The following is a 1,153,433-nucleotide window of genomic DNA, read 5'->3' as shown; positions in this document are numbered from 1 at the left end:
CTGACATGGAATCATGTCGTTGCATTAATAAAAAAATATGTCATTACAATAACATTTTAGCAGCAAGCTTACATGATTCTCTTTGCATCTGTTAGCCCACGCATTACTTGATAGTCACCATTCCTAAATGAACTTCTCTTCTATCTCGGGCTTATGCAAGCCTTGTTCCATTGTGTTTTCTCCACCTCAACGATCAGAAACTGTTTTAGATACAGCTGTGTACATAATGAGTTTAAAATTAAGGGGCTTATTTACAAGAAAGTGGGGCATCACCGATGATGCCCCACTATTCTTGCGACCCATTGCACACCCCTTACGACACCATGTGTGTGCCCTATTTACAATAGTAAGCGTCATGGTGCCCGCTAGGCCAGTAGCATCAATAACGTTTAAGGTGTTGTGGCACTTTTGTGGATTAGCACCATAAATTATGGCGTTAATCCACCAAAGTCAAAGGAGGCAGTCTGCCACAGGCAGGCATTAAAAATTATACAAAAATTGCAGAGGAAAATATTGTAGATTTCACTGCTAAATTTTTTGGGGCCTCCTGCGGGGACATGCCCCCCCTTGCATACATTATGCCTGGCACAGTCATAGTGTGTCGCCAGGGTTTACAAAGTGGCTCAATGCTTGCATTGGGCCACTTTGTAAATATGGCTCGACGAAAGGGCCTTAGCGTCACATTAGTGTAAAAAATTATGCTAATGAGGAGCAAGGAGGCGCAAGGGCCTTGTTATATACTCCTAAATTCCATACATTGGCTGCTGTCATGTTCATTTTTTGATAGAACCTCAGTAATATCTCATATTTCCTTCAAATTCCTTTCATAAAAAATCCAAGATTCCTATGTATTTTGTGTTAACATTAAAACATTGTTGAGTATCATTAACCAATGGAAGGAGTTTATCCTTTGTGATGGACCTGTCTAGATTTTCGTGGAGAAATAAAGCGAATGGTGTTATTTTTTAAAACCATGCCTACTTTAATGTAATGGTTGTTACGATGTTAGTTATGCGTGTAAGACACATCAGCGTAATTCAGATCATCTTCATGCACATTACTGTGAGTGTAGTTATATCGACACAGGCCAATAAATAACGCATTCATGATTCGTTTAGGTGTCAATTATTTTGTCCCTTAAGGGACTCTCTCACGAGATGTCCATGCCTGATCATGCCTGATCTTTGATATTAATATTCAGTACATCAAGTTATTGGACGAAATGTCTGATGAGAGAATTGGCTTTCAGAACTTCAGATACAAATATAAGTGTGCTCCTTACTTCAACTCGATTTGCATGTGAGAGGGCACATCCATGTTAGCAAGAATCCTGTACTTCAATGCCAATCATTTTGTTAAAGTGATCCTTATAATCTTAACCGATGCAACTCATAAAAGCTAATTGGAATGTGCGTTATGTTTTCTCAACATTCCGACCTTGGCATTTTGTTTAAATCCCGTGTTCTTGAATATCACCTTATGATGCGACTCGCAGAGCTCTTTATTGTGTACGCCTGTTTGTATGGAACATGCTGCACGTGGGAATATAATTTATCGCGGTAATTATTAGGTCAACTGTACTTTGCTGACTAGATATAGACCATTGGAGTGTATTCCTCTGCACAATACTTTTCTTCGTCCTTTTGCTTTGAATGAACTCTTTAGCGAAAAAAAATAACGTCAATAGTGCATAAAATCGAATATGTCAAGTAATATGCTATCTTAAAATATATATATATATATATATATATATATATATATATATATATATATATGTATATATATATATATATATCCATACACACATATATATATATATATATATATATATATATATATATATATATATATTATTATATTATTATAACAAGTTTCACTGGGAATGCGCCACCAGAGGGAAATAGATACCGAATGCTTAAAAAAAAAAGAGGGAGGCAAGGGAAATTCCTAAGATGGAGGCTGGCATTTTAAATAGAGGGGGTAAATTATATGGAACAGAAAAAATGCAAATAGAAAATAGTTATGGTTAATTTTTAAACACAGGGTGAGGGTGAGCAATCGAGTCTTTAAATCCACCACGTATAGTAATATTTTTTTTGAAGGATTCGACTTTATACCAAGTGCATGTTCTCTCCCACAAATAAAGGAGTACCTTATATGATTAAATATAGTTTGTTGATCTCGAAGTTGATAAATCAGCCTTTCCTTCTAAGGCATGTGCACGATTTCTGTTATACTTAGTGGTTCCTTAGAGTTATACTGTCTGAGCATTCATACCATTGTCTCTGCGAGAAAGCTGACAATCAACCACCTCCAGTTACTCATCACATTATTACCATTGTATAGTGCATGTAAAATGCCCAAATATTCTTCTGATCAGCAGTGACACCCATTGGTGTTACTTACAGGTGTTCAGAATGCAGGCCAATATGCAAGTAGTCTAAAGTAGTACCTGAGGAGAAGGCAATACCCTAGGACACAGGCTAATCAGACCAATAAATAAGTAGTCGAAATAAGTTCTTGAGAACATGGCAGAAGCTGAGGACACAGGCCAAGCCATATTCCCGGAGCATGCATCCCTCGCACAGGCAATCAGGGAAGAGTCGTTTCAAGTCAAGCAGGACTCCTTTGCCAGGTTTTCAGTTTCTATTGATCAGTATCTTTAAAAAGCTAAACTTCAATTTAGCCCCACACAGACCTGCATGTGCCATACGCATTTTGCAACACTGGGTTACTTCAAATGAATAAGACAGTTGGGCTTGCCAATGCAGGTGATTTTATTTTTTAATAAGATTTTTTTTTTAAATAAACGTAATTGATACCCCTCAATTATACCCACTTATGGGGATAAGACCTAGGCAGCATTTAAAAATATGTGTCACCATGATTTGTTTTCATTAATGGGAAGTTTTGAAAGACGTTGACACAACCATCCTGGATATCCTTAAGAAACAGTCATATCTTTTGAAGACCTTTGTACTCAATGAAAACCTGGTCCTTCAATTGCTATTACAAAATTATTCTGTAATGGAAGCATAACTGTTTATTCAGTTGTTTGTGCTCAACTTGGAGTGTAAAATCATGCCAGCAGGTTTTGTTGGTAGTATATGAGACAAATGAAGCATGTCCATGAATTCTACTAATCAATCTTTAAGATGTCCTTCCATGTTATTGTTGAGTGCAACGTCAGAGATAAGAAAGCTGAAACAGTTGGGTGTCTGATTATTAAAGCGCAACGCTTGGGAGTCGTTTGAGATCTTCAGTCTGCGCCATTCCATATAAAAGCTTTAATGTGAGTATAAATGTTTCATAGCAACATTCAAACTACAAAAATATTCCTTGGGACGCCTGCCATTTATCTCCTGTACAATACCCTGTCCTACCATGAGATATGAAGTTTTGTTTTACAGGGGAAATTAACAGCTCTCTTTAAGACAATTTTAACTCCTTTCCTGCCAAGGACATAGTGGTTACGTCCGGTGGTGCTGGGCTGAGGCTAAAAGGACGTAACCACTACGTCCTGGTAAAGGCCCTCGGGGGAAGCACGGGTGCTCCCCCCGAGGGCCTGCCCCCGCCCCCCCCCCCCCACCCCCCCAGGCAGTGCTGGAAGGGGAATCGCTTCCCCTTCCACCCCGACCCCCCGATCCCCCCAGTGACGTCTGATGACGTCAGCACGGGATCGCGTGCTGAACTGATCAGAGGTCACCTCCCATCGCTCTGGAAGCATGCTTCCAGCACGATGCAGAAAAGAAATGCTCAGCATTTCTCTTCTGCTCGGGAGGAGGGGACAGGCAGAGGCATGAAAGGAAAGGCCTTTCCTTTACTTTCATGTCTTGATTGACTTTTTTGTTTTGATACTTACGCATAAGGGGAGCGGCCCCTTTGGCAAGGGCCACTCCCCAGGGGGCCAAATTATCTTTAGGCCATTTCAGCCCCGACTGGGGGCAGACCGGACTAACATAATTAGGCCGAATCCCCCTAGACACCTGGGCTAATTTGTTTTTGTTTATTTAATTTTTTTATATGTGGGGAGCGACCCCTTAGGCAAGGGTCGCTCCCCGGGGGCCAAAATATTTTTAGGCCATTTTGGGCAGATATGCCTAATATAATTTGGCCAATCTGCCACTGGGGGGGCAAAAACCACTAGACACCAGGGATTTTTTTTTTATACTTACATATAAGGGGAGCAGCCCCTTGGGCAAAGGCCGCTCCCCAGGGGGGCAAAATAATTTTAGGCCTTTTGGCCTGTTATAATTAGGCCAATCTGCCCCCAGGGGGAGCAGAAATATCTAGACACCAGGGATATATAGATATATTTTTTACTTTATGTTTTAATGTATGGGAAGCGACCCCTTAGGCAACGGTCGCTCGCCTGGGGGGCAAATTGTATTTAGGCCATTTCTGCCCCCAAATCGGCCTATTTTTGTTAGGCCAATCTGCCCCCAAGGGGGGCAGAAACCACTAGACAGCAGGGAATTTTTTTTTTATATACTTTCGCATAAGGGGAGCGGCCCCTTGGACAAGGGCCGCTCCCCAGGGGGGAAAAATATTTTTAGGCCTTGTCTGCCCCCCCCCTGGAGGCAGATCGGCCTATTATAATTAGGCCGATCTGCCCCAGGGGGGGGCAGAAACACCTAGACACCAGGAATATATTTTTGTTTATGTTTACTTTTGTTTTTTATATATGGGGAGCGACCCCTTAGGCAAGGGTCGCTCCCCTGGGGAGCAAATTGTATTTAGGCCATTTCTGCCCCCCTTGGAGACAGATCGGCCTATTTTTTTTAGGCCAATCTGCCCTCAAGTGGGGCAGAAACCACTAGGCACCGGGGATTTTTTATTTGCACCAATTTCACGCAAGGGGAGCAACACCTTAGTCAAGGGTCTCTCTCCTGAGCGGGGGAATTTATTTTAGGCCATTTCTGCTCCCCTTGGGGGCAGATCAGCCTATTTCTATTAGGCCGATCTGCCCCCGGGGGGGACAGAAACCACTTAGGCACCAGGGATTGGTGTGTGTGAATGTGTGTGTTTTGTGTGGGGGGCAGACCCTTGGGCAAGGGTCTCTCCCCATGTGGGGACACATTAATGTTGGCCATTTCTGCCCCCCTTGGGTGCAGATCGGCCTATTTTTGGCAGGCACATCTACCCCCAAGTGGGACAGAAAGCCCACCAGAGACCAGGGAAAATTATTATTTCAAAATAAGAGGGTGGAGGTATGGCCATACCCCCACTCCAAATAAATGGGGCCAAAGTTGTTCTGCCCACCAGTGGGCAGATGGGGCAATTAACCCTGATCCACAGCCCGGGGGGCAGAAAGTCTACTAGATGCAAGGGAATTAAAAAACGAAAAATACTGGAGTGGTGGCTACCAACCAGCATGGGCCTGGTTATGCCCCCAACCCAACTGAAGGGAGTAACAGTCTTTCAGCTCTCCCACACACACTAAAACATCTTATCCCACGGCAAGCAAGAGGACATTCGATTATTACGGGTTTTAGTTTTACATGTGGGCCATGAGATCATGGCTAACTCTCAAAATCATTCCACTTGGTGAGGTCTGTACTTTTTGGACTTTTGAATGCTGCCATGTAGAAAAATCCACAAGACCTAGACACATCTGAAAACTAAACATCTGGGTGATTCCAGGGTGATGTGCTTCACATGCAGCCCGTACCATTTTCTTACCCACAATGCCATGCAAACCTCCAACTTTGCTGGAAATCACATATTTTTCCCACTTTTTTTGTGATGGAACCTTCCGGAATCTGCAGGAATCCACAAAATTCCTACCACCCATTGTTCTCTCATCTATACCAATAACAATTCTGCTGCACTCGTCACCCTAAATATATATATTTTTTTCAAACTGCCCTTTTGGACCTGCTTTAGTTCCCCATCAATATCAACATGGTTTTGGGTCTTCCCTGTCACAGGCACTTGGCCTACCTACAAAAGTGAGGTATCATTTTTACCAGGAGATTGAGGGGAAAATTGGGTGGTAGGAAATTTGTCCTGATACAGTGATCCCACACAGAAATGTGGAAAAATTGATTTTTTTTTAGCTAAATTTGTGGTTTGCTGACTATTCTGGATGAGAAACCATTGGGGGATCTATGCAAGTCACACCTCCCTAGACTCCCTCAGGTGTCTAGTTTTCTGAAATGTCTGGGTTTGGTAGATTTCCCTAGATGGCTGCTGAGTCCAGTACCAAAAACGCAGGTGCCCCCTCGCCCTGAAAAAACAAGTAGTTTTCTATTTTATCATTTTGATGTGTCCAGATAGTGTTTTGGGGCATTTCCTTTCGCGGGCACTGGGCCTACCCACACAAGTGAGGTACCATTTTTATCGAGAAACTTGGGGTAATTCTGGGTGGTAGGAAATTGGTGGCTTCTCTCGGATTCCAGAACTTTCTGTCACCGAAATGAGAGGAAAAAGTGTTTTGTTTGGTGACATTTTGAGGTTTGCAAAGGATGCTGGGTAACAGAACCTGGTGAGAGTCCCACAAGTCACACCATCTTGGATTCCCCTAGGTGTCTAGTTTTCAAAAATGCGCAGGTTTGGTAGGTTTCCCTAGGTGCCGACTGAGCTAGAGGCCAAAATCTACAGCTAGGCATTTTGCAAAAAACACGTCAGATTTCAACATAAAAATGTGATGTGCCCATGTTGTGTTTCCTTTCATGAGCATTAGGCCCACCCACACAAGTGAGGTACCATTTTTATCGGAAACTTGTGGGTGCAGCTCATTTATTGGCTCTGTGAACCTAGGGTTCTTGATGAACCTACAAGCCCTATATATCCCCGCAACCAGAAGAGTCCAGCAGACGTAATGGTAATTGCTTTAAAAAATCTGATATCAGAGGCAAAAGTTACAGAGTAAAACGCGGAGAAAAGCCCTATGTGGGTTTTTTCACCTCAATTTCAATATTTTTTTATTTCAGCTGTTATTTTCTGTGGGAAACCCATATAGGATATACACAAATTATCCCTTGCTGAATTCAGAATTGTGTTTACTTTTCAGAAATGTTTAGCTTTCTGGTATCCAGAATTGGCTTAACACCCATTTCTGTCACTAACTGCAAGGAGGCTGAAAGCACAAAAAATATTAAAAATGGGGTATGTCACAGTAAAATGCCAAAATTATGCTGAAAAATGGGCTTTTCTGAAGTCTGCCTGTTCCTGAAAGCTGGGAAGATGGTGATTTTAGCACTGCAAACCCTTTGTTGATGCCTTTTTTAGGGAAAAAAACACAAGCCTTCTTCTGCATCCCTTTTTCCCCATTTATTTAAAAAAAAAAAAAAAACTTTTCACTGTATTTTAGCTAATTTCTTGGTCTGCTTCAGGGGAACCCACAAAGTCTGGGTAGCTCTGGAATCTCTACAATGTTGGAAAAAAGGATGCATATTTGGCGTGGGTAGCTTATGTGGCCAAAACGTTATGAGGGCCTAAGTGCAAACTGCCCCACACAGCCAAAAAAAGGCTTGGCACCTGAGGGGGAAAGGCCTGGCAGCAAAGGGGTTAAAAAAAGTCATCCAGCATGTTTTCCTTGTTCTTGTTAGCTAATATTCCCAATTTTTCACTGTTATTAGACCAATGTGAAACAGAGTGCAAATGTAACTCAATCCGCGGTAACCCTATTTAACAGCACACTCTCATGTTTTCCAACTTGCTCTATAACTAGGCAACATGAGGAACTCATGTGGGCTCAAATATTGTATGGCTTTGTTACCATGCACATTTTTTATAATTAACTGCTTCTAAAACTAAGACATATATATATATTTCACTTTCTATTATGTGAAAATACATGGAGGATTCAGATTAATGTTAATTTGCTTTCACCTGTGTAGGAAAGTACCCTCTTTCTTGGCATGGTTCCCCCTTTTTCTGCCTGTCAGTGTGCTTGACTGTGTTTACTGGGATCTTGCTAACCAGTTGTAGGAAAGTAGCATTATGCCTGGCATGTTACCCCCATTTTTACTTGTGTGTCAGTTTATTTTTGTCTGTCTCACTGGGATCCTGCTAGCCAGGAACCCAGTGCACATAGTTGTGGCCTGAATGTGTGTCCCTGTGTAGTGACTAACTGTGTCACTGAGGTTCTGCTAATCAGAAACTCAGTGCTTATGCTCTCTCTGTTTATAGGCTAGTGACCATTTTCACCATTTCTAATTGGCACACTGGAACACCCTCATAATTCCCTAGTATATGGTACCTAGGTACCCGGGGTATTGGGGTTCCAGGAGATCCCTATGGACTGCAGCATTTCTTTTGCCACCCATAGGGAGCTCAGACAATTCTTACACAGGACTGCCACTGCAGCCTCAGTGAAATAACATCCACGTTATTTCACAGTCATTTCACACTGCACTTAAGTAACTTATAAGTCACATACATGTCTAACCCTCACTTGCCAAGGGGCCCCCACAAAGTTCAGTGCAATTTCCCCCAACTTTGTGAGTGCAGGGACACCATTACACGCGTGCACTACATATAGGTCAATACCTATATGTAGCTTCACAATGGTAACTCAGAATATGGCCATGTAACATGTGTAAGATCATGTAATTGTCCCCCATGCCAAATATGGTATTGGTGTGCCAATCCCATGCATCCCCGGGGCTCCAGCATGGACCCCGGGTACTGCCAAACCAGCTCTCTAGGGTTTTCACTGCAGCTACCGCAGCTGCCAACCCATAGACAGTGTTCTGCCCTCCTGGGGTCCGGGCAGCCTAGTCCCAGGAAGGCAGAACAAAGGATTTCCTCTGAGAGAGGGTGTTACACCCTCTCCCTTTGTAAATAGGTGTTAAGGGCCTGAGAGGAGTAGCCTCTCCTGGCCTACGGAAATGCTTTAAAGGGCACAGATGGTGCCCTCCTTGCATAAACCAGTCTACACTGGTTCAGGGAACCCCCAGCCCTGCTCTGGTGCGAAACTGGACAAAGGAAAGGGGAGTGACCACTCCCCTGTCCATCACCACCTCAGGGGTGGTGCCCAGAGCTCCTCCAGTATGTCCCAGACCTCTTCCATCTTGAATCCAGAGGTGTGAGGGCACAATGGAGGCCTCTGAGTGGTCAGTGTCAGCAGGTGATGTCAGAGACCCCTCCTGATAGGTGCTTACCTGACTAGGTGGCCAATCCTCCCCTGAGGGCTATTTAGGGTCTCTCTTGTGGGCTTTTCCTCAGATAATGAATGCAAGAGCTCACCAGAGTTCCTCTGCATCTCCCACTTCACCTTCTGCCAAGGATCGACCGCTGACTGCTCCAGGACACCTGCAAAAGGGCAACAAAGTAGCAAGAAGACTGCCAGCGACATTGTAGCGCCTCATCTCGCTGGCTTTCTCGACTGTTTCCTGGTGGTGCATGCTCTGGGGGCTGTCTGCCTTCAAAAACATCCAGCACTCCCAAACTACAGGATACTGAAGTGGGGTCGGGGACACAAACCAGATTAAACTGAGAAAAATCCTACTCCAGAAAAAAGGTTCCTACCACAAGGAATCCTGTTGAACCGTAATATAATGAATACAAAAAAAAAGGGAAGGAACAGAAAAGAGAAAGAAAAACAATTCAGAGTCAAGAAAGAAAATGACGTTACAAGACAAAAAAAACAACAACAGAAAAAAAAAAAACAACAGAAAAAGAAACAAACAAAACAGGAAACAATCAGCAACAGACACCAATCCCTAAGGCACCACCCAATAATATATACATTTACATATTTCTATTCCCAAAAAATGCAATTATATACAAAAATACAATATAATATATAGAATTGATATGCAAATTGTAAATATAAATCCTGGGAAACAAAACATAAAAAGAAATATAAACCACTCACACTCAACAATCACACCTAAAACAACAATAATGTAGCCCAGACAATGTAATATACAACAAAGACAAAGGACAAAGTAGGGGCTGAATAGCCTAAATAACAAGTCACTCCCTATGTAAACACACTATAACAGTACAAAATAACAGTGGGGATCTTCCAAATGATGTCCATATAATATTGTGTTTAATATCTCTATATACCTAATTAATTTAATGGTGTCTAGTAAAAACAATTCTTTTACTTTTTCCATCAATTGATTATAACAGTCTGAACCTCATTGTAACAGGGTGACTTGCTCATAGGGCCATGATGTCTTAATTGCCAACTTGTCCAAATAAGACTATGGTGGTCATTACATCCCTGGCGGTCAGTGTTAATTGTAAAAAATTGAATCACGACCGTGGCGGAAACAGCCAACAAAGACAGCCACTTTAACACTCCGACCGCCACGGCGGTACAAACAAACAGCCCGGCGGTCACCGCCAACAGACAGGCGGAAGACAATGTACCGCCCACACTATTATGACAGGCCAATCCGCCACCTTTTCCGGGGCGGATTCACCGTGGATAAAAACACACCGGAAACAGGAAATTTGAACGGAAAACGCTCACCTCTACACACTCCACGAGGACACCATGGACCCGGAACTCCAAATCCTACCTGCGATAGTCTTCCTGCTCCTGTACCGGGAGCACGAACGCCGGTGGCGAAGACCACGGTGAGTACTGCACCTACGACATAGGGGAGGGGGATGGAAAAAACAGGAACACACACACGCAACACCCCCACCCTCACCCACTACAACACACACACTAATACATATCTATACATCATAGTTACCCCCCCAAACCCCCCAGAAGAATGCAAAGACCAAAGGAAATGATTGTAACCATTGTAATCTATTAAAATACAGTATTATAAAATATATATACAATATAAACAAATATATACACCAAGAATACAAGTCCAGGTATTGCACCATTTATAGTCCGTGGACCACTGGGCCCAAAATGCATGGGCGAGGCCCACACTCGATACCAGATCAAAACAGAGAGAACACTGCAGGGGCATCAGATAGAAATACAACAGGCACCTCAGGGGGAAGGGAAGGGGGGGCACCTCAGCCGGATGAGTGCACAACGCCAGATCCACGAGGGGGCTCCATGCCCACTGTTCAATCCTGGGGAGTGCAAAGCCACAGTCTCTCAAGTCTCTACAGTGGGTGGTTTGCCCACTGTTCCATCCTGGGGAGTGCAAAGAAACAGTCGCTCAAGTTGATAACAGTCTCCACTGGTTCTGGAGGGTGACTGGTGCCCAGAGTGCTTCATCCTGTGAAGGACAGAGGTAGTGGATGGATTTCTCCACTGGTTCTGGTGGAGGACTGGTGCCCAGAGTGCTTCATCTTGTGAAGGACAGAGGTAGTGGATGGATCTCTGCACTGGTTCTGGAGGGGGACTGGTGCCCAGAGTGCATCACTCTGCCACTCATGGGCTAGCGGTGCTTGATTTGGCGGTGCCCTGTTCAGCGGTGCTTGAGTTGGTGGTGCCCTGTTCAGCGGTACTTGAGTTGGCGGTGACCTGTTCAGCGGCGCTTGAGTTGGTGGTGCCCTGTTCAGCGGCGCTTGATTTGGCGGTGCCCTGTTCAGCGGTGCCCTGTTCAGCGGCGCTTGAGTTGGCGGTGCCCTGTTCAGCGGTGCTTGAGTTGGTGGTGCCCTGTTCAGCAGTGCTTGAGTTGGCGGTGCCCTGTTCAGCGGTGCTTGAGTTGGCGGTGCCCTGTTCAGCGGTGCTTGAGTTGGCGGTGCCCTGTTCAGCGGGGCTTGTGCTGGCGGTCCTTCATGGCCCAGCGGGGCTTGTGCTGGCGGTCCTTCATGGCCCAGCGGTGCTTGTGCTGGCGGTCCTTCATGGCCCAGCGGGGCTTGTGCTGGTGGTCCTTCATGGCCCAGCGGGGCTTGTGCTGGTGGTGGCCTGCTGGGCAGCTGGGCTGGGGCTGGCGGGGCCCTTCTGGGCAGCTGGGATGGGGCTGGCGGTGGCCTCCTGGGCAGCTGGGCTGGGGCTGGCGGTGGCCTCCTGGGCAGCTGGGCTGGGGCTGGCGGGGCCCTCCTGGGCAGCTGGGATGGGGCTGGCGGGCCCTCCTGGGCAGCGGGGATGATGGCGGTCTTCTCCACCGTGCTGCTCTTCCCAGACTTGCCGGGTTTCTTGTGGACTTTCCCCACCTTGGGAGGTGTCACAGCTGAGTCCACACTCCCAGCGGGACCCCTGGGAGCGGCTTTGGTGGCTGGCGTCTTCCCCCTCTCCCACCGGGCACTGGCCAACTTCTGATGCTTCATAGGGGGGGGACTGGCTGTGATGTGGCTCCGTGCCACACTGGCTGTCCTGGTGGCCAGTGCACTCCACATACCTGTGACTACAGGCACCACTGGTGCCAGAGATGGTGCCGGAGATGTTGTGGCTGAGGTGCTAGTTCGGGACCTCTGAGATGGACGGGGTGGGGGAGGTGTGGGAAAAAGGTCAAGGCTGGACAGGAAAAGTTTTTGGGACACACTGGCACGGGTAGCTGGAGGGGGTTTGGGAGTGGAGGAAGAGGTGGTGGTTTTAGGAGGTGTACGTTTGGTGACTTTGGGTGCAGGTGCATGCGCTGGAGACTGTTGTGAGGTGGATGGCTGCTGGGTGGGTGTGTGGCTGCGTTTGTGTATCTTGGGAGGGGGCGTCACAGACACACTGGGAGAGGACACAGGGGACGCGTGAATGGTAGTGGGGGTGGTGACTTCCCAATGTGATCCCTATTTCATGGGTGCTGTCCCACTGCGTTAACCCTGTCCACGATTCTGCGCCATAGCTCCATCTTCCTAGCTATGGAGGTGTGCTGCACCTGTGATCCGAATAGCTGTGGATCTACCCGGACGATTTCCTCCACCATGACCCTGAGCTCCTCCTCAGAGACCCTATGGTGTCTTTGCCATGCCATGGGGTGGTGGGGGTGATGTGTGGGGTGGTGTGTGTAGTGATAAGTGGGGTGATATTTAGTGGTGTGTTGTGTGAGGTGCGTGGAAGTTATGTGGGTGATGGTATTGTGTGCCTGTGGATGCTTGGTAGTTGTTTGTGGTGTCTCTCTCTGGCCTTCTCTTGGTAATTGGGGTCGTAGGGGTTTGTGGGGTGATGTGGGTGTGTGTTTTATATTCTAATGGGTGTGTGGGAGTGGTGTGTGTATGTGTATCAGGTGTGTGTATTTTGAATTGTCCAATGTGGCTGTGTTTTGTAAAAGTGTGTGTATTTAGAGCGCGGCGGTGTGTACTGCCAATGGAATACCGCAGTTGAAAGACCGCCATGTGGATACGTGTGTCGTGATTGTGTGGGTGTATTTCTGTTGGCGTGACGGTAGAGGTTTTGTTTTCGCCAGTTTATCACTGACCTTTGGTGTGGCGGACTTGTGTGGGTGTCTGAATTTTGGCGTATTCCGAGCTGTGGGTCATAATAGCTGTGGCGGATTTCCGCAGCCGCGGCGGTGTGTTGGTGGTCTTCTGCACGGCGGTAAGCGGCATTTACCGCCAATGTTGCAATGACCACCATAGTGCTATATGATATAAGTGGTATAGTAGGAGCTTTGCATGTCTCCTATTTCAGCCTAAGCTGCTCTGCTATAGCTACCTCTATCAGCCTAAGCTGCTAGAAGAATACTAATATACTAATAAGGGATAACTGGGCCTGGCACAAGGTGTAAGTACCATCAGGTACCCACTAAAAGCTAGGCCAGCCTCCAACACCAGGACCCCAGTGATTATGCTGTCTCTCAAAAAACTCTGTATTTCACCCACAATTGGCATACTGGTGCCCCCTATAAGTCCCTAGCATATGGTTTCTAGGTTTCCAGGGCATTGGGGTTCCAGGGGATCCCTATGGGCTGCAGCATATATTTTGCCTCCCATAGGGAGCCCATGCAAAGGTTCTGCAGGACTGACGTTGCAGCCTGTGTGAAAAGGTGCAAGCACCCTTTTACTGACATTTTTACTACACCAGGACACTTATAAGTCACCCCTGTATCAGGCTCTCCAGCCCTGAGGGCAGGGTGCAAAGTACCTGTGTGTGAGGGCACCCCTGCACTAGCAGAGGTGTCCCCTGAACTCCAGGCTCATTTTTCTAGACTTCATGAGTGCGAGGACACCATTTTACACGTATACTGGACATTGGTCACTGCCTATGTCCAGATACATAATGCTAACTCCGAACAAAGGCATGTTTGGTATCAAATATGTTGGAATACCCCAAGGCTTTTTCAAGCATTGGTTGTATGATTCTATGCACTCTGGGGGCTCCTTAGAGGACCCCCAGTATTGCCATTTCAGCCTTCTGAGCTTTTCCAGGCAGCCCTAGCTGCTGCAACCTCACAGGCTGGTTTCTGCCCTCCTGTTGCTTGAGAAACTCGATCCCAGGAATGCAGAACAAAGGATTTCCTTTGGGAGAGGGGTGTTACACCCTTTCTCTTTGGAAATAGGTGTTACTGGCTGGAGAGGGGTAGCCTCCCCGGGCCACTGGAAATGCTTTGACAGACACATTTTGTGCCCTCCTTCCATAAACCAGTCTGCACCAGTTCAGGAACCCCCAGTGCCTGCTCTGGTGCGAAAGTGGACAAAAGAAAGAGGAGTGACCACTCCCCTGTCCATCACCACCCCAGGGGTGGTGCTCAGAGCTCCTCCAGGGGGTCCCTGGGTTTTGCCATCTTGGATTCAAGGTTGTCAGGGAACTCTGGGAGCATCAGAGTGGCCAGTGCCAGCAGGTGACATCAGAGCCGTCCCCTGGTAGGTGCTTACCTGGGTATGTGACCAATCCCTCTTTCAGGACTATTTAGGGTCTCTCCTTTGGGTGGTTCCTCAGGTTTGGCTTGCAAGACTCCAGCTGGAATCCTCTGTAACCTCCACTTTGACTTCTCACTGAAGGAACTGCATCTGGGCCCTACAGGGACCTACAAGCTGCAACAAAGAAGCAAGACACCTCCTGCAACATTGTATCTCCAGCACCTGCCAGCAACTGCAATAGTTTCCCAGTCATGCATCCTCTGAAGACAGTCTGGGGGTTATTCTAACTTTGGAGGAGGTGTTAATCCGTCCCAAAAGTGACAGAAAAGTGACGGATTTACCACCAGCCGTATTACGAGTCCATTATATCCTATGGAACTCGTAATACGGCTGGTGGTATATCCGTCACTTTACCGTCACTTTTGGGACTGATTAACACTCCTCCAAAGTTAGAATAACCCCCTCTGTCTTCAGCCTGCATCAGTAGGAAGAAGGAATCTCCCTTGGCACCAACTGCTGCTGAGCTCCATGGATCCTGCATCATAGGTGGGGGACTGAAGTGGTTCTAACTGTCCTCTCTTCCAGCTGTTCCATTGTTGGGGGTAAGACCTTGCCTCCCCACGCACGACAATACCCCCATGCTGCCAAGGCTTGCTGTCATTCTTTCTTCAAGTCTTTCATACATCTTGTAGCTCCATATCCCAGCACTCCATCCTGCGACACACAGCTTCCTGAGTGGTTCTCCAGCAGCGTGGGCACCTTTGTTGTAGTGCTGCATGGGCCTCTTTTGCAACTCTACCGTCGGTGATACCTGGTGTTCTGTGGCCTCTCTGAGTTGTTGAGGGCTCCCTCTTAATCCCCCTCCTGGATAGAGTCCACCTGGTCCTTCATGGTCCCAGAACGCACCATTTTCCGCTGACTGCAAGCTTTGCAGCTGCCAAGGCTTTTTGGTGGACCCCGACAATGCAAACCCAACTGCAATCCTCCATCCGGCGTGGGACATCACTTGCACCCTCCTTCTGGGTTTTTTCAACTCTTCTTCTCATTTCTGTGTGTGTTCTGGAAATGTTCTAGTACTCCCAGCTTCCCTCTACACACTGCACTTGCCTTGGTGGGGGACTGACTTTCGCATTCCACTTTCTTGGTACATGGTTTGTGCTCCCCCAGGCCCATTTCAAACTATTGTGATTTTCACTAATTGCACTATTTTCAAACTGTTTTTATGCCTATCTAAAGTAAGCCCGGAACAAAACATCCAGACTCCTTGATTGTTGAAATTAAGTTGAATTTATTTAAAGAAATGTTCTTTCCAAAAAATCACCCCAGCGCGCAACATAAACGGCTCTCCTCTCCTCAGATTCACTGTGCTGCCTGCCGTTGCCGTCTTTTGAATGTTCGGCGTTCCTCGCGCTCGTAACGCGGAAAGGAACCTCGAACAATGAAAAACAGCCGCGTGTGAGCACCTCCGAATCGTACGCGATGCCAAGGAAAAACTTATCGGCACGCGCAGCGGTAACCGCTGCAATTAAGACACTACATTTAGTTTTCTCTTTTAACACTTTAAATAAACAACAATTTAGTTTTCTCTTTTAACACTTTAAATAAACAACATGCAAAGAAAACAATTATTATTATTTTTCCATTAACCCTTGCAAAAATAAACTATGAAAGTAACCATACATGTTGTGTTTAGCAAAATCAAACACTACCCATAAAACTTAGTATAAGCAATTCTCACTTAACAATACCTTAAAAGTAATCTCACTTAACGATACCTTAAAGGTAATTTGTGCACCCTATCGCTTCTCCTGACAGGCACAAGATTGGAGCATGAATCCCCCTCCTTTAAATTCGAGGACTTAACCCCCCAAGATTTTTGTACATTCAAGAAATTCTGTGCTTTTGAAGTGTGATCAACCTTCTTGTGAAAAGGTAACAAAACATCCATTGGTTCCACCTTTACAACCTTCCCCATATTCCACCAGTTACATCCATCAACACGCACAGCATTCCCACAAACTTTGTCAACCATGAATGGTTCAGAAAACTTGGAATCACCCTTCTTGACAAACACCGGTAATTTAACCCGCACCCAATCACCCACACTGAACTGCACCTCCTTCACACCTCTTTTCCTGTCATAATATGACTTTTGTTTCTCTTGAGAATTGTTAATACTCGAACACACCTTTGCGTAGATGAGTTCCTTACACGTAGAATGCTTGAAAAACTTGGACAACCAAGCTGGTCTAAATTGGGTGGCAGGCTTCCTCCCTCTAAGTGCCTCAAATGGAGATATCCCCATGCTAGTGTGGGGTGTAGTTCTGTAAAACCAGAGCATACTCTTTACAGCGGCATTAACCACACACCCATTAGCTAACGCCCACTGGATACATTCCCCAACCACTCTATTAAACCGTTCAACCAAACCATTCATTTGCGGTTGATAGAGAGAACTCTTCAAATGTTTGATGGCATACTCACTCAGAAAATTTTCAACTTCACTAGACACAAACTGGACCCCATTATCAGACACAAGTTCCTTGGGCAACCCTTCTTCCAAAAATACATCTTTCAGACATGACACCACTAACGTGGAATCTGGATGACTCACAAACTTCACATGAGGCCACTTGGAAAAGTAATCAATTACTAGATAAGCATACCGTAATTTAGGAGGAAGTGAATTGAAGGGTCCCAACAAATCGATGCCAATCTTTTCCCACGGACCTGCCGGACATTCTATTGGCCTTAGCGGAGGAGTTGACGTTTTGAAGGCCTTATCACTAGTTGAACAAATGCGACAGGACTTGACCAAGGTTTCAATGTCTCTGTCCATTTGCGGCCACCAATAATATTCTCTAACCCTTTTTTAGTAAGAGTAACACCCAAGTGACCTTCATGTGCTTTTTCCAGAATAATGGATCTTATAACATCAGGAGGCACAATTTTATCATTTCTCAACAGTATTCCATCTTCAATTGATAGTTCGTCAGACACTTTGTAAAAAGGTCGAGTGCTCAAATTTAAACTTTTTTCATGCGGCCACCCATTCTCAACAAACGTAAAAACATTTGAAAGTACATTATCATTTGTAGAGGCTTCTTTCCACATCCTTTCGGAAAACGATCCAGTACGTTCTAATTCGACAGAAGCAATGAAGCAGTTTTCATCCTGAGTGTCAATTTCCTCTGCAATGTCTTCTGAAACAGGATACCTGGAGAGGTAATCTGCTCTCACATTTTTACCACCAGAGATGTGTATCACAGAAAAATCAAATTGAAGCAACCTGGCCGCAAATCTTGCAATTCTTGGTGAGCTACCTTTAAGATTGGTACCCTTAAGAATAGAGACTAATGGCTTATGGTCTGTTTGGAGAAAAAAATGTCTTCCCCATAGAAAAGACTTAAATTTCTCTATACCCCACCAACACGCTAATAATTATTTTTCAATTACAGAATAATGTACTTCATTAGTTCTGAGCACTCTTGACGCGAACCCAATGGTAGACTTCTGCTTTTCATTAATTTGCGTCAACACAGCTCCAAGACCGAACTTGCTGGCATCGACAGTCAAACAACACTTCAAGTTATGATCATAAGATTGTAACACATTTGCACTACTCAATCTCTGTTTAATAGTATCAAATGCTTCCACACACTCAGCATTCCACAAAAACTCTGTTTTAGATTTCAACAGATTAGAAATGGGTCTGACTAGAGTAGCAACATTTTCAATAAATCTGGAATAAAATTCACAAAGACCCAAAAATGATTTGACACCAACTTTGTCCTGAGGTGCAGGTGCTTTTGCAATCGCTTCTACAAGACCTGGTCTGGGATAAACACCTTCTGGTGTGATGACGTGCCCCAAATATTCTACAGACGTTTGAAGAAATTTACATTTCTCTCTTCTTAATACGACACCGGCACTATCAAACTTACTCAAGACCTGCCTCAGAATCGCATCATGTTCATATCGATCAGAAGCATGAATCAACACGTCATCCTGAAAAACACACACTCTATCGATACCTTTAAGAATGGTAGACATTATTCTCTGGAATACTGACGCTGCTGACGCCAGTCCAAAAGGCATACGACTATATTGATACGTTCCCCACGGGGAGACAAAGGCATTAAAATGTCGCGATTCGTGTGTCAATTCTACTTGGTGATAAGCAGTGGCCAAGTCGAGTTTAGTAAATAATGTTGCTCCCTTGATACAAGAAAGCATCTCTCCAATCTTAGGCAATGGATGAGAGTGCACCCAGATCTCTCTGTTGAGTGCCCTCAAATCAACACATACTCTCAATTCCCCATTTTTGTTCTTTGCCACCACCAAGGGAGATAACCATAACGAAGAATCAATAGGTTCACTGATTCCCTTCATCCGTAAACTTTCCAATTCTTTCTCCAACTCATCCCTGACACTAAATGGCACACCTCTCAATTTATGTTTAATGGGAATGGCATTGTCCTTGACCTTTATTTTGTGTGTAAAGCCCCTAATCATACCTAATTCACCCGAAAAAACTCTGGGAAACTCATTTAGCAATTTCTCTATATCAGAGGTATCTCTAATAACTGTCACCTGCTCACCCGTACCTGGACGCAAAACCATTCCAAACAGCCCTTGGTGAAACCATCCTAAAATGTTCAAACCTTTTACAGCAACATAGAATTTCCCAACAATGCGTCGTCCCTTGAAAACCAAAATGTCTTCAAAGAAACCAACTAAGTCAATCCTCCTTCCCTCATATGAAAATGGAGACCTATCTGGAGGATACAATTTTTGCGTACCCCAATTCTGTTGGAAAAGTTCCTGAGTAATCATAGTGATTCTAGCTCCCGAATCAGCCAACAACTTTAAGTGTTTGTCACCTACTTGAATTAAAACGTACGGATCAATGCAGTCCTCTGGATTGCCAGTAATTGTGTCACAGTCACCCACAGTCAGAATCATTTCTTGCATTTCACACATGAACTCATCGATCCTGTCATCACCGTCATCCATGACAGTATTAACTTTAGTGTTACCACTTTTGTTACTTTGACACACTCTTGCAAAATGACCAGTTCTGCCACATAATCTGCACTGTACATTCTTTGCCGGACATATCTTTCCACCTTTTATATGTGATGGGTAGCCACACCTAAAACAAACGTTCGTCTGCTTGAAAAAACTATTGGATTTAGCCACTTCCACTTTGTTGTGCAAAGGAACAACCATCTTGCGTCTGTCGTCAGATTTCTGAACAACGTTCACATGTTCCGCCTGTGCACGTTCCAACTCCTTTGCAGACCTCATTGCAGTTTCAATGCCTTTAGCAATTCTGATAGAATCTGACAAAGATGGATCTCCTAAGGACAACAGCTTTTGCTTGATCGATTTATCCGCACAGTGACAAATGAATTGGTCATGTTTTAACTGATCAGTAAATGTGTCAAAGAAACACTCAGATGCAAGTTTCCTCAAAGCAGAAATGTAGTTATTGACATCCTCTCCATTTTTTTGTTCCCTCCTAAAAAACTTATGTCTTGCAATAACCAAACTAGGAGGTGTGTCAAATCTGGTGGCCAATTTCTTAAGAGCTTCTTCAAATTCATCGAGTTCCTCGCCTTCTTCCAATTGAATATCTGGTAAATGTTTAAACACTGACCTACCCTCGAAACCTAAAGAATGAAGCAATAAACATTTCTTTCTTTCAGGTCTGAATCTTGACTCTCCAATGGCACCCATATACGTTTTAAAAGCATCATACCATTGCATCCAAGGTATGGCTGGCTCACCAGGAGTTTCCAAGAATGGTGGCGGGGGGTTGACAGACTGCATGTCCGTTTTTAAGAGAAAATAAAGTCACTTGGGACCGTTATAATAGCCACTATATTAACTCCTCCACCGATTTTTAATAAAGAAAGGCTAAAAAAACTAGATTAAAATAGCCGTTTAAAGATGGCCGCTATGCTTCCACAAGAATGTAAACCTCCAGTAGCCACACCTTCTGACCCGAGGTTCATGGGAGATGAGACACTCTCACCGTACATACAGCTGTCCAGAAAGTCGAGGATAGATGCACGAGTGGGCCTCGACGTAATAGCCTGGGTTGATCCAGTTCCACAGCTCGTCGCCACAGAAAGTAAGCTGGGAACAAAACATCCAGACTCCTTGATTGTTGAAATTAAGTTGAATTTATTTCAAGAAATTTTCTTTCCAAAAAATCACCCCAGCGCGCAACATAAACGGCTCTCCTCTCCTCAGATTCACTGTGCTGCCTGCCGTTGCCGTCTTTTGAATGTTCGGCGTTCCTCGCACTCGTAACGCGGAAAGGAACCCCGAACAATGAAAGACAGCTGCGTGTGAGCACCTCCGCATCGCACGCGATGCCAAGGAAAAACTTATCGGCACGCGCAGCGGTAACCGCTGCAATTAGGACACTACACTATCTCTGCATACTAATGTATATTTGTCTATTACTTACCTCCTAAGAGAGTACAGTCTCTATGGTATTTTTGGCATTTGTGTCACCAAAATAAAGTACCTTTGTTTTTGTAACACTGAGTATTTTCTTTCATTTGTTCGAGTACTATGTGACTACAGTGGTATTGCATGAGCTTTACATGTCTCCTAGATAAGTCTTGGCTGCTCATCCACTGCTACTTCTAAAGAGCCTGGCTTCTAGACACTGCCTGCACTACACTAATAAGGGTTAACTGGACCTGGTATAAGGTGTAAGTACCATAGGTACCCACCACTCATCAGGCAAGCCTCCTAAGACCTTCTTAACTTGCTTTTTAGGTTCTCTGGCGCCAGGGAGCCTTAATATCAAATACATTACACATTATACATTATACATTTATCAAATCAAATCACCTCAAACACTAATGTCACTAATGTCAGTTGTTGCTGCATGTTCTGATGAAATGAAAAAGAATAGGGGCATTAAGATGTTTTTTATAGAGTAATTCCCTTGACCGCAGTTTGTTCAGGTTCACCACCCGCTTCACACCACAGAATTTCAATGTAATCATTTAATCTTTAAGATGAAGTTTGGGCCCAAAACTACATTATTCAGTATTAAAAAATGCATCCTCTGAATGTCGTTAAATGCTTTGTCAGTGTTGAGTGAGAGAACCCTGCTTGTCCTTTCAATGTCATAACGGGCAGAAGGACATGTTATCTTTAGATGATTGGGCAATGAAATACCTACCTTGTGATTTGAATGTCAAGCTCAGGCTATGTCTTTCAATACCTTGCATAGGTATTCCTGTGTGCTATTATTTGGTATCTGGTGCATTAGAGAAGGTCCTTCCAGGGTTTGAGAATGAACGATAGTGCAGCTCTCCCAAAATCAGATTTGAACAATGGGAACCTAAATTACCTATTTGTTTGAAGGTCCTCATGTGTATAGAATGTTGTCTGACAAGGCCATTGTAAAGCATTCTATGACAAAGCAAAATCTGCAGGTAATTGCTCTGTATTAATTTGATTCAAGACTCTTGCTAATTTACCTTCCATATTGTTGACCTGAAAGGCATGACATGTTCTTCAGTCAAATGCAAAACATCTTGGGAAGCGCTGTGTGCCTGCCGGGAGGAGGAGCCTTAGGGCAGGAGCCCTTTAAACTTTCTTTGCGCTCCCGCCGTCGCGGGAAGCGCTGTGTGCCTGCCGGGAGGAGGAGCCTTAGGGCAGGAGCCCTTTAAACTTTCTTTGCGCTCCCGCCGTCGCGGGAAGCGCTGTGTGCCTGCCGGGAGGAGGAGCCTTAGGGCAGGAGACCTTTAAACTTTCTTTGCGCTCCTGCAGCGAGGGACGCATGCGGGCGGTGCCCGGGTGAAGCCCGGGCCAAGGGCGGGCCCGTCCTGCGCCCGTCAGCGACCGGAGGAGGCCGGGCTGGGCCACACCATTTTTATCCTGACTCCTGAGGTGGGTGACCAGCGGATGAACATACCTTACCTACCCGTCACCTTCCTAATACAGGTGAGCAGTACTTCAGGCCCTTCTGGCGTCTCAGCTTTTTTTTAAATAAAAGCCCTAATAGAGCAAAATTAGGGTGGGAAAAGGAGAAGAACAACACCCACGGAAACAGACTGTCAAACTCTGGGGCTGGACCTAAGAGTCTTACTAAAACAAGATGGGCAGACGGAAGGGGGGGATGCCTTTGGAAAAAGCCGGTAACAACAAGACTCTAGATGGCTTCCTCCAAAAAGCGGTAGGGGCATTAGAAAAAGAAATTGAATTGGTGGAGCGCCGATTGACTGCTCCCCCACCAACGAATGCTTCATCGAAAACCCCACCACAACATTTTTACCCACCAGTTTTCCAGCCTACACTGGCAACCCCACCACCAATTACCCAAATTACCCGAATGCCCCTCGCAGAGCCCCTGGACAAAGCCATACATTCTTCAGAAACTTCACAGCCTATGCCAGATAGGTCTGCACCCTCCCCAAAGCACAGTTCAAAGGGCAAAAGGAAACGTGGGGAGGTGAACCTAAAGAATAAACGGGCCCGTGTTTTGAACTCCCCCAATCATGCCGTGCCTACTCGGACCAAGGACTGTACACCTGCCCAAGCTACAAATAACGGCAGCCTAGACATAGCTTTCATAATAGATTTTATAAAAGACGAGCTCTCCAAAAAATTAAACCCTATAACAACTCGCCTATCAGATATTGAGGAGAAACTCGACGTTCTCATCAAACTCAATCAGCCAACCACTGCTACCTCATCGGATTTACAATATTCGCAACAACATCTTCCCCCATGCCCTCCGGCCAACAGTGCCAGCAGCCCTCTTCTACCACCAAGCACGGTTCACAACCCTCAATCACTTTGCTCTGATTCTTCGCATAAACCAGTGAAGACTTCTACTGATAGACTGGCCAACTCCCCTAAAACTTGGCACTCAAAGAGTGACCCTCTCTTCCCAAGGCAGACTGATGAAATTGCTTCTTCCATAAACACGGACACAAAACTGTGCAAGGACTATACCAACCCTCCAGCAGACCGGATGCATAGGGATCTAGGATCCAATATGAGAACCTTACACCTACCACCGGAAGCTTGTCCTTCTGTGCTTGTTATCACGAATGTCCCTAGACTTAAGCCTAATATCCCCGAATCATTTACAGAACTGAAAAATAAGGCCATTCACTGGCTACACAAATATGCTAGATTTCCTTTCCACATGATACCCTCAATATTAATGGTGAGGCGGGTGGGTTGGGTGGGTCCACTCAAAAACCCCGGTACAGGGGACTGTATTGTTATTAACTTCAATGCGCCTTTCCTTGTCCAACAGCTTTCCTTGAATGTGTGTCACTCCAACCCTCTAGGGGGAGCAACCTCACTTTGTAGGCTCCAGGCTTTTTACCTTCATATAGCTGTACCAACTACTAAGGGGGCAACAATGTCACTCAGAGGTCCCACTAGGGCACAGTTGCAATCCGACTCTCAGCCGAGATGCAGCCCTTTTTCGCTCTCGCTCTCTGAAAATGATTGACTAAAAAACAGCACTGAGTACAGCTCACTTCAGCCTCAAGGTTCAAACACTTGGGATAAAAAGCACCCTATAGGCGGAAATAATGAAACTCACGAAATAGGGCAAGGCAACCCTGAGGTCCAAGAAACCCCTACTGTAGACGGCAGAGACCCTACGCCAATTTTCATACCTGCTCAGCCAGATCTTTCTAAGTGTTTTGAAAACTGTATTGGGGGTGCAAATAAGAAGTGCAAGGTGATTGAGACCAATTTAGCCACAGATTTATCAGATCTCAGCAAACTTGGATATCCACCAACATTTCAGACACTCGAACTGCTCACGCCACCCCCCGATTTAGACAGGGCAAGAAATACATTGGGCAATACAGTAGTGGGAAACCCAAACCTGACTGGCATAGTTACGATTGAAAAGGGTATAAAACTTCTCCAAGGTACCCCATTGGCAAGAGAGAACCCTGTGGCCGAAGCTCCCCATGACAAAATAGATGGCCTAGATACCATCCTTAGTTGGAATATTGCAGGGTTGGAGAAAAAAATGAACAACCCTGAATGGGGCAAATTCATAGACGAACACAAAATATGTCTTTTCCAAGAAACATGGGCATTGGAGCCCAAATACAGAATTGGTTATAAAAGTTATTGGGTCCCAGCAACTAAGGTATATTCAGGGAGACCCTCAGGTGGCCTGCTTATATGGCTCAGCTGCTCCTTTAAATGTCGGATTGAAACAATTGAATTGGGCTGCCCTGATTTAATGGGCTTATCAATACCATCCCTTAGCGAGAAACCACTCTTAATAATCAATATTTATAATAGGAGCCTGGGTAGCAAATACGAGTCCGACACACTGACTATTTTGGACAGCTTTCTTTCTTGTAAATCACCTTCCCACTTTATTCTTATTGCTGGAGATTTCAATACCACTTTTGAACCCTACTTGCTGGCCCAGGAATTATACAAAGATGAAGATGCTTACTGGGGTATACCTCAATTGGTATCAAGCAAAAGACCAAAAATAAATAGATCAACACACCAGGTTGTGGACATTACATTGGCACATGGACTGCGGGCTTGCAATGGTCGCTCCCGCTCGGACCCTAATCTTCACCACACATTTAGACGCGGGGCACAGAAGAGCCAGATAGACTATATTGTGCTTGATGTCCGCTTGTGGGGCTATATGGCCGACATGAATACTGTAGAACATTAGGAAAGTGACCATGAACCATTGATTTTATCTCTTAGGAACCTATTACCCCTACTTGAAGTTTCCTGTTCCAAGACCCACGAACAACAGCTCGCACTGACCAATAATAGACAAAATGTTAGATGGGAATCCCTGAACACCGATACAGCCACCTTGGCATCTGCATACAGGCAGTTGGCTGATCACATGGATTGTATATCTCAGCCTCTAGAAGATAATGGTGGGCTTATAGCAGCCCACACACGTTTCTTTAATTCTCTAAAAAACATTTTTACCAAAGAGTCTGTAAAAGAAGTTAAAGAGAAGCGCAATGCAAGGTGGTTTAACGCCGCAAGCAGGGAAGCACAGCACAAACTGCTGAGAGCTTTAAGAGGAGGCCAGTCAGATCATATAAAGGAAGCCAGGAAAGATTATAAACAGGAACAAGGCAGAGCCCGCAGGACATGGGATGAATCTAGATGGGTTTCCCTCCTGGAGTCTGCTAAAACAAATGACACCTCGAAATTTTGGAAACTGGTGGCTGATGCCAACAAAGAACCTAATAGTTCGCCTGGTACCTCAATACTCCCTGCAGAGTGGACAGATCATTTTTCCCGATTATATTCTGGGATCACTGGTGTTACTCCTAGGGAATTGACCCATATCATGATTACTGAGACCCCCAAAATAGAATTTACGTTGGCAGAAACTAAAGCTGCGATTGCTTCATTGAAATGGGGGAAGGCCCCCGGCCTTGATAAAATACCTGGTGACTTATACAAGACAAACCCAGATATATGGGCCCCATATCTGAACCTTATTTCCAATGCGGTAAATGCAGGAGCACCTGTCCCGAGCTCCTGGATGGGTGCAGAGATAGTTCCCATCTTTAAGAAAGGTAACCCCTCTAACCCTGTTAACTACCGCCCAATCTCCTTAATCGACAACTTCCAAAAAGCAAATTTTGTCCCGTCTAGAAGAATGGATTCTGGAAACCAATGCTATTTCTGATTTGCAAGCAGGGTTTAGGCCAGCAGTTAGTACCATAGATCAGGTGCTAAGATTCCTAACAATAAAATGGAAGACTGTGGAAGTAGGAGGTGGCAATCTTTTTGTAGTTTTTATTGATCTTAGAGCTGCGTTTGACTTGGTCCCAAGAAACCAGCTATGGCTGACACTAGCCAATACGGGTGTCCCACATGGCCTCTTGAAACTCATCATCCGACTACATGAGAATACTTATGCTCAAATTAGGAGCGGCAAGAATGGTGACCAAACAGAACCAGTCGCTATTGAGAGGGGAGTCAGACAGGGGTGCGTTTTGGCCCCAACTCTTTTCCTTCTATATATTAATAAATGTATTAAGTATTTAGCAAATTGCACTAATGATTCCCCAAAGCTGGCCGGGACCAAAGTCCCATGCTTACTTTATGCAGATGACACTATCCTCCTGTCCAAATCATCCATGGGAATCCAGAATCTGGTTAATCAGTTCGGTGTATTCTGCAGAGATTACGGGTTAGACATAAATCTCAAGAAAACTAAACTCATGATATATAGTCCCCCGAACAAGAAGCTCAGAGCAAATATAAAGATAAATTCAATTCCTCTGGAGAGGGTAATTGAATACGATTATTTGGGCATCAGACTATCCGATAAGGGCAGCTGGGATGCAGCTATAAGGAAAGGGGCACTAACAATCAGCCAAAGATGTGGAGTGATAGGACGCAAAGCTAGCACTGCAACAAGTCCCCCTCTGACCCTCATCTCTGAAATATACAAAGTCCAAATCCGCGCCGCGGCCCTATATGGAGCGGATTTTTGGGGATCTCACAGACAAATGGATACTCTTCAAGTTAAAGAAAATAATTTCCTTAGACACATATCTAGACTAGGGAAGGGTACGCCGATGCTCCCCCTAAGACTGGACCTGGGTCTAAATAGTATTAAAGACACAGCATACTTAAGACCACTTCTGTACTGGGTCAGACTATGGAAAACAGATGAACTCGAACCTTTCAGGTTAGCAGTTAAAGAATTATTGCCACCTTGCTATGGATGGGAAAAAGTACGATGGCTAAGGGAGATGAAAGCAGCTTGGGTTAAACTGAATCTATCCCATTATTGGGAGAATCCCGAGATGATTCCTGGTAACGCTAAACGCTTGATCAAAGACCGTTATTGGGAAAAGATCCATGAGGAATCTCTCGGCTCAAATGGGTTAGGTCGGCTGACAGCAGAGTTCCTGCTGGTTAAGCACGAACCTCTGCCTGAAAGCTTCCTGGATCTCCCTATACCAGCCCGTGCTCGTTCTCTATTACTTCAGTTCAGATATGGAACATTGGCAGTCAACAGCTTCACGGCCTGCTGGTCGACCAATAGTTCCTTATCTGACAAATGCACAAACTGCCATCTATGCAAGGAAACTTCTGAGCATGTCCTATTTTTCTGTCCTTTGTACAAATGCCCCCAAGGGAAGTGGATTACCCTTCTGTGTAAAACACTGTCAATACAAAATCGTAACAGTGCATATAGAATATGTAAATATGATACTTCCATGCTGATAGTGAGTTCTGTTTCTAAATACTTGGCAGCAGCATGGAAAATCCGCAGTAGGATCACTACAGATCTTAATCCACCGGTTGAAGTACAGTCTAGAAGTTAGCGAACTAGCACCCTGTTTACAAATGGTAAGATGCAATCTACTTGATCAACTCATTCAATAGAACTGATTAACTTAGGGCATCCTTTTCCACTGGTTGATTTTTTAACTTTTGCTAAGAGGAGCTATTGTATGTAGTTTTTAGGTCTTATTTTTATTGTATAAACCCGTTTTAAAATGCTTTTTATGCTTTTAACAACTGATCAGTATCATTTTAGTATTTAGCGTCTTGCATAGGGTAGGATCCAGAGACTATTTTGTGAGTCTTGTCTTAACTATTTTTGAAACCTTTTATGTAATTTTATGAACTTTTTTTTCCTGTATTAATTGTCAATGTCCTTTTTATATATATTACTTTTTACTTTTCAAATGGTCCAAATTTGGACCGAATAAACTATTGATTGATTGAACATCTTGTTTGGCTACTGCCTACTAGTAGTCTCTACATGTTCTTAATCAAACTGTTGGCTTTAGATAGTAGCACAACTTTGATGTTCTCCAGTATATTAATTGATTTGACTTCTTGTTAATGATGTTGGGCAACTGGAAATAATGCTTTTTTTCTCTGTTTATAAAGTCTCTACGTGAGATTAGGTTGGAGATGTGAGTAATGTGTTTGGAGTGAGGAATTCATCATTTTTGGTTGCTTTGTTAACATATTTTTGGGTCAAGCCAAAGAGGGCTATTTTCATCTATTAACGTTTTAGTTTAGTTTTCACTTGGGAGACAGTGAAGTGTTCTCGCATTGCTTTCTTTGGGTACATTTTGCTGATAACTGCGATTGATCAGATTCCAGTGACCCTCATGTTATGTAGATGTGCTTTCATGTTCATTTGTAGATCTGTTTTTCTCCTCAGGTATGTTGTGGTTTAGTTATTGTGAGAAAGGGACTCTTTTGGCATGGTTGCCTAGTATTTGATGTGGTTTCAAAGTTGTTCGTGCCCAGGGCCCCTGCTAACCAGGTTCACTCGAAAAGGTCTCTTTCCCAAAATTATTGTGGTGCATTGGCACAATTGGAAACACCTTTAACTGCCACTATAAGTCCCTAGTAGATGGTTCTAAGGCACCCAGGGCATGAGGTACTAAGGGTAGCCCCTTGAAGGCAGCAGCACAGATTGTGCCACCCTCAGGGACGAGGCATCCAAGTGCACCCACTACTGCCTTTGCAGGCTGAGCATCCTGGTGCAATCCTTAAATGCAAAACTGACATGGCACACAGCCTGTGTGTCCTGCCCACTACACAATGTATGCAATATAGGTATGTCACCCCTATGGCTGGCCTTCTAGCACAGGGTGCAGTATACTGCATGTGGGCACAGATGCATGAGCAATATGCCCCTACTGTGTTCCTGCCAAACCTGGGACATAGTAAATGAGCAGCCATTTTACAAGCATGGGCTAGACACTGATCAGTATGAGCTTTGCAGCTACATCATGGCACCTCTGCACCCTGGGTTGTCTGGTATCACACAACTCAGAATAATAAATCCAAACTGGTGCCAATATTGGATTTATTGCAACATTTACCTAGGGGCCACCTTAGAGGATCCCCCTCAAAAGCTAACTACCCTGGCATGGTTGCTGGTTGGTCACAACCAGTCTGCCACCATCAGACAAGATTCTGGAACCCTGAGGTGACAGCCTGCTCTCTCTGGGTCCAGAGAACATAGACTTTCTTGGGCATATGTGCAACACCTTCTCCCCCAAGAATGAGCACAGCCCTACCTATGAGCTTCAATGGGCTTCGCGCCTTGAAACTTGACCCCTAGCCCTGCAGCTAGCAGCAGATGGCTGCTCCAATTGCAGAACCCTACTTTTAGTGGGAGAAACAGTAGGACAATGCACAAAGGACAGAAGGAGTGGCCATCCTCAGCTTGCACCACCCCTAAGATTTTGCATGTGAGGGGACTTCTCATTTCATTTTCCACACTCTTGCATGGTAGGAAAATAGCCTGTCAGGGATAGGAAAGTGACCTCTGCCCACAGGAAGTGGTCACTTAGTGGGTGTATCCACCCTATTTAAGATGATCCATTGGTCACTACTGCGTACTCTCCTAAACTCCCACTAAATGCAGTATTTAGTTCGCATCCCTAGACCTGTAGATTAGATTCCAAGAACATATGAAAACCAGCAACAAAGAAGACCCAAGGGCCGAGAACTGTATTCTTGCTGCAAAAAGAAAAAAGGCACCAAACCCTGCCTGCTGCACCAGGACTCGACAATTGCCGCTGAGGGGTTGTTTGGACATCAGGCTGACTCTAAAATTCCCCAGAAGACCAATTCTCTTCTGAAAGTCAGTGAAGATCTCCCTCCAGAGTGAAGTCATCACTCTTTTGCAACAAGGACTCAAAGATCAGTTAAATCTGAAGGACCTGGAGGACAAAGCCTGAAAGTGCTGCAAGTTTGGCGACACTGCACCCTCCAGTGGCTGAACAGTGCAATAGCCCACAGTACTGGTCACTCAATGTCGCACACCTAAAAGAAAAATCCAAACCAGACTCTAAAAGGACCAGAAGGAAGCCCCTGTCGAGGGACTTCAGAAACTAGCAGAACCACCCACCAGAGTGGCCCAGCTGACCTTTAAGCAACCCTCAGAATAATCTCCCTTCTGCTTCTATGGGCACTTTTGCACACAGCTCTTGGCTTATTTTACTGATTTGCACCTGGCCTTCCTGGGCCCTGGATCAGAGAAACATCTGTGCTCTAATGGTCCCCTACACCTTGCAAACTCTACACTCCAAGGAGACCAACCAGACTAACCCTGAAGACCACCTGTGCTTTGCTTTTCCAAGTGGTCCCCCGCAGTGGTCCTGCACCAGCTCCAAGGACATTTCAGCAGCTCATTCTGCCAAAACCAGGAACTGCTCAAACTCCTCCTGCTGGCCCACAGGATTTCTTGAGGACCTCATTCTAAGAACAAAAGAAGATGCTGGTAGATGCATTGCCTGATTTTATATGCATTTAAAAAAAATTCTTCCATTGATATTGCGTAATTAGGCACAAGAAGGCTATTTTTGCTAAATTTTTAAAAATCATAGCTTAAAAAGTACTTTCCCGATTTCCGGATTTCGATGATCTTGGTCTTAAGAATTTTATAAAAATCTGAAATATTTTTATAAATTGCTATTGAGTTATTCTTTTGAGTGTGCGTCATGCTTTTTTGAAACTGCAAGTATAACAAATGCTTTGCACTTCTCCAAAATTGGCCTAACTGGTCGACCAAGCTAACATAAAACTTAGGGGCATATTTATACTCTGTTTGCACCAAATTAGTGTCATTTTTTTTTACTCTAATTCGGTGCAAAACTAACTCCATATTTATACTTTGGTGCTAGACCCCTCTAGCACCAAATTTATGGAGTTAAAGTCATTTTTTGAAAGTGAAGACCTACTTTGCCTTAATGAGATGCAAGGTAGGCGTTCCCGTGCAAAAAAATGACTCTATGGCCTTAACGCCATATTTAGGGGCATATTTATACTCTGCAGCATATTTATACTCTGTTTGCACCAAATTAGTGTCATTTTTTTTTAGTCTAATTCGGTGCAAAACTAACTCCATATTTATACTTTGGTGCTAGACCCATCTAGCACCAAGGCCCTGATTTAAACTTTTTTTGCACTGCATTAACGTCATTTTATGATGCAAAAGTGGCGCAAACTTACAAAATATTGCCCCTTATTTATACTTTTTGCTGCAAAACTGCACTAACTCAGGCCCGTATTTATACTCCGTTTGCGCCGAATTAGCGTCGTTTTTTTCGACGGAAATTCGGCGCAAAACTAACGCCATATTTATACTTTGGCGTTAGACGCGTCTAGCGCCAAAGTATGGGCAAAGAGCGTCATTTTTTAGCGTGAACGCCTTCCTTGCGTTAATGAGATGCAAGGAAGGCGTTCCCGTCTAAAAAAAGGACGGCGACGCAAATGCGTCGTATTTATACTCCCGGGCAAAAATCACGCCCGGGAGGTGGCGGGTCAAAAAACCCCGCATTTGCGCCACTTTTTAACGCCTGGGTCAGGGTAGGCGTTAAGGGGCCTGTGGGCTCAAAATGAGCCCACAGGTGCCCTCCCCTGCCCCCAGGGACCCCCCCTGCCACCCCTGCCCACCCCAGGAGGACACCCAAGGATGGAGGGACCCACCCCAGGGACATTCAGGTAAGTTCACGTAAGTATAATTTTTTATATTTTTCAATTTTTTTTGGGTGGCATAGGGGGGCCTTATTTGTGCCCCCCTACATGCCACTATGCCCAATGACCATGCCCAGGGGACATAAGTCCCCTGGGCATGGCCATTGGGCAAGGGGGCATGACTCCTGTCTTTACTAAGACAGGAGTCATTTAAATGGCGTCTGGGCGTCGAAAAAATGGCGCAAATCGGGTTAAGACGATTTTTTAGCGTCAACCCGACTTGCGCCATTTTAAGACGCCCTAGCGCCATTTTCCCCCTACGCCGGCGCTGCCTGGTCTACATGGTTTTTTTCCACGCACACCAGGCAGCGCCGGTCTGCTTGCGCCGGCTAACGCCATTCCATAAATACGGCGCCCGCATGGCGCTTCGGAATGGCGTTAGACGGCGCTAAATTTTTTGACGCTAAACTGCGTTAGCGCAGTTTAGCGTCAAAAAGTATAAATATGGGCCTCAGTTTTGCACCAAAAAGTTTAGCACCGGCTTGCACCATTTCTGTGCACCAGCCGGGCACCATATTTATGGAATGGTGCAAGCCGGTGCAAAGGGTAGGCTAGAGTTTAAAGAAATTACTTTAGTCGGGTGGGGCTGGCAGTATAGAAGAAGACGGTTTAGCACCAAAAAAGGGCTTTAGGCAGGTTAGAGTAAAAAAAAATTACTCTAACCAGATTAGTGTCATTTTATGGTGCTAAACCTACCATGCGACATGACTCCTGCCTTAGAAAAGGCAGGAGTCATGCCCACCACCCCAGTGGCCAGCACAGAGGACAGGGGTCCCCTGGGCATGGCCATTGCACCCTGTGCCATGTATGGGGGCCCATTTCAGGGCCCCTATGGCACTTTCAAAAATAAAATGCACTTACCTGTACTTACCTGGGATGGGGTCCCCCATCCTCGCAGTCCCTCTAGTGTGGGTGGGGGTGCCCTAGGTCCTAGGGAGGGCACATCTGGGCTTATTCCATGGTGTTCCACCATGGAAATAGGGCCACAGGTCCCCTAACGCCTGTCCTGACCCAGGTCTTAAAAAATGGGGCAAAGCAAGCTTTGCCCAATTTTTTTATCCCTCCTCCCTCCCTTGCACCATTTTTACATGGGAGTATAAATATGGTGTTAAGGCCATAGAGTCATTTTTTTGCACGGGAACGCCTACCTTGCATCTCATTAAGGCAAGGTAGGTTTCCACTTCCAAAAAATGACTTTAACTCCATAAATTTGGGGGCATATTTATACTTTGTTTGCACCAAATTAGTGTCATTTTTTTTTACTCTAATTCGGTGCAAAACTAACTCCAGATTTATACTTTGGTGCTAGACCCCTCTAGCACCAAATTTATGGAGTTAAAGTCATTTTTTGAAATTGGAGACCTACTTTGCCTTAATGAGATGCAAGGTAGGCGTTCCTGTGCAAAAAATTACTCTATGGCCTTAACGCCATATTTAGGGGCATATTTATACTCTGCGGCATATTTATACTCTGTTTGCACCGAATTAGTGTCATTTTTTTTTACTCTAATTCGGTGCAAAACTAACTCCATATTTATACTTTGGTGCTAGACCCATCTAGCATCAAGGCCCTGATTTAAACTTTTTTTGCACCGCATTAACGTCATTTTATGACACAAAACTGGCGCAAACTTACAAAATATTGGCCCTTATTTATACTTTTTGCTGCAAAACTGCACTAACTCAGTTTTGCACCAAAAAGTTTAGCACCGGCTTGCACCATTTCTGTGCACCAGCCGGGCACCATATTTATGGAATGGTGCAATCCGGTGCAAAGAGTAGGCTAGAGTTTTAAAAAATGACTTTAGTCGGGTAGAGCTGGCAGTATAGAAGAAGAGGGTTTAGCACCAAAAAATGGCTTTAGGCAGGTTAGAGTAAAAAAAAATGACTCTAACCAGATTAGCGTCATTTTATGGTGCTAAACCTACCATGCGACATGACTACTGCCTTAGAAAAGGCAGGAGTCATTCCCACCACCCCAGTGGCCAGCACAGAGGACAGGGGTCCCCTGGGCATGGCCATTGCACCCTGTGCCATGTATGGGGGCCCTTTTCAGGGCCCCCTATGGCACTTTCAAAAATAAAATGCACTTACCTGTACTTACCTGGGATGGGGTCCCCCATCGTTGCAGTCCCTCTAGTGTGGGTGGGGGTGCCCCTAGGGCCTAGGGAGGGCACCTCTGGGCTTATTCCATGGTGTTCCACCATGGAAATAGGGCCACAGGTCCCCTAAAGCCTGCCCTGACCCAGGTCTTAAAAAATGGGGCAAAGCAAGCTTTGCCCCATTTTTTGACCCCTCCTCCCTCCCTTGCACCATTTTTACATGGGAGTATAAATATGGTGTTAAGGCCATAGAGTCATTTTTTGCACGGGAACGCCTACCTTGCATCTCATTAAGGCAAGGTAGGTTTCCACTTCCAAAAAATGACTTTAACTCCATAAATATGGTGCTAGACGGGTCTAGCACCAAAGTATAAATATGGAGTTAGTTTTGCACTGAATTAGAGTAAAAAACAAATGACGCTAATTCAGTGCAAACAGAATATAAATATGCCCCTTAGCGTCAAAAAATGATGCTAATCTGGTCAGAATCATTTATTTTGACTCAAAACTGCCTAACGTCATTTTTTTTTAAGCTAGCCTACCCTTTGCACCGGCTTGCACCATTCCATAAATATGGTGCCCAGCTGGTGCTAAAAAATGGTGTAAGCCGGTGCAAAACTTTTTGGGGCAAAACTGCCTTAGTGCAGTTTTGCACCAAAAAGTATAAATAAGGCCCTTGATGCTAGACGGGTCTAGCACCAAAGTATAAATATGGAGTTAGTTTTGCACTGAATTAGAGTAAAAAAAAAATTACGCTAATTCAGTGCAAACAGAGAATAAATATGCCCCTTAGCTTCATAAAATGATGCTAATCTGGTCAGAATCATTTATTTTGACTCAAAACTGCCTAACGTCATTTTTTTTAAAGCTAGTCTACCCTTTGCACCGGCTTGCACCATTCCATAAATATGGTGCATAGCTGGTGCTAAAAAATGGTGCAAGCCGGTGCAATACGTTTTGGGGCAAAACTGCCTTAGTGCAGTTTTGCACCAAAAAGTATAAATAAGGCCCTTAGAACATAAAGGCCCTAATTCCAACCCTGGCAGTTGGAGTTAAAGTGGCATTAATACCGCCAATAGGCCTGCGGTAATATATGCAGGATTATGACCACGGCGGAAACAGCTCAGACAGACAGACACTTTAACACACCGACTGCCAGGGCGGAATCAACAAGCACCACGGCGGTAACCGCCAACAGCCAGGCGGAAGACAATGTTCCGCCCACTGTAATATGACACACCTATCCGCCACCTTTTCCGGGGTGGTACCAATGACAACAAAAGCCTGGCGGAAATACTGCACAGAAGGGAAACGACTCACCTCTGGAGACTCAAGGAAGAACCACGCAGCCATGGAGTCTAAGTTGCATGTCTTCCCCATGCTCTTCTATGTGCTGCTCCACTACGAACACCAACGCTGGTGAAAAATGACTACGGTGAGTACTGCCGCCTAGCACACAGGGAAGGGGGGAGAAAAAAGAGAGTGGCACACACACGCAACACGCAACACCCCCACCCCCAACACCATACACACAAGCACATGCAGTTACATAACATATACACCCCACAGGAATAATGCAAGGACAACAACTTTAGAGCAAAAAGAGTGTAACAAGACAAATATAATAGAAATACGTGCATTCAAATAAAAAAGTACATACATATTTACAATGCAAGGGACACTGCCCAGTCCTCAATGTCCGTGAGCCACAGGGCCACATCACAAAGTCCAAGGCCCCACCTCACTCCTGCAACAACACGGAGAGAACGCTGCAGGGGCATCAGGTCGAAAATAGACAGGCACCTTAGGGGGACGGCGAATGGGGGGGACCTCAGCTGGAAGATGGTACAACACCACTGGTCCTGGAGAGGGCAACATGCCCATCACTCTGTCCTGGAGAGTGCATGGCCACAGTCTCTCAAGTGGGTGACTTACCCACTGGCTCTGGAGGGGGCAACATGCTCTGTGCTTGGTTTTAGGGAGTGCAAGTCCACACTCTCTGGAGTGGATGGCTTCTCCTCTGGTTCTGGGGGGGGGCATTGTGCCCTGTGCTCTTCATCCTGGGGAGGATGGGGTGAGTGGATGGCATCTCCACTGGTTCTGGAGGGGGCATCATACACAGTGAGCTTCATCCTGTGGAGGATGGGATGAGTGGATGGCTTCTCCACTGGTTCTGGAGAGGGCATCGTGCCCTGTGCTCTTTATCCTGGGGAGGATGTGGTGAGTGGATGGCATCTCCACTGGTTCTGGAGGGGGCATCATGCCCTGTGCTCTTCATCCTGGGGAGGATGGGGTGAGTGGATGGCATCTCCACTGATTCTGGAGGGGGCTACGTGCCCAGTGATTTTCATCCTGGGGAGGATGGGGTGAGTAGATGGCTTCTCCACTGGTTCTGGAGGAGGCATTGTGCCCTGTGATGCAGATCTTGGGGAGTGCAAGGTCACAGTCTCTCAACTGGGTGTCATACCCACGCAATTTGCAGGGGGGCAGGCCTCACAACAGCCCATTGATGCAGGACTACACACTGTCCGCCGGTTGTGACGGCTGCTCAGTGGTGGCAGTGGTGGTGGTTCTGCTGGCAGTGGTAGGGGAGGCTACAGCCCATCCCCTGCAGCCTCGGACGGCTGCCCACTGGGGCTGCTGCTGCTAGTAGCGGTGCTGGCAGTGGTGCGGGTGGCAGAGCTGGTGCTGGCAGTAGTAGGGGGAGGCTCCAGCCCATCCCCTGCAGCCTCAGACAGCTGCCCACTGGGGCTGCTGCTGCTGGTGGTGGTGCTGGTGGCGGTTCTGGCAGTGGTGGGGGAGGCTCCAGCCCATCCACTGCAGCCTCGGATGGCTGCCCACTGGGGCTGCTGCTGCTGTGGCGGTGCTGGTGGCGGTGCTGGCAGTGGTGCTGGTGGCGGAGCTGGTGCTGGCAGTGGTGGTGGGAGGCTCCAGCCCATACCCTGCAGCCTTGGACAGCTGCACCACCATGGTTAGTGGTGTGGGCTCTGACTGAGTCCCAGCACCAGGCCTCTTATCCTTTATGCCTGCTGATGCAGGCCCCTTGCCCTTCCTGCCAGCAGCTGAGGATGGCTCCTTGACCCTTTTGGCAGCAGTTGGGGATTGCTCTTTGCCATTCCTTTTAGTAGATTGGGATGCCTCCTTGCCCTTCCTTTCAGCAGCTGAGGTTTGCTCCTTGCCCTTCCCTTTAGCAGCTGGGGGTGCCTCTTTGCCGATCCTTGCAGCAGCTGGGGTTGCCTCCTTGCCCTTCCTTGTAGCACTTGGTGCTGGCACCCTTTCAGTGTGGCTGCTTGGTGCCCGGGTTCCTCTCCCACCTGGAGTAGCTGTGGACACTACTATGCTCGTGTACTGGGTGGCTGAGGTGCTTGCCTGGGTTTTCGTCATCCTGGCCTGACATGAGGGACGGGGGGAGGATGGGTAGGGAAGTGGTCAATGGTGGAGAGGAAAAGCTTCTTAGGGACATTGGGGCGGGAAGAGGGAGAAGGTCTGGGAGTGGAGGAAGAGGAAGTGGTTGTAGGAGGTGTTGTCTGCTGTGTTTGGGTGCAGGTGCATGGGCTGGATGCTGTTGTGAGGTGGATGGCTGTTGAGTGTCTGAGTGCCTGCGTTTGTGTACTTTGGGAGGGGGGCACAGACACAGTGGGTGAGGACACAGGGGATGTGTGCATGGATGTGGGGGTGGTGACTGCCATGAGGTGTGTGCTCTGATAGGTTTGCTGGTGATGGTGGTAGTGGATCAGGATATGGTGCATGCAGGTGTGAGTGGAGACGCAACTGGGAGGGAGATGGAGGACGAGGAGGAGGGGGACACAGTGGAAATAGTGGGTGTTGGTATGTTTGTGTGAGTGCCTGTGGGATGATGTGTGGTGCTTGTGTTTGCCATGTCCACTCTTGTGTGTTGTCCTTTGTGCATGCTCGTCTGCCTGGGTGCTTGGGATAGGTTGGGGTTGAGGGGAATGGGATTGGGTAGAGGAAATTGTAGGGGGAGGATGGAAACAGGGACAACGGCTGCCATCAGAGAGGAGGCCAGAGCCTGGATTGAACTCTGTTGGCCCGCCAAGCCAGAATGCCCTCCAGAAATGCACTGGACTGTTACATTTGGGGTGCCAACCCCTGGATGGCATTCACAATGGTTGACTGCCCAACAGAGATGGTTCTCAGGAGGTCAATAGCCTCCTCACTCAGGGCAGCAGGGCCAACTGGGGCAGGGCCTGAGGTGCCTGGAGCAAAGGAGATGCCCACTGTCCTGGGTGAGCAGGCATGGGAAACTTGCTGAGGGGCTCCTGGGAGGGCGTACACACGGGTCCACATGTCCTTGGCGATGGCACATCGTATACCCTTCTTTTGATGGGCGCTGACCTGCAGAGGAAATATACACAGGGATAGGTATTAGTCTGACCGTCCTGCATGTTACACTCATGAACCACAATGCCCCATCCCATCCCCATTATCAAAGACATGGCCCAGCATCCATGCTGCACACTTCCCAGGGCCCATCCACCCCCCCACATTAGGCCTTCACACACAGCACTCCATGCATACATGCCACACGCATTATACTGACGGTGTATTCACCTGTTGGTCTGGAGGCCGATACAGCAGTCGGCACTGGGGTAGGGCCCCATCCACCAGTCGCTCCAACTCCACCGTGGTGAAGGCAGGGGCCCTTTCACCAGTAACACAAGCCATGGTTGGTTCCAGACACAGGTCACAGCAGCACATGCAGTGTAGGTCCTCTCCTGTTGAAGGTCAGGTAGCAAGTGAGTGAACAGATAGAAAATGTCGATCACGTCCGCTGCGGTGCGTACCCTCACTGCCGGCGTACATCACCATTGGCCACTGTACCCTATAGGGCTCAATATAAACCAATAAGGAGACATGTCCCTTAATACCCGACAGGAGGATGCCATTTCCTGGGGAGTGGGGGCAGGCCATGGATCCTAACTGCGTCACAGTACTCATAAACACATTATGGACATATCCCACCATAATATTGACACAATCACAAAATGCATTGCACTGTAGTGGTTAGAATGTACAGATAATGCCCAACTACTCACTCTTTTGCCCCATAGATTGCAACTGCTGCAGATGAATAGGAGATGGAGACACCCCCAGTGTACAGACCCCTGGTGGACTTGGCAACAATAGAGGACAGGCACATTATCCTCACCTATAGACTTGACAGGGCCACAATTACAGAGCTGTGTGCCCATCTGGAGCCTGACCTGATATCTGGTATCTGCCATCCCACTGGGATCCCCCCTCTTGTGTAAGTGCTATCAGTTCACCATTTCCTGGCAACTGGTTCTTTCCAAGTGACAGTGGGCTTGGCAGCAGGAATGTCACAGCCAATGTTCTCAATAGTGCTGGCCACAGTGTTGTCTGCCCTGATTAAACACATGTGCAGCTGCATCGTTTTCCCCCAGGTGGAGGATTTGGCCACAGTGAAAGCTGAATTCTATGCAATGGGACATATCCCCAACATCATTGAGGCAATAGATAGGACACATATTGCATTTGTCTCCCCAGACAAAATGAACAGGTCTTCAGAAATTGAAAGAGTTTTCATTCCATGAATGTCCAGATGGTGTGCCTGGTGGACCAGTACATCTCCCATGTCAATGCTAAATATCCTGGATCTGTGCATGACGCTTTTACCCTGCGGAATAGCAGCATCCCAAATGTGATGGCCCAACTCCAGAGGCATCGGGTGTGGCTAATAGGTGAGCCCTGGTTCCACTTAGTGGATGTTGGTGTATGGGTATGGTGTGGGCCCTTGGTTTCACATTGTCACTGGCAGGCTGTGAATTCCCACTTCTATGCACACTCACTGTACCTTTTTGCAGATGTTGGTGCTCCACTATAGCTCATGGTTTGTTCAGTGCAACCAACAACAGGTCCTTGCTAGGTAAACATTACGGTACAGTTGAATTGCAATGTTTGAACCTTGAATACATTGTGAAATGATTTGACATACACCATACTTGTATGTTTTCAAAGGGTGTTTATTTAAGTGCTAAGGAGTAGAGGAGCAAGTGCAGGATCGCAGTGAGTGCCTCCTGGAGGGTCAGTTCCCTGGGCTTGCCCTCCCCCTGTCGCACAGCAGTCCTCCCAGCTTCCGTGTTGTCCTGTGCCTCTGTCCCTTGAACCATGTGCCCACTGCTGCTGACCCCAGGTCCTTGATTGTCTTGAGTTTGTGGAGTGGTCTGGGGTCCCTGTAGTCGTGGACACACTGCTGATTGATGTGTCCTGGGAACAGAGGTATGGGCCATCTTGGTGGGTGCAAAGGTGGTGTTTCCTGATGGGGGAGGCTCTGTGGTGGTGTGCGAGTATGCCTGGGTAACTGACTGTCCGGAGGTCCCTGGTGGGCCAGGTTGGTCATCCAATCCAGGCGACCAGAGCTGCTGTCATCACTGTGGGCCTCTTCTGGGGGGGGAGGGCTGGATGTTGCTGGCACCTCTTTGTCGGTGACAATGGCTGGGTGTTGGACTTTTTTCTTAAGCAGGGTCATCCCCAATCTTTTTGCCTCCTGCCTCCTATTTTATCTGACCTGTTGCTATTGGGTTTTGAACTCTGAGCACTTTACCACTGCTAACCAGTGCTAAAATGAATATGCTCTCTGTGTAAAATTGTATGTAATTGGCTTATCCATGATTGGCATATTTGATTTACTAGTAAGTGTCAGAGTCACCAGATCCTCGGGGTCTGCGCACGTTCCCAACACGTCCACCACTGAACAGCTCCAAGACTCTGATAGATAAATCACAGAGACTAAGAGAGTTCAAGAGGAGAAGAGGGGATTAGGAAGGGAACAGCTGGGAAGGAGACCTGTAGTAAGAAAAAAGTTAAAACACACAATATGAAAATTACATCTCATGAAATCAATACTAGACTATGGGGGTCAATACAACCCTGGCGGACGGTGTTAAAGCGGTGGTAAGACCGCAAACAGGCTGGCAGAAAAAAAAAAGGAATTATGACCGTGGCGGAAACCGCCAACAAAAACAGCCACTTTAACACTATGACCGCCACGGCGGTACAGACAAACAGCGCGGCAGTCACCGCCAACAGACAGGCGGGAGACAAAGTACCATAGTCTCACAAGTCTCTACAGTGGGTGGGTTGCCCACTGTTCAATCCTGGGGAGTGCAAAGCCACAGTCTCACAAGTCTCTACAGTGGGTGGTTTGCCCACTGTACCATCCTGGGGAGTGCAAAGCCACAGTCTCTCAAGTGGATAACAGTCTCCACTGGTTCTGGAGGGGGACTGGTGTACAGAGTGCTTCATCCTGTTAAGGACTGAGGTAGTGGATGCTGTTTTCCACTGGTTCTGGAGGAGGACTGGTGCCTAGAGTGTTTCATCCTGTTAAGGACTGAGGTAGTGGATGCTGTTCTCCACTGGTTCTGGAGGGGGACTGGTGCCCAGAGTGCTTCATCCTGTTAAGGACTGAGGTAGTGGATGCATGTCTCCACTGGTTCTGAAGGGGGACTGGTGTACAGAGTGCTTCATCCTGTTAAGGACTGAGGTAGTGGATGCTGTTTTCCACTGGTTCTGGAGGGGGACTGGTGCCTAGAGTGTTTCATCCTGTTAAGGACTGAGGTAGTGGATGCTGTTCTCCACTGGTTCTGGAGGGGGACTGGTGCCCAGAGTGCTTCATCCTGTTAAGGACTGAGGTAGTGGATGCTGTTCTCTACTGGTTCTGGAGGGGGACTGGTGCCCAGAGTGCACCACTCTCCCCGTGATGGTCCCAGTTCCGTCACTGCCCCTGCCGCACATAGGCTAGCGGTGCTTGAGTTGGCGGTGCTTGCCCTGTTCAGCGGTGCTTGCCATAGCTGTCTCTGACCTGTTCAGCGGTGCTTGCAATGGCGGTCTTTGCCCTGTTCAGCAGTGCTTGCCCTGTTCAGCGGTGCTTGCCATGGCGGTCTTTGCCCTGTTCAGCGGTGCTTGACTTTGCTGTCTCTGACCTGTTCAGCGGTGCTTGCCATGGCGGTCTTTGCACTGTTCAGCGGTGCTTGCCCTGTTCAGCGGTGCTTGCCATGGCGGTCTTTACCCTGTTCAGCGGTGCTTGACTTTGCTTTCTCTGACCTGTTCAGTGGTGCTTGCCATGGCGGTCTTTGCCCTGTTCAGCGATGCTTGACTTTGCTGTCTCTGACCTGTTCAGCGGTGTTTGCCATGGCGGTCCCTCATTGCCCAGTGGGGCTGTGGCTGCTGGGGCCCTCCTGGCCACTGACTCTGGCGGTGGCCTCCTGGCCTGTGACGATGGGACTGCCCTCCTGGGCACTGACTCTGGCGGTGGCCTCCTGGCCTGTGACGATGGGACTGCCCTCCTGGGCACTGACTCTGGCGGAGGCCTCCTGGCCAGTGACAATGGGACTGCCCTCCTGGGCACTGACTCTAGTGGTGGCCTCCTGGCCTGTGACGATGGGACTGCCCTCCTGGGCACTGACTCTGGTGGTGGCCTCCTGGCCAGTGACGATGGGACTGCCATCCTGGGCACTGACTCTAGCGGTGGCCTCCTGGCCAGTGACGCGGTGGCCTCCTGTGCAGCGGGGATGATGGCGGCCTTCTCCGCCGTGCTGCTCTTCCCAGACTTTGGCTCTGTCTTCTGCCCCTTCCCCACCTAGGGAGGAGTCACAGCTGAGTGGACAGTCCCCCCGGGACCCAAGTGAGTGGCTTTGCCAGCTGGAGTCTTCCCCCTATCTCGTCGGGCACTGTCCAACTTCTGGTGCTTCACAGGGGGGGGACTGGCTGTGCTCTGGCTCCGTGTCACACTGGCTGCCCTGGTGCCCGGTGCACTCCACATACCTCTAACAGGCACCACTGGTACCGGAGATTTTTTGGCTGAGGTGCTAGTACAGGACCTATGAATTGGATGGGGGGGGTGGTGGGAAAGAGCTCAAGGTTGCTCAGGAAAAGTTCCTGACGAACACTGGGACGGGTAGCTGGAGGGGGTCTGAGAGTGGAGGAAGAGGAGGTGGTTGTAGGAGGTGTAACTTTTGTTGATTTGGGTGCAGGTGCATGCGCTGGAGGCTGTCGTGAGGTAGATGGCTGTTGGGTGGGTGTGTGCCTGCGTTTGTGTACTTTGGGAGGGGGTGTCAGACACACTGGGAGAGGACACAGGGGATGTGTAAATGGTAGTGGGGGTGGTGAGTGCAGGTGAGCGGGGGTGGTGGTGGGTGTGCTGGTGCGGGACCTAGTGGCTGTGTTGGTAGTGCATGCAGGTGAGAGTGTAGACGACACTGGGAGGGAGGAGGGAGACGACGACGAGGGGGACACAGTGGAGGGAGTGGATGTTGCTGTGTCTGTATGTGGGGGATGCTTGCGTGAGTGCCTGTGGGATGTGTGGTGCTTATGTATGCCTGAACTTCCCTTGAGTGTTGACGTGTGTGCAGGCTGGTCTGATGGTGTGCTTGGGATAGGCTGGGGTACAGGGGATTGGGTCTGGGTGGAGCAAGTTGGAGGGGGGAGGCTAGAGACAGGGACAATGGCTGCCATTAGTGCTGAGGCCAGAGATTGCAGGGTTCGATGATGGGCAGCCTGACCAGAATGAATGCCCTCCAGGAATGCATTAGTGTGTTGAAATTCCCTTTCTACACCCTGAATTGCATTCACAATGGTAGACTGCCCAACAGTGAGTGACCTGAGGAGGTCAATGGCCTCCTCACTGAGGGCAGCTGAGGTGACAGGGGCAGGGGCTGACGTGCCTGGGGCGAAGGTGATGCCCACCCTCCTGGGTGAGCGGGTACGGGGCGAAGGCTGAGGGGCTGCTGGGAGGGCGGTGCTGGTAGGGGGGGGATGGCGGCTGTACCTGTAGAAATGGGGGGCACAGATTTTGCCGCCACCACAAGGGAGCTCCCATCGGAGGACGAGTCCGTGTCGCTGGTTGCTGATCCGGTGACCGCCGTGAAGCTCCCCTCACCCTCCGTCCCACTGGTGTATTCAGAGTCTGTGGTGTGGCCCTCCATGGCCATGTGGGATGCAGCTCCCTCGTGCTCCGGTGCCACTGTACCTCTGCCTGATGATGCTGATGCACAAAAGAACAGGGAGAGCACAAAAAGGGGGGGGGGCGACAGAAGAAAGACAGGTTGAGTGCATGGCTTACCACTACCGTTGGCGGACAATACTAACACAGCAGCCCCCTGCACTACGCCGCGCTGTTGGGCTCTACTGATGCAGTTCCTGGGATATGGCCTACATGGCTATGGTGGACATCAGCACACATAGATGACACAGGGGCATGTATACCTGTACTTGGCACTCTACAGAGGTGGGGTGGAGTGCCACATGGCCTGCATTATGGAGGGGCCTAGCCTACGGAACTCGCCCTGGCCTAGGGGAACCCACAGCCCTCCTCCCCCACCCAGACACCTTCACTGCGCGCAAAGTCCGCTGCATGAGAGTGTACTCACCCCCTTGTGTCTGCTGTGATGCCCTCAAGCGCCCATCCAACTCAGGGTAGGCCACCGCCAGGATCCTGAACATCAGGGGGGTCATGGTTCGACGGGCACCCCTCCCACGTTGGGAGGCCATCCCCAGCTGGTCCTCCACCGTCTTCTTGCTCCAGCGGCGAATGTCCTCCCATCTTTTACGGCAGTGGGTGCTCCGTCTCTGGTGGACCCCCAGGGTCCGGACGTCCTTGGCGATGGCACGCCAAATATCCTTCTTCTGGTGGGCGCTGACCTACATGAAATGTACAGGGGAAGAAGAGAAGTCATTACCAACTGCACCGTCGAAGTGAGTGGCCCACATCCCTACCCTTGCCATGTGGCACATGCATTCACAGTCCTTCATGCTCGCAGAACTCTGCCCCCTTTCTTCTTACAACCAGCCCAGGCATAGCCCATACAACTTGCTCCCTGTGTACTCACCTGTTGGTCTGGAGGACCGTAGAGTAGCGTGTACTGGGGGAGGACCCCGTCCACGAGCTTCTCCAACTCCTGTGCAGTGAAGGCAGGGGCCCTTTCCCCAGACGCACGAGCCATTGTCTCTTCCAGACCGAGGTCACAGCAGCACTTGCAGTATAGGTCTTCTCCTGTCGAAGATCAGGTATCGAGTGATTGAACAGATAGAAAATGGCAGTGACGTCCGCGGCGGTGCGTATCATCACCGCCGGCGCACTTCGTCATTGGCTCCTGGGACACATAGGCTCCAATGTTAACCAATGCAGCATTGCGCAGCGGTCTTCGACCGCCTACCGCGACGGTGTACAACGCCAGTGCAGTTACCTCACATCCCATTGTCCCAGTTTAGAGGTCAGGCAGCCGCCATTTCAGGGGCCCACATGGCTTCATTTTCAACTGCGTCACACATACCTAGGCCTTGACTCAACACACATACAGACAACTTTGTGGATTATGTTTCGTGTTCTGTGTAGCTGTGGGTACATACCTCTGAGATGTTTGACTCTGTGGTTGCTGTTGTCCTTCCTAGGCACCGTCCGCTGGGACATGTGAGGAGAATCCTCTGGTGTACCGACTGCTGGTGGACCTGTTGACAATGAAGGAGCGACATTTAATCATCACCTACAGGTTTGACCATGCCACAATCTAGAAACTGTGTACCCAGTTGGAGCCTGACCTGATGTCAGCTATCCGCCATCCCACAGGGATCCCCCCTCAAGTGCAGGTGCTATCAGTACTCCATTTCCTTGCAAGTGGGTCTTTTCAAACAACAGTGGCCATGGCATCAGGGATGTCCCAGCCTATGTTTTCCAACGTGTTGTCCAGAGTGTTGTCTGCCCTGCTGAAACACATGAGGAGCTACATCGTTTTTCCCTCAGGTGGAGGATTTGGCTACTGTTAAAGGTGACTTCTATGCCCTTGGACATATCCCCAACATCATAGGTGCCATTGATGGTCCCCCCCACAGGAGTGAACAGGTGTACAGAAACCGGAAGAGTTATCATTCCATGAATGTACAGATGGTATGTTTGTCAGACCAGTACATCTCCCAGGTAAATGCTATGTTCCCTGGCTCAGTGCATGACGCCTACATCCTGTGGAATAGCAGCATCCCTTATGTGATGGGTCTACTCCAGAGGCACTGTGTGTGGCTATTGGGTGACTCTGGTTACCCCAACCTGTCATGGCTACTGACCCCAGTGAGGAATCCTAGGACCAGGGCAGAGGAACGCTACAATGAGGCCCATGGGCGGGCTAGGAGGGTCATAGAACGCACCTTCAGCCTCTTGAAGGCCAGGTTCAGGTGCTTCCATATGACAGGTGGTTCCCTATTCTACTCACCAAGGAAGGTGTGCCAGATCATCATCGCCTGTTGTATGCTTCACAATCTTGCTTTGCGACGGCAGGTGCCTTTTCTGCAGTAGGATGGTCCAGATGACGGTGTTGTGGCAGCTGTGGAGCCTGTGGACAGTGATGAGGAGGAAGCAGAGGAAGAAGACATTGACAACAGGGACTCAGTCACCCAGCAATATTTCCAGTGACACACAGGTGAGAACACTTTCTTGCCTACTACAAGTACTTTCACACTTCTACCTCTATCCTGTCTGTCAATTTCAAGCAGTATATGGTAACTGAGTTGCACATTTCCATTACGGTTTCACAGGTGTGGTTACCAACGTGTGTCATCTGCTTGCTTTCTTCATGGACTTGTGATGTGTGACATAGGTATGTTGACATTACATTTGAGAATGGATTTTGTCACTGTCATAGCTAACACAATTTTTCAAAATCACAGACTGACTCCAGCTTGTTTTGTGGTTCAAGGGTGTTTATTGAAGTGCTAAATATTGGAGGGGGGGTAAAATGGGGAGGGGTGATGGTGGAGGAATGTCCATGGCAGAGTCCAGTCTATTAGTCTCACAGGTGCGCTGCCCATATGGGCATAGGAAGTGGAGCTGGGGCAGTTCCAATATGGACAGGGTTACAAAGTGGGACAGTGGGATGACAATCAGGGTGGTCTCATTTCTTGGCGGGGGTCTTGCCATCGTGCTCTGTCCTGTTCCTGGATCTCAGTGACCGCTTGCGGGGTAGTTCTCCGTCTGCAGGGGGTGGGGTGCTGGTGTGGTGGTCCTGTGGCAGGGCGTCCTGTCCACTAGCGCCGGCGGAGGTGGTGGGCAGTTCATCGTCCATGCTAGTGTCTGGGGCCCCTTGGAGTGCCACGGTGTCCCTCATGGTGTTCTGTATATCCTTCAGCACACCAACGATGGAGCCCAGGGCGGAGCTGATGGTTCTGAGTTCCTCCCTGAACCCCAAATACTGTTCCTCCTGCAGGCGCTGGGTCTCCTGAAACTTGGCCAGGACCGTCACCATCGTCTCCTGGGAGTGGTGGTATGCTCTCAATGATGGAGGAGAGGGCCTCGTGGAGAGTGGGTTCCCTTGGCCTGTCCGTCCCCTGTTGCACAGCAGCCCTCCCAGTTCCCCTGTGTTCCTGGGCCTCCGTCCCATGGACCGTGTGCCCACTACCACTGCCCACAGGTCCCTGTTGTTGTTGGGGTGGTGGGTTATGATAGTTAAGATTTGACTTACCAGAGTCCATTCCTCCACCGACTCCACCGAGGCCCTCAGGATGTGTAATGGTCAAGACCTGCTCCTCCCATGTTGTTAGTTGTGGGGGAGTAGGTGGGGGTCCGCCGCCAGTCCGCTGTACCGCAATGTTGTGCCTGGAGACCACGGAAGGCACCTTCCCCTGTAGGTCGTTCCACCTGTTCCTGATGTCCTCCCGATTTCTTGGGTGCTGTCCCACTGCGTTGACCCTGTCGACTATTCTTCACCATAGCTCCATCTTCCTAGCTATGGAGGTGTGCTGCACCTGTGATCTAAATAGCTGTGGCTCTACCCGTACGATTTCCTCCACCATGACCCTGAGCTCCTCCTTGGAGAACCTGGAGTGTCTTTGCCGTGCCATGGGGTGGTGTAGGTGATGTGTGGGGTGGTGTATGTGGTGATGAGTGTGGTGATGTGTAGTGGTGTGTGGTGTTTTGTGCGTGGATGTTGTGTGGGTGATGGTGTTGTGTGCCTCTGTGTGGTGGGGTTGTCTATGCAGTGCAGTCTCTCTGGCCTTCGTCAATAATTTTTAGTCGTAGGGATTTGTGGGTGATGTGGGTGTGTGTTTTATATTTTGTTGGGTGTGTGGGAGTGGTGTTTGTATGTGTATCAGGTGAGTGTATTTCTAATTGTCCAATGTGGCGGTGTTTTGGAGATGTGTGTGTATTTTGAGCGCAGCGGTATGTACCGCCAATGGAATACCGCGGTTGAAAGACCGCCGCATGGATTTGTGGGTCGTGATAGCATGGGCGTGTTTCTGTTAGCATGACGGTGGAGGTTTTGTTTTCGCCAGTTTAACACTGACCTTTGGTGTGGCGGACTTGTGTGGATGTCTGACTTTCGGCGGATTCTGAGATGTGGGTTATAATAGCTGTGGCGGAATTCCACGGCTGCGGCGGTGTATTGGCGGTCTTCTGCACGGCGGTAAGCGGCTTTTACCGCCAATGTTGTAATTAGGGCCTATGACTCTAAGCCTAGTCATTCTGAAAACATGAACAACCTAAGAATGAGGCTTAAAATCACTAAGTTTCGAGATGGTGTGGTTCTAAAACTTCTTGACCCATGTAATTTACTTTGCCACAGCAGTACGATTTTAGTATCAAAAGACCGATAATGACTAGTACACTAAGCATGAGCATTTTCGCTCAATTCCAGCAGCGTTTTCACCTCGAAATCGCCATTTTCGTCCTGCACTCGTGGCTCCCATTTTATACACGGCAGCCATTTTTAAAAGTTGCCCTCACATAGGCTTATAATACAGTCAGATTTGATTCCAAGGACACGTACACCTTGATTGACTTTTCTCTGACCTGGGCAAGCTGGAACCATTGCCTCAGGCCAAACCTGTTTGGTCAGTCCCTCTCCCAGTGGCCGAATCAGATAGCATCAAGGCACACCATGCCATAAAACCCTTATTATCGCTCACACACCCTGCCTAATCTTGCTCACACCTGCACCTGCTCTTTTCTTCTTCTTACTTTACGAGGGGGAGGTGCCCGTTTTTATTGGGGGTCCACACTTATCTGATGTAAAATACTAGGCCTTGCCGGGTAATTTATTATGGGTTGTATGACATGAAATATGAGGTTTCATCATGACACTGTTTTTTCCTTTGTAGTGAAAACATGTGAATGACCAACCAAAATGTCAAGAATGTTTGCCTGAAGCTTAAAAAACTGTATATAAGGAAACCTGACTTTGCATTGAAACACAGTCTCCTGAGAACATACAAACCGTGCTGTTGTACTTCTAGGACGCTTGTCACTTGGTTGCAGCCAATAAATTCGATCTTTGACTTCACCTAGAAGACTCTGAGTTTCTGTGGTCTGAATCAGGAAAGTACCCGAGGTCTTTGGGTGTACCCTGGCACCGCTGGGTTACCGGATCAGTACCGGTTCTGAAAAACCCAGTACCTCAATGGCCGGATACCTGTAAGGGAATCAAGATGGATTAAATGAAACTTTCAAATTCAAGTACTTTCCTTAAGATGAGAATCAGGAAAACATTCTGAATAAGTTCTAAACCAGTCATATAAATCTTTTTTTTGAGAATGCATACTAGGACCATGCAATATTGCATCTAGAAACTCTGGTCTTCTGTGTTCTCTTGAAATATTTCAACACGAATTGCCCACATTGCAGATTTTCATACATATAGTAAACACCATAAAAGGATTGTGCACCATGAATAACACAATATGGATTCAGGAAACAAATCACACAACTTGTCAACTCGAATATTACCTTATAAATGTCTTAGAATAAATGGCATACAATGAACAACATGAATTAAGCTCGAAGAGAGAATCATGCGTCTTGCTGATTCGAGTGCCACCATGTAAAATGTCAAGAAATGGTAGCACGCAATGAATTACAAGGTTAAATCACCATTAAACGAATCGCGCGTCTTGCCGATTCGTAAGCCACGATGTAAATGCCAAAAAATAACAGCGCGCAATGAATAACAAGATTAAATCACCATGAAATGAATTGCGCGTCTTGCCGATTTGCAAGCCACCGTGCAAATGTCAAGAAATGGTAGCGCGCAAAGTAATCTGTTAATCATTAAAGAATTAGGCCAAGAATATGAAAGTTCTCGATAACGGCGTTGGGAGGTCAGCCCAACCTCCATCTTACCGCCCAGAACAAGGATCACCAATGAAGAATGAAGGGCAGAGGCCTGGAAGATCAAATAGGCCACCGGGACAGGAGCTTAGGAAGTAGCTGCTGCTCTGCACCGGGACCTCTGAATAGTGAGCACTTGGAGCTGGTCTGGCTCCCTTTTATAGAGTCTTGGCCCAGCCCACAACCACACCCAGGCATGCTGCAGGGAAAGTCTCTGGAAGGCCCTGGAATTGGACCACACCCTAACACACTCTGAAAGCCTGCAGCAATACATTGCAAATGAACAGTATTTGTAAACACATTAAAAATAAGTCTTCAGGATTAAACTCTGCAATGCAAAAGGTTAAACAACAACATATCAGCACAATGCATAAATTACGTTGTTTTGAGAGTGCTGGGTTTTTGCATTCTAGTCGCCAATAGAGCGCGCACTGCCCTGGTGATGACAGTAAGTCCCTAGTAAAGTGCTCTAGAGGTGCCAGGACGTGTAAATCAAATGCTACTAGTGGGCTTGCTGCACTGGTTGTGCCACCCACATAAGTAACTCTGTAATCTTGTCTCAGACATGCCACTGCAGTGTCTGCGTGTCCAGTTTTTGCTGTAAATTCGACTTGGCAAGTGTACCCACTTGCCAGGCCTATACCTTCCCTTTTCTTACATGCCAGACACCCCTAAGGTAGGCCCTAGGTAGCCCCAAGAGTAGGGTGCAGTGTGTGGTTAAGGTAGGACATATAGGTGGTCATTACAACCCTGGCGGACGGTGTTAAAGTGGCGGTAAGACCGCCAAGAGGCCGGCGGTGAAAAAATTGGAAGTACGACCGTGGCGGAAACCGCCAACAAAAACAGCCACTTTAACACTCCAACCTCCATAGCGGTACAGACAAACAGCTTGGTGGTCACCGCCAACAGACAGGTGGAAGACAAAGTACCGCCCACAGTATCACAACCTACCAATCCGCCACCTTTTCCGGGGCGGATTCACTGCGGACAAAAACACAGCCGAAACAGGACCTCGAAGGGAAAACGCTCACCTCTAGACACCCCACGAGGAATCCGGACGCCATGGAACCAGAGCTGCACATCCTGCCAGCCCTTATCTTCTTGCTCCTCTACCAGGAGCACGAACGCCGGCGGCGAAGACAACGGTGAGTACTGCACCTACGACACAGGGGGGGGAGGGAAAAAACAGGGACACACACACGCAACACGCAACACCCCCACCCTCACCCACGACAACACACACACCAATACAGCATGATACATTACAGTTACACCCCCCAACCCCCCCGGAAGAATGCAAAGGCAAAAGGAAATGAGTGTAACCATTGTAATATAATAAAATCAAGTACGCAAAAATATATATATATACACCATAAACAAAATATACACCAAGCTTAGTAGTCCAAGTAGTGCTCCAATGAAGTCCGTGGAACACTGGGCCCACACAAGATCCCCAACCATGACTGAGAGAACACTGCAGGGGTATCAGAGAGCAAGAAAACAGGCACCTCAGGGGGAGGGAAAGGGGTGGCACCTCAGCCGGTTGAGTGCACAACGCCAAATCCACGAGAGGGCCACATGCTCACTGTTCAATCCTGGGGAGTACAAAGCCGCAGCTGGAGGGGGTTTGGGAGTGGAGGAAGAGGTTGTGGTTGTAGGAGGTGTTAGTTTGGTAACTTTGTTTGAAGGTGCATGCGCTGGAGACTGTCGTGAGGTGGATGGCTGTTGGGTGGGTGTGTGCCTGCGTTTGTGTATCTTGGGAGGTGGCGTCACAGACACCTGCATTTGTTTGTTGCAACTGCCTTTCTACACCCTGGATGGCATTCAAAATGGTAGACTGCCCAACAGTGAGGGACCTGAGGAGATCAATGGCCGCTCCCGTTGGCGGACACGACAGACACAGAAGCCCCCTGCACTACGCCGTGCACTTGTCCTCCACTGTTCAATCCCTGCGACATGGCCTACAAGGCTATGGACGACATCTGCATACATGGATGACACAGGAGCCTGACTAGGTGTACTTGGCACTGTACACAGGTGGGGTGTGGTGCCACAGGGTCTTCCAGAACAAGGGGACCTTGCCTACTAAACTCGCCGTGGCCTAGGGAAACCCACAGCCCACCTCACCCACCCAGACACCTCCACTAAACGCAAAATCACCAGAATGAGAGTGTACTCACCCCCTTGTGGCTGCTGTGATGCCATCAAGCGCCCATCCTACTCCGGGTACGCCACCACCAGGATCCTGAACATCAGGGAGGTCATGGTGCGACGGGCACCCCTCCCATGTTGGGAGGCCATCCCCAACTGGGTCTCCGTCGTCTTCTTGCTCCAGCGGCGAATGTCCTCCCATCTCTTACGGCAGTGGGTGCTCCATCTGTGGTAGACCCACAGGGTCCGGACGACCTTGTCGATGGCACGCCAAATATCTTTTATCTGGTGGGCGTTGACCTACATGAATTGTACAGGGGGAAAAGAAAAGTTATTAACAAATGCACTGTCACAGTCATTGGCCCCCATCCCTACCCTTGCCATGATGCACATGCACTCACCGTCGTTTCATGCATGCCTCAATCTCCCCCCCCCATCTTTCATCCACCCCACTCCACACAGGCATAGCCCATACAGCATGTTCCCAGTGTATTTACCTGTTTGTCTGGAGGACCGTAGAGTAGCGTGTACTGGGGGAGGACCCCATCCACGAGTTTCTCCAACTCCTCTGATGTGAAGGCAGGGGCCCTTTCCCAAGACGCACGAGCCATTGTCTCTTCCAGACCGAGGTCACAGGATCAGGTATCGAGTGATTGAACAGATAGAAAATGGCGGTCACGTCAGAGGTGGTGTGTACCGTCACCACCGGCGTACATCGTCATTGGATCCTGGGACCCATAGGGTCCAATGCTAACCAATGCAGCATTACGCCACGGTCCTCGACTGCCTACCGCGACGGTGTACAACGCCAGGGCAGTTACCTCACATCCCATTGTCCCACTTTACAGGTCAGGCAGCCGCCATTTCAGGGGCCCACATGGCTTAATTTTTAACTGTGTCACACATACCTAGGCCTAGCCTCATCACACATACAGCCCAATTTTCGGATTATGATTTGTGTTCTGTGTAAGCTGTGGGTACGTACCTCTGAGTTGTTTGACTCTGTGCTCGCTGTTGTCCTTCATAGGCACCGTCCGCTGGGACATGTGAGGAGATGGCGGCATCCTCCGGTGTACAGACCGCTGGTGGACCTGTCGACAATGGAGGAAAGACATGTGATCATCACCTACAGGCTTGACCGTGCCACAATCCAGGAACTGTGGGCCCAGCTGGAGCCAGACCTGGTGTCAGCTATCCGCCATCCCACAGGAATCCCCCCTCAAGTGCAGGTGCTGTCAGTACTCCATTTCCTTGTAAGTGGGTCATTTCAAACAACAGTGGCCATACCATCAGGGATGTCCCAGCCTATGTTTTCCAACGTATTGTCCAGAGTGTTGTCTGCCCTGCTGAAACACATGCAGAGCTACATCATTTTCCCTCAGGTGGAGGATTTGCCTACAGTGAAAGGAGACTTCTATGCCCTTGGACATATCCCCAACGTCATAAGTGCCATTGATCGGACCCATGTAGCTTTGGTACCCCCCCACAGGAGTGAACAGGTGTACAGAAACCGGAAGAGTTATCATTCCATGAATGTGCAGATGGTGTGTTTGGCAGACCAGTACATCTCCCATGTTAATGCCAAGTTCCCTGGCTCAGGGCATGACGCCTACATCCTGGGAAATAGCAGCATCCCTTATGTGATGGGTCAACTCCAGAGGCACCGTGTGTGGCTAATAGGTGAGCACCTGGAAGCAAGTCAGTCGGAATGGTTGTCTGGGTCTGGGGATATCCCTACAGGTTAGTGTGTGTCTAACAGTGGTCCCTCGCCATTTGCAGGTGACTCTGGTTACCCCAACCTCTCATGGCTACTGACCCCAGTGAAGAATTCCAGGACAATGGCAGATGAACGCTACATTGAGGCACATGGGCAAACTCGGCGGATAATAGAGCGGACCTTCGGCCTCCTGAAGGCCAGGTTCAGGTGCCTCCATATGACACGTGGGTCCCTATTCTACTCACCAAAGAAGGTGTGCCAGATCATCATGGCCTGCTGTATGCTTCACAACTTAGCTTTGTGACGACAGGTGCCTTTTCTGCAGGAGGATGGTCCAGATGGCGGGGTTGTTGCAGCTGTGGAGCCTGTGGACAGTGAAGACGAGGAAGCAGAAGAAGAGGACATGGACAACAGGAACTCAGTGATCCTGCAATATTTCCAGTGAGACACAGGTAAGAATACAAACCTGCCTACTACATGTACTTTAACACTACTACCTCTCTACTGTCTGTCGTTTTCACCCAGTGTATGGTCACTGAGTTGTCACTTTCCCTTACGATTTCACAGATGTGTGTCCCACAGTGTGACATCTGCTTTGTTTCCTCATGGACTAGAGCTGTGTGACATAGGCATGTTGACATTACAATTGAAAGAGCATTTTGCCACTGTAATTGCTAATACACTATTTCAAAATCACAGACTGACTCCAGATTGTTTTGTGCTTCAAGGGTGTTTATTTAAGTGCTCAATATTGGAGGGGGTTGTAAAATGGTGAGGGGTGATGGTGGAGGAATGTCCATGGCAGAGTCCAGTCTATTAGTCTCACAGGTGCATTGCCCAAATGGGCATACGAAGTGGAGCTGGGGCAGGTTGAGGATGGACAGGGTGACAAAGTGGGACAGTAAGCTGACATTCAGGGTGGTCTCATTTCTTGGCGGGGGTCTTGGCATCGTTCTCTGTCTTTCTCCTGGATCTCAGGGACCGTTTGCAGGGTGGTTCTCCCTCTGCAGGGGGTGGGGTGCTGGTGTGGTGGTCCTGTGGCTGTGCCTCCTGTCCACTAGCGCTGGCGGAGGTTGTGGGCAGTTCATCATCCATGCTAGTGTCGGGGCCACTTGTGCCACAGTGTCCCTCCTGGTGTTGAGTACTTCCTTCAGCACCCCTACGATGGTGCCCAGGGTGGAATTGATGGCTCTGAGTTCCTCCCTGAAGCCCAAATACTGTTTCTCCTGCAGGCGCTGGGTCTCCTGAAACTTGGCCAGTACCGTTGCCATTGTCTCCTGGGAGTGGTGGTAGGCTCCTATGATGGAGGAGAGGGCCTCGTGGAGAGTGGGTTCCCGTGGCCTGTCCTCCCCCTGTCGAACAGCAGCCCTCCCATTTCCCCTGTGTTCCTGGGCCTCCGTCCCCTGGACCGTGTGCCCACTACCACTGCCCCCTGGTCCCTGTTGTTGTTGGGGTGGTGGGTTAGCCTGAGTTCCCTGTAGTGGTGGACACACTGCTGCTTGACGTGTCCTGGGGACAGAGGTATGGGCCCACTGGGTGGGTGCTGTGCTGGTGTTTCCAGAGGGGGGAAGCTCTGTAGTGGCCTGTGACTGTGTGAGGGGAACCGACTGTCTCGAGGTCCCCGATGGGCCAGGCTGGTCATCTAGATCCAGTTGGACAGAGCTGCTGTCTTCACTGTGGGCCTCTTCTGTTGGTGGTGTGGACATGTGTGGACCCTCCTGTCCGGTGACATTGGGTAGGGGTCCTGCAGGTGTATAAAACGATGTTTATTACATCTGTGTGTGCCATGGTGTGCAATAGGTGGATGACCGTGTACCCCAGTGCTTGCATTCCTGTGTGGGACCTTGTGTGATGGTGGTTTAGGGGGGTGTATGGGTATGTGCAGTGGCCATGCTTTGGTGATGGGTGTCCATGCTTTGTTGTTGCATGCAGGGCTTGGTTTTGGGATGGGTGGGTTGTGATAGTGGGACATTTGTGAGGAGTAGGAGTGATGGGGGTGAGGGTGAGGGTGGGGGTATGTGATAGCATGCAGGTAGGGTGGGGGACGTAATAGTAAAGCTTTTACTTACCAGAGTCCATTCCTCCATCTACTCCTGCGAGGCCCTCAGGATGCAGAATCGCCAAGACCTGCTCCTCCCATGTTGGTAGTTGTGGGGGAGGAGGTGGGGGTCCACCGCCAGTCCACTGAACCGCGATGTGGTGTCTTGAGACCACGAACCGCACCTTCCCCCGTAGGTCGTTCCACCTCTTACTGATGTCATCCCTATTTCTTGGGTGCTGTCCCACTGCATTAACCCTGTCCACTATTCTTCGCCATAGCTCCATCTTCCTAGCTATGGAGGTGTGCTGCACCTGTGATCCGAATAGCTGTGGCTCTACCCAGACGATTTCCTCCACCATGACCCTTAGCTCCTCCTCAGAGAACCTGGGGTGTCTTTGCCGTGCCATGGGGTGGTGTGGGTGATGTGTGGGGTGGGGTGTATAGTGATAAGTGGGGTGATATTTAGTGGTGTGTTGTGTGAGGTTCGTGGAAGTTCTGTGGGTTATGGTATTGTGTGCCTGTGGATGCTTGGTAGTTGTTTGTGGTGTCTCTCTCTGGCCTTCTCTCAGTAATTGTGGTCGTAGGGGTTTGTGGGTGATGTGGGTGTGTGTTTTATATTGTAATGGGTGTGTGGGAGTGGTGTGTGTATGTGTATCAGGTGTGTGTATTTGGAATTGTCCAATGTGGTAGTGTTTTGTAAGAGTGTGTGTATTTTGAGCGCTGCGGTGTGTACTGCCAATGGAATACCGTGGTTGAAAGACTGCCACGTGGATTTGTGTGTTGTGATAGTGTGGGCGTATTTCTGTTGGTGTGACGGTGGAAGATTTGTTTTCGCCTGTTTATCACTGACCTTTGGTGTGGCGGACTTGTGTGGGTGTCTGAATTTTGGCCGGTTCTGAGCTGTGGATCATAATAGCTGTGGCAGAATTCCGCGGCCGCGGCGGTGTGTTGGGGGTCTTCTGCACGGCGGTAAGCGGCTTTTACCACCAATGTTGTAATGAGGGCCTATGTCTTTTACCCCGTACAGTCATTTGTACTAAGATTCGGAAATGTTTGACATAACGATTTGTGCAAGAGCACACTGAAGGGATTGTCAATTTGCCCAAGAGGTCCCCTTTGTTTTTTCTTGGGCACTTTAGTTTTCCTGTGAATTTTCCAAAGCAACCGCAATTTTTTTCTTTCTCACAACTTTTGGATCAATTTTACCTTTCGGTTTCTTTTGGCATTCTTTTACAAAATTACGCTTTTTCCCACAATACAGACACTGACCATTTTTTCAGCGCTTGTCTTTCTCCTCTTTGGTCAGTGGTGGGTGAACAGTTCCGATATCCATCGGTTCTATCATAGAATCTGAAGACAATTAAAAGTGTCTGGATCTTTCCATACGCCAGTTAGTTTTTTCCCATTTTTCCCTACTCCTTTTCTTTCAGAAAGTCCTGTGATCTATCCGCAAGGTTAGATTAATTAAATCAGTGCAAGTTTCTGGTTGTGGTTCAACTTGGGCCAATACATCTTTTAGTTAATCTTTTAGTCCTTGATAAAATACTGCTGACCTTTTTTCCTCAGGCCAAGCGGTTTCCACCACTAACCGGTTACAATGTGACAAATACGTTATCAAGTCTTTATTTCCTTTCCGTAATTCTAGTAGCTCTTTGTCTGCAGACATAGAGGGTCATTCTGACCCTGGCGGCCGGTGGCCGCCAGGGCCACCGACCACGGGAGCACCGCCAACAGGCTGGCGGTGCTCCAACGAGCATTCTGACCGCGGCGGTTCAGCCGCGGTCAGAAGCGGAAAGTCAGCGGTCTCCCGCTGACTTTCCGCTGCTCGTGTGAATCCTCCATGGCTGCGGAGTGCGCTCCGCAGCCATGAGGATTCCGACCCCCCCCTACCGCCATCCTGTTCATGGCGGGAAAGCCACCATGAACAGGATGGCGGTAGGGGGGGTCGCGGGGCCCCTGGGGGCCCCTGCCGTGCCCATGCCAATGGCATGGGCACGGCAGGGGCCCCCGTAAGAGGGCCCCGCAAAGTATTTCAGTGTCTGCCTTGCAGACACTGAAATACGCGACGGGTGCCACTGCACCCGTCGCACCTTCCCACTCCGCCGGCTCGATTACGAGCCGGCATCCTCGTGGAAAGGTCGTTTTCCCCTGGGCTGGCGGGCGGTTTTTCAGCAACCGCCCGCCAGCCCAGGGGAAAACTTGTAATACCCGCCGCGGTCTTTTGACCGCGGCGCGGTATTTTGGAGGGCGGCATCCTGGCGGGCGGCCTCCGCCGCCCGCCAGGGTCATAATGAGGCCCATAGTGATTGCGCGTCTGTCAAAAACATTTACAATTCTTCTAGAAAACAACGCCAGTTAAATAAAAGAGGACTGTCTTATCGGACTAATGGCACTGCCCAAGTAGCTGCATCACCATTCAGATATGATATAAGGAATGCAATCCTAGATTGTGCATCCGGAAAGGCACTAGGCCAACATGTCAAATGTAGTTCCACCTGTGTCAGAAAACTTTGAACCCGATTGGGGTCCCCAGAAATTCTCTCTGGTGCAGCTAGAGGAATCTGTGTCGGCACATTCACAGCTATGTTAGTAGGTGCGGGAGGAGTAGGACGAGACTCAGATTCAGAACCATCTACCTTACGCTGTAACTGAGTTACTTTATTCACTAAATCAGCTGTAACATTTTTTGAGTCTGTCAAATCCCTTTGCATCTGAGTGACTACTTGCATAAGGGTATCTACGGTGGTCATTTTGCGCAGCTCCCATACAGACCAGGAGGAAAGTATAAAACTTGTGGGCTCACTATTCTGTCACAGTCTCCTTTCCTCAGGATCTGCACGTTTCTGAACAAAAGGCCCACCTTCCGGCTTCAACAACTCAGAAAGCTATTATAGCACAGAGTTATGGTGAAGCCAGTCGGGTGGAAGGAAATTAGGGTAGGGAACGGCAGGGAGAGAGATCTGAAAAGAAAAGGTTAGAACAAATATGCATTTACTCATTCATAGAAATGCAACTAATCAGTAGACTCTTGACTAAATGCATCCCCAAGATATCAGATGGAGACCCCTTTTGAAATGAGGGCAAAGCCCCTTCTTTGAAACATGGAACAAGAGTAAACTACGACCTCAGAAACAAGAGATGGCTATAGCTTTGGACTATAAATGCACTCATAATATCAATCCCGTAACATCTCTGCATTTACAACATAAAACTTTGATCATGACCTAAAAAATCTCAAAGAATTAAATATGCTTTTCACATCTTAAGCTTTTTAAATAACAATGAAAACTATGATTTGTTTATCTCCAAATATACTTTCACATTCACAACTATAAAGACTGAAATGTTTTTACTCATTGAACTTGAAGCGCTTTACTTCTAATACCAGGAAGCGCTTTTACTTGTCTTGCCTTAAAGCGCTACCCTCATTATACTAAGGGGGCACTTTTACTCAAATGGCCTAAATCACTTTGATTGTTGTGCCAAGAACCTTTTACTCCTGTGAATTGAAGCACTTTGATTGTCGTGCCAAGAGCGCTTTACACCTGTGAACTGAAGCACTTGAATTGCCGTGCCAAGAACGCTTTACATCTATCAACTGAAGTGCTTGAATTGTCGTGCCAAGAGCGCTTTACATCTGTGAACTAAAGCGCTTGAATTGTCGTCCCAAGAGCGCTTTACATCTTTGAACTGAAGTGCTTGAATTGTCGTGCAAAGAGCGCTTTACATCTGTGCTCTGAAATGCCTTTGATCGTTGTGCCAAGGCTGCTTTACTCTATAAACTAAAAACGCTTTGCTCATTATGCTAAGGGGCCCTTTTCCTTTTGGAAGTAACAACTTCCTCCAAACTTGGACTCATCAAGGCCTTACCGCTACGAGTACGACCTACTTGTTTTTTAATGCACCATAGAAACAAGGATACTTCGGTTAGAGGACACTCTGCCTTTCAGGAACTCTGCTCTTCTCCAGAGAAACCCCCATGAGGTCTGGCTGAATCGAAGTCTTCAAAATAGTGAGCAACATGCTTGGGTGTGAATGGGCTTCATAGGCCTGCCACACCCCAAGATGGCTGCTGCCTCTAAAAACATGGGAATTGTAGTCCCTTCATGGAATAGCACTGATAAGTGCATCTTGACCACCAATGTCTTGAACCTGCAGCTCTATGAGCTTTGCCACAGGGCAGACGACGCTGAAGGCCACCTTTGGAACAAGAGGGAATGACAAGTGGTGTGCATAAAGCATCACAGAGTCGTGCAGCAGAGTTTCGGGCGAGACCTGGACCTTATTCCTGGCAGAAAGGAGAAGCTGGCAGCCTAAGAGGAGGTAATCCACACAGAGCGCCATGCGGGGAAAAGATCAGCGAGACTCCGATCTGCTGCTGAAGAAATTACACGCTGCCAGCTCCACGGCTGAAAATATATGCTCGCCAGAAACGCGACCGAAGAATCAACGCACAGAGCAGGAGAAACGACTCATAGCATCGCTGACGGAGGCTGGGAGATCGCAACCTGTGTTGCGTGGTTTTCTGATCATCGTGCAGCTGGATATCCAATGCAAGTACCGCTGGGCGTGTAAAAACAACGCAAGGCCTGCCCAGACCTGAGGGTGCTGACCGGATCTGCGCATTGCTCTCCTGCGGAGAGAAGAAACGACGCGCACCGCCCCGACGAAAGGAGAAACAACGCAAGGTCCCGCTCATTAGTGGAATCGCCGCATCTGTGCGGGGTTATTTTTGACGCACCCAAGGTACATTTTCACGCTAACAGTGTTAGTGTATGTTTAAAACTATTTAAAGACTCTTTTTGCATTTTTATTAATACCTTGACTTGTGTATTTTGGATTTTTTGTTGTTTTTGGTCTTTTTTTGTTTAGATAAATATTTCCTATATTTCTAAAATTGTGTTGTGTCATTTTGTAGTGTTTTCATTAAGTTACTGTGTGTGCTGGTACAAATACTTTACACCTAGCACTCTGAAGTTAAGCCTACTGCTCTGCCAAGCTACCAAGGGGGTAAGCAAGGGTTAGCTGAGGGTGAGTCTCTTTTATCCTGACTAGACTGAGGGTCCTTGCTTGAACAGAGGGTAACCTGACTGTCAACCAAAAACCCCATTTCTAACACTGGGTTACCTGTGGGGATGTAAATGCAGTGTTATTGTTTCTGTGTGTGACATCTTGTGCATGGGTGGGTTGCCTTCTATGGTTGTTAGTGCCTTGGCAGCTTTGCCTTGTGTTCGTTGTTATTTGGTGGGCTAGCTGTTTCCCTCATACATGCTTTGGTGATAGTTGTCCATGCAGGTCTATGAGTGGTGCCATGCATTGGTAGTGCAGCAGGACGTGGTATTAGGGTGAGTGGGTTGTGATGGTGGGGTGTGTGGGAGGTGGTGGAGTGATGGGAGTGAGAGTGAGGGTGAGGCTATGTGATGGCATGCAGGTACGGGGTGATAGTAATAGAGAGTTGGCTTACCAGAGTCTAGTCCTCCTCCTACTCCGGCCAGGCCCTCAGGATGCAGGATTGCCAAGACTTGCTCCTCCCATGTTGTTAGTTGTGAGGGAGGAGGTTGGGGTCCACTGCCAGTCCTCTGTACAGCGAGTTGGTGTGTTGCTGCAACAGAAGGTACCTTCCCCCGTAGGTCGTTCCACCTCTTCCTGATGTTGTCCCTTGTTCTGGGCTGCTGTCCCACGGCATTGACCCTGTCCACGATCTCCACCATAGCTCCACATTCCTAGCAATGGATATCTGCTGCACCTATGATCCAAACAGCTGTAGTTCTACCCGGATGATTTCCTCCACCATGACCCTTAGCTCCTCCTCAGAGAACCTGGGTTGTCTTTGTGGTGCCATGGGTGTAGTGTGAGTGGTGTGAGTGAGGGGGTGTGGGGTGATGTGTTGTGGTGTGTGATGTGGGGTGCGTGGGTGGTGTATAGGTGATGGTGGTGTGTGGCTGTGGTCTTGTCTGTGGTCGTGCTAGCTCTCTTGTGGCAATGGTTTGTAGTCATAAGGGGTTGTGGGTACTGTGGGTGTGTGTTTTACATTGGTGTGGGTGTGTGTGTGTGTGTGTGTGTGTGTGTCAGGTGTGTGTGTTTGAATTGCCCAATGTGGTGCTATTTTGTTAGTGTGTGTGTATTTTGAGCGTAGAGGTACGTACCGCCAATGGTTTACCGCCATTGAATGTCCGCCATGGTGATTTGTGCGTCATAATGTTGTAGGCGTAGTTCTGTTGGCATAATGGTGTGGGTTTTGATACCACCACTTTATCGCTAACCTCTAGTGTGGCAGACTTTTGTGTGTGTCAGAATAGTGATGGATTGGTGTGTGTGTATCATAATATGGGTAGGGGATATCTGCCGCAGTGGCGGTATGTTGGCAGCAGTCGGCATGGCGGTAAGTGGGATTTACCACCAATGTCACAATGAGGGCCTAAGTGGTCTAGTTTTTACCTCTTTAAACCAAAGTGTGTTTGCCTGGGCTCTCTGCACAGTGAACCTGGTTTTGCACATTACATAGAGAGCCAGCCTCCTATGGTTATGTTCATCTTACACAAGTTAGACAGACGTGTCCTGGATCAAGACCCAACAGTGTATATGAGTGGTGTGACATCTCCCCTTTTAATATTGAGCAGAAGGAATTATCTAGAAGCATAGATCAACAAAATAGAAATATGTCTATCATTGTATGTGATCCATGTGCATATGAGGTGACCAGACACTCACTCTCATGTGAGTTGCACAGTCTCCAGGGATCTAGCAGAATGTAGTACTCCATTATGTCTTTCATCATGGCCATGTCTGTAATAGTGGCAGTGTCAAGTTCCCAGATTGATCCAAAGTGGTATACTGCAGTTATCTAAAGAGAGGACCTATTTTTGCCAAATTAAGTGAAAAATTGTAACAATGAAACAATGAAGGTGGATTTGGGACCATTACAGTATATATATTAAACCCACAACTAGCTTAGAGCCCCAAGTGTGTATTTTAGAATATGCAAAATAGCCATCTCGATATGGCCTTGGAATGGGTTTTCAGAAGAGTATTGCATTTGTTGGAGTTCACTGCCTCTGCTAGTGCATTTAGTCTGGCCAGGGTTTGTCTGTTGCTGCTAACTACCCTTCACACTAAAGACTTTACTTAATATTTGGATGGCAGGATACGTCATCATAAATATGGTGAATTATCTGTATGCCATATTACATGTACGTTTTAGCCTATGGCACTTGTAATATAGCAGACAGGATATCTGCCACATTTATGACAATGTATGGCATCCACCCAACTCTAAATAATGTCCTAAGTCTCTTTTCAGTTTCTCAAATTCCTTTGGGAAGAGATGTGTTTTTTTTTATAGTTGAGTGGACACTTGAAAATGCTCTTTGTCATGTTGAAATACAAAAGCCCCCATGACCTTCAATGAGAACAAGAAATGTTTACTAGAATACTGTATCTTATGCCATAAAGATCTAATACATAGAGGAACAGCAGACAACCATCCATTTGTAAGTATAGAAACACATCATCAGACATCAGTGTAAAGGATTGCTGTCAGTCGCCGCTCCCCCAAAGTTACCCAATATTATTCCCAAAGGGAAAGGAGTACAACAGCGACAGATTCCGATTTGTGAACCAGTTATCACCTCCTTTGAAGAAACTGAACCTTTCCAATGGTTTGTGACAGCAGCTGAAGTTGCAAACTATTAGGACGTTTTACAGTCGTATACCCCGTAAATTTCTAAATTGCTGGGTTTGCAACCAAAAAAATGGCTTTATAAACCTTGTTCTACATGCCCAGCGGTTTAAAGGATTTTGGAAAGTGTTCGAATTCACTCAAGGTATTACATTCCCTGCTATTGCTATCCATTATGATGATCATTGTGGTTGGTTGAAGTAGTTGAAATGAATCTCCCATTTCTTGAGCAAAATACAGGGCTAAAAATGATTTTCTTCTTAGACCCTGATTTAAGAAAAGTGCACCCCTTAGCACCCCCCTAACGCCACCCTATGTGCATGGTATCTAAGATACAGCGCTCCATGGCAGTCGTTAGCGGAACTAATGTTGAAATGTTTTACTCTAGTTCTGAGATTTGCAGGTTTAGCGTTAAAAATGTTGACAATAACCCTGGAAACCCCATTGAGGCCCATTAAAAACACTGGCATGCCTCCTTTTAACGACTGCTCTGAGCAGGCATTAAAAGTGCAGAAATCAATTATGCAAATATATCTTTTAGATTTCTTTGCACCATTTTTTCACTCCCACTAATGGGGGAACGCCCCCTTTGCATACATTACGCCTGGCGCAGGCATAATGTGGAAGAAAGCGTTACAAAGTGGCGCAATGCATGCATTGCACCACATTGTAAATTTGGCAAAATTATGTTGGCCTCGTTGAGACACACTAGTGTAAAATAAAATGACACTAATGTGGCACAGGGAGGCGCTTATGGCTCTTAAATCAACCCATTCGTTCTTAGATTTGCGTCTTGGAAGAAGTCATCTGAGACATTAACAGTGTGAACCTCTTAAAGATAGTGCCCACATTTCTTGTCAGAGATAATAATTTAGTGTGATGGGCAGTGGCACAAAAAAAGAGACAATATTGAGGCATGGGGCATTTTTTGTTTTTGTTGCACTAGCATTTTCTATAGGCCCACTGCTTGTGAATATCAGAAAAAAATCACTAAACATGAAGTTGGATCACAGGTTTGCTATGAAATCAGGAAAATCATACTTTTCAACATTTCCGACTAATAAGATGAAGATCCCCAGAACAGCATGTCATCTTGTCTATGGGGGTCATTCTGACTCCCGCCGGGCGCGGTCACCGCGCGCCCGGCGGGAGCCGCCAAAATACCGTACCGCGGTTGGAAGACCGCAGCGGGTATTTTGAGTTTTCCCCTGGGCTGGCGGGCGGCCTTCAAAAGGCCGCCCGCCAGCCCAGGGGAAAACGACCTTCCCACAATGAAGCCGGCTCGTAATCGAGCCGGCGGAGTGGGAAGGTGCGACGGGTGCTACTGCACCCGTCGCGTATTTCACTGTCTGCTATGCAGACAGTGAAATACAAGCGGGGCCCTCTTACGGGGGCCCCTGCAGTGCCCATGCCAAAGGCATGGTCACTGCAGGGGCCCCCGTAAGAGGGCCCCGCGACACCCCCTACCGCCATCCTGTTCCTGGCGGGCGAACCGCCAGGAACAGGATGGCGGTAGGGGGTGTCAGAATCCCCAAGGCGGCGCAGCATGCTGCGCCGCCTTGGAGGATTCTGACGGGCAGCGGAAAACCGGCGGGAGACCGCCGGTTTTCCTGCACTGACCGCGGCCAAAGCGCCGCGGTCAGAATGCCCTAAGGGGCACCGCCAGGCTGTTGGCGGTGCTGCCGTGGTCGGTGGCCCTGGCGGCCACCGGCCGCCAGGGTCAGAATGACCCCCTATGTCTAGCCTCACCTCACTTGTTAGATCCAGATCTAAATTAATGCTGATATATCTATGACGCAATCCGTAGAATATTTCTCTGAGATTATTGTTGACTTTATTTCCATAGAGTCTTCTTTTGAGCTCAATATGTATCTTATTCCTGTGATATCACCCACTGAGCAGATTTCAGTTTTAACTCGTTTTGGACAGAGATAGTATTCCTTCCTCCAGATGTATGCAAATGAAGGTGGGATCTCTATTCCTGAATTCTCCTAGAGAAGCATCTTCTTTGAACACCCCCACTTAGAAAGTTTAGCTTCCTCCCGAAGTTTACATCAGTTAGCTTATCAGTGATGTCTTTTTTTCATATGTTCTCCATACTGAAGTATCTGTCTAGGGTAATCCTCGGCACACATTTGCAATTTCATGCGTGATCATGTCCTTAGTTGATGCTGAGTTGAGTAGAACCAATGCTACATGGCCATTTTCGTGCAGCATAATGTTACGTTTTTGAATTTGAATGGGGTGTTCTAAATTTTTGCTTTGTTTTTTGCATGAATGAATGACATTTCTGAAACATGACGCAAAATTACTCAGAAATTTGTGAAATGCCAAACTGGCTCTTGGAACTACACTTCAGCATGAAATGCTTTTCTGAGTTCACTTTGGAAGGAAGGATGCATTTTGTGGCAAAATATTAATGCAAAGAAAAAATCACTGCTAATAGAAACTGCTTTCTTCTTTTATTTGCATTGTTCACAAATGAGGCAGTCACTGCAAATGTTTACAGAAAATGGCATGCATTTGTTCTATGTGGTGTAATAGCATAATTTTGGTAACTTCTTATAACAAGAGTAAAATGAAATTACTACATTTTGCCGGATTATACCAGAGTAACAAACATTTGTCCTGGGCTCAATTTTGATAATTTATCAGGTGGAAGGATTGCACTAACTTCATAATACACATCTAGGTAGGTCAAAACACAATTTAACTGAGAAAACCCGAGCTTAACACCTGGTTTATATGGCACAAATCTGGAGAATTATCCTTAGTAAAAACAGTGCTAGGTATTACGTAGTACCAAACTGTTGGAAATGGGTTATTGGTAAGGGCAGGTAGGTACCTACATTTAGCAATAGACCACTAACCTCCACTAAGGTCCAGTTAGGTCTCAGTAAATTAATCCCAGCTCAACCCTTGGTAGCTTGGCAACGAGCATCAAGGCTTAACTTAGGAGACAGGGGGCCTGATTCTAACTTTGGAGGACGGTGTTAAACCGTCCCAAAAGTGGCGGATATACCACCTACCGTATTACGAGTTCCATAGGATATAATGGACTCGTAATACGGTAGGTGGTATATCCGCCACTTTTGGGACGGTTTAACACCGTCCTCCAAAGTTAGAATCAGGCCCAGAGTGTAAAGCATTCAAATATAACAAAACAGTAATTAAATAAAACACAGGAACAGTTTAAAATCCTAAACCAATTTATAAAAATAGATTATATTTTTATCTTTAAAATGACACAAAAATAAATAAAATTGGATAAGGGGAACCGGAGATATGATTTTTTAAAGAATTATAGTTTATTTAGCGCCTAGAAACGAAAAGCACCAATCGGGTCATCTGGTTGCACCTCGACCGGGGCAAAGTCAAAGTTTAAGGCCGACTATTACACTCCACGAGGAACGAGGACTCCATGGACCCGGAACTCCAAATACTCCCTGCCCTTGTGTTTCTGCTCCTCTACGACCAACAGCTACTTAGGCGCCGAAGACAACGGTGAGTACTACACCTACGACACGGAGAGGGGGGAGGCAAAAGTTAGGGGGACACCCACCAAACACCCCCACCCTCGCATATTACAACATACACACCAATGCATCCACAAAAACCACCGTAACAACCCACAATCCCCCCGGAAGAATGCAAAGACAAAGCAAAATCAGTTCAAACATTGTAATGTGGCAATATACATGTCATAAAAAAATATACAGATATATATATGAAAATCAGTCAAAATTATACACAATACGAGAAGTAGTGCAGATATGTACATAGCAATGTCCGTGCACCAACAGTCCAAAAATGCATGGGCGAGGCCCACAAAGGATACCTGACCACAATCGGAGAGAACACTGCTGGGGCATCAGAAAGAAATACTACAGGCACCTCAGGGGGAAGGGAAAGGGGGGCACCTCAGCCGGATGACAGCAAAGCCAGATCCACGACGGGGCTCCATGCCCATTGATATATCCTGGGGAGTGCAAAGCCACAGTCTCTCAAGTCTCTACAGTGGGTGGGTTGCCCACTGTACCATCCTGGGGAGTGCAAAGCCACAGTCTCGCAAGTCTCTCCAGTGGGTGGTTTGCCCACTGTACCATCCTGGGGAGTGCAAAGCCACAGTCTCTCAAGTCTCTAAAGTGGGTGGCTTGCCCACTGTGCCATCCTGGGGAGTGCAAAGCCACAGTCTCTCAAGTAGATGCAGGTCTCCACTGGTACTGGGGGGGACTGGTGCCCAGACTGGATGAGTCTCCCCGTGAAAGTTCCTGTCCTGTCACTGTCCCAGCTGCACCTGGGATAAGGATGCCTGATGTGGCGGTCCATACATTCCTACCTGGTACCTGCCCTGTTCAGCGGTGTTTAGCCATGGCGGTTCTGGACTGTTCAGCGGTGCTTTGCCATGGCGGTCTTTGCCCTGTTCAGCGGTGTTTAGCCATGGCGGTTCTGGACTGTTCAGCGGTGCTTTGACATGGCGGTCTTCGCCCTGTTCAGCGGTGTTTAGCCATGGCGGTTCTAGACTGTTCAGCGGTGCTTTGACATGGCAGTCTTTGCCCTGTTCAGTGGTGTTTAGCCATGGCGGTTCTGGACTGTTCAGAGGTGCTTTGCCATGCCGGTCTTTGCCCTGTTCAGTGGTGTTTAGCCATGGTGGTTCTGGACTGTTCAGCGGTGCTTTGACATGGCGGTTCTGATACGGGCATTGGTGTGTGGCATGACGTTCTCTACACTGGACATTGGTGTGTGGCATGACGTTCTCTACACTGGGCATTGGTGTGTGGCATGACGTTCCATCATTGCCCAGTGGGGCTGTGGCAGCCGGGGTCCTCCAGGGCACTGACTCCGCCGGTGGCGGTGGTCTCCTGACCAGCGACGATACTTGTGCCCTCCTGGGCTGTGACTCTGGCGGTGGTCTCTGGACCAGTGACGATACTTGTGCCCTCCTGGCCTGTGACTCCGGCGGTGGTCTCTGGACCAGTGACGATACCTGTGCCCTCCTGGGCTGTGTCTCTGGCGGTGGTCTCCTAACCAGTGAAGATACTTGTGCCCTCCTGGGCTGTGACTCCGGCGGTGGTCTCTGGACCAGTGACGATACTTGGGCCCTCCTAGGCTGTGACTCTGGCGGTGGTCTCTGGACCAGTGACGATACTTGGGCCCTCCTGGGCTGTGACTCTGGCGATGGTCTCCTGACCAGTGACAATACCTGTGCCCTCCTGGGCTGTGACTCCGGCGGTGATCTCCTGACCAGTGACGATACTTGTGCCCTCCTGGGCTGTGACTCCAGCGGTGGTCTCCTGACCAGTGACGATACTTGGGCCCTCCTGGGCTGTGACTCTGGCAGTGGTCTCTGGACCAGTGACGACGGTCCTGGCGGTTGTGTCTCGACCACTGGAAATGATGGTGCACTTCTCTGCTGTGACACTCACAACAGGCTGGGCAGACTTCCTCTGGTGCTTCCCCACCTTTGGTGGAGTCACAGCTGACTCTCCAATCCCCTTGGAACCCATGTCAGTTGTTGTCCCACCAGGAGTCTTCACACGGTCCCGTCGTCCACTCTCCAATTTTAGAGCCTTTACAGGGGGTGGGGTGCCAGTGCCTTGGCTCCGGGTCATACTGCCTGCCCTGGTGGCCAGTGCACTCCACAAACCTTGAACACGCACCACTGGTATTGGAGGCTTTTTGGCTGAGGCGCTATGACAGGACTGATGAATTGGAGGGGGGGGGGGTTGGGGGCAAAAAGGTCAACATTACAGAGGGACAGTTTCTGACGAACACTGGGATGGATAGCTGGAGGGGGTCTGGGAGTGGAGGAAGAGGAGGTGGTTGTCGGAGGTGTCACTTTAGCTGTTTTGGGTGCAGGTGCAGTTACTGGAGGCTGTCGTGAGGTGTATGGATGTTGGGTGAGTGATTTCTGGCGTTTGTCTACTTTGGGAGGGGGCGTCACGGACACACTGGGAGAGGACACAGGGAACGTGTAAGTGGCAGTGGAGGTGGTGAGTGCAGGTGAGCGGCTTGTGGTGCTGGGTCTCCTTGTGTGATTCATGGTGCCTGTAGATGTGGTGCATGCAGGTGTGTGTGTAGACGAGACTGGGAGGGAGGAGGGAGAAGAGGAGGAGGGGGACACAGTGGAGGCAGTGGATGTTGCTGTGTCTGTACGTGGGTGAGGCTTGCGTGAGTGTCTGTGGTGTGTGTGGTGCCTATGTTTGCTTGAGCTACTTGTGTGTGCTGACTTGTGTGCATGCTGGTCTGTAGGTGTGCTTGGGATGGGCTGGGGTACAGGAGGTTGGGTCTGGGTGGAGGAAGTTGGAGGGGGGAGGCTAGACACAGGGACAATGGCTGCCATCAGTGCTGAGGCCAGAGATTGCAGGGTTCGCTGAAGGACAGCCTGACCAGAATGAATGCCCTCCAGGAATGCATTACTGTGTTGCAACTCTCGTTCTACACCCTGGATGGCATTCACAATGGTCGACTGCCCAACAGTGAGTGACCTGAGGAGGTCAATGGCCTCCTCACTGAGGGCAGCAGGGGTGACTGGGGCAGGGCCTGAGGTGCCTGGGGCGAAGGTGATGCCCACCCTCCTGGGTGAGCGGGCACGGGGCGAACGCTGAGGGGCTGCTGGGAGGGCGGGGCTGGTAGGGGAGGTGGCGGCTGTACCTGTAGAGGTGGGGGGCACAGATGGTGCTGCCACCACAAGGGAGCCTCCATCGGCGAACAAGTCTGTGTCGCTGCTTGGTGATCCGGTGGCTGACGTGAAGCTCCCCTCTCCCTCCGTCCCACTGGTGCATTCAGAGTCCGTGGTGTGGCCCTCCATGGTCATGTGGGATGCAGCTCCCTCGTGCTCCGGTGCCACTGTACCTCCACCTGATGATGCTGATGTACAAAAGGACAGGGAGAGCAGAAAAAGGGGGGAGACAGAAGAAAGAGAGTTTTAGTGCATGGCATACCGCTACCGTTGGCGGACAAGACAGACACAGCAGCCCCCTGCATTACGCCGTGCTCCTGCCCTCTGCACACGCAACATCTGGGATATGGCCTACATGGCAATGGTGGACATCTGCGCACATGGATGCCACAGGGGCAACTATACCTCGACTTAGCACTCTGCTGAGGTGGGGTAGAGTGCCACATGGCCTACATTACGGAGGGGCCTTGCCTACCGAACTCGCCCTGGCCTAGGGACACCCACAGCCCACCTCCCCCACCCAGACACCTCCACTGCACGCAACGTCTGCAGAATGAGGTTGTACTCACCCCCTTGTGTCTACTGTGATGCCCTCAAGCACCCATCCAACTCCGGGTAAGCCACCGCCAGGATCCGGAACATCAGGGGGGTCATGGTGCGACGGGCACCCCTCCCACGTTGGGAGGCCATCCCCAGCTGAGCCTCCGACGTCTTCTTGCTGTAGCAGCGAATGTCCTCCCATCTCTTACGGCAGTGGGTGCCCCGCCTCTGGTGGGCCCCCAGGGTCCGGACGTCCTTGGCGATGGCACGTTAAATGTCCCTCTTCTGGTGGGCGCTGACCTACAAGACATGCACAAATAAAGAGGAACAGTCATTACCAACTGCACCGTCTTTGTGAGTGGCCCCCTCCCTACTCTGGCCATGTGGCCTATTCATTCCCATGCATTAATGTTCCCTGAACTCTGCCCCCTTCCCTCTTCCAACCAGCCCTCTCCACCCAGGCCTAGCCAAAACAACGTGCTCCCTGTGTACTTACCTGTTGGTCTGGAGGACCGTAGAGTAGCGTGTACTGGGGGAGGACCCCGTCTACCAGTTTCTCCAACTCCTGTGCAGTGAAGGCAGGGGCCCTTTCCCCAGATGCAGCAGCCATCGTCGCTTCCAGACCGAGGTCACAGCAGCACTTGCAATGTAGGTCCTCTCCTGTCGAAGGTCAGGTATCTAGTGATTGAACAGATAGAAAATGGCGGTGACGTCCGCGGCAGTGACGTTCGCGACGGGGCGCATCATCACCGCCAGTGCACCTGTTCATTGGCTCCTGGGACCCATAGGGTCCAATGTTAACCAATGCAGCATTGCGTCGCGGTCTACAACCGCCTACCGCGACGGTGTACAACGCCAGCGCAGTTACCCCACAATCCCATTGTCCCAATTTAGAGGTCAGGCAGCCGCCATTTCAGGGGCCCACATGGCTTAATTTAATTTACCTCTGCGTCACATATAGCTAGGCCTACACTCAACACACATACAGGAAGGGATTTGTGAGTGGTGTAGTCTTCTGTGTAACTGTGGGTACATACCTGGAGGAATAATGACTGATTCTTCGCTGTTGTCCTTCGTAGGCACCGTCAGCTGGGACATGTGAGAAGATGGCAGAATCCTCCAGTGTACCGACCGCTGGTGGAACTGTTGACAATGGAAGAGAGACATGTCATCGTCACCTACCGGTTTGACCGTGCCACTATCCAGGAACTATGGCCCTCATTCTGACCCTGGCGGTCGGTGATAAAGCGGCGGCCAAGCCGCCAACAGGCCGGCGGTCTAAAATATGCAATTCTGACCCTGGCGGGAACCGCCAACACAGCCCGCCAACTTAACACTCCGACCGCCACAGCGGTACAAACAAACAGCGCGGCGGTTCCCGCCAACAGCCCGGCGGCAGACAAAGTACCGCCCACCCTATTACGACCCACCAATCTGCCACCTTTTCCGGGGCGGGAGCACCGCCGATAAGAACACGGCGGAAACAGACTACGAACGGGAAAACGCTCACCTCTACGCACTCCACGCGAGATTCCGGCAGTATGGAGCCAGAGTTACAGGTCATCCCCGCACTCCTATTCCTCCTCATATACCAGGAGCACGCCCGGCGGCGCGGAAGACATCGGTGAGTACTGCACCTACGACACAGGGGAGGGAAAAGATTACCGGCACACACCCACCCACCCACACCCACTACAACACACACATCAATGCATTCCCACAGATCACTGTCACAACCCACAAACCACCCCCCTCCGAAATAATGCAAAGACCAAAAGAAGAGATCATAAACGGGCAGATATATTGAAATATGTACGCCATTAATCCCAAAAAATAAATAAACTATGTACAAAATATATACAGCTACTAAATGTAGTCCAACCACTGTCCGTGGATCACAGGGGTCCTGTGCAAAGGGGCAAGGCCCAGTCCCACGACAAGAACTCCACGGAGAGAACACTGCAGGGGCATCAGAAAGAAAATAGGACAGGCACCTCAGGGGGAAGGGAAGGGGGGGCACCTCAGCCACTTGAGTACACGACGCCAGATCCACGAGGGGACTCCATGACCACTGGGCCATCCTGGGGAGAGCAAAGCCACAGTCCATACAGTCCATACAGTGGGTGGCCTGCCCACTGGGCCATCCTGGGGAGAGCAAAGTCACAGTCCAAACAGTCCATACAGTGGGTGGCCTGCCCACTGGGCCATCCTGGGGAGAGCAAAGCCACAGTCCATACAGTCCATACAGTGGGTGGCCTGCCCACTGGGCCATCCTGGGGAGAGCAAAGCCACAGTCCATACAGTCCATACAGTGGGTGGCCTGCCCACTGGGCCATCCTGGGGAGAGCAAAGCCACAGTCCATACAGTCCATACAGTGGGTGGCCTGCCCACTGGGCCATCCTGGGGAGAGCAAAGCCACAGTCCATACAGTCCATACAGTGGGTGGCCTGCCCACTGGGCCATCCTGGGGAGAGCAAAGCCACAGTCCAAACAGTCCATACAGTGGGTGGCCTGCCCACTGGGCCATCCTGGGGAGAGCAAAGCCACAGTCCATACAGTCCATACAGTGGGTGGCCTGCCCACTGGGCCATCCTGGGGAGAGCAAAGCCACAGTCCATACAGTCCATACAGTGGGTGGCCTGCCCACTGGGCCATCCTGGGGAGAGCAAAGCCACAGTCCATACAGTCCATACAGTGGGTGGCCTGCCCACTGGGCCATCCTGGGGAGAGCAAAGCCACAGTCCAAACAGTCCATACAGTGGGTGGCCTGCCCACTGGGCCATCCTGGGGAGAGCAAAGCCACAGTCCATACAGTCCATACAGTGGGTGGCCTGCCCACTGGGCCATCCTGGGGAGAGCAAAGCCACAGTCCATACAGTCCATAACAGACCCCAATGCCACTGGAGGAGGCAAGTTGGCCAGAGGACATCCTGCAGCCCTGCCCGAGATAGATCCTGCCCTGCCACGTCTGCCAAAGGGCCAGCGGTTCTTGCCCTGAAGGGCCCAGTTCAGCGGTTCTTGAGACGGCGGGGCCCAGTTCAGCGGTTCTTGAGACGGCGGGGCCCAGTTCAGCGGTTCTTGAGACGGCGGGGCCCAGTTCAGCGGTTCTTGCCTTGAAGGGCCCAGTTCAGCGGTTCTTGAGACGGCGGGGCCCAGTTCAGCGGTTCTTGCCTTGAAGGGCCCAGTTCAGCGGTTCTTGCCTTGAAGGGCCCAGTTCAGCGGTTCTTGAGACGGCGGGGCCCAGTTCAGCGGTTCTTGCCTTGAAGGGCCCAGTTCAGCGGTTCTTGAGACGGCGGGGCCCAGTTCAGCGGTTCTTGAGACGGCGGGGCCCAGTTCAGCGGTTCTTGAGACGGCGGGGCCCAGTTCAGCGGTTCTTGCCTTGAAGGGCCCAGTTCAGCGGTTCTTGAGACGGCGGGGCCCAGTTCAGCGGTTCTTGCCTTGAAGGGCCCAGTTCAGCGGTTCTTGCCTTGAAGGGCCCAGTTCAGCGGTTCTTGAGACGGCGGGGCCCAGTTCAGCGGTTCTTGCCTTGAAGGGCCCAGTTCAGCGGTTCTTGCCCTGAAGGGCCCAGTTCAGCGGTTCTTGAGACGGCGGGGCCCAGTTCAGCGGTTCTTGAGACGGCGGGGCCCAGTTCAGCGGTTCTTGAGACGGCGGGGCCCAGTTCAGCGGTTCTTGCCTTGAAGGGCCCAGTTCAGCGGTTCTTGAGACGGCGGGGCCCAGTTCAGCGGTTCTTGAGACGGCGGGGCCCAGTTCAGCGGTTCTTGCCTTGAAGGGCCCAGTTCAGCGGTTCTTGAGACGGCGGGGCCCAGTTCAGCGGTTCTTGCCTTGAAGGGCCCAGTTCAGCGGTTCTTGCCTTGAAGGGCCCAGTTCAGCGGTTCTTGAGACGGCGGGGCCCAGTTCAGCGGTTCTTGCCTTGAAGGGCCCAGTTCAGCGGTTCTTGCCCTGAAGGGCCCAGTTCAGCGGTTCTTGAGACGGCGGGGCCCAGTTCAGCGGTTCTTGAGACGGCGGGGCCCAGTTCAGCGGTTCTTGCCTTGAAGGGCCCAGTTCAGCGGTTCTTGCCTTGAAGGGCCCAGTTCAGCGGTTCTTGAGACGGCGGGGCCCAGTTCAGCGGTTCTTGAGACGGCGGGCCCAGTTCAGCGGTTCTTGCCTTGAAGGGCCCAGTTCAGAGGTTCTTGAGACGGCGGGGCCCAGTTCAGCGGTTCTTGCCTTGAAGGGCCCAGTTCAGCGGTTCTTGCCTTGAAGGGCCCAGTTCAGCGGTTCTTGAGACGGCGGGGCCCAGTTCAGCGGTTCTTGCCTTGAAGGGCCCAGTTCAGCGGTTCTTGCCCTGAAGGGCCCAGTTCAGCGGTTCTTGAGACGGCGGGGCCCAGTTCAGCGGTTCTTGAGACGGCGGGGCCCAGTTCAGCGGTTCTTGCCTTGAAGGGCCCTGTTCAGCGGTTCTTGCCTTGAAGGGCCCAGTTCAGCGGTTCTTGAGACGGCGGGGCCCAGTTCAGCGGTTCTTGAGACGGCGGGGCCCAGTTCAGCGGTTCTTGCCTTGAAGGGCCCAGTTCAGCGGTTCTTGAGACGGCGGGGCCCAGTTCAGCGGTTCTTGCCTTGAAGGGCCCAGTTCAGCGGTTCTTGCCTTGAAGGGCCCAGTTCAGCGGTTCTTGAGACGGCGGGGCCCAGTTCAGCGGTTCTTGCCTTGAAGGGCCCAGTTCAGCGGTTCTTGCCCTGAAGGGCCCAGTTCAGCGGTTCTTGAGACGGCGGGGCCCAGTTCAGCGGTTCTTGAGACGGCGGGGCCCAGTTCAGCGGTTCTTGCCTTGAAGGGCCCAGTTCAGCGGTTCTTGCCTTGAAGGGCCCAGTTCAGCGGTTCTTGAGACGGCGGGGCCCAGTTCAGCGGTTCTTGCCTTGAAGGGCCCAGTTCAGCGGTTCTTGAGACGGCGGGGCCCAGTTCAGCGGTTCTTGCCTTGAAGGGCCCAGTTCAGCGGTTCTTGCCTTGAAGGGCCCAGTTCAGCGGTTCTTGCCTTGAAGGGCCCAGTTCAGCGGTTCTTGCCTTGAAGGGCCCAGTTCAGCGGTTCTTGCCTTGAAGGGCCCAGTTCAGCGGTTCTTGAGACGGCGGACGGTCTATGGCCAACTGCTAAATGCCTGGTGGTGCCCTCCTGGGCAGCGGGGATGGTGCTCCTTCACTGCCCACCTGGGCTGTGGGTGGTGGGGCCCTCCTGGCCAGCTGGGCTGGGTCCTCCCTGGGCAGCAGCTATGGGGCTGGTGGGCTCTCCCGGGGCAGCTGTGCCGGTTCCTCCCGGGGCAGCGGCTATGGGGGTTGTGGGCTCCTCCTGGGCAGCAGGCCTGCTGCCTGACCTCTCCAACTTGCTGCCCTTGCCCTCCTTAGTCGTCGGCCTGTGGCCCTTTCCTCCCTTTGGAGCTGTGGCTGGTGACTGTCTCTGGGTGGTGTCCGGGGGGGATGTAGAAGGCGGGCTCCTGCGGCGCCCCTTCCGCCTTCTGCTCCTCTTCCCAGGGGGTGGGCTGGCTGTCCCCTTGCTGCTGGGCGAAGATCCAGACATGCGGGCTGGCGGGCTCCAATACCCCTGCACCCTTGTCAAGGGGGCTGCAGGGCTGGTGGTGGCTGAGGTGCTCTTCTTACCCCGACGAGAAGGAGGGGGGGGCTCAGGGTCAGGAAAGAAGTTAGTAGTGGCGAGGAAGAGCTTCTTGGGACAATGGAGAGTGGTAGGTACAGTGGGAATGGGAGTGGAGGGAGAGGATGTGGTTGTAGGTGAGTCACGTTTGCTGTCTTTGGGTGCAGGTGCAGGAGGGATAGGCTGTCGTGAGGTGGATGGCTGTTGGGTGGGTGGGTGGCTGCGTTTGTGTGGTGTGGAAGAGGGGGTGACAGACACAGTGGGAGAGGACACAGGGGACGTGTAAATGGCAGTGGGGGTGGTGACTGCACGTGTGCGGACTGGAGTGGAGGGTGTGCTGGTGATGGAAACACTGGCTGATGGTGAGGTGAATGGAGGTGTGAGTGTAGACGTCACAGGGAGGGAGGAGGGAGACGAGGAGGTGGGGGTCACAGAGGTGGTAGTGACTGTTGGCATGTCTGCATCGGAATGTTGCGTGTGTGAATGTCTGCGTGATCTGTGGTGCTTATGTTTGGATGAGCTTCTCTTGGGTGTTGAGGTGTGTGCAGGCTGGTCTGATGGTGTGGGTGGGACAGGCAGAGGAACAGGAGACTGGGAGGAGGGAGTTAGTAGAGGCAGGCAGGAGACAGGGACAATGGCTGCCGTCAGTGCTGAGGCCAGAGCCTGGAACGATCGCTGATGGGCAGCCTGACCCGAATGAATGCCCTCCAGGTACGCATTGCTGCGATGAACCTCCCTCTCCACCCCCTGGATGGCATTCAAAAGGGTAGTCTGCCCAACAATGAGCGTTCGGAGGAGGTCAATGACCTCCTCACTGAGGGCAGCGGGGGTAACAGGGGCAGGGCCTGAGGTGCCTGGGGCGAAGGAGATGCCCGGCTTCCTGGCAGAGCGGGCACGGGGCGAACGCGGAGGGGCTGCTGGGAGGGCGGAGATGGTGCACTGGGTGGCGGCTGTACCTGTAATGGCGGGGGGCACGGATGGTGCCACCCCCGCAAGGGAGCCCCCTTCCGAGGACGTGTCCGTGTCGCTGCAGGCTCCAGTCGTCCCCGTCGTGGAGCTCCCCTCGCCCTCCGTCTCACTGGTCCAGTCTGACTCTGTGGCATGGCCCTCCTGGGCCATGTGAGATGCAGCTCCCTCCTGCCCCGATGCCACTTCTCCTCCGCCTGATGATGCTGATGCACACAAGCACAGAAAGACAAACAAAAAGGGGGGGGGAGAGAGAAATAAAGGGATATTGAGTACATGGATCTCCGGTACAGTTAGCGGACATGACAGACACAGATGCCCCCTGCACTAAGTTGCGCACTTGGGGTCCGCTACGCATTCCGTGGAACATGCCCTACACGCCTAGAGTTGACAACTGCACCCATGGATGACACGGCCCAGGGATGGCTGTACTGACAAACTACTGAGGGGGGTGGCTGGGGACACAGGGGCTTACGGGGGTGCCCAGCCTACAGATATCGCCCTGGCCTAGGGGGACCCACAGCCCTCCTCCCCCACCCAGACACCTCCACTGCGCGACAACAGAGTAGATAATGCTTGGACTCACCCCCTTGTGTCTGCTGTGCTGCCCTCACGCGCTCATCCAAATCAGGGTAGGCCACCGCCAGGATCCGGAACATCAGGGGGCTCAGTTGACGGCAGGCACCCCGCCTACGTTGGGAGGCCATCCCCAGCAGAGACTCGGCGGTCTTCTTGGTCCCGCGGCGGATGTCCTCCCACCTCTTGCGGCAGTGGGTGCCCCGTCGATGGTGGACCCCCAGGGCCCGGACTTCCTTGGCGATGGCACGCCAAATCCCGATCTTCTCATGGGCGCGGACCTATGTGACACGTACAGGGAGGGAGAAATACCACGTTCAAGTTACTCAGCATTTTCCTTTCCAGTGGCCCAACGCCCCCCATCCCCGCCAGGCCCCCCGCCAGGCCCCCCGCCATGCCCAACATGCCCCCCATCCCCGCCAGACCCCCCGCCAGGCCCAACGCCCCCCATCCCCGCCAGGCCCCCCGCCAGGCCCCCCGCCATGCCCAACATGCCCCCCATCCCCGCCAGACCCCCTGCCAGGCCCAACATGCCCCCCATCCCCGCCAGGCCCCCCGCCAGGCCCCCCGCCAGCCCCAACATGCCCCCCATCCCCGCCAGGCCCCCCGCCAGGCCCAACATGCCCCCCATCCCCGCCAGGCCCCCCGCCAGGCCCCCCGCCAGCCCCAACATGCCCCCCATCCCCGCCAGGCCCCCCGCCAGGCCCCCCGCCAGCCCCAACATGCCCCCCATCCCCGCCAGGCCCCCCGCCAGCCCCAACATGCCCCCCATCCCCGCCAGGCCCCCCGCCAGGCCCAACATGCCCCCCATCCCCGCCAGGCCCCCCGCCAGGCCCCCCGCCAGCCCCAACATGCCCCCCATCCCCGCCAGGCCCCCCGCCAGGCCCCCCGCCAGCCCCAACATGCCCCCCATCCCCGCCAGGCCCCCCGCCAGGCCCCCCGCCAGCCCCAACATGCCCCCCATCCCCGCCAGGCCCCCAAGCCAGCCAGTGGCCCCAAATCCAGATTGAATTAAACTCACTTGTTGGTCTGGAGGACCGTAGAGTAGCGCATACTGGGGGAGGACCCCATCCACAAGTTTCTCCAACTCCTCTCCAGTGAAGGCAGGGGCCCTTTCCCCAGTCGCAGCAGCCATTGTCCCTTCCAGACCGAGGTCACAGCAACACTTGCAGTATAGGTCCTCTCCTGTGAAAGTTCAAGTCGCAAGTGGATAAGTAGATAGAAAATGGCGGTCACGTCCGCGGCGGTGCGTACCGCGGCGGTGCGTCCCGCCACCGCCGGCGCCCTTCGCCATTGGCTCCTGAAACCCATAGGCTTCAATGTTAACCAATGCGGCTTCGCGCCGCGGTCTTCGCCCGCCGCCCGCCGCGGTGTGCCACGCCAGCGCATTGACCTCACATCCCATTGTCACACTTCACAGGTCAGGCAGCCGCCATTTCCAGGGCCCACATGGCTCAATTTCAACTGCGTCACACAGGCCTAGGCCTTGCGTAGCCACTCAGACACGCCATTCACTGCATAGAGAATCGTATACTGTGCTAGCTGTGAGTACGTACCTGTGGGTTGCTTGACTGTGTGCTCCATGTTGTCCTTCCTAGGCACCGTCCGCTGGGTTGGGCGAGGAGACGGATGAATCCTCCCGTGTACCGACCGCTGGTGGACCTGTCGACAATGGAAGAACGCCACATTATCCTGACCTACCGTCTTAACCGTGCCACTATCCATGAACTGTGTGCCCGGCTGGAGCCCGACCTGATGTCCCCCATCCGCCAACCCACAGGGATTCCCCCTCTGGTGCAGGTCATGTCAGTACTCCATTTCTTGGCAAGTGGGTCATTTCAGACAACCGTGGGAATTGCTTCCGGGATGTCTCAGCCCATGTTTTCAAAGGTGTTATCCAGAGTGTTGTCTGCCCTGATGAAATCCGTGAGGAACTACATCATTTTCCCTGAGGTGGGCGAATTGGCTACAGTGAAGGGTGATTTCTACGCCCTTGGACATATTCCCAACGTAATTGGTGCCATTGATGGGACCCATGTGGCTTTGGTTCCCCCAAGAGACAGGGAGCAGGTGTACAGGAACAGAAAAAGTTACCATTCAATGAACATCCAGGTGGTGTGTTTGGCTGACCAGTACATCTCGCATGTAAATGCCAAATTCCCAGGGTCAGTTCATGACGCCTACATCCTGAGGAATAGCAGCATCCCTTACGTGATGGAACAGCTACAGAGACACCGTGTATGGCTAGTGGGGGACTCTGGGTACCCCAACCTGTCGTGGCTACTGACCCCAGTGAGGAATCCCCGGACCAGGGCAGAGGAACGGTACAATGAGGCCCATGGGCGTACTAGGAGGGTGATCGAACTCACCTTTGGCCTCCTAAAGGCCAGGTTTCGCTGCCTGCATATGACCGGTGGATCCCTAATGTACTCACCTAAGAAGGTGTGTCACATCATCGTGGCCTGCTGCATGCTTCACAACCTGGCTTTGCGCCGCCAGGTGCCTTTCCTGCAGGAGGATGGTCGAGACGGTGGTGTTGTGGCAGCGGTGGAACCTGAGGAGAGTGACGAGGAGGAAGACGACGGGGCTGAAACAGACAACAGGGACAGAATCATTGAACAGTACTTCCAATAGGACACAGGTAACATTTCAAAGATAATTTAGTAAATGTTAACTACTCTGCAGCATCTCTGCTGCCTGTCTATTTGCCCCAGTGTATGATGACTGAGTTTTGGCTTTTCCCTCCCTATTTCAGATCTGGGGTCCCCACTACGAGTCCTGTGCTTCGTTTCACCATGGACTACAGCTTTGTGGCAGCTGTTTGTTGACTTCACCATGTACAAGGACATATTTGCACTGTCATGTCAATTACAATCTATTGAAATCACAGCCAGACTCCTGATATTTTGGTGCAAAATAGGTGTTTATTGAAGTGCTCAAAATGGGATGGGTGGTTTCAAGTGGGTGGGGGCTATGGTGAAGGAATGTCCATGGCAGAGTCCAGAGTAACAGTCACACAGGTGCATTGTCCAGAGGCCTGTGGAGAGATGGAGCATGGGCAGTTCGAGGATGGACAGGGTGACAATGTGGGACAGTGGGATGACATCAGGTGGTATCCATTGCTGGCGGGGGTCTTGACATCCTACTCTGTCTTGCGAGATCTCAGGGCCCTCTTGCGGGGTGGTTCTTCTCCTGCAGGAGGTGGGGGTCTGGTGGGCTGCTGCTGTGCGGGGGCCTCCTGTCCACTAGCGCCGGTGGAGGTGGATGGCTGTTCTTGGTCCAGGCTAGTGGCAGGGGCCCTTGGGTGTTGTTCAGTGTCCGCCCTGCTGTTTACGAGGTCCTGCAGCAGCCCTACCATGGTAACCAGGGTGGTGTTGATGGCTCGGATGTCCTCCCTGTACCCCCGATAGTGTTCCTCCTGCAGCACCTGGATCTCCTGGAACCGGGCCAGTACCGTCGCCATCGTCTCCTGGGAGCGGTTGTATGCTCCCATGATGGTGGTGAGGACCTCGTGGAGAGTGGGTTCCCTGGGCCTCTCCTCCCCCCCCTGTCGCACAGCTGCCCGCCGAGTTGCCCTGTTTCCCTGGGCCTCTGCCCCCTGGCCGGTGTGCCCACTACCACTGCCCCCAGGTCCCTGTTGTTGTTGGGGTGGTGGGTTATCCTGGGTGCCCTGTAGTGGTAGACACACCGCAGATTGACGCGCCCTGGAGACAGAGGCATGGGCCCGCTGGGTGGGAGCTGTGCTGGTGTTCCCAGAGGGGTTAGGGTCTATAGTGGCCTGTGCCTGTGTGAGGGGAACCGACTGTCCAGAGGTCCCCGATGGTCCGGGCTGGTCATCGGTGTCCAGATCGACAGAGCTGCTGTCATCGCTGACGGCCTCTTGGGTGGGGGGTGTGGATAATTCTGGCCCCTCCGCCGCGGTGTGTTGACGGTCGGGTCCTGCAGGGGTATAGAGGTATGGTTATAGTTTCAATGTGTGGCATATGGGTGTATCTGTGGGTTTCCGTGTCCCCAAGTGCTGGCATTCGTGTGTGGGGGCTTTGGTGAGGGTGGCTTGTGGGGGGGATGTGTATATGCATTGGGCATGCTTTGGTGATGGGTGTCCATGCTTAGTGGACGCATGCAGGCCTAGGTTTTGGGATGTGTGGGTTGTGATGGTGAGACATTGGCGGGGAATAGGTGTGCTGGGGGTGGGGGTGAGGATGGTGGTGGGGGTGAGGATGGTGGTGGGGGTGAGGGTGGGGGTGAGGATGGGGGTGGGGGTGAGGGTGGGGTTCGAGGATGGGGGTGAGGGTTGGGGTCTGATTTGGCATGCAGGTGGGGGGGAAGCAGTATTGAAGCTTCAACTTACCAGTATCCATTCCTCCGCCGACTCCTGCGAGGCCGTCAGGATGCAGGATGTTCAAGACTTCCTCCTCCCATGATGTGAATTGTGGGGGTTGAGGTGGGGGTCCTCCGCCAGTCTTCTGCACGGCGATGTTGTGCCTGGATACCATGGAACGCACCTTCCCCCGTAGGTCGTTCCATCGCTTCCTGATGTCTTCCCGATTTCTGGGGTGCTGTCCCACTGCGTTCACCCTGTCGACAATCCTCTGCCATAGCTCCGTCCTCCGGGCAATGCTGGTGTATTGTATCTGTGTGCCGAACAGCTGGGGCTCTACACGAACGATTTCCTCCACCATAACCCTGAGTTCTTCGTCTGTGAAGCGGGGTTGTCTTTGGGGTGCCATGGGGTGGTGTGTATGATGTGTGGGGTGGAGTATGTGTATTTAAGTGAGTTGAGTGTGGTGGTGTGTGTTGTTTTGTGTGTGGATAGTGTGTGGGTGATGGTGTTGAGTGGCTGTGGCTGTTATGTTTTGGATGCTGGTGTCTCGCTCTTGCCTTCTTTACGAATTTTTAAGCGTAGGGGTTTGTGGGTGATGTGGGTGGGTGTTTTATATTGTATTGTGTGTGTGGGAGTGGTGTGTGTATGTGTATCAGGTGTGTGGGATTCAAATCGTCCAATGTGGGTGAGTTTTGTTCGTTTGTGTGTATTCTGACCGCGCCGGTGTGTCCCGCCAATGGAAAACCGCGTTTGAAAGACCGCCGCGTGGATTCGTGGGTCGTAATGGCATGGGCGTATTTCTGTTGGCGTGACGGTGGAGGTTTGGTCACCTCCACCTTTCCGCCGACCGCTGGTCTGGCGGTCTGTTGTGGCGGTCGGATTTTCGGAGGTTTGCCTTCTGCGGGTCAGAATGACCGCGGCGGGTTTCCGCGACCGCGGCGGGATTATGGAGGATTTCTGACCGGCGGTAGGCGCCTTTTACCGCCGAGGTCAGAATGACCACCTATGTACCCAGTTGGAGCCAGACCTGATGTCACCAATCCGCCATCCGACTGGAATCCCCCCTGACGTGCAGGTGCTATCAGTGCTCCATTTCCTTGCAAGTGGGTCATTTCAAACAACAGTGGCCATGGCATCAGGGATGTCTCAGCCTATGTTTTCCAACGTCTTGTCCAGAGTGTTGTCTGCCCTGCTGAAACACGTAAGGAGATACATTATTTTCCCTGAGGTGGCAGATTTGCCTACAGTTAAAGGTGACTTCTATGCCCTTGGCCATATCCCCAATGTCATAGGTGCCATTGATGGGACCGATGTAGCTCTGGTCCCCCCCCACAGGAGTGAACAGGTGTACAGGAACAGGAAGAGTTATCATTCCATGAATGTCCAGATGGTCTGTTTGGCAGACCAGTACATCTTGCAGGTAAATGCTATGTTCCCTGGCTCAGTGCATGACGCCTACATCTTGCGGAATAGCAGCATCCCTGATATGATGGGTCAACTCCAGAGGCTCCGTGTATGGCTATTGGGGGACTCTGGTTACCCCAACCTTTCCTGGCTATTGACCCCAGTGAGGAATCCCAGGACCAGGGCAGAGGAACGGTACAATGAGGCCCATGGGCGGACTAGGAGGGTGATCGAACGCACCTTCGGCCTCCTGAAGGCCAGGTTCAGGTGCCTCCATATGACAGGTGGATCCCTATTCTACTCGCCTGCTCCATGCTCCATAATTTGGCTTTGCGACGCCAGGTGCCTTTTCTGCAGGAGGATGATCCAGATGACAGTGTTGTAGCAGCTGTTGAGCCTGTGGAGCCTGTGGACAGTGATGAAGAGGAAGCTGAGGAAGAAGACAACGACAACAGGGAGTCAGTCATACAGCAATATTTCCATTGACACACAGGTGAGAACATTTTCATGTTTAACATTACATTTACTTTCACACGTCTACCTCTATCCTGTTTCTCAAATTCAATCACTATTTGGTAACTGAGTTGTACCCTTCCATTACGGTTTCACAGGTGTGGTTACCAACGTGTCATCTGCTTGCATCCTTCAAGGACTTGTGATGTGTAACATAGGTATGTTAGCCTTACAATGGGAAACCCATTATGACACTGTCATTGATAATACATATTTACCAAATCAAAGACTGACTCCAGATTGTTTTGTGTTTCAAAGGTGTTTATTGAAGTGCTCTGAAATATGAGGGGTTTGTTAAATGAGGATGGGTGATGGTGGAGGAATGTCCGTGACAGAGTCCAGTCTATTAGTCTCACAGGTGCACTGCCCATCTGGGCATAGGAAGTGGAGCTGGGGCAGTTTAAGTATGGACAGGGGAACAAGGTGGTATAGTGGGAGGACAAACAGGGTGGTCTCATTTCCTGGCGGGGTCTTGCCATCTTGCTATGTCCTGTTCCTGGATCTCAGGGACCGCTTGCTTGGTGGTTGTCCATCTGCAGGGGGTGGGGTGCTGGTGTGGTGGTCCTGTGGTGGGGCGTCCTGTCCACTAGCGCCGGCGGAGGTGGTGGGCAGTTCATCATCCTGGCTAGTGTCAGGGGCCCCTTGGAGTGCCACGGTGTCCCTTATGGTGTGCTGTATGTCCTTCAGCACCCCAACGATGGTGCCCAGGGTGGATCTGATGGTCCTGAGCTCCTCCCTGAACCCCAAATACTGATCCTCCTGCAGGCGCAGGATCTCCTGCAACTTGTCCCGGACCGTGGCCATCGTCTCCTGGGAGTGGTGGTATGCTCCCATGATGGAGGAGAGGGCCTCGTGGAGAGTAGGTTCCATTGGCCTGTCTGCCCTTTGTCGCACAGCAGCCCTCCCAGTTCCCCTGTGTTCCTGTGCCTCCGTCCCCTGGACTGTGTGCCCACTACCACTGCCCCCAGGTCCCTGTTGTTGTTGGGGTAGTGGGTTATCCTGGGTTCCCTGTAGTGGTGGACACACAGCTGATTGACCTGTCGTGGATAGGGAGGTATGGGCCCGCTGGGTGGGTGCTGTGCTGGGGTTCCCAGAGGGTGGAAGGTCAGTGTTGGGCTGTGCCTGTGCAAGGGGAACCGACTGTCCCAAGGCCCACGATGGTCCGGGCTGGTCATCAGGTTCCAGTAGGGCAGAGCTGCTCTCGTCACTGTGGGCCTCTTCTGGGGGTGGAGTGGTGTTGTCTGGACCCTCTGGTGTGGTGACGGTCCTTCGGGTTCCTACAGGGGTGTAAAAGCATGATTATTGCATGTGTGTGTGTAATGGTGTGCAATGGGTGGGTGTTTGTGTACCCCAGTGCGAGCATTCCTGTGTGTGGGTTTGTGTGATGATGGTTGGGGGGGTGTTCTGGGTATGTGCAGTGGGCATGCTTTAGTGAGGGGTGACCATGCTTAGTTGTGTCATGCAGGGCTTGGTGTTGGGATGTGTGGTTTGTGTTATTAGTACATTAGTGAGGAGTTGGAGTGATAGGGGAGGGTGTGAGGGTGGGGGTGTGTGATGGCATGCAGGTAGGGTGGGGGATATGATAGTTAAGATTTGACTTACCAGTGTCCCATCCTCCACCGACTCCTCCGAGGCCCTCTGGATGCATGATGGTCAAGACTTGCTCCTCCCATGTTGTTAGTTGTGGGGGAGGAAGTCGGGGTCCGCCAACAGTCCGCTGTACCGCGATGTTGTGCCTGGAGACCGTTGAACGCACCTTCCCCCGTAGGTCGTTCCACCTCTTCCTGATGTCCTCTCTATTTCTTGGGTGCTGTCCCACAGCGTTCACCCTGTCCACTATTCTGCGCCATAGCTCCATCTTCCTGGCTATTGAGGTGTGCTGTACCTGTGAGCCAAATAGCTGTGGCTCTACCCGGATGATTTCCTCCAACTTGACCCTGAGCTCCTCCTCGGAGAAGCGGGGGTGTCTTTGGCGTGACATGGGGTAGTGTGTGTGATGTGTGGGGTGGTGTATGTGGTGATGAGTGTGGTGAGTGTAGTGGTGTGTGGTGTTTTGTGCGTGGATATTGTGTGGATGATGGTGTGGTGTGCCTCTGTGTGATGGGGTTGTCTATTCTGTGCTCTCTCTCTGGCCTTCGTTCGTGATTTTTTGGTCATAGGGGTTTGTGGGTGATGTGGGTGTGTGTTTTATATAGTATTGGGTGTGTGGGAGTGGTGTGTGTATGTGTATCAGGTGTGTGTATTTGTAATTGTCCAATGTGGCGGTATTTTGGAGCTGTGTGTGTATTTTGAGCGCGGCGGTGTGTACCGCCAATGGAATACTGCAGTTGAAAGACCGCCGCGTGGATTCGTGGGTCGTAATAGCATGGGCGTGTTTCTGTTGGCGTGGAGGTGGAGGATTTGTTTCCGCCAGTTTATCACTGACCTTTGGTGTGGCAGTGTTGTGTGGGTGTCTGTATTTCGGCGGATTCCGGGATATGTGTCACAATAGCTGTGGCGGAATACCGCTGCGGCGGCGGTGTATTGGCGGTCTTCTGCACGGCGGTAAGCGCCTTGTACCGCCAATGTTGTAATGACCCCCTTAGTCTCTTTTTTGACATTTTCTTCAGCGGGACGAACCTGCCAGTCCAATACGACCTCCTGGAGCCCTTCTCCAGATACGCGACGCGGGAATCCTCGGTGGAGATTTTTACCTTCGGACGTAGTCGTTTTTTCGAGGTGAAAATCCTTCGACCGGGGTAAACATGTATCTTGATCCGACGTCCCTGGAGCCCTCCTCGGAAACGCTGGCTGGAAGGTCCCGGTCAACTTTTTACCTTCGTACTTAGTCTCTTTTTCTGAGATTTTCTTTACCGGGATGAACCAGCAAATCAGGCCGGGTCGTGGTTGAGGCAAGCCGGCTACAGTTGCTCACTCCAACGGTCCAGAAGTTTTTAGATGGTCCTTGGGGGTGCGAACTACAACTCCCAGAATGCATCTGGCGCAAACTCCTTTTTGGCCACTGGGCAGTGGTCAGCTGGTTGATTTCTTCAGGAGTTGGTGCAGGGGACTCTGGTTAGCAATTTTTCACCTGTAGCAAACATGGAGTCCCTCCTTGAACCCGTTGAAGCCAGGCAAAGTCCTTCTTGTGGTGATCCCAAGTGTGCAGCTGATGCGGTCCGTCTGAGTGCAGGTTTCAGGTGCAGGCCAGTGGTCCAGCAGGGCAGTCCTTCTTCTTTGGTTCTTCCTTGTTGGAATCTGATGGGTATCTGAGGCGTGGGTGCAGGTCTGCCAGTTTTAACCTTGCTCCTGGGTTAAAAGCAGGGGGGTCCTGGTTCTCCAATCAGGTGCAGGGTCCTTCCCCCTGTGATGACCACTTCCTGGGAAGTGTGGCAGAAATCAATCCCAGGAGGCAACATTCTCCAAAAATCCATCATGGCTGAATCTGATTTTTGGAGGTTACATCTGGCTGAGCCCACCCACTGGTGTGGCTAAAAATCAGAAACACACCCCTCTCCTGCCCTCTCCTAATCTAATCAAGGGGGCACATAGTTGCCTGGGGTTGCAGGATGTGGGGGTGTCGCTGGTTGCTCCAAATGTCCTTCTCTGCCTTTGAAGACCAGTTTGGCAGCCCTCCCCCTTCCTGCCTCTCCATCTGCTGAGGGGAGATTCCCTCCCACAGGCACATTCCTTTGTGTGAAGCCAGGCCACTTCACACCTCATCAAGGCAGCCTGGCCAGGCTGCTAGAGGCTGACCAATTAGAGCACAGCAGCAAAAACAATGCAGGGCTGAAATTGGCAACTTTTCAGGTAAAGTTCAAAACTCTTTACCTGAACAAGTTATATTAAATCCCACAACTGGAAGTTGTGGGGTTTATTATGACAATTAATTTGATACCAAACTCTTGGTATCCATCATTTAAGGGGACTTTAAAAATTAAAATAAAGTCTCCCCATTCTAGCCTATGAAGGCCATTTACTACAATGAGGGAAAAACAAATTTGGCTATTTTTACCTCACCAGGGCTTATAAAACTATTTTTATAAGGTCCCTGCTTATAGTTACAAGGCACCCAGCCCTAGGGGCACATAGGGCACACCTTAGGGGTGACTTATATGTAAAAATAAGGTAGTTTAAGACTTTGGAACTACTTTTAATTCAAAAGTCGTATTTGCATATAACTTAAATTTAAAAGCAGCAAGCAAGGCATGCCTGCCTTTAAAATGACACTGGGCACCTCAACAGTACACCTATGGGTGCACTACCTATGCTGTGGTCCCTAAACCTACATGACCTACCATATACTAGGGACTTATAGGTAGGTTAACTTAGCCAATTATAACTAGCCTAATTTGCATATCCATTTTACACAGAGCACTGGCCCTTGGACTGGTAAGCAGTACCCAGGGCACAGCCAAGAGTCAGTAACCACCAGTACCTGTCCAAAAAGTGTGGGGGTGACCAGGGCAAAAAGGAGGACTTTCCTTCACTGCCCCCCCCCAGATGAAAAGTGATGGGTACTAATCTACACCTTGGTAGTCCTCATCAGCTAAGTGGAAAAACCTGGAAAGGCCGAAAAACCTGGAAAGGCCGTCTGCATTGGCATGGGCAGTCCCAGGTCTGTGCTCCACTGTGAAGTCCATCCCCTGAAGGGAAATGGACCACCTTAACAGTTGTGGGTTCTGCCCCCTCATCTGCATCAACCATCTGACAGGTCTGTGGTAAGTTTGTACACGGAAGTGAGTGCCAAACAAGTATGGCCTCAACTTCTTCAGGGACCAGACCACAGCAAAGGCCTCCCTCTCAATGGCACTCCATCTTTTCTCTCTGGGGAGTAGTCACCTGCTGATGAAGGCAACTGGTTGATCTTGGCCCTCTTCATTAACTTCTGCTAACACTGCCCCAATCCCTTCCTCTGAAGCATCTGTTTGCATTATAAACTCCTTGCTATAGTCAGGGGCCAGTAACACTGGTGCTGAACACATAGCCTGTTTTAGGGTGTCAAAAGCTTTCTGACACTCTGGGGTCCAAATGACCTTCTTGGCTTGTTTCTTGGAGGTATGCTCAGTCAGAGGGGCCACTATGGTCCCATAATTCTGAACAAACCTCCTGTAGTACCCAGTCAGGCCAAGAAAGGCCCTGACCTGAGTCTGGGTTTTAGGAGCCTCCCAATCCAGGATAGTCTGGATCTTGGGCTGGAGAGGTTGTACCTGGCCTCCACCAACAAGGTGGCCCAGGTACACAACTGAGCTTTGCCCTATCTGACACTTGCTTACCTTGATAGTCAGGCCTACTTGAAGCAGGGCCTGAAGCACTTCCTTCAGGTGGACCAGATGGTCCTCCCAGGTCGAACTAAATACAGCTATATCATCCAGATAAGCTGCACTGAAAGATTCCAACCCAGGCAGGACTCTATTCACCAACCATTGGAAGGTGGCAGGAGCATTTTTCAGGCCAAAGGGCATCACCTTGAACTGAAAGTGGCCCTCTGGTGTGGAAAATGCTGACCTCTCCTTAGCTCCTGGACTTAAGACAATCTGCCAGTATCCTGAGGTCAGATCAAACGTGCTCAGAAATTTGGCAGCCCCCAACCTATCAAAGAGCTCATCAGCTCTAGGTATGGGGTGAGCATCAGTCCTAGTGACTGCGTTTAGACCTCTGTATTCCACACAAAATCTCAATTCCTTCCTCCCACCTTGGGGATTAGGTTTGGGCACCCGTACCACTGGACTGGACCAAGCACTGCCAGAGGGCTCAATTATCTTGAGCTCCAACATCTTAGCCACTTCAGCTTTGATTTTGGCCTTGACCTGGTCAGACAGCCTGTACAGCTTGTTCTTGACAGGCAAGCTGTCACCAGTGTCAACGTCATGAACACACCAATTGGTGAGTCCAGGGGTAAGGGAGAACAGACTAGCAAACTGTTCCAAAACCTGTTTGCAGTCTTTTTGTTGCTGGTCTGTCAACTTGGGAGAGAGTACCACTCCCTCCACTGACCCATCTTGTGCATTTGAGGACAGGAGGTCTGGCAGAGGTTCACTCTCCTCCTCCTTCTCTTCATCAGTGACCATCAGCATGGTCATGTCTGCCCTGTCCTGGTGGGGTTTCAGCCTGTTAACATGCAAGATCCTATGAGGATTCCTGGGAGTGCCAAGGTCCACCAAGTAGGTGACCTCACCCTTTTTCTCCAGAATTGGATAGGGCCCAGTCCATTTGGCCTGAAGTGCCCTAGGAGCCATGGGCTCCAAAACCCACACCAGCTGTCCTGGGTGATACTCAGGCATGGTAGCCTTCTGATCATGCCAGAGCTTCATGAGCTCCTGGCTGGCCTCCAGGTTTCTGCTTGCCTTCTTCATGTACTCAGCCATGCGTGACCGCAGGCCCAGCACATAATCTAGCACATTCTCCTTGGACTCTCTGAGAGGCTTTTCCCAAGACTCTCTCACCAAGCACAATGGGCCTCTTACAGGGTACCCAAACAGTAACTCAAAGGGGCTGAATCCAACCCCCTTCTGTGGCACCTCTCTGTAGGCAAATAGCAGGCATGGGAGGAGAACATCCTATCTCCTCCTGAGTTTGTCAGACAAACCTATGATCATGCCCTTCCGGGTCTTATTAAATCTTTCCACCAGACCATTGGTCTGTGGATGATAGGGGGTGGTGAACTTATAAGTAACACCACACGCATCCCACATGGCTTTCAGATAGGCTGACATAAAGATTGTTCCCCTATCTGAGACCACCTCCTTTGGAAACCCCACTCTGGTGAACACACCAAGTAGGGCCCTAGCCACTGTGGGAGGAGTGACTGTCCGGAGGGGTTTTGCCTCAGGGTACCTGGTGGCATGGTCCACAACTACCAAAATGTACCTGTTACCTGAGGCAGTTGGTGGGTCTATGGGACCAACAATGTCAATCCCCACCTGCTCAAAGGGAGTCCCAACCACTGACAGTGGTATCAAGGGAGCCTTTGGCTTGCCCCATGTCTTGCCACTGGCTTGGCAGGTGACACAGGAGCTGCAAAACTCCTTGACTTTTTCTGACATTTGGGGCCAATATAAATGGTTGACCAGCCTGTTCCAGGTCTTGGTGTGTCCCAAATGTCCAGCTAAGGCGATATCATGGCTTAAGGTGAGGAGGAATTCTCTATACTTCTGGGGGACCACTACTCTCCTGGTTGCCCCTGGTTTGAGGTCCCTTGCCTCGGTGTAGAGAACTCCTTCCTCCCAGTAAACCTTGTGGGTCCCACTGGTATCCCCTTGTTCTTGCCTGGCGGCAGTCTGCCTAATGCCCTCAAGAGTGGGACACTCTCTTTGTCCCTGGCACAACTCTTCTCTGGTGGGCCCACCTGCCCCTTGCAGTTCGGCCAAGGCAGGCAGAGCTTGCAGGGGAAGTGGTCTTCCTTCAGAGGTCAGATCCTCCCCCTCAGCATTGGATTCTTCCTGACCCTCTGTACTTGTAGGGGCTGGCAAGCCAGACCCAGTGCCCTTTCTCTTCTTCTTGGAGGCTTGGACCATTGTTCCAGGGTCCAAGTGTCCAGCACTTCCCTGTTGTGCTGCCTTTGACCTGGTCACAGCAAACACCCATTCAGGGAGGTCCCACATCTATGCATGGACCCTTCTCTCCACCTCTGACCATTCAGATGCTTCAAGATCATTTCCCAGCAGACACTCTACTGGGAGGGCAGGAGCTACAGCTACCTTCTTAGGGCCAGTCACACCTCCCCATTCCAGGCCCACCATGGCCATGGGATGGAGTTTGGTTCTGCTATCTGCAGAGTCACTTGGTGGAAGACACTAGGTAAGACCTGTTCTGGAGAAACCAGCTTCTCTGTGACGTGACCATTGTCACACTGGCTCCTGTATCTCTCAGAGCTTCCACCTCAGTCCCATTGACTTTAGGCCTCTGCCTATACCTCTCCATGCTGGGAGGTAAGGTGGCCATAGTTGCAATGTCCACCCCACCCACGGATACTAAGGTGACCTCTGTGTACCCTGATCCCAGCCCTGGGCCAACTTTCACCCCCAACCCTACACTAGCAATCCCCTGGGATTGCCCACCAGTGGGGGGCTTCTTGGAACATATAGCATCTCCTCTTTTGTGTCCAGCTTGATGACACTCAAAACACTTTCCGGCCTTAGCAAGCTCCTGAAACGTTCCTGCTTAAGCAGGATCATAATTCTTTCCCTGATACCCTTTCCCCTTAGAAGTGGAATGGCTCCCCCACCCTGAGAAGTTTTGGGGGACTCTTGTGAGGACTCCTTGGGCTTTTTATCATCTTTCCATTCGTTCTTCCCCTGAAAAGAACCATGTCCTCCCTTTTTCTGATCACCCCCTGGGGGTTTCTGGTTAACCCTAGTTCTTAACCTGTCATCTGCTGCCCCCACCAGCTCTCTGTGGTTGGTCAACTTAGAGTCAACTAGATACTGGCAGAGCTTCTCTTAGACACAGTTGGTTAGAAGGTGCTCCCTCATAATCAAATTGTACAGCCCCTCAAAGGTACTCACCTTGTTGCCCTGTATCCAGCTCTCCAGTGCTTTTACTGAAATTTCCACAAAGTCCACCCAGGACTGGGTGCTTGTCTTTTGGGTGTCCCTAAACTTGAGCCTATACTTCTCTGGGGTCAGACCAAACTTTTTAGTCAAGCATATCTTCATACTGGGGTATGAGTCTGCCTCCTCCCCCCTCAAGGTTAGGAGCCTATCCCTCCCAGAGTTGGGAACCAACTCCCAAAGAAGTGAACCCCAGTACAGAGGCCCCCAGCCACTTATCTATATCATCCCACTCTACATAGGCAGGAACCACCCCCTTGGGTAATCTGGGGCAAAACCTCCCACCCATGGACACCTCATCTTCTTTGAATCTGCCACCATCTCTTTTCTCTTCCCTTGCCCACTTTTTCTTTTCTAGGGCCAGCTTCTCTGCCTCCAAAGCTATGAATGATAGCTGGGCCTTCAGCTCTCTTTCCCTGAGGGACAGGTTCTCTCCTTCTGAAGAGACCCCCTTCCCCCAACTAGCTTTGGGTCTGCCCTTAGTGACTGTATGTAATGAAGACTCCTTATCCTCACTTAGGCTCAGATGCCCTCCCTCCCCTGAGTCGTTGAAGCTAGCATCCTCCCCTACTTCTCCCTCCTCAGGAGCTTCTTCTGAGTTTACCTCCAGGGCCTCAGCTCATGCTGTCAGGGATTTGATCAGGACATGCTTTCTGAGGTCAGTGGTTGCAGGCAACCCTCTTTCAGTACACAACCCCCTAAGCTGGACTACTGTCAGTGATGGTAGGGTAGCCAGATCAAGCTCCATGGTTCCCTAGTTTTGTGTCAACAAAACCTTTTTGCAAAAATTGGAAACAAGAATTTAGAAAAATAAAAAAATAAAAATAATTGAAATTAATCCAAATTAAAAATTAAAAACAATGTTTGCACTAGGACAATTTAGAGGATTTTTTATTTGCTTTACTTAAAACTGTAATGTGATACTGAACACAAGTACAGGATCCCACCACTGCTCACCAAAAATGTTGGTAAATGGGTTATTGGTAAGGGCAGGTAGGTACCTACACTTAGCAACAGGCCACTAACCTCCACTAAGGTCCAGTTAGGTCTCAGTAAATTAATCCCAGCTCAACCCTTGGTAGCTTGGCAACGAGCGTCAAGGCTTAACTTAGGAGACAGAGGTGGTCATTCTGACCTCGGCGGTAAAAGGCGCCTACCGCTGGTCAGAAATCCTCCATAATTCCGCTGCGGTCGCGGTAACCCGCCACGGTCATTCTGACCCACAGCAGCCAAACCTCCGAAAATCCGACAGCCACAACAGACCGCCAGACCAGCGGTCGGCGGAAAAGTGGAGGTGACCAAACCTCCACCGTCACGCCAACAGAAATACGCCCATGCCATTACGACCCACGAATCCACGCGGCGGTCATTCAAACGCGGTTTTCCATTGGCGGTACACACCGCCGCGGTCAGAATACACACAAACGAACAAAACTCAGCCACATTGGCCGATTTGAATTCCACACACCTGATACACATACACACACCACTCCCACACACACAATACAATATAAAACACACACCCACATCACCCACAAACCCCTACGACAAAAAATTCCGAAAGAAGCACCGAGAGACACATCATCGAACACAGAATACCATCACACAGAGGCACACTACACCATCACCCACACAATATCCACACACAAAACAACACACACCACCACACTCAACACACTTAACTACACATACTCCACCCCACACATCATACACACCACTCCATGGCACCCCAAAGACAGCCCGCTTCTCAGACGAAGGACCCCGCCAGCGCCAAGACCAACCTACAAGAGGGTATGAAGGACGTCGCAGATTGGATGAGGCTCAGCCGCCTAAAGCTGAACTCTGAAAAAACGGAAGTCCTCATCCTCGGCAACACCCCATCCGCCTGGGACGACTCCTGGTGGCCCACGGCCCTCGGCACCGCACCGACCCCCGCAGACCACGCCCGCAACCTCGGCTTCATCTTGGACCCTCTTCTCACCATGACCAAGCAAGTCAACGCCGTGTCCTCCGCCTGCTTCCTCACTCTCCGCATGCTCCGTAAGATCTTCCGCTGGATCCCCGCCGACACCAGAAAAACCGTGACCCACGCCCTCGTCACGAGCCGCCTGGACTACGGCAACACCCTCTACGCCGGGACCACAGCCAAACTCCAAAACCGCCTGCAACGCATCCAAAACGCCTCGGCCCGCCTCATCCTCGACGTACCCCGCAACAGCCACATCTCCGCACACCTGAGACACCTGCATTGGCTCCCAGTCAGCAAAAGGATCACCTTCCGTCTTCTCACCCACGCACACAAAGCCCTCCACAACAAGGGACCGGAATACCTCAACAGACGCCTCAGCTTCTACGTCCCCACCCGCCCCCTCCGCTCCGCTGGCCTCGCACTTGCTGCCGTCCCTCGCACCCGCCGCTCCACGGCGGTTGGGAGATCTTTCTCCTTCCTGGCGGCCAAGACCTGGAACTCCCTCCCCACCAGCCTCAGGACCACCCAGGACCACTCCGCTTTCCGGAGACTCCTAAAGACTTGGCTGTTCGAGCAGCGATAACCCCCCCTTTCCCCCCTAGCGCCTTGAGACCCGCACGGGTGAGTAGCGCGCTTTATAAATGTTAATGATTTGATTTGATTTTGATTTGATTTGATTTGATTTGAAGAACTCAGGGTCATGGTGGAGGAAATCGTTCGGGTAGAGCCCCAGCTCTTCGGCACACAGGTCCAATACACCAGCATTGCCCGGAGGACGGAGCTATGGCAGAGGATTGTCGACAGGGTCAACGCTGTGGGACAGCACCCCAGAAATCGGGAAGACATCAGGAAGCGATGGAACGACCTACGGGGGAAGGTGCGTTCCATGGTATCCCGGCACAACATCGCCGTGCAGAAGACTGGCGGAGGACCCCCACCTCAACCCCCACAATTTACAACATGGGAGGAGGAAGTCTTGAACATCCTGCATCCTGACGGCCTCGCAGGAGTCGGCGGAGGAATGGACACTGGTAAGTTGAAGCTTCACTACTGCTTCCCCCCCACCTGCATGCCAAATCATACCCCAACCCTCACCCCCATCCTCGAACCCCACCCTCACCCCCACCCTCACCCTCACCCCTACCACCATCCTCACCCCCACCACCATCCTCACCCCCACCCCCAGCACACCTATTTCCTGCCAATGTCTCACCATCACAACCCACACATCCCAAAACCTAGGCCTGCATGCGTCCACTAAGCATGGACACCCATCACCAAAGCATGCCCAATGCATATACACATCCCCCCCACAAGCCACCCTCACCAAAGCCCCCACACACGAATGCCAGCACTTGGGGACACGGGAACCCACAGATACACCCATATGCCACACATTGAAACTATAACCATACCTCTATACCCCTGCAGGACCCGACCGCCAACACACCGCCACGGAGGGCCCAGAATTCTCCACACCCCCCACCCAAGAGGCCGTCAGCGATGACAGCAGCTCTGTCGACCTGGACACCGATGACCAGCCCGGACCATCGGGGACCTCTGGACAGTCGGTTCCCCTCAGACAGCCACAGGCCACCACAGACCCAAACCCCTCTGGGAACACCAGCACAGCTCCCACCCAGCGGGCCCATGCCTCTGTCTCCAGGGCGCGTCAATCTGCGGTGTGTCTACCACTACAGGGCACCCAGGATAACCCACCACCCCAACAACAACAGGGACCTGGGGGCAGTGGTAGTGGGCACACTGGCCAGGGGGCAGAGGCCCAGGGAAACAGGGCAACTCGGACGGCAGCTGTGCGACAGGGGGGGGACGGGCCCAGGGAACCCACTCTCCACGAGGCCCTCACCACCATCATGGGAGCATACAACCGCTCCCAGGAGACGATGGCGACGGTACTGGCCCGGTTCCAGGAGATCCAGGTACTGCAGGAGGAACACTATCGGGGGTACAGGGAGGACATCAGAGCCCTCACCTCCACCCTGGTTACCATGGTCGGGCTGCTGCAGGACCTCATCAACACCAGGACGGACACTCAACACCAACAAAGGGCCCCTGCCACTAGCCTGGACCAAGAACAGCCAACCACCTCCGCCGGCGCTAGTGGTCAGGAGGCCCCCGCACAACAGCAGCCCACCAGACCCCCACCTCCTGCAGGAGAAGAACCACCCCGCAAGAGGGCCCTGAGATCTCGCAAGAAGACAGAGTAGGATGTCAAGACCCCCGCCAGCAAAGGATACCACCTGATGTCATCCCACTGTCCCACATTGTCACCCTGTCCATCCTTGAACTGCCCATGCTCCATCTCTCCACAGGCCTCTGGACAATGCACCTGTGTGACTGTTACTCTGGACTCTGCCATGGACATTCCTTCACCATAGCCCCCACCCACTTGAAACCACCCATCCCATTTTGAGCACTTAAATAAACACCCATTTAGCACAAAACTATCTGGAGTCTGGCTGTGATTTCAAAATATTGTAATTGACATGACATTGCAAATATGTCCTTGTACATAGTGAAGTCAACAAACAGCTGCCACAAAGCTGTAGTCCATGGGGAAACGAAGCACAGGACTCGTAGTGGGGACCCCAGATCTGAAATAGGGAGGGAAAAGCCACAACTCAGTCATCATACACTGGGGCAAATAGACAGGCAGCAGAGATGCAGGAGAGTAGTTCACATTCACTAAATTATGTTTGAATTGTTACCTGTGTCCTATTGGAAGTACTGTTCAATGATTCTGTCCCTGTTGTCTGTTTCAGCCCCGTCGTCTTCCTCCTCGTCACTCTCCACAGGTTCCACAGCTGCCACTACAACACCGTCTCGACCATCCTCCTGCAGGAAAGGCACCTGGCGGCGCAAAGCCAGGTTGTGAAGCATGCAGCAGGCCACGATGATGTGACACACCTTCTTAGGTGAGTACATTAGGGATCCACCTGTCATATGCAGGCACCTAAACCTGGCCTTTAGGAGGCCAAAGGTGCGTTCGATCACCCTCCTAGTACGCCCATGGGCCTCATTGTACCGTTCCTCTGCCCTGGTCCGGGGATTCCTTACTGGGGTCAGTAGCCACGACAGGTTGGGGTACCCAGAGTCCCCCAATAGCCATACACGGTGTCTCTCTAGCTGTTCCATCACGTAAGGGATGCTGCTATTCCTCAGGATGAAGGCGTCATGCACTGACCCAGGGAACTTGGCATTTACATGCGAGATGTACTGGTCAGCCAAACACACCACCTGGATGTTCATGGAATGGTAACTTTTTCTGTTCCTGTACACCTGCTCCCTGTCTCTTGGGGGAACCAAAGCCACATGGGTCCCATCAATGGCACCAATGACGTTGGGAATATGTCCAAGGGCGTAGAAATCACCCTTCACTGTAGCCAATTCGGCCACCTCAGGGAAAATGATGTAGCTCCTCACGTATTTCATCAGGGCAGACAACACTCTGGATAACACCTTCGAAAACATGGGCTGAGACATCCCAGAAGCAATTCCCACTGTTGTCTGAAATGACCCACTTGCCAGGAAATGGAGTACTGACAGGACCTGCACCAGAGGGGGAATCCCTGTGGGTTGGCGGATGGGGGTCATCAGGTCGGGCTCCAGCTGGGCACACAGTTCATGTATAGTGGCACGGTCAAGCCGGTAGGTCAGGATAATGTGGCGTTCTTCCATTGTCGACAGGTCCACCAGCGGTCGGTACACACGAGGATTCATCCGTCTCCTCGCCAAACCCAGCGGACGGTGCCTAGGAAGGACAACATGGAGCACAGAGTCAAGCAACCCACAGGTACGTACTCACAGCTTGCACAGTAAACGATTCTCTATGCAGTGAATGGCGTGTCTGAGTGGCTATGCAAGGCCTAGGCCTGTGTGACGCAGTTGAAATTGAGCCATGTGGACCCTCGAAATGGCGGCTGCCTGACCTGTGAAGTGTGACAATGGGATGTGAGGTCAATGCGCTGGCGTGGCACACCGCGGCGGTCGGCGGGCGAAGACCGCGGCGCGAAGCCGCATTGGTTAACATTGAAGCCTATGGGTTTCAGGAGCCAATGGCGAAGGGCGCCGGCGGTGGCGGTACGCACCGCCACGGTACGCACCGCCGCGGACGTGACCGCCATTTCCTATCTACTTATCCACTTGCGACTTGAACTTTCACAGGAGAGGACCTATACTGCAAGTGTTGCTGTGACCTCGGTCTGGAAGGGACAATGGCTGCTGCGACTGGGGAAAGGGCCCCTGCCTTCACTGGAGAGGAGTTGGAGAAACTTGTGGATGGGGTCCTCCCCCAGTATGCGCTACTCTACGGTCCTCCAGAACAACAAGTGAGTTTAATTCAATATGGATTTGGGGCCACTGGCTGGCTTGGGGGCCTGGCGGGGGGCCTGGCGGGGATGGGGGGCATGTTGGGCCTGGCGGGGGGCCTGGCGGGGATGGGGGGCATGTTGGGCCTGGCGGGGGGGCCTGGCGGGGGGCCTGGCGGGGATGGGGGGCATGTTGGGCCTGGCGGAGGGCCTGGCGGGGATGGGGGGCATGTTGGGCCTGGCGGGGGGCCTGGCGGGGGCCTGGCGGGGATGGGGGGCATGTTGGGCCTGGCGGGGGGCCTGGCGGGGATGGGGGGCATGTTGGGCCTGGCGGGGGCCTGGCGGGGGGCCTGGCGGGGATGGGGGGCATGTTGGGCCTGGCGGGGGTCTGGCGGGGGGCCTGGCGGGGATGGGGGGCGTTGGGCCACTGGCAACGATAATGCAGACAAACTTGAACGTGGTATTTCTCCCTCCCTGTACGTGTCACATAGGTCCGCGCCCATGAGAAGATCGGGATTTGGCGTGCCATCGCCAAGGAAGTCCGGACCCTGGGGGTCCACCATCGACGGGGCACCCACTGCCGCAAGAGGTGGGAGGACATCCGCCGCGGGACCAAGAAGACCGCCGAGTCTCTGCTGGGGATGGCCTCCCAACGTAGGCGGGGTGCCTGCCGTCAACTGACCCCCCTGATGTTCCGGATCCTGGCGGTGGCCTACCCTGATTTGGATGGGCGCGTGAGGGCAGCACAGCAGACACAAGGGGGTGAGTACAAGCATCATCTACTCTGTTGTCGCGCAGTGGAGGTGTCTGGGTGGGGGAGGAGGGCTGTGGGTCCCCCTAGGCCAGGGCGATATCTGTAGGCTGGGCACCCCCGTAAGCCCCTGTGTCCCCAGCCACCACCCTCAGTAGTGTGTCAGTACAGCCATCCCTGGGCCGTGTCATCCATGGGTGCAGTTGTCAACTCTAGGCGTGTAGGGCATGTTCCACGGAATGCGTAGCGGACCCCAAGTGCGCAACTTAGTGCAGGGGGCATCTGTGTCTGTCATGTCCGCTAACTGTACCGGTGATCCATGTACTCAAAATCTCTTTATTTCTCTCTCCCCCCCCCTTTTTGTTTGTCCTTCTGTGCTTGTGTGCATCAGCATCATCAGGCGGAGGAGAAGTGGCATCGGGGCAGGAGATAGCTGCATCTCACATGGCCCAGGAGGGCCATGCCACAGAGTCTGACTGGACCAGTGAGACGGAGGGCGAGGGGAGCTCCACGACGGGGACGACTGGACCCTGCAGCGACACGGACACGTCCTCGGAAGGGAGCTCCCTTGCGGGGGTGGCACCATCCGTGCCCCCCGCCATTACAGGTACAGCCGCCACCCAGCGCACCATCTCCGCCCTCCCAGCAGCCCCTCAGCGTTCACCCCGTGCCCGCTCTGCCAGGAAGCCGGGCATCTCCTTCGCCCCAGGCACCTCAGGCCCTGCCCCTGTTACCCCCGCTGCCCTCAGTGAGGAGGTCATTGACCTCCTCCGAACGCTCATTGTTGGGCAGACTACCCTTTTGAATGCCATCCAGGGGGTGGAGAGGGAGGTTCATCGCAGCAATGCGTACCTGGAGGGCATTCATTCGGGTCAGGCTGCCCATCAGCGATCGTTCCAGGCTCTGGCCTCAGCACTGACGGCAGCCATTGTCCCTGTCTCCTGCCTCCCTCTACTAACTCCCTCCTCCCAGTCTCCTGTTCCTCTGCCTGTCCCACCCACACCATCAGACCAGCCTGCACACACCTCAACACCCAAGAGCAGCTCATCCAAACATAAGCACCACAGATCACGCAGACATTCACACAAGCAACATTCCGATGCAGACATGCCAACAGTCACTACCACCTCTGTGACCCCCACCTCCTCGTCTCCCTCCTCCCTCCCTGTGACGTCTACACTCACACCTTCATTCACCTCACCATCAGCCAGTGTTTCCATCACCAGCATACCCTCCACTCCAGTCCGCACACGTGCAGTCACCACCCCCACTGCCATATACACGTCCCCTGTGTCCTCTCCCACTGTGTCTGTCACCCCCTCTTCCACACCACACAAACGCAGCCACCCACCCACCCAACAGCCATCCACCTCACGACAGCCTCCCGCTCCTGCACCCAAAGACAGCAAACTTGTCTCGCCTACAACCACATCCTCTCCCTCCACTCCCATACCCACTGTACCTACCACTCTCCATTGTCCCAAGAAAATCTATCTCTCTACTGCTACCTTCTTTCCTGACCCTGAGCCCCCCCCTCCTTCTCGTCGGGGTAAAAAGAGCACCTCAGCCACCACCAGCCCTGCAGCCCCCTTGACAAGGGTGCAGGGGTATTGGAGCCCACCAGCCCGCAGGCCTGGATCTTCGCCCAGCAGCAAGGGGACAGCCAGCCCACCCCCTGGGAAGAGGAGCAGAAGGCGGAAGGGCCGCCGCCGGAGCCCGGATTCGATATCCCCCCAGGACACTAGCCAGCCACCGTCAACAGCCACAACTCCAAAGGGAGGAAAGGGCCACAGACTCCCGACTAAGGAGGGCAAGGGCAGCAAGGCGGAGAAGTCAGGCAGCAGGCCTGCTGCCCATGGAGGACCCGTCACAGCTGCCCAGGAGGAGCCCGCAACCCCCATAGCCGCTGCCCCGGGAGGAACCGGCACAGCTGCCCCGGGAGAGCCCACCACCCCCATAGCCGCTGCCCAGGGAGGACCCAGCCCAGCTGGCCAGGAGGGCCCCACCACCCACAGCCCAGGTGGGCATTGAAGGAGCACCATCCCCGCTGCCCAGGAGGGCACCACCAGGCAATGAGCAGTTGGCCATAGAATGGCCGCCGTCTCCAGCACCGCTCCGCTGGGGCCCGCCGTCTCAAGAACCGCTGAACTGGGCCCCGCCGTCTCCAGCACCGCTCCGCTGGGGCCCGGCGTCTCAAGAACCGCTGAACTGGGCCCTTCAAGGCAAGAACCGCTGAACAGGGCCCCGCCGTCTCCAGCACCGCTCCGCTGGGGCCCGCCGTCTCAAGAACCGCTGAACTGGGCCCTTCAAGGCAAGAACCGCTGAACTGGGCCCTTCAAGGCAAGAACCGCTGAACTGGGCCCCGCCGTCTCCAGCACCGCTCCGCTGGGGCCCGCCGTCTCAAGAACCGCTGAACTGGGCCCTTCACGGCAAGAACCGCTGAACTGGGCCCTTCAAGGCAAGAACCGCTGAACTGGGCCCCGCCGTCTCCAGCACCGCTCCGCTGGGGCCCGCCGTCTCAAGAACCGCTGAACTGGGCCCTTCACGGCAAGAACCGCTGAACTGGGCCCCGTCGTCTCCAGCACCGCTCCGCTGGGGCCCGCCGTCTCAAGAACCGCTGAACTGGGCCCTTCAAGGCAAGAACCGCTGAACTGGGCCCTTCAAGGCAGGAACCGCTGGCCCTTTGGCAGACGTGGCAGGGCAGGATCTGTCTCGGGCAGGGCTGCAGGATGTCCTCTGGCCAACATGCCTCCTCCAGTGGTAGTGGAGTCTGTTATGGACTGCTTGGACTGTGGCTTTGCTCTCCCCAGGATGGCCCAGTGGGCAGGCCACCCACTGTATGGACTGTTTGGACTGTGGCTTTGCTCTCCCCAGGATGGCCCAGTGGCAGGCCACCCACTGTATGGACTGTTTGGACTGTGGCTTTGCTCTCCCCAGGATGGCCCAGTGGGCAGGCCACCCACTGTATGGACTGTATGGACTGTGGCTTTGCTCTCCCCAGGATGGCCCAGTGGGCAGGCCACCCACTGTATGGACTGTTTGGACTGTGGCTTTGCTCTCCCCAGGATGGCCCAGTGGGCAGGCCACCCACTGTATGGACTGTTTGGACTGTGGCTTTGCTCTCCCCAGGATGGCCCAGTGGGCAGGCCACCCACTGTATGGACTGTTTGGACTGTGGCTTTGCTCTCCCCAGGAAGGGCCAGTGGTCATGGAGTCCCCTCGTGGATCTGGCGTCGTGTACTCAAGTGGCTGAGGTGCCCCCCCTTCCCTTCCCCCTGAGGTGCCTGTCCTTTTTTCTTTCTGATGCCCCTGCAGTGTTCTCTCCGTGGAGTTCTTGTCGTGGGACTGGGCCTTGCCCCTTTGCTCAGGACCCCTGTGGTCCACGGACAGTGGTTGGACTACATTTAGTGGCTGTATATATTTTGTACATAGTTTATTTATTTATTTGGATTACTGCTGTCCATTTTTCAATATATCTGCCCGTTTGAGATCTCTTCTTTTGGTCTTTGCATTATTTCGGAAGGGGGGGGTTTGTGGGTTGTGACAGTGATCTGTGGGAATGCATTGATGTGTGTGTTGTAGTGGGTGTGGGTGGGTGGGTGTGTGCCGGTAATCTTTGCCCTCCCCTGTGTCGTAGGTGCAGTACTCACCGATGTCTTCCGCGCCGCCGGGCGTGCTCCTGGTACAGGAGCAGGTATAGGAGTGCGGGGATGACCTGCAACTCGGGTTCCATACTGCCGGAATCTCGCGTGCTGTATGTGGAGGTGAGCGTTTTCCCGTTCGTAGTCTGTTTCCGCCGTGTTTTTATCGGCGGTGCTCCCGCCCCGGAAAAGGTGGCGGATTGGTGGGTCGTGATAGGGTGGGCGGTACATTGTCTGCCGCCTGGCTGTTGGCGGGGACCGCCGCGCTGTTTGTTTGTTCCGCCGTGGCGGGCGGAGTGTTAATGCGGCGGGCTGTGTTGGCGGTTCCCTCCAGGGTCAGAATTGCATATTTTGGACCGCCGGCCTGTTGGCGGGTTGGCCGCCGCTTTATCACCGACCGCCAGGGTCAGAATGAGGGCCAGAGTGTAAAGCATTCAAATATTACAAAACAGTAATTAAATAAAACACAGGAAACAGTTTAAAAATCCAAAACCAATTTATAAAAATAGATTATGGGGGTCATTCCAACCCTGGCGGTCGGTGTTAAAGCGGCGGTCAAACCGCCAACAGGCTGGTGGTAAAAAAAATGCAATTCCGACCCTGGCGGAAACCGCCAACAGAGACCGCCACTTTAACACACTGACCGCCACGGCGGGACAAACAAACAGCGCGGCGGTCCCCGCCAACAGACAGACGGGAGACAATGTACCGCCCACCCTATCACAACCCACCAATTCGCCACCTTTTCCGGGGCGGTAGCCCCGCCGATAAAAACACAGCGAAAACAGACATTTCAAACGGAAAACGCTCACCTCTATACACCCCACGAGGAATCTGGACAGCATGGAACCCGAACTACATATCCTACCAGCCATTGTCTTCCTGCTCCTCTACCAGGAGCACGAACGCCAGCGCAGAAGACAACGGTGAGTACTGCACCTACGACACAGGATAGGGGGAGGCAAAAAATTACGAGGACACACATATGCGACACACCCACCCTCACCCTCAACCACTATAACACACACATCAATGCATAGCAACACATCACAGTTACACCCCCAAACCCCCGGAAGAATGCAAAGGCAAAAGGAAATGATTATAAATATAGAATTATATTGTAAGACTGAGTATAAAATATATCACACATCTATAACTTTATATACATAAATTGTCCAGTCCGATATGTCTATCAGCCATTGTTCGTGGGCCACTGGGCCAAAACACATGGGCAAAGCCCACACAGGATACCTGCTTCCAACGGAGAGAACACTGCAGGGGCATCAGATAGGAAAACTACAGGCACTTCAGGGGGAAGGGAAGGGGGGGCACCTCAGCCAGATGAGTCCACGACGCCAGATCCACGAGGGGCCTCCATGGCCACTGTGCCATCCTGGGGAGTGCAAAGCCACAGTCTCACAAGTCTCTACAGTGGGTGGCTTGCCCACTGTGCCATCCTGGGGAGTGCAAAGCCACAGTCTCTCAAGTCTCTACAGTGGGTGGCTTGCCCACTGCCATATCCTGGGGAGTGCAAAGCCACAGTCTCTCAAGTCTCTACAGTGGGTGGCTTGCCCACTGCCATATCCTGGGAAGTGCAAGGCCACAGTCTCTCAGGTCTCTACAGTGGGTGGGTTGCCCACTGCCATATCCTGGGGAGTGCAAAGCCACAGTCTCTCAAGTCTCTACAGTGGGTGGGTTGCCCACTGCCATATCCTGGGGAGTGCAAAGCCACAGTCTCTCAAGTCTCTACAGTGGGTGGGTTGCCCACTGCCATATCCTGGGGAGTGCAAAGCCACAGTCTCTCAAGTCTCTACAGTGGGTGGCTTGCCCACTGCCATATCCTGGGGAGTGCAAAGCCACAGTCTCTCAAGTGGATAACAGTCTCCACTGGTACTGGAGGGGTACTAGTGCCCAGAGTGCTTCGTGCAGCCCTGCCCGACACAGATGTGGGCCTGCCCCTTCTGCCAATGGGCCAGCGGTGCTTGAGATGAAGGGCCCAGTTCAGCGGTGCTTGAGATGAAGGGCCCAGTACAGCGGTGCTTGAGACGGCGGTGCCCAGCGGAGCGGTGCTTGAGATGAAGGGCCCAGTTCAGCGGTGCTAGAGATGAAGGGCCCAGTTCAGCGGTGCTTGAGATGAAGGGCCCAGCGGAGCGGTGCTTGAGATCAAGGGCCCAGTTCAGTGGTGCTTGAGATGAAGGGCCCAGTTCAGCGGTGCTTGAGACGGCGGTGCCCAGCGGAGCGGTGCTTGAGATGAAGGGCCCAGTTCAGCGGTGCTTGAGATGAAGGGCCCAGTTCAGCGGTGCTTGAGACGGCGGTGCCCAGGGGAGCGGTGCTTGAGATGAAGGGCCCAGTTCAGCGGTGCTTGAGACGGCGGTGCCCAGCGGAGCGGTGCTTGAGATGAAGGGCCCAGTTCAGCGGTGCTTGAGATGAAGGGCCCAGTTCAGCGGTGCTTGAGACGGCGGTGCCCAGCGGAGCGGTGCTTGAGATGAGTGTCCTGGTCAGCGGATCCGGCCCAGGCATGGATGTCACTCGCCACCTGACATGTGGCTGGCGGGGCCTTCCTGCCCATCTGTCTGGTGGCTTGTGGGTCCCTCCTGGGCTGCAGTTCTCGGCCTGTGGGTGTCCTCCTGCCAACCTGGGACGTGGCTTGCGGGGCCCTCCTGGGCTGCAGTACCGGGCCTGTGTGTCCTCCTGCCCACCTGCGACGTGGCTTGCGGGGCCCTCCTGGGCTGCAGTACCGGGCCTGTGTGTGTCCTCCTGCACACCTGGGATGGGGCTGGTTTGGGCCCTCCTGGCCAACTGGCCTGCTGCCGGACTTGTCGGGCGTGCTGCCCTTCCCACCCTTCCCTGCACGCTTGTGGCCCTTTCCCACCTTTGGAGGTGTGCCAGGTGGCACCCCACTGCCTGACGGAGCCAATGTAGGGATTTTGGTCCCTGGGGTCTTTGGTCGCTCGCGCCGGGCACTGGCAATCTTAGGATGCTTTTCCGGTGGTGGGCTGGCCGTGCCTTGGCTCCTAGCTGAACTGGATGCCCTTGAGGGTGGGGGACTCCACAGTCCATGGACAACAGTCTTCACAGGTCCCGGTTTTGTGGTGGCTGAGGTGCTGATTGGAGTCTTATGAGATGGAGGGGGTGGGGGAGTTGTTGGAAAGAGGTTAAGGTTGGCAAGGAAAAGCAATTTGGAAAGAGAGGGACGGGTAGGTGTAGTGGGTATGGGAGTGGAGGAAGAGGATGTGGTTGTAGGAGTGTGAAGTCTGGTGTCTTTGGGTGCAGGTGCTTGGGCTGGAGGCTGTCGTGAGGTGGATGGCTGTTGGGTGGGTGGCTGCCTGCGTTTGTGTAGTTTGGAGGAGGGGGTGACAGACACACTTAGAGAGGACACAGGGGACGTGTAAATGGTAGTGGGGGTGGTGACTGTACGTGTGCGGAGTGTTCTGGTGGGTGTGCTGGTGATGGACGTAGTGGCTGAAGATGTTGTGCATGCAAGTGTGAGTGGAGACGTCACATGGAGGGAGGAGGGAGACGAGGAGGAGGGGGACACAGTGGAGGCAGTGGCTGTTGGTATGTCTGCATGTGGATGTTGCTTGTGTGATGTGTGGTGCTTATGTCTGGATGAGCTTCCCTTGGGTGTTGAGGTGTGTGCAGGCTGGTCTGTAGGTGTGTCTGGGATAGGCAGAGGTACAGGGGATTGGGTCTGGGTGGAGGAAGTTGGAGGGGGGAGGCTAGAGTCAGGGACAATTGCTGCCATCAGTGCTGAGGCCAGAGCGTTGAACGATCGCTGATGGGCAGCCTGACCCGAATGAATGCCCTCCAGGTATGTATTACTCTGGTGCACCTCTCTTTGTACACCCTGGATGGCATTCAAAAGGGTAGACTGCCCAACAATGATGGTCCTCAGGAGGTCAATGACCTCCTCACTGAGGGCAGCAGGGGTGACAGGGGCAGGGCCTGAGGTGCCTGGGGCGAAGGAGATGCCCACATTCCTGGGTGAGCGGGCACGGGGCAAATGCTGAGGGGCTGCTGGGAGGGCGGTGCTGGTGCGCTGGGTGGCGGCTGTACCTGTTGTTGCGGGGGCACGGATGTTGCCGCCACCACAAGGGAGCTCCCTTCAGAGGACGAGTCGCTGTCACTGACATCAGCACGAGTCCCCGCTGTGGAGCTCCCCTCGCCCTCCGTCTCACTGGTGAAATCCGAGTCAGTTGCATGGCCCGCCATGGCCATGTGAGATGCAGCTCCCTCGTGCTCCGATGCCACTTCTCCTCCGCCTGATGATGCTAATGCACACATGAACAGGAAGACCACAAAAAAGGGGGGGAGGAGAAATAAACACATGTTGAGTGCATGGATTACCGCTACCGTTGGCGGACAAGACAGACACAGAAGCTTCCTGCACTACGCCGCACACTTGGGGTCCACTACGCAATCCGTGGGACATGGGCTACAAGCCTATGAACGACAACTGCACACATAGATGACACAGGGCCATGGATACCTGTACTTGGCACCATACAGAGGTGGGGGGCGGGGGCACAGGGCCATGCCTTACGGAGGGGCCTAGCCTACAGAAATCGCCCTGGCCTAGGGATACCCACAGCCCTCCTCCCCCACCCAGACAACTCCACTGCACGCAAAGTCAGCAGAATGTATTTGTACTCACCCCCTTGTATCTGCTGTGATGTCCTCATGCGCCCATCCAAATCGGGGTAGGCCACCGCCAGGATCCGGGACATCAGGGGGGTCAAATGATGACTGGCACCCCTCCTACGTTGGGAAGCCATCCCCAGCTGAGCCTCCGCCGTCTTCCTGCTCCCGCGTCGGATGTCCTCCCACCTCTTCCGGCAGTGGGTGCCCCGTCTGTTGTGGACCCCCAGGGTCCGGACGTCCTTGGCGATGGCACGCCAAATCGCGACTTTCTGGTGGGCGCTGACCTATGTGACATGTACAGGGAGAGAAAAATTGTCATCACCTTCTGCATGCTCGGTGTGAGTGGCCCCCCATCCCCACCCTTGCCATGTGGCACATGCTCTCATCTGCCGTTTGATGCATGCCTCAGTCGCTCCCCTCCCCACCATCTTTCATCCACGCGACTCAACCCAGGCATTGCCCACTAATCATGGTCCCAGTGTACTTACCTGTTGGTCTGGAGGACCGTAGAGTAGCGCATACTGGGGAAGGACCCCATCCACAAGTTTCTCCAACTCCTCTGCAGTGAAGGCAGGGGCCCTTTCCCCAGTCACATGAGCCATTGTCTCTTCCAGACCGAGGTCACAGCAGCACTTGCAGTGTAGGTCCTCTCCTGTCGAAGATCAGGTATCGAGTGATTAAGCAGATAGAAAATGGCGGTCACGCCCACGGCGGTGCGTACCGCAGCGGTGTGTACCGCGACCGCCAGCGCACATCGTCATTGGCCATTGGCTCCTGAAACCCATAGGGTTCAATGTTAACCAATGCGGCTTAGCGCCTCGGTCTTCGACCGCCTACCGCTGCGGTGTGCCACGCCAGCGCATTGACCTCACATCCCACTGTCGCACTTCACAGGTCAGGCAGCCGCCATTTCAAGGGCCCACATGGCCTAATTACCAACTGCGTCACACATACCTAGGCCATGCACCAACACTCATACAAGCCATTCAATGCATTGGGAATCGTGCTATGTGCAAGCTGTGCTTACGTACCTGTGGGTTGCTTGACTCTGTGCTCGCTGTTGTCCTTCATAGGCACCGTCCGCTGGGACATGCGAGGAGATGGAGGAATCTTCCTGTGTACAGACCGCTGGTGGACCTGTCGACAATGGAGAAACGACATGTCATACTGACATACAGGCTTGACCGAGCCACTATATAGGAACTGTGTGCCCAGCTGGAGCCAGACCTGATGTCACCCATCCGCCAACCCACAGGGATCCCCCCTCTAGTGCAGGTGCTGTCAGTACTCCATTTCTTAGCAAGTGGGTCATCGCAAACAACAGTGGCCATATCATCAGGGATGTCCCAGCCTATGTTTTCCAAGGTGTTGTCCAGAGTGTTGTCTGCCCTGCTGAAACACATGCGGAGCTACATCGTTTTCCCTGAGGTGGGGGATTTGCCTACAGTGAAGGGTGATTTCTATGCCCTTGGACATATCCCCAACATCATAGGTGCCATTGATGGGACACATGTTGCTTTGGTCCCCCCCAGCAGGAGTGAACAGATGTACAGGAACCGGAAGAGTTATCATTCCATGAATGTACAGATGGTATATTTGGCAGACCAGTACATCTCCCAGGTAAATGCTATGTTCCCTGGCTCAGTGCATGACGCCTACATCCTGCAGAATAGCAGTATCCCGTATGTGATGGGTCAACTCCCGAGGCACCGGGTGTGGCTATTAGGGGACTCTGGTTACCCCAACCTGTCATGGCTATTGACCCCAGTGAGGAATCCAAGGACCAGGGCAGAGGAACGCTACAATAAGGCCCATGGGCAGACTAGGAGGGTGAATGAACGCACCTTCGGCCTCCTGAAGGCCAGGTTCAGGTGCCTTCATATTGACAGGTGGTTCCCTATTCTACTCACCAAAGAAGGTGTGCCAGATCATCATCGCCTGCTCGATGCTTCACAATCTTGCTTTGCGACGCTAGGTGCCTTTTCTGCAGGAGGATGGTCCAGATGGCGGTGTTGCAGCAGCTGTGGAGCCTGTGGACAGTGATGAGGAAGAAGCTGAGGAAGAAGACATACACAACAGGGAGTCAGTCATACAGCAATATTTTCCAGTGACACACAGGTGGTATCTTTAACCTTTCCATATAGAGATCCCGAAAGTACTCCTGAAATGTCTCTTCTATTTCCTTATTCCCTGAACAGGAAACCCCTCCATTTCCCCCTTGTATCTCCACCACTTTATTCCTCATCAGCTTGGATTTTGTTTGCCAGGCTAGTATTTTCCCGCAATTTTCCCCATATTCAAAGAAAATCCTCCTATTAGCCTCATATCTCTCCTTGACTCTTCTATCTAGTTCAGCTGCAAGCTCATTTCGATATTCTTGGAGTACCTTGGCTAGTTGTTCCTTTTCTTCTACCTGACCGTCTTTACCTTTTAACTCTTTCTCTACTAACTGTATATGCTCTTCCAAACCGGTAATCTTATTTTTATATACTCTCCTTTTAAAGGAGGCTGCTCTTATCAATCTACCTCTCAAAAAAGCCTTATATGCATCGCAAACCACCCCTGGTGATGCTGAGCCAACGTTTAACCTAAAATACTCTTCCGTATCCTTTTTTAAATCTGCTGCAATATCTTCATCTAGGAGGAGAGTCCTATCTAATGTCCACCTTGACTGTCTAGTACTCCTACTGAGCTTAAAACTCACACTCAATGCTGAATGATCTGACAAATGTACGCCAACATGCAAAACCTCTTCAACACTCTCGCTCACCCTCCCATCAACTAACGCATAATCAATCCTAGATTTATGTTTATACTTCTTGTTATTATAAGTGTACCCCCGCCTTGTTCCCATCCTCTCCCTCCAAATATCATGTAATCCAATATGGGACATCGTACTAATTACCTGGGATCTCATCTTCTCATTCATTTTCACCCTACTCGACTTTGACCTATCAAGATCATAGTCCAGCACTATATTAAAATCTCCCCCCATATTATTGGGTCTGAATGCTGAAGCGAGTGATGATACAATTCTCGCAGAGGCTGGACATCATCCCTATTTGGGCCATAGTACCCCACCAAAGTGAGAGCCTGATTAAAAGCCAATAACCTCCCTATTACCCATCTTCCAGCTCTATCCACTAATCTTCCTTGGAAAGAGATCTCAGGATGATTTTTAACTAATTAAACCACCCCTTTACTACCCCCCGCCTGAGTAGAACAGAGAATATGCTGAATCCAATTATGCGGCTTAAAAAAATTACTACACTCATTGCTAGATAAGTACGTTTCTTGCAAAATTATCACCATAGCTTGAGAATACCTACAATATTGCACTAACCTCTTTTGCCTGGCCCTTACTCTCAAACAATTAACATTCCAAGAAAGATGCCTTAATTCATCACCCTTCGTCCTCTTTTTCTCTCTTCCCACAGCCTTAATGAATAAAGACCATTTCATATCTGAATCAGGACAATTTTTTTTTTCCCTCATGCTCCGCACCCTGTGCCCTTCTCCAACCCCCTCCCATCTCCCAACCACCCACCTCCCCTTACACTCCCCGAAACCTACCACCCTTTCCCTGAGAGAACCCACCCTTTCTCCTCACATGGCACCTTGCCGTAGGAGGCTCCTGTCGGCCCAGAATCAACCTTAAATAAAGCATGCTCCTTATCCCAAAGGCTGATAGTCCTTACCCATTGTCTTAATCAAACCGTCTACCTCTCTGGTGTGAATGAACGTATACAAATTGCCATCACCCTAAAAAATTTAGGGAATTTCAGCTGGGCCGTAGCCCCCTAAGTGCTTCAACACATCAATTCTTTTCCCTAACTCTCACTGTTCATTCAAAGTCACAGTAGATAAATCTGATCTGATCTCAAAATTGATACCCTCAGCTGTTAAAGTATTTTTCTTCAGTGCCAAAGCTAAAATCCGTTCTTTAATGGTGTATGTATGAAAGCAGACCAATATCTTTCTAGGTTTATCCCTATTGGGGGTTTTCCTAAAAGGATCTCTGTGCACCCGCTGAATGTATTTTAATAAGACTTATTCCTCCTTTTCAACCTGGGTACCTTGTTTAATCAAATGGACTACCAAGCTTTTCAAATCCCCTTGTTCCAATTCCTCTGGGACTCTTAAAAGTCTCAAATTGCTCCCCCTCATTTTATTCTCCATCATTTCAAGCTTCACTTGTACATTTTCCTCCCCCAGTTTCACCTGTTGAATTGCTACCCTTTTTTCTTCCATAAGTCTCATCAAATCAGAGACATCAAATTCCAAAGCAGCCATTCATTCAGCTAGATCGTCCAACTTCTGTCCAAGAGTTTCACATAAACCTCTGATCTCTTTCTGGTTTGTATTTGAGGTCTCAAAACTTCCCTTACTTCCCCCGCTAGGTCACGTATCATCCCTGTGATAGATTGGACAAGAGGTTCATCCTTTGGCTCCTGGCCCTCGATAGATACCACCTCTTTCTGTTGCAGGACCACTTCCCCACCTTGTTTCCCTCCTGACTCTAAATCCTGCTTATGCATAATAGAACCCCCGTTAGAGAGTCCAGGACCTCCCTCTTGACTCAAAACACTCCTCCTACTGCTGCCCTGGAGTAGATTATCTACCTCTAGCAGCTGAAACCTATTAGGGGAGAGTTCAATCTGTAGAACCTGGCTGCTCTCCATACTCCCTCCTGGACTAATATCAGGAGTTCCAAGATCTTCTATCTCCATACCCTTCTCCTTCTCCTGCTTAGCATGGAGGACTTTAAAATATGTTCTAAGCGACGGGGTAATTCTTGTCTTCCTGGGATCCGAAACTGGGTGCCTAGAGTTTAGCAGAACCACCCCTGTGTGTATAGAACTGTTGCTGTTTCCTGCTGCCTGAACATCCACCACAGCCGATTCATTAGCTCTCCAGTTCTTTACGTTGGGGGTGGTGCAACCTGAGGTGCCAAACTCCTTTTTAAACTTGGGCTTTTCTTGCTGCTTCTCAAAGAATAGCCCAGGTCTCCTCTCTTCCCAGCTCCACCTCCTCCTCTCCTTCTGCCTAGGTTCATCCCCTTTGCACCCTGCATCCTAATGTTAGTGTTAAAAACAATTCCATACCGGGGGAAAAATAGTACCAGGGGGCCAGAAAAAGTAGTCACCCCCCTGCGGAGTCCCAATACCTCTTTTTTTAGGTGAAATTTGGTAGGGGAGCAAAGTTCTCCAACGCTTTCTGTCCCCTTCTTCGGGCGGCGTCCTCCTAATTGCCGTGCAAAATGCGGGAGTGCAGCTTGTGCTGACACTTCCCTTATTCTCCTGGAGGGGAACTCTGACTGCAATGCATCTACAGCGGTGCAGCTCTCGAACGGCCCGCATCCAGATTGCGTGCCGAAAAGCCGTCGCTTCTCCCGTCACTTTGCCCTCCAGGGCAGCAGCTGCCCGAAGAACTGCTCAGGAGCCGGAGAGCCTGTCCTGGGTACGGAGGTTTTGGGCCCGCCGGGTGGGTGCTGTGCTGGTGTTACCAGAGGGTGGAAGGTCAGTGTTGGGCTGTGCCTGTGCAAGGGGAACCGAATGTCCAGAGGCCCACGATGGTCCGGGCTGGTCATCAGGATCCAGTAGGGCAGAGCTGCTGTCATCACTGTGGGCCTCTTCTGTGGGTGGAGTGAAGTTGTCTGGACCCTCCGGGGTGGTGACGGTCCTTCGTGATCCTGCAGCGGCATAAGGGTATGATTATTGCATGTGTGTGTGTCATGGTGTGCAATTGGTGGGTGACCATGTACCCCAGTGCAAGCATTCCTGTGTGGGGGTTGGGTGATGATGGTTGGGGGGGTGTTCTGGGTATGTGCAGTGAGCATGCTTTAGTGCTGGGTGTCCATGCTTAGTTGTGTCATGCAGGGCTTGGTGTTGGGATGTGTGGTTTGTGTGATGAGTACATTACTGAGGAGTTGGAGTGATAGGGGAGGGGGTGAGGGTGGGGGTGTGTGATAGCATGCAGGTAGGGTGGGGGATATAATAGTTAAGATTTGACTTACCAGTGTCCATTCCTCCACCGACTCTTCCGAGGCCCTCTGGATGCATGATGGTCAAGACTTGCTCCTCCCATGTTGTTAGTTGTGGGGGAGGAGGTGGGGGTCCGCCGCCAGTCCGCTGAACCGCGATGTTGTGCCTGGAGACCGCTGAACGCACCTTCCACCGTAGGTCGTTCCACCTCTTCCTGATGTCCTCCTGATTTCTTGGATGCTGACCCACAGCGTTGACCCTGTCGACTATTCTGCGCCATAGCTCCATCTTCCTGGCTATGGATGTGTGCTGCACCTATGAGCTAAATAGCTGTGGCTCTACCCGTAGGATTTCCTCCACCATGACCCGGAGCTCCTCCTCGGAAAAGCGGGGGTGTCTTTGGCGTAACATGGGGTGGTGTGGGTGATGTGTGGGGTGGTGTATGTGTTGATGAGTGTGGTGATGTGTAGTGGTGTGTGGTGATGGTGTTGTGTGCCTCTGTGTGGTGGGATTGTCTAATCTGTGCTGTCTCTCCGGCCTCTGTGACTAATTTTTGGTCGTAGGGGTTTGTGGGTGATGTGGGTGTGTGTTTTATATTGCGTTGGGTGTGTGGGAGTGTTGTTTGTATGTGTATCAGGTGTGTGTATTTGGAATTGTCCAATGTGGCGGTGTTTTGGAGATGTGTATGTATTTTGAGCGTGGCAGTGTGTACCGCCAATAGAATACAGCGGTTGAAAGACCGCCGCGTGGATTCGTGGGTCGTAATAGCATGGGCGCGTTTCTGTTGCCGTGACGGTGGAGGTTTTTGTTTTTGCCAGTTTATCACTGACCTTTGGTGTGGTGGACTTGAGTGGGTGTCTGAATTTCGGCGGACTCTGAGATGTGTTTCATAATAGCTGTGGTGGAATTCCTCGGCCGCGGCAGTGTTTTGGCGGTCTTCTGCACGGCGGTAAGCGCCTTTTACCGCCAATGTTGTAATGACCCCCAGAGTTTATTAAACCTCAAGAGGTGGTACTATAGTTCAAACAGCACCCTTCGGTAATGTGTGAAGTAGCACACTGAACTAAGAGAGCATGGTCGTTTTATACCCACACAGGGGCTAAAAAGAAGGTGGTACAGTTATAGAAGCAAGACTTATATACATATAAGGTCATATGGAAATGCACAGTCGACAGGTAGGAGGGGCTAACAGTTTTCAAGGACAAGAAGACACATTACTGTCTGTTACTAATTACTAACAGCTGCAGACCTTACTGGGCATGTGCGAAAGTGGGGTTTGCTAAATATAACTTGTCACTAGACAGATTTTCAAGAGTAGTTAACAGGAAGGTAGGACAGAACACATGGCGAGCACATGGCAGCATGTGGCAGAGAAAATGGCTGCCATGAATACAAATGGATTCAGTGAAATGTTCACAATAGTTGCTAAATACATGATGTCTTCTGCTAATGCTTAATCTAATCACTACTAAATTACAACAGACAACCCTCTCAGCATTAGCTGAAGACATTTGTCTTTCTGGGAGTATCTAAATATTAATCTTGTATATTTATGCTCATCATTTCAGCTATTTCCTTATCTAACATATGTTGTGCTTTCATTTCTGTAATATCTCTTTTGGTAGGCATACAAGCAGTAATACACATGGAGCAGAACATTGGACCACACTAAATACAGATACAGCATGTGAAAAATATTGCAATCATTACACACAGGATAGTCAGTAGTTTCCAGTCCCAAGCGGAAACAAGAGCCCAAAACCATCCAGAAAAAGTCTAAGTACCAGTCTCTGTGTGAATTTCAGCAGCTATTTTATGCAATTTAGATATTGCATCATATACTGAAGGTGAGTGATCTGGAATGAAAATGCAGCAACTACTACCGATGATGCGACATGCACCACCTTGATCAGCTAATATCACATCTAGTACCATACGATTTTGGAGCGCTACAATCCTCGCAATTTGGAGCTCCTCAGTAATATTCCCAAGTGCCAGAGCTGCCTGATTGGTAACAGCTTCCACAACCCTAGTCAATTGTCTCACTTTCCTACTGTTTAACGCAGCACCCACAAAGGAGAACAACCCTAAATTAAAATCAACATATTGTTGCAGGCTAGTGTCCGTTTGGTCTACCTTGTTTGTACTTATTGTCCTTTTATGTCTATTTTTAATGATGTCATTGAACAGTTTAAAATCTCGGTGATATGATGCAGGTGCCAAAAACACAGGGGGTAATAGAAAAGACACATAGCACACACCTGACCACCCAACAGGTAGTTGGTAATATCCATAGTTTACACAAACAAAATATGTATTATGTGAAGCTGTAAAACTACTATTATTTACACCCTCAATAGTTAAAATCAGGGTACAATCGCTTATCCCCACTGGAATTCGCCCAATGCTACATATATATAAATCTGCTTTAGTTTTTGTAACAGAAATCACAACTTGTTCTTTCTTGTCAGAGTCTCTTATATTTATGAGGACATATGGTATTGAAACATTGTCCGGTTGATACTCTTCCCATTCCCATTTAGTTCCTTTGTCTTGGGGATACCCATCTTTGTCTTGGTAGCATACTTTATTAAGGCGAAAAAGAAGTCCACCCTCTGTACGTTTCCCAGATGCAAACAAAAGCGTATTCCAAGCTTAACAAGAACCATTGTGTGAAAAAGGAAGAGGAATAAAAGGTGTTCCTCCTTTCTTTTGATGCGCAGGTATCATTCAACATACCCAACAGTTAGTAGTATTTGTAGCATTATGAGTATGATGCAACATCTGAATGAAAGTATTATTGAAGTACGATTGACGGTGCTTCTGCTCATGATAGGGAAGCGTAAAGTAATAGTGATCCTCTGGTACTGGAGTAGTGGCAAAAAAAAACCTCACGAGCAGGAGCCATCTTTTCAACAAACAAGGTGATTATTGCCATAACCACCAAAACAACAACAAACCCCATAGTACTAATGATCACTTTGCTATTCATTTTACCAACAGTGATAATCGACCCTTCCAGAAATTAATTAAAAACAATCATTGGAGCTCTTATCCCTGGGCAGCCGCTGATTTCTTCACCATGGGCCAAGACGGGTGTCACTACTCTAATGCATGGCTGACCCCCCCCTTGCCACATTGGCTCTCCGTTTCACTAACCCAGGGCGGTAGCTCAACCAGTTTTCTCCAGCACTATAGATTCTTTCCTCGGTCTCAAATTATATCGCGACACTCCAGAAATCGTATGGTCCGGGAAGAACTCCGCAGATTCGTCAGGTGATATAGCACGGCCTTTCTCCGTAGTCAAGATCTCTCAATGATCGGTCAGCACAGCAGGTTCCACCAAGGTAGGGCAAGGAGCACCTGCTCTGGGCCTTGCCACCTTGGTTCCAAGCTGCTTGATCTTTCAAAGGACTTAATCATCACCTGGTCACCAGGTCGGAGTTCATGGCCTTTACCTGTAGATCTGTCAGGAAGTGCTTCTCGAACCTGTTGATGAATAGAAACCGAATTGTTGGTTAACTGTGCCAAATAATCATTCATCAGGACACAAGGTACATCATATACAGAATTTGGCTTAGTAACTCCCCAAATGTACATTGGCCTTCCAAATACTATTTCATAGGGGTAAGGACTGTTCGAGAGTGTGGCACTGACCTAATAGACAATAATGCCAACGGTAATGCATCCGGCCAAGTTAAAGATGTGGAAGCCTGTATCTTCGCTAACTTCAGCTTCAAAGTAGCATTATACCTTTCCACCAACCCTCCTGATTGTGTGTGGAAAACTGCATGGAACTTCTGTTTGATCCCTAATCCTTTCAGGACATACTTAATAACTTCCCCAACAAAATGAGGTCCGTTATCATTCTATAAAAGTCTGCAAACACCAAACCTAGGGAAAAATTCTTTCAAAAGCACCTTCGCTGAGATAATGGCAGTATTATCCTTTGTGGGGTACGCCTCTATCCATTTACTAAAGGCACATACCTCCACCAAGACATACTTCAAGCTGAATATAATCCATTTGTAGAACTTCGAAAGGTGCAGTTGGTGTAGCAAACCCTCTCGCAGGAGTTTGTGTCCCTTTTCCAGGATTGTATTGTAAACAGATCAAACAAGACTGTACTACTCTTTTAGCTGTACTGGAAATTTCTGGATGCTCCCAAACTTGCGTAAGCAACTTCGTTATTGTTGAAGCTCCAACATGTGCCAGCCCATGTGCCATCTGAACCATAGGTTGTACAAAAGCTGTAGGCAATTTCCATTTATCCATCTGCTTATTCCGCCAACAGCCCTCATCATCCAATTCTCCTTCTTCAGACCATTGCTCACGTTCTTTCACAGAAGCAGATTTCTGTATATCTAATACGTCTTGTCTAGCATTATGCCAACATTCAGCTTGTGACTTCACTACATACATAGAAGTAGTACTTCGCTGCATCGCAGTCTCACGTGTTACGCAGTCCACAAGGGCATTGCCCTGCCCTATCTTATCGGTCACTTTCTCATGTGCACTACATTTCACAATAGCTATTTTCTTTGGATATGTCAATGCAGTCAAGAGGTTATGCACTAATTCTCCGTGTAATATCTGCATCCCGTGGGATGTGAGAAAGCCTCTCTCCTTCCAAAGCAAACCAAAATCATGAGCCACTCCAAAAGCATAGCGGCTGTCTGTATAAATGTTCACACATAAGTCAGTACTAAGCTCACATGCTCGTGTCAAAGCTATTAGGTCAGCTGCTTGAGCTGACTTCTGTGGTATACGAGCTGTCTCTACTACCGTGTGTATTGTGGTGATTGCAAATGCAGCTGAGGTCGTACCGTCTGGCAACTTCAAACAAGACCCATCAGCCCACAATTCCCCGTCTACATCTGGAAGGGGCGTATCTTGCAAATCAATACGACCCTTTGTCTGTTCACCGGTAAGGAATATACAACCATGTGTTTCTTGTGACTGAGGCTGAGTCACCGGATATGACAAAAAGGTGGCTGGATTTAGTGTTGCACATCTCTTCAGTGTAATGTGAGGAGCCAGCAATGTCAATTCATATCCTGTCAGGCGAGCGCTAGTTAAATGTTGCGTCTTAGTTTGATTTAAAAGAGCATCAACCGCATGGGGTACTAACACCAACAGCTTATGTGACAAAACTATCCCTTCACTCTGACTTATTGACACAGCTGTTGCCGCAACTGAATGAAAACACCCAGGGAACGTTCGAGCGACAGGATCAAGTACTGATGAAAAATATGCACAGGGACGCTGCTTATCGCCATGTGTCTGTACTAAAACTGACAATGCATATCCATCTTTCTCATGTACGTAAAGTGCAAAAGGCTTTGTGTAATCTGGAGTACCTAATACTGGTGCTGAACAAAGGGCTTGTTGCAGCTGCCGGAAAGCAGTCTCACATTCATCTGTCCATGGGAGGGGCATTGGAGTATCTTTAGTCAAAAGTGCTAGCAAAGGTTTGACAATGTGTGAAAACCCTAATATCCATTGCCTACAAAAAGAAGTAAGACCAAGGAATGCACGAACATCTTTCTGAGTAGAGAGTACTGGTGTGTCTAAAATTGCTTGAATACGATCTGATGTAAGTGCACGACCCTCCTTAGACAAAAGGTGACCTAAATAGGTTACCTTTGGTCTACAATATTGCAATTTCTTTCCTGACACTTTATGATGGTGTGAAGCAAGAAAAGAAAGTAAGTACAAAGTTCACTTTTCACATTGCTCAGGGGTATCAGCTGCCAACAAAATATCATCAACATATTGTATGAGAGCCACACCTTCAGGCAAAACAAAAGAATCAAGTTATTGTTTTAACGCTTGACTATAAATACTAGGACTCAGTATAGCCTTGAGGAACTCTGCAAAATCTAAATGATTGTTTATTCAAAGTAAAACCAAAGAAATATCGGCTGTCAGGATGAATAGGAATCGAAAAGAAAGCATTCTTCAAGTCTATCACAGAGAACGTAGTTGCTGTCGGGGGAACCAAAGTAAGAAGTGTTGTGATGTCAGATACCACAGGATATTGTGGTACCACAATCTTATTCACTTCTCGTAAATCAATATTGAATCGGTAAATCCTAGTATCAGTATCCTTTTTCAGAATAGGAAGAATCGGACTGTTACAAACATTATACAGAACTTCCTCAACAACTCCAACTGCAATAAGATCATGCACAATTCATATGAGTGCTTCTTCGCCCTCCTGTGAAATTTTGTATTGAGGCAAACGTGGCAATACAGATCCCTCCTTGACACTAATGTGTACCGGTGGAATAATCATTTGTTCCACATCAGTATCTGAAGTAGCCCACAAAGTACTAGGGTGTGAAGCTAATGCACTATCCTCTTTAACAAGACAAACTCTTTCCATCACAGCATGATTTTCATTCAAAATAACACGCACCCCTTCAGGAGAGCATCGTATTGTAGCCCTGAAATACTTGAGCATATAAAGACCCACAATATTGTCTGGTGTATTTGGAGAAAGCAAAAACAGACATGGAGCAGTAAATTTATCAACATGGAATGCAAGTGGTTGGGACAATGAGCTAGAGGAAGGTGTTCCATCGAAACCTATCGATGTAATGGTTAAGCCAGACAGGGGAGCCCTTGGAACCAATTGTTTAGACAAGGTGCTATGAGTAGCTCCTGTATCAACCAGAAACTGATCAGTAGAACCCAAAACATGTGCTGTAATATAGGGACCCCTCTGATGTACTGGAACTTCAACTGATTCCTTACCCCATCCTAGGCAATCCTATGCATAAGCAGAATCTTGGAAATCAGGCTGCACATAGTTAGACATCTGGTATTGGTTCCATCTATCAAAAGTGTTAAACCCATCCTGCCCTCGTACATTAGCATCAACCCTAGCATGATCATTTGTGCTTCTTCTAGGCCCTGAATATCCTGAGTGATTTCTCATTTGTCCCCGACCACGTGAACACTGCTGAACACGTAGTGCTGGACAATCGGCAGCCCAAAGCCCAAATTTCTTACAATACGCACACTGATCAACAGACAAATTCAAACGAGAGTAAGAAGATCCATAAGATCCACGTCCACCTCTATCACTACCTCTAAAAGGTGGACCATAAGCTTGAGCCAACATAACCTTTGTCTTTAATTCTTTAGTCTTTTTACCTTTTGCTTCTAATTCCTGACTTTCATAATACTGAGCCATAGTCAAAAGAGAAACTGGAGTAGAGGTAGTCCATGAACTTTCACTAGCTTTTAGACGACTAGCTATTCCTGGTAACAGATTTGCGACATATTTATCGACGAACAAATGTCTGCCCGTATCATCTGACAATAACTGGCCGCTAAAATCATGAAATGCTTCTTCAAAACGTGTAAAGAAATCAGAGACCGATTCATCTGCCTTTTGCTTACAAGACGCTAAAACAGTCCAATCTATCTTTTTAGGGGGAATAATCATTTTTAACTTAACTAATATGGCTGCGGGAAGATCTAGAATCAACTGACACGGCTTTTTCGCAGGTTCCCTATCCCCGTCCATCTGTTCTGAATCTTTCCATGATGCCCCAAAAACTACACGATCATCCACTTTCTCCACATATTTGTCGGTAATATCAATCTGAAAAATAAATCAATGTCAGCCAAATTTATAGTACAAGAACTAATTGCTCCCTCAACTTCCTCATAAAAGGCGGCTGGATTTTTCCATGGGTCAGGTAATGCTGTTTTAAGTGCCATTACATCTGCCCTATTCCAAGGTGTATACACCCAATTATAAATAAAATAACCCTTAGCATCAACAAAAGTTTTATCATCACTTTTACCCGATCCTTTAGGAGGAACATACAAAGGCGCAGCCTCCCGCATTGGTTTCGCGTGAACTATCATAGTCTTATCTGTTCCGAAGATGGAAGCTTGCACCCCGCGGGTCTGACATGTCCGTGCAACTACATCCACGGCCTTTTTCTCCTCTCACAAACGGACTGCTGCAACACATAATTTCACCAAATGCCTGACTGCATCAGCCACCTGGGAGAAAACAAAAAGACCATCACGCATTTGCTTACGATCAGCTGCTGCATCATCGGGCTCTAACTCATCAGAATATTTCCGAAATAGTTCAATAACTTCTGTGCCAAATTCCTCAGTAAAATACAGCTGCTCCTTTTCTGTCCATCCTTTCATGTTGTCTAAAAGTTCAGAAGCAGAGACAACGCTACAAATTGCTTTACGAGCAATAGATCTAAGCTCAGACGCACGGTCAGCAGGCAACATAGAGAGACTGTCTTGTATCTTCTGTTGCTTCGAACCAGAGACCTCACCTAACTCATGAGGGGCAGAAGGAACGACATACGGAGGTGGAGGGTGATTTAGTAACAAAAAAATCATTGTGCGATTTATTAAGGATAGGATAGAGAGGTTGCCGAACAGTGTATTGGCCAGTTACCTGTAATTTAGGTTCTTTCTCTTCTATCTCCTTTAAATCGTTTATTTCTTTCTTTCTCATTTCCAATGCTTTCACATATACATTCTTCCGCTGCTCTTTCTCAAGCAAGGCTTGCTCACGCTTCACTCGTCCACGCACTTCTTTCTCCCACATTCGTACACAGTCAAATATATCTTGCCTAGACATTCGCTTACACATACATTGTTCCACATACTCAGGGCCTCATTCTGACCCTGGCGGACGGCGGAGGCCGTCCGCCAGGGTACCGCCGCTGAATGACCGCACCGCGGTCAAAAGACAGCGGCGGCCATTCAGACATTTCCTCTGGGCCGGCGGGCGCTCTCCAAAAGAGCGCCCGCCGGCCCAGAGGAAATGCCCCTGCAACGAGGACGCCGGCTCAGAATTGAGCCGGCGTAGTTGCAGGGGTGCGACGGGTGCAGTTGCACCCGTCGCGTATTTCAGTGTCTGCTTAGCAGACACTGAAATACTTTTCGGGGCCCCCAGGGGCCCTGCGGCACCCCCTACCGCCATCCTGTTCCTGGCGGGCGAACCGCCAGGAACCGGATGGCGGTAGGGGGTGTCAGAATCCCCCATGGCGGCGCAGCAAGCTGCGCCGCCATGGGGGATTCTAAGGGCAGCGGTAAACCGGCGGGAGACCGCCGGTTTGCCTCTTCTGACCGCAGCCGAACTGCCGCGGTCAGAATGCCCTGCGGGGCACCGCCGGCCTGTCGGCGGTGCTCCCGCCGACCCTGGCCCCGGCGGTCTTAGACCGCCGGGGTCAGAATGACCCCCTCAATCTTTTGCAAATCAAATTACCCATGCATAGGCCAACATAACTCAGGATCCGCACGAGTGTATTTATTCCATAATGTGCTGTACCTTATAGAAGAAAGACCATGTTTAACATACATATCTCTATTGGGTGTCCACTCTGGGGGTGCCGGTTGCGATTCTTCCAGTCTCAAATTGGTACCATTACAAAAGCAACATATCCTACGAAGTGCGCTAAAAACAGGCATGCCAAAAATAGTGCAGAAAAAGCAGTATTATAATCAAAGTAGCACTTAAAGTACCTCTAGTACGATGTGCCTTTCAAATCAAAATTAAATTGGAGAAAATTCTCCTCATTACCTGCCTATATAAATTGTAATTTATATATCAATTCAAAGGACACAAATTGACTAGTCACCCAAAACACGAGAGCCACAGTAAGTGGTGCTAAACTACATTACCAAGCAAAGGCATCAAAACCCACAGCAAGTGCCATAAAACGGCTATTGCCAATCACAGGGCGTCCAGATTCGAACTGCCAAGTTCTAAAATCAACTGAATAGTCACTGCACGACGAATGAACTAAAAGGATCTCAGTCGAGGACGGGCACCACCTGGATGGTCAAATCAGAAAGAAGGGAAAAACGCCATGGTTACCAAGACTCGGGTCTCCTCAGGCATTGATTGTCTGCAGCGAGATCCCAATCCTTTGTCGCGACCAATCCGATGGGCGTCCGAGTCGCCGATGAGTCCCTGTTCGGGTGCCAATTTTGTCAAAGTAAGCCTCAGCAAGGCCTACTAGTGCAAGGGGTTCGCCCTTCTCTGCACAAAGTCCTCAGACCATGTAGGAAGAAGTTGGCACAGAAACTGATATAAAAGACAAAGGCCCTCATTCTGACCCTGGCGGTCGTTGATAATGCGGCGGCCAAGCCGCCAACAGGCCGGCGGTCCAAAATATGCAATTCTGACCCTGGCGGGAACCGCCAACACAGCCCGCCGCATTAACACTCCGCCCGCCACGGCGGAACAAACAAACAGCGCGGCGGTCCCCGCCAACAGCCAGGTGGCAGACAATGTACCGCCCACCCTATCACGACCCACCAATCCGCCACCTTTTCCGGGGCGGGAGCACCGCCGATAAAAACACGGCGGAAACAGACTACGAACGGGAAAACGCTCACCTCTACGCACTCCACGCGAGATTCCGGCAGTATGGAACCCGAGTTGCAGGTCATCCCCGCACTCCTATACCTGCTCCTGTACCAGGAGCACGCCCGGCGGCGCGGAAGACATCGGTGAGTACTGCACCTACGACACAGGGGAGGGAAAAGAGTACCGGCACACACCCACCCACCCACACCCACTACAACACACACATCAATGCATTCCCACAGATCACTGTCACAACCCACAAACCCCCCCCTCCGAAATAATGCAAAGACCAAAAGAAGAGATTATAAACGGGCAGATATATTGAAATATGAACACCAGTAATCCCAATAAATAAATAAACTATGTACAAAATATATACAGCTACTAAATGTAGTCCAACCACTGTCCGTGGACCACAGGGGTCCTGTGCAAAGGGGCAAGGCCCAGTCCCACGACAAGAACTCCACGGAGAGAACACTGCAGGGGCATCAGAAAGAAAATAGGACAGGCACCTCAGGGGGAAGGGAAGGGGGGGCACCTCAGCCACTTGAGTACACGACGCCAGATCCACGAGGGGACTCCATGACCACTGGGCCATCCTGGGGAGAGCAAAGCCACAGTCCATACAGTCCATACAGTGGGTGGCCTGCCCACTGGGCCAACCTGGGGAGAGCAAAGCCACAGTCCATACAGTGGGTGGCCTGCCCACTGGGCCATCCTGGGGAGTGCAAAGCCACAGTCCATACAGTCCATACAGTGGGTGGCCTGCCCACTGGGCCATCCTGGGGAGAGCAAAGCCACAGTCCATACAGTCCATACAGTGGGTGGCCTGCCCACTGGGCCATCCTGGGGAGAGCAAAGCCACAGTCCATACAGTCCATACAGTGGGTGGCCTGCCCACTGGGCCATCCTGGGGAGTGCAAAGCCACAGTCCATGCAGTCCATACAGTGGGTGGCCTGCCCACTGGGCCATCCTGGGGAGAGCAAAGCCACAGTCCATACAGTGGGTGGCCTGCCCACTGGGCCATCCTGGGGAGTGCAAAGCCACAGTCCATACAGTCCATACAGTGGGTGGCCTGCCCACTGGGCCACCCTGGGGAGAGCAAAGCCACAGTCCAAACAGTACATAACAGACTCCACTGCCACTGGAGGAGGCATGTTGGCCAGAGGACATCCTGCAGCCCTGCCCAAGACAGATCCTGCCCTGCCACGTCTGCCAAAGGGCCAGCGGTTCTTGCCTTGAAGGGCCCAGTTCAGCGCTTCTTGCCTTGAAGGGCCCAGTTCAGCGGGTCTTGCCTTGAAGGGCCCAGTTCAGCGGTTCTTGCCTTGAAGGGCCCAGTTCAGCGGTTCTTGAGACGGCGGGGCCCAGTTCAGCGGTGCTTGAGACGGCGGGGCCCAGTTCAGCGGTGCTTGAGACGGCGGGCCCAGTTCAGCGGTTCTTGAGACGGCGGGCCCAGTTCAGCGGTGCTTGAGACGGCGGGGCCCAGTTCAGCGGTGCTTGAGACGGCGGGGCCCAGTTCAGCGGTTCTTGAGACGGCGGGCCCAGTTCAGCGGTTCTTGAGACGGCGGGGGCCAGTTCAGCGGTTCTTGAGACGGCGGGGCCCAGTTCAGCGGTTCTTGAGACGGCGGGGCCCAGTTCAGCGGTGCTTGAGACGGCGGGGCCCAGTTCAGCGGTTCTTGAGACGGCGGGGCCCAGTTCAGCGGTGCTTGAGACGGCGGGGCCCAGTTCAGCGGTTCTTGAGACGGCGGTCCCCAGCGGAGCGGTGCTGGAGACGGCGGGGCCCAGTTCAGCGGTTCTTGAGACGGCGGGGCCCAGTTCAGCGGTTCTTGAGACGGCGGGCCCAGTTCAGCGGTGCTTGAGACGGCGGGGCCCAGTTCAGCGGTTCCTGAGACGGCGGTCCCCAGCGGAGCGGTGCTGGAGACGGCGGGGCCCAGTTCAGCGGTTCTTGAGACGGCGGGGCCCAGTTCAGCGGTTCTTGAGACGGCGGGCCCAGTTCAGCGGTGCTTGAGACGGCGGGGCCCAGTTCAGCAGTGCTTGAGACGGCGGGGCCCAGTTCAGCGGTTCTTGAGACGGTGGGGCCCAGTTCAGCGGTTCTTGAGACGGCGGGGCCCAGTTCAGCGGTTCTTGAGACGGCGGGCCCAGTTCAGCGGTGCTTGAGACGGCGGGGCCCAGTTCAGCGGTGCTTGAGATGGCGGGGCCCAGTTCAGCGGTTCTTGAGACGGCGGGGCCCAGTTCAGCGGTTCTTGAGACGGCGGGGCCCAGTTCAGCGGTTCTTGAGACGGCGGTCCCCAGCGGAGCGGTGCTGGAGACGGCGGTCCCCAGCGGAGCGGTGCTGGAGACGGCGGTCCCCAGCGGAGCGGTGCTGGAGACGGCGGGGCCCAGTTCAGCGGTGCTTGAGACGGCGGTCCCCAGCGGAGCGGTGCTGGAGACGGCGGGCCCAGTTCAGCGGTGCTTGAGACGGCGGTCCCCAGCGGAGCGGTGCTGGAGACGGCGGGGCCCAGTTCAGCGGTTCTTGCCTTGAAGGGCCCAGTTCAGCGGTTCTTGAGACGGCGGTCCCCAGCGGAGCGGTGCTGGAGACGGCGGGGCCCAGTTCAGCGGTTCTTGAGACGGCGGGGCCCAGTTCAGCGGTGCTTGAGACGGCGGTCCCCAGCGGAGCTGTGCTGGAGACGGCGGGGCCCAGTTCAGCGGTTCTTGAGACGGCGGGGCCCAGTTCAGCGGTGCTTGAGACGGCGGCCGGTCTATGGCCAACTGCTCATTGCCTGGTGGTGCCCTCCTGGGCAGCGGGGATGGTGCTCCTTCAATGCCCACCTGGGCTGTGGGTGGTGGGGCCCTCCTGGCCAGCTGGGCTGGGTCCTCCCTGGCCAGCGGCTATGGGGGTGGTGGGCTCCTCCTGGGCAGCAGGCCTGCAGCCTGACCTCTCCGACTTGCTGCCCTTGCCCTCCTTAGTCGGGAGTCTGTGGCCCTTTCCTCCCTTTGGAGCTGTGGCTGGTGACTGTGTCTGGGTGGTGTCCGGGGGGGATGTAGAAGGCGGGCTCCTGCGGCGCCCCTTCCGCCTTCTGCTCCTCTTCCCAGGGGGTGGGCTGGCTGTCCCCTTGCTGCTGGGCGAAGATCCAGACATGCGGGCTGGTGGGCTCCAATACCCCTGCACCCTTGTCAAGGGGGCTGCAGGGCTGGTGGTGGCTGAGGTGCTCTTCTTACCCCGACGAGAAGGAGGGGGGGCTCAGGGTCAGGAAAGAAGTTAGCAGTGGCGAGGAAGAGTTTCTTGGGACAATGGAGAGTGGTAGGTACAGTGGGAATGGGAGTGGAGGGAGAGGATGTGGTTGTAGGTGAGTCACGTTTGCTGTCTTTGGGTGCAGGAGGGATAGGCTGTCGTGAGGTGGATGGCTGTTGGGTGGGTGGGTGGCTGCGTTTGTGTGGTGTGGAAGAGGGGGTGACAGACACAGTGGGAGAGGACACAGGGGACGTGTAAATGGCAGTGGGGGTGGTGACTGCACGTGTGCGGACTGGACTGGAGGGTGTGCTGGTGATGGAAACACTGGCTGATGGTGAGGTGAATGGAGGTGTGAGTGTAGACGTCACAGGGAGGGAGGAGGGAGACGAGGAGGTGGGGGTCACAGAGGTGGTAGTGACTGTTGGCATGTCTGCATCGGAATGTTGCATGTGTGAATGTCTGCGTGATCTGTGGTGCTTATGTTTGGATGAGCTTCTCTTGGGTGTTGAGGTGTGTGCAGGCTGGTCTGATGGTGTGGGTGGGACAGGCAGAGGAACAGGAGACTGGGAGGAGGGAGTTAGTAGAGGGAGGCAGGAGACAGGGACAATGGCTGCCGTCAGTGCTGAGGCCAGAGCCTGGAACGATCGCTGATGGGCAGCCTGAACCGAATGAATGCCCTCCAGGTACGCATTGCTGCGATGAACCTCCCTCTCCACCCCCTGGATGGCATTCAAAAGGGTAGTCTGCCCAACAATGAGCGTTCGGAGGAGGTCAATGACCTCCTCACTGAGGGCAGCGGGGGTAACAGGGGCAGGGCCTGAGGTGCCTGGGGCGAAGGAGATGCCCGGCTTCCTGGCAGAGCGGGCACGGGGCGAACGCTGAGGGGCTGCTGGGAGGGCGGAGATGGTGCGCTGGGTGGCGGCTGTACCTGTAATGGCGGGGGGCACGGATGGTGCCACCCCCGCAAGGGAGCTCCCTTCCGAGGACGTGTCCGTGTCGCTGCAGGGTCCAGTCGTCCCCGTTGTGGAGCTCCCCTCGTCCTCCGTCTCACTGGTACAGTCAGACTCTGTGGCATGGCCCTCCTGGGCCATGTGAGATGCAGCTCCCTCCTGCCCCGATGCCACTTCTCCTCCGCCTGATGATGCTGATGCACACAAGCACAGAAAGACAAACAAAAAGGGGGGGGGAGAGAGAAATAAAGGGATATTGAGTACATGGATCTCCGGTACAGTTAGCGGACATGACAGACACAGATGCCCCCTGCACTAAGTTGCGCACTTGGGGTCCGCTACGCATTCCGTGGAACATGCCCTACACGCCTAGAGTTGACAACTGCACCCATGGATGACACGGCCCAGGGATGGCTGTACTGACACACTACTGAGGGTGGTGGCTGGGGACACAGGGGCTTACGGGGGTGCCCAGCCTACAGATATCGCCCTGGCCTAGGGGGACCCACAGCCCTCCTCCCCCACCCAGACACCTCCACTGCGCGACAACAGAGTAGATAATGCTTGTACTCACCCCCTTGTGTCTGCTGTGCTGCCCTCAAGCGCCCATCCAAATCAGGGTAGGCCACCGCCAGGATCCGGAACATCAGGGGGGTCAGTTGACGGCAGGCACCCCGCCTACGTTGGGAGGCCATCCCCAGCAGAGACTCGGCGGTCTTCTTGGTCCCGCGGCGGATGTCCTCCCACCTCTTGCGGCAGTGGGTGCCCCGTCGATGGTGGACCCCCAGGGTCCGGACTTCCTTGGCGATGGCACGCCAAATCCCGATCTTCTCATGGGCGCGGACCTATGTGACACGTACAGGGAGGGAGAAATACCACGTTCAAGTTTGTCTGCATTTTCGTTGCCAGTGGCCCAACGCCCCCCATCCCCGCCAGGCCCCCTGCCATGCCCCCCGCCAGCCCCAACATGCCCCCCATCCCCGCCAGGCCCCCCGCCAGGCCCAACATGCCCCCCATCCCCGCCAGGCCCGCCGCCAGGCCCCCCCGCCAGCCCCAACATGCCCCCCATCCCCGCCAGGCCCCCCGCCATGCCCCCCGCAGGCACAACATGCCCCCCATCCCCGCCAGGCCCCCCGCCATGCCCCCCGCCATGCCCCCCGCCAGCCCCAACATGCCCCCCATCCCCGCCAGGCCCCCCGCCAGGCCCAACATGCCCCCCATCCCCGCCAGGCCCCCCGCCAGGCCCCCCGCCAGCCCCAACATGCCCCCCATCCCCGCCAGGCCCCCCGCCATGCCCCCCGCCAGGCCCAACATGCCCCCCATCCCCGCCAGGCCCCCCGCCATGCCCCCGCCAGGCCCAACATGCCCCCCATCCCCGCCAGGCCCCCCGCCATGCCCCCCGCCAGCCCCAACATGCCCCCCATCCCCGCCAGGCCCCCCGCCAGGCCCAACATGCCCCCCATCCCCGCGAGGCCCCCCGCCAGGCCCCCCGCCAGCCCCAACATGCCCCCCCATCCCGCCAGGCCCCCAAGCCAGCCAGTGGCCCCAAATCCATATTGAATTAAACTCACTTGTTGGTCTGGAGGACCGTAGAGTAGCGCATACTGGGGGAGGACCCCATCCACAAGTTTCTCCAACTCCTCTCCAGTGAAGGCAGGGGCCCTTTCCCCAGTCGCAGCAGCCATTGTCCCTTCCAGACCGAGGTCACAGCAACACTTGCAGTATAGGTCCTCTCCTGTGAAAGTTCAAGTCGCAAGTGGATAAGTAGATAGAAAATGGCGGTCACGTCCGCGGCGGTGCGCACCGCGGCGGTGCGTACCGCCGCCGCCGGCGCCCTTCGCCATTGGCTCCTGAAACCCATAGGCTTCAATGTTAACCAATGCGGCTTCGCGCCGCGGACTTCGACCGCTGACCGCCGCGGTGTGCCACGCCAGCGCATTGACCTCACATCCCATTGTCACACTTCACAGGTCAGGCAGCCGCCATTTCGAGGGTCCACATGGCTCAATTTCAACTGCGTCACACAGGCCTAGGCCTTGCATAGCCACTCAGACACGCCATTCACTGCATAGAGAATCGTTTACTGTGCTAGCTGTGAGTACGTACCTGTGGGTTGCTTGACTGTGTGCTCCATGTTGTCCTTCCTAGGCACCGTCCGCTGGGTTTGGCGAGGAGACGGATGAATCCTCCCGTGTACCGACCGCTGGTGGACCTGTCGACAATGGAAGAACGCCACATTATCCTGACCTACCGTCTTGACCGTGCCACTATACATGAACTGTGTGCCCAGCTGGAGCCCGACCTGATGTCCCCCATCCGCCAACCCACAGGGATTCCCCCTCTGGTGCAGGTCCTGTCAGTACTCCATTTCTTGGCAAGTGGCTCATTTCAGACAACAGTGGGAATTGCATCTGGGATGTCTCAGCCCATGTTTTCGAAGGTGTTATCCAGAGTGTTGTCTGCCCCGATGAAATACGTGAGGAGCTACATCATTTTCCCTGAGGTGGGCGAATTGGCTACAGTGAAGGGTGATTTCTACGCCCTTGGACATATTCCCAACGTCATTGGTGCCATTGATGGGACCCATGTGGCTTTGGTTCCCCCAAGAGACAGGGAGCAGGTGTACAGGAACAGAAAAAGTTACCATTCCATGAACATCCAGGTGGTGTGTTTGGCTGACCAGTACATCTCGCATGTAAATGCCAAATTCCCAGGGTCAGTGCATGACGCCTACATCCTGAGGAATAGCAGCATCCCTTACGTGATGGAACAGCTAGAGAGACACCGTGTATGGCTATTGGGGGACTCTGGGTACCCCAACCTGTCGTGGCTACTGACCCCAGTAAGGAATCCCCGGACCAGGGCAGAGGAACGGTACAATGAGGCCCATGGGCGTACTAGGAGGGTGATCGAACGCACCTTTGGCCTCCTAAAGGCCAGGTTTAGGTGCCTGCATGTGACAGGTGGATCCCTAATGTACTCACCTAAGAAGGTGTGTCACATCATCGTGGCCTGCTGCATGCTTCACAACCTGGCTTTGCGCCGCCAGGTGCCTTTCCTGCAGGAGGATGGTCGAGACGGTGGTGTTGTGGCAGCGGTGGAACCTGTGGAGAGTGACGATGAGGAAGACGACGGGGCTGAAACAGACAACAGGGACAGAATCATTGAACAGTACTTCCAATAGGACACAGGTAACAATTCAAAGATAATTTAGTACATCTGAACTACTCTCCTGCATCTCTGCTGCCTGTCTATTTGCCCCAGTGTCTGATGACTGAGTTGTGGCTTTTCCCTCCCTATTTCAGATCTGGGGTCCCCACTACGAGTCCTGTGCTTCGTTTCCCCATGGACTACAGCTTTGTGGCAGCTGTTTGTTGACTTCACTATGTACAAGGACATATTTGCACTGTCATGTCAATTACAATATTTTGAAATCACAGCCAGACTCCAGATAGTTTTGTGCAAAATAGGTGTTTATTTCAGTGCTCAAAATGGGATGGGTAGTTTCAAGTGGGTGGGGGCTATGGTGAAGGAATGTCCATGGCAGAGTCCAGAGTAACAGTCACACAGGTGCATTGTCCAGAGGCCTGTGGAGAGATGGAGCATGGGCAGTTCAAGGATGGACAGGGTGACAATGTGGGACAGTGGGATGACATCAGGTGGTATCCTTTGCTGGCGGGGGTCTTGACATCCTACTCTGTCTTCTTGCGAGATCTCAGGGCCCTCTTGCGGGGTGGTTCTTCTCCTGCAGGAGGTGGGGGTCTGGTGGGCTGCTGTTGTGCGGGGGCCTCCTGTCCACTAGCGCCGGCGGAGGTGGTTGGCTGTTCTTGGTCCAGGCTAGTGGCAGGGGCCCTTTGTTGTTGTTGCGTGTCCGTCCTGGTGTTGATGAGGTCCTGCAGCAGCCCGACCATGGTAACCAGGGTGGAGGTGAGGGCTCTGATGTCCTCCCTGTACCCCCGATAGTGTTCCTCCTGCAGTACCTGGATCTCCTGGAACCGGGCCAGTACCGTCGCCATCGTCTCCTGGGAGCGGTTGTATGCTCCCATGATGGTGGTGAGGGCCTCGTGGAGAGTGGGTTCCCTGGGCCCGTCCCCCCCCTGTCGCACAGCTGCCCTCCGAGTTGCCCTGTTTCCCTGGGCCTCTGCCCCCTGGCCGGTGTGCCCACTACCACTGCCCCCAGGTCCCTGTTGTTGTTGGGGTGGTGGGTTATCCTGGGTGCCCTGTAGTGGTAGACACACCGCAGATTGACGCGCCCTGGAGACAGAGGCATGGGCCCGCTGGGTGGGAGCTGTGCTGGTGTTCCCAGAGGGGTTTGGGTCTGTAGTGGCCTGTGCCTGTGTGAGGGGAACCGACTGTCCAGAGGTCCCCGATGGTCCGGGCTGGTCATCAGTGTCCAGGTCGACAGAGCTGCTGTCATCGCTGACGGCCTCTTGGGTGGGGGGTGTGGAGAATTCTGGGCCCTCCGCGGCGGTGTGTTGACGGTCGGGTCCTGCAGGGGTATAGAGGTATGGTTATAGTTTCAATGTGTGGCATATGGGTGTATCTGTGGGTTCCCGTGTCCCCAAGTGCTGGCATTCGTGTGTGGGGGCTTTGGTGAGGGTGGCTTGTGGGGGGATGTGTATATGCATTGGGCATGCTTTGGTGATGGGTGTCCATGCTTAGTGGACGCATGCAGGCCTAGGTTTTGGGATGTGTGGGTTGTGATGGTGAGACATTGGCAGGGAATAGGTGTGCTGGGGGTGGGGGTGAGGATGGTGGTGGGGGTGAGGATGGTGGTGGGGGTGAGGGTGGGGGTGAGGATGGGGGTGGGGGTGAGGGTGGGGTTCGAGGATGGGGGTGAGGGTTGGGGTATGATTTGGCATGCAGGTGGGGGGGAAACAGTAGTGACGCTTCAACTTACCAGTATCCATTCCTCCGCCGACTCCTGCGAGGCCGTCAGGATGCAGGATGTTCAAGACTTCCTCCTCCCATGTTGTAAATTGTGGGGGTTGAGGTGGGGGTCCTCCGCCAGTCTTCTGCACGGCGATGTTGTGCCTGGATACCATGGAACGCACCTTCCCCCGTAGGTCGTTCCATCGCTTCCTGATGTCTTCCCGATTTCTGGGGTGCTGTCCCACAGCGTTGACCCTGTCGACAATCCTCTGCCATAGCTCCGTCCTCCGGGCAATGCTGGTGTATTGGATCTGTGTGCCGAACAGCTGGGGCTCTACCCGAACGATTTCCTCCACCATGACCCTGAGTTCTTCGTCTGAGAAGCGGGGGTGTCTTTGGGGTGCCATGGGGTCGTGTGTATGATGTGTGGGGTGGAGTATGTGTAGTTAAGTGTGTTGAGTGTGGTGGTGTGTGTTGTTTTGTGTGTGGATATTGTGTGGGTGATGGTGTTGAGTGGCTGTGGCTGCTAGTTTGTGGATGGTGGTGTCTCGCTCTGGCCTTCTTTCTGGATTTTTGGTCGTAGGGGTTTGTGGGTGATGTGGGTGTGTGTTTTATATTGTATTGTGTGTGTGGGAGTGGTGTGTGTATGTGTATCATGTGTGTGGAATTCAATTTGGCCAATGTGGCTGAGTTTTGTTCGTTTGTGTGTATTCTGACCGCGGCGGTGTGTCCCGCCAATGGAAAACCGCGTTTGAAAGACTGCCGCGTGGATTCGTGGGTCGTAATGGCATGGGCGTATTTCTGTTGGCGTGACGGTGGAGGTTTTGTCACCTCCACTTTTCCGCCGACCGCTGGTCTGGCGGTCTGTTGTGGCTGTCGGATTTTCGGAGGTTTGGCTGCTGCGGGTCAGAATGACCGTGGCGGGTTTCCGCGACCGCGGCGGGATTATGGAGGATTTCTGACCGGCGGTAGGCGCCTTTTACCGCCGAGGTCAGAATGACCACCAAAGTTTATTAAACCTCAAGAGGTGGTACTACAGTTCAAACAGCACCCTTCGGTAATGTTTGAAGTAGCACACTGAACTAAGAGAGCATGGTGCTTTTATACCCACGCAGGGGATAAAAGGAAGGTGGTACAGTTATAGAAGCAAGACTTATATACATATACGGTCATAATGAAATGCACAGTCGACAGGTAGGAGGGGCTAACAGTTTTCAAGGACTAGTAGACACATTACCGTCTGTTACTAATTACTAACAGCTGCAGACCTTACTGGGCATGTGCGAAAGTGGGGGATGCTAACTATAACTTGTCACTAGACAGATTTTCATGAGTAGTTAACAGGAAGGTAGGACAGAGCACATGGCGAGCACATGGCAGCATGTGGCAGAGAAAATGGCTGCCATGAATACAAATGGATTCCGCGAAATGTTCACAATAGTTGCTAAATACAAGATGTCTTCTGCTAATGCTTAATCTAATCGCTACTAAATTACAAAAAGTCTGGAAGCCACGATGGCTCATGTTTCTGGGGAAAGGGCCCCCTGCCTTCACTTCGGAGGAGTTGGAGAAGTTAGTGGATGGGGTCCTCCCCAAGTACACGCTTCTCCACGGTCCTCCAGAAAAACAGGTGAGTACACTGTGAGCATGCTGCATGGGCAATGCCTGTTTGGAGTGGTGTGGATGGAAGATACATGGGGGGGGACTGAGCCTTGCATGAGCGGACCGTAAGTGTATGTGCGTCAGGGCAAAGGTGGGAATGTGGGCCAATGACTGTGACGGTCCGGACGGTTAAAGTTTTTTCTTGTCCCCTGTACTATTCCTGTAGGTCAGCACCCACCAGAAGAAGGATATTTGGCGTGCCATCAAAAGGACGTCCGGACCCTGGGGGTCTACCACAGACGGAGCACCCATTGTCAGAAAAGATGGGAGGACATTTGCCGCTGGAGCAAGAAGACGGCGGAGGCCCAGCTGGGGATCGCCTCCCAACGTGGGAGGGGTGCCCGTGGCACCATGACCCCCCTGATGTTCCGGATCCTGGCGGTGGCGTATCTGGAGTTGGATGGGCGCTTGAGGGCATCACACCAGCCACAAGGGGGTGACTCTGTGCACATTACGAGGTGTCTGGGTGGGGGAGTTGGGCAGTGGGTTACCCTAGGCCAGGGCAAGCTTTGTAGGCAAGGTCCCTTTGTGTGGCAGGCTATGTGGCACCCCAAACCCACCAGTGGTAAGAGCCATCTACACCTAGTCAGGCTCCTGTGACTTCCATGTGTGCAGCAATCGGGCATAGGCCTTGTACCCCATGGCTCTGTGAATAATCTAGGAACTATAAGTGCATGGCGTAGTGCAGAGGGCTGCTGTGTCTGTAGTGTCCGCCAACGGTAGTGGTATTGCATGCACTGAACATGTCTTTCTTCTGTCTCCCCCCCCCTTTTGTGGTCTCCCTGTTCTTGTGTGCAATAGCATCATCAGGTGGAGGAGAAGTGGTACCGGAGCAGGAGGGAGCTGAATCCCACATGGCCCTGAAGGGCGAGACAGCGGAGTCTGAAGCCACCAGTGGGACGGAGGGCGAGGGGAGCTCCACGTCGGGGACAGGAAGTGACAGCAGCGACAGCGACTCCTCCTCTGATGGGAGCTCCCTTGTGGTGGCGGGCCCCTCTGTGCCCCCTGCATCAACAGGTACAGCAGCCACCCCCCTACCAGCACCGCCCTCCTAGCAGCCCTTCAGCGTGTGTCCTGTGGCCGCTCACAACGGAGGGTGGGCATCTCCTTCGCCCCAGGCACCTCAGGCCCTGCCCCGGTCAGCCCTGCATCCCTCAGTGAGGAGGCTATTGAACTCCTGAGATCCCTCACTGTTGGGCAATCTACCATTGTGTATGCCATCCAGGGTGTTGAGAGGCATGTGCAACAAACAAATGCATACCTGGAGGGCATTCATTCTGGCCAGGCAGCCCAACAGAGAGCATTTCAGGCTCTGGCCTCAGCACTGATGACAGCCATTGTCCCTGTGTCCAGTCTCCCCCCTCCAACTTCCTCCACCCAGACCCAATCCCCTGTACCTCAGCCTATCCCAAGCACACTATCAGACCAGCATGCACACACCTCAACACACAAGGGTGGCTCAGGCAAACATAAGCACCACACATCCCACAAGCACTCACATAAGCATCATACCCATGCAGGCATACCAACGTCCACTGCCTCCACTGTGTCCCCCTCCTCCACGTCCTCCTCCTCCCTCCCTGTCTCGTCTCCACTCACACCTGCATGTACTACATCTTCATCCAATACCTCCATCACCAGCACACCCATCACCACACACCGCTCACGTGCACTCACCACCCCCAATAGCTTTCACACATCCCCTGTGTCCTCTTCCAGTGTGTCTGTGAGCCTTCCTCCCAAAGTACACAAACGCAGGCCCACACCCACCCAACAGCCATTGATCTCACAACAGCCTCCAGCCCATGCACCTTCACCCAAATTCAGCAAACGTACACCTCCTACAACAACTACCTCTTCTTCCACTCCCAAACCCCCTCCATCTACCCATCCCAGTGTGTCTAAAAAACTTTTCCTGGCTAATATTGACCTCTTCCTTACACCTCCCCCCGTCCGTCTCCTAAGGCCAGGCTTTCCAGGTCCCAACCCAGCACCTCAGCGACCACATCACCAGGCACAGTGGTGCCAGCAACTGCGGGCTATTGGAGTGCGCCAACCAACAGGGCTGCCAGTGTGCCACGGAGAAAGGGCAAGGACATTCCACCACCTACAAAAGTTAAAAGTTGCCCACATCCCGGAGGGAGAAGCAGAAAACACCTGCCACCAAGGGCTCAGGGAAAACGAAAGGGGATGGTGGCAAGACATCTGCACCACCATCCAAGGTGGGGAAGGGGCAGAAAATAAAGGGCAGGTCAGGAGAGAGCATGGTGGCACCGACAATTGGACCAGTGTCACACCTTCTGTCCACGCCGACGCCAACCTGTACGGCGGAGAAGACCGCCACCTGCACCGCCACCTACACCGCCACCAGCACCACTGTCATTGAGGCTGCCACCAGCACTGCAGTCACTGAGCCCGCCACCAGCACCGCAGTCACTGAGCCCCCCACCAGCACTGCAGTCACAGAGCCCGCCACCAGCACCGCCGCCACAGAGCCCGCCACCAACACCGCCGCCACAGAGCCCGCCGCCAGCACTGCCGCCACAGAGCCCGCCGTCAGCACTGATGCCACATAGCCCGCTGCAAGCACTGCCGCCACAGAGGCTGCAGCAAGCACCGATGCCACAGAGGCCACCGCAAGTACTGCCACCACAGAGTCCGCCGCCAGCACCGATGCCACAGAGGCCGACGCCAGCACCGCCGCAACTGACCCCGCCGCAAGCACCGCCAGTGGCCCCGCGACATCCTGAGCCTGTGGCACCACTGCAGACATGGCTGCAATCCCCAGTGATCAGTCGTCCGAGGCTGGTGGTCAGTTCCAGGAGCCTGGGCAGCTTCCATGATGCACGACTTTCAGTGGAGAAAGGCATCCACTACCTCAGTCCTTGGCAGGATGAAGTACTCTGGGCACCAAGCCCCCTCCAGAACCAGTGGAGAAAGGCATCCACTACCTCAGTCCTTGGCAGGATGAAGCACTCTGGGCACCAAGCCCCCTCCAGAACCAGTGGAGACTGTTATCCACTTGAGGGACTGTGGCTTTGCACTCCCTAGGATAAAGCAGTGGCCACCCCACCCACTGGAGAGACTTGAGAGACTGTGGCTTTGCACTCCCCAGGATACAGCAGTGGGCATGGAGCCCCCTCGTGGAGCAGTGGCATCGTGCATTCATCAGGCTGAGGTGCCCCCCTCCCACTCCCCCTGAGGTGCCTGTTTAATTTCGATCTGATGCCCCTGCAGTGTTCTCTCCGTTTGAAGTCTGGTGTCATGTGTAGGCCTCGCCCATGCATTTTGGGACTCTGATCCATGGACGATGTTTGAGTAATGTCCGGACTTGTGTAGCTGGTGTACATATTTGTATATTCTGATTTTTATTGATTAGATTCGTTCAAATCAATTCCTTTTGTCCTTGCGTTATTGAAGGGGGGGTGGAGGGTGTATATGTAATGTTGCTGCATGTATTTCTATGTTTGGTGTTGTGAGTGAGGGGGTGGGTGGGTGTGTTGCGTGTTGCATGTGTGTGTCACTCTCTTTTCCCTACCCCCTCCCCTGTGTTGTAGGTGCAGTACTCACCGTGGTCATCGCCGCCGTCTTTGGTGCTCCTAATAGAGGAGCAGGAAGACCATCGCAGGGAGTATCTGGAGTTCTGGCTCCATGGCGTCCTGGCTCCTCGTGGGGTGTGGAGAGGTGAGTGTTTTCCCTTCCAAGCCCTGTTTCCACTGTGTTTTTGTTCGCGTTGGTTCTGCCCCAGAAAAGGTGGCGGATTGCCGGGTTGTGATAGGGTGGGCGGTACATTGTTTTCCGCCTGTCTGTTGGCGGTGACTGCCGGGGTGTTTGTTGTTACCGCCGTGGCAGTCAGAGTTTTAAAGTGGCTGTCTATGTTGCCGCTTTCCGCCATGGTCGTGATTGCATTTTTTTAACCGCCGGCCTGTTGGCGGTCTTACTGCCGCTTTAACACCGACCGCCAGGGTTGTAATGAGGGCCTATATTTCTTGTCTTCATATTCTGATATACAATCCATATTTGTTTTGTTCTTTAATATAATGTCTTAATCATCACACTAAATACTTAAAGATGTCTCAATTGGATAAAGGATGTTTGACTGGACCTTTTGCAGTGTGAATAAAATGCTAATCTGTGGTTAGAAGCAGCTTTCCTTTTACATCATTTGATACCTAATAGGGCAGTCTCCTACATCTAGGCACCAAACCATCTACAATTCTGTTTGCCTGTCTATGAAAGAGAATACAACCTAGGGCGAACAATGGAGGTCAGTGCTGATGATTCTCTCCTGTCAGTCATTTGGCTCACTGTTTGATTTTGGTAGGATCTAACCAGTGAGGTGGAAGGATTCAGAATCTATTCATGGAAGCACTCAATAAGCCAGAAGATGCCAGTACAGCTTGCTAAGTCACAATTCTAGCTTATTGAAGAATATTGCTTGGAAAACCAGGTGGATTTCAAGAATTAAGTTTGGGCACTCTAGGAAGCGTAAATAGTTTTGTGATGGACACTTTCCATAATATGGATGGAATTAAAATAATACAATAGTTGTCTAGGTTTTCAAGACTCTTAAGTGAAAAGTATATACAGAACATCTCTCATATATCTAACAGTGCCTATTTAATTCAGAAATGTGGATTGTTCCATATTAGGTTTGGTTGAGGGAGGTAGGGTTTTGCTAACATCAGCTGAAATAAAAACCAAAACGGTTGCCATGACTAACAATATCAGCAATGGTAAGGGGAGTTTTTTAAATAGATATATGACATACATTGACTTGGTATTTGTTTATAAGGACACAAATACACAGTGCTACTTCATTTAAAGGTCTGAATTGAAAGCAATCAATGAACAATCACACTGGCAACTTAATTCTCAGTACTAAATAAAAAGGGTAAACCGAAAAACCAGTATAGTATTTGATGCAGGGTAGACATTGTTCCATTTTATGGGCCACTATTCAGTGGGTATTATGCCACTACAATGCATCCAATGCAATGTTTGACAACTATCATACATCAACAACTTGCACTAAAACGAGATAAAATAAAATGCATTACATTTGCAGCCCCTCTAAGGGAAAAAGGTTGGGTGGAAGGAGTGCGGGCCGGCTACAGGGACCAACATTATCCTGCTGAAACAGTACCTTGTGTGGAGGGTTGGGTTGAGTTTCCAATGCGAGGACCAGAAGAGACTATGCAAAGGGATGTGTCAATTCAGATCCACGCAGTCAGGGTATGCGTCATTGTCGAGCTGCATAGTCATCGATCATTGCATAGTAGTGTGGCATCGGACTCCCTTTGCAAACGTGATGTGTCCTTGTTAAGCCAGATGAGATGGATGTAGGGCGTCAAGGCTGAAGACTGTACACAAGTTACGAGTCAAACAGTTGATGCTGTGAAGTCCTTGTCCTCAGCAGCAGTGGTGATGCATCACACCAGGAGGCGATGCAGTGGTTTTGATCGGCACAATGGCGGCAGTGCATCAACACTGAGAGTTGCAGCACATACAACCCCACTTCTAGAAGCCCTGGACTGGGTTTCCACCACTTGGCAGGGCAAGACTCACAGGCGTCAAAGCCCAGGTGCTGTTGGAGATGTAGGCAGTCTTTGATGTCTCTGAGACTGCAGAACAGGAGGAAAGCCAGCAAGCCTGTGGAGTCAATTGGTTCTGGGGATGTGGAGATTCAGGTCCAGTCCTTCTCACTTCCAAGCAAGGGAGCCACAGGCAGCAAAGCGAACACAGCTAAGCAGAAGTCCAGCAAAGTCAAGCAGAATTCCTGCAGAGTGACAGTCCCTTCAGCATAGCAGAGTATCTCATGTCCAGAAGTATACTGATTTGGTAGTATCAGAAGTCCATTTTTCTTAGACAACTGTGCTTTTGAAGCTGGGGTGACTTCAAAGCGGGGCTTTGAAGTGCCTACAGGTCCTCCCTTTCCTGATCTGGCTCCAGACACACTACTGGGAAGTATGCAGCTCTTTGTATGAGTACAGGCACAATCCTATTCAGATACAAGTATCAACTCCTCCCTCCCATCTAGACGAGGAAGACCCATCTGCCTAGTGAAGAGGCAACCACGATGTAAATGATATACCTCAGCTCCCTTTGTGCATGACTGCCTAAAGGGAATGCACAAAGCACAGCTGTCCCTGAACCCACAGTTGTATTGGAAGCAGGCAGCAGGCACAAATAGCTTTGAAAAATAAAAATGGCAACTTTCTAAAAGTGGAATTCTTAAAGTTATAATCCTAAATCCAACTTTACCATTAAGGGAGATTTATTATTGCAAGTCCATAGGTGCCAAACACTACAGTCCTACTTCTTCTCAATCAGGAATTACACTTAATAAATGTATTAAAGAATCCCCAATGTTATCCCATGGGAGGGGTGGGCCTCACAGTAGTGAAAATTAATTTGGGAGTTTTTCACTACAAGGACATGTAAACCTAAAAAGTATATGTCCTGCCTTTAACTGATAGCACACGCTGCCCTATGGACTACAGAGGGCTTGCTTCATTGGCTTAAGGCTTGGCATGGGTTTTTAAAAGCATAAAGGCTCTGAAGTGGTAAGCCTGATACAGGTTTAAAGGGCTGCAGGCCCCATAAAAGCTTTTAATTTACAGGCCCTGGTGCATATTAGGTACTTTATTTGTGACTTATAAGTAAATTAAATATGCCAGTTGTGGATACACCAATGTTACCTTGTTTAAGAGCAGTGAGCTCTTGCACTGATTAGCAGTGCTAAAGTGGAGGAAAGAACCATCTTTCTTGGCATGTTACCCCCATTTTTACCTGTATGTCAGTATGTTTTTGCCTGTCTCACTGGGATCCTGCTGGTCAGGACCCCAGTGCTCATAGTTTAAGGCCTAATGTGTGTGTCTGTATAGTGCTTAACTGTGTCACTGAGGCTCTGCTAATCAAAACCTCAATGCTTATACTCTCTCTGCTTTTACATTTGTCACTATAGGCTAGTGACTTCATTTACCAATTTCAATTGGCACACTGGACCCCCCTTATAAGTCCCTAGTATATGGTACCTAGGTACCCAGGGCATTGGGGTTCCAGGAGATCCTTATGGGCTGAAGCATTTCTTTTGCCACCCATAAGGAGCTCAGACAAACCCTTTCACAGGACTGCCACTGCAGCCTGTGTGAAATAATGCACATGTTATTTCACAGCCATTTTCACTGCACTTAAGTAACTTATAAGTCACCTATATGTCTAACCTACACTTGCTGAAGGTTAGGTGCAGTCATTTAGTGTGAGGGCACCCTTGCACTAGCAAAGGTGCCCCCACATAGTTCAGGGCCATTTCCCCGGACTTTGTGAGTGCGGGGACACCATTACACGTGTGCACTACATATAGGTAAATACCTATATGTAGCTTCACAATGGTAACTCTGAATATGGTCATGTAAGGTGTCTACGATCATGGCATTGTCCCCCCATTCCAAATCTGGTATTGGGAAGCCAGTTCTATGCATCCTGGAGGCTCCACTATGGACCCTCAGTATTGCCAAACCAGCTCTCTGAGGCTTGCACTGCAGCTACAGCTGCTGCCACCTCACAGACTGAGTTCTGCCCTCCTGGGATCTGAACAGCTCAGTCCCAGAGAGGCAGAACAAAGCATTTCCTTTGGGAGCAGGGTGTTACACCCTCTCCCTTTGGAAATAGGTGTTACAGTCTGGGAAGGCGTATCCTCCCCCAGCCTCTGGAAATGCTCTGAAGGGCACAAATGGTGCTCTCCTTGTGTAAGCCAGTCTACACCGGTTCAGGGACACCTTGTCCCCTGCTCTGGTGTGAAACGGGACAAAGGAAAGGGGAGTGACCACTCCCCTGTCCACTACCACCCTAGGGGTGGTGTCCAAAGCTCCTCCAGTGTGTCCCAGACTTCAGCCATCTTTCTTTGCAAGGTGAGGGGGCACCTTGGAGGACTCTGAGTGGCCAGTGTCAGCAGGTGACATCAGAGACCCCTCCTGATAGGTCCATACCTGATAAGGTAGCCAATCCCCCTCTCGGGGCTATTTAGAGTCTCTACTGTGGGTTCTCTTCAGATTCTACTTGCAAGTTTCCAGCAGGAATCTTCTGCAACTACCACTTCATCCTCTGACCTCTGATCAACCGCAGCCTGCTCCAGGAACCACTGAAACAGCAACAAAGTATCCACAAGGGATACTTTTCTTCTGCAACTTCAGCTCCAGCCAGCAACTACAACAGTTTCCACAGTGTGCATGCTCTGCTCACCCAGGCACCTACTAAGTCGACAACCTGTTCTCTTGGACTCCTCTCACAGTGACAAGCTTGCTTCTTGGAACACATAGGGTGGACCCCATCAACACAGACTATCCTGAGGTCCTGCTGTCACAATTTGGAAGAGGTAAGACCTTGCTGTCCCCCAGAACGACAGTACCCCTGTGCACCGCGTCTTCTTCACCTCCTGAGGCCTCTGAGCACTATTTGCCACATTTCTTCATGCACAGCCTGGCCCAGGTCCCCAGCACTCTATCCTGCGAAGCTCAATTCACTGAGGTCATCTCCGGCGGCGTGGGACCTTCCTCTTTAGTGCTGCACCAACAGCATTTTGCACCTTCTTTGTCTCCATCTCCTGAGACACCCGTGGGTGCTATCTGGTGCTCTGAGGGCTCTCTGAAGTGCTGAGAGACCCCTCTTTATGCTCACTCAGAGTTGAGGCCCCTAGGTCCCTCCTGGGTCCCAGATAGCACCTAGCTGACGCAAAACACAACTTTGCCAGAACCGAGGCTTGTTGGAGGAATCCAGCACCAAACTCACCTGCATCCAACTTCACGACGTGGGACATCCTTTGCATCATGCAGGAACCTGCTGGCATCTTCCTAGGGTGCATTTCTGCAGTCTTTGTCCAACTGGGGACTCTTCTTTTGCACCCTCTTCTGGGTTGGCAGAGGCTCCTGTCCTTCCTGGAACTTCTTTCGACTTCTGGACTTGGTCCCCTTCTTTTGCAGGTCTTCAGGTCCAAGAAACCACTGTTTGTTGTTTGCAGGCTTGGTTGGTTCTTGCAGTAATTCCAAACATGAGGTGTAGTTTGTCCTAAGGAAACTTGCAGTACTTTACTACTGCTTTTCTGGGCTCTGGGGTGGGGTAATTTACTTATCTTTACTGTAGTCTTACTCTCCCAGCAATTCTGCTCACACTACAATTGTCTAGGGTGGAATTTGTGATTTGCATTCCACTTTCTTAGTATATGGTTTGTGTTGCCCATGGACTTATTTTCTCCCATTGCATTCTATAGCATTTCCTATTATTTGCACTATCCTATGTCTAATTACTTGCCTTATTTTGGTGTCTAGTGTATATATTGTGTATAATACTTACCTCCAGAAGGAGTATTGTCTCTAAGATATTTTTGGTACTGTGTCACCCAAATAAATATCTTTATTTTTGGTAACACTGGAAATTGACTTTACTTGTGCATAAGTACTGTGTAACTATAAGTGGTATTGCATGAGCTTTACATGTCTCCTAGTTCAGCCTAAGCTGCTCTGCTATAGCTACCTCTATCAGCCTAAGTGGCTACAACACTACTACATTTCACTAATAAGGGATAACTGGACCCGGTATAAGGTGTAAGTACCAAAGGTACCCACTACAAACCAGTCCAGCCTCCTACATAAAGGGGGTCATTACAACCTTGGCGGTAAAAGGCGCTTACCGCCGTGCAGAAGACCGCCAATACACCGTGGCGGCAGCGGTAGTCTGGCACAGCTATTATGACACACATCTGGGAATCCACCGAAATACAGACACCCACACAACTTCGCCACACCAAAGGTCAGTGTTAAAGTGGCGAAAACAAAACCTCCACCTCCACGCCAACAGAAACACGCCCATGCTATTACGACCCACGAATCCACGTGGCGGTCTTTCAACCGCGGTATTCCATTGGCGGTATATACCGCCGCGCTCAAAATACACACACCTCTCCAAAACACTGCCACATTGGACAATTACAAATACACACACCTGATACACATACAAACACCACTCCCACACACCCAACTCAATATAAAACACACACCCACATCACCCACAAACCCCTACGACCAAAATTCATGGACGAAGGCCAGAGAGACAGCACAGCCAAGACAACACCACCATACAGAGGCACACAACACCATCACCCACACCACATCCATGCACAAAACACCACACACCACTACACATCACCACACACATCAACACTCACACCGCCCCACACATCACACACACCACCCCATGTCACGCCAAAGACACACCTGCTTCTCCGAGGAGGAGCTCAGGGTCATGGTGGAGGAAATCATCCGGGTAGAGCCACAGCTATTTGGCTCACAGGTACAGCACACCTCCATAGCCAGGAAGATGGAGCTATGGTGAAGAATCGTGGACAGGGTCAACGCTCTGGGACAGCATCCAAGAAATAGGGAGGACATCAGGAAGAGGTGGAACGACCTACGGGGGAAGGTGCGTTCAACGGTCTCCAGGCACAACATCGCGGTTCAGCGGACTGGCGGCGGACCCCCACCTCCTCCCCCACAACTAACAACATGGGAGGAGCAAGTCTTGACCATCATGCATTCAGAGGGCCTCGGAGGAGTCGCAGGAGGATGGGACACTGGTAAGTCAAATCTTAACTATCATATACCCCACCCTACCTGCATGCTATCACACACCCCCACCCTCATCCCCTCCCCTATCACCCAAAATCCTCACTAATGTACTAATAACACAAACCACCCATCCCAACACCAGCCCTGCATGACACAACTAAGCATGGACACCCAGCACTAAAGCATGCCCACTGCACATACCCAGAACAACCCCCTAACCATCATCACACAAACCCCCACACAGGAATGCCTGCACTGGGGTACACCCACCCACTGCAGACCATGACACACACAAATGCATTAATCATGCTCTTATGCCCCTGCAGGAACCCGAAGGACCGTCACCACACCAGAGGGTCCAGACAACACCACTCCACCCCCAGAAGAGGCCCACAGTGACGATAGCAGCTCTGCCCTACTGGATCCTGATGACCAGCTCGGACCATCGTGGGCCTCGGGACAGTCGGTTCCCCTTGCACAGGCACAGCCCAACACTGACCTTCCACCCTCTGGTAACACCAGCACAGCACCCAACCAGCGGGCCCAAACCTCCGTACCCAGGACAGGTCAATCAGCGGTGTGTCCAACACTACAGGGAACCCAGGAGATCCACCACCCCAACAACAACAGGGACCTGGGGGCAGTGGTAGTGGGCACACGGTCCAGGGGACGGAGGCACAGGAACACAGGGGAACTGGGAGGGCTGCTGTGCGACAGGGGGCGGACAGGCCAAGGGAACCCACTCTCCACAAGGCCCTCACCTCCATCATGGGAGCATACCACCACTCCCAGGAGACGATGGCAATGGTCCTGGTAAAGTTTCAGGAGACCCAGCACCTGCAGGAGTTCCAGTATTTGAGGTTCAGGGAGGAGCTCAGGACCATCAGCTCCGCCCTGGGCACCATCGTAGGGGTGCTGAAAGACATACAGCAGACCCTGAGGGACACCGTGGCACTCCAAGGGGCCCCTGACACTAGCCAGGACGATGAACTGCCCACCACGTCCGCCGGCGCTAGTGGACAGGATGCCCCGCCACAGGACCACCACACCGGCACCCCACCCCCTGCAGACGGACAACCACCACACAAGCGGTCCCTGAGATCCAGGAACAGGACAGAGCAAGATGGCAAGACCCCCGCCAGGAAATGAGACCACCCTGATTGTCCCCCCACTGACCCACTTTGTTACCCTGTCCATGCTTGAACTGCCCCAGCTCCACTTCCTATGCCCAGATGGGCAGTGCACCTGTGAGACTAATAGACTGGACTCTGCCATGGACATTCCTCCGCCATCACCCCTCACCATTTTACAACCCCCTCCCATTTCTGAGCACTTCAATAAACACCCTTGAAACACAAAACAATCTGGAGTCAGTCAGTGATATTGTAAATATGTATTATCAATGACAGAGTCATAATGTGTTTCCCATTGTATAGCCAACATACCTATGTCACACATCACAAGTCCTTGAAGGATGCAAGCAGATGACACACGTTGGTAACCACACCTGTGAATCCGTAATGGAAAGGTGCAACTCAGTTACCAAATACTGGTTGAAATCGACAGACAGGATAGAGGTAGACGTGTGAAAGTTAATGTAATGGTAAAAATGAAAATGTTCTCACCTGTGTCTCACTGGAAATATTGCTGTATGACTGACTCCCTGTTGTCGTTGTCTTCTTCCTCAGCTTCCTCCTCATCACTGTCCACAGGCTCCACAGCTGGCACAACACCGTCATCTGGACCATCCTCCTGCAGAAAAGGCACCTGGCGTCGCAAAAGCCAAATTATGAAGCATTGAGCAGGCGATGATGATCTTGCACACCTTCTTCGGTGAGTAGACTAGGGAACCACCTGTCATATGGAGGCACCTGAACCTGGCCTTCAGGAGGCCGAAGGTGCGTTCGATCACCCTCCTAGTCCGCCCATGGGCCTCATTGTAGCGTTCCTCTGCCCTGGTCCTGGGATTCCTCACTGGGGTCAGTAGCCATGACAGGTTGGGGTAACCAGAGTCCCCCAATAGCCATACACAGTGCCTCTGGAGTTGAGCCATCATTTCAGGGATGCTGCTATTCTGCAGGATGTAGGCGTCATGCACTGAGCCAGGGAACATAGCATTTACCTGGGAGATGTACTGGTCTGCCAAACAGACCATCTGAACGTTCATGGAATGATAACTCTTCCTGTTTCTGTACACCTGTTCACTCAGGTGGGGAGTGACCAGAGCTACATGGGTCCCATCAATGGCACTTATGACGTTGGGGATATGTCCCAGGGCATAGAAGTCACCTTTAACTGTAGGCAAGTCGTCCACCTCACGGAAAATGATGTATCTCCTTACGTGTTTCAGCAGGGCAGACAACACTCTGGACAACACGTTGGAAAACATAGGCTGGGGCATCCCTGATGCCATGGCCACTGTTGTCTGGAATGACCCACTTGCAAGGAAATGGAGCACTGACAGCATCTGCACGTCAGGGGGGATTCCAGTCGGATGGCGGATTGGTGACATCAGGTCTGACTCCAACTGGGTACATAGTTCCTGGATTGTGGCACAGTCAAACCTGTAGGTGACGATTACATGTCACTCTTCCATTATCAACAGGTCCACCAGCGGTCGGTACACCGGAGGATTCCGCCATCTTTTCACATGTCCCAGCTGACGGTACCTACGAAGGACAACAGCGATGAATCAGTCATTTTTCCTCCAGGTATGTACCCACAGTTACACACAAGACTACACCAATCACAAAACCCTTCCTGTATGTGTGTTGAGTGTAGGCCTAGCTATGTGTGACGGAGAGGTAAATGAAGCCATGTGGGTCCCTGAAATGGCGGCTGCCTGACCTCTAAAGTGGGAAAATGGTATTGTGGGGTAACAGCGCTGCCGTTACACACCGTCGCGGTAGGCGGTCGTAGACCGCGGCGCTATGCTGCATTGGCTAACATTGAACCCTATGGGTCCCAGGAGCCAATGAACAGGTGCGCCGGCGGTGATGATGCGCACCTCCGCGGACGTCACCGCCGCGGACGTCACTGCCATTTTCTATCTGTTCAATCACTAGATACCTTCGACAAGAGAGGACCTACACTGCAAGTGCTGCTGTGACCTCGGTCTGAAAGCGACGATGGCTGCTGCGTCTGGGGAAAGGGCCCCTGCCTTCACTGCTCAGGAGTTAGAGAAACTGGTAGACGGGGTCCTCCCCAATACACGCTACTCTACGGTCCTTCAGACTAACAGGTTAGTACACAGGGAGCACGTTGTATGGGCTAGGCCTGGGTGGAGAGGGCTGGTTGGAAGAGGGAAGAGGGCAGAGTTCATAGAACATTAATGCATGTGAATGAAAGGGCCACATGGCCAGAGTAGGGAGGGGGACACTCACATCGACGGTGCAGTTGGTAATGACTGTTCCTCTTCCCTAGTGCATGTCATGTAGGTCAGCGCCCACCAGAAGAGGGACATTTGGCGTGCCATTGCCAAGGAGGTCCGGATCCTGGGGGCCCACCGGAGACGGGGCACCCACTGCCGGAAAAGATGGGAGGACATTCACCGCTGCAGCAAGAAGACAGCAGAGGCTCAGCTATGGATGGCCTCCCAACGTGGGAGGGGTGCCCGTCGCACCATGACCCCCCTGATGTTCCGGATCCTGGCGGTGGCCTACCCGGAGTTGGATGGGCGCTTGAGGGCATGACAGCAGACACAAGGGGGTGAGTACAACCTCATTCTGCGGACTTTGCGCACAGTCTGGGTGGGGGAGGAGGCCTGTGGGTGTACCTAGGCCAGCCAGAAACACGAAGACTAGGCCCCTCTTTAATGCAGCCCATGTGGCACTCTACCCCACCTCAGTAGAGTACCAAGTCGCGGTATAGTTGCCCCTGTGGCATCCATGTGTGCAGATGTCCACCATTGCCATGTATGCCATATCCCAGAAATTGCATATGCAGAGGGCAGGAGCACGGCATAATGCAGGGGGCTGCTGTGTCTGTCTTGTCCGCCAACGGTAGCGGTATGCCATGCACTCAACCTGTCTTTCTTCTGTCCCCCCACCCCCTTTTTCTGCTCTCCCTGTTCGTTTGTGCATCAGCATCATCAGGGGGTACAGTGGCACCGGAGCACGAGGGAGCTGCATCCCACATGGCCATGAAGGGCCACACCACGGACTCTGAATGCACCAGTGGGACGGAGGGCGAGGGGAGCTTCACGTCGGCCACCGGATTACCAACCAGCGACACAGACTCATTTGCCGATGGGGGCTCCCTTGTGGTGGCGTCACCATCTGTGTGCCCCACTTCTACAGGTACAGCCGCCACCTCCCCTACCAGCACCGCCCTCCCAGCAGCCCCTCAGCGTTCGCCCCGTGCCCGCTCACCCAGGAGGGTGGGCATCACCTTCGCCCCAGGCACCTCAGGCCCTGCCAGAGTCACCCCTGCTGCCCTCAGTGAGGAGGCCATTGACCTCCTCAGGTCCCTCACTGTTGGGCAGTCTACCATTGTGAATGCCATCCAGGGTGTAGAACGAGAGTTGCAACACGGTAATGCATTCCTGGAGGGCATTCATTCTGGCCAGGCTGTCCTTCAGCGAATCCTGCAATCTCTGGCCTCAGCACTGATGGCAGCCATTGTCCCTGTGTCTAGTCTCCCCCCTCCAACCTCCTCCACCCAGACCCAATCCCCTGTACCCCAGCCCATCCCAAGCACACCTACAAACCAGCACACACAGCAAACATAGGCACCACACAACCCACAGGCACTCACGCAAGCCTCGCCCACATACAGACACAGCAACATCCACTGCCTCCACTCTGTCCCCCTCCTCCTCTTCTCCCTCCTCCCTCCCAGTCTCGTCTACACACACACCTGCATGCACCACATCTACAGGCACCATGAATCGCACAAGGACACCCAGCACCCCAAGCCGCTCACGTGCACTCACCACCTCCACTGCCATTTACACGTCCCCTGTGTCCTCTCCCAGTGTGTCTGTGACGCCCCCTCCCAAAATACACAAACGCTGGCAATCACACACCCAACATCCATCCACCTCACAACAGCCTCCAGTACCTACACCCAAAACAGCTAAAGTGACACCTCCTACAACCACCTCCTCTTCCTCCACTCCCAGACCCCCTCCAACTACCCATCCCAGTGTTCGTCAGAAACTGTCCCTCTGTAAAGTTGACCTTTTTGCCCCCACCCTTCCCCCCCCAATTCATCAGTCCCGTCGTAGCGCCTCAGCCAAAAAGCCCCCAATACCAGTGGTGCCTGTTCAAGGTATGTGGAGTGCACCGGCCACCAGGGCAGGCAGTGTGACCCGGAGCCAAAGCACTGGCAGCCCACCCCCTGTAAAGGCTCTGAAATTGGAGAGTGGACGACGGGACAGTGTGAAGACTCCTGGTGGGAAAACAACTCACATGGGTTCCAAGGGGATTGGAGAGTCAGTTGTGACTCCACCAAAGGTGGGAAGGGCCAGAGGAAGTCTGTGCAGCCTGTTGTGAGTATCACGGCGGAGAAGGACGGCATCATTCCCGGCGGTCGAGACCCAACCGCCAGCACCGTCGTCACTGGTCAGGAGACCACCGCCACCGCCGGAGTCATAGCCCAGGAGGGCCCAAGTATCGTCACTGGTCATGAGACCACCGCCACCGCCGGAGTCAGTGTCCAGGAGGGCCCAAGTATCGTCACTGGTCACGAGACCACCGCCGGAGTCATAGCCCAGGAGGGCCCAAGTATTGTCACTAGTCAGGAGACCACCGCCGGAGTCAGTGCCCAGGAGGGCCCAAGTATCGTCACTGGTCAGGAGACCACCGCCACTGCCGGAGTCAGTGCCCAGGAGGGCCCAAGTATCGTCACTGGTCAGGATACCACCACCACTGCCGGAGTCAGTGACCAGGAGGGCCCAAGTATCGTCACTGGTCGACCACCGCCGGAGTCATAGCCCAGGAGGGCCCAAGTATTGTCACTAGTCAGGAGACCACCGCCGGAGTCAGTGCCCAGGGGGCCCAAGTATCGTCACTGGTCAGGAGACCACGCCACTGCCGGAGTCAGTGCCCAGGAGGGCCCAAGTATCGTCACTGGTCAGGAGACCACCACCGGAGTCATAGCCCAGGAGGGCCCAAGTATCGTCACTGGTCAGGAGACCACCGCCACTGCCGGAGTCAGTGCCCAGGAGGGCCCAAGTATCGTCACTGGTCAGGAGACCACCGCCGGAGTCATAGCCCAGGAGGGCCCAAGTATCGTCACTGGTCAGGAGACCACCGCCGGAGTCATAGCCCAGGAGGGCCCAAGTATCGTCACTGGTCAGGGGACCACCGCCACCGCCGGAGTCAGTGCCCAGGAGGGCCCCGGCTGCCACAGCCCAGGTGGGCTACGAGGGAACGTCATGCCACACACCAATGCCCAGTCTAGGGAATGTCCTGCCACACACCAATGCCCAATCTAGGGAACGTCCTGCCACACACCAATGTCCGTACCAGAACCGCCATGGCAAAGCACCCCTGACAGTCCAGAACCGCCATGGCAAAGCACCGCTGAACAGGGCAAAGACCGCCATGGCGAAGACCGCTGAACAGTCCAGAACCGCCATGGCAAAGCACCGCTGAACAGGGCAAAGACCGCCATGGTGAAGACCGCTGAACAGGGCAAGCACCGCCATGGCAAAGCACAGCTGAACAGTCCAGAACCTGCATGGCAAAGCACCGCTGAACAGGGCAAAGACCGCCATGGTGAAGACCGCTGAACAGGGCAAGCACCGCCATCGCAAAGCACCGCTGAACAGTGCAGGCACCGGGTAAGAATGAACAGACCGCCACTTCAAGCATCCTTAACCCATGTGCAGCTGGGACAGTGACGGGACAGGATCTTTCACGGGGAGACTAATCCAGTCTGGGCACCAGTCCCCCTCACGAGCCACTGGTGGATGTTATCTACTTGCGAAATTGAGGCTTTGCACTCCCTAGGATGGCACAGTGGGCAAGCCACCCACTGTAGAGACTTGAGAGACTGTGGCTTTGCACTCCCCAGGATGGCACAGTGGGCATGGAGCCCCATCGTGGATCTGGCTTTGCAGTCATCCGCCCTTCCCCCTGAGGTGCCTGTAGTATTTCTATCTGATGCCCCGGCAGTGTTCTCTCCGATTGTGGTCAGGTATCTTTTGTGGGCCTCACCCATGCATTTTTGGACTAGTGGTGCACGGACATTGATATGTACATATCTGCACTACTTCTCGTAATGTATATATTTCTACCTGATTTTCGTATATCTGTATATTTTTGCAAAACATGTATATTGCAACATTACAATGTTTGAACGGATTTCGCTTTGTCTTTGCATTCTTCCGGGGGCATTGTGGGTTGTTACTGTGATTTTTGTGGATGCATTGGTATGTATGTTGTAATATGTGAGGATGGGGGTGGGGGTATTTCGTGGGTGTTCCCCTAACTTTTGCCTCCCCTCTCCCCCATGTCGTAGGTGCAGTACTCACCGTTGTCTTCGGCGCCTACGTAGATGGTGGTCGTAGAGGAGCAGAAAGACAAGCGCAGGGAGTTTCTGGCTAATATTGACCTCTTCCTTACACCTCCCCCCGTCCGTCTCCTAAGGCCAGGCTTTCCAGGTCCCAACCCAGCACCTCAGCGACCACATCACCAGGCACAGTGGTGCCAGCAACTGCGGGCTATTGGAGTGCGCCAATCAACAGGGCTGCCAGTGTGCCACGGAGCAAGGGCAAGGACATTCCACCACCTACAAAAGTTAAAAGTTGCCCACATCCCGGAGGGAGAAGCAGAAAACACCTGCCACCAAGGGCTCAGGGAAAACGAAAGGGGATGGTGGCAAGACATCTGCGCCACCATCCAAGGTGGGGAAGGGGCAGAAAATAAAGGGCAGGTCAGGAGAGAGCATGGTGGCACCGACAATTGGACCAGTGTCACACCTTCTGTCCACGCCGACGCCAACCTGTACGGCGGAGAAGACCGCCACCTGCACCGCCACCTACACCGCCACCAGCACCACTGTCATTGAGGCTGCCACCAGCACTGCAGTCACTGAGCCCGCCACCAGCACCGCAGTCACTGAGCCCCCCACCAGCACTGCAGTCACAGAGCCCGCCACCAGCACCGCCGCCACAGAGCCCGCCACCAGCACCGCCGCCACAGAGCCTGCCACCAACACTGCCGCCACAGAGCCCGCCGCCAGCACTGATGCCACATAGCCCGCTGCAAGCACTGCCGCCACAGAGGCTGCAGCAAGCACTGATGCCACAGAGGCCACCGCAAGCCCTGCCACCACAGAGTCCGCCGCCAGCACCGATGCCACAGAGGCTGCCGCCAGCACCACCGCAACTGACCCCGCCGCAAGCACCGCCAGTGGCCCCGCGACATCCTGAGCCTGTGGCACCACTGCAGACATGGCTGCAATCCCCAGTGATCAGTCGTCCGAGGCTGGTGGTCAGTTCCAGGAGCCTGGGCAGCTTCCATGATGCACGACTTTCAGTGGAGAAAGGCATCCACTACCTCAGTCCTTGGCAGGATGAAGTACTCTGGGCACCAAGCCCCCTCCAGAACCAGTGGAGAAAGGCATCCACTACCTCAGTCCTTGGCAGGATGAAGCACTCTGGGCACCAAGCCCCCTCCAGAACCAGTGGAGACTGTTATCCACTTGAGGGACTGTGGCTTTGCACTCCCTAGGATAAAGCAGTGGCCACCCCACCCACTGGAGAGACTTGAGAGACTGTGGCTTTGCACTCCCCAGGATACAGCAGTGGGCATGGAGCCCCCTCGTGGAGCAGTGGCATCGTGCATTCATCAGGCTGAGGTGCCCCCCTCCCACTCCCCCTGAGGTGCCTGTTTAATTTCGATCTGATGCCCCTGCAGTGTTCTCTCCGTTTGAAGTCTGGTGTCATGTGTAGGCCTCGCCCATGCATTTTGGGACTTGTGTAGCTGGTGTACATATTTGTATATTCTGATTTTTATTGATTAGATTCGTTCAATCAATTCCTTTTGTCCTTGCGTTATTGAAGGGGGGGTGGAGGGTGTATATGTAATGTTGCTGCATGTATTTCTATGTTTGGTGTTGTGAGTGAGGGGGTGGGTGGGTGAGTTGCGTGTTGCATGTGTGTGTCACTCTCTTTTCCCTACCCCCTCCCCTGTGTTGTAGGTGCAGTACTCACCGTGGTCGTCGCCGCCGTCTTTGGTGCTCCTAATAGAGGAGCAGGAAGACCATCGCAGGGAGTATCTGGAGTTCTGGCTCCATGGCGTCCTGGCTCCTCGTGGGGTGTGGAGAGGTGAGTGTTTTCCCTTCCAAGCCCTGTTTCCACTGTGTTTTTGTTCGCGTTGGTTCTGCCCCAGAAAAGGTGGCGGATTGCCGGGTTGTGATAGGGTGGGCGGTACATTGTTTTCCGCCTGTCTTTTGGGGGTGACTGCCGGGGTGTTTGTTGTTACCGCCGTGGCAGTCAGAGTTTTAAAGTGGCTGTCTATGTTGCCGCTTTCCGCCATGGTCGTGATTGCATTTTTTTAACCGCCGGCCTGTTGGCGGTCTTACTGCCGCTTTAACACCGACCGCCAGGGTTGTAATGAGGGCCTATATTTCTTGTCTTCATATTCTGATATACAATCCATATTTGTTTTGTTCTTTAATATAATGTCTTAATCATCACACTAAATACTTAAAGATGTCTCAATTGGATAAAGGATGTTTGACTGGACCTTTTGCAGTGTGAATAAAATGCTAATCTGTTGTTAGAAGCAGCTTTCCTTTTACATCATTTGATACCTAATAGGGCAGTCTCCTACATCTAGGCACCAAACCATCTACAATTCTGTTTACCTGTCTATGAAAGAGAATACAACCTAGGGCGAACTATGGAGGTCAGTGCTGATGATTCTCTCCTGTCAGTCATTTGGCTCACTGTTTGATTTTGGTAGGATCTAACCAGTGAGGTGGAAGGATTCAGAATCTATTCATGGAAGCACTCAATAAGCCAGAAGATGCCAGTACAGCTTGCTAAGTCACAATTCTAGCTTATTGAAGAATATTGCTTGGAAAACCAGGTGGATTTCAAGAATTAAGTTTGGGCACTCTAGGAAGCGTAAATAGTTTTGTGACGGACACTTTCCATAATATGGATGGAATTAAAATAATACAATAGTTGTCTAGGTTTTCAAGACTCTTAAGTGAAAAGTATATACAGAACATCTCTCATATATCTAACAGTGCCTATTTAATTCAGAAATGTGGATTGTTCCATATTAGGTTTGGTTGAGGGAGGTAGGGTTTTGCTAACATCAGCTGAAATAAAAACCAAAACGGTTGCCATGACTAACAATATCAGCAATGGTAAGGGGAGTTTTTGAAATAGATATATGACATACATTGACTTGGTATTTGTTTATAAGGACACAAATACACAGTGCTACTTCATTTAAAGGTCTGAATTGAAAGCAATCAATGAACAATCACACTGGCAACTTAATTCTCAGTACTAAATAAAAAGGGTAAACCGAAAAACCAGTATAGTATTTGATGCAGGGTAGACATTGTTCCATTTTATGGGCCACTATTCAGTGGGTATTATGCCACTACAATGCATCCAATGCAATGTTTGACAACTATCATACATCAACAACTTGCACTAAAACGAGATAAAATAAAATGCATTACATTTGCAGCCCCTCTAAGGGAAAAAGGTTGGGTGGAAGGAGTGCGGGCCGGCTACAGGGACCAACATTATCCTGCTGAAACAGTACCTTGTGTGGAGGGTTGGGTTGAGTTTCCAATGCGAGGACCAGAAGAGACTATGCAAAGGGGATGTGTCAATTCAGATCCACGCAGTCAGGGTATGCGTCATTGTCGAGCTGCATAGTCATCGATCATTGCATAGTAGTGTGGCATCGGACTCCCTTTGCAAACGTGATGTGTCCTTGTTAAGCCAGATGAGATGGATGTAAGGCGTCAAGGCTGAAGACTGTACACAAGTTACGAGTCAAACAGTTGATGCTGTGAAGTCCTTGTCCTCAGCAGCAGTGGTGATGCATCACACCAGGAGGCGATGCGGTGGTTTTGATCGGCACAATGGCGGCAGTGCATCAACACTGAGAGTTGCAGCACATACAACCCCACTTCTAGAAGCCCTGGACTGGGTTTCCACCACTTGGCAGGGCAAGACTCACAGGCGTCAAAGCCCAGGTGCTGTTGGAGATGTAGGCAGTCTTTGATGTCTCTGAGACTGCAGAACAGGAGGAAAGCCAGCAAGCCTGTGGAGTCAATTGGTTCTGGGGATGTGGAGATTCAGGTCCAGTCCTTCTCACTTCCAAGCAAGGGAGCCACAGGCAGCAAAGCGAACACAGCTAAGCAGAAGTCCAGCAAAGTCAAGCAGAATTCCTGCAGAGTGACAGTCCCTTCAGCATAGCAGAGTATCTCATGTCCAGAAGTATACTGATTTGGTAGTATCAGAAGTCCATTTTTCTTAGACAACTGTGCTTTTGAAGCTGGGGTGACTTCAAAGCGGGGCTTTGAAGTGCCTACAGGTCCTCCCTTTCCTGATCTGGCTCCAGACACACTACAGGGAAGTATGCAGCTCTTTGTATGAGTACAGGCACAATCCTATTCAGATACAAGTATCAACTCCTCCCTCCCATCTAGACGAGGAAGACCCATCTGCCTAGTGAAGAGGCAACCACGATGTAAATGATATACCTCAGCTCCCTTTGTGCATGACTGCCTAAAGGGAATGCACAAAGCACAGCTGTCCCTGAACCCACAGTTGTATTGGAAGCAGGCAGCAGGCACAAATAGCTTTGAAAAATAAAAATGGCAACTTTCTAAAAGTGGAATTCTTAAAGTTATAATCCTAAATCCAACTTTACCATTAAGGGAGATTTATTATTGCAAGTCCATAGGTGCCAAACACTACAGTCCTACTTCTTCTCAATCAGGAATTACACTTAATAAATGTATTAAAGAATCCCCAATGTTATCCCATGGGAGGGGTGGGCCTCACAGTAGTGAAAATTAATTTGGGAGTTTTTCACTACAAGGACATGTAAACCTAAAAAGTATATGTCCTGCCTTTAACTGATAGCACACGCTGCCTTATGGACTACAGAGGGCTTGCTTCATTGGCTTAAGGCTTGGCATGGGTTTTTAAAAGCATAAAGGCTCTGAAGTGGTAAGCCTGATACAGGTTTAAAGGGCTGCAGGCCCCATAAAAGCTTTTAATTTACAGGCCCTGGTGCATATTAGGTACTTTATTTGTGACTTATAAGTAAATTAAATATGCCAGTTGTGGATACACCAATGTTACCTTGTTTAAGAGCAGTGAGCTCTTGCACTGATTAGCAGTGCTAAAGTGGAGGAAAGAACCATCTTTCTTGGCATGTTACCCCCATTTTTACCTGTATGTCAGTATGTTTTTGCCTGTCTCACTAGGATCCTGCTGGTCAGGACCCCAGTGCTCATAGTTTAAGGCCTAATGTGTGTGTCTGTATAGTGCTTAACTGTGTCACTGAGGCTCTGCTAACCAAAACCTCAATGCTTATACTCTCTCTGCTTTTACATTTGTCACTATAGGCTAGTGACTTCATTTACCAATTTCAATTGGCACACTGGACCCCCCTTATAAGTCCCTAGTATATGGTACCTAGGTACCCAGGGCATTGGGGTTCCAGGAGATCCTTATGGGCTGAAGCATTTCTTTTGCCACCCATAAGGAGCTCAGACAAACCCTTTCACAGGACTGCCACTGCAGCCTGTGTGAAATAATTCACATGTTATTTCACAGCCATTTTCACTGCACTTAAGTAACTTATAAGTCACCTATATGTCTAACCTACACTTGCTGAAGGTTAGGTGCAGTCATTTAGTGTGAGGGCACCCTTGCACTAGCAAAGGTGCCCCCACATAGTTCAGGGCCATTTCCCCGGACTTTGTGAGTGCGGGGACACCATTACACGTGTGCACTACATATAGGTAAATACCTATATGTAGCTTCACAATGGTAACTCTGAATATGGTCATGTAAGGTGTCTACGATCATGGCATTGTCCCCCCATTCCAAATCTGGTATTGGGAAGCCAGTTCTATGCATCCTGGAGGCTCCACTATGGACCCTCAGTATTGCCAAACCAGCTCTCTGAGGCTTGCACTGCAGCTACAGCTGCTGCCACCTCACAGACTGAGTTCTGCCCTCCTGGGATCTGAACAGCTCAGTCCCAGAGAGGCAGAACAAAGCATTTCCTTTGGGAGCAGGGTGTTACACCCTCTCCCTTTGGAAATAGGTGTTACAGTCTGGGAAGGCGTATCCTCCCCCAGCCTCTGGAAATGCTCTGAAGGGCACAAATGGTGCTCTCCTTGTGTAAGCCAGTCTACACCGGTTCAGGGACACCTTGTCCCCTGCTCTGGTATGAAACGGGACAAAGGAAAGGGGAGTGACCACTCCCCTGTCCACTACCACCCTAGGGGTGGTGTCCAAAGCTCCTCCAGTGTGTCCCAGACTTCAGCCATCTTTCTTTGCAAGGTGAGGGGGCACCTTGGAGGACTCTGAGTGGCCAGTGTCAGCAGGTGACATCAGAGACCCCTCCTGATAGGTCCATACCTGATAAGGTAGCCAATCCCCCTCTCGGGGCTATTTAGAGTCTCTACTGTGGGTTCTCTTCAGATTCTACTTGCAAGTTTCCAGCAGGAATCTTCTGCAACTACCACTTCATCCTCTGACCTCTGATCAACCGCAGCCTGCTCCAGGAACCACTGAAACAGCAACAAAGTATCCACAAGGGATACTTTTCTTCTGCAACTTCAGCTCCAGCCAGCAACTACAACAGTTTCCACAGTGTGCATGCTCTGCTCACCCAGGCACCTTCTAAGTCGACGACCTGTTCTCTTGGACTCCTCTCACAGTGACAAGCTTGCTTCTTGGAACACATAGGGTGGACCCCATCAACACAGACCATCCTGAGGTCCTGCTGTCACAATTTGGAAGAGGTAAGACCTTGCTGTCCCCCAGAACGACAGTACCCCTGTGCACCGCGTCTTCTTCACCTCCTGAGGCCTCTGAGCACTATTTGCCACATTTCTTCATGCACAGCCTGGCCCAGGTCCCCAGCACTCTATCCTGCAAAGCTCAATTCACTGAGGTCATCTCCGGCGGCGTGGGACCTTCCTCTGTAGTGCTGCACCAACAGCATTTTGCACCTTCTTTGTCTCCATCTCCTGAGACACCCGTGGGTGCTATCTGGTGCTCTGAGGGCTCTCTGAAGTACTGAGAGACCCCTCTTTATGCTCACTCAGAGTTGAGGCCCCTAGGTCCCTCCGGGGTCCCAGATAGCGCCTAGCTGACGCAAAACACAACTTTGCCAGAACCGAGGCTTGTTGGAGGAATCCAGCACCAAACTCACCTGCATCCAACTTCACGACGTGGGACATCCTTTGCATCATGCAGGAACCTGCTGGCATCTTCCTAGGGTGCATTTCTGCAGTCTTTGTCCAACTGGGGACTCTTCTTTTGCACCCTCTTCTGGGTTGGCAGAGGCTCCTGTCCTTCCTGGAACTTCTTTCGACTTCTGGACTTGGTCCCCTTCTTTTGCAGGTCTTCAGGTCCAAGAAACCACTGTTTGTTGTTTGCAGGCTTGGTTGGTTCTTGCAGTAATTCCAAACATGAGGTGTAGTTTGTCCTAAGGAAACTTGCAGTACTTTACTACTGCTTTTCTGGGCTCTGGGGTGGGGTAATTTACTTATCTTTACTGTAGTCTTACTCTCCCAGCAATTCTGCTCACACTACAATTGTCTAGGGTGGAATTTGTGATTTGCATTCCACTTTCTTAGTATATGGTTTGTGTTGCCCATGGACTTATTTTCTCCCATTGCATTCTATAGCATTTCCTATTATTTGCACTATCCTATGTCTAATTACTTGCCTTATTTTGGTGTCTAGTGTATATATTGTGTATAATACTTACCTCCAGAAGAAGTATTGTCTCTAAGATATTTTTGGTACTGTGTCACCCAAATAAATATCTTTATTTTTGGTAACACTGGAAATTGACTTTACTTGTGCATAAGTACTGTGTAACTATAAGTGGTATTGCATGAGCTTTACATGTCTCCTAGTTCAGCCTAAGCTGCTCTGCTATAGCTACCTCTATCAGCCTAAGCGGCTACAACACTACTACATTTCACTAATAAGGGATAACTGGACCCGGTATAAGGTGTAAGTACCAAAGGTACCCACTACAAACCAGTCCAGCCTCCTACATAAAGGGGGTCATTACAACCTTGGCGGTAAAAGGCGCTTACCGCCGTGCAGAAGACCGCCAATACACCGTGGCGGCAGCGGTAGTCTGGCACAGCTATTATGACACACATCTGGGAATCCACCGAAATACAGACACCCACACAACTTCGCCACACCAAAGGTCAGTGTTAAAGTGGCGAAAACAAAACCTCCACCTCCACGCCAACAGAAACACGCCCATGCTATTACGACCCACGAATCCACGTGGCGGTCTTTCAACCGCGGTATTCCATTGGCGGTATATACCGCCGCGCTCAAAATACACACACCTCTCCAAAACACTGCCACATTGGACAATTACAAATACACACACCTGATACACATACAAACACCACTCCCACACACCCAACTCAATATAAAACACACACCCACATCACCCACAAACCCCTACGACCAAAATTCATGGACGAAGGCCAGAGAGACAGCACAGCCAAGACAACACCACCATACAGAGGCACACAACACCATCACCCACACCACATCCATGCACAAAACACCACACACCACTACACATCACCACACACATCAACACTCACACCGCCCCACACATCACACACACCACCCCATGTCACGCCAAAGACACACCTGCTTCTCCGAGGAGGAGCTCAGGGTCATGGTGGAGGAAATCATCCGGGTAGAGCCACAGCTATTTGGCTCACAGGTACAGCACACCTCCATAGCCAGGAAGATGGAGCTATGGCGAAGAATCGTGGACAGGGTCAACGCTCTGGGACAGCATCCAAGAAATAGGGAGGACATCAGGAAGAGGTGGAACGACCTACGGGGGAAGGTGCGTTCAACGGTCTCCAGGCACAACATCGCGGTTCAGCGGACTGGCGGCGGACCCCCACCTCCTCCCCCACAACTAACAACATGGGAGGAGCAAGTCTTGACCATCATGCATTCAGAGGGCCTCGGAGGAGTCGCAGGAGGATGGGACACTGGTAAGTCAAATCTTAACTATCATATACCCCACCCTACCTGCATGCTATCACACACCCCCACCCTCATCCCCTCCCCTATCACCCAAAATCCTCACTAATGTACTAATAACACAAACCACCCATCCCAACACCAGCCCTGCATGACACAACTAAGCATGGACACCCAGCACTAAAGCATGCCCACTGCACATACCCAGAACAACCCCCTAACCATCATCACACAAACCCCCACACAGGAATGCCTGCACTGGGGTACACCCACCCATTGCAGACCATGACACACACAAATGCATTAATCATGCTCTTATGCCCCTGCAGGAACCCGAAGGACCGTCACCACACCAGAGGGTCCAGACAACACCACTCCACCCCCAGAAGAGGCCCACAGTGACGATAGCAGCTCTGCCCTACTGGATCCTGATGACCAGCTCGGACCATCGTGGGCCTCGGGACAGTCGGTTCCCCTTGCACAGGCACAGCCCAACACTGACCTTCCACCCTCTGGTAACACCAGCACAGCACCCAACCAGCGGGCCCAAACCTCCGTACCCAGGACAGGTCAATCAGCGGTGTGTCCACCACTACAGGGAACCCAGGAGAATCCACCACCCCAACAACAACAGGGACCTGGGGGCAGTGGTAGTGGGCACACGGTCCAGGGGACGGAGGCACAGGAACACAGGGGAACTGGGAGGGCTGCTGTACGGCAGGGGGCGGACAGGCCAAGGGAACCCACTCTCCACAAGGCCCTCACCTCCATCATGGGAGCATACCACCACTCCCAGGAGACGATGGCAATGGTCCTGGTAAAGTTTCAGGAGACCCAGCACCTGCAGGAGTTCCAGTATTTGAGGTTCAGGGAGGAGCTCAGGACCATCAGCTCCGCCCTGGGCACCATCGTAGGGGTGCTGAAAGACATACAGCAGACCCTGAGGGACACCGTGGCACTCCAAGGGGCCCCTGACACTAGCCAGGACGATGAACTGCCCACCACGTCCGCCGGCGCTAGTGGACAGGATGCCCCGCCACAGGACCACCACACCGGCACCCCACCCCCTGCAGACGGACAACCACCACGCAAGCGGTCCCTGAGATCCAGGAACAGGACAGAGCAAGATGGCAAGACCCCCGCCAGGAAATGAGACCACCCTGATTGTCCCCCCACTGACCCACTTTGTTACCCTGTCCATGCTTGAACTGCCCCAGCTCCACTTCCTATGCCCAGATGGGCAGTGCACCTGTGAGACTAATAGACTGGACTCTGCCATGGACATTCCTCCGCCATCACCCCTCACCATTTTACAACCCCCTCCCATTTCTGAGCACTTCAATAAACACCCTTGAAACACAAAACAATCTGGAGTCAGTCAGTGATATTGTAAATATGTATTATCAATGACAGAGTCATAATGTGTTTCCCATTGTATAGCCAACATACCTATGTCACACATCACAAGTCCTTGAAGGATGCAAGCAGATGACACACGTTGGTAACCACACCTGTGAATCCGTAATGGAAAGGTGCAACTCAGTTACCAAATACTGGTTGAAATCGACAGACAGGATAGAGGTAGACGTGTGAAAGTTAATGTAATGGTAAAAATGAAAATGTTCTCACCTGTGTCTCACTGGAAATATTGCTGTATGACTGACTCCCTGTTGTCGTTGTCTTCTTCCTCAGCTTCCTCCTCATCACTGTCCACAGGCTCCACAGCTGGCACAACACCGTCATCTGGACCATCCTCCTGCAGAAAAGGCACCTGGCGTCGCAAAAGCCAAATTATGAAGCATTGAGCAGGCGATGATGATCTCGCACACCTTCTTCGGTGAGTAGACTAGGGAACCACCTGTCATATGGAGGCACCTAAACCTGGCCTTCAGGAGGCCGAAGGTGCGTTCGATCACCCTCCTAGTCCGCCCATGGGCCTCATTGTAGCGTTCCTCTGCCCTGGTCCTGGGATTCCTCACTGGGGTCAGTAGCCATGACAGGTTGGGGTAACCAGAGTCCCCCAATAGCCATACACAGTGCCTCTGGAGTTGAGCCATCATTTCAGGGATGCTGCTATTCCGCAGGATGTAGGCGTCATGCACTGAGCCAGGGAACATAGCATTTACCTGGGAGATGTACTGGTCTGCCAAACAGACCATCTGAACGTTCATGGAATGATAACTCTTCCTGTTTCTGTACACCTGTTCACTCAGGTGGGGAGTGACCAGAGCTACATGGGTCCCATCAATGGCACTTATGACGTTGGGGATATGTCCCAGGGCATAGAAGTCACCTTTAACTGTAGGCAAGTCGTCCACCTCACGGAAAATGATGTATCTCCTTACGTGTTTCAGCAGGGCAGACAACACTCTGGACAACACGTTGGAAAACATAGGCTGGGGCATCCCTGATGCCATGGCCACTGTTGTCTGGAATGACCCACTTGCAAGGAAATGGAGCACTGACAGCATCTGCACGTCAGGGGGGATTCCAGTCGGATGGCGGATTGGTGACATCAGGTCTGACTCCAACTGGGTACATAGTTCCTGGATTGTGGCACAGTCAAACCTGTAGGTGACGATTACATGTCACTCTTCCATTATCAACAGGTCCACCAGCGGTCGGTACACCAGAGGATTCCGCCATCTTTTCACATGTCCCAGCTGACGGTACCTACGAAGGACAACAGCGATGAATCAGTCATTTTTCCTCCAGGTATGTACCCACAGTTACACACAAGACTACACCAATCACAAAACCCTTCCTGTATGTGTGTTGAGTGTAGGCCTAGCTATGTGTGACGGAGAGGTAAATGAAGCCATGTGGGTCCCTGAAATGGCGGCTGCCTGACCTCTAAAGTGGGAAAATGGTATTGTGGGGTAACAGCGCTGGCATTGCACACCGTCGCGGTAGGCGGTCGTAGACCGCGGCGCTATGCTGCATTGGCTAACATTGAACCCTATGGGTCCCAGGAGCCAATGAACAGGTGCGCCGGCGGTGATGATGCGCACCTCCGCGGACGTCACCGCCGCGGACGTCACCGCCATTTTCTATCTGTTCAATCACTAGATACCTTCGACAAGAGAGGACCTACACTGCAAGTGCTGCTGTGACCTCGGTCTGAAAGCGACGATGGCTGCTGCGTCTGGGGAAAGGGCCCCTGCCTTCACTGCTCAGGAGTTGGAGAAACTGGTAGACGGGGTCCTCCCCAATACACGCTACTCTACGGTCCTTCAGACTAACAGGTTAGTACACAGGGAGCACGTTGTATGGGCTAGGCCTGGGTGGAGAGGGCTGGTTGGAAGAGGGAAGGGGGCAGAGTTCATAGAACATTAATGCATGTGAATGAAAGGGCCACATGGCCAGAGTAGGGAGGGGGACACTCACATCGACGGTGCAGTTGGTAATGACTGTTCCTCTCCCCTAGTGCATGTCATGTAGGTCAGCGCCCACCAGAAGAGGGACATTTGGCGTGCCATTGCCAAGGAGGTCCGGATCCTGGGGGCCCACCGGAGACGGGGCACCCACTGCCGGAAAAGATGGGAGGACATTCACCGCTGCAGCAAGAAGACAGCAGAGGCTCAGCTATGGATGGCCTCCCAACGTGGGAGGGGTGCCCGTCGCACCATGACCCCCCTGATGTTCCGGATCCTGGCGGTGGCCTACCCGGAGTTGGATGGGCGCTTGAGGGCATGACAGCAGACACAAGGGGGTGAGTACAACCTCATTCTGCGGACTTTGCGCACAGTCTGGGTGGGGGAGGAGGCCTGTGGGTGTACCTAGGCCAGCCAGAAACACGAAGACTAGGCCCCTCTTTAATGCAGCCCATGTGGCACTCTACCCCACCTCAGTAGAGTACCAAGTCGCGGTATAGTTGCCCCTGTGGCATCCATGTGTGCAGATGTCCACCATTGCCATGTATGCCATATCCCAGAAATTGCATATGCAGAGGGCAGGAGCACGGCATAATGCAGGGGGCTGCTGTGTCTGTCTTGTCCGCCAACGGTAGCGGTATGCCATGCACTCAACCTGTCTTTCTTCTGTCCCCCCACCCCCTTTTTCTGCTCTCCCTGTTCTTTTGTGCATCAGCATCATCAGGGGGTACAGTGGCACCGGAGCACGAGGGAGCTGTATCCCACATGGCCATGAAGGGCCACACCACGGACTCTGAATGCACCAGTAGGACGGAGGGCGAGGGGAGCTTCACGTCGGCCACCGGATTACCAACCAGCGACACAGACTCATTCGCCGATGGGGGCTCCCTTGTGGTGGCGGCACCATCTGTGTGCCCCACTTCTACAGGTACAGCTGCCACCTCCCCTACCAGCACCGCCCTCCCAGCAGCCCCTCAGCGTTCGCCCCGTGCCCGCTCACCCAGGAGGGTGGGCATCACCTTCGCCCCAGGCAACCCAGGCCCTGCCAGAGTCACCCCTGCTGCCCTCAGTGAGGAAGCCATTGACCTCCTCAGGTCCCTCACTGTTGGGCAGTCTACCATTGTGAATGCCATCCAGGGTGTAGAACGAGAGTTGCAACACGGTAATGCATTCCTGGAGGGCATTCATTCTGGCCAGGCTGTCCTTCAGCGAACCCTGCAATCTCTGGCCTCAGCACTGATGGCAGCCATTGTCCCTGTGTCTAGCCTCCCCCCTCCAACCTCCTCCACCCAGACCCAATCCCCTGTACCCCAGCCCATCCCAAGCACACCTACAAACCAGCACACACAGCAAACATAGGCACCACACAACCCACAGGCACTCACGCAAGCCTCGCCCACATACAGACACAGCAACATCCACTGCCTCCACTCTGTCCCCCTCCTCCTCTTCTCCCTCCTCCCTCCCAGTCTCGTCTACACACACACCTGCATGCACCACATCTACAGGCACCATGAATCGCACAAGGACACCCAGCACCCCAAGCCGCTCACGTGCACTCACCACCTCCACTGCCATTTACACGTCCCCTGTGTCCTCTCCCAGTGTGTCTGTGACGCCCCCTCCCAAAATACACAAACGCTGGCAATCACACACCCAACATCCATCCACCTCACGACAGCCTCCAGTACCTGCACCCAAAACAGCTAAAGTGACACCTCCTACAACCACCTCCTCTTCCTCCACTCCCAGACCCCCTCCAACTACCCATCCCAGTGTTCGTCAGAAACTGTCCCTCTGTAAAGTTGACCTTTTTGCCCCCACCCTTCCCCCCCCAATTCATCAGTCCCGTCATAGCGCCTCAGCCAAAAAGCCCCCAATACCAGTGGTGCCTGTTCAAGGTATGTGGAGTGCACCGGCCACCAGGGCAGGCAGTGTGACCCGGAGCCAAAGCACTGGCAGCCCACCCCCTGTAAAGGCTCTGAAATTGGAGAGTGGACAGTGTGAAGACTCCTGGTGGGAAAACAACTCACATGGGTTCCAAGGGGATTGGAGAGTCAGTTGTGACTCCACCAAAGGTGGGAAGGGCCAGAGGAAGTCTGTCCAGCCTGTTGTGAGTATCACGGCGGAGAAGGACGGCATCATTCCCGGCAGTCGAGACCCAACCGCCAGCACCGTCGTCACTGGTCAGGAGACCACCGCCACCGCCGGAGTCATAGCCCAGGAGGGCCCAAGTATCGTCACTGGTCATGAGACCACCGCCACCGCCGGAGTCAGTGTCCAGGAGGGCCCAAGTATCGTCACTGGTCACGAGACCACCGCCGGAGTCATAGCCCAGGAGGGCCCAAGTATTGTCACTAGTCAGGAGACCACCGCCGGAGTCAGTGCCCAGGAGGGCCCAAGTATCGTCACTGGTCAGGAGACCACCGCCGGAGTCATAGCCCAGGAGGGCCCAAGTATCGTCACTGGTCAGGAGACCACCACCACTGCCGGAGTCAGTGCCCAGGAGGGCCCAAGTATCGTCACTGGTCGACCACCGCCGGAGTCATAGCCCAGGAGGGCCCAAGTATTGTCACTAGTCAGGAGACCACCAACGGAGTCAGTGCCCAGGGGGCCCAAGTATCGTCACTGGTCAGGAGACCACGCCACTGCCGGAGTCAGTGCCCAGGAGGGCCCAAGTATCGTCACTGGTCAGGAGACCACCACCGGAGTCATAGCCCAGGAGGGCCCAAGTATCGTCACTGGTCAGGAGACCACCGCCACTGCCGGAGTCAGTGCCCAGGAGGGCCCAAGTATCGTCACTGGTCAGGAGACCACCGCCGGAGTCATAGCCCAGGAGGGCCCAAGTATCGTCACTGGTCAGGAGACCACCGCCAGAGTCATAGCCCAGGAGGGCCCAAGTATCGTCACTGGTCAGGGGACCACCGCCACCGCCGGAGTCAGTGCCCAGGAGGGCCCCGGCTGCCACAGCCCAGGTGGGCTACGAGGGAACGTCATGCCACACACCAATGCCCAGTCTAGGGAATGTCCTGCCACACACCAATGCCCAATCTAGGGAACGTCCTGCCACACACCAATGTCCGTACCAGAACCGCCATGGCAAAGCACCCCTGACAGTCCAGAACCGCCATGGCAAAGCACCGCTGAACAGGGCAAAGACCGCCATGGCGAAGACCGCTGAACAGTCCAGAACCGCCATGGCAAAGCACCGCTGAACAGGGCAAAGACCGCCAAGGTGAAGACCGCTGAACAGGGCAAGCACCGCCATGGCAAAGCACAGCTGAACAGTCCAGAACCTGCATGGCAAAGCACAGCTGAACAGGGCACAGACCGCCATGGTGAAGACCGCTGAACAGGGCAAGCACCGCCATCGCAAAGCACCGCTGAACAGTGCAGGCACCGGGTAAGAATGAACAGACCGCCACTTCAAGCATCCTTAACCCATGTGCAGCTGGGACAGTGACGGGACAGGATCTTTCACGGGGAGACTAATCCAGTCTGGGCACCAGTCCCCCTCACGAGCCACTGGTGGATGTTATCTACTTGCGAAATTGAGGCTTTGCACTCCCTAGGATGGCACAGTGGGCAAGCCACCCACTGTAGAGACTTGAGAGACTGTGGCTTTGCACTCCCCAGGATGGCACAGTGGGCATGGAGCCCCGTCGTGGATCTGGCTTTGCAGTCATCCGCCCTTCCCCCTTAGGTGCCTGTAGTATTTCTATCTGATGCCCCGGCAGTGTTCTCTCCGATTGTGGTCAGGTATCTTTTGTGGGCCTCACCCATGCATTTTTGGACTAGTGGTGCACGGACATTGATATGTACATATCTGCACTACTTCTCGTAATGTATATATTTCTACCTGATTTTCGTATATCTGTATATTTTTGCAAAACATGTATATTGCAACATTACAATGTTTGAACGGATTTCGCTTTGTCTTTGCATTCTTCCGGGGGCATTGTGGGTTGTTACTGTGATTTTTGTGGATGCATTGGTATGTATGTTGTAATATGTGAGGATGGGGGTGGGGGTATTTCGTGGGTGTTCCCCTAACTTTTGCCTCCCCTCTCCCCCATGTGGTAGATGCAGTACTCACCGTTGTCTTCGGCGCCTACGTAGATGGTGGTCGTAGAGGAGCAGAAAGACAAGCGCAGGGAGTATTTGGAGTTCCAGCTCCATGGAGTCCTCGTTCCTCGTGGGATGTGTTTAGGTGAGTGTTTTCCCACTGCAGTAACTATTTCCACCGTGTTTTTATCCACAGTGAATCCGCCCTGGAAAAGGTGGTGGTTTGGCGGGTTGTGATACTATGGGCGGTACATTGTCTTCCGCCTGTCTGTTGGCGGTGACCGCTGCGCTGCTTGTCTGTACTGCCGTGGCGGGCCGTGTGTTAAAGTGGCTGTCTTTGTTGGCGGTTTCCGCCAGGGTCATAATTCCCTTTTTTTTCCGCCGGCCTGTTTGTGGTATTACCGCACCTTTAACACCGTCCGCCAGGGTTGTAATGACCCCCAAAGTGCCCAGAGTCCTAAGGCCATAAAAAACACAAATTTAGAAAAATTTGCAGGGAAATAGACAAAACTTTTGGGGGTGACCCTGCCAAAAGGGCCATTTACAACATGGGACAGAACCTTTAAAGTGCAAGCCACCCGTGTCCCATAAGTCAGGATGGCCCATCCTACAAACACCCAGACCCTCTATTGTAATATTGTCTGGGTGGAATATACAAAGGGCAGCTGCCAAAAATGCCTAGTCATGTGACCATGGACACAGGCTATTATTCCAAGCTGGTGTTATAACTTTCCTTCAATTCTCATTGCTTTTTTTTTTTTTTTTTTTTTTTTTTTTTTAGAATTCTTTATTGGAGATTGAGGGATGGTACAGAATGATACAGTTTACATTATAGCCCATATGTTTTTTGACAATTGACAATGGCTAATTTCTCAGTTACATTATAAACATTGGGATGTAAGGTCAAAAATAGAGAAGGGAAAGGTAGGAGGGGAGGCGTGGAAGGAATAGATGTGAGGTCGGGGGCAGGGGGAGGAGGGAAGAAGAGGGAGAATAGTAGGAGGGGAGGGAGGGGAAGGGGGATGGTTAGGTCAGCGTACCAGGATGGCTCGTAGGGTATATTGATGATTTATTTTATTGTATGTACTATCATGTGGGGTTTTGTATAGTTATGTATGTGTATACTTATGATGTGAGGTATAAGATCTAGGATGGGAAGGGTGGGGTGGGGAGGGAGGTTTGGGGGGAGCCTGCATGAATGTCCTTTAACTGTTTGAAACTCTTGGGAGCAGGTTTTGTATTTCTGCACTGGCCGATCTAACATAAGTTGGATGGAGAGAGAGAGGTGGTTTGGGAGGGAGGGGAATGTATTGTAGTCTGGGGGGGAAATTGGGAGGACAGGGTTGTTGATTAAGGTTTTGAGCATTGTAGGGTTGGGGAGTTCCGTCTGGGGTAGGTGATCAAGGAGTCGGGGAGAGAGGGAGAGAGAGAAGTTGGCATGGGAGATAGGAGTGGAGATGAGTTGAGTTAAAGCGGGAAAGCGGAGCGTGCAAAATAAGATGTAGGGAGAAGGGAAGAAAAGGAAGAGAAGGAGAGGGGGGAAGGGAGAATCTAGTTGACATCTGTCGACTGTCCACCAGCTGGTATGAGGCAGGGGGGAGGGGATGGTGTGAGTGGTAAGGGTACTAAATGTGGGGTATAGGGGGGAGGTTTTTGTCAATTACGGTCAGAAAGGGGCTCCAGACTTCTGAAAACAGGGCCGTCTGATCTTGTAAGTTGTAGATTACCCATTCATGGGTGGCAGTTTGTATTGTAGCAGTCATCCATTCTGTCGGTGTGGGGGCGGCGCTGGATCTCCAATGCCGAAGTATGCAAATTTTGGCTGTGGCGATTGCCGTGTATTAATCTCTGCTGAGATCGTGACAGGGAGGGTACTGGCACATATCATGGAGAAGGATGAGTGACGCCGGGATCGGGTGCGGTATCTGAAGAGAATCCACCAGATTATGATGCACGGCATCCCATAAAGGTTGTATCGATGGGTAGCGGCAAAGGATGTGTAGTAGGTCGCAGTGAGGGTCTGCACATCGCCAGCAATTCGCATGTGATATTAGACCCACCCTGAAGAGCCTCATTGGGTTCCAATACTAGTCTTGGAGTACTTTGAATAGGCAAAACTTCAGTCGGGCCTCGCGGGTGCCTCTATCTAGTGCCTCCAGGATGTCCGAAGAGTCCTCCTCAGTATATGTCGTCCCGAGCTGATCTTGCCACTTGAGGCGTAAACTTTCAAGAAGGGGTTGCGAATAGAGGTAATTAACTAGCACTCCGTATAAGCCTGCCATCACTCCTTTGTGGCGACCCCATGTCTGTAGATAGGTGATGATTGGCGAGGCCTTGACTTCCCACAAAAGGGTTCCCAGTACTTTATATAGACAATGCTTAAGCTGTAGGTATCGCCATTCTTGGCTATTATGTAGATCGAACTCTTCCCTTAAGTCGGCGACGGGTCGGAGCCGATTGCCCTCTATGATTTGGGCTATGCAGCTGATGCCGGCATTATTCCATTGGGCCATTTTAGGGTACTTCCCCCTATTTTTAAGTTTTTGTTACCCTCTATAGGGGCTTGGGAGTGTAAAAAGGGGTGTATTCCTAGGAGGCGATGAGCCCTGCGCCACGCCGCATTTGTTGCCGCAAGGACAGGATTGGGCAGTTGGGGGCGGCCAGTGTATATCCCTCCTAGTCCTTCGCGCTGATCCCGTAGGAGTTTTTCTGTGGCTACCCATTGTGGGGGGACTGGGTTTCCAGGAAGTAAATATGCCAGTTGCGACAGCTGTAGGGCAAGCGAGTATTGTTCCACTGAAGGGAGACCTAAACTGCCGTTGGATCGGCGTGCCAAGATTTTTGCTGGCGTCAGCCTTGGGCGTGTAGAGCTCCAAACAAAATTCCTGATTGAGGCATCTATCGTCCGAAGCAGGGTAAGGGGTACATGCAGGGGAAGCATGCCTAGTGTATACGTGAAGCGAGGGAGGGCGACCATCCTGACCGCCTGCATCCTGCCCCACATAGAAAGGCCCAGTAGTGACCATTTAGCGAAGTCCTGTTTCATTCGGGATACGAGAAGGTCTAGGTTTTCCCTAACCATGTGCTCCAGGCCCTGGTTGACAAGTGTTCCCAGATATTTGAGGAGTGTCGGGGTCCATTTGAATGGGAGACCGTAGATTGCGGCCCTTGTCGTTACTCCTGAGAGGGGTAGTGATTCGCTCTTGTCCTAGTTCACCCCATATCCAGATAGGGATGCAAAGTCCTCTATGATTGAGAGCAACGATGGTAAGGACCTTTCTAGATCAGACAGGGTGAGCAAGATGACATCAGTGTAGAGGTAGATTGTGGAGGTGCCGCCTGTTAAGGGGATGCCTTGTATCTGCTGGGAGTTTCATATGGTAGCTGCCAGAGGTTCCATTGCTAGTAGGAACAGGAGTGGTGACAAGGGGCAGCCCTGTCTCGTGCCTCTTCCAATGGGGAATGGGTCCGATAGAAAGTCCCCACAGTTAACTTGCGACGTAGGGTGGTCATATAGTAAGGGAACTTTGGAGATAAATTGTTGTCCAAGACCGAAATGTTTCATAGAAGCAAATAGGGAGGGCCATTCGATGCGGTTGAATGCCTTCTCCGTGTCGAGGGACAGGGCCAGAGCTTCCTCCGGCATGTTTAGGGATTCATGTGAGGTATGGCAGAGAGTGTGCATATGATTTCTGGAGGTGCGGCCCGGTACGAATCCCACTTGAGTGTTGTGAATCAAGGACGGTATCACTTTGCGAAAGCGAGCCGCCAAGACGATGGCCAAGAGTTTGACATCTCCATTCAGGAGGGAGATAGGGCGTTAGCTACCGCAAAGTACGGGTTCTCTACCTGGTTTGAGACCCCCTGGTTGTTGGACAGTGCGCCTAAGGAGCCCTCTTGGCATGCCTCTGCGAGTGCCTCATGCACAGCAGTGACTGCCTCTTCCCCTGCCCATCTATAGAATTCAGGGAAGAGGCAGTCCGGAGATTTGTGGTAGGGGAGGTTTTTAATGGCTTGCACTATTTCTTCCCTACTTATGTCGCTTCTAGGAGAGCTTGGCCCGCCTCCGACAGGCGGGGTAGGTTGGCCGAGGTGAGAAAGGCCTCAGTTTGTGCATTAGTGGCCGCTGTTTCAAGGGTATAAAGATGGCAGTAAAAGGCTGCAAATTAATTTACAATGTCTTGTGGGCAGGTTAGTACTGCTCCTGAGGGGGATGTTATGGCTGGGATGGCAGAGGCATTTTCTCTCTGCCAAAGTTGTGCCGCTAGAAGTCGTCCCGCTCTCTCGCCTTCTTCATGGTGACGGCCGCGTAGTCTTTGCAGTGCGTATTCCGCCTGCGAAGTGTAGAGCTCATTGTGTTCGGGCTTCTTCGAGAGATCGGCGCAGTGCGAGGGATGGCTTGGCGGTGTATTGTCTGGTGAGGCTCCGGATGTCGTCTTCTAGGGTTTGTTGGCGTGTCTTCCTTTCCTTGTTAGTCAGTGCTGCGTTGCGCATCATATTACCTCTCAGGGTTGCCTTCGCCGCCGCCCAGAGAACTCATTTGGAGGCCACAGTGCCAGTGTTGTCGGCCATATAAGTGGATACGTGGGTCCTCAGTTGTTCTTTCCCTTGGGGGGAACGGTATCTATGCACCGCGAAGCACCATGGTTTGCGGCCAGGGGAGGCGAGGCCCGCTTGGATCTGGAGCAAGATAGGGTAGTGGTCTGAGAGTCCACTTTCAAGTATACTAGTATCTTGGAGTTGGGGAACTACAGTGAGCGACACTAAGAAATAGTCCAGGTGGGACTGGGTGCCATGGACAGGCAACAGGAATGTATATTCATTGTCCTTTGGGTGTATCAGTGTCCAATAATCAGCCAAGCCTGCATCTGTAATTAAGTACGTTAGTAGGGCCCTGTCGTGGTTATTGCCCGTATCAATAGGGCCCGTTCTGTCTAATATGGCGTCCCGGGCGAGGTTCCAGCCTACTCCGATGATGTAGCAGTTGGTCCCTATTTCAGTCAGGAGGCGATTTAATTGTAGGAAAAAAGATCGCTTAGTACCGGTCAGTGCATAGACTGAGCCCAAGCATAGAAAAGTGTCTCCCACCTTCAGTTTTGCGAATACATATCTCCCCTCCGGGTCGTTCCATGTTTTGATGATTGTAACCGGAAGGGTTTTGCATAGTAATATCGCTACTCTGCATTTGCGGGGGGTACCTTCTCCGGGTCCCTGGTCTGCCCGGCAGCAACTAAAGAAACCTTTCCTACCCAGTCCCAATGGAGCTTCCTTGTCTCCGTACTGTCCAAGTGGGTCTCCTGGATCAGGGCTATATCTGCTCTTTTAGATTGGAGATAGGGCAACAACTTTTTTTGTTTGACAATTCGTCATGTCATGCATGTTCCAGGAGATGATTCGTAGTGGGTGTGTTGCGTGAGAGACAGTTCTCGGCATGCTGGATGTCGGAATAGGGTCTCGGCAATTCAGGGGTTGTGTAAAGGGCTGCCTCTATTGTTGGGGCAGGGAGGATGTCTGGGCAGCGCTGTGGTTAGGGGGGAAGGGGGTAGCTGGTGGACGTCGGATGATCCTTCAGAAGGGGAGAAAGGGGAGGCTAGATAAGATTGAGAGAGGGAGGGAAGGGCAGGGGGAGGAAGAGAAGGTGAGGGTAGGAAGGAGGAAGTGGTTAGCGTAAAGACGTAGAGTAGAAGGTGAGAGGGGGAGATGCAGTCAGGGAGAGAGGAGGAGAGGGGGAGAAGGGATAGGGAAGGGTAGGGATATAGGAGCTAGGTTGGGAAAGCTAGGGGAACAATATCCCCTGGAGGAGGTAGATCTGTAGACTGCGGGCCTTTTCCCTATAGGAGCTCTCAGCACCGACAGTCGGGTCCCTGTCGGGGGGGGCGGGGAGAGAAAAAGGGGCGACCGCCATCGCCGTTTGTTCAGAGTCTTTCTGTCTGACTCCAGAGGGAGTCGTGGGGGAGCTTAGGGGGGAGTGGCAATTAAAGGGTTGATTTTTCTGTGGGGGGGAGGAGAAACGGGGAGGGAGAATTGGAGCGGGGGAGGGCGTTGCGTATCTGTGGTTATTGATGGGGTGAAGTCTTGAAGTCTTGTTATGTAGGTGATAGGGGAGGTGGGGGGGTGATCATGCGTAGGTATAGAGGGGGAGCAATTCTGTTAGTGAGTGAGAGCTAATGTCATTTATGTACCCCTAGTGATGGAGTGGGGGACCGCTGTGGCTAGTCGTCGCTGCAGTGCAGAATCGTGTGTTATAGGGGCAGTTAGACGGTTTGAAGGGAGGGGGTAGGGGTGGTAAGGGAAGGAGGGTGGGAGAGGGACGGGAAGAGCAGGTCGGTGGTAGGCCAGGGAGAGACTTTAAGATATACATACATATACATGTGCATACGTCTCATCCTTCATAGATAATATCTTTGTGGCTTAATGTCATAATATTGTATGCAGGACATTGAGTTCAAAGGCATATTCGTGGCCTATGTGTAAACAGTGGGGATAGACAAAATCTTAATCTTAATACAGGCAATATAAACTCAGTGATGGGCCAGAGGTAGCTTCTATTGTATTATCTCATCATCCTACTTTATGCTGAAAGAGTAGAAATAAATGAACAACACATTCGCAGCAAGTCAAATTATATATATGTGCATAAGTCTCATCTGCATAGATAACATCTCAGTGGTTTAGTATTGTGCTATTACCTGCAGGACATTGGGTTCTAAAACATATCTGTGGCCTATGTGTAAACAGTGGGGGTAAACCAGTTCTTAATCTTAATATAGGCAATATAAACTCGGCGATGGGTCAGAGGTAACTTCTATTGCATTGTCGCATCATACTGCTTTGCATTGAAAGAGTAGGAACCAATGAACAGCAAATTTGCAACATCGGCATGGGTCATAAACCTGTCCTATGCGTAAACAGTGGGTACCAACAAGGTCTGGTCTAGCTGCAGGTGATGTGTGCACAAAGTTGGGCTAAAAATAACTTGCATTGTATCATTTCATTGTGTAACCTTGTATTCTAGGGATTGAGGCACATTAACTGTTTAGTAATGACATTATCAGCACCAGAGGAGAAAATATAAATACTGAATCCGGGCGGATACTCATCTGTCCGTTGAGTTGACGATAGCCACACTCTGAGACTCACGTCGTTGTCTCATGTAATCCCGCATAGTCCCTGTGGCAGTCCATTGTCTCAGGGGGGTATGGGAGCTGGTTTCAGGGGTGAACGGGATTTGTCCCTTTCCAAGAGCTGAGTGTGGAGTGCCACGTGGAGGGTCAAAGGTCAATGAGGTCAACTTGGTTAGGACAGAGCTAAGGAAGGCCTGTGCATCTGGACCCTCTTCGTTTTCTGGGATTCCAAAGAGGCAAATGTTATCTCTTCGGCTTCTATCTTCCAGGTCTGTTATTTTGCTCCGGAGATAGAGAAGGTCCTGGTCTCTGTCCTGGATTGTGGCCATTTGGGTTTCTAGGGTCCCCATGCAGTGTTCCAATCCTGTCACCTGGGATTTGAAGCTTACAATGTCTGATCGCATGGATTTGGTCTCCAGGGTCAGAGAGGATATAGAAGCGTCCACCCCCTCTATCCGGCAACTGGCGGCAGTGATCTCCTGCAGTATCCGTTCCATGGTTGTAGGCTGGTCCTTGTCAGTCATCGTGGAAGTCTGGGCTGGAGTTAAGGTCCTGTGAGGTCCCACTGTTGGGTAGGTAGGACGTTTGTGTTGGAGCACCTCTGAAAATAGGAATTGTCATGCCGGTTTACCTGTAGATTTGTGTCCTGACTTGCCTCCGGGCATCTCAGTGCCAGCCTGTGGGAGTGGCCTTATTGAATCTGGGGTCATTTTTCCATCTCTTCTGTCTTTCTCGGCGACTGGTGATGGTGATAATGCATGGGTCAGTCTGTCAGTCTGTGACGGCCTCTCCTACTTGTGTCGTTGGACTGAGTTTGTCACTGTATAGCTGCTTGTTTTTCATTTTTTGGGGCACCAGAGGTTGTTAGAGAGAGGGCGGGTGATCGTGCCCCAGCGTCACCCTCCTCTGTACTACATCCGGGTCGGTATGTCCAGAGGTACTTTTACCTGGGGGTCCCTTTCCTATATTTGATCCGGTCCGAGGGGCCGCCCGAGATCTGCTCTGTTTGAGCTAGAGGACCACTGCTGAGTCCTTCAGGAGGGGCCGGGTGCTTAATCGACAGGGTGTTTTTCCTATCCAGTGGGCCAATCAAGGATCATCACCAGCTCCCGATCCTGAGCGCCTCGTCTCCTCTGGGGCGCGGTTTCGGTGCTGCCTCTGCTCAGTCCTGCATGGCCACGAGCAGATAGTGTTGGGGGCTGGTCAGTGCTCTGTTATTCCCAGTGCTGCAAGGGGCCAGCCGGTTGGTGCTTTGCTCTAATTTCAGGAGGCCTTAGATATGTTGGCTAGTCCACTTTGTGGGGGCAGGGGGAGCTCTGTCAGTGTCATTGTTAGGGCCCTTGCGGTTGTTCTGTTGGATGAGTAGTTGGGAGGGGTAAGTGATACTGGCCTATGCCAGTGCCTCATTGCCCCGTTTTCCCCTGAGAGAGCGGTCACCCTCCCCTCTCCGGTCACCAGTTTTTATTCCCTGGAGATGGAGAGTGGGTCAAGGGGGGAGGGCACGGTGTCTTGATGAGTAGCGCTGCACTGCTGACCGCAGGATATGGCATTGGGGTGCGCGCAAATTGTGGTCTCCTTTACTGACAGGCCAGTCCGCTCCAGCCTCAAGGGGCGCGGTTCCGCCCCCGAACTAGGCCTTTTCTGTCTAGGTGTGCAGCGGTCCTTCTACCTGCTATCGCTGGGTCTCATTCATAGAGATCAGGACTCCGCGTGTGTTGGAGAGCCTCCGGGGGTAGTGTTACCCCGTTTGCACTGGTTGCGGGGTCCCCGCTGCCCCTCCGGGGCCAATACCGGCTTCCGTTCCCTTAAGCTGGGAAGAGGGGGCAGGGTGGGAGGAGGGCACGACGTCCTGATGGTCAGCGCAGCATTACTGACCCAAGGCGCTGGGACGCGCGGTTCGTTGTCTCCGTTTCGACGGGCCGATCTGCTCTGGCCTTGGAAGATGCGACTCCGCCCCCGTGCAGGGCCTTTCCTGTCGAGGTGCGCAGCGGTCTTCCCCACCGCTGTTTCTGAGTCTCCTCGACAGAGATCAAGTCTCGGTGTGTTGGAAATGCCTCTGGAGGGTTCATGATTTTATTTACGGCAGTCGCGCGGCCCCCGCCGCCCCCTCGAGTCCGACATGGCTCGGAGTTCCCAAGTTAGGCGGCCATCTTCTTTCGCGGCCCGGCCACGCCCCCCTCTCATTGCTTTTTAATCAGGTGATGGTTACTTCATGCATATTTGATAAACTGAAGAACAGTAATGTTAAGTCTGTTCTTATAACTACAGGTGTAATATGTGCCATTAGTGATAATTTGTTTGATATTGTAATATTTGTGAACCTTTCTTATTGTTTATAATGGGGTATTTTTCCATCAATACACAAATATTGTACTCCTGAAAATGGTCTCTTGAGTTATTTCCACATGAAACCAAAATATTGACGAATAATCCATCTTGCTTATGGATTACTTATCCCAGTCCAACAAGTGTTATCTTCATATGGGAAGGAGATTCTTGTTTTTCAGTTAGCAAGTGGACTTTAAGTACATTGGCGTATATCTTAGAGCACCAGGGGCCTCATTTACTACAAAGTGGCCAGTGTGGCTCTTGCCAAATTTGGCTGCGCTGCATCACTTCAGAAATGCAAGGATGTGTCATATTTATGGCAATATGGCGCAACCCTGTGTTTTCTTTAGCACTGCAATAAACAATCAATAATGGTGATTTACTGCTGCAGGAAGGGACACCTTCCTGCACAAAAACAATCATTAATGGTCTTTTGCTCTTCCTATGTGTGCTACAGCATGCAGCACATATAGGAAAAGCAAAAACAAGGAGAAATAAAATAATTTCTCCTCATTGTGCCATCCTAGTGCCACCTCTGGGGTGGCATTAATTTATGGCACTGCCTCAGGTTCACGTATCCTCGTAATCTTGGGCAGTGTCAAAATGTGATGGATGTTGAAGTGGAACACCCACAACAAAACCTGTTGCATGGCCCTTTTACGCAAAGTGATGCGGTAAAGTGGCCATATTTATAAAGTGGCGTTAAGCCATAAAAAAGTGGCTTAACACCACTTTGTAAATATGGGTCAGGGCATTGCGCCACCGGCACATCGGTAAAAGTGACATTCAGGTGGTGCAATGTCCTTGTAAATGACGGTCCAAGTGATTATCGGTACTATAAGCATTACTTTGTCAATGTATTATGTGTTTTTATGTTTGCTGAACCCAGTTCATTTTTATGCATTGATTTTCTAATACAAATTGGCACTAAGCATATATACCTGTCTATGCGATTTATTCATTATCGTGGTAAAACCATTTTTATATCGACATCATTTTAAATTGAATTGAAATGTTATGAATGAACGTCATCAAATTAACATGCGTGTTCAGAATTATTGTATATTCAAACGAATCCCTTGCTGGCATCGTTGTTCATTATTATAATTACCCATACCCTCAATGGAATGCTGGGTTGCCCTTTCTCTGTACCACAAATGCAGGACAACTAGTAGCATTTAATTTACAGGCCCTGGTTACAGTTGTTGCCACTTTACCAGACATTTATACGTAAATTAAATGTGCCAGTTGGCTGTAAGCCAAATTTACCACTTTAAAGGGGCGAGCACAAGCACCTTCGCCAACAAAAATGAATTCAGCAAAACAGAAGGGCTGAAGGCCAAAAAGTCTGGGGTTGAACCTGCAAGGAGGGCCAGGTCCAATAATCAGGAATCGAACACTTGGACAATCAAGACTGTATCAGCACCGTCCGTGGAATAGATGATTCATTCATTTTATTATGCTTATAATGTACTACTGATTGGGAATGTGCAATACATCACTTGAGTATCTTGAAACTTTTTATTGCTATGTGTGTGTATGAGCGAGTTTCAGAGTGAAGGAATATCTGGATTCTGTCTTTAATATGGTTTATAAGCTTTATATTTGACATTGACACTTTAATTGATCAATTGACACATATATGTGGAACTAAAGAAATTGTAATACAATTGTAATTACACTGAATTATTTTAAATGTAATCTATATCTAATATTTGTTCTCGATTGGTATCCAGCCTTGTGGTAAAATGTATATCCAAGTCATTACTAGTTTTGGAAAGAAATATAGGTCAGGTAATTTGTTTTTCTTTTCAGTGTTGTTCTCCAGCAGCTGCACCATGCCGAGCAGGCTGTTTCCCGAGATTGAAACCACGTGACAGCTATCTCCCCTTCCAGTATAACTCGGAATAACTGTCACTTTCATCTGTTGGCCCTGTGGGGAATGAGCCATCAGTTTGAAATGTATGTTGGTAAAGACAGTGGAGTCTCTGCTGGTATAAACTCAATGATTTCCCCATCTCCAAACAGAGCAGGAGATCTGTGAGTTTAGAGGTGTAGTAACACTGCCAATTTACAGAAGTACTCCCATACCACCAAACTTTAAATTGGGTCTATAATTCTCTTTCACCTTTTGCCATAACAGGCCTGATGAATATTGTTTGAGATTTTGTGCCCATTCATTCAAATGTATAAAATGTTTTCCTTGAATGCAAGATGATGATGATGCCAGTTGAGATCAGGCTGTCTCGTGCAAACCTTCCAAATTCTTGTAGACTGCCATTCTGCATTATATTGTTCTGGCCTCAGGTCTTCTCATAGTTGTCATCTTTTTCGGGGTGTCGAATGAATTTGTCAGCAGGAATGCCAAAGAATAGACATGAACCATCTAGAATATCACTTTTATTTTGCCCTAGCATGGGAGACTGGTGGATAATTAGTGTGTTTGTGTTGTTGGTGTGTGTGTGTAGTCACTTGCTAATTATTTAATGTGTTGGTGTTTCATGTATGTGTGTGTTTCTGTATATGTGTGTATGTGTGTCTTTCTGTCTGTGTGTTTAAAAAAGCCAGGCACCAACTGTGCGACTAGTGCGAGCTTATTACAGCCCACAAAAAGGCAATTGTGTGTGAGCAGGATGAGCTGAAAGAGATTTGGGAAATCACATGATGTTGAGACTAGGCACCTGAGTACACATGCTGATTGTTTGCTAGGAATAGCATTGAGTTGGTAAGTAAGATCACAAGGATTGTAATTTCCCAAATAACTCCATGAGGGCCATGAGGAGCAGTGTGAGCAACTGATTACTGTAGTTATGACCCATACACTTTCTAAATTACCCCCACTTGCATCTTTGTTTGGAGTTAAGAATATTGTTTCTGAATCGATTTCACTGTCCATATAATCCAGAGAATAACTAATTTGTCAACATATCTCAGACATGACTAGCTCAAGCACCAGTGCCCAAAACAAAACCCAAGTGATGTAAAAAGTATGTTTTATCTAACCAGTACAAAAAAATATTGAACCCATACTGTGGAATCATCATCGTCAACGTTCTCTCTTACTCAATTATTTGTTTTAAGTCAATTAATATTATCTGTGAATTCTTTGGGTTTTTATTATGAAGATGAGCAGAGTCAAAGAAGACTTAGACCATTTTTGGCTAACTTCAAAAATCCAAATGCCTTAATAATGCTAGATTGTAGACAAACATAAAATATTGCCCAGTTAAATTGAGTTGATTTAGTTGACTGATTTTACATGTTTTCTGATATCACCTAAAATCAATTAGAGATTTTATAATGTATCGCTTATGGCAGACCTACTAGTAGCAGGACCCAGATGCGGTCTTTGTTCACAACTGTTTTCTTTTTGTCTGAGGCCAAACAACCATACTGAATACATTTCTTACTGTGGGTTCTAACATTTCAGAGTCCAAACCTTCACCTAGCATACAGAGAAACGATCTATCTGTTTGCAATTGCCTAAATCCTAATGCTGAGAATTAGGCTCTGCAGGGAATCGTTTTGCAGATGGTGCTTTTAGGGTTAGATGCATGGAACATAACCATGGAGCTTAGAGGTTGCGCTATTCGGAGAAGACCATGGAAAAACCATGTAATTCTGAAAATTCTCACCTTTGTGTATATTCACAAATGACTCATTCTAAGTAAGGGACAGAAAAATACTCTTCTTAGATTTCATTCTGTATTTGCCTAGTGTCTTATCTTTATGGGAGCCTTTGGTGTAATCATGTCTCAGTTCACTGAGATCTGAAAATGTTACTTTGTCCTCCTTGTCCATCTCGTAAATTGCTTAGACATTAGGGCATGCATGATTTGTCGAACAGCACACCATTACTGTTTTGCTGTCAAGAAGCCCCCTCCAAAGGCTTCATCACCAAGGGAAATCACATTAAAGGACCATTCCTACTGGGGCTGTCCTTCCAATACCACGCCCAATGGCTGTTTGCTGTTTGGCAGCACCGTTTGTTCCATAGTGACGCTGGACAGCAACAGTTTCCAAATAGATCCCAATATTTGGGAAAACATCTCCCAGTGTGTAAACAATTGTTTTTAGTTTTCCAGTACTATCTTCAGTGAGACTTGAAAAGGAGTTTCCTCGATTAACCTGCAATATTATAAATAATTTTAAAATAATGCCGGCAACTCTCATCATAATTAGTTTTGCTTTATTGGAATGAGAACATTGTTGTTTAGGATAATAATAATATCTATCATCATCTTTAATTTTTCTTCCTTTTGTCTTCTACTACTAGTAATAAAATAACAATAATAATAACAATAATGACAATAATGATAATAATAATAATAATGATAATAATAATTATCAGGATCAAACGTTTTCATTACTTTTTCTTGTTTTCATTTTCTACAACTAATACTTTGGCTACTACTACTCCTATTATTATTATTAATATCGTTGTTAATATAATAATTATTATTATTATGTTTCAAAAAGTTATGCCACTTGCTGATATTTTGAGAAAGGTCGTTCTCGTGGATGTATTTGGAATACAATTTCAGTAATCATTAGAAAAAAACATTCCTATCAAGCATATACATCCCACATATATGTCATTTAGTTGCAGGACATGTTGCCTGGGGAGGGCAGATTAGAATCAGTAACGGGCCTCTATTTAGTTTGTGAATGCACGCACAGCATGTACCAATCCTTTTCGACAAAAGAAGCTTCTTTAGTTTTTGTTTCTAAAGCAGTTCAAGTTAATCATTTGCCTCTTTTTCATCCCGTTGAAAAAAAACTTGACAATATGGGGTGATAACTATAGTTATATTCAGAACTGAGAAGACTGAATAGCATCATCAGGTACACGTCTCTCTGGATACTTCTGATAGATGTAGCTGGGTCTCACCTTGTGCTGACATGCTCATGCTTTCTGTAGCATTCTCCTCGGGACAAATTGCAACGCTATTCATTTCTGATGAAATCCATTACTGCTAATAATGGGATACTTAGGTCCTTCCATTTCAGTTTGTGTTTCCTGTAAAAGAAAATAAATGTACTAGCATTTATTGTAAAACCTCAGACCTCTCATGGCCGATAGTGTAGCTAAAGGTAATGGCTGTGAATATTTACAAAAAAAATCTGATGTCGAGCTGAGTAGAATTCTGACACCCAATATGAAATGCCGAGTTGCAGGCTATGTGTTCCTTCTGTTGTGTCATGACCTACACAGGAAAGTAGGAAATTGATTCTGATACGTCGTAGAGGACGATAAAATCCTCTTGACAAAAAAACAACAGCATCTATTTTTTATGTAATTCATGATTTTTGTTGGATTTTCAAATGAAATGACTGTGCCGATTCTTAGAAGGCTTTTAAGAATGTGCAAAATGGATATCAAGCATAGCATACCTGCAGCTAGGCCGGGAATAGTCAAGTCTGATGTGAATATTTAGTCAACTAAAAAGCTGTTCGTGCCCCCGTTTTCTCATAACTACTGGTTGCAAAACCAATGTTTAGTAACACATTGGGCCTGATTAAGAGTTTCTGACGTGGGCTAACTCCTGTTCAAGCACTGGTTGGAATTACAAGTTGAGTGTTATATAACGCATCCAAAGATTATCGGATGCTTAAATAACTCAACCATTCTTAATTTTCGGCAAGTTACACCAGCCCAAATATAAGAAGGAAAACCATATGGTAATTACCATAGTATGCAGATTTTGGTGTATTAAAAGACAAAATCCTCAAGTTATTCCCCAGAAACTCATAATAGGTGCTATTTATCGCACCCAATAAATAATGAACCCCATGGTATCGTTATGTTCTAGGTGCGATAAATAGTTTCCATACTTGTAATTAGGTCCTTTAACTCTAATCCATCAATTAGGAGAAAGACAAGGGTTCTATTAACTGTAAACCATCCCCCAGTCCCTTAATCAACCGGATGCTGTCAGTGCATTTTACAAACATACACACTGCAGCACTGATTGGCAGTGTCTTAGTGAGCAAAGTCCAATTACAATAAAAAATTGGACCCAGAAAGAGGCAAAAATTAAGGAGACTCCAAGTGGTGGAACAAAACTTGAGGGGGGCCCCCTGCAAAGTACATTGAGGGGGCCTCCTCCCTGACCCACCACCTACCACTTTTGCTTTGGGCCCCTCCAGCACCTCAGGGGCTGTGGTGGCTTATGTTATGCCTCCGGAGACTCCACTGAAAAGACAAGTTTGCTTAGTAGCCATTTCATTTTATAGCTTTAAGCCCACTGTCATTTAGTGTGGCTATAATTTATGAGAGTTAACGAGGAAGTATTTTTTAGGCTAAAGATGTATTTTATTATTGTTGTCACAAATCATAACAACATAGCAATACACATATTTAACCCCTTTGCTGTTAGTTCTTCCCCCGTGCTAAGCCTTTTTTTGGCTATTTGGGGTAGTTCACACTGAGGCCCCCATACATTTTGTCCACATAAGTTATCCATTCCAAGTTTGTGTCCTTTTTTTCCAACGTACTGGGGGATTCTAAAGGTACCTAGGGTTTGTAGATTCCCCAGGAGGGGACCGAGAAAATGGGGACAAATATACCTAAATTCTCATTTTAGGGGAAAAATGGAACAAGTACCACATAAGAAAGCATGTGTTTTTTCCCCTGAAAATGGCATCAACAAGGGGTTTGCAGTGTTAAAATTATTATCTTCCCAGCTTTCAGGAACAGGCAGACTTGAATTATTCCGGGTGTACCGGGTATACAGCAATTCATATGGTAAAATATAAATCGTGAAAAGCAGGGATACAATTTATTTCTGAAATGGGCACAAGCTATGGAGTTTAGAATCAGGGGTTATTTGCACATCTTTGAATTTGTGGGTACCCATACTAGCATGTGAATTAGAGGATATTTACCAAAATTACTTCTTTCTGACACATTGTCTTACATTTGGAAGGTGCGCTAAGTCTCCCCACAAAAATGGGACCTTGCTTGTGTGGGTAGGCCCACGATAGGAAATGGGCCAAAACTCAGCATATGTTCATACATTTTTTCTTTGCAAAACTGACCTGTTCTTTGCAAAGTGGGTAGCTGTGGTTTTTAGGCTCAACCTCAGCTGGCACCTATGGAAACCTAGCAAACCTGTATATTTAAACAAAAACAAAAAAAACTGGATGCCTACGGGAATCCAGGATAGGATGACTTTTGTAGCTCTCACCAGGTTGTTTTATCTAGAATCCCTTGTAAACATCAAACTTTGATTAAAATACACATTTTCCTACATTTCTGTGATGGAAAGCTCCTGAACCTGCACAGAGCCACAAACGTCCTTCCGCCCAGCATTCTCCTATGTCTTCTGATGAAAATGGTACCTCACTTGTGTAGGTATGCTGAAGTATTCCACTACAGGAAAGATGTTGTTTGTTGATAGAAGTGTACTTTATTGGTTCAGTTTATATGGTCAGTGAAGCTCCATCCTGCCAGGCACAGCTTCTCTCCCCAACTGACACGGAACCTCCCTTGTACTATGTCATGCTGCATTCTACATTCCAAGAATGCCTCATGACATAGACACAGGGTTCCCATGGATACATAATACAGTGCTCGTAAGTTAATGTACTTTCATTACCACATCACCACCCTTTCACCCCAAACATTAAAAACGATCATTCTAAACATAACAACTACAAATAGATCTTCACAGATAACATTATAAAATTCATATCTCTAATCTTTAAAAGATATATCATGTATATCATATATCATATCTGATGAATATGTAACTCCAGTTTTATACCCCAAAACTAATATGTAGTCTTGTAACCGTGTTGGTTTCTTTACTTCTCATTTCGGTCTGGAGCACAAATCATCACCTACATCAAAACTAGGCGCAGAAACACAATGCTCGCTGTTAGGTACTCCATCAGATTAAGTGACTGAATCACCAATCTGATATCTCACCACCCTGTTCAGATTCCATATCCTGTGATCATCTGTCCTTATTGCATTTTTAAATTTCTTTATCACTTTAAAAGGACCCATAAACTTGGAAGACCTCTTTTCAAGTCTTGGAAATTTTATCTTTATCCAATCACCGACTCTTAACATTGTTTCTTTTATACCTTTGCGCACATCATACTGTTCTTTCCTTTTGACCTTTTTATCATGTTCCTTTATCCTCCAAACTTCTACATCAGCCATAAGAAGATCAATAGTTTTCCTTTTTTCCTGCACCCACCCAGGTGCAACTTCAGTACAAGGTAACCTACCCCTAAATAACTGAAAGGGCGTTACTCCAGTAGAAGAATGTGTGTCAAGCAATATTCTCATATCTTTTTTCAATTTTCATTTTCCCATTGTAACCTTGTGTTTGAGCTAGTTGTAAACTTTCTTTAAGTACCACAATAAACTGTTCCCCTACACCGTTAGATTCGGGGTGATATAGTGCTGCCTTCTAGTGTTTAATTGCCCTATCCTTCAAAAAAGATTCCAGTGATCCCGATGTGAATTGGACATCATTATCAGTGAGAATAGAAGCATGAAATCCTTCCCTTTCAAAGAGCTCCTCAAGAAAGCAGATTACCTCTCTAGAGTCTATAGAACTTACCACTTTGATCTACGGCAACCGATAATACATGTCAATGCACACTAAGACATAACGATCAGCTGATTTCAATCTGACCGGTCCAAGTATATCTAACGCTATGTCCACCCACGCTCCTGAAGCTTCTTCTCTTATAACCATGGGTTGAGTTCTACACTTTAAAGTTTTATCATATTGGGCACACACTTTACAACTCCTCACATCTCTTTCTGTCAGCACATCCATTGTGGGCCACCAATATGTAGTCCTTAGTCTCTCCTTAGTTTTGGATATGCCCATGTGATTGGAATGAGCATGTTCTATTAAGTTCTTCCTCAGACTGCAAGGTGGAATCAACTTGCTGCCCCTCACCAATACTCCATCAACAACAGCCAATTCATCCTTTACCTGACAAAAAGGAAACAACATTTCATCACAGCTTCTTTTTACACCCCATCCATTTTTCGTCTTGTTTATTACCCTTTGTGAATCGTCATCCTTAATCAACTCTTGCTTCCATTCTGATTCTTGAATCACTACCCCGTTATAAGACATAACTTTATATCTTGATCTAGATCTTTACCCGCAAAATACTTTTCTTCATCATCATACAAATGTTCTTCTACCTTTGAATTATTTTCTTTTCACATTCTCGAAAGACAATCAGCTTGTACATTCAAGACACCTGGTATATAAGATATATTGTACTCAAACTCCTGTAGAGCTACCACCCACTTCCATATCCCATGTGATACAAAGTCAATTCCTTTATTCTTGAAAACTTCTTTCAAAGGTTTGTGATCAGTTATAACTTCAAATTTATGGCCCCATAATTTTTTTCTCAATTTCCTGACTGCCCAATAAACTCCTAGTGCCTCTTTTTCCACAACAGAATAGTTATATTCTGCCCAGTTCAAATTTCTTGACAAAAAGAGTAGAGTTCTATTCACACCTTTTGATTACTGCACCAGTACCCTTGGAGCTTGCGTCAGTCATTAATACTATCTCATCTTTTGTATCAAAACTTCCTAAATTGGAAGCCTTTTGTAAGCTATTCTTGATGTCTTGAAATGTACTATTGCACTGATCACACCAAGTAAATTCATTACCCTTTCTCAACAGTTTTCTCATGTACTCTGTCCTCTCCGCAAATTTGGGTGAAAATGTGTCATAAAATTCCACCATCCCCAAGAATTTCAATAACTCTTCTTTATTCTGGGGAGCCGGCATTTTATTAATGGTATCAACTAAAGCAGCCCTCGGTCGAATCCCCTTTTCTGAGATTTCATGCCCTAGGTACCGAATAGTCGGCATGTCAAATTTACACTTTTTGTATTTTAAAGCCATGCCAGAAGCCTTTAACGTGTGCAGAAACCTTTCCAGCTTCTCGTCATGTTCATTCAAACTGGCCCCATACACTAGAATATCATCTTGATACATTTTCAGTCCTTCTATTCCTCTCAAAATCTTTTCTAGTGCTCTCTGAAAAACAGATGCCGCCAATATCAGGCCAAATGGCATCCTAAGAAATTTGAAACGACTAAAAGGAGTAACAAACATGGAGAGTTCCTGGGAAGAAGGATGTAATCTAATCTGGTGATACACTGATGATGAATCGAGGGTAGGAAAGTGTTTTGCACCAGTGAGTGAGCACAACATCTCATTTATTTTAGGAAGGAGATGATGGTCCTCAATTAATGACTTGTTCAGTTCTGTGAGGTCAACACATATTCTAGCTTCCCTGCTAGCCTTCTTTGCCATGACTACAGGTGCCACCTATTCTGATGCTTCTATTTCTCAAATTATTCAATGTTCAATTAATTTAGCAATCTCTACCCTCATTTGTTCTTTCACACTTAAAGGAACTGTTCTCAACTTGGCAACCTTACATTGAACATTAGGTTTTTAGTTTGATTGCATGCATATAATTCTTTAGGCAACCTATTTCTGTACTGAAAACCTCAGGGAATTTATTCATCCACTTATACCCAACCTCTGACACAGAATTACCATTAGTAATATCTCTAAGGATGACTGGTGGAACTTCATTTGGATCAAGATAGACATATAGATCATGTTGATGGAACCAACTGATTAAGGCATCTCTTCTTATGGACACATAAACTTTGACTGGAATGATGCATCCTTTAAACACAATGGTACCCCAAAAGTACCCAAGTAATTTGATTGGTTCTCCACCATACCTTTTAGGCTTTATATCAGGTTTCATCAGCTTGACTTTTCCTTTCAAACTTTGATCATAGAAACTTCTCAGAACAAGTGTTATTTTTGCTCCAGAATCAAAAAGAATCCTAACAGATTCATCATTTACCAACATTTTTTCCATGGGGCCACTCAAGTATCCACTTTTAGTTTGTAAAATGTCAACTTTGCCCACTAACTCCACGTCATCAGATAAGTCTCACATTCAACTTCCCTCACTTTCTTAGTATTCATTTTTGTTCTACAACACCTTGCTAGGTGACCCCTCATTCCTACAGTTTTTGCAGGTAATCTTCCAACCTGGACACTCTTTATTATTAGGCATATATCCCACATTACCACACCCATAACACTTACCTGGGAAAAATTTAGTTGATGTTGCATTATCCTTTCCTTTCAAATTTCTATATTCTCCATCATTATTTTGTACTGTTTTAACTGTAATACTCTCACTTATACTAGAATTGTCAGCGATTATTTTACGACCCCTTAAAACTTCAACACAGTACTTGGAATATTCACAAGTTTTCGCACTAGTGAGAATTTCATCCAAAGACAGATTATCTTTTTGCCACATGTTCTCTTTAGCTCTCTCCAACGAACATCCCAACATGAATTGATCCCTCAAACGTTCTTCATATGAACTTCCAAATGCACAAGTAGGAGCTAAACCTCGTAAAGAAGTTATGTACTGCTCAACTGATTCTCCTTGTTGCTGCATTCTTTTCCCTAACTGGTACCGTTCAAGTACTGTGCTTAATGCAATTCAAGTTTTTTTAGGCTTATTTCATATTCATGAAGTCCAGCTGCATCATTATCTGATAAGTCAGGTAAGTTCTCAAATATGTCCTGCCCTTCAGTACCAAGGCAGTGCATTAATAAAGACATCTTCCTCTCTGCACTGAGAGAGGTACCACACACTTTAGCATAGTTTATGAATACTTTTTTCCAGTTCTGCCATTTTATCAGTGGATCACCAGGAGTCTATGTTCACCAGCTGTCACACAACACAGGAGGCAAATTCCCATGTTGTGTGCACGTCACAAGGCGTTGCTAGGGGAATTCGACATCCGGTGCCGTACGTTTATCATCTGTCACACAACACAGGAGCCAACGCCTTCACACGTGATGCGCAGGTTACATGTTTTTTGAAGAACAATGCTTCCTTACGCTGCACGTCTAGTCATTGCTCCTGTTATCACGCGCTCCGTGATCTCGAGTGTAAAGTCACTAATACCTACACTAGCACTTGTAAACAGTCGCGAGCCAAACATCAATGAAGATAACAACAATTATGTAAGTCTCTGTTGACTTGCCTGTAGTTCGTTGGCTCCGTGTTCTCTTCTCTACAAAAGAAGAGTGTGTTGCAATCACTTCGAGAGTATCGTTCCTCTGCGTAGATTCGATCCTCCATATTACTATGTTGAATTAGGACTTCACACTTCTCCGTATTTAGTTTAAATCATTTGTCGCCAAAATGAAGTATTCACACACAGGAAAGACGTCGTTTGTTGATAGAAGTGCACTTTATTGGTTCAGTCCATAGGGTCAGTGAAGCCCCATCCTGCCAGGCACATCGTCTCTCACCAACTGACACAGAGCCTCCCTTATACTATGTCATGATGCATTCTACATTCCAAGAATGCCTCACGACATAGTCACAGGGTTCCCATGGATACATAATACAGTGCTCGTAAGTTAATGTGCTTCATTACAACATATGACTAGTGCCTGTGACATGAAAAGGCCAAAAACGCATCATGGATACACCAATTTTTCAACACAAAACTGGCCTGTTTTTTGTTGCAAAGTGGTTAGTTGTAGTTTGTAGGCCCTAGCTCAGCCAAAACCTAGAGAAATCTTGCAATCTAGCAAACTGGTATTTTTGTGAAAACTAGACATCTAGAGAAATCAAGGGAGGGGTGACTTGCATGGATCCCATGTTTTTTTTTTACCCATAATGCCCTGCAAACCTCAAATTGTGCCTGAAATCACATATTTTCTTTCATTTCTGTGATGGAAACTTTGCGAAATCCACAGGAATCCACAAGATCACTATCACCCAGCATTAACCCACTTGTTCTGATGAAAATGCTGCACCACTTGTGAAGCTGGGCCTAGTGCCAGTGACAGGAACTCTTCAAACCAAGGACAAAAGGAGCCCTTGCATGGGGACTCCTATTGACATTGGTTGGATCCATTCCCCCAGTTGTCTAGTTTTCAGGGGCTGGTAGGTTTTTCCAGGTGACAGCCCACCCAAGCCTAAAGAGTAAAGCTGTTCACCATTGCAAGTGGGGTGACACTGGGAGCTAGCTAAACTCTCCTTGCCTAATTTGTAAAACCCACACCCAACAACATCAAATATCCTCTTGCTTGCCTTTGGTGTGAAATGCAGAAAGACCATTTCCCTTTTTGGGAGTGGGGGCATGGACATGCCCATGCTGGGGAGCCCCACTGACACAAATAGAAAAAAGTAATCCCTGGTGTCCAGTGGGCTTTCTATCTCCCTAGTGGACAGTTGTGGTAATTGCCACCGTCTGCCGCCCCCCCTGCCGGAGCAGAAAGACTGTTTTCCTATTTTGGGGCATGGCAATGCCCATGCTGTTCAGTCCCCATGGATACAAATGGAAAAAAAGTGATCCCTGGTGTTCAGCGGGCTTTCTATCCCCTCATGGGGGGCAGATAGTGGCAATTGCTCCATCTGCCCCCCGGAGTGTAAAAAGACTGTTCCCATTTGTGTCTGGGTGTTTGGGGGCATTGGCGTGCCCATTGTGGGCAGACCAAACCCTTTTTCAATAATACAAAATCCCCTTAGGGAGCAGATCAGAGTAAAGACACCCTGCTGCCTTCGAGGGAGGCAAAAAGACAGTTCTTATTTGTGTCTTGGAAATAGGAGCCTTAGCATGCCCATTTTGGACAGCCTCCCCTTTTATAAAGAAATAAATCCCTGGTGTCTAGTGTGCTTTCTGACCCCTTGGGTGTTACAACTTTTAAGTGTCCAAATGAAGATGACATGGTGAAGGATCCTAAAAAAAAAACAAGAAGAATATATGAATTTTAAATGATGAAATAGACTCAAATGATACGTTATGAGGACACAATCACTTAGACCAATCATAGATAATCAACCTAAATAAACACAGTAGTAAGTGTGTCACAACTTTTATCAAAAAACATCTTTGCCCTGGAATTTTGTGAACTAACCATTCATAAAGAATCTCCAGTACAGACTAATATGGTCATTATGTCACAAGTTGACATTTAATTTAGCAATATGTAATGGTAAACTTATGCTCATGTACAGAACTTGTCAAGAACATCTTGAAATAAGTCAATTCCTTCCTCTTCCCCACTATCATCTTCATTTGGCATTTCATCATCCTCACCCAGTGGCTATCCTGGCCTCCATCCTCTGTGATGTATGGTCTGTTCTTTTTTGCAGGGCTATGTTGTGTAACATGCAGCAGGCCATGGTGATTTGGCACATCAAATCGGTTGAGAAGAGGAGGGCTCCACCGGTCTTATTCAGACAGTGAAATCTGCCCTTCAGGAGTCCAAAAGCCCGATCCACTGGCCTCCGTGTTCTTCCATGGCCCTCATTGAAGCGGACTTCCCATGGCTTTGTCTGATTCCTAAGCAGTGATGACAACCATGGTTGCTTAGGATAAGCTGAGTCTCCTGTATGAAAGTAATACATATAGGGGGTCATTCTGACCCCCGCCGGCAGCGGGTGCCGCCGGCCTGGCGGGAACCGCCAGAAGACCGTACCGCGGTCAAAAGACCGCGGCGGTCATTCTGAGTTTCCCGCTGGGCTGGCGGGCGACCGCCAGAAGGCCGCCCGCCCGCCCAGCGGGAAACCCCCTTCCACGAGGATGCCGGCTCCGAATGGAGCCGGCGGAGTGGAAGGGGTGCGACGGGTGCAGTTGCACCCGTCGCGATTTTCAGTGTCTGCCACGCAGACACTGAAAATCTATGTGGGGCCCTGTTAGAGGGCCCCTGCAGTGCCCATGCCAGTGGCATGGGCACTGCAGGGGCCCCCAGGGGCCCCACGACACCCGTTCCCGCCAGACAGGTTCTGGCGGTGAAAACCGCCAGAACCAGGCTGGCGGGAAGGGGGTCGGAATCCCCATGGCGGCGCTGCTTGCAGCGCCGCCGTGGAGGATTCCCTGGGGCAGCGGGAAGCCGGCGGGAAACCGCCAGCTTCCCTTTACTGCCGCGGTCAGAATACCCCCGAAAGCACCGCCAGCCTGTTGGCGGTGCTTCCGCGGTCGTTGGCCCTGGCGGTCCATGACCGCCTGGGTCAGAATGACCCCCATATTGTGCAAAAATATCTCATCTCATTGTACAGTCCGAAACTATAAATAAAACGAATGATCCTATTGTCATATCATACTTACCTACAAACCAGGCCCCTCAGGTCCAAGTTCTGATATTTGCAGGGGTATGCTGCTATTTCGTAGTCAAAGGAAGCATGTGTTGACCATGGGAAACGGATACACACACTTGAGGTAAGCAGATAACTTTCACATTGGATTAATTGAAGTTTTGCGGATTGTGGTACATCTGTTCGCTGGTGTGTGGTGGCACTAAAGCAATATGTGTGCAATTAATTGCTCCAACCACATATGGTATGCCACCCAAAGCTTAAAAATCTTCCTTCACATTTGCAAAATCCTAATATAGTGGAAACTGAATGAAGCTGTTATTTGTCTCATCAATGAGTAAGGGACTCATTGTATCATACCATTGAAATTTGGTTGTGATACACCTCTGGATACTTCCAGAGTGTATTGGAAGGTTCAGGTGGCCACAAAATGGAGTACTGCCATAATTTTCACTATTGGTGTTTATTCTGTGGGATTTCTATTGTGAGGCAGTGGATATGGCTCCAGCTGATGACATAAGTCAAAAATAGTTTGCCCATTCAATTTGAATTTTTGATAATATCCCTTTCTTCCATGATGGCAAGGTCTGGAAATGGTCTGAACACTTGAGGCTGTCATCTTCTACCTCTCCCTGGGTTCATTTGACTGCATTTCAGAAGAACAAATCTCATTTTAAAATGGGCAAACATTTTTTTATTTTTATTCTGTCAATGGAAGTATAAAATAAACTGCATCTCATCAAATTTAAATACAGTGACACACTACATTGTACTCTGTAAAACTTGGCAAAAAATAGTATTTTGAAATAGTAAACAAACTATCCACCATTTTGAGTGGTGGTGGCGCACTTAACATTTCAAAATAGACTGGTTCACATCCTAAAAGGGTCCCCACCAGACCATGTCATCAGGACATTGGCAATCCGACAGACGTTGGCAGAAGTTGACCGTGTAATAGGTGTAATACTCTACGACGTTCACAGCAATTGGCTAACTTGTGACAGCAATGCATGAACGCCAATGGATGTGCCCGTCTCCACTGATGATTGCGTACGCCATGCACATGTGCACAGTGTTAAAAAAAATGCTCACTTGCCTCCTAACACTGCAGCCAATAACACCTCATCCACCTTTGCTGCTGTTATCAACCTCTAGAAGACACAATGCTGGGTAAGGCAGGCAACAGGGCCCCTAACTTCTCCACTGAGGAGTGGAAGCTGCTTACCGTGGAGGTCCTGTTCCTGTACAGCCAGATTTTTGGGACCCAGAGGAATAGGTACTTGTTTAAATGGCAATTGTATTTCTGAAGTAATTCTTTTTTTAAGCACAGGCTAATTTGTCCCTTTTAGTTCCTGAGTAAAGTGTTGTGATTGGTGTGTAGTCAACTCAGTAATTTGTCTGGGAACATAATGTCCATAATTTTAAATGAAAAGTCATCTGAATGAATAAGGTGACTATTCATTTCAATTTACTCACAAATCAAAATTTTGATTTACAAACTGCATGCCCCTTACATTCAGTGGCCAGTAGAGACTTTACCATAAGTATAAGCAAAAAATACAGCCATTTGTCAGAATGAGAGAAATGTAAAGTGCAAGAGAAATCGTTCAAGTTATGGAATTGTCAGAATATTTTTTATCCCATTAAGTTTATCCTATTTTCTGATAAATGAGTATCTGTATCTATTATCCATTAATTGTGCCACATATGGGAAAAGGTATATCCTGTGCTACATGTACATATGACACAGGCTCAGAACCACCTTTACAAATATGTCCCATTCCAACACACACTTGATCACATCACCAAAACCCATGCTCTCACTGACACACATAGTAGCCCTTCCATATTGCCCCTAGTCATTGTATGTTGTTCAAATCATATTATCTGGTTCTAGAAACATTAGGCATTAAGCTAATGAAACTGTGCGTGGGGGTGTGATCTAACAATGTGCAAGTTGTTTAGTCTTCAGCAGTGCACAATGATTTGTACTGATCAGAAGTAGCTTTCACTACATGAAAAGGTTTGGATCCTGGCATAGATGCTGTTTGTGGCCTGGATTTGTGAAATGAGGACTTTAAAAGTGATGAGGGTACTCAACAGGTCACTACAATTTAGTATTTCCTAGGAAAAATAACATTTTGGTAAATAATCTGTATTAGCTTTTTTAATAGCTTGTGAGGGATTTTACAAAATTGTGTCACAGCAATACAGACAAACACAACCACACAAAAAATATTTTCTTTCTTTTTTCTTATCCATGCAGGTCCACACCCATCAGAAGAAGGCAATATGAAAGGCTGTCACCAAGAAGGTGCAGATGCTGGGGGGCTACAAGCAGCACAGCATACATTGCAGAAAAAGGTGGGAGGACTGATGATGCTGGACCTGCAAGTCATCAGAAGTCAAGCTCGGCCAGTCCTCTCAATGCTGGAAATTTGTGTGATACACACTGACCCCTCCCCCTCAAGGCCTGCATAAATGCAATGACGTATGCAGACTTTGATGGGCAGTTGAGAGCCCAAAGCAGCATCAAGGAGATAAATAAGTTTTTTGAGTTCTTATTGTTAGTTAAGTATTTTTTGTTACAGCAATAATTTATGGCATCAAACTAAACGTTGACACACACCCAATGCATAAGAGGATTTCTTGAAGTGTAAGGTTTGCACAAGTGGTATGATGATGTGTTTTGTGTAAAAATGTGTGTTTAACATTGCCACTAGATTCCGTAATACAACCCATGGACTGTTTTGAGCAGACACATGCCTGCATAGGAAAAAATAGGTACATGGATTTTGTATCTGTTATGAGGGATAGTTGTACCAAACAGGCCCCCCAATTGAGAATTCTGCAAGATGTGATGCTCCATCACAGATTTGAAGAGGTAATATTGGCCCTATTACAGGTGGCAATACATATAATCCACTTATTGTACAGTGGATGTTTCTGACTAGTTGATTAGTGAGCTGGTACAATGACCAAACAATATTGAGCATCCAAAATAGCTAGGAACATGAGTACAATAGCAACACATTTGATAAATATGCATTCACTGCAAGATTCAAGTCAGTTGATGTTGACAGTAGTAGACTGGCATCAATCAATCAATCAATCACGATATTTATAAAGCGCGCTATGTACCCGTCAGGCGCTGGGGGGTAGGGGGGGGGTGGAGGTGTGCTGCAGTTAGCGGTCGAAGAGCCAGGTTTTGAGGAGTCTCCTGAAGGTGAGGAGGTCCTGGGTCTGGCGTAGAGATGTGGGGAGAGAGTTCCAGGACTTGGCGGCGAGGAAGGAGAAGGATCTGCCGCCGCAGGTCTTGCGCTGGATTCGGGGGACGACGGCGAGGGCGAGGTTGGCGGATCGAAGTTGACGTGTGGGAGCGTAGAAATTGAGTCTGGAGTTGAGGTAGGAGGGTCCGGCGTTGTGAAGTGACTTGTGAGCGTGGGTGAGGAGTTTAAAGGTGATTCTCTTCTCCACCGGGAGCCAGTGGAGTTCCCTCAGGTGAGGGGAGATGTGACATCGGCGGGGTATGTCGAGGATCAGTCGGGCGGAGGCATTTTGGATACGCTGGAGTCGTTTGATGTCTTTGGTTGGGATGCCTGTGTAGAGTGCGTTGCCGTAGTCAAGTCTGCTGCTGACGAGGGCTTGGGTCACCATCTTTCTGGTCTCTGTTGGAATCCACTTGAAGATTCTGCGGAGCATGCGGAGGGTGTTGAAACAGGAGGAGGAGACGGTGCTGACCTGTTTGGACATGGTGAGTGCAGAGTCCAGGATGAAGCCGAGGTTTCTTGCGTGGCTGGCAGGGGTGGGTGGGGGTCCGAGGTCGGCGGGCCACCATGAGTCGTTCCAGGCCGAAGGAGAGCGCCCGAGGATGAGGATTTCCGTCTTGTCGGAGTTGAGTTTCAGGCGACTGTTGTTCATCCATTCGGCAATGGATTTTAGTCCTTCGTGGAGGTTTGTTTTGGCGGTGAGTGGGTCTTTGGTCAGGGAGAGGACGAGCTGGGTGTCGTCGGCGTAGGAGATGATGCTGAGGTGATGCTGGCAGGCCAGTTTTGCGAGGGGGGCCATGTAGACGTTGAACAAAGTAGGGCTGAGGGAGGATCCTTGGGGGACGCCGCAGATGAGGTTGGTGGCTTTGGAGCGAAAGGGGGAGAGTCGGACTCTCTGAGTTCTGTCGGAGAGAAAGGATGAGATCCAGTGGAGGGCTTTGTCTTGGATGCCGGCTTCCTGGAGGCGGGTCAGTAGGGTGCGGTGGCAGACTGTGTCAAAAGCGGCTGATAGGTCGAGAAGGATGAGGGCTGAGGTTTCGCCGTTGTCCATTTGATGTCTGATGTCATCTGTGGCGGCGGGGAGAGCAGTCTCCGTGCTGTGGTTTCGTCTGAATCCGGATTGTGAGGGGTCCAGGATGGAGTTGTCTTTGAGGAAGTGGGTGAGTTGTGTGTTGACGATCTTCTCGATGACTTTTGCTGGAAAAGGGAGGAGAGAGATCGGGCGGAAGTTTTTGAGATCGTTGGGGTCGGCCTTGGGTTTCTTGAGGAGGGGTTGGATTTCAGCGTGTTTCCAGCTGTCCGGGAAGGTGGCGGAAGTGAAGGAGAGGTTGATGATCTTGCGGAGTTTGGGGGCGATGGTGGCGTTGGCTGTGTTGAAAACATGATGAGGGCATGGGTCCGTGGGGGAGCCTGAGTGGATGGTGTTCATGGTTGCCATGGTTTCTGCATCGTCCACGTGGGTCCAGGCGGAGAGGCGGCAGTCGCGGTTGGAGACGTCGGGGGGGATCTGGCGGTGGGCCGGTGTTGAAGCTGTTGTGGATGGTAGCGATTTTCTGGTGGAAGAAGGTGGAGAGGTCGTCGCAGAGTTTCTGGGAGGGCGGGATGTCGTTGGCGTTGGCTTTTGGATTTGAGAGTTCTTTCACGATGCCGAAGAGTTCTTTGCAGTCGTGGGCGTTGTTGTTGATGCGTTCGGTGAAGTGGGCGCGCTTGGCGACGCGGATCCGTTGGTGGTGTTCACGGTTTGCGTCTTTGAGGGAGGCGAGGTTGTCGGGCGTGCGTTCTAGGATCCATTTCTTTTTGAGCTTCTGACAACGGCTTTTGGAGGTGGTCAGTTCGTCTGTGAACCAGGCTGGTTTTTTCTTTCCTTGGTTGGCGGTGGGCTTCTTGAGCGGGGCTAAGGTGTTGGCGCAGTCGAGGATCCATTGATGGAGGTTGATAGCGGCTGTGCTCGGGTCGGTCGCGTCGGGTGGAGGGTTTTTAACGAGGGTGCTGGTCAGTTGGTCTTGGGTGACTTTGCCCCAGCGGCGGTAGGGGGGTAGATGGATGCGGTGCTGCTCGGTAATTTTCTTATAGGAGAAATGGACGCAGTGATGGTCGGTCCAGTAGAGTTCGGAGGTGTGGCTGAACGAGATGTGGTTGCTTGAGGTGAAGAGGGGGTCGAGGGTGTGTCCAGCGATGTGGGTGGGAGTGTTGACCAGCTGGCGGAGTCCGAGGTTGAGGAGGTTGGAGGTCAGTGCTGCGGTGTTGACGCCGTTGATATTTTCCATATGGTAGTTTAGGTCTCCCAGGAGGATGTAATCCGGGGAAGCGAGGGCGTGGGTGCTTGCGAGGTCGGTGATGGTGTCGCTGAAGGGGGCTCTTGGTCCTGGAGGGCGGTATATGAGGGTTCCTCTGAGGGTCGTGTTGGGGTCTGTGTGGATCTGGAAGTGGAGGTGTTCGGCTGTCTTGAGGGTGTCGTCAGTGTGGGTGTGGATTTTGAGGGAAGCTTTGTGAGCGATGGCTATTCCGCCGCCGATTCCGTTGGTTCGGTCTCTTCTGGTGATTTTGCAACCGTCCGGTATGGCGATGGCGATGTCTGGAGCCGAGGAGTCGTTCCACCAGGTTTCGGTCAGGAAGGCCACGTCGGGTGCAGTGGAGTCGAGCAAATCCCAGAGCTCGATGGCGTGTTTTCGTGCGGAGCGGGTGTTGATGAGGATGCAGTTCAGGTGGTTGGGGTTGAGTGATTCTATTGTTGGTTTTGTCGTTCTGATGCAGGAGAAGTTGCAGGTGCGGCAGGAAAAAGGTCCTTTAGTGTGCTTCGGGGACGCCAGGAAGCACTCCGTGGAGGAGCGGGTTTTGAAAGCGCGGAGTTCGTTGGCTGAGTAGCGGACGCGGGGGGCGCGAGGACCAGGGGGGGTGGCGCTGGGCGTGGTCCAGGCGCGGACGGGCGCAGACGGGCTTGCCTCTGGCACGCAGCGCCAGCCATTAAGAAGGGAGGGGGAGGGAGGAGCAGTTGGGAGGCGGGAGGCGGGAGGGAGCGGCAAATGGGGGCGCGAGGGGGGCGGGGCCGCAGGGAGGCAGCGGCAGGGATCGGGGAGCGCACAAGGGGCAAAAACACAGAAAACTAGCAAAACGAAAGGCAGTCACAATAAGAAAAAACACACAATAAGAAATACAATACTGGCACAATACACGATCGGGGAGACAGCAATCAGGGGGGCACAATGGGGGCAGAAGCGCCGGCGGCGAGGCGCAGAAAAAACGAAAAACAACTTACGGGACGGCGGAAGCGGCACACGGGTCAAGTGAGCCCACTAGCCACCAGGGATGAGGCGCAGGAGGATGCCTGCGGGTGGAGGAGGGCCTCGAACACGCAAACGGCAGCGTGGTCGTGGGACAGAGGCAGGAGGCAGCAGGTTGGTGCTGCGGTCGTGGGGGGCGAGCTCAGGACCTAAAACAGGTCAGAGTTCGCTCACTCGCGACGCGCAGCGCCAGCCATTAAGAAGGGAGGGGGGAGGGAGGAGCAGCTGGGAGGCGGGAGGCGGGAGGGAGCGGCAAATGGGGGCGCGAGGGGGGCAGGGCCGCAGGGAGGCAGCGGCAGGGATCGGGGAGCGCACAAGGGGCAAAAACACAGAAAACGAGCAAAACTAAAGGCAGTCACAATAAGAAAAACGACACAATAAGAAATACAATACTGGCACAATACACGATCGGGGAGACAGCAATCAGGGGGGCACAATGGGGGCAGAAGCGCCGGCGGCGAGGCGCAGAAAAAACAAAAAACAACTTACGGGACTGCGGAAGCGGCACACGGGTCAAGTGAGCCCACTAGCCACCAGGGATGAGGTGCAGGAGGATGCCTGCGGGTGGAGGAGGGCCTTGAACACGCAAACGGCAGTGTGGTCGTGGGACAGAGGCAGGAGGCAGCAGGTTGGTGCTGCGGTCGTTGGGGGCGAGCTCAGGACCTAAAACAGGTCAGAGTTCGCTCACTCGCGACGCGCAGCGCCAGCCTTTAAGAAGGGAGGGGGGAGGGAGGAGCAGCTGGGAGGCGGGAGGCGGGAGGGAGCGGCAAATGGGGGCGCGAGGGAGGCGGGCCGCAGGGAGGCAGCGGCAGTGATCGGGGAGCGCACAAGGGTCAAAAACACAGAAAACGAGCAAAACTAAAAGCAGTCACAATAAGAAAAACCACACAATAAGAAATACAATACTGGCACAATACACGATCGGTGAGACAGCAATCAGGGGGGCACAATGGGGGCAGAAGCGCCGGCGGCGAGGCGCAGAAAAAACGAAAAACAACTTACGGGACGGCGGAAGCGGCACACGGGTCAAGTGAGCCCACTAGCCACCAGGGATGAGGCGCAGGAGGATGCCTGCGGGTGGAGGAGGGCCTCAAACAGGCAAACAGCAGCGTGGTCGTGGGACAGAGGCAGGAGGCAGCAGGTTGGTGCTGCGGTCGTGGGGGGGCGAGCTCAGGACCTAAAACAGGTCAGAGTTCGCTCACTCGCGACGCGCAGCGCCAGCCATTAAGAAGGGAGGGGGGAGGGAGGAGCAGCTGGGAGGCGGGAGGCGGGAGGGAGCGGCAAATGGGGGCGCGAGGGGGGCGGGGCCGCAGGGAGGCAGCGGCAGGGATCGGGGAGCGCACAAGGGGCAAAAACACAGAAAACGAGCAAAACTAAAGGCAGTCACAATAAGAAAAACCACACAATAAGAAATACAATACTGGCACAATACACGATCGGGGAGACAGCAATCAGGGGGGCACAATGGGGGCAGAAGCGCCGGCGGCGAGGCGCAGAAAAAACGAAAAACAACTTATGGGACGGCGGAAGCGGCACACGGGTCAAGTGAGCCCACTAGCCACCACGGATGAGGCGCAGGAGGATGCCTGCGGGTGGAGGAGGGCCTCGAACACGCAAACGGCAGCGTGGTCGTGGGACAGAGGCAGGAGGCAGCAGGTTGGTGCTGCGGTCGTGGGGGGCGAGCTCAGGACCTAAAACAGGTCAGAGTTCGCTCACTCGCGACGCGCAGCGCCAGCCATTAAGAAGGGAGGGGGGAGGGAGGAGCAGCTGGGAGGCGGGAGGGAGCGGCAAATGGGGGCGCGAGGGGGGCGGGGCCGCAGGGAGGCAGCGGCAGGGATCGGGGAGCGCACAAGGGGCAAAAACACAGAAAACGAGCAAAACTAAAGGCCGTCACAATAAGAAAAACCACACAATAAGAAATACAATACTGGCACAATACACGATCGGGGAGACAGCAATCAGGGGGGCACAATGGGGGCAGAAGCGCCGGCGGCGAGGCGCAGAAAAAACGAAAAACAACTTACGGGACGGCGGAAGCGGCACACGGGTCAAGTGAGCCCACTAGCCACCAGGGATGAGGCGCAGGAGGATGCCTGCGGGTGGAGGAGGGCCTCGAACACGCAAACGGCAGCGTGGTCGTGGGACAGAGGCAGGAGGCAGCAGGTTGGTGCTGCGGTCGTGGGGGGCGAGCTCAGGACCTAAAACAGGCATGGAGCCTTACTCGTTCACAAATGTCCAAATAAGCCAATCTGTTTCAACAAACATAAATATAGTAGGCAAAGTTTATGAATTGAAACAGACAGGAATATGTGCACATCGCTAACAGATGTATACCATGTTTTTGTACCTATGTCCAGATGATGGATCAATGGAGTTATTGAAAGGGACATTTGCAGATGAAAAATGTACTTGTTAGAACATTTCTTTCACTAGATATTTATTTTTGTGACATTTGTTCATTATTCAAAGCAAACAATCTGTAACATTCAGAGGTCTTAACCAATTCAAAAGGAATTTAAATGTTTAAGGGAAATTATCTCAAATGAAATGGGTCTAATGATGGTAATTTCCTAAACTGTTAGCAAATGAGTTCATAATATGTTCCCTACATGCATGGGGTAATGGTAAAGCATACTAAATTGTACAGCCTTTAAGCAAGTGAAAAACTGAAATAAGAAATGTTATGTTAGATAACCTTGTGGCCATTTTGATTTGCAAAGATGTGACAGAAATGTTGTATGTGTTCTTTTCAGCAGCTGCAGCAGCAGGTGAAGGAGACATTGGTCATGAAGGCGAGGAATCCACTGGCCACTTTAGTCAGGTGGAGAAACATTGGACACCAAAGCACACAGTGTCATGGTGGGTGAAGGGACTGGAACAGATACCACAAGCTATACATCTTATTCGGAGGCCTCCACACAAGACCAGTCCCTGGTGGTGACGGACCCTACAGGACCTGTTCCATCTGCATATAGAAATAAGTTTTTTTGTAGACATATTTGTATAGTGCATATATTAGAGATGAACATTTGTAACAGACATGTTCATTTTGGTGCAACGATTCACCATGATGATGGACACACCAACATTAAACAATTTTATCTGTTTGTAACTTTTGAATGCAGGCGTGTTTATCTTATATCGATACGTGTTAATAAAAAAAAGTATGCATTACACATGAAAAAAATGACAAAATGAATCTAATTAATGTAATAATTTACAAAAACTGTACTAGACAAGGGAAAATGTGACATTAATATATCTATGACATGTTTAACGTTTAGTGGTAACATTGAATGTACATTTAATTTCAACCCACTTGTTGCATTGTGTAGTGCATTTACTACATTTTATTCAATTTATGTAGTTACAGTAATGTGTACTGTTTATGTATCTAATATGGTAGTTTAGGGAAAATTATTAAACACCTGTGTGGACACATTGCGAATTAGGGACTAATGTGATTTTTTGTGTAGGAGTCCATTAGCATGAAGGCAGTTTATACCAAATTGGTAAATGTAAATAAAGTATAGAGGTGTGTTTCTTTAAAATTCTTAAACTACTGCATTACACACACATGCATTGCACATCATTGTACTGTAGCTTGCAAGTATTTTTTCAATGTGCATACTTCCAGTGCTAATGTACACAGACAATTCCAATTGTAACAGGTAATATAGTAACTTAGCTTAGTAACAGCGACAATGGGGTTGATTTGCATCATGGTCTAGGATAAGAAGCAACAACAGGACTTGTGCGGTCGAGTCTATGGCAGCAAGAGATGTGGAAAAAAAAGGTACGTTTTGAGCTGATAGCCCTTCCAATTCATCAACTCAGGTGTGGAGGTTTAGCAGCCACAGTTATTTTGGCAGGAAGACACATCGTGATTGGCCTGGAGGTAAAACTTGCTGTGGTCCTTGAGCCTATTTTGCCTTATGGCGCAATTGAGACAGGTGTAAAATTTTGTAGGTGACAGCAGTTTGCCAATGGACTAATGCCTATGGGTCCACCAGCATCATAATACAATGGGCGGAACGCTTAGGATTATCCAATGGCAAGATGGATTCTGCCAAGATCTAAATCAAGCCCTAAGTATTTGAGTGGCTTTGTCCTGTCAGTGTATTAGTATCTACTTTATTCTCTTTAAGGGCTGATTCTTGTGCATATGTACTTGAGTTATGATGATGTAAGGTATTACCCAGAGGTTGAATACATTAATTGAAGTACCATTATTATCTTTTTTAATTGGTGAGGTCTAAAATTCCTTCTTTCTTGTGACTAGGCTTTTTTGAGTGTTGAGTGAGGTTTGAGAGGTTTGATATGACCCATCTCAGTACAGCTGGGAAACCAGTAGAAACAGCTGTTACATGCTGAGTCTAAGCTTCACAATCTTTGTTTTTTGCATTCATTTGGAGGAGTAACAAGGTAACAGTTTGTTATTTAGAAGGAAAAGTGTTTCTAAACAAAATTATAACAGCTATACTCTGTACCAGTGTGTGTTTCCATGATGCAGGACCAGGACTGCCACTGTACACATTGGAAATAGAGACAGCATAAGTAACAGGATGTTGCCTAACATGCAGCACGCAAGAACTCCCATCAATGTATAGGAGCTGTTGTTGGAAAAGGCACTTCCCTCACAAAGTCCTATATAAGAAGAGTCCAGAGAGAGAAAGAGCAGAATAATAGGTCTACAGAGTCAGTCAAGTGTCAACGGAAAAGGGAGGATGGGTAAGAAGAGAGCAGTTCTGGAGGAAGGAGGATTACAGATATTTTTGTAAGGGGCAGACTTACTACATAGAAAGAGAAAAGAGAGTTGGGTATTGTTTATCAGGACTCTTTTGACTTTGAAAATCACAGCCAGTGGTTATGCAGTAAGATTCAGATGTACCATGACTGGGGAAAAAGAGTTGTTGTGGTCCTTTTTATAGTTTGCCTTAAAGGAATTTCTAAATTATGTGAAAAGGCATGTTCTTTATTTAATTTTTTGAGCAGTATTGGGCTTATCATATAGCCAAACATTAGCAAGATGAGACTGTGTTGCAGCAGGAAGCTGAATATAAAGTCAAAGGGCCTGATTCACAAATGTAAACTTAGATTTTTGGTCTAAGTTTAGAACAGAAATCAAAGTTTACGATTTTCAGGTATTCACAAAGGTAAGTTATGAGTAGTATCTTTACATCTGCACTTAGTTCGGATCATCCAGACTCGGGACAGATCATCTGTCCTCAGGCTGGATCACCCAACCCGGGCATTATCAATCCCACCTGCAGCCCAGATTAAAAAAAACAGATAAAAGCAGCACAAAGGCAAGGGACTGGTTTCTCCACAACCACACCTTGCCTGCCTGCGCTGCATATCCTGAAGCCATGCTGCCCACTATGAGGAAACAAATTATATAGAGGAGGAGAACACTGTGATCCTGATATTTATTGTGAGGAACTACAAGAGACTTCATTGTCTCCCACCCTACAGCAGCAGTTCCTCACAGAAAGCATCATGCAACATCACTTTGCCACAGCAGTTACTGCATTGGGGAGGGCATCCAGACCATGAATGGCATCAAAAAGAACTGGCAGGATGAGAAGAGGGGGGTGAAAGAGAAGTACACCAGGACAGAGGTGGCCAGAGCTTTCACAGGTGTACAAACTGGAGCCCTACTCACTCCTCTTGAGAGGGATTTTTTTTCCACCATAGACCCCCACCTGCTCCATGGGCTGCCTGTGAGTGATGACCACAATGTGATGCCAGGTAATATGTAATGATGCTAACAATTACACCAAATGACTAATGTTAGTGTTACTCAAAAAATGTGATCATGAATGTGGTCCCAAGTAAATGAAATCTGCATGGTGACTAAGGGGGTCATTCCAACACTGGCGGTCGGTGTTAAAGTGGCGGCCAACCCGCAAACAGGCAGGTGGCCAAAAAAATGGAATTCTGACCCTGGCGGGAACCGCCAACACAGACCGCCACTTTAACACTCCGACCGCCACAGCGGGACAAACAAACAGCGCGGCGGTCACCGCCAACAGACAGGCGGCAGACAATGTACCGCCCACCCTATCACAACTCACCAATCCGCCACCTTTTCCGGGGCGGGAGCCCCGCCGATAAAAACACAGCAGAAACAGACTACGAACGGGAAAACGCTCACCCTACACACTCGGCGAGGAATCTGGACAGCATGGAACCAGAACTACACATCCTACCAGCAATTGTCTACCTGCTCCTCTACCAGGAGCATGAACGCTGGCGCAGAAGACAACGGTGAGTACTGCACCTACGACACAGGGGAGGTGGGAGGAGAAAAGAATACGGGCACACACATACGCGACACCACCCCCAACTACCTACACACAAATGCAGAGCTACAACTCAGAGTGACACCCCCCAAACCCCCCGGAAGAATGCAAAGACAAAATAATATGTTATTGGAATTCAAATATATTGTAAGGCTAAGTAAATAAGTAAGTCGAGCATCCCATAACTATATACACAAATGTAAATTGTCCCGTCAAAATTGGCTTTCTGTCATTGTACGTGGGCCAATGGTCCTCAACACATGGGCAAAGCCCACACATGAGACCCGAATCCATTGGAGAGAACACTGCAGGGGCATCAGATAGGAAAACTACAGGCACCTCAGGGGGAAGGGAAGGGGGGGCATCTCAGCCACATGAGTCCACGACGCCAGATCCACGAGGGGCCTCCATGGCCACTGTTCAATCCTGGGGAGTGCAAAGCCACAGTCTCACAAGTCCCTACAGTGGGTGGCATGCCCACTGTGCCATCCTGGGGAGTGCAAAGCCACAGTCTCTCAAGTCCCTACAGTGGGTGGCTTGCCCACTGTGCCATCCTGGGGAGTGCAAAGCCACAGTCTCTCAAGTGGATGACAGACTCCAGCGGTACTGGAGGAGTCTTGGTGCCCAGAGTGTATCGTGCAGCCCTGGCTGACACTGATCCGGGCCTGCCCTTTCTGCCAATGTGTCAGCGGTGCTTGAGTTGAAGGGCCCAGCGGAGCGGTGCTTGAGAGGAAGGGGCCAGCGGAGCGGTGCTAGAGTTGAAGGGCCCAGCAGAGCGGTGCAGAGACGGCGGTGCCCAGCGGAGCGGTGCTTGAGAGGAAGGGCCCAGCGGAGTGGTGCAGAGACGGCGGTGCCCAGCGGAGCGGTGCTTGAGAGGAAGGGCCCAGCGGAGCGGTGCTAGAGTTGAAGGGCCCAGCAGAGCGGTGCAGAGACGGCGGTGCCCAGCGGAGCGGTGCTTGAGAGGAAGGGCCCAGCGGAGCAGTGCTAGAGTTGAAGGGCCCAGCGGAGCGGTGCTAGAGTTGAAGGGCCCAGCGGAGCGGTGCTTGAGAGGAAGGGCCCAGCGGAGCGGTGCTTGAGACGGCGGTGCCCAGCGGAGCGGTGCTTGAGAGGAAGGGCCCAGCGGAGCGGTGCAGAGACTGCGGTGCCCAGCGGAGTGGTGCAGAGACGGCGGTGCCCAGCGGAGCGTTGCTTGAGTTGAAGGGCCCAGCGGAGCGGTGCTTGAGAGGAAGGGCCCAGCGGAGCGGTGCTTGAGAGGAAGGGCCCAGCGGAGCGGTGCTAGAGTTGAAGGGCCCAGCGGAGCGGTGCAGAGATGACGGTGCCCAGCGGAGCGGTGCTTGAGAGGAAGGGCCCAGCGGAGCGGTGCTAGAGTTGAAGGGCCCAGCAGAGCGGTGCTAGAGTTGAAGGGCCCAGCGGAGCGGTGCTTGAGAGGAAGGGCCCAGCGGAGCGGTGCTTGAGACGGTGGTGCCCAGCGGAGCGGTGCTTGAGAGGAAGGGCCCAGCGGAACAGTGCAGAGACGGCGGTGCCCAGCGGAGCGGTGCAGAGATGGCGGTGCCCAGCGGAGCGGTGCTTGAGTTGAAGGGCCCAGCGGAGCGGTGCTTGAGAGGAAGGGCCCAGCGGAGCGGTGCTTGAGAGGAAGGGGCCAGTGTAGCGGTGCTAGAGTTGAAGGGCCCAGCGGAGCGGTGCAGAGACGGCAGTGCCCAGCGGAGCGGTGCTTGAGAGGAAGGGCCCAGCGGAGCGGTGCTAGAGTTGAAGGGCCCAGCGGAGCGGTGCAGAGACGGCGGTGCCCAGCGGAGCGGTGCTTGAGAGGAAGGGCCCAGCGGAGCGGTGCTAGAGTTGAAGGGCCCAGCGGAGCGGTGCAGAGACGGCGGTGCCCAGCGGAGCGGTGCTTGAGAGGAAGGGCCCTGTTCAGCGGTGCTTGTCTTGAAGGGCCCTGTTCAGCGGTGCTTGTCTTGAAGGGCCCTGTTCAGCGGTTCTTGAGACGGCGGTGCCCTGTTCAGCGGTGCTTGTCTTGAAGGGCCCTGTTCAGCGGTTCTTGAGACGGCGATGCCCTGTTCAGCGGTGCTTGTCTTGAACGGCCCTGTTCAGCGGTTCTTGAGACGGCGGTGCCCTGTTCAGCGGTGCTTGTCTTGAACGGCCCTGTTCAGCGGTGCTTGTCTTGAAGGGCCCTGTTCAGCGGTTCTTGAGACGGCGGTGCCCTGTTCAGCGGTTCTTGTCTTGAAGGGCCCTGTTCAGCGGTGCTTGTCTTGAAGGGCCCTGTTCAGCGGTTCTTGAGACGGCGGTGCCCTGTTCAGCGGTGCTTGTCTTGAAGGGCCCTGTTCAGCTGTTCTTGAGACGGCGGTGCCCTGTTTAGCGGTGCTTGTCTTGAAGGGCCCTGTTCAGCGGTTCTTGAGATGGCGGTGCCCTGTTCAGCGGTGCTTGTCTTGAAGGGCCCTGTTCAGCGGTTCTTGAGACGGCGGTGCCCTGTTCAGCGGTGCTTGTCTTGAAGGGCCCTGTTCAGCGGTTCTTCACATGTGTCTCCAGGGCACCAGATCCGGCCAATAGATGGTGTTCACTCGCCATCCGACTTCTCGCTTGCGGGGCCCTCCTGTGCTGGTGTCCCGTGGGTGTACTCCTTCCCCCCCTGGAATGGGGCAGGTGGGGCCCTCCTGGGCAGCTCGCCTGCTGCCGGACTTGTCGGCCGTGCTGCCCTTGCCATCCTTGCCTGATCCTCTGTGGCCCTTGCCTCCCTTTGGAGATGTGCCAGGTGGCACCCCACTTCCTGACGGTGCCAGGGTGGTGCCTGTGGAGGCTGCCGTCTCTGTCCTCTTGCGCCGGCCCTTGACTTTTTTGGATTTTTTCCCAGGGGGTGGGCTGGCTGTCCCTTTGCTGCTGGCCGATGTAGCTGCCCTCGAAGGTGGTGGACTCCAATATCCCTGGACTATGGTCCTTGTAGTTCCGGAGGTTTTTGTGGCTGAGGTGCAGATTGGACTTTTACGAGATGGAGGGGGTGGGTCAGGTGATGGAAAGAGGTTAATTTTGGAGAGGAAAAACTTTTTAGGAGCAATGGGAAGGGTAGGTGCAGTGGGTATGGGAGTGGAGGAAGAGGATGTGGTTGTAGGAGAGTCAAGTGTGCTGTCTTTGGGTGCAGGTGCTTGTGACGGAGGCTGTCGTGAGGTGGATGGCTGTTGGGTGGGTGGCTGCCTGCGTTTGTGTGGTTTGGAAGAGGGGGTGACAGACACACAGGGAGAGGACACAGGGGACGTGTAAATGGCAGTGGGGGTGGTGACTGCACGTGTGCGGAGTGTTCTGGTGGGTGTGCTGGTGATGGACGTAGTGGCTGATGAAGTGGTGCATGCAAGGGTGAGTGGAGACGTCACAGGGAGGGAGGAGGGAGACAAGGAGGAGGGGGACACAGAGGAGGCAGTGGCTGTTGGCATGTCTGCATGTGGATGTTGCTTGTGTGAATGCTTGTGGGATGTGTGGTGCTTATGTTTGGATGAGCTGACCTTGGGTGTTGAGGTGTGTGCAGGCTGGTCTGTAGGTGTGTCTGGGATAGGCAGAGGAACAGGGGAGTGGGACTGGGTGGAGGGAGTTGGAGGAGGGAGGCAGGAGACAGGGACAATGGCTGCCGTCAGTGCTGAGGCCAGAGCGTTGAACGATCGCTGATGGGCAGCCTGACCCGAATGAATGCCCTCCAGGTATGCATTGCTCCGATGCACCTCCCTTTCCACCCCCGGATGGCATTCAAAAGGGTAGACTGCCCAACAATGAGCGTCCGGAGGAGGTCAATGACCTCCTCACTGAGGGCAGCAGGGGTAACTGGGGCAGGGCCTGAGGTGCCTGGGGCGAAGGAGATGCCCGCCTTGGTGTGCGAGCGGGCACGGGGCGAACGCTGAGAGGCTGCTTGGAGGGCGTAGATGGTGCGCTGGGTGGCGGCTGTACCTGTTGTTGCCGTGGGCACGGATGTTGCCGCCACCACAAGGGAGCTCCCTTCTGAGGACGTGTCGGTGTCGCTGATGTCTCCACGTGTCCCCGTTGTGGAGCCCCCCTCGCCCTCCGTCTCACTGGTGAAATCAGAGTCCATTGCATGGCCCTCCGGGGCCATGTGAGATGCAGCTCCCTCGTGCTCCAATGCCACTTCTCCTCCTCCAGATGATGCTAATGCACACATGAACAGGAAGAGCAGACCAAAAAAGGGGGGGGGAGAAATAAAGACATGTTCAGTGCATGCATTGGCAACACAGTTGGCGGAGAGGACAGACACAGAAGCCCCATGCACTACGCCGCGCACTTGGGGTACACTACTCAATCAGTGAGACTTGGACTACAAGCCAATGGACGACATTTGCACACATAGCCATGGATAGCTGTACTTGGCACCCTACAGAGGTGGAGGGCGGGGGCACAGGGCCATGCCTTACGGAGGGGACTAGCCTACAGAAATCGCCCTGGCCTAGGGATACCCACATCCCTCCTCCCCCACCCAGACACCTCCACTGCGCGCTAAGATAGCAGAATGTGCTTGTACTCACCCCCTTGTGTCTGCTGTGATGTCCTCACGCGCCCATCCAAATCTGGGTAGGCCACCGCCAGGATCCGAGACATCAGGGGGGTCAATTGACGAGTGGCACCCCTCCAACGTTGGGAGGCCATCCGCAGCAGAGCCTCCGCGGTCTTTCTGCTCCCGCGGTGGATGTCCTCCCACCTCTTGCGGCATTGGGTGCCCCGTCTGTTGTGGACCCCCAGGGTCTGGACGTCCTTGGCGATGGCACGCCAAATGTCGACTTTCTGATGGGCATGTGACACGTACAGGGAGAGAAAATAAAATATCATCATTTTCTGCATGCTCGATGTGAGTGTCCCCCATCCCCACCCTTGCCATGTGGCACATGCTCTCATCTGTCGTTTAATGCATGCCTCACACGCTCCCCTCCGCACCATTGTTCATTCACCCCACTAAACCCAGGCATTGCCCACAAAGCATGGTCCCAGTGTACTAACCTGTTGGTCTGGAGGACTGTAGACTAGCGCATACTGGGGGAGGACCCCATCCACGAGTTTCTCCAATTCTTCAGAAGTGAAGGCAGGGGCCCTTTCCCCAGTCGCAGCAGCCATTGTCTCTTCCAGACCGAGGTCACAGCACCACTTGCAGTATAGGTCCTCTCCTGTGGATGATCAGGTCTCGAGTGATTAAGCTGATAGAAAATGGCGGTCACGCCCGCGGCGGTGTGTACCGCGACCTCCGGCGCACTTCGTCATTGGCTCCTGAAAGCCATAGGGTTCTATGTTAACCAATGTGGCTTTGCACCGCGGTCTTCGACCGCCTACCGCCACGGTGTGCCACGCCAGCGCATTGACCTCACATCCCATTGTCACACTTCACAGGTCAGGCAGCCGCCATTTCAAGGGCCCACATGGCCTAATTTCTACTGCGTCACACAGGCCTAGGCCTTGCATTCCCACTCATACAAACCATTCAATGCATAGCGAATCGTGTACTGTGCAAGCTGTGGGAATGTACCTGTGGTTTGCTTGACTCTGTGCTCCATGTTGTCCTTCCTAGGCACCGTCCGCTGGGACTTGCGAGGAGATGGAGGAATGTTCCTGTGTACAGACCGCTGGTGGACCTGTCGACAATGGAAGAAATACATGTCATACTGACATACAGACTTGACCGAGCCACTATACAGGAACTGTGTGCCCAGCTGGAGCCAGACCTGATGTCACCCATTCGCCAACCCACAGGGATTCCCCCTCTGGTGCAGGTTCTGTCAGTACTCCATTTTTTGGCAAGTGGATCATTCCAAACAACAGTGGCCATTTCATCAGGGATGTCTCAGCCTATGTTTTCTAAGGTTTTGTCCAGAGTGTTGTCTGCCCTGATGAAATACATGCGGAGCTACATTATTTTCCCTGAGATGGGCGATTTGGCTACAGTGAAGGGTGATTTCTATGCCCTTGGACATATTCCCAACATCATTGGTGCCATTGATGGGACCCATGTGGCTTTGGTTCCCCCCAGTGAAAGTGAACAGGTGTACAGGAACAGAAAAAGTTATCATTCGATGAATGTCCAGGTGGTCTGTTTGGCTGACCAGTACATCTCCCATGTAAATGCCAAGTTCCCTGGGTCAGTGCATGACGCGTACATCATGCGAAATAGCAACATCCCTTATGTGATGGAACAGCTACAGAGACACCGTGTGTGGCTAATTGGTGACTCTGGTTACCCAAACCTGTCGTGGCTACTGACCCCAGTGAGGAATCCCCGGACCAGGGCAGAGGAACGGTACAATGAGGCCCATGGGCGGACTAGGAGGGTGATCGAGCGGACCTTCGGCCTCCTGAAGGCCAGGTTTAGGTGCATGCATATGACAGGTGGATCCCTAATGTACTCACCGAAGAAGGTGTGCCAGATCATCGTGGCCTGCTGTATGCTTCACAACCTGGCTTTGCGACGCCAGGTGCCTTTCCTGCAGGAGGATGGTCCAGAGGGTGGTGTTGTGGCAGCTGTGGAGCCTTGGGAGAGTGAAGAGGAGGAAGACGACGGGGACGACACAGACAACAGGGACACAGTGATACAACAGTATTTTCAATAACACACAGGTACGAATCAACACCGCCATTTTACATGTACTTACAGTTTCCTGCCTCTCTACTGTCTGAGTTTCCCCCCAGTTTATGTTAACTGAGTTGTGACTTTCCCTTCCGTTTTCAGAGATGTGGGCCCCACTCCGTGACCTCTGCTTTTTTTGCCCATGGACTACAGCTGTGTGACAGTGGTATGTTGTCATCACAATGTAACTGAACATTTTGGCACCGTTATGTCTAATACATTTGTTCAAAATACAAGCAGACTCCAGATAATTTTAGTGCAATAAGTGATTTTATTTAAGTGCTAAATTTAGGGACATGATTGAAAATCGGTGATGGGTGATGGTGGAGTAATGTCCATGGCAGAGTACAGATTTTCAGTCTCACAGGTGCATTGTCCATATGCCTGTGGAAGGATGGAGCAGGGGCAGTTTAAGGTTGGACAGGGTGACAATGTGGGACAGTGGGATGACATCAGGGGGTATCCTTTGCTGGTGGGGGTCTTGGCATCCTACTCTGTCTTCTTCCGAGATCTCAGGCCCCGCTTGCGGGGTGGTTCTTCTTCTGCAGGAGGTGGGGTTCTGGTGGCCTGTTGTTGTGTGGGGGCCTCCTGTCCACTAGCGCCGGCGGAGGTGGTCGCCTGTTCTTGGTCCATGCTAGTGACAGGGGCCCTTTGTGGTGCCACCTGGTCCCGCAATGTGGTGACAATCTGGTTAAGAGCCACGACGATGGTCCCCATTGCTGAACTAATGGCTCAGAGTTCTTCCCTGAACCCCATGTACTGTTCCTCCTGCAGTACCTGGATCTCCTGGAACCTGGCCAGTACCGTAGCCATCGTCTCCTGGGAGTGGTGGTATGCTCCCATGATGGAGGAGAGGGCCTCGTGGAGAGTGGGTTCCCTGGGCCTGTCCCCCCCCCGTCACACAGCAGCCCTCCCAGTTCCCCTGTTTCCCTGGGCCTCTGTCCCCTGGACCGTGTGCCCACTACCACTGCCCCCAGGTCCCTGCTGTTGTTGGGGTGGTGGGTCAACCTGGGTGCCCTGTAGTGGTGGACACACCGCTGATTGACGTGTCCTGGAGACAGAGGCATTGGCCCGCTGGGTGGGAGCTGTGCTGGTGTTCCCAGAGGGGCGTAGGTCTGCTGTGGCCTGTGGCTGTGTGAGGGGAACCGACTGTCCCGAGGTCCCCAATGGGCCGGGCTGGTCATCAGGGTCCAGGGAGACAGAGCTGCTGTCATCACTGGGGGCCTCTTCTGGGGGTGGGATGGACATTTCTGGACCCTCCTGGGCGGTGTGGTGGCGTTCAGGTCCTGCAGGGGTATAAGAGTATGGTTATTGCTTCTGTGTGTGCCATAGTGTGCAATGAGTGGGTGGCCGTGTACCCCAGTGCTGGCATTCCCTTGTGGGGGCTGTTGTGACGGTGGCTTGTGGGGTAGATGGGTATGTGCAGTGGGCATGCTTTGTTGATGGGTGTCCATGCTTTGTGGACACATGCAGGGCTAGGTGTTGGGATGGGTGGGTTGTGATGGTGAGACATTTGCAAGGAGTTGGTGTGATGGGGTGGGGGTATGATTTGGCATGCAGGTGGGGTGGGGGAATGAAGTAGTGAAGATTTGACTTACCAGAGTCCATTCCTCCAGCTACTCCTGCGAGGCCCTCAGGATGCAGGATGTGCAAGACTTGCTCCTCCCATGCTGTAAATTCTGGGGGAGTAGGTGGGAGTCCGCCGCCAGTCTTCTGCACCGCAATGTTGTGCCTTGATACCATGGAACGCACCTTCCCCCGTAGGTAGTTCCACCGCTTCCTGATATCGTCCCGATTTCATGGATGCTGTCCCACAGCATTGACCCTGTCCACTATTCTTTGCCATAGCTCCATCTTCCTGGCAATGGTGGTGTGCTGCACCTGTGTCCCGAAGACCTGGGGCTCTACCCGAACTATTTCCTCCACCATGACCCTGAGTTCTGCGTCAGAAAACCTGGGGTGTCTTTGGGGTGCCGTGGGGTGGTGTGGATGAGGTGTGGGGTGGTGTATGTGTTGTAGAGTGTGGTGAGTGTGGTGGTGTGTGGTGTTTTGTGGGTGGATATTGTGTGGGTGATGTTGGGATTTGCCTCTGTGTGATGGTGTACTCTATTCTGTGCTGTCTCTCTCTGGCCTTCAGTCGCAATTGTGGTCGTAAGGGTTTGTGGGTGATGTGGGTGTGTGCTTTATAGTTAATTGGGTGTGTGGGAGTGTTGTGTGTATGTGTCTCAGGTGTGTGTATTTCAAATTGTCCAATGTCGGTGTTTTTTGGAGCTGTATGTGTATTTTGAGCTCGGCGGTGTGTACCACCAATGGAATACCGCGGTTGAAAGACCGCTACGGGGATTTGTGGGTCGGAATGGCATGGGCGTATTTCTGTTGGCGTGACGGTGGAGGCTTGGTCATCGCCTGTTTTTCGCTGGCCGTTGGTGTGGCGGACTTTTGTTGATGTCGGGTTTTTGGCGGTTTGCCAGTTGCGGGTCAGAATGACCGTGGCGGTTTACCGCGACCGCGGCGGTGTTATGGCGGTCTTCTGACCGGCGGTGAGCGCCTTTTACCACCGAGGTCAGAATGACCCCCTAAGACCCTTATGTGTCTCAGCTAGTTCATTACACTACAAGAACCGGAATCCTTTGTGATGACAATTGCAAATTACAACCCTCTATCCCAAACAGTGACCCATCCCTGCTGCCTCATCCATTCAACACTGATGCATGGTAATCAATAATGTCACTTATTCATTTACTACTGCTGCTGACATTTAGGTGCAAATGTGTAGCTATGTGACAAGTTGCTAATAATCAAATATCTTGGTCATGTCTGATGACCTTTCCCTTCTGTTGCCACAAACAGCCAGAGAACAGTCTCACACTGGAGCACAGGTCTCTGCACCATCAGGGAGGCAGCCTCTCAGAGCCCAACAACCCATACAATCAGCACAAACTAGTACATAAATATGGCCCGGGAAGGCATTATGTCCCACATTGTTACCAGATAAATCATAGTTATAGTACATGGAATTCATAAACTGTGGCAAACCTGAACTAGGTAATATTGTGTATCACGTGTCAACTAATATGTTAACTGAACACACATATATCATTGTAGGCCCTGTGATGTTATCTAGAAAGGAACAGCCTGCAGTGACCCCTGCAACATGTATGGGTGTGCCATTTGGTCAGACACGACACACTGGGTGGATGTCAGACACTGGTAAGGATACATGAAAAATGACTTTATCAAATGCTTATTCTCCTAAACTGTGGTGTAAATGGCAGCAATATGTGGTGTGTATCTAATGTCACTGTTGTCACTCATCCCATATGCTCATATATGACTCATACCAGTATACCACACACCATCCTGACATGTTGGCCAATGATAGGTCAACCAAAAAAGTTTGTTTATAGTACCTACCAAATGGTTTATATTGTCCCTCATGTAGATTGATTATGCGTGGGTCAGAACAGCAAGTCTACATATTACAAATCACCATGCCTTCACAGGTATACATTATTCAGACACTGTCACAAGTGTTTCCATTGTTCTGAAATGTCACTCAAGTGGAGAGTGAGGCAACACAGTGGTTTGTTCAGCCGTGACATAGTTCAGGCACCCATTTCAAACCATGCAAAGTGGCTTGCTGTGGCCTCATAGACATGACTTACTGGTGTGTGCAGCTTGAGTTGCACAAAGACTGATCTTCTGATGTCTTGAGGGACTCATTACTGTGTCCCCAAGTCCATAGTGGAGAGGTGGAGTCACAATCTGTTTCTAAGTTCATGACATGGATACTTGCTGACAAAATGCCAGGAAACAACAGCTAAATTAATGATGTTGGTGAGGGATGTACTGATACCAACAAGCTTGCATTTTGAGAGTGTGGTAGTTGCTAGCAAGTTGGGTGTAGAAGAGGGGAAGCTAGACACCTAGTGGGTGAACTGCACAATGTGAAAACAGTAACTGTGGGGATCAGCCCAGCTTTTCCACTTGACCAAATAGCTTGATCCTAGAGCAATGTTTATTAAACTTTGCCACCAGGATCACAAGTGAGTGAACCTCTGAATAGAGGTCTATAGGATGTGTGATGTACATGACCGTATTCAGTGTCAGGTAAAATAGACCATGATGTTGTACATGCACATTAGAATCACAGGCCAAAAGAAACGTGCACAAAAGAAATGGCTGACCTCACAGTCCAAAATTAGCAATGTTATCCTGTTGAGGGGGATAATATATGTTACCCATACCTTGGTGGATAATTGTGTATATCAAACATGTACTTGTCAATGTACTGAAAAAAGCTGACATGAAAATGCAAACCAGCTCTGCATGTTCTGGAAGACTCCTTTACAAATTAGCAGATATCACATCATACATAGGATGCATGATGCCAATAAAGATGTAGATGTGTCCAAAGGTAGCCAGAGCAGGACACCCTAGGTATTTCCATCCTATAGGTTTCTGTAACCACCAAATACATGTTTGTCTGTAATTGGAATACTTGATTGACATGAGAGCCACTTATAGCTTGTAGATCACCAGTCCATACCTCTGACATGTACATGTGGAATCATCATCACCATCCTTTGCACTCAGTAATAGATACATGTTACAATATAGCTACTGTCAGGGCTACTTCAGTGATACAATGACACCATCCAGGAGTTTAGGAGACATCCTTGCTGCAGCAGTCTAACCCACTGCCATCCACCCATCAGGTAAGCATGTCATTAGTATTGTGATCTATTGATAAGCTACCCATGAAGAAGAACCAAATCCTTGTGTAAGTAGATGAGCAGATTTTGCCATTTTAGGATTACTCCTGTAGTTGATGTGTAACATGTACCCAACAAGATTAGTGATGTGTGTGTCAGGTGTGCATAATCACATATAAAACATGCAGAACATTAACCATGGTGTCACTTCTTTCCAAAGCTGCTGAATCACAGGCCAGTTCTTCTGCTACACACTCAAGGAGCCCCATCCATCAGCTGACATCTAGGGGCATCCCAATACCATAGAGACCTGTGGTTGGAACTGGTGAGTTTGCTTTTGCATTTCACATTTGCATTGAACACCTCAATGCCACAGTGTGAGCTATCTAGTGTAAAGGTACACAAACCAGGTTACATGTGTAACATCCATTGATGTGAGGATAATTAGACTCAATCCCTGTCTTGCACCGCTTCATTTTGTAATCCAATTTCTTAGCCTGTTGCAACCTCTGTCTCACAGGTGGTGAGGACGAAGACTTAAGTTTGGGGCAAGAATCAGCTACCTGTGACGGGCACTGGGCAATCTGAAGGGGAACCTATTCCTCTTCCAAGCTGCCTTGCGGGCTGCCAGAACAGCAAAGGAGGAGGAGGAGGAGGAGGAGGAAGTAGAGGAGGTAAAAAGATCAGTGGCTGATTTCAAGTTCAAGTGATTCGGATGCTAATCCCCTGACCACTCTTGTTGGCCCATGAAGCTCACCAGCAAAATCCACATATGCTGTGGTTCGCATAGTGTCTCATCCTACACCTCAAAGGATTGCCTATTTCCCATAAACCCCAACCCGAAGCTCACCTCTTTACAACCCTCACATCCAGGTCAGACCTGTTGGTTCCTCTGTACACTCCTACTCTGACAGTGTCTCCCATGCCTTCTCTCCAACATCTAAGGGACATGCCAGCCCTGGTGGGGAGCAGGTAGCTCCTAGGCACAAATGGACTCCTCCCAAACTCTCCCTTGCCACTTCCCCCTGCTGGTGGACCGGGTGGTCGCATCCTAGGCCATTTCAGACAGAAAGGTCTGGCAGATATCTATGTTGGAGAGTAGGAGGAAGATTTTTTTAGCAGCAGTCAGATGTGAGGCAGGACATTTGTGACATAGGGGCTACACTGACTGACATGTCGGCCTTATTACAGGACATGCACCGACTCCCACAGTTGGTGCACAGAATGTCCCAGGTGTTGGAGCGGATGGATAGATCATGGCAAGACTTTGGGAAGAGACTGAATGACCTCATGGTCATACAGAAGGAAGAGAGTGCAAGACACCAGGCATTGGCTATGAAGATGACGGAGGAGAGCCAACACATCTACCTGCACCATCTCACCCCCAAGCCATGGTTAGGCAACCTGCACAGGGCCCCCAACAGTCCACAATGGGAACAGGCTCCTTGCACACATGCTCAGTGCACATCCACTTCCTCACCCTGTACAGGGTCCCACACTCCCTGTCCAGGGAGAGCCTGACCCTCCAAAGGGTCCAAAAACACCTGATCTGTCAGTCCCTCACCCTGTACAGAGTCCAACACCTCCTGTACAGACAGACCCCCATCTTGTACAGGGTCCAATACCCCTGTCCAGGAAAATCTCCACATACAGGATCTGATACCCCCTGTCCAGACAGACCCCCACACTGTACAGGGAAAAACTCCCCCTGTCCAAGCAGACCCCACACTGTACAAGGCCCGATACCCCCTTTCCAGGAAGACCCCCACACTGTATAGGGAACACCAACCCCTGTCAAGGCAGGTACCTACACTGTACAGGAACCACACCCACCTACAACCCCACAAACATGCCACATCACAACGATCCTCACCACCAAAACTGAGACGACGCAAGCGAGATCCCCCATAAGTACTGTAACATATCTTCTCACAGTAATATGTAAATAAAAGAAATATTTCACATTTACAGTGAGTTGGCCATTATTTGATGATGGTCAAATGCTTCATGTGGTTGTAGGCCATTTATTTGTCAACAACGTGGATAGGACATATTCATCACTAGAACCATCTGTGTACAGTTGTGTCATGTGCATGTCCTAGCTAACCAACTCCAGACTTATACTTCAATACTTTGGTTCCAGCACAGACAATGAACTACATGACACACTGTTTTTGTTTCCTTTTTTTATATATAAATATCATGGTCAGGTAAACAATAACCATCCATTGGGAAGGGAGAAACAAAATCAAATAATACTCTTCATAGAGCAGGGAACAAAGAGGGAGTTGAATAAAAACACAGGAGGAAACATCAAAGAAATCAGCCTATGTACAAGGGGCAAAGGAAAAGTCCAGTCAAAGCGTAATGTCCAGTCAAATGTTATTCTGGGCATCCTCTTTTTCACTGACAATTGGATTCTCTACAGTGGTGGCCTCTTCCTGGCTGACTGGCACACTTGGGTTAAGAGGGATATGGGTGAACAGAGTTGGAGGACCAACAGAGAGACATATGGAGAGTGGTATGGGATGAAAACTTGGACAGAGAAGCCATCATGGCTGCACCCAAGGAAGTGAAGGAGGCATTGATGGCAGCAAAGGTACAAGCAGTCTCCTTTTGAGACCAATGCAGTTCCTCAAGGATCTGCTGTAGGATGCAGCCACAGGGGTGAAAACTAGGAAAGGCTTTGGGTGGAACATAAGGGATGTGGGGTGTCAGGGACATGGGAGCTCCTTGTGGGACTGAGGCAGGCACTTTGAAGGGGAATAGTGGCAGCTGGGTGCCACCTGGGTGGATGGACTTGGGGCTCCATGTTGTAGGGAAGGGTCAAAGACAGGCCCAGGTATAAAAACCTCCCTCTCTGGGGAGACCTCTTAGAGGTCATGTTCGCCAGTTTCCAGGGGAGAGACAACATCCTCCCCCGGCCACAGGTGTCCAGTTCAAAGCCCCCCCTACAGTTTTCACAGCCTCCACTCAGTCATTGACTGCTGAGTCTGACCAGGTGGGCGCACTCCCCCTGCCTGTAGAGATTCCTTGTCCTGCCTTCTCCTCCTCCGCTTCTGTAGATGAAAGAGGTTGTGCCAGGCGATGTCCTCAGGAAGCTCTTCTCAGTTACCGGGCCTCTCCTAGGTCTTACTGGCCAGCCAGTTCCACTGAAATAGAAGTGAGAGCATTATGTAGTTGTTTTCCAAATCAAGGTATAGATCATGAGTACAAGAAGCAAGTGCTGTCTTTGTTTTTCTTTAATCTCACTCACCAATTCCAAGTGACTCAGATCCCAAATGTACATATACTATCACTGAGAAGTCCAGACATAACTCACACATTGACATCTGTCACAAATGTGGGTGGTATACCCTTCTATATAGTGACAAAGCCTAACGTTAAGCAAGATTTCAAAATCTAGGCCAGATTCCAAAGGGCCGTAAAAGCAGCATGTGTGAAAAATTGGATAGAATTTCAAATTTACCTAAGTAATTTGGGCCAAGGGTTTCCTGTCCTCACTACCTAGTCATCTTCACAACTCAGTCTACAAGTGGAGATGGGACACAGTCTGGATGAAGCTGTCTGCCCCAAAGCATGTGTCTATGATCACCCTGTCAAGTGCAGACTTGAAAGTCCCAAACTATTGCATGTTATTTGCTGTGTAACATGGTCTGATTCAACATAAATGCATGAATGGGTGTACATGTAAAAATCAACCCTTGCTTCTTACCTTTGCTAAGTTGTTAGTACATGTATTGGAATATCCCTGAAAGTATCAGCCAAATCCCCATGGCATTTGCCAGATTTGGCAGGTCTAGTCTGCTTGTTGGTGCTGTACGCCAGTTAGCACATGTGCAAAGTTGGCTCAGCTAGCTAGATGTTACATAAGACATAAGAGCCACTGCTGTGAAGACGTGCATTTGTTTAACCTTGGAAATCTTGGAACCATTTTGTGTGAGACAAGTATTCCAAAGTCAGACATTACTCCAGGATACATGAACTAATACTTTACACTGATGAAACACACAACAAAGGCACGCATCCAACACAAGAAATAAAACCTCTTGACCCCACAATGGACAGTGCCTGGACCATCCCTTTGCCATTGCACAGAGCAGTGATAAGGCCCTTGCTTCACCAGTCATGGTGTTGGCATTACATTTCTTCATATAAATGCAAGAGTTATGGCTGTTTCCCCTGTAGTGTTCTGGACACTACAACTCCCAAGATGCACTTTGGTCAGTGCTTCCAATGTGATCCTATGGGGCATTGCCCTTATGACTGCTGCGGCAATTGCTGGGATTATGTGAAAAGAGATATGAGAGAGATACAGAAACCATACATGTTACAGCATTTGACAGAAGAAACATAACCTCTTGACACCACACTAGACAGTGTCTGGACCATCCATTTGCCATTGCACGCAGCAGTGATAAGGCTCTTGCTTCACCAGTCATGTAGTTGGCATTGCATTTCTTCATATAAGTGCAAGAATGATGGTTATTTCCCCTGTAGTGTTCTGGACACTACAAGTGCCAGGATGCACTTTGGTTGGTGCTTCCAATGTGATTCCATGGGGTATTGGCCTTATGACTGCTGCAACAATTGCTCAGAATGTGTACATGATGATGTGATACATATTGGTATAGATCAGTCACCACTCACACCATGCTACTAGACACAGTATGCAGCCCATGCGCTTACTAAGTCTCTTCAGCTTGAACTCTTCCAGCTGGGCTTGGAGGGTTGGCCAGGCTGTGCCTAGGACCCTCCTGTACAGTGGCATGAGGTGGGGCTGGTGCACGTGGGACTGACAGGACTGTCTCAATGGTTCTTGTGTCCTTAGTCAGGCCCAACATTTCAGGTCCTCCCAGCGCTTGGGTCATGTCCTAGTGCGCCAGTGGTAGACGACCACTGTACTGCAGCGCTGCACAATGTCCTCCAACTTTTGGGCACATGCTGCATTGCTCAGCTGGTCCTCTGCACCCCATAAACATGAGGGTAATTGTCTAGCACCCCCTGCTAAAATGTCCAATTCTGCCTCACTGAAGGGGGGTGCCCTCTCATCAACTCCCTCAGCCATGTTGGGGGCATACAGAGCACCAGGATGGCAAAGGATCCTGTCTGTAGGTGAGGGTGACTTAAAATTACAAGAAAACGGCTGCCTGCAACTTCATGTCATGAACTTCCTGCCTTGCATTTCCTCTGTGTCATTTCCTGTTGAATATCATTGGGTTCCTGCCTGTCTCCTGATTCTACGCCTGAGGGCAGATTATCCACACCTGGAGCATATGCTCGCACACAGAGCTTAGGATCCGCATGTGGGGCAGAGGCACATTATGGGGATCGGAGAATCTGTAATCAGAGCTGAGTAAAAAAAAGACAAGTGTGACATATGCAAATCCATAGGAAGGACAGGACTACTAAGGTGGAAGGGAATGTCTTGGAAATTCACTCTACTACAGCATTTCCCAGCACAGTTTGGCCCTTTGCATTGCACTATGGTACATGTGGTCAACATATCTTGCTTACATCTAAGAAGACTACTAGTTTGGTCACTACCTGCACCAAACTAGGTGCAGGTAGTGATGTCAATCCCTGGACACATAGGGCCTCATTATGAGTCTGGTGGTCTTCAGACAGCAAGACCCATGTTGGCGGTCGGACCACCGAGCGTCATGGTGGTTGGACCGCCACATTATGATCGTGGCAGAGCCATCATGGTCCGACCGCCGACACCGCCAGGCTGTCGCCAGCCTGCAGCCAGGCAGTCCCGGCGGTCCCAGTGGTTATAATCCACCAGGGCAGCTGGGGATTACCAGTCGCCATACTGCCAGCCTTTCCATGGCGGTTACACAACCATGGAAAAGCTGGTGGAATGGGGATGTCGGAGGCCCCTGGGGGCCCTTGCACTGCCCATGCACCTGGCATGGGCACTGTAGGGGCCCCCATGCAAAGCCCCGTCACGCATTCCACTGCCTGAATTATGGACAGTGGAATGCACAACGGTTGCTGCTGCACCTGCGCACCACCACATTGGCACTGGCTCCATTAGGAGCCAGTGTCAATGTTAGGGCCCTGATCACCACAGGTCCGGTGGGCAGAAATGCTGTTTCCGCCAACTGGCCCTGCGGTGAACTCTTAATAGGGCCAGTGGTGTTCAGGCCGCACAGGCGACCTGATTAAGGAACAAGTTTGGCCAAACTTGTAATGAGTCCCATAGTGCCAAGAGCCAGTGCTGGGAAGCCATAGCAGCACTGGCAAGTTTGTCACACCAGCCCCAATATAGAAACAGTAATCACAAGTGTGTGTATCATGAGGGATTGCTCATTTGAAAATGGGGGCACACATTGCTGTGCCAGTTCTGAACCAAAACACAGTAAAGAGGCCTGCCCCCTACCCACTATCCCCGCTGATAAAAGCCTAACAACCCCTCTGGCAAGGACGGCCATGTCCACAACCTGTGCACTAGTGGCAGAGTTCCCTCAATCATTGCACATGGGGAACAATCACTGCACTGTGAAATCTCATAGCAGGAAATCCCCATTGGTGACAGGTACTCACCCTCTGATGTAGCACATTCACCCCAATAGGCAAGGCCCATTGTGAAGCAAAGCCCTTTGTGACACTGTCTATAGAGGTCGCAAACATGCAGACATATGATTCCCAGAGACAATGAAGCCCTAAGAGACGTTGTCCATGCTAGCCCATGACATCTGCATATGACGTAATGCAGGACCAATCTTTTGATGTTTGGGAACAACTGTTGTGTACAGACATCATGTATAGCTTACAAAGTAGTCTCAAGATGGCATATGTAGACAGAGTGTTAGGAGTCCACCAATAATCTTTGACAACAAACTACAAATCACATGAAGACCAAGACACATGTTGCTCAGGGGAAAAAAGTGTCAACCTGCTGGTCATGCACCTGCATACTCTGTCCTCTGGTTTGTACAGTCACCCAGTTGTCCAGATTCAGATCGGGCTGAGGGTCCAGATGAATGTGTAAGCCATGATTTAATGCTATGTTGTACAAAACAAAAACAAACAGACTACTATAATCTTGCATACAACTTGAGGAGAGAACAGCAGCACCCCCCACAGTACAGTCAACACATATGAATCTTGACTTCAGGAGCTCCAAATTTACCTCAGTGATGGCTCGTATACATCTGTGTGCCCTATTGTGCCTCTGCTAAGGTACAGTGGTTGAACAAATGTATGGTGTGAGGCAATGAGGAGAGAGCGCATCTGCAGTAAGTAGGAAAGTAGCCTCTTTCTAGCATGGTTACCCCCTCTTTTGGCCTGTTTGTGAGTGTGTGTCAGTGTGTTTTTACTGTGTCACTGGGGCCCTGCTAGCTGGGACCCCAGTGCTCATAGATAAAAACCTATATGTCAGTGTGTTTTGCCTGTCTCACTGGGATCCTGCTAGCCAGGACCCCAGTGCTCATAGTTTGTGGCCTAATATGTATGCCTGTGTAGTGCCTAACTGTGTCACTGAGCCTCTGCTAATCAGAACCTCAGTGCTTATGCTCTCTCTACATTTAAATTTGTCACTGTAGGCCAGTGACTTTGTTTACCAATTTCAATTGGCACACTGGACCTCCCCTTATAAGTCCCTAATATATGGTACCTAGGTACCCAGGGCACTGGGGTTCCAGGAGATCCATAGGGGCTGCAGCATTTCTTTTGCCACCCATAGGGAGCTCAGACAAACCCTTACACAGGACTGCCATTGCAGCCTGTGTGAAATAGTGCACACACTATTTCACAGCCATTTTCACTGCACTTAAGTAACTTGTAAGTCACCTATATGTCTAAGCTTCACTTGCTGATGGTTAGGTGCAAAGTTACTAAGTGTGAGGGCACACTTGCACTAGCAAAGGTGCCCCCACATAGTTCAGAGCAATTTCCCCGGACTTTGTGAGTCCAGGGACGCCATTACCTGTGTGCACTACATATAGGTTAATACCTATATGTAGCTTCACAATGGTAACTCCGAGTATGGCCATGTACCATGTCTAAGATCATGGAATTGTTCCCTATTCCAAATCTGGTATTGGGAAGCCAAGTCCATGCATCCAGGGGGTTCCCCCATGTACCCCCCCCAGTACTGCCAGACCAGCTCTCTGAGGCTTGCACTGCAGCTACAACTGCTGCCACCTCACATACAGGGTTCTGTCCTCCTGGGGTCTGGGCAGCCCAGTCCCAGGAAGGCAGAACAAAGCATTTCCTCTGAGAGCAGGGTGTTACACCCTCCCCCAGCCTCTGGAAAAGCTTTGAAGTGCACAGATGGTGCCCTCCTTTCATAAATCAGTCTACACCAGTTCAGGGACCCCTTCTCCCCTGCTCTGGTGGGAAACTGGACAAGGGAAAGGGGAGTGACCACTCCCCTGTCCATCACCACCCCAGGGGTGGTGCCCAGAGCTCCTCCAGTGTGTCCCAGACGTCAGCCATCTTGCTTTGCAAGGTGTGGGGGCACTCTGGAGGGCTCTGAGTGGCCAGTGCCAGCAAGTGACGTCAGAGACCCCTCCTGATAGGTCCATACCTGATAAGGTAGCCAATCCACTTCTCAGGGCTAATTAGGGTCTCTCCTTTGGGTTCTCTTGAGATTATACTTGCAAGTTTCCTTCGGGAATCCTCTGCAACAACTTCAGCATCCTCTGACCTCGGATAAACCGCAGCCTGCTCCAAGAAATGCTGTAACTGCAACAAAGTGTCTACAATAGACACTTTTCTTCAGCAACCTCAGCTCCAAGTCAGCAACTGCAACAGTTTCCATGGTGTGCATGCTCTGGGGACTCCCTGTCTTCATCCTGCACCAGAAGGACCGAAGAAATCTCCCATGGAGTGTCACTCCCCTGCTCCAAGCAGGCACCTTTCAAGGCAACCACTGGTACCCTGGGACTCCTCTCACGGTGATGAGCGTGCTCCTAAGGACACAGAGGGTAGACATCATCAACAGAGACTGTCCTGAGGTTGTGCTGATGCAATTTGGAGGAGGTAAGACCTTGCCTTCCCCGAGAACGACGGTACCCTATGTTTTGTGTCTTCTTCACCTCCTGAGGTCTCTGTGCACTCTTTGCAAAATTCCTTAATCCACAGCCTGGCCCAGGTCCCCAGCACTCCACCCTGCAGCTCTCAACTCACTGAGTTGTTCTCCGGTGGCTTGGGACCTTCTTTTGTTGTGCTGCATCAACTGTGTTTTGCATCTCCTTTGAACCTAGATTTTGCAGCTTCTGGGGATGCTGGCTGGCACTCTGAGGGCTCTCTAAAGTGATGAGCGTCTCCTCTTCCTCCTCACACAGAGTTAAGGCCTCCAGGTCCTTCCTGGGTCCATTCAGCACCAGTTTGATGAAAAACACACTTTTGACATAGCCAGGGCTTGTTGCCGCCTCCCAACACAAAATCTCATCTGCAACAGTCTTCACGCCGTGGATCATATTTCACACCATGCAGGAACCTGCTGGCATCTTCCTAGGGTGCATTTCTGCAGTCTTCACCTAACCAGGGACTCTTCTTTTGCACCCTCTTCTGGGTTGGCAGAGGCTCCTGTCCTTCCTGGAACATCTTTCGTCTTCTGGACTTGGTCCCCTTCTTTTGCAGGTCTTCAGATCCAAACATCCAGCAGATGTTCTTTGCAGACTTGGTTGGCTGCTGCAAAATCCCCAAAACGAGGTGTAGTGTGTCCTAAGGAAATTTGCAGTACTTTACTCCTGTTTTTCTGGTCTCTGGGGTGGGGTAATTTACTTACCTTTACTGTATTCTTACTATCCTAGCGATTCTGCACACACTACACTTGTCTAGGGGGGAATTCGTGATTCACATTCCACTTTTTTAGTATATGGTTTGTGTTGCCCCTAGACCTATTTTCTCCCATTGCATTCTATAGGAATTCCTACTGTTTGCATTGTTCTATGACTATTTACTTGTCTAATTTTAGTTGCCTAGTGTATATATTGTGTATAATACTTACCTCCAGAAGGAGTATTGTCTGTAAGATATTTTTGGTATTGTGTCACCCAAAAAAATACATTTATTTTTGGTAACACTGAGTATTGTCTTTACTTTTGTATATGTACTGTGTAACTATATGTGGAATTGCATGAGCTTTGCATGTCTCGTAGTTCAGCCTAAGCTGCTCTGCTATAGCTCCCTCTATCAGCCTAAGCTGCTAGAACACTACTACATTTCACTAATAAGAGATAACTGGACCTGGTATAAGGTGTAAGGTACCCACTACAAACCAGGCCAGCCTCCTACACAGTATCCCCTGAGGAAAGAAATAGTGATATTTGTAAATGTCCCTCATGCATCTGTTGAGTACAACCTATATGAAATGGTACATACTGTTTCTGTTGGGGGCATGTATGTGGCATGAGGATTAGAGTTGTCTAATGTTTATGCACATGTAAATACACAATTATACATATCGTACTTGTGTTGTGCTTGGTACTCACCCAGTAGCTACATGTTGCCAAATTTTCCCACTGCCATCCACGGGGCAGGAGTTGACCTGTGAAATATGTAGATGTTATGGGTACTGCCTGGGAACACTGCATGCACATTAGTGAAGCTACAACTGGCTTCACAGAAACCCTTCACGTTGATGGAGTGCCAGCGAAGTCTGTTGCAGATACGTGCATTGTGGTGAGGTGGCTGAAGAGCCACATGAGTGCAATCAACTGCACCCAGCACACGTAGGAAGCAGGAAATGAGGTAGAAATCCCTAGCTACCCTTTGCCTTCTGGTCAGTGTATTCATATGTGGGAATGTGGTCTCCTATTGATGCAGCTCAGTACCTGATGCAATCATCAGGACTGGGTTGCTTGGGAGATGCCCACAAGGTCACCGGAGACCCTCTGGAATGACCACATAGGAAAGAAATGGAGAGCGGCTAGGGTCTTGACATAGCCTGGGATGGCATGAGAGCAGCAGGTCACAGAGTCAAGATCCTGCTCCCTCTCACAAACCATCTCTAAGATGATATCAGGGGAAAAACTGTATCTGGCCATGACATCTTGGCTGGACATCCCAAAGAGGTTTCTACTCCCCTCCCCCTCCTCCTCCTTCTCAAATAATTCTGTCACATAGCAAGTAGCAAACCAACAAACACATTCAGCGACATGTTGAAAGGTCTGAAAAGGTTTGTTTGTGTCAGATTTGCTTTTATGTGTGCAGCAAGCTTGGTTTTAGGTGTGGACTGAGGAGTTTCAGCTAGAGCTGGTTGGGGGAATGGTAGGCAGTTACACAGGTGTGTCAGTATCCATTTTTGCCTTATTCGGCCCGACTGTGGATGATCCTCCCTGAGAGTAGATGATCTGGCCCGAGTGCACATGATCCGCCCCAATGAAGATGATCCGCAGCTAGTGAGGATTTAAAGATACTACTCATAACTTACCTGTGTGAATACCTGAAAATCATAAACTTTGACTTTTGGTCTAAACTTAAACCAGAAGTCTATGTTATGCCTTTGTGAATCAGGCCCATTGAATGCAACATAGGTGATTTTGAGGATTCACTTTGATACTGATACAGTCTAGGCTTAGAGTAGTAAGGTTGAAGGTACAAATTAGGTGTACTTTAGACAAGTAGTAAGAATGTATGCGTGGGTGTCAGCAGGCAGCATAGGTAACAGAAGACATTAGGTAACTTTGTGCGCTTTCCTTGGGTGGCCCTGTCAGAACATATGCTAGTTATGCAGAAATCATGATTACTGTATGGTAGCATTGTTACCAATAGGCACTTCTGTTGAAAGTTGGTTAACTAAATGTCAACAAACATGCATAAAATACATTGGGTACTAGATGTGGCAGTAAGCATGCGTAGGGACCAAACATCAATCAACATTTCTGTTATGTATGTATATATGCATGCATGTGTCTATGTAATTCTACTTATACAGCAAACACCTAGCTGGAAAGCAATGCAAGACTGGAGAAGAGGTGGGAACCCAAGAACATGAAGATTTGTAATGAGGCTGGTAAAAGGTTTGTGCAACTCCTTTGAGAGATGCAACTTTAATTTCTCCATGACGTGCAACAGGGTTGCTTCAGGCTTAACACTGATGGTGCTGATGTTCCAAATCCTGATGCATAGATGGAAAAGGCCTGTTTGCTGTTTTTTTTTTTTTATTCTTGAACCTCGTTATCTCCTGTCTGGTAAAGTACTTCCTTCTGTTGTTGCACTGTCCACCTAATGTGATTATTCTCTTGGTCAGTGTTGTCGACACTGTGAAACGTTCATTTTATAATTCTTCTATTTTCATTATGTGCCTGCTCACAGATACGTTTATCTCCTATACTTGGAAGTGTGAAGCTTTTGAAATGCACATAAGTGTCAGTATCATGTCTGCCTCATATCTAAGCTGACAAATGTTATTGTTTTTTGTTATTGATGCTGTCATACCATCATGATCTCTTACAATACAAACATTCCTTTTTTATTATTTTTAGTTTATAGGAGCATATAGTTGACACAGGAATAGAGATGATGCATGTATTGCCATATTGCTTCAGTATTATTGATGCTTTAGTGTCTTCAAGTATTGTTTTGTTTTATAAATATAAAATAATATTGATGATATTGATGATCAGATACTATAAAAATCTATATATATGACCATATTCAGTGGGATTCTGCCCTAGGAGAATCTTGTCAGAGGTCATGTGGGTCTGCAGTGACAACCACACTTGATCAAAGGAAGCACAGGAAAAGTGAAGAGAAGTGACCTTCAGCCATGCTCTGATTATCAGTCCTAGACAAATGCTGTGAAAGAGAATAGCTGTTGAAAATTACCATCTTTTGTGAGTAATTCCGTCAGATTTTTTCCTTGACTGTTTTTGCTGGCAGTAGGTCTCCATGCACTTTATCCCAGTAACCAGGAGTAAATGCCTGTACTCCTTCTTACAAAATGAAGAAATTGGCATACCCCTCTATGGCATGTTTAACTTCCTATAAGTCCCTGATTTATGGTATCAAATGTACCCAGGGCTTGTAATGTAAATGTCACCAGTGGGCTGCAGCACTCATTGTGCCAACTACTGCATTGACAATGGAAGCATGACTACAGGCTTTCCCTCTGAGGTCTGGCTCTTCAGATATGAACTGAAAAATTGATCAGCCAAAAATAACTTGACAAGCCACAACCCTCCTTTTAAATATTGAAACGTCATCCTATTGCATGCCTTAATGTTCATAAGGCAGGGTGCATGGTAGTTAAAATTAGGACATGTAAATGTTTAATATTAAACATGTCCTTACAGTGAAAACAGCTCTAATGCAAATTTCATTGTAGCAGGGTTGGTTGTTTTATAGGTAATCATTATGATAAAGAGTTCATATTGTTATTGCTGGCTAAGAAGAAGCTACAAATTTCCTCTTTCAACTTTTTAAAGTATTTATTGCACGCCAAATCAATAGTGAAGTCATGCTTTAATAAATATTTTGGAAATAGCACTTTTAGAAAAGTTACATTTACCCTGCCTAAAGCCTCTGGACGGCCATTTGCGTAAGCTATAGTTGTCACACAGGAGCAGAATAGGAGCTTGATGATGTGTGAACTCACTTTCAGAGTTGAGACAAATGTCTATAATGTGATGGGAGGTGTTCCGTTCCTCTGACAGGCTGACAGCGTAAGAGATGCCACAAATGTGCTTATCTTTAAATAGGCTTACGCTGTCACAGGCAGATGTAACTGATGCAAGGGCCTGCTCCCTCCTTTGTCCCTGTAGGCAGCCAGGTACCAATTGCACTGAGAGAAGAGCTGCCCCTAGAACTGGTTTTGAGTAACCACATAGGACAGGTTGCAATTGTACCTGGCCACACCTCTAGGGTGGGTATAGGAGTTCTGCACTGGGGAAGAAAGATTTTATAGAGAGGCGGGCACTGTTGCATTTTGTACATTTTGTGCAGTACGGCATGCAAGAAATGCTAAAAATATGGCAACATGTACCCATTGATTAGGGAGTAGCCAGGACTATCCTCCATCCACAGACTGGTGCCAGGGATATATGTGGCACCAACATCACCCTAATAAGAACTGTTTTGGACATGAGGCACATTAACAAGACGTGTAGTCTGGATCTTCTTTCCTTGCACCCAGGACACCAGAAGTGACTCCAAAGGTCATAGGCTGCACGCCTGTTTGAGCTACAGAGACACAACACGTTTCAAAATACCTTTTTCCTGCTTTCCCAGCTGTCCAGTGAACCCTGCTGATGGCCTCTGCTGGAGAGAGTCTTGACTTCTAAGTTCTGTTTCCAAGGTCCAGGACCTTAGACTGGTCTCAAAGTGTATTCCTCATACTTTAAAACCTGAGACTTAGAAATATCACAGTTTTGACTTGAGAACCTATAGTGGACCAGGACTAACATACAGACCGTATGTAAAAAAGGTGCTTTGCTTCTGGGCCAAAGATACCCATAGCTCCCTCTATGTGTTCCCCAACAGCAGCAAATCCATTTCAGTGGAATCTTCTGATGCTGGAAATTAATTGTAAATGTTGAGTCCTCTTTGGCTATAGTCTGCATCCCTGCCCTGCTGAGGAAATTCAAGTTCCTGAAATGTTTCTAATCTGAACATAGTTAGGTGCTCTGGGGGAAGCCAGAGAAAATATCTGATAGGTGTCAAAGACTTCCTGGGTGTATACTCTGAACCTTTCCTGCTTAGAGGTTTTCCTGCTAACTTCAGACACTGTTCACTGGCAATCTGTCACTGGTGAGCCCTTTCTTGGCTACAGACGTTTGCATAGTCCTTCTGTAGACTTTCAACTTCCATAAGAGTTTCAAAGTGCAAAGGTAATACTTTTAGCCAGGGCTCATCTTGTCCCTTTATCTTACCCCCACCCTATCATTATTAGCCATAACTTTAGTCCTAGCACCGGCCAAGCACAAGTAGATGACCGCAGTTGGTTATTATTGTATTTTTGGCACTATTTTTAAATTTAAACTTTAAAACTCCAGTTTCCCATCTTGCTTTTTTTGGTATCATTTTATTTATGAAAATGTCCCTTATTTTTAAAGTTGTTTTGATATTTTTCTTGTGTTGGATTTTGACGTTATTTCATGTTTCATTACTGAATAAATACTTTTCACATTGCCTCTAAAGTTAATTCTACCCGCTCTGTGGCAAAGGTACTAGAAAGTTGAGCTCAGGTTTTTTTGTGACTTTTGTGGATAACTCTGGCAAGCACTGCGGATCTTTTTTGATTTATATTCTAATCCCTCTAAGCTAATAACTCATTGTGTACATAGATACTGTGGTGGGATCCTGGTTGTGTATTTTGCTGAACCACTGTGTGATTTCAGGTACAATCAACAAACCTTTGTGTAATCTAACATAAATGTTGAATGTGTGACTTTTTAAATTCTTCTAATATTTTTCATAGGTCATTTAATGTTTTTTTTCAAAATTCACTCCTTCCCTCAATGTTTTGCACCTGTGATTTTTGAAAGAACATAATTTGATTTGAGCAGTATTGAGAGTGTCAGCATGGCAGATCGTAGGAAGGTGTGTAAGTTGGCAAAGGGGTCCAAGAAGGTGGAGTACCAGATAACCCTCAAATACGAGAGAAAGTCCATTTGCTAAAGATTACAGCAGAAGAGCAAGAGGAAGATAAGACAGAAGATGAGGAAGAAATAGAGGAAGAAGAGGGAGTGGTCTTATAATGGACTAAGGGCCTGATTTAGATCTTAGCGGTCACAGTTTCCTAAGTCTCATACATGCAAAGACAAATGGAAGGCAGGATTTGGTTCAATACATTTATTGAAGCAACTGCATTCTACATAGAGGCATGAATTGAGATTATTAGAGAGACGAAACACAACTCAATTCTAATAGTGACAAGGAAAGAGAAACATAATTTGTTAATACTGAGAAATATAATTTGTAACAGAAAAAGGCATGCTCTAAATAAAGCTCTGCTACCGTATATTTGCCAACCCCACGTTTTCTGCACACTTTTTAAGTCAATTGACTTCAATTAATGTTTATAGCCTTCTATAGCCAATTGGGAAACAAGGAAATCAGAATAAAACAATTTGTTAACAGCTGACAAAGGCCCTCATTATGACATTAGCGGTAAATCCCACTTACCGCCACGCCCACTGCTGCCAACTTACAGCCACTGCGGCGGATATCCGTTCACCATATTTTGACACACACATATCAATCCTTGGGTATTCAGCCACAGACACACATATGCCTCTCCAAAGGTCTTGTGGTATCAAAACCCACATGTTACGCCAACGAACACACCAGACACCCATACACACACCACACCCACACCACTATAAAACACACACACACATTACCCACAACCCTTTACAAACAACAATTACTGCTAGGGGATTGACACCAAAACCACTGACACAACCAGAGCCACACACTATCCATACCTATACACCACTCACGCACCCCACATCACACAACCCAACACATTACCCAACACACCCTCACCTACACACCTCACACAACAACCATGGCACCACAAAGACACCCCCGCTTCACAGAGGAGGAGCTAAAGGTCATGGTGGAGGAAACCATCAGGGTAGAGCCACAGCTATTTGGAGCACAGGTGCAGCAGATATCTATAGCTAGGACGATGGAGCTATGGCAGAGAATCATGGACAGGGTCAACACCATGGGACCACACCCAAGAACTAGGGATGACATCAGGAAGAGGTGGAATAACCTATGGGGGAAGGTATGTTCCTTTGCAGCAAGATACCAGCTTGCTGTACAGAGGACTGGCAGTGGACCACCACCACCTCCCTCACAACTCACAGCATGGGAGTAGTAAGTCTTGGCAATCCTTCATCCTGAGGGGCTGGCTAGAGTAGGAGGAGGACTGGACTTTGGTAAGTCAACTCTCTACTACTACTATCCCCCTACCTGCATGCCATCACATACCCCCACCCTCACTCCCATCCCTTCACCACTTCCCACACACCCCACCATCATATCTCTCTTATCCCAATGCCAAGCCCTGCATGCTCTACCAATGCAGGGACACCACTCACAGCCCTGCATGGATACTCATCACTAAAGCATGCACATCATGGAGAACTAACAATCCTACCATACACTAACATGCACAATTGAAAGCTGCCAGGTCAAATACAACCACAGAGGGCAAGCCACGGATGTACAATATGTCAGACACAGAAACCATAACACATCATTTACATCCACACAGGTATCCCAGCCAATGTCAGCGGAGAGGAGGTGCCAGCAATGTCAGCCCCCCAAATGAAGAGGCCCACATTGATGACAGCAGCTCTGGTCCTCAGGATCTGGATGACCTACCTGGCCTATCGGGGACCTCTGGACAGCCTGTTTCCCAGGCCCAGTCACACACCACCACAGAGCCTCTCCAATCAGGAAACACCACCACAGCACCCACCCAGCGTACCCACACCTCTGTCACCAGGACACATCAATCAGCAGTGTGTCCACCTCTACAGGGACCCCAGGGAACAATTCATATCCAAGACAATCAGGGACCTGGGGTCAGTGGCAGTGAGCACACTGTTCAGAGGACAGCGGCACAGGCCACCAGGGACACTGGGAGGACTGCTGTGCACCAGGAGGAGGACAAGCCCAGGGAACCAACTCTCCAGGAGGCACTTGCAGAGATCCAGGGAGCCTATCAACATCCCCAGGACACGATGGCCAGATCCTGGACAATGTGCAGAAGAACAGGCGACTGCAGGAGGGACAGTACCAGGGCATCAGGGAGGACTTGCAGGCCATCAACAACACCCTGATCTCCATAGCATGGGTGCTGGCAAACATGGCCAACATTATGAGGGAGACAGTCATGCAACAGCGGGCCCCTGCCACTAGCCAGACATCTGAACACTCTTCCACCTCCAGTGCCGCTAGTGGCCAGGAGGCCCCACCAAAGAACTCACAGGCCACCAGGACCCCTCCCCCTGCAGAATATGAACCACTCCACAAACATTCCCTGCAATCCAGACAGAAGCCAGAGACACTTGCCAAGACCCCCGCCAGGAAATGAAACTTTCCTGATTGTCATCCTTGTGTCCCACTCAGTCACCCTATCCACCTTGAACTGCCATTGCTCTCCTTCCTGTGTCCCCTTGGACAGTGCACCTGTGCTACAAACAGACTGGAACAATATCCTGGACTTTTCTCCATCATCAACCATCCCCTTGCACTTGCCCTTCAGTATTTTAGCAGTTCAATAAACACCCTTGGAGAAAAAAAAATGGAGTATGTCATGTTTTTCAATTATTTATTTATTGAAACAGGTACAAACATTGCAATTCAACTGAACAGAAAATGAGAATAGGCTAATGTCCTGTAGCTGGCTGCAGTGATCACACCAGGATTATACATAAGGTCACCAACATCTGCAAAATGAATTGCCAGAGGGAACAATAAGTGGGCATGAAGTGGGAAATATCAGCATACCAGTGCCACAGAAATTCAATCAAATTTCATTTGGAAATTTTGTCTGGTCACTGATGTTCTGTTGTCCTCGTCCCCATCCTCTGCATCCTCACCCTCACTGTCCACCGGGTCCACTGCTGGCACACGGGGATCTCCAGCTTCCTCCTCCTGCAGGAATGGGACATGGCTTCTGAGGGCCAGGTTATGCAACATGCAGCATGCCACCACTATCTGGCAGACCTTCTTGGGTGAGTAACACAGGGGTCCACCTATCAGAAGGAGGCACCGGAACCTGGCCTTCAGGAGACCAAAAGTCCTTTCAATTATCCTTCTGGCTCGCCCATGGGCCTCATTATAATGTTCTTCAGCCCTTGTCCTGAGATTCCTAGCATGGGTCAGCAGCAATGAGAGGTTGGGGTACCAGAGTCACCTGAAATATTGAGGGACAACATTTAGCCTCACACTATCCCATATGGCCCACACCATACCCATACACCAATATATACTGGGTGGGGACCAGAGCTCACCTATTAGCCACACCCTGTGCCTCTGTACTCGGCCCATCACATTTGTGATGCTGCTATTCCTCAGGACAAAGGCATCATGCACCAACCCAGGCTACTTAGCATTGAGATGGGCAATGTACTGGTCCGCCAAGCACACCATCTGTACATTCATAGAGTGGAAACTCTTCCGATTTCTGAACACCTGTTCATTCTGACGGGGGGACAAATGCAATATGTGTTCCATTAATTGCCCCAATTATGTTGGGCATATGTCCCATTGCATAGAACTCGGCCTTCACTGTGGCCAAAGCTTCAACCTGGGGAAAAACAATGTAGCTGCACATGTGTTTTAATCAGGGCAGACAACACTTTTGTCAGCACTATTGAGAGCATTGGCTGTGACACTCCTGCTTTCAAGACCACTGTCATTTTTAAAGAACCAGTTGCCAGAAAATTGAGCACTGATAGAACTTGCGCAAAAGGGGGGATCCTGGTGGGATGACGGATAGCAGATATCAGGTCAGACTCCAATTGGGCACACAGCTCTGTGATTGTGGCCCTCTCAAGTCTATAGGTGAGTATTATGTGCCTGTCCACCAATGTTGCCAAGTCCACCAGGGGTCTGTATATGGGGGTTTGTTTCCACCTCCTATTCATCCGCAGTGGTAGGAATCTAAGGGGCAAAAGAGTGAGGAGCCAGTCACAAACTGAACAATGGAGCTACAACAGAACTTTGCATGCTGTTAACTTGTAATGGGTCAGTGTGATTTGTCTAGTATCTCCTAATTTCACCAGTGACGCAACAATTTTCCTGGGCCTGCCCCTCCCCTGAAATGGTGTCCGCCTGTCCTGTGTGGAGTGAAAGGTGGAAGTGATGTATTTCTGTTGACGTTGTGCGTCGTTGCGAGAGGCGGTCGGGAACCGCCAAGCAATTCAAAATCATTGGTTAACATTGGACCCTATGGGTTACAGTGGCCAATGCTGATTTACACTGGTAGTGATGGTATGCACCACTGCCGACGTGACTGCAATTTTCTATCTGAACCCTCACTTGCTACCTGATCTTCCACAGGAGAGGACCTACACTGCATGTGCTGCTGTGAGCTGTGTCTGAAACCTATCATGGCCCGTGTGACTAGGGAAAGGGCCCCAGCCTTCACTTTGGAGGAGTTGGAGAGACTCGTGGCTGGGGTCCTACCCCAGTATGGACTATTGTATGGGCCTCCAGACCAACAGGTGCGTACACTGTGGGCACGATGCATGCGGCAGGAATGCATGGAGTGGTGTGTGTGAAGGCCTAGTGTAAGGGGAGGGGTGGATGTCCTCTGGGCAGCATATAGGTTGTGTGCTGGGCCATGTGTGTGTAAATGGTGATGTGAAGGGGTATGGTGAGCCATAAGTGTAACAGGCAGGACTGTATGTCTACTTTTATTTTCCTGTGTGTATTGCCTCTGCAGGTCAGAGCACATCAAAAGAAGGGTATTTGGTGTGCCATCCCCAAGGACGTGTGGACCCTGGGGGTCTATGACAGTCGGAGCACCCACTGTCGCAAGCGGTGGGAGGACCTGAGACACGGGGCACGGAAGATGGTGGAGGCCCAGCTGGGGATGGCCTCCCAATGAGGAAGGGGTGCCCGTTGAACCCTGACCCCCCTGATGGCACACATCCACAGCGGTAGCCTATCCAGAGCTGGATGGGCACTTGAGGGCATCACAGTAGCCAAAAGGGGGTGAGTAGAGTGCCCATCATTACAACTTACGCGTGGTAGGGTGGTATGCGGGTAGGGGATGTGTGTCAGTTGGTGCCCCTAGCCCAGGCCTGACATTGCAGCGTAAGTCCCCTGGTGGCTAGGGTTCTGAGGGGATAATCCTACTATCTAGCTCATAGGCATCCACTACTGGTCAGGGCTGTGTGGGTCCTAGGTGTGCTGCATTTGGCAGTGAGGGCCCCTCCTCATGCCTTGGTGGCAAGCTATTTCTCTGCTAGTGCTATGGCATATTGACTAGGCCTGTTTCCTGTGTGTGAGGGTGCTGTGCACGCCAACAGTGGTGTTGGTGCAGCCATTGACCAGGTGTATCCTTTGTCTCTCTCCCCCTCTTTTTGTTTTGTCATCCTGTGCATTAGCATCAACTGGTGGAGGAGCAGAGGCACCGGCGACGGAGGGAGCTGTATACCACAGAACCCAGGAGGCAGAGTCCACCAACGCTGAGGGGACCAGTGGGGAGGAGGGTGAGGAGAGCACCACGGCAGAGACCACAGCGGACAGTTCTGACACAGATACCTCTTCCGATGGAATCTCCCTGGTGGTGTCGGGGACTTCTGTGACCACTCCAGGTACAGGTACATCCACCAACCCCGTACCAGCACTGCCCTCCCAGAAGCCCCTCATCGAGTTGCCCATGCCCGCTCACCCAGGAATGTGGGCATGTCCTTGACCCCGGCACCTCAGAACCTGCCCCAGTTAGCCCTACTGCCCTGAGTGAGGAGGCTATTGACCTCCTTAGATCCACTTCTGTGGGGCAGTCAACCATTGTGAATGCCATCTAGGGGCTGGCAGCCCAGATGAAACAGACTAATGTATTCCTGGAGGGCATTCATACTGGATTGGCGGCCCAACAGAGATCGATCCAGGCTCTGGCCTCCTCTCTGAAGGCATCCATTGACCCTGTTTCTACCCTCCCCCCCTCCAACTTCCTCTTCCCAGTCCAATTCTCCTCAACCCCAACCCATCTCAAGCTCACAGCCAGACGAGCATGCACACAGGACAACACACAAGAGTGGTACATGCAAACACAAGCACCACACTTCACCCCACAGGCACTCACACAAATACCATCCAGATTCAGACACACCAACATCCACCATTTTCAATGTCTCCCCCTCCTCCTCCTCGTCCACCTCCCTCCCAGTTCCATCTACACTCACACCTGCATGCACTACATCATCATCACCTACCAGCATCATCACCACACCAAGCAGAACACACATCTCACTGGCAGACACCTCCACAACAGCCATGCACACGTCTGCTGTATCCCCTCCCACTGTGTCTGTCCCCCACTCCTAAGGTACACAAACACAAGCACTCAGACACCCAATAGCCATCCACCTCACAAAAGCATACAGGCCATGCACCTGCACCCAAAAGCAGTAGACAGCTCAATCAACCACTCCCTCTTGCCCCACTCCCATTCCTTCCCCCTTTTCCCTACCCAATGTCCCAAATAACTGTTCCTATCCACCATTGACCTCTTCCCTACCCCTCCCCCTGTCCTGCACGTATGGGCAGGTTTGGAAGAACCCAGCCAAGCACCTCAGCCACACAGTCCACAGGCCCAGTCGTCACCACACCCATTTGTGGTGGAAACTGATCCAGGCCACATGCCCTGAAGGTGAAGGAGCATGCCCCAGGCAGTCTCAAGGGAAAGGAGCCTGTCCCAGCTGCCAGAAATACCAAGGAGCCTGCCCCAGCAGGCAGGAAGGGAAAGGAGCCTGCCTCAGCTGCCTGAAAGACCAAGGAGCCTGCCCCAGCAGCCAAGAAGAGAAAGGAGCCTGCCCCAGCTGCCAGGAAGACAAAGGCACCTGCACCAGAAGCCAAGAAGGGAGAGGAGTGTGCCCCAGCTTCCAGGAAGAGCAAGGAGCCTGCACCAATAGGCAGGATGACCAAGGGGCCTGGGGCAGGAACTGTGACGGAGGCCCCACGACTAACCATGGTTGTGCAGCCATCTGAAGCTGCAGGGGATGGGCAGGAGCCTCCCCCAAGCAGCACCACCACCTCCACTGAGCAGCTGTCCGAGGTTCCAGGGGATAGGCAGGAGCCTCCCGCCACCTACAGCAGCATCACTGAGCAGCCGGCACCGCCGGTGGACGGTATGTAATCCTGCCTCCATGGGCTGCTGTGCAGCCTGCTCCCTGCACATCCAGTGAGTATGACACCCACCTGAAAGACTGTGACCTTGCACTTCTGAGGATCAAAAACACAGGGCACGATGCCCTCTCCAGAAACAGTGGGTAAGACACCCACATGAGAGACTGTGACCTTGCACTCCACAGGACCAAGCACAGGGCACAATGCCCCCTCCAGAACCAATTGGTAAGACACCCACATGCCCAACACTCCCCAGGATCAAGAGACACAGGACACAATGCCCCCTCCAGAACCAGTGGGTAAGACACCCACATAAGAGACTGTGACCTTGCACTCCACAGTACCAAGCACAGGGCATATTGCCTCTTCCAGAACCAGTGGTCTTGTTACATCTCCCGGCTGAGGTGCCCACTGACTCCCACCCCCCTGAGGTGCCCGCCTATTTACCAACTGATGCCCCTGCAGTGTTCTCTCCGTGTTGAAGCAGGTGACATGTGTGGCCTTGGACTTCGGCCTGTGGCCATGTGGCCTACGAACATTGTGGACTGGGCTGTGTCCCTTTTTCTGTACATATGTATATATCTATTATCTTGCCTAACTTTTTTTTCATGCTGTGTTGATCTCATTACATCACTTTTGCAAAGTCGTTTTGTCCTTGCATTATTCATCCGAGTTACGGGGTAACATTGTTTTTGTAATGCAGCTGTGTGCATGGTGTTGGGAGGGGTGTCATTTGTGTGTGTGTCACTCTCGTTTTCCTCCTTCCCTCCCTTTTGTCCTAGGCGGCTGTACTCACTGTTGTCATCTTCGCCGGCGTGGTGGAGCAGAACGTAGATGATCCTGGGGAAGACATGCAGTTCAGGCTTCATGGTTGCATGATTGTTCCCTGTGTCTCCAATGGTGAGTCAGTTTCACCAGGCTTTTGATGTCATTACTACCGCCCCAGAAAAGGTGGTGGTTTCCAAGGTCTTAATATGGTGGACCAAACATTGTCTTCCACCTGGCTGTAGGCGGCTACCGCCGCGGTGGCTGTTGTTTCCGCCCTGTCAGTTGGTGTGGTACATTGGCTGTCTTTTGGAGATCTTTCCACCATGGTCATAATTTGGCAATAGTTACCGCCAGCCTGTTCGCAGTATTACCGCCACATGAACACCAATCGCCAGGGTCACCAATTGCCAGGGTTGTAATGAGGGCCATAATGTTTGGCAAATTATAAGGAGGAAATTCAAAATAATAAGACTCTGCATTTTTTACATCATGCCTAGTAAAATATGAAAACTTTTCTATATATCTTTCTGTACTTTCCACCGGTGGGGTCGGACCTTGTTTACATTATGTGCAATTATAAACTGTTCTCAGGGTGCTGGCTTCCTGCAAATCATAATGTCTGTAATGATTGTAACAAAACATTTCCTCATAATTTGCAGTTGTTTGATAAACACCTTCACTTTCAAATACAGTGTAATATTCAAGCACAGAAAGGATAGAATACACCGTTTTTATATCCCAATCAGCGGAAACAACACCTGGTGTGGTAATATTGTTCATTGAAACTTTGAATACATATGGAAATCTTATCATTTCCGTAAGGCCCAAATATCTAAAAGTATTTTATCCAAAACAATCCCATCATGTATTGGAATAGCTGAAATATTCACAAGGGCCAAGTCTCTTCAGACCTTATGTGAGAATAGGTAAGGTTTTAAAACCTCAGCTATCAGTTCAACAGCAGCACATTTAGAACTGTAGTCACAACTTATCAGCAAAAAGAAAACAATGGCCACACCAATCCAAGGAAGGAAGGCAAGCAAAGTCAGAAATACCCACAGACGATACCATGAAAAGTCAAATAGCCATTTTAAAGCCTGTTGAAAATCTTATGTGCTCTTCATGCAGGTACTGCTGAAGACACTGAAGAAATTGAAAATGAGTAATTGATAACCAGAAGCCAGCTCTTACAAATACTGGCGCTGGTGCAGGTGAAAGAGAACTGGAAGATGTATCTCATGGTGGTTTGTAGTAAATGATTCCATTCATATGTGTCCAATTTCAGTAAAATAAATTAGAATTTTGAACATTCATTGTCAATGATGTGGACAGGGATGATGTGACAGGAACCAATGAAAGATCATTTTCCACCCTCCCCAAGCTCAGGGAAGGTCTTCATCATTATTTAATCATTGTAGAGGCACATCCTAATTGATGGTGAAAGGGGTACTGGACCTACCCAGGAGTCCTTGTGGTCTACTATATAGGACTGGCCACATGGTGTAGCTTGACATTGTGAAATTAAAAGAAACAGTTTTCTTTAGAACCAGGCAGTGGTGGTAAAATGACAGTTAACTCTTACTGTTAAGGATTGCTTTAAGTCTCAGCTTTTCTACTCCACAATCACATTTCTCTTGGGTTGATATGGAGACAAGAAATGCAATTGAACACCCAATGTCACCAGGGTGTCCCTGACTGCCCTGGAGGCAAAGGTAGTTCCCTGGACTGAGTGGAATGCTGCACAAGTATATGTCCCGATGAAGACTTGCAAATCTTTGATAACAGTTTGAGCATCTGTGGATCATTGTGGCTATACCTATGGGAGTGTGGAACATGAGTCAACAGAGACTAAGCAGTATTTATATGCACCATCAGGTTGTAAAGGACCACAGTGGCCCGGGTACACACATGGAAGTGATTTGCAGGAAACCAAGAAAGGTGTCTGCAGTGGGAGCTTGATGATGGACCCTTTAGTAAGTTTGCAGACGTCATAACGAAGGACATACTGTTTAGTCTGTTTATATATGCCACCAGTAGCATTTCTTGAAATAATGAAATATTAGCCACCAAACTTGCATGGGCAGAAGCAACCCCCCCCCCTCATGCACTGCCTTTCGGAGATCTGATCTCTGGTCTTTGTTGGAGAACACATAGGGGGTCATTCTGACCCCGGCCGGAGGCGGGAGCCGCCCGCCTGGAGGGAACCGCCAGAAGACCGTACCGCGGTCAAAAGACCGCAGCGGTCATTCTGGGTTTCCCACTGGGCTGGCGTGCGACCGCCAAAAGGCCGCCCGCCAGCCCAGTGGGAAACAGCCCTCCATGAGGAGGCCGGCTCCGAATGGAGCCGGCGGAGTGGAGGGTGTGCGACGGGTGCAGTGGCACCCGTCGCGTATTTCAGTGTCTGCAATGCAGACACTGAAATACAAAGTGGGGCCCTCTTACGGGGGCCCCTGCAGTGCCCATGCCATTGGCATGGGCACTGCAGGGGCCTCCAGGGGCCCCACGACACCCCTCACCGCCATCCTGTTCCTGGCGGGCGGAACCGCCAGGAACAGGATGGCGGTGAGGGGGTCGGAATCCCCCATGGCCATGGGGGATTCCCAGGGCAGCGGAAAACCGGCGGGAGACCGCCGGTTTTCCTCTTCTGACCGCGGCCGAACCGCCGCGGTCAGAATGCCCTAGGGAGCACCGCCAGCCTGTTGGCGGTGCTCCCGCGGTCCCCGGCCCTGGCGGTATTTACCGCCAGGGTCGGAATGACCCCCATAATCATCTATCCTTGGTATTGTTGCAAATGCAATGTTTTGGGTAGTAGGACTATTTGGCAGGATATGCCTTTCTTAAGGGCTTGCTATCAGCTGAAGCCTTCATAGTAGCCAGTGTATTATCAGCCAGTCTCATGTGAGAACGAGTAATCACAGCAACAAAAGCTGTGATTACTGCTGATTTGACTGCCTCATCAGCCAAAGTGTTTCCTACAATGTGTACTCCAACATGTTGGTGACCCAATGTATGAACTACATGTGCCTTTAGTAGCTCATCTTTATGATCTGCTACTCCCCCCCACAAAAAATTGTGTTTGTATTATTTCCTTTGGAATCTATGAACCGATTTAGCACCAATAGTACAGATATTCTTTGAAGTACTGGACACTGTAGTACAAATCAAACAATGTGTAAAGTTCAGGATCTGTGTGTTCCAGTGCTAAAAGCAGAGTCTTAAGCTATGTAAGTTGTGCTGTGCTGACCCCTAAGGTTTGTGTGTAGGTATGTTGAGGGAGGAAGGTACCATCCCTCATTACCCTACTCGCTCCTGTGCAAGCAGCAGAGTATTAATGTTGGTACCTACTGTTGGTTGAGCTGGACCATCAGTGCAAATGAAGATCCAGTATTGTTCAATAAATTCTTGCATCTGGAGTTTTGGATCAAAAACATAATCAACATCAGTGGCTGTCAGAGACGTTAGATCCACCATGAATGTAATGCTTTTGTGTTCAGGACGCTCACCTTGGTAACAGCCCCAAGTGTTGGTATTGAGGTAATGACAATATTAGGTTTACCCTGGGCAAGAGGTCTCTCTTTTATGACAGCCATCTTTATAGCAGTCAGATTTCTTTTCAAAGGGACAAAATGTTGTTCGGCGTTGGAATACAAATATAATTTGTATGATATGGGCGTGGTGTCACCTTCATTGAATGTTACATACGTGAACCCAATCACACCAGAAATTACCCAGATGACCAAGTTTGTTTTGTTGTCACATGTGTGTAAGTGTTTAGCTTCAAGGACTTCCTGTTGCAATGCTCTAAGAATGATTGTTAGTTCATATGTCCAATATTTGCTTGAAAAAAAACGGTCTTAATAAATCATTAAATGGTTTTATGCATTGTGCATATTATGGAATGTAAATTCTGTCAACGTTGAAAAAGCCCAGCAATGACAGCAGGTTTTAAAAGGTGCTGGAAGGTTATAGTTGTGCGCATTTTTCTAGATAGTGGGTTGATAAACTCTTTCCCTCATCTGATACCTGTTATCCTAAAAATAGGACTCAGAGAAAAGCAATTTTGGTTTTCTTAAAATTACATTTGTAGGCCAATTTGGCAAATCTGACAACAAAGCGGTCCACCCATTTTAGGTGTGTTCTGAGGTCATCATCTGTGAGGTAGATATCATCTACGTAGGACAACACCTTGGGTCAAAATCAGGTAGTATTGATGTTACACAGGCTGAGATCAATTCTGGACTTTTCTTATACCCTTGAGTGAGTTTGCAAAACTTCCTTTGGGAGCCAGGTGCACTGAAGGTACTCAAATCCTGACTTCCACGTGCTAAATTATGGCAGAAAAACTGTTGGAATTATCCAAGGTTGTTTTGTATTTTTGTGTACTAGATTGTTCATAAGTGCTGTGCTATATGCACTTTTGTACTGAAAATGTGTGTTATGCTAACCAAAACAGAATTTCTTCATATTTGGCGGGTACCTTACCCATTATTAATTGCACAATCGTGGGATTTATTCCTGCTGTAGCCAAATGTGGTTGCGCTAGAGCAGACCTCACTGGGGCAGTGTTTAATTCCTTCAATGTGTGTGATGGACAATGGCCATCACACACAACCCTCCCTGGTGCAGGTTACAACCATTGGCCGACACCAGGGATGGTTTTAAAAATTACTCCAGTGCTTTGCAACAGAAAATTTTCTTTTTCAAAAAAGCCCTCAGGAGACACAAAATAGCTGCGGCATCTCCCCCTATCCGTCATGTCAGAGCTTTTCGAGGCATGCTGACATCACAGTTTTCCCCACAGGATGATAAAAGGAGCAGTTAAGCATCCTCTCCCCACTCCGGTGGGGGAAAAAAGGCCACAATTGCCTCCCTAGATGCCAGGGAAGCATCTATAATAAGGGAAGAGTCTCCCGTTCCGTTGATGCCCCCCTGGCACCATTTTAGGCTGTGGCTGTGATACATAGACAGAAAATGGCCCTGGGCCCCAGAGGGCTTGTTTGGGTGGTTGGCCTCTGTGTACGAGGGCCACACCACCATGGGGGCATTATTTTTTGTTTAAAACAAATGGTTTTCCCCTGGAGGAGGATCATGCCTCACCCAGGGGATAAAAGAAACAAAACAATTATAAAGGCGCACTTTGTTTTAGACATGTGTGGTTTTCTAGGATCCACGATTCGCCCCCAGGAAAGCCACACATATATAGCAAAAGTGAAGCTCCCAAAATTTTTGCCCCCATTTTTCACTTTTTGCTGGTCTTCTCCTGTCTCTGATGCTGCCCTGGGAACTGCTTACCAGTCCCAGGGCCTGTGTGTAACAGTAGTTTGCAAATTAGGCTAATTATAAATGGCTATGTCAACCTACCTATAAGTCCCTATCATATGGCAGGGCATGAAGGTTTAGGGACGCCAGCATAGGTGGTGCACCCATAGGTGCACTGCTGAGGTGCCCAGTTTCATTTTAACGGCAGGCCTGCCTTGCTGGTTGCTTTTAAACTAAAGTTATGTGCAAATTTGACTTTGGAATTAAAAGTACTTCCTGAGGTGTGACCTAAGTGTCCCTAGGGCTGGGTGCTATGTAATTGTAAGCAGGGACCTTATAAAAATTGTTTTATAAACCCTGGTGAGGAAAAATAGCCAAATTACTTTTTCTCTCATTGTAGTGAGTAGGCTCTGTTGGAAAAAGTGCTCTCAAAAGTGCTCTTTGATGGCTTGGATTTTCTGAAGTCTCGGGCCAAAAAGACTTCATCTCTTCAGGAAACTCCTTGTGCGTCTGCCAAAAATCGACACGAAGCCTGCACTGCGACTGAGAAATTGTCACACAACCGACCAAAATGATGCAGCCCCAACTTTCCGACAGGAAATTTGATGCAATGCCTGCCTTGCAATGGAAAATTTGACGCATCGCCTACTGGACACCCGCTGAAAATCTCCGACTCTAAATCAACTTGCTGTGGAGTGTCGTCTGACATCGGAGAGAAAGAGCTCCAAAAAAGTGACAAAGTCCGAATGTTAAAAGTTGACGGGAACTTCAGACGCAGTGTTTCCAAGAAGGGGCTCCACAGACGTTGGATACAAATTCAACTTTGGCCTTGATGAAGATTTCCTTCCTGAAAAATCATCTAATTCCGAAGGTAGAATTCTTCACCGAGGTCTCCTGTGAAGCGTATCCAAAGAGGGCTCCAGGGAGGTTCGATTGAATTAGTGACCTAGTCCCACTGAAGAAAATCTTCAAGAAAAAGACTACGGCCCTCATTATTACATTGGCGGTCAGCTAACTGTCATGTCGGCAAAGGCGGTGAAGACTGCAATATTATGACCATGGAGGTGATCCCTACCATATACAGCCAATGCATCGCCTCAACCGCCAGTGCAGTCTAGCCACCGACCACAGTGGTTGCCATCTGCACGCTTCGGAACACCATTCACTGCCCATCATATTATGACATAGCAGACCGCCAGGGTTTCTGAGGTGGGACCCGCCATGAAAAGCCTGGCTGAAACAACTCATTTAAAAGGAGACATTCACTTCCAGGGACGCAGAGGAGTCAGTGGCCCCCATGGATCCCAAACTGGAAGCCCTGCCAATGCTGTATCACACAATGGGAGCACAGGAGCAGCAACGCCTATGAAGATGACGATGGTGAGTACAGCCACCTAGCACACAAGGGAGGGAGGGGAGAGTGACACATGCACAACACACACCAAACAGACATACCACACACAGAGAACAATCCGCTGAAAAGTACAACAACAATAGAAGCCAGAAGTAAAAAAGATGTCAGGACAAATACCTTTGGTCTAACCATTGCAATCCAGTGGGAACAGGGATAACAAAAACTAAACCAAACTATATACACAAAGGGCTATTGGCCAGTCCAAAAGTGTCCATGCCACTACACATGACAACATGAGAGGCCCAACTTGTCTCCTGACAGGCCAAGTGACTCCATTAGGCAGGGGCATCAACATGGAAGGCAGGTACCTCAGGGGGCAGGGAGGGAGGTTTGGGGGTGGTGGGGGGGCCTTACTTGGAAGACGGGGTTCTTGGATTTGTGTATGGGAGGGGGCAGGCCTTGGCTCCTCTGTTTAGGGGCCGGAGGAGTGTGCTTGGAACACTGGGTCAGAGTGGCTGTCCTGTGGCCTGCAGTAGGAGGTGTCTGCGGGGGGAGGGGCATGTGTTAAACCAGGGGGGCCATGAGGGGATTGGGTGCTGGGGGTACTGGGCTAGGGTAGCGGGACCTTCCCTTTCTGGACACGACAGGGTGGGTCAAGATGTGGAAAGAGGTCAAGGCAGGCAAGGAAAAGTTTCTTATGTACAGTGGAGCGGAGTTTTGGAGAATGATTGGGAGTGGAGGTAGAGGGAGTGTTTGTAGGAGGGGTAGGTGTGCTGGACTGGGTGGCAGGTGCATGTACAGTGTGCATTTGTGAAATGGATGGCTACTGAGTGTCTGAGTGGGAGCATTTATGTTTCTTTGGAGGGGGCATACTGGGTGGGAGAGGACAAACAGGTCATATGCATGTATGTTGTGGTGGTGTTTGCAAGTGAGGTGGGTGTGCTGCATGTCGCTGTGATGGTGGTGGTGGTGACCGCGCATATGGTGAATGGGGTGCTAGTCTGTGTGTCTGCTGATGTGGTGACTGTGTGCAAGGCTGTACAGGTGGCAGGATCTGGGTCTGAGGATGCAGTGCTTGTAGATGTGAGTGCTGATGTGACTATGAGGGAGGAGTTGGATGGGGAGACAGTGGAGGCAGTTTCTGTTGAGTGTGTGCTTGTGGTGTGATCTGTGGTGCTTGTGCTTGTCTTTGCAAGTCCTGTCTGTTGTGCTGGGTGCATGCTTGTCTGAATGTGTGCTTGGATGGGAGGGGAAGAGGGCTCTGGGAATGGGAACAGGCAGTTGGAGGGGGACGGAAGAACCAGGAACACTAACTGCCGTAAAAGAGGAGGCCAGAGCCTGAAACGATCTCTGTAGGGCAGCCAAGCCACCCTGAATGCCCTCCAGCAGGCATTGCAATGCTGCATCTAGGATGCCAGCCCATGGATGGCGTTCACTATGGTTGACTGCCCTACAGAGATGGATCTCAGGAGGTCAATAGCATCCTCAGTGAGGGCAGTTGGACTGAGTTGGGCAGGGGGCTGAATCGCCTGTGGCGAAGGAGACGCCCACCCTCCTTTGTGAGCAGGCACATGCAACTGGGTGGAGGACTACTGGGAGGGCGGTGCTGGCATAGGGGTGGTAGAAGATGTTGTAGCTGGGATGAACCCAGAGGGGCCCAACACCACCAGGGTGCTTCTATCAGAGGAGGTATCTGAGTCAGTAGCTGTAGCTCCTATCTCCACCGTGGTGCTCCCCTCGCCCTCCAAACCACTGGTCCCCTCGGCATCGGTTGACATTCTCTTCTGGGCCCCAGGGGCTGCAGCTCCCCCACTTGCCGGTGTCCCTGCTCCTTTGCCAGATGACGCTAATGCACACAAGGACAGGGGAAGAAAAGGAGAGAGAGTGGGGGAGAAAAACAGGGACCACTGGGTAAATCATAGCATTAACAGCACATGTGGCATGCACATTACAATGACTCACTGGAACTAAGTATGCAGTAACAACCACAACACGAAACCATTGCGTGGGAACAACAGCTGAAATGTACTTTACTAAGACTCACTCAGCCATGTCTGCCTGTTGACAAAAACACAGATACACAATTCTGACCAAGTGATTGCACAACGTGCAAATGCCTGGTCACACCACCTAGGCAGTGGACATCGGATCATCACAACAATACCGGTGAGTAGGGCTCAGATGAAGATGGAATACTAGCTAATTGCCAATACCAAATGTACATACCACTCACCAAGATTATCTACACAGGCATTTAGGACCATAAACTGACTAGAACCTTGCACCCAAACACCATGGCAGGCAGCAGGAAAGAATTTAAAACAGTGGCCCTCATTATGAGCTTGGCGGGCAAACTCTTCCTGCCTTCAGACTGCCTATGTGGCCTGAACCCTGCCAGCCCTATTACGAGTTCATCTTAGGGCTTTAATATTTTCCATTAGGAGCCGGCACCAATATGGCGGTGCGGCGGGTGCAGCCTTAATTTATAATCCGTAATTCTGGCAGTGGAATACGTGACAGGGCTGTGCATGGGGGCCCCTGGTGTTACGGGGACTCGTAATCCCCACGGCGGCGCTGCAAGCAGCGCTGCCCTGGAGGATGAAAACCCTAAGGACCACAGGCTGCTTGCTTGCAGCAGCCTGGCAGTGTCGGTAGTCTGACTGTGGTGCCACAGTCATAATGTGCCTGTCCCACCGCCAGCTTGTTGGAGGTGGGACCACCACCATGAGTCTGGCGGTCATGGGACTGCCAGACTCATAATGAGGGCCAGTGTGTACTCACCCCCTTGTGGCTGCTGTGCTGTCTTTAAGTGCCCATCCAACTCTAGATTGGCCACCACCAGTATGAGGGCCATTAGAGGGGTCAGGATTCGACAGGCACACCAACCTCATTGGAAGGACATCCCCAGCTGGGCCTCAACAGTCTTCCAGGCCCAGTGTCACAGGTCCTCCCACTTCTTTCTGCAATGAGTGCCCTCCTGGATGTGAACCCCCAGGGTCTGCACGTCCTTGGCGATGGCACGCCATAACTCTTTCTTCTGATGGGCGCTGACCTGCTGAACACAGAAAGAAGGACACCATGAACTCAACACCACATTCTTTTACAGCAATGGTTTACATACTGCATAGCTCCCACATTAACCTTACACATTACTCGTACCTCTGCATACACATTGCATAAAGCATAAATACACTCCCCCAAGGACACAAAGCCTGCACACATACATCTACATACAGCCATGTCGCATTAAAAGTACCCAAAAGGTGCTCAGCTGTTGATCTGGAGGCCCATACAACTGTCCATACAAAGATAGGACCCCAACCACAATCTTCTCAAGTTCCTCAGATGTGAAGGCTGGGGTCCTATCCTCTGTTGCATGGGCCATTGTGGGTTCCAGACATAGGACACAGCAGCACACGCAGTAGAAGTGTTCTTATGGTGAGAGTCAGGAATCAAGTGAAGTGGGATACAGAAAATGTTGTCACGTCCATGCTGGTAAACACTGTCACCGCCAGGCGGTGATCATCATTGGCCATTGAGCTCCATAGACTTCCATGTTAACCAATGAGGAGTTGCACAGTGGTACAGACCGCCCCCCCACTATGATGCCAAACGGCGGCGTAGTGAGGTGACTTCCACCTGTCCCTTTATGCATGAATTGGATGTGACTGCTCTGTGTACTGTGATCTTGTTTGTCCATCCTTCCTGTTGTGACACACTTCTGATGTTTTGTTTAATTAGGTACAAACCACTGCAGAGGAGGGGGACACCTGCACCAGTGTACAGACTCCTAGTTAACTAGGCTACACTGGAGAAATGCCACATTTACTCCCCTATCGCCTGGACAGGGCCACAATCACTGAACTGCATCAACAATTGGAGCCAGATCTAATTCCTGCTATTCGTAGTACTACAGCAATACCCACTGCAGTACAGCTGCTATCGTGCTTCACTTCCTGGCCAGTGGTTCTTTCCAGAGGACAGTGAGCTTGGCTGCAGGTATGTCACAGCCAGTGTTTTCAAATGTGCTGAATAGAGTTTTGGCTGCCTTGCTGAAACAGATGATCAGCTATATCTCATTCCCCCCACAGTGATGATTTGTCAACTGTGAAGGCTGCATTCTAAACCATGGGACACATACCACATGTGATTGGGACCATGGATGGGACCCGTATTGCCTTGGTCCCTCCCAGGACAAACGAGCAGGCTTACAGGAATAGGAAGAATTACCATTCAATAAATGTCCAGATGGTGTGCCTTGCTGATCAGTACATTTCTTACATTACTGCCAAGTTTCCAGGATCTGTGCATGATGCCTATACATTGAGAATTAGCAGCGGGTCCCCAGATGATGGCACAACTACAGAGAGAGAGAGAAAGGGTGGCTCACAGGTGAGCATGAGGTTTCACCAAAAGTATGTCACTGTATGCCACCTGGAGTTATCCTCTGTGCTATTGTACAGGAGTAATGTGTGACTCTCACTACTTCCAGGTGACTCTGGCTACCAAAACCTATCCAGGCTGTTGACACCAGTGAGGAATCCAAGGATAGCACCAGAGAATCTTTACAATGAGGCACATGTTCGAACCAGAAGAGTAATTGAAATGACTTTTGGCTTACTGAAAGCCAGGTTCAGGTGCCTGCATATTTCTGGTGGATCCTTACTCTACGCCCCTGTGAAGATCTGCCAGATAGTGGTGGCCTGCTGCATGCTGCACAATTTGGCCCTCAGACACCATGCACCGTTCCTGCAGGAGGAGGGGTGAGGCAATGTATCTTTGGTAGCAGAGGACACTGAAGACAGTGATGAGGATGGGGAGGGAGGAGTAGGATGTGGACAACAGGACACAGCTGATACAGCAGCACCTCCAATGACACTCAGGTAAGACTGTACTTCTGTTCATTCCTGAACAACTAAACCACAACATCAGTCCACATGGTGCACTTATGTATTGGGACAGTGTAAATGTTGAAGTATGTGCCTATTTAACCTGTGATGCAGTAATTGTCGATAGGCCTGCCCCCCCCCCTCCCCCCCAATGGCGACTGCATGTCCTGTATGGAGGGACAGGTGGAAGAGAGGTAATTCCACTGCTGTTGGACATCGTGGCGGTAGGTGGTTTTGCACCGCCGTGCAATTCCTCATTGGATAATATTGGGCTCTATGTAGTAGCCAATGGGGATGTACGCCAGCGGTGATGCTGTACACCGCCATGGACGTGACCACCATTTTATATCTGATTCCTCACTTGTTTCCTGACCATCAACAGGAGAAGACCTACGCTGCGTGGGCTGCTGGGACCTGTGTCTGGAACCTACCGTGGCCCGTGTGACTGGGGAAAGGGTCCTACCCCAGTAGGGACAGCTGTATGAGCCTCCAGACCAATAGGTGAGTACACTTTGGCAACAATGCATGTGGCATGGATGCATGGAAATGTGTGTGAAGGCATCGTGTACGGGTGGATGGGGATGAGGGGATTGTCTGTTGGCCGTGTACATGTTGTGAGCTGGCTTATGTGTATGCCAATGGTTACGGAATCGGGTATGGTGGGCCACGTGTGTAACAGGCTGGACTCTTTGTTTAATGGAGTTCTCCTGTCTGTATTACCTCTGCAGGTCAGAGCCCATCAAAATAAGGGATTACGGCATGTCATTGCCAAGGACATGCGGACCCTGTGGGTCTATGGCAGGTGGAGCACCCACTGTTGGAAACCTTGGGAGAACCTGAGACGCTGGGCACAGATGACTGTGGAGGCCCAGCTGGGGATGGCCTCCAAACGAGGAAGGGGTGCCCATCGGACTCTGACCTCCCTGATGGCACGCATACTGGTGGTGGTGCTCCCTGAGCTGAATGGGTGCTTGAGGGAATCACAGCAGCCATAAGTGGGTGAGTACAGTGGGTTTCCTTACATATTTTGGCTGGTGGGGTGGTATCCGGGGTGTGGATGTGTGTTAGTGGGTTCTCCTAAGGCCAGGACAGACATCGCAGCATGGGTCAACTGAAGGGTAATAGTTGCATGGCAAATACAGGTAACCTAGCTTGTAAGTAGTCCATTTCAGACAGAGCATCACGGGTCCCAGGTGTGCTGCAGTTGGTGGTGTGTGGTCCTCATCTTACATTAGTGACTAGCCATATCACTGGTAGTGCAATGGATAGTGCTTAAGCCTGTTCAGTGTGTGTCTGTAATGTGCATACCAATGGTGGTGTTGGCGCAGTCATTGACCAATCGTATCCTTTGTGTCCCCCCCTTTCTTGTTTTGTCATCCTGTCCTTGTGTGCATTAGCATCATCTGGCAGAGGACCAGGGGCACCGGCGACACAGGGAGCTGCATCCCACAGGACCCTGAAGGCAGAGTACACTGACGCTGAGGGAACCAGTGCGACCGAGGGGAGCACCACAGCGGAGACTGGAGGAGGCAACACAAACTCTGATATCTCCTCCAATGGGAGCTCCCTGGTGGTGGTGGACACCTCTGTGACCACCCCAGCTACAGCCACCACCCCCGTACCAGCACCACCCTCCCAGTAGCCCCTCAACAAGTTGCCTGTGCCCGCTGACCCAGGAGGGTGGGCATCACCTTCGCCCCAGGCACCTCAGGCCCTGCTCCAGTGAGCCCTGCTGCACTGAGTGAGGAGACTATTGACCTCCTGAGATCCATCTCTGAAGGGCAGTCAACCATTGTGAATGCCTTCAAAGGGCTTTCATCCCAGATGCAGCAATGCACTGCATTCCTGGATGGCATTCACAGTGGATTGGTGGCCCAACAGAGATCTATTTAGGTTCTGGCCTCCTCTCTGATGGCAGCCATTGTCCCTGTTTCTATCATCCACCCTCCAACTACTACTTTCCAGTCCCATCCTCCTCAGCCCCAAACCATTCCAGGCACACATACAGACGAGAATGCACACACGACAACACCCAAGAGAGGCACAGGCAAACACAAGCACCACACTTCATCACACGAGCACTCATGCAAACACCATACAGTTGCAGACATGACAACATCCAGTGTCTTCACTGTCTCCCCCTCCTCCTCTTCCACCACCTCCCTCCCAGTCCCGTCCACACTCACACCTGCATGCACTACATCAACATCTACTACCAGCATCACCACACCTAGCAGAACACACACACCTCGCTTGCAGACACCTCCATAACATCCATGCATGCGTCCCCTCTGTCCTCTCCCATGCTATCTGTTCCCCCCTCCTAAAGGACACAACCGCAAGTACTCACACACCCAACAGCCATCCACCTTACACCAGCATACTGCCCATACACGTGCACCCAAGTCCAGCAGACATACACCTCCAACAACCACTCCCTCATCCTCCACTCCATTACTCCTCCCTCCTCCGCCTCACCATTTCTAAAAAGCTTTTCCTTTCCCAATTTGACCTCCTCCCTACCCCTCCCCCCGTCCTGCCTGTACGTTCAGGGTACCAAGGACAGCCAAGCACCTCAGCCAGACAGTCCACGGGGTTAGTAGTAGCACCACCTACTCGTGGTGGTAAGGGTACCACACCTCCATCGAAGAACAGGAAGGACCTAGCACCACCAAGAAAGAAGGGGAAGGGGCCTGCATCACCTGGAAAAAAGGGAAAGGAGACTGCACCACCTGGAAAGAAGGGGAAGAAGCCAGCAGCACCAGGAAAGAAGTGGAAGGAGCCTGCACCACCAGGCAGAGAGGGGAAGAGCCATCAACCTCTACTGGGAAGGATAAGGGATCCACACCCCATGTACTGGAGGAGACGAAGCACTCTACGTCAGCTGAGACCATCAGGCTAACACCTCCACCACTACTAGCTGTCATGAGGCCCCCACCACCCACTGAGGAAGTGCAGCCATTAGAAAGTGCAGAGGCTGCCCAGAAGGCTCCCCCATCCACCACAATGCAGCCATCAGACAGTGCAGAGGCTGCCCAGGAGGCTCCCCCATCCACCACAATGCAGCCATCAGACAGTGCAGAGGCTGCCTAGAAGGCTCCTCCATCCACCAACACACTGCAGCCATCACTGCCAGCAGACGCCATGTAGGCCACACTCCAGGGGCTGATGTGCATGTTGCCCCCTCCAGAACCAGTGGAGAAGTCACCCACCTGAGAGACTGTGGCCTTGCACTCCCCAGGACAGAGCAATGGGCATGTTGCCCCCTCCAGAACCAGTGGGGAAGTCACCCACCCGAGAGACTGTGGCCTTGCACTCCCCGGCACAGAACAATGGGCATGTTGCCCTCTTCAGAACCAGTGGGTAAGTCACCCATCTGAGAGACTGTGGCCTTGCACTCCCCAGGACAGAGCAATGGGCATGTTGCCCCCTCCAGAACCAGTGGGGAAGTCACCCACCTGAGAGACTGTGGCCTTACACTCCCCAGGACAGAGCAATGGGCATGGAGCCCCCTCCAGAACCAGTGGGGAAGTCACCCACCTGAGAGACTGTGGCCTTGCACTCCCCAGGAAAGAGCAATGGGCATGGAGCCCCCTCCAGAACCAGTGGGAAGTTCCCGCATTCGGCTGAGGTGCTCCCCCACCCCATCCCCCTGAGGTGCCATCCCACTTGCAAAATGATGCCCCTGCACTGTTCTCAATGGATGTGTCAGGATACAGGTTGGGCCTTGGACTTTGCCCTGTGGCCTTATGTACCCTCATGACTTTGGACTGGGCATTGGTCCTTTATGAACATCTGTAAATATATTTGGTTTGTGTGATGGGATTTGCTAAACTAATACATTGTCAGTACTTCAGCAATCTGGTCAATGCTTTAATATGCTGTTTGCCCTGTGCCATTGGTTTGAGTGTGCAGCTGGTTGTCTGTATGTATGGTGTGTGTGTGCTGGGTGTGTGTTGTGCGTGTATGTGTCACTGTCATTTTCCTCCCTCCCTCCCTCCCTTGTGTGCTGGGTGGCAGTGCTCACAGTCAGCCTCTTTGTCGCCATTTGTGTTCCAGGTGGAGCATTATGTGGAACATCATCAGGAAGAATTGCAGTTCAGGTTCCATGGCGGCATAGTTCTTCCCTGTGGTCTCCAATGGTGAGTCCTTTCACTTCTCAGCTTTGTTTCTGCAAAGCTTTTGTTGGCGTTGGTACCACCTTAAAAAAGGTGGAGGTTTGCAATGTCTTAATATGGTGGGCAGTACTTTGTCTACGACCATGGTGAATGTTGATTCCACCCTGGCAGTTGGTGTGGTACCTTGGCAGTCTATGAGAGTTATCACCATCATGGTCATAATTTGGCGGTACTTCCCGCCAGTCTATTGGCGGTATTACCTCCACTTTATCACTCACCAACAGGGTCGTAATGAGGGACATAATCTATTTTTATAAAATGGTGTTTTTTATTGTCTTTTGTGTTTTACCTATTTACTTTTTTTATTTTTAAATACTTTACACACCTGTCTCCTAAGATAAGCCATGTCGCTCATTTCCAAGTTACCAAGAGTTGAGCTGGGTTTAATTTATTGAGGTCTAGCTGGACCTAGCGGAAGTTAGTGACCTGTTGCTAGCCATAGGTACTTACCTGTCCCTACCAATAATCCACTTTCTAACATATGTATATATGTAAATATTTTACAAGTATATCTGTATATATATATATACATATATATATATATATACACACACACACACACATATATATATGTATAAATAAATAAATAAATAAAAAGGTAGAGTCTCTATGTATGTTTATATATAGAGAAGGGTATATCTGTAAGAAATATATATTTATATATATCTATATAGATACATAGCTTTCAGGCACATATAGCTTTCAGGCAGCAATGAAAATGTCAAGATAACTCTTGTGACTATGCTCCTGCTAGAGAAAAAGATCTGACTTTTGTCTAGTGGTAGTTTTAAGGCCATAAAGTAGTGGAAAAGTTTTATATTTCTGCTGCAAAGAACAGATCTGTATTTTATGTGAATAACTGAGCGGATTAGTAAAGCCAGCTTTTACATGGTCTTTAAAACATATTAACTGTTTTGCAAGGGGGCTATGGAGAGATGAAGGGCACTTTTGCTGGTAGTGAGAGAATCCGAAGAGGAGGTCATGGGATGGTCAGCACCAAAAAATGATTGTCACATTAGGCGCCACCAGCTCTAAATGCTGTTATGATAGGTATGTGGCAAGGTGAAGTAATAGTGTGTCTTTTTGTTTTTTCCAGTGTTTTTAGAAAACCCGCTGGTGGAGGGAAGATGCAAAGATAAGGTGACTGACATTTACTGTTGCACACATCACACACCAACATTTTTGTGACCATATCTGCCTCCTATGTAGGCTAGTGTTTTAGAAGGACAGTTTAGCCATTACCAGAGATGACATCTCATTGGATGACTGATGTTCAAGCCCTAACTCAGGTTATGGAGGGCAGCTCTGAGGAATGATCAGAGAATGAGACAGCAGATACTGAGACAGCATCTGACGGATAGAACAATGGAGCAGAATCTGGGAGTGATATTTTCAGTCGGAGGATTCTCATCCGATGACTCCTCTTCCAGTGATTCTGAGGGAGACGATGAGGACAGTTGTGCTCTCCCTTTGCAGGTAGTCTGTGCAGCAGGACAACAGCTGGTTAGCCCAATGCAGGGAGCAGGTGTGTGCAGCAGCAAGCACCAATAGAGTGATCTCTTGGCAGTCCTAAATTCCACCTTTTACTGGTGACGCTGGATGTCGAATACAAACAACTTTTTGCCAATTAACTATGTCCATCTCTTTTTGGATGTTAACTTCCTTCAGCAAATTGTGCATCAAATAAATGTGCATGCCAAACAATTTCTAAGGGAGCATGGAGGCACTCTTTGGCCCTGTTCTGTGGCACAAAAATTGACTCCCCCTTTGCTGGTGGATTTGAAGATATTTTTGGGCTTTACGCTCAAAATGGGGTTCATGCAGAAACACACTTTACCATTCTACTGGATGATTCGCACAGTTTGGGTAACCCCCATCTTCGCACCATATATAAGCAGAGATTGTTTTTTCTATTGCAGCACATGCTGCATTTCACTGACAATTCTGCTGCTCTGTCCCGGGACCATCCAGACCGTGACAGGTTGTTCAAAATTTGGCCTATCGTGGAACCTTTGTCTGCCAGGTTTCCAGAGATCTATTCTCCTGAAGAGAATATAGCCGTTGATGAGTCCTTGATCCTGTACAAAGGGCGGCTGCTGTTCAGGCAGTGCATTGGAAGCAAAACAGCTTGCTATACCAATAAGCTGTATATGCTGTGTGAGAGCTCCACCAGCTATGTGTACAGCTTGAGAGTGTATACAGGAAGGACTCCACGCTAAACACTGTAGGTTGCCCTCAAATGCTAGGGTTCACAGGAAAGATTGTATGGGAGCTTGTCCAGCCACTCCTTCACAAAGGTTATAACCTTTATGTGGGTGGGCAATAGCTATACAGGAGTAGAGCTGTTCAAAAGTGACCACCTGAGGCAAATTGCAGACTCTCTGTAAAAGACCGGGAAACAATTGTACAGTGGTATGCCTGTGTCCTGTGGTATTAAAAGCTCGCTGGCTACTACTCCAGTTGGAGTTTAACATTTTGAAAGTTTGAACAAGCAACTAGGCCATTATAGCATCTCTTCTGTTAAATGTTACATTGAATGTTAGATTAGTAAAATTCTTGTCTATATTCATGTGCATATTTCCAGAGCATAAAGATTAAGAGGTGGGCCATTTTTTATTCTCCATCAGATATACCCCCTCAAGGCTCACTTAAGATATTTTATTATGACAATGATTACATTCATAAATATTAATAACAGGTAGTTTTAGTATTAGGGGCTGGTGTGGGGGTTGGGTGGTTTTAGTATTAAGGGTGGGGTGGGAGTTTGGTTAGTTTTACTTTTAGGGGCAGGATTGGGGGCTCTACAAAGCTGGCACTATTGCCTGTGATATAGTTTGTTGTCACCACAAAGTATTCCCACGGGAGTTTGTTTACAAGAAGCCACGGAAATCCCACGGTACTGTGTTGTGTTCCAACAGACTGCTCACAGTCAAGTTCTTGGATAGGCCTGATGTGTATGTGCTCATTACAATTCATGATGAGTGCACTTCCCCCATCACGGTTTGGGGACAGATGGCCAAAGTCCTCAAGCCCACCTGTATACTTGATTACAATAAGTTCATGGTCGGAGTGGATAAGAACGACAGGTTCTTCAACTATACAATGCAAGTTGTAAACCTTGCACTTGGTACAAGAAACTATTTACCCACCTGATCCAGATGGCACATACAATGTTGTTTATCATCAGACATACACAAGAAGATTCATGTATTTCCTTGGCTTTCAGTATTCTGTGATTGAAAACATCACTGCTTGTACAGAAGCAGAAGCATCCAAAAAGGATCAACCATATTGTTGATGTAAAGTGTCCTCAAGCAGGGAAAGAGGAAGGAAAGTTTTTTTTATTGTTATTACCCAGTTCACATTTCAGCCAGGCCTGTATATTCCTGCTTGCTTTATGTTGTATCACATTAAAGCAAACTGCTGGGAAATTGACTGAGATGGAGCCACCACTGAGTAACCTTTCAATGGCTGTGCATAGACACCTAACATCCTTGGCTCACTTCTTCTTTGGCAAGCAGCCACAGAATTCTAGTTCATCTACTTCAGAAAATCATGAACTTCTCTATGGCTATGGAATTTTGAAGTTCTTGATAGGGAACTTATGTGTGCTACACAAGGACCACCCTGATTGCCAACGAGAACCAATGTAAGTGTAATAAGTCAAACAAATGTCCTGTGGGACATATTCACCAACATTTATATATGTTTGAAAGTGTGCAAACTACATTTTTAGTTTCACTTTCAAAGTAAATATAGAATTGTTGACAAATGAGGCCCAAATGATATTTGTTTGTCTTTTCAATTGAGAGACCTTAGGTAATATTCACCATCATGTCTGCCTTAGTTTTAACCGTAGATATGCTCTATCAATTTGAGGAATAGGCCTCACAAGGTGTACTTGGACATCCCCAACTTGCATCCTCAAACTGGAAGGAGTTGGATTTTGACAGTAAGTGCACAGATGGTGCACAAAATACATGTTTTATTAAGCTTCAAGTATCTAGGGATGGAAGCCATTAGTATAGGTTCACTTGGCAATTATACAAGATTAGTAGGACTCTGATCAGGACAGGACCTTAACGGGTAAGAAAAGCTAAATGTAGGCATGCTTTCCCCAAGATATTGCAATCGGTAGAAGGCAGATAGTAAAGGTGGTACAGATACACAGGCATCTGCACCTATGGATTCAAACTCATTGGCGCTGCTCTCGCACTGAATTACTATGGCACATACTAGGACACCTATGGGTCAATGTTTGATTTGCTTGTCATGTTCATCCTCCATCAGAAATTAGTGGATGTTTATTTTGCTGTATAATAGGTGCACTGCCTGCACATAATGGTGGCTGGGACATTTGCTATGTTCTCAGGGGTTACCCTGTGTGCCAAAGACTATCTTTCTTCATAGTTTATGATGTTCTCGATAGGGAAAATTGCAAACATTCCCCAGCATGTCTGCCTTAGTTTCAAAGGTAGATATGCTCACTCAGTTCAATGAATGGGCCTCACAGGGCATCTTCAGGCACCCCCAGCTTGCATCCACAAATTTGAAGTAGTTGGGTTTATCACAGTGAGTGTGCTGAAGGTGCATGAAAGACATGTCTTCTGGAGCCCCATGTGGCTTCTTGTCAGGTGGTAAAATGTAGTTAAACTTATTCTGTCCTGTGGTATATGAATATGGTGGGCCCTTGTCTAGTGGCAGTAAGTTGATGTGAGTGCAGTGATAGGTTGCATTGGACCCTTGGCAGGCAATGTGAAAGCGTGTGTTGTGCGTGAATGGCGTGTGAATGGAACATAACATGGTTGGTTCCGTGAAGAGGCTTTATGGCGTAACTTCAGTGGGATTCGTTTCAATATTCATGTACTTTGCTAAGTATTTATGCTTTGAAACCTGAATTTCTGAATGTGCTAAAACGAACTAATGTGAGTGGTGCATTAATTTTAACATACTAGTACCAGGGGAGTCCAAGAGTGCAGGACTTACATGGCTCTCAACAGATTTTCTTCACTCAGAATCCCCTGCAAATAATATTTCTTTGAAACACATTTCCTTGCATTTCCATGAGGGAAAGTCCTGGAATCTGCAGGCAGCCACACATTTCCTACCACCCTGAGTCTCCCAAGAAAAAGGGAAGGGCCCAAAACATATTGTGGAGACATCAAAATTATCTAGCACAAAACAACCAGGTTTTGTAAGGTGGACACCTGCATTTTTTGTCCTAGGCTTGGCTGCCACATAGGGAAACCTATGTAACTCATACATTTCTGAAAACTAGACTCCCGAGGGAGTCCACAGAGGTGTGGCCTGTGTGGATTCCCCAAAATTTTCTTACCCAGAATATCCTGTAAGGATGAATGAAAACTTTATTTTTCCTTGAATTTCCGTCACTTAAACTAAAGGAATGTGGAGGGATCCACAAAATTCCTACCACTCAGAGTTTCCCCACATATCCTGGTAAAAATACTAGCCCGCTTGTGTGCTTGCACCTAGTGTCCATGTCAGGAATGGATCACCCCAGGGTCAACATGAGCCCCCATGCTAGGACTATAATTGACCCTTGTGTTATCCATTCCTATTAGTGGGCACATGGCCCAGGCACACCAGTGGGGTAGCATTGTTATGAGGAGAAGATGGGGAACGCTGGGTGGTAAGACGTTTGCTGTAGTTTACATCACTGAAATGCAAGGAAAAATAGTGTTTTCATTCAATGTTTTACGTTTGCAGGGTATTCTGGGTAAAAACTCTTTGGGGAATCCACAAAAGTGATACTTCACTGGACTCCTCTTGATCTCTAATTTTCAGAAATGTCTGGGTTTGATATGTTTCTCTAAATAGTGTCCGATCCCAGGACTAATTATTACACTCACCCTAGTTATCATTCTTGCACAATATGTTTTAGGTCATTCCCTGTTACGTGCACTAGGCCTACCCACCCAAGTGAGGTATCATTTTAATTGGGAGACTTGGAGGAATGCTGGGTGGAAGGAAGTTTGTGACTTCCCTTAGATTGCAGAAGTATGCAGTACCGAAATGTGAGGAAAATGTGTTTTAGACAAATTGTGAGGTTTGCAAAGAATTCTGGGTGACAAAACCTGCTGAGAGCCCCATAAGTCACCCGATTCTGGATTCCCCTCAGTGGCTAGTTTTACTAGATTTTCTAGGTTCCCCTTAGTTCTAGCTGAGCTAAAGCCCAAAATCCACAGCTAGGCACTTTGCAAAAACAACGCATCAGATTTCAGTGTACAAATGTGATGTGTCCACGTTGTGTTTTGGGGCACTCCCTGTAGTAGGCACTAGGCCTACCCATGCAAGAGAGGTAACACTTTTATCAGTAGACTTGTGGGACCCCATAATTGAAGAGCAAGTGTCATTGCCAACTGTTGTTCTCTATATTTGTGCCTTCCAGATGTAAGGCAGTGTACAGGGATGAAGTCATTTTGAGAAATGCCTTGTAATTCACATGCTATTATGGGTACCCCCGATATCAGAGATGTGGAAATAACTACTGCTTCAAAGATCCTTATTTTGTGCCTATTTCAGAAATACATTGATTTTCTTGATACCTATTTTTGCACTCTTTATATTTTACCAAATGAACTGCTGTATATCCTGTATGCTATGAAAACCCATTGCAAGGTGCAGCTCATTTGTTGGCTCTGGATACCTAGGGTTCTTGATGAACCTACAAGTCCTATGTATCTCCGCAACCATAAGAGTCCAGCAGATGTAATGGTATATTGCTTTCAAAATATGCCATAGCTGTAAAAAGTTATAGAAGAAAACATTGCCAGAAATGCCTCTTTTTTTCACCTCATTTTGAATATATTTTTCGTTCAGCTGTTACTTTCTTTAAGAAAACCTTGAAGGATCTACACAAATGACCCCTTGCTGAATTCAGAATTTTGCCTATTTTTCAGGAATGTTTAACTGTCCGGGATACAGCATTTATTTTACACCCATTTCTGTCACTAACTGCAGGGAGGCTGAAAGCACAAAAAATAGTAAAAATGGGGTATGTCCCAGTAAAATGCCAAAACTGACTTGAGAAATGTGGTTCTCTTATTCAAGTCTGTCTGTTGCTGAAATCTAGGAAGATGGTGATTTTAGCACTGTACACCCTTTGCTGATGGCATCTTCATGGGAAAAAAAACACATGCTTTAATCTGCTGCTCTTTTTCCCATTTATCTGAAAGAAATGAAATTTTTGCTGTATTTTGCTACTTTCTTGGTCTTCTCCAGGGGAACCCACAAACTATGGGTACCTTTAGAATCCCTAGGATGTTGGGGAAAAGGACACAAATTTGGTGTGGATAGCTTATGTGGACAGAAAAATATGAAGGTCCAAGTGCAAACTACCCCAAATAGCCAACAAAAGGGCTCAGCGTTCGGGGGTGAGAGAAGGTCCAGCAGCTAGGAGGTTAAAAAAGTGTACAATCCCAGTGGTGTTAGATGCATTACAAATGTGAAAAATCAGTTCACTGAAATGTTTTGGGAGTTTGGTACTTAATAGGGACTGTGTCTCTGCAGAAGACCTTGCTACTTGAAGATCATAAGTTTCATAGGCAGATATAAACTGTGCATGTTTTTGAGACAAAAAAGCCTTCAGTCAGCTAAGCTTGTCAAAATGTACATTAGAATTAGCAATATGAGGCCATATGTCTGCTATTTGTATCTCACGTGGGGAAAAAAAGCACATTTCTGCCACAAGTCTTAATTTGGGAGACCGGAACCATGCAGACTATGGGGGTCATTACAACATTGGTGGTAAAAGCCGCTTACCACAGTGCAGAAGACCACCAACACACCGCCGCAGTCGCGGAGTTCCGCCACGGTCATTATGACCCACAGCTCGGAATCCACCAAAATCCAGACACCCACAGAAGTCCGCCACACCAAAGGTCAGTGATACACTGAAGATAACAAAACCTCCACCGTCACGCCAACAGGAATATGCCCACACTATCACGACCCACAAATCCACGCGGCCGTCTTTCAACCGCGGTATTCCATTGGCGGTACGCACCGCCGTGCTCAAAATACACACACATTTACAAAACACAACCACATTGGACAATTCCAAATACACACACCTGATACACATACACACACCACTCCCACACACCCAATACAATATAAAACACACACCCACATCACCCACAAACCCTTATGACCACAATTGCGACAGAAGGCCAGAGAGAGACACCACCTAAAAGAACTATAGCATCCACAGGCACCCTACACCATCACTCACACAACATCCACGCACCTCACACAACACACCTTTAAATATCACCCCACACATCACAACACACACCACCCCACACATCACCCACACCACCCCATGGCCCCGCAAAGACACCCCAGGTTCTCTGAGGAGGAGCTCAGGGTCATGGTGGAGAATATCATATGGGTAGAGCCACAGCTATTTGGATCACAGGTGCAGAACACCACCATAGCTAGAAGATGGAGCTATGGCATAGAATCGTAGACAGGGTCAACACAGTGGGACAGCATCCAAGAACTAGGGATGACATCAGGAAGAGGTGGAACGACCTACAGGGGAAGGTGCGTTCCGTGGTCTCAAGACACCACATCATGGTATAGAGGACTGGCGGCGGACCCCCACCTCCTCCCCCACAACTAACAACATGGGAGGCGCAGGTCTTGGCTATACTTTATCCTAATGGCCTCGCAGGAGTAGCAGGAGGAATGGACTCTGGTAAGTCAAATCTTTCATTACTTGATCCCTCACCCACCTGCATGCTATCACATACCCCCACCCTCGCCCTGAACCCCATCACTCCAACTCCTCACGTATGTCCCAATATCACAAACCACACATCCCAAACCCAAGCCCTAAATGTAACACAAAAGAATTAACACCCATCACCAAAGCATGTCCACTGCACATACTCATACACCCCCCTAAACCATTATCACACAAGGTCCTAAACAGGAATGCAAGCACTCGGGTACAGGGTCACCCACCCATTGCACACCTTGGCACACAACAATGCAATAATTATGCCTTTACACCCCTGCAGGACCCCTACCCATCGTCACCAGACAGGAGGGTCCAGACATGTCCACTCCACCCACAGAAGAGGCCCACAGTGATGACAGCAGCTCTGTCCAACTGGATCTAGATGACCAGTCCGGCCCATATGGGACCTCTGGACAGTCGGTTCCCCTCACACTGGCGCAGGCCACCACAGAGCCTCCCCCCTCTGGAAACACAAACACAGCACCCACCCAGTGGGCCCATACCTCTGTACCCAGGACACGTCAAGCAGCAGTTTGTCCATCACTACAGGGAACCCAGGCTAGCCCACCACCCCAACAACACCAGGGACCTGGGGGCAGTGGCAGTGGGCACAGGGGAACTGGGAGGGCTTCTGTGCGACAGGGGTAGGACAGGCCCAGGGAACCCACTCTCCACGAGGCCCTCTCCAACATCATGGGAGCCTACCACCATTCCCAGGAGACGATGGCAATGGTACTGGCCAAGTTTCAGGAGACCCAGCGGCTGCAGGAGGAACAGTATTTGGGGTTCAGGGAGGAACTCAAATCCATCAATTCCACCCTGGGCACCATTGTAGGGTGCTGAAGGAACTCATCAATACCAGGAGGGACACTGTGGCACACCAAGGGGCCCCTGACACTAGCCTGGATGATGAACTGCCCACCACCTCCGCCGGCACTAGTGGACAGGAGGCACCGCCACAGGACCACCACACCAGCACCCCACCCCCTGCAGATGGAGAACCACCCCACAAGCGGTCCCTGAGATCCAGGACAAAGACAGAGAACAATGCCAAGACCCCCACCAAGAAATGAGACCACCCTGATTGTCATCCTTCTGTCCCACTTTGTCACCCTGTCCATACTTAAATTGCCCCAGCTCCACTTCCTATGCCCCTTTGGACAATGCAGCTGTGAGACTAATAGACTGGACTCTGCCATGGACATTCCTCCAACATCACCCCTGACCATTTTACAACCCCCTCCAATATTGAGCACTTAAATAAACACCCTTAAATCACAAAACTATCTGGAGTCAGTCTGTGCTTTCACAAATGTGTATTTGCAATACCTGTTGAAAAACGCTATGTCCATTGTATTGTCAACATACCTATATCACACAGCTCTAGTCCATGAGGAAACAAAGTAGATGTCACACAGTGGGACCCACATCTGTGAAATCGAAAGGGAAAGTGACAACTCAGGGTCCATACACTGTGCGAAAATGACAGACAGATGAGAGGTAGAAGGATCAAACAGATGTAGCAGGCAGTGTTGTCTTCTTACCTGTGTCTCACTGGAAGTATTGTTGGATCACCGTGTTCCTGTTGTCTATATCCTCTTCTGCTTCCTTGTCTTCACTGTCCACAAGTTCCACAGTTGCCACAACACCTCCATCTGGACCATCCTCCTGCAGAAAAGGCACCTGTTGTCTCAAAGCCAAGTTTGAAGCATAGAGGAGGCCACGATGATCTGGCACACCTTCTTTTTTGAGTAGAATAAGGAACCACCTGTCATATGAAGGCACCTGAACCTGGCCTTCAGGAGGCCGAAGGTCCTCTCTATAATCCTCCTAGTTCAGCCATGTGCCTCATTGTAGAGTTCTTCTGCCCTTGTCCTGGGATTCCTCACTGGGGTCAGTAGCCATGACAGGTTGGGGTAACCAGAGTCACCTGCAAATATCGAGGGACAACTGTTAGACACACACTAACTCTTAGGGACATCCCCAGACCCAGACACGTAGTCACACTGTATTGGGCCCATGTCCTCACCTAATAGCCACACACGGTGCCTCTGGAGTTGCCCATCACATAAGGGATGCTGCTATTCCTCAGAATGTAGGCGTCATGCACTGAGCCAGGAAATTTGGCATTCACATGGGAGATGTACTGGTCTGCCAAACACACCATCTGAATATTCATTGAATGGTAACTCTTCCGGTTTCTGTACACCTGTTCACTCCTGCGGGGGGTACCAAGGCCACATGTGTCCCATCGATGGAATCTCTGATGTTGGGGATATGTCCCAGGGCGTAGAAGTCACCTTTCGCTGTAGGAAAATCCTCCACCTGAGGGAAAACGATGTAGCTCTGCATGTGTTTCAGCAGGGCAGACAACACTCTGGACAACACGTTGGAAAACATAGGCTGGGACATACCTGATGCTATGGCCACTGTTGTTTGAAAAGGCCCAATTGCCAGGAAATGGAGTACTGACAGCACCTGCACTAGAGGGGGGATTTCTGTGGGATGGCGGATAGCTGACATCAGGTCTGGCTCCAACTGGGCACACAGTTCCTGGATTGTGGCACGATCAAGTCTGTAGGTGATGATCACATGTCACTCCTCCATTGTCGACAGGTCCACCAGCGGTCTGTACACCGGAGAATGCCGCCATCTCCTCACCTGCCCCTGCGGACGTGCTCTATGGAGGAGAACAGCGAGCAGAGAGTCAACCAACACTGAGGTACGTAAACACAACATTATATGAAAATTTAGCAAAATCGACATATGGCTGTCTTAGTGTATAATCAAGGCCTATACATATGTGGCACACTTAAAAATAAGGCCTTGTGGCCCCCTGAAATGGCGGCTGCCTGACCTGTAAGGTGGGACAAGGGGATATGAGATAATTGCGCTGGCGTTGTACACCGTAGCAGTAGGCGGTCGAAGACCGCGGCGCAAACCTGCATTGGTTAACATTGGACCCTATGGGTCCCAGGAGCCAATGACGATGTACGCCGGCAGTGACGGTACGCACCGCTGTGGACGTGACTGCCATTTTCTCTCTGTTCAATCACTTAATACCTGATCTTCGACAGGAGAGGACCTACACTGCAAGTGCTGCTGTGGCCTCAGTCTGGAAGAGACAATGGCTTGTGTGTCTGGGGAAAGGGCCCTGCCTTCAGCACGGAGGAGTTGGAGAAACTAGTGGATGGGGTCCTCCCCCAGTACACACAACTGTACGGTCCTCCAGACAAACAGGTGAGTACACTCTGAGCATGCTGTATGGGCAATGGCTGTTTGGAGTGGTGTGGATGAAAACTTGGGGGGGTAGAAGGAGGCGTGCTTGAAACGACGGTGAGTGCATGTGCGACATGGCAAGGGTAGGGATGCGGGCCAATGACTGTGACGGTGCAGGCGCTTATATCTTCTCCTTTTCCCCTGTACTATTCGTGTAAGTCAGCGCCCACCAGAAGAAGGATATTTGGCGTGCCATTGCCAAGGAAGTCCGGACCCTGGGGGTCTACCACAGACGGAGCACCCACTGCCGGAAAATATGGGAGGACATTCGCCACTGGAGCAAGAAGACAGTGGAGGCCCAGCTGGGGATGGCCTCTCAACGTGGAAGGGGTGCCCATCGCACCATGAAGCCCCTGATATTCCAGATCCTGGCGATGGCGTACCCGGAGTTGGATGGGTGCTTGAGGGCATCACAGTAGCCACAAGGGGGTGAGTACATTCTCATTCAGCTGATTAAGCGCTCAGTGGACGTGTCTGGGTGGGGGAGGTGGGCTGTGGGTTCCCCTAGGCCAGGGCGAGTTTAGTAGGCAGGGTCCCTTCTTAAGGCAGGTCCTGTGGCACCCCACCCCACCTGTGTCCAGAGCCAACTAAACCTAGTCAGGCTCCTGTGACATCCATGTGTGCAGCAATCAGGCATAGCGTTGTAAACCATGTCCCTGGGATTGATTAGGGAACAAGTGCATGGCGTAATACAGGGGCTTCTGTGTCTGTAGTTTCCGCCAACGGTAGCAGTATTGCATGCACTCAACATGTTTTTCTTCTGTTTCCCCCCCTACAGCCGCCACCCCCCCCTACCAGCACCGCCCTCCCAGCAGCCTCTCAGCGTTTGCCCTGTGGCCGCTCACCCTGGAGGGTGGGCATCTCCTTCGCCACAGGCACCTCAGCCCCTGCCCCTGTCATCCCTGCTGCCCTCAGTGAGAAGGCCATTGACCTCCTCAGTTCCCTCACTGTTGAGCAGTCTACCATTTTGAATGCCATCCAGAGTGTAGAGAGGCAGTTGCAACAAACCAATGCATACCTGGAGGGCATTCATTCTGGTCAGGCAGCCCATCAGCGAGCTTTTCAGACTCTGGCCTCAGCACTGATGGCAGCCATTGTCCCTGTCTCTAGCCTCCCCCCTCCAACTTCCTCCACCCAGACCCAAACCCCTATACCTCAGCTTATCCCCAGCACACCCTCAGACCAGCATGCACACACGTAAACACACAAGGGAAGCTCAGGCAAACATAAGCACCACACATCCCACAGGCACTCACGCAAGCATCATACCTATTCAGACATACCAACAGCCACTGCCTCCACTGTGTCTCCCTCCTCCTCGTCTCCCTCCCAGTCTCGTCTCCACTCACACCTGCATGCACTTCCTCATCAGCAACTACCTCCATCACCAGCACACCCACCACCACACCCCGCTCACGTGCAGTCACCACCCCAACTACCATTCACACATTCCCTGTGTCCTCTCCCAGTGTGTGTGTGAGCCCACCTCCCAAGGTACACAAACGCAGCCACACACCCACCCAACAGCCATCCACCTCACGACAGCCTCCAGCCCATGCACCTTCACCCAAAGTCACCAAACGTACACCTCCTACAATCACTACCTCTTCCTCCACTCCCAAACACCCTCCATCTACCTGTCCCAGTGCATCCAAAAAACTTTTCCTGTCCAACGTTGACCTCTTCCCCTCATCTTCCCCACCCCTTCAGTCTCCTAGGGCCCGCCTCTCCAGGACCCAACCCAGCGCCTCAGCCACAACATCAGCGGGAGCAGTGGTGCCCGTAGTGACCGGCTTCTAGAGTGCACTAGGCAGCAGGGCAGCCAGTGTGCCAAGGAGCCAGACCACGGACAGTCCCCCACCTCAAAAACACCAAAAGTTGGCCAGTGCCCCGAGGGAGAGAGGAAAAAAATCTTCGAACAATGCCGCTCCCAAGGGTACAGGTGGGAGTGTGGATACAGCTGCACCACCATCCAAGGTGGGGAAGGGGCACACTAAAATTGGCAAGTCTGGGAAAACCTGCACGGCGGACAAGACCGCCACCAGCACCGCTGCCAAGGACACAGCCGCCACCAGCACCGCTGCCAATGACACCACCGCCACCAGCACCGCTGAACAGGACACCGCCGCCACCAGCACCGCTGCCAAGGACACTGCCGCCACCAGCACCGCTGCCAAGGACACCGCCGCCACCAGCACCGCTGAACAGGTACGAGCAGGATAAAGCATTCTGGGCACAAAACCCCCTCCACAACCAGTGGAGAATGACATCCACTACCTCTGTCTTTGGCAGGATGAAGCACTCTGGGCACAAAGCCACCTCCAGAACCAGTGGAGAGATACATCCACTACCTCTGTCCTTGGCAGGTTGAACCACTCTGGGCACAAAGCCCCCTCCAGTACCAGTGGAGAATGACATCCACTACCTCTGTCCTTGGCAGGATGAAACACTCTGGGCACAAAGCCTCCTCCAGAACCAGTGGAGAGATACATCCACTACCTCTGTCCTTGGCAGGTTGAAGCACTCTGGGCACACAGCCCCCTCCAGAACCAGTGGAGAATGACATCCACTTGAGAGACTGTGGCTTTGCACTCCCCAGGAAAAAGCAGTGGGCAACCCACCCACTGTAGAGACTTGAGAGACTGTGGCTTTGCACCCCCCAGGATGCAGCAGTGGGCAAACCACCCACTATAGAGACTTGAGAGACTGTGACTGCACTCCCCAGGAAGCAGCAATGGGCAAACCACCCACTGTAGAGACTTGAGAGACTATGGCTTTGCACTCCCCAGGATGCAGCAGTGGGCAAACAACCCTCATTAGAGACTTGAGAGACTGTGGCTTTGCACTCCCCAGGATGCAGCAGTAGGCAAGCCACCCACTGTTGAGACTTGAGAGACTGTGGCTTTGCACTCCCCAGGATGCAGCAGTGGGCAACCCACCCACTGTAGAGACTTCAGAGACTGTGGCTTTGCACTCCCCAGGATAAATCAGTGGGCAACCACCCACTGTAAAGACTTGAGAGACTGTGGCTTTGCACTCCCTAGGATACATCAATGGGCATGGAGCCCCCTCGTGGATCTGGCATCGTGCACTCATCCGGCTGAGGTGCCCCCCCTCCCTTCCCCCCTGAGGTGCCTGTTTTATTTCTATCTGATGCCCCAGCAGGGTTCTCTCCATCTTGTTCGGGTATCATGTGTGGGCCTCGCCCATGCATTTTGGGCCCAGTGGTCCACGGACTATGATGGTGGAATTCCTTGGACTTGTATTCTTGGTGTATATATTTGTTTATAGTGTGAATATCTTTATATATGTATATGTTTTTTTGCTTCATGTCTTTGAATATATTACAATTATTCGACTAATTTCCTTTTGTACTTGCATTCTTCCAGGGAGGTTGGGGGGTGTAGCTGTAATGTATCATGATGTATTAGTGTGTGTGTTGTAGTGGGTGAGGGTGGGGGTGTTACATGTTGTGTGTGAGTGTCACTCTCTTTTCCCTCCCCCTCCCCTTTGTCGTAGGTGCAGTACTCACCGTGGTCTTCACCGCCCGCGTTCGTGCTCTTGGTAGAGGAGCAGGAAGACAAAGGCAGGTAGAATCTGAAGTTCCGGTTCCATGGCGTCCTGGTTCCTCGTGGGGTGTGTAGAGGTGAGCGTTTTCCCTTCCAAGTCCTGTTTCCGCCATGTTTCTGTTTGCGGTGAATCTGCCCTGGAAAAGGTGGTGGATTGGACTGTTGTAATTCTGTGGGTGGTACATTGTCCTCCGCCTGTCTGTTGGCGGTTACCGACGCAATGTTTGTTTGTACTGCCTTGTCGGTCGGAGTGTTAAAGTGGCTGTCTGTGTTGGCGGTTTCCGCCATGGTCGTGATTCCAATTTTTTTTCCACCGGCCTGTTGGCGGTTTTACCGTCGCTTTAACACCGACTGCCAGGGTTGTAATGACCCCCTATGTCTGCCTGAATACCACTGAAGCTTTCATCGTTCAGCATCACATAACTCCTATTCAAGAGCATGTGCAATGCTGAGCAAATCAAAGGGACAGGAACACCCTTCAGAAAACAAGCTCAGGAGAAGATTTAAGAAACCTAGCACTGCACCTAGTGCAGCGCTACTTTCCTTGCGCCCCATAGCCTCCCTCTACTGTGACCGCATGTGCACCATATTTAAAATACAGCACACCATAGCGCAGGGTAGGGGGCAGTAGCGTCATTTTTTTTTATGCTCTTCATGTACTCTGCAGGAGCAGCACCAAAATGTTGGCATGACTCCTGCAGAGTACATAGGGGCCCATTATAAATAATGGAATGCCCATTGGTATGCTCTGAGCAGGCGTTAAAAGTGCTGAGAAGAATGGAGGAAGGAAATCCCTTACATTACCTTTGTGACATTTTTTCGGCCCCCTTATTGGGGGAACATCCCCTTCCATACATTATACCTGGCATAATGTGGCACAAGAGTTTACAAGGTGGCATAATAAATGCATTGCACCACTTTGTAAATATGGCATGAGAAAATGCCATTCTAATGCCGCCTTAGCATAAAAAAGTATGCTATGGAGGCACTAAGGTGGTTCTAAGGGCTCCTAAATATGCCCCTCAACATGCTATTGAAGCATTACATGCTCTGTGCAAGAACTGCTATTTACAAATCATCCCCCCACACTTTGTAAGTCAATCCACTCCAACCAAAATTCATAACTGGTTATAGTCCACTGGGAAACAAAGGAATCAGAATACATCAATTTGGTATCAGTTAAAAAAATGTAAATCAAAATTATCCTCAATTTAAAAGGTTTCAATTAACAATAATAAGAATCAGCATTTTTAACATCACACCCAGTAAAATATTACAACTTTTCTATCTATGTTTTTGAACTCCCCACTGGTGGGTCCAGACAATATTCTCATTTGTGTAATTATAACTTGTTCTTGGGGTGATGGCTTTGTGCAGAAAATATTGTCCATAATGGTGGTAGCAATATATTTGCCCACAATTTGCAGTTGTTTGATAAACATCTCCACTTTCAAACACAGTGTAATATTCAAGCTCAGAAAGCATAGAATCAACTATTTTTACACCTCAGTCATCAGAAACAACCCCTGGTGTTATATAATTCATTGAGACTGTGAATACATATGGAAATGTAATCATTTCCATGGGACCAAAGATCATGAACCATACTTTTATCCCAAACAATCCCATCAAGCATTGGAACAGCTGAAATTTTCACAAGGGATAAGTCTCTTCGGACCTTCTGTGAGGATAGGTAAGCTTTTAAAACCTCATCCAAAAGGTCAACAGCAGAGCACTCAGGAAGGTAGAGACCATTTATCATCAAAAAGAAAATGATGACAAAACTGATTCAAAGTAGAAAAGAAAGCAAATTCAGAAACATCTACAGATAATATCAATGATTAATCAATTAGTTGTTTTTAATCCAGTTGAAAAGCTCATGTGCTCTTGACACAGGTACTGCAGAACATGCTGAAGAATTTGAAAATGAGTCATTTATGTCAGCAAAATACCCAGAACCAGTTCTTGCAAATACTGTAGCTGTACAGGTGAAAGAGAACTAGCTGATGTATTTCATGGTGGTTCATAATAAATTATTCCATCCGTTTGTGTTGAATTTGAATAAAAGATTTTAGAACTTTTGAATTCCTTGTCGATGATGTGGTGACAGGAACCAATGAAAGATCATTTTCCACCCTCCCGAAGCTTGTGGATGTTTCTTCATCATTGTTTAATTGTTTTAGAGGCACATCCTGATTGGCAGTGAGAGGGCTAAGGGAACTATTCAGGAGACCTTGTGGTCTACTGTGCAAGTCTGGCCAGATGGTGTAGCATGACATTGTCAAATGAAATGAAACAGTTTTCTTTAGAACCAGGCAGTGGTGGTAAAAAGAAAATTCTGGTACCATGTATCCCCAGTTCTGGAACCACAGCTCTATATGCTGGGCTAAATTTCTGTTTACAGCATTTTTTTTTAATGCACTGGATCCTCACCTTTAGGAATCCAACCGGTGGATGTTGTTGGCAGTTCCCAAGTTGCAGCATATGCAGATGAGTTTTCACCAAAGAACTATTGTAATTCCTGCAGTGATATGTTCATTTATGTCAAAATGTGTTTCTGCCACCACTGAACTGAACCATCAAGATATGTCCCCACAAAGGCCTTCTGTGCAGTTTTTTTAGTGTTCTCTGGACTCCATGCAGGTGGTGTAGCAAAATATGACCTGTACCTAGTACTCTCGCTGTTAAGGAATGCTTTAAGTCTCAGTTTTTCTGCTCCACAATCATGTTTCTCTAAGGATGATATGGAGACGAGAAATGCAGTTAAATACCCAATGTCACCATGGTATTGTTGAATGCAGTGGAGGCAAAGGCAGGGCCCTAGTCTGAGTGGAATACTGACACAGCATATGTCAAGATGAAGACTTACAGTTTGAGCATCAGCTGCTCATTGTGGCCATACCCATCGGAATCTGGAACATGAGTCAACAGAGACTAAGATGTATTTTTATGCACGATCAGGTTGGAAAGGACCACAGTGGTCCAGGTACACACACTGAAGTGGTTTGTAGAACGAATAGCGGTGTCTCCAATTGGCTCTTGATGGTGGGCCCTTTATTTTATTGGCAGATGTCACAACAAGGGACATACTGTTTGGTTTGTTTGTATGGACCTGCCTACCAAGAGCGTTTTTGAAGTAATGAAATAGTAGCTATTGGAAACTGGATTATTGGTAAGCGCAGGTAAGTACCGATACTTAGTAATAGGCCACTAACCTCCATCTAGGTCCAGTTAGGTCTCAATAAATTAAATCCAGCTCAACCCTTGGTAGTCTGGCAATGAGTAACAAGGCTTAACTTAGGAGACTAGTGTGTAAAGCATTTACAAATCACAAAACAGGCAATAAGTAAAACACAAAACACAATTAAAATCCAACACCAATTCATAAAAATAGATTATATTTTTATCTTTAAAATTACACAAAACAAATAAAATCGAATATGGGAAACTAGAGATATGATTTTTTTAAGAATTAATGTTTTTTTTGCACTCAAAAACTAATAGCGCCATTCTGGTCATCTGGTCGCACCTCGATTGGGGCAAAGTTTAAGGCCGACCGCATTGGAGCCCTGCTTGGCTACAGCAAATGGGAGGCCTTGGTCAAAAGTTTAACTTTGGACTTCAGTGGGACAAAGTCGCCAGTCCGATCCGACCTTCCTGGAGCCCTTCCTCAGATTCACATTCGGGGAACCCTTGGTGAAGATTTCTACGTTCTGACTTAGACAAGTTTTCGAGATGAAAATCATTTGACTGGGGCCAACATGAATCTTGATCAGATGTCCCTCGAACCTTCTTCGGATACACTGTGCGGGAGGTCCCGGTCAACTTTCTACGTTTGGATGAAGTCACTTTTTCACAGATTTTCTTCAGTGGGATGAACCTGCAAGTTAAGCTGGGTCATGGTTGAGGCAAGCTGACTAGAGTTGCTACGGCGGGTCGGTCCCTTCATGGAGCTTTTTCCAAAAAAGTTCCCCAAACTTCTCCAAACTTCTGGATCTTCTTCAAGCAGGTCTTTTAAGATCTTATAGGAGTCAACAGCTCACCTCTGAGTTCCAGAAACTCTGAGTAGCTCCTTGAAGGTGCAGTCTATAACTCCCAGGATGCACCTGGCTCAAACCCAAATCGGCCACTGAACAATGGTCAGCTGGTCAGTGTATTCAGGATTTGATGCAGGGGACTCTGGTTAGCAATTTTTCACCTGTAGCAAACAGGGAGTCCCTCCTTGAACCAGTTGAAGCCAGGCAAAGTCCTTCTTGGGGTGAAGCCCAAGTGTGCAGCTGGTGCAGTCCTTCAGAGTGCAATGTCCAGGCACAGGTCAGGAGTCCAGCAGAGCAGTCCTTCTTCTGACGTTCTTCCTTGTAGGGATCTGAGGTGTGGGTGCAGTTCTGCCATATTTATCCTTCCTCCTGCGTGAAAAACAGGGGGGTCCTGGTTCTCCAATCAGATGCAGGGCCCTTCCCCCTGTAATGACCACTTCCAGGGAAACGTGGCAAAAATCAATCCCAGGGAGCAGCATTCTTCAAAAATCCATCATGGCTGAAACTGCTTTTTGGAGGTTACAGCTGGCTGAGCCCACTCACTGGTGTGACTAAAAATCTTTTCTTAAACACACCGTTCTCCTGCCCTTCCCTAATCTAATCAAGAGGGCAACTAATTGTCTGGGGTTACAAGATGTGAGCGAAGTGATGGGTTACTCCAGATGTCCTTCCCTGCCTTTGATGACCAGTTTGGCAGCTCTCCCCCCTTCCTGCTTCCCTATCTGCTGAGGTAGTTCTCCTCTCCGAGGCACATCCTTTGTGTTCCGCCCTGGCCACTTCACACCTCATCAAGGCAGCCTGCCAGGCTGTCAGAGGCTGGGCAATCAGAGAAGGACACTACAGAACTGAAGTTGGCAACTTTTCAGGTAGAGGTCAAAACTCTTTACCTGAACTAGTTATATTAAATCCAACAATTGTAAGTTTTGGGATTTATTATAACAATTAATTTGATACCAAACTTGAGGTATCTGACTCGTAAGGGGACTTTGTTAATTAAAATAAAGTATCCCCATTTTAGCCTATAGAGGCCATTCACTACAGTGAGGAGAAAACAAATTTGGCTATTTTACCTCACCAGGGCTTATAAAACTATTTTTATAAGGCCCCTGCTTATAACATGGTACACAATCCTAGGGGCACGTAGAACACACCTTAGGGGTGACCTACATGTACAAATAAGGTAGTTTAAGACTTTGGAAGTACTTTTACTTCCAAAGTTGAATATTTGCATGTAACTTTAATATAAAAGCAGCCAGCAAGCAGGCCTGCCTTTACAGTGACCCTCAGAACCTCAGTAGTGCACCTATGTGTCACTGCCTATGCAGGGGTCCCTAAACCTACATGTCCTACCATATCCTATGGCCTTATAGGGAGGTTGACATAGCCAATTATAATTGGCCTAATTTGCATACTTATTTCATAAAGAGCACAGGCCCTGGGACTGGTTAGCAGTAACCAGGGCACCATCAGAGTCAGCAAAACATAGCAAAAAGTGGAAAATGGGGGCAAAATCAGTCCTGTTTTCTCACAGTAGCTGCCACACCTGCATGTGCAGAAGCAACCCCCTCATGTGCTGTTTTTATGGGATCTAGACTCTGGTCTGGATGGTGGATCACACGAGCACCCACCCCAGGTATTGTTGCAAATTCAATGTGTTGGTCACTTAAGAGGTAGGGATATCTGGTAGGATATGCCTTTGGGAAGGGCTTTCCAAAGCCAAAGCCTTCCCAACAACCTGTTTTTTATCATCCAGTCTCATATGAGAACAAGTAATCGCAGAAATAGAATCCGTGGCTACTGCCAATGTGGATGCCTCATTAGCCAAAGTGATTCCAACACTTTATGCTACCTAATTCCTTTAACTATTGAACATCCCATTGTATGCCTCATTTTGTCATCCTGTCCCATCATATTTCGCTATACTTTTTAAAGAATTTTGACTTTGCACTTTATGGTGTTTTTACTTCACTATCCAACAACATCTTTGAATCCTACACTGCGTTAACATTTTGGCCCAGATTCAAGAGGGCATAGCCCCTCCTTGTGCCATTTTAACGTAATTTTGTTTTTACTCTAATGTGTCTCTACAAAGGCAAACTCACCTTGTCAGATTTGCAAAGTAGCACAATGCATGCATTGTGCCACTTTGTAACCCCTTGAGACACATTTTGCCGGCACCAGGCATAATGTATGCAAGGGGGTCGTTCACCTGTTAGGGGGGCTGAAAATATAGTGCAAAGAAATCTAAAAGATTTATTTGTGCCATTTTTGCTGCATTTTAAATGTCTGCACTGATCAGCCGTTAAAAGGAGGCACACCATTATTTATAATGGGCCTCAATGTGCCAATGCGCCAAACTAGCATCAAAAGTTTTGATGCTAGTTCCCTAATTACCGCCATGTTGCACTGTATCTTAAATAAGGTGCACACACAGTGGCATTAGGGGGGCTAAGAGTAGCAAGAAAAAGTGGCACTGCAGGGGATGCAGCACCACTTTTCTTAAATCATGCCCTTTGTTTCATAGCATCGCTCTGTATTTCTAAACACTCTGGGCCTGATTTAGATTTTGGTGGATGGAAAGCTTTGTCTCAAATGAGACAGATATCCCATCCGCTGTATTATGATCGCCATAGGAGTTAATGGGAACGAAATACGTCGGTCGGGATATCCGTCCTGTTTGTGACAGAGTAACCCCCTCAGCCAAGATCTAAATCAGGCCATCTGATTAGTAATCTTATGCTGTCCTAACTTCTCCCCTTATGAAATTCCCTGAGGCAGAAATCTAGCACTACAAGACTGTAGCTTGCTACCTGTAGCACTGAGTCATGTGTGCAGTCATGTGTGCCGGGATCATGGGGAGTAATGTATAGCAGACATCTTATTATTGTATCTGAGCTTTTCATTAACCAAGACTTTTTATCTAACGCATTCACCTACTGTTTATTAGCAATTTTATCATGATTTTTTAACCTATTGTATCGTTATCGATTTTATCATGGTTTATTTTATCTAACCCAATAAAAGTGACAGGTACAGGTACTTGACTGTGCCCCAAACCTGTTATTGTTTCCACAGGACAACCCAGCAAAACTCTATGGGCCATATTTTTACTTTTTGACGCAAAACTGCGCTAACGCAGTTTTGCGGCAAAAAAATTAGCGCCGGCTAACGCCATTCTGAAGCGCCATGCGGGCGCCGTATTTATTGAATGGCGTTAGCCGGCGTTAGCCGACCGGCGCTGCCTGGTGTGCGTGAAAAAAAAACACGTACACCAGGCAGCGCCGGCGTAGGGAAAAATGGCGTTTGGGTGTCCAAAAATGGGGTAAGTCAGGCTGAGGCAAAAAAATCGTCTTAACCCGATTTGCGCCATTTTTTTTTGCCGCCCAGACGCCATTAACATGACTCCTGTCTTAGCAAAGACAGGAGTCATGCCCCCTTGCCCAATGAGCATGCCCAGGGGACTTATGTCCCCTGGGCATGGTCATTGGGCATAGTGGCATGTAGGGGGGCACAAATCAGGCCCCCCTATGCCACAAAAAAAAAATAAAAAAAATACTTACCACTACTTACCTTTTCTTCCCTGGGATGGGTCCCTCCAGCCTTGGGTGTCCTCCTGGGGTGGGCAAGGGTGGCAGGGGGTGTCCCTGGGGGCTTGGGAGGGCACCTCTGGGCTCATTCTGAGCCCACAGGTCCCTTAACGCCTGCCCTGACCCAGGCGCTAAAATGCGGCGCAAATGCGGGTTTTTTAGTCCCGCCCACTCCCGGGCGTCATTTTTGCCCGGGAGTATAAATACGACGCATATGCATCGCAGTCATTTTTTAAGACGGGAACGCCTACCTTGCATATCATTAACGCAAGGAAGGTGTTCACGCAAAAAAATGACGCTAACTCCATGAACTTTGGCGCTAGACGCGTCTAACGCCAAAGTATAAATATGGAGTTAGTTTTGCGTCTAATTTGCGTCGAAAAAAACGACGCAAATTCGGCGCAAACGGAGTATAAATATGCCCCTATGTTTTTTATGGTGGGCAACTTGATGTTTGGGTGGTGGATTCTTAGGAGCTGGAACTTTCTTGATATTTTAGTCTCGCCATTGCATGAACCTGGTCTATTTTAAGAGTGACCCTTTTTTTCATTAGTCCATTTAGTACTACAAATGATTAGATCATAGAAGAATCTAGTTGCCCGTATCCTACCTGTGTCCTGTCAATCACTATTAAAATTTTTGGCAAGGGAATAAAATGCTTCTAATAAGACCCAAGGCAACTAAAGCATCTCTCGTGTGACAGCATAGACCATGCGGCTCATTGATTAACTCTTTCTTAGTGCCTAACACGAGGAAGCCAGAGTGTGTCTTTTACCAGGATGGCACGAGAAAGCTATGTTTTTCTATGTGCATCATATGTTTAACTGAGGCTACTTTGTAACTTATATATTATTAAACTCCTTTTATTGTATGAAAGTACTCACTGGCCATATATTTTAGAAAGTATTATTTGTTGTGCTGTACCATATTTTAAGTCTTTTAAGCCTGTGAATGAAATCTACCTATTGGAGTCAGTTTTGAATTCTCAGTCCCTCTATGAGAGATCGATTGCTAAAACGGGGTATGTGCAATGAATTGTAGTACATTATTAATGTGGTCCTAAACATCAATGGTAAATGCCTTTAGTCCTACAAGTTACTAATCAGAGTCTCTCTCTAGACCACAATAAAACATTTCGAAGGGATACCTGCAATATTCTAACACAGTGAAATTAAATGTCACTTTACCCACTGCCAAACGCCATGGAAGTATGCTTGCTTAGAGGATCATGGCTTAGAGTTTGCTGTTGCCTAATGTAATGAATATCTCATCTCCTGGAGGTCCTAGTAACTTGAGTCATTGGATCCACACCCAGTGGCTCATAACTTGATATTGAAAAGTGAAGTCCAGCAATCTGAACATCAGAGACAATTTAAGTGTTCACAAGTAAGCACCAGGAATCACCCTAGTGTTATTCAGGAGATCTTCCAGATTGCTCAATCTCAGTAGCACAGAAGGCAACTGGAGACTGTAGATAACCATAGTAAAGACACGTGAGGTTTTGTGAGTAGACAAAAATCTTGACCTCAAGGCCATACCCAGGGCTAGTATTGGGCCCATGCTTACTCTGGCAGAGAATGCAAAAAGGGCGGCGTCCTTCAAAACTAGCACAGACAGCGAGTTTGTTCACCAAGAAAGTTGCCATTCTGCTCATCTGCACTAATAGTTAATTGGGTCTTGGACACCTCCATTCCAGTTTCTGTTAAAGGAAGAAATAACTTCTTTGCACTATATGCCCACATCTCGAAATTCTTTCAGAAGGCTAAAGCGTTCAGGAAAATAAGATCAACAGGTTGGCAAGCTAGAAGAGATTCGGCAGAGCTTTGTTCTTAGCTCCAGCCTACATAAAATATGGCAGCATGCAACTCCACATTTAGAGACCATTTAAGTAGGATACAACCATATCTGATTTGAAGTAGATCATCAGTAAGCAAGAGGGCTCCAAGGCATGTTAATATGCTCGTCAGTTCGCTTTTAGCCCATTACGACTAGCACATGATTGAAATTCCTCAGAACCCGTTTGTTCACAATTATCCATGGATGATTAGAGCAGCTCTTGACATGCTCTCAGAATGTAATATCACCATATTGTGGCCTGCTGTCTATGTCTACATACAGGGTGCCATTTGTAACGTTACCAGGGTGATTTTACATGGGGTTCCAGGAGGATTCACATCTGTGTGAAATTGCTTTACCGCAAAACCATAAAAACCATTGGAGACTATGGAATAGGGAGAAAACCTTTTGGGCCTCATTTCCAGTCTTATTGTAATCAGGGGCGTAGCTTCGTCAGTAAGATTGGGGATAGGGTGAACTTCCGATTTTCTGAAAATCAGGCTGGCATATCTTGTTTAAATACATTACAGGACAAGTAGGGTGCATGGGAGGGGCCTACGAGTCAGTGGAAAGCAAGAGGATTGTGGATTGGTAGCTGTACTTTGTGAGAGAAAACACTATTGGGCAGATTTAAGGAAAGTGTTGTTGCACCAAGTGCAGCACTGCTTTCCTTGCACCCCTTAGCGCCCCCCTACTGCCACCATGTGTTCGCTGTATTTAAAATACACCACACCATGGCGCAGGGTAAGGGGTGATAGTGTCATTTTTTACACTATTGATGTTCTCTGCAAGAGTAGTGGCAACATTTTGGTGCTACTCTTGCAATGTAAATAGGGGTCCATTATAAATAATGGTTTGCTCCCTTTTAATGTCTGCTCAGAGCAAGCATTAACAGTGCTGAAAAAATGGTGCAATGAAACCTCTTTGATTTCTTTGCCCCATATTTTTGGCCCTCCTAACAGGGATATACCCTCCTTGAATAAATTATGCTTGGTGCAGGCATAATGTGGAGCAACAGTATAAAAAGTGGTGCAATGCATGCATTGTTCCACTTTATAAATATGGCATGGGAAAAATGCCACTTTACTGCCGCCCTAGTGTAAAGAAATAACACCATGGCAGTGCTAAGGTGACACTAGGGGCTCTTAAATATGCCCTGTATTTTGTAAAATTACCAATATTTTTTATGACATTAAAAACTGAGAGGGAGAGAGTGTGTGTGGGGTTGTGTTTGAATGTGTGTAAAAATTACTGGTGAAATACGGCAGACATCTCACCATGCCCGACTGAAAGCATCTGTACCCAACTACTTATTATAAAATTCATTTATTAAGTGGTTGTAGCACCCCACACACACCCCAGAAGCTATGCCCCTGATTGTAATGCCATTCTAGCTGGTAAAAATAGGTACTTACTTCAGTGGCATCATAAAAATATGCAGTCACTTTGTGGATTGGAAGTATTTAAATCAGAGACTTTGGCTGTTGAAAGCAACTGAAACACAGGGCTGACACTTGGAAATAGGTCCGTAAGCACCAATTATCACATTATTCTCACATCCTATAATCAGGTGTGCTACTGACCCCCAAGTGATGCTGATACCCTTGCCATTGGTGACTCAAGAGGGTAGCAATGCCACTCTATGCCGGTGTAACTGGTGCTACTGCACCTGGTGTCGACTTCAACTGGGGGGGTGCCATGTTTGCAAGTAAAATATGGTTTCAAAACACACCTGCTACCCATTTCTTGCCTTCAGCAATTTTCAAGCAATCATAAAAATGTCAAGATAACTCTGGTGATTAAATTTCTTCCTGGAGAAATATCAGTGGAAGTTTTTACTCATGTAAAGTAGTGCAGAGGATTAATATGCCTACTGCAAAGAACGTGTACCATGTAGATCTCAAAGTGCATCTAATCTAGAAAGGTCATAGTGTTTTTGCTTTTGTCAGAGAGATCCTTTTGTTACTTGCAGTTTGTAAGTTAAAATCCTAATAAAGAACAGTGAGCTATATTACCTGTATTTAAAGAGCTGCATGCAAACTGCAAGGTATGGATTAGATTTTTTCCCCCGTCTTTCATTATCCTAGTGTTACAAAAAGGGTTAATTTGTGTAGAAGTCAATTCTTATTATTTAATCCTGGGGTCACATTTTACATTCTGAGTTTGTACTTCTTGAGACCAAGTACTCATAAACTAAACTGCCTACCAGTATGAATGACATGTGACGCCTACACCTTGTAGTCCTCTGTTTTACGGAACATTTTCTTTACACTGATCTACACAGATATGATTGATTGTCTCTATGCTCTGACACCCTACCTTGGCATGAGTGACACTATAAAACGCATTTTATGCATCTGAAAGAGCGTGGTTATAGAGACTTAAGGGGCACTGTTAAATGGTGGTTTAAGGGAATCAGTTCCGAGGTTGTCATTAGGGGGGCCAGCAGATATCATCGCCCTGGGCACAACAGCACTAAAGCCGGCCTTGATGGTGGGTACCATGCAGAAATGGAGTCCCTTGTAACTTCCCAAAACTTAGTGGACAAAGAGTTTCCCTAACGTGCACAAGTTTTTAATTTGTGGGTACCCTGGGATTGGCAATCGAAAATACAGAGAACATCTTGGACAGATGGAAACCTGTGAATAAAATGGTTTCAGTTGGCACTTTCTCACTTATATTGACTAGTTTCTCATCACTGTAACCCATAACATTCAGTCTTGGCCTGTTTTATTTCTAAAGAGCTGCGGCCTACATTCTGTTTACTGAAATTAGATTCTTTTCAAGAAGTGTACCATGATTTTTTTTGTTCGTTAGCAATGGTGCGCAAAATATGCCCCCACTAATTAGCAATGGTTATTTGCCTTTCCTTGGCCATTGCCACAAACTCAATCCAAGTAATTCGGCACCTGGATGTAACTGGTGCTTCTCGCACAGAAGGGTAAAACATAACGGATGTGACCCACAGATCATGCACCAGAACATATGGGGCCTGATTTGGAGTTTGGCGAGGGATTACTCAGTCACAACCTGACGGATATCCCGTCCGCAGAATTAGTAAATCTCATTATATCCTACGAGATTTAGATTTCTGTGGACGGATTGTACGTCACGTAGTACGTCTTTTAATAAAAGACCTCAATGTCTGCTTTTATTTCATGTGTTTTTCTGCCAAAGCATACTCCCAGAACTGTCTCTTGTGATATTCCCCATCACATAAATTCTGACGTGAAGGAGCCGCCTGCTGCTGCTGTCTGAAAATCAGGTCAATGATCAGTTTTGGATAATAATAAAACGTGACTTATTTGTCAAAAATATTAGATTATAGAGAGACATAACATATTTGTCGGCAGCTTGTTTGCCTACCAGCACTCACAGTAATTGTTTTTTTTCTGTTCCAAAATATTACACTTTTTAATGAACTGGAACAAATGCAGAAGAATAATAGATTGCCAGACGTCAAGATGATTCTTTTATCTGTCGAGGAGATTGGATGGCGGGTCAAGGTCGGAGCCCTGGGACTTTCATTTCTCAGCAGTCAGTCACGAGAGGAGGATAAAGTAAAACCTAAGCATACTTTGGGGAAATTGATTTGCCGATTGCTTCTGGTCGTCATTTGTCATCAGTATTAAGAGATATTTGCCTTGTCCGACGGAATCCCGGAGGCGCGCCTTCACCATATATTTTAGAACATACAATGGGCACGCGACTGGCACATTCAGCTTGTGGGGCACCAGAGCTGTTCCCTGCCAGCCAATCCACAACAGATAGGTACTGGTAGACAACATCTTGACCATTTTCTTACCTTTCAACAATCACTCATGCATATCCCACTCAGGCATTTCAAAGCTATCACCATTGTGCTGACACATGCATAGCTCGAAACACCTGCGCAATCTAATGCTGCTGGTGCCTTATTATTTATTTTAATTTGACCACGTTGTTCCCTTTAATCACACACTGTGGCAATTCGGTTCATTTGTCTCACGCACACGAGACACAGTACAGGCAACATATCTATAATTCAACACAGAACACATTGTATTGACCAATAACAATTAAGCTAACCCACAATGAAAAAAGACTACGGGCACGTTTAAGAGCCCCTACTGCTACCAGAGCGGCACTTTTTGTGATGCTCTGGTGGAGCTATGCACTCCTCCGTATTTACAAGATTACCTTAAGTGACTGTTTTTGGGCTTAACGCCACCCAGTAAATACGGCCCCTTCACATGCAGTTCTTTGCATTGAAGGGGAGTGCAAAGGATTTTGCTGTGGGCGTGCCACAGCAACACCCAGTGCATTTTGACGCTGCCTAAGATTTACTTGTTTTCATAAACCTGAGGTAGCACCAAGTTCTAACGCCACCCCAGCGGTTGCGGTAGCCTGGCACAACGAGCAGAAATGCTTTCATTTCCATTTGTTTTTTGCTCTTTCTTTTTGAGCACACAGAGAAAGAGCAAATCGCCATTTAAGATTGGTTTTGTGTAGGAAGGTGTTCCTTCCTGCACAAAAACAATCTCCTCTTCAATGCAGCCACCCGTGCACTATGGTGCAAGGATTGCTGCATTGGCGCACAGCAGCAAATTTATCGTCGGTGCAGGGGGAAAGAAAGGGGTACGCCATATTCTAGTTAATACAGCGCTTCCCTGCATTTTCCAAAATGGCAGTCCTCAACGCTGCCAAATTTGGTGCAGTGTCGTACTCCAGCATTTTCTCTTAAATCTGTCCCGACAGGTTTCAGAACTGCGTCCTTCATTTAGATCAGCGTTTCTCAAACTGAGGTTTGTGACTCACTGGTGAGTCGCTAAACAATGTCGTAAAAAAGCAAGAAATACAAATGCCTATACATTTTGTACTTATCTTGTCCCATTTGTTGAGCTTCAAAGGCAGAGGTCAAATGCCAGCTACATCTTTAGACAAAATGCTGCTTATTCTTTTATAAAAAGATTGGTGTTTACTTTTCTCTCGAGTCCTGTAAAGTGAGAGAAGTTTCTAAAGTGAACTCTGTGAAAATCTTCCTGGGGTTCATGGAATGTGAAAGGCTTTATGATCTAATTTTTTGTGACACAGAGTAACATGTAAATTAAACATACACATAAACTGAATTTATTAGCAGTTATAAAAAGGAACAATGAAGCACTTTTTGTAGTTCTGAAGTGCAATGGAGACAACCATTTTAGTAGTAGAAAAACAAATCAAGACACTTTACTTTCTGTTGTGAAAATGATAAATGTTCACTGAAACCTGATTTCCACACATTACAATTTTTTTAAATTGAAGTTAAAAAAATGGTTTCTTACAAGGGTCACACCAGAAGAATATGCTGGGGGCAAGCAACCTGACAGCACATGAAATATCTCTAATGTTGAGGTACTACATACGTTATCAATGTTGCATGATGGTATTGAAGGCCATAAAGATCCTATGTTAAACTTAGTGGACTTGGGCATTAAATTGGATAGCCCTTGCCCCACTTCATTTGAACCAAAATCAGTGTTTTTACCTGCTATTCAATGTGAGGCTATAGATGTTTTTGAAAGGGATGTCATCAAAGAACTGAAGAAGATTAGATATCAAGTGAGAAAGAGTGAACATCATAATTTGACTAATTTGCAAAGAGAGGCAATACAAGGATTAAAGAATGACTGTAATATTGTATTTAGACAGTCAGATAAGGGAGGGAATGTTGTTGTCTTGGATAAAGATGCTTACTTAGCAGAAGGATGGAGACAAGTGAATGATGACACATGTTATACACCAGTGAAATCGATTGATGTCAAAACATCTAACACAAAATATTTTGAAATGTTGATTGACTAGAGGGACAATGGTCTGTTGAATTGGGAGGAATACCAATTCTTGAAATGTGACTCACCTGTGATTCCTATATTGTATTTGTTACCTAAATTACATAAAAACAGTGACACTCCCCCAGGTAGACCTATAGTATCTGCCATAGGATCGCTTTTGGAAAATACCTCTAGATACATAGATTATTTCTTGAGACCTTTTGTAGAGAGTCTTCCATCATATATAAAAGATACAACTCAGTTTTTGAAGATGATTGATGGTGTCCAATGGGAAGATGATTACCTTCTTCTCACTATAGATGTCACTAGCCTGTACACCTGTATTCAACATGATTTAGGGTTAGTGTTGATTCGACATTTCTTAAGGGTGAGATCGCTCTCATATTTGATGCATACAGAGATGATCTGTGACATGTTCAGTTTCTGTTTCAGTAACAACTTCTTTCTATTTGATGATAAGCTGTACAGACAGATTCAGGGTACAGCGATGGGGACATGTTTCGCACCCAGCTATGCGAACTTAGTCATGGGCTGGTGGGAAGAACAGATAACCAGATTATGATAAGAATGTTGTTTTGTGGTGTCGATATATAGACGACATCTTTGTGATTTGGAAAGGAGATGAGAAGTCTGCAAGGAGCTTTGTGGCAGCTTTGAATAGGAATGACTATAATTTACATTTGAGTGAACAATGCAGTAAGAAACAAATTCAATTCTTGGATGTTGATGTGTTGGTCCACGAGGAATCGTTAAGGACTAAACTACATAGAAAGTTTACTGCTGGGAACAGTCTATTAAATGCGTACAGTGCACATCCACCGAAGCTTATTGCTACCATACCTTTTGGTGAATTTTTGAGAGCTCGCAGAATATGTAGTACAATGGAAAATTATCAGAAAGAAAGTGAGAGTATGGTCAGGCGTTTTCAAGAGAGAGGATACAACAGTAAGATTATCTTACAAGCCAAAAGAAAGGCAGACAATATAAAGAGGGAGAACCTGTTATACCCGAGGTTGGAGCCTGCCACCACCAGAAATGATTCTGGACTCCTGGAGTGACAGCCTTTTGCTCTCAAGAGCTACAACACAGAGCTATTACTGGGTGGAGGTGTTACCTCTCCTCCCAGGCAGGTATTCTGTATCAGCTTCAAAGGCTTTACTGCATTTGAAACCTGACCTCCGCCTCTGCAGTCAGCAGCAGAGTTCTGCCCAATGGTTTTCCCCCACTTTGGGTGGGAAAACTGGAGGGAAACCTAGCCAGTATAGGAAGAGTGGCCAACCAAAGCCTGCATGACCCTCAGGTGTGGCAGGCAAGGTGACCACTCCATTTAATTTTCCTCCATCTTGGATAGCAGGAAAATAGCCAATTAGGGTTAGAGATGTGACCCCTTCCCACAGAAGTGGTCCCTTAGTGGTCCCATTGGCCACTACCAGGTACTTCCCCTCACGCCCACTAAGTGCAGTATTTAGTGGGCATCCCAAGACCTACAGATTAGATTTGATGAACACAAGAACACCAGTAACAAAAAAGACCCGAGGCATGAGAACAGAAGTCTTGCTGCACAAAGAAAAAGGCACCAAAACCTGCCTACTGCCCCAAGGACTCGACAATTGCTGATGAGGTGTCACTTGGAAACCTGAATAACTCTAGAAAACCCCAGAGCACCTCCAGCTTTCTAGAACTTGCTAAGAACATCCCTCAGAGTGAAGGAATCACTCTCCTGCACCCTGCAGGTAAGGAACCAGTGAAGTTCAGTTCACTGATCGATGGCTGACCAAGGAACCGGACCCTGAAGCTGAACCAACATCCAAATGACAGACTAAAAGGATATAACCTCCCAGTGTGCCAACTATGGTGGTACTGGCACTTTCAGAGCTTCAGACCTACCAATACCCGAGGTACTGGACCCCCAACTTTTGACACTCAGAAGCAAAGTCCACTCCAGACTTCAAAAAGACCAGAAACAAGTACCAGTCGAGAGACTAAAGGACACCCAGGAACAACCCCCCCCCCCATAGAGGCCCTGTTGTCCTGCAAACCACACTCCAAATGACCTGCTTCTAGGACCCTAAGAGGTAAGACCCTTTGTTGACCTATCTGCGCTTCACCCAGCCTCCCTGGCCCCTACATTGACAAACTAGCTGTTCTCCAGGAGTCTCCTATCCCTTGCAACCTCTACCCTCCAAGGGGACCCACCAGACTTAGCTTTAAGTCCTTCTGTGCAGTGTGTTTCCAAGTGGTCGCCATCTCTATTGTGCACCAGCGCCAAGATTTTCAGCCACTGTTCCCACTTAAACTGGTAACTGCCTGAACTTCTCCGCCTGGCACACAGGACATCTTGATGACATCGACCTAAAAAAAGAAGGTGATACTTGTGACAATACTGACTGATATTATATGCATTTATTTTACATTTTCCCATTCATTCCTATGGCGAGTAATTACACAAAAAAACAGAACATTTTCTAAACTTTGAAAAATCATAGTTAAAGAATACTTACCATAAATTGATGATCTTGATCTTAAAAATGTTATAGAAATCAGAAGTATTGTAAAATGGTCTTGAATTGAGTGTGTGTTCACATTTAGTGATACTGTTAGTACAACAAATGCTTAGCACATCTCCAAGATAAGCCTAACTGCTCACCTACAGTACCACAAAAACAGAGTATTAGGTGGTCGTCTGCGTTTTACCTACGGATACCAAATTGGGGTTGCTTGGATTCTATACATAATGTACATAATTATTGTACACTAGATAGAGATCCAGCCTCCTATACTGAGTTCATGATTGCATCTATGGGTGAGTGAGTGCATGAGTGCTGTATGGATGATTGACTGAGTGCATTAGTGCATGTGTGGGTGAGTGATTGAGTGTGTGAGTGCATGTATGGGCAAGTGAGTGAGTGCATGAGTGCTGCATGGGAGATTGACTGAGTGCATGTATGGGTGAGTGACTGGGTGCATGAATGTTGCATGGGTAGTTGACTGTGTATATCAGTGAATGTGTTGGTGAGTGAGTGAGTGCAACAATTTGTGTATGAGTGAGTGAGTGAATGAGTGAGTATATGAGTGGTCTGTAGGCATGCATAGTTGAGTGAGTGCCGGACTGGGTACATGAGCGAGTGAGTGTATGAGTGATGTATAGATGATTGAGGGAGTGTATGAGAGCATGAATGTGTGAGTAAGTGAGTGCATGACTGGTGTATGGGTGACTGACTCAGTGTATGAGTGCATGTGTGGGTGTGAGTGAGCTTATGAGTGAATGAGTGCATGTATGAGTGAGTGACTGAGTGCATGAGTGGTGCAAGGGAGACTGAGTGGAGTATGGGAGATTAGCTAAGTGCATGAGTATTTGGTTAGGTAGGTGAGTGACTACTTACTTACTAAAGCATCTCTGTAACCTTTGTTTTTTTCAGATAATTACTAAGTTTTTTAAACATTTTGTAAAATGCAGTGTGCAATAGATGCTAGGGGTGTAGTGGAGTTCAAGGTAGGACCTGCCTGGCATTGTGCAGTCTTCATCTAAGCTTTTAGTCACATAATAGAGATTACTATAACATGGTGTACTATTCGGTCTTTAAAAACACCTCCATGGATATCCTTAAGCAATATGTCTGTGGTTCAAACACTGTTTTGAGACAACTAATAATGTTGAACTGCATCCACTATTGAAAAAGAATTTCACCTTCAAAGTTCCACAAACATAACAACACACATTGCTTATACTGTAAGAGGATATTACAATGTAGTAAAAATATAATGTTCACTTTTTTTCCTCTTCTCAGCTTTCATACTTCCGTAAATTATGGTTTGCATAAAGCATAATCTTTGAACAGTGAAGGAAAAAACAATTAATGGGTTGTAAAAAAAAAAAAGAAATACCTGTACACTTAATCAATATCAATAGCAATAAGTGATAATTTGCGTTGTGCTCACTACAATTTATTAATTAGGCCCTCATTATGACATTGTCGAAAAATCCCGCTTACCGCCACACTGACTTCCACCAACGTACAGCCACTGCTGCGGACATCTGCTCACAATATTATGACACACATACACCAATCCATCACTATTCAGCCACAGACCCAAGTCAGTGATAAACTGGCGGTAGCAAAACCCACACCGTTACGCAACAGTGCCCACCACATTATGACCCATGAATCACCTCAGCGGACAATCAACAGCGGTAAACCATTAGTGGTACATACTACCACCCTCAGAATACACACCCACATACAAAACAACATCACATTGGACAATTCAAACAACACACACCTGACACCCATACACACACCACACACACACACCCACACCACTATAAAACACACACCGCCAGTACCCACAACCCCTTACGAATACAAATAATTGCCAACAGACTGACATCACAACTACAAACAAGACCAGACCCACACACCACCATCACCTATACACCCACATACCCCAAATCACACACCCCAACACATCGCCCTACACACCCTCAACCACACAGCACCCAAGAACTAGGGATGACATCAGGAAGAAGTGGGATGACCTACGGGGGAAGGTACCTTCCATTGCAGCAAGACACCAACTCGCTGTACAGAGGACTGATGGTGGACCCTCACCTCCTCCCCCACAACTAACAACATGGGAGGAGCAAGTCTTGGCAATCATGCATCCTGAGGGCTTGGCTTGAGTAGCAGGAGGACTGGACTCTAGTAAGTCAATTCTATACTACTACTACCCCCATACCTGCATGCCATCACATACCCCCACCCTCACCCTCACTCTCATCACTCCACTCCATCCCACACACCCCACCATCACATCTCACTCATCTCAATGTCAAGCACTTCATGCCATACTAATGCATGGACACCACTCACTGACCTGCATGGACACCTGTCACTAAAGCATGCACACTAGAGAGAATCAGCTAGCCCACCACATATCAACTCACACAAGGCAAACTCACCCAGTGGGCAGCCGTCCGAGGCTGCAGGGGAAGTGCTAGAGCCTCCCCCCACCTCTGGCAGCACCACCGCCAGCACCGAAACCTGCACCGCCACCTGCACCGCCACCAGCACCACTGTGAGCAGCAGCAGCCCCAGTGGGCAGCCTTCCGAGGCTGCAGGGAAGGGCTGGAGCCTCCTCCCACCACTGGCAGCGCCACCGCCAGCACCACCACCTGCACCACCGCCTGCACTGCCACCTGCACCGCCGCCTGCGCCACCACTAACACCACTGCCGGCAGCAGCAGCCCCAGTGGGCAGCTGTACAAGGCTGCAGGGTAAGGGCTGGAGCCGCCCCCACCACTGGGAGCACCGCCGCCAGCACCGCCACATGCACCGCTGCCTGCACCACCACAATCACCACTGCCAGCAGCAGCAGCCCCAGTGGGCAGCTGTCCAAGGCTGCAGGGGAAGGGCTGGAGCCTCCCCCACCACTGGCAGCACCTCCACCAGCCCCGCCTCTGCCACCGCTGAGCAGCCGTCACAGCCGGCGGGCAGTGTGTATTCGGGCCTCCATGGGCTGTAGTGTGTCCTGGCCGCTGCAAATCCTGTAGGTGTGACACCCAGGTGAGAGACTGTGAACTTGCACTCCCCAAGATCTGCATCACAGGGCACAATGCCCCCTCCAGAACCAGTGGAAAGAAGCCATCCACTCTCCCCATCCTTGCCAGGATGAAGCACACTGGGCACAATACCCCCTCCAGAACCAGTGGAAGAAGCCACCAACTTGAGAGATTGTGGCTTTGCACTCCTCAGGACCAAGAAGTGGGCAAACCACCCACTTGAGAGACTGTGGCTTTGCACTCCCCAGGACCAAGTAGTGGGCAAACCACCCACTAGATAGACTGTAGCTTTGCACTCCCCAGGACCAAGCAGTGGCCAAACCACCCACTAGAGAGACTGTGGCTTTGCACTCCCCAGGATCAGGCAGTGGGCAAACCACCCACTAGAGAGACTCTGGCTTTGCATTCCCCAGGAAAGAGTGATGGGCATGTGGCCTCCTCCTCCAGGAGCAGTGGAATTGTACCATCTTCCAGCTGAGGTGCCCCCCATTCCCCTTCCCCCTGAGGTGCCTGTGTATTTTCGATCTGATGCCCCAGCAGTGTTCTCTCCGTATTGAGGCAGGAGTTCTTGGCCTATGGGATATGGACCTGTGTCCCACGGACATTATGGACTGGGTACTGTCCCTCCATTTGTCTATATATGTAGATACTGTTTTGTGCTTTGAGGATGTATTTCTAGAACATTATATTATTACACTCACTTTAATCACTTCCTTTTGTCCTTGCGTTATTCCTGAGGTGCACAGGGTGGATATGTAATGTTGTGCATCTGTTTGTGTATATGTTGTTGGGGGTGAGGATGTTGCATGCTGCATATGTGTGTCAATCTCTTTTTCCTCCCTCCTTCCCTTGTGTGCTAAGGGCAATACTCACTGTGGTCGTCTTCGCCGCCGTTGGTATTCCTGGTGTAGGAGGAGATAAACCAGCATGGGTAACACCTGTATTTCGAGCTCCATGGCATTGTGGTTCTTCCTTGAGTGGCCAGAGGTGAGTTGTTTCCCTTCTGTGTACTGTTTCTGCCGTGCTTTTGATGGGATTGGTACCACCCCGGAAAAGCTGGCGGATTGGTGTCTCGTAATACAGTGGGCGGAACCTTGTCTTCTGCCTGGCTGTTGGCAGTTACCACCATGGTGCTTGTTGCTACCGCCGTGGTGGTTGGTGTGTTAAAGTGGCTGTCGGTGTTGGCAGTTTCTGCCGTGGTCATAATTCCATTTTTTTTACCGCCGGCCTGTTGGCGGTATTACCGCCGCTTTATCACCGACTGCCAGGGTTGTAATCAGGGCCATGGTGCAGGATTCTTCACACGGTAAAGGCTACTAAGTACAGTTCACATTTGAGAGTGGTGTATTGCTAACATTCTAAAATGATGAAAGGTGCTTTGGCAAATTTTCTTTGATAAACATGCTAGTAAATGCCCCTGTAGGTTTGTACCTTTCTTTACTTTGCACATATCTAACCCTTGCAAAATTTCAATTTTCTGCTAAAAACGTTTGAATGGAAATATAAGTAGAACATTTCTCAATTTGTCAATTGATTGCTGCTGAACACTACAAATACTGCTAAAGTTTCACTTATATACAGGGGCCTGTGTATGTCTTTCTTGTACCTCTTTACCTATGACTTTCTCTATATTTCTAGTCATCACTACCTCTTTTTCAATAGGAGAATCGTGTTTCATTTCATTACATCATCCAGATTCATCAACTGCATGCACTAATGTGTTCTCTTGCAATAAGCTCTCTTTATTGAAGAAAGGCTCAGCACTAGAAGTATGTCTACATTCATCACTGTAAACTTTGCAAAAGTTAGTTCTACTGACTTGTCTTTTCTTTTGACTTTTTCTCATCATACTCATCAGTATTTTGTCTAGTGTTTTCATTCTGTTTATAATCAAAATAAAAAGCTTCCCTTTTAGAGTAAAGGCCTTATTAACCACACCCACAACCTGTTCCTTTTATATGACAGTGTATCTCCTTCTTTCATGCTTCTTGATGTGTTTAATTGAATTTCAATTACTTGGCTAACTCTAACCCTAATTTTAACTCTGATTTCCTTGAACTGCTGTTGCCTTCTGGTTAATCTCTGTCCTTTGTAGGATTTTTGACTTCCTATATTACATTCTTTAACTCCGTCTTAGTTGATCTCACTCATTGTTTTTTATTTACATAAGGTTTCTTTCTTTCAAGGTGAACACACTTTAAGATAAGACATGGCTTTGTTCTCTTACCAGCAAGACTATTCTTCTTTAGTACTTTTTCTGCATTTTGCCTATTTAGTTTCTCAGTTGCAAGGAGGGAAAATTGTTGTCTCCCTTTCTTTTTTTGCTTGTTTGTTGTCTGCATTGTAAATAGAAGGTTATACCTGAAAAGTAACAAAAGCTGCAGATTTGTGTTTTAACTATATAGTTGCACATTAAATAATGTCATTAGTTAACTAGCAATGTAAACAGTTGCCACAGTTATTTCTACTAAAATGTGGGCTTTAGACTTGTCAAAGGGCCTTTAGAGACCAACTTGAATGGGCAATGAGAGTGCACACACAGGCTCTGCAGTAGTAGGCCTCATCCATTTATTAAAGGAGTACTTCTCTGCAGACATAACAGGATTATGAAACTACTCCCCCATATTTCAAACTGAATGTAGGAGACCGCCTTCACAAGTGCTATGCAATGCTGCAGTAAATGAGAGGAATGTAACTGTCTCTGTTAGTAGCTATATGGTTTTTTAAACGGTTATATAAGTGGCTTCACAAACAGCTTCATACTGGTGTTAGGGAATATATGGCTACGTGGGTGTGTCTTAAACTGCCTTTGATACTGCTGCATACCTAAGTAGTTTCAGAGTATGTGAGTGAATGTTGAAATCTGCTTGTCACTGTCAGAGTAGGTTAGATGGAGCATTCAAGCTTTGGAAAGATGCATAGTTAGGATAATGTTTCCATAGAAATGTTTTTTTTTAACTTGCCTATATTTTTGGCACAGTTTGACGAATCTTCATGAAGTAGCTTGTGATTCTTCTTGAATATGGAAGGTTTTGGCATGACCTGTCAAGCGAGTTGGGGTCAAAAAAGCAGCATTTCCCATATTAATTCTAATAGGACCTTTAGACACTACTACAGCCCAAACCACTGAATGTAAATGCACCACATTTGGCAGAAAGCTGGCATTCGGTATGCAGGTTACACTTTTTCTTATCTGGTGTAAATCCATCTAGTAGTTTTTGAGAGATTAAAAGGAAAATAAATTTGTATATTTAGGGACACTGATCCTTTGTGATATATTTGTAAATGTTGATGAGCTTGTGCAGCTCTGATTGGCTACCAACACTTCAAACCAGGAAGTGTTGGCAGCCATCTAAAAAAGTTACAAAAGCAAAAAACAAGGAGCCAGGATAGAGCTACCCTGACCCCTTAGCTCCGGTGCTCGGATCCCAGAGGGATACCACCAGATCTAAAAAGTTGTTTTTTTCAAAATGTTGCCCCTATTCATGGTGGAGATGCAGATCCAGCAAACATTTAAAAACAAAAAAAACAAGTGCAGTTTCCTGTGTTGTTTTGGATAGAGCCCCTAGGTGGGCCAGGCTCCTGGAGCATTTATTTACATATGTGGGAGGCCGCCTGGCCGCCACAGCCCTGGGACCACCACCTCCGCTGGGCTTTGCTCAAAATTAAGACAGAGGGCCACTTAGACCCCCCCGCAACCCTGGGGACTGCCACCTCCCTGGAGCACTAAAGAAATATGATGTGGGGGTGCCCAGCCCACCCTCAGCCCTGGGAACTGCCACCGCCCCATGGCACAAAATGTGTATTGTGGCCCCCCACAGTCCCGGGTACCACCACCACCCTGGGGCACTAAAAGAAGTGTGTGTGGGGGGACGCAGCCACCATGCAGCCCCGGGGACCACCACCCCCGTGGCTTCAAAAAAGAAGAGAAAGAGGGTCCATTTTAGACCCTAGAACTCCAAGGACCACCACCTTCCCAGGGCTATGCTGGTTGGAGGGGGCTGCATGGCCTCCCTTGAGGAGCCACTGATGGCTCTGGGGACAGTAACCCTGCAGTCAAACATCTCTCCCTTGCAGGAAGTGGAGTTTTCATCTGTCTTCTCTGCATGCAAATATACATGCAGGGAAGACAGGTAAAAACATTGCTCCTGCAAGCAGGAAGCTGCTACTTAAAGCAGCTTCCTGCTTGCAGGAGCAATACCAGCTCCCACAGGACATGGGGAGCTGGCTAGGGCCATGGGGGCCTTGAGGCTCCCCCACAGTCCTTTCACTGTCCCTCTCTCTCTCTTTCATCCCAAAATGGGATGGAAGAGAGAGAGAGAGAGAGAGAGAGAGATTGTTGTTGCATGGTGTGTTCCTGCAATGACTTAAAACAGTTAGACTAGTAAGATGCGTGTGTCGCATGTTATAGTTATGGTTTGTGCACAGCAGAACAAAGTTTTTTCTGACCTACTAGTATAGCTGTTGGACTGTCACTCAGTAGGCTGAAGGTTCAAATCCTAGTATCCCATTGCATTGTGTTTGTTTATTTACTAGTGTTTTGACTGTAAAAAACAATGATGAAACATTCATGTATGTGTGCTACTGCAATCCTTGAATGTCATAAGTATGTCTGGACATAACACAGTGAGGAGTCACCTGTGGAATAATGGTTAAGGTCACAGGCCGCAACGCTGCTCGATGATATCAGATCGATGACTGTGAGGCTCAACAATGACGCATCCCTGACCAATGCAGATTGGAACTGATGCATTGACCTCCTCATCCTCTCAGCTCTGTCCATTTTATCATTTTTGTCGATGCAACTCTCCACACAAGGTACTTTTTCAGCAGGACAAGGCTGCACTCTGTAGCCAGCCCACGCTCCATCATGGTAAGCTTGAACATTTGGATTTACATCAGTCTAGCACAACCAGATAGTCCTAGTTACCACTTTACCTTTACAAGCACTATGGGGGTCATTTTCATCCCAACTGTGAAAAACACCTACCACTGTGGCGACGGGCCCCAAAAGACTGTCGCCGCGGCTACCAGCTGTCATCCGGATTATGACCACAGCCGGATTTTCACCAGAAGGATGGTGGAAATACAGCTGTCGCCATGCCGGCGAATGGCAGTAAGGTGGCACTGCTGCCAGCAGCAGTGCCACACCAGTAGACTGCCGCAGACCGTATCATGACCCATGATATGTCCTGGTGGTGTTCTACTGGCGGAGGCCTGCTCCCTTCATATGCTAACATTGGGGCTGCCCTCATACAGTATTGAAGTGGTAGCTGCTGATCTGAAAGGAGTAGGAAGGTCATATTTAGTATGGCCAGAATGGTAATACCAAACCCTGCTGACTGGTGAAGTGGGATTTGATATTACTTTTCTAGAAATGCCACTTTTAGAAAGTGAGCATTTCTTTGCACTTAAATCTTTCTGTGCCTTACAATCCGCGTCTGGCTGGGCTTGGTTGACAGCTCCTTGTGCATTCACTCAGACACACCCCAAACACAGGGTACTCAGCCTCACTTGCATACATCTGCATTTTGAATGGGTCTTCCTGGGCTAGGAGGGAGGGGGGCCTACTCTCACACAAAGGACAACCACACACCCTACTGGGACCCTGGCAGACAGGATTGAACTGAAAGGGGACCTGGTGCACTTCTTAGCCACTCCTTGAAGTCTCCCCCACTTCAAAGGCACATTTGGGTATAAAACAGGGCCTCTGCCCTACCTCATCAGACACTTGCTGGAGAAGAAACCTGAACCAGAAACTACATCCTACCAAGAAGAACTGCCTGGCTGCTCAAAGGACTCACCTGTCTGCTTTTCTACAAAGGACTGCTGCCTTGCTGTTGGCCGGCTGCCTTGCTGAACTCTTGTCTGGCTGTAAAAGTGCTCTCCAAGGGCTTGGATAAAGCTTGCCTCCTGGTCCCTGAAGTCTCAGGACCAAAAAGACTTCTCTTTTTCATTTGGACGCTTCATGCGCCGAAATTTTCGCCGCATAGCTGGTTCCGCGGCCAGAAAAACGCCGCACACCGACGCTGATTGATGCGACGCCTTCGGGACGACCGGAACTTCGACGCACGGCCTCGCAAGGACAACGCCGCCCGACTTCCAGAGGAGAAATTGACGCGACACCTGCCATGAGAGTGAAACTTCGACGCACAGTCCCGCGGAACGACGCGCAGCCGGAAAACAAGCAGGAGAATCCACGCACAGACCCGGGACATCTGGTAATCCCCGCGACCCACAGAAAGAGACTGTCCGCGCGCCAGAAAACGACGCACGACTTCCCCGCGTGAAAAATAACGACGCAAGTCCGTGTGTGCTGGGGAGAAATCGACGCACACACCATTTTTCCACGTATCTCTTCTTCTGCGGCCCTTTGCAGAGATTTTCCACTCCAAACCAGGTACTTTGTGCTTGAAAGAGACTTTGTTTGCTTTTTAAAGACTTAAGACACTTTATATCACTTTCCAGTGATATCACTACAATTTCACATTGCAACTTTATTCGTTTTGACCTGCAATTATCCTGATAAATATTATATATTTTTCTAAACACTGTGTGGTGTATTTTTGTGGTGCTATATTGTGGTATTGTATGATTTATTGCACAAATACCTTACACATTGCCTTCTAAGTTAAGCCTGACTGCTCGTGCCAAGCTACCAGAGGGGGGGGCACAGGCTAATTTTGGATTGTGTGTCACTTACCCTGACGAGAGTGAGGGTTCTTGCTTGGACAGAGGGTAACCTGACTGCCAACCAAAAACCCCATTTCTAACAAAGTGCATACAGAGTGAATGGTTCACATCTAAAACAGCACACCATATCTCCTGTCAGCCCTGTACAAGTTAGACATTGGGGACCATATTTAAAAAAATGACGCATTGCTGCATTGTGGCAGCAGTGCATCAAAAACGGTTGCAATGTGCAGAAATCCATTACGATTCCATGGATGCACCATATATATAATAGAAGACACCATGGTGCAAGGATCCAGTGTGGGTCAGAAATTCTGATGCATCTGTGGGAACTTTGATGTAACAGTTCTGATCAAAAGGTGGCTCATCAGTGAAGTTGGCCTCAGAATTTACGTTACTTCTGCAATGCGTCAAAAATTAGAGGTGCTGCATCATTTGTAAATTACGCTAGTAGCCTAATCTTTTTGGACCAATGTAAAAGATTGTAAAATAGTGGAATATCACCATCTACACTTGTATTTTGGTCCTGTAGAAGCGTATGCATGAAGTATGTCTATATGTCACATTACAGTGAGAAAGTGTACATATGTGTGTGTAGAGAACTCAGTATGTGTGACATAGTTACTGACAGCGTAATGTAAGTGAATAGAAGTTTATGTTGAAATGTGAAGGGGAAATAAATGTATTACATGCCTTATATGTGTAATTACCTGTTGTCCTTTTGGAGTACACATACCTGTACTTGGATACCCCTTCCTTCATGGATAAGTGACAAATCCTGGCCTGCCCCTTGAAAACAACATACATTGTCACATAGCCTTGCTGCAGAGGATAACAGAATCATAGGTGCCATGGTCTCAGCTTGTTCAAGGGGTACTACACCATGATTGGCACATGTGTGGACCCAATATTAGTAGAGGGGAAGTGAAATATAAACATATTCCAGTGTGTAAAGTGACTTCAACTGGTAAGATCACTATTTGAAAGCCAATCTGTCGTTTTCATGCCTGGGTTAAGCAGGTATAGGAATTTTGATGCATTTTGGACATTTGTTAACAATTCATCACTTTCCTAAAAACTTGAAAATATGGATGTGTCAGTTCTGCATGTGTTTTAAGAGGGAACAACTACCTTGCAAATGTTTAACTTAACCTGATGCAGTTGGTTGTAACACACATAAAGAATGATGCATGAGAGAGAAAAATGACACATTTCACCAAATGCATCACTTTGTAAATATGGAGCAAGTGCCGTTGCTGAGTCAAACAAGTGACACAGTGGCAGTGCAAGATCCTTGTAAATATGGGTTGGGGTGTGAAGGGATTTAGCAATAGACCCATGCCTCTCAATAGATGTTTTTTCAGAGTGAGCAGAGGGTTTGGCTCAAATCAGAAAGAGCTATTCATGTGCTGACACTGCTGTACAGGACAAGAGATGCATGTAGAAGGATCTCTGGAAAATGACGCCTCTATTACCACACCTTAACAAGTCTCACATTATATATATATTTAATTTTCAAAGGAAAGAAGCCTCTTTTCTTAGAAGTGTTTATAGTGTACATGCATTACTTCATAACAGTAAAACACTTTACTAACAAAATCACCTCTCTGCTGACACCTCAGCACATACTAAATACACCATGCAAAACACTCCTCTATAAGTTAAAGCAATACCACTCAAATATAATTCTACCAAAGTGACCTAGAAATGGAAACCTCCCAACATGTTAAATTCTGGTTGTAAAACAGTTCTACTATAAAACCATCCCTCCATAAAAACTTTTTCTGTCAGAAAATGTATGTATATGTGCTTTATGAATCAGCACCCTCTTCCATCACACTGCAGAACACATTTTACCAGTCTTAAGATGGAATAAAGTGACATTTGATTAAACCTTTGTTGTACATCATACAACAGTATAGATTATGAATGCTTCACTTTAATGTTAACATACACTCTATACAAAATACATTTGCACAGCGTGAAATCTCACAGATAAACACTTTAGAAACCAATGTATTCATTATCCTAACGTATTTTCTCTGACTGGCCTGAATGTATGGATCAATGCATTTAGTACACACTCTTTACTGCACACTCTACTATATATTTAACTCCATTCAGGAAACACACTATCCAAAAATATATGCAGGAAATTCTGAAGTTAGTATATACATCAACCATGCTTGAGAAACATAAAGTGCTTGATTACAACTTTGGAGGGGGGTGTTAATCAGCTCCATAGGATATAATGGACTCGCAATACGGTGGGTGGTATATCCGTCACATTTGGGACGGATTAACACCCTCCACCAAAGTTGTAATCAAGCCCAAAGATCTTAAATTAAAAATGCCTCCCTAGAGAGCTATGACCTGAGCAATATTTAAAAAATACAATCAGCTAAGTTTCAATAGCAAGCACTTTTAATTTCTATTTAGCATTTTACAAATCTAAGTTATTAGTACTGGCACAATAAGCAAATATATTAAAACTTGATTCTAAATAAATTATTTTATTTTCATATTTAGTCACAAACTTCATATTTAAAGTACAGTATATTTTTATTTACCTGAAAAAAGCTGTGTCTTTCGGGCAGCTGAATATTCCAATCACTGTATCCAAAAGTCAAATGACCTCTGCTGAGCACAAGTCAAAGACATTACACTTCATTCACCTTCAAACCACCAAGGGCAATTTCAGGAGTCTGAGGTTTTGAAGCCCATATATACTTCAGCCAATCAAATCAAATCTTTTTTTGAATCTTAAAGAGGGAAAGTCAACTATTGATTGACCCTCAAATAACCTTATTCTTTGATTTCTCACAGAACAAATGTATCTGCTTCGCAGTGCTTATGCTACATGTAGCGTCATTCATTGTGATTTTTGACTGTTTTAACCAGTTAATTGTACTGGTAATGTGATAATATGCAATCTTTTCTCTTCCTGTACAATTTGACTCTCAAGATTCTCACAAGATTGAATAGAAGACCTCATGGTAGGGTCGCTTGAGCAAGTTCCATGCGACTCTTGTGAGAGATTCACAGGATTGTATGCATATCCCCTCATCAAGCTGCACCTGTTGAAAATTAACAATGGCTGGCCTCTCCATTTACAGGTCTGTCTCAGATGGCGGATGAGTGTATATAGTAGGCTATGAGAAGAGACTGGCCTCTTCCTTCAGACCTCGCTATTATATGAGAGGTGTGCATAATATGGTGTCCGCATGGACTGACCTCCATTTCTACACCTCTTAGAAATGGGGTCTTTGGTTGGCAGTCAGGTTACCCCCTGTCCAAGCAAGGACCCTCACTCTAGTAGGGGTAAAAGAAAGCCCCGCTCACCCTCTTGGTAGCTTGGCACGAGCAGGCAGGCTTAACTTCAGAAGCAAGGTATAAAGTATTTTTACCAACACACACAGTAACTCAGTGAAAACACTACAACCTGACATAACACAGGTTTAGAAAAATAGATAATATTTATCCAAACAAAACAAGACCAAAACGACAAAAAGTCCAACATACACAAGTCAAGTTATGAGTTTAAAAAACAAAATAGTCTTAATTCCTTTAGGAAACAGTGTGAATGTTGTTAATGTACGAAAGTACCTGGGTAGCATCAAAATAAAGCCACACGGGCGAGTGTGCGTCACAAAAGACCAGCAATGTGTCGATTTCTCACTCACAAGTGAGAGCGTGTCGTTCCTCTTCCAGTTGGGTCGGTGTGCGTAGTTTCTTCACTCCCGCAAGAGAGTGATGCGTCAATTCGGACAGGCACCTCAGGTCCAGGCAGGCTTTGCATTGATTTTTCACACCCAGTGATGCTGTGTCAAAATACGGTCTCACGGTGTCAAGAAACCACACTGAGTGAGGTCCTGCGTCATTAACAGCAGCCGCTGCGGGTGTTGCGTGTCATTTCTCCAGCCATGTTGCATTGATCTCCCAGGCATGAAGCAGTTGGAACGTCGATATTAGCTGCAAGGCTGGTGGTGCATCGTTTTTCAGCTGCAAAGAGGGTGGTGCATCGAACGTTACCCCACACGGCGGTCTTTGCATAGATTTCTGTCCCTTTTTACCAGCTGCATCTTTCAAGGGCCCAGAGACAGGTTAGGTCACCACTTGGCAGGCATGACTCTCAGCAGAAAGTGCTGGCAGAGAGAAGTCTTTGCTGTCCTTGAGACTTCAACAACAGGAAGCAAGCTCAGTTTCAAGCCCTTGGAGATTCTTCACCAGTGGGAAGTCACACAAAAGTTAGTCTTCGTGCTCTCTCAGGTAGAAGCAGCTACTGCAGGCCAACCCAGCAAAGCACAGTCACAGGCAAAGGGGCAGTACTCCTCCAGCTTCTCCTGCTCTTCTCCTTGGCAGAGGTTCCTCCTGGTTTCAGAAGTAATCTGTTTTTCAGGGGATTGGGTGCTCTTCTAATACCCCTTTATGCCTTTGAAGTAGGCCTACTTCAAAGGAAAGTCTCTATTGTTTGTGAGATCCTGCCTTGCCAGGCCAGGCCCCGGACACGCACAAGGGGGTTGGAGACTGGATTGTGAGGGCAGGCACAGCCCTTTCAGGTGTAAGTGACCATTCCTCCCCTCATCCCAGATGGCCCATCAGGATATGTAGGCTATACCCCAGCTCCCTTTGTGTCACTGTCTATAGCAGAGGTGCAAACAGCCCAACTGGCAAACTGAACCAGATAGGGAATCTACAAACAAGCAGAGCCACAGAATGGTTTCAGCAAGAACATTATAGTTAGGCTCAGATTTAAAATCTACAAAACTATAGAAATTCAGCAGAGTTAGAGTTACTTCAAGTAACCATAACTCGTGCCCTAACGTAGCTATAACTCGTGCCATCAGCATGCACAGTTTTATCATCAATAATGTTACTGCATATATATATATATATATATATATATATATATATATATATATATATATATATATATATATTTATATATATATATATGTGTGTGTGTGTATCTTGTTGGAAAATTGATTATTGGGGCCAGGTAGGTACCTACAATAAGCAATAGGCTAAAAAACCCACTCGGCACAGTCAAGGTTTCAGTAATATAAATGAATCCTTGCTTAACCCATGGTAGCTTGGCCCACGAGCAGTTACACTTAACGTAGGAGGCAGGTGTGTAAACATTTAATATGAACAAAACAGTAAATAGATGAAACACAACACACAATAAAGATCTGGCACCAATTTGTGGAGGAAGGAAATATTTTTATATTTAAAATTACACCAAAATGACAAAAATCTAATGTAGAGAACCAGAGATATGAATTTTTAAATATTGAAAGTAAATCTAATGCCTGGAATCAAATAGAGTTCAAGGGGTTAAAACGGGTCACACTTGACAAGGACAAAGTCAAGATTTTAGGTCACCCAAGATGTAACACTCTTACACTTACTTTCAGAAGTGATTCTTGATTCAGGAAAGTGGTCCACAGTACCAGCCAATGATTCAGAGGCACTGATTTGCCACTTGGGGTCTGGGAATCCAACTCCCACAATGTACCTCTTCCACTTATGGAGCTTTTTACAACAGTTGTTCCAAACGTCTCAAAAGTTTTGTATCTTCTTCCAGAAGTACTCTTTGGGTTCTCAAAGTGTCCACACACGTGCTCCAATGTTCCAGAAGCTCTGAGTTGCTCCTTGGAAGTTGGGACTTCAGTTCCCAGAATGCACTTGGCCAGAACCCAAAAATGGACACTGGACACTGGTCAGCTGGGCTATTCTTGCAGGACATGATGCAAGGGACTTTGGTCAGCTCCTCTTGCTTACAGGGAGTCCACTCCTGGAGTTGCAGAAGCAAGGCAAAGTCCTTTTCTTGTTGAAGCCCAAAGTGTACAGCTGCTGCAGTTCTTGTGAGTGCTATGTCCAGGTGCAGACCAGGGGCCCAGCAGGGCAGTCCTTCTTCAGAACCGTCTTCCAGCAGGAATATGATTTGTGTGGCAAAAATCAATCCCACAGAGCTATATTCTTCAAAAATCCAAGATGGGAAAGAATCAGTATTAGAGTTTAGATCTGGCTGAGTCCACACACTGGTGTGGCTACGTTTCCCATAACACACCCCTTTCCAAATCTAATCAAGGGGCTCCTAGCTGTCTGAGGCTGCAGGAAATGGGATAGGTCTAGCTTCTGTCCGAAGCGGCTTCCCTCCTTTGAAGACCAGTTTGGCTACTCTTCCCACATCCTGCTCTGCCATCTGCTGTAGCAGTTCTCCACCCCAGATGCTTCCTTTGTATCAGCCCAGACCGGTTGACACCTCTTTAAGGCAGCCTGGCTCAGGTTGTCACAGGCTGACCAACCAGGAAAGGGCACTAAAGGGCTGAATTTGGCAACTTTCAGAAAGGGGTTGGATGTATTATAACATTTGATGCAATACCAAACTTGCTATATTTAGCGCATCCCTATGGAAATTAGGACTTTATTCTTTTAAAATAAAGTCTCTCCATGTTAGCCTATTGAGCCCTTTGACTACAATGGGGAACAATGTATTTGTCTGTTGTTTTTCCATCACCAGGGCTTATAAACCAACTTTTATAGAGTCCCTGCTTATATTTACAATGCACTCGACCCCGGGGACACCCAAAGAAAACGTAGGGGTGACTTATATGCACAAATAATGTTGTTTGACACTTTGGGAGGGCTGTTAAATCCAAAGTCAAATTTGGAATTAACTTTAAATTAAAAGCAGCAAGAAAACGCAACACTACCTTTAGAATGACACCAGGGACCACAACAGTGCACCCAGCGTTGCCCTGTGTTGTCTAGGGTCCCTAAACCTACATGCCCTACCATATACTAGGGATTATATATGGAGTTTGTCACTGCCAATTAAAGCTATGCCTAGCTTCTTGTTATTCATGGAACGTTTCAGGGTGATCCGTCAAGCGGTCCAGAAAAAATGGGGGCTCAGAAAACGCTGCATTTCCCACTGTTAATTCCCATAGGGGTCTTTAGACATGTATACAGGCTGAACCACTGGATGAAATTACACCAGATTTAGCAGAAAGATAGCTGTTGGTACGCAGATTACACTAACAGTAACTACACAAACGGAAAATAAATTAATATATCTCTGGCCATTAATATTTAGCAAATATTTCACAACTTATTTGCACAATTTGGGAATTTTTCATTAATACGTGTGCGAAAAGATGTGTTGCAATTGGCTGACAGCAACAGAGTTGTGTCTGCCATTTTATTTCACAGGTCATGGTCCCTGGGGGTGAAAATCCAAATTGGAAATGGCATTAGGGGTCAGGTTGAAGGTACCATTACCCCAGGGATGAGATATAGGTGTGTTTTAGGTGCAATTTGTGGGTTTAAAATAATTTTGCGTCATCATGCCCAATATTCACAAAAATACACAACTTTTTGCGAATTATTCGCAAATATGGAAACGTTTGAAGGAAAATCCACTGACTCATTCATACACTAATTCATTCACTTATGCATGCACTCAAAGACTAATGTATCCACTCAGACACTCATGCACCCCCTCACACCCACTCAGACGCACACACCCCCTTTGAGACCCACTCAAACACTCATGTACCCACTCATGGATCCACTGACAGAGACAGGCCCTGCAGCCAACCTGCACTACCCACAGCTAAAGGCCGTGCATGGTATGGGGTTGGGTGGTTATAAGGGCTTGGCTGCAAAGCCTGGCTATAGGCCAGGCCTTGCTACAAACCCCTGCTGTGCATGGCCTTGGGCGGCGGTTTTAATAATGTATAGTAATTGAAATTGATTTACGTTAAAAAAACATTGAAATTCACTGAAAAAAGCAATGTTTACATGGACGTTATAGTTAGGTTCTGAATTTACTCAGACAAAACCACAGAAATTCAGCAATTATAGTTATTTTAAGTGACTATAACTCGCGCCCTAAGGTAAGTATAACTCCGTAAAATGGCAGCTCTAACTTTTTCTTCAGGTCATGGCCAGCACATCACAGCATTCCTATTGGCACGCGTAACCGTAAATTTACTGTGATAATCACAAAGTTGTCAGAAAGAGTCCGCTGCCCTGCATATAAAAATGTCTTCTCCCTTTCATAACTTGAAAGCAACTGAACAAATTTACACCAAATAACAAAAGGCACAATCTGCGAAACTAAATCTAACTTTCTGCAAATTTGGCATCCTTCCGTCCAGCAGTTTGGGCTGCAGTCCTGTTCAAAACTCCCATGGGAATTAACATATGAAACATACTTTTTTACCCCCTTTTTCTTGGCTGCTGCTTGACATATCATTCCGAAATGTTCCATGCACAACAAGAATCACAGCCCACTTTTTTGGAAAACGTCCTGAAGATTCATCAAACAATGTCAAAGATATGAGCATATAATATATAAAAGTGCTTAAACAATGTGAATAAATTGACAAAGCTCATTAATTTGCATGCTTATTTATATAGATATTTTCAAAAAGTTCCTGGAGCTTTTCTCTTTATCCCTGATTGGTAGAATATCTGTGTTCTTTTCCTGGTGCTGGATTTGCAAAAGATTCAGGCACATTAAGCTTAGATTACTCACTGGTAATCCTCATTATTTTTTAGTGTCCCTCCTCACTGCTGTAGGCCATATACGTTTGCCTGAATCCCATGATGTAAGGACTGGGATGAGGAAGACCGATGAGGAGGTAAAGCTCACATTTCACAAGATTATACATAGATTTGTGAAGCAATCATGATCAAAGCTGCAACTCCTATGTGAACAGTAGCCTTTAATAGGAAGCTAAGGGCCAGAAGTAGAAAACTTTTGTGAGTCGCAAATGGCCCGAATCGCAATTTGCGACCCCGCAAAATTGGAAATGGGATGGAAAAATCCCATTTCCGACTCGCAAAATGCGACGCGAGCCATTACCGACTCGCAAAAATAGCGACCCCATTTTGCGACCCGCAAATAGCAAGTCGCAATTTGCGAGTCGCAAACCAAATGCAATAGCCACTCGCAAAATGCGACTAGTCACAAAAAGCCCATTTTGCACTTCCAATTTACCACTAACTCAGAGCAGGTGGTAACCAGAACCAAAGTATAAAAGGAGACCCAGAAGGCACCTGGGTTACTCAAGATGGCGGAGATATATGTGATAGCAATGAGGAGGAGAGCCCACACCGCACAGCAGAGGAGGAGGAGGAGCCAGAGACAGGAAGAGATATATAGAACCAGGCAGACACTTTTCCAACAAACAGAGGAGGAGATATATGATAAATATAGTCTCAGCAGTGCAGCAATACTAGATTTAATAGATTTACTCAATCCGCAGCTTCAACGCCAGACTGTGTGCGGCCATCCCTACGCATATGCAAGTGCTATGCTCACTGCACCTCTTGGCCTCGGGTAGCTATCAGGGGGTCATTGCTGTGGCAGGTGGGTTATCCCAAAGTTCACTCTCACGGTTCTTTAGAGCATTCCTAGATGCCTTACTCACACAAATGTCCAGATACATATACCTACCCAGGAATGAGGCAGAATCAACAGCACCAAGTTGGAATTCTACAGGATTGCCAACTTCCCCCATGTCATAGGGTGTGTGGACGGGACACATATACAAATCTGCCCCCCTGCAAATCTGGAATATCTGTTCTGCAACAGGAAGTGTACCCACTCAATGAACATCCAGGTGGTATGTGACGCTCATTTTGTTATCACTGACATGGTTGCCAAATTTCCAGGGAGCACACATGACTCATACATTTTCAGGCACAGTGGGATACACCAACGCCTAGAATGTGGGGAGTTTGGAGACGGATACCTCCTAGGTATAGCTGAATACACCTTGCAGACATACACACAGGTCAATGTGGAAACCATCTATGCCAAGCTAACATTGTACATTTTGTGCCAAACAGGTGACAGTGCATAAGCACTACGATCATGGATACTCACCCCGTACTTAACACTCAGCAATGAGAAAGAGAGGCGATACAACAGTGCACATAGGAGGACCCGAAATATCATAGAGAGGACCTTTGGACTGCTGAAGGCACGATTCAGATGCCTCCACAGAAGTGGAGGTGCCCTCCAGTACACCCCAATAACAGCTTTCAAGATCGTTGGTGCATGTGCTATCCTGCACAACATTGCCACCAGACGTGGACTACCTCTCACCCCAGAAGACCCAGATGCGGAGGATGAAGAGCAAGAGCTACCACATCGCCATCATGGGGATAGAAGCATTGCAAATCAAGGCAGACTGAGACGGGACCACATTGCAAACCAATACTTTGGAAGGTACGTGCTAACTGTCACCACACTCACTAATGTCACACACAAAGAGTCCAGGTGTGAAGTGGAACTAACAAGAAATTTTTATAATGTGCACCAAAAAAACTATATACATTAACTACAGTTCAGGGGCTGTAAAAGTCCACCTGGCATGAGACACATTGACCTCATGTGCCCCTACTCCAGGACAGTACGGAGCTCACACTCTACGCCGGCCTTGCCCAACATGGCTGGTGCCTGGTGTGTCAGCAGTGCCCTGCCTTGCTACCACTGCCAACACCCTGGTGTCACTGGCTGAGACACTGCTGATGGTGGAGCCCTCCTCGCTGTCCTGCGGCGTTTCAGCCGCACCCCTAACCACCTGCCGTGCCTCCATGATATCTACGGCGTGGCTGAGACGTCCCTGTCCACGTGCTATATCACTGGCAAAGTGGCCCATGTCTACCTGGAGGCTGACAGTGCGCCGTGAAAGGCCAGTGGTGTTCACTGCCAGCCTGACGATGGAGGCAGACATTCGGTCCAGCCGGTGCATTAGCTGCCTGTCACGGCGCCTTGCACCCTCTCTCTCTGTTATGAGTTCTGCCACCAGTTGTCTCATTGAAAGTGCAAGGTCGCCAACGTGGGTATTGAGTTGTTGCAGCTCTGTGTGTACCAGCTGCATGCCACTGTTCTGGTTTTGCTCCATGTGCCGCATGGCCCCTGATATTCTCCTAATCTCCTGTGTCTGCAGGCGCTGACCCCGTAGGAGTGCAGTCTCGGCGGCCGACATGGAGGCGTCCCCTGACTCAGCCTGCGGCACTGGATGGACATTTATACGTCGCCTGAAACGCTGTGGAGGCTCTGTGTCATCTACAACGGCACTGTGGCTGGGACCAGGTGCTGGCTCAATCACCAGTATGGCAACTGGTGCATCATGAGGGGATTGTGTGTGGGTGGTACAGGTCCCTGTGGTGGCTTGTCCTGAGTCCTCTGCAGGCTGGTGGCTGACCTGTGGCCCCTGGACGCTTTGGCTGGAGGTGCTGTCGTGTGGGAGACCTGTGGGACATAGGGAAAACACTGTCACTATCTACCATCTGTTAGCAACTTCCTAATAAACTGTTGCCTATCAACTGCCTACTTGACTACATTGCCCATAATGCACCATGCAGGTGGTTGCTACTCTGAAATGGAGCTATTTTGGTAGTGCATGCTGCTGTGTACAAGGTGGGTGGGGGTATGGCATATATGGGTGTACATGCATGTCTCATGGCACTCACCGGTTGATGGTCCTGGCTCTGAAGTGTCCAGCTCTCCCATCCTGCACACTGCCTCTGGCTCCAAGGTCTCCTCCACTCTTTCCTCCAGGGGTGTGGGTGGTGGTACAGTGGATGGTCCCCCTCCAGTGCCCCTCATCTCCCGGAGCCGCTCTGCCACCCTCTCCTTGGTCCAGGAGCGCAGGTCATACCACTGTTTCTTTAACTCTTCTATGCTCCGGTGGCTGACACCCATGGAGTTCAGCTTGTCCTGAATTTTGGTCCAGATTCTTTTCTTCTCCACCTCTGGCACACTGAGGGCTGCCCTACCAAACAGTTGTTCATGGTGCTGTAAAGCATTCCTCAGTCAGCACTTCCAGCTCTTTTTCTGCAAATTTCAATTTGCGCTTTCTTGGTGTCTCAGCCATGGTAGCTGCTCTTCCTCCTGTTTGCAGTGTAGCAGTTGAAAATAGGTGTGTTCCTCCCTCCTCCCAGGTGTATTTGTAAACTTCCTGGCTATGATGTCATCATCAGGAGCCAGGAAGTGTTTTCCAGAGTGTTCTGCTGCACCTGCATTAAATTTCCAGCACAGTCGCAATTTGCGACACCCATTTGCAATTTGCGTGTTCGTTTTAGCGCGGTCGCAAAAAGTGACCTCGCAAACAGCGGACTCGCAATATGCAGTGCGACTTCATTTGTGAGTCGCAAATTGAAGTCGCTTTTTCTTCTTGCATGCCATTTAGCGAGTCGGAAATTGCGAGTCGCAATGACTCGCAATTTCCGACTCACTAAATTTTTCCTACCTACATCTGGCCCTTTGTTACAATACTTATGGGGAGGTCAGCGAGTTAAACGTTCTCAGCCAATGTATGTAGTGATCTGCAGTTTACTGGCTGGGATCCAAAAGCGTTTCAGCTTTTTGTCCTGCGAGGTCAATTGATGGAGAACTATGTATTTGCCTAATAGAACCACTTGTTAATAACAAGGCTTGCAAAGGACGGAGGCGAGGTATGAGGCTTTATATAAAAACACGTTATTTTCAAATACGGAGCTACTAGTAAAGTTGCTTTATTCTCACAGATTGACTCGAATACTAATTTCTAATAAAGGGAAAGGTCTATTGAAGACGTGGTAATCTTGCAGTATTGATTTTCCTCCTTCACAAAACTTGTAAACCTTTGCTTTACAGTCATGGGATACCTGTATAATTGATAGCCCTACACATAAGTAATAAATATAGCTTGGCATTTCAGAACAATGCGGTTTATTTAAAGGTAATAAAGGAAAATAGGAACAATGTTTTCAGTTTCAGCATAGAAATACTGTATTCCATTGTGAAAGAGAACGTGTTTGAATAGGTCTACTATGAGCGACAGAAATTGAATCAGTGTGTTTTCTAAACAGGTGAACAGATTCCAGTAGAGGAAGAATACTTCCAGAGTTAGAATAAAGCAGCCTTTGACGCATATTCAGAAATGTTGAGAAAATTACATGCTGGAAGGAAGATTTTCTCCCAGGAAGTCTTTGTTAAAGGATGTGAAACAGTATTCTAAAGTATACCCACATGCCGAATTACTTTTCTGAAACAGTGTTAAATGAAAACGGGATAATTGATTTTCTAGCACAGCCTTAAAATTTAATGCAAATTAATTAATACATACGTTCTGATTATCTAGCAGGGCAACATGTAAAAAAATAAAATATCAGCTAGAAAGTAATTATCTGTTGCTTAATCCCGTTATTTGATTCTTGTTTTATCCGTATTGTAGTCAAAAAAATGCAGAGTTCTTGAATGCAAATCATGAGGCATGCTTTATTGTAGCAGCTGCTGAACTAGTGGGTTATAATTACAAATGTCTAATTGCATGGCGTAAGGGTGTCAATACTGCAAGTGTGAGCAATCCCTTCAAACCAAGGTAAGGGTAGTGATGTTAAAAGGGATGGTTGGTTTCTCCTAAAAAAAAAATCAAAACATATAGGGTCACACATTGAAGCTTGCAAAACCTTTGTCCAAATACTTTGGCTTAAAATTCACAGTTCTGATGTTATGTACATGAACTATTGAACTACATGACAGTAAGCCAAGCAAGGCTCTCCCTTACTTGGGTTTTTATGTCTTACCAGCCAAATAACATTTAAAAAAATGAGCTAGAAGTTGCATTTCATAATAAATCCCAATTAAATTGGATAACAATTTGTAGGTTTATGAGATAGGTAAAAAAATGTAATTCCCTGACATGATTCATGTTGCATAGAGCTTACTATTTCTATCTACCTTCGCATTCCTTTCACTCTCCCGTCTTACCTTTTCCGGTAGATTTTCAGTTAACAAAATGTCTGAAAACATACTTGGCAGGGACAGCATGGGAAAATGTAAATCTACATAATTATCATAGTACCAAGGCTTAGCCAGACGAGGCTATTTAAACAGCATAGTTTCTGCTAAGATTCAACAGATCCCATTGACTCAGACAGAAGTACTAACTTTTGGATACCCATAAAAGTAAAGACAGGAGGGATGCCAATCAGGAGATATTTCCCTTACATTACAATGATCTTGAAACCTCATACAGTGGTACTACGTACAGTGCTAATAATATCATAAACGCTACAAATTCACATTATGACCTTACTAAAATATCAGGAAGAAGGATCCGTCTAACACCAACAGAAAGATGTCAGTAGGTCAACAACAGGAGCCCATACATCGGTAGGAATTTGTTGGTCAATAATCAGTTAGGCATACTGTACAAATTCCCGCCTTTTGATCCAAAGTATTAGATTGTAACTTTTCAAAATACCTACACGTGTGACCAAAAATGCCATTCTATTGCCTTCAGTAAATATAACTGTATTGCCATGCAACAGTTTTTCATTTTACTGAATTAAACTTTCATTTCAAACATCATCTTACATATTTCTGAAAGTAATCGAATTCCAAATACCAGTTTTAATGTTTCTAAAAATAAAAACATTTGCTTACAAATAATAGTGTGTCATTTGTTTCTAAAATTAAACAACTGTTGTCCCTAAATGCCATTTTTATCTTTTTAGTATATCACACCATTTTACACCGAACGCCAGCATGTAATATTCTTAAATTGTATCCTTTGTGTTTCACAAACTGAACCAACCACCTCAGTCCTTGAAGCACGTTGACTTTGAGGAGAAGCTAATGAGTACGCAACTGTGGTCAGTCATATTTCTTGACCGATCATTATCCCCTTCACCCAATTTAGCACTTTTTAGCTATGCACAAGGAGATGTAATCAGCTTGTATTTCACTTGCTATATTGCTACATGTATGTGAATTCGCACAAAAGTATCTGTCTCTATCATCGCTTCTGTCTGCTAGGTTTCTGTTTATTACATTGGAGCGTTGTTGAGGCATCACGTCTTAAAGGAGGGCTGTCGAAATCCCTAGATAACACCACAACTGCTGTCATGTTTAAAAGATGTTCTGTCGTCCAAACTAGCCATTATCCCTGGTTTAATGACAACCTTATTTGCGAAAAAAAGAAAATGCCAGACTTTGGAGCAGCATGAGCAACCCGCAGGCTCTCACAAGCATTACATGTTGCGGAAGTCACAAAGGGCAACACAAGATAAAGCTCCAAGGATCTTTACTGCATGCTATTTTCTGCTGTCATGATTTAGATTCTAAATATGGCCGCCACCTTCTGCTCAACCTTTAATTTGCTAATGAATGTCTAAAAGGGTACCGTCGTCTTAATAAAATGAGATGCCAAATATGTTATTAATAATCATTAGGTCGCTTTTTCGAGGTTCCTGTTTTCTTCTCAGTTTCTCGTAACCTACATTAACAGTTTCTGCCTCCCACACCTGTTTTTTAATGGGTAAGATGGGGCCAATAATCACCACAGTCTTGGCAAGTGATATTTTACTTGTCCTCTGCTCACTGAAGGGTAATTATGTGGCATGGCAATGTTTTATGCGAATTCGGCGAGTTTGGCAGGAAAATTTTTAACTCAATCGTGACAGTTGTTCATTTTCCTCTTTGGATGACTTCTTGACATCAATTGCAAATTTTGATGTCCTCATATCAGAGTGACTATAGCTAAATGAATGTCACAAAGGTCACTGGGTTAACACTGAACACAATACGATTTAAAAACAACAGCAATGTTTATCTTGTTGCAGAATGATATACAGGCATGTCCTAACTTCCTGCCTTTATGTTAAACCTAGGAGGAAATTCTGTTAAATGGGTGTAATCTAGTGAATTTTTCACATTACGCCTGTTTGCAAATTTCCATAAATGATGCTATTATGCCATGTTGTGCAATTGCACAACATTTGCAACAAAAAGTTAGCACAGATGCAAACAATATGAACAACGAAATACGAGTGGCTGTTGTTTGCGGATTTTGTGTATTTTGCTCCACATTTTACTGAAAAATGGAAGAATGGCCACATTGCATGCTAAAATATAGCCCCATATGCCAGCTTTACATTTTGTATAATTACACTGTTTTGTGTATTTCTTTCGAAATTGGCTGTAAATAAATCAGAAGCAAATGACTCCTGTTTCACGCAGCCCTGTTTTACATACATGTAAGATATACTTACAGCTGCTTATTTAGAGTTATGCGCGCATGCCACTTACATTGTACAACCTGGCTATAGAACAATGGAGTACTATGTACAATGTAGGATTTCAAGTGGATAGTGCAGAAGAATGGGACATGGACGAGCATGGAAGCAGCATCAAAGGTCATAATTTATGGTGGAGACGGTGAGATTTACAAGTGGGTGGGGACACTGAGGAGAAAGGCAATGCTCATGGGTTGAAAAGGAAGTGTAATGTGGATGTGTGGGCATAAAGTCTTCAGGCACTTCAAGCATAACAGTGGTTACTCAGTGCTAAAGTGTTTCCTGAAAAATTATTGTTCATTGAGGGTGGGTGTTTTACTGTGCTCTGCCAGAGAAATTAGTGGAATTTTGATGACTTAGGCCCTCATTACAACATTGGCGGTAAATGCTGCCTACCACCGTGCAGAAGACCGCCAACACACCGCTGCGGCTGCGGAAATCCGCTACAGCTATTACGACCCACAGGCCGGAATCTGCCACAATCTAGACACCCACACTAGTCCGCCACACCAAAGGTCAGTGATAAACTGGTGATTACAAAACCTCCACCGTCACGCCAACAGGAATAAGCCCGCACTATCACGACCCACGAATATCACGACCCACGAATCCGCGTGGAGGTCTTTCAACCGCAGTATTCCATTGGCAGTACACACCGCCGTGCTCAAAATACACACACATTTACAAAACACAACCACATTGGACAAATCAAAATACACACACCTGATACACATACATACACCACACCCACACACTCCATAAAAATATAAAACACACACCCACATCACCCACAAACCCCCATGACAAAAATTGAGAATGAAGCACAGAGAGAGACACCACTATCAACAAACTAGCATCCACAGACACACAACACCATTACTCACACAACATCCACGCACCTCACACAACACACACAAACACATCCCCTCACACATCACAACACACACCACCTCACACATCACCCACACCACACCATGGCACCGCAAAGACACCCCAGGTTCTCTGAGGAGGAGCTCAGGGTCATGGTGGAGGAAATCGTCTGGGTAGAGCCACAGCTATTCGGATCACAGATGCAGCACACCTCCATTGTGAGGAAGATGGAGCTATGGCGCAGAATCGTAGACAGGGTCAACACAGTGGGACAGCACCCAAGAACACGGGATGACATCAGGAAGAGGTGGAACGACGTACAGGGGAAGGTGCGTCCCGTGGTCTCAAGACACCAGATTGCTGTTCAGAGGAATGGCGGCGGACCCCCACCTCCTCCCCCACAACTAACAACACGGGAGGAGCAGGTCTTGGCTATAGTGCATCCTGAGGGCCTTGCAGGAGTAGCAGGAGGAATGGATTCTGGTAAGTCAAATCTTAACTATTACATCACCCACCCTACCTGCATGCTATCACATACCCCCACCCTCACCCTCACCCCCATCACTCCAACACCTCAAATATGTCCCACTATCACAAACCACCCATCCCAACACCAAGCCCTGCATGCAACACCAAAGCATGGACACCCATCACCAAAGCATGTCCACTAGAGATATCCACACAGATCCCCAAACCAAATATCACACAAGGTCCTAGACAAGAATGTAAGCACTGGGGTACAGGGTCACCCACCCATTGCACACAATGGCACACACAGATGCAATAATCATGCCTTTACACTCCTGCAGGACCCCTACCCAACCTCACCGGACAGGAGGTTCCAGACATGTCCACCCCCCACAGAAGAGGCCCATAGTGATGACAGCAGCTCTGTCCAACTGGATCTAGATGGCCAGCCCGGACCATCTGGGACCTCGGGACAGTCGGTTCCCCACACACTGGCACATGCCACCACAGATCTTCCCTCCTCAGGAAACACCAGCACAGCACCCACCCAGTGGGCCCATACCTCTGTCCCCAGGAAACATCAAGCAGAAGTGTGTCCACCACTACAGGGAACCCAGGCAAACCCACAAACCCAAGAACATCAGGGACCTGGGGGCAGTGGCAGTGGGCACACGGTTCAGGGGACAGAGGAACAGGAAAACAGGGGAACTGGGAGGACTGCTGTGTGACAGGGGGAGGACAGGCCCAGGGAACCCACTCTCCACGAGGTCGTCTCCAACATGGGAGCGTACCATAATTCCCAGGAGACAATGGCAACGGTAATGGCCAAGTTTCAGGAGACCCAGCGGCTGCAGGAGGAACAGTATTTGGGGATTAGGGAGGAACTCAAGTCCATCAACACCACCATGGTCACCATTGAAGGGGTGCTGAAGGACCTTGTGAACACCAGGAGGGACACTGTGGCACAAAAAGGGGCCCCTGACACTAGCCTCGATGATCAACTGCCCACCACCTCCGCCGGCGCTAGTGGACAGGAGGCACCGCCACAGGACCACGACACCAGCACCCCACCCCCTGCAGATGGAGAACCACCCTGCAAACTGTCCCTCAGATCCAGGACAAAGACAGAGAACAATGCCAAGACCCCCGCCAAGAAATGAGACCACCCTGAATGTCATCCTTCTGTCCCACTTTGTCACCCTGTCCATCCTTAAACTGCCCTATCTCCACTTCCTATGCCCCTTTGGACAATGCACCTGAGAGACTAATAGCTGGACTCTGCCATGGACATTCCTCCACCATGACCCCTGACCATTTTCCAACCCCCTCCACTTATGTACACTTAAATAAACACCCTTGAATCACAAAACAATCTGGAGTCAGTCTGTGCTTTCACAAATGAGTAGTTGCTATAACTAAGGAAAATAGCAATGTCCATTGTATTGTCAACATACCTATGTCACACAGCTCTAGTCCATAAGGTAACATCGCAGAGGTCACACAGTGGGACCCACATCTGTGAAATGGAAAGGCAAAGTGACAGGTCAGGGTCCATACACTGGGTGAAAGGGACAGACATATGATAGGTCTAACAATTGTATGAGATGTAGGAGTCAGTGATGTCTTACCTGTGTCTCACTGGAAGTATTGCTGGATCACATTGTTTTTTGTTGTCGATATCCTCTTCCTCTGCCTCCTCTTCTTCACTGTCTACAGGCTCCACAGCTGCCACAAGACCTCCTCCTGGACCATCCTCCTGCAGAAAAGGCACCTGTCGTCGCAAAGCCAGGTTGTGCACCATACAGCAGGCCATGATGATCTGGCACACCTTCTTTGGTGAGTAGTAGAGAGAACCACCTGTCATATGGAGGCACAGGAACCTGGCCTTCAGGAGAACGAAGGTCCTTTCGATCACTCTCCTAGTTCACCCATGTGCCTCATTGTAGCGTTCCGCTGCCCTTGTCCTGGGATTTCTCACTGGGGTCAGTAGCCATGACAGGTTGCGGTACCCAGAGTCATCTGCAAATGTCGAGGGACAACTGTTAGACACACACTAACCCTTAGGGACAACCCCAGACCCAGACAACTATTCACAGGGTATAGGGTCCTTGTCCTCACCTATTAGCCACACACAGTGCCTCTGGAGTTGCCCAATCACATAAGGGATGCTGCTATTCCTCAAAATGTAAGCATCATGAACTGAGCCTGGAAACTTGGCATTCACATGGGAGATGTACTGGTCGGCCAAACACACCATCTGCACATTCATTGAATGGTAGCTCTTCCTGTTTCTGTACACCTGTTCACTCCTGCGGGGGCCAAGGCCACATGTGTCCCATCAATGGCACCTATGATGTTGGGGATATGTCCCAGGGCATAGAAGTCACCTTTCACTGTGGGCAAATCCTCCACCTGAGGGAAAACGATGTAGCTGTGCATGTGTTTTAGCATGGCAGACAACACTCTGGACAACACGTTTGAGAACGTAGGCTGGGACATCCCTGATGCAATGGCCACTGTTGTTTGAAAAGAGATGGCGGATAGCTGAAATCAGGTCTGGCTCCAACTGGACACACAGTTCCTGGATTGTGGCACAATCAAGTCTGTAAGTGATAATGATGTGTCTGTCTTCCATTGCCAACAGGTCCACCAGCGGTCTGTACACCGGAGGATGCCGCCATCTCCTTACCTGCCCCAGCGGACGTGCCCTGTGGACAAGAACAGCGAGCACAGTGTCAGCCAACAGTGAGGTAGTAAAAAAAAAATTATTGCACACATTTGTCAATCCACTATGTGCCTGTCACTGTATATGCAAGGCCTAGATATGTGTGACGCATTTAAAAATAATGCCATGTGGCCACCTGAAATGGCGTCTGCCTGACCTGTAATTTGGGACAAGGGGATATGAGGTAACTGCGCTGGCGTTGTACACCATAACGGTAGGCGGTCGAAGACCACGGTGCAATCCTGCATTGGTTAGCATTGGGCCCTATGGGTCCAAGGAGCCAATGACGATGTACGCCGGCGGTGACGGTATGCACCGCCGCAGATGTGACCGCCAATTTCTCTCTGTTCACTCACTTGATACCTGACCTTCGACAGGAGAGGACCTACACTGCAAGTGCTGCTGTGACCTGTGTCTGGAAGCGACGATGGCTCATATGTCTGGGGAAAGGGCCCCTGCCTTCACTTCGGAGGAGTTGGAGAAGTTAGTGGATGGGGTCGTCCCCCAGTACACGCTACTCTAAGGTCCTCCAGACAAACAGGTGAGTACACTGAGAGCATGCTGTATGGGCAATGCCTGTTTGGAGTGGTATGGATGGAAGATACGGGGGGGACTCAGGCCTGCATGAGTGGACCGTGAGTGTATGTGCGTCAGGGCAAGGATGGGAACGTCACTGTGACGGTCCAGATGGTTAAAGATCATCCTTTTCCCCTGTACTATTCCTCTAGGTCAGCACCCACCAGAAGAAGGATATTTGATGTGCTATCGCCAAGGATGTCAGGACCCTGGAGGTCCACCACAGACGGAGCACCCACTGCCAGAAAAGATGGGAGGACATTCGCCTCTGGAGCAAGAAGAAGGCGGAGGCCCAGCTGGAGAAGGCCTCCCAACGTGGGAGGGGTGCCTGATGTTCCGGTTCCTGGTAGTGGCATATCCGGAGTTGGATGGGCACTTGAGGGCATCACAGCAGCTACAAGGGGGTGAGTACAGTCACCTCCATCTCACTCTGCGCGCATTAGGAAGTGTCTGGGTGGGGGAGATGGGCAGTGGGTTACCATAGGCCAGGGCGAGCTTTGTAGGCAAAGACCCTTTGTGAGGCAGGCTATGTGGCACCCCAACCCCACCAGTGGTAAGAGCCATCTACACCTAGTCAGGCTCCTGTGACTTCCAGGTGGGCAGCAATCAGGCGTTGACCTTGTACCCCATGTCCCTGTGATTAATTAGGGAACTCTAAGTGCATGGCGTAGTGCAGAGGGCTGCTGTGTCTGTAGTGTCCGCCAACGGTAGCAGTATTGCATGCACTGAACATGTCTTTCTTCCCCCCCTTTTTGTGGTCTCCCTGTTCTTGTGTGCATTAACATCATCAGGTGGAGGAGCAGTGCCACCGGAGCAGTAGGGAGCTGCATCCCACATGGCCCTCAAGGGCGAGACAACGGAGTCTGAAGTCACTAGTGGGACGGAGGGCGAGGGGAGCTCCACGGGGGGAACAGGAGCAGAGACCAGCGACACCGACTCCTCCTCTGATGGGAGCTTCCTTGAGGTGTCGGGCCCCTCTGTACCCACCACAACTACAGGTACAGCCGCCACCCCCCCTACCAGCACCGCCCTCCCAGCAGCCCCTCAGCGTGTGTCCCGTGGACGCTCACCCAGGAGGGTGGGCATCTCCTTCGCCCCAGGCACCTCAGGCCCTGCCCCAGTCAGCCCTGCTGCCCTCAGTGAGGAGGCTATTGACCTCCTCAGATCCCTCACTGTTGGGCAGTCTACCATTCTGAATGCCATCCAGGGTGAAGAGAGGCAGTTGCAACAAACAAATGCATACCTGGAGGGCATTCATTCTGGCCAGGCAGCCCAACAGTGAGCATTTCAGGCTCTGGCCTCAGCACTGATGGCAGCTATTGTCCCTGTGTCCAGCCTCCTCCCTCCAACCTCCTCCACCCAGACCCAATCCCCTGTACTTCAGCCTATCCCAAGCACACCATCAGACCAGCATTCACACACTTCAACACACAAGGGTGGCTCAGGCAAACATAAGCACCACACATCCCACAGGCACTCACACATGCAGACATACCAATATCCACTGCCTCCAATGTGTCCCCCTCCTCCACGTCTCCCTCCTCCCTCCCTGTCTCGTCTCCACTCACACTTGCATGCACTACAACTTCAGCCACTACCTCCATCACCAGCATGCCCATCACCACACCGCTCACGTGCACGCACCACCCCCACTACCATTCACACATTCCCTGTGTCCTCTCCTAGTGTGTCTGTGAGCCCTCCTCCCAAAGTACACAAACGCAGTCACACACCCACCCAACAGCCATCCACCTCACAACAGCCTCCAGCCCATGCACCTTCACCCTAAGTCAGCAAACGTACATCTCCTACATCACTCCCTCTTCCTCCACTCCCAAACCCCCTCCATCTACCAATCCCAGTGTGTCTAAAAACCATTTCCTGTCTAATATTGACCTCTTCCCTACACCTCCCCCCCGCAACTCCCCTAGGGCTCGCCTTTCCAGGTCCCAACCTAGCACCTCAGCCACCACATCACCGGACACAGTGGTGCCAGCAGTAGTGGGATTTTGGAGTGCGCCAAGCAACAGGCTGCCAGTGTCCCAAGGAGCGAGGGCAAGGACATTCCCCCACCTCCAAAACAGAAAAAGTTGCCCACATCCCGGAGGGAGAAGGCGAAAACACCTGCCACCAAGGGCTCAGGCAAAACAATAGTGGAAAGTGGGACGACAGCTGCACCACCATCCAAGGTGGGGAAGGTCCCAAAAATCAAAGGCAGGTCCACGTTGACGCCAATCTGCACGGCGGACAAGACCACCACCCGCACCGCCACCTGCCCTGCCACCACAGACACCGCCGCCAGCACCCTAGATACTGAGCCCTTCACCAGCACCGCAGTCAGTGAGCCAGCCACCAGCACTGCTGCCACAAAGACCGCCGCCAGCACCGTTTCCACAGAGCCCACCGCCAGCACCGATGCCACAGAGCCTGCCGCCAGCACCGATGCCACAGAGCCCACCCCCTGCACCGATGCCACAGAGCCCGCCGCCAGCACCGATGCCACAGAGTCCGCCGCAAGCACCACCGCTACTGACACCACTGCCAGCACCACCAGCGCCCCCTCGACATCCTGAGCCAGTGGCACCACCACAGACATGGCTGCCATCCCCAGTCGTCAGTTGTACGAGGCTGGTGGTCAGTTCCAGGAGCCTGGCCAGCTTGCATGTTGCACCACCATCAGTGGAGTGTCACATCCACTACCTGAGTCCTTGGCAGGATGAAGCACTATGGGCACAAAGCCCCCTCCAGAACCAGTGGAGAAAGGCATCCACTACCTCAGTCCTTGGCAGGATGAAGCACTCTGGGCACAAGGCCCCCTCCAGAACCAGTGGAGAAAGGCATCCAATACCTCAGTCCTTGGCAGGATGAAGCACTCTGGGCACAAAGCCCCCTCCAGAACCAGTGAGGAAAGGCATCCACTACCTCAGTCCTTGGCAGGATGAAGCACTCTGGGCGCAAAGCCCCCTCCAGAACCAGTGGAGAAAGGCATCCACTACCTCAGTCCTTGGCAGGATGAAGCACTCTGGGCGCAAAGCCCCCTCCAGAACCAATGGAGTATCACATCCCCTACCTCAGTCCTTGGCAGGATGAAGCACTCTGGGCACAAAGACCCCTCCAGAACCAGTGGAGAAAGGCATCCACTACCTCAGTCCTTGGCAGGATGAAGCACTCTGGGCGCAAAGCCCCCTCCAGAACCAGTGGAGAAAGGCATCCACTACCTCAGTCCTTGGCAGGATGAAGCACTCTGGGTGCAAAGCCCCCTCCAGAACCAATGGAGTATCACATCCCCTGCCTCAGTCCTTGGCAGGATGAAGCACTCTGGGCACAAAGCCCACTCCAGAACCAGTGGGGAAAGGCATCCACTTGAGAGACTGTGGCTTTGCACTCCCCAGGATAAAGCAGTGGGCAACCCACCCAATGAAAAGACGTTAGAGACTGTGGCTTTGCACTCCCCAGGATAAAGCAGTGGGCAACCCACCCACTGAAAAGACTTGAGAGACTGTGGCTTTGCAATCCCCAGGATAAAGCAGTGGGCAACCCACCCACTGAAAAGACTAGAGAGACTGTGGTTTTGCACTCCCCAGGATGTAGCAGTGGGCAACCCACCCACTGAAAAGACTTGAGACACTGTGGCTTTGTACTCCCCAGGATACATCAATGGGCATGGAGCCTCCTCATGGAGCTGGCGTCATGCACTCATCCGGCTCAGGTGCCCCCCTTTCCCTTCCCCCTGAGGTGCCTGTTTCATTTCGATCTGATGCGCCAGTAGTGTTCTCTCCGTTTGCAGTCTGGTATCGAGTGTGGGCCTCGCCCATGCATTTTGGGCCCAGTTGTCCACGGACTTTGAATGGTGCACTATCTGGACTTGTATAGTTGGTGTACATAATTGTTTCTACTGTATTTAAAGTTTTGATTAATGGATTTTTATTGATTACAATCATTACAATCCTTCCTTTTGTCATTGCGTTCTTCCAGGGGGGGTTGGAGTGTGAAAATATATTGTTGCAGCATGTATTGGTGTGTGTTTTGTTGTGGGTGAGGGTGGGGGTGTGTGTGTTGTGTGTTGCGTGTTGTGTGTGTGTGTCACTCTCTTTTCCCTCCCCCCTCCCCTGTGTTGTAGGTGCAGTACTCAAAGTGGTCGTCGCTGTCGCTGGTAGAGGAGCAGGAAAACTATCGCAGGGAGTATTTGGAGTTCTGGCTCCATGGCGTCCTGGTTCCTCGTGGGTTGTGTAGAGGTGAGTGTTTCCCCTTCCAAGTCCTGTTTCCTCCGTGTTTTTGTTTGCTTTGAATCCGCCCCGGAAAAGGTGGCGGATTGGCCTCTCATAATAGTGTGGGCGGTACATTGTCTTCCGCCTGTCTGTTGGCGAGGACCGCCATGCTGTTTGTTTGCACCGCCGTGGCAGTCGGAGTGTTAAAGTGGCTGTCTATGTTGGCGGTTTCTGCCATGGTCGTGATTCCATTTTTTTTACCGCCGCCCTGTTGGTGGTCTTACCGCCGCTTTAACACCGACCGCCAGGGTTGTAATGAGGGCCTTAGTGTTATGCTTGTAAAATGGAGCTTTTGCCAAATTCCGCCAATCACCGCATAGTGGAGTTTTTCTCACTTATGTGCCAAAATGGTAATTAGCGCACAAGATTTGGGATCCCCTTACATGGCTTGTGGTTGCCAGTAGGCCACCCGGAGAGTTTTTTCAAATGTAACATGTGGGTTGTTATGTAATGCCACAGAATTCCATGGAGTGAAACTCCTTGAGTTCTGCACACCAATCAATCAATCAATCAGAGAATTTGTAAAGCGCACTACTCACCTGTGAGGTTCTCAAGGTGCTGGAGGGTGGGTTGCTACTGCTCGAACAGCCATGTCTTGAGATGTCTCCTGAAGGTAAGTTGGTCCTTAGTCTGATGCAGTTGGGTGGGAAGAGTGTTCCACATCTTGGTTGTGAGGTGGGAAAATGATCTGCCACCGGCGGTTGTTCCATGGATGCGTGGGATGGTGGCAAGGGCAAGGTCGGCAGAGCAAAGTTGTTGGGTCGGGGTGTAGAAGGAGAGCCGTCTGTTGAGGTATTCTGGTCCGGTGTTGTGCCGTGCCTTGTGAGTGTGGGAGAGGAGTTTGAACATGATTTGCTTGTTGACGGGGAGCCAGTGTAGGTCTCTCTGATGGGCTGTGATGTGGCAGTGGTAGGAGATGTCCAGGATGAGGCATGCAGAGGCATTCTGGATGCGTTGCAGTCTTTTCTGAGGTTTGGCCATGGTTCCTGCATAGAGGGCATTGCCGTAATCCAGCTTGCTGCTCACAAGGGCTTGGATGACCGTTCTTCTGGTTTCCGTGGGTATCCTTTTGTAGATCTTCCAAAGCATGCGGAGGGTGTTGAAGCAGGAGGAGGAGATGGCATTTACTTGCTGGGTCACTGATAGTGAAGAGTCCAGGATGAATCCTAGGTTGCGTGCGTGGTCATTGGGTGTTGGTGCGGTTCCCAGTGTGGCAGGCCACCAGGAGTTGTCCCATGCAGAGGGGGTGGAGCCGAATACGAGGACCGTAGTCTTGTCGGAATTCAGTTTCAGGCAGCTGTTCTTCATCCATTTGGGGATGGCCTTCATTTCTTTGTGGAGGTTGATCTTGGTGGTGGCGGAACCCTTGGTGAGGGAGAGGATCAGCCAGGTGTCATCAGCGTATGAGATGATGTTGAGGTTGGGAAATCGGGCGATGTTAGCGAGTGGAGCCAGGTAGACGTTAAAGAGGGTCGGGCTGAGGAATGTATATATATGATATGCCGCAGATGATTTTGGTGGCTTCAGAGCGGAATGGAGGGAGGCGGACTCTCTGAGTTCTGCCGGTGAGAAAGGAGGTGATTCAGTCTAGGGCTCTGTCGCAGATTCCTGCGTCATTGAGGCGTGTGCATAGGGTGTGTTGGCAGATGGTGTTGAATGCGGCTGAGAGGTCCAGGAGAATGAGGGCCACGGCTCTGCCGTTGTCCAGTATGGTCCTGATATTATCGTTGGCGGTGATGAGGACAGATTCGGTGCTGTGGTTGCTGCGGAATCCGGATTGGGATGGGTCCAGAGTGTTATTGTCCTCAAGGAAATGGGTCAGTTGTTTGTTGACAATTTTCTCTATGACTTTCTCTGGAAAGGGGAGCAGGGAGATGGGCCGGAAGTTCTTGAAGTCCTTTGGGTCCCCTTGGGTTTCTTGAGGAGAGCGTTGATTTCAGCGTGTTTCCAGCTCTCCGGGAAGGTGGCAGTCTTGAGGGAACTGTTGATGATCTTACGGAGTTGGGTGCGATGGAGCTTGCTTTGTTGAAGATGTGGTACGGGCAGTGGTTGGATGGTGAGCCGAAGTGGATGGTGTTCATGATTTTGATGGTGTCATTGACGTGGTCCAGGAGAGCAAGAGGCTGGTGGGAGGTGAGTCTGTGGTGTAGGTGGTTGACGGGGGTCTGAGTACTAAAGCTGTCATGGATGTCTGCAATCTTGCAGTAGAAGAAGGTGGCTAGGGAGTCGCAGAGGTCTTGTGATGGTGGGATGTCATTGACGTTGGAGCCCTACTGTTCATCTGCTTTTTGAACTGATGAATGAGATAGAGGCCAGCAGAACAGGATGAGGGTAATAAGCTCTATGCTAAATCCATATTTAACAGCTACAAAATCTTCAGTGCTTCAGCCACAATACCCAAAAAGCTCTATATCAAAGGATCCACATTAACATCATTTGGCGATAATACCTCCATGAAAAAAAGTCCTTATAAGGACAAAAAGACTGCACAGCAAACTATAGAGATGTCTTTAGAGTGCTGTCAATATATATACTCCACACACACCTTTCTCTTTTCATTCCCTGTGCCTCTCATCACACCACAACTTTCCATCACGCCATTCAAACACAAAATATTCTTTGTACCCACACTCTTTACTCAGAATCCCAAACTTCTGTCACTCTACAGAGACACAATGCAGCCCTACAAGGACACTTGCATATCAATTTTCACCTCACCACAAAGTGGAATCTCACATCCAACCAGCTAAGTATTCTGATCTTCATTTAATATTCATGATGTCATTGATCCATGCTTTAGCTACCTGACCTTACCCCATTGCTAGCACCTCACGCTTGGGTGCATACTTGGATTCTAAGCTATGAAGGAAACCAAAAATTCCAGAACTATACACTAATGCAAGGTCAAGGTTGTAGGGTACCTTTGGCCAGATTTTCAGAACTGCTTGCCAGATGTCTGCTCTGTCACAGAAAACAATACTGCTGAGGTTAAATGTTTTTTAAATCAGTGAAGGTATGACACAAACGCCCCAGGGGGCACCACAACTCATTGAATATCACAACTGCTCACACCTATCTACATCACATCACCTAAATCCGTCCTACCCAACTTTATTTTTCAAGAATATATGGTTTACCACAACATAATTAACACCGTTTCCCACCACATCTCTATATCATCTACCCTCAAACGCCATCATGATACAATATACCACAATTACATGTATGTTAATATGAAATCCAGTATACCACATCATAAGCTTACTGACACTCTTCTGCCTGGTCCCACACATCTAGACATCTCACTACACCTTTCATCACCATATCACATCAGTCCGATCAAAATAACAAAAGTGAATGGAGACTGCACCTTATCACACCTACAAAAGCTGTAGGTTTTAGTTAGTCTCAAAAGAACATTCAGACTACATTTCATATGATAACATAGAATAGGTTTTATTACATACTTTCTTTATGGTATGAAAGCTTGTATGTGTTGGATGTTTTATAATAACTCTCATGGCATGGCAAGCATTCCAGCTCCAATGTCTCGCAGGCCCTTTGTATGAGTCTGGGAGCCAAGGCAGATTTAGCAGAAAAGAGCTAAAGACCCTGTCAAACATCATAACTTCCAGTATAATGGTGCTAAACACTCAACAACCTGTTTATTACTACATCATACCACACTAAACTGTTTCATACTATAATACACTGCAGCACATCTCATAACATCACCAAACACCCATGCACTGCCTTCCAAACCAAGTTGTATTCCACGCCATTGTGAAATATCCCTTACAACACCATTTTAAGCTAGAAACCACTCCTCTCTGTGCCAGCCAACACCACATCACATCTTGTAACACATCTTACATTGCATCACTTCATAGACATATGGTGTTGCAATGCATCTATCACTTTGTACAATAACACAATCTGTAATAAACCATACAACAACATATGATGTTCCTTCACACTATTCAACAAGGCACCATCTAAGTTCAAACTATGCTACTGCACATGGCCACACACCATAATACTTCATTTTAGGCAACACAATTTTCTATCCTGTTATTTTACCCCTACACTAACATACCACATATCAGATATCTTCCTATATTATGCCACAATAAGCAAAACATCACATTATAATGCACTACTCCACCGAACACTTCACCACACCAAATGGCACAACAACATATAGACTTCCTCTTCTGACACTATACTGGGGCACATTGTTAAATACTTCATCATGTTACACTAACCTACGCAGGATCACCCAACACCATGTCATAATATTCAAACCTTATAACATCCCAACAATCAAATCTTTCAAATATAAAAGCACATCCTATAAATTACCACCACACATCAGATAACCCCACATAACTCATATACAATCACCTACCTACCTAATACTATCCCAACACTCTCAGTTCACAGCTCCTTTACATCGCCTCTCCACCTTCCTTAAAGATACTGTGAGCATCCATCCCAGCAGTACTTAATCTCCCCTCTCAGCCACCAGCCGTGCTTCAGATTTGTTCTTTTCCAAATTGATTGCTCCACTGTAGGTTAACTGTATAATATTACAGCACATCAACAACAGCCCTAAAACACCCACTATAAAAATCATATTACATGACATTAACAACAGCCCTAGAATGCCCACTACCAAACCATATTACAGGACATTACTTTGTCGTGCAGGCTGTCATTATTCTAATGAGACTACTGGATTTTGAGCAGCAAGATCATCCATGGTGTGGGAGACTGAGTCTGACCCACTGTGGGTGACACCTGTCGCTCTAAATCAGGGTTTTGATCTGGCTAACTAGCAGTTCTTCATCTCTACCAGAGGATAGGGATGTTTGGGCAGCCGAGCGCATGACATATTAGGCTTCTCAGGGAAGTCGTGGTCACTCAGGTCACATCCGGTTCTCTCATTCACAATTCAGTCTCATAAATAATTGACAGACAGAAGCAGTATATGTTTCAATGATTGGTTTAATAAAACAACTGCATCTTAGATAGCAAAGCGTGAGCTGCAATAACCAGGACAACACAAGATGACAGTATTAAAATGGTGATGAAAAGAGTGAAGCATAAGAATAACGCTATCATATTGTCACTATAACCGATGGACTATTTCCTATCTATGTCAAACTCTGAGCACAGTGTGTTAAGCTCTAATTCTCCCTTTCAGGTTCCCCCCGGGAGGACATCAACCCTCATACCTGAGCAAAGGCCTGTGGTCTGCGCTAGCATCTGTAGCGAAGAAATCAGCATACAGTCATGGTTCCTTGGCTGGAATCTCCCTCTTAACGTGTAATGGGACTAGGAAGTGTTTTTATAATAACACAGCTGATGTTCTAAGAAAATGTCCCTACATAAGGATGTGAGTTTCCTACCAACGTTGGAGACTAAACTTCTACCACGTTCACCGTCAATGTACCAAACTGTAGCCTTGAATGAAGCACAGAGTGATCAAGAATGTCTTGTTTGAGAGCACAGTGCTGAACTAAGCAAAAACAGTTAGATATTTGAAAATAAAACAAGACCGTAAAACTGGTTATTGTAAAAATAACAATGCGAAGCTGAATAAAATATATCTAGGTTAAAGTGCACAGTGGCCTAGTGTGTTAAACTAACGTGCATGGAGCTATTTCTAAAATGGCTACACAACAAATTCTCACCCTACAACATCATACAAAACTGAATCACATAGCACCACAATAAAAATACAAAAAATCGAGAATCAGCAGAAGAATGAGCAATGCCATATTGTCATCTGAATCCAGTAATGGTGATTTTGCACCATGGTCTGAAAGAACCCTACATTGAGTTTGGTCAAGTATGCCATTAGTATCAAGATGAGCCTGCAGCTGACAGGTCACATCACTCATCAGTATGTAGGTAATGATAGACAAGCCAGAAATAAGCTTATAGTTTACCTGTCCCTGGAATCATGTAATGCCTTTTCAAAGGAGAAGCAATAAAAGTGATCTTCAATTTGGCTAGAACTTTAGCCACCATTAGTGATGAATTATTGTTCACTGAAAAGGTAGGGAATGTAGCTCGGTGTGGGCTGTTAGCGCTCACCTTGATAGCAAATTAAAATGATAATCTGTTTGCTTCACTTTCATTTATATATTCTGCGCAGTCTTTGCAAAGGGCCTTCAACATCACATATTTGTCAATCAGTAGCCGAGCAGGTGATCACAACTATTTGCAAACCCAAATCATCCATTAACTCAGTTTCTGTTGCCCAAGTTCTTTCCCCTACTTCCAATTCACGTAGAGCAGCTACCAGGTAGTATGAGTGGCAGTAAGTTTAAACTGAAATCAAGATGCAATCCAATTTTGCCGCATGACAATATTGATGCTTTTCACGAAGCAGTGACTTTCGATCTATTTAAATTGTGGAAGAAATCAGATGATGTGTTTGCACAGAACCTAACTCCAGGTCAACGATCAGCACTAATGTCTTTAAATAAAGCAACTTCTTTTGTTATTAAGCCAGCCGATAAGGGGGGCAATGTGGTATTGTGGGACGCACAGAAGTATCAACAGGAAGCAAAAAGGCAACTGTTAAATTCAAATTGTTATGAGACATCCACTGTCTCAGCTTATCGAGAATCAATAACCAGGTTTCATGATCTACTTTCCGAAAGTGTCAACAGAGGTTTGATTTCTGAGGATGAGTTCAAGTTTTTACTGGTGCAGAAACCACTGGCACCTTGTTTTTAAATGTTACCCAAGATACACAATGACATTGATAATCCCCCAGGTCGACCTATAGTGTCAGCGAGAGGGAGTCTCTTGGAGAATGCCTCTATCTACTTAGACCATTTTTTAAGTCCTTATGTAGTCAATTTGACCTCTTATTGTAGAGATACCACAGATTTGTTAACGAAAACACAAGATATTCTGTGGCAAACTCATTGCATCATGGTAACCATTGATGTTATATCATTGTATACCTGCATCCCACATGAAAAGGGAATTCAGGCGTGTAGAAATTTTTTCAGGGACAAACCTATTAGACTCCTGTAATATTCTGAGTTGCTTTTGCAAATGTTAAGGTTTTGTTTGGAAAATAATTTTTTCATGTATGAAGATCAGTGGTATAGGCAAACAAACGGGACTGCGATGGGGAGTTGCTTTGCTCCAAGTTATGCCTGACTCTTCATGGGGTGGTGGGAAACACAATTTGTGATGGTGGACGAATATTTTAAATGGTTTCATCATATAATTTTCTGGACACAGTATATTGATTATATATTCATGATCTGGGATGGTCCTGAACCACTGTTATTTGATTTTTTGAATTGGTTACCAAAAAATAGTCTGAATTTAAATTTCACGCACAAAATACACAAACAGGTTGTGGAATTCTTGGATGTAGAGGTCAGGGTTGAAGCAGGCACTTTACATATCAGACTGTTTAGAAAAACCACAGCTGGAAACAGTATCTTACACGCCTTGAGTCACCATCCGTCTAGCGTCAAATGGAGCATACCCTGTGGGGAATTGCTTAGAGCTAAGAGAAACTGTAGTACACCACAAAGTTTTGAAAGGGAACAAGAGCAAATGGTACAAAGGTTTAGATCTAGGGGATACCCAAATAGAATTGTTAAGAATGCCTGCCGGAAGGCAGGGGCAGTTCAGAGGGCAACCTTACTGGTCCCAAAAAAGAAAGACACTGATACAAATTCCCCAAGATTTGTGACTACTTTTAACGCGTATTCATTGAAAGTTAAAAACATTCTAACTAAATATTGGCATTTGATCAAGGCTGATAAGGTGATTGGACAGTTAGTTAGTCCTCTTCCAATGATAACTTACAAGAGAAGTAGCTCCCTGAGAGACATTCTGGTACACAGTTATGCAAGCAAAATGAAGGGAACCTTTTTGGATAAACAACAAGGTTTCTATAAATGTGCCAAGTGTAAAGCATGCAGACACAGTAATAATCGGAATGATTATATGTTACCTACAGGGAAAAAAGAGAGCATTAAGAAATTTATGAGTTGTACTTCAGATTTCGCTATTTATGTAATTGTGTGCCCATGAGGTCTACAATATGTGGGGAGAATGATTTTTCCCTTCAAGAAAGGGATTCTTGAGCAATGGAGAGCAATAGTGAATAAGGATGTAACATACCCAGTAGCTCACCACTGTAACTTGGCATATGGAGGGAAGGTGGAAAAGATGATTTTTTTGGCATTGATAGGGTGCTGAGTTCCTCGAGGGGTGGTGACAGAGAAAGGCAACTAAGAAAGTTGGAATCGGAATACATCATTCGATTGAATAGTCGACATCCTTGGGAATTGAACAAGGATGAGGAACTTTTTGTTCATATTGGCTAGTCAGGTTTTGGAGGTATGAGAGAGTTGATTTGTTTAGGGTTTTAGATTAATTTGCATTCCAATCTTATTTGATAGTACAGTCCATGTGGCCATTCAATCAGCTAAGTAAGCACTGTTGTGGGCATGTTGGTATTATTGTATGGGATAGATGAGATTAGAAGTACGGAATGAGAGAAGATAATAAGTAGTAATCAAGGCAGGGGAAAAGAGAAGTTAAGAGACGTAATATAAATAAAATACAATATATAAAAAATAAAATACATTTCTTCTATGTCCATGATGTGGGGAAGCTGTTATATTGGAAATAGGAGGGGCCACATGGTATGTGCACTTTTGTTTTATTCTTTATGGGCCAAGGAAGAAGACCGTGATGTTTGAAACGCGTCTCCCCATTTTTGTTTATGTGTCATGATGAATTCCTTGATATGAAATGGATTCCTGGATGTGAATAAAGAACAGTAACTGCATGGAGTGCCAGCGTTTGAATAATATGTGATGGTTTATTTCAAATGGGTCCGCGCCCATTTTATGAGCACCAACCTCGATAGGCGAGCGCAGGAAGAACAGCAGGACTTCTTCTCAGTGATATATATATACATATATATATATATATATATGTTGGACTTTTTTGCTTATGCAGGGTCATCCCTCCTGCCTCCTATTTTTTCTGACCTGTTGCTGTTGGCTTTTGAACTCTGAGCACTTTACCACTGCAAACCAGTGGTAAAGTGAATATGCTCTCTGTGTAAAATTGTATGTAATTGGTTTATCCATGATTGGCATATTTGATTTACTAGTAAGTCCCTAGTAAAGTGCACTAGAGGTGCCAGGGCCTGTAAATCAAATGCTACTAGTGGGCCTGCAGCACTGGTTGTGCCACCCACATAAGTAGCTCTGTAATCATGTCTCTGACCTGCCATTGCAGTGTCTGTGTGTGCAGTTTTAACTGTAAATTCGACTTGGCAAGTGTACCCACTTGCCAGGCCTAAACCGTCCCTTTTCTTACATGTAAGGCACCCCTAATGTAGGCCCTAGGTAGCCCCAAGGGCAAGGTGCAGTGCATGGTTAAGGTAGGACATATAGGGCCTGATTCTAACTTTGGAGGACGGTGTTAAACCGTCCCAAAAGTGGCGGATATACCACCTACCGTATTACGAGTCCATTATATCCTATGGAACTCGTAATACGGTAGGTGGTATATCCGCCACTTTTGGGACGGTTTAACACCGTCCTCCAAAGTTAGAATCAGGCCCATAGTAATGTGTTTTATATGTCCTGACAGTCAAATATTGCTAAATTTGTTTTTCACTGTTGCAAGGCCTATCCCTCTCATAGGTTAACATGGGGGCTACCTTTAAATCTGATTAAAGTGCAGATTCCCTTTGAGAGCGGATGGACATGTGGAGTTTGGGGTCTCTGAGCTCACAATTTAAAAATACATCTTTTAGTAAAGTTGATTTTAAGATTGTGTTTGAAAATGCCACTTTTAGAAAGTGAGCATTTTCTTGCTTATACCATTTCTGTGACTCTGCCTGTTTGTGGATTCCCTGTCTGGGTCAGTTTGACAGTTGAGCTGGTTGCACCTCACACTAGAGAGTGACACAAAAGGAGCTGGGGTGTAGTCTGCATTTCCTGATGAGCCATCTGTGCTAGGAGGGAGGGGAGGAGTGGTCACTTACACCTAAAAGGGATGTGCCTGTCCTCACACAATGCCGTCTCCAAACCCCTGGTGAGTGTCTGGGGCCTGGCCTGGGCAAGGCTGGATTTCACATTCAAAAGAGACTTTACTTTGAAGTAGGCCTACTTCAAAGGAAAAATTGGGTATAAGAAGGGCACCCAAAACCACAGACTTTAGATCACCTCTGGACATCAAGAGGAACCTCTGCCTGGAGAAGAGCTGAAGAGCTGAGGAGAAGTGCTGCCCTGCCTGTGACTGTCCTTTGTGGAGCTATCCTGCAGTTGCTGCTTCTGCCAGAGGAAGAGGGCAAAGACTGGACTTTGTGTGCCTTCCATCTTGTGAAGAAATCACCAAGGGCTTGATTTAGAGCTTGCCTCCTGTTGTTTGAAGTCTCAGGGACAGCAAAGACTTCTCTCTGCCAGCACCTGGAGTCTCTGGAGAGACTCCTGCTCTGACAAGTGGTGCCCTATCCAGTCCCTGGGCTCTTGAAAGGAAAGCTGGTGGAAATCCAAGGAAATTGACTTTGGACAACTTCGGACCGACGCCACTGCTGAATCTGGTGACGCCGCCTGCAACTGACTCTGTGATCTTCGCTGGAACACGACGACCTTCACAGGCCCGACGCCACTGCAGCCCTGCTGAAGTCCCTTACTCCGTGGAAGTCGCTGCACCACGTCATCACCGAAACCGCTCCAAGTGAGCGGATTCAACATTTCACACAGACGCCGCGATCCCCGACTTCGCACATCGACTTGTTTTCACTCTTCACCAAAGGTACTGTACTTGGTGGTCTACGCGACTACGTGTTCGGTGCAGCTGGTGTCGGCTTGTTGGGAACGACTCCGTCATGATGCTGTGTTAACATCTCATCGAAGCATTTTGTGTTTCTAAGCGCTATTTTTGAGTTTAATCTTTAAAAATTCACAACTCGACTTGTGTATGTCGGATTTTTGTCGTTTTGGTCTTGTTTTGTTTAGATAAATATTTCCTATTTTCCTAAACTGGTGTTGTGTCATTTTGTAGTGTTTTCATTAAGTTAGTGTGTGTTGGTACAAATACTTTACACCTAGCACTCTGAAGTTACGCCTACTGCTCTGCCAAGCTACCAAGGGGGTAGGTAGGTGTTAGCTGAGGGTGATTCTCTTTTACCCTGACCAGAGTGGGGGTCCTTGCTTGAACAGGGGGTAACTTGACTGTCAACCAAAGACCCCATTTCTAACAATATATATATATATGTGTATATATATATATATATATATATATATATATATATCAAAGAAACTTCCATAGTAACCGCACACTCAGGAGATCAAAAGTAGAAAATATTTATTTTAACACAACACGTTTCGGCTGACTAGCAGCCTTGCTCACGTGTATAATTAAACCAATACATACAACATTAAATACCCAGCGAGCACAGGTCTTTTAACTAGTTTTATTTCTCTAACTAGTTCTTATTCTTAATTCATCTATTTTATTTATGTCTTTTCAGAATGGTGGGGTCCGGATGTATTCCTGATTCCTGAATTGATTAGTGTTTGTCTCTTCACATGGTGATGGGTATTGGCTACATAGAAGTAATGTTGTGTTCTTTCTCTAGAAATGTTGCAACGATTTAGAAGGGGAGAATGAATTTTAATTTTCCTAGATATAGAATAACATTGGCATTAATTAACAATTGGGGGGTTTTGATTTAAAGAAGAAATCTTAATATAATATGTATATGGTATGTGAATTTTAGTATCTTAAGTAGAAGGGAATGAGATTTAAAATTATCATACTGGCTTTATTTGTAATTATGAAAAATAATGTATTTAGGAAAATCTTTTTTTATGGGATGCATATATGAGATGTATTTATACTTATATTTATATCTATATTTATACCCATATTTTTATATATTTATATTGACATTATTTATTGATATATGAATGCTCCCTGATATTCTGTTTGAGTAATGTATTCTCAATAAGATGGATATTTACACATAGATATATACATATTGGTTTTGTATTTTCTATTCATCTAGCCCTATACTCTTTTGTTTATATGTACAGTTACATTTGTATTTATATAAGAAAAAAGAAAAAAAGAAGAAAAAAAAGAAAGTAAAAAAGAGAGAACATTATCCAATTTTGGGAGGGAGAGAGAGAAAAAAAACCTTTTTTAGTCCTGTTTCTATGGCTTTGCTCGCTGGGTATTTAATGTTGTATGTATTGGTTTAATTATACACGTGAGCAAGGCTGCTAGTCAGCCGAAACGCGTTGTGTTAAAATAAATATTTTCTACTTTTGATCTCCTGAGTGTGCGGTTACTATGGAAGTTTCTTTGATGTTGAATTCAGATTAACCGGAGTGCTCTGCCGGTTGACGCCGCACCACCCCTCCAGGGCCGCTGGGAGCCCGTTTTTGAGCACGCTTTGATGAGGAAAAAAAAAATATATATATATATATATACACACACGTGTAACACTAGGCCAAATCTGATTTGAACTGTTTCCTGTACTTCTCGATGGGAACTATGCAGGAAGATTTAATAAGATTGCAGTCAAGGCACCGCTCTCTTTCAAGAGCTTTGCACCAGCACTTACCCAGGTCATTTCTAATGCTCAGCATGGAGCATGGGGCCAAAGCCTTAGTGTGATGCTTAGATTCTGATTTAAAAGGAACAAGGTACTCCTGAGCAGTATCAATCAAAAAGTTGATATTAAATGCTCCTTCATCTGCCTCGACAAAAAACACTACAAGTGATAGTACCTGAGACTAACTGTCTGGAATTATTTTGAGCAAGCAAATATAAAGAGTAAACAGTTCCATCAAAGAAAACTCAAAATCTGCTGCAGGGCAGGAGGATGACTGAAGACCAGGTGATGCAGACCACAAATAAAGAGGAAAAAGCCTCAGGAGGACCTTAATGACTAGCATTTGTGAGCACATGAAGTAGGACCCAAGGAGTACTAGATTGCATACTCAGAAAATGTTTCTTAAATAGGTCTCATAGTCGCCATATACCTTCAAACTCAGGTAGGAAACTTTTTCAAACACTTGACCCCGGATGATGACTTTTTTTTTTTTTTCAAAATTCTGCAAACAGTTCCAGCCGGCTAATCAAATTGTTGCTTTAGTTGGAAATGGGTCAAGTTGTGCAGTTGTGTCTTCTAGTAGACTACAATTCACGAAATCACTGTGGGTTCCACTTGTTGCGAGGGCAGTCGCTTGTGTTGACAATTATCAGATTTGCTATGTTTTGTATCACAAAAGCTCAATTTGCACAATGATTTATTGAAAGTTCCTCCTCGCCACCCAGAAAGTAGCAAGGTAAGCCATATGTGTGAGGTATGCCCTAAATTACAAAGGGTCACACGGTACCAGCGCCAACGTGCGTCCATCTAGTTTCTGTAAATCACACAGTTAGCACTGATAATGTAATTCACAGTGAGCTCATCTGTTTTTCACAGTTCAGAGAATTTCTGCTTATACCAAGTCTCACGTGGGAAAAAGCTACACGGTTGGCCTAGTTGTAAAGAAAACAGCAAATTACATAAAATAAGATTAATCAGTTAACCAGAATCTATGAAGAATATGCTTACTTCATAAAATAAATTGCGTCGTCCTACAGACAATATCAATTCTTGTATGTGTTCCTCCAGATATCAGAAAACAGCACTATTTACAGTTAAGAGCGTGTAGACCGCCCAACAGGTTTTTTTCTCACAATTCTTTATAGTGCGAGCTCAACAAGAAGGTTTTGGCGCCTTTACATGAGCACCATTTACATTAGGCAGGGTCACATTATTTTTTAAGGTCACATTCATTTTTTTTAGGCATGCAGAGAATAAGTGATTTGACGATAATCACTGTAGTTTTAGCCATGCCCAGACTTGAATCTGGTTCCCCAGTTTTGAGGTCAGAAGCTTTTATTGCAGTGCCACATCCTGTTCATGTATGTACATATAAGAATGTATTTGAGTACGGCCCTTTAACACGGATATTGTCATGAGGCTATTTTAGCAGCTTTTTAAGGGCATGCTATTTTAGCCATAGGCCTGCAGCTTGTGCCCTTTAGCGTAGAAACAATTCATTTTATTATTTTAGAAGAATCCTCATTTTGTGGGGATATTTTTTTATTCCTTTATCTATTCCTCCTTTAGCCTAGAAACTGTTTTTATTCTTAGCACTACATTTTCGCTCTGTGCTTTGCACAAAGCTGCACACCATAATGTTGTGGGAACAAAGTGGAACACAACATTCTCTGCCATTTCACAGAAACATTTGTGTTCTTAGGTTAGGGCAGTTTTCTTAGAACACCAGGGGCCAGATGTATCAAAGGTCTGTTTTGCACTTCTTAAAAAGCAATTTTTAAGAAATCGCTATTTAAGAAATGCGAAATGGGATGTATGAAATTTGCGATTCAGTAATACCGATTTCTTAAAATTTGCAATCGCTATTACCGAATCGCAATTAGAGAATTGGACTCCATTCATCCCTATGGGCCTGTCGGCCCATAGGTGAGAATGGTTTTGCATTTTCCAATTTGCGAATTCCAGTTAGAAATTTGCAATTTAGGTAATGCAAACCCCATGGTGCTGGAGGCCTAGGGTCCCCTCTGATGCACTCCCAAAAAATATTTGCGGACATGTGAAGCACACACATGCCCTCGGGGCATGTGTGCGCTACATGTCATTTTTAAAAATGTATTTATAATGCATTTTTAAAAATTGCACTTGCTTACCACCAAATTGAATTTGATGGTAATTGCATTTCCTAAATGCCCAATTTGCATTTAGGAAATGCTTGATACATGTGCTTTGGAAATCACAAATAGGAATTCCGTAGTTGTGATTTCCTATTTAGAGAATCGCAATATGAGATTCTCTAAATGGGGTGGAAATTTTAAGGTATCGCTATTTTAGCGATTCCTTAAAATTGCACAGCGAATGCCTTTCATACATCTTGAAAGGCATTTTTGCATTCGCAAACGGCCAAATTTTGTGATTCGCACCATTTGCGAATGCAAAATTTGCTTGATACATATGGCCCCAGATGTTTTACTAAAAGACATCTCTCCGTTGCCTAAATATTGGAGGGACATTCCAACCAGAAGTTGCCATTGCATGATGTTTGCTTCATTACAGCTGTCTGCCAAGACCAAACATATTTTCCGCCTACATGGGAGAAGACGCTGGGTAGACCAACAGCCCTCTTCACTACTACCAAATTCAGGTATGGGGGATGGTATCTTCACAGGGGTCCTGAAGGGCATATTAGGGCTAACACTTATGTGCTCTAGCATTGAACTTTAGTTGCATGGGTAGGAATTCTGACACTTAGCATTCTGACACTACGGTGCAACTTTTTTGTTTCAATTTCTTTGTCACTGCTCTGCTGTTATCATGTCTCATTATCCTTATTATTGCAATACATGCCTTTTTAGCTAGGATGCAGTTGATTTAATAAAGGTAATTGAAGCAGTTCCTGCTTCTGTTTGTCTTTGCATGTGTGAGACAAATGTAACTGAGAGAAAAGGGTAGGATCTGTTCCACCATGATTTCCCTGAGAAATCAGAATGTCATGCACATGGCTACCACAAATCATGTCTCTTCTTGGGTATAGGTGAGGTACTGCTAGCTGGCTGGAAGGGTTAGGCTGACAGTTGTCACACGGGATGGAATTGGACTCAGTTACCCACAGTCCGTTGGTGCTGCCGCCTGAATCCAGCAGTCTCATTGATATAATGCGAACCAACACGACAATATGCGCCACTGAAAAGGAATCTGAAGATAGAAGTCACCTTTGGGGTTTTAGGGGACAGAAATATTTATCAATCTTTTCTGCCAAAAAACTTCACAAAAATGTTTAAAAAATGGTATTGATATACTACTTACTTTGCACTGCAACACTTTATTTGTGCTGGAAAATTCACTTACTGCAACAAATTCCTAGGAGACATATGTGTGTGTGCATGCATGTGTGTGTGTGTGTGTGTGTAGGTATGGGGTATGCATATATATATATATATATATATATATATATATATATCTATATATATATATATATATATATAAATATATTCATTCCAAACAAAATTGTCCTGTAAGAGCGTGTTACGGCGCACTTTATTTTACGGTGGTGCGGTTTTAACGGCAGGACACCTGTTTATTATGTAAACAAATTCCTTCTCTTCACAAGGAAAGAACCACACTCCAAAGGTGTATTATTTATATCTAATTATCATTCTTATTTAAACCATATCTAATTATCATTCTTATTTAAACCAGCTACATTTTGTTCTGCCGTTTCATGTCATAATGATCGACATTTACCTTTTAAAAAATGCATTATGGGTATTTTAGTTCTTTCACTTTACCAACAAATATAAGACCATTGCATTGATAACTTCTCTTTGATTTAACATCAACTGATGCGCATTAGGTAAATGTCAATATGAACTGACTCTCAATTACCTTAAATAAGAATGATAATTAGATATGAATTTTGAGATGTAATACAAATTGTTTTGTTTTTGTTTTTGTTTTGGCTTGCCTTTGTTGTTTTTTCTAATTTGTTCATTTCAGTTAAATAGTCTGTTTTTTGGAGAGAGGTATATAAACACTGAAAAGGGCCACAAACTGTAACACCTGTGATCAAGGTTGTGCTGACCGAAACACGTCGGGTGCTTTTGTTTGCTTTTGTGGGCATACGATCTTAAAAGCCCAGCAGTAAAGCTTTTGGAAATTCTACACCTTTGAAGTGCGGTTCTTTCCTTGTGAAGAGAAGGAATTTGTTTACATATATATATATCTATATATAGATATATAGATATATAGGTTACAGGTGGTTATAATTAGGAAATAGAATTAAAAAAACTTCAAATTTCACTGAAAAAACAAAGGTAACAGAGAAGCTACAGTTACGTTCAGGTTTTACATGCAGAAAGCCATGGAAATTCAGATGTTAGAGTTGCCTTTGGGCAAGAGTTATAGGCACTTGAAATAACTGTAACTATAACAGTTGAACATCTATGGTTTTGTGCGTGTAAAATCTGAACCTAACCATAACACCCCTGGAACCTTTGTTTTTTTAGTAAAATTCTAAGTTTCTTTTTCACTTCATTTCCTAACTATAATGTCCCTGCAGCCTTTGTTTTTTCAGTGAATTTCTAGGTTTTTTTTACTGTTAAGTAAGATGCCTATCACAATGACTGCTATGGAGGATGGACGCTAGACCTGGCCTGCCATTGTGCTGCCCCAACCCAAACCTGCTGCTTCTGCCCCCCTCCTCCATGTCATCTATTGTCGAAGTCCATGCCCTTGCACCCTCATTGAAGCTCTGTGGCAGTTGTTCTACCACTGCCCCTTCCCTCTTGCCATTCATGGTCCGCTATGCTGCTACTATTCCTCCTGTCTGTCCAGTATGGTGAGCTTGCTGCCTTTGCCTCTTTCCCTTCCTGGGTACAATTCCTACAGTGCACCTCGATGTTTAACATCCATACATCCTTGATACGCCTTTGAACTGTACAGGAATGGTTTCACTTCTGAAAACAATTGTCCTTTTAATCCTCATTTAGCTTCCTTTGTGCAAAATCAGGCACTTCAGTTCTGCTAGCATGAGTTCTCGCAACTCATTCACATCCATTATGGTGATGACAACTCAGTATGGGCAGGTCTGATCCTCCATTGTAGCTGGTAGCGGTTCTGGCAGAATCTAACAACATCCATAAACAAATGCCACCCAAGGTCTGCCAAACTGTTTTCTGAATAGATGCCCACATGTCGTGCTGGTGGCCGCACGTATTAATTTTCCAACAATATGATCCAAAAGGAACAACAAGGAGAACTCTGCAATTTCAAGGAACATTGTTTATTCTCTTTAACACATTTAAGCAGACGTGTTTCGGCTAAGGATTACTTCATGGATGCTTCTGTAGAGATAATCTTTCTCACATGTTGTTTTTGTTTAAAACCCCTCCCATCAGTTCATTGTTGATTGTAATTGGGCACAGTGCCTGTGGGCTAATTTCGTTTTCAGAAGTTTTTCTCTCCCATCATGGGTGCGAGTCCCACAGTGCACCTCAATCTTTAACATCCGTATATCCTGGTAACGCCTTTGCACTTTATGGAAACGGTTTCACTTGTGAAAACAATTGCCCCTTTTATGCTTATTCAGCTGTCTTTGTGCAACATCAGGCATTTCATTTCTGCTGGCATAAGTTCTCATAACTCATACACATTCATTATAGTAATGGCAATTTAGTGTCGGCAGGCAAGATCCACCTTTGTAGCTTACAGCGGTTCCAGCTGAATCCAATAGCATGTCTAAACAGATGCCACCCAAGAACTGAAGAACTCTTTTCAGAACAGGTGCTCACATATCATGTTGTTGGCCGCAAATATTCATTTCCCAACTATATGCTCCTAAAGGAACAACAGGGAACACTCTGCGGTTTCAAGGAACAGTATTTATTCTCTTTAACACAATTTAGGCAAACTCATTTTGGCTAAGGACGCCATTATCAATGGTAGTACAAAAAGAATCTTTCTTAAACGTTGTTCTGCTTATAAAACCCCTGCCATCAGTTCATTATTGATTGGAATTGGGCACAGTGCCAGTGGTCTTTTTAAGTCTTCAGTAATTTGTCTCTTCGATCATCAGTACAAGTCACACATTCCACCTCGATGTTTAACATCCATATATCCTGGATACGCCTTTGAACTTTACTGAACGGTTGCACTTCTGAAAACAATTGTCCCTTGTATCCACGTTAGCTGTCTTTGTGCATTATCAGGCATTTAATTTCTGCTGGCATAAATTCTCGTAACTCAAACACATCCATTATTCGAATGACGGGTCAGTGTCGGCGAGCATGATCCATAAATACATGCCACTCAAGGTCTGCCATACTCTTTTCAGAACAGGAACTCACAACTTGCGCTCGTGGCCGCACATATTATTTTTCCAACAGTATGCGCCTAAAGAAACAACAAGGAACACTCAGCGCTTTCAAGGAACAGTATTTATTCTCTTTCACACATCTAAGCAGACATGTTTCAGCTAAGGACGCCTGTATCAATGCTAGTGCATAGAGAATCTTTTCATGCATTGTGCATTTAAAACCCCTCTCAACAGTTCATTACTGATTGTAATTGGGTGCAGTGCCTGTGGGCTCATTACGTCTTCCATAGATGTTCTCTCCTTTCATGGGCACAAGTCCCACAGCGCACCTCGATGTTTAACATCCATTTATCCTGGACACGCTTTTGAACTGATTGGTAACGGTTTCACTTGTGAAAAAATTGTCCTTTTTATGCTTCTTCTTCTGTCTTTGTGCTACATCAGGCATTTAATTTCTGCTAGCATAAGTTCTCACAACTCATACATATCCATTATAGTAACGGCGACTCAGTGTCAGCCGTCATGACCCTCTTTTGTAGCTGGCAGCGAGTCCGGCAAAATCCAATGTCCATAAACATATGCCACCCAAGGTGTGCCAACTCTTTTCGGAATAGGTGCTTACAACTTGTGGTGGAGGCCGCATCTATTGATTTCCCAACTATATGCTCCAAAACAAACAACACGGAGCCCTCTGTGGTTTCAAGAATGTATTCTCTTAACACACTCAAGCTAACACATCTCAGTTAAGGACGCCTTTATCAATGCTAGTACATAAAGAATCTTTCTCATACGCTGTTTTGCGTTAAAAACCTCTCGCATCAGTTCATTATGGATTGTAATTGGGCACAGTGCTTGTGGCTATGTACGTCTTCCCTAGTTTTACCCTCCCATCACAGGCGCGAGTCCCACAGTGCACCGCGATGGTTAACATCCATATATGCTGGACACGCCTTTGGACTGTACGGGAACGTTTTCACTGTTGAAAACAATTGTCCTTTTTATGCTTCTTCCTCAGTCTTTGTGCAAAATCAGGCATTTCACTTCTGCCAACATAAGTTATCTCAACTCACACACATCCATTGTAATGGTGAATCAATGTCGACAGACATGATCCTCCTTTCTAGCTGGCAGCGGTTCTGACAGAATCCAATAACATCCATAAAAAATGCCACTCAAGTTCTGCCGAACTCTTTTACATTTTAAAAAAGGGTTCTCACATCTCATGCATGTGGCCGCACATATTAATTTTCCAACAATATGCTCCAAATATGAACAAGAAGAAGCTCTCTGTGTTTCAAAGAACAGTATTTATACTCTAAAGAGAAGCGTTTCAGCTAAGGACTTCTTCATCGGTGCTATAGCATAGACAATCACCGTGCATTGTTTTGCGTTCAAAACCGCTCCCATCAGCTCGTTATTGATTGTAATTGGGCACAGTGCCTGTGGGCTAATTACTTCTTCAGTAGATCTTCTCTCCCTTCATGGGTACAAGTCCCAGAGAGAACCTCGACGTTTAACATTCATTTATCCTGGACACCTTTGAACTGTACGGGAATAGTTTGACTTGTGAAAACAATTGTCCTTTTTATCCTCATTCGGCTGGCTTTGTGTAACATCAGGCATTTATTTTCTGCTGGCATATGTTCTTTTAACTCATACACTTCCATTATAGTAATGACAGTTCTGTGTTGACAGGCATGATCCTCCTACGTAGTTGGCAGCTTTTCTGGCAGAACCCAAACACATCCAAAAACAAATGCACCCAGTGCTTGAAATGGAAAAAATAAAGTGCAGGTACTCTGTTCAGAATGGGTGCTCATATCTCGTGCTGGTGGCCGCACGTATTAATTTTCCAACAACATGCTTCAAAAGGAACAACAAGGAACACTCTGCCGTTTCAAGGAACAGTATTTAATCTCGTAAACTTATCTAAGCAGACGTATTTTGTCTATGGACACCTTAATCAATGCTTGTGCATAGAGAATCATTTTCATACATTGTTTTTCAATTAAAACACCTCCCATCAGTTCATTATTGATTGTAATTGGGCACAGTGCCTGTGGGCTAATTACGTCTTCAGTAGTTTTTCTCTCATAGGTAGAAGTCCCACAGTGCACGTCGATGTTTAACATGCATATATCCTGGACATGCCTTTAAACTGTACGGAACGGTTTTACTTGTGAAAACAATATTCCTTTTTGGCCATGTTCACCTGTCTTTGTGCAACTTCAGGCATTTAATTTTTGCTGGCATAAGTTCTTATAACTCATATACATTGATTATAGTAATGACAACTCAGTGTCGGCAGGCAAGATCTTCCTTTGTAACTTGCAGCGGTTCTGGCAGAATCCAATAACCTCCGTAAACAAATGCCTCCCAAGGTCTGACATACTTTTTTTCAGAATGGGTGCTTCCATCTCGTGACGTACATATTAATTTTCCAACAATATGTTTCAAAAGGAACAACAAGGATCAATCTGCGGTTTCAAAGGACAACCCATTTGGGTGGAATTTGGAGGAGGACTATGCAATAAGTTGCTGAAATACCTGTGAAAATATACTCACCTCCAGCTTTTTTTGTCCATATAAGCCTTCATGATGTGTTAGTCTATTTGTAACTGCACGTAAAAATGAAGGTACTGTCATTTGGATTGAAGTGATGAATTTACACGCAAGTATGGTGGCCAAAAATAATAGTACTGGGACTGAGAGGGCAGTAGTTTTTTTGTTTACCATGGCTGTATTCTCCTATAGGAGGAGCTGATAAGATTTTGAACATACACAATTGTTTGGCGTCAGCTCTACGAGCATTGAGGGAGGAATAACTATAATTCGCACCTTAGCCATGCACACTCCCTATATCATATCATTGATGATATCTTTTATGGCATCTTTAATATTATCACTGCAACATTTGCAATAAAATTGTTCATAAGAAAACTGTACATGGCAAGGGTGCAAGTTATAGTTACCTTAGGGCGCAAGTTATAGTTACTTGAAATAACTCTAACTATAACTATAACTGCTGAATTTTTGTAGATTTGTAGGAGCACATTTAGAACCTAACTATAATGTCCATGTAACCTTTTTTTCTTCCGTGTATTTATATATATATATATATACATATATATTTATATATATATAAAATTTTCTTTTCTTTTCTTTTTTCAACATCACCTTTTTTTCCAGTTAGTATTATGAGAGTAATCATGAATCTGCTCGCCCATTGAGGTTTTCTGATTCCAGTATTAAGTGCATATCATTATGAATTCAAATAGCACATTGAATGAGGTCTACTAATGTTACACTATATCTTAAGATTCAATTAAACTATTATTAGTCTGATTGATCTTTATATTGGTTTTTCACTTTCCAAAGTGGTGCTCCTTTGTGACACATGAGCTTTGTCCTTGGGCCTGAGTAAAATTTAATTACACAGAAGTAATCAGAGTTATTTCAGGAATTATGTCTAACTTTTATGATTACATAACTTATGCAATAACACCAGCATGAGTAATTTGGGACAAAATACCTACTGCAGGATCATAGGAAAAATTATGGAAGAGTGAGCGTGCAGCTGTTGGATAATGCTGTTCATGTTCAGTAACATTTAGTGATATTTTCTTAGTGTAAAGTGCATCCTGTGGTCCATTTTAGACCCAAACAAAGGACTCTCATTTCCTATGTGAGAAACACCCAAATAAAAATATAAAGAAGAGGATACCTAATAATTCAGTTAATAACATCTCTAATTCCGTGTTCATATATTAATCATATTTTTTATAAGAAACCACTGAGGTGAATCACTTTCATATATTTCAGTCTAATGAAAAATAAATCAACTTTCTTAAAGAATACAAAATTAACTTCTCTATGGAAATCAAATACATTTTAGCACAGCTACTCCATTAATTCCTTATTGTGTATTAATCCATACTTTATGAACACATTGGATTGTGGGTGGCAATAATGTTACATTTTCATTTTATCATCTTCAGTGTTGATGGATAGTGTTAGAAATTCGGTTTTTGGTTGGCAGTCAGGTTGCCCTCTGTCCAAGCAAGAACCCTCACTCTAGTCAGGGTAAGTCACACACAATCCAAAATCAGCCTGTGCTCACCCTCCGGTAGCTTGGCACGAGCAGTCAGGCTTAACTTAGAAGGCAATGTGTAAAGCATTTGTGCAATAAATCATACAACACCATAGCATAACACCACAAAAATACACCACACAGTGTTTAGAAAAATATATAATATTTATCTGGGTATCTTCAGGTCAAAACGATCAAAGTTGCAATACGAATTTGTAAAGATATCACTGAAAAGTGATAGAGAGTGTCTTAAGTCTTTAGAAAGTAAACAAAGTCTCTTTCAAACACAAAGTACCTGGTTTCTGGTGGAAAATCTCCTCAGAGGGCCACAGGAAAAGAGGTGCGTGGAAAACTGGTGTGCGCGTCGATTTCTCCTCAGCACACACGGACTTGCGTCGTTATTTTCCACGCGGGGAGTCGGGCGTCATCTTCCGGCGCGCGGACAGTCTCTTACTGTGGTTTGCGAGGAGTACCAGATGTCCCGGGTCTGTGCGTGGATTTTCCTGCTTGTTTTCCGGCTGCGAGTCGTTCTGCGGGGCTGCGTGTCGAAGTTTCGATCTCAAGGCAGGCGTCACGTCGATTTCTCCAGCGGAGTCGGGCGACGTTGTCCTTGCGAGGCCGTGCATCAAAATTTTGATCTCACGGCAGGCGTCGCGTCGATTTCTCCTGCGGAGTCGGGCGGCGTTGTCCTTGCGAGGCCGTGCGTCAAAGTTTTGATCTCACGGCAGGCGTCGCGTCGATTTCTCCCGGGAAGTCGGGCGGAGTTGTCATTGCGAGGCCGTGCGTCAAAGTTTCGGTCGTCCTGAAGACGTCACGTTGATCAGCGTCGGTGTGCGGCGTTTTTCTTGCCGCGGAACAAGCTGTGCGTCGAAAAGTTCGGCGCACGGAGCGTCCAAGAGGAAGAGAGAAGTCTTTTTGGTCCTGAAACTTCAGGGAACAGGAGGCAAGCTCTTTCCAAGCCCTTGGAGAGCACTTTTACAGCCAGACAAGAGTTCAGCAAGGCAGCAGTCCTTTGTAGAAAAGCAGACAGGTGAGTCCTTTGAGCAGCCAGGCAGTTCTTCTTGGCAGGATGTAGTTTCTGGTTCAGGTTTCTTCTCCAGCAAGTGTCTGATGAGGTAGGGCAGAGGCCCCGTTTTATACTAAGTTGTGCCTTTGAAGTGGGGGTGACTTCAAAGAGTGTCTAAGAAATGCACCAAGTCCCCTTTCAGTTCAATCTTGTCTGCCAGAGTCCCAGTAGGGGGTGTGGCAGTCCTTTGTGTGAGGGCAGGCCCTCCACCCTCCCAGCCCAGGAAGACCCATTCAAAATGCAGATGTATGCAAGTGAGGCTGAGTACCCTGTGTTTGGGGTGTGTCTGAGTGAATGCACAAGGAGCTGTCAACTAAACCTAGCCAGACGTGGATTGAAGGGCACAACAAGGTTTTAGTGCAAAGAAATGCTCACTTTCTAAAAGTGGCATTTCTAGAATAGTAATATTAAATCCGACTTCACCAGTCAGCAGGATTTTATATTACCATTCTGGCCATACTAAATATGACCTTCCTGCTCCTTTCAGATCAGCAGCTGCCACTTCAACAATGTATGAGAGCAGCCCCAATGTTAGCCTATGAAGGGAGCAGGCCTCACAGTAGTGTAAAAACGAATTTAGGAGTTTTACACTACCAGGACATATAACCACACAAGTACATGTCCTGCCTTTTACCCACACTGCACCCTGCTCTAGGGGTTACCTAGGGCACACATTAGGGGTGACTTATGTATAGAAAAAGGGGAGTTCTAGGCTTGGCAAGTACCTTTAAATGCCAAGTCGAAGTGGAAGTGAAACTGCACACACAGGCCTTGCAATGGCAGGCCTGAGACAAGGTTAAGGGGCTACTGAGGTGGGTGGCACAACCAGTGCTGCAGGCTCACTAGTAGCATTTAATCTACTTGCAGTGCACTCTACCAGGGACTTACAAGTAAATTAAATAGTTAATCATGGATAAACCAATCAGTAGTACAATTTACACAGAGAGCATATGCACTTTAGCACTGGTTAGCAGTGGTAAAGTGCCCAGAGGTCAAAAGCCAACAACAACAGGTCAGAAAAAATAGGAGGAAGGAGGCAAAAAGTTTGGGGATGTCCCTGTCAAAAAAGCCAGGTCCAACAGATAGGAAATAATTTATATCCACATTATATATCAGCATGGAAAAAGGTTTTAACTATACATCCTTAAAATACTGTTGGAAATGCCCCTTTCTGCAGGGTTAGCCCCAAATGTTTTGCTTTTCTCCTCCTAGTTTTCTGTCCCTCTTTTGTTGGCTTTAGGACTCTGGGCACTTTGCCACTGCTAACCAGTGTCAAAGTGTATGTGGTCCGTCCCCTAAAACATGGTATGATTGGCATACAACTCTTTGGCTTACTTAATTTACCTGTAAGTCCCTTGTAAAGTGGTATGCCATATACACAAGGCCTCTCATATATATGCCTAAGTGGTAATTTCTGATCTGTGAGGAGTAGCATGGGAATGTTTGCTGTGTTTGGAATACTAGTGAGAAATCTTGCTTACTGGTGTAGGTGTATTTTGCATTACTATTATAGAAATGCCTCTTTTAGAAAGTGGGTATTTCTCTGTGTTTATAACTCTTGTGCTTTCCAGCTTACCTCCACCCCACGCCTGAGACAGAGTGACAGCTACATTTGGTGAATACTTTCTAGACAGCCATCACACAGGAGGGCTGGGTGTGACAGAGGGGCCATCTGCATACCAATAGTAATCCTGGGCTGGGGAGAGGGAGGGTCGTTCGAACCTTACATGTCAAAAGGACTCACTGGATTTGCTTTTCTGCTTGTTGCACTGCCACCAGCTGTCCCTGACTCTGACTGCATTTGCACTCCAAGGACCGCCAGGAGAAACCACAATTTCAACCCTTGCTTGTGGTGTGCTGGCCTTCCTACCCCTGTTATGTCCAAGTGCTTCCCAAGGAGCCCAGAGCAGGGGAACACTGGTACCTGCTCCTTGGATTGTTTATCCTAGCACCTGGGAAGCACTTTTACCTACTAGTAGGTGCAGAGCACCTCTCTTTCCTTTCAGCGCATGTTGAGCGCTTTGTTGGGGGGAAGATGAAGTGCATGCAATTTCTGTAAACTAGTAAGGCACCCAGGGCTGCCTGTGACTTGGGCCCTACACTTTCTCAAGGGCAGGAACCATGCCTTGTTGTGTCTCACCAACTGGGAGTGGCACCTCAGGCTGGTGAGAGGAAGTCCCCACCCTGCTGTATTTGCAACTTTGTTTCCAGACCAGTAGGAAAATCCCTGACACTGGTAGTACCACTGACCCCTCACCCCAGGGAGCAGGCCTCAACAGAGTGAGGCTGCCGGATGCTGACGACAGAGGGGGCTGTGACTGCTCCGTCGGTATGGGTTGCCAGCTTTAAGAGAAAGTATCTGCACTAAAGTAAGCCACAACACTGTGCCACCCACCCCCAAGGATATCTCCAGCAGCCACTCTCAACAGTTCTGGTCCTACAGCAGCAGCACTGCATGATTGCAGGCCGCTGCCCCAGCCACAAACCCACCCACAGGACCTCAAAGGGTCTCGCTGTACTGACCTTCAGTATAAATGGTACCCTGTTTCCCCCACAGTGGATATGACGCAACTGGGGAACTTTTGTTGGAAAATCACCTGTACCGGCAGGCCCAATCGCTTCGGGGAGTGTTCTGGTGGGAGACTAGAAATTACGTAATCGCTATTGTAGGCACACAGGGGCTCTGGCAGCCTACGCATTTGGCACCTATACCCACAATTAACTTAATAAGTGTGCAGATACACTACAGCTGAGATACTGTGACTCTTTGTAACAACCAGCTTTTCTGTAAAGCATTAAATGAAAGTTGTATTCACCTTGCTTCCTGTAGGATGACTGAGGAATATGTTTAAAAGTATTGTAACATTGACACTTCTAGAATTGCTGGTAACTCAGGTGCTTTTGTGGCACACTAATATTACCACTCGCTCAGCAGAGTTTACAAAAATCCACCATAACTGATATAGTAGGAATGCAGTGACTCTGTACCCTTTGGTCACATATCGTGGTTTAGGTATTTGTTAGAAATAGGGTCTTTGGTTGGCAGTCAGGTTACCCCCTGTCCAAGCAAGGACCCTCACTCTAGTCAGAGTAAGTCAAACACAATCCAAATTATCCTGTGCCCACCCTCTGGTATCTTGGCGCTGAGTAGTCAGGCTTAACTTAGAAGGCAATGTGTAAAGTATTTGTTTAATAAATCATGCAATAACACAGTAGTACACCACAAAAATACACCACACAGTGTTTAAAAAAATATATAATATTTATTTGGATAAATGCAGGTCAAAATCATTAAGATGTAATAAGTATATGTTGAAAATATCACTGTAGAAATTATATAAAGTGTATATAGGGCCAGATGTAGGAAGCCGTTTGCATGGGGCAAACTGCGAAAATCGCAGTTTGCGCGATGCAAACAGCCTTCTGCGATGCACATTCACAATTTGCGAGTCGGTACCGACTCGCAAATTGTGAATGCGACTCGCAAATAGGAAGGGGTGTTCCCTTCCTATTTGCGACTCGCATCGCAATGCAGAATTGCTTTGTGACCGCAAATGCGGTCGCAAAGCAATTCGCAGTTACCACCAGTATCACACTGGTGGTAACTCATTCGGAAAAGGGAAGGGGTCCTCATGGGACCCCTTCCCCTTTGTGAATGTTGCCAAAAAGGTTTTTTCAGTGCAGGCAGTGGTCTAATGGACCACTGCCTACACTGAAAAAACAAAACCAAATGGTTTCGTTATTTTTTTTATTTTGCAACTCGTTTTCCTTTAAGGAAAACGGGCTGCAGAATAAATAAAACTTCTTTATTGAAAAAGCAGTCACAGACATGGAGGTCTGCTGACTTCAGCAGGCCACCATCCCTGTGAGTGCAGGGACTCGCTGTGGGGTCGCAAAATGCGACTCACCTCATTAATATTTATGAGGTGGGTCTTTGCGACCCCATAGCGAGTCGCAGACGGTGTCTGAGACACCGTTCTGCATCAGGATTTGCGATTCTGAAATTGCGAGTCGCACCGACTCGCAATTTCAGAATCGCAAATTCTGATCTTGCTACATCTGGCCCTTAGTCTCTTAAAAGCAAAAAATGGCTCCTGCAAGCACAAAGTACCTGGTTTCCATTCAAAATTTCTGCAAGGAACTGCAGAGGGTAGGTGCAGGGGAAACAGGGAGGTGTGCGTCGATTTCTCGGGCCGCATACAGCGATGTGACGTTTATTTTCCATGCAGGGAAAGCTTTGTGTCAATTTCTGGCGCTCAGTCTTGGATCCTCTTCAGGTTGCAGGTTTTTCAGACGCCCAGAGGACGATGCATTAAAATTTGGCGCTGACAGGACAACGTCACAGGGGTTGTGTCGATCCGGTGGGCAATGCTTGGAAATTTCTACTGCACAGCAAGCGCTGCATCGATTCATCGCTTCAAGTCAGGCTGTGTCGTTCCAGCTCAGCTGTGCGACGATCGAGTGGGCTGTGCGTCAAATTTCTGGTTGCTACGCTGGCACTGCCTCGATCTTCTCCATGCAAAGTCAGGCTGCGTCATTCTGGTTTGGCGTGTGGTGAAATGTTCACTGCGAGGTGGGCTGTGCGTCATTTCTGGCAGGCGGTGTGTCGATTTTTGCCACACTGGGAGTTCTTCTTGCAGGAATTAAGTCTTTTTGGTCCTGAGACTTCAGGGAACAGGAGGCAAGCTCTATCCAAGCCATTGGAGAGCACTTCTCAGCACAGCCAGAAAGCAGCAAGGGAGCTGGGTAACAGCAAAGAAGCAGTCCTTCTTAGAAAAGCAGTCCGGTGAGTCCTTTGAGCAGAAGGCAGTTCTTCTTGGCAGGTTGCAGGTTCTGGTTCATGTTCTTCTCCAGGAAGTGCCTTGATGAAGTAGAGTGTCTACCTCAGAAGAGTCCGAGTTGGTAGGGTCAGAGACCCTGCTTAAATACCAAATGTGCCTTTGAAGTGGGGAAGACTTCAAAGAGTGGCTTAGAAGTGCAAAAGGTCCCCTTTCAGTTCCATCCTGTCTGCCAGGGTCCCAGTAGGGGGTGTGGCAGTCCTTTCTGTGAGAGCAGGCTATTGTCTTTTGACATGCAAGTGTCAGGTCCTTGTAGTTTTTGGGTTAGCTGGGGTCGGCGAAGGGTTTCTAGAGTAGTGGTCTGACTTCAGCATTTTTCCAGGTGTCGGGAAATGTTGAGGTGTTGAGCAGGGTGGTGAGTTCCTGGCTGATCATTTGGTTTCCAAGGTTAAAGATGTAGTGCGGCATGAGTCTGTGGGTCCTCCTGAGTGGATGGATTTCATGGCGGAGGTGATGTCCTGAGTGAAGAGGATATTCCAGGTGGTCAATATGAGGTTTGTGTCAATTACAGTGGCAGTGTATTTGTCAAGGAAGTTTGTAGGTGTTAGTTGGGGTTCGAAGTTTCTGTATATGATTGCGAGCTTGTCGTGAAAGAAGTGGGCAAGGTTGTCACACAGCTCCTGTGAAGGTGTGATCTTGTTTTTGCTAGCAACCGGATCGGAAAATTTCTTCACAATGTTGAAAAGTTCCTTGGTGTTGTTGGTGCTGGTTTCAATATGTGTGGCAAGGGCTGTATTCTTGTTGTCCTCAGCAGATGGTGGTACAGTTTGAGGAAGGTCTTGAAGCCTGCTCTGTCAGAGGTGTCCTTGCTGGTGCGCCATCCCTGCTCCAGCTGTTTGCTGTCTTGTTTCACTGTTCTGAGTTCTTAGGTGTACCAGCTGGCCTTTTTGGAGGACTGTGAGAAAACAGGGCTGATTGCAGAGGCCCCCTAACTTTTTGCCCCCATTTTCCACTTTTTGCTGGTGTTTTCCTGACTCTGAGGGTGCCCTGGGTACTGCTAACCAGTCCTAGGGCCTGTGCTCTGTGTAAAATCAATATGCAAATTAGGCTAATTTTAATTGGCTAAGTCAACCTACCTATAAGTCCCTAGTATATGGTAGGGCATGTAGGTTTAGGGACCACAGCATAGGTAGTGCACCCATAGGCCCAGTGTCATTTTAAAGGCAGGCCTTCCTTGCTGGCTGCTTTTAAATTAAAGTTATATGCAAATTCGACTTTGGAATTAAAAGTAGTTCCAAAGTCTTAAACTACCTAATTTTTACATATAAGTCACCACTAAGGTGTGTCCTATGTGCCCCTAGGGCTGGGTGCCATGTAACTATAAGCAGGGACCTTATAAAAATAGTTTTATAAGCCCTGGTGAGGTAACAGCAGCCAAATTTGTTTTTCACTCATTGTAGTGAATGGCCTTCATAGGCTAGAATGGGGAGACCTTATTTTAATTTGGAAAGTCTCCTTAAATGACAGATACAAAGGGTTTTTAGAGAATTAATTGTTATAATAAATCCCACAACTTCCAGTTGTTGGATTTAATATAACTTGTTCAGGTAAAGAGTTTTAAACTTTACCTAAAAAGTTGCCAATTTCAGCCCTGCCTTGTTTTTGCTGCTGTGCTCTGATTGGCCAGCCTCTGGCAGCCTGGCCAGGCTGCCTTGATGAGGTGTGAAGTGGCATGGCTTCACACAAAGAGATGTGCCTGAGATGCTGGCGTAACTTTTCTTGGATACAATTGGTCATGATGTGCTCTCTCATGATCAGATTGTTTAACCCCTCATAAGTATTTACTTTGTTACTTTGTTACCATGAATCCAGCCCTCTAGTGCCTTAAGTGAGGTGACCACAAAGTCAACCCAAGACTGGGTATTGACCTTCTGGGTGTCCCTGAACTTCATCGTATACTGCTCTGGGGTCAGTCCAAACTTCTTGGTTAAGCACCTCTTCATACTAGGGTATGAATCTGCCTCCTCCCCACTTAAGGTCAGAAGCCTATCCCTCCCTGAGTTGGGGACCAACTCCCACAAAAGTGAACCCCAATGTTGAGGCCTAACCCTTCTCATTTGGAGTGCCCTCTCAAAGGCCTCCAACCACTTGTCTATGTCATCCCCCTCTACATAAGCAGGAACCACCCCCTTGGGTAATCTGGGACAAAACCCTCCACCCATGGACACCACAGCTTCTCTGTCACTGCCACCATCTCTTTTCTCTTTCTTTGCCAACTTTTTCTCTTCTAGGGCCAGCTTATGTGCCTCCAAAGCTATAAATGCTAGCTGGGCCTCCAGCTCTCTTTCCCTGAGGGACAGGTTCTGTCCTCCTGAAGGGACCCCCTTCCCCCAACTAGCTTTGGGTCTGCCCCCAGTGACTGTATGTAATGAGGACCGGTCTTCCTCATCCTCACTTAGGCTCAGATGCCCTCCCTCCCCTGAGTAGTTAGAGCTAGCATCTTCCCCTACTTCTCCCTCCTCTTGAGCTTCCTCTGGGCCTACTTCTCGGGCCTCAGCCCATGCTGTCAGGGATTTAATCAGGACATGCTTCCGGAGGTCAGTGGTTGCAGGCAACCCACTTGCAGTACACAACCCCCTAAGATGGACTACAGTCAGTGTGGGTAGGCTAGCCAGATCAAGCTCCAAGGTTCCCTAGTTTTGTGTCAACAAAAATGTTTTGCAAAAACTGGAAACAAGAATTTAGAAAAATCACAAAAATTCAATACTTGAAATTAATCCAAATTAAAAATGAAAAAATATTTTTGCACTAGGACAATTTAAAGGATTTTTAATTTGCTTTTCTTAAAACTGTAATGTGATACTGAACACAAGTACAGGATCCCACCACTGCGCACCAAAAATGTTGGAAAATGGATTATTGGTAAGGGCAGGTAAGCACCTACACTTAGCAGTAGGCCACTAACCTCCACTTAGGTCCAGTTAGGTCTCAATTAAACCCAGCTCAACCCTTGGTAGCTTGGCAACGAGCGACAAGGCTTAACTTAGGAGACAGAGTGTAAAGCATTCAAATATCACAAAACAGTAATTAAATAAAACACAGGAAAAAGTTTAAAAAACCAAAACCAATTTATAAAAATAGATTATATTTTCATCTTTAAAATGACACAAAAACGAATACAATCGGATGAGGGGAACCGGAGATATACATTTTAAAAGAATTATTGTTTTTTAGCGACTAGAAACAAAAAGTGCCAATCGGGTCATCTGGTTGCACCTTGACTGGGGCAAAGTCAAAGTTTAAGGCCGACCGCAATGGAGCCCTGCTCGGCTACAGCTCACGGGAGGCCTCGGTCAAAAGTTTACCTTTGACTTAGTCTCTTTTCTGAAGATTTTCTTCAGGGGGACGAACCTGCCAATCCAATTCGACCTCCTGGAATTCTTCTCCGGATACGCGTCGCAGGAATCCTTGGTGGAGATTTTTACCTTCGGACTTAGTCGTTTTTTTGAGGTGAAAATCCTTCGACTGGGGTAAACCTGGATCTTGATCCGACGTCCTTGGAGCCCTCCTCGGATACGCTGGCTGGGAGGTCTGTCTCAACTTTTTACCTTCGGACTTAGTCTCTTTTTTGGAGATTTTCTTCACTGGGACGAATCAGCAAATCAGGCCGGGTCGCGGTTGAGGCAAGCCGGCTAGAGTTGCCGCGGCGGGTCGGTCCCTCTACGGAGCTTTTTTTTTTCCAAAAGTTCTCCAAACTTCTCCACACTTCTGGGGCTTCTCCCAGATGTTCTTTTAAGGTTCTTTTAGGGGCCACAGATCACCCCCAGGGTACAGAAGTTCTGAGATGATCCTTGGGGTGTGGACTACAACTCCCAGAATGCACCTGGCGCAAACTCCTTTTTGGCCACTGGGCAGTGGCCAGCTGGTTGATTTCTTCAGGAGTTGTGCAGGGGACTCTGGTTAGCAATGTTTAACCTGTAGCAAACAGGGAGTCCCTCCTTGAACCAGTTGAAGCCAGGCAAAGTCCTTCTTGTGGTGAAGCCCAGTGTGCAGCTGGTGCAGTCCTTCTGACCAACCCTAGAGAGCTAGGGGAGGCAGCTGATGAGTGGTTGAGAACCAGGGTGGTTCTCAAGTCCCAGGGGGGAGACTCCAAGAAGGGGGGTCAGGTCCCCAAAAACCTAAGGAGGGAGGTGATAAGCCCACCACAGAGACTCCCTCTGTACCCCAGAACCTTAAAAAGGAGGAGAGTAATTCCCACTCCCGCTCTGACAAGCAGAGATAGGTAGACCCAGGGTTAAAAAAAATCTTGGACAGTAAGGCTTGCTTTGACTGTCAGCAGACCGGTCACTTCAGGGAAGATGCAGCCTGTCCAAAGATGGTGGTTAGCACTGGGCTGTCCAGTGTAGCCATGGAGGAGGACTCCTCAGATGATGAAGTCCTCCTAGCATTGAGCTGGGAGACAGGACCAGATGGTAAGCTGGTGATCTCTGAGGGTGGGAGTAGGCACTTTCACCCCATTCAGGTGAATGGGATCCCTACCACTGGCCTGAGAGACACCTGTGCCAGTCACACTATAGTGAGTGACCGGTTAGTGACCCCAGACATGTATGTCCCAGGAGAGACAAGGAAAGTCAGGATAGCCACAGGGGAGGTCACCTCCAAACCTGTAGCCATAGTGCCCCTAGAGAGGAAGGGTATCCTTGACTGGTTAGGGTGGTAGTCAGTGCTGACCTCCCCCTAGATTGTATCCTGAAAAATGAACTCCCAGAGGTGAGTCTGGTCCCAGATGGGGCGGTCGCCGAGGGTGCCCCCCCAACCCATGTTCCTGGGGAGTCAGTCCCTACAGTTAGGAGACAGGGGTCCCCAAGAAAAGGAAGGAAGAAAAGGAAAGGTGGGCCACTCTTAAAGAGAGTTCCAGGGAGCAAAAGGGTTTCTGCCCCAGTAGGGGGGGAGCCCAGAGTTGGCACTGATGAGGCCTCACCTGACCCCAAGGAAGTCCTGAGTAGTCAGGCAGCTGACCAGATACAGGGTGTTGCCCCTGCACTGACAGAAGGGAGAGTGGAAGGAGGGTGTCTGCCACAGGAGGTGGTAGCCCCCCACTCTAGACAGCAAGAGGGGTGCCAGGACCCCACAGTTGCCCATAAAGCAGCTCAGCCACCAGTCAGTGGAGAGCTTAGGGTGTGGTTCTGGGTACTGACAGCTGTCAGTAGCGTCTGCTGGGTGCTAGCCTTCCTGGCAGCACTGCACATGGCCTGGGAGGCAGACCCCAGGGCCAAAAGCAAAGTAGGCCCCCTGACCCTGTTGGTCATGGTGGGGTTGCTCAAGTGTTGGGTGACCTCTTTGGGTAAGCTAGGTGTTGCCCTAGCAAAGTTAGGAGTAGGGGAGGTGGGCACCTCACTACCCAAGTTGGCAGAGAGAGAGAGGAGGAAGACCCCCCTAGAGGGAAGTTTCAGGTTGATATGGGTCCTTTCACTGTTGGGATGGATTCACTACACAGAGGGAGTGATCATGGCAGGAGGATGTAAGGCAGAGTAGGCCCTGCAAAGGGACAGCCTGTTCTCTTCACTGTCTTCCTCGCCTGACAAGCCAGGAAGACTCTCCCAGGGTTGGGCAGAGTCTCCTGGGCGTGTGATCTGAGGGGGGCTTGTGTGAGAAAACAGGGCTGATTGCAGAGGCCCCCTAACTTTTTGCCCTCATTTTCCACTTTTTGCTGATGTTTTCCTGACTCTGAGTGTGCCCTGGGTACTGCTCACCAGTCCTAGGGCCTGTGCTCTGTGTAAAATCAATATGCAAATTAGGCTAATTATAATTGGCTAAGTCAACCTACCTATAAGTCCCTAGTATATGGTAGGGCATGTAGGTTTAAGGACCACAGCATAGGTAGTGCACCCATAGGTGCACTGCTGAGGGGCCCACTGCAATTTTAAAGGCAGGCCTGCCTTGCTGGGTGCTTTTAAATTAAAGTTATATGAAAATTTGACTTTGGAATTAAAAGTAGTTCCCAAGACTTAAACTACCTTATTTTTACATATAAGTCACCCCTAACATGTGCCCTATGTGCCCCTAGGACTGGGTGCCATGTAACTATAAGCAGGGACCTTATAAAATAGTTTTATAAGCCCTGGTGAGGTAAAAACAGCCAAATTCCTTTATCACTCATTGTAGTGAATGGCCTTCATAGGCTAGAGTGGGGAGACTTTATTTTAATTTGTAAAGTCCCCTTAAATGACAGATACTAAGAGTTTGGTATCAAATTAATTGTTATAATAAATCCCACAACTTCCAGTTGTTGGATTTGATATAACTTGTTCAGGTAAAGAGTTTTAAACTTTACCTCAAAAGTTGCCAATTTCAGCCCTGCATTGTTTTTGCTGCTGTGCTCTGATTGGCCAGCCTCTGGCAGCCTGGCCAGGCTGCATTGATGAGGTGTGAATTGGCATGGCTTCACACAAAGAGATGTGCCTGTGGGAGGGAATCTCCCCTCAGCAGATGGTGAGGCAGGAAGGGGGAGGCCTGCCAAACTGGTCTTCAAAGGCAGAGAAGGACATTTTGAGCAACCCAGCAACACCCCCACATCCTGTAACCTCAGACAACTAGGTGCCCTTTGATTAGATTAGGAGAGGGCAGGACAGGGGTTTGTCTATGATTTTTAGCCACATCAGTGGGTTGGCTCAGCCAGATGTAACCTCCAAAAATAATTTTCAGCCATAATGGATTTTTGGAGAATGTTGCCTCCTGGGATTGATTTTTGCCACACTTCCCAGGAAGTGGTCGTCACAGGGGAAAGGATTCTGCTCCTGATTGGAGAACCAGGACCCCCCTGTTTTTCACCCAGGAGCAAGGATAAAACTGGCAGACCTGCACCCACACCTCAGATCCCCATTAGATTCCAACAAGGAAGAACCAAAGGAGAAGAAGGACTGCCCTGCTGGACCCCTGACCTGCACTCAGAAGGACTTGGACTTCACCACAAGAAGGACTTTGCCTGGCTTCAACTGGTTCAAGGAGGGTCTCCCTGTTTGCTACAGGTGAACAATTGCTAACCAGAGTCCCCTGCACCAACTCCTGAAGAAATCAACCAACTGGCCACTGCCCTGTGACCAAAAAGGAGTTTGCACCAGGTGAATTCTGGGAGTTGTAGTCCACACCCCCAAGGATCATCTCAGAACTTCTTGACCCTGGGGGTGAGCTGTGGACCCCAAAATAACCTTAAAAGAATATCTGGAAGAAGCCCCAGACATTTTCAGAACTTTTGAAAAAAAAGCTCCATAGAGGGACTGACCCACCGCAGCAACTCTAGCCGGCTTGCCTCAACCGCGACCCGGGCTGATTTGCTGGTTCGTCCCGGTGAAGAAAATCTCCAAAAAAGAGACTAAGGGCCTGATTCTAACTTTGGAGGACGGTGTTAAACCGTCCCAAAAGTGGCGGATATACCACCTACCGTATTACGAGTCCATTATATCCTATGGAACTCGTAATACGGTAGGTGGTATATCCGCCACTTTTGGGACGGTTTAACACCGTCCTCCAAAGTTAGAATCAGGCCCTAAGTCCGAAGGTAAAAATTTGATCGGGACCTCCCAGCCAGCGTGTCCGAGGAGGGCTCCAAGGACGTCTGATCGAGATCCAGGTTTACCCCAGTCGAAGGATTTTCACCTCGAAAAAATGACTACGTCCGAAGGTAAAAATCTCCACCGATGATTCCCGCGATTCGTATCCGGAGAAGAGTTCCAGGAGGTCGGATTGGACTGGCAGGTTTGTCCCATTGAAGAAAATCTTCAGAAAAGAGACTAAGTCCGAAGGTAAACTTTTGACGGAGGCCTCCTGCGAGCTGTAGCCGAGCAGGGCTCCATCGCGGTCGGCCTTAAACTTTGACTTTCCCCCGGTCGAGGTGCAACCAGATGACCCGATTAGCGCTGTTTGTTTCTAGGGGCTAAAAAACAATAATTCTTTAAAAATTCATATCTCCGGTTCCCCTCATCCGATTGTATTCATTTTTGTGTCATTTTAAAGATAAAAATATAGTCTATTTTTACAAATTGGTTTTGGATTTTTAAACTGTTTCCTGTGTTTTATTTAATTACTGTTTTGTGATATTTGAATGCTTTACACTGTCTCCTAAGTTAAGCCTTGTCGCTCGTTGCCAAGCTACCAAGGGTTGAGCTGGGTTTAATTTACTGAGACCTAACTGGACCTAAGTGGAGGTTAGTGGCCTATTGCTAAGTGTAGGTACTTACCTGCCCTTACCAATAACCCATTTACCAACAAGGACTTTCTCTGGATGTTGCTCTTGATAGTGACAATGCTGTCAGCACCATTGGTGATCCAGGCATTGAAGTTTTTCACTCCCTATTCAAGATTGGTGACAGTAGCAGGGTTGGAGGTGTTGAGGGCGTCCATGCAGCTGGTCACTGAGATTTTGTTCTACCTCCAGTTAGGGGCACTGGTCTTCTTGGGGGTGGAGGTGTGGGTGCTGGAGATGCTGAGGTAGATGTTGGAGTGATCAGTCCATGTGAGTTCTGTAACATGGCTGTATTTGATGTGGTTGTGGGAGGCAAAAATGGCTTCCAGCTTGTGTCCTGCAGTGTGTGTAGGGTCGTGGATGATCTGGGTCAATCAAACGCTGCTCATACTGTAGAGGAGGTGTGCAGTCTTGTCCTTGGGGGTCGTCAATGTAGAAATTTAGGTTATCGAGGAAGATGTAGTCCTTGAAGTCTAAGGCTAGTGGTGCAATGAAGTCTGCGATGATGTTGCAGAAGTTGGAGCGCTGCCCTGGGGGCAGTATGCTAGAGTTCCTCTGATTGCTGTTTTGTCATCCATGTGGAGCTTGAAGTTGAGATGTTCCATGGGGGCAGTGGTGGTGCACTGTATGTCCTCTTTGTGAATGATGGCTGTTCCTCCTCCCATCTTGTTGGTGTAGTCTTGGTGAGTGATTTTATATCCATCGAGGATCGCTGTAGCAATGTCTATGGAGGATGCAGGGTTGAGCCAGGTCTCGGTGAGGAAGACAATGTTTGGTGTAAGGGTGGCGATGAGGCTCCATAATCAGGTGGAATGCTTGCATAGTGAGGGTGTGTTGAGAAGGGTGCATGCAAGTTGGTGTTTTTGTTCTGGTCATGTCTGTGGTTTGTTCAGGGTGGGGCTGGTCAGTGGGCTGGTGTGTGTGATGTGACAAGTGAAATGGCAGTGGGTGCATAAAAAAAAAAAAGGTCCTACAGTGGAGTGTGGGTCAGTGCAGTGGCAGTGTCTGCTGCGGCACCCAGGGTCAAGGGTGTGAAGCTCAGAAATAGTGTATCTTTCGGGGGAGGGAAGGTCAGGGGTCAATGCGCTGACCACAGTCGTGGTGCTGGACATAGTCCAGGGGCAGACAGGCTTGTTTTTGGTGTTCCTTCTGCACTCCAGCAGAGCCCCATCTGCACACAACTGTGTCGCAGTCACGCTCCAGCTTGCATTAAGTAGGTCCTGGGGTAGGTGGAGCTTCTGTTGGGTGAAGAACATTTAGTGGGAAAACCCTTCCAGGAAAACTCAGGTGGAAAGAAAACAAACCTACTCAGAAGAAGCAAAACATTTTGGGGAACCACTGCCTATATGCATCAGGTCTAACAGTCCCTGGGTATATGGCATACCACTTTACAGAGGAGTTATGATTAAATTAAGTATGCCAATCAGGTGTTAGCCAATTAATCCATGTTGTGTTATTGGTGACTTTTGATATACACACAGTGAGGAGAGTCCCAGCATTCTCATGTAGAACTTTAAGTTGGTGGGTGACATGATAATACCCTGTTGACTACACAGGGATTGGGATCTAATGGGACCAAAATAAATTCAGATGAAATTAACTGCATGGGTACAAGGAGATACAGTAAAGGAAATGCTAATTGAATCCCATTCAGTATTTCAGGGCATGAATGAGATTGGGATGATCAAAGTATCAACTGTGGCAGAGACATAAAACAAAATCAGTAAGCAACAGTCACCCATATTTGTGATCAAGAGGGAATCATCTGTGATTTGTAATTTAGCTATCTCAGTATGGTAGTTTTAGTTGAAGTCACATTGGTAGTCTTGCAAGAGATGAACAGAATTCACAGTACCTAGACGCATTGCACAGGCTGCTTTGTCAGTGATCTTGCTGCTGAATGGTAGGTGAATGATAGGTTTTTACTTGGTAGGATCATCTGGGTCTTGTGTGGATTCCTTCAGTGGTGGAAGGATCTGACTTTTCTTAAATGCTTTTGGGAAAGCGCCGTCTGTGATGAAGGCATTGATGGCAATTAGTGGTAAGAGAGCACTTCTGGAGAAAGATATGATGAAGGACAAGGATAAGATATCATGTTCATAGAAAGTTGAGCATTTTGGTGAGTTCTGGGAAAAGCAGAGTTTAAGGGATGACCACTGTGTGTTAAACCTTCCTTATTATTTAATTGAAGAAAAGTTTGATAGTGGAGTGTGGAACTGGACATTGAGGAAGGTGTTTCATGCAGTGTTTGATTGCTGTGAAGAGTGTTTTTTCACTTGACATTTTCACAGATTTTTTATTTGCATGTCAATCGCATGTCAAAGAAATAAAAGAATAATAATATTTTTGAAAAACCCAATAACGTGAAATAACTTAATCAGTACCATTGTACCTGCATTGGTTTACTCACTTGTTCCTAAACAGCAACAATGGTCCATTCTTGAAAACCTTGGCCCTTATTTATACTTTTTTAGCGCCACATTTGCGCCGCTTTTTGACGCAAAATGGCGTAAACTTACAAATATTTTGTAAGTATGTCCTGTTTTTGCGACAAAAAGCGGCGCTAAAAAAGTATAAATATGGCCACTTGTTCTTTAGGAATGCTGTGGATGTCTATTACTATATGCAACCCAAGAAGAATGATTTGCATTTTAATTGTAATTGTAATTGCATTTAGATAGCACTTATTACCCCTGACAAGGCATCAAAGCGCTTTTCGGCAAGTAGCACACTACTCTGGAACCCAAAAGTGGTAGATTAGTATAGTGAAATATGAGTTCAGTATCAGTAACAGTATGAGTTGATTTGAGCAGCAGAGGATATGTGAGTTTATTAGTAAGTTTGAATAGAATAATGGAGGGATGGAGGAGCAAAAGTGTTGATTGGGAGCCTATAGTAATAGGATGAGGCTTGGGATCAGTAAAAGAGAGATGGAGGAAGGAGAAGTCTGTAGAAAGGGTTAAGGAGATCATAGAAGTAGAAGGTGTTTTAGATGAGTCAAAACTTAGATAAGTGAGGGAGAATTTAGAGTTTTTGAGAGATGATAGTTGTAAACTGAGGTTCGAGGTGAGCCAGGAGTGGCAGAGGAGGGAAGAGCTTAAGCAGAGTGATTTTGGAGATCGTAGTTTTAGAATGGGTTTGGGATGAGTCAGAGAGTGGGGATGGAGGATAGATTGATAGAGGTATATAGGGTGATGGGGAGACAGAGTAAAGCTTAAGAGAGAGAAAGGGGTTCTTCGTATTATTTCTTCCTCTTGTACAGTAGAATGAAACTAATAAATAAATAGATATGTAAATACATAGTTAGAGAATATATGTGTAAGGAATATAATAATAGATATAATATTTTGATATTTGAAATTGTGTTATATAAACACACTATTTCAAGATTAGCAATATTTGAGGTTAATTTATATGTGTACTTTTCTAAAATTATTTTATCTTTACTTAATTTTCAAAAGTGAAATGCTTGCTGATAAAATAGCTAAGATAGCATTTGCTCATTGTGATAGCAGGGATTCATATCTTATCTACCAACTTATCTAGGAGCTATGCAATGACCTATGTACATGTTAAGCATAGGATACTATATGCATATATGTATACATACACATACATTGTATACATACATATATATACATATATGCACACATATAAATGCATACACACACACACACCCACACACACACATATATATATATATATATATATATATACACATTTTACCTCCTTCCTCCTATTTTTTCTGACTTCTTGCTGTTGGCTCTGGGTCTCTGAGCACTTCATCACTTCTGATCAGTGCTAAAGTTCAGGTGCTCTCCCTTCTAAAGTTGGTATGATTGGTTTACACCTAATTGGCACATTTAATTTACCTGTAAGTCCCTTGTACAATGGTATCTCGATACCCAGGGTCTGTAAATGAAATGCTACTAGTGGGCCTGCAGCACTGCTTGCACCACCCACATAAGTAGCCTTTCAAACCAGTCTCAGGCCTGCAGGCATAGTTTTTTGCCATAGGGACCTAGCATCTAAATTTACTTGCCAGGCTCAGAACTCCCTTTTTACTACATGTAAGTTACTCCTAAGGTAGGCCCTACTAGCCCTATGGAGAGGGTCCTATGTATGTAGAAGGCAGGACATAGTCCCGGTTGTGTGGCCTGTCCTGGTAGTGACAAACACACTATTTAGTTTCTCACTGCTGTGCGTGCTGCCTTGTTCATAGGATTGCATTGGAAATGCCCTGCCTTATGACCAGGGGGTATTGTCAGATTTATGAAGGATAGCGTAGGGGTGTTTGGTATAGTTGTAACGGTAGTGAGGCTTACTGGTGTGGGTGGAGTTTTTCATTACCGTTATAGAAATGTCACTTCGAGAAAGTGAGCATTTCTCTGTGCTTTTGACTCTGGTGTTTTGCAGCTTGACTCCAATCCACATCTGGAGCAGAGCGACAGCTGGGTTTTGTGTATACTTTTCAGACAGCTTGTACACAGGGAGGGTCGAGGTGTGACATAGGTGCATCTGCATATTGAATGGTCTTCATAGGAAGAGAGAAGCGGAGGCGGGACACACCTGCCTTTGTAAAGGCTGCGCCCTGACCTCACACAGAGGGCTCGTTTACCCCCCACTGATGTCTGGAGCCTGTGCTAGAGGAGAGAGCGGTCACTCCTGGAACCAATATAAACAAATAAGAGGCACTCGTTATATAAGCATTTGTATATCAATTATCAAACTGTACACAAAATGTCCATTGTAGTCACTATAATTGTCCTCGGAAAAAGAAAAAGAACACCATACTATGAGTCCTTAGGATGGTGTAAGATACTGTGATAAACATATAACGAGGCGAAGCAGGTTCCAATGTAGTTCCGCTTGGGTTTAATTATAATGTCCAAATTTAATTCAGTCTGTTGATCAGTAATGCTGCCATTAGTCACAATCTTGATATCTGATGTGTTCCATTCAAACCCCACAGCCAACACGTGTTTCGTCCATCGACTTAACCAGGGCTGAAAGTTATACTAAACAAAATCCACATCATCAAATTTGGACTAATCTCAGATCCCAAACGGGATTTCATGAACCCTTCACCACACCTAGACGTGGGATGGATGGAAGTGAACTTCTAAGTAGAGCAAGTGCTATAAGGTAAAAACAATACAACATGGCGTACCTGCCTGTGACACTATCATTAATTGTGGACAGAAGTTGTAAAGTATCCCAACTAAGCTATTAAAATAAGTCCAAAATAGAAAGAGAAACCGTAGATAATATACATAAAGTGACTGAAGAGGCTTTATATCAGACAAGAACCACAAAAGTAAATATAACACAAGAAGAAGGTAAATCCTGCCAGTATTAAAGCATACTGACACCATTGCGAAGTCAGGTAAAATCAGCGCAAAAAGAAAAGGAATTACCTATGAGGCAAATCTGCCTTACACTCAAATCTTGAAATAATGTTAGTGGCGTTCGCCCATTAATGTGTTATTATAATGCCCATCTCAATATTCCAGTCCGTACTCTCGTTCTTCCCAATCTGTTGGATGTGAAACATATTGCTAATTGAATAATGCTTACTATAAACGAATCGGTGAATGAATAATAATATTAAAACCATGGCCCAATAATGGCACAATTATCAAACTAACCATATCGTAAGTCTCAAACTAACCCACCTGACGAGAGAATATCAACGGGTCTATCGTTCTGACCACCTTCATTCGGTCTGCGAGTACGCATCGGGCTCGCGTGCAGACGCTGCTTAAACATCTAGAATGATTGAAGTTGAAAGACGACTGTGCACACTCCTCCATAACGAAACGCGATGCCTGTGTACGGCATTGCCGTGGGGCATTGGAAATAGAAAAAGGACTAATGATGGTACGGCCATATTGGATGTGAAATTGTCTATAGTTTGTTCTGTATAATGGGACTAGAGAGAGGACTCAATATAATCATCCTTTGTAAAATCATAAAGTCAATATGTGGCATTGCACAGAATCAAAAAAAGGGATTTCTTATTTGACAAAACAGACCGCAGTCTACTCAATAAATATGTGTCGATTACTCAAAGATAGCAACCATAGTGCATACTGACTTAATTTGAAAGTGAATAAGTAATAAGTGACAGTGTTGTTACATGCATATAAACTAAATAGAAGGTAAGAGGGAAACAGTATTGGTGATGAAGTAATATAGAAGTTCTGGCCTAGTGGAATTAGATTTAGTATTTGATGATGTAAATTATTGGTATCATAAGTCAATTAAAAGTAACCCACTAAATTATCAAGGAATGACCACCAAATTATTATACACGAAGCAATTGTAAATCATGGACAATATATATGACATCTTTTTTACATTTGTTCATGAATAGTTATAAGGTATCTATGCATGTGAACTACAATTTCTTATCAATCATTTCAATTATGTATCTTCTACTAATATAGAACTTCTGTCCTAGTAGAATTAGATTTAGTATTTGAAGATGTAAATTATTGGTATCATAAGTCAATTAAAAGTAAACGACTAAATTATCAAGAAATGACCACCCAATTATTATACATGAAACAATTGTAAATCATGGACAATATATATTACATCTTTTTGACATTTGTACATGAATAGTTATAAGGTATCTGTACATGTGAACCTCAATTTCTTATCATTCACTTAAATTATGTATCTTCTACCAATAGAGATCTCATTGGACAGTGGTTATCTCATTTATCTCTCCCTAATCCCCCCAGAAAATTTTCGAGTTCATGATCCGTATTGAGACCTGTCTCAACTGCTCTGAGGTGCAATATTCATAATGTCTCCTTCCTGCGTAGGGCTAATTCTCTGTTGCCCTCTCTGAGGTCTGGTGTTATATGGTCAATGCCAAAAAATACAAAAGTTTTGTGAGAACCCTGGGATTCACATGACATTATATGGGCTACTAACGGATATCCTACATCTTCATGTAATAGTGCCCTTGCACGCTCCCCTATCCTCACTCTGAGTGGACGAATTGTACTGCCCACATAGATGCGATTGCATTTGCATGAGACAATGTAAACCACAAATGTAGTACTACTACAATTGATATATTATCTGATCTTGAAATATTGGCCTGTGGTGGTGGTGGTGTGGGCATGTCTTCTCAATGCACATCAACTAAAAGGGGATTTTTTTTACAGGAGTTAATGAGAATAAAGCAGAACAATCGCGACCAAAACAAAAGAGATTAAATACAGGAAGACTAGAAGGGGAAGGAGAGGGAGAAAACACAACAGAAAACACAGGTATGAAGACGAGATTGTGGAGCAAACGAGTTTGAATGGGAATCAGTCGCAATCAATAAATGTTGTCAATTTATCAGAAATTAATCTTTCAAGTGAAATGACATCACTCCTAGAGAAGGGCTTGAATTTTTGCCCTACGAGCCAAGGTGATCTATGTAGATCCAAGATATATTTATTTAAGTTTGGACGAAGGTTAAAATTGAAAAAGTATTTTATATTGAATCCAATGGACACACAGAGAACGGACAATCCTGTACAAGGTTTAGATCTGAATGCTTTATCGATTAAGGATATCTATGACACTGCTACATTACTATCCATTTCCGAACATGAGGAGATCCCAATTATCTTTTCTCAGGTGCTGGAAGATCTTAATATAATGCATGATACTGACATTAGCAGTGGTCTCAGATAAAAAGTCACAGTGCGTTACTAGGTTAATTGGAACAATAATTTGGACACCTTTTTTGGTGGGTGTTCCTCGAGTCAGAGTGCTTTTGCTTGTTTGCTGGCTCTGTTTGGAGAGCTTTGTGAGAGCGCTTCATCTTGTCTGGAACAAAGCGCATGGAAAGCGCTTTGTCTGTGTGCCTGGAAAAGGTCTCACCACCGCGACCTGGGCAGATTGAGAAACCCGACGTGCACGGAGCACGCTCATGGGTTGGTGCCCTCGGGGCATTTGAGTGCTTGGGGAAAGTACCCCCAGGGCACTGGCTTGAGTTGTTGATGGAAGAGTTCACAGCCGCGTCCGGGGTGAAGGTGAAACCATCTGCCAATTGCACAGGACAACCAAGGGCTCCCTTCCGCCAGGATAGTGCCCGTGCCTGTCGGGTGCCCAGTAGGGCTCACCACATGCTCCAGGAGGAGTGCAGCTCACTGAAAGAGTTGTGTGTCTCTCGCTGCTGCCTCAAGGACGAAGGCAGCTACGGCAGGATGTGTTGCCTCGCACGGGGACCCAGAAGGCAAGGTCCCCGAGGAGGAGAAGAACCGGGTCCCAGAGGGCCTAATAAAAAAAAGGAGGATGTGCGCCTTGCTTAAGTGATGGGGGAGCAACCTCGACTCTGGTCATTTTATCACTGCTAATCAGTGCTAAGTGCATGTGCTCTCCCTTGTAAACTTGGTATGGTTGGCTTATACCTGATTGGCACATTTAATTTACCTGTAAGTCCCTTGTACAGTGGTATCCCTATCCCCAGGGCCTCCAAATTAAATGCTACGAGTGGCCTGCAGCGCATCTTGCGCCACCCACAGAAGTGGCCTTTCAAACCTGTCTCAGGCCTGCCAGCACAGGCTCTGTGAATGCAGTTTACTGCTACAGGGACCTGGCATCTAAATTTATTGCCAGACCCAGAACTCCCCTTTTACTACATGGAATCACCGCTAATGAAGGCCCTAGCTAGCCCTATGGGACGGGTGGTATGTATGTAGAAGGCAGGACATGTGCCTGGTAGCATGGCCTTTCCTGGTTGTGACAAACAGCATATTTGGTTTCTTACTGCTGTGAGTGGTGCCTTCTCATTAGAAATGCCCTACCTTATGTCTAGGGGTATTGCCTGATTTATGAGGGGTAGCGTAGGCATATTTGGTATGGTCGTAATGGTAGTGAGAAATGCTGCTTACTGGTGTAAGTAGATTTTTTTATAGCCATTCTAGAAATGCCTCTTCTAGAAAGAGAGTATTTCTCTGTGCTTATAACTCTGGTGTTTTGCAGCTTGACTCCAATACATGTCTGGGCAGAGTGACAGTTGGTCTTTGTGCATATTTTTCATACAGCCTGTACACACGGAGGGTGGAGGTGTCACAGAGATGCATCTATATATTGAAAGGTCTTTCAGGGCTGAGAGAAAGGGAGGTGGGGCACACCTGCATTTGTAAAGGCTGTCCTCTGGTCTCACACAAAGGGTTTGTTTATCCCCAACTGATGTCTGGAGCCTGTGCTGGAGGAGAGAGGGGACACTCCTGGAACTGGCTGTGACTGGTTGGAACCTCCTCTCCCACTCTTTTTTAGTGTTGTACAAAACTGAGTATAAGTACATGATTTTTTCCCCATGTAAGAGAGACACTTTTAACACACAAGAAACATACTTTGGAACTTGATACAGAATGCTGCTTGAGGGACTCACCAGGAATCGCCTTGGACTGCTGCTGTGGTGCTGACCTATGACCTGTGGGTCACTAGGAGGAACTGCCACTGACTGCAAATCCCTTTTGCTGGCCCAACTGACCTGTGCTTCCACTTGGTGTCCCAAGTGGTTGGGTTCTGTGGCCCCTGCAAGGAATTGGTTTCAAGTGCAAGAACAGCGCTGTGTACCCACTCATGTGCCAAAGCTCAGAGTGTGAGAAGTGCTTAGTTGGTTATTGCTCCAGTCAGAACACTTTCACTTGTTTGCTGGCTCTTTTTGGAGCACTTTGCAAGAGCGCTTCATCTTGTCTGGGACAAAGCACATGGAGAGCTCATTGTCCCTGTGCCTGGTAGAGTACTAACCGCTGTGACCGGGGCAGATTGAGACACCCAACACACACGGAGCATTCTCGTGGGTAGGTGCCCAGGGACACAGGAGCACTTGAGCCAGTGCCCCAGGGGCATTGGCAGGAGCTGCTGATAGAAGCGCTCACCGCCATGATCGGGGAGAAGGTAAAGCTGTCTGTGGATCAGGCAGGATAGCCAGGGACTCTCTTCCACCAGGAGAGTAGCGGTGTCTGCCTGGAGCCCCAGGGGGCTCATCACATGCTCCAGGAGGAGCGAGGCTCGCTGGGAGAACTGTTTGTCTCTCAGCAGCCGCCTCGAGGACAGGGGCGGCTGCAGACAGAGTGTGTAGCCATGTGCGGGGACCCAAAAGGCAAGGTCCCCCACAGAGGAGAAGAACTGGGCCCCAGAGGGCCCCATGAAAAAAGGAAGATGTGTGCCTTACTTACGAGATGGGGGGAGCAACCTCGACGGAGTTCCTGTTCACTTGGCGAACCCCTCAGTCCTTACAAAGGTGCTTCAAAAAATTACCGTAAGACGTGTAGTAGGCACGCTGTTGTTTCTGAGGCCCCGTTTCAGTCAAACTAACATATTGCTCATGAGCTAATGTGCACTGTGATTTCACTTTGAGTAAAGTATGCGATGTGCCTTGGTTAGTAATGCTACATGTACCTATATACATATATATCTCTATATATCTACATATATATATATTGATATACATATATACACATAGACACACGTATATATATATATATATATATATATTTAATCATGAGTAAATATATGTTTGTTAAACAGGCTTAAAGAGTATGCACATATATTTGTGTAATGAAATATTAATTATCCATATTTCTTAAAGAAATGAACATATCTAGGAATATAAACATACTCAGATTAGAAATGTTTAGCAACAAGGGCATACGCAGTCCAATGCTGTTTGGATATAGTGGTTATGAAGGAAAGAGCCAACTCTTGTGTAGTCTTCCGAAGACAAGATAGTTATCAATGGATCATATATTTGTGTGCAATGAGTTCCATAGTTTGGCTGCTCAAACAGAAAAGGATGTGCCACCTATAGTCTTTTTCTTGTATGGTGGTGTTTTAAGGCTTGGTGCCAATCTTGAGTTGAGGTTTCTTTGTTGAATATATTTGGTGATTTTATTTGTGATAAATAGCGGTCCTGTTCCATGTATTGCTTTGTGGGTGATACATAGCAGCTTGAATGTGGATCTTGTGACGACCAGTAACCAATGTAGTGCCTTCCAGGCACATGTAGTAGTAGTCTGGCAGTCGAGTTCTGAATGTGTTTTGGTTTTTTCATAGTAGATCGAGATGATCCATGGTAGGGGTCATTGGCATGATGTAGTTTAGATAGTACAAGGGGAGATAGTAGCCTGGACCCTGTGTGGAATCCGAAGTGGGGAAAAATGTGTCACAGAGTTTTCAAGGTGATTAAGCTTGATCGTGCTAATTTGTCCACTTGGACCTTCATTGATTACTTGGAGTCCATGGTAATTCCAAGGTTTTTAACATCCTTAGATACTTGAGGAGGTGGTCCCAGATCATCAGGCCAGGTGCACAGTGGGTCATACTTTTTCCAGTTGCTTCAGTTTGAGATGGCTCCACGCGACTGAAGATTTGTGAGTTTCCAATGTCTTTGGAGTATTCTAATTTAAGAGGTATGTGTGTGTCATCTGCATAGTTGTAGCATGTGAGTTGAAATACATTGATCAGTTCTGGTAATGACAGCATGTAGATGTCACATTTTTCCCTGTATGCATAAGTAATTTTGAGTGGTTTTGCATATTGTCATAATTGTGTCTTATTAAAGAAGATGAGTTTTTCATACTAAGAGGCAGCTATTTTATTAAGACCACTTAATGGTCTCCAAATCATTTCATCTCAGTTTATACAACCCCATGGGTGTGTTCATGTGTATTTCAGGGACACTATGCCCTGTAATTTGATATTGTGGTCACAGAAGATGCTGCCCCATCAAATACCTGACTACAAAATTGAACTGTCCTCCGACTAAATAGTCCCTACTCTTATAGGAATATGCATCTACCTGAGTCTGCTGTTCACTCTGTCATATGGGGTTCGAAGGTAAAAATTCAACTTTGTTCATAAAACAGTGAGTGATCTTTCATATTTCCACCTCCCATGTTTTAAAAAATCAGACCAAATACAACACACTTATCATCAGCATTTCGGTGTAGATCCTTTATCATTGGAGCTTCTTCTCCATAACCTTGAATCACAGAAACATGTTCACTCAGGCTTAGGCAAGCCTCAATACTAGTATATAGCCATTATATGCTAAATTGTGTGGCTACAAGGTGACATAAACTACATTGATTGAAAAAGCTTATTTAGTTCTGAGCTCCTGAATACTGCCATCCCTCATATGAGCTTTTGCCACAGTCACTTTGACCAGGAGCAGGGCCAGCGGTGCACAGGCGTAAATGGACATGGAGATGAGAAAATGGACTAGTTAGGTAGGAGAGGCAAGTAGAAGCATGAATTAGGCTAAAGAAGGAATAGAAGATAGCACATAGCACAAAGATGAGCATGAAATAAGGAAGCCATGACAAAAGAGGAATAAAACGAATGGTGTGGTAATGTGTCAATGGCTCTGGTAATTGCAAGACTTTATGACAGACTTAAAGAAAAATATGGACAAAGGCTGAAGTAGGCAGGCATATTTAAAAGGATTCCCACACACATCAGAACAATAAACAAACTAAAGAGCAGTGAGGGTGCAATTGTGAACAACAAAGACTTTGATCTAACAAAACCAGATACTACGAATGTAACAGGAAGATCACAAGGGCAAAGTTTTGGTCAGGATTTGTAACATATGACCATCTATAAATACCATCTGTGTGTGAAAAATCAGGGCTGGCTTCAGGGTGCTGTGACCAGTGCAGCCGCACAAGGTGCTGACCTGGATTGGGCGGGCACTGACCTCAGGGGGGCGCTGTGTTTAGCAATAGCTTATGAGATCAGCGTTTTATCCAGTGGCAGTTTTGACTCTGCATAAAATAGTGCAAAGGGTTAATATGCTGCTGCAAAGAACAGATCTGTATTTTATATGGATAGCTGAGTGGATTGGTAAAGTCAGGCTTTACCAGCGCTTTAAAACAAATGAAATGTACGTGAGAGAAGGGCTAGGGAGAGATGAGGGGCACTTTTGACAGGTGTCAGTGAGGGAATCTGAGGAGGAGGTCATGGGAGCGGGGGGGGGAGATTGCTGCACAGGGCACCACCAATGCTAAAGCCGGCTCTCTGCACAACACACACTTTTGTCCGTAGTCAATGTGCTGAATTGGACCTGTTATGATTCTTTGTCTAATGCAAGTTTTTATATAGAACCAAGATTAAACATTGTGATGTGAATACATATTAAAACCACTACATTTAATTCATCCGGAATATGAAACTAAAACATTCAGATTTAATTGCACAAAGTTAATTATTTACAAATCAATAACTAAAACAACTGAAAATCTTCAGATGTGCCGGTTTCAAAGCACCTCAATAATTACTTGCCTTTGTGTATTTTGCAGCTACATAAACAGAAACCTTTATTCAAAGGGATCAGAGCACTATCAGAGTATTCTTCCTCATTGCTGTACTTCGCTAACCCAAGCACATATATTTTCATAATTTTGTCTGTTCATGGCAAAATGCAATTGTGAATTTCTAACAAAGAAAATGCTGATGAAAAAGCTGTCCAAGGTGACCCCAGCAACTTTATAAATACCTTCTCTACATTCTAAACTTTTGTTTACAAGAATTAGATGCCTGACACTGTGCTACACTCTTGGCAATTCAGCATGGCTTTGCATTTTCAGGAATCATTTACATAGCATTACACCAGAGTAAGTATGATCAATGGGAACAAGTAAATATACCACGACAAATTATGGAAATATTTTGTGGACTAAGGTGGTCATTACAACCCTGGCGGTTGGTGTTAAAGTGGCAGTAAGACCGCCAACAGGCCGGCGGTAAAAAATTTGCAATTACGACCGTGGCGGAAACCGCCAACAAAGACAGCCACTTTAACACTCCGACCGCCACGGCGGTACAAACAAACAGCGCAGCGGTCACCGCCAACACACAGGCGAGAGACAATGTATCGCCCACACTATTATGACAGGCCAATCTGCCACCTTTTCCGGGGCGGATTCACCGCGGATAAAAACACAACGGAAACAGGAATCCCGAAGGGAAAACGCTCACCTCTACACAACCCACGAGGAACGAGGACGCCATGGACCCAGAACTCCAAATTCTCCCTGCAATAGTCTTCCTGCTCCTCTACCAGGAGCACAAACGCCGGCGGCGAAGACCACGGTGAGTAATGCACCTACGACACAGGGGAGGGGGGAGGCAAAAAACAGGGACACACACACGCAACACCCCCACCCTCACCCACTACAACACTCACTAATGCATATCAATAAATCACAGTTACACCCCCCAAACCAATTGCAAAGACAATAGAAAATGAGTGTAACCATTGTAATATATTAAAAGCAAGTAGGCAGAAATATATATATATATATACACCATGTACATAATATATGCCAAGCATAGTAGTCCAGGTAGTGCACTAAGAAAGTCAGTGGAACACTGGGACCACGCGGTATGGGCGAGGCCCACACAAGATCCCCGACCATGACGGAGAAAACACTGCAGGGGCATCAGAGAGCAACTAAACAGGCACCACAGAGGGAGGGAAAGGGGGGCACCTCAGCCGCTTGAGTGCACAATGCCAAATCCACGAGGGGGCCATATGCCCACTGTTCAATCCTGGGGAGTGCAAAGCCACAGTCTCTCAAGTCTCTACAGTGGGTGGGTTGCCCAATGCCATATCCTGGGGAGTGCAAAACCACAGTCTCTCAAGTCTCTACAGTGGGTGGGTTGCCCACTGCCATATCCTGGGGAGTGCAAAGCCACAGTCTCTCAAGTCTCTACAGTGGGTGGTTTGCCCACTGCCATAACCTGGGGAGTACAAAGCCACAGTCTCTTAAGTCTCTCCAGTGGGTGGTTTGCCCACTGCCATATCATGGGGAGTGCAAAGCCACAGTCTCTCAAGTCTCTACAGTGGGTGGTTTGCCCACTGCCATATCCTGGGGAGTGCAAAGCCACAGTCTCTCAAGTCTCTACAGTGGGTGGGTTGCCCACTGCCATATCCTGGGGAGTGCAAAGCCACAGTCTCACAAGTGGATGATAGTCTCCACTGGGTCTGGAGGGGGCATGATGCCCAGAGTGCTTTATCCTGCCAAGGATTGGGGTAGTGGATGCTTTTCTCCACTGGTTCTGGAGGGGGCTTGGTACCCAGAGTGCTTCATCCTGCCAAGGATTGGGGTAGTGGATTCTGTTCTCCACTGGTTCTGGCGGGGGCTTGGTGCCCAGAGTGCTTCATCCTGCCAAGGATTGGGGTAGTGGATGTTTTTCCCCACTCGTTCTGGAGGGGGCTTGGTGCCCAGAGTGCTTCATACTGCCAAGGATTGGGGTAGTGGATGCTTTTCTCCACTGGTTCTGGAGGGGGCTTGGTGCCGAGAGTGCCTTATCCTGCCAAGGATTGGGGTAGCGGACGCTTTTCTCCACTGGTTCTGGATGGGGCTTGGTGCCCAGAGTGCATCATTCACCCTGTGGCGGACTCAGTTGCGTCAGTGCCCTTGCCGCTTATGGGCCAGCGGTGCTTGAGACGGCGGTGACCTGTTCAGCAGTGCTTGGGATGGCGGTGCCCTGTGCAGCGGTGCTTGAGACGGCGGTGCCCTGTGCAGCGGTGCTTGAGATGGCGGTGCCCTATTCAGCGGTGCTTGAGACGGCGGTGCCCTGTTCAGCGGTGCTTGAGATGGCGGTGCACTGTGCAGCGGTGCTTGAGACGGCGGTGTCCTGTGCACCGGTGCTTGAGATGGCGGTGCCCTTTTTAGTGGTGCTTGAGATGGCGGTGCCCTGTTCAGCGGTGCTTGAGACGGCGGTGTCCTGTGCAGCGGTGATTGAGATGGTGGTGCCCTGTGCAGCGGTGCTTAGAACGGCGGTGCCCTGTGCAGCGGTGCTTGAGATGGCGGTCTCTATTGCAGGGTCTCAGCTGCTGGCGGTCCTTCATGGCCCAGTGGGGCTTTTGCTGGCGGTCCTTCATGGCCCAGCAGGGCTTTTGCTGGCAGTCCTTCTTGGCCCAGCGGGGCTTTTGCTGGCGGTCCTTCATGGCCCAGCGGGGCTTTTGCTGGCGGTCTTTCATGGCCCAGCGGAGCTTTTGATGGCGATCCTTTATGGCCCAGTGGGGCTAGTGCTGGCGGTGGCTTCCTGGGCAGGTGGGCTGGTGCTGGCCTCCTGGGCAGCTGGGCTGGTGCTGGCGGTGGCCTCCTGGGCAGCTGTGCTGGTGGTGACCTCCTGGGCAGGTGGGCTGGTGCTGGCGGTGGCCTCCTGGGCAGCTGGGCTAGTGCTTGCGGTCCTGTCCTGGGCAGCTGGGATTGTGCTGGAGGTGGGCTCCTGGGCATCGGGGATGATGGCGGTCTTCTCCGCCGTGCTGCTCTTCCCAGACTTGCCGAGTTTCTTGTGGCCCTTCCCCACCTTGGAAGGTGTCACAGCTGACTCCACACTCCCACAGGGACCCCGGGGAGCGGCTTTGGTGGCTGGAGTCTTCCCCCTCTCCCGCTGGGCACTTGCCAACTTCTGATGCTACAGGTGGGGGACTGTCTGTGCTGTGGCTCCGTGCCACACTGGCTGCCCTGGTGGCTGGTGCACTCCAGATTCCGGTGACTACAGGCACCACTGGTCCCGGAGATGTTGTGGCTGAGGTGATAGTTTGGGACCTATGAGATAGACGGGGTGAGGGAGGTGTGGGAAAGAGGTCAAGGTTGGACAGGAAAAGTTTTTGGGACACACTGGGATGGGTAGCTGGAGGGAGTTTGGGAGTGGAGGAAGAGGTGGTGGTTGTAGGAGGTGTACGTTTGGTGACTTTGGGTGAAGGTGCATGCACTGACGGCTGTCGTGAGGTGGATGGCTGTTGGGTGGGTGTGTGCCTGCATTTGAGTATCTTGGGAGGGGGCATCACAGACACACTGGGAGAGGACACAGGGGACGTGTGAATGGTAGTGGGGGTGGTGACTGCACGTGAGCGGGGTGTGGTGGTGGGTGTGCTGGAGAGGGACATAGTGGCTGTTGAGGTAGTGCATACAGGTGTGAGCGTAGACGAGACTGGGAGGTAGGATGGAGACGAGGAGGAGGCCTGTGGGATGTGTGGTGCTTATGTTTGCCTGAGCTTCCATTGTGTGTTGACGTGTGTGCATGTTGCTCTGTAGGTGTGCTTCGGATAGGCTGAGGTACAGGGGATTGGGTCGGGTGGAGGAAGTTGGAGCGCGGAGGCTATAGACGGGGACAATGGCTGCCATCAGTGATGAGGCCAGAGTCTGAAAAGCTTGCTGAAGGGCCGCCTGACCAGAATGAATGCCCTCTCCAGGAATGCATTGGTTTGTTGCAACTGCCTCTCTACACCCTGGATGGCATTCAAAATGGTAGACTGCCCAACAGTGAGGGACCTGAGGAGGTCAATGGCCTCCTCACTGAGGGCAGCAGGGGTGACTGGGGCAGGGCCTGAGGTGCCTGGGGTAAAGGTGATGCCCACCCTCCTGGGTGAGCGGGCACAGGGCAAAGGCTGAGGGGCTGCTGGGAGGGCGTTGCTGGTAGGGGGTGGTGGCTGTACCTGTAGATGCAGGGGGGCACAGATGTCACCGCCACCACAAGGGAGCTCCCATCAGAGGACGAGTCCCTTTCGCTGGTGTCAGCTCCTGTCCCCGCCGTGGAGCTCCCCTCGCCCTCTGTCCCACTGGTGAACTCTGAGTCCGTAGTCTCGCCCCTCCAGGGCCATGTGGGATGCAGCTCCCTCGTGCTCCGGTGCCACTGCTCCTCCGCCTGATGATGCTAATGCACACAAGAACAGGGAGACCACAAAAAGGGGGGGAAGACAGAAGAAAGACATGTTGAGTGCATGCATTACCGCTACCGTTGGCGGACACGACAGACACAGAAGCCCCCTGCACTACGCCGCGCTCCTAGGGTCTACTGTTCAATTCCTGGGAAATGGCCTACAAGGTTATGGACGACATCTGCACACATAGATGACAAAGTGGCATGACTAGGTGTACTTGGCACTCTACAGATGTGGGGTGGGGTGCCACATGGCCTGCCTTACGGAGGGGCCTTGCCTACAGAACTCGCCCTGGCCTAGGGAAACCCACAGCCCACCTGCCCCACCCAGACACCTCCACTGCGCGCAAAGTCACCAGAATGGTAGAGTACTCACCCCCTTGAGGCTGCTGTGATGCCCTCAAGTGCCCATCCAACTCCGGGTAGGCCACCGCCAGGTTCCTACCCGATCCTGAACATCAGGGGGGGTCATGGTGCGACTGGCACCCCTCCCACGTTGGGAGGCCATCCCCAGCTGAGCCTCCGCCGTCTTCTTGCTCCAGCGGCGAATGTCCTCCCATCTTTTCCGGCAGTGGGTGCTCCGTCTGTGGTAGACCCCCAGGGTCCGGACGTTCTTGGCGATGGCACGCCAAATATATTTTTTCTGGTGGGCGCTGACCTACATGAAATGTACAGGGGAAAAAGAGAAGTTATTACCAGCTGCACCGTCAAAGTGATTGGCCCCCATCCCTACCCTTGCCATGTGGCACATGCATTCACTGTCTTTCATGCACGCAGCACTCTCCCTCCTTCCTTCTTATATCCAGCCCTCTCCACACAGGTATAGCCCATACAACATGCTCCCTGTGTACTTACCTGTTTGTGTGGAGAACCGTAGAGTAGCGTGTACTGGGGGAGGACCCCATCCACGAGCTTCACCAACTCCTCCGATGTGAAGGCAGGGGCCCTTTCCCCAGACACTCGAGCCATTGTCTCTTCCATACCGAAGTCACAGCAGCACTTGCAGTGTAGGTCCTCTCCTGTCGAAGATCAGGTATCGAGTGATTGAACAGATAGAAAATGGCGGTCATGTCTGCGGCGGTGCGTACCGTCACCACCAGCGTACATCGTCATTGGCTCCTGGGACCCATAGGGTACAATGTTAACCAGTGCATTGCGCTGCGGTTTTCGACCGCCTACCGCAACGGTGTACAACGCCAGCGCAGTTACCTCACATCCCATTGTCCCACTTTACAGGGCAGGCAGCCGCCATTTCAGGGGCCCACATGGCTTCATTTCCAACTGCGTCACACATACCTAGGCCTAGACTCAACACACATACAGGCCAGCTTTTGCGTATGATTGGTGTTCTAGGTAAACTGTGGATACGTACCTCTGAGTCGTTTGACTCTGTGCTCGCTGTTGTCCTTCATAGGCACCGTCCGTGACATGTGAGGAGATGGCGGCATCCTCAGGTGTAGAGACCGTTGGTGGACCTGTCGACAATGGAGGAGCAACATGTGATTATCACATACAGGCTTGACCGTGCCACATTCCAGGGACTGTGTACCCAGTTGGAGCCAGACCTGTTGTCAGCAGTCCGCCATTCCACAGGAATCCCCCCTCAAGTGCAGGTGCTGTCAGTGCTCCTTTTCCTTGCGAGTGGGTCATTTCAAACAACAGTGGCCATAGCATCAGGGATGTCCCAGCCTATGTTTTCCAACGTATTGTCCAGAGTGTTGTCTGCCCTTCTGAAACACATGCGGAGCTACATCGTTTTCCATCAGGTGGAGGATTTGCCTACAGTCAAAGGTGATTTCTATGCCCTGGGACACATCCCCAACATCATAGGTGCCATTGATGGGACCCATGTTGCTTTGCCCCCCCCCCCCCACAGGAGTGAACAGGAGTACAGAAACCAGAAGAGTTATTATTCTATGAATGTACAGATGGTATGTTTGGCAGACCAGTACATCTCCCATGTGAATGCCAAGTTCCCTGGCTCAGTGCATGACGCCTACATCCTGCGGAATAGCAGCATCCCTTATGTGATGGGTCAACTCCAGAGGCACCGTGTGTGGCTATTAGGTGAGCACTTGGAGGCAAGTCAGTGGGAATGGTTGTCTGGGTCTGGGGATATCCCTCCAGGTTAGTGTGTGTCTAACAGTTGTCCCTCACCATTTGCAGGTGACTCTGGTTACCCCAACCTGTCATGGCTACTGACCCCAGTGAGGAATCCCAGGACAAGAGCAGAGGAACTCTACAATGAGGCCCATGGGCGAACTAGGAGGGTGATCGAGCGGACCTTCGGCCTCCTGAAGGCCAGGTTCAGGTGCCTCCATATGACAGGTGGATCCCTATTCTACTCACCAAAGAAGTTGTGCCAGATCATCGTGGCCTGCTGTATGCTTCACAACTTGGCTTTGCGACGACAGGTGCCTTTTCTGCAGGAGGATGATCCAGATGGCGGTGTTTTTGCAGCTGTGGAGCCTGTGGACAGTGAAGACGAGGAAGCAGAGAAAGAAGACATGAACAACAGGGACTCAGTGATCCAGCAATATTTCCAGTGAGACACAGGTAGGAGTACAGACCTGCCTACTACATGTACTTTAACACTACTACCTCTCTACTGTTTGTCGTTTTCACCCAGTGTATGGTCACTGAGTTGTCACTTTCCCTTACGATTTCACAGATGTGGGTCCCACTGTGTGACATCTGCTTAGATTCCTCATGGACTAGAGCTGTGTGACATAGGTATGTTGAAATTATAATTGAAAGAGCATTTTGTCACTGCAATTGATAATACACTATTTCGAAATCACAGACAGACTCCAGATTGTTTTGTGCTTTAAATGTGTTTATTTTAGTCCTCAATATTCGAGGGGGTAGTGAAATGGTGAGGGGTGATGGCGGAGGAATGTCCATGGCAGAGTCCAGTCTATTAGTCTCACAGGTGCATTGCCCAAGTGGGCATAGGAAGTGGAGCTGTGGCAGTTTAATGATGGACAGGGTGACAAAGTGGGACAGTAGGATGACAATCAGGGTGGTCTCATTTCTTGGCGGGGGTCTTGGCATCATGCTCTGTCTTTGTCCTGGATCTCAGGGACCGTTTGCTGAGTGGTTCTCCCTCTGCAGGGGGTGGGGTGCTGGTGTGGTGGTCCTGTGGTGGGGCGTCCTGTCCACTAGCGCCGGCGGAGGTGGTGGGCAGTTCATCGTCCATGCTAGTGTCATGGACCCCTTGTACTGCCACAGTGTCCCTCCTGGTGTTGAGTACTTCCTTCAGCACCCCTACAATGGTGCCCAGGGTGGAGCTGATGGATCTGAGATCCTCCCTGAAGCCCAAATACTGTTCCTCCTGCATGCACTGGGTCTCCTGGAACCTGGCCAGTACCGTTGCCTTCGTCTCCTGGGAGTGGTGGTAGGTTCCCATGATGGAGGAGAGCGCCTCGTGGAGAGTGTTTTCCCTTGGCCTGTCTGCTCCCTGTCGCACAGCAGCCCTCCCAGTTTCCCTGTATTCCTGGGCCTCTGTCCCCTGGACCGTGTGGCCCACTACCACTGCCCCCAGGTCCCTGTTGTTGTTGGGGTGGTGGGTTATCCTGGGTTCCCTGTAGTGGTGGACACACAGCTGATTGATGTGTCCTGGGGACGGAGGTATGGGCCCACTGGGTGGGTGCTGTGCTGGTGTTTCCAGAGGGTAGAAGGTCTGTGGTGGCCTGTGCCAGTGTGAGGGGAACCGACTGTCCCGAGGTCCCCGATGGGCCGGGCTGGTCATCTAGATACAGTTGGACAGAGGTGCTGTCATCACTGTGGGCCTCTTCTGTAGGTGGTGTGGGCATGTGTGGACCCTCCTGTCCGGTGACGTTGGGTAGGGGTCCTGCCTGGGTATAAAAGGATGGTTATTACATCTGTGTGTGTCATGGTGTGCAATTGGTGGGTGACTGTGTACCCCGGTGCTTGCATTCCTGTGTGGGACCTTGTGGGTTGATGGTTTAGGGGGTTGTATGGGTATGTGCAGTGGGCATGCTTTAGTGATGGGTGTCCATGCTTTGTTGTTGCATGCAGGGCTTGGTGTTGGGATGGGTGGTTTGTGATGTTGGGACATATGTGAGGAGATGGGGTGCTGGGGGTGAGGGTGAGGGCGGGGGTATGTGATAGCATGCAGGTAGGGTGGAGGATGTAATAATTAAGATTTGTCTTACCAGAGTCCATTCCTCCAGCTACTCCTGTGAGGCCCTCAGGATGCAGAATCACCAAGACCTGCTCCTCCCATGTTGTTAGTTGTGGGAGAGGAGGTGGGGGTCCGCCGCCAGTCCGCTGAACTGCCTGGTGGTGTCTTGAGACCACGGAACGCACCTTCCCCCGTAGGTCGTTCCACCTCTTCCTGATGTCCTCCTGATTTCTTGGGTGCTGTCCCACTGCGTTTACCATGTCCACTATTCTTCGCCATAGCTCCATCTTCCTTGCAATTGAGGTGTGTTGCACCTGTGCTCTGAATTGCTGTGGCTCTACCCGAACGATTTCCTCCACCATGACCCTGAGCTCCTCCTCCAAGAACCTGGGGTGTCTTTGCCGTGCCATGGGGTGGTGTAGGTGATGTGTGGGGTGGAGTGTGTGGTGATAAGTGTGCTAATATGTAGTGGTGTGTTGTGTGAGGTGCGTGGAAGTTCTGTGATGGATGGTGTTGTGTGCTTGTGGATGCTGTTGTTCTTGCTGGTGGTGTGTCTCTCTGGCCTTCTTTCAGAATTTGTGGTCATGGCGGTTTGTGGGTGATGTGGGTGTGTGTTTTATATTGTAATGGGTGTGTGGGAGTGGTGTGTGTATGTGTATCAGGTGTGTGAATTTCGAATTGTCCAATGTGGTAGTGTTTTGTAAGAGTGTGTGTATTTTGAGCGCGGCGGTGTGTACCGCCAATGGAATACTGCGGTTGAAAGACCGCCGCGTGGATTCGTGTGTCGTGATAGTGTGGGCGTATTTCTGTTGGCGTGATGGTGGAGGTTTTGTTTTCGCCAGTTTATCACTGACCTTTGGTGTGGCGGACTTGTGTGGGTGTCTGAATTTTGGCGGATTCCGAAATGTGGGTCATAATAGCTGTGGCGGAATTCTGCGGCAGCGGCGGTGTGTTGGCGGTCTTCTGCATGGCGGTAAGCGGCTTTTATCGCCAATGTTGTAATGACCGCCTAAATGTTTAAAAACTCTTAGTTGCATTACAGGAAACAAGATTTCAAATCATGAAGGGCATTTACTGTGAGAGAGAATAACTTGGCTGTGCCATTATACATTTCAGAAGTGACATTAAAATATGATCAATGACATATATAACATGTGTTTGAATGTATTCATGCATACGTGGTGCACTGGAAAGCCATATAAAGCAATAAAATCAAAGTGCACTTATAAGTAGAAATGTAGAAAAGTCAAATGCATCTTCTATAATGACATTTTGTTGATTGAAGAGCTACCAATGTATGTCTTTTATTTAGATGTATTGGTATTATGATATCTCAGTTTAATAATATATTTTGAAGTTATCAGAAATTCATACATATTAATGTATTTGAATGTACATTGAGTTCTAAGTTAAGTTGGCTGAAGTTAAGGCCTTCAACGTGGAGCTTTGCTCTCAATGCATATTTATTTGCAGGTGGTCTGTAAAAGTCTCCGGTTAATGAAGAGCTCATTGTTAGTCTTAGATAAAGGGGTATGGGAAGATGGGTTTCCCCGGACAAGGAATATTAACGAGAAGCTATGAAGAAGAACTCCCCTCCTTATCCCTGGCTGGGAGGGATCCAAGGTCGTTCTGATGTTTGGTCCAAAAGATGAAGGAATAACAGGAGTCACAAATTCAAACTATGCATGGAAAGGGGGAAGTTCCAGCTACTGAAAGTTCCACAGAGATTAAACAGGTGTTCTGCTAGAGAAGCCGATTCCATTTACTCTTTGACTACAGCAGACCCATAGAGACTTAGGGCCTGATTTAGATCTTGGTGGCTTTACTGCCAAACCTCGTCAGAAGCAGGCCTGAAAAGATCGTCACATCATTGGTCTCCTGTCCACCATATTTAGATGCATTGGAGCTAAGTCAAAGACCACCAAGACGGGGTGTACTCCGTTGAGCCAGCTGCATCCCTCAGCTGACACTGCAGACTCCAATGCCAATGATTACCACTTTGTCGCCATCCTGATGATGGCATCCCGCCAAGCCTATTTAGATCACACAGTTGTGCTGGCGTTGTGTCAGTGTCGGGCCCATGATGGCAGGAGTCCGTCACGGGACCCCTTCAGTATAGTACCATGGCTGTGGCCATTGGAGGGACGCTAGTTACCTACATCTCATGCAAACTGAACAATTGTGAAGACCTGTAAAACACGCTAGAAAACACACTTCATTTCAGATCATGAATCTTTGCCATTCCACTGCAGAAGACCAGCTGTCCAAAAAACAATAGAAGATAGTTTTTTTGATTCTGTTTACCTCTCCCTTTGTGTCTTTTTTGTTAAATCTAATTTTCTTACAATACACTTCATATTTGAGCACTAGTTTAGTTTACATATATTTCACAGTGACAGGGAGAAAAAATCCCCTTTCCACAGACGGAGAATTGTCTGATATGGTGGATGAAATCATTAGAGAAAAGCCGCAAGTGATAAGAGCAAAAGTCCAAAATACAATCATTTCCCACAAAAGGCAAATGTGGACCACAATAGTTGACAGGGTTAATGCAGTAGCTAACAACCTGCCCACACAGGATGAGATTATGAAGAGGTGGGATGACCTACAATGGAAGGTTCATTCACTGGCCTCCAAGCGTCATCTGGAGCCCCAAAGGAATGGTGGTGGTTCTCCTCTTTCCCCATTACAAATCATTCCCTGGGAGGAGAAGGTCTTACAGATTCCCTATCATGAAGGCTAGACTGGAATCCCTGATGGAGTGCAGGATGGTAAGTGAGACCTATGTATGTCTCCCTAATGACCAATGGAGTCCTGCCCTTAAAGTAGACTTTTAGAATGCTGCAACAACCTTAGCAACAGATATATAGCTAATTGTGACTAGACAACATCTGTTGTGCCATACAAATTATCAGCAGCATGGGTGTAGCTACCCTTCTAACATAATGCAGAACGGATAGTCAGAGTGTGTGTACTTCCCCATGAATCATCCTTTGCATGTGCTCTGCCCATTACTGTTTATCAATGTGCTTCCAAAATCGTGTCCTAAACTACATCCATTTTCACAGGCAAGTATGGTGTTCCTAAGCTGTGTTTTCTCCTAGTCAAATTATATCCATATGTGTGTACAAGTTGAAAACGTGTTTCTATCTCCAAGATAGTCTTTAAAAGTGAAATGTGTAGCTTATTCTTCAAACAAGTACTGTTCATGGTTTCAACAGATGACTACAACTACCATGATGCTCTGTTATTGGACCTGAAAATCAATAGTGGAATGTAATATTGTTACACCTTCCTTTACATCCATACGATCACACATTCAAAGCAATGAGTGCATTTGTCAGTCACCATGTCATGTTATGGATTAAAGTATCACTTCTTGTATATCTCGGTCATGTTGACACCTGCTTATAGCTACATTGAACTTATGAACATGCTTACATTACTCATTGTCTATTGAATCCAAAATATCCAAAAATGTTTTGTGGCATGCTGAACAGAATAAGTAGTGACATACAAGTGGAATTTCACTTTCCATATGGTGATAAATTACATTATCATGTGCATTCAAAGCCACTTTGTATGCAATGCTTTGCATCTTGCTAGGCCTTGGAATGGTTCATTATTCCAATGTACTCACCCAGTGTAGGTTAAGTGTCTGTCACATATAACCTACAAATCTGAGCTAAAAGGTCAGCACTAGAGTTGTCATCTTTGTAAATCAGTCTACATGGGTAAAACAATGGAAATAACACAATAGCCTAATCAGTCAATTCCCTCTTTCTAGGTTTTAGGTTAACCCTTTTGTACACAAAGACACATGAAATGCACAAACTAAATTTTTATCACATGTTATCTGTTTCCTTCACAGGTCCAACCACCCAGCCCAGTGCACCATCATCTGCTAGGCAAGACACATCTACTCCATTCCTGGAGCAAGCCTTCAGTAAGGATTCCAATGCTGCAAGTCTGGATGATGGGGAGCAATCTGGTCCGTCTGGACTGTCTGACCACACAGCTTCAGTAAGTCAAACCCAGTCCACAGCTACAACTCCCACCAGAACTCCAACAAGACCTCAGCATAAGGACTCCTCCACTTCCTGTGTGCTGAGAACCAGCACACTAATCCTATGCCCCCCATTCCAGGATACTGTTGAGCCACTAACAACTCAGCCTCCACTTGTGCCTGGATGCAGTGGTTTGGGGCACACTTCAAGGGCATGGGCTTGGGGGAAGGGGTTGTGGGAGGGAATCTATTGGTCAGCCAAGGGAGGCCACTGGGGTTTTAGATAGCCAGATCACCCTGGACAAAGTCTTGGTATCAGTCCAACAGCCCCAAGACATGATGGACCAGGTCCTAAATGAGCACCAAAAAAATCAGCAAGTGCAGAGGGAGAACAATGCAGAAATGCAGATCATCAATTCCAATCTGTGCTCTTTGACTGGGGTGATGTATGATATTTATCACATTATACACGGGCTTTTCCATTCCATCTGCCCTGTCTGTGGTCCTTCAACATCTGGCCAAAGTACAACACTGACAGCCACAGACAGGAAAGCCCTGTCACAGGATGAGCCATCCAAGTACCTGCACCTGTGACTTTCTTCCTCAGAAGAGATGGTCATCTGGACCAGAAGTAGAGGATTGCAAGACCAACACCACCGCCTCCAAGAGATGCCCAACCTATATTCCTCCTTGTGTGCCTATCATTCACTCTGTGGACTGTTTTATTTAACTTTTCAGAGGACAGTAGTATTTAGGACATTGGACTTCAAACTGTATTTGGCTCTACTGCTATGTTTCCACTCACCATGACTAACTCTTTTTAATTTATTTCATCTTATTTTATTTCACCTCACACTTGTCTTTCATCATAATAAACGTAATGGACACAGAGTACAAGACTCTTGTTTGATTATCTGTAGTATTTCCTTTGTCATGTCCATCTTCCACCATCATGTCGGGAAAACAATAGAACATCCATTTTTGAAACAAATTGTTGCGCTTACAAAGAGGAAAAGTATCAACATATGTATTGAAAGTAAACAAACTCTACTGAGAATGTATTTGGAACATGCAAATGTTACAAACAGGTCCTTGTAGAAATGGAGTTTGGAATACAAGAACACTCCTAACCCCAATATATGTGACATTCAGGGTTATATGCTTCACTACCTGGATACCATGTAGGAAAGGGAGCATGCAATGGGAACAAATTAAACGGGCAAGCTCTCACTTATGCATGACCTCAGAGCCATAACCCTGCCCTTCAGAACAGGAATCCTAGATCAAAAACACAAATAGTCTACATTATGGCAATAACAACATTTGAGGCCACATGACCAGTACAGGACACTGTGGTAATATCTGGTGCAAGACACATTTACCGTTCAGTTGTGTGCTGACAAAAAGTTCTATCACTTATGATAAAACACAAAAGCTACCTCCACAGTCCACTAATTGAAGATTTAGTTTATGTGACGGGAGAACTGTATGTTAGAGCTTGACATACACATGTGGGTTAAGCAACTGAAGTGGCACATATTGCCTTGATGGCAACATCATACAGAAAACAGGTTAGGTACAATCTTCTGAGATTCCTTGCTATCAGAGTGCAAGTTGTCTTTGGAAACGATTCACCCATCCCGTGTAGATACCTCTCCCAGGATCAACATCAAAACAGCAACATACCACAGTAAATGTCACAGCATAGACATGTCCAAATGAAGATGACATGGTTAAGGACCCTGAAACGAGAACAAGGGAAAATGAATTTCACCACATAATAAATTTAGCACAAATGGGACGTCATGAGGACACACATACTTAGCACAAACGCAGTTCATGCATGTCAATGGCTACCTAACCCAATGTAGAGAAACTCTGATCCATTAACACCTTTGCCTCAAACCTTACTGCACTGACTATTCCTAACAAATTAACATAGCAGACAGACATGAACAAGTTGTACTGACATTGGAAATAACATTTATAAAGGCAAATACACTCAGGTAAAGACGTGGGCAATCACATCTTCACGTACGCCAGCACCTTCTTCTTTACCACTGTCATCTTCATAGGGTATTCCAACCTTCTTACCCGGGGGCACATCACAGTCTCTCTCCTCTATAATTACAGGGATGCTTCTCCTCAGGGTGATGTTATGGAGAATGCAGCAGGCAACCATGATTTGGCATACCTTATTGGGTGAATAGAGTAAGGCTCCTCCAGTCTTGTCTAGGCACCGAAACCTAGCCTTCAAGAGCCTGAAAGCCTGCTCCACTGGCCTCCAGGTTCTTCCATGGGCCTCATTGAAGTGGACTTCCCCTGGTGTTGTTGGATTCCCCAGCAGTGCCAATAGCTACTGTGCATTAGGATGTACTGGGTCTCCTCACGGAAGCACCACATCAACAGATTACGCACATATCAAACCACTGTCTCTTTCTATACTAGGTTTTAGGAAAAATATGTCATGTTGTACTTACCAACAAGCCAGGCCCTCTCTAGACCAAGCTGTGGTACCTGCATGGGTATATTGCTGTTCCATGGTATGAATGAATCATGTGTTGATCCAGGGGAGAAGGCACACACACTTGAGAAATCTGTTAAGCAGATAACTTGCACATTGATGCTTCGGAAGTTGTGTGGTGACTCCAACCACATGTGGTTTGCCTATTTAGACAATACCGCTTGATGATGTCCCTTTCCTCCATGGTGGCAAGATCGGGAAAGGGCGGGAATACCTGGAGCTGTTATTTCCTACCCAAGGCTTTGTTCAGACATCTGTATGTATGGAATAGAAAAGATCAGGTAAAATGGTCACTCTGTACGTTTAATGTCAATACACAAATTACGTCTGCGTAAAAGTAGAATGTCATTGGATAATACATGTACGCATATTGACATCAAAGATTTGGTCCACTAAGATCTTAAAAAAACATATTTAGTATTTTTTGGTCACCTTGTATAAATAATATATTTGAACTGTATTAATTGCACCTATTTTTTTAATACAATTTTTTAAAAAAAGATGTCAATGGAGGAAGTATTCCTCCCGCAGCACTATCATTGTCAAACACAGTCACAGTTCACATTTTATTGTATCATATCTTGCCAAGAAAGGACCTCCCTGATTCTTGCTGTTTTTACCAACATCTGGGAACCAGGGTGCCGGGCAACACAGGTGACAGGGTGCCTTCCTTCTCTCCCTAGGACCTTGAGCTCATTGCCAGAGAGCTCCTGTCCTTGTACAACCAAATCTATGGCACCCCAGAGGAACAGGTGCATGTCTGATTGGGGAATGTCTGACTGAGTAACCTCTTCCTTTATGATTCCCATGCTATTTGGTTCCTTTTTGGTAATGTAGGTAGTGTTGTGCTTGTAGCTGACAGACTAATGTAGCTGGAATAGATTTTTGTGACCAATGTCTGAAATGTCTGTGCATGGCAATGTTAAGTCACCCGACAATAAAAGCTGTAATGTGAGTCAATTTAACACACAAATCTTATTTTTTCACACAAACAGCAGACCACTGACTATCAATGGCCAGTAGACACTGCACCAGTAGTATGACTGACAACATACCACCAAAGTTGAATTTACAGTGATCTTGATTGAAACATGGATAGATCCTGGAGTTGTCTGATGCAGTACTGTCACACAAGATTCCAGCACATATTGAGTATCAGATTGCTCTTTACGGTTCAAACCTATCAAGGAGCCACTTATAGATAGTCTTATTTTAGGTGCTGCAAGTTCTGATGGCACTGTCTCACCATCATCCATCCCAGTCTGTGCTATTAGGAATCACACTAATTCGAACAATCCACAAGTCCCTGCTCTGATTGACACATGACGGCCCTCATATCTTGCCTTTAGTCACTGTATGTGATGCAGGCCATGGGTTCTGACTTTCGGGAATTTAGGAAGGAAGCCAATGTAGATGTGAGTTTGATGGGCATTTGACGGCCAAACAGCAGCAACAATGGGGTGCGTAATTGTCTGTAGATATTGTTGTGGTTTACCCTCTTTACTTTCCAGCTATGTTGTATGCCATCAACTTTGAGGAAGGGGAGTGTTCAAGATGGTGACTGTTCCAGACGCATAGAGAGCAGCTCTGTGCACACTGGCCCATAAATACTATTGTAAAAATGATCCAACCCCTGTTGACATATAAATCATCCTGGGAATGTTGGTTTTGATTACTCTCTAGGTGCTGGCAGCGCTCTGTGACGAATGCTGTAAGGAACGTTGGATATCGTGTGGTGAGGGAGGCTGCCTGGCAGAGCCTGGGAGGAGAGCTGCTCAGCATGGTGGCCTTTCGGCCATGCTAAACTGACAGACTGAAGAGGGCTCTAGCTACGATGGCAAACCAGGTGCCCGCCACATGGAGAAGGGAGTGCCTGGTGATTATGCACAGGGGGTCATCTGGCCTATCTGACAATCCTCTAATCGCAGCAAACTGGTGGGGATGCAGAAAGATGGTGAGAGCGGGGCAGCCTACTGGAGCACACAGCTGGGGGAACTGCGAGCTCCAGGCCTATAGTTTCTTCCACTGCTTCTGGTGGGCTTACGCGGTGAGTGAGATGCACAATACCTCAATATTGTGGAGGACCCCATAAAGGTGGCCTTGGGGGATGTAATGCTATCCAGGATGCCGCAACCAGGGGGTCCCTGCTGGGGGCTGCTTACCACTGGGACTGTCTTAACACATGGAGGGGGGCCCCCACATTGGCAGGCTGCCTCTTACCCCATTCGTCACGCTAGAACACTTGCCCATGGGTGCTGCGAACAACTACAAATGGATGGTCCACCAGTGGATCTTCTCACCTGAAGTGCAATAGGATTCAGTCACTACTGGGTCCCATCAGGAGGCACCCCCCATGGCGAACATTGTGGTGTCCTTGGGGCAGGGCCTACTGGGAGTAGGCACCCTGGGTTTGCCCTACCACTGAAAAGCTAAAGTATGAACACAAGCCCCGGTACTTTTCCTCTGGACCTCGCCGCCTCCCAGAGACGCAGGCAAGTTGTTTCAAAAGGGGGACGGAGGAGGGCAACCCCTATCTAATGGATGTCTTGCTGAGGCAGCACACTTTACCATTGGGGAGCAGTCGCACTACCAAATTGGACTGAATATAATAGTTGTGTCATTTGCTGTTGGCACTTTCAGCTGGTAATGGGTGGAATGAAGCTGGATAGATCTATGGAGGGAACAACTGGTACACAAGGGACTAGAGAGGAAGGTGGATGGCCACATGTGAGGGGACAGCCCATGAGTGCTACTCTGGTGGGGACAAAATACTGTCCGGGGTGCTTGACATCAAAAAAACTTTGGAACCCAAGATAGATGCCTCACAACTAGACATGGGTCTAATGAGAGAGGACCATAAGAAACTGAAGGAATGAGTAGAGACAGCTAAATCTACCGTAGCATCACTCAGACCAACGGTGTCAGACATTGCAATGCACATTAAGGTCTTGCAAAAGGAGGTGGCATACCACGAGAACCAAAAGGGGAGATCCCGCTGCAATAATGTACGCATAGGGGGCTTACAAGAATGAATAGAAGGACCGAGTATGGATTTGTTCCTTGAGGAGTATTTTTCATCAATGATTTTTCATGACAAGCACTGAATCTTTTTCTCTATTGAATGCGCACAGGGTGGCGGGGGGCGTCCCCTCTGGGATCTCCTCCTCACCCAGTGGTTGCCCACCTATTTGATTATAGAGACAGATACTACATTTTACAAGTTGCCCGCTTGGACTGTAGAGGGCTCCCAGGTCAACATATAATTGCACAAAGTTAATTAGTTTCAAATCAATAACTAAAACAACTGAAAATCTTCAGATGTGCCGGTTTCAAAACACCTCAATAATTACTTGCCTTTGTGTATTTTGCAGTTACATAAACAGAAACCTTTATTCAAAGGGATCAGAGCACTATCAGAGTATTCTTCCTCATTGCTGTACTTCGCTAACCCAAGCACATATATTTTCATAATTTTGTCTGTTCATGGCAAAATGCAATTGTGAATTTCTAACAAAGAAAATGCTGATGAAAAAGCTGTCCAAGGTGATCCCAGCAACTTTATAAATACCTTCTCTACATTCTAAACTTTTGTTTATAAGAATAAGATGGCTGACACTGTGCTACACTCTTGGCAATTCAGCATGGCTTTGCATTTTCAGGAATCATTTATATAGCATTACTCCAGAGTAAGTATGATCAATGGGAACAAGTAAATATACCACGAGAAATTATGGAAATATTTTGTGGACTAAGGTGGTCATTACAACCCTGGCGGTTGGTGTTAAAGTGGCAGTAAGACCGCCAACAAGCCGGCGGTAAAAAATTTGCAATTACGACCGTGGCGGAAACCGCCAACAAAGACAGCCACTTTAACACTCCGACCGCCACGGCGGTACAAACAAACAGCGCAGCGGTCACCGCCAACACACAGGCGAGAGACAATGTATCGCCCACACTATTATGACAGGCCAATCTGCCACCTTTTCCGGGGCGGATTCACTGCGGATAAAAACACAACGGAAACAGGAATCCCGAAGGGAAAACGCTCACCTCTACACAACCCACGAGGACGCCATGGACCCAGAACTCCAAATTCTCCCTGCAATAGTCTTCCTGCTCCTCTACCAGGAGCACAAACGCCGGCGGCGAAGACCACGGTGAGTAATGCACCTACGACACAGGGGAGGGGGGAGGCAAAAAACAGGGACACACACACGCAACACCCCCACCCTCACCCACTACAACACTCACTAATGCATATCAATAAATCACAGTTACACCCCCCAAACCAATTGCAAAGACAATAGAAAATGAGTGTAACCATTGTAATATATTAAAAGCAAGTAGGCAGAAATATATATATATATATATATATACACCATGTTCATAATATATACCAAGAATAGTAGTCCAGGTAGTGCACTAAGAAAGTCAGTGGAACACTGGGACCACACGGTATGGGCGAGGCCCACACAAGATCCCCGACCATGACGGAGAAAACACTGCAGGGGCATCAGAGAGCAACTAAACAGGCACCTCAGAGGGAGGGAAAGGGGGCACCTCAGCCGCTTGAGTGCACGATGCCAAATCCACGAGGGGGCCATATGCCCACTGTTCAATCCTGGGGAGTGCAAAGCCACAGTCTCTCAAGTCTCTACAGTGGGTGGGTTTCCCAATGCCATATCCTGGGGAGTGCAAAACCACAGTCTCTCAAGTCTCTACAGTGGGTGGGTTGCCCACTGCCATATCCTGGGGAGTGCAAAGCCACAGTCTCTCAAGGGAGTACAAAGCCACAGTCTCTTAAGTCTCTCCAGTGGGTGGTTTGCTCACTGCCATATCATGGGTAGTGCAAAGCCACAGTCTCTCAAGTCTCTACAGTGGGTGGTTTGCCCACTGCCATATCCTGGGGAGTGCAAAGCCACAGTCTCTCAAGTCTCTACAGTGGGTGGGTTGCCCACTGCCATATCCTGGGGAGTGCAAAGCCACAGTCTCACAAGTGGATGATAGTCTCCACTGGGTCTGGAGGGGGCATGATGCCCAGAGTGCTTTATCCTGCCAAGGATTGGGGTAGTGGATGCTTTTCTCCACTGGTTCTGGAGGGGGCTTGGTACCCAGAGTGCTTCATCCTGCCAAGGATTGGGGTAGTGGATTCTGTTCTCCACTAGTTCTGGCGGGGGCTTGGTGTCCAGAGTGCTTCATCCTGCCAAGGATTGGGGTAGTGGATGCTTTTCTCCACTGGTTATGGAGGGGGCTTGGTGCCCAGAGTGCTTCATCCTGCCAAGGATTGGGTTAGTGGATGCTTTTCTCCACTGGTTCTGGAGGGGGCTTGGTGCCCATAGTGCTTCATCCTGCCAAGGATTGGGGTAGTGGATGTTTTTCCTCACTCGTTCTGGAGGGGGCTTGGTGCCCAGAGTGCTTCATCCTGCCAAGGATTGGGGTAGTGGATGCTTTTCTCCACTGGTTCTGGAGGGGGCTTGGTGCCCAGAGTGCCTCATCCTGCCAAGGATTGGGGTAGAGGACGCTTTTCTCCACTGGTTCTGGATGGGGCTTGGTGCCCAGAGTGCATTATTCACCCCGTGGCGGACTCAGTTGCGTCAGTGCCCTTGCCGCTTATGGGCCAGCGGTGCTTGAGACGGCGGTGCCCTGTTCAGCGGTGCTTGGGATTGTGGTGCCCTGTACAACGGTGCTTGAGACGGCGGTGCCCTGTGCAGCGGTGCTTGAGATGGCGGTGCCCTATTCAGCGGTGCTTGAGACGGCGGTGCCCTGTTCAGCAGTGCTTGAGATGGCGGTGCACTGTGCAGCGGTGCTTGAGACGGCGGTGCCCTGTGCAACGGTGCTTGAGATGGCGGTGCCCTTTTTAGTGGTGCTTGAGATGGCGGTGCCCTGTTCAGCGGTGCTTGAGACGGCGGTGTCCTGTGCAGCGGTGATTGAGATGGTGGTGCCCTGTGCAGCGGTGCTTAGAACGGCGGTGCCCTGTGCAGCGGTGCTTGAGATGGTGGTCTCTATTGCAGGGTCTCAGCTGCTGTCGGTCCTTCATGGCCCAGTGGGGCTTTTGCTGGCGGTCCTTCATGGCCCAGCAGGGCTTTTGCTGGCAGTCCTTCTTGGCCCAGCGGGGCTTTTGCTGGTGGTCCTTCATGGCCCAGCGGGGCTTTTGCTGGCGGTCTTTCATGGCCCAGCGGAGCTTTTGCTGGCGATCCTTTATGGCCCAGCGGGGCTAGTGCTGGCGGTGGCCTCCTGGGCAGGTGGGCTGGTGCTGGCCTCCTGGGCAGCTGGGCTGGTGCTGGCGGTGGCCTCCTGGGCAGCTGTACTGGTGCTGGTGGTGACCTCCTGGGCAGGTGGGCTGGTGCTGGCGGTGGCCTCCTGGGCAGCTGGGCTAGTGCTTGCGGTCCTGTCCTGGGCAGCTGGGATTGTGCTGGAGGTGGGCTCCTGGGCATCGGGGATGATGGCGGTCTTCTCCGTCGTGCTGCTCTTCCCAGACTTGCTGAGTTTCTTGTGGCCCTTCCCCACCTTGGAAGGTGTCACAGCTGACTCCACACTCCCACAGGGACCCCGGGGAGCGGCTTTGGTGGCTGGAGTCTTCCCCCTCTCCCGCTGGGCACTGGCCAACTTCTGATGCTACAGGTGGGGGACTGTCTGTGCTGTGGCTCCGTGCCACACTGGCTGCCCTGGTGGCTGGTGCACTCCAGATTCCGGTGACTACAAGCACCACTGGTCCCGGAGATGTTGTGGCTGAGGTGATAGTTTGGGACCTATGAGATGGACGGGGTGAGGGAGGTGTGGGAAAGAGGTCAAGGTTGGACAGGAAAAGTTTTTGGGACACACTGGGATGGGTAGCTGGAGGGAGTTTGGGAGTGGAGGAAGAGGTGGTGGTTGTAGGTGGTGTACGTTTGGTGACTTTGGGTGAAGGTGCATGCACTGACGGCTGTCGTGAGGTGGATGGCTGTTGGGTGGGTGTGTGCCTGCATTTGAGTATCTTGGGAGGGGGCATCACAGACACACTGGGAGAGGACACAGGGGACGTGTGAATGGTAGTGGGGGTGGTGACTGCACGTGAGCGGGGTGTGGTGGTGGGTGTGCTGGAGAGGGACATAGTGGCTGTAGAGGTAGTGCATACGGGTGTGAGCGTAGACGAGACTGGGAGGTAGGAGGGAGACGAGGAGGAGGCCTGTGGGATGTGTGGTGCTTATGTTTGCCTGAGCTTCCATTGTGTGTTGACGTGTGTGCATGTTGCTCTGTAGGTGTGCTTCGGATAGGCTGAGGTACAGGGGATTGGGTCGGGTGGAGGAAGTTGGAGCGCGGAGGCTATAGACGGGGACAATGGCTGCCATCAGTGATGAGGCCAGAGTCTGAAAAGCTTGCTGAAGGGCCGCCTGACCAGAATGAATGCCCTCTCTAGGAATGCATTGGTTTGTTGCAACTGCCTCTCTACACCCTGGATGGCATTCAAAATGGTAGACTGCCCAACAGTGAGGGACCTGAGGAGGTCAATGGCCTCCTCACTGAGGGCAGCAGGGGTGACTGGGGCAGGGCCTGAGGTGCCTGGGGCAAAGGTGATGCCCACCCTCCTGGGTGAGCGGGCACAGGGCAAAGGCTGAGGGGCTGCTGGGAGGGCGGTGCTGGTAGGGGGTGGTGGCTGTACCTGTAGATGCAGGGGGGCACAGATGTCACCGCCACCACAAGGGAGCTCCCATCAGAGGACGAGTCCCTTTCGCTGGTGTCAGCTCCTGTCCCCGCCGTGGAGCTCCCCTCGCCCTCCGTCCCACTGGTGAACTCTGAGTCCGTAGTCTCGCCCTCCAGGGCCATGTGGGATGCAACTCCCTCGTGCTCCGGTGCCACTGCTCCTCCGCCTGATGATGCTAATGCACACAAGAACAGGGAGACCACAAAAAGGGGGGGAAGACAGAAGAAAGACATGTTGAGTGCATGCATTACCGCTACCGTTGGCGGACACGACAGACACAGAAGCCCCCTGCACTACGCCGCGCTCCTAGGGTCTACTGTTCAATTCCTGGGAAATGGCCTACAAGGTTATGGACGACATCTGCACACATAGATGACAAAGTGGCATGACTAGGTGTACTTGGCACTCTACAGATGTGGGGTGGGGTGCCACATGGCCTGCCTTATGGAGGGGCCTTGCCTACAGAACTCGCCCTGACCTAGGGAAACCCACAGCCCACCTGCCCCACCCAGACACCTCCACTGCGCGCAAAGTCACCAGAATGGTAGTGTACTCACCCCCTTGTGGCTTCTGTGATGCCCTCAAGTGCCCATCCAACTCCGGGTAGGCCACCGCCAGGTTCCTACCCGATCCTGAACATCAGTGGGGGTCATGGTGCGACAGGCACCCCTCCCACGTTGGGAGGCCATCCCCAGCTGAGCCTCTGCCGTCTTCTTGCTCCAGCAGCGAATGTCCTCCCATCTTTTCCGGCAGTGGGTGCTCCGTCTGTGGTAGACCCCCAGGGTTCAGACGTTCTTGGCGATGGCACGCCAAATATATTTTTTCTGGTGGGCGCTGACCTACATGAAATGTACAGGGGAAAAAGAGAAGTTATTACCAGCTGCACCGTCAAAGTGATTGGCCCCCATCCCTAACCTTGCCATGTGGCACATGCATTCACTGTCTTTCATGCACGCAGCACTCTCCCCCCTTCCTTCTTATATCCAGCCCTCTCCACACAGGTATAGCCCATACAACATGCTCTCTGTGTACTTACCTGTTTGTGTGGAGGACCGTAGAGTAGCGTGTACTGGGGGAGGACCCCATCCACGAGCTTCACCAACTCCTCCGATGTGAAGGCAGGGGCCCTTCTCCCAGACACTCGAGCCATTGTCTCTTCCATACCGAAGTCACAGCAGCACTTGCAGTGTAGGTCCTCTCCTGTCGAAGATCAGGTATCGAGTGATTGAACAGATAGAAAATGGCGGTCATGTCTGCGGCGGTGCGTACCGTCACCACCAGCGTACATCGTCATTGGCTCCTGGGACCCATAGGGTACAATGTTAACCAGTGCATTGCGCTGCGGTTTTCGACCGCTTACCGCAACGGTGTACAACGCCAGCGCAGTTACCTCACATCCCATTGTCCCACTTTACAGGTCAGGCAGCCGCCATTTCAGGGGCCCACATGGCTTCATTTCCAACTGCGTCACACATACCTAGGCCTAGACTCAACACACATACAGGCCAGCTTTTGCGTATGATTGGTGTTCTAGGTAAACTGTGGATACGTACCTCTGAGTCGTTTGACTCTGTGCTCGATGTTGTCCTTCATAGGCACCGTCCGTGACATGTGAGGAGATGGCGGCATCCTCAGGTGTAGAGACCGTTGGTGGACCTGTCGACAATGGAGGAGCAACATGTGATTATTACATACAGGCTTGACCGTGCCACATTCCAGGGACTGTGTACCCAGTTGGAGCCAGACCTGTTGTCAGCAGTCCGCCATTCCACAGGAATCCCCCCTCAAGTGCAGGTGCTGTCAGTGCTCCTTTTCCTTGCGAGTGGGTCATTTCAAACAACAGTGGCCATAGCATCAGGGATGTCCCAGCCTATGTTTTCCAACGTATTGTCCAGAGTGTTGTCTGCCCTTCTGAAACACATGCGGAGCTACATCGTTTTCCATCAGGTGGAGGATTTGCCTACAGTCAAAGGTGATTTCTATGCCCTGGGACACATCCCCAACATCATAGGTGCCATTGATGGGACCCATGTTGCTTTGCCCCCCCCCCACAGGAGTGAACAGGAGTACAGAAACCAGAAGAGTTATTATTCTATGAATGTACAGATGGTATGTTTGGCAGACCAGTACATCTCCCATGTGAATGCCAAGTTCCCTGGCTCAGTGCATGACGCCTACATCCTGCGGAATAGCAGCATCCCTTATGTGATGGGTCAACTCCAGAGGCACCGTGTGTGGCTATTAGGTGAGCACCTGGAGGCAAGTCAGTGGGAATGGTTGTCTGGGTCTGGGGATATCCCTCCAGGTTAGTGTGTGTCTAACAGTTGTCCCTCACCATTTGCAGGTGACTCTGGTTACCCCAACCTGTCATGGCTACTGACCCCAGTGAGGAATCCCAGGACAAGAGCAGAGGAACTCTACAATGAGGCCCATGGGCGAACTAGGAGGGTGATCGAGCGGACCTTCGGCCTCCTGAAGGCCAGGTTCAGGTGCCTCCATATGACAGGTGGATCCCTATTCTACTCACCAAAGAAGTTGTGCCAGATCATCGTGGCCTGCTGTATGCTTCACAACTTGGCTTTGCGACAACAGGTGCCTTTTCTGCAGGAGGATGATCCAGATGGCGGTGTTTTTGCAGCTGTGGAGCCTGTGGACAGTGAAGACGAGGAAGCAGAGAAAGAAGACATGAACAACAGGGACTCAGTGATCCAGAAATATTTCCAGTGAGACACAGGTAGGAGTACAGACCTGCCTACTACATGTACTTTAACACTACTACCTCTCTACTGTTTGTCGTTTTCACCCAGTGTATGGTCACTGAGTTGTCACTTTCCCTTACGATTTCACAGATGTGGGTCCCACTGTGTGACATCTGCTTAGATTCCTCATGGACTAGAGCTGTGTGACATAGGTATGTTGAAATTATAATTGAAAGAGCATTTTGTCACTGCAATTGATAATGCACTATTTCAAAATCACAGACAGACTCCAGATTGTTTTGTGTGCCTTATCCTGCCAAGGATTGGGGTAGAGGACGCTTTTCTCCACTGGTTCTGGATGGGGCTTGGTGCCCAGAGTGCATCATTCACCCCGTGGCGGACTCAGTTGCGTCAGTGCCCTTGCCGCTTATGGGCCAGCGGTGCTTGAGACGGCGGTGCCCTGTTCAGCGGTGCTTGGGATGGTGGTGCCCTGTACAGCGGTGCTTGAGACGGCGGTGCCCTGTGCAGCGGTGCTTGAGATGGCGGTGCCCTATTCAGCGGTGCTTGAGACGGCGGTGCCCTGTTCAGCAGTGCTTGAGATGGCGGTGCACTGTGCAGCGGTGCTTGAGACGGCGGTGCCCTGTGCAACGGTGCTTGAGATGGCGGTGCCCTTTTTAGTGGTGCTTGAGATGGCGGTGCCCTGTTCAGCGGTGCTTGAGACGGCGGTGTCCTGTGCAGCGGTGATTGAGATGGTGGTGCCCTGTGCAGCGGTGCTTAGAACGGCGGTGCCCTGTGCAGCGGTGCTTGAGATGGTGGTCTCTATTGCAGGGTCTCAGCTGCTGTCGGTCCTTCATGGCCCAGTGGGGCTTTTGCTGGCGGTCCTTCATGGCCCAGCAGGGCTTTTGCTGGCAGTCCTTCTTGGCCCAGCGGGGCTTTTGCTGGTGGTCCTTCATGGCCCAGCGGGGCTTTTGCTGGCGGTCTTTCATGGCCCAGCGGAGCTTTTGCTGGCGATCCTTTATGGCCCAGCGGGGCTAGTGCTGGCGGTGGCCTCCTGGGCAGGTGGGCTGGTGCTGGCCTCCTGGGCAGCTGGGCTGGTGCTGGCGGTGGCCTCCTGGGCAGCTGTGCTGGTGCTGGTGGTGACCTCCTGGGCAGGTGGGCTGGTGCTGGCGGTGGCCTCCTGGGCAGCTGGGCTAGTGCTTGCGGTCCTGTCCTGGGCAGCTGGGATTGTGCTGGAGGTGGGCTCCTGGGCATCGGGGATGATGGCGGTCTTCTCCGTCGTGCTGCTCTTCCCAGACTTGCCGAGTTTCTTGTGGCCCTTCCCCACCTTGGAAGGTGTCACAGCTGACTCCACACTCCCACAGGGACCCCGGGGAGCGGCTTTGGTGGCTGGAGTCTTCCCCCTCTCCCGCTGGGCACTGGCCAACTTCTGATGCTACAGGTGGGGGACTGTCTGTGCTGTGGCTCCGTGCCACACTGGCTGCCCTGGTGGCTGGTGCACTCCAGATTCCGGTGACTACAGGCACCACTGGTCCCGGAGATGTTGTGGCTGAGGTGATAGTTTGGGACCTATGAGATGGACGGGGTGAGGGAGGTGTGGGAAAGAGGTCAAGGTTGGACAGGAAAAGTTTTTGGGACACACTGGGATGGGTAGCTGGAGGGAGTTTGGGAGTGGAGGAAGAGGTGGTGGTTGTAGGAGGTGTACGTTTGGTGACTTTGGGTGAAGGTGCATGCACTGACGGCTGTCGTGAGGTGGATGGCTGTTGGGTGGGTGTGTGCCTGCATTTGAGTATCTTGGGAGGGGGCATCACAGACACACTGGGAGAGGACACAGGGGACGTGTGAATGGTAGTGGGGGTGGTGACTGCACGTGAGCGGGGTGTGGTGGTGGGTGTGCTGGAGAGGGACATAGTGGCTGTAGAGGTAGTGCATACGGGTGTGAGCGTAGACGAGACTGGGAGGTAGGAGGGAGACGAGGAGGAGGCCTGTGGGATGTGTGGTGCTTATGTTTGCCTGAGCTTCCATTGTGTGTTGACGTGTGTGCATGTTGCTCTGTAGGTGTGCTTCGGATAGGCTGAGGTACAGGGGATTGGGTCGGGTGGAGGAAGTTGGAGCGCGGAGGCTATAGACGGGGACAATGGCTGCCATCAGTGATGAGGCCAGAGTCTGAAAAGCTTGCTGAAGGGCCGCCTGACCAGAATGAATGCCCTCTCTAGGAATGCATTGGTTTGTTGCAACTGCCTCTCTACACCCTGGATGGCATTCAAAATGGTAGACTGCCCAACAGTGAGGGACCTGAGGAGGTCAATGGCCTCCTCACTGAGGGCAGCAGGGGTGACTGGGGCAGGGCCTGAGGTGCCTGGGGCAAAGGTGATGCCCACCCTCCTGGGTGAGCGGGCACAGGGCAAAGGCTGAGGGGCTGCTGGGAGGGCGGTGCTGGTAGGGGGTGGTGGCTGTACCTGTAGATGCAGGGGGGCACAGATGTCACCGCCACCACAAGGGAGCTCCCATCAGAGGACGAGTCCCTTTCGCTGGTGTCAGCTCCTGTCCCCGCCGTGGAGCTCCCCTCGCCCTCCGTCCCACTGGTGAACTCTGAGTCCGTAGTCTCGCCCTCCAGGGCCATGTGGGATGCAACTCCCTCGTGCTCCGGTGCCACTGCTCCTCCGCCTGATGATGCTAATGCACACAAGAACAGGGAGACCACAAAAAGGGGGGGAAGACAGAAGAAAGACATGTTGAGTGCATGCATTACCGCTACCGTTGGCGGACACGACAGACACAGAAGCCCCCTGCACTACGCCGCGCTCCTAGGGTCTACTGTTCAATTCCTGGGAAATGGCCTACAAGGTTATGGACGACATCTGCACACATAGATGACAAAGTGGCATGACTAGGTGTACTTGGCACTCTACAGATGTGGGGTGGGGTGCCACATGGCCTGCCTTACGGAGGGGCCTTGCCTACAGAACTCGCCCTGGCCTAGGGAAACCCACAGCCCACCTGCCCCACCCAGACACCTCCACTGCGCGCAAAGTCACCAGAATGGTAGTGTACTCACCCCCTTGTGGCTTCTGTGATGCCCTCAAGTGCCCATCCTACTCCGGGTAGGCCACCGCCAGGTTCCTACCCGATCCTGAACATCAGTGGGGGTCATGGTGCGACAGGCACCCCTCCCACGTTGGGAGGCCATCCCCAGCTGAGCCTCTGCCGTCTTCTTGCTCCAGCAGCGAATGTCCTCCCATCTTTTCCGGCAGTGGGTGCTCCGTCTGTGGTAGACCCCCAGGGTTCAGACGTTCTTGGCGATGGCACGCCAAATATATTTTTTCTGGTGGGCGCTGACCTACATGAAATGTACAGGGGAAAAAGAGAAGTTATTACCAGCTGCACCGTCAAAGTGATTGGCCCCCATCCCTAACCTTGCCATGTGGCACATGCATTCACTGTCTTTCATGCACGCAGCACTCTCCCCCCTTCATTCTTATATCCAGCCCTCTCCACACAGGTATAGCCCATACAACATGCTCTCTGTGTACTTACCTGTTTGTGTGGAGGACCGTAGAGTAGCGTGTACTGGGGGAGGACCCCATCCACGAGCTTCACCAACTCCTCCGATGTGAAGGCAGGGGCCCTTCTCCCAGACACTCGAGCCATTGTCTCTTCCATACCGAAGTCACAGCAGCACTTGCAGTGTAGGTCCTCTCCTGTCGAAGATCAGGTATCGAGTGATTGAACAGATAGAAAATGGCGGTCATGTCTGCGGCGGTGCGTACCGTCACCACCAGCGTACATCGTCATTGGCTCCTGGGACCCATAGGGTACAATGTTAACCAGTGCATTGCGCTGCGGTTTTCGACCGCTTACCGCAACGGTGTACAACGCCAGCGCAGTTACCTCACATCCCATTGTCCCACTTTACAGGTCAGGCAGCCGCCATTTCAGGGGCCCACATGGCTTCATTTCCAACTGCGTCACACATACCTAGGCCTAGACTCAACACACATACAGGCCAGCTTTTGCGTATGATTGGTGTTCTAGGTAAACTGTGGATACGTACCTCTGAGTCGTTTGACTCTGTGCTCGCTGTTGTCCTTCATAGGCACCGTCCGTGACATGTGAGGAGATGGCGGCATCCTCAGGTGTAGAGACCGTTGGTGGACCTGTCGACAATGGAGGAGCAACATGTGATTATCACATACAGGCTTGACCGTGCCACATTCCAGGGACTGTGTACCCAGTTGGAGCCAGACCTGTTGTCAGCAGTCCGCCATTCCACAGGAATCCCCCCTCAAGTGCAGGTGCTGTCAGTGCTCCTTTTCCTTGCGAGTGGGTCATTTCAAACAACAGTGGCCATAGCATCAGGGATGTCCCAGCCTATGTTTTCCAACGTATTGTCCAGAGTGTTGTCTGCCCTTCTGAAACACATGCGGAGCTACATCGTTTTCCATCAGGTGGAGGATTTGCCTACAGTCAAAGGTGATTTCTATGCCCTGGGACACATCCCCAACATCATAGGTGCCATTGATGGGACCCATGTTGCTTTGCCCCCCCCCCACAGGAGTGAATAGGAGTACAGAAACCAGAAGAGTTATTATTCTATGAATGTACAGATGGTATGTTTGGCAGACCAGTACATCTCCCATGTGAATGCCAAGTTCCCTGGCTCAGTGCATGACGCCTACATCCTGCGGAATAGCAGCATCCCTTATGTGATGGGTCAACTCCAGAGGCACCGTGTGTGGCTATTAGGTGAGCACCTGGAGGCAAGTCAGTGGGAATGGTTGTCTGGGTCTGGGGATATCCCTCCAGGTTAGTGTGTGTCTTACAGTTGTCCCTCACCATTTGCAGGTGACTCTGGTTACCCCAACCTGTCATGGCTACTGACCCCAGTGAGGAATCCCAGGACAAGAGCAGAGGAACTCTACAATGAGGCCCATGGGCGAACTAGGAGGGTGATCGAGCGGACCTTCGGCCTCCTGAAGGCCAGGTTCAGGTGCCTCCATATGACAGGTGGATCCCTATTCTACTCACCAAAGAAGTTGTGCCAGATCATCGTGGCCTGCTGTATGCTTCACAACTTGGCTTTGCGACAACAGGTGCCTTTTCTGCAGGAGGATGATCCAGATGGCGGTGTTTTTGCAGCTGTGGAGCCTGTGGACAGTGAAGACGAGGAAGCAGAGAAAGAAGACATGAACAAAAGGGACTCAGTGATCCAGCAATATTTCCAGTGAGACACAGGTAGGAGTACAGACCTGCCTACTACATGTACTTTAACACTACTACCTCTCTACTGTTTGTCGTTTTCACCCATTGTATGGTCACTGAGTTGTCACTTTCCCTTACGATTTCACAGATGTGGGTCCCACTGTGTGACATCTGCTTAGATTCCTCATGGACTAGAGCTGTGTGACATAGGTATGTTGAAATTATAATTGAAAGAGCATTTTGTCACTGCAATTGATAATGCTCTATTTCAAAATCACAGACAGACTCCAGATTGTTTTGTGCTTTAAATGTGTTTATTTTAGTCCTCAATATTCAAGGGGGTAGTGAAATGGTGAGGGGTGATGGCGGAGGAATGTCCATGGCAGAGTCCAGTCTATTAGTCTCACAGGTGCATTGCCCAAGTGGGCATAGGAAGTGGAGCTGGGGCAGTTTAATGATGGACAGGGTGACAAAGTGGGACAGTAGGATGACAATCAGGGTGGTCTCATTTCTTGGCGGGGGTCTTGGCATCATGCTCTGTCTTTGTCCTGGATCTCAGGGACCGTTTGCTGAGTGGTTCTCCCTCTGCAGGGGGTGGGGTGCTGGTGTGGTGGTCTTGTGGCGGGGCGTCCTGTCCACTAGCGCCGGCGGAGGTGGTGGGCAGTTCATCGTCCATGCTAGTGTCATGGACCCCTTGTACTGCCACAGTGTCCCTCCTGGTGTTGAGTACTTCCTTCAGCACCCCTACAATGGTGCCCAGGGTGGAGCTGATGGATCTGAGATCCTCCCTGAAGCCCAAATACTGTTCCTCCTGCATGCACTAGGTCTCCTGGAACTTGGCCAGTCCCGTTGCCTTCGTCTCCTGGGAGTGGTGGTAGGTTCCCATGATGGAGGAGAGCGCCTCGTGGAGAGTGGGTTCCCTTGGCCTGTCTGCTCCCTGTCGCACAGCAGCCCTCCCAGTTTCCCTGTATTCCTGGGCCTCTGTCCCCTGGACCGTGTGGCCCACTACCACTGCCCCCAGGTCCCTGTTGTTGTTGGGGTGGTGGGTTATCCTGGGTTCCCTGTAGTGGTGGACACACAGCTGATTGATGTGTCCTGGGGACGGAGGTATGGGCCCACTGGGTGGGTGCTGTGCTGGTGTTTCCAGAGGGTAGAAGGTCTGTGGTGGCCTGTGCCAGTGTGAGGGGAACCGACTGTCCCGAGGTCCCCGATCGGCCGGGCTGGTCATCTAGATACAGTTGGACAGAGGTGCTGTCATCACTGTGGGCCTCTTCTGTAGGTGGTGTGGGCATGTGTGGACCCTCCTGTCCGGTGACGTTGGGTAGGGGTCCTGCCTGGGTATAAAAGGATGGTTATTACATCTGTGTGTGTCATGGTGTGCAATGGGTGGGTGACTGTGTACCCCGGTGCTTGCATTCCTGTGTGGGACCTTGTGGGATAATGGTTTAGGGGGTTGTATGGGTATGTGCAGTGGGCATGCTTTAGTGATGGGTGTCCATGCTTTGTTGTTGCATGCAGGGCTTGGTGTTGGGATGGGTGGTTTGTGATGTTGGGACATATGTGAGGAGATGGGGTGCTGGGGGTGAGGGTGAGGGCGGGGGTATGTGATAGCATGCAGGTAGGGTGGGGGATGTAATAATTAAGATTTGTCTTACCAGAGTCCATTCCTCCAGCTACTCCTGTGAGGCCCTCAGGATGCAGAATCACCAAGACCTGCTCCTCCTATGTTGTTAGTTGTGGGAGAGGAGGTGGGGGTCCGCCGCCAGTCCGCTGAACTGCCTGGTGGTGTCTTGAGACCACGGAACGCACCTTCCCCCGTAGGTCGTTCCACCTCTTCCTGATGTCCTCCTGATTTCTTGGGTGCTGTCCCACTGCGTTTACCCTGTCCACTATTCTTCGCCATAGCTCCATCTTCCTTGCAATTGAGGTGTGTTGCACCTGTGCTCTGAATTGCTGTGGCTCTACCCGAACGATTTCCTCCACCATGTCCCTGAGCTCCTCCTCCAAGAACCTGGGGTGTCTTTGCCGTGCCATGGGGTGGTGTAGGTGATGTGTGGGGTGGAGTGTGTGGTGATAAGTGTGCTAATATGTAGTGGTGTGTTGTGTGAGGTGCGTGGAAGTTCTGTGATGGATGGTGTTGTGTGCTTGTGGATGCTGTTGTTCTTGCTGGTGGTGTGTCTCTCTGACCTTCTTTCAGAATTTGTGGTCATGGCGGTTTGTGGGTGATGTGGGTGTGTGTTTTATATTGTAATGGGTGTGTGGGAGTGGTGTGTGTATGTGTATCAGGTGTGTGAATTTCGAGTTGTCCAATGTGGTAGTGTTTTGTAAGAGTGTGCGTATTTTGAGCGCTGCGGTGTGTACCGCCAATGGAATACTGCGGTTGAAAGACCGCCGCGTGGATTCGTGTGTCGTGATAGTGTGGGCGTATTTCTGTTGGCGTGATGGTGGAGGTTTTGTTTTCGCCAGTTTATCACTGACCTTTGGTGTGGCGGACTTGTGTGGGTGTCTGAATTTTGGCGGATTCCGAAATGTGGGTCATAATAGCTGTGGCGGAATTCTGCGGCCGCGGCGGTGTGTTGGCGGTCTTCTGCATGGCGGTAAGCGGCTTTTATCGCCAATGTTGTAATGACCGCCTAAATGTTTAAAAACTCTTAGTTCATTACAGGAAACAAGATTTCAAATCATGAAGGGCATTTACTGTGAGAGAGAATAACTTGGCTGTGCCATTATACATTTCAGAAGTGACATTAAAATATGATCAATGACATATATAACATGTGTTTGAATGTATTCATGCATACGTGGTGCACTAGAAAGCCATAAAAAGCAATAAAATCAAAGTGCACTTATAAGTAGAAATGTAGAAAAGTCAAATGCATCTTCTATAATGACATTTTGTTGATTGAAGAGCTACCAATGTATGTCTTTTATTTAGATGTATTGGTATTATGATATCTCAGTTTAATAATATATTTTGAAGTTATCAGAAATTCATACATATTAATGTATTTGAATGTACATTGAGTTCTAAGTTAAGTTGGCTGAAGTTAAGGCCTTCAACGTGGAGCTTTGCTCTCAATGCATATTTATTTGCAGGTGGTCTGTAAAAGTCTCCAGTTAATGAAGAGCTCATTGTTAGTCTTAGATAAAGGGGTATGGGAAGATGGGTTTCCCCGGACAAGGAATATTAACGAGAAGCTATGAAGAAGAACTCCCCTCCTTATACCTGGCTGGGAGGGATCCAAGGTCGTTCTGATGTTTGGTCCAAAAGATGAAGGAATAACAGGAGTCACAAATTCAAACTGTGCATGGAAAGGGCGAAGTTCCAGCTACTGAAAGTTCCACAGAGATTAAACAGGTGTTCTGCTAGAGAAGCCGATTCCATTTACTCTTTGACTACAGCAGACCCATAGAGACTTAGGGCCTGATTTAGATCTTGGTGGCTTTACTGCCAAACCTCGTCAGAAGCAGGCCTGAAAAGATCGTCACATCATTGGTCTCCTGTCCACCATATTTAGATGCATTGGAGCTAAGTCAAAGACCACCAAGATGTGGTGTACTCCGTTGAGCCAGCTGCATCCCTCAGCTGACACTGCAGACTCCAATGCCAATGATTACCACTTTGTCGCCATCCTGATGATGGTATCCCGCCAAGCCTATTTAGATCACACAGTTGTGCTGGCGTTGTGTCAGTGTCGGGCCCATGATGGCAGGAGTCCGTCACGGGACCCGTTCAGTATAGTACCATGGCTGTGGCCATTGGAGGGACGCTAGTTACCTACATCTCATGCAAACTGAACAATTGTGAAGACCTGTAAAACACGCTAGAAAACACACTTCATTTCAGATCATGAATCTTTGCCATTCCACTGCAGAAGACCAGCTGTCCAAAAAACAATAGAAGATAGTTTTTTTGATTCTGTTTACCTCTCCCTTTGTGTCTTTTTTGTTAAATCTAATTTTCTTACAATACACTTCATATTTGAGCACTAGTTTAGTTTACATATATTTCACAGTGACAGGGAGAAAAAATCCCCTTTCCACAGACGGAGAATTGTCTGATATGGTGGATGAAATCATTAGAGAAAAGCCACAAGTGATAAGAGCACAAGTCCAAAATACAATCATTTCCCACAAAAGGCAAATGTGGACCACAATAGTTGACAGGGTTAATGCAGTAGCTAACAACCTGCCCACACAGGATGAGATTATGAAGAGGTGGGATGACCTACAATGGAAGGTTCATTCACTGGCCTCCAAGCGTCATCTGGAGCCCCAAAGGAATGGTGGTGGTTCTCCTCTTTCCCCATTACAAATCATTCCCTGGGAGGAGAAGGTCTTACAGATTCCCTATCATGTAGGCTAGACTGTAATCCCTGATGGAGTGCAGGATGGTAAGTCAGACCTATGTATGTCTCCCTAATGACCAATGGAGTCCTGCCCTTAAAGTAGACTTTTAGAATGCTGCAACAGATATATAGCTAATTGTGACTAGACAAAATCTGTTGTGCCATACAAATTATCAGCAGCATGGGTGTAGCTACCCTTCTAACATAATGCAGAACGGATAGTCAGAGTGTGTGTACTTCCCCATGAATCATCCTTTGCATGTGCTCTGCCCATTACTGTTTATCAATGTGCTTCCAAAATCGTGTCCTAAACTACATCCATTTTCACAGGCAAGTATGGTGTTCCTAAGCTGTGTTTTCTCCTAGTCAAATTATATCCATATGTGTGTACAAGTTGAAAACATGTTTTTATCTCCAAGATAGTCTTTAAAAGTGAAATGTGTAGCTTATTCTTCAAACAAGTACTGTTCATGGTTTCAACAGATGACTACAACTACCATGATGCTCTGTTATTGGACCTGAAAATCAATAGTGGAATGTAATATTGTTACACCTTCCTTTACATCCATACAATCACACATTCAAAGCAATGAGTGCATTTGTCAGTCACCATGTCATGTTATGGATTAAAGTATCACTTCTTGTATATCTCGGTCATGTTGACACCTGCTTATAGCTACATTGAACTTATGAACATGCTTACATTACTCATTGTCTATTGAATCCAAAATATCCAAAAATGTTTTGTGGCATGCTGAACAGAATAAGTAGTGACATACAAGTGGAATTTCACTCTCCATATGGTGATAAATTACATTATCATGTGCATTCAAAGCCACTTTGTATGCAATGCTTTGCATCTTGCTAGGCCTTGGAATGGTTCAGTATTCCAATGTACTCACCCTGTGTAGGTTAAGTATCTGTCACATATAACCTACAAATCTGAGCTAAAAGGTCAGCACTAGAGTTGTCATCTTTGTAAATCAGTCTACATGGGTAAAACAATGGAAATAACACAATAGCCTAATCAGTCAATTCCCTCTTTCTAGGTTTTAGGTTAACCCTTTTGTACACAAAGACACATGAAATGCACAAACTAAATTTTAATCACATGTTATCTGTTTCCTTCACAGGTCCAACCACCCAGCCCAGTGCACCATCATCTGCTAGGCAAGACACATCTACTCCATTCCTGGAGCAAGCCTTCAGTAAGGATTCCAATGCTGCAAGTCTGGATGATGGGGAGCAATCTGGTCCGTCTGGACTGTCTGACCACACAGCTTCAGTAAGTCAAACCCAGTCCACAGCTACAACTCCCACCAGAACTCCAACAAGACCTCAGCATAAGGACTCCTCCACTTCCTGTGTGCTGAGAACCAGCACACTAATCCTATGCCCCCCATTCCAGGATACTGTTGAGCCACTAACAACTCAGCCTCCACTTGTGCCTGGATGCAGTGGTTTGGGGCACACTTCAAGGGCATGGGCTTGGGGGAAGGGGTTGTGGGAGGGAATCTATTGGTCAGCCAAGGGAGGCCACTGGGGTTTTAGATAGCCAGATCACCCTGGACAAAGTCTTGGTATCAGTCCAACAGCCCCAAGACATGATGGGCCAGGTCCTAAATGAGCAACAAAAAAATCAGCAAGTGCAGAGGGAGAACAATGCAGAAATGCAGATCATCAATTCCAATCTGTGCTCTTTGACTGGGGTGATGTATGATATTTATCACATTATACACGGGCTTTTCCATTCCATCTGCCCTGTCTGTGGTCCTTCAACATCTGGCCAAAGTACAACACTGACAGCCACAGACAGGAAAGCCCTGTCACAGGATGAGCCATCCCAGTACCTGCACCTGTGGCTTTCTTCCTCAGAAGAGATAGTCATCTGGACCAGAAGTAGAGGATTGCAAGACCAACACCACCGCCTCCAAGAGATGCCCAACCTATATTCCTCCTTGTGTGCCTATCATTCACTCTGTGGACTGTTTTATTTAACTTTTCAGAGGACAGTAGTATTTAGGACATTGGACTTCAAACTGTATTTGGCTCTACTGCTATGTTTCCACTCACCATGACTAACTCTTTTTAATTTATTTCATCTTATTTTATTTCACCTCACACTTGTCTTTCATCATAATAAACGTAATGGACACAGAGTACAAGACTCTTGTTTGATTATCTGTAGTATTTCCTTTGTCATGTCCATCTTCCACCATCATGTCGGGAAAACAATAGAACATCCATTTTTGAAACAAATTGTTGCGCTTACAAAGAGGAAAAGTATCAACATATGTATTGAAAGTAAACAAACTCTACTGAGAATGTATTTGGAACATGCAAATGTTACAAACAGGTCCTTGTAGAAATGGAGTTTGGAATACAAGAACACTCCTAACCCCAATATATGTGACATTCAGGGTTATATGCTTCACTACCTGGATACCATGTAAGAAAGGGAGCATGCAATGGGAACAAATTAAACGGGCAAGCTCTCACTTATGCATGACCTCAGAGCAATAACCCTGCCCTTCAGAACAGGAATCCTAGATCAAAAACACAAATAGTCTACATTATGGCAATAACAACATTTGAGGCCACATGACCAGTACAGGACACTGTGGTAATATCTGGTGCAAGACACATTTACCGTTCAGTTGTGTGCTGACAAAAAGTTCTATCACTTATGATAAAAGACAAAACCTACCTCCACAGTCCACTAATTGAAGATTTAGTTTATGTGACGGGAGAACAGTATGTTAGAGCTTGACATACACATGTGGGTTAAGCAACTGAAGTGGCACATATTGCCTTGATGGCAACATCATACAGAAAACAGGTTAGGTACAATCTTCGGAGATTCCTTGCTATCAGAGTGCAAGTTGTCTTTGGAAAAGATTCACCCATCCCGTGTAGATACCTCTCCCAGGATCAACATCAAAACAGCAACATACCACAGTAAATGTCACAGCATAGACATGTCCAAATGAAGATGACATGGTTAAGGACCCTGAAACGAGAACAAGGGAAAATTAATTTCACCACATAATAAATTTAGCACAAATGGGACGTCATGAGGACACACATACTTAGCACAAACGCAGTTCATGCATGTCAATGGCTACCTAATCCAATGTAGAGAAACTCTGATCCATTAACACCTTTGCCTCAATCCTTACTGCACTGACTATTCCTAACAAATTAACATAGCAGACAGACATGCACAAGTTGTACTGACATTGGAAATAACATTTATAAAGGCAAATACACTCAGGTAAAGACGTGGGCAATCACATCTTCACGTACGCCAGCACCTTCTTCTTTACCACTGTCATCTTCATAGGGTATTCCAACCTTCTTACCTGGGGGCACATCACAGTCTCTCTCCTCTATAATTACAGGGATGCTTCTCCTCAGGGTGATGTTATGGAGAATGCAGCAGGCAACCATGATTTGGCATACCTTATTGGGTGAGTAGAGTAAGGCTCCTCCAGTCTTGTCTAGGCACCGAAACCTAGCCTTCAAGAGCCTGAAAGCCTGCTCCACTGGCCTCCAGGTTCTTCCATGGGCCTCATTGAAGTGGACTTCCCCTGGTGTTGTTGGATTCCCCAGCAGTGCCAATAGCCACTGTCCATTAGGATGTACTGGGTCTCCTCACGGAAGCACCACATCAACAGATTACGCACATATCAAACCACTGTCTCTTCCTATACTAGGTTTTAGGAAAAATATGTCATGTTGTACTTACCAACAAGCCAGGCCCTCTCTAGACCAAGCTGTGGTACCTGCATGGGTATATTGCTGTTCCATGGTATGAATGAATCATGTGTTGATCCAGGGGAGAAGGAACACACACTGGAGAAATCTGTTAAGCAGATAACTTGCACATTGATGCTTCGGAAGTTGTGTGGTGACTCCAACCACATGTGGTTTGCCTATTTAGACAATACCGCTTGATGATGTCCCTTTCCTCCATGGTGGCAAGATCGGGAAAGGGCAGGAATACCTGGAGCTGTTATTTCCTACCCAAGGCTTTGTTCAGACATCTGTATGTATGGAATAGAAAAGATCAGGTAAAATGGTCACTCTGTACGTTTAATGTGAATACACAAATTACGTCTGCGTAAAAGTAGAATGTCATTGGATAATACATGTAGGCATATTGACATCAAAGATTTGGTCCACTAAGATCTTAAAAAAACATATTTAGTATTTTTTGGTCACCTTGTATAAATAATATATTTGAACTGTATTAATTGCACCTATTTTTTTAATACAATTTTTTTAAAAAATATGTCAATGGAGGAAGTATTCCTCCCGCAGCACTATCATTGTCAAACACAGTCACAGTTCACATTTTATTGTATCATATCTTGCCAAGAAAGGACCTCCCTGATTCTTGCTGTTTTTACCAACATCTGGGAACCAGGGTGCCGGGCAACACAGGTGACAGGGTGCCTTCCTTCTCTCCCTAGGACCTTGAGCTCATTGCCAGAGAGCTCCTGTCCTTGTACAACCAAATCTATGGCACCCCAGAGGAACAGGTGCATGTCTGATTGGGGAATGTCTGACTGAGTAACCTCTTCCTTTATGATTCCCATGCTATTTGGTTCCTTTTTGGTAATGTAGGTAGTGTTGTGCTTGTAGCTGACAGACTAATATAGCTGGAATAGATTTTTGTGACCAATGTCTGAAATGTCTGTGCATGGCAATGTTAAGTCACCCGACAATAAAAGCTGTAATGCGAGTCAATTTAACACACAAATCTTATTTTTTCACACAAACAGCAGACCACTGACTATCAATGGCCAGTAGACACTGCACCAGTAGTATGACTGACAACATACCACCAAAGTTGAATTTACAGTGATCTTGATTGAAACATGGATAGATCCTGGAGTTGTCTGATGCAGTACTGTCACACAAGATTCCAGCACATATTGAGTATCAGATTGCTCTTTACGGTTCAAACCTATCAAGGAGCCACTTATAGATAGTCTTATTTTAGGTGCTGCAAGTTCTGATGGCACTGTCTCACCATCATCCATTCCAGTCTGTGCTATTAGGAATCACACTAATTCGAACAATCCACAAGTCCCTGCTCTGATTGACACATGACGGCCCTCATATCTTGCCTTTAGTCACTGTATGTGATGCAGGCCATGGGTTCTGACTTTCGGGAATTTAGGAAGGAAGCCAATGTAGATGTGAATTTGATGGGCATTTGACGGCCAAACAGCAGCAACAATGGGGTGCGTAATTGTCTGTAGATATTGTTGTGGTTTACCCTCTTTACTTTCCAGCTATGTTGTATGCCATCAACTTTGAGGAAGGGGAGTGTTCAAGATGGTGACTGTTCCAGACGCATAGAGAGCAGCTCTGTGCACACTGGCCCATAAATACTATTGTAAAAATGATCCAACCCCTGTTGACATATAAATCATCCTGGGAATGTTGGTTTTGATTACTCTCTAGGTGCTGGCAGCGCTCTGCGACGAATGCTGTAAGGAACGTTGGATATCGTGTGGTGAGGGAGGCTGCCTGGCAGAGCCTGGGAGGAGAGCTGCTCAGCGTGGTGGCCTTTCGGCCATGCTAAACTGACAGACTGAAGAGGGCTCTAGCTACGATGGCAAACCAGGTGCCCGCCACATGGAGAAGGGAGTGCCTGGTGATTATGCACAGGGGGTCATCTGGCCTATCTGACAATCCTCTAATCGCAGCAAACTGGTGGGGATGCATAAAGATGGTGAGAGCAGGGCAGCCTACTGGAGCACACAGCTGGGGGAACTGCGAGCTCCAGGCCTATAGTTTCTTCCATTGCTTCTGGTGGGCTTACGCGGTGAGTGAGATGCACAATACCTCAATATTGTGGAGGACCCCATAAAGGTGGCCTTGGGGGATGTAATGCTATCCAGGATGCCGCAACCAGGGGGTCCCTGCTGGGGGCTGCTTACCACTGGGACTGTCTTAACACATGGAGGGGGGCCCCCACATTGGCAGGCTGCCTCTTACCCCATTCGTCACGCTAGAACACTTGCCCATGGGTGCTGCGAACAACTACAAATGGATGGTCCACCAGTGGATCTTCTCACCTGAAGTGCAATAGGATTCAGTCACTACTGGGTCCCATCAGGAGGCACCCCCCAGGGCGAACATTGTGGTGTCCTTGGGGCAGGGCCTACTGGGAGTAGGCACCCTGGGTTTGCCCTACCACTGAAAAGCTAAAGTATGAACACAAGCCCCGGTACTTTTCCTCTGGACCTCGCCGCCTCCCAGAGACACAGGCAAGTTGTTTCAAAAGGGGGACGGAGGAGGGCAACCCCTATCTAATGGATGTCTTGCTGAGGCAGCACACTTTACCATTGGGGAGCAGTCGCACTACCAAATTGGACTGAATATAATAGTTGTGTCATTTGCTGTTGGCACTTTCAACTGGTAATGGGTGGAATGAAGCTGGATAGATCTATGGAGGGAACAACTGGTACACAAGGGACTAGAGAGGAAGGTGGATGGCCACATGTGAGGGGACAGCCCATGAGTGCTACTCTGGTGGGGACAAAATACTGTCCGGGGTGCTTGACATCAAAACAACGTTGGAACCCAAGATAGATGCCTCACAACTAGACATGGGTCTAATGAGAGAGGACCATAAGAAACTGAAGGAATGAGTAGAGACAGCTAAATCTACCGTAGCATCACTCAGACCAACGGTGTCAGACATTTCAATGCACATTAAGGTCTTGCAAAAGGAGGTGGCATACCACGAGAACCAAAAGGGGAGATCCCGCTGCAATAATGTACGCATAGGGGGCTTACAAGAATGAATAGAAGGACCGAGTATGGATCTGTTCATTGAGGAGTATTTTTCATCAATGATTTTTCATGACAAGATCTCCTCCTCACCCAGTGGTGGCCCACCTATTTGATTATAGAGACAGAGACTACATTTTACAAGTTGCCCGCTTGGACTGTAGAGGGCTCCCAGGTCAACATATACTCTCACTACATGATGGAGGTACAACGCAAAAGATCCTCCTTCCTGATGGTAAAAAAGAGCCTCAGAGATCACAATGTGAAGTACCCTTTACAGGTTCTGGTCACACTCTGGATCGTGCATGATGGTAGCACCATGTTTTGCACCTCTCCGGCCCAGGCATAGGCCTGGATGAAGCACAAGGGAATGCCAGCTGTGCCCTCGGAATGCCATAAACATAGTCTAGGGAGGAGAGGGTGAGGACGTCATAGTCCTCACCACAGATCCTCACAGATTGGACCCACAAAGAAACAGACAGCTAAAGAGAGGGTACTGCTGGTGGTGGAGGTGGAGCAAAGGGCGTCGTCACCCTGTCAGCCTCCTGGAGGTGGACCACATGGAGGGAACTATGTCAGATTCAGCATATGTGCTGTTGGTTGAACTGCTGCTCGAGGGCCCCCTGGTGATGCCCCAAACAACAGATGATGTTATATGATGAATCAACACCCTAGAGTCTACACATTGGAATGCTTTGACCTCACTAATATTTTTTCAAGTCAGATTGGGGTGACAGTTGAGTTAGTTCTCCATGGGCTGGGTCCCTATGACTTTATATGTCTAGTATATTACTAGTGCTATACCCACACCCAGAGACAGCTCCTCCATTAGGGTGGAGGAGCATTACCCCCCCCAGCAGCAGAAGCTGCAAAACCTTTGCAAGAAAATAATAATAAACTTTGTTTTTTATATTTTTCTTGTAAAGAGGAAGGGCCACAGGGGAGACGAGCAGTGAGGGGGTGTGCACAGCACTCCCCATCAGTACGCATGTATGTTTGTCTGGCCCGAGACGGCGCAGTAGTCTCTCTCCAGCCTAGCATCATAATTGCTGGGCTCAAGAGAGCATGCACAGCCTCCCAGTCTGCCTGGGAGTGCCCTCACGCGTGCTCCCAGCCAATCCTAACGCTGCTCTGAGCCGCTTCAGGATTGGCTACAGTTCTGGCTGGGAGCCTGTGCCTACAGCAGAGAAGTGGGTGGAGAGGAGCAGTGGCGGCGATCAAGGTAAGTGTTTATTTTTTTATAAATGTAACTTTTATTCCGCCCCATGCACCGCCCCTTCCACGCACTGCGAGCCGCAACTGCCTAACCCTCCATTACACGCTCTGAGTAGCCATAGTTGACTAACTTATACCATAGTTAATTAAGAGCATCATAGTGCCATTGGCCATAAGCCTGTTTGTGACCGGCCTGGGAAGGGGAGTTAAAGATGGTTTATTGGGTTTGACAGGAGTTTATTTTGCTCAAACAATGAGAATTGTTTCAGTTATTGTTAGTAAGTTCATGTATGGGTATGTGTAAGTGGTTGTTGGGAGGGTGGACTGGGGGAGGGTGCGGGGCAACCCACCAGTTGCAGGGAAGAAGGAACATGATGCAGATGCTGATACTGGGCACAAACCCACCCTATGAATATTCACATCACACAATATATGGTCCTGACCTGGAATGTAAGGGGACTTGCAGGGTTTGTCAAGCACTACTGGATGTATCAATACTTATGCAGACGCAAAATACATTTAGCAATGCTGCAGGAAACCCATCTTACAGTATCAGATCTTGAACTCATGCAGAAGCGCTGGCGGGGCACACTGATTGGCATGACCTACTCCAGATAAGCTAAAGGGGTCCTACTATGGGTATCGCCTGCTGTGCCACTGGAGGTTCTCCACACAATGATTGACCCTGAGGGTTGATATGTAGTACTAGAGGGGAACCTTGATAGCTTTCCGAATCTCACTAATCTCACTATATGCCCCCAATTCTAACCAACCAATGTTGTTACACACAATTACACCGGCGCTCCTGCACAACGTGTTGGCCCCATGGTTTAGGGGGGAGATTTTAATTGTGTTCCGGACACAAATTGGGACTGTTAGCACCCTCCCATCCCAGGGGCTCTCTCCATGACACACACACACAGCAATAAAGACAAAGGGCATCGCACACGCAGGTTTCAGATGTTTGGCGTGCCCTGCACCCATCCTCCCGGGAGTATTTGCTTCACTATGGATTGCACGACATTCATACTTGAACAGACCTTATTTATTGCAACTCCAATGCCCTTTCAAGAGTCTGTAATGCTGAATATCACGACAGATGTTGTCAGACCCCTGCCCCCCCCAACTCCAATTATCATGGGGTCATGGACACCCAAGTGTACCCAGGTGGCATTTACTGGGATTGGCTTTACAAGACCAGGTATTTTGCAATACCTTGAATGGTCATATCTACGTACTTTGAGATAAATGGGGTTCTGCCTGATACTGGCATAGAATGGAGGCCTTCAAGGTAGTACTCTGGGGACATGCACTAAAGACAGCATACAGCACTAAACAAACACTGCACTGAGAACTACAAATACTCGAAACAGACATACGTTGGCTGAAATGGAGGCTAAAGGCAGATCATGCGGTGGCTCCCAACTTAGCTCAGGCAAGGCTTAACTATAGGGATTCACTAGATCGGATGGGCAGACTTAACTACAGAAAATACCACACTAAAAAACAGGTAGAGGGCAACAAGGCATGCAGGCTCCTTGCCTGGCACCTATGCTCGGACTCTCCTACAGTCCCCATCGTCACCATCTGGGCTGACACAGGATATCTCCTTAACATGCAGGAATCCATTGATGCTGCCTTTTGCTCATACTATTCTAAATTATAGTCAGCACCAAGACAGACAGGGGAAGACGGTATCGGGGTGTCCCTGGACAATACCCATTTGCCATGACTACAGGCATCTTTGATCAGACTTGGTGACCCCCTCTCAGCCGATTAGATCACTGAGAAGATAAAACAAATCGCATGTGGAAAAATGCCTGGGTTAGATGGTTGGCTAAGTGAGTTTTACTCCACATACCAATCACAACTCGCTCCACAATTGCTAAAGGTATCCAACTTAGCTTACTCTGCCGGAATTCTGCCTGCCCCTATGCGTGAGGCGATCTTGGTGGTTCTGCCTAAACCACATAGGGACCCACTATTAATGGGTTCATATCATCCTCTATCCTTGCTAACTGTGGAATATAAGATACTGAGCAGGGTGCTGGTGAACTGTCTGCTCCCTGTAATTCACAGCATCATTCACCATGACCAGAATGGATTAATTCCAGGCAGGAACACATTCATGATCCTACGGTGCCTATTCATGCTTATGGGCTGGGCGAAGTTCAATAAAAGGCAACCCTGCGTAGCGGCAGTAGACATAGAGAAGGCATTCAACACTCTAGGATGAGGGATACCCACAACATGCCCTCAAGCGAATGGGAATCAGTCCCTGATTTCTCAAATGGACAACCCTCAAAACCAGACGTATCATCACTGACCCATTTGATATTGTGCGGGGCACCCATCAGGGCTGTCCACTTTCGCCATTGTTATTTGCACTGACGATGGAGCCCCTTGCGTGTGCTCTGAGGGCACCTGCTCTGGAGTGGGGAATCCAAACGGAGGACAGGTGGCACAGAACTTCCCTTTATGCTGATGATACCTTGATATATCTACAGGATGATGAGACACTATTGAATCAGTTAATGGTACTCCTGCAGACATTTGTGGAGGTATTTGGCCTACAAACGAACTGGGAGAAATCTCGGTTGTTCCCTCTCACAACCTCATCGGAGATACTGCTGGGTAGACTCCTGCTTACCCTACTCCCATGGGAGTATGACTCCATAAAGTATTTGAGTGTGCAAATCTACCACTCAGGGAAAGACCTTATAGATGGCAACATAGGTAAGGCCCTCACAGCACTACATTTATCCGTAAGGTTTTGGACCTCTCTCTCCGGCGAGTAGAATAGCCATCTCAAAAATATTAGTACTCCCTAATGCAGCATCTTGGATGGAGAAAGGTCTAACGGAGTGGGGCAACCTATTTACTGATCAAATATTGTGCACATTTGAGAGTCTGGTGGATGAATATGGCATACCACAGGGGTCCTTCCTAACTTATGCCACAATAACGTGGCACTTAAACCAGTTTTGGGGCAAGATGCATGACGAACCAGTAACTTACAAACTTCTTCAGGCACTGCTGACACATGGGGGGCTTGAAAAATAGTCACCAGCCTTTATGGCTCCTTGTGTGTGGACAGGGAACAACCCTTACATGCCCTGAGAGCTTACTGGCACACAGCCCTCAATATAAAAATCACAGACAAGCAATGGATAAAGTCCCTCTAATCGGTGAAAATCATTTCCACCAATGCCAGGCTGAAATACACAAAGTTCAATTGCCTACACCACACCTATCTTACACCGAAGTGCATAGCGTGGATATAAGTGGGAGCAGCAGATACATGCCAGCGCTGCCAGGCACTTAATTCCAACTTTGTGCATATGGTTTGGTCCTGTACACATCTTGATCTATATTGGAGAGATATAACCAGGCTTCTTACTACACTAGTGGGACACCAACTTCAAAAGGAGGTACTCCACTACTTTCTAGGGGTTACTTCCCGTGCAGTAGAACACAAGACCATCAACACATTTCTAGACTTGGCATTAGTCTTGGTAAAACCCATACTAGTGATGTGTTGGAAGTTGTCCACCCCATCTCATCAGCTCATGCATCTCAGATCTACAGGCCGGAATCATAGCTTAACACAGACCCAGGGTACACCACCAGGCAGGCCCCCATACTGCCAGGGCTATATGGAAAAGTTAGAAACACACACCAACACTGATACTCACTAGCAGAATGAACAACATCTTTACAAAGTCACACCCCCATAGACCATGGGCATTGCCCAGATGAAGACAACTGCTGCTCTCCTCACCTAAGATGACATCAAAAATGTGTACAGCAATACCCAACCCAAAACATCTGACACACCAGCTTCCGTTGAGAAGACCCTCTCCTGTGAGGTGGTTCTCCACTCCAAGCTGCCCCTGGCACTCTCTTACACCCCCCATAATGCAAACACCATTTTTTATGATCTTGCACCCATGTACCACAGTTTATTTAATAAAGTTTACTTAGTTGATATTGCTATTGTAGACATGTAAAGTTAGTCATGGGAATTGTCCTGCATCTACTATGTAACAAGCGCCAAATTGGATCAGGTGCTATTATGTATAGGATCTGTTTGCACATGCAAATTAATCAAATAACAAGCAAAAAGTATTGTACAGTGCATATTCATATGGCAAATGTGTTGTTTGATTTGTACCTGCGGCTCTAACCACTATATACCAATAAAAATGATTGTAAAAAAACTTTGAGGAAGGCCCACATCTTAAGCTCATGATGATTTCTAGAGCTGTAAGTTGATCACACTGTGTCTGATGCCTTGCGTGGTGAATTGCTTTGGGCTGTAGCATGCCACTGTATTCTTCCTCACAAGGCAATTAGGAGGTGATTATGACCCTGGCGGAAGGCGGAGAAGCGGCGGTAAGACCGCCAACAGGCTGGAGGTCTTTTTTTTGTATTATGACCATGGCGGTTACCGCCATGGTCATCCGCCGGTTCTCCGTTCCGCCTGCCAGTGCGTAGACGACCGCTTGGCTGGAGACCAGGGTCTCCAGCCCGGTGGCCGTCACTATACCGCCGGCGGTATTTGGACCCGGCTGACCGCCATGGATTTCATGGGCTTTGAAACCGCCATGAAATCCATGGCGGTAAGCACTATCAGTGCCAGGGAATTCCTTCCCTGGCACTGATAGGGGTCTCCCCCACCCCCCACCCCGCCCTGACTCCCTCCCCTACCCCCCCTGCCACCCACCAAAGGTGGCAGGACCCCCCTCCCCACCCGACCCCCAACATAACATCACTCATACACACATGACACGCACGCAGGCACCACCAACACACATACACGCACACACACCGACATACATGCAAACATCCACACACACAGTCAGACACGCACATCCACATTCAAACATACATGCACACATCAATACAGACATACCTACAGACATACACGCACTCATTCCCAAACACACAACACCCCCGCAAGCATACACGCACTCACACACCCCCTCTACATACACACACGCACACCCCCATGCACGCACACAACACACAACACCCCCCACCCCCTCCCCTCACGGACAATCGAATTACCTGGTCCAACGATCCTCCGGGAGGGGACGGGAGCCATGGGGGCTGCTCCGCCGACACCACACTGCCACCAGAACACCGGCACGCCGAATCACAGGGCGTGATTCGCTGGGCGGGGTTCTGTTGGCGTGGCGGTGGAGGTGGAGCAACCTCCACTTCCCCGCCGCCCGCCAGTATGGCTGTTGGCGGCTCTCCGTCTGTAAAAGGACGGAGAGCTGCCAACGGTCATAATAGGCCAAGCGGCAAACCGCCAACACTGGCGGTCTTCCGCACGGCGGTCCCTCAGCGGTCTTGGAAAAAGACCACCAAGATCAAAATGACCCCCATTATGTTCTGGGCAGACACATGGCTGCATGCAAACAAAGGGATTGCCAGACCATTGTCATTATTGGGTTAGGTGTGATGGTAAGATGGTGTGATGGTACTAATGTCTGTAGTGAATGTAGGCTTCAATAATGCTGACTGTGGCAAGCTGCACAAATATGAAGCAGTTGATATATCAGACTTGACATTGCTACGTTGGTGCTATGTCAATCTGGGTATGTGCATCTGCACCAAACGTTTTGATATACTTTGAACAGTGGCACCATTCCATCTCTGACATAAGTTTGAAAGCATTGTTTTTTCATCAAAATTATAATACTTTATGTGGGCAGTAGCTGGTGGGCCTGAGTCCCTTACCCTTCACAAATGTGCAGGTAATCCAGTCTATGATTGCCAACATAAATTTCTGTGCCAACTTGTATTGTAAACAACAAACAGGAATGTGTTATCATTGGTGAGACAGTTTTGCATCCCAGAGACAGCATTTTTGTGTCATCATGCCTACCCACAGGAGAAATTGATGATGACGAGCAATGTGATACCGAAAGGGACATTTGCGTGTGGAAGGTAACATCATATAGGTGCTGCAGTGTCCCATTTTAGGCAGACAGTTTCCATCTATAAATTGTATCCTTTGGGAAAAGGAAACCAATTTTAGCTTGGTACTGCAGTGACACAGAGATATAGCCAGGCCTATGTGTTTACTGATGCTGTTGTAACCCTCTGTAATGGAGTTAACTAAAAGCGTATGTGACAAAGGCATATATGATATGGGAGCTCAGATGTGGGATAACTGAACTAGTTGCAAATGTTGTGTGATGCACTATAACTGGTGTATCTCTCTTTTTCAGCTTCAACTGGGCAAGGCAAAGGTAACAGTGGCCAGATCAGCAGGAATTAAGCTGGCCTTGGGGGATCAGGTGTGGACACCACAGACACTGAGGGACCCTACGGCATGGAGAGGGCACTGGCACGAAGGACACTAGTGACTCAACATCTTCCTTGGATGCCTTCATTGAAGAACAGTCCCTAGTTGGGGCAGGCCTTGGGGAAATACTGTGACACCTGCGACTTCCTCTGCTCCACATTGCAATATCCATCCTCACTCTTGCTCCTCCCCAGTTTGCCATAGCTGCCCTCCAAACCCTAAACACCCCCTTCCAAATCCCAAAATACCCATACCAAACCTATCACTCTCAGACCCAAACCCGCCTCTACCAAACTTAAGGACACCCCTCCCCCACTAACATCATTGAGGTGCCTGCTCTCTTTCCCATAGATGCCCCTACCATATTAGGCTTATCTTGGCAGTGTAAATAGGAGGCAAGTTACGAGTACACAACACAGACTGAACTTTCTGGGATAGTGCCTTTGATGTTATTGCTTTGGAGTACATTTTACAGAAAATAAGAGAGAGTTATCTGATACCAATAAACATTTTTGATTTGAGAGTACCTCTGTTATTATTTTTGGATTGGTACTATTGTTTTGCTAATTATGTTCTTTCTGCTAATGTTTGTTACATGCACTTACTCTCATATATGACAGTGACAAACACAGGTTGTATTTTTTAGTTGTTTTGTTTTTAAATGCGTACATTAGTTTTGTACATTAGTGATGGGCATATTCATTTTGGTGCAAGCATTCATATTGTTATTAAACACTTACACCAAAATGATATGTTTCTGTTTGTGAGTGGAGCATGCATGTGTGTTTACTTTGACATGATGTGTCAATAATATGCACATATGCATTACACAGATGATCTGGCACTTCACATTTGAATATGATCTTATGTTTGTGATATATTGCACACCAAGGGGATGTGTAAGCTTAATACATCTCTGACATGTTTTCAGGTCACCAGGGACTATTATGTTACATTCTGTGTACACCACCTATAGAATGTTGTAGTGTAATTGCTACATTATCACAGGATTGTTTGGTTCAAATTGAGGATACTGTTCTAGTTGATACTGAAGATCTTTTGGGTGCATTCTTGCACACACCCTTACAGACAAATTTCTAGATGTGATTGTTGACACTTTTTGTGTAGGTATCCATTGCCATTAAGGCTGTGCATACAAGATTGGTGGGTGTCACTTATATCTTGAGGTACGTTCTGATACATTTTCAAGCTTCAACATTACACACTTCAGCTTTGCAAAACAGTACGGGGTGTTTGCATAAATTATTGAGGCATGCACAAGTCCAGTGTTACTATGCAGCTATAACTCTGTTGTGTAGCCATTTTAGTTATAGCTTCATGCATGTTATTTTAACATACTAGGCCTGCCACTGTGCACTTTAACCTAGATATATTTTATTCAACTTTGCTTTATTATTGCTACAGTAGCCACTTTACGGTCTTGTTTGATTTTTTCTCTATCTGACTGTTTTTGCCTAGTCCAGCACTCTGTTCTCAAACAAGACATTCTTGCTCACCATGTGCTTCTTTTAAAGCTGCAGTAAGATAGGTTGCCGGTGAATGCGGTATAAGTTTAGTCTCTGACATTCATAGAAAATACACATCCTTACGTAGGGACATTTTCTTAGAACACCAGCTGTTTTATTATAAAAACACTTCCCTGCCCCTTACACGTTAGAGGGAGATTCCAGCCAGAGACCCAGGACTGTATGCCGATTGCTGAATGCTTCGCTACAGCTGTATTACAGACTTCAGGCTGTTTCTCAGGTATGGGGGATGATGTCTTCCCAGGAGAACCTGAAGGGCAGAATTAGAGCTTAACACGCTGTGCTCTATCATAGCCTGGGTAGGAATTAGTCTGTTGATTCTAGTGACAATATGGTAGCATTATTTTTATGTTTTACTCTCCTTGTCACAATTTTAATCTTGTCATGCTGTATCGTCCTGGTTATTGCAGTCCACACTTTGCTATCTAAGATGCAGTTGCTTTATTAAAGCATTATTGAAATATATACTGCCTCTGTTTGTCATTGTGTATGTGAGACTAATGTAACCAAGAGAAACGGATGAGACCTGAGTGACCACGGCTTCTCTGAGAAACCAGTTATGTTATGTGCTTAGTTAGCCGGAGCAGAGCACGGATTGGAGCGACAGGTGTCACCTGTAGTGGGTCAGACTTAGTCTCCCACACCGCAGGCGATTCTGCCACTCGAAATCCAGTAGTCTCATTAGAATAATGAGAGCCTATGTGACATGACGCTGCCAGCGTTTGGTCAGGCTCTAATATTCGGGTCCTCTCGAGAATCTCTGTCTCACTATATACAAAGACACCTCAGTACTCGATATACAGAGACTTCCTTGGTATTGAGGATTTCCTCCTTAGCTAAGTAGGTCATCCTATCTGATGCTGGAGGTTGTTCAAACTTGAGCTCTAAAAGGATAATCCCCATTTGGAGTGCCTATCTCTGAACAAACTTACCGTTCATTATGGCTAATCCGTAACAGGTAGCGATTGCATTCAATGTGAGACAACCCCTGACTGCACATTTATTGGCAAACGGCCTAACGGCTCAGGGTGGTCCAGTCACATTTGTTGTTGACGCAGATGCAGTATATTGAAAAGAACTGTTCTACTCTTGGATCACATTTCCAGCAGTTGATGGGAACTCAAACACATTTCATCACTATACACTTGCAAACGTACCTGGACAATACAGAGCATATGCATATTTAGAAATACCTCTATCTTATCAAGAACATAATAATTGGCTTGATGGCGCCCTACCCCACACGATGTTACCAGTTAGGTTAGGTCCTCTAAGTAATGAAGGTCCTACCTGGTCTTTATTGGTCACTTATACACCTCACTCTGCAGTAGCAAATTTAGCAGTAGCTGAGGTTTGCCGCTCATATACTGAACTGACAGCAAAATACAGACGATTAGTACAGTTTGTAATGCAAACATTGAATACAAACCCAGCACGTGCTGCTCCAGTGCAACCACATGCAGTGATTCCAGCTATTAACCCTGCAACTTTACATTCAATTATGGGTAAAGTACCCGCCAAATGAGAAGAAACTCTGTTTTGGTTAGCTCAAAATATAAATGCACTGGAAGTGGTATTTCCCCATAGGGGGGAACTCAGGATAAACATAGAATTCTAAAAATGTGCTTGCCATTTGGGATGGTCCCCACAGTAGATAACTGTAATACCTGGGGCACGGTATTTGCCACGCTCTATACTACTGCACACAGTACACCAATACTTGCCAATTTACCGGAAGTGTTGAAGCAAATTCAAGATGAATACGGGGCTGTCCCAGCCCTTTGATTTGGGGATACAATTAATGGGCAATTTTGCCACAATGTCCTCCATTATTTTAACCAATATTAAGGGGGAAGCAGTCACACTAGGGGTGCGCATACGGCTCCGTGATGTTCCCCAACAGGACCAGGAATGCGAGCTTCCCAAGATCATCGCAGATACATATTCTAGTATTGGTCGAGATAGTCTAGGGGCCATACCAACTAAACCACAATTTCAGGGCAAATCTAATAAAGATTTTTCCAAGCAAGTTCCTGAGGGTAATAAGAAACTCTGGGATAAAAAACAACAAACTCCTAAAAAAAGAAAGAGGAGAATCTCCGCGTATGGAGACCCACAGAACAGATATCATCTCCGAAATAGAGATAAAATGAAAACGCCTGATAGATATCAATATACTGATACACGCCAACCTTGTTCCTTTCAGAACTCATCGGAAACACGCAGTGAGAGAGGTGGGCAATCAGAGCGGAGAACAGAGTACGTGAAACCGAGACAGGAAACACAACGCTCATCAGAGATTTCAGTAAAAAAGGAAGAGAAACCACCCCAACAAAAACCCCAATTTAAAAAGAAAAAAGTGAAAGCAGTTGCAATACGACATGCCGCTCTAGAAGAGGGTCCTCTTGAAGAACAGGAAGGGGGCACTAGCACAGCAGAGGTCACAATAGTTAACCCGAGTCTTCTAGAGCATCTGGAGGTGAAAGCAACTGGTGACTTTCTACAAGTAAAAACTGCGGACATGCGATTCTCAACTCCTGATAGGGTGTATAAAGTAACATTACAGTTAGAAGAAGACATTGAACGCACAGTAGATGCAATCTTTTGGGATCACGTGGTAAATATATATGGTATCTTATTTGATTAACAATATTGGCCACCTGAATTTGTCCGTACCTGCCCATATAGGGAATAGGGTTATTAAACCTTCTTTCTCAACCCTTCTTCCGGAGAAACTCGCAGAATCCTACACCATCGATTGGACATTGGGATAGGCACCCACGTTATATCGCAACCATGTAGGATGAGATAAAGAAACTCTTTACCACGTAATACCTATTAAAAATTAACCTCAACCTCAATATCCAATAAAACATGATACGAAAGCACCTGTGAAAGAAATCCTCACACAACTAGAGTACCAGGGCATAATTGAACCCTGTGTCTCCCCAATGAATAATCCTCTATTCCCTGTAGCTAAACCGGACCATTCCTACAGAATAGTCTTAGACTGCAGACACTTAAACAGTCATACACGCACATATGCTATACAAAAATCACATAGCACAGCACCAATGAACAACATAGTGTGCAAAAAATACAAAACAACACTGGACATTTTCAATGGTTCCTTCTGCCAGAATATAGCACCTGAGAGTAGAGACTTAACAAGTTTCAGTGCACTAGGTTCTCAGAAAAAAATTATGTTGTTTACCTCAGGGGTACAAGAACAGTCCAGGACTGTTTGCAGCTCGTGTGACTGCAATTTTGCACAACATTGACCCTGAAGCATTGTCCTATGTAGATGATATCTATCTTATGGATGATGAATTACTACAACATTTAAGAGGGGTAGCCCTCATTGTTGTGGGATTTGCTGAATTTGGCTACAAATTCAAATTCAAATAAACAAAAATATCCTTCCTCAGCTTCCTGTTTCTGGGATATGAGCTATCGAGTGAAGGAAGGAGCCTAGCGTCACAATTCATAGAAAAATGCGCACAATTACAACCTCCAAATATGATTAAAAAACTCCAATCTCTAATGGGTTTCCAAAATTTTGGCAGAACTTACATTCCAGATTATGCGTCATGCACAAAACCCTTTTATGACTTAATACGTCCTGACTTTTCAAGCAAATTTTGGACAGTCGAACACACATGCATTCTCAGGGACTTGCAGACAGACATGCTTGCAGCACAACATCTACACACAAAGGACAACAAAACACACTTTGTCATCAGAGTAATTGCTGGTACCATCGGTTTCACCAAAGTAACCTTTAATGACGGTGAGACTGTCCCAATAGCATACAAATCACATTTATACTCATCGCAGAACAACGCTTTGCTCCCACTAAGAAAATTCTCACTGCTCTTTAGATGGCTGTCATTAAAGAAAAACCTCTAGCCCAGGGCAAACAAATTATTGTTGTATCTCCTATCCCAGCCCTAGAGACTGTCACAAAAGCCAGCATTCCTAACGCAAAAGAATTACATCCACATTGGATCCAATGGACCACGTCTTTGACAGCCACTGATGTAAATTACATTTTTGACCCAAAATTACAAACTCAATCATTTTTGCAATACGAACTAGAATACCCAGTTCCAGCAAACACACTGCCTGTTGAACAATATCATAGAGTCATGTACACCGATGGCTCTGCACAACCTGCCATTGGCACAAAGCACCAATACTCTGCTGCTTGCGCAGTCATAAGTGGCTACATGGAGGATGATACATTTTGTCCCCTACATACATTTACGCAAACCCTAGGGGATTGCACAGCACAACTAGCAGAGCTGAAAGCTCTGGTGATGGCACTGGAATATATGGATCCTGCACATCACACGCTGATTGTTTGTGATTCTTACTATTGTTTCCAGTCCTTCAATGAATACCTGCATTATTTGCGCCAGAATGGGTTCAGAGATTCTAAAGGCAACACCATTAAACACAGATTACTGTGGGGGAAAGTAGCGGATCTGAAGGAAACCGTACCAAATGTCCAGGTAGTGCATACACTTGGACACCAGCACTTTGGAATACATGGAGTTGGGAATACACTGGCTGATGAAGCTGCAAAGTCAGTAGTTGCTATGGCTACTGTTGCTGCAGTATCCCACTCAGGAGCGAAACCGGACGCAGACATATGGGCTGTCATGAAAGCTACAGCTAATGGAACGCCCTATCCAAAAGCATTTCCTGCTAAATATTCCTACCAACTGGGAGGCTGCCTAAACGCTGATGTTAAGATACCAGGCGTAGGTGTTCTGGAAATTTCCAATAAAGATATAAGACCAGAGTTGATTAAAGCAGCGCATGAGGGGGTAGCATCTGCCCATGCTGGTGTGGCGGCTCCAATATCATTGCTACAAGCCCGTTTTTGGTGCCAGGCCTATACAAGGAGGCCAAGCAGTTATCCGTTCAAAGTATCCACTGCTAAATGCCCACCGCAGACACCCCTCCTAATTTCTAACAAACCTTTACAATGTGTGTAATTGGACCATTGCGGTGCCCTAACACCGGATAGTGCATACAAATATATCCTAGTTGCTGTTGAATCCTGTTCCATATTTCTAAGGGTAAGGCCACAAAGCTCGGCTGATGCTCGGACTAATATTAAAGATTTGTGAGTCTTTATCGGTATATATGCAGTTGCGTCTTTCCACTCGGACCAGGGCCCTGCTTTCGCGTCAAGGGCTTTCAAGGACGCCATGGCTTTGTTCAGAGCCTAACTCCAGTACTCGTCTCCATTTCATCCTGAGGGAAATAGTGTTGTGGAGCGATTAAACCATGATTTAAAGCAATCCTTAACAGCCAGAGTCTTAGGTACAGGTCGTAGTTGGCTTAATCCAGAGAGCACTTAACACTCTGCCTAGAAGGTCCCTGGGGGGTTGTACTTCATATGAGTTCCTGTTCGGAACTCAAATGTATGTTCCAGATCTTGATGGTCCTGGCGTGGAGGTGGCAGAAACACCTTTTGACATAAATGAACGTGTCACTGTCTTACAGGAATTACAACAGTTCTGTGAGGACAACTCTCCTGCCAGTGCTGCCACCATAGGAATTGAGGATGTACTTGTAACTCCTACCAGCTTGATTCCTAGAGTGGGGGATCTAGTACGTGAAAAAGTTGCTGTGAAAAAGGAATTTGGCCCTTCTTATCATGCACGGTCCCAGTTTTGGGAACACGCAGTACCAGAACTGTCATTCTACTGCCATTGGCTGGTGCCAAAGAAAATCGTTTTGTCTCTAGCGACAATGTCAAACTACACCATGTGGCTGATCCTGCACAGCCGACCAAGAGGAACAGCCAGTAGTTCCTGAATCCCTCTCACTACTGGTCAAGAGGTTCCTCTACAAGTTGTAAGCAGAAACACTGATACCTCTCCGGGCTTGGGGAGGGTGGAAAATGATTTTGTATTAGTTCCACTGACATCAAATAATACGGATATTACTGATCGATTTGACACGACTGTGACACAGACGGATGGTGCTATTTATTCAGTGCCACCACTTGAAACACCAACTCCAACAACAAACATGGCTCCAGTCTTTGCACAAACTGCTTCTGGATACTTTACCAACATCATTGATGACTTTTCGGACTCATTCGCCTCTTCGACACCTGAACTGTCAAAACCACGTAAGCTGATAAATTGGCTTAAAGTAACTTACTTCATTCTTCCATGGAACTATCTGTGACTTTTTTTTCTGTACAACCTTTCCTGCTTTGGATTGGGTTTCTCATCACTTTCTTTTTATTAATACATGGTAATTTTCTTCCTGAAAAATCAGCATTTGAACTGGTGGATGAGGTCCTAAAACCACATTTTTCTTCTCACAAGGTCCGCAGGGACTTGTCTTTTGTGAACATTTCCGCTATACCAATTCCTGATGGGATTGTTTGGGATAAAGTAAAATTTTATATATATATGGCCGTACGGAGGTCATTCAAATACCATATGTGTTTAAACTTTCAATGAACGATATAATAATACCCGGGGTTGTTTCTGATGATTGGGATATGAAAACCGTTGATTCAATGATGACTGAATTGCAGTATTATACTGTATTAGAAAAAGAAGATGTTTATCAATCTGGAGAAAATTATGGTGATATGTTTTGCTATAATTATTATGGGCACCATTTCATCCACAGAACAAGCAGCACAAAGACTGTTTTTAATTATACACAATGGGGACACTGTCCGACTCCACCACAAGGGAGTTCTAAAACGTATTCTGAAAAGTGTACATATTTTTCTTGGCACAATGTTACAAATGCTGAGTCGTATTATTTTATATTGCCACCTACAAAAAACATATGCACACTATTGACAAATACGAAATTTATATATTCGTATTCCTTTGTTTCCCGGTTGACTATAGAAGGCTATGAATATTGGCTAAAGTCGATTGACTTGAAGAGTGTGTGGGGAACTAGACATTGACAAATATGGGGGAAGGAAGCTTTATTTAGAGCATGCCTGATACATGTTCAAATGATATTTTTAAATGAAACTGTACAACAAACAAGTTATTTAGGCTTAGCAAAGATTAAGGAATTGAACACGCCCAGTATACCTGCCCCTGCAAAATTTTATAAATGGCAAAAATATATAAATACAACTGAAGATCAGCTCGATGAATGGGTCCAAAATGGCACATTTAATGTTTCACTGACGCATCCTGAAGGGTGGTTATTGTGGCCAATAGATACAAATGAGTGTCGCAAACATTTTATTAACTTCTTTTGGGGATTTCGAACAAGTAGGCAGGACCCTCGCTATATATCGTCTGAACATGCGAGTATAGTAACAACATACAGTGTAGGGAAATTATGCCAACAATGGTTAAAGACTTCCTCACTACACAGAGTTAGAGAACACCTCAGTATCCTGTCTAATAACACCGACTTACAGCACTTCCTGTTAGGCCCCAGAAAACAACATAGAAAACACTTCTTATATCAAGTATATAATGAAATTTGGAAGCTTTTGCAACAAGAAGCTGCTGCCCGGTTAAGGCAAATAGATCAGGAAAATTTAAAGATGACATAAGTTGTTATAGATAATGGGATTAATACACTGTCCGACCGAATATATACCTCAAATTATATCATCCTTTCTGCTATAGACATTATACAAACAGATACGTCTTCCTTACATCATGGACAGAGTCAGCTAAGGTCCATTATGCAGTTGGGTTGGACGCTTCAAACACTGAAGACGGGTCGCCTTTCCTGGCATTATGTCAGCGCATGGTAAATATTTTCTTCTTTTAATGTAACACGACAACAACAACTAATGGCTAAGAAAGAAGCTATTTACTTCATGCTAAACATCGAAAAATTGGAAAAGTTGCCTTTTACTGTGGCTGAAATACCATCTGCTGAGTGGTTAATACACAGGGTCATTAATCTGCCTATTTCCAGACTACAATTCACATCCTGTTTAAAACACATTCCGGTAGGCAGATACAAAAAACTGGGAAATTCAAGTTGCCGGAGAAAATGTATTCTTATGTAAGCAGAAGACCGATATAATGTTCATGAAGTATAAAAGTCCAGACAAGAAACAACAGAAAGCAGCCAACACGTGTTTCGTCCTATCGGACTTTTTCAAGGCTCAAAGACTATGGTAGAGAATTTTTTTTTTGCTGAACAACTAGTACACTTCTGTTCGATTAGCAACAAAGTGTTGTCCTATGTCCAAATTAGAAAGATTGCCGTGTGGGGGTATTAAGTGTTGTCACAACACAGCGAGTTGCCCAAAATTGTAGAGAATAAGGTTCAATAACTCGTGAGTAGTCGCCCGTCCTAAATATGGAAAACTGGGAACTCCTAGGATCCGTGGTTTGTCGAGCGCATGGTAACGCTATCAATACATGTAGCGACCCCCACACGGCAATCTTTCTAATTTGGACAGAGGACAACACGTTGTTGCTAATCGAACAGAAGTGTACTAGTTGTTCAGCAATTTTTTTTTTTCTCTACCATAGTCTTTGAGCCTTGAAAAAGCCCGATAGGACGAAACACGTGTTGGCTGCTTTCTGTTGTTTCTTGTATGGACCTTTATACTTCATGAACATTATATCGGTCTTCTGCTTACATAAGAATAAATTTTCTCCGGCAACTTGATTTTCATGGACTTATTATTGACCTTGGAGTGCCCTGGTTGTGCTTTTTTTCCTGTGCAGTTTGTATCTACAGCACATAACATGGATGGTTCCTTGTGTTCCACCTATGGTCTTGTGTACCTTTAAAACCCATGGTGGTTGGGTTTTCTACCAGGATTGCACCATTTGTTACTTGCTTACTGATATCCAAAGACTGTCGACTGTTTTGTTTCAGATGTGCAACGTTAGCATCAACCATCTTCTTTCTTTTAAAAAACTGGGATATAGGGGGTCATTCTGACCTTGGCGGTCTTTTCGCAAGACCGCCGAGTTACCGCCGCGGTGAAGACCACCGACCGCGGCGGTATGCCGCTGTGCGCATTCTGACCGCTGGGAGCGTTCCGCCGGAAAACCGCCAGCAGCCACACTGGCGGTCGGCGGGAAAGTGGAGACTGGTCAACCTCCACCGCCACGCCAGCAGAACACCGCCCACAGAATTACGACCCACATTTCTGTGTGGCGGTCTTCTGTTGGCGGTCTTCTGTTGGCGGTCACCTCCCCATGGCTCCTGTCACCTCCCGGAGGACCAACGCACAAGGTAAGTTGATCGTCCGTGAGGGGAGGGGGTGGGGGGGTGTTGTGTGATGTGTGCGTGCATGGGGGGGTGCGTGTGAGTGTGTAGAGGGGGTGTGTGAGTGGGTGCATGCGGGCGGGGAGTGCTGCTGTGCCTATGGGCAATGTGTGTAGTTCGGCGGGTGCGCATGTCGGCATGTATGTGTGCGGGTATGTGTCCCTGTTGTGTATGTGTGTGTGTAGGGGGTGTGTATATGTGCATGTTGGGGGTGTGTGCATGTCGGGGTGCGTGTATGTGCATGTCAGTGTGGGGGTGGGGAGGGGGTTCGTACCACCTCTGGGGGGTGGCAGGGGGGTGGAGGGTGTGGGGGGAGGACTCGGGGGGGCAGTGGGGGGTGGGGGAGACCCCTATCAGTGCCAGGGAAGGAATTCCCTGGCCCCGATAGTGCCTACCGCCATGGTTCGCATGGCGGTTCCCGAACGCCAGAAACCGCGGCGGTAAGCAGGGTCATGATACCGTTGGCGGTCTTGGGTCGACCGCCGGACCGGAGTGCGCAGACTCCAGCCCGTCGGTCATGACCGCCGTGGCTGTCGGAGTGGGGAAGTGGCGGTCGGTCGCGGCGGTGACCGCTGCGGTCAGAATGCCATTTTTAATACCGCCGGTCTGTTCGCGGTCCGACCGCCGCCTCTCCGCCGACCGCCAAGGTCAGAATGAGGGCCATAGTTACATCCATGAGGTGTGGGAGCTACCCTTCGCATACAAATGTCTCAGTGGCATGAAAGAAGTCTTTTTTAGTGGTAATGAATGTGAGTCTTCTGTCAGCCATTCGATGGTTTGTAAACAGCTGTCCTTGCCTGGGGCGTGTAACGCATCTGCAGCGAACTTGGCTTGTTATCTGAAGGGGGTTCCAAGCCCCTTGATTACTCCTATGTTTCAGGTGCTTTCAAATGGCAGCTATGTTCTCCTCAATGGTGAAGACTGTTGTGGGATGTGAGCCCGAATAGTTTATGTTGTGTCGGTCTCTAACATTGTTACATGCTGCAGGAACTTACTTTTTCCTCCAGCTAAAAGAGGTAGCAAACATTTGGCCTCATATTGTTAATTCTAATATAAATTTTGACAAGTTGAGCAAGGCTTTATTGTTTCAAAAACATGTGGCTCTTACATCTGCACGTGAGACCTACGCACTTCAGGTGGCAAGGTCGTCAGAAGAGATACAGGGGGTCATTCTGACCGGAAGCACCGCCAACAGGCGGTGCTTCATAGCCCATTCTGACCGCGGCTTACAGCCGCGGTCAGAAAACCGGGGCCGGCGGTTTCCCGCCGTTTTTGCCCAGGCTGGGCGAATCCGCCATGGCAGCGCTGCAAGCAGTGCTGCCCTGGGGATTCTGACCCCCTTACCGCCAGCCTGTTTCTGGCGGTGGTCACTGCCAGGAAGAGGCTGGCGGTAACGGGTGTCTTGGGGCCCCTGGGGGCCCCTGCACCGCCCATGCCACTGGCATGGGCAGTGCAGGGGCCCCCGAACAGGTCTCTGGCTGGCTTTTCACTGTCTGCCTAGCAGACAGTGAAAAGCGCGACGGGTGCAACTGCACCCGTCGCACGGCCGCAACACCGCCGGCTCCATTCGGAGGCGGCTTCTGTGTTGCAGGCCTCCTTCCCGCTGGGCCAGCGGGCGCTAACATGGTTAGCGCCCTCCGGCCTAGCGGGAAGGTTGGAATGCCGGCAGCGGTCTTTTGGCCGCGTAGCGGCCAAATGGCGCCGCCCGCCAGACTTGGAATGACCGCCACAGTCCCTTTTAAGTACCAACTTTCCTAGACACTTTGGTGAACTTGTGGGACGGATATTTAATGCGTCCAGTACTACTGGAATCGCTAATTTCTTTAAGGCTGTTGGTTCTGGTTTAGTTCACACCTTCTCCTCCATATTCGGTTTAATACCATCAGCCATCCACTCAATATTCCCCAGTATTTTTGGGGGATTTCCAATAACTTTGGCTATAATAGTTGGCGTTTTGCTGTTGCTATTTTTTATGCGCAGTAGCGGCCCTGCCGCAACTAGAAGGAACAATAGTGCTCCCAGAAGCGCTGCTGTGTTGTGAACGCATGATGCAGTATTTTGGAGCAACATTCCTGGAGCAATTGGAGTGTGACTGGTCTCTGTCATTCAGACCAGTTTTACATTGTGTGCAGCTCGAGTTTCGGTGCCTTTGGTGCTCTTTGGAACATGCACTTGAAGTTTGTCTTTCTACTCAGCGCTTGCTCTCTTTGGACTCTGATCTGTTGATGTTCTTGTTGAGGGCTCATTACCAGACATGCGTGTTGAGGGTTTGTTTGCTATGGGAAGATACTTGTGAGTTGCCCTTCCTGGATGATGTGGCTCTTGACTCATCATTGGGCACACTTGGCTGAGACTCAGGCTATGGAACACGACTGCTCCTTGGTCCTTCTTGGTGATGCCTTTCCAACTTTAACACCTGCTGAAGTGGAAGATTTCCTGTCCTCCATTGTCCTGGAATCGATTGGAAATTCTAAAAATAACTCTGACTCTTGAAATTTTTGTGCTTTTTATGCCACATGTTAACAGTTTTAAATTGTCCTTTAATATGCTCATGTGTCCTTTTAACTTGTCATTATTGGCATTTTTTACATATATACTTTAGGGTGAGCTTAGTAGCTTTTAAGTATATTTAGGCTTTGAACCACCTTCAACCGACAAGGGGAGGGTATTGTGTAGCCATTTTAGTTATAGCTTCATGCATGTTATTTTAACATTCTAGGTCTGCCACTGTGCACTTTAACCTAGATATATTTTATTAGACTTTGCTTTATTATTGTTACAGTAGCCACTTTTATGGTCTTGTTTTATTTACTCTCTATGTGACTGTTTTTCCCTAGGCCAGCACTCTGTTCTCAAACAAGACATTCTTGCTCACTCTGTGCTTCTTCCAAGGATGCAGTAAGATAGGTTGCTGGTGAACGTGGTATAAGTTTAGTCTCTGACATTCATAGAAAATACACATCCTTATGTAGGGACATTTTCTTAGAACACTATATAAAAACACTTCCCTGTTCCTTACATGTTAGAGGGAGATTTCAGCCAGAGAACCACGACTGTATGCTGATTGCCGAATGCTTCGCTACAGCTGTATTACAGACTTCAGGCCTTTGCTCAGGTATGGAGGATGATGTCTTCCCAGGGAAACCTGAAGGGCAGAATTAGAGTGCTCTATCATAGCCTAGGAGAGAATTAGTCTGTTGACTCCAGTGACAATATGGTAGCATTATTTTTATGTTTTACTCTCCTTGTCACAATTTTAATCTTGTCATGCTGTATCGTCTTGAGTATTGCAGTCCACGCTTTGCTATCTAAGATGCAGTTGCTTTATTTAAGCATTATTGAAATATATACTGCCTCTGTTTGTCATTGTGTATGTGAGACTAATGTAACCAATAGAAACTGATGAGACCTGAGTGACCAAGGCTTCCCTGAGAAACCAGTTATGTCATGCGCTCGGCTGCCCAATCATCCCTGCCCTTGGCTAGAGATGAGGCACTGCTGGTTAGCCGTAGCAGAACCCAGATTGGAGCGACAGGTGTCACCTGAAGTGGGTCAGACTCAGTCTCCTACACTGCAGGCGATTCTGCCACTCGAAATCCAGTAGTCTCATTAGAATTATGAGTGCCTACACAACAAATCTGAGGGTAACAGGAAAGTCCATGACTTACCTTCTGTTCTGGTGATTACAGTGTTGATTTATAGCTTGGACCTGGCACAGGAGCAATGGGAGGGCTGGTAGCAGCGGGTTCATTGCAACACAATACATGTAAAGCATTTAAAAAGTGAGTTTTGTATTTATATAACTTCCAATCCACCAAATCAGGTGTGGAGTTTTAGCCACCACAGTTGTGTGGTGGGACTGATCATCGTGATTGGCTCAGCGGTAAAAGGGTCTGTTGCACTGCTGCCAGGCATTTTTGCCTTTGGTGCCATCGGCGTGCAAGAAGATTCTTGGTGGTGACAGCGGACTGGCAGCAGTCTTTCATCTATGTTCCCACTGACATCTAAATATGGCAGGTAGACCATCTCGGAGGTAGGTAGGATTCACGTTGAAAAGTCAACAGTGGAACCGTTACTGTCAACATCTAAATCAGGCCCCTAGGAAGATACAGACCTCTTTTACTTGCTTTGGCTGATGTGGCTTTGTGCTGTGCACATCTCTATCCAGCATAACTTATGATGTTTCCATGATGCTGACACTTTTGATCTGTTTCCTGTTACCATTCATTGGAGAATTCTTGGGTTTCCCCTAGTGTATTTGAATCGTCAGGTTTTTTAATTGAAATGATTAGGCAGGAGAACTCTGATTATCAAGGACTTTTTTTTATCATTTGTATTGCCGCAACAGAGATTTTGGTATGCCTTATACTTGTACAATTTGATCTGATTTGTTGCTACAAAATGAAAGGCTAATGGAAGTCACAAATTCAAACTGTGCATGGAAAGTGTAACGCTTATGCTGTTGAATGAAAGTTCGCCAGACATTAAAGTAGTGTTTATTTAGTTAGAGAGTTAGAGAGGCAGATTCCATTTACATTTTCACTAGCTTGGACCCTTAGAGACTTAGGGTACAAAGCATTTTTCTAGTTGCAAAGGGGACTAGAAAAATGCGTTTTGGGATGTACAAAGCCCAACCTGAGATTCGGTAACTTATTATCAAATCATAGTTTGGGTTTTGTGTTTCGGTATTAGGAAGAGGCATGTTAAGGGCACCCCTTCCTAATACCAATACTAAATGGTATGTATGATTTTCTTGTGACCGCTAATGTGTTTGCAAAACAATCGCTAACCCATTTGCAAATGGGAAGGGGTCCCCAGGGGACCCCTTCTCCTTTGTGAATGCATGCAAAAACAGTTTTTCAGAGCAGACAGTGGCCCCACGGACCACTGCCTCCTCTGAAAAAATGAATAGAAAACGTCATTTTTGTTTTCAAAATGCATTCTGTTTTCCTTTAAGGGAATGGGCTGCATTATAAACAAAATGCTGCTTTAATTAAAAGCAGTCAGAGACATGGAGGTCTGCTGACACCAGCAGGCCACCATCCCTGTGAGTGGCGCCATTCCCAATGGGGTCGCAAATTGTGACTTACCTCATGAATATTCATGAGGTAGGTCATTTGCCACCCCATTGCGAATCACAGACAGTGTCATTGACACTGTTGTACATCTGGTTTTGCGACTCGCAATTCGCAAATCACAAAACCTGATCTTCATACATGTGGCCCCTTGAGAGATACAGACCTCTTTTACTTCCTTTGGCTGATGTGGATTTATGCTACACAAATCTCTCTTCTGCATAACTTCTACTGAGGTTTCTATGATGCTGACACTTTTGATATGTTTTCTATTTCTATAAGTTGGAGAATTCTTACTTTTCCCCTAGTTTACTAGAAGAGTTAGAATATTTAGATTTAAATGATTAGGCAGGACTATAGTAATCTGGACTCTGATCATCAAGTACTTTTTCTCTATCTGTATAGTATGTTTTATAGAGTCCAGTCCCTAGTGCCCATGTCCAGATCAGTGAAGTTGTGGAGATTTGGAAAAGAGTCATATCAGCGTTTGAGGTGTGAGTATTAATAGGGTTGCAAACTGCAGCTGCCCATGTTTAGTTTGCAGTATTTGTGGGGTTTAACGGTGTCATGGGGAGATGTTTGAATGTTGTGTGTGTGGTGATTTGTAAAGAAGTTAAAGAGTTATTGGGTCAGACGTGGCCCAAGATCATGGATAAGTATTAAAAGGTGCAGGAGACACCTTATTATAACTGCCTGCTAAGTTTGGTTGGTTTTTTTGTGAGACAGCATTGATGACACAGTTGAGATAGGGTTGTATCTTTGTGTAAAGGTAAGACAATTGGTATGGTGGGTCCTAATGCACAGAGTGAACCTATACTATTTCAGTTGGTACCCTCCAGGTCGAGGTTTCATTTGAAGTATTTGAAAAAATTCTTGTGTTATTGGAAACTGTTGATTCTTTAATAGAGCAGAAAAAGGTTGTTGTATTGTACTGTGTTATATAAATGTGAACTGCTGGAAGGAACTAGATTGGTGTCACAGTGTATCACACTGGTATGGGTCATTTGGGGTATTGCTGCACTACTAATGTTTGAAGACATCATAAGGGGTTGCGCTGCAAATGGTTTTTGCAGCAGAACAAAGGACTGTGGATATGACATTGTTTTTTATTTGAAACAAATTCTATTATGTTTGACATTTGATTGGGGAAAAATAAAGTGTTTCAAAATTATGTGAGATTTATTTAGAGGAGATGTGCATACACCCAGTAGAGAGGGAGAAGAGGCAACTCCTGAAGATACCCCAGGTCATTACATGGCAAGTAACGTAGGTCCCCATACATGTGTTTGGCTTAGTCAATGGCACACAATCACAGAAAGAGAAGGTATAATGAGGTTTCCACATTATGGCACATTCAATATGAGAATTATTTATATTTTGAGGAGGCTGTTGTATGAGATGAAACCGCCTCCTAGATCCACAGAATATGAAGTGCACAATGCTTGGGAATGTCAGAGAGAGAGAGAGAGAGGGTTATTAGGGTAGAGCTCAAAGAGTTGTGCACACATATGCGGATGCTATTTGGGATGGTGAACAGAAAAAGTGGAGAATTGATATGATAGAGGGAGTAGGCATTATCATACCCTAATGACAGAAGCAGCTGGGGAGAGAAGGAACAGAAAAAGAATAAGAAGCATAAAGAGGGAAAACGAAAGGAACCAGATGACATGAGTGAAGTTAGTGACAATGATTATGGAAATAGTCTTTTGAATGTGTTGCTTCCAAACATCCGCCCCTATATAATGAATCTAGGGAAAAGGGTGGGAATGGGCATAATGGGAAAATTGTGTTTGCTACTGCCCCAAGAAAAGTGATTCCTAGTCCTGAAGGAGGGAATTTGAACTCCAGTTGATCCTACAACGAATACTGTTGACACTCTTACTGTGCCAGTTACTATTGGCCATGTGGTTTGTTGGAAAATAGGTTATTGGTAAGGGCAGGTAGGTACCTACACTTAGCAATAGGCCAATAACCTCCACTTAGGTCCAGTTAGATCTCAGTAAATTAAACCCAGCTCAACCCTTCATAGCTTGGCAACGAGCGACAAGGCTTAACTTAGGAGACAGAGGGCCATATTTATACTTTTTGACGCAAAACTGCGCTAACGCAGTTTTGCGCCAAAAAAATTAGCGCCGGCTAACGCCATTCTGAAGCACCATGCGGGCGCCGTATTTATTGAATGGCGTTAGCCGGCGTTAGCTGACCGGCGCTGCCTGGTGTGCGTGAAAAAAAACCACGTACACCGGGCAGCGCCGGCGTAGGGAAGAATGGCGTTTGGGCGTCTAAAAATGGGGCAAGTCAGGCTGAGGCAAGAAAACCGTCTTAACCCGATTTGTGCCATTTTTTAACAACGCCCATCCCCCATTAAAATGACTCCTGTCTTAGCAAAGACAGGAGTCATGCCCCCTTGCCCAATGGCCATGCCCAGGGGACTTCAGTCCCCTGGGCATGGTCCATGGGCATAGTGGCATGTAGGGGGGCCCAAATCAGGCCCCCCTATGCCACAAAACAAATAAAAAAAAATACTTACCTGGACTTACCTTAATGTCCCTGGGGTGGGTCCCTCCATCCTTGGGTGTCCTCCTGGGGTGGGCAAGGGTGGCAGGGGGTGTCCCTGGGGGCAGGGGAGGGCACCTCTGGGCTCATTCTGAGCCCACAGGTCCCTTAACGCCTGCCCTGACCAAGGCGCTAAAATCCGGCGCAAATGCGGGTTTTTTAGACCCCCCACTCCCGGGCGTCATTTTTGCCCGGGAGTATAAATACGACGCATATGCATCGCAGTCATTTTTTAAGACGGGAACGCCTACCTTGCATATCATTAACGCAAGGAAGGTGTTCACGCAAAAAAATGACGCTAATTCCAGGAACTTTGGCGCTAGATGCGTCTAACGCCAAAGTATAAATATGGAGTTAGTTTTGCGTCGAAAAAAACGACACAAATTCGGCGCAAACGGAGTATACATATGCCCCAGAGTGTAAAGCATTCAAATATCACAAAACAGTAATTAAATAAAACACAGGAAACAGTTTAAAAATCCAAAACCAATTCATAGAAATAGATTATATTTGTATCTTTAAAATGACACAAAAACAAATAAAATCAGATAAGGGGAAACCGGAGATATGAATTTTTAAAGAATTATTATTTTTTTGGCGCCTAGAAACAAAAATCGTTAATTGGGTCATTCAGGTTGCACCTCGACCGGGGCAAAGTCAAAGTTTAAGGCCGACCGTGATAGAGCCCTGCTCGGCTACAGCTTGCGAGAGGCCTCGGTCAAATGTTAACCTTCGGACTTAGGGGGTCATTCCGACCGGAGACCGCCAAAAGACCGTACCGCGGCGGTCATTTTGACTTTCCCGCTGGGCAGGCGGGCGACCACCAAAAGGCATACAGCATGGCAGTCCTTCTTCTCCTTTGGTTCTTCCTTGTTGGAATCTGATGGGAATCTGAAGTGTGGGTGCATGTCTGTCAGTTTTATCCTTGCTCCTGGGTGAAAAACAGGGGGTCCTGATTCTCCAATCAGTTGCAGGGCCCTGTGATAACCACTTCCTGGGAAGTGTGGCAAATATCAATCCCAGGAGGCAACATTCCTCAAAAATCCATCATGGCTGAAAATGATTGTTGGAGGTTACATCTGGCTGAGCCCACCCACTGGTGTGGCTAAAAATCATAAACACACCCCTCTCCTGCCCTCTCCTAATCTAATCAAGGGAGTACCTAGTTGCAGGATGTGGGGGTGTTGCTGGGTTGCTCCAAATGTCCTTCTCTGCCTTTGAAGACCAGTTTGGCAGCCCTCCCCCTTCCTGCTTCACCATCTGCTGAGGGGAGATCCCCTCCCACAGGCATATCTCTCTGTGTGAAGCCAGGCCACTTCACACCTCATCAAGGCAGCCTGGCCAGGCTGCCAGAGGCTGGCCAATCAGGGCACAGCAGCAAAAACAATGCAGTGCTGAAATTGGCAACTTTTCAGGTAAAGTTTAAAACTCTTTACCTGATCAAGTTATATTAAATCTCACAACTGGAAGTTGTGGAATTTATTATAACAATTAATTTGATACCAAACTCTTTGTATCTGTCATTTAAGGGGACATTAAAAATCAAAATAAAGTCTCCCCATTCTAGCCTATGAAGGCCATATACTACAATGAGGGAAAAACAAATGTGGCTGTTTTTACCTCACCAGGGCTTATAAAACTACATTTATAAGGTCCCTGCTTATAGTTACATGGCACCCAGCCCTAGGGGCACATAGGGCACACCTTAGGGGTGACTTATATGTACAAATAAGGTATTTGAAGACTTTGGAAATACGTTTAATTCCAAAGTCGAATTTGCACATAACTTTAATTTAAAAGCAGCCAGCAAGGCAGGCCTGCCTTTAAAATGACACTGGGCACCTCAGCAGTGCACCTATGGGTGAACTACCTATGCTGTGGTCCCTAAACATACATGCCCTACCATATACTGGGGACTTATAGGTAGGTTTACTTAGCCAATTATAATTAGCCTAATTTGCATATCCACATTACACAGAGCACTGGCCCTGGGACTGGTAAGCAGTACACAGGGCACAGCCAAGAGTCAGTAACCACCAGTACCTGTCCAAAAAGTGTGGGGGTGACCAGGGCAAAAAGGAAGACTTTCCTACATGGTTCCTATGTATAAACCTGAAGGCCCAGAGAAAATGCCAAATAGTCAGTGGGCGAAGTTTAGTTCCAGCAAATTCCGATACTAGAGAATTTGTTTCTTTGGTTCCATAACATACAAACGCTCCATGTGTGACGAGTGGAGATTCAACTTTGAATTTTTCTGGATGTAGTTCTATAGGTACGTACCAGAAAATGACAACTACTGGAACCCCTATATGGGAACCATCTTTAAATATTAGCAGCGATGCACAGGACCATGAAAATATGTCTAACGTTCCAGTGGTAACTCGAACGCTTAGTGGCAAGGAAATAGATGAATGGGTGAAGGTTTTAATGAAGGTACCCCTTTAAGAGTAAGTGTGAGTACAGGGTTGAGTCAGGGAAAAATTCAGTCATTGCCAAGAGAGAATTTGTTGGATGTGTTGAAACTCACATTAGAATTGTATGAGATGATTAATGGGAATCTTGGATCTTATTGACTAGATACTTGCCATGAGGACATTACTAAGCATGCAGGTCATGTTCAAGACAAATTAGCAGAATGAGCCCAAAGGTATGAGGTGGATTTGAATAAGACCAAAGCTTTACAGCAAAGTTATCAAGTATGTTTTAATGAAAAAGACATAAGTGACATGAGAATTACAGGAATGAAAACTCAAATTAGAAAATTAATTTAAAATATTTGGAAATGGAATGAATTGGATAAGTGAGAAGCTTGATGGGTGAAAACAAAACATTGAAAAAAAACAGGGCAGCCACCTCCTTTAGCAGGTGAGGGGAGTGTGACAAATTTCCTGTTGAGAGAAGTGCCTTGTGGAGGCTATGTACATGTGTCTTGGAGCAGAAGTGATCTTGCATCATTTACTAATGATTTCCCAAAACTGAGAGAGAAGCAAGTGGAATGGTATAAACAAGTTGAGAGGTTTGTGAAAATATTGCAGGTGCTGTGGGTTGAGTTGAACACATTGGGCCTGATTCTAACTTTGGAGGACGGTGTTAAACCGTCCCAAAAGTGGCGGATATACCACCTACCGTATTACGAGTCCATTATATCCTATGGAACTCGTAATACAGTAGGTGGTATATCCGCCACTTTTGGGACGGTTTAACACCGTCCTCCAAAGTTAGAATCAGGCCCATTATTTGATATTGTGACTCTGAGTAATTTGTGGGAAGAATGGAAGGTATCTGTTCAGTGGTATGAAACAGAGCCTCCGAGAAGTGCAGTGACTAAAGGTCCCTCACTGTTGGTGATGCAATAGTATAAACAGGTTATGAAGTTTTTGAAGTTGAAAGTACCACCCCAAGATATAGATTGGGTTAAAATTTACAGAACAACACAGGAACCAAATATTCAATTCATGGTTATTTTGAGAGATTGTTGCAAACATTCAAGGAATATATTAAAATGTAGATGCTCAATAATAAAGATATGGGGTGTTTTCTGATAGGTTTTGTGACAGGATTGAGACCTGAGATTAACATGATGATTCAGCAGTATTTGATCTGTTGGCAGAATAAGTCAGGCGATGAGATTATGAGATACACAAAATATTGCAGTGACAGATTTGAGATAAAGCAAAAGAAGTTAAATGAGAAATTAATGGCTGCTCAGATGAAAGCAGCTCAGAGAACTGGTCATATTTAGCCATTTGTAGGGAATGCTGGTGCTATGCAAGGTGGGTTTTAGCAAAGATCGAATCCAATGCAGGATAGAGGTCGAGGAGTCTCTTTTGATCCTAGTACTGGAATGGATGCCAATTGTCTGAAAAGGAGAATTCTTGACACATCTTTAACAAATTGGGACATTGGAAGAGACAATTTCTGCCTAATCCAGAAAACCAGCTCCACAATCCAGGGCACAAACCATCTCAGAATGCTAACCTGCACAAATGCATTATGTACCAAGACAGAGAGGTCAAAATATTAATGTACCCAAGCTCCAGTGATGAAAATTCCACAACATCCGATGCTAAAGAAGAATGCTACTAGTCCTAGGCTAAATTTGAATCAAGTTCCAAATATAAACACAAATGTGGTTCATGACAATAATCATTTCCAACAATTTCCTATGTTTTAAATCCATAAAGGTTATGGCTCCAATCAGTCAGCCTGAAGGTGCCTGAGATAGGAGAAACACTGCATACTTGGCACAGGATTGGAGGTAGACCAAAGTGGTTTATTTGTAGATGGTTAAGTGAATGGCCACGGCGTGTTATTTTTAGTTGTCAGTGGTGCTACCTTCTCTACTCTGAGAACAATAGGAGCTCCAAACCTAACGCTCTCAGGAAAAATAGTCCAACCTGTAGGAGTAGCAAATAAACAGATGACAAACCAAGAAACTAAACCAATTCCAGTGAAAATAAGGTCCTTTGAAGAGAAGCACACATTTGTAGTGTGTGATTCCAGCCCAGTAAATCTTCTGGGAAGGGATGTACTCTGTAAATGAACTGCATCATCTATTATGTGCCAACAGACATAGAGATACAGACTCATGATGAGGATATTGCCTTTAAACTGACAAATGATGGGTCTTACTGTATATGGTTTACTCTGCTGACTATTGATGATTTATCCTCAGTGTAGGAAGCTGGCATGGTTTGTAGTGGGTGCCCTAAGTACTTAAATTTGTACAAGGTCCAGTTATCCCTTATTAGTGAAATATAATCAATGTTCTAGCAGGTTAGGCTTTCTAGAAGTAGCTGTAGCAGCTTAGGCTAAACTAGGAGGCATGCAAAGCTCCTTCGATACCACTATAGGTACACAGTACTTATACACAATAAAAGACAATACTCAGTGTTACTAAAAATAAGGGTACTTTATTTTAGCGAGACAGGCCAAAAATATCTTAGAAGCAATACTCCTTCTGGAGGTATTATTATTATACACAATATATACACCTATGATCAAAATCAGGTAAGTAAATAGTCACAGAATAGTGCAAACAGTAGAGGATACAATAGAATGCAATAGGATGCAAAAGGCGTAGGGGCAACACAAACCATATACTAAGAAAGTGGAATGCAAATCACAAATTCCCCCCTAGGCAAATGTAGTGTGTAGAGGTGTGCTGGGAGTGTAAGAAAACACCAAAGGTAAGTAAAATACCCCACCCCAGAGCCCAGGAAAGTAGAAGTAAAGTACTGCAAGTTTCCTCAGGACACACTTCGAGTCACAATAAGAGTTTTTGCAAGAACCAAGCAAGACTGCAAGCAACAAATGGTGGATTGCTGGACCCAAAGACTTATGAAGAGAGAAGACCAAGTCCAGAAGTTGCAGAAGATTCCAGGAAGGACAGGAGCCCCTGCAAACCTAGAAGATGGTGCAAAAGAGGATTCTCTGGGTTAGAAGAAGTCTGCAGAAGAGCACCCAAAGAAGATGGCTGCGGGTTCCTGCATCATGAAGGAGATGTCCCACGTCAAGAATTTGTATGCAGGGAGTCTGCATCACTGAATTCGTCCAACAAGCCTTGGTTCAAGCAAGGTCGCGGTTTGTGTCAAAATGGCGCTGCCTGGACCCAGGAGGGACCTGGGGTCTCAACGCAGACTGAGGAGGCAGAGGGGGCTTCCAACAAACAAGAGAGCCCACCGATGACCAGGCAGCACCCACAGGAGTCACAGGACATGGGGCCAAAGAAGGTGCAAATTGCGGTTGGTGCAGCACAACAAAAGAAGGTCCCATGCCGCCAGAGAATAACTCAATGAGTTGTGCATCACAGGATGGAGTGCTGGGGATCTGGGCCATACTGTGCACAAAGGATTCTTGCAAAAAGTGCACAGAGGCCCCAGGAGCTAGAGATGACATAGTGCACAGGTGTACTGTCACAAACCGGGAAGGCAAGCTCCTACCTCCGCTTAATTTGGACAGCTGGACCTTCTGACAGTCTGGGTCGAAGGGGTCCACCACGTGTATTTTAGGGTACAGGCTCGTCGCCAGGAGAGGAGTCCCAGAGAACTGGTCGTTGTCTTGCAAGGTGCCTGCTGGAGAAGGGAAGTGACTCCATCACTCTACAGGAGATTCCTTTAGTTCTTCTGGTGCAGGGTGAAGGCAGGGAGTCCACACCTTGGAAACTGTTGTAGTTGCTGCCTGGAGCTGAAGGTGCAGGGTCACAGTAGCCATTCCGGAAACTTTGTTGCAGTTACAGCAGTTCATGGAGCAGTCTGCGGTTGATCCGGCAGTCATCAGCTGAAGCGGAGGTGGCAAAGGCTTCCTGGAGGAAACTTGCAAGCTGAATTTGAAGAGGAACCCACAGGAGGGACCCCTAAATATCCCTGAGAGGGGGATTGGTTACATAACCAGCTATGCACCTATCAGGGGGGGTCTCTGACATCACCTGCTGGCACTGGCCACTCAGAGATCTCCAGAGTGTCCCCACACCTTGAAAAACAATATGGCTAACGCCAGGGACACACTGGAGGAGCTCTGGACACCACCCCTGGGGTGGTGATGGACAGGGGAGTGGTCACTCCCCTTTCCTTTGCCCAGTTTCATGCCAGAGCAGGTACTGGGATCCATGAACCGGTGTAGAATGGCTTATGCAAAGAGGGCACCATCTGTGCCCTTCAAATCATTTCCTGAGGCTCTGGGAGGCTCTGCATGGGCTCTCTCTATTGCTGAGTGCCCCCTTTGTCTCCTCCTCCATGGGACCACTGCCTGCTCTGATTTTTTTTTTTTTCGTCATTCACAAAGGGGAAGGGGTCCCATGGGGACCCCTTCCCTTTTGCAAATGAGTTACCACCCACTTCAAATGGGTGGTAACTACGAGTTGGTTTGCGACCGCATTCGCGGTCACAAAGCAACTCAGCATGGCAATGCGGTCGCAAATAGGAAGGGAACACCCCTTCCTATTTGTGAGTCGCAGCCTCAAATTGCGAGTCGGTACCGACTCGCAATTTGAGGTTGTACATCGCATTAGGCATTTTGCACGTCGCAAACTGCGTTTTTCGCAGTTTGCGACGTGCAAAAGGCTTTCTACATCTGGCTCTAAGTTCAGAGACACCAGAAAAGAGTCCTCTCAAGACTGGACAGACTTTGTAGACTGTTCAGTGAAGGTCTTTGAGGGTTGGTTACATGGCAGTAAAGTTTCTGACTATGAAAGCCTGTATAACTTAATCCTGAGAGAGCATATTCTTAATAATTGTGTGTCTGATTTGCTGCACCAGTATCTAGTGGACTCAGATCTGACCTCTCCCCAAGAATTGGGAAAGAAGGAGGACAAATGGGTCAGAACAAGAGTGAACAGAAAAGTTCATACAGGAGGTGACAAGGATGGCAAGAAGAAAGATGGTGAGGAATCTCATGATAAGCATGGGGATAAAGGTAAAACTAAAGATCCTTCTTCAAATCTTAAACACACGTCAGGGGGTGGGGATAAATCATCTTCTTCCTCTTCTTCACAACCCACACACATTAAAAAGTCTTGGTGCTATGTGTGTAAAAAAAAAGGTCATAGGCCAGGGGATAAGTCCTGCCCAGGTAAACCCCCTGAGCCTACCACCACTAATACATCAAACTCTAGTGCCCCTAGCAGTAGTGGTAATAGTGGTGGGACTGCTGGCAACAGTCAAACTAAGGGTGTAGTTGGGTTCACTTATGGGTCCATCATAGAAACTGGGGTAGTCAGTCTCAAGACAGTTTCTATCACACCTAGTGGCATTGGCCTTGCCACACTGGCTGCTTGTCCCCTTACAATGGATAGGTACAGGCAGACAGTTTCAATACATTGTGTTGAGGCCCAGGCCTACAGGGACACAGGTGCCAGTATCACTTTGGTGACTGAAAACCTAGTGGCTCCTGAACAACACATCATTGGACAACAGTATAAGATTATTGATGTCCATAACTCCACTAAGTTTCTTCCCTTAGCTATAGTTCAGCTTAGTTGGGGTGGAGTTACTGGCCCTAAGCAGGTGGTAGTGTCACCTAGCTTACCTGTAGACTGGCTCTTAAGTAATGACCTAGAGGCCTCAGGTTGGGCTGATGTAGAGTTTTATACCCATGCAGCCATGCTGGGTATCCCTGAGGAATTGTTCCCTCTCATTTCTACTGAAATGAAAAAGCAGAGGAGAAAAGGCCTGAGAACTCAGGATCCCTCTCCAAAAACAGGTAAAAAGGGTATCACAGTATCCCCTAACCACCCTGCCATTCAGGATACCATTCCTGTGGTGGGAGAAACCTCTCCTGGGGTGGCACCTGTTCCAAGGGAATCATCAGCTGGCATAGCTGTACTCCCTGAGATGGAAGTACCTCTCTGTGGGATAACTCATATTGGTGAGAAAAAGAGCGCCATTTTAGTTAACATGGAGCATCCTTCCAACCCTCCCAGAGAAACTTTAGTGCAGAAACCCTGCACTGCCTCACAACACTTAGGACAGCAGCCCTGCCCTAGTGTGGAGCTCATAGGACAGCATCCCTGCCCTGCTCCAACTCAAGAGAAACATCATCCCTGTTCTCTCTTCCAGCCATATGGATAAAGTTTTTGCCCAGCTATGGCTTTACTGAGACAGCATCCCTGTCTGGCATTCTCATCACTAGAAATAGGTCTAGTGGCCAATTCCCACTGTTCTAAACTAAAACGTACTGATAGAAACTCTGAGAATATAACTTCACATTGTTGGCTAGCTAAAAAACTTTAAACAGGGTGGTTCACATCCCCACAGGGAAGTGACCATATAGTGGAAGATTAAAGGAGTAACCAATCTATTGCAGAGCTAGTCTCCACTTATCACCACTTAGACAATAAAGACTCAACTGGCCAAGGTTAGCCTTATTATCCTTCGTTTGGGGGGAGGGGGGGATTGTGTAGGAAGGTAGCCTCTTTCTAGCCTTGTTACCCCCACTTTTGGCCTGTTTGTGAGTATATGTCAAGGTGTTTTTACTGTCTCACTGGGATCCTGCTAGCCAGGGCCCCAGTGCTCATAGTGCAAACCCTATGTTGTCAGTGTGTTTGATATGTGTCACTGGGATCCTGCTAGCCAGGACCCCAGTGTTTATAAGCTTGTCACCTATATGTGTTCCCTGTGTGGTGCCTAACTGTATCACTGAGGCTTTGCTAACCAGAACTTATGCTCTCTCTGCTTTTAAAATCATCACTGCAGGCTAGTGACTAATTTTACCAATTCTGATTGGCACACTGGAACACCCTTATAATTCCCTAGTATATGGTACCTATGTACCTATGGTATTGGGGTTCCAGGAGATCCCTATGGGCTGAAGCATTTCTTTTGCCACCCATAGGGAGTTCAGACAATTCTTACACAGGACTGCCACTGCAGCCTGAGTGAAATAACGTCCACGTTATTTCACAGCCATTCTACACTGTACTTAAGTAACTTATAAGTCACCTATATGTCTAACCCTCACTTAGTGAAGGTAGGTGCAAAGTTACTAAGTGTGAGGGCACCCTGGCACTAGCCAAGGTGCCCCCACATTGTTCAGGGCAATTTCCCCAGACTTTATGAGTGCGGGGACACCATTACACGTGTGAACTACATATAGGTCAATACCTATCTGTAGCCTCACAATGGTACCTCCGAACATGGCCATGTAACATGTCTAGGATCATGGAATTGTCACCCTGGGGGGACAATTCCATGCATCCCCGGGGCTCCAGCATGGACCCCGGGTACTGCCAAACTAGCTCTCTCGGGTTTACTCTGCATCTACCACTGCTGCCATCCCTCAGACAGGTTTCTGCCCTCCTGGGGTCTGGGCAGACCAGTCCCAGGAAGGCAGAACAAAGGATTTCCTCCGAGAGAGGGTGTTACACCCTCTCCCTTTGGAAATAGGTGTTAAGAGCTGGGCAGGAGTAGCCTCCCCCAGCCTCTGGAAATGCTTTGAAGGGCACATATGGTGCCCTCCTTGCATGAACCAGTCTACACCGGTTCAGGGAGCCCCCAGCCCCTGCTCTGGCACAAAACTGGACAAAGGAAAGGGGAGTGACCACTCCCCTGTCTTTCACCACCCCAGGGGTGGTGCCCAGAGCTCCTCCAGTGTGTCCCAGACCTCTGCCATCTTGAATGCAGAGGTGTGAGGGCACAATGGGGACCTCTGAGTGGCCAGTGCCAGCAGGTGACATCAGAGACCCCTGCTGATAGGCATTTACCTGGTTAGGTAGCAATCCTCCTCTGAGGGCTATTTAGGGTCTCTCCTGTGGGTTCCTCTTCAGATAACGAATGCAAGAGCTTACCAGAGTTTCTCTGCACTTCTCTCTTCGACTTCTGCCAAGGATGGACCGCTGACTGCTCCAGGACACCTACAACACCGCAACAAAGTAGCAAGAAGCCTACCAGCAACATTGTAGCGCCTCATCCTGTCGGCTTTCTCGACTGTTTCCTGGTGGTGCATGCTCTGAAGGCTGTTTGCCTTCACCCTGCACTGGAAGCCAAGAAGAAATCTCCTGTGGATCGATGGAATGTTCCCCTTGCTAACGCTGGCACCAAACTTCTGCATCACTCGTCCTCTGGGTCCCCTCTCATCTTGACGAGTGTGGTCCCTGAAACACATGAGCTGGATCTAAGTGTCCCGGACAGTCCAGTGGCCCTTCTGTCCAAATTTGGTGGAGGTAAGTCCTCGCCTCCCCACTCCAGACAGTAATCCTGTGTACTGCGTGAACTGCAGCTGCTAGGGTTTCTGACCCTCTACACACTACACTAGGCCTGGGGTCCATTTGTGGTATGCATTCTACTTTTGGAGTATATGGTTTGTGTTGGCCCTAGGCCTATTGTCTCCTACTGCATTCTATTGTGTTCTACAGTGTTTGCATACTTTTCTAATTGTTTACTTACCTGATTTGGTTTGTGTGTATATTTTGTGTATATTACTTACCTCCTAAGGGAGTATATCCTCTGAGATACTCTTAGCATATTGTCACTAAAATAAAGGACCTTTATTTTTAGTAACTCTGAGTAGTGCTAAGTGATATAAGTGGTATGGTAGGAGCTTTGCATGTCTCCTAGTTCATCCTAAGCTGCTCTGCTGTAGCTACCTCTATCAGCCTAAACTGCTAGAACACTACTAATCTACTAATAAGTGATAACTGGACCTGGCACAAGGTGTAAGTACCACAAGGTACCCACTATAAGCCAGGCCAGCCTCCTATATAGTGCACACGTGTAATGGTATCCCTGCACTCACAAAGTCCAGGGAATTGGCCCTGGACAGTGTGGGGGTACCTTTGCTAGTGCAAGAGCGCCGTCACATTTAGTAACTTTGCACCTGGCCTTCAGTAAATAAAGTTTAGACATATAGGTGACTTATAAGTTACTTAAGTGCAGCGAAAACGGATGTGAAAAAGTGTATGCACTATTTCACTCAGGCTGCAGTGGCAGTCCTGTGGAAGGGTTTGTCTGAGCTTCTTATGGGTGGCAAAAGAAATGCTGCAGCCCATAAGGATCTCCTGGAACCCCAATGCCCTGGGTACCTAGGTAACATATACTAGGGACTTATAAGGGGGGTGCAGTGTGCCAATTGGAATTGGAATATGAAGTTACTAAACTATAGTGACTAGTTTGGCAGCAGAGAGAGCATAAGCACTGAATTTCTGGTTAGCAGAACTTCAGTGACACAGTTAAGCACTATTGACAACACCTACATTAGGCCACAAACTATGAGCACTGAGTTTCTGGCTAGCAGGATCCCAGTGAGACAGGCAAAACACACTGGCAAATAGGGTTTTAACTATGAGCACGGGGTCCTGGCTAGCAGGATCCCAGTGAGACAGTAAAAATACAGACACACACTCACAAACAGGCCAAAAGTGAGGGTAACCATGCTAGGAAGAGGCTACTTTCTCGCACTCAGATTAAAAAGACAGTTACATTTGCTGTGTGGGAATTTTCAGGAAAAGGTATCGGACTGATTAAATGTTTCAGCTTGTTCGAATCACAGTCAAGGCAAATGCTGAATACCCAAGAAAACCGCAATGTAATTTGACACCTGAGACAACTGGAGGGAAAATTCCCATAATAGAGTATATGGCTTAGTGGGAAATCCTAAAAGAAATAGTGGTCAGTCTCTGCATTTCTCCCATTATAGGCTTGCAGAAGATAAATGGGAAGTGCAGGATTGTACAGGACCTGCGAAGAGTGAACAACATTGTTGCTCCTGTTGTCCCGTGCTACTTAATCCAGCTGTGATATTGTTTCAGATTCCATTTGAGGCTGAGTGGTTCACTGTCGTTAAATTGTGTAGAGCTTTTTTCTCGATACCGTTGCATGAGGATATCCAGGCCCTCTTCACATTTCAGTTTGGGACTCATGTTTTAGCATGGTGCTGAGTTCAACAAAGGTATACTGAGAGCCCTTCTATTTTCATCCAGATTCCTGAGAAAAATCTGGAGCCCCTTGTCATGCCTTGTAATTCAGTTCTGATACTATATATTGACAACCTATTGGTGGCGTCAAATACTCAAGAAGATTGCAAACAATACAATTGCAATGTTGAACCACATGGCTGAAATTGACATAAATTATCCCCAGTAACTTTGTAATATTGTCAGAGGGAAGTTCAATATCTTGGACATCACATTTGGAGGGAGCGAGGAAGGTGTCACAAGAGAGAATTTCAGCCATTTTGAAAATGAGTCAACCAACCAAGCAGAGTAAAGTCAAGATGTTTTGGGACTGGTGGGTTTCTGTTACCTGTGGATGCCTAACAGTTCCCTCGTGGCCACGCCTTTACAGTGGCTGATACACAAGGATGTGTCAGATCCACTACCCTGGGATAACAATTGCCTGATTGCCTTCCTAGAGCTGAGAGAAAGTCTCTGTGGTGCTGCAGAACTGGAAATGCCTGACTATACTAAGTGATATGCACTTTTCTACAGTGAGAGAGAGGGCTGCACTCTCTCAGTGCTTACACAAACCCATGGAAATGTCAAGAGGCCTGTGGCCTACTACTCTCCTACATTAGTTCCTGTATCTTCCTCACAGTCCGGCTGCCTTAAAGCCGTAGCAGCAGTCAGTGTCAGCATAGAGAGATGTGAGAATATAGTTATGGGCCACCAATTCACTGTGTATGTTCCCCATTCAGCAAAATTGTTGTTGACAAGGACTAGAACCCGACAACTAACAAGTAGCCACTTACTAAATATGAGCAAGTTATACTTGTTGTGGAAAATGTGACCTTCAAGCGCTGTGGTGTTCTAAATCATTCTATATTGCTACCCGTAATCAATAAAGGAAATGATGATGAATATGAATTGGACCATGATTGTCTTGATGTTACTAAACTATGCACCAAGCAGAGACCAGAAATACGAGATTCACCACTACCTGAACTTGTTTGTGTGCTTTATGTTTATGGCCCATGTTTAGGAGACAGTGGAGGAACTCTGAGAGCAGGTTGTGCTGTCTAAACTATTCCAGGAATTGTTAAAGCTTCCTAGCTTCAGGAGTATTCTCTGCTCAAGTGGCAGAATTGGTTGCTGCATTATGTGTTACAGACCAGCTGAAAGTAACAATCTTTACCTATAGTCAGTACAGCTTTTGCTTCATTCATACCTTCCAACAACTATGGTTCCCACAGGGTTTTTTGATGTTTTCTGGCTCACCAATCTGAAATGGCAAACAAGTGAGAAACAAGTTGCAGTAGTCAAGTGCCCGGCACATCGTACTGGGGTAGATGATGTGACCTTAGAAAATAATTACACTGATGAGGTTGCAAAATACTGTGCTCACAATGTCTGTACCTTTAAGGGAGAGTACACCATTGATGGAATGGATAAGCCTAACTACAACCTTTTTTTGACTGCAGCAGACACTTTGGAAGAGGCAAAGAGGCTTAAAGAGGAAGTGTCAGAGGAAGAACAGCAGAGTTGAGTAAGAGCAGGTTGTGTCAAGAGAGATGATAACATTGGGTTTCAATAGATGAAAGACCAGTGTTGCAGAATAGTTTGTTACCCAAGATGGCTAGGCATTTTCACTGTACAGCTCATGCTGGTAGAGATGCCATGGTGAGGTTGTTTAGGCCAACATGTTTTAATGTCATGTTCAGACTCATGGCAGAAGCGTTTTGTCACAGATGAACTTTGTGCCAACAGAACAATGTCAGAAAGAGGACAGGAGTTACTTTGAGTCACATAGGGAGATCAGGAGGGCCACTCAACAGGATGCAGTTGGATTTTAATAAAATCCCCATGTGTAATGGGTTGTAGTATGTCCTGGAGATTGTGTGCATTGTTTCTTGTGTGGTCAAAGCATATCCAACCAGAAGGAATGACAGACTCACTGTAGCAAAACTGCTGTTAAGAGAATGTATACCTAGCTTTGACTTCCTGACTTTTCTAAACTCAGATCACAGGGCTCATTTCAATAATAAGGTCCTGAGATAAATGAATAAGCAGTGCAGGGAGTACATTAGTGCATCAATAGTCTTCACAAACATCCTAAATGGTGACTTGAGAGTACTTGGAGAAGCAATAACAATCTGGTAGTTACAGATAATTAACTCAAGTTGATCATTAGGTCTGGGCAGACAGGGTCTCATTTCTACTTTGCAACATTTCTAAATCATATTTTTTTATCCACCCACCCCATATTTGATAAAATTTACATGAGCATCCCCTACATTCATACTTAACTTTCTTGGCTGCCATATATAAATCCACACCAGTCTTCCACTCTATTATGGAGAGTGTTTTTGAAGCACTCTAATGTTTGGCCACATCCCTTTTTGTCACCACTAGACCCATATTACAGAAAAGTAGTTTTGGCTTTGGGAAATCCACCTCTATGGATATACCAAGAAGGACATATTTGGGTCACCTGGGAGTGATGCCCTTATAATCTTACCCAGCTCATGCAGTATTGTATACCCGCATATTCACATGGACGGGCAGGTCTAAGTGGTATGAAAGAAGCCCCCTACACCTCGGACAGTCTGGCGATACTACTCTGCCCACTCTGTGGTGGCATGCATCATCATAATAGACCTGATGGAGGATTTGGAACTTGATGAGCCTCAGCTTGAGTTTAATTACCACTTCTCTTGGGTGCATCAAAGCTGCCTTCCAGTCTAAATGGTCTACGTAAATTATTGTTAATGGTTTTATAAATGAAGGAGACTGCCTTTTGCATCGCTTTACCCATTAGTAGCCTACCCTCCAGGAGTGCACATTCAGGGAGATCTATATCAGTGCCCTCTGCCACCCAAGCATGCTTGAGTTGTAAGTACTGTAAGAAATTGAAATCCTGGGAGTCATGGAGTTGACAGTCATGTTGTAGGGACTGAAAAGAGATAAAGCTACCCCTTCAAGATGATCTCCTAGTTTTGAAATACCAAGAAGATCCCAGGTTCCAAAGCCACACAGTTTTCAAAGTTCCTTAAATCTATTTGTAGCCTCCTCAGGAGATCTGACAAGTCAAGGTACCCTCTTTATGGGGAACTCCAAAAATACACCTTAATTAACCTGTATTGCGGCAATGGGTCCCCAATAGAGGAGCTCTATCCATTGCATAAATTGTGGACCAACGACTAATCTCCACAATGTGTGCATCAGAAAAGGCCAGCGGTCTGCATCAAAGGCCTTTTGTCATCCAATGATACGAATACATGAGATTCCTAGCGAGTCTGGACCTCTGCTAGCCAATTATGGAGCCTACAAAGGCAACATCTGGTTGATCAATGGGGCAGAAAGACAGACTTGTCTTTATGGGCAAGGGGGGATATCGCTTCTATAAGTCTGGCCACTAGTATTGCAGCCAAATCCTTGGTCTCTATATTAAGTAACAAGATCAGGGGATAGGGTCCACAACTTGAGGCTAGTTTCCCTGGTTTATATATTACCACTATCGTGACTTTATGCAGGTTTGGTGGGAGGTGTCCCTCCACTTTGGCTTCCAAAAATATTTTGAGCAGATGGGGAGCCAGACTATTAATGTTTTTCTTCAAAACCATGGGAGACCAATGGGTCCCGGTGATTTAGCCAAGGTCATCTTTGCTACGGCTGCCTGCTTCTCCTCAAGGGAGATCTCTTCCTCCAGGTCCTGGGGGGTCCCCATTAAGGAGGGTTGGCATGGCCACTGCATTCACACACTATTCAATTTGTTTTGGCTCAGCCAGTGGTCATTCTTTGTAAAGGGCTTCACAGTAGTTTGCAAATTCTTCTGCCACCGCTTTGTCTGCTATATACGTTTTACCATAAGTCATAACTATTTGGCGCACCCATTGAGCCTCAACTGCCCATCGGCCAGCCATGCCCACAACTTTCTCGCCTTATCACGGGTATCATATAGATGGTACTGTATGACCAAGATATGGCTTTAAGCCTAAATGTACCAAATTTTGATATTCAGTGCACATGGCTCCAATATTCCTCATGAGCAGGGGATTTAGCGAAGCCACATTCACACTCTCTGCTCGCGTCAGCTTTAGATCAAGTTCCTATACTTCTCTTGTAGCTTTCTTTTTCTTAAAGGCAATGATGTTTTGTGCTTAGACCCTCAGCAGTGTCTATTAGGACTCCCACAGAACCACCACTGAGTTCAGAGATTCCCTATTTTTTGTGAAATAGACTACAGTAGCAACTCGGAGCTCATGCAAGCCAGTCTCATCCCGCAGTTCCCATACATTTAGGTTTCTCCCCAAACCAGACCCTCAGGACGACACTGGCAGTCGGTGAAAAAGTGGCGGTAATACCGCCAACAGGCTGGCAGTAACTACCACCAAATTATGACCATGACGATGATATCTTCGATAGACAGCCAATATACCACACCGATATTTTGACCCTCCCATCCACCACCTTTTCTGGGATGGTACCAATGCCATCAAAAGCCTGGTGGAAACAGAGTACAAAATTCAAAGGACTCACCATTGGAGACACAGGGAAGAAATACGCCGCCATGAAACCCGCAAATATTTCCGATGCTCTTCTACGTTATGCTCCACCTGGAACACCAATGCCGGTGAAGATGACGACGGTGAGTACAGGCGCCTAGCACACAAGGGAGGGGGGAGGAAAAAGAGAGTGACACACACATGCACAACACACACCGACACACACACACACCATACACACAACCATATACATTACAAAATCAATTTGATCACAAAAATCTGCAGAATAATGCGAAGGCAACAGAAATGTACGAAAATGAATGTAATCAGTCCAACAATAAATTCAACAATCCGATTTACACAATAAACAGATCTGTACACGTGTATAAAAAAGGGACACTGCCCAGTCCATAGTTCACAGCGCCCACATGGCCACAGGGCAAAGTCCAAGGCCCAACTCGAATCATGCCCCAATACAGAGAAAACAATGCAGGGGCAACAGTTGGCAAATAGGCAGGCACCTAGGGGGGTGGGGGGAGCAGCTCAGTCGGATGCGGAAACAAGACCGCTGGTTCTGGAGGGGCAATATGCCCTGTGCTTGGTCCTGGGAAGTTCAAGGCCACAGTCTCTTGAGTGGGTAACTTGCCCACTGGTTCTGGAGGGGGCAACATGCCCTGTGCTTGGTCCTGGGGGGTGCAGGGCCACAGTCTCTCGAGAGGTTGAGTTGCCCACTGGTTCTGGAGGGGGCAACATGCCCTGTGCTTGGTCCTGGGGAGTGCAAGGCCACAGTCTCTCGAGAGGTTGATTTGCCCACTGGTTATGGAGGGGGCAACATGCCCTGTGCTTGGTCCTGGGGAGTGCAAGGCCACAGTCTCTCGAGTGAGTGAATACCCCACTAGTTCTGGAGGGGGCAGGCCACACAGCAGCCTTTGGAGGCTGGACTATATGGCGTCTGCCGGTGGTGACGGCTTCACTGTGGTGGTGGTTGTGGGAGGCTCCTGCTTAGACCCTGCACCCTCTGATAGCTGCACTGTGGTGGTTGTGGGAGGCTCCTGCTCAGCCCCTGCGCCTTCAAATGGCTGCTCTGTGGTGGAGGTTGTGGAAGCTCTTGCTCAGACCCTGCATTTTCTGATGGATGCACAACCACGGCTGGTGGTGGGGGTTTCGCAACAGCTGCTGGTGCAGGCTCCTTCTCCTTCTTTGTGGCTGGTGCAGGCTCCTTCCCCTTCTTTGTGGCTGGTGCAGGCTCCTTCCCTTTCTTTGTGGCTGGTGCAGGTTCCTTCCCTTTCAGTATTGTTGGCCTGCAATCCTTTCCACCATGAGTAGGTGCTGCAACCACTGGGCCCGTGGACTGTTTAGCTGAGGTGCTTGGCTGGGTCCTTGCTACCCTGCCCAGATGTGCAGGACGGGGGTGGAGGGGTAGGGAAGAGGTCAATCTGGGAAAGGAAAAGCTTTTTAGGGACATTGGGGCAGGAAGAGGAAGAGGGAGGATAAATGGGAGTGGAGGATGAGGGAGTGGTTGTTGGAGGTGTTTCCTGGATTTGGGTGCAGGTGGATGGGGTGGATGTTGTTGTGAGGTGGATGGCTGTTTGGTGTCTGAGTGCTTGCGTTTGTGTACTTTTGGAGGCCGTCCCAGACACGGTGGGAGAGGACACAGGTGATGTGTGCATGGTTGTTGTGGAGGTATCTGCCAGTGAGGTGTGTGTTCTGCTTAGTGTGGTTATGATGCTGATAGTTGATATTGATGTAGTGCATGCAGGTGTGAGTGTTGACGTAACTGGATGGGAGGTGGAGGAGGAGGAGAGGAGACAGTGGAAATAGTGGATGTTGTGTCTGCAAATGAATGTTGTTTGTGTGAGCACCTGTGGGATGAAGTGCGGTACTTGTGTTTGCCTGTGACACTATTGGGTGTTGTCTTGTGTGCATGCTAGTCTGCCTGTGTGCTTGGGATGGGTTGGGGTTGGAGAGAATGGGACAGGGAAGTGGAAGTTGGAGAGGGGACGGTAGAAACAGGGACAATGGCTGCCATCAGAGAGGAGGACAGGGCCTGAATCGATCTCTGTTGGGCCGCCAATCCACTGTGAATGCCCTCCAGGAATGTATTACGATGCTGCATCTGGGCTGCCAGCCCCTGGATGGCATTCACAATGGTTGACTGCCCTACAGAGATGGATCTCAGGAGGTCAGTAGCCTCCTCACTCAGGGCAGCAGGGCTCACTGGGGCAAGGCCTGAGGTGCCTGGGGCGCAGGAGATGCCCACCCTTATGGGTGAGTGGGCACAGGCAACTCGCTAATGGGCTACTGGGAGGGCGGTGCTGGTATGGGGGGTTGTGGCTGTACCTGCAGTTGGGGTGGTCACAGAGGTGTCCACCACCACCATGGAGCTCCCATCAGAGGATGTATCAGAGTCTGTGTTGTCCCCTCCAGTCTCCGCTGTAGTGCTCCCCTCACCCTCCGTTCCACTGGTGCCCTCAGCGTCAGTGGACTCTGCCTCCAGGGTCTTGTGGGATGCAGCTCCCTCTGTCGCTGGCACCTCTGCTCTTCCGCCAGATTATGCTAATGTACACAAGGACAGGATGACAAAACAAGAAAGGGGGAGAGAGAGAGAGAGAGACAAAGGATACACAGGGTGAATGACTGCACCAACACCTCCGTTGGCGTACACAGTACCCTCACACACAGGGAACAGGCCTACGCACTATGCATTGCACTACCAGTGAAATGGCTACTCAACAAGGAATGAGGAGGGGTACACACCGCTAACTGCAGCACACTTGGGACCTACGCAACCCTGACCAGTAGTGAATTCTAACAAGCTAGGTAAGAAGTATTTCCCCTTCAGACCCTTAGCCACCAGAGGACCTACGCTGCTATGTCTGGCCTGGCCTAGGGGCACCCACTGACACACATCCACCACCCGGAAACCACCCATCCAGCCGTGAGCTTCAATGATGGCCACTGTACTCACCCCCTTGTGGCTGCTGTGATGCCCTCAAGTGCCCATCCATCTCAGGATAGGCCACCACCAGTATGCGAGCCATCAGGTGGTCAGGGACTAAAGGGCACCCCTTAATCACTGGGAGGCCATCCCCAGATGGGCCTCCGCAGTCTTCCATGACCAGCATCTCAGGTGCTCCCACTGTTTGCGAAAATGGGTGCTCCGCCGCAATAGAGCCCCAGGGTCCGCACGTCCTTGGCGATGGCACAGCATATATCCTTCATTTGATGGGCGTTGACCTGCAGAGGCAATAGAGATAGGAGAACACCTTTAGATAAATAGTCCAGCCAGTAACACAAATGGCCCACCATACCCGTTTCTATCACCATTGGCACACACATAGCCCACCCACAACATCAAGAGGACATCCACCCACCCCCTTACACGAGGCCTTCACACACACAACTCCATGCATTCATGCCACATGCATCGTGCCCACAGTGTACTCACCGGTTGGTCTGGAGGCCCATACAGCAGTCCGTACTGGGGTAGGACCCCATCCACCAGTTACTCCAACTCTCCCTAAGTGAAGGCTGGGGCTCTTTCCCCAGTCACACAGGCCATGCCAGTTTCCAGACACAGGTCAGAGCAGCACATGCAGTGTAGGTCCTCTTCTATGGAAGGTCAGGAAACAAGTGATGAATATGATAGAAAATTTCAGTCACCTCTGCATACCGTCACTGCCGGCGTGGATCACTGTTGGTCACTCTACCCCACAGAACCCAATTATAACCAAAGAGGAATTGCACAGCAGTTCCCGACCTACTACCGCCACGGCATACAACGTCAGCGGCATTACCTCACTCCCACCTGTCCCTCCACACAGGGCAGGCGGACGCCATTTCAGGGTGGGGGAACCTATGGATTAATGATGTGTCACAGGATAAATAGGCACATACTTGACAAATTACACTGTCCCATAACATGTTTGCAGATTGCGGACTGCTGTTGTGGATCCATTGTCCAGTTTGTGACAGCCTCCTCACTCTTTTGTCCCTTCGATACTGTATCGCTGCAGATGAATAGGAGATGGAGACATACCCCCATGTAAAGAACCCTGGTGGACTTGGCTACACTGCAGGACAGGCACATTATCTTCACCGATAGACTGGATAGGGCCACAATCACAGAGCTGTGTGCCCAATTGGAGCCTGACCTGATACCTGCTATCTGTCATCCGACTGGGATCCCCTCTCTTGTGCAAGTGCTATCAGTTCTCCATTTCCTGGCAACTGGTTCTTTCCAAGTGACAATGGACTTGGCAACAGGAATGTCACAGCCAATGTTCTCAAATGTGCTGACAAGAGTGTTGTCTGCCCTGATAAACACATGTGCAGCTACATTGCATTCCCCCAGGTTGAGGATTTGGGCACTGTGAGGGCCGGATTCTATGCAATGGAACATATCTCCAATATAATTGGTGCGATTCACAGAACACATATTGCATTTGACCACACCCGCCAGAATGAACAGGTGTTCAGGAATCGTAAGAATTTCCACACATGACTATGCAGATGGTGTGCTTGGCGGATCAGTACTTCTCCCACGTCAGTGCTAAGTATCCTGGGTCGGTGCATGATGCCTTTGTCCTGAGGAATACCAGCATGCTAAATGTGATGTCCCAACTACAGAGGCACCGGGTGGGGCTAATAGATGAGCCCTGGTTCCCACCTATAATATGTTGATGTATGCCTATGGTGTTGGCCATAAAGGCTAGTGTGTAGCTAAATGTTGTCCCTCAATATTTGCAGGTGACTCTGGTTGCCGAAACCTATCATGGCTGCTGACCCCTGCGAGGAATACCAGGACAAGGGAAGAAGAACATTACAATGAGGCACATGGGCAAACCAGAAGGATCACTGAAAGGACCTTTGGCCTCCTGAAGGTCAGGGTCCGGTGCCTCGGTCTCCCAGATATTAGTGGCATGCTGCATGTTGCACAACCTTGACCTCAGATGACATGTACCTTTTCTGCAGGAGAAGAAGACTGGAGAGGCCCCTGTGGCAGCAGTGGACCCTGTGGACAGTGAGGATGAGGAGGATGAGGATGTGGACAACAGAACATCTGTGATTAGTCAGTACTTCTAATGACACACAGGTGAGACAGTGCAACTTTGCATTTCAATGACTTTGGATGTGTTCTGTGTGGCATTGGCATGCTGCTATTTCCCACTACTTTGCCCACTTACCTTTTACCTCTGGATATTAATTTTCCAGATGTTGGTGATTCGACAAATACTCCTGGTGTGATCACAACAGCCAGCTATAGGTCATTAATTCTATGCTCATTCTATGTACACTTCATTTGCAATGGTTGTAGCTGTTTCAATCAATACACATTTGAAATACATGACATACTTGAAGTAGATTTTTATCAAAGGGTGTTTATTGTAGTGCTAATATATTGAGAGGAAAGTGCAACAGGATGGGGTGATGATGGAGGAAAGTCCAGGGTATTGTTCCAGTCTGTTCGTAGCACAGCTGCATTGTCCATGGGGTCATAGGAAGGGGAACAATGGCAGTTCAATGTGGACAAGGTGACTGAGTGGACCATAAGGGGGACAATCAGGAGAGTCTCATTTCCTGGCGGTGGTCTTGGCAAGTGTCTCGGGCTTCTGTCTGGGTGGCAGGTAGTGTTTGCGAGGTGGTTCATCTTCTGCAGGGGGAGGGGTGGTGTGGCCTGTTGGTCCTGTGGTAGTGCCTCCTGCCACTAGTGACAGCGGAAGTGGAGGGCTGTTCAAATGACTGGCTAGTGGCAGGGGCCCGCTGGTGTGACAATGCCTCCCTCATAATGTTGGCCATGTCTGCTAGCAACCTTGCTAAGGAGATCAGGGTATTGTTGATGGCCTGCAAGTCCTCCCTAATACCCTGATACTGTCCCTCCTGCAGCCGCCTGTTCTCCTGCATATTGTGTAGGATCTGGCCCATCGTGTCCTGGGAATGTTGATATTCTTTCACAATCTCGGAGAGCGCCTCGTGGAGAGTCGGTACCCTGCCTCTGTCCTCCCCCTGATGCACAAAAGTCATCCCAGTGTCCCTGTTGCCCTGTGCCTCTGTCTCCTGAACGGTGTGGCCACTGCCACTGACCCCAGGTCCATGATTTCCTTAGGGGCGAGGTGAAGGGTCCCTGCACAGGTGGATACACTGCTGATTGACATGTGCTGGGGACAGAGGTGTGGGGAAGCCGGGTAGGTGCTGTGATGTTGGTTCCTGATGGGGGAGGCTCTGTGGTGGTCTATGAGTAGGCTTGGATGACTGTCTGTCCAGTGGTCTCTGATGGGCCAGGCAGATCATCCAGATCATGAAGACAGAGTTACTGTCATCACTGTGCCTCTTCTGTTGGGGGACTGGATAGTGATGGCACCTCCTCTCCAGTGACATTGGCAGGGGTACCTGTGGGGATGTAAATGATGTATTATGCTTCATGTGTGTGACATATTGTACATCCCTGGCTTCCGCTCTATGGTTGGTGTTGCCCTGCCAGCTTTTACTTGTGTATGTTGGTGCATGGTGGGGTTGTTAGTTTCCTTTGCTGTGCATGCTTTAGTGATAAATGTCCATGCAGGGCTGTGAGGGCTGTCCATGCATTGGTACAGCATGCAGGGCTTGGCATTGGGATTAGTGCGATGTGATGGTGGAGTGTGCGGGATGAAGTGGAGTGATGGGAGTGCAGGTGAGGACATGTGATGACATGCAGGTATGGGGGATGATAATTGTTGAAAGTTGACTTACCAGAGTCCAGTCCTCTTCCATCTCTGGCCAGGCCCTCAGGATGCAGTATTGCCAGTACCTGCTCCTCCCATGCTGTGAGTTGTAGGGGAGGAGGTGGGGGTCCACCACCAGTCCTCTGGATAGCTAGCTGGTGTCTTGCTGCTATGGAACATACCTTCCCCCATAGGTCGTTCCACCTCTTCTTGATGTCATCCCTTGTTCTGGGGTGCTGTCCCTCGGCATTGACCCTGTCCACAATTCTCCACCATAGCTCAATCCTCTTTGCTATTGATATTTGCTGCACCTGTGTTCCAAATAGCTGTGGCTCTACCCTGATGATTTCCTCCACCAAGACCCTTAACTCCTCCTCAGTGAAACAGGGGTTCCTTTGTGGTGCCATGTGTATTATGTGATGTGCGTTGGTGAGGATGTGTTGGGTAATGTGTTGGGGTGTGTGATGTGGAGTGTGTGAGGGGTGTATGGGTGTTTGAGGGTTGTGGCTCTAGTTGTCGCAGTGGTCTTGTTGTCAGTCTTGTGCCAATGATTTGTATTCATAAGGGGTTGTGGGTAATGTGGGTGTCTGTTTTATAGTGGGGTGGGTGGGTGTGGTGTGTAGATGGGTGTCAGGTGTGTGTTGTTTGAATTGTCCAATGTGGTGTTGTTTTGTCTGTGGGTGTCCATTCTGAGTGCAGCGATAGGTGCCGCCAATCGTTTACCACCGTTGAATGTCCGCAGTGGTGATTCGTGGGTGTAGGTTTTGATACCGCCAGTTTATCACTCACCTTTGGTCTGGTGGATTTGTGTATTTGTCTGTATTCTGTCGGATTGGTGTGTGTGTGTGTGTCATAATATGGTGACCGGATATCTGCCAGCATGGTGGTAAGTTGGTGACTGTCAGCATGGTGGTAAGTGGGATTTACCACCAGTGTCATAATGAGGGCCTCAGTTTCTTCAACCGAGGTAAATTCAGAGTTGGGAGTGGTCAGAAAGGTCCTGGCCAAATAATCTGCTCATTGAATCATTTTCACCTCTCCAGCTGGTGTGATGCTACAATCTAATCTAGAGAATACTTTGTGCATCCCTGAGTAATAAGAATATCGTCTATCTGGTCAGAGATCCTCATTGTGTTTAAGAATCTAGCTGGTGGCATTTGCTTGGGAGTATGTGGTGTAATGCCTGATCTATTTAAGTCTGGGGGCATAACATTATTGAAATCCCCCCTATATTGTGTTTCCTACTATGGACTGATTTAGATTTGTATGTACGGGTAACTCTGTCACAGTGGTGATGGATATCCCATCCACTGAAATATAAATCCAATTATTGCCTGAGTGATTTATATTTCGGTGGACGGGATATACGTCACCACTGTGAAAGAATAACCCATCCATCAAAATCTATATCAGACCCAAAAGGACCATTACAGTGTCTAGGGTGGGTTGTTGAAGGCGCTGGGGAGCATAAACACTAATGAGCGCAACATCTATTCTTCCCCAAAGGCCCTGGACCGCTCCATATGTCCCATTGGGCTCTACCCACAATCTCTGAGTCTGGAAGGGGGGTGACATTTGGATCAGTATTGCTACTCCCCAGAACCCAAAGTAAAGCTTGCAAGGGCTAGTGTAGTGTAAGTCCCTCAGATTAGGAAAATACATTGGCCCATATTTATACTTTTTGACGCACAACTGCGCCAACGCAGTTGTGCGTCAAATATTTTGCTGCCGGCTAACGCCATTCCAACGCGCCATGCGGGTGGCTTATTTAAGGAATGACGTTAGCCGGCGCTGCGGACTGGTGTGCGTCAAAAAAAATTACTCACACCAGGCAGCGCCGGCATATGGGAAAATGGGGGTTGTGCTTCAAAAAATGGGGCAAGTCAGGTCTGAGGCAAAATTCAGGCCTCAAACTGGATTTGCGCCATTTTTTTTGACGCCCAACCTCCATTGACATGACTCCTGTCTTAGCAAAGACAGGAGTCATGCCCCCTTGCCCAATGGCCATGCCCAGGGGACTTATGTCCCCTGGGCATGGTCATTGGGCATAGTGGCATGTAGGGGGGCCCAAATCAGGCCCCCCTATGCCACAAAACAAATCTGAACAAAATACTTACCCGAACTTACCTTTACTTCCCTGGGATGGGTCCCTCCATCCTTGGGTGTCCTGGGGTGGGCAAGGGTGGCAGGGGGTGTCTCTGGGGGCAGGGGAGGGCACCTCTGGGCTCCTTCTGAGCCCACAGGTCCCTTAACACCTGCTCTGACCCAGGCATTAAAAAACGGCACACATCAGGCTGTGCGCCGTTTTTTAAGGCCCACCCCCTACTGTGCGTCAAAATGACGTCAGAGTATAAATATGGGGCACAGGCTTTAAAGTACATTTTTGGAAGGGAACGCCTACCTTGCATATAATTAACGCAAGGCTGGTTCCCCCTTCCAAAAAATGACACACATGGTGGAATTTTGACGCCCGCGGGGTCGGACGTCAAAGTATAAATATGGGGCAGGGTTTGCGCTGATTGTGCGTCAAAATTTTTGATGCACATTCGGCGCAAACAGAGTATAAATATGCCCTATTGTGTCCTCATTAGGTGGGTCTATTGCAGGAGAACCACTTCTACTTTTAGACGTATGATGTAGGCTATCACAAACCCCTTCTAGATTTTATTGCTGAGCCCATTATCATTCCATGTAAACATGGAGTGACATACCATGTCTAGGTCAGTGGTGTGCATCATATCCGTACTGTACCATATGAATCCCCATCATACCATCGAAGTGAACATTGCACCAAAGCTATGGTCCTTACTGCTGCATATCAAATAAAAAATAAACTCTAACAAAACTAATCTCAACTAGAACAACCCAATTTCCCCCCCGACTGCACATCCGCAGCACTCATTCACCTAAATAGCTGACAAAGTCAATTACTTCACAGGACCAGGCCTGAGAGATCTGTAGCCCATGTTATGCACTAAGAACTTATCTCAAAATGAATTGTCTTCTACACAACCATACACTGCCAGGGTCTCAGTATCAAGTTGGAAGAGCAACAGGGGGCCACTTGTTGCGCTGGTCTCACTATCATCAGTCCTCCACTATTACAAAACACCTGAAACACCATTATCAAGCACTACTCACACTGCTTACTCACACAGAATTAAGAAGAAAGGAAATAATGGGGGAAACCAGGAGTTAATACGGATTCCTCTTGCTGGTCACATTCTCTCCTTTACTCCATGCAGACCGGTGAACCCCTAAATCCCCTGGCTCTTAAGGTTCAGTGGCCTCATCAAACCCTTGACATAGATTAACATTTTCAAGTTCAGAGTTCCTCTGCCCTGATTTAGGGATATCCTCACCCGAGCCATGAGCCAGTTCCTCTTTTGGGAGGATGGGTTGCCAAGGACTAGGATTGTTAATGAGAAGTCATGAAGAAGAACTCTCTTCCAGTTTTTTGGCCACAGGAGGGATCCACGTCGTCCTGATGCTTGGTCAGAGAAATTAAAGGCTAATGAAAGTCACATATTCAAACTGTAAATGGCAAGTGTCACGTTTATGCTGTTGATGTCAGCTAATGAAAGTTCTACAGAGATTAAAGTGTTGTTTATTTAGTTAGAGAGTTAGAGAAGCAGATTCCTTTTACATTTTCACTAGTTTGGACCTTTAGAGACTTAGGCTCATATTTATACTTTTTTAGCGCTGCATATACGCCACTTTTTGACCCAAAAACGGCGCACACTTAAAAAATACAATTGTATTTTGTAAGTCAGTGCCGCGTTTGCATACAAAATGACACAAATGTGGTGCTAAAAAAAAAGCATAAATATGGGCCTTAGAGAGATGCAGACCTCTTTTACTTCCTTTGGCTGATGTGGCTTTATGCTACGCATTCTCTCTTCTGCAGAACTTCTACTGAGGTTTCTGTGATGCTGACACATTTGATCTGTTTTCCAAAATTGGAGAAGTCTTACGTTTCCCCTAGTGTACTAGAGTAGTTAGAATAATTAGATTTAAATGATTAGGCAGGAGAATAGAAATCTGGACTCTGATCATCAAGTACTTTTTCTTTTTGTGTTTTTGAGACCTATTTGCATAAGCCTGGCTTTGAATTTGTAATAAACATTTTGAGTTTAAATTCAGCTTCTGAGATTCAATATGTGGCCAAATGGGTTACACTGTAAATTGTATTAATGTGTCTCTCCATACCCATCAGAACTCCTAAAAAGATTAATCAGACCTAGAAAATTAGTGAATGGGCACAATGCTTGATCATCTGTGAATCATTTATTTCATTATGTAACACATATTGCCAATGTATGATCACATTCACATTTACTATATCTTCTTTAAAAGACCTTCTTTGTAAGGATAACCCTATGTTTTAGTGGCAGAAGGTTTTCTGAAAAACCAAGGGAATAAATAACTATCCTTACACATTCTGAGTCCCATTCTGAATACCAGAAGAATACTTCTCCACGTGCAATGGCATCTTCCCTTTGAAAACATTTGATTAGGGGTTTTGCCAATGTAGAGTGTTTTTACATCTGCTCATGTGTGCTTGCTTCTGTGGGTTCTCACTCCAGTTGTTTGTAGAGGGAGGGCCTATTAATATTTAAGCTCCTGTGAGACCACAAAACAGCTTGCTTCATTTTGAACACCTGAACACTTGCTTGCTGGATGTGACCCTTAGGCTGAACACAAGTAAATAGCCTCACACATGTAGTGTGGCATCTGCAGGACACTATATGCTAGTCCCTCTAAGACAATGTTGACTTCCTTGTGGCAATATACTGGCAATTAGCACTAGCCTTGCTTGCTAGACAGTGCACAAGCTGTACTATAAGGGGTGCAAGCACTCTAGGCTATTGTGTACACTTAAGGCTACACAGACACAGACAAGTGGATTTCCTTGTGGCACAATACCAGTGATTAGTGCTAACATCGCTTGCTAGATGGTCCACAAAACTGTAGTATAAAGGGAATGAGAATTGCAGGCTATTGTGTATGCTTATGGTTACACACTCACACAGGTAAGTGGTTCTTCACATCTAGTATGGCAATATACCATTGAGTTGCACTAACCTTGTTTGTAAGAGGTGCACAAGTGGTGGAATAGGGATTGTGAGTATTGCAGACTGTTTTGTATGCTTAAATGTGTATGCACCTACAGCACAGTGTTGTCAATCACTTGAAGTTTAGTGTTCTGGTATTTGGGAAAGGATACGTGTTAGACTTGAAATCCTTGGTGTGGTCTCCCCTAACTTTTTGCCTCTGTTCCCCAGGTTGTTAGTGAGTGCTGGACTCTGTTTTTGCTCTTTTTGATACTCTGGGCACTTTACCACTGCTAGCCAATGCTGAAGTGCAAGTGCTCCTATATAAAATGTATGTGTAATTGGCTTTCCATGATTGGCATATTTGATTTACTACTAAGTCCCTAGTACAGTGCACTGGAAGTGCACAGGGCCTGTAATTCAAATGCTACTTGTGGGCCTGCAGCACTGTAGGAAAGTACCATCTTGCCTGGCATGCTACCCCCATATTTCACTGTATATATGTTGTTTTAGTGTATGTGTCACTGGGACCCTGCCAGCCAGGGCCCCAGTGCTCATAAGTGTGCCCTGTATGTGTTCCCTGTGTGATGACTAACTGTCTCACTGAGGCTCTGCTAACCAGAACCTCAGTGGTTATGCTCTCTCTGCTTTCTAAATTGTCACTAACAGGCTAGTGAACAATTTCACCAATTCACATTGGCATACTGGAAAACCCTTATAAGTCCCTAGTATATGGTACTGAGGTACCCAGGGTATTGGGGTTCCAGGAGATCCCTATGGGCTGCAGCATTTCTTTTGCCACCCATAGGGAGCTCTGACAATTCTTACACAGGCCTGCCACTGCAGCCTGAGTGAAATAACGTCCATGTTATTTCACAGCCATTTACCACTGCACTTAAGTAACTTATAAGTCACCTATATGTCTAACCTTCACCTGGTGAAGGTTGGGTGCTAAGTTACTTAGTAAGTGGGCACCCTGGCACTAGCCAAGGTGCCCCCACATCATTCAGGGCATATTCCCTGGACTTTGTGAGTACGGGGACACCATTACATGCGTGCACTATACATAGGTCACTACCTATGTATAGAGTCACAATGGTAACTCCGAACATGGCCATGTAACATGTCTAAGATCATGGAATTGTCACCCCAATGCCATCCTGGCATTGGGGAGACAATTCCATGATCCCACGAGTATCTAGCACAGACCTGGGTACTGCCAAACTGCCTTTCCCGGGGTTTCACTGCAGCTGCTGCTGCTGCCAACCCCTCAGACAGGTTTCTGCCCTCCTGGGGTCCAGCCAGGCCTTGCCCAGGAAGATAGTACAAAAGACTTCCTCAGAGAGAGGGTGTTACACCCTCTCCCTTTGGTAAAAGGTGTCAGGGCTGGGGAGGAGTAGCCTCCCCCAGCCTCTGGAAATGCTTTGATGGGCACAGATTGTGCCCATCTCTGCATAAGCCAGTCTACACCGGTTCAGGGCCCCCCCCAGCCCTGCTCTGGTGCAAAACTGGACAAAGGAAAGGGGAGTGACCACTCCCCTGATCTGCACCTCCCAGGGGAGGTGCCCAGAGCTCCTCCAGTGTGCTCCAGACCTCTGCCATCTTGGAAACAGAGGTGCTGCTGGCACACTGGACTGCTCTGAGTGGCCAGTGCCAGCAGGTGACATCAGAGACTCCTTCTGATAGGCTCTTACCTGTGTTGCTAGCCTATCCTCCTTCCTAGGTAGCCAAACCTCCTTTTCTGGCTATTTAGGGTCTCTGCTTTGGGGAATTCTTTAGATAACGAATGCAAGAGCTCATCAGAGTTCCTCTGCATCTCTCTCTTCACCTTCTGCCAAAGGATCGACCGCTGACTGCTCAGGACGCCTGCAAAACCCCAACAAAGTAGCAAAGACGACTACTGCAACCTTGTATCACTGATCCTGCCGCTTTCTAGACTGTTTTCCTGGTGGTGCATGCTCTGGGGGTAGCCTGCCTCCTTCTTGCACCAGGAGCTCTGAAGAAATCTCCAGTGGGTCGACGGAATCTTCCCCCTGCAACCGTAGGCAACAAAAGACTGCATCACCGGTCCTCTGGGTCCCCTCTCAGCACGACGAGCGTGGTCCCTGGAACTCAGCAACTCTGTCCAAGTGACTCCCACAGTCCAGTGTCCCTTCAGTCCAAGTTTGGTTGAGGTAAGTCCTTGCCTCCCCACGCTAGACTGCATTGCTGGGTACCGCATGATTTGCAGCTGCTCCGGCTCCTGTGCACTCTTCCAGGATGTCCTTCATGCACAGCCAAGCCTGGGTCCCCGACACTCTAACCTGCAGTGCACCACCCCCTGAGTCATCCTCCGGCGTCGTGGGACTCTCTTTTGTGTCTTCGGGTGAACTCCAGTTCACTCCTCTTCCAAGTGCCTGTTCCGGTACTTCTACGGGTGCTGCCTGCTTCTGTGAGGGCTCCCTGACTTGCTGGGCGCCCCCTCTGTCTCCTCTTCCAAGTGGCGACATCCTGGTCCCTCCTGGGCCACAGCAGCATCCAAAAACCCTAACTGTGACCCTTGCAGCTAGCAAGGCTTGTTTGCGGTCTTTCTGCATGGGAACACCTCTGCAAGCTTCTTCACGACGTGGGACATCCATCCTCCAAAGGGGAAGTTCCTAGTCCTCTTCGTTCTTGCAGATTCCACAGCTTCTACAATCTGGTGGCAGCTTCTTTGCACCCTCAGCTGGCATTTCCTGGACATCTGCCCAATCTCGACTTTGTCGCGACTCTTGGACTTGGTCCCCTTGTTCCACAGGTACTCTCGTCCGGAAATCCACTTTGGTTGCAGTGCTGGTGTTGGTCTTCCTTGCAGAATTCCCCTAACATGACTTCTGTGCTCTCTGGGGAATATAGGTGCCTTTTACACCTACTTTTCAGGGTCTTGGGGTGGGCTTGTTTTCTAACCCTCACTGTTTTCTCACAGCCGCAGCGACCCTCTACAAGCTCACATAGGTTTGGGGTCCATTCGTGGTTCGCATTCCACTTTTGGAGTATATGGTTTGTGTTGCCCCTATACCTATGTGCTCCTATTGCAATCTACTGTAACTTTACATTGCTTGCATTACTTCGTTTTGCTATTACTGCATATTTTTTTTGTATTGTGTACACATATCTTGTGTATATTTGGCATCCTCATACTGAGGGTACTCACTGAGATACGTTTGGCATATTGTCATAAAAATAAAGTACCTTTATTTTTAGTATATCTGTGTATTGTGTTTTCTTATGATATTGTGCATATGACACCAGTGGTATAGTAGGAGCTTTGCATGTCTCCTAGTTCAGCCTAAGCTGCTCTGCTATAGCTACCTTCTATCAGCCTAAGCTGCTAGAAACACCTCTTCTACACTAATAAGGGATAACTGGACCTGGTACAGAGTGTAAGTACCCCTTGGTACCCACTACAAGCCAGGCCAGCCTCCTACAAGCACTGATTGTGCCACCCACATGAGTAGCCCTGTAAGCATGTTTCAGACCTGCCACTGCAGTGTCTATGTGTGCAGTCTTGCACCTCCAAATCGACTTGGCAAGTGTACCCACTTTCTAGGTCAAAACCTTCTCTTTTTATACATGTAAGGCAACCCTAAGGTAGGCCCTCGGTAGGCCCATGGGCAGTGTGCAGTGTATGTTAAAGGTGGGACATGTACTTATGTGTTTTAGATGTCCTGACAGTGAAATACTGCAAAATTCAGCTTTCAATGTTGCAAGGCATATCTCTCTCATAGGTTAACATTGGGGCTGCTCTTAAATGTCATTAAAGCACAGATTCCATTTGGGAGCAGATAGAAATGTGGAGTTTAGGGTCTCTGATCTCACAATTTAAAAATAAATCATTTAGTGAAGTTGGTTTTTAGATTGTGTGGTCGAAAATGCCACTTTTAGAAAGCTTGCATATCCTTATGAGCCATCTGTGCTGGAAGGGAGGGGAGAAGTGGTCACTTACACCTGAATGGACAATTCCTGCCCTCACGCAATGCAGTCTCCAACCTCCTGGTGTGTGGCTGGGGCCTGGCGTGGACAAGAAAGGATCTTACAAACACTAGAGACTTTACTTGGAAGTTTGGAAACTTCAAAGGCAGAAAGGGGTAAAAGTATTGGACCCAAAACCCCAGGCATTAGATTACTTCAAGGGAAATGAACATATACTTACATCTGTGTTCCCTTGAATGTTTGGAGCCCTGAGGAAGCCTATGATAAGGCAATACATGTTGGCTGAATCTGTTTGCATATTATGAAGAAGAATATGATTAAAAGGAAAAGGAAAGGAAAAGAAAAAGACAAAAGACTGATTCATCCTGTTTCTTCTACACTTTTCTCTGTGTGTAGTCTGCGTTTTAATGCCTCTCAATTTTGTTCAAAAGTGATTGTCAGTATGGAGGGCAGCTCAGAGGACACCAGATGACCCTTTCTATTCAACTGGCTCAGAGGGATGTGGTCCACCACCATTGCTTACTTATTTGTAAGAACCACATTGAGACCTGCATCCTTCACTACCACAGTCAAAATACACCTTACAGAGAGGCAAAGAACACAATAACCTACATCCATATATTCAGTCTTTGGCAGTGACACACAAAAAAGTTATCCTACTCGGTTTTGGACTTCTTTACAAATACCAAGTAGGAGAACAACATTACTATATGCTACATTTGCCATGTGAATGCTCATCAAGATAGGCCAGGTTCACCCTATGGTAATAGAGGCCAAATGTCCCACTTATAATTACAGCACTCAATCCGGTGAGAGGAGCACCTTAAAAAGATAGGTGCTGGTGGTGAGAGAGGACAAACACTTCAGTGATCAGTGACAGAAGAAGAAGGTGGTCATAAAGAAAGAGAGGATGGTGGCATTACACAAAGCAGCCCTATGCCCTATAATTTTCTGGTATGACTGGCATCAGCAACCTCCAAATGGCACAAGATTCAGATGTAGACACTTCTGCCATTCACAGTGATTCCCCTAAGATGCACATTAAGTCTACCACCTCCTGATTATCTCCAGAATTTGCTTGTGTCCGTGGCACCACAAATGAAAAACAAATTAGATACTATCACGGGCACTTTTAGGCAGGAGGGACACTATGACTTCAGCCACCCAATGGCAAATTTGTACGATGGGAAGCTGGTAAAAATGTTAGCATTGCACCTCCTCCCTTTTTCCATTGTGGAAAGAGTAGGATTTTCAGAATTTGTGGTGGCCATTTGCCCAAACTGGAAGATTCCCAGCTGGATCTATTTTGAAAAATTATTCTTCCATCACTCCATCATGGTGTACTGCAATTCATTGGCCAAACTATGAAGCAGAGTTCTGTTCACACAATCCACCTGACGACAGACATGTGGACTACTTGTCAAGCAACTAATTATATGTGTACCATTGTCCAGTGGATCTCTTTTGTTGGGGTTAGGGAACAGCTATCTGCAGGTCTCAATGCTGAAGAAAGTTTTAAGGACATTTGGTTGCATGCCACTGTAGTGATGTTCACCATAGAGAAATCTCCTTCAGATGTAAACGTATTGAAAGAGTGTTTGAAGGACTTTGACCCTCAGGTCTCCAAAATTGATTTTTTGACACAGACAATCGAAGTAATATAGTCAAGGCCATGGCAGATGGTGACGTTTCAGGGTACTGTGTTCGGTGCATTGCATCAACCTGATTGTGCAGAACTTTCTAAAAAAATAAAACATAGTCAGTAGTATAGTAGGTACCTGCCACAAAATCTGGACCCATTTCACTCATTCTTTTAAAGCCCAGAAGCAGTTGAGGATCCTTAAGTGTGCTAAAAGAGTACTGGTAAAAGCCATCATACATGAGGTTGCAACATGTTGAATCTTGACTTACTACATGCTGCAGTTTCTCTTTGAGCATTACTGACCTATCACTGACTATGTCAATCAAAGAGGAGGGTATGCAACCAGGAAAGTGCCTTACACAAATGCTACTTTCTTTTAGGGTCTTCACATAGTAAGCCAGCGTGGAGGGTAGTACAATGATGCATCTGCTACAGGACCATTTGAAAAAGGTGGTGTGAAGGTTCACCAGTGTAATGAACAAGCATATGAGTTTGTTCAGAGCTTATTCCTTTGCTTGGCTGTTAATCCAAGGCTGCAAAAAGAGATTGTGTCCTACAAAGAAAATATATGTACCACAACACTTGATACATGATACTAAAAAAACCTAGTCATGTTCATTTCTTTTTCAAAGGGGGCTGATTCACAATATAAGACTTGGATTATTAATAAAGTGAAAGACCTGGAAGAAGAGCTGGTGAAAGTTAGAGGCCTGGGTAAAGGTTCTTGTTTGCAACCTTCAACCTCCAGAGAGGGCAGTGCTGTTTATTCACATCAGCCATCACCATCATCACCAGCAAAACAAGGAACAGAATAGTCCAGCCCAACCTCTGCAACAGCTTGGTTTTCAGTGGATAGGATTAAGTTAAATGCAGAGGCAAGGGCAACAGAGGTCAAACAAGTGGCAGCACCAATGACCATTCAGAAGATGGTCTAAGACTATGTGGATGACCCAAAAGAGATCTATCTGGATTAAAACCCATTGCTCTATTTGTATAGGAAGATGCAGCAATGGCCAAAGCTAAGTAGGGTAAGTATCTTGCTTGACTGGTAGCCAGTGTGCCTTCTAAGTTTGTATCCACTGTAGCTGACATAGCTGTCACAGTTCGAAGGACGAGTTTCTCACCTCAAATGTGGAGAGATTAACCATGATTACAATTAACCAACACTTCTCACTAAAAGATCACACTGTTCCTGAAACTGCACAGGAGGAGGAGGAGGGCATTTGATCAGGCTGAAGTGTGTTAGCGGATGAACATCTGAGCGAATCCCCTGGGCTTGAAGACACATTCTACTTCCCTGTAGGTGCATGGATTAGGAAATGCAGAGTGGTGGGTTGGCGCTGATGTCAAACTCTAATAATTGGTTGTAGTCTGTGGAGGACATTTACTGGACACATGAAATATGATGGATGCACACAGCTAATCGGTATTGACATTTGTGAGAGTGTTCAGCCAGTTACATGCAGCTACCTATTGTCTGGGATTGGTGGTAAAATATTCTTCTCACTTGTCAGCTAATCACACACAACTGCACCAGTCTATGCTCACCCTCTTGATACTCATCCACTATGAAGCTTTCCCTGACTCTATAAATAGTGACAGTTACTTTTTGCATACCACAGGCCTTCTCTTCTTCTGTACAAAAGTTCCATAACAGTCTTGTTTATCGGTCCAATTCAGCCCAGTACCCAAGATGGAGATTCTGAGAAGTAGAATGAAGATCAACTGTTCATTTTAGCACTGAAAGAGTATCAGTTTTCTTTTCTTAACAGTAAACATTTTTAGAACTGTGTGGGTCCTTCATATTTTGAGTTTATCATCACTAGCTAACATAATAATTAGATGACTTGGATTTCTGTAGCTTAAGGACTGTTCGCATTTGGTAACTGAACTGTTTCATTCCTTCACAACGGATGTGATGATGATGTGCTACTTATTTACTTGATGAATGATGAATGTTGTTTTTGTCTGCCTCACCTTTCCTCAACTCCCCCTTCTCATCCATCCATTTAACCCATAACCCTCTCCCCCAGGTTTGTGATCTATTGAAGTGTGACCTAATGATTTACATCGTAATGGATCACATACTTGGTGGGATTGGATGTGGTTAAAGCATCGCCAACTGATATAGAATCTTAACTTAACAATATCCTAATCCAGCCTTATTACCCACCTAGGAATGAAAGGAATACCATCATAGTGTAGAGTCGTAGAACAATGTATGTCTAGTGAGCGGTAGTAATAGTGTACACTATGACCTGATTCACAAAGGTAAAGTTACACCTTTGGTGTAATTTTGCTCTTGCAGTGTAACTGAATTACCAGTAACTTTATGTATAGTAACTTTGCGAGTGGTAATTTCCTAGTAGCAACTCATTTTCAAATTATAGGCATTATTTATATGTAGCTATTTGCAAAGTTACTCTGCAAGAGTAAAGTAACACCAAACATTTAACTTACTTAACCTTTGTGAATCAGTTCTTGTGTTGATTACAAAATCTATGCAAAATGGAGCAACCTTCTCCTGATTCATGACTCCAGATTCAAGGATTTAGTGTACTTAGTTTTCATTTTAACGAACTGAAGACTTGCTCCTCCTTTTTCATCATTGACACTCAGTCTTCGGTAATCCACTTAACTCTGTGTTTTGTTTCAGTCTAGTTGCCTGTGATCAATAATCCTTCTGAATAATAGTAGAGTTGGAGTTAACCTCAGAAGCATCATTTGGAATAAGTGAGAGTGAGACCTAGTTGTTTTGTAATGTGTTCAATATTAGTGCTAGCACACTACCACCACCAAAAAGAAAGCCCTTTGGTAAACCCTGCAATAAGGTTCAGGAAAATTTAGAGAGATTCCAGAAAGAGCTGAATCTCTTCAGGTAAGAACTAATTAGAATTATGACAAGGGCAGTAACTAACTAGAGTGCAAATGGGGTAAGTATACAAACCCTACTAAAGAATAAATAATACATGGTGAGGGACTTTAGGTAGGGAAAGTCTAGAGATAAAATGGATGTATAATATAAACTGTTACAATTCCAGAGCACAGTTTCTCGTCTTGCTCTTGTCAGCAAACTACAATGTTATGCTAACTAGTGATGCAAAGACAGATACTAAAGAAAAAAAAGCCCATAACTTTCTAAAAACACTATCTCCATCCACAAAAGGCATTCCCCCTCGCCAAGAAAGAATAACAGCCATTACCATCAAATAAAATATTAAAACAGGTTTTTGAGGGCACCCTTTCATTTTTAATTACTATCACCTCTCTGGCTCGATTCTGCTGCTCATGCCTGAGCAGCACCAGCTCATGTGGGGCACAGTGGAGGAGGTGATTCATTGATCATGAAGAGGAGGGGCCTGTTGGTGCGGGCGTCAGTGTACCCTGGCTTAAGGCGGTGCTGGCAGTGGTGTTGCCAGGTCGAAACAGGCCTTGCTAATGGTCCAAGGAACTGGAGGACCATGGCTCCTCATCTTGCAAGCAGTGGTATTCCACTGCCTCGTCCTCCAACTTTTGGCTCTGCAGCCAGGCAGTTATCTCCCAAGGGCCTGCATGCTGTCTGTCTCCTGCAGCAGTAGTAACTATTTCAAAAAAGGAAAATAATAGATGGTGATGCTTTTCGCAAACACTTGCTTATACTTTCTATAGTGGCATAGTAGTAGAACATTGCTGATCTCCTAGGGCTATTGGAATTTAATTTTGATGTGATTAGTTGTGGGGTATCGTGGGATTAAAGAGAAAAAACAAAATGGTGGCTGGGCTTTCCACATTTTGTAATTAGAGGGGGGCCATGCTGTCCCCTTATCCAAGCAATATTCAGACATCGGGACCCCATTCCTGGAAGCCCCATTAAATAGTATGGGGAAGGGAAATATGCCCCCCACCTCCCCAAGCCTTATTCGTTCACAGGAACCCCATCCCTTGGGGACCAAATCATCAAATCACCAAACCATCAAATATGGGGAGGAGGCATGCAGCCCTCTCCCCCAACTATTACAGGCCTTGTGGAACCCACCCTTGAGTGACATCTAATAAGGGAAGGGGGCACTTGGCCTCCTCCCTGAGCCATCACAGGACCCGGAAAGCCCCCACCTGGGACTGAAATCCATTAAGAAAGGGAAGTGGGCCTTGTGCTCTGTTTTCCAACATGAATTTATTTGGTCAGTAAGGAATGGGGCTCTAGGGCTGACATATGGCTTTGGGAGGGGGCCTGGGCACTCTCTTCCATAAATAAGTCATTTGGGCCCTGCGTGATTTGGATGTGGGGCCGAATACATCTCAGATGGGGCCACCAGCTCCCTCTGCTAAATTAGTAGATTCAGCCCTAGGGGATGGGTTCCACAGTGTAAAGGAGACTCAGGGAAGGGGCCCTACATCTTTTAAAAACAGAGGAAGTGTCCCAGGGGATACAGTCCCCAGGGCCTGATAAGGTTCAAGGAGGGGTACCATGAGGCCCTTCTTAAAAAAAATGACTCTGGAGATGGGCACCCCGGGGTCTTATAAGAGATGGAATTGGGGATGCATGACTTTCTTTCCTGTTTTATTGTATATGGCCCTAGGAGATTTGGTCCCGAGAGACTTTTGTGGCTTGGAAAGGGAGGAATACCAATACCCTTTTAATTGGAACAGGCCTCAGGCATGGGTTCCCCGAGGCAAATTAGAAGTTGGGGAGGGGGCTGCATGTCTCCACCACTTTATATACATGTTTTACCCCAGGGATGAGCCCTGGGGCCCGAAGGCCAACCCTACCCTGTTCACGCCAAAGGCTGTGCACAGTGTGGTATTAGCAGGCTGCTGGGGGTTTAGCCACAGGGCTTAGCAGCAGGCCACACCCTGTGGCAAACACTCCACTTTGCAAGGCCAAGAACTCTGGACAGCATAGGGTTGGCTGCCTTTGGGGAGTTGTACACAGGGCCTGGCTTGCTCTGTGGTTATTTCCATGTTGTGCACAATGGAGGGCCATGCAGAGCATGGGGTTGGCTGCCTGCCAGGGGCTGGCTGTCTCCCGGTGAGTTGGCCACAGGGCCTGGCCAAAGGCTATGTGCAGCATGGGGTTGCTTGCCTGTGGAGGAGGGATTTACAAGAGAGCCTTGCCGAAGGCCAGGTCCTGTGACCAACTTCCAGCAGGGCACAGCAAAAGGCTGAGTGCTGCAGGGGTTTGGCTTTCTGTCTGGTAAACAAATATTGCTTTATGTTAAAGAAACCCTAGAAATTCACCAAAGTCAATACAAAGGTTGAAGTAGCATTATAGTTAGGTCTGATAAAGAGATCTGTTTTTTGTTTAGAAAAAAACCTCAGATATTCACTGAAAAAAAAGGTTTAAAGTAACAATATGGTTAGTTGAGTATGTCAGATGCCACATTGTTTTGAACTAAAAAAACACAGAAATTCACCTGCTATAATTAACAGAGCTAACCATATCATGTGCCCCGATATGCATGGCTTATGACCTCACATATTGCATCGCTCTTGGCAAGTTTTATGACATAAATTATGGCATCACTGATGATCTCATCCAAACTTCTTTTATAAACATTGCTATATAAACGGGTAAAGCATTAAAGCTATGAAAGTCAGTGCAAAATAGCTCAGACTAATAAGAAGTGTCATTACTCTCATCATACATACAACCCCCATAGATAAAGCAAGCTTGTGTTAAGTGCAACATTGAGTCTGTACCATACACTTCATTAGTAGGTGACTTCATGCTGTGAGCCACAGATTAAAGAGATTGTGGAGAAGTGTGGCTCAATGGTTAGAGCGGCAGACCCTGAAGCAGAGATCTGGCTCAAGACCAGGGTTCAAGTCCTGCTTCGGCAGGTCTTGGGCTCAATTCCCCTTGACCAGATAATTCTCACCTCGGTGCCTAATCTAATTCATGGGTCCCACTCTGCAACTCTGGGCAATAGCTTGCTTAATCTCCACAACGGCCCCAACAGCACTTGGATGCCTGGCTTCAACCTGGGGGTGCTCAGGAGTGGGTGCCTCACAGGGAAAAGACAGGAGGGGTTCCATAGCGGTATGAATACAGCGCCTTGAGACCCTAACGGGTGAGTAGTGTGCTATACAAGTGCTAATTTACATTTTTTTTTACATTAAAGGATAACCTATACTGTACATGGTGTTCAATCCGTATACAACTGTTCCTGGAAACCCAACTTCCTCCAGATACCCTCCCCCACACAGCAGCAAACTCAGAGTCTGCTCTCAGCTTAAGGGAGCTTTGAAATGCTGCCACCTGCTGTGATTAGACTTTTGACCTGTTTCCCTGCCTGCACTGATTCACCCATTGGTTATTCCAAGTGCAAGTACAGTGCTGACATCCTAGTTGGTAACATACTCTGAGCCCACAAGTCTGTGCTGCATCTGTGCTTTTCATACGATGTATTTTTGTTACATAAATAAGTGAGGTGAGTGTTTTCGCTTTAGAAATGCATATTGTCAAATGCTACCGTGTTTAGTTAGTTCACAAGGAACGAATGTACATTTTACAACGAAACCACTGAGCTAAATAAACTGTTTGAACACTATTTTCGCTAGGAAACTCCATAGCTGACAAATTACCCGTATGCCTAATATATATATTTAAGTTTAACTCCAGCACTTGCACAGTACACTTTAAATATGATCTGAGCTATTAGCGTCTTGGAGACAAGAAAATTGATTTTCCAGTGCTCTGCATTCTGCCTGCCTCTCGAAGCTGCTTGAGCTTAGCATGGCCCTGCAAGAATAAACATGGCATTACGCACTCCTGATTACCTGATTTATGTTATTCAATTTATAGGGCAAAGCAGGCCCCTGGTGTGGTATCAGCACATTTTGCAAAGAACAGAATGAAAATTAGAAGTACCAGAACTGGAAATTACTGAGAATGGAATACAAGTATAGTGGGAATTGCATGTTGAATTGAATAAAATAGCAATACAAGAACTGCATATTGGGGGCACAGTATTAGTTTGTGTGGGGAGCAGCATAAAAGGCTAGGTGGGACATTGGGCTTAATAAAATGCCACTTAATAATAACTGTGAATAAAGTTATGCAAATGAATGACATGGGATCTTTTCACAACGCCAACTAGACATTGAACGTATATGAAAACATTTAGGGCCATATTTATACTCCGTTTGCACCGGATTTGCGTTGTTTTTTTTGGCGCCAGTTCGACGCAAAACGAACTCAATATTTATACTCTGGCGTTAGACGCGTCTAGCGCCAAAGTTCATGGAGTTTGCGTCATTTTTTAGCGTGGACACCTACTTTGCGTTAATGATATGCAAGGTAGGCGTTCCCGTCTAAAAAATGACTCTGAGGCATGTGCGCCATATTTACACTCCCAAGCAAAAATGACGCCCGGGAGTGGGCGGGTCCAAAAAAATGACGTCCAGCCGTTTTAGCGTAATTTTTTAACGCCTGGTCAGGGCAGGCGTTAAGGGACCTGTGGGCTCAGAAGGAGCCCAGGGACACCCCCTGCCACCCTTGCCCACCCCAGGAGGACACCCAAGGATGGAGGGACCCATCCCAGGGAACTTAAGGTAAGTTCAGGTAAGTATATTTTTTTTTTTTTTTTTTGTGGCATAGGGGTCCTGATTTGTGCCCCCCTACATGCCACTATGCCCAATGGCCATGCCCAGGGGACAGAAGTCCCCTGGGCATGGCCATTGGGCAAGGGGGCATGACTCCTGTCTTTGCTAAGACAGGAGTCATTTCAATGGGGGTTGGGAGTAAAAAAAAATGGCGCTAATCGAGTTGAGGCGAAAATTTTGCCTCAGCCTGACTTGCCCCATTTTTGGGCGCCCAAGCTCCATTTTCCCCTACGCCGGCACTGCCTGGTATAAGTCTTTTTTTTGGACGCACACCAGGCAGCTCCGCCGGCTAACGTCATTCCATAAATAAAGCGCCCGCATGGCGCTTTGGAATGGCGTTAGCCGGCGTTAAATTTTGTAACGCACAACTACGTTGGCGCAGTTGTGCGCCAAAAAGTATAAATATGCCCCTTATTCTTTTGTAAATTAAACGTTAAGCGATCTTTTCCTAAAATGATGCATAATCTGCCATTGACTCATTCACGCCCCAAATGAAAACGTAAATAACACATTACTTCCCCATTTTAACATTCCCAGTGAAAGAACTGACATAGTTGATTAAATTGTTTGATAAAGGCTAAACGTTCGAAACTTCCTTACCACATAAACAACTACTATGTACATAGCGCATTAGTAAATAATAATCTGTTAAATAAAACAGAACTACAATGAAAGGGGAAATTAAAAAGAGGAGGGCCCTTAAAGTCAAATTTCTCACCTGTGAGTCGATGATGCCATATCACAGGTGTTCTGGATTTTAGTCTTTGCTTCCTATGCGATGGTGGCTTCAGATTGTTGGAGATGTGCCTTTGCATCATCGACATATGATTTATTATGCTGCAAACCACTGATGAGCTCCAAACAGCGTAGTGTTAACCATTATACTGTTACGATTGAACTAACCAAATTAAAAGTAAATACATATAATTGTTGACTATTTCAAATTACAGAGCATACATCAGTTTGTACCGTTTTTTAATTTATGAGATCATCTATACACAAATAAAAATACTCACAAATCAGGCCCCCCTATGCCAAAAAAAAATATAAAAAAAATAAAAATTTATACTTACCTGAACTTACCTGAATGTCCCTGGGATGGGTCCGTCCATCCTTGGGTGTCCTCCTGGGGTGGGCAAGGGTGGCAGGGGGGTCCCTGGGGGCATGGGAGGGCAGCTGTGGGCTCATTTTGAGCCCACAGGTCCCTTAACGCCTGCCCTGACCCAGGCGTTAAAAAGAGGTGCAAATGCGGGGTTTTTTGCCCCGCCCACTCCCGGGCCTGATTTTTGCCCGGGAGTATAAATACGACGCATTTGTGTCGCAGTCATTTTTTTGGACGGGAACGCCTACCTTGCATCTCATTAACGCAAGGAAGGCGTTCACGCAAAAAAATGACGCTCTTTCCTCATACTTTGGCGCTAGACGCGTCTAACGCCAAAGTATAAATATGGCGTTAGTTTTGCGCCGAATTTGCATCGAAAAAAACGACGCTAATTCAGCGCAAACGGAGTATAAATATGCCCCTAAGCGTCAAAAAAGGATGCTAATCTGGTCAGAATCATTTATTTTTACTCAAAACTGCCTCGCGTCATTTTTTTTTTAAGCTAGCCTACCCTTTGCACCGGCTTGCACCATTCCATAAATATGGTGCCCAGCTGGTGCTAAAAAATGGTGCAAGCCGGTGCAAAACTTTTTGGGGCAAAACTGCCTTAGTGCAGTTTTGCACCAAAAAGTATAAATAAGGCCCTTAATTGGTTCGAACTTCATTCTCTTCTTACAATAGGCTACTAGGTATTTGCTTATTAGTCCCCAAATCTCTACCAGAATATTGACAACTATTACACATAACAAGAAAAACGAGAGTCCACATTTTAGGAATAAGCACTCCTAGTCTTAAACAGGTTTCAGGCTGAAGTTTGATATTTCTAAATTTGGGGACACAGCAGCAGCCCAAATTCCTGCTTCTCAACTAATCGCAGTTTAGGTATTTTGATTCTAAGGGTCACATGTATTAAGCGTTTTTGTGTTCGGGTATCAGCTGATTCACAGAACTGGCCCGTTTGCAAATGCAAATAGGCTTTTTAAAATATACAGAGTCCTGTTTGAGATTCGTAACTTATTACCAAATAGCTAAATGGGTTTGCGATTTGGTATTAGGATGGGGCGTGTTTAGGTCTTCCCTTCCTAATATGGTATGTGTGAATGTTTTGCGGTCCAAATGCAGTCTCAAAACATTCACATTTTATCACCCAAGTAGGTGGGAAACCATTCGCAAATGGCAAGGGGTCCCTAAGGGATCCCTTCCCCTTTGTGATTGTTTGTAAAAACAGTTTTTAATAAATTAAAAGAAAACTTTTCATTTTTCTTTTTGAAATGCAATCGCTGGTTGCATTAAAAAAAAGAGTGTTTTTTTAAAAGCAATCACAGACATGGTGGTTTGCTGACTCCAGCATGCCACCTTCACTGTGATATTTGTGATTCCCAATGGGTCATAAACCGAGACTGACCTCATGAATATTCATGTGGTAGGTCTATTTGCAACACACTGGGACTAGTAGCATGTGTAAAACACACATTTGTACATGGTTTTTGTGATTAACAAATAGCAAACTGCAGTAATTCGCTATTTGGTAATCACAAACACTTACCTTTGTACATGTGACCCGAAGTCCCAAATACTGTGAGAGATATGCCATACCCAATAGTTTCCCTTTGTCCCTTACCAATCCATGCCCTTTTTGCTTTTTCGACAACACCTTGCACAGCACCTGGTCATTCCAAACTCCTCAAACTGCAAGGTGGTGGTTCTCAAGGACAACCATTGTGTTTCTACAAGATGGCAAAACTCTCCATGGGTCTACCTACCTTGCAGTCTCAAGGGCGAGCTCCCCTGGCTCCCTCTGTAAATGCATTAACTAGTAGCATTTCATAGTGTTGGGATGCAGTTGCTGCAAAAAGAAGAGATAATTATTTCCATCTTTCTGAAAGAGAAAGTCTAAAGGCTTGAGGCATATAAATGTTGCTGTGTATTTATTGTTTTATTCATGTTTGAGATATTTGCCCAATGTATTTGTATATATTTTGCAACATCGATTATGATCTTCAGAATGTGCACACTGTAAGGGCCTGATTTAAGGAAAGTGGCGCTGCACCCAGTCCAGCTCAAATTTCCTTGCGCCACTTCATGCCACCATGTGTACGCCAAATCTAAGATATGGTGCACCATGGCAGTAGTTAGGGAACTAGCGTCAAAATGTTTGATGCTAGATCAGAGCTTTGCAGGGTTATCATCAAAAATTTTGACAAAAATCCTACAAAGCCCACTAGGGCCGATTGTAAACAGTGGTGTGCCTCCTTTTAACACCTGCTCTGAGCAGGCATTAAAAGTGTGAAAAAATTACACTAATTTGGGAAGGCGCAGGCATAATGTAGCACAAAGGGTTCCCAAGTGGCGCAATACATGCATTGTGCCACTTTGTCAATTTAGAACAACGATTTTGACCTCATTGGGCCACATTAGCATAACAAAATGACACTAATGTGGCAGAAGGAGGCACTAGAGGCTTTTAAATCTGCTCCTAAATGTTTCAATAACATTATCGATTTACCAGAAAATTTAGCTACTCTTAGCTTTTCCTGACTTTTCATAATTTTTAACGTTGTGGGTACAAGAGGAACGCAAAGAGAACATAAACAACACTGTCCCCTACTTTTTTTTTGCAGTTCACTTGTTCCCATTGCGGTCTGGAGAGAATCAGGAGGGTCCCCTGCCACAGCAGTTCCCCGTAAAGTACGCTTGGTCTGATACAGGGAGGCAGTGTCCACATGAGTGCATTTTTGGAGGAGATCAAGGAATGTCCATCTTAGAAACGACTCTAAGGAGGGAATTTCTGCATCAGCCTTACTGGCTGAATATTTTAACTGTAGAAGAAGCCAGACTGATTGTGTCGTGGTCCAGGTGCTAGGACTTGGAAATGAAATTTGGAGCTTGATTCCAAGATCCTGAAACCCTCTTTGACACATACTTGCATGATGCTTGCTACTGTTGATTCTTCCAAAATAGTGTATTAGGTGCTGCCAATTTACTCTTTTCTAGTTTGCATTTATATTTATTGCTTAGCGTTCAGTAAATTATCCCATTATGCTATACAAATTAAAAACGTGAAAAAACCCAAATCAAGAATCACATCAAAACCATTTGTTTAAAAAATACCTCGACATTTGAAGGGCCCCATTGCAACTATAAAAACAGAATTAGACATCATTCTTCTCGGCACTTAGTAATCGACCGAAAATACAGTCAATAAAACGCACAGTTTTTTATACAAATGTAATCATACTGCAGTTTTTATAATCAATCAAATCGAATGAAACTTGTTAAGCGTACGGCTACTCTACAGGCTCATTGACTGTCAATTGAGTGTCAACAAACCTTACGCAAATGTAATCCTAGTTTCCCATTAAAGCATACTGGCAAAGGTAATTTTCCAATAACTATCCATAACTGGTAAATACCTTATTTGGTAAACAGTTTGATAATGGAATGCTGCGCAGATACAATTTTAGAGCACTGTTTTCGAAGAATACCCCTTTAAAGTACTAGAGCAGACTTACATCTCCGCCTGAGTGCTGTTTTACTTGTCTTTTCACTTCAACTCAATGTATACCTAAAAAGCTGCACCAATCACAGGCTTTCAGCTGTTAGTTCTGGGAATGTCATGTACTAACTAACATGAAGTTCTTTTTCGTCTGCACCAAATTTTTAATTTAATAGTGTAGAACTCCTCACAGACGGAGATATGTACTTTTTTCTTTCTCTCCAGGGGACAGCATTTTTCCCCAAGGAGAAAGTGAGAAACCCCGTCTCCTACACCTTACCAGTTTATAGGTGCCACTGACTCTATGACCTAGGACCTTTGTATTTTCCCATTTAAGTGACCAAAATCCACCCAACAATAAGTAGGCAGCAATATCTTTCTGACCATTTTACAAGTCTGAGTCTCTGCCCTTGTGCTTTGCAGACTGCATAAAGTCTGTGGATGGTCCCGTCCAATAAAGTGAGCATCTACAAAGCTTCCCTTTCCATGTAGACAGAAAAAGTATAAAGCTCCCTGACTTCATAGACCAGACACACGGAAGACCACCTGGACATTGGAAAAACATGTATGGTTTGTCTCTTCATCAACAAACAATTACTCACACAAGGATGGTATAGACAACAGATTGCTCAGCCAAACCTACCAAAGACCTCGAACCAAAAAATCTCGCACAGATCATTTGGAGGTATCATGGGGTGGAAAAGGACTAGGGAACAGGGACAACTCTGACAGGAAATTATTTTTAAACACACAGGGGTGGTCATGGCAAAAGGGTTTGGGGGTGAAGGGAGAGAGAGTGGTTGTAGAAGGTTTAAATATGGATGTCTTGGATGCAAGTGCATGATATAAATGCTTGTGGGTGTCTGTTGAGCGGGTGAGTGTGGGTGTTTATGTATTTTTGGAGAGGGGAGGAGGTGCTAGGAGATGCCACACTGGATGGGTGACTGTCTGTTGGGGTGGTGATTGGGGAGGATGTCTGCAGGCCTACTATTGTACTGACTGTGGGTAAAATAGAAGTTGTGGCTGGATCTGTCAAAGTTGTTGTGGTGGTTGCAGGTGTGTCTAGTGTAGTGTCTGTGAAGGAGGGGTAGTGGGGAGTCGGTGCAGGCAGTGGATGTTTGTGTGTCTACAGGTGGGTGTTGTTTGTATGCACGCCGACGGTGGGTCTTATGGAGCTTGTGTTTGTCGGTGGTACTTTTGGCTGTTAAGGTGTGTTGGACTTGGCCCTTCTTACAGGGTCATCCCTAAACTTTTTACGTCCTTCCTCCTATTTTCCCTGACTTGTTTTTGTTAGATTTTATACTTTGAGCACTTTACCACTGTTAACCAGTGCTAAAGTGCATATCCTCTCTGTGTAAATTGTACTGTTAATTGGTTTATCCATGATTGGCATATTTGATTTACTAGTAAGTCCCTAGTAAAGTGCACTAGAGGTGCCCAGGGCCTGTAAATCAAGGCCCATATTTATACTTTTTGACGCAAAACTGCGCTAACGCAGTTTTGCGTCAAAAAAATTAGCGCCGGCTAACGCCATTCTGAAGCACCATGCGGGCGCCGTATTTATTGAATGACGTTAGCCGGCGTTAGCCGCCGGCGCCGTCTGGTGTGCGTTAAAAAAAAACGACGTACACCAGACAGCGCTGGCGTAGGGGGATATGGGGCTTGGGCATCAAGAAATGGGGCAAGTCAGGTTGAGGCAATTTTTTCGCCTCAACCCGATTTGCGCCATTTTTTTTTCACTCCCAACCCCCATAGAAATGACTCCTGTCTTAGCAAAGACAGGAGTCATGCCCCCTTGCCCAATGGCCATGCCCAGGGGACTTCTGTCCCCTGGGCATGGTCATTGGGCATAGTGGCATGTAGGGGGGCACAAATCAGGCCCCCCTATGCCACCATTTTTTTTTTTTAAACTTACCTTAATGTCCCTGGGATGGGTCCCTCCAGCCTTGGGTGTCCTCCTGGGGTGGGCAAGGGTGACAGGGGGGTCCCTGGGGGCATGGGAGGGCACCTCTGGGCTCCTTCAGAGCCCACAGGTCCCTTAACGCCTGCCTTTTGCAGGCGCTAAAAAACGGCGCAAAAGCGGCCATACGTCATTTTTTTTGACCCCCCCACTCCCGGGCGTGAATTTTGCCCGGGAGTATAAATCCGACGCACATGCCTCGGAGTCAATTTTTTAGACGGGAACGCCTACCTTGCATATAATTAACGCAAAGTAGGTGTCCACGCTAAAAAATGACGCAAACTCCATGGACTTTGGCGCTAGACGCGTCTAACGCCAAGGTATAAATATGGAGTTAGTTTTGCGTCGAAATTGCGCAAAAAAAAACGACGCAATTCCGGCGCAAACGGAGTATAAATATGCCCCCAAATGCTTCTACTGGGTCTGCAGCACTGCTTGTGCCACCCACATGAGTAGCCCTGTAATCATGTCTCAAACCTGCCACTGCAGTCTGTGTCTGCAGTTTTTAACTGTAAATTCAACTTGGCAAGTGTACCCACTTGCCAGGCCTAACCCTTCCCTTTTGCTACATGTACGACACCCCTAAGGTAGGCCCTAGGTAGCCCCATGGGCAGGGTGCAGTGTATGGTTGAGGTAGGACATATACTAATGTGTTTTATATGTCCTGACAGTGAAATACTGCCAAATTCGTTTTTCACTGTTGCAAGGCCTAGGTTGGGACCTCTGAACTCACAATTTAAAAATACATCTTTTAGTAAAGTTGGTTTTAAGATTGTGTGTTTGAAAGTGCCACTTTTAGAAAGTGGGCATTTTCTTGCTTGAACCATTTTTGTGACTCTGCCTGGTTGAGGATTCCCTGTCTGGGTTAGTTTGACAGTTGGGCTGTTTGGACCTCTCTCCAGACAGAGACACAAAGGGGTTTGGGGTGTAGCCTGCATATTCTGATGAGCCATCTGTGCTAGGAGGGAGGGGAGGAGTGGTCACTCGCACCTGAAAGGGCTGTGCCTGCCCTCACACAATGCAGACTCCAAACCCCTGGTGTGTGTCTGAGGCCTTGCCTGGGCAAGGCAGGATTACACAAACAAGTGAGACTTTTCTTTGAAGTAAGCCTACTTCAAAGGCCAAAATGGGTATAGGAAGAGCACCTAGACCCACAGACCTTAGACACTTCTTGGGGTAGACACTCTACTTCACAGACACTTCTGGACAAGAAACCTGCTGGTGAAGAATCCCTGAACCAGACCTGCCAAGAGGAACTACCTGGATGGCCAAAGGACTCACTGGGACTGCTTTTGTGAGAAGGACTGTCGCCTTGTTGTTGCCCTGCTGCCTTGCTGCTCTCTGGCTGTGCTGAGAAGTGCTCTCCAAGGGCTTGGATAGAGCTTGCCTCCTGTTCCCTGAAGTCCTTGTGCAGCGAAACCTAGACACACAGCCTGCTAAAAACAATGCACAGCCTGCCCCGTGGTGAGAAGTTCACTGCATGCCGAACCGGATCAATGCAGCCCGACTTTGCAAGGAGAAGATCGACGCAGCGCCTAGGTAGTGACCGGAACTTCGAAGCACGGCCCACCAGATCAACGCACAGCTGACCCGGGACAACACAGCCCGACTTCCAGAGAGGAAGTGACGCAGCACCTGCCTTGCGGGAGAAATTTCCACGCAACGCCCACTGGATCGACGCAGCACTTGTGACTTCGCTCCGCAAGCCCAGGATTCCACGCACAGTCCCCAGGGTGCAAGAAAACCCTGCAACATGAAGAGAAACCAAGTCCGCTCGCCGGAAATCAATGCAAAGTTTTCCCCTGCGTGGAAAATAATGACCCAAGTCGGTGTGTGAAGGGGCTAAACCAATGCACACCTCCCCGTTTTCCACACAGCGCCTCCTCCGCGGTCCCTTGCGGGGATTTTGAACGCAAACCAGGTACTTTGTGCTTGCAAGAGACCCTTATTGTTTTTAAGAGACATATATTTGTTTTTCAAAGATGTAAGACACTTTATATCACTTTTACAGTGATATCTCAACATCTACTTATTGCATTTTAAGTGTTTTGACCTGGATCTTATCAGATAAATATTATATATTTTTCTAAACACTGTGTGGTGTATTTCTTGTGGTGCTATATGGTGTTATTGTTTGATTTATTACACAAATACTTTATACGTTGCCTTCTAAGTTAAGCCTGACTGCTCAGTGCCAAGCTACCAGAGAGTGGGCACAGGATAATTTAGATTGTATGTGACTTACCCTGACTAGAGTGAGGGTCCTTGCTGGGACAGGGGGTAACCTGACTGCCAACCAAGGACCCCATTTCTAACATAGTGTATGCATGCTTGTGTGTCTGTGTGATTTGGTTGGGTTTGGAAAGAGGTGTTTGGATTTGGTTAGAGGTAGGTGGAGGGGGACGGTAGACAAAGGATGACTGGCTGCCATCTGTTTGGAGGCCAAAGCCTGAAAGGATCTCTGTAGGCCAGCCAGTGCACAGTGAATGCCTTCCAGGAATGCATTGCTCTGCTGCACTTGAGCTGCCAGTCCCTGGATGGCATTCGCGATGGTCAATATCATCATCACTGAGGGCGGCAGGGCTGATTGGGGCAGGGGCAGAGGTGCCTGTGGCGAAGGAGACGCCCACCCTCCTGGGTGAGCGGGCATGGGCAACTAGGCGGGGAGCTACAGGGAAGGTGGTGGTAGTAGGAGTGTTGGTGGACAATGATGGTGCTGGGGTGGTCCCAGAAAGGATCACCACCACCAGGGAGTGTCCACTGGAGGGGGATTCCAAAGATGTTGTGGATGATCTGGTCTCCCCTGTGGCAGTCCCCTCGCCCTCCATGCTACTGGGTCCCTCGCTGTCACTGGTGGCAGCACTCTGGGTCCCGTGGCCTGCAGCATCCCCACTCACCTGTGCCCCTTCTCCTTTGTCTGCCTATGCTGATGCACATAAATAGAGTAAAGGAGGGTGGGAGAGAGATAGAGTGAAAGAGAGGGTTAACACATACCTCACATACACACTTGTAGGCAAGCACATCTGTGACTATACCTATCCTGCCTAGGCAATATCAGGTGCCAATACACTGCCCTGCATCGTGTCACATTATGTCACCAATACCCACCCCTGTGTGCCAACCCTCACACCCACATCCACATCCGAGTGAGTCTGCATCACTGGAGTCTTTCACATGATCACCACCATTGCCATGTCTGCATCAATCAATCAATCAATCAAATAATTTCCTAAGCGCACTACTTACCAGTTAGGGTCTCAAGGTGCTGTCAAGGCGCAGGACATCATGTCCTGGCTGAAGTACCAATGTCTACCTGAATTCACAGAAGAGCTCTCCATACTCCTATCACCTATTGGAAGTGCAGCTGCATGAACCGAACACATCAGGCCTGTAGAGTTACAACAGCTGATGAGTCTGTAAACTTTGTGAGATATCCATGACAGTGAATACTACCAGACTCACACACCACACAGCATCTGAGTGTCACAATACATGGCCTGCCATAACACTCTGTACAATAATTGTAATTTCTCACTGATGACTGATTAAGCCACTAGGGGCCAGATGTAGCAAATGATTGCGACTCGCAAACGGGCCGATTCGCAATTTGCGACAGTGCAAAATCGGAAATGGGATGCAAAAAGCCCATTTCCGACTCGCAAAAAGCGATGGGACCCGTTTGCGAGTCGCATCCGTTGCGACCCCATTTTGCGACCCGCAAATTGCAAGTCACAATTTGCGAGTCGCAAACCTTATGCAATTGCAACTCGCAAATTGCGACTAGTCGCAAGAAGCCCAGTTTGCATGTCCCATTTACCACTAACTCAGAGCAGGTGGTAACCATTACCAAAGTATAAAAGGGGACCCAGAAGGCATCTGGGTTACTCAAGATGGCGGAGATATACCTGATAGCAGTCCAGCAGAGGAGGAGGAGGGGCCACAGACAGGAGAAGATATATAGAACCAGGCAGACTCTTTTTCAGCAAACTGAAGAGGAGATCTATGACAAATACCGCCTTAGCAGCGCAGCCATTCTAGAATTAATAGATTTACTGAAACCACAGCTAGAACACAAGACTCTGCGTGGCTGCGCCATCCCTACGCATGTGCAAGTGCTATGCGCACTGCACCTCTTGGCCTCAGGGAGCTATCAGGGGGTCATTGCCGTGGCAGGTGGGGTATCCCAAAGTGCAGTGTCAAGGTTCCTCAGGGCATTCCTAGATGCCTTAGTCACGCACATGTCTCACTTCATATACTTACCAAGGAATGGGGCAGAAATCAACAGCACCAATCTGGACTTTTACCGCATTGCCCACTTTCCTCATGTCATAGGGTGTGTAGATGGGACACACATTCAAATATGCCCCCCTGCTAATCTGGAACACATTTTCCGCAACAGGAAGTGTACCCACTCACTCAACATACAGGTTGTTTGTGATGCCCATTATGTCATCACGGACATCGTAGCTAAGTTTCCTGGCAGTACCCATGACTCATACATATTTAGACATAGTGGGATACATCAACACCTGGAACGTGGGGAATTTGGAGACGGTTACCTCCTAGGTGGAGCCACAGACACTTGCAGACATACACACAGGTCACTGTGCACGACAATCTGGACTTCCTAACCGTGTACTTTTGTGCCCAACAGGTGACAGTGCATATGCTCTCAGGCCTTGGATCATGACTCAGTTTTTTACACCCAGAACTGAATCAGAGAGGCAATACAACAGTGCGCATAAGAGGACCAGGAACCTGATCGAGCGCACCTTCGGACTGCTGAAGGCAAGATTCAGATGCCTCCACCGCAGTGGAGGCGCCCTCCAATACACCCCGATTACCGCTTTCAAAATTGTGGTCGCATGCGCCATCCTCCACAACATAGCCACCCGACGTGGGCTACCTCTCACCCCTGCAGACCCAGATCCTGATGATGAAGAGCAAGAACAAACACATCGCCATCATGGGGATAGGAGTCTAGCTAATCAAGGCAGACTGAGACGGGACCACATTGCAACGCAATATTTTGGACGGTACGTGTCAACTCCCACCATACTCACCTATTAACCATTTGTTAAGTGGAACAAAAATAACTGTTTTATTAATGTCATGAAGAAACTATATACAAGTTGAAATTGTCAATGGGCAGGAAAATGCCAACCAGTCATGTGGCACATTAACGCCATGTGCCACATGAATCTGTCCTGGCTGTTATCTATGATCTCCTGCCCCTCCTGCCAGCCTGGCTGGTCCCTGCTGCGTCCATGGTGCTGTGCCTACCACTCCTCAGCACCCTACTGTGAGTGGCAGAGACACTGCTCACTGTTGAGCCCTCCTCCCAGGTGTATTTGTTAACTTCCTGGCTGTGATGTCATCATCATGTGCCAGGAAGTGTTTCCAGGGTGTTCTGGTATGCTTTCTGGCGTGTTCTGCTGCATCTGCAAGCAATTTTGAAGGTATTCGCAATTTGCGACACCCACTCGCTAATTGCGAGTTCGTTTTTTGCACACTCGCAAACAGCGACCTCGCAAACTGCGGACTCGCACACAGCGTTGCGAGTCCGGCTGCGAGTCGCAAAATCGGATCGCTTTTTTTTCTGGCATTCCAAAATGCGAGTCGCATCAACTCGCAAAATGCGAGTCGCAATTTTTTTTTTTGCTACATCTGGCCCAAGATGTTGAACATCCAAACAGGTGACATGCTTGCGATGTGCATGTTACAAATAATGGGTACAGGCATGTAATTGGTCTAAACCAATCATAGAGGAATATCTCCAAACACTGTCTCAACTAACCATACAACTAAGTGCTTATACAATGGCCCATATTGCACATATAACACATCTATACCCATTCCCTGAGTGCAGTGTCATCACTGATGGACAGCAGGAACACACATATGACATCATGGTCCGCAGACAAAACCTCAATGCATTTTCACCAGTAGGACTTCACACCATCATAGCACCACCCTCAATCACACCATTCCTGACTAGAGATTACCTGCACCTGACAACACACATCTGTGATGCTCAATACATGGTTGCAATCTGCATACATGGCCCCACAGTCTCAGAAGTGGAAATGCAACATACATATCTCATCAACACATCATTAGTTATACAATTCCCAATCCTGTCCTAATCACCAAGGCTAGCTGACATGTTCACATTTCATCGAATGTACCCTCAAGTAACAATTGGGACATGATGTAGGCAGACAATAGGCTATATAGCACTGTAACTGCTAGGGCATTGGCATACATGGTATTTACATTACACATTGTGAATGAAGGGGTCTGTCTAGGCACTTACCACCTCTAGTACCATCCCATTGTGTTTAAGGTTTAATCTCTACAAGTCTGGCATTTACAAATGCATGATTTTAGCAATCAGATCATTTCAAATCAACATTGCAAATGAGCCTCCTTGACTAACCATCACATATCCAATAGATAGCAGATAACCAATATACAGGGCCATTATTTAGGATGGTACACAAGCTCACATCTATTGTAAAGGCAGGATGGAGTCACACATGTGCCAATCTGATTAGATCATCTTCACAATGCAGACATGAAGAATACTGGATATGGGAGAAGTACATCCACTGACAGCAAACCATTAGATACATCTACAACAAATGCTTAGACCAGATGGCTACTACATATTCCCCCTAAGACTATTTTCATGTAGCATTGAGTACATTTTCACTATAGCCACAGTGAGACAGCTAATCCCATTAACTCTATGCAAGTTCCAGGTTACAGTCAGTACCTACCCTCTTGTGCCTGCTGTGTTGCCCCTATCACATTCATCCACCTCAAGGTAGACCACCACCAATACACAGTCCATTACAGGGGTCAAGGTCCGACGGGCACCCTGTTCCTTATTGGGAGGACATCCCCAGCTGGGCCTCTGTGGTCTCCAGGGGCTAGCGACTCAAGTCCTCCCACCATTTGCAAAAATGGGTGCTCTGCTGGCTGTGGACCCTCAGGGTCTGCACTTCCTTAATGATCCCTTTCTTCTGAGGGGCATTCACCTGCATGGATGACACAAAAAAAGGAAAAAATCAGGTACACTGGTACCATACTAACAAAAGAGGCATATGCACTTAAGATTCACCAAGTGCCCACACATACCCATCCTCACTGCCCACATGCCTTCACTTCATGTCCTCTGCAGGCATCTATAGTTGCTCACTGGTACACTTGCCACATTCACTGTCACAGGCACCCCTGTCACGCATGGCTATAGCATTAGGTTCACCTGTTCCACTGGTGCCCCCATATAACTGTCCATGCAGGGGTAGTACCCCGTCCACAAGGTTTTCCAGCTTTTCTGGGGTGAAGGCTGGGGTCCTAACACCTGTAGGACATGCCATGATGGCTCCCAGAGACAGTACACGTCAGCTCAGGTCATATAGGTCTTGCTGGCAACAGTGTCAGGAGTCAAATGAGCAAGGCTACAGAAAATGATGGTCACGGCCACCACGTACAGGACCACCACTGCCGGCGGTCATTGCCATTGTTCCCATCCACATAGCCAGCCATTTTAACCAATGACAAGCGGCACAACAGTAGCGACCCCCTACCACCCTGATGACATACACCAGTGGATTTAGGTCACTTCCATCTGTCCAGTTCTGCTGGGCACATCTCATGCATTGATGAGCCAATTTATGTGCGCCATATACATATTAGGATAAATTGGGGAGCAACATCATGTTGTGCCATCATGGTAGTGCTGGCACATGTGACATGTCCTAAACGACTTACATGTTCACGATTGAGCTGCAAGGCTGGTGTCCAAATCTCATCTGCATGCCCATTTATGTATATGGCTACAGTGCTACACATGTCCAACACTGTTAGGTGTGTGCTCATTTTGGCAGGTTCAGCTTACATGTTTGAAGTTCTTTTATCAAAGTACATTCTCTCCTTTGTACCTAGATTTGATGTCATGAGGAGATTAAGACAACCACAGTGTACCGTCCACTAGTTGACCTTGAAAGCCTGGAGGAGAGGCATATCATACAAACCTATAGTCTGAATCTGCTGACCATCATAGATCTATGTACACAGTTTGAGCCTGATCTGTTACCAGCCATACGCAATCCCTTTTCCATCCCTCCTACAGTACAAGTCCTGTCAGTGCTACACTTTCTTGCCACAGGCTCCTTTCAGAATACAGTGGGTACGACGGCAGAAATGTCACAGCCAATGTTCAGTCTAGTGTTGAAGTATGTACAGTGTGCATTGTTGAAACACCTGGACAGCTAAATCAGGTTCTCGCAACGTGCAGAGTTGGCCTATGTGAATGCAGACTTTTATGATATGGGACACATCCCTCATGTGATAGGGGCCATTGACTGCACCCATATAGCTCTGGTTCCTCCCAGTACCAATGAACAGGTGTATTTGGAACAGGAAGAACTACCACCCCATTAATGTTCAGCTGGTGTATCTGGCTGACCAGTGCATCCCACAGGTCACACCCAAGTTTTCTGCATCGTACATGGCTCCTTCATTTTGAGGAACAGCAATGTGCAACACATGATGTCATGACTACACACAGAGAGGGCCCGGCTCATTGGTATGTATCCACATGAATGTGGTTCATTGTAGTTGCAACTGTCATCACATTATTCCTTGTAGCTGTACCTGTTATGTCACTGGTCCTACAATTTTACACACAGGTGACTCTGGCTATCCTATCCTTCCCTGGCTACTGACACCAGTGAGGTACCCTGCCACAGATGGGGAAGTCCTTTTCAATGAGGCTAACGGGCATCCTGAAAGCCAGGTTAAGGTGTCTGGACCTGTCTGGAGGTGCCCTCCTCTACTCACCCTAAAAAGGTATGCCAGCTAATTGTAGCCTGGTGCATGCTCCACACTCTAACCCTGAGACACCAGATACCATTGCTAGCTGATGAGGGTGAGGTAGCTTGATCAGTAGTTGGTAATGCTGACATGGCAAGTGATGAGGAGGCAGAGGAGGAAGGTGCAGCTGACTCTCGGACTGAGCTCATCAATCAGTACTTCTAGTGAAGTACAGGTATGGTGATTTTGGTTTGGCAAGTGTTGAATGTGCACATGAAATGTTGACAATAGTTCTTCAGAGGTAACTAATCAGTGGTGGTGTGAGGTGGGCATATCCCTGTGTGTGCATTGGGGGAGCAGACTGTTTGTATGTCATGTGCAGTTACTATTTCTAATATGTAAAATGTTTACCCTCTGAAATGTCCTTGGTTTTAATCTCCAATATACAGACAAGTAATGGGCAATATGTGCCACATTCTACTGTAGACATATCATTCCACCTTCTGACTCTGTTAAGGTTGCATGTGCCTTTGCTAGCAATGGCTTGGGCTTTTATAGTCACTAGCTATAGCTGAATGGTTAGAGGATTGGGAGTTGTAAATGACAGATGCAAGCTACAATACCACATCAAAATTATTCTGTGACTGGTTTTGTATAGGTAATCTCTGGGGGGCACTGGTTAGGTGGAAATCAAAACTGGGCACAGCCTCTTTATGCTGCATATGTTCTTTGTTTAGCTGCATGATTTCCATCCTGATGGTACCCTCTGCAATTGTATTTTTGCAGGTTTGCATGCTTACTATACCCTTATGTGGCTAAGAATTGTGAACTGTCTGACATGTGTTCAGGGACATATCTTATGTAAAGGGCCACCTGCTGAGGATGCCTCACTCTCCTGTTCATTACTCTGGCTATTGGCTTTGGGTGTGCATAGCCATTTCACATATGGCAATCATGACTTTTGTTGATGTTGCAATGAAGATACTTATACAGTAGCTGTGTTCCGTTGTGTGTATTGTGCATATATTGAAATGGTGACAAACAAATATGGTGCAAACATTGTCCAAAAGGAGATGAGTGGGGTAATGGTAGATTAGATTACCAAAGTAGGTGGTACAGCTGTTGGTTGCACATGTCAAGTGTCCAATTGCCAATGGGAAGATGGAGTTATGTCATTGAACAGTTAACAGGGTGTCTCAGTGGCACACAAGGGAGACAAATCAGTTGAGGGTCACTTCCTGGCAGTGGGTGTGGTTTTGTTATCTGCTCCAGCCAGATGTCTGGATGGACGACCACATTTGCTGGGGGGTTCATCTGCAATAGAGGGCAGGGTGTCTGAGGCCTGTCATTCTCCTGGCAGGACCTCCATTCCGCTGGCTACCCACTGATGTAAATAGATGTGATGTTATTTTGGTAAAGGAAGGTGCTTGCTGGTGTGTGGAGGAAGCACTCAGGGTGGTGTTGATATTGATATTTACTGTAAAAACTGTGTTCAAGACCGAGAGGTTGAAACACGTTGGTGGTGACTTTTTATATTTTTCTTGAATAGAAGCAATTATACTCTCCTGGAGTGCAAACAAATCAATTGTTCGGCAAATGTTGGTGTTGGAGATTGTGGAGGAATGGTCCTTTCCTCATGTTTGCACCCGTGAAATCTGCCCGCCATAAGGTGGACCTTTGGATGGTGTAAATATATATATTTATATATATATTATATATATATGTATGAAATGTTTGTATTTAAATCAATGTGGAACCAATGTGCCATCTCTAAAAGCCCAACAAAGAAAGTACAACAACCATTTATTGAAGTAAACATCTCATTGGTTGTATATAAGGGCTTCAATTTATGCCATAGGAACCAACTTACCTAAGTACAGAGGGATCCTTGACCTGGGCATTCAGAATTAATTAGATAGAAATGCATTGTAATAGAAGCTCTTTCTCTGTCATTGACCTGATTATCTTTAACCTTCATGGCTTCTTTTTGGATCACCAGGCCATGCATTAGAAACTGCACCAACCTTTTTCCATCTCAAACAGACATTTTATGGTTAATAACACAAATAACTCAAACACTATAGGCTTTGACATCAAGAGACAGATGTATCAAGTGATTTTGCATTCGCAAACGGTGCGAATTGCAAAATTCGGCCGTTTGCGAATGCAAAAATGCCTTTCAGAATGTATGAAAGGCATTCACAGTGCAATTTTAAGGAATCGCTAAAATAGCGATTCCTTAAAATTGCGACCCCATTTAGAGAATCGCAAATTGCGATTCTCTAAGTAGGAAATCGCAAATAAGGAATCCTTATTTGCGATTTCTTAAGCTCATGTATCAAGCATTTCATAAATGCGAATTGGGCATTTAGGAAATGCAATTACCACCAACAAATGTTTGGTGGTAACCATGTGCAGATTTTAAAAATGCATTTTAAATGCATTTTTAAAATTTACATGTAGCGCACACATGCCCCTAAGGCATTTGTGTGCTTCACATGTCCGTAAAAATATTTCTGGGGTGCAGCAGAGGGGGCCTTAGGCCCCCAGCACCCTGGGATTTGCATTTCCTAAATTGCAAATTCCTAACAGAAATTCTCAATTTAGGAAATGCAAAACCATTTGCAGCAGGCCCATAGGTGCAAATGGAGTTGGATTCTCTATTTTCGATTCGGTAATAGCATTTGCGAATTTTAAGAAATCGCTATTACCGAATCTAAAAAATCATACATACCATTTTGCATTTCTTAAATAGCGATTTCTTAAAATTCGCTATTTAAGAAATGCAATTTGTTTTTTTGATACATCTGGCCCTAAATCACAAAAAACATTTTCTAAAGCTAGGTATATCAAAGGAGGTTTGTGGTATAAAGCTCTATCTTAATTTTGTTAATATTATCACCTGGAAAATTGCCGGAATGTTGGACATTGAAAATCATTGACAGTGGACATCATTGATCAATAACTTTGACATATTCCTTCTACAGCAAGCTTGATCTACTGGGCACAACCTTGGATGTGTTTGGCACTGTAGACCAGGAAATAGCATGGAGGGTTCCTCTTCTTTCACTCAGCAACATTCAAAGCTACCAATTAGAGGAGGTGACTTGAGTTTGACAGACCTAACCTTAGTGAAATCACAACTGGGGCCTAAGGAATGAACACTGCCCACTATGAATTTCCTGCTGCCATGGGCCTACTACTGCCCCTCCTATCAAAGTATTTAGAGAACAATGAAGGTTCTGCTGCATCTGCATGGACATTATAGGCTAATAGGAAACCTCTCCTAGGAGATAAATAATGAGGGATACTCTTTTGGTGAAACAGTGAGATTGAATCTCAAAGTTTGCAGCAATATAAAATCCGATGCTCGTAGCATCGCACTATTAAAGTTCATATTCAAATATGCTGAGATGTTTAACAATGGTGAAGTTCAACTTAAATTGTTAATTCACATTTCAGATAGAAGAGGCACTAAAGCACCAGAAACAAAGACAGTATAAGGAGAAGATTAGCATATTGTGAGCTGCACAACTACTTCAAGGGGAGACTCAGCACACTATACCTGTAATATAGGGCTAGTAGAGTCCCCTTCTGATGCACTCATATTGAGAAAAAGACTCAGTTCACATTATTTGTTCATGGTTGTTGCAATTGTGTTCCTCCCATTCAGTACACCTGTATTTTTTTTGTTTTTTGGATCATCCAGTTTTGGATGTGTAACTACCGGTGAGTCTCACTACATTTGTTCACACCCATGGTTATCACATGACAATATGATTGTGCATGATTACCACCAGGGCCCTCCTTTTGAGATAATGCCACTGCAATGCAGCAAAGGTAAGGAGCACTTGGCTGGTCACACAAATGAGCACTCTGCTTGTGGGGGACTATTGTCATGCTACGTAATCTTTTTTATTTTTTATTTCAAGTTTTTTTTTGTAACAGACATTTTCTGGTCTGTACTTGACTGTATATTTCTTCTGCTTTGTTGGGAATCTGTCCCTCTCCCCTATGTAACTTGTGGTGCTGTAATACTAATAACAGATTTCTGGTACTCTACTGTCTACTGTGAAGGTTGCAGATGCAAGTAAGCTAATATTATAAATAATATTCACCATGTATGTTTGTTGAGAATGTTTTTATTGTTTTTGCTCAGTTAACAAGAGGGTAGTCATAATCAAGGTCCACCGACCCAACCTTTAGTGTTCTGCAGTGTGATTCATTTATACAGTATACCAGCAGTTCCCATGACAGTGCAGCATGGCTGGAAAGTATGGGGTCCCATTTTGTTTGCCACCTGAAACCACGTCTTTCATTGACCATTATTATTCCATCCCATTATTGCACTTAAATGATTCAGAGTCATACTCATTATAGGCTATAGCTCGTACCCTTCATTATGAAAGGTTTTTAATTGGCTTGACTCCCTGGCTCTTCTAACATTGTGAGCGAACAAAATGGCCAGAGTGATATCTTTGATAGAAAATATTTTTGATAGAAGATACTGCAGTGCTAACCAAACTGTAGTTTGATTGAAAAAAATTAAAGAGAGGTGTATCGTGTATCTAAGACATTATAATGTTTTTTATAGCCACACAGAGTGCTGCTGGCCTAAATGCCACTGCAGGAGGAGGAGATTATGTTAGAGGGGGAGAAGTGGCAGCAAGGACAAGCAGTGGTAAGTCACATTGCTTCCTTACTGAGAATTACTATTGTACTCACAAGCTACAATGATTTTGTTGTGACTCATGATCATGATTCCCCTGCTTTATCAGCTGCAGCAGTGGTTGAGTTATTACCTTTTCAATATGCAACTTAGCAAAAGCTCATATAATGTAACCTGAAAATGGTGGCTTAATTAAATTGGGAAATAACGGAAGGTCAAAAAAATGGATGCGTGAAATCAGGTAAAGGAAAGGCTGTGTGGGTGGGTGAAAGGGTGCATAGGTGAGTACTGGGTAAATGGATGAATGGGAGAAAGGATGATTGAAAAAGAGTGAATACTGAAAGGATGGATAATTGATTGCAAATTTTGGTGAAAGACTGGATGAGAGAAAGTAAAGCTTAAATCATGATGGCTATGGGTGAATATAGTAGGGAGAATGAAAGGATGGTTGGATAATTGCTTTAAAGCACAAACAAGGGAGTGCTTCTGGAGAGGAGCATACTGCTCACCTACTTTGCTTACTTAGTTTTAGGGTTATCACAGCTATGGTTCAAAGTGGGGGATATTTTAATTTTTTGTTTTAATCTCTTGATTCACTGTATTTGTTAAGTGAGGTAGATATATATCTCACTGGTAATTATTCATCAAACCCCCCTCCCTGCCCATGCCATTTTGCCACTCATGACCGAAGAAGTGCGCAATACGCGTCTGCTTAAGTTAATGTAGCATTTACAAAGTTTTCAATGCATTGCAAATGGAACACACAAGGTGTGTTTCACTTCGCCCACTCTGCCACCTCTTAGTACATCACTCCATTTTTTCCCCTAAGTTCTTCCATCCCAGACTCCCCAAAAAATTGAAAAATCCATCCTCGGCATGTGGCACATTTTCCATGGGCATGTGAAGTAATTCCAAAATAGATTTAATGGTTTCCCAAAACAGATTAATTTTAAGCCTTTTCAGATTTTCCCCTTTAGGCTTTCATCTATTACAGTGACTAAATAAGCCAAGGCTTAAGCACATAATGAATTGATAGTCAGTGACACCCCTCTGTTCTATAGCAAAAGCTCTACGTACCCGTATCATCCCTCTTCCTTACTCTGCAGTAGACTAAGTAAAGTTTCCTTTCCTCGCTGCCCAGCAAATTAATTTGTTGGAAATAATTTGTGGTGGTGGGCAAGGCCAGTGAGTAAAGAGGGACTAAGGGGGTCATTCTGACCCTGGTGGTAAATACCGCCAGGGCCGGGGTCGGCGGTAGCACGCCAACAGGCTGGCGGTGCTCCGCCGGGCATTCTGACCGCGGCGGTACAGCCGTGGCCAGAAGCGGAAAGCCGGTGGTGTACCGCCGACTTTCCGCTGCCCATGGGAATCCGCCATGGCGGCGCATTCCTGGCGGGTCGCCCGCCAGGAACAGGATGGCGGTATGGGGTGTCGTGGGGCCCCTGCAGTGCCCATGTCAATGGCATGGGCACTGCAGGGGCCCCCGGAAGAGGGCCCCACAAAGAATTTCAGTGTCTGCTTTGCAGACATTGAAATTCGCGACGGGTGCAACTGCACCCGTCGCACCTTCCCACTCCGCCGGCTCCATTCGGAGCCGGCTTCCTCGTGGGAAGGGTGTTTCCCACTGGGCTGGCGGGCGGACTTTTGGCGGTCGCCCGCCAGCCCAGTGGGAAACCCAGAATGACCGCCGCGGTCTTTTGATCGCGGTACGGTCTTCTGGCGGTTCCCGCTTGGCGGGCGGCTCCCGCCGCCCGCCAAGCTTAGAATCAGGCCCTAAATGTCTGATTTGTTTTGAAGTTTGACATAAGTAATTCTCTGTGACGAACATGCCAAATATAATCTGGGTAGCCCATTCCTTTTGCTGCAGTGAAGTGCATCGTTTTCCCCACCTTTTACTTATGGCAGACAGGTAAATATATACACATTTTATAAGTGACATTTGTGAAGTATATTATTTATTATTCATCGGTCTCTTTGGAGTCAGAGTAGAAAGTGACAGGCATTTAGAGAAGAGCAGGGCCATTGTATTAAAGATAGCTATTTGTCAACCAAAGCTGCCCCAGCTACAGACAGTAGCAAAGCACTGGAAGTGCTGGCTAACATGCCTCCTTTAATTTAGCACAGCAACATTTATTCCATAGTGCATAATGCTTTACTCATAAATGAGAGATAATTTGAAAGAAAGAAAAAATCTAATTACTGTTTTGTTAATCTGGTGTTATTTTGCCTTAATTTGTTTCTGGCAGACAGTCAGTGCTTATTATGTGAGGTATATGCGGGTAAACAAATAAAATTGGCCCTGTGACTCTCCTAATCACAATCACATCAAATTCTAATGTCTCTAGCGGACCAGCAATGTACAGCTACTGTGCCACATGCTACTTAATTTTAAATAACTCTTTGCACTTAGCATTGTTTACAATTTGTCTTTTTTATTTGTTTTTCTCAAAATTGCTACTCCTGCTGGTCCACCAGCACCAACCACCAGGCAGGACTCAGTGTCCTGTCTCCAACAGCAGAGGCTGGAGATCTTCCAAACAGAATATCAGCGGCTAGTGGTCCTGGAACAAGAAGAGTGGGAAATAGCTGCCTCTGACCTAGGGCCTAGTTCAGCACGCCAGCCCCAGCCTCCAGCCTCCTGGGCATTGCATTCCCAGCACCATCGCCGGCTGTCAGGGTCCCTGACTAGAACTGCTGCCACCCCCTTCCACTGTTACAGGGCATTGCTGGAGTGTATCCTGCATTGGATGGACAGTATGGAGAGGTGGCCCAGGATAAGCGGGCCCAAATAGACAATGCCTTCTTCTGAACCCTTTTTTAATTTTCTGTTTTGGTGGGAGAGACTTGATGAGGGGGGAGAGGGTGAGAAGGGAGTTGGGACAAAGTTTTTTTCACATTAGCCTTTTTTGACTTTTGGGGACTGGGACATTTGTTTGGGGAGAGGGGTGGGTCTTTTGTGGGTCAAAAGGGTAGGTCTTGTATTAGTAAAAAAGTAAAGGGGGCCAACTTATCTTACTTCATTTAAGCCTCAAATGTTTATTATTGTGTTCTAGTCTGCACTGCTGTATTTTAGTGGCCTGTTTTTTAAAAGTATGTCATTTACTTATACCCTTGCTCTACTACCCTTTGTAATGATACTGAATAGTAGGGGATTATTTCCATTGCTTATTTTGCCTACAAACACCTACATACACACAAACAACATCTTCTTCAGTAGAAGTGAGCTACCAACTAAACAAGTTCACTTTAATCCAGAGGTGTTCTCTAACCTGAATAGATGAAGAGAGGGTTGCTACCTCAGAGGCTTCCAAAAGTGGCATATTTTCCTAAGGGGGTGGTAGTAGTAGAAGTAGCAAGCTAGAGTGCTAGCAGGAAGACACAAGGTGCCATTCCCACCTATGTGAAATCCAACTGCAGATTTAATCTAAGCGTTATCCATCACTGTCAACTAGATTGAAAAAAAACAGAGAGTTAGTGGGTCAAATGTTATATCATAACTTTAGGAAGACTGAGACCAGACTAATACAATGGAAGTTTGTGAAACACAACAAAGGAGACCTGATACGATAATAAAAACTAGCAATATTAACTTTTTTCTGAGCATTGGGGAGCTAATATTTAATAAAAACTAAACTTAGGACTTTGCATCATTGAGTCACTGGAAGTGGGCTCAGATTCAGGCGTGGTTAGACAAGGTTAAGTATTTATGCAGCACAAGGCCTTGATGATAATGTTGATGGGGCCGGTGTGGAATATTGGTCGGGTAACAGGAGGCCATGCAGTGAGTTGGTGTTGCCTTTACCACAACTGCCTCAGCAAGTGTGTGACCCATTTATGGTATAAAATTAAGTCACACCTCAATAAATCACACAACCTGGAAGAGAGAGGCTTGATGAATGGATGGCAAAAAGGATTTAGGAAAAGGTATGACAAACATAAGCATTCACACAAAAGAAACCACAACAATATTGAGCAGGGCATTGAGAAGCACACCATCATCAATCTGTTGTGGAAGCGAATGATGAAGGGATAAGTATGATACAGATCTTTTAACTGTATTGCAAACAGTCTTTCTGCACCAAAGAGATCCAAGATGGTACATATCTAGATGTTATTTCTTCTAAGTTTGAAAAATTCAATTATTTAGGATTTAAGTTAACTGACCCAGTTCTAAAAATGATGGTTATGAAAAGGAAAATGATACTGTATTGCAAAATTGAGCGATGCATCTCCATTCTTCTTGAAATGTCCATCACTCTTGGGTGCCTGGCTGAACCTTTCCAGCAGGTAAGCTGAAGTGTTGAACTTTCCACAAATTTTGTTCATAAAGGAGATGACTAGGAGCAGGCCTCTCCTAGTTAACTATATAATAGAGTAAAGGAGAAGGATAAAAGGAAGCAAGTTAAGCTTCATTAGATTAGGAGAAAGGAGTGTACCAAGAGGACTCAGAGGCAGAGCAAGGCAACAAAGAAGAGATTCATGTTTGAGCCAGCAATGCAACAAACACACACTCATCAACATTTCACAAATCAAGGCACCTCTCTCCAGCCCACAGAGCTGAGTGAGTACTAGGCCTCAGAGTCTTCTCTGTCATCATGGCTTCTCTTTTGAAGTTGATAACGTTCACCTTCTAGCTGTTGAGGTTGTCCCACCCTGAGTCCTTCCATCCTCTTCCTCCTGATTCTGAGTAATACTGTCCCAGTCCCAAACCAAGCCAGGTACAATTGTGTAGTGCACTGCTGTTGAAGAACAAATATAGAAACAGCATTGGAGTAGTTTGTGGAGATTTGTGTTTGGTAACTAAAGCGACTGCTCTGGGCTCTTAAGTTTGAAAGGCCAATCAATTTCGGGAAAAAAATGATCATCCATTAGCCACCAAACATTGCAAATCATTGAAATCAAATTTACAAATTTGTTGAACTCCCTTCCTCACTGTCAGCCACCACATACATCATCAATCATCATTCACAGTCACTCAATATATCACCTCTCATTGGTACAAATGTTAACAGTTACCGCTTCCAATAAAAGCACAGTGGTTAACAAAATATTATTTCCTCTGTGATTGTAGCAACACATAGAAATTTGGCATTGGCTCTGGCAGACGTTTTGCAAAGTGATGTAACAAAATGATAGGCAATGGCATGTGAGGAAGGAGGCCATTGTCCTCAATGTGCTGAAGGGAATTTAGGGGTTTCTTCACTACACATAGGTCCAAATCTAAACAGGCCATATATGTGATTAAACAATGGTAGGAAAGCATAAATCCAACACAAACATAATGTTCCACTAGCTATTTTCTGCAAAGAAAGAAGGAAAGAAGTTCAATGAGAAACCATTAAAAAGTTCCATAGTGGCACTGGCATACTCAGATGGGAAGTAAAGTGTGTTCTTAAACTCGGGTGGTTCAACCAGAAGTTGGTCAGAAAACACACTTGATCTGACCAATCATCCTCTTCTTCCTCTGGTTGTGTTCTAGGTATGGTGTAATCAGATGGTAAGAATGCTGGTTCATTTTGATCATGGTTAATCTCTCCATATTTTGGGACGAGAGACTGATACCAATACACCAATGGGTTTTGATCCACATATACATCTTTTGGGTCATCCACATACTCCTGGAATATCCTCTAAAGTATGATTGGTGCTGCCACTTGCTTGACCTCTTTTGCCTTCGCTTCTGCAATGGACTTAAGACATGCCACTTGAAATCAAGCTGATGCAGAGGTTGAATCTGATTCTTCTGATGCTGTTATTGCAGTATTGGCTACTGTGAGATAAGACTGCCCTCTCTGAAAGTTGTAGACAGCACACCAGAACTGTGAAGTGGAACTCCAGCCATTCTTCTTCCAGTTCTCTGAAACATTCACTTCTGAGTTTTTGTTCACACCTCCCAGTGCTAACCTTTCAGACACCTTCTTTAGCTGCTCCTGTAACAGATGCAAAAATGGGATAGCATGGCCCATTGTACTGGCCGCATGCATCTTTGTCAGGCATTTGACTAGGCCCCATTTGTTCCATTTGTCCGCATCCATGGTTATAGCTTTCTGAATGACCTAGTGATTGATCTGTCTGTACTGCTCAAACAGACTTTGCAACATATAATAGGTTGAGCTCCAAAGTGTTGGCTCCTCCTGTATCAGGGCTTTACCTGGTACTCTGGTAGCATGCTGAATAATCCACATCTTCTGGGCTTTAAAAGAATGTCTGAAATTAGAATTAGTGCAGATTTGTCTACAGGCGGTCAGTGTGTTGCTGATTATGTATTCTTCTTTCAAAAAAGTTCTGCACAACTAAATTAACACATGGCACCAAACACAGGGGGTCATTCTGACCTCGGCGGTAAAAGGCGCCTACCGCCGGTCAGAAATCCTCCATAATCCCGCCGCGGTCGCGGAAACCCGCCACGGTCATTCTGACCCGCAGAAGGCAAACCTCCGAAAATCCGACCGCCACAACAGACCGCCAGACCAGCGGTCGGCGGAAAGGTGGAGGTGACCAAACCTCCACCGCCACGCCAACAGAAATACGCCCATCCCATTACGACCCACGAATCCACGCGGCGGTCATTCAAACGCGGTATTCCATTGGCGGGACACACCGCCGCGGTCAGAATACCCACCAACGAACAAAACTCACCCACATTGGACGATTTGAATCCCACACACCTGATACACATACACACACCACTCCCACACACACAATACAATATAAAACACCCACCCACATCACCCACAAACCCCTACGCTTACAAAATCGTAAAGAAGGCAAGAGCGAGACACCAGCATCCAAAACATAACAGCCACAGCCACTCAACACCATCACCCACACACTATCCACACACAAAACAACACACACCACCACACTCAACTCACTTAAATACACATACTCCACCCCACACATCATACACACCACCCCATGGCACCCCAAAGACAACCCCGCTTCACAGACGAAGAACTCAGGGTTATGGTGGAGGAAATCGTTCGTGTAGAGCCCCAGCTGTTCGGCACACAGGTCCAATACACCAGCATTGCCCGGAGGACGGAGCTATGGCAGAGGATTGTCGACAGGGTGAACGCAGTGGGACAGCACCCCAGAAATCGGGAAGACATCAGGAAGCGATGGAACGACCTACGGGGGAAGGTGCGTTCCATGGTATCCAGGCACAACATCGCCGTGCAGAAGACTGGCGGAGGACCCCCACCTCAACCCCCACAATTCACATCATGGGAGGAGGAAGTCTTGAACATCCTGCATCCTGACGGCCTCGCAGGAGTCGGCGGAGGAATGGATACTGGTAAGTTGAAGCTTCAATACTGCTTCCCCCCCACCTGCATGCCAAATCAGACCCCAACCCTCACCCCCATCCTCGAACCCCACCCTCACCCCCACCCCCACCCTCACCCCCACCCTCACCCCCACCACCATCCTCACCCCCACCCTCACCCCCACCACCATCCTCACCCCCACCACCATCCTCACCCCCACCCCCAGCACACCTATTCCCCGCCAATGTCTCACCATCACAACCCACACATCCCAAAACCTAGGCCTGCATGCGTCCACTAAGCATGGACACCCATCACCAAAGCATGCCCAATGCATATACACATCCCCCCCACAAGCCACCCTCACCAAAGCCCCCACACACGAATGCCAGCACTTGGGGACACGGGAACCCACAGATACACCCATATGCCACACATTGAAACTATAACCATACCTCTATACCCCTGCAGGACCCGACCGTCAACACACCGCGGCGGAGGGGCCAGAATTATCCACACCCCCCACCCAAGAGGCCGTCAGCGATGACAGCAGCTCTGTCGATCTGGACACCGATGACCAGCCCGGACGATCGGGGACCTCTGGACAGTCGGTTCCCCTCACACAGGCACAGGCCACTATAGACCCTAACCCCTCTGGGAACACCAGCACAGCTCCCACCCAGCGGGCCCATGCCTCTGTCTCCAGGGCGCGTCAATCTGCGGTGTGTCTACCACTACAGGGCACCCAGGATAACCCACCACCCCAACAACAACAGGGACCTGGGGGCAGTGGTAGTGGGCACACCGGCCAGGGGGCAGAGGCCCAGGGAAACAGGGCAACTCGGCGGGCAGCTGTGCGACAGGGGGGGGAGGAGAGGCCCAGGGAACCCACTCTCCACGAGGTCCTCACCACCATCATGGGAGCATACAACCGCTCCCAGGAGACGATGGCGACGGTACTGGCCCGGTTCCAGGAGATCCAGGTGCTGCAGGAGGAACACTATCGGGGGTACAGGGAGGACATCCGAGCCATCAACACCACCCTGGTTACCATGGTAGGGCTGCTGCAGGACCTCGTAAACAGCAGGGCGGACACTGAACAACACCCAAGGGCCCCTGCCACTAGCCGGGACCAAGAACAGCCATCCACCTCCGCCGGCGCTAGTGGACAGGAGGCCCCCGCACAGCAGCAGCCCACCAGACCCCCACCTCCTGCAGGAGAAGAACCACCCCGCAAGAGGGCCCTGAGATCTCGCAAGACAGAGTAGGATGTCAAGACCCCCGCCAGCAATGGATACCACCTGATGTCATCCCACTGTCCCACATTGTCACCCTGTCCATCCTCGAACTGCCCATGCTCCATCTCTCCACAGGCCTCTGGACAATGCACCTGTGTGACTGTTACTCTGGACTCTGCCATGGACATTCCTTCACCATAGCCCCCACCCACTTGAAACCACCCATCCCATTTTGAGCACTTCAATAAACACCTATTTTGCACCAAAATATCAGGAGTCTGGCTGTGATTTCAATAGATTGTAATTGACATGACAGTGCAAATATGTCCTTGTACATGGTGAAGTCAACAAACAGCTGCCACAAAGCTGTAGTCCATGGGGAAACGAAGCACAGGACTCGTAGTGGGGACCCCAGATCTGAAATAGGGAGGGAAAAGCCAAAACTCAGTCATCATACACTGGGGCAAATAGACAGGCAGCAGAGATGCTGCAGAGTAGTTAACTTTTACTAAATTATCTTTGAAATGTTACCTGTGTCCTATTGGAAGTACTGTTCAATGATTCTGTCCCTGTTGTCTGTTTCAGCCCCGTCGTCTTCCTCCTCGTCACTCTCCTCAGGTTCCACCGCTGCCACAACACCACCGTCTCGACCATCCTCCTGCAGGAAAGGCACCTGGCGGCGCAAAGCCAGGTTGTGAAGCATGCAGCAGGCCACGATGATGTGACACACCTTCTTAGGTGAGTACATTAGGGATCCACCGGTCATATGCAGGCAGCGAAACCTGGCCTTTAGGAGGCCAAAGGTGCGTTCGATCACCCTCCTAGTACGCCCATGGGCCTCATTGTACCGTTCCTCTGCCCTGGTCCGGGGATTCCTTACTGGGTCAGTAGCCACGACAGGTTGGGGTACCCAGAGTCCCCCACTAGCCATACACGGTGTCTCTCTAGCTGTTCCATCACGTAAGGGATGCTGCTATTCCTGAGGATGTAGGCGTCATGCACTGACCCTGGGAATTTGGCATTTACATGCGAGATGTACTGGTCAGCCAAACACACCACCTGGATGTTCATTGAATGGTAACTTTTTCTGTTCCTGTACACCTGCTCCCTGTCTCTTGGGGGAACCAAAGCCACATGGGTCCCATCAATGGCACCAATTACGTTGGGAATATGTCCAAGGGCGTAGAAATCACCCTTCACTGTAGCCAGTTCGCCCACCTCAGGGAAAATGATGTAGTTCCTCACGGATTTCATCAGGGCAGACAACACTCTGGATAACACCTTTGAAAACATGGGCTGAGACATCCCAGAAGCAATTCCCACGGTTGTCTGAAATGACCCACTTGCCAAGAAATGGAGTACTGACATGACCTGCACCAGAGGGGGAATCCCTGTGGGTTGGCGGATGGGGGACATCAGGTCGGGCTCCAGCCGGGCACACAGTTCATGGATAGTGGCACGGTTAAGACGGTAGGTCAGGATAATGTGGCGTTCTTCCATTGTCGACAGGTCCACCAGCGGTCGGTACACGGGAGGATTCATCCGTCTCCTCGCCCAACCCAGCGGACGGTGCCTAGGAAGGACAACATGGAGCACACAGTCAGGCAACCCACAGGTACGTACTCACAGCTAGCACAGTATACGATTCTCTATGCAGTGAATGGCGTGTATGAGTGGCTATGCAAGGCCTAGGCCTGTGTGACGCAGTTGAAATTGAGCCATGTGGGCCCTGGAAATGGCGGCTGCCTGACCTGTGAAGTGTGACAATGGGATGTGAGGTCAATGCGCTGGCGTGGAACACCGCGGCGGGCGGCGGGCCAAGACCGCGGCGCGAAGCCGCATTGGTTCACATTGAAGCCTATGGGTTTCAGGAGCCAATGGCGAAGGGCGCCGGCGGTGGCGGGACGCACCGCCGCGGTACGCACCGCCGCGGACGTGACCGCCATTTTCTATCTACTTATCCACTTGCGACTTGAACTTTCACAGGAGAGGACCTATACTGCAAGTGTTGCTGTGACCTCGGTCTGGAAGGGACAATGGCTGCTGCGACTGGGGAAAGGGCCCCTGCCTTCACTGGAGAGGAGTTGGAGAAACTTGTGGATGGGGTCCTCCCCCAGTATGCGCTACTCTACGGTCCTCCAGACCAACAAGTGAGTTTAATTCTATCTGGATTTGGGGCCACTGGCTGGCTTGGGGGCCTGGCGGGGATGGTGGGCATGTTGGGGCTGGCGGGGGCCTGGCGGGGATGGGGTGCATGTTGGGCATGGCGGGGGGCCTGGCGGGGGGCCTGGCGGGGATGGGGGGCATGTTGGGGCTGGAGGGGGGCCTGGCGGGGGGCCTGGCGGGGGGCCTGGCGGGGATGGGGTGCATGTTGGGGCTGGAGGGGGGCCTGGCGGGGGGCCTGGCGGGGATGGGGGGCATGTTGGGCATGGCGGGGGGCCTGGCGGGGATGGGGTGCATGTTGGGGCTGGAGGGGGGCCTGGCGGGGGGCCTGGCGGGGATGGGGGGCATGTTGGGCATGGCGGGGGGCCTGGCGGGGGCCTGGCGGGGATGGGGGGCATGTTGGGCATGGCGGGGGGCCTGGCGGGGGCCTGGCGGGGATGGGGGGCATGTTGGGCATGGCGGGGGGCCTGGCGGGGGGCCTGGCGGGGATGGGGTGCATGTTGGGGCTGGAGGGGGGCCTGGCGGGGGGCCTGGCGGGGATGGGGGGCATGTTGGGCATGGCGGGGGGCCTGGCGGGGATGGGGTGCATGTTGGGGCTGGAGGGGGGCCTGGCGGGGATGGGGTGCATGTTGGGGCTGGCGGGGGGCCTGGCGGGGATGGGGTGCATGTTGGGGCTGGAGGGGGGCCTGGCGGGGATGGGGTGCATGTTGGGGCTGGCGGGGGGCCTGGCGGGGGGCCTGGCGGGGATGGGGGGCATGTTGGGGCTGGAGGGGGGCCTGGCGGGGGGCCTGGCGGGGATGGGGTGCATGTTGGAGCTGGAGGGGGGCCTGGCGGGGGGCCTGGCGGGGATGGGGGGCATGTTGGGCATGGCGGGGGGCCTGGCGGGGGCCTGGCGGGGATGGGGGGCATGTTGGGCATGGCGGGGGGCCTGGCGGGGGGCCTGGCGGGGATGGGGTGCATGTTGGGGCTGGCGGGGGGCCTGGCGGGGATGGGGTGCATGTTGGGGCTGGAGGGGGGCCTGGCGGGGATGGGGTGCATGTTGGGGCTGGCGGGGGGCCTGGTGGGGATGGGGTGCATGTTGGGGCTGGAGGGGGGCCTGGCGGGGATGGGGTGCATGTTGGGGCTGGTGGGGGGCCTGGCGGGGGGCCTGGCGGGGATGGGGGGCATGTTGGGGCTGGAGGGGGGCCTGGCGGGGGGCCTGGCGGGGATGGGGTGCATGTTGGGGCTGGAGGGGGGCCTGGCGGGGATGGGGTGCATGTTGGGGCTGGAGGGGGGCCTGGCGGGGATGGGGTGCATGTTGGCGCTGGCGGGGGGCCTGGCGGGGGGCCTGGCGGGGATGGGGGGCGTTGGGCCACTGGAAAGGAAAATGCTGAGTAACTTGAACGTGGTATTTCTCCCTCCCTGTACGTGTCACATAGGTCCGCGCCCATGAGAAGATCGGGATTTGGCGTGCCATCGCCAAGGAAGTCCGGGGCCTGGGGGTCCACCATCGACGGGGCACCCACTGCCGCAAGAGGTGGGAGGACATCCGCCGCGGGACCAAGAAGACCGCCGAGTCTCTGCTGGGGATGGCCTCCCAACGTAGGCGGGGTGCCTGCCGTCAACTGAGCCCCCTAATGTTCCGGATCCTGGCGGTGGCCTACCCTGATTTGGATGGGCGCGTGAGGGCAGCACAGCAGACACAAGGGGGTGAGTACAAGCATCATCTACTCTGTTGTCGTGCAGTGGAGGTGTCTGGGTGGGGGAGGAGGGCTGGGGGTCCCCCTAGGCCAGGGCGATATCTGTAGGCTGGGCACCCCCGTAAGCCCCTGTGTCACCAGCCACCACCCTCAGTAGTGTGTCAGTACAGCCATCCCTGGGCCGTGTCATCCATGGGTGCAGTTGACAACTCTAGGCGTGTAGGGCATGTTCCACGGAATGCGTAGCGGACCCCAAGTGCGCAACTTAGTGCAGGGGGCATCTGTGTCTGTCATGTCCGCTAACTGTACCGGAGATCCATGTACTCAATATCCCTTTATTTCTCTCTCCCCCCCCCTTTTTGTTTGTCTTTCTGTGCTTGTGTGCATCAGCATCATCAGGCGGAGGAGAAGTGGCATCGGGGCAGGAGGGAGCTGCATCTCACATGGCCCAGGAGGGCCATGCCACAGAGTCAGACTGGACCAGTGAGACGGAGGGCGAGGGGAGCTCCACGACGGGGACGACTGGAGCCTGCAGCGACACGGACACGTCCTCGGAAGGGGGCTCCCTTGCGGGGGTGGCACCATCCGTGCCCCCCGCCATTACAGGTACAGCCGCCACCCAACGCACCATCTCCGCCCTCCCAGCAGCCCCTCCGCGTTCGCCCCGTGCCCGCTCTGCCCGGAAGCCGGGCATCTCCTTCGCCCCAGGCACCTCAGGCCCTGCCCCTGTTACCCCCGCTGCCCTCAGTGAGGAGGTCATTGACCTCCTCCGAACGCTCATTGTTGGGCAGACTACCCTTTTGAATGCCATCCAGGGGGTGGAGAGGGAGGTTCATCGCAGCAATGCGTACCTGGAGGGCATTCATTCGGGTCAGGCTGCCCATCAGCGATCGTTCCAGGCTCTGGCCTCAGCACTGACGGCAGCCATTGTCCCTGTCTCCTGCCTGCCTCTACTAACTCCCTCCTCCCAGTCTCCTGTTCCTCTGCCTGTCCCACCCACACCATCAGACCAGCCTGCACACACCTCAACACCCAAGAGAAGCTCATCCAAACATAAGCACCACAGATCACGCAGACATTCACACACGCAACATTCCGATGCAGACATGCCAACAGTCACTACCACCTCTGTGACCCCCACCTCCTCGTCTCCCTCCTCCCTCCCTGTGACGTCTACACTCACACCTCCATTCACCTCACCATCAGCCAGTGTTTCCATCACCAGCACACCCTCCACTCCAGTCCGCACACGTGCAGTCACCACCCCCACTGCCATTTACACGTCCCCTGTGTCCTCTCCCACTGTGTCTGTCACCCCCTCTTCCACACCACACAAACGCAGCCACCCACCCACCCAACAGCCATCCACCTCACGACAGCCTATCCCTCCTGCACCTGCACCCAAAGACAGCAAACGTGACTCACCTACAACCACATCCTCTCCCTCCACTCCCATTCCCACTGTACCTACCACTCTCCATTGTCCCAAGAAGCTCTTCCTCGCCACTACTAACTTCTTTCCTGACCCTGAGCCCCCCCCTCCTTCTCGTCGGGGTAAGAAGAGCACCTCAGCCACCACCAGCCCTGCAGCCCCCTTGACAAGGGTGCAGGGGTATTGGAGCCCGCCAGCCCGCATGTCTGGATCTTCGCCCAGCAGCAAGGGGACAGCCAGCCCACCCCCTGGGAAGAGGAGCAGAAGGCGGAAGGGGCGCCGCAGGAGCCCGCCTTCTACATCCCCCCCGGACACCACCCACAGACAGTCACCAGCCACAGCTCCAAAGTGAGGCAAGGGCCACAGGCCGACGACTAAGGAGGGCAAGGGCAGCAAGTTGGAGAGGTCAGGCAGCAGGCCTGCTGCCCAGGAGGAGCCCACAACCCCCATAGCCGCTGCCCCGGGAGGAACCGGCACAGCTGCCCCGGGAGAGCCCACCACCCCCATAGCCGCTGCCCAGGGAGGACCCAGCCCAGCTGGCCAGGAGGGCCCCACCACCCACAGCCCAGGTGGGCAGTGAAGGAGCACCATCCCCGCTGCCCAGGAGGGCACCACCAGGCAATTAGCAGTTGGCCATAGACCGTCCGCCGTCTCAAGAACCGCTGAACTGGGCCCCGCCGTCTCAAGAACCGCTGAACTGGGCCCCGCCGTCTCAAGAACCGCTGAACTGGGCCCCGCCGTCTCAAGAACCGCTGAACTGGGCCCTTCAAGGCAAGAACCGCTGAACTGGGCCCCGCCGTCTCAAGAACCGCTGAACTGGGCCCCGCCGTCTCAAGAACCGCTGAACTGGGCCCCGCCGTCTCAAGAACCGCTGAACTGGGCCCCGCCGTCTCAAGAACCGCTGAACTGGGCCCTTCAAGGCAAGAACCGCTGAACTGGGCCCCGCCGTCTCAAGAACCGCTGAACTGGGCCCCGCCGTCTCAAGAACCGCTGAACTGGGCCCTTCAAGGCAAGAACCGCTGAACTGGGCCCCGCCGTCTCAAGAACCGCTGAACTGGGCCCTTCAAGGCAAGAACCGCTGAACTGGGCCCCGCCGTCTCAAGAACCGCTGAACTGGGCCCCGCCGTCTCAAGAACCGCTGAACTGGGCCCCGCCGTCTCAAGAACCGCTGAACTGGGCCCTTCAAGGCAAGAACCGCTGAACTGGGCCCCGCCGTCTCAAGAACCGCTGAACTGGGCCCCGCCGTCTCAAGAACCGCTGAACTGGGCCCCGCCGTCTCAAGAACCGCTGAACTGGGCCCTTCAAGGCAAGAACCGCTGAACTGGGCCCCGCCGTCTCAAGAACCGCTGAACTGGGCCCCGCCGTCTCAAGAACCGCTGAACTGGGCCCCGCCGTCTCCAGAACCGCTGAACTGGGCCCTTCAGGGCAAGAACCGCTGAACTGGGCCCCGCCGTCTCAAGAACCGCTGAACTGGGCCCTTCAAGGCAAGAACCGCTGAACTGGGCCCCGCCGTCTCAAGAACCGCTGAACTGGGCCCTTCAAGGCAAGAACCGCTGAACTGGGCCCCGCCGTCTCCAGAACCGCTGAACTGGGCCCTTCAGGGCAAGAACCGCTGGCCCTTTGGCAGACGTGGCAGGGCAGGATCTATCTCGGGCAGGGCTGCAGGATGTCCTCTGGCCAACTTGCCTCCTCCAGTGGCAGTGGGGTCTGTTATGGACTGTATGGACTGTGGCTTTGCTCTCCCCAGGATGGCCCAGTGGGCAGGCCACCCACTGTATGGACTGTATGGACTGTGGCTTTGCTCTCCCCAGGATGGCCCAGTGGGCAGGCCACCCACTGTATGGACTGTATGGACTGTGGCTTTGCTCTCCCCAGGATGGCCCAGTGGACAGGCCACCCACTGTATGGACTGTTTGAACTGTGGCTTTGCTCTCCCCAGGATGGCCCAGTGGGCAGGCCACCCACTGTATGGACTGTATGGACTGTGGCTTTGCTCTCCCCAGGATGGCCCAGTGGGCAGGCCACCCACTGTATGGACTGTATGGACTGTGGCTTTGCTCTCCCCAGGATGGCCCAGTGGGCAGGCCACCCACTGTATGGACTGTATGGACTGTGGCTTTGCTCTCCCCAGGATGGCCCAGTGGACAGGCCACCCACTGTATGGACTGTTTGAACTGTGGCTTTGCTCTCCCCAGGATGGGCCAGTGGGCAGGCCACCCACTGTATGGACTGTATGGACTGTGGCTTTGCTCTCCCCAGGATGGCCCAGTGGGCAGGCTCCCACTGTATGGACTGTATGGACTGTGGCTTTGCTCTCCCCAGGATGGCCCAGTGGGCAGGCCACCCACTGTATGGACTGTATGGACTGTGGCTTTGCTCTCCCCAGGATGGCCCAGTGGGCAGGCCACCCACTGTATGGACTGTATGGACTGTGGCTTTGCACTCCCCAGGATGGGCCAGTGGTCATGGAGTCCCCTCGTGGATCTGGCGTCGTGTACTCAAGTGGCTGAGGTGCCCCCCCTTCCCTTCCCCCTGAGGTGCCTGTCCTATTTTCTTTCTGATGCCCCTGCAGTGTTCTCTCCGTGGAGTTCTTGTCGTGGGACTGGGCCTTGCCCCTTTGCACAGGACCCCTGTGATCCACGGACAGTGGTTGGACTACATTTAGTAGCTGTATATATTTTGTACATAGTTTATTTATTTATTTGGATTACTGGTGTCCATATTTCAATATATCTGGCCGTTTATGATCTCTTCTTTTGGTCTTTGCATTATTTCGGAGGGGGGTGGTTTGTGGGTTGTGACAGTGATCTGTGGGAATGCATTGATGTGTGTGTTGTAGTGGGTGTGGGTGGGTGGGTGTGTGCCGGTAATCTTTTCCCTCCCCTGTGTCGTAGGTGCAGTACTCACCGATGTCTTCCGCGCCGCCGGGCGTGCTCCTGGTATATGAGGAGGAATAGGAGTGCGGGGATGACCTGTAACTCTGGCTCCATACTGCCGGAATCTCGCGTGGAGTGCGTAGAGGTGAGCGTTTTCCCGTTCGTAGTCTGTTTCCGCCGTGTTCTTATCGGCGGTGCTCCCGCCCCGGAAAAGGTGGCAGATTGGTGGGTCGTAATAGGGTGGGCGGTACTTTGTCTGCCGCCGGGCTGTTGGCGGGAACCGCCGCGCTGTTTGTTTGTACCGCTGTGGCGGTCGGAGTGTTAAGTTGGCGGGCTGTGTTGGCGGTTCCCGCCAGGGTCAGAATGCCATTTTTAATACCGCCGGTCTGTTCGCGGTCCGACCGCCGCCTCTCCGCCGACCGCCAGGGTCAGAATGAGGGCCACAGTATCCGGGAAAAAAAACAACATCTGCCATGGCCTTGACTATGTTACTGCCATTGTAAATGGCAACATATCCAATTCAAAGACCTCTAGGTCACTACCATTTAGACACATTGCTGTTACATTTGTCCAAGATGTTTGCAGCTGTATGTGATTTTTCCATAGTGAACATGACTACTGTTGCATGCCGCTGAACACTCCTAAAATTTCTTCAGGGCCAAGAAATGTAGAAAGCTTTTGCTTTATCCCACAAAAGAGATCCAGAGTGTAGTGATGCACATGTCTGTTGTCAGTTGGTTAGTGTGGAAATCACTTTGCTGCAAGCTTTGTCACACCAATTGCAGCGCTGGAACTGCAACGCTGGCAAATTAGGTCTAACGTGGAATCTTATATTTCGGGCAGATGGCTGTCAGAAATTGTAAGAATCCCTATCCTTCCACAAAAGAAAAAAAGATGTGGTCCAGCGCCAACATATTTGCCTGCTTCCCATTGTACAAATGTGCCATTGGGTGCTTGTGGTTGAAAGGCCCACCAGCTTAAATTTGCCCATAATAGCAGCATGGATTTTTTTCTTTTCTGGGGCCACTGACTCAGGCAACTTTAGAAAAGTAGGTGGTGGTAGTGTCAATGTGTTTCGTGGTGCAGTCACCGTATGCCGTGGTGTCTCCATCTGACTCTGAATCTTCATATGCCATTGTGAGGTCACTGAGGCAGGTGATTGTAGTGCACTGCTGGGGACAGGGCTGCTTTGTATAAGGATTTCACCCTCTTCTTCTTCAACTTCCATTTTGATTTGACCAGTTGTAACTGATGCTTCCTGTTAGAAATGGGGTTTCTGGTTGGCTAGAGTATGCACCTAATCCAGGCAGAGCCCACCCACTCTAGTCAGGGCAAGGGAGTTCCAAGTCCAAAATAACCCCTGCTCACCGCCTTGGTAGCTTGGCATGAGCAGTCAGGCCTATCCTAGAGGCAATGTGTAAAGCATTTGCACAACACACACAACACACATGACACACTCTCCCCACCACATAGGAAACACAACACCAAGTTATATGAAAATAAACTGTATTGTACACAACATAATTATTAGACCAAACACAACATGTCAGTAATATCCTGCTCCCCAAGCAGTTGCCAGAACGTTACACATTAGTTACTTTGCAGAACCAGCAGTAGTGACACATAGGTTTCTTATTATTCTGCAACATAAACAATAGTCAGGAATCACATCACTAAATAAATGCGCTTGTCATAGAAATATCATAAATGCCCATATCAGTAGCATTATAAAACAGATGTGTTGAAAAATGGATTATTGGTAAGGGCAGGTACGTACCTACACTTAGCAATAGGCCACTAACCTCCACTTAGGTCCAGTTAGGTCTCAGTAAATTAAACCCAGCTCAACCCTTGGTAGCTTGGCAACGAGCGACAAGGCTTAACTTAGGAGACAGAGTGTAAAGCATTCAAATATCACAAAACAGTAATTAAACAAAACACAGGAAACAGTTTAAAAATCCAAAACCAATTCATAAAAGTAGATTATATTTTTTCTTTAAAATGACACAAAAACGAATAAAATCAGATCAGGGAACCGGAGTTATGAATTTTTAAAGAATTATTGTTTTCTAGCGCCTAGAAACAGAAAGGGCCAATCTGGTCATCTGGTCGCACCTCGACCGGGGCAAAGTCAAAGTTTACGGCCGACCGCGATGAAGCCCGGCTCGGCTACAGCCCGCGGGACGTCTCGGTCAAAAGTTTACCTTCACACTTAGTCGTTTTCCTGAAGATTTTCTTCAGCGGGACGAATCTGCCAGTCCAATCGACCTCCTGGAACTATTTTCCGGATACGCGTCATGGGAGCCTTCTGTGGAGTTTTTTACCTTCGGACGTAGTCATTTTTTCGAGGTGAAAATCCTTCAACCGGGATAAACCTGGATCTCGATCCGACGTCCATGGAGCCCTCCTCGGACATGCTGGCTGGGAGGTCCCGGTCAACTTTCTACGTTCGGACATAGGGCCACATGTAGCAAGCATTTTGCATGGTGCAAACTGCGAAAATCGCAGTTTGCGCCATGCAAAATGCCGTTTGCGATGCTAATTCACAATTTGCGAGTCGGTACCGACTCGCAAATTGTGAATGCGACTTGAAAATAGGAAGGGGTGTTCCCTTCCTATTTGCGACTCGCATCGCTATGCTAAATTGCTTTGTGACCGCAAATGCGGTCGCAAAGCAATTCGCAGTTACCACCAGTGTCACACTGGTGGTAACCCATTCGTAAAAGGGAAGAGGTCCCCATGGGACCCCTTCCACTTTGTGAATGTTGCCAAAAAGGGTTTTTCAGAGCAGGCAGTGGTCCAATGGACCACTGCCTACTCTGAAAAACCGAAACCAAATGGTTTCGCTATTTTTTTTTCTTTTGCAAATCGTTTTCCTTTAAGGAAAATGGGCTGCAAAATAAATAAAAAAACTGCTTTATTTAAAAAGCAGTCACAGATATGAAGGTCTGCTGTCTTCAGCAGGCCACCATCCCTGTGAGTGCAGGGACTTGCTATGGGGTCGCAAAATGCGACCCACCTCATTAATATTAATGAGGTGGGTCTTTGCGACCCCATAGTGACTCGCAGAAGGTGTCTGAGACACCATTCTGCATATGGTTTTGCGACTTGGAAATTGCGAGTCGCACCGAGTCGCAATTTCTGAGTCGCAAAATCAAATTTTGCTACATCTGGCCCTTAGTCTCTTTTTTGGAGATTTTCTTCACCGGGACGAACCTACAAATCAGGCCGGGTCGTGGTTGAGGCAAGCTGGCTAGAGTTGCCGCGGTGGGTCAGTCCCTCTATGGAGCTTTTTTCCATAAGTTCTCCAAACTTCTCCAAACTTCTGGATCTTCTCCCAGATGTTCCTTTAAGGTTCTTTTGGGGTTCACAGCTCACCCCAAGGTTCCAGAAGCTCTGAGATGATCCTTGGGGGTGTGGACTACAACTCCAGAATGCACCTTGTGCAAACTTTTTTTTGGCCATTGGACAGTGGTCAGCTGGTTGATTTCTTTAGGAGTTGGTGCAGGGGACTCTGGTTAGCAATTTTTCACCTGTAGCAAACAGGGAGTCCCTCCTTTTCCTTCTTGGAATCTGATGGGGATCTGAGGTGTGGGTGCAGGTCTGTCAGTTTTATCCTTGCTCCTGTGTAAAAAACAGGGGGGGCCTGGTTCTCCGATCAGGGGCAGGGTCCTTCCCCCTGTGATGACCACTTCCTGGGAAGTGTGGCAAAAATCAATCCCAGGAGGCAACATTCCTCAAAAATCCATCATGGCTGAAAGTGATTTTTGGAGGTTACATCTGGCTGAGCCCACCCACTGGTGTGGCTAAAAATCACAAACACACCCCTCTCCTGCCCTCTCCTAATCTAATCAAGGGGGCACCCAGTTGTCTGGGTTTGCAGGATGTGGGGGTGTTGCTGGGTTGCTCCAAATATCCTTTTCTACCTTTGAAGACCAGTTTGGCAGCCATCCCCCTTCCTGCCTCACCATCTGCTGAGGGGAGATCCCCTCCCACAGGCACATCTCTTTGTGTGAAGCCAGGCCTCTTCACACCTCATCAAGGCAGCCTGGCCAGGCTGCCAGAGGCTGGAAAATCAGAGCACAGCAGCAAAAACAATGTAGGGCTGAAGTTGGCAACTTTTCAGGTAAAGTTTAAAACTCTTTACCTGAACAAGTTATATTAAATCCAACAACTGGAAGTTGTGAGATTTATTATAACAATTAATTTGATACCAAACCCTTCGTATCTGTCACTTAAGGGGACTTTTAAAATTAAAATAAAGTCTCCCCATTCTAGCCTTTGAAGGCCATTCACTACAATGAGGGAAAAAGGAATCTGGCTGTTTTTACCTCACGAGGGATTACAAAATTATTTTTATAAGGTCCCTGCTTATAGTTACATGGCACCCAGCCCTAGGGGCACATAGGGCACACCGTAGAGGTAACTTATATGTACAAATAAGGTAGTTTAAGACTTTGAAACTACTTTTAATTCCAAAGTCAAATTTGAAATAACTTTCATTTAAAAGAAGCCAGCAAGACAGGCCTGCCTTTAAAATGACACAGGGCACCTCAGCAGTGCACCTATGGGTGCACTACCTATGCTGGGGTCCCTAAACCTACATGCCTTACCATATAGTAGGGACTTATAAGTAGGATGACTTAGCCAATTATAAATAGCCTAATTTGCATATCCACTTCACACAGAGCACTGGCCCTGGGACTGGAAAGCAGCACCCAGGGCACTGCCAAGAGTCAGTAACCACCAGTACCTGTCCAAAAAGTGTGGGGGTGACCAGGGCAAAAAGGAGGACTTTCCTACACTGCCCCCCCAGATGAAAGGCGATGGGTACTAACCTACACCCTGGTAGTCCTCATCAGCTAAGTGGAAAAACCTGGAAAGGCCATCTGCATTGGCATGGGCAGTCCCAGGTCTGTACTTCACTGTGAAGTCCATCCCCTGTAGGGAAATGGACCACCTTAACAGTTTTGGGTTCTCCCCCCTCATTTGCATCAACCATGTGAGAGGTCTGTGGTCAGTTTGTACACGGAAGTGAGTGCCAAACAAGTATGGCCTCAACGTCTTCAGGGACCAGACCACAGCAAAGGCCTCCCTCTCAATGGCACTCCATCTTTTCTCTCTGGGGAGTAGTCGCCTGCTGATGAAGGCAACTGGTTGATCTTGGCCCTCTTCATTAACTTGTGCTAACACTGCCCCAATCACTTCCTATGAAGCATCTGTTTGCACTATAAACTCCTTCCTATAGTCAGGGGCCAGTAACGCTGGTGCTGAACATATAGCCTTTTTTAGGGTGTCAAAAGCTTTCTGACAGTCTGGGGTCCAAATGGCCTTCTTGGGCTGTTTATTGGAGGTAAGCTCAGTCAGAGGGGCCACTATGGTCCCATAATTCTGAACAAACCTCCTGTAGTACACAGTCAGGCCAAGAAAGGCTCTGACCTGAGTCTGGGTTTTAGGAGCCTCCCAATCCAGGATAGTCTGGATCTTGGGCTGGAGCGGTTGTACATGGCCTCCACCAACAAGGTTGCACAGGTACACGACTGAGATTTGTCCTATCTGGCACTTGCTTGCCTTGATAGGCAGGCCTGCTTGAAGCAGGGCCTGAAGCACTTCCTTCAGGTGGACCAGGTGGACCTCCCTGGTGGAACTGAATACAGCTATATCATCCAGATAAACTGCACTGAAAGATTCCAACCCAGACAGGACTCTATTTACCAACCGTTGGAAGGTGGCAGGAGCATTTTGCAGGCCAAAGGGCATCACCTTGAATTGAAAGTGGCCCTCTGGTGTGGAAAATGCTGACCTCTCCTTAGCTCCTGAACTTAAGGCAATCTGCCATGATCCTGAGGTCAGATCAAATGTGCTCAGGAATTTGGCAGCCCCCAACCTATCAATGAGCTCATCAGCTCTAGGTATGGGGTGAGCATCAGTCCTAGTGACTGCATTTAGACCTCTGTAGTCCACACAAAATCTCAATTCCTTCTTCCCACCTTGGGGATTAGGTTTGGGCACCAGTACCACTGGAGTGGACCAAGGACTGTCAGAGGGCTCAATTACCTTGAGCTCCAACATCTTAGCCACTTCAGCTTTGATGTTGGCCTTGACCTGGTCAGACAGCCTGTACAGCTTGTTCTTGACACGTAAGCTGTTACCAGTGTCAACGTCATGGACACACCAATTAGTGATTCCAGGGGTCAGGGAGAACAGACTAGCAAACTGCTCCAAAACCTTTCTGCAGTCTTTTTGTTGCTGGTCTGTCAACTTGGGAGAGAGTACCACTCCCTCCATTGACCCCTCTTGTTCACTTGAGGACAGGAGGTCTGGCAGAGGTTCACTCTCCTCCTCCTTCCCTTCATCAGTGCCCATCAGCATGGTCATGTCTGCCCTGCCCTGGTGGGGTTTCAACCTGTTGACATGCAGGATCCTATGAGGATTCCTGGGGGTGCCAAGGTCCACCAAGTAGGTGACTTCACCCTTTTTCTCCACAATTGGATAGGGCCCATCCATGTGGCCTGTAGTGCCCTAGGAGCCATGGGCTCCAAAACCCACACCAGCTGTCCTGGGTGATACTCAGGCATGGTAGCCTTCTGATCATGCCAGAGCTTCATGAGTTCTTGGCTGGCCTCCAGGTTTCTGCTTGCCTTCTTCATGTACTCAGCCATGCGTGACCGCAGGCCCAGCACATAATCCAGTACATTCTCCTTGGAATCTTTGAGAGGCTTCTCCCAAGATTCCCTCACCAAGCACAATGGGCCTCTTACAGGGTGCCCAAACAGTAACTCAATGGGGCTGAATCCAACCCCCTTCTGTGGCACCTCTCTGGAGGCAAACAGCAGGCATGGGAGGAGGACATCCCATCTCCTCCTGAGTTTGTCAGACAAACCCATGATCATGCCCTTCAGGTTCTTATTAAATCTTTCCACCAGACCATTGGTCTGTGGATGATAGGGGGTGGTGAACTTGTAAGTAACACCACACTCATCCCACATTGCTTTCTGATAGGCAGACATAACATTTGTGCCCCTATCTGAGACCACCTCCTTTGGGAACCCCACTCTTGGTGAACACACCTAGTAGGGCCCTAGCCATTGTGGGAGCAGTGACTGTCCGGAGGGGTATTGCCTCAGGGTACCTGGTGGCATGGTCCACAACCACCAAAATGTACCTGTTGCCTGAGGCAGTTGGTAGGCCTAGGGGACCAACAATGTCAATCCCCACCCTCTCAAAGGGAGCCCCAGCCACTGCCAGTGGTATCAAGGGAGCCTTTGGCTTGCCCCCTTGCTTGCCACTGGCTTGGCAGGTAACACAGGAGCTGCAAAACCCCTTGACTTTTTCTGACATTTGGGGCCAATAAAAATGGTTGACCAGCCTGTTCCAGGTCTTGGTCTGTCCCAAATGTCCAGCTAAGGAAATAGCATGGCTTAAAGTAAGGAGGAATTCTCTATACTTCTGGGGGACCACTACTCTCCTGGTTGCCCCTGGTTTGGGGTCCCTTGCCGCGGTGTAGAGAACTCCATCCTCCCAGTAAATCTTGTGGGTCCCACTGATATCCCCTTGTTCCTGCCTGGCAGCAGTCTGCCTTAGGCCCTCAAGAGTGGGACACTCTCTTTGTCCCTGGCACAACACTTCACTGGTGGGCCCACCTGTCCCTTGCAGTTCTGCCAAGACAGGCAGAGCTTGCAGGGGAAGTGGCCCTCCCTCAGACGTCAGATTCTCCCCCTCAGGTTTGGATTCCTCCTGATCCTCTGTACTTGTGGGGGTTGGCAAGCCAGACCCAGTGCTCTTTCTCTTCTTCTTGGAGGTTTGGCCCATTGTTCCAGGGTCCAAGTGACCAGCACTTCCCTGTTGTGTTGCCTGTGACCTAGTCACAGCACACTCCCATTCAGGGAGGTCCAGCATCTGTGCATGGACCCTTCTCTCCATCTCTGACCATTCAGATACTTCAAGATCATTTCCCAGCAGACACTCTACTGGGAGGGCATGAGCTACAGCTACCTTCTTAGGGCCAGTCACACCTCCCCATTCCAGGCTCACCATGGCGATGGGATGGAGTTTGGTTCTGCTATCTGCATAGGTCACTTGGTGGAAGACACCAGGTAAGACCTGTTCCGGAGAAACCAGTTTCTCTGTGACCATTGTCACACTGGCTCCTGTATCTCTCAGAGCTTCCACCTCAGTCCCATTGACTTTACGCCTCTGCCTATACCTCTCCATGCAGGGAGGTAAGGTGGCCATAGTTGCAATGTCCACCCTACCCACAGATACTAAGGTGACCTCTGTGTACCCTGATCCCAGCCCTGGGCCAACTTCCACCCCCATCCCTACACTAGCAATCCCCTGGGATTGCCCACCAGTGGGGGGCTTCTTGGAGCAAATAGCATCTCACCTTTTGTGTCCAGGTTGATGACACTCAAAACACTTGCCGGCCTTAGCAAGCTCCTGAAACCTTCCTGCTTTAACAGAATCATAATGCTTCCCTGATACCCTTTACCCTTAGAAGTGGAATGGCTCGGGGCTTCCCCACCCTGAGAAGTTTTTGGGGACTCTTGTGAGAACTCCTTGGGCTTTCTGTCATCTTTCCCTTGGTTCTTCCCCTGAGAAGAACCATGTCCTCCCTTTTTCTGATCACCCCCTGGGGGTTTCTGGTTAACCCTAGTTCTTAACCAGTCATCTGCTGCCTCCCCCAGCTCTCTGGGGTTGGTCAACTTAGAGTAAACTAGATACTGGCTGAGCTTCTCTTGGACACAATTGGTTAGAAGGTGCTCCCTCATAATCACATTGTACAGCCCCTCAAAGGTACTTACCTTGTTGCCCTGTATCCAGACCTCTAGTGCTTTAACTGAGATGTCCACAAAGTCCACCCATGACTGGGTGCTTGTCTTTTGGGTGTCCCTAAACCTGAGCCTATACTGCTCTGGGGTCAGACCAAACTTTACTGGGGTATGAATCTACCTCCTCCCTCTTCAAGGTTAGGAGCCTATCCCTCCCAGAGCTGTGGGCCAACTCCCAAAGAAGTGAACCCCAGTACTGAGGCTTGACTCTCCTCATCTGGAGGGCCCCCTCAAAGGCCCCCAGCCACTTGTCTATGTCATCCCCCCCTCTACATAGGCAGGAACCACCCCCTTGGGTAACCTGGGGCAAAAAAAACCACCCATGGACACCTCAGCTTCTCTGTCGCTGCCACCATCTCTTTTCTCTTCCAGTGCCCACTTTTTCTCTTCTAGGCCCAGCTTCTGTGCTTCCAAAGCTATAAATGCTAGCTGGGCCTCCAACTCTCTTTCCCTGAGGGACAGGTTCCCTCCTCCTGAAGGGACCCTTCCCCCAACTAGCTTTGGGTATGACCCTAGTAACTGTGCAGTGAGGACCTGTCTTCGTCCTCCTCACTTAGGCTCAGATGGCCTCCCTCCCCTGAGCGGTTGGAGCTAGCATCCTCCCCTGCTTCTTTCTCCTCCGGAGCTTCCTCTGAGTCTACCTCTTGGGCCTCAGCCCATGCTGTCAGGGATTTGATCAGGACATGCTTCCTGAGGTCAGTGGTTGCAGGCAACCTTCTTTCAGTACACAACCCTGTAAGCTGGACTACTGTCAGTGTGGGTAGGCTAGCCAGATCAAGCTCCATGGTTCCCTAGTTTTGTGTCAACAAAAACGTTTTGCAAAAATTGGAAACAAGAATTTAGAAAAATCACAAAAATTCAATAATTGAAATTAATCCAAATAAAAAATAAAAAATAATGTTTGCACTAGGACAATTTAAAGGATTTTTAATTTGTTTTACTTAAAACTGTAACGTGATACTGAACACAAGTACAGGATCCCACCGCTGCCACCACAAATGTTGGAAAATGGGTTATTGGTCAGGGCAGTTAGGTACCTACACTTAGCAATAGGCCACTAACCTCCACTTAGGTCAAGTTAGGTTTCAGTAAATTAAACCCAGCTCAACCCTTGGTTGATTGGCAACGAGCGAAAAGGCTTAACTTAGGAGACAGAGGCCCTCATTCTGACCCTGGCGGTCGGCGGAGAGACAGCGGTCGGACCGCGAACAGACCGGCGGTATTAAAAATGGCATTCTGACCGCGGCGGTCCCCGCCGCGACCGACCGCCACTTCTCCACTCCGACCGCCACGGCGGTCATGACCGCGGGGCTGGAGTTTGCGCACTCCGGCCCGGCGGTCGTCCCAAGACCGCCAAGGGTATTATGACCCTGCCTACCGCCGCGGTTTCTTGCGGGCGGGAACCGCCGTGCGAACCATGGCGGTAAGCACTATCGGGGCCAGGGAATTCCTTCCCTGGCACTGATAGGGGTCTCCCCCACCCCCCACTACCCACCCGAGTCCTCCCCCCACACCCTCCACCCCCCTGCCACCCCCCAGAGGTGGTACGAACCCCCTCCCCACCCCCACCCCCACCCCGACATGCACATACATGCACCCCGACATGCACACACCCCCAACATGCACATATACACACCCCCTACACACACATACACAACGGGGACACATACCCGCACACATACATGCAGACATGCGCACCTGCCGAACAGCACACATTACCCATAGACACAGCAGCACCCCCCGCCCGCATACACGCACTCACACACCCCCTCTACACACTCACACGCACACCCCCATGCACGCCCACATCACACAACACCCCCCCACCCCCTCCCCTCACGGACGGTCAACTTACCTTGTGCGTTGGTCCTCCGGGAGGCGATGGGAGCCATGGGGAGGTGACCGCCAACAGAAGACCGCCAACAGAAGACCGCCACACAGAAATGTGGGTCGTAATACTGTGGGCGGTGTTCTGCTGGCGTGGCGGTGGAGGTTGACCAGTCTCCACTTTCCCGCCGACCGCCAGTGTGGCTGCTGGCGGTTTTCCGGCGGAACGCTCCCAGCGGTCAGAATGCGCACAGCGGCATACCGCCGCGGTCGGCGGTCTTCACCGCGGCGGTAACTCGGCGGTCTTGCGAAAAGACCGCCAAGGTCAGAATGAGGGCCAGAGTGTAAAGCATTAAAATATCACAAAACAGTAATTAAACAAAACACAGGAAACAGTTTAAAATTTAAAAAACAATTTATAAAAATAGATTACATTTTTATCTTTAAAATTACAAAAAAACGAGTAAAATCAGATAAGGGGAACCAGAGATATGAATTTTTAAAGAATTATTGTTTTCTAGCACCTAGAAACAAAAAGCGCCAATCTGGTCATCTGGTCTCACGTCGACTGGGACAAAGTCAAAGTTTGAGGCCGACTGCGATGGAGCCCGGCTTGGCTACAGCACGCGGGAGGCCTCGGTCAAAAGTTTACCTTCGCACTTAGTCGTTTTTCTGAAGATTTTCTTCAGCGGAACGAACCTGCCAGTCCAATCCGACCTCCTGGAACTCTTCTCTGGATACACGTGGCGGGAGCCCTCGTGGAGATTTTTACCTTCGGACTTAATCATTTTTTCGAGGTGAAAATCCTTCGACAGGGGTAAACCTGGATCTCGATCCGCCGTCCTTGGAGCCCTCCTCGGATACGCTGGCTGGGAGGTCCTGGACAACTTTCTACGTTCGGACTTAATCTCTTTTTGGGAGATTTTTTTTCACCGGGACGAACCTGCAAATCAGGCCGGTTCGCGGTTGAGGCAAGCCGGCTAGAGTTACCACGCGGGTCGGTCCCTCTATGGAGCTTTTTTCCAAAAGTTGATTTCTTCAGGAGTTGATGCAGGGGACTCTGGTTAGCAATTTTTCACCTGTAGCAAACCGGGAGTCCCTCCTTGAACCAGTTGAAGGCAGACAAAGTCCTTCTTGTGGTGAAGCCCAAGTGTGCAGCTGGTGCAGTCCTTCAGAGTGCAAGTTCCAGGTGCAGGCCAGGGGTCCAGCAGGGCAGTCCTTCTTCTTCTGTGGTTCTTCCTTGTTGGAATCTGATGGGGATCTGAGGTGTGGGTCCAGTTTTATCCTTGCTCCTGGGTGAAAAACAGGGGGGTCCTGGTTCTCCGATCAGGGGCAGGGTCCTTCCCCCTGTGATGACCACTTCCTGGGAAGTGTGGCAAAAATCAATCCCAAGAGGCAACATTCCTCAAAAATCCATCATGGCTGAAAGTGATTTTTGGAGGTTACATCTGGCTGAGCCCACCCACTGGTGTGGCTAAAAATCATAAACACACCCCTCTCCCGCCCTCTCCTAATCTAATCAAGGGGGCTCCTAGTTGTCTGGGGTTGCAGGATGTGGGAGTGTTGCTGGGTTGCTGCAAATGTCCTTCTCTGCCTTTGAAGACCAGTTTGGCAGCCCTCCCCCTTCCTGCTTCACCATCTGCTGAGGGGAGATCCCCTCCCACAGGCACATCTCTCTGTGTGAAGCCAGGCCGCTCACACCTCCTCAAGGCAGCCTGACCAGGCTGCCAGAGGCTGGCCAATCAGAGCACAGCAGCAAAAACAATGCAGGGCTGAAGTTGGCAACTTTTCAGGTAAAGTTTAAAACCCTTTACCTGAACAAGTTATATTAAATCCAACAACTGGAAGTTGTGGGATTTATTATAACAATTAATTTGATACCAAACCCTTCATATCTGTCACTTAAGGGGACTTTTAAAATTAAAATAAAGTCTCCCCATTCTAGCCTTTGAAGGCCATTCACTACAATGAGGGAAAACGAATCTGGCTGTTTTTAACTCACCAGGGCTTATAATTTTTTTTTTATAAGGTCCCTGCTTATATTTACATGGCACCCAGCCCTAGGGGCACATAGGGCACACCGTAGGGGTGACTTATATGTACAAATCAGGTAGTTGAAGACTTTGGAACTACTTTTAATTCCAAAGTCGAATTTGCATATAACTTTAATTTAAAAGCAGCCAGCAAGGCAGGCCTGCCTTTAAAATGACGCTGGTCACATCAGCAGTGCACCTATGGGTGCACTACCTATGCTGGGGACCCTAAACCTACATGCCCTACCATATACAAGGGACTTATAGGTAGGTTGACTTAGCCAATTATAATTAGCCTAATTTGGATATCCACTTTCCCCAGAGCACTGACCCTGGTAAGCAGCACCCAGGGCACAGCCAAGAGTTAGTAACCACCAGTACCTGTCCAAAAAGTGTGGGGGTGTCCAGGGCAAAAAGGAGGACTTTCCTACAAGATGGCAAGTCAGGGAAACATATCAGCATAGAATGTCCATAAGATGAACTTCAGCAAGCTTTTATGGCACACCATCAGAAGAGACAGGAATACCTTTTACTCAATAATGTCCATACTATCAATCAATCAATCAAAAAATTTGTAAAGTGCGCTACTCACCCGTGAGGGTCTCAAGGCGCTGGGGGGGTGCTGCTACTGCTCGAACAGTCAAGTCTTGAGAAGTATCCTGATGGTAAGGAGGTCCTTGGTCTGATGCAGGTGGGTGGGAAGATTGTTCCAGGTCTTGGTGGCGAGGTGCGATAATGATCTGTCACCGGTCGTAGCTCTGCAGATGCGTGGGATAGTTGCGAGGGCGAGGTCGGAGGAGCGTAACTGTCAGGTCGTGGTGTAGAAAAAGAGCCATCTGTTGAGGTATTCTGGTCTGGTGGCGTGCAGTACTAGGAACATTTCAAATCATATGCCCATCAAAAGTACCTGTTGTCCTGATGAAAAGGCACCTCTAGTGCCATGAAGAGGGCAAAGGGGCGCTCCGGCGCTCCACTGCACAAAACGGTGGCCTCGTGATAATTTGGGAGGAGGGGGGCAACTCGCACACCCCCCTGTTTTTATATTGGGCCCCTCCTGGGGCCTGCAATCTCTGGGAGCACTCTCCCAGGCAAATGGCCCTCCAGGGAGGGGGACAAAGCTAGTAACAACTACTGGGGCCAAACAGTAGGTGCCGAACAAATAAAGAAGGACCTTGCGATGCAGGGAGCCTCCCGTGAGGCTTCCACCCTACCTGTGTCCTGCAAAGGTCAATTTGGGGCTACGATGGGGCAAGGGGAATCTCCGATGAGGCTTCCTTCCCCCTTTCCCTTCCACCAAAACAGCTAGCGGCTCTGGTGGGGCAGGGAGACCCTGATGAGGCTTCACCCCCCACCCATTTCCTTTGGCTTCAGAGAGGCGCGCCCAGGCCGAAGCAATGAGCGGGCACCAAAGTAGGTGCCTGCTTGTGCCCTGGGGGCACTCCTCGGAGCGTGCACCACACCGAGGGCATGGTAGGAGCACACTCTCTCCTTTCTTGATTTCAATGGTGGCCCGGGTGTCGCAGGGGCAGCGCGGGTCCGGCACGCTTCCAAACAAAGCCAGGTCATGGCAGTGATATGGGGCAGAACAACACGTTTTCCAAAGAGCACAATGATTTACCACTACAGCACTTCTAAGTGCCAAACAACCAGAATTAAAGCGCTCTCAAAGTGCTTAGGATACTTTCTGCAGAGTACTCTCCAGGCGCTCAATATAAGCACTGCAAAGCTCTCTCAAGGTGCTATGTGATTAAATGAAGCACTCCTTGTGCTTTAGGCAGTTGCAGGGATTAGGGGCCGTGGCACCCTACCCTGGGGAAAAAAGTACAAAGGAAGCACGAGGCAGCAGGGCCCAGCAGCAGGTCAGCACAGTGTGAATGCAGGCCATTGGAAAGTTCCTCCACATGACGAAGCAGGTCACAGGTCAGCACAGCAGCAGTCCACAGCAGTTCTTGGTGAGTTCCCCCAGCAGCATTTTGTGTCCAGCTCCAAAATGTCACCAAATTGTGGGGGAAACTCCCCTGTACTTATTCTCAGTGTTAGAAATGGGGTTTTTGGTTGGCAGTCAGGTTACCCCCTGTCCAAGAAAAAGCCCTCACTCTAGTCAGGGTAAGTCACAAACAATCCAAGATTATCCTGTGCCCACCCTCTGGTAGCTTGGCATGAGCAGTCAGGCTTAACTTAGAAGGCAATGTGTAAAGTATTTGTGCAATAAATCATACAATACCACCATATAGCACCACAAAAATACACCACACAGTGTTTAGATAATTGTAGGTCAAAACGAATAAAGTTGCAATGTGAATTTGTAGAGATATCACTGAAAAGTTATATAAAGGCCCTCATTCTGACCCTGGCGGTCGGTGATAATGCGGCGGCCAAGCCGCCAACAGGCCGGCGGTCCAAAATATGCAATTCTGACCCTGGCGGGAACCGCCAACACAGCCCGCCGCATTAACACTCCGCCCGCCACAGCGGAACAAACAAACAGCGCGGCGGTCCCCGCCAACAGCCAGGCGGCAGACAATGTACCGCCCACCCTATCACGACCCACCAATCCGCCACCTTTTCCGGGGCGGGAGCACCGCCGATAAAAACACGGCGGAAACAGACTACGAACGGGAAAACGCTCACCTCTACGCACTCCACGCGAGATTCCGGCAGTATGGAACCCGAGCTGCAGGTCATCCCCGCACTCCTATACCTGCTCATATACCAGGAGCACGCCCGGCGGCGCGGAAGACATCGGTGAGTACTGCACCTACGACACAGGGGAGGGAAAAGATTACTGGCACACACCCACCCACCCACACCCACTACAACACACACATCAATGCATTCCCACAGATCACTGTCACAACCCACAAACCCCCCCCCCCGAAATAATGCAAAGACCAAAAGAAGAGATCATAAACGGGCAGATATATTGAAATATGGACACCAGTAATCCCAATAAATAAATAAACTATGTACAAAATATATACAGCTACTAAATGTAGTCCAACCACTGTCCGTGGACCACAGGGGTCCTGTGCAAAGGGGCAAGGCCCAGTCCCACGACAAGAACTCCACGGAGAGAACACTGCAGGGGCATCAGAAAGAAAATAGGACAGGCACCTCAGGGGGAAGGGAAGGGGGGGCACCTCAGCCACTTGAGTACACGACGCCAGATCCACGAGGGGACTCCATGACCACTGGGCCATCCTGGGGAGTGCAAAGCCACAGTCCATACAGTCCATACAGTGGGTGGCCTGCCCACTGGGCCATCCTGGGGAGTGCAAAGCCACAGTCCATACAGTCCATACAGTGGGTGGCCTGCCCACTGGGCCATCCTGGGGAGTGCAAAGCCACAGTCCAAACATTCCATAACAGACCCCACTGCCACTGGAGGAGGCATGTTGGCCAGAGGACATCCTGCAGCCCTGCCCGAGATAGATCCTGCCCTGCCACGTCTGCCAAAGGGCCAGCGGGTCTTGCCTGGAAGGGCCCAGTTCAGCGCCTCTTGCCTTGAAGGGCCCAGTTCAGCGGGTCTTGCCTTGAAGGGCCCAGTTCAGCGGTTCTTGAGACGGCGGGGCCCAGCGGAGCGGTGCTTGAGACGGCGGGGCCCAGCGGAGCGGTTCTTGAGACGGCGGGGCCCAGCGGAGCGGTGCTTGAGACGGCGGGGCCCAGCGGAGCGGTGCTTGAGACGGCGGGGCCCAGTTCAGCGGTTCTTGAGACGGTGGGGCCCAGCGGAGCGGTGCTTGAGACGGCGGGGCCCAGTTCAGCGGTGCTTGAGACGGCGGGGCCCAGTTCAGCGGTTCTTGAGACGGCGGGGCCCAGCGGAGCGGTGCTTGAGACGGCGGGGCCCAGTTCAGCGGTTCTTGAGACGGCGGGGCCCAGCAGAGCGGTTCTTGAGACGGCGGGGCCCAGCGGAGCGGTGCTTGAGACGGCGGGGCCCAGTTCAGCGGTTCTTGAGACGGCGGGGCCCAGCGGAGCGGTGCTTGAGACGGCGGGGCCCAGTTCAGCGGTGCTTGAGACGGCGGGGCCCAGCGGAGCGGTGCTTGAGACGGCGGGGCCCAGTTCAGCGGTTCTTGAGACGGCGGCCGGTCTATGGCCAACTGCTCATTGCCTGGTGGTGCCCTCCTGGGCAGCGGGGATGGTGCTCCTTCAATGCCCACCTGGGTTGTGGGTGGTGGGGCCCTCCTGGCCAGCTGGGCTGGGTCCTCCCTGGGCAGCGGCTATGGGGGTGGTGGGCTCCTCCTGGGCAGCAGGCCTGCTGCCTGACCTCTCCGACTTGCTGCCCTTGCCCTCCTTAGTCGGGAGTCTGTGGCCCTTTCCTCCCTTTGGAGCTGTGGCTGGTGACTGTCTCTGGGTGGTGTCCGGGGGGGATATAGAAGCCGGGCTCCTGCGGCGCCCCTTCCGCCTTCTGCTCCTCTTCCCAGGGGGTGGGCGGCTGCTGGGCGAAGATCCAGACATGCGGGCTGGTGGGCTCCAATACCCCTGCACCCTTGTCAAGGGGGCTGCAGGGCTGGTGGTGGCTGAGGTGCTCTTCTTACCCCGACGAGAAGGAGGGGGGGGCTCAGGGTCAGGAAAGAAGTTAGCAGTGGCGAGGAAGAGTTTCTTGGGACAATGGAGAGTGGTAGGTACAGTGGGAATGGGAGTGGAGGGAGAGGATGTGGTTGTAGGAGAGTCACGTTTGCTGTCTTTGGGTGCAGGTGCAGGAGGGATAGGCTGTCGTGAGGTGGATGGCTGTTGGGTGGGTGGGTGGCTGCGTTTGTGTGGTGTGGAAGAGGGGGTGACAGACACAGTGGGAGAGGACACAGGGGACGTGTAAATGGCAGTGGGGGTGGTGACTGCACGTGTGCGGACAGGAGTGGAGGGTGTGCTGGTGATGGAAACACTGGCTGATGGTGAGGTGAATGGAGGTGTGAGTGTAGACGTCACAGGGAGGGAGGAGGGAGACGAGGAGGTGGGGGTCACAGAGGTGGTAGTGACTGTTGGCATGTCTGCATCGGAATGTTGCGTGTGTGAATGTCTGCGTGATCTGTGGTGCTTATGTTTGGATGAGCTTCTCTTGGGTGTTGAGGTGTGTGCAGGCTGGTCTGATGGTGTGGGTGGGACAGGCAGAGGAACAGGAGACTGGGAGGAGGGAGTTAGTAGAGGGAGGCAGGAGACAGGGACAATGGCTGCCGTCAGTGCTGAGGCCAGAGCCTGGAACGATCGCTGATGGGCAGCCTGACCCGAATGAATGCCCTCCAGGTACGCATTGCTGCGATGAACCTCCCTCTCCACCCCCTGGATGGCATTCAAAAGGGTAGTCTGCCCAACAATGAGCGTTCGGAGGAGGTCAATGACCTCCTCACTGAGGGCAGCGGGGGTAACAGGGGCAGGGCCTGAGGTGCCTGGGGCGAAGGAGATGCCCGGCTTCCTGGCAGAGCGGGCACGGGGCGAACGCTGAGGGGCTGCTGGGAGGGCGGAGATGGTGCGCTGGGTGGCGGCTGTACCTGTAATGGCGGGGGGCACGGATGGTGCCACCCCCGCAAGGGAGCTCCCTTCCGAGGACGTGTCCGTGTCGCTGCAGGCTCCAGTCGTCCCCGTCGTGGAGCTCCCCTCGCCCTCCATCTCACTGGTCCAGTCTGACTCTGTGGCATGGCCCTCCTGGGCCATGTGAGATGCAGCTCCCTCCTGCCCCGATGCCACTTCTCCTCCGCCTGATGATGCTGATGCACACAAGCACAGAAAGACAAACAAAAAGGGGGGGGGAGAGAGAAATAAAGGGATATTGAGTACATGGATCTCCGGTACAGTTAGCGGACATGACAGACACAGATGCCCCCTGCACTAAGTTGCGCACTTGGGGTCCGCTACGCATTCCGTGGAACATGCCCTACACGCCTAGAGTTGACAACTGCACCCATGGATGACACGGCCCAGGGATGGCTGTACTGACAAACTACTGAGGGTGGTGGCTGGGGACACAGGGGCTTACGGGGGTGCCCAGCCTACAGATATCGCCCTGGCCTAGGGGGACCCCCAGCCCTCCTCCCCCACCCAGACACCTCCACTGCGCGACAACAGAGTAGATAATGCTTGTACTCACCCCCTTGTGTCTGCTGTGCTGCCCTCACGCGCCCATCCAATTCAGGGTAGGCCACCGCCAGGATCCGGAACATCAGGGGGGTCAGTTGACGGCAGGCACCCCGCCTACGTTGGGAGGCCATCCCCAGCAGAGACTCGGCGGTCTTCTTGGTCCCGCGGCGGATGTCCTCCCACCTCTTGCGGCAGTGGGTGCCCCGTCGATGGTGGACCCCCAGGGTCCGGACTTCCTTGGCGATGGCACGCCAAATCCCGATCTTCTCATGGGCGCGGACCTATGTGACACGTACAGGGAGGGAGAAATACCACATTCAAGTTTGTCTGCATTTTCCTTGCCAGTGGCCCAACGCCCCCCATCCCCGCCAGGCCCCCCGCCATGCCCCCCGCCAGGCCCAACATGCCCCCCATCCCCGCCAGGCCCCCCGCCATGCCTCCCGCCATGCCCCCCGCCAGGCCCAACATGCCCCCCATCCCCGCCAGGCCCCCCGCCATGCCCCCGCCATGCCCCCCGCCAGGCCCAACATGCCCCCCATCCCCGCCAGGCCCCCCGCCAGGCCCAACATGCCCCCCATCCCCGCCAGGCCCCCCGCCAGGCCCCCCGCCAGCCCCAACATGCCCCCCCATCCCTGCCAGGCCCCCCGCCAGCCCCAACATGCCCCCCATCCCCGCCAGGCCCCCCGCCAGGCCCCCCGCCAGCCCCAACATGCCCCCCCATCCCCGCCAGGCCCCCCGCCAGGCCCCCCGCCAGCCCCAACATGCCCCCCCATCCCCGCCAGGCCCCCCCCCAGCCCCAACATGCCCCCCATCCCCGCCAGGCCCCCCGCCAGGCCCCCCGCCAGGCCCCCCGCCAGCCCCAACATGCCCCCCATCCCCGCCAGGCCCCCCGCCATGCCCCCCGCCATGCCCCCGCCAGGCCCAACATGCCCCCCATCCCCGCCAGGCCCCCCGCCAGGCCCAACATGCCCCCCATCCCCGCCAGGCCCCCCGCCAGGCCCAACATGCCCCCCATCCCTGCCAGGCCCCCCGCCAGGCCCCCCGCCAGCCCCAACATGCCCCCCCATCCCCGCCAGGCCCCCCGCCAGCCCCAACATGCCCCCCATCCCCACCAGGCCCCCCGCCATGCCCCCCGCCAGGCCCAACATGCCCCCCATCCCCGCCAGGCCCCCCGCCAGGCCCCCAAGCCAGCCAGTGGCCCCAAATCCATATTGAATTAAACTCACTTGTTGGTCTGGAGGACTGTAGAGTAGCGCATACTGGGGGAGGACCCCATCCACAAGTTTCTCCAACTCCTCTCCAGTGAAGGTAGGGGCCCTTTCCCCAGTCGCAGCAGCCATTGTCCCTTCCAGACCGAGGTCACAGCAACACTTGCAGTATAGGTCCTCTCCTGTGAAAGTTCAAGTCGCAAGTGGATAAGTAGATAGAAAATGGCGGTCACGTCCGCGGTGGTGCGTACCGCGGCGGTGCGTCCCGCCACCGCCGGCGCCCTTCGCCATTGGCTCCTGAAACCCATAGGCTTCAATGTTAACCAATGCGGCTTCGCGCCGCGGTCTTCGCCCGCCGCCCGCCGCGGTGTGCCACGCCAGCGCATTGACCTCACATCCCATTGTCACACTTCACAGGTCAGGCAGCCGCCATTTCCAGGGCCCACATGGCTCAATTTCAACTGCGTCACACAGGCCTAGGCCTTGCATAGCCACTCAGACACGCCATTCACTGCATAGAGAATCGTTTACTGTGCTAGCTGTGAGTACGTACCTGTGGGTTGCTTGACTGTGTGCTTCATGTTGTCCTTCCTAGGCACCGTCCGCTGGGTTTGGCGAGGAGACGGAGGAATGTTCCTGTGTACCGACCGCTGGTGGACCTGTCGACAATGGAAGAACGCCACATTATCCTGACCTACCGTCTTAACCGTGCCACTATACATGAACTGTGTGCCCAGCTGGAGCCCGACCTGATGTCCCCCATCCGCCAACCCACAGGGATTCCCCCTCTGGTGCAGGTCATGTCAGTACTCCATTTCTTGGCAAGTGGTTCATTTCAGACAACAGTGGGAATTGCTTCTGGGATGTCTCAGCCCATGTTTTCGAAGGTGTTATCCAGAGTGTTGTCTGCCCTGATGAAATACGTGAGGAGCTACATCATTTTCCCTGAGGTGGGCGAATTGGCTACAGTGAAGGGTGATTTCTATGCCCTTGGACATATTCCCAACGTCATTGGTGCCATTGATGGGACCCATGTGGCTTTGGTTCCCCCAAGAGACAGGGAGCAGGTGTACAGGAACAGAAAAAGTTACCATTCAATGAACATCCAGGTGGTGTGTTTGGCTGACCAGTACATCTCGCATGTAAATGCCAAATTCCCTGGGTCAGTGCATGACGCCTACATCCTGAGGAATAGCAGCATCCCTTACGTGATGGAACAGCTAGAGAGACACCGTGTATGGCTAGTGGGGGACTCTGGGTACCCCAACCTGTCGTGGCTACTGACCCCAGTAAGGAATCCCCGGACCAGGGCAGAGGAACGGTACAATGATGCCCATGGGCGTACTAGGAGGGTGATCGAACGCACCTTTGGCATCCTAAAGGCCAGGTTTCGGTGCCTGCATATGACAGGTGGATCCCTAATGTACTCACCTAAGAAGGTGTGTCACATCATCGTGGCCTGCTGCATGCTTCACAACCTGGCTTTGCGCCGCCAGGTGCCTTTCCTGCAGGAGGATGGTCGAGACGGTGGTGTTGTGGCAGCGGTGGAACCTGAGGAGAGTAACGAGGAGGAAGACGACGGGGCTGAAACAGACAACAGGGACAGAATCATTGAACAGTACTTCCAATAGGACACAGGTAACAATTCAAAGATAATTTAGTAAATGTGAACTACTCTCCTGCATCTCTGCTGCCTGTCTATTTGCCCCAGTGTATGATGACTGAGTTGTGGCTTTTACCTCCCTATTTCAGATCTGGGGTCCCCACTACGAGTCCTGTGCTTCGTTTCCCCATGGACTACAGCCTTGTGGCAGCTGTTTGTTGACTTCACCATGTACAAGGACATATTTGCACTGTCATGTCAATTACAATATATTGAAATCACAGCCAGACTCCAGATAGTTTTGTGCAAAATAGGTGTTTATTTAAGTGCTCAAAATGGGATGGGTGGTTTCAAGTGGGTGGGGGCTATGGTGAAGGAATGTCCATGGCAGAGTCCAGAGTAACAGTCACACAGGTGCATTGTCCAGAGGCCTGTGGAGAGATGGAGCATGGGCAGTTCAAGGATGGACAGGGTGACAATGTGGGACAGTGGGATGACATCAGGTGGTATCCATTGCTGGCGGGGGTCTTGACATCCTACTCTGTCTTCTTGCGAGATCTCAGGGCCCTCTTGCGGGGTGGTTCTTCTCCTGCAGAAGATGGGGGTCTGGTGGGCTGCTGCTGTGCGGGGGCCTCCTGTCCACTAGCGCCGGCGGAGGTGGTTGGCTGTTCTTGGTCCAGGCTAGTGGCAGGGGCCCTTGGGTGTTGTTGAGTGTCCGTCCTGGTGTTGACGAGGTCCTGCAGCAGCCCTACCATGGTAACCAGGGTGGAGGTGAGGGCTCTGATATCCTCCCTGTACCCCCGATAGTGTTCCTCCTGCAGTACCTGGATCTCCTGGAACCGGGCCAGTACCGTCGCCATCGTCTCCTGGGAGCGGTTGTATGCTCCCATGATGGTGGTGAGGGCTTCGTGGAGAGTGGGTTCCCTGGGCCCGTCCCCCCCCTGTCGCACAGCTGCCCTCCGAGTTGCCCTGTTTCCCTGGGCCTCTGCCCCCTGGCCGGTGTGCCCACTACCACTGCCCCCAGGTCCCTGTTGTTGTTGGGGTGGTGGGTTATCCTGGGTGCCCTGTAGTGGTAGACACACCGCAGATTGACGCGCCCTGGAGACAGAGGCATGGGCCCGCTGGGTGGGAGCTGTGCTGGTGTTCCCAGAGGGGTTGGGATCTGTAGTGGCCTGGGCCTGTGTGAGGGGAACCGACTGTCCAGAGGTCCCCGATGGTCCGGGCTGGTCATCGGTGTCCAGGTCGACAGAGCTGCTGTCATCGCTGACGGCCTCTTGGGTGGGGGGTGTGGAGAATTCTGGGCCCTCCGCGGCGGTGTGTTGACGGTCGGGTCCTGCAGGGGTATAGAGGTATGGTTATAGTTTCAATGTGTGGCATATGGGTGTATCTGTGGGTTCCCGTGTCCCCAAGTGCTGGCATTCGTGTGTGGGGGCTTTGGTGAGGGTGGCTTGTGGGGGGGGATGTGTATATGCATTGGGCATGCTTTGGTGATGGGTGTCCATGCTTAGTGGACGCATGCAGGCCTAGGTTTTGGGATGTGTGGGTTGTGATGGTGAGACATTGGCAGGGAATAGGTGTGCTGGGGGTGGGGGTGAGGATGGTGGTGGGGGTGAGGGTGGGGGTGAGGATGGTGGTGGGGGTGAGGATGGTGGTGGGGGTGAGGGTGGGGGTGAGGATGGGGGTGGGGGTGAGGGTGGGGTTCGAGGATGGGGGTGAGGGTTGGGGTATGATTTGGCATGCAGGTGGGGGGGAAGCAGTAGTGAAGCTTCAACTTACCAGTATCCATTCCTCCGCCGACTCCTGCGAGGCCGTCAGGATGCAGGATGTTCAAGACTTCCTCCTCCCATGATGTAAATTGTGGGGGTTGAGGTGGGGGTCCTCCGCCAGTCTTCTGCACGGCGATGTTGTGCCTGGATACCATGGAACGCACCTTCCCCCGTAGGTCGTTCCATCGCTTCCTGATGTCTTCCCGATTTCTGGGGTGCTGTCCCACAGCGTTGACCCTGTCGACAATCCTCTGCCATAGCTCCGTCCTCCGGGCAATGCTGGTGTATTGTATCTGTGTGCCGAACAGCTGGGGCTCTACCCGAACGATTTCCTCCACCATGACCCTGAGTTCTTCGTCTGAGAAGCGGGGGTGTCTTTGGGGTGCCATGGGGTGGTGTGTATGATGTGTGGGGTGGAGTATGTGTAGTTAAGTGTGTTGAGTGTGGTGGTGTGTGTTGTTTTGTGTGTGGATAGTGTGTGGGTGATGGTGTGGAGTGGCTATGGCTGCTAGTTTGTGGATGGTGGTGTCTCGCTCTGGCCTTCTTTCAGAATTTTTTGGCGTAGGGGTTTGTGGGTGATGTGGGTGTGTGTTTTATATTGCATTGTGTGTGTGGGAGTGGTGTGTGTATGTGTATCAGGTGTGTGGGATTCAAATCGTCCAATGTGGCTGAGTTTTGTTCGTTTGTGTGTATTCTGACCGCGGCGGTGTGTCCCGCCAATGGAATACCGCGTTTGAATGACCGCCGCGTGGATTCGTGGGTCGTAATGGCATGGGCGTATTTCTGTTGGCGTGACGGTGGAGGTTTTGTCACCTCCACTTTTCCGCCGACCGCTGGTCTGGCGGTCTGTTGTGGCTGTCGGATTTTCGGAGGTTTGCCTTCTGCGGGTCAGAATGACCGTGGCGGGTTTCCGCGACCGCAGCGGGATTATGGAGGATTTCTGACCGGCGGTAGGCGCCTTTTACCGCCGAGGTCAGAATGACCACCAAAGTGTCTTAAGTCTTTAAAAAGCAAACAAAGAGGGTCATTCTGACCCTGGCGGCCGGTGGCCGCCAGGGCCACCGACCACGGGAGCACCGCCAACAGGCTGGCGGTGCTCCAATGAGCATTCTGACCGCGGCGGTTCAGCCGCTGTCAGAAGCGGAAAGTCAGCGTCTCCCGCTGACTTTCCGCTGCTCTTTGGAATCCTCCATGGCTGCGGAGCGCGCTCCGCAGCCATGAGGATTCTGACCCCCCCTACCGCCATCCAGTTCATGGCGGGAAAGCCGCCATGAACAGGATGGCGGTAGGGGGGGTCGCGGGGCCCCTGGGGGCCCCTACCGTGCCCATGCCAATGGCATGGGCACGGCAGGGGCCCCCGTAAGAGGGCCCCGAAAAGTATTTCAGTGTCTGCCTTGCAGACACTGAAATACGCGACGGGTGCCACTGCACCCGTCGCACCTTCCCACTCCGCCGGCTCGATTACGAGCCGGCATCCTCGTGGGAAGGTCGTTTTCCCCTGGGCTGGCGGGCGGTTTTACTGGAACCGCCCGCCAGCCCAGGGGAAAACTCGTAATACCCGCCGCGGTCTTTTGACCGCGGCGCGGTAATTTGGAGGGCGGGATCCTGGCGGGCGGCCTCCGCCGCCCGCCAGGGTCATAATGAGGCCCAAAGTCTCTTTCAAGCACAAAGTACCTGGTTTGGAGTGGAAAATCTCCTCAGAGGGCCACAGAAGAAAAGATACGTGGAAAAAGGGTGTGTGCGTCGATTTCTCCCCAGCACACACGGACTTGCGTCGTTATTTTTCACGCGGGGGAAGCCGTGCGTCGTTTTCCGGCACGCGGACAGTCTCTTTCTGTGGATAATTGTAGGTCAAAACGAATAAAGTTGTAATGTGAACTTGTAGAGATATCACTGAAAAGTGATATAAAGGGCCTGATTCTAACTTTGGAGGACGGTGTTAAACCGTCCCAAAAGTGGCGGATATACCACATACCGTATTACGAGTTCCATAGGATATAATGGACTCGTAATACGGTAGGTGGTATATCCGCCACTTTTGGGACGGTTTAACACCGTCCTCCAAAGTTAGAATCAGGCCCAAAGTGTCTTAAGTCTTTAAAAAGCAAACAAAGGGGGTCATTCCAACCTCAGCGGTAAAAGGTGCTTACCGCCGTGCAGAAGACCGCCATAAAACCGCCGCGGCCGCGGTAAACCGCCACGGTCATTCTGACCCACAACAGGCAACCCGCCAAAATACAGACATCCTCAAAAGTCCGCCACACCAAAGGCCAGCTAGAAACTGGCGATGACCAGACCTCCACCGTCACGCCAACAGAAATACGCCCACACTATCACGACACACGAATCCACGCGGCGGTCTTTCAAACGCGATATTCCATTGGCGGTACACACCGCCGCACTCAAAATACACACACATATACAAAACACAGCCACATTGGACAAATCGAAATATACACACCTGATACACATACAAACAACACTCCCACACACCCAACACATTATAAAACACACACCCACATCACCCACAGACCCCCACTCCTAGAGATTCGTGAACACGCACAGAGATAAGAGACCCGAGCACCCTGACGCGCAATTCACTGTCACCCAGCATTATTACCACGCACTTCAAACTACACACCAATAGTCATCACCACACTTAGCACCACACAATTCACCCCACACATCACCCAAACCACCCATGGCACCGCAAAGACACCCCAGGTATTCTGAGGCTGAACTCAGGGTCATGGTGGAGGAAATTGTACGGGTAGAGCCACAGCTCTTCGGGACACAGGTGCAGCACACCACCATTGCCAGGAAGATGGAGCTATGCAGCAGAATAGTGGACAGGGTCAACGCTGTGGACAGCACCCAAGAAATAGGGACGACATCAGGAAGCGGTGGAACGACCTACGGGGGAAGGTGCGTTCCATGGTATCCAGGCACAACATCGCGGTGCAGCGGACTGGCGGCGGACACCCACCTCCTCCCCCAGAATTTACAACATGGGAGGAGCAGGTCTTGGCGATCCTGCATCCTGAGGGCCTCGCAGGAGTAGGCAGAGGAATGGACTCTGATAAGTCAAATCTTAACTACTTCATCCCCCCCACCCCACCAGCATGCCAACTCATACCCCCACCCTCACCCCCATCACACCTACTCCTTGCAAATGTCTCACCCTCACAACCCACCCATCCCAACACCAAGCCCTGTATGCGACCACAAAGCATGGACACCCATCACCTAAGCATGCCCACTGCACATACCCACCCCCCCCGGCCAAACCACCGTCACAAAAGCCCCCACACAGGAATGCAAGCACAGGGGTACACGGGCACCCACCCATTGCACGCTATGGCACACACAGAAGCCATAACCATACGTTTATACCCCTGCAGGACCCGAACGCCACGTCACCGCGCAGGAGGGTCCACAAATGTCCACTCCACCCCCAGAAGAGGCCCACAGTGATGACAGCAGCTCTGTCTCCCTGGATCTAGATGACCAGCCCGGCCCATCGGGGACCTCTGGACAGTCGGTTCCCCTCAGACAGCCACAGGCCACAGCAGACCTTCCCCCCTCTGGGAACACCAGCACAGCACCCACACAGCTTGCCCATATCTCCGTCCCCAGGACACGTCAATCAGCGGTGTGTCCACCACTACAGGGCACCCAGGTTAACCCACCACCCCAACAACAACAGGGCCCTGAGGGCAGTGGTAGTGGGCACACAGTCCAGGGGACAGAGGCCCAGGGAAACAGGGCAACTGGGAGGGCTGCTGTGTGACAGGGGGGGGACAGGCCCAGGGAACCCACTCTCCACGAGGCCCTCTCCAACATCATGGGAGCATACCACCACTCCCAGGAGACGATGGCCACGGTCCTGGCCAGGTTTCAGGAGATCCAGCTTCTGCAGGAGCAACAGTATATGGGGTTCAGGGAAGAACTAAGAAACATCAGTTCCGCCATGGGCACCATCGTAGTGGCTCTAAATCAGGTAGTCACCACATTGCGGGACACTGTTGCACCACAAAGGGCCCCTGACACTAGCATGGACCAAGAACTGCCTACCACCTCCGCCAGCGCTAGTGGACAGGAGGCCCCGACACAAGACCAGCAGGCCACCAGAACCCCACCCCCTGCAGAAGGAGAACCACCCCGCAAGCGGGCCCTGGGATCCAGGAAGAAGACAGAGTAAGATGCCAAGACCCCAGCCAGGAAAGGATACCTCCCTGATTGTCATCCCACTGTCCCACATTGACACCCTGTCCAACCTTACACTGCCCCTGCTCCACTTTCCACAGGCATCTGGACAATGCACCTGTGATACTGATAGTCTGGACTCTGCCATGGACAATCCTCCACCATCACACCTCAACGATTTGCAACCACCCACCAATTTCGAGCACTGTAATAAACACACTTATTGCATAAAACAATCTGGAGTCTGGCTGTGATTTTGTACAAATGTATTAGATATTACCGTGCCAAATGGCATATTCACATTGTGATGCCAACATACCAATGTCACACAGCTGTAGTCCATGGGTAAACAAAGCAGATGTCACACACTGGGGGCCACATTTCTGAAATCGGAAGGGAAAAACACAACTCAGTTACCATACACTGGGGGAAAAGGTCAGGCAGTAGAGAGGTAGTAGGGGTTAAGTATAAGTAAAATGCCGTTGTGGATTCTTACCTGTGTGTCATTGAAAATACTGCTGTATTACTGTGTTCCTGTTCTCTATGACGTCCTCTTCGCCTTCCTCCTCTGCACTCTCCACAGGCTCCACAGCTGCTACACCACCACCATCTTGACCATCCTCCTGCAGAAAAGGCACCTGGCGTCGCAAAGCCAGGTTGTGAAGCATACAGCAGGCCATTATGATCGGCACACCTTCTTTGGTGAGTACATTAGGGATCCACCAGTCATATGGAGGCACCTAAACCTGGCCTTCAGGAGGCCGAAGGTCCGCTCGATCACCCTCCTAGTTCGCCCATGGGCCTCATTGTACCGTTCCTCTGCCCTTGTCCTGGGATTCCTCACTGGGGTCAGTAGCCATGACAGGTTGGGGTAACTAGAGTCTCCTAATAGCCACACACGGTGCCTCTGGAGTTGACCCATCACGTAAGGGATGCTGCTATTCCGCATGATGTACGCGTCATGCACTGACCCAGGGAACTTGGCATTAACATAGGAGATGTACTGGTCAGCCAAACACACCATCTGGACATTCATGGAATGATAACTCTTCCTGTTCCTGTACACCTGTTCACTCCTGCTGGGGGGGACCAAAGCAACATGTGTCCCATCAATGGCACCAATGATGTTGGGTATATGTCCAAGGGCATAGAAATCAGCCTTCACTGTAGCCAAATCCCCCACCTCAGGGTAGACGAAGTAGCTCCGCATGTGTTTGAGCAGGGCAGACAACACTCTTGACAACACCTTGGAAAACATGGGCTGGGACATCCCTGATGATATGGCCACTGTTGTTTGAAATGACCCACTTGCTAGGAAATGGAGTACTGACAGCACCTGCACTAGAGGGGGGGATCCCTGTGGGTTGGCGGATTGGTGACCTCAGGTCTGGATCCAGCTGGGCACACAGTTCCTGTATAGTGTCTCGGTCAAGCCTGTATGTCAGTATGACATGTCTTTCTTCCATTGTCGACAGGTCCACCAGCGGTCTGTACACAGGAAGATTTCTCCATCTCCTCGCATGTCCCAGCGGACGGTGCCTATGAAGGACAACAGCGAGCACAGAGTCAATCTACCCACAGGTACGTAACCACAGCTTGCACATAACACGGTTCCCAATGCATTGAATGGCTTGTATGAGTGTCGATGCAAGGCCTAGGTATGTGTGACGCAGTAGAAAATAAGGCATGTTGGCCCTTGAAATGGCGGCTGCCTGACCTGTGAAGTGCGACAATGGGATGTGAGGTCAATGCGCTGGCGTGGCACACCGTGGCGGTAGGCGATTGAAGATGCGGCGCAAAGCAGCATTGGTTAACATTGAACCCTATGGGTCTCAGGAGCCAATGACGATGTGCGCCGGTGTCCGCGGTACACACTGCCGCGGTACGCACCGCCGCGGGCGTGACCGCCATTTTCTATCTGCTTAATCACTCGATACCTGATCTTCGACAGGAGAGGACCTACACTGCAAGTGCTGCTGTGACCACGGTCTGGAAGAGACAATGGCTCATGCGACTGGGGAAAGGGCCCCTGCCTTCACTGCTCAGGAGTTGGAGAAACTCGTGGATGGGGTCCTCTCCCAGTATGCGCTACTCTACGGTCCTCCAGACCAACAGGTAAGTACACTGGGACCATGCTTTGTTGCCAATGCCTGTGTTGAGTGGGGTGGATGAAAGATGGTGGGGAGGGGAGCGATTGAGGCATGCATCAAACGACAGATGAGAGCATGTGCCACATGGCAAGGGTGGGGATGGGGGGGCCACTCACATCGAGCATGCAGAAGGTGATGATTATTCTTCTCTCCTGTACATGTCACATAGGTCAGCGCCCACCAGAAAATCGATATTTGGCGTGCCATCGCCAAGGACGTCCGGACCCTGGGGGTCCACCAGAGACGGGGTACCCACTGCCGGAAGAGATGGGAGGACATCCGACGCTGGAGCAGGAAGACGCCGGAGGCTCAGCTGGGGATGGCCTCCCAACGTGGGAGGGGTGCCCGTCGTACTTTGACCCCCCTGATGTCCCGGATCCTGGCGGTGGCCTAACCCGATTTGGATGGGCGCGTGAGGACATCACAGCAGACACAAGGGGGTGAGTCCACTCAAATCCTGGTGACTTTGCGCGCAGTGGAGGGGTCTGGGTGGGGGAGGAGGGCTGTGGGTATCCCTAGGCCAGGGCGATATCTGTAGGCTAGGCCCCTCCGTAAGGCATGGCCCTGTGCCCCCAACCCCCACCTCTGTAGGGTGCCAAGTACAGCTATTCATTGCCCTGTGTCATGTATGTGAGCAGAGGTCGCCCATAGGCTTGTAGGCCATGTCCCACGGATTGCGTAGTCGACCCCAAGTGCGCGGCGTAGTGCAGGGGGCTTCTGTGTCTGTCCTGTCCGCCAACAGTGTCGCCAATGCATGCACTCAACATTTCTTTATTTTTCCCCATCCCCCTTTTTTGTTTTCTTCCTGTTCATTTGTGCATTAGCATCATCAGGCGGAGGAGAAGAGGCATCGAAGCACGAGGGAGCTGCATCTCACATGGCCATGGCAGGCCAGGCAACAGAATCGGAATTCACCAGTGAGACGGAGGGCGAGGGGAGCTCCACAGCGGGGACTTGTGCGGATGTCAGTGACAGCGACTCGTCCTCTGAAGGGAGCTCCCTTGTGGTGGCGGCAACATCCGTGCCCCCCGCACCAACAGGTACAGCCGCCACCCAGCGCACCAGCACCGCCCTCCCAGCAGCCCCTCAGCGTTTGCCCCGTGCCCGCTCACCCAGGAAGGTGGGCATATCCTTCGCCCCAGGCACCTCAGGCCCTGCCCCAGTCACCCCTGCTGCCCTCAGTGAGGAGGTCATTGACCTCCTGAGGACGCTCATTGTTGGGCAGTCTACCCTTTTGAATGCCATCCAGGGTGTAGAAAGGGAGGTGCACCAGAGCAACGCATACCTGGAGGGCATTCATCCTGGTCAGGCTGCCCATCAGCGATCGTTCAACACTCTGGCCTCAGCACTGATGGCAGCAATTGTCCCTGTCTCTAGCCTCCCCCCTCCAACTTCCTCCACCCATACCCAATCCCCTGTACCTCTGCCTATCCCAGACACACCATCAGACCCGCCTGCACACACCTCAACACCCAAGAGAAGCTCAGACAGACATAAGCACCACACATCACACAAGCATTCACACAAGCAACATCCACATGCAGACATACCAACACCCACTGCCTCCACTGTGTCCCCCTCCTCCTCGTCTCCTCCCTCCCTGTCACGTCTCCACTCACACCTGCATGCACAACATCTTCAGCCACTACGTCCATCACCAGCACACACACCAGAACCCCCCGCACACGTGCAGTCACCACCCCCACTACCATTCACACGTCCCCTGTGTCCTCTCCCAGTGTGTCTGTCACCCCCTCTTCCAAGCTACACAAACGCAGGCAGCCACCCACCCAACAGCCATCCACCTCACTACAGCCTCCAGCCCAAGCACCTGCACCCAAAGACAGCAGACTTCAAACTCCTACAACCACAACCTCTTCCTCCACTCCCATACCTACTACACCTACCCGTCCCTCTCTTTCTAAACTTATTTTCCTATCAAAACTTGACCTCTTTCCAACAACTCCCCCACCCCGTCCATCTAATAGGACTCCAGTCAGCACCTCAGCCACCACAAAAGCGGGCCCTGTGAAGACAGTCTGCCATGGACTGTGGAGTCCCCCACCCTCAAGGTCAGCCAGTTCAGTTGGGAGCCAAGGCACGGCCAGCCCACCTCCGCAAAAACATGCGAAGATTGTGAGTGGCCAGCGCGAGAGGCCTGCAACCCCTGGAACCAAAATCCATACCATGGCTCCGGCAGGGAGTGTGGTGCCAGCTGGCACACCGCCAAAGGTGGGGAAGGGCCACAGGCGAACAGGGAAGGCTGGGAAGGGCAGCACGCCCGACAAGACCGCCAGCAGCCCAGCTGTGCAGGAGGGCCCCGCATGCCCCATCCCAGGTGGGCAGGAGGACACCAACAGGCCCGGTACTGCAGCCCAGGAGGGCCCCACCAGGCCCATCCCAGGTGGGCAGGAAGGCGCAGCCAGCCACAGGTCAGGTGGCGAATGACCTCCACACCATGGGCGGATCCGCTGAACTGGGCAGTCATCCGAAGCACCGCTGAACTGGGCACCCTTCATCTCTAGCACCGCTGAACTGGGCACCGCCGTCTCAAGCACCGCTGAACTTGGCACCGCCGTCTCAAGCACCGCTGAACTGGGCACCGCCGTCTCAAGCACCGCTCCGCTGGGCACCGCCGTCTCAAGCACCGCTCCGCTGGGCCCTTCATCTCAAGCACTGCTCCGCTGGGCCCTTCATCTCAAGCACTGCTCCGCTGGGCCCTTCATCTCAGGCACTGCTCCGCTGGGCCCTTCATCTCAAGCACTGCTCCGCTGGGCCCTTCATCTCAAGCACCTCTCCGCTGGGCACCGCCGTCTCAAGCACCGCTCCGCTGGGCCCTTCATCTCAAGCACTGCTCCGCTGGGCCCTTCATCTCAAGCACTGCTCTGCTGGGCCTTTCATCTCAAGCACTGCTCCGTTGGGCCCTTCATCTCAAGCACTGCTCCGCTGGGCCCTTCATCTCAAGCACCGCTGAACTGGGCACCGCCGTCTCAAGCACCGCTGAACTGGGCACCCTTCGTCTCAAACACCGCTGAACTGGGCACCGCCGTCTCAAGCACCGCTGAACTGGGCACCCTTCGTCTCAAGCACCGCTGAACTGGGCACCGCCGTCTCAAGCACCGCTGAACTGGGCACCCTTCGTCTCAAGCACCGCTGAACTGGGCACCGCCGTCTCAAGCACCGCTGAACTGGGCACCGTTCCTCTCAAGCACCGCTGAACTGGGCACCGCCGTCTCGAGCACCGCTCCGCTGGGCACCGCAGTCTCAGGCACTGCTCCGCTGGGCCCTTCATCTCAAGCACTGCTCCGCTGGGCCCTTCATCTCAAGCACCGCTCCGCTGGGCACCGCCGTCTCAAGCACCGCTCCGCTGGGCCCTTCATCTCAAGCACTGCTCCGCTGGGCCCTTCATTTCAAGCCCTGCTCCGCTGGGCCCTTCATCTCAAGCACTGCTCCGCTGGGCCCTTCATCTCAAGCACCGCTGAACTGGGCACCGCCATCTCAAGCACCGCTGAACTGGGCACCCTTCATCTCAAGCACCGCTGAACTGGGCACCGCCGTCTCAAGCACCGCTGAACTGGGCACCCTTCGTCTCAAGCACCGCTGAACTGGGCACCGCCGTCTCAAGCACCGCTGAACTGGGCACCCTTTGTCTCAAGCACCGCTGAACTGGGCACCGCCGTCTCAAGCACCGCTGAACTGGGCACCCTTCGTCTCAAGCACCGCTGAACTGGGCACCGCCGTCTCAAGCACCGCTGAACTGGGCACCCTTCGTCTCAAGCACAGGTGAACTGGGCACCGCCGTCTCAAGCACCGCTGAACTGGGCACCCTTCGTCTCAAGCACCGGTGAACTGGGCACCGCCGTCTCAAGCACCGCTGAACTGGGCACCCTTCGTCTCAAGCACCGCTGAACTGGGCACCGCCGTCTCAAGCACCGCTGAACTAGGCACCCTTCGTCTCAAGCACCTCTGAACTGGGCACAGCCATCTCAAGCACTGCTGAACTGGGCACCCTTCATCTCAAGCACTGCTGAACTGGGCACCGCCGTCTCAAGCACCGCTGAACTGGGCACTGCCGTCTCAAGCACCGCTGAACTGGGCACCCTTCATCTCAAGCACCGCTGAACTGGGCACCCTTCATCTCAAGCACCGCTAACCTGGGCACCCTTCATCTCAAGCACCGCTGAACTGGGCACCGCCGTCTCAAGCACTGCTCCGCTGGGCCCTTCATCTCAAGCACTGCTCCGCTGGGCCCTTCATCTCAAGCACCGCTCCGCTGGGCACCGCCATCTCAAGCACCGCTCCGCTGGGCCCTTCATCTCAAGCACCGCTCCGCTGGGCCCTTCATCTCAAGCACAGCTCCGCTGGGCCCTTCATCTCAAGCACCGCTCCGCTGGGCCCTTCATCTCAAGCACAGCTCCGCTGGGCCCTTCATCTCAAGCACTGCTCCGCTGGGCCTTTCATCTCAAGCACTGCTCTGCTGGGCCCTTCATCTCAAGCACTGCTACGCTGGGCCCTTCATCTCAAGCACCGCTCCGCTGGGCACCGTCGTCTCAAGCACCGCTCCGCTGGGCCCTTCATCTCAAGCACTGCTCCGCTGGGCCCTTCATCTCAAGCACCGCTCCGCTGGGCACCGCCGTCTCAAGCACCGCTCCGCTGGGCACCGCCGTCTCAAGCACCGCTGGCCCATTGGCGGAAGGGGCAGGCCCGCATCTGTGTCGGGCAGGGCTTCACGAAGCACCCTGGGCACTAGTCCCCCTCCAGTACCAGTGGAGAATGATATTGACTTGAGAGACTGTGGCTTTGCACTCCCCAGGATGGCACAGTGGACAAGCCACCCACTGTAGAGACTTGAGAGACTGTGGCTTTGCACTCCCCAGGATGGCACAGTGGGCAACCCACCCACTGATATTGACTTGAGAGACTGTGGCTTTGCACTCCCCAGGATGGAACAGTGGCCATGGAGGCCCCTCGTGGATCTGGCGTCGTGGACTCATCTGGCTGAGGTGCCCCCCCTTCCCTTCCCCCTGAGGTGCCTGTAGTTTTCCTATCTGATGCCCCTGCAGTGTTCTCTCCGTTGGAGTCAGGTATCCTGTGTGGGCTTTGCCCATGTGATTTGGGCCCAGTGGCCCGCGAACAATGCCTGATACACATATCGGACTGGACAATTTATGTATATAAAGTTTTAGATGTGTGATATATTTTATACTCAGTCATACAATATATTCCATAGTTTATAATAATTTCCTTTTGTCTTTGCATTCTTCCGGGGAGCTTGGGGGGGTTACTGTGATGTGTTGCTATGCATTGATGTGTGTGTTGTGGGTGAGGGTGAGGGAGAGTGTGTCGCATATGTGTGTCCCCGTAATTTTTTGCCTCCCCCCTCCACTGTGTCGTAGGTGCAGTACTCACCGTTGTCTTCTGCGCCGGCGTTCGTGCTCCTGGTAGAGGAGCAGGAAGACAATCGCTGGGAGGATGTGGAGTTCGGGTTCCATGCTGTCCAGATTCCTCGTGGGGTGTATGGAGGTGAGCGTTTTCCGTTTGAAATGGCTGTTTCCGCCGTGTTTTTATCGGCGGGGCTACCGCCCCGGAAAAGGTGGCGGATTGGTGGGTTGTGATAGGGTGGGTGGTACATTGTCTCCCGCCTGTCTGTTGGCGGTGACCGCCGCACTGTTTGTTTGTCCCGCCGTGGCGGGCGGTGTGTTGAAGTGGCGGTCTCTGTTGGAGAGCACTTTCACAGCCAGACAAGAGTTCAGCAAGGCAGCAGGCCAACAGCAAGGCAGCAGTCCTTTGTAGAAAGCAGACAGGTGAGTCCTTTGAGCAGCCAGGCAGTTCTTCTTGGCGGGATGTAGTTTCTGGTTCAGGTTTCTTCTCCAGCAAGTGTCTGATGAGGTAGGGCAGAGGCCCTGTTTTATACCCAAATGTGCCTTTGAAGTGGAGGAGACTTCAAAGAGTGGCTAAGAAGTGCACCAGGTCCCCTTTCAGTTCAATCCTGTCTGCCAGGGTCCCAGTAGGGGGTGTGGCAGTCCTTTGTGTGAGAGCAGGCCCTCCACCCTCCCAGCCCAGGAACACCCATTCAAAATGCAGATGTATGCAAGTGAGGCTGATTACCCTGTGTTTGGGGTGTGTCTGAGTGAATGCACAAGGAGCTGTCAACTAAGCCCAGCCAGACGTGGATTGTAAGGCACAGAAAGATTTAAGTGCAAAGAAATGTTCACTTTCTAAAAGGGGCATTTCTAGAATAGTAATATTAAATCCAACTTCACCAGTCAGCAGGATTTTATATTACCATTCTGGTCATACTAAATATGACCTTCCTACTCCTTTCAGATCAGCAGCTACCACTTCAATACTGTATGAGGGCAGCCCCAATGTTAGCCTATGAAGGGAGCAGGCCTCACAGTAGTGCAAAAACGAATTTAGGAGTTTTACACTACCAGGACATGCAAACTACACAGGTACATGTCCTGCCTTTCACCTACACAGCACCCTGCTCTTGGGGTTACCTAGGGCACACATTAGAGGTGACTTATATGTGGATAAAGGGGAGGTTTAGGCTTGGCAAGCACTTTTAAATGCCAAGTCGAGGTGACAGTGAAACTCCACACACAGGCCTTGCAATGGCAGGCCTGAGACAAGGGAAAGGAGCTACTTAAGTGGGTGGCACAACCAGAGCTGCAGGCCCACTAGTAGCATTTAATCTACCGGCCCTATGCACATAGAGTGCACATTACTAGGGACTTATAAGTAAATTAATAGTCCAATCAGGTATGATTCAAGGTTACAATGTTTTAAGGGAGAGAGCATATGCACTTTAGCACTGGTTAGCAGTGGTAAAGTGCGCAGAGTCTAAAAGCCAGCAAAAACAGTGCCCAAAAAGTGGAGGGAGGCAGGCATAAAGTTAGGGGTGACCACCCTAAGGCTGTCAGGTCTAACACTCAGTTTTTGCAAGGGTTTCACAAAGAAGGGGAGAGAATTTTCCAACTACTTACAACTGGTTCTGCGAGTGCCCCCTCTCTCCTCCAGCACATGCTCCAAACACCAATTGGGGGTAAACAACCCTTTTGTGTGGGCCAGGGCCTAGCCTTTCCAGATGCATGTGTACCCCTCCTCCCCATTCTCTCTGCCCAGGAAGACTATTCGAAATGCAGGTGCACCTCTGTGATACCCCCACCCTCCCTGTGTACAGGCTATCTAAAAAGTATGCACAAAGCCTGACTGTCACTCTGCCCAGACATGGATTGGAGTCAAGCTGCAAAACAAAAGCACAGGGAAATGCTCAGAAGTGGAATTTCTGTAATAGTAATAAAAAATCCACCTACACCAGTAAGAATCATTTCTTACTACCATTACAACCATACCAAACATGCCTACGTTACCCCTAAAAAATTAGACAATACCCCTGACACATAAGGCACGGCATTTCCAATGCAATTCTATGATAAGGTAGCATTCACAGCAGTGAGAAACCAAATAGGCTGTTTGTCACTACCAGGACAGGCCACACTACTAGGCACATGTCCTGCCTTCTACATACATAGCACCCTGCCCATAGGGCTAGCTATGGCCTACATTAGGGGTGACTTACATGAACTAAAAGGGGAGTTCTGGGCCTGGCAAGTAAATTTAGATGCCAGGTACCTATGGCAGAAAACTGTGCAAGCAGACCCTGCGCTAGCAGGCCTGAGACAGGTTTGAAAGGTTACTTCAGTGGTGGCACAAGCAGCACTGCAGGCCCACTAGTAGCATTTAATTTACAGGCCCTGGGTATAGAGATACCCCTGTACAAGGTACTTACAGGTAAATTAAGTATGCCAATTAGGTATAAGTCAATCATAACCATATTTAGAAGGGAGAGCACCTGCACTTTACCACTGATCAGCAGTAATAAAGTGCTCAGGGTGACGGAGCCAACAGTGAGAGGTCAGAAAAAATAGGAGGAAGAAGGCAAAAGGTCAGAGCAAGAACCTGTCAAAAGGGCCAGGTCCAACACTTCACGGCTCTCCTCACCTTCACTACCACGCTTAGTAATTTTTTTGAGGTGCTTCTCCTACCGGATTTTGTGATGTGTTTTCACAAGGGTCATCTGGCCTCCAGCACCACAATGTGAACCAGGCTTACTTCAATGTACAATCGTGTGGCAAATCTAGCATGTTACAATGGACCTCTCCTGTTTGCTCATCATAAAAAAGAGAAAAACTGGGGAGAAGTGCTTTCTTACTGGGCCACTGTCAATGCCTGGAGAAGGACTGGAGTTAGGTGGATATGTCAATTGCCCCTCTGCAGTGCATGCTTCGACTGCGGTAGGGGTTGGTACTTGTCTCAAGTGGGGTCCCACAAAAATGGGAGTTGGCAGTGCTGCCTGTGCCACATCCGTCAGAGCGGGTTGGATAGTAATGTCGGACTCCTCTGTGCACGGATCCACAATGACTGGTTCATTGTCATCATCCTCCTCATCATCATCCACTTCCATGATTCTAAGGCTTTCTGGAACTTTTCTTTACCCTTGCCTCTCCTGGCATCACCCAGTCCACTCCATGTCCCTATCAAGACAAGTGGTACTTGGAGAAGATGGTGGAGTAGTACCTTTCCTTTTTCTTGCTGGCGATTTGGAAGCCATTGATTCTTAAAGAAGAGGTACTTGCATGGCAAAAATCTCAACCGCCTGTTTTCCTCCCACTTCAGAAACACATCTACTATTGCTGGCTGTGGCTGCTCTCCACTTTGCTCTGTTTCATGAAACAATTGGGTACTACTTTGTAGAAGTAACAAATACAACTCAATGCAACTGCTTGTCAGCATCGCCATGATTGTAGTGGCTGCCTCACTGACAGACATGGTCTTCAGCTTATATTAGGGTGGTGGTGTTGATGCAGGAGTGCTGCACCCAGGTTCCTCCCCAGGGGCACACCACTGGTGGAAAGCTTCCTCTTCTCACTGACAACTTTCTTGGGAGCAACTGTCTTTGGGGCCATTTTAAAGCTCCTAGGTGGCAGTGGCACTAAGCTGCACATGCAAAAGAAAATGGAGGACTGAAAACACTGCACAGGACTTTTCTTAGGTCTTAGGTAGTACTGCAGGTACTGCAGGTACTCTTCTCTTGTGCACCTAAAAGCAACCAAGCAATAAAAACATGTAGTTAGTGAAATGTGGCATTGTTGCAAGTTGAAACAGTCCAGGCAAATGCAATATTAGTGTGGTTGGTTACTTATGTAATAAATAGCAATTTAATTTAACATTGTAAAGTCAAACCACAAAATACAATTTCCATTCAAATCAGGTAACATGACATGCAAATATAGATCTTTGCTTTATCTCCATCTGTTTTAAATGAGTAACTTGTGGTAATCAGAGAGAGGTGCAATGGTGAATAGAATAATCCTTAAAAACCTGTGGCAGCAAGGTGGTTCTGGGGAAATGGAATAATCATTAAAAAAGGGATTATGTTGCTGATATGTCAGCACTACTAAATATGAACTTAAATTAAACAAATGATCAATAATTTCCATTGTTTGTATGGGAGGACAAGAAGAAAAAAACCTATTGTGAAGAAAGGGCAAATGAGGCACAAACTAAAAAAATGCACACAAAAAAAGAAAGGAAATATATAAGCAATGTTCATCATAATCATGTTCTTTTAGTATGCATATATTGTAGTGATCCCCGGGTATACCAATATACACTGGTGTCACATCAATGTATGCAAGCCAATTGCAAAGGCACACTAGCTAGAAGCACAAAATGTCCACCAACCACATGGTCAAAGGAGGCATGAGGAACAAAGAAAACATGAAACTTATGGCAAAGGATCATTGACTGCATGCACAAAATGGCTGCTAGCCACATGGTCAAACAACAGCATCAAGGAGCAAGGAAAACAAAGAACACATGCAAGCCTACGGTGAAGACACTCTGGCCGGATTCACAAAATGACCACCAGCCCCATGGTCGAAAACAATAAGAAGGAGGTATGGCGAATACATAAAGAACACATGCAAGCCTAAGGCAAAACCCTCTTCTTAGGCCCATGACTAGAGGGGGCAGCTCATAGGAGGTGTGGGACTCATGGATGTCAGAGTGCAGCGGCACCAGGAGAGTTGCAGGCTGTCTTTGATGTCCCTGCAACTGAAGGGGACAATACAGCAAGCCTTTGGAGGCAATTCTGAGTTCAAGTAAGATGGGTCCAGTCCTTGTCCACAGCAGCCTAGAGATCAGCAGGCAGCAAGGCAGCTTAGGAAAAGCAGATAAGCAGTTCCTCAGAAGAGTCCGTCCACCCAGAGTGGAAATCCTTGCAGCACAGCAGTTTTTACTACAGCAGAGTTCTTCTCAGGTCCAGTAGTCTACTGATGTGGGAGGGTCACAGTCCCAGTACCTATACCCAAATGTGCCTTTGAAGTAAGGGAGACTTCACCGCAGCTCCGTAAAGTGCACAGGGCCCCCTGTATGACAGCCCTGGCTCCAGTCTATCAGTAGGGGGTAATGAGCCCTTTGTGTAGGAATAGGCACTTACATTTTCAAGTGTATGTGTCAGCTCCCCTCCACCCTTCAGACTCAGGAAGACCCATCAGAATGCAGATGCATGCAGATGAGTCCTTTGTCACACCCACCCTTCCTGAGGCTGTCTAGAGGGAATGTACAAAATGTAGCTGTCACCTAGCCCAGACGTGCATTGGAGACAGGCTGCAAGGCACACATAGCAGTAAGAGCTGAGAAAAGTCCACTTTCTAAAAGTGGCATATCTAATTCCTAGTGTGATATTCAACTTTACCAGTAAAGAGGATTTGTCATTACCATTCTAATTATATGAAACATGACAAAGCTACTCCTTTCTGATCAGGAATTAGATCTTATTGAGATATTAAGGAATTCCAGTAACTGGCCTTTGAGATGAGTAGGCCTCATTGCAGTGAAAAATGACTTCGTTTTTTTTTTCTACCAGGATATGTAAAACTTAAAAGTACATGTTCTGCCTTTTACTTATATAGCAACCTGCACTTAGAGTTTACTTAGGGCCTAACTTAGGAGTGACATATAATGCAATAGGGGAGTTTAAGGCTTGGCAAGAGGTTTTAAATGTGACATCTAAGTGACCGTTAAACCGCCCGAGTGCTTATGACCCACTAGTTGCATTTAATTTATAAGTCCTGTGTATATGGTTTACCACTTTACAAGGAACTTACAAGTAAAATAAAATCTCCAATTGTGTATACAGTAATGTTACCTTGTTTAGGGGAGAAGCACGTACACTTAGCACTGGTCAGCAGTGGTAAAGTGCTCAGGCTCCTAAGGCCAACAAACAGATACAACAAAAACAGGAGATGAAAAGCAAAATAATGTTTGGGGGGAAACCACAAGAAGGATGCCAGGTCAAACAGACTGGCTTTGTCTGCCAGCCTTTTGTTTTGATATGGTGTTTACAAAATTGTATTGTTTGGGAATATTCTGGTCCCTCACCAATCTAAAAACAACAAATGCTGCAGACAAAATAATTTTTTGAAGGAAGGAAGAAGGAAAGAAAGAAAAAAGAAAGAAAGAAGGAACACAAGAAAGAAAGAAAGAAAAAAGAAAAAAGAAAGAAGGAAAGAAAGAAAGAAGATAACTTAACCCCTTAAAAGCGGGCGACGGCCACTGGCCGACGCCCGCACTACCTCCCTGGTGCGGGTCACGACCAGTGGCCGACACCAGGGAGGGTGTTAATAAATCCTCGGGTGCCTTGCACCCGAGGATTTATTTTTATTTTTTTTACTTTTCCCTGGAGACACAGAAGCTTCCGTGTCTCCCCCCACCCCTTTGTGATGTCAGCGCGCCGCGAGGCGCGCTGACGTTACAAAGTTGTTTTCCCCATCGAAGCAGGAAGCAGCCTTGCGGCAGCTTCCTGCTTCGATGGGGAAAACGGCCTTCCCCACATTCAGGAAGGCCTCGTAAGAAAGGGGAGACTCTCCCCTTTCTTACGAGGCCTTCCTGAAAGTGTTTCCTGGCCACCGGTCGCAGCTGTGCTGCGATCGGGGGCCAGGAAACACTTTCAGGTTTCCTGGCCCCCCGATCGCTGCACAGCTGCGATCGGGGGGCCAGGATACACTTTCAAAAGGCCTCGTAGGAAAGGGGAGACTCTCCCCTTTCTTACGAGGCCTTCTGAAACTGTTTCCTGGCCCCCGATCGCAGCACAGCTAGCGACAGGGGGTCACCCATGGGCAGGGTGACCCCCTGTGGGGGCAATATTTTTTTTTAGATGTTGGAGGATTTCCCTGGGGGCCATTTTGGCCCCCAGGGAAACCATACAACAACTAAAAAAAATAGATCTATATATAGATCTATATATATATATATATATCTATGTACATGGATATATCTATAGATATATCTATGTACATGGATATATCTATAGATATATCTATGTAGATATATATATATATATATATATATATATATAGAGGTAGATCTATATATATCAATCAAAGAGATTTATAAAGTGCGCTACTCACCCGTGAGGGTCTCAAGGCGCTGGGGGGGGTAAGGGGGGAGGGAAAGGGGCTGGGAGGTTCATTGTTCGAAAAGCCAGGTTTTGAGGCCCTTCCTGAAAAGAAGTAGGTTTTGGGTCTTGCGAAGGTGGGTTGGGAGGGCGTTCCAGGTTTTGGGTGCAAGGTAGGAGAAGGATCTACCCCCGGTGGTGGTGTGTTTGATGCGGGGGACAGAGGCGCGAGAGAGGTCAGCTGAGCGGACGTTTCGTGTGGAGATGTGGAAGGTGACTCTCGTTGAGGTAGGCAGGGCCTGTGTTGTGGAGTGATTTGTGTGCGAGGATGAGGATTTTGAAGGTGATCCTTTTGTCAATGGGGAGCCAGTGGAGGGATTTGAGGTGTGGAGAGATGTGTTCGTGTTGGGGGAGGTCGAGGATGAGTCGTGCTGCTGAGTTCTGGATGCGTGTAGTTTGCGCTTGAGTTTTAGAGTGGTGCCTGAGTAGAAGGCGTTTCCGTAATCAAGCCTGCTGCTGATGAGTGCGTGAGTGACAGTTTTTCTGGTCTCTGTGGGGATCCAGTTGAATGTTTTTCAGTATATGGAGTGTGTTGAAGCATGAGGAGGTGAGAGCGTTGATTTGTTGGGTCATCAAGAGGGAGGAGTCTTGGATGATGATGATGATGCTGAGGTTGCGTGCGTGGTTGGCAGGGGTGGGTGCAGGGCCTAGCGTGGTGGGCCACCATGAGGGGTTCCAGGTGTTTTTGTGTGGGCCAAAGTCGATTATTTCGGTTTTGCTTGAGTTGAGTTTCAGGTGGTTGGCTGTCATATATATATCACTTTTGTCAATATGTGTGTGGTTTCCCTGGGGGGAAAAGGGTCCGACATGTCTAGTGGCAGTTCTAGTGCCATAAAGAAGCGCAGAAGGTTTATATGCCTACTGCAAAGAGCAAATCTGTATTTTATGTAAATAGCTGAGTACATTAGTAAAGTCAGCCATTACTTGCGCTATAATACCAATGAAATGTATGTGCGGGGTGGAGGGCGGCTATGGAGAGATGAAGGGCACTTTTGCTGGGTGGTAATGAGGGAATCCGAGGAGGAGGGAGTGGGAGCACCAATAATGTTTGTTGGACTGGGCGCAGGAGGTGCTAAAGACTGTGACGAATGGTATGTGACAAGGTGTTTTTTGAGTGTCTTGAAAGTACGTGCTGATTGAGGGAAGAAGCGCAGGTAAGGTGGCCTCTACTGTTGCACGTATCTCACACACATCATCGATTTTGTGACTGTCTACGTAGGCTAGTGTTTTAGAGCAACAGTTTAGCCAATAGCAGAGATGGCATCTTGATAGATGACTGCTGCCTGCACTCGGGTTATAGAGGACCGCTCTGACATAGGATCAGAGACTGAGACATCAGATACTGAGACAGCATCTGAGGGATAGGACAATGGCGCAGACTCTGGGAGTGATTTTTCAGTCAGAGGAGTCCCATTCGATAACTCCTCTTCCAGTACATTATGAGGGAGGTGATGAGGACAGTCCTGCTGTCCCTTCGCAAGCTGTTCGTGCAACTGGGTAATAGTGGGTTAGGCCAACCCAGAGAGCAGGTGAATGCGGCGGCAAGCAGAGAGAGAGAGAGAGAGAGAGTGCTCTCTTGGGAGCTCCCCAATTTAGTTCAGCCCCAAATTCCACCACCCAAATCATATTGTGGAGACATCAAAATTATCTATGGCAAAACAAATTGGTTTTGTAAGGCAGGCACCTGTGTTTTTGGTCCTGGATTCGGCCCCAAAGTTTTCTTACCCAGAATACCCTGCAAAGCTGAAATGTTGAAAAAAAACTCAATTTTTCTCGCATTTCTGTCACACAAACTACAGGAATATGCTGGGATCCACAACATTCCTACCACCCAGTGACTCCTCACCTGTCCTGATAAAAACACTACCCCACTTGAGTGCCTACACCTAGTGCCTGTGTCAGGAATGGATCACCCCAGGGTCAACAGCTGCCTCACGTAAGGACCAACATTGACCGTTGTGAGATCTATTCCTGTTGCGGGAAAGGACAAGATATGGTGCTGCCTGTCTGCACTCTCGCAGTAGGGTTAGTATACAGCAGCTTTGTCCAATGTACAAATCCCTCTCCCAGCCCCAGCCTTAGCATGACCTGTTCCAGATAGTCCCACCTTAGGCTGTCAAAGGCCTCCTCGATGTCTACTGATATAATCGCTGCTTGTGCCATTGTTTGGGGGTATTGAGTTGAGTAGTGCGACCAGGCGCCTAATATTTTGAGCTGTACTACATTGTGGGATGAAGCCCGATTGGTCTTGATGAATCAATGAGGACATATGAGGTAGAAGTCTATTCTCTAATATCCGGCTTAAGATTTTATAATTCATGTCAAGCATGGATAATGGCCGGTAGGAGCGGACATCAGTAGGTGGTCTATCTGGCTTCAGCAGGGGTACCATAATAGCTTCATCATTAGTGGATTGAGGTAGGCTCTTGTTGATTCATGCCTCTGCGTATACTGTGCAAAGGCGTGGGGCTAGCAGATCCTGGTATAGGTAATAGAACTCTAATGGGAGTCCATCGACTCCTGGGACCTTGCCCCTTGCCATACTCTGAATCGCGGTCTTGATCTCTGCAATCGATATTGGTACGGCTAGGGTCAAACTCTCCTCAGTTCCCAGTTTAGGGAGGGTGAGTCTCTCCAGCTCCTGTTTCTGGGAATTAGTGAGGGTTTCCGTGGGAGGCACATATAGGGCCTTATTCAGACCTTGGCGGACGGCGGAGGCCGTCCGCCAAGGTTCCGCCGCCGAATGACCGCACCGCGGTCAAAAGACTGCGGCGGCCATTCAGACATTTCCGCTGGGCCGGCGGGCGCTCTCCAAAAGAGCGCCCACCGGCCCAGCAGAAATGCCCCTGCAACGAGGACGCCGGCTCAGAATTGAGCCGGCGTAGTTGCAGGGGTGCGACGGGTGCAGTTGCACCTGTCGCGTATTTCAGTGTCTGCAAAGCAGACACTGAAATACTTTGCGGGGCCCTCTTACGGGGGCCCCTGCAGTGCCCATGCCATTGGCATGGGCACTGCAGGGGCCCCCAGGGGCCCCGCGGCACCCCCTACCGCCATCCTGTTCATGGCGGGTTTCCCGCCATGAACAGGATGGCGGTAGGGGGTGTCTGAATCCCCATGGCGACGGAGCACACTCCGCCGCCATGGAGGATTCATTGGGGCAGCGGTAAACCGGCGGGAGACCGCCGGTTTACCCTTTCTGACCGCGGCTGAACCGCCGCGGTCAGAATGCCCTCGGGAGCACCGCCAGCCTGTTGGCGGTGCTCCCGTGGTCGGTGACCCTGGTGGTCACCGGCCGCCAGGGTCAGAATGACCCCCATAATGTAGAATAGTATTTAGCAAAGCTGGTGTTTATCTCTTTCTGGCCATATATGCTATTACCTGGGGTTTCTTCGATTTTTACTATAACTGTTTGTTGTTTCGGTGGATTAGCGAGCCAGGCTAGCAGGGCGCCTGCCTTATCTCTCTCTGAGTTTTGTTTGATTAAGTACTGCTTGTAATCGAAGCGTGTCAATCTTGTGTTTATTTCAGTTATTTTAGCAATGGTTTCATTTAACAGGGACAACGCCTGGTTGTTCGGGGTGTCTACGCTCGATATCTCTAAGGGAGTCTTCTAGTCTCTGGAGCTCCGTTTCCAGTGACTTTCAAACTCCTATATTCTCAGTAATGCATGTGCCTCTGATTACTATTTTGAATGTCTCCCACTCAATGGATCTGGAGGACGCCGTCCCTGTATTTTTTTTAAAAAATTCATCAATACTTGTATGTAGTAGGTGTTTAAATGCTTCATCTTCAAGTATTTCTGCTCTGAGGCGCCAAGTCGGAATTGCCGGTCTCTCTCTGCCCCAGGTCAGTGTGACCACCAGAGGGTTATGTTCTGAAATTGTATGGCTAAGGTATTCAGCCGCTATCACTTCACTTTGTAGTTTAGGGAATGTTAAGACAGTGTCAAGCCTAATATGTAAATCATGTACTGATGAGTAATATGAGTAGTCCTGAGTGTGCGGGTTAAGTTGCCTCCAGCTGTCTCCCAACTGCCAGTGTTGTTGCCAATCTGTGAACGATTTGGTGGTTTTTAGGGCCTGAGACTGTGTTAAAGGAGGATGAGATCTATCCAGATTAATGTTTGCTATACAATTGAAGTCGCCGCCAATTAAATTTGGACCTGCTAGGAGTGGGCCTATCTCCAGGGATAACTTGTCAAAAAATGTCCCTTGTTCTTGGTTTGCCGCATATCTATCCCCATAGCTACAACCTTTCCCTCCAATCTCCCAGCTACTATTACATATCTCCCCTCTTTGTCTATTATCTCACGTAGTTTTTGAAAGGGCACGCCAGTGCGGATCCACAGCAGCACCCCCCTTGCGAATGCTGAGGAATTAGTGGCGGTTATTTGGCCTCTCTATTTCTTTTTAAGAGCTTTAACTTCCTGATCCACTAGATGGGTTTCTTGTAATAGAGCTATATGTATCCCTATGCGTTTCAGTTGGCTATACACCTTGTACCGCTTAGACATATTGTTTAGGCCCCTGACACTCCAGGTGAATATTTTATAATTCAAGGTCATTATCTTGATTTACTTGTATGTGACGGCTGTGATAAGTGCTCATTCTAGGGCATTTAGATTTGTGTTTCGATAGTATCTTTCTAGTGCGAGAGCTATCGGCTTCATTAATGGTAAGTGCATGAGTTATTCCCTTTTCTAACTTAATAAACAGAACTAGCACCTCCCTCTCCCCAGGACCGGTGACCCGAACTATCCTCGTCCAAACCATTATAACTTTTCCTAGTGTCCTATAGGTGGGTGGCATGCCAGAGACCAAGAGCCTGTGCTCCGGGCCATTCCCGGGACCCCACTCAATTGTATCAGCTGCCCATGGAATTACTTATCAAGTTATGCTGCGTTCAGCAGTTCATGTTTTTTCTTCTCCTTCCCATCACTGCAAGTTGGTCGGGTTCGTATCAAGGCTCAGAGGGCCCCAACATTTCTATTAAAGGGTCATATAATATCTTCCGACGATCTCGGGGTCACTTTGGGCAAACTGGTGACGGTATCCCGTGAGAAGATTGAGGAACCTCCACAGCTCAAGTCATGATCCGAGGAGTTTCCTGATGCTTTGGACAAGGGAAAGTCTCCTCTGCCCAGTGCTGCCACAGCGTCCACTGCTTCACGCATTTCTTGGAGTGTTTGGTGTCTTGGGGGACCTCCGTGCTTTGTTTTGTGGACCTGCTGCGCTTCCTGATGGATGTGCGAGGGGCTTTGCTACGAGGATTGGAGGAGGGAATATTCGTGTATTACAACCATTCCCCAACCAATTGCGGCAATGTGAAAAAGTGCATTTTGCCTTCATACTCCACTCTGAGTTTGGCCGGGAAAAGCATCGCGTATTTTATTCTGTTTTCAGTTAAAATGCTTTTGGAGTCATTGAAGGAGGCCCTTTGCGCTTGAGTTTCTTTTGTGAAATCTGGGAAGATCATGACTCACTGTTTTTTTTAGTGTGATTTCACCTTTTAAACAGGTTTGAGCTAGAATGTAGTCTCTGTCTTTGAAATGAAGTAGTTTCGCCACTATCGGCTGTGGTCTCATTCCGGGGGGAGGGGGTCTGCTGGGTACTCTATGGGCTCTCTCTATTGCAAAAAACGGCGAGAGGCCCTCAGGAGCCACAGTTTCTTTGAGCCAGTTTTCCAGGATTATTCTGGCAGACAGATCAGTCTAAGGTTTCTCCTACTGGCGCGGTTTTCTGCATCTTCTGAGTTTTTACCCGGGAGGTAAGTTCCATCAGTTCGTTGGTTGAGGATTTCTGTGTTGATGTTATTTGCTCAAGAGCCTTTTCGTTTGTTCCCACTCTTTCTGTAAGTCTACGGTGGTCGTCCCGCAGCAATGAAAGGTCCCCAATCAAGTTGTCTATCTTTTGCTAGAGGGCTTCACGTGATTCCCTGATGGGTTGAAGGACCGTGTCTAGTGTCATCTCCTGGTTTGTTGGGCTATCCTAGGAGCCTAGTCTAGGGGATTGTTCAGGCCGCCTGGTTATTGTGGTTTCTTCCAGGTCTTGCCCCTCACGTTTTTTCAGCTTTCCCATTACTTTGTTCCTGTGGGTATTCACAGAGGGAAGTGTCTTTGATTGTTAAGTTCCGAGTCTCTGTGCTCCAAGATTTCTGCAGTTATGGGCCCCTCTGTTGTTCTAGAAATGCGCCGCAGGGCTCCAGGATGGGAGAGATTAGGTTGCCGTGAGGGAGGACCAGTTGTCTCCTTCCCATCTGTTTCAAAACCCCAGCAGAGGCCTGATGCCCTCAGATGGGGAGGGAAGTTCAGGGATCTGCAGGGTCTTGTGTTCCCTGTGGGGCGGATGGACACTGATCTCCGGTTAACGGGCTGTCGTGCTCCCCCTTCTCCCTTGCCAAATTTCAGTGGTTCTCGGGATTTCTCTTACTTGAGGGATAAGCACGGGGGAGGATATGGTGTTCGGGTCGGGGTATGCCTTTTTTGAGGGGCCCCCACTTATGTACCCGTGGGGAGGACTGTTCCTGCTATTCACAGCATCTCACCGCCGCAGGGTTGCAGGTCACAGTATCGGCGATGGACCGCTTGGTTTTGACCGGGTTGATAGTCCTGCCCAGGCTCACTGACGCTGCCATGCCCTTATCTTACCCTTCTCCGTCTTCGTTTCCTACGAGAGGGGTGGAGGGGCTTGCCGCTAATGCCGGTCCGTCCCGGGGGGCAGGAACTCAGTTTCTTAGGCCTTAGGCTCTCCGCCCGTTCTTCTCCGGGATGAGCGCTCCGTTGAGCCGGCGCTCGGACGCGGCCACCATTTTGTTTTCCCGTGGTCGCGGGGAGATTCTCTGATTTCTCCCTAGTCACTGGTCGATTTTCGTAGACGTCGATCCCCCCAGGGGCTGAGGGGCTTCCTGGAGAAGAGACTCCGTCGTGAGGTAAGTTCAGGGCTTTTTTACACTATTGTATTAGCCGGGCCCCGTTCACGGCCCTGGAGCTTCGAGCTAGGCGTAGGCTTCATTGGCTGCAGGCCATGCCCCCTTCTTCATCATGCTTATGTGCACAAGACTGTCAGCTTTCAATGAGATATGCACAAGCTAAGCTCCTACTTCCATAAGGATAAGTAACAGAAGTTGTAAATGCCTCTAGGGAAACTGAACAATGAGGAGACAGTCTATGTTCCAGTTATATTCATAGAACGCCTTCAGCTCCATAAGCTGCCATGTTCTTTTAACCACTGTTCATTGTATCAGCTAACAGGGTTAATAGCCTTTCTTATCCACCACTTGATGCCAGAACACTCTCATTCTTCCATTATTATCGACTTCTTCATGGGACCATTTGTGGTTTTCATCTGAAAATCTTGGTATATTAAGCCTTTCACCGCTGATATTCTGGTTTTGAGCCTTAGCCTGATGGCATTTCCTGTTTATTTTGGGGTAACTCGTTAACTAATTAATATGCCTGGAGAAGTTTCTATTACAGTGGTGTAACCTTGTTTAACAGCGTTATGCTGTTGGAGTGTGACCTTTTAAAATCAATATTAACATGAAAAGCTTGCAATATAATGTATAATGAAGCTGCAGAGAAAATCTGTTAACATAGGAAATAATGCACGCGTCTGAAATGTGCCCACTGGGAGTAGCCATCAATGTATACGATGACTAATGAAACTTATTAATGATGAATTAATGATGCACAAATGTATGGATTTGTATTGGCCTTAGTTAAGCGAGGGTCTGGGCCTAGCTGCCTGGTCTCATATTAAACTGTGTTTTTCTAACGTGCAATGTGCTGCTTTCCTGAAGGACATGAAGCTGTATGTTTCCAGAAGTTAGAGATATGTGTGTGTAGCTGTAGTAAATTCTTTCTCATGGGACCCGACTTGTTCAAGGAGACATTCTTGCCTAATGCAACAGTGTAATTCATAACAGGTGCAAGGCTGCCTAGACTAGGGGAAGACAATGAGCCTACTGACTGGAGCGTAAAGTGTAACTTTTCCTATCTGACATTCCACCCGATGAAGACGTCAATAACATGGGCCAATCAACTGCATGAGAACTGTGTTTTGTGGAAAATTCTAGTGAGGTGCATGGAGAATTATTGGACAGAGATAATGATGCACCAAAATTGATCCAATGGGGAATTAAGGGCTAGTTCGACAGTTTTGATATAACCGCATGACCCGAGGAGAAATCAGCCATTACTATTGTTATTATTCTGACAAGCCATTATTAGCCATTATTATTAGCCATTATTGGACATTCCACTGAGCCATACTTTGCCATTATTCTTTGAGACTTTGCTGTTTATTCTTCTGATACCTTAACCATCCTCTATTGAATCCTTACCTGATACTTACTTCTCCTCCTTATGAGGGAAGAGCCTTGTTCTTAGCTATGCCATACTAAGACTTTGCCCTGTCCTATCTTTGCTATTGATGCTGAATCAACTGATGTCCTGAGGACGAAGACTGAGGCTGCTTGCTGATTCGTTGGAGGGGTAACTATCTGATGAAAATTGCAATTGTCTGTTTGCCTTTTCTTTCTAGGTACCAACTGCTCTTTTGATAGATGCCATAGCTAGATGTTTCCCAAATTTGTGTTTGCTAAATTGTTTTGCATGAAGCCCAACATGCCGATGCTAATTCGAGGTTAGTTAAGGGGTTCACCAAAATCTGACGCAAATAGACAAATGACTGAGTTCTTCTTTGTTGAACCTTGTACTCTGAGATTCTGCTAAACTGCTTCTTATTAGTGATAAGTTCATGCTTAATGAATATTATCTATGCGTTGATTAACTGTGTTCAAATTTTAAATCTGAAGAGTTACTAATGGAAGTGATTGCTAATGGAATTAACAGAAATGACTTTAGATTGTAACTAATAGGGAATAAATATCAAAGCACCTAAACAAGATTTGTGTGGTTATTCCTGGTTGAAAGGTCATGGTGTGTTCGTATTATTTATCTTTATTGAATGATATTGACTAACTTCTTGATTAGGTATTGCATATATTGATTGGGTTATTGAAATATTGATCTTGTGATGCCAGAAAGATATCTCGTACTGGGAAGTCTCCAAACGTGGTCAAAAGGTTCATCGGCCTAGGTGTGTCTCCTTGTAAGTTTACTTATCAAGGTTCTGACGCGCTATCAATGTCACATGGATTAATTATGTAAATGATGAGGACTTGAGCGTCTGTTGTTCGCTGTACTTGTGTTTTAAGTAGTACCATGTGCCTTCTCGTTCAAAATGGATGCTAAGTAGCATTTCGATCTAAAATGTACCACTAAATGCCAGCTTTGCATTTTGCTTAATTTCACATAATGTTGGTGGAATTTTGTGTATTTATGCAAAAGCAAATGACTTAAATTTCAACCACGCCTTTATTTAAGCAACGTTTGTGAAAATAAACCAATTCACTGATTTATTTTGGGAGAGGGCAAATCAACAGAAATCTGAGATTCTGTGTTGCGTGCGTTGATTTACTTTCCTAAATTCTAAAAGATAGTTACTCCAAGTCTCCCAAATGATACGAAGATGTTTAGTTTTCAGAGGACTCTGAAGATGTTATTGAACTTAATACCCAGCTCTTAACAAGTGGAGGAAGTTGCCTTTTTCTCTTCTCGGCCGTGCAAACCTAAAAGAAATGTCCATTCTGCTACATTTTTAGTTCTTTTGATCAGGGTTTTTTTTCTCGTAAAGGTAGAAAATAACCTGACTAACTTTACCATGGAAGGATGTAGAGCACCTAAGGAGTTGTGGTGGTTGAATCTTCCTCTGACTTAGGGTAGCTTAGCATTTTCTGAACTAATGTATTTCACCTACATTTAAATAGCTTTACAATGTGTATATTTCGCCTGTAGCACAAATATTTGATGTTTTGTATGGGTGGGTGGAACTTGCAAGTGATGGAATTCGGCACGCTGTGCTGCTCATGCTAATTTTTAGCGCTGGGAGCTTGTTCAGTACTGTAACATCAGCACAAATGGCACTATGTGGTGTGCCAGAGGATGATGCTTCTTTCTGTTGCTTCAGTAGATTTTCTACTTGAGCAGCAGCTTTCTCAACATGAATGATAATGACCTGCTGGGACCGCCCGAGTTGAGAAATCTCCTTAGGAAGTGAACTAGCGCTCAATTTTCCTGCTTGCCAAGTTAGGACAATATTTATATTCTGTTTGCACTGACTTAGCGTCATTTATTTAATGCTAATTCAGCACAAACTTAAATGCATATTTATATTCTGACACTAGACCCTTCTAGAGTCAAAATATTGCAGTTAACATCGTTTTTTGGATGCATGAAACCTCCTTGCTTCAATGAGATGGAAGGTAGGCATTCCCATCCAAAAAATGACTCTAAGCCCCTAGTGCCAAATTTATCTACCCGAGCAAAAATGGCACACGGGTGGGGGGCGGACCCAAAAAATGACGTTACCTCCGATTTGCATCAAATTTTAACACCTGGGTCAGACCAGGCTTTAAAATGAGGCTGACACACCACTGGTTAAGGAAAACACACAGAAGTAACATTACAAACCCACAGGAGAAGATGGAAATGCCACTGCTCCAGCTTGCGAGATGATGCAGAGGACAGCAACAACAACAGCAACCACCAAAACCACAACGCGGCCCACAAAGGCAACGCAGAAGGCAGGAGAGGGCATTCAGAAACAGGACAACCCTCCTTGGCCTCAGGGAACAAGACATTATGAGGACATACAGACTCAACCTGCTAGCCATACTACACTTGCTGCACCACATTAAGCCACAAATCACAGCCAGCCTGCAGACCCCACACAATATACCACCTGTGACAAAGCTGCTAGCTGTCCTGCACATGCTGGCAAGTGGATCATTTCAAACAATGGGTGCCCTGGTTTTTGGTGTATTACAGCTGTCATTCTCTCTGTTCCTGCCAAAGGTGCAATAATCTCCCTGACACCCCACCACATCAGCTTTCCCAACACCCAGCAGAAGCAAGAGGAGATAAAACAGGGGTTCTACCAATTTCATGGCTTCCCGCATGTGCTTGGTTCAATTGACTGCACCCATGTCCAACTTGTGCCACCTGCAGCAACAGAGCACTTATACCGAAATCGCAAGCACACACATTCTATTAATGTGCAGGCATTAGTGGACCACCGGGGACTATTCACAAACATTTTGGCCAAGTGTCCTGGGAGTGTCCATGATGCCTTCAGATTCTGGCACAGGAGGATCAACAAACACTTTTAGGATGGACAATATGGAAATGGCTTACTTGTGGGTAGGTCAACAAACTTAGCAACATACACACAACGCACCAACCCTGTAGGACATACAAGACATACACTACTCCAAAAACACATGGCCAGGGTAACACAGATGTGCAGGTAACAACACATATGTACCATGATGCGGTACAGCACAATCATTGCACACCCCAAACTCATACACCCACATGCATGTAACACACCCACAACTTGACAGCCCCACCACGCGAAGGACAGGTGCAGATATGTACCCTTTGCCAACAGAAGAAATACACAAACCACTACAAGTGCCTACACGTTGCCTGCTACATACAGTTCACACACATTACACCAAACAAAGAATAGCACAGCAATGTCAATGGCATACACCATGCTCATGTTACATAAGTCTCACATAGGCACGGATCCCTCAGTCCGTGCAGTGCAAGTCACTGCTAGAACAAACATCAAATGCCAGACAACTGGTGCCAATACCAACTACCTCTCATCAACACATACCTGACGTACCTGTAGTGTGCATGTACATTTGCCTGAAGCATTGGGTCACACACATAGGAATACAAAAGTAATGCCTATCACATACCATGTGCCAGATTTGTGAGAAGTGGCACCAAACCTACTGTAGTGCAATCTCACATGCACCACTTACTGACCCACAACACCATCATGTCAGTACCAAAAACAATAAATAGCCCACCATGGGGCAGAATCACTGTTAGACAGTGCTGATTAAGGATGTCATAGTGGGACCCTGTAGGAGTATTTAGGACATCACTGACCTTAGATGCACTGTGCCAAGGGAAACATTTGCTAAGTAGCTGAGCTCCATTCCATATCCTGCACTGTGCATGTGTTGACAGTATAAATGCTGAATCATGTTTTGGAAGATAGAAGAGACACTGATAGTAATGTAGATCATCCTCAAATAATGAGATACATACCTTTGGATACCAGATGGCTGGCACAGACATAATCTGCCACTCAGGATTACTAAGGGACCTATGTAAGAGCCCTCAGTGTCATTGTCATGGCCTGAACTGTATGTACAAGTTTGTGGATGACCACTGTTTTGTAACTTGAAGCCACATTGTAAATCGGCCACCCCCTCACTCAGTACTTAGTGTGGAAGGGGCGTGCAATGTGTGTTGCTGCAGGTCTGTCAACACAATAATCATAGCATGGTGAAGCTGACTCAGATGTAGATGTCACCTAAAACCTAAGGCAGTGTCAACATCAAACACCACCCCAGGGGTGCCGTTTGCAGGTTGCAATAATGAAATAGACTGTGATTTGAACTCATGTGAATGTTATGTTATGTTAAAATTGCTTATATGGTACCTAAACTGCCCAGGGGACTCGCAGCGCTTATACTGCAACGCAGAATTGTCATTGTTCATAACCACATAGGAAATCACGCTCTAACCAGGTTTTCAGGGCCTTCCTAAAGGGGATCTCTTGAGAACTTACTCTAATATTACTATTACAGAGTATAGCACCTTGATATGACAGTGACCTTCCTCCCCATCTTGCTTTCTTCACTGTTGAAACTGTGACTAAGATAGCTGAGGAGGATCTGAGAGGTCTGCCTGGTGTGTAAAAAGAGGCCAGTGTTTTGAGCATTTCAGGGCCTTGATTGTATAAAGCTCTATGAATATGGCATAATGCCTTGAATGGAATCCTTTTGGCTAATGGTAGCCAATGTAAGGAGGAGATTCCGGTCCGTATGGATTGTTGCTTGGGTGTTTTTAAAAGCACTTGTGCGGCTGCATTTTGCACCCTCTTTGTATTACGTATCTTGGTGATCCTACAAAGAGAGCATTGCCATAATCAAGGCACGATCCTATTAATGCCTAAATAACCAGTCTTCTGGCTAGAAAAGACAGGATTGCTAAAACCTTCCTCAGAGTCCTAAGCAGGGCAAAGGAAGTTCCAGCTACTCTGTTGGCGTGTTGCGACATTGAGAGTTGGGAGTCCAGCCATACCCCGAGACTTTTTATAAGGTCTTTAGGGGGCGGGAGAGTGGCCACTCCTGTTGTTATAATTGGATTAGCTCATGAATTTTTTGTTTGCCCAAAAAACATAACCTCAGTTTTTCCATCATTGAACTTCAATTTACTTCCCGACATCCATACAGCAACTGCTTTTAGGCAGGGAATGCCTAATGTCATCCATTGAATGCTGCATACTGCTGCACATACAGAAAGAGCCAATTGTTCTTCAAAACTGCATATGTATGGGGAGGTGTCCCTTCCTACAAAAATACATTTACCTCCACAGGGCAGCTAGCCAAACACCCTTGTGCAAGATTGGTAGTGTCGGTGCACGACTGCATATTAGCCACTGGTGCAGGGTACAACAAAGGGTTTACTAGTAACATGTCACACATGATGCATTTCTGCATAGTCAAAATGTTGCAGCACAGTGCTGTCAACGTTGGAGCTGTGTGGTGCATTGCCACTTACTCTTTTAAATGGGCCTAAGTGTTGCACTTCATCTGTAATGACACATGTCGAAATGGCTGGGATGTCCAGGCTCTGTAGTGCTACCATATTGCCGCCACATATGACCCCATTGTGTTGTAAGGATGTGTCATGTCCCCTCTAATGATAGCACACTGACACAAAGGTGCACTACACAACGCATGGTACATACATACTAACCATCAGTTAAGATTCCAAATCATATGTCCCAGGTCCTTAAGCCAATATTCAAGATTGTCAGGTCCAACAACAGAGTGCTAAGAAAATGTTGCACAAGGCCAGGAACTCACAACATACCACAAACACATATGAGTCACAACCAACTCAAAATAACAACTGCCACATTGCATGACAAACCTGTTGCAAGCCTTAACAATAACTTACTCCTTTTATCATTTGCAGCGGATCAGGGTTATGGCATACAGCCATGGATTATGACCCCATTTGCAAACCCAAGCACATCAGAAGTGTGTGCATACAATGAAGGACATTGTAAGACACAGAATATCGTGGAGAGGACATTTGGCATACTGAAGCCAAGATTCAGGTGTCTAGACCTCACAGGAGGCAGCCTCCTATTTGCCCAACACATTGTCTGCAAAATCATCCTGACATGTGCTATCCTGCACAACATATATGTGCGGATGAACGTCCCCATGTATGTCCAGGTTGATGACCTGTCTGAGGAGGAGGAGGATAGTGGTAAAGAAATGGAGGGGAACAGCACAACACAGCTGCTGGGATACACCACAGACAGCACATAGTTGAGAACTTTTCCACTTAAGAACCACTTAAGTCACCTTGTCAATTTAGTAAATAAACACTTCACTTCTACAACCAATCCTGCTTTGGTCTCTACAATCTCTTCTATGTATACCATAGGATTGTGAGTCTAACCTTTGGCAGCATGTTACAAATATGAATCCGACAAGTACTGTTGCAACATCATATGTGATGTGTAAGAGTGTACTGCCACCATCACACACATCACTACTAGCCTGATTACCGGTATATGAGAACTGAAGGACACACTCTATGGACAACAACATATATTGTACAACCATGTTCCCAACTTGTTCATCAATATCTCATCACACACAACTGCATCATGTCCAAATAGGAAGTATGCAAGGGGGGCACACATGAAGTAGTGGATGTCCAAAATTAGAAATTCAATTTGGAACAGAACACTGTCACAACTCAGTGTGAGATTTCCAATGGCTGCATGGAACATGTGTGAAAAGGGGGGACATTATTGGTAACAATGGTGATCATAATGTGCCCAGGTATAACAAGCAATGGAAGAAGCTGGGTCTGCACTGTACACCCATGGTAATCTGTACTGCCACTGCCATGGAGCCCACTCTTCACACAGGGTAAACATGACCTCACACATTGCACGGACACATCTGTGGAATGTACTTCAGTATGGATGAGAACATATGCAGCTAGGGCTGCAGGTCCACCACACAAACCCAACAACCATTGGCAAATGCTATGAGTTAAATCAAACATGAGTCTCTGGCCCAGTGTAAGTGTACAGATGTGTGTCTCTCACTCACTTGAGTGTCTGTTTCATCCTGTAATTGTAGTGTTGTGTTTGTTGCACTGTTTTACACTAGGATAACTAGCTCACTCCTCTCAAATGGTACACACTGAAATTTGTTGTCCACTAGTAGTGACTGTGATATGACACTAGCCATAGTTTTCCATTCATATCTTACAGGTAGACCTGCCTACTACACGATCAGCAAAGTGGCACGATTTGAGGACCCAGTTTTATCCAGTAAGTGTGATAATGTGTGTCCTGTGAAGTAATCCACGGTTTGGTCTGAGTGAGTCATGTATGTTGCATACAATGCTTGATGTGAAAAGCTGTCCAATGATCAGATATCAAAGTAGGGTGGATGGTGACATTGTGTCCCATTGAAAGGATCCCCATGACCACCAGAGGATCACATCTTTTGAGGCTCGTGATGCACAATGGCCAGCATTGTGTAAACAAGGTGATGACAAGCCACATGTAGGGCAATATGTGACCAAGAATGACAGAGTGCAATGCTGTGAGAATATTTGCAGTGGGGCACTTCATCATTCTCACAACACAGGGATACACCATTTTGAACCCAATTTGGTGCATCCCTGTAATGTCATGAAGATGGAGGACTGGTCTGGCAATTGTCCCCCAGCATAACTCTGTATTTTGCCCTTTATGTATGTAACACTTATGTGGAATGTAATTGGCGTGCATGCAGTTCAAGGCCAAGCGTGTGCTGGCATGGAAATAGGTGTATGGAATTGTATTGGGCGATCAGGTATTATTGGGTGTCTACACTTTGACACATGAATGTAGATGTGATAGACCAATGAATACCACCTTCCTAGGGGTCAGCCCTCCTAAATATGGTCCACTCCCTGACTCCATGTATGAGTGGGCATGCCTTGGTGGATGACCAGGACAGTTGAGATGATGGATTGCATGGCCATCTCCCCTTAGGCACAGAAGAGAAGAATATCAAATTTGTAGATAGATGTGATGCTCACAGTGTAGGTGGCAGTCATGTTGATCAGGCTTGCATGTATACCCATCAGCATTGGCCCGTTATGGTTACCAACATCATCCCATCCTCCCAATAACATGTTCAAGTTACTGGTGATGTATGGTTGAAAATTGACACACATGATGAGGAAGTTTGGGCCTCATCTATGTGAAGTTTGTGCTGCCTTTGCAATATTTCATAGTACGCAAAAGCAGTGCACACCTCCATGTGTTTGGTTCATATTCTTGTTTTGCGTCGCTTTGGTGTCAATGAAATGATGCTAAGGCAGCATTGTCATTACATTTATCAGGGCCATTGTCGTTTTTGGAATTTGAGTTGGAGTGCGTGTGTAATTAGATGTAGAAGTGTAAGCTAATAATCTGTACATACTCCACACAATGCTGACACTGTCTCCATTTAACAGCTGCCAACATGACCAATGAGGAACTGCATGTGTTTTGAAAGACGGCAGTCTGGTACTGCCATATCCTGGCAGTGGAATCTGGGTTCCGGAGAATGGCTCACCACTATTGTGCTGAGAATTCAACGGGGAAATGGTGCACATTCACACAGGGGGGCCCCACACTGGCAGAGGCCAAGCTCCACAGCTGCCACCATGTCAACACCCACAACTGCAACAGCTTCAACCTTGGTGCTACAGCCCACACCACCCACTGCCATGGACCCTAAAATGCTGCAGGATCTGCAGAGGAATGTTTCCCTTGTGTTGCAATGGTTGGACAGTTTGAAGAAGGAGATGGCTGCCAACACAAAGAGACCTAAATATATTTTAAAAACCCTCAAGAAGGCCAAACTTTTAGTGTCATCGGACTGTCACCTCCAAGTTCTGTCCACTCCCTCCTCATTGTTATTCATGTTTTATAGTGGGTTTTAGGGGGTTAGTGTTAGGCTAGTGTAGGTATGTAGTTTAGATAGGATAAGTATAAGTGGATTTGGGGGGTGGGTTTTTACTTTTTACATGTTAATAAGTGGGTGGATAGGTGGAGGTGAGGTTGAGGTATACATGTGTGTAAAAAAAAAAGAAAAAATATACATTTGTTTAGATTTAGTTAGTATACTGTATGTGTAGTATAAGTATATTTTGTCCTGCATGTGTCTCGTAATTTAAGAGGGATGGGGGGGTCAATGTTTAAAGTGTGGTGTTAAATGTGTTAGGTAACTTCAGCACAGGGTAGTTAGCTTTATTTGTTAGTTAAGTATAGTTAGAATAGGTTAGTTTAAGTTAGGAAAGGTGTTCTATGTTTTATTAGTTTAGTTTCTTACTTATTAAAATTTTGGGTACTTTAAATTTTATGTCATATGCTTGTGTCTCAGGGTCTTACCATGAGTGCACAGTGAAAATTGTGCGTTGGCCCAGGGATTCTGCCCTGCCTCCATATCCCTCTCTTGTCATGTTCATCACCTTTTTACATCTGAGCTGCCACACTGGCAGCATCAGCACATCTATTTGTCCATACATCTGGCATCGAGTGTACTCACCACTCAAGGTGACTATGTTTACTTAGTATTGGACAGGTATGTACGGTAATTCAGCTGTCAGAGTTAGGGTCCTGTGTAGGAATGTTGGGCACTGTGGCACATCTGACAACAGCCTACATTTAAGATATATCCTGCAAAACTGACCAATGGCAATTACAGATGAGGTTAAGTACCTCTGCTTCACACCAATGTGTTCGACTGGTACTCCCAGCTGACGACATTGCCAGAGAACTGTTTCACAGCCATTCCTGCTGTCTGTAATGAGTGACGCATGCATGTGTTCTTCATTTTTGACATACTCAGTGAATTGGTTGTAGGGGATAAGACCAGCATTGACATTTGTCATGTGGGAACCTTGGCCCATATTTATACTTCTTTAGCACCACATTTGTGTTGTTTTTTTACGCAAAAGCGTGCAAACTTATAAAGTACAATTGTATTTTGTAAGTATGCGCTGTTTTTGTGTCACAAAATGACACAACTTCACTGCTAAGAAAGTATAAATATGGGCCCTTGGGTGTAGATATGTGCCCCCATATTTCTGCACTCTTGTACTGACACTCTGTGACTAATGACATGGTTACACACATCACTATTCCTAAGTGTAGTAGATGTGTCACAATACACAAAGACATGCTGTTTGTGTAGGAGGTGTTTATTTATAAGTGTCTTAGTACAATAGTTACAATGTGCAAGTCATTGACCCCATTTGTGAAATCCATACAATTGAAGCACAACACAAGTCCAGGGTTGAGGGACATGCCATGGGACATGCTTGGGTGAAGTGTTGTTAAGTGCGGAGGAACATGATTTGCCATTTTGTAGGTGAGTGACAATTACAAGACATAGCATACAGGTCAACAGTGTGTCTTTGAAGAGTGCACATATCCAGCTGTGCTAACACTTGCAAGATTTCAAGCAAAGGACAAAGGAAAATACTGGCCATGTGGCATGAGCTGGTGCTACCTGGAACTCTTACGAGTGAAGATGATCTGTTCCACATCTTCATCCTCCAATGTGTGTGGTGTCTCCTTTCCCCTTGATGGTGGTGGTGGGGAGGTAGAGGGTGCCACACACACTTCAGTGGTTGGAGATGTGGACTCCCAATTCCCAGCAGCTGCCATCTGTGGAACAACATATGGCATCACTGCAGCAAGGAGGAGCTGTTGATTTTTGAGGATAGCAGGAATATCCCTACAGTAGGCTTACATGACTGCCCAGTGGGAGGTCACTTCCCGGTTCATGGAGTCCAGCTTGTTCTCAATCAAGCTGCTGCCGGTTTGGGAGGGCAGTTGTTGTGGCTTCTCCATCATGGCAGCAGTTTTGTCCCTCGGACACTGCTGGACTCCATGCATTGGGGTGCCTTGTTTGGCTGCAGTCCGTTTATTGGTCGTAACAAGGCGTGTGCATATACCCTCTAGGATGGCTGACAGTCTGTACCCCTACCCGCACCTCCTTGGCCAACTCCCATTGGACTCCTATGACTGTCCTTTCAAAGCTGGTCCCTGGGTCCTCAGAGTCCTCAGCTGTGTTGGTGCTGGCAGGTCGTACTATTGGGGTGTTAGGTGGGGCATCTGGGATGGCTGCTACATTATTACTCCTCCTTGCGACTGGAGGTGGTGTCTGGAGGGATATGAGGACTTCTTGGAGGGTCTCTTGGCTGATGGTTGTCAGCTGGTCATCCAGGTCATCGGGGTTCTCCAGGACCGGAAGACCAGCAATAGAGCCATCATTCTCCTCAATGAGAATATGTAAAATCAATTTTTCTCTGTTGTGGCAGTTGTTATGTCACGTCACTGACTTGCTATTGGAGGCTCATTGTCATCTTAGTTTTCAAACATTGTTCCTGTACATCATGGTTGCAGTCTATCAGCCCTTTGCCCCACCTGAGTGTCACATGCGGGTAAGCTCAGGTGGCGTAATTGGCTGTGTCATATCTACTAGGTGTGATGTATATCCTTTTTGTGGCTTGACACCATCTTGTCATTGTTAATCCTCCCTAAGCATTCATTTGCATGGTAGGGCTTTGCAATGGGTATAGCAGTGCTCAAGACACAGCACCATACATGGCAATATGCCCCTGTCCCAATCTTACATGTTTCACATACACCCATGAGGTACTGAAACCTTGCACAACCCCAGGGATGGCATTGCCAGGACACTATGCTATTGTTAACTTTGATAGCTCCTCATGTTGCTGTATGTGTACATGTGCTACATTGCACAGCACATATGGACCTAGCAGAGTTCAATTTCATCTTCTGTCTGTGCACGTAGGTGCACCTTACTAAACACCTATGATCTCCCCTTCAATGCAGCCATCCTTGCACTATGATACAAGAGATACAGCATGGTGGCAGTGCAGCTATTTGACACAGGCATTGGGGTAGACCCAGGGATGGCCAGCATGGGTATAATCTTTTGGTGTGTACATCATTATGTATGTGACAGTGCCTTATGGTAAATGAGTTTATGGACATAGCCTGTTAACTGGAGTTGAAAATAGGTCAGGGCCTCAAGCTAGTTTGATGGTGATTCTGAAGGTAGTCATACTGGTTACTCATTACATTGTGGCAGCCCTATGACCACCCGACTGCCATTGTCTATATGACCACCCCCAACAGCGCAAGTGGTAGTGGCAACTGTTGTTCATGGGGAATGCCCCCTGGGCCAATGTCCTCGCACTGGCAGGTTTCTAGCAGCTCACAGACAGGCAATGCCACCTGTCTTGTGACACCAGACCAGTTTTACGATAAATGCTACCCTCCAGGTATGTTCTCACTTTTCCACCAGCCTTTGCATGGCAGTGAAACCCCCATGCAAAGGTTAGTGGTGATGTGGTGTGCCCCTGGGTGCCCCTGCACAGCCCTTGCACCTGGTATGGGCAGTGCAGGGCGTCCCATGCCCTGTCCCTTTGCCCTTTCTATTGCCTGATTTGCAGGGCTAAGAGCAGCATGTCCTGTCATACTGAATGCACCCTATTACTGGCACTGACTCTATTTGATCCATCAACAATGTTGTGCTAAGTGCCCCACAAAGCTACCATGAGCAGACAGATTTCCACCCGTCATCGCAACGTGTGACTCATACCGCCAACCACAAAGGGTACTTCACTGGCAATCTTACCAACACCAGACTTGCCCATGCACCATCCACTGCCCATCAATGTGGTATTATACACCATTAAGTTCACAGTCATACACCATGTGCTGTATGTGTGTGTTTATTTCCCCATTCCTATGTGTCTCATATGGTTGTGTCAGAGTAGTTGTGGGCTCAGCCTGTATCTGTTGTGACCTACAGTTTGCTATCTGTGGTACATATATTCTGTAGTGGTACATTTCTGATCAGCATCGAGATGTGTGATTCCACACTACACCAATGTAGTTGCTCTGGGTAGTGGCATGTTTACTGTGATACAGGACCACCCTGCTATTCCACCAGCTCCTGCTCTGATTATTTTTCCCTGCAACCAGGGGGCATCCTCACTGCATAGAGGAGTGGTGGCTGCCCTATGTAGATGTATTGTTAATGTGCAGGGTGGAGGTGCTACCACACATGTCTGGGTACTGTCGGGACGGTTGCAATAAATTATGTGCTATAAGATGCAGCACATATGTGTTTGGGCAATGAGGCAAGGCCGTTGCAAGGTGTTACTGCAAGGGACACAACCATGACATACCTCAGGAATGGTATTGACTGACTTCCTAGTCTCTGATGTCTTGGTCATGTTGATAGGGTTAATTTGACTATATGCGAGGGATGTTGTAAGGACACAACCAGAGGCACAGTCATTAGACATGCCATCCATCCCATGTGTTGCATATGTACATGTAGGTATTTAGCCCTGATGGTTGACATATGTCCAGGTTGAGTTTGTGTTGTGGTGCATGGCACTACCAAGGCGTAGGTACATGTGTAGCTTACGTCAGCATGGTGCTATTTGCTTCATGTGCAATGTGTCCCTCTGCGGTCCTTTGACATGCATTGAGTGTGTTCTATGTGCCTTCTTGCACTTAACAATTTAGCATTACATTCCAACTGCAACTTACCCTGTGTTTGTGGTGTTTCCTGGTAGTCTTTGCTGTCCTGCCCTGCGATTCCAGTGACTAGTTTATCTGGGATGACCGCTGCAACCATCTCGTCCAGGTCCTGTTATAGTGTTGGGCTACCACCTCCAGTTTGCAGTGCTGCCTTCCTGTTCCTTGCCATTTTTTCCTTTGTCCTCTGCTTGCAGTCATGCCAGCATTTTTTGCACTCAGTTACGGCTCTCCTCACCTCTGCCACACTGTTAATCTTGTCTACTATCTGCTGCCAGATTGCCTCGCCCCTTTCAATTGGCAATTTTGAGGTGATGAAGAGTTGATGTTGATGCTCTGTCACCTCTCTCACCAGAATTTCATGCTCCTCCGCACTGAAACAACACTTTCTCTTTTTCTTCTCCCTCCCCTGGGTCTTGTGTGTGTCATCCTGGCTGGTTCCTGGTTGACTGGGGTCACCCTGGGGTCTCTTCTGGATTTCTGGCTCAAATTTGCCTCTCCTTTGCACTGGTTTCTGCATTGGCATCCAAAGTTGACGGTAACGTGGTAAAAAATGGTGCATCTCCTCTATCGCAACATGTTTACATGTAGTAAAACAGGTTAGAGTCATTTTTCTGATGTTAACGTCATTTTGCCTTACGACAAGGCGCAATGGTTAACGTCAACATTTTTTACTCTAACCTGGTTTTAGCGCCGACTGCTGTCATAGTATAAATATGATGCCTAAGTGGCGTTAAACAATTGCGTTATACAGTGCTAAACTTTTTGACGCAAAAACTGCGTTTGCACAGATTTGTATCAAAAGGTATAAATCTGGCCATTAATGTTGGCCAGTTGCATGCATGAATAAACTCTGCCACACAGCAGATAATGGCATTTTTTTTGTAATTCCACGCTCCAAGTGGAGCACAGAGTAGGCAAAGCTCTGTGAACTCCTCCGGCAGAGCAGAATTTTTCACTGACTCCTAATGTTTTGTTAACACCTTAGACTCAAGATGGAACATTTGAGAGAACAGGGCTGATTGCAGAGGCCCCCTAACATTTTGCCCCCATTTTCCACTTTTTGCTGGTGTTTTCCTGACTCTGATGGTCCCTGGGTACTGCTAACCAGTCCCAGGGCCTGTGCTCTGTGTAAAATCAGTATGCAAATTAGGCTAATTATAATTGGCTAAGTCAACCTACCTATAAGTCCCTAGTATATGGTAGGGCATGTAGTTTTAGGGACCCCAGCATATATAGTGACCCCATAGGTGCACTGCTGAGGTGCCCAGTGTCATTTTAAAGGCAGGCCTTCCTTGCTGGCTGCTTTTAAATTAAAATGATATGCAAATTCGACTTTGGAATTAAAAGTAGTTCCAAAGTCTTAAACTACCTTATTTTTACATATAGGTCACCCCTAAGGTGTGCCCTATGTGCCCATAGGGCTGGGTGCCATGTATAAGCATGGACCTTATACAAATAGTTTTATAAGCCCTGGTGAGGTAAAAACAGCCAAATTCGTTTTTCCCTCATTGTAGTGTATGGCCTCCATAGGCTAGAATGGGGAGACTTTATTTTAATTTTAAAATGTCCCCTCAAGTAACAGATACAAGATGTTTGGTATCAAATGAATTGTTATAATAAATCCCACAACTTCCAGTTGTTGGATTTAATATAACTTGTTCAGGTAAAGAGTTTTAAACTTTACCTGAAAAGTTGCCAACTTCAGCCCTGCATTGTTTTTGCTGCTGTGCTCTGATTGGCCAGCCTCTGGCAGCCTGGCAAGGCTGCCTTGATGAGGTGTGAAGTGCCCTGGCTTCACACAAAGAGATGTGCCTGTGGGAGGAGATCTCCCCTCAGCAGATGGTGAGGCAGGAAGGGGTGGGGGGGCTGCCAAACTGGTCTTCAAAGGCAGAGAAGGATATTTGGAGCAACCCAGCAACACCCCCACTTCCTGCAACCCCAGACAACTTGATTAGATTAGGAGAAGTCAGGAGAGGGGTGTGTTTCTGATTTGTAGCCACACCAGTGGGTGGGCTCAGCCAGATGTAACTGCCAAAAATCACTTTCAGCCATGATGGATTTTTGAGGAATGTTGCCTCCTGGGACTGATTTTTGCCACACTTCCCAGGAAGTGGTCATCAAAGGGGGAAGGACCCTGCCCCTGACTGGAGAACCAGGACCCCCCTGTTTTTCACCCAGGAGCAAGAATAAAAATGGCAGACCTGCACCCACACCTCAGTTCCCTACTATTCCAACAGAACATAATACAAGTTGTTACCCTTGCATGCTTTTTAAGGATTTATTGGACTCAGAAAAAACATTTTAAGACTTTACGCTCATCAAATAATGCAGTACTATTTTGCATTGTTATAAATACCAGGTATTCACATAACATCTATATTGCCAGGTGGCTTTTCAGATTTCACATTTAGACCCCAAAGAGATGACAGGATAACCAAGGCATGAAGGTTGATGGTTTTGACAGGAATTATCTGGTAAGAGATTTGGATGAGCTCTTGGTTCAAGAAATGGAAAATAGGAAACAGTTTACTGTCTATTTTTGAGGTCTGTCTACAGATAGCGTTACTTGTCTGAAAAGATACCATCATTAACATTATCTTTAGCAACATATAGGAATAGTTGAGCTGGCTTAGATGGTTGCCCTGGATCAATTATAAGACAGTAAGCAGGCAAGGATGAGATGGTTGTTGCTTCATGAAGGTTTTTAAGGAAGGACAAATGTCACTGTAACTGTATGACTGAATGAATGATGTTTAATTATGTAATTCCAAAAACCTTTCAGCTTTCTCAGAGTGTAGTATCACTATCCTTAGACCAGCTTCAGACTCCAAACAAGCCCAAGACGTTTTCATAGACTTCTAATGAAACTCTTGTCCCAATGCAAACCTCCATTGCCCATCACAATGATCATCTATATTTACTCGAATGAGATCACCCTCCATAAACATTGGATTTCCTTTTAATGGAGATTCCATGGTATGCTAAACACTTTCTAGTTAAATTGTACAGCAACATGCACCATTAAAGCTCTCAGCTCTCAGTTTTTCCAGGGCCAGCTCCTCCATTCCTGTTTTTTTCTTTATATTCTGAGATTTGTATAATTTTTGTTAATCACATAATAAAAAGGGAACTACAAATTACAGAATGAATAAAATAAGAACTACTCACACATTATCCTGGGCAAAATGGGAGCTCTGCTTTAGAAGGAGACTCCTTAGTTGTAATACATGCAACTTTAGCATGTTGCAATTTTAGTTGTGCCCCTGCTATGACATTGCTCACAACACGTTTGGTATACCCATAATTCCCTGCCACTTTTGATAGAATTGCTGATTTTCCGCATATTTCTGAGGGATAAACTTCATGAATTTGCAGGGTTCCTCTAAAGCCCTACTACCCAGCATTTACACACTTCTCCTGATAGAAAATGCCCTAAGTGCAACAGGGAGACAGAAAATATTCTTCCTAAGAATTTCAGTCTTTCTGGTGATGGGGGTAGCTGCAGTCTTTAGTGGAACAGTGGTCAGCCAGTAGCCAGAGAAAAGTACCAATCTTGAAAATACTGAAAGCTAGAAGTTTAATGAGTCTAGGGTTGTGTGGTTTGTGTGTAACTCACTGCATTTTTTATTCGGAGTGCCCTTCAAACCTCAAACAGTAGCTAAAATCAAAGATTGTTTCTCATATTTCTGTGAGTTGAAGTTGCATAATCTGTAGGGATCTCTGGGGATCAGCAACAGTCCTACTACCCCACATTTCTCCTGATAAAATCACTACCCCACTTGTGTAGATGGGTCTATCATCTGCAACTGGAAGCAGACAAACATGGAACCATTTCAAGTCACTGTAGTGCCAATAATGTTTTCACTTGGTTACTGTATTGTTATGTTTCTATGAAAAGTGTTAGATCCACTCACAAATGAGGGCATTCAGGAGAAGTGTGGGAATGCTGGAAGGTAGGATTTTAGCCATTGACTACAAGTGTCCATGTTTTCTGTCCAATACACATGGAGGAAATAGTATTTTCTGACCACTGTTTTTAAGGTTTGAAAGTATTTTACATTAAGAAAACACAGGGAGAGCGATGCTCAGTCTATGTGACATTTCCAAAATATAATGTGAAACTCCAAAAAATGCTGATCTGGAATTTGTGCTACATTTTTTGCACAAAATGTATTTTTGCATTTATTCTGAATGCAAGTTGGACTCACCCAGTTTCAAGCACTGAGGTAGTCAATGCTGCCAGAGAAACAATACTTGTTAGTGGTTATTTGTACTTGCAGGGACCTTGGAAAGGCAAGGCACACATAGCTGTTGTATATTAAAATAAAATTTCTTATGCTCAATTTTTATATCACTGTTGTTTAGCAGAAAAATAATAATTATGGTAATTTCAGCAGTCATTATACTGAACAACATGAACATTAGAAAATCCCAAATAATTTTACATCACTCATAGCTACTTGTTGTAATAAATTAGTCCATTCTAAAACTGTCACTAATGTATCTATCAGTTACTGGTCTCATTGTTATAATGTCAGCTGTAAGATTATTAATTTCACTAACTATTTTTGCAAAGCTATGTACTTAACCCTCCGTAATTCAGAAAGCTGTTTTACCTGCAATTAGTTAATGGTGCACTTTCATCTCCCCTCAATAAACTTGGCTCAGTGTCTGCCCCTTCCAAATCCTCAGGATTCTTTATGCCCTTCAATAATTCTCTTTGGAGAGGAGAGAATGTGTGGTCTGATGCAAGGGAAATGTCCTTAATAACGCATCCTTAAGGGCTCGGACATTTCCCACCACACATGTGCTGACCTACCCATATGCATGTTTAAGGCACAGAAAAAGCCATGCGCTGTTCAGGAGAGGACGCGGAGGACGTGGTGAGGTAAGGTGGGCTAGGGCAGGGGTAGGTGGTGGATTAAAGGACTGGGCTGGATAATGGGTCGGACAGGCTATTTTTTTTAAGAGACAGGGGTGGGGCGTTTGAGTATTTTTTTAAAGGGCTTAGAGTGGGGGGTTGGATTTTTTTTTAGGAGTGTGGGAGTTTGGGTGTCTTTTTTATTTAGGGCTTTGGGTGGGGGTGGGTTAGTTTATTGTTAAAGAGGTGATGGGAAGCTTAAGGAAGGGTGGGAGAAGGGAGAAGAGAAGAGGAGGAAGATGAGGAGATGATGTGGTGAGGTAAGTGGGGTTGGGGCAGGGTATTGTTTTTTAGGTCTCAGAGTGGGTGGGAGGTTGGGGTAATTTAGTTTCTTGGGGCTGGGGTGGGGGTATTTTTAGGGGTAAGGGTGGGTAAGGGGTTGGGATAGTTTACTTATTGGGGTAATGTTTTAGAACTCAGGGCAGGTGAGGGTGTCAGGGTAGTTTGTTTAGGGCTCAAGGCGGGTAGGGGTGTCAGGGTATGTTAGTTTTATTGGGCAAGGCTGGGGGTAGTTTTTTTAGGGTTCAGGGCTGGTGAGGTCGTCTGGGTACTTTAGTTTATAGAGGCGGGGGTGTAGGGTTGGGATAGTTTATTTTAGGGCTCAGGGTGGATGGGGGATCGGGGTAGTTGAGGTATTAGGGGTGGGGTAGTTTTGGTCCTCAAGGTGGGTGGGGAGTGGATTGCATGACAGAACCATGCATGCTGCTAGACATGCTTTTACAACAAAATTAGTTGTAAAAGCATGCGTGGCAACGATGCAGTTGTGGCTCCGACCATGTTGTTAAGGCATGCGTTGTTCTGGCATGCATGGTTCCATCATTTAACTCCAATGCAGAGATAGACCAACCTTCACCCTTTTTCATTTTTCTATTATTCTTTTATTTCTTTGACACATTGGAGCTGGTTGTGCTGCAGCACTCCATTAGTTAGGTGCACCCAGCAGAGACTGGGACAGTGTGTTTTTATAACTAAAAAGAAATACAGAACTCTGGGTGTGCACAGTCAGTGCCCCTTTCCACAGTTTCTTTACCTCCGTGTCGGTAATAATGCACAGGCATAAAGGCATAATGTCTCCTCATCAGCATGGAGTCATGCCCTTATTCAAATGATGGAAATATCCCTCATGATCATACCGGCGGTATGATTTATGTTACATTGGGGGGTGCACAAGCATCTGCAGGCTAATACATAAAACCAAAGAGCCCCTAGATGTAGATAGCAGGCACAAATGACCTAGAACCCCTGAGGCACTTTATGTAATACAACTGGTGTCTCATGAACTTTCTGCCACCAATAACAAGGACTGATTAGGGGTAAATCCCCGAATAGGCCCTTTGATGTGGGCATAAAGAATCTTTAGGTGTGCTCTTCTATGCAATCTACATATGATATGATCTTTTGAGCTGTGTTTTTAATTTGTTCTTTATTCTGTTGCCCGCTCACTTGGATATGTGATTTTATCTGCACTTTTATGGCAATTGCCGAATAAAGATCTTTGACTGACTGACTGACTGACTCTTTAGGTACTAGGGGTGGGCATGCACCTCTACAGAGGATCTGCTGGGCCCCACCCATACCATTTAAAAAAAAACATATTTGTGTAGAATGTACTTTCATTCCTGCTTTGGAGTGCTTATGGGAGTTAACCCCCTGATCTGCTCCCAGAAGGGCATTTTGACTGTTTGGACCCTGTGGGTGTAGGAGCAGTCTGATGCCAGATTTTGTTGCCCTCTGCACCACACCTTGTTTAATTGATTTCACTGGTGTCCAGTAAATCTCCTTCTTTTGGACTGGTAGGATTGGGTCAAAATCCTCAGTCCACCTCCGAGGGGATCCTTTGGGGGTGGGCATCCAAAGCTGGACAAACCGGCTCTCATCCTACCCCATTCCTTTTTTAATTGATTTTCTTATATCTAGTGGGCTTTCAGCCTTCATAGGAAGGGTAGGTGGTCAAATCCCCAAGTTTCTCCGGGGAGGGTAGAAAGACTATTTGGGTCCTGCACAGGTAGCCTGAACCCAGATGAACCAGTGCAATACCCTATTCTAGCTTTTCTAACTTTTCACCTACCAGTGGCTTTTGTGGGGTAGGCTGCCTACTTAATCTGCCTCCTGGGGTCTGAAAGATTGTATTGGTCCCTGGGGTGAAATGACAATACAAATATAGGGCTTCCACCACCCCATATATTGTTAAAAAAAGAATCAATGGTGTCTAGGGTTGTTTTCTTCCTTTGCCTCCCCGGGGGGGAATATTTGGTATAAACTCCTATAATCTGTCACACAAGGGACAGAAAAAGTGTGTGCTCTTGGGCTTGAATGAGTGTGGCCTGATGCCAGTTTGAGCTGACCCTGACCGCTTTTGTTACCAAACAAATTTCCATATTGGCTAGTTTTGTTTTTTCTTCTATTAGTTTGACTAAGTAGGGGTAAAATATTCAAACTTCTTTCTGATGGAAAAAATTACTTTATGGGCACTTGGGTTAGAGAGGTAGGGCAAAATAATAATAGGAAAAACTACCTCAACCATACATTGTTAGAAAAGAAATAGCTGGTTTCTAGTGGTTGTGGGGGTAAACTCATCCAATCTGCCAACCTGAGAGGCAGAAAGTCTGCATGCCGCTTGGATGGAGGAGTACAGCCCAATGCCGGTTTAGGGAAATCCCCACCATTTTACTGGTATATCAAAATACTCCCTGGTGTCTAGTAGTACACTCCATCTGTCTGCCCACACAAGGGGCAGAAAGATAATTGGTGGGGGTGGGGCTATTGGCAATATCTGAAAGCTGCTCTCCTTTAGCAGCATCACTGGTTTCTAGTTGGTCGCTCCTTGCTCGGGATTTCCTTCCTCATCAGGGATCTACTGTGAGAAATCCCATTTGGAAGGGGAGCTGCTCTTCTTTCCAATGGTATCTATGCCATGTAGTTCAATGCTCAATGGACTGCACTGTGCCCCGAACTGGTGAAAGCATCCAAAGCTGGACATATGAGCCTGGTGTCACCTTGTGTGCACAATTCATAATTTACAAAAAAGAAAAATACGTTTTGGGTTGATGAGGAAGATTTTCTGCTTCCCCAGCAACCAGGAGCAAGAACCTCAAAAGGGAAGTTCCCTGGTGCAAGCTCCAGTGAGATTCCTAGTCCTACCTGTTGGGTGACAAGATCTCAACCGTAGCATGATGGGGACTGTGCAATCAATGATCTCATCCACCGCAGGTTAATAGTTAATGGTGAATCATGTAGCTCTTATTGAATGATTTTGGAAGTTGAGACTTTTCTATTTGGCTGCATACTTTGATTGAAAGACATTTGTATAAAAAAACATAGATCAGTTTACATCCAGTGATACGAAACTCGAAACTCCAAGGTATGAAATTTGCCATGTAGGCCTGAAGGAAACAGAAACAGAACATATTTTAGTACAATAGAGAGGGAAATAACCTTGCAGTTCAAAGAAAATATTGTTAAAAAATGAGAGTAGTTTCAGCTGAGGGAGAGGATAAATAATAGTACCGTGGAGCAATAAAAGTCATCATTTTCCACATGCATACCTTCCTCACAGTAGATCTTGGCCTTCATATATCCAATTGGTCAGTCGCGATCAATGTGGGAAAAAAAAAAGGTGGGAGAAATAAAGACAGGGTGGGTAAACAATAAAAAGTGGAACAGTTGTCATCACTGGTTTTTGCCTTTGGCAGCGCGGCGCACGGTCGGGAATTAATAAAATCAAACATTCTCCTAGCCTGCCCTGCAGCCAATCCTGATGCTGCTCGGATCAGAGTCAGGATTGGCTGGGAGTGCCCAGCCAGGGTGACCCCAGGCAAACTTGGAGCCTGTGTCTGCTCTCTCTAGCTTGGCAACACAGTGCCGGGCTGAAGAGAGCACAGTATGCATGTGTGTTTGGCCCGACGCGGCCAGCCAAACACACATGCGCACTGAGGGCAGTGCACAGTGCACTCCCCTCATCCCTGTCATCTCCAGTGACCCTCCCCTTTAACAACAAAAAGATAATAAAGTTAGTTTATTATCCTTTTGTTGTTAAAGGATTTGCAGCGGTTGTTGCTGGCAGGGGGGGTGATGCTCCTCTGCCATAGTGGAAGAGAGGACCGTTAGGGAAAAGAAACAGAAAAATGTAAGGTAGCTTGGGGTTAAAAACAAAAGGCCCATGACGTGCCCGATGTCCTTGAAGGGTCCAGATCACTAGTGTGGCAGTTACACTCATGCTTTGCACAGTAATAAAAATAACAGCCACATGTGTGTTCACATTTTTTCTGCAAGTCATCAGAAGGGGATGTCCTCTAGATGTAGCTCAAGTATGGTGAAAGAGTCTACTAACAATTCGCAAACTGGTAAGTAGGCATAGGGTGGGAGGTAGGGATGAGAGGGGGACCAAACCTTGAGTTATCATGCCTGTGTGCAGAGCACTGGAACTTGGGCAGCTGTGTGATTGTGGATATGATCGGCCAAGAAGGATTCCTATATTTACCTGGTTATCTCTGCATTATTTTGCAGCCTGTATGCGTCATTTGTATGTTGCTATTCTGTACATTTCCACCAATCATTCATAGTGAGTAGGCCATAGTGGCATGCACCAGTTATGAAGTATGCACATTTTTGCCACTTGGAGAGCCATTGCTATGAGGCACCTCATGTGACTTGCCAGGTTTGCTAAGTCAGTCATATCGAGCAGTAATACCAACTTGCTTGAAAGTGAAGGGACATGTGCAGTGTCCCAGCTAAAGAGGTCAGTATGAAGGACCAGTAGTTCCTTCAGATCTGGACAATGATAAGCCAGCAGGCAGAATGCTGCAATGAGCCTGGTGCTTGAAGTTTTTGTGGGGTCTACTACCAGTTGTAAAGCATTTTGAAGTTGATACATTATATCCATGATTCTCTGCCCCTTTGTCCATATCCTCAATGGATGCAACCCAGCCATCTTCTGTTTAGTTTAGGGGGAGTAGCCCTTGCCATTTTGTGCATAATTGGGCCAAAAGAGGGCATGAGTGGAGGTGTTAGAATATGAGATTATGAAATCCAGGGGCCACCCTTTTGAATTTATGCCACTGTTTCAGATATTATAGTATCTGTGAGACTATATATGGTCTACTACCCATTATGGTGCTCCCAGTTGGCTAGAGAGAGTGTTTCAGTTGTGGTTATTTACATTCCTGGGGCCAAGTTAATTGGAGCCCTAAACGTAATGCTTCCAAGAACTTAACTTCTGTGCCTCATTTTAGCAGTTAATCTCAAGTAAATTTGCTTGTTCCTTGCCACAGATCTCAGAGAACAGGCCATCCCCCTACTTCCAGGCTCAATATTTCGTGCATAATTGGGCCAAAAGAGGGCGTGAGTGGAGGTGTTAGAATATGAGATTATGAAATCCAGGGACCACCCTTTTGAATTTATGCCACTGTTTCCGATATTATAGTATCGGTGAGACCTCTACTACCCATTATGGTGCTCCCAGTTGGCTAGAGAGAGAGTGTTTCAGTTGTGGTTATTTACATTCCTGGGGCCAAGTTAAGTGGAGCCCTAAACATAGTGCTTCAAAGAACTTAACTTCTATGACTCATTTTAGCAGTTAATCTCAAGTAAATTTGCTTGTTCCTTGCCACAGATCTCAGAGGACAGGCCATCCCCCTACTTCTATGCTCAATAGGTACTATTCTTAATTGAGATGTATTGATCTGGGTTTTGATCTTATAATTTGTGACAATTATGTTGGCTCCCTGACAAAGCCCGTAGGCCTGCTTTCTTTTAACTGTACTCAGTATATAGTGTTAGACCATTGGTACTCGCAAACATTTTCTTAGGGGCCAAAACATTTGCTGTGATGTGACATAGGGCTTCATTGATGCCAGTAGAGTGGTGGTTGTAGTAGCAGTCAGGTGGGTGTGGGGGAAGCTACAAATATACATCTAACGGCTGAATTGCACAATGTAAAACCAGAAACCCTGGGATTAATCCCAGCTTCCCCACTTAACCAAATTGTGGGATTGTAGCCCATTGTTTTGTTTTACTTTCTCACTCTTTTCTTCATTATCACTTATATGTGGACCTTGAAATATATGACTACAGTATGTGTGCTGTAAAATCCTTATGCTGTGTTTGATTTAATAAACATAGGCCACCCAAAGAGTGCACATAACAACTCACTTGCCTGTTGGTTAATTATTGACACTGTTGTCAGTGTGGAGGGAAAATAATGAGGCCCAGATTTATGAAATGTTTGTGGCACCTTTATGTCATTTTTTAATGCAAAAATTGTGAAAACCTAATGCCATATTTATATTTTTATGCCAGATCCCAAAATAACCAAGTTAACGTCATTTTTGGGGAGCGCCAACCCACTTTGCATCGTATTGTGACAATGATATGCAAGGTAGGCATTCCCTTCTAAAAAATTATGTTGTCTTTTGGACTTGGCCCTTTCTTCAGGGTCATCCCCAATCTTTTTTCTTCATTCCTCTTACTTTTTCTGACCTGTTTGTGTTGGCTTTAGGACTCTGGGCACCTTACCACTGCTAACCAGTGCTAAAGTGCACATGCTCTCTGTGTAAATTGTATTGTTGATTGGTTTATCCATGATTGGCATATTTGATTCACTATTATGTCCCTAGTAAAGTGCACCTGAGATGTCTAGGGCCTGTAAATCAAATGCTGCTATTGGGTCTGCAGCACTGGTTGTGCCACCCACATTAGTAGCCCTGTAAACATGGCTCAGACCTGCTACTGCGGTGTCTGTGTGTGCAGTTTTAAACTGACAATTTGATTTGGCAAGTGTACCCACTTACCAGGCCTAAACCTTCCCTTTTCATACATGGAAGGCACCCTTACAGTAAGCCCTAGATAGCCCCATGGGCAGAGTGCAGTGTATGTTTAAGTGGGAAATATACTAATGTGTTTTATTTCTCCTAACAATCAAATACTGACAATTTGGTTTTCACTCTGTAAGGCCTATCTCTCTCATAGGTTAACATTGGGACTGCCTTTAAATAATATTAAAGTGCAAATACCCTTTGAGAGCAGATAGAAATTGGAGTTCAGGGCCTCTGAACTCACAATTTAAAAATACATCTTTTGGCAAAGGTTATTTTTAAATTGTGTGTTTGAAAATGCCACTTCTAGAAAGTACTTTATTGCTTAAACCTTTCTGTGATTCCCTATATGGGTCATTTTGACAGTTGGGCTGTTTGCACCTCTCTTCTAGACAATGACACAAAGGAAGCTGGGGTGTAGCCTGCATATCCTGATGAGCCATCTGTGCTCCGAGGGAGGGGAGGAGTGGTCACTTACACCTGAATGGGCTGTGTCTGCCCTCACACAATGCAGTTTCTAGCCCTCTGGTGTGTGTATGGGGCCTGGCCTGGCCAAGCCAGGATCTTACCAACAAGAAAGACTTTCCTTTGAAGTCTGCCTACTTCAAAGACAGAAAGGGGTATAAGTAGTGAACGTAAGACCCCTGAAAATTAAATCACTTCTGCAATCAAGAGGAACCTCTGCCAAGGAGAAGAGCTGAATAGCTGAGGATAAGTGATTCCCCTGCCTGTGACTGCACTTTGGTGGGCTATCCTGCAGTTGCTGCTTCAGCCTGTGAAAGTCAACAAAGACTGGACTTTGTTGTACATTCCTGCTTGAAAAGAATCTTAAAGGGCTTGAACTGAGCTTGCCTCCTGTTGTTGAAGTCTCAGGGCCATCAAAGACTTCCCCTGCCAGCACATGGTCTCTCTGCTGAGACTCCTGCCCTGCCAAGTAGTACGCTATCCAGTTCATGGGCCCTTGAATGGTGAAGTTGACAGACAAGAACAGAAAATCCATGCACAGAATGCCGTGCAGGAAAAGTTTCAACGTACCTTTCGCAACACAGCTGATAAACGATGCACCACCGGCTTCACGGCTGAAATCGATGCTCCACCTGCAGCGAGGCTGGGAGATTAATACATTGCGGCTGGAAAAACGACACGCAACACCCGCTTACAGAGGTTGATAATGATGCAAACCCTACGCAGCACGGGTTTCTGGTACCATGCAACTGGATTTTCCACGCATCATCCCTGGGCCTCAGAGTCAACCCGACTCTGCACGGATCCAAGGTGCCCTGTCCAGAAATCGATGCATCACTCTCTTGCGAGGGAGAAAAATGACACATTGCTGACCCAACTAGAGAAGGAACCGACACCTGGCCTCACTTGTGAGTAAGGAATCGATGCATCACTACCATTTTCCAATGCACGCTCACCTGTGCAATTTTATTATTGATGTTAACCAGGTACTTTGTGTAACAACAGCATTCTCACCATTTTTTAAGGTTTAAGACTCTTATTCTTTTAAAAATTCATATCATGACTTGTGTGTGTTGGATTTGTGTCATTTTGGTCCTGTTCGATAGACATTACCTCTTTTTCTAAACTGGTGTGGTTTCCAATTTGTAGTGTTTTCACTGTACTACTGTGTGTACTGGTACAAATACTTTACACGTTGCTTTTGAAGTTGTCTGCTTGCTCGTACCAAGCTACCAAGGGGGTAGGCAGGGGTTAGCTGAGAGTGATTCTCCTTTACCCTGACTAGAGTGAGGGTCCTTGCTTGGACAGGGGGTAACCTGACTGCCAACCAGAGACCCCATTTCTAACACCCTCCAGCTCCATATCTACCTCCTAATACAACAACAACATACATCAAGGAAGCAGACCCAAAAATGTTTGCGAAGGCTGAATTGCATCAAATTTTTATGCATGGTCAGACCAGGCATTCAAAAGAGGCCCACACACGACCACTTAACGACAATACACAGAAGGAGCATTGGCAGCCTCCTGGACAACATGCTCCAGCTTGGCACACGTCGCAGACGTCAGGACGACACCAGGTCCCCTCCACTACCACCGCAGCAACCCCAAACACAATCACAGCAGCCACAAAGGCAGGAGAGGACATTTCGACAGCTTGCAATCATCTTTGGGCTCAGGGAACAAAATGTAACCACATTGCACCAGACATCAATGCAAGGTTGGCTCCTCCAACAAATATACCACCCATGACCAAACTCTTCGTTGTCCTCCATATGCTGGTGTCAAGATCTTTTCAGAAAACGGGCACAAAAGTAGCTAGTATCTCCCAGTCATCCTTCATGGTCTTCCTTCCAAAGGTTCTTGATGCAATCATACACCTCACACCCCATTACATTTGCTTCCCAAACATTCTGCAAATGCAGCAGGAGACTAGCAAGGTTTCTTTCTAATTGCTGGGTTCCCCCATGTGCTGGGTGCAATGGACTTCATCCATGTCCAACTGGTGCCACCTTCAGCAACGGAACACCCATACAGGAAATGCAAGCACACCCATTCTATGAATGTCCAGGCTATTGTGGACCACCATGGACTCTTCTCAAACATCCTTGCCAAATATTCAGTCAGTGTCCATGATGCCTACATATTCCGGCTTTCCAATGTCAATGAGCGGTTCCAGGATGGACAGTTTGGCAATGGCCTACTTGGAGGTAAGCCACAATATCAATCAGTACACAGACAACACACCTACCACGTAGGTCAACCAAGACATCCACCTCACTAAACACACATAGGCAGGGGAACACAGTTGTATAGGCAACAACACATATACCATGTGCCACACTACACTGCAATCATTGCACATCATAAACACATATAGACACACATGAACATAATACAGCGACAACTGGACTGGCACACCACCAGAGGAAAGGTGGAGCTATGTCCCCTTTGTAGACAGAAGCTGGGCACAAACCACTACAAGTGTCCACTGGTTGACAACTAAGTACAGATTGCACACGTATTACACCTAATAATGTTTAGCTCAACAATGTGAATGGCATAGGCCATGTCTATGTTAAGAAAGTCACACCCAGGCGCAGTCCCACATCAGTCATGGGGTTCAAGCATCTGGTGGCACCAATATCAAATGCTACCCAAGTGTTGCCATTACCAAATAAATATCACCTACACATACCTGACATACCTGTAGTGTGTACACTGCTACATTGTGACACACACATAGGGATACAACATTACCTGGCATGAAAGACCATGGGGCAGAATGAGGAGAAGTTGTGCAGTACCTAGTCCAGTGCCACATCACATGCGTCCCTTAGCATCCCCTAACGCCACCATGTGTGTACCGTATACAAGAAACGGTCTACCATGGCACAGAGTTTGTGCAATACAGTAACGATCATGGTGCCGTTGTAGGACTCTGTAGGAGTATAATGGACATACCTGACCTTCCATGCACTGTGCATAGGGACCATTGTAAAAGAATGGCCTGCCCCCTCCTAATGACAGCACTGTGCATGTGTTAAAAGTGTCTGTGATAAATCATGTGTAGGAATTTTGGAGATTCCACTGTAACAAATTCTGATCATCCTACAAATTTGTGATTCCCACCCTAGTACACTTGATGGCTGGCACAGCCATCACCTGCCACAAAAGGTCACTATGACTCTCATTACAACGGCCGCCAACATACCGTGACTGCTGCAGTATACTGCTACGGGTATTATGATCCACACAGAGAAATCCGCCACTATACAGACACCCACACAAGTCCACCAGACCAAAGGTCAGTTATAAATTAATGGTACCAAAACCCACACATTACGCCAACAGGAATACGCCCACAGTATCAGGATCCATGAATCACCATGGCGGTCTTTCAACCATGGTAAACCATTGGGGGTACACACCGCCACGCTCAAAATACACACACACTAACAAGACTACACTACACTGGAGAATTCAAACTACACACACCTGACACACATACACACACCACACCCACACACTCAGACCACTATAAAACACACACCCACATTACCCACAACCCTTTCAACGAAAAAACAGATTGCCAACAGAGCCACAGCTATTCAGATCACAGGTGCAGCAGACGTCCATTGCAAGGAAGATGGAGCTATGGCGGAGAATCGCAGACAGGGTCAACACCATGTGACAGCACCCCAGAACAAGGGATGACATCAGGAAGAGGTGGAACAACCTACTGGGGAAGGTGCATTCCGTGGTTGCAAGACACCAGGTAGCTGTACAGAGAAACTAGCGGTGGACCCCCACAACTAACAACATGGGAGGAGCAAGTCTTGGTGATCATGCATCCTGAGGGCCTCGCAGGAGTAGCAGGAGGACTGAACTCTGGTAAGTCAAATCTTTACTATTATATCCCCCATCCTACCTGCATGCCAGCACAAACTCCTCCCCCTACCCTCACCCCATCACTCCACCACCTCAAATATTCCCCACTATCACAACCCACCCATCCCAATACAAAGCTCTGCATGCCACACCAATCCATGGACACCCATCACAGACCTGCATGGACACCCATCACCACAGCATGCCCATTAGAGAGAATCACCTAGCCCACAAAAGCACCACTCACACAAGGCAAAGCTGACAGGGCAATCACAACCATACATGGAAACACACCAATGCACATGATGGCACACGCAGCTAAAATAACACTGCATTTGCATCCCCACAGGACCCCTACTCAACGTTACAGGAGAGGAGTTGCCAGCTACATCCAGTCCCCCCCAGAAGAGGCCCACAGTGATGACAGCAGCTCTGCACGCCTGGATCACGATCACCAACCTAGCCCATCAAGGACCTCTGAACAGTCGGTTAACCTGCCACAGTCCCATACCACCACAGAGCTCCCCCCTGAGGAAACACCAGCCGGCTCATGCCACAGTCCCCAGGACACGTCAATCAGCAGTGTGTCCACCACTACAGGGACCCCAGGCAACCCTACAAACCCAAGAAAATTAGGGACCTGGGGTCAGTGGCAGTGGGCACATGGTTCAGGGTACAGAGGCACAGAACAACAGGGAAGCTGGGAGGACTGCAGTGCAACAGGGAGAGGACAGGCCTAGGGAACCCACTCTCCACGAGGCACTCACAAACATCCTGGGAGCATACCACTATTCCCAGGAGACGATGGGCCAGATACTGGCCAAGTTGCAGGAGACCCAGCGGCTGCAGGAGGGACAGTACCTGGGGATCAGGGAGAACCTCAAACACATCTACACCATCCTGGTCACCATTGCAGGGGTGCTGGCTGACATGGCCAACACCATGAGGGAGGCAGTGGCACAACAACTGGCTCCTCACACTAGCCACACAGATGAACAGCCCTCCACCTCTGCTGGTGGAGAGGAGGTCCCGCCACAGGACCAACAGGCCTCCAGCACTCCACCCTCTGCAGAAGGAGAAGCACCCCGCAAATGGTCTCTGCGTTCCAGGCAGAAGCCAGAGAACATTGCCAAGACCCCCACCAGGAAGTAAGACTCTCCTGATTGTCACCCTTGTGTCCCATTCTGCCACCCTGTCCACCTTGCACTGCCATTGTTCCGCTTCCTATTCCCCACTGGACAATACACCTGTGATATCAAGAGACTAGATTCTAACTGGGCATTCCTCCATCATCACCCGAGCCCATTGCACATCCCCCTCAAGTTATTAGCACTGAAATAAACACCCTTGGAACAAATACAAATCTGGAGTCTGTCAATTGATTTATATATGTATTAGTACAACATTCTGAAAACATTGCAATTCATATGTACAGTAACAATACATTGGAATGACCTTTAGTGGATAGCAGTAAACATACCAGGAGCCAGAGCGGGCCAAAGAGATCTGAAAATAGAGATGTCAAAGGGTACAGTAAGTGGCCATAGATATAGAGAAATCAGGCTGCCATGTACAATGTCTAACAGAAAACTGAAAAGTAAAGTGAAGTTACAGTGTCTTATCTGTTTGTCACTGGAAGTACTGCTGTATGGGATTACTTCTGTTGTCCACATCTTCTTTCTCTGCCTCCTCTTCCTCACTGTCCACAGGCTCCACCATTGCCAAAAGACCATCTCCAAGCGCATCCTCCTGCAGAAAAGTCACCTGGCGTCCCAAGCCCAGGATGTGCAACATGCAACGATGATTTGGCACACCTTCTTGGGTGAGCAGTATAGGGATCCACCTGTCAGATGGAGGCACTGGAACCTGGCCTTCAGGAGGCCGAAGGTTCACTCAATTATCCTCCTTGTTCTCTCATGTGCCTCATAGTAACGTTCCTCTGCCCTTGTCCTGGGATTCCTCACTGGGGTCAGTAGCCATGAGAGGTTGGGATAACCAGAGTCACCTGAAAACATTGAGGGGCAACATTCTAACCCTTAACTCCATACCCAGACGCCAACATATACTGGTTGGGGACCTTGGGCTCACCTACTAGCCACACCCTGTGCCTCTGGAGTTGAGCCATTTCATATGGGATGCTGCTATTCCTCAAGATAATTCGTCATGCACAGAGCCATGATACTTGGCATTCACATGGGAGATGTACTGGTCAGCCAAACACACCATCTGCACATTCAGAGAGTGATAGCTTTTCCTATTCCTAAACACCTGTTCATTTCTCCGAGGGGGGACGACAAATGCTACATGTGTACCATCAACGGCACCAACGATGTTGAGGATATGTCCCAGGGCATAAAAGTCAGCTTTCACTATGGCCAAATCCTCCACCTGTGGGAGTACGATGCAGGTGCCCATGTGTTTCAGCAGGGCAGACAACACTCTGGTCAACACGTTTGAGAACATTGGCTTAGACATCCCAGATGCCACGGCCACTGTTGTTTGTAAGGAACCACTTGCCAGAAAATGGAGCACTGACAGGACCTGCACTAGAGGGGGGATACCTGTGGGCTGCGGATAGCTGACACCAGGGATGGCTCTAATTGGGCTCACAGCTCTTGGATTGTGGCCCGATCAAATCTGTAGGTTAGGATAATGTGTCTCTCCTCCATTGTCGCAAGCTCCACCTGGGGTCTGTACACTGGAGGATGTCTCCACCTCATATTCATCTTCAGCGGTCGAAGTTTAGGGAGGAAAATGGTGAGCAGAGGGTCATATTCACACATCTACTGCAATAATGATGTATCTCTTCATTTACAGAACCAATATGTGAATCCGAAAGTCTGTTGATGTGCCAATGTCTGCTGTGATGCAGCTAGGTGCCATCGCCTGTGCCCCCCCTGAAATGGCAGCTGCCTGACCTGTGTGGAGGGACAAGTGGAAATGAGGTAAGTCCGCTGGCATTGTGTGCTGTTGCGATAGGCGGTCGATGACCACCGCGCAACTTTGCATTGGTTATCATTGGGCCCTATGGGTTCCAGGATCCAATGACGATGTACGCCGGCGGTGACGGTATGCACCACTGCAGACGTGACCGCCATTTTCTATCTGTTCACTCACTTGCTACCTGACCTTTAACAGGAGAGGACCTATAATGCAAGTGCTGCTTTGACCTGTGTCTAGAAGCGACAATGGTTCATGTGTCTGGGGAAAGTGCCCCTGCCTTCACTGCAGAGGAGTTGGAGAGACTTGTGGATGGGGTCCTACCCTATTACACTTTACTCTGTGGTCCTCCAGACAAACAGGCGAGTACACTGTGAGCATGATGTGTGGGCCATGAATGTATGGAGTGCTGTGTGTGTAAGCCACATGTAGGGGGGCTGAGGTGTCCTGTCAGAGTGCTGCATGTATGGTGGTCAATGAATGTGCGTTAGTGGATGGGAGGGATATGGTGGGCCATGAGTGTGACGTCCAGACGGTATTACTAATCCCTTCTTTGCTTTATTTTTCCTGCAGGTCAGCGCCCATCAGAAAAAGGGTATTTGGCGTGCCATCACCAAGGAGGTGCGGACCCTGGAGGTCTTCGACAGACGGAGCACCCACTGCCGCAAACGGTGGGAGGACCTGTGCCACTGGGCAAGGAAGACGGTGGAGGCCCAGGTGGAGCTGGCCTCCCAATGAGGAAGGGGTGCCTGTCGTACCCTGACCCCCCTGATGTTCCGCATCCTGGAAGTAGCTTATCCGGGGTTGGATGGGCACTTGAAGACATCACAGCAGCCACAAGGGGGTGAGTACAAATTCAGAATCATGAATTGGCGTGCGTTAAGGTTTTACCTGGGTGGGGGATGTGGACTGTGGGTGCCCTAGGCCAGTGCGAACATGGCAGGGTAGATCCCTTGTTAGGCAAGCTCCGAAGCACTAACCCAAAGGTATTAGTGGTCATCTACTACTGGGCAGGGTCCTGTGGGTTTCAGGTGTGCAGCTGATGGCATTATGCCATGTCCCCCATGGGCTGGTGACTAGCATTGTTACTGGTGATGCATGGCCTACTGTATTGTGTGTTGTGTACGCCAACGGTAGTGGTGTTGCTGGCATTGACCAAGTGTATCCTCTGTCTCTCCCCCCCTTTTTGTTTTGTTACCCTGTCCTTATGTGCATTAGCATCATCTGACGGAGGAGCAGAGGCACCAGCGACGGAGGGAGCTGCATCCCACATGGGCCTGGAGGCCGAATTCACCAAGGGTGAGGACACCAGTGTGACGGAGGGTGAGGGAAGCACCACGACGGAGACAGGAGGGGACACTACACACAGCGGCTCCTTCTCTGATGGAAGCTCCTTGGCGGTGGCGGACACCTCTGGGCCCACCCCAACAACAGGTACAGCCAACACCCCCCTACCAGCACGGCCCTCCCAGCAGCCCCTCAGTGTGTTTCCCGTGCCCGCTCACCCAGAAGGGTGGGCATCTCCTTTGCCCCAGGCACCTCAGGCCCGGCCACAGTGAGCCCTGCTGCCCTCGGTGAGGAGGCTATTGACCTCCTGAGATCCCTCACTGTTGGGCACTCTACCATACTGAATGCCATCCAGGATGTCGAGAGGTATTTTCAACAAACAAATGCATACCTGGAGGGCATTCACTCTGGCGTGGTGGCCCAACAGAGAGCATTTCAGACTCTGGCCTCCGCACTTATGGCAGCCATTGTCCCTGTCTCTAGCCTCCCCCCTCCAACTTCCTCTACCCAGTCCCAATCCCCTCAAACTCAACCCATCCCAAGCACACCTTCAACCCAGCATTCACCCAAATCAACACACAAACGTGGCTCAGGCAAACACAAGCACTACACTTCATCTCACAGGCTCTCACACAAGCACCATCCCCATGCAGACACACCAACATCCACTGCCTCCACTGTGTCCCCCTCATCCACCTCCCTCCCAGTAGTGTCTCCACTCACACCTGCATGCACTACATCCTTATCTACTACTTCTATCACCGGCAAGACCATCACTACACACCCCTCACTGGCAGTCACAACCCCCACATCCATGCACACGTCCCCTGTGTCCTCTCCCACTGTGTCTGTGACCCCTCCTCCCAAAGTACACAAATGCAAGCACACACCCTCCCAACAGACATCCACCTCAGAACAGCATCCAGCTCACGCACCTGCACCCAAACACAGCAGACAGACATCTCCTAGAACCACTCCCTCCACTCCCTGACCTTCACCCTCTTCCTGCCCCAATGTCCCTAAGAAGCTTTTCCTAGCCAACATTGACCTGTTCCCTACCCGTCCATGCCCGTCCTTACCCTCGGGCCAGGTTGAACAGAACCCAGCCCAACACCTCAGCCACAAAGTCCACGTCCGCTGTGGTACCTGCAGCTGTCATAGGCTCAAAGGGGGACCCATCAGGCCAGCCAGTGGGCCACCAACCCCTGCCAAGGCAAAAAACATTCCGTCACATGGTAAGGTGAAGAAGGGGACAGCATCCAGTAAGGGGAAGGAGCCACAAACACCAGCAAGGCTACGTCAAAGACTCCAGCTGCCAGACCCAAGATGACACCACCATCTGACAAGGGCAGGAAGGGGCAGAAAACACCAGCCAAGGCACTTCAGCCATCTGAGTCTGCAAGTGAAGGCCTGGTGGCTACCAGCACAACAGCCAGAACCGCCACATGCACCGCGACTACCACTACCACCTGCACCGCTGCAAGCACTGCCGCAAGCACTGCCACCACCTGCACTGCCGCAAGCACCACTACTGTCAGCAGCAACAGCCCCAGTGGGCAGCCGTCCGAGGCTGCAGGGGAAGGGCTGGAGCCCCCCTCCACCAGTGGCTGCACCGGCACATCCACCTCGAGCAGTACCGCCACCTGCACCGCCACAAGCACCGTCACCTGCACCGCTCACAGTAGCACCACTGGCAGCAGCAGTATCCCCAGTGGGCAGCTGTCCGAGGCTGCAGGAGAAGGGCTGGAGCCTCCCCCCACCACTGGCAGCATCCCCACCAGCACCGGCACTACCACTACTGTGCAGCCATGGCTGCCGGCGGATGGACTGTAGCCCTGCCTACATGGACTATCATGCATCCTGACCACTGCAAATCTCGTGGCTCTGACACCCAGGTGAGGGACTGTGACCTGGCACCGCCCAAATGCTGCATTACTGGGCACACAGCCCCCTCCAGAACCAGTGGAGAATGGCATCCACTCACCCTATCCTTGGCAGGATGAAGCACACTGGGCATAAAGCCCCCTCCAGATCCAGTGGAGAAAGGCATCCACTCACCCTATCCTTGGCAGGATGAAGCACACTGGGCACAAACCCCCTTCCAGGACCAGTGGAAGAAGCCATCCACTTGAAAGACTGTGGCCTTGCACTCCCCAGGGCCCAGCAGTGGGCAACCCACCCACTTGAGAGACTGTGGTCTTGCACTTCCCAGGACCAAGAAGTGGGCAACCCACCCACTTAAGAGACTGTGGCCTTGCCCTCTCGAGTACCAAGCAGTGGGCAACCCACCCTCTTGAGAGGCTGTGGCCTTGCACTCCCCAGTACCAAGCAGTGGGCAACCCACCCACTTGAGAGACTGTGGCCTTTCACTTCCCAGGACATCGCTGTGGGCATGGAGCCCCCTCCAGGAGCAGTGGCGTAGTCATCCAGCTGATGTGCCCCCCCTTTCCCAGTGGGCCACGGACTATTTTTGTGTGGACATTGTCCCTCATTTTGTACATACTGTATATATTGTACATACTGTTTATTTATTTATGAACGTATTTCTCTAGAATTCTAATATTACACTATTTTGACTCAATTCTTTTTGTCCTTGCTTTATTCCAGAGGGTTACAGGGTGTATATGTAATGTTGTTGCATGTGGTTGTGTGTATGGTGTTGGGAGTGAGGGTGGGGGTGAGGACGTTGTGTGTTGTGTGTGTGTGTCACTCTCTTTTTCCTCCCACCCTCCCCTGTCTACTAGGTGCTGTACTCACCGTGGTCGTTGTTGCTGCTGTTGGTACTCCTGATGTATGAGAAGGTAGACCAGCATGAGCAGGACCTGCAACTCGGTCTCCATGGCGTCCTGGTTCTTCATTGAGTGTTGAGAGGTCAGTTGTTTCGCTTCCAAGTACTGTTTCCGCCATGCTTTTGATGGCGTGATACCGCCCCGGAAAAGCTGGCGGATGGGTGTGTTGTAATGGGGTGGGTGGTACATTGTCTTCCGCCTGCCTGTTGGCAGTTACCGCCGCAGTGGTTGTTGCTACAGCCATGGCGTTCGGAGTGTTAATGTGGCTGTATGTGTTGGCGGTTTCCGCTGTGGTCGTGATTCCATTTTTTTTACTGCCAGCCTGTTGGCGGTGTTACCGCCGCTTTAACACTAACCACCAGGGTTGTAATGAGGGCCTATGTAATGCACTGCATGCTTAGTGCCACATGGGGACCAGACTTTGGCCTTTGAGGCTACCATGGTGTCTCTACATATGACACCACCGTGGTGCAATGAGGTGGAAGGTTCCACCAATAATAAGACAATGGCACGAATATGGACAACACAACACATATTTTCAATCGCAGAACCATCTGTTTGGATTGAATATTACAATCCCCAAGTCCCAAGTTCCGGAGCCACAACCCAAGATTGCCATGTCCATCAACACAGACCTATGAAACCATTTCACAAAACATGAACATGCACTATACGATAAGCAAGTCTCAGTCACCACTCCACCTACAACTAACAACTGCCAAGGTTTATACCAAATCACTATCAAACTTTACCAGCACATCTTCCCTCATTCCTATGCAGCCAACCAAGGTTACAGCATATAGCCATGGGTCATGACTCCATTTGGCTATCCACAACGGTGGAAGAGTGTGCATGAAGGGCACATAAGAACACACAATGTGGTGGAGAGGACATTTGGGTGGCTGAAGTCAAGGTTCAGGTGCCTGGCCCTGACAGGAGGAAGCCTGTTGTATGATCCACCACTGGTATGTAAGATGATACTGGTATGTGCAATCCTGCATAATATATTATACGGACCAGTGTTCCCTGGGAGGTACAGGTAGATGTCCCCAACGAGGAGGAGAATACAAATTGTACAGATCTTCACACAGTGGCCCTCATTACGAACTCGGTGGGAAAAAACCCTCAGTTCGGCACTGACGGTCAACAGAAGACTGCCAGAACACAGAACCCCCCGCCGGCCACATAAAGAAAATTCAGCTGGGCCAGCGGGTGGAAACAGTGTTTCTGCCAGCCGGCCCAGCTGAATTCAGGGCCTGAACTTTGACGCCGGCTCCAAATGAAGCCGGCGGCAATGCAGCAGTGCAGCGGGTACAGCAGCACCCGTTGTGCACTGAAATGCGCAACTGGGCTGAGCAAGTGGGCCCCTGCACTGTCCATGCCAAGTGCATGGGCAGTACAGGGGTCCCCAGGAGGGCCTGAGTCACCCAGGCTGGTGGAACCTGACTCATTATCCGGAGGGCAGACCTGCTTGCAGTGCTGCCCTGTCAGATATGAAACTCCTCCACCACCAGGCTGCCTGGTGGTGGAGTTTCAAAAGTGGCAGTTCTGTCATGTTTATTATATGGCGGTCTGGACCGCCATGCCATTGACTGTAATTATTGCCACCGCAAGCATGGTGGCCCAGACCGCCATGTTCATAATGAGGGCCAGAGTCACTGTACAAATGTAATAACTTTGTAAATGTTAGAAATGGGGTATTTGGTTGGCAGTCAGGTTACCCCCTGTCCAAGCAAGGACCCTCACTCTAATTAGGGTAAGTCACACACAGTCCAAATTATCCTGCGCCCAGCCTCTGGTAGCTTGGCACTGAGCAGTCAGGCTTAACTTCAAAGGCAATGCGTAAATTATTTGTGCAATGAATAATGCAATAACATAGTTTACCACAAAAATACACCACACAGTGTTTAGAAAAATTTATAATATTTATCTGATAAGATGCAGGTCAAAACAATTAATATGCAATAAGTATATGTTGAAAACATCACTGTAAAAATGATGTAAAGTGTCTTTAGTCTCTTAAAAGCAATAAATGTCTCTTTCAAGCACAAAGTACCTGGTTTGCGTTCAAGATCTCTGCTAAGAACCGCAGAGGAGGAGATGCGTGGAAAACAGGGAAGTGTGCGTTGATTTCTTGGGCCGCACATGGCAATGCGTGATTTAGATTTCACGCAGGGACAGCTGTGAATCAGTTTCTGGTGCTCGGTCGTGGATCCGGTCGGTCAGAATGCTGGGTTTTTGAACGCCCTGGGTAAGATGCGTGGATTTCCAGCACTCACAGGACGAAGTCACATGGGCTGCGTTGATCCAGTGGGTGTTCTGTGCGAATTTCTACCACACGGCAGGAGTTGCATTGATTCTTCTCTGGAAGTCGGGCGGCGTACTTCTGGCTCGGCTGTTTGTCGATCCAGTGGGCCGTGCTTTGAATTTCCCGTCGCTAGGCTGGCGCTGCGTTGATCTTCTCATTGTGAAGTCGCTCTGCATCATTCCAGTTCATCTGGTGAATTTTTCACTGCAATACAGGCTGTGTGTCGTTTCTGTGAGTTGAATTTTGCTGCACAAGGAGTCCTTCTTGCAGAGATGAAGTCTTTTTAGTCCTGAGATTTCAGGGAACAGGAGTAAAGCTCTATCCAAGCCCTTGGAGAGCACTTCTCAGCACTGCCAGAGAGCAGCAAGGCAGCAGGGCAACAGCAAGGCAGCAGTCCTTCACAGAACGCAGTGAGGTGAGTCCTTTGGGCAGCCAGGCAGTTCTTCTGGCAAGATGCAGGTTCTGGTTCAGGTTCTCTTCTCCAGGAAGTGTCTGCAACAAGAGTGGCTTGTCAAGAAGTGTCTGAGTTGGTAGGGTCAGAGACCCTGCTTAAATACCCAAATATACCTTTGAAGTTGGGGAGACTTCAAAGGGTTGCTTAGAAGTGCACAAGGTCCCCTTTCAGTTCCATCCTGTCTACCAAGGTCCCAGTAGGGGGTGTGACAGTCCTTTGTGTGAGGGAAGGCTACTGTCCTTTGACATGTAAGTGTCAAGCCCTCCACCCTCCCAGCCCAAGAAGACCTATTCAAAATGCAGATGTATGCAAGTGAGGCTGAGCATCATGTGTTTGGGGTGTGTCTGAGTGAATGCACAAGAGAGCTGTCAACTAAACCTAGCCAGACATGGATTGGAAGGCAGAGAAGGATTTAAGTGAAAAGAAATGCTCACTTTCTAAAAGTAGCATTTCCAAAATAGTAATATAAAATCCAACTTCACCATTAAGCAGGATTTTGTATCACCATTCTGGCCATCCTAAATATGACCTGGCTACTTCTTTCAGATTATGATCTATCACTCAAACAGTATATTAGGGTAGTCCCAATGCTATGAAAGGAGCAGGCCTCACAGCAGTGTAAAAAAACACATTTAGGAGTTTTACACTATCAGGACATGTAGAACACACATGTTCATGTCCTGTCTTTTATCTACATAGCAGCCTGCCCTATGGGCTACCTAGGGCCTACCTTAGGGGTGACTTATATGTACAAAAAGGGGACTTTAAGGCTTATTAAGCACTTTTAAATGCCAAGTCGAAGTGACAGTGAATGTGCACACGCAGGCACTGCAGAGGCAGGCCTGTGACATGGTTAGGAGGCTACTTATGTGGGAGGCACAACCAGTGCTGCAGCCCACTAGTAGCATTTAATTTACAGGCCCCGGACACATGTAGTGCACTTGACTAGGAGCTTACAAGTAAATTAAATAAGCCAGTTGGGTATGAGCCAATGTCACCATATTTTAAGGAGAGAGCATATGCACTTTAGCAATGGTTAGCAGTGGTAAAGTGTGCAAAGTCCTAAAACCAGCAAAAATGAGGTCAGAAAAAGAGAAGGAGGAAGGCAAAAAGTTTGGGGATGACCCTGCAAAAAGGCCATTTCCAACAGTAAATATTGCCAATGAATTAATTTGCATGGTCTACTCTTCTCCACTACATATCACATTGGAATGTAACTCATTCCTCAGAGAGTAGGAAAGAAACACAACAGTTACAAGTATGGTAGCAACATAGTATGTGATGTAAAAGGGTCTAGTGCCTCCATGTGACACATCAGTGTCACGTAACTCATAGGCATGTGGCTCTTGAAGGCCTAGATCTATGCACCACAACATGTAACGTGCTGTCAAGTGGGCAATGTGCAAATTCCTAGCCCTTTCCCTACATCATCACCACGCTTGGCAGGATGTATGCAAGGGGGGCATACATAAGGTAGAGGCTGTTATCAAATAGTGTTTAAGTAATGTAGGAACAGAACAGTGTCACATCTCAGGCAGATTGCTGCTTCGCCAGCACTGTGTACGTATAACAAGGAGGGACATCATTAATAACTATGGACCTTCAGCTACTGTACGGGGTTTGTAACCAATGTTAGAGGCTGAGTCTGCACTGTGTATCCAAGGGCTTATGTCCTGGCACTGCCATTTGGCACAACCCTGCCACATGGTGTGATGTACCTTCTTATGGCACACACAATTTGGAAGTGAAGTGCGCTATGGGTTGCCAGACAAATGAACCAGCAATGGGTGCTGAATCACTATCCAAACATATGGCCCATTGTCAGGATCGAAGAATAAAATGGGACAATGTACCACCAAATTTTTGTCTGGGTGTAATATAGGCAGAGTGTGTACCACTCCCTATGTACATTATATACACACTTTTCACACAAATCTGCTGTCTTGACACATGTCTACAACAAATCCAGATACACATGTGAAGACTGATTTATGGGTGTATGGCCTAGGTAGCAATGGGTTTGCAAGTACCAACAATGGTTGACATGTGTCAGTGTGGTAACCTAGTACGGTCAGTATTACACCATCACACAGCACATAGCAATACACACCACTCGTCACTCACATGCCAAACCAAGAGCAAGGTACATACAGTGACAAAAATTCCCTATTATGTTTCGGTCTCCAACATTCCAATCAGGTGTGGAATGTGCAAGTATGTCCAGCAATGTCCAAACATGTCACAGACATGTTGCATGTGGCTAATGAAAAAAGCAGCACTGAGATGATTTCACACATCAACATGATACAGTCATGGTAATAGTGACATAGGTTGTGAAATGCAGGGATAAATGCTCACACATGTTCAACGAAGGATGTGGATGGACAGTTGAGAGATAGCTACAGATACTTGGAAATATAAAATGGGAGGTCACTTCGAGACAACACAAGTGTTGTGGCAGGTGTAATGTCATGTGTGTGGTACTCATTATATCTCGCAAAGCCAGGCAATGATATGGTAATTATCATTCATGTAGAAATTAAATTAACATTTAAAAAAAAAAATGTCTAAAAAATATATATCTATATAATTGTTTATATATATATATACATATATATATATATATATATATATATATATATATATATATATATATATATATACAGTATATATATAAATATATATATATATATAAAGAAAGAAACCAGGCACCTTCGTTGGCTGTGAGGAAGATCTCTGGGAGATCGAAACGTGTTGCTAATAAACTTTTCTATCACGTACCATTACCCTGTGGAGTGCGTTTTTTCCAGGTACCAAGGATGAAGGTGCCTGGTTTCTTTCTTCGTATATATTTGAGCGGTGGCTAGTTTCTACTCTTCGCACTGACCCTGACACCCTGACAGTGTGGGCGTAGCCGGGAAATACCAGCAACCAGTATTCAATTGAGTATCTGGGTATTCTCATGTGTGCACCGGCCAAGTTGGAAGAATGGCTTAGGGAGTGCTTATAGTCTTGGTTTCCATGGATCACCATGTGCATCCCCTATGACCAAGGAGCTGTCCGATTGGTCGCTGAATGACTTTTACTAGTCCATACATGTGTCGGCCACTGTTCCAGCCTTTCAGATTGTGGATGTATACGTTAAATTGGACGGGTAAGTATGCAACTTTAACTGTCATTGGCACTATCATTGTTGGTAAGTGTGGCACATATGACAACAGCTAAATTTTGGATTGTATCCTGCAACACTGACAGGTGCCCACCACTGATATGGCTAGCCTCTTCTGTACCACACATAATAATTGTACGGGTACTCCCATCTGGGAAAATTACCAGTGACTTGATTCTGAGCCATACATGCTGTATGTCAACTTCCAAGGATTTCTGTTCAACGTATGTATTGAATACTCAGTAAGTTGATTGTAGCCCGTAACACCATCATTCACCTTTCTCATGTTAGGATCCTAGTTTATGGCTTTGTGTCTGACAGTAATACACTCATGTAATGATGTTCTGTACACATTGTCATGGATTCACACAATGCAATCTTTTAGCTGAGCTGATGGATCACGGTAAACCTAGAAATGTTACATGTTAACACAGTGCTTTTTTTACAGGTGCAAGTGTAATTTCAAATGCAGTACAATGTCCAGTTCACAGACCTCATAAGAGAACCTTGGCCATTTGAAGTGCAATCAGAGTCCGGGGGGAGCAACACGTCATGAGGCATGGTTAGGAGAAGAATGCATTAGTGAGGAGGTGTCAAAATTGCCAATAGGTAAGAATTGAGAAAATGACACAACATAGCAGACAAGTCAACAGTGGTTGAGAGATGAGAGCACATTTCACAAACCTGCCTGATCTTAAGCCCAGAACTAAGGAGATACTGTCCAAATGGCACAGACTGGTGCTACCCGGTGGTTTCCCTTATGAATTGTGTTCTTTCCACATCTTCATCCTCTGATGTGTGTGGTGCCTACTGTGCCATGGGTGGTGCTGTTGTTAAGGTTGAGAGGGGCACACACACATCAAGGGATAGATATGCGGAGTTAAAGGTCCTAGCAGCTGCCATTTCTGGGCACAAATAAGGCATCACTGCAGCAAGGAGGAACTGCTGATTTCTCAGCACCATCAAGGTGGTAGGCAGCCATGTTTTTCCTGAGGGAGGCCACTTCCGGCTGTATGGACTCCAGGGTATTCTGTATAGCCCCCAGCCTGTTGTATATTATCCTGTTGCCACTTTGGGAGGGTAATTGTTGAAGCCTCTGCCTCATGACAGCAGCTATGTCGGCCAGGGACTGCTGAAGTCCATGGAGCTGGGAGTGGGTTCCTCTGATGGCAGCTGAGTTGTCCTTAATTGGACTGAGGCACCTCTGCACTCCCTCTAGGCTGCCTGCCATGGTCTCCATCCCCACCCACACCTGCTTGGCCAGCTCCCACTGGACTCCTTCCACTGTCCCCTGGAAGGTGATGTCTGGGTCCTCGAAGTCTGGGACTGTGTCAGTACTGCTTGGTGCTGTGTGTTGGTAGCTGGGTGGTTCATGTGGAGACCCCACAATGCTGCATTTACTCACTGCGACTGGAGGTAGTGTCTGGAGGGATCCAAGGACATCCTGGAGATTCTCTTTGTTGACGGCCAGCAGCTGGTCATCCATCTCATCTGTAAATTCCAGGACACGCAAGTCGGCAGGAGGTTAGGCATCATCCTTCCTAATGATATAGTGAAATGTCAATCTTGGATTGTGGTTGCTGTTGATATGGCATATCATCTACTTGCTCCTGGAGGCTCAGTGACATGTTACAGACCCAAGAGTGTAGTTGTATATTATGTGTAGCATTGTGCATTACATATTGGTCAAGCTCACAAGGTATTTAGGGGCATATTTGTGTGCCCCTAGCGCCACCTGAGTGTTATTTTGCATGACGCTCAGGTGGCGCAATGCCCTGTGATGGTTCCACAATGTGGTGATAAGTGATTTATTGTGGCTTAGGGCCAGCTTGAAAGAAGGGCCCTTTCACTTGCAGCACTTTGCATGGTAGGGGCGTGCAATGGGTGTTGCTGTGGGCGTGCCACAGCAACACCCATTGCTTTTTGACAGTCCCTCAGACTGACTAGTTTTTGTAAATCAGAGTTGTTGCCAAAATATCACACCACCACAGGAGGGGCATGGGCATGGCAAAATGAAGTTGTATGCCATATTTTCTCCTCATTTTGAACTTTTAGCAACACACATAGGCAGAGCTAATGGCCATTCATGAATATTTTTGTGCAGAAAGATGTTCCTTCCTGCACAAAAAGAATCTCCCCCTCAATGCAGCCTTTCTTGCACTATGATTCAAGGCTTGCTGCATTGGCCCAAATCATCTAATTTAGCCCCGGCACAGGGAGTGACACAGGTGTGCCCTGTAATCTAGTGAATACTGTTCATCAGTGAGTTTTGAAAATGACAGTGCACAATGCTGCCAAATTTGGGGTAGAGTGGCACTCCATCATTTCCTATTACTTCTACTTCCTTGCTGGCTCATTGTCCCTGCCACTGCCGCCATGGTGGCATGTAACTAGCCTTCCTATTCACCATGGTGTACATTGCCACAGTAGTGTAATGTGTGCTGTCACTGTCTTGGTGCAATGATGCATTGGCGTCATAAATGAAGGGACTAGTGCAGCACAGCACAGGTGGGTCCATTACATACAATGATTTTGTTACATTCTCATCTGCCTGTAGCAGGTCCCACACAGGTGCTAATTGGAAGGGACAGTGCAATCATTATGGATTCTCTTCCCTATTAAATTGTCCCTCCCTAAATTTGGAACATTTCCTTGCACACAAGATATCAACAACAGGCATGTGTTGGTGTCAGGATGTTGAATGTGGATCAATGCATGCATTTTTTGACATTGTAGATGTGGCCAAAGGGGAATGTGCAGCTTGGGTGCACATGGGGTATTATTTTAATGATGATACAGTTGCATTACAGACTAATGATGTTGTGCCAGTACTGCAACATTGATGCCACTTGTGTCAGTTCTCACGCATGTTGATTGTACCATTAAGCAGTAGACCAACCTTTCACACGAGACACTCTGGCCCTCATTACACCATTGGCGGGCAGCAAGTTGTAACCGACGTGCCCATGTCATGCCCATTCCGGCATCCCCGCTGGGCCGGCAGGCGGAAACAGAGTTTCTGCCCGCCGGGCCAGCGGGGTTGTGGTACGCAACATGGGAGCCGGCTCCAAATGGAGCCGGCGGTGTTGCGGCTGTGCGATGGGTGCACCTGCACCTGTCACACTTTTCATTGTCTGCTGTGCAGACAGTGAAAAGCAGTGTGGGGCTGTGCCAGAGCGGTTCCTACCGCCATGGAAAGACTGGCGGGAAGGGGACTCGTAATCAACTGGGCAGTGCTGCAAGCAGCGCTGCCCTGGCGAATTACAACAACCGGGACCACTGTGACGGAAAACTGCTGGTCCCGGTGATGCGACCTTAATCCCTGAGTTTGTACCGCCAGCCTGTTGGCGGTACAGCTTCCAAAACAGCCATGGCGGTCTTTGACCGCCAGGGTTGTAATGAGGCACTCTGTCTTGCTGGATGGTGAGATTGCAGCTTCTTGCAGAGCTGCACACATGATGTTCAGAGACATGCTGCATGTGTTGTATGCATTTAATTTTGTGGCCATTCCCATATGGCTCATGGAGATGTGTGTGCGTTGTTGTGGGTGTACCCTGTGTGGTTTGCATTGCACAGGTTGCACACTTTAGACCTGATTTTTTCTCAAGTGGCATAGCTCAGTGCAGCAGCAATATGTGTTGCACAAAATTCCACTAGTTTAGAAATGCAGGGAAGTGCCATGTTTACTGGTATACAGTACACCCTGCAATTCCACTTGTGCCTGCACAGATTTGTTCTCCCTGTACCAATGCAGGCACTGTTGCAGCTTGATGAAGGGGTGTCTGCCTTGAGGGGATTCATTGTTTATGTGCGGGGAGGTGTCCCTTTCTGCGCCCGTACAAGCTATTTTTACTAAGTTGGCATTTCAATGGGTGCTGCAAGATGCAGCACACTTGAGAAGGGCAATGAGACAATGAGGAAGGGAAGCATTTTGGCCTGTTACACCATCCTGACACCACCCCTGGGGTGGTATTGACGTCAGTTCTAGTCTCTGATGTACAAGTTGTGTAGGATCAGGGGCTATGACAATGTGCAATGGGTGTTGTTGTGGCACAGCCACAGCCATACTAATTGCACGTAACGCCCAGGCAATGTGCTGCATATTTACATGGTGGAGTATAGCCATACTGGTGGTCATTATGACCCTGGCGGTATTATAACCGCAGGGCCAAAACGACAGGAGCACCGCCAACAGGCTGGCGGTGCCTCCCGGCGTATTTTGACCGCGGCGGTAGCGCCGCGGTTGCACCGCCGGGGCCGGCGGTTGTGGGAGGTCGATTCCTGGTGTGGCAGCCTAAGAACTGCACTTAGGTAAGCCTGGTGCAGGAGGAACTATGCAGAGTGGGTGGTGACCTGGAGTAGGTCTCATGAGATGGGTGTACACATGTGAGGGAGAGTCAGTGTGTTTATTGTCTTTTCACTGTAGGGACACTCAGTTCAATGTCAGTGTGCTTAAGGAATTTGCATTGTAGGGATACTCCTTTAAATGTCAGTTGGAAAGAAGGGCCTAGGGTGCAACTCCAGTTCTCTGAGGTCCACCGAGACCAGAGTCACACCAAAGTACACTGTAACCTGTAAGAAAAGAATGATGCAATAGGTTACAAGAGCATAGTTTCATAACTTATGGGTCATCCATGGATGTCATCTTTCTCTGACTCAGCTCAGGATTAGGGCCAATTACTGCTCCTTCCAGTTGCTTGAGCAGGGCCTTGCATCAATCAGCCAGCTGTCATTCCGTGCCAGGAGCAGGTTGAAGATGCCCTGCGAGGTATGTCAGTGAGGAGGGGCTGAGACTTTCAGAGCACATGTGGCAACTAACTCCTGGAGGATGCCATTTTGAGCTATCCCAGAAGACTGTGCAAGAAGGAGGGGACGGGGGCAGGGAAGTGATATGGCCCATCTGGATAGGCCAGAGGTGCAGACCTGCTGGACACTTCAACCCCGACTTAAAAGGTCCTGCACAGGGGAAAGCTCTCTCTCTTGGCTGTGCTTCACTGCTGGACACTGGGACTGCAGACGGGCATCATGGATAACTGGAAGGAAGAACATCCTGACTGCCCTTAGGGCAGGGACTCTGCCCCTGAAGGATTCCCAGCCAGCGAGGCGAATGCAACATGAGAGATTACACAATGTTTTCCCAGAGTGATCCCATCACTTTGTGCATATTTGTAGATTGTTGCTTAGTATTGAGTAGTGTGTGTGTGAGTAATAAATGTACTTTTACTTTATCAAAAGAAAAAGCACAGACTGGACAATCATTTATTTAGAATCATGCTTGTGTGCTAGTGAATGGGGCTTACTAGATCACACCACCTCCCTTGAGTAAGCCTTGGACTGCCCTGCAACACTACCCTATGAGAGTCAAGCGCTACAATGGGATGTTTGGTTCCCAGTGGCGGTCGTGTGCAGACTCATTACTTGTGCAGGCCACACAACTAATGCCCCACCTTCGAACAGGGTGCCTTACATGTATAAAAAGAAAAGGTTTCGGCCTGGCAAGTGGATACCCTTGCCAAGTCAGATTGGCAGTGCACGACTACAGATACTGCAATGGCAGGTCTGAGACATTCTTACAGGGCTTCTCGTGTGGGTGGCATAACCAGTGCTGCAGGCCCACTAGTAGCATTTGATTTACAGGTCTTGGGCACCTCTAGTGCACTTTACCAAAGACTTACTCGTAAATCAAATATGCCAATCATGGATAAGCAAATTACACATACATTTGACATGGGACCACTTGCACGTTAGCACTGGTTAGCAGTGATAAAGTGCCCAGAGAATCAAAAAACAGCAAAAACAGAGTCCAGCACACATCAATAACCTGGGAAGCAGAGGCAAAAAGTTAGGGAAGGCCACACCAAGGATGCCAAGTCTAACACTGTGTATTTGTGCTGTATTATTGCAATGTGATATTGTTGTGCTGTAGCACAGCTGCTGTTTTACATTCTGTTTTGTTATGATGTGTACTATTATGTTTTAACTGTGTTATGTTGCTTTGTATATGCTATTGTGTAAGGTTCTGTTGTTCACTTTGGATATGTCACAAAATTCTGCTATGTTTCCAGCTAAAATCAGGACATGCCTTGAAGGTTGCTGTGACAAGCATTCATTTGCCACTGGTGATGGTAAGAAAAAATGGGTAGTAGTGGTATATTGATCACTCCTACTTTGTGGGCTAATTGTAGGGGGTTTGTTCTGAGAGCAGAATACTGTGTGTTGGTATGAGTACCCAACATTTTCTTCATAGTCCACAAAAAATGGAACCATCATCATAGGTGGCTACGTGAAAGAGCAAATAAATGCAAATGTGAAAATATCACTATTCGTATTGCATATTATTATATAACAAATTGTCTAAAGTGATAATAACAAATGTGCTAGTAGTATTAAGTCAGACTGTTCTATTTTTTGTGGACTAGGTAGAAACCTTTGTATACTTGTATTTACTACCAAGTGACTACTCTGCATGGTATTACCTTTATGGGTTCTTCTTGGAGGTGTTATTTCATGGTGTTTGACATTGTGGCAGATTGATTCACTTAAGATAATAAGAACCTTTCTGTTTTTACTATGGTCACTGAGGTTCTTTGTCTCACTTAACCTTATGGCCTCACTATAACGTTTGATTCTCTTTGATCACCTTTATACGTTTATCATTACTTTCTGTTTTTCTGAGATAGATGTCATGGCACAAGGCTATAATTTGGTATTTAACTTTCACTGCACACTGCTTTCTCCACTTTAAATTGGATACAAGTTTATTTTTTGGGAGTTTAACATACTCTTCATAGTAATTTTTATTTATTTATACCTGTTATACAAAGTTTGCACATTTACAGTCTTGAAAAAGTCACTGTTAGTGACCAAGCATGTGTCACTTGTTGTTTTGATGTCAAGGACCATTGTATTGACTATGAGCTTCATTTTGAAACAATGCCTTAAGACTAGATGTTCCTACATATCCTACTTTGTGGATTTCAGTTGGTGGACTTCTATATGAGTGATTCACTGTTTACTCAACCCCTGAGCTACAAAGTGGTGAGTCTCTTTTTGATGGGAAAGACATTTTGCATTTTAGCTTTCATAACCTTTTTTTATACAAAAGTTAGACAGGACACATCTGTGTTCTGTTTTTTCTTATATCTTTGGAATTTTAAAAATATCCTGAGTTTGTAAATGTTGCTTACAGGGAACAAGATAATAGCTGGAATACAATAAGGCAGGTAAAATGTAGCAGTTAGGGTCAGAAAAATAAAGTAATGACCTCTACCCCATCTGAAAACGTTTTAGAAATTTGTTTTCCTTCAATCTCAAAAAGATATTAAAATATTGGCGTATGATAGTCAATATCAACAGATGTCATTGTTGGAAAATGGGTTATTGGTAATGACAGGTAAATACCTACACTTAGCAATAGGCCAGTAATCTCCACTTAGGTCCAGTTAGGTCTCAGTAAATTAAACCCAGCTCAACCCTTGGTAGCTTGGCAACGAGCGACAAGGCTTAACTTAGGAGACAGAGTGTAAAGCATTCAAATATCACAAAACAATAATTAAATAAAACACAAGAAACTGTTTAAAAATCCAAAATCAATTTATAAAAATAGGAAATATGTTTATCTTTAAAATGGCAGAAAAGCGAAAAAAATCGGATAAGGGGAACCAGAGGTATGAATTTTTAAAGAATTATTGCTTTGTAGCGCATAGAAACAAAAAGCGCCAATCTGGTCGCACCTCGACCGGGGCAAAGTCAAAGTTTAAGGCTGACCGCGATGGAGTCTGGCTCAGCTACAGCCGGTAGGAGGCTCCATTCAAAAGTTGCCCTTAGGACTCAGACATTTTTCTGAAGATTTTCTTCAGTGGGATGAACCTGCCAGTCCAATCCGACCTCTTGGAACTCTTCCTCGGATACGCATCACGGGAGCCCTCTGACTTAGTCGTTTTTTCGAGGTCAAAATCCTTCGACAGGGGCAAACCTGGATCTTGATCTGACGTCCTTGGAGCCCTCTTCAGATACGCTGTCTGGAAGGTCCCAGGCAACTTCCTATGTTCGGACTTAGGGGGTCATTACAACATTGGCGGTATAAGGCGCTTACCGCCGTGCAGAAGACTGCCAAAACACCACCGCGGCCGTGGTAGACCGCCACAGCTATTATGACACACATCACGGAATCCGCTGAAATTCAGACACCCACACAATACCGCCACACCAAAGGTCAGCGATAAACTGGCAGAAACACATCCTCCACCTCCACGCCAACAGAAACACGCACATGCTATTACGACCCACGAATCCACGCGGCGGTCTTTCAACCGCGGTATTCCATTGGCGGTACACACCGCCACGCTCAAAATACACACACATCTCCAAAACACCTCCACATTGGACATTTCGAAATACACACACCTGAGACACATACAAACAACACTCCCACACACCCAACACAATATAAAACACACACCCACATCACCCACAAACCCCTACGACCAGAATTTCTGAGAGAAGGCCAGAGGAACAGCACAGCTATTGACAACTCCATCACACAGAGGCACACAACACCATCACCCACACAACATCAACGCACAAAACACCACATACCACTACACTCACCACACTCATCACCACATACACCACCCCACACCTCACACACACCACCCCATGTCACGCCAAAGACACCCCCGCTTCTCCGAGGAGGAGCTCAGGGTCATGGTGGAGGAAATCGTACGGGTAGAGCCACAGCTATTTGGCTCACAGGTACAGCACACATCAATAGCCAGGAAGATGGAGCTATGGCGAAGAATAGTCGACAGGGTCAACGCAGTGGGACAGCACCCAAGAAATAGGGAGGACATCAGGAAGAGGTGGAACGACCTACGGGGGAAGGTGCGTTCCACGGTCTCCAGGCACAACATCGCAGTGCAGCGGACTGGCGGCGGACCCCCACCTCCTCCCCCACAACTAACAACATGGGAGGAGCAAGTCCTGGCCATCTTGCATCCTGAGGGCCTCGGAGGAGTCGGTGGAGGAACGGACACTGGTAAGTCAAATCTTAACTATCTCATCCCCCACCCTACCTGCATGCTATCACACCCCCCCACCCTCACACCCTCCCCTATCACCCCAAATCCTCACTAATCTACCCATGACACCAACCACCCATCCCAGCACCAAGCCCTGCATGACACAACTAAGCATAGGCACCCCTCACTAAAGCATGCTCACTGCACATACCCAGAACACCCCCCCAACCATCATCACACATGCCCCCACACTGGAATGCTAGCTCCGGGGTACACGCTCTCCCACCCATTGCACACCATGACACACACACATGCAATAATCATGTTCTTATACCCCTGCAGGAACCCGAAGGAATGTCACCACACCAGAGGGTCCAGACAACACCACTCCACCCCCAGAAGAGGCCCACAATGACGACAGCAGCTCTGCCCTACTGGATCCTGTTGACCAGCCCGGACCATCATGGGCCTCAGGACAGTTGGTTCCACTTGCCCAGCCACAGCCCAACACTGCGCTGCCACCCTCTGGTAACACCAGCACAGCACCCACCCAGAGGGCCCAAACCTCCCTACCCAGGACAGGTCAATCAGCGGTGTGTCCACCACTACAGGGCACCCAGGCTAACCCACCACCCCAACAACAACAGGGACCTGGGGGCAGTGGTAGTGGGCACACAGTCCAGGGGACGGAGGCACAGGAACACCGGGGAACTGGGAGGGCTGCTGTGCAACAGAGGGAGGACAGGCCAAGGGAACCAACTCTCCACGAGGCCCTCTCCTCCATCATGGGAGCATACCACAACTCCCAGGAGACGATGGCCACGGTCCTGGACAAGTTGCAGGAGACCCTGCGTCTGCAGGACGAACTGTATTTGGGGTTCAGGGAGGAGCTCAGGACCATCAGCTCTGCGCTGGGCACCATCGTAGGGGTGCTGACGGACATTCAAAAGACCTTGAGGGACACCGTGGTACTCCAAGGGGCCCCTGACACTAGCCAGGACGACGAACTGCCCACCACCTCCGCCGGCGCTAGTGGACAGGACGCCCCGCCACAGGACCACCACACCAGCACCCCATCCCCTGCAGATGGACAACCACCACGCAAGCGGGCCCTGAGATCCAGGAACAGGACAGAGCAAGATGGCAAGACCCCCGGCAGGAAATAACCACCCTGATTGTCCCCCCACTGTCCCACTTTGTCACCCTGTCCAAATTTGAACTGCCCCAGCTCCACTTCCAATGCCCAGATGGGCAGTGCACCTGTGAGACTAATAGACTGGACTCTGCCATGAACATTCCTCCACCATCACCCATCCCCAGTTTACAACCTTCCTTGATTTTTTTATCACTTAAATAAACACCCTTGAAAGCCAAAGAAATCTGGAGTCAGTCTATGATTTGGAACTTTGTATTATAAATTACAGTGTCATAATGGGTTACCCATTGTAAGGCTAACATACCAATGTCACACATCACAAACCCTTGAAGGATGCAAGCAGTTGACACGTAGGTAACCACACCTGTGAAACTGAAATGGAAGGGTACAACTCAATTAGCAAATAGTGAGTGAAATGGAGGTACAGGATAGAGGTAGACGTGTGAAAGTTAATGTAATGTTAAACCAGAAAATGTTCTCACCTGTGTGTCACTGGAAATATTGCTGTATGACTGACTCCCTGTTGTCGTTTTCTTCATCCTCAGCTTCATCCTCATCACTGTCCACTCGCTCCACAGGTTCCACAGCTTCCACAAAACCGTCATCTGGATCATCCTCCTGCAGAAAAGGCACCTGGCATCGCAATGCTAAATTATGGAGCAGGCGATGGTGATGTCGCACACCTTCTTCGGTGAGTAGAATAGGGATCCACCTGTCATATGGAGGCACCTGAACCTGGCCTTAAGAAGGATGAAGGTGCGTTCGATAACCCTCCTAGTTCGCCCATGGGCCTCATTGTGCAGTTCCTCTGCCCTGGTCCTGGGATTCCTCACTGGGGTCAATAGCCAGGAAAGGTTGGGGTAACCAGAGTCCCCCAATAGCCATACACGGTGCCTCTGGAGTTGACCCATCATATCAGGGATGCTGCTATTCCACAGGATGTAGGCGTCATGCACTGAGCCAGGGAACATTGCATTTACCTGCGAGATGTACTGGTCTGCCAAACAGACCATCTGGACATTCATCGAATGATAATTCTTCCGGTTCCTGTACACCTGTTCACTCCTGTGGGGGGGGACCAGAGATACATGGGTCCCATCAATAGCACCTATGACGTTCGGGATATGTCCAAGGGCATAGAAGTCACCTTTCACTGTTGGCAAATCCTCCACCTCAGGGAAAATGATGTATCTCCTTACGTGTTTCAGTAGGCCAGACAACACTCTGGACAACACGTTGGAAAACATAGGCTGGGACATCCCTGATGCCATGGCCACAGTTGTCTGAAAAGACCCACTTGCAAGGAAATGGAGCACCGACAGCACCTGCACGTCAGGGGGGATTCCAGTCGGATGGCGGATCGGTGACATCAGGTCTGACTCCAACTGGGTGCATAGTTCCTGGATTGTGGCACGGTCAAACCGGTAGGTGACGATGACATGTCTCTCTTCCATTGTCAACAGGTCCACCAGCGGTCGGTACACCGGAGGATTCCGCCATCTTCTCATATGTCCCAGCTGACGGTGCCTGAGAAGGACAACAGCGAAGAACCAGTCACTATTTCCAGGTATGTACCCACAGTTACACACAAGACTACACCAGACAAAACCCTTTCCTGTATGTGTGTTGAGTATAGGCCTAGCTATGTGTGACGCAGTAGTAAATGAAGCCATGTGGGCCCCTGAAATGGCGGCTGCCTGACCTCTAAACTGGGACAATGGGATTGTGGGGTAACTGCGCTGGCGTTGCACACCAGGCGGTAGGCGGTCGTAGACCGCGGCACAATGCTGCATTAGTTAACATTGGACCCTATGGGTCCCAGGAGCCAATGAACAGGTGCGCTGGCGGTGATGATGCGCCCCGCCGCGGACGTCACCGCCATTTTCTATCTGTTCAACCACTAGATACCTGACCTTCGACAGGAGAGGACCTACACTGCTGGTGCTGCTGTGACCTCGGTCTGGAAGCCATGATGGCTGCTGCGTCTGGGGAAAGGGCCCCTGCCTTCACTGCACAGGAGTTGGAGAAACTTGTGGATGGGGTCCTCCCCCAGTACACGCTACTCTACGGTCCTTCAGACCAACAGGTTAGTACAGAGGGAGCACGTTGTATGGGATAGGCCTGGGTGGAGAGGGCTGGGTGGAAGAGGGAAGGGGCCATAGAACATTAATGCATGGGAATGAATGGGCCACATGGCCAGAGTAGGAAGGGGGCCACTCACATTGACGGTGCGGTTGGTAATGACTGTTTCTCTTTCCTTGTGCATGTCATGTAGGTCAGCGCCCACCAGAAGAGGGACATTTGGCCATCGCCAAGGAGGTCCGGACCCTGGGGGCCCACCAGAGACGGGGCACCCACTGCCGTAAGAGATGGGAGGACAATCGCCGCTGCAGCAAGAAGACGGCGGAGGCTCAGCTGGGGATGGCCTCCCAACGTGGGAGGGGTGCCTGTCGCACCATGACCCCCCTGATGTTCCGGATCCTGGCGGTGGCGTACCCGGAGTTGGATGGGCGCTTGAGAACATCACAGCAGACACAAGGGGGTGAGTACAACATGATTCCTCAGACTTTGCACGCATTAGAGGGGTCTGGGTGGGATAGGAGGCCTGTGGGTGTACCTAGGCCAGGGCAAGTTAGGTAGGCAAGGCCCCTCAGTAATGTAGGCCATGTGGCACTCAACCCCACCTCAGCAGAGTGCCAAATTGAGGTATAGTTTCCCCTGTGGCATCCATGTGCGCAGATTTCCACCATTGCCATGTATGCCATGTCCCAGAAATTGCATGTGCAGAGGTCAGGAGCAAGGCGTAATGCAGGGGGCTGCTGCTTCTGTCTTGTCCGCCAACTGTAGCGGAATGCCATGCACTAAAACTCTCTTTCTTCTGACTCCCCCCCTTTTCCTGCTCTCCCTGTCCTTTTGTACATCAGCATCATCAGGCGGAGCTACAGTGGCACCGGAGCACGAGGGAGCTGTATCCCACATGGCCATGGAGGGCCACACCACAGACTCTGAATGCACCAGTGGGACGGAGGGCGAGGGGAGCTTCACGTCGGCCACCGGATCAACAACCAGCGACAAGGACTCGTCCGCCGATGGGAACTCCCCTGTGGTGGCGGCACCATCTGTGCGCCCCACTTCTACAGGTACAGCCGCCACCCCCCCTACCAGCACCGCCCTCCCAGCAGCCCCTCAGCCTTCGCCCCGTGCCCGCTCACCCAGGAGGGTGGGCATCACCTTCGCCCCAGGCACCTCAGGCCCTGCCCCCGTCACCCCTGCTGCCCCCAGTGAGGAGGCCATTGACCTCCTCAGGTCACTCACTGTTGGGCAGTCTACCATTGTGAATGCCATCCAGGGTGTAGAACGAGAGTTGCAACACGGTAATGCATTCCTGGAGGGCATTCATTCTGGTCAGGCTGTCCTTCAGCGAACCCTGCAATCTCTGGCCTCAGCACTGATGGCAGCCATTGTCCCTGTGTCTAGCCTCCCCCCTCCAACTTCCTCCACCCAGACCCAATCTCCTGTACCCCAGCCCATCCCAAGCACACCTACAGATCAGCATGCACACAACTCAACACACACAAGTAGCTCAGGCAAACATAGGCACCACACACACCACAGGCACTCATGCAAGCCTCACCCACATAGAGACACAGCAACATCCACTGCCTCCACTGTGTCCCCCTCCTCCTCTTCTCCCTCCTCCCTCCCAGTCTCGTCTACACACACACACCTGCATGCACCACATCTACAGGCACTAGGACTCGCACCAAGACACCCAGCACCACAAGCCGCTCACCTGCACTCACCACCTCCACTACCATTTACATGTCCCCTGTGTCCTCTCCCAGTGTGTCTGTAACGCCCCCTCCCAAAGTACACTAACGCCGGCAATCACTCACCCAACATCCATCCACCTCACAACAGCCTCCAGTACCTGCACCTGCACCCATAACAGCTAAAGTGACACCTCCTACAACCACCTCCTCTTCCTCCACTCCCAGACCCCCTCCAGCTACCCATCCCAGTGTTCGTCAGAAACTGTCCCTCTGTCAAATTGACCTTTTTGCCCCCACCCCCCCTCCAATTCATCAGTTCCGTCGTAGCGCCTCAGCCAAAAAGCCTCCAGTACCAGTGGTGCGTGTTCCAGGTTTTTGGAGTGCACCATCCACCAGGGCAGGCAGTAGGACCCGGAGCGAAGGCACTAGCAGCCCACCCCCTGTAAAGGCTCTTAAAATGGAGAGTGGACGACGGGACAGTCTTAAGACCCCTGGTGGGACAACAAGTGACATGGGATCGAAGGGGATTGGTGAGTCATCTGTACCTCCAACAAAGGTGGGGAAGGTCCAGAGGAAGTCTGCCTAGCCTGTTGTGAGGGTCACAGCAGAGAAGTGCGCCATCATGTCCGGCGGTCCAGACACAACCGCCAGCACCGTCGTCACTGGTCCAGAGACCACCGCCGGAGTCACAGCCCAGGAGGGCCCAAGTATCGTCACTGGTCAGGAGACCACCGCCGGAGTCACAGCCCAGGAGGGCCCAAGTATCGTCACTGGTCTGGAGACCACCGCCGGAGTCACAGCCCAGGAGGGCCCAAGTATCGTCACTGGTCCGGAGACCACCGCCGGAGTCACAGCCCAGGAGGGCCCAAGTATCGTCACTGGTCCGGAGACCACCGCCGGAGTCACAGCCCAGGAGGGCCCAAGTATCGTCACTGGTCAGGAGACCACCGCCGTAGTCACAGCCCAGGAGGGCCCAAGTATCGTCACTGGTCAGGAGACCACCGCCAGAGTCACAGCCCAGGAGGGCCCAAGTATCGTCACTGGTCAGGAGACCACCGCTGGAGTCACAGCCCAGGAGGGCCCAAGTATCGTCACTGGTCCAGAGACCACCGCCGGAGTCACAGCCCAGGAGGGCCCAAGTATCGTCACTGGTCCAGAGACCACTGCCAGAGTCACAGCCCAGGAGGGCCCAAGTATCGTTACTGGTCAGGTGACCACCGCTGGAGTCAAAGCCCAGGAGGGCCCAAGTATCGTCACAGGTCCAGAGACCACCGCCGGAGTCACAGCCCAGGAGGGCCCAAGTATCGTCACTGGTCCAGAGACCACCGCCAGAGTCACAGCCCAGGAGGGCCCAAGTATCGTCACTGGTCCAGAGACCACCGCCAGAGTCACAGCCCAGGAGGGGCCAGGTTGCCACAGCCCCGCTGGGCAATGATGGAATGTCATGCCACACACCAATGTCCAGTGTGGAGATCGTCATGCCACACACCAATGTCCAGTGTGGAGATCGTCATGCCACACACCAATGTCCATTGTGGAGATTGTCATGCCACACACCAATGTCCAGTGTGGAGATCGTCATGCCATACACCAATGTCCGTATCAGAACCGCCATGGCAAAGCACCGCTGAACAGGGCAAAGACCGCCATGTCAAAGCACCGCTGAACAGGGCAAACACCGCCATGGCAAAGCACGACTGAACTGTCCAGAACCACCATGGCAAAGCACAGCTGAACAGGGCAAAGACCGCCATGGCAAAGCACCGCTGAACATGGCAAAGACAGCAAAGTGAAGCACCGCTGAACAGGGCAAAGAACGCCATGGCAAAGCACCGCTGAACAGGGCAAAGACCGCCATGGCAAAGCACCGCTGAACTGTCCAGAACCGCCATGGCAAAGCACCACGGAACAGGGCATAGACCGCCATGGCAAAGCACTGCTGAACTGTCCAGAACCGCCATGGCAAAGCACCGCTGAACAGGGCAAAGACCACCATGGCAAAGCACTGCTGAACAGGGCAAAGACAGCAAAGTGAAGCACCGCTGAACAGGGCAAAGACCGCCATGGCAAAGCACCGCTGAACAGGGCAAAGACAGCAAAGTGAAGCACTGCTGAACAGGGCAAAGACCGCCATGGCAAAGCACCGCTGAACAGGGCAAACACCGTGTAGGAATGAAAAGGCCGCCACATCAGGCATCCTTATCCCATGTGCAGCTGGGACAGGGACAGGACAGGTACTTTCACGTGGAGACTCATCCAGTCTGGGCACCGGTCCCCCTCCAGAACCAGTGGAGACCTGCATGTACTTGAGAGACTGTGGCTTTGCACTCCCCAGGATGGCGCAGTGGGCAAGCCACCCACTTGTGAGACTTGAGAGACTGTGGCTTTGCACTCCCCAGGATGGCACAGTGGGCAAGCCACCCACTTGTGAGACTTGAGAGACTGTGGCTTTGCACTCCCCAGGATGGCACAGTGGGCAACCCACCCATTGTAGAGACTTGAGAGACTGCGGCTTTGCACTCCCCTGGATGGTACAGTGGGCAAACCACCCACTGTAGAGACTTGAGAGACTGCGGCTTTGCACTCCCCAGGATGGTACAGTGGGCAAACCACCCACTGTAGAGACTTGAGAGACTGTGGCTTTGCACTCCCCAGGATACATCAATTGGCATGGAGCCCCGTCATGGATCTGGCTTCGCATTCATCTGGCTGAGGTGCCCCCCCTTCCCTTCCCCCTGAGGTGCCTGTTTTATTTCCATCTGATGCCCCGGCAGTGTTCTCTCCGATTTTGGTCAGGTATTTCTTGTGGGCCTCGCCCATGCATTTTTGGACTGTTGGTGCACGGACATTGTTGTGTACATATCTGCACTACTTCTCAGATTGTATGTGTAAATAAGAGTAATTTTGAGATATATTTATCTGTATATTTTTTTATGACATGTATATTGGCACATTACAATGTTTACCCGAATTTGGCTTTGTGTTTTCATTCTTCCGGGGGGATTGTGGGTTGTTACTGTGATTTTTGATAATGCATTGGTGTGTATGTTGTGATATGCGAGGGTGGGGGTGGGGTTGTTTGGTGGGTGTCCCCCTAACTTTTGCCTCCCCGCTCCCCGTGTTGTAGGTGCAGTACTCACCGGTATCTTCTGCGCCTACGTAGCTGTTGTTTGTAAAGGAGCAGAAAAACAAGCGCAGGGAGTATTTGGAGTTCGGGGTCCATGGTGTCCTCATTCCTCGTGGGATGTGTTCAGGTGAGCGTTTTCCCATAGCAAAAGCTGTTTCCGCCGTGTTTTTATCCGCAGTGAATCTGCCCCGGAAAAGGTGGCGGATTGACGGGTTGTAATAGTGTGGGCGGTACATTGTCTTCCACCTGTCTGTTGGCGGTGACCGCCGCGCTGCTTGTCTGTACCGCCGTGGCGGGTGGTGTGTTAAAGTGGCTGTCTTTGTTGGCGGTTTCTGCCAGAGTCCTAATTACCTTTTTTTGTCCGCCGGCCTGTTTGCGGTATTACCGCACCTTTAAAACCGTCCGCCAGGGTTGTAATGACCACCTTAGTCTCTTTTTGGGAGATTTTCTTCACTGGGACGAACCTGCAAGTCAGGCCGGGTCGGCTAGAGTTGGTGCAGCGGCACGGTCCCTCTATGGAGCTTTTTTTCAAAAGTTCTCCAAAGTTCTCCAAACTTCTGGATCTTCTTCCAGATGTTTTTTTAATGTTCTTTTGGGGTCCACAGCTCCCCCCAAGGTTCCAGAAGCTCTAAGACGCTCCTTGGGGGTGTGGACTACATCTCCCAGAATGCACCTGGCCCAAACTCCTTTTTGGGCACTGGACAGTGGCCAGCTGGTTGGTTTCTTCAGGAGTTGGTGCAGGGGACTGTGGTTAGCAATTTTTCACCTGTAGCAAACAGGGAGTCACTCCTTGAACCAGTTGAAGCCATGCAAAGTCCTTCTTGTGGTGAAGCGCAAGTGTGCAGCTGGTTCAGTCCTTCAGAGTGCAGGGTCCAGGTGCAGGCCAGGGGTCCAGCAGGGCAGTCTTTCTTCTTCTGTAGTTCTTCCTGGTAGGCATTTGGTAGGGAACTGAGGTGTGGGTGCAGGCCTGCCTGTTTTATCCCTGCTCCTGGGTGAAAACGGGGGGGTCCTGGTTCTCCAATCAGGTGCAGGGTCCATCACCCTGTGATGACCACTTCCTGGGAAGTGTGGCAAAAATCAATCCCAGGAGCAACACTCCTCAAAAATCCATCATGGCTGAAAGTGTTTTTGGGGGGTTACATCTGGCTGAGCCCACTCACTGGTGTGGCTAAAAATCCTAAACACACCCTTCTCCTGCCCTCTCCTAATCTAATCAAGGGGGCACCTAATTGTCTGGGTTTGCAGGATGTGAGGGTTTTGCTGGGTTGCTCCAAATGTCCTTCTCTGCCTTTGAAGACCAGTTTGGCAGCCCTCCTGCTTCCTGCTTCACCATCTGCTAAGGGGAGATCTCCTCCCTTTGTGTGGAGCCAGTCCACTTCACACCTCATCTAGGCAGCCTTGCCAGGGTGCCAGAGGCTGGCCAATCGGAGCACAGCAGCAAAAACACTGCAGGGCTGAAGTTGGCAACTTTTTAGGTAAAGTTTAAAACTCTTTACCTGAACAAGTTATATTAAATCCCACAACTGGAAGTTCTGGGATTTATTATAACAATTAATTTGATACCAAACTTCTGGTATCTGTTACTTAAGGGGACTTTAAACATTAAAATAAAGTCTCCCCATTTTAGCCTATGGAGGCCATTCACTACAATGAGGGAAAAATGAGTTTGGCTGTTTAACCTCACCAGGGCTTATAAAACTATTTTTATAAGGTCCCTGCTTATAGTTACATGGCACCCAGCCCTAGGGGCACATAGGGCACACCATAGGGGTGACTTATATGTACGAATAAGGTAGTTTAAGACTTTGGAACTACTTTTAATTCCAAAGTCGAATTTGCATATAACTTTAATTTAAAAGCAGCCAGCAAGGCAGGCCTGCCTTTAAAATGACACTGGGTACCTCAGCAGTGCACCTATGGGTGCACTACCTATGCTGGGGTCCCTAAACATCCATGCCCTGCCATATACTAGGGACTTATAGGTAGGTTGACTTAGCCAATTACAATTAGCCTAATTTGCATACTGATTTTACACAGAGCACAGGCCCTGGTACTGGTTAGCAGTACCCAGGACACCATCAGAGTCAGGAAAACACCAGCAAAAAGTGGAAAAAGGGGCAAAAAGTTAGGGGGCCTCTGCAATCAGCCCTTTTCTCTCACAGTCATCTAACAATCGTTTTGCAATTTGGCATTTACATTCATGATGGTAGTTCCTTTTGAGGATCACAGCTGAGCCAGCAGGGCGAGCCTTAAGTTGTATCTGACAAAGGTCCTCTCAAAACTGAATCCCTTTGTAATGGGAGAGAAGTACCAAGGTTGAAGGTTACCCTTGGGCACTCACTAAACAAGGAGCTCAAAGTTCCCTCCCTCCCCCTTTTCTAGCACATCCTGTTTGCCTTTCAGCAAACTATCCCATTGTTTACTATTCTTTGTAATATTGCACCTTGATACATCCTTTTGTTCCTTGAGGAGGCTGATGGCCCAACTGTAGGAGGCTGGCCTGGTTTGTAGTGGGTAACTTGGTACTTACACCTTTTACCAGGTCCAGTTTTTCCTTATTAGTGAAATGTAGTAGTGTTCTAGCAGCTTAGGCTGATAGAGGTAGCTATAGCAGTGCTGGTTAGGCTGAACTAGGAGACATGCAAAGCTCATGCAATACCACTTATAGTTATACAGTACTTATACACAAGTAAAAACAATACTCAGTGTTACCAAAAATAAAGGTAGTTTGTTTGGGTGACACAGTACCAAAAATATCTTAGAGGCAATACTCCTTCTGGAGGTAAGTATTATACACAATGCATACACTAGACAACAAAATAAGGTAAGTAATTCGACATAGGATAGTGCAAACAATAGGATATGCTATAGAATGCAATGGGAGAAAATAGGTCTAGGGGCAACACAAACCATATACTAAGAAAGTGGAATGCAAATAACAAATTCCCCCCTAGACAAGTGTAGTGTGTGCAGAATCGCTGGGAGAGTAAGAATACAGTAAAGGTAAGTAAATTACCGTACCCCAGAGCCCAAAAAAGAACTAAAGAGTAAAGAACTGTAAGTTTCCTTAGGACACACTACACCTCGTGATTGGAATTATTGCAAGAACTAACCGAGTCTGTAAACAACAAACAGTGGAATCCTGGACCTGAAGATCTGCAAAGGAAGTAGACCAAGTCCAGAATTTGAAAGAAGTTCCAGAAAGGACAGGAACCCCTGCCAACCAAGAAGAAGGTGCAAAAGAAGAGTCCCCGGTTGGACGAAGACTGCAGAAATGCACCCTAGGAAGATGCCAGCAGGTTCCTGCATGATGTAAATGATGTCCCATGTTGTGAAGTTGGATGCAGGCGAGTTTTGGCACTGGATTCGTCCAACAAGCCTTGGTTCCAGCAAAGTTGTGTTTTGTGTCAACTAGGCGCTATCTGGACCCAGGGAAGACCTGGGGGCCTCAACTCTGTGTGAAGAGGAGGAGGGGGGCTCTCAGCACTTCAGAGAGCCCTCAGGACACCAGATAGCACCCACGGGAATCCCAGGACACAGGGAAAAAGGAGGAGCAAAATGCAGTTGGTGTAGCACTACACAGGAAGGTCCCATGTCGCCGGAGTACAACTCAGCGAGTTGAGCATCACAGGATAGAGTGCTGGGGACCTGGTCAGGTTGTGAGCGAAGGAATTTTGCAAATAATGCACAGAGGCCCCAGGAGGTGAAGAAGACGCAGTGCACAGGGGTACTGTCGGTCTGGGGGAAGGCAAGGTCTTACCTCCTTCAAATTGCAACAACAGGACCTCAGGACAGTCTGTGTTGATGGGATCCACCCTCTGTGTTCCAAGGAGCACGCTAGTCACTGTGAGAGGAGTTCAAGAGTACCGGTCTTTGACTTAGAAGGTGCCTGAGTGAGTAGGGGAGTGACTGTCACCCCACAGGAGATTTCTTTGGTCCTTCTGGTGCACGGTGAAGACAAGGAGTCCTCAGAGCGTGCACACCATTGAAACTATTGCAGTTGCTGGCTGGAGCTAAAGTTACAGAAGAAAAGTATCCCTTGTGGATACTTTGTGGCTGTTACTGTGGTTCCTGGAGTGAGCTGCGGTTGATCCGAGGTCAGAGGATGAAGTAGTAGTTGCAGAGGATTCCTGCTGGAAACTTGTAAGTAGAATCTGAAGTGAACCCCCAGGAGAGACCCTATTTAGCCCTGAGAGGGGGATTGGCTACCTTATCAGGTAAGGACCTATCAGGAGGGGTCTCTTACGTCACCTGCTGGCACTGGCCACTCAGAGCCCTCTAGAGCGCTCCCACACCTTGCAAAGCAAGACGGCTGAAGTCTGGGACACACTGGAGGAGCTCTGGGCACCACCCCTAGGGTGGTGATGGACATGGGAGTGGTCACTCCCCTTTCCTTTGTCCAGTTTCGCACCAGAGCAGGGGACAAGGGGTCCCTGAACTGGTGTAGACTGGCTTATGCAAGGAGGGCACCATCTGTGCCCTTCAAAGCATTTCCAGAGGCTGGGGGAGGCTACCACTCCCCATCCTGTAACATCTGTTTCGAAAGGGAGAGGGTGTAACACCCTGCTCCCAAAGGAAATGCTTTGTTCTGCCTGCCTGGGACTGAGCTGCTCAGACCCCAGGAGGGCGGAATCCTGTCTGTGAGGTGGGAGCAGCTGAGCTGCAGTGCAAACCTCAGAGAGCTGGTTTGGCAGTACTGGGGGCCCATAGTGGAGCCCCCAGGATGCATGGAATTGGCTCCCTAATACCAGATTTGGAATGGGGGGACAATTCCATGATCTTAAACATCTTACATGGCCATATTCGGAGTTACCATTGTTAAGCTACATATAGGTATTGACCTATATGTAGTGCATGCGTGTAATGGCGACACCGCACTCACAAAGTCCCGGGAAATGGTCCTGAACTATGTGGGGGCACCTTTGCTAGTCCAACGGTGCCCTCATACTTAGGAACTTTGCAACTAACCTTCAGCAAGGGAAGGTTAGACATACAGGTGACTGATAAGTTACTTAAGTGCAGTGAAAATGGCTGTGAAATAATGTGTGCACTATTTCACGCAGGCTGCACTTGCAGGCCTGTATAAAGGTTTGTCTGAGCTCCTCATAGCTGGCAAGAGAAATGCTGCAGCCCATAAGGATCTCCTGGAACCCCAATGCCCTGGGTACCTAGGTATCATATACTAGGGACGTATAAGGGGGGTCCAGTGTGCCAATTGAAATTGGTAAATGAGGTCACTAGCCTAAAGAGACAAAGTTAAACGTAGAGAGAGCATAAGCACTGAGGTTCTGATGAGCAGAGCCTCAGTGACAAGCACTACTGACAACACACACATTAGGCCACAAACTATGAACACTGGGATCCTGGCTAGCAGGATCCCAGTGAGACAGGCAAAACACACTGATATATAGGTTTTTATCTATGAGCACTGGGGTCTTCGCTTGCAGGATCCCAGTGACACAGTAAAAACACATTGACACACACCCACAAACAGGCCAAATGTGGGGGTATCCATGCTAGAAAGAGGGTAGTTTCTCACACTAACCCAGTGTGTGTCTATGTAAACGAGCAGTTAGTCAGTCAGTTTTGTATATTTCAGGTACAACCCATAAAACAAATGATCAAAAAAGCATATAAAATGTAAATCAAGAATCACACATCACAAATACAAAGTCTAATTGTTGCGTAGCCATTTTAGCTATAGTTTTATATATGTTATTGTAGAATGCTAGGCCTGCAGATGTGCCCTTTAACCTAGATATAGTTCATTCAGCTTTGTTTTCATTATTTTAACAATAGCCAAATTTGTGGTATTGTTTTATTTTCTCTATCTAGCTGTTCTTTGCCTAGGTCAGCACTACGTTCTCAAACCAGACATTTCTTTCACTCTTCCTTTTTTCAAGGCTGTAGTAAGATAGGTTGCCAGCAAAAGTGGTAAGCTTTGTCTCCAGTGTTCACAGAAACATGCACACTCTTACGTGGGGATCCTTCCTTGGAACATCAGCTGTTTTATTATAAAAACACTACTTTGACCCATGGACGTTAGAGGGAGATTCCAGCCAGATGACCAAGACTGTATGCTGATTGCTTTGCTGCAGCTGTTTCTGTAGACTACAGGCCTCTTGCTCAGGTGTAAGGGATGATGTCCTCCCAGGGGCGAACCTGAACAACAGAATTAGAGCTTAACGTGCTGTGCTCTAACATAGCTTAGTTAGGAACTATCCTTAAAACTATAGTGACAATTTGGTAGAGCTGTGTTTTACTCTCCCTGTCACAATTTAAATTCTGTTGTGCTTCTATGTCCTAGTTATTGAAATTCATGCTTTACTATCTAAGATGCATTTACTTCAATAAAACCTTAGTCTGCCTCTGATTGTCCTTGCATATGTGAACTGATGTAACTGAGAGAAACGGATGAGATCTGAGTGATCACGATTTCCCTGAGGAGTCATTTATGTCATGCGCCTGGTTGCCCCAATCATCCCTGCTCTTGGGTGGTGATGAGGCACTGCTAGTTAGCCCAGATTAGGCAGACAGGTGTCACGTAGTGCAGGATTAAACTCAGTCCCCAGCAGTACAGGTGATTCTGCTGGCCAAACCTAGTAGTCCCTTTAGGATATTGAGAACCTACGCAACATAATAAGCCAGACACTAAATAAATGATGAGATACAGTTTCTACCATTATGCTTTATGTAGAGGTCTTCACTAGTTCCAGGGCTAGATACAGATTTTGAACACCATTAGTCTCTTAGGGGCATATTTACAAGCCCCTTAGGCAACTGTTCCACCTCCATAGCATAATTTTTTGGGCGCTAAGGTGGCACTAAGGTGGCTTTTCTGCTGCACCATAATTACAAAGTGGCACAATGCTTCACAATTCAGTAATTTTCCACAAACCAGGTACCTTTCCTTGTCACTAACTTTACCCTCTACAGTACTTCACTGCCTTCTAGCTGGGTTCACACTATGAAAACACCACATACATACATGCATAGAAATGTGTCCACAACTCTTGTCCGAGTTTAGCGCAGGAAGCAATAACTATAATTTCCAGATCCAGGTACAAAGGAATTGTATGTGTCAGGAGAAAGTCTCAACAATTCTTTGCAGAACCTTTCTTTCTATGCTGACATTTGCATAATGTTGGAATAACCCAGGAACTCTAAATCATATAGGGAAGCATTGTGCCAGAGTCTTACACCTCACTAGAAGCGGACATGATGTAAACCCTATTTTTCACTGCAAAATGAGCTGTCACGCTGGGCCTTTGTCCAAAAGGATCCCAATCCTAAAGATATTGGTGGTCATTTTGACTTTGGTGGTAAAAAACACCTACCGCCATGGTGAGGACCGCCAAACTACCACCACTGCTGCTACCATCCATCTGCCAGATTATGAGCACTGCTGGACTTCCGCCACAAGAAGGGTGAAAATACGTCAGTGTTCATGGTGGCGGACTGTGGTAAGGTGGCGCTTCTATCACCAGCACTGCCACGCCAGTAAAATTCCACCAGCCATATCATGACCTGTGATTTGACCTGGTGGTGGTCTGCTGGCAGGGCACTGCTGGTGGTAGCAGTGCCCCTTCCCGTTCCCTGCCGGAAGACCTCCTCGACAAAGGTAAGTTGGGCTTCCGACAGGGGAGGGGGGTGATGGGTATTGTGCATGTGTGTCTGAGCGTGGGCATGAATGGGTGAGTGAATGCGTTTATGTGTTGTGTTGTTTTGCATGGTTGTATGCGTGTGAGTGAATGCGTGTAAAAATGGTAAAGTGAGTGCATGTCTCCATATCAGTGTGATTGTGTGTATGAATGTATGCTTGCATGTCTGGAAATATGAATGCGTGTATGCCAATGTGAGTGATTGGGTGTATGCGTGGTCCATGGTGCATGTCTGCGGGTGTGTGCACGTATGGGAGGAGGGAGGTGAGTGAGAGGATTGGAGGGGGTGGGGGGGTGAATGTCGGGTTGGGGTGTTAGTGTGTGTATGGGGGTGGGGCTTTGGATGTAGAGGGGGTGGAGGATGTTAGGTATGTTAGGGTGGTGGGGGAGCTGCCTACCAGTGACAGGGAAGGAATTCCCTGTCACCAGTATGGCCTACCACCATGGTTTTCATGGCGTTGCTAATCCCATGAAAACCATGGTGGTAGGCAGGCTCATAATGCCGCTGGTGGTACTGTGCTGGCCGCCGGGCTGGAGATTGGTATCTCCAGCCCGGCAGCTGATAGCGCCATGGCGGTATGAGTGGAGAAGCCAACCCTCCATTCTCATAATGTGGCTGTACTAACGCCACATTTACACTCACCACCAGGGTCATAATGACCCCCATTATGCCTACATGCCATGTGTGATCATAAGCTAATCGCTAAGTAGGTGCTTAACTCTACAAGTTCAAGGCTGGAATCATTCAAGGGGAAGCACATTTTTTAATTTTTATATATATTGAAACTCATGAGCATGATGTCTCCTCCTTCTCAACCGCACCAAAGTGATTCTGACACTCAATCAATCAATCAATCAAGGATTTGCAAAGTGTGGCTAATCACCCAGAGAGTCTCAAGGTGCTGAATGTAGGCGTGCTGCTCAGTTGAAGAGCCAAGTCTTGAGGTCCTTCTTGAACTGCTTCAGTGATGCGGTCTGCCAGAGCTTCAGGGGAATTGTGTTCCATGTCCGGACTACTGGATAGGAGAACGATCTTCCTCCTACTTTACTTTTTCAGATCTTGGGGATGGCTGCAAAGGCAATCTGGAAGGAATGTAGATGTCTGTTGGGTACAAAGAAGGTGAGGCCGTGGTTGAGGTACACTGGTCCTATGTTGTGTAGTGCCTTGAAGGTATGGCTCAGGATTTTGTATGTTATGCGCTAGTTGACTGGAAGCCAGTGTAGGCCTCTGAGGTGGGAGGATATTTGGCTGTGTTGAAGACACAGCTGCCCTCCCACTTGAATGATGCCAACATGGTTACCTTAAGCCCTAGGATAAAACAGGTATCGCTTCTCTAGGTCTCATGGTTCATTTAACTATGATTGGACAGGGCTCACCCTGGTCTCTTTCAAGTTAAATAAGTTCCTGAAGCTCCCCCAACTGCCCTTCCTGAGAGGGGATGAGTCACATTTCTTACACCCAGGTCTTCCTGCCACAAGGTCCAAGCCATTGGTTCCACTCTGGGAGCAGTATTTACACTTCATAAGGAAAAAGAACTGACAGTGGGAAGTTGGTGGTAGGCTAATGCTAATTAGTCCAAAAGCTTCAGGCAGGCAAGTTCTAGTTTTCTAAATGTTACTCTTTCTATATGTTTATTAAACCTCCAAACTCACCATTGAATTGAATTTTTTATAATTATTAAAACAGTCATTGAATGACCTGTAGCTTATCACAAGCCAAAGTTGGCAGATAAGGTATTTTAATTGTACTTTATTTTTTTCTAATAGGAGCACCTACAACCCTGTACAGTAAAAATAGCTTTTGTGGATTAGTCACTGAAGGAGCATGACAATGTGAAATACTTGCATGTTCCACTTTTAAGTAATAGGCACACTGCCATGTGGGCTAATTGGCATAACTAGGGGTGACTTGCTTATTATTCAAAAGTAATGTTAGTTCCTATCCAAAGAGCTTATTATAACAGGCCCCTGCAGGGTTAAAGTCTACAACAGGCAGGCTACACATTTAGGGCTGAACCCATAATTTTACTAGTCAACCTAGAGGCTATATTCCACAAGTGACATTTAGTTTTCAATGCTAATTTTCCTATAGCATATACTAGAGTTTACAGGAATGTTACTTGAGCCAAAGATGGGATTCACCAATGTTACCACGGTTTAGGTTTCAGAGTACATACAGTGGACTGAACAACAGTACTCCAATGGACAGAGTTAAAAAACAGCACTACTAGTCAACAGAAAATAGGAGAGACCTACAACAAGAAGGAGTTCCTCACAAGTAGCCTAAACCAAAGCAATTCTTTCCCATTAACAAACAGATGAAGAATATGGAGCAAGCCTTACCTAACTAACCTGCAACAACCAAAACCAACCAGAAGCTTGCAAGAACGTGTTTACCTACATTGATCATATCATGAATACATCTTCTTTATCAGTCCTTCAATGTGGGCACTAGCATTGATTTGGTTGATCTGACCATCTATTTTCCTTTCTCTCCAGATGCTCCTACCTCTCTTCTCCACCCAGTTCACAGTCTTAGCTTTGATTCTATGCCACAATATTAACTGTTTATTTTTATCTAAGGAGATCCAATCAACCCAGTTGATGCATGAATCATCCTGGTAACTGCCAATGTCCTTCTTCCATCTGTTGCTCAGGTAAGCCTGTGAACATCTGATCTGTACTAACATATCCTATAATTCTTCTGTTAGTAGAATCTTCTGTGTGTTATTTGACATGCAAATTTTATTGCAATTATTGTTGATTTTAGTTTATTGATTTTCTTTCATGTAGTTCTCTCTGCTTTGACACCATTGGTGTTAAATACCATTGTTATCTTTTGATTCAAAACTCTTTATTTCATAATTCATATTATCTTCTCTCCATCTGCAAGGACGTCAAGGTCACTGGTTTAGCAGCTGATGTTCAGGGGGTCATGCAGTCATTCATGAAAGAAGCATCTATAGCTGTAGCTAGTGAGTTGGCATTTCATGCATGCAATATTTCTATATAAGGGTAAATCCCTACCTTTAGATATTTATTTCAACTCTTATCTTACTAACTTAAAGTGGAATGTGTTTCAAAACTGTTTTGTTAAATTGTCAGTGGAAGTATTGAGTCAAATCATTTCCCTATATATTAAAATGATGTAATCTTCTTCAAGGTACACAGAACACTGAACCATACAATGATGCCATGAGGCCCCAAAGCAAGGAGCAGTGGCCAATCCTAGGTGATAATCTAATACTCTTCAAAACAGCTATCTTGGCAGCAACCTAGAAGCCATGCCTGAGATCAGTGAAAATCAAATATATGTAGTACATCGAATATAAGAGGTCATTCTCTGGCACAGTTGTGATTATCCCTGAAGTAATGTTGGAGTTGGTAACTTAATGCCAATTATTGAGCATGATCCCTCTTATTAGGGTCATCTATCACATAAGTGTGACCACTCTTGGAATCATCATGTCAATGACTGACATGATGTCGTTTTTTTTTAGTATTATGGTGGGCAGCCATGGCACATGTATTTTTAAGGTGCATAACTGTGGAGTTAAGTATAGCCAATTTATACCTACATATATAAAATAGTTTATGATATTGTATTAGTCAATATTCAAGTAATGATATTTTGGCTGACAATACTTTGTCACTGACATTCATCAGAATGGTCACTACAAATAAATCCTGTAAGGTGTAATCATTATTGTGATGATGTTTGATGTGGTCACTACTGCAACAATGGTCAAAGTTATTAGTAACGCATTACCATTTCTAATTATAAAATGTAGCTCTTTTTATAGAAAAGGTTGACGATCTCTGGCGTATTCAATCATGAATCTTTAAACACTAAAGTTAAACGCTAAATCCTCACATAATATGAACACTGTTAGAAATGGGGTTTCTGGTTGACAGTTTGCACCCTGTCCAAGCAGAGACCCTCACTATAGTCAGAGTAGGGAAGATACTACATGCTCAGTTCCTTGGTTGCTTGGCAAAAGCAGTCAGGCATATCTCAGAGGCAATGTGTAAAATATTTGTGCCAACACACACAGTACCACCGTGAAAACACCACAAAATGATCCACACCAGTTTAGCAACATAGCCAATATTCATCGAAATCAAACAAGACTAAAACAACAAAAATCCAACATACATAAGTAAAGATAGGAATTTTTTAAGTAAAAGGAGTCTTAATTCATAGAAATCATTGGATGCATTATTTTAGCACAAAGTGCCTGGTATGTGTGAAAAGTAAAGCTGCCTGAGAGAGCGTGCATCGGAAAAGCAAGTGACAGGACGATTCCTTATTTGCAAGTGAGGCCATGAGTCGATTCTTTCTCTGCCGGGCAAATGATGCGTTGGTTTCTGGACCAGCAGCTTCAGGTCTGTGTGATGATTTTGAAGATTTTGATGCCCAGGGACGATGAGTGGAAAATATGGATGCACAGTGGTGATGCATCGATTTCACTGGCGATGCCTGGATTCTTCTGCTGCTTGCATCCAGTGTGTGGATTTTCACTCTGGTTTTGCCAGCTTCTCTTTCCAAGGGCCCAGGGACTGGATGTGGCACCAATTGGCAAGTCAGGGGGGTATCAGCAGGAGAGTCCAGATGCTGGCAGATGTGGTCTTTGATATCCCAGAGACTTCTTAGATGGAGACAAGCTCAATCCAAGCCCTTGGAGAAAAATCACAAGCAGGATACACAGCAAAGTCAAGTCTTTGTCCTCTTTAAGGCAGAAGCATCAACTACAGGCAAACCCAGCAAAACACACACAACAAAGGGGCAGTACTCATCCTCCAGTTCTTCAGCTATTCTCCTTGGCAAAGTGTCAGACCTGCAAACCTGGATGTGCTCCAGTAAAGAATGTTTTACAGATACCAATGCTTGTTTACAAAAAACAGTGCTTGTTGGAACCAATGCTTGTTTAGGGCATGTGTTGCTCAAGACTCCAGCATCCCTATGACTCAGACTGGGTGTGGCTGGATCCACAAGGTATTTAAACCACACCCGGCCTGAGTGAATTGCTCGCTGTAAAGGTCAGAGGCTGCAGAGAAGGAGTCTCTGCTTCTCCATGTTTCATCTTTGTGGTCAGTCCTGGATCCTGGATGCCACTTCCGGGGAGTTGAAAAGATTGAGAGAACTGACCACTAAAATGGTGGTAACACGGTGCGCATGCACGTAAAGCATTTATTTGTGAAACTGTGACACTTGCTGACTTGATATTCGAAAATTGGCTGTTTCATAGCGTGATGCACCTAAGAAGGCAAATCATTGGCATTTAAGGTCACTGGGATGCGCACCGCTAGTTGCATATTAACCCTTATCATTGTTGCTTGCTATATATCGCAGAAAGAAAATTATTTTGTGCAATTATCATGAAAAGGATGTACTGTGAATAGATTTGTTATCACTAAGTTTAATATGAGATTTTCATAATTGGTGCAGGTGAACAGAACATTCTGTGAATGGCCTGAAAGTTCCATTGCTATGTTCAGCTTATGCTGTGATGTAACAATGATAAAACCGATTGCTTGTGTTATTAATATTAACAGTATGTTCCCAGAGTGTTACTGTTAGAAAAAGGGGCCTCTAGTTGGCAGAGGTATACACCCTTGTCCAAATAGGGACCACAATCATAGTCAGGGTAAGTCACACACAAGCCAAATTATCCTGTGCCCACACTTGGTAGCTTGGCACTGAGCAGTCAGGCTTAACTTAGAAGGCAATGTTTAAAGCATTTGTGCAATAAACCATACAGTAACACAGTGAAAACACCACAAAAATACACCACACATGTTTAGAATAATGTAAGACATTTATCTGGCTAAATTAAGGTCAAAATGATAAATATTCAATAAACACAAGTTGAGATATCACTTTTGCAAGATTAAAAAGAGTATTAAGTCTTAGAAATCAACAATTGTCTCTTTGTTTCACAAAGTACTTGGTTTCCGTCAAAAATATCACACACTGAGACTGCAAAGGAGGAGATGTGTCGAAAAATAGGGTATGCGTCGGATTTTCTGAAGTGGCACAGCAATGGGTTGTTTCTTTCTACACTGCAAGGAGCTTTGTTTCAATTTCCAGCTCACAGTCTTGGTTCTTCATTGTGATTCGGGGATCTGTTTTGACACCCAGGGACAATGTGTGGCAATACTGGGCGTGCTGGACAAAGTCCCAGGTGGAGGGTCGATCTGGTATGGCAATACATTGAATTTTCTGGCGCACAGCAGGTGCTGCATACATTTTTCACACAGGTTGTCGGGCTACGTCATTTTAGTTTGGCTGTGTGTCAATCTGGTAGGACTGTGCGTCGAATTTCAAGTCACAAGGCAGGTGCTGCGTTGAATCTTCACTTAGGAAGTGAGGCTGTGTATTTCCCGATTGGCTGTGTGGCGATTTTCTTGTTGCAAGGCAGGCTGTGCATCATTTCCGGCAAGCTATATTTCGATTTTTGATGCACAAGGAGTTCCTTGAAGAAATTAAGGGCCATATGTATGAACACATTTTTCAATAGACATACAATGAGTAAAAACCTTTGATACATATGTCCCTAAGTCTTTTTGGCCCTGAGACTTCAGAAGATAGGAGGCAAGCTCCAAGCCCTTGGAGAGCACTTCCCAACAAAGTCAGCAGACAGCTGGGCAGGAGTTCTTCTCAGCAAAGCAGTCTAGATGACTCATTTGGCATCCAGGCAATTCCTCTTGACAGGTTGCAGGTTCAGGTCCAGAAGTGTCTGAGTTTGTAGGGGCAGAAAACCTGCTTATATACCCAAAAATGCATTTGAAGTCAGGGAGACTTCAAAGAGTGGTTTTGAAGTGCACAAGGTCCCCTTTCAGTATAGGTCTGTCTGCCAGGGTCCCAGTAGGGGATTTGGCAGTCCATTGTGTGAACGCAGGTACTAGCCTTTGAAATGTAAGTGTCAGGCCCTCAACCCTCCTATCCCAGGAAGACCCATTCAATATGCAGATGAGTGCAGGTGTGACTGAGTATCCTGTGTTTGTGGTTGTCTGGATGAAATGCACAAGGGAGCTGTCAAGCAGCCCACCCCAGACATGGATTGAAGACAGGCTGTCCGGCACAGATGGATTTTAAGTGCAGATAAATGCTCACTTTCTAAAAGTGGCATTTCTAAAAAAATAGTATAAAATCCAACCTCACCAATAAGCAAGATTTTCTATTACCATTCTGGCCATACTAAATATCACCTGGCTTTCCCTTTCTGATCAGAATCTACCACTCAAACAGTATATGAGGGTAGCCCTAATGCTATCCTATGAAAAGAGCAGGCCTCAATGTGATGGAAAACAAATGTAGAACTTTTCCACTACCAGGACTTATAAAACACACATGTACATGTCCTGTCTTTTACCTACATAGCACCCTGCCCTATGGGTTACCTAGGGCCTCACTGAGGCGTGACATATATGTAGAAAAAGGGGAGCTTAAGGCTTGGCTAGTAATTTTAAATGCCAAGATGGAGTGGCAGCGAAACTGAACACACAGGTCCTGCAATGGCAGCCCGGGAGACATGATTAAGGGTTTACTTATGTGGGTGGCACAACCAGTGCTACGGGCCCACTAGTAGCATGCCCAGGGCATTCAATTTATAGGTCCTGGGCAAATGTAGCGCACTTTACTAGGGACTTACAATTAAATTAAATATGCCAATTGGGAATGGTCCAATGTTACCATCATTAAGGGAGAGAGCATATGCACTTTAGCACTGGTTAGCAGTGGTAAAGTGTACAGGGTCCTAAAACCAGCAAAAACAGTGTCAGAGAAGTGGAGGAAGGCAGGCAAAAAGTTGGGGGATGACCTCCCTAAGGTTGTCAGGTCTAACACTTAGAAACATTGCACTGTGATCTTTTGATACTACCCTATGTTTCCAGAGTGTTAAAAACATTGTACTGTGATCTTTTGTTATTAACCCTATGTTCCCAGAGTGGTGCAAACTTGCTCCGTAATCTTTTGATATTCACCCTATGTTTCATTGTGATCAAAAGACACCAAATGTGTAATCCTTGGAATTCCAAATTCAGTGAGTAAATTAACCCATGAATGTCTGCAAACCTACTTACCTGAGAATTTGTTGTCATTGATTGTTACCTATTTAAATGTCCATGGAGTCGAGTGAGTCAGTATCTTAGGAAATCTCCGCAAGGTCGTCAAATAGGATTTTCACGGAACTTCAAGTACATTTAGCTAGGCATTAATTAAGGTGATGTGGGATCAATCTAGGGTTACAGCGCGAGCAGTCATAGATATTATCGGAGGATCAAATCAAAGTTCTTATTTATTTACAGGTAATCCACACTCTTTCCCAAACGTTCCTAGAGATAGGGAAAGCAATCTAAGGTTGGAAAGGAGAACCTAACAGGTACACCTAGCTCACACATATTAGTCAGACACTAGTATGTATATGATTAAGAGTTATGAGCTGTTTGGCTGATATACAATTTATCATAGGAAATTGCTGCTCTTCAAGGACCATCACCAGTTGTTCAGATCCAGACATGTAACTGCAGTGTCTTTCTCTCTGTTTCATCCATCCCTTTTCCACTGAGGCATTCCGACTCCAATCATGTGCATTTAAGTGGGAGGCATGTAACGTACTGGAGGAATCGGGAATAAGTAACTTGGTCAATATTGTGTCTCTGTGGGACAAACAGGTTAGTGCTTGACACAGAGGTTCCTCTTGATCAAGAAGTGTTCTAAAAAACTGCTGTTTTGGTCTACTACTTACTCATTTCTGCCTTTGATGTAGGCAAACTTTAAAGGAAAGTGTCTTGTTCACAAGATCTTGCCTAGCCCAGAATGGGTCCTAGACACACCTTAGGGTGTTGGAGACTGCATTGTTCTGAGGACAGGCACAGCCCTTTCAGGTATACTGTAGTTGTCAGCTCCTTTCTCCCCAATCCAGCCCTGGAGATTGACCAGGATGTGCAGGACACACCTCAGCTCCCTTTGTGTCACTGTCAGGAGGAAATTCACAAACAGCCAAACTGATCCAGATGTGGATTCCACAGGCAGAAAGAGGCATGGATTGGTTAAGCAAGAAAATGCCTTCTTTCTAAAAGTGGTATTTTGAAACAGACAATCTAAAAAACACCTCTACCAAAAGATGTATTTTTAAATTGTGAGTTCAGTGACCCCATACTCCATATCTCTATCTGCTCCAAATGGGAAACTGTGCTTAAAAGACATTAAAAGGCAGTCCCCACGTTAACCTATGCGAGTGATAGGCCTTGCAATAGTGAAAATGAAATTTGGCAGTATTTCACTATCAGGACATGTAAAACACACCAGTACATGTCCTACCTTTTAATTACACTGCACCAAGCCCATGGGGCTTCCTAGGGCATACCTAGGGGGTGACGTACATGTACTTAAAGGTAAGGTTGGGGCCCGGCAGGGGCTGCACTTGGCACGTCAAACTGCTAGTGCAGGACTGCAAACGCAGACACTGCAGTGGTAGGTCTGAGCCATGTTTACAGGGCTTCCCAGTGGGTGGCACAATCAGTGGCGCGAACCCAGCAGTAGCATTTGGTTTCCATGCCCTGGGCACCTCTAGTGCACTTTACTAGGAATGTATTATTATATCAAATATGCCAATCAGGGATAACCAATCATAAACACAATTTATACAGTGAGCACTTGCACTTGCACTTTAGCACTGGTCAGCAGTGGTAAAGTACCCAAAGTACCAAAACCAGCAAAAACAAAGTCCAAAACACAGTCAAAAATACAGGAAGCAGAGGCAAAAACACAGGGGACCCACACCAAGGATTCCAGGTCTCAGAAACACCTGTTTCAACATTAATTGTAATACTCTAAATTGTTCGTACATCTAGCACAATCCACTCTGTTTACCATTAATTTTCTTCCCCTGATATTTTTACATTTTCTGTATGCATGGTGGCACCCTCTGCATTAGGAGTATCCGCCCAGGTTGCAGAGGTCTCTGCCCCACTCTGCATGTAGGGTGGCAACATCTTTTCTCAGGGCAGACATATCTGCCTACTACTTCAAAAAGGAAAATGCATGTTGGAAGTTGACCATTTTCTGGTCATTCTGAACCACCCTTTCAACACAAAAATAGTCTTACACCATCCTGCTTGACCTTCGCCAATCTAAACCCTCAAAATGACTTTGGGGCAAGAAGCAAGGCCCTCAGTTTTACATTTAACATTATTTGCTATGGGGTTCTCAAACAGTACCCCCAGCACCACGGGGTTTCGGAGAACAGCTGAGAATTACAGCACAAGACCAGATTTGGGGAGGCATTGAAATGAGTTGCAGAGCAGTTAGTATCCACAAATGAAGAATAAAGGATTGCCACAAGCTCTGGGAGGACCTTCATCGCTTGGCCAGGATCACTGTCTAGGTCATCCTAGGTATGACACTACAGTCATGGAGGGTCCTGGCAGCATCCAGGCAGGCCCTCTATGCTCATCTGGAAGCATTCGAGCAGCAGAGAGGCAGTAAAGGTAAGGTGCATGTCAACTTACGTGAGTAGTTTTTTTGAGATTGTAGTCCAGTATCTCTCCAGTCTAATGTATGGCTTTAACTTCTATATTGTAAGTGATAAGTGGTGTTCCATGTTATTAATGTATTACACATTTCTTTAATATGCTTTTAAATGTGTAATTCATGTATACAACCTTAATCAGCTAAGTTAGCACAAAAAAAGTTTCAAGAGCTTGAAATTTAGCATTCATATTAGATTCCCAACCACAGTTTTAAGCTTTGTAAATTGTAAGTGATAAATGGTGTCCATTTTATTAATGGAATAAACATTTCTTGAATATGCTTTTAAATGTGCAATTTATGAATGCAACCTTAATCAGCTTAAGTTAGCACAAAAAATGTTTCAAGAGCTTCACATTTAGCATTCATATTAGATTTCCTACTACACTTTTAACCTTGACTTAGGTAACATTTAAAAACTGCCAATATATGTGTGTATTCATGTGTAATTTTAACTTTCTATGTAGCATGCTAGGATATATTTTTAGTAAATACATTAAACACCCACAATATTTTGCTGAGTTAATAGTACAACTATTCTGTGATGGGCAGCATGTTATTGATAATTTTCGGATTTACTATTGTTTGTCACAATAGTTTACTACATCCATGTTTCTAATATGTAAAAGAAGTTTTACACTAAAGGACAGAATTTTTTACATGCCTGACCACTTTTATTTTAAAAAAAGTCAAAATCATTTTTCACACTTTACTTTTGGCTTTCACATGACTATATCAAACGATAACGAAAGTTAATGCAAAGTCAATCTTTCTCATATTTTTGGATATATTGTCTGTGAAAATTGTGTATATGTACATGTTGAGTAATGAACACATGTATACAATTTTTTTTCTTTTGTTCTCCTTCCTTTCTAGTAGACATGGCCGGCCAACCATCATTTCAGAGGGACTTGTGGCTAACATCCAGATCCTTGACTGTGGCGAACATCCAGATCTTTGACTGGAAGGCTGCCTCCAGAGCTGTCGACTGCCAGACAAGGAGGTGGAGCCAACCTTTAGCAGTGGGAGAGCAGCAACAAACACATTCCATCACCTCAGGACTTGCAACAAAAGGAGAGGGGATTAGGGAGAGGTAACAAGAGGTTTAGGGAAGGATAGATAGCTCTCACACTGCCCATTGGAGAAATTTGCTCTAACTCTTGACCAATATTGATCAAACATTTTATAATCCTTCTCTTTAAATTGACAGACTTAATGCAGTGGTTGTGGAGCACCAACATTTCGAACAGGGGCAGTGCCTTCGCTATGGCAGAGGGACATCGCCCCACTGGGTGTACCAGAAGCTGAAAATAAAATGACAATTTACTATTGTTTGATTTTTCTCCTTCTGGCACAGCCAGCATGAAGGGGCAGGGCTGGGCCAAGGAAGGTGGGAAGGGGAGGAGGGGAGAGTGCACCTAAGTGAGCATGTGTGTTTGGGCGGCCCTCTGAGGCCAGCCAAACACACATGCGCACTTCGGTTTCTTCAGCCTGGATGTGTTTAAGAGCTGGGCTGGATAAACTGCACAGGCTCCAGGGCTATGTCTGAGCAGCAGTCACTGCCACTCAGATCAATCCTGGTGCTGCCTTCATGCACGTTTTGCATGAAAGCAGCACCAGGATTGGTGGGGTGGGCATGTGCTGGTGTCCCAGCAGTGAATGCTGGGACACCCAGAGAAAAGGAGCGCAAGGCAGCAGGAGGCTGCAAGATGGATGCAAGGTAAGTGCTTTTTTAAAAGTATTTTTACCTTGTCTCTGTCCCCCCACCCCTCTTCTTGAGTTATGCAGTGGCAGCCACTGATTACTAATGCTATATGATGTGACGGATGTTCTTTATTGTTAGCCTTTTTGATTCTTTTAGGCTACAGAATAAAATGCATTGTCTAAATACATGGATACATTTGTTGATAGAAATACTGAATACAGGAAACTTCAAATCCAACTAGAATTATTAATGTTCCTTTGTGTGAAATTAAATGCAGAATGTTGTTTTTGTTCTAAATAAACTCAAAGAACAGTAAACATGCTTCATAATGCTCTTGAAACACAGTGCATTGCTTTTCTTGTATAGAGCTATTATTTATCTTTTAAAATTATTTGCAGCATGGAAAACATTACCCAGAATAAACTTGAATGAATAGATCATGTTTACTGTACGGATAGCAGCCATACTGATCAGCCAAAACAATTCCAGCTGAAGTCCTATTAAAAGAGGCGTATCTCAAACATGATTTACCTTTTCTCTTAAACACACAAATGATCAAATTAAATGCTAACTTTGTTAGAAAATCTAAATGGGTTTCAATATGAAAACATAAAAAATGTCAGCATGAGCCCCCAGTGATTCTCCCACTATAACGCAATTGTGAATGAGAACTAGACATATTCTTCATAAGATACAATAAATTATGCTTTATGAAATGCCAAAAGGCCATTCTTTGCTTATAGTTGCGATCAAATGAGAATGCTATTATGTTGTAACCAAATCTAAATTATATTGATGTGGTGCACATTTTCATATGGACACTCGGAAATTAAAATGGGCTTGTGAACAGTGTATGGCAAATCACTGTTTTTTATTTAATTATTCAGTTCCTTTTTATATAGTGCATTTTCACTTTTGGTATTACGTGCTTTATTGGTGAACAGCCATCAACAATTACATTGACCTAACATTTAGAGAAACATATTTTAGGATCGGAAAAGTATTAGTTATTTGAAAGGTGTTGAGGGGGCAAGTAAACAGATATAGCATTTTAGATTTGAGAAATTTGTCTTGGAGCCGTCTTTAAGTGGACACTGTGATGCCAATAGCTTGCCCAAATATATCTTGAATACTTTTGAGTTGTATGCTGAAAAAGAGAGGGTAGGGTTCTCCAGTGTATGTGGAAAGTGTTCCAGACACACGATGTTCAGCTTGTGATGTAATGTTTCAAGATTTGGGACATTCTGAAATGAGGTGTTTTGGGCTACAGTCAATCTCTGGCCCAGGTTCTGACAGGTGTTATGTAGCGCAGTGCAGCAGCCAAAAATGCTGCACTGCACTGCCTGACAAGGAGAGAGCAGGAGAGTGCCATATTCACATAGCAATGGCACTCTCCTCCACCTCTCAATCAATCAATCAATCCGTTTTTGTAAAGCATGGCCACTCACCCATGAGGATCTCAAGGCACTGGGGGGGAGGGGAGGGACCTCACCTGAAGAGACACGTCTTGAGATTCTTCCTGAATATTGTGACTGACAGGCTTTGTCTGAGGTGCAGGGGGAGGTTGTTCCAGCTCTTTGCTGCAGTGTAGGTGAAGGATCGTCCTCAGGTGGTAGTTTTGCGGATGCAAGGGGTGGCCAGGGTCATCAGGGCAGAATGGAGGGATCTGGTGGGGGTGTGGAAGGAGACGCAATCATTCAGGTAGGCTGCGCCTGCATTGTATACGTGTGGGTGAGAAGCTTGAAGGTGATTCGCTTCTCAGCTGGTAGCCAGTGGAGTGTCATTAGGTGCTGGGAGATGTGTTTTCAGTGAGAGAGGTCCAGAATGAGTCTGGTGGTGCCATTCTGGATGAGTTGTAATTGTTTGATGTTTCTAGTTGAGGTGCCGGCATAGAGGACGTTGCCGTAGTCAAACTTGCTAGTGACTAAGGAGTGGGTGACTGTCCTGCAATAGTCTGCTGGGATCCATCTGAAGATCTTCCAAAGTTTTCGGAGTGTGTGCCAGTAGGAGGAGGCAACAGAGTTTACCTGGCAGATCATGGATAGGGAGGAGTTAAGGATGATTCCTAAGTTGTGGGCATGCTCAGTCGATGAAGGTGGGGTGCTGAGGGATGTGGGCCACCACGAGTCATCCAAAGCTGAGGTGGCATTTCCAAAGTTGATGAGCTCAGTCTTGTCAGAGTTAAGCTTGAGGTAGCTTTCTTTCATTCCTGAGTGGAAATTCCTTTTGGCTGTGTCCAGCTCTTCGGTGAGGTAAATGATGAGTTGTGTGTCATTGGCATATGACACAATGTTCATACCGTGGCTTTTGACGATGACAGCAATAGGGGCCAGGTAAGCGTTGAACAGTGAGGGACTCAGTGAGGATCTTTGGGGGACTTGGCAGTTGACTCCTGTGGGTCTTGAAATGTAAGGCGGGGATCTAACCCTCGGCGTCCTCCTGGAGAGGAAGGAGTAGATCCATTCCAGGGCTCTTCTGCGGACTCCTATGTTGTGAAGTCTGGTGTGCAGAGTGCTGTGGGAAACCGTGTTGAATACTGCTGAGGAGTCGAGGAGTAAGAGTGCTGCGGTGAGGCTGTGGTCTATGAGTAATCGGATGTCGTCGGTGGCTGCCAGGAGGGCTGTCTCCGTGGTGAGGTTTCTGCTGAGGCCAGACTGGGAGCTGTCCAGGGAGTTGTTGGCCTCAATACAATTCTGTAGTTGTGCGTTGATTGCTTTCTCCAGTACTTTAGTGGGGTAGAGTAGCAGCAAGATGGTCCAGAAATTCTTACGTTTTGATGGGTCGGCTGAAGGTTTCTTTGGGAGAGGGAGTATTTTGGCATGTTTCCAGTCCTCGGAGAAGGTGCCCGGGTTGATGGAGCAGTTGATTATGTTCGGGGGTCATGAATGCGCTGGCTCTGATGTATATGTAGTGCGGGCAGAGGTCCGAGGGGGCTCCAGTGTGGATGCTGTTCATAATGTTGACTAGTTCCTCTGGGGTGAGTGGGGACCAGCTGTGGATGGTCTGGGTTGGTCTGGATGGTAGGGTCGGTTATAGGTTCTGGTGCCAGGATTTTCCAGGAGAAAGGTGTTGTTGATGTCCTGGATCTTGTGGTGGAAAAAGGAGGTGAGTTTGTTGCAGAGGTCCTTGGATGGGGGATGCTGGTGGGTTTGGAGGGGGGATCTGTGAGGTTGTTGATGATTGAAAAAAGAGTTCCTTGGAGTTGTGTGCGGAGGAGTTGATGAGCTCCCGGAGTGCGTCCCTCCTTGCATTCTTGATTTTTCATCATTAGGCAGCGGTTGCAGCTCTGATTATGGTGAGGTCTTCCCTGGTTTAGCTGTTCCTCAATTTTTTCTCTAAACGTCTGTGGATATGCTTTGATTCTTGGAGTTTGGTAGTGATCCAGCTGACTTTCTTAGGTATGCGTTTGGCGGATGCCAGCCAGGGACGGGCTAGAGTGTCGGTGCATTCGGTGATCTATGCTTTGAGATTGCGCACTGCTGTGTTGGCATCATCAGAGGGAGGAGGGAGGGATTTGGTGAGCAATGAGGTGAGCTGCTCATCGGTTATTTTGTTCCATTTCCTGTGGGGAATCCTGGAGATGTGGGTGCAGCTGCTGGGTGCGGTGATTGTGAAGTGTATGCAGCGGTGGTCGGTCCAGTCTGGAGTGGAGATGCTCTCGATGGTGATCCAGTTGCTTGAGGTGAAGATGGGATCCAGTATGTGTCCTGTGATGTGTGTGGGTTCAGAGACCAACTGTCCCAGGGTGGCAAGGTTGTAGAGTAAAACTGTGGTGCTTAGGTCAGCGCAGTCGTCGAGGTGGAAATTCAGATCGCTGAGCAGGAGGTAGTCGACTGACGCCAAGGTCTGGGGTAGTGATGTCTACAACGTCGTCTATGAAGTCTCGGCGGGGGCCAGGTGGCCAGTACACCAGGGTGCCACGGATGAAGGAGTTGTGGTTGGAGTGGAACAGGAAGTGAAGGTGTTCCATAGAGGTGCAATGTTCTTCTGGGATGGCCTTGACACGTAGTGAGGACTTGTGTACAATGATGAGTCCTCCACCCAGATGGGGGGGCCAATCCCCCCTTAGGATGCTATAACTGGCAGGAATGGTGATGATGATGTCTGGTCCCGTGGTGGAGTTGGTCCAGGTCTTGGTAGGGAGGGCGATGTCCGGTCGGGCGGTGTCGATCAAATCCCAGAGTTCGGTAGCTTGTTTGTGGAGGGAGCGGATGTTCAGGAGCAGGCAATTGATGGGGTTGTGGAGGTTGTTAGTATCTTTGTGTATGGAGAGTACCTTCAGCTTGTTGAGGCTGTTCCTGCAGGTGAAAGGAATGGGGGGTGTCCTTGGGGGAGATAGTGCACCAGTTGCTGAGATATCTGGTGTTGAGGTGGAGGAGGGTCTCGGAGTTATAATGGATGCAGTCCAGGGGGTGGTTTAGTGGAGATCTAGGGTTCCTGGTGCTAGGCGTGGTCCAGGTTCAGACAGGAACAGACAAGCTTGCATTTGGCACACCTTCGGCATGCCAGAAGTGCAGCAGCGCTGCAGCCGCCATTAGGGAGTAAAGGGGGAGGGGGAGTGGGGGAGCGGTCAGCTTGGAGAAGGGAGGGCGGGAATGGTGCTTCACGGGGCGGGGGCAGAGGAAAGAAGGGAGAAATGAAAATAAATGGAATAAAAGGAAAAATGAGAGAAAAAAAAACAGAAAAAGCAAGCGTGAAAGAGGGACAGAGAGAAATACTTACTTGTGATGGCCACTAGACCATCAGGGATGAGGCGCACGGATGAGCCTGCTGGTGGAGGAGGGCCTTCAAATTGAGACTCTAAGGGGCATATTTATACTCTGTTTGCGCCGAATGTGCGTCAAAATTTTTGATGCACAATCGGTGCAAACCCTGCCCCATATTTATACTTTGACGTCCGACCCTGCGGGCGTCAAAGTTCCACCATGTGCGTAATTTTTTGGAAGGGGGAACCAGCCTTGCGTTAATTATATGCAAGGTAGGCGTTACATTCCAAAAAATGACTTTAAGGCCTGTGCCCCATATTTATACTCTGATGTCATTTTGATGCACAGGAGGGGGCAGGCCTTAAAAAACGGCGCCCAGCCTGATGGGCGCCGTTTTTTAATGCCTGGGTCAGGGCAGGCGTTAAGGGACCTGTGAGCTCAGAAGGAGCCCAGAGGTGCCCTCCCATGCCCCCAGGGACACCCTCTGCCACCCTTGCCCACCCCAGGAGGACACCCAATAATGGAGGGACCCATCCCAGGGAAGTTGAGGTAAGTTGGGGTAAGTATTTTTTTTCCGTTTTTTTTTGTGGCATAGGGGGGCCTGATTTGGGCCCCCCTACATGCCACTATGCCCAATGACCATGCCCAGGGGACATAAGTCCCTTGGGCATGGCCATTGGGCAAGGGGGCATGACTCCTGTCTTTGCTAAGACAGGAGTCATGTCAATGGAGGTTGGGCGTCAAAAAAAATGGCGCAAATCGGGTTGTGGCCTGAATTTGGCCTCGGACCTGACTTGCCCCATTTTTTGACGCCCAACCTCCATTTTCCCCTACGCCGGCGCTGCCTGGTGTGAGTCATTTTTTTTGACACACACCAGTCCGCAGCGCCGGCTAACGTCATTCAATAAATAAGGTGCCCGCATGGCGCTTTGGAATGGCGTTAAAATTTTTGACGCACAACTGCGTTGGCGCTGTTGTGCGTCAAAAAGTATAAATATGGGCCTTAGTTTGTCCAAGCAAAAGGCAGAGGCAGCAGCAGCCAGAGGAGCTGAGGAGGGCACCAGAGCAGGAGGTCACAGAAGTTACCCTCTCACAGCGCTGAGGCCGCCATTAAAAAGTGGAGGGGGCAGAGGCAGCGGTCGGCTGGGAGACAGGAGGGCAAGACAGGTGCTTGCCAGGGGCCGAGGAAAGAGGGGAGAAAGGAAAATAAAAGGAATAAAATGAAAAACAAGGGACAAAAAGGCAGAAAAAGCAAGAGTGAAAGAGCAATTTCTGCGCTGATTTCAGCTGCCATGCACACACCTTACAGTATTGACATAGAGCTTGGATGTATGCATGAGTCTAGTATAGGTTTTGTACAGGAAGGGTGACCTTCCTGTACAAAATACTATGGCTAGATAAGTGTAAATGGTTTGCCTACTTTGTATGTATACTGTACAGTGCAGCAGACATCCAAAGTCCGAAAGCTAGGAGAAATAAAAACATTTCTTTGTTTACCAGCTGCTTTTCAGCAGAGCTAATTTTTGGTTCTAAACCTTTCCTAATGATGTTTCATAATAGGGTTTAGCACCAAAAAGCATGCTGGTAGCATGGGTTCCCCCATGTACCACCCATGTAACACCCCATTGAGACAAAGTAATGCAAAACAGTGTTTCAGGTTGCTTTTGTTACTTTGCCACACAATCCCCAAAAATGTTTAGCATTACAAAAGTAATGCTAACCCGACACTATACCTATAAGAATCTGGGCCTATATATGTTTAGGCATCATTATGGATTGCATGAAAATGGTATAACTTTCTGGGCACCTAGAAGATGCCAGGGTTTGAATACACAGTGGATGTGGATCTGAAAATATTGGACACAGTATGAGGGTTCCAATTCACACCCCATGAAACTGCAGCTCTTGTGGGAAAAGGGGCTGCAGCAAGTGACACAGCCAAAAGGTTGAAGATCTCTGGCGTATTTAATCATGAATGGTGGGATAGCACACTGTTCACACATACCATCCTTGAACAATGCTGTTTTGCATTTTTAATGTGACAATCAAACATGCTATGCTCTCTTTCACATTACATTTAACCCTCACTTTCAAACTCAGTGTATCATTTTTATCTTTAAACACTTATGTTAAACGTTAAATCATCACATAATATGAAAACTGTTAGAAATGGGGTTTCTGGTTGGCAGTCAGTTTGCACCCTGTCCAAGCAGGGACCTCACTATAGTCATGGTAAGGGAGATACACAGCTCAGATACCACCTTCCCAGTCCCTTGGTAGCTTGGCAGAAGCAGTCAGGCTTATCTCAGAGGCAATTTGCAAAATATTTGCACCAACACACAGAGTAACACAGTGAAAACACCACAAAAGGATCCACACCAGTTTAGAAACATAGCCAACATTCATCTAAATCAAACAAGACTAAAACAACAAAAATCCAACCATCAGAAGTAAAGATATGATTTTTTAAAGTAAAAATAGTCTTAATCCATAGAAATCAATGGAAGCATTATTTTAGCACAAAGTGCCTGTTATGTGTAAAATATAAAGCTGCATGAGCGAGCGTGCATCAGAAAAGCAAGTGACGTGCCGATTCCTTACATGCAAGAGAGGCCGTGAGTCGATTCTTTCTCTGCCAGGCAAACAATGCGTTGGTTTCTGGACCAGCAACTTTGGGTCCGTGTGGTGAAAATTTGTTTTGTGAAATTAACATAAAAAGGATGTATTGTCAATAGGTTTGTTATCACTAAGTTTAGTATGAGATTTGCATAATTGGTGCAGGTTATACTGAACATTCTATGAAAGGCCTGACAGTTTCATTGCTATGCTCAACTCACGCTGTGATGTAACAATGATAAAACAGATCACTTGTGTTATTAATATTAACCATATGTTCCCAGAGTGTTACTGTTAGAAATAGGGTCTCTAGTATGCAGAGGTATACACCTTTGTCCAAATAGGGACCACAATCCTAGTCCAGAAAGTCACACACAATCCAAATTATCCTATGCCCACCCTCTGGTAGCTTGGCACTGAGCAGTCAGGCTTAACTTAAAAGGTTATGTGTAAAGTATTTGTGCAATAAACCATACAGTAAGACAGTGAAAACACCACAAAAATACACCACACACGTTTAGAAAAATTTAAGATATTTATCTATTTAAATTAAGGTCAAAACAATAAAGATTCAATAAGCACAAGATGAGATATCACTTTTGCAGGATTAAAAAGAGTCTTAAATCTTAGAAATCAACAGTTGTCTCTTTGTTTCACAAAGTACCTGGTTTGCGTCAAAAATATCACACACCGAGACTGCAGAGGAGGAGATGCATGGATAAATAGGGTGTGCATCGGATTTTCTGATGTGGCACTGACAATGGGTTGTTTATCTCCATGCTGCAAGGGGCTTTGTGCCAACTTCCGGCACATAGTCTTGGTTCCTCATTGCGATGCAGGGATCTGTTTTGATGTCCAGGGATGATGCATGGAAATACTGGACGTGCAGGACAAAGTTACAGGTTTTGGGTCAATCTGGTATGGTAATGCATCAACTTTTCTGTCACACAGCAGACGCTGAGTCAATTCTTCACTTGGGAATTCAGGCTACGTCATTCCAGTTTAGATGTGCGTCAATCCGGTAGGACTGTGCGTCAAATTTCCAGTCACAAGGCAGGAGCTGCGTTGAATCTTCACTCAGGAAGTCAGGCTGTGTCATTCCGGATTGGCTGTGTGATGATTTTCTCATCGCAAGGCAGGCTGAGCGTCATTTCCAGCAAGCTGTGTGTCGATTTTTGACGCACAAGGAGTTCCATGAAGACTTCAGAAAATAGGAGGCAAGCTCAATCCAAGCCCTTGGGGAGCACTTTGCAGCAAGGTCAGAGGGCAGCAGGACAGCAGGGCAATAGAAGGTCAGGATTCCTTCTCAACAAAGTACTCTAGATGAGTCATTTGGCAGGCAGGCAATTCCTTTTGACAGGTTGCAGGTTCAGGTCCAGAGAACCTGTTTACATACCCAAAAATGCCTTTGGATTGGGGGAGACTTCAAAGAGTGGTTTTGAAGTGCAGAAGGTCCCTTTTCAGTATAGGTCTGTCTCCCAGGGACCCAGTAGGGGATTTGGCAGTCCATTGTGTGAGCGCAGGCCACTGACCTTTGAGATGTGAGTGTCAGGCCCTCCACCCTCCAAGCCCAGGAGACCCATTCAGTATGCAGAAGAGTGCAGGGGTGAATGAGTATCCTGTGTTTGTGGTTGTTTGAATGAAATGCACAAGGGAGCGGTTAACCAGCCCAGCCCAGTCGTGGATTGAAGACAGGCTGTCAGGCACAGATGGATTTTATGTGCGTGAAATTGCTCAATTTTAAAAGTGGCATCTCTAAAATAATAATATAAAATCCAACTGCACCAATGAACAGGGTTTTTTATTACCATTCTGGCCATACTAAACATGAACTGGTTTTCCCTTTCTGATCAGAATCTACCACTCAAACAGTATGTGAGGGTAGCCCTAATTCTATCTTATGAAAGGAGCAGGCCTCACAGTGGTGGAAAATGAATTTAGGATTGTTCCACTACCAGGACATATAAAACACACATGTACATGTCCTGGCTTTTACCTACATAGCACCCTCCCCTATGGGTTACCTAGGGCCTACCTTAGGGATGACCTATATGTAGAAAAAGGGGAGCTTAAGGTTTGGCTAATACTTTTAAATGCCAAGTCAAAGTGGCAGTAAAACTGAACACACAGGCCTTGCAATGGCAGGCCTGAGACATGGTTAAGGGTCTACTTATGTGGGTGGCACAACCAGTGCTACACTCCCACTAATAGCATTCAATTTACAGACCATGGGCACATGTAGTGCACTTTTCTAGGGACTTATAAGTAAATGAAATATGCCAATTGGGAATGGACCAATGTTACCTTGTTTAAAGGAAAAGCATATGCCCTTTAGCACTGGTTAGCAGTGGTAAAGTGGACAGAGTACTAAAACCAGCAAAAACAGTGTCAGAAAAGTGGAGGAAGGCAGACGAAAAGTTGGGGGATGACCACCCTAAGGCTGTCACGTCCAATAGTTAGAAACATTGCACTGTGATCTTTTTATATTAATCCTATGTTCCCAGAGTGGTGCAAAGATTGTGCTGTGATCTTTTGGCATTAACCCTATGTTTCCAGAGTGATGCAAACTTGCACCGTAATAGTTTTATATTAACCATATGTTTCAGTGTGATCAAAAGACATTGAATGTGTAATCCTTGGAACTCTAAGTACAGTGAGTAAATTAACCCATGAATGTCTGCAAACCTAATTACCGGAGAATTTGTTGTCATTGATTGTTACCTATTCAAATGTCTATTAAGTCGAGTGAGTCAGCATCTTAGGAATCTCAGCAAAATCATCAAACAGGATATCCATGGAACTTGAAGTACATTTCGTTAGGCATTAATTAAGGGGATGTGGGATCGATATAGGGTCATAGTGGGAGCAGTCATAGATATTTTTGGAGGTTCAAAGTTCTTATTTATTTACAGTTAATTCACATCCTTTCTCGAAAATTCCTAGAGATAAGGAGATCCATCTAAGGTGGGAAAGGGGAACCCAACAGGTACACCTAGCTTGCACATATTAGTCAGACACTAGTATATTCATGGTTACGAGTTATGAGCGGTTTGACTGATATACAGTTTATCATAGGAAATCGCTGCTCTTCAAGGACCATCACTAGTCATTCAAATCCAGACCTGTGATTCCAGTGTCTCTCTCTCTGTTTCTTCCATCCCCTTTCCACTGGGGCATTCTGATGCTGATCGTGTGCAATTAAGTGGGAGGCACGTAACGTATAGGAGGAAATGAGAATAAGTAACTTGGTCAACATTGTGTCTCTGTAGGACAAACAGGTTAGTGCTTGAGGTAGAGGTTCCTCTTGATATAGAAGTGTTCTACAAATATGCGGTTTTGGGTCTACTACTTATACTCATTTCTGCCTTTGAACAAGGCAAACTTCAAAGGAAATTGTCTTGTTCACAAGTTCCTGCCTTGCCCACGCTGGGTCCCAGACACACCCAGGGGTTGGAGACTGCATTGTGTGAGGACAGGCACAACCCTTTCAGGTACAGGGGTCAACTCCTTCCTCCCCAATCCAGCCCAGGAGACTGACCAGGATATGCAGGACACACCTCAGCTCCGTTTGTGTCACAGTCTAGAGGAAATTCACAAATTGTCAGTTCAGTGACCCCAAACTCTATATCACCCTCTGCTCCAAATGGGAAACTGCGCTTAAAAGACATTAAAAAGCAGTCCCCATGTTAACCTATGGGAGTGAAAGGCCTTGCAATAGTGAAAAACTAATTTGGCAGTATTTCACTATCAGGACATGTAAAACACACCAGTACATGTCCTACCTTTTAAATACACTGCACCAAGCCAATGGGGCCACCTAGGGCATACCTAAGGGGTGACTTACATGTAGTTAAAGGGAAGGTGAGGCCTGGCAAGGACTACACTTGCCAGGTCAAACTGGCAGTGCAAGACTGCACACACAGACACTGCAGTGGTAGGTCTGAGCCATGTTTACAGGGCTACCCATGCGGGTGGCACAGTCAGTGCCGCAAACCCAGCAGTAGCATTTGATTTACAGGCCCTGGTCACCTCTAGTGCACTTTACTAGGAATTTATTAGAATATCAAACATGTCAATCAGGGATAACCAATCATAATCACAAGTTATACAGGGAGCACTTGCACTTTAGCACTGGTCAGTAGTGGTAAAATACCCAAAGTATCATAACCAGAAAAAACAAAGTCCAAAACACAGTCAAAATACAGCAAGAAGAGGCAAAAATACAGGGGACACCACACCAAGGATTCCAGGTCTAACAAACACCTTTTCAACATTCACTTTAACACTCTAAATTAATTATCTTCCCCTGATTTTTTTACATTTTCTGTATACATGGTGGTATCCTCTGCATTAGGAGTTTACGCCCAGGTTGCAGAGGTCTCTGCCCCACTCTGCATGCAGGATGGAGACATCTATTCTCAGGGCAGACATCTCCGCCTACTACTTCAAAAAGGAAATTGCATGTTGGAAGTTGACCATTTTCTGGTCATTCTGATTCATCCATTCAACACAAACATGTCTTACACCATCCTGTTTGACCTTTACAAATCTAAACCCTCAAAATGACTTTGGGGCAAAAACGAAGGCCTTCAGTTTTACTTATAAAGAATTTAACATTATTTGCTATGGGGTTCTCAAACAGTACCCTCAGCACTATGGGGTTTCAGAGACCATCTGAGAATTATAGCACAGGCCCAGGTTTAGGGAGGCATTGAAGTGAGTTAGAGTGCAGTTAGTATCCACAAATGAAGAATAAAGGATTGCCACAAGCTCTGGGAGGACCTTCATCACTTGGCCAGGATTACTGTCTAGGTCATCCTAGTTATGACACTACAGTCATGGGGGGTCCTGGCAACATCCAGGCAGGCCCTCTATGCTCATCTGGAAGCATTCGAGCAGCAGAGAGGCAGTAAAGGTAATGTACATGTCAACTAAAGTGAGCATGTGTTTTGAGACTGTGTTTCAGTCATCTCTCCAGTCTAATGTATGGCTTTAACTTCTATATAGTAAGTGATAAGTGGTGTTCCACATTATTAATGTATTAAACATTTCTTTATTATGCTTTTAAATGTGTAATTCATGTATGCAACCTTAATCAGCTAAGTTAGCAAAAAACAAGTTTAAAGAGCTTATAATTTAGCATTCATATTAGATTTCCTACCACAGTTTTATCCTTTTCTTAGGTAACATTTCAAACTTGCCAATATATGTGTATGCATATGTAATTTTTACTTTGTATGCAAAATACTAGGATATATTATAAGTAAATCCATTAAACATCCACAATAACTTTGCTGAGTTAACAGTACAACTATTCTGTGATAGGCAGCATGTTATTGATAACTTTCAGACTTACTATTGTTTGTCACAATGGTTTACTACATCCATGTTTCTAATATGTAAAATATGTTTTTGCACTGAAGGCCTGATTTTTTTACATGATTGACCGCTACAGAATAAAATGCAATGTCTAAATGCATGCAACTTCAATTCCAACTAGAATTATTAAAGTTCCTTTGTGTGAAATTAATGAAAAATGTTGTTTTTGTTCTAACTAAACTAAAATAACAGTAAACATACTTCATAATGCACTTGGAACACAGTACACTGCTTTTATTGTATAGAGCTGCATTTGAAAATAATTATTTATGTTTTAAAATGATTTTCAATATGAAAAACATTACCCAGAATAAACTTAAATGAATAGGTCATGTTTACTGTATGTGATAACAGCCATACTGATCAGCGAAAACAATTCCAGTTGAAGTCCTATTATAAGAGGCATTTCTCAAACACACAAATATACAAATTAAATGCTAACTTTGTTAGGAAATCTACATGGGTTTCAATATGAAAACATCAAAAATGTCAGTATGAGCCCCCAGTGATGCTCCCACTATAAGGCAACTGAGAATGAGAACAACACATATTCTTCATAAGATACAATAAATTTGGTTTTATGAAATTCCAAAAGGTCATCCTTTGCTTATAGTTGTGATCAAATGAGAAGGCTATTATGTTGCAACCAAATCTAAATTGCATTGATGTGGTGCACATTTTTATATGGACAGACAGAAATTAAAATGGGCTTGTCACCAGTGTATGGCAAATCACTGATTTTTATTTAATTATTCAGTTCCTTTTTATATAGTGCATTTGCACTTTGGGTATTACCGTGCTTTATTGATGAACAATCATCAACAATCACATTGACCTAACACTTGCAGAAACATATTTTAGGGTGGGAAAAGTATTAGCTATTTGAAAGGTGTTGAGGGGACAAATAAACAGACATAGCATTTCAGATTTGAGAAATTGGTCTTGGAGCTGTCTATAAGTGGGCATCGTGATGCAAAGTGCTAGCCCAAATATATCTTGAATACTTTTGAGTTGTATGCTGCAAAAGAGAGGGTAGGGTTCTCAAGTGTATGTGGAAAGTGTTCCAGACACAGGATGTTCTGTTTGTGATGTCATGTTTCCAGACTTGGGACATTCTGAAATGAGGTGTTTCGGGCTATAGTCAGTCTCAGTACCAGGTTCTGAAAGGTGTTATGTAGCGCAGTGCAGCAGCCAAAAATGTTGCACTGCACTGCGTGACAAGGAGAGAGCAGGAAAGTGCCATATTCACATAAAAAGGGCACTCTTATCCCCCTCTTAATCAATCAATCAATCAGTTTTTGTAAAGTGCGGCTACTCACCCGTGAGGGTCTCAAGGCACTGGGGGAAGGGAGGGACCTCATCCAAATAGCCACGTCTTGAGATTCTTCCTAAAGATGGTGAACGACAGGCTTTGTCTGAGGTGAGGGGAAGGTTGTTCCAGCTCTTTGCTGCAGTGTAGGTGAAGGATCGGGGGTGGTTTTGCTGATGCAAGGGGTGGCCAGAATCATCTGGGCAGAGCAGAGGGATCGGGTGGGGGTTGTGGAAGGAGACGCGGTGGTTCAGGTAGGCTGCTCCTATGTTGTGTATGGCCGTGTATGTGTGGGTGAGAAGCTTGAAGGTGATTCGCTTCTCAACCGGTAGACTGTGGAGGGCCCTCATGTGTTGGGAGATGTGTTCTCGGTGAGGGAGGTCCAGAAAGAGTCTGACGGCGGTGTTCTGGATGAGTTGTAATTTTTTGATAATTGTAGTTGATGTGCCGGAGTAGAGGGCGTTGCTGTGGTCGAGCTTGCTAGTGACTAAGGCGTGTGTGAATGTCCTGCAACAGTCTGCTGCTATCCATCTGAAGATCTTCCAAAGTTTGTGGAGTGTGTGCCAGCAGGAGGAGGCAACAGAGTTTACCTGGCGGGTCATGGATAGGGAGGAGTTGAGGATGATTCCTAAGTTGCGGGTGTGCTCAGTCGGTGTAGGTGGGTTGCGGAATGATATGTGCCACAAGAAGCAATCCTGAGCTGACGTGGCGTTTCCGAGGATGATAAGCTCAGTCTTCTCAGAGTTAAGCTTGAGGCAGCTTTCTCTCATTCAGGTGGCGACAGCTTCCATTCCTGACTGGAAGTTCCTTTTGGCTGTGTCTGCGTCTACGGTGAGGTAAATGACACTATGGGCCTCATTATGACCCTGGCGGGCGGTGGCCGCCAGGGCCACCGACCACGGGAGCACCGCCAACAGGCTGGCGGTGCTCCAACGAGCATTCTGACCGCGGCGGTTCAGCCGCGGTCAGAAGCGGAAAGTCAGCGGTCTCCCGCTGACTTTCCGCTGCTCGTGTGAATCCTCCATGGCTGCGGAGCGCGCTCCGCAGCCATGAGGATTCTGACCCCCCCTACCGCCATCCTGTTCATGGCGGGAAAGCCGCCATGAACAGGATGGCGGTAGGGGGGTCGCGGGGCCCCTGGGGGCCCTGCCGTGCCCATGCCAATGGCATGGGCACGGCAGGGGCCCCCGTAAGAGGGCCCCGCAAAGTATTTCAGTGTCTGCCTTGCAGACACTGAAATACGCGACGGGTGCCACTGCACCCGTCGCACCTTCCCACTCCGCCGGCTCGATTACGAGCCGGCATCCTCGTGGGAAGGTCGTTTTCCCCTGGGCTGGCGGGCGGTTTTTCAGCAACCGCCCGCCAGCCCAGGGGAAAACTTGTAATACCCGCCGCGGTCTTTTGACCGCGGCGCGGTATTTTGGAGGGCGGCATCCTGGCGGGCGGCCTCCGCCGCCCGCCAGGGTCATAATGAGGCCCTATGTTCATACCGTGGCTTTTGGCAATGGCAGAGAGTAGAGCCATGTATATGTTGAACAGTGTGGGACTCAGTGAGGATCCTTGAGGGACTCTGCAGTTGACTCCTGTGGTCTGGAAATATAAGGTGGGAGTCTGACTCTCTGTGTCCACCCACAGAGGAAGGAGTAGATACATTCCAGGGCTCTTCCGAGGACTCTTATGTCATGATGTCTGGTGCTCAGAGTGCTGTGGGGAACCGTGTTGAATGCTGCTGAGAAGTCGAGGAGTATGAGCACTGTGGTGTTGCGCAGTCTAGAAGTAATCGTATGTCGTCGGTGGCTGCCAGGAGGGCTGTCTCTGTGCTGTGGTTTCTCCGGAGGCCGAACTGGCAGCTGTCTATTGAGTTGTTGGCCTTGATGAAATTCTGTAGTTGTGCTTTGATTGCTTTCTCCAGTACGTTGGCTGGGTAGGGTAGCAGCAAGATGGGCTGGAAATGTGTTAGTTCTGGTGGGTCGGCCAAAGGTTTCTTCAGGAGAGGGTGTGTTTTGCCATGTTTCCAGTCCTCGGGGAAGGTACCTGTGTTGATGGAGCAGTTAGTTATGTTCTGGAGATTGGGGGTGATGGATGCGCTGGCTCTGATTTATACGTGGTGCGGGCAGGAGTCCGAGGGGGCTCCGGAGTGGGTGTTGTTCATGATGTTGACTGTTTCCTCTGGGATGAGTGGGGACCAGCAGTGGATGGTCTGGGTGGGTTCTGGGTGGGAGGTTCATCACAGCCTCTGGTGCCAGAATTTTCTAGGAGAAATATGTTGTAGATATCCTGGATCTTGTTGTGGAAAAGGGAGGTGAGTTTGTTGCAGAGGTCCTTGGACAGGGATGCTGGTGCGTTTGGAGGGGGGATCTGTAACGTCATTGATGACTGAGAAGAGCTCCTTAGAGTTGTGTGTGGAGGAGCTGATGCACTCCCAGAATGCGTCTTTCCTTGCATTCTTTATTTTTCATCAGTGGGCAGCAGTTGCAGCTCTGATTAAGGTGAGGTCTTAGCTGGTTTGGCTGTTCCTCCATTTTTTCTCTAAACATCTGTGGGTACGCTTTGGTTCTTGGAGTTCGGTGGTGTACTAGCTGGCTTTCTTAGGTACGCGTTTGGCCTATGTCAGGCTGAGAGAGGCTAGAGTATTGGTACATTCGATGATCCATGCGTTGAGATTGCATGCAGCTGTGTTGGCGTCGTCGGAGGGAGAAGGGAGAGATTTGGAGAGCGATGAGGTGAGTTGCTCACTGGTGATTTTGTTCCATTTCCTGTGAGGAATCCTGGAGATTCGGGTGTGGTTGCTGGGTGCGGTGATTGTGAAGTGTATGCAGCGGTGGACGTTCCAGTCTGGAGTGGAGATGATCTCAATGGTGATCCAGTTGCTTGAGGTGAAGATGGGGTCCAGTATGTGTCCTGTGATGTGTTTCGGTGCGGAGACCAGGTATCTGAGGCCAAGGGTGGTAAGGTTGTCGAGTATAACGGTGGTGTTTGGGTCGGTGCGGTCCTCAAGGTGGAAATTCAGATCGCCGAGCAGGAGGTAGTTGACTGACACCAGGGCCTGGGGGTCAGCGATGTCTACTACGCCGTCTATGTAGGGTTAGGCGGGGGCTGGCTGACCTGTACACCAGAGTGCCACAGATGGAAGAGTTGTGGTTGGAGTGGACCAGGAAGTGAAGGTGTTCCATGGAGGTGCATTGTTCTTCTGGGACGGCCTTTACACATAGTGAGGACTTGTGTACAATGGCGAGCCCTCCACCCGGGTGGGAGGTCCAATCCCTCCTTAGGATGCTGTAACCGTTGGGAATGGTGATGGCGATGTCTGGTCCCTAGGTGGGGTTGGTCAGGGTCTCGGTAACGAGGGTGATGTCCAGTCGGGCGGTGTCGATCAAATCCCAGAGTTCGATGGCTTGTTTGTGGAGGGAGCAGATGTTCAGGAGCAGGCAATTGATGGGGTTGTGGAGGTTGTTAGTATCTTTGTGTGTGGTGAGTTCCTTCAGCTTGTTGAGTCTGGTGCTGAAGTTAAAGTTCCTGCAGGTGAAAGGTCCGTGGGTGTCCTTGGGGGAAATGGTGCAGCAGTTGCTGAGATATCCGGTGTTGAGGTGGAGGAGGGTCTCGCAGTCATAATGGATGCAGTCCAAGGAGTGGTTTAATGGAGATGTAGGGTTCCTGGTGCTAGGCATGGTCCAGTTGCAGACAGGCGCCGACTGGCTTGTTTTTGGCATTCCAGCAGCGCAATAACACTGCAGCTGCCTATAGCGAGGGGCGGGGGTGGGGGAGCAGTCAGCTGGGAGGCGCGAGGGCAGGAAATGTGCTTCACGGGGAGGGGGTAGAAGAAAGAGGGGAGAAAGGAAAATAAAAGAAACAAAAGAGAAAACAAGAGAAAAAAGGCAGAAAAAGCAAGCATGAAACAGTGACAGAGAGAAATACCTACTTGTTATGGCCACTAACCCACCAGGGATGTGGCGCATGGATGAGCCTGCAGGTGGAGGAGGGCCTCAAACTGAGAGTCAGTTTGTCCCAAAAGGCAAAAGGCAAAAGGCAAAAGGCAAAAGGATCAGCAGCCAGAGGAGCTGGGGAGGGCAGCAGATGTAGAGCAGGAGGTCCCAGCAGTTGCCCTCTCACAACACTGCGGCCGCCATTAAGAAGTGGAGAGGGCAGGGGCAGCAGTCAGCTGGGAGGCAGGAGGGCAGGAAAGGTGCTTCGTGCGGGGGCAGAGGAGAGAGGGGAGAAAGGAAAATAAAGGGGATGAAAGAAAAAATTAGAGAAAAAAGGCAGAAAAAGCAAGAGTGAAAGAGTGATTTCGACGCTGATTTCAGCTGCTGTCCACCATGCACGCACATTTTTGAAATAGTGCTAGTGCGTATGCATGAGTCTAGCATGGGTGACCTTCCTGTACAAAATAGTATGGCTAGATAAGTGGAAATGTTATCCTACTTTGTATGTGTGCTATACAATGCAGGACACATGCAAAGTCCGAAAGCAGGGAGAAATAAAAAGATTTTTAACGGCTACTTTTGTGCAGAGTTAATTTTTGGTGCTAAACCTTTTCTTCTGATGTTTCATAATAGAGTTTATCACCAAAAAGCATGGTGATAGCGTGGGTACCCCCATGTACCACCCATGAAATGCCCCATTGACGCAAAGTAATGCAAATCAGCGTTCCAGGCTGCTTTGTGTTACTTTGCCACACAATCCCCAAAAATGTATATCATTACAAAAGTAATGCTAACCCAATGGTAAACCTTTAAGAATCTGGGCCTATATATGTTTAGGCATCATTATGAATTGCATGGAACTGTGTAACTTTCTGGACACCTAGAAGTGGCCGGGGTTGTGGATGTGGATCTGAAAATATTGGACACAGTTTGAGTGTTTCAATTCACACCCCCTGAAACTGCAGCATTTGGGGAAAAAGGGCTGCAGCAAGTGACACAGCCACAGTCTTGCCCTCCACCTTTCTGCACAACAGGGAAAGAAATCAATACTCACCTCAGTATTGTCCTGTATCCCTTTGTGCTCTGCCCAGCCCTCATCTGCAGCCTCCGATTCACAGTACTCTTCACTTCCATTTACCACCTATTCAAAGCAGGTAACAAACTGCAGTCGAAATCAGCCCATTATTCAGTCTGGAATTAGAAGTGACATGCAGAACATTGCCTGGTATTCCTATGTCTGTGTGATATACACTTTCTGGGCTAAACTTGATTTTAGATTCTAAGGTTAACCAGAGAAGGTCTAGTATGAACGCCAAGATGTTGTCAATGTTTTGCTTCTACTAGGTTAATCTAGCTGTTGAATGGAAGGATGATTTGATTGACACCAGTGAAGACAGCATAACTTTTTATCCAATGGCAGAAATTATTAGAGCTCGAGGTGCTGTTTGTAGTTGATTTGAAGACAGGGGTCCTCATTCATAGTTTTTCATGCAAAACTGTGCTCATTCAGTTTTGCGTGGAAAAGGATACCGCAGGCTAGCGCCATCCCAAGACGCCAGCCTGGCGTCATATTTATGGCATGATGGAAGACGGCGGTAAGGCCCCGATAGCGTCATAAAAAAAGGACACTAGCCGAGTGGGGGAGGCGCAGGCGGAACAGGAGGTTGTGCATCAAAGGATGACACTAGCGGGGTAGAGCCATAAAAATGCCTCTAACCAGACTAGTGTCATCCTTTGACGCTCAGACCCCATTGATACGACTGCTTTCTTAATAAAGACAGGAGTCATGGCCACCACCACAATGGCCATGCCCAGGTAACATATGTCCCCTGGGCATGGCCATTGGACGCAGTGCCATGTAGGGGGGCCCAAGTTATACCCCCATGGCTCTTTTTATAAAAATAAAAACACTTACCTGCACTTACCTTACTTGTCAGAGGGTGGGGCCCCCCATCCTCTGGCATCCCTCTGGTGTGGGTGGGGGTATCCCTGGGACTAGGGAAGGGCACCTGTGGGCCCATTCCATGGTCTCTGACCATGTAAATATGCCCGCAGGTCCCCTAATGCCTGATCTGACCCAGGCATTAAGTAATGGCACTAAGCAAGCTTAGCGCCATTATTTAAATCGCTCTTCCCCGTGCTTGATTTTAGCATGGGGGGTAGATATGGTGCTACTGCCATATCGTCATTTTTTGCCTGGGAACGCCTACCTTGCATCTCATGGATGCAAGGTAGTTTAGCGCTAGCCAAAAATGATTTTAACTCCAAAGTATAAATTTGGACTTAGGTTTGTGCCGGATTTGCATAATAAATAAATGACACAAATTTGATGCAAATCAAGTATAAATCTGGGCCAGGACGTTTTATTATTTCCTTTAATGATAGGACACTCTCTCTTTCAGAATGTTTCTATACTTTGAAATATAGTAACTTATTATACGGTGTGAAGATGTGTGATTTTACCTTGAAAGATAAGGTAAGGGAGAAACCTTCCAACTTCTAGCTCTTTGAGCAGATGTTAAACATTGAGGTATTTGGAATTGCAAAATAATTCAGTTTTTTGTGGATTCAACATCAGCAAGTGGACATCCAGTATATACATCTCTTAAGGCAAGTACAGAGAATGTCAATATCGTCTATGTGTCATCTCTTCATGTATAGTTCAGAATCATTACCATTTTGGTGAATCATGCATTTGTATCTATTAAATCCATTCTTAGAGGTTCCATCATACATTAACCAATAGTTGGGAAAGTATTAATTCTTGTGGCACTTCACATGGCAAGGTGTGATTTTTAATTTTCACAAATCTTTAATTTTTACTAAGTTGTTGCTATTTGATTAAAATATGGAAAATTAATTTAGAACATCAGTTCAAAAGTACATTCAATATTCCAGTTCTTTAGTCAGTTTCTGGTATTCCCTCAGTGTCAAATGTTAAAGACATATTGTGGTGATTAAAATGTTGGGATAGATCATAATGGGAGTAGAATATGGGAATGGAATGGACAGGGAGGAAGAATGTGGTTGGGGGAGTTAGGTTGCTGGTTGATGTTGTGTTGGCATTTGCTCCATTATGACAAACCTATTTCATCAAACATTTGGAATTTACTACAACATAGTGGATTTGGTTCTTCACAATGGTGACAAGCTGGCAGGAGCAATGCAACTATAACCATTTTCTTATTATGGTTTGAGGAGATTCAATGCATAACATACAGCGAGCGTACTTGTCCAGCATCCAGGTACTTACTTGCAAGGCTGATTGTATTGTAAGAAGAGCAACATTGTCAAAGTACCTTTACATTAATTGATACTGTATACGATCAGAGGAGAACTCGAGAGGCACTGTATGTGAGAACTGTGCTCTCAAAATCAGTTGAGGAGAGCTCATGCGAGGAACTGTGCGTGAGGACTGCATGACGACTCTGGGTGAAATTGAACGCAAAATGGTTTCTTGTTGAAAACAAGCCCTATTCTCTACAAAGAAAAACTTGGGACCATATCTTGGCAGCCATTTTTCACTATTGGGAGGAATATCATTTCAACTTTGATTACACGGTGATTGGCACACACGCTTACCTTAACTCTGTTCATTTGGTAATGTGCACATCTTTAACTTTAACTACTGAAATTTATATATAATAATTATTTTGTGTGTTATCTTTATCGGCGATGTGCACACATCATTACTGGGTGATAATTCTGTAGTGACGTGCACATCTTTAAATTAATTGTTATTAGAGCCTGCAGGTAAGGAGTTGCGTAAGGAATATTTTAAAAAATTAAAAAATGTCTAGTATTCAACCACCACCCTTCTTTTTAGCCAACCATGGGGATCCACCTATTCGATGGGAATTATGGTTGGATTTGTTTGAAGCATATGTGGAGATATTAGAGGATGGGGAATGCACACCTGAGAGACATTTATCTTTACTTAAACACACATTAGGCACTATAGGTTTGAGTGAATTTAAAAATCTTTCAGCTTTGGATAATGTTGGTGAGGAAGATGTGTATTAATGTGCTCCCAAACAGTTACATGAATGGTATGGTTGGAACATTAATGTAGTCATGGAAAGATATAAATTTTACTCTAGAGAACAAAAGGAAGATGAATCGATTAACCAGTATATGGCAATGCTGAGAGGACTCGCTGTAACTTGTGCTTTGGAGCACATGACGTCTGACCAGAATTTAAGGGGTCAGTTATTGTTGAAAACTAAATCTAAAAAAATTCAAAAAAATTGTATTTAAAAGCTGCGGTTGAAGTGGCAAGAAGTATTAAAATTACTGAGAAATATGTACAGGTAATGAGGAAACAAAATAAGGACAATGGTTCCGTATGTGCTGTTGGCAGTGGGAAAGGTGGTAAGGAAAAAAAGAATCTTGTTGTCCGTACAACAGATAATTATAAGTGACTAATATTTTAGATGTGGAGCTAGTGGGCATTTGGCAAATTCTAAAGTGTGTTCTGCTGTTGGCAAGACATGTAATGTGTGTAAGAAGAAAGGACACTTTTCACGAATATGTAAAAGTTTTGGGAAAAAAGTGAATTGCATTGTGGAGAATTTAATAACAAAGAACTTGAGTATGGTATGCAAGACATTGTGTTAAGTATACAGAGTGAGAATGTTATAGGGAAAATTATTCAATTGCCAAAGAGTTTGTTAAACTTTGATGGGGCGCAAGTTGAAGCTATGGTGGATTCTTGAGCATGGTATACCATAATGGAAAAAAAGTTGTTTGACAAGGTATGGCCTGGCAAAATGTTAGAGAATAAAACCATAAGCCCATGTCGCTACTCTGGTCATATGTTTTTATAGTAAGGTCGGTGCAAGTCGAATTTGAATTTGCTGGGTAAAGGTGCTTAAGAGAAGTGCTTATTGCTCAGAAAGGGGCTATGATTTTAGGTTGTCCACGTATGACTGAACTTGAAATGAAAGTAGACCCTAATGCTGATTCACCTATGTATGCAGTGGGTGAGTGTAATATTCTAAGTACAAATTACACATATTCTGACTTAAGGAAGGATTTTCCAAATGTTTTTAGCAGCCAGTTAGGAAACATAAAGAATTTTAAAGGACAAAAGAAGACAAAAGATAAAAATTGAGGAATGTTCTGTTTAATTACAGGAGGAAATTAAAAGAAATATTAAGGCCCATATTTATACTTTTTGACGCTAAACTGCGCTAACGCAGTTTAGCGTCAAAAAGTTTTGCGCCGGCTAACGCCATTCTGAAGCGCCATGCGGGCGCCGTATTTATTGAATGGCGTTAGCCGGCGCAAGCAGACCGGCGCTGCCTGGTGTGCGCGAGAAAAACCACGTACACCAGGCAGCGCCGGCGTAGGGGGAAAATGGCGCATGGGCGTCTTAAAATGGGGCAAGTCAGGTTACGTCGAAAAAATCGTCGTAACCCGACTTGCGCCATTTATTTTCGACGCCCATCCCCCATCAACATGACTCCTATCATTGTAAAGATAGGAGTCATGCCCCCTTGCCCAATGGCCATGCCCAGGGGACTTCTGTCCCCTGGGCATGGTCATTGGGCATAGTGGCATGTAGGGGGGCACAAATCAGGCCCCCCTATGCCAAAAAATATTATTAAAAAAAAATAAAAAAATACTTACCTGAATGTCCCTGGGGTGGGTCCCTCCATCCTTGGGTGTCCTCCTGGGGTGGGCAAGGGTGGCAGGGGGGGGTCCCTGGGGGTAGGGGAGGGCACTCTGGGCTCATTTTGAGCCCACTTGTCCCTTAACGCCATGCCTGACCCAGGCGTTAAAAAGCGGCGCAAATGCGCCGTTTTTAGCCACGCCCACTCCCGGGCGTCTCTTTTGCCCGGGAGTATAAATACCACGTAAAGGCCTGGGAGTCATTTTTTAGACGGGAACGCCTCCCTTGCATATCATTAACGCAAGGAAGGGGTTCACGCTAAAAAATGACGCACATTCCGGGAACTTTGGCGCTATTCGCCTCTAACGCCATAGTATAAATATGGCGTTAGTTGGCGTTAGTTTAGCGTCGAATTTGCGTCGAAAAAAACGACGCAAATTCGGCGCAAACGGAGTATAAATACGGCCCTAAATGATTTATGTGAAAAGAACATTATAGAACCAATTGAAAGTTCCAATTGGGTATCTCCGATTTTAACTTCTTTTAAATCAAATGGTGATTTGAGACTTTGTGTACATTTATGTTCTCTAAATTATGCTATTTGGGTGTATGCCTTTCCATTACCAAATTTACATGATTTGATGTTGTCCATTGGTGGTGCTAAAGTTTTTTCGACAATTGATTTAGCTAATGCTTACCATCAAATACAACAATACAACTAGAATCAGATTCTAAACATTGTACAGCTTTCATAACATCGGAAGGATTGTTTCAGTACAAAATAATGCCATACGGTTTGGCTAGTGCATCTGCTGTGTTTTAAAGGGAATTATCTAGCGTATTGTCAAAATAACTGGTGCAAAGGTGTTCCAGGAAGACAAATTGATATTTTGGAAGGATAAAAATGAGCATGATTGTATATTGAGGAAAGTATTAGAAGTACTAATGGACAATGGGTTGATGGTGAAAGAAAAAAAATATATTTTGGCAAACATCAAGTGGAATATTTGGGTCATGTCATTTAGGAAGATGGCATTTGCCCAATAATTTGCCATGTCAAAGTGTTTGTGATGCTCCGTGGGCCTAATTGTAAAGCACAAATTGATATCTTTTTTAGGTTTGACAAAATTCTATGCACAATTTGTGGAAAACTGCATACCTGAGGTGGAGAATCTTTGAGTGTTATTAAGGAAAAATGCAACATTTTGTTGGAGGTAGGAACATAGTGAAGAATTTGAAGCGATAAAAAAAGAAATTGTAAATGCATTATATTTAAAATCATTTGATGGAGATGAAAACTGCATTAATTCTGTGGATGCTAGTGGGTATGGAATTGGTGGTGTGTTATCCCAACTGAAGAATGGGAATATGTGGGTGGTCACGTATGCATCCCGTACCTTAACAAAAGTAGAAAGGAATTATTCTACGATTGAAAGAGAATTGCTAGCTGGGACTTGGGCTGTGCAACTATTTAAAATGTATGGATAGGGTCGCAAATTCAACATATGCACTAACCATAAACCATTGGTAAACATTTTAAGTCCTGGAGGGCAAAGGAATCTTACTCCATGGTTAGCAAGACTTGCTTCAAAACTACAAATGTACCATCATGAGAAGTATGGTATCACTTCACCAAGTAATTAAATCTACAACAGCCATTACTAATTTCAGATACTACAAGTATTCTTGTTCTGAAACTACATACAAATCCCTGCTCCCCTAACCCTCACAAATGTTATACCTTGGCAACATGACTTCAACATGAGAAACAACTGAATTGCCTTAGAACATCATGATAAATAGTATATCTGACACATGTAATTTCAATTGTATGTACTTTAACACACCCCGCTCAATTCAGTTGCCTATGTTTAGCATCCATGGACACTTAAACTGCCTAAAGACCTCACAATAAACACTGCAAATGGCATATATTATTACATTTCCTAGTGACGTCTCCTCCCAGAGTTCGTTGTGCACATCGACCCATTAGAAAATATATTAAGGGGCTGAATACCAATATCCATTCAAAAAGCCAAAAACTGAAAGAAAGAAAATACAGAAATCAATATGCACATCTAGCCTAGAGAACAAGCCTGCACTTCACATTACAAATCCCTCATATTTTTTAATCTAAAACTCCAAATAAATCCAAATTTCCTGAAGATTGGCATTGCTGAACAAACCTCCAAAGCGAGTTCAGCTAAACCCACATTGCACTGAACAGTTCATTAATATAGTGTGTGCTGAGTTAATCTGAATTAACAGGATTAGTACCACCTGTGCACTTCATTTTTCATTGGGTAGTGTTCATTCATACTGGAACACCGTGAAGAACACCTCCAAAGCCTGAAATGCAGCACAGAAATACTCCCCCTGAAATACTTCACTGTGATAGGAAAGATCACTGTATTGTTTAACACCAAAAATATGAAACAAAAGCGAATAGATTCCTTCAAAATTGTTGTTTGGAGATTACTGAAAAACAAAAATAAACTGTTAAAACCACTAGCACATTGAAGAATATAATTCCCATCCAGTACTGCAATCAGACCAAAATTCTAGATCATATCCTAGAACTCATAATCCACCAAGTGGAAAGTAACCAAACTTCCACATAGTGCTACTTTTGCATTCCAAACCTTCAAACACAGGTTCAAAATCAAATAACAGAGCATCACAGAAATAGTCAGCGTAAGTTATACCCTTGATTTGAGTACTACTAAAACTGACCGAGAGATTGAGAAAATTCAAATTCAGTATGAAAGCAAATAGAAAGAAAGTACTAAAGCCACTGACACTTGAAAAATATATACCCAATCTACTATCACAATTGAACTGAAGAATCACAATGATTCCATCCTAGAACGCATAACCTGTCAAGTAGAGAGTTTCTGCACATCCACATGGAGCTACATTACATTTCAAACCACTGGACACTATACTTAATCAATTATTTGGAAATTACTGATAAATAAGAATAAACAGATGAAACCACTAACACATTGAAAAATCTCTAACAAATTGAAAAAAGTATAATTCCCATCCACTGCAGCAATCAGTCCAAAAATCTAGATCATCACATCCTATTACCCATAGACCACCAAGTGGAAAGTAACCACACTTTCACGTAGTTCTACTTTCACAATCTAACCCTCAAAGCACAGATTTTGAATCACATAACAGAACATCATAGAGATAAACAGCATTCCTTTGATTAGAGTACTACTAAAAAGCTGACCAAGAGGCTGAAAAAATACTGATTCAGTAAGAAAGTAAATGGAGATAAAATGCTAAAGCCACTGAAATTTGAAAAGTATGATCCTAATCCACTACCATAATCAAACTGAACAATCATGATGGTCACATCCTAGAATGCATGACCTGCCGAGTAGAGAACCTATGTACTTCCACATAGTGCCACACTACATTTCAAGCCACCAGACACAAAAGATTAAAAAAACGTGATCACATCAAATGGTCCCAAAAATACCAATGAATATGATACGTCTGTTTCCGTTAAGGAGAAAAACATGTGGCTAACAATGGTCAGCTTGAAACAATACACAGTCAGATTGATAAGCCTCTAATAGTCCTACCTAGTAAATGATTCACAGCCGATCTTATACAAAATATATATATATCCCAGATTTCTCACTGGCCAAACAATTAATGCAAGTAGGATAAAATCATTCTATCTTTCCTCATCACAGTAATAAGTTCTATATCCATGGCCTCCTCTTAGGACATGTATAACATAATATGATCCAGTTAACCTATGAAAGACGTGTACATTTCAGGATCAACATTTAACCCATTTTGCAGTTTGCAAGCAAATGATCCAACAACTCTACTTGCGTTGTAATTTGGGATCTCTTTCTCCACCCCTATGATGAACTACAATATGATCAACGTCCATAAGTGTAATTTGACGTAATTGATCCAACTGATGATTATCCCTAACGTGTATTGCCAAAGGGTTTATAATGTCAGCATATCTAATCACTCCCAAATGTTCTTGCCATTTTGTTTTCAAGGCAGGTTTCGTTGAGCCCACATATCGACGATTGAAAGCACAAGTGAATACATAGATGCAGTATGTCGTATTACAATTCATAAATTGTTTAATCTGAAAACCTCTACAGCTATCAAAATTGTGAAAAGTCACTGTTTTATCATTGACACCTTGACAGCAGACGCAGTTCCAACATTTGTAACATCCGAGCGGTTTGGGGTTCAACCATGTCTTATCAGAATTTGAAAAATATTTAAAGGTGTCACTCGGGCTAAATATTTTTTTAAGAGAATCCGCCTTTCTATAGGTGACCAGCAGCAGCTGGGATAAAATACGGTTTGGATCAGGGTCAAGTCCTAAAATTTGCCAATGTTTCAATAGCATTTGGAAAATCTGCCTATTCTCTGCACAGAGAGTCATAATAAATCAAATCTCTGTTGCAGTCCGACGTCTATTTCTGACCTTCCCTGTCTCCTTCAAAAGGGAAGTATGTGAATCCTTCCGTGCCCTAGCTAATCTGTTACCAGAGTATTGCTTGGATAGCCTCTCACCTGAAATCTCTGAAAGCTTTCCAATGCTCATTCCTCAAACTCCTCAGTCTCACTACAGTTATATTTGAGTCTCAGCAACTCCTCAAAGGGGATATTATTATTCTGTTTGTAAGAATGCCCAGAATTGTAGTGCAATAAACTATTCCTTGATGTGGGTTTCCGAAAGGTTCGGCTATCTAGCACTTTATCCTTCACATATACCTCCAAGTCCTAAAATGTTATAGTGTGTTTATCATGTTGTAATGTCAGTTCAATGTTTAAGGAACTGGTAATAAGGAATAAGTGATATTCCCGCAATTCTTCCCCGGACCCATCTCAAATACAAAAAATATCATCAATATACAAACACCATATAAGTACATGATGGTAGCCACCATGCTGTTTCTCGTTCCATGCATGTTTCCCCTCATAAAAACCCATGAATAGATTGGCATAGGAGGGAGCAAACCTAGCCCCCAAAGCTGTACTCCGTAATTGATGAACGAAATCTTTCTGAAACAGGAAAAAAACGTTTTTCAATACAAATGTGTCATGTCCACAAGCTTTTGTATATGTTTATAATGACTCACACTCTTGAATGAAAAAAGTATTGTAATGCCTAGAGACCATGTGAGTGAGAAATAATGATATAAAGACCCTGAACATCCGTAGTTAAAAAAATATGATTCCTTCCATGGTATGCCAGATAATTTGTTTAGCAAAACCTTTGTATCTCGAAGATGTGAAGGAAGTGCACTCACCAACAGTGAAAAATACATGTCTATATACTCAGGCATCCTTTCAGTTAGTGAACCAATATCTGAGATAATACATCTACATGGTGGATTAGTATCCCTTTTATGTATTTTTGGTAAAAGAAATAGATAATTGGAATAATAGGGTGCTTAACAAATAGATGTCAATATTCCTCTACATGAAACACTCTTCCTTATACCAGCCATTCAATAATGTATGATATTGGTCCACAGCCCTATTGTAATCCATACGATTACATATTTCATAGTCTGTACTTACATTCAATTGTCCCAGAGCTTCCTGTTCATAGGTGTCAAAATCCATTATAACCCAATTTCCCCCTTTGTCTGCCTCTCGTATAATTATTGTAACATCATGTTCAAGACCTTTGATTGCTGCTAACTCTTTATTAGTCAAGTTGTTAACATACTTGACCCCATGCAACAAATCAAAATCTTTGACAACAAGATCATAGAATGTATCAATCAGGTTATCTTTTGGAAAAATGGGAACAAAGGTAGATTCAGATGATCCACTATCCTGAAGATTATATTCCTCTATTGACAATTTTTTTGCTAAATCTTCAATGTTCAGCATATCAGACTCATCCAAACCCATAGGCAGAAATGTATTAGATAAGTCTTGTATACTCAAGGCAGAATAGTTGGGTTCTAACGCAACAGTTTGATGTGTGACAGGTTTGTTAAAAAAATGTTTTACATTTCAGTAGTCTATCAAACCTATAAAGGTCAGATTTGAGTTCTCACAATGGAATGTCAGAGAGAAGGACAAGCCTTTCTCTAGGACCCACATCTCATCAGAGTTAAGCTGCCGTGATGAAATATTGACAATCAAAGAGGATTTAAGACACCTGTCCCCTCCTTTGTCATTGAACTGGTTTGAACCTCTGACTTTAGTGGGCTGCCTCCTAGTATGTTTCTGCCCACCCCTACTTCCTCTATTAGGGTACGTTCTTGATATAATTTTCTTTCCCCATTCCACAAGTTTTCTGCTAATCTAATTTTCTTTAATTTGTCCAAATTTGTTTTATTGGATTTACTCATCAAACCTATATTGCCATCTGAATTGGAAATCCTAGAATCTACAGTTGAGGTGTCTGATAGTGAGATGCTATTTAATGAGGGAGTTTTAATTGGGAGTTCTGTACTGTAATCTGAATCAAATTTACCGGCATATGAATGAATGCACCCGGAATTATAGTCTCTTTCATCCAGCAAGAGTTTGGTACGGTTCCTGACTTTAATCTGCTCCTGGTACCTTTCCAGTACCCTCGTCTAATTTAAGGTCTGAAATAGCAGTTTTGGTATCTTCAATTTCCTACCTCAGTTTCTCCATTTTGATCTCTGCCTGTTCAATTAACATCCTCATAAGATCATTAAAGGTTTCAGGTAATTTATTTTCTCATTTTTCGGCCTGTTCAGCAGGCATCTATGTCTTCTTCCAATGGAAAAATATTAATGCATAGACCCCTAGGGATCCTACCAATTTCCAAATATCTTTTTAAAGAAACAATTTCCCACCATTTTTTCGGATTCCTTCTTGGTGAGCCGTTCTAATTTGAGAAATAAATTCAGTAATCCCGTAAGGATATTGCTCCAACCACTGCTCAGATGTATTAAAAACTTTTCCCCCAGCTGTTCCCTGGTTTTAAGATAATTAGCCATTATTCCAAACGATAAGCGTTACAAATGTTCATGAATCATACAATAAAAATGACAGGTCGGAATTCAAAATCAGATATCACAAAACAAAAATTAGATCAGTAATCCTTATCAATCATCAACATTAGCAGCAGCATCAACTACCAAACATCATTTTCATACTTACTCATACTCTTGTTCATCTACTCAAATACAGCATCACAAAGAAACTGTACATATCCATTGCCATATGTGACATCTTCAACAATCCAGCGAAATGAGTCCTAATTATGAGAACATAACAAATCTAAAAGATCACTACACTATGAATCAAATCTATGTTAGGGTAGGTTTGAAAATTATAGTTAGTTTGTTTTGGAATTATATTTTTTGTGAATATGCAAGTGGAGCAGAGAACTGATATATCTACATCTGGTTTCCTATTCATGCCTTTTATGAGTTACCAGTTTTGTTGATGAGTTTACTTGCGGGTTGTGAAGAAATTCCTTCATGAGTTCATGAGTTAAGATGCCTATGTTGGTCTGTTCTTGAATGGACTTTGGTAAGTACACATGTTTGGATATGTTTTTAGGTTTATTTGGGCAATTTTCATATTCTAATGAATTATTAAGGTGCTTTTGCTCAGGTGTCTATTTTGGTTGAATATTTCTTCTCTAATGTGGCTTTTGAAGTTTTGATATTTTTCCTTTTCTCTTTTTTCCTTTTTCATTAATGGTTGATACACAGACAGATTGATATACTTACCTTCTACCTTTGCTCTTCCTTTTTATCATTACATATTTGTCTCTTGTGCTAGCAAATAGTATATGCTCCCTATGATGTACTATCTATAAGATATTGTGCAAGAAAGATTGTTAGTTGACGATCTTAGGTCTGAGCTTAATGTAATATCTTTTCAAACATTTCTAGGTGTTCTTTTTATGTTGTGTTTTATTTATTCTTCTTGTTCTTGTGCCATCTATGTATAGCCCTGAAGAAGCGGATATGCCATGAGACATGTGTTGGAAACTGCAATGGATGGCAAATTCAGCTATGTCTTGTAAAAAGATGCATTTTGGAAACTATAATATATGATGTACATGCTATGAAAATTATCAGTGCAACTATGATGTACATGTAATATTATTGGTGCATTTCACTACTGAAAATGTTATATGGGAAACAGTTCTCATGATCAGATAGATTATAGACATAGGCCCTCATTATGACATTGGCGGTAAATCCCACTTTCCGCCAAGCTGACGGCCACCAACTTACTGCCGCAGGTGCGGATATTTGTTCACCATATTATGACACACATACACCAATCCAACAGAACTAAGCCACATACACAAATCTGCCAGTCGAAAGGTCAGTGATAAAGAGACGGTATCAAAACCCACACCGTTACGCCAACAGAACGACGCCCATCATATTATGACCCACGAATCCCCATGGCGGAAATTCAACGGTGGAAAACTATTGTCTGTACATACCGCCGTGCTCACAATGGACACCCACATACAAAACAACACCACATTGGACAATTCAAACAACACACACCTGACACCCATAGACACACTACACCCACACCACTATGAAACACACACCCACATTACCCACAAACCTTCACAAACAACAATTACTGGCAGGAGATTGACACCAAGACCACTGAGACAACTAGAGCCACACACTACTCACACCTATACACCACTCACGCACTCCACATCACACACCCCAACACATTACCCAACACACCCTCACCAACACATCACACATAACACCCATGGTGCAACAAAGACACCCCTGTTTGACAGAGGAAGAGCTAAGGGTCATGGCGGAGGAAATTGTCAGGGTAGAGCCACAGCTATTTGGAGCACAGATGCAGCAGATATCAATAGCCAGGAAGATAGAGCTTTGGTGGAGAATCGTGGACAGGGTCAATGCCGTGGGACAGCATCCCAGAACTAGGGATGACATCAGGAAGAGGTGGAATGACCTACGGGATAAGGTACGTTCCATAGCAACAAGACACTAGTTCGCTCTCCAGAAGACTGGCGTTGGACCCCAACCTTCTCCCCCACGACTCACAACATGAGAGGAGCAAGTCTTGGCAATACTGCATCCTGAGGGCCTGGCCGGAGTTGGAGGAAGACTGGACTCTGGTAAGTCAATGCTCTACTACTTTCATGCTAAAACATACCCTCGTCCTCACTCCCATCACTCCGCTCCATCCCACACACTCTATCATCACATCTCACTCATCCCAATGCCAAGCCCTGCCAGCTGTACCAATGCATGGGCCCCCCTCACAGCCCTGCATGGACACTCATCAATAAAGCATGCACAGCAAAGAGAACTAACAATCCCAACACACAGTAACATACACAAGTGAAAGCTGTCAGGACAAATCCAACCATAGAGGGGAAGCCAGGAATGTACAATATGTGATACACATAAACCATAACACATAATTTACATCCCCACAGGTACCCCAGCCAATGTCAGCGGAGAGGAGGTGCATCACTATCCAGTCCCCCAATAGAAGAGGCCACCAGTGATGACAGTAATTCCGATCTTCAGGATCTGGATGATCTACCTGGCCCATCAGGGACCACTGGACAGCCGGTTACCCAAGCCCAGTCACACACCACCACAGAGCCTCCCCCATCTGGAAACACCACCACAGCACCCACCCAGCATACCCACACCTCTGTCCCCAGGACGCGTCAATCAGCAATGTGTCCACCTCTACAGGGACCCCAGGCCACATCTCATGCCCAAGACAATCAGGGACCTGGAGTCAGTGGCAGTGGGCACTCAGTTCAAGGGACAGAGGCACAGGCCAACAGGGAAACTGGGAGGAGTGCTGTGCACCAGATGTAGGACAGGCCCATGGAACTGACTCTCCAGGAGGCACTCTCCAAGATCCTGGGAGCCTATCAACATTCCCATGACATGGTGGGCCAGATCCTGGACAACGTGCAGGAAAACAGGCGGCAGCTGGAGGGACATTTCCAGGGGATCAAGGAGGACTTGCAGGCCATCAACAACACCCTGATCTCCATAGCAGGGCTGCTGGCAGACATGGCCAACATTATGAGGGAGGCAGTCTCACACACCAGTGGGCCCCTGCCACTAGCCAGACATCTGAACAGCCTTCCATTTCCGCTGCTGCTAGTGGCCAGGAGGCCCAGCCACAACCAACAGGCCACCAGCACCCCTCCCCCTGCAGAAGGTGAACCACCCCACAATGTTCTCTGCAATCCAGACAGAAGCCAGAGACACTTGCCAAGACCCAGCAAGGAAAAGAGACTCTCTTGATTGTCACCGTTGTGTCCCACTCAGTCACCCTGTCTACCTTGAACTGCCGTTGCTCCGCTTCCTATGTCCCCTTGGACAATGCACCTGTGCTACAAACAGACTGGAACATTACCCTGGACTATTCTCCATCATCACCCTATGCACTTTCCCCCTATATGTTAGCACTTCAATAAACACCTTTTGGAAATAAAATAAAAAACATTTGGAGTAGGTCATGTATAGCAAATATATATTCTTTGAAACAGGTGCAAATATTGCAAATTAACTGTTTACAGGAAGAGCATAGATTAATGACCTGGAGCTGGCTGTAGTGATCACACCAGGCGTATTTGTCAATTCACCAACATCTGCAAAATGAATTGCCAGAGAGAACAGAAAATAGGCATAGAAGTGGGAAATATCAGCATGCCATTGCCATACAGAGTACAATCAAAGTAATTGAAATGTAAAGTCCTACTTGTGTGTCATTGGAAGTACTGGCATATAACTGGTGTTCTGTTGTCATCATCCTCATCCTGAGCCTCCTCATCCTCACTGTCCACAGGGTCTACTGCTGCCACATGGGCATCTCCAGTCTCCTCCTCCTGCAGAAAAGGGACATAGCATCTGAGGACCAGGTTGTGCAACATGCAGCATGCCACTACTATCTGGCAGACCTTTTTGGGTGAGTAGCACAGAGATCCACCTGTTAGATGGAGGCACCGAACCTGGCCTTCAGGAGGCCAAACGTCCTTTCAATGATTCTTCTGGTTCGCCCATGTGCCTCGTTATAATGTTCTTCTGCCCTTGTCCTGACTTTCCTCACAGGGGTCAGCAGCCATGATAGGTCTGGGTAACCAGAGCCACCTGCAAATATTGAAGGACAACATTTATCCACACACCATCCTATGAAGTTAACACCAGAGGCATACACTAACATACACTGGCTGGGGACCAAGACTGACCTATTAGCCACACCCTTTGCCTCTGTAGTTGGGCCATCACATTTGGGATGCTGCTATTCCTCAGGAGAAAGGCATCATGCACCAACCCAGGATACTTAGCGTTGACGTAGGAGATGTACTGGTCCGCCATGCACACCATCTGAACATTCTTGGAGTGGAAACTCTTATGATTCCTGAACACCTGTTCATTCTGGTGGGGGGGGACAAATGCAATGTGTGTACCTTCAATCACCCCAATTATGTTAGGGAAATGTCCCATTGCATAAAACTCGGCCTTCACTGTGGCCAGCTCCTCAACCTGGGGGAAAACAATGTAGCTGCACATGTGTTTTATCAGGGCGGACAACACTCTTGTCAGCACTATTGAGAACATTGGCTGAGACATTTCTGCTGCCAAGCCCACTGTCACTTTGAAAGAACCAGTTGGCAGGAAATGGAGTATAGATAGCATTTGCACAAGAGGGGGGATCCCAGTGGGGTGACGGATATCAGATATCAGGTCAGGCTCCAATTGGACACACAGCTCTGTGATTGTGGCCCTGTCAAGTCTATAGGTGAGGATAATGTGCCTGTCCTCCAGTGTAGCCAAGTCCACCAGGGATCTGTTCACGGGGGTATGTCTCCATCTCCTATTCATCTGCACCAGTAGGTATCTAAGGGACACAAGAGTGAGGAGGATGTCACAAACTAAACATTGGAGCCTGTTAGACTTTTCATCCTTGGCGTGGTCTCCCTTAACTTTTTGCCTCTGTTTCCCAGGTTGTTGATGTGTGCTGGACTCTGATGTTGCTGTTTTTGTTACTCTGGGCACTTTACCACTGCTAACCAGTGCTAAAGTGCAAGTGCTCCTTTACAAAATGTCTATGTAATTGGCTTATCCATGAAAGACATATTTGATTTATTAGTAAGTCCTTAGTACACTGCAATAGAGGTACCCAGGGCCTGTAAATCAAATGCTACTAGTGGGCCTGTAGCACTGGTTGTGCCACCCACATAGGTGGCTCTGTAATTATGTCTTAGACCTGCCACTGCAGTGTCTGCAGTTTTAGCTGTAAATTCGACTTGGCAAGTGTACCCAGTTGCCAGGCCTAAACCTTCCCTTTTCTTACATGTAAGACATCCCTAAGGTAGGCCGGAGGTAGCTCCAAGGGCAGGGTGCAGTGTATGGTTACGGTAGGACATATAGTAATGTGTTTTATATGTCCTAACAGTGAAATATTACTAAATTTGTTGTTCACTGTTGCAAGGCCTGTCCCTCTCATATGTTAACACGGGGCTACCTTTAAATATGATGAAAGTGTAGATTCCCTTGAAAGCGGATGGACATGTGGAGTTTGGGGTCACTGAGCTCACAATTTAGAAATACATTTTTTAGTTAAGTTGATTTTGAGATTGTGTGTTTGAAAATGCCTCTTTTAGAAAGTGAGCATTTTCTTGCTTATACCATTTCTGTGACTCTGCCTGTTTGTGGATTACCTGTCTGGGTCGGTTTGACTGTTTGGCTGGTTGCACATCACACTAGACAGTGACACAAAGGGGGCTGGGGTGTAGTCTGCATTTCCTGATGAGCCATCTGTTCTAGGAGGGAGGGAGGAGTGTTCACTCACACCTGAAAGGGCTGTGCCTGTCCTCACACAATGCAGTCTCCAACTCCCTGGTGAGTGCCTGGGGCCTGGGCAAGGCAGGATTTCACAATCAAGAGACTTCACTTTGAAGTAGGCATATTTCAAAGGAGAAAATGGGTATAAGAAGGGCACCCAAAACCACAGACTTTAGAACACTTCTGGAAACAAGGAGGAACCTCTGCCTAGAGAAGAGCTGAAGAGCTGAGGAAGAAGAGCTGCCCTGCCTGTGACTGTGCTTATTGAAGCTATTCTGCAGTTGCTGCTTCTGCCAGAGTAAAAGAAAAAACTGGACTTTGTGTGCCTCCCATCTTGTGAAGATCTCCAAGGGCTTGATTTAGAGCTTGCCTCCTATTGTTTGAAGTCTCATGGATAGCAAAGACTTCTCTCTGCCAGCACCTGGAGTCTCTGGAGAGACTCCTACTCTGCCTTGTGGTGCCCATCCACATCCTGAGACCCTGAAAGGAGAAGCTGGCAGCCTAAGAGGAAGAAATCCATGCACAGAACGCTGTGCGAGAAAAGATTGACGCGACTCCGATCTGCGGCTCAAAAATCGACGCGACGCCGGCTTGGCGGCTGAAAGTTGATGCTCGTCTGCAGCGCGACCGAAGAATCGGCTCACAGAGCTGGGGAAACTATGCACAGCATCGCTTACAGAGGCTGGGGAGATCGCAACCCACGCTCCGTGGTTTTTGGCTCATCGTGCGGCTGGATTTCCGATGCAAACACTGCTGGGCGTGTAAAAACAAAGCAATGCCCGAGAGTGCCAACCGGATCGACACATCCCTCTCCTGCGGAGAGAAGAAATGACGAGCTCGACCTGACGAAAGGAGAAACGACACAAGGTCTCGCTTATGAGTGAAATCGACACATCGCAAGCCCTTTTTTACGCACACTCGCCTGTGCAGAGTTATTTTTGACGCACTCAGGGTTCATTTTCACTCTAACAGTGTTAGTGTGTGTTTTAAACTACATAAAGACTCTTTTTGCTTTTTAATTGATAACTTGACTTGTGTATTGTGGATTTTTGTTGTTTTGGTCTTGTTTTTTTTAGATAAATAGTCTCTATTTTTCTAAGCCTGTGTTGTGTCCTTTTGTAGTGTTTTCATTAAGTTACTGTGTGTGTTGGTACAAATACTTTACACCTAGCACTCTGAAGTTAATCCTACTGCTCGTGCCAAGCTACCAAGGGGGTAACCAGAGGTTAGCTGAGGGTGATTCTCTTTTACCCTGACTAGAGTGAGGGTCCTTGCTTGGACAGGGGATAACCTGACTACCAACCAAAGACTTCATTTCTAACAGAGCCACAACAGGAGTTAGCATTCTGTAAACTTGTAATGGGTCAGTGTGATTTGTGCAGTATGTGCCTATTTCTCCTGTGATGCAGCATGAAAGCATGAATCCATAGTGCTGTCCCCCCCGAAATGGCATCCGCCAGTCCTGTGTGGAGGGACTGGAGAAAGTGAGGTAATTCCGCTGACGTTGTGCACTGTGGGGGGAGGTGGTCGGGAACAAAGTTGCAGTTGCTCATTGGTTAATATTGTGCCCTATGGTTTACAGCGGCCAATGGTTATCTACAAACGGTGGGAGGACCTGAGATGCTAGGAACGGAAGACGGCGGAGGCCCAGCTGGGATGGCATCCCTACGAGGAAGAGGTGCCTGTCGAACCCTGACCCCACCGATGGCCCACATACTGGCAATGGCCAATCCAGAGATAGATGGGCGCTTGAGGGAATCATAGCAGCCACAAGGGGGTGAGTACATTGGCTATCATTACAACTTATGGCTGGTGGGATGGTATCCAGGTGATGGATGTGTGTTAGTGGGTGCCCCTAGGCCAGGCTTGAATAGCAATGTAAGTCCTCTGGTGGCTAGGGGTCTGAAGGGATAATCCTGCCTACCTAGCTTGTAAGCATCCACTACTGGTCAGGGCTGCGTGGGTCCCATGTGTCCTGCAGTTGGCGGTGTGTGCCCCTCCTCATGCCTTGTTGGCTAGCAATATCAGTAGTGGTGCAATGCATAGTATGTAGGCCTGTTCCCTGTGTGTGAGGGTGCTGTGTACGCCAACTGTGGTGTTGGTGCAGTCATTGACCCAGTGTATCCTTTGCCTCTCTATCCCCTTCTTGTTTTGTCATCCTGTCCTTATGTGCATTAGCATCAGCTGATGGAGGGGCAGAGGCACCTGTGACGGAGGGAGCTGCATCTCACAGGACCCAGGAGGCAGAGTCCACCGACAGTAAGGGCACCAGTGGGACAGAGGATGAGGACAGCACCACAGCGGAGACTGGAGGGGACAGTTCTAACACAGATACCTCCTCTGATGGAAGCTCACTGGTGGTGGCGGACACTTCTGTGACCACCCCCAGCTACAGGTACTGCCACCACCCCATACCAGCATCGCCCTCCAAGCAGCCCCTCAGCGAGTTGCCCGTGCCCGCTCACCCAGGAGGGTGGGCATCTCCTTCGCCCAAGGCAACTCAGGCCCTGCCCCAGTGAGCCCTGCTGCTCTGAGTTAGGAGGCTATAGACCTCCTGAGAACCATCCCTGTAGGGCAGTCAACAACTGTGAATGCCATCCTTGGGCTGGCAGCCCAGATTCAACAATCTAATGCATTCCTGGAGGACCTTCATGTTGGATTGGTGGCCAAACAGAGATCGATCTAGGCTCTGGCCTCCTCGCTGATGGAAGCTGTCCCTGTTTCTACAGTCCCCCCTCCAACTATCTCTTCCAAGTCCCATTCCCCTCAACCCCAACCCATCCCAAGCACACAGCCAGATGAGCATGCACACAGGACAACATCCAAGAGTGTCACAGGAAAACACAAGCACCACACTTCATCCCACAGGCACTTACACAAACACCATCCATTTGCAGACACACCAACATCCACTATTTCCACTGTCTCCCTCTCCACTTCCTCCTCCTCCACCTACCTCACGTTACGTCCACACTCACACTTGCATGCACTACATGATCATCCAATACCTACATCATCACCACATCAAGGAGAACACACACCTCACTGGTAGACACCTCCACAACAGCCATGCACACATCCTGTGTCCTCTACCACTGTGTCTGTACCCCCTCCTAAAATACACAAACACAAGCACTCAGGCACCCAATAGCCATCCACCTCACAACAGCATACAGCCCATGCACCTGCACCCAAATCCATCAAACAAACACCTCCAACAACCACTCCCTCATCCTCCACTCCCATTCCTTCTCCTTCTTCCCACCCCATTGTCCCCAAGAAGCTTTTCCTTTCCGCCATTGACCTGTTCCCTACCCCTCTCCCCCTTATCCTGCACGTACGCCCAGGGTATCACGAACCCAGCCAAGCACCTCAGCCACACAGTGCATGGGCCCAGTTCCATCCGCACCTACTCATGGTGGAAGGGATTCCAGGCCACATATACAGAAGGAGAAGGAGCTTGCACCAGCAAGCTGAAAGGGGAAGAAGCCTGCACCTGCCATGTGAAAGGGAAAGGAGCCTGCACCAGCAGACAAGAAGGGCAAGGAGCCTGCAACAGCAGGCAACAAGGGGGAAGGAGCCTGCACCTGCCACCCGAAAGGGGAAGGAGCCTGCACCAGCAGGCAAGAAGGGCAGGGAGCGTGCACCAGCAAATAAGAAGGGCAAGGAACCTGCACCAGCAGCTGTCGTGGAACCCCAACCATGGTTGTGCCGCCATCGCAGGGTGCAGAGGCTGTGCAGGAGCCTCCAACCACCACCACCAGTACCACCACAGTACAGCCATCTGAGGGTGCAGGGGCTGTGCAGGAGCCTCCCACCTCCACCATCTGCATCACCACAATGCAGCCGTCACTGCCGGCAGACGCAATGTGATCCTGCCTCCATTGGCTGCTGTGCAGCCTGTCTACTCCAGAACCAGTGGGTATTCACCCACTCGAGAGACTGTGGCCTATCACTCCCCAGGACCCAGCACAGGGCATGTTGCCCCCTCCAGAACCATTGGGGAAGACACCCACTCGAGAGACTGGGGCCTTGCATTCCCCAGGACCAAGCACAGGGCATGTTGCCCCCTCCAGAACCAGTGGTCTTGTGTCCACTCCTGGCTGAGGTGCCCCCCCCCCCCTGAGGTGCCTACCTATTTGCCAACTGATGCCCTTTTAGTGTTCTCTCCATATTGATGCAAGTGACAAGTGGGGCCTTGGACTTTGCCCTATGGCCATGTGGCTTTGCGAACTGAAGACTGGGCAGTGTCCCTTTTCTGTACATTTGTAGTTATATGTAACATCGCCTAAATTATTTTTATACAGTGTTGATCTTAATACAATCACTTTAGTAAATTTGTGTTGTCCTTGCATTATTCATCTGATTTAGGGGATTAACTTGTTTTCTTGTGCATCTGGTTGGGTGTACGGTGTGTTTGTATGGGCTGTGTTTTGTGCGTATGTGTCACTCTTGTTTTCCTCCCCCCTCCCTTGTGGCTAGGCGGCTTTACTCACCATCATCCTCTTTGCCGGCATTGGTGTTCCTGGTGGAGCAGAACGTAGATTATCATCGGAAATACATGCAGTTCAGGTTCCAAGGCGGAATGGTTCTTCCCTGTGCCTCCAATGGTGATTCCCTTCACTTCTGAGCTCTGTTTCTGCCAGGCTTTTGATGTTGTTGATACCACAACAGAAAAGGTGGCGGATTGTCTGTTCATAAGATGGTGGGCGGAGTTTTGACTTCCACCTGGCTGTAGGCGGCTACCGCTGTGGTGCCTGTTGTCTCCGCCCTGGCAGTCAGTGTGGTACTTGGCTATCTTTCTGAGATCTTTCCGCCACAGCCATAATTTGGCAGTAGTTACTGCTGGCATGTTGGTGGTATTACCACCACTTCTCACTGACTGCCAGGGTCGTAATGAGGGCTGTAGTGATTTGTCTTGTTTTGTTGATACGATGAATTTGCATTAATTGATTAATATAATTATTATAATCAATGATTTGAAATTTGTGGTGTATTTATTTTGTTTTTGTGTAAATGTTTCTAGTATTGAAATGGTATAGTACGATTATGAGGTAACGCATTTGCCAGAAAAAAAAAAATTACATGGCAGATGGGTTATCACAGTTGCCTTTAAAGAATGATAACATTGAGAAGGTTGACAATAATGAGTTTGATGTGGCATTTACATATGATGACGTAGTATCTATTGAATATTATAGAACAGAGTTGGAGCTATCAGAGGAAAGGTGGATAGAAGAAATGCTAATAGATGGAATCTTGTCAAGGGTAAAGAAATTTCTTAAGAAGGGGTGGCCGTCTGAGCAATAGTTACAGGGGGAATGTAGTAAAATTTGGAAGGACAATGATGAGTAATCCATGTGCAATAGTATTGTTCTGAGCAGTAATAAAATAGCACTTCCCTGTGGAATATGTGAAACTATTGTTAAATTAGGATATGAAGGACCAGGTGGTATAGCAAGTACCAGAAGGAAGATAAAGTCGAGGTTTTGGTGGCAGTGTCTGGATGATATGATGGACTTTTGGGTGTTGGAGTGCAATGCATGTAAAGTAAGTGACAAGTTTGTTAAACCAATGGTCCTACCTCTACAAATGGTTGAATTTCCTGAAGGGCCTTGTGGGACTCTTTGCCACATCACCACCCAGAGAGATGTATGCTATCATCCTTATTGATTTTTATTCTAAGTGGCCGGAAGTTCGCATGGTTGGTAATGTGTGGTCATCGATTTTTCAGAAGCTGTGTATCCTAGGGAAGGCATTCCTAAAACCTTTGTATCAGATAATGGTGTGCATCTTGAATCTAGTAAAATGCAATCATTCTTAAAAATGTACAGTGTGACTCATGTAAGGGTGTCATTGTATCATCCAGAAGGCAATGGTCAAGTTGAAAGGTCCAATAGGGTGGTTAAGGAGGCTATACAATTAGCGTTGAAATTTAAACTGTCATAGGAAAAGGCTCTTCATAGTATGTTACTAACTCATAGAATTACACCTTATTCTATAACAGGAAAAACACCACTTGACTTGTTGAGGGGAAGGAAACCGTCTTCCAAGTTAGTTCCATGGTGGTTAAAGAATAAGAAAAAGAAGCAGCTGTTGACAGATATTGATGGTCAGAAAAAGGAGCAGATATTTACAGATATTGAAAGTACCAAGGGCGAGTGCTGAGTATAGCTAATAGAGGGATAACTATGACTAATCTTGTAGCAGGGCAGTATGTACATGTAAGGAACCCTAGGTTAATAGAAAATGAGCAGCCCGTTGGTCAGGTCTAATGAAAATAATGAATGTGCTGGATGGAGCTGTTAAACTTGAAGATGGTAGGATACGTAATTTGCGGCATGTGAGTCTGTGTGAAGAAGTTAACATGCATGAGAATGAATATTGTGGAATGCAAGGTGATATTGAGGGGTATTTGTTGGGGAGTGATTCTAAGTTGCAACCAGTTGTGGTCCCTGGTAGACATTTTGATATACGTTCAGATGATGGCAGTACTACCAGTGTAGATTCTTGTACAGGGGGGGTTATTCTGGTTATGATGCAAACAATAGTGTTCCAAATAGTGGTGGTTTGCTTCTTTGACTAAGTCAAAGGGAGAAGAAATGACATGGGTATCTTTGTGGTGAAATATTAGTAAAGAATTGTAGTGAGATGTTAGTGATAGAATGTAAATAATAGTTAATTTATGATGCAGTGAAATGTTAGTGATGAAATGTAAATAATAGTTAAATTGTTAAAGAAGAAAAGATTGGGTGGTGCACCACTTTAAGTTGTAGACATATTCTTTATATACTAATTGTAGAAGAGTCCCAGATAATTAAACAGGTGATGATACACTGTTTCTGTTCTTTTTCTTCCAAAAATTATTTTTATTTGATCAAGAATACTTTTTATAACAGTAAGTTGATGAAAGCAAGCAGCCAACGCGTATCGCCCTATACACTTGGGCTTCTTCAGGGCTGCAAGAGTAACATATAACCATAAAAAAGTTGAATGATAGTGGTATTCCTGCTATCATTTAATATGTAAGAACAAACAAGAAAAGTTTTTTACATACATTTTATAGTGCAAGGCACAAAACAATATTTATATACAGTTGTGATTTATGTCCCAATGGAAAGAAACGATTTTTTATATTTGCCATAATTCCGTGTAAAAGTCAAACTCGAGTTATAAGTCTAGAAAAGAACCGGCAAGGACCATAAGAACTGTGGTAAGTAGAATAATTTAGTGAACCCTAAATGAAAAAGTGCCAGCATTACCATACCAGTGTGTTTAGAGAATATCATTGTGCATGCAATAATGAAAAGCCCTAAAAGAGAGCTGAAAAGTAAGATATTTTAAGTGAAACTAAAGTGAGACAGAAGTAGGATAAATGAAAAAATATATAAATTTCCTGCCTCTTTAGGGGCTGGTTTGAAAAAATACATGCATGGGGTAGAAATGCCTCGCCCTGGACTGAATTTATTGTATTCTGGGGCAGGTACATTGATGATATCATCCTGATTTGGAATGGATCTATTGAACAACTCACCCTTTACCACACATTTCTCAATGACAATCCTTATAATGTGAAACTCAGCCTGCATTACAGTCGAGAAAGCATTGAGTTTTTGGATATAAGATTTTTCATTTATAATAATTCTATACAGAGTGTCCTCTATAGGAAATCCACGTCTTGCAATAGCCTTCTACATGCAACTAGCGCACATCCGCCTTCTACCATTAATAACATCCCTTTTGGTGAAATGGTACGTGTGCGAAGAAATTGCAGTACTGAAGATCAATTTTGTGAACAAATTAGACTTGTTAAACAAAGATTTATCAACAGAGGTTATAACCACCAGATTCTTTGAACTGCAGAACAGCGTATTACGAACACATCTAGACAAAACACGTTGTTATTAAAACCTAAAAATAAAAGGATTTCACACAATGCACGCTTGTCCTCCGTAACTAGATATACGGCCCATAGTCAGGGCATTTACAAAATCCTTAAACGTCATTGGCATCTACTCACTGACTTACAGGGACTTAAAGGGTCTCTTTCTGAAACACCTCGAATTACCTATCGAAGAGGCAAAACATTGAGAAATTTTCTCTGTCCGAGTTATGTATCTGTACCTAATGTATCCACTTGGCTCCCAGCCAAGCCTTTGGGCTTTTATACATGCCATGAATGCAATGTCTGTGCTTTTGGTCTGGATAAAACTAGCACTTTCTGTTATAACAATACAGTGGTCTTTACCATCAACAGTTTTATCAACTGTAACACTAAATTTGTGATCTATATTCTCAAATGCACATGTAATAAAATTTATGTGGGTAGTACCATTAGATTGCTCAAACACCGAATACAGGAGCATATACGTGCTATTAAGAACAATGATAACCTATATCCGCTTTCATTGCATATGGCATTGATGCACAAACATGATGATGTAATCTCATTTCACGGGATTGACCATATCCCACCAAATCCCAGGGGGGGTAATAGAGAACTGCAATTACGTCAGAGAGAAGCAGCCTGGATCTGTCGTTTACGTTCAGTCGAGTTGGGACATAATACTGACCATGAGTTTCATTATTTCCTGTAATGGGCTTGTTGTATATATTAATATTCCCTTTCAGTATATAGTTATTTTCTTTTGAGTATCTTACTAAAAAATGTTACAACTTTGTATACAATGATTGAGATTGTTCTACACTTTGCAATATATGACTTATTATTTTTTGACAATATTTTGTTTATGGTTACATGACTACCAGGTGGTAATTATCTTGCTGTTATGATATTACTATTGTAACAAATGTTTGTTTTATGCTAATGGATTACTTGTTTATTACAACGGAGATTGTATAAATATAGGGACTATTGGTCTGACCATTAGTATAACTATCATTGTAATATCAATCTTGAGTATATATACTTTCTCCTTTCACATTGGGGTTTTGTTATTCTCTCCCTAATTGGCTTTCCACTATGAACGGTTTGCTCTCTTTCCTTTCTCCTTTTCTTGTGCTTTCCTTCTTTCCCCCATGTTCACATATACATATATGTACATATTCCAGTTTTTTCTGTTTCACTATTTATTTTTGTTAAGTATCCTCCATATTTTTTCATTTAACATTTCCACAAATGATTACTGCTCACTTTTGCCTTTTCTAATATGGCCGCTATTTATTTCATTTGGGCAATGCGGCCCGTTAGACATAGTCCGTCGACTATGTTTACATTCCCCTTCCGCGTACGGCGTCTTTTATAAATTTCCGGCATTTTTCGTAGTATTCTCTTCTAACCGGCCTGCTACACCTATCTATCGACAAACGGCATATATTCATACCTTTTCAGGTAAGGCGGATATACGGCACTTTAACTCGCAATTACGACTTGGCCCATGTATTTAATTAAAATTGGATATCATTTACCTTATCTTATTAAATGTATTTTGTTATGGCTTCATGCCGCCTTGAGCCTTTACAAAAGCCCCCCAGTCCGCTTTTATCCAATATCGGTGACATCTTCTTGGATATATGAATCATTTTTCTTTTTGTCTTCTCTTATTTATTTTTAGCACTCTGAAACTTGGTTGTGCTCAGTCATATTTTGCAAACAACTTTTCAATACAGTTTGGAACTTACCATTTGGTAGGTGGTTTGTTGGTTATACCAATTTATATATTTTTTCATTTATCCTACTTCTGTCTCACTTTAGTTTCACTTAAAATATCTTACTTTTCAGCTCTCTTTTAGGGCTTTTCATTATTGCATGCACAATGATATTCTCTAAACACACTGGTATGGTAATGCTGGCACTTTTTCGTTTAGGGTTCACTAAATTATTCTACTTACCACAGTTCTTATGGTCCTTGCCGGTTCTTTTCTAGACTTATAACTCGAGTTTGACTTTTACACGGAATTATGGCAAATATAAAAAATCGTTTCTTTCCATTGGGACATAAATCACAACTGTATATAAATATTGTTTTGTGCCTTGCACTATAAAATTTATGTAAAAAACTTTTCTTGTTTGTTCTTACATATTAAATGATAGCAGGAATACCACTATCATTCAACTTTTTTATGGTTATATGTTACTCTTGCAGCCCTGAAGAAGCCCAAGTGTATAGGGCGAAACGCGTTGGCTGCTTGCTTTCATCAACTTACTGTTATAAAAAGTATTCTTGATCAAATAAAAAGAATTTTTGGAAGAAAAAGAACAGAAACCGTGTATCATCACCTGTTTAATTATCTGGGACTCTTCTACAATTAGTATATAAAGAATATGTCTACAACTTAAAGTGGTGCACCACCCAATCTTTTCTTCTTTAACAATTGGGGTGTTTTTTTCACCCCTGTGGTTCCTTAGTGCAGCAGGAATTTTTGTGGAGGTGCACACTACATTCTACTTTTTAATATTATTTGTGTTTATTGTGATTACTTGGAAACTATTAGGGATTGATGCGTCTCTTTATGAGCTTGCTGCACTCTGTTTAATTAAAATAGTTAAATTGTGATGCAATGGTAAAATTGGGTATAATTGTGTCGTTTTAGGATGTTATCATATTTTGTTTTGGGGGAAGATGTGTAGTGATTAGAATGTTGGGATAGATCATAAGTAGCATATGGGAAGGGAGTGGTCTGGATGAAGAATGTTGTTACAGAGGAGTTACGGAGGGGCAGTTGTGCTGGCATTTCATTAAACAGTTGGAATTTACTACAACATCGTGGATTTGGTTATTCACACATATCCTGTAAGTTAAGTAGGAATGTCCCCACCTTCACCTAGAATGTAGTGAGCATCATTACATTCTTCTTCCAATGTGTTTCCATGCTGTAGCCCTATTGGGAACTCCGTCATCTAGCAGAAGGTTGTTATCTAGGTAGGATAAGAGTTGAACACACATTTTTCAATTGTCTTTCTTAGTCAAGGTAAATTGGAGACAGGCTATAATTGGATGGGATGTTTTAGGTATTATTTGATTATGTTAAGGCAGTGCTATTTCACCAGTTTTCAGAAGTCTTAGAAATATGCTCTGCATCAGCATTGTGTTTATGAGGAGGCTAGTTCTATTAGCTGAACATGCAATTATTTTTCTGTTATTCTACAGAAAGCTTATTTTTAGAGAGATTCTTCAGAAACACCTGTGTTACTGCACAGTGAAAGTCATCTACAGTAACTGATGCAACATTGTCAATGCTTTCTGTGGTTCAGGGGCGTTATTATAGGGTGCTGATTGTTTATGAATTATTTTGTCTAATGGTAGATATATTCTCTGTGAAAACCTTTAACTGGAAGAACAAGAGCTGGGCCCTTTCCATTTGTCACTCAACATTTGATGAGTACACCCAAATGACCTTCCTACTGAGAGAAGAAACACACTCAAGCCATAGTTTACACACCTCATCTGGACTGCTGCTGGAAGTTAATGTAGATTATCTTCCAGGAGCTTCAGGCAGGGAAAAGGTAACTTTACTTTTTAAAATTTACTTTTGCTTAATAATTATTAAAATCCAAAACCACCAATAAGTTGGATTTTTAATACATATTAAAACATAGTCTAATCACATTTCTAGCTGGTCCAATTCCAGAGATAGCAGAATTATTATTTAATACCACTTTCCCTTATTTTCTGTGGGCCTACCAGAACCTTCTTACAGTGAAAACAGTTTTAGGATGCTAGCCATTGTAAAGACATGTCAGTTTTAAGTGTTACATGTCCTAATTTTAAATGCCATGGACTCTGACTTTTAAGTTGCAAGTCCTACATGGACAACATTAATATTTACAGCAATGTAACAATTTACATTGCAGACTTTACAACGTGGTTTATAGGCCAGTCAAATGTGCCAATTATAAATGAGTCACCTCAACCACGTTTAGAGAGGAGTACATGCACTTTACCACTTTTTAGCTGGGGGGAGAGCATAGAGATCTCAAGCCAGCAAAGCAGATGAGTCATAAATCTGTGGGGACATAACACGAAAGATGATAATTGTCTACATTGTTGATGTGTGTGGCCCTTGAATAGCAACTGGGAATGCCACACTACCTGATTATGAACCAATATATCTTTATCATGAGGATCCAAGATCTGATTCTTGCTCTTGGACACGGTACTCATGGCTATTGTTTTCTAAAACATTTCTTTATTGACTTTTCAGTTACACATTCACTGTTAATGACGCAGCACATGCATAATCTGCCATTCAAACATGTGGCTGTAACACAACAAAAAGCTTTAGGTATCAAGTACAGATTCAAAACCATAAGCAGTCAACTGCACAAGAAAAGCACAACCAATTAACAGAGATTGACAGTGCTGCCTCCCTATTATTACCAGGAACTAAATTAGTCTGGAATATCAGTCAGCAGCAGGGGTGACAGCATTTGACTTGCGTGCTTCCATAGGGATCCCCTCCAAAATCTACAATGAGCCTAGCAAGGTACACGCATGAAACTGATGATGAAGTAAGAGGAAGCACTGCTGATGTGGTACTCCATTAAGGGGGTGTGGGAATTGCTACCATGAAACAGAGGGGGAGCATGAGACAGGGTGGGAGAAGGTGAGTACACTGAATCAGAGCACTCTACCATCAACTCACAAGAGGTACCCTTCAGGGGTAAGAGAGCGGGTGCAGAAAGGGTTCCCAGATGGTCACAAACATTTCCATTGGGTCACTTAGGCCCTCATTACAACCCTGGTGGTTGGTGTTAAAGTGGCGGAAATATCACAAACAGGCTGGCGGTAAATACCGCCAAATTATGACAATGGAGGAAAGATCTCTGAAAGACAGCCAATGTACCACACCTACTGCCAGGGCGGAAACAACAGCCACCACGTCGGTAGCTGCCTACAGTCATGCGGAAGTCAATGTTCCACTCACTATATTATGACACAGCAAACCGCCACCTTTTCCGGGGGAGGTACCAATGACATCAAAAGTCTGGCGGAAACTGAGCTCAGAAGGGAAAGGACTCACCATTGGAGACGCAGGGAGCAACAACGCCGCCATGGAACCAGAACCGCATGTCTTCCCCATGATCTTCTATGTTCTGCTCCACCAGGAGCACCAATGCCAGCGAAGCCGATGACGGTGAGTACAGCCACCTACCACACAAGGGAGGGAGGAAAAAGAGAGTGACACACACAGACACAACACCATACACACAATCAGTTGCATTACAAAAACAATTTTACCCAGTAACTTGGATGAATAATGCAAGGACAAAACAATTTTTCAAAAGTGGATGTAATGAGATCAATGCAGCATGAACAATAAGTCAGACAAGATAAAAGATATATACATATGTACAGAAAAAGGGACACATCCCAGTCCACTATTTGCACAGTCCACATGGCCACAGGCTAAAGTCCAAGGCCACACATGTCACCTGCTTCAACACGGAGAGGACACTGCAGGGGCATCAGTTGGTAAATAGGCAGGCACCTCAGGGGGACAGGGGAAAGGTGGGCACCTCAGCCGGAGATGTTACAGGACCACTGGTTCTGGAGTGGGCAACATACCCTGTGCTTGGTCCTGTGGAATGCAAGGTCACAGTCTCTCATGTGGGTTTCTCACCCACTGGTTCTAGAGGGAGCATAGTGCCCAGTGCTCTTGATTCTGGGGAGTGTTGCGCATGTGGGTGTCTTACCCACTGGTTCTGGAGGGGGCATTGTGCCCTGTGCTCTTGATCCTGGGGAGTGTTGGGCATGTGGGTGTCTTACCCACTGGTTCTAGAGGGGGCATCGTGCCCTGTGCGCTTGATCCTGGGGAGTATTGGGCCTGTGGGTGTCTTAACCACTGGTTCTGGAGGGGGCATAGTGCCCTGTGCTCTTGATCCTAGGCTGTGCAAGGTCACAGTTTCTCCTAGGTGTGTGTCAAACCCACTGGATTTGCAGGGGGCAGGCCACACACCATCCCATGGAGGCAGGATTACATACCATTGGCAGGCATTGCTGGCTGTTCAGTGGTGTTGGTGCTGCTGGGGGGGAGGCTCCTACCCATCACCTGCAACCTCGGACAGCTGCTCAGTGGTGGTGATGCTGCTGGGGGGGGGGGGCTCCTGCCTATCCCCTGCAACCTCGGATGGCTGCTCAGTGGTGGTGGTGATGCTGCTGGGGGGGAGGCTCCTGCTCATCCCCTGCAACCTCGACGGCTGTACAACCATGGTTGGTGGTGGGGGCTCTGTCACAGTTCCTGCCCCAGGCCCCATGGTCTTCCTGCCTGCTCGTGCAGGCTTTTTGCCCTTACTGGCAGCTGGGGCAGGCTCCTTTTCCTTCTTGACTGCTGATGTAGGGTCCTTGCTCTTCCTGGCAGCTGGGGCAAGCTCCTTTCCCTTCTTGCCTGCTGGGGCATGCTCCTTGGTCTTTCTGGCAGCTGGGGCAGGCTCCTTTCCCTTGAGGCTGACTGGTGCAGAATCCTTCACCTTCAGGACATGTGGCCTGGATCCTTTTCCACCACGATTGGGTGTTGTGAGGACTGGGCCCGTGGACTGTGTGGTTGAGGTGCTTGGCTGGGTTCCTGATACCCTGGCCATATGTGAAGGATGGGGGGGGACAGAGGTAGGGAACAGGTCAGTTATGGATAGGGACAGTTTTTTTACAGACATTAGGGCAAGAAGAGGGAGAAGGAATGGGAGTGGAGGAAGAGGGAGTAGTTGTTAGAGGTGTCTGTCTGCTGCTTTTGGGTGCAGGTGCATGGCCTGTATGCAGCTATGAGGTTGATGGCTGTTGGGTGTCTGGGTGCTTACATTTGTGTACCTTAGGAGGGGGGACAGACTCAGTGGGAGAGGACATAGGGAACGTGTGCATGGCTGTTGTGGAGGTGTCTGACAGTGAGGTGTGTGTTCTGCTTGGTGTGGTGATGATGCTGGTAGTGGATGATGATGTAGTGCATGCAGGTGTGAGTGTAGACGGAACTGGGAAGGAGGTGGAGGAGGAAGAGGGGGGAGACAGTGGAAATAGTGGATGTTGGTGTGTCTGCATCTGGATGGTGTTTGTCTGAATGCCTGTGGGAAGAAGTTTGATGCTTGTGTTTGCCTGTACCACTCTTGTGTGTTGTCTTGTGTGCATGCTTGTCTGGCTGTGTGCTTGGGATGGGTTGGCAATGAGGAGAATGGGACTGGGAAGAGGAAGTTGATGGGGGGAAGGTAGAAACAGGACAATGGCTGCCTTCAGAGAGGAGGCCAGAGCCTGGATCGATCTCTGTTGGGCCGCCAATCCAGTATGAATGACCTCCAGGAATACATTTGTCAGATGCATCTGGGCTGCCAGCCCCTAGATGGCATTCACAATGGTTGACTGCCCTACAGAGATGGATCTCAGGAGGGCAATAGCAGGCACAGGTAACTCAATGAGGGGCTGCTGGGTGGAGGGTGCTGGTACGGGGTTTGCAGATGTACCTGTAGCTGGAGTGGTCACAGAAGTGTCCACCACCACCAAGGAGCTTCCATCAGAGGAGGTATCTGTATCAGAACTGTCCCCTCCAGTCTCCGCCGTGGTTCTCCCCTCGCCCTCCGTCCCACTGGTGGCCTCAGCATCCGTGGTTCCTGTGGGATGCAGCTCCCTCATCGTCGATGCCTCTGCTCCTCTGGGAAGTTGATGCTAATGCACATAAGGACCTGATGTCAAAAAAGGGGGGAGAGACAAAGGATACACTGGGTCCATGGCTGCACCAACACCACTGTTGGCGTACCCAGCACCCTCACACAGAGGGAACAGTCCTACTCAATATGCCATAGCACTAGCAGAGAAACAGCTTGCCAACAAGGCATGAGGAGGGGCCCGCACCGCCAATTGCAGCACTCCTGGGACCAATGCAGCCCTGATCAGTAGTGGATGCTTACGAGCTAGGTATCAGGATTATCCCTTCAGAACCTTGCCTCCAGTGGACCTATGCTGCAATGTCAGGCCAGGCCTAGAGGCACCCACAGACACACATCCCCCACCCGGATACCATCCTACCATACATAATTTGAAATGATGGGCACTGTACTCACCCCCTTGTGGCTTCTGTGATGCCCTCAAGTGCCCATCCAGCTCTGGATAGGCCACCACCAGTATGCAGGCCATCAGGGGGGTCAGGGTTCGACGGGTGCCCCTTCCTCATTGGTATGCCATCCCCAGCTGAGCCTCCGCCGTCTTCCGTGCCCAGCGTCTCAGGTCCTCCCACCGTTTGGGACAGTGGGTGCTCCACCTGCCATAGACCCCCAGGGTCCGCACCTGCTTGGCGATGGCACGCCATATACCCTTCTTTGGATGGACGCTGACCTGCACAGGCAATAATCACAGGAAAATTAAATTAGACAAACAGTCCTGCCTGTTACACTTATGGCCCACCATACCCCTTCACATCAACATTTACACACACATGGCCCACCACACAACCAATACGCCACCCAGAGAACATCCACCCACCCCCCTTGCACAAGGCCTTCAAACACACCCCTCCATGCATTTCTGCCACATGCATCGTGCCCACAGTGTAGTCACCTGTTGATCTGGAGGCCCATACAGCAGTCTTTCCAACTCCTCCGAAGTGAAGGCTGGGGACCTTTCACCTGTCACACGAGCCATGGTGGGTTTCAGACACAGGTCACAGTAGCACATGCAGTGTAGGTCCTCTCCTGTTGTAGATCAGGTAGCTAGTGAGGGATCAGATAGAAAATGGGGGTCACGTCCACAGTGGTGCATACCGTCACCGCCAACATAGATTACCATTGGCCACTGTAACCTATAGGGCACAATGTTAACTAATGAGGAATTGCACAGCGGTTCCCGACCACATCCGACAACTACGCACAATGTCAGCAGAAATACATAACTTCCACCTTTCCCTCCACACAGGCCAGGCGGATGCCATTTCAGGGGAGGGGCAGGCCCAGGAAAATTGCTGTGTCACTGGTGAAATTAGGACATACAGGACAAATCACACTGACCCATTACAAGTTAACAGCATGCAAAGTTCTGTTGTAGCTCCATTGTTCAGTTTGTGACGGGCTCCTCACTCTTTTGCCCCATAGATTCCTACCACTGCGGATTAATAGGAGATGGAGACATACCCCGTGTACAGACCCCTGGTGGACTTGGCAACACTGGAGGACAGGCATATAAAACTCACCTATAGACTTGACAGGACCACAATCACTGAGCTTTGTGCCCAATTGGAGCCTGACCTGATATCTGATATCCGTCACCCCCTCTAGTGCAAGTTCTGTCAGTGCTTCATTTCTTGGCAGCTGGTTCTTTCCAAGTAACAGTGGACTTGGCAGCAGGAATGTCACAGCCAATGTTCTCAATAGTGCTGACAAGAGTGTTGTCTGCCCTGATTAAACACATTTGCAGCTACATTGTTTTCCCTCAGGTTGAAGATTTGGCCACAGTGAAGGCCAAGTTCTATGCAATGGGACATATCCCCAACATACTTGGGTCGATTGATGGAACACATATTGCATTTGTCCTTCCCCGCCCCGTCAGAATGAACAGGTGTTCAGAAATCGGAAGAGTTTCCACTCTATGAATGTTCAGATGGTGTGCTTGGCGGACCAGTACATCTCCCACGTCAATGCTAAGTATCCTGGTTCGGTGCATGATGCCTTTGTCCTGTGGAATAGCAGCACCCCAAATGTGATGGGCCAACTACAGAGGCACAGGGTGTGGCTAATAGGTAAGCCCTGGTTGCCACCCAGTAGATGTTGGTGTATGGGTATGGTGTGGGCCATATTGGATAGTGTGTGCCTAAATGTTGTCCCTCAATATTTCAGGTGACTCTGGTTACCCAAACCTATCATGACTGCTGACCCCGTGAGGAATGCTAGGACAAGGGCAGAAGAATGTTATAATGAGGCACATGAGTGAACCAGAAGGATAATTAAAAGGACCTTAGGCCTCCTGAGGGCCAGGTTCCGGTGTATCCATCTGACAGGTGATCCTGTGCTACTCACACAAGAAGGTCTGCTTGATAGTCATGGCCTGCTGCATTTTGCCTAACCTGGTCATCAGGCCCATGTCCTATTCCTGCAGGGGGAGGAGGCTGGAGATGCCTTTGTGCCAGCAGTGTACCCTGTGGACAGTGAGGATGAGGAGGCAGAGGATGAGGATGAGGACAACAGAACATCAGTGATCAGACAATACTTCCAATGACACACAGGTAGGAGAGTGTTACTTCACATTTCAATGAAATTTGTTTACATTTCTGTGGCACTGGCATGCTGATATTTCCCACCTCTATGCCCACTTACTGTTCCCTCTGGCAATTCATTTTGCAGATGTTGGTGACCTCATATATATTCCTGGTGTGATCACTGCAGCCAGCTACAGGTCATTAATCTATGCTCATTTTCTTTACAGTTGAATTGCAATGTTTGCATCTGTTTCGATTAATACATAATTGATAAACATTACATACTCCAAACTTCTTTTTTTTTCCAAGGGTGTTTATTGAAGTGCTAAAATATTGAGAGGCAAGTACAATGGGATGGGGTGATGATGGAAGAAAGTCAAGGGTGTTATTCCACTCTAATTGTAGCACAGATGCATTGTCCAAGGGGACATAGGAAGGGGAGTAAATGGCAGTTCAAGGTGGACAGGGTGACTGAGTGGGACCAAAGGTGACAATCACAAGAGTCTCATTTCCTGGTGGGGGTCTTGGCAAGTGTCTCGGGCTTCTTTCTGGACCACAGGGAACATTTGTGGGGTGGTTCTCCTTCTGCAGGGGAGGGATGCTGGTGGCCTGTGAGTCCTGTGGTGGGGCATCCTGGCCACTAGCAGCAGTGGAAGTGGATGGCTGTTCAGATGTCTGGCTAGTAGCAGGGGCCTGCTGTTGTGTGACTGCCTCCCTCATAATGTTGACTATGTCTGCCAGTGCCCCTGCTATGGAGATCATGGTGTTGTTGATGGCCTGCAAGTCCTCGCTGATCCCCTGGTACTGTCCCTCCTGCAACCGCCTGTTCTTCTGCACATTGCTCAGGATCTGGACCATCATGCCCTGGGAATGTTGATAGGCTCCCAGGATCTCTGCGAGTTCCTCCTGGAGAGTCAGTTACCTGGGCCTGTCCTCCCCCTGGTGCACAGCACTCTCTGTTATCCTCTGCCTCTGTCCCCTGAACCGTGTGCCCACTGCCACTGACCCCAGGTCCCTGATTGCCTTGGGTATGAGGTGTGCCCTGGGGTGCCTGAAGAAGTGGACACACTGCTGATTGACGTGTCCTGGGGACAGAGATATGAGTACGCTGGGTGGGTGCTGTGGTAGTGTTTCCTGATGGGGGAGGCTCTTTGGTGGTGTGTGACTGAGCCTGGCTAACTGGCTGTCCAGAGGTCCCGGATGGGCTTGTTTGGTCATCCTGATCCTGAAGACTAGAGTTGCTGTCATCAGTGTAGGCCTCTTCAGTTGGGGGACTGGATATTGCTGGCACCTCCTCTCCACTGACATTGGCTGGGGTACCTGTGGGGATGTAAATGATGTGTTATTGTTTCTGTATCTGACATATTGTGCATAGGTGGCTTGCTCTCTTTGGTTTTATTTACCCTGGCAGCCTTCACTTGTATATGTTAGTGTATGGTGGGATTGTTAGTTCTCTATGGTGTGCATGCTTTAGTGATGAGTGTCCATGGAGGGCTGTCAGTGGTGTCCATGCATTGGTAGAGCATGCAGGGCTTGGCACTGGGATGAGTGAGGTGTGTGGGATGAAGTGGAGTGATGGGTGTGATGGTGAGGGTGGGGGAACGTGATGGCATGGAGGGAGGGTTAGTAGTAGTAGAGAGTTGACTTACCCGAGTCCAGTTCTCCTCCTACCCCGTCCAGGCCCTCAGGATACAGGGCTGCCAAGACTTGCTCCTCCCATGCTGTTAGTTGTGGGGGAGGAGGTGGGGGTCCATCACTAGTCCTCTGTACAGCAAGCTGGTGTTGCTGCAATGGAACATACCTTCCCCCGTAGGTCATTCTACCTCTTCCTGATGTCATCCCTAGTTCTAGGACGCAGGAAGATAAATTCTAATTGTAGTGCTCGTAACGACTTAAAGCCAAATTCATATGTTAATGCTCCTTAATCTCCCCCTCCCCCAGACAGGTCACGAAATAGAGCATAGAGGAACCTGCTATAGTCCTGAAGTCTTGTCTCAGTGGAAACCCACAGGGGCAGGTCAAGAACTTGGGCCAACCAACAGGTGAGCAGGGAGAGGTGGTGGACTATATAGAATGCAGACATATGGGGCAGATTCTGTATGGGTATGAAGTTTATTTAGTTTCAATTGGGGCTGCATCAACCCACAGATAAAGGATTTGATGATGTTCCCAATTTGTGATATCAGTGTCTTAGGGACCAGCAGTCAAAGCATTCCGAACACATTTAAAAAGCATGGGACCATAACCATTTTGACAGCATACCCTCTGCTTCGGGGGGAGCAGGAAAACTGACCAGTTGCTGCAATTATTCCTAGTCTTCCGAGCAAACAGAGCAGGTTGTCATCCACCATGTGGGATAGGGCCATATTCAGCTGGAACCCATGTTAAGTCGAAACCTTCAATACATGCACTGGTGGTAACCCGTAACAGTGACATCTCCTGACTTTTTGTCTAGTTGACATTGTAGCCTGAAAATTTGGAGAATGTATTGAACAGCGGGGTAAAGGCTGGAAGGGAGTCCTCTAGCCTGGTCACCATTAGGAAATTATAATTTGCCAATAAAAAAACTTTGAATGTGATGCCCCTCAGCTCCACACCATGCATCTGGGGTGATGTTCTGATTGCCAAGGCCAGGGGTTCTAATGCCAGTAAGAATAACAGCTGTGAGAGTGGACATCCTTGTTGTGTACCGCAGTTGTTTGGGATGCTGAAAAACCTCCACATTTGGAACTGGCCTCTGGGTTCTTCAGAGTCATCCCACTTTGAAAATATGTTACTGCCCCAGGCCAAACTCTGAAGCTCTTTGAATATTTAAGGTCATTCCACTGGTCAAAGGACTTCTCTGCATCTAAGGAGAGTGAGAGAGTCTCCTAATCCTAGAGGACAGAGGCCCACAGCAAGTACATCAGGGCTCAGAGATGGTTACGGGATGAGCATTGTAGTAGAAACCCCACTTGAGAATGATGTATAAGAGAGGGGATAACCTTACACAGACTGGTTACCCAGAGTTTTGCCAGAATCTTGACATCAATTTTGATCAGTGATACAGGTATATAGCTCTTCAACATCCTTTGGCAGGAGGGTAATGATTGCTTTATTAGAGAGGGCATATAAGGAGTTGGTGGTCCCTGCCTCCTTAAAGGCCCTGTACAGCATTGGTGTGATCAGGTGTTTGAAAGTTTTATAAAATTACACCAGGAATCTATCCTCCTGCAGTGACTTGCAGGTGGAGATTGGTGATAGCCTTTGTAGGAGGCTGGCCTGGTTTGTAGTGGGTACCTTGAATATTTACACCTTATACCAGGTCCAGTTATCCATAATTAGTGAAATGTAGTAGTGTTCTAGCAGCTTAGGCTGATACAGGTAGCTGTAGCAGAACAGCTTAGGCTGAACTAGGAGACATGCAAAGCTCCTGCAATACCACTATACAGTAGTTACACAGTACGTATACACACGTAAAGACAATACTCAGTGTTCCCAAAAATAAAGGTAGCTTATTTTAATGCCACAAGGTAAAAAATATCTTAGAGGCAGTACCTTCTGGAGGTAAGTATTATATACAATATATACACTAGACACCAAAATAAAGTAAGTAATTAGACATAGGATAGTACATACAATAGGAAATGCTATAGAATGCAATAGGAAACAATAGGTCCTGGGGCACCACAAACCATATACTAAGAAAGTGGAATGCAAATCATGAATTCCCCCCTAGACAAGTGTGGTTTGTGGAGAATGGCTGGGAGAGTAAGAAAACCACAAAGGTGAGTACAAAACCCCACCCCAGAACCCAGAAAAGTAGGAGTAAAGTACTACAAGTTTCCTTAGGACACACTACAAGTTGTGATTAGAGTTATTGCAAGAACCAAGCAAGACTGCAAACAACAAATGGTGGATTTCTGGACCTAAAGAGAGGAGACTAAATCCAGAAGTCACAGAAGATTCCAGGAAGGACTGCTGCCCTGCCAACCTAGAAGATGGTGCAAAAGAGGAGTCAACGGTTGGAAGAAGACTGCAGAAGAGCACCAAGGAAGATGGCTGCAGGTTCCTGCATGATGCAATGGATATCCCACATGAAGATGTTGGATGCAGGCGAGTTGCAGTGCTGGATTAGTCGAACAAGCCATAGTTCAAGCAATGTTGTGGATTGTGGCAAAATGGCACTGCCTGGACCCAGGAGGGACCTAGGAACCTCAACTCAGACTGAGGAGGCAGAGGGAGCTCCCAACACTGGAGAGAACCCAGAGATGACCAGGCAGCACGCACGGAGGTCCCAGGACACCGGGATAAAGAATGTGCAAATTGCGGATGCTGCCCCAATACAAAGGATGGTCCCACACTGCCAGAGAACTCAGCGAGTTGAGCATTGCTGGAAAGAGTGCTGGGGACCTGAGCCAAGCTGTGCATCAAGTATTCTTGCAAATAGTGCACAAAGGCTTCAGGAGGTGAAGATGACATGGTGCACAGGGGTACTGTTGCAAACGGGGAAGACAAGCTCTTACCTCCTCCACATTTGGACAGCAGGACCTTAGGACAGTCTGTGTCAAAGGGGTCCACCGCCTCTGTTCCAAGGAGCACACTCATCACCAGGAGAGGAGTCCAAGAGAACTGATCATCGTCTTAGAAGGTGCCTTCTAGAGCAGGGAATTGACTCTGTCACTCCATAGGAGATTTCTTTGGTCCTTCTGGTGCAGAGTAGAGAAAGGAAGTCCTCAGAGCATGCAAAACATGGACACTGTTGCAGTTACTGGCTGTGGCTGAAGTTGCATAGTCGAAGTAGCCCTTCTGGACACCTTGTTGCAGTTACAGCGGTTCCTGGAGCAGTCTGCGGTCGATCCGAGGTCAGAAGATGAAGTAGTAGTTGCAGAGGATTCCTGATGGAAACTTGCAAGCAGAATCTGAAGAGAAACCATCAGGAGAGACCCTAAATAGCCCTGAGAGGGGGAGTGGCTACCTTATCAGGTATGGACCTATCAGGAGGGGTCTCTGAGTTCAACTGCTGGCATTGGCCACTAAGAGGCTTGCAGAGAGTCCCCACACCTTGGAAAACAAGATGGCTGAAGTCTGGGACATACTGGAGGAGCTCCGGGCACCACCCCTGAGGGGGTGATGGACAGGGGAGTGATCACTCCCCTTTCCTTTTTCCATGTTCACGCCAGAGCAGGGACTGGGGGTCCCTTAACCGGTGTAGACTGACTTATGCAAGAGGGCACCTTCCAAGCTATTCCAGAGTCTGGGAGGCTACCCCTCGCAAGCCTGTAACACCTATTTCGAAAGGGAGAGGGTGTAACATACTCCTCCCAAATGAAATGCTTTGTACTGCGTTCCTGGGACTGAGCTGCCCAGACCCCAGGAGGGCAGAACCATGTCTGTGAGGTGACAGAAGCTATAGCTGCAGTGCAAGCCTCAGAGAGCTGGTTTGTCAGTTCTGGGGGTTAATGGTGGAGCCCCCAGGATGCATGGATTTGGCTCCCCAATACCAAACTTGGAATAGGGGAATCATGACCATATTCGGAGTTACCATTGTGAAGCTACATATAGGTGTTGACCTATATGTAGTGCACACGTGTAATGGCATCTCCGCACTCACGAATTCCGGGGTTTTGGCCCTAGACAGCGTGGGGCACCTTTGCTAGTGCAAGGGTGCCCTCACATTTAGTAACTTTGCACCTAGCCTTCAGTAAATGAAGGTTAGACATATTGGTGACTTATAAGTTACTTAAGTGCAGTGAAAATGGCTGTGAAATAGTGTGTGCAGTGCACTAATTCACACAGGCTGCTGTGGCAGTCCTTATGGGTGGCAAAAGAAATGCTGCAGCCCGTAAGGATATCCTGGAACACCAATGCCCTGGGTACCTAGGCACCATATACTAGGCACTTATAAGGGGGGTCCAGTGTGCCAATTGAAATTGGTAATTGAAGTCACTAGCCTATGGTGACAAATTTAGAAGCAGAGAGAGCTTAAACGCTGAGGTTGTAGTTAGCAGAGCCTCAGTGACACAGATGTGACACAGATAAGCACCACTGACAACACACACATTAGGCCACAAACTGTGAGCACCGGGGTCCTGACCAGCAGGATCCCAGTGAGACAGGCAAAAACATACTCACATACAGGTAAAAATGGCGGTAACATGCCAAGAAAGATAGTACTTTCCTACAGCTTTCCTAATCTCTTCTAGTGCAATCTTGCCCTCCATGAGTGGCCGAATTTCATCTGAGAGAGTAGGTTAAGCAGTGTGGACGCAGTGTATTGGTTTAGACAGTAGGAGGCAAAAGCCTCCACTATGTTCTCTGGGTGCATTTGCAGTGTTCTTCATGCATCTCATTTGGCCAATATTGTCATCTGAGCTTCACCCCGTTGAAGCTGGAAAGGCATTAGCATGTCTCCCCACATTTGTAATGTGAACACTTGAGTTTTCACAGTGCTTTTTGGTTGAGGACGAATTGTTCAGCCTCCAGCTGGTGGTGATTTATAACTGTGAGGGATGCACTGTTAACAGTCATGTATCAGGTGACTACTACACCCAGCTGCCTCCTCTCTGTTTGTGCTTTGTCACACTTAATAGCTGTATCTCCAATAAGTATTCTTCACCATGTAGCCTTTCTTTCATCCCAAAGGACCCAAGGTGAGTGAGAACTATCAGATTGGTACATTTGAATGGTTGTCCTATAGTGTGCCATGTCAGTCTGCCAGCCTCTCTCTGGGGAGGGGTGTGACCCCCAAATGTATGGCAACTTTGATCGAGCAGTGATCTGAGAACCCCCCAGGTAGGGTAGTCACCCATAATTTATAATGGAGGAGGGGACCCTTCGTGAGGAAACAATCAATTCTTGAAATATGCTGTGAATCCTTGAGTAGTGGCTGTAATTCCTGTCTGTTGGATGGGCAGTCCCAAGCTCCATAAGCATCAATAAAATGAATGTCAAAAAGTGGGTTTCAGTAATTGTGGACACATAGATGGAACCAACAATAAGCATGTGCCCCACTTTAAGTTTGGCAAAGACAAACGAACCCTCCAGGTCTGTTTCAGAGTGTAGTAGGGAATGCGGGAAAGCTTTGCTGAAAAGGATGACATCCCCCCACTTCTTTGTGGTATTGGCAGTGGAACAGCTAACAATGTCCCTTGGGTCTGTTCAACAACCGTGCACCACTCTTCCTTCCCAGCCCATCTTCAATTTATGAGCCTCTGTCAGGGAAAGGTGCGTTTCTTTGAGCAGTGTGATATCTGTGTTCTTATGTTTCAGATAAATCAGGGTATTCTGGCACTTGATATAGCTATTCAGCTCAGTTACATTGATGGAAAGCATGGTCACTGGGACCTGAGAGGCTAGAGCCGTAGGTATGACGAGACTGAACATTAGTGTGTGAGGGTAGCTGCAGTGAGAGAGTGGGCATCACAGAGCAAGTGGTGAGTATGGGTGTAAATTCTGGCCAGCAGCTCGGAACCATCTCTGGACCAAAGGAAGGTAGGGCCTGTAGATCAGTAGCAGTGCCTAAAAGGAAAAGGTGAAGCGGAGGAAGTTACAAAACATTAATGTAGTCCGCAAACCAAACTCTGAAAGTGGAGAGAAAATAAAAAAAGGGGGGCAGTGGAGACACAAGAAATGCAGGGGCAAAAGGAGGGGAGAAGTAACCTCCATGTTTTGAGGCCAACCAGTAGACCACAGGTAAGATGGTCTGACATGATGCTCCAGCATACAGGACACCATCATTTGGGGCACTATGGGCAAAAAAAGGACCAGGAAGTCCACTGGTAGCCACCGCTGAAGCAGCAGTTCACACTCAAGCATCTCTCAGTAGAAGGTGTCTCTGAGGGGAGTTCACAGGGGCATTGGGATGGCAGTAGTTTCCCCTTCAGGGCGCTGATCCTTAAATGGTGAATGTGATTTGCCACAGTCTATATGTAGAGCCTCGACTATCCTGTTTAAGTCCTCCTGGGCAGTTCCTGCAAAGTGGTGCCCATGCCCTGTTACAGGGATTCGGAGGTGCACATTCCTGTCGGCTTTAGGCGGGAAACACCAGCTTCTGAGAGGCTGTCTCATGGGGTGGAGCCCTCCACATCTAAGAAGTGTTCTAGGACATCAGGGTCTGAAAATTCCAGCGTATAGTTCTCACAGGTAATGAGCATCACCAGCAGATTGAGTAAGCTGTATTTGATGCCATGATGGCAGAAGTGCAGTGTTGTTTCATGTGTGCAGTCAGCTGTGTTATGGATCCGTTAGCTTTCCATGAGAAATGGACCCCTGTTTCTTTTACAGTAGGATTGTACCTGCATGTGTCTAGGCAGACACACTATGATTGCTCTGGGCTTGGAAGAAGTTTGAGAGCTGCAAGAGTGTAATATATGCACCCTTGAAATTCCTTCAGCTCCATAAAGCTAATGCCCAGAATTTGGAGCAGAAGCATCTGCAGGAAGCCCACCATGTCACACACTTCTGCCTCGTCCTGGATTCCGAGGATACAAATGTTCATCCGTCTGGAGTGGTCTTCTAAGTCTGTGACTTTCTGCTGAAGATGCCAAAGCTCTGCCTTCAGTCAGGTTGTTCCAGCACCAACCGGTCCAAGTCATCCAGACGCTCATCCACTATGTTGAGGTGTTTGTGCACAGACATGAAGTCACAGTGGAGTAATTTGATTTCCAGAGAAAGGCCATTAACCGTGGCATCACATTTGGAAAATTTAGAGCCAAGTCCTACTATCTCCTTGAGGCTGGTGTCCAGGGCCATATCCTGTTTTGAGGTAGACCCAGATTTGGGACCTGCCAGTGCCTCTGAGAAGGAAAGTTGGCATGACGATTTTGGACCAGATATGTGGCTGTTCTAGGAATTTTGCTCATCTGGGCAGAATGGTAACCAGCAAGGTGCCTTAAAAAGGGAGCAGATTGTAAGAGGTGCACTGGGTGAGAGCAAGGGATGTCCCTGCATGGCAGCCTCAGCTACCTGGAATTCCAATGGGGTGGAGGCTCCGTTTCATCTCAGGCAGGGGTAAGGATTACCAAGGGATTGGGAGATGGGCCCAGGGTCCCCTGAGAAGTGTGGCACAATGGTTAGAGCGGCAGACCCTGATGCAGAGATCTGGCCCAGGACCATGGTTCAATTCCTACTTTGGCGGCTCTTGTGCTCAATTCCCTTGGACCAGATAATTCTCAGCTCGGTGCCTAATCTAATTAATGGGTCCCACTCTGTAACTCTGGGCAATAGCTTGCTTAATCTCCACAACGGCCCTCACAGCGCTTGGATGCCTGGCTTCACCCTGGGGCTGTCCAGGAGTGGGCGCCACACGTGGAAAAGCCAGGAGGGGTTCCACAGCGGTATGCGTACAGCGCCTTGAGACCCTAACAGGTGAGTAGTGCGCTATGTAAGTGCAAAGTTTACAGTTTGAACTCCCCAGAACTATAGGGGTGTGGATTAGCAGAAAGTACCTGTAGGTGTTGGGTGGTCACATGATACGCAGGATATGCAGAGCCCCCCAGGTGGCAGACCCCTGAGCAGGCCTAGAGGTGTTACCTGCCCTCATCTGAGAGATACTAAACATTCTGGTGCTGTAGCACCACTTCCACTCCAGACTGAGAAGTAGAGTGGAACTATGGCCAGGACTACCGATGGAGTATTAGTAGGCCCCTTGTTTCTTGCACATGCCGTCTATTTCAGAGTTCATGCTGGTCTGCATAGGCTGACGGGCTGCACTCTGGATGCCCCTTGAAGAACCCTGCCAGCTGCAGTTAATGGGGGTCACAGTGGGCTCCGATCCTAGTAGTTGAGCCTCTAATGGGGCCTCAGCAGCATTTGGCACTTAAGGATGCAGCCTGGCCTGGTGCTGTAGTGGGATTCCCTCATGGGCCTATGCCGCTGTAAGGCATCAGCGTTGTTGGATGTGTTCTTCAGCTGGGAGGGCACTGGCCACCCAGACTGGTAGGCAGAGAATGGCACCAGCTCTTCTCAGGTTACTCAGCAGGAGAAAGGAGTATGAGGGTGGTCAGCACATCATCCTGTAACTTCAGGACAGCGGGCTTTGTCAGGCCTCATCTACTGCAGAGGGGTGGCGTGGCAGTCAAGATGCTGATTCTCTATTCTTTGGGAGACAACAGGACTATTGTTGAGCAGGCTGGTCGGGAAACAATTCACACTATCCCCGCTCCAGTGGTGGCTGCTCCTGTAAATCAGGATGCAACAGGATCCCCTTTTGAAGGTTCCTGAGCTCAGGAGCACATTCTGGAGTCACTATCTCACTCCATGGCTCACTCATCGGTATTTTAAGAAACTGAATTATTAATTGGGGTGGATGAAAGTGAAGCAAAAGTAATAAAATGACTAATCTGTTACGTTCAGTCAAATGTTTTAGTAGTTTAGATCTAAGATCAACCTCTGGTAGCTTTGGCACAGATTGGACAGTCTTATTTTGAAGAAAATGTGAGAAGTATTTAGAAGTATCAACAACAGTTTTAAAGTCAATGAAAAACAAGATATAAATCTCACTCAATTGTATAAAAAATAGGAAACTTTAATAAGCAAATTACAACAAAAAGACTACAATCCATTAAGGGAAGCACAGTATATGACTTTTTAAAGAAATTAGAGAAGAAGCACCAATAAAAACTTAATTGCCAATGATAGTCAATGGTCACAACTGGAAAACATCGATACACGGTTTCAAGCTGACAGTGATATGCAGGTTGGATATGCTAAGCCCCAATCAGAGATTTTCCCTTAGGACCTTGCAGAACAATGTTGCAGGATGTGTATGAGGTAGCACTCTCCAAGACAGATGGTGATTAGAGGAGGTCCTGCCAAATACACTTGTTTGGATGTGAAAAGCACTGAGGGGGAAAGTTCAAATTTTGTGCCTTCGCCTGGTCTAGATTTCTACAATCAGACTTAGGTACCTGATGGTGACAAGGTTTCTTCCCTGCTGTCATTATGGTCCACCCACCCAATTTAGAAGCTGGCAGGCCATGGTATGATGATAGTGTGGACTACTCCATCTCTGCAGTAGTAAAAACCATCCATTGGGTGATGGAGTGAGGGCAGATGTAGGCTTGGCTGCACACCTAATTTAGATGGGTGGACATACCACAATTTTTCAATACCCATCACCACCAGAAAAATCCTGGATGTAAGGCAAATTGAAAAATGCTTAATGTCTCTCTGACCATGCAAGGGGAGCATTGCTTTTTTTTTTTTAAAGATCCCTTTTTGGCATTTACTTTTTTGAAAATAAACCCCAAAAATGTAATTTTGCTGTACTGATCCATCTGGTTGATTACTACCATAGCAGTGCTTCCAGTCTGTGCTTAAAATGTCAGATGAGCAAGCAGATATTTCTAAATTTATCTTGTTCCACCTTCGCCAGTGTGATGGAGTGAATTACTCAATCACTCGGGTAGAGTAGGGGCAACTTGCAAAATAATAAATTAGGCCTTTTGTCTTTTCTTTGGAGCTCCGCATCCTCCAGTGAAGCATGGATGCAGTCTGTAGCCAACAATGAGTTTCATGAGGCTAGATATCTTATTGCAAAGAGCTTGCTTAAATATATAAGTTATTGGCAAATGGTCAGTTAGAACATGAGGAGAAGGCCTTCTGAAGCCTGTTGTGTCCCAGTTGCCACACAGAAAGTCAATCAGTAGAGCCTTGAAGAACTTTTCTTTGTTAGGGTACAAGGGAGATGAGGTCCAGCTCGTCATGTCTCTTCCCATGTCTCAAACAGCAAATGTTATACTTCTTCTATTCTTCCACAGGTCCAGAAAGTGTTCTGAGAGGTGTGACTTGGGGTGCCACATTTATGGTTGGCACCTGTTAGTAAACAGAGGGGATTCAGGGCTCCTCCAAAACCAATAAGGCAAATGTTCCGAGGGGCAACCCTACCCACATTTGCCTCAGTTCCTATTTTGCCTACTGCAGACAATCCTGCAGTGCACTTACTAAGAGAAATTCAAGGGCAATCCTTCTCCCTTTAGGCAAAGCATGTGTACCCACAGGTTAGGTCAAGGTACTTAACAGCATCCTCTTCTGTGGTCACTCAAACCCAGTTAAAGAGGCAGCCTTACCCCTTGGTTTTGTACCATCCTGACTGGGGAACAAAGAATGGCTCTCTCCAGGTCTCATCTTTTGTTTACCTGTGGCAGGGTTTCCCGTTAGAAGTTAGTGAATTTGCTGGGTCCACCCTAACTGGTCTTCTTTTTCAGGATGAAATACACCTGCCTGCACCCAGTCCTCTGTCTGTGCTCAGGGAACAGTTTTAACACCTCATTAGGTTCAAACACTGGGTGTAGTGAAAAGTAAATTAGCATTAGGGGTGGGTGAAAAATTCTACTCCATCGGGGAGGTTTCTGCCCACTCCGAGTTCTGCTTGGACCACAGAGTTCTAGCAAAACTCTGGCAACTGCTGCTTGGTAGAGTTTTTTCTCACACACGGCTTGCTAACTTTAAGTTGCTATGTGCAAGTGAGGATTTCTGTGCCCTAACACGAATTTCAGGTGCTAGAAAACTCCAAGGTGAGATTTCTCAATGTGTACGATCGCTGCAGATCACAATCATTCGGGATGAGAAAGCTGCTGCTTAAGTAGAAAATCTATTCAAGTGGCAGAAAAAAGCAGCATCCTCTGGTGCACAAAGTAGTGATTTTAAAGCACAGAACAAGTTCCCAGAGTCTAAACTTAAATGTGAGCTGCATGATGTGTCCTAATTCCACCTGCTTGTGGAACTCCATTGAATCTCAAAGAGTTTTTATTTAACTCCATGGAATTCCGCACACTGAAACTCCGCAAGTTCCACCCACCACTAATTAGCATCCAGAAGCTTCAGGAAGGGAAAAGGTAATTTTCTTAAATGAAACGTATTACAAATTCCTCTTCACAATTGAAAGGGGCTTTAAAGAAATATTACAAGAGTGATTGATTTCTTTTTCTACATATTTGCAAAACTGAAATAAAAAAATAATAATTTAGGGCCACCTGTACGAAAGGATTTTTCATTCGCAAATGTTGCGCATCTGTAAATTCCACTGTTTCAAATGTAAAATCGCCTTTAACGATGTATGAAAGGCATTCACAGTGCAATGTTAAGGAATCGCTAAAATAGTGAGTCCTTAAAATTGCAACTAGATTTTGCAATTCGCAGACTGTGATTCAAAAATAATGAATCGCAATTCAATTTATCAAGCATTCGCAAATTGCGATTAGTCACAAAATGTGTTTTTTGAATGTGCATTTTACCACAAATGGAAATCAGGTGGTAAACAGGTGCAACCTATATAAAGATGCCCAGAATGCATTTGCCCTTCTCAACAATGGCTGCAATTTCCATCATGGTGAGGAGGATGAGGATCCTGGCAGGTTTGAGGAGAGGGAGGAGAAGACAGGAGCACATTTTCAGAGTGCACATTACCCTATTTGATCAGACAGAGGAAGAGATTTATGACAAGTACAGGTTGAACTCTGTCATTGTACATGACTTAATAGTTGATTTACAACCTCCACTGCAGCGACACACACACAGAACTAATGCCATACCCACTCATGTGCAGGTATTATGCTCCCTGCACCTCTTAGCCTCAGGAATTTATCAATGGGTCATAGCAGCAGCTGGAGGTGTATCTCAAAATGCACTTTCACACTTATTTAATGCATTCCTAAACGCTATGTTAACAAAACTTCAGCTGCACATAAAAGTCCCCAACACCCCACAGCATTTGCAAAATACAAAATACACACTCTGGTCCCAATTACAGTGTGATACTATTGACATCATAGTATCAATGCATTGCAACATAATCTGGAACCTCTTTTTGCGGGTTTAGAGACAGTACTGTGTCTGAAACTGCGATGCTTAGGATCCATCACAGGGGCTGCTGTGACACTGCTGAGGCTAGAGAGCTCCTCACTATCCCCACTACCCATTTCGCTGTTTGCAGCACTCTGGACTGTCTGCATTGTCTCCAATATATTGGTGACTTGCACCAATCCTCGTGCAACGTCCGGACTTCAATGTGCCATTTGTATTTGCATGCCCACAGCACGTCGTGACAGCAGAACAGTTGTTTTAGTAAGCTGATGGACATATCTGCTGAACCCAACCAACCTACCCATCGATTGGTGATTGTGCCTATGGTGGTTGACATGCTGCTGCTGCATCACAGTGCAAAGTTCCTTAATGGCATTTTTCGTGTCCGCTAGGTGTACTGCTGTAGCTAACTGTCCCTCATGCAGCTTACACATGTTGTGATTGAGATACACCAACTGCCTGTGCATTGATCTCATGTGTTTACATTGCAGGTGCCGCACTTTCAACATGGATGCCTCAAGACCACCGAACAGTGATGGGCCCTCACCTTCCTCTGTTCGCTGTCTTCCTTCTTCATAACGCTTCCTGAGCGGAGTAGGCTGGCACTGGAACAGAGACTGTTGTCTGTGGATGCTTCAACCCTCTAAAGTTGGTGTGGGAATATCTTCCTGCAACTCATCGGAGTCCAGAGTAAACTCAGGGAAGGGTTCCACTCTTGCCCTGTGTCTGCTTGGTGCTGGGATAATGGACTCACTGGTGTTTGAATCTGACTGTGGCTGACTTTCATCATTCCCCCCTTTTTCACTTTCTGCTGCATCAGGGTCCGGAACATCTGCAACAACAATGTGCAGCATGTCATTCATAATGTTCACCTTGCATTTGTAATCTTACAGTTACTTTCATGATCAACATTTCCCCTGACATAGTGTCTCTCATGGTCTGTTGTGTTGTTTCTCTGTTTGGTTTTCCACTATACTTCTATTTTTGCAGTAGATGCACTTTTGGGGTATGGACTGTCGCTACCATAAGGCATTGTTGTTTTGAATGGAATATGTGGCATGGACTATTTATCACAGTGCATAGTGCCATTGCAATTTTCTAAGAGAAATTTGTAAATGCGCATACGGTGATTCAAATCATTACTACCCTTATCTCTGCTGGTGCTGGGTGTGCCTGAGGTGTCAATGTCAGTGACCCCACCTACTGCATCAGGCAGCAGTGTTGACTCCACCACATCTTCCAAGGGGGTGGACAGTGTGTGGGTGGGTGGTCCTCCACCAGTGCTCCTTGCCTCCTTCAGCCTGATTGCTATCCTCTCTTTGGCACGTGATCACAAGTCATACCAGAGCTTGTGTATCTCCTCAATTGAATGCTGCACAACACCCACCACGCAAATTTTGGTCTGGATGTCAGTCCACATTTTCCTCTTCTCATGTTCTGGGACCTGTAGGGAGTATTTGCCAAATCACTGGTCATGGTTCTTGACCACCTCTTCTGTGAACACCTCTAAATCCTGCTCTCTGAATTTAGGTTTTCTTTTTCTCTCTCCTCTGCCCTTGCCATTTCCATCTGTAGCCATTGGGTTCTTATGGTCCTGGCTGACTCTCCTGAGTGCCTTCCTGGTGCTGTGCTGGGTCTCTCTGCCTGCTGCTGTGTCTGAGGCTTCTGGAAACATCATGCATACTAAAATTGCACTTTGCAAGTTCCAAATATCGATTTGTTATTTTAACAAATAGCTATTTGGTAATCGGTATGTGCGATTGCAAATTTTAAGAAATCACAAGAAATTCTGCAATGGTGTTGTTACATCCCATTTTGCAAATCCCAGTTAGTGATTCACCAAAAATCGCTATTTGGTATTCGCAACTGCAAACCTTTATACATCTGGCCCTTACTCTCTGTGCCAGTTTTCTCATAAGATAGCTAGGGTTTCCCCTATGAAAATAGTATTGGGGGCATGATACAGCAGGGACATGGTGACATTAAGTTCCTAGATGTCCTATTTTGAAATCCCATGCATTCTAACTTGTGACTACATGGCCTATGTAGGGTGACTAATTAATAGAATGTTTTTCCCCAATAAAACTGGTCATTTTGGTAGGCTGAACTGCAGGTTTAAACTCAAGGAGTCAGGCTGGAATTGGAGACCTAAAGCTACATTTTCCTACTCACCTAGTAATGGCACAGTATTTGCTGCAGTCCACAGATGACATTTAACTTGGCATGCCACGGGTGTGGAATCTAAAACATATACTATGGCCTTATAGAAGAGTTATATATGTTAATTAGGGATTAGCCAATTTGTACATGCTTTACGAGTCAGAGCACATCCACTGGGCACAGGACAGCACGTAGGTGAATCCATGCAAAAAAGGTAATTTTCTAACAGCTATATTAAAGAGTAACAAAATCTCCACTTCATACTTATCATCAAAAAGGACAAAGAGGACAATGACCATAGTGATATAGTCAGAGTTAGGCTAGTATATCTAGCTGATATTTATCAAAGCAGTTTGGAAGGATTATCCCTTAGACTGGGCTAAGCGAAGGTCACAAATACTGAGGCACAGCATGAATTTCAAGCAGAAACAAAAGTAGTGAATCTTGCCATGAACCTGACTAGGGTGCTGAGCAGTAGAGCATATGTAGCTAAGGAAAGCATTGACTTATGATTTACTGATCTAAAAATAACACTCATCTCTGCAAATTCGAACTGCTTGTGATCCTAATAACCTCAGGTATTCTCTCAGCATATACACTCTGTCAAGAGTTTTGCTTTTATGCTGCAGAAAGTATTTGACCATATTTAAAACAAAAAATATAGAATATTTCAGTTCTGGAGCCCACTTTCCAAACATGATACCCTTTTCCATCCATTGAGGCCTTACATATCTTAATTTTCAGAGAAATATCCAACTACCAAAATAGAGGTGCTATTAGAGACTTGTGCTGAGCTCAGTTAGACATGTTTTGTTTAATAACCTTACTTAAAATATTTTCAGTCACTCAGATCCACATTAGGTTTTAGTTACTTTGACATGTGTTTATACTTGGCAATTCAATTCATATGACACTCACTAAAACAGTTCCTGTTATTAGCAATAAAGCTTATAATGTTTTAAAATTTTTTGATGATATTCTTCTTCTGCCTTTACCACACAGGTGTTCACAGAATCTAAATCCTAAATATGAAAATGGGCTCCTATATACTGCTTTTTACATGAACCTACTGAAATGATGCAAATGCTGCCATCTTAATACTCCTTGAAATTAATGTTGTACAAAAGTTGGTTATTAGTTGGGAAGGGTGCAAGTTCTTCAAAGGTATTAAGGAAAAAAGTATTTATTTTCCTTGGAACGAAGTACCCCTTTGTAGCACCTCACTCTCTGAGGACAGTGAGGCAGAGCAATGCAAGGGATGCTCAAGGTATGTGGTAAGAGTTACTGACACAGTAAGAAGGCATGCAACAAACAACACTTGATAAATAATTGTCCTGGCTGAGCTTTTTCTTTTAAAGAGATATCACAATTTTTAACACACTGTATCATCCCTACATATTTCGGACTTTCTGTTTCAATGGCTTTGGAACTATGCATTTATCCCTGCTAATCAGGAGTAAACTGCTAGGGCTCCCACTTCCAACATGGGTAAATTAGTGTATTCCTGATTGGCATATTTAAATTGCTGAAAAGTCCCTAATATATTGTGTAGAAAGTGAACCCAGGTCCTGGAAGTTAAATGTCACTTGTGGACTTTGACACTTATTGTGCTACCCACTAAAATGGCAGTGCAAACATCGCTAAAGGCCTATATTGTGTAGCCTGACTGCTGCAGTGTACAATCTGCAGTGCAATCTCTCAAAATATCCTTTTATGACAAGTAAACACCTCCCTTTCAAATATAAGGAAGTCAGCCCTATGTAGGCCTCCTATTCAACAAGGCAGGGTGCATGCTATTTTAGAAAATTAATATTAGCATGTGCCCCTTCATTTACAATGCTCACAAATCTATTTTATTTTGGTATGTAGATAACCAGAATGCAATACTATAATAATAACAATGTATCTTGGGAACAGGACCAACTATCTGAAATAATGCAACTACTATTTTTCAGTGACAAGGCTGGGTTAATAATATATAATAGAAAAAATATATTTTAGAAAGTTACCATTAGCCTGCTTTGGGCTTCTGGATGTTAATTTTCATTATCTCTCCAGCAACCCTCAGCCTGTACTTGGCCTGCAAAAGGTGTGAAGGGCACATGAAATTCCTCCAAGGAACTACACAACAGGCTGACCCGATTGAGCTGAAATAAATCCTTTAAGATCAGCAGAGTAGTTAGGGGCTGATTTATCAAGGATTCACACAATACAGTGCAGCAAGCCACCTTGCTGTGCTGCTGTGCGTGAAAGGGAGAGGGGAAGGAATGCACCATGTTTAACATTATATGGTGCATTCTTGTCTGCCTTGTGCATGGGTACACAATGTCCTGCCTTGCACCAATGGAGCGACCCTAGCACCATGGTGTCTCATTAGAGGCAGTATTGATTTTGTCTTGCACAAAACAATCCTCAGAGGCATTTTCCTCTTTCTATGTGTGTTACAGAATGCAGAACACTTAGAAAGAGGAAGCAACAATAAGAAAGAAAGTTATTTCTCTGTGTTATGACTCTGGTGGAAAGGCGTACCATTCTGACGCATTTCTAGGTCTACCAGTGTTGGTAAGTCTGGGAATGAGTCATCATAAGGGGTGGTTGTGTGGGAACATGCACCCTCCACCCATGCAATCCCTCCATCATGCACTGTGAAGCAAAGCAGCAACTTGCACTCCCTTGTTTTACACCAGATTTAACAAGCAGCACATGGTGGCCTTGCATGTTTTGATAAACCTGACTCTGGGCTTTGCATCACCCTGCATCACCTTGCGTGGTGCAAAGGCAACACGCAGCTTTGCTAAAATTGGTCTTGAGGGTGTTGGATATGGGCAACAACAGTGCCAAACCCTGCCTGACAGCTCTGTACGAAGTACATGTAAAACATTTGCACTATAAAAGGAATCACGCAAGATGAGCGAACAATAATTGTGTATCTCTTGTCTGGATACTAAGGGATTCTGCTCTGTTTACTTAGATTTCTGTTTCCTGACTTGTTGTGTGTCCAGATCCTACTTCAGATGATTTTAGTGTTATATGTAGGAGGACACCACTTATTTCCCCATGATACTTGTACACACCCAGGGTTCCTAGAACTAAAAATTATTGGGACAAAAGACTTTCACCATTTTTAAATGCCCTGAGACATGGGATTTTGGGCCTTTTTGCAGTAACACAAACTAATGAAAATGTGACAATGATTGCTCAAAGGAACCCCATTGGTTATTGAGTGCCAGGGAGATACACCCAGCTATTAGCTGGTGCCAGGCACCTCCTCAGAATACTTTCTGGACCTGTGGAAGAAAAGAGGAGGACTTGACCTGTTATCTGCACTCTGAGAGAAGCACTGAATGACTGGAACTGCTTCATCTTGTATCTCCAACAAAGACATGGACTCCAAATGTCAATTGGTTGACCTTATTTGTGGGTATAGGGCCAAAACAAGTTTCAGGAGGCTTTTTTATTAAAGTCTCAAGTTGAACAGTGGTAACTCTACTTGGGGTGGTCCTAGCTGTTGGCCTCTGCCTGGGAGCCTTTAAGTACCATCCACAGATATTCAGCGCAAGAAGGTACCACTTTTCAATGACACTCAATGTGATATAAAATGAGTCTCCATTTACATTGTCATTGTTTTTGAAGCCTCACAATAATAAGGGCCTCATTTACAAGCCTTTTCACCATTGTAGCATTCTTTCTTTACGCAATGGTGAGGCAAAACAGTCCCCCACCCTGCACCATATTAACAAACTGCTGTAATGTCACCATTATGCCAGTTTGTATACCCTTGCCCCACATTATACCTGCACCAGGTATAATGTATGCAAGGGAGGTGTTCCCCCACAGGAGGCCCAAAAAATGGAGCAGTGAAATGTACAAGATTTCACTTTCCCATTTTAGCATCATTTTTTTATGCCTGCCCAGTGCAGGCCACAAACTGACGCTAAGCTCTTTTCAAAGGGCCTCCCTGAGCTTTGCTGGACTAGTGTAAAAAGTTTTGATGCTACTCCAGCAAAGAGCCACAACTGCATCAACAATTTTGACAAAGTTGTACTAACGAGAGCCATGGTGCGCTGTAATATAAATACATCACTTCCATGGTGTTCTTAGGAGGCACAGGGTGACGCAAGGAAACTTGTACATCTGAGCCACTGCTCCAGTTCCTTGTAAATTAGGCCCTAAATACGGTGCAGAGTAAGTATTTCTGCTACTTATATTGGTACTGCAGGGACTCTTAGGACCTGACAACAAAGGTTTCCAGACTTAAGGGCCCTTAGACTAAGAGTACCAGCTCCTGGAATGTTTGAAATACTATGAGCTAGACAAACCACAGTTTCTCCTGGGTGATTCCAATGCTTTTGAGAGGCTCCTGTATATCTTCTGTCCTCCTGGTTTCACTGTGAGCAAACTATGGAACGTTTTCCTATCCCATTATAAAAAGGTAAAGGAAAAGACAGTGCAAGGTACGTAACAAAAAGCCCTTGGGAATAGGAACAAAATATCTCATTTGGGAAACATTTTTCTAACGTCTCATTAAGGATCAGCATGTTCAGCCACAAAACAGACAACCAACAAGGTAGTTGCGACCACAAGCCCAAAAGTAGCTACACAAGTCATGACACAAAGTAAACTGCTCAACAATCAAAGTGGGACTACAGCAAAGGTAGACACCACAAGAAGTAATACTATAGTAGAGTCAGTGTAAAGGATCAAGTCTTCCCAACCACACTTGGACGTTGGCTGTGGCTCAAAGGCTCTCTGTGAAAGTACTGCAGTGTCCACTTCTGGTGACCAAACTCATTCAGGGAAAATTATGTGTACAACTTTAGAAATTATTTAAACCCAACAGGCTCCCAACCAGCCACTTAAAACTTAGCCTTTCAGTATATAAATCCAAAATCCAAATGTCATTGACCATCCATGCATTCTGATCTCTGAAGGTGCCCCAATGGGTGATGAAACTCAGGGAAGCCTAGTAGACTTTGCAGTCACACAAGGGCATTGTCTTGTAGAACTAGTCACAGGATGGGCAGATCCTTAAGGGGACATTCCATCTCAAACAAGCCTTTTAAAAAATAGGGGATTGAAATTCAGAGTTATGGATACCCTGAGTATCCATCAATATTATTCTTAATAAACCTGGACTCCCTCCCCCGAGTAAATACCTCAATCCCCTGCCAGAGGAAAGTAAGTTGAGGGCTATTATGCCACCAGAACCAGCAAGTGGAACCCCTAATTACTAAGAGGAGCCAGGAGAAAAACTATGACTCCACTAGATCCCAAAGATACCACCCGGTCCGGACTAAATTTGTAGTGAGATCTACTAAAAATGACAGGTTCTGGCTGCCAGCAATAGTACAACAGATATTCAAACAATGAACTCCAGCTACAAAAAGTATATCAGCGGATGCTTGCTCCTTAAAAATATGTTCAGGGTATTAAGCCTACAACTGCAGACCAGAATGTTATAAAGTATTGGTAACCAGTTCAAATAACAACGTCAAGAAACGTGTGTCACATTCAATTCTGCTACCTGGGTATCTTGCATATGATACAAAAGCTCTAAAGGCATTACTCATCGGGCACCCTATAAGGGAGGGAACTAGTGATCAATATCTCTGCTTCAGTACCTACAGACCACAAAGGCCTTTTGATTCCAGAAGTAACAAAGTGGAATCTTGGGTTTATTATCCTGCGCAACTTAATAAATGACTGTGGTGGTCATTACAACCCTGGCGGTCGGTGTTAAAGCGGCGGTAAGACTGGCAACAGACCGGCGGTAAAAAAATTGCAATTACGACCATGGCGGAAACCGCCAACAAAAACAGCCACTTTAACACTCCGACCGCCACGGCGGTACAGACAAACAGCTTGGCGGTCACCGCCAACAGACAGGCAGAAGACAAAGTAACACCCACAGTATCACAACCTACCAATCCGCGACCTTTTCCGGGGCGGGTTCACTATGGATAAAAACACGGCAGAAACAGGATTTCGAAGGGAAAACGCTCACCTCTACACACCCCACGAGGAACCAGGACACCATGGAGCCGCAACTCCAAATTCTCCCTGCGATAGACTTCCTGCTACTCTACCAGAAGCACGAACGCCGGCGGCGAAGACCACGGTAAGTACTGCACCTACGACACAGTGGAGGGGGAGGGAAAAACAGGGACACACACATGCAACACCCCCACCCCCACCCCAACCCTCACCCACCACAACACACACACTAATACATATTTATACATGATAGTTACACCCCCAGCCCCCCTGGAAGAATGCAAAGACAAAAGAAAATGAGTGTAACCATTGTAATATATTAAAATCAAGTAGGCAAAAAAATATATATACACCATAAACAAAATATACACCAAGCTTAGTAGTCCAGGTAGTGCTCCAATGAAGACTGTGGAACACTTGGCCCACACGGTATGGGCGAGGCCCACACAAGATCCCCGACCATGAAGGAGAGAACACTGCAGGGGCATCAGAGAGCAAGAAAACAGGCACCTCAGGGGGAGAGGGAAGGGGGGGCACCTCAGCCAGTTGAGTGCACAATGCCAAATCCACGACAGGGCCACTTGCCCACTGTTCCATCCTGGGGAGTGCAAATCCACAGTCTCTCAAGTCTCTACAGTGTGTGGGTTGCCCACTGTTCCATCCTGGGGAGTGCAAAGCCACAGTCTCCCAAGTCTCTACAGTGGGTGGGTTGCCCACTGTTCCATCCTGGGGAGTGCAAAGCCACAGTCTCACAATTCTCTACAGTGGGTGCGTTACCACTGTTCAATCCTTGGGAGTGCAAAGCCACAGTCTCACAACTCTCTACATTGGGTGGGTTGCCCACTGTTCCATCCTAGGGAGTGCAAAGCCACAGTTTCTCAAGTCTCTACAGTGGGTGGGTTGCCCACTGTTCCATCCTGGGGAGTGCAAAGCCACAGTCTCTCAAGTCTCTACAGTTGGTGGGTTGCCCACTGTTCCATCCTGGGGAGTGCAAAGCCACAGTCTCTCAAGTGGATGACAGACTCCACTGGTTCTGGAGCGGGCTCTGTTCCCAGAGTGCTTCATCCTGCCAAGGACAGAGGTAGTTGATGTATCTCTTCACTGGTTCTGGAGGGGGCATGGTGCCCAGATTGTTTCATCCTGCTAAGGACAGAGGTAGTGGATGTATCTCTCCACTGGTTCTGGAGGGGGCCTTGTGCCCAGAGTGCTTCCTCCTGCTAAAGACAGAGGTAGTGGATGTATCTCTCCACTGGTTCTGGAGGGGGCCTTGTGCCCAGAGTGCCTCATCCTGCTAAGGACAGAGGTAGTGGATTTATCTCTCCACTGGTTCTGGAGGTGGCATGGTGCCCAGAGTGCTTCATCCTGCTAAGGACAGAGGTAGCGGATGTATCTCTCCACTCGTTCTGGAGCGGGCATGGTGCCCAGAGTGCTTCATCCTGCTCGTGACGGACTCAGTAGCGTCAGTGCCCTTGGCGCTCATAGGCCAGCGGTGCTTGAGGTGGCGGTGCCCTGTTCAGCGGTGCCTGAGTCGGCGGTGCCCTGTTCAGCGGTGTCTGAGGCAGCGGTGCCCTGTTCAGTGGTGCCTGAGGCGGCGGTGCTCTGTTCAGCGGTGCTTGAGGCAGCGGTGCCCTGTTCAGCGGTGCTTGAGGCAGCTGTGCCCTGTTCAGCGATGCTTGAGGCGGCGGGCTCATTTGCAGTGATTCAGGCCAGTGGAGCTTGTACTGGCGGTCCTCTCTAGCCCAGCGGGTCTTGTGCTGGCGGTCCTCTCTATCCCAGCGGGGATGATGGCGGTGGCCTCCTGGGCAGCAGGGATTATGGCGGTTGCCTCCGCCGTGCTGCTCTTCCCAGACTTTCCTGGTTTCTTGTGGCCCTTCCCCACCTTGGAAGGTGTCGCAGCTGACTCCACACTCCCACTGGGACCCCTGTGAGTGGCTTCAGTGGCTGGAGTCTTCCCCCTCTCCCGCCGGGCACTGGCCAACATTTGATGCTTCACAGGTGGGGGACTGTCCGTGCTGTGGCTCCGTGCCACACTAGCTGCCCTGGTGGTTGGTGCACTCCAGATTCTGGTGACTACAGGCACCACTGGTCCCGGAGATGTTGTGGCTGAGGTGCTAGTTTGGGACCTAGGAGACGGACTGGGTGGGGGAGGTGTGGGATAGAGGCCAAGGTTGGACAGGAAAAGTTTTTGGGAGACACTGGGACAGGTAGCTGGAGGGGTTTTGGGAGTGGAGGAAGAGGTTGTGGTTGTTAGGAGGTGTTCGTTTGCTGACTTTGGGTGAAGGTGCATGGGCTGGAGGCCGTCGTGAGGTCGCTGGTCTCAGCTCCTGTCCCCGCCGTGGAGCTCCCCCTGCCTGCCGTCCCACTGGTGAAGTCCGAGTCCGTAGTGTGGCCCTCCATGGCCATGCGGGATGCAGCACCCTCGTGCTCCGGTGCCACTGCTCCTCCGCCTGATTGTGCTAATGCACACAAGGACAGGGAGACACAAAAAGGGGGGGGAACGACAGAAGAAAGACATGTTGAGTGCATGCATTACCGCTACCGTTGGTGGACACAACAGACACAGAAGCCCCCTGCACTACGCTGCGCTCTTGGGCTCCACTGTTCAATCCCTGGGAAATGGCCTACAAGGCTATGGACGACATCTGCACACATGGATGACACAGGGGCATGACTAGGTGTACTTGGCACTCTACAGAGGTGGAGTGGTGTGCCACATGGCCTGCCTTATGGAGGGACCTTGCCTACGAAACTCGCCCTGGCCTAGAGAAACCCACAGTGCACCTCCCCTACCCAGACACCTCCACTGCAAGCAAAATCAGCAGGATGAGAGTGTACTCACCCCCTTGTTGCTGCTGTGATGCCCTCAAGCGCCTATCCAACTCCGGGTACGCCACCGCCAGGATCCTGAACATCAGGGGGGTCATCGTGCGACGGGCACCCCTCCCACGTTGGGAGGCCATCTGCAGCTGAGCCTCCGCCATCTTCTTGCTCCAGCGGCGAATGTCCTCCCATCTTTTCTGGCAGTGGGTGCTCCGTCTGTGGTAGACACCCAGGGTCCGGACGTCCTTGGCGATGGCACGCCAAATATCTTTTTTCTTGTGTGTGCTGACCTACATGAATTGTACAGGGGGAAGAGAAACATATTACCAACTGCACCATCACAGTCATTGGCCCCCATCCCTACGCTTGCCATGTGGCACAAGCACTCACCGTCGTTTCATACACGCCGCAATCTCCCCCCCTTCTTACATCCACCCCACTCCACACAGGCATAGCCCATGCAACATGCTCCCTGTGTACTTACCTGTTTGTCTGGAGGACTGTAGAGTAGCGTGTACTGGGGTAGGACCCCGTCCATGAGTTTCTCCAACTCCTCCGATGTAAAGGCAGGGGTCCTTTCCCCAGACACTCGAGCCATTGTCTCTTCCAGACCGAGGTCACAGCAGCACTTGCAGTGTAGGTCCTCTCCTGTCGAAGATCAGGTATTGAGTGATTGAACAGATAGAAAATGGCGGTCATGTCCACGGCGGTGCGTACCGTCACCGCTGGCGTACATCGTCATTGGCTCATGGGACCCATAGGGTCCAATTTTAACCAATGCAGCATTGCGCCGCGGTCTTCGACCGCCTACCGCGACGGTGTACATCGCCAGCGCAGTTACCTCACATCCCATTGTCCCACTTTAGAGGTCAGGCAGCCACCATTTCAGGGGCCCACATGGCTTCCTTTTTAACTACGTCACACATACCTAGGCCTAGACTCAACACACACGCAGGCCACTTTTTGTATTATGATTCGTGTTCTGTGTAAGCTGTGGGTATGTACCTCTGTGTTGGTTGACTCTGTGCTCGCTGTTGTCTTTCATAGGCACCGTCCGCTGGGACATGTGAAGAGATGGCGGCATCCTCCGGTGTACCGACCGTTGGTGGACCTGTCAACAATGGATGAAAGACATGTGATCATCACCTACAGGCTTGACCGTGCCACAATCCAGGAACTGTGTACCCAGCTAGAGCCAGACCTGATATCAGCTATCCGCCATCCCACAGGAATCCCCCCTCAAGTGCAGGTGCTGTCAGTGCTCCATTTCCTTGCAAGTGGGTCATTTCAAATAACTGCGGCCATTGCATCAGGGATGTCCAAGCCTATGTTTTCCAACGTGTTGTCCAGAGTGTTGTCTGCCCTGCTAAAACACATGCGGAGCTACATCATTTTCCCTCAGGTAGAGGATTTGCCTACAGTGAAAGGTGATTTCTATGCCCTGGGACATATCCCCAACATCATAGGTGCCATTGATGGGACCCATGTGGCTCTGGTTCCCCCCCCCCAGGAGTGAACAGGTGTACAGAAACCAGAAGAGTTACCATTCCATGAATATACAGATGGTATGTTTGGCAGACCAGTACATATCCCATGTTAATGCCAGGTTCCCTGGCTCAGTGCATGACGCCTACATCCTGCGGAATAGCAGCATCCCTTATGTGATGGGTGAACTCCAGAGTGTGTGGCTATTAGGTGAGCACCTGGAAGCAAGACAGTGGGAATGGTTGTCTGGGTCTGTGGATGTCCCTATGAGTTAGTGTGTGTCTAACAGTTGTCCCTCACCATTTGCAGGTGACTCTGGTTACCCCAACCTGGCATGGCTACTGACCCCAGTGAGGAATCCCAGGGCAGAGGAACACTACAATGAGGCCCATGGGCGAACACTGCTGATCATCGAGCGGACCTTCGGCCTCCTGAAGGCCAGGTTCCGGTGCCTCCATATGACAGGTGGATCCCTATTCTACTCACCAAAGAAGGTGTGCCAGATCATCGTGGCATGCTGTATGCTTCACAACTTAGCTTTGCGACGACAGGTGCCTTTTCTGCAGGAGGATGGTCCAGATGGCGGTGTTGTTGCAGCTGTGGAGCCTGTGGACAGTGAAGAGGAAGCAGAAGAAGAAGACATGGACAACAGGGACTCAGTGATCCAGCAATATTTCCAGTGAAACACAAGTAAGAATACAAACCTGCCTACTACATGTACTTTAACACTACTACCTCTCTACTGTCTGTTGTTTTCACCCAGTGTATGGTCACTGAGTTGTCACTTTCCCTTACGGTTTCACAGATGTGGGCACCACAGTGTGACATCTGCTTTTATTCCTCATGGACTACAGCTGTGTGACATAGGTATGTTGACATTACAAATGAAAGAGCTTTTTGACACTGTAATTGCTAATACACTATTCCGAAATCACAGACTGACTCCAGATTGTTTTGTGCTTTAAGGGTGTTTATTTTAGTGCTCAATATTGGAGGGGGTAGCAAAATGGTGAGGGGTGATGGTGGAGGAATGTCCATGGCAGAGTCCAGTCTATTAGTCTCACAGGTGCATTGCCCAAATGGGCATAGGAAGTGGCGCTGGGGCAGTTTAAGGATGGACAGGGTGACAAATTGGGACAGAAGGATGACATTCAGGGTGGTCCAATTTCTTGGCGGGGGTCTTGGCATCGTTCTCTGTCTTTGTCCTGGATCTCAGGGACCGTTTGTGAGGTGGTTCTCCCTCTGCAGGGGGTGGGGTGCTGGTGTGGTGGTCCTGTGGCGGTGCCTCCTGTCCACTAGCGCCGGCGGAGGTGGTGGGCAGTTCATCGTCCAGGCTAGTGTCAGGGGCCCCTTGTAGTGCCACAGTGTCCCTCCTGGTGTTGAGTACTTCCTTCAGCACCCCTACGATGGTGCCCAGGGTGGAATTGATGGCTCTGAGTTCCTCCCTGTAGCCCAAATACTGTTCCTCCTGCAGGCACTGGGTCTCCTGAAACTTGGCCAGTACCGTTGCCATCGTCTCCTGGGAATGGTGGTAGGCTCCCATGATGTTGGAGAGGGCCTCGTGGAGAGTGGGTTCCCTTGGCCTGTCCTACCCCTGTCGCACAGCAGCCCTCCCAGTTCCCCTGTGTTCCTGGGCCTCCGTCCCTGGACCGTGTGCCCACTGCCACTGCCCCAGGTCCCTGTTGTTGTTGGGGTGGTGGGTTAGCCTGGGTTCCCTGTAGTGGTGGACACACTGCTGATTGACGTGTCCTGGGGACGGAGGTATGGGCCCGCTGGGTGGGTGCTGCGCTGGTGTTTCCAGAGGGGGGAAGCTCTGTAGTGGCCTGTGACTGTGTGATGGGAACCGACTGTCCCGAGGTACCCGATGGGCCGGGCTGGTCATCTAGATCCAGTTGGACAGAGGTGCTGTCATCACTGTGGGACTCTTCTGTTGGTGGTGTGGACATGTGTGGACCCTCCTGTCCGGTGACATTGGGTAGGGGTCCTGCAGTGGTATAAAATGATGTTTATTACATCTGTGTGTGCCATGGTGTGCAATGGGTGGGTGACTGTGTACCCCAGTGCTTGCATTCCTGTGTGGGACCATGTGTAGTGATGGTTTAGGGGGGTGTATGGGTATGTGCAGTGGACATGCTTTAGTGATGGGTGTCCATGCTTTGTTGTTGCATGCAGGGCTTGGTGTTAGGATGTGTGGTTTGTGATGTTGGGACATTTGCGAGGAGTTAGAGTGATGGGGGTGAGGGTGGGGGTATGTGATGGCATGCAGGTAGGGTGGGGGATGTAATAGTTAAGATTTGACTTACCAGAGTCCATTCCTCCAGCTACTCCTGCGAGGCCCTCAGGATGCAGAATCGCCAAGACCTGCTCCTCCCATGTTGTTAGTTGTGGGGGGGAGGTGGGGGCCCGCTGAACCGCAAGGTGGTGTCTTGAGACCACGGAATGCACCTTCCCCTGTAGGTCGTTCCACCTCTTCCTGATGTCATCCCGATTTCTTGGGTGCTGTCCCACTTTGTTGACCCTGTCCACTATTCTTCGCCATAGCTCCATCTTCCTTGCAATGGAGGTGTGCTGCACCTGTGATCCGAATAGCTGTGGCTCTACCCGGACGATTTCCTCCACCATGACCCGGAGCTCCTCCTCCGAGAACCTGGGGTGTCTTTGCCGTGCCATGGGGTAGTGTGGGTGATGTGTGGGGTGGTGTGTGTGGTGATAATTGTGTTGATATGTAGTGGGGTGTTGTGTGAGGTGCGTGGAAGCTATGTGGGTGTTGGTGTTGTGTGCCTGTGGTTGCTAGTATAGTTGATGGTGGTGTCTGTCTCTCTCTGCTTCTTTTTCAATTGTGTTCATAGGGGTTTGTGGGTGATGTAGGTGTGTGTTTTATATTGTATTGGGTGTGTGGGAGTGGTGTGTGTATGTGTATCAGGTGTGTGTATTTGGAAATGTCCAATGTGGCTGTGTTTTGTTGATGTGTGTGTATTTTGAGCGCGGAGGTGTGTACCGCCAATGGAATACCGTGGTTGAAAAACCGCTGCGTGGATTCGTGGGTCGTGATAGTGTGGGCGTATTTCTGTTGGCATGATGGTGGAGGTTTTGTTTTCACCAGTTTATCACTGACCTTTGGTGTGGCGGACTTGAGTGGGTGTCTGAATATTGACGGATTCCGTGCTGTTGGTCATAATAGCTGTGGCGGAATTCCGCAGCCGCGGCGATGTGTTGGCGTTCTTCTGCACGGCGGTAAGCGGCTTTTACCGGCAATGTTGTAATGACCGCCTATGTCTACTCCAAAGCCAAAACAAATGAAGAAACAACAAAAGCAACAGAAGCAACAATTTTTGCATTGTAAAACATGAATCCTCAACCTCAAATATTTATGAACAGTGCATTTAGCATGAACCTAATTTACACCCCAGCTCTTGACAAAGATATCCACACTCAAAAGAATATTTGAAATACTCCTGTTCCTCACTGAACACGAAGCAGAGAGACAAAAGTGGAGCTGCCTTTGTGAGGAATCTGGAATAGAAGGGGTTGAGAACACAATACTGCAAACTGCCATTGTATGCTCTTTTACAAGTACATATCATTAAATCAGCACTAGATTATACAATAGTGTAACTGTATTTTTATCAAGTGGTTAACTCTTTCAAGATAGAATCATGGCTAGACAACTACCATTTCCAACAGTCAATAACTCTGGCGCACTGCCCAAGGAGGCATGATAAAGTAATGAACATCTAGGCTAAATTTACAGGATTAATTAAAAGAGAATTCAGTGGTTAGATAAATCAATACAGATCTTAGAATTATTTGCACCTTGGCAGCTTGACACCCTAAATGATTGGACAGCCTTTTCTGAAGCCTTAAGTAACAAATATGAAAGAAGTAGGCACTGTATAATTGGTCCTCAACCTCCTTCATTTTACATGAACAGAACTAATGAGCCTCTCACAATCAACCTTGATGGCAAAGAAGCTCAACCAAGGCTTACGGTTTATCAGTGGTAAGGAGGCAACAAAAGGTCGCAGAACAAAACTTTGTAGGCCCAGGAGATCTTACAAACAAAATTTCATGAGAAGGTTCAAAACAGAATTTATGCTGGCAGGAAATAATTGAGGCTAGCTAAAAAGCAAACTCAAACACATTTTGGTACATAATTATCAGAGGAAAAAGGGACTGGGCTTCATACGTAACATTACACTTTAGATGAAAGCAAATAGGAGACATAGGTGGTCATTACAACCCTGACGGACGGTGTTAAAGATGCGGTAATACCGCAAACAGTCAGACGGACAAAAAAAGGGAATTATGACCCTGGCGGAAACCGCCAACAAAGACAGCCACTTTAACACACCGCCCGTCACGGCGGTACAGACAAGCAGCGCGGCGGTCACCGCCAACAGACAGGCGGGAGACAATGTACCGCCCACAGTATCACAACAGGCCAATCTGCCACCTTTTCCGGGGCAGATTCACTGTGGATAAAAACACGGCGGAAACAGCTTTTGCAATGGGAAAACGCTCACCTTCTACACATCCCACGAGGAACGACGACTCCATGGACCCGGAACTCCAAATACTACCTGCCCTTGTCTTTCTGCTCCTTCACGACCAACAGCAACGTAGGCGCAAAAGATACCGGTGAGTACTGCATCTATGACATGGGGGAGGGGGGAGGCAAAAGTTAGGGGGACACCCACCAAACACCCCCACCCTCGCATAGTACAACATGCACACCAATGCAGTCACAAAAAGAACAGTAACAACCCACAATCCCCCCGGAAGAATGCAAAGACAATGCGAATTTCGGTACAAACATTATAATGTGCCAATATACATGTCATACAAAAATATACAAATATATGTATTCCAAAATCACTCTTATTTACATAAATAATCCGATAAGTATTGCAGATATGTACACGACAATGTCCGTGCACAAACAGCCCAAAAATGCATGAGCGAGGCCCACAATAGATACCTGACCAAAATCCGAGAGAACACTGCCGGGGCATCAGATAGAAACACTACAGGCACCTCAGGGGGAAGGGAAGGGGGGGCACCTCAGCCACATGAATGCAAAGCCAGATCCACGACGGGGCTCCATGCCCATTGATGTATCCTGGGGAGTGCAAAGCCACAGTCTCTCAAGTCTCTACAGTGAGTGGTTTGCCCACTGTTACATCCTGGGGAGTGCAAAGCCACAGTCTCTCAAGTCTCTACAGTGGGTGGGTTGCCCACTGTTCCATCCTGGGGAGTGCAAAGCCACAGTCTCTCAAGTCTCTACAGTGGATGGGTTGCCCACTGTTCCATCCTGGGGAGTGCAAAGCCACAGTCTCTCAAGTCGATGCAGGTCCATACTGGTACTGGGGGGTGACTGGTGCCCAGACTGGATGAGTCTTCCCGTGAAATGAAAGGTAGTGTCCTGTCACTGTCCCAGCTGCACATGGGATAAGGATGCCTGATGTGGTGGGCCATTCATTCCTACCCGGTGCATTGCCCTGTTCAGCGGTGCTTTGCCATGGCGGTCTTTGCCCTGTTCAGCGGTGCTTAGCCATGGCGGTCTTTGCCCTGTTCAGCGGTGCTTTGCCATGGCGGTCTTTGCCCTGTTCAGCGGTGCTTTGCCATGGCGGTCTTTGCCCTGTTCAGTGGTGCTTAGCCATGGCGGTCTTTGCCCTGTTCAGCGGTGCTTTGCCATGGCGGTCTTTGCCCTGTTCAGCGGTGCTTTGCCATGGCGGTCTTTGCCCTGTTCAGCTGTGCTTTGCCATGGCGGTCTTTGCCCTGTTCAGCGGTGCTTTGTCATGGCGGTCTTTGCCCTGTTCAGCGGTGCTTTGCCATGGCAGTTCTGGACTGTTCAGCGGTGCTTTGCCATGGCGGTCTTTGCCCAGTTCAGCGGTGCTTTGCCATGGCGGTCTTTGCCCTGTTCAGCGGTGCTTTGCAATGGCGGTCTTTGCCCTGTTCAGCAGTGCTTTGCCATGGCGGTCTTTGCCCTGTTCAGCGGTGCTTTGCCATGGCGGTCTTTGCCCTGTTCAGCGGTGCTTTGCCATGGTGGTTCTGGACTGTTCAGCGGTGCTTTGCCAAGGCGGTCTTTGCCCTGTTCAGCGGTGCTTTGCCATGGCGGTCTTTGCCCTGTTCAGCGGTGCTTTCCCATGGCGGTTCTGGACTGTTCAGCGGAGCTTTGACATGGCGGTTCAGATACGGACATTGGTGTGTGGCATGACGAACTCCACACTGGACACTGGTGTGTGGCATGACGATCTCCATACTGGACATTGGTGTGTGGCATGACGATTTCCACACTGGACATTGGTGTGTGGCATGACGAACTCTACACTGGACATTGGTGTGTGGCATGACGATCTCCATACTGGACATTGGTGTGTGGCATGACGATTTCCACACTGGACATTGGTGTGTGGCATGACAAACTCCACACTGGACATTGGTGTGTGGCATGACGATCTCCATACTGGACATTGGTGTGTGGCATGATGATTTCCACACTGGGCATTGGTGTGTGGAATGACGAACTCCACACTGGACATTGGTGTGTGGCATGACGTTCCATCATTGCCCAGCGGGGCTGTGGCATCCTGACCCCGCCTGGGCTGTGTCTTGTGTGGTGGTCTCAGGACCAGTGATGATACTTGGGCCCTCCTGGGCTGTGTCTTGTGCGGTGGTCTCAGGACCAGTGACGATACTTGGGCCCTCCTGGGCTGTGTCTTGAGCGGTGGTCTCAGGACCAGTGACGATACTTGGGCCCTCCTGGGCACTGACTCTGGCGGTGGTCTCAGGACCAGTGACGATACTTGGGCCCTCCTGGGCACTGACTCTGGAGGTGGTCTCAGGACCAGTGACTATACTTGGGCCCTCCTGTGCTGTGTCTTGTGCGGTGGTCTCAGGACCAGTGACGATACTTGGGCCCTCCTGGGCAGTGTATTGTGCGGTGGTCTCAGGACCAGTGACGATACTTGGGCCCTCCTGGGCACTGACTCTGGCAGTGGTCTCTGGACCCGTGACGATACTTGGGCCCTCCTGGACACTGACTCTGGCGGTGGGCTCTGGACCCGTTACGATACTTGGGCCCTCCTGGGCACTGACTCTGGCGGTGGGCTCTGGACCAGTGACGACGGTGCTGGCGGTTGTGTCTGGACCGCCGGAAATGATTGCGCACTTCTCCGCCGTGACACTCACAACAGGCTGGGCAGACTTCCTCTGGACCTTCCCCACCTTTTTTGGAGTTACAGCTGACTCACCAATCGCCTTCGAACCCATTTCACTTGTTGTCCCACCAGTAGTCTTGACACGGTCCCGTCGTCCACTCTCCAATTTCGGAGCCTTTACAGGGGGTGGGCTGCCAGTGCCTTGGCTCCGGGTCCTACTGCCTGCCCTGGTGGATGGTGCACTCCAAAAACCTGGAACACGCACCACTGGTACTGGTGGCTTTTTGGCTGAGGCGCTACAACGGGACTGATGAATTGGAGGGGGGGTGGGGGCAAAAAGGTCAATTTGACAGAGGGACAGTTTCTGACGAACACTGGGATGGGTAGCTGGAGGGGGTCTGGGAGTGGAGGAAGAGGAGGTGGTTGTAGGAGGTGTCACTTTAGCTGTTTTGGGTGCAGGTGCAGGTACTGGAGGCTGTTGTGAGGTGGATGGATTTTGGGTGAGTGATTGCCGGCGTTTGGGTACTTTGGGAGGGGGCGTCACAGACACACTGGGAGAGGACACAGGGGACGTGTAAATGGTAGTGGGGGTGGTGAGTGCAGGTGAGCGGCGTGTGGTGCTGGGTGTCCTGGTGCGAGTCCTAGTGCCTGTAGATGTGGTGCATGCAGGTGTGTGTGTAGACGAGACTGGGAGGGAGGAGGGTTAAGAGGAGGAGGGGGACACAGTGGAGACAGTGGATGTTGCTGTGTCTGTATGGGTGTGATGCTTGTGTGAGTGCCTGTGGGATGTGTGGTGCCTATGTATGCCTGAGCTACTTTTGGGTGTTGACTTGTGTACATGCTGGTCTGTAGGGGTGCTTGGGATGGGCTGGGGTACAGGGGATTGGGTCTGGGTGGAGGAAGTTGGAGGGGGGAGGCTGGACACTGGGACAATTGCTGCCATCAGTGCTGAGGCCAGAGATTGCACGGTTCGCTGAAGGACAGCCTGACCAGAATGAATGCCCTCCAGGAATGCATTACCGTGTTGCAACGCCCTTTCTACATCCTGGATGGCATTCACAATGGTAGACTGCCCAACAGTGAGTGACCTGAGGAGGTCAATGGCCTCCTCACTGAGGGCAGCAGGGGTGACTGGGGCCGGGCCTGAGGTGCCTGGGGCGAAGGTGACGCCCACCCTCCTGGGAGAGCGGGAACGGGGCCAATGCTGAGGGGCTGCTGGGAGGGCGGTGCTGGTAGGGGGGGTGGCGGCTGTACCTGTAGAAGTGGGGCGCACAGATGGTGCCACCACCATAGGGGTGCTCACATCGGCGGACGAGTCTGTGTCGCTGGTTGGTGATCCGGTGGCCGACGTGAAGCTCCCCTCGCCCTCCGTCCCACTGGTGTATTCAGAGTCTGTGGTGTGGCCCTCCATGGCCATGTGGGATGCAGCTCCCTCGTGCTCCGGTGCCACTGTACCTCCGCCTGTTGATGCTGATGTACAAAAGGACAGGGAGAGCAGGAAAAGGGGGGGAGACAGAACAAAGAGAGTTTTAGTGCATGGCATACCGCTACCGTTGGCGGACAAGACAGACGCAGCAGCCCCATGCACAACGCCGCGCTCCTGCCCTGTGCACATGCAATTTCTGGGATATGGCCTACATGGCATTGGTGGAAATCTGCGCACATAGATGCCACAGGGGCAACTATACCTCAATTTGCTAATTTACTTTGGTGGGGTAGAGTGCCACATGGCCTAAATTACGGAGGGGCCTTGCCAACCTAACTCACCCTGGCCTAGGGACATCCAGAGCCCACCTCCCCTACCCAGACCCCTCCACTGCAAGCAAAGTCCGCAGAATGAGGTTGTACTCACCCCCTTGTGTCTGCTGTGATGTCCTTAAGCGCCCATCCAGCTCCGGGTAGGCCACCGCCAGGATCCGGAACATCAGGGGGGTCATGGTACGACGGTCACCCCTTCCACGTTGGAAGGCCATCCCCAGCTGAGCCTACGCCGTCTTCTTGCTGCAGCGGCGAATGTCCTCCCATCTCTTACGGCAGTGGGTGCCCCGTCTCTGGTGGGCCCCCAGGGTCCGGACCTCCTTGGCGATGGCACGCCAAATGTCCCTCTTCTGGTGGGCACTGACCTACATGACATGCACAAGGAAAGAGGAACAGTCATTACCAACTGCACCATCAATGTGAGTGGCCCCCTCCCTACTCTGACCATGTGGCCCATTTATTCCCATGCTTTACTGTAATATGACTTCTGCCCCCTTCCCTCTTCCACCCAGCCCTGTCCACCCAGGCCTAGCCCCTACAACGTGCTCCCTGTGTACTAACCTGTTGCTCTGGAGGACCGTAGAGTAGCATGTACTGGGGGAGGACCCATCCACAAGTTTCTCCAACTCTTGTGCAGTGAAGGCAGGGGCCCTTTCCCCAGATGCAGCAGCCATCGTCGCTTCCAGACCGAGGTCACAGCAGCACTAGCAGTGTAGGTCCTCTCCTGTCGAAGGTCAGGTATCTAGTGATTGAACAGATAGAAAATGGTGGTGACGTCCGCGGCGGTGACGTCCCCGGCGGGGCGCATCATCACCACCGGCGCACCTGTTCATTGGCTCCTGGGACCCATAGGGTCCAATGTTAACCAATGCAGCATTGCGCCGCGGTCTACGACCGCCTACCGCGACGGTGTGCAATGCCAGCGCTGTTACCCCACAATCCCATTGTCCCAGTTTAGAGGTCAGGCAGCCCCCATCTCAGCGGCCCACATGGATTCATTTTCAACTGCGTCACACATACTGAGGCCTACACTCAACACACATACAGGAAGGGTTTTGTGTCTGCTGTAGTCTTGTGTGTAACTGTGGGTACATACCTTGAGGAATAGTGACTGTTCTTCGCTGTTGTCCTTTGTAGGCACCGTCAGCTGGGACATATGAGAAGATGGCGGAATCCTCCGGTGTACCGACCGCTGGTGGACCTGTTGACAATGGAAGAGAGACATTTAATCGTGACCTACCGGTTTTACCGTGCTACAATCCAGGAACTATGTACCCAGTTGGAGCCTGACCTGATGTCAGCAATCCGCCATCCGACTGGAATCCCCCCTGACGTGCAGGTGCTGTCAGTGCTCCATTTCCTTGCAAGTGGGTCATTTCAAACAACTGTGGCCATGGCATCAGGGATGTCCCAGCCTATGTTTTCCAACGTGTTGTCCAGAGTGTTGTCTGCCCTGCTGAAACACGTAAGGAGATACATCATATTCCCTCAGGTGAGGACTTGCCTACAGTGAAAGGTGACTTCTATGCCCTTGGACATATCCCCAACGTCATAGGTGCCATTGATGGGACCCATGTAGCTCTGGTCCCCCCCGCAGGACTGAACAGGTGTACAGGAACAGGAAGAGTTATCATTCCATGAATGTACAGATGGTCTGTTTGGCAAACCAGTACATCTCGCAGGTAAATGCTATGTTCCCTGGCTCAGTGCATGACGCCTACATCCTGCGGAATAGCAGCATCCCTGATATGATGGGTGATCTCCAGAGGCACCGTGTATGGCTATTGGGGGACTCTGGTTACCCCAACCTTTCCTGGCTATTGACCCCAGTGAGGAATCCCAGGACCAGGGCAGAGGAACGGTACAATGAGGCCCATGGGCAGACTAGGAGGGTGATCGAACGCACCTTCGGGCTCCTTAAGGCCAGGTTCCGGTGTCTCCATATGACAGGTGGGTCCCTATTCTACTCACCGAAGAAGGTGTGCGACATCATCATTGCCTGCTCCATAACTTGGCATTGCGACGCCAGGTGCCTTTTCTGCAGGAGGATGATCCAGATGACGGTGTTGTAGCAGCTGTGGAGCCTGTGGAGCCTGTGGACAGTGATGAGGATGAAGCTGAGGAAGAAGAAAACGACAACAGGGAGTCAGTCATACAGCAATATTTCCAGTGAGACACAGGTGAGAACATTTTCATTTTTACCATTACATTAACTTTCACACATCTACCTCTATCCTGTAGCTCCATTTCACTCACTATTTGTTAACTGAGTTGTCCCCTTCCATTTCAGTTTCACAAATGTGGTAACCTAAGTGTCAACTGTTTGCATCCTTGAAGGGCTTGTGATGTGTGACATAGGTATGTTAGCCTTCCAATGGGTAACCCATTATGCAACTGTAATTGATAATACAGATTTACAAATCATAGACTGACTCCATTTGTTTTTAGTGTTTCTAGGGTGTTTATTTAAGTGCTAAAAAAATGATGGGGGTTGTAAACTGGTGATGGGTGATGGTGGAGGAATGTCCATGGCAGAGTCCAGTCTATTAGTCTCACAGGTACATTGCACATCTGGGCATTGGACGTGGAGCTAGGTCAGTTCCGATTTGGACAGGGTAACAAGGTGGGACAGTGGGGGGACAATCAGGGTGGTCTCATTTCCTGGCGGGGGTCTTGCCATCTTGCTCTGTCCTGTTCCTGGATCTCAGGGCCCGCTTGCGTGGTGGTTGTCCGTCTGCAGGGGTTGGGGTGCTGGTGTCTTGGTCCTGTGGCGGGCGTCCTGTCCACTAGCACCAGCGGAGGTGGTGGATAGTTCGTCATCCTGGCTAGTGTCAGGGGCCCCTTGGAGTGCCACAGTGTCACTCAAGGTCTTTTGAATGTCCGTCAGCACCCCTACGATGGTGCCCAGGGCGGAGCCGATGGTCCTGAGCTCCTCCCTGAACCCCAAATATTGTTCCTCCTGCAGACGCAGGGTCTCCTGCAACTTGGCCAGGACCGTGGCCATCATCTCCTGGGAGTGGTGGTATGCTCCCATGATGGAGGAGAGGGCCTCGTGGAGAGTTGGTTCCCTTGGCCTGTCCTCCCTCTGTCGCACAGCAGCCCTCCCAGTTCCCCTGTGTTCCTGTGCCTCCGTCCCCTGGACCGTGTACCCACTACCACTGCCCCCAGGTCCCTGTTGTTGTTGGGGTGGTGGGTTACCCTGGGTTCCCTGTAGTGGTGGACACACCGCTGATTGACCTGTCCTGGGTAGGGAGGTTTGGGCCTGCTGGGTGGGTGCTGTGCTGGTGTTACCAGAGGGTGTAAGCTCGGTGTTGGGCTGCGGCTGGGCAAGGGGAACCGACTGTCCTGAGGCCCACGATGGTCCGGCCTGGTCATCAAGATCCAGTGGGGCAGAGCTGCTGTTGTCACTGTGGGCGTCTTCTGGGGGTGGAGTGGTGTTGTCTGGACCCTCTGGTGTGGTGACGTTCCTTCGGGTTCCTGCGGGGGTATAAGTACATGATTATTGCATGTGTGTGTTTCATGGTGTGCAATGGTTGGGTGTGCGTGAACCCCAGTGCAGGCATTCCTGTGTGGGGGCTTGTGTGCTGATGGTTGGGGGGTGTTGTGGGTCTGTGCAGTGGGCATGCTTTGGTGATGGGTGTCCATGCTTAGTTATGTCATGCAGGTCTTGGGGTTGGGATGGGTGGTTGGTGTCATGGGTAGATAGGTGAGGATTTGGGGTGATAGGGGAGGGTGTGATGGTGGGGGTGTGTGATATCATGCAGGTAGGGTGGGGGTTATGATGGTTAAGATTAGACTTACCAGTGTCCGTTCCTCCAACGACTCCTCCGAGGCCCTCAGGATGCAAGATGGACAAGACTTGCTCCTCCCATGTTGTTAGTTGTGGGGGAGGAGATGGGGGTCCGCCGCCAGTCTGCTGTACCGCGATGTGGTGCCTGGATACCGTGGAACGCACCTTCCCCCGTAGGGCGTTCCACCTCTTCCTGATGTCCTCCCTATTTCTTGGGTGCTGTCCCACAGCGTTGACCCTGTCCACTACTCTTTGCCATAGCTCCATCTTCCTGGCTATGGAGGTGTGCTGTACCTGTGAGCCAAATAGCTGTCGCTCTACCCGGATGATTTCCTCCACCATGACCCTGAGCTCCTCCTTGGAGAAGCGGGGGTGTCTTTGGCATGACATGGGGTGGTGTAGGTGATGTGTATGTGTTGATGAGTGTGGTGAGTGTAGTGGTATGTGGTGTTTTGTGCTTGGATGTTGCGTGGATGATGGTGTTGTGTGCCTCTGTGTGATGGGGTTGTCTGTTCTGTGCTGTCTCTCTGGCCTTCTCTCTGAATTTTTGGTACTAGGGGTTTGTGGGTGATGTGGGTGTGTGCGTTTATATAGTATTGTGTGTGTGGGAGTGGTGTGTGTATGTGTGTCAGGTGTGTGTATTTCAAATTGTCCAATGTGGCGGTGTTTTGGAGATGTGTGTGTATTTTGAGTGCGGCGGTGTGTACAGCCAATGGAATACCGCGGTTGAAAGACCGCCGCGTGGATTCATGGGTCGTAATGGCATGGGCGTGTTTCTGTTGGCGTGGAGGTGGAGGATGTGTTTCTGCCAGTTTATCGCTGACCTTTGGTGTGGCGGTATTGTGTGGGTCTCTGAATTTCGGCGGATTCCGTGATGTGTGTCATAATAGCGGTGGCGGTCTACCGCGGCCGCAGTGGTGTTTTGGCAGTCTTCTGCATGGCTGTAAGCTCCTTATACCGCCAATGTTTTAATGACCCCCATATTCTATTATCAGTGTGTGCTGCATTAAACAAAGTGGCCACAATATCCATTGGAATTCAGTCCTAACCACTATAAAGCAGGTCAATATAGTAATATATTGAGGGCGGCTTGATGGAGCTCCTGGGCCCAATGACATTCCGCAAGCTCTGTATAAGAACAATCTGGAGTTCTGAGCATGACAAAATGTGAAACCTGTTTGACTTCTCCTTGTGAACAGATGAGATCCCAGATAGTTGGAGGAGCTCCATAATCAGTCCAGTAGTCAAGGGAGGAGCCAGATTATTCCCTGCAACCTACTGATTAATAGCATTGTTAAATGTTAAATGCTGAAGCTAAATACTTCACAACAATCCTTCTTGACAAAATGTATCAGTTGGAGGAAAGCAGACTGATCCTGATAAACCAGGTGGGCTATTTAAAGGGCACAGGAACTTCAATAAATATCATTGTGTTCCCCTTTCTAATTGATAAGATGAGGGATAAAAATCAGAACCTACATTTCTGTTTTATAGACAAGTCTGCATTTAATGCAGTTAACAAGAACATCCTCTGGGCCAAGATCTACAAATGGGGAAAACCTCCCCTTCTAATAAAAGCAATTCAACTTCTCTACACAAAGGCATTGATTAGAATAAAACTTTGAGCTGGAGAAAGAATATCAAGGAAAATTTCAACAACACAAGGTTAAAAACAGGGCTGCGTTCTGGTGCCCAATTTGTTTAATCTGCACCAGGCTGACCTTCACCAAGACCTAATTAACATCACATCACATTTGCCTTAATTGGTCAATTTCAGTGTCTCTAATCTTCTCTATACGGGTGACGTAGTTCTACCAGCCAAACTAAGATTGCCTTACAGCAGCTGATCAACACACTATCCCAACATGCAAAGGTTCATGCTATAGAGATCAACAACTCAAAAACAAAAATCGTGTCAATAATAAGGAGATAGCAGGCGCTGCACAAATTGTTCATTAATGATGAACCATTAGAGAGTGTAAACAACAATAGGTATTTGGCGATTATGTTGGACATCTTCTGCATAAAAATCTGAATTAACTAGGAAGGGTTGCAAGGTAATGGTAGCTTTCGCCGTTCTGTTAAACTTACTGAATGGCCCTATCATTCTGCCAATTTTGTGGGTGATCTCCACCATGCGTTTTCCACCTCTGGCATACGGGTTGTAGGCACCCAGTGGCCATGTAGCAAGCACAGTGGAGCATGATATTCTAAAAACATACCCTTTCTGCACAAAAACAATCACCCCCACAAAACAGTCATCCTTGCGCCATGGGGCAGGGGTGGCTGTGTTGGGGCTAGGCAGCTGATTTAGTGCTGGCACAGAGGAAAACACAGGAATGCAGTGTATTCTTGTAAATACAGCGCATCCCTGTATTTTGGAAAATACGCAGCTCGGCAGACTGCGCTGCGACATTTCCTACTAAGTGAGGTCCCTTGTTTCTTGAAAATAAAGCACTTTTTGATGTTGACATTAATGAGCCACTGTTCACTCTTATTCCCCCAGGGCAAGTGAGATTACTAATTGCTGTGAGCATAACATGGGTATAAATGTTTGTCAGTAGGATGAAATATGTGGAGGTTTCTAAAATGGTTGTGGTCACAGAAATGTAACTAGGTGTCCTTTCTTAGAGGCACAGTCTATGTATAGAAAAAATGGTTTAAAACATCTAAGCTAAAATCCTGTGATGCATACAGCGTGTCACCTAACCAGATTTTGGGTGCCTCTCTGTGAGTTTTCTTTTGTCTCATTCAGATATGTGATGCAACAAAAAAGATATTCCTAAAACAAGCCAGACCTTGTTGACTTTGCCAGTGCTTCTTAGCAATGTCAGATAAATGGTTTCCAATAATTTTGTTGCGAAAATTATACAATTTGAAATGTTTGAATCCTGAAAATGGGAGGTTATAAATTATATAATACTTAGGTCCGTGAAAGTGGTAGTGGTCTTTTCAAAATTTCACACACTCCAGTTCCCCTGTCACACAATGTTTCTTTATTAGACAAGTATGGCTTTTTCCTCCTTTTTTTTCCTGACAGTTTTTCTGAAATGTTATATTTATATAGCCCTCAAGTCATCTCCTTCTCTTAAACATAATCATTATCTTTTCAGTCTGTCCTTCAGCATGTAATTCTGTCCTTGATTTCTTCTTCACTATGACTTCTCTCTCTCACATGCACACTATCTCTCTCTCACACACACACGCACAAATGCGCACACACACACACACACAGATGCAAGCTCCTCTGTCACTCCTCATCTGTAAATATAGCATTTTAAGTCATGTGGTGCTGTTAATATTACAAAAGGGCTGTAAACATCCTTCACAGACTTTCACATAATATGGAAATCACAATTGCCACATTCGCTCTGACCATTCCACAGAGGGTAAAGGGTTGGTGTGCACATTTATAGCCAATAAGTGTGGTTAAAAATCAATCACTGTTTTCACTGTAAAGTTGAAGACATGAATATAGAGTCCGGTACTGTCTTGTTTCAAAGAATGTCTTTAAAATACTGCCAGATATGAGACTTGAGCATTCTGAAGAAAATACAAAGCGGGTCATTACATTGCATGTATCCCAACTGATGTCTCTGCCAAACCCTTTGGTAGCCAATCTAAAACTCAACATCTCAGATCAAGGACCAAACAGGTTTGAGAGTCCCAGAACCTTGGAAAATTAATTGGAGGATTTTGGCAGAAGAAATTGATTGCTATTTGAAGCTCTAAACCAAGATAGGGATTGGATTAGAGGGAGCAGGTCAGGCCATTTTATTTTTTTTGGTTTAAGTTTGATTTTCTTGCTGAAGGTTTTTTTCCTTCAATTTAAAACTGTTGCTTTTATTTAAGGAATAATATGTGATGTCAGCAAGGGAGAAAGAATAAATGGTCAGGTGTACAAAATGCTTTAGCATTTACAAATGGGATTTTGAGGCATTTGCGACTTCTCAATATCCTTTTTGCATCCTTTTTGTATGCATCAACCCTATTTTGCAATTCAGCAAGTTATTACTAAATCGCAAATACAGGAAGCGAGTCAGTATTAGGAAGGGGCGTGTTAAGGGTGTCTCTTCCTAATAGCGAGTTGCAGGGCCATTTTTTAAAAGTTGTGCAACCAGAATGTGGTCACAAAACATTCATCTTTTACAAACTCTGTCAAGGAGGTGGCAACACATTCACAAATGGGAAGGGGTCCCCAAGGGACCACATTCCCTTTGTGAATTTGGGCACCAACATTTTTTTTAGGAGCAAGCAATGGTCCCACAGACCAGAGACTGGCCTGTTCTAAAAAATGAAACTAAATATTTTTATTTTTGTAATGCATCCCATTTTCCTTTGAGGAAAACGGGCTGCAATACAAAACAAAAATGGCTTTATTTCGAAAGCAATCACAGACATGGTGGTTTGCTGACCCCAGCAGGCCACCAGCCCTGTAAGTGCAGGCCATTCCAACTGGTTGCAAATTGCAACCTGTCTCATGAATATTGATGAGGCAGATCCCTTCCAAACGATTTGGCAATCACAAGTAGTGTTAAACACACTGTAGTACATCACAGTTTGCAATTCCTAGCAGTGAATCACATAAAATGTGCTATTAGGAAATCACAAACCACTCTTTGCATACATCTGACCCAAAATCATTGTCTGCATGTTTTTATTTCTGTCATGTTGCATAATGCAAAAGAAAGCATCTGGTGGCAATTGGTGAATCTGTTCATATAATATTAGCAGTGTTGCTAAAATAACAGAATGAACATCATCATCAATATATGACACTTAGGCAAAAACTATTAGACTATTAACAAAAATGTCATACAATCTACAGTAGCAAAACAAAGATGAATGTTTTTCAGTACTTGAATACCCAATAAATATAGAAAGCAATTCTAAATCATTAATGTAATGTAGGCATGGAATTATAATTTATGTTATGAGGGTTTATATTCAGGTGTTAAACTCTGTGTCCCTCACTACAAGTTGATCGGAATAGGGCTGGTTCTATACCACGCTAGGTAAATATCCCTTGTTATCCCAGGGTTACATATTTACCCTGGGTAGTGGTTAAATACCTTTGATTCTGAGTTTTAACCAGGAAAATGAGGCATAACATGTGGAGCTGATTGCCTGTTTTGATTATTTTATTTTTCCTACATATTGGGGGTCCTGCTTCTGCTCCCTGTATTTAATGGAATTTCTTTATTTTAATCCTCCCATTGCATTTCTTTAGATTATTTCTCCATATGGCTTCATTATTTCACAACTTTTGTTTCACTAGAGTTGATACTCAATATCAGCAATGGAAATGGAAGCTTTCCAAAAGCTTTCCATCAAACTGGAGCACATGGGCTCAGATTTCCTTGCCCGCTTTGATGTCTATTATGCATGCTTTGCTACAGCAACATGGTTGGTCAGTACTGTCACCCATCGTGCTTTGATGTAAGATGGGCTAATTTATAACTGGTGTGAGTACAGCCTTAATGAGTTTTTGAACCAGTTAGCAAAGTTCACTGTGCTGCATTGCTGTAGTTATTTTTTTTAATAAAGTTGTCCTTCCAATTTTTATTGATAAATGCTTATTTGGAAAATGGTGAAACATAATTTTTTTTAGTCGATAAATACAAATTTCAAACATGTTATAGCTGTAATTTGTAAATTGTGAATATAACATCCAAGCACAACACACATATTTGTGATAAGTGATTATCATGACAACACAGACAATCAAGTATGGATTTCATAATGTGTCCGTATAGGTAAAAATAATAAGGCCTCTAAACATATCAACAACATTTAGAGAAGCATAGCCAATTTTGCAGCATATTGTATGTGTGGGAAACTAGGTTACTGGTTCACTGGGGAGAGAACTCTGGTCAAGCAGCAACCACAATCAGGGTGAGGTACAAGCAAAAACTGTATTAAACTGTGTTCATCCCTCTGATAGCTTAGCACAGAAAAGGTAGGCTAACTTAAAAAGCAATCGGTAAAGGTTTTGTGAAAAACATCAAACAGTAATCAAGTGAAGATGGCACAGTAAAGGGATCCCTCACCAAGTTATCAAAATTAACTTTCTTTAATAAATAAAACAAGACCAAAATGGCAAAACTACAATCAGCAGAACCGAAGATAGTCAATTTTAAAGATTTTTAGTGAAAATAGGGCCAAAAAAGCACAACGCGCCAACTGTGGATATTTAGTCGCTCTGACCTGGGACAAAGTCATAGGTTCAGGCTGACCACGATGGAGCATGGCCCAGATACAGGAATCCAGTTAGTTCAGCTGAACAAAGTACCTCTGATCCTGGTTTATGGAGTGTTGCGCGGTTCCTCGTTAAAGCAGCATCACACAGCCAAAGCAATGCGTTGGTTCTGAGATGCAGCAAAGCTGTGATGTGAGGACCCCACAAGCGTTATAGTCGAGGATCCCATTGACGGAGCTTGCGTTGCAACGTCTGGCATCAAGGATGCGGCTCACAGTCGGGGTGATATAGCAGTACTGAGGAGCCGCAAGGGTTTGATGCTTAGACTTGCATCATTGTTGAGGCTGCCCTTGATGAGAGATGCAAGGGCCTGCACCAAGTATGTGTCAAGCAGCAACAGTTCTGAAGGGGATGCAGACAGTGGCAGCAATGTGTGTCTATGAGAATGATCCTATCCATATAGCAGGGGAGATGCATTAGTTCTGCTCGGGGATGCATCACCCAGCAGGGGAGATGCATCAGTTCAGCTGCGTTGGCAGAGATGGGCAGAGTACCTTAGACCCACTTCCAAGGGTCCAGTACTGGGGTAGCACCATTTGGCAGGGAAGACTCACAGATAGCACAATTCAGTTGCAGGTGCATGATTATTGGAAGCCTGGTATGTACCTGAGGTTTCAGATCAGGAGGCCAGCCAATCAGCCTTTGGAGTCATTCTGGGTTCTGAGTTCAACACAAGTAGGTCCAGTATTTTTGTCACCCAAACACAAAGGCAGAAGGGAGCAGGACAGCACAGCAGGGCAGCAGTTACTTCGGAGCAGCAGTTCAGCAAAGTGGCAGTTCTTTCAGCACAACACCATTCCATTTTTCTGTCAGAGTATCCACAGGTCCAGAAGTGTATTGAAATCGTGGTGTCTGAGATCCAGTATTTATACCCAATTGTGTCTTTGAAGTGGGGAGAAGCTTCAATTTTAGAGGCATGTCTTTGAAGTTCACAGGCATCCTGCTTTCCTAGCCATGGCTCCAGACTAACTACAGGGGGTAGGAGACAAGGCTCAGCCTTTTCAAGTGTAAGTGGGGCTGGACCCAGCTCCTATCTCCCATCTTGCAGGAGATTCAGTCACACCTATGCTCACCATTGTGTGTGGCTGTCTAGGAGGAATACACAAATGCCAATTTGTAACCCACTCCCAGTCATGTGACCCAGAGGCAGGCTACAGGCACTAAATTGCTAAGGCAAGAAAAAGCTATTTAAAATTTTACTTCACCATAAGTTAGGATTTTAAATTGTGATTCCAGAAACACCAAATAGGACCTTATTGCCTATTCCGATTTGGAAATTACACTTACAAAATGTCATGAGGTAAATCAAATGTTATCCTAAAGGGGAGTTAGGCATTAAAGTAGTGAAAAACGAATTTAAGTATTTTTATAGGGACATGTAAATTTTAAAAGTACACATCCTACTTTTTAAATACACTGCACCATACTTTTGGGGCTAATCAGATCCTACATTAACAGTGACTTAAATGTATTAAAAAGGAAGATTTTCTTCTGGCAAAAATATTATTGTGCCACATTCGAAATTACACTTTAAAACTTCACACACACAAGCTTCTATGGTCAACCTTAAAGTTTTACTAAAGTGGGTGACACAATCATTGCTGCAAGCCCAGTTGTAGCATTTATTTTACAGGCCCTGGGCACAGATAGTGCCATTTTACTAGGGAGTTACAAGTAAAATAATTATGCCAACATGTTTTAAGGAGAGAGCACAAGCACTTTAGTACTGGATTGCAATGATAAAGTGTGGAGGGTCCTAAGGCCAGTAAAAACGAAGTCAGCAAAAACAGGAGCTCTGAAGAAAAAATGTTAGGGTAAAACTACACCAAGGACGCCAGGCCGAACAGTATGTATTATTTTTTTATAAATATTTAAGCCCCAAAAACTTGTTATGTGACGCAATAAAGTAGGTTGACTTCAAATACATATGAACAGACTATGGGGGTCATTACAACCCTGGTGGAGGGTGTAAAAGGTGGGGTAATACCGCAAACAGGCCAGCGGAAAAAAAAGGGAATTACGACCCTGGCGGTAACCGCCAACAAAGACAGCCACTTTAACACTTCGCCCGCAACGGCGGTACAGACAAAAAGCGTGGCGGTCACCGCCAACAGACAGGCGGGAGACAAAGTACCACCCACACTATTACAACACACCAATCCGCCACCTTTTCCGGGGCGGATTCACCGTGGATAAAAACACGGCAGAAACAGCCTTTGCTATGGGAAAACGCTCACCTCAACACACTCCACGAGGAATGACGACTCCATGGAGCCGGAACTCCAAATACTACCTGCCCTTGTCTTTCTGCTCCTGTACGAACAACAGCGACGTAGGCGCAGAACATAGCGGTGAGTACTGCATCTACGACACGGGGGAGGCAAAAGTTAGGGGGACACCCACCAAACACCCCCACCCTCGCATATTACAACATACACACCAATGCAGTCAAAAATATCACATTAACAACCCACAATCCCCCCGGAAGAATGCAAAGACAAAGCGAGATCCGTTCAAATATTGTAATGTGCCAATATACATGTCATATAAAAATATACTGAATCATATCTCGAAATCTGTCATATTTATATATACAATACAAGAAGTAGTGCAGATATGCACACAACAATGTCCGTGCACCAACAGTCCAAAAATGCATGGGCGAGGCTCACAATAGATACCTGGCCAAAATCAGAGAGAACACTGCTGGGGCCTCAGATTGAAACACTACAGGCACCTCAGGGGGAAGGGAAGGGGGGGCACCTCAGCCACATGACTGCAAAGCCAGTTCCACGACGGGGCTCCATGCCCATTGATGTATCCTGGGGAGTGCAAAGCCACAGTCTCTCAAGTCTTTACAGTGGGTGGGTTGCCCACTGGACCATCCTGGGGAGTGCAAAGCCACAGTCTCTCAAGTCTCTACAGTGGGTGGCTTGCCCACTGTTTTATCCTGGGGAGGGCAAAGCCACTGTCTATCATGTCTCTCCAGTGAGTGGTTTGCCCACTGGACCATCCTGGGGAGTGCAAAGCCACATTGACGCAAGTAGATGCAGTTCTCAACTGGTACTAGGTGGGACTGGTGGCCAGACTGGATGAGTATCCCCGTGAAAGTTCCTGTCCTGTCACTGTCCCAGCTGCACATGGGAGAAGGATGCCTGATGTGGCGGCCTATTCATACCCACACAGTGTTTGCCCTGATCAGCGGTCTTCACCATGGCGGTCTTGGCCTTGTTCAGCGGTGCTTTGACATGGCTGGCTATGGACTGTTCAGCGGTCTTCACCATGGCGGTCTTGGCCTTGTTCAGCGGTGCTTTGCCATGGCTGGCTATGGACTGTTCAGCGGTCTTCACCATGGCGGTCTTGGCCTTGTTCAGCGGTGCTTTGCCATGGCGGTGTTGGCCTTGTTCAGCGGTGCTTTGCCATGGCTGGCTATGGACTGTTCAGCAGTCTTCACCATGGCGGTCTTGGCCTTGTTCAGCGGTGCTTTGCCATGGCGGTCTTGGCCTTGTTCAGCGGTGCTTTGCCATGGCTGGCTATGGACTGTTCAGCGGTAGCCTGAGATGGCGGTTCAGATACTGACATTGGTGTGTGGCATGACGAACTCCACACTGGACATTGGGGTGTGGCATGACGAACTCCACACTGGACATTGGGGTGTGGCATGACGTTCCATCATCGCCCAGCGGGGCTGTGGGATCCTGGTCCCTCCTGGGCACTGATTCTGGCGGTGGTCTCCTGACCAGTAACGATACTTGGGCCCGCCTAAACAATGACTCTGGCGGTGGTCTCCTGACCAGTGACGATACTTGGGCCCTCCTGGGCAATGACTCTGGCGGTGGTCTCCTGACCAGTGACGATACTCGGGCCCTCCTGGGCACTGACTCTGGCGGTGGTCTCCTGACCAGTAACGATACTCGGGCCCTCCTGCGCACTGACTCTGGCGGTGCTCTCCTGACCAGTGACGATACTCGGGCCCTCCTGGGCAATGACTCTGGCGGTGGTCTCCTGACCAGTGACGATACTCGGGCCCCCCTGGGCAATGACTCTGGCGGTGGTCTCCTGACCAGTGACGATACTCGGGCCCTCCTGGGCAATGACTGTGGCGGTGGTCTCCTGACCAGTGACGATAACCGGGCCCTCCTGGGCACTGACTCTGGCGGTGGTCTCCTGACCAGTGACGATACTCTGGCCCTCCTGGGCACTGACTCTGGCGGTGGTCTCCTGACCAGTGACGATACTCGGGCCCTCCTGGGCAATGACTCTGGCGGTGGTCTCCTGACCAGGGACGATACTTGGGCCCTCCTGGGCAATGACTCTGGCGGTGGTCTCCTGACCAGTGACGATAACCGGGCACTCCTGGGCACTGACTCTGGCGGTGGTCTCCTGACCAGTGACGATACTCGGGCCCTCCTGGGCACTGACTCTGGCGGTGGTCTCCTGACCAGTAACGATACTCGGGCCCTCCTGGGCACTGACTCTGGCGGTGGTCTCCTGACCAGTGATGATAACCGGGCCCTCCTGGGCACTGACCCTGGCGGTGGTCTCCTGACCAGTGACGATACTCTGGCCCTCCTGGGCACTGACTCTGGCGGTGGTCTCCTGACCAGTAACGATACTTGGGCCCTCCTGGGCAATGACTCTTGCGGTGGTCTCCTGACCAGTAACGATACTCAGGCCCTCCTGGGCAATGACTCTGGCGGTGGTCTCCTGACGAGTGACGATACTCGGGCCCTCCTGGGCACTGACTCTGGCGGTGGTCTCCTGACCAGTAACGATACTTGGGCCCTCCTGGGCAATGACTCTGGCGGTGGTCTCCTGACCAGTGACGATACTCAGGCCCTCCTGGGCACTGACTCTGGCGGTGGTCTCCTGACCAGTGACGATACTCGGCCCCTCCTGGGCAATGACTCTGGCGGTGGTCTCCTGACCAGTGATGATACTCGGGCCCTCCTGGGCACTGACTCTGGCGGTGGTCTCCTGACCAGTAACGATACTTGGGCCCTCCTGGGCAATGACTCTGGCGGTGGTCTCCTGACCAGTGATGATAACCGGGCCCTCCTGGGCACTGACTCTGGCGGTGGTCTCCTGACCAGTGACGATACTCGGGCCCTCCTGGGCACTGACTCTGGCGGTGGTCTCCTGACCAGTAACGATACTCGGGCCCTCCTGGGCAATGACTCTGGCGGTGGTCTCCAGACCAGTAACGATACTCGGGCCCTCCTGGGCAATGACTCTGGCGGTGGTCTCCTGACCAGTAACGATACTTGGGCCCTCCTGGGCAATGACTCTGGCGGTGGTCTCCTGACCAGTAACGACAGTACTGGCGGTTGTGTCTGGACCACCGGAAATGATGGCGCACTTCTCCACCGTGACACTCACAACAGGCTGGGCAGACTTCCTCGGAACCTTCCCCACCTTCTTTGGAGTTACAGCTGACTTACCAATCGCCTTCGATCCCATTTCACTTGTTGTCCCACCAGGAGTCTTGACACGGTCCCGTTGTCCACTCTCCAATTTCGGTGCCTTTACAGGGGGTGGGCTGACAGTGCCTTGGCTCTGGGTCCTTCTGCCTGTCCTGGTGGATGGTGCACTCCAAAAACCTGGAACACGCACCACTGGTACTGGAGGCTTTTTGGCTGAGGCGCTACGACGGGACTGATGAACTGGAGGGGGGGGGATGGGGGCAAACAGGTCATTTTGACAGAGGGACAGTTTCTGACGGACACTGGGATGGGTAGTTCGAGGGGGTCTGGGAGTGGAGGTAGAGGAGGTGGTTGTAGGAGGTGTCACTTTAGGTTTTTTGGGTGCAGGTGCAGGTACTGGAGGCTGTCGTGAGGTGGATGGATGTTGGGTGAGTGATTGCCGGCGTTTGTGTACTTTGGGAGGGGGCGTCACAGACACACTGGGAGAGGACACAGGGGACGTGTAAATGGCAGTGGAGGTGGTGAGTGCAGGTGAGCGGCTTGTGGTCCTGGGTGTTCTGGTGCGAATCTTAGTGCCTGTAGATGTGGTGCATGCAGGTGTGTGTGTAGACGACACTGGGAGGGAGGAGGGAGAAGAGGAGGAGGGGGACACAGTGGAGACAGTGGATGTTGCTGTGTCTGTATGGGTGTGATGCTTGTGTGAGTGCCTGTGGTGTGTGTGGTGCCTTTGTTTGCTTGAGCTACGTGTTGTGTGTTGACTTGAGTCCGTGTCGCTGGATGGGGATCTGGTGGCCGACGTGAAGCTCCCCTCGCCCTCCGTCCCACTGGTGAATTCAGAGTCTGTGGTATGGCCCTCATGGCCATGTGGGATGCAGCTCCCTCGTGCTCTGGTGCCACTGTACCTCCGTCTGTTGATGCTGATGTACAAAAGGACAGGGAGAGCAGGAAAAGGGGGGAGACAGAAGAAAGAGAGTTTTAGTGCATGGTATACTGCTACCGTTGGCGGACAAGACAGACGCAGCAGCCCCATGCATTACGCCATGCTCCTGACCTCTGCACATGCTATTTCTGGGAAATGGCCTACATGGCAATGGTAGTAATCTGCCCACATGGATGGCAAAGGGGCAACTATACATCAACTTCCCTCTGTTTTGAGCTGGGGTAGAGTGCCACATGGCCTACATAACGGAGGGGCATTGCCTACCTAACTCGCCCAGGCATAGGGACACCCACAACCCACCACCCCCACCCAGACACCTCCACTGCACGCAAAGTCCATATGATGAGGTAGTACTCACCCCCTTGTGTCTGCTGTGATGTCCTTAAGTGCCCATCCAACTCCGGGTAGGCCACCGCCAGGATCCGGAACATCAGGGGGGTCATGGTGCGACGGGCACCCCTCCCACGTTGGGAGGCCATCCCCAGCTGAGCCTCCGCCGTCTTCTTAATGCAGCGGCGAATGTCCTCCCATCACTTACGGCAGTGGGTGCCCCGTCTCTGGTGGGCCCCCAGGGTCCGGACTTCCTTGGCGATGGCACGCCAAATGTCCCTCTTCTGGTGGGTGCGCTGACCTACATGACATGCACAAGGAAAGAGGACGGTCATTACCTACTGCACCGTTGTTGTGATTGGCCCCCTCCCAACTCTATCCCTGTGGCCCATTCATCCCCATGCATAACTGTTCTATGTACTCCGCCTCCTTCCCTCATCCACCCAGCCCTCTCCACCCAAGCCCAGCCCATCCAACGTGCTCCCTGTGTACTAACCTGTTTGTCTGGAGGACCGTAGAGTAGCGTGTACTGGGGGAGGACCCCATCCACAAGTTTCTCCAACTCCTGTGCAGTGAAGACAGGGGCCCTTTCCCACTATGCAGCAGCCATCGTCGCTTCCAGACCGAGGTCACAGCAGCACTAGCAGTGTAGGTCCTCTCCTGTCGAAGGTCAGGTATCTAGTGATTGAAGAGATAGAAAATGGTGGTGACGTCCGCAGCGGTGACGTCCGCGGCGGTGCGCATCATCACCGGCGGCGCACCTGTTCATTGGCTCCTGTGACCCATAGGGTCCAATGTTAACCAATGCAGCATTGCGCCGCGCTCTACGACTGCCTACCGCGACGGTGTCCAACGCCAGCGCAGTTACCCCACAATCCCATTGTCCCAGTTTAGAGGTCAGGCAGCCGCCATTTCAGGGGCCCACATGGCTTCAATTACTACTGCGTCACACATACCGAGGCCTACACTCAAAACCTTTCCCGGATGGGTTAATTGTCTGTTGTAGTCTTGTGTGTGACTGTGGGTACATACCTGGAGGAATGCTGACAGTTTCTTCGCTGTTGTCCTTCTTAGGCGCCTCCTTCCCTCATCCACCCAGCCCTCTCCACCCAAGCCTAGCCCATCCAACTTGCTCCCTGTGTACTAACCTGTTTGTCTGGAGGACCGTAGAGTAGCGTGTACTGGGGGAGGACCCCATCCACAAGTTTCTCCAACTCCTGTGCAGTGAAGACAGGGGCCCTTTCCCCAGAAGCAGCAGCCATCGTCGCTTCCAGACCGAGGTCACAGCAGCACTAGCAGTGTAGGTCCTCTCCTGTCGAAGGTCAGGTATCTAGTGATTGAAGAGATAGAAAATGGTGGTGACGTCCGCAGCGGTGACGTCCGCGGCGGTGCGCATCATCACCGGCGGCGCACCTGTTCATTGGCTCCTGTGACCCATAGTGTCCAATGTTAACCAATGCAGCATTGCGCCGCGCTCTACGACTGCCTACCACGACGGTGTCCAACGCCAGCGCAGTTACCCCACAATCCCATTGTCCCAGTTTAGAGGTCAGGCAGCCGCCATTTCAGGGGCCCACATGGCTTCAATTACTACTGCGTCACACATACCGAGGCCTACACTCAAAACCTTTCCCGGATGGGTTAATTGTCTGTTGTAGTCTTGTGTGTGACTGTGGGTACATACCTGGAGGAATGCTGACAGTTTCTTCGCTGTTGTCCTTCTTAGGCGCCTCCTTCCCTCATCCACCCAGCCCTCTCCACCCAAGCCTAGCCCATCCAACGTGCTCCCTGTGTACTAACCTGTTTGTCTGGAGGACCGTAGAGTAGCGTGTACTGGGGGAGGACCCCATCCACAAGTTTCTCCAACTCCTGTGCAGTGAAGACAGGGGCCCTTTCCCCAGAAGCAGCAGCCATCGTCGCTTCCAGACCGAGGTCACAGCAGCACTAGCAGTGTAGGTCCTCTCCTGTCGAAGGTCAGGTATCTAGTGATTGAAGAGATAGAAAATGGTGGTGACGTCCGCGGCGGTGACGTCCGCGGCGGTGCGCATCATCACCGGCGGCGCACCTGTTCATTGGCTCCTGGGACCCATAGGGTCCAATGTTAACCAATGCAGCATTGCGCCGCGCTCTACGACCGCCTACCGCGGCGGTGTCCAACGCCAGCGCAGTTACCCCACAATCCCATTGTCCCAGTTTAGATGTCAGGCAGCCACCATTTCAGGGGCCCACATGGCTTCAATTACTACTGCGTCACACATACCGAGGCCTACACTCAAAACCTTTCCCGGATGGGTTAATTGTCTGTTGTAGTCTTGTGTGTGACAGTGGGTACATACCTGGAGGAATGCTGACAGTTTCTTCGCTGTTGTCCTTCTTAGGCACTGTCAGTTGGGACATATTGGAAGATGGCGGAATCCGCCGGTGTACTGACCGCTGGTGGACCTGTTGACAATGGAAGAGCGACATGTCATCGGGACCTACCGGTTTGACCGTGCCACAGTCCAGGAACTATGTACCCAGTTGGAGCCAGACCTGATGTCACCAATCCGCAATCCGACTGGAATCCCCCCTGACGTGCAGGTGCTGTCAGTGCTGCATTTCCTTGCAAGTGGGTCTTTTCAGACAACAGTGGCCATAGCATCAGGGATGTCCCAGCCTATGTTTTCCAATGTGTTGCCCAGAGTGTTGTCTGCCTTGCTGAAATACGTAAGGAGATACATCATTTTCCCTGAGGTGGAGGATTTGCCTACAGTGAAAGGTGATTTCTATGCCCTTGGACATATCCCCAACGTCATAGGTGCCATTGATGGGACCCATGTAGCTATGGTCCCCCCTCAGGAATTAACAGGTTTACAGGAACAGGAAGAGTTATCATTCCATGAATGTCCAGATGGTCTGTTTGGCAGACCAGTACATCTCGCAGGTAAATGCTATGTTCCCTGGCTCAGTGCATGACGCCTACATCCTGCGGAATAGCAGCATCCCTGATATGATGGGTGTTTTGTGGTGTTTTGTGCGTGGATGTGGGTTGGGTGATGGTGTTGTGTGCCTCTGTATGGTGGTGTTGTCTTGGCTGTGCAGTCTCTCTGGCCTTCGTCTCTAATTTGTGGTCGTAGGGGTTTGTGGGTGATGTGGGTGTGTGTTTTATATTGTATTGGGTGTGTGGGAGTGTTGTTTGTATGTGTATCAGGTGTGTGTATTTGGAATTGTCCAATGTGGCGTTGTTTTGGAGATGTGTGTGTATTTTGAGTGCGGAGGTGTGTACCGCCAATGGAATACCACGGTTGAAAGACTGCCGCATGGATTCGTGGGTCGTAATAGCATGGGCGTGTTTCTGTTGGCGTGGAGGTGGAGGTTTTGTTTTCGCCAGTTTATCACTGACCTTTGGTGTGGCGGTGTTGTGTGGGTGTCTGAATTTCGGCGGATTCCGAGATGTGGGTCATAATAGCTGTGGCGGGATTCCGCGGCGGTGTATTGGCGGTCTCTGCACGGCGGTAAGAGCCTTTTACTGCCAATGTTGTAATGACCCCCTTAGTGTAAATCGGTTCAGTAATTATAGAGATATTACAGGAATAAGAAATATAGGGATAGAGGAATACGTATCCTCCACCGATCCAACAGTCCCAGTGCTCATATCTGTTTGGCTGTCAACATTTAATCCAGGAATTGTTGGCAGCCCTTTTGGGACTTGGCTTCAAAAAAGAAAGAATACCCTGATCCCCTAGCCTTGGTGCTGGGGTTTCTCGAAAACCCTGCCAGAACAAACAAATATTATTTAAAAAAAAGTTTAGCAAAAACCGTGGTGGACCTGCAAATTCTGCTGAACTTATGGATCAGGTCCCAGAGAGAAGTTAAAAAAAAGGAGGGGGCACACAAGACACTCTTCCTAGAGTTCTTAAGAACCCCAAGAACTACCACCTCCCTGTGGCTTCATATAAAAATATAAAAGGGGGGCATGTGTACCCCCCTGGTCCCAGGGACCACCACTTCCCTGGGACTTTTGTTTTTTTTTAAATAGAGGGGGGCACGTTGAGCTCCCTCCTGGGGCTTTAAATGCTCCAGGGACCACCACCTCCTGGGACAAAGTGAAACATTAAAGTGGCGGTCCACATGGACCCCCTAACCCTGGACACCACTACCTCAGTGGGGCCTAATACGATTTGTGAAAACATGGAGGGAGCATGGCCCCCCCACCTATGATATATACAGCCCCAAGGACCACAACATCCCTGGGGCTGGCCTGTGGAAATGAAAGGAGGGTTGCCATGCGGAGCCACTACTGGCACTGTGGACTGCCTCCCCCCAGGGCCGGGGTCCTGCTATCTCCTGAAGTGCCCACCCTCAGGAGATAGCTGCTTGCTTTTGTTTAAACAAAAGCAAACACTTAGGGGGTTATTACAACTTTGGAGGAGGTGTTAATCCGTCCCAAAAGTGACGGTAAAGTGACGGATATACCACCAGCCGTATTACGAGTCCATTATATCCTATGGAACTCTTAATACGGCTGGTGGTATATCCGTCACTTTACCGTCACTTTTGGGACGGATTAACACCTCCTCCAAAGTTGTAATAACCCCCTTAATCTTCTTCCAGCAAGTGTGAGCTGTTCAAATGCTCCCACTTGCAGGAAGCAGAGTTATCATCTCTTTCTATGCCTGCAGACAGGCCATACACAGCGGTGGTTGGATTAACGTAGATACATTTTCTTAACATTAAAAACACCATAGAAATTCACTGAAAACAACTAAAGTTATAGGGACGTTATAGTTAGGCTCGCATTTCAAACATACAAAGCCATGGAAATACTACTGTTATAGTCAGAATTATTTCCATTAATTATAACTCGTGCCCTTGCCATGCACTCCTATTTACCCAAGTAATTACGGGGCATATTTATACTCCGTTTGCGCCGAATTTGCGTCGTTTTTTTCGACGCAAATTCGGCGCAAAACCAACGCCATATTTATACTTTGGCGTTAGACGCGTCTAGCGCCAAAGTATGAGGAATGAGCGTCATTTTTTTGCGTGAACGCCTTCCTTGCGTTAATGAGATGCAAGGTAGGCGTTCCCGTCTAAAAAAATGACTGCGACGCAAATGCGTCGTATTTATACTCCCGGGCAAAAATCACGCCCGGGAGTGGGCGGGGCAAAAAACCCCGCATTTGCGCCTCTTTTTAACGCCTGGGTCAGGGCAGGCGTTAAGGGACCTGTGGGCTCAAAATGAGCCCACAGCTGCCCTCCCATGCCCCCAGGGACCCCCCATGCCACCCTTGCCCACCCCAGGAGGACACCCAAGGATGGAGGGACCCATCCCAGGGACATTCAGGTAAGTTCAGGTAAGTATAATTTTTTTTTTTATTTTTTTTTTTAAATTGGCATAGGGGGGCCTGATTTGTGCCCCCCTACATGCCACAATGCCCAATGACCATGCCCAGGGGACATAAGTCCCCTGGGCATGGCCATTGGGCAAGGGGGCATGACTCCTGTCTTTACTAAGACAGGAGTCATGTAAATGGCGTCTGGGCGTCGTTAAAAATGGCTCAAATCGGGTGGAGGTGATTTTTTTGCCTCTACCTGACTTGCCCCATTTTAAGACGCCCTAACGCCATTTTCCCCAACGCCGGCACTGCATGGTGTACGTGTTTTTTTTCCACGCACACCAGGCAGCGCCGGTCTTCTAGCGCCGGCTAACGCCATTCAATAAATACGGCGCCCGCATGGCGCTTCAGAATGGCATTAGCCGGCGCTAATTTTTTTGACTCAAAACTGCGATAGCGCAGTTTTGCGTCAAAAAGTATAAATATGGGCCTACATCTCTCAGGACATCTTCAATGACATCATTGCTAATACCATTGTAACATTTGCAGTAAAAGTATTGATGAGAAAACTGTATATATATATATTTTTTGGTGCTCCCTGCACTTTGACACCATTTGAAGAATCTCCACAAATCTTTGGTGCATGCTACTTTTTGACTAGTTTGCACATGAAAGGCCCAAACCACTAAACACATTTATTCCACATTTGACTGAAGGTTAGATCTTGGTCCAGAAGTAGTATTTTTCATGTTTTGGTGTAAATCTGTTCAGTAGTTTTGGGGAAATGAAGGTTAAAAAACGTTGTGTATATAATGCGACAGATGATCCCAGGGTCAACAGATTTTGGCGGTCATTCTGACTTTGGCGGGCGGCGGAGGCCGCCCGCCAAAGTCCCGCCGTCAGAATACCGCTGCGCGGTCAGAAGACCGCCGCGGTAATTCTGAGTTTCCCGCTGGGCTGGCGGGCGACCGCCAGAAGGCCGCCCGCCAGCCCAGCGGGAAACCCCCTTCCATGAGGATGCCGGCTCCGAATGAAGCCGGCGGAGTGGAAGGGGTGCGACGGGTGCAGTTGCACCCGTTGCGATTTTCAGTGTCTGCTTGGCAGACACAGAAAATCTTGGTGGGGCCCTGTTAGGGGGCACCTGCAGTGCCCATGCCATTGGCATGGGCACTGCAGGGGCTCCCAGGGGCCCCACGACACCCGTTACCGCCAGCCAGGTTCTGGCGGTCAAAACCGCCAGAACCAGGCTGGCGGTAAGGGGGTCGGAATCCCCATGGCGGCGCTGCCAGCAGCGCCGCCATGGAGGATTCCCTTGGGCAGTGGGAAACCGGCGGGACACCGCCGGTTTCCCGTTTCTGACCGCGGCTGTACCGCCACGGTCAGAATGCCCATGGATGCACCGCCAGCCTGTTGGCGGTGCATCCGCGGTCTCCGGCCCTGGCGGTAGTCTACCGCCAGGGTCGGAATGACCCCCTTTATGCTGGGATCTGATTGGCTGCCACCACATCAAACAGGAGTTGTGGCAGCCAACAGAGGATTCTGGACTTCACCCCAAGCCCGTACAGAAATGCAGGATAAAAGACATAGGGGAGAAGGTACTGATAACCCATCTGGGGCCAAAAATGTTTTTTTTTGCTGCAGATTTGTGGAGTATTCACCAATCAGCTCCAACATTTTTTAAAAGAACAAGAAGAGGCTCCATGTTTATGTTTTAAAACCCCCCTTGGAGTGGGCTAGGGCCTATTTAGCAACACTTTTGTTTGGGGGGAGAGGGCACATGGCCCCTCCTTGAGCTTCTGAGAGGCCCTGGGGACTCTTTCCCTGGGGCTGAGGTAAAAAAAAAGAAAAAACAAGGGAGCGGGGCATGCACCTCACCATGCAGAGCCTAAAAGGCTCCTGAGGACCCCATCCCTTGGGGCTGAAATATATTAGAAAAGGAAGGGAGGCCTGCACCCGACCTCCCTAAGCCTAAAAGGGCCCCAGGGTTCTCATACCCCTGGACCTAGTAAATAATGAAGGGAGAAGGGTGTCCATCCACCTCACCCAGCCTAATTAGGCACTGAGTATCAGGTCCCCTAATCCCAGGGCTGAAATGTGCATAAAAGTAAATGGGACAGTGCAGTCCCCCTTCTCCAGCTTTAAAAAGTCCCTGGGGATCCTATACCGCAGGTTATTATTCAAAGCGAAAGGAATGAGGCTGCATGGCCCCCCTTCCTGAGCCTTTAAAGTCCTAGGTAACCACATACCTGGGGCTCTTTAAGGCTGGGGGATGAGGTATGCACTCTCACCATGCACTGCTAATTACCCGCATATTACATCACTCATCACATCTTCTATTACATGATTAATAATATCACTGCAACATTTGCAATGAAATTATTGATAATACAATGCATGACGGGGTGCAAGTTATAGTTACTTGAGATAGCTTTGCTTTAACTATGTGGTGAATTCCTGTCATTTTTAGAGTTTCAAACAATGCGTTGTTACTGAACATTTTATAAGTATAACTTTACTTTAACATTTGTTTTTTTCACAGAGTATATATATAGAGATATACTGAAAGATATAGATATACAGATATATATTTAGGAATAGATGTATAATAATGAGTTTGTGAGAATGCATCAAAATATTCCAAAATGACTTGCCACTTAATTTTTAACATTCAATTGTGGTTTCCCTGTAGAAAAAGTGGCTTTGCTGCACTTCCAATATCGATGTGTAGTATGCATGGCTATTGCTCATTCTTTTCCAATGAAGAACAAATTACATATGATTTACTGCTGTAGACATGCATTTATATCAGAGGACTACAATGTCTTGTTATAAAGTACTGCAATCTGCGGCTGCCCAGTGGATTGCATTGTGATAACTCATCCACCAATAATTCATCTTCCAGGAAATGAGGTCATGCTCATCAAAAACATTAAGTTACTGAAAATGCACTTTAAAAAGTGGCAATGTTGAAATGTGTTTTAATAGGTTGAGAGAATGTCCTCCTCCTGGGAGCTGTTGTTAATTGCTGATGCACTCACCAGGACCAGTGCCTTCACTAACAGTTTTGTGTGTGTATTCATGGGCGACTCAGGTCCATATGTATAAGTGGTCTGCATCACAGGTGCATCACTTTTTGTGACACACAGGTGGCACAGGCTGCACACCCATATCTAACAAGGCCACGCAAAGCCACTTATATGGCCTTGTAGATATGGAGTAAGGCAATGCAGCACAAGTCGCTGCGTTACCTTACTTTTCACCAGAGAGGCATTCTCATGGGTGTTGCGTGGCTGTTCCCACACAACATCCATGGAGTTTGACACATACCCAGATTTACAAGGTTTCATAAACCTGGGAATATGTCAAATGCCTATGGCTCTCAAGGAGTGGCGTGAGAGTGCCACAATGCCGGAGAAATAACAAGATAGCAGTGGGTTCAAATCTCCTATTCTGGCTGGTGTCCCTTCATCATAAACATCATAAACCTGCTGTTCCAAGGTTATTTTTCATGGGTGGAGAACAGAATACCCCCTTTCCAGAAAAACGTTCTCCTGTTCCTCCACTCACCTCTCCAACCCCATCCCACCTACAGGTCCCTGCAAACATTTATACTCAAAACAGGTGGCAAATGCATGTAGTAAAACCCAATGGAATTATGAATTCCACGTGCTTTATGACAGAAAAATCAATTCCACAGGTAAATCGAGATTACAAGGGGTTATATCGTAATTGCATGATACTGTTGCAGATTTTACCTTTTAGTCACTTCAGTGAGAACAATACTTTTTTGCTCTAATATCTAGGCATGTTTGGTGACCTTTACTGAGAGTCAGATTATGAAGAAATATGTGCAGACATGTAAAGAATGAAGGGCCACATGTACAAAGGTTTTTGCACGTTGGCAACAGCGAATCGTGCTGTTTGCAATGTGCAAAATGCTCTTCCCCATGTACAAACACAGTTTTGCGATTCGGTTAAATTGTTACCAAATCGCAAAACAGGATTGCGACTCGCAATTAGGAAGGGGTCTTCCCTTCCTAATTGCGACTTGCAGTCCCATGTATGATTATTTTGTGACCACGAATGCGGTTGCAAAACAATCGCAGTTAGCACCAGGATCACACTGGTGCTAACCCATTCGCAAACGGGAAGGGGTCCCCATGGGACCCTTTCCCCTTTGTGAATGTCACTGAAAACATTTTTTCAGAGCAGGCAGTGGGACCACTGCCTGCTCTGAAAAAATTAAACAAAAACGTTTCGGCCCATATTTATACTTTTTGACGCAAAACTGCGCCAACGCAGTTTTGCGTCAAAAAAATTAGCGCCGGCTAACGCCATTCTGAAGCGCCATGCGGGCGCCGTATTTATTGGATGACGTTAGCCGGCGTTAGCCGCCGGCGCTGTCTGGTGTGCGTTAAAAACAACGACGTACACCAGGCAGTGCCGGCGTAGGGGGAAAATGGCATATGGGCGTCCAGAAATGGTGCAAGTCAGGCTGAGGCAAAAAAATCGCCACAACCCGATTTGCGCCATTTTTTTACGACGCCCATCCCCCATTGAAATGACTCCTGTCTTAGCAAAGACAGGAGTCATGCCCCCTTGCCCAATGGCCATGCCCAGGGGACTGCTGTCCCCTGGGCATGGTCATTGGGCATAGTGGCATGTAGGGGGGCACAAATCAGGCCCCCCTATGCCACAAAAAAAATTTAAAAAAAATACTTACCTGGACTTACCTTAATGTCCCTGGGGTGGGTCCCTCCATCCTTGGGTGTCCTCCTGGGGTGGGCAAGGGTGGCAGGGGGTGTCCCTGGGGGCAGGGGAGGGCACCTCTGGGCTCATTTTGAGCCCACAGGTCCCTTAACGCCTGCCCTGACCCAGGCGCTAAAATCCGGCGCAAATGCGGGTTTTTTAGACCCGCCCACTCCCGGGCGTCATTTTTGCCCGGGAGTATAAATACGACGCATATGCATCGGAGTCATTTTTTAAGACGGGAACGCCTACCTTGCATATCATTAACGCAAGGAAGGTGTTCACGCAAAAAAATGACGCTAACTCCATGAACTTTGGCGCTAGACGCGTCTAACGCTAAAGTATAAATATGGAGTTAGTTTTGCGTCGAATTTGCGTCGAAAAAAACAACGCAAATTCGGCGCAAACGGAGTATAAATATGCCCCTATATTTTCTCTTTTTGAAAAACAGCTTTATTTAAAAGCAGTCACAGACATGGTGGTCTGCTGTCTCCAGCAGGCCACCATCCCTGTGAGGGCTACCATTCCCAAGGGGGTCGCAAATTGCGACCTACCTCGTGAATAATCATGAGGTGGGCATTTGCGACCCCCTTGCGAATCGCTATTAGTGTCAATGACACTATACTACATTCGGATTTGCAAGTCGCAATTTGCGAGTCGCAAATCTGAACTTTGATACATGTAGCCCTAAATCCTAGATAGTACACAGCTCTGAGTCCTGGCCACGTCGGTCCAACTGGAGGGTCAATGGCACTCTGGCCACCCCTACGAGGGCACACCAACATGTTTTTTCAATATTTCATACCAGAAGATGCTGGATATTGTAATGTCTTGGTTTATTTCATTTTTTCAGGCTTGCAGATTATGGGGATGCCTTTGGCATGGTTGTTACGCTGAGGTGGGTGTGGGGGTGATTCTGTTGTTAGTTTATATTGTTGCTACTGTGCTACAGTATCTGTTCTATTTTGAGAAAGCCTTCTGTTGTGTGACATGTCGTGCAGACCACTTAACAGTCATATTAGGATGCCATAGCACAGACCCTAGCACGTATATCCTGTATAACCTGGAATATGTGGGGGCTCAACAACACCCATTAAACACATCAAGTACTTGCCTACTTAGACATTATATACATATAGCACTGCTACAGGGGACGCACCTGATGCAACTGTCAGACTGTATATGGTGGTAGTTCCTCAAGAGCAGTACCCTCAAAAGGCCTACCTTCCGGCAGCTTTGGCTCTGTGTTTTAATTAACGGAGGATCAGAGTGGCCAAACGAGGGCAAGAGAATTAGGGTGGGTACTGCGGGGTGGGAGATCCGAAACAGAGGTGGCCATCAATTAAAACCACTGTGTACAACATCAGATACAAGCATATACAATTTACTAAAGTCAACTGTTTGTATTATGTGAATTATATCAAGATTACCTGAAATAAATGGAGGATTACTGCAGAATAAGTACACAATAGCTTTGTGCGGCAGGATTTCTGTAATACTACTTTTGTAGTTTCTAAATAGTATGCAGGGTTTAACCAGGAAGTCTGCTTAGCAATCTTTCAATATACATACATACTTTGCTTCCTCTGCATGTCATCCCCAATCAAAAGGTTCATAACTGTTCCGTGCACTCACTCAAAGTACTTTCTTTGGGCATTCTCCCTCGAACTTTCACAGTGTCTCTTTATCAGTTCACGTTTTCACATTATTATCATCATAAGATTCAGATTATTCCAAATGTTACATTGCTTAAACTATGTTCCATAGCCAGTGTCATTCAAAGGACAAAAACACTACCAATGTCCGGAATGATCTACAAGTCAGATGAAGGTCACAAGTAAGCACAAGTGTGCGCCAGTTAAGGGGTCTGCGCTAAAGGCATACTTATCATAAGGAAGAGCTCCTTACCTTCTAACATTGTTTGCCATTAACAGTTTGTGGAGGATGAGAGAGCACGATCTCAAGAGGGGAAGGAGACGCCAAGACCTACTGCAGTCTAGCAGTCTTCTCTGAGGGCTGTCGGAGCTGCAAGGAAGGGATTGGAGCTTCAGGTTTCTGGAGATACCTTAATAATCTGCGTGCACAGAAGGGCATGGTTGTCTTTTATAGAGACAGAAGATGGCCACCATGTGCGCTCTATATATGACTGTTGGCAGCTGCAACTAAAAAAGTACAAATCAGCGGACAATGAACACGGAAGCAAAGTACAAGTTACCTTAACATTGTTTGACCATAGCATCTTTACTTGTACATTGTTTTCCATCAGTTCTGCTTTATTAAACAGTTCAGTTTGTCATGTTCTCTTTCTCGCATTGACACTGTATATTAAGGTACAGAGTGTACACAATGCTGCATAATTTGGTTTCGCGAAGCTCTTGTTGTTTGGCCTAACCACATCACCCGTAATTATGAAAACTCACTGCACCTTGGGGCAGAACAGTCGTGCCCATCAAAGGCAGAAACACTCTCAATTTTGCAAGGGATGTAGGATGTCTTTTTAGGTAATCGTTGCATTAACCGTGCAGCATTAATGTCATAGCTGTGTTCCCTGGAGTTTTATTCTTGACTGTAGCCTTTTCAAGTCACTAAACCATAGTTTACCTTGACTCCGTTCGCTATTGAGAATTCTTTGTACCTTATATTCTTCATGTTCACCAGTTAGTACTGGAGGTGGGTGGGGTCGACTTTTTGGTAAAAGCAGTTTTGCTTCAAAAAGTTTACAGACGGCTTGCGTCATTCATGATCTCCAGCCGGGTGCCAGATTTATGGAATTTAGGAAGCCGGCTCTAAGAATTGGCTACCATCAAAAGAAAAGACATTAGCTTGGGGGTGGCGGTTGGGGAATATAGCATTATGGTACCAGAAATTATGCTAGGTTGGTTAACGCCAATATATGTGGTGTTAACCAGCCTAGAGTCATCTCTTGACGCAATATCACCTAAAAATTACTCCTGTCATAGTAAAGACAGGAGTCATGCCCACCGCCCCAATGGCCATGTACAGGGGACCAGTGTCCCATGGGCATGACCATTAGACCAAGTGCCATTCAGGGGGGCACATGTAAGGGACCCCCAATGTCACAGAAAAAATTAATAATAATACTTACCTATACTTACCCAGGATGGGGTCCCCCATCCTTTGATGTCCCTCTAGTGTGGGTGCGGGTGTTCCTGGGGGTTGGGGTGGACACCTGTGGGACGTTTCCATGGTGCATACCCATGGAAATGGTTCCACAGGTACCTCAACGCCTGGTCAGACCCAGACGTTAAATAATTACGCTAAGCAAGCTTATCGTCAATATTTGGGTCCACCTTCCACCCGTGTATAATTTTTGCACGAGATAAATATGGCACTAAGAGCTTAATGTCATTTTTTGGGATGGGAACGCCTATCTTGCATCTCATTAAAGCAAGGTTGGTTCATGCATAGAAAAATGACAATAACTCCTATATTTTGACACTAGACGGGTCAGTCATCAAAATATAAATATGGAGCTGAATTTGCGATGCTTTAGTGTAAAAAAATATTACGCTAAAATGGCGCGAACAAAGTATAACTATGCCCCTTAGTCTCCCTGGTTTGTGGGAGCTTCGAATGAAGAGATGCTCCCTAAACATTTTGGTCGAGCTGTACTGTCCTTTACAAAATGACCCTTTTTTCAACTATATAGGTAGAGACTGTGCTTACATCATTGCCCTTTCTCCTAAGGTGCCCTTTCTCCTCATGTTTTCTAAATGCCACCAATTGCCATGGGTTCCGATGTGTTGTAGTTAAATGAATTTTGCTTGTCTTTGGTCCTGATGTAGGATCGGAGCTCTGTTCATCTTTTGTCACCTGTACGATCCCACAGACTGTGATTTAAATGCACGGTTAACACAATTAGATCCTCATAGGTTTTCGACTGCAGGTCAGAGGAGCAATTAGGCTTTGATTTCCTCTTGAACGCCTTGCTATTATAAGGCTGCTCGTTTTTCCTCTGGCCAGTTGGTTTCTGTTATGAGATGATCGAATTGGGTCAGATAATGGACCAAATCTTTGTTCCCTTGCCTGAGTCCCAGGGGTTTGCAGTCAGCAGACCCTATATATGATCTGTAGTCAAAGATTCTCTCAAACTGCGCCTTAAAAATCTCTGATTATATAACAGGGCATTATCAATATTGACCAAATGTACTCCCCACATAGCAGCGTCAACTCTCAGGTAAGAGATCAGGAACACTATTTGTGATTGTCTGGGAAAGCATTGGGTCTGACCATGAAGGGTGTGGTTGCCTTTTATAGGGGGGCAGACGGCCACAACATGCATCATACACATGACTGTTGGTAGCCCCAAATAAAGAGAACAAATCAGTGTGCGATGAACATGGAAGCAAAGTACAGGTTATTAACGCATCTTAACGCTCTTTGACCATAGTGTCGCCACTTGTAAATTGTTTTTCATCAGTTCTGTTTCATTAAACAGTTCAGTTTATCATGTTCTCTTTCTCTCATTGACACTGCATTTTGAGGTAGAGTATACACTATGCTGCATTAGTTTGCTTTTGTGACGCTCATATTGTTTGACCTTAGCACATCATCTGTAAGTATGAAAACTCACTGCAACTTGGTAGGGGAATGACAGCAACACACTGAAAATATTGTGGGCATCAGGTGGGCAGTAGTCTGTTTAGCATCTTCTTACTCTTTGTACTCTAGGGATGTCCTGATATTGGTGAAAAAATGTGTGCCCTTCTTAGTCACTTACTCTGAAACAGACAATCAAGGCTGCAATATCATAGTGCAGGGTAGTCTGCATGGGAACATAGTGACCCTCAGGAATACATATGGGACCAATATTGATGACCCTGAATTCTAAACACATATTTAGAATCGCTTACACACCATTCAGCCAGGATCTTAAGGGGAGAGGCAGGGTATACACTTCACCAGAGTTATAGGCAAGGGTATGGAATAGTATGGTCTGGTTGATTTGTGGAGACTGAGGCACCCCGTGCACTCCCACCTCAGAGAATATATTTACTGCATTGGTGCAGGGCTCATAGTCCCAGCTGGATTACTGGCTGGCAAACTCGGAGGTCAGCGTATGGCCGGTAGAGATACAGCACCTGCCTACAACGCTGTCAGATCACGCCCCAGTGGAATTTGTGGTATTGATACCTACACATAGGTCCACACAATTTTCCTGGAAATTTCCCAATACTGGCTGATAGACCAGGTGTTCTGAGTGGGATTGCTCTCAGCTATTATTCAGTAGTTAGAAATAATGTGGGATCTGTAAAGGGGTAGATACATTGTGGGAGGCATTTAAAGTCATAATCAGTGGGGTTTGCACACAGGCAGGCATCTTATGGGACATACGGCAGCAATTACATATAATAATAGAGAACAAGCTAAGAGTATTGGAACATGATTACAAGGCAGCACCCTGCCTTAGTACTCTTGCTGACAGTAGAGGCCAAATAACAAACTACAATGAAATGTGGAGCAGGAACTATGGTACCTCTCGCGCTGCATGGTCAGAGTAGCGATCATGAAAATGATTGTACTCCCCAGATTTCTGCATCATTTTATTAATATACCCATAGTGTTGCCACAACACTTTTTCAAAATGGCCAGATCACACATGATAACATTAGCATGGGCAGGGAAGCAGCCTAGGATTAGCTGGAATGTGCTGACACTCTCAGCGGGTTTTAGCGCACCAGATCTACAGTTATATTACTTGTGTTCCCAAGTACAGTTTGCCTGTTACTGGTATACCCCCCATTCTTATAACCCACATGTGGCAGTAGAGAGGGATGATGCCTACTCCATTCCACTCAATTCTGTCTTACCACACAGATGCCCAGATGTCCCTAGATCGGAGATTAATACTATCCATTGCACCACATGGGCTTGGAGGGCACTTGGGTTGCACGCTAATAAAAATCCTCTGTAAGCTCCTGCACTTTAGCTGAAGTATTGGTCACACATGAGGCTGTTGCACCTTCCATGTTTCATAGGGCAGGGTTGAAGGCTATGGGAGATGTGTATCCAGGATGAAACTTTGTTGTTTTAGCAGGCCTATTACCTAAGCAACTCCAAACCCCACTCTTGTCATTCATCTATTATTACTTTTGGGGGACTGTGTGGGAGGTTTATCCCTCCTTTCCCACAGAGCCTCCTACCCATGGCACACTTCAAACATCACTCAGTAGCCCCACACATCATAGCCTCATTACAAGATTATACAATGTGACCCAGGGAAACAGACTATCAGACACGACTTGGGCATTCGAAAAATTGAATACCATATAAGACACGCCACTAAAACTTGAGGATTGGTGTTTCTGTTGTGCACTAACATGTACACTCACACCAAACTGTAATGTGCAAATCATTCATTTGAAGTATTTACAACAAATGTATTATACTCCTATTAGGCTGTTCAGACACAGGTTGAGAGGTGACGTGACCTGCAAATGTATGGGGCATTAGAGGCAGATTTCATGCACCTGACCTGGATGTGCACTCCCATCTGGTATTTGTGGGAATCAGTGATGTATTCCCTGACAATCATGGTAATGGAGCCGATGGACTGCACTCCTCAGATGTGTTTCCTTTGCTTGGTCAAACCCTTGCAACTGGCCCATCGTAAGTTCGAGGCAGTTGCATTACTGCAAGCAAAATGAAGGGTGACGATAAACTAGGGCAAAATACTCACACCCAAGTTCAAACAGTGGATTAATGATATGGTATATTGCAAAAAGCAGCTGGAACGATTTGCTGAGGAACTGACATTGCCCTCAAACCATAGGGCTATATATGGCACCCACATACAGCTTATCTACTGTCAACAACACAAATGGACTAGTACATTGAAAGGTTCACAGTCTGCCTGTTCAGTACATACATAGCTGAGGAAAGATGCACTGACTTAACAAGTATTATGCGTGTAATTGTGATATGCCTGGCTGCATGCGGAAATTGGAGGCATTGTGTTTCCATTATGTTTGTTTTAGATTAAAAACAAATAAAAAAAGGAATAAATTCCTCAAAATCATGACAAGACCAGTTGGATTATTGATTCTTCTTATGTCTGCTAATGGGCCATTGAAATACATTTCTGTGTATTTAATTCACGATTTACCTCTTTTTAACAGTGTATTTTAATTGTGGTTGGGGCTGAAATATACCTTGGAGCTTAAGTTACTTAGATGGTATACTTTGAATCATAAGAATAAATGACCTCTTTTTTACTATTTCAAGTACTTTGATTATAATAACCCTCGTCATTTGTCATTGATAATTTGCCTTTATATTGTCCTATGAAATTTATTTCCAAACATTGACAGATCAAATACAAGTGACTTCAGTCCCATCAGTTACTTTTTTATTGAAAACCATTTCTACTGTCCAAGCTAACAGATTATTACTTCTACACATGCTTAGAGTCATTTCAAGAAATCTGCTGTTATCACGTCGGAAAGCTCTGTTATTAAAAAAGAAAATGGGGGGTACTTAGTTTGTCTTTCCACTTTGTTTCTAAAGGCATGCTTATATTTGTGTCCCCCTTATTTAATCCTGCTATTGGTGGGTCGGGGCATTTCATTTAACTGTGATGCAAATCTGGTGGGTGCACCAGATCTTTCACATTTCCTGAATTAAGGCAACAATATTCACATTTATGAGCACTTTCTATAATTCATTTCTGAACCCTGTTTTTCCCACTTCTTTTTCTTCAAGAATGTAAGGCCTCATGACCTTGAATATGTGTGTTGCAATGCAGTTTGAGTGTTGCTCAGTGGGCTCTCACTCCTAGCCATTTCTCTATTTGACCCTTGAGGTTACCTCTATTTTTCCCACTTTGTGGATTCCTGTTGTTCTGGTCCTATTCTGTTCTGTTTCTCACTTCCAAAGTGATCTGTACCTGTCTAGTACTAGTTTCACTCTTCTGCTACATCATCATTTTCCATGCCTAGAAGTTCTCTTCTGTCTGGCTTTCTCTGTTTTATTGACCTTGTTTATAGTGGACAACTGCTTCTTCAAAAAACAAAGGCAGTGTGGCTAAAGAAAAGATTCACTATTACACTGAGCAATCCAAATCATGGGGGTCATTACAACCCTGGCGGACGGTGTTAAAGCGGCGGTAAGACTGCCAACAGGCTGGCGGTCTTTATTTTAGTAGTATGACCGCCATGGTCATCTGTTGCTTCCCCGTTCCGCCCGCCAGGGCGGAGACGACCGCAGGGCTGGAGACCTGGGTCTCCAGCCCGGTCGGCGTGACAATACCGCCGCCAGTATTGTGACCCGGCTTACCGCCGTGGATTTCCAGCGGTAGGAACCGCCATGAAATCCATGGCGGTAAGCACTATCAGTGCCAGGGAATTCCTTCCCTAGCACTGATAGGGGTCTCCCCACCCCCATCCCCACCCCGACTCCCTCCCCTGCACCCTCCACCACCCCTGCCACCCCCCAAAGGTGGCAGGGCCCCCCTTCCCACCCTGACCCCCGACATTACCTTACACATACACACCCGACACGCACGCAGGCACCACCAACACACACACACACCGACATACATGCCAACATCCACACACACAGTCAGACACCCACATTCACGCACACATTTCCGAAACACGCAACACCCCCGCAAGCATAAATGCACTCACACACCCCCCTACATACACAGACGCACACCCCCATGCACCTACACAACACAAAACACCACCCCACCCCCCTCCCCTAACGGATGATCGACTTACCTGTTCCGTCGATCCTCCTGGAGGGGACGGGAGCGGCTCTGCCAACACCACACCGCCAACAGAACACCGCCGCGCAGAATCACAGGACGTGATTAGCTCGGCGGTGTTCTGTTGGTGTGGCGGTGGAGCAACCTCCACTTCCCCGCCGCCCGCAAGTATGGCAGTTGGCGGCTCTCTGTCGGGAAAACGACGGAGAGCAGCCAACAGTCATAATACGCCGAGCAGCAAACCGCCACTACTGGCGGTCTTCCACACGGCAGTACCTCGGCTGTCTTCTTGAAAGACCGCTGAGGTTGTAATGACCACCCATATGTCATGGAGTTACAGTTTGTTCCTACTATAAATGTGAACACAGATCTAGTTGTGGGGATGAACCATGAATGAGGCCATGCTAAAGGGAAGTTTGAAATTCTCTGTGAGTATCACTTCATTTTGAGATTAATGTTCTGCAATAAAAAATAAAATGCATTAAATATATAAATAATCCCTAGTTGTAAGAAGGGTTCTCTAAGAAATTAAGGGCTAGGGAAGTCAAGGGACCCAATTCCCCCTTGGGAACCATTTGTGTCTTTAATTTATATTATTTGAGAGTACCAGGGTCATGGGGTGCCGCCTCTTTTTCTAAAAATATCAATCAAATGACAAGCCATGCACAGGCCATAAATAGTAAGGGGCTCATCTGTGACAGGCTATCTGTGCACAAATGTGTGGCGTTATTAATTAGTTCTACTCTCTTAGCCCACACCTTTACACATGAGTGTGTGCATGTGATGATGTGAAACTAGCACAGTGCCTTTTGTTCAAACTGCACAGCACTGGACCATATTTTAAAAGGCAGTCACTCAAGGTTATCTCTTAAATCCAGTTTACCTGAGCTTACGATAAGTGAGACTCAGTTAGTGAGCTTTACTAACACCTGAGGTCATAAAACCGGGTGGTCTAAAAAGAAACAAAATTACAGGGTGCTGAATGAGTCAGGACTCAATCCTCATTGAATGCATTGGAAAACGTATGTTGTGAAACATATTGCAGAAGCCCTTTGCTGGATGGTGTCACACTAGTACATTACTACATAAAAACAAACTAAAAATCTTTCTTTATTAAAGAAATGTCATATAGATCACAATGATTAGTTTAATTTAAGACAATCGGCCACATATTGTATTCTCTCAACTCTCACTGTTTCTTCATTGTAATTATCTTCTTTCTCCGTACCAATCAGGTTTTCATCCTGCCTATTCTACTGAACCTACTCCACTTTCTGTATCCATCTTTCTACTTCACTCATGTCATAATGAGTAATCCTCTATTACAATTTTTTTCTATCCCTCCACTGCTTTTGATACATTTGATTCTTCTGTCCTCTTGTTTATAACTTGGTTAACAGTACTTCCCTTATTTTCCTTTCTTTTAGATTTTTTTCATTCTCTGTCTTCTAGAGCTAGTTTATGAGTTGTTCTTCTGTTTCTAAATGTGGTCTGCAAGTATCAAATCAGGGTTCACTTCCTTTTTTTTAGGTCTGATGTTACTAAATTATATGTACTATATATACTTACTTAAAGTGGCTTTTCACCACGTCCCCTCGTTCATTTGCCTGTTGTCGTGCCATTGGGGCAGTGCACCAGCCTACTCAAGCCACTGATTAGCTTTACTTTGAGTATTTGCATTTTACTCCCCCATAACAAACACATACACACACAAAGTAGTTCCATTCAGCGCCAATGTTTTTGTTTTGAATTTGTAAATTACTTTAGTGTTGTTGTTAGATTTAAAGCCTAATGTTATAGCAGGACCTTTTTGATGCAAGCACCGGACACATTCCAGCTTTATCAGTTTCTGTCCCCTGCCAATACTGGTGTAAATATCTTTTGGAAGAGCTTTTTGTTTATTCAACTGCGGGTATTTAGCTAACTAACCCTGAATATGAGTTCATGAGTGTGCAACTCTGTCTTCTTTCTTTCTTTCTTTCTTTCTCTCTTTCTTTCTTTCTTTCTTTCTTTCTATTTTTCTTTCTTTCTTTCTTTCTTTCTTTCTTTCTTTCTTTCTTTCTTTCTTTCTTTCTTTCTTTCTTTCTTTCTCTCTTTCTTTCTTTCTCTCTTTCTTTCTTTCCCAAAGGCAAGAGGTTGGCAGCAAATTTTGGACCACTTTGCTTTTTTAGATCTGTGTTGGTCAAAAACCTTTGATTTTATTAAACTCATGTCTAGAACACAGTTATTTGTGGGGGGTTTCAGCTAGCCTTCATTCATTAGCTTGTGGTTTTTAGTTACATTTTTCGTCCACCTACTGCATCAAGGAACAATGCTCCAGCAATCTTCAACAATTGACAGACTTTGCTAGGATTTATGTCATGCTGTCCTTTCACAAGCAGCAAATCCAGACACAAAGTTGTTCCCTTTAGTGCCAGGGAGTACTGTTGTGATGTGTGCTTTTTGAGACCAAAAATCATTTTTGGCTTTAGTCAATGTTTTCGTTCAGGGTATGAAGGACGTCGCAGATTGGATGAGGCTCAGCCGCCTAAAGATGAACTCTGAAAAAACGGAAAAAACGGAAGTCCTCATCCTCGGCAACACCCCGTCCGCCTGGGACGACTCCTGGTGGCCCACGGCCCTCGGCACCGCACCGACCCCCACAGACCACGCCCCCAACCTCGGCTTCATCTTGGACCCTCTTCTCACCATGACCAAGCAAGTCAACGCCGTGTCCTCCGCCTGCTTCCTCACCCTCCGCATGCTCCGCAAGATCTTCCGCTAGATCCCCGCCGACACTAGAAAAACCGTGACCCACGCCCTCGTCACGAGCCGCCTGGACTACGGCAACACCCTCTACGCCGGGACCACAGCCAAACTCCAAAATCGCCTGCAACGCATTCAAAACGCATCGGCACGCCTCATCCTCGACGTACCCCGCAACAGCCACATCTCCGCACACCTGAGACACCTGCATTGGCTCCCAGTCAGCAAAAGGATCACCTTTCGACTTCTCACCCACGCACACAAAGCCCTCCACAACAAGGGACCGGAATACCTCAACCGACGCCTCAGCTTCTACGTCCCCACCCGCCTCCTCCGTTCCTCTGGTCTTGCACTCGCTGCCGTCCCTCGCATCCGCCGCTCCACGGCGGGTGGGAGATCTTTTTCCTTCCTGGCGGCCAAGACCTGGAACTCCCTCCCCACCAGCCTCAGGACCACCCAGGACCACTCCGCTTTCCGGAGACCCCTAAAAACCTGGCTATTCGAGCAGCAGTAACCCCCCCTTTCCCCTAGCGCCTTGAGACCCGCACGGGTGAGTAGCGCGCTTTATAAATGTTAATGATATATGATATGATAAGAAGACTATTAAGGTTTTGCAAAAACTATGACAAACGACGAATTGCCAAAGGCTGGCAGACAACACCAGATCTATTGGCTTTGCCATCATGATGCAAGGGTGCCTGTGTTGTAGGCAGGGATACCTTCCAGCACAAAAAATAATCCTCTGTGGTTTAATCCTCTTTCTATGTGTGCTGCAGACTACGATACACATATAAAGACGACAAAAGGATAAATTGGCTTATTTCTCCTTGTTACACCTCCCCTGGAACGCACAGCATTTTGACACATTCCCAGGTCTACCACTCATAGTAAATATGGAAATGCAGCACAATCCATGAGTGGATGCTTGTAAACACCTAAGCTCCACCCATGGAATGCATTCCCAATGCAGAGGACCATAAGACAGCAACTTGCGCTGCCTTGTGTTACTTTTGATCTACCAAACAACACAGAGCCTCCCAAGGTTACGTTGTGTGGCTTGGTAAATTTAATTCTAAGTTTCACGTCTCCCTAAGGCCCCTTGCGTGGTGCAAGAGTGATACAAAACCTTTGATAATTATGCCCCTTATATTTTTTTCTTTCCTACTCATTCTTGCCATCCAAATCCACCCTGTCTTCTTTTCTCCTACTCTTATTCCTTCATCAGTGCATAATATATTTTTTGTTTAACTTTTATCTGAATTTTGATACACAGATCACATTCAATTTCAACCCTTGCCATTTTACCTCTATATCATAAGTAATCTTACATCCTTTTTTTTCATTTAGGTTGCTGCTACATTTTTGTGCCCTCTCCTGTCACATAAAATGCTCATCCTTATTAATAGGTCTTCCCAAATACAGTTTCAATTCCGGTCTGATCTCGTGTGCTTGTCTTCTCTTCTCACTTCCTTTATTTTCCTTGAAAAAACTGTTTATCTTCAACCTTAAATAGTTACTTTTCTCCTCAATGTAAGTTCAGATTCTGTTGGATTGTTTTCAAGTGTTATAATTCTTTGGCTCTACAACATCTATGTTCCTAGGTCCCATCACTCACTCTTATTCGTACTTTGCATTCTGCTTACTTCCTGTAATTAATCTGCATGTGCTTCGTCTCATTTTTGCTTTGTTTAGTTCATTTTTATTTAGTTTAGTTCTCTTGTAAAGGGTTTATGCTGGCTCCAAGAGCTTTCTCTAAGGCTGGCTCCCGCTACTTAGCCAACAGACGTACTAATAAACTTCCAACAAGAGTACTACACTCTACAGACACCTTGCAGGTTGCTGTGCCCACAATCAGGAGAAAGAAAAGGGCAGCTCCTCCTTCTCGGCCCTTGCCACCTCCAGCTGGAATACACTTCCCTTTCATTTAGGAGCCACCAAAGATGAGATCACCTTCAAACAGTGCCTAAAAGCCTGGCTGTTCAACCAGGCCTTCTAACTTTTAACATTCCTATGACTAGTGGTTACTGGCCTCAGCAGCTGAACACTCATGGAAGTAGCTGTGCGCTGTACAAAACCAAATAATAATAATATTCATAATAAGAAGAGGAATAACATACAAATTCGCTATAGAATAAACATTCTTTCCCTGTAAGATCAGCTCCTAAGTGACTGAAGTTTAAAAACTCATAAAAAGAGTATCTATTTCACTCTTTTGAACTTAACTTTGTTTTTTACAAAATATTTCACAATACATTTTTACAGCACTTTGGATAAAAAGAGGTGAATTAGCAGTGGCGCGATATTTAGATATGCCCCTGGGAATTGGACCGCTCTGGGGCTTTCTTCTAAAACAATCATGGAACACCCCTTTTCTTTATTTTTTTATGTTTTTGTTTGTGACTGAGTTGAGTCTGAGTCCCAAAATGGCTGCCAACACCTCCTGGTTGAAGTGTGGCCAGCCAATCAGATCTCTGGACAAGATTGAGAGAATGTGTGAATTATGTATGCACCTAGACATACAAATTGAGATTTAAAATCTTGTAAGCTACTGAATGGATTTGCACCAAGAGCTTCCATCCTGCTAAATTTGGTGTAATTACGTTCAGAGGTTCAGGCTACAGTTGTGTCTAAAATCTCTATGGGAATTAAAATGGTAAACACACTTTTTTGACTACCCTGTTTGTATTGGCTTTGCCTAACGGATCCCCCTGAAGTGTCCTATGCACAACAAGATCCAACTGCAGTTTCTGGACCTATTTAGAGGCACGCCCTAAATAAGGGTAGCATTTGATTCTGTGATCCTCCCAGGAAAGTACATATTATATTCTGTCTCATATAATTGCAATATCTTTAGGAGGGTGACAGTCTCCTTTACTCTCTCTTCTCCATCCTACCTCTATTACAAGGTAACCAGCTCAGTTATACTTTGTTCTTTTGGTCATTTTTTAGATAACATTTGCAAGCAATGCTATATTTCTGTCTCCTGTACTATGCTCGAGGCTTACGTGGATTACCATTTACCGTCTACAAAGTCCTCTCTCCAGAATTGAACCATTTTGGTTTTCCCAGTCATGCAACAAGATGGGGGCCATCTTAGGAGCAGATATCAGCCACTTTTGTCGCTTTCTTATAATCACAATGAGATGCTGAATTAGCCTTCAAGATATAATGATATTTTTCTGCTCAACCTAAAGCCACCTTAGAAAGTCAACACTTTTATTGTGCTATGCTATTGCATGACATTGATCCACCAATGATACTATCTCAAACCCCGAAGAAAAGCTCAACTACTTGAAGACATTGTGTTGCAATGTTTGCTCTACACTTAAACATTGCCATGGAAAATACCCAATAATTGTAAGTTTTAAGACCTAAATATCTTTGGCATTACAGGAACATCTCTCAAAGGGTTTGATGGGTCCTACCTAGATGAACTGTTGCCTACTGCACCAGGACAGTGGTAAAGAGAGGTGGAGTAATAAAAATAAGTTAGAAAACCTTCATGGCTTTCAAATAGAGTTTGAAACTGTATTGTATTGTACAATGTAATTGTATTTATATAGAGCTTACTACCCCTGACAAGACATCAAAGCGCTTTTCGGCAAGTAGTATGCTACACCAGAACCCAAAAGGATTAGTGGTGGATTAGTATAGGGAAATATAAGTACAGTATTAGTATTAGTATGAGTTGATTTGAGCAGTGCATATGTGAATTTGTTAGTGGGTTTGAATAGAATAATGGAGTGATAGAGAAGGGATGAGGTCTGGGATGAGTAAAAGAGACAGAGGAGGGAAGAGTCTGTAGAAAGGGGTTAGGGATATCATAGTAGTAGAAGGGGTTTTGGTTGAGTCAAAGATGAGATAAGTGAGGGAGAATTTAGTAGAGTTGTTTAAGAGTTCAAAGTAGTAAACTGAGGTTCAGGTGGGCCAGGAACAGTAGAGGAGGGAAGAGCTTCAGCAGGGCAATTTTGGAGATCATAGTAGTAGAATGTGTTCGGTACAAGTCAGAGTGTAGGGATGAAGGATAGATTGATAGAGGTATAGGGTGATGAGGGGTCAGAGGAAGGCTTACGAGAGAGTATTTTGTTTTCCACTAGTGTACAGTAGGACTAAAGTAACTAAAGTAACAAATAAAGATAGGTAGATACATAGTAAGGGAATATATGTGTAAGGAATATAATAATGGATATACTATATGAGATTTAAAGTTGTATTGTACAAACACAGACTTTCAAAATTTGAAATACTTAAGGTTTATTTATTTGTGTACTTTTCTAACATTAGTTTATCTTTCCCCAATTTTCAATAGTGAAATGCTTGCTGATAAAATAGTTTAGATAACATTTGCTCATTGGGATAGATAAAATCAAAGCAGGGATTCAAAAGTATCTAATCTAAGAACTTACCTAGGAACTATGCAATGACGTATGAAAATGTTTAGCATCCAATATTATACACATATACATGTATATACATAAACACATGCACATACATTGTATAAATATTGTATATGCATATGCACACAAATATACACACATACATATATATATTTAAACATGAGTAAATATACTGTACATTTGTTAAACAGGCTTAAAGAGTGTGCATATTTTATTATTATGAAATAGTAATTATACATATTTCTTAAAGAAATACACATCTTAATATATACACATAATCTGATTATACATGTTTACCAACAAGGGCATATTCAGTTCATTCTTGTTAGGATGTGATGGTTATGAAGGAAAAACCCAACTCTTGAGTAGTCTTCTGAAGACAAGATAGTTATCCATGGATCTTATGTTTGTGGGTAATTAATTCCATAGTTTAGCTGCTTGAACAGAGAAGGATGTACCACCTATAGTCTTTTTCTTGTATGGTGGTGTTTTAAGGCGGGGTGGCAATTTTGTGTTGAGGTTCTTTGTTGAATGTATTTGGTGATTTTATTCCTGATGAAAAGTGGTCCTGTTCCATGTATTGCTTTGTGGGTGATAGAATGTAGCATGAAGGTGGATCTTCTGGCAACTGGTAGCTAATGTAGTACCCTCAATGCAGGGGAGATGTGGACTTGTTCTTTTACATATAGTAGTAGTCTGGCAGCCGAGTTATGAATGTGCTGAAGTTTTTTCATAGTAAATAGAGATGATCCATGATAGAGGCCATTGGCGTAATTTAGTTTAGATAGTGCAAGAGAGATAGTAGCCTGGACCTTGTGTGGAAATCCCAGGTGGGGGAAGATGTGTTGCAGGGTTTTCAAGATGATGACGCTTGATTGTGCTAATTAGTCCACTTGGGCATTCAATGTTAACTTGGAGTCCATGGTAATTCAAAGGGTTTGAACTTCCTTTGGAACTTGAGGAGATGGTCCCAGATCATCAGGTCAGGCATACAGTGGGTAATAATTTTTCCAGTCACCACATGTGAGTATTTCCATTTTGGGAGCATTCAGTTTCCAATGTCTTTGGGGTATTCAAATTTAAGGAGTATTTTTGTATCATGAAAAGTTGTAGCATGCGAGTTGAAATTCATTGATCAATTCTGGTAATGACATCATGTAGCTATTTAAAAGCATAGAAGAGATGATTGATTCTTGAGAGACCCCTGTTTTTGTGAAGAAGGGTTTGGACGAGAAAGGGGGGAATAGTTGACATTTGTTCTATTTTGAAGGTAGGATGTAATCTGATTATGACCAGTTCCTTCTATGCCTTCATTGTGGAGTCTTTGAATTTGGGTGTAGTGGTCAAGAGTATCAAAGGCAGCTGAGAGGTCCAAGAGAAGTAGCACATCAACTCCATTGTGGTCATCTGTGTTTTTAAGATCATCCCGGATTGCGATGCATGCAGATTCAGTGCCTCTTCCCGGGTGGAATTCAGTCCAGGAAAGTTCCATTTGTAATTGGTATGTAGCTGTTGAGTCCTGTGGGTCCAGACTTGTTTTCTTTAATAACGGGTGGATGTACGCCTTTTAAAGGTCTTAAGGAAAGGTTCATGTGTTAAAGAATTATTGATGATTCTTTTTACTGGTGTGGCAGCAGAAGAAGATAAAAGAATGTTCTTGAAGATGTGTGCTGGACAAGGGTCCGAAGGGTTACCCGAAGGCCTGCTTGCTTTGACCAAATCCTGAAATTCACTTTGTGATCTTTGTTTGAAGGTGTACAGAGGCTGGTTTGGCTTACTCTTTGAGGGGATTTAAGGTAATGGGTTGGTGCTGGTGGTTTACTGTTGTTTTATTTAGAAGTCCAATGTGTCTGCCTTAGTTATGTAATGATTTGCCAGTGTGTCTGTGAATTCTTCAGTTTTAAGATGAGTTCCTTTCCTGCATTTAGGTTTTCGAAATTTGTTGAGAAGTTTATCAAATTCTTTATTTGCAGATGTATTATTTTGAATTCTGTCTGAGTAATACTTTTTTAGCTTTTTTTGATTGATGATTTGTATATTCTGTTAAGTTTGTGTAGGAGAAGTTTTTCTTGAATGTTGCTTGTATTGTACTGGTTTGTTGCAGCCTTCTGATATGTTGTTTTATCTTTTTTAGTTCTGTATTTCTCCAAGGTGCTGATTTTCTTTTGTTCTGTTTAGATTTTTCCTGTAGCAATTCATAAAGTTTTGGAACAGACTTTATTGTTTCTAGATCTGTGTTGGCTGTTAGTTGTGTTTCTAAGTCCTCATAATTGAGTTTGTTCCATGGCCAATATATGGATGTATTGAAGGTGGTCTTGGGTGTGTTGATTTGTGGTATTTTATGTTGGAAAGCTACCAAATGGTGGTATAAACGTGACTGTCATGATGCTTTGAATGGTAACTAGTTCTGGGTTTGTAAAAATGACATATAGGATGTGTCCAGCGATGTGTGTGGGATTGTGTACAATCTGATGTAGGTTCAATGTGACTAGGCCAGTGGTGATTGTTTGTGGATGTGACATATTGGATTTGTCAAACAAAGGCCCTGATTTAAGAAGGCCTAGCACCTCCTAGTGCCACATTAGTGTCCTAAACTTTTTATGCTAATGTGGCCCAATGAGGCCAAATTTGCCACGCCATATTTACCAAGTGGCGCAATACATGCATTGCGCCACTTTGTAACCCCTTGCACCACAATATGTATGCTCCAGGTATAATGTATGCAGGGAGGTTCGTTTCCACATTGGGGGGGGCAAAAAATGGTGCAAAGAAATATAAAAGTTTTCTTTGTGCCATTTTCTGTGGCATTTTTAATGCCTGCTCAAAGCAGGCATTAAAAGGGGGCCCACCATTGGTTACAATGTGCCCTATGTAGTGTTCAGTATTAGCACCAAAATGTTGGTGCTAATCCTGAACAGTACATCAGTATCGTCAAGCATTCTGACGCTATTTCCCCTACCCTATGTCATGGTACACTCTATTTTCAATATGGCGCACCCATGGTGGTGGGCTTGGGGGGCTAAGAGGTGCCTTAAATATGCCCCAAAATGTTTAGGTCCCCAAAAATGCAGAGGTTGGAGTATAAAATGTTATGGTCTGAAACTGTCTAGAAATGTGTCTGGAAATGTTGAATTGCTAGGCGGAGGTCTGTAAAGGAGGAGAAAATTACAGGAAGAAGTTGGAGTCAGGTTGTATCTGGTGATGAAGGCCTCACAACCTTGTAAGAAATGTTTTCTGTTTTGCTGAGATTTATTGCTTGCTTGAATATAATAGCTAGTCCTCTCCTCCTTTTCCTACATGGTTTTGTGTGATGGTTTGAAAGCTTGGAGGAACAGCTTTATTCAACACTGTGGCATGCTATCTCCCAACCATGATTCTGTTATGAGTAGTAAGTCAGGTTGTGTGTCAGTGAGCAGGTTGTTGATGTGGTGCTTGTTTTTTGAGAGTGACTGAGCATTTTTTAGTGTTGGTGGTGGAGTCATTTCATTTCCGAGAAGGGTCAGCAGTATATTCCGAGCTTGTAGCAAGTGTGTTATTAGTTATGATTACTGTATGAGGATCACAATATTGTTGTTTTTATATATTGTGTTCCTCATCAAGCAGGCTTAGGTGACATTTCTTTGTTCTGTGTTTGTTGGTGGTGGGCGTGGTGACTGAGAGTGACATGATAAGTTTAGTTATTTGTTTAGAGTAGCCTTGTTGTGTAATAGATGAGGGGATGCAAAGTTGTTAAGAGTGGCCTGTTGTTAATTTTGTTTGTGTCTCTTTAGGGTAGAACGAGTATTGGTTAATGGTGGTGGAGGAGCATATGCATCATGATATAAGGCTCTAAATTGTGCAATGGGTGAGAGGCGGGTGAATGAATGTAGGTGTGTTGGGGTTTATGTGGTAGATGTTTGTGAAGAGTGAGAATTTTGGAGTAAAGGTTGGTCACGATTTGTATTATTTGTGTAATCATGAGGGTGGGAGAGGGTGTGACGGAAAGTATTATGAAAGCTTGTGTTATTTTGGTGTGCTGATGTGTGTGGTTTGTTTAGTTTTTGAGGAGTAGTGAGAGGAGATATTGATGGGGTGGTTTCCTATGAAGGATTTGCATGTCAGTTATTGCTGGTGAGTGGTGTTTAAACAATACAATGGGTGGTAATGTGTTTTGGAGAAGAGCATATGAGGTGTGATAGAGCGAATGGACAAGAGTTAAGAGTGTTTGTGTTAGATGTGATCTCTTGAAGAGGTAATATGAGTGGTGGAGTGTAAAGATTGTATAGTTGTGTCTAATTGGTAAAAAGCTGAGGCGGGTGTTGGTGGATGCTGTGTTGGATGGCTGTGTACAGGTGTTGTCATGATAAAAAGGAGTCTGGTAGGAGCAAATAGAGGATAGTGCTGGTGTTTTTCGTGAAGTTTGTGTCTGGATTGATGAAAGTTATGTAAAATGTGATTTTGTGTTGTGTGGGCGATGTGTGGATGTGTTAGTGGTAATTAACAGAGTGGTGTTTGGTGTGCGAATGAAGGTGTCATAATGTTGTACTTATGGTGGATATGTGTATAGGTGTGGTATGTGGGGTTTTGTGGGTGTTGTTGAGACATTGAAATCTGTATGAGGTGTGTTTGTGGTGCGTGAGTTGGACATCTTTGCTGATATTGTGTTTGGATGTTGTAGGATATGGAGGGTTTAAGGTAGTTGCTGAAAAATTGAAAATTGGGCAGTATTTCTGGCCCTAGCCTGACCCGGCCACTACAGGCTTAAACAGGCAACTGCCCTTTTCCTCTCCACCCTTAGCCTCAACACCCCAGCTGAGACGCCCCGAGCTCTACGCTTAAATAGCCCTATTGCAAATTAAACCCTAGCCATAACCCATCAGATTTCTACCCCTAGGCCCTAGAGCCAACTGGAGACCTGGCCCTATTAGCTAATCACAGTCCTAGCCCTGACAGCCAATCACAACAGGAACCCTAAAAACTTTAGACTTATAGGAACCCAAGCCCTATTACCAAGCACAGCCCTAGCCCTGGCAGCTAATCACTAGCAGGATCTAGCAGTGAAGTATATTTGAACTGGGTAGAATGTAACTGGGGATCATGCACGATTATCTTATTACTGGTCTACGACCCCACCCCAAACATCAGCAGAGGTAACATCTATTTTGATAAAGAATGTAGGTGACTACAGCACATGGTTAAAATCCCTCACCATTAATGTGCAGCATTCTTTAGAAGACATTGAGGTGTATAACTGTCTCTCTTTAATCATTATCCAACACATTGCAATGTACATCTTCTTGAGCAAGCTGTAATTTCACCAAATAAGCAGTGCACATACTGTTGCCAAATACCATTGGCTTGGATGAATAATTTAGGTGTTCCTCTCTCAATTCAAATTCCCAAACTTCAATATAATCCCGCCCTGAAAACCACAACCTATGAGAGATGCTGGTGATCCTTCTTATTGGAAAGATTTACAAAGACGTTACCAGTATCTTTTGATACTTCATCTAACCTCACCTCTCTTTGAATGGGAGTATAAATGTTAGTCTAGCATTGCACTCATGAATTATCTTTCAGATTTATCTCATGCACCAGAAAGCAAAGCAGATTTTCCATATTGTCCTACTGCAGATCTGGCACTAACTTTGAAACAAGAACATGGATTCTCAAAAAAGAAATATGGTTAAAACAGCAAATAAGCCAATAAATAAGTTAAGTCATATATGGAAAATGTACGAATGACAGCAAAATAATCTAAAAAAAGTGGAGGTAAAATTAAAATACCTGTTCCAAGGAAAGTCAACAAGACCAGTGGTTATCTTGAGCTATTTATAATTACAATGACATAGAGAAAAGAGTATGAAAACGTCCATGCATCTATAAGTGACTTCTCAGATGATTAATAGTCCAAAAGGGAAACAATTCATGATTGCAGGCAGATGTATATGCTTGTTAGGTTTCTATGGTGGAGAAGAGCAACGTTGGCTATAATTCTATCAATGGGCAACTTATCTTAACAGGTTATAGTTTTTAACAAGGATGCCAGATGTGATGTCCTGAACACATTTTCTTCCTTTGTTTAATGCTTAGAAGCCAAATAACATCCTTTCATAATACATTTCTCACCATTCATGTGCGTACCTTGTCACAGAGGTGAGGAAAACATGTACTCATACTTGCTAAAGTGCCTACTTCAGTTTCTGATGTCCTCTCTTTGCCTTTAAACTCCAGGCTATTTGACCAGAGAGATTCCAATGAACTAGGGTATCCAAGGCACTCACATTATTAAAACAGCCTACAAAATATGTCATTAGTTTGTTTCAGAAAACACTTCTAGCTAAAATGAAAGGCCAACTGATCTAATCTTGGGCCAACCAGACATCTTAAATGACCTATGTGTCAGGTGTTGGATACATATCAGGAAATCCCGGGACCAGAGCTGACAATTTCACCAGTACCTCTTTTCTAATGAAGATACAGACTGATAATCCCTCACAGAGAAATCCAGAGTAAGATGTGGAAAGGGTGATACACTGGGATACACTGGTTGAGACACTGGTTCCTTATGGTGTCAACTTCGACTTCAGACCTTCACAGAACCACCGCTCAGTAATCTTAAGAAAACAAGAGAAATACACAGTGGCTAGAGTTTTCCATGAGGATTTGTGTAAAACAGATGACACATGGATCACGGATCTGTGACATATCCTCCTCAAGGCTGAAACAGGTTGTAACAAGCCTCGAACCTACCAGCAATCTGAACCGTGGCCCGAGAGGCTGCAAAGGCGCCAAGCCTAGAAGATAGGTCTCAAACTCAGATGGAGCATTCAAGGCAGGATGCTGAGAAGCCAAGGAAGGCAGGCAGAAGCAATGTCAAAAGAAATTACTTGAGGACCACAAGTACAGCACCAAAGAATGGAGCAGTTCTGTCAGGAAGGAAGGCAATGGGGAATAGGGAACCGGGCAGAAGGAAAATAACAAAGTGGAGGGAGCAGGATGCTGGGTGAGAAATCAATACTAATACAGCAGGAAAAAGTAAAAAAGGAGATGTTGCAGGCAACTTCCAGGTGCATGTGGGTTGCTTATACACTGATTCCATGTTTCTTTTCCATGAAATCCCACCGCTAACCCAGAAGAGTAACCACTAACAATATGCATAATATGGTGGCTTCCATGTTTTCATTTTCAACATCCACACTTGACTTCTCTGGAAATTAGTCAAAGTCCTAAACTCCCTGTGGAAGTCTGCTGATGCCATAATCTGGGTTCTTGTCCTGAAATTCCTGACAATAGGTTTATTTACATGGGTGATCAGGGTTTAATGGCTCATCATGGTACTGAGAAAGATAGAAAGAATAAGAGCTGACTGAATTATAGTCACACTGTAAAGTTTGATAAATGTACAATTAACAAGACAGCAACAATCATTATAAATAAACTTGTTTCCTAAAAAACATAGGGGCAGATTAAGAAACGTTCAGCACCACTTTCCTTGAGCATCTTAGCGACCCCCTACGGCAACCATGTGTATGTCGTTTTTCAAATACTGTGCACCATTGTGCAGGGTAGGGAGCAATAGCGTCAGAATTATTGACGTTATTGATATACTGTTGAGGTTTAGAGCCAAAACATTGGCGCTGACCCTGAACAGTAAATAGAGGCCTATTGTAACCAATGGTGTACCCCTTTTAACTCTTGCTCTGATTACTTTGTGCCATTTTGTCGTCATCCCCTAATGGGGTAATGACCCCTCTTGCATGCATTATACCTGGCGCAGGTATAATGTGGCACAAGGGGTTTTAAAGTAGCACAATGCATGTATTGTGCCACTTAGTAAGTATGGCGCATTAGCCTAAAAAAATGATGCTATAGTGTTGTTAGATGGCGGTAGGCCCTCTTACAACTGGGCCTTACACTGTTCACATTTTATATTCACCAGTCTGGCACTAGGAATATCCTAAGTAATATATGTATGAATTCAGAATCTTCAGAATAGGGATCCTTAAAAGTTCCTGTAAACGTAAACAAAGCTTAAAGGGTTAAATGGCATTTTTTTCAACATGCCTTTGTAAGTAGTAACACAAGCCTTCCAGAGGTTATGAACTAGCATGCCAGTTGCACAATTAAATAGTAGACTTTTAATAAAATCAAAGTGTGCATGTACATGCCTGGCCGCTGTCACACCATGCTCCTTCTTACCAGTATTGACTGCACTTAAATGAAGTGCTGTGTCCATTTAAAGAGCACATGAGGGATTGGGCAATTCCATAGTCCTCAGTTTCCATTGGACTTGCTATTGCTACAACTTTTTTTTTTACATTTGTGTTTATTGTAATACAGCAAAAGAAACATTTCAGTACATAGGATAAAATGCAAAATTTGATAGGGCAAGACATAGTAAACATTGAATATAATAAGACAAAATGAAACTAAATACATGAAAAGAAATGCAGTGCACCCATGTTGGAGAGTAAGAGAATGACAAAAAGATTAATGGCGAGTGGAATGGGTAAGGAAAGGGAGAATTATCTAATCATGTTGAAAGGCATTAACAAGATATATATAAAAACTGTAAACATTAAAACTAGTTAAGTATGGTCATCCATAAACGTGAAATTTTAACATATGAAGATATCATTATAAAGGGGAGAAACAGGTATTCAGGTTAGTTTTCTTACCTCAGCTGGTACAGTGATAATTTTACTAATAGGAGTGGGGAGTAGGGAAAGATAATTAGTTAGTGGCAGCCATAATAAATCTCTCTTAATAGCCAATGAAACAGGGGAAACATAGTTAGTGTCCAATCTGTGATGAAAACAAAAAGCATTCCACCAAGCTCCAAAAGTTACAAAACTGGCTTGGTTCCAATTTGATGTTATAAAATACAATGTAACTGCTAACACTACATCTATCAGTTTATATTTCAAATTTACATCAAGGCTGTGTCAGGCCAAACTACCAAGAAAAATATTTGCGAGGGAAAAAGGAACATTATTTGCCACCAGACTAATCTCCAGGATAAGGAAATGGGAGGACAGTCAAATAACATATGTTTTAGGTCTGCATTTGGATATGAACAGGACCAACATGATGGGCTGCTACCTGTAAAGAAGGAATTAAGCAATATAGGAGTGAATAACAGTCTGTGGTGGTCAAAATAAAGAGTTTGTGTAGTGTTAGCCGCTCGTGTTGTTTTATGGATTTGAAGCCATAATTTGTCCCATGAAGTAGCGGGCCGGCATTCTGCTAAATCCTTTTCCCAGGCCAATTCAGTCTTAGACTTGATTCTAGCCAGGTCAGAATGTAGCGACTTGTAAATAGCAGATGCGAAGGGATCAGTGTGTGATAAGGAAAAAAGGTTAGTCGACAAACAACGAGGAGAAGGTACAGATGACAGAGTGGAAAAGTACTGAGCAATGGAGGTGTGTAAAAGTTTGTATTGTGGTTTACATGTTGAGGATCAGGAGTATGTCTTTTGAAAAAATTTAGAAGATATAGCTTGATTATGAGCAAAAAGTTGTGATAACCAGTATAACCCTCTGGAGTACAATGATTTCCGATATGTAGATCGGTTGTTGACTCGTATTAGTTTATTATGTCAAATAGATTGTTGTAAAAAGCTAGCACTAGAGGGACAAGCTGAGGGCAATCGAGGTGACAGGAGTTTGCGACTGTGGGATATAACTGGTGTACGGAACTGAGCTATATTGGCTGTAAAAACAAGAGATTCTTTAAAACGAAAGGAGAAATAAGAGATTTATTTAGTTGTAGCCATACTGGAGGATGTAAGCATAAGTCAGAGGAGAGACATCTAGCAGTTATTTAAAGAAAAGGCAAGATGATATTTTTTGAAGTCAGGAAATTTAAGACCTCCATTTGACTTAGCTTTTTTTTAAAAGAGACAATGCAATACGGGGTTTGCCTCTCCATAGAAATTTAGAAAGTAGAGCCTTTAAAAATAATAGAGATGAATATGGTCAGGAATCATCACATTGATATATAATACCATGGGGGAAAGCATCATTTTAATAGAATCAAGTCTGCCCTACCAGGAGAGAAAAAGTGTATGCCAACGAGTGATGTTATCATTTAATGTTTTAATTATGTTTTCCACATTTAATTTTATAGTGTCGTTAATAGTTTGTGAAAACCATAATCCTAAATGTTTTATTTTAGAGGGCTGGCTGCCAAGTAAATCCAGTGGAAATAAAAAGTTGCTTATTACAATTATTATTTATTATTATTTATTAATTATTATTTTAGGGTAATATTTCGCATTTACCACAATTCAGTCTATAACCAGAAAGATGAGAGAAGGTATTGACCTAATAGAAAAAGAGAGGCAGAGAGGTAGTGGGATTAGAACAGTATAAAAGAACATCATCAGCATGAACCAACTTTTTAATTTGTTGAGATCCTAGTTGAAAACCTGAGATAGAAGTATTGTGTCGAATTTTATTGAGAAAAGTTTCAAGTACTATGATAAATGTTTTGTGAATATTTTATAATCTGTATTAACTAGAAAAATGGAATGATAACTTTTACAAAGTGTGGGATCCTTATTATTTTTGGGGATTTATCAAATTTTAGCCTCCTGAATGGTACCGTGGGAGGAGATGGTTTTGGCGGAAGAGTTAAGTAACTGCAAAAGTTTAGGTAAAAGAGATTTTGCAAAGTGACTATAAAATTCAATAGTAAACACATCAGGACCAGGGGCTTTTCCTCTGTGAAGTACAGACAATGTGTGAGATAATTCTAAGAGTGTGATATCTGATCCAATTGAGCCTAAATCAATATGTTTTTAAGAAGGAGAGGCAATGGATTGAAAGTATGTTGATAAATATTGTTGGGATGAATGAGTATCAGAAGAATATAAATTGGTGTAAAAATTCACAAATTCCTGCATTATATCTTTATCTTAATAAATAACATCCCCAGTTGTATTTCATAGGGATTCTTTTTGAGTCCTTTCGTTCCTGATCTTTAGATAATTAGCAAGTAACTTTTCCATTTTGTTTCGGCCCCCATAATATCTTGCACTACTTTTTAAGAGATACGAGGAAGGTGAATTTGGCTTCAGTAAAAGAACCTAAAGATGCCTCAGTATAAGAATGACGTTTTTTAAACTTTTTAAAGTAATTTGTAGTTTGGGATTCCATATGTTTTTCTTGGTGAAAACAAATTTTATTAGAAAACTTCTGGCTGCTGTTTTAAAGGAGTCCTAGATAGAACCAGTAGGGGTGTCAAGTATGGTATTTAAAGTAAAGAATTCATTGGTAAAGGTTTTCATTTTCAGAAGTGAATTTAGATTCTAAAAGGAGTGTGTTGTTTAAATGCCATCTGCCTGCATGAGGTGAAAAAGGAATAAGGTCAATATCTGTGTAAACTGAGGCATGATCTGAAATCAAAATGGAGCCTATGTCTAAATGGAGAACGTATTGGGTAAGAGATTTACTGAAGAAGAGATAATCTATCAGAGATTGTGAGTGATGTGGGGGTAAATAAAAAGTATACTCAGAGAGGTCTGGATGGCATAATCTCTAAATATTAACCAATGAGTTACGATGTATGCAAGACTTAAATTGAGAGTGCATCTTGGAATGTACAAACTTAACTGTTGAGTGCCGGTTCAGTACGGAATCCAGATTTTGATTAGACTCTCTGCCAAATATATCAATCAATCAATCAAAAACATTTCTTCAGCGCACTACTCACCCAGTAGGGTCTCAAGGCGCTGGGAGGGGGTTACTGCTCGAAAACTCGAAAAGCCATGATTTGAGGTGCTATCTGAAGTATTGGAGGTCCTGGGTCTTGCGTAGGTTGGTGGGGAGGAAGTTCCAGGTTTTGGTGGTGAGGTGGGACAAGGATCTGCCACCGGAGGTGGTGCGTTTGATGCGGGGGACTGTAGCAAGGGCGAGGTTGGCGGAGCGGAGCTGTCGAGTTGGTTTGTGGAAGTTAATTTGTTCGTTGAGGTAGGCGGGTCCAGTGTCGTGGAGGGCTTTGTGAGTGTGGACAAGGATTTTGAAAATTTAGAAAATTATCCTTTTGTTGATGGGCAGCCAGTGTAGGGATCTGAGGTGGGTGGAGATGTGTTTGTGGCGAGGGAGGTTGAGTATGAGATGTGCGGCTGCGTTCTGGATTCGCTGGAGTTTTCTCTGAAGCTTGGCTGTGGTCTCTATATAGAGAGCATTGCCTTAGTCCAGTCTGCTGGGCGTGGTTGACTGTTCTTCTTGTTTCTAAAGGAATCCATTTGAAAGTCTTGCATAGCATGCAAAGGGTGTTGAAGCAGGAGGATGATATGGCATTGATTTACTGAGTCATGGAGAGAGATGAGTCCAGTATGATGCCAAGATTGCGTGGGTGGGTGTTGGGGGTGGTCCAATGGTGGTGGGCCACCAAGAGTCGTTCCATGCTGTCTTGTTGGGACCGAAGATGATGATCTCTGTTTTTTCTGAGTTCAATTTGAGGTGGCTTGCTGTCATCAAATTGGTGATGGCGAGGAGTCCGGCATGTAGGTTATACTTGGAGGTAGCTGGGTTCCTAGTGAGGGAGATGATGAGCTGGGTGTTGTCAGTGTATGAAATGATGGTGAGGCTGTGGGAGCAGAGGATGTTGGTGAGAGGAGCCATGTAGATGTTGAGGGAATATCCTTGGAGATGGTCTTGGTCTTGGTAGCTGTAGACCGGAAAGGAGGGAGGCAAACTCATTGGGTTCTTTCAGAGAAGAAGGAGGTGAGCCAGTCCAGGGCTCTGTGGCAAATTCCGACGTTGAAAAGGCATGTGTGGAGGGTTTGGTGGCATACGGTGTCAAAAGCTGCAGAGAGGTCTAGGGGGATGAGGGCGACGGTTTCGAACTTGTCCAATCTGGTCCTGATGTCGTCTGTACAGGCGATGAGGGTGGTCTCGGTGCTGTGGTTTTTGCGGAATCCAGACTGGGAGACGTTGACTATGTTGTTGTCTTCTAGGAAGCAAGACAGTTGTATGTTTATTATCTTCTCCATGACCTTTGCGGGGAAGGGGAGAAGAGAGTTGGGTCGGTAGTTTGTGAGGTCTTCAGGGTCTGCTTTGGGTTTTTTGAGAAGTGGTTGACTTCGGCTATCATATTCATCATCACATAAATGTAATTTATCTAATATTTTGGACCAATACATATTTTCTACTGAAACCTGACTATAAACATTAAACATAGTCAGAGCTATATTATTTAACAGGAGTTTGACAATAATCCAGCGACCCTCAGAATCAGTTTCGTGATGGACTGTCGTGAGATGCAACTTTGTACTGCAAAGAATCACTTGTCCATTTTTCTTCTCCAGTGCATGAGAAGCAAACACATTGCCTACCCAACATTTTAATAATTTAGTAACTTCTGTCTCAGAAAGGTGTGATTCCTGAAAAAGTGCAACATCTGTTTTAGTTTGGCTAAATGACATAACACCCTTTGTTGTTTGATAGGATTACCTAAACCTTTGATATTCTATGTAGTAATCCAGAATGTAACATAAAAACATTAATAAGCACATTTCATATGTTTACAGCATCATAAGCATTTGCTATAAAAATTGGGAAATTAAAAGAATAAGAACGTTGATGAATAAAAGGAAAAAAGAGGAAGAGACTGAGGGGGAAGAAAACAAAAAAAAGTTAAAAGATAAATTAGAAATCTAAAGTAAAAGGATAGAAAATTGCAAAGGTTCAAGAGACAGCACCACTATACTAATGACGACTGAGAGACATACCTACGAAAACACAGAACAAAAGGGGAAGGTGGAAACACCAGAAGATGAAGACAACAAGCCATCTACCACTCAAACAGTAAATGGGGTAGCCCTAATGTTAGCATATGACAGGAACAGGCCTCACAGCAGTGAAAAACACATTTAGGAGTTTTACACTACCAGGACATATAAACTACACAGGTGTATGTCCTGCCTTTTATCTACATAGCACCTATCCCTGTGGGTGACTTATGAGTAGGAAAAGGGAAGTTTATGGTTTGGCAATTACTTTTAAATTCTAAGTCAATTTGGCAGCGAAACTGCACACACAGGCCTTGCAATGGCAGGCATGAGACAAAGTTAAAGGGCTACTTATGTGATTGGCACAATCAGTGCTGCAGGCCCACTATTAGCCAGAGAGCATATGCTGTTTAGCACTGCTTAGCAGTGGTAAAGTGGTCAGAGTCCTAAAACCAGGAAAAACAGTTTAAAAAAGTGGAGGGAGGCAGGCAAAATGTTGAGGGTGACCACCCTAAGGTTGTCAGGTCCAACAGGTATGACATGTCTAAACATGTATTGCATATGACATGTTTGTAGATGGCAGTGGGTCATTCCTAACACTAGGTTGAATAGGTCACTCAGCTAAACAAGTGCAATATGTAACAGTTGTCGATGCAAATCTTTGTTCACAAATCACAAATCTATGTTTTTCTGTCATGTTTTGCAGGCAGACCTCCACGTTATGCCATTGGGCAGGTATCCACTTTCAAAGACCCTGATGCAACCAGTGTCACCTTGTATGCCACATGTGTATATACAGGGTTGTGTCCAAGAGGGTTTGATGTATATTATGCCTCATACAAATGGCATGTGTATCAATTTAGACATCATCATCTATCCTTGGGTATTGACATCATGTCTGATGGTATGCTGAGGATGTGTAATAATTTGAATAGTGCAAGGTGCCAACATGTGCGGCTATGGATTAGTGGGTCTCAGAACATTTTTTGTATGCCCAAAAACACACTGATGTCAGTCAAGGTATGTGTCAGAGGTATCACGGCACCTGTTCCTGCACTGTGTGCCACACATTGCACAATTGTAGTCAGCACATGGTACAATATATGAACCTGGGTAGAGCTCTCCAAGGGCCTTTCTCAATGCTTCACTGCTCTTCAATAATAAAATGAGGCATCGGACGTGCATGGAGCTCTTTTGAGAAGGACAACAGTCAGTTGAGCACACATAGCACTGAGCTGGTATTAAAGTAGCCAAAACCAAATGATGTGCCTGAATACTTTAGATGACAGTGCACCGTTTTGGCAGTCACCCTACCAGGGTCACGCCACCCTTGCATACATCATGCCTGGAACAGGCTTAATATGGCTCAAGGGGGTGACAAAGTGTCAAAATGCAGGGATTGTACCACTTTGTTGATATTCTGATGACCATTTGGCCTTATTGTGCCTTATTAGCATTGTATTGATTATGACACTAATGTGGTGTAAGGAGGCCGTAGACCCTCTCAAATCTGGGCCCTAGTGTGCAACTTTGAAGAGTCATTATCCCTGTGACATGTACAAAATACCGTAGATGCTTGCTAGGCAGATTTGTATGGACTTGGGTCTTGCTCTTGTTGTTGGCTTACTAGTTGACAACGTGTCATCAGAAAATGCTTTTTACAATACATGCATGTTCTTCCTCTACCTAACGCAGTTACTGATAACATTTTCTCCTCATGTTTTAGTTTCCACAATGACTCCGGCCCTGAAACACCAATTCAATGTTTCAGACACATATGCAAGGTCCAGGCTGGCTTCCAGAAGATGTCTTGGAGGTACCACACAGAAAAGTCATCAGTTTGGGGAAAGCTTTCCCAAATGGAAGATCAGCTCAACAAAAGAAGTATCCTCTGCACCCAAAGTCCATGGTGCTCCATCAGGTCTGGCACACTAAACATCTATAGCATATCTGACACCAGTAGCACCACAACAGCCACCACCATCTCCCATGGGTCACCTTTGAGGCTGAAATGCTTAAAGACCTGGCCAAGGTCAAGGCTAGGTTGGCCAGACTTGAGGCAGACAATGCCTGGAATTACAAAATCCTAATCTACATTAAAAGGAAGCTGATAAAGCTGTAGGTGTGACCACTCACCGCCTCCCAGTACTTTACCTTCCCCAAATCTGCATTTGTGTATATTTTTAGTGGATGCTAATGGGTGGACATAGGTTAGGTAGGATAGAGTAGGTTTGTTGTAGGATATAGTTAGTGTAGTTTGGGGGTTGGAATTTAGTTTATTTTTTTATTTTTGGGGTGGTCTGTGGGGGGTACGTATAGGGATATAACTAAAAATAAATACAAAAAAAATTAAAACTATTAAAACAAATACAAACAAATATATATTTGTTTAGGACTTAGGGTTAGTTAATATGTGTATAGCTTTAGTTCATGTTGTCCTACACATCTATTGTCTCATAAGGGGAGTGGGAGACAATGTTTATTGAGTGGCATTATGGCTCTCATTATGACCCTGGCGGTGAGTGATAAAGTGGTGATAATACCGGCAACAGGCTTGCGGTAAATTCCGGCAAATTATGACCATGTCAGTGATAACTCCCATAGACAGCCAATGTACCACACCAACCGCCAGGGCGGAAACGACATTCACCACTGCGGTAGCTGGCAACAGCCAGGTGAAAGACAAAGTACTGCCCACCATTTTAAGACACTGCAAACCGCCACCTTTTCCGGTGGTACCATCGCCATCAAAACCCTGGCGGAAACAGAGCTCAGATGTGAAAAGACTCATCATCGGAGACACAGGGAAGAACAACACCGCCATGGAACCCGAAATGCAAGTCTTCCCGATGATTTTCCACGTTATGCTCCACCTGGAGCACCAATACTGACAGAGACAATGACAGTGAGTACAGCCGTCTAGCACACAAGGGAGGAAGGGAGGAAAATGACAGTGACACACACACACACGACACACCATTCACACACACACCATACACACAACCAGCTGCACAGCTAAACCAATGGCACACAACACACAGCATCATAAAACAAGGACCAGATTCTGGAAGTACTCACAATGTATGAGCAAAGCAAAACCCACCACACAAACCAAATATATACAAATGTTCATAAAGGGCCAATGCCCAGTCCGAAGTCATAAGGCACACAAGGCAACAGGGCACAGTCCAAGGCCCAACATGTATCCTGACACATCCGGAGAGAACACTGCAGGTGCATCAGTTTGCAAGTGCGGAGGCACCTCAGGGGGATGGGTGGGTACCTCAGCTGAATACAGGAACTTGCCCACTGGTTCTGGAGGGGGTTCCATGCCTATTTCTCAGTGCTGGGGAGTGCAAGGTTACAGTCTCTCAGGTGGGGAACATGTCCACTGCTTCTGGAGGGGGCCCCTTGTGCAGCAGTCCCTAGTGCGTGGACTACATGTCCTCTGCTGGCGGTGATAGCTGCACTGCCTCAACTGGGGGGAAGTGCTGCTCAGTGGCAACAGCTGACGGTGCCTCCTGTCCTGCCTTTGCTGGCAGTGATAGCTGCACTTCTTCAACTGGTGGGGAGTGCTGCTCTGTGGAAACAGGTGACAGTGCCTCCTGGCCTGCCTCTGCCGGTGGTGACAGCTGCACTGCTTCAACTGGTGGGGAGTGGTGCTCTGCGGCAACAGATGATGGTGCCTCCTGGGCAGCATCTGCTGACGGTGAGGGCTCCGTGACCACTGGTGATGGCAGTGGCAGTTTCACCCTCCCAGCCTCTGATGGAGTTGAAGAATTCACTCCCTCCATGGCCGGAGGTGTGGGCTCCTCCCCGTTCCTGGCTGTAGGTGTTATGGGATCCTTCCCCTTCCTGGCTGTAGTTGTTGTGGACTCCTTCTCCTTCCTGACTGTAGTTGTCGCATACTCCGTCCCCTTCTTAGCTGTAGTTGTTGTGGGCGCCTTTCCCTTCCTGGCTGTGGGTGTTGTGGACTCCTTTCCCTTCCTGGCTGTAGGTGTTGTGGGCTCCTTTCCCTTCCTGGCTGTAGGTGTTGTGGGATCCTTTCCCTTCCTGGTTGTAGGTGTTGTGGGCTCCTTCCCCTTTCTGGCTGTTGGAGTGGAATCCCTCACAGTCCTGCCTCCACGACTAGGAGGTGCCTCCACTGTCCCCGTGGACTGTTTCGCTGAGGTGCTGGGCTGACTGGTAGGCACCCTGGTTCTATGGGCAGGACAGAGGAGGGGAAGGAGGAGGGAAGAGGTCAAGTTGGGCAAGGAAAAGCTTTTTAGGGATGGTGGGGTGGGAGGAGGGATGGGAGTGGAGGTTGAGGGAGTGGTTGTTGGAGGTGTAGGTCTGCTGAACTTGGGTGCAGGTGCATGGGCAGTGTGTGTGTGTGTGAGGTGGATGGCTGTTGGGTGTATGAATGCTTCCGTTTGTGTACTTTAGGAGTGGGGACAGACACGGTGGGAGAGGACACAGGGGAAAACTGGATGGATATTGTGGAGGTATCTGCTAGTGAGGCGTGTGTGCTGCTTGGTGTGGTGATGCTGGCGCTGGATGTTGAGGCAGTTCATGCAGGTGTGATTGTGGACGTGACTGGGAGGGTGGTAGAGGAGGATGGGGGAGACAGTGGAGGAAGTGGATGTGGATGTGGTTGTGTCTGCAACTATAAGGTGTTTGTGTGAGTGCTTGTGGGTTGAAGTGTGGTGCTTGTGTCTGCCTGTGCCACTCTTGGGTGTTGTCTTGTGTGCAGGCTCATCTCTATGTGTGCCTGGGATGGGTAGGGGTTGAGGAGAATGGGACCGGGAAATGGTAGTTGGAGGGGGGACGGTAAGAACAGAGACAATGGCTGCCATCAGTTAGGAGGCCAGAGCCTGATTCAATCTCTTTTGGGCCGCCCATCCACCATGAATGCCCCCCAGGAATACATTGCAATGCTGCATCTGAGATGCCAACTTCTGGATGGCATTCACAATGGTTGATTGCCCTATAGAGATTGATCACAGGCGGTCAATAGCCTCCTCACTCAAGGCAGCAGGGCTCACTGGGGTAGGGCCTGAGGTGCCTGGGGCGAAGGTCATGCCCACCCTCCTGGGTGAACGGACACGTGCAACTCGCTGAGGGGCTACTGGGAGGGAGGTACTGGTATGAGGGTGGCGGCTGTACCTGCAGCTGGGGTGGTCACAGAAGAGTCCACCAACACCAGGGAGCTCCCATTGGAGGAGGTATCTGAGTCTGTGGTGTCTCCTCCAGTCTCTGCCATGGTGCTTCCCTCACCCTCCGTCCCACTGTTTACCTCAGCGTCGGTGTACTCTGCCTCCAGGGTCCTGTAGGATACAGCTCCTTCTGTCACCAGTGCCCCTGCTCCTCCGCCAGATGATGCTAATGTACACAAGGACAGGAGGGCAAAACAAGAAGGGGGGGGAGACAAAGGATACACTTGGTCAATGACTTCACCAACACCACTATTGGCATACACATCACCGTCACACATATGGAACAGGCTTAAGCTGTATGCATTGCACTACCAGTGATATGGCTAGTCAGTAAGGCAAGATGAGGACGGCACACCACCAACTGCAGCACACCTGGGACACACAATGCACTGCCTGAAATGGACTACTAACAAGCTAGGTTACCTGTATTTGCCATGCACCTGTAGTGAATCCTAGTTCGTTTTAATGGGATAGCATGAGTTAGCTTAGCCGCTGGCTTGTAGACTCGTGCCCCCGTCACCTAGTGACTTTTAACCTACTTAGCTTGCTCTGTCTTAGCCCATTTAATTATTTATTTCTTCTAAGATGGCTGCCTTGTTTATAGTTAGGCCACTTGTTATGAGTTACATTATCAGTGTCACCGTGTCAAAGCGTCAAGATCAAGCACCAAAGACAAACAAACAGTAGGTGTTCAGACTTGGGGATTTTCCCTCTCTATACTTTCGAGGGATTGTTGATATTAGTTGCCGTCCCAAGCATGCCTGTTATCTATTGTTTTGGAATACACCTACGTCAGGTGACCTTGTAGATCTGTATAAATACATCACACTTTAGACAGATAATCAGAGGGATTCCGACCAGAGGGCATCGCCTCCATCGCTGATACCGATGCTGCAGTCGTCTTGACGCTGACCCAGTCTTCTTGTCCCTACGGAGTCTGAGATAGAGACCTCATTCCAAGGTAACGAGGGTTGGAGGTTCCTCTCATGGACATGGCTTTGGCAGATTAGGTTTAGCGAACCAAGCTCTCCTTTAGGTAGGAGGTTAGGCCTATTCACATGAGAGTAATAGGGCATATTCCATCTTATATCTCTTTTTCATGTATTGCAAAATGGTGGGGGTCTTCATAACAATGACTCTCTTCTTCACAGTACTGTTACTTGCTATATTCATTATCCTAATCATTGCAGTCCATGAAACTTATCGCAAATTGCTGTTATGTTAAATAAAAAGCTATTATAACTTTACTGCATCAGTGTCATTGCCTGTGTTTGTATGCGACATAATATATCTGTGAGAAAAGGGTAATCTCCGTTTAACCACAACATACCCTGAGATATCTTACTTTGAGTCCATGCGTAAGCGACTGCCATAAATCACCTTTTACTATGGTGTTTCTGGTGAGGTACTGCTAGTGAGCCGGTAAGGTTTGGACAACAGTTGCGACTTGTTGTAGGAAAGACTCAGTCGCCTACAAACAAAAGTACTGTCATCCTTAAACCAGAAGTCTTGCTCAGAGCAAGAGTCCAAACTACGACACACCCATTGCCCTTCGGTTGACCCACACTGCAATGCCTAGACCAGCCTTAAGGGCACCCACGAACACACATCCACCACCAGGATACCACCTCACCAGCCAAAATATGTAATGATACCCACTGTACTCACCCACTTATGGCTGCTGTAATTCCCTCAAGCACCCATCCATCTCAGGAAAGGCCACTGCCAGTATGCAGGCGATCAGTGGGGTCAGGGTCCAATGGGTACCCCTTCCTCGTTGGGAGGCCATCTCCAAGCGGTCTTCCAGGCCCAGCATCTCAGGTTCTCCCACCTCTTCCTACAGTGGGTGCTCCACCTGCCATAGACCCCCAGGTTCCACATGTCCTCGGCGATGGCATGCCATGATCCCTTCTTTTGATGGGCACTGACCTGCAGGGGCAATACAGACAGCAGAACACCATTAAACAAACAGTCCAGCCAGTCACACAAATGGCCCACCATACCCGATTCAATCACAATTGGCACACAACTTAGCCAGGGCACAACTTGTACACCACCAACATACAATCCCCCACCCCCACCCACCCTTACACAATGCTTTCACACGCATCTCCTTGCCACATGCATCGTGGCCAAAGTGTACTCACCTGTTGGTCTAGAGGCCCATACAGCTGTCCATACTGCTTTAGTACCCCAACCACCAGTCGCTCCAACTCCTCTGAAGTGAAGGCTGGGGCCCTTTCCCATTTCCCCACCATTTACACTGTCCTAATACATAAGTGCATCATGCGGACTGCAGTTGTGGCTTTGTTGTTCCAATTGTGACAGCCTACTCACTCTTGTGCCCCTTAGATACCTACTGCTGCAGATGAATAGGAGGTGGAGACATAACCCCGTGTACAGAACTCAGGTGGATTACTTGGCTACTCTGGAGGACAGGCACATAATACTGACCTATAGACTGAACAGGGCCACAATCATAGAGCTGTGTGCCCAGTTGGAGCCTGACCAGACATCAGCTATCTATCATCTGACTGGAATCCCCCCTCTTGTGCAAGTGCTATCAGTCCTCCATTTCCTGGCACCTGAGTCTTTGCAAGTGACAGTAGGCTTGGCAGCAGGCATGTCACAGCCATTGTTTTCAATCGTGCTGGCAAGAGTTTTGTCTGCCCTGGTGAAACATATGTGCAGTTACATTTCTTTCCCCCAGGTGGAAGACTTGGCCTCAGTGAAGGCCAGATCCTATACAATGGGACATATCCCCAATATTCTTGGTGCAATTGACGGGACACATGTTGCGTGTGTCCCCCCGCCAGAACAGGTGTTTCGGAATCGTAAGAGTTTCCACTCAATGAATGTGCTAATGGTGTACCTAGTGGATCAATACATTTCCAGCATCAATGCTAACTATCCTGGGTCGGTACATGATGCCTTTGTTCTGAGGAATAGCAACATCCCAAATGTGATGGCCCAACTACAAAAGCCACAGGGTGTCGCTAATAGGTGAGCCTTGGTCCCCACCCACTGTATGTTAGTATATGCCTCTGGTGTCAACCCCATAGGATTGTGTGTAGCTAAACTTTGTCCCTCAATACTTGCAGGTGACTCTAGCTACCCAAACCTATTGTGGCTGCTGACCCTTGTAAGGAATGCCAGGACAATGGCTGAAGAACGTTATAATGAGGCACATGGGTGAATCAGACGGATCATCAAGAGAACCTTCGGCCTCCTGAAGGCCAGGTTAGGTGCCTCCATCTGACAGGTGGATCCCTGTGCTAGTCACCTGAGAAGGTCGGCCAGATAGTAGTGGCATGCTGCATGTTGCACAACCTGGCCCTCAGAAGCTATGTACCTTTTCTGCAGGAGGATGAGACTGAAGCTGCCCCTGTGGCAGCAGTGGACCCTGAAGACATTGATGATGAAGATGCTGAGGATGAGGACAACAGAACATCAGTAATCCGTCAGTTCTTCCAATGACACACAGGTGAGACAGTGTAGATTAACATTTCTATGACTATTGGTGTATTTTGTGTGGCTGTGGCAAGATGGCTTCCATTTCCTTTTACCTGTACTTACTGTCACCTATGGTTTGTCATATTTCAGATGTTGAGATGTTGGTGGTATAACCAGCCAGCTACACGTCATTATTTAAATGCTCTCACAATGTTATGTACAGTATATTTGAAATGGATGTAACTGTTTTCATGAATACACATTTTCAACACATGATATACAAGTAGTCGAGTTGTGTCCAAGGGTGTTTATTGTAGTACTAAAGATTGAGGGGAAAGTGCAATGGAATGGGGTGATGATGGAGGAAAGTCCATAGTATTATTCCAGTCTGTTTGTAGCAGTGTCCTAGGGGCCATAGGACGGGGAACAAAGACAGTTCAAGGTGGACAATGTGACAGTGCGGGACACAAGGGGAAGAATCAGGAGAGTTTAATTTCCTGGTGGTGATCTTGGCAAGTGTTTCTGGCTTCTGTCTGGCTCTCAGTGAACGTTTGCAGGGTGGTTCACCTTCTGCAGGGAGAGGCATGCTGGTGGCCTGTGGGTCCTGTGGCAGGTCCTCCTGCACACTAGAGACAGCGGAAGTGGAGGGCTGGTCGATGGACTGGCTAGTGGTAGGGACCCGCTTGTGTGCTGTTGCCTCCCTCATGATGTTGGCCATGTCTACCAGCACCCCTGCTATGGAGATCAGGGTGGTGTAGATGGCCTGCAAGTCCTCCCTGATCCCCTGATAAGGTCCCTCCTGCAGCCTCCTGTAAGCCTGCACATTGTCTACGATCTGGCCCATTGTGTCCTGGGAATGTTGGTAGGCTCCCAGGATCTCAGAGAGTGCCTCCTGGAGAGTCGGTTCCCTGCTTCTGTCCTCCCCCTGGTGCACAGGAATCCTCCCAGTTTCCCTGTTGGCCTGTGCCCCTGTCTCCTGAATGGTGTGCCCACTGCCACTGACCCCAGGTCCCTGATTGTCTTGTGGGGGAGTTGTGCCCTGGAGTCACTGTACAGGTGGGAACACTGCTGATTGACGTGTCCTGGGGACATAGGTGTGGATTCACTGGGTGGGTGCTGTGGTGTTGGGGTGATGGGGGAGGCTCGGCGGTGGTCTGTGAGTGGGCTTGGGTGACCGGCTGTCCAGTGGTCCCTGATGGGCCAGGTAGGTCATCCAGATCCAGAAGTCCAGAATTACTGTCATCACTGGGGGCATCTTCTGTTGGGGGACTGGATAGTCGTGGCACCTCCTCTCCACTGACATTGGCTGGGGTACCTGTGGGGATGTAAGTGTTGTATTATGCTTCTTGTATATGACATATTATACATCCCTATCCTCCCCTCTATGGTTGCTGTTGCCCTGCCACCTTTTGTTTGTGTATGGTGAGGTATTGTGGGATTGTTAGTTTCCCTATGCTGTGCATGCTTTGGTGATGGATGTCCATGCAGGGCTGGGAGGGGTGCATTGGTATAGCATGCAGGAATTGCATTGGTGTTAGTCATATGTGTAGGTGCAGTGTGTGGGTTGTAGTGGAGTGATGGGAGTGAGGGTGAGGGTGTGAGATGGCATGCACGTATGGGGGATGATAAGTGGTAAATGTTGACTTACCAGTGTCCAGTCCTCCAGTTACTCCAGCGAGTCCCTCAGGATGCAGTAATGCCAGTATTCCCATGTTGTGAGCTGTGGGGTAGGAGGCAGGGGTCCACCGCCATTCTTCTGTATAGCGAGCTGGTACCTTGATGCTATTGAACGTACCTTTCCCCATAGGTCATTCCATCTCTTTCTGATGTCGTCACTGTCTACGATTCTCTGCTATAGCTCCATCTTCCGGGCAATGGAAGTCTGCTGTACCTGTGCTCCAAACAGCTGTGGATCTACCCTGACAATTTCCTCCAACATGACCCTTTACTCCCCCTCAGTGTGGTGCCATGGGTGTTGTATTTTGTGGGTTGGTGAGAGTGTGTTGGGTGATGTGGTGGGTTGTGTGATGTAGGGTGAGTGAGGGATGTATGGTTGTCAGTGATGTGTTTGTAGTTGTCTCTCTGATGTCGGTGGCTAACTCTTGCAGTCTTTTTGTGTTAGCAAAGGGTTGTGGGTGCTGTGGGCGTGTGTTTTATAGTAGTGTGGGTATGGTGTGTGTATGGATGTCAGGTGTGTGTCTTTAGTATTGGCCAATGTGGTGTTGTTTTGAATGTGGGTGTCCATTCTGAGCGCAGCTGTATGTACCGCCAATGGTTTATTGCAGTTGAATTTCCGCTGTGGTGATTCATGGGTCATAATGTGGTGGGCGTTGTTTTGTTGGCATAACGGTGTGGGTGTTGGTACCGCCACTTTAGCATTGACCTCTGGGCTGGCAGATTTGTGTGTGTGGCAGTATTCTGTCAGATTGGTGTGTGTATGTCATAATATGGTTAACAGATATCTGCCACCACAGCGGTATGTTGGCAGCTGTCAGCGTGGCAGTAAGTGGGATTTACCGCCAGTGTCCTAATGAGGGCCTCTGTGTATAAGTTTAGTTTAGGATAGATAGCTGTAGGGTTAAGTTAAGATACGTTAGTATATGTTAGCTTAGTGTTGGTTAGTGAGTAGTTTAGGTATTTTATAGGTTGTGTTTTAGGTATCAATAAATCATATACATTTTTGACAATTAGGTGTCCATGATGTTTGACTGTCTCGGTGTTCTCATGTCTGCACTGGCTATGTTAGGGAAATGCCTTAGGGTATGCATTCAGTATTGATTTACATGTTTGACTATGTATATCCCCAATGACCAAGGAGCTGTCTGATTGGTAGACTATGACATCAGCTAAATCAAAAAAGGGGGGGGAGGGACCAGGAGGTTATATGGTCCAGTGTACAATCTCCCAATAATAGTAAGACATACAAAAGTACAGTGTTCCACACGTGAACAAATGGCCTAGGACACCTGAGGTGTCAGGAGCAAGAGCCCTCAAGCATCACAATGGATGACTAGCATCATCGGGAAATGCTCCTCGTCAGGCCGGCGCTGCAACGCCGGCCTTGTCATTGCCAAGGTCTGTCACAATCATCTGAGAAAGATTTTGCACATTAAACTCCACCTGATTTGGAGTATGGATACTGGCATACTGATAGCTGCCTGTAACAGTCTTATATATGTGTCTTCTGTTCCTCACATATTTGTTGTACTCGTACAATCATCTTGAGTTCTGAACAATTCAGGCCATATGTCAACTTGCATGGATATCTGTTTGGGAGGCTCATTAAGATGTTTGAAGTCCACAATATTTTTGGTCACCTTTATCATCTCTGTGTACTAGTTTATGCCTTTGTGTATGACAGTAAGTCACACATGCCCTTTGGTTCTCTCCTCATTGGCATTGCTTCACACAATGTAGACATCTATGTGAGTTGATTGAACACTGAAAAAAGAGCATGATACTTTTGATTATGGTGCTTAATTTAGATGTGCAAGTTGAGTTTCCAATTCAGTACAATGTCCAGTTCACTGACCCCATGACAGATCCTGAGTCATTTATTGTACATTCAGAGTTCAAGAGTCAGGGATATGTCATGAGACATGTGTAGGAGAAGTGTGAAATAGTGAGGAGGAGTCCAACTTGACTATAGGTAGGAACTGAGACAATGACAGTCCATAGAAGGTAAGTAAACAGTGGTTATGTGAAGAGGGCACATTGCCAGCTGTCACAACACTGTCATGATCTTAAGCACAAAACTAAAGAGATACTGTCCATGTGGCACAGACTGCAGCTACGGGTACTTTTAAGTGTGAATGTTGTTCCTTCCACATCTTCTTCCACTGATGTGTGTGGTACCTTCTCTGCTACGGGTGGTGGTGTTGTTGAATTTGAGGGGGCCACTCACACACATCAGGGGATAGAGATGTGGAATCAAAGGTCCTGGCAGCTGCCATTTGTGAGAACACATAAGGTACCACTGCAGCAAGAAAGAAGTGCTGATTTCTCAATGCCGCTGCTCCATCACGGTGATAGGCAGCCATGTTTCCCTGAGGGAGGCCTCTTCCTTCTGTATGGACTCCAGGGCATTTTGTATAGCACCCAACTTGTTATCTGTCATGCTGCTGCCACTTTGATAGGGGAATTGTTCAAGACTCTGCCTCATGACAGCAGCTATATCAGCTATGTCATCCAGGGACCGCTGGAGTCCACGTAGCAGGGAGTGGGTGCCTCTGATGGCAGCTGAATTGTCCTTATTCAGACTGAGGCACCTCTGTTCTCCTTCTAGGCTGCATCCATGGTCTCCATCCCTGTCCACACCTGCTGTGCCAGCTCCCACTGGACTCCTACCACTGTCTTCTGAAAGGTGATGTCTGGGTACTCAGACTCCAGGGCTGTGGCAGGACTGGTTGGTGCTGTGCATTGGTAGTTAGGTGGTTCATGTGGAGAGCCCACAACGCTGTGTGTCCTCCCTGCGACTGGAGGTGGTGTCTAGAAGGAACCCAGGACATCCTGGAGAGTCTCTTCATTGATGGTCGGCAGCTGCCCATCCATGTAATCTGTAAAAGACAGGCAGGACCGCAGGATGTAAGGAATCATCCTCTGCAATGGGATAGTGAACGGTCAATCATTGACTGTTGACATGGCTCATCATTTAATTGCTACTGATGGCTCTTAGTCATTTTAAAGGCTTCTACATCAAGGCACACATTTGTGGAGCCCTAACGGCACACTTTGTCACCTGAACATCATTTGTGTGTACCCACCATTTGCACAATCTCCAGTCCACAGTTCCCAGTGAGTTACACCCACATTGATATTTTAATCATGGTGTTTGACATATGTACCCCTTTTATTGACTTAATTTGTAAACTTTGCAAAACATGGACGTTGTTCCAGATTTGTGCTCACTCCACAAGTGTAGATGTTCACATATACTTGGAATTTGTTCTAACAGATATTTGAGTGGTTAAGTGACTCATCTGCCACCCTGTGTGTTGTTGAGGTGACAGTAGGGGGTGAGCTGTTCTCTTCCATTCTCCTATACACTTAGAGTGATGTCTCCAGCATTCGGCACCACCCATTGTGAGATTCAACCACATAGTGTGTATGCGAGCAAACAGAATTTTCTCGCTTCATGCAAGACAACATTCATCTGTGCATTTCAGGTTTCCTTGTTGTATAGCTACAAAGATGGCTGCATTGCTGGACTGAGTGTTGGTTTGCTGGAAGATAGACCTTCCTGTTTGCACACATATACACAAGATGGTTATTTATTATGTTGCGTGGTGCAAGGTGGTGAATACATGACTCTGGAGGCCGATATTTAAGGCCTTATCACCACTGGAGCTTCACTTTGTGCAATGCTTCGCTAGCGCTTTTCAGTGCTTCCTTTTTACAAGGAAGTGTATTGCCACTGTTTGTGGCACTGCGCATCTTTTTTAAAATGGGCCCTTCCAATGCAATTTTCTGCATCAGGGGTGTGCAATGGGTTTTACAGTGGCCGTTCCACCACAACCTTCATAACTTATCATGCTGCTCCAGATTTACAAGAAATCTAAAATTTATGGCAGCAGCAATTACTCACGCCAACCCAGAGGTGGCTTTAACATGTCAAAATGAGGAGGTATGTTTTAATTCATCCTTGGTGTTCTGCATTCTGCAGCACACATAGGAGAGACACAATTCCAGGGATGTTTTTTTAATATACAGGAAGGTGTCCCTTCCTGCACATAAACAACCAGTCACCTCAAAGGAGACACTCTTGCACTATGGTGCATGGATGCCTGCTTTGGCACATGTAGCTTACTTTATCGCCAGCACAGGGGGGTTCATGGTTGGTGAGCCATGTAAATATGGTGAATCCCTGCAATTCAAAGTGGTGCAGCACTGATATTTTTTTGTGCAGCAGCACGCCGACCACTTTGTCATGAATCTGGGTCTAAGTTGCTAGGAGGATGTAGATAAAGGCCTGTCACTTCCATCAAATTAAGAACACATGTGGTGGGAGGCAGACCTGAAACATTTTGATGCTTGCTGATGTGTGGATGAATCATGTTGGGACACCACATCAATGGTGGCATTGTAGTTGTGGTACTGAGAACAGAGATTGTAGTAATCCTATTGTGAGCTAATTTCAGTGTGTGTTGCAGTCATCGTCAAACATTGTAAGTGACAGACAGCATTCCTGTTAGTAGATTTAGCAGGATGTGTTCCTTCCTGCAGATGTGCATTACAACAGACAAGAGGGACACCCCTGCACCATGCAGTTTGGGTGGCTATGTTGGTTAAGACCATTAGATTTTTGGGAATTACCAAGAATGATATAGGAATGCATTAACTATCTGTGAGAAGCAAACATCCCTGGACATTTGAATTGATGCAGCACAGCGGAGCAAGGATAGCTGTTGTACTGCACGTTTCTTCTTCATTGGGTAGATATGTGCCATTATATTCAGACACACACATCATAGTGCTGTCCTCAAGCATCTAAAATTTCTGACTTGTACTTGAGTGGTGGGTACTGATAGGTCACTCTTAACATGCCAAGGTGAAGCACCTTGCATTCCTTATCCTGGTGTATTTTCCATGAGCCCCTTTCACACCTGACACCTGACACTGCATGTAACAGGCATTCCATGAGTATATGTGTGATCTTCCCATGCAACACGTGTGACCCACCCAGATTCTGATGTCTTTGAAAAGGTTAACACATTTGGATTCATTTTAGTGTAGTCCAAGAACTCAGGGTGGTGGAAGTGACAAGTGGGTGTGTGACAAGTTTGTAATTCTACAGGTTGTAGTTGTTTATTACGTGTTGCACTGTGCATCACACAAAGGGCAACATTTCAAGGTATTTGATGCATTGATCCCACTTCACAATTTTTCTTGTAGGCCCTTTGCCACTGCCACTGACACAACGGAAGCATGTCATTACATTCCTGTTCACCATGGTAGACATTCCCATAGTAGTCTAATGCGTTTGTCATTAGTTTGGTGCTTTACTGCATTGGCACCATGAATGATGGCACTAGGGCAGCAAAGCAGAGGGAGGTCCATTGCTTACACTGCTTGTGTCACTTTGTCAGCTGCTTTTAGCAGTTCTCACACTTAAGGTAATAAGATGGCACAGTGCAACCTTTATAGATTGTCAGCCCCATTAGTTCTTTCCTCTCTGTGAAAGGGATATTTCCTTGCACACAGCATATCTGCCACAGGGATATAGTTGTGTAAGGACGTATAGTGTGGATCAATGCATGCATTGTATGACTTTCTCAATGTGGCACAAGGGGAATGGGCAGCTTGGATCCACATTGGAAACAATTTGTATGATGATAATGCATTATGGGCTTGTGACATTGGGCCCATAGTGCGACATTGATGCCAGTTGTGGCTGATCTTACCATAAAGGAGTCCCTATGTGCCCAATACAAACCATTTCCACAATACAGGCGACCGTGTTACATAGTAAAATGGGAGCTACTTTTACAGCAGCACAAATGATGGCCACGGACATGCCCCATATGTTGTACACGTTCACTTTTGTGCCCATTCCCAAATAGTGCATGGAAGTGTGTGAGAGTTGTTGTTGGGCCATCCTGTGAAAATAGCGTATGACATGTTGCCCACTGAGTGTTACACATAGGCAGGTAGATCAGTGGCAACAGTGAAGCAATTGCTGGGATGGTTGAGAAAAGTTTGGTGTATATAGAGAGAGGTATGGGTGCATCTGAAGTGTTGGGCCATTATTGCCTAGGTTTCAGGGAAAATGACAGAGTGTAACTTTGCGCCACATTTGACAGTGTCACATTCCATCATCTTCAATATGTTTGGATGCACCATTTCAAAGTGTGTGTGGCGCAGCCCTTTGTTGGCCCCGTATCAGCGCAATATTTGCCGCCGAGTGTTAACTCACACAACCTTGCGCCACAGAGCAAGGATTGCTGTGCTGCAGGGGAGATAGTTTTGTAATCTTTTCTGGGCATTTGCATCCGCTCTGTGTGTGATGCAGGATGCAGCACACATAGGAAGAGCAAAAACACAAAGAGAAAGGAAAACATTTGTCATTGTTGCACCAGTCTAATGCCACCCCTGTGGTGGTGTTGGATTTAGTCACAGCCTCAAGTTTACATGTAGTCTTAAATCTGGGGCAACAACAATATGCAATGGGTGTTGTTGTGGCACAGCCACACTGATTGCACGCAACATTCAGGCAAAGTGCTGTGTGTGAAGGGCCCATATTTACAAGGTGGTGTTAAGCCACAATTATTGGCTTAATACCATGTTGAGAATATGGCGGAGTGCATAGAGCCACCAGACAGCACTAAAAGTGAGGCTCTAGTGGCAATAGGGGCCTTTGATTCTGGCACTTTGTGTTCCCAAGTGACCCTTTTGCATACATTCAGTATGTCCTATGTGCCTCTCCCTTCTGCCATTTTTTAATTTCCAGATAGTCCCCCACTGCAACTTACAGTACATTTGTGGTAGGTCTTGGTTGTCTGTGCTGTCCTGTCGTGCGATTCTAGTGACCATCTCCTCCAGAGATGATGGCTGCTACCCTCTTCTCCAACTCATCCAGGTCCTCCTGGGGTGCAGGATTTCCATCTCCAGTCTGTAGTGCTGCCTTTCAGTTCCTAGCCAGTTTCTCTTTAGTTCAGTGCTTGCATTCGTGTCAGCGCTTCTTACAATCAGTGATAGTCTTCCTCACCTCTGCCGCACTGTGGACTTTATCTACTACTTTCTGCCATATAGCCTCTCTTCTACCTATTGGCAATTTGAAGGTGACAAACAGCTGGTGTTGGTGCTCCGTCACCTCTCTGACTAAGATGTAATTCTCCTCCTCACTAAAGTGACACTTCAGCTTCCTCTCCTCCTTCTCCCGAGACTTTGCTGGTCCATCTTTGGCTCGTACAAGGCTCATCAGGATCTCTCTAGTGTCTCTCATGGCCTGCATCCTCCATCTTGCCTCCCTATTATTTCTTTTTTTGCTCACTCATTTTTTATGTTAATGCTGTTAGATATGGCGCTAAGACAATGGTGGTCATTACAACCCTTGCTATTATGACCGTGGCGGAAACAGCCAACAAAGACAGCCACTTTAACACTCCGACCGCCACGGCGGTACAAACAAACAGCGCAGCGGTCACCGCCAACAGACAGGCGGCAGACAATGTACCGCCCACACTATTATGACAGGCCAATCTGCCACCTTTTCCGGGGCGGATTCACCGAAATCAGAGTCAGCCTCATAAAAATCGTCAAAAACGCTGTGCAAAATACCCCCAAAAAAATATAGCGGTATTTTCTACCTGCATATATGCGAATTTCCAATCATCGTACAAAGTGTATTACAACCAGAATGCTGAGAAGGTAACCACTAATTTCCCATGAAGAAAGGTTGTTGGGCACAACCCTCTAGTAATGATATGATCAATCATCAGACTTTGAGAAGCTAGATGTTGGCTTCAATTGAATTAAAAAGAAAATATGAATTCAATTGTTTTTGTTGGTATTAATTGTAATTCTGTTTTGTTATGTAAATTCTTTGACGCTTGTATTCATTTTCACCAATGATTTTTTTCTGCCTGGTACATAAAATAATTGTAATAAATTGTGGAAAGAAATTAATCGAACAAAGACAGTATTAAGCACTGTATTTGTAAATAATTACATAATCTTTCCCTACCTGTAGACCATTGTTTCTGTATATATAGTGCCATTAACCCAGGACAGGTGAGGGTTATTGGGTTTCCTCTTCCTTTTCAGTATGGCGGTGGCCTCCTGGGCAGGTGGGCTGGTGCTGGCCCCCTGGGCAGGTGGGCCGGTGCTGGCGGTGGCCTCCTGGGCAGGTGGGCTGATGCTGGTGGTGGCCTCCTGGGCAGGTGGGCTAGTTCTGGCGGTGGCCTCCTTGGCAGGTGGGCTAGTACTGGTGGTCCTGTCCTGGGCAGCTGGGCTTGTGCTGGAGGTGGGCTCTGTGGCATCGGGGATGATGGCGGGCTTCTCCGCCGTGCTGCTCTTCCCAGACTTGCCGGGTTTCTTGTGGCCCTTCCCCACCTTGGAAGGTGTCACAGCTGACTCCGCACTCCCACTGGGACCCCTGGGAGCGCCTTTGGTGGCTGGAGTCTTCCCCCTCTCCCGCCGGGCACTGGCCAACTTCTGATGCTTCACAGGTGGGGGGTCGCCTGTGCTGTGGCTCCTTGCCACACTGGCTGCCCTGGTGGCTGGTGCACTCTTGATTCTGGTGACTGCAGGCACCACTGGTCCCGGAGATGTTGTGGATGAGGTGTTAGTTCAGGACCTAGGACACGGATGGGGTGGGGGAGGTGTGGGAAAGAGGTCAAGGGTGGACAGTAAAAGTTTTTTGGAGACACTGGGACTGGTAGCTGGAGGGGGTTTGGGAGTGGAGGAAGAGGTGGTGGTTGTAGGAGGTGTACGTTTGGTGACTTTGGGTGAAGGTGCATGCGCTGGAGGCTGTTGTGAGGTGGATGGCTGTTGGGTGGGTGTGTGCACGCGTTTGTGTATCTTGGGAGTGGGTTTCACAGACACACTGGGAGATGACACAGGGGACGTGTGAATGGTAGTCGGGGTGGTGACTGCACATGAGCGGGGTGTTGTGGTGGGTGTGCTGGAGAGTGACATAGTGGCTGTAGAGGTAGAGCATGCAGGTGTGAGTGTAGACGAGACTGGGAGGGAGAAGGGAGACAAGGAGGAGGGGGACACAGTGGAGGCAGTGGATGTTACTGTGTCTGCATGTGTGTGATGCTTGCGTGAGTGGGTTGTGTGGTGCTCATGTTTGCCAGAGCTTCCTTTGTGTGTTGACGTGTGTGCATGCTGGTCTGTAGGTGTGCTTGGAATAGGCTGAGGTACAGGGAATTGGGTCTGGGTGGAGGAAGATGGAGGGGGGAGGCTATAGATGGGGACAATGGCTGCCATCAGTGCTGAGGCCAGAGTCTGAAAAGCTCGCTGAAGGGCCGCCTGACCAGAATGAATGCCCTCCAGGAATGCCATTGTTTGTTGCAACTGCCTCCCTACACCCTGGATGGCATTCAAAATGGTAGACTGCCCAACAGTGAGGGACCTGAGGAGGTCAATGGCTTTCTCACTGAGGGCAGCAGGGGTGACTGGGGCAGGGCCTGAGATGCCTGGGGCGAAGGTGATGCCCACCCTCCTGGGTGAGCGGACACGGGGCAAAGGCTGAGGGGCTGCTGGGAGGGCGGTGCTGGTAGGGGGGTGGCGGCTGTACCTGTAGATGGGAGGGACAGATGTTGCCGCCACCACAAGGGAGCTCCCATCAGAGGAGGAGTCCATGTCGCTGGTGTCAGCTCCTGTCCCCGCCGTGGAGCTCCCCTCGCCCTCCGTCCCACTGGTGAACTCTGAGTCCGTAGTCTAGCCCTCCAGGGCCATGTGGGATGCAGCTCCCTCGTGCTCCGGTAGCACTGCTCCTCCGCCTGATGATGCTAAAGCACACAAGAACAGGGAGACCATAAAAGGGGGGGGACGACAGAAGAAAGACATGCTGAGTGCATGCATTACCGCTACCGTTGGTGGACATGACAGACACAGAAGCCCCCTGCACTACGCCGCGCTCTTGGGGTCCACTGTTCAATTAATGGGAAATGGCCTACAAGGCTATGGACGACATCTGCACACATAGATGACACAGGGGCTTGACTAGGTGTACTTGGCACTCTACAGAGGTGGAGTGGGGTGCCACATGGCCTGCCTTATGGAGGGGCCTTGCCTACGGAACTCGCCCTGGCCTAGGGAAACCCACAGCCCACCTCCCCCACCCAGACACCTTCACTGCGTGCAAAGTCAGCAGAATGAGAGTGTTCTCACCCCTTTGTGGTTGCTGTGATGCCCTCAAGCGCCCATCCAACTCCGGATAGGCCACCGCCATGATCCTGAACATCAGGGGGGTCATTGTGCGACGGGCACCCCTCCCACGTTGGGAGGCCATCCCCTTCTGAGCCTCCACCGTCTTCTTGCTCCAGTGGCGAATGTCCTCCCATCTTTTCCGGCAGTGGGTGCTCCGTCTGTGGTAGACCCCCAGGGTCCGGACGTACTTGGCGATGGCACGCCAAATATTTTTTTTCTGGTGGGTGCTGACCTATATGAAATGTACAGGGGAAAAAGAGAAGTTATTATCAACTGCACCGTGAAACTGATTGGCCCCCATCCCTACCCTTGCCATGTGGCACATTCATTCACCGTCTTTCATGCACGCAGCACTCTCCCCCCTTCCTTCTTACATCCAGCCCTCTCCACACAGGCATAGCCCATACAACATACTCCCTGTGTACTTACCTCTTTGTTTGGAGGACAGTAGAGTAGCGTGTACTGGGGGAGGACCCCATCCACGAGCTTCTCCAACTCCTCCGATGTGAAGGAAGGGGCCCTTTCACCAGACACTCGAGCCATTGTCTCTTTCAGACCGAGGTCACAGCAACACTTGCAGTGTAGGTCCTCTCCTGTCGAAGATCAGGTATTGAGTGATTGAACAGATAGAAAATGGCTGTCACATCCACGGCGGGGCGTACCGTCACCGCAGGCGTACATCGTCATTGGCTCCTGGGACCCATAGGGTCCAATGTTAACCAATGCAGCATTGCGCCGCGGTCTTCGACCACCTACCGCGATGGTGTACAACGCCAGCACAGTTACCTCACATCCCATTGTCCCACTTTACAGGTCAGGCAGCTGCCATTGGGGCCCACATGGCTTCATTTTCAACTGCGTCACACATACCTAGGCCTAGACTCTACACACATACAGGCCATCTTTTGTGTAGGAATGGTGTTCTGTGTAAACTGTGGGTACGTACCTCTGAGTTGTTTGACTCTGTGCTCGCTTGTTGTCCTTCATAGGCACCGTCTACTGGGACATATGAAGAGATGGCAGCATCCTCCGGTGTACCGACCGTTGGTGGACCTGTCGACAATGGAGGAGCGACATGTGATTATCACATACAGGCTTGACCGTGCCACAATCCAGGAACTGTGTACCCAGTTGGAGCCAAGCCTGATTTCAGCAATCCGCCATCCCACAGAAATCCCCCCTCAAGTGCAGGTGCTGTCGGTGCTCCATTTCCTTGCAACTGGGTCTTTTCAAACAACAGTGGCCATAGCATCAGGGATGTCCCAGCTTATGTTTTCCAACGTATTGTCCAGAGTGTTGTCTGCCCTTCTGAAACACATGCAGAGCTACATCATTTTTCCTCAGGTGGAGGATTTGCCTGCATTGAAAGGTGATTTAATGCCGTGGGACACATCCCCAACATCATAGGTGCCATTGATGGGACCCATGTGGCTTTGGTCCCCCCCCACAGGAGTGAACAGGTGTACAGAAACCGTAAGAGTTATCATTCGATGGTATGTTTGGCAGACCAGTACATCTCCCATGTGAATGCCATGTTCCCTGGCTCAGTGCATGACGCCTACATCCTGCGGAATAGCAGCATCCCTTATGTGATGGGTCAACTCCAGAGGCACAGTGTGTGGCTATTAGGTGAGCACCTGGAAGCAAGTCAGTGGGAATGGTTGTCTGGGTCTGGGGATATCCCTCCAGGTTAGGGCGTGTCTAACAGTTGTCCCTCACCATTTGCAGGTGACTCTGGTTACCCCAACCTGTCATGGCTACTGACCCCAGTGACGAATCCCAGGACAAGGACAGAGGAACGCTACAATGAGGCCCATGGGCAAACTAGGAGGGTGATCGAACGGACCTTCGGCCTCCTGAAGTCCAGGTTCAGGTGCCTCCATATGACAGGTGGATCCCTATTCTACTCACCAAAGAAGGTGTGCCAGATCATCATGGCCTGCTGTATGCTTCACAACCTGGCTTTGCGACGACAGGTGCCTTTTCTGCAGGAGGATGGTCCAGATGGTGGTGTTGTGGCAGCTGTGGAGTCTGTGGACAGTGAAGAAGAGGAAGCAGAGGAAGAAGACATGAACAACAGGGACGCAGTGATCCAGCAATATTTCCAGTGAGACACAGGTAATATTACAGACCTGCCTACTACATGTACTTTAACACTACTACCTCTCTACTGTCTGTTGTTTTCACCCAGTGTATGGTCACTGAGTTGTCAATTTCCCTTACGATTTCACAGATGTGGGTCCCACTGTGTGACATCTGCTTAGATTCCTCATGGACTAGAGCTGTGTAGCATAGGTATGTTGACATTACAATTGAAGGAGCATTTTGTCACTGTAATTGCTAATACACTATTTCAAAATCACAGACAGACTCCAGATTGTTTTGTGCTTCAAGGGTGTTTATTTAAGTGCTGAATATTGGAGGGGTAGTGAAATGGTGAGGGGTGATGGTGGAGGAATGTCCATGGCAGAGTCCAGTCTATTAGTCTCCCAGGTGCATTGCCCATATGGGCATAGGAAGTGGAACTTGGGCAGTTTAAGTATGGACAGGGTGAGAAAGTGGGACAGTAGGATATCAATCAGGGTGGTCTCATTTCGTGGCGGGGGTCTTGGCATCATGCTCTGTCTTTGTCCTGGATCTCAGGGACCGTTTGCAGGGTGGTTCTCCCTCTGCAGGGGGTGGGGTGCTGGTGTGGTGGTCCTGTGGTGGGGCGTCCTGTCCACTAGCACCGGCGGAGGGGGTGGGCAGTTCATCATCCATGCTAGTGTCAGGGGCCCCTTTTAGTGCCACAGCATCCCTCCTGGTTTTGAGTACTTCCTTCAGCTCCCCTACGATGGTGCCCAGGGTGGAGCTGATGGTTCTGAGTTCCTCCCTGAAGCCCATATACTGTTCCTCCTGCAGGCGCTGGGTCTCCTGAAACTTGGCCAGTACCGTTGCCATCGTCTCCTGGGAGTGGTGGTAGGCTCCCATGATGGAGGAGAGGGCCTCGTGGAGAGTGGGTTCCCTTGGCCTGTCCGCCCCCTGTCGCACAGCAGCCCTCCCAGTTCCCCTGTGTCCCTGGGCCTCCGTCCCCTGGACCGGGTGCCCACTGCCCCCAGGTCCCTGTTGTTGTTGGGGTGGTGGGTTATTCTGGGTTCCCTGTAGTGGTGGATACACAGCTGATTGATGTGTCCTGGGGACGGAGGTATGGGCCCGCTGGGTGGGTGCTGTGCTGGTGTTTCCAGAGGGGGGAATGTCGGTGGTGGCCTGTGACTGGATGAGGGGAACCGACTGTCCCGAGGTCCCCGATGGGCCGGGCTGGTCATCTAGATCCAGTTGGACAGAGCTGCTGTCATCACTGTGGGCCTCTTCTGTTGGTGGTGTGGACATGTGTGGACCCTCCTGTCCGGTGACGTTGGGTAGGGGTCCTGCAGGGGTATAAAAGGATGGTTATTACATCTGTGTGTGTCATGGTGTGCAATGGGTGGGTGACCGTGTACCCCAGTGCTTGTATTCCTGTGTGGGACCTTGTGTGATGATGGTTTAGGGGGTTGTATGGGTATGTGCAGTGGGCATGCTTTATTGATGTGTGTCCATGCTTTGTTGTTGCATGCAGGGCTTGGTGTTGGTATGGGTGGTTTGTGATGTTGAGACATATGTGAGGAGTTGGGGTGCTGGGGGTGAGGGTGAGGGTGGGGGTATGTGCTGGCATGCAGGTAGGGTGGGGGATGTAATAATTAAGATTTGTCTTACCAGAGTCCATTCCTCCAGCTACTTCTGCGAGGCCATCAGGATGCAGAATCACCAAGACCTGCTCCTCCCATGTTGTTAGTTGTGGGGGAGGAGGTGGGGGTCCACCGCCAGTCCGCTGAACCGCCAAGTGGTGTCTTGAGACCACGGATCGCACCTCCCCCCATAGGTCGTTCCACCTCTTCCTGATTTCCTCACGATTTCTTGGGTGCTGTCCCACTGCGTTGACCCTGTCCACTATTCTTCACCATAGCTCCATCTTCATTGCTATTGAGGTGTGCTGCACCTGTGACCCGAATAGCTGTGGCTCTACCTGGACTATTTCCTCCACCATGACCCTGAGCTCCTTCTCCGAGAACCTGGGGTGTATTTGCCGTGCCATAGGGTGGGGTAGGTGATGTGTGGGGTGGAGTGTGTGGTGATAAGTGTGCTGATATGTAGTAGGGTGTTGTGTGAGGTGCGTGGAAGTTCTGTGGGTTATGGTGTTGTGTGCCTGTGGATGCCGTTGTTCTTGCTGGTGCTGTCTCTCTCTGGCCATCTTTTGGAATTTTGTGTTGTAGAGGTTTGTGGGTGATGTGGGTGTGTGTTTTATATTGTAATGGGTGTGTGGGAGTGGTGTGTATATGTGTATCAGGTGTGTGTATTTTGAATTGTCCAATGTGGCTGCGTTTTGTAAGAGTGTGTGTATTTTGAGCGCAGCGGTGTGTACCGCCAATGGAATACCGCGGTTGAAAGACCGCTGCATGGATTCATGTATCGTGATAGTGTGGGCATTTTTCTGTTGGCGTGACAGTGGAGGTTTTTTTTCCGCCAGTTTATCACTGACCTTTCATGTGGTGGACTTGTGTGGGTGTCTGAATTTTGGCAGATTACGAAATGTGGGTCATAATAGCTGTGGTGGAATTCCGCGGATGCAGCGGTGTGTTGGCGGTCTTCTGCACGGCGGTAAGCAGCTTTTACCGCCAATGATGTAATGAGGGCCAATGTATTTAAAAACAAATAAAATGCCACAAAACGTTCTAGCGCCACTTTTGCAGCATTAGTGTCATATTTCTTTCCTCCATGTTGCAATGGTTAAGTCTTTTTTCTTACGCTAACCTTTCCTTAGCATCATGGTGCATTGTGTTTTAAATATGGTGTACAGACGGTGCTAAGAAATTGTGTTAGGCGGTGGTAATTTTTTTGATGCACAACAGCGCACACACAATTGTGCAACATTTTTCTTAAATCAGGACATTAGTCTTTTCCATGGAAGTCACAATCCAGTCGGGGAAGGTAAAAGACTGTATCAGATTGCTATTTGGTGAGGTTATGTTGAAACAATAGCTTTTGAAATGAATAGCTCTGAGTGAGAAAATTCAAAGTTTGTGCTCATTAAATTACTCATGCCAGCTGGATGCTTTTTGTGTTATCGCCCCTTCAAGATGTCTAAATTGGGACCTGGGGCCCGATTGAATAGTTTGGCAGATAAATTACTTTATCACAAATGTGACAAGTATCTTGCGTGCCTTATTACACATGCCTTACATCCTTTGGTACTTTTAGTAAGGCGGACAAAATTTCTTTCATGCTTATGATGGAGTACTCCATCTGCCAAACTCCAAATCCATTGCTTGGTCTCTTCTTTGTATCTCACAAACTTTCAGTGGGACTTTCCTGGAAGCTATAGGTGAGAAGGATGCAACAAAACTTGAAATCCACTGAAAACTTCTTTCAAATGGTAAAACAAATCAGAGCAGGACAAATTAAAATGTTTTGCGCACTGAGTTTGTACCTAGGTGGATACCCTTGTGTATATAGCCTCAGTGCTCCGGAGATCAAACCATTTTTTAAGCTCATACTTTTCCAACTTTTTGAGACAGTTCCTGTTGGTCACTTCAGCGTCTCGAAGGACTTCAATGACAGCACTGAGAGCCTAGGCCTGGGTGATTATTCAAAGTAATTTTGGTAATTTCTCATTACTCTTATGTTAAATTACTGAAAATTACTCGATTATGCCTTCTCGCATGATTCTTAGTAATTTGAGGAAAAAATGGATAACCCAGGAGCACAGGGACGGATCATAAGTGGCTGCAGCTGGTTATGTTTTATTTCATTTAGAGATTATTTCTTTGAGCAAAATGTATTCTAAGGTCCACTTTGGACATGAAGGTGCATTTTGAAAACAGTGCTAAATGCTATTATGCTCCGTGTGTAATTCCCCATAGCCTCATGTCATTTTTTTTAATTGTGTGTAATTAAACTACAGAAAATTATATAAGTTATGCCCAGCCCTATGCAGGCCACAATCAAGCAGATGACACCATCACAGAGCAGTCAGGATCCACTTGCCACTGATCCATTCATCTTGTCAGGAAAGACCTTTCACAGCGTTTTTGGCCCTGTTACCACACATGAGTTCTGCCGTATTTTCCTTGGAGTCAACTTCTCAGTTCTGGTTACAAGGCGTTCTGGTCCAACAGTTCAGATCAATGCGTTTACCAATGTTTCCTTTTGCAGAAAGGTCGAGGTCATTGGTGGACCTTGTGGACAAGCTTGAGAAGTTCAGACTGCTCCCCATTTTGGCAGAAGCACCAGCAGAAATTTCCTGGAGCTGGTGCGAGGTCTCTGCGGGGGACCACTTGGAAAAGCACTGCACAGGTGGCCTTCAAGGTGATTCCGGTGGGTCCCCTCATACTGTCGAGGTCACAAGTGGTATAGGAACCTTAGAGCACAGCTGGATCTTCGGTGCACGGCACAGGGTGGCCAGGTGCAGAGCAAATCGGGGAGCCTGGAGCTGTGCACAAAGGTGCCCTTGGAAGCAGGAGGTAGGTTGCTTTCAAGGGTCACTTACAGGTCAGCAGGGGCACTCTGGTGGGAGGTCCTATTGAGACTTCCTCCTGGTTCTTTTTCAGTCCAGCCTGGACTGTCCTTTTGGGTGTCCGATGTGGAGTGACCAGTACCTGGGACTATTGCATGGTTCGGCCACTAGAAACTGCAGTGCCACCAAACTTGCCACATTAGTTTGTGTCCTCACAGTATATTGGATGAAAATTGGTCTGGCTGTGGTGTCTGGTTCCTTGGTCAGCAGCCGATCAGTGAACTGGACTTCAGAGGTCTTCTGGTCTTTGTTGCAGGTAAGTGATGCCTTCACTCTGAAGGGAGATCTTGAACAATTTTTAGAAGAGTGGAGATCCTCTGGGGTGATTGTAGAGTCCATCCTATGTCCAGGCAACCCTGCAGTGTCGATTGTCATGTCCTGAGTGCAGCAGGCAGGGTTGGTGCCTTTTTCTTGGTGCAGCAGGAATGCAGTTCTCGAGCTTCAGGTTTTCATTGTTTCTGGTCTTCTTGTGTCCTTGGAATCTGAATCTCTGGTGTAGGGGTGTGCACTAAATCCTGTATTTAGTGGGCTTTAGAGGAGGACCTAGTAGTGACCAAGGGTTCATCTACTTTAGGGTGGCTACACCCACTAAGTGACAACTTCCCGTGGGCAGAGGTCACTTTCCTACACATAACTGGCTGTTTTCCTTCCATGGAATATAGAGGAAAATGAAATGGAGGGGTCATCTTGCATTCAAGACCTTAGGGGTAGTGCAAGCTAGGGCTGACCACTCCTCTGGTTCTTTGTGTGTTTTCCCGCCTTAACTCCTGCCAAAAGTTGGGTTTGCAACAGGGGTGGCTATCTGCTGCTAGCAGCAGGATTGGGGGTTGAGTTTTAAGGGTGGTAAGCCCTTTGAAGCTTGCTAGTAGGGCAGTGCACATTCGTGAGGAGGGAGGTGTGACACCTCCATCCACGAAGGGCTTTGTTCTGGAACCCAGAGAGCTAGAGCTCTCACCCCAGGGTCCCAGAATCTTGTCTGGTGGTGACCGGCTACTGGTGACTAACCAGCACCCATGCCAGTATTAGTTAGCTTTGCAGGGGTCATCTCTAAGATGGCCCCTGGGTACTTTTGGCAATAAATCTGATACTGGTACCATTTGGATTTATCATTCTGAGTTGTTTGATACCAAACAACCCAGGGTTCAGAGTGCTGTCATGTAGCTGTGAAACCTATACCGGGACCCCATATACCCCACATCAGCCAGCCATGTAAAAACTGGCAGAGGGAGGGTCATCATCCCCGGGGTGGTGCTGCTTGCAGCGATGTCCTGGCAGATGATGGTGGTCATTATGATCCCCGGCGGTTCAGACCGCCATGCCGGCGGCGGGTGAAAAGACTGCCACCGGCATGACTGTCTGAACCGCCATAAAAAGAACACAGTGAGGGCTGCCATAGGCGGCCTTCCTCCACAGCAGGCTGCCTCCGACAGGCAGCCTGATGGTGGAGGGAATCATTATCTGACAGGGCAGCGGGAGGGCGGAAACAATGTTTCTGCCCGCCGGCCCAGCAGAATGTTCTTTATGCGGCCGGCATGGACCCAGGGGGCCTGGCGGTCAGTTAAACGATCGCCAACATGAACACGGCAGTTAACACCGCCGTATTCATAATGAGAGCCTAGGACTGCCAGCACCGCCAGCCTTTCTTGTGAAGAGAAACTGGTGGTGCTGACGATCTGACCGTGGTGCAACCGCCACGGTCACAATGTGGTGGTCAGACCGCCACCAAAGCAGTTGGACCACCACTTTGACAGTGGTCAGAATACCACTGTGACCCTGGCGGTCTCAAGACCTCCGTTGCTTTACTGAACCCCTTAGTCTTTAAAAGTAGGATACCTTCCTCTCGAAAAGGGTTATTTTGAGATGCCTGTCTGCAGGTTTAAAACCTGCAACAGTCATCCTAAACATGTAGACCTAAGGGTATGGTTTTCTTGCTAGCCTAGAAAAGAACACAATGGGGGTCATTCTGACCATGGCGGTCAAGGACCGCCGAGGCCGGGGTCGGCGGGAGCACCGCCAACAGGCTGGCGGTGCACCGCTGGGCATTCTGACCGCGGCGGTTCAGCCGCGGGCAGAAACGGAAAGTCAGCGGTGTACCGCCGACTTTCCGCTGCCCGTCTGAATCCTCCATGGCGGCGGAGCGTGCTCCGCCGCCATGGGGATTCTGACACCCCCTACCGCCATCCTGTTCATGGCGGCTCTCCCGCCATGAACAGGATGGCGGCAGGGGGTGCCGTGGGGCCCCTGGGGGCCCCTGCCGTGCCCATGCCAATGGCATGGGCACGGCAGGGGCCCCCGTAAGAGGGCCCCAAAAAGTATTTCAGTGTCTGCCCAGCAGACACTGAAATACGCGACGGGTGCAACTGCACCCGTCGCACCTTCCCACTCCGCCGGCTCAATTCTGAGCCGGCATCCTAGTGGGAAGGTTGATTTGCCCTGGGCTGGCGGGCGGTCTTTTGGCGGCCGCCCGCCAGCCCAGGGCAAATGTCAGAATCACCGCCGCGGTCTTTCGACCGCGGTGCAGTGTTCTGACGGCGGTACCTTGGCGGACGGCCTCCGCCGTCCGCCAAGGTCGAATGACCCCCAATATGTGCTGCAGTCCACATGTGGCATTCAGCTTCCATGCCCTTGGTGTATCTTGTGCTCCATGTACAAGGGTCCTATATTAAAGTTAAATGTGGAATTTGGGGGATTTATTAATATTGTCATATTTATAGTCAGAGCAAATGCATGGGGAATGGTCAAATGTTTTGGAGTTCAAAAACAGCAACATTAATCCACACAAATTGAGGGTAACCACACAATAAGAGCATGTGTTTTACAACAATATATTGGGGATGATAACATTAGCAAGTGCTAATAAAAGGCTTTCCATTTTCCCATCTGATCATTCCTTTTGCCTTATGCTTTTGACAAAGCTGACAGAAAATAATTATGAATCAAACTGTATTTATGCGGAAGAGACCTTATTGCACTGTGTGGTCAAATTGATTAGCTATTCATGGGTACAGTAAAGTTGTCTAATAGTAAGTGTTTTTCCTATGAATTAGCTCATTTCATTGTTGAAAGAGGAGTGTATTCTGGCGTGCATTTTCTTAATGCAGTCTTATTTGCCTGACTGGACTAGCTGGATGGACTAGTTCTAAAACTGGCTGCAACTAGGTTAGACAACACGTACATGGCAATACTTTGGTTATCTTATCAAACTTACAGATCAGCTTAGAAGGACAACTTAACCAACTTTAGGAATACAACCATCATAACAGTCAAAAATAATTAATTAAAACAAAAGGTATGCAATTTAGTTGTTTGAAACCTGCATTCAATTAGTTTATTAATTCCTTCTCAATGGAATATGCCCTGATTCCCCATATTTACATACACTTATTGACCACAAATTGAATTGGAACATGAATTTTCACAAACTAGGTACTAGGAGCATGGATGCTGGTACTAGACAAGTCTCAAGTTCAAAATATCCTTAGACAGAATATATAGGAAAAACATTGTGATTCAAAAATATTGTGATGCAAAAACATTGTTGTCAAGAATATCCTTTTTTTGGATAAGTAATATAATTTTAAAAACTTTCTTTGTTTTTAATTTAATATTGTTTTTAGTGATATAGTCGGAAGAAAATAGATTTTAATCATGTTAACATGTTTTAATTAATGTATTATTTTTATGTGGTACTTTTGCTTTTTAAATATAGTTTTGTCGTGGTTTGAGTTATAGTTGCTAGGATGAAATAAGGTGATTGTCACTTAAGAGATCACAATATTTGGTTCGCTGCTTCAGAGGCTTGGTGATCCATTGCTGTAAATAATAAATACTACAAGACAACCTACTAGAGTCGATTATCTCATTAACTAAACACTGGCGACGATTGAGAAAGGAGATTGATCACCAAACTCCATAAAGTAATTAGAACCCATGTAAAATACAAGTGAGAAAAAACGTTAATCTTACCCGAAAAAGTTGTGGTTGATTGGCAGAGTAAGAGTTGTTAGAATATTAACAGCAAAGCAGAAGTGAAGCTGAAGTTTTATCTACCCAACTGTTTGTGACAGCAAGCGGGACAGACTGGATAGTGTGTTGGTCATTGAACAGCAGAGTGGGGCAGTGAATCAGAGAGAGGGTTGTTTCCATTGCAGAATGCAAGGCAAGTGATGACAATGATGGAATTCTAGTCAGAATGCCTGACTGTCCATACATTTCCATTTATTTTATCTGTGAACATGAAATGTAGCTGTTTGTCTTTTCCCAAGAAGATTTTCAGACGTAATGGGAGTGTCGGGGAGAATATGCGACAAAGACTGAGAGTACAGAATGAGCAACAACTAGACGTACAACACCAGCTGCCATTTTAAAAGTACTTGTATCACTTTACTAGAGCAACAGGGTTTCTACTCATACACAGTTTGGACTGCAAACCAGGGCTATCAGTTTTATAGTATCCTGATTCAATTTAGGTGACAGCAATGATGCGCACACCTACAAAAGTTAAAGTGCATCTGGATTTATGGACATTTTATTATTTGTGAAAAGGATGGCTAAATTCCAGGTGAGGAGACTGAAATTTCATATTCCAGCAAAGGTTTTGCTGATACAAGGCTTTAACAATGATGAGGTGCACATCAGTAAATTTCATGGTGCACATATAACTTATTAAGGAGAGCAATGGTGGTGTGTACACCTTTTCTTGTAACAATGCACATCAACTTCATTCAATAATTATAGTGGCGATGTGCACACCAAATTTTGCAGCTCCAATAGGATCCATTGAATTATTGTGATGATGATGTGCACACCTCATAATGTGTTTCAGTAATTTTTCAATTGGAATTGTGGTAATATATAAAACTGGTTCATTATTCTAAGAATAGAGAGAATAATTCAGACAGGTGCAAATATGTCTGAACCTCCTCATTTTCTTTCCAGCAAATCAGACCCTATTTTGCCATAAAAAAGATGGAAATACATATTCGATTCATATTTACTTGACGTTGGGGGTGAACATTTTTTAACAGTTCGCAAACAGGACATTTTATTACATTATTTGGAAATAGAAGGAAGGAATGTTTATGAATGTCTGGATGAGAATGATATCCGGAATGGGAAGGCGAGCCCAACAATGTTTATGAAATGTCTATAATGATGCTGGAGTGACACTTTAGCTCTAAAATTAGTGTGGTGCTGGAGAGGCAGACATTTTTCACGAGGATGCAGGGAAAACAGGAGACAATTGGCAAATTTGATGCAATCCTAAAAACAATTGCTAGTACATGTGAATTTGACCTACAGACAGATTCTCTTATTGGAGATCAGATAGTCAAATTAACAAATAATGTAAAAGTAGAGGAGAATATACTTGTTAAAAGTCCCAATTTGAAAGATACAGTCACAATAGTTGAGAGCATGAAATGTGTGATGAAAGGAAAAACCCAGCATGGGTTCGGATGAAACAGTGAATGAAGTAAGAGAAGTTAGTAAGTACACAGATAAAGTGGTAGACAAAAATGAGAGAACTAAAAGTGAGAGTGGAGATAAGAGATTGGAGAGAAGGAAATCTATCCCAAATGATACTTCAATGTCAACAAAAATTGGAGGATTGAAGTGTTTTAGATATGGGAGTGAAGAACATCTTTCCAATAGTCCTGGGGTTTTGCACAGTTTGCAGTTGGCAAGAGATGTGGGTAGAAATGGCATTATGCTAGGGCGTGTAGAGGTAATAAACAACAAGCAGTGGGTTGATTATAAGATGAAGAGACATTTTTTTCAGTGTAAGAGTTGATGGACCAGTATATGTATATCCAATAGAAATACTGGAGTGTGACATTGTGGTTGGAGGAACAAAAGGGTCTGTAGTTGCTGAATCTGGATCACCATAGGCAATGGTTGGTGATAAGAATTGGGACTCAATAGTTTGAAAAGAAGAAATTGAATTACAGGCAATGGACAATCCTGTTGGGTAGGCAGGTATGAAAATGGATTTTGTGGGTTATTCTGTGATGAAGATGTAATTTGCTGATCATGAAATAGTTGGAAAGGTGTCTGTGGCAAAAAGAGGTGATAACCTTTTAGTTTAGAGGCATCAAAAAGACATGGGGACAACATTAAATCCTAATTTTACACAGAAGGTGTTTTTAATGGCAAGTGAGGTGGCAATTTAGGGTTGCTAAAAAAATTTGAACATGAAATTGTCCTCAAGAATGGAGCTGTAACATGTGTGTCCAAAGTGAGGCTAGTTCCTCACATGATATTAGTTGCACTTGAACAAGAGATAAGGAAATTGAACAAATGGGAGCAATAGACAAAATGGAGTGATCAGACTGGTTGGCCCAAACAGTTTTGGCTCCAACAGATTAAAGTAAAGAGATCTGTATGTGTGTTCAGAAAGGTTTAAATAAACACATCTGGTTTGACAGACAACCATTACCGAATGTTTCTGAAACACTGACATTATTCAAAGATGCAAAGATATTCAGGAGCATACCTTGCGCCATATTACCGTCATATTTTTGATGCTAATGTGGCCCAATGATGCCAAAATCCTCGCACAACATAAACAAAGTGGTGCAATCCATGCATTTCACCACTTTGTAACCCTTTCAGCTACATTATGCCTTCGCCAGGTATAATGTATATGTTAGAAATGGGGTCTTTGGTTGGCAGTCAGGTTACCCCCTGTACAATCAAGGACCCTCACTCTAGTCAGGGTAAGTCACACACAAGCCAAACTATCCTGAGCCCACCCTCCGGTAGTTTGGCACTGAGCAGTCAGGCTCAACTTAGAAGGCAATGTGCAAAGTATTTGTGCAATAAATCATGCAATAACACAGAATAGCACCACAAAAATACACCACATAGGCCCTCATTACAACTTTGACGGGCGGCGGAGGCCGCCCGCCAAAGTTGCACGCAGGAATACCGCACCGCGGTCTGAAGACCGCGGCCGGCATTCTGAGTTTCCCAATGGGCGGGCGGGCGGCCGCCTTAAGGCCGCCCGCCAGCCCAGCGGGAAAGAGGCTTCCACGATGAAGCCGGCTCGGAATCGAGCCGGCGGAGTGGAAGCTGTGCGACGGGTGCAGTTGCACCCGTCGCGTATTTCACTGTCTGCGCAGCAGACAGTGAAATACATTTTGGGGCCCTCTTACGGGGGCCCCTGCAGTGCCCATGCCGTTGGCATGGGCACTGCAGGGGCCCCCAGGGGCCCCGCGACTCCCCCTCCCGCCATCCGGTTCCCCGCGGGAGAACCGCCAGGAACTGGATGGCGGGAGGGGGAGTCGGAATCCCCAAGCCGGCGCAGCAAGCTGCGCCGGCTTGGAGGATTCCTTGGGGGCAGCGGGAAACCGGCGGGAGACCGCCGGTTTCCCTTCTCTGACCGCGGCTAAGCCGCCGCGGTCAGAATGCCCCGCGGGGCACCGCCGGCCTGTAGGCGGTGCTCCCGCGTGCCGCGGCCCTGGCGGTTCTATACCGCCAGGGTCGTAATGAGGGCCATAGTGTTTAGAAAAATATATAATATTTATCTGATAAGATGCAGGTCATAACGATTAAAATGCAGTAGTATATGTTGAGATATCACTGTAAAAGTGATGTAAAGTGTCTTTAGTCTTTTAAAAGCAATAAATGTCTCTTTCAAGCACAAAGTACCTGGTTCATGATCAAAATCTCCGCAAAGAACCGCCGAGGAGGAGATGCATGGAAAACAAGGAGGTGTGCGTTGATCTTTCGGACCGCACACAATGTGATGTGTCATTTAGTTTTCACGCAGGGATGGCTGTGCGTTGATTTCTGGTGTTCAGTCATGGATCCTCTTCGGGTTGTGGGGTTTTCGACCGCCCCGGGGACGATGCGTGGATTTCCGGTGCTGACAGGACGAAGTCATATGGGCTGCATTGATCCGGTGGGCGTTATGTGGAAAATTCCACTGCACGGCAGGTGCTGCGCCGATTCCTCTCTGAAAGTCAGGTTGCTTCGTTCCGGCTTGGCTATACATCGATCCAGTGGGCCGTGTGTCAAATGTCCGGTAGCTACGCTGGCACTCATCGATCTTCTCGTTGCAAATTCAGGCTGTCTCATTCCGGTCCGACTTGCGGTGAATTTTTCACCACAGTGCAGGCTGTGCATTATTTCTGGCAGGCTGTGCATCGATTGTCACCCCACAAGGAGTCCTTCTTGTAGAAATGAAGTCTATTTGGTCCTGAGACTTCAGGGAACAGGAGGCAAGCTCTATCCAAGTCCTTGGAGAGCACTTCTCAGGACAGCCAGAATGCAGCAAGGCACAGGGCAACATCAAGGCAGCAGTCCTTCACATAAAGCAGTCAGGTGAGTCCTTTGGGCAGCAAGGCAGTTCTTCTGGGCAGGTTGCAGATTCTGGTTCAGGTTCTCTTCTCCACAAAGTGTCTGAGTTGGTAGGGGCAGAGGCCCTGTTTAAATACCCAAATGGGCCTTTGAAATGGGGTAGACTTCAAAGAGTGGCTTAGAAATCCACAAGGTCCCCTTTCCGTTCAAAACTGTCTGCCAGGGTCCCAGTAGGGAGGTATGGCAGTCCTTTGTGTGAGGGCAGGCTACTGTCCTTTGACATGTAAGCATCAGGCCCTCCACCCTCCCAGCCCAGGAAGACCCATTCAAAATGCAGATGTATGCAAGTGAGGTTGAGTATTCTGTGTTTGGGGTGTGTCTGAGTGAATGCACAAGAGAGCTGTCACTGAACCCAGCCAGACGTGAATTGTAAGAAACAGAAGGATTTAAGAGCAGAGAAATGCTCACTTTATAAAAGTGGCATTTCTAAAACAGTAATATTAAATCCAGCTTCACCAGCCAGCAGGATTTTGCATCACCATTCCGGCCATACTAAATATGACCTTCTACTCCTTCCAGATCAGCAGCTACCACTCAAATAGTATATGAGGGTAGCCCAAATGTTAGCCTATGAAGGGAGCAGGCCTCACAGCAGTGTAAAAACAAATTTAGGAGTTTTACACTTCCAGGACATGTAAACTACACAGGTACATGTCCTGCCTTTTGCCTACACAGCACCCTGCCCTACGGGTTACGTAGGGCATACCTTAGGGGTGTCTTATATATAGAATAAGGAGAGTTTTAGGTTTGAAAAGTACTTTTAAATGCCAAGTCAAATCAGCAGTGAAACTGCACTCATAGATCTTGCAGTGGCAGGCCTGAGACAGGGCTAAGGAGCTACTTAAGTGGGTGGCACAATCAGTGCTAAAGGCCCCCTAGTAGCATTTAATCTACAGGCCCTGGGCACATATAGTGCACTTTACTAGGGACTTATAAGTAAATTAAATAATCCAGTTGGGTATGATCCAATATTATCATGTTTAAAGGGAGAGAGCATATGCACTTTAGCACTGGCTAGCAGTGGTAAAGTGCACAGAGTCTTAAAACCAGCAAAAACAGTTTCTAAAAATTGGAGGGAGGCAGGCAAAAAGTTAGGGGTGACCACCCTAAGGCTGTCAGGTCTAACAGCATTCAAAGGGGGTGTTCCCCTGTTAGGTGAGGACAAATATATGGCGCAAGGAAATCTAACAGATTTCCTTGCATAATTTTTAAGGCACTTTTAATGCGTGCTAAGAGCAGGCATTAAAAGTGAGCTTCCATTATTTATAATGGGGCGCTATGTACTCTGCAGGGGTAGCACCAATAATTTGGTGCTAATCCTGTAGAGTACATCAATAGTGTCAGAAAATAATATGCTATTGCCCTGTACACTGTGCCACAGTGTGCCATATTTTAAATATGGCACACACATGATGGCAGTAGGGTGGCGGTAAAGGGTGCAAGAAAAGTGGGGCTGCACCCTGCGCAGCCCCACTTTTCTTAAATATGCCCCTCATTGTGAGGTAATTGCCCTCTGCTTACCTCCAGGTTATGCTCCATCCTCACTCTAGACCATTGACATTGTTTGTAATCCCTTTGGGAGTGTTTAGATTCATCTGCATGCCTTTTGGTCTTGCCTCTGCTCTGACATGTTTCCTGGGGATTATGAAGACAGTATTAGATGGTTTGGACTAAGTTTTATTTTTTTCAGGATGATGTATTTGTCTATAGCCAAGATCAATGAGAACTTGATGGAATATTATGGACATTGTTGGAGTGGTTGCAGAATGAAGGTCTAGAGATAAAGAAGGAAAAGTGCAAATTTAGACTATCAACTGTAAATAATATGAGACACACCATTTCAGATAAGGGAATGAGTCCAAAAATTTGATTTGAAAAAAAGAAAGGTGGAGGCTCCTGAACTAATGTTCTGTTGAGGATGTTACAAAAAAGGTGCTCAGTTCAATTGGACCGAAGAATGTGACCAAGCCTTCAAGAGTGTCAATGGTAGCACAGAGAAATTACAAAACTCTGGGACATTTGCATGCCAACAGGAAAACACTTTTCTCAATTGATGCCAGTCTTAAAGGATTGGGTGTAGTGTTGGCTCAAGTAGTTGATGGTAAGTTGAAGGAGTTAGCTTTTGCTTTTTGTTCAATGAAGGGTGATGAAGAACGATAGCTGGTTGTTGAGTGAGAAGCATTAGCTGTATATTAGGCAGTTCTAAGGTTTATATTTTTACTGTGGGGGATACCTATTGTAGTTAGATTTGATCATCAACCACTTACTTGTATGTTTTTTGAGTAGATAGATAGATAATTTTTCCTCTAAGTTCAGGAGGTGGTCAGATGGATTGTCTAGATATACCTTCACCGTTGAGTGTATACCTGGATCAAAGAAAGTAATGACACTTTGCCTTTCTAGGTTGACTATTAACCAGGGTGGAGATACATCTGAACAAGTTTCTATGGAGTAGGTGTGTGAACCAACTTTGGAGAATAGTGAGAGGAAAAATGCTTACTCAAATGATTTAGAGCTGCTGGCATTAAAGTAACTCATTGTAAAAGGATGGCCAAACAAAAAAGATGCACCAACCATAGTGGAAGGATTCCTTTGTGTTAAAGATGAACTGAGAATTGGTGAAACAAAAGGTATTAAGAGGGAAACGGGCAGTACCTCCTAAAGATTTGGGTACAAATTAATTAATTTCGCTCATGGGGGACATTTTGAGAGAATTATGACCAAGACTCAGTTACGTGAACAGCACTGGTGGCCAAGAATTACTCAAGAGGTGGAGGTTCTTATAAGGATTGTTGGCATTACACAAATAATGATAAAACAGAGAAAACTTAAATAGTTCTTCTGTCACCTGTTGAAGTCCCAAGGGAACCATGGACAAAACCAGGTGTGGATAATGCAGGCTCATTCGACGTTTTGGCCAATGATGAACAATATGTTATGTTGCAGATAGATTACATGTCTAAGTGGATGGTCACAAAATTTGTGGCTAACTGTAAATACTAAAACTGTTATGAATTTTCAAAACAAGAGGTTTCTAGGGAAGGAGCTCTAAAAACTCTTGTGGCCGATAATGGGGTAAGGTTAGTCTCCCAAGAAATTATAGATTTTCTAAAGGATCTGTCAATTTTTCACTTCAAAGCAACCCTTTATTCACCTCAAATGACTGGTTAAGCAGAAAGTATGAATAAAATAATGAAAAAATGTGCAGGGTGTGCACTCTGGAATAATACATTCCTGGAAAAAAATGTTGAGAGAAACCAGGTGGGCACACAGTGTGACCTCTATGGCTCCATCTATTTTACTTACTGGTAGGAAACCTCATTGTAAACTTAATCTTGTGTGGTTAAAACTGAACGTTGAATGAAATGAATACTTTTCCAATAGAGAGCTAGTCTTTGATAGGATGGGACATCAAAGTGAGTATAAAACTAATTTTGAAGCACAGAATTGTGTATAGGAACTTAAGTAGGAAGTGAGTGACAGAGTTTTAGTGAAAAGACCAGGTATAATACAAAAGGACATTTCAAGATTCATGGGTCCTTTTATGATAACTTCCTTAAAAATATCTATTGCAATTGTAGACTCGGGAGATGTGTGAAGCATACCCAAATTACCAAAAGTAAACAGTTAAAGTTCTAAAACTGTGCTAGATAAAAATCATGTTGTAGAGGATTCAAATTGCAATAATGAACTAATAGTGAAAATAAAGTAATTCACACCCAGTTGGCAAAAGCACTATGTGATGGGTAATTATACAGACAAACAAATAATGTTGAAGTCATGAAATGGATGAGAATTGAATCAAACAATCTATGTCGGAGTCATTAATTATTACCTTAAATTGCTAGAAAATATATGTTATACAACAACGTACTTTCTTATTCTGTACATTTATTTTTTGTTTTTTTGAAGACATATTGTTGAGTTGTTAATTTTAACTATTTTATTCTTATATGATATTGTAAGAGAAGGAGATGTGTTGTGGGTTGAGTTATGGTGGCTAGGGTGAAATGTGGTGAATGCCACTTAAGAGGTCATGATATTCCAGGGTTTTGAATAAGGAATCATTTGTGAGGTTTACAGCCTAGAAGGTTTGGTGATACATTGATGTAACCCCTAATAAATACGTCAAGACATCCTGCTGGAGTGGATTGTCTCATTAACCTAACACATTTGTAATTATAAATAATTTAGAATTTACTATTTATTTGCTATTAGTAATTTAAAATGTCATAGGAGGTTAGGTTTGTAGGGAGGTAGGGTAGGAAGGTAATTAAGAAATAATTAATTAATATTTAAGTGTTGACTGTTAATTAACTATGTAATTGATCATTAATCATATAAATAGATTAATAATGATTTGTTTTAGTTATAGTTACACTTATTATTTTTAGTTTTCATTATATTTTAGGTGTATGTTGCTGGGTTTTGGGGGCAAATGGTGGGAAGTTATATAATATTAAAAGTAATTTATTGTTGATTTATTTGATGAATAACTATGTAAAATATTTAAGTTATTCATGAATTTGTAATTGTTATACTGTTTAATTTAGTGTATTATGTATTTTAATATCTAAATGTGTATTATACATGTATTTTTAAATGTTGTGTTTTCATATTTTTGAACAAGTTGGATGCAGTGCTTATTTTGTAAATAAAAACATGTTGGTGCCCAACAGCTGTCCTCTGGAACTCCCAGCTGCTGCAATTAAATATAAGAGCTCAAAATACTGAGGTAGAGTAATCCTGTAGCCATTTGGGGCCTTTAATCTATTTTCAGCTCACTTTTGGAGTTTTTTGCTTTCTTCCTTTGGACGCTTTTCATTTTTCTCTTGTTTTTTTGCTCACAGTAAATGTCTAATGCAGACAAGTGATTCCGGCCTTCAAAAATAAGTGCTGGTGCCCCACACCAGCAACCACCTCCTCTAATTAAGCATGAGTTGGTTGGGAAGAAAATTATGTTTTAAATTCTAATTATTATTTATCTAATTTATTAATTGGTAATTCATTATGTATTTTTTATAATTTATATATTTGTTTTAAATTTTGTAATTTATGTCATAGTAAGTTTGGGAAAGTTTGTGCTATGATATTTGTTACTTGAAGGTTTTTATAAGTACTGATTGAAATACATTGCTAATTGATTTAATCCTCTTTTTGGTAGTTAGGGAAGTTAAATGTATTATATGTTTGATCAGTTACCTTCTTTTTTATTTCTGTATTTTACATGTTTTAATACATATATTGTTTTTAATTTTAATTGAAACTATATATATTTAGAAATTATAATTTTCTCTACATTTAGAAGGTTATTCATATATGTAATGGATTGAAGTGAAATACTTTCACTAATGTTGCTTAGACTGGAGTTGGAATAGTAAACCTAACCCTCCAAAGTTAAGCAATTTCTCTACTGATGCTTAGACTGAAGAAGGAATAGTAAACTATACCCCACCAAAGTTCAGCACTTTCCATACTGTTACCCTCTTTGGAGGGTAAATAGTAAAGGTGAATGCCTCTGAATTCCAACACTTCCCCTACTGTTGCTCAGACTGGAGTAGGTATAGAAAACCAAAGTCCAACACTTTTCCTACATAGAGGAATAGTATATCTAATATTCTTAGTATTCCCAGATTCTATACATATACACTTTATCTAGTAGTAAATAAAAAATATTAAAACTCCCCACACACATACAGCTGTGTATGTGTCTTTATGTATGAAGATATTTATACGTAGGATAACACATTTGTGGGATTCATGTAATTTACATTACTTCAGTGCTATATATTAGAATATTTACGATGTACTACTATAAACTGTATTTATATAAATATATATATATATATATATATATATATATATATATATATATTCACACACTTCAATATTTTGGGATACAATTTGTGTCAACAATATTTTTTAATAGTTTTTGTGCTTACAGTTATAAGTTTAGGAACACAATATAGCGGTAAACAATATATTTGACACAGCATTTGTGACACATATTTTTTACTCAATTGTTACTTATAATTATTTTCCCATATTATTAACCCCTTCCCCGCCACGGACGTAATGGTTACGTCCATGGCAGCGCCCGTGTGGCGCCATGGACGTAACCATTACGTCCTGAATGCTTCCCTCGGGAGAAGCGCTAGCGCTCCTCCCGAGGGCCGCCCCCCCACCCCCCTAGGTCAGGGCTGACCGGGGAATCCCTTCCCCTTCCACCCCCGACCCCCCCCCACCCCCCCCTGTGACGTCAGCACGCGCGCGCGTGCTGATGTGTCACAGGGGCCTCCCTCGTCGCGCTGGAAGCTCTGCTTCCAGCACGATTGAAAAAGAAATGCAAAAGCATTTCTTTTTCAATCACTTGGGAGGCCCGGAGGGGCTTCAAAGGGAAGGAAAAGTATTTCCTTCCCTTTGAAGTCCCTCCGAGGGTTTCAAAAGCCGGATTGCTTGCAATCCGGCTTTTGAAACCCCACTAGACACCAGGGATTTTTTTTTTTTTCTTTGAAATTGACAAAAGGGAGCGACCCCTTGGGCAAAGGTCGCTCCCAGGGGGGGCATTTTTTTGAAAAGGCCTTTTCTGCCCCCCCTGGGGGCAGATCGGCCTTATTAGGCCGATCTGCCCCCAGGGGGGGCAGAAACCTCTAGGCACCAGGGACCATTTTTTTTATTTTTATTTTTTTTTGTTTCATTTTTTTTTATTGAGGTGGGGAGCGACCCCTTAGGCAAGGGTCGCTCCCCTTGGGGGAAAATTATATTTTGGCCATTTCTGCCCCCCTTGGGGGCAGATTGGCCTATTTTGATGAGGCCAATCTGCCCCCAAGGGGGGTAGAAACCACTAGACACCAGGGATATTTTTTTTTTTTTATTGTTATTGACAAAAGGGAGCGACCCCTTGGGCAAGGGTCGCTCCCAGGGGGGGCATATTTTCGGGAAGGCCTTTTCTGCCCCCCCTGGGGGCAGAGCGGCCTACTATTAGGCCAATCTGCCCCCAGGGGGGGCAGAAACCTCTAGGCACCAGGGACCATTTTTTTTTTTGTTGTTTCATTTTTTTTTTTTTTGGTGGGGAGCGACCCCTTAGGCAAGGGTCGCTCCCCTTGGGGGAAAATTATATTTTGGCCATTTCTGCCTCCCTTGGGGGCAGATTGGCCTATTTTGATGAGGCCAATCTGCCCCCCAAGGGGGGTAGAAACCACTAGACACCAGGGAGTTTTTTCTTTGCGTGAATTTCACGCAAAGGGAGCGACCCCTTAGGCAAGGGTCGCTCCCTGGGGGGGGAGGGCAATTTATTTTAGGCCATTTCTGCCCCCCCTGGGGGCAGATCGGCCTATTATTAGGCCGATCTGCCCCCAGGGGGGGAAGAAACCTCTAGGCGCCAGGGCAATTTTTTTTTTTGTGTTTTTTTTTTTTGTTCTTTCTTTTTTTTAGAGATGGGGAGCGACCCATCAGGCAAGGGTCGCTCCCCTGGGGGGCAAATTGTATTTAGACCATTTCTGCCCCCCTGGGGGCAGATTGGCCGATTTTAGGTCAATCTGCCCCCAAGGGGGCAGAAACCACTAGGCACCGGGGATTTGTTTTTTGGCGCCAATGTCACGCAGGGGGAGCGACCCCGTAGGCAAGGGTCGCTCACGGGGGGGGTGGGGGTTGGGGGGGCAAATTTATTTTAGGCCATTTCTGCCCCCCCGGGGGACAGATCGGCCTATTATTAGGCCGAACTGCCCCCGGGGGGGGGGGGCAGAACACTCTAGGCACCAGGGCAATTTTTTTTTTGTGTTTTTTTTTTTTTTGTTGTTTCTTTTTTTAGAGATGGGGAGCGACCCATCAGGCAAGGGTCGCTCCCCTGGGGGGGGGCAAATTGTATTTAGACCATTTCTGCCCCCCTGGGGGCAGATTGGCCAATTTTAGGTCAATCTGCCCCCAAGGGGGCAGAAACCACTAGGCACCGGGGATTTGTTTTTTGGTGCCAATGTCACGCAGGGGGAGCGACCCCGTAGGCAAGGGTCACTCCCGGGGGGGGGTGGGTGTTGGGGGGGCAAATTTATTTTAGGCCATTTCTGCCCCCCCGGGGGGCAGATCGGCCTATTATTAGGCCGATCTGCCCCCGGGGGGGGGGGGCAGAAACCTCTTGGCGCCAGGGGAATTATTCTTTTTTTTCTTTTTTTTTTTCTTTGTTTTTTTTTTTTAGAGATGGGGAGCGACCCATCAGGCAAAAGTCGCTTCCCTGGGGGACAAATTGTATTTAGGCCATCTCTGCCCCCCTTGGGGGCAGATTGGCTGAGTTTAGGTCAACCTGCCCCCAAGGGGGCAGAAACCACTAGGCACCGGGGATTTGTTTTTTGGTGCCAATGTCACGCAGGGGGAGCGACCCCGTAGGCAAGGGTCGCTCCCGGCGGGGGAGGGTGGGGGTTGGGGGGGCAAATTTATTTTAGGGCATTTCTGCCCCCCCCCCCTGGGGCCGGCTGAGCTACAGGCCAAACACCACAGGTAGGCACCTTGCAAAAAACACCTCTGTTTTCTGTGAAAAAATATGTTGTGTCCACGTTGTGTTTTGGGCCATTTCCTTTTGTGGGCGCTAGGCCTACCCACAGAAGTGATGTACCATTTTTATCGAGAGACTTAGGGGAACGCTGGGTGGAAGGAAATTTGTGGCTCCTCTCAGATTCCAGAACTTTCTGTCACCGAAATGAGAGGAAAAAGTGTTTTTTGGGCCAAATTTTGATGTTTGCAAAGGATTCTGGGTAACATAACCTGGTCTGAGCCCCGCAAGTCACCCCATCTTGGATTCCCCTGGGTTTCTAGTTTTCAAAAATGCACTGGTTTGCTAGGTTTCCTCAGGTGTCGGCTGAGCTACAGGCCAAAATCCACAGGTAGGCACTGCTTTTTATAAAAAAATGTGATGTGTCCACGGTGTGTTTTGGGCCCTTTCCTTTCGTGGGCGCTAGTCCTACCCACACAAGTGATGTATCATTTTTATCGGGAGACTTGGGAGAACGCTGGGTGGAAGGAAATTTGTAGCTCCTCTCAGATTCCAGAACTTTCTGCCACAGAAATGTGAGGGACATGTGTATTTTTAGCCAAATTTTGAGGTTTGCAAAGGATTCTGGGTAACAGAACCTGGTCCGAGCCCCCAAGTCACCCCTCCTTGGATTCCCCTAGGTCTCTAGTTTTCAGAAATGCACAGGTTTGGTAGGTTTCCCTAGGTGCCGGCTGAGCTAGAGGCCAAAATCTACAGGTAGGCACTTCGCAAAAAACACCTCTGTTTTCTTCCAAAATTTAGGATGTGTCCACGTTGCGCTTTGGGGTGTTTCCTGTCGCCGGCGCTAGGCCTACCCACGCAAGTGAGGTATCATTTTTATCGGGAGACTTGGGGGAACGCTGGGTGGAAGGAAATTTGTAGCTCCTCTCAGATTCTAGAACTTTCTGCCACAGAAATGTGAGGGACATGTGTTTTTTTAGCCAAATTTTGAGGTTTGCAAAGAATTCTGGGTAACAGAACCTGGTCCGAGCCCCGCAAGTCACCCCTCCTTGGATTCCCCTAGGTCTCTAGTTTTCAGAAATGCACAGGTTTGGTAGGTTTCCCTAGGTGGCGGCTGAGCTAGAGGCCAAAATCTACAGGTAGTCACTTTGCTAAAAACAGCTCTGTTTTCTGTGATATGTCCACGTTGTGTTTTGGGGCATATCCTGTCGCGGGCGCTAGGCCTACCCACACAAGTGAGGTATCATTTTTATCGGGAGACATGGGGGAACGCTGGGTGGAAGGAAATTTGTGGCTCCTCTCAGATTCCAGAACTTTCTGCCACAGAAATGTGAGGAACATGTGTTTTTTTAGCCAAATTTTGAGGTTTGCAAAGGATTCTGGGTAACAGAACCTGGTCCGAGCCACACAAGTCACCCCTCCTTGGATTCCCCTAGGTCTCTAGTTTTCAGAAATGCATAGGTTTGGTAGGTTTCCCTAGGTGGCGGCTGAGCTAGAGGCCAAAATCTACAGGTAGTCACTTTGCTAAAAACAGCTCTGTTTTCTGTGATATGTCCACGTTGTGTTTTGGGGCATATCCTGTCGCGGGCGCTGGGCCTACCCACACAAGTGAGGTATCATTTTTATCGGGAGACGCTGGGGGAACGCTGGGTGGAAGGAAATTTGTGGCTCCTCTCAGATTCCAGAACTTTCTGCCACAGAAATGTGAGGAACATGTGTTTTTTTAGCCAAATTTTGAGGTTTGCAAAGGATTCTGGGTAACAGAACCTGGTCCGAGCCCCGCAAGTCACCCCTCCTTGGATCCCCCTAGGTCTCTAGTTTTCAGAAATGCACAGGTTTGGTAGGTTTCCCTAGGTGGCGGCTGAGCTAGAGGCCAAAATCTACAGGTAGTCACTTTGCTGAAAACAGCTCTGTTTTCTGTGATATGTCCACGTTGTGTTTTGGGGCATATCCTGTCGCGGGTGCTAGGCCTACCCACACAAGTGAGGTATCATTTTTATCGGGAGACGTGGGGGAACGCTAGGTGGAAGGAAATTTGTGGCTCCTCTCAGATTCCAGAACTTTCTGCCACAGAAATGTGAGGAACATGTGTTTTTTTAGCCAAATTTTGAGGTTTGCAAAGGATTCTGGGTAACCGAACCTGGTCCGAGCCACACAAGTCACCCCTCCTTGGATTCCCCTAGGTCTCTAGTTTTCAGAAATGCACAGGTTTGGTAGGTTTCCCTAGGTGGCGGCTGAGCTAGAGGCCAAAATCTACAGGTAGTCACTTTGCTAAAAACAGCTCTGTTTTCTGTGATGTGTCCAGGTTGTGTTTTGGGGCATATCCTGTCGCGGGCGCTAGGCCTACCCACACAAGTGAGGTATCATTTTTATCGGGAGACATGGGGGAATGCTGGGTGGAAGGAAATTTGTCGCTCCTCTCAGATTTCAGAACTTTCTGCCACAGAAATGTGAGGAACATGTGTTTTTTTAGCCAAATTTTGAGGTTTGCAAAGGATTCTGGGTAACAGAACCTGGTCCGAGCCACACAAGTCACCCCTCCTTGGATTCCCCTAGGTCTCTAGTTTTCAGAAATGCACAGGTTTGGTAGGTTTCCCTAGGTGGCGGCTGAGCTAGAGGCCAAAATCTACAGGTAGTCACTTTGCTAAAAACAGCTCTGTTTTCTGTGATGTGTCCACGTTGTGTTTTGGGGCATATCCTGTCACGGGCGCTAGGCCTACCCAAACAAGTGAGGTATCATTTTTATCGGGAGACTTGGGGGAACATAGAATAGCAAAACAAGTGTTATTGCCCCTTGTCTTTCTCTACATTTATTCCTTCCAAATATAGGGGTGTGTGTAAAAAAGACATCTATTTGAGAAATTCCATGTAATTCACGTGCTACTATGGTCACCCCGGAATTCAGAGATGTGCAAATAACCACTGCTCCTCAACACCTTATCTTGTGCCCTTTTTGGAAATGCAAAGGTTTTCTTGATAGCTATTTTTTACTCCTTATATTTCAGCAAATGAATTACTGTATACCCGGTATAGAATGAAAACGCACTGCAGGGTGCAGCTCATTTATTGGCTCTGGGTTCCTCGGGTTCTTGATGAACCTACAAACCCTATATATCCCGCAACCAGAGGAGTCCAGCAGACGTAACGGTATATTGCTTTCGATAATCTGACATTGCAGGGAAAAGTTACAGAGTAAAAAGTAGAGAAAAATTGATGTATTTTTCCCCTCAATTTCAATATTTTTCTTTTTCAGCTGTTATTTTCTGTAGGAAACCCTTGTAGGATCTACACAAATGACCCCTTGCTGAATTCAGAATTTCGTCTACTTTTCAGAAATGTTTAGGTTTCTGGGATCCAGCATTGGTTTCATGACCATTCCTGTCACTGACTGGAAGGAGGCTGAAAGCACAAAAAATTGCACAAATGGGGTATGCCCCAGTAAAATGCCAAAATTGTGTTGAAAAATTGGGTTTTCGGAATTAAGTCTGCCTGTTCCTGAAAGCTGGGAAGCTGCTGAGTTTAGCACCGCAAACCCTTTGTTGATGCCATTTTCAGGGGAAAAACCACAAGCCTTCTTCTGCAGCCACTTTTTCCAATTTTTTTGAAAAAAACAAAATTTTCCCTGTATTTTGGCCAATTTCTTGGCCTCTTTCAGGGGAACCCACAAAGTCTGGGTACCTCCAGAATCCCTAGGATGTTGGAAAAAAAGGACGCAAATTTGGCTTGGTTAGCTTATGTGGACAAAAAGTTATGCGGGCCTAAGCGCGAACTGCCCCAAATAGGCAAAAAAAGGCCTGGCACAGGAGGGGGAAAAGGCCTGGCAGCGAAGTGGTTAAGTGGGTATGTTGCTTTTCCACCTAAAAGTCTTTAATCTTTACACTATGTACATGCAATCAATTAATTCAGAGATCCTCAACTACTCATTAGCATATATGCCTTGAACAGGGTCTTTTTCTTTGTTACCATATCCTTCAATGTATTAACATTTGCAGTGTTTGTTTCAGCGTTGATAGTGGCTCTTTGGAAACCCTTTTTAGAAATAAGCTTTTATTGTGGATTGTACAATGTAAACGTCTTTGACAAATCACTTACACAGAATTCTTCAAAATAATAACTGAACACATTTGCAAACTCTCTCTAAAATGATCTGTGCTATTGTAAGTGATTTCAGAAAGATCTATTGAAAGAACTTTATATCAAAACGCTTACTCTTTCTTTAACTTATAAGTTTTCCAAAAAGGTCCAGAAAAGCTATTCAACTAGAAGACAGTCTTATTTAGGGGCTGATTATGAGTTCCCAGCCACCCAGCATGAACAGTGCAGTAAGGGAGCCGAGGTCAATGCCATTGCACACAGCACCCTCGGAATGTGCACTGTCTGCCACAGCAGACAGCAGACGGTGCACATTCCGAGGATGCTGGCAGGTGGGCCACTGCACTGCCCATGACATGGTCGTGGGCAGTGTACGGACCCCCCCTGGCTCCCAACTCAGCCTTTCTGCAAGCCTTTTCATGATAGGGATCCCACCATTTAAAGGCTGGCAGAACTGAAAGTTATGATCAGTACAGGGGTGCCGAACTAGGCAACGCTGTGGTTGACCATGACATTGACCACAGCCAACCCGTAATGATCAGAGATGGCAGTCTACTGGTAGTTAGACTGCCAGGATCGTAATCTGGTGGCCGGGCCGCCACAGCGAGTTTGGCGGTCTCAGGCCAGCCAAAATTGTAATGAGGCCCTTAGACTCAAATCTTCACTAAAGTACAAAAATGTATTTCTAAGGCTAAGTTTACTCCTTGAAATTAAAAGCTCATTGAGTAAAGTGGTTCTTAGGGATCAAGACTGTTGTTTATTTTCTTGAGATGCAGAATCTTTAGGAAACATTCTTTGTTTTGTTCCCTCTGTTGCTTGAACTTTGAATTAAGGTGTTACATTCACGGCTCAGGAACTTAGGGACTCTAGATACAGAACCATCAGAGAGGCTACGTCATTTTGTTTTAACTGTAATTCTAATATATTAATTAGGTGTGTTGTTCATTTTTTAGGAGCGCAATTGTTTGAATTGAAGATATTAAAGCACTCTCCTAATGTAAATGCACTATCATAATTTTATGTAATTTTCATGATGTCACATATTTTGTCAGTCATTTTGCCTTTTGGGTATGACTAACACTGTCTTAGCTGTATGTGTATGTAGTTATTGTTGTTGCTTTTAATGTTTATGGTTTCAATTTTGTATAATGAAGTTATTACTACTACTTATGCTGGTGCTTCCTGAAATAACATTTATTATTTGTTTTCATTTTAACTACATCTTTTCTGCTTTTGCATTACATATTACCTTTAACTCATGATATTTTAGTGAAAATGAAGAAACTTTTAGAACACATTTGCTTATGTATGTGCTGGTTATAAAGCATACACAATACAAGAAAATTGTTTTGAAACACCTTATCAGCATAAAAAGTAACAATCTCTTTCAACATGTAATAGAAATCTCAACATAGAAATTTAGAAGCATCATCTGGTCTTATATATAATCAAAATTAATAAACAAAACACTTAGAAATGTTTATAATGTTAAAATAATGTTATATAGCAGGGAGATGAAACAAAAGAGTTTAGAAATTACTGCACTCAAATAATGAGTAAAGGTATTACACAGTTGAGGACACAGATACTACTTCTTAAATTTGCTTCTCACATTTACCTCTATAAAAATTAAAAGGGAGCAAGGTTATCATTGTGACTTTCTTTCAGCTGCAAAAACGTTTAGCAAGGATTCACAGTTTCACAGTGACAACATCCTTGCTTTCTTCTTATCCAGGACCTTCAAATTCTTCTGATTTTGCAAATTCATTTTGTTTTTAAGAATTAGGTTCTAGAAATGTGTTACAGTTATAGACTCCAGGACTGCCCCTGAAATATCTCACTGACCTCCAATGTTCTGCCATAGACTAATCAGCTGTTTAAGGTTATGTTATGTTACAAATGCATAACAAAAGAGAAGATTGTACTGTTATCAGTGTTCTTTCCAATGGGAAAATTATTTTCTCTGTACCAGAATGTCTTAATTTCTGCCTTAGGATACATAGGTATAAATGGGGATTTCTCATCAGATTAAATATACACTTGGACCTACTTTTTGTGGGTCTAATTATCTGTTAGAATTTTGAGTGTGAATCTTCCTGCAAACATTTTGTAAATACCACTTATTTGCATGTTCACCCATCGCTCCCACCCATTTTGCTTCACCTTTACCCCGCTTTGAACAAACATCTGCTTTTTAGGCTAATTCATACTGTGTTATGAATAATTCTTCTAAAAATACACATTCCATGAATCGGGGTTTCTTTTTTAGAAGTAACAATGTTTTAATGCAAGTAGATGATACCTATTGATTTATTAATGTTTATTTATCAGACTCATACATTTTACAGCATTTTATCCCATAAAGGTTTTTTGCTCATTATGCCTCACTGATGTTGATAATGTCTGTATCCTCGTGGGCTAAGCCTTGTCTTTTCCACAATTCAGGTCATTAGGAAATGTTGTCAATAACACCTTGATAAGAACTCTACCAGTGTGTGTATGAGAGGAATACACAGCTTTGATCCAGAGTGGCCATAGTGTTCAACTTTTTCCTATCATACATTTTAACGGTATGTTTAATATAGTGTTAGATATTCCTAATTTTGCTTTCTCACTCACAAAATATAGAGGTTGGCATGAAATATTTGTGTTAATCAAATTAGCAAACATAGGGTCCTATTGCGGTTTGAGGGACGGGAAAGCCCATCCCCCAAACTCCCAAAAGGGTGACAACTTCCCAGCCAGAGTTATTAGGAGTTTCCCACTCGGAGGGCGGGTGGAAAGCTCAGTTTCTGCCCACCGGCCTAGTGGGAAATCGGCTACAGGATTGTCTCCAGCTTGTAATACGGCAATGCTGTAGCCAACAGGGTGCACCAGCATCCTCTCAATGTTCACTGTCTGCAAAGCAGACAGTGAACATTGCAATGGTGCCTTGGAGGGGGGCCCCTGCACAGTCCATACCAAGTGTTGCATGGGTCAGAATTATGAGTTAGTAGGCATTTAATGCATTCAATTATTATCGGATGTGTTAAATACCTCAAACTTCATTATATTTCAGCAGCTCAAACCTGCCTATATTTACAGGGAGAAAGCATTGAGGGGGTCATTCCGATCCCGGCGGGCGGCGGAAACCGCCCGCCTGCCGGGAACCGCCAAAAGACCGTACCGCAGTCAAATGACCGCGGCGGTCATTCTGACTTTCCCGCTGGGCCGGCGGCCGACCGCCAGAAGGCCGCCCGCCGGCCCAGCGGGAAAGCCCCAGCAACGATGAAGCCGGCTCCGAATGGAGCCGGCGGAGTTGCTGGTGTGCGATGGGTGCAGTGGCACTCGTCGCGATTTTCAGTGTCTGCGTTGCAGACACTGAAAATCATTATGGGGCCCTGTGAGGGGGTCCCTGCACTGCCCATGCCAGTGGCATGGGCAGTGCAGGGGACCCCAGGGGCCCCACGACACCCGTTCCCGCCATCCTGTTCCTGGCGATATTTACTGCCAGGACCAGGATGGCGGGAAGGGGGTCGGAATCCCCATGGCAGTGCTGCAAGCAGCGCCGCCATGGCGGATTCCTTGGGCCAAGGGTAAACCGGCGGGAAACCGCCGGTTGCCCTTTTCTGACCGCGGCAGAATGGCCCAGGAAGCACCGCCAGCCTGTTGGCGGTGCTTCCGCGGTACCTGGCCCTGGCGGTCATGGACCGCCAGGGTCGGAATGACCCCCAGAGTGTTTACCACATTATTTGGATTTTGGTGCATTAAACACCAAATTCCACATTATTCCTCAGCAGCTCGTAATGGGTGTTCTCGCCCCAATAAGGGATGTACCCTGTGGTATAGTTATTTAAGATGTGCGATAAATAGCACTTATGCTCATAATCATGGCCAACGATTAAATCTTTCTCTGTCTCAAAGCAGCCAGAAGTCAATCTTTCTTGATAGTAATATGCAGTAATATGCAGGAAAGCCCTCTTGTTGCTCATTGAATACAGTACCTTGATAAATGGCTGAAACGTTATGATTAGTGTGAAGATAATCACATGAGTAACTCATTCTCCAGAAATGTACATTTATTGCTACTTTTTCGGGTTTACTTCTCAAAAGTTATATTCAGGCACCTAAAATAGGAAAATCAACTGAAATGGCAATAGATGTACCTTTAGTGAACTCAGTGAAGATTTTTCTTTGAAATCAGATCTGATTCCAGATCCTGGTGGTCATTATGAACACAGCGGTAAACACCATCCCGCCGATGGTGGCGGTAACTACAGCCAACATGCTGGCGGTCCAGACCTCCAAATAATGAAGCCCAGGAGAAACAAGTAGCTTTCCATCCACACACCACCATCTTTGTATTCCCTTCAAAGACAGGGGAGGCCGCCCACAGGCTGGCGGAAAGTTCCTACCCGCCCACCAAATAATGAAACACAAGTCTGTCAGCAGCTCTGGGGCGGGAACCGCCGCCAGGCAAAGCGTGGTGGAAATGAACAATATAAAAAGACACACTCACCGGAGGCACACACAACACGCCAATGCAGACATGGAGAGAGAGTTGGAAATAATGCCAATGCTGCTCCTTGCCATATACCTCCGGCGAATACGACAACAATAAGTACTGCAACTCTAGTACACATGGGAAGAAAGGACACAGTTACACACCCACCCACCCCGCCCACACCGCAACGCACTCCCAACCCCTCCCATCATCCCAAGCCATACAGACCATAAGAAGATGTGCTTACCAGACACAAGGCAACAAAGACCTGCACCAAAGTATACACATGTGCACACCACACCCCCACAGTGAAATGCTGAACAACGTCATTTTATTGTGCCAACAACTCTACTGGGTACTCAAATTTATTCACTTGAAAAAACATAGGGGGTTATTCCAACTTTGGAGGAAGTGGTAATCCGTCCCAAAAGTGACGGTAAAGTGACGGATATACCACCAGCCGTATTACGAGTCCATTATATCCTATGGAACTCGTAATACGGCTGATGGTAAATCCGTCACATTTGGGACGGATTACCACCTCCTCCAAAGTTGGAATAACCCCCATAATGTCCAAATAAGGCCATTGGCCAGTCCAATGTAAATACCCCGAAAGGCCAAAATAGGCTTAACTTGACTCCCACATGCGCAAAGGGTACTCCACTTGAAGGGGGGATCAATGGGGCAGCAAGGCACCTCAGGGAACAGGGGCAGGGGGTGGCGGGGTGGGGACGTATGTCTGGAAGGGGGGGCTTGGGATTAGGTTTGAGAGGTAGAGGGGGTTTGGGCTTGCCCTTGGAAGGAGGGGGAGTGGGCTCGGATCAGGGGGTGGCAGAGGGACCTGGGTAAACATGGGGCTTCTTCCTCTCTGGGGAAGGGGCACGGTAATGAAAAGGGTGGACTGGGGCGGACTTGGACGTGGAAGGAGTGGACTGAGCAAGGATATGGGCACATTTAGGGATGAGACGGGGTGGGCCAGTGGGTTCAAACAGGTCAATATGGGAGAGGAAAAGCTTCTTAGGGGCAGTTGGAGGGGATTTTGAGGCAGGCCTGGGAGTGGAGGTCGAGGGAGTGCTTGTATCAGGTGTCGATGTGCCAGACATGAATGCAGGTGCCTGTAAAGTATGCTGATGTGTGGTAGATGTGTGTGGTGTGGAAGTCTGTGAATGTTTGAGTGTTTTGGGAGGAGGGGGGTGGACACAGTGGGACAAGACAGGCTGCCAGTGTACATGGATGTTTTCTGGTTATCTGCAGGTCTTGTGAGTGTGCTGCAAGTGTCTGTCAATGTAGTTGGGGTGAGTGCAGGTATGGTGTTTGGGGTGAATGTCAGATGTTGTGTTGACTGAATGGGGGCAGCAGCAGTGACTGAGGGTGCAGTGTGTGTGGGTGTGCATGGTGAGGTGACAGACGGGGTGGTGGGGAAGGATGACACACTGTGGGAAGTGGATGTTGGTATGTCTGCTTTGGTATGTTGGGTGTGTGCCTGCCTGTGGTGGGAAGTGTGGTGCTTGTGTTTGTCTGTGTGCTTCTTGTGTGTTGACGTGTGTGCATGGCTTTCTGTACGTGTGCTTTGGATGGGTGAAAGGAGTGGGGTGCTGGAAGGAGTAGAGGTGGTGGGAGGGGGGATGGAAAGACCAGGGACACTGGCTGCCATCAAAGTGGACGCCAGAGCTTGAAAATATCTCTGTATGCCAGACATGGCACCGTGAATGCTGTTCCAGGTGTGCATTGCATTGCTGCATCTGGGAAGCTAGCCGCTGGATGGCATTCACAATGGTTGTTTGCCCTACAGAGATGGTTTTCAGGAGGTCAATAGCCTCCTCGATGAGGGCAGCAGGGCTGACTGGGACAGGGGATGAGGTGCCTGGGGCGAAGGAGACGCCTACCCTCCTGGGTGAGTAGGCTCTGGCAATTTGGTGGGGAGCAACTGGGAGAGCGATGATGTCATGGGGGTGGTGGAAGATGGTATAGAATGGGTGTGCCCAGCAGGGTCTGCCACTACCAGGGAGCTCCCATCGGAGGAGTTATCAGAGTCACCATCCTCCAGTGATAGTTGCCTCCCGTGGTACTCCTCTCGGCCTCCAACCCACTGGTCCCTTTGGTTTCTCTCAACTCTGCCTCCTTGGAACCGTGGGCTGCTGCATCCCCACTCACTGGTGCCTCTGCTCCCTCACCAGATGATGCTGATGTACATAAAGAACGCAAGAGCACAGGAGTGGAGAGACAAAACAAGGGAGAACTTTGTATAAAAACTAGATATATGCACATCTCAGGCCCCCACACACACCAATCCAGGTCACACACCTACACGCAGCACCTACAAAATATGTAATGAATGTGCCCCTGATTAGTGGCCATTACCCCAGAATACACCACATAACCCACATAAAACATGGACCTGATACACTGTGTGGAGTACATGCATGAGAGACCATGCCCAGCCAATATCCATGAGGCCACAAACCATACCAGATGACAGGAAGGAGACCCCCCATGGGCCTATGGAGACTGCCCAAACTAGCCCTCACACCAAGCCAGGGACTTTCAGGGGGCAGGACTGCAGAAACACACCTGTCCAAGTGCCTGGCACTAGAAGGCATACATACCACAGCACCAACATTCATCCATCAAAGCCATATCACAACAGTGTTGGTACTTGACCCTTGTGGCTGCTGTGCTGCCTTCAAGCACCCATACAAATCCAGATAGGCCTCCGCCAGAATGCAGGCCATTGGGGGAGTCAGGGTCCGACAGGCACCTGTTCCTCCTTGGGAGGCCTTCCCCAGCTCGTCCTCTCTAGTCTCCCTGGCCCAGCGCCTCAGGTCCTCCCACCACTTCCTGCAGTAGGTGCTCCGTCAGTTGTAGACCTCCACGGTCTGCACTTCCTTGGCGATGGTTTGCCACAGGCCTTTCTTTTGTTGGGTGCTGACCTGCATGGGACACACAGAGCAAAGAAACAGACGTCAGTATGTGTTCCCCAAATACAGATGACATGTCGTGCCCTATGGAACAGCCATTGTTGAAAGACATGTTCTCAACTCACATACAGTACATGCCAGACAGTCTACTGCTGGGAAATCACACATCGAACCAACATGCATACATGCATCCGCCACAATCACATACATCTAAGGATGACAGACGCCAACTCACCTGCTCCTCTGGTCGCCTATACAACTTGGCATACAGGGGTAAGACCCCATCCACCAGCTTCTCCAGCTCCTCTGCGGTGAAGGCCAGTGCCCGTTCCCCTGTGACCTGCGCCATCTCAGGGACCAGAGTCAGGTCAAAGCAGCACACGCAGTGGAGTACTACCCTGCACGGGAATCAGGAGTCAAGTGTCAAGGGTCTGACGAAACAGCGTAGGTACCGCAGCGGTGTGCTCCATCACCTTGCGCGATCAAGATTGGCCAAGATTCCCCATTGACAACCATGTAATCCAATGATCGGGTGCACTGCGGTGAACACCGCCTTCTGTCATGATGATAACGCCAGCGGAATCAAGTCACTTCCACTCCCTCATACCTGGATGGCAGTCGGCTGCCATTGTACTACCACCACATCACCATAGCCTTGCCTGGGGCCTCATCCAGGGCCTCCAAATCTCCAACTTAGTTACTTGCTGACATGAGTCTAGGATCCTCACATGCACCCATCTTTGGAATTGCATCCACTATTACATTGTTACAAAGTTAACTCAGCACACATATGCCTCACAGTGTACTTCATACTTTGTGTCTGTGTGTGTTACCTACGTGTCGCACTTACAAAGATACAGTGACATCATGTGATGCAGGTGTATGTTTACACTTAATATGTGTTCGTTCCTCCCCCATAAGTACAGACTCATGTGGCGAGGGAGGGCCCCATCTGTTTACAGACCTCTGGTTGATTTGGAAACTCTGGAGGAACATCACATCACTGTCACCTACAGACTCAATAGAGCTACTGTCCATGACCTCTGTGCATTAATGGATCCTGTACGGAAACCGGCTACTCGGAATCAGCATGCCATCCCTACAACTGTGCAAGTGCTATCTGTACTTCATTTATTGGCTACGGGCTCATTTTAGGTGACAGTGGGTCTTGCAGCTAATGTTCGGCCTCATCCTGTCAAAATACCTGGTTGCATTCGTCCAACACCTGCAAACATATGTCCAGTTTCCCCAAAGGGCTGAACTTCCTGCCATCAAATCTGGATTTCATGTCTTTCCTAACACGCCACATGTGATTGGTGCCATTGATGGAACACACATTGCTCTCATACCCCCAAGAGTGAATTAACAGGTGTACAGGAATCAAAAGAGCTATCACTCCATGAATATACAATTGGTGTCTACTGCTGACCAGGTCATTTCACATGTCAATGCCAGGTTCCCAGGCTCAGTCCATTATTTCTTTGTCCTGAGAAACAGCAGTGTACCACACTTGAGGAACCAACTACAAGGGGACAGAAGATGGCTCATAGATGAGTGTGTATGACACTGGATCTGTGTATAGCTGACAGCCAGCCAATGTGCATGTAAAGTCAGTTTGTTAAGGTCCTGTTTCACCCACTTTTGCAAGTGATTCTGTCGACCCCATCTTGTGATGGCTCCTGACACCTGTGAGGAATCCCAGAACAGATGCAGAGAGGAATTATAATGAGGCCCATGGACCTTCTAGGAGGGTGATTGAGCATACTATTGGTCTCCTGAAGGCTAGATTTTGTTGCCTCAATCTCTCTGGGGGATCCCTGTGCTATGTCTCTGACAAGGTGTATAAGATAGTGGTGGCCTGCTGCATGCTGCACAACTTGGCTGTGAGGAAAGCTATCCCGCTTCTGGAAGAGGAGGGTACTGTCCACCCAGCCCAGCAACCTCAGAGAGGGGATGAGAGTGATGGTGAGAGTGATGGTGAGGAAGAAGAGGGGGAAGAGATAAACTCCAGGAACCAGATGATACTTCCAGTGACTCTAAGGTACTGTTCAATAATGCTGATGTCTTCACTGCATAGTTTCAGTCTGACTCATGTAATTGGTAATGTGGTGTTTATAGTCATTGACACTGTTAACTGATGACTGAAGTGGCATGTGCCAGGTAACCCAATATTAGGTACAGTGTGACATACTTCAGACACTGCAGTACATTGATCCCTACCTGTAATAAAGTTGATTATGAAATTGACTGGCTAATGCATACACAATCACAATTGATATCTCATATTGACGAGGGACATATGACTTGGGTGCATAGGTGTACTTATTAAGTGACAAAATATGCATTATTCGTGGGACAGTGATAGGGAGGGGGGCACATGGTGCATATCCATACTCGGGTACATATGCTCAGCTGTTGGTAGCACTGTGTTTTGTTCCAGGTGGCCATTGGTAGATAGTGTGATGATGGTGGCAAGTCAACAAGGGAGCACAATGGCACAAAAGGAAGACAGTTCAGGGCACAATCACTTCTTAGCGATGGGCTCGGTCTTGGCTCAGTGGCATGTCTGGGTCTGAGGGCACGTTTGTATGGCTGGAGCTGGGCTGGAGCAATAGGGGTGCTGGTTTCCTGTGTGTCCTCTGGCAGTTCCACCAGCCCAGTAGCTGCTGCAGAAGTAGATGGCAGGGCAGTGTCCTGGCTAGTGGTAGGGGCTTGCAGGTGGGTTGAGGTCTCAGACTGGTTGTGGTGCTGGTGCTGCAGCACCTCTGCAATGGTGGCCATGGTGGCATTTAGCTGTTTCCATTGCTCCATGGCCTCCTGGTGGTGTGCTATTTGCAGCCTCTGATTCTGCTCCAAGGTGGCCAGAACTGGCCCATCCAGTCCTGGGTGTGATCGTATACTTACAGGACCTCAGATATCACCTCCTGGGCTGCTGCATCCATCTTTTGGCCACCTCCCTGGGACACTGATGTCTTCCCACTGGCCCTAGCCCCCTGTGCCTGTGTCCCCTGCACACGCCTGGCAGTCTCACTTACACTGGGCCCTTCATCATCCTGTCTGTTGGTAGGTGGAGACTGTGGCCTCTTTACATGTGGGCCGCCAGTCTGTGGCCGGGAGACACTGGTGTGGGGTTGTTTGGCCAGAGCTGATGATGGTGACTGGGTGGTAGGGCTATTAGTGTTATCCTGTCAGGGGCTTCTGGAGGGTGACAGTCCAGTACATCCCTCTGCACTCTCCTGAGTGGGGCCTCAGTCTTGCTGTGGGGTGCTGGCACTTTTTGGTGCTTCCGGCCGGGTGGCATGGGTAGGGGTGCCTGTGGGGGGGAATTGACATGTGGGTGACAGGTACTTTTTTGGCAATTGCTGCACTGCTCTGCCCTATTTTGTGCTTATATTCCCCCGTTGTGGCATGCAAGGTCCCTTCGTGTACACATGTTTGCATTTTATGTGGAGGGTGGAGGTACATTGTAAGTGCTGTAGTGCTACTTGGAATTGATGCAGGTGTAGGTGACTGTATATAGGGGGCAGGATGGAGATCTGTTTGTGGGATAGTGGGCATGCAGGGGAGTTGGATGTGGTTGTTGTGGCCTGGGTAGGGATGGGGTCCTGGTGGGAGTGAGAGGGGTGGGGAGAACCATGCATTATAGGTTGGGTGACTGTTAAGGTATTGTAGATGACTTACCCGAGTCCATTCCTCCAGTGAGTCCAGTGAGGCCCTCCGGGTGCAGGATAGCCAGGAACTTCTCCTCCCAGTCGGTGTATTCAGAGGGTGTAGGTGGGGGACCGCCACCAGTCTTTTGTATGGCGATGTTGTGCCTGGATGCCATTGACATAACCTTCCTGCGCAGGTCGTTCCATCTCTTCTTGATGTCATCGTTTGTGCGTGGATGGTTTCCCACTGCATTGAACTTGTTGACAATCATCTGCGATAGCTCCATCTTCCTGGCCACAGATGTCTGCTGCACCTGTGCCCCGAATAGTTGTGGCTCAATCGTGAGTATTTCATCCACCATGGTCCTTAGCTGCCTATCTGTGAAGCGGGGGTGATTAGGGGTGCTATGGTGTGTGTTGTGGGTGGTGTGTTGTTTGTGTATTGGTGAGGGTGCTGTTGTGTGGTTGTGTGTGTGGCTTATAAAGATGTTTGGGGGTTGTATGTGTTTTGGTGGAGTATTTGTGCGTGTGACTTGTGTTATGTTGTGTTCAGTGCATGCGTGTTGTGTTGTCAATCTCAGTTGTGCTATTGGCAATGCAAAGGATTGTGGGGTGTGTATTTGTGTGTTTTATAGTGCTGTGGATGTGTGGCAGGTGTGTGGGTTTCAAAGTTGCCAATGTATGCATTTGATGGCGGTGAGTCCTATTGCTGGCCATGGCAGTCCGTACCACCAATGATCGATCGGCATCCACTATCTGCCACACTGATTTGTGCTTCATTATTTGGTGGGCAAAGGTTTTTTGTGCATGGCAGTAGCAGGGTGGGGTATGCTGCCTTTCCGCCATTGTAGGCCCTGACGGTGGGTGGAGGTTGCAGGATTTTTGGAGGTTTTACTTTTTGGCATCATAATTGGGCAGTGTCCAGTCTATCGCCACTGGCGGTCTTCTGTTCACTGTCGCCACAGCGGTCGGCGGTGATTGCGCCAAGTTCATAATGAGGGACCATGTCTCACAAGTACTGGATCGCATAGAGGGAACTCATGATGCAGAAAAATTCCTGCCCTTTTATAACGTCATGGAACATTTCTTCAGCGTTGTATGAAGCTATTAGTACTGTAAAATCAGCAGTCGAACAATATTTCTTACCACTTTCTTGCTCGAGTTGGCTGCTAACATAACATTTCCTTCTGACTGCACACAAATGATTTTAGAATATTACGTTGGTCCCATTTTCTAAACCAGTTCCTGCTCTCCTTATTATCTGACTTTTCTTCAATCTTATCATGTTGACAAAATGGCACAAAGAGTCAAAGAATAGCTATTACTAAGCGGTTCCCAAATCACGGTGTTATAAAATATTCAACTCAAGTAACATGAACTAGTTCTGTCTATCATGTTCTATTGCTAGTAGTGAATGTATACGTATATGGGGAAACATTTACGAAGTTCTCTGTAAATAACCAAAATGCAGAGTTACTTTCTATCAACTTTAAATACAATATGAACTTTGTGAATGCTTGAGAAAAAAAGGTGTCAACGCCAATGCATCAAAGTGAACGCACATTAGTGGTTATGTCCTTGGAGGGAAACCCCCCTGGAGGCCAATGACACTTACTTTGGGGGACTACCACTTATTTTTCCACAGCAAACACTTCCGAAGAGCAACAGAGGAAAAAGAGAACAAAACTGAAAGACAGACGAAGAGAAAGACAGAACATCTATCACTAAGGGAGAAAACAGAAACCTGTTAAGAGTGAGAGTGAGACAAGGGGGTAGAAAGTGTCTGGCAGTGGATTGAAAAGGCCCAAAGTACATTCAGGAGTACGCTCCATTGGTATTCTGCACGCTGACATTTTATAATGGCTGTAGGTGTCTATGCATCTCTTTGGGCACTGGCAGTTATTATTTCACAAATAAGCCACTAGAAGCCACCAACAAATCATGAGTTTGTCACTGCGTCTCAGACATTAAAAGTGTGCTGTCTTTCATCTGCCAGTAAAACTATTGTGAGCTAAACATTTTGGAAATAAAACATTCATGGTTTGCCTTTTTGTCACTAGTTTGTTTGGACACTTCCATGTGTTATAGAGGTGCACAGAGAATTGTAGTTTTTCAAATATATTTATTACAACTGGGTACAGTGTGACTTGTTCATAGATAGGGCATTGCATTGGAACTGTGTTACTATGCAGTGAGTTCTCTCTTTCAGTCATGTGAAAAAATCAGGTTGGCATTTTGACAATTATACTATTCAAGAGTTGCTGTACACCAGTACCATGTGATACAAAAATGAAGGATGAATATATTACCAGTGTAAAAAATGGGGGTATTTGTTGAACAGGGTAAGTAGCCACTTCAAATAATCACAACCCCTGCAGGGTGAAACACTAAAGTCACTAAATAAGCCTGAGCTCAACCATCTGCTAGATATTGCACAGAGGACAGGCTTAACTTAGCGGCAAGATATAAAGGGCCGTATTTATACTTTTTGGCGCACAACTGCGCCAACGCAGTTGTGCGTCAAAAAATTTACCGCCGGCTAACGCCATTCCAAAGCGCCATGCGGGCGCCTTATTTATGGAATGACGTTAGCCGGCGGAGCTGCCTGGTGTGCGTAAAAAAAAATGACTTACACCAGGCAGCGCCGGCGTAGGGGAAAATGGAGCTTGGGCGTCAAAAAATGAGGCAAGTCAGGCTGAGGCAAAATTTTCGCCTCAACCCGATTTGCGCCATTTTTTTTTACTGCCAACCCCCATTGAAATGACTCCTGTCTTAGCAAAGACAGGAGTCATGCCCCCTTGCCCAATGGCCATGCCCAGGGGACTTATGTCCCCTGGGCATGGTCATTGGCATAGTGGCATGTAGGGGGGCACAAATCAGGCCCCCCTATGCCACCCCAAAAAAATAAAAAAAATACCTACCTGAACTTACCTTAAGTTTCCTGGGATGGGTCCCTCCATCCTTGGGCGTCCTCCTGGGGTTTGCAAGGGTGGCAGGGGGTGTCCCTGGGGGCATGGGAGGGCACATCTGGGCTCCTTCCGAGCCCACAGATCCCTTAAAGCCTGCCCTGACCAGGCGTTAAAAAATTACGCTAAAGCGGCTGGACGTCATTTTTTTTGACCCGCCCACTCCCGGCGTCATTTTTGCCCGGGAGTGTAAATACGGCGCACATGCCTCGGAGTCATTTTTTAGAAGGGAACGCCTACCTTGCATATCATTAACGCAAGGAAGGTGCCCACGCTAAAAAATGACGCAAACTCCAAGATCTTTGGCGCTAGATGGGTCTAACGCCAAAGTATAAATATGGAGTTAGTTTTGCGTCGGATTTGCGTCAAAAAAACGACGCAAATCCGGCGCAAACAGAGTATAAATATGCCCCAAAGTATTTCTGGGAAACCAAAACAGTAATAAAGTCATAACACAATACAAGGAAAAGCACAAACCAATTTAGAAAACCAGAGGTAATGTCAATAAATAAAATGACACCAAAGCAACAAATATCCAATAAGGGAAACCAACTTTATGCATGTTTCAAGTTAAAATATAAAAAAAGCTCCAAGAACTTTAAGCGCTAACCACAGTCAACAACAGTCATCTGGTTATGCTTTACTAGTACATGGGTGCAAATTAAGGCCAACCCCATTGGAGAGCAGATAGAATACAGAAATCAGGTTTGACCCAATGCAAAGATTTACCTTCAAACTTAGGGCCTCATTACGAGACTGGCGGTCTTGAGACTGCCAGCCTTGCAGTGGCAGTCGGACCGCCTCACTCCAGGTGGTCTGTCACATTCTGACTCTGGCAGTCGGACCGCCAGAGGACCGTTGCCCCCGAGAGGAACATGGTTCGTGACTCGCTGATGACGGTTGAACTCATGGTCAGCCACGGCGGCGCTGAACTCAGCGCCACCGTGCGGATCACGTGTACCCTTTCTACCAGCCTTTTCATGGCAGTTTAGGGCTGGAGCACCCCTGCCCAACACCCTTGAAATGGACACTGTCTGATTTGTAGATAGTGTGCATTCCGAGGGTACTGTTTTGCTATGGTATTGGTCAGGGCTCCCTTAAGGGAGCCGAGACCAATACCGTCACACTGTTCAAGACAGGCTAACCGGCAGGAATAATAAAATGTTCCAGCCAGTCAGCCAGGTGGGACATCGTAATACGGCTGGGGGTGATGCTGCCTGGTTAATGGCTGTCTCATCCACCCAAGTTTGACGGTCAGCTCGTCCAACCACCAAACTCATCTTGAGGGCCTTAGTCTCTGAAATAGAAGTCAAAAATCCTCAGAAGGGCAAGGGAGCAGGATGTGGTTGAAGAGTGCTCTATGAAAGCAGATAGCAACTGACGAGGTCGGGTGAAGCCATTGACTATTGGCAGGAAAGCTCAGAGCTGGATAAATTTGAATTTGTTGCTCAAGATGGCCAGCCTCGTGGTGGCGGTCGGACCACCGCACTCCAGGCGGTCTGACTGACAACTTATGAGCCTGGCAGTCAGACAGTCAGTGGACCACTGCCACCACCACGAACATGGCAGTCAGAGTCGTGGTCAGTCACAGCGGGGCTGAGTTCAGTGTTGCCTTGCTGATCACAAGTCCAGTTTCCATCAGCCTTTTCAAGGCTGGGACCCCTGCTATTAAAAAGGCTGGTGGAAAGCCAGTGCTGGGGGCCACAGGGGGGTCCCTGCACTGCCCACAACATGTCATGGGAAGTGCAGAGACCACCCTGTCCAGCACCCTCAGAATGCACACTGTCTTTTACGGCAGACAGTATGTATTCCGAGGGTACTGGGAGTACCCTCTGAGCAATGACATTGGCCTTGGCTCCATGAGTAGCTGAGGCCAATGCTGCACGGTTTCCACTGAGCTGACCAAACGGAAACCTCTGATTTCAAAGGTATCTGCTGGTCATCCTAGTGAAAACCTCCTAATCGGCCAGGGAGAAGGGGAGATTGCCAGCTCCATGGCAGTCTCCTGTCCATGGGACTGGTGTGCCGATGGTCAGCCCACCAACCTCATAATGATGCCCTTAATCACTTCTTTGAAGCTTGGATTCTTTTAGTGGGGCAAGGCTGCAGGCTGTATCCAGAAAGAGCTCCACAAAATTAAAAACCTTCCCTGCAAAGTACCGTTGAACTGGATTTGCTGCTAAAGACAAGCTCTGATGGTAGCAACCTGAACCTTTGGCTCAGGAGAAATACACCTTGTCAGATCAGTTTGGACAGGTTGGTCCCAGTCCTCTGGAGGACTTTGAAGTTAAAAAGCTTCTAAATCACAGGTTTCAGAGAGGGTTGAGAGGAGGACACTTTCACACAGGCCAAGGGTCCAAGACTTTGAAGAGAGTGCTTGGGGTTCAAGACTTACTCTAGCAGAGGACAGCATTAGGGTCTAGGACTTGTTCAGTTGGAACCGGCCAGGTGGGCAGTTGCAGAAAAAGCCCTCTTGCAGCTTGTTGTGTCTCTGTAGTTTGAACAAGAGGTTAGCCTTTTTACTCTTATGCCCACTGGAATCCACTTCTTTTCCTAGGAACAAGATGGAGAGCAGCCCAGTCATCTAGACTCCTCTCATGTCTAAAAAGTGCTCCATGGAGAGTGCTCTGTTTTGCTACATAAATTGGACTGCCCTGCAAAATGGACACATGTTTGCACTGTTGCGCAAACATGTTTATGTGAGGCTAGCCTAGGTTTTGTTCTGGAGGGACATCCTTCCAGTACAAAACACTATGCTTAGACTAACTTTAAAACGTTTTGCACCTTGCATGTGTGATATACTGTGAGAGTGAAAAAAACGTTTCTCCTACTTTGGTTCTGCCTCTAGGATGAGTAATATTTGCTGAAAAGCCAAAGTCCAAAATGTTAGTAGAAAATCTTTGCATAAAAAATGGGTGGTAGCATCAGAATTAGCATGTACCACTCATAGGTCGCCCTCTTTGACCAAAATGATACATAGCAGTACACTGTAGTGTTTTGTGTTACTTTTATGTAACTTTAAAATGAAAAACAAGTTTTGCTCTGGAAAGTGAATCCAAAATCAACACTTCTCACTGATTTGCAGCACTGTTGTTGACTTTGTACTGCCTCAAATTGCTGATAAATCTGGCCCTTAGTATGTATGCCTGGCTTGTCCTGCATTTAAGTCACACTTTCTGGCAGCTGATAGTAACTTGAAAAATAATCTTTCTCTGCCTGATTAACAAAGGTAAACTCACACGTATGTGTAACTTTACAATTTGTTTGCAATTCACAAAGGATTTTTTTTAGTAGAACCTTTATGACTGAAGCATCTCTGCACTCATGGCAGAGACTCTGGACATAAAAAGATAGGAAGTTGTAAAAATATAATTTGTAAAGTTGTTTTTTGAATTGCAAAAAATGTAACCTCTATATCAGTCACTCTCAATCCCCTCTCTCTATTTGAGCTCTTTGTACCTCATCTCTCCTTTTGTTTCTCACTGCTCATTTACCGCCTGATGTACCTGTATATCTCGTAAATATACTTCACTTCTCACACAACACCATCTAATCTTTGATTCCTCTCTCTGCCTCTCTCTTCTACCTTACCTCTTAGTCCTTTCTCACCCTCACATCCCCCCTCACATCTCCATCTTGTTTCCCTCTTTACCTCATATCTATCCCACTACCACACCTTCTCCTCTCCCACAACTGAATTCCTTAATTCCCAATTTTCCATCATCCTGTTGAACAGGAAATTACATTTCTGGAATTCCCATCATTCATCTGCACATGAGACATCAATGGCTAGCCTATCATCCCTTTGCAGAGGAAGTAGCATTTCTGGTTTCTGGCAAAGCTTTCTTTAAAAGAAGAAGCCAAGCAAGAGGACTAATTTCCTATTATCAAGCTGCCCCAGATGCAACATCTGCATAGGAAGGGACATCTTTGGATTTTACATCATTCATCTGCATGGAAAATGACATCAGTGGTTTCCCACTAAAATTGTTTTTAAAAAAAAAAGTCAAGAAAGACGACTCATTTTACATCATCCATCTGCACAGGAGGTGACATCACTGAACTTCCCATCATCAACTTGCAAGGGAAGTGACTTCATTGGATTTCCCCTCATCCATCCGCACAGGAAGTGACATTACTAGCTTTCTTATCATCCATCGGCACAGGAAGTGTGATCATTGGTTTCCTGCCAAAATTGTCTTTAAAACATGTTTAAAAATTCTGATTTTCCATTATCCATCCATACAGAAAATGACATCCCTGAATTTTCCATCACCCACCTGCATAGAAAGTGACATCAATGTATTTCCCATCAACCATCTGCACAGGAAGTAATATTACTGGATTTCCTATTATTCATCTGTATAAGGATGGACATCACCAGTTTCCTGCCAAAAGAGTCTTTAATGAATGAAAGCTAAGCACACTGTTGGTTTACCAAAGACAAGCCCATCTGCACCTGTCCATGCCCTGCCTGCGCCCAGAGCCGAAACCCTTTGGCCTCCTCCCACCTACGTCTCATCCATCATAACTTCACCAGACCATCTGCTCCTTGACACCCAATCAAATTTTTCAGCACTGCTGCCATGCCTTGCCATTCAACACTGAAGGTGGGTTCTCTTCACCTGCCTGCAAATTCATAGGCACCCTTCCGTATCCACCTCAACAAAACACAGCTGACTCCTACTACACCACACACCTTCCTATCATGTATGCTCCCAAACACTCGCTCCCTTCCTAAACATGTCACTGAAATGTGGAATTTGTTACACAACCGCTTTCTGGACCTGCTCTTCCAGACTGAAACCTGTCTGACTTCCTCATCAGTCCCTGTTATTGCCACAGCAGTCTCCTTCAATACAAGAACACAAGACAGGGCAGGACAAAAAAACCCAGAGTGGATCCATTATCATATTCATTTAGTCTATCTAGTGTTACACCACCTCTGAAAGCACCATCACCAACATGAAACACCTGACCTTCAAACTCCTTATCACTGCCAAGTACTCCCTGAGCTGCACAATCCTCTAAATGTCTCCCAAATCATGCACTAACTTCAGCATTGACTTTGTTGCCCCCTTATCCTCAGCTCCAGAGCCTTCATCATTCCCTGTGACCTCAACTATGACCAGGAGGACAAAACTACCAACCAATATTCTTGAAGATCTGGCCAACCTCAGACTTACCCAGTGATTGGAAGGCTCAACACGCGACAGACACCTATTCGACTCCATCTTCACTAGCTTCAATAATATTATAATAGTGGACGTTTGAGAAACGGTGCTTTCTGGGACATAAATGTGCAACACTTCTAAGGAAGTGGTGATCAGAGAAGATGGCACACTGCACCACATTGGTCAGGGGTGCCCATCTGCTTTCCAGCCCAGAAACCTGGATAAGCATGGGGGAGCTGCCCAACAACTCAGATCTATGCTAGAAGAAATCAGAAGAAGAATAAGTGCCCTGCTGAACCCCTGCTCTACACCTAGAAGGACTGTGCTCTGAATGACTGCACCTGCTGCACACTCTGGGCTTTACCACAAAGAGGACTTTGCCTGGCTTCCAAGATCCAGGAGTAGACTACCTGTAAGCAAAAGGGACAAAGGAGCTACCAAGTGCCCCCTGCATCAACTCCTATGAGAATAATAGCAGCTGACGAGCATCGAGTAGACTTTTAAGGATTTTACCTGGTGCTTTTTCAGAATTGGAATTCTAATTCTCCAAGGAGCAACTCACAGCCTCTGGAACCTGGGCTGGTATTGTAGACACCTCAAAACCCTAAAAACACCTTATGGGAGAAGATCCAGAAGTTTCGTGCCATTTGGAGAAATTTTGTAAAAAAAACCTTAATAAAGTGACAACCCGTCAACAATAGGCAAGCCGGTGATGTTGAATTGCAGCTCGGCCTGAAATTCAGGTTCTCCCTGCTGAAAGCTCCACAGCTCTGCCCATCGAGGGTGAGAACTAAGAGCTCCAGGATTTCACCAAAGCCTTTTGCTGAACCACGCCACTACTGACAATTTGCAACCCTGTCTGCTGAGGAGCATCACTCAACATTGAGGAAAAAAAGAAACAAAAAAAGTGATTAAGTGCAAAATTAACATTTTGACCTAGGCCTACCACTCAGTGTATCGAAACTGGGCTTGAAAGCGGTCCACCTCAAACTTTGACTTTGACCTGGTTGTAGGAAAGTACCATCTTCCCTGGCATTTTACCCCCATTTTTACTTATCTGTCAGTTTGATTTTGCCTGTCTCAATGGGATACTGCAAGCCAGGATGCCACTGCTCATAGTTTGTGGCCTGAATGTGGTCCTTGTGTGGTGCCTAACTTTGTCACTGAGGCTGTGCTAACCAGAACCGCAGGGCTTATGCTCTCTCTGTCTTTAAAATTGTCACTGCAGGCTAGTGACCATTTTTACCAATTCTGATTGGCACACTGGAACACCCTTATAATTCCCTAGTGTATGGTACCTGGGTACCCAGGGTATTGGGGTTCCAGGAGATCCCTATGGGCTGCAGCATTTCTTTTGCCACCCATAGGGAGCTCAGACAATTCTTACACAGGACTGCCACTGCAGCCTGAGTGAAATAACTTCCATGTTATTTCACAGCCATTTTACACTGCACAGAAGTAACTCAAAAGTCACCAATATGTCTAACCATCACTTAGTGAAGGTTAGGTGCAAGTTACTAAGTGTGAGGGCACCCTAGCACTAGCCAAGTAACAATGTTTTCATGCAAGTAGTTGATACCTATTGATTTATTAATGTTTATTTATCAGACTCATTCATTTTACAGCATTTTATCCCATAAAGGTTTTTTGCTCATTATGCCTCACTGATGTTGATAATGTCTGTATCCTCGTGGGCTAAGCCTTGTCTTTTCCACAATTCAGGTCATTAGGAAATGTTGTCAATAACACCTTGATAAGAACTCTACCAGTGTGTGTATGAGAGGAATACACAGCTTTGATCCAGAGTGGCCATAGTGTTCAACTTTTTCCTATCATACATTTTAACGGTATGTTTAATATAGTGTTAGATATTCCTAATTTTGCTTTCTCACTCACAAAATATAGAGGTTGGCATGAAATATTTGTGTTAATCAAATTAGCAAACATAGGTTCCTATTGTGGTTTGAGGGACGGGAAAGCCCATCCCCCAAACTCCCAAAAGGGTGACAACTTCCCAGCCAGAGTTATTAGGAGTTTCCCACTCGGAGGGCGGGTGGAAAGCTCAGTTTCTGCCCACCGGCCTAGTGGGAAATCGGCTACAGGATTGTCTCCAGCTTGTAATACGGCAATGCTGTAGCCAACAGGGTGCACCAGCATCCTCTCAATGTTCACTGTCTGCAAAGCAGACAGTGAACATTGCAATGGTGCCTTGCAGGGGGGCCCCTGCACAGCCCATACCAAGTGTTGCATGGGTCAGAATTATGAGTTAGTAGGCATTTAATGCATTCAATTATTATCGGATGTGTTAAATACCTCAAACTTCATTATATTTCAGCAGCTCAAACCTGCCTATATTTACAGGGAGAAAGCATTGAGGGGGTCATTCCGATCCCGGCGGGCGGCGGAAACCGCCCGCCTGGCGGGAACCGCCAAAAGACCGTACCACAGTCAAATGACCGCGGCGGTCATTCTGACTTTCCCGCTGGGCCGGCGGCCGACCGCCAGAAGGCCGCCCGCCGGCCCAGCGGGAAAGCCCCAGCAACGATGAAGCCGGCTCCGAATGGAGCCGGCGGAGTTGCTGGTGTGCGATGGGTGCAGTGGCACCCGTCGCGATTTTCAGTGTCTGCGTTGCAGACACTGAAAATCATTATGGGGCCCTGTGAGGGGGTCCCTGCACTGCCCATGCCAGTGGCATGGGCAGTGCAGGGGACCCCAGGGGCCCCACGACACCCGTTCCCGCCATCCTGTTCCTGGCGATATTTACTGCCAGGACCAGGATGGCGGGAAGGGGGTCGGAATCCCCATGGCAGTGCTGCAAGCAGCGCCGCCATGGCGGATTCCTTGGGCCAGGGGTAAACCGGCGGGAAACCGCTGGTTGCCCTTTTCAGACCGCGGCTTTACTGCCGCGGTCAGAATGGCCCAGGAAGCACCGCCAGCCTGTTGGCGGTGCTTCCGCGGTACCTGGCCCTGGCGGTCATGGACCGCCAGGGTCGGAATGACCCCCAGAGTGTTTACCACATTATGTGGATTTTGGTGCATTAAACACCAAATTCCACATTATTCCTCAGCAGCTCGTAATGGGTGTTCTCGCCCCAATAAGTGATGTACCCTGTGGTATAGTTATTTAAGATGTGCGATAAATAGCACCTATGCTCATAATCATGGCCAACAATTAAATCTTTCTCTGTCTCAAAGCAGCCAGAAGTCAATCTTTCTTGATAGTAATATGCAGTAATATGCAGGAAAGCCCTCTTGTTGCTCATTGAATACAGTACCTTGATAAATGGCTGAAACGTTATGATTAGTGTGAAGATAATCACATGAGTAACTCATTCTCCAGAAATGTACATTTATTGCTACTTTTTCGGGTTTACTTCTCAAAAGTTATATTCAGGCACCTAAAATAGGAAAATCAACTGAAATGGCAATAGATGTACCTTTAGTGAACTCAGTGAAGATTTTTCTTTGAAATCAGATCTGATTCCAGATCCTGGTGGTCATTATGAACACAGCGGTAAACACCATCCCGCCGGTGGTGGCGGTAACTACAGCCAACATGCTGGTGGTCCAGACCTCCAAATAATGAAGCCCAGGAGAAACAAGTAGCTTTCCATCCACACACCACCATCTTTGTATTCCCTTCAAAGACAGGGGAGGCCGCCCACAGGCTGGCGGAAAGTTCCTACCCGCCCACCAAATAATGAAACACAAGTCTGTCAGCAGCTCTGGGACGGGAACCGCCGCCAGGCAAAGCGTGGTGGAAATGAACAATATAAAAAGACACACTCACCGGAGGCACACACAACACGCCAATGCAGACATGGAGAGAGAGTTGGAAATAATGCCAATGCTGCTCCTTGCCATATACCTCCGGCGAATACAACAACAATAAGTACTGCAACTCTAGTACACATGGGAAGAAAGGACACAGTTACACACCCACCCACCCCACCCACACCGCAACGCACTCCCAACCCCTCCCATCATCCCAAGCCATACAGACCATAAGAAGATGTGCTTACCAGACACAAGGCAACAAAGACCTGCACCAAAGTATACACATGTGCACACCACACCCCCACAGTGAAATGCTGAACAACGTCATTTTATTGTGCCAACAACTCTACTGGGTACTCAAATTTATTCACTTGAAAAAACATAGGGGGTTATTCCAACTTTGGAGGAAGTGGTAATCCGTCCCAAAAGTGACGGTAAAGTGACGGATATACCACCAGCCGTATTACTAGTCCATTATATCCTATGGAACTCGTAATACGGCTGATGGTAAATCCGTCACATTTGGGACGGATTACCACCTCCTCCAAAGTTGGAATAACCCCCATAATGTCCAAATAAGGCCATTGGCCAGTCCAATGTAAATACCCCGAAAGGCCAAAATAGGCTTAACTTGACTCCCACATGCGCAAAGGGTACTCCACTTGAAGGGGGGATCAATGGGGCAGCAAGGCACCTCAGGGAACAGGGGCAGGTGGTGGCGGGGTGGGGACGTATGTCTGGAAGGGGGGGCTTGGGCTTAGGTTTGAGAGGTAGAGGGGGTTTGGGCTTGCCCTTGGAAGGAGGGGGAGTGGGCTCGGATCAGGGGGTGGCAGAGGGACCTGGGTAAACATGAGGCTTCTTCCTCTCTGGGGAAGGGGCACGGGAATGAAAAGGGTGGACTGGGGCGGACTTGGACGTGGAAGGAGTGGACTGAGCAAGAATATGGGCACATTTAGGGATGAGACGGGGTGGGCCAGTGGGTTCAAACAGGTCAATATGGGAGAGGAAAAGCTTCTTAGGGGCAGTTGGAGGGGATTTTGAGGCAGGCCTGGGAGTGGAGGTCGAGGGAGTGCTTGTATCAGGTGTCGATGTGCCAGACATGAATGCAGGTGCCTGTAAAGTATGCTGATGTGTGATAGATGTGTGTGGTGTGGAAGTCTGTGAATGTTTGAGTGTTTTGGGAGGAGGGGGGTGGACACAGTGGGACAAGACAGGCTGCCAGTGTACATGGATGTTGTCTGGTTATCTGCAGGTCTTGTGAGTGTGCTGCAAGTGTCTTTCAATGTAGTTGGGGTGAGTGCAGGTATGGTGTTTGGGGTGAATGTCAGATGTTGTGTTGACTGAATGGGGGCAGCAGCAGTGACTGAGGGTGCAGTGTGTGTGGGTGTGCATGGTGAGGTGACAGACGGGGTGGTGGGGAAGGATGACACACTGTGGGAAGTGGATGTTGGTATGTCTGCTTTGGTATGTTGGGTGTGTGCCTGCCTGTGGTGGGAAGTGTGGTGCTTGTGTTTGTCTGTGTGCTTCTTGTGTGTTGACGTGTGTGCATGGCATTCTGTACGTGTGCTTTGGATGGGTGAAAGGAGTGGGGTGCTGGAAGGAGTAGAGGTGGTGGGAGGGGGGATGGAAAGACCAGGGACACTGGCTGCCATCAAAGTGGAGGCCAGAGCTTGAAAATATCTCTGTATGCCAGACATGGCACCGTGAATGCTGTTCCAGGTGTGCATTGCATTGCTGCATCTGGGAAGCTAGCCGCTGGATGGCATTCACAATGGTTGTTTGCCCTACAGAGATGGTTTTCAGGAGGTCAATAGCCTCCTCGATGAGGGCAGCAGGGCTGACTGGGACAGGGGATGAGGTGCCTGGGGCGAAGGAGACGCCTACCCTCCTGGGTGAGTAGGCTCTGGCAATTTGGTGGGGAGCAACTGGGAGAGCGATGATGTCATGGGGGTGGTGGAAGATGGTATAGAATGGGTGTGCCCAGCAGGGTCTGCCACTACCAGGGAGCTCCCATCGGAGGAGTTATCAGAGTCACCATCCTCCAGTGGTAGTTGCCTCCCGTGGTACTCCTCTCGGCCTCCAACCCACTGGTCCCTTTGGTTTCTCTCAACTCTGCCTCCTTGGAACCGTGGGCTGCTGCATCCCCACTCACTGGTGCCTCTGCTCCCTCACCAGATGATGCTGATGTACATAAAGAACGCAAGAGCACAGGAGTGGAGAGACAAAACAAGGGAGAACTTTGTATAAAAACTAGATATATGCACATCTCAGGCCCCCACACACACCGATCCAGGTCACACACCTACACGCAGCACCTACAAAATATGTAATGAATGTGCCCCTGATTAGTGGCCATTACCCCAGAATACACCACATAACCCACATAAAACATGGACCTGATACACTGTGTGGAGTACATGCATGAGAGACCATGCCCAGCCAATATCCATGAGGCCACAAACCATACCAGATGACAGGAAGGAGACCCCCCATGGGCCTATGGAGACTGCCCAAACTAGCCCTCACACCAAGCCAGGGACTTTCAGGGGGCAGGACTGCAGAAACACACCTGTCCAAGTGCCTGGCACTAGAAGGCATACATACCACAGCACCAACATTTATCCATCAAAGCCATATCACAACAGTGTTGGTACTTGACCCCTTGTGGCTGCTGTGCTGCCTTCAAGCACCCATACAAATCCAGATAGGCCGCCGCCAGAATGCAGGCCATTGGGGGAGTCAGGGTCCGACAGGCACCTGTTCCTCCTTGGGAGGCCTTCCCCAGCTCGTCCTCTCTAGTCTCCCTGGCCCAGCGCCTCAGGTCCTCCCACCACTTCCTGCAGTAGGTGCTCCGTCAGTTGTAGACCTCCACGGTCTGCACTTCCTTGGCGATGGTTTGCCACAGGCCTTTCTTTTGTTGGGTGCTGACCTGCATGGGACACACAGAGCAAAGAAACAGACGTCAGTATGTGTTCCCCAAATACAGATGACATGTCGTGCCCTATGGAACAGCCATTGTTGAAAGACATGTTCTCAACTCACATACAGTACATGCCAGACAGTCTACTGCTGGGAAATCACACATCGAACCAACATGCATACATGCATCCGCCACAATCACATACATCTAAGGATGACAGACGCCAACTCACCTGCTCCTCTGGTCGCCTATACAACTTGGCATACAGGGGTAAGACCCCATCCACCAGCTTCTCCAGCTCCTCTACGGTGAAGGCCAGTGCCCGTTCCCCTGTGACCTGCGCCATCTCAGGGACCAGAGTCAGGACAAAGCAGCACACGCAGTGGAGTACTACCCTGCACGGGAATCAGGAGTCAAGTGTCAAGGGTCTGACGAAACAGCGTAGGTACCGCAGCGGTGTGCTCCATCACCTTGCGCGATCAAGATTGGCCAAGATTCCCCATTGACAACCATGTAATCCAATGATCGGGTGCACTGCGGTGAACACCGCCTTCTGTCATGATGATAACGCCAGCGGAATCAAGTCACTTCCACTCCCTCATACCTGGATGGCAGTCGGCTGCCATTGTACTACCACCACATCACCATAGCCTTGCCTGGGGCCTCATCCAGGGCCTCCAAATCTCCAACTTAGTTACTTGCTGACATGAGTCTAGGATCCTCACATGCACCCATCTTTGGAATTGCATCCACTATTACATTGTTACAAAGTTAACTCAGCACACATATGCCTCACAGTGTACTTCATACTTTGTGTCTGTGTGTGTTACCTACGTGTCGCACTTACAAAGATACAGTGACATCATGTGATGCAGGTGTATGTTTACACTTAATATGTGTTCGTTCCTCCCCCATAAGTACAGACTCATGTGGCGAGGGAGGGCCCCATCTGTTTACAGACCTCTGGTTGATTTGGAAACTCTGGAGGAACATCACATCACTGTCACCTACAGACTCAATAGAGCTACTGTCCATGACCTCTGTGCATTAATGGATCCTGTACGGAAACCGGCTACTCGGAATCAGCATGCCATCCCTACAACTGTGCAAGTGCTATCTGTACTTCATTTATTGGCTACGGGCTCATTTTAGGTGACAGTGGGTCTTGCAGCTAATGTTCGGCCTCATCCTGTCAAAATACCTGGTTGCATTCGTCCAACACCTGCAAACATATGTCCAGTTTCCCCAAAGGGCTGAACTTCCTGCCATCAAATCTGGATTTCATGTCTTTCCTAACACGCCACATGTGATTGGTGCCATTGATGGAACACACATTGCTCTCATACCCCCAAGAGTGAATTAACAGGTGTACAGGAATCAAAAGAGCTATCACTCCATGAATATACAATTGGTGTCTACTGCTGACCAGGTCATTTCACATGTCAATGCCAGTTTCCCAGGCTCAGTCCATTATTTCTTTGTCCTGAGAAACAGCAGTGTACCACACTTGAGGAACCAACTACAAGGGGACAGAAGATGGCTCATAGATGAGTGTGTATGACACTGGATCTGTGTATAGCTGACAGCCAGCCAATGTGCATGTAAAGTCAGTTTGTTAAGGTCCTGTTTCACCCACTTTTGCAAGTGATTCTGTCGACCCCATCTTGTGATGGCTCCTGACACCTGTGAGGAATCCCAGAACAGATGCAGAGAGGAATTATAATGAGGCCCATGGACCTTCTAGGAGGGTGATTGAGCACACTATTGGTCTCCTGAAGGCTAGATTTTGTTGCCTCAATCTCTCTGGGGGATCCCTGTGCTATGTCTCTGACAAGGTGTATAAGATAGTGCTGGCCTGCTGCATGCTGCACAACTTGGCTGCAAGGAAAGCTATCCCGCTTCTGGAAGAGGAGGGTACTGTCCACCCAGCCCAGCAACCTCAGAGAGGGGATGAGAGTGATGGTGAGAGTGATGGTGAGGAAGAAGAGGGGGAAGAGATAAACTCCAGGAACCAGATGATACTTCCAGTGACTCTAAGGTACTGTTCAATAATGCTGATGTCTTCACTGCATAGTTTCAGTCTGACTCATGTAATTGGTAATGTGGTGTTTATAGTCATTGACAATGTTAACTGATGACTGAAGTGGCATGTGCCAGGTAACCCAATATTAGGTACAGTGTGACATACTTCAGACACTGCAGTACATTGATCCCTACCTGTAATAAAGTTGATTATGAAATTGACTGGCTAATGCATACACAATCACAATTGATATCTCATATTGACGAGGGACATATGACTTGGGTGCATAGGTGTACTTATTAAGTGACAAAATATGCATTATTCGTGGGACAGTGATAGGGAGGGGGGCACATGGTGCATATCCATACTCGGGTACATATGCTCAGCTGTTGGTAGCACTGTGTTTTGTTCCAGGTGGCCATTGGTAGATAGTGTGATGACGGTGGCAAGTCAACAAGGGAGAACAATGGCACAAAAGGAAGACAGTTCAGGGCACAATCACTTCTTAGCGATGGGCTCGGTCTTGGCTCAGTGGCATGTCTGGGTCTGAGGGCACGTTTGTGTGGCTGGAGCTGGGCTGGAGCAATAGGGGTGCTGGTTTCCTGTGTGTCCTCTGGCAGTTCCACCAGCCCAGTAGCTGCTGCAGATGTAGATGGCAGGGCAGTGTCCTGGCTAGTGGTAGGGGCTTGCAGGTGGGTTGAGGTCTCAGACTGGCTGTGGTGCTGGTGCTGCAGCACCTCTGCAATGGTGGCCATGGTGGCATTTAGCTGTTTCCATTGCTCCATGGCCTCCTGGTGGTGTGCTATTTGCAGCCTCTGATTCTGCTCCAAGGTGGCCAGAACTGGCCCATCCAGTCCTGGGTGTGATGGTATACTTACAGGACCTCAGATATCATCTCCTGGGCTGCTGCATCCATCTTTTGGCCACCTCCCTGGGACACTGATGTCTTCCCACTGGCCCTAGCCCCCTGTGCCTGTGTCCCCTGCACACGCCTGGCAGTCTCACTTACACTGGGCCCTTCATCATCCTGTCTGCTGGTAGGTGGAGACTGTGGCCTCTTTACATGTGGGCCGCCAGTCTGTGGCCGGGAGACACTGGTGTGGGGTTGTTTGGCCAGAGCTGATGATGGTGACTGGGTGGTAGGGCTATTAGTGTTATCCTGTCAGGGGCTTCTGGAGGGTGACAGTCCAGTACATCCCTCTGCACTCTCCTGAGTGGGGCCTCAGTCTTGCTGTGGGGTGCTGGCACTTTTTGGTGCTTCCGGCCGGGTGGCATGGGTAGGGGTGCCTGTGGGGGGGAATTGACATGTGGGTGACAGGTACTTTTTTGGCAATTGCTGCACTGCTCTGCCCTATTTTGTGCTTATATTCCCCCGTTGTGGCATGCAAGGTCCCTTTGTGTACACATGTTTGCATTTTATGTGGAGGGTGGAGGTACATTGTAAGTGCTGTAGTGCTACTTGGAATTGATGCAGGTGTAGGTGACTGTACATAGGGGGCAGGATGGAGATCTGTTTGTGGGATAGTGGGCATGCAGGGGAGTTGGATGTGGTTGTTGTGGCCTGGGTAGGGATGGGGTCCTGGTGGGAGTGAGAGGGGTGGGGAGAACCATGCATTATAGGTTGGGTGACTGTTAAGGTATTGTAGATGACTTACCCGAGTCCAGTCCTCCAGTGAGTCCAGTGAGGCCCTCCGGGTGCAGGATAGCCAGGAACTTCTCCTCCCAGTCGGTGTATTCAGAGGGTGTAGGTGGGGGACCGCCACCAGTCTTTTGTATGGCGATGTTGTGCCTGGATGCCATTGACATAACCTTCCCGCGCAGGTCGTTCCATCTCTTCTTGATGTCATCGTTTGTGCGTGGATGGTTTCCCACTGCATTGAACTTGTTGACAATCATCTGCGATAGCTCCATCTTCCTGGCCACAGATGTCTGCTGCACCTGTACCCCGAATAGTTGTGGCTCAATCGTGAGTATTTCATCCACCATGGTCCTTAGCTGCCTATCTGTGAAGCGGGGGTGATTAGGGGTGCTATGGTGTGTGTTGTGGGTGGTGTGTTGTTTGTGTATTGGTGAGGGTGCTGTTGTGTGGTTGTGTGTGTGGCTTATAAAGATGTTTGGGGGTTGTATGTGTTTTGGTGGAGTATTTGTGCGTGTGACTTGTGTTATGTTGTGTTCAGTGCATGCGTGTTGTGTTGTCAATCTCAGTTGTGCTATTGGCAATGCAAAGGATTGTGGGGTGTGTATTTGTGTGTTTTATAGTGCTGTGGATGTGTGGCAGGTGTGTGGGTTTCAAAGTTGCCAATGTATGCATTTGATGGCGGTGAGTCCTATTGCTGGACGTGGCAGTCCGTACCACCAATGATCGATCGGCATCCACTATCTGCCACACTGATTTGTGCTTCATTATTTGGTGGGCAGAGGATTTGTGTGCATGGCAGTAGCAGGGTGGGGTATGCTGCCTTTCCGCCATTGTAGGCCCTGACGGTGGGTGGAGGTTGCAGGATTTTTGGAGGTTTTACTTTTTGGCATCATAATTGGGCAGTGTCCAGTCTATCGCCACTGGCGGTCTTCTGTTCACTGTCGCCACAGCGGTCGGTGGTGATTGCGCCAAGTTCATAATGAGGGACCATGTCTCACAAGTACTGGATCGCATAGAGGGAACTCATGATGCAGAAAAATTCCTGCCCTTTTATAACGTCATGGAACATTTCTTCAGCGTTGTATGAAGCTATTAGTACTGTAAAATCAGCAGTCGAACAATATTTCTTACCACTTTCTTGCTCGAGTTGGCTGCTAACATAACATTTCCTTCTGACTGCACACAAATGATTTTAGAATATTACGTTGGTCCCATTTTCTAAACCAGTTCCTGCTCTCCTTATTATCTGACTTTTCTTCAATCTTATCATGTTGACAAAATGGCACAAAGAGTCAAAGAATAGCTATTACTAAGCGGTTCCCAAATCACGGTGTTATAAAATATTCAACTCAAGTAACATGAACTAGTTCTGTCTATCATGTTCTATTGCTAGTAGTGAATGTATACGTATATGGGGAAACATTTACGAAGTTCTCTGTAAATAACCAAAATGCAGAGTTACTTTCTATCAACTTTAAATACAATATGAACTTTGTGAATGCTTGAGAAAAAAAGGTGTCAACGCCAATGCATCAAAGTGAACGCACATTAGTGGTTATGTCCTTGGAGGGAAACCCCCCTGGAGGCCAATGACACTTACTTTGGGGGACTACCACTTATTTTTCCACAGCAAACACTTCCGAAGAGCAACAGAGGAAAAAGAGAACAAAACTGAAAGACAGAAGAAGAGAAAGACAGAACATCTATCACTAAGGGAGAAAACAGAAACCTGTTAAGAGTGAGAGTGAGACAAGGGGGTAGAAAGTGTCTGGCAGTGGATTGAAAAGGCCCAAAGTACATTCAGGAGTACGCTCCATTGGTATTCTGCACGCTGACATTTTATAATGGCTGTAGGTGTCTATGCATCTCTTTGGGCACTGGCAGTTATTATTTCACAAATAAGCCACTAGAAGCCACCAACAAATCATGAGTTTGTCACTGCGTCTCAGACATTAAAAGTGTGCTGTCTTTCATCTGCCAGTAAAACTATTGTGAGCTAAACATTTTGGAAATAAAACATTCATGGTTTGCCTTTTTGTCACTAGTTTGTTTGGACACTTCCATGTGTTATAGAGGTGCACAGAGAATTGTAGTTTTTCAAATATATTTATTACAACTGGGTACACTGTGACTTGTTCATGGATAGGGCATTGCATTGGAACTGTGTTACTATGCAGTGAGTTCTCTCTTTCAGTCATGTGAAAAAATCAGGTTGGCATTTTGACAATTATACTATTCAAGAGTTGCTGTACACCAGTACCATGTGATACAAAAATGAAGGATGAATATATTACCAGTGTAAAAAATGGGGGTATTTGTTGAACAGGGTAAGTAGCCACTTCAAATAATCACAACCCCTGCAGGGTGAAACACTAAAGTCACTAAATAAGCCTGAGCTCAACCATCTGCTAGATATTGCACAGAGGACAGGCTTAACTTAGCGGCAAGATATAAAGGGCCGTATTTATACTTTTTGGCGCACAACTGCGCCAACGCAGTTGTGCGTCAAAAAATTTACCGCCGGCTAACGCCATTCCAAAGCGCCATGCGGGCGCCTTATTTATGGAATGACGTTAGCCGGCGGAGCTGCCTGGTGTGCGTAAAAAAAAATGACTTACACCAGGCAGCGCCGGCGTAGGGGAAAATGGAGCTTGGGCGTCAAAAAATGAGGCAAGTCAGGCTGAGGCAAAATTTTCGCCTCAACCCGATTTGCGCCATTTTTTTTTACTGCCAACCCCCATTGAAATGACTCCTGTCTTAGCAAAGACAGGAGTCATGCCCCCTTGCCCAATGGCCATGCCCAGGGGACTTATGTCCCCTGGGCATGGTCATTGGCATAGTGGCATGTAGGGGGGCACAAATCAGGCCCCCCTATGCCACCCCAAAAAAATAAAAAAAATACCTACCTGAACTTACCTTAAGTTTCCTGGGATGGGTCCCTCCATCCTTGGGCGTCCTCCTGGGGTTTGCAAGGGTGGCAGGGGGTGTCCCTGGGGGCATGGGAGGGCACCTCTGGGCTCCTTCCGAGCCCACAGATCCCTTAAAGCCTGCCCTGACCAGGCGTTAAAAAATGACGCTAAAGCGGCTGGACGTCATTTTTTTTGACCCGCCCACTCCCGGCGTCATTTTTGCCCGGGAGTGTAAATACGGCGCACATGCCTCGGAGTCATTTTTTAGAAGGGAACGCCTACCTTGCATATCATTAACGCAAGGAAGGTGCCCACGCTAAAAAATGACGCAAACTCCAAGATCTTTGGCGCTAGATGGGTCTAACGCCAAAGTATAAATATGGAGTTAGTTTTGCGTCGGATTTGCGTCAAAAAAACAACGCAAATCCGGCGCAAACAGAGTATAAATATGCCCCAAAGTATTTCTGGGAAACCAAAACAGTAATAAAGTCATAACACAATACAAGGAAAAGCACAAACCAATTTAGAAAACCAGAGGTAATGTCAATAAATAAAATGACACCAAAGCAACAAATATCCAATAAGGGAAACCAACTTTATGAATGTTTCAAGTTAAAATATAAAAAAAGCTCCAAGAACTTTAAGCGCTAACCACAGTCAACAACAGTCATCTGGTTATGCTTTACTGGTACATGGGTGCAAATTAAGGCCAACCCCATTGGAGAGCAGATAGAATACAGAAATCAGGTTTGAGCCAATGCAAAGATTTACCTTCAAACTTAGGGCCTCATTACGAGACTGGCGGTCTTGAGACTGCCAGCCTTGCAGTGGCAGTCGGACCGCCTCACTCCAGGTGGTCTGTCACATTCTGACTCTGGCAGTCGGACCGCCAGAGGACCATTGCCCCCGAGAGGAACATGGTTCGTGACTCGCTGATGACGGTTGAACTCATGGTCAGCCACGGCGGCGCTGAACTCAGCGCCACCGTGCTGTTCATGTGTACCCTTTCTACCAGCCTTTTCATGGCAGTTTAGGGCTGGAGCACCCCTGCCCAACACCCTTGAAATGGACACTGTCTGATTTGTAGATAGTGTGCATTCCGAGGGTACTGTTTTGCTATGGTATTGGTCAGGGCTCCCTTAAGGGAGCCGAGACCAATACCGTCACACTGTTCAAGACAGGCTAACCGGCAGGAATAATAAAATGTTCCAGCCAGTCAGCCAGGTGGGACATCGTAATATGGCTGGGGGTGATGCTGCCTGGTTAATGGCTGTCTCATCCACCCAAGTTTGACGGTCAGCTCGTCCAACCACCAAACTCATCTTGAGGGCCTTAGTCTCTGAAATAGAAGTCAAAAATCCTCAGAAGGGCAAGGGAGCAGGATGTGGTTGAAGAGTGCTCTATGAAAGCAGATAGCAACTGACGAGGTCGGGTGAAGCCATTGACTATTGGCAGGAAAGCTCAGAGCTGGATAAATTTGAATTTGTTGCTCAAGATGGCCAGCCTCGTGGTGGCGGTCGGACCACCGCACTCCAGGCGGTCTGACTGACAACTTATGAGCCTGGCAGTCAGACAGTCAGTGGACCACTGCCACCACCACGAACATGGCAGTCAGAGTCGTGGTCAGTCACAGCGGGGCTGAGTTCAGTGTTGCCTTGCTGATCACAAGTCCAGTTTCCATCAGCCTTTTCAAGGCTGGGACCCCTGCTATTAAAAAGGCTGGTGGAAAGCCAGTGCTGGGGGCCACAGGGGGGTCCCTGCACTGCCCACAACATGTCATGGGAAGTGCAGAGACCACCCTGTCCAGCACCCTCAGAATGCACACTGTCTTCTACGGCAGACAGTATGTATTCCGAGGGTACTGGGAGTACCCTCTGAGCAATGACATTGGCCTTGGCTCCATGAGTAGCTGAGGCCAATGCTGCACGGTTTCCACTGAGCTGACCAAACGGAAACCTCTGATTTCAAAGGTATCTGCTGGTCATCCTAGTGAAAACCTCCTAATCGGCCAGGGAGAAGGGGAGATTGCCAGCTCCATGGCAGTCTCCTGTCCATGGGACTGGTGTGCCGATGGTCAGCCCACCAACCTCATAATGATGCCCTTAATCACTTCTTTGAAGCTTGGATTCTTTTAGTGGGGCAAGGCTGCAGGCTGTATCCAGAAAGAGCTCCACAAAATTAAAAACCTTCCCTGCAAAGTACCGTTGAACTGGATTTGCTGCTAAAGACAAGCTCTGATGGTAGCAACCTGAACCTTTGGCTCAGGAGAAATACACCTTGTCAGATCAGTTTGGACAGGTTGGTCCCAGTCCTCTGGAGGACTTTGAAGTTAAAAAGCTTCTAAATCACAGGTTTCAGAGAGGGTTGAGAGGAGGACACTTTCACACAGGCCAAGGGTCCAAGACTTTGAAGAGAGTGCTTGGGGTTCAAGACTTACTCTAGCAGAGGACAGCATTAGGGTCTAGGACTTGTTCAGTTGGAACCGGCCAGGTGGGCAGTTGCAGAAAAAGCCCTCTTGCAGCTTGTTGTGTCTCTGTAGTTTGAACAAGAGGTTAGCCTTTTTACTCTTATGCCCACTGGAATCCACTTCTTTTCCTAGGAACAAGATGGAGAGCAGCCCAGTCATCTAGACTCCTCTCATGTCTAAAAAGTGCTCCATGGAGAGTGCTCTGTTTTGCTACATAAATTGGACTGCCCTGCAAAATGGACACATGTTTGCACTGTTGCGCAAACATGTTTATGTGAGGCTAGCCTAGGTTTTGTTCTGGAGGGACATCCTTCCAGTACAAAACACTATGCTTAGACTAACTTTAAAACGTTTTGCACCTTGCATGTGTGATATACTGTGAGAGTGAAAAAAACGTTTCTCCTACTTTGGTTCTGCCTCTAGGATGAGTAATATTTGATGAAAAGCCAAAGTCCAAAATGTTAGTAGAAAATCTTTGCATAAAAAATGGGTGGTAGCATCAGAATTAGCATGTACCACTCATAGGTCGCCCTCTTTGACCAAAATGATACATAGCAGTACACTGTAGTGTTTTGTGTTACTTTTATGTAACTTTAAAATGAAAAACAAGTTTTGCTCTGGAAAGTGAATCCAAAATCAACACTTCTCACTGATTTGCAGCACTGTTGTTGACTTTGTACTGCCTCAAATTGCTGATAAATCTGGCCCTTAGTATGTATGCCTGGCTTGTCCTGCATTTAAGTCACACTTTCTGGCAGCTGATAGTAACTTGAAAAATAATCTTTCTCTGCCTGATTAACAAAGGTAAACTCACACGTATGTGTAACTTTACAATTTGTTTGCAATTCACAAAGGATTTTTTTGAGTAGAACCTTTATGACTGAAGCATCTCTGCACTCATGGCAGAGACTCTGGACATAAAAAGATAGGAAGTTGTAAAAATATCATTTGTAAAGTTGTTTTTTGAATTGCAAAAAATGTAACCTCTATATCAGTCACTCTCAATCCCCTCTCTCTATTTGAGCTCTTTGTACCTCATCTCTCCTTCTGTTTCTCACTGCTCATTTACCGCCTGATGTACCTGTATATCTCGTAAATATACTTCACTTCTCACACAACACCATCTAATCTTTGATTCCTCTCTCTGCCTCTCTCTTCTACCTTACCTCTTAGTCCTTTCTCACCCTCACATCCCCCCTCACATCTCCATCTTGTTTCCCTCTTTACCTCATATCTATCCCACTACCACACCTTCTCCTCTCCCACAACTGAATTCCTTAATTCCCAATTTTCCATCATCCTGTTGAACAGGAAATTACATTTCTGGAATTCCCATCATTCATCTGCACATGAGACATCAATGGCTAGCCTATCATCCCTTTGCAGAGGAAGTAGCATTTCTGGTTTCTGGCAAAGCTTTCTTTAAAAGAAGAAGCCAAGCAAGAGGACTAATTTCCTATTATCAAGCTGCCCCAGATGCAACATCTGCATAGGAAGGGACATCTTTGGATTTTACATCATTCATCTGCATGGAAAATGACATCAGTGGTTTCCCACTAAAATTGTTTTTAAAAAAAAAAGTCAAGAAAGACGACTCATTTTACATCATCCATCTGCACAGGAGGTGACATCACTGAACTTCCCATCATCAACTTGCAAGGGAAGTGACTTCATTGGATTTCCCCTCATCCATCTGCACAGGAAGTGACATTACTAGCTTTCTTATCATCCATTGGCACAGGAAGTGTGATAATTGGTTTCCTGCCAAAATTGTCTTTAAAACATGTTTAAAAATTCTGATTTTCCATTATCCATCCATACAGAAAATGACATCCCTGAATTTTCCATCACCCACCTGCATAGAAAGTGACATCAATGTATTTCCCATCAACCATCTGCACTGGAAGTAATATTACTGGATTTCCTATTATTCATCTGTATAAGGATGGACATCACCAGTTTCCTGCCAAAAGAGTCTTTAATGAATGAAAGCTAAGCACACTGTTGGTTTACCAAAGACAAGCCCATCTGCACCTGTCCATGCCCTGCCTGCGCCCAGAGCCGAAACCCTTTGGCCTCCTCCCACCTACGTCTCATCCATCATAACTTCACCAGACCATCTGCTCCTTGACACCCAATCACATTTTTCAGCACTGCTGCCATGCCTTGCCATTCAACACTGAAGGTGGGTTCTCTTCACCTGCCTGCAAATTCATAGGCACCCTTCCGTATCCACCTCAACAAAACACAGCTGACTCCTACTACACCACACACCTTCCTATCATGTATGCTCCCACACACTCGCTCCCTTCCTAAACATGTCACTGAAATGTGGAATTTGTTACACAACCGCTTTCTGGACCTGCTCTTCCAGACTGAAACCTGTCTGACTTCCTCATCAGTCCCTGTTATTGCCACAGCAGTCTCCTTCAATACAAGAACACAAGACAGGGCAGGACAAACAAACCCAGAGTGGATCCATTATCATATTCATTTAGTCTATCTAGTGTTACACCACCTCTGAAAGCATCATCACCAACATGAAACACCTGACCTTCAAACTCCTTATCACTGCCAAGTACTCCCTGAGCTGCACAATCCTCTAAATGTCTCCCAAATCATGCACTAACTTCAGCATTGACTTTGTTGCCCCCTTATCCTCAGCTCCAGAGCCTTCATCATTCCCTGTGACCTCAACTATGACCAGGAGGACAAAACTACCAACCAATATTCTTGAAGATCTGGCCAACCTCAGACTTACCCAGTGATTGGAAGGCTCAACACGCGACAGACACCTATTCGACTCCATCTTCACTAGCTTCAATAATATTATAATAGTGGACGTTTGAGAAACGGTGCTTTCTGGGACATAAATGTGCAACACTTCTAAGGAAGTGGTGATCAGAGAAGATGGCACACTGCACCACATTGGTCAGGGGTGCCCATCTGCTTTCCAGCCCAGAAACCTGGATAAGCGTGGGGGAGCTGCCCAACAACTCAGATCTATGCTAGAAGAAATCAGGAGAAGAATAAGTGCCCTGCTGAACCCCTGCTCTACACCTAGAAGGACTGTGCTCTGAATGACTGCACCTGCTGCACTCTCTGGGCTTTACCACAAAGAGGACTTTGCCTGGCTTCCAAGATCCAGGAGTAGACTACCTGTAAGCAAAAGGGACAAAGGAGCTACCAAGTGCCCCCTGCATCAACTCCTATGAGAATAATAGCAGCTGACGAGCATCGAGTAGACTTTTAAGGATTTTACCTGGTGCTTTTTCGGAATTGGAATTCTAATTCTCCAAGGAGCAACTCACAGCCTCTGGAACCTGGGCTGGTATTGTAGACACCTCAAAACCCCAAAAACACCTTCTGGGAGAAGATCCAGAAGTTTCGTGCCATTTGGAGAAATTTTGTACAAAAAACCTTAATAAAGTGACAACCCGTCAACAATAGGCAAGCCGGTGATGTTGAATTGCAGCTCGGCCTGAAATTCAGGTTCTCCCTGCTGAAAGCTCCACAGCTCTGCCCATCGAGGGTGAGAACTAAGAGCTCCAGGATTTCACCAAAGCCTTTTGCTGAACCAAGCCACTACTGACAATTTGCAACCCTGTCTGCTGAGGAGCATCACTCAACATTGAGGAAAAAAAGAAACAAAAAAGTGATTAAGTGCAAAATTAACATTTTGACCTAGGCCTACCACTCAGTGTATCGAAACTGGGCTTGAAAGCGGTCCACCTCTGACTTTGACCTGGTTGTAGGAAAGTACCATCTTCCCTGGCATTTTACCCCCATTTTTACTTATCTGTCAGTTTGATTTTGCCTGTCTCAATGGGATACTGCAAGCCAGGATGCCACTGCTCATAGTTTGTGGCCTGAATGTGGTCCTTGTGTGGTGCCTAACTTTGTCACTGAGGCTGTGCTAACCAGAACCGCAGGGCTTATGCTCTCTCTGTCTTTAAAATTGTCACTGCAGGCTAGTGACCATTTTTACCAATTCTGATTGGCACACTGGAACACCCTTATAATTCCCTAGTGTATGGTACCTGGGTACCCAGGGTATTGGGGTTCCAGGAGATCCCTATGGGCTGCAGCATTTCTTTTGCCACCCATAGGGAGCTCAGACAATTCTTACACAGGACTGCCACTGCAGCCTGAGTGAAATAACTTCCATGTTATTTCACAGCCATTTTACACTGCACAGAAGTAACTCAAAAGTCACCAATATGTCTAACCATCACTTAGTGAAGGTTAGGTGCAAGTTACTAAGTGTGAGGGCACCCTAGCACTAGCCAAGGTGCCCCCACATTGTTCAGGGCAATTTCCCTGGACATTTGAGTGCGGGGACACCATTACACGTGTGCACTACATATAGATCAATACCTATAAGTAGCTTCATAATGGCAACTCCGAATATGGCCATGTAGCATGTCTTAGATCATGGAATTGTTCCCCCCATGCCAAATCTAGTATTGGGGTGCCAATCCCATGCATCCCTGGGGCTCCAGCATGGACCCCGGGTACTGCCAAACTAGCTCTCTGGGGTTTTCACTGCAGCTACCACTGCTGCCAACCCACAGACAGGCTTCTGCCCTCCTGGGGTCTGGGCAGCCCAGTCCCAGCAAAGCAGAACAAAGGATTTCCTCTGAGAGAGGGTATTACACCCTCTCCCTTTGGAAGTAGGTGTTAAGGGCCTGAGAGGAGGAGCCTCTCCTGGTCTCTGGGAATGTTTGAAGGGCACAGATGGTGCCCTCCTTGCATAAGCCAGTCTACACCGGTTCAGGGATCCCCCAGCCCCTGCTCTGCCATGAAACTGGACAAAGGAAAGGAGAGTGACCACTCCCCTGTCCATCACCACCCCAGGGGTGGTACCCAGAGCTCCTCCAGTGTGTCCCAGATCTCGAAAGCAGAGGTGTGAGGGCACAGTGGAGGCCTCTGAGTGGCCAGTGCCAGCAGGTGACATCAGAGACCCCTCTTAATAGGTGCTTACCTGGTTAGGTAGCCAATCCTCCTCTGAGGGCTATTTAGGGTCTGACTGCTCCAGGACACCTGCAAAACTGTAGCACCTAATCCTGCCGGCTTTCTTGGTAGTGAATGCTCTGAGGGCTGTCTGCCTTCACCCTGCACTGGAAGCAAGAAGAAATCTCCTGTGGGTCGATGGAATCTTCCACCTGCTAACGCAGGCACCAAACTTATGCATCACTGGTCCTCTGGGTCCCCTCTCATCTTGGCGACCATGGTCACTGGAATGCAGGAGCTGGATCCAAGTGACCCCGACAGTCCAGTGGTCCAGCTGTCCAAATTTGATGGAGGTAAGTCCTTGCTTCCCCAAGCCAGACAGTAATCCTGTATACTGCGTGATCTGCTGCTGCTAGGGCTTCTGTGCACTTTGCAAGGAATCCTTCATGCACAGCCCAGCCCAGCTCCCTAGTACTCTATCCTGCGTTGCTCAACTCGCTGAGTTGACCACCGGCTTTGTGGAACCCTCCTTTGTAGTGTTGAGACAACTGCCATGCTCAGATTTCTTGAAACCCTGTTCAAGTGCTTCTGCAGGTGCTGCCTGCTTCTGCATGGGTTCTCTGTTCTGTTGAGCGCCCCCTCTGTCTCCTCCTCTAAGGGGCAACCTCCTGGTCCTTCCTGGGCCCGAACAGCACCCATTTTCTTCAACCGCGACCTTTGCAGCTAGCAAGGTTTGTTTGCAGTCTTTCTGCGTGGAAACAACTCTGCATCCTCCAGCACACAGTGGGAAATCTTCTGTGCAAAGGCGAAGTTCCTGGCATCTTCTGTTGTTGCAGAATCTTTAGCTTCTTCCACCCGGAGGCAGCCATTTTGCACCTTCATTAGGGGTTTAGTGGGCACCTGCCCCCTTGGACACTTTTGTGACTCTTGGACTTGGTCCCCTTCCTTTACAGGTCCTCAGGTCCAGGAATCCGTCTTCAGTGCTTTGCAGTCAGTTGTTGTCCTTGCAGAATCTCCTATCACGACTTTAGTGTGTTTCTGGGGTAGTAGGGTAACTTTACTCCTACTTTTCAGGGTCTTGGGGTGGGGTATCTTGGACACCCTTAGTGTTTTCTTACACTCCCAGCGACCCTCTACACACTACACTAGGCCTGGGGTCCCTAAATGGTTTGCATTCTACTTTCTTAGGGCATGGTTTGTGTTGCCCCTAGGCCTATTGCATCCTATTGTATTCTACAGTGTTTGCACTACTTTTCTAACTGTTTACTTACCTGCTTTTGGTTTGTGTGTATATTTTGTGTATTTCACTTGCCTCCTAAGGGAGTATATACTCTGAGATATTTTTGGCACATTGTCACTAAAATAAAGTACCTTTATTTTTAGTAACTCTGAGTATTGTGATTCTTGTTATATAGTGCTATATGATATAAGTGGTATAGTAGGAACTTTCCATGTCTCGTAGTTCAGCCTAAGCTGCTCTGCTATAACTACCTCTATCAGCCTAAGCTGCTAGAACACTACTATTCTACTAATAAGGGATAACTGGACCTGGCACAAGGTGTAAGTACCACTAGGTGCCCACTATAAGCCAGGCCAGCCTCCTACTCTGGTCATGTGCGACCAGGTAGACGTGGTTGGCACTCATATCTTTTAGGCACTATAAAGCACATTTATTGATTTATTCTTTAAAAATTCATATCTCAGATTCACTATAAGATGTTTGTCATTTTTATGTCATTTTAAAGATTAACATGTGTCCCGTATTTATAAATTGGTGTTTGATTTTTATTGGGTATTGCGTTTTACTTATTTACTGTTTTGTTGATGTTAAATGCTTTACACATCTGTCTCCTAAGTTAAGCCTGGCTGTTAATGGGACAAGGGTTGAGCATCGGTTAATTTATTAAGATCTTAACTGGACCTCAATTGTGATTGTGGTGTTATTACTAAATGTAGGTACCCACCTGCCCTTACTAATAAACCACTTTCCAACAGCTAAGACCTGTGAGATGCAATGGAGCACTTTGTTAGTAAAGGCATAGGATAGTGAATGGGGGCAGGGTGACTATTGAAAAATAACTGCCTGGTAGCCCTAACGCTTTAATCAGGTTACCAGCTGGTATGATAAAAAAATGGAAAGTAATTCCTGATTCATGCAACTACTTAATTGTTACATTGAAACAAGAGCTTGGTAAGATTCCTGCATGTGATAATCTGTTCCAATGTTATTTCATTGACAGAAACACCAACAGTTTCTGAATGGGTCAAAATAATAAATGTTCAAACGTAAGTCATTAAATCAAATATTAAACGCAGGTATTAAGAACACCTGACCATGGTTACTAGCAATGTTCCCTGTTCACCTTTCCTTCCCCCAGCGCGCAGGCCCCTTTGGCAAGCGCGCACGTTCTTGCAACGTCGCTCCCTGCATCGTGCGGCAGAAAGGATGTCCGCGCTGTGTCTACAAAACAGAAACAGCGCGAGGACAGGGTCTCTCTTTGCCGCCGACGAGCAGGAGGGACATCTTCAGGACGCAAGTAAAGTATTATCACTTTCTCAGCTCAAATAAGCCTTTTTGAGCGATAGTCGTGCTCTCCTATTGCAGAAAATGCTCATATTTGAATCTGGATTGAAGTCAATAAAAACAGCGTTTAAAGGCCGCGGGGAGTGTTTTAAACATTTGGCGTACTTTAGCATACAAGCGAGCAAGTGATATTTATGTTGAAAATTAATGGTTAGTGAGCTAGGAAATGCTTCAAAACAGTAGAAAATGTGCTGTTATTAACTTTTCCATCATTGTCATACTTCATAGTTGTTTATATGCATTATCACTTTCTCAGCGCAAATAAGCCTGTTAGAGCGATAGTCGTGCTCTCCTATTGCAGAAAATGCTCATATTTGAATCTGGATTGAAGTCAATGAAAACAGCGTTTAAAGGTTCATCAAACTGTAAATGTTAACCAATTGTACAACTGTCTGTATTTGATGTGTGGGGTCCTCTGCAGCACTCTGAGAGTATTCATTAAAGTTTCATAATGGTTCAACCTCCTGATTTCTGTTTTCTCTAACTGGGGTGTAGGTGGCACTTAACAGGTCATGTCCTTGGGGTGTGCAACCAGGTCACAAAACTGCCTTGATGCCCTATTGCATGGAGCAATGATATCCCTTTTTTGCTTTAGTGGTATGGAGAGGCTAATGCCAAAGATCTTGGCTAGTTATGCGCTGCGCGCGTGTGAATGGTCAATTTCTTGGCGCACGTATCCTTGGCTGCAGCGCACAGAGACCGCACACTGCCGCACACAGTGGAAACAAATTAGAGGGAACATTGGTTACTAGTTGTAGAGAACGGCCTAAAGGATGTGTTATCACTGACTGAACTGTCCCCACTGGATATTGTCATTCAGTCCCGATATATGTGTTGAGAGATTCAAATCCTGTTTGCTGAATGTGAGGCCAACTTAAAATATTCAAACCTTAAAAAGAGTGCAGAGCGTTTCTCACACAAATGGGTGTACCCTTACATTAGGTAAGATTATATTGGCACCAGAGGTAAATTCTGAGACAGATACAATCAATCAATCAATCACTTGTTAAGCGCCCTACTCACCCTTTAGGGTCTCAAAGGCACGGGGGTTGCCACTGCTCGAATAGCCAGGTCTTGAGTCATTTCCTGAAGATCAGGAGGTCCTGGGTCAGACATAGGTTGATGGGAGGGAGTTCCAGGTTTTGGCGGCGAGGTGGGAGAAAGATCTGCCGCCAGTTGTGGTACGGTGAATGCGGGGATAGTGGTGAGGGCGAGGTTGGCAGAGCAGAGCTGTTGGGTGGGAACGTGGAAGCTGAGACACTCATTGAGGTAGGAAGGGGCTGCGTTGTGGAGAGCCTTGTGAGCGTGGATGAGGAGTTTGAAGGTGATCCTCTTGTTGACAGGGAGCCAGTGAAGGTCTCTGAGGTGGGCTGAGATGTGTTTGTGGCATGGGAGGTTTAGGATGAGGCATGCAGAGGTGTTCTGAATGAGCTGAAGTTTCCTCTGGAGCTTGGCTGTTGTTCCCGCTTAGAGTGCTTTGCCGTAGTCCAGTTTGCTGCTGACAGCGGTGTGGGTGACCATTCTGGTTTCGATGGGGATCCATCTGAAGGTCTTGTGAAGCATGCAGAGGGTGTTGAAACATGAGGATGAGACGGCGTTGACTTGCTGGGCAATGGTGAGCGATGAATCTAGCATGAAGCCGAGGTTGCGTGTTTGGGTGGTGGAGTTGGTGCGGCTCCTAGCTCAGCAGGCCATCAGGAGCCGTCCCATGCTGAGCGGTGAGAGCAGAGGATGAGGATCTCATTCTTATCTGAGTTCAGTTTGAGGCAGCTTATCTCCATCCAGTTGGCGATGGCATGAAGTCCGTTGTGGAGATTGATCTTGGCGGTGGCGGGGTCCTTAGTGAGTCAGAGGATAAGTTTGGTGTCGTCCGCATAGGATACGATGTTGAGGCCGTCGGATCAGACGATGTTGGTGAATGTTAAAAAGGGTTGGGCTGAGAGAAGATCCTTGGGGGACTCTGCAGATTGTCTTGGTGGCTTTCGATAGGAACAAAGGGAGGTGGACTCTCTGAGTTCTACCAGAGAGGAAGGTTGTGATTCAGTCTAGGGCCTTGTGGCAGATCCCGGCATCATGGAGGCGTGTGCTGAGTGTGTGCTGACAGACGGTATCGAAGGCTGCCGATAGGTCAAGGAGGATGAAGGCCACGGTTTCTCCTTTGTCGAGCATGATCCTGATGTTGTCAGTTGCGGCCATGAGAGTGGTCTCGGGGCTGTGGTCCTTGCGATACAACACAGACATCAGATGAGACATCCACAAACTCAAACACTGGGAGCAGTAATGGAGATGAATCAGGTCGGAGGGGGAGCTACAAGGGATACATACAAGGATGAGGGAGGTGGACCAGGTAGCCCCTATAATGCACCAATGATGCACTTCCCACAATATCCTTACCTTCACCCCCCACCATGCATGTGCTATGTCCCATTTGAAAACTGGGACCTCCAAAAGAGGCATTTTATACAACCAAAGTGCGGTTAACAATGTCCATTTTTAGGGGTAGGCCCATCACACTAACAAAACAGGTGGAAGAATTACACCAGGTTCAGTAGGAGGAACAACTGGACCAACAAAGGGTAGTCACCAGAAGCATGTCCGGAGAACTAGTAACAAGCACAAGCAACAAAGTAGTCTGATTATGAACCTAACAAGAAAGTGTCACAGCTCCCCAAGTGAGTGTTCTCAGGCAAGGGATAGGATTTGTTCCCACACCTACCAGTGATAAATGTAAACTTCACGTGAGTTTGTAGAGTTCATGTGAAATATTAAACTTAGGACATTCTTTGAGAGAAACCCCCGAGAGGAGGATGACTGAAGTGACACTGGCCTCAAATTGAAGCATACTTCACCACTTCTGGCACAAAAGTCTCAGTGGAGGTATTAGGCTTTGAACAGGTAGTCATGAAAGAGATGGGGAACATTGAACCCAAATTCCTCAAAACCATTCAAAATAACAATAAAGAGAAGACCAAAGCCAAAAAGGAACTACGTTAATGTAGTGAGATCAATACAAAACCCACTGATAAGTCAGTTGGATTGTGCTTCAGATCACTATGAACCATTAGAAGGAGTGCCTCTGATTACTACATAACCCAGAAACTATTAACTCAGGGGACCCCAATGAGATAACATGTGAAAGATTAAGAAAATGAAAGAACATGCTTTAGTTAATGATTGGATGTCTAAGTTCTAATCCTAAATTCTTGAATTCTACAAGAAATGGAAGACCTCACTATTCACCTAGTCCTGACCATGGTTTAACCTGTAAAGCTCCAGCTTCAGCACCAGGATATCCTGATGGGTGAGTTGTATGCTATAAAAATGCACATAACATAACCATAGGTTCATGACCTAACCTCTTTACCTTCTATTTCACTCACTCTACCGCTGTTCCTATTTCTTAGCCTCCTGAAATAACTTACTCCATTCTGGCCCCCTCTACTCTTTTTAACAGTCCTGTTTTTCTATGCATATTCCTCTTTTGCTTTCTTTCTAAGTTGCATCTGTCAATTTTCCTCATGTCTTGATCTGTTTAACTCTACCTATCATTGCCTTTACATCTTTCTAATGTACTTCCTTTTTTGCATTACCACTCTCAACTTCCCCCTCCTTGACTACATAATGCCTCTACCTTTATTTTTATTTCCAGCTCCCTACCACTATCTATCACCGCCCCACTCTGAAACATAATATATTTCTCCCACTCACCTACCTACCTTTTCCTATTTCTAACTCTCTTTATCTTCCTTCTGACTAACGCATGATTTGCAAATTCTTTACTTCTATCATCCCTCACATATCTTTTTAAATTATCTCTACCACCTTCTCTCTCTTTTTCATGTCTCTGGCTATATTCTGCTCTTTAGTTTTAGTGCAAGAAAAAAAAGAAATACATCCGAACTCTGTATCAATGCTTGTTCGAGCTTCCTTTTGGGACTACTTGGCTGACGGACACCAAGCATCTCAAGCATTCAACTGTTTTTTGCAGACCCCTGCTTCTGAAAGTTTAACTCATTCTCTTCTTTATTGCCCAGCATCTTCAGGGCTTGAATGAGCTGAAAACGGGTAATACCTTCATAGATGTTCCAAACACTGGGATATATGTGTGTTTGGGCCTTGCCCTATCTGCAAGGTCAACCCCAAATGTTTTGCCTTTTACCCTCCACAATTTTTTGACTTTGTTTTTGTTGAACATATGACTCTGCACCCTTTACCACTGCTAACCAGTGCTAAAGTGTTTATGCTCACTTCCCTAAACATGATTCCATTGGCATATACATAATTGGCATATTTAATTTACTTATACTTCCCTTGTAGAGTGGTATACCACATACCCAGGGCCTGTAAATTAAATGCTACTAGTGGGCGTGTGCCACCTATTGTGCAACCCACTTCAGTAAGGCCTTAAAACATGTTCCAGTTCTGCCATTTGTGGCCTGAATGCAGTATTTAACCACCATGTCACCCTGGCATTTATCCCCTCTTGCCATGCCTTAAACTCCCTTTTATTACGTGTACGTCAAACCTAAGGTAGGCCCTAGGTAGCCCATAGGGTAGGGTGCTGTGTAGTTTAAAGGTTGGACATGTACTTGTAACTCCTAAATTAATTTTTCACTACTGTGAGGCTGTCTACTTTTCCCATAACATAACGTTCCCTATTACATTCAATTAGCTATAATTTCCAACTGGGAGAACATGGCTATTTCATGTTTGGGTTCTTTGGAATTGTGGTGAAAAGCCCTATTTATTGGTAAAGTCAGATTTTTCAATACAATTTTGATAATGCCACTTTAAGAAAGTTGGCATTTTTCTGTCCTTAGCAGTGTTGTTCCTACAGCATGACTGGCTCACATGACTTGACTGGGTGTAACTGACACTTAGGGCATCATTACGAGTCAGACTGCCAGACGGCCGTATTGGCGGTCCTGAAAGGACTGCCATGTTGGCAGTCATTCACACCACCCTATCACGAGTTACACAGGCAGGACCACTGACCACCAACCAAAAAAGGCAGACCAGCAGTGGCAATGAGGGCTGGCAATAGAAGGTTGGACCACCTGCGCCAACAGCACCATGACCAATCACTGACCGTATTACAAGCACATAATCCCCATGGTGGACCCCTCTGGTGGTCAGCGAATGGGGGTCACAACCACGATGCTCCGCGGCCACCAAAGTGATAAACAACAGCATAATGGATGAATTTGAAAGCAACACAGCTGACATACATTGCCACACTTGACACACCTGCATGGACACTGTAAAACACACTCATTCACATACCACAGTCCTTTGCACTTACAACTCAAATAACTGAAGCCAGAGCAACCTTTGTACACAGAACAGATATTAGGCACCTATTTTTTATCACCATCTAATTTCACACCCAGCACACACTTTAGTCCAGTCATACTCTTTTGAACTTCCCCTCTTTAGTAAGTCACTGTCACACGTTTTGTTTTTTCAACATGTCACGTCAAAAAAAATACTTATTTTTCTGAGAAAGGGTTAGGAGTCATGGTGGATGAAATCATTAGAGAAGAGCCACAGTTGTTTGGAGCACAAGCCCAGCATATTCCTCTAAGTAGCAAAATCCAAATGTGGGACAGAATCTTCAACAGAGTCAATGCTGTAGGCACTACCCTGCGCACAAAGGAGGAAATTAGGAAGAGGTGGAACGACCTCTGGTGCAGGGTCTGTTCCCTGGTCTCCAGGCACCAGTTCAGGTCAAGAAGACTCACAGTGGCCCTTCCAGTATCCCATTACATCTCTTTCCCTGGGAGGGGAAGGTCTTTGCCATCTTGCATCTAGAGGGCTTGACAAGAATACCCGGGGAAGTGGAGTCATAACAATAAACATTTCACCAAAATGCGGTGTCATGCATGCACACAGCTCATCTTTTTCCACTGTTACTGTCACTCCACTCACCATCCCAGTCTCCACCTGTCCAAAGACAGCTCACATTTGAAGTGTAATCATTTGGGGAGATGACATTTTTATAGTGTGTGTAATAAAGGGACTGGCGTGACTACAACTCCCAGCTGGCACTGTTCTACAACTCCAAACCCTAGACCAGTGGTCACTTGTCCACATACCCCTGTTTGGCAAATCACAAATGAACTTCACTCACCTGAGACGATGCCAAACCTGGGAAGTAGAGAGACTGACCTTCCTGCAACTCAAAGGAGGCCCTGTTTCATAACTCCGATCACCAGCCCAGTGATCACTTGTCCTAAGACAACTGTTTGTCAATTTCTCAAGTATTGGGAGTAGTGAGAGTTACCTGACTGCAACTCCCGGGAGGCAGTGGTTCTCTAACTCCAAACTCCAGCCCGGTGCTCTCTTCTCCAAAGACCAAAGATTGTCCATTCCTAAAGCAACTGTGCTAACCTGGGGACATAACATTTGTCAGGTATTGGGGAGTAGTGAGAGTGACCTGACTGCAGCTCCCAGCAGGCCCTTTTTCTGTAACCAGAAACACCAGTACAATGTGCACTTGGCCCAATACACCTGTTTGTAATCACTCTAATGCTCCTCACTCACATGAGAGGATACCATTTGTATAGTGTATGGAGTAGAGAGGGTGACCTGACTTCAACTCCCAGGAGGCCCTGTTTCTCAAACTCCAAAAGCCATCCCAGTGTTCTCTTCTCCAAAGACCAGCTAACCCAAGATGAAACCTCTAATGACAGGGAGGACACCTTACCCAGGGTGTAAAACAATGATTCCAAAGGCCTCAAGATGTATCAAGAATGGTACTGTCTGCAGACACATTTATAATGCACTGACTAAATGATGATTCCAGTCACATATGCAACAAAATCCTGGGTGTGCCTGCATAACAATCAACTTGGCCTAAAAATGGCCAAAGACATATCTCGCCTAGCCACTGTTTTGCCTGCACTGGTGGCAAAATGGCATTCTCAGGCCATCTTCCCAAGGGTTAATGATCTGCACATCTCAGCAGCTGTTTCAGTCACAAAAATCTGTCATGCTCCACAAATGTCATGTCAATACAACCAATGTCATGGCTACTTGCCACAAAAGGATTAACTGCAGAATAACTTTGTACAAGGTTCATGCCTAATGTAACACTAAATTGTTGGAGGTTGATGTCAAAATACAACCAGTAACATTGTATCTTTCATCTCAACAGGTCGAGCTGTCACTGTGTACACAGAGGCCACAGAAGAGACTGCTACTACCCTCTGGATGAAGCCTTCAGTGAAGAATACACTCCTGGACATCTGGATGTGGAGGGACGTTCTGGCCCATCTGTGCAACATCGTCAGACACCACCAGTGAGTCTTACTGTGGCCACGTCAACACCTCCCAGCCCAGTTGCCTCTACATAACAGGCAATCATTCGCACCTCAACCTGTGTTCTGAGCACACTGTCCACCATCTCGTGCCCCCCAGTCCTGGATCCTGAGCTGCAATGCACCACTTCCACCAATGAGGGTCCAGAACCCATTGGGAGAGGGCAACCTGTGGCAAGGGTACAGGGTTGGTAGGGTAGGGTGTGTGAGAGGGATGCTGTGGGCCAGTGGGACGAGGCCACTGGGACTACTCCTGACCAGGACGCTATCATCCACATTCAGGGGGTCTATCAGGATTCCCAAGGCGTGATGGGCCAGGCCTTGACTAAACTCTGGGAAATCAATCATCTACAGAGGGACATCCATAGCGATATGTGTGAACAGTGGGAGGCTCATAATACCAACATGACTTCCCTAACAAGGGTAATAGTTACCACCCTGAGCAGAGCTTTACAACACCACTCTACCCCTTCCTTTGGCCAATCAACACCAGGCCTTTCTTTATCAGTGCCAGCCCTGCCAGAGGAAAAATACCAAGACACCCCTGCCTCTGTAGCAGCAGATCCCCCCACCAGGAAAGTGAGGACATCCAGCAAAGAATCCAGGAGGTGCAGATGGCAACACACCCACCACTGCCAGCAAGTGACCTTTTCCTAAAGAAACTCCTTTGTGTGTGACAAATTCACTCTTTTGACTGATCCTGAACTATCCACCAGTTCCAATGGGAGTAGTACTCTGTGGCATCTACTCCAATTATTTCATTCACCATGACTGAACCCTTCACTTTACCATTTTTTCTTTCTAACTGTCCAAATTTGGCTTTACTGAATCAGCACTGTAATAAATTCACCCATTACAAACTCATTGTCCGTTCACTTAATTTTTGCATTTAGCTATGTAGAGATGTAAGACCATAGAATAGGCAAACATTAATGTGGTTGATGTCAGCAGCATGAGCTTTACTGCACCCCACCAAAGTAATCCAACATTACATAATTCAAGATACAGACAGATGGCAGTACAATAGTTCCTGATCACATAACCATCATTATCCAATGACCATGCACCTGGTGGCATGACACAACATACAAACATATGTCAGTGTTGTAGCACAGGCACTGTGGCCTGCTATGATGAAACACATCCACAGCTATGTACTGGTTATACAAGAATAGTGTTTGGCCAATGTGAAGGGTGAATGTCTTGCTCTCAATTGATGACTATTTCATGCCCACATGATGGCACATATGATGCAATTGGCACAACACAGCACACTAAACAAGTCAAATATGCATTGCTGACTTTCCACCCAAACAGTGTTCAAGCTGCCTTATATACTCCAAATCTGTGACCCACCTTACCTGGAACAATCCATGTCCACTTTGTACGTCAGAACAGCATCAGATACCTGCCAATGTCACAACTCTGAAATGCCCACATGAGGATGTCATGGTAAAGGTACCTGTACAAAGAAAAAACAAGAAGAGTGTAGGCTTGAAAATATACCTATTACACTTATCACATAGCAAGCTTCTGGAAATAAAATTACATTGCAATGAGACTGACACAAACAAAGCAGCATCATCAAGGTGTGGCTATGTCAAAGGCTGACTCTTCAAGTGGGGGAAGTATAAGCCTCGACTCCCACTGCAAAAATACACTATTGCAGAAGGTAAGGTCTTTTTATAATTGTTGTTTGTTGAAATAATTCTTTATTAATTAGAAAATAAAATTCTTTCACAAATCAATATTATATACCAACAACCAACTTAGAATAGGACATTAAGAATATCAATGAACAAGTTAAAACTGAAAGGAACAAGAATATGGCACTCCCACAAACTGATTGCACATTTCCTGCATGTATGGGAATGCAAGCTCAGGAATATATAATGTTGGCCTGACTAATCAGCGCTGAGCCTTGTCGCCATTGCCCGCATGTACAGAACTGCAATCCATTGCAATTTGATTTTGGCCTGATTAATTGTGTGGTGCCTTGTCTGTGCTTCCTACAAACATTTTTGGTCCTGATGATGACCCATTGGTTATTGATTTACTGCCAGCGTCGAAATGTTGACAAAGAGTTAATGTGAACTCTTTGCTAAACAAATATATTTGAGGATTCATGACACTCTATTTATGGTTGTTGTATTGTGAAATCACTGAATTTTCAACAGCCTCATGTTCTCGTGTGTATATATTTGTAAATACCACTGGTTCACTTTCACATCACTTATTCACTTTTCACTGCGCCGTCACTTTGAAGAAGCACCGTATATTTCTTTCTTTCAGTTTTAACAGGATATTCTTGATGTCCTATTCTAAGTTGGTGGTTGGCATATATTATTACTTTATGAAATAATTTGATTTTCTATTTAAGAAAGAAGAATTACTCAAACAAAATCAGTTATAAAAATACCTTACCTTCTGGAAGGGTGTATTTTTGCCATGGGAGTTGAGGCCTCTACTTCCCCCCATACAGACCGAGTTTTTGTTTGTAGATTTACTACCCAGGTTCACAGGTTACAGGGATTGCCCTTTTTCTTAGTGAATGGTGCAGAGTATCAGCTTCCTAGTTGTTGCTAAAACACTCAACTCCACACATTCTCACACCTACAGTTCATTATGCAGTCACAGTCATTACATCACATGACATACTTAACTCATGAAAAGTAGCTGCTGATGAGATCTTTCCACAAGTCAGCTCCTTCCTTTTCACCACTACCATCCTTATTGGGCATTTCAGGATTCTCAACCGGTGGCACTGCAAGCTCCCCCTCGTCTGGGATGTACGAGATATTCTTCTGCAAGGCAAATTTGAGGACCATGCAGCATGCCACAGTGATCTGACACACTTTTCCGGGTGAGTAGAGGAGGGCTCCACCAGTCTGGTTAAGACACTGAAATCTGGCCTTCAGGAGACCAAAAGCCCACTCCACTACCAGCCGTCTTCTTGTATGGCCTCATTGAAGCAGACTTCCCCTGGTGTAGTTGAATTTCTTATTGGAGTTTCCCAATAAATTTGGGACATATGTGCAGCAATGATTCACTCAGTTCACGATTGTAACACCAGACAGAGCACAAATAGGACAGATGGTCTGATTTTACCGACAGACTGGACAAAAACAGCCACAACAGCAGAGAACTTTTTAGCATCGTCAAGGAGTTCTCCAACGCCAACGCCAATGCCAACGCCGTCACGCCCTCACAAGATCTGTGCAACTCCCTCGCCATCTTCTTCCATCGCAAGATCAGCGACCTCCACGACAGCTTCGGACACCAGACCCAACCAAGCATCACCGAACCCACACCTCCGACCATCACCCTCAACGACTGGACCCACATCAACACCGAAGAAACCAAAACCACCATGAACTCGATCCACTCCGGCGCTCCATCGGACCCCTGCCCTCACTTCATCTTCAATAAAGCCGACGACATCATCGCCCGCACCTCCAGGCCGTCATCAACTCCTCTTTTTCTTCTGCTACGTTCCCCGAATGCTGGAAACACGCCGAAGTCAACGCACTACTAAAGAAACCTACGGCTGACCCGAGCGACCTGAAAAACTTCCGCCCCATCCCGCTCCTCCCCTTCCCCGCCAAGGTAATAGAGAAGGCCGTCAACAAACAGCTGACCACCTTCCTGGAAGACAACAACCTGCTCGACCCTTCACAAACCGATTCCCAACCAACCACAGCACTGAAACCGCCCTCATCTCAGTCACAGACGACATCAGAACCCTGATGGACAACGGTGAAACAGTCGCCCTCATCCTCCTCGACCTCTCGGCTGCCATCGACAGCGTCTGTCACCGCACCCTAATCACCCGCCTCCGCTCCACCGGGATCCAAGGCCAGGCCCTGGACTGGGTCGCCTCTTTCCTCTCAAACCGATCCCAAAGAGTCTACCTCCCTCCGTTTCGCTCAGACCCCACCGAGATCATCTGCGGCGTACCTCAAGGCTCATCACTCAGCCCGACACTCTTCAATGTCTACATGAGCCCCCTCGCCGACATCGTACGCAAGCACGACATCATCATCACCTCCTACGCCGACGACACCCAACTTATACTCTCCCTCACCAAGGACCCCGCCAGCGCCAAGACCAACCTACAAGAGGGCATGAAGGACGTCGCAGATTGGATGAGGCTCAGCCGCCTAAAGCTGAACTCTGACAAAACGGAAGTCCTCATCCTCGGCAACACCCCGTCCGCTTGGGACAACTCCTGGTGGCCCACGGCCCTCGGCACCGCACCGACCCCCGCAAACCACGCCTGCAACCTCGGCTTCATCTAGGACCCTCTTCTCACCATGACCAAGCAAGTCAACGCCGTGTCATCCGCCTGCTTCCTCACCCTCTGCATGCTCCGCAAGACCTTCCGCTGGATCCCCGCCGACACTAGAAAAACCGTGACCCACACCCTCGTCACGAGCCGCCTGGACTACGGCAACACCCTCTATGCTGGGACCACCGCCAAGCTCCAAAAACGCCTGCAACGTATTCAAAACGCCTCGGCCCGCCTCATCCTCGACGTACCCCGCAACAGCCACATCTCCGCACACCTGAGACACCTGCATTGGCTCCCAGTCAGCAAAAGGATCACCTTCCGACTTCTCACCCACCTGCATAGAAAGTGACATCAATGTATTTCCCATCAACCATCTGCACTGGAAGTAATATTACTGGATTTCCTATTATTCATCTGTATAAGGATGGACATCACCAGTTTCCTGCCAAAAGAGTCTTTAATGAATGAAAGCTAAGCACACTGTTGGTTTACCAAAGACAAGCCCATCTGCACCTGTCCATGCCCTGCCTGCGCCCAGAGCCGAAACCCTTTGGCCTCCTCCCACCTACGTCTCATCCATCATAACTTCACCAGACCATCTGCTCCTTGACACCCAATCAAATTTTTCAGCACTGCTGCCATGCCTTGCCATTCAACACTGAAGGTGGGTTCTCTTCACCTGCCTGCAAATTCATAGGCACCCTTCCGTATCCACCTCAACAAAACACAGCTGACTCCTACTACACCACACACCTTCCTATCATGTATGCTCCCACACACTCGCTCCCTTCCTAAACATGTCACTGAAATGTGGAATTTGTTACACAACCGCTTTCTGGACCTGCTCTTCCAGACTGAAACCTGTCTGACTTCCTCATCAGTCCCTGTTATTGCCACAGCAGTCTCCTTCAATACAAGAACACAAGACAGGGCAGGACAAACAAACCCAGAGTGGATCCATTATCATATTCATTTAGTCTATCTAGTGTTACACCACCTCTGAAAGCACCATCACCAACATGAAACACCTGACCTTCAAACTCCTTATCACTGCCAAGTACTCCCTGAGCTGCACAATCCTCTAAATGTCTCCCAAATCATGCACTAACTTCAGCATTGACTTTGTTGCCCCTTATCCTCAGCTCCAGAGCCTTCATCATTCCCTGTGACCTCAACTATGACCAGGAGGACAAAACTACCAACCAATATTCTTGAAGATCTGGCCAACCTCAGACTTACCCAGTGATTGGAAGGCTCAACACGCGACAGACACCTATTCGACTCCATCTTCACTAGCTTCAATAATATTATAATAGTGGACGTTTGAGAAACGGTGCTTTCTGGGACATAAATGTGCAACACTTCTAAGGAAGTGGTGATCAGAGAAGATGACACACTGCACCACATTGGTCAGGTGTGCCCATCTGCTTTCCAGCCCAGAAACCTGGATAAGCGTGGGGGAGCTGCCCAACAACTCAGATCTATGCTAGAAGAAATCAGAAGAAGAATAAGTGCCCTGCTGAACCCCTGCTCTACACCTAGAAGGACTGTGCTCTGAATGACTGCACCTGCTGCACACTCTGGGCTTTACCACAAAGAGGACTTTGCCTGGCTTCCAAGATCCAGGAGTAGACTACCTGTAAGCAAAAGGGACAAAGGAGCTACCAAGTGCCCCCTGCATCAACTCCTATGAGAATAATAGCAGCTGACGAGCATCGAGTAGACTTTTAAGGATTTTACCTGGTGCTTTTTCGGAATTGGAATTCTAATTCTCCAAGGAGCAACTCACAGCCTCTGGAACCTGGGCTGGTATTGTAGACACCTCAAAACCCCCAAAACACCTTCTGGGAGAAGATCCAGAAGTTTCGTGCCATTTGGAGAAATTTTGTACAAAAAACCTTAATAAAGTGACATCCCGTCAACAATAGGCAAGCCGGTGATGTTGAATTGCAGCTCGGCCTGAAATTCAGGTTCTCCCTGCTGAAAGCTCCACAGCTCTGCCCATCGAGGGTGAGAACTAAGAGCTCCAGGATTTCACCAAAGCCTTTTGCTGAACCAAGCCACTACTGACAATTTGCAACCCTGTCTGCTGAGGAGCATCACTCAACATTGAGGAAAAAAAGAAACAAAAAAGTGATTAAGTGCAAAATTAACATTTTGACCTAGGCCTACCACTCAGTGTATCGAAACTGGGCTTGAAAGCGGTCCACCTCAAACTTTGACTTTGACCTGGTTGTAGGAAAGTACCATCTTCCCTGGCATGTTACCCCCATTTTTACTTATCTGTCAGTTTGATTTTGCCTGTCTCAATGGGATACTGCAAGCCAGGATGCCACTGCTCATAGTTTGTGGCCTGAATGTGGTCCTTGTGTGGTGCCTAACTTTGTCACTGAGGCTGTGCTAACCAGAACCGCAGGGCTTATGCTCTCTCTGTCTTTAAAATTGTCACTGCAGGCTAGTGACCATTTTTACCAATTCTGATTGGCACACTGGAACACCCTTATAATTCCCTAGTGTATGGTACCTGGGTACCCAGGGTATTGGGGTTCCAGGAGATCCCTATGGGCTGCAGCATTTCTTTTGCCACCCATAGGGAGCTCAGACAATTCTTACACAGGACTGCCACTGCAGCCTGAGTGAAATAACTTCCATGTTATTTCACAGCCATTTTACACTGCACAGAAGTAACTCAAAAGTCACCAATATGTCTAACCATCACTTAGTGAAGGTTAGGTGCAAGTTACTAAGTGTGAGGGCACCCTAGCACTAGCCAAGGTGCCCCCACATTGTTCAGGGCAATTTCCCTGGACTTTTGAGTGCGGGGACACCATTACACGTGTGCACTACATATAGATCAATACCTATAAGTAGCTTCATAATGGTAACTCCGAATATGGCCATGTAGCATGTCTTAGATCATGGAATTGTTCCCCCCATGCCAAATCTAGTATTGGGGTGGCAATCCCATGCATCCCTGGGGCTCCAGCATGGACCCCGGGTACTGCCAAACTAGCTCTCTGGGGTTTTCACTGCAGCTACCACTGCTGCCAACCCACAGACAGGCTTCTGCCCTCCTGAGGTCTGGGCAGCCCAGTCCCAGCAAAGCAGAACAAAGGATTTCCTCTGAGAGAGGGTATTACACCCTCTCCCTTTGGAAGTAGGTGTTAAGGGCCTGAGAGGAGGAGCCTCTCCTGGTCTCTGGGAATGTTTGAAGGGCACAGATGGTGCCCTCCTTGCATAAGCCAGTCTACACCGGTTCAGGGATCCCCCAGCCCCTGCTCTGGCATGAAACTGGACAAAGGAAAGGAGAGTGACCACTCCCCTGTCCATCACCACCCCAGGGGTGGTACCCAGAGCTCCTCCAGTGTGTCCCAGATCTCGAAAGCAGAGGTGTGAGGGCACAGTGGAGGCCTCTGAGTGGCCAGTGCCAGCAGGTGACATCAGAGACCCCTCTTAATAGGTGCTTACCTGGTTAGGTAGCCAATCCTCCTCTGAGGGCTATTTAGGGTCTGACTGCTCCAGGACACCTGCAAAACTGTAGCACCTAATCCTGCCGGCTTTCTTGGTAGTGAATGCTCTGAGGGCTGTCTGCCTTCACCCTGCACTGGAAGCAAGAAGAAATCTCCTGTGGGTCGATGGAATCTTCCACCTGCTAACGCAGGCACCAAACTTATGCATCACTGGTCCTCTGGGTCCCCTCTCATCTTGGCGACCATGGTCACTGGAATGCAGGAGCTGGATCCAAGTGACCCCGACAGTCCAGTGGTCCAGCTGTCCAAATTTGATGGAGGTAAGTCCTTGCTTCCCCAAGCCAGACAGTAATCCTGTATCCTGCGTGATCTGCTGCTGCTAGGGCTTCTGTGCACTTTGCAAGGAATCCTTCATGCACAGCCCAGCCCAGCTCCCTAGTACTCTATCCTGCGTTGCTCAACTCGCTGAGTTGACCACCGGCTTTGTGGAACCCTCCTTTGTAGTGTTGAGACAACTGCCATGCTCAGATTTCTTGAAACCCTGTTCAAGTGCTTCTGCAGGTGCTGCCTGCTTCTGCATGGGCTCTCTGTTCTGCTGAGCGCCCCCTCTGTCTCCTCCTCTAAGGGGCAACCTCCTGGTCCTTCCTGGGCCCGAACAGCACCCATTTTCTTCAACCGCGACCTTTGCAGCTAGCAAGGTTTGTTTGCAGTCTTTCTGCGTGGAAACAACTCTGCATCCTCCAGCACACAGTGGGAAATCTTCTGTGCAAAGGCGAAGTTCCTGGCATCTTCTGTTGTTGCAGAATCTTTAGCTTCTTCCACCCGGAGGCAGCCATTTTGCACCTTCATTAGGGGTTTAGTGGGCACCTGCCCCCTTGGACACTTTTGTGACTCTTGGACTTGGTCCCCTTCCTTTACAGGTCCTCAGGTCCAGGAATCCGTCTTCAGTGCTTTGCAGTCAGTTGTTGTCCTTGCAGAATCTCCTATCACGACTTTAGTGTGTTTCTGGGGTAGTAGGGTAACTTTACTCCTACTTTTCAGGGTCTTGGGGTGGGGTATCTTGGACACCCTTAGTGTTTTCTTACACTCCCAGCGACCCTCTACACACTACACTAGGCCTGGGGTCCCTAAATGGTTTGCATTCTACTTTCTTAGGGCATGGTTTGTGTTGCCCCTAGGCCTATTGCATCCTATTGTATTCTACAGTGTTTGCACTACTTTTCTAACTGTTTACTTACCTGCTTTTGGTTTGTGTGTATATTTTGTGTATTTCACTTGCCTCCTAAGGGAGTATATACTCTGAGATATTTTTGGCACATTGTCACTAAAATAAAGTACCTTTATTTTTAGTAACTCTGAGTATTGTGATTCTTGTTATATAGTGCTATATGATATAAGTGGTATAGTAGGAACTTTCCATGTCTCGTAGTTCAGCCTAAGCTGCTCTGCTATAACTACCTCTATCAGCCTAAGCTGCTAGAACACTACTATTCTACTAATAAGGGATAACTGGACCTGGCACAAGGTGTAAGTACCACTAGGTGCCCACTATAAGCCAGGCCAGCCTCCTACTCTGGTCATGTGCGACCAGGTAGACGTGGTTGGCACTCATATCTTTTAGGCACTATAAAGCACATTTATTGATTTATTCTTTAAAAATTCATATCTCAGATTGACTATAAGATGTTTGTCATTTTTATGTCATTTTAAAGATTAACATGTGTCCCGTATTTATAAATTGGTGTTTGATTTTTATTGGGTATTGCGTTTTACTTATTTACTGTTTTGTTGATGTTAAATGCTTTACACATCTGTCTCCTAAGTTAAGCCTGGCTGTTAATGGGACAAGGGTTGAGCATCGGTTAATTTATTAAGATCTTAACTGGACCTCAATTGTGATTGTGGTGTTATTACTAAATGTAGGTACCCACCTGCCCTTACTAATAAACCACTTTCCAACAGCTAAGACCTGTGAGATGCAATGGAGCACTTTGTTAGTAAAGGCATAGGATAGTGAATGGGGGCAGGGTGACTATTGAAAAATAACTGCCTGGTAGCCCTAACGCTTTAATCAGGTTACCAGCTGGTATGATAAAAAAATGGAAAGTAATTCCTGATTCATGCAACTACTTAATTGTTACATTGAAACAAGAGCTTGGTAAGATTCCTGCATGTGATAATCTGTTCCAATGTTATTTCATTGACAGAAACACCAACAGTTTCTGAATGGGTCAAAATAATAAATGTTCAAACGTAAGTCATTAAATCAAATATTAAACGCAGGTATTAAGAACACCTGACCATGGTTACTAGCAATGTTCCCTGTTCACCTTTCCTTCCCCCAGCGCGCAGGCCCCTTTGGCAAGCGCGCACGTTCTTGCAACGTCGCTCCCTGCATCGTGCGGCAGAAAGGATGTCCGCGCTGTGTCTACAAAACAGAAACAGCGCGAGGACAGGGTCTCTCTTTGCCGCCGACGAGCAGGAGGGACATCTTCAGGACGCAGGTAAAGTATTATCACTTTCTCAGCTCAAATAAGCCTTTTTGAGCGATAGTCGTGCTCTCCTATTGCAGAAAATGCTCATATTTGAATCTGGATTGAAGTCAATAAAAACAGCGTTTAAAGGCCGCGGGGAGTGTTTTAAACATTTGGCGTACTTTAGCATACAAGCGAGCAAGTGATATTTATGTTGAAAATTAATGGTTAGTGAGCTAGGAAATGCTTCAAAACAGTAGAAAATGTGCTGTTATTAACTTTTCCATCATTGTCATACTTCATAGTTGTTTATATGCATTATCACTTTCTCAGCGCAAATAAGCCTGTTAGAGCGATAGTCGTGCTCTCCTATTGCAGAAAATGCTCATATTTGAATCTGGATTGAAGTCAATGAAAACAGCGTTTAAAGGTTCATCAAACTGTAAATGTTAACCAATTGTACAACTGTCTGTATTTGATGTGTGGGGTCCTCTGCAGCACTCTGAGAGTATTCATTAAAGTTTCATAATGGTTCAACCTCCTGATTTCTGTTTTCTCTAACTGGGGTGTAGGTGGCACTTAACAGGTCATGTCCTTGGGGTGTGCAACCAGGTCACAAAACTGCCTTGATGCCCTATTGCATGGAGCAATGATATCCCTTTTTTGCTTTAGTGGTATGGAGAGGCTAATGCCAAAGATCTTGGCTAGTTATGCGCTGCGCGCGTGTGAATGGTCAATTTCTTGGCGCACGTATCCTTGGCTGCAGCGCACAGAGACCGCACACTGCCGCACACAGTGGAAACAAATTAGAGGGAACATTGGTTACTAGTTGTAGAGAACGGCCTAAAGGATGTGTTATCACTGACTGAACTGTCCCCACTGGATATTGTCATTCAGTCCCGATATATGTGTTGAGAGATTCAAATCCTGTTTGCTGAATGTGAGGCCAACTTAAAATAATCAAACCTTAAAAAGAGTGCAGAGCGTTTCTCACACAAATGGGTGTACCCTTACATTAGGTAAGATTATATTGGCACCAGAGGTAAATTCTGAGACAGATACAATCAATCAATCAATCACTTGTTAAGCGCCCTACTCACCCTTTAGGGTCTCAAAGGCACGGGGGTTGCCACTGCTCGAATAGCCAGGTCTTGAGTCATTTCCTGAAGATCAGGAGGTCCTGGGTCAGACATAGGTTGATGGGAGGGAGTTCCAGGTTTTGGCGGCGAGGTGGAAGAAAGATCTGCCGCCAGTTGTGGTACGGTGAATGCGGGGATAGTGGTGAGGGCGAGGTTGGCAGAGCAGAGCTGTTGGGTGGGAACGTGGAAGCTGAGACACTCATTGAGGTAGGAAGGGGCTGCGTTGTGGAGAGCCTTGTGAGCGTGGATGAGGAGTTTGAAGGTGATCCTCTTGTTGACAGGGTGCCAGTGAAGGTCTCTGAGGTGGGCTGAGATGTGTTTGTGGCATGGGAGGTTTAGGATGAGGCATGCAGAGGTGTTCTGAATGAGCTGAAGTTTCCTCTGGAGCTTGGCTGTTGTTCCCGCTTAGAGTGCTTTGCCGTAGTCCAGTTTGCTGCTGACAGCGGTGTGGGTGACCATTCTGGTTTCGATGGGGATCCATCTGAAGGTCTTGTGAAGCATGCAGAGGGTGTTGAAACATGAGGATGAGACGGCGTTGACTTGCTGGGCAATGGTGAGCGATGAATCTAGCATGAAGCCGAGGTTGCGTGTGTGGGTGGTGGAGTTGGTGCGGCTCCTAGCTCAGCAGGCCATCAGGAGCCGTCCCATGCTGAGCGGTGAGAGCAGAGGATGAGGATCTCATTCTTATCTGAGTTCAGTTTGAGGCAGCTTATCTCCATCCAGTTGGCGATGGCATGAAGTCCGTTGTGGAGATTGATCTTGGCGGTGGCGGGGTCCTTAGTGAGTCAGAGGATAAGTTTGGTGTCGTCCGCATAGGATACGATGTTGAGGCCGTCGGATCAGACGATGTTGGTGAATGTTAAAAAGGGTTGGGCTGAGAGAAGATCCTTGGGGGACTCTGCAGATTGTTTTGGTGGCTTTCGATAGGAACAAAGGGAGGTGGACTCTCTGAGTTCTACCAGAGAGGAAGGTTGTGATTCAGTCTAGGGCCTTGTGGCAGATCCCGGCATCATGGAGGCGTGTGCTGAGTGTGTGGTGACAGACGGTATCGAAGGCTGCCGAGAGGTCAAGGAGGATGAGGGCCACGGTTTCTCCTTTGTCGAGCATGATCCTGATGTTGTCAGTTGCCGCCATGAGAGTGGTCTCGGGGCTGTGGTCCTTGCGATACAACACAGACATCAGATGAGACATCCACAAACTCAAACACTGGGAGCAGTAATGGAGATGAATCAGGTCGGAGGGGGAGCTACAAGGGATACATACAAGGATGAGGGAGGTGGACCAGGTAGCCCCTATAATGCACCAATGATGCACTTCCCACAATATCCTTACCTTCACCCCCCACCATGCATGTGCTATGTCCCATTTGAAAACTGGGACCTCCAACAGAGGCATTTTATACAACCAAAGTGCGGTTAACAATGTCCATTTTTAGGGGTAGGCCCATCACACTAACAAAACAGGTGGAAGAATTACACCAGGTTCAGTAGGAGGAACAACTGGACCAACAAAGGGTAGTCACCAGAAGCATGTCCGGAGAACTAGTAACAAGCACAAGCAACAAAGTAGTCTGATTATGAACCTAACAAGAAAGTGTCACAGCTCCCCAAGTGAGTGTTCTCAGGCAAGGGATAGGATTTGTTCCCACACCTACCAGTGATAAATGTAAACTTCACGTGAGTTTGTAGAGTTCATGTGAAATATTAAACTTAGGACATTCTTTGAGAGAAACCCCCGAGAGGAGGATGACTGAAGTGACACTGGCCTCAAATTGAAGCATACTTCACCACTTCTGGCACAAAAGTCTCAGTGGAGGTATTAGGCTTTGAACAGGTAGTCATGAAAGAGATGGGGAACATTGAACCCAAATTCCTCAAAACCATTCAAAATAACAATAAAGAGAAGACCAAAGCCAAAAAGGAACTACGTTAATGTAGTGAGATCAATACAAAACCCACTGATAAGTCAGTTGGATTGTGCTTCAGATCACTATGAACCATTAGAAGGAGTGCCTCTGATTACTACATAACCCAGAAACTATTAACTCAGGGGACCCCAATGAGATAACATGTGAAAGATTAAGAAAATGAAAGAACATGCTTTAGTTAATGATTGGATGTCTAAGTTCTAATCCTAAATTCTTGAATTCTACAAGAAATGGAAGACCTCACTATTCACCTAGTCCTGACCATGGTTTAACCTGTAAAGCTCCAGCTTCAGCACCAGGATATCCTGATGGGTGAGTTGTATGCTATAAAAATGCACATAACATAACCATAGGTTCATGACCTAACCTCTTTACCTTCTATTTCACTCACTCTACCGCTGTTCCTATTTCTTAGCCTCCTGAAATAACTTACTCCATTCTGGCCCCCTCTACTCTTTTTAACAGTCCTGTTTTTCTATGCATATTCCTCTTTTGCTTTCTTTCTAAGTTGCATCTGTCAATTTTCCTCATGTCTTGATCTGTTTAACTCTACCTATCATTGCCTTTACATCTTTCTAATGTACTTCCTTTTTTGCATTACCACTCTCAACTTCCCCCTCCTTGACTACATAATGCCTCTACCTTTATTTTTATTTCCAGCTCCCTACCACTATCTATCACCGCCCCACTCTGAAACATAATATATTTCTCCCACTCACCTACCTACCTTTTCCTATTTCTAACTCTCTTTATCTTCCTTCTGACTAACGCATGATTTGCAAATTCTTTACTTCTATCATCCCTCACATATCTTTTTAAATTATCTCTACCACCTTCTCTCTCTTTTTCCTGTCTCTGGCTATATTCTGCTCTTTAGTTTTAGTGCAAGAAAAAAAAGAAATACATCCGAACTCTGTATCAATGCTTGTTCGAGCTTCCTTTTGGGACTACTTGGCTGACGGACACCAAGCATCTCAAGCATTCAACTGTTTTTTGCAGACCCCTGCTTCTGAAAGTTTAACTCATTCTCTTCTTTATTGCCCAGCATCTTCAGGGCTTGAATGAGCAGAAAACGGGTAATACCTTCATAGATGTTCCAAACACTGGGATATATGTGTGTTTGGGCCTTGCCCTATCTGCAAGGTCAACCCCAAATGTTTTGCCTTTTACCCTCCACAATTTTTTGACTTTGTTTTTGTTGAACATATGACTCTGCACCCTTTACCACTGCTAACCAGTGCTAAAGTGTTTATGCTCACTTCCCTAAACATGATTCCATTGGCATATACATAATTGGCATATTTAATTTACTTATACTTCCCTTGTAGAGTGGTATACCACATACCCAGGGCCTGTAAATTAAATGCTACTAGTGGGCGTGTGCCACCTATTGTGCAACCCACTTCAGTAAGGCCTTAAAACATGTTCCAGTTCTGCCATTTGTGGCCTGAATGCAGTATTTAACCACCATGTCACCCTGGCATTTATCCCCTCTTGCCATGCCTTAAACTCCCTTTTATTACGTGTACGTCAAACCTAAGGTAGGCCCTAGGTAGCCCATAGGGTAGGGTGCTGTGTAGTTTAAAGGTTGGACATGTACTTGTAACTCCTAAATTAATTTTTCACTACTGTGAGGCTGTCTACTTTTCCCATAACATAACGTTCCCTATTACATTCAATTAGCTATAATTTCCAACTGGGAGAACATGGCTATTTCATGTTTGGGTTCTTTGGAATTGTGGTGAAAAGCCCTATTTATTGGTAAAGTCAGATTTTTCAATACAATTTTGATAATGCCACTTTAAGAAAGTTGGCATTTTTCTGTCCTTAGCAGTGTTGTTCCTACAGCATGACTGGCTCACATGACTTGACTGGGTGTAACTGACACTTAGGGCATCATTACGAGTCAGACTGCCAGACGGCCGTATTGGCGGTCCTGAAAGGACTGCCATGTTGGCAGTCATTCACACCACCCTATCACGAGTTACACAGGCAGGACCACTGACCACCAACCAAAAAAGGCAGACCAGCAGTGGCAATGAGGGCTGGCAATAGAAGGTTGGACCACCTGCGCCAACAGCACCATGACCAATCACTGACCGTATTACAAGCACATAATCCCCATGGTGGACCCCTCTGGTGCTCAGCGAATGGGGGTCATAACCACGATGCTCCGCGGCCACCAAAGTGATAAACAACAGCATAATGGATGAATTTGAAAGCAACACAGCTGACATACATTGCCACACTTGACACACCTGCATGGACACTGTAAAACACTCTCATTCACATACCACAGTCCTTTGCACTTACAACTCAAATAACTGAAGCCAGAGCAACCTTTGTACACAGAACAGATATTAGGCACCTATTTTTTATCACCATCTAATTTCACACCCAGCACACACTTTAGTCCAGTCATACTCTTTTGAACTTCCCCTCTTTAGTAAGTCACTGTCACACGTTTTGTTTTTTCAACATGTCACGTCAAAAAAAATACTTATTTTTCTGAGAAAGGGTTAGGAGTCATGGTGGATGAAATCATTAGAGAAGAGGCACAGTTGTTTGGAGCACAAGCCCAGCATATTCCTCTAAGTAGCAAAATCCAAATGTGGGACAGAATCTTCAACAGAGTCAATGCTGTAGGCACTACCCTGCGCACAAAGGAGGAAATTCGGAAGAGGTGGAACGACCTCTGGTGCAGGGTCTGTTCCCTGGTCTCCAGGCACCAGTTCAGGTCAAGAAGACTGACAGTGGCCCTTCCAGTATCCCATTACATCTCTTTCCCTGGGAGGGGAAGGTCTTTGCCATCTTGCATCTAGAGGGCTTGACAAGAATACCCGGGGAAGTGGAGTCATAACAATAAACATTTCACCAAAATGCGGTGTCATGCATGCACACAGCTCATCTTCTTCCACTGTTACTGTCACTCCACTCACCATCCCAGTCTCCACCTGTCCAAAGACAGCTCACATTTGAAGTGTAATCATTTGGGGAGATGATATTTTTATAGTGTGTGTAATAAAGGGACTGGCGTGACTACAACTCCCAGCTGGCACTGTTCTACAACTCCAAACACTAGACCAGTGGTCACTTGTCCACATACCCCTGTTTGGCAAATCACAAATGAACTTCACTCACCTGAGACGATGCCAAACCTGGGAAGTAGAGAGACTGACCTTCCTGCAACTCAAAGGAGGCCCTGTTTCATAACTCCGATCACCAGCCCAGTGATCACTTGTCCTAAGACAACTGTTTGTCAATTTCTCAAGTATTGGGAGTAGTGAGAGTTACCTGACTGCAACTCCCGGGAGGCAGTGGTTCTCTAACTCCAAACTCCAGCCCGGTGCTCTCTTCTCCAAAGACCAAAGATTGTCCATTCCTAAAGCAACTGTGCTAACCTGGGGACATAACATTTGTCAGGTATTGGGGAGTAGTGAGAGTGACCTGACTGCAGCTCCCAGCAGGCCCTTTTTCTGTAACCAGAAACACCAGTACAATGTGCACTTGGCCCAATACACCTGTTTGTAATCACTCTAATGCTCTTCACTCACATGAGAGGATACCATTTGTATAGTGTATGGAGTAGAGAGGGTGACCTGACTTCAACTCCCAGGAGGCCCTGTTTCTCAAACTCCAAAAGCCATCCCAGTGTTCTCTTCTCCAAAGACCAGCTAACCCAAGATGAAACCTCTAATGACAGGGAGGACACCTTACCCAGGGTGTAAAACAATGATTCCAAAGGCCTCAAGATGTATCAAGAATGGTACTGTCTGCAGACACATTTATAATGCACTGACTAAATGATGATTCCAGTCACATATGCAACAAAATCCTGGGTGTGCCTGCATAACAATCAACTTGGCCTAAAAATGGCCAAAGACATATCTCGCCTAGCCACTGTTTTGCCTGCACTGGTGGCAAAATGGCATTCTCAGGCCATCTTCCCAAGGGTTAATGATCTGCACATCTCAGCAGCTGTTTCAGTCACAAAAATCTGTCATGCTCCACAAATGTCATGTCAATACAACCAATGTCATGGCTACTTGCCACAAAAGGATTAACTGCAGAATAACTTTGTACAAGGTTCATGCCTAATGTAACACTAAATTGTTGGAGGTTGATGTCAAAATACAACAAGGAACATTGTATCTTTCATCTCAACAGGTCGAGCTGTCACTGTGTACACAGAGGCCACAGAAGAGACTGCTACTACCCTCTGGATGAAGCCTTCTGTGAAGAATACACTCCTGGACATCTGGATGTGGAGGGACGTTCTGGCCCATCTGTGCAACATCGTCAGACACCACCAGTGAGTCTTACTGTGGCCACGTCAACACCTCCCAGCCCAGTTGCCTCTACATAACAGGCAATCATTCGCACCTCAACCTGTGTTCTGAGCACACTGTCCACCATCTCGTGCCCCCCAGTCCTGGATCCTGAGCTGCAATGCACCACTTCCACCAATGAGGGTCCAGAACCCATTGGGAGAGGGCAACCTGTGGCAAGGGTACAGGGTTGGTAGGGTAGGGTGTGTGAGAGGGATGCTGTGGGCCAGTGGGACGAGGCCACTGGGACTACTCCTGACCAGGACGCTATCATCCACATTCAGGGGGTCTATCAGGATTCCCAAGGCGTGATGGGCCAGGCCTTGACTAAACTCTGGGAAATCAATCATCTACAGAGGGACATCCATAGCGATATGTGTGAACAGTGGGAGGCTCATAATACCAACATGACTTCCCTAACAAGGGTAATAGTTACCACCCTGAGCAGAGCTTTACAACACCACTCTACCCCTTCCTTTGGCCAATCAACACCAGGCCTTTCTTTATCAGTGCCAGCCCTGCCAGAGGAAAAATACCAAGACACCCCTGCCTCTGTAGCAGCAGATCCCCCCACCAGGAAAGTGAGGACATCCAGCAAAGAATCCAGGAGGTGCAGATGGCAACACACCCACCACTGCCAGCAAGTGACCTTTTCCTAAAGAAACTCCTTTGTGTGTGACAAATTCACTCTTTTGACTGATCCTGAACTATCCACCAGTTCCAATGGGAGTAGTACTCTGTGGCATCTACTCCAATTATTTCATTCACCATGACTGAACCCTTCACTTTACCATTTTTTCTTTCTAACTGTCCAAATTTGGCTTTACTGAATCAGCACTGTAATAAATTCACCCATTACAAACTCATTGTCCGTTCACTTAATTTTTGCATTTAGCTATGTAGAGATGTAAGACCATAGAATAGGCAAACATTAATGTGGTTGATGTCAGCAGCATGAGCTTTACTGCACCCCACCAAAGTAATCCAACATTACATAATTCAAGATACAGACAGATGGCAGTACAATAGTTCCTGATCACATAACCATCATTATCCAATGACCATGCACCTGGTGGCATGACACAACATACAAACATATGTCAGTGTTGTAGCACAGGCACTGTGGCCTGCTATGATGAAACACATCCACAGCTATGTACTGGTTATACAAGAATAGTGTTTGGCCAATGTGAAGGGTGAATGTCTTGCTCTCAATTGATGACTATTTCATGCCCACATGATGGCACATATGATGCAATTGGCACAACACAGCACACTAAACAAGTCAAATATGCATTGCTGACTTTCCACCCAAACAGTGTTCAAGCTGCCTTATATACTCCAAATCTGTGACCCACCTTACCTGGAACAATCCATGTCCACTTTGTACGTCAGAACAGCATCAGATACCTGCCAATGTCACAACTCTGAAATGCCCACATGAGGATGTCATGATAAAGGTACCTGTACAAAGAAAAAACAAGAAGAGTGTAGGCTTGAAAATATACCTATTACACTTATCACATAGCAAGCTTCTGGAAATAAAATTACATTGCAATGAGACTGACACAAACAAAGCAGCATCATCAAGGTGTGGCTATGTCAAAGGCTGACTCTTCAAGTGGGGGAAGTATAAGCCTCGACTCCCACTGCAAAAATACACTATTGCAGAAGGTAAGGTCTTTTTATAATTGTTGTTTGTTGAAATAATTCTTTATTAATTAGAAAATAAAATTCTTTCACAAATCAATATTATATACCAACAACCAACTTAGAATAGGACATTAAGAATATCAATGAACAAGTTAAAACTGAAAGGAACAAGAATATGGCACTCCCACAAACGGATTGCACATTTCCTGCATGTATGGGAATGCAAGCTCAGGAATATATAATGTTGGCCTGACTAATCAGCGCTGAGCCTTGTCGCCATTGCCCGCATGTACAGAACTGCAATCCATTGCAATTTGATTTTGGCCTGATTAATTGTGTGGTGCCTTGTCTGTGCTTCCTACAAACATTTTTGGTCCTGATGATGACCCATTGGTTATTGATTTACTGCCAGGGTCGAAATGTTGACAAAGAGTTAATGTGAACTCTTTGCTAAACAAATATATTTGAGGATTCATGACACTCTATTTATGGTTGTTGTATTGTGAAATCACTGAATTTTCAACAGCCTCATGTTCTCGTGTGTATATATTTGTAAATACCACTGGTTCACTTTCACATCACTTATTCACTTTTCACTGCGCCGTCACTTTGAAGAAGCACCGTATATTTCTTTCTTTCAGTTTTAACAGGATATTCTTGATGTCCTATTCTAAGTTGGTGGTTGGCATATATTATTACTTTATGAAATAATTTGATTTTCTATTTAAGAAAGAAGAATTACTCAAACAAAATCAGTTATAAAAATACCTTACCTTCTGGAAGGGTGTATTTTTGCCATGGGAGTTGAGGCCTCTACTTCCCCCCATACAGACCGAGTTTTGTTTGTAGATTTACTACCCAGGTTCACAGGTTACAGGGATTGCCCTTTTTCTTAGTGAATGGTGCAGAGTATCAGCTTCCTAGTTGTTGCTAAAACACTCAACTCCACACATTCTCACACCTACAGTTCATTATGCAGTCACAGTCATTACATCACATGACATACTTAACTCATGAAAAGTAGCTGCTGATGAGATCTTTCCACAAGTCAGCTCCTTCCTTTTCACCACTACCATCCTTATTGGGCATTTCAGGATTCTCAACCGGTGGCACTGCAAGCTCCCCCTCGTCTGGGATGTACGAGATATTCTTCTGCAAGGCAAATTTGTGGACCATGCAGCATGCCACAGTGATCTGACACACTTTTCCAGGTGAGTAGAGGAGGGCTCCACCAGTCTGGTTAAGACACTGAAATCTGGCCTTCAGGAGACCAAAAGCCCACTCCACTACCAGCCGTCTTCTTGTATGGCCTCATTGAAGCAGACTTCCCCTGGTGTAGTTGAATATCTTATTGGAGTTTCCCAATAAATTTGGGACATATGTGCAGCAATGATTCACTCAGTTCACGATTGTAACACCAGACAGAGCACAAATAGGACAGATGGTCTGATTTTACCGACAGACTGGACAAAAACAGCCACAACAGCAGAGAACTTTTTAGCATCGTCAAGGAATTCTCCAACGCCAACGCCAATGCCAACGCCGTCACGCCCTCACAAGATCTGTGCAACTCCCTCGCCATCTTCTTCCATCGCAAGATCAGCGACCTCCACGACAGCTTCGGACACCAGACCCAACCAAGCATCACCGAACCCACACCTCCGACCATCACCCTCAACGACTGGACCCACATCAACACCGAAGAAACCAAAACCACCATGAACTCGATCCACTCCGGCGCTCCATCGGACCCCTGCCCTCACTTCATCTTCAATAAAGCCGACGACATCATCACCCGCACCTCCAGGCCGTCATCAACTCCTCTTTTTCTTCTGCTACCTTATGCTGGAAACACGCCGAAGTCAACGCACTACTAAAGAAACCTACGGCTGACCCGAGCGACCTGAAAAACTTCCGCCCCATCCCGCTCCTCCCCTTCCCCGCCAAGGTAATAGAGAAGGCCGTCAACAAACAGCTGACCACCTTCCTGGAAGACAACAACCTGCTCGACCCTTCACAAACCGATTCCCAACCAACCACAGCACTGAAACCGCCCTCATCTCAGTCACAGACGACATCAGAACCCTGATGGACAACGGTGAAACAGTCGCCCTCATCCTCCTTGACCTCTCGGCTGCCATCGACAGCGTCTGTCACCGCACCCTAATCACCCGCCTCCGCTCCACCGGGATCCAAGGCCAGGCCCTGGACTGGGTCGCCTCTTTCCTCTCAAACCGATCCCAAAGAGTCTACCTCCCTCCGTTTCGCTCAGACCCCACCGAGATCATCTGCGGCGTACCTCAAGGCTCATCACTCAGCCCGACACTCTTCAATGTCTACATGAGCCCCCTCGCCGACATCGTACGCAAGCACGACATCATCATCACCTCCTACGCCGACGACACCCAACTTATACTCTCCCTCACCAAGGACCCCGCCAGAGCCAAGACCAACCTACAAGAGGGCATGAAGGACGTCGCAGATTGGATGAGGCTCAGCCGCCTAAAGCTGAACTCTGACAAAACGGAAGTCCTCATCCTCGGCAACACCCCGTCCGCTTGGGACAACTCCTGGTGGCCCACGGCCCTCGGCACCGCACCGACCCCCGCAAACCACGCCTGCAACCTCGGCTTCATCTAGGACCCTCTTCTCACCATGACCAAGCAAGTCAACGCCGTGTCCTCCGCCTGCTTCCTCACCCTCTGCATGCTCCGCAAGATCTTCCGCTGGATCCCCGCCGACACTAGAAAAACCGTGACCCACGCCCTCGTCACGAGCCGCCTGGACTACGGCAACACCCTCTATGCTGGGACCACCGCCAAGCTCCAAAAACGCCTGCAACGTATTCAAAACGCCTCGGCCCGCCTCATCCTCGACGTACCCCGCAACAGCCACATCTCCGCACACCTGAGACACCTGCATTGGCTCCCAGTCAGCAAAAGGATCACCTTCCGACTTCTCACCCACCTGCATAGAAAGTGACATCAATGTATTTCCCATCAACCATCTGCACTGGAAGTAATATTACTGGATTTCCTATTATTCATCTGTATAAGGATGGACATCACCAGTTTCCTGCCAAAAGAGTCTTTAATGAATGAAAGCTAAGCACACTGTTGGTTTACCAAAGACAAGCCCATCTGCACCTGTCCATGCCCTGCCTGCGCCCAGAGCCGAAACCCTTTGGCCTCCTCCCACCTACGTCTCATCCATCATAACTTCACCAGACCATCTGCTCCTTGACACCCAATCAAATTTTTCAGCACTGCTGCCATGCCTTGCCATTCAACACTGAAGGTGGGTTCTCTTCACCTGCCTGCAAATTCATAGGCACCCTTCCGTATCCACCTCAACAAAACACAGCTGACTCCTACTACACCACACACCTTCCTATCATGTATGCTCCCACACACTCGCTCCCTTCCTAAACATGTCACTGAAATGTGGAATTTGTTACACAACCGCTTTCTGGACCTGCTCTTCCAGACTGAAACCTGTCTGACTTCCTCATCAGTCCCTGTTATTGCCACAGCAGTCTCCTTCAATAGAAGAACACAAGACAGGGCAGGACAAACAAACCCAGAGTGGATCCATTATCATATTCATTTAGTCTATCTAGTGTTACACCACCTCTGAAAGCACCATCACCAACATGAAACACCTGACCTTCAAACTCCTTATCACTGCCAAGTACTCCCTGAGCTGCACAATCCTCTAAATGTCTCCCAAATCATGCACTAACTTCAGCATTGACTTTGTTGCCCCCTTATCCTCAGCTCCAGAGCCTTCATCATTCCCTGTGACCTCAACTATGACCAGGAGGACAAAACTACCAACCAATATTCTTGAAGATCTGGCCAACCTCAGACTTACCCAGTGATTGGAAGGCTCAACACGCGACAGACACCTATTCGACTCCATCTTCACTAGCTTCAATAATATTATAATAGTGGACGTTTGAGAAACGGTGCTTTCTGGGACATAAATGTGCAACACTTCTAAGGAAGTGGTGATCAGAGAAGATGGCACACTGCACCACATTGGTCAGGGGTGCCCATCTGCTTTCCAGCCCAGAAACCTGGATAAGCGTGGGGGAGCTGCCCAACAACTCAGATCTATGCTAGAAGAAATCAGAAGAAGAATAAGTGCCCTGCTGAACCCCTGCTCTACACCTAGAAGGACTGTGCTCTGAATGACTGCACCTGCTGCACACTCTGGGCTTTACCACAAAGAGGACTTTGCCTGGCTTCCAAGATCCAGGAGTAGACTACCTGTAAGCAAAAGGGACAAAGGAGCTACCAAGTGCCCCCTGCATCAACTCCTATGAGAATAATAGCAGCTGACGAGCATCGAGTAGACTTTTAAGGATTTTACCTGGTGCTTTTTCGGAATTGGAATTCTAATTCTCCAAGGAGCAACTCACAGCCTCTGGAACCTGGGCTGGTATTGTAGACACCTCAAAACCCCAAAAACACCTTCTGGGAGAAGATCCAGAAGTTTCGTGCCATTTGGAGAAATTTTGTACAAAAAACCTTAATAAAGTGACAACCCGTCAACAATAGGCAAGCCGGTGATGTTGAATTGCAGCTCGGCCTGAAATTCAGGTTCTCCCTGCTGAAAGCTCCACAGCTCTGCCCATCGAGGGTGAGAACTAAGAGCTCCAGGATTTCACCAAAGCCTTTTGCTGAACCAAGCCACTACTGACAATTTGCAACCCTGTCTGCTGAGGAGCATCAATCAACATTGAGGAAAAAAAGAAACAAAAAAGTGATTAAGTGCAAAATTAACATTTTGACCTAGGCCTACCACTCAGTGTATCGAAACTGGGCTTGAAAGCGGTCCACCTCAAACTTTGACTTTGACCTGGTTGTAGGAAAGTACCATCTTCCCTGGCATGTTACCCCCATTTTTACTTATCTGTCAATTTGATTTTGCCTGTCTCAATGGGATACTGCAAGCCAGGATGCCACTGCTCATAGTTTGTGGCCTGAATGTGGTCCTTGTGTGGTGCCTAACTTTGTCACTGAGGCTGTGCTAACCAGAACCGCAGGGCTTATGCTCTCTCTGTCTTTAAAATTGTCACTGCAGGCTAGTGACCATTTTTACCAATTCTGATTGGCACACTGGAACACCCTTATAATTCCCTAGTGTATGGTACCTGGGTACCCAGGGTATTGGGGTTCCAGGAGATCCCTATGGGCTGCAGCATTTCTTTTGCCACCCATAGGGAGCTCAGACAATTCTTACACAGGACTGCCACTGCAGCCTGAGTGAAATAACTTCCATGTTATTTCACAGCCATTTTACACTGCACAGAAGTAACTCAAAAGTCACCAATATGTCTAACCATCACTTAGTGAAGGTTAGGTGCAAGTTACTAAGTGTGAGGGCACCCTAGCACTAGCCAAGGTGCCCCCACATTGTTCAGGGCAATTTCCCTGGACTTTTGAGTGCGGGGACACCATTACACGTGTGCACTACATATAGATCAATACCTATAAGTAGCTTCATAATGGTAACTCCGAATATGGCCATGTAGCATGTCTTAGATCATGGAATTGTTCCCCCCATGCCAAATCTAGTATTGGGGTGGCAATCCCATGCATCCCTGGGGCTCCAGCATGGACCCCGGGTACTGCCAAACTAGCTCTCTGGGGTTTTCACTGCAGCTACCACTGCTGCCAACCCACAGACAGGCTTCTGCCCTCCTGGGGTCTGGGCAGCCCAGTCCCAGCAAAGCAGAACAAAGGATTTCCTCTGAGAGAGGGTATTACACCCTCTCCCTTTGGAAGTAGGTGTTAAGGGCCTGAGAGGAGGAGCCTCTCCTGGTCTCTGGGAATGTTTGAAGGGCACAGATGGTGCCCTCCTTGCATAAGCCAGTCTACACCGGTTCAGGGATCCCCCAGCCCCTGCTCTGGCATGAAACTGGACAAAGGAAAGGAGAGTGACCACTCCCCTGTCCATCACCACCCCAGGGGTGGTACCCAGAGCTCCTCCAGTGTGTCCCAGATCTCGAAAGCAGAGGTGTGAGGGCACAGTGGAGGCCTCTGAGTGGCCAGTGCCAGCAGGTGACATCAGAGACCCCTCTTAATAGGTGCTTACCTGGTTAGGTAGCCAATCCTCCTCTGAGGGCTATTTAGGGTCTGACTGCTCCAGGACACCTGCAAAACTGTAGCACCTAATCCTGCCGGCTTTCTTGGTAGTGAATGCTCTGAGGGCTGTCTGCCTTCACCCTGCACTGGAAGCAAGAAGAAATCTCCTGTGGGTCGATGGAATCTTCCACCTGCTAACGCAGGCACCAAACTTATGCATCACTGGTCCTCTGGGTCCCCTCTCATCTTGGCGACCATGGTCACTGGAATGCAGGAGCTGGATCCAAGTGACCCCGACAGTCCAGTGGTCCAGCTGTCCAAATTTGATGGAGGTAAGTCCTTGCTTCCCCAAGCCAGACAGTAATCCTGTATACTGCGTGATCTGCTGCTGCTAGGGCTTCTGTGCACTTTGCAAGGAATCCTTCATGCACAGCCCAGCCCAGCTCCCTAGTACTCTATCCTGCGTTGCTCAACTCGCTGAGTTGACCACCGGCTTTGTGGAACCCTCCTTTGTAGTGTTGAGACAACTGCCATGCTCAGATTTCTTGAAACCCTGTTCAAGTGCTTCTGCAGGTGCTGCCTGCTTCTGCATGGGCTCTCTGTTCTGCTGAGCGCCCCCTCTGTCTCCTCCTCTAAGGGGCAACCTCCTGGTCCTTCCTGGGCCCGAACAGCACCCATTTTCTTCAACCGCGACCTTTGCAGCTAGCAAGGTTTGTTTGCAGTCTTTCTGCGTGGAAACAACTCTGCATCCTCCAGCACACAGTGGGAAATCTTCTGTGCAAAGGCGAAGTTCCTGGCATCTTCTGTTGTTGCAGAATCTTTAGCTTCTTCCACCCGGAGGCAGCCATTTTGCACCTTCATTAGGGGTTTAGTGGGCACCTGCCCCCTTGGACACTTTTGTGACTCTTGGACTTGGTCCCCTTCCTTTACAGGTCCTCAGGTCCAGGAATCCGTCTTCAGTGCTTTGCAGTCAGTTGTTGTCCTTGCAGAATCTCCTATCACGACTTTAGTGTGTTTCTGGGGTAGTAGGGTAACTTTACTCCTACTTTTCAGGGTCTTGGGGTGGGGTATCTTGGACACCCTTAGTGTTTTCTTACACTCCCAGCGACCCTCTACACACTACACTAGGCCTGGGGTCCCTAAATGGTTTGCATTCTACTTTCTTAGGGCATGGTTTGTGTTGCCCCTAGGCCTATTGCATCCTATTGTATTCTACAGTGTTTGCACTACTTTTCTAACTGTTTACTTACCTGCTTTTGGTTTGTGTGTATATTTTGTGTATTTCACTTGCCTCCTAAGGGAGTATATACTCTGAGATATTTTTGGCACATTGTCACTAAAATAAAGTACCTTTATTTTTAGTAACTCTGAGTATTGTGATTCTTGTTATATAGTGCTATATGATATAAGTGGTATAGTAGGAACTTTCCATGTCTCGTAGTTCAGCCTAAGCTGCTCTGCTATAACTACCTCTATCAGCCTAAGCTGCTAGAACACTACTATTCTACTAATAAGGGATAACTGGACCTGGCACAAGGTGTAAGTACCACTAGGTGCCCACTATAAGCCAGGCCAGCCTCCTACTCTGGTCATGTGCGACCAGGTAGACGTGGTTGGCACTCATATCTTTTAGGCACTATAAAGCACATTTATTGATTTATTCTTTAAAAATTCATATCTCAGATTCACTATAAGATGTTTGTCATTTTTATGTCATTTTAAAGATTAACATGTGTCCCGTATTTATAAATTGGTGTTTGATTTTTATTGGGTATTGCGTTTTACTTATTTACTGTTTTGTTGATGTTAAATGCTTTACACATCTGTCTCCTAAGTTAAGCCTGGCTGTTAATGGGACAAGGGTTGAGCATCGGTTAATTTATTAAGATCTTAACTGGACCTCAATTGTGATTGTGGTGTTATTACTAAATGTAGGTACCCACCTGCCCTTACTAATAAACCACTTTCCAACAGCTAAGACCTGTGAGATGCAATGGAGCACTTTGTTAGTAAAGGCATAGGATAGTGAATGGGGGCAGGGTGACTATTGAAAAATAACTGCCTGGTAGCCCTAACGCTTTAATCAGGTTACCAGCTGGTATGATAAAAAAATGGAAAGTAATTCCTGATTCATGCAACTACTTAATTGTTACATTGAAACAAGAGCTTGGTAAGATTCCTGCATGTGATAATCTGTTCCAATGTTATTTCATTGACAGAAACACCAACAGTTTCTGAATGGTTCAAAATAATAAATGTTCAAACGTAAGTCATTAAATCAAATATTAAACGCAGGTATTAAGAACACCTGACCATGGTTACTAGCAATGTTCCCTGTTCACCTTTCCTTCCCCCATCGCGCAGGCCCCTTTGGCAAGCGCGCACGTTCTTGCAACGTCGCTCCCTGCATCGTGCGGCAGAAAGGATGTCCGCGCTGTGTCTACAAAACAGAAACAGCGCGAGGACAGGGTCTCTCTTTGCCGCCGACGAGCAGGAGGGACATCTTCAGGACGCAGGTAAAGTATTATCACTTTCTCAGCTCAAATAAGCCTTTTTGAGCGATAGTCGTGCTCTCCTATTGCAGAAAATGCTCATATTTGAATCTGGATTGAAGTCAATAAAAACAGCGTTTAAAGGCCGCTGGGAGTGTTTTAAACATTTGGCGTACTTTAGCATACAAGCGAGCAAGTGATATTTATGTTGAAAATTAATGGTTAGTGAGCTAGGAAATGCTTCAAAACAGTAGAAAATGTGCTGTTATTAACTTTTCCATCATTGTCATACTTCATAGTTGTTTATATGCATTATCACTTTCTCAGCGCAAATAAGCCTGTTAGAGCGATAGTCGTGCTCTCCTATTGCAGAAAATGCTCATATTTGAATCTGGATTGAAGTCAATGAAAACAGCGTTTAAAGGTTCATCAAACTGTAAATGTTAACCAATTGTACAACTGGCTGTATTTGATGTGTGGGGTCCTCTGCAGCACTCTGAGAGTATTCATTAAAGTTTCATAATGGTTCAACCTCCTGATTTCTGTTTTCTCTAACTGGGGTGTAGGTGGCACTTAACAGGTCATGTCCTTGGGGTGTGCAACCAGGTCACAAAACTGCCTTGATGCCCTATTGCATGGAGCAATGATATCCCTTTTTTGCTTTAGTGGTATGGAGAGGCTAATGCCAAAGATCTTGGCTAGTTATGCGCTGCGCGCGTGTGAATGGTCAATTTCTTGGCGCACGTATCCTTGGCTGCAGCGCACAGAGACCGCACACTGCCGCACACAGTGGAAACAAATTAGAGGGAACATTGGTTACTAGTTGTAGAGAACGGCCTAAAGGATGTGTTATCACTGACTGAACTGTCCCCACTGGATATTGTCATTCAGTCCCGATATATGTGTTGAGAGATTCAAATCCTGTTTGCTGAATGTGAGGCCAACTTAAAATAATCAAACCTTAAAAAGAGTGCAGAGCGTTTCTCACACAAATGGGTGTACCCTTACATTAGGTAAGATTATATTGGCACCAGAGGTAAATTCTGAGACAGATACAATCAATCAATCAATCACTTGTTAAGCGCCCTACTCACCCTTTAGGGTCTCAAAGGCACGGGGGTTGCCACTGCTCGAATAGCCAGGTCTTGAGTCATTTCCTGAAGATCAGGAGGTCCTGGGTCAGACATAGGTTGATGGGAGGGAGTTCCAGGTTTTGGCGGCGAGGTGGGAGAAAGATCTGCCGCCAGTTGTGGTACGGTGAATGCGGGGATAGTGGTGAGGGCGAGGTTGGCAGAGCAGAGCTGTTGGGTGGGAACGTGGAAGCTGAGACACTCATTGAGGTAGGAAGGGGCTGCGTTGTGGAGAGCCTTGTGAGCGTGGATGAGCAGTTTGAAGGTGATCCTCTTGTTGACAGGGTGCCAGTGAAGGTCTCTGAGGTGGGCTGAGATGTGTTTGTGGCATGGGAGGTTTAGGATGAGGCATGCAGAGGTGTTCTGAATGAGCTGAAGTTTCCTCTGGAGCTTGGCTGTTGTTCCCGCTTAGAGTGCTTTGCCGTAGTCCAGTTTGCTGCTGACAGCGGTGTGGGTGACCATTCTGGTTTCGATGGGGATCCATCTGAAGGTCTTGTGAAGCATGCAGAGGGTGTTGAAACATGAGGATGAGACGGCGTTGACTTGCTGGGCAATGGTGAGCGATGAATCTAGCATGAAGCCGAGGTTGCGTGTGTTGGTGGTGGAGTTGGTGCGGCTCCTAGCTCAGCAGGCCATCAGGAGCCGTCCCATGCTGAGCGGTGAGAGCAGAGGATGAGGATCTCATTCTTATCTGAGTTCAGTTTGAGGCAGCTTATCTCCATCCAGTTGGCGATGGCATGAAGTCCGTTGTGGAGATTGATCTTGGCGGTGGCGGGGTCCTTAGTGAGTCAGAGGATAAGTTTGGTGTCGTCCGCATAGGATACGATGTTGAGGCCGTCGGATCAGACGATGTTGGTGAATGTTAAAAAGGGTTGGGCTGAGAGAAGATCCTTGGGGGACTCTGCAGATTGTCTTGGTGGCTTTCGATAGGAACAAAGGGAGGTGGACTCTCTGAGTTCTACCAGAGAGGAAGGTTGGGATTCAGTCTAGGGCCTTGTGGCAGATCCCGGCATCATGGAGGCGTGTGCTGAGTGTGTGGTGACAGACGGTATCGAAGGCTGCCGAGAGGTCAAGGAGGATGAGGGCCACGGTTTCTCCTTTGTCAAGCATGATCCTGATGTTGTCAGTTGCGGCCATGAGAGTGGTCTCGGGGCTGTGGTCCTTGCGATACAACACAGACATCAGATGAGACATCCACAAACTCAAACACTGGGAGCAGTAATGGAGATGAATCAGGTCGGAGGGGGAGCTACAAGGGATACATACAAGGATGAGGGAAGTGGACCAGGTAGCCCCTATAATGCACCAATGATGCACTTCCCACAATATCCTTACCTTCACCCCCCACCATGCATGTGCTATGTCCCATTTGAAAACTGGGACCTCCAACAGAGGCATTTTATACAACCAAAGTGCGGTTAACAATGTCCATTTTTAGGGGTAGGCCCATCACACTAACAAAACAGGTGGAAGAATTACACCAGGTTCAGTAGGAGGAACAACTGGACCAACAAAGGGTAGTCACCAGAAGCATGTCCGGAGAACTAGTAACAAGCACAAGCAACAAAGTAGTCTGATTATGAACCTAACAAGAAAGTGTCACAGCTCCCCAAGTGAGTGTTCTCAGGCAAGGGATAGGATTTGTTCCCACACCTACCAGTGATAAATGTAAACTTCACGTGAGTTTGTAGAGTTCATGTGAAATATTAAACTTAGGACATTCTTTGAGAGAAACCCCCGAGAGGAGGATGACTGAAGTGACACTGGCCTCAAATTGAAGCATACTTCACCACTTCTGGCACAAAAGTCTCAGTGGAGGTATTAGGCTTTGAACAGGTAGTCATGAAAGAGATGGGGAACATTGAACCCAAATTCCTCAAAACCATTCAAAATAACAATAAAGAGAAGACCAAAGCCAAAAAGGAACTACGTTAATGTAGTGAGATCAATACAAAACCCACTGATAAGTCAGTTGGATTGTGCTTCAGATCACTATGAACCATTAGAAGGAGTGCCTCTGATTACTACATAACCCAGAAACTATTAACTCAGGGGACCCCAATGAGATAACATGTGAAAGATTAAGAAAATGAAAGAACATGCTTTAGTTAATGATTGGATGTCTAAGTTCTAATCCTAAATTCTTGAATTCTACAAGAAATGGAAGACCTCACTATTCACCTAGTCCTGACCATGGTTTAACCTGTAAAGCTCCAGCTTCAGCACCAGGATATCCTGATGGGTGAGTTGTATGCTATAAAAATGCACATAACATAACCATAGGTTCATGACCTAACCTCTTTACCTTCTATTTCACTCACTCTACCGCTGTTCCTATTTCTTAGCCTCCTGAAATAACTTACTCCATTCTGGCCCCCTCTACTCTTTTTAACAGTCCTGTTTTTCTATGCATATTCCTCTTTTGCTTTCTTTCTAAGTTGCATCTGTCAATTTTCCTCATGTCTTGATCTGTTTAACTCTACCTATCATTGCCTTTACATCTTTCTAATGTACTTCCTTTTTTGCATTACCACTCTCAACTTCCCCCTCCTTGACTACATAATGCCTCTACCTTTATTTTTATTTCCAGCTCCCTACCACTATCTATCACCGCCCCACTCTGAAACATAATATATTTCTCCCACTCACCTACCTACCTTTTCCTATTTCTAACTCTCTTTATCTTCCTTCTGACTAACGCATGATTTGCAAATTCTTTACTTCTATCATCCCTCACATATCTTTTTAAATTATCTCTACCACCTTCTCTCTCTTTTTCCTGTCTCTGGCTATATTCTGCTCTTTAGTTTTAGTGCAAGAAAAAAAAGAAATACATCCGAACTCTGTATCAATGCTTGTTCGAGCTTCCTTTTGGGACTACTTGGCTGACGGACACCAAGCATCTCAAGCATTCAACTGTTTTTTGCAGACCCCTGCTTCTGAAAGTTTAACTCATTCTCTTCTTTATTGCCCAGCATCTTCAGGGCTTGAATGAGCTGAAAACGGGTAATACCTTCATAGATGTTCCAAACACTGGGATATATGTGTGTTTGGGCCTTGCCCTATCTGCAAGGTCAACCCCAAATGTTTTGCCTTTTACCCTCCACAATTTTTTGACTTTGTTTTTGTTGAACATATGACTCTGCACCCTTTACCACTGCTAACCAGTGCTAAAGTGTTTATGCTCACTTCCCTAAACATGATTCCATTGGCATATACATAATTGGCATATTTAATTTACTTATACTTCCCTTGTAGAGTGGTATACCACATACCCAGGGCCTGTAAAGTAAATGCTACTAGTGGGCGTGTGCCACCTATTGTGCAACCCACTTCAGTAAGGCCTTAAAACATGTTCCAGTTCTGCCATTTGTGGCCTGAATGCAGTATTTAACCACCATGTCACCCTGGCATTTATCCCCTCTTGCCATGCCTTAAACTCCCTTTTATTACGTGTACGTCAAACCTAAGGTAGGCCCTAGGTAGCCCATAGGGTAGGGTGCTGTGTAGTTTAAAGGTTGGACATGTACTTGTAACTCCTAAATTAATTTTTCACTACTGTGAGGCTGTCTACTTTTCCCATAACATAACGTTCCCTATTACATTCAATTAGCTATAATTTCCAACTGGGAGAACATGGCTATTTCATGTTTGGGTTCTTTGGAATTGTGGTGAAAAGCCCTATTTATTGGTAAAGTCAGATTTTTCAATACAATTTTGATAATGCCACTTTAAGAAAGTTGGCATTTTTCTGTCCTTAGCAGTGTTGTTCCTACAGCATGACTGGCTCACATGACTTGACTGGGTGTAACTGACACTTAGGGCATCATTACGAGTCAGACTGCCAGACGGCCGTATTGGCGGTCCTGAAAGGACTGCCATGTTGGCAGTCATTCACACCACCCTATCACGAGTTACACAGGCAGGACCACTGACCACCAACCAAAAAAGGCAGACCAGCAGTGGCAATGAGGGCTGGCAATAGAAGGTTGGACCACCTGCGCCAACAGCACCATGACCAATCACTGACCGTATTACAAGCACATAATCCCCATGGTGGACCCCTCTGGTGGTCAGCGAATGGGGGTCACAACCACGATGCTCCGCGGCCACCAAAGTGATAAACAACAGCATAATGGATGAATTTGAAAGCAACACAGCTGACATACATTGCCACACTTGACACACCTGCATGGACACTGTAAAACACACTCATTCACATACCACAGTCCTTTGCACTTACAACTCAAATAACTGAAGCCAGAGCAACCTTTGTACACAGAACAGATATTAGGCACCTATTTTTTATCACCATCTAATTTCACACCCAGCACACACTTTAGTCCAGTCATACTCTTTTGAACTTCCCCTCTTTAGTAAGTCACTGTCACACGTTTTGTTTTTTCAACATGTCACGTCAAAAAAAATACTTATTTTTCTGAGAAAGGGTTAGGAGTCATGGTGGATGAAATCATTAGAGAAGAGCCACAGTTGTTTGGAGCACAAGCCCAGCATATTCCTCTAAGTAGCAAAATCCAAATGTGGGACAGAATCTTCAACAGAGTCAATGCTATAGGCACTACCCTGCGCACAAAGGAGGAAATTAGGAAGAGGTGGAACGACCTCTGGTGCAGGGTCTGTTCCCTGGTCTCCAGGCACCAGTTCAGGTCAAGAAGACTGACAGTGTCCCTTCCAGTATCCCATTACATCTCTTTCCCTGGGAGGGGAAGGTCTTTGCCATCTTGCATCTAGAGGGCTTGACAAGAATACCCGGGGAAGTGGAGTCATAACAATAAACATTTCACCAAAATGCGGTGTCATGCATGCACACAGCTCATCTTTTTCCACTGTTACTGTCACTCCACTCACCATCCCAGTCTCCACCTGTCCAAAGACAGCTCACATTTGAAGTGTAATCATTTGGGGAGATGACATTTTTATAGTGTGTGTAATAAAGGGACTGGCGTGACTACAACTCCCAGCTGGCACTGTTCTACAACTCCAAACACTAGACCAGTGGTCACTTGTCCACATACCCCTGTTTGGCAAATCACAAATGAACTTCACTCACCTGAGACGATGCCAAACCTGGGAAGTAGAGAGACTGACCTTCCTGCAACTCAAAGGAGGCCCTGTTTCATAACTCCGATCACCAGCCCAGTGATCACTTGTCCTAAGACAACTGTTTGTCAATTTCTCAAGTATTGGGAGTAGTGAGAGTTACCTGACTGCAACTCCCGGGAGGCAGTGGTTCTCTAACTCCAAACTCCAGCCCGGTGCTCTCTTCTCCAAAGACCAAAGATTGTCCATTCCTAAAGCAACTGTGCTAACCTGGGGACATAACATTTGTCAGGTATTGGGGAGTAGTGAGAGTGACCTGACTGCAGCTCCCAGCAGGCCCTTTTTCTGTAACCAGAAACACCAGTACAATGTGCACTTGGCCCAATACACCTGTTTGTAATCACTCTAATGCTCTTCACTCACATGAGAGGATACCATTTGTATAGTGTATGGAGTAGAGAGGGTGACCTGACTTCAACTCCCAGGAGGCCCTGTTTCTCAAACTCCAAAAGCCATCCCAGTGTTCTCTTCTCAAAAGACCAGCTAACCCAAGATGAAACCTCTAATGACAGGGAGGACACCTTACCCAGGGTGTAAAACAATGATTCCAAAGGCCTCAAGATGTATCAAGAATGGTACTGTCTGCAGACACATTTATAATGCACTGACTAAATGATGATTCCAGTCACATATGCAACAAAATCCTGGGTGTGCCTGCATAACAATCAACTTGGCCTAAAAATGGCCAAAGACATATCTCGCCTAGCCACTGTTTTGCCTGCACTGGTGGCAAAATGGCATTCTCAGGCCATCTTCCCAAGGGTTAATGATCTGCACATCTCAGCAGCTGTTTCAGTCACAAAAATCTGTCATGCTCCACAAATGTCATGTCAATACAACCAATGTCATGGCTACTTGCCACAAAAGGATTAACTGCAGAATAACTTTGTACAAGGTTCATGCCTAATGTAACACTAAATTGTTGGAGGTTGATGTCAAAATACAACAAGGAACATTGTATCTTTCATCTCAACAGGTCGAGCTGTCACTGTGTACACAGAGGCCACAGAAGAGACTGCTACTACCCTCTGGATGAAGCCTTCAGTGAAGAATACACTCCTGGACATCTGGATGTGGAGGGACGTTCTGGCCCATCTGTGCAACATCGTCAGACACCACCAGTGAGTCTTACTGTGGCCACGTCAACACCTCCCAGCCCAGTTGCCTCTACATAACAGGCAATCATTCGCACCTCAACCTGTGTTCTGAGCACACTGTCCACCATCTCGTGCCCCCCAGTCCTGGATCCTGAGCTGCAATGCACCACTTCCACCAATGAGGGTCCAGAACCCATTGGGAGAGGGCAACCTGTGGCAAGGGTACAGGGTTGGTAGGGTAGGGTGTGTGAGAGGGATGCTGTGGGCCAGTGGGACGAGGCCACTGGGACTACTCCTGACCAGGACGCTATCATCCACATTCAGGGGGTCTATCAGGATTCCCAAGGCGTGATGGGCCAGGCCTTGACTAAACTCTGGGAAATCAATCATCTACAGAGGGACATCCATAGCGATATGTGTGAACAGTGGGAGGCTCATAATACCAACATGACTTCCCTAACAAGGGTAATAGTTACCACCCTGAGCAGAGCTTTACAACACCACTCTACCCCTTCCTTTGGCCAATCAACACCAGGCCTTTCTTTATCAGTGCCAGCCCTGCCAGAGGAAAAATACCAAGACACCCCTGCCTCTGTAGCAGCAGATCCCCCCACCAGGAAAGTGAGGACATCCAGCAAAGAATCCAGGAGGTGCAGATGGCAACACACCCACCACTGCCAGCAAGTGACCTTTTCCTAAAGAAACTCCTTTGTGTGTGACAAATTCACTCTTTTGACTGATCCTGAACTATCCACCAGTTCCAATGGGAGTAGTACTCTGTGGCATCTACTCCAATTATTTCATTCACCATGACTGAACCCTTCACTTTACCATTTTTTCTTTCTAACTGTCCAAATTTGGCTTTACTGAATCAGCACTGTAATAAATTCACCCATTACAAACTCATTGTCCGTTCACTTAATTTTTGCATTTAGCTATGTAGAGATGTAAGACCATAGAATAGGCAAACATTAATGTGGTTGATGTCAGCAGCATGAGCTTTACTGCACCCCACCAAAGTAATCCAACATTACATAATTCAAGATACAGACAGATGGCAGTACAATAGTTCCTGATCACATAACCATCATTATCCAATGACCATGCACCTGGTGGCATGACACAACATACAAACATATGTCAGTGTTGTAGCACAGGCACTGTGGCCTGCTATGATGAAACACATCCACAGCTATGTACTGGTTATACAAGAATAGTGTTTGGCCAATGTGAAGGGTGAATGTCTTGCTCTCAATTGATGACTATTTCATGCCCACATGATGGCACATATGATGCAATTGGCACAACACAGCACACTAAACAAGTCAAATATGCATTGCTGACTTTCCACCCAAACAGTGTTCAAGCTGCCTTATATACTCCAAATCTGTGACCCACCTTACCTGGAACAATCCATGTCCACTTTGTACGTCAGAACAGCATCAGATACCTGCCAATGTCACAACTCTGAAATGCCCACATGAGGATGTCATGGTAAAGGTACCTGTACAAAGAAAAAACAAGAAGAGTGTAGGCTTGAAAATATACCTATTACACTTATCACATAGCAAGCTTCTGGAAATAAAATTACATTGCAATGAGACTGACACAAACAAAGCAGCATCATCAAGGTGTGGCTATGTCAAAGGCTGACTCTTCAAGTGGGGGAAGTATAAGCCTCGACTCCCACTGCAAAAATACACTATTGCAGAAGGTAAGGTCTTTTTATAATTGTTGTTTGTTGAAATAATTCTTTATTAATTAGAAAATAAAATTCTTTCACAAATCAATATTATATACCAACAACCAACTTAGAATAGGACATTAAGAATATCAATGAACAAGTTAAAACTGAAAGGAACAAGAATATGGCACTCCCACAAACTGATTGCACATTTCCTGCATGTATGGGAATGCAAGCTCAGGAATATATAATGTTGGCCTGACTAATCAGCGCTGAGCCTTGTCGCCATTGCCCGCATGTACAGAACTGCAATCCATTGCAATTTGATTTTGGCCTGATTAATTGTGTGGTGCCTTGTCTGTGCTTCCTACAAACATTTTTGGTCCTGATGATGACCCATTGGTTATTGATTTACTGCCAGGGTCGAAATGTTGACAAAGAGTTAATGTGAACTCTTTGCTAAACAAATATATTTGAGGATTCATGACACTCTATTTATGGTTGTTGTATTGTGAAATCACTGAATTTTCAACAGCCTCATGTTCTCGTGTGTATATATTTGTAAATACCACTGGTTCACTTTCACATCACTTATTCACTTTTCACTGCGCCGTCACTTTGAAGAAGCACCGTATATTTCTTTCTTTCAGTTTTAACAGGATATTCTTGATGTCCTATTCTAAGTTGGTGGTTGGCATATATTATTACTTTATGAAATAATTTGATTTTCTATTTAAGAAAGAAGAATTACTCAAACAAAATCAGTTATAAAAATACCTTACCTTCTGGAAGGGTGTATTTTTGCCATGGGAGTTGAGGCCTCTACTTCCCCCCATACAGACCGAGTTTTTGTTTGTAGATTTACTACCCAGGTTCACAGGTTACAGGGATTGCCCTTTTTCTTAGTGAATGGTGCAGAGTATCAGCTTCCTAGTTGTTGCTAAAACACTCAACTCCACACATTCTCACACCTACAGTTCATTATGCAGTCACAGTCATTACATCACATGACATACTTAACTCATGAAAAGTAGCTGCTGATGAGATCTTTCCACAAGTCAGCTCCTTCCTTTTCACCACTACCATCCTTATTGGGCATTTCAGGATTCTCAACCGGTGGCACTGCAAGCTCCCCCTCGTCTGGGATGTACGAGATATTCTTCTGCAAGGCAAATTTGTGGACCATGCAGCATGCCACAGTGATCTGACACACTTTTCCGGGTGAGTAGAGGAGGGCTCCACCAGTCTGGTTAAGACACTGAAATCTGGCCTTCAGGAGACCAAAAGCCCACTCCACTACCAGCCGTCTTCTTGTATGGCCTCATTGAAGCAGACTTCCCCTGGTGTAGTTGAATTTCTTATTGGAGTTTCCCAATAAATTTGGGACATATGTGCAGCAATGATTCACTCAGTTCACGATTGTAACACCAGACAGAGCACAAATAGGACAGATGGTCTGATTTTACCGACAGACTGGACAAAAACAGCCACAACAGCAGAGAACTTTTTAGCATCGTCAAGGAGTTCTCCAACGCCAACGCCAATGCCAACGCCGTCACGCCCTCACAAGATCTGTGCAACTCCCTCGCCATCTTCTTCCATTGCAAGATCAGCGACCTCCACGACAGCTTCAGACACCAGACCCAACCAAGCATCACCGAACCCACACCTCCGACCATCACCCTCAACGACTGGACCCACATCAACACCGAAGAAACCAAAACCACCATGAACTCGATCCACTCCGGCGCTCCATCGGACCCCTGCCCTCACTTCATCTTCAGTAAAGCCGACGACATCATCGCCCGCACCTCCAGGCCGTCATCAACTCCTCTTTTTCTTCTGCTACCTTCCCCGAATGCTGGAAACACGCCGAAGTCAACGCACTACTAAAGAAACCTACGGCTGACCCGAGCGACCTGAAAAACTTCCGCCCCATCCCGCTCCTCCCCTTCCCCGCCAAGGTAATAGAGAAGGCCGTCAACAAACAGCTGACCACCTTCCTGGAAGACAACAACCTGCTCGACCCTTCACAAACCGATTCCCAACCAACCACAGCACTGAAACCGCCCTCATCTCAGTCACAGACGACATCAGAACCCTGATGGACAACGGTGAAACAGTCGCCCTCATCCTCCTCGACCTCTCGGCTGCCATCGACAGCGTCTGTCACCGCACCCTAATCACCCGCCTCCGCTCCACCGGGATCCAAGGCCAGGCCCTGGACTGGGTCGCCTCTTTCCTCTCAAACCGATCCCAAAGAGTCTACCTCCCTCCGTTTCGCTCAGACCCCACCGAGATCATCTGCGGCGTACCTCAAGGCTCATCACTCAGCCCGACACTCTTCAATGTCTACATGAGCCCCTTCGCCGACATCGTACGCAAGCACAACATCATCATCACCTCCTACGCCGACGACACCCAACTTATACTCTCCCTCACCAAGGACCCCGCCAGCGCCAAGACCAACCTACAAGAGGGCATGAAGGACGTCGCAGATTGGATGAGGCTCAGCCGCCTAAAGCTGAACTCTGACAAAACGGAAGTCCTCATCCTCGGCAACACCCCGTCCGCTTGGGACAACTCCTGGTGGCCCACGGCCCTCGGCACCGCACCGACCCCCGCAAACCACGCCTGCAACCTCGGCTTCATCTAGGACCCTCTTCTCACCATGACCAAGCAAGTCAACGCCGTGTCCTCCGCCTGCTTCCTCACCCTCTGCATGCTCCGCAAGATCTTCCGCTGGATCCCCGCCGACACTAGAAAAACCGTGACCCACGCCCTCGTCACGAGCCGGCTGGACTACGGCAACACCCTCTATGCTGGGACCACCGCCAAGCTCCAAAAACGCCTGCAACGTATTCAAAACGCCTCGGCCCGCCTCATCCTCGACGTACCCCGCAACAGCCACATCTCCGCACACCTGAGACACCTGCATTGGCTCCCAGTCAGCAAAAGGATCACCTTCCGACTTCTCACCCACGCACACAAAGCCCTCCACAACAAGGGACCGGATTACCTCAACCGTCGCCTCAGCTTCTACGCCCCCACCCGCCTCCTCCGTTCCTCGGGCCTCGCGCTCGCTGCCGTCCCTCGCATCTGCCGCTCTACGGCGGATGGGAGGTCCTTCTCCTTCCTGGCAGCCAAGACCTGGAACTCCCTCCCCACCAGCCTCAGGACCACCCAGGACCACTCCGCATTCCGGAGACTCCTAAAAACCTGGCTCTTCGAGCAGCAGTAACCCCCCCCTTTTTTTCCCTAGCACCTTCAGACCCGCACGGGTGAGTAGCGCGCTTTATAAATATTAATGATTTGATTTAATGATGTGGCTAACCAACCAGCCGACCCATTCTAGGTAACTTTGCAACATCAGCTTGGGTATGGTGCTGTCCTGCATTATGAAGGAATCAAGGGCTAAACCCAGATAATGGCCATAGACCTTTGAAATGTAGAGATTCGCCAAACAGACAACTTGCACATTGATGAAATGGAAGTTCTTTCTGTGGCGGTATTCTTGTTCATTGGCCTGCGGTGGGACCAATCTAACATGTGTGCCACAAATAGCCCCCGCCACATGTGGGATGCGTGCAAAATCATAAAAGTCAACCTTTACATGGGTTAAATCCTCACGTCGGGTAAACTGGACATAGTTGTCCAGGTGTTTCAACATTGCTGCAAGGATAGACTGAACGTATGAACATAGGTTAGGACATGCAGGCAGACAGGGCAACTGTATGTTAGAAGGGCCCTGTGGCTAGGAAGTGCAATACTGACATGACTTGTACAATGGTTGGTATGCTGGTTGGATAACTAACAGCTGGCGTCCGATCCGGCTCCAACTGATGATATAAGTCCTCTATTGTTTACCTATTCAGATGGGACAGCAGGATGGTGTGTTATTCTTCCATGGTCTGAAGGTCTGGCAGTGAAAGGTTACGAGGAGATTTTTCACATCCTCCCTCTCCCTATGGTACTTATGTATGACAAGACATTATTTCTAACATTAGTCATTGTGTCCACAGCAACATACATGAGGCATGTTAATGATATCATGTGACAAGGCATTTCTTAATGGATAGACATGGCAACCAGTACACATCACGGCTGCAAACAACACAAGGGTCACATGTGGCTAACGTGGTTTTCCACACAGGTAGTCACAACATGTATATGGGCCAAACTCAAATAAGTGCATCGCAATTGCCCCTCGAAATGTGACTGGATATCCCTACTCCCAAAATGACCATTGGCGGTGGTGGGCTCTGCCGCACTGTTAAATGCCATGTGTGCATGAAAACATACTACAATGGCATTTGAGTAGTGGGACCTACATGATAAGAAAGTATATCTTTGTGAGGTCAAAAATCTATTTTTGCCGGTGTGACACAATTTATATAGCCCAATACAGCATTTCAGGGCGCCATAATGGCGGCTGCCTGACCAACTCTATTGTACATTAGGAGCAGCCTGCATCTGCCGGTGGAAGTCATCATGGTGGTAGGCAGTTGCAACCCCGGCAGACACAGCCATAGTCTAATGTTGTTGCCAGTGGCAGTTGCAGGCCAATGGCTGTGTCTACCGGTGGTTACACCAATGTACATGGCAGACGTGACTGCCATGTCTACAGATTCACTCACTTGACTCCTGATACTGCTGCCAGAAACACCTCCACAACCTGAGCTGCTGTGAGCCGCCTCTGAGCAATCATGTGAAACCCATCAGGTGATAGGGTCCCTACCTTCTCTCCAGAGGAGCTGGAATGGTTAGTTACAGAGGTCACACCCCTGTATGGGCAGCTTTATGGCTCACCAGAAGAACAGGTAAATCCCTCAAGTTCATAATTTTCTCTGCACTTCACCAGCCTTTCCCTACCTATCGGCTAGAAAGTACCAATGTGTGCCAGTTTGACTACTCAAGTGCCTGTTGTGGCAGTCCGTGTGGCATCAGTTGGTTGGACAATGTGCAGGTATTGGTGGCTAGTGCCATCTGTTAAGTTCAGTCACATTGTGTTGTGAGAAGTTTTTTAGGACCCTAGTTGGATGCACATAACTAGATAAGGAGACATTGCTTCCATCCAATGACTTTGTCATTCAGGTTCCACACATACCACATACCAAGTTCCTGTTGGCTACATGATGTACTAATATGCATAGAGGTGATGGGAATGGAGTGTCATTTGGGTTCTGTCAGCTCAGCCTCCAGAGACCAGGGCGTGTCACATGTATATCCCAATATGGGACCCAGTCTAGGCTGTGGGAGAGTCACTGTGGCAATGCAATTGTGGCATTGTGCCCACTGTCTGTAAACCAGCAGATCCTGTCATGTAGCCATTATGAGGGTCTGGTTGCAAAACCTGCCCTGAATGCCTCAGTCCTACATATAGATTAGGAGTGGGTACAGATGTAAATCATTAATCTAGTCTCTATTTTCAATTAGCATCATTGTCAGTGTGTGTCTTACATTCATGACATGTCCCTTACTCCCACAGCTCTGTTTTTACCTTCCCGCAGGTCATATTTGCCCTGTACAGGAGAATTATATAACTGACAGTCACACAGTGTAGACAGTATGCTGATTCCAGCGAGGCCATGTATGTGAGTCAGTAGCTTGGTCACATAGCAGAAACTGTACAATGAATACCTTTGTTTGTTGGATGACATCTCTGTAGGATGTACTTATGTGTCCAAAGGAGTGTTCTGGGGAACAGGAACATACCACCCCCTGAAGTGGCATGAGTCTGCTTTTGTTAGGCCACATGCTCACACATGGATAAGAAAGACACTTTTTGTACAAACCATGCTAGCTTCTTGATTGTTACTCATGTGTAATTTTGGAGTTTGTACTCTGGCGGTTGCCTGTAGGAACTGTATGCAGTGAGTCATTCTCACAGAGTGTGAATGTGTTGGTCCATCCACGCATAAGAAAGTTATGGAATGCTGCTTCTGGGCTTTAACCAAGAACTTTTTTGGGCTTTAAAGGGAATCTGTACCAAAAACATGGTACCAGCATGGGAGGCACCTATGCTCCCAGTCTAGCTGGTCTCTACGTTCACCATATATAGAAGGAGATAATTCTGAAAAACACCAATCCACATAGAGAAAACATTACACTATGGAAAAGATCCATTGATGATATTCTGGTCATCAGGAAAGAGGAAGAAACACAAGGAGCCACTTTTTTGGAGTGGCTCAACATGCAGGATCAGTTCGTGAGTTTCACTCTGACAAAGAGTAAGGAGCAGCTGTTTTTTCTGGATCTTAACATTATAGCAATCAACGGCACCCTAAAAACTACCACCCATGAGAAACCAACAGCAAATAACTGTTTGTTACTTTTCAACAGCGCCCACCCCAGCCATTTGAGGGAGAATCTTCCCTTTGGGCAGTTCCTCAGACTCAGGAGTAATTGTTCTGCGGTATCTGATTATAAAAAGCAAGCTCAGAACCTTGCAATAAAATTGGAGGCTAGGAAATACCCACTCAGATTCATCAATCGTGCCATGAAACGAGTACATAACAATAACAGAGAGGCTCTCTTGGACACCCCTCCCCAAAAGATAATTAAGAATGGCCAATCTGAATTACGAAGATTCAATTTAGCCTCTAACCAAGTAAACAAGATTATAAACAAGCATTGGCGCATTTTAAATAGCGTCCGTTTGGTCCTTCCCAAACCTATGTTTTCCCACAAACGTGGCAAAAGTATAAAAGACATGCTAGTACACACCCGTCCATGCCCATCCAAGAGAAGATTGGACACTACCAACCTCCGACCACCACCCACAGGACACTACCCATATGGGAATTGCAGTGTGTGCCATTTGACAAATGCATACAGGAGGGTCATTTTCAATGACAATACCACATGGGAATTCAAGGATTTCACCAACTGCAACACCCAAAGAGTAGCCTATATGATTAGATGCCCTTGTAATCTACATTACATAGAAATGACTAACCACAAAGTGAAAATCCACATCAGTGAAAATCTTAGCAGTTTGAGATGTGGCCGTGCCACCACTAAAATGTCCTCTCACTATATTAACAATGTACACACAGTAGATGATTACCAATGGGTCGTCCTTGAACACCACAAGGAGGTTAGGAGCGAATCCTTCCTACTAGTAAGAGAACAGCACTAGGTTTTTAAATTATGCATCCATCAACGTTGTCTTAATGAAAACATCACCTGGGGCTAGCTAATGCAACACTAACATCTGGTTCACCTTAAAGAGCATGACACCAACACATCCAGCAGGTCGCCACTCCGTAGGCTAATACACTTCTCAGGAGTCCTACTGAGCTAAGTGTCACCACTTATCAATCCACATTAGGGAGTTCCAATTCTTTTTCAGCCCTGACACATCTGAGCTATTTGTCCTTTTTATGTTTTCTTTTTCCCCCCTCTCCCCTCCCTCTCTCTTTTCCCCCTTTCCTCTGTTCTTTTCCTTTCCCCCTTTACCTTCTGTCTCTCCTTTCCCCCCTTTCTGGCTTTTTTTTGTGTTCTAGTTCCCATATATTTTTCAGGCACCCCAACGGACACTCATGGCCCGGGGCCCTCACAGCCCCCCTATGCGCACACCGATGACCGCCATTTTGGAAGGTCATCGGTCTAGTGCCAGACCCGCCCACCAGCAGGGACGCGTGGGCAGAATTTTTCATAAATATCAGATCCCAACAGAGACCTCTGTGCAACAATTGTATCTCCAGGAACAAGATCCAGTAGAATTTAGCGTCACTAATTAACCTTTGAATCCACTTCGCCAGTGTTTTGCACTAAAAGACCTTGACAACTCCTCGCCATATATGTACGTGGAGCATACCACTGCCGTAACAGCTTCTATGACAGCTTCTATGAGACAATCCATAATGGTTTAGACTTTGTGGCCTAAATGCGCATGCATGAGCAGTATAGCAGGATTCCTACTGCTTCAACGGCATCGCACAGGCACACCCCAAAATGCCAATATAATAGGCGATGAAATGGGCAGTGAAGGGTCGCTCACCGAAGAAGGTCCGTCCGCCAGCTCCGCGGCACCGCGTTAACTTATGGCAGCAGGAGACACCACAAGGTTAGTTAGCAGTGGTTCCGCCTGTCAACTCGTCGCCAAACAGAACTGCTGTGATCCGGTGAGGAGTAATGAGGAAGACTGGATCTTTTACAGGTATGTCTTTATTTTTATCTCTGATAATCAAAACCACCACTTCTCTGCTCCATGACCCCAACCGATCTGTCTGGAACGCTCAGAGCCTCCACGGCAACAGAACACAAAGTATAACATTAATAAAATATACAGATCATAACATATTACTTCTATGGCTTGATTGGGACAAAAACACTTGGTGAAGTGTGCATAGTAGAACTGCTTCCAGTGTGACATGATTATTTCCATATCACCTGGCTATTGTACCTTTGTCATCAACATTGCAGAATTTTGGAGCATCATTTCTTATTGTTGAGTCATAATGTATGTGACAAATAGATTTGTGCATGACCTTGTGTGGGATTTCTGGTAGTGGACTTGGCATTGGCATACTATTGTATGACAACAGGTAAGTCAGGTCTGCTCCATGGGGCAAAGCTTTAAGGGTGATGACGTCTCCTGCTTGTTGAATGGTTACTGTGATTCAACAACTTCATCTATGCAATTGTAGTTGTGTGAAATCCTGATTTTCCCATGGGCAACTTGTGACAGTTCAGATTTGATGCATGCATACGGCATGGCACATGTATGGGCCACTTAGGTGGAGTTTTTTGCTGGGGTCTACTTGACATCATGGTAATGTTTGCTAATCAAAACTGAAGTGTGACCATGGACATGTGATGACCCTATTTATTTTTGTATTTGCAGCATCTGCACCAGCAAGTGAAAGAGACAGGTCACATGCGAATGGGGATGTATCAGGCCATGGGACCTTGGGTCAAGACACCATGGACACAGGGACCTGGAGAGTGAGAGGAGTGCCACAGGGGAGACCGGAACATCCTCTTCATCATCAAATTCCTTCTCTCTGTCTGCCACCGCCATTCTATCATCACCCTACCTGTTGATGAACACCAAATTGACTGTGCTCACTCACCCAAGAAGGTGGGCATCTCCTTTGCTGCCAGCACCTCCACCCAGCACCTGTCACCCCTGCTGCTGTCAGTGAGGAGAATATTGACCTCCTGAGTACTATCTTGGTGGGTCAGACAACCATTGAGAATGCCATCCAGGGATTGGCAACCCAATTCCAGCAGACATATTCATTCCTGGAGGGTACTCTTGGTGCAATGTCTGGCCTATAGAGATCTTTCAGCAGGGGCGCTGCAAGGCTAGGTTCTGAGCCCTACTCTTTTTAACATATAATTGACTACTCTTGCTGGACTCGCTGAATCCTTTGGTGCTAAGGTTATTTCCTATGCTGATGACACGCTGCTCTTGTTTTCTTGTGAGAAGGGTTGCGAGCTTCCCATGACCCAGATCAGCAGTTTTTTGATGGTGGTATTCTGTTGGCTGTCCACACACCAACTAAAATGTAACGCTTAAAAGACAGAATTTCTTATGTTTGGTGATTTACCTCCCAAATGCTGTTGATCCTTCTGGTAAAATAATGCTCCTTCCCCTGGTCTTCAGAGTGGCATTGTCAAGAATTTGAGAGTAAAATTTGACGACCAGCTTTTGTTTTAAGCCTCACATTAAAGCAGTGGTTGGCACTTGTTTTGCTATTCTGCTATCTTTAAGGAAGTTTTTGGACCTTCTGTCTTTTCCAGCAGAAGAATCAGTTATTTAGCATCTCATAACATATAGGCTTGATTATGGGAATGCACTCTATTTGGACCTTCCTGAATATCTTTTGGATAAACTTCAAATTTTAAAAAATGCCTCAACTCGCCTACTTTTGTGTCTTCACCTAAAAACACATATCTCCCCTCACTTACACGAGCTTCATTGGCTGCCAATTAGGAAAAGGATCTTGGTTAGAGCTTTATTACTGACACGCATCCTTTCATTCCTCTGGAGCTGATTATCTCAGTTCCAGATTTTGTTTTCATCTTCCCTACCATAATTTGAGATCTTAAAACAAAGTGTTGGTAGTTGCTCCAAGAGTTCGAAAGGCTAGAATGAGAGGAAGGTCTGTCTCCTTTTTAGGGACACTGGTATGGAATAGACTTCCTCTCGACTTCGAATTGCTGACTAGTCTACCTGTTTTAAAGATGCAATTGAAAACTTGACTTTTTAATCAGTAATACAAGGGTCGGTTCGTGGACCTTGGCTTGTGTGCGGGGATACTCTTTGAGTAGCTGAGTGCAATATAAGTCTATTTAACAATAACATTACCATCTTTTCAGGTTCTGGCCTCCACACTGATGGCAGCCAGTCACCCCCCCACCTTCCGTCTCCCTCCATCTTCCTCTTCCCAATCCAACTCCCCCTTCCCTTACCTACCCAAAGCACGCAGATCGATCTGACTACACCCACCCCAACACACAAGAGCAGCACATACAAACACAAGCACCACAAAACACACTGGCACACAAGCAAACAAAAGTCACCCACAGACACAACATCTGTCACCACTTTCCAGACACACCCAGCACCCCCAACGTAACACAAACAACATCAAGTATACCCACAGGCACCACCACAACAGTAAATGACACACCCACCACACCCAGCATACCCACAGACAGCACTCCAACAGACATATAGACATCCACCACACCCACCATACCCGCAGACACAACACATACATCCACCACTCCATCCCCAGCACCTCACCTCCCTCCCCCCAAGACACACAAACACACTCACTCACTCACCCACAGCAGACACAACCCAAACACAAGCATACCTTCCACAAGCATGCACCCATGACATCCACACCAACACAGCAGACAACACTCGAAAACCAAATCCCCGCCTCCTTCTGATGACAGTCCCTAAGTCCCTAAGAACGTTTGACCTTGACCTTTCCCTTGTTCCCTCCACCCCATCCCAATGTCAAGAGGCTCCAGCCCACCTCCCAACTACTCCTTTCTACCTTCAAGTCCTCCCCATCCCACCTGCCCCCTGCAAGCACCCATATGCCTCCCCCAAGAAGAAGCCCACCCCACCAAAAATCAATCCACCCCTCCCAAACCCAAGACCAAACCCACCCCTCCCAAATCCAACCCCCACAAAGGTTATCCCTGAGGTGTCTGCCTGCCCACTTGATGCCCCTCCCTCTGGAGGTTCCCTGGCAGTTAGCAGTCATGTGACAGCACAGTGATGTGCACTGCCAAATGACTACGGACTAGCTAATGGCCTTGGACTTTCATATATTTACATTTCATTTAATACACCAAAACCATTGTTTTTGTTTGGGTATATATTTTTCCTGCAATTCCTCTTCTAACTGTTCCTGAGTTACTTGTGTTGTCTGCCTACAGTTGGATGCATTTCAGCCTGCTTGCTGATCCATTTGATGTTGTTTGCATCTGACTTTGTGGGCAGCGCTGGGGTCCCCCAAGACAATGGTATATGTTGATTCTATGGATATGTGGGTGGAAGTGCAATGGTGGTTCCATGGCATTGTGTTATGTTTGTTATGGTAAGTATTTCATAATTTGTTGTCCAATGTCAGCATATAAGCTACTAGACTTGTCCCCGTGATATGGATTATGGATTCATCTAATATGTGGCAGCTTGAGTTTTGTATGTGCAGACATGGAGGGTGTGCAGTTGTGCTAGCTTTGTTTGCATTTGACTGTGCAAGTGTCCATTTAGCTGTGTGTACCTTGCAGCTACTTCATGTAGAAGTATGCCCCATGCAGTTGGAGTTGGATGTGCTTTGATGACCTGCACTTCCACATTGTGCAAATAGACATGTCATTTGGGTCTAGTATTGTTTGTCCCTGAGAAACATTAGGGCCAGTTCCTGTGCAAATTCTGTTTATGGGGCATTTGGAAAGTGATATGTGCCACAGTGCAGCTTCCTTCACTGAGTGTTCCAGATGGCCCCAACCCTATTGTGCAGCTATTGTTTGCATTGTGAGCTTGGGATATTTGTCTCGCTGTCTTTATGCATCCAATTGTCATTACATTGTGTTACAATGTGGGTGATGTGTATGTCCATTGCAGGGCGGTTTCCTGGGAGTGTTGTTGGTGTCCCATGCAACATCCTTATATATGGAATTTGAATGTGACAGCAGTCCATGGCATGTGTGCAATGTGAGTGTGGTAGTTTTATTGGTAGATGTGATGTTGGTGTGCCGTTTGTGTTCTGTGATACAATGTTGTATACACTTCACAGCACCTGTGCCTGAGATGAGTAGACATGTGTTTTTGTGTAGTGTTTGGGTGCAGTGTGAGTGATGTGCCCAAATTGGGTGTTTTGTGACTATGAATGTGTCCTTCCTTGTGTCTGATTCTGACCTGAAACCCAATGACATGTGTATTTGGGACCCATTGTGTGACCCGTGATGTGCCCAAATTGGGTGTTTTGTGACTATGAATGTGTCCTTCCTTGTGTCTGATTCTGACCTGAAACCCAATGACATGTGTATTTGGGACCCATTGTGTGACCCCCATGTATTGTGGCTGATGACGTGGCGATCTGAGCAGAATGACACAGGTAGGTGTATGTAGTTATGATCAGTTGCTCCCACTGCAGCGTGGATTTTGTGCTCCATCAATGATCATCAGCAGCAGCTGGATTTGTGTGATGGGTTCCATGGTGGAACCGGATGTGTGAGACTGTGTTGCAATGTTAAATGTTCCTACTTCTATTCCTAGCATGCATATGCTGGGCCTGGAACCTCGGTGACATCAAGACTCACATTCTGGAGCCTGGTTGATGCCGATGTTCCAGGCACTGACGATGGGGGATTCTGTTTCAGTTAGATTGTTTGGCAGCCGAGTAGCAGCCGTGTCCTTGTTGGGTTGTTATTTACTGAATAAATCCTTTTTCCTTTTGTTCCTGATTTTCCGTTGTTTGTACTTATAACACTGGCGACGAGAGCATTAACAACCCAGAACCCACGGACTCACCATTTTCAACGTCGAGCTGCACTGCGGTCAGTTGGATTTTCGTCTCTTCCACTCTCGTCTGTGTCCATTTCGAAGAGATTTGCTCTGAAGAGACTTTTTCTGAAGGTACGGTCAGCCTCTTTAACCGCTGCTGCTCACCGCGTTCAAGTGCGTCTACGCTCTGTGTATACGATTGTTTTCATCGGAGGCCGCACTCCTCACTTAGTTACAGTGAGAACGTTCAGTGCGCGGCCCTCGGCTAACCTCATCGGAGGTCGCAACTTCTCACTTTGTTTAAGTGAGGGCGTTCCGCACGCGGCTTTCCAAAGTGCGTTTCGTCTGCAATCTCTGCTCTTAAAGGAGCCTTCCCTCGGAGTTCCTGTTGGCTGCCATATTTCGGTTTTAATTTTATGGTTCTGGGGGATGTAACTGGCTCTACGTCACACGTTACCTTGGTTGCCATGGAGATTCTGGAAATAAACTAGACTGCTTCTTACGTTTTTCTGGCTCTACTTCACTTGTAACCTTGGCTCAGTGGTTGCCATGGAGATCCTGGAATAAACTAAACTGCTTCTTACGTTCTTGTCATTGGAGATTATGAACTTCTTTTCCTTGTGTGAACACTGGGGAAGGCATTTTTATTGTGAATAATAGAGAGAGCATTTTTACAAAATTTTAACAGTTTCTGTGTTAATTGCCATGGCTACACCCACCATGCCTCAACCACCGCCCTTTTTATTAGACAAAGGTGATCCTATTCTTCCGTGGAAGAGGTGGAAAAATCTTTTTGACTCATATCTGATAGCCATAGGGGGAGAAAAATTCTCCCCAGCAAGAAAACAAGCAGTCCTTCTACACAATTTAGGGATTGAAGGCAGGAATATTTATGACAGTTTGGAACCTTTGGCTATCGGTGGAACTGATGGTGAACCCAGAGATGTATATGAAATTTTGGTGGCGATGTTGGCATCCCATTTTGAGTCTAAATTGAATGTTGTTCTTGAAAGGCATACATTTTTCGCCAGATCTCAAGGCAGCACTGAGAGTGTAGGTAATTTTATCGCTGCTTTACGGACATTAGCTCGCACTTGTGATTTTGGTGACATTACAGACTCCCTTATACGAGATCAACTTGTGCATTGCACCAATAACAAAAGAGTGCAGGAGAAACTTTTAACTAGAAATCCTGATTTGAGAGAAGCAATTGCAATTGTCGAAGGCATGGAAAGTACCAGTAATTGGATCAAGGAAATGAACCATTCTGATAGAGATGGTCTCTCCACTGTACAAGAATCAAGGATCCAGGACCCAGGAAGAAGTTTTAAGAGTCGGCATGGACAACAAGTCTCAAACACTTATCCAAGATAAGAAAAGGGACAGTAAATCATTACGTTGTTACCGCTGTGGTAACATGGGTCATGCTGCTAACAGTCCAAATTGTTTTGCACGAAATTCTTTGTGTAGGAAGTATGGAAGGAAAGGCCATTATGCCAGGGTGTATAACAACGAAAAAAGCAACATAGATTCCCTCACTGGGAATATCAGTAAGGTTGTTTTGTATGTAGGGCAAGAGATCGATCTTGTAGGACACAAAACTAGCATGGTTGATGAGGGACCGGTAGTCATGCCTGAGTGTACTATTAAACTTGACAACAGGGTCATTACAGTTCTAGCTGACTCCGGTTCTCCATACACCATGGTTGGTGATAAAAACTGGAAGGAGATTTTTGATGAGAGTCTAGATTCTCTTTCTAAACCTGACATCAACTCAGTCAGTTATGGAGGTGCCAAAATAGATGTGGTTGGGTACAAGATCATGAAAATTCAGTTCCGAGACAAGTTTACTGTAGGAAAGGTTTATGTGGCCAAACGTGGCAATAATTTGTTAGGATGGCGCCATCAACGAGACATGGGCATTAAACTAGATCCCAATTCTAAAGACCAGGTTATGGTGGTGTCAGAAGAGAATAACCAGTTAGAAATTTGCCAGGAGTTTGCAAGCGTGTTCAGTGAAGAATTAGGCTGTTTAGTAAATTTTGAACACAAGATCATTCTTAAGAAAAATGTAACCCCAGTTGTACAGAAAGTCAGAAGAGTGCCTAAGTTAATGCTAGAACCTCTCAAAGTAGAACTTGATAGATTATTGAAGACAGGGGTCATTGAAGAGATAGAGTCCTCTGAGTGGCTGGCCCCTGTTGTCCTAGCACCGAAGGATAATGGGAAACGGATCCGCATGTGCGTTGATCTTAGAGACCTCAGTAAGTTTATCTGGATAGATCGCCAACCTCTACCTAATATTTCTGAAGAATTGTCTTCTTTAGGAGGTTCTAAAGTGTTCAGTGTACTGGATTTATCCTCGGCCTATCATCAGATTGTATTGCACCCTGAATCCAGGCACCTCACCTCATTTGTAACACCTTTAGGGGCTTATCAGTTTTTGAGGATGCCTTTTGGGTTGGCCTCTGAGGCTGCATGTTTTCAACGTGTTATGAAGAAAGTCTTGGGAGGAACTCCTGGCACATTGTGTTTCCAAGATGATATATTGATTCATGGGGGAACGGTGAGCAAACATGATAAAATCTTAATAGAGGTGTTGCGCAAATTAGCTGAGGCAGGTCTTACTGTTAAAAATGAAAAGTGTAAATTCAAGGTCTCCTCTGCGATGTACTTGGGACACACCATCTCTGGTGAGGGAATCAAACCCAAGTTGGAGCTGGTTAATTCTATTGTTCGTGCTCCTGAACCCAAGGACAAAGATGATGTGAGGTCATTTCTAGGGTTAGCTGAATATTACTCCAAATGTATTCCCAATTTTGCTAGTGTAACCCAACCGTTGAGAGCACTTTTAAAGAAGGGTTCTGAATTTGTGTGGGATGAGGGTTGTGCAACTGCTGTTTCTTTGGTAAAAAACTCTATTGGAAAGATGCCCACCTTAGGGCATTTTGACATGAGTGCCAAAACCTATTTGTACACTGATGCAAGTGTTAAAGGGTTGGGGACGGTCCTTACCCAGAGAGTAGATCGTGAGGATAAGGTGATTGCTTTTGCTTCCCGCTCTCTCAAAGTGACAGAACAACATTATTCAGTCATTGAAAGAGAAGCACTTGCATGCATGTGGGCAGTCAAACACTTTAAATTTTATCTTTGGGGGTTACCCTTCGTGGTTAGGACTGATCACAGGCCTCTCGTTCAAATTTTCACTCCTAAGAAAAATGAAGTGTTAACTCCCAGAATACGAAGGTGGGCGGAGGGTTTGTTGGAGTACAATTTCACTGTAGAGTATGTGCCGGGACCAAGGAATATTGTGGCAGATTTTTTGTCCCGTTCTTCAATTGACAGTGGTGAAGAAATAGTAGATGAATGTACTATCAATTGGGTGAGAGAAATGGCCATTAGTGAAGAAGAATGGAGGGCGGCTGTGGAGAGCGATGAAGGTAGACATGAAGTTGAAAAGTTCATTGTTAGAGGTTGGCCGGAGTATAAAGATGTTCCTAATTCTTTGATAGGTTTTTGGAATGTGAAGAATGAACTCTCTCTTAGTGGAGGAGAATTGTTTAGAGGAAGTAAATCCATACCACCAGTTGGTGTGAGAAACAACATTCTCAATCTGGCTCATGAAGGGCATTTGGGAAGGAGCATGACCAAATCTAGACTTAGGGCTATATACTGGTGGCCAGGGTTAGACCGTGAGGCTGAGGCGGTTGTGAAGGATTGTTTGAGTTGTGCGAACAGTGACAAAAGCAAGGTTGTGGTGAACGGACCATTGTCTCCTGTACAAGTGCCAGAGAAAGCTTGGATGAAATTAGGTTTGGATTTTATGGGTCTGTTCCATCTTTTACCAGCGAATGAACAGTATGTCATGCTTTTGGTAGATTATACGTCCAAGTGGGTGGTGACCAAGTGTGTGAATTCAATTGATACTCGTACAGTGATTCAGTTTCTTGAAGAGGAGTTCTCTAAGGAGGGTATACCTAGCCAATTAGTCACTGACAATGGTGTACAATTGACTTCGTAGGACATGAAACATTTCTTAAATTCCCTGGCTATGGTGCATTTGAAGACGGCCTTATATCTACCACAGGCCAATGGTCTAGCTGAGCGCATGAACAGGATGGTTAAGGCTTGTGTGCAGGAAGCCATCGAGACTAGAACTCCTTTGACTAATCTCCTAAGGGATCTGTGGTGGGCTTATCATAACACCCCAAACAGTGTCACCAACATAGCTCCTTTTGAGTACATGAGGGGACAGTTGGGTTGCACTAAACTATTTCCAGCATGGTTTAATAACAAGGTAGCACAAACCAATTTCAATCGTGAAAGATTTGATATGGCACACAGTCTCAGGGAAAAATATCAGTGTAACTACAAACGGCGATTTGACACTAAACATGGTGTTTCTGGTGTTAGGTGGAAGATTGGTTATTTGGTGTTAGTGAAGAATCCCTGTTTTACAACCAAGGGAAAATCTGTTTTCAAGGGCCCGTTTTGTATTAAAGAAATAAAGGGAAACATTGTGATTCTTGATAATGGAGATGCCTGGAGCAGGTCTAGAATCGCGAGGTGGAAAGGCCTGGTGAAAGACTCCAATTTTCCCACTTTGCAAGATCAAAGTAGAGATTTCATGGGAACATCTAAGGAGTCATCACCACGCATGGAAACTTCCAAGGAGTCATCACCATGCTCAAAGTTTTCATCCAGGTTACGTTCAAAACCATTCTGGGTGAAGGACTATATAACTTGACTCTATTGTTACATAGTTTGTTACATGGATTATTGTGAGGGAGGGGGATGTGTTGCGATGTTAAATGTTCCTACTTCTATTCCTAGCATGCATATGCTGGGCCTGGAACCTCAGTGACATCAAGACTCACATTCTGGAGCGTGGTTGATGCCGATGTTCCAGGCACTGACGATGGGGGATTCTGTTTCAGTTAGATTGTTTGGCAGCCGAGTAGCAGCTGTGTCCTTGTTGGGTTGTTATTTACTGAATAAATCCTTTTTCCTTTTGTTCCTGATTTTTCGTCGTTTGTACTTATAACAGACTGCCTGCAGGTGAGTGACTCCCTTTACAGTCCCTGTTTACGCCTTCTGAGATGTGGTGGTTGGACCTCCATAGTCATATTGGTAGTGTGCAACCTCATAATGTGTCTGGCAGAAACACAGGCTCCGCTGGCCTGTCTGTGCTGCCTTGTGACCGCAGTGGTCTGTGCTGCCTGGTAATACCAGAGGGACCGTGGCGGTCTTTGCTCCATAGGCCAGCATGACTTGTAATATGGTGGTCCAACTGCTAACATAATGGTGGTCGAACCACTAACACCATCATTGCGGTCCACGGACCACCAAACTCATAAAGCTTCCCTTTGACTTTGTGAATTCCTACCAGATTGTCTCACAATAGAGGGATTAGTTGTCCTTGAATAAGCCAGCTGCAGGCAGGTTGCTGACTGGAGCCGAGCACAGCCCCACGTGCAAATGAATGACCTATGCTCTGCTGTAACATAAGTCACTGCAAAAAGCTTGGAGCCAGAGCGGGAGAGGCAGGAAATTCCCTGCAAATCAAAGCCACAGTCTAGATGCTTCTCCTAACTTCCAGAAGGAGGGCATAGAGTATAAAAATAGGACCTCAGACACCAACTATTCAGTACACTTCCTGACATATGTATATTCTGCCAGGAAGAACCACTGCTGTGCTGCTGAAAGGACTGCCACTCTGATGGACCACTGTCCTGCTGCTTGCTTTATTGCTCCTTTTCTACCCTGCTGCCTTTTGCTTAGTGAAGGAGAACTGGACCTGCAACTTCATCTTGAAACCATGGCAACCATAATGACTCCAAGGAATAATCAGCTGGCCTCCTGATCTGATCCTCAAGGACATACAAGACTCCCTAACATCCTGTACCAGCACCGGGTCTCAACAGAAGTGAGTTCTGGACCTCCAGGTGGTACCCTTGCCCTTGGTGTGGTTCACAAAGCTGTACTCAAGCTTTTAGGCTTTTCACAACTGTGAACAGTCCCTTTAGCAACAAGACCTCACTGCTCGCATTGTGATTCAACCTGAAGAGCTGTCAGCCTAACCCTTCAGGCTACAGCATTGACCCCTTGTGGAGACCAACAATGTGAAGTTCCTGCAACACCCATCGTTGATGCCTGGCCTTCTCTTCACGGTATGTTGGCAGCCTTCCACAGCACTCTCCCTTCTCCTCTCGGCTCCCTCTACCACCAGAAACATTATTCTTGGCATGAATTTAAGAACCCAAAACTTTAGCTGGCCTAACCTGGTGACTGTAGCTCACCTGTGCTCCATCACGGTTGGTCTGAACTTGTGACATTGACCCACTCCAGCATGACCAGATGTCCATAGTTAGCGTTTTGTGCATCTTGATGCTATTTTCACTAAAATCCTTAAAAATTCATAACACCGGTTTTACTGATTGGGTATTTTTTGGGTTGGTATTCAATAATGTATAAAAATGTGCTTTATTTTTCTAAATTGGTTTAGGGTTTTCCTTGTGTTGTGTTTTCACTTTATTACTGTTCATGTGCTACACATAAATACTTTAAACGTTTTCTCTAAGTTAAACCTTACTACTTTTTGTACCAAGCTACCCATGGTTAAGCACAGTTTAATATATTGAATTTTTGTGGTTCACTCCGAAAGGGATAATGGGTGTTGCTTGATCAGGGCTCACAACCCAGTCAATGAATCAGTTAGTGCTTGTAAAGCGCAACTACTCACCCGTGAGGGTCTCAAGGCACGGGGGGAGGGAAAGTGTAGCATCCACCGGTGAGGTGGTTCTTAGAAAAGCAATGTCTTCAGCTCCTTCAGGGGGGTGGTTTGTCTGATGTGGAGAGGAAGGGCGTTCCAGGCGGTGGCAGTGAGGTAGGAAAAGGAGCTTCATCCTGTTCTGGTTTTCCTGATGCAGGGTACTTCGGCAAAAGAGAGCTGGGCTGAGCATAGGGCTCTGTGGAGTGCCTGGATGCTGCGTCGCTGGTTCAGGTAGGCTGATCCGGTGCTGTGGAGGGCTTTGTGTGCGTGGGTGAGGATCTTGAAGGTGATTCTTTTCTCTATCCAGTCAACAAACAATGTATTTCTAAATATATAACTCATGCCTTTGCTATGCACATTTTCAGATGTTGCAGTGATTTCATCAATGATGTTGTCAAACATCTCATAAGTGTAGTAATATGGGAGGTAATTAGCGGTGACTGCCAATGGTGTGAGGTACAGTTACTTTAGACCATGAGTTATAGTTACTTAAGATAACTATAACTGGTGAATTTCTCTGATTTGTTGTTCATAATATCACGTAACTTGGGGCCACGTGCGTGTAGGGTGCCCAGGTTGGTCTGCATGTGGGGTACACAGGAGGCAGCCAGCCACAATGGGCTCTGCACCCCAGCTAAGGAACATAGAGATTCAGTCAGAAGTGTGTTAAAAAATATGATAAGCTCTCCTGGGGACCTTGATTTAATGAACCAGGAGACTTATTGTTTTAAAAAAATGTTATTGTTGAAGGGGTGCTACATTTCCTGCAGCACTCCCCCCCACCAAATAAAAAAAATGTCTGGTTGTAACTCTACCTCTTTTAGGGGAACCATCAGCAGCAAAACATATTATGAAAAAATGCCCTAAGTCATTATGGGGTGCACTTTGCCGGCCCAATGAATCATAAATGAGCAACCACACCTCTGATTTATTAATCAAATTTTTTCTCCTTTTTCTTTTTCTGGGTGTGATGGTGCCCACCCAGGACATACAAATGTTTTTTTTTTGGGGGGTACTGCAGAAGCAGCCATAGTGCCCCCATAGCCTCAGCAGACTTCTGTGGTGAGAGCGGGCCACATTTTTTTAGTGGGTCATTGTGGCAGCCCCAGTGTACGAGCCAGTTACACAGTCACCAACGTGGCAGGAGCTGGCCAATTTTTATAATTTTCAGTAGGTGCTCTGTTACTCACCCAGGCCATCCACACTGCTGCCTTTGTTGGGGGTGACAGGGAGAGGGTCAGAGCCTCTGTAGCACCAGTCGGCTCCACAGCCATCAAGTTATTATTTGTGCATCTCCATATACCATGAATTCAACTAGATAACCACACTACATTAATTATTACTCTCCACTCTACCATGCACTGTCTTCACAAAATATATAATTTGCAATGTCCTTACTAGGGTTGTAAATACTATTATTATAGATATAGGTATAAGTGATGTAAAATAAAAAGCTATAGGCAGTGCATGGGGAAGACACAAGTCATGTTCTCACCCTTGAGCCTGATTCACAAAGATAAACTGTTTCATTAACTAAGACTCTAACTTAGCTCTACAAAGTGCACTTTAATACTCACGGATGTCATGAGTTAACTTAGTTTAATGTACCAGCAATTGAATATGAAAAAACAGGTTGTTGTTGCCCCACACAACCCCATTGAATGCATAGTTGGTGTGGTGTCCATCCATTTTGAGATACTAACAGTCCCTAATCAGGGATTCAAGAATGCAGTGGTAATTTAAAAGCCTAATTTTGTTCTTTACAATATCACACATAAACACTGCACTAAGAAAAGACACATTAGGACAGATTTATCATTGATCTAGATAGCGAGTACATAATTGAGATTTTCTGCGAATCACAATTAGATAATCACTATTTGAATGTATGAATCTCCAGGAGTTTAATTTAGCGATTCCCAATGGCCCACAAATCAACCTACCTTATTAATATTCATGAGGTAGGATGCAATTTAAGACCAATTGTATATGGCTACAACCACAGGGATAGTGGCCTGCTGGGCTCGGCAGCCCACCATGTTGCTGATTGCTTTTATATCAAGCATTTTTTTTTTTCAAATGCACCCTGTTTTCCTTAAAGGAAAATGAGATGCATTTAAAAAAGAAAAATTAAATGTTTTTTTTTTAAGAGTAGGCAGTGGTTCCTGTGACCACTGCCTGCTCTTAAAAAATGTCTTTGCATACATTTACAAAGGAGAAGGGTTTGTGAATGGGTCACTACCAACTTGAAGAAGGTGTTAAAATGTGAAAGTGTTGCAACTGCATTTCGGTCACAAAACATTCCTGTATACCATTGTGATTCTGTATTAGGAAGGGATGCCCTTGCCTCACCCCTTCCTAATATCGAATCGATATGAAGTTGCAAGTCCAAGTTACCGAATCATAAATTAGAATTCATGCATACCAAAATGCATTTTTGTGGTCGCAAACAGCCCCTCAAGGCCGTTTGAGACCATAAAAATGCATGATTCATCTGGCCCTCTATGATTAAAAGTATTTATTTCAATAGGCTCATCCTATAGCTTAACACAGGTAAATGAACCACACATAATATTATTAAAACAGCACTAATGTATGTAATGAACAACAAAAGCAATGTGAACATTTCTACCACAGTGGAAATACCATACAGCAACCTAACACCCTAAAATATATTTCTATGTGCTATACTATGAAAGCATTGAGTAACTTGTATCTAGAGTTTCTTAGGCAGAATCAATGCACTGCATCCCTGTTTACAGTAGGGGCTATCAGCATTTGTACCCAGTAGAGAGAGTACCCTTAAAAGGAAAACACACATCAGCATCAGCTTCTCTCTGACTTAACGTGGTATCAGCTTTCAGTGAAGATGCTGCTGCATCGAGGCAGTCTGGCAGGCTCTGTCAAGATCTTCTGGCATTGTTTTTCTGGGGTGAAGGACCTATTCTCTCAAGTGATCACTTGACAGACCTTATAGACTGGTATTTATTTGATTTAAGGAATTTCTGACATAACCCTAGGAATGTCTGACATCACCTGTGTGCATCAATATTCTAGTCTTAGGCAAATTATTATAAACCAGTAAGGTAAAAACACATCAATTTAGACTACATTGTTTATGTTATTTTTAGTGTCTGACCTTGAAATAGAAATATTAATGCACTTGTCCCAGACTGCTGTTGCATCAGGTGTGTTATCAGTGTCATTGTCTGAATGACTGACACTTTCACAGGTTCTCAGAAACATAATGAGAGATTACATGTGTTCAAAATGGTGTCTGCCCTTAGGGACTTTCTGTCAAAACGTAGACTTTTGTTTACTCTTTTTCGATGTCCATAAACCAAGAATTTAATATTATTTTTACAATATTATCTCTGCCTAAGAAACAGCTACAAAATACATTCCTGGGCATGTTAAACATTGTTTTACAACCTGAATTAATGGTAAAGTCAGATTTATGATGAATACTTTATAAAAGGAACTTTTAGAAAATTACTTGGTCCCTGCTACAGGTGCAGCCTTGCCCCGCAAGATGAATCAAATCTCCAAAAAGTGGCAAATTTAGAAATCTTGAGTAAGGAAGGCACCAAAAGTATCTGGTCAATGAAAGACCTTCCCTGGAGCAAATTTTGTATTTCTCCTGCTCTGAAATTTCCCACCAAAAGTCAACCGCTTCACCAGTTCACCAGGATCTTGTCTGACAGCCTTGTGGAGCCCTTTCCTGACACAGCCTGCTGCCTTGCCTCCCTGAGGATTTCTGACTTCCATTTCAGAGACTACATCAGAAGGTTACATTTCTGACTGGGATTAACATGGCTTCCGTATTGGACTTGTGCTCAATCACGGTTGGTGTTAAATTGCACTTAAGTCCTGGTCAAGTTCGACCAGATAACTCTGGTTGGAGCATAACACTTTTTGGTAATATGTCCATTAAAAAATGTAAAACTTCATTTCTCCAGTTCCATATCTCCTGTTCCCCTAGTTAGAGAGTTGTCATTTCAATGTCAGTATGTTTATTAATTTTGTCTCTATTTGTACTGTGTTGTGTTTTCTACATTTTAACTGTTCTGGTATTTCTAGATTCTTTACACATTTTCTTAAGTTTAGCCTGCCTGCTGTATGTATTAGCTACGAGTGATGAGCTTCAATTTAAATAACTGAAACCTTTACAGGACCTAACAAGAATAGTGTAAGTCTTACTTGTGATGGTCCACGATCCACCCCAAATGATAACATACTTACTTACACAGTTCAAATTAAACACATGGAAAAAGCAGTTACAATATATAAGGTTAGAAGAAATCCCATGAAATATGACAATAGTACTAGGCATAGTTAACTTATGAATGTTCAGAGATGCCAATGAAGCACAAAGTTCTTATGAGACCACTTTTAATAACCAAGGGCCTAATTTTGTGTTTGCCAGATGGGCTACTCCATCACATACATAATGGATTTCTTGTCTGCCTTATTGTGAGTGCATTATATTCAATTACCTTTTGTAATGTGTATCTGTTTATGATGGAATAACATATCTGCCAAATTAGAAATCAGACCTTTAACCCTTTGTCACAGAACAAGGTGATATCAGCAGGTCTTGTTACTTTAGAAGTGGTTGCCAAACATATTACAAAATCTGCAATTCAACTTTGTTTTGTCAAGAACAATTACAGAATGAAAATGTAAAGGGTCATGACTTCCTCGCAACAAACCTTTACCTTCCTTTCAAAACTATTATGAGATCAATCAGTTGGGGTATTCTTCAATTTGACCTCGATATTAGGAGTCCCATTTTTAGACCTTTAGAAAATTCAGTACATTCCTGCTGCCACCTATGGAGTTGGTATTGGGGTTACGCAAACTCTTTATAAACTTAGAAAGAGGAGAACCAATTTTGTAGAGTCTCCTCTCTCAATCTCCTAGTTGTCCCTATTTTATCTGTCACGGGGAATTACAGCTGGTTTTATTTGAGGATTTAATTAGGCTTTCTCCTCTGATGCTCTGGCTATCTATTTGGAGCAAAGTTCACCCCAATTTTAACCAGTAGTTCATCAGTGACTGACTTAATTTTGACTTGGGGTTGATCATTCCTTGGCCATTGCATTAAAAACTCCTTCAGACAGCAGGACAGCCAAGTATTTTCACTAAGCTTAATAGATCTTGGTTAAGGAGTACTTTTTTATGGGTTATACCACTTGTGAGAGAAGAAGAAGAGCTAGTTAAAGTCACTATTAGTCAATGAATCATTTTACAGCTTACCTTCAGTACCAATTCATTTTTTTGTACCCACTAAGTCAATGGTCAAAAACTTTATTATTGAGATTTAGAATGGGCTCCCTATAAAGCCTGCTCTGTTTCTTCTTGGCCAATTTAGAAGGAGTTGTCAATTTATGTGTCAGATAGTGGTATTCCAACTCAATCGTTATGGTACTTTATTCTTTTTTGTAAATTTTATCTACACTTTGTAGAGATATTTTTATTCCCATTAATGAAAGCAAAACATTTTAGAACATGCAGAACAGTTTTGCATCCCCTCCAGACAATAAAGGCCATATGTATCATTATTTCCTGCAGTGCAATGCAGCAAGACACCTTGCTGCTCTGCATGAAATGGGGAAGCTAGAAATACATCCCATCTATCAAGATGTGTCACATTCCTTCTTTCTGCCTCTGCTGATGTACAAACTGCTGCCAAGTGCCAGTGCAAGTACCCTACCTTTGGTACCTACATTACAGGCAGGATTGTTTTTTTGCGGGAATGAACACCTGTCTGTACAATGACAATCCTTTGAGGCTTTTCCTCTTTCTACATGTGCTGAAGAATGCAGCCCATATACAAAGAGGAAAAAACAAGGAGAAATAAAGATATTTCTCCTCATTAGGCCTCTGCCGGTAAGGAATAGCATTCTGACACATTCCCAGGTCTGTCAGTATTGGTAAGTATGGGATTGCTCCAGAATCAATGGGTGGATGATTTGGCACACCCAGCCTCCATCCATAGAACGTCTTCCTTGGGCAGAGCAACGCAAGGCATCTACTTGTGCTACATTGTGTTACCCCAGATTTATCAAGCCATGCAGGTGAATAGGTGAAAACTGTGCGAAATTGGTTCTGGGACCAGCTCCCTCCTCTATAAAAACTAAAGCCAGGAGACTTTTGTTTTTAAAAAGACCCCTCTCCTCCATGTTTTCCTTATCACTATATTATAAATACATAGGTGTTTCCAGTACCATTTAAGTAAGTGGAATTCTTGGATACTCTTAAAGTGCCCTGCTTGGGTTAAGTTGCATCACATTCCTCCATGAGGCCTCCAACCAGGCACATGGCATTGTCTCTGTTGTTTTTTACCTCATGCAAGCAGCACTACAGGCTAGCTGCAGGGAGGCAATAAGCCTGCAGTAGCTTCAGGCAGGGAAAGCATATACTCAAGTTACTTTCCCAGTATTTTTATCAAAACTCTAACCTCGCCAATGAATTTGATTTTCAATAAACATTAAAAACAGCAGTTGACTCATCTCTGTAGTTTATCACATACCCAAAATACAAAATTAACTTATTAGCTGAAACACTTTCTTCATAGTCACAGAAACAGCCCTAACCCTGAAAATCACTTTTGTTAGCTAGTCAGAGTAGGAACAGGCACTGATACTAGTCTTACTATTACACTTTTAAATACTAGGCATCCTACCTCAAGTGTTAAAAGGCCTATTTTAGGGGTGACCTAGTCTTAATATTTAAAAGAAGGGTTTCACACATGTGAAAGGGTATATTTTGACAAATTTGCTTGCAGGTTCAAAAGCAGCAGGAGTAAGGTTGCACATGTACCCCTGAAATCATGTGTTCCTTGTCTCCCTAGTGAATGACAGCACAGATGCTGCTGTCTACATGTGACAATTATTTTCAAATGTTGTTGGTGTATTTTCTGACACCATATCTGTATTGAAAAATTAAATATGCCATATGGGGATTAGCCAACTTTAAAATGTTTTAGGTACTAGACCAGTCTTCAAAAAACAGGATCATCAAACCACAAAAAATGGGAGAGACTGTAAAAAGAGGTTCTTTCTCACAGAGATCCTAAAATTCACACTGGCCATTTGAGTTTTTGGAGCTTCAGTCATCACAAACATAAAGGATCAGTGCACTTGAAGTAGGAGTAGTAATAGAAATTGGAGACTGTGAGTAGATGTTGGTGTGGATAATGCAATCAAAGCATTTACAATACACTACTGATTAAAGCTGATAGCTGAAAAGGAACATGCTTAGGAAGTTATAAAAAATCAAAAGAATGTTGTAAGCGGTAGGGTGACCCAGCCAGATTTGCACAATACCCAGTATATACTAGCCTGCATTCATAAATGGCTCTAAAAACTATTTCCTCTAAAAACTGCTAATTGTATGTTAGTCTGTAGGAAGTGGGTGACTGTAAGCTTTAAATTACATTTAATAGAATACATAATGTTTACCTGTTTCAACATAGACATGACACTGCTCGGTAGCACCATCCCATCACAAGAAATCACGGTCATCTCCTATGCCAATAACATCCAACGTATCCTCTCCCTGACAGCCAATACAACCATCACCAGGACCAACTTCACCAAATGCATTGCCATGGCAGCAGACTAGATAAGAACCAACTGCCTGCAGCTCAACTCTGACAAGATGGAAATACTTGTATTTAGTAACAAGACCTCGTCATTGAACTCCATCTAGTGGCCATTGGAGCTAGGACCAACACCCACATCCACAGGCCATGCAAGAAATCTAGGGATCATCCTAGAGGACAAGTTCAACATGACAGCTAAAGTCAATGCAATGTGCACCTCGTGTTTCCTTATCTTATGCATGTAATGAAGAATCTTCAAATAGTTGTCTCCGAGCACCAGACAGACAATCACACAAGCACTCATCATCAGCAGGCTGGACTAAAGCAAAACTCTCTATGCCAGAATATACAAACTCCTACACAGACCTCAGAGCATCCAGAACACCGCTGCAAGTCTCATACTTAACCTCCCGCTCCACACCCACATCATAACACACCTCACCAAAATTCACTGGCTCCCCATTCACAAGCACAGACAATTCAAACTTCTCAAATATGCATGTAAAAGCTCTACACATCACAGGACCAGAATATCTCTACAGTAACATACACTTTCACCAACTCACCAGATACCTACGCTCTGCCTCACTCACTTGCACACATGCCCAGCATCGCAAAAGCAAACCTGCAGGTTTCTCTTTCTCTTACATCTCACTCAAGACATGGAACAACCTTCCTGAACACATCAGAACCTTCTCCTCACTTCTTGAGTTCTGTAAGAAGCTGAAGACCTGCCTCTTAATATAAGCACCGTGGGGACCACACACCTACATACTCGCCCAAGTGCCTGGATACCCTCTCAGGTGATTCATGTGCTATACAAATCAATATACACAACCACATCATTGTAAGGAAGCAAGCTTTTTGCAGCCCCCCTACACAGTTTTTGTCCCCATTTGGACTACCAGATGATGTGTTTTTGACTCTGAGAGTGCACTGAGTCCAAATGACCAGACCTCAATGCCAGTGTACTAATCCATTAAAAATATAGATTGAAATGGCTACCCCCAATCAGCATAAGCTGTCTTACCTATAAGTCCTGAGTAACTGGTACCATGAGTATCCAGGGCATGTAAGTTAGAGTGCCCATTCAGGGATGCACCATTGATTGTGGCACCCTGTCCATGACTAAATACAAAATGACTCCTAGCTTGCCTCTGCAGTCTAGAAGAGCAGGTTTAAAACTGCTAGTGTGAACTTGCTATTCATTCCAATGACATAGTTTCTTCTTCTGTCAACATGATATATATAAGTCTTCCCTAAGGAAGGCCCATGGAACCCTAAGGCAGGGAGCTGCATAGTATTAAGTAGGACATATCATTTTAATATGTCCTAACAGCAAAACTGTCCCAATTGTTGTTTTTGCTGTGGAAAAGTTAGTAGACCCACTGGCTAACGATGATTTACTGGCTAACCTCTCAGTCTAGTTAACTTCTGAATGGGACTAATAAAATATAATTACATTTTTCAAGGAAAGACAACTTTTGGAAAGTTGCCACTCTGTAGCCCAGTTTGTCCAGTTGCCTCTCATGATTGCTGGCCATCAGACTTCCTTCTGCCTTCCTGTTTTGTGGTGTGACTGAGTCCCAGGCTCAGGAACAGTAGTAGCCTGCTACAGAGGGAAGTGTCCCCCCCTTACATAAAGCAACACAAAGTGGTGGCCCAAAAGGTGAGTTTCAAAGGCAAAGTTGCCTTTGGTGGGCAAATGGTGATCACACTGCTAATGGGTGCCCATTGTTCAGCTAGAAAGGCTGGTGGTGGGGGCAGAGAGAGGGAAACCATTGCCCCTCAAAACAGTTATTCTATGGGCATGTAGCTAACAGGTAGCCACACCTCTAGGGTGCGCTATAAAGCTATTAACATCTAAGGAATGGTTAATCTTAAGTGTGGGCAGAATAGTACACTCTGGGATTGTTGAATGCTACACATAGCCAGAAGTCATTACAGGGCAGTAGGGATCCTGTCTGCACATAGGCTAGTGACATCATCATGCACCAAGGTACTTTCTGGGCAGAAATATACCACTCCTGGCACCCTGAACCTCAGGTAATGATGGAAATGGAGAAAGGACTGACAAAACTGCCCAGTTGACCTTTGGACCTCGCAAGGGAGGCTGCACCATCTGTTGAACTGCACCTGTGCACCTTGTGCTCTAAAAGAAAGTACATATCTGCGGCTCGTGGCTCATGGAAAAGATGCTCACAAACTCCAGACCAAAGAAGTGACTCCAAGGGTCAGTTAGCTGTCCCCCTGGAACCAGCATCAGGGCTATTTAAGCTAAAGAAGCCCTCTATGACAAGCCAGTAGTCACATTCTTTGAATGACTGCTGACTGCCACTAGTGACCTAAGTGTCTGATCCTTAATAATCAAAAGTTACACCCACATCCGCTGAACCAGGAGTGTCATATGAGTCCCCATTAGTTGCTAAAGATAGACTCCAGCCTCCATCAAGGGATACCATGGGCCCCACTGTGTACGGAGATTGATAGACCAGCCACAACTTGCCTTCCTCTAGTTCAAAGTAGACTTTGATGAAAGTGTGGACAAAGTCTCCCCACATTACCCTTGGACCAAGGAAAAATCATAAGCATACCTGTTTCAACTGCACAGCACCAAGAGCATCTTTTAGCATCGTCAGCATCCTGCATCCTCAGCATTTTTTCAAACTTTTCAAAAATGTCTTACCAATGCTTGTTTGTGCATAGGCCTAAGAAGTTGAGATTTGTGTTTCTTTTAAAATCAATATCTCCGGAACCTTGAGGTGGATTTTGCTTGTCTTGGAGTCTAAAATTCATAAAAGTATAATCTATTTTTTTTAATTGGTGACAGATTTCTTTCATGTTTTTTGACTTTTTTGTTTCATTGTGTGGTGCTTCTAAATACTTTAAACTAGCTCCTTCGAGTAAGCCGTGAGCTGAGAAGGAGGTTTTACAAATGAGCCTGACTGGACCAAGACAAGTTTGTGAGTGTATTACATTGTAGGGTACCACAGACATATTATGTAATTGCACCACATTTGTCATAACCCTAATATAAGAGTTGTATTCTGTAGAACTCCTGAGTGCTTAACAAATTAATTTCTTCTTTTAATTCATGGTGCAAGAATTTCAACATAAACTTGTTCGCTCATTGAATTTCTAGACTTGAGCAATTTTTCGTTGTTATATGTGAAGATTTGAGGCATCTATTAAAAGTTGAGATAATATATTGCAAAAATATTTGCTACTTCAATATTTGTTTTACATGAGGTGCAAACCACCTTGTGGGGCACTCCAAGCATAAATTGTTGGCATCCAAGAAGAAGTGTATAATCATTATATGAAAGTCCATTCTCTGCATGTTGGGGCTTTCACCATATTTTCATTGATAATAGTTGTAAATAGTAATAATAATTATAAATCAGAGAAAGTACAGTACGCTGTGCATTATAAGGATATTGCAAGCCACCAAGGGGTTCCTTTATATATTGCATAGTTCTCATCATATACAGCAGGGGATACATTGGGGCATATTTATCAGCCCCTAGCTCCATCTTCCGCTACCATCGCGTTATTTCATTTAAACCTAAGGTGGCACTAAGGTGGCTTTTCCCCTCACTATATTTACAAAGTGTCGCAATGCTTGCATTGCACCAATTTGCAACCCAGTGCGCCACATTATGCCTGCGTCAGAAATATTGTATGCAAGGAGGGGTCTTCTGACGCAGAGAGGCCCGATAAAATGACATAGTGACATTTACAACAATTTACTGCACCGTTTGTTCCATCATTTTTAATGCCTGATCAGAGAAGGCGTTAAAAAGACACTCCCATTGTAAGCAATGGGCCTCCTTGTGCTTTGTTGCACTAGCCTCAACATTTTGGCCACTAGTTGTGCAAAGAACCACAATAACATCAAACATTTTGACGCTATTGTCCTAACAACTGCAATTTTGTGCTGTATTGTAAATATGGTGCAACCATGGTGCTTTTAGGTGGGGTAGGGGTGATTTACGAAAAGTGGTGCATCAGGACCGATGTACCACTTTCTTGTAAATATGCCTGATTATTTCTTATAATCCATTGTCACACCACCACCTTTCCCATATAACCATTAAAACCCTTAATGTAATGTTTTTTCATTAGAAAGAGAGATCATGTTTGCAAGCAAGAAGAATAAAAATAGAATATCTAGTACAAGATTACACACGTAAACAATTAGATATTAATTGCAAAAACATATTAGAATCAGTTTAGAATGAGTGAGTTTTTTTTTAAAAGGCGCATTATTTCAGAATATATAGAAACATGCGTAAAGATTCTTACTTTTCTATAATTACCTGAGGAGTGCAAAAACTGAACTTCTTGCCATAGTCATATCATTTCTGCTTGTAACTGTAGAGCTACATAAACTGAGCAGAAAAAAGCAAAGCCACAATTAATTTTTGTTCTTTAAGCAGCTGCTTCAATTATACTTTGTGACCTGGCCCGCTTTTCCACTTGGCTTCTGGCTCTCGCTTTATGCATTGTGATATCAAAACTCAGCTGTAGAAGACTTTATTCGGTATGAAATAATTCAACCCTTAACTTACATAAACAACAATAAATAACCATAGTATCAATAAAACAATAAAATCACAATAATCATAATTTTAAAACAAATCAAACGTCATTTTCAAGAATAATAATCTAAAACGTCCCTTAAAAAGCTCTAGGTTATTACGCCAAGTAATGGCTCCCCTCAAAAACAATCCCGAACCCCTCCATACCAATGCATCTTGGGCCATTTGCAACCACATAAAAGCAGGGCGAAATTGCACAAATCCTTTTGGCCTCAGCAGGGGTAATAAAAAACGTCTTCTAAAAGGTGCATAAAAAACACAAAATAATGTAAAATGGGACAAGGTCTGCAGGGACGCCCCGTCACAGGGACACGGTCTGATAGATTTTTCACCATACTGACCTAACGGAAAGCAGAGATTATTTCTAATGACCCCCAAACGGAATCGGGTAATAAGAGTCCTTTCCCTCAGGTCACTTATTGATAGGAGATAGGGCTCAGGACCCACCCCCATCTTTAACATAATAAAATCCCAGACCAATTGTTTCCCTAGTTCCTTTCCCTCTCTTTCAACCCTTCGAATTCTTAAAAAATTCTCCTTCACCCAATTTTTATCCTGGCTAGTCAGACCCTCAGGGGAGTAAAACAAATCCCGCCACCCCAGCTCCTGTGCTACTTTTCTTATGTACTTAAGCCAGGGAATGCATTTTACATTATCACAGGCCAAACAAAACCTTATAATCTCTCTATTAAAAATAGCAAATTAGTTTTTCCAAATCGAAATACATAACAAAAGGGGAGCCAATTGAATAGTATCTTGCACACACTCAAGATCTAGTTCTAGATGCAAGCAAAAGCAAGAGGTATTTTGACCAACGCCCAATAGTCTTCTACAAAAACGATTTTCTTCAATAATGGGCACTCGGGTGTCCATATACCCCGAGCGTGTTGCACCATACAACAGGACAGGGAGACATTTTCACCTATAGATTTCAAGTAGAGGCTTAATGGGTTTGCTTCCTACTCTTACAGCAAAATCAAAAGTAGCACCAACTGAGGCATGGAAGAGCATACTCCTTCTAGCAATAGAAGGTTTCCATGAGCCTTTGTCATCAAAGATTACCACTAAATATGGGAATTCCTTGACCCTACTAATAGTTTGGTCATCAACCTTTAGCTCCCCAACCCTGCTCAGAGATTTACCACATACCATAAAATGCAATTTCTTATAGTTTATCGCTAGGCTAAGCCTGACATATAAGATGCGTAGGCTCTAACAGCTTTGCGAAGACTATTCATGGTGCGGGCCATAAGGACTGCATCATCCGCATATGTCAACACCGGGACACTAGTGCCATTCACCTTTGGGACATCCCTGCAGTGCTCCACCAAGAAATCTGACAATCCATTAGAATATAAGAGGAACAGAGTAGGGGCCAACACACACCCCTGGCGAACGCCCTTGGTGAGCCTAAAAGTCTCTGAACATTCCACATTTGTCCCCACCCTCACATTGGCAACTGATCCTGAGTGGAGGTACCGAAGCAGCTCCACAATATCAGGAACCATCCCTAACTGACTTAACTTTTCCCACAATATGGACCGATTTACCTTATCGAAGGCACAGCTAAGGTCCATAAAGGCAAGATAGAGGGTGCCCTTCCTAGCTTGCGTATATTTCCCAATCATCATCAGATGATTAAGGCACTGCTCACGTGTGCCAAGACCTTCCCTAAAGCCATACGGATCCCGGCTCAAAATTAGCTTTTCTACCATCCAAGCCTCAATACGCCTTAAGATGATCCGCCCCAAAAACTTCCCAGAAGAGTCAAGTAGGGAAATAGGGCGATAGGACTTCAGGTCATTCCGATCCCCCTTTTTAAAAACTGGAATGATACAAGCCCTCCTCCAAGAGGCAGGAATTCCCACAGTAACTGCCGCATTAAGAACATTTAAAAGAACAGGTGCCCATAACTGAGGGCAAGATTTGTACAAATCCATGGGAATGGAGTCCGGGGCTTTATTACTAACACTGCCCTGGAGTGCATCAATAACTTCCTGGAGCGAAAACCTGATCTCTAAATTGGGAACCACCACACACTCTTTTTCCCAATTATTTCTTAGAGGGGATCCCTCAAAAGTTCTACAGAAATAATTTACCCAAACCTCTGGGGCAATATTGCAACCCAAACCCTCAGATGTCTCTGTGGGAAAAGAACCTCTATTTACCACATTCCAGAACAAGCCAGGATCCTTCAGGACTTTGGTGCGCTCCAACTCTGCCCAGGCCTTTGCTTTAAATCTATCCTTACTTTCCCTCAGAGCCCTTTTATACTCAATCCTTGCTGCTTTCACCGTGGGCCTATCTCTGGGATATTCTTTGAGGGCTTTTTCATATTTGCCCTGGATGCGTAACAAGCCTTATCAAACCACCCACTTCTGCTCTTGTTAGGACGACTGTCTATCGAAAATAAACAGTCTCTAACTTCTATGTTTACTTCAGCTATTGCACCCATCACTTCTTTTGGGCTTGGAGTCTCTCTAAAAAGTATATCCATAAACAAGGGTAAGTTTCCCCCCACCACCCTCTCAATAACTTGTTGGGCATCTACCTGTTTCCAGCCAAGTCGCCTACCCTGATCTCTTATCTTCACTGTTGCAGGACCACCCCACCCTAATTTACTTAGAGCCCCTGGAAGTGTAAAGCACACTGTGAGGGGGTTATGATCACTCATACATTCTCCAAGCACCTCTCCACCAATTATCAGATTTTTCAATGACGGAGACACAAAAATGTAGTCAATTTTGGTGCCAGACCCTCTACCCACAAATGTTGGGAGCTGGTGAAAATCTACTACTTCAGTGTCCCGGAAGTTCAAAGGCCCATCTTCCTAAGTTCCTTAATCAAAGCCCTACCTCTCACATCCTGAATGTCATCCACCAAGTAGTCCACACAATCAAGTCGAAGGGATTTACCATTGTACTGAGGCATCCCAGTTTAGCATTAAAGTCTCTCCGATACAATGGCACAGAATTCCAACCCCACCTCCTCCATTCTATGTTTCAACACCTGGAGAATGGAGAAAAGAATCCCAATTTGACACCAATTCGACACCCCCCGTCCCATACAGCATTATAAAAATTAACCAACAGAACATTAAAATTATTTGAAAAAATTACCCAAACAGGCAATATACCCTGATGGTTACAATTATTTGGAAGTCAGCCACTATCTTGGAGAAACGTATTAAGGTAACCAGGCCCCTTTTCGAACGACCTCCGAGGGACTGAGCTGCTGGGATCTATCATTTCCATCCCAAGCAGCCAGCCCCTCAGACTATGTTTCCTGCAGCATAATAATATCATAGTCAGCCACACACCTAACCCAATCCTGGTCGGATATCTTGGCATCATACCCCGCAATATTCCAAGAGATAAGGTCACACTTTGAGCCCACCCCCTCCAACGCAATCACAGTCTTGGTGCATTGTCAATCCACCCCTGCCAAGTCCGAGTTTATATTGTAATCCGTTCTCCTGCAAATTGGCCGCAGGGCATCCTGGCCTAAGGGGGGGATCCTGCCAAGGTCAGGAGAGGGATCAGCGCCCAGTCCCATATGATTGTAAAAATATCCCAGGGGGGCCATACCAATTGATTCTGCCCTTGAAAAGTCTTGACTATATGAGAAAAGAAGCCGTTGAGCCAGGGCCGGGTATCTGACATTTATAATAACACAATCCTCGACCCCTTCTTTTTTCCTCGGCCCAATCCAGTCAATTCTTCGAACAAGCAAGCCATCTTCAAGATCCTTACATGAAAAATTGCTGTTTTTTTCTCAGCCAATGACCAGTTTTATTTTTTAATTGTGCCATAGATTCTGTTACCCCAAGGGCCAGAGCAGGAACATTAGTCAGTACTACCACATAAGGGGCACCTGCCGGGGGGAGATCCAGGCGGGCCAATGAAGACTTTTTACTCAACGGATTCCGATTGGACTTCCCAACCGGCTGTGGGCAAGCCCCCCCAACCACCACAGAACCACAGTCAGGTTGCCCTCCGAGGCTAGGACCATTCAAGGCCCCACTGCCCATTGGTGGGGCAGTAGTTGGGGCCAACACAGACTGAATACAGGCACCTTGGCCTATATTTATAGTTTTTGACGCAAAACTGCACCAACGCAGTTTTGCATCAAAAAAATTACCGCCGGCTAACGCCATTCTGAAGCGCCATGCGGGCGCCGTATTTATTGAATGACGTTAGCCGGCGTTGGCCGCCGGCGCCGTCTGGTGTGCGTTAAAAAAAACGACGTACACCAGGCAGCGTCGGCGTAGGGGGATATGGGGCTTGGGCGTCAAGAAATGGGGCAAGTCAGGTTGAGGCAATTTTTTCGCCTCAACCCGATTTGCGCCATTTTTTACGACTCCCAACCCCCATAGAAATGACTCCTGTCTTAGCAAAGACCAGAGTCATGCCCCCTTGCCCAATGGCCATGCCCAGGGGACTTCGGTCATTGGACATAGTGGCATGTAGGGGGGCACAAATCAGGCCCGCCTATGCCACAAAAAAAAAAAAAAAACACTTACCTGAACTTACCTTAATGTCCCTGGGATGGGTCCCTCCAGCCTTGGGTGTCCTCCTGGGGTGGGCAAGGGTGACAGGGGGTGTCCCTGGGGGCATGGGAGGGCACCTCTGGGCTCCTTCAGAGCCCACAGGTCCCTTAACGCCTGCCTTCTGCAGGTGCTAAAAAACGGCGCAAAATCGGCCGTACGTCATTTTTTTGGACCCGCCCACTCCCGGGCGTGATTTTTGGCCTGGAGTATAAATCCGACGCACATGCCTCGGAGTCGATTTTTTAGACGGGAACGCCTACCTTGCATATAATTAACGCAAAGTAGGTGTCCACGCTAAAAAATGACGCTAACTCCATGGACGCGTCTAACGCCAAAGTATAAATATGGAGTTAGTTTTGCGTCGAAATTGCGTTAAAAAAACAACGCAGTTCCGGCGCAAACGGAGTATAAATATGCCCCCTTGTCCCCCAGAACTTGACGGGTTCTCCAGATGCTGAGGCAAACTTCCCAGGGGCCCAGCATTTTCCTCCTGTAAATTCTCATCCACGCTGGGATGAGATACACAACACAGGGCCTTACACCCCCCATAGATTGGCTCCCTTGGCTTCTTAAAGCACCTAGCTGAGTAACTGCTTTTTCTATCACCGATAGGTTTGCCATCACAGGTGACAGAATACCCTCAATCATCTCCTAAAGCTTTAGCAAAAGAATGGTTGCATCACAGCCCATTGGCTCGCTAGATTTTTTACCACCATATAACTCCTTGGAACTATCCACGAGAGAAGCTTTCGTTTTAGGGACAGATTTCTTCAGTGTCTTTTTGTTCCTTGGCAGAGGGCTGCACTTATCCATAGAACAGGCCACAAAAGAAGGCAACAAAAGCCTTTTGCTTCTTCTAGAAGGCCCTGGGTCGCCAGAGTCCCCTAATTTCTCCACATGGTCACGCTCTAATACAGGACACAGCTCTCCTCCACGGTGGACCACCACCCCTCCTCCTCCTCCAAGCCACTGAGGGATCACTGGCTAATGAGACATGACCCCAATCCTCCATCTCCATAGATAGCCTCCTCTCTGCCAAGTCAATTTCCTTGGTCACGACCCCAACCGCTCTCGCAAGAAAGGAGTCCAAAGTGGTATTTACATTACCCTGCCTGCCACCTCCACCATTCATGGCTCCAGATAGCTGGCCTTTTTCCGCTCCATTAAGCAAACAGTGGCTCCTCACTGAGGGCAGCAGCAGGATACACAGTTTTAAACAAGGGCTTCAAGCAGAAAAGTTTCCAGGCACTAATACAATAGGTAAATACCCAAAAAACTCACCATCCACGGCAAGATGAAAGGGGGTTGGCCCAGCCCAGCCTCTAACGGTCGATGACGGGCGCAAGACGGGCTTCACCCGACTCAGCTGTAATAAGTTATTACACTTGAACAGCTATGTCATTACTTTATAAGAGGCAACTGGGTGTGTAACAAGTTGCTTACTATAAATAAATTAGTGCTGGGTTTTAATACATGGCTTATAGAATCCCAAATTTTAGAATGGCAATCTCATAATAATAATAATAATAATAATAATAGTAATAATAATAATAATAATAATAATAATAATAATTATTATTATTATTATTATTATTATTATAGCAATAATAATAATCATCATCAGCCGCAGAAGCATCATTATCATCATCATCACCATCATCATGCCGGGAATGCCATTATGTTATTAAAAACATTAAAAACAACATTTCTTCCACTACAGCTGCCATTATTGCTATGTCTACTGCGACTACTACTGCTGCTCCTGATTCCGTTAACCCCTCGGGTGCCTGGGACAAGGTGGTTACGTCAGCTCCTTGGTGCTCAGGCACCAGGGACGTAACCACTTCGTCCTACTACCGTCCCTCGGGGGAAGCCCTAGCACTCCCCCAGAGGGCCTGGCACCCCCCTCCCCTTGGCAGGGATGGAAGGGGAATCACTTCCCCTTCCAGCCCCACCCCCTGCTGCCCCAGTGGCATCTGATAACATTAGCGCACAATCGCGTGTTGACCTCATCAGGGGCTGCCTCACCGTGCTGGAAGCTGAGCTTCCAAAATCATTTCTCGGCAGATCATGTGGAGGGGGCGAGAGAGGCATCAAAGGAAAGGAAAGGCATTGTTTTTTTCTTTATTTACTTATAAGGGGAGTGGCCCATAGGGCAAGGGCCGCTTCTCAAGGGGGCACATTATTTGAAGACGATTTCTGCCCCCGAGGGCAGATCGGCCTAATATAATTAGGTGCTCTGTCCCCAGGGGGGCCAGAAACCGATAGACACCAGGGATTATTTTTTGTTTTTGTTTTATTTTTGTATTTTTTTATGTGTGGGGAGCGACCCCTTAGGCAAGGGTTGCTCCCCTGTTGGGCAATTTTATTTTAGGCCATATTTCAATTAGGCCGATCTGCCCTCGGGAGGGCAGAAACCACTTAGGCACCAGGGATTGGTGTGTGTGTATGTTTTGTTTGGGTGCAGCCCCTTGGGCAAGGGTCCTCCCCACTTAGGCACAGGGATTGTTGTGTGTGTATGTGTATGTTTTGTTTGGGGGCAGCCCCTTGGGCAAGGGTCCTCACCATGGGGGCTCATTACTGTTGGCCATATCTGCCGTGGGGGCAGATCGGCCTATTTTTGTAAAGGCCACCAGAGACCAGGGAAGATTTTTTTTCAAAAAAGTGGGTGGGGTTATGGCCAAATAAATGGGGCTAAAGTTGTTATGCCCATTGGTGGGCAGATGGGGCAATTACCCCTGATCCACTCCCTGGGGGGGGGGGGGGGGCAGAAAGCCTACTAGATGCCAGGGAATTAAAAAAAAAAAAATAGTGGGGTGGTGCCTACCAACCTGTATGGGCATGGTTATGCCCCCACCCCAACTACAGTCTTTCAGCTCTCCCCTGCACACTAACACATCTTATCCCACAGCAAGCAAGAGGACATTTGATTATTTGGGTTTTGGTTTTACATTTGGGCTATGAGAGCTGGTCTAACTCTCAAAATCATCCCACTTGGAATGGTGACAGCTGCACTTTTTGGACTTTGAGACGCTGCCATGTAGAAAAATCCACAAGACCTAGACACATCTGAAAACTAAGCATCTGGGTGAGTCCAGGGTCTGCTTCACATGCACTCTGCACCATTTTCTTGCCCTGCAAACCTCCAACTTTGCTGGAAATCACACATTTTTCTAGATGCTGCAGGAATCCACAAAATTCCTACCACCCAGCATTGTCACATCCATACCGATAGAAATTCTGCCCCAATTGTCAGCCTACAAATGTTTTTTTTTTCAAACTGCACTTTTGGACCTGCTTTGGTTCCCTTCAATTTTGACATGTTGTTGGCTCTTCCCTGTAACAGGCAGTTGGTCCACCTATACAAGTGAGGTATCCTTTTTACCGGGAGACTGAGGGGAATGTTGAGTGGTAGGAAATTTGTCCTGGTGAGGTGATCCCATAAAGAAATGTGGGAAAATGTGATTTTTTAGCTAAATTTGAGGTTTGCTGAGGATTGTGAGTAAGAAAAACTGGGGGATCCACACAAGCCACACCTCCCTGCACTCCCTCGGATGTCTAGTTTTCAGAAATGTTTGGGTTTGGTAGGTTTTCCTATTTGGCTGCTGAGCCCAGGACCAAAAACGCAGGTGCCCTCCCCCCCAGGTAGTTTTGTATTTGATAATTTTGATGTGTCCACTTCCTGTCATGGGCACTAGGCCTACCCACACAAGTGAGGTACCATTTTTATTGGGAGACGTGGAGGAACACAGAATAGAAGAACAAGTGTTATTGCCCCTTGTCTTTCTCAACATTTTTTCCTTCCAAATATAAGACATTGTGTAAAAAAGAAGTCTATTTGAGAAATGCACTGTAATTCACATGCTAATATGGGGACCCCGGAATTCAGAGATGTGCAAATAACCACTGCTTCTCAACACCTTATCTTGTGCTCATTTTGGAAATACAAAGATTTCCTTGATACCTATTTTTCACTCTTTATATTTCAGCAAATGAATTGCTATATACCTGGTATAGAATGAAAACCCATTGCAAGGTGCAGCTCATTTATTGGCTCTGGGTACCTAGGGTTCTTGATGAACCTACAAGCCCTATATATCCCCGCAACCAATAAAATCCAGCAGAGGTAACAGTATATTGCTGTAAAAAATCTGACATTGCAGGAAAAAGTTACAGATTAAAATTTGGAGACAAGTGGCTGTGTTTTTTCCCTCAATTTCAATATTTGTTTTTTCTGCTGTTATTTTCAGTAGGAAAACCTTAGAGGATCTATACAAATGACCACTTGCTGAATTCAGAATTGTGTCTACTTCTCAGAAATGTTTAGCTTTGCAGGATACAGTATTGGTTTCACACCCATTTCTGTCACTAACTGGAAGGATGCTAAAAGAATAAAATAGAGTAAAAATGGGGTATGTCCCAGTAAAATGCCAAAATTGCGTTGAAAACTTTGGTTTTCTGATTCAAGTCCGCCTGTTCCTGAAATCTGGGAAGATGGTGATTTTAGAAACGCAACTCCTTCGTTGATGACATTTTCAAGGAAAAAAACACAAGCTTTTCTTCTACAGCCCTTTTTTCCCTTTTTTTAAAAAAAACTACATTTTCGCTTCATTTTGGCTAATTTCTGGGTCTCTTCCAGAGGAAACCCACAAACTCTGGGTACCTCTATAATCCCTAGGATACTGGAAAAAAAGGATGTAAATTTGGCGTGGGTAGTTTATGTGGACAAAAAGTTATGAGGGCCTAAGCACGAACTGCCCCAAATAGACAAAAAAAGGCCTGGCACCTGAGGGGGAAAAGCCGGGCAGTGAAGGGGTTACAATAATAATAATAATAATAATAATAATAATAATAATAATAATAATAATAATAATACAACTAAAGATGGTCTCTTGAGTTTGGTAAACTCTAATCTATTTTGCTCGGACAGAAGAGGCATGTACGCCACAGCCCCATTTTAGATTACACTGCCTGGCTCGCGGAGATATTTATGCCTTCAGAGGAAACGCTGCCACGGCAGCTCCACTGAAGCCATTGCATGCTAGCTGAGCAGCCACCTTGATTAAAACGGCCACTTGGTGTTGTTTTTGTTTTTCAATACCACATTTCCAAAGTGGAAGTTTGTTTTAGGAAAACAAAATACTGATAACCCTCCCTCCCTGAAAGGTTTCTCCCGGGTCTGGGTGTTATTTTACTTTTTTTCTGTTCAGGGATTTTCTCGGTGGTCCCGAACCCGAAAAAGTGCTCAGACTGACAGCCCTCTATGTGTGTGGCTGTCACTCTATGGTATTCACAGGATAAGCCAACATGAGCTACGCCAGAAGATACATAATGGTTCGCCTGATTCTAAATCGAGCGGGCAATCAATTTAGCCATCGGGACTCTGTCACATATGTGGCAGAGTTCACTGTCAATCAAACTCTAAATCAGCCCCCAATTTTCATAATAATAAATAACATAATATTAAACATATAATATTAAAAGTAACAATAATAATATACAATTGATTACGGCTAAGCAAAGCACCAATAACATTACAAAAAAGTAAAACCCCTATGATGAGGCTAACTGCAAAAAACACAACAGCAATATGAAGAATAAGGAAATTAATTTGAAATAAGAAGAAGAATAACAGTAAGAACAAATGAAGAAAAACTCAAATCTGAGCAAAAACAATAACATGCATATGAGTGCCTCCGTTTGTGAGGAGTTTCTCTAGAGGCCCGAAATTTATATTTCGTTAATGCAAAAGTCAATTTTCAACTGCTGTTACTTTAGTTTCTAGTTCAAAAGGGGGGAACCTTTCAATACATATGACGAAAATATATCCCCTCTTGAACCTAATTCTACAACCACAGATAAAAACGAATCTGATGCTTCTGCCAAGAGAACAAATATATTTACTTTTTCTCTCACGTCTGCAAGAGTAAGTGACATTTTTGAACATACATACAGGCCCAATCCCCTGTAGAGTGCTTGTCAGAAGGGCAAGCCAGGTTTAATTTCTTGTATTACTTCCATTGTCTTTGTGTTTGCCAGGCTGTTGCCTTCTAAATGAATTGAAATTGCATTTGGCACCTGGCTACTTTTCTTGATCTGCATGAAGGTCAGTCACAGCCGATCCCATTGCGTGCTCTTCCTGTCAGACATCTTGGAATAAGATTCCCATTTAAAACTGCAATCGGATGTGTGATGATTGTATTCCCTTTACAGACAATAATTAATAGTTTCTGCCTTAAGGTTAAGCTTTGAAAGCAAGCTGTTGCCATGGTCATGTGTTTCCTTGAAGGCCTGTTGGATGATACCTTAGGTAAAGGATATGTAAAAATTGGCCAAAAATTAGTATTGTAATAATGATGCCATGTTTTTGTGTCCTAATTGGAGAAGAATAGTATTCACAGCAATTGTCTCATTGGCAAATAATTATTTAGAGTGACACTATCTAAGAAAATATTCAGTTGACATATGTCATGTTCCTTAAAAAATAATCTCTATCTTTATATGCCTGTGTCTCTATAGCTCAACATGTTCTCTTCAATTTATCACTCCCCTTAAGTACAAATATGTCTCTATATTCTTTTTCTCCCTCCCTCCCTCGCTCTCTTTCTCTTACGCCTTTTCAATATTATGTTGCTGTCAGTATGACATCACCCACAAACCCTCATTGAATTTGTATTTCAGAATATATGTTTTCAGGTAGCTAAATAGAGTGTCACTAATGTCCTGCTGGTAAGATTATCACTTTAATAACTGCCAAACATGTGTTTTCTTTCTGGCAAAAAATAACAAAAAGTTTCGATACATTTTTAATAGTTAGTGCCAGCAGCTCTTGGGCTGCTTCTGATTTTCATTATAGATTGTGTGTCAAAATAATATTTTCATTCAGTTTGAAAGAACCCCATTCATTGCCTGGAGCCTATAAGGGCCTTAATATGAGTATGGTGTCCCTAGAACCGCCGTACCCACGGTGGCGGTCTGACCACCATAACCTTGGTGGTCCAATCGCCAGATTGGGAAATGTCCTCAACAACGCATTGGGAACAACACAGACATTCCCTGCGCATTGCAACCACGCTTGCCGGAACAATGCATGGCTTTTTCTCTGCCTTAACCACGCATGTACTGAACTACGCATATGTGTGGTTAAGGCATAGAAAAAGGCAGAGTGGATTGGGAAAGGACGCGGTCAAGTAAGTGGGTTTGGGGCAGAGCTGGGGGTATTTTTTAGGGTGTGGTGGATATAGGGATTTTGGACTATTTTTTTAGGGGTTGGGTGGGTGGATGTGTGGATTTTTTTTAGGGTGGATCGGGAGAGGGCACAGTCATGTAAGTGGGACTGGGCAGGGTTGGTGGGTTGTTTTCAGGGGTGGGGTGGATTAAAGACTTGGGGTGGGGGAGTTGGGCTATTTTTTTAGGGGTAGGGGTCAGGGTAGTCTTGTTTTTAGGGGTGGGTGTGGGGGATCGGGTAGGTTTATTTTTAGGGTGGGTGGAGGTTGTTTTTTTTTTAGGATGGATGGGAGTCAGGGAAGGTTTTACAGCTCAGGGTGGGTGAGAGGTATCAGGGTAGTTACATTTTTAGGAGCAGGGGTGTTGGAGTGATTTTGGTTTTAGAGACATGTGGGGGGATGGAGTAGTTTTGTTTTTAGGAGCAAGGGTGGGCAGTTGGGTAGTTTTGTTTTTAGGGCAGGTGGGGGGCGGTTGTTTTTAGGGCAGGTAGGGGGTCGGGGAAGGTTTTAGGGGTCAGGGTGGGTAGCGGTGTCGGGGTACTTTTGTTTTTAGGGGCAGGTGGGGGGGCTTGGTCAGCTTGCGGGATTCCATAAATTTGATGCCCAGCTTGCACCCTGGAATCATGCAAGCCGGCGCTATACTTTTTGATGCAAAACTGCATTGTCAAAGTTTTGTGTCAAAAAGAATAAATAGGGGCCATAATTTTTAGAACTTGGTGGGTTAACATCAGTCCTCTATTTGTATTTTTCAAACCTAGAAGACAAAATATTTTGTGATATACTATCTTGGGTCTCTCTGGGGCAGAATGACTCTTTGTACTGCATTTAACTGAACTGTGTCATACTTATCCCTTCATTGTTGCCTTACACAACAGATTGATGATGGTGTGCTGCACAGCACCCAATGAATATTGTGGTTTTTCTTCTTTTTGTGTAGTGTTTGTTTTTGTCACACCTTTCCCCAAATACCCTTTCCCATCTATCAGTGAGCCCTTAGACCCTCTTCCTCAAGGCTGTGTCATTATTGAGGTGCAACTTAATTTTACACCATAAATGGATCACACTCTTGCTGGGGCGGATGTGGTGATAGCAACACCAACTCACTGCATGACCTTCTATCACCGGAGCAGTATTCCACACCAGCCCAATCAACATCATCTTTCATGCCTTGTGTTGTGTGTTGCATAAATGCTTAACCTTGTCCAACCTCTCTTGATTCTGAACCCACTTTCCCTGACTCCATGGTTTAATTTCCTAAGTTTACTTTTTTAATACTAGCTCCCCACCATTGCTCAGAAGAAGTTGCTATTGCTATTTTTTATTATCATATCAGGTCTTCTTTATTGCGTGTCAAGTACTTTCACTGTGGTAGTCTGGTCTCAGTCTTCCTAAAGTTATATTATAATAAAACTCGATAACTGTTTTCTTTCAATCTGTTTGACAGTGATGGATAAGCCTTTGATTAATCCTGCAGTTGGAGTTCACATAGGTGGGAGTGGCACCTTCTCTCTTCCCTGCGAGCCTGCTACTACTGCTACCACCCCCTTAATATGCCACCCTGGGAAAAACCCTGCAGTAAGAAGACTCCCTAGCTTCATACATTCAGGTAAGAAAAGAACTATGGATTGAAGTGAACTTGTTTAGTTAGCAATTAACTCCTACTGAAGAAGATGTCTGCACGCAACTAGGTTTTTGTAGGCAAAATGGGCAATTGTAATCATCCCCTAGTGGTCAATATAGTTGCAGAGGGCTGTAGTGCAAGGATATAAGTAAATGAAAAATATTTATTTTTACCAGATTTAGAAAGCAGACTACACTAAAAAAAAAACAGCAGTTTAAACTAAAACACTAAAATAAACATTTGAGGCATAAATCAAGTAAAATAAATTATCCCCTTTCTATTTTTAGCAAAATCCCAAAACCCACCATTTTCACCAACAACAGGCCCACCCCTCACTCCAAACAAATAGCCCCATCCTGGAAAAGTTCAATTAAAGTCCAAAGTGAGGCCCAGTCCCAACTCCCTCCCCACGCTCTCCACCCACAACAAGTCCCTCCGACCGAAACAAAAAATAAAAAAAAGGGCTCAGAAGAGGGCGTTGTCCATAAGGGTCTGGAGCTGGCCCAGGGTCTTCTCTATGATCCCTAGCTGGCTTTAAATGTGGTTCAGCCGTTATAGTACAGTAAGTACATTAACCAAGAACTGCCTGTCAAAGCAGGAAGGGTTGGCAGCAGTGGCAGTCAGGGACCCCAGTAGCTGGTGACTGCACCAGCAATGTAGTAGCCAAGAGTCTGGAAGCTGGCACTGGCCTGCTGCAGAGCAGGGTCCTAAGTCAGAGGCAGCTGACTTCCTCTAGGACCACCAGTCGCCAATATTCAGCCTGGATGGTCTCCAGCCTCTGCTGCCACAGATGGGCTGCTATCTCCTGCCTGGTGAACGATTGTCCACCAGGAATAACTATTTTGCTAAAAAATATAAAAAAGACAAATTGTAAATAATGCTCTGAACAAACACTACTTCGAATATAGATAGTGGGTGGCACAGTAGCATTACATTGCTGGTGCCCTGTTCTGAAGTCTCAGGAACATCAAAGACTTCATCTGCCAGTGTTTGGGCTCTTCTGCTAAGAGTCCTGATTTACTAGGAGGTGCCAAATCCAGTGGAGGGTAGTAACCTGCAGAAGAAAATCCATGCACCACTGTGTAACAATCGACACAGTGCCTGTCCAGCAGATGGAAATTTGACATAACACATGCCTCAGGGCTGGAGAATCAATGCAATGCCTGTTTTAAATGCACAGCATGTCAGAATTTTCCATGCATTGACCCTGGGTGCCAAAATCTTCATCATCACTGTACAGACCTGAGGCAGCTGGTCCGGAAATTAACTCATCCCTTCCCTGCGAGGAAAGGATCAACACAGCGCTTGCTCGGTGGAGAAAGAATCAACTCACTGCCTCACCTGCAAGTTAGGAATCAATGTATTGCTTGTTTTTTTTAATGCACACACTCATCCATGCAGCTTTATTTTTGACGCATACCAGGTACTTTGTGCTAAAGCAACGCATCCATTAATTTCTATTTATTAAGACTCTTTTCACTTTCAAAATTCATATCTCTGCATGTGTATGTTGGATTTTTGTCATTGTTATCTTGTTTCATTTAGATACATTTTGCCTGTTTTTTCTAAAGTCACGTGGAGTCCTTTTGTGGTGTTTTCACTGTGTTACTGTGTGTGCTAGTACTAAATATTTAAAACATTGCCTCTGAGACAAACCTCACTGCTTGTTCCAAGCTACCAAGTGGGTGAGCAGGGATTATCTGAGCTGTGTATTTTCCTTACCCTGACTAGAGTGAGAGTCCCTACTTGCACAGGGTCTTTTCATTCTTTCCACTACATTATTCACCCGTAGCCACCATGATTTAAGCTTTACTTTCTCTCATCCAGTCTTTCACCAAAATTATCCATTATCCATCTATTCAGGATCTACTATCCTCCCTTTCTTTCAATCATCCTTTCTCATATCCATCCAGTTACCCAATACTCACCCACACATCCTTTCACCCACCCACACTTCCTTTCCTTTCATTTATTTCACCCATCCTTTCTTTTACCCTTCCTTCATTCCTGTTTCCATCAAGCCATCAATTTCAGAGTTCATTATGTGTGCTTTTGCTGAGTTGCAGATAGAAGAGGCCATACGTAATCCAACCACAGTACTTGCAGAATATAGTTGATTCCCTGTCACAACTTTTTCTCTTCTTCTAGAGACAACGTCGTCCAATTTCAGCTGCTGAGTACCTTAAAATAAAAACAGTTGTATCACCGGTGAGTATTTATTGAACCTTTGATATCGTCCTATTCCTTTACTGAATACCGAGTGTACCAGTTTACTCTCAGAAAGTATAGAGCTATTCCAAGTGACAGGGTTAGGTTTTCTCTCTCTCCTTTTTTTTTAGGGCTTGCTTTGATCCGCACCTGTGACCCAAACATGCCCACAGTGACTCATGAAAAAAAACACCATTACATAAATGTAAGAAAAACTGAACTAAGAGCTTCCTGTCACATAGTGAACTGACGACTGCTTCCAGTTGTACACACTTCCCCTTATCTCTCCTCCCCCTCATGCCCAACCCTTCCTGACTTTCAATTAAGGATTCGGGCATGCACTTGTTTCCTATTGATTTTATGGGACATTTTGCTGAAATCTGCCCAACTGCAAGGTGTTTAAATGTAAACTCACATTTACATGGCTAGATCAATTATTTTCACATCCTTTATTTGATCAACATTTTTAGGATAAATGTGGGGGGCTGCTTGTGTCCTGGACACTAACAACATGTCTGCCCTCATGCCTAGGCTAGACACTGCCTGACACAATAAGCATCTGGTCTATTTATTTTCAAAGAGGGTCTCTCCAGGCATGGTAAAATTCCATGAAACTCTTTGTCTGGTGAGCCAAGAGTCAATAACAATATACATCTTTGTACAAAAAGTTTTAAAAATATTAATTTGCAGGGATTCACCATAAACATTTCATCAATGTAACAGCCAGTGCTTTGAAACTACGAGTCTAAGTGCTCTATAAATATTTTTAGTGAATGAATACATTAAGGGGGTCATTCCAACCCTGGCGGTCGGTGTTAAAGCGGCGGCCAACCCGCAAACAGGCAGGCGGACAAAAAAATGGAATTCCGACCCTGGCGGGAACCGCCAACACACACCGCCACTTTAACACTCCGACCGCCACGGCGGTACAGACAAGCAGCGCAGCGGTCACCGCCAACAGACAGGTGGCAGACAATGTACCGCCCACCCTATCACAACTCACCAATCCGCCACCTTTTCCGGGGCGGGAGCCCCGCCGCTAAAAACACGGCTGAAACAGACTACGAACGGGAAAACGCTCACCTCTACACACTCCACGAGGAATCTGGACAGCATGGAACCAGAACTACACATCCTACCAGCAATTGTCTACCTGCTCGTCTACCAGGAGCACCATAGCCAGCGCAGAAGACAACGGTGAGTACTGCACCTACGACACACGGAAGGGGGGAGGAGAAAAGATTACGGGCACACACATACACGATACACCCCCCCCAACTACCTACACACCAATGCAGAGCAACAACTCAGAGTGACACCCCCCAAAAGAAACCCCCCGGAAGAATGCAAAGACAAAATAATATGTTATTGAAATTCAAATATATTGTAAGGTAAATAAGTAAGTCGAACATTCCATAACTATATACACATATGTATATTGTCCCGTCAGAATTGGCTTTCTGTCATTGTACGTGGACCAATGGTCCTCAACACATGGGCAAAGCCCACACATGAGACCCGAATCCATTGGAGAGAACACTGCAGGGACATCAGATAGGAAAACTACAGGCACCTCAGGGGGAAGGGAAGGGGGGGCACCTCAGCCACATGAGTCCACGACGCCAGATCCACGAGGGGCCTCCACGGCCACTGTTCAATCCTGGGGAGTGCAAAGCCACAGTCTCTCAAGTCTCTACAGTGGGTGGCTTGCCCACTGTGCCATCCTGGGGAGTGCAAAGCCACAGTCTCTCAAGTCTCTACAGTGGGTGGGTTGCCCACTGTGCCATCCTGGGGATTGCAAAGCCACAGTCTCTCAAGTCTCTACAATGGGTGGGTTGCCCACTGTGCCATCCTGGGGAGTGCAAAACCACAGTCTCTCAAGTCTCTACAGTGGGTGGCTTGCCCACTGTGCCATCCTGGGGAGTGCAAAGCCACAGTCTCTCAAGTCTCTACAGTGGGTGGGTTGCCCACTATGCCATCCTGGGGAGTGCAAAGCCACAGTCTCTCAAGTGGATGACAGACTCCAGCGGTACTGGAGGACTCTTGGTGCCCAGAGTGTATCGTGCAGCCCTGTCCGACAATGATCCGGGCCTGCCCCTTCTGCCAATGTGTCAGCGGTGACTGAGGTGCAGAGACGGCGGTGCCCAGCGGAGCGGTGCTTGAGATGAAGGGCCCAGCGGAGCGGTGCTTGAGATGAAGGGCCCAGCGGAGCGGTGCAGAGACGGCGGTGCCCAGCGGAGCGGTGCTTGAGATGAAGGGCCCAGCGGAGCGGTGCAGAGACGGCGGTGCCCAGCTGAGCGGTGCTTGAGATGAAGGGCCCAGCGGAGCGGTGCTTGAGATGAAGGGCCCAGCGGAGCGGTGCAGAGACGGCGGTGCCCAGCGGAGCGGTGCTTGAGATGAAGGGCCCAGCAGAGCGGTGCAGAGACGGCGGTGCCCAGCGGAGTGGTGCTTGAGTTGAACGGCCCAGCGGAGCGGTGCTTGAGATGAAGGGCCCAGCGGAGCGGTGCTTGAGATGAAGGGCCCAGCGGAGCGCTGCTTGAGATGAAGGGCCCAGTAGAGCGGTGCTTGAGATGAAGGGCCCAGCGGAGCGGTGCAGAGACGGCGGTGCCCAGCGGAGCGGTGCTTGAGTTGAAGGGCCCAGCGGAGCGGTGCTTGAGATGAAGGGCCCAGCAGAGTGGTGCAGAGACGGCGGTGCCCAGTGGAGCGGTGCTTGAGTTGAAGGGCCCAGCGGAGCGGTGCTTGAGATGAAGGGCCCAGCAGAGCGGTGCTTGAGATGAAGAGCCCAGCGGAGCGGTGCAGAGACGGCGGTGGCCAGCGGAGCGGTGCTTGAGTTGAAGGGCCCAGTGGAGCGGTGCTGGTCTTGAAGGGCCCTGTTCAGCGGTGCTTGTCTTGAAGGGCCCTGTTCAGCGGTGCTTGTCTTGAAGGGCCCAGCGGAGCGGTGCAGAGACGGCGGTGCCCAGCGGAGCGGTGCTCGAGTTGAAGGGCCCAGCGGAGCGGTGCTTGAGATGAAGGGCCCAGCAGAGTGGTGCAGAGACGGCGGTGCCCAGTGGAGCGGTGCTTGAGTTGAAGGGCCCAGCGGAGCGGTGCTTGAGATGAAGGGCCCAGCAGAGCGGTGCTTGAGATGAAGGTGCCCAGCGGAGCGGTGCAGAGACGGCGGTGCCCAGCGGAGCGGTGCTTGAGATGAAGGGCCCAGCGGAGCGGTGCTTGAGATGAAGGGCCCAGCGGAGCGGTGCAGAGACGGCGGTGCCCAGCGGAGCGGTGCTTGAGATGAAGGGCCCAGCGGAGCGGTGCAGAGACGGCGGTGCCCAGCGGAGTGGTGCTTGAGTTGAAGGGCCCAGCGGAGCGGTGCTTGAGAAGAAGGGCCCAGCGGAGCGGTGCAGAGACGGCGGTGCCCAGCGGAGCGGTGCTTGAGTTGAAGGGCCCAGCGGAGCGGTGCTTGAGATGAAGGGCCCAGCGGAGCGCTGCTTGAGATGAAGGGCCCAGTGGAGCGGTGCTTGAGATGAAGGGCCCAGCGGAGCGGTGCAGAGACGGCGGTGCCCAGCGGAGCGGTGCTTGAGTTGAAGGGCCCAGCGGAGCGGTGCTTGAGATGAAGGGCCCAGCAGAGTGGTGCAGAGACGGCGGTGCCCAGTGGAGCGGTGCTTGAGTTGAAGGGCCCAGCGGAGCGGTGCTTGAGATGAAGGGCCCAGCAGAGCGGTGCTTGAGATGAAGGGCCCAGCGGAGCGGTGCAGAGACGGCGGTGGCCAGCGGAGCGGTGCTTGAGTTGAAGGGCCCAGTGGAGCGGTGTTGGTCTTGAAGGGCCCTGTTCAGCGGTGCTTGTCTTGAAGGGCCCTGTTCAGCGGTGCTTGTCTTGAAGGGCCCTGTTCAGCGGTTCTTGAGACAGCGGTGCCCTGTTCAGCGGTCCTTGTCTTGAAGGGCCCTGTTCAGCGGTGCTTGTCTTGAAGGGCCCTGTTCAGTGGTGCTTGTCTTGAAGGACCCTGTTCAGCGGTTCTTGAGACGGCGGTGCCCTGTTCAGCGGTGCTTGTCTAGAAGGGCCCTGTTCAGCGGTGCTTGTCTTGAAGGGCCCTGTTCAGCGGTGCTTGTCTTGAAGGGCCCTGTTCAGCGGTTCATGAGACGGCGGGCCCTGGTCTGCGGTTCTTCACATGTGTCTCCAGGGCACCAGATCCGGCCAATATATGGTGTTCACTCGCCATCCGACTTCTCGCTTGCTGGGCCCTCCTGTGCTGGTGTCCCGTGCCCGTGGGTGTCCTCCTTCACCCCCGGAATGGGGCTGGTGGGGCCCTCCTGGGCAGCTCGCCTGCTGCCGGACTTGTCGGCCGTGCTGCCCTTGCCATCCTTGCCTGATCCTCTGTGGCCCTTGCCTCCCTTTGGAGATGTGCAAGGTGGCACCCCACTCCCTGACGGTGCCAGGGTGGTGCCTGTGGAGGCTGCCGTCTCTGTCCTCTCGCGCCGTCCCTTGACTTTTTTTGATCTTTTCCCAGGGGGTGGGCTGGCTGTCCCTTTGCTGCTGGCCGATGTAGCTGCCCTCGAAGGTGGGGGACTCCAATATCCCTGGACTATGGTCCTTGTAGGTCCAGGGGTTGTGGTGGCTGAGGTGCAGATTGAACTTTTACGAGATGGAGGGGGTGGGTCAGGTGATGGAAAGAGGTTAATTTTGGAGAGGAAAAACTTTTTAGGAGCAATGGGAAGGGTAGGTGCAGTGGGTATGGGAGTGGAGGAAGAGGATGTGGTTGTAGGAGAGTCAAGTGTGCTGTCTTTGGGTGCAGGTGCTTGTGACGGAGGCTGTCGTGAGGTGGATGGCTGTTGGGTGGGTGGCTGCCTGCGTTTGTGTGGTTTGGAAGAGGGGGTGACAGACACACTGGGAGAGGACACAGGGGACGTGTAAATGGCAGTGGGGGTGGTGACTGCACGTGTGCGGAGTGTTCTGGTGGGTGTGCTGGTGATGGACGCAGTGGCTGATGAAGTGGTGCATGCAAGTGTGAGTTGGGACGTCACAGGGAGGGAGGAGGGAGACGAGGAGGAGGGGGACACAGAGGAGGCAGTGGCTGTTGGCATGTCTGCATGTGGATGTTGCTTGTGTGAATGCTTCTGTGATGTGTGGTGCTTATGTTTGGATGAGCTGACCTTGGGTGTTGAGGTGTTTGCAGGCTGGTCTGTAGGTGTGTCTGGGATAGGCAGAGGAACAGGGGAGTGGGACTGGGTGGAGGGAGTTGGAGGAGGGAGGCAGGAGACAGGGACCATGGCTGCCGTCAGTGCTGAGGCCAGAGCATTGAACGATTGTTGATGAGCAGCCTGACCCGAATGAATGCCCTCCAGGTATGCATTGCTCCGGTGCACCTCCCTTTCCACCCCCGGGATGGCATTCAAAAGGGTAGACTGCCCAACAATGAGCATCCAGGGGAGGTCAATGACCTCCTCACTGAGGGCAGCAGGGCCTGAGGTGCCTGGGGCGAAGGAGATGCCCGCCTTGGTGTGCGAGCGGGGACGGGGCGAACGCTGAGGGGCTGCTGGGAGGGCGGAGCTGGTGCGCTGGGTGGCGGCTGTACCTGTTGTTGCGGTGGGCACGGATGTTGCCGCCACCACAAGGGAGCTCCCTTCCGAGGACGTGTCAGTGTCGTTGATGTCTCCACATGTCCCCGTTGTGGAGCCTCCCTCGCCCTCCGTCTCACTGGTGAAATCAGAGTCCGTTGCATGGCCCTCCGGGGCCATGTGAGATGCAGCTCCCTCGTGCTCCAATGCCACTTCTCCTCCGCCAGATGATGCTAATGCACACATGAACAGGAAGAGCAGACCAAAAAAGGGGGGGGAGGAAATAAAGACATGTTGAGTGCATGCATGGGCAACACAGTTGGCGGAGAGGACAGACACAGAAGCCCCCTGCACTACGCCACGCACTTGGGGTACACTACTCAATCATTGGGACTTGGCCTACAAGCCTATGGACGACAACTGCACACATAGGTGACACAGGGCCATGGATAGCTGTACTTGGAACCCTACAGAGGTGGGGGGCAGGGGCACAGGGCCATGCCTTACGGGGGGGCCTAGCCTACAGAAATCGCCCTGGCCAAGGGATACCCACAGCCCTCCTCCCCCACCCAGACACCTCCACTGCGCGCATAGTCAGCAGAATGAGAGTGTACTCACCCCCTTGTGTCTGCTGTGATGTCCTCACGCGCCCATCCAAATCTGGGTAGGGCACCGCCAGGATCCGAGACATCAGGGGGGTCAATTGACGTGTGGCATCCCTCCTACGTTGGGAGGCCATCCGCAGCAGAGCCTCCGCGGTATTTCTGCTCCCGCGCCGGATGTCCTCCCACCTCTTGCGGCAGTGGGTGCCCCGTCTGTTGTGGACCCCCAGGGTCCGGACGTCCTTGGCGATGGCACGCCAAATGTCGACTTTCTGATGGGCGCTGACCTATGTGACACGTACAGGGAGAGAAAATACAATATCATCATTTTCTGCATGCTCGAAGTGAGTGTCCCCCCATCCCCACCCTTGCCATGTGGCACATGCTCTCATCTGTCATTTGATGCATGCCTCATACGCTCCCCTCCACACCATCGTTCATTCACCCCACTCAACCCAGGCATTGCCCACAAAGCATGGTCCCAGTGTACTAACCTGTTGGTCTGGAGGACCGTAGAGTAGCGCATGCTGGGGGAGGACCCCATCAACAAGTTTCTCCAATTCCTCAGATGTGAAGGCAGGGGCCCTTTCCCCAGTCGCAGCAGTCATTGTCTCTTCCAGACCGAGGTCACAGCAGCACTTGCAGTATAGGTCCTCTCCTGTGGATGATCAGGTCTCGAGTGATTAAGCAGATAGAAAATGGCGGTCACGCCCGCGGCGGTGCGTACCGCGGCGGTGCGTACCGCGACCGCCGGCGCACATCGTCATTGGCTCCTGAGACCCATAGGGTTCAATGTTAACCAATGCTGCTTTGCGCCACGGTCTTCGACCGCCTACCGCCACGGTGTGCCACGCCAGCGCATTGACCTCACATCCCATTGTCACACTTCACAGGTCAGGCAGCCGCCATTTCAAGGGCCCACATGGCTTAATTTCTACTGTGTCACACAGGCCTAGGCCTTGCATTGCCACTCATACAAGCCATTCAATGCATAGCGAATCGTGTTCTGTGCAAGCTGTGGTTACGTACCTGTGGGTTGCTTGACTCTGTGCTCCATGTTGTCCTTCCTAGGCACCGTCCGCTGGGACTTGCGAGGAGATGGAGGAATGTTCCAGTGTACAGACCACTGGTGGACCTGTCGACAATGGGAGAAAGACATGTCATACTGACATACAGACTTGACCGAGTCACTATACAGGAACTGTGTGCCCAGCTGGAGCCAGACCTGATGTCACCCATTCGCCAACCCACAGGGATTCCCCCTCTGGTGCAGGTGCTGTCAGTCCTACATTTTTTGGCAAGTGGATCATTCGAAACAACAGTGGCCATATCATCAAGGATGTCTCAGCCTATGTTTTCTAAGGTTTTGTCCAGAGTGTTGTCTGCCCTGATCAAATACATGCGGAGCTACATTGTTTTCCGTGAGGTGGGCGATTTGGCTACAGTGAATGGTGATTTCTATGCCCTTGGACATACTCCCAACATCATTGGTGCCATTGATGGGACACATGTGGCTTTGGTTCCCCCCAGTGAAAGTGAGCAGGTGTACAGGAACAGAACAAGTTATCATTCAATGAATGTCCAGGTGGTCTGTTTGGCTGACCAGTACATCTCCCATGTAAATGCCAAGTTCCCTGGGTCAGTGCATGACGCTTACATTATGCGAAATAGCAGCATCCCTTATGTGATGGAACAGCTACAGAGACACCGGGTGTGGCTAATTGGTGACTCTGGTTACCCCAACCTGTCCTGGCTACTGACCCCAGTGAGGAATCCCCGGACCAGGGCAGAGGAACGGTACAATGAGGCCCATGGGCGTACTAGGAGGGTGATAGAGCGGACCTTCGACCTCCTGAAGGCCAGGTTTAGGTGCCTGCGTATGACAGGTGGATCCCTAATGTACTCACCGAAGAAGGTGTGCCATATCATCGTGGCCTGCTGTATGCTTCACAACCTGGCTTTGCGACGCCAGGTGCCTTTCCTGCAGGAGGATGGTCCAGATGGTGGTGTTGTAGCAGCTGTGGAGCCTGTGGAGAGTGAAGAGGAGGAAGACGACGGGGACGACACAGACAACAGGGACACAGTGATACAACAGTATTTTCAGTAGCACACAGGTATGAATCAACACCGCCATTTTACATGTACTTACAGTCTCCTGCCTCTCTACTGTCTGTGTTTCCCCCCAGTTTCTGTTAACTGAGTTGTGACTTTCCCTTCCGTTTTCAGAGATGTGGGCCCCACTGCGTGACCTCTGCTTTGTTTGCCCATGGACTACAGCTGTGTGACAGTGGTATGTTGTCATCACAATGTAACTGAACATTTTGGCACCGTTATGTCTAATACATTTGTTCAAAATACAAGCAGACTCCAGATATTTTTAGTGCAATAAGTGAATTTATTAAAGTGCTAAATTTAGGGACATGGTTGAAAAACGGTGATGGGTGATGGTGGAGTAATGTCCATGGCAGAGTCCAGTTTTCATGCTCACAGGTGCATTGTCCATTTGCCTGTGGAAGGATGGAGCAGGGGCAGTTTAATGTTGGACAGGGTGACAATGTGGGACAGTGGGATGACATCAGGGGGTATCCTTTGCTGAGCGGGGGTCTTGGCATCCTACTCTGTCTTCTTCTGAGATCTCAGGCCCGCTTGCGGGGTGGTTCTTCTTCTGCAGGAGGTGGGGTTCTGGTGGCCTGTCGTTGTGTGGGGGCCTCCTGTCCACTAGCGCCGGCGGAGGTGGTAGGCTGTTCCTGGTCCATGCTAGTGACAGGGGCCCTTTGTATTGCCACATGGTCCCGCAATGTGGTGACTATCTGGTTAAGAGCCACGACGATGGTCCCCATTGCAGAACTAATGTTTCTCAGTTCTTCCCTGAACCCCATGTACTGTTCCTCCTGCAGTACCTGGATCTCCTGGAACCTGGCCAGTACCGTAGCCATCGTCTCCTGGGAGCGGTGGTATGCTCCCATGATGGAGGAGAGGGCCTCTTGGAGAGTGGGTTCCCTGGGCCTGTCCCCCCCCGTCGCACAGCAGCCCTCCCAGTTCCCCTGTTTCCCTGGGCCTCTGTCCCCTGGACCGTGTGCCCACTACCACTGCCCCCAGGTCCCTGTTGTTGTTGGGGTGGTGGGTCAACCTGGGTGCCCTGTAGTGGTGGACACACCGCTGATTGACGTGTCCTGGAGACAGAGGCATGGGCCCGCTGGGTGGGAGCTGTGCTGGTGTTCCCAGAGGGGGTTAGGTCTGCTGTAGCCTGTGGCTGTCTGAGGGGAACCGACTGTCCCGAGGTCCCCGATGGGCCGGGCTGGTCATCTGGGTCCAGGGAGACAGAGCTGCTGTCATCACTGGGGGCCTCTTCTGGGGGTGGGATGGACATTTCTGGACCCTCCTGGGCGGTGTGGTGGCGTTTGGGTCCTGCAGGGGTATAAGAGTATGGTTATTGCTTCTGTGTGTGCCATAGTGTGCAATGGGTGGGTGGCCGTGTACCCCAGTGCTGGCATTCCCTTGTGGGGGCTGTTGTGACGGTGGCTTGTGGGGGAGATGGGTATGTGCAGTGGGCATGCTTTGGTGATGGGTGTCCATGCTTTGTGGACGCATGCAGGGCTAGGTGTTGGGATGGGTGGGTTGTGATGGTGAGCCATTTGCAAGGAGTTGGTGTGATGGGTGTGGGGGTGTGGGTGGGGGTATGATTTGGCATGCAGGTGGGGGGAATGAAGTAGTGAAGATTTGACTTACCAGAGTCCATTCCTCCGCCTACTCCTGCGAGGCCCTCAGGATGCAGGATGTGCAAGACTTGCTCCTCCCATGCTGTAAATTCTGGGGGAGTAGGTGGGGGTCCGCCGCCAGTCTTCTGCACCGCGATGTTGTGCCTTGATACCATGGAACGCACCTTCCCCCGTAGGTCGTTCCACCGCTTCCTGATATCGTCCCAATTTCGTGGATGCTGTCCCATAGCATTGACCCTGTCCACTATTCTTTGCCATAGCTCCATCTTCCTCGCAATGGTGGTGTGCTGCAACTGTGTCCCGAAGAGCTGGGGCTCTACCCGAACTATTTCCTCCACCATGACCCTGAGTTCTGCGTCAGAGAACCTGGGGTGTCTTTGGGGTGCCATGGGATGGTGTGGATGAGGTGTGGGGTGGGGTATGTGTTGTAGAGTGTGGTGAGTGTGTTGGTGTGTGGTGTTTTGTGCGTGGATATTGTGTGGGTGATGTAGTGATTTGCCTCTGTGTGATGGTCTACTCTATTCTGTGCTGTCTCTCTCTGGCCTTCTCTCTGTAATTGTGGTCGTAAGGGTTTGTGGGTGATGTGGGTGTGTGTTTTATCTTGTAATGGGTGTGTGGGAGTGGTGTGTGTATGTGTCTCAGGTGTGTGTATTTTGAATTGTCCAATGTGATAGTGTTTAGTAAAGGTGTGAGTATTTTGACTGCGGCGGTGTGCACCGCCAATGGAATACCGCGGTTGAAAGACCGCTGCGGGGATTTGTGGGTCGGAATGGCATGGGCGTATTTCTGTTGGCGTGACGGTGGAGGTTTGGTCATCGGCAGTCTTTCTCTGGCCGTTGGTGTGGCGGACTTTTGTTGATGTCGGGTTTTTGGCGGTTTGCCAGTTGTGGGTCAGAATGACCGTGGCGGTTTACCGCGACCGCGGCGGTGTTATGGCGGTCTTCTGACCGGCGGTAAGCGCCTTTTACCGCCGAGGTCAGAATGACCCCCTAAATGTCCTACCTTAGTTCAAGAAATTTTCACAAGCGTGTTTGAATCCACTGGTACCTTGGAGGCACTGAAAAAAAAAATCAGTCAGGTCATTTCACATCTAAACCCACATTTTTTCACATGTGCTGACCAGTGAGCCTATGTCAGCTATGGGTTGCTCGGAAGCGGTGTGAATCACTTCACAGTGCAACCAGCCACTGCTTTGGACTGTGTGATTTGCCCAATTCGCTGCCAAATTTAATTTGTTTCAGGGAAGATGGCATCTCATTTAAAGCTGTTTATGTGGTAGATGCAACAGATTTTAGGAGATATCTGTTCTCAATTCAGCGAAGGAACATGTTGCTTCAGCAAAGGAGATATCACAGGGAGGGCAATATATTCATTTTCGAAGAAACTGTAAAGACAACAGTAATACAAATCAGAAAAAGTCGACCACCACCTGCAGATACAGTCACATGCACTCAGAAAATCACTCATCACTCACAAACAGTTGCACATACACATGCTGGTACTCATGCATGCAAGACACCCCTGGTTATTAAGTACTCTTGGCAGAGACTCCTCTGAGCTCTCAGAGTCCTAGCTAACAATAATGCAGCAGGTGCAGCAGACTTGGGCCCCCGGGTGCGTGAGCCTATAGCTCTATTTATGGCTGGCTCTGCTAATCACCCAGTACCATGTGATGGAAGATTTTTCTCATCTGCATTAGGCCCCTTGTTTCTGTTTTCCTTTTGCACGTGGGTACTGCCCAGCTCAGGCAATCTTGAAAAATCCAAGGGTAGTATGTTCAACAGGGAGAGACATTGCAGCAGGTGATCATGAAGAAACATGGTAAATTTGTAAAAGTTAAGAACTGGCAGACTGCGACAGCATCACCCCTCCCTGCTGATTGATCACCGGGAGCTGGCTTCTGACTGGGCACTGCACATGGTGATCACACTTATGGGAGCAGGAAAGGATCTGCCACATCCAGTGCTCAGGGCTTTGCCGGCCCCCTCTTGGTTCCTTCTCTGCCGGGTGTGATTGCTTGCCATGCCACCCCTGTCAACCTTGGCTCTCCCTGTCGGCCAAGTCCTTTGCTCACAGGGTCTAAAGCCATCAGCTGCTGCCTGTAGAAACCATTCCCATGCCAGCTTTGGGGCATTAAGATACAGAGCTTCGTAGCTCCCACCTGTGCTCTTCAGGACAGGCGACTGTGTCCCGAAGAAGCTTGTGAAGGGCTGCTTCATCAACAGCCTACAAGTACTGACTGCAGGCTCCACCCTCCTGGCATGAATTACTGACAGCTCACATGTGCAATCTAAAAACTACAGAGAAAGGCATCACCTGCATCCAAGTGGCTGCTTCTAACTGCATGACTTCGCCACCTAGCCAATTGTGTGTGATGCGTGCAGGAGCACAGCCTGGGTACATGGGTGAGAGAGCATGGTACATAGAAGGACACCTCTTGAGATAGCTTACATGCACTCACAACAACAAAGTTCAGCCCAAAAGTCTATAAACTCAGCTACTACACACACAAATCAACTGTTTGTGACTTTGGTGCATTAGAACACAAATCACAGCTGTGTGCTAAGTGAAGCACAGTTCAATGCATAATCTAGAAGAGAAACTATTCTAGGTCCGTTGAGTGCTAACTTATCACCCATGTACAAGAAAGAGGAGCATTCACAGGCAATTGTAGACGTTTGAGGATTTGACCAGGTGCATTGTGGGAATTGTGGTCCCAACTCCCAAAGAGAAAATCTACTTCTGGGGCCTTGGATTGTGGTTGTGGACACTTCAATACCCTAAAATGACCTTTTGGAAGAAGATCTAGAAGTTCTGAGATTTTGGAGCATTCTTAGAATGGAACTTGCAATATCGTGGACGGGATATCCGTCAGGTTTGTGATGAAGTATCCCATTTGCCAAGATCGTAATCAGGGCCTAAATCTGAAGATGAATTTTGACTGAGCCTACCGCTCCGTGTTTCCGACTTGGACTTTACCATGGTCAGCCATAAACTTTGACTTTGACCCACTCAGGCACAACCAGATGGCTGCGGGTTGGACTTTTTGCTTTTAAGCACTAGAAAGCACATTTTTACTTTTTATCTTTAAAAATATATATCTCTGGATCCCTACATTCGATTTTTGTCATTTCTGTGTCATTTTAAATATAAAAACTGGATTTTTATTGTGTATTGTGTCTTACTTATTTACTGTTGTGTTGATATCAAATGCTTTATACACCTATCTCCTAAGTAAATCCTGCCTGCTTGTTGGTCAAGCTACCAAAGGTTGAGCAAGGATTAATTTACTGAGACCTTGACTGTACCATGTTTTTGATTGTGGCCTTAATACTAAGGGGGACATTACAACCTTGGCGGTCTTTTAACAAGACCGCCAAGGGACCGCCATGTGGAAGACCACCAGAAGTGGCAGTTTGCCGCTCAGCGTATTATGACTGTTGGCTGCTCTCCGTCCTTTTTAGGACGGAGAGCCGCCAACAGCCATACTGGCGGGCGGCGTGGAAGTGGAGGTTGCTCCACCTCCACCGCCACGCCAACAGAACACTGCCCATCGAATCACGTCCTGTGATTCGGTGCAGCGGTGTTCTGTTGGCGGTGTGGTGTCGGCGGAGCAGCCCCCATGGCTCCCGTCCCCTCCCGGAGGATCGACAGAACAGGTAAGTCGATCGTCCATTAGGGGAGGGGGGTAGGGGGGTGTTGTGTGTTGTGTGGGTGCATGGGGGTGTGCGTCTGTGTATGTAGAGGGGGTGTGTGAGTGCGTGTATGCTTGTAGGGTGTTGCGTGTTTTGGGAATGAGTGCGTGTATGTCTGTATGGATGTGTGCGTGTATGTCTGTACATGGGTGTGCGTGTCTGACTGTGTGTGTGGATGTAGGCATGTATGTCAGTGTGTGTGTTGGTGGTGCCTGCGTGCGTGTCATGTGTGTGTGAGTTATGTGATGTTGGGGGTCGGGGTGGGGAAGGGGGCCCTGCCACCTTTGGGGGGTGGCAGGGGTGGTGGGGGGTGTAGTGGAGGGAGTCGGGGTGGGAGTGGGGGGTGGGGGAGACCCCTATCAGTACCAGGGAAGGAATTCCCTGTCACTGATAGTGCTTACCGCCATGGATTTCATGGCGGTTCCTACCGCTGGAAATCCACGGTGGTAGGTCGGGTCAAAATACTGGCGGCGGTATAGTGACGGCTGCCGGGCTGGAGACCCAGGTCTCCAGCCCAGCGGTCATCTCCGCCCTGGCATGTGGAACGGAGAAGCGGCGGATGACCATGGCGGTATCCGCCATGGTCATAATACTGAAAAAAAGACCGCCAGCCTGTTGGCGGTCTTACTGCCGCTTTAACACCGTCCGCCAGAGTTGTAATGACCCCCATAGTGTACCTACCTGCCCTTACTAAAAAACACTTTCTAACACTGCCACATATATTTTAGTGGTAAGTAATTTCTAACCATTATCTTCCAGAAGGATGAACAACTTACCAAAATTACACCTCAGAGTGTTTCCAAACAATTTTGGAAAGGTGTTCTAGATGTAGAGGAATATGAGCACAGCTCCACCAAATAAAGAAGCATTTACTACATATTATTGAGATGAAGTACCCTTGCTTGGTGGAGATTTCACTCTTTGTATTCTCATTGTCTTCTCTACATGAGAATTCATGTTTCTGTATGAAGATGCTTGCGGAATAATCACATTGCTGAAGTCAACTAATGCCCTAAGATGACTAGAACTTGCGTCCTTTCTATGCACAGCTAATTACCCCACATATTTCATCATTCATGACATCTTCTGCAGCATCATTGATATTATCACTGCAACATTTGAAATAATTTATTGATGAGAAAACTGTGCTTGGCGGGGCGCGAGTTATATCTTAGAGCATGAGTTATAATTACTTAAAATAACTTGAAATAATTACTTAAAATAACTCTATAATCTCTCAATTTCTATGTTTTTTGGATGCAGAACGTAACTATAATGTCCCTCTAGCGTTTGTTTTTTTTCAGTGAACTTCCAATGTTTTTCAATGCTAATTCCTAACTATAACATTTCTGTAGCCTTTGTTTTTTTCAGTGATTTTTTCTGGTTTTAGTTTCTATGGTTTTGAGCATGTATATTCATAACTTACCTATAACATCCCCCTTACCTTTGTTTTGTAACTGCTAATTACCCCAGATATGACAGCACTCATTACAACTTTTATAACTTCAATAAAATGTCAATGAAACATTAGCAAGTTATAATTACCTTGGGGCTCGAATTATAGCTCCTTGCCCTAATTAGTTATAGTTACTTTGTATCGTTTCACACACACACACACACACGTATATATAGGGAATTTTCAGGGTTTAAGGTGGTTATGGTTTTTGAGTGGCAAGAGGTTTTCAGGATTAAGGGTGGGTTTAGGTTTTTGGGAGGCAAGGGCAGGATTAGGGTAGTTCAAGGTTTTTGGGTGGAACGGTATTTTTACAGTTTATGGTAGGTATGGGTTTTCGGATGGCATGGGAATTTTTAGGGATAAGGGTGGGTAAACGTTTTTAGGTGGCAAGGGATTTTTTTAGAGATTAGGGTGGTGAGGGTATTTTTTGTGTTTATAGCGGGTGTGAGTTTTTCGTTGGCATGGTATTTTTAGGGTTTAGGATGGTTAAAGGTTTTTGGGCACCAAGGACAATTTTAAGATTTATAGTGGGTATAGGATTTATGGTAACAAGGGAAATTTCTGGGTTTAGGGTGGGTATGGGTTTTTTGGGTGGCAATGGTATTTTTAATGTTGAGGGTGGTTAAAGGATTTTAGGTGCCAAAAGCATTTTTAGGGTGGGTATGGGTTTCTGGGTGGCAAAGACATTTTTACGGTTTAGGTTGGGTATTTATTGGGTTTTGGGGGCAAGACAATTTGTAAGGTTTAGGATGGGTACAGGTTGTTGGGTTTACAGATACACATATATGTATTTATGCGCCCTTGCCATGCACAGTTTTATTATCAATAACATGTTTAGCAGCTCTCTTTCAGTGACAGCAATGCCGGATCCCACAGGAGGTGGGAAGCCGGCTGAAACCACAGGGGCCTTGAGGCTCCTCCCTTCGTCCTGTTGCACACTAGGTGCCCTGAAGGGATGACTGGGCCCCAGGAGATTGGGTCACTGGGGCTAAGATCGGCCTGGGGAAGGCTTTCCCCAAAACATTTTAAAATATAATAATCCTGGGCCCCTGGGGACAGGGTCCTGAGGGCCACAATTAGTTAAGGGTGGGGGGCACGCATCCCCTCCTCCATTTAACAAATGCTAGGCCCCGGGGAATGGGATCCTCAGGGAGGAGGTCAGCCGGGGAGGAGGGCCACACAACCCACCATTGAATTGTATTGGGTCCTGGGGATGGATTCCCCTCTTCCCCCATTTAATAATGATGGGTCCCGAGAAGTGGGGTCCACAGGGGCAAAATTGGTCAGGGGATCCCCCTTCTCCGCACTCACTATTCTGCCAATGAGGTAGCACTTACTAACTAACCAGTTAAAAGTACTCCAACTGGATAGATATTTTGTGCAAAACTGTGGACTCTTGTTGGATAAATAAACAGAAGAGCTTTTGTTCTGGGCATGATGCTCATTTCACATAAATGAAACCTCCACTAAGAACACTTACAAATATAAATGTAGCAGGTGCCCCAGTTGAAGCTCCAATTCTGGAAAGGACAAATGGTCCTATCGCCTGAGCTTGGTGAAGGCAAAGCAAGTGTGTTTACTTCACAATTCCATATTGAAAAATTATCTGAAATCCTTTGTGGAGGTAAAGGCATCCTTCATCTGTTAGAGAGCAATCAGACATTCTCACACCTATTCTAACACCCACTCTCACACCCACATAGACCCTCTCACACCCACTCAAACACCCAGACACACTTACAGCGACTCTCAGACCCAGAGATACCCTCTCAAACCTATTCTCACACCCAAAGAGACAGGCCCTGTAGCTAACTCCCACTGCACAAGGCCCAAGACCATGTGCAGCATGGGGTTGGGTGATTAGGGGGATTTGCCACACTTATGTATTTGGCAGTGGTTGGACTAACATACAGTGATGAAATTGACATTAAAAAAACATAGACAGTCACTGAAAAAAACAAAGACTCCAGGGACGTTATTGTTAGGAAATAGAATTTAAAAAAACATTGAAAATAACCTCCTTGTAACCTTTGGTTTTTTAGTTGATATATAGTTATAGTTATCTTAGAGCATGAGTTATAGTTACCTTAGGGCACGAGTTATAGTCACTTGAAAACACTTAAACAGCTGAATTTCTGAGGCTTTGTGCGTGTAAAATCTGTACCAAACTATAACGTCCCTGTAACCTTTGTTTTTCATTGAATTCCCAAGGTTCTTTTAAAACTATTTAATAATTATAACGTCCCAGTAAAAAGAACTACGTGAGGCACTCAAAAATATTTGAAGACAAAGCATGTATCCACGCAGTTATAATGAAGTATAATATAAAAGAATATTCAATCAAAGTCTAAAACAGTTCTTGATGTGAAGTCCAGTCCACATGATTTATTGAATAAAATCTTCCAACAGCTTGAATCCCAACAGTCCAATCATTGGAAAATCACACTACATTCCAAGCCAAAAAATGTTTTGTCATGGGGAAATAACCCAAATGACTTCTTCGGGGCTGAAAATTGTAAATAAATCACTTTAATTAGGAACCAAAATGCTTGAATAATAAACTGGGTATTCAAGATCCATAATTACCAAATAAGACCAATGAACATAGAAAAGTAAGAAAAGAAAAAAAAGAAAGAAAGAATTCCCCAAAGATACACCTGAATGCCTTACACGTGAAAAACTTATCCTATTACAATATATCCCACAAAGTAAACACCACCCAGAGGGGGATTTCTTCTGTCAGAAACAGTGTCCCTTTCAAGTAACCCCTATACTCCTGCAAACCAATGTACTCATACCAAATATCCATGAAAGAAATTGTGAGCAATTCAAAAGCTGTTGCACTTACACCAAAAGAAATATTTATGCCACAAAAAGATTGTAAAGTGTCCATATTTGTGTAAAAATGACCCAATCATCGTGCAAAACACCACGTGATCAAATTGTGCAAGCACCATAAACGGTTGCCCGAAACTAATTAGAATACCTTATTACAGCAAGAGTATAACACGCTTGTATATCAATTTCCGTGCAAATATCGTTCCAGTGCTAACCGTCAATCATAAACAGCACGGTCCAAATCGGATGAGAAAGTAAACAAATATATGTGGTTGGTGGTATTATCATAAACGAACAAACATTATGAGTGTTCAACAAGTCAAAAAGTCATTATGTAAATAATATAAAAATTATAGACCATAATACCATAATCCAGTTCTTAGTGGTTCAATCAATATCTCCAAGAACACATCACAATATTCTCCAGTTCACCAATCTCTGACCCGATAACTAGGAAACAAAATCCCCAATGAATCTATTACAAGTGACCAAATGCCCGAACTGATTAGTCTACGTATTCGTAAAGCGATAACTATCCGCTCTCTACATGCAAAAAGTCACAATCAGCAACTTATCCTTAATAATGTAAATCCCGGCGTCTCCTGATCACCACGCCATAGCCGCAAGTACGCTGACCGCGGTTACAAAACCCGGAAGTCACTATAAACGCTGCAAACATCATGAAGAGCGAGAAAGGGCAAATCTCAAAAACATAAAAGTAGGACCACTGGTCTTGTGATTTCCTATAGAAAACAATGAAAGTTGTTGCCACTAACTGACGATCAGTAACCTCACACACCACCCCGATCATGATATTCTAAATTTAAAGATAAGCTCCAACACTCTTTGGAGCTACAAATATCCCTATCTAAATTCTGCCTATAAACCGATGCGTGAGAAACCGATGAGCAAATTGGAAAAAATTATAAATTTAAAACACCCCCTTAGTGCTTGTGATTCCACTATCCAACCATCCTATATGACAACACCTGGCACAAGAACTGTCATATTCAACATTTATTGACACCAACCCAGTCCCCCTAAATATGGGGAAATAAAAACAAGAAAAGAATGCACAAAAAGAAAACAAAGATATAAAGAGAAAGAAGAAATCAATTCTAGAAATCAATGGAAAAATGCATGTCAAAAAAATAATAATACACATAAAAATTACCACAGTGATGTTAAAATCACATCACAACATGAGCAATATATAAATATAAATCTCTGTTTGAGAATTTTGGTTGTCAACTCCAGTGACCCAAGAAGAGGTAAAGCCCAATTGGTAGTATCAACAAATCATACAGCATACAAAGGTAATATATATGTTGTATAAACCAAACCTACTGCAAAAAACATCAAATTATTGCTCTGTTTAACCGGTTCGGTGCCTTGGATGAGATGATCTCGTCCAAGGCTACAGTTCCCCTGTGCCTTGGACGAGATCATCTCGTCCATGGCACAGGGGAACTTGGGGGCGCGCTAGCGCGCCCCCGTGCACCCCCCTCCCCCCCCCCAAGTCGGGGATGGAAGGGGAAGACCTTCCCCTTCTACCCCCGGCCCCCCCACCCCCCCTGTGACGTCAGCACGCGAGCGCGCGCTTATTTGTCACAGGGGCCTCCCTCGTCGCGCTGGAAGCTCTGCTTCCAGCGCGATTGAAAGAGAAATGCAAAAGCATTTCTCTTTCAATCACTGGGGAGGCCCGGAGGGGCTTCAAAGGGTAGGAAAAGTATTTCCTTCCCTTTGAAGTCTCTCCGAGGGTTTCAAAAGCCGGATTGCTTGCAATCCGGCTTTTGAAACCCCACTAGACACCAGGGATTTTTTTTTTTTAGTAAAATTCACATAAGGGAGCGACCCCTTGGGCAAGGGTCGCTCCCATGGGGGGCATTTTTTCTGGAAGGCCTTTTCTGCCCCCCCTGGGGGCAGATCGGCCTATTATTAGGACAATCTGCCCCCAGGGGGGGCAGAAACCTCTAGCCACCAGGGACCATTTTTTTTTTTTTTTTTTATGTTTCATTTTATTTTTTTTGGTGGGGAGCGACCCCTTAGGCAAGGGTCGCTCCCCTTGGGGGAAAATTATATTTTGGCCATTTCTGCCCCCCTTGGGGGCAGATTGGCCTATTTTGATGAGGCCAATCTGCCCCCAAGGGGGGGTAGAAACCACTAGACACCAGGGAGTTTTTTCTTTGCGTGAATTTCACGCAAAGGGAGCGACCCCTTAGGCAAGGGTCGCTCCCTGGGGGGGGAGGGCAATTTATTTTAGGCCATTTCTGCCCCCCCTGGGGGCAGATTGGCCGATTTTAGGTCAATCTGCCCCCAAGGCGGCAGAAACCACTAGGCACCGGGGATTTGTTTTTTGGCACCAATGTCACGCAGGGGGAGCGACCCCGTAGGCAAGGGTCGCTCCCAGGGGGGGGGGGGGCAAATTTATTTTAGGCCATTTCTGCCCCCCCTGGGGGCAGATTGGCCGATTTTAGTTATTTGGCCGATTTTATTATTAGGCCGAACTGCCCCCGGGGGGGGCAGAACCCTCTAGGCACCAGAGCATTTTTTTTTTGTGTGTTTTTTTTTTGTGTGTTTGTTTTTTTAGAGATGGGGAGTGACCCATCAGGCAAGGGTCGCTCCCCTGGGGGGCAAATTGTATTTAGGCCATTTCTGCCCCCGTTGGGGGCAGAAACCACTAGGCACATGGGATTTGTTTTTTGGCGCCAATGTCACGCAGGGGGAGCGACCCCGTAGGCAAGGGTCGCTCCCGGGGGGGGGGGGCAAATTTATTTTAGCCCATTTCTGCCCCCCCTCCCTCTAGGCACCAGGGCAAATTTTTTTTGTGTGTTTTTTTTTTGTTTGTTTATTTTTTTAGAGATGGGGAGCGACCCATCAGGCAAGGGTTGCTCCCCTGGGGGGCAAATTGTATTTAGGTCATTTCTGCCCCCCTTGGGGGCAGATTGGCTGATTTTAGGTCAATCTACCCCCAAGGGGGCAAAAACCACTAGGCACCTGGGATTTGTTTTTTGGCGCCAATGTCACGCAGGGGGAGCGACCCCGTAGGCAAGGGTCGCTCCCGGGGTGGGTGGGGGCTGGGGGGCAAATTTATTTTAGGCCATTTCTGCCCCCCCTGGGGGCAGATCGGCCTATTAGGCCGAACTGGCCCCAGGGGGGAGCAGAACCCTCAGGGCACCAGGGCAAATTTTTCTGTTGTGTTTTTTTTTTGGTTTGTTTGTTTTTTTAGAGATGGGGAGCAACCCATCAGGCAAGGGTCGCTCCCCTAGGGGGCAAATTGTATTTAGGCCATTTCTGCCCCCCTTGGGGGCAGATTGGCCGATTTTAGGTCAATCTGCCCCCAAGGGGGCAGAAACCACTAGGCACCTGGGATTTGTTTTTTGGCGCCAATGTCACGCAGAGGGAGCGACCCCGTAGGCAAGGGTCGCTCCCGGGGGGGGGGAAATTTATTTTAGGCCATTTCTGCCCCCCCCTGGGGGCAGATCGGCCTATTATTAGGCCGAACTGCCCCCGGGGGGGGGGCAGAACCCTCAGGGCACCAGGGCAAATGTTTTTGTTGGTTTTTTTTTTTTGTTTGTTTGTTTTTTTAGAGATGGGGAGCGACCCATCAGGCAAGCGTCCCTTCCCCGGGGGGACAAATTGTATTTAGGCCATTTCTGCCCCCCTTGGGGGCAGATTGGCCGATTTTAGGTCAATCTGCCCCCAAGGGGGCAGAAACCACTACGCACCTGGGATTTGTTTTTTGGCACCAATGTCACGCAGGGGGAGCGACCCCGTAGGCAAGGGTCGCTCCCGGGGGGGTGGGGGCTGGGGGGGCAAATTTATTTTAGGCCATTTCTGCCCCCCCTGGGGGCAGATCGGCCTATTATTAGGCCGAACTGCCCCCAGGGGGGGCAGAACCCTCAGGGCACAAGGGCAATTTTTTTTGTTGTGTTTTTTTTTTTTGTTTGTTTGTTTTTGTAGAGATGGGGAGCGACCCATCAGGCAAGGGTCGCTCCCCTAGGGGGCAAATTGTATTTAGGCCATTTCTGCCCCCCTTGGGGGCAGATTGGCCGATTTTAGGTCAATCTGCCCCCAAGGGGGCAGAAACCACTAGGCACCTGGGATTTGTTTTTTGGCGCCAATGTCACGCAGGGGGAGCGACCCCGTAGGCAAGGGTCGTTCCCGGGCAGGGGGGGCTTGGGGGGGGTGGGGGGGGTCAAATGTATTTTAGGGCATTTCTGCCCCCCCCCTCCCGGGGCCATCTGAGCTAGTGGCCAAACTCCACAGGTAGGCACTTTGCAAAAAACACCTCTGTTTTCTGTGAAAAAATTTGTTGTGTCCACGTTGTGTTTTGGGCCATTTCCTTTCGTGGGCGCTAGGCCTACCCACAGAAGTGAGGTACCATTTTTATCGAGAGACTTAGGGGAACGCTGGGTGGAAGGAAATTTGTGGCTCCTCTCAGATTCCATAACTTTCTGCCACAGAAATATGAGGAACATGTGTTTTTTTAGCCAAATTTTGAGGTTTGCAAAGGATTCTGGGTAACAGAACCTGGTCCGAGCCCCACAAGTCACCCCATCTTGGATTCCCCTAGGTCTCTAGTTTTCAAAAATGCACAGGGTTGGTAGGTTTCCCTAGGTGCCGGCTGAGCTACAGGCCAAAATCCTCAGGTAGGCACTGTTTTCTTTCAAAGATTTGGATGTGTCCACGTTGCGCTTTGGGGCGTTTCCTGTCGCGGGCGCTAGGCCTACCCACACAAGTGAGGTATCATTTTTATCAGGAGACTTGGGGGAACGCTGGGTGGAAGGAAATTTGTGGCTCCTCTCAGATTCCAGAACTTTCGCCACAGAAATGTGAGGAACATGTGTTTTTTTAGCCAAATTTTGAGGTTTGCAAAGGAGTCTGGGTAACAGAACCTGGTCCGAGCCCCGCAAGTCACCCCTCCTTGGATTCCCCTAGGTCACTAGTTTTCAGAAATGCACAGGTTTGGTAGGTTTCCCTAGGTGCCGGCTGAGCTAGAGGCCAAAATGTACAGGTAGGCACTTTGCAAAAAACACCTCTGTTTTCTTCCAAAAATTTGGATGTGTCCACGATGCGCTTTGGGGCGTTTCCTGTCGCGGGCGCTAGGCCTACCCACACAAGTGAGTTATCATTTTTATCGGGAGACTTGGGGGAACGCTGGGTGGAAGGAAATTTGTGGCTCCTCTCAGATTCCCGAACTTTCTGCCACAGAAATGTGAGGAACATGTGTTTTTTTAGCCAAATTTTGAGGTTTGCAAAGGATTCTGGGTAACAGAACCTGGTCCGAGCCCCGCAAGTCACCCCTCCTTGGATTCCCCTATGTCTCTAGTTTTCAGAAATCACAGGTTTGGTAGGTTTCCCTAGGTGCCGGCTGAGCTAGAGGCCAAAATCTACAGGTAGGCACTTCGCAAAAAACACCTCTGTTTTCTTCCAAAAATTTGGATGTGTCCACGTTGCGCTTTGGGGCGTTTCCTGTCGCGGGCGCTAGGCCTACCCACACAAGTGAGGTATAATTTTTATCGGGAGACTTGGGGGAACGCTGGTTGGAAGGAAATTTGTGGCTCCTCTCAGATTCCCGAACTTTCTGCCACAGAAATGTGAGGAACATGTGTTTTTTTAGCCAAATTTTGAGGTTTGCAAAGGATTCTGGGTAACAGAACCTGGTCCGAGCCCCGCAAGTCACCCCTCCTTGGATTCCCCTAGGTCTCTAGTTTTCAGAAATGCACAGGTTTGGTAGGTTTCCCTAGGTGCCGGCTGAGCTAGAGGCCAAAATGTACAGGTAGGCACTTCGCAAAAAACACCTCTGTTTTCTTCCAAAAATGTGGATGTGTCCACGCTGCGCTTTGGGGCGTTTCCTGTCGCGGGCGCTAGGCCTATCCACACAAGTGAGGTATCATTTTTATCGGGAGACTTGGGGGAACGCTGGGTGGAAGGAAATTTGTGGCTCCTCTCAGATTCCCGAACTTTCTGCCACAGAAATGTGAGGAACATGTGTTTTTTTAACCAAATTTTGAGGTTTGCAAAGGATTCTGGGGAACAGAACCTGGTCCGATCTCCGCAAGTTACCCCTCCTTGGATTCCCCTATGTCTCTATTTTTCAGAAATGCACAGGTTTGGTAGGTTTCCCTAGGTGCCGGCTGAGCTAGAGGCCAAAATCTACAGGTAGGCACTTCGCAAAAAACACCTCTGTTTTCTTCCAAAAATTTGGATGTGTCCATGTTGCGCTTTGGGGCATTTCCTGTCGCGGGCGCTAGGCCTACCCACACAAGTGAGGTATCATTTGTATCGGGAGACTTGGGGGAACGCTGGGTGGAAGGAAATTTGTGGCTCCTCTCAGATTCCCGAACTTTCTGCCACAGAAATTTGAGGAACATGTGTTTTTTTAGCCAAATTTTGAGGTTTGCAAAGGATTCTGGGTAACAGAACCTGGTCCGAGCCCCGCAAGTCACCCCTCCTTGGATTTCCCTAGGTCTCTAGCTTTCAGAAATGCACAGGTTTGGTAGGTTTCCCTTGGTGCCGGCTGAGCTAGAGGCCAAAATCTACAGGTAGGCACTTCGCAAAAAACACCTCTGTTTTCTTCCAAAAATGTGGATGTGTCCACGTTGCGCTTTGGGGCGATTCCTGTCGCGGGCGCTAGGTCTACCCACACAAGTGAGGTATCATTTTTATCGGGAGACTTGGGGGAACGCTGGATGGAAGGAAATTTGTGGCTCCTCTCAGATTCCTGAACTTTCTGCCACAGAAATGTGAGGAACATGTGTTTTGTTAGCCAAATTTTGAGGTTTGCAAAGGATTCTGGGTAACAGAACCTGGTCCAAGCCCCGCAAGTCACCCCTCCTTGGATTCCCCTAGGTCTCTAGTTTTCAGAAATGCACAGGTTTGGTAGGTTTCCCTAGGTGCCGGCTGAGCTAGAGGCCAAAATCTACAGGTAGGCACTTCGCAAAAAACACCTCTGTTTTCTTCCAAAAATTTGGATGTGTCCACGTTGCGCTTTGGGGCGTTTCCTGTCGCGGGCGCTAGGCCTACCCACACAAGTGAGGTATCATTTTTATCGGGAGACTTGGGGGAACGCTGGGTGGAAGGAAATTTGTGGCTCCTCTCAGATTCCCGAACTTTCTGCCACAGAAATGTGAGGAACATGTGTTTTTTTAGCCAAATTTTGAGGTTTGCAAAGGATTCTGGGTAACAGAACCTGGTCCGAGCCCCGCAAGTCACCCCTCCTTGGATTCCCCTAAGTCTCTAGTTTTCAGAAATGCTCAGGTTTGGTAGGTTTCCTTAGGTGCCGGCTGAGCTAGAGGCCAAAATCTTCAGGTAGGCACTTCGCAAAAAACATCTCTGTTTTCTTCCAAAAATGTGGGTGTGTCCACGTTGCGCTTTGGGGCGTTTCCTGTCGCGGGCGCTAGGCCTACCCACACAAGTGAGGTATCATTTTTATCGGGAGACTTGGGGGAACATAGATTAGGAAAATAAGTTTTATTGCCCCTTGTCTTTCTCTACATTTTTTTCTTCCAAATATAGGAGAGTGTGTAAAAAAGACATCTATTTGAGAAATGCCCTGTAATTCACATGCTAGTATGGTCACCCCGGAATTCAGAGATGTGCAAATAACCACTGCTCCTCAACACCTTATCTTGTGCCCTTTTTGGAAATACAAAGGTTTTCTTGATAGCAATTTTTTACTCTTTATATTTCAGCAAATGAATTGCTGTATACCCGGTATAGAATGAAAACGCACTGCAGGGTGCTGCTCATTTATTGGCTCTGGGTTCCTCGGGTTCTTGATGAACCTACAAGTCCTATATATCCCCGCAACCAGAGGAGTCCAGCAGACCTAACAGTATATTGCTTTCGATAATCTGACATTGCAGGGAAAAGTTACAGAGTAAAACGTAGAGAAAAATTTATGTTTTTTTCACCTCAATTTCAATATTTTTCTTTTTCAGTTGTTATTTTCTGTAGGAAACCCTTGTAGGATCTACACAAATGACCCCTTGCTGAATTCAGAATTTTGTCTACTTTTCAGAAATGTTTAGGTTTCTGGGATCCAGCATTGGTTTCATGCCCATTTCTGTCACTGACTGGAAGGAGGCTGAAAGCACAAAAAATTGCAAAAATGGGGTATGTCCCAGTAAAATGCCAAAATTGTGTTGAAAAATTGGGTTTTCTGATTCAAGTCTGCCTGTTCCTGAAAGCTGGGAAGCTGCTGAGTTTAGCACCGCAAACCCTTTGTTGATGCCATTTTCAGGGGAGAAACCACAAGCCTTCTTCTGCAGCCACTTTTTCCAATTTTTTTCATAAAAACGAAATTTTCCCTGTATTTTGGCCAATTTCTTGGCCTCCTTCAGGGGAACCCACAAAGTCTGGGTACCTCTAGAATCCCTAGGATGTTGGAAAAAAAGGACGCAAATTTGGCTTGGTTAGCTTATGTGGACAAAACGTTATGAGGGCCTAAGCGCGAACTGCCCCAAATAGGCAAAAAAAGGCCTGGCACAGGAGGAGGAAAAGGCCTGGCAGCGAAGGGGTTAAGAATAAAATCACTGTTAAATCCCCCAGAAAATACTCCAACTCTCTGTCGGCAAAAAAGGCAGACCCCCAGGGGCGCGGCTGTCCAACATCTAGGTGGTCAGGCCACCAGTGCCATCAGTGCCGTGGCCAACCACTGAGTATATCACAAACACAGTCTCTATGGCAGTCCCCTCGCAGCGGTTAGCCAAAGGAGGCCAAATGCCATGGTACACATCCACCATAACAGACACCATAACAGACAGATGCACATTAGCTGAATTCAAAAACAACATAGCTGACACACATTTGCACTGTGGACACAACTGCAAAGCCCACTATGAAACACACCCCTTCACAGGCCATGATCCTTTGCATCCCCACTATAACCAACCGTTGAGATTATTTGAGAGAGATAAGGCACTCCTTTAGTTTACATCCCTGAAACCCTTTCACACACTTATCTCAATGTATTCCCAACATCACTTTTCTTTTGTCTGTAACTCCTTGTCACCCACTTTAATTTTCCACCATGTCCCATCCAAAAGATCACTGTTTTCCAGAAGATGAGTTGACAGTCATGGTGGATGATACACTGTCAATCTGTATTGTTGACAAAAATGGAGACAGTGATTTAGCTTCCCATTGAGCAACATGTTGAAGGGCTTCTACAAGTACTTGAGAATCCCTGGACCTCTCATGCATTCAAAGCACTATTGGATATTACGGATGCAATCAGAGAATGTCATTGAAAGGGGTGCCATGAAAAACATGTGATTTCCCAGGGCCTAACTGATCCATTGTGTTGTGGATTTTTGAGACATGTTTCCCTGAAATGTTGCACAATTTGTCTACAGTGTACATTTCCATGCTAGGTGTATAGTCTATCTGAGCAACATCAGTACAGCCTCTATGACTCCATTATGACAATTTACACATGGTAAAGTGAGCATTGTTGATTTGTTTGCAGTATGACATAGTTATTTACATGCCTCCTTCGTCAGGCTACTGTACTTCTGTCAGCAACATGCCAGAATTTAGACCATCATTTCCTATTATTTTGGTATTGTGTAAGTGACAAATAGATGTGTGCATGGCCTTGTGTGGGATCTGTGGGAATTAATTTGGCATTGGCCTGCTGTTGAATGACATCAGGTAACTGAAGTATGCTACATTAATCAAACCACTGAAGGTTATGAGGTCTCCTTCTTGTTCAATGGTTATTGTGTTGCACAACTTCATCCATGCAATTGAAGTTCTCTGAGATCCTGATTTACCTTGGGGTAACTGTTGAAGTTCATGGGGCATGAATGCATATGGTGTGGTAAATGAAGGAGCCACTTTGATGGAGTTTGTTGCTGAGGCACACTTTACATCATGATAATGTTTGCTGATCACAGCTATTGTTCAAATGTCATCAAACACATGTAGTGACATTTCTTTTTGTATTTTCAGTATCATCACGGGCAGGTGAGTGGAAGAGTGGATCCAAGTGGAGAAACATGTGGCCATAGTACCTCCAGTAATAACACCACTGACAAAGAGGGTGCCAGTGGCTGAGAGGGTGAGGGGAGTGCCATGGAGGACACAGGATCAAGCTCGGCATCTTCAGATTCTCCTTAGTGTTGGTGGACCCATAGGACCTGCTCCTATATAACCCTTGTCCACCACTCCCAGTTCAATTACCACCCGCCCTGTTGCTCTCCATCCAATTTGGGGTGCCCAATCCCTGCAGGGTGCTTCTAGGTTAAAATGACCCTCAAATTTGACTTTGAAATTAAATGTACTTCCAAAGTCTCAAACTCTCTCATTGTGTGCATATAAGATCTGCTTGCGTTAGTACCCCCAGTGTTGGGTACAGTGTTAATATAAGCAGGGACTTTATAAAAGATGTTTTATAAGTCTCGGTAAGGGAAAAACAGCCAAATTCATTTTTCCCAATTGTAGTCAAGGGGCGCCATAGGCTAACATCGCAAAAATTTATTTTAAAATAATGAACTCTTATTTCCAATTCAGATTAGCTAAATATGTCACGTTCGGTACCAAATGAAATGTTATAATAAATCCAGCAGCTTGCCAATGTTGAATTTAATATAACTAGCACAGGGAAAGAGTTTTAGAACTCTTTCTGAAAGTTACCAAATTCAGCCCTGTATTGTCATTTTGTGATTGGTCAGCCTCTGGAAGCCTGAGCCAGGCTAGCTCAGTGAGGTGTAAAGTGGCCTGGGGTGAGGAAAAGGAAGCATCCGATGGGAGGAGAACTGCTGCAGCAGATGGCGGAGTAGCATGGGGAAGAGTAGCCAAACTGGTCTTCAAAGGAGGGAAAGCCACTTGGGACAGAAACCGGACCTCCCTCATTTCCTCTTTCTCCAGACAGATGGGAGCCACAGTGAATAGATTAGGACCAGGGCTGGAAGAAGTATGTCAAGGGAGTCTTAGCCACACCAGTCGGTGGACTCAGCCAGATCTAACTTCCATGGAGGAAGTTTCTCCATGTTGGATATTTGGAGCACGTTGGTTTCTGGGATTTATTTTTGCCACACTTCACAGGATGTGAGCACCCCAGTTGGTGTTGTCCTGTACCGCACTAGACAGGAGCACCTCCTTGATTCTCAACCAAGTAGCATATGGCAGAGCTGACCCCACAATTTAAATCCATGCTGAAAGAAGATACTGGAGAAGAAGGGCTGCCCTTCTGAGACCCTGGTCTGCACCTGAAGATCTGCACTCACAAGGACTGCACTGGCTACACACTTTGGGCATCACCAAGAAATGTCTTTGCCTTGCTTCTGCAACTTCAGGAGTGGGCTTCCTGTGAACTATAGGTACAAAAGAGCTGACCAGAGCCCCCTGCATCATTTCCTGCAAGAAGAGCCCAACTGACCAGCGTCTACTGGCTATTTGAAGATTTTGGCCAGGTGCACTCTGTGAACTGTAGTCCCAACTTCCAAGGAGCAATTCAGAGCTTCTGGAAGCTTGGATCAAGTTTGTGAACTCTTCGAGGACCCAAAAAAGGTTTTGTAGAAGAACAACTGTTAGACCTGGCATCTTTGGCATAGTCGTCCATGTCTTTGTGCCTCTACTTTCTCTGTTTTGACTGTGTGCTGGACTTTGTTATTGTTACTCAAGGCACTTTACCACTGCTGACCAGTGCTAAAGTGCAAGTGCTTCCTGTGTAAAATGTATGTGTAATTGGCTTTTCCATGATTAGCACATTTGATTTACTAGTAGGTCCCTAGTAAAGTGAACTATAGGTGCTCAGGGCATGTAAATCAAATGCTACTAGTGGGAGTGTAGCACTGATTGTGCCACCCATGTGAGTAGCCCTGTAAACATGGCTCAGACCTACCACTACAGTGTCTGTATGTGCACTTTTTAAATTGCCAATTCAACCTGGCAAGTGTACCAATTGCCCGGCCCAAATCTTCCCTTTTAAGACATGTAGGGCACCCCTAAGGTAGGCCCTAGGTAGCCCCATGGGCAGGGTGCAGTGTATGTTAAAGGCAGGACATGTGCTTGTGTGGTTTTATGTGTCCTAACATTGAAAACTTTTCAATGTTGCAAGGCCTATCTCTCTCATTGGTTAACATGGGCCCTGCCTTTAAATACCTTTTAATTGCAGTTTCCTTTGGGAAGCAGAGTGATATGTGGAGTTTGGGGTCTCTGAGCTCATAATTTTAAAAATACATTGTTTGGTAAAGTTGTTTTTTAAATAGCCAGTTTGAAAATACGACTTTTAAAATTTGGGATTTTTCTTGCTTAAACCATTCTATAACTCTGCCTGCTTCTGTATTCCCTGTCTAGGTCAGACTGACAGTCGTGAATCTCCACTAGACAGTGACACAAAGGAAGCTAGGGAATAGCCTGCATAATCTGATGGGTCATCTGGGCTGGACTGAAGGGCAGAGCTGACAATTACATTTGAATGGGCTGTGACTGCCCTCACACAATGCAGTCTCCTGCCCCCTGGTGTGTGTCTGGGGCCAGGCCTGGGCAAGGCAGGATCTTCTAAACAACAGAGACTTTCCTTTGAAGTTTACCTACTTCAAAGGCAGAAAGGGTTACAAATAATGGACCCGAAACCCCAGATTTTTAGATTACTTCTGGAACCAAGAGAAACCTCTTCCAAGGAGAAGAGCTGAAGAGCTGGAGGAGGAATACTGCCCCTTTGCCTGTGACTCTGCTTTGCTGGGTTGGCCTGCAGTTACTGCTTCTGCCTGAGAGAGGACAAAGACTGGACGTTGTGGTATATTCCTGCCTGTAAAGTGTCTTCAAGGGCTTAGACTGAGATTGTCTCCTGTTTTGAGGTCCCAGGGCCATCAAAGACTTCCTCTGCCAGCACCAGGACTCTCTGTCCTGCTAAGTGGTGCCCTATCCAGTCCCTGGGCCTTTGAAAGGTATAGCTGGTAGAACAAAGACAAAAATCCACACATAGGAGCCCTGCAGGTAAAATTTTGATGCACCACCTGCAACACAGCTGTAAAAACAACACACCACATGCGTTGTGGCTGAGGAATCAACACTGTAGGAAGCTGGCCTGGCTTATAGTGGGTACCTTGTGGTACTTACACCTTGTGCCAGGTCCAGTTATCCCTTATTAGTAGATTAGAGGTGTTCTAGCAGCTTAGGCTGATAGAGGTAGCTATAGCAGAACAGCTTAGGCTGAACTAGGACACATGCAAAGCTCCTACTATACCACTTATACCACTTAGCACTATATCATAAGAAAACACAATACTAAGAGTTACTAAAAATAAAGGTACTTTCTTTTTGTGACAATATGCCAAAAGTATCTCAGAGGATATACTCCCTTAGGAGGTAAATAATATACACAAAATATACACACACAGACCAAATCATTTAAGAAAACAGTTAGAAAAGTAGTGCAAACACTGTAGAACACAATAGAATGCAATAGGAGACAATAGGCCTAGGGGAAACACAAACCATATACTCCAAAAGTGGAATGCGAACCACAAATGGACCCCAGGCCTAGTGTACTGTGTAGAGGGTCGCTGGAAGTGTAAAAAAACACTAAGGGTGTCCAAGATACCCCACCCCAAGACCCTGAAAAGGAGGAGTAAATTTACCCTACTACCCCAGAAAGACAGTAAAGTCGAGATAGGGGATTCTGCAAGGACAACAACTGACTGCAAAGCACTGAAGATTGATTCCTGGACCTGAGGACCTGTAAAGGAAGGGGACCAAGTCCAAAAGTCAGGCAAGTGTCCAGCGGGGGCAGGAGCCCACTAAACCCCAGATGAAGGTGCAAAAGAGCTGCCTCCGGGTGGAAGAAGCAAAAGATTCCGCAACACCAGAAGGTGCCAGGAACTTCTCCTTTGGTCAAAAGATGTCCCACAACGTGCTGGAGAATGCAGAGCTGTTTCCATGCAGAAAGACAGCAAACAAGCTTTGCTAGCTGCAAGAGTCAGGGTTAAGGATTTTGGGTGCTGCCAGTGACCAGGAAGGACCCGGAGGTCGCCCGTTGGGGGAAGAGACAGATGGGCGCTCAGTAACACAAAGAGCCCACACAGAAGCAGGCAGCACCCGCAGAAGCACCTGAGTAGGCACTTAGAAGATCTGAGGACGACGGTTGACTCAGAGCAACAAAGGATGGTCCTATGACGTCGGAGTCTAACTCAGCGAGTTGGGCAATGCAGGACGGAGTGCTGGGGTCATGGGCTAGGCTGTGCACAAAGGAAGTCTTGCAAAAGTGCACAGAAGCTCGAGCAGCTGCAGTTCACGCAGTACACAGGATTGCTGTTTGGCGTGGGGAGGCAAGGACTTACCTCCACCAAATTTGGACAGAAAGGCCACTGGACTGTCGGAGACACTTGGACCTAGATCTTGTGTTCCAGGGACCACACTCGTCAGGATGAGAGGGGACCCAGAGGACCAGTGATGTAGAAGTTTGGTGCCTGCGTTGACAGGGGGAAGATTCTGTCGACCCACTGGAGATTTCTTCTTGGCTTCCAGTGCAGGGTGAATGCAGACAGCCCTCAGAGCATGCACCACCAGGAAACAGTCGAGAAAGCCGTCAGGATGAGGCGTTACAATGTTGCTGGTAGTCTTCTTGCTACTTTCTTGCGGTTATGCAGGCGTCCTGGAGCAGTCAGCGGTTGATCCTTGGCAGAAGTCAAAGAGGGAAGTGCAGAGGAACTCTGGTGAGCTCTTGCATTCGTTATCTGGTGAGATACCCACAGGAGAGACCCTATATAGCCCACAGAGGAGGATTGGCTACAGAGAAATGTAAGCACCTATCAGGAGGGGTCTCTGACTTCACCTGCTGGTACTCAGAGCTGTCCATTGTGCCCTCACACCTCTGCATCCAAGATGGCAGAGGTATGGGGCACACTGGAGGAGCTCTGAGCACCTCCCCTGGGAGGTGCTGGTCAGGGGAGTGATCACTCCCCTTTCCTTTGTCCAGTTTCGCACCAGTGGTCCCTCCCCTTTCCTTTGTCCAGTTTCACACCAGGGGATCCCTGAACCGGTGTAGACTGGCTTATGCAAGGAGGGCACCATCTGTGCCCTTCAAAGCATTTCCAGAGGCCAGGAGAGGCTACTCCTCCCAGGTCCTTCACACCTATGTCCAAAGGGAGAGGGTGTAACACCCTCTCTCAGAGGAAATCCTTTGCTCTGCCTTCCTGGGACCAGGCTGCCCAGGCCCCAGGGGGGCAGAAACCTGTCTGAGGGGTTGGCAGCAGCGGTAGCTGCAGAGGAGACTCCGGAAAAGTTAGTTTGGCTGTCCCCGGGCTCTATGCTGGAGTCCCTGGGATGCATGGAATTGTCCCCCCAATACCAGAATGGTATTGGGGTGACAATTTAATGATCCTAGACATGTTACATGGCCATGTTCGGAGTTACCATTGTGACGCTACATATAGGTATTGACCTATATGTAGTGCACATGTGTAATTGTGTCCCTGCACTCACAAAGTCCGGGGAATTTGCCCTGAACAATGTGGGGGCACCTTGGCTAGTGCCAGGGTGCCCACACACTAAGTAACTTTGCACCTAACCTTCACTAATTGAGGGTTAGACATATAGGTGACTTATAAGTTACTTAAGTGTAGTGTAAAATGGCTGTGAAATAACGTGGACGTTATTTTACTCAGGCTGCAGTGGCAGTCCTGTGTAAGAATTTTCTGAGCTCCCTATGGGTGGCAAAAGAAAGTCTGCAGCCCTTAGGGATCTCCTGGAACCCCAATACCCTGGAGAATCGATGCAACGCCACCTTGCTGCTGAATATGATGCAATCCCCATGCAGCGCAGTTTTCCATCACCGTGGGACTGGATATCACACCCATCATTGCTGGGCATCAAAATCGCCAAGAACCTGCGGGGATTTGAGGTGCCCCATCTGGATTTCGGTGCATCGCTCTCTTGCAGGAGAGGAAAACAACGTATTGCCTAACAGATCGGAGAGGAAATGATGCACGGCCTCACTTGAGAGTAAGGAATCAACACATCACTGACTTTTCCAATGCACGCTTGCCCTTTTTTTTTTTCTTTTAATGGAAACCATTTCCATTGTTTTCTACGGAGAAAGATTATTTCCATAACTTTACTTGTATATTATGGATTTTTATTGTTTTGTTCTCGTTTGATTTAGATAAACATTGGCTATTTTTCTAAACAGGTTTGGTGTCCATTTTGTAGTGTTTTCACTGTATTACTATGTGTGCAGGTACAAGTACTTTACACATTGACTCTGAGATATGCCTGGCTGTTTGTTCCAAGCTACCAAGGGTGTGAGCAGGGGATATCCTAGGTGTGTCTCTCCCTTGCCCTGATTAGAGTGAAGGTCCCTGCTTGGACAGGGTCCAAACTGACTGCCAACCAGAGACCTCATTTCTAACAAGATCCATAAGTTTGGAGAAATTTGGACCAACTTGTGCAAAAAGCTCCATATGTTGAAGAGGTGCATTGTGGGAGTTGTAGTCCCAGACCCCACAAGGCCAATCAGAGCGTTGGAACCCTTGGCTGGTGGCTTGGACCAATTTCCTGAACCAAGAAATACTTTTGAAAGTAAGTATAACAGTGTTACATTATAGGTAGTCTGGCTTCTGGACTTTGTCCCTGACCAGTGTGATCTTTTTTAAGCCTTTGACCTCTAATTGGTTTTAAGCGCTAGTATTAATTTTAATCTTTAAACATTCATATCTTTGGTTCCCTACCTTGGATCTTTGTTATTTTGGTGTTATTTTAAAGATACTAATATTTCTTATTGTTATAAATTGGTGTCTAATTTGTATTCTATGTTGTGTTTAACTTATTTACTATTTTGTTGAAATTAAGGGCCAGATGTAGCATGCAGTTTTGCCCATTCTGTGTCTATGGGAAAATGTGTTCGTACATATGGCCCTAAATGCTTTAGATGCCTGTCTCCTAAATTAAGCCTAACTGCTCGTAGGCCAAGTTACCAAGGGTTAATCAAGGATTCATTTACTGAGACCTTGCATGGACTGAGTGGGGGTTTGTGACTTATTGCTAGGTTTAGGTACCTACTTGCCCTTACCAATTCATTTATTTATTAATTATTAAGGTGCTTGCAAAGCATGAACAGACACCGAATCAGGGTTTCCCAGCGCTATATACCACAGGTAGGATGACTAACTCTCAGTGCTATATACTACAGGTAGGAAGGCTAACTACAAAGTGAGAAATGCCACGTTTTCAATTGTTTCAGTAAGTTAATCAGTGAAGTACAATATCTGAGATGCACTGACAGAGCATTTCAAAGCCTGGGACCTATGGAGGAAAAAGAGCAACCTCCCATGCAAGTGAGTTTGAATTTGGAAACGCAGCAAAGTGAGAGGCTGCTCGAGTGTAAATTCTGAGCAGGATTATATATTTTAATCAAGTCAGTGATATAAAAAGGAGCAGTACATCCTCTGGATTTAAAAACATAGCACAGAGCCTTAAACTTTATTCAGTTTTCCATCTCAATCCAGTGTACTTTGCAGCGAAGTGAGCTCACTGAAACAAATTTCGGTAACCAATAAATCAGCTTTACTGCTGCATTTTGTACCAATAACCCACTTTAAAACATACACACACATAGATCTATACTGAAAAAAAAACAAAGTTTACAGGACTTTATAGGTAGGCTCATTGTTTTTTTCTTATGCCCTCATATTTTTACACTATCATGTCACCACAAAAACACCAATGATTCACCAATGAGGAGTTAAGGGTCATGGTGGAGTACAGCAGACTACTATCGCTTGGAAATGGAAATGTGGCAAAAAATTGTCGGCAGAGTGAATTATATAGGCAGCTACCTGTGCACATGGAGTGACATCAGGAAGATGTGGGATGACCTCTGGGGAATGGTGCATTCCATTGCCGCCAGGCACCAGCTGGCAGTACAAAAGACTGGCAGTGGTTCCCCACCTCCTCCCCCACAGTTCACATCATGGGAAGAGAAGGTCTTGGCTATCCTTCATCCTGCGGTCTTGATAGGAATACCTGGGGAGTTGAGTCGGGTAAGTCACAACTACAGAATTGTGTCCCCCACATGTATTGTCATGCATGCCCGCTGCTCACCTTTAGCCACCTACAATGACACTCCACTCAAAAGCCCAGTGTTCACATGTCCATAGACCCCTGTCTGGGCTCAACCATTTTAATGAGACCCACCGGGGGGATAACATATCAGTAAACCGAGTGTAACTCAGGGATTGACAACATTACAACTCCCAGCAGGCACCATGCTACTATCAACAATACCAGGACACAGTACCCTTTCGAAAAAATTCCCACCTTTAACAACTCCATATTGGAGTGTACCTGAGAGGCATTTAAATGGATATTGAGTGGGTAGGACAGGCCATGACAGCAATGGTAAGGCCAGAAGGCACTGGGAATGCCACACAGCAACAACTGTGTACTCACCTACTAGGACCCTTCTCCCTCTACTCAGCTACTCAACTATTCTCACCTGGGGTAATCCCATCTATATACTGTGTGGGGAGGACAGGCCATGACAGCAATGCTAAGGCCAGAAGGCACTGTATGTACATAGCAAAATACCTGCCAAATGTGCATCTGTACTCACATCCTCCCACATCCACTCACAATAAAAATCCGCGCACCTGAGAGGATGACTTATGTATGCTGTTTGTAGTAGTTTCTGTAAAATTACATACAAGCACAGAAGGGCCAGTTGCTGAAATTCCAATCACCAGGCCAGAGTCCAAAATGACATTGTGTTACTGTCTGTCAAATCACAAATGAAGCTTAGTTATCTGGGAGGGACCAATTTACAGATTATGGTACACTCTTGATGTGCCTAATCAACTACAGCCATCCTAAATAAATAAGCCAAGATAAAAATAGAGTGGACAATAAGGACAGCCCAACCTGCATGCAAAATCAATGACAGACAAACAAAGGCACTAAGATGCCTCATTTAAGTGCATGTGGCAGTATACAAATACACACTGCACTGACCACTTGTTGACAAGTAACATGTTCAACTACATGGTCTGGGTCTGAAAGCATGATAGTCTACTAGGTCCTAACCAACATCATGCCCAGCCACTGATTTCACTGCACTGCTGGAATAATAGGAGCCCATGAACAATTACATAAGTACCAAAGAAACTCACACAATTGATTTATCAACACCTCAAATGTCAATGTGTATTTGCCATGAAACAAATGTCACTGTAAACATTTGCAGGTACATGCCACAATACAACCTGTGACATCCTGTCCATCACTTCAACAGGTTTATCTCCAAGGAGAATACTCCTCCCCTGAATGAGACCCTCAGTGAGGATACAACTCCTGGATGTGTGGACATTGAGGACAGTGCAACCCATCTGGACACCTAGTCAGATGACACCGGTCAGCCTCACAATGACCACATTGACTCCTTCCAACCCTTTTGCATCAACATCTCAGACAACCATTCGCCCTCCAAGCCTGTGTCCTGAGGACAGATTGCACCATTGTGTGCCTCAAATACAGCTACCTGAGTCTCATTTGGACAACTCGGACAATGGTTGACCTAAACCTAGTGGTAGGGGGCAAACTTTTCCAAGGGTACAGGCATGTGGGGATATCATAAGTGGGAGGGATGGTGTGGGCCAGCGCATGAGGCTACTAGAAATCGGCCTGGCCAGGACACCATCACCCATGGCTTGGGAGCATACCAACTGTCCCAAGGCGAATTGGCCAGGTACTTGTTGAATTCAGGGTGATCAAGGAGCTGCAGAGGGATAACCAACATGAAATCTTACAACAGTGGGAGGCCGACAATGCCACCTCGGCCTCCCTAACAGGGGTGCTTGGGAACATCAACACCACCCTGAGCAAGAAGAGGGGACAACAACACACCCCTTCTACTGCCCACCTAACATCAGCCACTTCACAACATCTGGGGCAGCGCGTGGAAGGGAGGCCCTGCTAGGGGAAGAACCTACCTCAGATACCTCTCCCTCTGTAGTTTGAGTTAAGAGCCCACAAGTGGGGACGTCCACCCACGTATCCAGGTGAGACCTCAACCATTGTCAGGAAGAAACCTCTTTCTGATGGTACTCCTTTGAATGCCACTGATCCACTCTTGACTATTCTACAAACTCTTTCCACTTTGCAGGCTAGTTGGACACTGGACTTTGGACTTCAAATGTTGTGACAGCTACTCTAATGATCACATCCACCATGACTGATACATTTACTGTTTGTATTTGCTTTTTTTCTCATTGCTTTGCACCTTTAACGTAACAACACCTGTAAATAAGTAAAATTAGCATTCTATCTATGTCTAATAGTGTTTTTGGGGAATTTTTTGTGATGTACAATGTGAAAAGCATGTGATGGTAATGGGGTGCATGTGATAATGTCAATTTAAGGAGACACAGGTCACAGACTGGGTCAGGCTGAGTATCACTACCAGCACCAAAACTCAAGTGTCCTGTCACCCAAAAATTATTTATTTGCACTGTACAGCCTATGGGCTGCAAAGTGTCTGGACTGTAATAACCAAGAATGACTCAACATTGATTCACTTGTATAGATATCCCAAAGTACGGTCCACCAGGCCATAGAAAAAAGGGTTGTTAGACCCTGTACCATAGGATAGGCAGATAGGTAGATAATGTCCCCAGCTTGGCCTTTATCCCATACCAAAACCATGTTTATCCAGCTAGACATACCCGATGACACAGACAGAGGGCAGTACAACTCTCCATAGTCTGAGGCCCATCCTATTACAATGGTTAGGCATCCCCTGCCAGGTCACACACCTATGTCAGTGTAATGGCACTGTCACTGTGGCCTGCAATGAGGTAACACATCAACAGCTACATACAGGGCATATAGTAGCATTATCAACACAATGTGAAGGGAGAATGCAAGGATTAGCCACAATGACATGCCACAAGGGCACACATGAGACCACTGGATAAACATACCTGGGCAAACAGGTCCATTCTCAAGCTCAGGTAACTCCCCTCCCACTATCCAGGCAGCCTGGGCATGGTATCCACACAAACCAAATTAGTAATAGACAGTACCTAGATCAATTTCATGGCCCATTCACATATCAGACTAGCAAATATCACCTGCCAATGACACAACATTGAAATGTCTATTTGAGAATGGCATGGGGATGAGACTTGTAAGGAAAAAGTCACATACAAGGAGTTTAGGGAGGCAAAGCCATTCATGAAACACAAAACTAAGTCAAATCTTTTGTAGTTTCACTGACAGTGCACTGCACAAATCAAAGGAAGGAAATGCTAGAAAGAGGGACATCTTCAAGTCTGATGTAACCAGCAAACCTTGGCTCTATGACGCAGAGCATAAAATGTCCTGTCTCACTGTTAGAGACATACCCGTCACTATATATCCTGACCCGTACAGTATCCCACGCAGTCTGTGTAATCATAGTACATCAGAAACGTATACTCAGGCGAAGTACTGATTGATGAAAACTCCCTCCACCTTCATCCTCATCACTGTCGTCCTCACTTGGCATCAGGAATGAATGGGATGTTCCTCCTCAGGGTAGGTTGTGGAGCATGCAGCAGGCCATAATGATCTTACACACTTTTCCAGGTGAGTAGAGTAGGGCTCCACCTGTTTTGTCAATGCTATGGAATCTCGTCTTCAGGAGTCCAAAAGCCAGTTCCACCACATGGCATGTTCTCCCATGTGCCTGATTGAAGTCGACTTTCCCTGGCATAGTTGGGGTTCTCACTGGTGTCAACAACCAGGGACCATTTGGGGAAGCGAAATACCCTATAAGGCAAGGCAACATGTGCAGCCATGAGTACAGAGCAAAGTGTCACTAACACCAGACAAGATACATTCACACACACTTGACATATGTGACTTACCAACCAGCCAAACCCTCTCTGGGTACAGTTGTGTCATCAGCTATAGAATAATACTGTTCTACATGATGGAGGCATCATGGACTGAACCCGAGTACCAAGCACAAACTTGTGAAATGGGAAAATCCGCCAAACACACTACTTGGACATTGATAGAATGGAAGCTTTTACTATTCCAGGAGAACTGTTTAGTGCCACGTGGTGGAACCAGGGCTACATTGGCACCATCAATGATTCCAACAACATGTGGGATGTGTGCCAAACATAGAATTCTGCATCCACATGTGCAAACTCCTCACACTGAGGAAACCGGATGTAGCAGTCCTGAGAGGACATCCTTCAATTCCAAACTGAACATACGGTGGGACATCCCACCAGATAGAGCCACTGTATTTTGGAAGTACCCTGATGCCAGGAAGTGCAACATTGACATGACTTTTACAATGGGTGGTATGCTATTTGGATGATGGATGGGTAGCATTGGATCTGGCTCCAACTGACAACAAAGATCCATGACTGTCTTCCTATGCAGGTAGTAGATCTAAATCACTAATCTGTCCTCCATGTTCTGCAAATCAGCAAGTAGATGGTACACAGGAGGGTGTCTGATTTGTCTCCTCCCATGGTAAATATATTGCTTAAATAACAAACAAGTCAATCACTCAGTCGGTCTCTTATATTTAACATGTAACATGTTTGATACATGACATCACATGTTATGTGTGTCACTGTAAACATGATGTGCAAACACAACAGGGCTAAGCATTGCACTTACTGGGACATTAATGCCCTCATTGTGTACATATGTATAACAATCATCCTTTTGGACAGGAAGGTCATGTTAAGGTAACTACCTGAACTACCTGTGATTTAATGCACAACCTCCTTGGGAGGTTGTGCTGGCTGTACCTCCAAGCATGTTGTCACATCTGCATGACTACATATCAATACGTTTTAGTAAATGGATTGACTTCCATGACCTGACTAGGTCAGTACTCAATATTCCTCAGATCATCATGTATTTGATTAGTGATGCATCAAATTATTTTGTGTAATTGCTTTATATGGCTAAAAAATGGCGGATTCCTGACTTACTCCACAAGCATCACCGCCATTCTCTGCAGAATCCTCACTTGACTCCTGACACTGGTGTCAGAAAGACCTCCACGACATGAGCCGATGTGTAGCGCCTCCGGGAGCATTCATTCGACATCCAACAGGTGATAGGGCTCCTGCTTTCTCATCTGGAAGAGCTGGAGAAGCTGGTGGAATTGGTCCTACCCCTGTATGAACAGCTCTATTGTGCACCAGAGGAGCAGGTAAGTGCACTATGTGCACACTTTCCATCTAGCTCTACCTGTCTCAGCTTTCCTTAATCTGTGTTTAAGACGAGTTATTCACCTGGTGTCTGCAAAGACCTATTTTGTGCTGAAAATGTGTATGGATGGTTGATTGAATGGGCTGGTATCCACGTCAATTTAACTTTTTGGAGTTGTCAGAAAATGTGATGAGTGTGAATTGAGAGTTCCCTGAACCAAATTATATTAGAAGCACCTGGCTAGATGAGTTGCCATGACAGCCATCACACTGAAATTATTCCAGAAAAGGTCTGTAAAGTGTAGTCATATGTGTTTGCATGACAGCAGGGGGGTTGATTACATGTAATTTGTGTGGGTTGAGTTCCATTTGTGTTTATACACTGTTTGTACATAAGTCTGTGGCCACAGGTGGCCTTGTTGGACTGTTGCACTGAAGCCAGGTATTGACTCACTATGCCCCTCAGATCTGGACATAGGCACACATTGTAAATTGTCTATGGACTACAAAATTGACTCTGTTGCACATGATTAGTAGAACATGGTATAATGTGTAGGTCTGTCTGCTTGGTCTCCTGAGAATAGTGCTTCTGTATGTTTGCCTACTGGAAAATTGACCTCTGTCCTAGTAATGGTTCACCTTTTGCACTGCAATAGTGGCGCTGTGCCCAGTTCCAGATTCCATGGACAACATATGATGTGCCATTTCATGCCTCTCTGCGCATCTACAGATTCTTAAGCCAATGTACACTCATCACCATGGGATTTGCATTGGGGATAGACTTGTCATATGTGTCTGATCTGCTCATTGCATTTTTGACATGTGTTACATAGCCTTTACAGCTCTTTTGATCACTCAGCCCTCTTGTCTTTACTTACAGCTCTCATGTGTCCAGTGCATGCACCTTTAATTTCGGACATCGCGCATCTGCAAACAATGTGCTGTTGTGTAATGTGTCCTGATGGTGGACTCTGTAGTTATGGTTATGAAGTTGGACTTGTACAATGCTGGGCCAGGTGTCTCCCTATGGTGTCACAGTTTCTGTGTCCACACATGGGTGGATGTATGTAGCTACTGGTTGATGAGACACTGAAAACCCTCACCTACTGAAGTAGTACATGCCTTCATCTGTCTCAGCAAATGTGCACACATGGACACGATTGCCTCTATGTATGTTCCATCTGTCATTCCCTTCAATGTAGTCAATGCACAATGGGTCTGTCAGTAGGCTTGTTGTTACATCTCATGTTTTTAAGCAGCATGGGATATTTGGAGGTTGTGTTTTTTTTGTGCATTGTTTGCAGTCAGCTGTAACTATCACTTGCCACTTTGTGGGATGTGTTCTATCATGTGCCTAATCAATGTGAAGTGATGTTGTCAAGATTCACAAAAGTTACAGTATTGACAACTGGCCATTGGAGTTCCTGAGCTATAGGGTGCCTATTGCATCCAAATGGGAAGTGTTTGCAGTCATGTCCTTGTGTGCAATGACTGGTACTTGCCACATGTGGACTGGAAGGAGGAGGTTCTAGGCTTGGTACACTGACATGTATGTGCCATTGTTTCATTGGACTTGTGGACATGATTTCTTGGCTTGTTTTAATACATCCACGCATGTCAACGTCCATCAGAAGAAGGGGATATGGAGAGTCATCACCAAGAAGGTGCAGACCCTGGGGGTGTACAGCTGGTGGAGTGCCCAAAGAAGGAGGAGATGGGAGGACCTGAGATGCTGATACTGGAAGACCTCGGAGGCCCAGCTGGGAATGTCCTCCCAACAGGGACACAGTACGCATTGGACATGACCCTCCCGCAGGCCCACATTTTGGCTGTGGCCCATCTGGCCCTGGATGGGCATTTGAGGGCATCACAACAGCCACAAGGGGGTAAGTACATGATATGTATGACATGCTTGCCCCTGTGTGAAGTGATTGAGTGAGAGACAGATTGTTTCCCATGACAATGTGGCATGTGTTAAGTCTCACATATTTTCTGGCATCCAGGTTTTGGAGAAAGGCCATGTGTTCCCAAATGGTGTGCTCATCCTTTAGGAGATGGGACCTAAGACTTTACTATGTTAACCCCTCAGTATAATTGTCCAGCAGTGAGCACATATGTCAGTGTGAGGTGTCCAGCAAAGTGCACAAATGAACCACTCCAGAAAATGTTAATGTCCAAAGCTGAGTAGGATATGGGCTACTGTACTCTCTCACATGTCTGGGGATATGTGTAGGTTAACATCTCCAACCCAGGGTCAAGTTTTGTCCATTGTATGTTGTGTGCTTGTGCCTCATAGCAGTCTGTGAGACATTGGTGTCCACCATACACGTGACATGACTTACATGGCTAATGTCCCAGCAGCTGTAGCAAAGGACTTTGCCTTGGTAAGTAGGGAATGTTTATTGTCATGGTGATGTGTCATCAGTGTATCTAACATGCCTTGAGCCAATGTATCTGCATCTGGTCGATTTCCAATATGTACATAATTATGCATGCAATGTAGGCATGTGGTAGATATGGAGATGGCATGATATCCGAGATCCCTCTCATATGTCTTTATGGGGTCATGTTGTAGTTTTGATACATCCGCAATGGTTGTCCAATTGCTGTGATGTCCCAGACAGGACTGTGTCACCATTATATGTAGTCAGACAGATAGATTTATGCCTCATAGTATGATGTACATCATGTGTAACGGAAGCAGGCATGATGGACATGACAGGTAGGGGCAGGGCATTGATCTACTTGATGCTGATGTGTACCCCTGATGTGGTATGATACTTGTGGGTCCCCAAACCATGTGTGTTGTTGGTGAATGGTTCCCTGACTTTATGGATGCACTATGGATTGACTTGTAGAGGTATCAGCACTACATGTGTTTTGGATCAGGGATTCCCCAGAGACAAATGCCATGCTTATCATGTCTGTGAAGTGGGTAATGATGTTGTTTATCATTTTTTAACAATATTATCTCCTTTCGATAGTGTTGCAAGTTCTGTGTCCCTACTTCCTGAATGGTACATTTATCTACCACAGACACACTCAGCAGTACAGATGGAAATGGGTGGGTGAAAGTTGTGGGGCATATTCTGGGCCTTACTAGACCATTCATGTGTGTATTCAGGAGACATCTTTCCATAAGCTTGGGACCTGACTTCCATGTAGTTTGTTGAAACTTCAGATGTGTGCCCCATCTGAGTGGACCTTGCAAATCACAGCCTTGACTCATTTTGGTAGGGTGTAACTTGTAGAGCTGTATGTTGTTGTGTTGTGTCCCAAATGAAATTAATATTTCCATGTCACCTTATCCAGGCATTCCATGGTTTAAGCATTGTTGATTGCCTTTTCTTAGCACCATCAGTTGTCCATAAGGTATCATACCAGTGCTATTTAGATGTGTGTATAGGATTGTGTCAGTGTAATTGTTAGGGTTGATGTTGATGTCATAACCTTACTTTTCTTTTTCTGGCAGCATTAGCACCAGCAGGCGAAGGAGACACTGCCGTGCCAAGTGGGGAAGCATCTGGCCCGGGGACATCAGGTCAATCAAGAGACCACTAACAGCGAATGACCCGGTGGTCCAAAGGGTGAGGGGACTGCCACGAGGGTGACTGGATCAGCATCTTCATCCACTGATTCTTTCTTCAGTGGCAAATCCCTAGTGGTGTTGGACCCATCAGGTACCACCCCTGTGCAATCTTTGTCTGCTACCCCCCATTCTATCACCGCCCTCGCTGTTGCTCCCCAAGCAGTTGGCCGTGCCCTCCCGCACAAGAGAGTGGGCATCTCCTTTGCCGCAGACACCTCTGCCTATTCCCTTTTAGCCTGCTGCCCTAAGTGAGAAGGCCGTTGACCTCCTGGGTTGATCTCTCAAAGTCAGATGGCCATTGTGAATGGCATCAAGGGACTGGCAAACTAGATCCAACAAAGCAATGCGCTCCTGGAGGGCATTCATTTTGCAATCTCTGGCCTACAGAGATAATTTCAGGCTTTGGCCTCCACACAGATGGCAGTCAGTCACCCCTTGCCTTCACCCCCCATCTTCCTTTTCCCAGTTCAAATTCCCCTTCCCAATCTCACCCAAAGCACACAGATAAACTTGCATGCAACCACCTCAGCAGACACTGGTAGCACACACAAACACAAGCACCACAAGACACACCACCGCACGCACCACGCACACAAATAACATCCACCTGCAGACACAGCGATAGACATGACTTACCCTGACACCCCCAGCATCACACACACAACATCTGGCACACCTGCAGGCACTACCTCAACAGTCAAGATACAACCACTATACCTGTCATACCAACAGACACCCCGGCTACATGCAGCACATAAATCTTACCTGCAGTCACCAACCCAACATACACCCTTACACCCACTACAGCATCCCCCAGCACCTCCATATCCCTCAGCCCCACAGATATAAATGCTCTTACTCACTCCCCGAACAGGCACCCATCACACACAAGCACACCTCCCACAAACATGCACCCAAGACATCAACCCCAACACGCCATACAACCATTCCCTCAACCTCCAAGTCCCATCCCCCTTCTGATGACCAACCCTGTGTGTGCAAAAAATATTCCTCTGTGATCTTGACCTTACCCCTGTTCTCCCTCCCGTACAATCTCCAAACATTCAGTTACCTTCCCCATGGTTACCCCTTCCACTTCCAATTCCTTCTCTGCCCCCCTAGGAAACCATGACCCTTCTCCTTCCAAGAAGTTTACCCCCTCAAAGAAAGCCCCTCTCCTAAGGCCAAATCTAACCCCACCTCTGAAACTTATACCCAAGCCCACTTCCCCAAAACCCAAACCCCCCTCATATAATCCCTGAAGGGCCTGCCTGCCACCTTGATGCCCCTGTTTGTGGAGTCAGGAGTAGAATGTTGGGGCATGAATGGTGACTTTTGGACCTTCTAATATCGGACTGGCCTATGGCCTTGGACTTGTTTATTTGATATTTATTTATTTAAAAAAAATAAACCCAACCTTTTGTTGGAGTTTGGTTTACAGCTTTGTCCTGCATTTTCTTCCCTAGGTTTCTAATGTTACTGGATGATGTAGTTTGTGTGCGTGCAGCTGTGTGTTGATGCCGCTTGCTGCCCCATGTCATGTTTTCTGCATTTTGTGAGTTTGTGTGCAGTGCTGTTTTCCCCCAAGGGTAGGGTGTGTGTTGTGTGATGGGTATGTGTATGCAGATTGAATGTCGGTGTAATGTCATTGTGTCTTGTTTGTAGTGGTATGTGTTCCTTTTTGTGTTGTATGATGTGGGCACATATGGTGTATGATTTGTCCCCCGACATAAGCATAGTGTACATGTGGTGTGTGTGTTCTTCATTTTTGTTAATGCAAACCTGAAGTGTGTGGAGTTGTGGTAGTTTGCTTAGCATTTGAGTGTGTGTGTGTCCATTTAGGTGTGTGCTCCTGGCAGCTGGTTAGAGTAGGGGTATGTCCCATGGAGTGTGGGTTGTGTGTGCTTTGTTGCATTGCCCTTGCCCCATTGTACGACTGTGCTTGGTAATTGTTATTAGTATTGGTTGTCCCTGAGACCCAATAGTGGCCCTTTCTTGTGAGCATGTTGTTTTGGGCCTTGCTCAACATGATACATGTCCCAATGCAGCCTCCTTCCATTTAAGATCTAGCTGGTCCCATTGCAGCGGTGCAGATGTTGTTGCGGTGGTTCACCTTGTGTCTTTTGTGTGTTTGTCTCCGAGTTTGTCTTGTGCATGGCATTGTTGATGCATTGTGCTATGAATGTGTGTGTGATGTGTGTCTATTGAAGTGTTGTTTAATGTTGGTATTGGTTGTGTGCCATGGCAGATAGATGTATATTCTGCTATATGTGTGGCTAGGCTCTGGCCAGTGATCGAGAGTTGTGTAGCCATGCTTGTATGTGTGTTATTGGCATTCAGTGTGTGTGTGTGCTGGCTGAAGTGTGCAATTTGTGAATGTGTGTGTGTCCGTGTTTCAGGATGTGAGTGTGTGTGTCATGAATGATAGGTGTAGGTGCTGACCTTGACATGCAGCCCCAAGGATGTGTTTTCTAGCGGTATATGTTTATTAAAAATAAATTAAAAATACAGGTAGGTGTGTGTACTTACGGTTGTTGTAGTCCACATCTGCGTTGATTTAGTTGTCTTTCAGCGAGCAGAAGCATGATGATGAGGTATGGCTCCATGGTGGCTCCGGATGTGTATTGTAGTTTGCAGGTGATTGTTTCCCTTTAAACTGCTCATTTTCGGCTAGTGCCCCATGGTGGTTGGACTGCGGTGGTCACCTTGATGGTGTGCAACTTTCTAGTAGGTCCGACAGCAACATGGTCTCCGCCGACCTGTTTCTCGCTCCAGAAGACCACAGCGGTCTTTGCTGCCTGGAGGTGGTAGCGGACCGCTTGTAGTCTCCTATTTCCTATGCCTCCAATCTCATAATATGGCAGTCTGCTCCACTAGACTGTTGGCAGTCAGACCGCCACCGCCATCATGGCAGTCATGGGACTGCCAACCTTTTAATTAGCCAACATATTTTAATCAAACCACTGCCGTGCATGGACTTCAGCTGTGTGTTGTGGCGGTCAGCCACTGAAGCCAACCACCTATAAGCATTCAACCTTGTACTGTGCACAATCTTCATCTGAGTTAAGCGGAGGTTGCCTGCAAGATCTAGCCTGCAGACAGACTATACGGCCAACCTCTCTAACCACCCAACCCCATACTGTGCATGGCCCTTTGGCTGTGCGTGGCATGAGTTGGTCACAGCCTCTTTGGATGTTAGAAGAGTTGTGAGAGGGTGTACCTGGGGGTGAGAGTGGCTGTGAAAGTGTCTGTCAAGTTTGTGAGTGAGTACATCAGTGATTTAGTGGGTGCATCAGTGTATGTGTGGTTCTGTGAGTGCGTGCATCAGGGTATCAGTGGATCAGTGAGTGGGTGTGTGAGAGTCTGAGTGGGTCTGTGAGTGTGTGCATAACTATCTGAGTGGGTCTGTGAGTGGGTTTGTGAGGGTCTGAATCGGGGAGTGAGTGGGTACACGAGGATCTAAGTGGGTCTGTGAGTGGGTGCGTGAGTAAGTATGTGAGTGTTTGAGTGGGTCTATGAGAGGGTGCATACATGTCTGAGTGGGTGAGTGGAAAAAAGAATGAAACCGAGAGAGAAAGAGAGATAGAGAGTTGTATAGGCTTTGATATATGATATACTTAGAATGAGACATTTCTGGACAAATTGCAAAGAAAACTGTGTTTGTCCTTTGAAAAGAGCAAGATCACCTTTCTGTGGGAGCCTTAAACATTTGTAGTTTTTTTAAAAAAGGAGGGAAACAAGTCTGACTCTGTGGCCTCGATACTGAGCTATTCTTTTTTTAAATGTATTTTTTTTATCCCTTTATGGGCTATCCGGGATGGCGGGGAAGCCCTCAAGGCTCCCCTTGGTCCCTACATGTTGTTTTTTTCAATAATATTTTATAACAAGGCCTTTACGGGCTATTTGGGACCACAGGAGAAGCCTTAAGGCCTTCCCCACAGTCCCATTGCTTCAGCAACCAAGGAGCTGCTTTAAGTAGCAGCTCCATGGTTGCTGAAGCAAACCTTTCAACTCTGTTCCCTGCATGCATACGTGTGTGCAGGGAATAGAGATGAAAGCTCCTCTTTCTGACAGTGGGACCTGCTTGACAGGTCCTGCTGTGAGAAGCTGGAGTGTTTGCTGTGGCTTGGCTGCATCTTCAAAGCTGCAGTAAAGCCACAGTAAACCACTATCTTCAGGGGTGGGCATCCAGGGATGTAGCAGGAGCTGGTCCTGGGGGGAGGCAGTCCCGAGGGCAATCACTGACTCCCCAGGGATTGGGGGGCTGATATTGGCCTTATCATGAATTAGTATTTGCCCCAGGAGGTGGTGATACCAGAGCTGCCGGGCACCCCCACACCTTCTTCATTATTTTTGCCCCAAGGAGGTGGTGGTCCCCAGGGCTGCAGGGGAGGGCCTGAGTGTCCCCCACACACAATTTTTATATTGCCCAGGGGTGGTTGTCCCCAGGGCGCAGGGAGCTGTGCAGCCCCCGCATATATTTAATTAATCACACCGGGGAGGTGGTGGTTGCCAGGGCTGAGGGGGAGGCCATCGTGCAAGCTGTAACCAGGCATTACACAGCGCTAGTCTTGCTGCCTCAGTTTGCTACTATGAGAGTGTTTTCTCAGTATCTGTGATACTCAAGTGGATTATTTGTACTAATGGGCCCCAGTCCCTCATGTTTTGTGCTTCCATTTTCTCAGTAGTCTTTTGTCCTGAGCAAGACCCCAATGAAGGATGCATGGAGCTATTAATTTGGGTTTCTGTGAACCCCTTATGTCTTAGTTTAGCTTAATGATACTCAGTCACCATAAATAATAAGTTAAAATACAACATGCCCAAAATAAAAAAATAATATTTCTCTATTGCTCTCTTCTGTCTCTCAATCTTTCTTCTTTTCTCCTTCCAATTCCCTATATGATTTTGCTGTCAGATTGCAGTCACCTGTGAAGGTACTCCATTTTCTGATAATATGTCGTAATTATGTTCCATTCATTTCAATGGTGGTTTCTTGCTTGTTGGGTAAGATGTTTGAGTCTCTGCATGAAGGTTAAAGGTTAATGGGCACATTGACATAAGGGCCCGCTTGGAAGAATCACAACAAGTATTACATAAATGTACACCATGTTGTATACTCATATATCCGCTCCCTTCTTCTTCTTCTTCTTCTTCTTTTTATTCTTTTTCTTCTTCATCTTCTTCTTCTTCTTCTTCTTCTTCAGATGACTGAGGTTAACAAAGGACCTGCTATAATGATTCAGTTACTTACTGGTAATTTTTCTTGCTTGGAATACTCATTTTCTTGTACCAACATGTACTATATGAGGTATCTAACTTCTACCCAGGCACCATGTGACCCAGCTAGACCAATCAGGGAGCAATAAAACACTCCTCATGCTCCCTTTATGCCTCTACCATAAACCTGGCAATAAATGAGGTCAGAGCTGACAACATTTCCTGTACATCCCTAAGCTAATTTAAGGGAATCCTGATTTGGAAATGGGACCAAGAGGGCATGAGAAAAGCGGTATTTGAAGTAATGAAGATTACCACTGAGTAATTGAATCATTACCTCCTCAAACCATTTCCTGGTACCACTACTTACTTTGTGAGGATATACCAGAGCAATGAACAACAATCTGATTCACTGGGATAATAAATGCTAAAACTTCCATATAATGCAAACAACTATTTTAGTGTGTAACTAGGAATATAATAACTCAGGGCATAACAGCTGCTGATACTTTAAAACCAAAATTCCTGAATTCAACATTCCCAACATTCAATCGATAATGAGTAATTTTCTGGCAATGGACACATTGTTTTTTTCTGAAACAGTTCTGATATCTCTTGGGACAATACCAAAGACCTTTCAGGCACCCTGGAGAAGAAACATGACCTCGTTCTGAGTCTGGAGGAATTTGTTCAAACTCAAAGGCGTATGTCTGGAGAAACCTAGCATCTGAAACATTTTCTCACCAGTTTTGTAGAAAGTAAGGATAGACGTCCCCAGACCAGGAGCTCCGCATTATCAGGGGTGATTCCTGGGTTGTGATGGAGAAAATAAATGGTTTCTAGAGCCCTGACCCTTGAAAGAGTAAGGTTGATGGAACTTTCCCATCCCAGGCTGAAAACTGATTTGAAAACCTCTTTGATGCCTACTCCCTGTTGCCGTCAATGGGGAATCTGGTTTAACCTCAGCCTTGAACAACTGTGCATTTTCTTGATTAAAAACTCGACTCAGTATGTCTTCCAACTGATCTGTGAAAAATTTGCTCCCTGATAAAGACATGTTTAGCAACCCTGCTTTCTAAGCACCTTCTGCCTTCCAGTCTCTCAAGTACAAATGACACCTGGCTGCATTGTTAGAGGCCTTTAGATGTGGCAGATGCTTTCAGAATATCACAAGAAACATTAGAAAGAAAGAAATTTGGCCTGTATCTCCATGTAGGAAAACATAGTTAAAGTTTCACTACCATTCGGAATGGCTAAGGTTAATGGCTGAAAGTTCATTAGTAGAGTTTGAGATGAACAAACGGTATAGATTTAAAGCTTCAAGGCAATATTTAACCCTTAATAGCCTTTCTTCAAGGAGCTTTCTATTTTCCAATCCACAAAGTCCCCAAAAGTAACATCTTCAACCATTACAATGGATCACTCTGCAAGATTGGCCAACATCTGATCAATTCTGATGGCAAGAGGAATCTTAAAATCACTCTTAGCAGCAAGCAATGCCAGTAAGTATACAGCAAATAAATGAAGAGTATATTCTTGCATAGTGTGTGGCAAGGATTCTGTAGACTTTACTTCAGAATAGCTTGAACTGCAGCTTGAATGGGAAGCACACCTCAATACAGCCTGTAGAAACACTAATAAAATTGGACCACTCCAAATAGAAACAGCCAGACTTAACTAATACTGTTAGTTCAACAGGGGCACAGTCCTTATTAAAGAAAATGCAAAAAATGAGAGCACATCTCTAACAATTTGATAGAAAAATTGCATTCCATAAATAAACGTTACCTGTTAGACTCCAGACAAGGTTCCCAGAACAAATTTAAACTTACCAGGAGTAAAAAAACACAAACTGGAACTCCTTACTTACAACAGGCCCAGCCACCCAGAGCTTAGACCTGTGAAAATCTTAAAAGCACAGAAGGTCCTGTGATGCCCGTAGAGCAGAAAAAAGAAACAGAAAGTGTTTTGGGCTCTGACATCCTTTACTGACAGATTTCTGGGAGGGGCATAAAAGGAGTGAAGGGAGACTTGTCTCTATTTCCTGGCTGGTCCTGCTGGGTTGTGTTGTGCCTGGTTAGAGGTTAGATACCTCATATAGTAGGTAGAGATGCCAGAACATAGCTTAAGGGGTAATATGTGATAAGCTATAATTTTATATGCCTGTGTTCTATATTTTCACAGATGTTTGGCAGAGCAATCACCAGGAACAACTTTGCTAATAGCTCAGCGTACCTTGTTTGAAAGTTATGGCGAAGGTAAGCTTCATTGAACTGTTGACTTTGTAAATACATAAGACAATCTGGGATGAGGATGTCGAATTATCCCAATTCTATGAGTCTGGTTTAAGGAATGTCTGCTTACAAATAAATGTTTGGTCAGCTAATTGTAAGTTAAGTGTATACCAACGATTCATAACTGGACTCATGGAGTGTAGCTGTTGAACTTGGCTCTTTCTGCTAGATTTGTGCCTGCCTCTGCTTTCCATTGTGAATTTGTTTGTGCTGGTTTTAAACACTTGCCACCCTTTTCCCCTGCTAACCATTAGTAAAGTGTTTGTGCCTTAAAGCATAGTAAAATTGCCTCACACATGGTTGATACATATAAATTATGTTAAAGTCCATAGAATATGGTACTGCCTGTATCCAGGGCCTGTAAATTAAATGTTTCTAATGGGCTGCAGCATTCATTGTGCGACGCACTTAAGTAACTTCCTAAAAGATGTCATAGGCCTGTCACTGCAGCCTGTAGTGCAGTTTTAAATTGTCATTTGGACCTGGCACAATAAACCTTTTTTGCCAGGCCTAAATCTTCCAATATAATACTGATGAATCACTCCTAAGGAATAACCTAAATGCTCATTAGGCAGGTTTCTGATATTCAAAAATTAGGACATGTGTGTTTAAGTATTACATGTCCTGATGGTGAGGAAGTCCTAAAGTAATTTTTCACTATTGTAAGGCCTATCCCTCGAATAGATTAACAACGTGTTACCATATTACATCCCATAAATGCTAAATTCAGATTGGGAGCAGATAAAGACATGACACTCAAACAAATTGTAATTTAAAATGTTCTTTAATGATCTAGGCTAATTGTATATTACTATTCTGAAAATGCCCATTTTAGAAAGTTGGCATGTTTCTCCCCAAACCAAAGGTGCCTTCCTCCCAATTTCCTGGGTAAAATAATTGTGAATGGCTCTGCTGTTGTGGATTGTGTTTTAATTTCAGATAATGAGACAAAGGAAGCCAAGGTGTGAGGCCAGTGGGTCTTCCTGAAAGGATAGCTGAAATGGAGTTTTGTTCTGCCCTGATTATGTTTCTAATGTCCCTACCTGCAGCACACACAAAGGATCCTGACCTACCCTTGCCTTTGTCACCCTAGACAGTTCAGAGCCAAACTTACGGGAAGGAGAAAAACTGACCAGAACCAGTTTCAGGGCTAGGCCAGGGAATTCCTTACACCAAGGCTGGTACCATGTATGAATGTGGTGTTTTCATAACTTCTCATCAGAACACTTTTTGACCAGCTGAAGATTCAGAAGAAGGACTGCCTTGTTGTATGAGGAAGAGGGACTGCCCTGCCGATTGAAGAAGGACTCAACCTGCTTACCTTGAACCCAGGCTACCCAGATTGACTCCAAGTGTCAGTTGGCTAAGCTGGATGAGCTACAGGGACACAAAAAACTTCCAAAGGCCTATATGCAGGTGCCTAGCTGATCAGCAACAACTATTCCTGCTTTGACCTGCCTGAGACATGCTGCTGGGCCCCTGTAGGCATCATTGAGAAATTCTTCTAAAAAATGTGAAGTTACCATAGTTTTGGGCTCCTCACAAACACTGATGTGACCTCTTTATGATGAAAATTGACCACATGAGAAGACTGCCAATGTGAAGCTCCAGGAGGACCTGTTCTTCTAACTGACAGTGACAATCAGCAATGTGCGACCTGCACTTTGGGCCAACATTGAGTGCCCACCATGATCAACCAACACCAAACTCTAGCGATGACCATTCACTCTAAAACAACAACTGCCCATGAGACTTGAACTATTTCTTGATCCAACAGCCTCCTCCTGGCATCCCCCACAAACACAAACAGCACTTTTTGTGCAATTTAGAAGCAAACCTTCAATAGGACAACCCTGGTCCCAATATAACCTGTACTCTATTGTAGTTGGCCTGAATTTATGAATGTCCTCTGGTCCACTGCAACCAGATTACCGCAAGTGGCACTTGTGCATTTTGGAGCTATTTTTACTTAAATCTTTAAAACCTCATATCTCCATTTCAACTCATTGAATTTTTGTTGTTTTCAGATCATTTTATTTATTATGTTTTACTCTGTTTTTTCTAAAGTGGCTTGGGATGTTTTGTGCTGTTTTCACGGTTTTACTCTTTGAGTGCTGCTTACATTCTTTATACATTACAGAAGTTAAGCCTGACTACTTCAGTGCCAGTCTGCCAGACAGCTAAGCTCAGGTTTATTTAGTGACTTTTGCGGATCACCCCGACAAAGATTGTGTTTTTCTATTGGATGGGACTTTCAACCCTTAACTAATAACCCATCTTCTTTCAGTAATGAAAAATATACTTTATTTAACTGTTTGAAGCTTCTGAGCAACATCCTTGCTATATATAGAGAGAACATCATTGATTGGAAGTGTGTATTTTCCTTTTTTTCAGCAGGCTTTGCAATAAAAGCACATAAGAAAGTAAAATGTCAATAAAGTAAAAGAGTTTGAAATCATCTCAAACGATGAATTGATTAAAAAGCAAAGTCCAGTGATAGCAGCATGACTAATACAGTGCAAACTTTGTCCATGATACCAGCTACGTTTCATGTAAAGCACATATGCTCTGCTAAAAATTCAGCATCAAAGTGGATGATGAACATAATATTCATATAGCAACAGTCTGTTTGCATATAGACTACAATAAAATCTCTCAGACCTAACCTAATAGCATTTAACTGTATTAAATATTGCACAACTTCACAATACTATCTCAGTGTCTAGCCATCACAGCATTCAAGAAGCTACCCTTTTCTGCCTACATCTCCATATATATATCAGGAAGCGGGAAACTGTAAATATGTTTGGCTGTGATGTGTTGGATCTTAATTACATAGAGGCTGTCCTAAAGTCCCTACCCCCCATATTGCGACACAGCAGACTTTCCATTTCCTCCTGTGGGCGTGATAATGAGGGCAGAAAAAGACAACATGATCGATAAATGTTTTTACCTCGGGACAAAGGGGGAAAGTCATGTCTCGTTCAGTAGAAAGGCATTGCCATTTGGTGGTGACTGTACGAAGCAGCAAGATCCCAATCCAAAATTTAAAATCCAGGGCTTTGGTGAACTGGGGCTCAATCACATCCATATAATCTTAAAAAGAATAAATGTCCTTAATCCCAAGGTAGGCAGAAGTCAGAGAGCCCACCTTTCCAGTACGGTGTACCAAGCCATCTAGGAGACTCTAATAGATCCCCTTGAGAAAGCACTTTGGTATTCTGCATGCAGTTTCTGGATTCATCCAAAGGTTCTCACTCCTGAGCTCAGTCAAGCAGCATTTAATAGGCCCTAACTATTGGAATCCTAGCAGCCCCAGGAAGCTTTAGAGTTTCCAAAAGACCCATCCAATAGGACACTAAGGGCTTGAGTTAGATGTTGGCGGACAGGTTAATCCACCACAGTAGTGGCAACTATCCGGTCTGCCAAAATCTAAATCCCATTATTTCGTATGAGATTTAGATTTCGGCAAACAGAATATCTGTCACCATTATGACAGAGTAACCCTTCCACCAATGCCTAAATCAATCCCTATGTCCTCAGAGGCCAAGACGCTTCTCCAATATAGCAGGGGTCTAAGTCCTATTCTATGAGCAAGGGGGGGTATAGCCTAGTTCTAACCAGAGGGGGATGAGTGGGGTACTAGCAGGAATGAAAGTGGGGACTCATAAAAAACGATTCTCCACTAGTTTCAAATCACTTATGTTCTCATGCCTTCAAAGTCCCTCACCCTATAATGACCCCCTAAGTGCTTGTAAGTTATAAATTTGGATGGCTGGGGATATCAAGCAGGAGCTGAAGCCCGCAGAGCCCTCAAGACTCCTCCTGTGTAGTGCTCTAGCCTGAGTTAGCTCTTCCTTATCGGCGATGACCAACCAAATTGCTCGGTGAGAGTGTACGCTAGTTATTCAAATGGATAAAATCGCTACAGGAGGACACCATTAAAAGCCGGATGTGGAGGGGTTGTGTGACTGGGATCCAAAACCATATACTTTGTTTTATTTAGATTTATCTCCAGCCCTCTCTGCCTGCAGAAGACACCAAACTGGTCTAATATATTTTGATACCCATAAGGGATTTTTAGACCAGTAAGGTGTCATCCACAAACTGGTTCTCTGGGACCTTTCTGTTGGCCAGACGTGGGTTATCATGCTTACACAGCTCTAAATGGGCCAGCAGGTCATTAATATATTGTAAAAACAGGGTCAGGGATCAAAACCCACCATTACCTTATTCCCAGAGTAAATGGAGTAAGTGCCTTCAGTTCCTAAAGGGAGCCACACCTAACCTGAGCATAGTTGTTCAAATGGAAACTACTACTAACAACTATGACGTGTTTAGGGGCTCCCATGCCAGTCAAGACCTTCCACAGGGCCTCTCTTGGGACAAGTCAAAGGTGGATCGAAGGTCGGTGAAGATTATGTAAAGACAACCACCACCCATAGTGATATATTTCCAGTAAATTAATTACAATCAAAATACTTGGTTTTAGTACTAGTCCCCACCCTAAACTCAGGTTACAAGGGGGTCAATAAGTCCACATCGTTAACCCAATAGCGCAATCTGGCCACAAAGGTCCGGCTAAAACAGTTCTCTGTACTGTCGATAAGGCTAATTGTCTGATATTTTGAAATGAAGGGACCTTGAGCCCTGCTTAAAGATTAGACTAATCTCAGCTCCTGCCCATGTAGAGGGCATTGATAGCCTACGCATAATGCTGTTAGAATACAGGGCAAAATAGGGCTCCAAGTGTCCTTATAAGCTTTGAACAGATCTCCTGGTACCTTGTCCAACCCTGGTGCTTTCCCTTGGGCAATCCAATCTATTGTATTAGCAGCTTCACTAGCTGTAATGGGAAGAATATTACATTTAACCTGTCTAAAAAAGGCCACGCATGGAGAACACTGTCCTCTCAATTGTCTCCTGGTGGTTCCACTGACACAGGTGAGATATGTTTATGACAGGGCACAACCACAACTTCAGACTCCCCACTATTTGTTCTTGAAGCATTTCTTAAGGCTGCATTTCCTCCATTTCACATTCAGTGTGCCCTCCCCAAGGTTGCATACATAGAGTTCCGAAAAATGGTCAACCCAAGCAGCAGCAGTAATAATTCAAGACATTGTAGCAATAGGTGCCAGGACCCTACCAACCAGAATTTACCAAAAGGAAAAAAATTCTTTCCCTTTTAATGCTGTCAATAATGCTTCCAATGTATCCATTTTGTAATTTTGTTGAGCCTTTGCTATAGTATCTTCATAAGTGGACCTGGCTTCCTCTATTAGGGCATTGATTCCACTTTCAATAGCAACTGTCAAGGCACGCCGTGCTAACCTGCATTAGTATACCATGAAGCCACTTTGACCCTTTTGGGGACCTAGACCCCATCATAAAAAGCTCCTTTAAGGAACGAGACATGGCTTTGTGAATTAAATTATAATCTACCAATGAGGCAGCTATAAGAGAGTTTTCTCCCAGGACAATGACATTTTAATCTTAATTGCAAAATGAGTAGGAATAATTTTAAGAATAATTTTATGAATTTGCGTGGCATTCAGACTGCGAGTAGAAACAAAGTAGTTTATATGTGGTCTGGCCTTTGTGCAATGTCTACATCACCAGCAAGTGTCAGAACTACACGCTTTCATTTTCTAGTTTTCATATAATTTTGCAAGCTATTTCCCTGTTACCACTATCAGCGGGGAAAGCACCACTAGAGGCCGGCTGTGATGTTCCAGAAAACCACCACACTTCATGAAATGCTTCTATTTGCCATTCCCACTCACATATCAGGGCTTTTCTTTAAAATGTGTTTTAAAGCTTTTCGCCATCTTCCCCATTAAATTAGAATATCCTTTTTTTATGTAGCGGAGTTGATAGTTAAGTGTGAGCTTTGAGAAGTATTTCAAAAAGGACCTGCAGGGCTATCTTTCCTTGTGGCATTATTTACAGCAGAGGAAAGACTGTTTGAGACGTGATTTTGTCGTGGACATTGCAACAACATTTTAGTCAACACTGGCTGATCAGTACAAATGAAGGCCAAACATTGCATTGGTTTGCAGAAATGTTTTGCGATGCGGATTTGGAATTTGCCAAGCGTGATCCAAAATAACTTTCTCCAACAGCAAATAAAATGGTCGCAGGCTGCCAGGGTTAAGAAAACCCCAAACTATTTCCTCATCTCTAATATAAACAGTAGAATGTCATGTATATTGAAAATCAGCCCAACTCTATGTGCAGCAGACTTTCTACCACCTTGAATGCCACGGATGCGTCTCTCCAAAGATGACATCATAATCCGACTTGTCTGCTCAGAAACTGGCAGTTTTTGCAGATGTTCACCCCTCATGATTCTTTATTTATTTATTTACTGTATTCCATATAATGCTAGAAGCTATCTTTGGGTCATTTGAGGTAAACTCAGGAGCAAAAGAGAAACATAAAACATGAAATATAAACCGTTTTACCGCAGACAACAGGAATAAAGCTAATAATGATGTACTAGTACTGATGTACGTCAGTTCACTCTATGTGGCCAAATGCTGTCTGCAAGAAGGTTGACAAATCTTATTGTTAGAAATAGATTCACCGATTGAAAGCATTTAGAAAATGATCGGTTTGCTTTCTCTTGTGTTTTAAAACTGATTTTATTGGAAGTATATATAATGTTAAGGCCTGGGTTTGGGAGTACCACAGCGCTTGCATAATTGCCACATTTGTGCTAGGCATGTGTGATTACTTTTTTAATGCATTACTATTTTTGTAAAGCTTATGCAGTTCACTTACAATAGGAATATACCTTTGCCTGACTGGAAATGGAGGAGATCAAGAACTACATGGCGGTGAGTATGTTAGCTCAGGATTATAATTTTGTTAATTTATTTCCAATGTGTAGGGTGGACATGCTTCTTTCAGCCGTGGCTAATTCTAGCTGTTGGTTTGTACCGCGAGGGTTAGATTTGCCAAAATGTGTGTGTGCCCGCAATCGGCACAAAGAGACACAAACACACACAACTACCCTTTGTCTGACAACAAGGTTTCTATTAAGGTATGCGCGGTGTAAAATTTAATTTGCATAATGTTGGGGCTAATTTGTTTAATGTATGCAAAATGGGTATCTTCTGGTGTAAAACGTTATGAAAAGCTACACAAAGTCACCCTAGGGCACATAAAATAGCACAAATGCGAAATGCATTGAAAAAATATTACAAGCTAAAAGTAGGTACAAAAATCCTGAGCAGTGTGACAATAAAGAAGCTCTATCAATTATCACCTCTGAGCCACATCTGTGGAGACGGTTATCAAACGACACAGGCAGCATCTACTTGGGCTTGCTAAAAGCAGGCAGTAGAAGAAAAAAAATCAAGAAGAGGTTCATACTCTTTGAAAAATGTGAGGAGGAAATTATAAACAAATTACATTTCTCGCCTAAAACAATACTTTCCACAAGATAGTGCTTTGATTGTTTCGTGTGACATTGTTGAGCATAACAAAGGATAACGTGTTCTTATCCCCCAAAGTAGGTGTATATGGATATGCTCTCATGCCCCAGATGTTAAATTGTTTGCCAGACCAACGACCAGCAGGATTGAAAATTATTGCCCATTGTAGGGAACAAGCCTTCAATGAAGGTTGATTTAGTATATCGAAGTCAACAATCCAGTGTCTGGATCATCTGGTGGGAGAATTTTGTACCAATTAAAAATAGTATGCAGTATCAGTTTGAAAGGTACCTACGTAATATTACAGTGATAAAGTCACTCCCTCTAGCTGGAAACCCTTGCAACACGTCCAGCATGGCCGACAAACATAATGGTTCTGGACAAAGTACAGACACTGATTCTCAAGAAGTCAAAATATTTCGTTTTTGTTTTTAATCTAAGCCACTTTCAGCTGTAAATGTGTATACAATTAGAAATGTGAAAAAAGGAACATATTGTGCATAGATACATGCATTTGTTTTTATCACTTAATATATATAATTTTGTCATGTGATAATATTTGCAAATTTCAGTGCACTGTAGTGCATTTTGTAGACACTCACCCATTTCCTGTATAATTAAAATTATCGATATTACAAAGATGGACATAGGTTGCACATGTAGCAAAATGAATTAAGGGGCGTTTGTGGCCATGGAATCAGGAAATAGACATCTGCAAGTTCATTTCACACTGTTTTGCAATGTATATAGTCAGCTATACTAAAACGGATGGATACATAGCATGGCAAGTAATGGGAAAGACACTAGGGCCCAATTCACAGAGGCATTTTTGAGATTGCAAAGCAGTACTCCACTGGTACTAATTTATGTATTGCTAATTTCAGTCCATTAAATTGTAAGTGGAGATTTCAGTAAACTCCGGTTGTTTACCTTGGGCACAATCCACGCTCATCTTGATTTACAAAGATTTAGGTCTTCATTTACAAGAATCAAATGCATCGGCTTTTGATGCGTCAGATTTCTTGTGTCTGCCACAAATGCCCTAACAACACCATGGATTCTCTGTATTGTGCTTGTTTTCACCGATGCATGGGAAATTCTAATGTATCTGCTAATGCCAAATTGACGCATTGCTTGAGTTCCATCGTAAAACTGATGCAACTCAAACAATGAGTTTTAAGACCGAGGTTAGCCCTAAGTTTAAAGCCCTGTGTCAATCCCTACTCCTGGTCTGAGCATGCATAACAATTTTGAAGCAGTCATGTTGCAGAGTGATGCAGTGAAAAGTTATACATTTCACTGCGTGCGTTCTGTGTGGCTTTTAACGTGGGAAGGCCTACCCTGTATACATTATACCTGGCTCAGATATATTGCGACACAGGTCTCTACAAACTGACGCATTGGGCACAATGCATTAGTTTGTAGATATGAAGCAGTGTGGAGCACTGATTGCACCACGCTGAGTAAAAACAATATGATGTCACGGCGGCACAAGCTCCTTGTAAATGAAGCACTGAGTCTTGTAGTACTCCTGAATTCTAGAATTGAGCCAGTAGTAGTGAAGGGGTACTGAAAAAGGAGAACTAGGTTGCAAATCGCTATTGTTACAACCACATCTACTCTACTACAGGCAAAACACGCTAACATTTCCTCTAGTCAAGGCTTATAATTAGTCACAAAACATGTTTGGCCACTCCCTGGTACTAGAAGGGAATCATACATAAATCAATGGAAGCAGGGAACACCTGACCACCACAAAGCCAAGCATTTAAAAATATTTATGTTACTTTAGACATTGCAGATACTGAGCTGCACCACATTGCACACATGTAAAAATATTAATTGAAATGCAAATCAAATATTTTAGAAGAAGTCAAATACATTTGGGCATACATCCACATACAGAATACTGTGAAGATACTAAAAACAATACAACTTGTTTATTATACAACATGTATGAAACTCATTAGGCTAGAATAAATGCAGAGAGCAGTCCAAATCACATTATAAAAATGCAAACACAATAGATGCACATACATTGAAAACTGTAAGTATGTGAATTGTTAATGAATTAGAAACCTATGAGTGATACAACATCTAACACAACACTTGTCACAGTCAAACGTTGTAACACACACAAACATAAAATAACAAATCAGAAATGTAAATGATACCCATCTTTGCAGTATTTCACAGCATAAGGTTACGAGGTTAGTGGTTTCAGTAGTGGTGTTTGTCAGGTATGCGTTTTTCTACAGTTGATGGCATTCTCCTATTACCCTGCCTGTTTCCCTGTTCCTTTCTATTTGTAGTTCTGCATAGCTTTATCTTTGAGACTAGTGCTTAAAGATAGGCCAGTAGTGTTTGTTAAATTCAACAATAAGCAGGAGTACCACGAGAGTGGCCCGTAGCACTTCAGGCCATAGGCGTTGTTTTATTTTGTTATTAAGCATTGTCACTCACTTTTACTTTCCATTAAAAAGCTGCATTTGGCACTTTACCATTAGAGAAGATAACTTCTGTCAGGCCAAAGCCCTAATTAAAATTAAAAGTGGCAAGGTTTATATTTAGAAATTGGCAAGATAGCTCAGTCTATTTGTGCTCATGCTGTTGACAACTACGAGGGGTATCTGTGTGTAAGTAATGTAGCCATCAATCAATTAGAACAGAAGCAAGCATCCTGTTATGTAGACATTTATAAAATGCTTTAACAGAGATGACAAATTGAAAGCTTTGCCGTTTAGATAACAGCTCTCGGTTATAGCATTCAGCTGTAAACGCACATCAGTTTATATGGCAATAATGAAAATTGATAAAAAAATGTGACTAAATGTGCTTGGTCATGCACTCACACAGGTACACAGAATGTTCTACTAACACGGGCAGAGAAGAATTCTTCTCTTGTACAGTTGACATATTGGTATACAAACAAAACAATTACTACACCCCTTTGGTTAAAGACCCTCAGGGTAGTGAGTAAAACAGTTCAATGCTTGCTTAAGGATTTGTTGTGGTTAGATTTAAGTAAAGGCCAATTTTGTTCTAACATAAGGGATGACAACCTGACCACGTTTTCCATCAAGATGTCTTGAAGAGTAAATGAGTAAAGATAAGTAATTAATAAGTAATTACTTGTTTGTATAAAAGCAAACATTTTGTTTTTGATTCTCACATATATTCTTCAACTAAGTTGGAGTGGTGGTTGTGTTGTAATGGTGCGTACATAAGTAAGAGTACATGAGAAAACAACATAGTAGCGCGAGGTAGCATGAAGAGCTCAAAGTGACTGTAAAGAGTGCCAGCACTGAAGTTGGTCACAAATAGTGCAATCTGTTATTAATTATGAACATATTGATGAAGACAAACAGAAATTTGAAAGATGAATACTGTAATGTTGATCTGTGTGAGAGTGAATCGTGGTCTTCCCTCTTGATGGTCCAATTTTGACTTGATCCCACCCTGAGGTCAACACAGCGGTGCCAGCCATAGCGGTGTGTGAATCATGTGGTCTTACAGGGCCTGCAACTTAGTGGGAGCCTGACAATGTTTCAAAAAACTTTATAGAAATTTACCATTTACATCAGAGTTCCTGCCCCTCAGCGCAGGCTAGCACTCTCAGCTGAAGAAGAGCTGGGCGCAGTCAGCTATGGAGGCAACAAAAGAACAATGGGGCAAGGCAGTAGATGGGACTGTGTGCATCTCAGAAGCCCTGTAAACTGACATGTCCCACAGAAAGCGGGAGGTTTTACATGGTTTCTGTAGACGTTGGCTACACCACTGCTAGATCTGTGATCGTAGAACAGTAGCAGGTAATGTAGGGGGACAGTGTATCTGTGGATTACTGTCTGAACGTGCGCTGCATAAAATGTAATTGTCGTAATCTGCTGCACTGCAGGAATGAGGGCAGCTTCCCCTACATTGGCCTGTGTGATTTTTCAAACAGACAGAGCAGAAAAAAAACAGCTGTGGGTGTGGTACTTTGTATATGCCACCCTGCCACGGGCAGATCAATTTATGGATGCATTTCTCTATTCACTCAGATCCAGTCACTACAGTTTCCCATTATATGCAAAGTGAGAAGTTCAAGCAACTTATTTTAACATGCCACAGGGATGAGGTAGATTTTGATGTACAACTTGTAGCCTTGTGTGTTGCTCATTTTAAAGCACAGGCTGTGAGTGGTAAGCTTTTTTCCTCCTTAGTTTAGGAGCTCAAGTTGTGGAATGTGGTGTAGGATCTACCCATCCTCTGCTGCAGAGCATCATACTAGTTCAGGTCCTGCCACCTTTGAATATATTTTCATTGTACTATAGACTTCTCAGTGGAACTCACTAAGGCTTCAGAAACACAAACTCACAGAGGCCAAAAATAACCAGAATACTCATAGCTTGAATGGAATTTAAAAAGGTCTATAATTTGATCATCACTAGTGTGTGTATATTTCACTTCCTCATTTAGCAGACTGCCCGCAAATGTCTCAGAAACATTCACAGAAATGTACCATCGAAGTCAGAGTCCCAAAATTGGTATAAATGAGTTTAATTTATATTTTATATTTTCCAGTTACCAATCCCTCATGGCCTTAATGATTGCATTGAATAATTAAGCTAAAAATGACAAAAAATAAATCTGTATTTCAGTATTTGGAGTGGGTCATTTGGAGGCAGTCACTCAGTTACCAAATCTACACACGCACCTTTTTTTTCAATTTTTTACTTTTAGGGTATTATTAGATGCCTTCTTGATGCCTGAAGTTTTCAAGTCAGCCTGTTCACATTTATTGCTTTATTCTTTCAAATGTTTTTTTGCTTTCCCTGGTTGCTTCTTGCATCTACGCCTATTTAGCTAGCCTACTTTTGTTTATTATTATTTTTTTTTTTACATGTTCATGGATTTAATTTTTTATGGTTTATTATTTCACACATACAAACACATCCACACACACACACACACACACACACACACACATACATATATTTGTCAAAATGTGCTTCTAACATTAAATTCATCTTCATGTTTTTTTTAATTTTTATGTCACTGATCCATCATGGCCTCAAGGAAACCATACCATTATTTGTCAGACAGAGTTTACAGAATGAGGTTTACTCATTTCCATTTTTGTCAGCATTGTTATCTGGTATGAAATGTTTGGTCAAATTAATAAAGTTCGCAAATTAATACAAAGTATTGACAAGCAGTTAGATATTGTCATAGCTCCCCCAGAATGTACTGTGATTAGATGAGAGAGTATCATGACGCAGGATTTGATAAATCTATTGACATTGCCTCTGAGGTAGCATCAAGGTTTGATGATCCAGTGGGGAACAGCTTTGAGACTGATAAAGGGAAAGAAGGAAGAAACAACATTTTGATTATGAAGGAGGCGATGATCCAGTATTTAGAGCAGAAGAAAAATTTAAAATGAAATACTTCAATGTCATTGTTGATTAGGCAATCATCAAACTCAAAGAATCAATGGTAACATATGGGTTAGATATGGGTTTGTACACCAAGTCATATCAGCTAAACCCTTAGAAACAAAAGAGCTTGACAAAAAGTGCAAAGATGCAGCTCCACATTTTAATGAAGACATTGCAGGGGATTAACCCATCACAGAGCTTCCAGGGTCTGTACAAGAAAAGCCATCCTGATACAGAAAAAGTATGTTGTGTCTGCTTTCTCTGTTCTTGAATACATGTATGACAACCGCTTGCATGAAATGTATCCCACTTCAAACATCATTCTAAGAATGTTTTTTCACAATTCCTGTAAAACTAGCCTCTGGGGAACAATCCTCCTCAAAGTTGAAAATTATTAAGAATTACTTGCGCTCTTCAATGGAACAGGACAGGCTGGCTGACTTGGCACTGATATTAGCTGAGCAAGATGTTGGACAAATTCTCGACTGCAGTGAATGAATGAGAATTTGCAGGACATAAAGTAAGGAAAGTTCCCTTTTTTTGAAGAAGTAGCAATATATATTATTCTATTACAAGTGCACTTGTATTGCTAACTTTTACTTGCTGTACTTCTTAACAATCTACTAATATATATATACAGGACCCAAAATATCCTAAGGCCAACACTGAGCACCTTTAAATGAAAAGAATCATGCTTTTGTGCTGGCAGTGCGCATGGTGATACCAATGTCTCCATGTCTCCTTCTGTTATTGTGTGGTCCATGCAGGGCATTAGTTTCAGGACATAACACAAACAGGTAAATATAAATGTCCGACATGAAACTGTTTTCTGCACTGCGTCAAGGCAACAGTTAGGGTATTTACATATGTCAAGCAATCATTTATGTTTTAAAAAAGGAAAGCGAATTCCATAGCTTTCCTACTCTTAATAGTTGTTTTTTCAACTGTGAGGAAAAAAGAAAAACATAAACTTACACTCTTCAATGTAGCAAACATATAAAATGTAGCATCAATTTTGTTGACATGTAGGATTAAGATAACATCAAAGCGCTGAGGAACACTGCGACTTCTGGACCTAGTTGCAGTGCCAGGGATGTTTCAAGAAACAGTGGCAAGCAGAAATAGTCACAATCTGAAGGCTAATTCACTATGAGGAATATCTATATAGCAACTGCTTCAAAATTCCAAATGTAACTGGTCATACAAGATTCGGAGGAAAATAAAATCACAATTTTCTATGCGATTTGCTGTACATGATACACTTTTATAAATCATTGAAAATGGTGCTGTTAAATCATTATTTAACAGTAAAGAGTTTAAAGGGCACATATGAACCGAAAGACACATCATTTCATCACAATGTGCTTAAAGGATCCCTGATTCCTTGTTCTTTTTGATAGGTTAAATGAATAAATAATGATTCTATTCCTGGTAGCTGTGGCACAGAACAGTCAGACTTAACTGAAGGAAGTGTGTAACATGTTTAGCAGTACAGACAATTAAAAAAGTCACAGCACAAATTCCCACTACCAATTTCTAAAATTAGCAAAAAACACATTTAAAACAACAAAAATCGAACAAAGAGAACACAAGATATGAAATTTTGATGTTTTGGAACAAAAAGCAGCAAGAAATAATAAAGCACTGATCAGAAGTCACTGTTCATGGTTTACTGATGCCTATGCAAGATTTCAGACCAATCGCTATGGAGGGAGAGCTACATACCTCAAGCTGGTCATTGTGATAAAAAGATGTTACATTCTGATCAAATCATGAAGGATATCCTGTCCACCTTATTACAAGTGCACTCTATGTTATGAAAACTGGTAATATGGTGGATGAGATATCTATCACTTTTTTGACAGATTACTAAACTCCAAACACTAAATCAGGCCATTTGTCTCAGAAATGGATGTCAAAATCCTCCAGTGGAGAACGGCTGCTGGCTGTATTCAGCAAAGTCCTTTCAAAGTGAGATGACCTTTGGACCATGGCCAGCTGAAGCTGTTGGTTTTGGTGGGAAAAGCTCCAAGGGAGAACATTTCTCACCACCCTAAGGCCCTTTGTCAGTCAGATACTTTTTGTGTGTTCGCCAGGTCAAGAATTCTGTTTTCTGACTGAGTCTTTTTTTTTTGGAGCTGAAAATTCTCCAGCACAGGAAGCTTGCAAGCTTTATCTGAAGAAGTCCTTTCAAAGCTGAACACCTGTGCCATGAGGTCCAGCTGAAGCAATAGAGGACTTGGAAATCACAAACTTTTTTTAAGTCTCAACTTTCCAGAGATTTTTAAACCGTCGTTTTGGGTCCCTTCTAAGGCTTCCAGGAACTCAGGTACAGCATTTAGGGGCCAGGTGGCACCCCAAAAAAGGCCACAAGCAAGCTTCATTCCAAATCCAGTTGCTTCAGGCCAGCTGGGCATTCCTGTTAAAAAGGCCTTTGCAGCATATTGACTCCCTGTGGGGCACCCAGGAGTTCAGACCACTGACCCATGGAGATCTCCTCTTAGTCGTCGGTTCAAATGCCAGCAGGTTTCACCCTCAGGCCTCCACACTGGTTACAAAGAGCAGGTTCAGCCCTCTCCTGTTGTGACACAAGTCCAGAAAGTGTTCTGATGAGCTGGGGTTGAGGTGGTATTTATGTTTTTCAATTCACTAGCCAGTGGGTGGGGTAACTCCTGGACACTCCCTGACCAAGAGGCAGAAGGTTTGCAAAGACAAATCTTGCCACTTTACCACCACATCCTGCTTACATCACTACATGCTTCCGAACCGTGTATCATTTTCAGTAAAATCCATCAGGACAACACCGTTCTGTCTTTAAAGATTTCTGGAGTCCAAGTCCAGGGTCTGTTCAAGGAAATGAGTAATCTTCTCCTCCTCAGCTCTACCAGATTGGTTCTGGGACCAGCTTTCCATCCCACAGGGCTGGTGCCAAGCTGGCTTCAGGCAACATTTAAATTTCATGCAATTGGTGTATTTTACTACAGCATATACTTTGGCCTTATTGTAAAGTTAAATGTGCTAATTAGGAGTTAGACCACTGTGTCATACCTACAGGTCAGAGCACATACACTGGGGAATAGACAGAGTTGACAAATCAGTACCATCAGCTACAAATTAAGGGTTGGTCAAGCAAATGGGTTTCTGTCTAACACTCACCCCTCTAGTAAAAGGGTGGAATGCCATTTCCATTTGACATGAGCAGCTCCAGGTATGTGGTTCACTTTAATGTTCATTCCCTGTTGGGTGATGGACCAACTTAATAACTTTAGATTCTCCCCTCCCCAGCATCAGCCATCTGGAAGGCTTGTGGTCAGCCTGACATTGAGATGATTCCAAAAAAGGCAGGGTTTCAGTAACCTTATGTTCAAAACCACAGAAAAGGCCTCCAACACAGCTCTCTAGGGTGTACCCTTCTACTAATAAAATGTTCTGGTTGGCCCTGATCCTCATCTTTTAGTTGTGTCAGTACTATCCTTATATCATGCTCCAAGCATCTGAGGAATAAACTCCTTGATGAAGGCAGGTGGCTTGAGGAGAGGTTGACATTACCTGCTTTTGAGTGCCAAATGACCCCTGGCACTCCATTGTACAGATTACCTTTGGGCTGCATCTTGGAACGCAGAACTGTAAGGGGACCATAATGGTGCCATACCCCTTCACAAATCTATTGTTGTATCCAGACAGACCCAGGAAGGCTCACACATGAGTTGTGGTGTTTGAGGGCTCCCTGGCAATGATGTTCTAGGCCTATTCCCATATATGTATATACCTGGTACCCAGATAATATTGCAGATCCCTGTCCTAACTGACACTCGCTAGCCTTGATAGTTAGGCTTACCTGCTGCAGGCCCTGATGTACTTTCTTTTGGGTGAATCAAGTGATCCTGATAGGCAGAGCTAAAGACTGCAATATCATCTAGGTACACTGTACTGAAAGTCTCTGGTCCAGACACACCCTATTCACAACCCTTTGAAGATGACGCGGACATTTTTCAATCCAAGGGCTTCACTTTAAACTGAAAATGGCCCTTGGGGTGGGAAATTCAGCCCTCTCTTTGGTCCCCTCACTCAGGACAATCCAGCAGTCAGGTCAAAGGTACGGGGTATTTAGCAGTCCCTAATCCGTCAATAAGATCATCAGTTCTGAGTTGGGGTTATTGTCTGTTTTTGATACAAAATTGGTTCCCTGTAGTCACAGAAAACATCAGTTTGGATGTTCACCCTTGTATGGTGGCTTAACTGCATTGTCTCAAAAACTGCTGAAAGGTTAAAAAACCAAGGGACAACATCTTGTCCACTTCCTCATTCATGCTGGCCCTCACCTTGTCTGACAACTGGTATATTTTGATCCTGTAGTGAAGTTGTCACCAGTACCAATATTATAAAAACACCACAGGGTTGGATCAGATGCCAATGAGAACAGATAAACAAATTCCCCATTTGAATGCTGACAGTCCCTCTGCTGAAGTTGTGTCATTATATGGGGAGTCCACAACTACCTCTACAAACCTATCATTTGCATTGTGGGTCACAAGGTCTGGAAGGGAATCCCATGCCTCTTCCTGCCCTCCACCTGTCAACATCAACATGGTCATGACTACACTGTCAAAGTAAGAATTCAGGTGATTGACGTGGGCCACCAGGTTAGGTCACATTCCATTTCCAACACAGTGTAGGGCCCAGTCCATGTGTGTGGCCTGGAACCCATTACCTTCACCAGTCACACTTTCTGAACTGTTTGGTATTCTACCAAGGTCTACTTCTGATCAAACAGCTTGATCATATCCTTATTGGCTTCAAGATTCGTGTTAGCCTTTTTCATGTACTGAATCATCTTAGATCTTAGGCCCAGTACATAGTCCACAATGTCCTGCTTGGGTTCCTTGAGAGGTTTCTCCGATCTCCCGCTTACAACACTCAAAGGACCTCTGACAGGATGCCTATACAGAAGCTTCAAGGGGATGAAGCCTACTCCATTCTGGTGCACCACCCACTAGGCATGGCAGTATGGTGCTCCTCTTCTAAGTTTCTCATTCAAACCCATGATTGTGCTTTTCAGTGTATTTTTGGCTCCCTCAACAAGCCTGTAGGTTTGGTGAGTGATAAGATGTGTTGAACTTGTAAGTCATCCCACGCTCCCCCTACATAGCCTTCAAATATGCAGACATGAAGTTTGTTCCTCTGGTCTCAGATAACCTTCTCAAGAGAACCAGACTTTGGGAAAGATACCAAGCAATACCCTGGCTACCACAGTCAAAATCACTGACCTGGGTGGTACTGGCACAGAAAATCTAGTATGGTGGTCCACTACTTCCAGGATAAACATGTTCCCTTTAGCTGTACTAATGGTTTGTGGGGCAAGAATGACACAGCCTACTCTCTCTAAGAACACTGGTAGGGAAATCCCCTAGGCTGTCTTCATGCATTGCTATTGGCTCAACAGGTGGTGCAGGAGTGACTGACCTCTCCACCTTCTCATGCATCTGAGGTCAGTATAACTGTTTTACTAATCTTTCCCAGGTTTCCATCATCCCCAAATGTCCATTTAAGGGGATGTCATAGACCAAGTCTATCAGGAAGACGCTATGGCCCTGAGGAACTACTAGCTCTTGTATGTCCTATATTGTAATATTTGTCCCTGTTATTTCATAGACGACATTCACATGGAAAGCATTTATTGTCATTACCATTTATTTAGTTTTATAGTCTCCTTTTCTTTATGGTGAGTGGCCATTCTCTTAACAATAGAAAAGTCTGCTAAACAAGAACTCCATTGTATGAAATTAAGTTATTGGTTGAGGTGGGTGAAAGCCCCACTCAGTTAACAACCACAATCCTTGTCATTTTGAACCAAAACAAAGTCTCTAAATTAGCCTGTGCTTACCCCTCTGGTAGCAATAGTGGCCAGCCTTAAATTGGAGGTAATGTGTGAAGTGCGCAGCACACACAGATTACTAATATGGAAACACATGAGAAATAAAATCCCAAAACAATTTATAAAAGTAGAGTACATTTTTAAATGATTCCATAACAACAAAAATCCAATTAGTAGAAGTAGGGCCATGCAATTTCAATATTTTTAGTAAATATAGAGCCAAAAACCACCACTCACGGTCATCTGGTCATGCTAGATCGGAGGAAGTCACAAGTTCAAGCTGACCACGATGGAGTGCAGATCAATTACAGGGTCCATGACATTATGCACAGTTAAAAACCAAAGATATTGTTCAAAGTCTAATAGTTGAACGGGAAAATCACTAAGGGGGTCATTCTGACCCTGGCGGTCATGGACCGCCAGGGCCAACGACCGCGGGAGCACCGCCAACAGGCTGGCGGTGCTCCCATAGGCATTCTGACCGCGGCGGTACAGCCGCGGTCAGATACGGGAAAGCGGCGGTGTCCCGCCGGTTTCCCGCTGCCCAAGGGAATCCTCCATGGCGGCGCTGCAAGCAGCGCCGCCATGGGGTTTCCGACCCCCTTACCGCCAGCCTGGCTCTGGCGGTTTCGACTGCCAGAACCTGGCTGGCGGTAACGGGTGTCGCGGGGCCCCTGGGGGCCCCACCAAGATTTTCAGTTTCTGCCAAGCAGACACTGAAAATCACGACGGGTGCAACTGCACCCGTCGCACCCCTTCCACTCCGCCGGCTCCATTCGGAGCCGGCATCCTCATGGAAGCGGGTTTCCCGCTGGGCTGGCGGGCGGCCTTCTGGCGGTCGTCCGCCAGCCCAGCGGGAAACTCAGAATAACCGCGGCGGTCTTTTGACCACGCAGTGGTATTCTGGCGGTTCCCGCTTGGCGGGCAGCGGACCCCCTAAATCTTTAATCCATGCAAGCGCTTTATTTTGGGTATTTTTTTAGTACATGCAAAAATGTCTTACAATATGCAAATACGTAGTAATGAAAGTATCCCCAGTCAGGGAATTCCAGTATAGTGCGCAAATCGTGCATGTAAACAAATATTTTCCTGTGCTTTTAGCCAGTGCTTGTGTTTTGGGGGCTGGCACTAACCTAGTTAATGCAATAATGTACCCATGCGTGTTTAATCGAACAGAACGGAGTCCCCTGTATGTGTGTCAATGGTGTCTCAGTCAGAGGTTTCTTCATGCCGAAAACACATTTGCACAAAAGTCAAAGTTCCCTTGGTCCTAATTTACAGGCATGACTATCATTCTTTATCAGATTTGTTAAATTCAATCTTTTTCCTTCTCTGTCTAAGCAGAAAGTCGTGCCTATGTTTTTGTGCACCTTATGGTATTACTTCTAGGTCAGCAAGTTGTTTTAACAGGCCCATTTTGATAATGCTTCTCGTGAATTGTGCTTAGTTTTGTGCAATTTCTTTTTAAGAGCCTATCCAATGAGAAAAAATGTATGCTTCTGCCTTTTCCCTGAATGTTACACTCATACTGAATTACAGAGGGGACAAAAGAAAAATAAAACTCATTTTGAGTAAATATGAATTTTTAATTCTATTGTGGGAAACAGAAATGCAAATAGTTTCCTGAATTGGTAGCATCGACCCAAATACTTTTGAGGAGGAAGAAGCAACGGGATACTGCACTTTTGAGAATTATTTAATGTCTTAACCAAAATTTAAAACACAAGCGCCTGGCTTTATCATTTGCTACTAATTTAGTATGTTCTTTAATTTGTAATGTGTTTTCAACAATTGAACCAGGTATAGTGTAACCAAATAGGGTAAGTGGGAGCTCATGCCGCAAAACGCCATAGACATAAAGAGTAGAGAGGCCAGTGTAGCGGGGCAGTCTTGGAAATGCAAAATCCCTCTACCTGAAGTGTATAACGTGCTTTTAGCGACCGTCTGGGAAATCATGCATTTTTAGACCTGCAATGGAAATACATTTTTTCATATTAGGTTCTTGAAGGCACTGGTGTGTGAAGACTTGTTTGGGTGCCTCGTCCTATGGATAGTGTACTTACATCAGTAATTTACTTGAACCTCTTGTTCCAGTTAGCACCACAGTCATGTTATAATTCTTTTAAATCTGAATGTATGCCACCCATGAAATTTTGTTGCTGGTTTTAATGTACTTAGATTATGGGGTACAACACCAACACTTAGCCACATATCAGAAGTAAAAACAATGCGACCAAATCAATATATTTATTTATATTTGAATTCCTAATTCTTCCTGAGTAGTACCATAAACAACTAAGTGTAGGTATGCATGGATATTTGCAAAGGGCAAGTGGATAGAAACACATGGTCTAAATGATTCATGATGATGCTTGAATTGTTATTGCACAGCTAAAGACCTGTGAGGGGATCCGGGCGCAAGGAGATGAAGGCCCATATTTATGCATTTTGCTGCAAAACTGTGCTAACGCCACAGCACTTGCTAGCGCCATTCCATAGTGCCAGCTGGGTGCTGTATTTATGGAATGTTGCAAAGGTGGTGGTGCAAAGAACAGTCTTGTGTCTACAGAAAAGATGCTAGCTGGGGGAGGATGGGAAGAGGGGAAAGGGCGTATGTGGATCAGAAATGACACTAGGCTGGTTAGCGGCAATAAATATACCGCTAACCAGCTTAGCATAATTTTCTTATGCACCCAAACACGACTCCTGTCTTAGTAAAGACAGGAGTCATGCACATCACCCCAATGGCCAGGTTCCGTGGGCAAGGCCATCACACCCAATGCCAGACAGGGATCCCATGTAAGGGGCCCCCAATGGCACAGAAAAAAAAAATATATATACTTACCTGTACTTACCCAGGATGGGTGTCCCCCATCCTATGGCATCCCTCTGGTGTGGATGGGGGTGTTCCTGGGGCTTGGGGTGGGCATCTGTGGGCCCATTCTATGGTGTTTAGCCATGGAAATGGGTCCACAGGTCCCGTAATGCCTGGTCAGACCCAGGCGTTGAATAATGGGGCTAAGAAGGCTTAATGCCATTATTTGGGTCCACCTACTCCGTGCGCATCATTTTTGTGCTGGGTATAAATAAGGTGGTAGGGGTTAGTGTGATACTGTGGACAAAAGTTTTGACGCTAAAACAGCACAAGCAGAGTATAAACATGCCCCTAAGTAATTTACAAGGAATTCCAGGATGTTGAACCAATGACGAGACTTAAATCTAGGCCCCCAGTTTTCAAGGTGGCAGTTTTGACCTTTATACCACATTCTATTCGGAGTTAATTATGTACCAGACACTGTTTCTGCAAGAACACAGAGCTATAGGCGCATAGGCGTGCAAAGCATGACTTCATTAATGCGGAAAGAAGCTCAAACTGCCCTCCCTCTTCAGCTATTTGGCGAAAGCATGTTATGCAGAATGTAATTATTATGCAGTCAATTAACAAAGGAAGAAAACACTCACCTACCTATTTTATGCAATTCACAAAGTGCTATCCATTTGAGTGGAATGCCTTGATAATGTTTCAGTAGAAATGCACACCTTGAACAAGTTTGTATAAATTACACCACCTTAAATTCAGAAAACACAAAGTAATTCATTACAAAATTCCCAAGACAAAGCAAAATTAATATTAATATAATATCCATAATGTGGGTTGAGCAGATGTGTCACCATCCTGGATAACAGCCAAGCCTAATACACATGCCACATCAGCTTTTAAAAAAGACATGCTAATAAAATCAAAGCATACACATGCACCAATACAAATAATAGCATGCACAGATATAAACATTTTCGCAAATATATTTCCAGAAAACACGAAAAAGCTATTTCATGACTAAGCAACAAATGTATACATATGTCATGCTATGCAGCACCGGACACTGGTACCAACAAGATAAGGATGCCAATCCTTCACATGGATATGTAAAATGCATTTGAGCACACAGAGCACGCACCGAATAAATATAAATGTGGACTTTATCAATACAATCTTACGAAACACAGACAAACTTCATTCAAGCAGCTTTGCAAAGAACAATGTTAGAATGCAAGGCCCTTTCGAGTCAAAGTTGACCCCCAAAGAGGGAAAACTGACCACAGCAGATATTGTATTAGAAGTAAAACGAATGTTTCTTAAACTATGCCTCACTCTGCACCATAATGTGAGATTTGGAATAATTAATATCCATCTCAAGATATGACATGAATTTAGGCGGGAGCTAGCAAGACAGCATCATCTGTATGTAGTAACGCTAGGACTGCCTTCTGTACAGTTTGTAGTACATCCTCTTCACAACGAATCACATACTGCCTGAGATCATTGATATATGAGATAAATTAAATGGGAGTTAAAATTGATTCCTGTCCTACTCTCCTACGCAGGTCAAACGATGTTCCAAAGCAAACTCTGCCCGACAGGCGCAAGTAAAACAAATGTAATAAACAGTAATCAGATGTGCCATAAATTAGATCAAAAACCAAGACCAAAGATGCTGAAAAGGTTCTTAAACACAAGGTACAACAGGCAGTCGCTAGCACCTACATTTTGCCAATACGAAGTTGAAGATTCAGGCACTGTTGTACTGTACCTAGGCCCGCCATAACCCCTTACTCAATGGGATGCAGAATGTTTTGAGTATTATCCCACGACCTAATTTGGTTATATCTCACCCTTCCCAAGTTTTTTGCAGTAGAGTCGTGTAGTATTGTAAACTTATTGTTACTGTACACTTATTGTTATTTTAGATAATTCTTGTTAAGCACTATGTATATTCTCTTGTTGTTTTTGAAATACTCATTCTTGGGAGCAAGACAGTTCTACGAACTTAGAATGTGGAATGGGGAGCTTGTAGTTAGGTTCCTGGTGGGGCAGTTGACTAGGAACGTCTTGCTGACAGGATGAGGCTTCTTTACTCTGAACCTATTCTTCAATAAACTTGTTGTGACAAGGAAAGAAACGGTGTACTTCATTACCTCATTTTGGCGACGAGCGTGGTGAAAACTTCACAGCCTTGAAGCCTCAACTGGACGATCCGCACTTCAAAGTTATGTCGGCTACGGGACCAGTCTGAGGACAACTGTGCTTTCTCCTCCTACGGGTGAGTTGGAGGTTTACGAGTCAACGAGCAGGAAATACTCTGACGATTCGGTCTCATTGGTTTTATATCTTACGCAAAGTATATTGCTTTAAATTTCGGCACGCGCTCTGTGTTTCGGCGTTTCGGATTCCTGACGCGTGCAATGCCAACGCATGCTACCTAGGCAACGTGGAGATGCCTCCTTCAATTAAGGTGCTCTCATACAACGTCATTATACGTCTCCAAGGCAACAGAGACGCTTTCTGCAAAAATACAGTGCGTGATTCGAGGCCTGTTTACACAGCGTAAATACGCGTCTCCCAAGCAATGAGAGACGCGCATTCCGATGTTTCTGTCTTAACTATAAAGTGAAGCTGACTTTGTGTTGCATTTCGGTTTAACATCGCGGGATACATTTGACAACAACAACGTGAAGCTGACCTTAAGCTGTTTCTTTGCTTTACAACGTGGCATACATTTGTTTTTGAGACTTCTAAGTGTACGGTGTAGTACATATTTGTTTCCGGAGACTTTATTAATAATAACTAATTCAAATGTACATGATTCCTCATAATTCTACACAATAATAATAATAACAATTTAATCTGGTGTATAATTGTGTTCATCTGTAGAATTTAAATAATATTGACAGCATGCAAAATGTACCTGCAGCACCCTTCTTCTTGGTATCTCCAGGAGAACCTCCCATTAAATGGCAAAAGTGGAAAAAAGTGTTTACAAATTATGCAAAAGTCTGCGGCACGTCTCTTAGTGCGGAGAGAAAGACTTCCTTGTTAATGCACTGTTTAGGCACTGAGGGACAGGAAATTTTTGAAAACCTGCCTGATTTATTGGATAATGATTCGGCTGGTCTCAACGAATATGAGATTTGTATCAAAAAACTTGATTTACATTTTTTATCTAAAGTCTGTACAGTTTTGGAACGTTACCAATTTGGAAAGAGGTTACAACGACAAGAAGAATCAATTGAACAATATATTACAGCACTACGTGGTCTTGCCACTAACTGTTCATTTGGGGCTTCTTATGAAGAGCGCTTAAGAGACCAATTCATGTTGGGTTGCTCATTGGAAAAGGCTAGAGAAAATATGTGGCAAAAAGACAACCCATCGTTAGATGAAGTAGTTTCTATGGCCAAAGCATGTGAACATTCTAAGAACTGTATTCAGATTTTGAAGAACCAAAAAACTACAACTTATGAATATGATATAGAAGAAGGGGGTTCTGTTAAAACTGTTCAAAGTAGTAAAATTGAAGTCAAGCATTTCAAAGAAAAGAATGATATTAAGAGCTTAAAGTCTTTTACGGGGAAATGTTTTAGATGTGGCAATGTAGGTCACATGGCTAATAATAAGGATTGTCCTGCTTGGAAAGTATTATGTAGAAATTGTGGAAAGAGAGGTCACTTGGCAAAATGTTGCAAAACAAAAACAGGCTCTAGGAAAGTTAGTGAAGTAGTTTTTGAAGACACGAATGATGATGTTGATGTGATAAACGTAATTGACATCTTGCAGAATACTGGTGGACACTTGGATGGTCCCCTAGAAACAATTTTGGTGAATGGTGCAAGTGTGAAAGTTTTATTTGATTCTGGAGCTAAAATAACTTTAGTTCCTAAAAGTTTTTATGATTTATACTTGAAAGGTAAACTTATCTTACAAAAGCCTGATATCTCTCCCAAAGGTTATGGTGGAGTACCTATCAAACTTCTTGGATACTTTTGGGGTACTATTGAGTTCAAAGAACGTATAATTCCGGCAAAAGTGTATGTGTCACTAAAAGGGGATTCTTTGATAAGTTGGTTTCACCAACGTGATTTGCGTGTTTACCTTGACCCTAATGAGGTCCCATCGGTACTTCTTAAGGATGTTTCTTCTGTTATTCAAGTGGATGAACAGGGACAAACATGGATTAACAAATTTCCTGATGTTTTCAAAAAAGAAATTGGCTGTCTCAATAATTACCAACTTGCAATTAGTTTAAAGCCTGGAGCTCATCCCAAAATAGCAAAGTTGAGATCGGTTCCTTTCACTGTCAAACTTAAAATGAAAGAAGAAATAGACAGATTATTGAATAGTGGTATAATTCAAGAGGTAGAGGCATCTGAGTGGGTTGCTCCTGTTGTTATGATTAAGAAAGCTAATGGCGAAGTTAGACTTTGTGTAGACCTCAGAGAGTTTAACAAGGCAGTAGTAGTAGACCATCATCCACTTCCTAACATTAATGAAATGTTATGCTCTCTTAATGGTGCAAAACACTTTTCAACTCTTGATCTTTCCTCTGCATACCATCAGATAAAACTACATCCATCTTCACAAGATCTCACAACCTTCATTACCCCTTTCGGTACCTTTAAGTTTCTCAGGATGCCTTTTGGCTTAATCTCAGCAGCTTCTGTATTTCAAAGGGCACTTGAAAAGGTATTAAGTGGTGTGAAAGGTGTTAAGATTTACCTAGATGATATTTTAATATATGGAAATGATTTAACTAAACATGACGAGAGTTTGAGAATAGTCTTACACAGATTGAGAAACTCGGGTCTTACCCTGAAATCTGAAAAATTTAAGTTTAACATGTCCTCCATAGAATATTTAGGTCATGAAATCTCAGGAAAAGGCATCCGTCCTAAATCTGCTTTGGTTGACACAATCATAAATATTCCATCTCCAGAAAACAAGCAGGAACTGGTAAAATTACTTGGGATGGCAGAATTTTATAATAAATTTGTACCTAAGTTTGCTGAGAGAACAAGGAACATGAGAGATCTTTTGAAGAAAGGGAGTGAATTTTCCTGGTGTGCTCAATGTGATAATGAATTTCAAGATATTAAAGGTTCCCTACGCAAGGCAGGTAATTTAGGTAGTTATGACCCTAATGATGAGATCAAATTAATGTGTGATGCCAGCTCGAAAGGCATTGGAGCAGTACTAACACAGAGAGCAGATGGTGTCAATAGGACAATTTTATTTTTGTCTAGAAGCTTGAAAGGGGCTGAATACAATTATTCTGTGATCGAAAAAGAAGCACTAAGTGTTTATTGGGCAATAAGAAAATTAAGAAAATTTTTATGGGGTTGTAACTTTGAAGTTATCACAGACCATAAACCTCTGAAAGAAGTTTTCAAGAACAAAGGTATTGACTTGGTGTCACACCGTATTCGCAAATGGGTAGTAGCTTTGCAAGAGTTTGATTATACAGTGGTCTATATGCCTGGCACTCTCAATTTGCAAGCTGATTGTCTCTCTAGGCTTTGCAAATCCTATTCTTTGGATGAAACTGACAGGGAGTGTGGCAGTGATGATGATGACTACTTTACGAGTGATGAATTTGACCAGGATGTTAAAGTTTGTCTTGTTACGAACTCGATTATCCAAGAATCGGAATGGAGAGATGAATTACTGAAAGACGTCACCTTACAAAAAGTAATTGAACAAACGAAAAATGGATGGGGTGTTAAAAAACATTGTGAAGAAGGTGTTGTGCCGTTTTGGCAAGTAAGGAATGAGTTAACGATTATAGATGATCTGTTACTTAGAAGTAGTAAGTTGGTTCCTCCCCTTTCTTTGAGGAAAAAGTTAGTTGCGCATGCTCACTCTAGCCATATGGGTATCTCCAAAACTAAAGAGAGATTGAGGTGTACTTATTGGTGGCCTGCCATGGATACTATGGTGGAGAGAGAAGTAAGGGATTGTCTTTTGTGTGCCCAATCGGATAAAGTCTTAAAATGCAGGATACAACCCATGGTGTTAAGGGAGGACTCCTTAGGACCTTGGATGGATGTAGCCTTAGATATTCTAGGACCAGTGAGGTTAGGCTCAATGGACAGGTATGTGTTGGTCTCTATTGATATGTATTCAAGATGGCCAGAAATAAAGATTGTGAGTTCTGTAGAATCTAAAGACATAATTGCCTTTCTTGAAGAACTTTTTGAAAGGGAAGGGTTTCCTTCCTCTGTCCTTACTGATAATGGAGTTCAATTTACTTCGAAAGCTACAGAATCCTTTTTGAAAGACAGAGGGATTAATCACAAAAAAGCTGCTTTATATCATCCTGAATCCAATGGGGTGGTAGAACGATTTATCAAGGTTCTTAAAGAAAGTATTCAATTGGCACAAAGGCAAGGTAATGAGTGGGAGAGTGAAATAAGGAAAAAGGTGCGTGAATATCGTTTGACTCCACATTCCTCCACAGGGGTGACTCCTTTTCGCCTATTTAAGGGAAGGTTACCGTGTCATGAGGTAGCTCCTGGATGGGTGCAAGAGAAACGTTTGTGTGTTGATCCCTTGATTGGTGATGTGAAAGGTTGGAGAAATAAAGAACGTGAGAAAAAAATTCAAAGAAAAAAATGGTATGATACACGAAAAAGTGTAAAGGAAACCAGTATAAAAGTTGGTGATTGGATAAAAATAAAGTCTCCGAGGGGTGGAAAAATAATTAGTAAATACTTAGGTCCGTTTAAAGTTGTGAAACTCTTTAAAAATGCAATAAAGACAAATGATCATAAAATATGGAACTTAAACAGAGTAGCAAAATGTGACATCTGTAAGCCAGATGAGTTTAAGGAGTCTGGCACTTCAAAGTCTAGTGAGGAGTCTGTCACTTCAAAGTCTAGTGTATCTGATACACTTGATAATGGTTCTCATATTGTTTTTGATTCCACAAAAAAGATGAGTTCCAGACCTGTGAGATTAATTAGGAGACCTGAGAGACTACGAGATTATGTGTAATTAGGTTCATCACTTTCTCTTTTGTATGTTTTGAGTTGGTAATGTAAGGGAGGTGATGTAGTATTGTAAACTTATTGTTACTGTACACTTATTGTTATTTTAGATAATTCTTGTTAAGCACTATGTATATTCTCTTGTTGTTTTTGAAATACTCATTCTTGGGAGCAAGACAGTTCTAAGAACTTAGAATGTGGAATGGGGAGCTTGTAGTTAGGTTCCTGGTGGGGCAGTTGACTAGGAACGTCTTGCTGACAGGATGAGGCTTCTTTACTCTGAACCTATTCTTCAATAAACTTGTTGTGACAAGGAAAGAAACGGTGTACTTCATTACCTCAAGTCGATTAGAAATATTAGCTGCTAGCAGTGAGGATCAGATCAGTCATCTTTTGTAATATTGGTACTATCACAGAGAGGGACCAGAAATTGGGGATAGTGGGAATACATTCAGATAAATCATCGGCCTAAGCATCCTCTAGACTGATCTTTAGTCTAGCATTTCACACATGATCAACATAATTATTCACAGAAGGTTCAATGAAACTATTTATGCTATAAACACTTGAAAAGTGGAGAACCCAATGATCAGCAGAATGTGTGAGCTAAGTAGGGCCACGTTGTAATTTGTATTTCTGATGAGATTAACTGTGGAGCAGAAAATGTTTGTCTCTTACGCGTCCATCAGGATGTACAGATTGCAAGCACAAAACTTCTTCCTTGCGTGAGAAATTGACTCTTTTGAGATGGTAGCCCTCCACTTTTTGCCTGCAAAAAATATGTGGTTCCAAACTGTAAGTGCCCTGGGCCCTTGCTAAGCAGGTATCCGGGGCCAGATCTCTTTCCCCAAAACTGTAGTCTGTTTGCCCCTTCAGCCACCTTTGTAAGTCCCTAGTAAATGGTGCCCCCAGTACCAAGGGCATGGATACTGAAGAGGTCTCCCCACAACTGCAGCACCAATTGTGCCACTCTAAGAGGCCCCACACCAGCCTCATGCAGAATGCCACTGCAAGTGCATGACAAGGTGGATCCGAAGTTGCAAATTTGACATGGCACTCTCCAAGAGTGCCATGTCCACTAACACTGCACGCAAAAGAGGTAAGTCACTGCTTTGGCAGGCCTTACTGCAATAAGGCAGGGTGCACTATTATGCATGTGAGGGCATATGTGTCCATGAGCAAATATGCCCCTACTGTGTCTTTCCTAATTGTTGGACACAGTAAGTGTACAGAGAAGCCACAGCAAATGCATGTGCTTGACACTGGTCATTATGCATTTCCCAGCTACATGATGGCCTCTCTGAACTCTGGGTTGTTTGGTATAAAACGCCTCAGAATAGTAAACCCACACTGATGCCAGTGCTGGATTAGTTATAAAATGTACCTAGTGGGCACCTTAGAGGAGCCCCCTGCAAAACCCAACAGCCCTGGTATGGTTGCTATCTGGTCCGAACGAGCATGCTACCACCAGACACGATTCTGGACTACTAAAGTGAGAGCCCTTTGCCCTCAGGAACCAGAACACAAAGCCTTTCCTGAGGGAAGGTGTTACAACTCCTCCTTTAGGCAGGCATCCTGCACCAGCGGTCAGATTCAAAGGCTTTACCACCTTTGAAAACTGACTTCTGCCTCTGCTGCTAGCAGCAGATGGCCCCCCAAAGGGTTTGGCTCCAAGTTAGGCAGGGAAACAAGTGAAAAACGTAAAAAACATAGGAGAAGTGGCCATCCCAAGCCTGCAACACCCCTCGGCTGTGGCAGGCAAAGTGTCCACTCCATTTCATTTTCCTCCATCTTGGCCAAATAGCCAATCAGGGTTAAGGATGTGACCCCTCTCCACAGTAAGTGGTCACAGTGGGTGTAGCCAACTTAAGATAGGTGACTCCTTGGCTACTACGAGGTACTCCTCTAGCATCCCCTAAATGTAGTATTCAGTGGGCATCCCTAGACCAAGGGATTAGATTTGATGGACACAAAGAAGACCAGGACAAAGAAGACCCAAGGCACAATAACTGGAGCCCTGCTGCAGAAAGATAAAGGTGCCAAACACTGCATGCTGATCCAAGGACTCAGCAATCGCCACTGAGGTGTCACCTGGAAACCTCTAGGACTCTACAAAACCCCAGAGCACCTCCAGCCTTCTAAAAATCACCAAGAACCTCCCTTTGAGCGAAGGCATCACTCCCTGCACAGTGCAAATCAGAACATTTTCTGAACTTTGAAACCTCATAACTAAACAAGTACTTACTGAACATTGATGATCTAGGTCTTAAAAATGTTATAAAAATCTGAAGTATTTCTGTAGATTTGTCTCGAGTTATTTTTCTGAATATCTATCCACATTTATTGATACTGTGAGTACAACACATGTTTAACACATCTCCAAGAGGGGCCTGGCTGCTCGCCCTCACTGCCACCAAAACAGAGCATTAGGTTATCTGTTTTTTACCTCTGGCTACCAAAGTGGGGTTGCTTGGATTCTCCACACAATGCACATAATTTCCATGCACTATATAGCAAGCTAGCCTCCTACACCTTGGTCTAAGGGCACTTTATATCTATCCCTGTATCTCCTCACCTCATCCCTAATCTGGGCCTCCTCCCCAAAGTCCATCTCAAATTGGGATTATCCATTGATCATGTAGAGTCGATCCACAATGGAGTCTGTGTTTCAATGCCTAAAACTAGCTTTAAAAACAGCATTCTTGCCCAAGAATGTATCACTATTGAATACATTTACAAAAGTCTCAGTATCAGTCTCATCAGAAAGGCAAGACTCAAATGCCTCAAAATTATTCCTAATTAAGTTAGTCTACTTACACTTGTCTTTTTGTGTTTTCCATCCCTATTGTTGACTACTGTTTAAGTGGGCAGGGAAGTAATACAGCCTATCGAGGATGGAATATGTAGTCTGGAAAATCAACAGAAAATGTGAGAGGATTGTGATCGCTAATGCACATGTTGACAATCTCACAAATAGCAACCAGACTTGCTACGGATGTGGACAAAAATGTATAATCTATTACAGAACCACAAAGAAGGTTGACATGGCAGGGGTGTTAGCTCAAAGTAATTCATGAACATTAACTAGGTTCTTCATCATGATGAAGTTCCTTAACTGAGCACCTCTCAAATTAGAATATAAAGAGGAATTTGAAGGAACACACTTTGGTCTTAAAGTCTAAATTGAAACTGGAAACATGTATCACTCCATTAAAATTCCCCAAACTTACAACATGAGTGTATTTCTGTAATTGCTGGCTCTAGGTAGAAATGAAATCTATGATCTCTAACATGTATTAGTAATTGTCAATATTTAATAGGAAAAGTAATTCTTAATAAAAAAAAAATATATATTTTAAAATTGTTGCAACACTCAATAGTTAAAGTCTGGATCACATGGCAAACTGTATTGACAGAACTGACCTTAGCACACAGGGATAATCTAATCCAAATGGATATGCCCCTCTTAGCTCTCCCTAACCTGAACATTTGTGCTATAATGGAATAACATCAGTAACCTTTGTGCTGAATGTCTAATACCTCCCACGTCCCCTGTAGTAAAATGATATAATAGTACTCAATGAAGGGGAATGAGCTTCTCAGCCATTAAGATACGATGAGGCAGTAGGATGAGATGGAGTAGGTTTATAGAAGTAACTGAGAGGAAGAACTGTGATGCGGCTGGGCCTACCAAGTAAATTACACACTCAGAAAAGCAAATAGCCAAATGGGGGTTTTAAAAGCTAATATTAAAAGTGTTTCCATCTAACATTTCCAGATCTCAGTAATCCATACAATTTGTCTTGCAAGTAAAATTTGATCAGCATAGACTAAGTTGAAGTCACCTTATCTGTTGAGCTGATCAATCACCTTATTCCTGAGTTGTGTGAAATTCTCTGAGGCCTCAGCACCCATTGAATGAATGTTAGCTATGATTAGGACCTAGGTTCTTGCCCGTAGAGGTAAATTAATTGTGGACAGCGTCTAAAGCAATTGTCCTTCCAAGTGGGATGTCTGGTGGCAACCACTCATGGGAGTCGCAGCCCATACATTCAAAGCTGGATTCCTAGTTGTTCTCTTAACAGCACCACTGTTATGATGGAGATGCAGCAACTTCATTGGTCATTGCCAGATTAGCTCCACAAGCCTCGTTCAGGATGGGTAATTTGATTTGCAGCTGCAGGAGTGAGATACCTGAGCATTGAACCTTCCCAGACTTCAGACTTCTGCAAGTTGATTCAATGTGCATCAGTCCGTCAGCAACCGTTTTACCACAATCACTAAGTGTGGCCTTAAATCAATTGCATACTTTATCAGATAAGTTATCTGCAAGTACTTGTTTCAATAAACTCAGGCTAAACTCGCCTATATCAGTATTTACTACCACATCTCTTTTGCCGGAGACTTTCTGCACCTTCTTTTGTGCTTCAAAGCTGGCTCAGGAGAACATTTGATGATAGGAGACAGTGAAAAGCTGGTCCAAGTACCAGTAAGACCAATAAAGGAATGAACATAACCTGAGGAACAGTTGGTGAAAACTGGACTATTATGAGCGAAACCATCACTGGAAATGTCTTACAGCAAATTCAGTTTCTTTATTTAACATATCTACTGCTCTCACAATGAATTTGTCAATAGTGCTACTACCGGGTGAAGAGTTTAAAATACCTAGATCTTTCCACTTACCCATGAAGATAGTCCTTAATGTCCTTGTCTTATAAGCACATAGTGGGCACCCAATAATTTATAAAACAACAAAAGCAGGGGGTCAAACCTGGCTTTATCAGGCTTGTACAGGCACAAATGGTCTGGCTATTTGCCGATCCTTCACCAGGGCACAGCCCGGGCGCATCCCATGCAGAGAGAATATGTGGTGATTTCTGTAGCACTGCTGTGCTTCAAGGGCACCAGTGCTCTATGGCAGTGGTTCCCAATCTTTTGACTTCTGTGGATCCACGCTTTATCATTACTGGAACCCGGGGAACCCCACTGAATCATTATTGGAATCTAGGGACCCCCTACTGAGTCATTAATGAAAGATAGGGACCTAATCTGTTAACATTATTTAATTTTCTTACACAGTTGCGGACCCCATGAGGAGGCTTCGCGGACCCCAAAGGGTCCCAGGACCACAGAATGGGAACCACTGCTCTATGGTGAGTGTAGCTTGGGCAGACCCAGTTGGTGGAAGCACTCTCCTGAAAAATAAGTTTACAACATAGCGGGAATGTATTGAGAGTGATGTAGCATGCCTGCACTTAAAGGTCCCCACTGCCCTCCCATCTGTATAGTTCGGGCAACACCAGGTAGTGCAAGCACTTTTCTGAAATAATCAGCATCCTAATTATTTCTGACTAATAAGGATATCAAACAAAAGTTTTTTATAGTGAAGGCTGACTTGACTAATACAAACATTTATTTCCTAAACATGCACCCTACCCTTAAGAGTTTCCTAGTTCAAGGAAAATATGGGGCAGATTTAAGGAAAGTGGCCCTGCACGCAGTGCAGCACCACTTTCCTTGTGCCCCTTACCGCCCCCAACCACTACCATGTGTGCACCATTTTTAAAATACAGCACACCATGGCAGAGGGTATGGAGCAATAGCGTCAGAAATTTTGACGCTATTAATGTAGAGGGGTAGTGCCACAAATTTGGTGCTAACCTTTAATATTACATAGGTGTCCGTTGTAACCAATGGTGTGACCCCTTGTTATGCCTGCTCTGAGCAGGCATTAAAAATGCCCCACAAAATGGCACAAATAAATCTTCTCAATTTCTTTGTGCCAGTTTTTCAGCCCCCTCGAACAGGGGAGCGCGGGCTTATGTGGTGCAAGGGGTTAAAAAGTGGTGCAATGCCTGCATTGTGCCACTTTGTAAACCTGGTGCAGTGATTTTGGCCTTGTTGGGCCACATTAGCGTAAAAAACATTACGCTAATGTGGTGCAAGCAGGCACTATGCCCTCTTATTTTTGGGCTTATGTGTTTTAACTGTAAGTGTGACATTCATATTTGTTTTTAAATGCTTTCTTAAACCTCAAGATGCTTCAGAGCTTTGTGCAGCAGTAGGTATGCTTGTATAATTAAACCTAAATAATTATAATGCCTGCAAGTTTTTTCCATGTTTCACATCATTCGGTTTAGGTGTAGAACACACCTTTTATTTAGTGAGGAACAGAAACACACTTTCTGTTGCCATAGTGGGCTGGAGCAAGGAGGTCATAGAACACTGAAACATGATCTTAGATTGGGATCTGAGAAGATGCCTTACAGAACACCCAATATTAAAAGTAGCAAAGTTACTACAAGTGTAAACATTTTAAAAAGTCTAATTTACCTTTATGAATCAGGCCCCCTGAGTTTAAACATACTACAACAGTGTAAGTTTCATGGCTCAGCCCTAGAGTAATGCAATTGGCTTACTCCTATGTGAGTGGGTGACGTTCCTCCCTCACCCCATTGTAAAGACTCCCCAAGCTCCTCTTACTTGTCCTTAATCCCATCCCCATTTTACGTACGTCTGTCCCATTTCCCACCCACTCTTTCCAGTCCCATCCACATTAACAATTAAAGTGTATTCCTATGTGTGGGGAGACTCTACAGTTAGGGTGGAGAAATCCACACACATACGTATAGGTAATGCAGAGGTGTGAAATTCTCCACGTGAATTGCAATTTGTAGTGTGTTTTGTAGTACTACAAATTTTGAATCAGGCTGTTGGGACCAGATGTGCAAGGAACTGGTAGCAAAATAATGGTTGCAATTTGAAGCCAGTAATTTTGCAACCAGTGTGGTATTTTACAAACTGACCTATGTACTAATAGGTGAGTTCCAAAATACAGATTGCTAATGGGTTGCAATTTGACAAAAGTCTTGAATATTAATGAGGTAGTTCGCAAATTGTGACCCACTAGGATTCAAACAATCAACCGGATGGTTGACTGCTAATGTCAGCAGACCACTATGTTTGTGATTGCCTTTAAATATAGTATATAGTATAGTCCACTCAATTTATATTTTCATATTGTAAACACTGTCTGGAGGGTTTACATGTACCAAGGGATGGTAAGCATATTGTCTTATTATGTTTTTACACAACTGGTTACTACACACTGTTGTGTCACGGGTGTCCTTCCTTATTTTTCCGTGTGTTTTGATCAAAATTATTTGTTTGTATTTTTCTAGGGCGACCATTAGAGGTTTCTGACAATTAGTGAACTTCAATGTAAGTGACTATATGATTTGTTTGACATTTTTGCAAACTTTCGGTAATATAGACAGGAGAAGTCTTATTATGTATTGGTCCTGAAGAAGCGTCATAGGATCTTGTTAGACCACTGTACGCGAAACATGTTGACCATGTCCTAGGAGCCCGACGATAATCTCCTTAAGCTCCAGCACCATGCAGAAAGTGGTTGAGCATTACTCCTCATTTTACACTTTCCTTCTGTTTAATCTTGGTCCCGGTCTTATTCCATTGATTAATTAAATTGACTCGCTCCTATTAAGACTGGGAACCAATTTTAGCTTTCAGTCTCCTGCCAGGATTAGCACCTGACCGCAACACCAGGTCTTGTAGTGTCCGCTACCACGGCGGCTACCGAAAAGATCTCTGGCAAAGAGCCCCCTTACGGGGAGCCCGTCAGACATTGCAGCGCCGGTCTGACGAGGAGCTACCCGATGATGAAGCATGACATCCTCTCGGATGTGTGAGAGCTCTTGCTCCTGAACTTTAATGTTCCCCTAGTGATTATGTTTTTCCATTTGGAACAGTGTACACCTTTTTTTTGTGGGTTTACAAGTCCATCATGAATTTTAACTATTAAAATCTATCATTTGGATTCACCCCCAGAAACACGTGAGGAGTTTGGTGCATGACTGCCACATTTGTTGCACTGTTGAGAACCACTAGTCCTGCTCTCCAGAAGCATCCATAGTTTGCTCGCCATGTTTTTACCTAGTCTGGAAACTTTCATCTTTTAAAAGTAAATCTGGGCTCTGGGGCCGTTCTCTTCCTTTTTTACACTAATCTCAGCATTACTTCCAGATTCACTTCTCTGCTTGGCATACTTGTCTTTTCTGTGGTATTCTGTTTGACCAGCCTTTTCTAGCCTTTCCCTATGAGACTCCTTGAAAGAATGAAAAGAACAGCTATCAATATACTGAGTCCGATGTGGTTTGTGATTTTGACATGATCAGCAAAATTGTAACCACCCTGGTAGGGCTCCAAAGTCAATGGACATACAGTCATTTTCTTCTGTTTTAGTCCCCAAATGTTTTCTCCGGCATGACTTTTTCTGTGCCTGAACCTTAACACTCACCTCATACTTTGGAATGCAGTTTGATGCTCATGATTGAAAGCATCAAAGCCCAAGGATGAACACAGATCAGAAAGTAGCCCTGTTTATGATCAGGAACAGAAACTGAAGCAAGTCTCTGGCATATTGCCAAGGCTGTGGCTTCCCTGTGAATGTTACTCAGAATGATTGAGGAAACTGTTCAAAATGTCCTTTGAAAGTTATGTCTAAATCTAGAGCCGGGGCAACCCCATGCTCATTTTGTTTTTGTTTTAATACAGCTGGTAGCCAGCTAATGAGGGCGTGCCATGCAAAGTAGTATAGATGCATGCAAATCTGCTTCAACTTGTGTTGCACTCTTCTGCAGGTGGCACCATCCCAAGCAGATGATAAATAGGCAGAATTCTATACTTGTCCTGGGTGTTATGTGAGGATAGACCACTTTCAACTGGTAAATCAGTCAAGCAATCCAGAGAATATTCTTGTAGTGCTTTAGGGGCACTTTGCCTGCCATCCCATTTATAGTCTATGGGTTAATTGCTTTTAGGAAAATCTGTGATTGTGGAGCAGGTCCGATTGGAGCTACTCTGCCCACTGTAGTATGCAGTAGGTTTTGTCTCCTAAATAAAGCTACTGTTTGATTCCATAAAGTAACTACATCCACTGCCTGCAAATTTGCTGATTGAGGGTATGGTGTATGTCCAGCCAGGAAGCCCCAGCATTACTTAAGGGACCCAGGCTAACATTCTGGTGTGTGTGGGTGGTAGCTGACCACCAAACCAGTTTTGATTTTCTCCACAGATAAAAGGGACCCTAATTTCATAATATGCTTGGTAATGTGTAAATACTACTGTAGCTGTATGCTCAGGAACATTCTCAGTAGCAGCATCTAAAGCATCAAATCCCCCCAGGAGTAAAACATTTCAAAGGCATGTGCAGACTATGGTGGTCATTCCAACCTCGGCGGTAAAAGGTGCTTACCGCCGTTCAGAAGACCGCCATAACACCGCTGCGGCCGCGGTAAACCGCCACGGTCATTCTGACCCACAACAGGCAAACCGCCAAAATACAGACATCCACAAAAGTCCGCCACACCAAAGGGCAGTGAGAAACTGGCGATGACCAAACCTCCACCGTCACGCCAACAGAAATACGCCCACATTATCACGACACACGAATCCACATGGCGGTCTTTCAACCGCGGTATTCCATTGGCGGTACACACCGCCACGCTAAAAAATACACACACACTTACAAAATACAACCACATTGGACAATTCAAAATACACACACCTGAGACACATACACACACCACTCCCACACACCCAATTAAATATAAAATACACACCCACATCACCCACAAACCTCCACTCCTAGAGATTCGTGAACACGCACCGAGAAAAGACGTCCGAGCACCCAGACGCCCAATTCACTGTCACCCAGCAATATTTGCACGCACTTCACACAACACAACAATACACATCACCACACTTAGCACCACACAATCCACCCTACACATCACCCACACCACCCCATGGCACCGCAAAGACACCCCAGGTTCTCTGATGATGAACTCAGGGTCATGGTGGAGGAAATTGTCCGAGTAGAGCCACAGCTGTTCGGGGCACAGGTGCAGCACACCACCATTGCCAGGAAGATGGAGCTATGGAGAAGAATGGTGGACAGGGTCAACGCTGTGGGACAGCACCCAAGAAATCGGGACGACATCAGGAAGAGGTGGAACGACCTATGGGGGAAGGTGCGTTCCATGGTATCCAGGCATAAAATCGCGGGGCAGCGGACTGGCGGCGGACACCCACCTCCTCCCCCAGAATTTACAACATGGGAGGAGCAAGTCTTGAACATCCTGCATCCTGAGGGCCTCGCTGGAGTAGGGGAGCAATGGACTCTGGTAAGGCAAATCTTAACTACTTCTTCCCCCCACCCCACCTGCATGCCAACTCATACCCCCACCCTCACCCTCACCCCCATCACATCCTACTCCTTGCAACTGTCTCACCATCACAACCCACCCATCCCAACACCTAGCCCTGCATGCGACCACAAAGCATGGACACCCATCACCTAAGCATGCCCACTGCACATACACATACAACCCCCCCAACCACTGTCACAACAGCCCCCACAAAGGAATGCCAGCACTGGTGTACACGGGCACCCACCCATTGCATGCTATGACACACACAGAAGCAACTTTTATACCCCTGCAGGACCCGAACGCCACGTCACCGCGCAGGAGGGTCCACAAATGTCCACTCCACCCCCAGAAGAGGCCCACAGTGAGGACAGCAGCTCTGTCTCCCTGGATCTAGATTACCAGCCCGGTCCATCGGGGACCTCAGGACAGTCGGTTCCCCTCACACAGCCACAGGCCACAGTAGACCTTCCCCTCTCTGGGAACACCAGCACAGCACCCACCCAGCGGGCCCATACCTCTGTCCCCAGGACACGTCAATCAGCGGTGTGTCCACCACTACAGGGAACCCAGGTTAACCCACCACCCCAACAACAGCAGGGACCTGGGGGCAGTGGTAGTGGGCACACAGTCCAGGGGACAGAGGCCCAGGGAAACAGGGGAACTGGGAGGGCTGCTGTGTGACAGGGGGGGACAGGCCCAGGGAACCCACTCTCCACGAGGCCCTCTTCTCCATCATGGGAGCATACCACCGCTCCCAGGAGACGATGGCGAAGGTCCTGGCCAGGTTTCAGGAGATCCAGCTTCTGCAGGAGCAACAGTATATGGGGTTCAGGGAGGAACTAAGAAACATCAGTTCCGCCATGGGTACCATCGTAGTGGCCCCTGAATGAGGTAGTCACGACATTGTGGGACACTGTGGCACCTCAAAGGGCCCCTGACACTAGCATGCACCAATACCTGCCTACCACCTCCGCCGGCGCTAGTGGACAGGAGGCCCCGACACAAGACCAACAGGCCACCAGAACCCCACCCCCTGCAGAAGGAGAACCACCCCGCAAGCGGGCCCTGAGATCCAGGAAGAAGACAGAGTAAGATGTCAAGACCCCCGCCAGCAAAGGATACCACCCTGATTGTCATCCCACTGTCCCACATTGTCACCCTGTCCAACCTTAAACTGCCCCTGCTCCACTTCCCACAGGCATTTGGACAATGCATCTGTGAAACTGATAGTCTGGACTCTGCCATTGACAATCCTGCACCATCACCCCTCACCGATTTGCAACCACCCATCCAATTTAGAGCACTTGAATAAAAACACTTAGGGGCATATTTATACTCCGTTTGCGCCGAATGTGCGTCAAAAATTTTGACGCACAATCAGCGCAAACGTTGCCCCATATTTAAACCCTGACGCCCGAGGCCACGCACGCGAAAAATCCGGAGTGTGCGCCATTTTCTGGAAGCGGCAACCCGCCCTGCGTTAATGATATGCAGGGTAGGCGTTCCCATCCAAAGAACGACGCACACGGCCGCGCGTTGTATTTATGCTTCTGGGCAAAAAGGACTCCCGGCCGGTAGGTGGAGCAAAAAAATGACGGAAATCCCGATGTGCGTCAAATTTTAACGCCTGGGTCAGGGCAGGCGTTAAAATGGGGCAAACACACCTGTATTTAATCAGAACACACGGAACAAACAACAGAGCAGCAGAGCAGCAGAGCAGCAACAGGGAGACATGGAGGTGATTTTTCTTCAGCGTGCACGTAGACGCAGAGCCCTGCAGCAACAACAGCAGCCACAACAACAACAGCAGGGACCCCAAAGACAGCGCAGAAGGCAGGAGAGGATATTCCGCCCAAGAACAACCCTGCATGGCCTCAGGGAACACAACATCATCCAGAGGTACCGGTTGAACTGGCAGGCCATTCAGCAGCTGCTGTGCAACATTGAACCGCAGTTGGCCCCCACTTTGGTGACACCCCGCACCATCCCAACAGAAACAAAGCTGCTTGCCGTACCTCACCTGCTGGCAAGTGGCTCATTTCAGACAACTGGTGCCCTGGTTGGTGGAATATCACAACCATCATTCTCTGCATTCCTGCCAAAAGTACTGGATGCCATCATTCGCCTGACACCCCGCCACATCTGCTTCCCTAACACACTGCAGAAGCAGCAGGAAACTAAACAGGGGTTCTACGCCATCAGTGGCTTCCCACACGTCCTTTCAATCGACTGCACACATGTACGCCTTGTGCCACCTGCTGCAACAGAACACCTCTACCGCAACAGGAAGCACACACATTCAATCAACGTGCAGGCCATAGTCGATCACCAAGGACTGATCAGCAACATTGTGGCTAAATATCCTGGGAGTGTACATGACGCATTCATCTTCCGTCACAGCACCATCAACCAACACTTCCAGGATGGACGGTATGGCAATGGACTACTTGTTGGTAAGGACAAAAATCAAACTCATATACACACTGCACAGCAACCCTCTAGGACAAACAACACATACACCACATTAGAAACACCTAGCCAGGAACACACTGAAATACTCACATCACTAGCCATGTGTCATAAGTCACCATTGAACCTGTCGCACATTGGAATGTACTCCACAGCTTAATGTGAAGACATTAATGAGTGTGGTTGCCTAAATGTCACCTTGCAAATTGGAAGTGTCACAATAACCTGTACATTAATACATTGCATAAGTCTTAAGGTATGGGATGCCCAGGGTACTTTCATATGAACGTGTTAACTACACTTTCATGTTTAAAATCTGCATGGAACTCTCATCTCACCCCCAGTGAAGACACACGGACACGTGTATCACAAGTCACAATGCAAGGGAGGGCACACTGTTATGAAAATCAAAATACAGACTGCTGACAAACGGTTAGCTAACAAACACTTGCTCAGCCAAGGAAAAAACTCAATGCAAAACTTTTACCCTACAAGTATAGGTTGTCACATTAGTACACAAAAGAGTCACAGACAACACAAGACAACTACTGCCATCAAAAGTCTGTACAAGAGTGCTTTCTACATCTAATTGATCCCATTCTGTGTTTCTATTTCAGCTGATCAGGGGTATGGCATCCAGCCTTGGGTAATGACACCATTTGGGAAAACCACTACTGCTGCAGAGCGGGCATACAACGACGCCCATAAGAGGACACGCAGCATTGTTGAGCGGACCTTTGGGATCCTAAAGTCAAGGTTCCGCTGCCTTGACATCACAGGCGGTAGCCTACTCTATTCCCCAGAGATGGTCTGTAAGATCCTACTCACTTGTGCCATATTGCACAACATTTGTGTAAAAAGGAACATTCCCCTCCTTGAACCAGACCCAGACATGCCTGAAGATGACGAAGAGGAGGATGCTGGCCTGCAACAGGAGGGGGAACAACCAAACACGGCAGCAGGAGTGCATAGGTGCCAACAGCTTGTAAATAATTTTTTTTCATAATTTCTCATATCAACACTTATTGCACAATTGTAAATAAACACAGATAACAAACACCACATCATGCTTTGGCCAATTCATTTCTGCCCACCTTTAGTTCGAAATTGCTGAAGAAGAATGTCGTCTCATTGAGCAATAATGACATAACACTCATCACACACAAAAAAAAACATCACAAATGTCTGCACAGAGGGTAGGATGTTACATGATACATTACCATCCACAGAGGCCAACAGGAGTACAAATGTGGCAATGACACATGCCTGATCCAGACACTTGAGACAGTCTCTCACTCAGCCCAAAAATGTTGATCATTTGAAAGTCTCATTACACATGTTCAGTGACATGGTGGGACCATCCATGTGTACGTGACCATGTCCTCAATGGCTTCTCTCAATTTTTGATATAAACAATACCCAATTGGAACAACATTAGCTGCCACTAACTCATGAGAAGACCTTGAAGTTACAGTGACAACATACACCCAGACAGGTGATAGTGGATCCACATTCGCACTCACATATAAACATATGTCATCCAATCAATCAAATATTTGCAAGCAGCACATCACAGTAGTGTCCCAGTTCGAACAAAGCAGGAAGAATGTAACATGCCACTAAACCAGGTAATGCATAAAGGGCCACATACATCAACAACCTATTTGTTATCAGCACATGAGGAACGCTGAGATTTAGCAAACATAGTCAGTGCAAAATGGTATGTCAGATTGCTCCAAATAATCAATAGGGCAAACCTCAAATGGGCTAATGAGATGAATGAATGGCTCACAGTGATTCATACCCTATGGCCTTACATTAGCCTGCTGCTGCAGGTTTTGCATAACAGAATAAATGAAAGCCATGGATAAATTAGCAAATCTGTAAGGGCAAACCCTAGGGTGCTGGAGGCCTAAGTCCACCTCTACCGCCTCCCAAATATACAAGAACCATGTACTTGTGAACTAAACACATGCATAAGGCGCATGTGTGGCCTACATGTCAAAAGTCAAACACAAATCAGATACACAAAATCATAATAGGACATGGTTAGCCCCATAAAAACTGTAAGTGACTATTGCACTCCCTGTTTGGACTATAGATAAATGCATTACCATGATAAATGTGGACACATGTTTGAGAAGGAATACATCATGGTATCCCATTCATCATTTCAAAATAGCCATCCGCAATTACCCAAAATATGTGTGCAAATATGGTTAATACATTTTTTGAGGTATCATAAATATTACAGTGTGAATGCCTTCTATACATCCAATAAGGGACATGTGTCATAGCTAACCACAAATGTGTATCACATAGCACCGTTTGGTCATGACAAATTTCCTTCCTCAACTTTAAAAAATGAAGACAGAATTGAAAAATGCATCAAATTTCCACGCATACAGCATGGGCGTCATAATTTTTTCACGTACAGGAGTGCACAGAATGCAGAGTCAAAAAATATGATATGAAAAATAATAATTGAATAAGGTACATGACATGTCCACCATATTGTCCATGTAGCGTCAAATTTCCACGCATACAGCATGGGCGTCATAATTTTTTCACGTACAGGAGTGCACAGAAAGCAGAGTCAAAAAATATGATATGAAAAATAATAAATGAATAAGGTACATGACATGTCCACCGTATTGTCCATGTAGCGTCAAATTTCCACGCATACAGCATGGGCGTCATAATTTTTTCACGTACAGGAGTGCACAGAAAGCAGAGTCAAAAAATATGATATGAAAAATAATAAATGAATAAGGTACATGACATGTCCACCGTATTGTCCATGTAGCGTCAAATTTCCACGCATACAGCATGGGCGTCATAATTTTTTCACGTACAGGAGTGCACAGAATGCAGAGTCAAAAAATATGATATGAAAAATAATAAATGAATAAGGTACATGACATGTCCACCGTATTGTCCATGTAGCGTCAAATTTCCACGCATACAGCATGGGCGTCATAATTTTTTCACGTACAGGAGTGCACAGAATGCAGAGTCAAAAAATATGATATGAAAAATAATAAATTAATAAGCTACATGACATGTCCACCATATTGTCCATGTAGCGTCAAATTTCCACGCATACAGCATGGGCGTCATAATTTTTTCACGTACAGTAGTGCACAGAATGCAGAGTCAAATATAAATTTTCATAAATGTTTCTCATATTTGCCAGGAAATTATAATTCTACACTAGAACTGTAAACTCAGCCTCACAATAATGTAAGGGAACAATGAAGAAATTACTTTTGACTCTGCATTATGTGCAATGTTATGCGTCAAAAAATATGACGCACAATGTGTATGCGTGAAAATATGACGCATAACGGGAAAATAAAAACGGCGGCCATTTTATGCAGGAAGTGATGTAATAGGATATCCTGTTTACAAAATCTGTACTGGGAGTTAACTTTCACTTTCACTTTGCAGTCTCAGATTTATCTAGACTGTGTGGTTGTGTGAAAAGTGTAGTCCTGTGTTTAACTGCTTTTGTGTCATGTGTACCTTGTATTTTGTGTTTTTGTGATCATAGTCTTGTTGTCTAATATTGTCTTAGTCTGTTTAGTATACTTTTGTCCAATCCTGTTTTTGTTTGTATTGTCTGTGGGAGTCTGTTCTGGGTAGTTTAACTTTGGGGTTAGTTGGGCTATTTTTCTTAAGTCTTATTTTTCCTTCACTACTCTGCCTTTCCCCATTTCCCACTTTTACTTGTTTGTCTAATTTTTCACCTTTCAATTTGTTAATATGCCAGGTAGGCCTCGGCTTGGCAGGATGGGTGAGGTGGAATTGGGGGGATTCATTTGGCTTGTTTGCCATTTCCTCCCACTCATGCTGGAGGCTGGGGGCCGTGTGATATAGGGGTATCACACGGAGGCACGTAAAGTCCGGTGGGGGAAGGTGCGCCATCACCTGGTCCGGGTGTACAGGAGCATTAGGAATGAGCATCAACTGAAGCACCGCTGGGCTGATCTCATATCCAGGGAGCAGGACCTGCTGGACCACCTGGGAATCAGGATTGGTGGCCATGTTGGTGAGTACAAATCAATTACATGTGAAGAATTGAAATCTGTGTGGGGACATGTGATGATTGTTACCCAATCTGCTAGATAAGTAGCTGACTGTGTGTAATGCTAGGGAAACCTAATGTGTATTTGTTGCACAATGTGTAGGAAGACCAATGCTAGCAGTCAGATGGCTCATGTTTTCAACACATACCGGATGCCTGCAGATGTATGCAATGTAGTGTTGCCTTTGTGTCAGACAAGCAACACGTTAATGCCTCTATTTGAACTCTACAGGTCATATTGGCCAGTGAGAAAGTTATGTTGAAACAACATACCTACATATGTCGACGCCATAGCTAGACAGAAAATTGTAAACCCATGATGATGCTATAAATGTGTGGTGCCTTCATGTCACATGAAGTTAGCTATGTTGTCCACACATATGTCACATGTGTGTCTGGTTGCTGTGTGTTGAAAATGTCCACCTAGCCTGTTTGAGTTTGAGGGGTCATGCAGTCCTCAAGTAACCAGCTTTTGGATGTCTCTCTGGGATGCACATGATGAGATGAATGCAAGCCATTATTGTTGGGGGATACTAATGGAGGTGTATCTTTGACAACACATGACTGTCCTGGCCACTGCATGTGTGTAGTAGGGTGTGTAACTGTAGCAGGAGACTCATCCAATGTTAATGTTGATTAAAAATTCATCCAGGCAGTATGAGCATGTGGGAAAGTGTATCATTACCATGTCATATTCACACAGTGTCATAGTAACTGCAATTATTTGTCAGTGCACGGAGTCTGAGTATATTCTTCCTGTCATGCTTTACAGGTGGACCAGCACCGTACACCATGGGAGAGGTGGCACATTTTGAGGACCCCGATACCTACAGTGAGTGTGGCCTGAGTGCTATTTTTATTGTTTGCTAGTGATGCATGATGGACTACTGTGTGTTCAACAGAATTCATGATTTGATGCGCTGCATTGTTGCTTTAGTGGGATTTCAAATATCACTTCTGTTTCTGTAGACCAATACTTAGCCATCTCTCAGATTTAGGGGCTGTAGGTCATTCCAGTCGGCCCGCTATGGGGAATGGGATGAGTCATGTGGAATACACTGGTTAATGTAAGAGTTGCTCTGGGACTTGGCTTGAACTGAGTCTGCATATCAGACTGACATTCTCCCAGATAGCTTTGGCAAATGGCTTGTATGAAATATGCAGCTTCCTAGTTGAGGATGCACTGTGTACACTGTAGGTCGGATCTTCTGGGGGCATGTACTTCCACAAGTTGAACTAGAAGTGTGTGCGACTAGAGTGCAATGGCCTAGGTGTTCAGTCGACTCATGATCATGGGTGTTCTTGCTCCTCTGTGTGTGTTGTAAAACATGCCTCACTGATAGTATGTGATGTTGGCCTGAGTCAGAGCATTTTGACATGTGTGGACCTTGGATATGACAATGTTTGGCTAACTCCAACGTGTTGCGAGCCCTTCATTGGTTTTGTGTGGGGAGGCACATACTTGTTGACCTTTCTATACACTCCTGGGTGTGCATTGAACCTGGGATTGTTGGTTGTTCTTCCCACCCCACCCTCAAAGACTGCCATGTGATTGGGAATAGGGTACCTAGGACTGTAGCAACCAGTATGTTACACGTACTTGTGACCTTTTGCAACTTTGTTTAGAACCTAGGGCCAGATGTAGAAAACAGTTTTCAAGTCGCAAACGGCGAAAATCGCAGTTTGCAAGTCGCAAACGTGTGTTTGCTATGCAGAAATGCATTTTGTGAGTCGGAATTGACTCGCAAAATGCATTTACGACTCGCAAATAGGAAGGGGTGTTCCCTTCCTATTTGTGACTCGCAGTGGTATGCAATTCCATTTGCGACCGAGTACGCGGTCGCAAATGGAGTCGCAGTTACCATCCACTTGAAGTGGATGGTAACCCACTCGCAAACTGGAAGGGGTCCCCATAGGACCCCTTCCCCTTTGTGAGTGGACCCAAAAATATTTTTTCAGAGCAGGCAGTGGTCAAAGGGACCACTACCTGCCCTGAAAAAATCCGAAACTAAAGGTTTTATTTTTTTTTTCTAAGTGCAGCTCGTTTTCCTTTAAGGAAAACGGGCTACACTTGGAAAAAAAAAAACTGCTTTATTTAAAAGCAGTCACGGACATGGAGGTCTGCTGTTCCCAGCAGGCCTCCATCCCCGTGAGTGCCCATAGTCGCTATGGGGGTGCAAATTGGGACCCACCTCATTAATATTTGCAACCCCATAGCGACTCGCAGACGGTGTCTGAGACACCGTTCTGCATAGCAAATTGCAAGTCGCAATTTGCCGTCTTCCTACATCTGGCCCCTAGTGTACACATTCGGTTATGGCCCATGGGTTCAATATTTGCAAACAACAAATTACAAATGGCATTGAGTAAGGGTTGTGATAGTTAGCACATAGAGTGACATATGTAGTGAAGTCAGTATGCGGAAGAGGTTCAGCCATAATGTCAGCTCCATTAGGCATTATTTGGATGAGTAGTTTAGGCTGATGTCATCCATCATGTAGAGACATGGATATGCTAGGTGTGAGATACCCTTATGTATGCAGGCTTCACATGTACTTCCTCTGAGACTTTAAGTGAACTATGTTGTGACAATTGCTGTAACAAATACAGTACAAGTAATGTACAAATAACCCATTGTGCTATTCCACCCAATGCAATTCCCATGGTAAATATTTGCCATTTCTCTTCACAGCTGCAAACATGAGTGCCGCAGATAGACACCAATTTGAGAGGCGTGCCATGCGATACCGGCACATCCTGCAGGTGCAGTCGGGGTACAGGAGGATGGCCCGAAAATATCAATCAGATCGGGCCTCAGGGGCATGGTGGGCCTCACCACAGGGTGGGCCTACATTGCCCACAACAGCCACCACCACCACATCCACCAGGTCTCCCCAAGTGGCCCCAGCAACGTCGGGCACAGTTGACCCTGGCTCCTCATCAAGACCTGGACCCAGCCATGTTCAACAACCAGGACAATCCAGTGGGCATTCAACTGCTGGCACAAGGTCCACCTCGGCCGGCACACAGACAGCATCAGCCCCTCCTGTGGACCCAGCCGCATTCCTGGTATTGAGCCGTAAATTGGACAAGGTGTTTAATAAGGTGGACAAGCTAAGCCAGGATGTGGCGTATATAAAAAAAAGGGTTCGCTCCATCAGGAGGACCCTACGGAGGGCCAACCTCTAAGACATTTGCCTTGTTTAACTTTTACCCCTCCCCTCTCTCCTCTTTCCTATTTTGTACTGATAGTTGGGTTTTGGGGATTAGTAGTAGGTTAGTATAGGTAGTTAGCTTTGTTAGTGTTAGGGAGGAGGGTGGGGGGTCCTTATTCTTTCTATCTTTATTTTTTGTGTGGGTGGGTGGGGGTCAATGTTGGGATTCCTGTTTGTTTAAAAAATATATATATATATATATATAAAAAAATATATATATATATGATTGTTTAGGATAGTATAGTATGTGTGTAGGTTAGTAAGTGTTGTCCTGAATGTGTCCTGGTTAGTTAGGGACAGTTGTGGGTTAGTAGTAGTCAGGTTAGATTAGTGTAGGTATTACTTTTCCCTTAGTTGCCTCTTGTGTGAATAAATAGTAATAAATATATAGTTAACCCTTTACATGATGCGTTAGGTGCTACTTTATCATGGCCTTGACATCAGTGTAGGTGAATGTTTTTGTATGACATTAGTGTCCTATGCTACCCATCCCCAGAAAATGGAGGTTTAACATGCCAGCTACCCGTGTGATAACTTGGTAAGTATCCACCATTTGGGAGACACACCATTGGTAGTTTGCATAGATCACCAAGGTTTTGTGTTGGTGAGTATGTATTCTACTTCACAAAGTGTGCTTCCAGACTTGTTATTGTGGGTAATTTCATATGTCGGACTGCAGTGTGATGTTCAGGGAGATCTTTGTAGATGAGGTGTTGTTAACACTCTTGTCTTGTTGCCTTCATTGCTGACCTACATCATGTGTGTACTAATTCTGCATGACTTTCCTTCATGGAAGTATACTCAGAAAGAGTGATTGATGCAGTGTTATTTGTTTATGTTTGCTTATATTTTGCAGCATAATTTCATGTTTTAGTATTGCATGGTGCCTACATATCTCAGCCACCATTAGTTGACTAGAATTGCTATAGATGGTGCATCATTCCGTCCAACACAGCATGATTGTGTGTGGTTAGTCCCATCATCAGTTATTCTCCTCAGAATGGTAAGGCTATGATGCAATCCTGGCCACTGCACAGATGTATCAGACTACATGATGTCAGGACAGTTGTATTGACAAGCTACATGGTTGCCACACAGGCACTTTGGAGTTATGTACTGCACAGTTGAAGTGTGAAATAACACAGAGACATAATAGGTGTGCAAGTACTATTTATTTATAGGTGCTGTAGTGCAAAATGTCCATTGTCCATGATTGCTGAGTCCGTTCTGGTGCATTCTTACATGGTGATCCTACAGAAGGGGTGTGGATGATGCTCCTGACATGCTGGGGTGATATCACAGACAGTGCAGAGGGACAGGAATTGGCAAATAGTAGGAGAGAGACATTCACTGGCAATGCTGACAAGTCATACAGTGGATTGCAGAACAGTCATTGAGTGTAGTTGTAGTGAGACTGGCATTTGTCAAAACCTAGGACCTTGGTCAAAGTAGGCCATGGTGCAGGGACTAGTGCTTCCGGGTACTCTTCCGTGAGAATGTGATCTGTTCCATGTCTTCTTCTTCTTCTGATGTGTGTGTTGCCTGGTTTGTCATTGTTGTTGTTGGTTGTGAAGGGGCAACACACACCTCAGTGTTAGAAGACGTGGAGGCAGACATCCCGGGGGCTGCTCCCTGTGGAGTTATTAAGGGCAGTACTGCAGCAAAGAGGGCCTGCTGGTTTTTGAGAATGGCAGCCACATCACGATGGTAGGCAGCCAGGTCGGCCCTGAGGGGTTCAATGTTGCATTCGTGCACACATTGACTGGATTGCAGTTGTAGGTGTTGTGTCAACTGGATGACAGCTTTGCTGATTTCCTTCAGTGTTTTGGCAAGTTCCTGCAAGACAGATTTCGGGCTTGCGTAGCAACTGCCTGATCTGCAAATGACGTCATGCACGAACGCACCCCCTCAAGGCTGGCTGACATGTTTTGCATCCCCACCCGCACCTCCTTGGCCAGCTCCCGCTGTACCCCAACTACAGTTCTTTCAAAGCTGGTGCCAGTGTTGTCGGAGTCCTCAGCTGTGTTGGAGCTGGCAGGTCTTAGAATTGGGGTGGTGGGTGGTTCTTCTGTGATGGCTGCTTCTTCTGTGCTCCTCCTTGTGACTGAAGGTGGGGGTCTGGAGGCTTTCAAGGACCTTTTGGATGGTCTCCTGGGAAATATTTATGGGCTCGTCATCCATGTCATCAGGGAAATCAGGGACAGGCATATCGGCAGGAGATCCATGTTCCTCTGCAATGAAACAGGGTACAATTAGTGTGTCTGTGTTGTGACAATTTTACCATAAGATGCAAGCCTTTGGATGACTTAACTTTGTGCTCTGGTTTGGTATTGGTATCTGCTGTCCTTCATATGGGCATTGTTATAGGCCTATGGCCCACCTGTGTGTCACATGTATGATATAGAGTTATCAGACTTGTCTGCCTAATTGCCTCTAGGTGTTGCTTTGTACCAATTTGGGAATAGCCATCTTTTTGTCCTACTCGTCCCTCCGTGTATATCTATTCTTTCATTTTGTCACGTGGGCTCTCATTATCCTACATGAGATTACTGGATTTCTAGGCAGCAGGATAGCTAATGGTGTGGGGGACTGAGTCTGACCCACTTGTAAATAACTCTGTCACCCTAATTCTTTCTTTTTGCTCTGGCTAACTAGCAGTGCCTCATGTCTCCCACAGCAAAGAAATGATTAGACAGCCGAGCGCATGACATCTTTGGAACTTCTCAGGGAAGTCATGGTCACTCAGATCCAAACCAATTCTCTCTTTTCCAGTATGATCTCATATACAAATGACAAAGACAGTATTTGTTTTATATGATGATTTCATAAAACAACTGACTTTTAGATAATTAGGTGTGAGCCACAATAACCCAAACAATACAACATGGTAGAATTGAAATAGTCACCAGGAGTGTAAAACGTTTGAACAAAGCTATCATGGTGCCTAACTGTTTCTACTCTCCCTCTGCTTGTTCTATTTAGAGCACAGCATGTTAAGCTTCGAGCTTGCCTGTCTGAATCACTGGGGAGACACCAGCCCTCATATCTGAGCAATGGCCTGTGATCTGGTTCAGCATCTGCAGCAAGGCAGGCAGCGTCTAGTTGTGGTTCTCTGTTCGGAAACTCCCTCTTGCGTGTATTGGGACAAGGAAGTGATTTTATAACTAACATGTCATTGTGATGACAAAGTGTCCCTACGCAGGAATGCAAAATCTGAACTCCTACCACGTCTATCGGCAATGTACCAGACTGTATCCTTGACTGGAGCATAGAGTGAATATGTTCTGGAGAACTGCAGTGCTGAAGTAGGCAAAACAGTGTGATATGACTAAAAAACAACACCGTAGAACTGGATATTTACAAAATAAGTGATACGAAGCCTAATAAAAAGCATTTAGTGCAAAGTGCAAAGAGGCTCTAAGCTGTTAGCAAATGAGTAAAAGTACATTCAGGGCAAGGTGCACAAAGGCATAAAGCCTGAAGCTAATGCGCAAAGTATACGTAAAACTTACCACACTACACTTTGACTGCCTGTGGGTGTTGTGAATGCCCTGGCAGCACACTTGCCTCTCAGGACCTGCCCCAAACACTTTTTATTCACATTGACCTAAATGTACATGTTATGTGGCATATCCTATGCATGGCAATGTTAGGATGTGGTATGGATGTAAACATTGTTGATGTTTCGAGATGATGTTGGGTAATGTGTGTTTAATTGGATTGCCCTGTTTATCGTATCAAAGTCCTATTTGGTTCTCAGACTGTGCAGGTGTGTTTCAGTGACCAGTTGCATGTGTCCCCTCCTCAATGTTGTTGTCTGAGCAGTATGACATTAGTGATGTTGCCTTGTTAGCCAGGCACGTGAGGGACCCTGACGTATGCAGCATGTGTGTGTCCTTAGTGCTGTGTGGCTCCTATTGCTGTTTACTTTGGCTGATGTATGTGTCAAGTATGGGCGTTGGCATTTGAGTGTACTGGTGCCTTTGTCTTATTTCTATAAAGAGTTGCAGATGTCATCCTCACCCCCTAATTTAGGTATGTATGTTCCATGGGGAGGTTCCTGCCATTTGCTACTATAGCTGCACAGAGATCAGAGGTGTTATTGTCAACTGTTGTCGCAGTTACATTGCAGTTGTTGTTTTGGCTACTGGATTACTGATGGGGACCTAGTTTATGTAGGATATATTTTGACTGACGAGTGCCTGGATCTAAGTTTGACGTAGTGGCCTTCCCACCTGTCGCTGCCTTCCCTTGGCTCCATTGTTGTAATTACAGGATGGCCCCATGGGACTGTTGTTGGTGCTGTATTTTGTCATGCCCCAGCTTCAGTCTGTGCTGGCCATGCCCCCCTGCCGTGCCCTTTTACCCATGCCACTTCATATATATGCTGAGTTACATGCATTGTGTAGTAGGTATTCCCCCCCCCCGGTTGCAGTTATCATTATTGTATTATGATTCCCCATGCGACTTACCCTGCATGTGCGTTGTGTCGTGGTAGTCTGCGCTGTCCTGTCCTTGAATCCCTGTGACAATCTCCTCAGGGATGACGGCTGCGACCATCTCCTCCATGTGGTCCAGGGCCTCCTGGTGTGCTGGACTCCCCCCTCCAGTCTGCAGTGCTGCCTTCCTGTTCCTGGCCATTTTTTCTTTTGTCCTATGTTTGCAGTCATGCCAGCGTTTCTTACACTCGGTGACTGTTCTGCGTTCTTCAGCCACACTGTTGATCTTGTCCACAATTTTTTGCCATATGGCCTCTCTCCTACTGATAGGCAATTTAGAGGTGATGAACAATTGGTGCTGGTGTTCCGTCACCCCTTTAACCAGGATTTCCTGCTCCTCTGCACTGAAGCAACACTTGCTTTTTTTTCTGAAAATGTCCTGGTTCCTGTATGGTTCATCCTGGCTGGTTCCTGGTCTGCTGTCATCTTCCTGGGGTCTGTTGTGGCATCTGGGATCCATTTTGGCTCTCCTCTGCTAAAAGGGCAGTTTTCGCGGGTAAATTTGACGCTATTGCGTCAAAATAAACAGCGCTTTCCGGGTTGCGCTGTCGTAAATCGACCCACAGTCATTTGCGTCACGTTAACGTTGGTTTCCTTTACGACTTGACGCCGCTGTGTGCGTCACGAAATAATGACTCTCACCTGTTGGTTGCGCCGCCGTGCGTCAAAGTATAAATTTGACGCCTGCACGGCGCATCGAAATGGCGTTAGCCGGCGTTAACATTTTTGACGCAAAGCTGCGCCGGTGCAGCTTTGCGTCAAAAAGTATAAATATGGCCCTAATTGCACAAAACAATCTGGAGTCTGGCTGTGATTTAGAACAAATGTATTAGACATGACCGTGCCAAAATGTTCATTCACATTGTGATGCTAACAAACCGCTGTCACACAGCTGTAGTCCATGGGGAAACAAAGCAGATGTCACGCAGTGGGGCCCACATCTCTGAAAACAGCAGGGAAAGTCATAACACAGTTACCATACACTGGGGGAAAAAGTAAGACAGTAGAGAGGTAGGAGTCGTTAAGTAAATGTAATATGCCGGTGTCTACTCTTACCTGTGTGTCACTGAAAATACTGCTGTATTACTGTGTTCCTGTTCTCTATGTCGTCCTCTTCGGCTTCCTCCTCTTCACTCTCCACAGGCTCCACAACTGCTACAACACCACCATCTGGACCATCCTCCTGCAGAAAAGGCACCTGGCGGCGCAAAGCCAGGTTGTGAAGCATACAGCAGGCCACGATGATCTGGCACACCTTCTTTGGTGAGTACATTAGGGATCCACCTGTCATATGGAGGCACCTGAACCTGGCCTTCAGGAGGCCAAAGGTTCGCTCGATCACCCTCCTAGTCCGCCCATGGGCCTCATTGTACCGTTCCTCTGCCCTTGTCCTGGGATTCCTCACTGGGGTCAGTAGCCAGGACAGGTTGGGGTAACCAGAGTCCCCTAATAGCCACACCCAGTGCCTCTGGAGTTGACCCATCACATACGGGATGCTGCTATTCCGCAGGATGTAGGCGTCATGCACTGACCCAGGGAACTTGGCATTAACATGGGAGATGTACTGGTCAGCCAAACACACCATCTGTACATTCATGGAATGATAACTCTTCCGGTTCCTGTACACCTGTTCACTTCTGCTGGGGGGGACCAAAGCAACATGTGTCCCATCAATGGCACCTATGATGTTGGGGATATGTCCAAGGGCATAGAAATCACCCTTCACTGTAGGCAAATCCCCCACCTCAGGGAAAATGATGTAGCTCCGCATGTGTTTCAGCAGGGCAGACAACACTCTGGACAACACCTTGGAAAACATAGGCTGGGACATCCCTGATGATATGGCCACTGTTGTTTGAAATGACCCACTTGCTAAGAAATGGAGTAGTGACAGCACCTGCACTAGAGGGGGGATCCCTGTGGGTTGGCGGATGGGTGACATCAGGTCTGGCTCCAGCTGGGCACACAGTTCCTGTATAGTGGCTCGGTCAAGCCTGTATGTCAGTATGACATGTCGTTCCTCCATTGTCAACAGGTCCACCAGCGGTCTGTACACTGGAAGATTCCTCCATCTCCTCGCATGTCCCAGCGGACGGTGCCTATGAAGGACAACAGTGAGCACAGAGTCAAGCAACCCACAGGTACGTAACCACAGCTTGCACATAACACGATTCCCAATGCATTGAATGGCTTGTATGAGTGTTGGTGCATGGCCTAGGTATGTGTGACGCAGTTGGTAATTAGGCCATGTGGGCCCTTGAAATGGCGGCTGCCTGACCTGTGAAGTGCGACAGTGGGATGTGAGGTCAATGCGCTGGCATGGCACACCGCGGCGGTAGGCGGTCGAAGACCGCGGCGCTAAGCCGCATTGGTTAACATTGAACCCTATGGGTTTCAAGAGCCAATGACGATGTGCGCCGGCAGTCGCGGTACGCACCGCCGCAGTACGCACCGCCGCGGGTGTGACCGCCATTTTCTATCTGCTTAATTACTCAATACCTGATCTTCCACAGGAGAGGACCTACACTGCAAGTGCTGCTGTGACCTCGGTCTGGAAGAGACAATGGCTCATGCGACTGGGGAAAGGGCCCCTGCCTTCACTGCGGAGGAGTTGGAGAAACTTGTGGATGGGGTCCTCCCCCAGTATGCGCTACTCTACGGTCCTCCAGACCAACAGGTAAGTACACTGGGACCATGCTTAGTGGGCAATGCCTGGGTTGAGTGGGGTGGATGAAAGATGGTGGGGAGGGGAGCGATTGAGGTATGCATCAAACGACAGATGAGAGCATGTGCCACATGGCAAGGATGGGGATGGGGGGCCACTCACATCGAGCATGCAGAAGGTGATGACAATTTTTCTCTCCCTGTACATGTCACATAGGTCAGAGCCCACCAGAAAGTCGCGATTTGGCGTGCCATCGCCAAGGACATCCGGACCCTGGGGGTCCACAATAGACGGGGCACCCACTGCCGGAAGAGGTGGGAGGACATCCGACGCTGGAGCAGGAAGACGGCGGATGGGCGTGTGAGGACATCACAGCAGACACAAGGGGGTGAGTACAAATACATTCTGCTGACTTTGCGCGCAGTGGAGGTGTCTGGGTGGGGAGGAGGGCTGTGGGTATCCCTAGGCCAGGGCGATTTCTGTAGGCTAGGCCCCTCCGTAAGGCATGGCCCTGTGCCCCCGCCCCCCACCTCTGTAGGGTGCCAAGTACAGGTATCCATGGCCCTGTGTCATCTATGTGTGCAGTTGTAGTCCATAGGCTTGTAGGCCATGTCCCACGGATTGCGTAGTGGACCCCAAGTGCGCGGCGTAGTGCAGGGGGCTTCTGTGTCTGTCTTGTCCGCCAACGGTAGCGGTAATCCATGCACTCAACATGTCTTTATTTCTCCTCCCCCCCTTTTATGTGGTCTTCCTGTTCATGTGTGCATTAGCATCATCAGGCGGAGGAGAAGTGGCATCGGAGCACGAGGGAGCTGCATCTCACATGGCCATGGCGAGCCATGCAACTGACTCGGATTTCACCAGTGAGACGGAGGGCGAGGGGAGCTCCACAGCGGGGACTCGTGCTGATGTCAGTGACAGCGACTCATCCTCTGAAGGGAGCTCCCTTGTGGTGGCGGCAACATCCGTGCCCCCGCAACAACAGGTACTGCCGCCACCCAGCGCACCAGCACCGCCCTCCCAGCAGCCCCTCAGCGTTTGCTCCGTGCCCGCTCACCCAGGAAGGTGGGCATCTCCTTCGCCCCAGGCACCTCAGGCCCTGCCCCTGTCACCCCTGCTGCCCTCAGTGAGGAGGTCATTGACCTCCTAAGGACCATCATTGTTGGGCAGTCTACCCTTTTGAATGCCATCCAGGGTGTACAAAGAGAGGTGCACCAGAGGTGCACCAGAGTAATGCATACCTGGAGGGCATTCATTCGGGTCAGGCTGCCCATCAGTGATCGTTCAACGCTCTGGCCTCAGCACTGATGGCAGCAATTGTCCCTGTCTCTAGCCTCCCTCCACCAACTTCCTCCACCCAGACCCAATCCCCTATATCTCTGCCTATCCAAGACACACCTACAGACCAGCCTGCACACACCTCAACACCCAAGGGAAGCTCATCCAGACATAAGCACCACACATCACACAAGCATTCACACAAGCAACATCCACATGCAGACATACCAACAGCCACTGCCTTCACTGTGTCCCCCTCCTCCTCGTCTCCCTCCTCCCTCCCTGTGACGTCTCCACTCACACTTGCATGCACAACATCTTCAGCCACTACGTCCATCACCAGCACACCCACCAGAACACTCCGCACACGTGCAGTCACCACCCCCACTACCATTTACACGTCCCCTGTGTCCTCTCCAAGTGTGTCTGTCACACCCTCCTCCAAACTCCACAAACGCAGGCAGCCACCCACCCAACAGCCATCCACCTCACGACAGCCTCCAGCCCAAGCACCTGCACCCAAAGACACCAGACTTCACACTCCTACAACCACATCCTCTTCCTCCACTCCCATACCCACTACACCTACCCGTCCCTCTCTATCCAAATTGCTTTTCTTTTCCAAACTTGACCTCTTTCCTACAACTCCCCCACCCCGTCCATCTCATAAGACTCCAATCAGCACCTCAGCCACCACAAAACCGGGACCTGTGAAGACTGTTGTCCATGGACTGTGGAGTCCCCCACCCTCAAGGGCATCCAGTTCAGCTAGGAGCCAAGACACGGCCAGCCCACCACCGGAAAAGCATCCTAAGATTGCCAGTGCCCGGCGCGAGCGGCCAAAGACCCCAGTGACAAAAATCCCTACATTGGCTCCGGCAGGAAGTCGGGTGCCACCTGGCACACCGCCAAAGGTGGGAAAGGGCCACAAGCATGCAGGGAAGGGTGGGAAGGGCAGCACGCCCGACAAGTCCGGCAGCAGGCCAGCTGGCCAGGAGGGCCCCACCAGCCCCATCCCTGGTGTGCAGGACGACACACACAGGCCCGGTACTGCAGCCCAGGAGGGCCCCGCAAGCCACGTCCCAGGTGGGCAGGAGGACACCCACAGGCCGAGAACTGCAGCCCAGGAGGGCCCCGCAAGCCACCAGACAGATGGGCAGGAAGGCCCCGCCAGCCACATGTCAGGTGGCGAGTGACATCCATGCCTGGGCCGGATCCGCTGACCAGGACACTCATCTAAAGCACCGCTCCGCTGGGCACCGCCGTCTCAAGCACCGCTGAACAGGGCCCTTCATCTCAAGCACCGCTCCACTGGGCACCGCCGTCTCAAGAACCGCTGAACTGGGCCCTTCATCTCAAGCACCGCTGAACTGGGCCCTTCATCTCAAGCACCGCTGAACAGGGCACCGCCGTCACAAGCACCGCTGAACTGGGCCCTTCATCTCAAGCACCGCTGAACAGGGCACCACCGTCTCAAGCACCGCTGAACTGGGCCCTTCATCTCAAGCACTGCTGAACAGGGCACCGCCGTCTCAAGCACCGCTGAACAGGGCCCTTCATCTCAAGCACCGCTGAACAGGGCACCGCCGTCTCAAGCACCGCTGAACTGGGCCCTTCATCTCAAGCACCGCTGAAGAGGGCACCGCCGTCCCAAGCACCGCTGAACTGGGCCCTTCATCTCAAGCACCGCTGAACAGGGCACCGCCGTCTCAAGCACCGCTGAACAGGGCACCGCCGTCTCAAGCACTGCTGAACAGGGCACCGCCATCTCAAGCACCGCTGAACAGGGCACCGCCGTCTCAAGCACCGCTGAGCAGGGCCCTTCATCTCAAGCACCACTCCGCTGGGCACCGCCGTCTCAAGAACCGCTGAACTGGGCCCTTCATCTCAAGCACCGCTGAACTGGGCCCTTCATCTCAAGCACCGCTGAACAGGACACCGCCGTCTCAAGCACCGCTGAACTGGGCCCTTCATCTCAAGCACCGCTGAACAGGGCACCGCCGTCTCAAGCACCGCTGAACTGGGCCCTTCATCTCAAGCACCGCTGAACAGGGCACCGCCGTCTCAAGCACCGCTGAACTGGGCCCTTCATCACAAGCACCGCTCCGCTGGGCCCTTCATCTCAAGCACTGCTCCGCTGGGCACCGCCGTCTCAAGCACCGCTGAACTGGGCCCTTCATCTCAAGCACCGCTGAACTGGGCCCTTCATCTCAAGCACCGCTGGCCCATTGGCGGAAGGGGCAGGCCCGCATCTGTGTCGGCAGGGCTGCACGAAGCACTCTGGGCACTAGTCCCCCTCCAGTACCAGTGGAGACTGTTATCCACTTGAGAGACTGTGGCTTTGCACTCCCCAGGATGGCACAGTGGGCAACCCACCCACTGTAGAGACTTGAGAGACTGTGACTTTGCACTCCCCAGGGTATGGCAGTGGGCAAGCCACCCACTCTAGGGACTTGAGAGACTGTGGCTTTACACTCCCCAGGATGGCACAGTGGGCACCCCACCCACTGTAGAGACTTGAGAGACTGTGGCTTTGCACTCCCCAGGATGGCACAGTGGGCAACCCACCCACTGTAGAGACTTGTGAGACTGTGGCTTTGCACTCCCCAGAATGGCACAGTGGCCATGGAGGCCCCTCATGGATCTGGCGTCGTGGACTCATCTGGCTGAGGTGCTCCCCTTTCCCTTCCCCCTGAGGTGCCTGTAGTTTTCCTATCTGACGCCCCTGCAGTGTTCTCTCCGTTGGAGGCAGGTATCCTGTGTGGGCTTTGCCCATGTGTTTTGGCCCAGTGGCCCACGAACAATGGCTGATAGACATATCGGACTGGACAATTTATGTATATAAAGTTATAGATGTGTGATATATTTTATACTCAGTCTTACAATATAATTCTATATTTATAATCATTTCCTTTTGCCTTTGCAATCTTCCGGGGGGCTTGGGGGTGTAACTGTGATGTGTTGCTATGCATTGATGTGTGTGTTGTAGTGGTTGAGGGTGAGGGTGGGTGTGGGTGTGTCGCATATGTGTGTCCCCGTAATTTTTTGCCTCCCCCTCACCTGTGTCGTAGGTGCAGTACTCACCGTTGTCTTCTGCGCCGGCGTTCATGCTCCTGGTAGAGGAGCAGGAAGACAATGGCTGGTAGGATGTGTAGTTCGGGTTCCATGCTGTCCAGATTCCTCGTGGGGTGTATGGAGGTGAGCGTTTTCCGTTTGAAATGGCTGTTTCCGCCGTGTTTTTATCGGCGGGGCTACCGCCCCGGAAAAGGTGGCGGATTGGTGGGTTGTGATAGGGTGGGTGGTACATTGTCTCCCGCCTGTCTGTTGGCAGTGACCGCCGCGCTGTTTGTTTGTCCCGCCGTGGCGGGCGGTGTGTTAAAGTGGCGTCTCTGTTGGCGGTTTCTGCCAGGGTCAGAATTGCATTTTTTTTACCGCCAGCCTGTTGGCGGTTTGGCTGCCGCTTTAACACCGACCGCCAGGGTTGGAATGACCCCCTATGCGTACTTACAACAAATGTTGCTGCATCCCATGCATCACGGATGTCTCGATCAAGAGCCACCATTTTAAGTGAACCGCTTCTTTAAATATGATATACAAAATGCATAAACAGAATGTGGAAAAACCTTTTAAGAGCTATGCTTGACAAACCTACAGTAAACAGGGTTTCATTTTTAACCGTAAGTGGTTAACCAATATTACAATACATTTCTCCTTTTACCTTTAATGATTATTTTTTCGACTGTGTCATGTAAAACTACATAAACATTTAGATAATACATGCATACTATTTGATGCCAAAATGATACTAACTGGGAGGACTCCCTTAGGGCCGTAAGGGCAGGAGTTCTACCCCTCAGGTGCAAGGACGAAGTCAGTGCACTAACACAGGATAGAAATCCATTTGGACTGAAACACATGCACAATCTGCTGAGAAATACCGGACAGGAACTGATTCTGCTGACAGTCAGTCCCACAATATTAGTTCAGTAGGACACTCATTTTCGTGAATGGATAACAGACTCAAAATAGCACCAAGAAACAGAAGAGATACTTTAAAAATTGTATTTTACAATCTCGGTCTAAGGAATGTGGAGATGCATGCAATGGTCATCAAAAAAAGCAATAACATTTCTAAATAGTTAGCAAGTTTTTAGCATCCTAACACCCTAAAGCTATTGCCAGGTGCTATGTGAATCTTAGCAGTGAAATTCTGTTATTTCGAGTTTCTTGAGATGTATTACACAGCATATCTATTTTTTTTTTTTTTAGCAACTCAGATATTCTCCATCCCCTTTGCTGTGGAATGAAAAACTGTTCTAGGGTGAGGGCCACTTTAGTGCACTGCTCCTCATCCACTGAGACTCATTGGTGTTACAAACTGGTGTAACCTCTGAATTGATAATCCTACCAAGTCCCTCTAATTTATTTTAGCTGGGTTTTTAAAGGACCTGATTGCTGATTTTATCTTTACACTTATAAAACAAAACTGCACTCACGGACACTAATGTATCAACAAGATTAAGAAAACATCATTATAAATGTGTTGTCTTGATTTAAATAATGATTATATGCTCGTATTACAAAAAAACAATAAAAACACATCACCTTATGCAGTGAGCGTCCATATGGGTATGGCAGTGTTCATAACTAAAAACAATAAAATATACCAACCTAAATAGTAAGCAGACATGCCAATATTTCGACTCCTATCAAAAATTGTCACATGTTCTAAACAGAAAAAAAAGCCTCTGAAAGCTAGCACTGGGTAAAGATAGAACAGACTTAAAAGGTAATTGTCAGGGATGGGACATTATATTTATATGTGGACCTCCCGCCGTTCTGCTGTTGGATGGAGTAACTTACTCCAGCCCTATGATGGAGGGACTTCCCACCTAATTTATAAATGACTGCCAAGTGAGCGGTCATTTCTAAAAGCATTGGCAGGAACCACAGTAACAGCAATTCTTGTCATTGCATTTTATTATTTGCTTTGGGGATGCGTTAGTAGGATGCAAGCCTGTAGCGCTGAGTATTTTGTTTCTTTACAAAAAGAAAATCCCAAAACTAGATTTTCTTTTTGTAAAGAAAATATATAATTGTCCTCTCACCATGAGAGCCTTCTCACACGGCAGGGGGAGTGCTGTAATGTATTTACTGTTCCTTAAAGCCAGGTTTCTCTGAATGCCCTTAATACCCAGGGCCACTAAAGACGTTTCACCATGACAGAGAAAGTGTAGTCTGTGCCATGGCCAAACTGAAGGTTCACTCACTCAATTGACATATAAGAGGACCTTCAGTTTTGTTGTAACAGTTAAGACACATAGGGCCTGATTTAAGAAATGTGGTGCTGTACCCAGAGCAGCAGCACTTATCTTGCACCCCTTAGCACCCTCCTAATGCCACCATGTGTGCGTTGTATCTAAGATATGGCGCACCATGGCAGTAGTTAGGAAAACAAGCATCAAAATGTTTGACGCTAGTTCCAAGCTTTGCAGGATTAGCATCAAACATTTTGATGGCAATCCTACAAAGCACATTGAGGCCCATTTTATACAATGGTGTGCCTCCTTTGAATGCCTGCTATGAGCAGGCGATAAAAGTGCCAAAAAAAAGACACAAAGAAATCTCTTAGATTTAATTGTGCCATTTTTTCTGCCCTGAACAGTGGAGCGCCCCCCTTTGCATACATGATGCCTCGTGCAGGCAAAATGTAGCGCAAAGGGTTACAAAGTGGTATAAGGCATGCATTAAGCCACTTTGTAAATTTAGCGTGGCAATTTTGGCCTCATTGGGCCACATTAGCATAAAAAAAGATGCTAATGTGGTGCATGGAGGCACTAGGGGCTCTTAAATCTGACCCATAGTATACATACCATCAACATATATATACCCCCACACAGTGTTCACAACAACTCTATTGAACAATATGATAGCATAAACATGGTTTATAAATAATTTCATCACATACATCAAAGGTATTCCAATGAATATGATGTAAAACCATAATTGTCTGCTGTCCAAAAGATGTCATCAAAGTTTCAAATACCAGATCAATAATTGGGTTGTTGCCTTCAATACTCTTGTGGTTGCATATCTGAAAATAGCTCTGAAATCAAGCATGTTTGAAATTTTGGTCACTAAAAAAATAGATTTTCTCTTAAAATGTGAATGTTTTTAGGGAAATTTGGATTTGAATTTATGTAATCTATTAATGATTTATGAGGAGCCAATTCTTTTTCAGCGTTTGTGATATAAGTAATGACGAGAAAGCAAGGCCCATTCTCCTGCTTCTGGAACAGTCCATGAATACTAGGCATTCTCTGTCTGAGATATTCTGATTTACCACTGGTTTTCACAAGTATCAGATTATTTTGCAATGACTTCCTTTGTATTCTTATCCGTCCAAGGCTAGTGAATATTGAAGATAAGATGTAGGCCATGAGGCAGTAAAGGATGTTAATGTTTATTGCTAGAAAAATGGTTAATAATTTGGGGAGGGAATACCCTCTCCCACTTAGTAAACATGTCCTGATTTGACTAACCCAGACTTCTTAGAAAATCTCTGCTAAATCTGTGGTGGCTGTAGCATATGAACCAGGCCCTGAATTCAAGAAAGTTCTGATTTCTCCATATGGAGGGGGTCTGAACTTTCCCTAGCTATATCCCTGTTCAGGTGAGGTCCTCTCCTATGTCATTACCCAAACTGGCTTTCTGTCCTGATGGGGTTGGAGCCAGAGAGTCTAGGATTGCTCTGGGAATAAATGGGAGTATTTCCTGCCTGTCACATCATGTCTCATCAAGTCACAAATTGAATTATTACAGCTTTCCTTTGTTCTCTCAACAGTTTCTGTTCACCATCCAGATTGCTAATCTATGCTGTATGTTTTTTTGTAGGGAACACCCACGTTTCCCTAGTCCCAAAAACCAAAGATATTGCCTTCAAGGAGCAAGTTCTTTAACACCAAGCTACAAATGTGTATTGCGCCCATGGAGTAGTCCCAGAAGGCAAACTGGTCCTAAACCAAAACACCCATGCAGCATAAAGTATATTTTAAGAAAGGTATTTTAATAAAGTGTCACCAGTGATTGTCACTGTTTGAGCCAGAGTATAAAGACACTTAGTTAACTATTTGTTGTAACACAAATGTATGAGAAGTAGGATTGATGAGCAAGAGCCAAAAATATGATGCACCAGTTCTTTACCACATCATCAGGGGTGGGAAGTTGGTCGAGCTGATGTGCCCAAATTTCTGAAGGTCAAATTTTGATGATGATGTAGCTGCTAAGATCTTTGGTATAGGCTGACCACCTTTTTCACACCCTCTCCACATATGAGATTTGTACATACAAATCATTGTTTTGAGGTGTTTGAATCTAATTAGGGAAACAAAACAAAACACCCAGGTTGCATTAGGTTATTACATGAAAGTCAAGGTCGGGATTGCATGTCTCTAATGACCTAGAGGAAGGGGATAATTTTACTCGATTATTTCTGGATTTTCTTTATTATAGTTTTGGCTAAATTAGTGATCCATCGCAGCAAATAGTAACATTTACTATGTTGTATGTTCAGATGGACATATTGTCAGTAGTGTTGGTATGTTATTTGTTTAAGTATGTAATTGCACTGAAGGAATGACCAGATCAAGAAAGACCTAGGGATAAAAGAATATTGAGGAAATGGGGAAATTTTGTGGGATGGCAAAGGTCATATGAGTCAAGGAGAATGCTTGAAACGCCTACAATCAGCCACAAATGCCACACCGCCAGGCCGACTGACTGAAAAAAAAATGACTATCCAACCACCAGCCCCGCCCCGCCACGCCGACACCATTACGTCCGCCCTATCATGTGTCAGATTCCTGCCCAATGGACCATGCACAGAGGAACATGATTAGTGGTACGCACTGCATCTGTTCAAAAAAGATGCCGCCAATAGTAGGCAACACCACATTGGACAGTTAGAATACCCCAAACCTAAGACATATACACAAATCACACACACCTGCTCACTGCACTATAAATCAGCCCCTCACACACCCGCAATCTCTTGCGATCCATACGAACAGCACACATAGCAATGACCCAGTTACACAGATCACATACACCACAGGCACATTCACACTGAACACTCAGCACACACCACGCAACTGCACATTTTGCACTAGGCACACATCACACACACATACCAACACCACAACCCCCCTGCATCCACAACCAAACACCCCACCCCACAAAAATGGCACCTTAAAAGCACCCACGTTTCACAGACACTAAGTTGAGAGTCATGGCAGATGAAATCGTCAGGGTAGAGACACAACTTTTCAGAGCTGAGGTCCAGCAAGCATTGATGGCAAGGAAAACTGAGTTATGGCAGAGAATCATTGAGAGGTCAACTCAGTGGGCACACATCCACGCACAAGAGAGGACATCAGGAAGAGGTGGACCGACCTCAGGGGAAGGTGCGTTTTATGATGTTCAGGCAGCAGATCGGTCTGAACAAGACTGGGAGTGGGCCCCCACCTCCTCCCCCGGAGCTGACATCCTGGGAGGAGAAGGTCATGGACATGCATCCTGAGGGCCTGACTAGAATCATCAGAGGGATCGACTCTAGTAAGTCAACAACACCCCCCAGCCATCATCCACTCCTGCCTAGCATGCATCCCCACCACCCATCACTCCCAATCAACCCCATCCCACACCTCTGCACCCCCCTAAGGCACCCCACACCCCTCCCCTCCATGCCACACCACCCCACTGATACCAAGCACAATGCCAAGCACCACAACTCCCACAATGCAACACTCCCTTTACATCAGAAGAAGACAGTTGCACTTCACAGTAGAACACCTGCATGGACAAACAATCCACATGCCACACCAACTGGCAGCCTCGACTGTGTTCCAACACATGGCAATGACCGCAATACCATCCACTACCCTCAACACTCAATGGCACATGGAATCAATGGCACAATCTGCATCCCCCAAACAATATCTGCATCACTGCAGCTGTGATTGTCATCACTATGAAACAAGTCAGGCTATACCATGCATCACAAACTGGCCAACAAAGACATCTACTAAATAAAACTCCCTCCCTCCCCATTCACAGGTCCTACTGCCACATGCCAGTAGATGCCAGGGTCAGACAGCCCTCCCCAGGATGAAAGCCCCAGTGGATATCTAGACAGTGATGACTTGCCTGGCCCATCAGGGATGACTGGTCAGTCCATTCCCAGCAGCCCCACCCTGGGCACTCCGGACTCCCCCTCCCATGTGGTAGCCACACCTCAGTCAGGCTTATCTCCACAAACCAGTGACCCAGAGATGGGTCAATCAGAAGTGTGCACCACAGTAAAGGGGCCAGAGTCAAGGGCACACACTCAGGACAACGAAGGTCCAGGTGCTAATGGAATTGGGCACACTGTGCCAGAGGCACAGGGACAGGGGTAGTGGGAGGGTAACTGTGGTCCAAGGGATGGGGCAGGCACAACAACAGGCTTCCCAGGTGGCCCTCTCCCAAGTCCTGGGGGCTAACCACCAAACCCAGGACACAAAGGGCCAGATACTCACCACTGTGCAGGAGAAGCATCGGCTGCAGGGGGAACACCATCAGGAGGCCATGCAGCAATGCCAGACCCTCAAGGCCACCATGTCCACCATTGCAGGAGTTCTCAAGTAACTGACCAGCATCCTGCGTGAGTCCTCCACCCACCAGCAAACCCCTTACACTAGACACATCCCAACAGCACCCTCCACTACAACAGCAGCTAGTGGAATTGAGGCCATGCATCCGGACCCCCGCAGACCACAAGCACCCCTCCCCCTGTAGCTGAGGGACCTCCAAGCAAGCGAGAATGTCCAACCAGACATCCTGCAGGAACTGATGCCAAGACCATCACCACCGCCAGGAAGTGACCTTCTCCTGAACATTCTCCTTTGTGTGCCACAGAGACACCATGTTGACTGACCACTGCCATCTCTCCGTTCTCCCATGGGCCCCTATACTGAACCAAACTACACACAGCTGGCCAGACTTCTCTAATGAGTCAGCACACCATGACATCACAAATCCCCCTTGCATGTGTCAGTCACAAATAAATACTATTGAGCACAGCTACTATCTACACACTTTATTGCAAGAAGTATAATTTACTGTGGCATTGAAGGTTTAACTGTCAACCCATTGTCCTGTCAAAGTATATGTAAGTGATAGAAAGGGGACCAATATGCAGCATGGATGATAGTGGAGCAGGCAGGGGCTGCACTCATGTGTCAAAGGACGTAACAGGTGTTGCAGGAACCAGAGTGCACCACACCAATGACCTGCAAGTAGAACAAGATAGGAATAACACTTACTATAAGAGTAAAACATGTCCACACAGCACACATGCACTACAGTAAAGTCCCAAGGGTGACTTGGCAAGCACCAGCTCTGCCCATCTGTCCATGTGAAACCCACATTACCAAGACAACCATACCCAGTGGTCCCTATATTAAAGCGGACAAAGCTAAACTCAAGGCATGTCCCACAGTCAATACAGTAATGTTGCACTGCCTCCCAATGTGTACTCTTAGGAGGGGCAGTAGTACTGTTGACACCACAATCTGTAGCACACATATTGCATTTAAAGTGGAAGTACATGGAACAATGATAAAGCACAAACATGTCACATGTTTAACAACACAACAGCAGGGAGATGATTGAACTGAAATGTGTACAGTAACCATACTTATGGTGAAATGTGACCCTCCCAACCCACTCAGAGGCAGGTCTGAACCCAATTGCCCCACTGCTAACAGACTCCAGGAGGATCAATGTTACAAGGCAGCCAGGAGTACAGGTCACATTACATACCCCTGACACGTACCTGTAGCTGAATGGAAGTATTGTCGTATCAACTCTGCTCTGGATTCAGCTGCATCCTCATCATCCTCTTCACTCCCCATGTCCCCTTCATCAGCCACTGGTACAAATGCCACCTTCTCTTCATCCAGCAATGGGATGTGATGTCTCATGGTGAGATTGTGTAGAATGCATCAGGCAACCACGATCTGGAATATTTTCTGCGGTTTGTAGAGTAGGGCACCTACGAGATGTGTAGACACTGGAATCTGCCCTTCAGTAGCCTGAAGGTTCTCTCTGTCACGCACCTTGTGCTACTGTCAGCCTCATTAAAATGGTGCTCAGAATCTGTAGTCAGATGTCTCACAGGTGTTAGTAGCTAGGGTAAGTTGGGATAGCCAGAGTCACCTGTGTGCATAGAGGCAGGAACCATGTAAAGAGCGGAAGGGAGATAGGCCAGGATGTGAAGAGAGATAAGTGTACCAGGCACACACATTTGGACACATACGGGTGAGCCAGGCCCGGTCCCTCTGTAGTGGTGCCATCATGTGTGGGACTTTGCTGTTCCACAGAAGGTAGGAGTCATGCACAGAACCTGGGAACTTGGCAGTCACTTGTGAGATAATTTGGTCAGCAGCACACACCAACTGCACATTTATAGAATAGAAATGTTTACGGTTCCTGAACACGTGTTCAATCCTCCTGGGTGGCACCGAGGCAATGTGAGTGCCATGCATGGGCCCTCTCTCATGAGGGACATGTGCAAAACCGTAGAAGGCTTTTTTTAACAGTGGCTAAATCAGTACAAAGGGGGAAACTGTACATCCCTGAAAACATTACTGAACATTGGCTGAGGCATCCCTGATGCCAAGCCCACTGTCATCTGTACCAACCCTGTGGCAAGAAAGTGGAAGACTGACAACTGACAACACCTGTACTGTGGGAGGGATGGCATTGGGATGACGGGTGACAGGTAACAGATCAGGTTCCAACTGGGTCACCAACTCCATGATGGTCTGACGGTTCAGGTGATACATCTGAATGATGTCTCGTTCTTCCTGGGTGGCAAAGTCAGCTAGGGACCAGTACACAGGAGCATGTCTCACCCTCAACATTGCACCATATCTAAGAATAGGAGTGGGAGAAGTCAGAAAAAGCTGCATTGACTGTGTTGATACAGTAAAGCTGTGGAAAAGTAGCAATTTTAAACCATTGTGCAGCTAACATTCAGCCCTATTCAAAGCATACATGTTAAATGGCAGCCACCTGTCCGTCATGCACAGGACAGATGGAAGTGACCTAATCCCACTGGCGTTAGGCATTAATCGGTCGCAATTACCATGCAACTTATCATTGGATAACATGGTTGTTTATTGGGAGACTAGAGCCAATTGGAGATCACCACCGGCAGTGACAGTGATGCCCGCCACGGACGTGACCAATGTGGGAATGCTCACTTTACTCCTGAAACTCTTGCACACAAGACCTCCACTGCGTGTGCTGCTGTGTTCTGACTTTGGTAGCTGAGATGCCATGTCCTGTAGGTGATAGGGCCCCAGAATTCACCCAGGTGGAACTAGAAAAGCTTGTGGGCATGGTCCTACCCCTGAATGGACAGTTGTATGGGGCACTAGAGCAGCAGGTGAGTTTACTGTCACCATCCTGTCTGATAACGATGTGTATGTGGATGTAAGGCATTGGGAAGGGTGAGGAGTATGACTTTCAGTGGTGTGTAGACATGTGTGTTTATCATGAGATGTGTGCTGTCCACTGCTGTCCCTGTGACGCCACTCTATATTACTTTGTCCCTCTGTCTCTGTCATTCATGCAGATCATCGCCCATCAGAAGGGGATTTGGCAGGCCATCGCCCAGGAATTGCGGACCCTGGGGGGCCATGCCAGGCAGAGCACCTACTGTGGGAGGACCTGAGTCGCTGGGCCCGGAAGACTGCAGAGGGCCAGCTGGGAATGTCCTCCCAGCGAGAAAGGACCCTGATCCCCCAATGGCCCGCATTTTGGCAATGGCCTACCTTGAAGTGGATGGACACTTGAGGGCAGCACAGCAGCCACAAGTACACACTTTCACCTCATTAATGTGTTGCTTAGGTGCTTTTGGGTTGTGGACTAGTGGGGGGCTATAGCATTGATACAAGGTAGATTCCAGTCCACTATGGATCTCAGTCACTGTTAGAAATGGGGTCTTTGGTTGGCAGTCAGGTTACCCCCTGTCCAAGCAAGGACCCTCACTCTAGTCAGGGTAAAAACAAATCACCCTCAGCTAACCCCTGCTTACCCCCTTGGTAGCTTGGCACAAGCAGTAGGCTTAACTTCAGAGTGCTAGGTGTAAAGTATTTGTACCAACACACACAGTAACTTAATAAAAACACGACAAAATGACACAACACAGGTTTAGAAAAATAGGAAATATTTATCTAAACAAAACAAGACCAAAACGACAAAAATCTATAATTCACAGGTCAAGTTATCAATTAAAAATCAAAACGAATCTGTAAGTAGTTTAAAACACACACTAACACTGTTAGTTTTAAAATGTACCATGGGTGCGTCAAAAATAACCCTGCATGGGCAAATGTGCATCAAAAAAGGCTTGCAATGCATCTATTTCACTCACAAGCGAGACCCTGTGTAGTTTCTCCTTTCATCGGGTCGGGCGCGTTGTTTCTTCTCTCCTCAGGAGAGCGATGCGTCGATCGGGTCAGCACTCTCGGTTCCAGGCAGGCCTTGCAACGCGGGTTTCGATCTTCGAGTCTCCATCAGCGAGGCTGCGTGTCGTTTCTCCAGCTCCGTGTGTCGATTCATTGGTCGCATTTCCGGCGAGCGTTGATTTTCAGCCGCAGAGCCGGCACTGCGTCGTTTCTTCAGCCGCAGATCGGAGTTGCGTCGATCTTTTTTCCGCACGACGCTCTGTACGTGGATTTCTCACTCTTTGACTGCCAGCTTCTACTCTCAGGGTCCCAAGAACTGGATGGGCACCACAGGGCAGAGTAAGAGTTTCTCCAGAGACTCCAGGTGCTGGCAGAAAGAAGTCTTTGCTGCCCCTGAGACTTCAAACAACAGGAGGCAAGCTCTAAATCAAGCCCTTGGAGATTTCTTCTAAAAATGGAAGGCACACAAAGTCCAGTCTTTGCCCTTTTACTCTGGCAGAAGCAGCAACTGCAGGATAGCTCTACAAAGCACAGTAACAGGTAGGGCAGCTCTTCTTCCTCAGCTCCTCAGCTCTTCTCCAGGCAGAGGTTCCTCTTGGTTTCTAAAAGTGTTCTAAAGTCTGTGGTTTTGGGTGCCCTTCTTATACCCATTTTCTCCTTTGAAGTAGGCCTACTTCAAAGTAACATCTCTTTTGAATGTGAAATCCTGCCTTGCCCAAGCTAGGCCCCAGACACTCAACCCGGGGTTGGAGACCGCATTGTGTGAGGGCAGGCACAGACCTTTCAGGTGTTAGTGATCACTCTTCCCCTCCCTCCTAGCACAGATGGCTCATCAGGAAATGCAGACTACACCCCAGCTACCTTTGTATCACTGTCTAGTGTGAGGTGCAACCAACCCAACTGTCAAACTGACCCAGACAGGGAATTCACAAACAGGCAGAGTCACAGAAATGGGATAAGCGAGAAAATGCTCACTTTCTAAAAGTGGCATTTTCAAACACACATTCTTAAAATCAGCTTTACTGAAAGATGTATTTTTAAATTGTGAGCTCAGAGACCCCAAACTCCACATGTCCATCCGCTCCCAAATGGAATCTACACTTTAATCAGATTTAAAGGAAGCCCCCATGTTAACATATGAGAGGGGCAGGCCTTGCAACAGTTTAAAAACAAATTTAGCAATATTTTACTGTGAGGACATATAAAACACATTACTATATGTCCTACCTTAACCAGGCACTGCACCGAGCCCTGGGGGCTACCTAGGGCCTACCTTAGGGGTGCCTTAAATGTAAGAAAGGGGAAGGTTTAGGCCTGTCATGTGGGTACACTTGGCAAGTCAAATTTACAGTTAAAACTACAGACACTGCAATGGAAGGCTTGAGATATGATTACAGAGCTACTAATGTGGGTGGCACAACCAGTGCTGCAGGCCCACTTGTAGCATTTGATTTACAGGCCCTGGGCACCTATAGTGCACTGTACTAGGGACTTACTAATAAATCAAATATACCAATCATGGATAAACCAGTCAACCATACAATTTACACAAAGAGCATATGCACTTTAGCACTGGTTAGCAGTGGTAAAGTGCTCAGAGTTCAAAAGTCAACAGCAACAGGTCAGAAAAAACAGGAGGCAAAAAGATAGGGGATGACCCTGCATAAGCAAAAGAGTCCAACAAAACCCCCTACCAGCCTAAAGCCAGGGGAGAGCAATCAATACCTTGATGTACTTCCCTAATTGGGGCGAAAGAACAAGGACCCAGGCCCACAACAGCAGGGGCATGTTCCAGTTCTACACCTTCTTGACTCCAGGTGGATCCCTCTGTCCATACTCTCAGGGCCCACTAAGATAACCCATGTGGAACCCTTCTCCACATCTGCAGATACCATCTGTGCAGCACCTAACTTTACTTTGGTCACAGATGTATCCCAATGGGCAGATAGTACTACCAGGGCCAACACAGTGGTATTGCCCACTCCACCCCTGGGGTGTGACTCTCGACCCCCCCAGGGGCAGCTCTGTCCACCAGGACAGCAAGCCACAGTGACCCCTGACAACTGTCAATGATGGGAGCCCGACCTCAGGCCTCTCCAACCACTGCAACTGTGGAGAGCGGGCGGTAGCCCCAGGTGCCTGGCACCCTTTGACCACTTTCCCTTCTACCAGGTCAGGGATGACAACTTGACCCTGGTCCTCCCCTCAGGGGCTCTGTACCCTCGCTCCAGGAGCGGTACTGCCAGAGTCAAAAATTATCAGGGTGCTTGTAGAAGCAGTCCTGCACAATTGTTCCACCAGTGCAGTATTATACACAATATATACACTAGACACCAAAATTAGACAAGTAAATAGTCATAGAACAATGCAAACAATAAGAAATGCTATAGAATGCAATGGGAGAAAATGGGTCTAGGGGCAACACACATTATATACTAAAAAAAGTGGAATGTGAATCACAAATTCCCCCTAGACAAGTGTAGTGTGTGCAGAATCGCTGGGAGAGTAAGAATACAGTAAAGATAAGTAAATTACCCCCCCCCAGAGCCCAGAAAAGCAGGAGTAAAGTACTGCAAGTTTCCTTAGAACACACTACACCTCGTGATTGGGATTTTGCAGCACCCAACCAAGTCTGCAAAGAACAACCACTGGATTCCTGGACCTGACAACCTCCAAAAGAAAAGGACCAAGTCCAGAAGTCAAAAGAAGTTCCAGGAAGGACAGGAACCCCTGCCAACCCAGAAGAGGGTGCAACGAAGTCAACGGTTAGTTGAAGACTGCAGAATTGCACCCTAGGAAGATGCCAGTGGCTTTCTGCATGATGCAAAAGATTTCCCACAGAGTGAAAATTGTTGCCCCCAAGATTTCGTGTTAGAAGTCACTAACAAGCCTTGGATACGCCAAAAGAGCATTTTGCTTCAAAATGGCACTGGATGGACCCAGGAGGGATCTGGGGGCCCTAACTCTGTATGAGGAGGAAGAGAAGGCTCTCAGCACTTTAGAGAACCCTCAGGATACCAGCCAGCCCCCCCAGGAGTCACAAGATCTGGGTTCAAAGGAGGTGTAAAATTCAGTTAATGCAGCACAATAAAAGAAGGTCCCACGCCGCCGGAGAACAACTCAGCGAGCTGTGCGTCACAGGATGCAGTGCTGGGGACCTGGGCCAGGCTTTGCATGAAGGAATTTTGCAAAGAGTGCGAAGGAGGGGGTATTGCCGTTCTCAGGGAACGCAAGGTCTTACCTCCTCCAAATTGCGTCAGCAGGACCTCAGGACAGTCTATGTTGATGATGTCCACCCACTGTGTCCTTAGAAGCATGCTCATTGCTGTGAGAGGAGTCCCAGGGTACCAGTCGTTGTCTTGAAAGGTGCCTGCTTGGAGCTTGGAGCAGGGGAGTGACTCCGTCACTCCATGGAAGATTTCTTCAGTCCTTCTGGTGCAGGATGAAGACAGGGAGTCCTCAGAGCGTGCACACCATGGACACTGTTGCAGTTGTTGACTTGGAGCTGAGGTTGCTGAAGAAAAGTGTCTCTTGCAGTTACAACATTTCTTGGAGCAGGCTGTGGTTGATCCGAGGTCAGAAGAGTCTGAAGTTGTTGCAGACGATTCCTGAAGGAAACTTACAAGCAGAATCTGAAGTGAACCCACAGGAGAGACTCTACATAGCCCTGAGAGTGGGATTGGCTACCTTATCAGGTATGGACCTATCAGGAGGGGTCTCTGACATCACCTGCTGGCACTGGCCACTCAGAGCCCTCCGGAGTGCTCCCACACCTTGCAAAGCAAGATGTCTGAAGTCTGGTACACAGTGGATGAGCTCTGGGCACCAACCCTGGGGTGGTGATGGACAGGGGAGTAGTCACTCCCCTTTCCTTTGTCCAGTTTCCCGCCAGAGCAGGAGTGAAGGGTTTCCTGAACCGGTGTAGACTGGTTTATGCAAGGAGGACACCATCTGTGCCCTTCAAAGCATTTCCAGAGGCTGGGGGAGGCTACCCCTCCCCAGCCTGTAACACCTATTTCCAAAGTGAGGGGGTGTAACACCCTGCTCTCAGAGGAAATGCTTTGTTCTGCCTTCCTGGGACTAGGCTGCCCAGACTCCAGGAGGGCAGAACTCTGTCTCTGAGGTGCCAGCAGCTGTAGCTGCAGTGCAAGCCTCAGATAGCTGGTTTGGAAGTAGTGGGGGTCCATGGTGGAGCCCCCAGGATGCATGGAATTGGCTCCCCAATACCATATTTGGAATGGGGGGACAATTCCATGATCTTAGACATGTCACATGGCCATATTCAGAGTTACCATTGTGAAGGGACATATAGGTATTGACCTATATGTAGTGCATGCGTGTAATGGCATCCCCGCACTCACAAAGTCCACATTTGCTAGTGCAAGGATGCCCTCACACTTAGTAACTTTGCACCTAACCTTCAGCAAGTGAAGGTTAGACATATAGGTGACTTATAGGTTACTTAAGTGCAGAGAAATTGGCTGTGAATTAACATGTGCATTACTTCACGCAGGCTGCAATGGCAGGCCTGTGCAAGGGTTTGTCTGAGCTCCCTATGTGTGGCAAAAGAAATTCTGCAGCCCATATGGATCTCCTGGAACCCCAATGCCCTGGGTACCTAGGTACCATGTACTAGGGACTTATAAGGGTGGGTCCAGTGTGCCAATGTAAATTAGTAAATGAAGTCAATGGCCTACAGTGACAAATTTAAGAGCAGAGAGAGCATATGCACTGAGGTTCTTGTTAGCAGAGCCTCAGTGACACAGTTAGGCACTACACAGGCATACACATTAGGCCACAAACTATGAGCACTGGGGTCCTGGCTAGCAGGATCCCAGTGAGGCAGGCAAAACACACTGACATATAGGTTTTTATCTATGGGCACTGGGGTCCTGGCTAGCAGGATCCCAGTGTCACAGTAAAAATACACTGATTCACACTCACAAACAGGCCAAAGTGGGGGTAACCAAGCTTCAAAGAGGCTACTTTCCTACAACTATTACCTGTCAATCCTGAGAACCAGTAGGGCAAGTGCTGGACTTTGGAGGTTTTGTTTTTACTACTCGCATTCCAACCTGAGTGACAGAAGGGACAGAGTTAGACTTTGAAGGGGTCCACATTACTATTTTCACTCCAATTTGAGCAGTATTAGGGAATGTGTAGGACATTGTAGGGACCAAATTACTATTCCCTTTCTAACATAAGCAACAGTAGAAAGGTTTTAGACTTTGAATGGTTTCAGATTTAATATTCTTATTCCAGCATAGGCAACAGTAAAAAAAAGTGTTAAATTTTTAGGGTGTCAAAACTATCATTTTCACTCTAGAAGTTGAAGTAGTGTAAGTAACAGAACAGAAAATTATACACTTTTGAATGCTTGGATGCTTGGAAAATATATATTCACACTAATATTGTAAAAGATAATTTTAACATTATATAACTTATATAAATTAATAAAAGTAAAAACATGAAATTAACATGGAGAATTATACATAAATTTACATTTGATAATTGGGGAAATTAAATGCAAAAAAGATTTAATTACTTCCCATCATATTACTCTAAACTTCCAACACTTATACTTAATAAGAGGAAGAATATCAATACACAATATTTTGGTGACTAGTATACAAATTAATGTAAAAAAAACTATATTTATTCTCCATCCACATTAAATACTTCCCACATGCTAATTGACACATAAAAACTAATTACCATAATTTGAAATATATCTATTAAATAATTAAAAGATTACAGAAATTATTATCTAATTAACAAATTAATACACTCACAGATTATAATAAATTAAAAAATGAGTGCGTAAAAAACTCTCCACCCCATTACACTACAATCCAACTAACAAGCTTACCATTACATAACACAACATCTAATGAAACTCAAATGATGTAAAATGTTATGTGATGTACAGTTATATTTGTTAAAAAAAAATATAATTTCTCCTGAAACATTTTTGACATCACAATGTATTTATGACAGATTATTTGTGTCTCACAATATTTTTTTAAATTATATTTTGAAGCAAAAGCAGAGGCATGTAGCATTTGTGCATGCACTTAGCAGTTTGTTTACCCCACTATAACCCACAATCATGTTATGGCCTGTTCTTTCTATGATCTAGGACCAGTTCATGGATATAAATGCATTTGTTCCTCAGCAATGATGTGACAGCACTCAACCATCTTGTTACAAAGAGAGAGAGGAAAAGGGCAGGAATGTGCCATATTTAATATGATACAGCACATTCCTCCCTTTTCCCTGTGTTGGCACATACTATGCTGACTAGCACCAATTCAGGCATTCTTGAACCATGGTGCAAGGGTGCCTGCATTGCAGACAGGATTGTCTTTGTGCAAGAAGGGACACCTGCCTGCACAAAAGCAATGCTCTGAGGCATTTTCCTATTTCGATGTGTACTTTGGGGATGCAGCACATATAGAAAGAGGGAAACACAAGGAGAAACAAAACAGGTTTCTCCTCATTACACTCAGCATTGTGACACATTCACAGGTCTACTGGTAATGGTAAATCTGGGAATACACCAAATCCATGGATGGATGCATGGGAATAACCAATCTCCACCTGCAGACAATTGAGACCTGTTCTGCTTTACTCTAGATTTATCAAGCCACTCAGTGCCACAGAAGGAGCCCTTGTGTGGCCTGATAATACTTACCTAGAAGTTGTGTCACCCTTGTGCTCCATTGTTTAGTGCAAGGGCAGTACAACTGCATTATAAATATTTCCCTGAATATCTCAGACCAAATTCCTCATATATAATGACTGTGTATTATTGGCAGTGCACATCTGTACAAGTGTTCAAAATAAGACAATGCTCTCAACGTCTATATTCAATTCTATGACTTCACAGTAAATAGCATGTTTATTTTACAACCCATAGTTGATAGATATGAAATAATAAACATCTGTTGTAAATCATTCATAACCCTCCTTGTTAGTGTGAAATGATATCCAGGATTTCAACTTTACTGTTACCCCTTTTCAGTAGAAGTCTATCAAAAATGTTGTTTATCAAGTCTAGAAGGGAGATTTGCCTAAATTTTCTAAGAAGATCTTTCTCATTAAATTCAATAGTATGGATATTTGCAATCCACCTTGATAAATTCAGTAAGTTATCTGCCCTCTCATACAGCTACCCTAGTGATTTACTAATCTACTTTCATTGTTAAAATACTAAAAAGCTTAACTAATTGCGTTCAAAGTATCAGCAACTGAACTTAAAATCTACAAAATATTATTTTTGCTTTTAAGACCGTAAGTGAGAAAGGTATGCAAACTACATCAATACATAGATTACATTAATTTACAAAAAAGGATGATCTACAAATCTAAAAAAACAGAAAACTTGCAAGTTTAATTCCAAATGAATTATAAGTATAATGAATATAGCTAGCCACCTGTGATAATGACCAAATAGATTAGACCCAGCTGATAGTTTCTAGTTAATCAAACCCTGAATTCATTTATATTTTTTGGCAAAAAAACATTAACATTGCCTTTTCTAAAATCACTGCACACAGACCGACTTGGACAGGGGAGTGACATTGCAATGCAGGATGGGTGAAGAAGTTGCAGGGCACTATCCTGGTAGAGCATATCACACAGCTATACAGAAGCCTTCCATGTTCCTTAGAAGGCTAGTGACTAGGCCCTAATTCAAGCCACTCTATAACTCAGTAGGCCAAGTTGTGTTTCTATCTCATGTATGTAGCAAATTCAGTTACTGTTTGGCAGGGTGAAAACCTACTCAAGCAGCAACCACAACTATGGTCAGGCTGAAACACAAGCAAACCTCAAATTATCTTAGGGTGTGCTGAATGCACAGAATTTCACTCAACTGAATTCCACAGTGTGAGAAAGTAGCCTCTTTCTAGCCTTGTTACCCCCACTTTTGGCCTGTTTGTGAGTGTATGTCAGGGTGTTTTCACTGTCTCACTGGGATCCTGCTAGCCAGGGCCCAGTGCTCATAGTGAAAACCCTATGTTTTCAGTATGTTTGTTATGTGTCACTGGGACCCTGCTAGTCAGGACCCCAGTGCTCATAAGTTTGTGACCTATAGGTATGTGTTCCCTGTGTGATGCCTAACTTTCTCACTGAGGCTCTGTTAACCAGAACCTCAGTGGTTATGCTCTCTCATTTCTTTTAAATTGTCACTAACAGGCTAGTGACCAATTTTACCAATTTACATTGGCATACTGGAACACCCTTATAATTCCCTAGTATATGGTACTGAGGTACCCAGGGTATTTGGGTTCCAGGAGATCCCTATGGGCTGCAGCATTTCTTTTGCCACCCATAGGGAGCTCTGACAATTCTTACACAGGCCTGCCACTGCAGCCTGAGTGAAATAACGTCCACGTTATTTCACAGCCATTTTACACTGCACTTAAGTAACTTATAAGTCACCTATATGTCTTACCTTTACCTGGTAAAGGTTGGGTGGGCACCCTAGCACTAGCCAAGGTGCCCCCACATTGTTCAGGGCCAATTCCCCTGACTTTGTGAGTGCGGGGACACCATTACACGCGTGCACTACATATAGGTCACTACCTATGTGTAGCTTCACAATGGTAACTCCGAATATGGCCATGTAACATGTCTATGATCATGGAATTGCCCCCTCTATGCCATCCTGGCATTGTTGGCACAATCCCATGATCCCACGGGTCTGTAGCACAGACCCGGGTACTGCCAAACTGCCTTTTCAGGGGTTTCACTGCAGCTGCTGCTGCTGCCAACCCCTCAGACAGATTTCTGCCCTCCTGGGGTCCAGCCAGGCTTGGCCCAGGAAGGCAGAACAAAGGACTTCCTCAGAGAGAGGGTGTTACACCCTCTCCCTTTGGAAAATGGTGTGAAGGCAGGGGAGGAGTAGCCTCCCCCAGCCTCTGGAAATGCTTTCATGGGCACAGATGGTGCCCATTTCTGCATAAGCCAGTCTACACTGGTTCAGGGACCCCTCAGCCCTGCTCTGGCGTGAAACTGGACAAAGGAAAGGGGAGTGACCACTCCCCTGACCTGCACCTCCCCTGGGAGGTGCCCAGAGCTCCTCCAGTGTGCTCCAGACCTCTGCCATCTTGGAAACAGAGGTGCTGCTGGCACACTGGACTGCTCTGAGTGGCCAGGGCCAGCAGGTGACGTCAGAGACTCCTTCTGATAGGCTCCTTCAGGTGTTGCTAGCCTATCTTCTCTCCTAAGTAGCCAAACCCTCTTTTCTGGCTATTTAGGGTCTCTGCTTTGGGGATTTCCTTAGATAACGAATGCAAGAGCTCATCAGAGTTCCTCTGCATCTCTCTCTTCACCTTCTGCCAAGGAATCGACTGCTGACCGCGCTGGAAGCCTGCAAAACTGCAACAAAGTAGCGAAGATGACTACTGCAACTCTGTAACGCTGATCCTGCTGCCTTCTCGACTGTTTTCCTGGTGGTGCATGCTGTGGGGGTAGTCCGAAGAAATCTCCAGTGGGTCGACGGAATCTTCCCCCTGCAACCGCAGGCACCAAAGAACTGCATCACCGGTCCCCTGGGTCTCCTCTCAGCACGACGAGCGAGGTCCCTTGAATCCAGCAACTCAGTCCAAGTGACTCCCACAGTCCAGTGACTCTTCAGTCCAAGTTTGGTGAAGGTAAGTCCTTGCCTCCCCACGCCAGACTGCATTGCTGGGAACCGCGTCTTTTGCAGCTACTCCGTTCTCTGTGCACTTCCGGCGGAAATCCTTTGTGCACAGCCAAGCCTGGGTCCACGGCACTCTAACCTGCATTGCATGACCTCCTGAGTTGTCCTCCGGCGGCGTGGGACTCCTTTGTGCAACTTCGGGTGAGCACCATTTCACTCCTCTTCGTAGTGCCTGTTCCGGCACTTCTGCAGGTGCTGCCTGCTTTTGAGAGGGCTCCTTGTCCTGCTGGGCGCCCCTGCTGTCCCCTGACGCAATTGGTGACATCCTGGTCCCTCCTGGGCCACAGCAGCATCCAAAAACCCTAACCGCAAGACTTGCAGCTAGCAAGGCTTGTTTGCGGTCTTTCTTCAGGAAAATACTTTTGCACAACTCTCCACGGCGTGGGACATCATTCTTCCAAAGGGGAAGTTTCTAGCCCTTGTCGTTCCTGCAGAATCATCAGCTTCTACTGCCTAGTAGCAGCTTCTTTGCACCCACAGCTGGCATTTCCTGGGCATCTGCCCACTCTCGACTTAGTCGTGACTTTTGGACTTGGTCCCCTTGTTCCACAGGTACCCTCGTCTGGAAATCCATCGTTGTTGCATTGCTGGTTTTGGTCTTCCCTGCAGAATTCCCCTATCACGACTTCTGTGCTCTTTGGGGAACTTTAGTGCACTTTGCACTCACTTTTCAGGGTGGGCTATTTTTCTAACCCTCACTGTTTTCTTACAGTCCCAGTGACCCTCTACAAGGTCACATAGGTTTGGGGTGCATTCGTGGTTCGCATTCCACTTCTAGAGTATATGGTTTGTGTTGCCCCTATCCCTATGTGTCCCCATTGCATCCTATTGTAACTATACATTGTTTGCACTGTTTTCTAATACTATATTGCATATTTTTGGTATTGTGTACATATATCTTGTGTATATTTGCTATCCTCATACTGAGGGTACTCACTGAGATAATTTTGGCATATTGTCATAAAAATAAAGTACTTATTTATTTTTAGTATATCTGTGTATTGTGTTTTCTTATGATATTGTGCATATGACACTAGTGGTACTGTAGGACCTTCACTCGTCTCCTAGTTCAGCCTAAGCTGCTCTGCTAAGCTACCATTATCTATCAGCCTAAGCTGCTAGACACCCTATACACTAATAAGGGATACCTGGGCCTGGTGCAAGGTGCAAGGTGTAAGTACCCCTTGGTACTCACTACAAGCCAGTCCAGCCTCCTACACACAGAGTTAAAAGAAACTTCGAAATTCCACCGAGTTCAGTAGAGCAGGTGGATTTGGCAGAACATTGTGAAATAAAGAAATAGAGAGTGTTACGTTCTATTGTAGCTTCATCAGCAGTCTGCCATCATGTTTCACAAATCCACCAGAAAGTGGTGCTCTCACACTGCTGCTTTACCTGTCAAGTGCTGCCATCATGTTGGCAGTGATATCAGACACAGCACAGGCTGCCACACTCTCCTCCCAATTACCAATGCCATCCTTCTGCTTGACCACTGCTCTGCCAGAGGAAACCCTGGTGGCTAATATGCAGTGCACCCTGTTTATGTTGCCACTGGGCTGTGCCTTGGACTCAATAAATGGGTTACCTGACCCTTCCATCGTTGAGGACTGTGTGAATGCCCTTGATCCTGTGCCCAGGCTGGATGCATCTTTAGATGACCTGTGCGATTCATATGATCAGATCAGTACCCTTTGCTAACAGTGGTTCATGGTGCTGATTTCTTTGTTCCTGTGCATTACGTTATGCAAGATTTTACTTGGTCCTGACTTTTTTCTCAGTTCAACTGCCATTACAATAAATCAGCACCTCATTTAGTGGCAGAGATGTCTCTGGACTTTCTTAATAGCTGTCACTGTGGCTTAGCACACTTGCCTCTGTCTGCTCATACCTCTATTATGATTCTCCACACTTTCCAAAATGTATTTGGGCATGAGTCTTTAGTGCTGTCTGGGTGGCTGTGAACTCAGCCACCATGTGGCTGCAGAGTCATGTACCTGAACTCTGTGTTCCAAGTGGAGCATGGAGTTGTAAACTCTGCTATCTCCATGGGTGGAAAATATTTTTTACCTCCCACCCTAAATTATCTTGTGCTCAACCCTCTGGTACCTTGTCACAAAAGAAGTCAGGCTTAACTTAGAAATAATGTGTAAAGTATTTTTGCAGCACACAAATGGTAATAAAGTGAAGGCACAACACAGGAAAACTCCACACCAATTTAGAAATATTAGAGGTGAATTCAATAATTAATTAGACATAAAGATGCCAACAAATTAAGCAATTAGTAGAACCGTAGATTTACAATTGTGAAGATTTAAATAAGAATAGCCCTTTAAACGCACAAAACAAAACTGTGCTTATCTGATCCTGCCGGATCGGTACAGAGTCACAAGTTCACACCAACTGTGATAGACCACAGGCCAAACACAGTGGCTACGATAGGCATGCTGAACATAGTCCTGCATTGAGTGTGTGTCATGCAGTGGTGATTCCAGGAAGCTTCAGAGCTGTGATGAGAGGTCCTGCATCAAGGATGTGTCATTTAAAAGTGGTTGTGAAAAGTTGTGGTGCATCGATGCAAGCCCTTCTTCAAAGAGGCCTTGTACACTAGTGGTTCGGAAGAGCTGTGGGGTAATGCATCATGGATGTGTCACACACCGGTGGTTCCAAAATGGAGCTTCAAGGAGGTGCATTGTGCTGCGTAGCTTCTGCTCAAAACACCACAGCTGGGTTGGTAGAGGACCTTCAAGCCCGCTCCCAAGAATCCAAGATTGGGGTGGCACCACTCAGGGGGTATGCATTGTGCCACTTTGTAAATATGGTACGAGGACTGTGGCCTAATTGGGCCATATTAGTGTAAGAAAAAATGATGCTAATGTGGCACAAGGTGGCGCTAGGGGCTTATAAATATGCTCCTTGGTCTGAGTGTTCAACTTTGATAGTTGGTGACAAACTTGAAGTAGGAGGAACTTTTGGAGTCCCTGCCCTACAGAGATGTTTGGAATTTCCCACCTCTCTGCCCTGACCTCATCTTTGCCTCACTGTCTGGGAGCAATAGACAAATTTCAACCCCCAGCTACACCTAGTCATATGACCCAGAATACAGGCTGCAGGCACTCTTGGTTGAGACAAGAAACTGCCAACTTTATAAAAGTGGCATTTTCAGAACTGTGATTCAACATCCAACTTTACCATTAAAGAGGGTTCTAAATACAATACTTTAGAGATCAAATGTGATATTCCTACCTGCAGCAAATCGAAAGTTATCACTTATTAAAAATAATAAGGAAACCCAGTATTATACTTTGAGAGAAACCGGCCTTGCAGTAATGAAAAATTAATTTGAGTGTGTTTCACTAACAAAGCATGTAAAAGTTTAGGGCCGTATTTATACTCTGGTTGCGCCGAATTTGCGTCGTTTTTTTCGACGCAAATTCGACGCTAAACTAACGCCAACTAACGCCATATTTATACTATGGCGTTAGAGGCGTCTAGCGCCAAAGTTCCCGGAATGTGCGTCATTTTTTAGCGTGAACCCCTTCCTTGCGTTAATGATATGCAAGGGAGGCGTTCCCGTCTAAAAAATGACTCCCAGGCCTTTACGTGGTATTTATACTCCCGGGCAAAAGAGACGCCCGGGAGTGGGCGTGGCTAAAAACGGCGCATTTGCGCCGCTTTTTAACGCCTGGGTCAGGCATGGCGTTAAGGGACAAGTGGGCTCAAAATGAGCCCACAGTGCCCTCCCCTGCCCCCAGGGACCCCCCCTGCCACCCTTGCCCACCCCAGGAGGACACCCAAGGCTGGAGGGACCCACCCCAGGGACATTCAGGTAAGTATTTTTTTATTTTTTTTAAATAATTTTTTTTGGCATAGGGGGGCCTGATTTGTGCCCCCCTACATGCCACTATGCCCAATGACCATGCCCAGGGGACAGAAGTCCCCTGGGCATGGCCATTGGGCAAGGGGGCATGACTCCTATCTTTACAATGATAGGAGTCATGTTGATGGGGGATGGGCGTCGAAAATAAATGGCGCAAGTCGGGTTACGACGATTTTTTCGACGTAACCTGACTTGCCCCATTTTAAGACGCCCATGCGCCATTTTCCCCCTACGCCGGCGCTGCCTGGTGTACGTGGTTTTTCTCGCGCACACCAGGCAGCGCCGGTCTGCTTGCGCCGGCTAACGCCATTCAATAAATACGGCGCCCGCATGGCGCTTCAGAATGGCGTTAGCCGGCGCAAAACTTTTTGACGCTAAACTGCGTTAGCGCAGTTTAGCGTCAAAAAGTATAAATATGGGCCTTAAAGTACATGTCCAACTTTTTTAAACATACTGTGCCGTGCCTTATGGGCTGTTTAGGGCCTACCTATACGTGATGTATGTGTATTAAAAAGGAAGGGTTAGGGCTGGTGAATGGTTTATTTTGCCAAGTCAAAATGGCAGTTTAAATTGTTTACACAAGCTGCACTGGCAGGCCTGAGACATGTCTAAAAGGCTACTTTAGTGAGGGTCACAATTAATGTTGCAGGCCCACTATTAGCATTTAATTTACAGGTCATGGGTACAGGTAGTATCAGTTTGCTAGGGATTTACAAGTAAATTAAGGGGCATATTTATACTCCGTTTGCGCCGAAATTGCGTCGTTTTTTTTGACGCAATTTCGACGCAAAACTAACTCCATATTTATACTTTGGCTTTAGACGCGTCTAGCGCCAAAGTTCATGGAGTTAGCGTCATTTTTTTGCGTGAACACCTTCCTTGTGTTAATGATATGCAAGGTAGGCGTTCCCGTCTTAAAAAATGACTGCGATGCATATGCGTCGTATTTATACTCCCGGGCAAAAATGCCGCCCAGGAGTGGGCGGGTCTAAAAAACCTGCATTTGCGCCGGATATTAGCGCCTGGGTCAGGGCAGGCGTTAAGGGACCTGTGGGCTCAGAATAAGTCCAGAGGTGCCCTCCCAAGCCCCCAGGGACACCCCCTGCCACCCTTGCCCACCCCAGGAGGACACCCAAGGATGGAGGGACCCACCCCAGGGACATTAAGGTAAGTCCAGGTAAGTATTTTTTTTTATTTTTTTTTGTGGCATAGTGGGGCCTGATTTGTGCCCCCCTACATGCCACTATGCCCAATGACCATGCCCAGGGGACAGAGGTCCCCTGGGCATGGCCATTGGGCAAGGGGGCATGACTCCTGTCTTTGCTAAGACAGGAGTCATTTCTATGGGGGATGGGTGTCGTAAAAAAATGGCGCAAATCGGGTTGTGGCGAATTTTTTGCCTCAGCCTGACTTGCACCATTTCTGGACGCCCATATGCCATTTTCCCCCTACGCCGGCGCTGCCTGGTGTACGTCGTTTTTTTTAATGCACACCAGGCAGCGCCGGCGGCTGACGCTGGCTAACGTCATTCAATAAATACGGCGCCCACATGGTGCTTCAGAATGGCGTTAGCCGGCGCAAATTTTTTTGGCGCAAAACTGCGTTGGCGCAGTTTTGCGTCAAAAAGTATAAATATGGGCCTAAATATGTCAAATGGTTGGAAGCCAGTGTTAGAATGTTAAAGGAGACAGCACAAAATCTTCAGCACTGGTAACCAGTGATACATTGTGCAGAATCCTACAACCATCAAAAAAAAAGTCAGCCAAAAATAAAAGGAGGATGAAAGCCAAAATGTTGGGGGAAACCACGTCACAGATGTCAGGTCCGGCTCCCTTTATACATTATTTCCCTGTATACAGAGGGGACTTGGAAAGGGTCCGTGTGCAGTGACCCTTCATAATTGTTTTTTGCTTGTTTCATTCTTCACCCCCAGTCAAATTTTGGTTCACACATTTTTTTATTTTTTTTGTGAAACCTCAGCAAGTATTCATTCAGGGCACAGTTTTTTCCAGTCCATCTCATCTCCACCTCTGACTTCAGACTTTTAAGGATTTCTGCCCCTCTGGTCTCAAAGAGGTTTTGCTTCAGTCTTTTCATCCTTGGGGCTGATTCTAGAAGGCACTAGTCAATGGTCCTGTTCACTGTGCAAATGTCATTGTGTTTACTGGAAGGGTTAGCATTGATCTCTGGTGGACAAAGAGCAAGAAACACTGAGAGAATTGACATCCAGCCTGGCCACTGCACCCAGTGCCATGTAGGGTGGCCCATTTCAGGGTCGCCAATGGTACTTTAAAATATAAGATAAAGTACTAACCTGTACTTATCTATACTTACTTGGGATGGGGTCCCCATTCCACCGCTGTCCCTCTGGTGTGGGTGGGGTGTCCCTGGGGCCTGGGGATAGCACCTGTGAGCTTGTTCCATGGTATTCCACCATGGAAATAGGCCCACGGGTCCCCCCCTAATGCCTGCCTTGACTCATGCATTAAATAATAAGTAATAAGTGAAAGTATGTAGCATGGAAATATCACTGCATCCATTCCAATGTCTTTAACAAACTCAAAAGAGCTGTGCATATTTCAGGATCTCTCTTAGAAGAGTGTATTACCTAATTTAAAAGTATCGACTACCCTTTTCCAAAATCAGTAAATTAAAGAAAATAATGCGGCAGCTGATAATCAGAACCAGCTATAGTGCAAAACGCTGCTGCAATCTTGTGGGCAAAACAGAAAGCACTAGGTTGGTTTTACAAGAAGCAGATGTGTCCTTTTGCGATACTGTAAAATAACACAACCCATTTTGGGAATCAGCATCCTTCTAGCGTACTTCCTGATAGTTACAATTGCAAACAGAAATGGGGAAAAAGTCATCTCAATTTTGTCCACAAACACCTTCTTTTTGTTGTCTCACTCAATTCACGAGCATCATATTGTGAATTTCGTTACTCTGTCCGATTTATCTAGCAATGAGGTAAGTTCTGCTCCCTAACTCATCGGTCGCAGTGCTCTACTTGTTCTTGAGTTTTGATGATGGCATCTGATCCTGCAATTATTGTTTGAATGCATACAAACAACATATTGGCCCATATTTACTTTCTTAGCGCCGCATTTGCGCTGATTTGTGACGCAAAATGACACAAACGCACAAAATACATTTGCATTTTGTTAGTTTGTGCCGCTTTTGCGTCAAAAGATGACGGAAATGCGTCGCTAAAAAAGTATAAATATGGGCCATTATTTTTCAAATGATGTGAAGCAGCTGTCTTATGTTTAAGAAGCAAAATAAGGCCATTTGGGACATGAATGTCTGTTTCAGTCTTTCACCTTTCACCTTTTAGGGGTAAGGGGAATGTCCTGCTCTGTGACTGAAATGTTTGATTTTATTAAATATTTAATTGACCTCCCATTTGTCGGATTGATTGCAATACCAGCAAAAGGACTATGCTACCAAATACACATTCAATTTTAAGGCAATAAATTACAGATTTTCGAAAAAGAAGCAGAGGGATTAATTCTACAATAGGAAAGGCAGAACATGTTTGTGTTTTCTTCAGTGTTAACATTTTCTCACAGCTTTGCAAATCTCGACAATAACAAGGCATCTTTGTTGCTGCCAAAAAGTTATCTAAAGATAATATTGTTAACCCCTTCTGTGCCCAGGACGTAATGGTTACTTCCTGAGGCACAGTGCTCCTGTGCCCAGGACGTAACCATTGCATCCTGGGCACAGAGCCCAGAGGGAGTGCTAGCGCTCCCTCTGTGTGGTTCCCCCCCACCCCCCAAGGCAGGGATGGAAGGGGAAGCCCTTCCCCTTCCACCCCGGACCCCTCCAACCCTCCCCGTGACATCAGCGCACAATCGCACGCTGACAATCACAGAGGCCTCCTCCCATTGCGCTGGAAGCTCAGCTTCCAGCACGATCGGAAGAGAAATGCAAAGCATTTCTCTTCCGATCACATGGAGGAGGCGGGAGAGGCTTCAAAGGGAAGGAAATGAATTTCCTTCCCTTTGAAGTCTCTCTCAGCGTTTTAGCAGCCAGATTGCAAGCAATCCGGATGCTAACATTCCCACTAGACACCAGGAATTTACTTTTGGACAGGAAATTGGCATGAGGGAGAGACCCCATGGGCAAGGGTCGCTCCCAGGGGGGGGGGCATTTTTTTTAAGGCCTTTTCTGCCCCCCCTGGGGGCAGAAACCTCTAGGCACCAGGGATCATTTTTTTTTGTTTTGGTTTTGTTTATGATTTATTTATTTTTTTTGGAGGTGGGGAGTGACTCCTTAGGCAAGGGTTGCTCCCCTATGGGGCACATTATATTTAGGCCATTTCTGCCCCCCTTGGGAGCAAATTGGCCTATTTTTATGAGGCCAATCTACCCCCAAGGGGGACAGAAACCACTAGACACCAGGGATTATTTTTTTTTGTGAATTTCATGCAAGGGGAGCGACCCCTTAGGCAAGGGCCGTTCCCCTGGGGGGAAATTTATTTTAGGCTATTTCTGCCCCCCTGGGGGCAGATCAGCCTATTTTAATTAGGCCGATCTGCCCCCAAGGGGGGCAAAAACCACTAGGCACTGGGGATTCTTTTTGTTGTTGTTGTTTTACACATGGTGAGCGATCGCTTAGGCAAGGGTCGCTCCCCTGGAGGGGCAAATTGTATTTAGGCCATTTGTGCCCCCTTTGGGGGCAGATCGACCGATTTTAGGTCAACCTACCCCCAAGGGTGGCAGAAACCACTAGGCACCAGGGATCTTTTTTTTTGTGCCCATGTTATGCAGGGGGAGCGACCCCGTAGGCAAGGGGGGTGGGGGGGCAAATTTATTTTAAGCCATTTCTGCCCCCCCGGGGGTAGATCGGCCTATTGTTATTAGGCCAATCTGCACCTGGGGGGGCAGAAAACTCTAGACGCCAGGGCTAATTTTTTTTTAGTGTTTTTTGTTTGTTTTTTCTTTGTTTTGTTAGAAATGGTGAGCGATCCATTAGGCAAGAGTCACTCCCCCGGGGGGCAAATTGTATTTAGACAATTTTTGCCCCCCTTGGGGGCAGATCGGCCGATTTTAGGTCAATCAGCCCCCAAGGGGGGCAGAATCAACTAGACTCCGGGGATCCTTTTTTTTGTGCCAATGTCACGCAAGGGGAGCGACCCCTTAGGCAAGGGTCGCTCCCCAGAGGGTGTGGGGGGTCAAATTTATTTTAGGTTATTTCTGCCCCCCGGGGGCAGATCGGCCTATTGTTATTAGGCCGCTCTGTTCCCAGGGGGGGCAGAAACCTCTAGGCGCAAAGGCAATTTTTTTGTTTTGTGTGTTTTTTTGGGTTTGTTTGTTTTTTTAGAGATGGGGAGTGACACATTAGGCAAGGGTCGCTCCCCTAGGGGCAGATCAGCCGATTTTTGTTAGGCCAATCTGCCCCCATGGGGGCAGAAACCACTTAGGCACCAGGGATTGGTGTGTGTGCATGCGTGTGTTTTCTTTAGGGTGGCAGCCCCTTGGGTAAGGGTGGCTCCCCATGGGGGCATATTACTATTTTTGGAAGGCCTATCTGCCCCCAGGGGGGGCAGAAAGCCCACCAGAGGCCAGGGAAGTTTGTTTTTCAAAAATAAGAGGGTGGGGGTATGGCCATACCCCCACCCCAAATAAATGGGGCCAAAGTTGTTCTGCCCAACAGTGGGCAGATGGGCCAATTACCCCTGATCCACACCCCGGGGGCAGAAAGTCTAACAGATGCCAGGGAATTTGAAAAAAAACAAAAAAAATTGGGGTGGTGGCTATCAACCAGTATGGGCCTGGGTACGCTCCCACCTCAACTTAAGGGGGAAAGAGTCTTTCAGCTCACCCCAGCACTCTAAAACATCTTATCCCACAGCAAGCAAGAAGACATTTCATTATTTTAGGTTTTAGTTTTACATTTGGGCCATGAGAACTTGGCTTTCTCTCAAAATCGTACCACTTGGAATGGGGACGGCTGCACTTTATGGACTTTGGGACGCTGCCACGTAGAAAAATGCACAAGACCTAGACACATCTGAAAACTAAACATCTTGGTGATTCCAGGGTGGTGTGTTTCACATGCACCTCGCACCATTTTTGTACCCACAATCCCCTGCAAACCTCCAAATTTGCTGGAAATCACACATTTTTCCCACGTTTTTGTGATGGAAACTTCCGGAATCTGCAGGAATCCCAGCATTGTCTCATAAATACCTATAAAAATTCTGCTGCACTTGTCAGCCTAAAAATGTTTTTTTGCAAACTGCCCTTTTGGACTCCCTTTGTTCCCCCTCAATATCGACATGTTTTTGGCTCTTCCCTTTCACTAGCACTTGGCCCAACTACACAAATGAGGTATAATTTTTACCGGGAGACTGAGGGGAACATTGGGTGGTATGAAATGTGTCCCAGTGCAGTGATCTCACACAGAAATGTGGGGAAAACTTGATTTTTTAGCTAAATTTGAGGTTTGCTGAGGATTCTGGGTAAGAAAACATTGGGGGATCCACGCAAGTCACAACTCACTGGACTCCCTCGGGTGTCTAGTTTTCAGAAATTTCTGGGATTGGTAGGTTTCCTAGAAGGCTGCTGAGCCCAAGACCAAAAACGCAGGTGCCCCCCGGCAAAAACAGGTAGTTTTGTATTAGATAATTTTTAAGTGTCCAGATAGTGTTTTGGGGCATTTCCTTTCGTGGGCGCTAGGCCTACCCACACAAGTGAGGTACCAGTTTTATCGAGAGACTTGGGGAAACGCTGGGTGGAAGGAAATTCGAGGCTCCTCTCAGATTCCAGAACTTTCTGTCACCGAAATGAGAGGAAAAAGTGTTTTTTTGGTAAAATGTTGAGGTTTGCAAAGGATTCTGGGTAACAGAACCTGGTCAGAGCCCCACAAGTCACCACATCTTGGATTCCCCTAGGTGTCTAGTTTTCAAAAATGTGCTGGTTTGCTAGGTTTCCCCAGGTGCTGGCTGAGCTAGAGGCCAAAATCCACAGGTATGCACTTTGTAAAAAAACACCTCTGTTTTCTGTGAAAAATGTGATGTGTCCACGTTGTGTTTTGGGCCATTTCCTTTCGTGGGCACTAGGCCTACCCAGACAAGTGAGGTATAATTTTTAGCGGGAGACTTGGGGGAACGCTGGGTGAAGGAAATGTGTGGCTCCTCTCAGATTCCAGAACTTTCTGTCACTGAAATGAGAGGAAAAAGTGTTTTTTGGTCAACTTGTGAGGTTTGCAAAGGATTCTGGGTAACAGAACCTGGTCAGAGCCCCACAAGTCACCCCATCTTGGATTCCCCTAGCAGTCTAGTTTTAAAAAATGTGCTGGTCTGCTAGTTTTCCCCAGGTGCCGGCTGAGCTAGAGGCCAAAATTCACAGATAGGCACTTTGTAAAACACACCTCTGTTTTCTGTGAAAAATTTGATGTGTCCACGTTGTGTTTTGGGCCATTTCCTTTCGTGGGTACTAGGCCTACCCACACAAGTGAGGTACCATTTTTATCGAGAGACAGGGGGGAACGCTGGGTGGAAGTAAATTTGTGGCTCCTCTCAGATTCCAGAACTTTCTGTCACTTGTTTTGGTCAAATTTTGAGGTTTGCAAAGGATTCTGGGTAACAGAACCTGATCAGAGCCCCACAAGTCACCACATCTTGGATTCCCCTAGGTGTCTAGTTTTCAAAAATGTGCTGGTTTTGTAGGTTTCCCCAGGTGCCGGCTGAGCTAGAGGCCAAAATCCACAGGTAGGCACTTTGTAAAAAACACCTCTGTTTTCTGTGAAAAATGTGATGTGTCCACGTTGTGTTTTGGGCCATTTCCCTTCGTCGGCACTAGGTCTACCCACAAAAGCGAGGTACCATTTTTATCGGGAGACTTGGGGGAACGCTGGGTGGAAGGAAATTTGTGGCTCCTCTCAGATTCCAGAACTTTCTGTCACCGAAATGGAAGGAAAAAGTGTTTTTTTGGTCACATTTTGAGGTTTGCAAAGGATTCTGGGTAACAGAACCTGTTCAGAACCCCACAAGTCACCCCATCTTGGATTCCCCTACGTGTCTAGTTTTCAAAAATGTGCTAGTTTGCTAGGTTTCCCCAGGTGCCGGCTGAGCTAGAGACCAAAATTCACAGGTAGAAACTTTGTAAAAAACACCTCTGTTTTCTGTGGAAAAATGTAATGTGTCCACGTTGTGTTCTGGGCAATTTCCTTTCATGAGCGCTAGACCTACCCATACAAGTGATGTACCATTTGTATGGGGAGACTTGGGGGAACGCTGGGTGGAAGGAAATTTGTGGATCCTCTCAGATTCCAGAACTTTCTGTCACCGAAATGAGAGGAAAATTTGTTTTTTTGGTCAAATTTTGAGGTTTGCAAAGGATTCTGGGTAACAGAACCTGGTCAGAGCCCCACAAGTCAACCCCATCTTGGATTCCCCTAGGTATCCAGTTTTCAGAAATGCGCTAGTTTGCTAGGTTTCCCCAGGTGCCGGCTGAGCTAGAGACCAAAATCCACAGGTAGGCACTTTGTAAAAAACACCTCTGTTTTCTGTGAAAAAATTTGATGTGTCCACGTTGTGTTTTGAGCCATTTCCTTTTCTGGACACTAGGCCTATCCACACAAGTGAGGTACCATTTGAATCGGGAGACTTGGGGGAACGCTGGGTGGAAGGACATTTGTGGCTCCTCTCAGATTCCAGAACTTTCTGTCACTGAAATGAGAGGAAAAAGTTTTTTTTTTGGTCAAATTGTGAGGTTTGCAAAGGATTCTGGGTAACAGAACCTGGTCAGAGCCCCACAAGTCACCCCATCTTGGATTCCCCTAGGAGTCTAGTTTTAAAAAATGTGCTGGTCTGCTAGTTTTCCCCAGGTGCCGGCTGAGCTAGAGGCCAAAATTCACAGATAGGCACTTTGTAAATCACACCTCTGTTTTCTGTGAAAAATGTGATGTGTCCACGTTGTGTTTTGGGCCATTTCCTTTCGTGGGTACTAGGCCTACCCACACAAGTGAGGTACCATTTTTATCGAGAGACGGGGGGAACGCTGGGTGGAAGTAAATTTGTGGCTCCTCTCAGATTCCAGAACTTTCTGTCACTTTTTTTGGTCAAATTTTGAGGTTTGTAAAGGATTCTGGGTAACAGAACCTGATCAGAGCCCCACAAGTCACCACATCTTGGATTCCCCTAGGTGTCTAGTTTTCAAAAATGTGCTGGTTTGGTAGGTTTCCCCAGGTGCAGGCTGAGCTTGAGGCCAAAATCAACAGGTAGGCACTTTGTAAAAAACACCTCTGTTTTCTGTGAAAAATGTGATGTGTCCACGTTGTGTTTTGGGCCATTTCCTTTCTTGGGCTCTAGGCCTACCCACACAAGTGAGGTACCAGTTTTATCGAGAGACTTGGGGAAACGCTGGGTGGAAGGAAATTCGAGGCTCCTCTCAGATTCCAGAACTTTCTGTCACCGAAATGAGAGGAAAAAGTGTTTTTTTGGTAAAATGTTGAGGTTTGCAAAGGATTCTGGGTAACAGAACCTGGTCAGAGCCCCACAAGTCACCACATCTTGGATTCCCCTAGGTGTCTAGTTTTCAAAAATGTGCTGGTTTGCTAGGTTTCCCCAGGTGCTGGCTGAGCTAGAGGCCAAAATCCACAGGTATGCACTTTGTAAAAAAACACCTCTGTTTTCTGTGAAAAATGTGATGTGTCGACGTTGTGTTTTGGGCCATTTCCTTTCGTGGGCACTAGGCCTACCCAGACAAGTGAGGTATAATTTTTAGCGGGAGACTTGGGGGAACGCTGGGTGAAGGAAATGTGTGGCTCCTCTCAGATTCCAGAACTTTCTGTCACTGAAATGAGAGGAAAAAGTGTTTTTTGGTCAACTTGTGAGGTTTGCAAAGGATTCTGGGTAACAGAACCTGGTCAGAGCCCCACAAGTCACCCCATCTTGGATTCCCCTAGCAGTCTAGTTTTAAAAAATGTGCTGGTCTGCTAGTTTTCCCCAGGTGCCGGCTGAGCTAGAGGCCAAAATTCACAGATAGGCACTTTGTAAAACACACCTCTGTTTTCTGTGAAAAATTTGATGTGTCCACGTTGTGTTTTGGGCCATTTCCTTTCGTGGGTACTAGGCCTACCCACACAAGTGAGGTACCATTTTTATCGAGAGACAGGGGGGAACGCTGGGTGGAAGTAAATTTGTGGCTCCTCTCAGATTCCAGAACTTTCTGTCACTTGTTTTGGTCAAATTTTGAGGTTTGCAAAGGATTCTGGGTAACAGAACCTGATCAGAGCCCCACAAGTCACCACATCTTGGATTCCCCTAGGTGTCTAGTTTTCAAAAATGTGCTGGTTTTGTAGGTTTCCCCAGGTGCCGGCTGAGCTAGAGGCCAAAATCCACAGGTAGGCACTTTGTAAAAAACACCTCTGTTTTCTGTGAAAAATGTGATGTGTCCACGTTGTGTTTTGGGCCATTTCCCTTCGTCGGCACTAGGTCTACCCACAAAAGCGAGGTACCATTTTTATCGGGAGACTTGGGGGAACGCTGGGTGGAAGGAAATTTGTGGCTCCTCTCAGATTCCAGAACTTTCTGTCACCGAAATGGAAGGAAAAAGTGTTTTTTTGGTCACATTTTGAGGTTTGCAAAGGATTCTGGGTAACAGAACCTGTTCAGAACCCCACAAGTCACCCCATCTTGGATTCCCCTACGTGTCTAGTTTTCAAAAATGTGCTAGTTTGCTAGGTTTCCCCAGGTGCCGGCTGAGCTAGAGACCAAAATTCACAGGTAGAAACTTTGTAAAAAACACCTCTGTTTTCTGTGAAAAAATGTAATGTGTCCACGTTGTGTTCTGGGCAATTTCCTTTCATGAGCGCTAGACCTACCCATACAAGTGATGTACCATTTGTATGGGGAGACTTGGGGGAACGCTGGGTGGAAGGAAATTTGTGGATCCTCTCAGATTCCAGAACTTTCTGTCACCGAAATGAGAGGAAAATTTGTTTTTTTGGTCAAATTTTGAGGTTTGCAAAGGATTCTGGGTAACAGAACCTGGTCAGAGCCCCACAAGTCAACCCCATCTTGGATTCCCCTAGGTATCCAGTTTTCAGAAATGCGCTAGTTTGCTAGGTTTCCCCAGGTGCCGGCTGAGCTAGAGACCAAAATCCACAGGTAGGCACTTTGTAAAAAACACCTCTGTTTTCTGTGAAAAAATTTGATGTGTCCACGTTGTGTTTTGAGCCATTTCCTTTTCTGGAAACTAGGCCTATCCACACAAGTGAGGTACCATTTGAATCGGGAGACTTGGGGGAACGCTGGGTGGAAGGACATTTGTGGCTCCTCTCAGATTCCAGAACTTTCTGTCACTGAAATGAGAGGAAAAAGTTTTTTTTTTGGTCAAATTGTGAGGTTTGCAAAGGATTCTGGGTAACAGAACCTGGTCAGAGCCCCACAAGTCACCCCATCTTGGATTCCCCTAGGAGTCTAGTTTTAAAAAATGTGCTGGTCTGCTAGTTTTCCCCAGGTGCCGGCTGAGCTAGAGGCCAAAATTCACAGATAGGCACTTTGTAAATCACACCTCTGTTTTCTGTGAAAAATGTGATGTGTCCACGTTGTGTTTTGGGCCATTTCCTTTCGTGGGTACTAGGCCTACCCACACAAGTGAGGTACCATTTATATCGAGAGACGGGGGGAACGCTGGGTGGAAGTAAATTTGTGGCTCCTCTCAGATTCCAGAACTTTCTGTCACTTTTTTTGGTCAAATTTTGAGGTTTGTAAAGGATTCTGGGTAACAGAACCTGATCAGAGCCCCACAAGTCACCACATCTTGGATTCCCCTAGGTGTCTAGTTTTCAAAAATGTGCTGGTTTGGTAGGTTTCCCCAGGTGCAGGCTGAGCTTGAGGCCAAAATCAACAGGTAGGCACTTTGTAAAAAACACCTCTGTTTTCTGTGAAAAATGTGATGTGTCCACGTTGTGTTTTGGGCCATTTCCTTTCGTCGGCACTAGGCCTACCCACACAACTGAGGTACCATTTTTATCGGGAGACTTGGGGGGGCGGTGGGTGGAAGGAACTTTGTGGCTCCTCTCAGATTCCAGAACTTTCTGTCACCGAAATGGAAGGAAAAAGTGTTTTTTTGGTCACATTTTGAGGTTTGCAAAGGATTCTGGGTAACAGAACCTGTTCAGAACCCCACAAGTCACCCCATCTTGGATTCCCCTAGGTGTCTAGTTTTCAAAAATGTGCTGGTTTGCTAGGTTTCCCCAGGTGCCGGCTGAGGGAGAGGCCAAAATCCACAGGTAGGCACTTTGTAAAAAACACCTCTTTTTTCTGTGAAAAAATGTGATGTGTCCACGTTGTGTTGTGGGCCATTTCCTTTCGTAGGCACTAGGCCTACCCACACAAGATGGTACCGTTTTTATCAGGAGGCTTGGGGGAACGCTGGGTGGAAGGAAATTTGTGGCTCCTCTCAGATTAAAGAACTTTCCCTCACTGAAATGAGAGGAAAAAGTGTTTTTTTTGGTCAAATTTTGAGGTTTGCAAAGGATTCTGGGTAACAGAACCTGGCCAGCGCCCCACAAGTAACCACATCTTGAATTCCCCTAGGTGTCTAGTTTTCAGAAATGCTCTGGTTTGCTAGGTTTCCCCAGGTGCCGGCTGAGCGAGAGGCCAAAATCCAGAGGTAGGTACTTTGTAAAAAAACACCTCTTTTTTCTGTGAAAAAATGTGATGTGTCCATGTTGTGTTTTGGGCCATTTCCTTTCGTAGGCACTAGGCCTTCCCACACAAGATGGTACTGTTTTTATCAGGAGGCTTGGGGGAACGCTGGGTGGAAGGAAATTTGTGGCTCCTCTCAGATTAAAGAACTTTCCCTCACTGAAATGAGAGGAAAAAGTGTTTTTTTTGGTCAAATTTTGAGGTTTGCAAAGGATTCTGGGTAACAGAACCTGGCCAACGCCCCACAGGTAACCACATCTTGAATTCCCCTAGGTGTCTAGTTTTCAGAAATGCTCTGGTTTGCTAGGTTTCCCCAGGTGCCGGCTGAGCGAGAGGCCAAAATCCACAGGTAGGCACTTTGTCAAAAAACACCTCTTTTTTCTGTGAAAAAATGTGATGTGTCCACGTTGTGTTGTGGGCCATTTCCTTTCGTAGGCACTAGGCCTACCCACACAAGATGGTACCGTTTTTATCAGGAGGCTTGGGGGAACGCTGGGTGGAAGGAAATTTGTGGTTCCTCTCAGATTAATGAACTTTCCCTCACTGAAATGAGAGGAAAAAGTGTTTTTTTTGGTCAAATTTTGAGGTTTGCAAAGGATTCTGGGTAACAGAACCTGGCCAGCGCCCCACAAGTAACCACATCTTGAATTCCCCTAGGTGTCTAGTTTTCAGAAATGCTCTGGTTTGCTAGGTTTCCCCAAGTGCCGGCTGAGCGAGAGGCCAAAATCCACAGGTAGGAACTTTGTAAAAAAAACACCTTTTTTTTCCGTGAAAAATTTGATGTGTCCACGTTGTGTTTTTGGCCATTTCCTTTCGTAGGCACTAGGCCTACCCACACAAGTGAGGTACCGTTTTTATCAGGAGACTTGGGGGAACGCTGGGTGGAAGGAAATGTGTGGCTCCTCTCTGATTCCAGAACTTTCTGTCACCGAAATGAGAGGAAAAAGTGTTTTTTTGGTAAAATTTTGAGGTTTGCAAAGGATTCTGGGTAACAGAACCTGGTCAGAGCCCCACAAGTCACCCCATCTTGGATTCCCCTAGGTGTCTAGTTTTCAGAAATGTGCAGGTTTGCTAGGTTTCCCCAGGTGCCGGCTGAGCTAGAGACCAAAATCCACAGGTAGGAACTTTGTAAAAAACACCTCTGTTTTCTGTGAAAAAATGTGATGTGTCCACGTTGTGTTTTGGGCCATTTCCTTTCGTGGGCACTAGGCCTACCCACACAACTGAGGTACCATTTTTATCGGGAGACTTGGCGGAACGCTGGTTGGAAGGGAATTTGTGGCTCCTCTCAGATTCCAGAACTTTCTGTCACCGAAATGAGAGGAAAAAAGTGGGGTTTTTTGGTAAAATTTTGAGGTTTGTAAAGGATTCTGGGTAACAGAACCTGGTCAGAGCCCCACAAGTCACCCCATCTTGGATTCCCCTAGGTGTCTAGTTTTCAGAAATGCACTGGTTTGGTAGGTTTCCCAGGTGCCGGCTGAGTAAGAGGCCAAAATACACAGGTAGGCACTTAGTAAAAAAACACCTCTGTTTTCTGTGAAAAAATTTTATGTGTCCACATTCTGTTTTGGGCCATTTCCTTTCGTGGGCACTAGGCCTACCCATACAAGTGAGGTACCATTTTTATCGAGAGACTTGGGCGAACGCTGGGTGGAAGGAAATTTGACGCTCCTCTCAGATTCCAGAACTTTCTGTCACCGAAATTAGAGGAAAAAATTTATTTTTGGTCAAATTTTAAGGTTTGCAAAGGATTCTGGGTAACAGTACCTTGTCAGCGCCCCACAAGTCACCACATCTTGGATTCCCCTAGGTGTCTAGTTTTCAAAAATGTGCTGGTTTGCTAGGTTTCCCCAGGTGCTGGCTGAGCTAGAGGCCAAAATCCACAGGTATGCACTTTGTAAAAAAACACCTCTGTTTTCTGTGAAAAATGTGATGTGTCGACGTTGTGTTTTGGGCCATTTCCTTTCGTGGGCACTAGGCCTACCCAGACAAGTGAGGTATAATTTTTAGCGGGAGACTTGGGGGAACGCTGGGTGAAGGAAATGTGTGGCTCCTCTCAGATTCCAGAACTTTCTGTCACTGAAATGAGAGGAAAAAGTGTTTTTTGGTCAACTTGTGAGGTTTGCAAAGGATTCTGGGTAACAGAACCTGGTCAGAGCCCCACAAGTCACCCCATCTTGGATTCCCCTAGCAGTCTAGTTTTAAAAAATGTGCTGGTCTGCTAGTTTTCCCCAGGTGCCGGCTGAGCTAGAGGCCAAAATTCACAGATAGGCACTTTGTAAAACACACCTCTGTTTTCTGTGAAAAATTTGATGTGTCCACGTTGTGTTTTGGGCCATTTCCTTTCGTGGGTACTAGGCCTACCCACACAAGTGAGGTACCATTTTTATCGAGAGACAGGGGGGAACGCTGGGTGGAAGTAAATTTGTGGCTCCTCTCAGATTCCAGAACTTTCTGTCACTTGTTTTGGTCAAATTTTGAGGTTTGCAAAGGATTCTGGGTAACAGAACCTGATCAGAGCCCCACAAGTCACCACATCTTGGATTCCCCTAGGTGTCTAGTTTTCAAAAATGTGCTGGTTTTGTAGGTTTCCCCAGGTGCCGGCTGAGCTAGAGGCCAAAATCCACAGGTAGGCACTTTGTAAAAAACACCTCTGTTTTCTGTGAAAAATGTGATGTGTCCACGTTGTGTTTTGGGCCATTTCCCTTCGTCGGCACTAGGTCTACCCACAAAAGCGAGGTACCATTTTTATCGGGAGACTTGGGGGAACGCTGGGTGGAAGGAAATTTGTGGCTCCTCTCAGATTCCAGAACTTTCTGTCACCGAAATGGAAGGAAAAAGTGTTTTTTTGGTCACATTTTGAGGTTTGCAAAGGATTCTGGGTAACAGAACCTGTTCAGAACCCCACAAGTCACCCCATCTTGGATTCCCCTACGTGTCTAGTTTTCAAAAATGTGCTAGTTTGCTAGGTTTCCCCAGGTGCCGGCTGAGCTAGAGACCAAAATTCACAGGTAGAAACTTTGTAAAAAACACCTCTGTTTTCTGTGAAAAAATGTAATGTGTCCACGTTGTGTTCTGGGCAATTTCCTTTCATGAGCGCTAGACCTACCCATACAAGTGATGTACCATTTGTATGGGGAGACTTGGGGGAACGCTGGGTGGAAGGAAATTTGTGGATCCTCTCAGATTCCAGAACTTTCTGTCACCGAAATGAGAGGAAAATTTGTTTTTTTGGTCAAATTTTGAGGTTTGCAAAGGATTCTGGGTAACAGAACCTGGTCAGAGCCCCACAAGTCAACCCCATCTTGGATTCCCCTAGGTATCCAGTTTTCAGAAATGCGCTAGTTTGCTAGGTTTCCCCAGGTGCCGGCTGAGCTAGAGACCAAAATCCACAGGTAGGCACTTTGTAAAAAACACCTCTGTTTTCTGTGAAAAAATTTGATGTGTCCACGTTGTGTTTTGAGCCATTTCCTTTTCTGGAAACTAGGCCTATCCACACAAGTGAGGTACCATTTGAATCGGGAGACTTGGGGGAACGCTGGGTGGAAGGACATTTGTGGCTCCTCTCAGATTCCAGAACTTTCTGTCACTGAAATGAGAGGAAAAAGTTTTTTTTTTGGTCAAATTGTGAGGTTTGCAAAGGATTCTGGGTAACAGAACCTGGTCAGAGCCCCACAAGTCACCCCATCTTGGATTCCCCTAGGAGTCTAGTTTTAAAAAATGTGCTGGTCTGCTAGTTTTCCCCAGGTGCCGGCTGAGCTAGAGGCCAAAATTCACAGATAGGCACTTTGTAAATCACACCTCTGTTTTCTGTGAAAAATGTGATGTGTCCACGTTGTGTTTTGGGCCATTTCCTTTCGTGGGTACTAGGCCTACCCACACAAGTGAGGTACCATTTATATCGAGAGACGGGGGGAACGCTGGGTGGAAGTAAATTTGTGGCTCCTCTCAGATTCCAGAACTTTCTGTCACTTTTTTTGGTCAAATTTTGAGGTTTGTAAAGGATTCTGGGTAACAGAACCTGATCAGAGCCCCACAAGTCACCACATCTTGGATTCCCCTAGGTGTCTAGTTTTCAAAAATGTGCTGGTTTGGTAGGTTTCCCCAGGTGCAGGCTGAGCTTGAGGCCAAAATCAACAGGTAGGCACTTTGTAAAAAACACCTCTGTTTTCTGTGAAAAATGTGATGTGTCCACGTTGTGTTTTGGGCCATTTCCTTTCGTCGGCACTAGGCCTACCCACACAACTGAGGTACCATTTTTATCGGGAGACTTGGGGGGGCGGTGGGTGGAAGGAACTTTGTGGCTCCTCTCAGATTCCAGAACTTTCTGTCACCGAAATGGAAGGAAAAAGTGTTTTTTTGGTCACATTTTGAGGTTTGCAAAGGATTCTGGGTAACAGAACCTGTTCAGAACCCCACAAGTCACCCCATCTTGGATTCCCCTAGGTGTCTAGTTTTCAAAAATGTGCTGGTTTGCTAGGTTTCCCCAGGTGCCGGCTGAGGGAGAGGCCAAAATCCACAGGTAGGCACTTTGTAAAAAACACCTCTTTTTTCTGTGAAAAAATGTGATGTGTCCACGTTGTGTTGTGGGCCATTTCCTTTCGTAGGCACTAGGCCTACCCACACAAGATGGTACCGTTTTTATCAGGAGGCTTGGGGGAACGCTGGGTGGAAGGAAATTTGTGGCTCCTCTCAGATTAAAGAACTTTCCCTCACTGAAATGAGAGGAAAAAGTGTTTTTTTTGGTCAAATTTTGAGGTTTGCAAAGGATTCTGGGTAACAGAACCTGGCCAGCGCCCCACAAGTAACCACATCTTGAATTCCCCTAGGTGTCTAGTTTTCAGAAATGCTCTGGTTTGCTAGGTTTCCCCAGGTGCCGGCTGAGCGAGAGGCCAAAATCCAGAGGTAGGTACTTTGTAAAAAAACACCTCTTTTTTCTGTGAAAAAATGTGATGTGTCCATGTTGTGTTTTGGGCCATTTCCTTTCGTAGGCACTAGGCCTTCCCACACAAGATGGTACTGTTTTTATCAGGAGGCTTGGGGGAACGCTGGGTGGAAGGAAATTTGTGGCTCCTCTCAGATTAAAGAACTTTCCCTCACTGAAATGAGAGGAAAAAGTGTTTTTTTTGGTCAAATTTTGAGGTTTGCAAAGGATTCTGGGTAACAGAACCTGGCCAACGCCCCACAGGTAACCACATCTTGAATTCCCCTAGGTGTCTAGTTTTCAGAAATGCTCTGGTTTGCTAGGTTTCCCCAGGTGCCGGCTGAGCGAGAGGCCAAAATCCACAGGTAGGCACTTTGTCAAAAAACACCTCTTTTTTCTGTGAAAAAATGTGATGTGTCCACGTTGTGTTGTGGGCCATTTCCTTTCGTAGGCACTAGGCCTACCCACACAAGATGGTACCGTTTTTATCAGGAGGCTTGGGGGAACGCTGGGTGGAAGGAAATTTGTGGTTCCTCTCAGATTAATGAACTTTCCCTCACTGAAATGAGAGGAAAAAGTGTTTTTTTTGGTCAAATTTTGAGGTTTGCAAAGGATTCTGGGTAACAGAACCTGGCCAGCGCCCCACAAGTAACCACATCTTGAATTCCCCTAGGTGTCTAGTTTTCAGAAATGCTCTGGTTTGCTAGGTTTCCCCAAGTGCCGGCTGAGCGAGAGGCCAAAATCCACAGGTAGGAACTTTGTAAAAAAAACACCTTTTTTTTCCGTGAAAAATTTGATGTGTCCACGTTGTGTTTTTGGCCATTTCCTTTCGTAGGCACTAGGCCTACCCACACAAGTGAGGTACCGTTTTTATCAGGAGACTTGGGGGAACGCTGGGTGGAAGGAAATGTGTGGCTCCTCTCTGATTCCAGAACTTTCTGTCACCGAAATGAGAGGAAAAAGTGTTTTTTTGGTAAAATTTTGAGGTTTGCAAAGGATTCTGGGTAACAGAACCTGGTCAGAGCCCCACAAGTCACCCCATCTTGGATTCCCCTAGGTGTCTAGTTTTCAGAAATGTGCAGGTTTGCTAGGTTTCCCCAGGTGCCGGCTGAGCTAGAGACCAAAATCCACAGGTAGGAACTTTGTAAAAAACACCTCTGTTTTCTGTGAAAAAATGTGATGTGTCCACGTTGTGTTTTGGGCCATTTCCTTTCGTGGGCACTAGGCCTACCCACACAACTGAGGTACCATTTTTATCGGGAGACTTGGCGGAACGCTGGTTGGAAGGGAATTTGTGGCTCCTCTCAGATTCCAGAACTTTCTGTCACCGAAATGAGAGGAAAAAAGTGGGGTTTTTTGGTAAAATTTTGAGGTTTGTAAAGGATTCTGGGTAACAGAACCTGGTCAGAGCCCCACAAGTCACCCCATCTTGGATTCCCCTAGGTGTCTAGTTTTCAGAAATGCACTGGTTTGGTAGGTTTCCCAGGTGCCGGCTGAGTAAGAGGCCAAAATACACAGGTAGGCACTTAGTAAAAAAACACCTCTGTTTTCTGTGAAAAAATTTTATGTGTCCACATTCTGTTTTGGGCCATTTCCTTTCGTGGGCACTAGGCCTACCCATACAAGTGAGGTACCATTTTTATCGAGAGACTTGGGCGAACGCTGGGTGGAAGGAAATTTGACGCTCCTCTCAGATTCCAGAACTTTCTGTCACCGAAATTAGAGGAAAAAATTTATTTTTGGTCAAATTTTAAGGTTTGCAAAGGATTCTGGGTAACAGTACCTTGTCAGCGCCCCACAAGTCACCACATCTTGGATTCCCCTAGGTGTCTACTTTTCAAAAATGTGCTGGTTTGCTAGGTTTCCCCAGGTGCCAGCTGAGCTATAGGCCAAAATCCACAGGTAGGCAATTTGTAAAAAAACACCTCTGTTTTCTGTGAAAAAATGTGATGTGTCCACGTTGTGTTTTGGGCCATTTCCATTCGTCGGCACTAGGCCTACCCACACAAGTGAGGTACCATTTTTATCGGGAGACTTGGGGAAACACTGGATGGAAGGAAATTTGTGGCTCCTCTCAGATTCCAGAACTTTCTGTCACCAAAATGAGAGGAAAAAGTGTTTTTTTTGGTCAAATTTTGAGGTTTGCAAAGGATTCTGGGTAAAAGAACCTGGTCAGAGCCCCACAAGTCACCCCATCTTGGATTCCCCTAGGTGTCTAGTTTTCCAAAATGTTCTAGTTTGCTAGGTTTCCCCAGGTGCCGGCTGAGCTAGAGGCCAAAATTCACAGGTAGGCACTTTGTAAAAAACACCTCTGTTTTCTGTGAAAAAAATGTGATGTGTCCACATTGTATTTTGGGCCATTTCCCTTTGTGGGCGCTAGGCCTACCCACACAAGTGATATACCATTTTTAACGGGAGACTTGGGGGATCGCTGGGTGGAAGGAAATTTGTGGAACCTCTCAGATTCCAGAACTTTCTGTCACCGAAATGAGAGGAAAACATTTTTGGGGGTCAAATTTTGAGGTTTGCAAAAGATTCTGGGTATCAGAACCTGGACTGAGCCCCACAACTTATCCCATCTTGGATTCCCCTAGGTGTCTAGTTTTCAAAAATGTGCTAGTTTGCTAGGCTTCCTCGGGTACCGGCTGAGCAAGAGGTCAAAATTCACAGGTAGGAACTTTGTAAAAAACACCTCTGTTTTCTGTGAAAAAATGTGATGTGTCCACGTTGTATTTTGGGCCATTTCCTTTCTTGGGCTCTAGGCCTACCCACACAAGTGATGTACCATTTTTATCGGGAGACTTGGGGGAACGCTGGGTGGAAGGAAATTTGTGGCTTCTCTCAGATTCCAGAACTTTCTGACACCAAAATGAGAGGAACAAGTGGGTTTTTTTGGTCAAATTTTGAGGTTTACACAGGATTCTGGGTAACAGAACCTGGTCAGAGCCCCACAAGTCACCCCATCTTGGATTCCTCAAGGTGTCTAGTTTTCAAAAATGTGCTGGTTTGCTAGTTTTCCCCAGGTGCAGGCTGAGCTTGAGGCCAAAATGAACAGGTAGGCACTTTGTAAAAAACACCTCTGTTTTCTGTGAACAAATGTGATGTGTCCACGTTGTGTTTTGGGCCATTTCCTTTCGTGGGCACTAGGCCTACCCACACAAGTGAGGAACCATTTTTATTGGGAGACTTGGGGGAATGCTGGGTGGAAGGAAATTTGTGGCTCCTCTCAGAATCCAGAGCTTTCTGTCACCGAAATTAGAGGAAACAGTGTTTTTTGTGGTCAAATTTTGAGGTTTGCAAAGGATTCTGGGTAACAGAATCTGGTCAGAGCCCAGCAAGTCACCCCATCTTGGATTCCCCTAGGTGTCTAGTTTTCAGAAATGTGCAGGTTTGCTAGGTTTCCCCAGGTGCCGGCTGAGCTAGAGACCAAAATCCACAGGTAGGAACTTTGTAAAAAACACCTCTGTTTTCTGTGATAAAATGTGATGTGTCCACGTTGTGTTTTGGGCCATTTCCTTTCGTGGGCACTAGGCCTACCCACACAAGTGAGGAACCATTTTTATCGGGAGACTTGGGGGAATGCTGGGTGGAAGGAAATTTGTGGCTCCTCTCAGATTCCAGAGCTTTCTGTCACCGAAATTAGAGGAAACAGTGTTTTTTGTGGTCAAATTTTGAGGTTTGCAAAGGATTCTGGGTAACAGAATCTGGTCAGAGCCCAGCAAGTCACCCCATCTTGGATTCCCCTAGGTGTCTAGTTTTCAGAAATGTGCAGGTTTGCTAGGTTTCCCCAGGTGCCGGCTGAGCTAGAGACCAAAATCCACAGGTAGGAACTTTGTAAAAAACACCTCTGTTTTCTGTGAAAAAATGTGATGTGTCCACGTTGTGTTTTGGGCCATTTCCTTTCGTGGGTACTAGGCCTACCCAAACAAATGAGGTACCATTTTTATCAGGAGACTTGGGGGAACGCTGGGTGGAAGGAAATGTGTGTCTCCTCTCAGATTCCAGAACTTTCTGTCACCGAAATGAGAGGAAAAAGTGGGTTTTTTTGGTAACATTTTGAGGTTTGCAAAGGATTCTGGGTAACAGAACCTGGTCAGAACCCCACAAGTCACCCCATCTTGGATTCCCCTAGGTGTCTACTTTTCAGAAATGCGCTGGTTTGGTAGGTTTCCCCAGGTGCCGGCTGAGCTAGAGGCCAAAATACACAGGTAGGCACTTAGTAAAAAAAACACCTCTTTTTTCCGTGAAAAAATGTTATGTGTCCACATTCTGTTTTGGGCCATTTCCTTTCGGGGGCACTTGGCCAACCCATATAAGTGAGGTATCATTTTTACCGAGAGACTTGCGGGAATGCTGGGTGGTGGAAATTTGAGGCTCCTCTCAGATTCCACAACTTTCTGTCACTGAAATGAGAGGAAAAAGTGTTTTTTTGTCATATTTTGAGGTTTGCAAAGAATTCTGGGTAACAGAACCTGGTCAGAACCCCACAAGTCACTCCATCTTGGATTACCCTAGCTGTCTAGTTTTCAGAAATGCGCTGGTTTGCTAGGTTTCCCCAGGTGCCGGCTGAGCTAGAGGCCAAAATCCACAGGTAGGCACTTTGTAAAAAACACCTCTTTTTTCTGTGAAAAAATGTTATGTGTCCACATTCTGTTTTGGGCCATTTCCTTTCGGGGGCACTTGGCCAACCCATATAAGTGAGGTACCATTTTTATCGAGAGACTTGGGGGAATGCTGGGTGGAAGGAAATTTGAGGCTCCACTCAGATTCCACAACTTTCTGTCACCGAAAAGAGAGGAAAAGGTGTTTTTTCGGTCAAATTTTGAGGTTTGCAAAGGATTCTGGGTAACAGAACCTGGTCAGAGCCCCACAAGTCACCCCATCTTGGATTCCCCTAGGAGTCTAGTTTTAAAAAATGTGCGGGTCTGCTAGTTTTCCCCAGGTGCCGGCTGAGCTAGAGGCCAAAATTCACAGATAGGCACTTTGTAAAACACACCTCTGTTTTCTGTGAAAAATGTGATGTGTCCACGTTGTGTTTTGGGCCATTTCCTTTCTTGGGTACTAGGCCTACCCACACAAGTGAGGTACCATTTTTATCGAGAGACAGGGGGGAACGCTGGGTGGAAGTAAATTTGTGGCTCCTCTCAGATTCCAGAACTTTCTGTCACTTTTTTTGGTCAAATTTTGAGGTTTGCAAAGGATTCTGGGTAACAGAACCTGATCAGAGCCCCACAAGTCACCACATCTTGGATTCCCCTAGGTGTCTAGTTTTCAAAAATGTGCTGGTTTGGTAGGTTTCCCCAGGTGCAGGCTGAGCTTGAGGCCAAAATCAACAGGTAGGCACTTTTTAAAAAACACCTCTGTTTTCTGTGAAAAATGTGATGTGTCCACGTTGTGTTTTGGGCCATTTCCTTTCGTCAGCACTAGGCCTACCCACACAACTGAGGTACCATTTTTATCGGGAGACTTGGGGGAACGGTGGGTGGAAGGAACTTTGTGGCTCCTCTCAGATTCCAGAACTTTCTGTCACCGAAATGGAAGGAAAAAGTGTTTTTTTGGTCACATTTTGAGGTTTGCAAAGGATTCTGGGTAACAGAACCTGTTCAGAACCCCACAAGTCACCCCATCTTGGATTCCCCTAGGTGTCTAGTTTTAAAAAATTTGCTGGTTTGCCAGGTTTCCCCAGGTGCCGGCTGAGCGAGAGGCCAAAATCCACAGGTAGGCACTTTGTAAAAAACACCTCTTTTTTCTGTGAAAAAATGTGATGTATCCACGTTGTGTTGTGGGCCATTTCCTTTCGTAGGCACTAGGCCTACCCACACAAGATGGTACCGTTTTTATCAGGAGGCTTGGGGGAACGCTGGGTGGAAGGAAATTTGTGGCTCCTCTCAGATTAAAGTACTTTCCCTCACTGAAATGAGAGGAAAAAGTGTTTTTTTTGGTCAAATTTTGAGGTTTGCAAAGGATTCTGGGTAACAGAACCTGGCCAGCACCCCACAAGTAACCACATCTTGAATTCCCCTAGGTGTCTAGTTTTCAGAAATGCTCTGGTTTGCTAGGTTTCCCTAGGTGCCGGCTGAGTGAGAGGCCAAAATCCACAGGTAGGCACTTTGTAAAAAAACACCTATTTTTTCTGTGAAAAAATGTGATGTGTCCACATTGTGTTTTGGGCCATTTCCTTTCGTAGGCACTAGGCCTTCCCACACAAGATGGTACCGTTTTTATCAGGAGGCTTGGGGGAACGCTGGGTGGAAGGAAATTTGTGGCTCCTCTCAGATTAAAGAACTTTCCCTCCCTGAAATGAGAGGAAAAAGTGTTTTTTTGGTCAAATTTTGAGGTTTGCAAAGGATTCTGGGTAACAGAACCTGGCCAGCGCCCCAGAAGTAACCACATCTTGAATTCCCCTAGGTGTCTAGTTTTCAGAAATGCTCTGGTTTGCTAGGTTTCCCCAGGTGCCGGCTGAGCGAGAGGCCAAAATCCACAGGTAGGCACTTTGTCAAAAAACACCTCTTTTTTCTGTGAAAAAATGTGATGTGTCCACGTTGTGTTGTGGGCCATTTCCTTTCGTAGGCACTAGGCCTACCCACACAAGATGGTACCGTTTTTATCAGGAGGCTTGGGGGAACGCTGGGTGGAAGGAAATTTGTGGCTCCTCTCAGATTAAAGAACTTTCCCTCACTGAAATGAGAGGAAAAAGTGTTTTTTTTGGTCAAATTTTGAGGTTTGCAAAGAATTCTGGGTAACAGAACCTGGCCAGCGCCCCACAAGTAACCACATCTTGAATTCCCCTAGGTGTCTAGTTTTCAGAAATGCTCTGGTTTGCTAGGTTTCCCCAGGTGCCGGCAGAGCGAGAGGCCAAAATCCACAGGTAGGCACTTTGTAAAAAAACACCTCTGTTTTCTGTGAAAAAATGTTATGTGTCCACATTCTGTTTTGGGCCATTTCCTTTCGTGGGCACTAGGCCTACCCATACAAGTGAGGTACCATTTTTATCGAGAGACTTGGGCGAACGCTGGGTGGAAGGAAATTTGACGCTCCTCTCAGATTCCAGAACTTTCTGTCACCGAAATTAGAGTAAAAAAATTATTTTTGGTCAAATCTTAAGGTTTGCAAAGGATTCTGGGTAACAGTACCTTGTCAGCGCCCCACAAGTCACCACATCTTGGATTCCCCTAGGTGTCTACTTTTCAAAAATGTGCTGGTTTGCTAGGTTTCCCCAGGTGCCAGCTGAGCTATAGGCCAAAATCCACAGGTAGGCAATTTGTAAAAAAACACCTCTGTTTTCTGTGAAAAAATGTGATGTGTCCACGTTGTGTTTTGGGCCATTTCCATTCGTCGGCACTAGGCCTACCCACACAAGTGAGGTACCATTTTTATCGGGAGACTTGGGTAAACACTGGATGGAAGGAAATTTGTGGCTCCTCTCAGATTCCAGAACTTTCTGTCACCAAAATGAGAGGAAAAAGTGTTTTTTTTTGTCAAATTTTGAGGTTTGCAAAGGATTCTGGGTAAAAGAACCTGGTCAGAGCCCCACAAGTCACCACATCTTGGATTCCCCTAGGTGTCTAGTTTTACAAAATGTTCTAGTTTGCTAGGTTTCCCCAGGTGCCAGCTGAGCTAGAGGCCAAAATTCACAGGTAGGCACTTTGTAAAAAACACCTCTGTTTTCTGTGAAAAAAATGTGATGTGTCCACATTGTGTTTTGGGTCATTTCCCTTTGTGTGCGCTAGGCCTACCCACACAAGTGATATACCATTTTTTACGGGAGACTTGGGGGATCGCTGGGTGGAAGGAAATTTGTGGAACCTCTCAGATTCCAGAACTTTCTGTCACCGAAATGAGAGGAAAAAATTTTGGGGGGTCAAATTTTGAGGTTTGCAAAAGATTATGGGTATCAGAACCTGGACTGAGCCACACAACTTATCCCATCTTGGATTCCCCTAGGTGTCTAGTTTTCAAAAATGTGCTAGTTTGCTAGGCTTCCCCGGGTACCGGCTGAGCAAGAGGTCAAAATTCACAGGTAGGAACTTTGTAAAAAACACCTCTGTTTTCTGTGAAAAAATGTGATGTGTCCACGTTGTATTTTGGGCCATTTCCTTTCTGGGGCTCTAGGCCTACCCACACAAGTGAGGTACCATTTTTATCGGGAGACTTGGGGAAACACTGGATGGAAGGAAATTTGTGGCTCCTCTCAGATTCCAGAACTTTCTGTCACCAAAATGAGAGGAAAAAGTGTTTTTTTGGTCAAATTTTGAGGTTTGCAAAGGATTCTGGGTAACAGAACCTGATCAGAGCCCCACAAGTCACCACATCTTGGATTCCCCTAGGTGTCTAGTTTTCAAAAATGTGCTGGTTTGGTAGGTTTCCCCAGGTGCAGGCTGAGCTTGAGGCCAAAATCAACAGGTAGGCACTTTTTAAAAAACACCTCTGTTTTCTGTGAAAAATGTGATGTGTCCACGTTGTGTTTTGGGCCATTTCCTTTCGTCAGCACTAGGCCTACCCACACAACTGAGGTACCATTTTTATCGGGAGACTTGGGGGAACGGTGGGTGGAAGGAACTTTGTGGCTCCTCTCAGATTCCAGAACTTTCTGTCACCGAAATGGAAGGAAAAAGTGTTTTTTTGGTCACATTTTGAGGTTTGCAAAGGATTCTGGGTAACAGAACCTGTTCAGAACCCCACAAGTCACCCCATCTTGGATTCCCCTAGGTGTCTAGTTTTCAAAAATGTGCTGGTTTGCTAGGTTTCCCCAGGTGCCGGCTGAGCGAGAGGCCAAAATCCACAGGTAGGCACTTTGTAAAAAACACCTCTTTTTTCTGTGAAAAAATGTGATGTGTCCACGTTGTGTTGTGGGCCATTTCCTTTCGTAGGCACTAGGCCTACCCACACAAGATGGTACTGTTTTTATCAGGAGGCTTGGGGGAACGCTGGGTGGAAGGAAATTTGTGGCTCCTCTCAGATTAAAGAACTTTCCCTCACTGAAATGAGAGGAAAAAGTGTTTTTTTTGGTCACATTTTGAGGTTTGCAAAGGATTCTGGGTAACAGAACCTGGCCAGCGCCCCACAAGTAACCACATCTTGAATTCCCCTAGGTGTCTAGTTTTCAGAAATGCTCTGGTTTGCTAGGTTTCCCCAGGTGCCGGCTGAGCGAGAGGCCAAAATCCACAGGTAGGCAATTTGTAAAAAAACACCTATTTTTTCTGTGAAAAAATGTGATGTGTCCACGTTGTGTTTTGGGCCATTTCCTTTCGTAGGCACTAGGCCTTCCCACACAAGATGGTACCGTTTTTATCAGGAGGCTTGGGGGAACGCTGGGTGGAAGGAAATTTGTGGCTCCTCTCAGATTAAATAACTTTCCCTCACTGAAATGAGAGGAAAAAGTGTTTTTTTTGGTCAAATTTTGAGGTTTGCAAAGGATTCTGGGTAACAGAACCTGGCCAGCGCCCCAGAAGTAACCACATCTTGAATTCCCCTAGGTGTCTAGTTTTCAGAAATGCTCTGGTTTGCTAGGTTTCTCTAGGTGCCGGCTGAGCGAGAGGCCAAAATCCACAGGTAGGCACTTTGTAAAAAAACACCTATTTTTTCTGTGAAAAAATGTGATGTGTCCACATTGTGTTTTGGGCCATTTCCTTTCGTAGGCACTAGGCCTTCCCACACAAGATGGTACCGTTTTTATCAGGAGGCTTGGGGGAACGCTGGGTGGAAGGAAATTTGTGGCTCCTCTCAGATTAAAGAACTTTCCCTCACTGAAATGAGAGGAAAAAGTGTTTTTTTGGTCAAATTTTGAGGTTTGCAAAGGATTCTGGGTAACAGAACCTGGCCAGCGCCCCAGAAGTAACCACATCTTGAATTCCCCTAGGTGTCTAGTTTTCAGAAATGCTCTGGTTTGCTAGGTTTCCCCAGGTGCCGGCTGAGCGAGAGGCCAAAATCCACAGGTAGGCACTTTGTCAAAAAACACCTCTTTTTTCTGTGAAAAAATGTGATGTGTCCACGTTGTGTTGTGGGCCATTTCCTTTCGTAGGCACTAGGCCTACCCACACAAGATGGTACCGTTTTTATCAGGAGGCTTGGGGGAACGCTGGGTGGAAGGAAATTTGTGGCTCCTCTCAGATTAAAGAACTTTCCCTCACTGAAATGAGAGGAAAAAGTGTTTTTTTTGGTCAAATTTTGAGGTTTGCAAAGAATTCTGGGTAACAGAACCTGGCCAGCGCCCCACAAGTAACCACATCTTGAATTCCCCTAGGTGTCTAGTTTTCAGAAATGCTCTGGTTTGCTAGGTTTCCCCAGGTGCCGGCTGAGCGAGAGGCCAAAATCCACAGTTAGGCACTTTGTAAAAAACACCTCTGTTTTCTGTGAAAAAATGTTATGTGTCCACATTCTGTTTTGGGCCATTTCCTTTCGTGGGCACTAGGCCTACCCATACAAGTGAGGTACCATTTTTATCGAGAGACTTGGGCGAACGCTGGGTGGAAGGAAATTTGACGCTCCTCTCAGATTCCAGAACTTTCTGTCACCGAAATTAGAGTAAAAAAATTATTTTTGGTCAAATCTTAAGGTTTGCAAAGGATTCTGGGTAACAGTACCTTGTCAGCGCCCCACAAGTCACCACATCTTGGATTCCCCTAGGTGTCTACTTTTCAAAAATGTGCTGGTTTGCTAGGTTTCCCCAGGTGCCAGCTGAGCTATAGGCCAAAATCCACAGGTAGGCAATTTGTAAAAAAACACCTCTGTTTTCTGTGAAAAAATGTGATGTGTCCACGTTGTGTTTTGGGCCATTTCCATTCGTCGGCACGAGGCCTACCCACACAAGTGAGGTACCATTTTTATCGGGAGACTTGGGTAAACACTGGATGGAAGGAAATTTGTGGCTCCTCTCAGATTCCAGAACTTTCTGTCACCAAAATGAGAGGAAAAAGTGTTTTTTTGGTCAAATTTTGAGGTTTGCAAAGGATTCTGGGTAAAAGAACCTGGTCAGAGCCCCACAAGTCACCACATCTTGGATTCCCCTAGGTGTCTAGTTTTACAAAATGTTCTAGTTTGCTAGGTTTCCCCAGGTGCCAGCTGAGCTAGAGGCCAAAATTCACAGGTAGGCACTTTGTAAAAAACACCTCTGTTTTCTGTGAAAAAAATGTGATGTGTCCACATTGTGTTTTGGGCCATTTCCCTTTGTGGGCGCTAGGCCTACCCACACAAGTGATATACCATTTTTAACGGGAGACTTGGGGGATCGCTGGGTGGAAGGAAATTTGTGGAACCTCTCAGATTCCAGAACTTTCTGTCACCGAAATGAGAGGAAAACATTTTTGGGGGTCAAATTTTGAGGTTTGCAAAAGATTATGGGTATCAGAACCTGGACTGAGCCACACAACTTATCCCATCTTGGATTCCCCTAGGTGTCTAGTTTTCAAAAATGTGCTAGTTTGCTAGGCTTCCCCGGGTACCGGCTGAGCAAGAGGTCAAAATTCACAGGTAGGAACTTTGTAAAAAACACCTCTGTTTTCTGTGAAAAAATGTGATGTGTCCACGTTGTATTTTGGGCCATTTCCTTTCTGGGGCTCTAGGCCTACCCACACAAGTGAGGTACCATTTTTATCGGGAGACTTGGGGAAACACTGGATGGAAGGAAATTTGTGGCTCCTCTCAGATTCCAGAACTTTCTGTCACCAAAATGAGAGGAAAAAGTGTTTTTTTGGTCAAATTTTAAGGTTTGCAAAGGATTCTGGGTAACAGAACCTGATCAGAGCCCCACAAGTCACCACATCTTGGATTCCCCTAGGTGTCTAGTTTTCAAAAATGTGCTGGTTTGGTAGGTTTCCCCAGGTGCAGGCTGAGCTTGAGGCCAAAATCAACAGGTAGGCACTTTTTAAAAAACACCTCTGTTTTCTGTGAAAAATGTGATGTGTCCACGTTGTGTTTTGGGCCATTTCCTTTCGTCAGCACTAGGCCTACCCACACAACTGAGGTACCATTTTTATCGGGAGACTTGGGGGAACGGTGGGTGGAAGGAACTTTGTGGCTCCTCTCAGATTCCAGAACTTTCTGTCACCGAAATGGAAGGAAAAAGTGTTTTTTTGGTCACATTTTGAGGTTTGCAAAGGATTCTGGGTAACAGAACCTGTTCAGAACCCCACAAGTCACCCCATCTTGGATTCCCCTAGGTGTCTAGTTTTCAAAAATGTGCTGGTTTGCTAGGTTTCCCCAGGTGCCGGCTGAGCGAGAGGCCAAAATCCACAGGTAGGCACTTTGTAAAAAACACCTCTTTTTTCTGTGAAAAAATGTGATGTGTCCACGTTGTGTTGTGGGCCATTTCCTTTCGTAGGCACTAGGCCTACCCACACAAGATGGTACCGTTTTTATCAGGAGGCTTGGGGGAACGCTGGGTGGAAGGAAATTTGTGGCTCCTCTCAGATTAAAGAACTTTCCCTCACTGAAATGAGAGGAAAAAGTGTTTTTTTTGGTCACATTTTGAGGTTTGCAAAGGATTCTGGGTAACAGAACCTGGCCAGCGCCCCACAAGTAACCACATCTTGAATTCCCCTAGGTGTCTAGTTTTCAGAAATGCTCTGGTTTGCTAGGTTTCCCCAGGTGCCGGCTGAGCGAGAGGCCAAAATCCACAGGTAGGCAATTTGTAAAAAAACACCTATTTTTTCTGTGAAAAAATGTGATGTGTCCACGTTGTGTTTTGGGCCATTTCCTTTCGTAGGCACTAGGCCTTCCCACACAAGATGGTACCGTTTTTATCAGGAGGCTTGGGGGAACGCTGGGTGGAAGGAAATTTGTGGCTCCTCTCAGATTAAATAACTTTCCCTCACTGAAATGAGAGGAAAAAGTGTTTTTTTTGGTCAAATTTTGAGGTTTGCAAAGGATTCTGGGTAACAGAACCTGGCCAGCGCCCCCGAAGTAACCACATCTTGAATTCCCCTAGGTGTCTAGTTTTCAGAAATGCTCTGGTTTGCTAGGTTTCTCTAGGTGCCGGCTGAGCGAGAGGCCAAAATCCACAGGTAGGCACTTTGTAAAAAAACACCTATTTTTTCTGTGAAAAAATGTGATGTGTCCACATTGTGTTTTGGGCCATTTCCTTTCGTAGGCACTAGGCCTTCCCACACAAGATGGTACCGTTTTTATCAGGAGGCTTGGGGGAACGCTGGGTGGAAGGAAATTTGTGGCTCCTCTCAGATTAAAGAACTTTCCCTCACTGAAATGAGAGGAAAAAGTGTTTTTTTGGTCAAATTTTGAGGTTTGCAAAGGATTCTGGGTAACAGAACCTGGCCAGCGCCCCAGAAGTAACCACATCTTGAATTCCCCTAGGTGTCTAGTTTTCAGAAATGCTCTGGTTTGCTAGGTTTCCCCAGGTGCCGGCTGAGCGAGAGGCCAAAATCCACAGGTAGGCACTTTGTCAAAAAACACCTCTTTTTTCTGTGAAAAAATGTGATGTGTCCACGTTGTGTTGTGGGCCATTTCCTTTCGTAGGCACTAGGCCTACCCACACAAGATGGTACCGTTTCTATCAGGAGGCTTGGGGGAACGCTGGGTGGAAGGAAATTTGTGGCTCCTCTCAGATTAAAGAACTTTCCCTCACTGAAATGAGAGGAAAAAGTGTTTTTTTTGGTCAAATTTTTAGGTTTGCAAATAATTCTGGGTAACAGAACCTGGCCAGCGCCCCACAAGTAACCACATCTTGAATTCCCCTAGGTGTCTAGTTTTCAGAAATGCTCTGGTTTGCTAGGTTTCCCCAGGTGCCGGCTGAGCGAGAGGCCAAAATCCACAGGTAGGCACTTTGTAAAAAACACCTCTGTTTTCTGTGAAAAAATGTTATGTGTCCACATTCTGTTTTGGGCCATTTCCTTTCATGGGCACTAGGCCTACCCATACAAGTGAGGTACCATTTTTATCGAGAGACTTGGGCGAACGCTGGGTGGAAGGAAATTTGACGCTCCTCTCAGATTCCAGAACTTTCTGTCACCGAAATTAGAGTAAAAAAATTATTTTTGGTCAAATCTTAAGGTTTGCAAAGGATTCTGGGTAACAGTACCTTGTCAGCGCCCCACAAGTCACCACATCTTGGATTCCCCTAGGTGTCTACTTTTCAAAAATTTGCTGGTTTGCTAGGTTTCCCCAGGTGCCAGCTGAGCTATAGGCCAAAATCCACAGATAGGCAATTTGTAAAAAAACACCTCTGTTTTCTGTGAAAAAATGTGATGTGTCCACGTTGTGTTTTGGGCCATTTCCATTCGTCGGCACTAGGCCTACCCACACAAGTGAGGTACCATTTTTATCGGGAGACTTGGGGAAACACTGGATGGAAGGAAATTTGTGGCTCCTCTCAGATTCCAGAACTTTCTGTCACCAAAATGAGAGGAAAAAGTGTTTTTTTGGTCAAATTTTGAGGTTTGCAAAGGATTCTGGGTAAAAGAACCTGGTCAGAGCCCCACAAGTCACCACATCTTGGATTCCCCTAGGTGTCTAGTTTTACAAAATGTTCTAGTTTGCTAGGTTTCCCCAGGTGCCAGCTGAGCTAGAGGCCAAAATTCACAGGTAGGCACTTTGTAAAAAACACCTCTGTTTTCTGTGAAAAAAATGTGATGTGTCCACATTGTGTTTTGGGCCATTTCCCTTTGTGGGCGCTAGGCCTACCCACACAAGTGATATACCATTTTTAACGGGAGACTTGGGGGATCGCTGGGTGGAAGGAAATTTGTGGAACCTCTCAGATTCCAGAACTTTCTGTCACCGAAATGAGAGGAAAACATTTTTGGGGGTCAAATTTTGAGGTTTGCAAAAGATTATGGGTATCAGAACCTGGACTGAGCCACACAACTTATCCCATCTTGGATTCCCCTAGGTGTCTAGTTTTCAAAAATGTGCTAGTTTGCTAGGCTTCCCCGGGTACCGGCTGAGCAAGAGGTCAAAATTCACAGGTAGGAACTTTGTAAAAAACACCTCTGTTTTCTGTGAAAAAATGTGATGTGTCCACGTTGTATTTTGGGCCATTTCCTTTCTGGGGCTCTAGGCCTACCCACACAAGTGAGGTACCATTTTTATCGGGAGACTTGGGGAAACACTGGATGGAAGGAAATTTGTGGCTCCTCTCAGATTCCAGAACTTTCTGTCACCAAAATGAGAGGAAAAAGTGTTTTTTTGGTCAAATTTTAAGGTTTGCAAAGGATTCTGGGTAACAGAACCTGATCAGAGCCCCACAAGTCACCACATCTTGGATTCCCCTAGGTGTCTAGTTTTCAAAAATGTGCTGGTTTGGTAGGTTTCCCCAGGTGCAGGCTGAGCTTGAGGCCAAAATCAACAGGTAGGCACTTTTTAAAAAACACCTCTGTTTTCTGTGAAAAATGTGATGTGTCCACGTTGTGTTTTGGGCCATTTCCTTTCGTCAGCACTAGGCCTACCCACACAACTGAGGTACCATTTTTATCGGGAGACTTGGGGGAACGGTGGGTGGAAGGAACTTTGTGGCTCCTCTCAGATTCCAGAACTTTCTGTCACCGAAATGGATGGAAAAAGTGTTTTTTTGGTCACATTTTGAGGTTTGCAAAGGATTCTGGGTAACAGAACCTGTTCAGAACCCCACAAGTCACCCCATCTTGGATTCCCCTAGGTGTCTAGTTTTCAAAAATGTGCTGGTTTGCTAGGTTTCCCCAGGTGCCGGCTGAGCGAGAGGCCAAAATCCACAGGTAGGCACTTTGTAAAAAACACCTCTTTTTTCTGTGAAAAAATGTGATGTGTCCACGTTGTGTTGTGGGCCATTTCCTTTCGTAGGCACTAGGCCTACCCACACAAGATGGTACCGTTTTTATCAGGAGGCTTGGGGGAACGCTGGGTGGAAGGAAATTTGTGGCTCCTCTCAGATTAAAGAACTTTCCCTCACTGAAATGAGAGGAAAAAGTGTTTTTTTTGGTCACATTTTGAGGTTTGCAAAGGATTCTGGGTAACAGAACCTGGCCAGCGCCCCACAAGTAACCACATCTTGAATTCCCCTAGGTGTCTAGTTTTCAGAAATGCTCTGGTTTGCTAGGTTTCCCCAGGTGCCGGCTGAGCGAGAGGCCAAAATCCACAGGTAGGCAATTTGTAAAAAAACACCTATTTTTTCTGTGAAAAAATGTGATGTGTCCACGTTGTGTTTTGGGCCATTTCCTTTCGTAGGCACTAGGCCTTCCCACACAAGATGGTACCGTTTTTATCAGGAGGCTTGGGGGAACGCTGGGTGGAAGGAAATTTGTGGCTCCTCTCAGATTAAATAACTTTCCCTCACTGAAATGAGAGGAAAAAGTGTTTTTTTTGGTCAAATTTTGAGGTTTGCAAAGGATTCTGGGTAACAGAACCTGGCCAGCGCCCCAGAAGTAACCACATCTTGAATTCCCCTAGGTGTCTAGTTTTCAGAAATGCTCTGGTTTGCTAGGTTTCTCTAGGTGCCGGCTGAGCGAGAGGCCAAAATCCACAGGTAGGCACTTTGTAAAAAAACACCTATTTTTTCTGTGAAAAAATGTGATGTGTCCACGTTGTGTTTTGGGCCATTTCCTTTCGTAGGCACTAGGCCTTCCCACACAAGATGGTACCGTTTTTATCAGGAGGCTTGGGGGAACGCTGGGTGGAAGGAAATTTGTGGCTCCTCTCAGATTAAAGAACTTTCCCTCACTGAAATGAGAGGAAAAAGTGTTTTTTTGGTCAAATTTTGAGGTTTGCAAAGGATTCTGGGTAACAGAACCTGGCCAGCGCCCCAGAAGTAACCACATCTTGAATTCCCCTAGGTGTCTAGTTTTCAGAAATGCTCTGGTTTGCTAGGTTTCCCCAGGTGCCGGCTGAGCGAGAGGCCAAAATCCACAGGTAGGCACTTTGTCAAAAAACACCTCTTTTTTCTGTGAAAAAATGTGATGTGTCCACGTTGTGTTGTGGGCCATTTCCTTTCGTAGGCACTAGGCCTACCCACACAAGATGGTACCGTTTTTATCAGGAGGCTTGGGGGAACGCTGGGTGGAAGGAAATTTGTGGCTCCTCTCAGATTAAAGAACTTTCCCTCACTGAAATGAGAGGAAAAAGTGTTTTTTTTGGTCAAATTTTGAGGTTTGCAAAGAATTCTGGGTAACAGAACCTGGCCAGCGCCCCACAAGTAACCACATCTTGAATTCCCCTAGGTGTCTAGTTTTCAGAAATGCTCTGGTTTGCTAGGTTTCCCCAGGTGCCGGCTGAGCGAGAAGCCAAAATCCACAGGTAGGCACTTTGTAAAAAACACCTCTGTTTTCTGTGAAAAAATGTTATGTGTCCACATTCTGTTTTGGGCCATTTCCTTTCGTGGGCACTAGGCCTACCCATACAAGTGAGGTACCATTTTTATCGAGAGACTTGGGCGAACGCTGGGTGGAAGGAAATTTGACGCTCCTCTCAGATTCCAGAACTTTCTGTCACCGAAATTAGAGTAAAAAAATTATTTTTGGTCAAATCTTAAGGTTTGCAAAAGATTCTGGGTAACAGTACCTTGTCAGCGCCCCACAAGTCACCACATCTTGGATTCCCCTAGGTGTCTACTTTTCAAAAATGTGCTGGTTTGCTAGGTTTCCCCAGGTGCCAGCTGAGCTATAGGCCAAAATCCACAGGTAGGCAATTTGTAAAAAAACACCTCTGTTTTCTGTGAAAAAATGTGATGTGTCCACGTTGTGTTTTGGGCCATTTCCATTCGTCGGCACTAGGCCTACCCACACAAGTGAGGTACCATTTTTATCGGGAGACTTGGGGAAACACTGGATGGAAGGAAATTTGTGGCTCCTCTCAGATTCCAGAACTTTCTGTCACCAAAATGAGAGGAAAAAGTGTTTTTTTGGTCAAATTTTGAGGTTTGCAAAGGATTCTGGGTAAAAGAACCTGGTCAGAGCCCCACAAGTCACCACATCTTGGATTCCCCTAGGTGTCTAGTTTTACAAAATGTTCTAGTTTGCTAGGTTTCCCCAGGTGCCAGCTGAGCTAGAGGCCAAAATTCACAGGTAGGCACTTTGTAAAAAACACCTCTGTTTTCTGTGAAAAAAATGTGATGTGTCCACATTGTGTTTTGGGCCATTTCCCTTTGTGGGCGCTAGGCCTACCCACACAAGTGATATACCATTTTTAACGGGAGACTTGGGGGATCGCTGGGTGGAAGGAAATTTGTGGAACCTCTCAGATTCCAGAACTTTCTGTCACCGAAATGAGAGGAAAAAAATTTTGGGGGTCAAATTTTGAGGTTTGCAGAAGATTCTGGGTATCAGAACCTGGACTGAGCCACACAACTTATCCCATCTTGGATTCCCTTAGGTGTCTAGTTTTCAAAAATGTGCTAGTTTGCTAGGCTTCCCCGGGTACCGGCTGAGCAAGAGGTCAAAATTCACAGGTAGGAACTTTGTAAAAAACACCTCTGTTTTCTGTGAAAAAATGTGATGTGTCCACGTTGTATTTTGGGCCATTTCCTTTCTGGGGCTCTAGGCCTACCCACACAAGTGAGGTACCATTTTTATCGGGAGACTTGGGGAAACACTGGATGGAAGGAAATTTGTGGCTCCTCTCAGATTCCAGAACTTTCTGTCACCAAAATGAGAGGAAAAAGTGTTTTTTTGGTCAAATTTTGAGGTTTGCAAAGGATTCT

Source organism: Pleurodeles waltl, chromosome 8 (genome assembly GCF_031143425.1).
Source record: "Pleurodeles waltl isolate 20211129_DDA chromosome 8, aPleWal1.hap1.20221129, whole genome shotgun sequence".
Lineage (NCBI taxonomy): Eukaryota > Metazoa > Chordata > Amphibia > Caudata > Salamandridae > Pleurodeles > Pleurodeles waltl.
Note: the sequence above shows the minus strand (reverse complement) of the source record.